Genomic DNA, 1,153,433 nt, shown 5'->3' with positions numbered 1-1,153,433 from the left:
CATGCTTTTCTTTCTTTTTTCTTTTGTCCTTGGATCTTCTGTCGACATTTCGAGGAGGCCACGGGAAGGCCGAGGGGAAAGCTGGCCTTCTTGCTCTGGGAGAGCCAAGCGGCAGCCAGAGTCCCAGCCTCTCGCACTGTCTTCGGGGCCAGGGTACTCCCCGGCACTCGGCCCGAGTTTCTGCCTCAGAGGCAGTCCCCGCGACCGACCCCGGGCTACCTCCTCGCCCCTCAGCCCCCTCCCCCAGGCTCCGCGTGAGCTGCGCTCCGGGGCCCCCGGGGAGAGAGACCTGTGGTTTTTTTGTCTGTTTTTGTGTGTTTGTTTCTGCTTGTTTTTAACGAGAGGGCCTGGCCCTGGGACCCAGCCTTTCTCGCGCTTCAGTCCCGCGGTGCCAGGTTGCAGTGGGGCGCCCGCCGCGTGGGGATCCGCCGCGTCCCTACCAGGCCCGGATGCCCTGCAAGGTGCCCTGCGCGCACGCAGCCCCGGCCGCGGGACCCTGGTGCAACGGCTGTGCGCCGCCGCCGCCGCCGAAGCCGCCCAGGTTGCTCACGTTCACAAAGGGGCCGCCTCCGGCCGCGCTGCAGGCGGGCTGCATGGCCGCGGCCGCCGCTGAGGCCCCGCCGCCCCCGCCGCCGCCGCCGCCCGCCGGGTACGCACAGCCGTAGCTGCCGCTGTAGGCCGCGGCGGCGGCGGCGGCGGCAGCGGCGGCGGCGGCGGCGGCGGCCGAGTTCCCGTAGCCGTAGGCGGGGAAGCCGTTGTAGGAGTAGGCGCCCGCACCCACGCTGTAGGGCGCGCCGTAGGCTTGCGCGCCCGGCGTGACGCACGGCTTGCCGTCCCGCACCAGCACCGGCACCGCCACGCGGCGCGGCGGCGGCGGGGGCGCGTGTGCGCCCAGCTCCAGGGACTTGTCCTGCCGCTGCCTCTTGCACTTGTACCTGCGGTTCTGGAACCAGATCTTGACCTGCGTTGACGTGAGCTTCAGGCTGCTGGCGAGGTGCTCGCGCTCGGGCGCCGACAGGTACCGCTGCTGCTTGAACCTGCGTTCCAGCTCGAAGACTTGCGCTTGCGAGAAGAGGACCCGGGGCTTCCGGCGGCTCCGTGGCTTAGGCCTCTCACTCTCCTCCGCCGCCTTGCAGTCTCCGGCCGCCTCCAGGGGCTTCTTCAGCTGGCAGCTTTCTGCGGAAGAAGCACAACAGCGTCCCTTAGCAATTGCCGCCGAACCGCGGTTCCTACCCCCAGAGCACCGTGGCCCTTTTGGTGGCAGCGCGGAGCATGCGGTAGCGAATGCCTAGACTTTCTGGAAAGTTGGTGGGTCCTGGCGCCATGAGACCCTGCGACAGCCCCGAGCACCCTCAGAACGCCCTTAGCGGGCAGAAGCACGGTCGGTGGGGAGGGGTAGTTAGTGCGGGTTTATTTAGAATGCGAACATCTGTGACAGATTTCTCTATAAACGTGCGGCTCAGCGTGCTAATGAGTTTTCAGGATGAAAGTTTGCAACTACATAATAACTAGAGTATTTGCAAACTCATTTGCCTACCACTCTGTTACGGATAGCTGAAGGTGTGAAGCGTATTGCTGTCTGGGGGCCGTGCGTAAGTTGCGTGGGAAAAAAAAATCCTTCTGTTGGAGATGCTTGAGTGTAACCCACACATCACCACCCCCACCCCACCCCCGCATTGCCTAGGAACTTTTTTTTTCTTTTAAAAGACAACATGTCTCCAGCTAAATGTCTGCGTGACGATGTCTGTATTACCTTAAAGCGAAAAAGAAACTTGATTGACTGATTTAGACCGTTTCATGACGATTTTAGGCCCGGGGAAATGTCAGGAGTATAGGCCTTAGCTGCTGCCACATCAAACCTCCTCTTGGGAGAGAGATTCTTTGGCTCTTCTCTCAGAAACAAACACTTCCTTGGGGGCTTTATTCAGTTATCCGATTTCCCTACCCAATTCACCTCCCATCCGATGTGAGCCGCTGGGATCTAGGACTAGGTTCGGCGCGTTTTTCAATCGGCCTGCAGTCCCACAGCCTGGGACACAAAGCATAACATGAATTTTCAAAAAAAAAAAAAAAAAAAAAGAACAGCGCCTCAGGGGTGTTGATGCTTTGCAGGCCCGTAATGGACTGTGTTCCCAAGCACTCTCCGGCCATCCCCTCCCTCTGCCGGGTGCTGAGGGTGCCAGGACACTGAACTTGAAGCAGAGAAGTGTGGAAACCACCCAGCAGGTCTCTACCCAGCAGGTCTCTACCAATGCGCCCCGCCAACTCAACCTGCTTGGATCATCTTTTTGGAGAAGAGGGGACGGCTGTCCCAGCCTCAAAGGACCTCATCTCACGCTAGGGGGGAACAGGAAGAGATTTGAGCTCTTGTCTCTCTAGCTCTTGGGAAGAACAAAACTGCTGTGAGTTGTCAGGATCCAGCCCCTGAACCCGTGTTGCTTATCAGCGTCAGGGCAGCAATGACTACTTTCCCTTCTTCCCTTGGGGGCTTGCATTGACTCTCCCCTCCTGGGAGGAGTAGCTGTCCTCCTCCCTCCGCCCCGGCTCCCGGCTCCCGGCTCCCTCGCAGGCACCTGTGCTTTGCGGAGCTGTCATTGACCAGGGTGAGGCATGACCCCAGCCAAAGGTTAAAGGGGCGGGAAGCAGTGTTGGCCGGGGTTGTGGGCTGTTTGCGGGCGCTCCGCCATTGCTCCAGATGTGCGGGTGCGTTTTCTTTCCCCCTCTACTCACTTTGGCTCCGGTCCCTCACGACCTCGGGCTCCTCTTCATGTTCCTTAGGCCCGCTACACGAGTCTCGCAGGACCGTGTGGACATAGCTCTGGGGACAGAGCCCCGAACCCCCGTGGCCGTCGGCTGTGGCTAGTGAGTTCAAATAGGACAGTTTCTCTCCCTCTTCCTCCTCGTCCTCCTCTCCTCCGTCAGAAAATTGCGTCCCCTCGGCGGCGGCCAGCATGCACGGCGCCGAGTGGAAGTGGTGCTCCAAGTCCGCCTGTAAGTGCGCGCCGTGGAAGTGCTGCTGCTGCTGCTCCAGATTCAAAATGTCTTTGACTGAGAAAGGGGTGGAGGTGACCGGGCTTGGTAACATCATCAGGGCCACTTAATTGTCCAGTCCAAATACTCAATAAATCCCGGCGGGGGCGGGGAAGCAGCGCTGCGGCTCCAGCTCTCCTGGACTCTGCCGCTGCTGCCGAGTCGGGCTTTTGACAGACGCGGTCCGGCTCCAGTCTAAATCGCCTCCATTGGCCCGGACCTGGGGGTCTGGGTTTTGTTACAGCCACTGCAGGGACTGGGGCCGGGGCTGCGAAGCCTGTGTCCGGGGGTCGTGCGTCACGTCGGGGGCGGGGCTCTCGCCTCGGCCTCCCTCCCCATTGGTTCTGGCTCATGCGGACCACGCCCCCCCGCATCCGCGGAGTTGGGGTGCTGTGGCGCTACCAGAAATAAAGGACTAGTATAGAGTCGCGAAGTCCAAGTCGTTGTGGGTGAGGCCGCACTGCCCTGGGTGCCCGAACTACCGATTCCCGTCCCGCCTGGCCCTACCTTTCCGGCCAGGGCCAGTTCTGGGAGGCCTCTTGTCCGCGAGCCAGCTGCCAGGAGCGTGGTTTTTCCAGCTGCTGCAGGGCAAGAAAACTTCCTGGCCTGTAAATACCGGCCTCTGGATTCCCAAGAAGATGGAATGTTTTGTGTACCTATGGATGCGCAACGTGTCTGTTCCCGACTTGTTGACTTTGCTCAAGCTGTGCCTTCCACTTGGAACGTCTTTCCTGCCCTTGTCTCCATGAGTGGAGAGCTCTTCTCCAAGGCTCTGCTCAAATACTACCTCCTCCAAGGAAGCGCTCCCTGATTATCTAGGCCGGAAGTCATCTCTCCTGCATCTAGACTTGCAGCGCTTGTTAGTAAAGGACATTCGTGTCACTCAGCACTTCCCACCTAGCACTAGATATTGCTGGCCTGGTCGCCTGGGGGTAAACTGTGAGCCCCCCCCGGGGGGGGGGCAGGGTCCCGGTTGCATTTGTCCTTGTAGTTCTTGCAGCTGATGCACTAAGCAGGTAGGTGAGAGGCAGGAGGATAGAGTTGTTACTGAACTTGGTGACAGTTCTTGGTTTGAATCCTGACCTAGTCGGTGTGTGAGCATTTCTAAGCCTCAGTTTCTTTGTCTACAAAAAGAATACTTCCTCAGGGGTTATTGCCAGGGATAAATGACAACATATGCCAGGAGCTTAGTGCAGGGTCCCACACATCTTAAAATGCTCAGGACACCTCAACTACCATTATTCTGCACCAGAGATCAAGCAGCGCTTGTTGACTGCATTGATGATGGCGTGGCCCGAGCGCTGCACACATTGGGTGGCCTCGTAGGGTCTTGAGAGCAGTATCTGTCAGGAGGGAGGTGACCCAGCCAGAGAGGTCTTTTTCTCTGCATATTGAAACCGGGGGCTAGGTCTCTACCCTCGGAGGTGTCTTTCTAATTTCTCCAACCTATACGCCTTCTGGCGCCCTCGTGCGGCCCCGGGTGTTTTCTGGACGAATCTGAGGGGTTCCCTGAGGTCCTGGAAATTCCACGCTGGTGGGGATCACCTTCCGCACAATAGGCATTCGCCAGCCGCCACGCCTCACCCAGTAAGGAGCAGGGAGCAGCGGTGGCTACTGTGAGGCCCACAGAAAGACCCAGGCGCAGCACTGGCCCTGAAAAATACAGAGACCGGGTCCAGCCTAACCTGGGCGCCAAACATCCGCCCCTGGCCGCCCCAAGCAATTTTTGGCGGCCAAGATGGTGGAGCAGGGAGAGACCGGCCTCAGCTGGAAGGGGCGGGTGGGAGGTGCAGGGACTGTGGACGACGCCCCCGGGCGGGCGAGGCACACCGGGGATGGACCGTGGGGCAACAGCGGAGAGCAGCCCTTCGGCCCCGCGGCTTTAGGAGTTGTGGGTACCCAAAGCCAAGGAAAGAAGGGCGGGAGGGGAGAGAGGCGGGGCTGTGCAGGAGGGAGCGGAAATGGTGCGGGGAGTCAGCCCCTGAGGCCGCCCGGGGAGCTGGGATGCGGCGCGGGCCACGTGCACCCGGGAGTACTTAGGGTGGCGGCGACTGGCGGGTGGTGGGGGAGACCCTCTGTGGGCAGGGCCCTGCGCTGGTGCACCCATTCTTCAGCCGCAGGGGCGCCCGGTGCCTGTCTTCTCGGAATTGAGACTATTGACGTCCCAGGCGGGGCCGACGTCTCCCAAACCAGGCCAGGGGCTGCAGAGAGAAGAATGCGCCGGGTGTTGCTGCGGATCGCGACCCCTCGGGCGCAAAAGATCCAGAGAGAGGTGGGGGTGAGTGCGCGGCACTGTGGGGTGGGGGTCCTAGTGGATGTGCGTCGCGTTGGCAGGCGAGCCTAAAAGAAGGAAGCTGAGCTCCAGCCCCACTCCACCCCATCCCCCCTGAGCTAACCATCTCGGGCGAAAGTTTCTGGTTCCATTTTCCCCCACCTCTTTGGGTGGTGGTTTTTGTCTGTTGTTGTTTTGAGTGATTTTAAGAGGGGGGAAAAAAGGAAAAAGAAGCAAAAGCTACCAAATATCTTTCTTTCCCCAGTTTCCAACCCAAGTTTGCATTTCTCTTTGCTACATTCTCTTGCTTCTCCGCAGCACGTCGTTCTTAGGCCTTCCCTAAGTTGGTCTCTAAGGAAGCCCATCTTAGACCCGTGGCCAGGGGCCCTGGGAACATGCCCACACAGGCACCGCTGCTGCTGCCGGGAGCCCACCAGGTTGCCTCCTCACTGAGCACGAAGAAGGCTGTCTCCTCCTTACTCGCAGGTCTGCGCGGTCCGCTCTCCACCAAACCCACTGACACCACTATCCCGCCAGGTACCCTTGTACCAGGCCTCAGTGGATCTCTCCTGCAGCTTCTGACTGGGTTGCTCCTCGACAGGCCCCCCAGGGACATCGTTCAGGCCGGAGGGGCTGGAGGCGGTGAAGATCCAGAGCGTGGGCCCCACAGGGGCCTAGCTGCCCTGTACCCCCTTTCTCTTCTTATCCCTAACCCTGCGCAGGGCCGATCTAGCCGGCAGGAGACTTCTACCTAGAGCTGATCTTGGCCTCACGACGGGAGCTGGGGCTTAGGACGTCCCCCGCTGCCTTCTTCCTGGTGGTTCAGGCTCCCTTTGGTCAGTCTGGTTCCCCTGCAGCGGAGCTTCCTACCGAGGATCCCCACCAGGTCAATTCCATCTGGGCAGCCTGCCGTTCCCGCGCCGGCAGCCTGGACGGCGGGCCGCGGGCTTGTGTGCCGCCAGCTGCGCGCCGGTGTCGGGGGACAATGAATGCCCGGGCGGTAGTTACACTACAGCAGCCGGCCGGGGTCTCGGGAGGCACTTATCAGAATGCGGAATCTGGTTCCAACGCGTGTATCCAGTTACGATCGCGTTCTGGGGCATTTGCATTCTCTTGCCTGAAAAAAGGATCTTTGAAATCCTGGAGTTGTGCTCGACTAATAATAGGTTTTCGTTCCAGTCAGTTTACCTAATTACTGTCAGATAAAGTAAATATCGCTGCAACCAAGGAAGCGTTTGATGTTATTTTAATCGAGTGTATCTGCCTACATTTTTAGGCTTTTGTCACATTACACATTTATGCAAATCCCCCTTCTCCCATATATGATCAAAGATCATAGTAAAATGATGGCGGATTCTATGAGGGGGAAATGCTGTATAGATGCATAAGTGATATTTGTAAAATTATACCTTTTTTTGGAGAAAAGCCACGAGCTAACCATTACAATAAATATATTATCAAATAAAAATGTGATGATTCTTTGAAAACTATAAAGTGTTCCCATAAGTTACTATTCTTTATACAAAAGTTGCTTAATTAATATACATAGAAATACAGGCAGATACCAGTCATTTTAGTTATATGTCCCACTGCTTATGTTTTTACCTTCCAACTATTCAAATAACCATTTAATTTATGTAACCACAGTCACAAAGAAGTTGGAAATTATCATTGCTTCTAATCTAAATGTAGCACCACAGTCAGAGTAATTGTCTATTAAAGTATGAGAAATAATCCTGTGATGAACACAGCTAGGCAAAACTATAGAACATTACAGGTAATTTTTTTTTTCACTGAATGTTTAATTTTTTACTGCTCTTCTAGAAATTTCATTTTCAATGACATCTTACAAAAAAAAAAGACATTTCTTCTTTGGCAGTAGCGTCAAATAAGTTCTTGTTATTTCATTGTTGTTGATAGTATGTGTTTTGGTTTAATTTTTAGTTGAAGGATATTGGAAAGCTCTCCGAATTTTTGAGCAATCTAGAGGCAATAGTATTTTGTGGAAGGGTAAAAACAATTTTTCTACTTTTAAAGAAATGTCAATTAGGTAGGTCAGTCCCAGAAGCATTAAAATCATCTAATTCCTTGAGAGGAAATTTTTTCCAAGCTTTGGTAATTTTGTAAGAGAGATTTTAAATTAGAGTTTTGAGCATTTTAGCTTTTTAAAAAATTATTTTGCATGTGTTTTTATAAACCCACCACTTCCCTTCCCTGGGAGAAAATCAGTCCAAGTTCAATAATGCAAATAGTTCTTTGTAAATTACAGGCTCTTTCTTACTGAGGAAGTGAGTTTCGATTTCTTAAGGAGAGGATCTTCTACATCTATGTTATGTGTATCTGCCCCACTCCAAAAAATTTTAAGATAATGTTAAATACAATGTAAAAGCATAGCTTTTGTCAATAAAACCAACTCTATTCTGCTGATAAAACACACAAGAAAGCCTAACTTTGTCAAATGAAAATTCAATATTTTAAAAAACAAGAATACCTACATACAGATATTTATTTGTGCTATTTGCGCATGCTATTTGGGAGTGCAACGAACAGTTTTAACTTGGGGATTAAATTGGAATTCTACATGCATTCCTTAACTTTTATTTATTTATTTTTTGAGTGAGTTTAACTTCCTGTAGCAAAGTTTCAATGTCTATAGACCTTTTAAAATATAATCTGACTTCAGAGGAGCGGCTGCAGTCTTTGGCAGATTAATTCTTTAAACCAGAGCGCCTGCTTGCTCTGTGAGGATCTCTGAGCAGTAAGGGTGGAAGGGTGGGGGAATGTAGTTATCACCTTCCAAGAAGCAGAGATTCTTGGTAACTCTTTCTAGCATGATCTTCCCAACCCTGTTAGCTCTCAACCACCAGCTTCTGGACCCTGGCTTCCTAGGACATAGAAATCTCTGCCCAAATCTCACGGTGGGGGGGGGGGGGTCACTAAGAGTGAATAACTTGAAATCGTTTGAGAACGAAAAAGACTTTCTCATTTGGGAAAAAATTTTTTTTGCCATCTTCTTGTCGCTTAAGAAAAGTCTTATCCCGCCCTCACCGCATCCAGCCCGGAGGTCCTGGTCTTTGGTCCGCACTGGGAAGAGCGATTCCCAAGATCTAGGGGTAACCTTTGCTCCGTCAGTGGGCGTCAGGGTCTGCTGGCCTAGTCCCCCCTTGCTCTTGGTTTCTTGAAGCCCTGGGCATACCCAACAATTCCCACTGCTCTGGCGACAGTTCCAGCTTGTCAGACTCTGCAGGATGTTTCGGGGGTGGGAGACGGGTGCTGGCCTTGCTCGGAACCGGCCAAGGACCCGACCTGGAAAGGACCAGGGCCCAGGGGCCCGCCGCGCTCCAGGGCGCACAGCCAGGGACGGAAGGCGCGACTTGCCGACTCGCCGGAGGAGCCGGGCCCGGGTCCACAACTCTGGGCCTCTGGGTTTCACAGCCTTGGCCCGTACAGACGCCGGCGTGTCAGGTCTGAGGTCAAGAGTTGAAGGCGGGGCATCTAGGCTGCGGGGGCTGTAAGTGTGCCAGGCCTCACTCCGCCATCCCAGCGTGGGCGCCGCATGGGGAGCCCGAGCACTTTGTCCACGCGGGTCCGGGCGGGAGGGAGTGTTGGGCTTTCTCCCCGGCGCGGCGCGCTGCTCTCCAGATGCGGACCAGGAGCCTAGACCTTAGTGAGGAACCCCCCTGGGAGATGCTGGCTGGGCCTTGCCTTCATCCTCAGACGTGCCTGTAGGTTCCCCGCACTTCTGCCCCCGGGAGAGAAATACCTTCTTACCTCTGGCTGCTGTGGCACACCGGAGACCGGAGACCGAGACCCCACGAGCCTGGGAGCCTGGGAGCCCAGAACTTCCGCAGTCTGCACCTTACCTCTTGCAGCCAACCCCTTTCCCCTTTGGACTCCTTCCTCTGGCACTAGGCCCAACACTTCTCTACTCCTTCCCTTCCTCACCCCCCCTTTCTCACTCCCCCTTTCTCCCTCACCTCCTCCTCCTCCTGTCCCCAGCCCTCTTTCCCTCCTCTCCACTCCTCCTTGCCTTTTCCACTCTTATTTTTTCACTCTCTTCCTTTCCCCCATCTTATCTCATCACACCCCCACCACCCTGACCCCCTGGGAAGCTCTCCTGCATTTTTGTCCCTGGCCCCTGCAGGGGTTTCGTGTGTGCACCAGGTGGCTGCATAGGATTGGGTCAGACTAGTTGTGCATGGTCTCTCTCCTGAGCCCCAGACTTCCCTCCACCGCCGTTCTACTCCTGGCTCGCTCACTGGCACTCTACCTCAGGGGCTGCTCCTAAAGATGCCCAAGCACTTTTGGATTTGTGATAGGGACACTCCTCTGCACCCTGCTTCGGCCTGGAGGACCTCTCCCACCCTCCAGCCCCACAACCCTGAGCAACCTCAAATGAGGGCCCTGATGGGTCTGTGAGGCTCCAGGTGGCAGGCTTGGCCATCCTCCCTGTGGAAATCCCCGCTCCAGGCAGATCCTGCGGGGCCTCCGTTTCCTACTATTGTGGCAGTCTGGAGAGGATCACAGCCGAACTGAAGGCAACAGTAAGGCCTGGGCCCCAGGCGTCCCTTGAGAGCACAGATCAGGGCTCCCAGATCAGGACCGGCCTCCTCCCTCACTACACAGGAGCATTATCCAACTGAACTGATCTTTCCTTCTGTTTCTTTCTTACCAGTCCTACATTAGATTAGGGGTCTTGAGATCATCTCAGCTGGGAAAGATTTCAGGGATTGCAATAAAATGCAGGGGCCAGCTCAATGTAGTTGAGCTCTGCCTTTGGCCTAGGTTGTGATCCTGGGGTCTTGGGATGGAGTCCTGCATCAGGCTCCCCAAGGGGAGCCTGCTTCTCCCCTCTGCCTACATCTCTGCCTCTCTTTCTGTCCCTCATGAATAAATAAATAAAATCTTTAAAAAATGCAGGGACCTAATCTAGGAGAGGAGAGTGGGGTCCTGTCTCCCACTAGCCAGCAGGGGCAGGGATTGAGCACTCTGTAGCTATTCTCAGCCCACCTATAATCTCTTAGCCTCTTCCTACTTACTGGGTATGGGGCCACTGAGGACATTGAGTCGTCAGCCTCTGAAGAGGAGACAGGGTTTATCTAGGGCCTTCTCCCCTGTAAGTCAGGCTCCCCAGTTGCATAGTGGCCACCCCTACCCTTTTCCATCCCATCTACAACCATGTTTCCGAGGTTGATGACAGTTGTACACTCTGATAAATATGAGTTTCCAACAGATGGACACAGACCTGACATATATTTCTATGGACTTCTTTTTCTCTTTGGATGAAAAAGGTGCTTTCCTGTGTGAACACATCAGTGCATGCACATGTGGATAGGCATGGGAAAGAAGGCTCTCGGGACTGTGTCCATAAATGTAGACTACATGTTAGGGCTTTTCTCTTTCAGACAGTGTGGTCAAAACGGAGGGGCTGGGCCAACACTCATTCTGAAATCTTCTCCCTTCTTTTTTTCCCACAATAATATGATTGCTGGTAGTGGCATGAGGTTTGGAGAGAAATGTTTATATGGTCCAAGAATAAAACTAGCTTCCATGACTATGAGATGCACTATTCCATACAGGCAATTTGTGGGATCATTACAATTACACTTGTACAAAGTGGTCCCATAGGGACCACTGCATTCAGAGAAGAGGGAATAGGTTTTATTACTAGAGTTGTAATGACTCTGGGTGTTCTTGAAAGTAACAAAACCACACTGAAGTCATTCTGTAATTTAGACTTTTAAAAACTTTACATGCTCCTCCCCCATTAGTATAGGATGCATGCAAACCCTACAAGCATGCATGTGTAGACGTGGTACCTATGACACCTTCTTCTGCAAGGAGGTCCCACAGAGTGAAGGAGGCTGGGTTTGGGGTGGGCCATAGGGGGAGATGTGGCTTTCTCTAAAACATGATCACACCTTCGATGTCTGTCTTGGGCCAAAGCAGTGACCCTGGAGTCCATCAGAAGGGGTTTGGAGCCCCGTCCTATCACTTTTTTGTCTTGTAACCTTGAACCAGTCCCTCAACCTTGCTAAGCAGACATATTCTCACCTACAAAAGGAGATAATAATGGTTTGGACTTTATAGGCCTGCAGTAGGATTAAAGAAATGATGGAAAGAAAGCACTGATGGAGCTCTGAGCACAGAGAGACATGTAGTAAATGTGAATGGGGACACACTGGGTGGTTGTTAAGCTCAAGGAGGGAGGCTCTGAACCTCTCCTCCACTGAGCAGAGATCAGGAGCTGGATTCCTCGCTGCTCCTTTTTCTTACTTGGGGGTGGGGAACATTATTAAACTATCAATCAAATTGTGTGTGTGTGTGTGTATATATAGGTTTTTTTTTTTTTGTCCCCAAACAAGAAGAATCCGTTTTCTTAATCATTGGAGTTTTAGGATATACTCTTGGAACCAATAGCCTCCTCTTGGCCACCCCCCACCCACTCCCCACCCACTCCCCACCCTCTGGAGCTGCAGCAAACAAATCCTACACCCAGACTGAGCTTCCCGCTCCCACAAATGCATCATTTTTAGCAGCGGTAAACAAATCCCCAAAGACTCATGTCATTGTTATCATGTTTAGATAAAGATCTGGCCAATTGGTGTCCTCACTGGAATGTAAATAAATCAGCTGCTCTGGACCTACCCCAGCGGGGGGTGGGCATGCCTCTCCCACCCGGGCTCAACCCAGTACCCTGCGTTCTTCCTTCTCGCCTTTTCCCTTCTGGGATGGGAGAACATCTGGCCTTCAAAATCACTTGGTTTCTAATCTTTTCGCTCTGTCCCAGATCTGCTGTGTGACTTCAGGCAAGTCCTTTATCCTCTGTAATGATTACTACACCTCTCAGGATTGGGAGGGAGCAGCAGGAACTATAGAATAATACTGTTCTAACAGTAACAGCAATAATCCTCTCTTAAGCAATGGTCATACAGATAACGTCAGCTACCATTCAGGGCTTTCCTACAAGCACACAGTAAGGCTCAGTGATTAAGAGCCTCTCCACTCACCAACTCGCACATAAGCTGTCAGACTGTGGGCTAGCTGCCCTGGTGGGGCGGAGAGAGTCATGGGTATGACGATGGGAGATGGGTACCAGGCCTGTTGTAAACTCTTCTGAGTGTCCATCCTGGTTATTGTTTCTGCTTCTGGCAACGGGTCTTATCTACAGCCCTGTTAATGTAACTCTTACATACAGTAGGAAACTGAGGCTCTCGAGAGGTAAGGTCGCTAACTTGCCCAAGCTTAAGTTCCTTGCCTTTTGTGTGAGCTCTCTCTCTTTGCTCCTCTCCCTTCCCTGGGCAGCCCCAGCACTAACTACCAGACTGTGCACCAGGTAGAGACTGCTTGCCCGGGCACTGTTCTATCTGCTTTTGTGAATTCCTGCTAGGTACTGGACAGCCCACCCCACCACAAATCTTCCTATAAGGCCTAGGCAGTAGTCCACAGCCCCCAGGCCCTGGGACTGAATGGAAGCTCCCTTGAAGATAAGCTTGCCTTGGTGGTGGGCTGAGCTGCATGGAACCTCCTTTCCTCTTCCCCCTATCAGCACCCCCTCAGAGCTGCTTCCTTTCTCCCCATTTCTGTCTTATTTTTTGCTTTCTCTTCAAAAAGAAGAGGAGCTGCCAGCCCTCTGCTCTGCCTTCTGAGGCACCTGCCATGGAGGTTATATTAATCATGATAATAAACCTCCTGCTGATGAACAAAGTGTTTCACATTCGTGATCTCTTCCTTATTGTTACGAGATCCCTATGGGACAGATACTATTGCTTCTTCCCCTCATTTTAGAGCCAAATTGAGGTTCTAAAAAATGAAATGACTTGCCCAAGGTCACAGAGCAGGTAAGAGGTGGATGCAAGACTTACAGGCCTGTGGGCCAGATGTCATTACAAGATGTCAAGGCTTGGGTGGGCTGGAGAGAATGCCCTACTCCAGCCCAACTCCAGGAACCTTGACTTGACGGCAGCCTGGCCTGTAGCAGAACTTCTGCTTGAGCTGACTGGGTTGCCTGGAGGCCCCAGTCTGGGAGCAGCTTTTCGGGCCTGGCCCCCAGGCATCCTTGCTCTCAGAGCTCAGTATGCAGCTGCAACACCAACACCCAGAGCTCCACCACCAACCCTCTGGGAGCCCTTTGAGCCACCAACTCCCGAGCTCCCAGAACAGGCCACCGTGCTTTCCCAGGCGTCTCCCCTCCTTCTCTGTCCCGACATCTCAGGCCAGTCTACCCACGCCCTCCGCAGAAGTAGCAACTTCCCACTGGAAAATCACAGCAGGCGGGTGGCGCCAGGGACGCTGGAGCCAGTCACGTAGGAATCTGAGCAAGTGCTTGCCTTTGGGGTGTGCAAAGGGATGCTGCCTGGAGAAGAGCGGTGGGTTCGAATCCTGTCTCCAATCTCTGGGCGAAGTCCTTAATGCCAAGCCCGGCTTTCCCAACGTGTAGAACTGGGAATACTAGACGTACCTACCTCCTAGGTCGCTCCGAGGGTTAGAGGAGATGACCTCTGTGAAGCACTTAGTGTGGTGCCCGGCTCAGTAAATGCTCGTTTATTGTTATTGACCCGGGGCTAGTGGAGGCTGACTTTTCCCGTTCCTGGGTGTGGGTGTGAGCTCTGTGTCCCTGAGCACACCGAGGCCGCAGATGGGCCGGGTCGCGCCCGGGGGCCGTGGCTGGACACTTAGGAGCGCGAATTTTTGGAGAAGCGCCCTGTGCTTTGGGCCGGGCGCAGGCCGCTGTGGGACCGAGCCCCAGCGCCACTGCGCTCCCCGCCTCGGGCTGTGCGTGGGCCCCGAGCCGCGTGCGTGTCGAGGCCTGTGCGTGTCAGGAGCCGGGTGGCCGGTGACGCGCCTGCGGGGACCTCACCTGCGCTGGATTTAGATTTCGGCGGGGACAAGGACCTCCGGTTTACCTGACAGATGCGCGGTATCCGCGCTGTGTACACAAACCCGGGCGAGACGGAGTCCCGGGGGCTCGGCCGCCTGCTCATCGAACAATTTTGGCTATTAATGGTTATTTTATTTATATCGTTAGAATTGTCCCCCCCGGGTCTGTTTACACCAACGTCTGGCCGTCCTGGCCGCAGTGTTTGGACAGCGGATTACACTAATGGATGGCGAGCCGGGAGGGGGGCAGAAGGCGCGGCTGGGAGCCGGGCTCGGGCGCCCGCGGGGTGGGCCGGGGGAGGAGGGAGCAGGCCCCTCCGGGGCTCGGGGCTCGGGGCTCGGGGCTCGGCCTCTGACCCGAGGAGGGAAGGAAACGTGTCTGCTCGCGATAGGAAGCTTCGGCCTCCGGTGGGGTGGGGGCTGGAGGTGCCTGCTCCCGGGGTGTGTGGGAAGGAGGGGGAACCTCCCTCCAGGCTGATCCCAACCTCGAGGTCGTCCCGCTCGGGTGCGCACACGTCAACAAGTAAACAAGACCCGGAGCTACCGGGACGGCGGCCGCTTTGATTCCCGCCGTCGGTGGCGGCCAGCTTAGGGCTTTGGCCTCCAAATCCGGATTATGGCTGAGCCCCGGGCGCCCGGCGGCCGGCAGGGTTGAGCTGCTTTCAAAGGGGGCCGCCCAACGAGCGCGCGGCTCCCCCAACTGGGGAGGCCCCGCCGCCCGGGACCCCAGGTGCGCCCCCGCGGGCCCCGAGCGCGCCGCGGCCGAGCCAGGCCCGCGCACCCACCCCGCGCCGCCCGGAGGCCGCCTCCGACAGCCGCAAGGGGCCAGCTCGCTGGCGCCCGGGGCCAGGGAAGGTCTTGGGGATCCGTCAGCCCTTGGCTTGCAAAGACCTGGCTTCAGCCCCGAATTCCTGGCTTTAGAGCCAAACGTCTTTACTCCAGGAAGGGGGTTGATGCCTACAATTAGCTAACATTTAAGCTAGCATCTACTAGGCGCTGGACACCATGCTAAGCCTTCGTATCCTGCCCCACAATGCCAGGAACCACCATCCCGTTTTACAGAGGAGGAGACGCGAGCTTTAGGTAATTTGGGCCCGGCCTCACAGCCAGTGTGGGAGCTGGAACCCTACCATGCAGGACAGCTGCAGAACTAGTGGGATAGTTAACATTTTGGGGTTGGAGCACCTGTTTGGGACCCGATGTAAGCTACGGACCCTCTCCTCGAAAGAGTGAGTGCTCAAGGGCACAAACAAGTCCTCTGTCAACAACTCCGGGGGCTTCTCGGAACTCCCTAGGCTCACCCACGGACATTTAAGAACTTTGGCTGTAATTGCAGGTTATACAAATTGCACTTAATGTAATTTCTTAATTCTGAACATAGACTAGGAAGTTAGTAGTACTTTTTATGTCCGTTTTATAACTGAAGACTCCCGGAGTTCAGCGAAGTGAAGTCATTTGCTCAGGATCACACAGCTGGGAAATGTGGAGCTGACCTCTCAGGTCATTGGACCCTATAGAGTGTTGGGGTGCCCCACTCCTCCAGTCCTGAAGTTCTCCTTTTCCTTCCCTCTTGGCTCTCACGTTCTCTCGTCCGCAGGGAAGACGTGCGGCCAGCCCTTTGGAGGATCTGGCTTTTCTTGGGGGCCTCTGCAAGGCACTCTGCTGGCGGGGGCGCAGCGCCAGGACCCGGTTGCCCTGTGCTCTGTGGGCCGCGCTGCCAGGACGCGCGCTCCGGTAAACGGTTTATCTAAAGAGAACTTCTGTTTCTCGTTCGCTGTCGGGAGTTGCCCTGCAGCCAGCAATGAAAAATGCTCCTTTTCCCGAGACTCTGGCGCTGGTGATTTATGTGGGAACCGTCCTCACCCGCGAGGCCTGGGCTGCTCAGCCGGGTCCAGGGGGTGGAGGGTGAGAGCCCGCCTGGAAGAGAAGCCGGTGCCTCGCCCCTCGCCGCTCCCGCTGCACGGCGCCCCCCTTCACCTCTACCTCCAGGACATTTTACAGCCGCTCCCCCAGGGAGCTGAGCGCTTTATCGTAGTAAAGTAAACACCATTATCCCAGGTCCATTAACACGGAGATTTTGGCGTTGTAAATAGACTGCGAGAGGGAGAGGAGGAGCCCCAGCAAACTCCCTTGTAAAACGGTGACGGTTCTCCAAGATTTATGGCCACTGATTGGCCTCCCAACCTTCTAAGAAATCCCAGTCTTGACCAGAGCCAGAAGGTAGGGCATTCCCCCAACCTAGAAATCCCGCCCCGGTGTTAGGACTTCAAGGGTAGGGAGTCCCCAGGACGCGTCTAGTTCAGTCATTAATTTTCTTTAAGTTACAAACCGAGGAATGCTGATTCCTTTCGGGCTGTGGATGCACAGATAAACCCCGCCGGTCCCCAGGAGCTCTCAGAGACCTACCAATGTAGATGGTGCTGGGGGCCAGAATGCTTGTATTTCAGGCTCCTTTCTCATTTGTAAACTTAGCTGTGCTTTCAGCAGCTACTTAGGAGTTTATAAAGCACAGGAGAATTATAACTGGTGGGCGCTCCCCAAACACCCTGTGACCTAGGGCACTCATTTTGCCAGCTTGTATGGTCTTGTTTTTGCTTCTCTTTCCAAAAGGAAATACCCTCCTTATTTATTCTCAGGCCAGCCTATATATGAAATCAAGTCAGGATGATGATGCTGGTACACAGCACAGTAGACAGTCCCCGTTCTCTGCCTGAGTCTCTCTTTCTGATGAGTATCTAGTGACCTGATCTAGGAAGTTTCTGCTCATCTAGAGTGTGGTTTTCTTCCCTCAACTCAGTATTTATACTGACAAAACAGAGGATTTTGAGGTAGGATAGGTGGCTCAGATTGTTTGAGATAACAAAGGGATGAACAAATTCTCCAGGCCAAGGGAAGCTGCAGCAGAACCCAGACTCTACTAACCTTTGTCAAGGTCACTTTCAGGACATAGTCCATGCCAGGAAACAGCTCCTTCTTTAGCCCTGAAAATTCAGTATTTCCGGTGAGATCCTCCACCTGGCTAATGAGTCGGCTTTTGGGAAGCGACAATAGAGAAAAAGCAGGGAGCAGAAGGGTGACAAATTATTTTGGTCCTTTAGTGTAACTAGAGCTATCTAAAGCAGGGTCTTTTAGTAATTTTTTTTTTTCTGGACCAAGGACCCCATTGACAACTTTGTCAAAGTTGGTCTGGTGAAGAGGTCCTCCTCTCAGAATAATATTTTAAATGCTTAAAATAAAATATACACAATGATGTTAGAATATAGTTACCAAAATCTTTTTTAAGATTTGTTTATTTATTTATTTATTTATTTGAGAGAGAGAGAGAGAGAGAGAGAGAGAGAGAGAAAGCATGGGGGGAAGGCCAGAGGAAAGAGAGAATCTGAAGCAGACTCCATACTGAGCATGGATCCCATTGAGGGCTCCATCACACCATCCTGAGATCATGACCCCAGCCAAAACCAAGAGTTGGATGTTCAACAGACCACACCACCTAAGTGCTCCACTTATCAAAAATTTTTTTAAAAGATTTTATTTATTTCAGAAAAAGAGAGAGCACAAGCAGGTGGGCAGAGACACAGAGAGAAGCAGACTCCCTCCTAAGCAGGGAGCCTGATGCAGGGCTCAATCCCAGGACCCTGAGATCATGACCTGAACTGAAGGCAGACACTTAACCACCTGAGCCACCCAGGCTCCCCTGTCAAAATATTTTTTAAATAGTGATATAGTAATATATGTGCTTCTTTATTATTTGATTAAATAACAGAAGCTAGTGGCAGGTCTAATAACACCCATAATTCAAAATAGTGATGAATATAAGTGGAATTCAAGGTATCTGAAGCAACAGTAATGTGATATGACAATATGAAGGACTTCTGTTGGTGACAAAGTCACAGGTTCTACTAATACTACTGAGTTTATTGCCTACATTCAAAAATAAAATGCTAAATTACAGTTGGAACTAATAAAAAATAAAGATGTACTTTTCCCCCTTCAGGTTCATGGATCCCCTGAATTCTCATGTCCCTTGGGAATCCATAAGCTGCCAGGTTAAGAACCACTAGTCTAAAGTTTAGACCACTTCATCTCAAGAAGTGGTCTTTGGGTCACCTGCAACAGAATCTTCTAGGGGTGCTAGAGAATTCTGGAGACCCTTCCAAGGTTTGGGTAAACCCAGAAAAGTGCATTTTAAACTTAATCATCACAGGGTTATTTTCTTGTGAAGTTTGAGAATTGCTGCACCAGGACTTCACTGATCAACATCAGCACTTTGGTTGGCTGCTTGGATAATGAAAGGAAGCAAGATCCATGGGAGAGCTGAGGATGGGGCGGCAAAGTGGAGATACTGGGCAGAAGGTCTACCATGGAGACTACTTTGAGGTGGCACACATGAACTTGGTGGCCCCAGCAAGCTGGCGGTAGGAGAACAACAGAGAAAGAAGCTGGAGGAGAACATTTTTGTGAAGGGTTCCAACGTGCTGGCAGAGGCTCTGGAAAAACTTTGGATATTAACAAGTCCCCATCTCCACCTTGATCCCATATTTTACACATCAGAATAGAAACTTGCCAAAAGCCACATTTCTAGTGGCTGAGGTAGGTCCATAGTCCACTATTCTGAAATGCCAAGTTTAGTCCTCACACTTGCTGGTGGTTAGTTCAGAGCATAACTCACGGTCAGAGGCAAGCCACAACCCCATGGCACTATATTATATAAACCTCTCCATCAGCTCTCTGCATTAGCTTTTTTTTTTTGCATTTAGTTCTCCTGGTTCTGAGCTCCTTTACAGAATCTTACTATGTTGGCATTTTTGGGGCTTTCATTCATTCACTTACTCAATGGATACTATGGACCAGGCCTGATCCTAGATACTATAAAAGATACACAAATGAGTAAAGAGATGATCACTACCCTTTATTCTTTTTAAGATTTTATTTATTTATTCATAAAACACACACACACACACACACACACACACACACACACACACACACACACATATAGAGGCAGAGACACAGGCAGAGGGAGAAGCAGGCTCCATGCAGGGAGCCCGAGTGAGACTCCATCCCGGGTCTCCAGGATCATGCCCTGGGCTGAAGGCAGCACTAAACCGCTGAGCCACCCGGGCTGCCCCGATCACTACCCTTTAAAGATTTTCACAGACACCTGCTCTTATCACCACCAATTTTAAATATCCCTGATAAGCATCAAATTTCTTTTGATCCAGGTCTGATCTGATGTTTGTGCAATCACCAGAGGCCAAAGAGGTTTTATTGGAAGGGAAGAAGAGCTTGCAGCATAATGATTAGTTGAGGACCTGTCTCTTCTATTGTAAAAGGTGACTAGTTAGACCATGAGATTTGATGAGCACCGTTATAATGTCATAGTGTTGAACAAAGTGGGGCTTGTTCCAAATGTAAGAAATGTGCAAGATATATCCACCATGACACTTCAAGATAGTTATGACATTGCTGGCTCCAGATCAAGCAAGTGATTATAATAGCGCAAGAGTAAACACAACTCTAAAGAGAAAACGAACCAATTTTCACCGGATGTGAGCTTCAACTTTAGCATTACCATTTGCCTCATTCTGTGTTTTCACACATGCCTTCGTCAGAGTCTCACATCATACTCTCATAGACAGCAGTGGGTCTGTGTGCAGAATTTAGAGTTTAATAAAAACAGGGAAGAGTGGAAAGGGAACAGGATCTAGAGTCAGAAGATTTGGGTTCAGTTCTGTTTCGTCACTTAGGAACTTTCTGATTTGGGCAAATAAGTTGAGTTTGAGTTTTCTTTGGTAAAATGAGTGGAGTAATGCCTATTTCATTAACTTGTTGGAAGCAGTAAGGTAATGTATAATAACGGTGCTTTGTAAACTGTAAACCACTATGCAATGTGAATAGTTTATTACATGCTTTTGGAGCCAAAGGGACCTGTCTTCCAAGCCTGGCATATACCACTTACTTGTCATTTGTAGAAGTTCTTTAACTTTGCAGGCTCACTGTCCCCATCCATAAAATGAGACTAATAATATCTATTTCTCTTAATCATTGTCTAAGATTTAAGTGAGATCATTGTGTGTGGAAGAGTATCTATCAGGGGCACCTCACTGGCTCATGGTGGATCATGTGACTTTTGATCTTGGAGTTGTTGAGTCTGAGCCCCATGTTGGGTGTAGAGATTACTTAAAAGTTAAATATTTTTAAGAAGAGTGTCCAGGGCAGCCCGGGTGGCTCAGCGGTTTAGCTCTGCCTTTGGCCCAGGGCGTGATCCTGGAGACCCGAGATCGAGTCCCACGTCGGGCTCCCTGCATGGAGCCTGCTTCTCCCTCTGCCTGTGTCTCTGCCTCTCTCTCTCTCTCTCTGTCTCTCTCTCTGTCTCTCATGAATAAATAAATTAAAAAAATAAATTAGGGAATCAAGCAAGAAATGTTTATTGAGTTACTACTGTGTACCAAACACTGTTCTAGATGTTGGAGATTCTGCAATAGGTAAGACAGGGATTTCTGTCATCAGTCCCTTTGGCCAGTGCAGAGAGTGACACCTAGAGTTGCTGTTTCTTTACTGATTTTCTTTTTGAGATGAATGGACTTGAGAATCTGGAGGTTGAAGTGCAGGGAAGTTGTTGTACGGGCTCCCCGCAGGGAGCCTGCTTCTCCCTCTGTCTATGTCTTTGCCTCTCTCTGTGTGTCTCTCATGAATAAATAAATAAAATCTTAAAAAAAAAAGAAGTTGTTGTAGTGACTGTCCCTGGGAAGGTGGTCTCTGAGGAATTCAAGGATATACAAAGGACCGGAGAATCAAGCATAGTCACACACACTAGTCAATAAGGACACAATTAATAGAGGGAGAAAGAGGAAGAAACAGAGAGGGCAGGGGGAAAATAGAATGTTTTATACTGCTTCTGTAACAAATTACCACAAACAATAATTTAAAACAGCATAAAAGTATTATTTTACAGTTCTATGGATTAAAAATTTGACATGGGTCTCACTGGGCTAAAAGTAGTGTTAGGCTTCCTAGAGGCTCTAGGGGAGAATCTATTTCCTTGCCTTTTCCAGCTTCTAGAGGCCACCCTCATTTCTTGGCTAATAGCTCCCTTCCTCTATTTTCAAAGCCAGCAATGACAGGTTATGGCCTTGTCAGCTGCCACCTCACTGGTTCTCTCTCTGACCCTTCTTCCGAAGTCAGGTCTCACTCTGACCACACTTGGCAAGATTTCTCTTCTACTAAGGATTCATGTGATTAGGTTGAGTTCATCTGGATAATCCAGGATAAAGTCCCTGTATCAAGGTCTGTATCCTTAATCACAGTGCAAATTTGCCATGTAAGGTAATGCATTCACAAATTCCAGGGATTAGGGTGAGGGCATCTTTAGAGACCATTGCTCTGCCTGCAAGACAGACAGACAGAGAGAGAGAGAGAGAGAGAGAGAGAGAGAGAGAACAGAGGGGAAAGGAGAGAAGAGTGGAGAGAGGAGAGAAAGAGGGGGACAAGAAATGTTTATCTAGTGTCTTTCCTGGAAAAATGAGACTTCCATTCCACTAGCTTAACAATTAAGAATACATCAAAAAGTCAAGAAATGGGGCAGCCCAGGTGGCTCAGCGGTTTAGCGCCGCCTTCAGCCCAGGGTGTGATCCTGAAGACCCAGAATCGAGTCCCGAGTCGGGCTTCCTGCATGGAGCCTGTTTCTCCCCTGCCTGTGTCTCTACCTCTCTCTCTCTCTGTGTCTCCATGAATAAATAAAATCTTTAAAAAAATAGTCAAGAAATAACGAGTGTTGGTGAGGATGTGGAGAAAAAGGAACCCTTGTGCACTGTTGGTGAGAATGTAAATTGGTACAGCCACTGTGGAAAATATTATGGAGGTTCCTCAAAAAATAAAAAATAGAGATATTATATGATCCAATAATTCCACTATTGAGTATGTACGCCAGGAAAACAAAACACTAATTCGAACAGATATGTACACCCCTATGTTTATTGCAGCATTATTTACAATAGCCAAGATATGGAAGCAACCCAACTGTCCATCAGTGGACAAATAAATTTAAAAAGATGTGGTGCACACACACACACACACACACACACTCTCATACACAGGAACATTGTGTAGTCATACAAAAGGATGAGATCCTGTTATTTGCAACAACACGGATGGACCTAGAGAGTATTATGTCAAGTGAAATAAGTCAGACCAAGAAAGAAATGCCACATGATTTCAATTATTTATGGAATATAAAAAACAAAACAAACAAATAAATACTGAGAACAAACGGGTGATTGCCAGAAGGGAAGAGAGGGGGGAATGAACAGAATGAGTGAGGAGGAGTGGGAGATACAAGTTTCCAGGTATGAAATGAATAAGTCATGGAAATAAAAGGCTTAGCAAAAGGTGTATGGCCAATGATACTGTAATAGTGTATGGTAACACTTGTCCTGAGCATAGCTTAACGCAGAGAGAAGATGAATCAGTATGTTGTACAATTAAAACTAATATAACATCGTGTGTCAATTCTACTCAAACAAAACACAATTTTTTAAAGAAATAAGAATGGAACTAAAGTTCAGCATTTTTTAAGGAAATCATATTTTACTTTTTGCTACACATTCAGCAGCTGTAGACATAACATGTCATACTGAAAGCACAAGCCATGTCTTCTGCTCTCTCTTCTCATTCAGGAGCATCGTGCTACATGTTGGCTAGCCTTCAGTGTGCAGAAAATCAACTCCTTGTTAACTATACTCTGTCTGTGTCATATTCCCAGGTTTCCATCTGGTGCAAGATGAGCCCCAGGCAAAGCTGCAGGAGAGCGGATGTTTGTCTTTGGTGCCACACTTGTCTTTACCCCTAAACAGGCTCCTCTGCTTAAAGGCACATACAGAACTGGGGTGCCTGGATGGCACAGGCGACTGAGTGTCTGACTCTTGGTTTCCACTCAGGTTATGATCTCAGGGTTGTGATCTCAAGATCTCCACGCTCAGTGGAATCTACTTGGGTTTCTCTCTACCTCTCCCTCTGCCTCCCCCCTGTTCTCTCTCTCATTCTCTCTAAGATAGATAGATAGATAAATAAATAAATCTTTAAAAAGCACACACACAACTGTCTGCGGATTCCCCCCTCCTCTTTTAAGGTATATATAGGGAAAAGGGCTGGAAAAGAGTACTCCAAAACAATAGTATTTGTAAGGTGGTAAAATTATGGATTTCCTTCTCATATCTCTTTTGAAAAAGCCATTATCTACCATTTTTTGGTGTCTTTTGATATAAATGTATATTCACAAGTGTCAGCTGTTGGATGGAGAACTCATTCTGCAATATGGAAGTGAGAGTTGTAGATCAGGATTTAGATATTATAATACTTTTATTTCTGAAGAGACAGTTTTGCCTAGAAGAAACGAGTATGGGATGCAGGTAGGTCTGCATTAGAGTCCTAATTCTTCCATGTAGAACCTAGTTGATCCTGCACAAGTGACTCTGTTTCTTCAGGTGTAAAATGAGGAAACTAAATAGCTTTTATCTCATGATGTTTCTGTGAAAATTAAATCACAAATGTATACAAACCATTTAGACTGCTGTCTGGCACATACTAGGCCTTCAATAAACATGAATTGTTATCTTTAGAGCTTGAAACATTCCTTAATCCAGCCCTCAAAGCAAATATCAAATCTAATATTAGAGACAGCAAGGGTGGTCATGTTCCCAATTTCTGAATGTGGCAATTATGGGTAAACAGAATGTGTTTCCATCTGAGAACCTTCAATTTGGGTGAAAGCCCATAAGTGACTTAATTATATAGACAAACACTATTGGTAATGCAGGATATTAAAGAATAAAAAAGTAGTCTTTCAAATTTATTCACTTGTTATTTATGGAGTACTCAGTATTTTCCAGGCCCTCTGGAGACAGGTCTCTGTCCCAAGAATTTATAGTGTATAAGGGGAGAAAAGAAATGAACACAAATGGCTATAAAAAGGGACAGAAGAGATAACAAGTAGCCTGGAAGGTTAAAGAAGGTGGTTTCCTCGGAGAGTGGTGAGGCTTCCTGGAGGCAGAGAGATTTGAGTGGGGAACTATAGAAGGATATGTTTTGATAAGGTGATTGGGTGGTGGGAAGACAGTCTGGATTATCCTGCGAGCATTTTCATGGTACAAGCTTTCAGGGAACAAGCTTCCACTAGCACAAAGATTCAGAGCATGTGATTCTCGAGAGCAATGGTTTCTGAAACAAAAAAGAGTTTCAATATACAATCGATTACAATGATCCCTAAAATGATAAATATGCAAAACATTTAAAAACATAAGATGCTTATGTTATACAGCCTCTCAGAAAAGGTATGTTTAAAAAATGTATGCACAATAGGAGCTCAATGAAATACACAGAAAAATGATGATAGGAAATACATATAAAGGTTAATATCATTTGTTGAATCTAGGTGTTGGGATTATGAATTTTCCCCCTTTTATACAGTTATTTGTGTGTGTGTGTGTGTGTGTGTGTACTAAGTACCTAGAAAGGACAGTGTAAAACACGTATGTTGTTTAATAACCACAATAATATAAACACTTATGAGCTTACCATCTTGTTACAAACAAACAAACAAACAATTATTGGTACTTAAAAATCTCCTATGTTCTCTTGCCCAATTGCTTGTCATCCTTTTCCTCTAGATAGTGTTAACTATTTCCTTAGGCTTTTTCAACCTATGTATGTATCCCTCAACATGATATTACTTAATCTGGAGAAAAAACTGAGTGTCAAACAAATTCAGCTGTGTGAGAAAAAGACACAGCTTTTTGTGTGTTGCCACTATTATAAAGCCTCCAAGAGGGAGGGTGAACAGTGTCTGGGTCATAATCCTATAGCTTTCTTAAGAGTTTACCTGAACCACCTGGGAGAACTCAATGGACAAAATCATCAACAAGTCCTGAAGTCCAAGGGCTCTGGAACCAGGGAATCTAAAGGCTGTGTATGGGATAGAGAGAGGATGTCCAGCAGATAAACATGCTCTATATGTTTTGCTTCTAAGCACCTACAGTCTCTCCCTAATGCTCTGGATTATAGAAAACTTCCACAGGGTGAAACGAATGTCTTCAGTTGGCCCCTATAACTAGCATGAAAGGGAGAAGTGGAATTTGATCCACATATGGCCAGTGCACAATCTGGACCATGCTTACCTGGGCACTCTGTTCTCAGATTAAAAAGGTGATATAATGGCAGAGAAAATCCTGGTAATGACAGTGCTAAGAATGCCTGGTCCTTGGATCTTTTTTTTTTTTTTTTAAAGATTTTATTTATTTATTCATGAGAGAGACAGAGAGACAGAGAGAGAGAGGCAGAGACATAGGCAGAGGAAGAAGCAGACTCCCTGCAGGGAGCCTAATGTGGGACTCTATCCCAGGACTTCAGGATCATGACCTGAGCCAAAAGCAGACACTCAACTACTGAGCCACCCTAGGTATCCCTGGTCCTTGGATCTTAATGCTCCAGCCTGAACTGGCTGTCTCCTTCAATGGGAGACACTTAGGAATCACTGTCATCACTGTCTTAGGAATCCTATTCACCACTCTCCTAGGTTGGTTTACTGGTTTCCTGTATCCCATGTTCTCTTCATGGTTTGTAGGAGTACTATAGTACTATTTCCAAGAGTTTTTTGAAAGAAGAAGGGTACAGGGAAGGAAGTTAACAAGTTCAGACCTTGAATATCTAAAAATGACTTTTACATTTATATTTGATTGATTGTTCATCTGAATCTAGAATTCTTCTTGGGAGATAAGGTATTTTTTTCTTCCAGAATTTGGAAAACAATCCTTCATTGTCTTCTAGCTTTCTTGTTAGTGTTGAGAAGTTCTATTCCTCCCTAATTACTTGGATTTTCTCTCTGGAACTTTGTAGAAACATTTCTGTTCACCCAATCTTATATAAAATTTCACAATAACCACAATAACGTGGCTAATGTGGGTCTATCTTCACCCATTGTGCTAAGCAGTTGGTAGATCCTTCGAGTATATCAATTCATGTCCTTTGGTTTTGGAAATTTTCTTGGATTGTTTTAGTGATTATTATCCTCTCCAGGGTTTCTTTGTTTTTGTTTTTGTTTTATTTTTTGCTTGTTTGTTTGTTTTTGCTATTTTTTATTATTTCTATATTGGATCTTTCAGACTGATCCTCTATTTAATTTTTCTTTTCATTTATCTTTTTAATCTCTGACTTTTTCTCAACTTTTTAAGAGATTTTCTTTATGGTATTCTCCAGCTTAATAGCTTGGCTTTTCAGAGTTTTTATGTTTTTTGAATTTTTATGTTTTTAATTCTCAAGAGCTCCTTTTAAGTTTGTCCTCTAAATATTCTTTGTTGAAACACACATTCGTTCATGTTTCGTGTTTGCAAATCTCTTCTCATTTCTCTGAAATTAATATTGATAATTTTGTTTTGTTGTGTTTTCTTCTGTCTGAATAACTGCTGTTTCTACAAAGTTACATACTTTATGCTTTGGGGTTTTTGTTTGGTTTGTTTATTTATTATTTATTTATTTATTTGTTTAGTCTTTGCATTATACAACAATGACTTTCCTCAGATGTCTGGTCATACTTGAGTGGTGATGATTAAGAATGGGCACCTAAAATGCTGATTGGAGCTTTTGAGAGCAGGAGTGTAATTTTGGACATTGAGCTTCATTGTATGGTGATTGGGGTGAGCTGTTTGTTGCAGAGCCCCCATATCAGGATCTTGAGGTAGTTCCTCTTGGTCTTGTCAAATTCTCACAGAGGAATTTTCCAGTCTCCTGCCTGATGCTTCCCATTCTGAGATTTTGAAGATTCTGTGGTATAAATTGAATTGATTCTCAGCTTCTCCCACTGCTAGCTTGGGATTCAGTTTTCTTGACTCTGTCATCTGTCCCAATGGGAGGTGAAATACTAAAAGACAAACAAACAAAGGTAGTACTATAGTATGAGGTTAAATTCTGGATCCTCACATCCAATTTTTATTTCAGGAAGGGGTCAGATGTGTATAAGAAGATGCAAAAAAATCAAATAAAATTGTCTACATCTTAGATGTTCAGCTAACTCTTTAATCACCTAAGGGTAATGAAGGGAATCTTGGCTTCTCACAACAGCAGATTGTCAAAAATGGCAGTCACTTTGGAACTGATTCAAGCCTGACATGTGACAAGCCAGTCACCTATATTTGCTCCAGAAAGCATTCTCTAAGCTGTGTTTGCCTCACCTAATGAACAGCTAGCTAAGATCCTTGAGCATACATCTCCGGGGGGAAAAGAGGGTTCCCAGAAGTCTGGATCTTGAGGGATTCTGAGGTTATCAGTGCACCAAACAAACTGTATACAAGTTGCCTCATTAGGTTTTGCCCCTTGTGATAAAGTTCTGAACATTTGGGGAGGGCTTGGTCTTGGAGTTGCAGATGACAGCATGATTACAAGAAAAAATGATGGAGGAACACTTCACTTCCCATTGCCTCACAGGGGCTATTAAAAGCTAGAACCCCAATTTTCAAACCCATCATTAAAACCCAAGCTGTGGTTCAGTGAAACGCTGGGATACCTGCACCCCAATGTTTATAGCAGCAATGTCCACAATAGCCAAACTGTGGAAGGAGCCTCGGTGTCCATCGAAAGATGAATGGATAAAGAAGATGTGGTCTATGTATACAATGGAATATTACTCAGCCATTAGAAACGACAAATGCCCACCATTTGCTTCGACGTGGATGGAACTGGAGGGTATTGTGCTGAGTGAAATAAGTCAATCAGAGAAGGACAAACATTATATGGTCTCATTCATTTGGGAAATATAAAAAATAGTGAAAGGGAATAAAGGGGAAAGGAGAGAAAATGAGTGGAAAATATCAGTGAGGGAGACAGAACATGAGAGACTCCTAACTCTGGGAAATGAACAAGGGGTGGTGGAAAGGGAGGTGGGGGGGTTGGGGTGACTGGGTGAGGGGCACTGAAGGCGGCACTTGATGGGATGAGCACTGGGTGTTATGCTATATGTTGGCAAATTGAACTCCAATAAAAAAAATTAAAAATAAATAAAAATAAGTTAAAAAAAAAACAGAAAAAAAAAAAACCAAGCTGTGCTGTGTAAGTCAGAACAGAGTATTGTTATTCTAAGTAGCCTCAATTTGTAGAGTCATAGTAAAAAATAGGAATCGGAGGCTTTTAAAATTATCTTTGATGTCATTCTGGTTGTTCTTTCTTTTATAATTTCCCTCACCTGGTAATGTGCTGACTTGGTGCCACATCCTCTCTTTTTTTGTTTCATTGCATTTTGTGTTTAACTGTATTTACTAATTTAAGTGGGTATTAAATTCATGTTTTTCAAATTTCAAGATGACGGAGTCTCTCTCTTATTTATATGTATAAATTTATATACATATATACACACATATACAAAAAACACAGATACACACACATATATAAATAATTATGTGATGTTATACTATCTACCTACATGATTGAATTATAGGGCTTTGCTAAGGCAAAATGTAAACCCAAGTAAGCTCTTTGTCCAGCACCTTTGTCCTTCTAGGGACCCAACAAAACCATTCACACGAAGTTGATACAAACTTAAAAAAAAAAAACAAGTATTGTAGAGCATGTAAGTTTTTAATTTTTTTTTCGAGCTATTACAAAGCTGTATTCATCAAGGTAGTATGGTCTTAGCACAAAAACAGACACATAGATCAATGGAACAGAAAGAGAATCCAGAAATGGACCCACAACTAAATGGTCAATTAATCTCTGACAAAGCAAGAAAGAATATCCAGTAGAAAAAAAGACAGTCTCTTCAACAAATGATGTTGGGAAAACTGGACAGCAACGTGCAGAAGAATGAAACTGGACCAATTCTTTACACCATACACAAAATAAAATTCAAAATGGATGAAATGACCTAAATGTGAGACAGGAAACCATCAGAATCCTAGAGAAGAACACAGGCAGAAATCTTGTTGACCTTGGCTTTAGCAACTTCTTACTAGACATGTCATTGGAAGCAAGGGAAACAAAAGCAAAAATGAACTATTGGGACTCCATCAAGATAAAAAGCTCCTGTAGTGAAGCAAACAATCACCAAAATTAAAAGACAGCCTACAGAATGGGAGAAGATTCTTGCAAATGACATATCTGATGAAGGCTTAGTATCCAAAATCTATAAAGAACTTATCAAACTCAACACCCAAAAAACAAATAACCCAGTTAAGAAATGGGCAGAAAATATGAATAGACATTTTTCCAAAGAGGACATCCAGATGGCTAGCAGACTCATGAAAATATTCTCAGCACCACTCATCATCAGAGAAATAAAAATCAAAACCATGATGAGATTACCACCTCACACTTGTCGGAATGGCTAAAATTAACAACATAAGAAACAACAGGTGTTGGCAAGAATACAGAGAAAGGGGAACCTTTTTACGCTGTTGGTGGGAATGCAAACTGGTGTAGCCACTCTGGAGAACAGTTTGGAGGTTCCTCAAAAAATTAAAAATAGAACTACCTGACAATCTAGCAATTGCACTACTAGGTATTTACCCAAAGGATACAAAAATACAGATTTGAAGGAGTACATGCACCCCAATGTTTATAGAAGCATTATCAACAATAGCCAAACTATGGAGAGAGCCCAAATGTCCTCAACTGATGAATGGATAAAGAAGACATGATATATTATTTGTATTACTCAGCCTTAAAAAAAAAACCCAAAATCTTGCCATTTGCAATAATGTGGATGGAGCTAGAGTATATTGTGCTAAGTGAAATAAGTCAGTCAGAGAAAGACAAATACCATACGATCTCACTCGTATATGGAATTTAAGAAAGAAAACAGATAGACATTTGAGAAGTGGGAAAAGAAAAAAAGGAGAGGGAAACAAGCCATTAGAGAGTCTTAATGATAGAGAACAAACTGAGGGTTGATGGTGGGAGGTGGGTGGGGGATGTGCTAGGTAGGTGATGGGTATTAAAGAGGGCACTTGATGTGATGAGTGCTGGGTGTTATATGTAAGTGAGAAATCACTGGATTCTACTCCAGAAACCAATTTGTACTGTATGTTAACTAAAATTTAAATTAGAAAATTTTTTCTTACAGCAACATTAGCTGTAAGGTAGCTAGGGAAGACATTAATATCTTCATTTCACAGACCAGAAAACCCAGGTTCCATGAAGTAAGAACTTGCTATAGGCTACACACTAATGAGCAGGAATTCTAACTAATCTTCTTACTTCAAAACCAAAAGACCTTCCTTCCAGGAGTTTTGTATCTAAAAAAGGACCACAGGAGGGAATGATGCTTTATGTACAGTGATAGGTTGGTAGTGTGGGATTCTAGGCTTTGGAAGAAGATATTTTGGAAAGAGCCCCCTTTCCAAAGACTATCTCTGCCTGCCTCCATCTGGAGTGGGAGGCAAATGCATGAGGGTCTTTCTTAGGGGAAGAAGCAGTTTGGGGAGATTTTGCAAACGGAGAACTAAATGAATTTGGAAATTTGCTGGATGCTGGGGAAGAAGAAGAGGAATCAGAGAAGATGGTAAGGCTTGAGCTTGGATGAAAGGAAGAACTTGTGCTTGGAGCTGGTTTTGGAGAAAGGATGACAGTACCCATTGACTCTGACACATTGCATTTGGAAAACATCTAGATAAAGGTGTTGAGCGATCGTTTGGAAATTCAGGGTTGCATCTCAGAAAAGGAAACTTTAAGCTGTAGAGTTAGGAGTCACTGAAGTAGAGGAAACAGCAGGTAGAGGCCTTGGCAGGAGATGGATGGAGACAATGGAGAGTGGAGTGGGTCAAGAATGAAGTCATATATAGTAAAGAGGAGAAGGAAGGAAAGAGAAAACCAAGAACGAATGAAGAAGACAGAGAAAAAGCATCCGAGAAGAGAATAGGAGGATGGTGTAATGTCATCAAAGTCTGATGAAGAGTCCCATTAAGGAAGGCAGGGCTTATCAACAGACGAAAGGTCACAAGACAGTCAAGGAGGATGAGAACTGAGAAAGAGCCATTGGATGTGTTGAGAGCTGAGAGTGTGTTATTGAATTGAGTAGTTTAGGAAAAGGAAACAGCAGTTTGAAGGGTTGTGAATGGGATGAAGTATGGATAAAATAAACATATATCGTTCTATCACCTTATGCTCCTTTGAGAGTGTAAGGGGTCACTGACTCCAAACAGGACAAAGTAACGGATCACTCCTTTCTGAATCCCTGCACCTCCAAGTCCTAGCTTCTGTTCTCCTGCAAGTACATATTATATTCAAATCTGCTGTTGTTCATTTAACCCACCTTCTTCCCAAACAAAAATACTGGCAAGAGGTTATAAAACGAGGCTCCCCTCCACCACCATGTGTCCTACCTACATAGCTAGTGTGCTTCAAAATATTCATATTGCCATAGTTCTGGTAATAATGAGAGAGAGAGAGTAGGGGAGATGAAAAGACAGGGAGAGGGGAGGGAGAGAGGATAAAGAAAAGAGATGAGAGAGGAGAGAGAATGTCTGTATGTTTATATTAGGTATAACATGCATACAGGAAAGGCACAAATCTGAAGTGGGCAGCTTAATGAATGTTTATGCGCTACGTGCCTGGGTAGCCACTGTCTGCATGCTAATACAGAACATTTTCAGAACTCTAGAAGTTGGCCTGGATGCCCTTGGCTGTGAATGAGGAGAACTGGTCCAATGCCAGAGGGGAAACCATGGTAAGGAGAAGTCCTGACTTCAATGTTTAACTGCCCTGAAAAGCAGAATAGCATAATGTCGGAAATGTGGACATTGTGCTACTACCTGGTTTGAATCTCAGCTCCATGACTTAGCTCTGTGAGCTTTGGCAACTTACTCAACATTTCTGAGCCCTAATTTTCTCATCTGTAAAATGAGACAATAATGGTACCTATTTGCCAGGTTGGTGGTGATAACTGAATGAGGTACTAAGTGTCTGGCACTTGGTAACCACTCAATAAATGTAAGCTCTTTTGAAGCCATTGGTGGGAATTCCAGGTGCACCGCCAGAGCCAATGGAGCAAATATTTGGGGGGGAGGGTGGTCATATTGACCCTTCAAATCCCCCACTTAGCCATTTCTACCTTGCTTACAAGCAGTAGTTCTTTTCCCTAGATCTCCCCAGCCTCTCCATAAAGTCTCTGTTCTAATTCTATCCCTGGGCACTGCACACTCAGCTGAGGGAGTAGAGATGCCAAGCCCAGCTCTGGTGGTGACTTTATCAAGAATTTTCCATCAGACCCGCTGGGTCATCGGAAAGGCTTGCTCCCTGTGTGCTGGCTAGTCAGCTTCCAGAGAATTCATCAGCAGGCTGGAACTGGGGTGTGTGTGACCCTCAGCTGCTCCCAGGGCTTTCCCCTTCCTTCTCCCCACCCTGGTTTCACCTCTGGAATTAGACCAGTTCTCCACAATCGCGGCCAGGGTGACAGCAAAGTGTGATGGATGAACAAGGAGCTGTGGAGTGGCAGGGTGCTTGGTCAGGAACCCAAGGCTGTGTTTATGAGAAGGAAGAGGCTGTTTCCTGGAGCAAGCATAATGCAGCTCTAAAAAAGGCAGGGGAAATACATCATGCGAGGGAGCGTAACCCTGGGAGGGCCGCTGGGAATGCGAGTACCAGAGAAGCCCTGGCAGGTCAAGGTGCCTCTGACAAGGCCTTTTTTATAGGCCATTTGCGTGAGGGGTTGCTGCTGTTCCCTACAGAGCTGACAGCTACTCAAGGTCTCAGTGGGGAGGTTGGAAGCTAATCTTAGCTGTCACTTTCCAGACCTTCTCCACTGGCCCTGCTGATACATTTAAAAAAGAAATAACAAACTCTATTGTTTTTTTTTAACTCCAAAAATGACAATTTTGACCGTTGGCTCTCACAGTGCTACAAATAGATTAGGAGTATCAGCTCCTTTCCTTCTTTCCAAACCCAGGGCAAAAGAAAGTTTGGCTGGGTACCCCTGATGGTCAAGAGTGGTATGAGAATGAGTTTTCTCCTAGGAGTGCTAATATCTCTGTTTATCTCTATGGATTCATATCCCTCTGATTTCCCTGAAGATCCTGCTAGGCTATAAAAGAGACTCAGGATAAAATGAGCACTCTGTATTAATTTCTGTAGCTATGGTAACAAACTACACATTTTGTGGCTTTAAATAACAGAAATTTAGTCTCTTACATTTCTGGAAACCAGAAGTCTGACCTGAGTTTTATGGGGCTAAGACCAAGATTCTGGTAGGACTGGTGCCTTCTGGAAGCTTCCATGGGGGTGGTAATCCAGGCCTCATCTCTTCCAGCTCTGGTGCTTGCAGGCAATCCTTGGCTTGCAGCCCCGTCCTTCATCCTCAGAGCCAGCAGTGTAACATCTCTCTCTGCATCTGCTTGCCTCTGCTTCTGTGGTCAAATATCCCTCTGCCTCCTTTCTTTTTTCCCTTCATTTTTTTTTATTGTGGTAAGATATACATAATATAATTTGCCATCTTAACCATTTTAAGCCATACAGTTCAGTGGTATGAAATACATTTATAATGTTGTGCACCTATCACCACCATCCATCTCTGTATCTCTTTTCATTTCATAAAACTGAAACTCTATACTGATTAAACACTGACTCCTCATTCCCCACTTCTCCTAGCCCCTGGAAACCACCATTCTTTCTCTCTGTATGCATTTGACTACTTTAAGTATCTTATATAAGTGGAATCATACAGTATTTATCTTTCTATGCCTGGCTCATTTCACTTAGCATAATGTCCTCAAGGTTTATCCATGTTATACTGTGTGTCAAAACTTCCTTCCTTTTGGGGCACCTGGGTGGCTCAGTCAGTTAAGCATTCGCCTTCAGCTCAGGTCATGATCCCAGGGTCCTGGAATCGAGCCCCACATGGGGCTCCTTGCTCAGCGGAGAGTCTAATTCTCCCTCTGCCTCTGCGCCTCTCCCTGCTCATGTTCTCTCTCTCAAATAAATAAACAAAATCTTAAAAAAACATACCCAATATTTCCTTCCTTTTAAGGCTGAATGATATTCCATTGTATGTATAGACCACATTTTGTTTATCCATTCGTCTGTTGATGGACACTTGGGTAGCTTCCATGTTTTAGCTATTGTGAATAATGCCTGCTATGAATATGGGTATACAGATATCTTTTTTGAGACTCTGCTTTCAATTCTTTTGAGTATATACCCAGAAGTGGAACTGCCAGATCATATGGTAATTCTATTTTTATTTGTTTAAGGAACAATCATGCTGTTTTCCGCAGTAGCTATACCATTTTACATTCTCACCAGAAGTGTACAAGAGATTCAATTTTTCCACATCCTTTACCAACAGTTGTTTCTTTCCATTGTTTCAATAGTAGTCATGCTAATGGGTGTGAGTGTGGTGGTATCTCACTGTAGGAGTTTTGGTTTGATTTCCCTAATGATGAATCTCATTGAGCAAGGTGCTTATGGGCCATTTAAGTATCTTCTTTGGAAAAATGTCTATTCGGGTCATTTCTTCATTTTTGAATTGGGTTCTTTTTTTTTTAAAGATTTTATTTATTTATTCATAGAGACAGAGAGAGGCAGAGACACAGGCAGAGGGAGAAGCGGGCACCATACAGAGAGCCTGAGGTGGGACTCGATCCAGGGTCTCCAGGATCACGCCCTGGGCTGCAGACGGTGCTAAACCACTGCGCCACCAGGGCTACCCTTGAATTGGGTTCTTATAGGACACTTGTGATTACACTGAGGACCCACCTTGATAATCCAGAATAATCTCCACATTTCAAGATCCTGCAAAGTCTCTTTTGCCGTATAAGGTAACATTCACAGGTTTCAGAGATTAGGACCTGGATATTTTTGATGGCCATAATTCAGCCTATCACAACTTGTAATAGCCATAGGAATTTATTGAGCATTTACTGTATGCTAAGTACTCTGTTAGCTGTCTTAATGGAGGTACCCTTCTAATTCTTCAACTTTATAAAGTAGGCACTGCTCCCAGTTTGCAGATGATAATAGCTAAGGCTCATTGAATTCTTAGTATATGCCAAGCTTTCTTGGCTTTGGCTATACTAACTCTTTGAACTCTCACAGTAACATATGAAGTAGGTACTGCTATTATCTCCATCTTAGAGATGGGGAAACTGAGGGATAAATAGGTTAAGTAATTTGCCCAAGATCTTCTAGTAAGAAGCAAAACTGGAATGTGAACCTAAGTAAATAGATGCTAAACCTTCTGCCAATTCACTTTTGTTCTTTATACTTCCTAGCACAGTTTCTTTGACTATCACTGTCTTTATTCCATTGACAAGGTGAAAGTGGTACTGTGATCTGAGAGTCATTTTGGAAGTCAACTGGCCAAATATCAGGTTTTTTTCATTGCTTGAGTATATTCCCTTGCATTCAGTACTGCCCTTATACCCCCTTTGAAACTAAACATTCTTACAGGAGAAACATATTGAGTCATTAAAATCTTTGTGTGACTAGGTTTAATGGGTAGTTTTTATAGTAGAAAGAGAAGCATGAACTTAGAATGCAGAAGAGAAAGTTAGGATACCAGGGTTAAAAATCACGGAGTGGATGAAGGAGTGGGGAATAAAATAATCCAGTTTCTGCTCTCAGAGAAAGAGGTCCTGGTGAGGAGAGAAGGAGGGAGAGAGAGAGGCATGACACGTGAGAACTGGAGTGTTTTAAAGCCCACTTACAAGGCAACTAGGCTTTAAGTGTGGAGATGAGTAAACAGCCAGCACTGGAACAGGTGCTTTCCTGGGAAGCAAAGTGGAGAGAAGAGGTGTTCAAAGGAACTCAGTCGATCATATTGTTCAGCCTAATAAAGCCCCAACCCCAATCTATCACTACAACTTAGTGCTTCCAAAAAGTGTTCATTCCATTCCTACTATATACAGGGCTTTTCAAAGAGCTGCCATTGAGAGGCTCCTGCCATCATAAGTATAGTCATGAAGTGATACTTGGTTTGCAAACTGACAACCCAGAAGCCTAATTCTGGAAACAATATTTTTGACAGCAAAACATTTAAAAAGTGAATTAGAATTTTTTTAAGTTTGAGCATGACCCTGTCCAGGTCACCACACTTACTTCTTTCATTCTGTGTTGGCATAGTCATAGTCCCCACCCACTTCAGCCTGTATGAATCCAGCCTCTGAAGGCATTTGAGTTTGCAGCCTTTGGGATGAGGCCTTTTGCCATGTGACACAGGCTACCAAACTTTTAGAATGAAGGCTGTGAAGCCAAGGAAAACTATGCTTACAACCATCTTAACTCTGGAAAGTCTCACACTTGACCTTTCAGCCTCATTTGTCCACTAAGTGTACCCCATTAGAAGATCTGTATCTCATGAGTTTTACTACTACAAATTATAGGGTCAGATCTTTCCCCATTTTGTCCTCTACTTTTGGCTCTCCTGGGAGACTGGAGGCCACTTCTCCCTTTGAGTATGTGGGAAGTATTTGTCTCAATGGCTTTTGATGGGTGGGCAAGATTAATCTTTAGTCTACATGTACCTGAGTTTTGTGGCAAAGAGGTAGTTTGGGCCAAGACTGGGGTTCAATTGCTATTGGGGGCTGGCAGGAGTTAAGGTACCAACACTGTATCAGATGATTCTGTCCGAAGTGGTAGGATATCAGAGCTAGAAAAGACCTTAGATTTTTCATTCATTCAATAAATATTTATCAAGTGCTAGTATTTTGCTTGGTGCTGGGGTCACCACAATAAAAGACAAAGTCCCTGCCTTCACAAAACTTACATCTAATAATAGCTGTTCAGAAATCATGTCTATAGTCTGATGCCTTAATTATACAGATGAGGAAACCAGGATTAGAGTAGACACGTGAATTGCCTAAAGTTATGTTGCTCCCCTTTTTTTTTTTTTGTACGGATTTCATTACTTTTACTAAGCCATTTTATCTTTCTCGCACTCAGTGCAAAGAAATAGAACAATATAAAGAAAAATATGTCCTCATTATTATTTATAATATAAAGTGGCTGCTTCATTCTCTAGGTCTGGCACATTATATAAGAGGGAGGACTTCATGGTGTAAGTGGACCAAAGTGCCATTTTGATTCTGACTCACTGAATAGAAACCTCAAGCATATTTGGTGACTGGACTAAGTCCATGGGAGCTGTGATGTACCGAACCATTTCTCTGGTATTCTCAGATCTCACTAAATTAAGAAAAGACTCTATACAAGAAAAGATAACAATCAAACTGTCTATAAATTATACTTACTTAGAGCTCTATCTTAAGCATAAGGTGGGGAAAGGGGACCATTCTTGAGTACATGGATACAAGTATCGTTGTGGTCTAAATATTGCTGTATTGATATTGTGCTTGTTATAATGAAAATAAGTGTACATCAAAACCACTGCCAAATGAAGAAACGTCCACAACTCCCGGCTATGAAACTCACCACCAAAAGTAAATGATTGTATTGAACCACCTGGTGGGTGTTACATAACAGATGATATTTTTATTTATTTTTTTAAGGTTTTATTTATTCATGAGAGACAGAGAGAGAGAGAGAGAGAGAGGCAGAGATATAGGCAGAAGGAGAAGCGGGTTCCATGCAGGGAGCCTGATGTGGGACTTGATCCTAGGTCTCCAGGATCACGCCCTGGGCTGAAGGTGGCGCTAAACCACTGAGCCACCAGGGCTGCCCTACTTTGATTTTTTGAAAGCCCAAGTTTGCTTCCTTGGTCTGTTGCAAGGTCAAAAGTAGATAAGAAACCAAGTCTCAAAGCATGCTCGGGGGCATTATCATCAGCCACTCCAATAGCAGGCACTCCATCTCTATCTGACACAACGACAGATGGAGCCCTTCAACACTTGGTAATATTTTATACAGGAATCACTTTAGGTCATTCACCATAATGAACTTTCTCCTGCAGGATAAATCTCCACTCTGGGCTTTCTGGGCTGCCATGTTCTCAGAGCTGTAAACTCAGGGATGGCTTCAAATTCAGTCTTCAGTTATGTGGCTTGTTAGTGACAAAATCAGGACTGAATATAAGGTTTGACACTGATTACCAGGTGTTTTCTACTTCACCTCCTTCCTCCTTCTACATCCTTCTAAATGGATTTCATCTGCCTTCATGTTCCAGAAAGCTGCATCTCAAACCATCCTTCTCCTGAAGTTGGTCTTATTGAGGTCCCCTGAGCTTATCAGTTGATTCTCCTATCTTAAAAGACCAGCAATTTGTCCCATATTTATAGAACAGCTTTTCCCTCCTTTATTGCCAGATTATGTTCCTTTTCCCTTTAGGTTACATTCAAAGACTTTACCATCTACAACAATCATTGTGTTTTTATGAGAACCAACAGAAAGGACCTGAGCTGCTGGGATCCATTCCCAATGAATTCATGGCATAATGGTATTAAAAACAAAACAAAATAAACAAATTTTAACTATCTCATGGAAAAATCAACTTCATTTTTTTGTTCTCCCCATGTTTGTAGAGAACAGAAATTGAATTCTATGTCTATCACAGTCTAATCCTCCTGTCCCCTGGGATATTTGACAGAATATTTCCCTGGGGTCTTGAATAAGTTTTTCAACCTGATGTGTCTCTGAATATGAATGTTTATGTGCTTATAACTGGTAGCTTTGTCTTTTATATCAACTTGGAATCCCCTCCAAACTCCTAGAAGTGAGAGGTTATGTTCATTTTTACAATAGTATGAGTATTTACAATGGTCTCTGTGTTGCTTGATAAATACCTGTGAACTATTTGTTTCCTTCCGTTTTTCTAACTTCAAGTTGTAACTGCAGTTTAATTTGATTTAAAAGGATTGTTAAACATGCTTCGTGCCCAAAGCTCCCCCGTGAAACCACAACAGGACTGGTAAAACCATCCCAGAGGGGTCTGTGTAATAATTAGTTCACTAAAGTTACTCAGTCTTCTCTAGCCTTACCTCAGCTGCCTCTGGGTGATGAACATACTCTTTGGGGGAGTGATACAAATAGGGCTTAATCCTAATACCTTATATTTGCTGGGCACTTGATGCATTTAATGGAACTTTCACATGTACTATCCTCCTAACCAGCCTGGGGGACAGACATCATGACATCATCCTCATTTTATTGCTCAGAGAGAACATGAGATTTGCCTAAGGTCATATGGTGAATGAACAAAGTTGGAACAAGGACCAATAGGTATGGACAATTAACAAGACAAAGACAGAAAAGAAAACCTGTAGAGTCATGATAAAAGCATTCATCAGATAAATGGATGAGGAAAGCAGCTACAATTTATTGAACACCTACTATGTGCCCGGCATTACAAGACATGTTTTATGTATATTACCACATCCAAGGTCATAGAAAATGTGGGGTCATAGATTGTGTGGGGGAATGAAGAGTATGTTTATTATCCCAGGATGAGTGATATGCTCAATGTACTCAAGTACTAAAGGAAATCCATTCACCATCCCTTTTTTATAAAAATATCCCAGAAGGTAGGGGCGACCCAGCCCCAGTCATTCCTCAGCCTCAGCCTCAGCCTCTACTTCCTTCTTAGCCTCCACCCCTTGTTTTTCTTCCTTTTCACTTCAACTTCATTTATTTTCAGTCACAAACTCATTTTCAGTCTTAACTTCATCATCTCCTCATGGTCAGGGAGAATCAGTCTCAATGAATAGAAGCTGATGAGAAGGAATTTCATGTTTCCTGAGTAGCCCCACCTAATCTCCAACTTGCCAGCACGATTTCTGACAAGCCACCTTTCTCACGCTAGTCTGTAGGTAACTGTTCTCAAATATTTCTATTGAGTAAGCTTGTGTATTGTTTTCTCCATTAATTTGTAAGCTCCCTCAGGATAGGAATTATGGCTACTCTTTGCTCTCTAGACTAAAAGGATAGCATAGTTATTTTTCCATTGTGGGAAGTTAATAAATATATGCTCCTGGTGATGATGTGATTGTACTTACATTGGGTACACGGAGTTTCTTCATGGATTGTTTTCATTTGCTTTTTGTATTGGACCCAAAAGTTCATCACTCTTTCTTATTTTCTTTATACGTTATCACTATTACCATTAGATTTTACTAAATGTCTTCATTTATTCATCCAACAAATACTTATTTGCTAGGTAACAGGAATAAAAAAAAAAGCAAGACAATCTCAGACTTCAAGTCCTGAGGCATCAACTAATAAACAATATGGCCAAATTTAGTTTTATAGTTGGCATCTCTGCATTTCTCCAGCATTCAACCAGGCTCCTCTAGCTATTTCCTTTCATGAGGAAAAAGCTTAGGTTAAAGCTTAGGATAAAAGGGGCCCCCCAAAAGTAGTAAATAGTAAGATGCCAAAGAAAAGTTAGGAACAATTGTACCAAATGAGAGAGAGAGATTTTTTTCATAATTAATTATCTTTAGTCTGTAAGGAGATTTATTTACTACCCTGAGATACCCCATCTACAAATAGTTGCAAGATGCCCATGGTCAGGGAATATGATAGACTGGAATTCTGGGATTCTAGCCAGATTGAATCTTGGTGAAGGACAGTGTAAGATCACGTGCTGATGTAATACTGGAGTAGGTCAGCATATGAGAGAAAAGAGAAGTACAGGTTTCCCTTTTCTAGAACTTTCTAATTAGGAAGATACATTGTTGTATCTTTTAGAAGATGTCCAACTTGATAAACATTATTCTGTTTCTGAGAGCATAAAAAATTTCCCTACATATAGCATCCACTAATGTAACTGTTTGGTTATATTATCATTGTCATACTTTTAACTATCCAACATAGTTCACTATGGTGGTTTTGCAGTATAGACCAGAGCAATAAATATTTCAGAATATTGGAATATTGGATATATTCTGGGGGATATGCAGGTAAGAAGTTGGTGAGAATCCTTCACCTTGTTTCTTTCCTCTCTCTTATCTCTTTGTTTTTCTAGATCCTTCATAATCAAAGGCTCCCTTATCTCCGTTAACTTATTTTCCATATGGTTCCTCAATCAAAACCCCTCTCACAGGTTAAGTCAAGTTTCCTTACTTTCATCCCTCCCCCACAGGATACAAATCCCTCCCTCAGTTCCCCTAGGGAGGAATGCCTTTTCTGCTTCCCAATCCTTTCCTTCCTCCAAGGTCCACTTTAGACCAATGTCCTCCATCAAAGTCCTCCCTGACAGCTCCTGCCCAGTTCCCTCTTCCTTCTCTGACCTCCTCATACACAATGGCAAGGGATAATAATAGCCCAGTGGTTGACAAAGTACTGTACTCACTTGTGATTTTCACAAGCCCCTGAGGTTGGTAAGGAGAATTCTCTTGACCCCTTAGAAGAATGAACGATCCCAAGACCATGTTGCAAGTGGCAAAACTGGGATGTCAGCTCAGGTTCTGGAAGTCCAAGTTTTTTTCCACGAAATCTTTTGTCTTTCTCTCACAGTGTTAAGCCTCAATGGTACCTATTCAGAGCTGAGAAAAATTAGGCACTCTATAACTATTTGTAGATTGTTCTATTGATCTTGTCAAATCTTCATCTTTCTTCCTATAGTCCACCTGCCCCTGACCCAAAGTGGCTGTTTCCATTTTTCATGAACCACGAGTCTACAAAGAACCAAAGGTGGAAGTTCTCTTCCCACACTTCATCTGTGATGGAAGCTATATCTGGGTAGTGGGGCTGGGGTCTCTTCCTCAGAGATGCCATTTGGGAGGGGCCTGGTGTCTCTGAAGAGCTACAGGTGGGGGGATATCTCTAAAGCATGGCAGAGTAAGGACATGATTTCACTTGTTTGTATGAGATTTTTTTTTTTTTGAACCTAAGAAAAGAGGTCTTTAAAAAATACTCGCAGAGAAAATCTCTCTCCTTTGGCTGAGTGACATTTCATGCCTGTTCATATCATTATGTCAGTCTTTGAAAAATGAAGAGCTAAAGCATTCTCTTTCCTCACTAGACAAAAGGAAGAGCTGGGTGTTACCCTGGTGGGAGAGCCAAATGTGTTGAGTGAGGCATTAGGATTGAGGCTGAGTCACTGGCATCAGGAGGGTGGGGGTGGTGGACAGAGCCTTCTCCTGAGCTTTTAAAGCCAGCAATTGTGCTTAGGGACATAGTTACACACACCAATTTGTTGCAGCCAGTGCTAGCATTGTCGGCATCTGGGACATGGCTCAGGAAAAACTTTCATCTGTCTTTGATTCTTTCAAAATGGACTTTTTCCAAATCATGTGGGCTAGTGTTTTAGTTTTTAATAGCTTAAAAATAGCAATATAGGGGGTGCCTGGGTGGTGAAGTCACTTGAACATCTGACTCTTGGTTTTAGCTCAGGTAGTGATCGCAGGGTTGTGAGACTGAGCCCCGCTTTGGGCCCTGTGTTCAGCATGGAATCTGCTTGAGATGCTCTCTCCCTCTCTTTCTGTCCCTCCTACTCATGCTCTCTCTTTCTCAAACATAAACAAACAAACAAACAAATAAATAAATCTTAAAAAAATAGTACTACAGGACTCACAATTTGTTGCAAAATGGTACGAAGTATTCCTGTGTACCCTTCACCCAGCTTCTGCCAATGGTAATATCTTACTTAACCATAGTTTTTTTTTTTTTTTTTTAAGATTTTATTTATTTATTCATGAGAGACCCAGAGAGCGAGAGAGGCAGAGACACAGGCAGAGAGAGGAACAGGCTCCATGCAGGGAGCCCGACGTGGGTCTCAATCCCGGGACTCTAGGACTACACCCTAGGCCGAAGGCAAGCGCTAAACCACTGAGCCACCCAGGCATCCCAGCCATAGTTGTTTTTGATGTAGCATCTAAGAACAAATGATTTATTATTATTGATGAGCTCTGTTGGTGGTTTTCTTTTTAAAGATTTATTTATTTATTCATTCAGAGAGAGCAAGAGAGAGGCAGAGACACAGGCAGAGGGAGAAGCAGGCTCCACGCAGGGAACCCGACGTGGGACTCGATCCCGGGTCTCCAGGATCACACCCCGGGCTGCAGGCGGTGCTAAACTGCTGCGCCACTGGGGCTGCCCTGTTGGTGGTTTTCATGTGGGGTTCTTTCAGTTGCTATCAGCTGGCAGCTGAGGCTAGAGCCATGTGAAAATTTCTTATGTGAAGCTGGTAAGGCATCTCTTTCTACACATGGCTACTCCAAGTGAGTGGGTAGTTCCAGCTTTTTAACAATCTCAGGTAATCGGATTTTTATAGGGTATCTGGCTAGCTCCAGAACAACTATTCCAAGAGGTCTGGGTGGAAGTTGCAAGGCTTCTCAAGATGTGGTCTTGAAAGTCCCAGAACATCACTTCCCAGAATATCATTCTATTCGTCAAGCAAATCACTCAGGCCAGCCAGATTCAAGGAAAGAGGGATTAGACTCCACATTACATCAGAAATACCAAAAATCAACAGCTATCTTTAGTCTTTAACTGCAGAGCAGTTGTGGTCCTCAAGTGGACAAGCATGCTAAGGAAGAACTTATTAGAAGTGTTATTTATGTCACTGGAAGGATAAATCCTTATGTCTGAGAGTATTCATCCTGTCATAGTATCTACAGCACCAGTAGGTAGTATATGCTCAACAAATGTTGTCTGATGAAGCAATCGAATCACCTTCTAAACCCATATATAGGAAGTAGAAAAAAATAGAGAAGTGGTGAATTTCTATGTGGACTTCTGGGTAAACCTTGGAATTGACCTTGTCCTGGTATAGCTTCCATTCTCCAAATAAACTGGAATCCATCAGACATTTTTTGCTATATTTGTGTCTGTTACAAAGTGATCTGCCTGGACTAGTTAAGGCACTTTGCTAGGTCTGTGTGCGATGACTTAGGCTTGGCTCCTGCTCTCAGGAATGTTGATAACAAATCCTCCCTACCTTTCTGTCGAGGGTCTTATTTTCCAGCCTAGGTGTTAAACACCACTGGAAAAATGGAAAGGCCCTGGTTGGCAACGGGAAATGTTTAGGGGGTAGAACTGCCACAATTGTTGTGATGGTTCGACAGGTTATAGTGGTTATTTCGTGAAGGAGTTAGCAGGTTGCATCTGGGTGGCAGCTCTTATGTGACCCTTCTGGTTCTCTCTTAGAGAATAAGAATGGGGATTGGCAAATTGGATCTTGACTTTTTCCCTAAAATATTTACCCTCTTCTATACCTGGATGTCAAATTATCTGGAGGACAACTCTTTGAGTATGCATAGTCTGGGTGGAAAGAAATCTTCACCAAGGGGTGGGGAACACTCAGCTAATGGTGGGGAAGTCCTTTAGGTAGGAGCACAATGGGCTTTAAACGGAAGCTGGTGAAGGAGGTGAGAGCTAAGAATGAACCCATGGGTTGCTTGAATTGAGGAAAAGGCGCAAACTGAGCAGCTCAACTGGTTTGTGTTTTGAACATGCTTCCTGTGATCATCTTCCTCAGATTAAAGATGATTATAGTTCCAGTGAAGGAAATTCAGTGAAAAGGAAATTAGTTGGGAACCTAAAATGGGTGTGTCTGACAACAGCAGAAGACGTGAATGAAAGAGCTCCACCTGGTGGTAGCAGAAAAGAAAAACGGTGGTGTATCTGGGCAGTGGTCTTGGGGTCTTGAAGAAGAGAGGAGGGTTCTTTTCCAGAGACTCTCTCATAAAGAGTGGCAGAATGGTGGAGCTTGGGGTTGATACAATGGGCTGGTAGAGAATTGTATATGTCTGATTGAATGACGAATTATTGTTATTAAGTTATTAAGTGCAAGGGGAAGGCTGCCCTCACCATGGGGGTGGAGGGAGAAGCCCATAGACAAATGCCAAGGGTTGGACTATGAGAAGCCCCTCAGCGTGGTGTTGCCAGTTATCTGAGTGTTCCATGCTCTTTGAGATCTCCATACCTTTGCCCATGCTGCTCTTTCTGCCTGGAGTATCTCCCTTCTTCTTGGGCCTGCATTGATACGAGGTTTTAAGATTCAGTGGATGCTTCAAGCCCTTAGAAGGACCTCTTATGATCATTCATAATTTGGATTAAGGACCCCATTTCTGTGTCCTACATGATTTGGGGTTGCCATTGGACATGAGCACCATGAAATTGAGATTGTGTCTGTCTTACTTATTGTAACATTCCTGGTGCCTAAGATTTATAAACTCTCAATAAATATCTATTTACTTAATGAAATATCTCTGTTGTAGCAGTTATCATATGTATGGAAAATGTATGTAGGCTTGTCTGACTCTCTTGCCAGAATATGAGCTTTCTGAGGGCAGGGACCTGGCTTACTCATCTTTGTTTCCCAAGCTCATTAGCACAGAGTATGGGAAATAGATGATGGCTTATCAAAAAAAAATTGGAAGATGACTTATCAATATTTGTTGAATGAATATTAGAGGGGGAGGGGGCAATCTGAGAGTACACATGAGGCTAGCCTGTGATTCTAAGCTCTGGTGCACATAAGATCACCAGAACTTTAAAAATACTGATGCCTACACCCCACACCAGACTAATTAAAACAGCCTGTTGGAGTGGAGCCCAGGCATTGGTATCTTTTTTTGACAGATTTTATTTCTTTATTTGAGATTGAGATTGCACAAGGAGGGTGAGTGGCAAAGAAGGGGGAAAATAGGCTCCCCCTAGGAACAGGGAGCCCAAGGCGGGGCTCAAACCCAGGACCCTGGGATCATGACCTGCGCCAAAGACAGATGCTTAACCAACTGAGCTACCCAGGCACCCATGTATTTTTTTAAATCTCCATAGGTGAATTTAATGTTGGAAACTTCTGGGCTAGGCTCTAAAGGAGTGTAGGAATCTAGGGCAATCAAGAGACATTCCAGAACAGAGTCCCTTTCTGCTGGAGAGGGAAGGGCTTCAGTTTCCTTGCAAAACTGTGTAAGTACTAGAGCAGAAGATTCCATATTAATACTCAATGGATTTCCTTTGGGAGAAGAACCGAGGTATCCAAGTGTGCTCTGCTTTTAAGAAGTTAGGATGTTTCTAAGAATGATCACTATAATTCCCAGTACCAGCAGAATCAGTACCAACTGGAAGCTTATTAGAACTGAAGAATCTCAAGCCCCAACACTCCAGAACCTACCAAATGAGAATCTGGTAGTTCCCCAGGTGATTCATATATTCATTGAAGTTTGAAAAAACATTGTTCTGAAGTAGTTTTTCTCAACGTGGGTATACTAGCATTATCTGGGATGAGAGGTTGTGGTTCTCAAACTTTAGTTTGCATCAGAATTACCTGTCTGGTTTCTGATCACAGACTGTTGGGACAATTCACAGTCCAAAGGAAAACTGGTCAACCCATTAACCACCTCATTCAGTAGGTCTGGGGTGGAGTAGGAGAACTTGCATTTCTAACAAGTTCCCCACTGCTGCTGATGCTGCTGGTTCAGAGACCGTACTTTTTGGTAATTCACCAAATAAGATCATTATAACCATTAATGTAAAAATCTCTGCAGATGTATGTTTTCATTTCTTTTAGGTAAATACTTCGGAGTGGAATTGCTACATCATGTGAATTCTATGTGCCATTTTTAAGAAACTGCCAAACTGTTTTCTGTTGTGGTTGGGCCATTTCACATTCCCACCAACAGTGGATGAGAGTTCTAGTTCCTTCACATCTTCACCAACCCTTGGTATGGTCTATATTTTTAAAGATTATTTATTTATTTATTTATTTATTCATAAGATACACACAGAGAGAGGCAGAGACAGAGGCAGAGGGAGAAGCAGACTCCCCATGGGGAGCCTGATGTAGGATTCGATCCCAGGACCCCAGGATCATGCCCTAAGCTGAAGGCAGATGCTCAACCACTGAGCCGCCCAGGCATCCAGGTCTGTACTTTTTAGCCATTCTAACAGGTACACAGTGCTATTTTGTGATTTTAATTTGTATTTCCTTAATAGACATGAAGTTTGGCATCTTTTCATGAGCTTATTTGCCATCCATATGAACTCTTTGGTGAAGTATTCAAATCTTTTGCCATTTTCTTATTGGGTGGCTTAATTGCTTATTAATGATACTTTTTCTTATTAAATTTGAGAGTTCTTTATTCTGGATATAAGTCCTTTATCACATATGTAATTAATAAATATTTCATTTCAATGATCCATAGTTTGCCTTTTCATTTTCTTAGCAGAGTTTTTCAAAGAGCAGTTTTAAATTCTGATGAAATCCTATCTATCTATCTATCTATCTATCTATCTATCTATTTAGAGGGAAGGGGGGAGAGAAGGAGGAAGAGGGAGAGAGAGAGACAATCTTAATCAGGCTCCACACCCAGCATGGGGCTTGATCTCTTGACCCTGATATCATGACCTGAGTCAAAATCAAGAGTCAGACTACTGACTGAGCCTCCCAGGTGACCTATTATCTCTCTCTCTATTATCTATAAAATATTTTTTTAATTTATTTGAGAGCGAGAGTGCAGGGATCCCTGGGTGGCGCAGCGGTTTAGCGCCTGCCTTTGGCCCAGGGCGCGATCCTGGAGACCTAGGATCGAATCCCACATCGGGCTCCCGATGCATGGAGCCTGCTTCTCCCTCTGCCTGTGTCTCTGCCTCTCTCTCTCTCTCTCTGTGACTATCATAAATAAATATATAAAAATTAAAAAAAAGAGAGTGCACAAGTGGGCAGAGGAGCAGAGTGGGAAGGAGAGGGACAGGTAAAGAACCTCAAGGAGACTCTGTGCTGAGTGTCTAGCTGACCCTGAGATTGCAACCTGAGCTGAAACCGAGAGTTGGACACTTAACCAACTGAGCCATCCAGGTGCCTCTATCAATTTATTTTATTTTATTTATTTTTTAAAGATTTCATTTATTTATTCATGAGATACACACACAGAGGCAGAGTCATAGGCAGAGGGAGAAGCAGACTCCTCACAGGGAGCCCAATGTGGGACTTGATCATGGACCTGGGATCACACCCTGAGCCAAAGGCAGGCGCTCAACTGCTGAGCCACCCGGGTGTCCCTCAATTTATTTTTTAATGGCATGTGCTTTTGGGGTTGTCTAAGAACTCTTCACCTAACCCAGGGTTACAAATACTTTCTCCTATGTTTTCTTCTATAAATGTTATGATTTTAGGTCTTGAGTTTAAATCTATAATTCATTTTTAAAAAGATTTTATTTATTTATTTGTGAGAGAAAGAACATGAGCAGGGTGAGGGGCAGAGGCAGCTCCTTGCTGAGCAGGGAGCCCTACAGGGTTCGATTCCAGCCTGACCAGAGATGAGCCAAAGGCAGATCCTTAACCAACTAAGCCACTCAGGTGCCCCTATAATTCATTTTTTTAATATATGGATATCTAATGTTTTCATGATCATATGTTGAAAAGACAATCTATTGAATTGCCTTCCACCTTTGTTGAAAATCAGTTATCTAAATGTGTGGTCTTTTCTGGACTCTATTCTGTTTCATTGATCTAATTGTTTTACTCTCATTGTCTAATTACTGTAGGTTTATATCAAATAATGTTAGTCCTCCTACTTTTGTTCTTTTTTAAGTTTTTTTGACAATGGTAGGTCCTTTGTATTGCCACATGACTTTTCTTAAAAAGATTTTATTTTTTTATTCATGAGAGACACAGAGAGAAAGGCAGAGAGACACAGGTAGAGGGAGAAGCAGGCTCCCCGTAGGGAGCCCGATGTGGGACTTGATCCCAGGACTCGGGATCATGCCCTGAGCTGAAGGCAGATGCTCAACTGTTGAGCCACCCAGGAGTCCCTGCCACATGAATTTTAGAAGCAACTTTTCAAATTCAGTTTTCATTTTCTTTCAGTTAAAAATATTTTCTAATATCCGTTTTGATTCCTCCTTTGATTCATGGGTTATTTAGAAGTTGTCATTTAATTTCCAAATACTTGGGGATTTTCCAGAGATCTTTTGGGTTTTATTTATATCATAATTCATGTGGTCAGAGAATATACTTTGTATAATTTGAGTTCTTTTAAATTTATTTAGACTGGTTTGTGGCTAAGTGTATGATTTATTTTGGTGAATGCTCTATTTACATATGACAAGAATGTGGATTCTGCTGCTGTTGGATGGAATGTTCTACAAATGTCAATTAGGTCAAGTTGATTGATAATGTTTAACTCTTCTCTATCCTGATCTTCTACTTTTGATAGAATTGATAAAATCAATTGTGAGAAAAGGGTACTTAAATATCAAACTGGAATTATGGATTTGTTCATTTCTTCCTACAGTTCTATCAGTTTTTGCTTCATATGTTTTGAAGCTCTGTTATTAGATATATTGATGTTTAAGATTATTATATTTTGATGATTTGATGCTTTTATCCCTGGTAATGTTCTTTACTCTGAAATCTATCCTATCTTAAATTAACATAATGACCCCAGGTTTCTTTTGCTAAGTGTAGTGTGCTGTAACTTTCCCTATCTTTTTATTTTTAACCTATTTGTGGTTTTAGATTTGAAGTGCACTTCTTTTTTTTTTTTGAAGTGCACTTCTTATAAAGCATCTAATTGAATCTTGCTTTTTAAAAATGTAATCCAATCCAATCAATACTCTTAATTGAGGTATTTAGACCCTGTACATTTTTTTAGACCATGTACATTTAATGTTATTATTTATGTGATTAGGTTTAAGTCTGCCATTTTTCTATGTGTTTTCTACTTATTCCAGCTATTCTTATACCCCTTTCTCTTTTTCCACCTTCTTTGGGATTAAGCAAATTTTTAAATGACTCCATTTTGCCTTTGTTCTCTCATTCCTTATAACTCTGTTTTATTTTAGCATTTGCTTTAGGGTTTATATTATACATCTCTACTATATCACAGTGTACCTTTAAATGATATTATACCACTTCCTGAATAGTATAAGATCCTTACAGGAGTATACTTTTATTTCTCACCACCTAACCTTTGTACTATTGTTGCCACACATTTTACTGTTATTTACTGTCATTATTTTTGTTTAGACATTCAATTAGCTTTCAAAAAACTTAAAAAATAGAGAATTCATGTATTTAACCACATAGTTACCATTTTCAGCTTTCTTTATTATATTGTTTAGATCTGTATTTCCATCTGTTCTCATTTTTCTTTTTTTTTCCTCACTTTTCCTCTGTCTGAAGGACTTTCTTTAATAATTCACTTGTATTGATCTACTGATGATGAATTCTTTCAGTCTTTATTTTGGAAGAATATTTTCAACAGATATAAAATTCTTGGTTGACAGTATTTTTTAATACTTTAATGATGTTGCCCCATTGTCCCCTTATTTACATTATTTCTAAAAAGAAATCTTCTGTCAACTTATCTTTGTTCCTCTGTACAGCAGTGTCTTTTTTTTCTTTCTCTAGCTTCTTTTAATATATTCTCTTCATCATTGCTTTTGAGCAATTTGTTTATTTTTTGCCTTGGTATAATTTTTCATGTGTCTTGTGCTAAGAGTTCACTGATCTTCTTCAATCTATGGGGTTTCCTAATGTTCAGAAAAATTTGTTGTCATTATTTACTAAACATATTTTCATTCCTCCTCTCCCTCCTTTCCTCAGATAATTCTGATGACATATATTTTAAACTGCTTGAAATTGTGCCAGAGGTCACTGATACTCCATTTTTTAAATTGCCATATTTTTTCTTTTAAAAAATTTTTTTAAATTTAAATTCAATTTAGGGAGTGTCTGGCTGGCTCAGTCAGTTGAACGTCTCCTTTGGCTTGGGCCATGATCCCAGGGTCCTGGTATTGAGGCCTGCATCAGGCTCCCTGTTCAGTGGAGAGCCTGCTTCTCCCTCTCCCTCTCTGCCTTTACAACCCCCATCATGCTCTCTCTCTCTCTCTCCCCTCTTCTGCTCTATCTCAAATAAATAAATACAATCTTTTAAAAAATTAGATTTAGTTAACATACAGTGTATTATTAGTTTCAGGTGTTATATGCAACTGATGAATTTAGTAATTTAGAATTACTAATTTCTAAATTAGTAATTTTAGTAATTAGTAAATCTTAGTGATTTAGTAAATTTTAGTAATTTAGAATTTAGAATTTAGTGATTCATCAGTTGCATGTAACACCCATTGCTCATTACATCAAGTGCCCTCTTTAATGCCCATCACCCAATTACCCCATCTTTCTACCCACCATCCCTCCAGTTTGTTTCCTATAGTTAAGTCGTTTATAGTTTGTCTCCCTCTCTGTTTTTATCTATTTTTCCTTCCCTTCCCCTATGTTCATCTGTTTTGTTCCTTAAATTCCACATATGAATGAAATCATATAGTATTTGTCTTTCTCTGACTGAATTATTTCACTTAGCATAATACTCTTTAGTTCCATCCATGTCATTGCAAATGGCAAGATTTCATTATTTTTGATGAATAATATATATCTATATCTATATGTATCACATCTTCTTTATTCATTCATCTGTCAATGACATCTGGGCTCTTTCCATATTTTGGCTCTTGTGGACATTGTTGCTATAAACATTGGGATGCATGTGCCCATTCAAATCATTATGTTTGTATCCTTTGGATAAATGCCTAGTAGTGCAATTGCTGGATGATAGGGTAGTTCTATTTTTAACTCTTTGAGGAATCTCTGTACTGTTTTCCATATTACCATATTTTCTTTCTTTTTTTATTTTGGATAGTTCTATTGCTCTATTTTTGTGGTCCCTAATCTTTACCCCATGTCTAACATTCCATTAATCTGATTGAATGTCTTTTTTCATCTCACACATTGCCATTTTCATGTCTAAAATGTGATTTAAATCTTTTTCTTTTCAAAATGTATGTTCCTCCTACAACTCAACAACAACAAAAAACAAACAACCCAATCAAAAAGTGGTCAAAAGACTTATAAACATTTCTCCAGAGATGATGATATACAAATAGCCAATAAGCATATGAAAATGCCCAACATCACTAATCATTGTGAGTTAAAACCACAATGAGACATCACCTCACATTCATTAGGTTAGTTATTATAAAAAAGCAACAACAGAAAATAGTTGTTGGTAAAGATCTGTTGAAATTGGAACCCTCATGCACTGTTGGTGGGGATGTAAAATGATGTAGCTGCTATGGAAAATAGTGAGGCAGTTCTTAAAAAAATTAAAAATAGAATTAGCATAGGATACAGCAATTGCATTTCTGGGTATATATTTAAAAGAATTGAAAGCAGGATCTCAAAGAGATATTTGCACACTCATGTTCATGGCAGCATTATTCATAATAGCCATGAGGGGGAAGAAACCCAAATGTCTATCTATGGATGAATGGATAAACAAAATGTAGTATATATGTAAGTGGAATATTATTCAACTTTAAAAAGGAAGGAAATTCTGACACATGCTACAACATGGATGAAACTTTTAGACATTATGCTCAGTAAAATAAATCACAAAAAGACAAATACTGTCTGATTCCACTTTTATGAGGTATCTTGAGTAGCCAGGTTTAAAAAAACATAAAGTAGAATGGTGGCTGCCAGGAACAGGAGGGAGGAAGAAATGGAGAATTGTTGTTTAATCAGCGTAGAATGTTAGTTTTGCAAGACAAAGGGGTTCTGGATATTGATTCTAAAACAATGTGAATGTGTTTAACACTACTGAACTGGATCCTTAGAAATCATTAACATGGTAAATTTTATGTTATGCATTTTTGCCACAATAAAAAAGTCCACAGCAAAACACAAAATAGATTATAGAGCAAAAAGATAATACACGAGGTCTACTAACATAATGTCAAAATATTTTTGGGAAAAGTAAAATATTGTTCATCCCTGTAGTCTATTTTGAAAACATGTTCTTTTTAAGCATATTAGAAATAAAACAAATGGTATTTGTTTCCTTAAAGAAATAGATCTTTCATGTCTTAATTTTTGAAATGTGTGTAACACAGCTCCAACTGTTTTAATGTCCTTCTCTGCTCAATCTAACATCTGTATCTGTCTTGTACCAGTTCCAATTGGCTGTCTCATCTCCTCACTGTGGATTGTACTTTCTTTTGCTCTTTTGCATGGCTAGGAATTTTTTTTTTTTTTTTTTTTTTTTTTTTTTTTGGCTAGGAATTTTTTTATTGGGTTCTAGGCATTTGGATTTTATTTTGTTGGGAGCTGAATATTTCTGTATACCTATAAATATTCTGGAGCTTTGTTCTAGGATTTGGTTAAATCATCTGGAATAGTTTAATCCTTTGGGTATTGTTTTTAAGATTTGTTAGTCAGGACTGGAGTAGTGTTCAGGCTAGGACTAATTAGTCCTTACTACTGAGGCAATACCCTTCTGGATACTCTATGCCTCCCACCCTCAACTTTCCATCCCACCCCTCATGAATCTTGAGGTTTTCAAGTACAGTTGATGAGGAAAGACACAGTTCCCAGCCCTATGGGAGCACCAGTCAATTACCCCTAATCTTTTTGGATGGTTCTTCTCTGACCTCAAATAATTTCCTTCATGTATGTGCTGATTGGTCCTCAGCTGAATACCCAAGTGGGAACCCTCTGCAAACCTCCAGAACTTCCTCTCTCCGTGTCGTTCTCTCCTTTCTTATACTCTGTGCTAGCTGCCTTAGTCTCCTCAGGCTCTCAGCTTTGTATTCTCAAGTCACTGAGTTTGCCTGGCTCTGCCTGGGCTCTCCCTCTCTGCACCATGACCTGCAAACTCAAGGCAGTAAGCTGGGACAATTGTAGTGCTTACTTCATTTGTTTCACATCTGGCAGGGATCACTATCTTTTGCTTAATACCTGGTACCTTTCAAACTGTGTTTCAGATGTTTTGTCAACTTTTTGGGTTCAGATGGGAGAAACCAGTTCTGATTATCTTGGCCAGAATTTGAAGTCTGCATTTAAGTTTGTTTTTTTTTTAAGATTTTATTTATTTATTTATTTATTTATTTATTTATTTATTTATGAGAGACACAGAGAGAAGCAGAGGCATAGGCAGAGGGAGAAGCAGGCTTCCCACAGGGAGCCCAATGCGGGACTAGATCCCTGGACTGGGACCATGCCCTGAGCCAAAGGCAGACGTTCAATCGCTGAGCCACCCAGGCATCCTTGCATTTGAGTTTTAAAGCATGCTTCTCTCCTAAAATTTCTTTATATGTTTAAAAGAATTAAAAAGAATTGATTTATGTATTTCTCAACCAAAACTACAGTTTTCTTCACCTGAAAACTATTCCTGACCAAGTGAATTGCCCTTTACTTTTATTGCAACCCCACTGCTCACTCCAAGATGTTAGACTAGAGCAGCCTCTGAATATAAACCAAGCTGCATTAAATCACTGTGTGTGTACTTCACGATGACTGGCAAAACACAACTGTAGTTCTAGGTACAGCCACTTGAACTAGAGCAGCAGCATTAAATCTTTGCCTCACTCAAGTCTGGCCATTCTGTGGTTTGCTTTACAGCTGACACGTCAAAGACATTATGAAGAAGAAGATGAAACTTAAAGGTAAGATTTATAAACACACGCTCCCTGCTCTTAGATTAAGTGTCCCTAAAGACTTCAACCTAAAGTGGATCTCTGTAAGTCAGACTCCTGCACATGCACACGCTGATGTCTTCTATTTGGATACCAGTGGGAATTGCTAAGTAACTATGTAAATCTGACGATAGTGAAGCACAAGCACTTATTTGACAGTGTTGAATGGGGGGAGGTGCAAAATTTGGAGGAGCAAATGAAAACTGCCTGTAGACATAGAGGAATGACAAGGACATTTCAGGCATGTACTGAAGTATGAAAGTGTAAGTGCACTTACTTCTATAGAAGTAAGGCAGATACTCTGGGGCCTGGATTCAAGTCCTAGCTGAGACGATGATAGTTGCATAAACTTGGGAAAGTCACTATCCTTCCTGTCTTAACTCACGCAGTACTGCTTTGCAGGGTTGTTATAAGAATTAAAATTATCTGTGCAAAGGACTTAGAAGAGTGTCTGCACATAATGAGCTCAATATAACATTAGTTATTGATATCATTATTGTTATTATTATTGTTTTGAGAATTGCATATGCCAGAGCAGGAGGGATTGTGGACTACAGAGCATTAAGAGGGAAGGTCTCCTTGAGACAGTGGAAGATGAGCTGGGCTTTGAAGCAAAGAAAGAACTTAAAACAATGGAAAATGGGCAATGATTCTGGGTGTAGGAAAGAGAAGGTGCTGAAACCAAAGTCAAAAAAAAGTTCGCGATACGAGGAAATCAGGTTAGTGTGTACAGTGTTGCTGGCAGTAGAGAGTGGTAAGCCTGGAAGGGAGAAGATCACCAGGTTTGGCAACTGTTTAGATGTGGCAAATGAGGAGGAAGGGGTGTTGTGTTGAACCCAGATAGAAGCTGAACATCCCCGTGACCCAGTCTCAGAGCAACAATGAACTGAAGAAATTCTAGCAAACAGATCTATTTTAAAACTAATTAAGAGTTTTGCTTGCCTTTCTCCCAGAAAGTTAAGAGGCATACAATTCATAAGCTTTAGGAACAATTCTGAAGCATTGCTTTCTTCTTCTCAAAAATTCCTACATTTCATTAGCCCTGGAGCGTCTCATTCTCTCACCCCTCACCTTCCATTTCTCCTGACCTGAAACTCTCAGCAGAGTCAGCCCCAGAGCCCCTGTCCTTTGTTCTCCTTTCCTCCTGGCTTGTCTCTGTGTATCCACTCTCCCAATTTTGAATCATGAGGCCTATGGGCCATCCTGAGAAAGGCAGGACCCCCCTTCCAGGGCCAGCTTCGCAAAGCCATCAAAGAATACTCTGGCACTTCAGGCCACAGGGGCAGAGGAGAAGCCTTAGGGGGCTCTCTCATAGCCTTGTGAGCCCAGAGGGAAGGTAAACCTCTAGAAGAAAATTGAGGTGGGGGCCATCCTGTTTTCTGGTGCCGGAGGTGGAGAGGCCTGACTTTTCGCACAGCCCCCTCCTCAGAGCTTCCAGCAGCACCCTCAGTGCTGTTTATGAACTGGCGTCGACGTCTGGGGCTGTGGTGGTGAGCCTGCCAGAGCTGATGAGGACATAGCATTTGTGGGAATTCTGTGACTCCAGAAGGCAAAAGGTCAGTTTCTTTTCATTGACAGTGTTCTCGCTGCCCGAGGGTTTATCTCCGGGAATCTTGACTGGTTTCCAGGGTCAGGCTTCACCTCCATTGTTATCTGGAAACACAGGAACAGCGCTTTTGTCTGGCCAGACTGGGTTACACATTGGACCCCATTCCACACGGCTCTGTAACCATACCCTCCCCCCCATGAGTACAGTTCTATACTCTTCCAAAACAGCTGCAAGAGGATTTTTAAAAATACTCAAATGTGCTCGTGTTCCTCTCAGGCACATACATTTGTCCTCGGTTTATACTGCCCTCTGTATTTCCTTTTGTCTCTAGGCACCACAGAATTACCCACGAATGTGATCCAACATTGGAATCCAACTCTGGAGCTCAAGGACATGCCTGAAATCCCCTGCAAACACTTGTCTCTCACCCCTCCTCACACATAGAAAGGATGTACACATATGACCCCTGAACGCACACATGACTCCACCAGCCCACAGCCACACTAAAAGTGGGTTCGAGTTACATGGATACTTGCTTACACCTCAGCTTGCACACTCCCACGTGGAGGTCTGTGTACACAGGGCCCGTTCATAGATGCAAGAGTCAGCATCTATGCTCACAGCCACATCAAAAACACATCTGTGGGTTCCTAGAAACAAATGGCAAACAGAGAAGGAAAACAGGGCAACTAAGAGAATGGCCCTGCTCCTTCCTCTTCTGTCCTGAAGCAGAGCAACCAGGATCTTCTGGGCTAATGTGGTGTGCTGGGCTGCAGTGTAGACTCTTACAACAGGCCCTGATCTGACTCCAAGGCTAAAAGCAGCAATCTCCTTCCCAGCCATGTCTGCTGGGTGCCTCCAGCTGTCCCAGGCAATTCTCCCTAAATGCAAACTATTAGCATTTCCTGTTAAAACATTTCTAATAAATAAATGAATACATCATCTTCCCAACGCAAGGCAGGTCTGAAAGCTAGTAGGAGCTCCTCTGAGCTAAGGACGGACATGGACCACCCAGAACCAGCCCACTGGCTCAGGGCCAATGCTGCTTTTGTTTGAATTCCTGTATGAGTAACTGCTCTAGCTGACGCCAGCCAAACTCAGTGAAATATTATTTTTAATATTAAATAAATAGATGGTGGGATGTGTTGATCTTTTTTTTTTTTCCCAGTATATTGCAGCATCACCACATAGAAGCCTGCTCTTGTATCCAGATCTCCTCAGATAGCAGAGGGAAGGTTGACATTGTCTTAGACCTTCCTTATGGAGCACTTTACCCCCAGGAGACAGAAAAGGCCCAGTTGGTGTTGACAGGACCCTATTTGGAGTCAGCTGGGATTTCAGATCGTAGCAAAGCGTGTATAGGATCACCAACTAGTTTCATTCATTTTTCTAACTTACTGTTTCCTTCTAATAAACAAAAAGCATATGCTTTTTTATGTAAAAATCAGAAAGCACAGATCAACAAGAAGCTGCTGAAATCCCACTATCCATTAAGAGATAATTACTGCTAAATTTTGGTGAATATTCTTTCCAGCTTTTACATATTTATATGTACATATCCCACTCATGAATGCTGATTTTACAAAAATGGGTTCACACTGCATATGTATGTGTGTATCTATATTTTTTATGTGGAATTAATTTGGGGCATCTATTTTATACTCCCCTACAACTCTACTTGTAAGGGATACATCATGCCCACCATTTGAATATGCCACAGTATGCTCAACCAGACTCCTGCTGTCAGATGTTAGGCTTACTTCCAAGTTTGTAAGATTACAAACAACACTCCAATAAACAAATCTGCGTAGCTAAATCTTTGCTTACATCCTTAATTATTTTCTTAGGATAGAGTCCCTAAAGTAGCATTTTGAGACTTTGGCTACATATTATCAAATTGCCCTCTGAAATGATTATACCAGCTTACAGTGCCACCAGCAGGAAATCAAAACCTTATCTTGCTTGTTACTGCTGCCTATTATCCTTTAAAAACCATTTCTGACAATTGTTAGGCAAAAACCAAAAATGAATCAACCTCAGCATTTAACATGAGAGGTGAGCTGTATGGAACTTCTTCACGTCTAGGTGGTGGGTGGTCGTGAGTGACAGCAACATTGGGCAGTGAGGGAGACAGACAGGAAAGGACACCCTGGTTGTGATGGCCTTAAGGGTCTGACGGGTGAGAGGACTCTTTGACGTCAGGCAAGGCTGGATGAGCTCAGTTCTCTGAAGCCTCAGGGTGAGTCAAGAAAAGAGGCTTGGGCAGCCGGGTGGCTCAGCAGTTTAGCACCTGCCTTCAGCCCAGGTGTGATCCTGGAGACCCGGGATTGGGTCCCATGTCGGGCTACCTGCGTGGAGCCTGCTTCTCCCTCTGCCTGTGTCTCTGCCTCTCTCTCTCTCTCTCTCTGTGTGTGTGTCTCTCATGAATAAATAAAATCTTAAAAAAAAAAGAAAGAAAAGAGGCTCAATACCATGGGAAGATTCCCAAATTGTATTCTCAGTGAAATTCATTTATTTGGAGGAAAAAGAGACCAGGATCAAGGAGGTTTGGGGAAGAGCGGTATGAACCTGGTTAGACCAGTTTCTTCACAGCAGGATTTCTCCTTCAAAATGCTACTGAGGGATGCTGAAGCTCCAAGGTATAGTGGTATGCAGTGGTTTCTGAGCTTACTTAAGCACAGATCCAGCCCCACTTCTCATCTTTCTTATTTTCCCCAGTATATCTCATGGATCTAGCTAGCCTTTGGTGGAAAACATTCTTTAGGAGCCACAGTCTGATGCCATAAGTGGAAAAGAGTTTTCACAGAAAGGGCAGAGAATGGGCGATAGGACAGTAAAGAAGGGATGGGGGAAGAGGAAAAGAAGAGGACAAGAGAGCAGGAGAATGGAAGGAAAATTAGAAAAAAGAGATAGAAGAGAAACACAAAGGGGAAAGGAAATGAGAACAATGCAAAGTGAGAAGGGAAAAATTTAAGAGAATGAGGAAAAGAGAGTGGAGCAGGGAAATACCAATAGAGAGACCCCTTATTACTGGAACCACCTTACTCCTGCTTTTAGGAGACACCCAGGAGCCTGTAATCTCCTCTATGCTCAAGTCCCGTAAAGGCCACCCCAGCCCCACTTGTGTCACTCTCTATGGCAGATTTTCTCTGACATTGTTACCTGTCTTGTAGGCCCTTGCTCAATGGTTAGTACTTAAAATGTCAGAGTTCAGTAGCAAGGGAAACTCAGAATATAGAAATAAATGGTGGGCCCTAAGGAAACCTAGGAAAAATAAAACATAGAATAAGAAAATCCAAAAATACTTAATGACTACATCTTTTATTGATGTCATGTAGCTTCTTGTAGCACAATAGGACATGACCAAAACTAAACAAACATCCTCTACTCAGCCAGGAAGTCTAGTTGCCTAAAGAAATTGACAGCTTTTAAATGCCATCTGGGCCTTTCACCCAAGAGGGCCTGCTTTCAAGCAAACTGAAAGGACCAAAGTGGTAAAATAAATTCCTAAAAGCTTAAATGCAGTGCATGTACACAGTGTTGAACCCTTTAGAATTTCCCAACAAAAAGACATTTAATCATTTAATGAAAGCTATTTGCTATTAAAAAAAAAAAACTCAAGTAACACCTACTAAGATAGAAGTAGGTATTTTGAAATAAACTCATGGAGTCATCTAAATCTGAAACCCCTAGAATTCTCAGCAATATGGGGTAGAATTTGAAGCAGTTACATTAAGATTGATGTCAGATTTCATTAGGACAGTGATTCCTAACCTCTTAATTACTAAGACTTTTTTTTTTTTTTTTTTTAAGCATTACTCCCTGCAATCACTCATCTTAGGCCTTTGCTGTCTTCATGTCCACAATTACTCATGGGTTCAATGCTGGACTGTCAGGTTGACCAATGATATTCCCAAAATTTCTGTGATTTTTATAAATTTAAGTCACAGTGACTAGTGTGATACACCTTGGGTCCATGAATTTGGGTACTATTCTATCTAAAAGAAAAGAAACTTGACATTTAGTTAAGCTAGTCAGCCCCCTCAGAGATGAGGAGTTAGCCCTCCATACTATTAAAAAATAAGACGTAAGTCATTTTTACTGATTTTATCAATGCCCCAGGGATCCAAGACCCCCAGGATGAAAACCCCCACATTTGAGATTTTTCTGGGAATCTTCCAACTTTTAATATTTGCTGTCTATTTAAGAATTGACTCATCTTAAACCTGTAAACCAAGGGTGGCCAGTGACAGCACATGTGCTGCTGTCCTCACTTTCTATACTTGTGGCAGGCATCCCTAATCAATCACTACAATGTTTCCCATTGAGTGATTTTTTTGTTTTTTACTTCTTAATACAGTTTTTTAAGCAACCAATGAATCAGAGCTGGTGTTGAAGGTAACAGACCCAATTCAAGGGGCTTAAACAATAAAATGTATTTGTTGGCCCAGATAACTGGAAGGAAATTAGGGTAAACCTCAGGATTAGGTGAGCCAGAGCCTGAGCCATGTCATCAAGGACTTTGATGTCCATAGTGTTGCCTTCATACTAAGACTCCTTATTCTCTCAATGTGGGATGTTTGAGATTTTGTGCTTCCAGGTTCACCTATGTGAGCATGTCTCATTAGCTGGAATTGTGGCATGGACCAATCACTGTGGCTAGTGTGAAGGACTTTACTGATTCACTTAAACCAAAATTCATTCCAAGAGCTAAGGTAGATTCAGCCCTTCCAAATTCCACAGGCTGCTTCATAATCTGAGAAGGAAAGAAGAAAAGATGGGAGATGACTATGGGTGCCCACTATCATTTCCTCTTTAAAATTATCCACTTTAGGGAAGCCTGGGTGGTTTAGTGGTTGAGCATCTGCCTTCGGTTCAGGTCATGATCCCAGAATCCTGGGATCAAGTCCCGCATCAGGCTCCCCCCAGACTCCCCTGCTTCTCCCTCTGCTTATGTTTCTGCCTCTCTCTGTATATCTCTCATGAATAAATAAATAAAATCTTTTAAAATTCCCCACAACTATACACTTTAAACTGTTGGCTATGGCTGGTACATGGGAAGTTCTAAGTAAATATGATCTATTTAACTGACCATCTACCTGTTAATTACGAGCTAGAATGTACATGCTGGGAAGGGGTAATAATGAGACGGATCCTACAGGAAGCATAAAGGGAAATGTTATGAATATGAGGTCAACACCCCACTGGACTCTTTTGTTGTGGCAACACACAGGAATTCAAGAAAGGGACAGACGTCTCTGGTTCCCAGAACTGCATTTGGGGTTTCACTGGGTCCATACTTCATCTGCATCCACTCCTTCCTCCAGGTCTGGGAAGAGCCATCTTCATTTTTCTTCCATACTCAAATTGGCATTGTATCATGCCAGCCTGGTAGGATCTGAGTTTTTAGTTTATTTATATCACTTTACAAATGATTTTTAGAATATATATATATATATATATAGTTTAAGAGTTGGGAGCCCATTATACTAAGTGAAATAAGCCAGTCACAAAAGTACACATACTGTATGATTCCACCTATGAGGTAGCTGGTATGGTCAAATTCACAGAGTTGGAGAATAGTGAGGTGGGTGCCAGTGGCTGGGGGAGGACAGAAGGGGAATTAGTGTTTAATGGAGACAGAGTTTTAGTTTGGCAAGATGAAGAGTTTGGGAGATGGGCAGTGGCAACGGTTACACGACAATGGGAAAGTACTTACCCACAATTGAACTGTATGCTTAAAAATGGTTAAGATGGAAAGTGTTATATGTATTTGACCACAGTTTAATAAAAAAAGAGTCACACATGGGCTTTCCTTTCTTTAACCTTATTTTCACCATCATTCTTTAAAAGCCTTTTCTATTTCCATTATCAACATCTTACTTGAATGGCCAGCAAGATGGTTTCCCACCTCAGGCATCTGGACTGTTCTTTTATGGTTAAATTTAGAATTTCTATTGAGGTACTCTAGATTTTTTTCTAGATTTACAATTTTTTTTTCCTAAAATGTGCCTTTCCATTTTTCTCCTCTCCAACAACAGAGTTCTTTTGCAACTTTTTTTGTAGCTGTTAATTTTTGCCTAACCACATTTTGCATAGGATTCAGCAAAAGCCAAATTCTACCACTTACTGGGGCTGTAGCCTGAATGTTGCATTTTTCCCTAGTCTCTCGCTCAAGGGTCACTTCCTTTGCTAGGTCCATTATGAACATAATTTCACAGGGTTGCCCAGCTCCCCTAAGAGGTGATACATCAACATCATTATACACAGGGGCACTCAGAGAGCTTAGGTGACTTAATCAAATCTTACAGGTGGTGTCTTTGGCTCCAAAGCTTTGGAATACCTTTCTTTTTTCTTTTTCTTTTTCTTTTCTTTCTTCTTCTTCTTCTTCTTCTTTTTTTTTTTTTTTTAAGATTTTACTTATTTATTACGAGAAATACAGAGAGAGGAAGAGCCTGATGCAGGACTCAGTCCCAGGACCCCAGGATCAGGACTTGAGCCAAAGACAGATGCTCAACCACTGAGGTATCCAGGTGCCCCTGGAATGTCTTTTTTTTCTATACTATACTTCCTGCAACCTGTCTTTTCCTTCTACTCCAAGACATTAGATATCTCTATTTCTCACCCTTGGAATACTATCTTCTGTGGGGGATTGAAAAAGCCTGCTAGTGAGAGCTGGCAGTAGAATCCCCTGCAATAGGAGATGAGCCATCACAGCTTTCTGACTCATAGCCTTGGTCTCCCCTCTCTAGCTGTCCAGTTCCTGGCATCCCCTCTCACCCCAGTTCTCCAGCAGCCACCACCACACCTAACCCAAAAGATACTTCGATCCCCTCCTTGAGCCAGCCTGGGTAGACTCACAAATCCCCTTCTTCCTTGTTTTGAGCAGAAACAAGGAGAGCACATTTACTGTGAATGTAAGATGAAACCAAACCAAATTGCAAGCAGGAAAGACAAAAGCATCAGCATAGATGTATTGACAAAAGGGGGACCTTTCTCATAATGTAACGGAGTCCTTCCAGAGTGGCTGGGGGTGGATCTGACCATAGTTCCATTCCCCATCTGCACTCCCAGATCTCCTCAAGGGGAAGGAAGTCGAATTCCCACTCCTTCATCCCTCCTGGGCCAACGGTGGGTCTGGGGGCCAAACGGACCATTGCTACTACAGCCAGAACCTTCACATCTGTTTAACATTAAAGTGACATGATACCTGGAACCCACTGCCTTCTTCTAGGGGTGGTGGTGGTGGCAAAGGAAACCAACATATTGAGTGCTGGTGTGAGAGGAGCATGTAGTATGAGGGCATGCCCACAGACAGGGAGTTGTAAGGAAGAGTTAAGAGTGTGTTCAGATTCCCGTGGTGTCCACCACTAGTGGTGAGACCTCAGGTTGGGCAAATCATTCATGTCCCATTTTCCTCTCACATTGGGTTTTGGGGAAGATTGAAGAAGTAAATGCACACAGCCCTCAATCACATCCCCAAATGTTCACTATTACCAATGACCCTGTGCACCAGGTGTCAGGGCTCCAGCTATACTGATGAAGCAATTTAAAACACAGGTCTGCTGTGGTCAAGGTCCACATTCTTTCCATTTCCCTATTGCAGTGGCCCTCATATGAGTATCTGTCCTTGTACTGTCTTGTACCATTACCAAGCTGCACATTTGTGGAGGCCATAACAGCCCTAAGTAAACAACTGTTTGAATTGAATGCATGAATGCCCATGTTAGTGAAAGGAGAGGAAATGATCTGAATTTGAGAGACAGAAAAAGCATTTATACCAAAAGCTAATAGATTAATTCATTTAGACAGTCAGTTGGTTAATATTTACTGAGTATTTATAGGATGCCTGGCCCTATTCATATAGGTTGTACCATTTTGGATGCCCGGAGGAAGTGGGGAAGGCAGGGAGGGGGGAATAGGAGGAATGAGGAGGTTGATCTAAAAAAATAAAAGTCTGAATTATAATACTTAATATTACTTTATTGTTTTCAGACGAGTGTAATCCTCAAACTGGGCTAAAAAAGTATTGGTTGAGAAGTAAAAACTAATAGTGTGACTTATCATAACCATATTAATAGCTTTTATATGAAAACATTTCTGTCCTCTTCTATTCCCAAATCCTGGTTGCACGAATGCTTTGCAGATAATCTCTCAACTGGGGATTTCAAATTCGAAATTAGCATACAGCCCAGGAGAAGGTTTTTATTGGACTGTTGCTCTGGGCAGAAATGACTTGTAAAGAAGATATGCCTTGGACTGGGGGACAAGATTCTCTAGAGCAGGACTTCACGTCTTGAAGGAGCTTTACACCTCTTGATTCAGTCATTCATTTAATTTGTGAAAAGGACAAGCAACAAGTAGAAGCCGCAAAGGTCAGAGGCATGTACAGTGTTAAGGATAATATCACCACTACTGGGAAGGCTTGATGTAGTTAGGATTGTGAATGGATCGGTAGAGGGGGGGAAGAGAGAAGGGGAGCCTGGGCCAAGGATCCCTCAGTGTGGGCATCTGCAGGTTCAGACAAGTAAGAGAACAGACAGGTTAAAGCAGGTTGGATCACAGGTGACACAGTAAGAAAGGGCTCCCGGGAGTGGCTCTCAAGCATGAATCCTCGAAATGGGTGTTGAAATAGGCGTGAGATGAATCCGAGGACCTCACTCCTCTTGCAGTCAATCTTGAGTAACTAAATGGATTCTGGTTGGTGCAGAAAGGGGACTCTCCAAAACAGTCTAGTAAAGTGCCTCCAAGCATATTCGAATCCCAGTCTGTCACAGGTTGAATGATCTTGGCGAGTCATTTAATCTTTAGGTTTCCACTTCCTCATCCATAGAGTGGGGATAACAGCAGCACCTGCCTCACTGGGATGTTCTGAGGATTAAATACCGTGATGGCTGTCACATGCTCAGTCTTGTACCCAGCACCTTGGTGCTCAATACCAGGTGGTGATGGTCACTATTGGGCTACCACTTCCAGTTTGTGAGCTCCTCAAAGGCAGGGTCTATGGTTTTACCTTAAAGTACTCCATTAAATTACTTAGTTCATCATTGTTATTGTTGTTAATAAAATAACAGCAGTTTGGAAACATGGCTTCTGCCTCTAGGGGTGACTAATACCTGATAACAAGCAACCTCTCTGGAATAAACTCAGGTTTTTCCACCAGAGAAAAAGAGCTGAGCAACAGCAATACAGCTAAGCTGTCATGTGAGTTGTCACTGCCCCCAGGCGTATCATCACTTTATTCCCTGAGCCCCAGATGCCAATAAAGAAGACAGCATTGATAGAAAGAAGAAAGAAATAGAAGAACAAAAATAGAGAATTTTGGAAGGCATTAAAGGTTCTCCAGATCAACCACCCTACAGTCAGCAAGGAGTGGTAACTGATGTCAAGAAGGGAACAGGAACCTGGGTGGCTCAGCAGTTGAGCATCTGCCTTTGGCTCAGGTCGTGATCCCAGGATCCCAGGATCGAGTCCCACATCAAGTTCCCTGTGAGGACTCTGCTCCTCCCTCTGCCCATGTCTCTACCTCTCTCTGTGTGTCTCTCATGAATGAATAAAGCTAAAAAAAAAAAAAAAAAAAAAAAGAAGGGAACAGGGAACAGGAGAGAGGTGAAATGAGGGAGGAAGAGAGCCCTCCAAAGAGAGGTGGAGTAAAGGCACTAAGGTGGTTTCACAGAAGCTTTGCCTCTTGGTACCATATCGACAATGGATTGATGTTGTGTTGGGTAGGCTGAGACCCCTGGGGAGTAGACAGGCCATCTCTTCTCCCAGTCGTAAGGTTTCTGGCTGAGAATCTCTTGCAAAGACAGTGGTCATCTCCTTTGGATATTCTCACCAGATAACCTAGGTTAAATTATAATAGACTTCTTTATTTCTTTTTACTCTAATCACTTTCTCCTGCTTGGATTTCTTAGTACTTGATGCATATTACCATCTTTCTTTGCAATCCTTTTCCTTTTGAAATGTCTCTCTCCATCTCTTTTATTTTGAGTACAAACTTAAAAAAAAAAAAGTCCCTTCACTTCCTTACTTTCTCCCCCTCTGCCTCTCCAACTCTCTATCTCCTGCCCTTTTGCCCTTCTGTTCTGGTTATTTATTTCCTTTTCTGTCTTACTAGCCATTCATCTTGCTCTAATGCCACATAGGAGTTTCCATTCATCTTCAGCCCAGGACAACTCCATCTCTTCATAGAGGGGAAGAGCTATGAAAAATCCAGAGCTCTGGGTTCTGGCCCTTCTCTTACTGTATGGCTCTGTTATTCCCTTAGTGCTTTCAGTTTTCAGTCTCAGCATTGACAAGAGAGAACACACTAGGATTTTGTTCAGTACTGTGTTCCACGAATCACATTTCAGCTAAGGGTTTAGAAGATGCAGCTTCACTGTTTAAGATGCAAGATGTGCCAGGCCAATGTTATACCACTGATATTATGCTCTTATGGGATGAAGTGTTGTGGTTGAAACTCAGCCTCAGCTACTTTATAGCCCACAGGCATTGGGACACTTTGTAATTCTTGGTCGACTTTACTTTGGAATTATGGGGACTTCTGCAGAAAGTTCTTCAAAGTCAATGTGGTCCACCCTGTTGCCTAATATCTGCATCCCTGAATCCATTGAAGGGGTCCCTCACTACTTTCCAAGATAGCCTGATTTCCTTTCATGGCCAAGTAAGAAAGCTGAATTTTCAAAGAAAACGTTCTCATGTTTGGTCGTGGTGGTGGTTTGCTTAGTAAACTATCCCTCCATGAGTGACAGTTATTCTTAATTTTCAGTAGCCACAGGTCATTCCCTTTCCATTGAGTTCTTTGCAAGAGAAAGGGCTTTCCAGTGTTATCAGAACACTGGATTATTTGTCTTTTTGAAATTTACCGATGTAGAGATAAAAATGTATTTGTAGTGGGTGGATTCACCCTCATTAGCCTCATCACTGGGCATAATAATAATAACAGCTAACACTTCTATAGACTTGCTACGTGCCAGGCATTATTCTAAGCATTTTGTATACATTAAATCAAGAAAATATGATTTCTCTAAATAACTTTTCCATTTGCTTTCCTAAAGGGGTCTAGAATATAATGCCACATCAACGAGAGAAGGAATCTACATGCCATCCTGTCTAAACCCCAACTTTGCAGATAAATACCAGAGAGGGTAGGTGCCTTGCCTTAGGTCACACAGCTACGAGTAGTAGACGGGGATCTCAAATGTCTTAATAACAGCGAGCTCACCATTCAGAGCCAGGATCAAGTAAGGTATTTTAGGAACCTGAGATGCTTTTGTTGAAAGACTCTGCCTCATTTTGCTCTCCATGTGGCTAGCACTCTGCCATAAGGTGCCAAAATCGCCTTTTTATTTTTCCTGCCTTCTTATCTTTTAAAATAAGCCTTTCTTTGAATTCCCTTCCAGCACTTGTATCATCTCATTTCCCAGTCTACTTAAAAACTTTTCTAATGTAGCCAAGTGAGTTTCTCCCCAAGTGAGAGTGAGATTTCTGGCTTGGGAACAAAACGGTCGTTTCAACCTCACTTCCATTGACTCTTACCAGAACAACTGACAAACAGAGTTCACTTGACCTGTTCAAGATCTGCTGGATCTTTTTCCTTTTGTGGCTTGTGCTGAAGGATACAAGAAGCAGTGGGAGAGTGGGTGTTAGGGAGAGGAGGCCTTTGGGTAGAAAAGGAAATGGATAGTATCTCAGCTTGCTGCATGTTGAACAGAACACCTCTCAGGCAGGAGAGAAGTAAGAGGATCCCTGGCTGTTTGCTTCCAGAGAAATCCATCTAGATTTTGCTTCTGGGATAGCTGAGGAGCACAATATGGAAACTCCTGCCCAGTTCTGGTTGTGAACATTTCTTCCCAAGAACCTCTGTCTATGTCCAATCCACATTTGGAACCAGGTCTGGCAGCATTCATTAAGAGGAAAGATCTTGTCCTCTCAGGATGTCAGCAGCTGCTTTTTTTTTTTTTTCCAGTGTGTTTGGTGCATCAGTGTGTGGGCTACATAGAATATTTTAAGATAATATTTGCCTTCAAATAATGACAGCATAGGCATGGGCAGATGACCCAAATTTAACTTATAACTCCTGCTAAGGCTATTCCCAAATTATTTCATTGTACAGAATTATTGTTCAGAATGTTTATTGGGTTTGAGCTTCTTTTGTTTTTAATATAGATATAGTTGTATTTGTTGGGAAAATATACTGAAGAGAGACTGGTTGATTTTTTGTTAGGTTTTGGGCAAAAGTGTGTTTTCCTTAATTACCTGAACTTTTCTCCACTTCCTAACTAGAAATATGGGGTTTGTATTGATATGTGGGTCACATATGCCTGGGGCTGAATCTTCATTGTACCACTTCCAATTGTGGAAGCTTGTGTATGTGATTTAACTCTCTAGGTTTCCACTTCCTTCCATGCAATAGCACTTCTCTCACAAGCCAATGTGAATTTCAAATAAGATATTTGAAAAGCACATGGAATAGTTTTCATAGTGCTGAGTATATAGACATCCAGGAAATGTTAGTTTCCTTCTATCTATCTATGTGTGTGTGTGTGTGTGTGTGTGTGTGTGTGTGCTTGGAGTGAAGAGGAGGAACTAACTTAATGAATATAAATTGGAGGGCCATTCTAGAAATAAATGATCTGTTAATAATCAAACTAACAAAAGAGTAAAACACAAAACAGAAAGGAACAGAGGTGAGAAATGGAAAAACATTTAGAAAAATGCCATCAGCAGGTATTGACTGAGCAGCTGCTATTTATATGTTCAGGTCCTCTACCAGGTGAGCAACATGTGGGGCTCAAGGATACTTATTGTCTTCAAAGAGCATACACTAGTTTGAGGAGACAAGATTTATTCATTTGTAAAATAGATAATGAAAATGCAAAAAAAAATAAAAAAAGAAAAAAAAAAGAAAATGCAAAGGAGTTGTTCTTCTTGGGAGTTGAGAGGAAAGAGGAATCTCTGTGTTTATGGTATCTTTGGAGGCCAGAGAGTTCAGTGGTGCTGAGGGTGGGAGATGAGGGCAGTTGAGAAAGCCTTGATATGAACAGCCATTTGAGTCTGATGACAAAGGCTTGGGAATGGCTTTACTAGGCGAGACTGTTGAGTTGTTGTTGCTGTTTTGTTTTGTTTTGTTTTTTTTAAATAGAAGTGATGAAAAATGATCTTGATATTCTTTGTAACAACAGAAAATCCTAAAACAAGCCTAAATGGGCCCGAGTAGTCTCTCTCCATTTACGCTAAAGGGGAGGGGGTGGGTGGACAAGCTGAAGCCATCCAATGCATACTCCTGGTTTCCTTATTCGGCCTCAGAGACACCCATATCCTTTTGTTGAGTTACTTATCCAGATCCTCCTTAAGCTCCCTTTCTTTCTTTTCCCAGCAGATCCCGGGAGAGATGCCCTTTCAACCCTGCATCTCTGCTAAATGCCTTTTGGATCCCAGCAGTGGAGCCCATTGGATGGTTGGACTATCTCAGAGACTTACTGAGGCCTATTAGGGTTGGCAAAAAGAATTCTAGCCAAATCTTCCAGGTTAGAAGAGAAATGACAGCTGCCCCCAATGGGATTCCCATGCTGGAGCACAGCAACCATCCTACAAAGGGTTAATACTCCCCCTCCCTCCCCTGCCCCCCAACTTGCTGCCAGAGATCAGCTAATCTGATAATTACAGCAACAAACACAGTTTAGACAAACAAGACCTGACCCTGAGGGTTTGGAATGAAAACATTTACTCTCTCCCTCCCCAGAGAGACGGTGCCTGGAGCATACACATAGAGACACTGGGAAAATACCCGTGTGCTGGAGCAGCAGGGTGAAAACATCTGTGTTCCTGAGCTGCTTGAGGAGATAGCGTTAATGGGAAGGGCGGGTAGGGTGGGGGAGTGGGCAATGGTGCGGTCGAAGGGTGTGCATGCCGGCAGCAGATGGAACATGTACCCATAACTGGAGATGTGAGCCAGGGGTAATTGATTTTACAGCAGAGGCGGAGTATGGGAGGGGTACATAAGAGACTCAGTGCTGCAGAATTCCAGGGAAAAACCTGACAGTGGCTAAGTGGGGAGAAACATCCTATAACACAAAGTGGGGCAGTCCTGAGAACTAGAGGGGAAAGGGATTCAAAGTAGCCCGTGATTCTAAGGGAAGTTGACATCAGCCCATCAGGGAGTGAGGGGCTCACCCTCTCACCCCCTCCCAGTTTGGCTTCCAAAGGGAACAACATGCCCCTTCCCCTTCCTGCCTGCCTCAAAACTCTCAAGCTACTTTTCCCCCTTTTACTTCTAAAATGCTTATTCTTAGAAAAAACCTTTATGGGATGTTTACACTGGAGAGTCTGACTTGGCTTGCTTTAATCTGGAGCTCCAGCAGTTACTCCTTTCCCAAATCCACCCTCACCCTCCACCCTTCTGTGCCATGTACCTTCAGTCCTTGGGCCACACATCATTTCTTTCTTATACTTGGCTGATGGCCTGTCAGCTGGTGAACAACAGTCCCTGCCCCTTAGAGCTCTTGAAATGATCTCTAGGCCTCCAGATCCTTGGGGGATTGCAGATCACATATATGGATTACATCCAGCTAAAAGGAATAACTGTGATTGATGATAGGCTCAAGGTTTAAAATGAATTCCATAAGGTGAAAGATAGCCTAAAATCAATAAGATAGGATATGTCAGGAATGTGAAGCACTGCATTTAGGTCCAATAATCAATTGTGCAAGTATGAGATGGAGAGACCTACAAAACAATAGCTTATGTAAAAAAGAACAATAAAAAAATATATTTTGGTCAGCAAGTGGTTCAATATGAGGTGATGAACCTATCTGCTTAAAAGGTGAATATAATCATTGTAGGTATTTTTTTCTTTTCTTTTTTAAATCATTGTAGGTATTAATAGAAGTATTGTAATCACATTAACATTTTACTGTATTCTTAACAAGGACTGAACAAATCTTTTTGTTTTTAAGTATAACTATTGGCTGATTAAGCACAGTGCAAATCAATCTTGGTTTGTTTGTGCTTTATTTATTTTTTTTAGAAGATTTTATTTATTTATTCATGAGAGACACAGAGAGAGAGAGAGTGAGAGAGAGGCAGAGACACAGGCAGAGGGAGAAGCAGGTTCCATGCAGGGAGCCCAACATGGGACTCAATCCCAGGTCTCCAGGATCACTCCCTGGGCTGAAGGTGGCGTTAACCGCTGGACCACCGGGGCTACCCTTTGTGCTGTAATTTGATTTCAGGTTCATGTCCCCTATAGCAATCTATACAGTCTTCGTTGGTGGTTGTCAATGGCTCCCATATCCTGTTCAGCTACCCTGTTCACTCGCCCCGTGGTTTGAATCTCACACAGACTCACTCAGTTGCCCCTCTGCTGGTCTGTTGGAGAGTCCCTCACTCCTCAAGGAGACACGTTTCTTTCCAAATAGGCCAGTCTTCTCAGAGTTCCTCACACACCCCATGGTCATTTTTGCTCATTCATTCATTTGTTCTTGTTATCTATCAGCCATCCATGATGTGCCAGGCACTGTTGCAGGAAGCGGGGACTCAATAGTGAATATCCTTGATCCTTGCAATCATCAAGCTAATGTTCTCATGTGGGTCAGCAAATCCTAAACAAAAGAGAAAAAGAGGTCAGATTAAACAAAAAGGATAAACCAAGGACTTGAAAAGCCTTCCACCTTCTGCCTAGACTTCTCTGAATGTCACCTCCTGCCTCCTAGCCCAAGAGAGCTCAAGCACTCTCCCCTTGAAGGCAGAGAACTCTTCCCTGAACTTCCGGTACCCAGAGGTACCCATAATTGACACTCAACTGCTCTCTAATTGTTTCCCCAGCTAATTTGGCCTCCCAACAGACTGTAGGAGACATGAGCTCTTTGAAGTTATCGGATATACTTCCACTTTAGATGTATTCAGTCTATCTCTGTCCAGGGTGCTCTTTGAAAGGAAATGAAAAACGCAGTTCAAACATACAGAGGTTTAAGTCGATTCCCAGATAACAAGAGAACTCCTTCTGGTGGTTACAAAATCCTCTAGAACAAGAATGTAAAGTTAGGACAATAGTTTGTTTATTTGCTGAGCCTACCTCCTCCAAAGAGTCCTCGGCCCTGTAAGGAGATCTTTAAAGCAACAAACAAACATAGCTTACATGGAGTTGTAGTCTGATTAGAGGGAGCAGCAGAGGAGAGCATCCAGCAAGCCCAGAAAGCGAGAAAACACAACGACAAACAATGCCAAACTCAGAAAGGTGTTCAGTCCAAAGTTGAGGCCGAACAATATTCTTCTGGGGCCCTCATGCTCTATAGAATAAAAGCAAGGCCCACAAACTGCCAAGAAACAATACAGATGGCCACTAATGGAGGATTGGTTAAAGAACTACTGGAACCTTCATGTGGTGGGTGGGTCTGCGGAGAGAGTCAAGTCTGTACAGCTACATACCTTGACATGAGGAGATGGCCACTACTACTTGTTTTAAGGAGCAGGTCTCAGAACAATGCAGATAATGTGATCCTTTTTGTATATTGATATGTGTGTAGAAGAATGCACATAGAGATATATAAAATAAATTAACAATGGTATTTCTGGGACTGTGGTTATAGGCAATGGGGTGAAAGAGACAGGCAGGCAGGAGAATTTAAGAATCTATTTTCTTTCTTTTTTTTTTTTTTAAAGATTTTATTTATTCATGAGAGAGAGAGAGAGAGAGAGGGAGAGAAGAGGCAGAGACACAGGCAGAGAGACAAGCAGGCTCCATGCAGGAAGCCTAACGCAGGACTTGATCCTGGGACTCTAGGATCACACCCTGAGCTGAGGGCAGGTGCCCAACCGCTGAACCACCCAGGCATCCCTAAGAATCTATTTTCACTTCATGGCTTCTGAAAGCAATGTCTGTTGTATATTCTGCACTTAATTATATGCATATTTTTAATATGAGCATTTATTGCTTTAATAAAGTAATAAACAGTTAATTAACAGCCAGAGTTTTCTTTAATCTGTCTTTTGGAGAAGACACACATGTGGTAGGGAAAGAGATTATTGGTAATGTTTGGTTTGTGCCTTGGAGAATTATGGATGCTTGAGTGGTTCCTGGATTTGTACAGGTGCCCTGGTGCCACGTGGGAGGGCCTCTGAGGAGAAATCCTAAGCATTTCCCCAGGGGCCATACATGGATACCCCCTAGGAAACACTCTAAGGTAGAAGAAAGCATATCCAAGCCAAAGATATGGTGGGGCACACAAGAGAATAGGAGGCAGCTAGAAGCCACTTCATGAATTTGCTTCCTTAATGCAATTCAAGGATCCAGTGAACCAATTTCTTGACAAGTTTTTTTGGGGGGAGGGGTTTGTATAAATAAGCTACTGGAAAAATATGTATAAATAAATCTTTTATATCAACCATAATTGTAGGTAGTAAGGAGAAACAATATTTAGGAGATGGAGAGGTCAAGAATGTGGCTTTAGAAAGATAGAGACATTTTTTTAATTTTTTAAAAGATTTTTATTTATTTACTCATAGAGACAGAGAGAGAGAGAGGCAGAGACACAGGCAGAGGGAGAAGCAGGCTCCATGCAGGGAGCCCGATGCGGGACTCGATCCAGGGTCTCCAGGATCACGTCCCTGACTGCAGGTGGTGCCAAACCACTGCCACCGGGGCTGCCCAGATAGAGACATTTTGAATTCTGAGTTTGCCACTTAACTAGCTTTGTGATTTTGGGTAAATTGAGTCACCTCTCATTGTTTTCCTCTTACATCTCCTAAGTCTCTTCTGGGGGCTCCGCCTCCCCTTTCCAGCCCTAGAATGTTGGTGGTCCAAAGGCCGCTGTCTTCTCCCTTCCTTGGGTGATATTATCTCCCTGTGAGATGCAAGTCAATGGATGAAGCCAAATCTTTCCCCTCAGCTACATGCTCTCACTGATACTTTTTCATGGATCCCCATTTCCCACATACTAACATCCTTTAACATGCTTTGTGTGTCACTACAAAATCTGGCTCTAGTTTCTCTCTCCAATCTCACTGTTCACACATTGCTCACATCCCTCCCTGCTCCAATTGTACCAAGCATTTTTACTTCCTTGACTCACTGAATTATGTGCTTTCTTAGCACTGGGCTTTTACAAATACTCTCCTCAGTCCTGATTCTCTCCTTCTCTTTTCTTGGCCAATTCATACTTATCCTTTAGATTTTCACTCACACCTCACTTTTTGTGAGAAACTTTGCTTACTCCTCCAGGTCTAGGCTGTGTGTCTTCTCACCCAATCCAGTGATTTCCTAGTACCCTGATGCTTACACTGCACTGAATAACTTGTTTACACATTTGGATTGTTCAACAGATCATGAGTACCACAAAAACAAGAGCCATATTTGCCTTATTTGTCACTGTCTACTTAGAACATAATCCCCGATAGTGGCACTTAATAGCCTTGTGATAGATATCTGTTGACTAAAGCACTATTATGATTAACATGAGCAAGCTGATAAAATGGTTAAGAATTGGCCTCTGGATTTAAATATAGCTCTACTGCTTCACAGCTGTGCCAGTAAATTACTTTGGTTGTGCCTCAGTTTCCTTATCTGTTACTCCATCTAAAATGCTTAGGTGAAATGATAGACTAAATGGAATAATCTTTTTCATTACAAAGCAAATGCTCAATAAATGTTCGTCATTTTAACATTTCAGTTTTTATTTACTCATTTAAGTAATCTCTACACCTAACATGGGGCTTGAACTAATGACCTTGAGATCAAGAGTTGCAGGTTCTTCTGACTGAGCCAGCTAGGCACCCTGTTATTTTAACATTTAAAAAAATGCTTAGAGCGGTACCTGGCACATAATAAGAACTTAATAAGTATTAGCATTATCACTATATTTTTGTAATGATAAAAATAATCTCTAATTAGTTGTGAAAATTTAGATTTTTAAGTATAGATTTTCTTAAAGCCACAACATGTTGGTACTTAGCAAGTCTGATAGTCTAGTAGCTATTTTCCTCTAGGAAAGTATTTGAACACTTGAGTGGAAAATTATTAGGGACATTAAGAGAGCAAGGAAGGAGAACCAATTGTGTTCAGTGTTAATAATGTTTTAGATTTCTGGGCACATGGGTGACTTAGTTGGTTAGGCAGCCAACTCTTGGGTTGGTTCAGGTCATGTTCTCAGGTTCCTGGGACCAAGCCCTGCATTGGGCTCTGCACTCAGCAGGGAGTCTGCTTTGGGATTCTCTCTTCCTCCACCCCAGATCCCCTTTCTCTCTCTAAAATGAATAAGTATGGGCAGCCCCGCCCAGGTGGCTCAGCGGTTTAGCGTCACCTTCGGCCCAGGGTGTGATCCTGGAGACCCAGGATTGAGTCTCACGTCAGGCTCCCTGCATGGAGCCGCTTCTCCCTCTGCCTGTGTCTCTGCCTTCTCTATGTGTGTTTCTCATGAATAAATAAAATCTTTTTTTTAATAAAATGAATAAATACATCTTGAAAAATGTTTTAAATTTCAATTTTTGTAGTATAGTGGTTATTTTATGATGCTTTTGTTCTAGATGATGGTTCTAGAAACTTTGATGTAAATCTGTATCAACTGGTAGCTTGTTAAACTACCAATCAACCAGCTGTATCCCAGGTGGTTGGGATGGGGTCTGGGTCCATAGACTTTAGCCAAGCTGCCCTGGTAATTCTGATGCATACTGAAGTTTAAGAGCCTGTGATCTAATAAAAATCAATTGGTTAAAATCAACCACTATGATCATGTGGCAGCAAGGGGCCCAACAAGTCTTTGTTGGGAGTTGCTTTCTACTGGGGGCTCTGAATGATGGGGCTCTGGGAGATGCTTCTCTGCTGGGAGTGGCCTCTGGGGACTATGGTTACCTGAAGGAAAATCCTAGAGACAGCTGACTCCACTTCCAAAGGAAACAGCTGCTGAGAAGCTGCTCCAGGCTTTTTGGCCAAGAGGGAGAGGAGCTCCCGCCAAGAGGTGTGCCAGAAGCACTATTAAGAGGTCTGGCTGGGGGGATCCCTGGATGGCTCCAGGGGTTTGGTGCTTGCCGTGGGCCCAGGGTGTGGCCCTGGAGTCTCAGGATCGAATCCCACGTTGGGCTCCCTGCATGGAGCCTGCTTCTCCCTCTGCCTGTGTCTCTGCCTCTCTCTCTCTCTCTCTCTGTGTGTGTGTGTGTGTGTGTGTGTCTCATGAATAATAAAATAAAATAAAAAAAAAGAGCTCTGGCTGGAGGTGGCTGGTGCAGGTAGTAGCAGGTAGCAACAGTACTTCTTCAAGGGAGGCTCCAGGATTACCTGCTTCCAGAATTACCTAGAGAGTTTGTAAAACGCAGATTCCTTAGACCTATTCCAGACCTTTTGTGTTAGGATCTGCATTTTAAATATACTTCACAGATTTTTCTGAAGCATGTTAGAGTCAGCCACTGACAGAAGGTTGGAGAGACTTTGAGATACCAGTGTGTTCACTCTCCGCCGTCTGGAGCAGAGCAGCATTTCATTTCATCATACATCCCTTCCTGGTAATTTGGCAAAGTTGGAGGCCCAGACATTCTGCTGGGAATTCCAGATGGACTTATTAGATTTCAGATGGTCACCAGCCATCAAAGACCAAGTGGAGGGTATAACCTGGAAAAGACTTTTGTAAATCAAAGCATAACTTCCTTGGAGTTATGACGTGTTACACACTTTTCTGAGGACTAGAGTGGACATTTGGTTTCCAGGAACTGTCTGGTCATAACGATTTTCTTTCGAGAGAAATCTCAGTTGTGGTGGGTGGGTCTTGTCCGGATCCCTCCTGTAAGTCCCCTACAAGGGCAGCAGGGCCGTCTTGGCACACCTGGCTCAGGTGAGGGAAATGTTTTGTAGGTGACATCTGCTCTCCTTATTTGTCCAACACAGACAGATGAGCAGGGACTTGGTTGCCACAGGGGATGTTACTGTCTTACTTTTCCCATCAAACTCTGTCAGGCTTTGTAACTTGAAGAAATTAAAGGGGGCTTGGGAGAGAGACAGTTTCTAACAAGCTGTCAGCAGGGCCCCACGATGGGCTGGAAGCCTTGTTCTTTGTCAGTCTGCTTCTTGGTTGACTTTATTCCAATGCTATTAGGGTAAAAATCCTTCAGTTTCTTTCAGAGAAAGAGAAGTGGCCTGGGGCTGAGAGAGACAGATTCGTAAGTAATTTCTCTCATTATACACTTCTAGTGCTTACTCACCATTTCAAAGAGAAAGAGCTATCACAGCTGACTTGGAGAATTTTTCCCCAGACAGGATGCACTCCCTTATCCTACAGCTTAATCAGCCTGCTTTCCCCAATTATCTAAAATGGAAGAGACCTGACCCTTAGCAAGGCTGAGCTGTAGATGGCCTTCTGTCCTTAGTGATTTGTAGGGCTGGACAAGGGGGAATTTACAAAGTGCTAATATAGAGATCCTTCTAGAGGTAGGATCTGCTTGCATGGGTGAGTTATCCAAGGAACTAGAGCAGTTGTTAGAGTCAGTGCCAAGTATAACATTGGATGGGATGGTGTCTAGAGAAGTCAGAACACCATAATTCCAGTAATCCCAGAGTTGAGAAGTGACAGGTTGAATAACAAAAATGCTTGTTACCCCAGCGGTTTTTGTGTTGTGTAGGTATTATAGATTTATTTTGTTTTTGTCAGCCATATTTATTATAAAATTATGCATTCAAGATTACAATATTAAAATAATAATTAGCTTAAATAGTCTATTATCCAAGATTACAGATGGTATGACAGCTCCTGGAATGTATTTTGACTACTTACACAAGTAGTGCATGGATACATTCTTGTTGTAAAATATTTAGAAGTTTATACAGTGAAAAGTCCCTTACTCACCCATTCTTCTTTCCAGAGGTAACCACTGTCAACAGTTTGGTTACTATCCTTCAGTGATCTTTCTAAACATTTACATACCAGTGTATGTATATATGCACACTTGTCTTTTCAAATGAATGAGATCATTTGTCACATATTGTTAGGTAACTTTTAAAAATTTAATAATATATATCTTGGAGATATTCTCATGGCAGTAGATATGTCTTCCTCATTCACTTTAACATTAGCACAGATAGCATTATATGGACATGGCCTGCTTATGTGATCATTCACTAACTGGAGGACATTAACATTGTTTCCCATGTTTGCTTTTACACATAATGCTGCAAGGAGCTTCTGCACATACATCTTTGTACACATACTCTTGTAGAATGAATTCCTAGAAATAGAATTGCAGTTGCAATTTCTGTATTTGCTTATTACACCATAGGTCTAACTCTCCTCATTTCTTATTTATTTCCATCAATTATTTTTAACCCTAGCGGTACATTAGATTTACCTGGGGAATTTTTAAAAAGCGCATATGCCCAAGCTGTGCCACAGACCCACTGAATCAGAATAGTCTTTGGGAGTAGGGCTCAGGCTTTGGATTTTCAGAAAAAAAATCTGAAAATTCTCATGTGCAGCAAGGATTGAAACAATCATTGATCTATACATTAAACAAAATAAAACAGAACTCTAGGGTATTTTAAGATAGTACAACCAATTATTATAGGAACAGAGTCGGTCAAATGGTCAGGAGTAATCTTTGTTTCCTCTGAAAACAGGCTTAGTAAATCAAGTTGTTTAGGTGAAAATAAATGATGTTAAAAATTTTTAAATATTTTATTTATTTATTCATGAGAGACACAGAGGCAGAGACATAGGCAGAGGGAGAAGCAGGCTCCCTGTGAGGAGCCTGATGTGGGACTCATCCCATGATCCCAGGATCATGACCTGAGCCAAAGGCAGCTGGTAAACCGCTGAGCCACCCAAGTGCCCCAATAATGTTAAATCTGATGTTTAATAGTTACATAGCATTTTTGTTTCTTGAAAATACCTTTTGTTGTTGTTTTGAAATCACAGGGCATCTTTAATTCAAAGCTATGACCAAGGTGGGCTGGGCAGGAATGACCTTGTCCATTTTACATTCCTGGAAGCTGATAGAAGTAAAATGATGCTTCTCAATTTTAATGTGCTTAGAAAAAATCTAGGGACCTTCTTGATATGCAGATTCTGACTAAGTAGGCCTGGGATGGGGCCAGAGATTTTGCATTTCTAACAAGCACTTACATGACGTTGATGCCACTGGTCTGAGGACGACACTCTGATCAATAAACACCTAGGTAAAGGGTAATGAGCTAAATACAATCGAGAATCCAATCCAATAACAGACATAGGGTGTCATCAAAATGATGAACACTTGGGGCGCCTGGGTGGCTCAGTCAGTAAAGTGCCTTCAGCTCAGGTCATGATCTCAAGGTCCTGGGATAGAGCACTGGATGGGGCTCAATAGGTAGTCTGCTTCTCCCTCTCCCTCTCCTCCCAACTTGTACTCACTCTCTGTCTCTCAAATAAATAAATAAATAAATAAATAAATAAATAAATAAATAAAATAAATATCTAAAAGAAATGATAAATACTTGGTAAAACAAAGAAAAGGGTTAGGACGCTTGGGTGGCTCAGCGGTAGAGCATCTGCCTTCGGCTCAGGGCGTGATCCCCGTGTCCCCGGATGGAGTCCCACATTGGGTGTCCTGTGAGGAGCCTGTTTCTCCCTCTGCCTATGTTTCTGCCTCTCTCTGTGTTTCTCATGAATGAATAAATAAAATCTTAAAAAAAAAAAAGACAAAGAAAAGAATGAAAGGAGAAGGGAATACAGGGTGGAGAAGGATGGAAGGCAACAAAGCCTGTCTTCTACATCCGCTAAACCAGGATGCCCTCATCCTAGAACCCCATGCTCTAAACAGGGGCACATTCATGAGTCATTTAATAAAAACAGTTCAGTCTTTAAGTAAAAAAAAAAAGTGCATCTTACTAATGGAAATTAGATTTTTTAAAATGATGTTTTGGTATTTTTATCTTTTGGAACAAAAGAGAAGCAATAATAAAATAATAAAGGTATTATTATTTTTAAAATATTTTATTTATTCATGAGAGACACAGAGAGGGAGAGGCAGAGACACAGGCAGAGGGAAAAGCAGGCTCCCCGCAGGGAGCCCAAGGTGGGACTTGAACCCAGGACTCCAGGATCATTCCCTGAGCCTAAGGCAGATGCTCAACCACTGAGCCACCCAGAGGTCCCAATAAAAGTATTATTTTTAATGGGCTGTTTTCTCTTTAATATATTGGCTGCCAAAATGGATTCCAGAAATTGAAGATTAATATGTACAAGCTGTAAGATCTAAGAGGTGCGGCTCGGGCAGGAATTAGAAGAGGAATGCTATCCATGCTAGAGGGAACATTCTGAGAGAGAAAGAACTGGCTTCAGTTAGATTCTTTCCCCCTCTTATATATATTCAGGTGCCTTTTCCATGAAGGTATGTAGCACTAACCATGGCTACAATGTTCATAATTTCATTTATGCGGCATTTTTGTTATCTGTCTTTCCCATCAGATTAGAGTAGCCATGAGGATGAGGACTTTTTTTGTTCACCATGTTAGCCTTAATACCTAGTGCAGTGCCTGGTAGATAGTAAATGGTCAATAAATATTAATTGAATGAATTGAATAAATGAATTAATAAATCACAAAAAAGAAACAGTGGTATGATGGTATGAGATGAAATTAAATTAGGTTAAAACTAAAACAAAGGAACAAAAAGCCCTCAAAGCCTACAAAGCCTAGCTCCAGAAGAAGGATTCCAAATTGGAAAAATTGGAGATCTATTGAGTTAATTATGTGGACGATTAAAACTCACACCACCTGGGGCACCTGGGTGGCTCAGTTGGTTAAGTGTCTGACTCTTGGTTTCAGCTCAGGTCATGATCTCAGGGTTGTGAGATCAAGCCCCATGTCGGGGTCAGTGCTCAGCATGGAGTCTGCCTGAGGTTCTCACTCTCTAAAATAAATAAAATCTTAAAAAGAAACCCAAACTTATACTACCTTACCCCTTCCAGCAATTTTAATCTTATTATGTAATTTTCTCTGTAAACTCTTATGCCTCTTCCATTTATATGAAAATTCTATGACATCAGAAAGCAAATATAGTGACTTCATCACAGGAACAAGGATAAACCATGGTCTTTTCAAACACAATTCATGAACTAGTAATACGTTGTAAATGTTATAAAAATATGCTCTACTTCAAAGGGAAGTTGTAGGATTAACTTTCAGGTATGGTTTAATATAAAATCCAAGCTCTCTAGATTATTTTTTTTAAAACAATCTTATTTATTTATTCATGAGAGACACACACAGAGAGAGGCAGAGACACAGGCAGAGGGAGAAGCAGGCTCCATGCAGGGAGCCCAATGCAGGACTCTATCCTGGACATGGGGATCACACCCTGAGCCAAGGGCAGATGCTCAACCACTGGGCCACCCAGGCATCCCTAAGCTTTCTAGATTCAAAGCACAATATAATTTCCAAAACCAGTAACGTCTCATTCATTCTCTCATTGGATAAATTTTTACCACATGACTGGCAATGTGGCGCAGTGGAGCAGGGATCCTGAAGAAAGACTGGCTATGTTCATGTCCCCACCATTGTCCAGCCATGCTCAGTTGCTTTCTGCTTCAATTGCCTCATCTGTTAAATGGGATAAGGTTAGCTACTTCAGCTTATCGTAATTTGAATGAGTTAGTGTTTATAAAGCACTTAGAACAGTATCTGGCATATAGTAAGCACTATAGACATGATTTTAAATAAACAAATTCCTATTATGTGCCAGGCAGGTATTAAGCACCAACAGGCCTCCAGGAGAGTGGTGAACTAATATCTACTAACCACTTGTTATGTATCAAACACTAATCTTTAGGTAGTTTTGCTTCAAGGCTCAGGACAACCCTGATAGAAGTATCATTCTCATTCATTCAGCCAATATTTATTGTCTACTAGATGTCAGAAACTGTTTTATTTAGGTCCTGGGGTACAAAATCTGGGATTTATATTTTAAAAAATCACTATTTTGTTAACAAGTGATTTTTAATAGCTCTCTCAATTTCCAGATTAATTCTAAACCATAGCATACAACTTTATTAAAGGTAGTTTCTCCTAACTTCTGAAGTTTTAGTGGCTATATCTGTAATGCTTTGGAGAACTATTTTTCTTCCTCTTCTACTTAATTATCATTGTTAGAAACTATCTTAATTTTGTATTCTTGTGATATCTCTTTCAAATGTGTTATTTTTCAATAAAACTTGATTTTTTTCATTATAAAATGACACATTTGTTGGAAAGTATGTCATTCTTTACTATTTTTTATATGAAAGCTATGCTGCAATGCACAGCCATATACTTCTGTCCCTACCGGTCTTGCCAAACTTGTATAAACTTCATTAGGATAGATTCCTAGAGGAGAAATTGCTTGGTAAAATGATATGTCCATTTTAATTTTGACTGATAGTGCCAAAATGCACTCTAAAAAACATTTCCTCATTCAACACTCTCACCTAAAGTGCATGAAAGTGCCTTTTCTTCTGCACTTTCAACACCATTTACCAATATTTTTAATTTTTATCAGTCTGATGGACAAAAATGGATGGATTGGTGTGGTTTCAATTTAATAATGATGATTTTGGCAATGTTTATTCACCATTTGTATTTATTCTTTCTCCATTGAATTTTTTATATCATTAATTCATTTTTTCTATCAATACAATGAAGCTCTGAGCTTCATTCACATATAACAGATGTGATATGCATTATAAGCATGCCCCAAATACTTTCCAAGTCATCATATTTCTGTTTATGCTGTCTATAACCATACAAAGTCAATTTTTTTCTTTATGGCTACTGAGATGGTGTCATGATTGGGATAGTCTCTTCTATCCCATTATTTTCCATATTTTGCTTGAAGTTTAAAATGTTTAAATCACGGGATCCCTGGGTGGCGCAGCGGTTTGGCGCCTGCCTTTGGCCCAGGGCGCGATCCTGGAGACCCGGGATCGAATCCCACATCGGGCTCCCGGTGCATGGAGCCTGCTTCTCCCTCTGCCTGTGTCTCTGCCTCTCTCTCTCTCTCTCTCTGTGACTATCATAAATAAATAAAAATTTAAAAAAAATAAATAAAATGTTTAAATCTTAAATCCACCTAGAGTTTGTTTTTGTTTTTACTTGGTATAAAAGAGAAAAGCAAATTTTTTTATCTTAAATGAATTTGACATGATAATTGACAGTCACTTTAGATGAAGCTCTATGCTTGAAAAGATGAAGTTTCTAAAACCATATATTGAGAGTTCAATACTATCATGCTGTCCTGAGAGAGTCCTAGAAGCACATCGATCTATTGGCTAAGCAGGATGTTTTTGAAGGACAGTTCCCCTCTATACTCTAGTCCTCCTCATACCAGCTAAATAAAAGTGCTACTGTGATACTATGAACAATTTAAAACAATACTTTATTTTCAGTAGTTAACAAAAGTCAGATACTCTGAAAATCAAATAATTGGCAAGTATTTTAATTTTAATGTAATAGTTTCCTTCATATAAATGTTTAATTATATGTCAGATATAAATGACTCGTGAACACATTTTATAGAGGCATTCCCTTTCTGGCATATGTTCCCAAGTTTATAGAAAATGACTAATCTGTGGGTTAGAGAGATGAGGGCAGAACCTCCATGAAGGCAAGAAGGATTTAAAAGAGTGGAAGTCTTTTGATAACCGTGTTCCACACATCCCTAGCCACAGAGGGACTGTCTTATATATTTTCCCAATTAGTAATGAAGCACTTTGGATACCACGGGATGTGGAAGATAGTTATTAAGAATAACTAAGTTGAAATAGAAATAACTAAGATGAAAAAGTTCAAGAGATCTGTGGCTCGACAGTGTGCATATCATTAACACTACTATGTATACACTTTAAAATGTTAAGATTTAACGTAAATTTTATGTTATGTGGGTTTTTTTTTACCACGATTAAATAAAAAGAGTTAATTCTGCATTGTAGTTTTTGTTTTAATCAAGCAACACATATTGGAGTCCCTATTATGTATCAAATATATTCTCATAGAGATTACAAGGAAGTATAGCTGATGGTTTCAGTTCTCAAGGAACTAATGAGCCATTGAGTTAGAGGATAAAGCTAAGTAGCCATGAAAAGGAACCATCTCTGGTAATATAATGATACCATATGAGGAGAAAAGATAGTTATTTTTAGAGAATGCAGGAATCTCTTTGGGCCACAGTGATAGAAATATTTGTTAGCTACTTAAATGGCTTTCAATGCACTTTAATATATAGTTTCTAAATTGACCCTTTTACTAGATCTAGGAGGCATTATCTCTGTTTAACAGATGAGGAAACAGGCTCAGAGGTTGTAATTTTTCCAAGTTCACACAGAGAGCTGGGAACTAGACACTGTCTTCCAGCTCTTACTCCTGGTAGAATTTATTTAAATTGGCATTGAAGATTTGCTGCCAAAAAGGTTTTGAGGGTTAGAGCAGAACCCAATGTGCTAGGGATACGATGGTTATGTATTTGCTAAAATTAAAATTATTCTCTCCTGTCATCCTGCCAAGGAGCATTAAGTAGCTTTTAGCACAAAATAACATTATTTTTTTCTTGCTACTTACTGGATAGAGAAACTCAAATCATAGTACAATAAAATGAGGACTAGCATACAAGCCTTCAGTCTCACTGCTATACATACATAGTCCTTTAGCCAACGACAGTCTCATGAAATACTACTTACCATCGTGTCTGACGTCATTCTTTAAGGTCATAATACAAGGGGTATAATTGAGATAGGTCTGATCTGATCTAGGTCTGACAGAGAGGAAAGCTAACACAGACAGCAGAATAAAGTCAGTGAATTAGGATTTAAAACTAGTTATCAGGGCTAAAACCATAGGAGTTACACATTTTTAAAACCACATCCTGCTAGTTCAGTAGATTGACTTCTCCCCAGAAAGTGCAGAATTAGGTCTGTTCTTACAGTAACGCTATCTGATTGCCCAGGGTCAAGCTACTGTTTATCTTTGCTAGACAGAACCCATATCCTGAGCATATTCTGTGTTTTTCACCATTTACTTCAAGGCAATACAGGCTCTGACGTTCTTTCTACCTAATCACCTAAACAATAAGAAAAAGACTCTAAGTTTTTCCCCCCTAAAGCATTAGGTAAGAGTAAACACACAGACACTGTGGTCAAGAGTGTCTTTTATTTTCCTTCTTATGAGCGCTATTTTGTAAAAGAAGGGCAGTACTGCCCTCTACTGCTGGATGTTGAAATTTAGCAATACACTTCTATATCCTCACTAGCCCTGTGAAATAGATTAGGACAATGTATTGCATTGCTTCAGACTATCCCTGTAGGAGCTGTTGAAAAGAAATTTGCTCTTGGCAAACCCATTGAATTTGTTTCCTTCAGTATCTCCTCATCTATCTTCATCTTCCATCAAAGCATGGGGCGTTAGGACACGACCCCACAAGATAAGGATATCCCAGCTTGTGGGTGGTGGTGGAGAAAAGCTTAAGACCATGCTTGAGAAGTAAGAGGCTGTATTTGTGATGCGTTTGGGGAGAAACGGGGCAAGGAGAGCAACTTTTCTTATGACTTAAGGGCTGCAGCCTTCCCATTCTTCTGTTATTTGTAGTGTTTTCATTTGCTTTTCGCTAAAGCTATTCATTTCGTTTTTTTTTTTTTTTGTTTTTTTTTTTTTTGACAGGAGACAGCAGTGTCACCTTGAAATGTTGAGAGAGGAGTGGAATCACTCCCGTGTTTCTAAATAGTTTCTACTCTTCAGTAAGAGATAATATAGAAAGACAAGGAGTTATTATTAACATTGTTATATTTTAATTAAATATTTTTTTAAGATTTATTTATTTATTCATAGAGACAAAGAGAGAGGCAGAGTCACAAGCAGGCTCCATTCAGGGAGCCCGATGCGGGACTCGATCTCCAGGATCACGCCCTAGGCTGCAGGCGGCGCTAAACCGCTGCACCACCAGGGCTGCCCTTAATTAAATATTAAATATGTTGTCTTGTTACCTCTAAATTGCTTTGAGATTTTACACATCTCTACAAGGACTTTTCGGAGGACTCTAAACATTTAAGTACTTGTGTTCTCTGCTTTCTTTTCCATCTTTAAAAAATTTCAGAATAGGGACACCTGGTGGCTCCGTGGTTGAGCATCTGCCTTCAGCTCAGGTTGTGATCCCGGGGCCTGGGATCGAGTCCTGCATCAGGCTCCCCTCAAGGAGCCTGCTTCTTCCTCTGCCTATATCTCTGCTTCTCTGTGTGTCTCTCATGAATAAATATATAAAATCTTTAAAAAATTTCAGAGTACATGCCTGTAAGAGGGATGTACTCCTCCCTCCCTCGACTTGTTCCTAAGTTTAGACGTGCTAAACTTAGGGGTGTCAGAGGGCAGAGAGATTTCAAAGCTAACCTATTACCCTATAGCTACCCAGGGACCAAAGTGTAATCTTAATAATAATAATAATAATAATAATAATAACAACAACAACAACAACAACAAATAGCAATACTTTCTACAACTGTGTTAAAGGTGTGTGTGTGTGAACACTAAGCAAAAATCTTTTTGTCCAATTTACACTCAGCCATGTTAAGTAGCTTACTCCAAGTTTCAAGATTAGTAAGAGGCAAAACTAGAATTTTATTGTAGGTGCAAAGCCTATGTATTGTTTTATTAGGCAGCTCCTCATTCAATGAATAAATAAATCTAAAGGTCAGGTGCTAGTAAACAACATCTGTGATGATGATGATGAGGATGGTGACTGGGAACATATTGAATACTTACTAAGTGTCTTGTACAATTCAGTTTTACATTAAAGCATTTAATCCTGGGGCCACTAGGTGGCTCAGTAGGTTGAGTGTCCTACTCTTGATTTTGGCTCAGGTCGGTGATCTCAGGGTTGTGAGATTGGGCTCTGCACTTGGGGAGGCTGCTTCTCTTCTCTCTCCCCACTCTCCTGCTCACATGCTCTGTCTCTCAAGTAAATAAATAAATATTAAAAAAATACATCATTTAAAAAAAATACATCATTTAATCCTCACAGCAACTCCATAAAGTAAAACTATATTATCCTCACATTACAGATGAGGTAAAGAAATTGAGGCATACAGAGGAAACTAGTTCCAGGGGCCATGCTTTTAATCATAAGCTATATTGTTTCTGAAGTACAAAAACTATAAAGCACAACAATTTCTTTTTTAAGATTTTATTTATTTTTAATTATTATTATTTTTTAATAATATGGGGGCTTGAGATCAAGACCTTAAGCTCAAGACCTGAGCTGAGACCTAGAGTTAGATGCTTAACCTACTGAGCCACATAAGGTACCTCTTTAAAGATTTTATTTTTAAGTAATCTCTGCATCTAATGTGGGGCTTGAACTCAAAACCCCAAGATCAAGAGTCACATGCTCCACTAACTAAGCCAGCCAGGTGCACCAGTACAACAATTTCTTTTTTTTTTAACTGTTTTTTTTTTTAAAGATTTTATTTATTTATTCATGAGAGACACAGAGAGAGAGAGAGAGAGGCAGAGACACAGGCAGAGGGAGAAGCAGGCTCCATGCAGGGAGCCCGATGTGGGACTCGATCCTGGGTCTCCAGAATCACGCCCGGAGCTGAAGGTGGCATCAAACTATTGAGCCACTGGAACTGCCCAGTACAACAATTTCTAATGGTGCCCTGGAACTTAATTATGTTAATCAAGGAGATAAGACAATCAGTAGTTGTCATTCTATTGCTATCTCGGTTATAAGAAGGTCTCAGCAGCTTAAAAAAAAGTTCTGCTCATGTGGGTGCTTGGCTCCTGTCTGCTTCAGGCCTCATTGGACATACCCTTCTATGAATTAGTAAACAATAGACCCTCACTTGGTCCAATCCATGTGTGCAGGTGGAGAAAGGAAGGAAAGAAGGGACAGAAGAGAAGTAAAAGGAGATGATAGTTCCACTAAGGCATGCCCAGGAAACAAGCCAGTTAATTGGAAGAAAGAGGTTGATAAGCAATTATTTTCCTCAGCAAGAGTAAACTCAATACAGCAAGAGAACAGCACTGCCTTAGGGGCTCTATGCTTATGTTACTGCCCACTATTTAGCCACACAGTGATTCTTGAACAGGTCTCCTCTTGCAGCTTTGGTTTTTAAAGAAATACTTGATTAGCACTCAAGTCAGCTTTTGAATAATATTATACCCTTAGTGACAACATACACCTAAATGTAACTCTTCTAAAGCACTTTGCACATGACTTTGTACTTGAGGGCAAAGTGTGAAAAACTCCTCCCTCCCTCGACTTGTTCCTAAGTTTAGACCTGCTAAACTTAGGGGTGTCAGAGGGCAAAATTGAGTACAATCAGCAGGTTTGGATTTGCTTAGAGGTCCCTGCAGTGTCTGTGGCTGACCTGGCCTGCCTCTTATGCTACGTGGCAGTGCCACTGAGCCCTGAAGGCTTCAGATTCCCAGCAGAGTATATTTTAGAGGCATTCATTCCAGATGAAGCTGTAGCTGTGTAGGTTCCCAGTTTCTCCCTCCCAATTCTTTTGAAGAAAAAAGGGAAAAGAAAAAAGCCAAAAGGGAGATGGCGAGGAAGATGCTATGACAGTCACAGCAAAGTCATGCAGCAAGGAGAATACTAGTCCTTCTTTTTTATGACTCTATTGCCCTCTCCCCGCACACTCACTTTACCTGGCTGCCTATTTGGGCAATGCTAGCCTCTAAAGAGTCTTTTGCTTGTTCTAACCATCCAAAAGGGAGTCAGTGTTGCTCAATTCTAAGTCAAAGTGTTAAAATTAGCAATGGCCTGGGAAGCATTTTGTTTATTTCAAGACTGGCATTTTGTGTAGAGGAGTAGCCTACAGGTCTCAAGACAGAAGGAACAAGAACCAAATATTACCAAGGAAAAGGTCTGAGACTTGGATCTTATGTCATATGTAGTTAGTTCCCTTCTCCACTACACCCAGTTAACTGTTTGCCCTTTCTTTCTTCCTTCCTTCCTCCCTCCCTCCCTCCCTTCCTTCCTTCTTTTCCTTTCTTTCTTTCTTTCTTTCTTTCTTTCTTTCTTTCTTTCTTTCTTTCTTTCTTTCTTTCTTTCTTTCTTTCTTTCTTTCTTTCTCTTTTTAAGATTTTATTTATTTATTTATGAAAGACAGAGAGAGGCAGAGACATGGGTGAGGGAGAAGCAGGACTCTATCCAGGCCCCCGGGGATCACAACCTGAGCTGAAGGCAGATGCTCAACCACTGAGCCACCCAGAAGTCCCTGTTTGCCCCTTTCTAAAATTTAGAATGGATATTGTGAAGTTATGAAGGAAAACTGCATATGTCACTTTCTTTGCCACTGTCAGCTTGACTTGGTTATGGAGCTGCTTAGATTGTCAATAAATATTTATTTGGACTTAACTAAGTTGATAAGGTTTAGGTAACCATGGGTTGTTTTTCCCCAAGGCAATGACGTAAGAAATGACCATGATATTGTTGGCCATTGCTGCGAAGATCATCCTTTTCAAACTCTGGAAAGGCTGGGCCGTAGAACAACCCTCTCAGCAGTTGCCCTTTGCCTCTGCTTTTGGAATCACGAAAAGTTCATTGTCATTTCACCTTCAGTGTTGAACTTGCAATCTTAGAGGAAAGCGTTGTTAATGAAACACTGTGGGCAATTCGCTTTAAAAGCAGAGACAAAACTTCTGGAAAAAAAAAAAGCATGCAATACAAAGATTGGCAGGTGTTGCACAAAGTTTCTTTGGCTCGTGTTCATTACTTTGAGTGGAAAATATGTTTTGAGATTTGTCATATTATCCAATGAACAGAGGCTGAGGTACTGTTTTCTCCTGAAACACCAAGAGAATGGATTGGTCCTTCCAGCATTTAATGAATACTTACCAAGTGCAAAAAACTGGGGGATACTTATGTAGGGTAAGGTATCTGGCCAAAAGAAGGTTACCATCTACAAGGGGTGTGCAGATGTGCAGTGACAACAACGGCTAACATTTAGGGACTGCTTACTATACGCGGCTCAACACTTTATATGTGTTAACTCCTATAATCCCCACAACAGCCCTAAGGAAACCCTATTATCTCCACTTTACCGAGCAGGAACAAAGAGGTTAAGTCACTTGCCTAAACCTGCCTAAGTCAGTAAATGACAGAGCCAGAATCTAAACCTAGGTGGTCTGGCTGCAGAGCTAGGTTCTTAATCAGGGCATTTTCTGAGATGGTAATATTGCCCACAAGGTACAGAAGCACAGGACGATTTTGACCCACTCCGGCCAAAAGCGGGCATTCATTACTGTGCGTCTTGAAGGTCACCAGGTGGGCAGGAGGGCTGGGGAGGAGGCAGTCTGGGTACCAGCCAGCTGACGACCGCACGATCCGGTGGAGTGCCCACGAGGGAGGAAAGCTGGAGGGGGACGCGGGGCCCGGGTCCTGGAGGTCCTGGAGGTCCTGGAGGTCCTGGAGGACGCGGCTGCTTCGCAAGGAAAGGGGAGCGGAAAATGTCACAGTCTAAGGGCGGCAGAAGGGAATTCCAGGCCACTCCCCCACTTTCAGCGGGATGCCCCCGCCTGGCAGGCAGACAGGGAGGCAGGCAGGGAGGCAGGCAGGGAGGCGGCAGGCGGCCCACCCACGCTGCCTCCCGCGGAACAGCCGGCCGGGCCGGTCCAGGTCTCCCGCCGGGCCCGGGCCGCGGCCCCGCAGCCGACCTTCAGGCCGAGGACGCCGGGGCTCTGGCCGCCAGCCCGGGGCAGGAGGGCGCCCCCGCTCGCCGGGCCGCGGAAGGTCGAGGGGGCCGCGCCGCTCGGCTCGGGCCTCGGCCATAGGAGGCCGCTCTGCCACTCAGCCCGGCCGGGGCCGCGTCTCGGCCGGCCGACCCCGCATTGGTTGCATCACACCGGCCTCCGATAAGATCCTCCGCTTGGATTGGCCAGCGGCAGCCCCGCCCCCGCCCCTCTGCGTCAGAGGCTCGCGATTGGTGGGCCGCGTTGCCAAGGCCCGGACGCAGCGAGGCCATTGGAGGCCGCGGGCCCGCCCCCCGGCGAGGTGAAGGTGAGAGTCTCCTCCAGCGCGGCGGCCGCGGGACCGAGCGGCTCCAGACGGCGAGGGGGCGGCCGCCCGAGCGCTCCGGCCATGGCGCCTCCGTCCGTGTTCGCCGAGGTGCCGCAGGCCCAGCCGGTGCTGGTCTTCAAGCTCACTGCCGACTTCCGGGAGGATCCGGACCCGCGCAAGGTCAACCTGGGAGTGGGAGGTAAAGATGCCGCGAGCTCCTGCTCCTGCAGCCGGGGGCGTGGGCGGACCCCACCCGGGCCGCGGGGCAGGGGGCGAGGCCGAGGCCCGGCTTGGCGCCGGCTGGAGAGGGGAGCCCCGGGGAGGAGGCGACATTCACGAGCCTTTTTTCTACTTGCCCATTTTACAGATGGGCACGTGGAGTCTCTGGATAAAAGGAGGCAAGGTGTGGAGTCCAGGGTCCACAGTACAGGGTTAACAGCCAGGACATAAACGCGGTTTTTCCAGTTCCCCTTTCCGTGTTCTTTATACTACACCCTTTCGCCTGTTAATAAATGGGGAGGCCAGAGATCATAAGGAGAGGGGGGAAACCAGGAATGCTGGGAGGCTTGGTGTCCAGGTTGCTGGGGAGTGGGTGAAGGAGAACTCTAAGGTCAGGGAGCTCTGGTCTGGGTTAGTAAATATTTGATTGACTACCAGGTATCAATCAGTCCTTTACTAAGCCTTGTGGGGTAAAGACCGAGGCTTGTTTCGTCTCAAGGATTTTAAGATCAAAGTGTGATATAATAGAAATCTAAAATGCTCCTGAGACAGGTTAATACTGCCTGGGAGGATCTGGGAATCATATTCTGGCCCTCACAGCTGTGGCAGGAATGGGTAGAGAAGGTCGGTGGGAAAGAGTGGAGAGGAAGTAAAGTTCACTTTTCACACGTTCTTGTCTTCAGTTCTTGCTTGTATTTCTTGGACCTTGGACAGCTCAGAACATGGGCCTCAGTTTCCCCTTTTAGACTGGAGTGCCTCCACAAAGGTTCTTTTTTTTTTTTTAATTTTTATTTATTTATGATAGTCACACACAGAGAGAGAGAGGCAGAGACACAGGCAGAGGGAGAAGCAGGCTCCATGCACCTGGAGCCCGACATGGGACTCGATCCCGGGTCTCCAGTATCGCACCCCGGGCCAAAGGCAGGCGCCAAACCGCTGCGCCACCCAGGGATCCCTCACAAAGGTTCTAACCTTTGGTGAATTTGTTATTTCTGTCACCGTCATGTGAACGTTTGAAGCCCCACAGACTGTCGACCACAAAGACTAGCCAGGTTGAAGAAAATGAGTACAATGATGGTCTGTGCTAAGGAACAGATTTAGAGTAAAAGGATTAGGAAGTTTGGAAAGAGACAATCGAACTATTTTGTAGTAGAGGGTGGTGAGAAGGAGGTTCAGAATCAGGCATCTAACAGTGGCTGTACATAGGACCTGTTGAAAATAAGTCTTCAGGGGTGCCTGGGTGGCTCAATGGGTTGGTTGTCGTGTCTGCCTTCGGCTCAGGTCATAATTGCATGGCACTGGGACAGAGCGCCACGTCCACATCTGGCTCTGCTCAGTGGGGAGCCTGCTTCTCCCTCTCCCTCTGCTCACTCCCCACCCCATGCTCTCTTTTTCTCAAATAAATAAATAAAATCTTTAAAAAAAAAAAAAAAAGAAACCTTCCCTAGGGAAGGAGTATGGGAGAGGGGTGAGAAAAAAAAAAAAAGCCATTAAAAAAGTATGTTTTGGTGAAACTAGGTAATGGCTAGGTGGGCATCCATTATATTATTCTTGTGACTTTTGTATATATTTGAAATTTTCCATAATAAAGCATTTTTTAAAAAGTAAATACTACAAGTTTCACCCATGGAGAGTAAGTGATGTTTTTAACAGGCACATGAGTGGGAGAAGTATTGAAAGGTTGCCTTGAGTTGAATTGGAATTGGGCACCATTCAACCTCTTAATTTAAATCCAATTTAAATTTAAAATCCAATTTAAAACCTCCAAGTATTTATTTAGGGCCAGATATATATGTGTTGATGTTGACTTAACTACATCTTTTAAAAATGTTCAATTCTTTTCGGACTCAGTTACCATTAAGTTATCTTACAGGGTTTTTGTGAGAATCAAACACATTTAAAGTACTCAGAATAGTATCTGGCAAATAAGTAGGGGTTATGTAAGAGTTGTTTTGGCATTTCTGTTACTATTATTGTTGCTTTTGGCATTTCTTTGGGTAGGTTGCTTAGAAGATGTTGAGTAAAACTTTTCAGCCTAAGAGCTGCAGAATGAAATCATTTCTGACATTGGTTCAGAAATAAACTGTCCGTGCAGAGAAAATGTGCCCTGCCAGCCCAGGCCAGAAGTGTAGTTTGCAGTTTGGGTGATCACCTCACCTGAGACGGTACCTCTTCCCAGGAACCTGTTTCCCAGGAACCCAGGAACTTCCCCTCCTTCTTATGAACAAATGATTTATGCATTTAATCTTATTTGATGGTTACAACAACTCTGGAGGGTTGTTTTCGACAGAAGGAAGGCTGAAGCCCAGATAGATGAAGCAGATTGTCCCAGATCACATGGCTATTGATGATGGAACTGTCCTCTCCTCTATTTTGGGTCCTTCAGGTGGTCCAGAGGCTGCCAGTGCACCCTGGTGGGAAGGACCAGGAGATCTGGGTACAGGCCAGCCCTGCAGCCCAGCAGCCCAGCAGCCCAGCAGCATGACCTTGGGAGGGCTGTTTAACATCCTGGAACTCAGTCTGTTAAATGAGGAGCAGGGATGGGATGATGTCTCTCTAAAATTCTGCTCGGAGGTTCACTAGCACATTACATGTAGGATAATGTAATCAACATCGGTTGGCTGAGGATTAAATGAATAATTATGTGTGAAATGTGAGATATAAGTGAAAAGTGTGGTATGAATATTTTTCTTTTTGTGATCTCTTTTGTGGATGGCAGGTGCTCGGATAAGCGTCTGATTAGAGTAGAATAAGAGGTCTCCTTCCAGCTTCTGTATGGCGTAGCTCTAGTCGTACACATCCCCAAGTATATCCTTTGTGAAGGAAATGTAATTAATCATCGACTTTGAGGAAGATACTTTTTTTCTCCCCATGTTAAGATAAAGCCCGGTGGAGATTATCCAACTCAAGTTCTAGTGATGTTGGACATGTTTAAAATAAGCTGCAACTATTTATAATTTCACTACCTCATTCCTTCTTGTTGATAGTTTCTCCCAAGATATTCTTGCTGTGACCATTTCCATAATTTCTTATAGTTAAGCAAAGCAGAGCATCACATTTAAGTATGACGTGCTCTGAGCTGACCATTTTAGTGCATTCTCAGAGTTTGAGACAAGTTGCTTCAAGGGGGGGTGGGGGGAGACATGGGGCCAGCCTCAGTACAGCATGAAGCAAGACATTTCTTCGTAGACTCCAGTCTGTTCACATAAACTGAGCTTTCTTTTGTTCCAGATAAACTGCTCTTGTTTTAATATTTGTTGCGGTTTTAATGTGGATTTCTAGCATTTTCCCATAAAATAGTTGGATGTATGGGCTGTATCAGGTGTTGCTGAATACTCCCAGCCCCTCTTCCCAGGACTCTAGTTAGAAAAGGGTCTTAAGAGCATGCCTGGGGCAACCTGGGTGGCTCAGCGCTTTAGCACCGCCTTCAGCCCACAGCCTGATCCAGGAGACCCAGGATCAAGTGCCACGTCGGGCTCCCTGCATGGGGCCTGCTTCTCCCTCTGCCTGTGTCTCTGCCTCACTCTCTCTCTGTGTCTCTCATGAATAAATAAATAAAATCTTAAAAAAAAAAAAAAAAGAGTCATGCCTGTGTGCAGGGGCTCTTGGCTGGCGTGGATGAGGGAAGTGATGTTCTTTATCCTTGCTGCCACTACCTTAATCAAGACTTCATTCCACCTCTGTTCCCCTTTCCAGTTTATGTTTCATCATGTCACTCAGATGATCCTGTTAAAACGTACAGCTGTCCACATCACCCTCTTGTTTAAATGCTTTCAGTGGTTTCCCCATTGAAACTACGTCCTTTAAAAAGATATCCTCCAAGACTCTTTGAGTCACTCCTTACTATTCCTCCACAGATCCTATGTCTGAGCCATGAAAATGCAGATCCTCAAAAATTTCCTTTCTCCAAGCCTCTTGGGCCTTGCACAGGTGTTCCCTCAGTCTGGTGAAGGGAAGCAAAAGATACCACCCCAAAATATGCCCTAAGCTTGTTATTTTTAAGAAACTGCAAATACAGAGGCACCTGGATGGCTCAGTCAGTTGAGCATCTGCCTTCGGCTCAGGTCGTGGTCCTGGGGTCCTGGGATTGAGTCCCACAGAGGGGGGTCCCTGCTCAGTGGGGAGGCTGCTTCTCTCTCTCCTGCTCCCCCTGCTTGTGCTTGGCTTTCTCTGTCAGATAAAAAAATAAAATCTTTAGGGATCCCTGGGTGGCACAGCGGTTTGGCGCCTGCCTTTGGCCCAGGGCGCGATCCTGGAGACCCGGGATCGAATCCCACATCGGGCTTCCAGTGCATGGAGCCTGCTTCTGCCTCTGCCTCTCTCTCTCTCTCTCTCTCTCTGTGTGTGACTATCATAAATAAATAAAAATTAAAAAAAATTATAAAAAAAATAAAATAAAATCTTTAAAAAAACCCAAACTTCAAATACAGTTGAAGCTCTGAAAACCAAGTTGAGGTTACTGTTTTGTAAGAAACATTTACATTTATAGGGGAAATACCCATTAGTAGGAGTGTCTCTCGCATATGACTCTTAAGTCTCTAGGAACTTATCAGTGGAGAGGCTGCGCTTAGGTCTGCAGAAGGTCACCTCTCAGAACTGACTCCCCACCCCCAACATCTTTTATCTTTAGCTGAAGGCCACAGTTAAGGTGATGGCTTTGGCCATTTTGGGGAGTTACTCAGTTTTTCTGGGTCTCTCCCCTGTATGCAGGCAGTACAGGTTGTTAAATTTTTGTTTTTCTCCTTTTAACCTGTTCTGTCAATTTAATTATTAGACCGGCCAAACAACCTAGGAGAACTCTCTTCTATGCTGGAATGCCCTTTCCTTGACTACCTTTAAAACTCTTACTCATTGTTCATCCTTCATTCTCTGTAAAATCTTCCCTGACTCGTTACAAGAGAATTAAGGGCTCTATATTCTATGTTTCCTCCAGGGCAGACAGTATCTTATTTTATCTTACCCATTTCTGTGTAGCTACTTGTAGCCAGTGTCTGGTTCTTGGTTCAGTAAGTCCTTGTTAAATGAATGAGTGAATAAAAGCATGAATGAGAAACTCCTGAGTCTGACAAACGGAATAAAAATCCCCTGGCAGAGCAGGAATCATAGTTGTTACTGCTGTTTGACCTCATTGCTCTAATCACCCAAGAGCCATCTGCTGTTCTGCTTCATTAGGGCAGTTAAACCAGGCATCAGGAATAAATCTGGAACTGAACCTGGGAGAAACTGGATGGTGAAGGAGGGCGGGGAAGCATAAGTTGGCCAATTTCTCTTTTGTCACAGTATATACACAATGCCTCCTTGAGTCTAGTCATATTCCAGGGTTTTTTTAGAGTAGTACAGAACATACAGTATAGGTAAAGCACAGTGGTATTGTGGCTTTATCTTTCCTATTTTATTTATAATACATGGTTTACAAATGACATCATAGATATAATACATATGGCATGATTACGTAATATACATAACCTCCAAATACAGATGTAAAGCATAATAGAACTGGCTTTTCTATGAACACCGACATTGTACATCTAAATAGGATCTCTTTTGTGTGGTATAGTCAAAGATGTGTTTGCTCTTGCTGCAAGTACCATTTCTGAAAATCAAATTTATTTTCAAAGGACAAAGATTTAGCACCATTAAGGTTATTCAAAATAATGAGACATCATGTCTAAAAATAATTCCAAAAGAAGAATTCCAAGAATATTATGAACAATGGTAGCATTGTGATCATAGATTTCATTCAGAGATAACTCTTAAAAATGGTTATGTTGCTATCTCTTTAAAAAAAACCAGACCGGGGTCCCCTGGTGGCTCAGTTAATTAAACATCTACCTTTGGCTCAGGTCATAATCCAGGGGTCCTGGGGTCCTGGGATGGAGCCTCACATCGGGCTCCCTGCTCAGTGGTATGTCTGCCTCTCCCTGTCCCACTGCCCATCCTCCTGCTCGTGCACTTTCTCTCTTTTGCTAGCTCAAGTAAATAAGTAAAATCTTAAAAAACAAACAAAAACGGACCAAATCCCACCTGATAAAATAGGCTTTTGACTTGTTTGTAGGGAATCTGGTAGGCCAAGGTGTAGCATGTCAGTGTTGTAACAGGATTGTGAGTTATAGCCACCTACTCAGACTATGGTTGGTTAGTGGCTGTGTCAGTCTGGAGCTCTGTCCTCATTCTTATTACTAGTTTGATAATGCTTATCAGATTTGCAGATGACACATTCCTAGAGGGCAGAGTTAGTTGACAGAAGAAAGACCGCAAATCAAAATGATCTTATAAAATTTGATTGGTTGTATACTTTTGACTGTAATTTTACATCTAGAAACTTTTTTCTAAGGGAACACTCATGAATATGTGTAAAGGCATAAGAATATTTATCACAGTGTTTATATAATCAAATAATTGAAAGCAACACGAATAGTTAATAAGTTATGCCTGGAAAGGAATGTTGTCTAGTCACTAAAATTGTATTGTAAATGGATCATGAGCCTGAGTGGCTCAGTCAGTTAGCCTCCAACTCTTGATCTCAGCTCAGCACTTGATCTCAGCATCATGAGTTCAAATTCCGTGTTGGGCTCCACGCTGGGCATGGAGCCTACTTAAATAAACAAACAAGTATGTAAGTAAATAATAAAAATGCCCATTGCATTCATAATAAGAGAAATGTGAATTAAAACTACCCTGAGCACCATTTGCATCCTCATACTGACAAAAATTTACTCTGGATGAGGCTGTGGGAAGCAGACACTTGTACGTGGATGGTAGGAATGTTAACTGATAAAATCCCTATGGAGGCCAATTTGGATATATCTGTCAAAACTACAAATACACATACTTCTTAGCCAACTCTTCATTTTCAACCCTGCATCCTATGGATATAGTTACCTGTAAGATGACATGAATTAGGTTGTTCATTGAAGTATTTTTCTGTAATAGCTAAAGACTGGAAACAACTCAAATGTCCATTAACAAGGGACTGGCAAAACAATTACAATTTGTGGTACATTCATCAGTTATGCAGCTGTTTAAAAAAAAAAAAAAAGAATGACAAAGGGCACCTGGGTGGCCCAGTTGGTTAAGCGTGCGACTCTTGATTTCAGCTTAGGTCATGATCTCAGGTTGAGGGCTCCCTGTTCAGCCTACCATCTGCTTGAGATTCTCTCTCCCTCTGTCTCTGCCTCTGCTCCTCCCCAACTTGTACTCACTCATGCATGCTCTCTCTCTCTCAAAATCTTAAAAAGAAAGAAAGTTACTCCATGCACAGATAAAAAAAAAAAAAAAAAAAAAAAGATCTTTTTTTTTTTTTTAAAGATCTTTAAATAGAAAAGCAAGGAACAAAACATTGTATAGTATGCTACATGTTACCTTTTATGTAAAAAAGAGGACATAGGGCCTATATTTGCTTGTGTATGCATACCGAAATTCTGGAAGGTTACAAAGAAAATAAGAACAGCTGTTATTTATTGGAGGGTGGGATTTGGAAAGAGGTAGTTGGAGGATTAGGATGGGGGGCGGACATGTGAATATATCACCTAGTAGAAGAATAATTAATGACAACGAAAAATGCTCATTTTAAAAAAAGATTTATTTATTTATTTATTCATGAGAGACAGACACAGAGAAAGGCAGAGACATAGGCAGAGGTAGAAGCAGGCTCCTCCTCGCAGGGAGCCCAATGTGGGACTCGATCCCTGATCCCGGAATCATGCACTGAGGTAAAGGCAGACGCTCAACCACTGAGCCACCCAGGTGTCCCAAATGCTCATATTTAAGAGGAAAAAAATGTTGAAAATTTTATATACAATATGATGCATATTTTATAGAAGAACATACTCATGTAAAATAAAGCTTAGAAGGTTGTACACCAAAATATTGATACTCTATCTCTGAGGCCTGGGATTATAATGTTTATAACATTATAATTTATTAAATAAATAATAGTAATAATTAAGTAATTTATTATTTGTTCATAATGTTTATGATTTGCTTTCTGGGCTTTTAAAATTTTTCTACAGTCAACATATATTGTTCAGTAAACAATTTCAATCATCCTAAAAAGTGGTTTTTTTTTTTTTTTTTAGTCAAGGATTAATGTTTTTAAGTCAAGAATTATCAACAAGATAAAACCATCAGAATTACTCTTAAATTTTCAGTTTCAAAATCACTTGCAAAAGTGTGGGCCTGTTGGAGACCTAAACATTTCAGCAGAGTCAAATGACCCCTGTCAGGAATCTGCTCAAATGGTGCAAGCCACAGCAGCTGCCCTCTAAAGCTATAATCCTAAGATAATCATATAGTATTAGAGGGAGAAAATATCAGTGATAGGATAACTGGACTAAAAATACTTTAAGCATATAGGTGGCTTAGAAATTTGCTGTAGGCAAGACTAAATATTATGAAATGGATTACATTTAGATCAATAAAAGTGTGAAATATGAGGTAGGAGGAACAGTCAAGATGGTCAGCAGTGGTAGAGAGGATACACATCACAAAGATGTGTGCAGATATCGGATAGGTTGTTGGGTGATTGTGTAACCATTTGCTGGAACCTTCAGCCATGGAGCCTTTGCTCGCCATTTGTCCCATTCCTGTTCTTATAGGACAAGGGGAGGAGGTCATCCTCCTCTCCACATTTTATGTTTGAAGGTCCTTAGCACTGTGAAGTAGCCCCTAGCACTCTTCTGGAAATTCCTTGGGGAGATGCAGAAGGAGGAAAACGAGGGCCCATGGCAAAACAGACCTCAGTGTGCCCCTACTATCAACATAGCAACTGGAAGGGGTTTCTCAGTGTGCAGAGCACTTTGACGTGCACTCTTTTCACCAATCAGGCTCCATGATGTCCCAGTTTTACTTCAGTGTTCTGTCTTATAGAGGTCGCATACGTCAAAGCTCCAGTATCCATAAGGGTCGGAATGGCATCTGTCCTGCCTGCGCCACACTTAGCCCGGTGCCTGGTTCCGAAGCAGGCAGGCAGTCTTCGAAGGAGCTTTGCTTTCACTTCCCTTGCTCTTCTGTCTGATTGGAGGTGGAATGCGCCCCAGCCCCAGTGCCAACTCTTCCTCCAGTGAAGCCTGCCTCCTCCTCTTACATGACTCTCTGCTGTGTTCCAGCTTATCGCACAGACGATTGCCAGCCCTGGGTTTTGCCAGTTGTGAGGAAGGTGGAGCAGAAGATTGCCAATGACCATAGCCTAAACCACGAGTACCTGCCGATCCTTGGCCTAGCGGAGTTCCGGACCTGTGCTTCCCGCCTTGTTCTTGGGGATGACAGCCCAGCTCTCCAGGAGAAGCGGGTGAGTTTTGGGTAAGGATGCACAGTTGACCCTTGAACAATGTGGTGATTAGGGGTGTTGACCCCATGCTCAGCCGAAAATCCTTGTACCACTTTTGACTCCCGGAAAACTTAACTGCCGGTAATCTACTGGAAGCCTCATGGATAACATAAATAGTCAGTTAACACATACTTTGTATGTTGCATGTAGTCTATATTGTATTCCTACAATAAAGTAAGAGGAAAGAAAATGTTACTAAGAAAATCATAAGGAAGAGAAAATACATTTACAGTACTATACTGTATTAAAAAAAATTCAGGTATATGTGGACCTGTGCACTTCAAACCTGTGTCATTCAACGGTTGGCTGTATTTTCTTTTTTTTTTTTTTTAAACTATATAGAGTTTTTTTTTTTTTAATTTTTATTTATTTATGATAGTCACACAGAGAGAGAGAGAGAGAGAGGCAGAGACACAGGCAGAGGGAGAAGCAGGCTCCATGCACCGGGAGCCTGATGTGGGATTCGATCCCGGGTCTCCAGGATCGCGCCCTGGGCCAAAGGCAGGCGCCAAACCGCTGCGCCACCCAGGGATCCCTGGCTGTATTTTCTTTAGAAACTGCAAAGGTAAAAAAGGATTTAAATCTTAATTTGGTTTAAAGTATTAGGTGTTACGTCTGTTGAACTGTCCACGAATAGGGGTTTTAAGTAGTGTGATCTTAGGATCTGATAGTGTACATGATGTGGCCATACACCAAGCATGGCTTCTTTGATTGTTCTGTTTTATGCAATAGGTGATCAGGTTGTGGCTGCTGGGTCTGAAGTAGTCAATGGAAATGCCAAGCCAAGGGAATTTTATGGAATGATCAAGAGATCAGGGTCTGGACCCAGATCTGCTCCTTCTTTGACCCGGGGCAAGTCATTTACCCTGACATCTCATCTACATGTTAGGAAAGGACCAGTTTGTGGTTCATGATCCCACAGGGAACAGTTGCATAGGGGAACATTTAAGGGGCCTCTGAAACTCCTGAAAAAAAAAAAAAGTTTGGTTTTTCTTTTTTTTTTTTTAAAGAGAGAGTGTGCACATAAGCAGGGTAGAGAGGGGCAGAGGGAGAGAGAGAATCCCAGGCAAGCTTCATGCCCAGCACAGAGCCTGACCTGGGACTTAATCTCACAATCCTGTGATCATGACCTGAGCCAAAATCAAGAGTCGGATGCTTAACTGACTGAGCCACTTAGGCACCCCCATCCCTGAAATTTTATGCTGAATTCTGTGTGTATGTGTATTTCTGGGGAGAAAGTTTATAGCTTTTATTTTATTTTATTTATTTAATTTTATTTTAGGATTTTTAAGTAATCTCTACACTCATTGTGGGGCTGACACTCAGAACCCTGAGGTCAGGAATGGCATCCTCCCCTGACTGAGCCAGCCAGGTGCCCTGCTCTTACAGGATTTTCGGGAGTCTGTGGCCCCAAAAGCTCAGGAGCCACTAGTCTAGATGCTCTGCGAAGTCCTGCCAGTTCTAGCATTCTTTAATTCTCCTAGCCTTGATCTTAGTTCCTCCCATTTAAGTGCTTCCTGGTATATATTCTATGTAAACGAGAGACATGTGGAAGAACACATCTGGAAGCAGATACAGCGAGATGAAGGGCATATGTGGCAGGAATGGTTTTGTAGACCTTTTCAGTGTTGTAAGGATTCAGAGGACAGGGGTGGTGGTAGGGGTAGAATTGGGACATGAGTTGAACCTTGGGGAACGAGGCCAGGACTCTGTTCCCAATTCTGGCTATATATTAGTACCACCTGGGGGTTCTCTACACATACAGATGGGTGGACCCCAGTCTAGACCAGTTCAGTCAGAATCTTGGAGGTACCACCCTTACCTGCCCCTTCACTCCCAGTGCTCCCCTCTTCCCCTGTAGGTCCCTTCCCTGCGAGGGCATGATTTTAAAAACTCAGTTGCCTGAGTGGCTCAGTTGGTTAAGCACCTGCCTTCTGCTCAGGTCATTTTCTTGGGGCCGGGATCGAACCCTACATCATGGAGAGTCTGCTTCTCCTCCCTCTGCTCTCCCCATTGCTCATGCTCTCATTCTCTTTCTCTCTCGCATATTCTCTTGTCTCTCTCAAATAAATAAATAAAATCTTAAAAAAATAATAAAATAAAAGCTCCCCTGTTGACTCCAAAGTCCTGCCCGCATTGGGAACCACAAAGTACAGTGGAAGGAAAAAGGAGGGGCATTTGTTTGCAGTAGTGGGAATGCAGGGACAGGAGGCAGGTGGGTCTAGGTTGAAGAGACATCTACCTGACTGGAGCTGGGAGCATGTCCAGCCTGATTTTGGCACCCTGACTAGGGGAAACCACTTGACGGCTTGAGCAGGAGAGTTACCCAGTTCAAGTGTTTGAAGAAGATAAAGCTGGCTGCAGGAGCAGGATGGAGATGGGCTTATTAAGCTTTTGCAATAGTCCCATTAGGTGTTGTTCAATTGAAGCCAGCTGCCCTTGCTGCTCTTTTGGGCTTGTGCTGTAGTGCAAGCCTCATGCGTGGAAGGGACCGCATCTTGGAGCCATCTGGTTTATTCCCCACAGGCTGTTTCCCAGATGCCTCGATAAGCAGGCATTTGGCAGGGAGTGAAATGAGGGGCACATACGCACCATCTTTTATATCAGGAGGCAGGGAGGCTCTGGGTGAAGGTTCTGGAACTTGGGTCAGTGATTAGGCAAGTCATGAACCAGTTTTGCTGGCTGGCATCGGGACACTGAGGAGAGTCCCGATGAGTTTGAGCATGGAGGACTTTAGCAGCTAGGGTTATCTTGTGGGATGCCATGGATAGATTAGATGGAATTCTGTTGTTGAGAAAGAAAAACCATTTCTGTGTTGGGGACCTTCTTCCTCTGAAACTGTGCATTTCTTCTACACTTAACAACCGTCCTGGGCAGGTACTTGTCCCTTTTCCTGGTGCTCCCATTTTGATCATTTCATTCTGAAGGCTTGTGGGACCTGACCTTCCCTCCTAGCCTACTTTGTCCTCTGTTGTATTTTTGATCAGAGAACAGGTTTAGGTGGCAGTCTGTAAATATTTGAAGGCTTTTTTTTTTTTTTTTTTTTTTCCAGGATGGCAGGGGATGGTTTAGGATGCTCTCTTGGCATCTGTATCTCCCTAGGTCCTGGCTGGTTCTGAGCTCAGAGTCTTTTCTTTTTCCCTGGATGTCCTCACCATCCCCAAGCTGCTGTCTTAGTTCAGTCCTCTTATTTGGATTCTTGTGATAACCTCCTGTCTCTAGTCTCCTCCCCATTCTATTAGATTCTCACAGTGCAGGGGCACCTGGGTGCTCAGTCAGGTGTTTGCCTTTGGCTCAGGTCATGATCTCAAGGTCTTGGGATCGAGCCCCCCATTGAGCTCTCTGCTCAGGAAGGAATGGGGAATGGGCTTCTCCCTCTCCCTCTGCTCCTTCCTACTGTTTTTTGTTCTCTCCCTCCCTCCTTCTCTTGCTTTCAAGTAAAAAAAAAAAAAAGAAAGAAAGAAAAGATTCTGCACAGTGCAGGTAGGATGATCTTCTGTAGCAAAAAAAAAAAAAAAAAAGAAAAGAAAAATTTGCTGATAATCATGTCACCTGCTCCTGACCTCACACACAAACACACAGTAGCCCCTCCATAATCTACAGGACAGATCTAGACTTTGAACTGGACATGTGGTATATTTTGTAGCCAGCCTTCATCCTGTTCTAGTGACTCACAGCCCGCACTACCATTCCAGGAGCCTCTAAGTCCTGCAGGGCCTGACCAAGGGTCACTTCCATGATGAATCCTTAAGAGCCGAGTTTTCACAGGACTTAGTTCACAGTTTAGGAATAACCATACTACTGTGTTTACTATGTTGTATAATTTTGTAAGTCTGTGTCTCACACTTCCCTCGGGGCAGAGATTATGGCTTACTTATTTTCTCGTACATAATTAGTACATACTAGGTCATAGCCTGGCATTTCAGAGATTCTCAGATGTTTGAATTCACTCATTCAGTCAACAGGCGAGTGCTTACCGCTAACAGCACTGTTTTGGAGAAGCTAGAGCACAGTGGTGACCAAAAGACCCAAAATCTGCCCTGGCTTACAGATTTGTGTGGAGAAGCCAACTGCAAATGTCATAGATAAGAATATGATAGAGTATGTTAAAAGAATATAAATGTTGTTAGAAGAGGTGCATTAAGGGTGCTGAGGGTGGGAGTTGGGGTAGATGTGGTTTTCACAAGAGTGGTCATGATAGAAATAGAAATGACATTTCAACCAAAACTTTTTTTAAAAAAAACATTTATTTATTTGATAGAGAGAGAGCAAGGGCAGAGGGCAAAGGGAGAAGGGGGGAGAGAGTCTGAAGCAGACTCTGCGCTGAGTGTGGAGCCCAATGCGGGGCTTGATCTCATGACCCTGAGATCATGACCTAAGCCGAACCATGTCAGATGCTTAACCAAATGTGTCACCCAGGCGCCCCTCAGCCAAAACTTGAAGGAGATGAGGCATCAATGAATGAATGGACCAGAAAACAATTAGTAATCTTGTCTTCCCATAGATTTTTCTTCTCAAGATTTAACATTACCAGGTCCATCAACCATTTTGAGGAGCCCTGTTTTCTATACTTACCACTGCCGCTTACTGCTTTCTATTTTTAGACCTTAGGATCCAGACCATATGTCCAGGTTTCATCTCCTGCATTGTAATGCAGCTTTGGAAATTCCTGAGCTGCCGTTGGTAGGAGGGTCATGTGATGCCATCCCAGTTCCTCACTTTGACTCTTGCCTCTGAGAGGCTCAGGGCTTTTGCTGTGGCTCATCCTTTCAACACCATCATCTTCTTCATCTGGTTTGCCAGACACTGAACTGGTAGGGGTGCCCAGGTTTATGTGCCATGGCCTTGGCTATAAGCAGCTTCTGATCAGCTCTCCTGCTTCTTACCGTGAAGTCATCACATCGGTAAACTCTGATCTCAGACAAGTGTTCTTGAGTCCGGCAGGGATTTCTTCAGGCCATGTGGCTAAATTGAGAATATAGATTCCCAACTGGCATCATTCACTCCATATGTTACTGGATTTTTCTTGTCCTGGACACCCCCAGTTTAGCCACCCAGGGCCAGTTGCCTGGCTCCTTTTGAACTTTACACTTGTTTTCTTCATTCCAAATGCAGGGCTTCCTTGGGCTTTAGAGCAGGTTTGCCAAAATTCAATTCACAGAATGACCAAATTGATACATTATTAATTCACCCCAAATTTCTCTCTTTTAATTGCTGATACATTTGTGTTTCGCTGAAGCCATCCAGTGTTCAATACATTTTTAGGTAATGATAATTTCTTGAGAATTCGATGTTAAGTGTCATATATCATATATATACATCATGAATGTTAAGGATCAGTTAATGTTACTGAAGTAGGTTTATTTCTTCTAAACATGTTTGCAATCCAATCTAGTCTACTGACCTTCTGACTCCTTTTAGTTAATGAATTTGTGTTTTAAAGTGGGAGAGAAATAAAAGATTATACCTGGGAATGTTTGCACTGATGTCTACATATACCTGTACATACCCAGGATAATTTAAAACCAGATTCAAGGAGAGTCTTGCTCATTTATAGAGAAGCATCAACATTCCAGACTTGCTTAGGTGTTTGAAATGTGAAATAATGGATAAATTGACGTTCAACTTCGCTGGTGACAAATCTATGAAAAATAAATGTGCATTTAACATCACCTTGGTAGTGATTTGTATGAGGAATCCAGATAGATGACATGTGAAGGCAAGACCTTGAAAGTAATGAGAGGGGCCTGGTGCTCAGTGGGAGTCACTGTGAAGGACAGAGATGGTCAGCCTACCATGCGCTGACCATTCTCAGCCAGTCCACTGTCCTAGCTCTCCTACAGTGCATGACTGTGCACAGCTCCTTCCCCCGAATGTCCACTTTGCTTCTGTTTCACATTTCAGACAGTATTCCTTTACAGATGCTCAGACCTCTGAATACAAACAGAACACTGGGGAGAAATAACAAGTGGTGACAATTGGTATCACTGCCTTGTTCCTGGCTTAAGGAAGATGTCAATGATTCACAGTTCATCATGAAGCTGATTTATTTGTCATGGCTGAATGAATTTTTCCTGTTATTTTCAAGAAGTATCCATTATCTCCTGTTGTACTGAGCATCAAAATCAGGAATGGCTCTGCTTTTAATCTGTTATGAAGACCATTTGGGTTTTCTCTACCTAGCAGCATGACATACTTTATTTTTTTAAGTTGGCTCCACGCATAGTATGGATCCCAGTGTAGGGCTTGAACTCATGACCCTGAGATCAAGGCCTGAGCGGAAATCTAGAGTCAGATGCTTAAATGACTGAGCCACCCAGGCGACCCAGCAGTACACACTTTATGATACATTTCTTTACAATCTTGAATTCGTGGGCTGTCACTTGAGCAATGGGGTGTGCTTTTTTTAGTGTGCTGTTGGATTCATGCTGTTCATAAATGTTTGTTTGGAAAGTATCAATATTCATGAATAAGCTCAGTCTCCCTTTTCTCCATTTTTTTCCTCTTTGTTATCTTTCAGCATCTGTGTTTTGTTAGTTTTAAAAAAAAAATTTAGAAGCTTTTCTTCTTTGTCTAGGAAAGGTTTTTTTTTTTTTTAACCTTTTTTATTTTGGACAAATTTCAAATATTTACAAAAATAGATAATGCAGTGTGATGAACAGATCCACGTGTCTATCACCTAGCTTCAACAATCACCCTCTGCCCTCATGCCAAAGGTGAATTATTTTACAGCAAATCCCAGACATCTAAATATATTTTAAAAATCATTTTAAAATTTTGCAAATAATGCATGAATACATTCTCCTTATTTAAAAAAAATAGCTTCTAGAGTAGGACCACTATTCCCCCATCCTAGGCCTCTCTTGGAGGTTGTCCCTGTTGTCAGATTGGTGTGCCCTTCCTTTTATAAAGAAAAGCCTATCTAAAGATAGACTTTCTCAGATGATCTTTTTCTTTCTTCCTCCTTTAGACGTTTTGAGCAGTGTTTGACATTTCTCTACAGAAAGGGTCATACCAAAGCCTACTAAGAATTATGAGAGAGGGCAGACTTGAAGGTGTGTAGGCAAAACAGCGTAACAGGGCAGGTAACTAGATCTCAAGCAAGAACGCCTCCTGGATTCATTTCCAGCTCTGCTGCCCACAGCTTTTCTGCCACTCGTAGCCTTTAACTTTTCTCAGACCACTTCTCTGAATTGATTTCCTTGAGTGTGAGTTGGGGATCTAGGACTTACTTTATAGAGTTGTGTAAGGATCAAATGTGTATGAAGATCTTTTGTAAATGGGAAGACCAAGACTCTGTCTTTGCCCACGTGAGGTCATTTTGAGATGCAAGGAAGTTACAGGAAAGTAATCCTCACACGTCACCTTTGTTGGAACATATTTCTCCGGGTTAATAAGCCAGCTTTGTAGCGATGGGGTATGGCATTGCAGATTGAGGTCACTGGCAAGCTAGAGACATTATTTCATAGGCTTCTGCTGGGAGGAATTTTGATCTTGGGATGGGTGCTGAAGGGGTGAGTTTGCCTTCCAGGTGGGCACAGTCTAATGTGGCCTGGGTATGTCCTCAACCTGTGTTCAGTAGGGAAACTCCCCTCAAGAGTCAGACTCTCAGACTTCCCAGGTGGAAGACCTGGCCTTAGTGCTCAGAGGCTGGTTACTGAGCAAAGTGCTTCACTTCTTATAGGCTCAGTTTCCTCATTCATAAGCATGGACGAATAATAGTATCTCTGTCATGTGGTTGTGAGCTTTTGATAAGATAATACGTTTAAAGGGCATAGCACAGAGCAGGGCACAGAGTAAGTGCTTGTTGTTACCATAGTTTTCCTAATAATCATCTGATTTCACCATTATCGACCAGTGACCCTGCTGCTGCTTCTCTTCCAGGTTGGAGGTGTGCAGTCTTTGGGGGGAACAGGTGCACTTCGAATCGGAGCCGAGTTCTTAGCACGATGGTACAATGGAACGAACAACAAGGACACGCCTGTCTATGTGTCCTCACCAACCTGGGGTGAGTCATTCAGCTGTGGCAAGAGAAGAAACAGAGGAGCTGCAGGAATTAACCTCACCACTGTCACTGCTTATGCAGAAAATGTAACTCAGCGCTGGATCAACTGATACTTGGGGATGGTTTGAGCAGTGGGTGATGGCAGTACATGAGTAACCCGATGCTCCAGTTCAGATTAGGAATACTTGTTTTTAAGACTCTTGGTGGACTTGGGTTTTAGTGTATGTTGAAACTTCCCCGAGGAGGCATAAAATGTAGATACAGAGAGCCTCACCGGGGTAGAATGTAAGTGTAGCGTGACTGACTGGTTGAACTTGTTCTTGGGCGTTGCAATCTTTCTTCTAAGTTTTCACCCCTTGCCTTGATGTTGCCCATTGGAATGCTGAGCCTGTGAGGGCCCTGGAGGCTGATGTGTGTCCTTTCCAGTTATGCCTCTGTGTTTGTCAAAGCGTTTAACTTTTTACTCCTCTGCTTACAGAGAATCATAATGGTGTGTTTTCCGCCGCTGGGTTTAAAGACATCCGGTCCTATCACTATTGGGATGAAGCGAAAAGAGGACTTGATCTCCAGGGTTTCCTGAATGATCTGGAGGTGGGCGATTAGATAAAAAGTAAACAGAGCCCCATGATGTCAGGAGGAGTAGGGGCAGGTCTCTGGATCGTTGATCAGGGAGAGAGTCTGAAACATTCCTACTCAAACCAAAATAGTGGTTTCTGAGTTAGCATGTAAGGAAGAAACACACTCCCCCTTGCCCAGTGTGTCACTGACTCTGACCCCCCAATATTCCTGCACACGTTGGGGCTGACATCACTTCCTTCCCTTTAGAATGCCCCCGAGTTCTCCATCTTTGTCCTCCATGCTTGTGCACACAACCCAACTGGGACTGACCCAACTCCAGGAGCAGTGGAAGCAGATCGCCTCTGTCATGAAGGTAACTGACTGCCCTTTCAGAATATCTCTTGAAACATTAGCATGTATTACTGTTTTGTGTATTCAAATGCAATACCTGTTTATGGAAGAGTTTGGAAAATGGAGAAAAGCCCAAAGAAGAAGATAAGTATGAGCCAAGAGCTACTGTTAATATTTTGGTAGATAGAGTACTGGGCCTTTCTTTTCTTTTGCTTGCTTGCTTGCTTGCTTGCTTGCTTTATTTATTTATTTATTTACTTACTTACTTACTTACTTACTTATTTGGAGTTACACATGTAAATATATTTCTTTCACAAAGATGGCATCATTTTATCTATACCGTTTTATACGATCCTTTGTCTTTCATTTGAACTTCTTTACACGCCATTTAAAGCTCCGTAGCACAGTTCTCATGCATGGCTATGTCACATTAGCTATTGATTAAATCAGTTGATGGACATTTAGACCTCAGGTTTCTTGTTCTTCTAAACAAATAGGTATAAGACTCCTTTTTATTATTTCTTGGGGATAACTTTCTAGATTGGAATTTCTAGCTCACATTTTATATTCCTCATTAATGTGTTTGAAGAATACTCATTGAGAAACTGTTATGTGCCAGGCACTGGGTGGGGGGTGGGTACAAGAGTAAACACAGTAGAGATGGTCCCTGCACTCGGAGAGCATATGACCTGTCTGGGGAGACAGCCAAGTACTGTGGCTGTGCTGATGGGGTTATGTGAAGGCACGTGCCCAGACTTTGGGGAGAGAGAGAGAGTGTGTGTGTGTGTGCACGCGTGCGTGTGGGTGTGCACGCAAGCATGTTGGGAGGGCAGTGATGGCAGAAGAAGCCATGTTGAAACTTGAAGGATGAGGACAGGTGGGGGCTGGCAGGGAAGGAATGTTCCCTACAGAGGAAAGTGTGAGATCAAAGCCCAGGGCAGAAGTCATGGCCCATTTAAGGAATTGGAAGTAATTCTCGGTACAGACTAGAGTTCTAACGGGTTGTGAGTGACTTAGAGGTAAATGGGGGCCAGATCCTGTACTGAGGCATTGGACTTTATTTGGAGGCAGTGGGGGGAGCCACTGAAAGACTTTGATGTCATGCCATGTCATGATCACAGGTATGCTGTCTTCAGACTATATAAACAGGGAGTGGATCAAAGGGAGGCAAGATTAGACAGCCAAGAGAACAGTTGGGACTGTGACATAGCCATGCATGGGAACTGTTGCCACAATCCGAGTGGGAGCTGACGGGAATCTGAATGCAGTCTGTGGCAGGGGCAGACCTGAAAGGACTCTCAAGCTCCCAGGACATGGGGTGATAGGAACTAGGATGTGGTTGGATGTAGTTGGATGTGAGGGAGGAGCTGCCAGGGTAGGAGTAGAGGATGCACCCTGGCCTTTGGCTTGGACAGTCGGGGGCTCAGAAGTGGTGTCTTCTGGGAGGACGAGCCCAGTAGAAGGGGCAAGCTCCATTGTGGGAAGTTCTTTGAGTTGGTCAGAGGGGTGAGAATAGGGCCTTGGCAGTCTCCTTTGTCTCGAGTGCTCAGTAGATGAGGCCCAAGGCTGTTGGGAACCCTGGGTGGACCAAGCTGATCAAGCTTATCATGAATTCAGAGGAAAGAATACACCGACCTAGGATGCTACCTCCATGCCTCACAAATAAGTCTGGTTGGCAAAATGACATTGTGACACTCTAGGACAATAAACTTAAAAAAATAAAGTTTACTGAAATTATTAGATTTGTTGGTTGGCATTTAGTTGAACAGAAAAAAACAGATATAAAGCGGTGGTTGAATGCCAAAAGGGAGAGCTGGGAGAAATGGGTAGTTAGAAATCCTGTGCAGGCACCAGCTGGGGAAGGAAGGCTGGTGTCTGAGGTTGGTGTCAGAAGGATTTCCTGCCCTGACTCGCTTTCCTTCCTTGCAGCGTCGGTTTCTGTTCCCCTTCTTTGACTCAGCCTATCAGGGCTTTGCATCTGGAGACCTAGAGAAGGACGCCTGGGCTGTTCGCTATTTTGTGTCTGAAGGATTTGAGCTCTTCTGTGCTCAGTCCTTCTCCAAGAACTTTGGACTCTACAGTGAGTGCCTTCCCAGGTTCCAGCCCTGCCTCCCCCGCCCGCCCCGCGCCCCATCAACACCCTGAGCGGACTCTCATCCCTTCCTTTAGATGAGCGTGTGGGCAATCTGACCGTGGTTGCCAAAGATGCCGATAGCATCCTGCGGGTCCTTTCCCAGATGGAGAAGATTGTTCGAATTACTTGGTCCAACCCCCCTGCTCAGGGAGCGCGGATTGTGGCCTCTACCCTCTCTAACCCTGAGCTCTTTAAGGAATGGTAAGGGGCTCAAAGCCTGATGGGTGAGGTGTGGGGATGTAGAACAGTAGTTGTCCTATTACATTTAACTGCCTGTTCCTTTCATTTTGGCAGAGGCAGGACAAAATGACTTTAAACTGTTTGAGTCTCAGGTACTTCTGTAAAATGAAGCCAGAACCTACTCACATGAGTGTAACACAACACATGTGAGTAACATAGCACTGGGCACAGAGGAGGAAGCGCTCAACGAACGGGCAGTTCTCCCCAACTCACCTACCACCTAGGCTTCCTCCCCTAAAAGTTGGGAAACAGGAAGGAATTCGTGATAGAATACAATATCCAAATGCAAGTCAGTGCGACAGTCTGGGGACTTCATTCTTATTCAATTTGCATATATTTTGCCCTATTTTAAAACAATAATTTTTATATAGTAGCTAAATCTACAGGCTACTTAATTAGGGCTGATAAAATACATGATCCTGTCTGGGTCAGTACCTAGGTGAATTATAGGTTAAAATCTGAGTGGTGTTACAGCCGGAAGACCCAAGACAAGTATTAAACTCCATCAGAAGCTCACTTACTTCCTTGGGCCTGGTAAGTGCCTCTCTGGTCTGCTCATCCACCCCATCCAGGCATCCACACATACCATAGCAGTGTGTGGTCTCGCTTTCAGCATGTAGATTAAATTCCATTTTTTAAACCTACATGCTTCTGTGAATCATCTATCTGCCCTAACTGGATTGACATTTATATTGCTGTCCACTTAGGACAGGTAACGTGAAGACAATGGCTGACCGGATTCTGACCATGAGATCTAAACTTAGGGAACGCTTAGAAGCCCTCAAGACTCCTGGAACCTGGAACCACATCACGGAGCAAATTGGAATGTTCAGCTTCACCGGGTTGAACCGTAAGTGTCTCCCAACCACCTTGAATGCTGTTGGATACAGTCCTTCTCTCTGTGTTCTTGGGTTCCTTTAGCTGTCACCTCTTTGGTCAGCCATAACTTTGGGCCAGAACAAGTTAGGTTTTCTTACTGAAAACCTACTGACCCATCACTAGGATATTTTCATTTTTATGGGTCAGGAAATAATAGGATTTATAGCTTGGAGCCTTGCTTTAGGCAAGGTCTCTCATCAATACTCAGGTACCTTTTGGGTTTTCCTTAATCCTAAGTATAATTATTATACCTGATTATTTAGGGACCTAATTTCTTAAGAGGTCTTTCCTAGTCTCCAAGCATTGCCCTCAAAAAAAGAGGTGATGAAATTATCTCTCCATTTCATAAATAGGAACTTAGGTTGATAGTTGGAATTGAAGAGCCAATTCAAAGTCTAGTGGGCAGTGTGTGATCTTGGTCAGCCGTCAGTAGGGCGTATCAGTGACCCGTTGTCCTTCTGACGATTGAAGATTCATTTATTTGATAAGTAGTTCCCGAGTACCTACTGGCCAAACCACAGGTCACATGGTGCAGATGTGACCACTTGCCTGTGTGTGGAGCTTGTGTCTGAATGGCTCTGAGGACAGTTTTGTGCCTGACTTGGGTGAGTAAATGGAACACCAGAGGTGCTGGGAAGCATTGTAAACCAGGGTCATTAGGGCACCAGTGTGAAATGAACTCAGAAAAAAGCAGAAGGGAATATAAACAAGATAAGTGGTAGAGACTGTATATGGTAGACCCCTAGAAATACTTTGGGGTAAAATGAGGCTTCCCAAAAAGTGAAGGGATAGGATAGTTCAGTTGGCCATAGGTGTCCTCATGATTCTGAAATAGGGCATTAGTTCACTTAAGTAAAATCATACTTTGCAATTTTTAAAATATTAAGTGTAATAGAAATGATATTTAGTAGTAATATTCTGAAAGTTCACAAGATGAGGATTGTCATCCCACAAAATATCCATATTATCCCACTCTCCAGAGTAGGAAATTAGTTTTACTATGAATTAAAAAATGGTGAGAACACACCTGTGCTTATAACATGTAAGTTCTATTTTTAGCACCTGGCACTATTTACCCTTTTTAAAAACATTTGTTTTTTTTTTTTTTTTGTTTTTCCCCTCCCAACATTTTATTAGGAAAAAATTTTAAAACAGAACAGGTGGAGGAATTGTACGGTGAGGCCCATATACTCACCACCCACCACCTTGGTTCTGCAGTGCTCCCTTTATGACATTTTATCCATCAGAACAGGGATTTGCAGCCTGTCGTCCATGTCATATTTTAGATCTGTGAAGCCCCTGAAATGATATTTGAAAAATTGTGTATGTGTATTGGCCTTTTCTAGGGAAAGAATCCATAGGTTTAGCTTCTCAGCTGTGATGCTCCCCTTACAAAATTAGTTAAGTTTCATTTTTATTAAAACAAAAAACAAGGTTGGGGTGCCTGACTAGCTTAGTGGTGGAGCATGCAACTCTTGATCTCAAGGTTGTGAGTTTGAGCCCCACACTAGGTGTAGAGATTACTTAATAATAAAATCTTAAAAACAAACAAAAACAGGGTTTGGAGCCCTGGAACCGCAGTATCTGCCAGGGAGGCATAGGTTTTACAAACAGTGGTGTGCCTGTGGCTCTGATGGTGTCTCCTTGCAGGACTGTAATTCGTCTTCTTGCAGGACTGTAATTCACACAGTTCCAGCTGGTCAAGGTAACTTCCAAAGGTTCCTTTGTTTTGTTTGGAGGGATCCCTGGTAGCACTGAGTATGGGGTCCAGATTTTCCACTTGCATACATAGACTTGGGAGTTACATGCCTGCCTTAAAATCCCAGATCCACCACTGACTAGCTCTATGATGTTGGAAAGGTCTTTTAGCTTCCCTCTACACCCTCTGTGCAATGGGAAAGATAAGGTTATTATCAAGATAAACTGAGTTAATATAAAGTACTTAGAACACAGCCTGGCACACAGTGTTTGCTCCTCTAGTTATTATGATTTTATTACCTTCGGAGTTTGGGCTGCTGTAACAAGGTACCATGGGCGAGGTGACTTAAACAACAATCATTTCCTTCTCACGGTTCTGAAGACTGGGCAGTTTGAGATCAGGGTGCCAGCATGGTCACTTCTGGGGCAGGGGCTCTCTTGTAGCTTGCAGTTGGCTGCTTTCTTGCTGTGTCCTCAGATATTGGTTGTAAGGGAAAGAGAGAGAGAGGGACCACATGCACACACATACCAGCTCTCTAGTCACTTATAAGGGCACTCTTGCCAACACAGGGGCTCTACTTTCAGGGTGTCCTCCAGACGTCATCACCTGCCAGAGGCCCCAGTTCCTCCTACCATCGCATTAGAGGTTAGGGTTTCAACATAGGAATTTTGGAGGGACACAAACATTTAGTGACAATTCATGATAATTACCCATTCCTGCTAATCAAGGGTGCTAATTATTCAGGCAGAAATCAAATAAAATTTTCTCATGGCTTTGTAATACACCAAAGATCTCTAGAGATGGTGGCATGAGGGAAGTATAGGCAGTCCCTTCCTATTCATGCCAAGCCCAGCTGCATGTGTGTAAGTGAGGGACCTGAGAAGTGCTGGGTCACAGGGACCTTGGCAGTTTTTCAGCCTTTGGTTCAGGCACACAGCATTACTTCTAGCACAGGGGCCTTCTACAATGAGCTGAGAAGAGGAAGCGTCAGTGGGAGTTTGCTGCTGTGTGCTCAGGGATAAGCAAATACAGGTTAAGGGGGCGAGATAAAGGAAGCACTTCAAACCAGTTTTTCATATCAGTAGAATGTTCGTAAGTTTGAGGGTTGTTTTAATAGGGTGTCCTGGTGAATGTAACATGCAAGCTTCAGTTGAGAGGTAGTCCCAATTCAAATTCCCATTAGGAGGAGTCATGTTAAACTTCCTGGGGATTAGAAAGTTAGCTAAGTGGTTTCCAGAATCATTTGAGCATACTTCCCTATATTTTCTAATTGGACAAAATAGCTCCTTTTATTTTCTTCTGTGTTGGGGGAAAGAAGGAACATGGCAATTGTCATGGAATCTCTGAACCTCCATCGCTGAGGGGATTCCTGCTACTCTCATTATATCGCTTTTGGTTTTCAACAGCCAAGCAGGTTGAGTATCTGGTCAACGAAAAGCACATCTATCTGCTGCCAAGCGGTCGGATCAACATGTGTGGCTTGACCACTAAAAATCTAGAGTACGTGGCCACCTCCATCCATGAGGCTGTCACCAAGATCCAGTGAAGAAATAACCCCCCGAACCAGCACCACCAAAGCGGCCCTCTGTCATGTGTGTTCCCTGCCTGCACAAGCCTCGCTGTGTGTATCACGGAAAGAGATTACGGAGGACTAGAACGCTGCTCTGGTGAGGTGGCCTCTGTTCAAGCTGGCCCCCTACAAGAAGAACATCCCTCGTAAAGAAACGGGGGCCTAGGATCAGAGCCCCTTAGGAGGCCAGAGCAAATTAAGGTTTTTATTTAAGAATAAAAAGGACTTTGATCATGACACCTAGATATCTCGCTCCCTCACTAGAAGCCGGAATGCTGCCTCTCTTGCTCATGTGCTTTTGTGTATTGCTTGACTCTGCACAAAATCTTGCCCCAAAGATCAAGTTGTCTGAAGAGCCAACTGTGATTGTGAGTGTTGGCTGTGTCATTAAAACTTGTCATCTCTACCCAGACTGTCTCCTGCTCTTTCTACGTGGTTGTGTCCCTAGCCCTATGCTTTAGTTCTCTAGGGCAACCAAGGTAAATAGATTTACATCTCTCTCTCTCTCTCTCTCTCTCTCTCACACACACACACACACACACATAACTGAAACACAAGTTTAACACATTATTTACCCTTGCTGTGAGCAGTGTGTTCTGATATTTTCTATCCTTTTGTGTTCTGTTTCACTAAAGAAATGAAAGTTGATTGAGACCCATGGAATTGATTTTGAGATCCACTAATGGGTTGTAACCCATAGTTTAAAATGGATGCTCTAGGGCAGCCTGGGTGGCTCAGCGGTTTAGCGCCGCCTTCAGTCCAGGGCATGATCCTGGAGACCTGGGATCGAGTCCCGTGTCGGGCTCCCGGCATGGAGCCTGCTTCTCCCTCTGCCTGTGTCTCTGCCTCTCTCTCTGTTTCTCATGAGTAAATAAAATTTAAAAAAATAAAAAAATAAAATGTATGCTCTAGAGGGATTTGCTAGTTGCTAAAGAAAAAGCTGAACTGTCTTCTTGAAATATGCCTCCCTTCAGAGAACTCACTCACCCAACTCTGTTAGTTTTGTGGGCTTGTCCTTCAGTGGCCAGCTATCTTCTTCAGTATGTGAGAAATTGGACTTCATGGATTCATGGAAGGGTTGGCATCACTTGGAGTGATTCTAGAACATAGCCCCTCCCATTGCAGGCAGAGGACCTCCTGGTCTCTTGAAACAAGGAGAGCCACTTAAATACAGATCACCTTTTCCAGAGAGTCTGACTCTCCAAATGATAGTTTTGCAGTCTTTTTGAGTCTTACTTAAAATAAGAAGGCTACTACTTGGAGAGTTTTTAAATAATGAAAGATAACTCTTATTATAACAGGATCTGCTCCTTTCTGGGATGGCTTTGAGTGATTCTAAAATCCTGCAGTCCTGGGGGATGTTTGGGGTCTTATCAGCCCTTATCAGCCTTATCACCTTGTCTCCCCCAGTACAATAGTATTTTGTACTGTCCTTGACTCCTGCTTTTCTTTCTTTTCTCTTTCTCTTTTCTTTCTTTCAAGATTTTATTTATTTATTCATGGTAGACACATAGAAAGAGGTGCAGAGACACAGGCAGAGGGAGGAGCAGGCTCTCTGTGGGGAGCTCAATACAGGACTCAGTTCCAGGACCCCAGGATCACGACCTGAGCCAAAGGAAGATGCTCAACCACTGAGCCATCCAGGCACCCCGACTCCAGCTTTTCAATGGGGTGGGGTGGGAAATGGATTCTTCCAGTACTTTGTGAAGCATTTCATTCCACTGGAGGAGCACCTTAATTATTATTCTTTTTTAAATATTTTTTTTACTTATTCATGAGAGAGAGAGAGAGAGAGAGGCAGGCTCCATGCAGGGAGCCTGACGTGGGACTCGATCCCGGGTCTCCAGGATCAGATCTTGGGCTAAAGGCAGGTGCTCAACCGCTGAGCCACCTGGGCTGCCCCAGGTGCACCTTAATGTAAAGGTCTTAAAAGACCTTTACGTTATCCAGAATTTGATCTCCACCTGTCCTGCTCCCTGCTCTCCTCCTCCCGTCTTTGAAACAATGGGCATCAAATCCAGTGGCACTCAGGATTGACCTTTCAAATAGTTGGAAGTAGCAGTTTTCCTTATTTTTGCTTTTCCATGAAACTGCTACCCCCATTCTTTATTGTTTCTGCATAGACCGGTTTCCAGATGTCCTTAGGATCTGCATGGATCGCGGGTAGTCATTCAGAGAACACAGTGTATGATTGGATCTAGCAGGTGTCAACAACAGATTTGAAAAGATGACCTGACACTCATCTCATGACCTCCCGTCCTATTTTCCCTTTCATCAGTATTTGTTCTTCCTATTGAAAGATGCTGGCTATTAATGAAGACACAGAACCAGGGTCAGTGATCCTACCTGCAGTCACTCTAATGTCATCTTCTCTAAACACAGCTTTAAGCCAGGAATTCTCAATGGGGTGACAGTACCTCCCAGTGGGTGAAATAAGTCTAAGATAGTAAAATGATGTGTGGCCCTCCAAAGTGCACACCTACCCTATAAATTCTCAGTTCTCAGTATTTCATTTTTCTCATTAGGGATAATTTAATTTTTCTCTTGCGGGAAGAAGACATGATTAAAAACCAAAAAAGGTTAAAAACAGATCTTTAAGCCAGAATGCCCCCACCAAAGTGCTAAAATAATTTTTTCGTGTTTAAAACAAACAAAAAAGCCCTGCGATGCCTGGGTGGCGCAGTGGTTGAACGTCTGCCTTTGGCTCAGATTGTGATCCTGGGGCACTGGGTTTGAGTGTCACATCAGGCTCCCTGCAGGGAGCCTACTCCCTCTGCCTATGTCTCTGCCTCTCTCTCTCTCTCTCTCTCTCTCTCTCTCATGAGTAAATAAAATCTTAAAAAAAAAAAAAAAGCCCCAATCACTGGGAATTGGGCCCTCCTCTCCTGACATAGGCTGGCGTTCCCCACACTGTTCTGGTTTCCCCCGTGTGAAGAAAGGGTTTTGTGTTAGGTTTGGTAAAAGCTGGGCTTAGGGAATCCCATAGATTTCTTGACTGTAGCTGGACTTCTTGGGGCCTCTCAGGCATGTGTGCACTATGTGAATTTCAGAGGTAGGACTGTTTTCTACACGTTTTGTCTCAGGAGCAGGGGTGCTGCCATCTGCCACTTCCTGGCTGTGACCTTGAGCAAGCCACTTAATGACGCAGAGCCTGTTTCATAAACTAAAACCTTCATAGGGTGGTTTGGGACAGAAATGAGCAAATGTATACTTAGTACAACACTTGGCACATAAAGCCTTCACCAAAACAGCTGTTCCTGTCATTTATAGTCATTGCTAGGAAGGGTAACAGACTCTCTGGAGGCTCCTGGGAAGAATCTTTAGTTGTCCGTAGGCCACTAATGGACCTTGATCTTGGTGCTGGTTTGAGACATTTATAGTAGGTGTCAAATCCCAACCTTCCTTCCACAAAGACGTCAAATGCCCAAACACATCCTTACCTGTTTAGCTGTTGCCTCCCTCCGACACCGGTTGGCTTAAAATTGACCAATATGTCTGGCCCACTCCCCTATGACTTTTCCCAGCCTTTGGTTGGAAACCACCAGAGTTGTACCACTTTGGTTCCTCGCCAAAGGGTCTGCAGAAGTGAACCAGTGCATCCAGCACATCATCTCGGGGGCTGGTCTGGAGCTGTCCCCCCAGACTCTGAACTTGGAAGGTGCCCAGCCCAGTGCCTTGCCCGGGCCTTGCCCAGGGCTCAACGAATGCCAGAACTTCTCATCACCGACAGAGTACTTGTCCTCATTCACGTTCTGGCTTCTCATTTTGGTTTTAGTTTTCCTTGCTGGCATCCACTGCTGCAAAACCTTACCCATCTGGCGCCCAGAGGAGAACACTAGTGCTCCCCTGTAACCTGAACTGTGGACTCACATCTGGCCTCAAGAGCCTCGCCTCCTTAGGGGGGTGGGCCTCCGCTGAGACAATTCTGCATGTGCTCCTACTCAACCTGTGTCTCTAATGTGAAGCCACTTTAGAACTGAGCTATTCCAGGGGCAAGAAAAACATTCCAGGAAAAGCATTTTCATTTTATTTAAAAATTATTTACAATTTATTAATCCTTCATAAATGCTTTATTTCAAAATCTTTGTTTTTATTTTTATTTTTTAACCTGAAGAAAATCTTAAGAGAACAGAGCAGGGACTAGTGAGGAGAGTGGTGACAGGCTCCTTTGGGATTTGGCAAAGGGATGGATGTAATGCAATAGCAGTAGCCTGAGCCCCGTGGCCTGAGGGTAATGAAAGGAAGACTAGCCAGGCTGGCCCCCTTGGGCCAGTGGCCAGCTGGGCAAGAAGACTGATATGACAGTGCTTGCTCGAAACTCACTGTTGGCTGATTTTGGTCTCAGGTGCCCAGCACGGAGGGCTGACACTTTGCCTCTTCCTATTAGGCAGGATAGGTGTTGTGGGTGGGTGGCAGCTGTGGGGTCACCTAGGGGGTCATGCACCGCTGAGCCTCAGGCAGAGCCAGGCAAGGGGATAACTGATAATCATACACCGCTGGAAAGGGCATCTCCAGCTGGAAAGTCTTTCCTTCCACCTGCTGTGGCCCTCCAGTCTGCAACACCTGCTCTGGTTTGGTGGTGAAGAGAGGACAAAGTTACTGGGGGTATGGCAACAATACCCTAATCCTTGGGTGTGCCAAGGATTTCTGAAGACTTCCACTTCTTGGCGTGTGCCAACTTTCTCCATTTAATAAACATGAGAGAAGACGGCCTGTCTCTAAAAGTCTGTCTTGAATGGCCCCTTACTCACTTCACTCTGCATTGCAGAACCTTTGGGCTGACAGTTCCACTAGTTAAAATTTGTAGTTTTTAACCCTTTGTGGATCTGAGACCTTTGAGAATCTCATGAAAGCTTTAGCCCTCTGGACAACACTCATTAGAACACACACACTAAGTTCTGACGGTATTAGGGGTTTCACAGACCCTCTAAAGTCCAATAATGGACCTTCTGGGGTGACTGACCCCCAAATTAAGAACCCCTGAGTTAAAGGTTCCTTTGGGTAAGCATTTTCTTTTGAGATGCAAATAACCCAGAGGAATTATCAGTCTTCCCTTCTTCCCTTGTGATTACAGACTGAATGCGCGTGAGGGTGTGAGAGTAATGGTTTTGGGAGAAGGCGAGGTAAGCCTGGATAGTAAATCCCACGGAAAGGTTTGGGAGTGGTTTGGAGATTACTTTAAGTAGCAGAATGAGATCACTGGATCCCTGATAGAGGGAACTCAAGATATGGGAGATGGAAAGGGAGACGGGTGTCTTAAAGACAACCTTCACTTACTCCCACATTTACCCAAAGGTTGGTTGGCTGTATGGTTAGTGATCTCGATTTTATTCTCCAAGGAGGTATGTGGAGTCATTCTGCCATCTGGTGGTCATACTTTGAATTGCATCTGCTGTAACATCCAGGTGAAAAAACATCTAGTTAAATTCTTGGAATAAACTACACTTAGCTGACCTGCTGGGGGAAGAAGGAGTAAGGAATGGGGTGGAGTGGAGGAAAGGGATGAAAAAGAAAAGCAGCTCTTCAATGTTCCTGTGTAATGCACACTGAAGTCCCACGAAAGCTTGCATCCTTCTTGGCTGACCTGGGCACTCTTTGGTTTGTCATGGCTATACTTGCTTTAACAGCTTAGAATTTCTCTACCTAAGTTTTTGTTTGTTTGCTTTGATTTCAACTTAAAACTTGAAGTTCCATCTCTAGCTCCCAATTGGGTCTCTGCTCTCTGCTTCTCCTTTTCCAGAGCAGATATACTGATGGATCGAGAATTGCTGATCGGGAGCCAAAAAGATGTGTCCCTGGGAAAAAAACGGTGACTTGGAGGTTCCAACTTGTGGTCTTTCCATTCCAGCCGAGACACACTTCCCTGGCTGCTAGAACCCTTATCTAACAGGAAACCGGTCACCAACAGTTTTCTGTTCTGTAACATCACATGCCAACACAGCTGAGTCCCACTGCTTTCAAGTCCTGGAGGAATTCTCAGTGCATCTCCTGACCTAACCTTCATACCTGCTACTCCAGCTGCCTATGTGCTTGTCTGCCAGTAGCACCTTCTGAGCTAGGCTAAGCATGAAATATGGCATCAGGGGATCCCAAAGAACAAAAAGGGAGTCAGGGGTCCCAGAGTGGCATTGTCATCTTGGGGTCATTTCTTCTCCAGTCCTAGACTGTACTGTGGAAAAGACCATTCTAGCATGTTCCACTGGAAGCACCTCTATCCATGGTGGCCACAGCAGGGATCTGAGTCAAACTGGAGGCAAAAAGGGAAAATCTGCCAAACTGACAGCTAGGGGTGAAGAGGTGGTAAGGAAAGCAGAATGCTCTGTCACCTGTGGGAGGCCTCGGGAGACGCAGAAGATGGGAGGGTGGGTTCTCCCTCGAAGCTGAATCTCACATACCCAGCAAACACTGTCTGCCCTGTCATGTGATCAGAGGCATTAGATTGGAGTTCTCCTCAGAGGCTCTCTCTCCATCGGATGACCTCTTCCTTTTTCGACCACCTGGAAAACAATTTGTAAGGATCAATCTCTGGCCGGGAGGACATTCCTTGATCCATTCTCTCTTGGTGGCCCAACTTCTCTTCAAAATAGAAGCAGAAATGCAAACAAAGCCCCTGATAGTTTGGCAGGACTGCATCACATCCTGGCGCAGATATCAGCATATTTACATCTTGAAGGATTAGGACAACACCTTCTACCTGAGATGACATCTCTAAAAACCTAGACCAGTGTCAGTGGAATGGAGATTTCCCCAAATGATTGAGTAAAGCCCATGGAATACCTCAGGATCATGTCTGTCCATCCCCTGAAGGCCCTGGCCCACCTCACTGCCAGACACCTGAGAGAGGACTGATCTCACAGCCTCTGATGATCTGTGAGTCAGGGTTTCAGTGGGTGTAGCTGGGAGGCATGCTCACGGGTCTACACTCTTAGCTTGGAAACGACCTTCCTTCTGCATTAGGGCAGGTGGGGGTAATCACATAATTGTATTTAAGGATGGAAGGGCAATCTGTTCCCAGCTCTGCTGGTTTTAGGAAGGAGTATTTTTTACCTTGTTCTTTTTGCTATCAACTTCCTTCCATGAACGGTATTACTTTCTTTTCTACTAGGCCTCCTGGACACAAATTCTTTTTTTTAAAGGACCAGACAGTAAATCTTATAGGTTTTGCAGGCCATCTGGTCCCTGTTGCAACTGCTCACTGCTGCCATTGTGGCTATAATCACAATGGGTCTAGGATCCAGTAAGTCTTTCTTTATACAAACAGACAGAAGAGGGAGGTCAGGATTTGGCCATGGCCGTGGTTTGCAGACTCCTGTCCTAGACAACCACCAACTAAACGGGACACATCCCCCCATATCAAGGGCACAGTACTGGCCTGAGCCCTGTTATGGATTTTCACAGTTGTACCTCATTAGGGTCCCACAAGGAGTCAACGGTTCTCCTTCCAGGAGTAATATCCTAACATGCTTTTTCTAGGTGGTGGGAGGCTTTCATCTGGGTGAAGAGCTACTTACTTAAAGTTCTCAGCAGCTTCTTGCCCACAGTTTCCTCAAAGTCACTACTGCAGGGGCTGGTCTCTGTGTCGAGGTTGATATTACAACATTCGCTATCTGATGCTGAGAGAAAGGACAGAAGAAAGAACTCAAGAACTCTTCCCACCCTACAGACCTAGGGGTCTAGAAAGGGTGATTCTGACTGATATTCCTCAGTAGGTGAAAGTTCAAAGCCAGAGCCAAGTTATGGCCGCAGTGGCAGCCATAACAGGGATGGGTGCCTAGGGAACTGTGGGCTCTCATTAGTTGGCAAGGGGCATCTTAGTGTCACAAAAAGAACGAAGAGGTCAGGAGTGAGAATCCAACTATCCAAACATTACTTGGCAGGAGAGAGATGAAGAGGTCAAGATGTTCTCTGATCAGTATCTTTGCCAGACAAAAAGCACCTTTGAGGACACTGACATGGGGATGTCTCCTTCCAGTACTTGCTAGATCAATACTAGATCAGACAAGTCCCTTCTCTGGGCTTCAGAGTCCTCATGCAAGGTACCCTGTGTCACACAAGGAGGATGGACTAGATGAACTCCAAAGACTATCTTCACCATTCTTATTCCTTTGATACAATTTCTTGCTTCATGCTTTAGCTACCAAACTCAGTGTGTGAGGGAGAAAAAAAACACCAGTTCTAAATTCAGGTCCTGGAAAGCTGACTATGTATGCCTCAGATATTGAGTTAGCCACAAGTTCAAATGTTGTCTTACTGACCACAAAAATTGATGAGCACCTATTAGGTCATTGCTCTGGACTTGAGGGGTGTCAGACCATGGACTGGAGCAGGTCTAGGATGTCAGGTGGGGTAACTGCTGCCTTGTGGGGTGCATCGGCACTGCTGAAGGCTCGGAGAAGTATATCTTAGTGAGGAAAGTACAGGAGGATCTCAGGATTGGTGGGACACGGGGAGCTTAGAGCAACACCACTGCCAGGATAGAAGTGTTGAGAGTCTCAGAGGGAGGTGATACGACCTCAGGGCTCAGGACAAGTCCTACAGATCACCTCTAGCCCAAAAGAAGTGAAGAGCCCTGCCAGTAAGAATGATGGCTGACTTCAGTGTTCTATTCTGTAAGGTAGGTCTAATGACAACTACCTCATATTCACAGAGCTGTGATGTGCCCTCTATATGTGCTATCTCATTTATGCCCAAAGCTTCTTTATGACCTAGCCAACGGGATTTGTATCTCTTAACCTATTAAGGAAACAGAATCTTAGATGAATGTAACTTGCTAAAACTTGCATAGCTCCTAAGTGAAGGAGCCAGGATCCGAATTCAGGTGGAAACTGGCTCCTAACACCTCCTGACACATTGTCCTCCTGGGAGAGTGGATTGTCGGGCCTGATGAGGGGCTGGTGCTCAGTAAGTGTGAGGAAGTGGTAAATACTACAGGGAGGTTGGGGTCCCTCGTCCTGCTTTCCCTGGGCCATGCCAGTGCCTGATGGTGAGGACCCCGATTTCCCTCCCTGACCTGCTGTGGTGGGAACGGCTGCAGAAGACAGCGAGAGCTGCTGTGTGCTCTGCTCCTCGAGGTCCGTCATTTCCTCCTGGGTGAAGGCCATCTCCTCCATCCTCAGGTACACCACCTCGCTGGGGCTTCTCAGCCCATCTGAGCGGCTGCCTGGGGAGGACGGCAGGTGTGTGACTGATCTGCTCTGGAGAAAGCCTGAGACTCTGGCTGGCACAGGATGGCAGCTCTGGGCAGGGGTGAGGGAGGAAGGCGGGGCTGCCTTCACCTCGTGGCAGCCAGCCCACCCACCCAACTGACTTACACGGCAGGCTGTTCCTGTTGCCGAGGAGGGCGATGGCAGGGTCATCCTTGGGGGTCTGGGGTGTACCCCGGGTCGTGGGGGCTTTGGTGGAGTCTCCATCAGCGAAGGCCTCCATGTCGGGGGACTGGGGTGAGCTGTCCATGTGGCAGGCAGTGAGTGCATTCTGGTACTGCTGCCGTGTGATCTAGAAAGAAGAGGCAGAGGCAGGAGGAAGCTCAGGAGGGCTGGGCAGAGCTCTCTCTGGATGCGGTCAGCTTCTCTGAGCTCAGAAGCAGCTCTACTAGGGTGTGCTGGAACCCCCGACCTCTGTGGTCTAGGATCCATGAGCTGGGTGCTTTCCCAAGCTGTACCAGCCTAGCAGTTGAGGGACAACGAGTTCCCATTTTCATTTTTATTGGCTCTGGATTCCTCAGTGCACCTGGAGGAGCCAGACTCGAGAGAGGATGGAGGGTACCTTCAGTTAGCAGGGTAGCTGGCCACAGAGTTCTAAACGCATGCTACTATTGCCAAGGGCCCTCTTCCCAAGGGTGAGTTGATGGGGACTGTGGGGAGGGAAGTTCTGCTCCTGGTCCTTCTGTCAGGAAGCTGGAGGCTGAGGCCTGAGAACATTGCTGATTTGACTTGGCCCATGGCTGGATGTGGGCTCCTACTCCTATGTGGGAAAATTCTAGAGCAGAGGTCTACCCAGTCGTCTCCTCAGATCATGGGAGTCTTACTCATGATTTTCCTGATATCTCAAGCCTCACTCACAAGGAAAAATATCTGGAGAGTTAGGCTTAGCAGACCACAAGGGAGCTTCTAGAACTCCAGGTAGGAAAAGTAGGGATCAAGTATCTTTTCTGGAATATAGAAAGGTTTATCTGTCATCCCTGTTCTCTGTCTGCCTGATACCCCTGTTTTCAGTAAAAGTGGGCTGGTTTTTGCACTATCCAGTATAGAAACATGATACAATTAATCATTAAAAGGCATTGGGTGAAAAGTTACAATGGTACACAGTGCTACATCCTTCCCAAGGACCATGGCCTACACTGTTTTCCTTCCTTCTTTCTTGCATTTAGTTAGACAAATAGCAAAACTACAAACTGCTCATATTCCTTCTTTCTTTAGGGGAGGTATCACATGTGGGAACAGGAAGGCTGTGTGGCTGGAAAAGAGGGGATGGTTACGTGTTTCATGTTGGAACAGAGGTGGCTTGAAGCTGATTTGGTATCTGGCAAGGGCTCTTTTGACAGTGGGCCCTCGTCAACTGAGGATTCCTCAGCACCTGCTCTCCAGACCCTCCTTTCCTGGATGGCTGGGATGTGCCCCATGCCTGGCCTCCCTGGGAGCTGTCGATGATGGCTGAACCCAAGGCCTGGTGTCAAGCCTAGTCTGCTCAGTACTCACACTGGGTTAACTCACCATCACCTGTGGCTCATCCCACTCTGCATTCCTCACACACCAGTGTTCCTCCTTTCAGTATGGGCTGTTGCTCTGGACATTTTTTATTGAGTAGGTGAGTTAATTTTTCCTGCTTTATTATCCTCTGATGTTCTTCCTACATTTCCTAGACCGTATGGTCCTCCATTTACTCCAAAATGTTTTACAATTATTTAGTACTCACCCTGAATGTTAGGTCACAATCTTCACCAAAATACCTAACCTCAACAACCATTCAGGCAATGAATGTTTTCCTCTTCATAAACAGAAATCTTCTATCTTCCCTCAAGATGGGAACTCATTATTTTGTTGGACATTATCAATCCTTTCTTCTCTGACAGACTTCGGGATATCTTGCATGAGGATCAAGCAAATTCTAAGCACAACTAATCTAATCACTAACACCTATTAAGAATGCATGTCATTTTGCAATCCTTATGGGACACATGCATGCAGAGATCCCAAGCTTCTTCTTGATAGTTTAAAACTGTGATTCTCAAACTCAACATCAGAATCACCTGGAGGGCTTGTTAAGACAAGATTGCTATGCCCCACTCTCAAGTTTCTAATTCATTAGATCTGAAGTGGGCCCTGGAAGTTTGCATTTCTAACAAGTTCCCAGGTGATGCTGATGCTGCTGGTTTGGAGACCACACTCTGAGAATCACTGACTTAAGACGTAGTTAAAAATCAAACACAGTTAGGGACACCTGGGTGCCTCAGTGGTTGAACATCTGCCTTGGGCTCAGGTCATGATCCCGGGGTCCTGGGATTGAGTCCTGCATCAGGCTCCCCGCAGGGAGCCTGCTTCTCCTTCTGCTTATGTCTGCCTCTCTCTCTTTTCTGTGTCTCTCATGAATAAATAAATAAAATCTTTAAAAAGAAAAATCAAACACAGTTTTCAGGTTTTTGTTTTTTTCCCCTTTTTTAAAGGATTCAAATGGATAAAGCAGCAAAGCATTAACTGGCATGGATACTTTTCAGGTCAAAATAATATGTTCTGTGCTTTATGGCGTGCAGCAATGGGGGTCTCCACTTAGCATCCGTCTAAAGTCTTCAATAGATTCAATGTTACTGCCGACCTTTGCAGCCCCTTTTTTGGGAAGTGAGAAGTCAGGTTCAGAAATTTCCCCAGGAGATCTCAACTCTAGAGCCTACCCTCAGTCTTAAGTCTTATCTTGAGTCAGTCACACAAAACATCAGGCATGTATTAGAGATCTCACAACCAGCCGTCTGTGATGCAGCCCAAGCTGATGGTTCAGGGGACTTGAGTGCTTCAGAGAAAGGATCAAAGTGACATGCTAATTATTCATGCCTCCTGGGATGGTGCTTCTCAACCTTGGCAGCGCATTAGAATCACTTGGGAAGCTTTAAAATATCCTGAGACTCAGGCAACACCCTTAAGCAATTATATCCAAATCTCTGAAAGTGGGGCACAGACATCAGGATTATTTGAAGCTCCCTAGGTGATCCAGTGTACACCACGGGTGAGAGGCACAGCTCTGGATTCTTGGAAGTGCCCCCTGTAATCAATTAGTATTTTCACTCCCCCTTGATAATTGCCTTCACTGATGTTCAACTTTCATACTGGACCCCCAGCCTGGGGAGAGGGCTGAAATAAGAAACCTCCATATGAAGAACATAAACTCTGGCAAAACTACAGATGAAACCAATATTATTATTTCTTTCTGAATGCCTTCCATAGTCCCACAGAAATCTGTTTGATAAATCCGTCAAGAAATTACTGCCAGGAAAAAGCTCCTTTCTCTAGATAAATGATGTACTTCCTCACACCGGATGAGAATACAAATATCCCACTATATTTGCCCTCTTTGCTTTTATGTCCAGAAAGCTCACAGATAAATTTATTATTTACTTATGGTAACAAACTCATGCCTGTTAACTTTTTCACTGCATTTGTTTGCAATTTCTTTTTAGTTTCTTATTTAAAATATCATTGGGTTAATTTTGGGAGGGAAATCATATATATTACTGGAAGTGCTATAACTATCCTAAAGAGATAGGACTGATATTAGGATTTCAGATGTTGGTGGAAGCCCTAGTGCTAGTGTCATCTGTAAGAGCTTGCTTTTGCAGGTAGGGGTTAGGAAATGATGATGGAACCTTCCATCCATAGAGCGGATGATGGCTTACAGAGCACTGGGATATGTGCTATCTCCTTTGCTGTTCATAATGACTGTGTGGGGTACATATGAGAGCCCTTGCGATCCTCACCTTACAAATTAGAAAACAAGGTCCTGAAATGTTGAGGGATTGTCTAAATTTTGACAGTAAGCTTTCAGAATCTTAGCCAGTGCACTGTCTCCTAAGGTGTGCCCAGGAAAGTGCTATTCACTCTTTGGAGCCTGGAAGATGGAAGGGAAAGTGAGATGGTGGAACTCCGAGTTCCCAGAGGAGAAACTCCAGAGTCTAATAATGGTACCCCTGCAGCCTGGTTATTTTGGTTTAAAGGCCTTTATCTTGCTCTCCAGGGACAATTGATCTTAGCCTGGGCTCTGTACACTGTGAATGGATGTACCTGGTTGCACTGGGCTGTCTTTCACAATCCTTTAGGGGAGGTGCCCCAATAACTGCTTTGTATCTTGGGGTCTTGATGATTGAAAAAGAGCTGGCACATGGCCTGAACTAGTGTTACCATCAAACCCAATTATCTAACATACCCATAGTGTTCCAGAAGGCAAAGGTTTCTTTGGAGTCTTGCAGGTTCTCCTGGCTTAAAGGATGGAGAATTTTCCTAAATGATACTTGATAAGCTCAACAAAGCACTTGACATTACTCTTTTTGGGTTAACTACTTAGTTTAGATTTGGCTTGTAGATTAGTGTCACTTCTGCCACTTTCAAGCTGGGCAACCTTGGCCAAATCATTAACCTCTCTGAGATAATGAGAGAACATGAATTAACTTGTCATCCAACTGTTAGAAATTACTGTTTAAAACACATTCACACCCCATCTCTCACAAGTTAACTTTATAATGGGCATATACTTCAAAGAAAGGGGTCAAACCTACCATCTCATTATGTCTAAACTGTGGATGGCACATCATGAGGTGGGGCAGGAGAAGAGGTCCCTCTCCCCGGGAGTAAGAGTAGAGGTGCTGCCAAAGAACTAGATCTTAGGAAAGTAAATCCTTAACTAGAAAAATAAAGCAAAAGTAGGGGAAGGAAGGAGAATCCAAGTGGAGACAATGAGAAAAGGAAGCTGGAGAGAGGAGACATGGTGAGTGAGAGAAGACATGAGGGAGGGGGAAGGAAAGGGGTGTGTGCTGGTTTGTGAAATGGCTTCAGGGGTTCAGGGCTCTGATCACTGGTACATTAACTATGGTCCCCAAACCAGAAGCCTCTTGGGAGTGTTGCAAAGTGCTGTTATTTAGTTTATTTTTGGAAAGGTTCTGTCCAGGCGGCATGCACAGTGAACTGTGCCATTCTTTGTTCTTAAGAAAAAGTGATATCATTCTCCAGTAAGCTGGAATGAAGGATCCAGGAATTCCAAGACTCTTTAAGCATTGTTCTAGAGTAAGACAACGAGTGGGGAATAAAGTATTCTTTCTGATATTCCTTCCTTATGAGGTACTGAGTTCCCTATTATGGAGGTATTCATACAGACACTAGGCAACCGCTAGTCAATGGTGTTAGAGGGAAGATTCAGATGGCCACAGCCACGACCCAACAGAAGTGGGCAAAAGCATGGCTTTGTGTGTGGGGGTGGGGAGGGGTTACCCCATTCAGGGGTGAGGGCAGAGGTTGGGGAAGAACCTATACTGTCGGGTGGATGGTTGTGTAAAAGGAAAAGTACCATCCGCTGGTTGCTCTCTCTCTGTGTTTCACAGTCTTGCTTTCATAATGCTTCTTCTTTTTAAATTTAAAAAAGAAAAACAATCAACTACCGCTATGTCAATGTGTCACCTTCAAAGAAATTGTTGACAATGCACCACTCTAGAAAATGTGTTCAGGAAACAACCTCTCCCCAGCTGCATTTCTAGATTTACGTGTTACTTTTTTTCTCTTTCAGTTTTTTTTTAAAGTTTTTATTGTGATTCAAGCATTACTTTTTGTCAGTTTGCTCCCCCTGTTCAACGGTCCAAGATCTTCTTCCTATCTACCACAGTACTGTCCAATAGAAATATAATGAGTCCCACATGTAATTGAAAATTCTTTAGTAGTCACATTAAAAATAAGTAAAAACAAATAGATGAAACTGATTTTAATAATATGTTTCATCTAACCCAACATATCCAAAAAAATTCACTTCAACATGGAATCAACATAAAATTATTAATGGGGAATTGTACATTCTTTTTTTTTTTTTATTAAGTCCTTGAAATCCAACATGTGTTTTTCATGTATAGCGCATCAATTTGGATCAGCCACAACTGGTGTGCTTGGGGGCCACTGGTGGCTACTGGTTACCATGTGGATGGCAAAGGTCTAGCAGACAAACCTGAAGCTCCCTGCCCAGTTTTGGTAATGTGGCCTTGCATGGCCAGTGGTACTCCTACTGCCTGCACAGAAGCACGGGGCCAGTTCAGCTTCTTCACTTCCACTTGAATGCACTGTGCCTACTTGCCTTCCACACGCCTGTTCATCGATGTCTCTCCTCCTAGTCTTTCCTAATTCTTAAAGGTCTCGCATATTCACCAGCAATATCATCCTTAAAGTAAGTGCCACACAGATTCATCATCAATTAGAGACTACCCTGCATAGGTCACTACAGCCTCACCTACATTTCTTCTCCCTAACTAGCTTTTACTCTCCTCATATGGCAGAAGTTATGTTTTACATTTCTTTAGAGTAGACCGTGGGGTCTAGAACCATTATTAATGCTTAATAAATGTTTACCGACTGCTTCACTGAGGGAATCAAACCACTGCTCCAAAGGCAACATGTTTTTATTCTCTCTTTATTACCATAGATACAACCATTTCTTAGCAATAGCTTGAGCTCAAGCTGTCTTACACGGTGAACAGTTAGGAACTCAAGCATCCTCTAAATTACGAAGAAAATGGAGATCTGTTTATCTTGAACCAGAAGTAAGTGTACTGTTCTGGACATTTTGCTTTAGTGGCCAACACGTCCAGCAGCTAGCCTTTGGCCAGTGTGCTGTCTCCTATCTTATGATGTTCTTCCCTCAAAGTACCACCCTGAAATTTAGGGCTTCTGCCACCAGATGGTGATGGGGCATCTTGGTCACGGTTACACAATCCAGACTCTAAGACATCTGCTGAATGGTCTGAGTTTAATAAAGACATTTACAAAATACATTCTTATAAAATTCATAAGGATGCTTTGATACCTTCACTCATAATTCACTATGATTAGTCACAGCTTTAATATCTCTCCCAGATAATCACTAGACACACCTTTCTATCTAATTTTGTAGCTTATCTTGGAGTCAGATTACTCCTGAACTTAATAAACACTGGAACTTCAGTCTGTTAGGCATAAAAAACCCTTGCAGGGATCCCTGGGTGGCGCAGTGGTTTAGCGCCTGCCTTTGGCCCAGGGCGCGATCCTGGAGACCCGGGATCGAATCCCACGTCGGGCTCCCGGTGCATGGAGCCTGCTTCTCCCTCTGCCTATGTCTCTGCCTCTCTCTATCTCTCTGTGTGTGACTATCATAAGAAAAAAAAAAAAAAAAAGAAATCTTAAAAAAAAAAAAAAAAAAAAAAACCCTTGCAAAAATCTTCCTGCAGCTGGTCACAGGGGCTTGGGCTGTGAGAACACCGCCCTTGCACAGTTTTCTCTTTAGCTCCTCAAAAGCTCTCCCTCTGTTAAAAAGGCAATGTGGGGTGGGTGGGCAGGTGGACCAGAGGAGTAAAAGGGCAGCCCAAACAATGGCCCTCACAAGTCTGTTACATCAGCAGAAAGGGATTTTTTTTTCCAGAAAGGGAATTTTAACTTTTATCTAAGGCATCATCTTAACGTATATTAAAAAACAAACGGAAGAGAACCAGCACCAAAATGAAACACATGCTTGCATTCAAGCAAGAGCGTGAACCCCTAAAGTTTCCTTCTACAGAACTGTTAGAATTGAAGTTTTTAAGAGACAGGGTCACAATTTGAAGGAGTTTCTGAATAATACTTTAATTGGTTTCTAGCCTCCCCTCGACTTCTAACATTTAGTCTTCTCAATGTCAAAATGTCAAGGTGGGTAAAAGGACCATGTTCTGTAATGCTCGGCTGCCTGGGTCACAGCAAGGTCCTCTGTCTTGACCAAAGGATGACCCCTGTGGCTGAGCTGACCCCGGGTTTGGGGTTCTTAACTCGCCTTCCATCTCACGTCGGGAAAGACACTTCCCTTTTACATTCCTCATTAGCTGTGAATGTCCCTTCATTAGGTTCTGGCATGGATGTCTAGGAGCTCATCTGTGAGTTTTAAGAAGATCCTTATAAACTTCATGCTAGGTGTTCCTCTTAACACATTCCTCTTTGAGGAGCTGCCCAGTTCATCCCCTGAAAGTGCTCTCTAATGTACGCATGCCTAAAGATGTTCCAGAAAACTCTGGGCTCACTGTGGTTGCTCATTAAATAGGATGCCACCCCAAAATCTCATTCACTTTCCTCCCCACCAACAAGCCAAATCCTCATTTTGATTTTCTAAATTTATTATATAAATAATGTTAGAGACTGAACGTTTGTGTCCTAAGATTCATATGCTGAAATCCTACTCCTCAATGTACTGATGTGTGGAGGTGGGGCCTTTGGAAGTAGTTGGGCTGTGAGGGTGGAGCCCTCATAGATGGAATTAGTGTCCTGATAAGAAGAGAGCTTGCTTCCCTGTCCGCCTCTTCCCACCACGTGAAGATACAAGAAGATGGTTATTTGCAAACTAGAACGAGGGCTCTCACTGGATCTGCTGGTTCCTGGGACTTAGACTTCCAGCCTCCAGAACTGTTGAGAAATAAGTGTTTGCTGCTTAAGTCGCCCCGACTGCTTAGTTCAGCAGCCTGAACTAAGACAAATAAGAAAATCTGAGAAAGAAACTTAACAAAAATGCCCAGTGCATGTACAGTGGAGTCCAAGTGGCTTCCGTCAGCCCGCATATGGCAGGCAACACTGCTGCTGACCCTCCACTGTCACTTCGCACCAGCCTTTGTCTTTGCACACCGTGTGCCAGCACTCAGGTCTGTGAACCACTAAGCTCTTTCTCACCTTTGTGCTCTCAAATGTTCTCTCCACCTCCCCTTTCAGGTCCCAGCAAAAATGTCCTTTTCTTAGCCTGCTCTGATAACCATTTCTAAAGCAAGCAGCCCCTTGCCAAGTCTGCCCAATCACTGTCTATCCCACCACCCTGTTTGTTTCCTTGGTAGCCTTTACCACTACCAGAAATTAAGTTCTTTACGATGTGGTTACTTGTGTATCCTCTCTGTCCCCCTCCTAGCATGGAAGCTCTAGAAAGACAGGAGCTTATGGTCTTGTTCATCAGAGTATCTTGTCAATGTCCAGGCAATGCCAAGCACAGTGTAGGCATTCAGTCAATATTTGTTGAACCCTGTGCTCATACTGTGACTTTCGAGTTCTTTTCCCATAATCACAAGACCAGTACTACAAACCCAATAATAGCTGTCAGAGTAGATCTTCTCTGATCCCATTTTTTCCTACCCCCACTTCTGAGGAAGGCCTGCAACAAGAGGGCTTCAGGGCTGGAAGCAGGGAGGGGAATCATGGGCTTCAGTTTTTCTTAGGCTCTACTTGATTGTCACATAGGATTTGTGAAGTGTTTCTAGTCATATATATACCCATGACTATTTGAGGGTTCATTCCCAAAGTCACTTCCCCCCGGGGCTCCTTCAACTCGGATTTCCTACAACTCTCCCTAGAGCACAGGGATTTGAGGGTTTGGGCTCTGGGGACAGAGAGACCCAACTCTGAAGCTTGGCTCTGCCACTCACCAGCCCTGTGACCTTAGATGTAAGCTCCAATGTCTCCATGTCTATAATGGGGATGGAAGTAGAACCTACCTCACTGGGTGGTGGTAGACTTAGTGGATCATTCAGGCAAAGGAGCTATAAAGCACATGCACAGAGTACCCCACAAACAGTTAGTACCCCACCTCACAGTCCAGGCTCAGCCCCTCCCTCTGGTAGCTTTCCATCTTTACAGTTTCAGCTCAGAGTGTTTGCAGAGTTCTGGAACACAGAAAGCCAGCCAGCACACACTGCTCTCCAATTATCAGAGCTTGTGTTCTGGACAGAAGGAGATGACCTCCTCCCACCTTTGTGATTAATATAGCTCTCATAATTCAGCCCACAACTGGGACAAGATTTATCAAGTGAATTCATTGGGTGGTTTGTTGGACTTGGATAAATGGGGGCTCACTCCTGATCTTTGGCCCAAGCATGTAACAGTTTGCAGAATGCTAGCAAACAAAACAAATAAAATAAAACCTATCAAAGCAAGAGAAAGGAGGCCATTCTAGAGGGTTTCTATGCAATCCCAACCCCAATTCCAATGAGGGATATGAAGAAACAGCTCCCCTCCTAACTACAAGGGAATGAGCATTGCTGCTTCTCTCTGCTGCATGTGCGAAGTGATGCTCCCCTGAGTTCCACACAGCCCAGGGACGGCTAAGGGTAGAACTGTTACATAAAGGGTTTTCAGTTAACATGCATGTCAAATTGCATTTTAGACTTGAAACAGTAAGGTGTAAAAATATACTATCATACTTAAAATCATAGCATGGTTTCTTCTATACACTTGGTTTATTAATCACCTGCAAATTAATCTTGAAAAGACAAGCAACTTGGTGCCAATGGCAGGGGATCCAAAGCAAACAGTTCTGCTGGCAACTTGTCTCAGGCAAACTAATTCCCTATTGCTTTGTGCCTCAGTTTCCTCACACAAGAAACAGGGATCAGGAGATCCTAAAAGAATGACAAATAATGAGCAGGAATCAAGCTAACTGAAAATAGGGCCCTTCTAAAGCCAGGGAACAATGACCACGCAGCATTATCTGGGAGCACTGGGCATGGGGAGGCACACCCTGTCCTGCTTCCCCAGCTGGCTGGCCGGCGAGGGGATGGCCCTCCTGGGGGAGTTACCTTCACAAACTGCACATCACTGAGGATGTGCACCGAGTAGTCAGGAGTGTAGAGGTTGTTGCTGCTGCTGCACAGCTGGGTGTTGCTCCCCCCAAAGTCATTGCGCTCGCGGTTTGGAGACTCGGAGCGGTTCAGCCCGCTGCAGCGAGAAGGGGACCGGTTTACTGCAGATGGTGGGGGAGAGGCAAGGGAGAAAAGGCAAGGAAAGGTGGATAGGGAGAACAAAAAGGGGAATGGAAAGAGAGATGGGAGGGGAGAGAGAAAGGTGTCGTTTACTGAGGGCCTGCAGGACTTCTGGGCAGCAGTGGAACCGGGCCCTCACCCTTCCTGTCAGAAGGTGCCCAGCTGCCCAGCTGCTCAGCTGGGGACAGGAACTCAAGGCTCTGCTGTGCTCAGGCTCCTCCTGCTCCCCACAACCTCTCCCAGGGAGGAGCTGGGCAGAGGTGGTCCACAGCCTTTCTCACTTCTGGTCTTTGGGTCAAGTGCAGAAGATGAGGACCATGCTGTGAGTGCGGTTAGCTACTCCAGAGCATGAGATCCTCTACCAGGATATAAACTCCCTTCACAAGCCTTATTTTGGAAAGGTGAAGGCCTTAGGTCTGACAGCACATATATACCTTGCCATGGTGAGGCATTTTAGTGGGAGTAGCTCAGGTCTGCCCTAAGTTTGGCAGGACTCTGGATAGGCAGGTAGCCCACAAACATATGGGTACCTATTTGGAATAACCCACATGCCTTCTGTCAAAGGCATCCTACATGTTCAAAGTCAGTGTTTTTTTTTTGTTTGTTTGTTTGTTTTTGTTTTTTGTTTTGGTTTGGTTTGGTTTTCAAGAACCACTTCTAGGGAAAGTTCAATTAAGACCATGTCACTTGGTTTCAAAACAGATATGTGAACTACCTTCCTTGAATCAATACAACAGAGGTTCTTTTTTTTGTATATATATATATATATATATATACACACATATATATATTTTTTGTATATATATATACATATATATATATATATATATATTATTGGAGTTTGACCTGTCAACATATAGTATAACACCCAGTGCTCATCAAGTGTCCCCTTCAGTGCCTGTCACCCAGTCACCCCATCCCCCGGCCCACTTCCCCTTCCACTACCCCTTGTTCGTTTACAAGAAAGCTTTTTTTTTTTTTTGTATTTTTTTTTTTTATTGGAGTTTGATTTGCAAGAAAGGCTCTTAAAGTGACTCTAACATCATCTCAAACACAGAATAAACCTGAGGGAGAGACCATCAAGCCCCTTTCACCCCTCGGCTTCCCAACTAATGTCACTCCGCATTTCTTCCCCAAAATGGGAAGGGGGTGTGCTGTCAGCCTCTCATAACACAGACTTAGTTCAGGGGCTTGAATACAGAGTCTGGTTCCTCAGAGATTCTGCTCCTTGTTCTTTAGAGGTAGAACCTCGGGAATTTAGTCTTGTCTCCTGAGATAATGGTGCCATCAATCAAGATAACTGATTAGCATGTATTTGGAGCAAATCCTGGAGGTTGATGGTCTGTTTAGCTGCAAGCTGTTACTTGGAAACCAGGCAGTGGAAAGGGTAAAATAACAATAGGCTGAATCATTTTTCTCATTAGAACCATAACAATCGCTGCCTTGATAGGATTATAGAATTAAGGATTCTATTTCCAGTGTTCCCTTCTCAGTAAGTGCCCCCCGCATATGCTCCATTACTTAAGCCAGAAACCTGGCGGGCGCACCCCTGACTCCTGCCACTCCCCCAGCCCACACCAGGCCCTCTCACCTCCACTTCCCAACTAATAAGCCAGTCGTCTCTATCTCTGACCCCACTCAAGTCCCAATTACCTGGACCCCAGTCCTGTCTCCCCTCTGATAATCTTACGATCTGTTCTCACCTCAGCTGCCAGAATCACATTTTTAAAAGCACAAATCAGCTTCCTTTTATTTAGTCTGAATAAAATTGAAACTCCTTGTTTTTGTCCCTGAAACCCCCCCCATGACTTGACTCCTGCTTTCCTGTCTGGTCTCATCCTGGGGACTCTTTTCCCCTCTCTTTTTGCTCTGCTGCCCTCAATCATGCAAGTGTTTCCCAACTAACTCAGAAATAGTATTTCTCTTGCCCACACTTATCCCCACCCCCACTGCTTGAGTCTCAGTCATTAGGTCTCAGCTGAAATCCACCTCCTCTGAAGACTATGGCTGTCCTAAGATTTCCCTGTGTTCTCCTATCACTGTCCCTTGTTCATTCCTTCCAAGTATTTTTCACAAGTTTTAATTCATTATGTGTTTGAACTTATGTCTATTCAACTCAATGCTAAATTCCATGAGGGCGGAGGCCTTATCTTTCCTGGTCATTGTGGTACACCCAGTACCTAGCACTGTGCCTGGCCTAGAGTAGGTGCTCAGGAAAAATGTATAGAATGATTGGATCAACACCTAAGGGATTCTTAAAGAGTTTTAATTTAAAAATCTAAATTTTGTGGGGTGCCTGGGTTACTCAGTCAGTGAAGTATCTGCCTTAAGCTTGGGTCATGGTCTCAGGGTTCTGGAATCGGGCCCCACATCAGGCTCTCTGCTCAGTGGAAAGTCTGCTTTTCCCTCTCCCTCTGATACCCCCTTCCCCACCACTGCTCATGCTCTCTCATGCTCTCTCTCACTCTCAAGTAAATAAAATCTTAAAAAAAAAAAAAAGAATCTAAATTTTGTTTAAAAAAAAGATTTCAGAGCTCTCAAATCATCCTGGATAGGAAATCCTTTCCTTTGCAATTTAAAATCATTCTGGGGAAGTTGACTTCTCCAAGAAGCTAGGGACAGGTAAAAGGACACTTCAGAACTGCAGCTGGAGAGAGTCAGAGAGTGTGCAATGAGAATCAAGGGCACCAGGAGGCCTCAGGCTTTGGGCCAGTAACCAGCAGGACACCAGTGCTTTAATAAAAGCATGTGAAACGGGATCCTGGGGTCAGGTCTCCTCAGCCCTACTTATCCCCTGGGTGATGGAGGGCCAGAACCTCTTCCACAGTGACCAGGGGCCAAGGAGGACAGTGATGGCACCGTGGACAAGAGTGAAGCACCCAGGTAATTGTAAATGGCAGTAGTACTGGGTAGGAAAATAAACATTTCATTTCTGGTTCTGGTCCCTTAAAAATAAACTGATGAGTTCTGGTTTGGCTAAATCCTTTGTGGTCTTCTGCAGGTGGTGGCTGCTAAGTTAGTCAATAGTGCTTCCTTGGGGTAATTGCTGTGGAAAAGGAAGGCAGGTAGTCCTGCAGGAGGGTGACTTCTTCGTTGTGTGAGTGGAGTCTGGAAAATCAGATCCTAAACTGGTGTGTCTTAGCCTCTACTCAGTTTGGAACAAGAGGAGAGAGTGTGAGCAGGGCCTGAGAAATAACCATATCTCCTTGACAACCCTCCACTTTGCCTGGTGGGACACATGCTTCACACACCTGATATGTGCTGTTCCATATCATCACCCCTTATGTCACAATTCTAGGCACATTTCAGGAGAATGGCAGGGAAACAGGCCTATCTTACCCACTAGACCACTTCCATCCATAGAAGGCTCTGCCTGAATCACTTCCACACTCTGTTGAAAATGAGGCCACAAATGCACCCCTGTTCCTCCCAGAGCTCTCATCCTCAGTGGCACTCAGGACAAGCATGCCACTCTGCTGTCACTCACAGGGACCACATGTCAAATGCAAGTGACATCACTGTTGTGCTAGGAGGAGAAGCATGTTCTGTTTCGTTTTGTAAAGTAAGAACAATGCTATTGAAAATTCCAAAGGATTTCCAACACCAAAAGATACAACTGTCTTATAAAGGTCGGGCCTATAAAAGCAATTTTTAAAAGGAAAAAAACCCTCACTTCATGACAAAGAAATCCCAGCTCATCTGAGTGTTGTGTAAGATCAATGTTTTCATGTCCCAGAGCCTGACATTCCTCAATAGGTAGGATGCTGATGACTTGGCATTTTGGTAATTGTGCACATACACTCAGAGGTTTCTGAGCAAGGGAAATGGAAATGCTTTTAATAAAAAAAAAAGAGAAGAAATCAGTAACAGACGAGTGTCCCAGCAGCATGGCAAACTAGTTCAAGTTGCATAATTCCCCTTGGCATTTCCTAAGAGCAGAGGCCCAGTCTGGGGAAGTAAAGTGAAGAGGAAAATCCTAAACTATAGTCAAAGAGGTCTAAGAGGGACAGATCAAACAGTGATCAAACTGACCACAGAATCCCTCAGCAGGAGGTAGGCCAAGCAGCCAACATATCCCTTGCCTACTCTTGCTTACATCACACCCTCAAGCTGGCTCTGGACGTTGGCTGGTGGGGAGCAGGGTTTTCTGCTCCAGACTCCCAAGCTCTGTGGAGAAGCATGATAGACTCCATTCCTGCAGCCTTTGCATGGTCATTCTGCAAGAGATATCTGTCCTACGGCAAGTTGGAGTTACTGAGATTGGGTGGAGAAGACCCTGAGGTAAAATTGGACATGGGATGGAGGAGGAGGTTGAAGAGGAATTTACACTGTAACTGGGGCTGAATGGAATATCCTCTGCCCTGATAGGTGGAGCCCCATGAACCTATACACAGCTCTGGGATACTTGCCTCACTCATGACACCTATATCTAGAGCAGAACCCATGATGTAGAAGAATGCCCCATTTCCCTTTTTAGTCTGGGGATTTGAAGGGAAAGAAGGGGTCAGTGGCTGTTTGTTTCTATCTTTTGGAGCATCAGTGAGAGACAAGAAGGAATAGCCCTTTTTGGTCTTGGTCCCTAAGCCATGGGCCATCTGTGTTCTCCAGACTAGATGGGGAGCTTAACTGGATAGGCCTACAAGAGTACAGACTAGGATTATTAAAATTCATCATTCTGGGGTAATATTCAACATCAGACAACCAAATGCCAAAAGCTCTCTGTCAAAGCTACAATGTGAACTCTGCAAATCAGCCAAAGTGAGGAGCCCAGATGAACTCGCTCACATTACATGGAACTTTAATGGTTCCCAAATGTTTACGACACAAAAGCCAACCCAAAGGAATATTGCCACTTACCACATTTTACAAAGTAAAAGGATTATTTTTAGAGACTCCTTGTATATTTTGGGAGGAAACGGTCCCCATCGATCTCAAAGCACATTACAGATGTCAATTGAACACTGAAAAAGAATCACTGCTCCTGACCCGTCTCCTGCCTCTGTGCTTTTGTGGATTTGGAAAGATTATCATGGAGAACTCGGAAATCATCTCCACTGGGAAAAGAAAAAAGGAATGAATCTGGGGAGAGGGAATGATAACTGCAATAGAGCTGTGTAGTCTCAGTGGGTTGATCAGAAGTCTATTTTTTAAACCAAAGCACCTGCAAAGCTGGCTAATTACATCATTCTCTGCTCTGGAATCAATGCACAAAACCACTCGGCTCTCCTTATTTCAAACTAAAGCTTCATATAGAAGGAAACTGCCTATGGATAATGGTGGCAATATTTGGTGCAAGGACCGCTGGCCTCAATCCACTGTAAGCACCAGAATTCATTAGCAGGACAGCTTGCAAAATGCTAGTAAGTCACAGTCCTCTAGGGGGCACAAAAGGCCCATGTTCAGAGGGATAGCCAGGTCCAAGACAATAGAAGCAGGACCTGAGTCTTAGACCCAATACATCACCCAGTGCTCATCAAGACAAGTGTACTCCTTAATCCCCATCAGCCTATTTTACCAATCCCCCTCCCCTCCCCTCTGCTAACCATCAGTTTGAGTCTGTTTCTTGGTTTGTCTTTCCTTTCCTTTCGCTCATTTGTTTTGTTTCTAAAATGCCACATATCACTATACCTGAAACTAATATAACGCTGTATGTCAACTCTACTGGAATTTAAAACAACAAAAAAGAATTTTGCAGTAGATACGATATATACGTATCAATTTATCCCATACATACAAACTTACATGATGTTATATGTCAATTATGTCTCAATAAAGCTGGAAACCTTTTTTTTTTTTTTTGGAGGATGGTTGACACACAGTGTTACACTGGTTTCAGGTGTACAGCTTAGTGATTTGACAAGTTTACACATTATGCTGTGTCCACCACAAGTATAGCTCCCATCTGTCCCATTACATCCCTATCACAGTATCACTGACTGTATTCCTTATGCTCTGCTTTGTATTCCTGTGACTTATTCATTTTAATTGGAAACTTTTTGTTAAAAATAAAAAAGAATTAAAAAAATTAAAAAAATAAATGTAACATTAAAAAGAGAGAGAATGAGATTAGGATTCCAATCCTCATCCTTCTACCTTCTCCCTGTGATACTAATGGATGGCTCGATGTTTTCGGAGCATGTTTCCTTTACCTATTGTTTTCAAATGATAATTCTTTGGAGGGTTGTGGGGATCAAATAAAATGACTGGGCTCTTTTTAAACTTAAAGGCTCTATTAATTTCCAGGATTTCTTTTTTCCTCTGTGTAAGGTGGGGGCAAGACATAATATATGCAAATAATTGTATTTGGATCATAAATTAAGTATGGGGCCAGACAAAAGGAGAGCAGATGAAAGAAGGTGGGAGGAAAGAGTCAAAGGAGAAGCAAGGCATTCACACCTTTTCTTTTTTCCTGCTGTGCTCCTCACTGCTCTACTCTGTAGAGGTAAACCAAGGGTCAGAAGAAGCTGGCCTTGCTCTCAGCTTTGTGGCTCACCTATTGGGTTGGACACCCACTCATGGAAAACAAGGGGAAGGTGCAAAGAGCTCTCAGGAGCAGCTGCCACCAACCAGGGTAGGATCAGAAGTGGCAGCACCTCCTGAGGGGGCGTGGAGTGCGTCACACAGCAGGAACAAGTCTCCTTCATCTTGGTCTCATAAGGGGTTACTATCAAGTTTTTCATGATAAATATCAATGAACTAAAATTAACCTTCCTTTAATTGGAAAGTTACAAAGAACTGGCTTGTCTGGTTAACTGAGGGTAATTTAAAAGGAAAATATACCCCTTCTTTGATCCTTTTGGTTGAACATCTTTTAAAAAATGTAAACCTTCTCTTTTGGCTGAAGCTTTATAGCATTCTCTTCATTTACCAAGACTCCCTGTGTGTGAAGGATCCTGAAGGTCCATGATGTGGTCATTTCTCATTTTGCCCACAGGCAGGAATAGACCAGTTAGCTGATAGAAGGCACCAGGTTGGCATCCCACATCGACCATGCTGGTCTGTAGACATCATGAAGGCGTGAGCTCTCACAAAGCGAGAAAAATGTTATTTCTTGGTAGAAAATCATCATTAAATAAGAGAAAACTTTGGTGAAATTTGAGAAGATGATTAACTTGTCTTTTACAGATAAACATGGGATCCAGATGGTTTTTGATGGGAAAAATGTGATTTGGGAGAAAGCAGGAGTCAATATAAATACTGCTCAAGTTGCAAATTTGGGGGTTTGAGGTCTCAGGACATAACCTTTATGAAAGTTGACGGTCTACTGTAGAGATAGCAAAACGTAACTCGATTCTTGATGGCTGAGGTTGTGGTGGGGCCTCAGAGTCCTACACTGGGACAAGGAGACAGATGTGGTGGGTGCAGGAAATTGGACTGTATTTTCACATTCTGACTTCAAGGCAATTTAACAAATAAATTCTTGGTTCGGTCATTACTTGTTTCATGAGCCTAAGAGAGCAACCTCTAGAGATGAAAACAAAACAAACACTTCATTGATTATTTAGATTTATTACATTGTCCTCCATCCTCGAGTTACCATGTAGTTCTATGAAGAGTTGCCTGACCCAGTTAAAAAGAAACCCAGCAACTTTTATTTAATTAACAACAGAGGTTAAACCTAATAGAACGCTGTCTTGAAATTTTTACACATCTTCTTTGAGTAAAGCCAGAGAGAATATGGTCCCCAGGGAGTAACATTATGAGGAAGATGAGGATGGGTTAGTGGTCAGCTAAAGGTAGAGGCCACATAGAATGAATGGTGGAGAGAAAATAGGCAGCAATAAAGAATAGTAGCCCATTGTTTCTATTTCTCTCCTGCTGCACTCCTCAGCCCTCCATTCTGCAGGGAGACAAATGATGAGGAAGAACCACACCATCCTTCACCCCATCATTTCTCCCTGTACATCCACAGAGACATCCCCAGGAGCTAAATTCCCAAGTGACACCATTGAACCAGCAATGCCTGGGCTGTTTGCGCAAATGAGTGTTTTCCATGTGGTGTGCTGTGTACCTCCATCCTGGAGCACCTGCTGGAGGAGGCTAGTTCTTTCATAGGACAGTGATAGAAACCAAAGGCCTCTTGCAAACCCCGTTGGATCTACAGAGACCCGAGAGACACCCACGCATGTTTACCTGGGGAGCCTGCCAGGGAGTCCCCTCTGCTGAAGGCGAAGGTACGAGACACAGAGACGGGCACTAGAGAAGAGTCAAGGGCCAGGGATTTGTGAGTTGCAAAAGGTAAGATAAACATAAAAGGAGAAAGACAAAGAGCAAAGTGTGTGAGTCAGTCTGTTCTTGAATCTTCACAATGTTACATTTCTCCGCAAAAAGGGAATCTTGCCTCTGAAAACAGGGAAACTGCCTACCCTCTCACAGAATCGCTCTCCAGAAACAGGAACATAAAATAGTCTTTGCTCAAAGTCTTCTGAAAAGATGCACAGTAATCTTAGAGGGCATTAGACCTGCCGATGACAAGATCAGGCAGGCTCCCTGGGAGGTAGGGGGTCGCGGGGACGCGGCGTTCTCTCTGAGCCAGCAAAGATGCTGGGAGTCCAGCAAGGCCTCCCCTCGCCACCCCGGGCCTCCCAACCTCCACACACATCTGACTGCCTGCGGGATGGCTGGAAGCAGAGTGCGTGCTCCTGCGGTGGCGGGGGGCGCCCTGAGGAAGCTGGACCCTGCTTCAGACTCCTCGGAGCTCCTCGTGGTCAGTGCTCCGGAGGAACGGTGCATTGCTAGATCAAAGGCTGTTTCTGTCTGGGAATCTGTCTTCCTCTCTCTCATCTAATTATCCTGGGAGCCCCTTCCTTGGGGACTAAATGAAGTCGGTCTGCAGGGGACAGCACACTGAAACTGGCAACTTCTGTAGTCTTAGCCGCTGCACCAGGTGATTTTACTGACATCACCCATACACTCAGGGGATTTGCAGAGCTTTGTTCCTACCTGATAATCATTTGGTCTGACACCAGATGTCAAAGAATATTGGAATGGACTCCTAATGTTGTGAGACATACCGGAATAAGAAACCCTAGTCTCAAGAAGCATCCTAGAGCTTCCTGGGCTGCAAATTAAATGTACACTCCAAACAGGTAGGAGATGGTCTCTCCCTGCCTGCCTAGCCCTGTGCACATCTGTTTTTCCTACCCTGAGCTCAAGCCTGGTTCCTTCAGAGTTCCGGGCTCATCGTAATCTGCTTGGGTTCCCTGGCAACCAGATCCAAGAGAGAGAAGACTGATAACCTCAAATATGACTCTGAGGCTAGGCTGCAGGGCCAGTGTTCTGGCAAACCTGCCATCCCATTTATCTCCCTCAAAGGCTAATAAAGCTACAGGCTGGCTTCGAGGACAGTGGTAGTTTGCTAGATCAAGACTCTACAAAAATGTACTGCCTTAAGCTCTCCTTTGACTGCAGGCTGACTTTCTCAGCCAGTGAGTTATGCTGGGTGGCTGGACCCTGGGCTGAGGGCACACCTGGCACAAGTGCAGGGTGTGGCAGCCTTGGCAGATATCTCACACTGTCCTCCACTAAGTGGGGGGCGGGGAGCTTATACGGTACAATGGAAAATGTCTCCATACCCTACTACTGGCTAATTCGACTTCTTTCTCCTTATGAAGATTTATAGAGATGCTCAAAAGTGAGGGGGCAGGGAAGAGCTTAATGCTCCTTTTTAGTTAACCAGTTTTGAAGGAGAGATCAGTATTGCAAATTTACTCCTGTCTCACTGATAAGATTAAAGGAGAAATGGATAGAAAGAATGAGAGACAGGAAGGAAGCAAGGACAGAAACCAGGTAACGTGTTCCACAACTCTTAAAATAATTTTTTTTTAAAGAAAAAAGGTCATTCCATATCAGGCGGGCTGGGGAACCTCACTTGGCTCCTTGTTCCCACATCTTTTGGGCTTCTGAAAGAGCCAGAACAGGGCCCCATGTCTAGGTAACATTTAGAATCCTAGGAATTACTTCACTTTGAGCAATCCCTAACGTGATGGATGGAAATCTCCTTTAGAGAACCAAGATTTCCCTGGTCCTGTAGCCCATCCCTCACCCATTCCACAGTTCTTGTTCTAAGATGGTGATGCTTTCTTCATCAACCTTGTTTGAGATTTGTTGGCTTATGTTAGTGTAATAATGTACCAGGGCTTTTCTTTTCCATTTCTTCAGCTCATGCTGGGCCACGCCTTGGGTGGGACAGGTACTTCAACTTCATTTCAGCCTTCTGCTGGGCTAGGATATGAATTACACTGCAAACTCTTCCAATATTTCCACAGAGAAATTGCATTCCAGAACGTGATGGGTCTCAAATCTGTATTTGAGATTGTGTGAACCAGCCAGGACACTGGAATGCATCAGGGTAGTCATCAACTTGCTTGGTAATTTGGAGCAAGTCAATTCCTTAGTTTCTCTCTGTTAAAATGGTATCTACCTTTCATGTGCCAGGGATCATGATATCACAGCTTTGGGATCCTCTGATAAATCCCAATATAAAGCACTATGTAAAATCCTTTTTTATGATGAGAGAAAACACCCCATTTGGCATTAAAATAGCCACCATTGTAAACACTAACAGCTGAAAGCAATGCAAAATTCAGACTCATGAATCAAAAAGAAATCTAGAGAAATCATTCTTTCTGGATCACACTTATATTCCAATAAATGCCATGCCTTCTAAACACAAGTATAATAACTCCACACAGGAAACAGCGAGAAGGTAGAGCACAGAAGGGACAGAACAAACCAGCCATCAGCCCTGTGGCAGCCCTCACCATCAGCATGCACAGCCACCTGGCAGCCGCTCTCCACTAGCTAAGATGTGGTGACGAGGAAAGAGAAGCAGGTAAGCACTATATTGCATCAGCCTGGGACTTGTGTCCTAAGACCTTGCAGTCATTTCCTCCTGATACCTTAATGACATACCAGGGTTTTCAAGTAAAGGCCAGTGAGTGAATTATATCATAGCAGAGAAGGAACGGCTGAACCAGAGCACACCAATCACCTGCCTGCATTCCCCGGGCAGGTGACAATTTTAAATGGTGCCCCTCCCCTCACAACTTCCCGCCCTGTCATTCATCACTTGCCCATGAGCAGAGAAGCAGGAGAAAACATTCCAAACACAGAAACTAAGCACCTGTGGTCTGTGGGTACCTGGCAGGAGGCAGTGTTCCAGGCAGAGCATTACAAAGAGGCTGCCAACATTTGTGTTAGCCCCAGCCCAGGCTCAAAGTGCTCGGTCCAGGTCCCCAGAGTGGGCTGAGGCAGGACCACGATGGGGGCAGATGAGGGAGGGGTTTGAGAGATACATACGAAAGACAGAGGATCCAGCCAGACTTCCAACCTTCCGCACATCGTTATCTAAGGAAAGAAGGATATGATGCGTTTCAGAGGCAGTTCAGAAAACACACCTTCTTAGGGGAATGCCCTTCATCCACCCCACCTCCCGGACCAACCCTGCAAAAACCAGGCAATCAATGTAAGTGTAAAAAGCAAAATAAACTTGTCTTTTCATATGGAAAAGTACCACCACCCACTCCTGACACTTGATAATGTTATAGTCTACCATGTACTTCTGCAAACAAACTCTCTGTATATGAAATGACTCTTACACTCATTTTACAGAGGAGGAAACTAAAGTCTAGGAAGTTAAATGGCTTGTACAGAGTCCCTAAGAGGAGTCAGGACTTGAACCCATATAACCCATTGCTTCCCCAAAAAGCTCTGGCTTGGGAACTGGAGTACCTGAGCAAGCAGTGGTCATGATGGCTGGGACCCCATAGTAGGTGAAGGCTCCATTCTCGAAGCGAAGGCCTTCCTTCCCAACCTCCACTTCCACTTTACCCTGGAGAAAGAAGAAAGTGTACTAAGGGTGTGCATAAGTCCTTCCAGTTCTCCTATTGACTACAACCCTAAAGTCTTCTGTCTGGATAACAGGTGGGCTGATGTTCTTATCACAGGGAAATGTGAAGTCTGTCTAGATCCATTTCAAAAATAGCACCTCCAACTTCAGTAGCCCTTTGTAGTAAATTAATTGCTTAGTTCATCAAAGAGCATCCAGTCCTGACTAACCAATTTGCTTCGTGATGGCCCTTCCATAACGAATGTCCCAGCACCAGCTAGTGTCAGGCTCCCTGCATGGGACCTGCTTCTCCTGCCTGTGTCTCTGCTTCTCTGTGTGTGTGTGTCTCTCATGAATAAATAAATAAAATCTTAAAGAAAAAAAAAAAACCAGTGGGGCAGTGCACAAGGCCAGGGGCTAGCTAAACCCCTCTACTGGAGACGTACCCACTCTACTCCATCATCAACACTGCTGACTGGCCAGACTAACTGCCATCAAGATTCCACCACTCTTGGGACACTAGCCAGTCACAACAGATCCCTATGGTGAGTCATGGACAAATGCCCACCCCAACTGGCCTTGCCGCAAGGTAGCAGGCTGAGTCTTAGAACCCGGCACCAAGAAGGCACAGCCATTCCTCTCCAACCAGCCTGGATATGCCCTCATCTTGCCCTCAGAGGGTCCCTAACTTTCCCACTCACCTGCAGAAGCAGCACAAAGTAGTCCACAGGGCGGTTACGCTGGTAGAGGTAGTGTTCTGGGGCTTTCTTGTTCTTCTCATCAAACTTTAGTTCCTGGATCACATTCGGATGTTTCAGGAGCCGGAGCAGGATCTTCTCTGAGAGGTACAGAGATTTAAAGGGCTCCACTTCTAGGGGAGATAGGGAGGCAGGAAGAATCAGCAGCTGGAGGAGTCAGGATAGGCACGACCTGGCTATGTGTCTAGAGCCACCTCCATTCATGCTCCTGGGCACCAAGCTGGCAGGGCTCTTGTGATTCTCTTAGGGAGAGAGAGGGGGGTCTTATACCCAAGTGTGCATCTCAGCTTTTTCCCCATGGCCTCTGGGGATGTATGTCCCTAAGCTGGCACACTGGAGAAAACAGATCACCGTTTTGGAAATGTCAGTTTTGCTATTCATTTTCTTCTTGATTTTATTTAAAGTTGTGCATAAACTTAAATAAAAAGGCAATTTTGCTAGTTGCAATAACATGGATGAACCTGAAGGACATTATGCTAAATGAAATAAGCCAGTCACATAAGGACAAATATGTCTGATGCCACTTTTTTTAAAAAAGATTTTATTTATTTATTCATGAGAGACAGAGAGAGAGAGGCAGAGACACAGGCAGAGGAGAAGCAGGCTCCATGGAGGAAGCACTGATGTGGGACTTGATCTTGGGACTCCAGGATCATGTCCTGAACCAAAGGCAGAGGCTCAACCACTGAGCCATCCAGGCATCCCTCTGACACCATTTATATGATGAATCTAAAATAGTCAAATGTGGGACACCTGGGTGGCTCAGAGTTGGTGGGCATCCAACTCTTGATTTTGGCTCAGATGGTGAGATCAAGCTCACCTTTGGGTTCTGTGCTGGGCCTGGAGCCTACTTAAGATTCTCTGTCTCTCTCTCTTCCCCTGCCCCTCCCCTCCCCTTATGCATATGCATGCTCTCTCAAAAATTTAAAAAAAAAATGTAATAAAACAAAATAAAATAGTCAAACTCATAGAAGCAGAAAGTAGCTTGGTTGGCCAGGGTGAGTGGGAGGGGCACATGGAAAGATACTGGTCAAAAAAAAAAAAAAAAAAAAAAAAAAAAAAAAAAAAAAGGAAAGATACTGGTCAAAGGGTGCAAAGTTTCAGTTATGCAGGATGAATAAATCCTAGAGATCTTCTAGCTCAGTGCTTGTAATTAGGAATACTGTATTGTATACTTAAAATTTTGCTGAGAGAGATTTTATGTTAACATAGAAAAAATAATAATAAATAATAAATAAATAAGGTGGGAGGAAACTCTTGGAGGTGATGGATATGTTCATGACACAGACTGCGGTAGTAGTTTCACAGGTGTATACTTAGCTCCAAACTCCTCAAGTTGTATACATTAATAACGTACCGCTTTGTGTATGTCAATCTTACCTCAATAAAGAGGTTTAAGGAGAAAAAGAGTAATGGTAAAAAGAGCACAGATAAGTAAGCCATATGAATAACAAAAGCTTTAATACTATAATCAAATGAAATATGGAGAATTTAATCTGATTTGTTAGTATGACATGTATCTGTTGAATGAAAAGAAATTCCAAGTTAATACAGAGTTAATTACTTAAGGGATACGTTCTCAAAAATGTGAAGCCTTGCCGCATCACATTTTTATATTAACAGATATTATTTTATGTTATGTTATGAACAGATGCAGCTGTTTTGCTGTGACAGGCAGCCAGTAGTTAAAAGAAATCTGTAATTAGGACTAGAAAACATGTTGAAAACTACTTTCATGAAGCTCCAATTTAAAATTTTCTGTTTTCTAGCACCTGGAACAGTACTAGGACTCATAACACACCCAAGAAACCCATGTTGGATTAACTGATAATTGAACTTAGTCATGGGTGTGATTATTCTAAGTCAGCACCTTCATTAGGCCTGGATGAGAAGGATGGAAAGTTCAAAGACAAATACTATCTTCTTTATAAGAAGAAGTTTGTATTTGGAGCCTCATTTTTTTTTCTAAAGATTACAAGTTTCACAATCGACTTCTGTATTTTAAGAACTTGTAGGTCCTAAGCCTATGTGGTCCTGGGAAGGTCCTGGGCCTTGGGCCTCGTCGCCCTCCTCAGCAAATCCTCAGGGGCACCTCAGCTCCAACAGGATGGAGCTCGGCCTCAGGCTCCTGCCAGGAAGCAAGGGGAGGAAGGGAAAAGAGCAGCAGTGGTTTCTTTAGCTCCCTTCTTGAGAAGAAGAGAGAAAAGCAGAGTTGAGGTGTACTTCCACCCTAGAAGATCAGGGCTGGGGCTGAAAATGATGATATGTGGCATCCTGCGGCCCAACCTACGGCACTCCCTCCCTTGGAACAGAGGTTCTGTGTCTGCTGTGCATAGGGAATTAGGTTGTGAGGTGAGGTGCTATAGATGTAATTGGTGCACGGGTTTCACCTTCTAGATCCTAAGGAGGGGATGTGGGGGTGGGCGGTCATACCTGTGGCCATGAAGCGGTGTGTGGCCAGCAGGAGCTGCGGGGAGATCTTCACCCTCATCTCTGAGTCGGAGAGCTTAAACAGGGAGAAGTCGTGCCGCTTCCTCTCCCGGTGCGGGACCCTCTGCTTTTTCGGTTGTCTGCTGTAGGGGCACAGGGGACAGATGGGGGCCATCTCAGAATCAGTTTTCCCACAGTCACATGGGACAGACGGATCCTTTGGGATCTCGTGAGTGTCTGCAATGTATCAACTATAGGTGACCTCACAGCTTCTCTTTCCCGGGGAGGAGAAGGGTGCTGATAAGGGACAGACAGCAGGACATGCCTCCAGGTCTCAGTATCACGTACACGGAGGTGGTGTGGACTGGAATAGGGGAAAGGCTGGTCTGGTGCCTCCAAGGCTGGGGTTCCAGTGCTGGCTCCCCTCCTTACCAGCTGTGCAAAGTCTCTAAGCCTCGGTGTGTCTGTTTTCATCTACACAGTGAGGTTCCTAAGCAGCGATAACGCTTCTCCTCATCCTGTGCAGTTAGTATGAAACTCAGGGCAGGTTTGGCAGAGCCCAGCAAGATTCTGCCTCTTTTCCTGTCCCCAGAGCTGGGCTCACCAGGTCTCTCTCTTCCTGCTGATTTAAACTCCGTGCTGAGCAGTACCTGGGGCATGTCACCGAAGGGATGTAGGTGGTCGTCTCCTCTTCCCACTCACAATTCTCCTGCTTCAACCCTAGCCTCTCCCCAGGTAGAGAACTGGGAAAAATCAAGGGAAGAAGAAAGGGGAAGGAATGGGAACAGCCCTACAACTTACAAAGTTGGGTTCTCAGGCAAAGCCTTAGAGGGACTTTAGATGGCCTGTGATACTGATGGGGAAAATCTGCTTTTTCCAATTAAATTTTTTTCTCTCTTCTTTTTTTAAGCTTATCTTCAAGAAATATTTTCTTAGGAATAGGGGGAATGTTTTCTTTGGTCACATATTTTTTTGCTTTCCCTTAGTTTTGAGTAAAATTTTGAAGTGTCTCGCCTATTTCACAGTGCTAAGGAGAGCAAGGAGAGCGATTTGGGTTTTCTCCAGACTTGGCCTGGAGACAGACAGGGCTGCAGGGAACTTGTAGTGCAAGCCGAGCAGATGCAGTGGACATTAAATGGAATGAAGCCCAGGGACGAGGAACCAGGGCCCTAGAATCTGGCTCCCCGGTATTCTCCTCCTTTTGGAGCTCACTTCAGCCCCATTTTCTAGAAGTTTGGATTTCCTTCTAGAAGACAGAAAGTGCCCTTCTACCGTGCTGTCCTGTGGGCCTATCTTGGACTCACGGCTGCTGCTTTAACTTTCCTTTTGCTCCGATAACAACAGTGGCAAGATGCAGACCTGGCTGTCCTGTGGGTCAGGGTCAAATGAGAAGAAACACAGTATTCCTGGTTCCGTGGCCTTCTCACAGCTCTTAAAGAATCCTTCCAGAAGCTTATTTATAAGGGCAGGAAAACCCTAACCTTCTCTAACTTTAGAAAGAGGATTGCTCAGCAAGAAAGCAGCAAATAGATGTATCAGATCAATTCTTCTACTCTCACTGGTGAGCAATCTTCTGCTTTAATAGGACATGTTTGCTTAAATATCTCTTCTCCCTCCTTCAACAGAATGCCACTTAACATTTCACCATTGGAGAATCATTCCTCATCTCCCTCTTCATTTCTATTATTTTAATAGTAAGTATTTGGAACATCAAGGTTGTTAAAACAAATGCTGGAGGAAGAGCATACTCATTTAGATTACCATCACTACTATCAGCCACAAACACTTAGTGTGAATGCCTTCCCTAATAGATCTACTGAGATACTTGGGAATTCTAAATCTAGAGTGGTGGACAGAGGAGCACCTGGGTGGCTTAGTTGGTTAAGCGTCTGCCTTCAGCTCAGGTTGTGATCTCAGGGTCCTGGGACTGAGGCCCACATTAGGTTCCCTGCTCAGCAGGGAGTCTGCTTCTCACTCTCCCTCTGCCCCTTCCCACCACTCATGCTCTCTCTCTCTAATAAATAAATAAAATCTTAAAAAAAAAAAAAAAAAGAGTGGTGAGTAGAGGTGAAGGGAGAAGGGAATGGGGGAGGTAGAGGTTAACCCCTATTTGAAGAAGTTGGGTCTGGCTAGGGTATCACAGCAAAATCACTCTGACACTGTGACACTCTTACTTGTGTTTTGTCTTGTCTGGGCCTGACCCATCTTTTGGGTTTGGTCTCTAAGAATAAAGGGAAGGCAGTCTTTATGCACCACTCACTGCCTTACAGCATTAAAGCTCTTTCTACAGTGAGCTGGTTTCAGAATGGCTGCTCCTAGCAAACTAAGGACAGGATTCTGGATGGAATGAGTTATCTGAGGTAGGGAAAAGAGACTGCTGTCTCATGAAGTAAAATTCAGAGGAGGAAACACTTCCTGGCCTAGGGACTCCGGTAGATTTAGATAACACTCTCCTCCCACAGACAAAGCAAGCCTTTGTAATGTTTGCAAGCAGAGCTTTGATAAGGCTCAGTAACCAAAAGCCCTCACCCTCTGCTTGGAGTCCCTATTGTTCCCAAGGAGAGGGCTGTGGGTGGAAGGCAGAGGTGGAGAGGGAGAATGAGACACCAGGCTGCAGGGCTGAAAAGGCATGAGGGAGAAGAGCAGTGTGGAAGAAGGGCTATTTACGGTTTGGGCTTAGGTTGCATGTGGGCAATCTCCTGACAGTCTTGACTGTGCGCTGTTGCAGTTTTGTGGGCCAACTGTGAGTGCAACCCCAGGGAGTGCTAGATGGAGGAAGAGACAAAACCAAAACAACGCAGGGGAGGGACAAAAATGAGGGCAGAGAGGCCACCCGAGGCACACTTAGTTTCCGTTAGTTCCTCTTCCATCCAAACGCCAGGAGGTCTCCTTTTTAGTGTTGGCTTAGTTCCCGAAGGTTCCCTCCTGATAAACATTTAGCTAGCATTTTCTCAGTGACTCAGGGTGACTCAAGCCAGGGTATCCTACCGTGCCAGCACCTAACATTTGGGGGCTGACAGCAACGCATGGGCTTGTCCCAACACTCTGACACAGTATGTCAACCTAGGCCAGCTCTGAGAGTCTCACAAGAAATGGGATGACCCTGGAAAAAGAGCCAAGGCCATGCACTTACTGTAGAGGTCAGTTTCATCCAGGATCTCCGACTTAATGATCTCCTCTATGATGTCCTCCAGTGTGACAATGCCCATCACCTCATAGAAGGGGTCCCCTTCACCCTCATTGTTCACCCGCTGGACAATGGCCAGGTGAGATTTTCCTAGAGAACAAATGAAGTCACAGTTAAGCATCTGGAACATTTTTAAAGAAATCTTTCCTTATGAGAAAATTATAAAAAGTTGTTCTGTGACCAATTGTGGACTGAACTCATCATAGGACCTCCTTAAAATATGAAGCTTGTGTACAAGCTCTTACAAATGCAAACATTATACTTTTTTGAAAAATATTTTATTTATTTATTTGACAGAGAATAGCATGAGTGGTGGAAAGAGGTGGGTGGGGGGAGAAGCAGACTTCCCACTGAGCAGGGAGCCTGATGCAGGGCTCCATCCCAGGACCCTGGGATCATGACCTGAGCCAAATGCAAATGCTTAATCAACTGAGCCACCCAGGCACCCCGAAACCTTTTACTTTTATATCTATCTCTTTTCTAAGAAAGTTACCTAGTATACACAAAGCCAGTTAACTTTTTTTTTTCTTTTAACTTTCACATATTAGCAAGTATATCTAAGCTGAAGGAGGATAAATAACCTAATTAAAAGAATGAGAATTTGGAATCAAAAGATTTAGGTTAGAAGTCTTTTTTCCTCCAAACTTCCCCCCATAACTACCCCAAATACTCTCTGTGCAACTGCCCCTGGGCACATCATTTAACTTCTACTGAGTCTCTATTTTCTCATTTAGAATTAGGAAATAATACCAGTATGGTGATTTTAAAATAGGGCCTCCGGGGGCACCCAGGTGGTTCAGTGGGTTAAGCGTCTGCCTACAGCTCAGGTCATGATCCCAGGGTCCTGGGATCGAGCCCCATATCAGGCTCCCTATTCGGCTGTGAGCCTGCTTATCCCTCTCCCTCTGCAGCTCCTCCTGCTTGTGCTCTGTGTGTGTGTGTGTGTGTGTGTCTCAAATAAATAAATAAAATATTTTAAAAATAAAATAAATAAATAAAAAATAAAACATGGACTCAAATTCTTTGATACACCTCCTATTTAAAGATGTGGTCTATATCTCTTTCTCTGGAATCTGGACAGGCCTGTGACTACTTTAAGCCACAGAGGACAGGAAAGTGGGATACTACAAGGATACTTCTGAGGCTAGGTCACAAAAGGCATGTGGCTTCTTCTGGAAAAATGCTCTAAGAAGTTTGAGGCTACCATGGTGGAGAGGGCACATAGAAGTCTAAGTGCTCAGGTGACATATTCAGATGAGCCTTGCCTTCCAGCCATCCCACCACGGTGCCAGGCAGGTTAGTGGAGAAGCTGTGTTGGCTGTGGATCTGCAATTTTCATGATCCAGCCCCACTTGCTAGAGTCCTCACCAGCCAATCTGGTCTTCTCTAGCTGCAGGCATAGACACTGTGAAGCAGAGATAAGTAAGTCCTGTTGCACCTCATCCAAATTCCCGACTCATAGAATCTGAGCATCATAAAATGGTGGTGTTTTATGCTTCTAAGTTTTGGAGTGGTTTGTTAGCAGTAATGACAGCTAGGATTTGGTCATTGGGGGCTCAGAGGACCTAGTGGGTGTGTAAGAGTGCTTTGTAAACTATAATGTGTCATAGGCAGGCAGTTAATTTTTATTGTCCAACAACTGAATGATAATAGTTAATGTATAGTGAACTCTCATCATATGTCAGGCACTATTTGGAGCACTTTTTATGTATTAACTCATGTAATCCTTCTAACAACTCCTGAGACAAGTACTAGTCTTATCCCCATTATAGATGAAAGGACTGAGGCACAGATGGGTTAAGTAACATGCCTAAGGTTACATAGCCTGGATGTGGGGCAGCTGGATTGCAAACTCAGGTAACTAGAGTCAGCCCTAAAGTAGAGACTGAGTCTTATCTAACAGTCCTACTATCCTGCTTTACCTTGATTTGTTTTTATCTGCTGATAAATACATTTCCTGGTCCTATTTCTAAAATGCAGACCTGGGTGGTTTTTTTTTCCTTGGCAAAGAGACATTTAAGGAGAAAATCTAGGGTTGTGACTTAGATGTTATTCTTGCCCCCTCCCCCCCAATAAATTAATAAAAGGAAGGTCATACTTTATCAGTATTACCCTTTCTAAGCTTGGCCCTTGCTAAAAATATCAGATAAATGGAGTAGTCAGTTTTCTGGAGGCATAATTAACCATTAAAATTATACATGTGAACTTCTGTATTGGATACCTCAAATCACAAGATCACTACCTATTGGTAATTTTAATTGGAAAAATGGGATTTGTATCACTCAAGAATGGTCTCTGGGGGATCCCTGGGTGGCTCAGTGGTTTAGCACCTTCCTTGGGCCTGGGACGTGATCCTGGAGTCCTGGGATCAAGTCCCACGTCAGGCTCCCTGCATGGAGCCTGCTTCTCCCTCTGCCTGTGTCTCTGTGTCTCTGCCTCTCTCTCTCTCTCTCCCTCTCCCTGTGTGTGTCTCTAATGAATAAATAAATAAAATCTTAAAAAAAAAAAGAATTGTCTTTGATTTCTTCTCCAACTCCAACCTGTCCTTCAACTAACCCCAAACTGGTCTGATCATCCCACTGCCTTGCTCAAAAACCTTATAAGACTCCCTAGTATGCACAGAATCAAATCCAGATTCGTTGGTTTGGTAGTATCAAGACAGCAAAATGCCCTGCTATATCCCCTACCATTCTATACTCCAGATGCGCCTTGTTACCTTCACTTCCTCAACTTGGTCCATATGTACTTTCTAAGTCTTCGTGCACACTGTCTCCTCCCACTCCATTTGCACTCTTCAAGTTCCAGCTTAGGCCCTAGTTCCTCAAGAAAGTCCTACCAGATCTGCTCCATTCTGAATCTGAACCAATCTCTCCTTGTTTGTGTTTTGAAATCCTTGACAACTCCACTAGAGCATCTGTCACAACTTCCTGCTTCTCGTAACTAGCAATGAGTGTGTCCTCTATTGGACCATGTTTCTTCCTCAGGCCATAAGCTCCTCCAGGATATAGACTAAGATAGGATACACTCCATATAACAGGAACCCAAATAAATGCCTGATGAACTGAACTAAATGGAATGAAAATCCATAGTTGACACAATAGATGATATTAAAACCAGACACCAAAACCTTTGTTTTTTAATAAAATATAATGTGTTTAAATTAAAATTTAAACTCTACATCAGTGGTTCTAAAATTATCCTTCTTTGAAACAACTGCTTAAATCAGATTATGTTAATTGTTAGAATGTGCTCAATTTAAAGGCCTTTTCCTCAACACATTGTTCTTAAACTTATGGCACCTGTTCTCACTTTCCTCCTAACATGTGCTAACAGATGACAAAACAAATGACTACTGTAACAGAAAACTTGGAAAAATGATTTCTTAAAATTATTTTCTATAATTGGATAATTTTTGTAATGTGGAGCTCAGAATATATATAAAAGAGCCATTTTCTGCCACTAAGAGATTAGTTCATAAAATGGGATTAGTAAATTAACATTTTGGGACACCTGGGTGGCTCAGTGGTTGAGCGTCTGCCTTCGGCTCAGGGCGTGATCCTGGGGTCCTGGGATCGAGTCCTGGATTGGGCTCCTTGTGGGGAGCCTGCTTCTTCCTCTGCCTATGTCTCTGCTTCTCATGAATATATAAATAAAATCTTTTAAAATAATAAATTGATTAAGATTTTATGATGTTTCATGGAGTGCCATAACTTCCATGTGAAAATCAACCACTGGTATACACTTCATAAGGTCAATTTGAGGACATACTATGTGATCACCAGGGAATAGAGATTTTAAGTCCTAATTTTATAATATTCAAGACAATACACTTATGTAATCTATTAGAAATATTTTATAATTCACAATCAGCCTCTCTGATCACATCAAATGCCTATAGAAATCTACAGACAAATGAATGAAGTCATTTTCTTGGGTACAGACTGAAATGGGAATCAGAAATCACATAGCCCTGTTCACATTTCACATAACCTTTGTTCAGAAATCAGCTGTGCTCATGACACACATACCTGAGGTCCATCTTCTCTCAAAAAAGGTTGCCCTTTAAGAGACCTATCTCCCTGTACCCCTCTGCTTCCTAGGCCTCAGAAGGGTTGGGGGTGGCTCCCAGTGAAGCCAACCTTGAGACATGGAAAATGTAGTCACTCCCTCCCACCACAGCACTTTGTACAAACCTCTCTTTGGCACTTATAACAACAATATAGCTATCATTATTATTGTTATTATTATTATAGCAGCTACCATTTGCTATAACCACTCCAGGAGCTAGGCATAATTTCACCATGCTGTTGTTCTAAGTGATTTCCCCTACTATGATGATATGTTTTCTGAGGGGCAACAGCTATGTTCCACTTAATCTCCATTTCCCCAGAATCTAAGAATAGCACCTGGCACAGAATAGCTCCATAACTAGTGGGTGACAAATGGATATCTGTATGCAAAAGAACGAAGCTGGATGCCTACCTAACACTGTATACAACAGTTAATTCAAAATGGATCAAATGCCTAAATGTAAGAGTGAAAACTATAAAACTCTTAGAAGAAAATACAGGAGTAAATCTTTGTGACCCTGGAGTAGAAAAATATATTTTTAGATAAGACATCACAAAAACAAGCAACCAAGAAAAAATAGGTCAACTGGACTTGAGAATGCTTTTAGAATGTATTTAACGGACTACCAGCAAATCCTATATCTAATAGGGAGATTATACCCAGAATATATAAAGAAAATTTACAACTCATAAAAACATAACTCAGTTAAAAAGTGGGCAAAGGGGATGCCTGGGTGGCTCAGCAGTTGAGCATCTGCCTTTGGCTCAGGATGTGATCCTGGGTCTGGGGATAGAGTCCCACAACGGGCTCCCAGCAGGGAGCCTGTTTCTCCCTCTGCCTATGTCTCTGCCTCTCTCTCTGTGTCTCTCATGAATAAATAAATAAAATCTTAAAAAAAAAGTTGGCAAAGGATGGAAAAAGACAGTTATCTGAAGATAAACAACTAGCCAATAAGCACATGAAAAGTTGCTTAGCATCTTCATCATTAGAGAAAGGCAAATCAAAACCCTAATGAAATACCACGTCACACCCACTAGAATGGCTCTAATAAAAATGACATTGGTATGGATGTGGATAAATTGGAACCCTTAGACATTGTTGGTGGAATTGTAAAATGAGTCACCTGCTTCGGAAAAGTCTGGTGGTTTCTCAAATTATTAAACATAAATTATCTTATGATTCAGCAATTCCACTAAATCCATATATGTTTACCCAAGTATGGATATACACCCAAGCAAACTGAAAACACAGGTCCTCACAAAAATGTGTTCCCAAAAGTTCATATTATTCTTGATAGCTAAACAGTAAAAACAATCCAAATGTGCATCAACTGATGAAAGGATGAATAATATGTGGTATACCCAGACAATGGAATATTATCTGGCCATTAAAAGGGAATGGATTACTGGTACATGCTACAGCATGGACAAACTTTCAAAACATTATGCTGAATGAAAGAAGCTAGACCCAAGAGGCCACAACTTGTATGATTCCAAATCTATGAAATGTCCAGAATAGGCTAACCTATACAGAAAGAAAGTAGTTTAGCGATTGCCAGGAGCTAGGGGAAGAAAGGGATGGGGAAAAACTCTGGGGTTTCTTTTGGAGTGATGAAATGTTCTAGAATTAGGTAGTGATGGTTGCACAATTGATGGTCCACTGAATTGTATACCTTAAAAGGGTGAATTTTATCTCAATAAAGCTGTTATTAAAGCCAATTGGGAAAAAAAAGAATCAGTATTTAAATGAACTGGAAGTCAGTGGGTGAGTAAAAATAGCAACTGTTTCACAAAAAGAGAATAGAATGAAATATAAGAGCAATGCTGGTTTGGACAGAGGTGGCAATGCTGGTAACATGCTAGTTTAGAGTACTTGTCTTTTTGTGCTCTAGGATGCGGCAGAGACAAAAGCGGACACAGGCAAGGCCATCAGGAGAACAGGAATGGAGGAGAGGGCACCATCTTATAAATTTCTGTGGCAATGGAGAAGGCAGGCAGGAATGAGAATTTGTCACAGCTGGGAGGAAAGAATGTAAGAACAAAATCTCATTAAGATATGAGGCAAAAGGTAATGTTTTACCTCAAAAACTAGTGAATGCTACTGCTTTATGAGGTATTATGTCCCTAGACCAAACCATTGCGGCACTGAACACCAAAGGATGGGAAATCTGTGAGCTGAGTTGAAAGATACAGACACAGTGGATTTTATGGCAATGCACTTTCTAAAAATCAAGGCTACATTTGTCTCTGTTGTAAGGAGTATATTTTATTCCAGTTTACTGGTATTCTACTTCTGAACTGGTAACTACAGACACTCTGGAATGTTCTACTCTGCCATGTTCCTAGTGTCCAGTTTCTGCAGAAGCTCCAGCTCTGTCCTGAGGGCATGGCTTGCCAACATGTCTTTCCTGGCTTCTAGCAGCTGGGAGCTCCTTAAGCCTGCTTAAGTTTGCTTCCCTCCAGCATGGGTTACTTTCTCTCAGCCTCTGATGTACAGTCTCTAGCTTCAATGTTGTCCACACCCAGATGAGACACAAAGTAGAGAATATATACCTATCGCCTGAGTCTTGCTTGGACCACAGTGTCAGGATGGATTTGGTTGGAACTCAATCCTCAATGGAGCATAAGGGGTCAGTCACACCTTTCTGAGACTAAGTCACAGCCCTCCATTAAACATGAGACCCTCCAAGCCCAATGCTTTGGAATGCATTTTACTGGTTCAATAGTTTCTAACACTGGCTGTGTGTTAGAATCATCTGAGAAGCTTTGATGGTCTAAAGATTGGATCCCACACCCAGAGATTCTGATTTCAACAGCTTGGGGTGAGGCCATGGCATCAATAGTTTAATATATTCCCCAGGTGATGCTAATTCTCAGCCAAGGCTGAGAACTACTCTAGTTATTTATAGTCATGGTTCTCAAAGTGTGCTTCCTGGACCAGCAGCATCAGCATCACTAGGAATGTAGTTAGAAATGTAAATTCTCAGGACCCACCCCACACTTAGTAAATCAGAATATCAGGGGTTGTGCCCAGTGACCTGTGATTTTAATAAGTTCTACAACTAGTTCTGATGCAGTCTAAAGTTTGAGAAACTTTATGGGTAGGCTCTAGCACTCTGGTTATTTATCTGATGACTTACTAATAAGGAAGAAAAACAAGCACTGAGATTTCTAATAAAATCCTGGTCCCTTTGGTGCCCCTGGTTTAAGTTGCCAGATGCTAAGTACTTACTAAAAGAGAAGAACCTCCTGGAACAAAGGGTAGTTGTAGTAGCAAGCTGATGAGTGCTCTCATATGATATGGTTGGTTATGGCATTTGGTTCACACCGAGCATACAGTGAGCACTATTTAATGCTGAGCTTCTTAGAGTGCCTGGGTGGCTCAGTCGGGTAAGGTCTGCCTTCAGCTCAGGTCATGATCCCAGGATCCTGGGATGGAGCCCTATGTCTGGATCCCTGCTCAGCAGGGTACCTTGCTTCTCCCTCTGCCCCCTCCCCCATGCTCTCCCTCTCTCTCTCTCTCTCTCAAATAAATAAGTAAAATCTTGAAAAAAAATAAAAGAAAAGGGGTTTCTTATAGCTTTTGTACCAATCACCTCTGAGACAAGCTTGAGGTACTTGCACTATCAAATTCTTGGTGTGTCTCAGGTCAATAAAATTTCCCACTATTGAAAGTTAAACTAGTCATTTCTTTTGTCCCTCAAATCCAAAGGGTTGTCCTGGGCACTAGTTTCTAGAAGTAGCTTATCTCATTACCCCGGGCATTGACACACCCAAACTACACGTCAAATTTCTTAGAACGGCAACTAGGTTTTCAGGCGTTGCTTTTAAAGCAATGGTTCTCAACTGGGCTGATTTGATGCCCCCCACCCCCACCCCAAGGGGACATTTGGCAATGTCTGGAGACAAATTTGGGTTGTCACACTTGGGGCAGGGAATGCTACTGGAATGTAGTGAGTAGAGGCCAGTGATGCAGCGAAACATCCTCCAATGCCCAGGATAGCCCCATAACAAGGAATGTCAATAGTGCTGAGCTTGGAAACCTTACTTTAAAGAGACAGAATGTCAGTAAGCAGGCAACACCGCGACTATATTTCAGTGTTTGAAGAAGTAGAAATATTCTCCAAGGGTTTTTAATAAATGTAGCCTCTAATTGTTTAGGCACATCACAGAGAAGACCTCCTAAGGTCTCTGTTAGCATATGCCTTGAAAAAAATAGCAAATAATTGATTTGCTTTCTTTCTCTTTCAAAAATAGCTACAGCATTTTGCTAAGGTAACTGTTCCCAAGATAAAATTTAGAAGCTAAGGCAAAAGCATAATTGCTTAGAAATAGAGAACTAAAGAAAGCAGAAATCATTTTATGGCTTCTGCCTTACTTATGACCTTCACCTTGTAAAATACATTGATATTTGCTACCTTTTTATTCTCCCTGGTGTCCCTACCGCATCTTTTACTTATTGAGTGGACAGTATTGAGTGCCTCTTCTTCCTTACCTTGGTCTCAGTAACGCTCCCCCTTGGAGTGTGCACTGAACTCCAAGTGTGTTCCTGGGCACATCATCCGGGCACTTGTTCAAAACGCAGGTTCATAGGTGCCACCTCTGTGCCACATACAGAATCAAGATTTGGGTGGTGAGGTGCACCCCAGACAGCTGTTTCAATGGTATCCCAGGTGGTCCTCATGCACATTGAAGTCTGAGAAGCACTGCTTCTGACACCTGCTACTCAAAGTGTGGCCCTGGGACCAGAAGACTTGGCATTACTGGAAGGCTTGTGAGAGCCATGGCAGCTCAGCCCCATCCCCGCAGTCTGAGTCAGAATCTGCATGGCATCAGGATTTCCCAGTGGTACTTATGTACATTTGAGTATGTACATTTGAGTATGAGAAGAAATGGTCAAGACCCCGGTATTCTTCCCATGCTTATGACTGATATTTTTCTGTTTCCACTGTGGATTTCTTTATCCTCACCTAAAGATAAATACATGTCACAGGCTCTAGCTCAGTGAGTCTCAACCCTGGCTGCAAGTGGGAGTTACCCAGGGAGCTTTAAAACCTATGTGCCTCTCACAGAGGTTCCAGTCTAACTGTCCTGGCATTAGGATGTTTAAAACTTCTTCAAGTGACTCTACTGGGCAATTGAGTTAAGAGACTCTGCTCCAGTCCTTGATTCTCTGCCTCTCTCTTCTTGATTACAGATCCCAGAAGAGCCCATCACTTTAAATATCACCACTGTCTGTCTCCTGAGGACTAAATTTATATCTCAGCATCAGTGTCTACTTTGATCTTACATTCTGTTTTAAACATTTTGCCTGGGCTGTCTCCTTGTCTTGTCAAAATCACTTATCTCAATAGGAACTCATGATCTTTAAAGGGCCACTATCCTTGCTCTTCTTTCTGGTTCCTTCACTATATAGAATGTAGCACTATCAACCTTCTAGTTACCCAGGGTCATCACTCAGGAGTTATTTTTTACTTTCTCTTCCTTTGTTCCTATTAGGAAACAAAATCCCCGCATTCTTGCAATTTGCCTTTTCTTTTTTCATTTTATCAACAAGTGTTTATTAAATGCCTACTATGTACTAAGCACTAACCTAGGCACTAGAAATTGAGCAATAAACTCAATGGACAAAATCATTTCCCTTCTGTAGCTTACATTCTAATAACTAGGGGCGAGAGTTAATAAGCCAGATAAATATGTAAAAGCTACATCACAGCTCTAAGGGGAAAAGGAAAGTGGGGTAGAGCAATGAGGAAGTATGTGTGTGTATTACAATTTTAGGTAAGAGAGGGCAGGGATGAACTCCCCAAGAAAGTGGAATTTGAGTAAAGATCTGAAGGCAATGAGGTGGGGAACCCTGTGGATATCTCAGGGACACCCTGCAGTAGAACAAGAATCAAAAGGTCCTTAGTTGGAAGTATAGCTGATGTGCTTAGAATAGCAAGGCTGCTAGTGGAGTGGCTGCTGATTTGGGGTAAGGACAGTAGTAGGAGCCGAGGTCAGGGAAGTAAGAGATGGTAGGTGAGCCTGTGATAAAGCCTGGAAGGCCTTTTAAGGACTTGGCTCTTTGAGTAAGATAAAGCCATTGTACAGTTTCGTGTTTGTGTGTGTGTTTATTGTTTTACAAAAGAGTGATATGATCTGACTTATGTTTTAAAAGCCTCTTTCTAGTTGCTGTGTTAAGAATGGACACAAAGTGGGTAGAAGTAGAAGCAGAGAGATCTCATATGAAGCTCTGGCAATCATCCACGTGAGAGATGGGTGGTGGCTTGGCTGGGAGCTAGCAGCGGAGGTGGTGAGATGTAAGCAGATTCTCTAGATATGCTGAAAGCAGAGCATACATGAGGGATTGGGAGTGAGGCAAGAGCAAAAGAAGAGTTTGGATCTGACTAGCAATAACAATGGAACTACAATTTACAGAGTTTGGGAATATTGTGCGAGGAGTTGCTTTGGCACAGACAGCCTAAGCTCAGATTTGGACAGTTTAAGTTTGGGATGCCTTTCAGACCTCCAAGTGGAATGTCAAGTGGTAGCTGGGAAATATAAGTCTAGAGTTGATAATATCTTTGGGAGAATGAGTGAACGAATGAATGAATGAATGAATGAAACAATCATGGGAGGGAGACTAGACAAAGAGATCCATTTCTGAGCCCTGGGGCGTTGCAACCCTTAGAGGTCATAGAAATGCAACATTTATGCAACAAATAAATACTGGAGCATCTGATATGGATAGGCCTTGCTCCAAATGCTGAGGATATATCAATAAAGATGATGTAGAAGAGCCAGTAGAAGAGCCCAAGAAAGAATGTCCAGAAAGGTAATGAGTCTCAGAGGTTTTCTCCATTCTAATTGCAAGTGCACATTCCTGAATTTCCATGTCCTCATCATATCCTAGACAACTGAATTAATATCCTAACCAATCCTCCTTCTGGTTTCTCCAGCTCCAATCAGTCTATCCACCAAACCAGACTGACTGCCCCAACAGCATTTATGAGCTTATTCCCCAGTTCAATAACATGTACCAGTTACCAAAAAGGATAATTTCTGAAGTCTTCTTGCTGCCATTAAAGGCCACTATGGGGTTTTTTTTTTTTTTTTGGTATATATCTTGCCTTCTTTCCCACTACTCTATCAAAATGGACTGCATTTATTCCCCATTCCAACAATAACTGGTCCAAGGATATTCAGCTTATAAATAGTAGAGCCAATATTTGAACTTAGGGAACTGAATAGGACCCACCTAGCTGGCGTTTGTGGAAAGCTTCAAGAAAACTAAACGAGACTGGATAGTTGAACTTTAGGCCTCTCAGACTCAGAGTTTCTCTTAGAGGTAGCCCACAGGGCCAGTTTGTCTCTCTCTAGGTTCAGGCTAAACATAACCAGGATCCTCAGCTTAAAAATCACCATGATGACCCAGAGTGATCTGGCTAAGTTTTGACTGATGGTGACATATGCAGGCCATGAACCAACCCCAGACATGAGAAAAGACACTGAAAGGCAAATAGTCCTGGTCTAAGTTGTCTAGAGACCATACAGTTCTGGGCTAGCCCAGAGGCTATGGCCAAATGAGGCTGGTCCCAGGGAGGAGAGAGGTAGGGTTCCTAGGGGCTCTATTTAAATAAGCTAGACTCTAGAGGTGACCTTAAAACCTATCCTTTTGGAGGTTCTCATTGCAGGTAAAGACAGCCAACAGCTACTCCAACATTCTCCTCACTGTTTCTGAACTAAACCAAGTGGACTCCTGAGGGCACAGGTTCACATTCACTCCATTTTCCAGTTTTTGCCCTAGGGGTCATTGCTGTACCTATTGTTCAGAGAGTGTACACATTAACCCCTCATCTTCATCATATCTCTGCCAAATGGGGGTTGTTATTATTATTAATATATTATTAATATATGAATGGAGACTCAGAAATAGTGACTTGTCCAAAGTAAACAGCTCTCACTTCTATTCATTATGTCCAGTCACATTTACATGGGTTGGATCAGAGAAAGCACTTATTATACTAAATGACTAACTAGACACAATTCATGCAATTAGATCAGTGAGGTAGGAGGCAAATGATGCATTGTCTTAAATGTGTTATAGCACAGGTATTATCTTTAGCCTTTGCAGTAAACTTATAATAATATAGTATCATTATTCCCATTGTGGGAAGGAAGATAAGTCTCAGAGTGATAAAGTGTTCTGCCCTAGTACACAGCTATTAAACAAAGAAGCCAGGATCTGAGCCCAGTTGTCTAGGACGCTGTGTCTGTGTCTCCATGGCCTGAGGCAGCAAATCATAGATGTAGCTTCGGATTCTGCCTTAGTCACTAACATTGAGCACGACACTCCTGTCTCCAGATCACAGGTGCTTCATATGCAAAAAAGGGGAAAAAATGCTACTGACTTCATATGCATGGTGAGTGCAAAATGAGTTACTATTTGGGAATGATCTTTGCCAATGTAAAGATTAACTGTAAGGGATTATCATCTTTAATTTTATTATTTGTCTTTTCTGGGCCTCAGTTTCCTCCACTATAAAATTAAAGGATGGAACCAGGTGACCTCCAAGTTGCCTTTTCCAGCTCTAAAATTCTCTACTTTTTTTTTTAGAGAGGGGTGAAGAGGGGGCGAGAAAGAATCTTCAGCAGGCTCCACACCCAGCACAGAGCTTGACATGGGGGCTCAATCTCACAACCCTGAGATCATGACCTGAGCTAAAATGAAGAGTCAGACACTTAACCTACTGAGCCACCCAGGCGCCCCTTAAATTCTCCACTTTTATAAGTCTAAATGGTCCTGGGCTACAAAAACAGTTTGGCTTTACAGGATGCTTCTTCTGAATGATATAGGATATACTAGAATTTTAACAGTGCCGACAGCTATAGCTTCTTGTATTTACAAAGGGTGACTCCTAATGTTTGTATCTTAATATTGAAGAATCCCATTGGAATAGATGAGAAAAAGATGTCTTGACACATGCTAGATTTCTAAAAAAAATCTATACAATCAAATCAAATTACTTTTTATCAAAATCAGGAAGAGAAACACAAAAATGTTACCCTACCTACCAGTCCTGTAGCAACCACCTTGATTTGGAAAAATGAAACAATCTCTTTCTCTAGTTTATTAAAGAAAGGCTATACTTTGTAGTGATTATCTTGCTCTACTTCATCCAAAATAGAATAATCAATACACTTCTCACAAAAAAAAATTTCTTGAGCCACTGAAAGGCAATTATAAAAAGCCAACTGTGTCACCCAGAACACCATGGTAACCAGCATCACCAGGGCATGAAAAAATAGTTGTTAGTCACTAGGATCTAAGCCGGTTGGCAGTTTGGCTTGCTAAGCAACACTGCAAAAATAGCAGAGTAACGACCCATTATCTGGAGATCTGACTTTGCACTGCTTTATCTGGTTCCAGAAGGAACTATCCCAGGTCCGTTACACCAACCTCATGCCCTAGGCTCCTGGTCAAAGCCTAATTAATCATTTATTCAACAAATATTTATTGAAGCTTACTGTATACCAGGCACACAATTTCCAACACGTATATTTACTTGATTCTCAGTTAAATAGAGGCTCTGAAAGAGACACAGAAAGAGTGGTTTTGTGAAGAGCGAGGTGGAGGGAGGGGTTAGCTTGAGGCCAGCTCAGAGAACTAGCAGCTGATAGCCGGAGGGCAGAGAAAAATAAAGAAGTAGACAGCGAATGGCTTTATAACACAGCATAAAATAACTACATTCTCATGACCACCATCCTGCGTCATCAAGAAAAGATTAAGTTATATTTAGGATCCTTTCCTAAGGAAGGCAGGAATGGGCATGAAACATTTTAGAAATATCACCACCAAAGATGGTTAAAATATACAGTTTTGGCCTTTGGAGAGAACAGAAATTATGTTTAACAAATATCTCATTCTGCCTAGTTCCCGCTTTTGCTGGAAGAAAAGCAGCACTGAGATCACCGCCTTTCCAGCATTCAAATGTGGTGTCGGCTTCCTTTCTGCCTTTATTTTTCTAGTTCAACCTCCTGCCTCAGCTGGAATGCCCTTTCCCTTCATAACTGCTTATCAGAATCGCTCTTTTCTTACTTCCTCAGAGAAGTTTTCCCAGATCCTTCCAGGGGATTTCTCCCTCCTGCCTTCCCCACAGATGTCTGGATGCCCTTGCCTGTCGGCTAGGTCAGGCTGCTTGGTATCCTTTCCATCAGAGGCCTTCTTCCTTTCACACTCCTGGAGGGCAAGCTCTTCCCCATATTTATATCCACATCCATCTCCCGAGCCCTGGTAGTCAGGCCCACAGGGAATGTTCCTGAACTTGGCTGCCCAAACAATCACTAGGGGTAGAGGGAAGTTTGGCTGGCAGGGGTGGCACTTTCTCTAAAGGATGTTCAATGGCCCAGGAACCCACGTGGCCCCCACACTTGCCCCCTTTCCTCAAAGCCTTTGCACGTTTGTTCCCTTCACCTCAAAAGCTCTTCCTCTGGTAAACTCCTTCTTGCCACCCTCAGGATTCAGCTCAAATATCACTTAGGGAGGGGGAGGAGTCTATCCTTACCCACAAGACTGGCTCAGGACCCCTATCATAGGCTCTTATGGCTCCCTCCACCTTTTCTTCAAATCACTGTTACCACTTGTAATTATTTCTTGGTTAATGCATATATTCTTACTGTATGGCAAGTACCAGGAGGGCAGGAGGCCTGGCACAGAAGGAAGGAAGGGAGGAAGGGAGAGAAGAGAGAAGGAAGGAGAGAAGGAAAGAAAGATAGGGAAAAGGGAGGGAAGAAGAGAAGAAAGGAAGGAAGATAGGGAGAAAGAAAGAAAGAGAAGAGAGAAGAATGGAGAAGAATCCCAATTTGGAAAGGAAGACAGCAGAATATAAAGAGAATTGAAGAGTTGTGATGGAAGGTCCAGGGGCCCCCAGATTGGGCCTAGAGATAAACCAGTTTAAGAAAGTATTAGGAACATCCACAAACACCACTCCCCTGAGATACCCAAATGCTTTAAAAGGTCCAGAAACACAACCAAATGTATTTTGTATTTTGATTGTTAAAAAATGGAAATGGAATTGAGGTGAGCTTCTATAGTCTTCAAATAAGAGAGGACTCACCAAGGATGATAAAAGGAGAAAATGGAATTTAACTGCAGCCTGTGGGATTTAGATTAGATAAAAAGTCTGACATTGAAGGCTGTTTTTGTCTTGGAAAAGATAACTAAATCTAAAAATGAAAGTGTGAATTAGATTCTTTGTCAGGTTTTTCAGTGCCTCTTCCAGCTCAGATTCTATGGTAACCTTGTATTACTTTTGCTAGGCTGAGAAAAAAAATTATTTCAGAACAATATTACAACAATCATAATAAAAATTTCTAAGGAAAGAAATATAAATCGGTAATTTAAGGCCTTGTATATTTAATTAGTTCTACTTTTCAATTTTTGTTTTGCCTCCCTGTACATGATGGGCTATGCTTTGTTTATTGTTTGTTCTAATTATTGTTTAGAAGGTAAACATTCTAAATTCTACTGATTATTATTCAGCAATGTTTAACATGTTGAGCTTTTTTTTTTTTTTAAGATTTTATTTATTTATTCATGAGAGACACAGAAAGAGGCAGAGACACAGGCAGAGGGAAAAGCAGTCTCCCTACAGTGAGTCTGATGTGGGACTTGATCCCAGGACCCTGGGATCATGACCTGAGCCAAATGCAGACACTCAAACCACTGAGTCACCCACGCATCCCTAAACATATTACATCTAATTATGTCAGTGAAATAAAACTTTCAGTGAAAATAATTTTTTATTTTGTTTTATGAAAGACAAAAAAATGTAGCACTAATGTTTTGGCAGCTTTTTATAGAATTAAGCAATGGGATGATTATTCTCCCTGTTAAACTATCACACCAGAATTTGGAGTGATAAAGCAAAAACATTGACTTTTCAACCAGATTATTCCTCAGTGAAAATGTTACATTGTGTGTCTATGCCAGGAGCATTTACTGGCTAGTTGGAAGTCTTTTAAGCAACAGATCACATGCAGTAGAACCAAAGATTGAAGAGGATACCTTTCAGCTCCACAATGTCTGTCTCATTCACCATTGTATTCCCAGGGCCTAGTACAGTGCCTGGTCTAAAGCAGGAGTTCAATATTTACTGAATAAATGAATGAATGAATCAACCTATGAATGAGCAAACACTGAGTATGAAAATTGCAATAATTTTACAGCCATGCTAGCCTATAGACAGAATAACCCAACATTATGTGCCTTATGCTACCTTTTGTTTAGGAAGATGGTGTTACTAACTAGGCAGAGCTAAGTTGTTTAACTATTAAATACTAGAGCGATGGTACTCAGAGGCCATGTAGGTTCTGACTTCAGAACAAAGCTTTATTCTTTCTCCCTATTGGCATAGGGTTGGTTTTCTCCTAAAGACAATCTAATAAACAGAGTAAACTGCAGAAATTAATTTCAACAAATCTTTAGGGCTCCATTTTATAAATTAGTCTTTTCAAATTATAGGACTCACTCCCAAGGAGACTACAGTGAAAATAATATCATCATATTTAAAAAATCACTCTTGGGATTAGCATTGGATATTTTATTAGTGGAAGAAGGTAAGACCATGGATTTTTCTCTTTATTTTCCTTTCAGTAATTTGATTAAGGTTGTTACTATGGGTGCTATATTTTTAAAATGACAAAATATTAGAGGAGTTATTATCTCAGGATAGTGGGATGATTACCTTAGGAGATTTTCATGCTTTGTCTACTGTTCTATATTTTTCAGTTTTCTATATGAATATGGAGTATAGAAACTTACAAACTTCAGTAAAAATTTAATAAAAGACATAGAACCTAACCATAATCACTGTCTTCTCCATGCTCTCATTGCATTTTTATATTTATATTGTATCACTTTTATTTTAATGACTTATATGCAGGTCTGTCTTATCCATATGCTTATATGCTGAAATATGACTTGTGAATTGCAATGCTATTTATCTGAGGGGGAAAGGTGAGTTCAGCCTGCCTCCTACCTTTCAAAGGGGGAACACTATTCTCCTATTAGGCTGTAGGCTCTTTTTTTTAAAATTAATTAATTTATTATTTATGATAGACACACACAGAGAGAGAGAGAGAGAGAGTCAGAGACACAGGAGGAGGGAGAAGCATGCATCCATGCAGGGAGCCCGATGCAGAACTCAATCCCGGGACTCCAGGATCACACCCTGGGCCGAAGGCCGGCACCAAACCGCTGAGCCACCCAGTGATCCTCCCAGGCTGTAGGCTCCTTGAGGGCAGGGATTGTATGTCATACATCCAACTCTTAGCACAGTGCTTTGAACATGACAAGGGATGGATAATTGTTATAATAAATAGATATACCTAAAAAAGTGGAGAAACCTTATATATGCAACACTTTTCTTCTAACACTTAAAATTTGCCTCTGTCCTGCATTGTCCAAAATGATTGGCTGGAGATCATTAATGATGCATTTCCTAGAGATCTGTGCAGATTGTGTCTGTTAAAGTTTAACTCCTTCAGTTATTCATTCAGTCATTCAGCAAACATTTACTGAAAACTTAGCATATGGCCTATCCATTGTTAAGACAGATAAGACAGTCTTTGCTAGTTATGTGGGTGAGCAGCACTAATAAGCAAAAACCAGTCGTACAACCTGTTAATTCAATAAGAGAGGTATGGGACAATTAAGTTGGCTCCCACTGGGGTTTACAGGAGAAGCTTCCCAGAAGAGGTGGCCTGGGTGCTAAGTATTAGAGGAAGAGGTGGAGTAGGGAATGCATATTAATCAGGCAATGATATTCCTGACAAAGAGTGCAGCATGAGGAAAGAGACAAAGCAAGAAAAAAAAAAGAGAGAGAGACAAAGCAAGAAAGAGTAAAGGGACAAAGGCAAGCAATAACATGGGTGGCCATGAAATTCAGCGTTGCTGGAGCACACAGCTGTGGTAGAGAGCAGTAAGGGATGAACCAGGAGGGGAGGGCAGGGAGCAGATCAGGAGAGTACAGCTTAGACTTTATCCTGCAGGCAGTGGGGAGTGCAGAAGGGTTTTAAGCAGGGGATGATGTCACCAGAGATTATTTTAGTGGCAATGGAGAGGGTGCATTTGAGAGAGACAAAAATCGGAAGAAGTGACATGACATTTCTTAGGAGGCCTTTGCACAAAAGAGTAATAGGTTTGTGTTTATATTTAAGAATCTTGGCTAACATTTATTTAGCATTTATAATGACAATTACTAAATAAGCAATAGAATACCATATTATCTTATTTCACACAACCCTCTGAGTAAATAAATACCATCACTACCCTCATTTTACAGCTCACAAAACAGACAGCTACATAACTGGGCAGTCTGGCACCAAAGCTTATGCTCTTAATCACTACCTCATTTGTTTAATTTTGGTCTCTTGCACTGGAATGAAAGCTTTATGTAGACAGGGACTACTGTATGTTCTCCATGCCTAAACAGCAGATATACAGGAATTATTTCTTGAATAAACTCAGTGAGTCAATTAAGTGAAAGAAATAGTGGACTATACTATATACAGATGCAAGAACTATTTTAGATGCAATTTTGGCAAATTTTTGGCAGACTTTGGTGATTGTTACAAACTGAATGTCCCTCTCCTGCCACCCAAATTCATATGTTGAAGCACTAACCCCTCTCCCCAGTGGGGCCTCTGAGGAAATCATTTAAGTTAAATAAGATCATAAGGGTGGGGCCCTAAACCAATAGGATTGGTACACCTTTATAAGAGGAAGAGAGACCAGAGCTCACGCTCTCTGTATACATGTACTGATGAAAGGCTGTGTGAAGACATAATGAGAAGCTAGCCATCTACGAGCCAGGAAGAAAGCTCTTGAACTTGGACTTCTGGCCTCCAGAACCATCAGAAAATAAATGCCTATTGTTTAAGCCACCCAGCCTATGGTATTTGGTTATGGCAGACTAAGACAGTGATAAGTAGGATGAGGGTGAGTGGTGAAGGGCAAGTTTCTAGCCTGGGAGACTGGAAGGACAAGGTTGCCACTGACCGGGGTAGAGAATCTGGGAAGAGGAAAGGTTTGTTATGGTCAATGGACCAACACTTGTTACCCAATACTTTGGGTTCACCTCACTCAAACATAAAAAAATATAGTAGAAATTAGCTACTTGAAGCCATTCATTCAATAAATGTTGATTCATCCCCTTGCTGTGGGGGCTGCTATGCTAGTCCTAAGAATACAAATAAATAAGATTCATTTTCTGCCCTTAAGGAATTCACAGCTCAATGGGGGAGAACTACTGTTTCTTTAGTAAAGCAAGCACTTAGCTGGAAAGACCTTTTTCCTCTTTCTCATTTCTAAAGACCTGCAGGTCATAAGAACGAAGTATAGAAGTAAAACTTCATACGGACAAGAACTTTGGAGTCATATGACCTGGATTTGAATCTGGGCCTTGGAATAATAGCTTAATGATGGTCCTAGGTAGGCCAAGTAACCTGGGTCTTAGGGTACTCACCTGTAGCTGCAGAGTCGTTTTATGGATCAGATAAGAGAAGATAGGTAGAAATGTTTTGTAAAATGCGACATACATGCTAGCAATCACTCAGCTAATTATCAAAACTCCATTTCTAACCTATGAAAACTAAAGGTAAATCAGCCACTGGCAGCAAGTCAGAGGTCAAAGGTGAACTTTGAACCCTGTGGGTGGCAGGAATTCTAGGATGGAGGATTATGTAAGACTGGCGTAGTGGGAAAAAGAGCAGGCTTAGAGGTCCTACAGACCTAGTTCAAATCACAATTCAGTTATCAATTGTGAAGAGCTGAGTAAGTCCTGTAATGGATCCTATAAAATGGGGTTGATAATGCCCACCCAGGAGGGTTGTGCTAAGTATGTAAAGGGCTTGGCAGGGTGCCCATCAGAACTGCCACTCAATTAATGGTGATTGTTGCTCCTATTTATCATTTTCCTCCCCTACCTCCAAAGGTGCTTGTTTAGTTAAGTTACTTGAGATGCAAAGAAGTGAGGGAAACAGAAGGGCTTTTATGATTTACTTTAAGAGTTATTTTTAAGGGTAAAGAAAACTAGTTCAATTCGGCTTTCCTTTCCTAACCTATAGTGCAAACACAATGTTTATAGAAAATGACCACTGTGTTATATGCCATGAAGCCAGAGAACACTCAATTGCCACTTATTCCTTGTATTTATTCTAAGTAAATCTACCAATCACTGTCAGTAAGGGTGCTCTGAAGGCAATGCTTCTCAGACATTAATGTACACATGAGTCACCTGGGGGCTTGTTAAAATGTAGATTTTCATTCAGTGGATTTAGAATGAAGTATGAAATTATGCATTTCTCACATGTTCCCAGGTGAGAAGGCCCTTGCTGCTGGTTTCTGGAGTACACTTTGAGGAAGGAGCAAGGCTCTGAAGGGACGTGGCAGGCTCTTCTTTGGCATGGTAATTCCCAGCTTCTCTTTAGCGATCTGCCTAATTACAGACTACTGATAGAACGCTGACAAGCCTTTTTCAAACCAGATTTAGAAATTCTGCAGCAGGACTCATTTCAGATCAGTATTTACTTTTTTTTGAGCAGCCTACTATATGAAAGGTACTGTGCAATGTGCTAGGAATACAAAGGTTAGTGAGACACAATTCCTGCTTCTAAAGACTGTCCTTAACATTATATGTTCTCATTCATTTGGGGAATATAAATAATAGTGAAAGGGAATATAAGGGAAGGGAGAAGAAATGGGTGGGAAATATCAGAAAGGGAGACAGAACGTAAAGACTGCTAACTCTGGGAAACGAACTAAGGGTGGTAGAAGGGGAGGAGGGCGGGGGGTGGGAGTGAATGGGTGACGGGCACTGGGGGTTATTCTGTATGTTAGTAAATTGAACACCAATAAAAAAAAATAAATAAAGACTGTCCTTATTCTGACACTATATATCTTTGTAGACTTAACTTTCTAGGGGCAGTGTTCTGTCTCGCCTATTACCTACTACATAGATGCTCAATAAATAGTGAATGAATGAATGAATGAATGAATGAACGAGTTTATAGGAGTTTCATGAAAAATGTCCTCCGATAGCATGTAACAACGACACTATCTCAACTGCACTCTGTCTTAACTATCATATTTAAGGGATAATTAAGTTAGAACCAAGCTGATAGGGAGGCTCCTAATCCAATCTGACTGGTGTGTCTTTATAAGAAGAAATGATTAGAACCACAGAGATTCCAGGAATGAGCTCACACGCACTGAAGACGGACCATGAAAGGACCTAGAGAGAAGGAAGCCATCTGCAAAAGCCAAAAAGAGTCCTTAAAAGAAACCAAACCTGCCAACACCTTGATTTTGGATTTCCTGATTCCAGAATTATGAGGAAATAAATTTCTGTTGTTTAAGCCACTCAGTGTATGGTATTTTGTTATGGCAGTCCTTGCAACTAATATACATAGATTTTCACAGTTTTTATGCCCAGTCCAAGACTCCTTTCTGTAGGAGTCTTACAAAATGTAAGAATAATGCTAAGAGTGGTTGGATGAAAGTAGGGGTAAGGTGGGAACAAGTCATGCAAGGATTTGGGGGAAGATAGATGGAAGAGGGTGAAACAGTAGCCCAGATTGGGCTAAAACAGCTGTAATATACACACATGTCCCTCCCCTTCTCATGATACCAACATAAAGTCTACAAGCTGGGACTGAAAGTAGGTTTTCAACTTTTTTTCTCCCTTTCCAAGCCACACTTTGATACCTAACACAATTTTATTTGTCTAGAAAAATTGTGGTAGGAGGAAGACCCAGATTTCTCTTTGTATGAAAGACTCAGAGTACCTGTGATGATCAAGTAGTAAGATTGAGTGTTTGATAAACAAAAAGATGTGTCAAGATATGCCAAATGAGATTCCTGCTAGCCACAGGGAAGCTACATTTGAAGCTTGATTCTAAAGTCAGGGGATTGAATTTTTTGTTTTGTTTTTAATAAACATGCTAACTCATACGTACAGATGAATGCTTCCTTCAAAATGGTCATTCTAGAAGGTTCTACTCTTATTCTAACCATTTCACTATTCTCAACTCATTCCTGGAATTGTTTTCGGGGTTGTGAGATAGTCCTCTGCACTCAATGGTGACTCTTGAAGGTAGATTTGATCTTCAGAAACCATCAAGTGTCCTTCAAGTAGGAGAACCAGCCAAACTGTGTAACTCCAAGAAGATCAACCCTAAGAATCCAGGCTAATTTTTCTTGAGTGAATTGTACTTAACTCCAAAAGGGAGTTTCTAAAGACAAACCCCAAAGAGTAGTAAACATGCAATAGACACGGCAGGGGTGGGGTGTAACTGCTCTGAAGGAAACCCCATTCATTTGTATATGCAGATTTTCTAGTGGTTCCCTTTACCAGAATATTTCCTCACATCCAGATATACTGTCCCTCATGGGAACCCAGGTCCCAGAAGTATAAGGACTTCACTGCCTTAGTCAACTTTTAATCCAACCTGAGTACTGATAAAGTTAAATAAGGAGAAAGAACTAGTAGACTGTTTGGGGCTTCTGTGATTCAAAGGACAGAAAGGGGACCCAGAGAGAAGTTCCTGAGACAACTTTCTGCTCCAAGTAAGAAAGACATTATCAGCAGCTGGAGCTGTCCAACAATGGAGTTAGTTTGCCTGGGAGACTGTGAGTTCCCAGCCCCGGGGAAAAGTTTAAAAGGAAGACTCCTTGTTAGGGGACGCTATAGAGGATCCTCCTCTATTGGGTGGGGAACTGTCCAATGACCTCCAAGGACCTTGGTCCAACCTGCACAATAATACCTGGCAATTGTTAGATCCTGAAAAAGACTGAAAGGGAATGAATGAGGAATATGGCACATCTTGTGAGCCAAGGCAAAGGTTAGAGGTTGGGGCTTAGTCGGCTGCAAGGAAGGTAGTGAAATGAAAATAGCCACCAAGAGGTGGGGCCTTCCTTCAGTTTCTGCGATCACAGAGAGTTGCTTTGCACATCTGAAAGCTCTCATGTTTACGAAAGAATCATACTTTTGGAGTGGGAAGTAGCTGAGAGAGGAGACAGACCACTGCTCACCCTTCTTAAACTCCTCCAGCACCGTGTCCAGCCGGGTGTCATTGAAGACGCAGTGCAGGGGCCGGTTGTAGAAGCGAGTGACCGTGAGCAGCGGCGTGCAATCGTCGGGGTCCACGAAGGCCAAGTCCTTGACAAACAGAATGTCCACTATGTTGTGCCGCTGATCGCCCTCGTACACGGGGATGCGAGTGTAGCCGCTGCGCAGGATCTCGGAGACCGTGGCGAAGTCGAGCACCGCGTCCGAGCGCAGCATGAAGCAGTCCCCGAGGGGGGTCAGCACCTCTTCCACCACCTTGGTGCGCAGCTCCAAGGCGCCCTGGATGATGTTGAGCTCCTCCTTCACCAGGTCGCTGTAGGGGTCCGCGGCCCGTAGCGTCTCCAGCAGCTTCTCCCGCGTGTAGAAGGTGCTGATCTCCTGACGCAGAGCCCAGTCCAGCAGGCGGCCCAGCGGGTAGCACACGGGGAAGGCGGCCGCCATCAGGAGTCGGGTCAGGCACACGCTGTGCGAGGCGATGGCCAGCCCGTGCCGCGAACACACCGAGTAGGGGCAGATCTCGGCGCCCAGAAACACGGCGCCGGTGCACACGAGCGCCGGCAGCCACGGGAAGTGAACGCCTGCCTCGCTGTAGGCTTCTCCAGTGCCCCCGACGCCCGGCGGCAGCGAGGCGTACAGCCAGCCGGCCAGCGCCGCGTTGGCTCCGGCTTGGCCCAGCAGCAGGGTGCAGAGCAGATGGGTGCCCCTGCCGCGCACGGCCTGCACGCGGCGCGCCTGCTCCTGCTCGGCCGCCGAGCCGCTGTTCCGCAGCACGCGTAACTCCACCGGGTCCAGCGAGAGCAGGCTCAGGCGCAGGCCGCTGAACAGGGCGGACAGGGCGAGCAGCAGAAGCGCCCCGAGCGCCCGCAGCCACGCGGGGGGCAGCAGGTCCCCGCCAGGACCGTACAGCCGCGGGCGGACGCGCAGCAGGAAGCCGCCGGCGGCGCCGTGGTGGTGCCAGGCGCGCCCGTCCCAGGCGCACAGGGAGAAGAGCTTCCCGCCCCCGCCCGCGCCGCCCCTGTCGGCCTCGCCCTTGCGCAGCTCCCGCACCCGCACCTGGACCAAAGCCGAACCCGCCACGCCTCCGGGACGCAGGGGCCCCAGGACCTCCACGTCCGACGCCCAGTCGCTCTGCTCGCGGCAGCGCTGCGGCCCCGGGGGGCGCGTGGGGACAGCGCTGGGCGCCACGCCGCCACCTCCCGGGGGCTCCTCGATGAACACGAGCCGCGGAGCCCAGTCGCCGGTGGCGTTCTCTCCCGCGGGAAGGGTGGGCGCGGGCACCGGCGCCGCGGGCGCCGCGGGCCCGGGCTGGAAATAGACGCGCAGGAGGAAGCTGGTGCCTTCCGCCGCGCGCAGGGTGCCCCCTTCCAGGGACACGCGGCCTCCGGCGGTGTCCTCCGGCCGCAGGCCCAGCAGCCAGGCGGCGGCAGCCGGGGGCTGAGGGGACAGAGAGAAGAAGAGCAGGAGCACAGCGCCGTGGCTGCAGCAGTCCCGGAGCCTGACACCCACCGCGGTAGCCGCGGCCGCCATCCTGCACCCGGCGCGGCTGCACGTGATACTGCAGAGAACGGAGCGAGATCTGGAGGGAGGAGGAGCCGGAGCCGGGAACCCGGCCTCGGGCAGGTCACCACGTGTGCGCCCCCTGCGAGCGTGCGCTGGAGGCGATGGGGGTTCAGGCTGTGCCCCCGCGCAGAGTCTTCACAGGAGGCCGGAGGCGGCCGCGCATCCCTGCACCATGCAAAACGCCCTTACACACTTCAGGCTATCTGAGGCCTGGCGTTGGAGCTCTGGAGCTCGGCCTCCCGCTCCAGCAGTAGGGGGCCCCTCCGCGAACTCCTACCCGGCAGTAATTCCCTGTCCGCCCCACCGCTTCCCCATTGGCCAGGGATATTTCCCAGCGTTTTGCCTCTCCTCCTGCCTCTTGCCTTCCCCCTTCTGGTCAAAAGATAATCCAGAGACAAGTCTTGAGTCTGTAAAAACTTTGCATTTGGTGTCAACCTGGCTGACCTTTTATGGTTTAAAATTTTTGGAATTGCTTCAGTTCAATTCCTTGTTAGGATCCAAACGTCCATGAATAAGAAACTGTTGAAATAAATTGTGGCACTACTGTGCGATGGAATACTATGCAGCAGGGAAAAAGAAAGAATGACGTGGATCCATTTGTTTGTGATGTGGAAATATCTCCAAAGTAATGGTTGAAAAATAGGGAGTGGCACCTGGGTGGTTGGTTGGTTAAGCCTGAGACTTGAGTTCCACTGAAGTCATGATCTCAGGGTCTAGAGATGGATTCCGTGCTTGAGAGTCTCTCCATCTCCATCAGTCCCCCAACTAGCACTTGCCTACCCCCTGTTTAAAATAAATAAATATTAAAAAAAGAAAAACAGTGATATGCAGAAAAATATGTGCAATATGCTAGGTCGTATTAAAAGTTAAATGTACAGGTGCATATATATATATAAATATATCTATATATGTATATATAATATTACATATATTCCTTTTTATGGTTGGGTAGTATTCTATTACTCAGATGTACCAAAGCTTGTTTACCTATTTACTAGTTAAAGAACACCTGAGAGGTGCCTGGGTGTCTCAGTGATTGAGTGTCTGCCTTTGATTAAGGGAATGATCCTGGGGTGAGGGGATCGAGTCCGCATCAGACTTCCCTCTGGGAGCCTGCTTTTCCCTCTGCCTCTCTCTCTGTCACTCATGAATAAATAAATAAATAAATGATTTTTTAAAGAAACCTTATATATAAGAAAAGAACATTTAAGTTATTTCCAGTTTTTGGCAATTATGAAGAAAGCAGCTATTAATGTTTGGGTGAAGGCTTTTTTTTGTATTAATTTAATGCTTTTTTATTTTTTTATTATTATTATTTTTTAATAATAAATTTATTTTTTATTGGTGTTCAATTTACCATGGGTGAAGGCTTTTGTGGGAACCTATGTTTTCATTTTTCTTGGGCAAATTACCATAGGTCTATATTTCTTTTTATTTTTATTTTATTTTATTTTTTATTTTTTTATATTCCTTTTTAAAATATAAAAGTAACAATAATTTGCTATACTACCTCTAGGTACTTTGGCTAATGTTAGAAATCATTGGTGTGTGTGAGATCTTATTTTCCATAGAATTTGTAAGACCCCAATGATATTGATTGAGAGAGCCTTGCAAAGGTTACAGCTCAGTACAAATGGTTCTAGTTAAAATTATCTTGTTTTCATTACAAAGTCTTATAATCCAGAGTGGAAGTAACCCCTTCCCAGTTTGGGACTGGACAGGCCTTAGTAGACCGCTCCTACATAAGCTATCTTCCACAGGGAATGTGAAATAGGATGCAGGGATTGTGAAACAAATTTACCATTGCCTTAAAATGCGCAAAGCCTGTATTACAAGCTGCCTTTTGCCTGGACAGCTTGAGAGATAGAAGGAAGATGTAATCTCAAGAGGCAACATTGAAGCATGTATGGGAAGTATAGGGGAAAGAGAGCAAAGGGGTCAAGCATGTGATTGTTTCTCTTAAGTATTGACAAAAACTGCTCTCACTGTTTTCCTGACGCTTATATCTATCTCTCTCCTCTCCCAACCCAACTTCCTTAGCTCAGAGCTACATGCTATCCTAAGGGTTCTCTCACCTCTTTTAGGGCACAGGATTTTATTACCATTATAACTCTACTTAACAGCCGTATCAAACTTTAGTGTTACCAAGGAATGTTGTATTTATTATTTCACACACATACACATAGCCCTGTGTAGTAGATGTAATTCTACCCATTTTGCAGATCAGGTTCAATGACTGGGTAAAACTTCTTTGGACTCTAGAGTGATGCTTCCTCACCTTGCAGTGTTGACTAATATCAAAGTAAAACCCTTCAGAAATACTAGATCAGGAGTTTAAAAACCTCAATTTCTGATTAGAAAGTATTACATGCTCATTGAAAATAAAATTTTAAGGCATAAAAGCATTAATGAAAATAAACTATAACCCCACCATCCAAAGTTAAACTGTTAATATTTGGCACATTTCCTTTTTTACTTTCTATATACAGATAACTGAGAAATACACACACACACACACACACACACACACATATGCCTTCATATATTTGTATATTTCATAATCGAATACATATCATACATACAATTCTCTCTGTCTCTTAATATAGTGAGAGCATTTTCCTGAATTAAAAACATTTTTTTGTAAACATACTTTTTAATGAATGGGACTATTACTATATCTATATCTATCTGTTATATTGGGAGAGAGAGAAAACTGTAAAAATGAAACTTTTTCCAGTCACGTCAGCTCTGTTATTCACAAGTGTTAGGCTTAGGAAAGTCAATCCACTTTTCTGGGCCCATTTCCTTATCTGTGAAATGAAAGACAGTTTCAAAATCCCTAACCTTTCATGAGTCAGTGAGTAAGGGCTAATGTACACTGGGTGAAGATAATCTAGAGAGAAAAACTTTTCCTTTACTGAACAGGAGGTTCTGGAAAAGTACTGGATTTCCAAAACTCTACTATAACTGAAAGGATACTCAGGGACAGGTTTAGGCAGTGTGATTCTAGTAAGGTAGAGTTGCCAAAAATAGCTCCCTGGAATCTGAATGTTGATGAGATCATCATATCTCTTATAAAATAGGCACTTTGTAGTTTATAAGATGAGCAGTTCCTCACTTCCCAGAGAGATGGTGGAAATTATACTTGCTTTTAATCTTAAGACTATGCCATTTCAGAATGTACATGTTAAAAATGCTTTTTATTTCATTACTTGTCATTCATTCAGTTAATTCTTGTCTGTGAACAAAGTGCTAGACTCTGTGTTAGAGCCTATGCATAAACAGATATCATGGTTGCTATCACAGAGCTTAGATTCTATTGAAGATGACAGACATGAACTAGACATTGCTTACCTCCCTAGTGAATTAATAACTTCTATGAAGATGATGGTCAAAGTGCCACACAAGTATATAATCTGGCAACCCATCTAGAGAGGAATATTTGGAAAGACTATCCCCCAAAACGGAATTAAATGAAAATGGAAGAATTTACATGTTAGGAAGAACATGAAAAGTCAACTTAAAACTATGATATATATATACTTGAAACTATGATAATGTATTAACAATATTCCTAATAGGAAATCAATTAACATTTACTGAGAGCATAGTATGTACCAAGTACCTTCTCTGTTTTATTTTTATTTTATTTTTTAAAGATTCCATTTATTTATTTATGAGAGACACAGAGAGAGAGGCAGAGACACAGGCAGAGGGAGAAGCAGGCTCCATGCAGGGAGCCCAATGTAGGATTCAATCCCAGGTCCCCAGGATCACGCCCTGGGCTGAAGGTGGCGCTAAACCACTGAGCCACCGGGGCTGCCCACATTCTCTGTTTTAATCTTCACAATAGATAAAAAACTGAGGGTCGGTTTGGGTAATTCTGTAAAAGTTGTGTCATCAATGGTTAGTGGAGCCCAATTGGATACAGAGTCTGAGCCTAGAGTCTACAGTTTAAAAAGTTGGGAGAATAATAATCCCAAGTAACGTTTACATAAAGTTTATATATCAGGCATCAACTAACTCATTTAATTCCCATAAGAACCTTTGGAAGTAGATATTTTTATTATCATTTCCACTTTATATGACAAAGCTAAGCTATGGACAGATTAAGTACCTTGGTGGCCAAGATTGTACATACAATCAGTGGCATAAGCCCTGCATTATTTTACTCTACACACACTACACCTGTCCCATTTTTGGTTACATTGTTTTATATAGTTACACTTACAATGTTCCTACAATTATAATATTCTGTTTCTTTTCATTCACTGTCATGGCATATTTTCCCTCAATAAAACTATTTATAAGCATGTTTTTCCTTTTTCCTTCCCTCTTCTCATCTTCTGGTGTTATGGTTGTTGTTGTTGTTGTTTATTTATTGGTTTTACCCAGCCCCAGAAGATTGAGTTAATCATCTTTCTCAGTTCATGGGCTTTGAAGAGGCCTCCTTTACCTCATCCTAATTCTCAATCCCATTCTCTCCCCTTTTAGGTAGCCACTCCAATATTTTGATGTGTCCTTAAATGCATATGTATTCTTGTACAATATAGAGATCGTACTGGTTTTTGTGTGTGTGTTTTATTGAGATATGATTAACATATCATAAAATTTGCCCTTTTAAACCAAACAATTTGGTGGCTTTTCATGTATTTAAAAAGTTCTACAGGGGATCCCTGGGTGGCGCATCGGTTTAGCGCCTGCCTTTGGCCCGGGGCGCGATCCTGGAGACCCGGGATCGAATCCCACGTTGGGCTCCCGGTGCATGGAGCCTGCTTCTCCCTCTGCCTATGTCTCTGCCTCTCTCTCTCTCTCTCTCTCTCTCTCTCTCTCTGTGTGACTATCATAAATAAATTAAAAAAATTTTTAAAAAGTTCTACAACCACCATCACTATCCAATTCCAAAATATTTTCATCTTCTCCAAGAGATCCCATACCCATCAGCAATCACCTCTCCCTTGCCCCAGGCTCCAGCATCTGCTGATTTACATTTGTCTATGTATGTACTTTTCATTTTCATTAAGTGGGCTATAGAACCTGTTATGTTTCTTATATTGTCACTCAACACTGTTTGTAAAATAGGTCCATGTTGCTGAATGTGTGCCTGGTTTAATGTTCCTAAATGCTGAGTAGTCTTCAACAGTGGATAGCCACATTATTTTCATCTGTTCCCTTGGGGGTGGACACTTAGATGACAGTCAACTTTCCACACACAAAGCCACATTGAAATCCTTGACCATTCCCTACTGGACTTATGGGGGATTCATCTGGGATATAAGGACTGTGGGACTGTTGGGTCACAGTGTATATATACACTTAATTTCACTCAGTATAGCCAGCTTACCCTCCACCAATAGTCTGTAATTTCCTATTCTCCTACATCTTAGCTAAAATTAGTATTATTCACTCTCCAGATTTGATGAAGCTGATGAGTATGAAGTGCTATCTCATTTTTAAAATGTGAATGTCCTTGATTCCTAACAACTTTGAGCATCTCTTTATATATATTTGTTAGTCTTCAGTTGTGGAATTAGGTGGAATGGGGTTAAAGTTTTGGGTTGGCATTTAAAGTACACCTGCTCTTTTATGGGATATACTTTCAACAGTAGTTTATGTCTGAAAACACTAACCCAAGCTTTACATTGCTTGTAGCCCTGGACCCTACTAAGACAGAAGCACGAATTGGAGCATCCCAGTACAGTAGAGGTAAGGCAATCTGGACTTGTTTATGTCTATGATAAACAATTAATTGTGTGGACAGCATTCCTGAGATACAGGAATTTCTATAGCTAATAAGAAAACTTTTGCATAAGGTAGGGAGGTTTTAAAAATTTTTTTCTTTCAAAAAAGTTCAAAGTTTTTTGGGGAAACCATTAATCCCCAGCATCTGGGCAGTCAGAAACTCAACTTCTCTTAATCACCAGCTAGTCAGTTTATTTAACACCGAAATCAGGTAATCAAGTATGAGGTACCAGACTAAGTCACAAAGAGATGGAAGCAGATGTAACCTTTAGGCAAACAGAAGAAAAAATTGAAGATGTTTCTTTACTAAGAAGAAATGGGAAAAATGGAATGTTATTCAGGTGTGATCGGCTTGAGCACTACTTTTTTAGGATAATATGTTCTCAGATGGATAGGGGAAAAATAAATGGAATTAGTCTTTATTATAGCAAAACATTACTTTTTTTCTTTATAGAGCAATGTTTCTCTAATTTTATTATGTATTATAATCATAAAAATCACATGAGAAGTTTGTTTTTGTTTAAACAGGTTCCAGAAGAATACATAGAAACTGGTTACAGTGGTTGCCTCTGAAAAGAAACTGGTACAGACAGGGAAACAGACAGGAGAGAGACTTTTTTCCTTTGATCTTTTAAATTTTGTGCAATTAATATCCATTTTCTATTAAAAATAATTTACATTTAATTAAAAATGCACATTCTTATTTCCATTTTGATTCTGTGGGTCAAGAATCTGCATTTTAACAAACATCTCATGCGATTCCAATAGAGCTGATCCATTGGCTCACTTTTGGAGAAAGAGTTATACAAAGGAATGGTTCTTAGTTTTTTTTAGATTTATGCATGCTTGTGAATTTTTAATGAAAGCTATGGGCCTTTTTCCTAGAAAACTGCACATTTACTCAAGGACACAATAATGTGAATATATTGTGATTACAATTGTAGGGGGTTCATGGGAACCCCAGCAGCTGCATGGCCATGATCTTCATGTTAGGGACCCCAATATAGAGGTTTTGTTCTACATCATGGCAAAAAAAAAACTGTTTTAAAAAAGAGATGTTTAGAGACTTGAGAACACTGTTAAGTGTGTGTGCACGTATGTGTATGTCTGTGTGTACATATGTGAGACTGTGTGTGTGTATAAGAGCAGAAGTGATTCCTACTTTTGACAAACGGGTTCCTTCTCTGTTTCTAGAAGTAGCTCCTAACTAATAAAGGAACAGAAGATGGATCCCTCAACAATTCCCTTCCAGCTACATCCTGTCCACAAACATGTTAATGAAATTTGCAGATGACCCCAAAAGAGGATATGCTGCAAACACCAGGAAAGCCAAAGAAATTATGTAAATCATTAGCAATATGGCAAAGAGAATGACACTTAACTTGGAAAAATTTCAAGTAGAGGCATCTGGGGAGAAGTAATTGGAAAGAAAATTTTTCATGGGGAGGGCAACACCTGGAAAATAGTAATAACTATAATAGGCCCAAGGGTGATGCTAAATGGCAAATTAGATACATGTCTGTTGTATAATATTGTGAGAAAAATATGACACTGGCCTCTGGTTACAAAGCAGGGAGATAATGGTTCTTTCTGTTTGGCCCTAGTGAGATAGCACCTGGGATGCTGTTTTTGGTTTTGGACACTTCATTAGTGGAAAATTGTTGGTTAACATTTGGGAATTTGGAGGCAAGAAACAGAAACAATTAAAAGCATTTATTTGACACAACACAACCATTCAAAACCAACATCACAGAGGGAAAGAAGAATAATGAAACTCTATACTTAGATTGTGTTGCTGGGAAATCAAAGAAATCAAAGGTCTTTTCATTGTAATTTCAGCATGGACCCATTGTTAAAGCAGGGAGGGACTTTTCAGGTGAATTTTGATGATGTCTAAGTTCCTGGGCTATGCTAAAATTCTGTTAGCTGGGCATGTTGCTCTTGGACTATGCATTTCACAGAGCTCTAGAAAGGGTCCTCTTAAAACATAGATCTAATATGATTTCCCTGATTAAAGCCTTCCAGTGGATTCCCATGGCATTTAGAATAAACCTAACCTTGTAACAGGGCCCACATTGTTATGTTGAATCTGGCCTTTGCCTGGATCTTGACTTTTACCACTCTCCTCTGAGCTCACCAATCTTTAGCCATACTGGCCTCCTTGCTGTTTGTAGAGCTCTCCAAGATAGTAACAGGCTCATGGTCTTTGCATTTGCTGTTCATTCCTCCAGCTTCTTGCATTACTGATTCCTTCTCATATTTCCTCCTTTCATAAACACGTCATGTGAAGTCTCCATCCCTAGGTCTCCTGGGTGGCTCTGTCTGTTAAGTGTCTGCCTTCAGATCAGGTTATGATCCCAGAGTCCTGGAATCAAGCTCCAAATGGGGCTCCCTGCTCAGTGGGGAGTCTGTTTCTCTCTCTCTCTCTGTTCCCCCCTCCACTTGTTCTCTCTCTCTCTCTCTCTCTCTCTCATTCAAATAAATAAATAAAATCTTAAAAAAATAGTCTCCATCTCCACACCACCATCCGTTTAAAGCACTATCATAATCTGAAATAATTTATTTATTTATTATCTTTTCCTCCTGTTAGGACTACCTAGTAAATACTAAGAAGAGCAATTGCTGGGTCATATGGTTAGAGAATGGTTATCTTTGTAAGAATCACCAAAACTGTCTTCTGAAGTGGCTATACCACTTTGCATTCTCCCCCAGCAGTAGATGAGATTTCCTGTCGCTCCACATCCTCACCAGCATTTGCTGTTGTCAGTGTTCTGGATTTTTTTTTTTTTTTTTTTTTTTTTGCCATTTTGATAGGTAGGTGGTAGTGCTTCATTGTGGCTTTTTTTTTTTTTAAGATTTTATTTATTCATTAGAGACACACACACACACACACACACACACACACAGAGAGATTGAGAGAGGCAGAGACATAGGCAGAGGGAGAAGCAGGCTCCATGCAGGGAGCCCTACGTGGGACTCGATCCTAGGTCTCCAGGATCAGGTCCTGGGCTGAAGGCGGCGCTAAACCACTGAGCCTCCTGGGCTGCCCTCATTGTGGCTTTAATTTGCATTTCCCTGAACAGGCATGATGTGGAGCATCTTTTCATATACTTACTTGCCAATTGTATATTTTCTGTGGCGAGGGATCCATTTAAATCTTTGGCACATTTTAAAAATCTGGTTGTTTTCTTACTGTTAACATTTAAGAGTTCCTTGTATTTTTTCCAGCTTTATTGAGAATAATTGACATAAAACTGTATATATTTAAACTGCACAAGTGATGATTTGATATACATATACATTGTGAAATGATCATCAGGAACACATTGATTGACATGTCTGTCATCTCACATAGTTAACTCTTTTATTTGTGTGTGTGATGAGAACACTGTGAATTTACCTTCAGCCAATTTCAAGTATACACTATTATATTATTAACTATAGTAACCATACTGTACATTAGATATTCAGAAATCGTTCATTTTATAATTGAGAGTTTGAGCTACATCTCCCCATTTCTTCTTTTCCCTAGCCCGTGGAAACCACAATCCTATTGTTTCTATGAGATTGACTTTAAAAAAAAAATGTTCACATATAAGTGAGATCATACAGTATTTGTCTCTCTCTATATGGTTTATTTTACTTAGCATAATGTACTCCAGGTTCACCTACGCTGTTGCAAATGGAAGAATTTCCTTTTTTTTTTAAAGGTGTAATAATAAAGGTGGAAATCCAGTGTGTGTGTGTGTGTGTGTGTGTGTGTGTATTTATCACATTTTCTTTATCCATTCATCTGGATATTTAAGTTGTTTCTGTATTTTGGTTATTGTGAATAATGCTGCAATGAGCATGGGGTGCATATATATTTTCAAATTAATATTTTTGTTTTCTTCAGATAAATACCTGGAAGTAGGATTGCTGGATATGGTTGTTCTCTCTCTCTCTCTTTCTGAAAAACCTCCATACTGTTTTCCAGAATGACTATACTAATTTATATTTCCAATAACAGTGTGTAAAGGTTCCCCTTTCTCCACATCTTCTCCAAAACTTATCTCTTCTCTTTTTCTTCTGTTAAATTTTTATTTTTATTTTATTTTTATTTTTTTTCACTTCAATGATTTATTTATTTATTTGTTTGTTTATTTATTTATTTATTTTTTACATATTTTTTAATTGGAGTTCAATTTGCCAACATACAGCATAACACCCAGTGCTCATCCCATCAAGTGCCCCCCTCAGTGCCTGTCACCCAGTCACTCCCATCCCCCGCTCACCTCCCTTTCCACCACCCCTTGTTCGTTTCCCAGAGTTAGGAGTCTCTCATGGTCTGTCTCCCTTTCTGGTATTTCCCACTCATTTTTTCTCCTTTCCCCTTTATTCCCTTTCACTATTTTTTATATTCCCCAAATGAATGAGAACATATAATGTTTGTCCTTCTCCGATTGACTTATTTCACTCAGCATAATACCTTCCAGTTCCATCCACGTCGAAGAAAATGGTATTTGTCGTTTCTACCATCTCTTTTCTTTTTGATAATTGTCATTCTAACAGATATTAGGTGATATCTCATGGTTTTGATTTTCATTTCCCTGATGATTAGTGATGTTGAACACCTTCTCATGTACCTATTGGCTATTTGTACATCTTCTTTGGAAAAATGTCCATTCAGGTTCTTTGCCCATTTTTGAGCTGGATTGTTTTTCTACTACTGAGTTGTATGAATTCCGTATATGTTTTGAATATTAACTTTTTTAATATTAACTTTTTATCAGATGTATAATTTATAAATATTTCCTCTTATGATGTAGGTGGCCTTTTCATTTTATTATTTTCTTTACAGTACAGAAACTTTCAGTTTGATGTAGTCTCACTTATTTATCTTAGCTTTTGTCGTCTATGCTTTTCGCATCATATCCAAAAAAATCATTGCCAATACAGTATCAAGAAGCTTTCCCCCTATGTTTTCTTCTAGAAAATTTATGGTTTTAGGTCTTTCTTAACTCTTTAATCCACTTTGAGCTTTTTTTTTTTTTTTCTTTTTTTTTGTAAGTGTTGCAAGATAGAGAGATCCAGGTTCATTCTTTTGTATGTGGATATCCAGTTTCCTTAGCACCATTTATTGAAGAGACTGTCCTCTCCCCATTGTGCATTATTATTAAAGAATAGTTGACAATATATGTGTAGATTTATTTCTGGGCTTTCCATTCTGTTCCATTTGTGTATAGGCCTATTTTTATGCCAATACTATACTGTTTTAGTCACTGTATTTTTGTAATATTCTTTGAAATCAGGGAGTATGATGCCTTCAGCTTTGTTTTCTTCAAGATAGTTCAGTTATTTGCGATCTCTTGTGGTTCCATATTAGTTTTCAGATTGTTTTTTCTATTTCTGTGAAAAATATCATTGAAATTATTTTTCAAGGTTTTTTTTTTCAATTTTATTAAGATATAATTGACAAGGATGCCTGGATGGCTCAGCAGTTGAACATCTGCCTTTGGCTCAGGATGTGATACTGGAGTCCCAGGATTGAGTCCTGCATTGGGCTCTGCATGGAACCTGCTTTTCCTCTCTCTTCCTATGTCTCTGCCTCTCTCTGTGTGTCTTTCATGAATAAATAAATAGAATCTTTCTTTAAAAAAAGATATAATTGAAATAAATCACTGTATAAGTCTAGAGTGTATAGTATAATGGTTTGACTTACATATATTGTGAGATTATTACTGCAATAAGTTTAGTTAACATCCATTATCTCATATAGATTTATTAAAAAGAGAAATTAGAAAAAACAAAAAGGAAAAGAAAATATAATTCTTTTCTTTGTGATGAGCTCTCCTAGGGTGTACTCTCAACAACTTTTATATATGTCATATAGCAGTGTTAACTACAATCATCATGCTGTACATTACATCTCTGGTACTTATCTTGTGACTGGAAATTTGTACTGTTTGACCACCTTTCTCCATTTCCTTCACCACTACCCCCTACTACCCCCCTCCCCCCTCCCCCTCCCCCTCCCCCCTCCCCCTTCCCCTCCCTCTCCCCCCTCCCCCTCTCCCCTCCCCCCTCCCCCCCTTTGTTTTTTTTTCCCCCCCTCCTTTGTATAGCTACCCCTCCTCTCTTTTAGTTTCTGTTTGCATGGCATATATTTTTCTTTCTTTCTTTTTTTTTTTAAGATTTTATTTATTTATTCATGAGACACACACACACACACACACACACACACACACACAGATTGGCAGGGACACAGGCAGAGGGAGAAGCAGGCTCCATGCAGGGAGCCGGATGTGAGACTCGATCCCTGGTCCCCAAGATCACACCTCGGGCTGCAGGCGGCGCTAAACTGCTGCGCCACCGGGGCTGCCCTGGCATATATTTTTCTACTCCTTCACCTTCAGCCTATATTTGTCCTTAAAACTAAAGTGAGTCTTTTGTAGGCAGCATACAGTTAGGTCTGTTTGTTTCACCCATTCAGCCTCTTTCTATGTCGTTTGATTGAAGAATTTAATCCCCTTACATTTAGAAAAATTATGGATAGATAAGAACTTATTATTGCCATTTTGTCAGTTTCCTGCTTGTTTTGTAATTTCTTTGTTCCCTTTTTCCTCCCTTACTGTCTTCCTTTGTGATTTTTTTTTTTTGTAGTAGTAGTAGTGTGCTTTGATTCTTTTCTCTTTATTTTTAGTGTAGCTACTATAGGTTTTGCTTTGTGCTTACTATGAGACTTTCATGATACATCTTATAATGGTCTATATTAAATGAATAACAATTTAAATTAAATTGCATAAAATAAGGGCTACATATTTACTTGCCCTCCCACACACATATTTTATATTATGAATGTTGCAGTACAACTTTTCCTATTGGACAGCTACTAAAAGAATATTTAGCTATAGGTATTGTTCTTTTTAACACTTTTGTGTTTTAGTCTTTACACTAGCGTACAAAGCAATTTCCATACCATCATTCCAGTATTAGAGTATTGTAAATGTGACTATATATTTACCTTTACCAGAAATTTTAAACTTTCATATGTTTTCTGATTATTAATTTGTAAATCTTTGTTTCAGTTTAAAGAGCTCCCTTTAGCAGTTCTTAAAAGGAAGGTCCAGTGGTGATGAATTCTTTCAGATTTTGTCTGGGAAGAGATCAATATTTCTAAAACAGAAATTGTTTACACCAATCCCCTGCCTCCAATGGTTCTCTATTGGTTTTCGGATAAAGTAAAAATCCTTTAACATTGCTTATCAAAGTCCTTCGTGGGCAGCCTTCTCTCTGCTTCATCATTCTGCTTCTCCATGGTGCTAAATGACAGAGCTGAAATTTGAACCCAGATAATTGATTTCCAAGTAATAATATTCTTAATTGCTTCCCTGCATTGTCCCAGCAGTGAGCCATAATGAATCTCTTTCATTGTCTCCCAGGAACTATGCTCTTATCTTTAGGTTTTGCTACATGCTCTTGCCTCTGCTTGGAACTTTCTCTGGTCATTGCTTAGGCTTGGAAAACTCCCTTATTTTATCTTTCAGATCTCAGCTTAGAAGTTTCGGTGTCTTACATACAGCTTTACATAATTCCCCAAGTCTGGGTCAGAAGATCTTGCCTTATATTCCTTTAAATTCCTTTTCTTCCCTTGACATATAACTTCTTCCTTATATTATAACGGCAAATTTATTTACTTCCTTGGCAGGAATTTAGATTCTGTGATTTCAAGAACTGTGATTTTCCTACGGATAATTACATCTCCAAGGCTTACTGCATAGTAGGCACTGGAAACATATTTGTTGTATAAACGAACAGAAGACAGACAATTCCTTAATAATGTATTCTCCTATTCTGGACATTGTTAGATACTTAATTCTGGGGGTTGGGAAGGTAATACTAGACTTATTTTCCTGTTTGGATCTCTTATGGGGGCGATTCAAAGCACAGCCTCGAAAGAACTGAAAGGCAGAGAGATGCTCAGGAGAAACAGAGACCAGGCCAGAGCTGCAGTGGGAGGAGGCAGGTATGCTTTACTCTTAGAGCTTTTGCCTCAGTGGCCCTTTCGCGGGCAGAACGGTATTTTGGCTCAGTGGAGCCACACCTCCCCTAGGGGGCGTCTGTGAGCCCAGGGCGGGGGGGGGGGCTACCTCTCCAGCCAGGACCCGCCTCACAGCGGGCAATATCGCGATACTTCGTCCACTAAGAGGTTATCGCGATACCGCCTCCCCGGCCCCGAGTGGTCGCGTTTGACAGCTTCCCAGGGGTCGTCGAAAGTTCAGGAATTTTTTAGGTCTTCGAATGGGCACTGACCTTCCAACGCGTGTTCACCCTCTGGGCTTGTCTTTCCGTGGGGCCCTGAACACCGGACTGGCCTGGACAGAGCCCGTGGGAGAATGGGGGCCGCCTGGCTGGAGTTCCTGCGAGGAAAGATGCTCGCGAGGGCAAGAGCCCACCCGCGGCCCTCGGGAATCGTCGTGTGCCCGGGGGGGGGGGGGGGGGCGGGGCGGGGCCGAGGCGGCACTTCGGCGGGAAAACCAGGATTGGCAAACGCGAGAAAGCTCTGCTTCCAGAAAAAGAGGGACCCGGGAGGGGATTATTTTTCGCGGCCAGCGATGGAGAAGAGCCCTCGGGTCCGTGGACAGAGGAGGCCGACGGACCTGACATCTGGCCGCCGCCTGAGGGCCCTGGGTCGAGATCCGAGGGCAGCAGGTGGCAGCCAGGAGACAGGTGAGCACCCCCCGCCTTTGAAGACTCCTAGAGGGACTAACGGAGGAGGGGGGTATCCCGAGGAGATATGGACTCCTGTTAATCGGTGGCTCTGGGACTGAGGAGGAGAGGGTGGATAGCACTCCGCTGACCAACCTAGTTACAAAGTGTGGATATAAAATCTCCTTAGAAATAACGATAGCACTGGAGTGAACATCCGAGTTTATTTGCTGAGCCCGAGTCTAGAGGTTTAGGTATGTGTATGTCTTGTATTTCCTCTCCTCATTGTTCCCTTCTTACTTCCATTAAGCCAGGGGTTCTTAACTCTAGGATTTTGGTGATTCATAAGCTAGGATGGAAGGAAAATCACTTATTTTGTTAAACCTCTGAATCAAGTTTTGCATTTTCATCAGTTATGAAACTAAACCATGGAAATATTAGCAGTACCTGTGACAATGTCATCAGTAGAAATCATGCAGTAGGGGCGCCTGGGTGGCTCAGTGGTTGAGCATCTGCCTTAGGTTCAGGTTGTGATCCAGGGGCCGTGGGATTGAGTCCCACATCAGGCTCCCCGCAGGGAGCCTGCTTCTGTCTCTGCCTCTCTGTGTGTCTCTCATGAATAAATAAATAAAATCTTTACCAAAAAACAAAAACAAAAACAACCCCCCCCCAAAAAAAAGAAAAAAGAAAGAAATGGTAACAGTACTTGTACATTTGACCATAGAAATCTCAGATGTTGACGTTCACATCGTGAGTGTTTAGAAATAGTCGTGCTCACTACTGTGAAATTTTGATTTGCCACTTGATCTTTTATTCAATGAATTAACATTGATACATTTGATGCTATGTCACTAATTTAAAAAAATTATAACTATAATTCAATATAATCGGTTTCTTTTGCAAATTTCTCATCCATTCCTAATCTTACTATGGTGCATAGAAGGAAAATTGGTGCCAATCTTAAGAAAGTGAATGGCCCAAATCATTGTACCACAAATATTTTTATAATTTAGGTGTTTACCAGTTTTTTTTTTATTGTTTACCAGTTTTTTTCTACAAAACTGAAGGAACACCTACTATAGTTCTTAATTGATAGATAATTAAAAGTAATATTTAATAAGAGATCACTGCGATTTGGTATATAACTCTAGAGGAGATCAAAGAGGTCATATTGCCATAAGAAAATGATTACTATTCCCGTTTACTTTTTTTTGTAAACAAACTTTCTCAGAGTTTATATTTAAACATAAATTTAAAAAAGGGAAGTGATTGATTTTATACATTGACTAATACTATTACTAAGTGCATAAATATAAAGTAAAAGCCACATTTCATCTCACTAAGATATATGATGCCAAAATTTTTCCTGTGTTTAATATCTATATAAATTATATTTATACTGTTTGGCTCAACTGGGTACTAATTGTCATGACAGTGTCATTCAAAAGAAATTTTTAAAAAAGATTTTAATTATTTATGAGAGAGAGAGAGAGACTGTGTGAGCAGGGGTGAGGAGCAGAGGGAGATGGAGAAGCAGGGAGCCCAATGTGGGACTTGATCCCAGGACCCCGGGATCATGACCTGAACTAAAAGCAGAAGCTTAACAGACTGAGGCACCCAGGTGCTCCTCCAAATACATTTTTTTTTAATACTTTGAGTCTTGGCTTCTGGCAAGATGCGGGAAGAGTAGAGGTCCTCAACTCAACTGGCCCCACAAACTTACCTAGATAACTTTCAAAAACATCCTGAACACCTGCAAATTCAACCTGAGATTTAAAGAGAGAACAGCTGGAATGCTACAGAGAGAAAAGTTTTTGCTTCTAACAAGATAGGAAGGCAAAAAAAAAAAAAAAAAAAAAAGTAAGTAAGTAAGTAGGGGAGGGGAACTGCACGTAGCCAGGCTAAAGCAGAGCTGCGCAAGCCTCTGGGCTACAAAAGCCCAGCCCTGAAGAAGTGTGAACTTTAAAAATCCACACCAGAGTTTTCTCTGACGGAAAAGTGCTTAGCAGGGAAATTGGGCAGAATTGCAGGAGGGGCAGTGAAGCCTCAAGATTCCCAGAGTCACTAAAAGAGGAGGGGTGCCTGGGGGAAAGCTCATCATAAACCGAGGTCCAATATTGGTAAAGGGCTGGAGCGCTGCAGCCCTCCAGGGCATTTGGGAGAAGCCAATTGGTTAGGTGGGCTGGCTCCGGATGCAGGTGGCTGTACCCTGTTCCCTTTGGGAGAGGTGGTCCCCAGGAGCACAGGTCCAGCGGCACAGGGTCCCTGATCCCAGGGCGCCCAAGCAGACAAAGCCAGTGATCCTGTGTTCCCCCTGGGACAAGTGTAAGCGAGGAGGGCATAGGAAAGTAAGAACTCTCCTGCTACTGGGTGCCCTGCAAGCTGTGCAGATCAGTGTACCTGGGCCTGCCCCCAGGAGCATCTAGACCAGTGAGGACTGGGAGACTGTGGTTAGTTACTCACAGGGAGTTCACCTCCAGAGATGGAAATCTGGCTACTGCCATTGTTGTTTTTCCTCTTTTACCTTGTGCCTGGGAGAAGGAACAAAGTTCTCACAGGATAAACAGCTCACACAGAGCCCAGCACCTGGCAAGGGGTGGGGCATTTCTGCCCAGGCACAGACACCTGAGAATCAGCACAGCAGACCCTCCCTACCCCCCACAGAAGAACTGCTGGAAGTACAAGGGAAAAGCAAGTGATTGGCCAAGCAGTGCTGGAAAGCTCCAGGACTGAGGGAAAATAGTATATAGAACTAGAGGGTCCTTTTTTTTTTTTTTCCCCATTTCTATTCATTTTTATATCCGGCTAAAAATTTTCAATATTTTTTTCTCTTTTCCCACCTTAACTACAGTATTTTATCAGCTCTTCACTTTTAGTTTTTTTTCCTTTTTGACTTTCATATTTCTACAATTACATGTCTTAGATATATTTTTCACTTCTGGATTCCCTTCAACGTATTCAATTTAATTTTGGTAGATATACAGAATATGGGTTTTTGTTTTTTGTTTTTTTCTGCCTCATTTTGTTTTACAGTGGTGGAAGTTAGTACCTTCTAAAACATGACCAGTATTCACCCAGAACCAAGTGGAACACTGTGTTGGTTCATTCTGTAAGATTGTATTATCTCTTCCTTCCCATTCTGCCCTCCTCTTTTATCTTGTTTATGTTTTGGTGGTCAATGTTGGGGCTTTATATAAGCATTGCTGGTTTATATAAATTTGGGATTGAGCATCTTCTAACATACAGAACAAAATACACTCAGAACCAAAAGAATAACCCTCTAGGACCCCCTCAGGTAGATTACATTCTCTCTCCGCTATTGCTTCCTCACCATCCCCACCCTTTTTTTTCTCTTTTCCTCTTTTCTTTACTTTTTTCTTCTTCTTTGTTTTTGGCTTTTTATTTTTACTACTCTGTTTTAAAATTTGTTTTCACTTTAGTGGTCCTTTTGCTTTATTTTGTTCTGTTCTTCTTTATATTTTATTTTCTGGCCTCTGACCTCTTTAGAATCACCTAGGGTGTATTTTACTCAGGTCATGGTTGATATTTTTGACTCAGGCCTACTCATACAGCCACTCTGCACTAGACAAAATGACTAGAAGGAAGAATTCACCACAAAAGAAAGAACCAGAAACAGTGCTCTCTGCCACAAAGTTATAGAATTTGGATTTGCAATATGATGTCAGAAATTCAATTCAGAAGCACAATTATAAAGCTACTGGTGGCTCTGGAAAAAAGCATAAAGGACTCAAGAGACTTTGTTACTGCAGAATTGAGATCTAATCAGGCCAAATTAATAATAGATTAAATGAGATGCAATCAAAATTGGATGTTCTAACTGCTAGGGTTAATGAGGTGGAAGAGAGAGTGAGTGACATAGAAGACAAGTTGATGGTAAGGAAGGAAGCTGAGGAAAAAAGAGAAAAACAAGAGACCATGATGAAAGGCTTAGGGAAATAAATGATAGCTTGAGAAGGAAGAATATACATCTAATTGTGATTCCAGAAGAGGCTGTGAGACAGAGATTGAGAGAAAGAGAGAGGACCACAAAGTGTATTTGAACAAATCATAGCTGAGAATTTTCCAAATCTGGGGAAGGAAACAGGCATTCAGATCCAAGAGATAGAAAGGACCCCCCCCCAAAAAAATCAATAAAACCATCAACACCTTGACATTTAATAGTGAAACTTGCAAATTTCAAAGATAAAGATAAAATTCTTAAAGCACTGCGAGACAAGAGTTTCTTAACTTACATGGGGAGAAATATCAGATTAACAGCAGACTTCTCCACAGAGACCTGGCAGGCCAGAAAGGGCTACGTGATATATACAGGTTACTAAATGAGAAAAACATGCAGCCAAGAATACTTTATCCAGCAAGGCTGTCATTCAGAATAGGAGAGATAAAGAGCTTCCAGGATAGGCAGAAACTGAAAGAATATGTGACCACCAAACCAGCTCTGCAAGAAATATTAAGGGGAACCCTGTAAAAGAAAGAGGGAACCCAAAGAAATAATCCACAAAAACAGGAACTGAATAGGTAATATGATGACACTAATTCATATCTTTCAATAGGTACTATTCAATAGTTACTATGTGAATGGGCTAAATGATCCCATCAAAACACACAGGGTATCGGACTAGATAAAAAAGCAAGACCCATCTATATGCTGTCTATAAGAGACTCATTTTTTTTTAAAGAACTCATTTTAGACCTGAGGACACCTCCAGCCTGAAAGTGAAGGGGTGGAGAACCATTTATCATTCAAGTGGTCCTCAAAAGAAAGCTGGGGTAGCAATCCTCATATCAGATAAATTAGAGTTTATACCAAATACTGTAGTAAGAGATGAAGAGGGACACTATATCATAATTAAAGGGCCTATCCAACAAGAAGACCTAACAATCATGAATATTTATGCCCATAATGTGGGAGCTGCCAGGTATATCATTCAATTAATAACCAAAGTAAAGAGATACTTAGATACTAATACACTAATAGTAGGAGATTTCAACACAGCACTTTATGCAAATGACAGATATTCTAAGCATAGCAACACCAAAGAAACAAGGGCTTTAAATGATACACTGGACCAAATAGATTTGGTATATATACAGAACTTTCCATCCAAACACAACTGAATACACATTCTTCTCAAGTGCACATGAAACTTTCTCCAGAATAGACCACATATTGGGTCACAAATCAGGTCTCAACTCTCACCAAAAGATTGGGATTGTCCCCTACATATTTTCAGACCACAATGCTTTGAAACTAGAACTCAATCACAAGAAGAAATTTGGAAAAAATTCAAACACATGGATGTTAAAGAGCATCCTACTAAAAGATGAATGGGTCAACCAGGAAATTAGATAAGAATTTAAAAGATTCATGGAAACTAAAGAAAATGAAGATACAACCGTTCAAAAATCTTTGGGATACAGCAAAAGCACTCCTTTCTTAAAAAAAAAAAAATTATTGGAGTTCAATTTGCCAACATACAGCATAACACCCAGTGCTCATCCCACCAAGTGCCCCCCAGTGCCCATCCCCAGTCACCCCAACCCCCTGCCCACCTCCCCTTCCACTACCCCTTGTTCATTTCCCAGAGTTAGGTGTCTCTCATGTTTTGTCACTCTCACCGGTATTTTCACTCATTTTCTCTCCTTTCCCTTTATTCCCTTTCACTAATTTTCACATTCTCCAAATGAATGAGACCATAGAATGTTTGTCCTTTTCCAATTGACTTATTTCACTCAGCATAATACCTTCCAGGTCCCTCCATGTCGAAGCAAATGGTGGGTATTTGTCGTTTCTAATGGCTGAGTAATATTCTATTGTATACATATACCACATCTTCTTTATCCATTCATCTTTCGATGGACACTGAGGCTCCTTCCACAGTTTGGCTATTGTGGACATTGTTGCTATAAACATTGGGGTGCAGGTGTCCCGGCATTTCACTGCATCTGTATCTTTGGGGTAAATCCCCAGCAGTGCAATTGCTGGGTCGTAGGGCAGATCTATTTTTAACTCTTTGAGGAACCTCCACACAGTTTTCCAGAGTGGCTGTACCAGTTCACATTCCCACCAACAGTGCAAGAGGGTTCGCCTTTCTCCACATCCTCTCCAACATTTGTTGTTTCCTGTCTTGTTAATTTCCCCCATTCTCACTGGTGTGAGGTGGTATCTCACTGTGGTTTTGGTTTGTATTTCCCTGATGGGCATGATGCGGAGCATTTTCTCATGTGCTTGTTGGCCATGTCTATGTCTTCCTCTGTGAAATTTCTGTTCATGTCTTTTGCCCATTTCATGATTGGATTGTTTGTTTCTTCAGCAAAAGCAGTCCTAAGAGGGAAATACATTGCAATACAAGCCTCTCTCAAAAAATTGGAAAAAAAATCAAATACACAAGCTAACCTCACACCTGAAGGAACTGGAGAAAGAACAGTAAATAAAACCTACACCAAGCAGAAGAAGAGAGATAATAAAGATTTGAGCAGAACTCAATGAAATAGAGACTAGAAGAACTGTAGAAAAGATCAACAAAACCAGGAGTTGGTTCTTTGAAAGAATGAATAAGATAGATAAACCATTAGCCAGCCTTATTAAAAAGAAAAAAACCTCAAATGGAGAGATCACAACCAACACTAAGGAAATACAAACGATTTTAAAAACATATTATGAGCAGCTATATGCCAACAAATTAGGCAATCTAGAAGAAATGGATGCATTTCTGAAAAATCACAAATTACCAAAACTGGAACAGGAAGAAACAGAAAACCTGAACAGGCCAATAACCAGTGAGGAAATTGAAGCAGTCATCAAAAACCTTCCAAGACACAAAAGTCCAGGGCCAGGTGGCTTCCCAGAATTCTATCAAATATTTAAAGAAGAAAAAATACCTATTCTACTAAAGCTGTTTTGAAGGATGAAAAGGGAAGGAATACTTCCAAACTTTATGAGGCCAGCATTACCTTGATTTCAAAGCCAAAGAGCCCACCAAAAAGGAGAATTATAGACCAATATCCCTGATGAACACAGATACAAAAATTCCCAACAAGATACTAGCCAATAGGATCCAACAATACATTAAGAAGATTATTCACCATGACCAAGTGGGATTTATCCCCAGGATGCAAGGGTGGTTTAACACTTGTAAAACAATCAACGTGATAGATCACATCAACAAGAGAAAAAACAAGAACCATATGAACCTTTCAATAGATGCATAGAAAGCATTTGGCAAAATGCAGCATCCATTCCTGTCTAAAGCTCTTCAGAGTTTAGGGATAGAGGGAACATTCCTCATTTCTTAAAAGCCATTTATGAAAAGTCCACAGCAAATATCATTCTCAATGGGGAAAAACTGAGAGCCTTTCCCCTAAGGCCAGGAACACAACAGGGATGTACAATCTCACAAGAAGAAATAAAAGGCGTTCAAATTGGCTAAGAAGTCAAACACTCCCTCTTCGCAGATGACATGATATTGTACATAGAAAACCCAAAAGACACCACCCCAAGATTGCTAGAACTCATACAGCAATTCAGCAATGTGGCAGGATACAAAATGCCCAAAAACTAGGGGCATTTCTATACACTAACAATGAGACTGAAGAAAGAGAAATTAAAGGATTCAGTCCCATTTACAATTGCACCCAAAAGCATAAGATACCTAGGAATAAACCTAACCAAAGAGGTAAAGGATCTACACCCCAAAACCAAAGAACACTTCTCAAAGAAATTGAGGAAGACACAAAGAGATGGAAAAATATTCCATGCTCATGGATTGGAAGAATAAATATTGTGAAAATGTCTATGCTACCCAAGGCAATGCAGTCCCTACCAAAATACCATGGACTTTCTTTACAGAGTTGGAACAAATAATCTTAAGATTTGTACAGCATCAGAAAGACCCTGAATAGCCAGAGGAATATTGAAAAAGAAACCAATGCCAAGGGTTATCACAATGCTGGATTTCAAGCTGTACTACAAAACTGTGATCATCAGGATAGTGTGGTACACAAAAACAGACACATAGATCAATGGAACAGAACAGAGAACCCAGAAATGGGCCTTCAACTCTATGGTCAAAGTAATATTCGACAAAGCAGGAAAGAATATCCACTGGAAAAAGGACAGTCTATTCAATAAATGGTTTGGGGAAATTGGACAGTCACGTGCAGAAGAAGGCAACTAGACCATTCTCTTACACCATACACTAAGATAAACTCAAAATGATTAAAACAGGGCAGCCCCAGTGGCTCAGCGGTTTGGCGCCGCCTTCAGCCTGGGGCGTGATCCTGGAGACCCGGGGTCGAGTCCCACGTCAGGCTCCCTGCACGGAGCCTGCTTCTCCCTCTGCCTGTATCTCTGCCTCTCTCTCTCTATGACTCTCATTAATAAATGAATAAAATCTTTTTAAAAATTGTTAAAAAATGATTGAAACATCTAAATGTGAGACAAGAATCCATCAAAATCCTAGAAGAGAACACAGACAACAACTTTTTTTAACTTGCCCACTGTAATTTCTTGGAAGATACATCTTTGAAGGCAAAGGAAACAAAAGCAAAAATGAACTATTAGGACTTAATCAGGTTAAAAATCTTCTGCACAGCAAAAGAAACAGTCAACAAAACTAAAAGACAACCTACAGAATGTGAGAAGGTATCTGCAAATGACATAAAGGGCTAGTATCCAAGATCTATAAAGAACTTATTAAACTCAACACCCAAGAAGTGAAAAATACAATCATGAAATGGACAGAAGACATGAACAGAAATTTCACCAAAGAAGACCTACACATGGCCCACAAGCACATGGGAAAATGCTCCGCATCACTTGCCATCAGGGAAATACAAATCAAACCAAAATGAGATACCACCTCACACCAGTGAGAATAGTGAAAATTAACAAGACATGAAACAAATATTGGAGAGGCTGTGGAGAGGGAGCCCCCTTGCACTTTTGGTGGGAATGCAAACTGGTGCAGCCACTCTGGAAAACAGTGTGGAGGTTCCTCAAAAAGTTAAAAATAGAGCCTATGACCCAGCATTTGCACTACTGGGTATTTACCTCAAAGATACAGATGTAGTGAAATGCCGGGACACCTGCACCCCAATGTTTATAGCAGCAATGTCCACAATAGCCAAAATATGGAAGGAGCCTCGGTGTCCTTTGACAGATGAATGGATAAAGAAGATGTGGTCTAAATATACAGTGGAATATTACTCAGCCATCAGAAGAGATGAATACCCACCATTTGCTTCAACATGAATGGAACTGGAGGGTATTATGCTGAGTGAAGTAAGTCAATTGGAGAAGGACAATCATCATATGGTTTCACTCATACGGGCAATATAAGAAATAGTGAAAGGGATTATGAGGGAAAGGAGGGGAACTGAGTGAGAAAAATTAGGGAGACAAACGATGAGAGACTCCTAACTCTGGGAAGTGAACGAAGGGTTGCGGAAGGGGAAGTGGGGAGGGGGATGAGGTAGCTGGGTGATGGGCACTGAGGAGGGCACTTGATGGGATGGGCACTGGGTGTTGTATGTTGGCAAATTGAACTTCAATAAAAACAAATACATAAAAGCACTTTGAGTCTTATGGTTGTGATAAGTGACACCTTGATTTTGGAGTTCTGACCTCCAGAACTGTGGGAGAATTAATTTCTGTTTAAACCATCAAGGCTATGGTAACATGTAACAGCAGCCACAGGAAGATACAGAGGGTTTATAATGTAATGAAAATATTCAGTTTTGGTAGATAATGCCATATAGTTTTCTAGAGTGATTGCACTGATTTACACTCCCAGTGGCAATGTATGAGAGTTCTGGTTGCTCTGCATCAAGGGCTGGGGGCCCGATATGAGTCAGTCTAAATATTTTAGTCTTTATAGGCCAAATGGACTTGTGGCAAGTACTCAGCTCTGTCATTGTAGCATGAAAGAACCCATAGATGATACATAAATGAATGAGCATGGCTGCTTTCAATAAAGCTTTATTTAGAAAAATAGGTGGTGGGTCCTGGTTTGCTGACCCTTCCTCTATATCCTTGTCAACACTTGGTATTTTCTGTTCTTTTCATTTTAGCCTTTCCAGTCAATGTGTACTAGTATTTCTTTATGGTTTTAAATCACATGTTCTTGGTGACTGATGAAGTCACCTTTTCAGGTGTTTATTTAGATGTACTCTTGTGAAATGCTTTTTTGCTCCTTTTTATTTATTTATTTAAAGATTTTGTTTGGGGATCCCTGGGTGGTGCAGTGGTTTAGCGCCTGCCTTTGGCCCAGGGTGCGATCCTGGAGACCTGGGATCGAATCCCACATTGGGCTCCCGGTGAATGGAGCCTGCTTCTCTCTCTGCCTGTGTCTCTGCCTCTCTTTCTCTCTGTGTGACTATCATAAATAAAAATAAAAATAAAGAAAAAAACAAAATCTTTTTGTTTATTCATGAAAGACACACAGAAAGAGAGAGACAGATTCATAGGCAGAGGGAGAAGCAGACTCCCTACAGGGAGCCCGATGCAGGACTTGATCCCAGGACCCTGGAATCACAACCTGGGTCAAAGGCAGATGCTCAACCACTGAGCCACCCATGTGCCCCTGCTCATTTTTATTTTTATTTATTTTATTTTATTTTTTTCCTGCTCATTTTAAAAATAAGGTTGAGATATAACTATAAAACTCAGCGGTTTAGCACCTGCCTTTGGCCCAGGGCGCAATCCTGGAGCCCCAGGATCGAGTCCCACGTCAGGCTCCCTGCATGGAGCCTGCCTCTCCCTCTGCCTGTGTCTCTGCCTCTCTCTCTATGTCTATCATAAATAAATAAATAAAATCTTTAAAAAACTCATTCTTTTAAAGTAATAATTCATTGGTCATTAGTATATTCAGAGTTGTGTAACCATCATCACTACCTAATTTTAGAACAAGAAAAAAACCAACCTATACCCATTAACAATTACTCTCCATTCCTTCTCCTAGCTCCTGGCAACCACTAATCTATTTTCTGTCTCTATGGATTTCTGAACATTTCATACAAGTGGAATCATACAATATGTGATCTTTTGTGTCTGGCTTCTTTCACTTAGCATGATGTTTTCAAAGTTTATCCATGTTGTAACATATATTGTTACTTCATTCCTTTTTATGGCCAGATCACATTCCATTGTATTGGATACGACATATTTTGTTTACCCATTTGCCAGTGGATTGGGAGTTTGGATTGATTCCAATTTGGCTATTATGAATAATGATGCTATAAACATTCATGTACAAGTTTTTGTGTGGGTGTATGTTTTTTAAATTCTCTTGGGTATATACCTAGTGGTAGACTTGCTAGGTCACATGGTAACTTTATGTTTAACATTTTTGGGACTGCCAGACTGTTTCCAAAGCAGGTGAATAATTTTGCAATCCTACCAGGAACATCTAAGGGTTCCAATTTCTTCATATCCTCACTATTGTTTGTTATTGTCTGTCTTTTTTCATTATAGCCACTTCATGGGTGTGAATTGGTGTTTCATTGGGGTTTTGATTTATATTTCCTTAATGACTAATGATGTTGAGCATCTTTTCATGGTTTAATGACCAATTGTATGTATTCTTTGGAGAAATATATATTTCAGTTCTCTGGCCACTTTTTAATTGAGTTGTCCATTTTTAAATTTTGTCTGATTTCTTTATAGATTATGGATACAAGTCTCTTATGTTATATATGATTTGCAATATTATCTCCCATTCTGTGGTTTATCTTTTTTACTTTCTTGATGGTGCCCTTGAAACACAAAGTATTGTATTTTGATGAAAACTGATTTATCTAATTTTTCTTTTGTCACTTGGGCTTTTAGTGTCATATCTAAGAAATCATTTCATAATTCAAATTACAATGATTTCCACTCATGTTTACTCCTGAGTTTTATAGTTTCAAAACTGCTCTTACATTTAGGCATTTGATCCTTTTTGAGATCATTTTTTGTGTATAGCATTAGGAAAGGGCTCAACTTCATTCTTTTGCATGTGGATATCCAGTTATACCAACATGTGTTGAAAAGACTTTCCTGCACTGAATGATCCTGGTAACACAATTGAAAATCAGTTGACTATATATAAGAGGTTTATTTTGAACTTTCAGTTTTGTCAGTTTTGTCTTGTTGGTCTGTATGTCTGCTTTATGCCAGTATTGATTACTGTAGCTTTGCTACAGTAATTTTGATGTCTGGAAGCATCATTCTTCCAACTTTGTTCTTTTTCTAGGTTGTTTTGGCCACTTCCGGTGGTCACCCTTGCTTATCAAGTACTGAAAAAAAAGATAGCTGGGATTTTGACATGGATTGTGTTGAATCTATAGATCAATTTTGGAGTATTACCAACCTAATAATAGGAAGTTTTTCACTCCATGAACATTGGAACAGGTGATGTTCTTCCATTTATTTAGGACTACTACAGTTTCCTTCAACAATGTCTTGTAGGTTTCAGTGTACAGGTTTTATACTTCTTTTGTTAAATTTATTACTAGGTATTTTATTCTTGTTAATGCTACTATAGATGGGTTTTTTTTCTTAATTACATTTTTAGGAGTTCATTGTAAAAGTGTATAGAAACACAATTTATTTTTGTATATAGGTCTTCTATCCTGCAACATTCTGAACTTGTTTATGAATTCTAATTGTTTTGTCATTGTGAATAGAGATCATTTTACTTCTTCCAATCTGGATGCTTTTAAATTCTTTTTCTTGCTTATATGCTCTGTTTAGGTTATAACCTTCAGGAAAATGTTGAATAGAAGGAATATGAGAAGATATTTTTGCCTTGTTTCTGATTTTAGGGAGAAAGCTTTTAGACTGTTATCATTAAATATTATGTTAGTGGTGGGTTTTATTGTAGATGACTTTTACCTACAGAAGGTAATCCCCTTCTATTCCTAGTTTGTTGAGTGCTTTTAGTATGAAAAGTTGTTAAAATTTGTCTCATGCTTTCTCTGTATTTACCGAGATGGTCATGTGCTTGTTGTCCTTTATTCTGTAAATGTGGTTTATTATACTGACTGATTTTCATATGTTGATAGTCTTTTTATATGTTGCTTTTTGTTCATTGTAAAATTGGGTTTTTGTTTTTTATTTGTAGGAGTTTGTTATATCTTCTCTTGGTGTCATTGCACTCTTAATGATGTCTATTCATGAGCAAAAGGTTTTACTCCTAATATAATCCAGTTTACCATTTTTTTCTTTTTCGTTAACATTTTTATGTCTTATTTAATAAATCTTTGTTAGTCAGAGAAAGTCAGAGAAAGACCTCCAAGATTATGAAGATGTTTTCCTATATTCTTTTTCCTGTAAGATTTATTGTTTTACTTTTCACAATTAGGTCTGCAATCCATCTGGAATTGATTTTTAGGTGTTAGAGGTCAAGGTTACTTTTATTTTTATATGGATATCCAATTCACTTATCCTTACAGGACTGTCTTTTTTTTTTTTTCATGAATTAGGTGACCACATATGTTTGGGTGTGTTTCTGGGCTCTATATTTTGTTCTAATAGGGTTGAAAAGAAAAAAAAATAAACTCTTTATGTATGCTGCTCAGTTTTTGATTTCATGGCTACTCTTGAAATGGTTTAAACCATTTATTAAAATTTTAAAATTATTTTTGTTTTTATTGAGAGAGTGTGGATTTGCATGTACTAGGTGGGTGAGGGGCAGAGGGAGAGGGAGAAGGATAATCTTAAGCTCGAGGTGGGACTTGATCTCACCATCCTGAGATCATGACCTGAGCCAAAATTAAGAGTCAGATGCTTAAATGACTGAGCCACTCAGCTGGCCCAATTTATCATAATTTTTAAAGTTAAGGTGGAATTCACATAATATAAAATTAGCCATTTTAAAGTGAGCAGTCCATTGTGCATTTACAATGTGCAGTCACCACCCCATGTTTAGTTCCAAAGCATTTTTCATCATTCCCTGTACCTAGTAAGCAGATATTCTCTATATTCTTTTTCCTCCTGCTCTTGGACAACCACTACTATGTTTTCTGTCCTATGGATTTACTCTATGATTTCAGTCTGGATATTTTATATAAATTCAATTATAGACTGTGTTACTTTTTGTGCCTGGCTTGTTTCACTTAGCATAATGTTTTCTGCTTTTATCCACATTTAGCATGTATTGTTACATTGATTTTTGTTTATCCTTGCACCAATGTCTTAATTCTTAGGGTTTTATACTAAGCCTTGTTATCCCATAGTTCAGTCATTTTCTTTTCTTTTCAATATTGCCTTGGCTGTTTACTATGGAAAACAGTATGGAGGTTCCTCAAAAAGTTAAAAATATAATTATCCTACAACTGAGCAATTGCACTACTAGGTATCTATCCAAAGGATACAAACATAGTTATTTGGAGGGGGCACACGCACCCCAATATTTATAGCAGCAATGTCCACCTTAGTCAAATTATGGAAAGAGCCCAGATGTGCATTGACAGATGAATGGATAAAGAAATGGTATATGTACACAATGGAATATTACTGAGCCATCAAAAAGAATGAAGTCTTGCCATTTGCAATGTTGTAAATGGAAGGAGAAAATATTATGCTAAATGAAATAAGTTAGAGAAAGACACATATCATATGGTTTAACTCATATGTGGAATTTAAGAAATAAAACATGAACATAGGGTAAGGGAAGGAAAAATAAAATAAAAACAGAGAGGGAGGCAAACTATAAGAGACTCTTAACTATAAAGAGCAAACTGAGGGTTGCTGGAGGGGAGGTGGGTGGAGGAATGGGGTAACTGGGTGATGGGCATTAAGGAGGATGTTTCATGTAATGAGCACTGGATGTTGTATGCAACTGATGGATCACTAAATTCTACTCTTGTTAGTAATAATACACTATGTGTTATCTAAATTGAATTCAAATAAAATATTTTTTAAAAAGATTGCTTTGGCTGTTGTTGGTCCTTTGCATTTTCTTATACATTTTAGAATCAGTTTGTCTATTATATATTTAAAAAAAAACTGGCTAGGATTTAAATTGGGATTATGAGCCTTTCTAGGGAGAGCACGGCTAGGTTCCCAATAGGTCCAAAAATGACTTACAAGAACTAGAATAGGTGACTAGCTTTGGCTTTTATTGTGACTAGGGATTGGGCCACAGTGAGGATTTTTATATGCTGACCAGGGCTTGTGTATTTTAAATTTTCATCTGTACCAAAGGAAGGAGTTCATATACATTATTATCAGCTTTCTCAGATATGGGGAAGGCCAATATCTTTTAACTACTTGAAAGCCATCAGTAGTTAAACATCAAAAATGGGAGCCAGACTTTTTATTATAATTCAACTCTGATATTTGACCACTGAGATGTTCCATGTTTAATTTAATTTAATTTAATTTTAACTTGTTTAAGTCATGTGGCATTTTTTGAGGCCTGTAGCCTGCAGCTGGTAGAGAGTTACAGTTCAATTGAATATTGTGTTCAAGAGGCCAGTATTGTGTATTTTGATAATTGAAATGTGTGTCTGGGTCACTATAAATAATGTTAGGAACACCAAAGGCAATTAGTAGTATCTTAGTGAACTCTTATAGTGTGGCATTAGGATGTGAAGAGATATGAGTGATTTTTGGTACATATTTTGGGTATCAGTAAGGCATGAGATTCTGAGAGTTCTTTACCTCAAATGGGGCAACTTTGAAGAAGACATCGTTTTTACCATTTGCAATGTCCCAGGAGTCTGTAAAAATGGATAAAAGGGGCAAATTGTGACCAGGGCATTCAGCACTAAGACTACCTGAAGTTTGGCTGATTTTGCTGATCTTTGGGTCCTATCCTTTTTATTAGAGATGTGCCATTAAGGATGAAAAGCAGTAATTGTCTATTAAACTCCATCATGTATAATGGTGGTACTGCTATCTATAAAGTATATGAGCTCCCTTTGCTGCTCACTCAGTTGAGCCAAGGGGTTCCCAGGGTATCTAGGAGATAAATGACCTTCCCTGGTAATGTGGTATTTGTCAAGGGACTGAGAACAGGAGAGACTACCCCTCAAGCAATTGGGGAATGCCAGAGGGCCTGAGGTTTGGTTCTAACTTGTAAGTACTGTTTCCATTTTAGTAAGGGGGCCTCAATGGCTGTGCTGAATTTGTGAGTGCTGCTTCCATGATCCAAGGCACAATGAGCAGCTGCGTATAGGGAGTAACTGGGTCAGAGTATATGAGAGCCTCTGTTTACAGGAGAGCCCAGTAATGAGCTAATAACTGCCTCTTAAATGATAGCATGTAGTTTGGGGGTGAGGAGAGTATTTCTTGCATTGAAAACCCACAGACAATTTATGACCATCATGGGTGGTCCTGAGTTCTAGGATCCATGAGAGGAGGTTGTTAAAGACTTTTTGTGGTAGGCAGGATAGTGTCCTCAAAGATGTCCATGTCCTAATCTCTAGAATACATAGCAAAAGGGACTTTTGCAGATATAATTAAGATAACACCGATTGATATAGAGAGATTATTTTGGGTTATCTGGCAGTATCCAGTCTAATCACAGGAGTCCTTAAAAGTAGAAGACCTTTCCTGGCTATAATCAGAGGGGAGATTTAATTGTAGAAGAATGGTCAAAAAGGTGCAACATTGCTGGCTTTGAAGACAGAGAAAGGTTCCTGAGCTAAGGACTGTAGGTAGCCTCCAGAAGCTGTAAAAGACAAGTAGTGAATGCTTCCAGAGCTTCCAGAAAGGAATTAGCCATACCGGCAGCTTGATTTTAGCCTTGTAAGAACTGTATTGGGTTTCTGACTTACAGAATTATCAGGTAATAAATCTGTGTTATTTTAAGCCACCAAGTTTGTGGTAATTTGTTGCAGCAGCAGTAAAAACTAATACACCTCTACAGTGAACTAGGCTCTGTTGTGCTGGAATTTGGATAGATTCTAGAGCCTTTTGTTGTATGGAGCTGTAATCAAAGTGAGCCAATTTGTGATCATTAGCATAAGTGGGCTTAAGTAAAATTTGTTGGTGAGAAGTATGTTGCTTCTTGACACCCAAAGGCCTAAAACATGTTGGACTTGTTTAATGTTGTAGATGCTGAGAGGATAGACAGCTATGGCAGTATCAGGAAGGGAAGCATACTTGTTTGTCCCTTTGTCTTCTGTTTTATTTTTCAAAAGTCCTCTAGGAGTATCTTGTTATTTTATTTATTTATTTTAAATATTTTATTTATTTGAGAGAAAGAGAGCATAAGCAGGGGAGCAGCAGAGGGAGAGGGAGAAGCAGACTCCCTGCTGAGCCGGGAGCCCCACACAGAGCTCTATCCCAGGACCCTGAGGTCATGACCTGAGCCAAAAGCAGATGTTGGTGGCCCATTTTTCAGGAGATTCTTAAATCTGTAATCATCATGATTAGGGGCCAATTCCATGGCAATGGAATTTGAGTTTAAGGATATTGGGTGTAGCTCAAGTATGAATTAATTCCTTGGCTGTGCCATGGATGTCCTATGAGTCTTCCATAAATCTGAGGATCAGGATCTTTTTTTTTTTTTTTTTTTTTGGAAACAGAGACCTACTAACACCAGAAGCAGAGGTGTTTAAAGTATAAGGTGCTAATGAGCCATATGCTCTTAGGAGAGTGTACCTTAGCATGCTACATGGTGATCACCTCTTCTCTGCACAAGTGATGATATTGGCTGTGTATCAGTTTTTTCTCTGAGTGTTCTATAACATAGTGACCAACATCTGTTTGAGATACACAACCATTGGTTAAAGGGTAAGAGTCATTTTCCTGAGTCTAGTGTTAATTATGGCTTATACTGGAATTCAGACACAGAGTTCAGTGTGAGACCCAATGATAGGTCCTGGTCAAGACACATGACCCAGGGGTACTTTAAGGAGGGACCGACTCCCATACTCCTTTCTCTAGATGTCAATTATTAAAACTCCCAACTTAGGTCAGTTAAAACTCTTAACAGAAGCTTAGTAGGTATCAGAAGATGTAGTACAAAACAGCACAGCAGAGCTCTAAGTGCAACTTCTCCAGCTTGAAGTGCATGCTCAATAGTGAGCCACTTAGCAAGCAAGCTAAAGCAAGAGAAGAGCCTCAACCCCGCCCCCCCCCCGCCGTTAGTCATCTTAACATCTTGCTCACAGCACTAATTTTGTTATGATTTCCCTGCAGGGGGCAATATCAAACCTCTCCACTGGAAATTTCATTCAGATGTTGAGACTGATTTTATGTGCAAGAACCATGAGGACAGAAAAGGATGCATTGTTTACATAATGAGGCTTTCTAGGAGACAGCAGGGTAGGCAGGCTCTCAGGCAGGTCCAAGGTCTTAAGCTCCCAGGCCTGAGATAACAAGGAAGAGACACTGGCTTTAGCTTTTATTATGGAAAGAGGATAGAGATGAGGTGAGAGTAGTTACACATGGGCCAGGGCTAGTTTGGATTTCCTGCTAGTGCCAATGGAGGACTCTTACTTACTTGCCCATAAATGGGGCAAGAAGGTAAAAGGGAGGGGTAGAGCTTGAGAACTGCCCAAAACAGAGTTAAATGTTTTATTCCAGTGGATCTTTGGATCAGTTTTAGAAAACCCTCCATCATTATCTCTTCAGATATTGCTTCCTTTTCTCTCTCCTCTTCTTTTGGAACTCTGCATGTAAGTTAGATCTTTTGACTGTCCCCCACATGTCTCTGTGCTGTGTTTGTTCTTTTTCTCTTCACCTTCTCTCTCCTCTGCCACCCACCAGCAGACCGTATTTGTTTGTTTCTGCTCCAGTTTGGATATTTTCTATTGATTTCTCTTTGAGTACACTTCCTGTCTTCTGATATGGTAATTTATTTTTAGACACATGTATTGAATTCTTAATTTCATATATTTATTTTCAGTTTTAGAATGTCCATTTGACTATATATATTTTGTTGAAATTTTATATCTTTTCATTTCTTTTGTCCATATTTTACACTATTTTAAAAAACATATCAATTATTTGAAGTCCTTGTCTGCTGAATCCTATACCTGGACCCCCTAGGGTTTTTTGTTTTTTTTTAAAGATGTATTCATTTCTTTGAAAGAGAACAAGCGCAAATGAGGGGTAGGGCAGAGAGAGAGAGGGAGATAAGCAGACTCCCTGCTGAGCAGAGAGCCCAACTTGAGGCTCTATTCCAGGACAGTGAGATCATGACTTGAGGTAAAACCAAGAGTCTACTGCTTAACCAACTGAACCACCCAGGCACCTGTGGGTCTGTTTTTATGGGTTATCAGTCAAGTGGTTCTGTCTTCATATGCTTAGTAATTTTTGTTTAAATGTTGTATGCTTTATATTAAAAACATACACATACACATCATACACACACTCCAACAACTTTAGAGGTTTCAGAAGATAATATTATTCACCAGAGAAGTGAGATTCTTTTTTTTTTTAAAGATTTTATTTATTTATTCATGAGAGACACACAGAGGCAGACACATAGGCAGAGGGAGAAACAGGCTCCTTGTGGGGAGCCTGATGCAGGACTTGATCCCAGGACCCTGGGATCACGACCTGAGCCAAAGGCAGATAGATGCTCAACCGCTGAGCCACCCCCAGAGAGGTGAGATTCTAAGAAGATAGAATGGGGTCTTATCAACTTAATACGGTTACAAACTTCATTAGGTCAAGACTGTTTGCAGTTTTGGTCAGATCTAGTCTACCTTTGTTTTCTTTGTTCCTACCACACGGTCTTTCCTGGATTTTCATTGAGAGTATGGGTAATCTAAGAACTTGCACTCTAAAAAAAAAAAAAAAAAAAAAATTAAAAAAAAAAAAACTTGCACTCTGCTTTTTGGAAGTTTGGCTGAATTCAGAATCAGCAAATACCTTGAGGAAGAAATGAACCTTGTGTTTGAGGTTTTTCAAATCTTCACTTTTATCACTTCAGCCCAAGTAGGTGTCAGTAATTTTGCTCATTTCTCTGTCCTATAGCAGTATTTCTGTACTTGGGTCAATCCCAGATCTCAGCCACTAGTCTGTGCCCAGAAATGGCAAATGCCCCCAAAACACCATGGACCTTTAGACCACTTCTGAATGGTTTTTTGCTTTCTGAAATTTTGATCATGATATTCTTTATTGCCTTCTCAGTTCTTTGATACCTTTAAATATGTGATTTTTGTAATTTATCCAAGTTTCAGTTGTTAAGTGTTAATTTTACCTGCTTCTGACTACTCCATCCTGCATGGAAACATAAATGTTCAAAAGTCCATATTTCTAAAAAGTCTTTTGGAGGGCTATGTGAGTAACCTTTGAAAGGCCTCTAAACCAGAAAGTGATTGAACAGGCAGTGTAATAAGTGTTATGACATGTTTAGGGGAGTAAGGGCTACCTAAGCCCTGGTTAAAGAAATTAGATTTGGGGAGTCAGAAGATACTTACTGGAAGAAGTATTGTCTAAGATGATAACCTAAAGGTTAAGTAGGAGTTAGGCACAGTTGAGTATAGATTTCTTTTGGTGGAATTTTTCTTGGAATCTCTTACCTTAGCTAGCAGATTTCATCTGGCCTATATCTCAGACTTACCCGATAATCATGAGCATTTGGAAACTGCATACCATGCTTTCTGGTGTGCTGCCGGTTGCATGTGCTCACATCACACTTCCTATCTGCTGTTCACAGGTGACCCACCTTTCCTAAAATCTTAATTGTCCCCCCATAAATTTAGGTGTTAGCTGCTTGGAAACAGAGCATTTTTAAAACAGATTTTATTTATTTATTCATGAAAGACACACTCAGAGAGAGATAGAGAGAGAGAGGCAGAGACACAGGTAGAGGGAGAAGCAGGCTCCATGCAGGATCACGCCCTGGGCTGAAGGCGGCGCTAAACCGCTGAAACCCCGATGGAAACAGAGCATTTTAAATTGGATCTGGATTCAGCTTTGGGTTTTAATTCCACTAGCCTAGGGTAGCATTATTTTAAAGGAACTTTACTTCCCAGTGGAGTAATGAAGTTTTGTGGGACATCAGAGCAAAGGTTTGTTAAGGTTCTTTACCTGACCTATGTTATATCAGAGAGGATGTTGAGAGAGTGAAAAGTGTTTTCACAGTCCTTGAAGTGATGAAGTAGAATGTGGTACTTGGGAAGGTTTGACTGTAAATTGGACTTTTCTGTATCTTCAGACACCTGTGTTTATCTTCCCATTCTTAAAAGTTAACTGAGATGGCCATAAGTAAAGCTGTGAGGTCATTAGGAACTTTGGTGCTACAAACCTCCCTTCCATACTCTTTTCTCTTTTCAGTTTTACTCTTTCACTTTGAAGATGAAAGAAAGGAACAACATCAATCTTTATCATCAGCCCGCCAACGCTTAGAAAGCATTTTCATGTATATTTTCTTACTTTATACTCATCTAGTGAGGTCAGCCTGGCATTTTACTGGTGCAAAACAGCTCAGAGAAAGTAAGGGACTGCTTTAGGGACAATGATGGGCTTTTCTTTATGTCCTTAGTGGACCCAAATGGTCTGCTGGAGTCCTGAATATATTAGACCCTAATGTGAAAGGGTTTACTCTCATTGTTTCTCTTATCCTGCCATTCTATGGCCCAGTGTTTTTAATACATCTCTCAGTACTTTAGACCATGGTGTGATCTGCTATTAGTTATTTATGAGTTAGGTCTGCTATCAGTCATTTATGAGTTTGAATAGGCTGGCTTAGCCAGAATTAGTAGGGTTCAGTTCCCAGAACCTACTTGTTGAGAAGACTTTCTATAGATTTAAACTGTCTTATATTTATTGGAGTTTCTACTGCAGTCATACACAATTTTAACAATGTGAATAAACTAGGAGTTAACTATCCATCTGCGTTCCTGTAGAAAATGTATTTGACTCTAAAACAAATGAATGCAGCTTACTTGTAAACTTTAAAGTGACCATATTTGAGGTTTTTTAGAATATGTATAAATATTTTCATCTTTTATCTAAGTCAGCCTGAATGCAGGGAATGCTAGGGGAGGTCTGGTCCTCTCAACACTATGTGGCTAGGGGTTAGGGTTGAGAAGAAAGAAGCAGGGGTGCTATTGTATACCCAAATACAGCCATGGGTTGGCTACTGTGTGGATCACTTTGTAGCATTTGTATGGTGGAGATTATCTGAATATGGGAGAGATAATCTGCTGGGCCTTGTGACCACTGGGCTAGAGAAGTAAAAACGGGCTCACATAGAGGGAGAGAAGAAAGGAGAGCCCAACTTACCTGGAGGGGAAGAAGGGTGTACGTTGGTCAGGGCTAAGTAATAATACCAAATTGATTTCCATTTTATTTTCACCTGATCAACTTATTTTATCTTCACAGTAATCATAGGACTTATTTATATTTCTATTCTACAGATGAGGCAAATCTGCCTTAAAGCATCTCAGGTCAATTGGATTTTTTAGCCTGTCTTTCAAATCCAAAGCTGTCATCTTTATTTGCTCTATTTTGCTGCTTTATTGGTGGTGTTATTTTTATAAATATGAATTTGAAAACAAAGTGTATCATTGTGTTCTGTTCCCTCAGAGAAGTATGGCTGTACTTTCCAGTTGTACCTTGTTTTAAGTAAAATATTATAAAGAATTTGGAAAATATAGAAAAGAAGGGAAAATAGTCTTTAATCCAGTCTTTTTTCCTTGCTTTAAAATTTTTTTCTTGCTTTTTTTTACAGAGTTGAAATAATAACTGTGTGTCTATGTATAATTGTATCTTGCTTTTTCATTTAACATTACCACATAAGCATTTTCGAAGTTTTAATGAGTCATTCATAAACCTAATTTTAATGCCTATTTGATAATCTACTGTGTGGATATACCATAATTCCTTTCTGCTCAGGGGCAGTATAGTGTAAGAGTTAAGAACACAGACTATGTTTTATTGAAGTATAGTTGACACACAATGTTACATTAGTTTCAGGTGTACAACATAGTGACTGGACAGCTGTATATTTTATACTATGCTTGCCACAAGTGTAGATACTATCTGTCACCATTCAGTGCTATTACAGTACCATTGACTATATTCCCCATACTATATCTTTTATCTCCATGACTATTTATTCCATAACTAGAAGTGTCTATCCCCCCACAGTCTTTCACTCAATTTTTCCATCCCCCTTCGCCCCTCCATTCTGGAAACCATCAGTTTGCTCTCTTTATTTATGGGCTTATTTCTGCCTTTTGTTAGTTTATTCATTTGTTTTGTTTTTTAGATTCCATGTATAAGTGAAATCATATGGTATTTGTCTTTCTCTGACTTATTTTACTTAGCATAATATCATCTGGGTTCATCCATGTTATTGCCAGTGGCCAGATCTCATTCTTTTTTATGGCTGAGTAATATTCCATTCTCTCTCTCTCTCTCTCTCTCTCTACACACACACACACACACACACACATATATATATATATACACATATATATGTACCTATACATATATATATGTTTTTATCCATTCATCTATTGATGGACACGGGTTGCTTCCACATCTTGACTATTGTAAATAATGTAGTAAATACAAAGGATGTATCTTTTTGAATTAATGTTTTCATTTTCTTTGGGTAAATAGCCAGTAATGGAATTACTGGGTCATATGGTGTTTCTGTCTTTACTTTTTTGAGGAACGACCATACTGTTTTCCACAATGGCAGCACCAATTTACATTCCCACTAACAGTACATGAAGGTTCCCTTTTTCCCCCTCCACATCTTCATCAATGCTTATTTCTTGTCTTTTTGATTCTAGCCATTCTAATAGGTATAAGGTGATATCTCATTGTGGTTTTGATTTACATTTTCCTGGTGATTAGTGATATTGAACATCTTTTCATGTGTCTGTTGGTCATCTTTATGTCCTCTTTAGAAAAGTATCTATTCAAGTGCTCTTCCCATTTAAAAATTGAGTTATTATTGTTATTGGTATGGAGTTATATAAGTTCTTTATATATTTTGGATATTAACCCCTTACTGAATATATCATTTGCAAATATCTTCTCTCATTCAGTAGGTTGCCTTTTCATTTTGTTGATGGTTTCCTGTGCAAAAGCTTTTTATTTTGATGTCCCAATAATTTAATTTTGTTTTTGTTTCCTTTACCTGAAGACATATATCTAAAAAAATGTTGTGAAGGCAGATGTCGAATAAATTATTACCTGTTTTCTTCTAGGATTTTTATGGTTTCAGGTCTCACGTTTAAGTCTTTCATTCATTTTGAGGTTATTTTTGTGTATGGCGTAAGAAAGTGGTCCAGTTTCGTTCTTTTGAATGTAGCTTCCCAGTTTTCCCAGCATCATTTATTGAAGAGACTGTCCTTTCCCCATTGTATATTTTTGCCTCTTTGTTATAGATTAATTGACCATATAATTGTGGGTTTATTTCTGGCTTCTCTATTCTGTTCAATTGATCTCTGTGTTTGTTTTTGTGCCAGTACTATAGTGTTTTGTCTACTACAGCTTTGTAGTGTGTCTTGAAATCTGGGATTGTGATACTTCCAGCTTTATTGTTCTTTCTCAAAATTGCTTGGGAGGTATTCATGGTCTTTGGTGGTTTCTTTTCTTTTTTTTTTTTTTTAAGATTTTATTCATTTATTCATGAGGGAGACAGAGAGGGAGAGTGAGAGAGAGAGAGAGAAAAAGAAAGAGGCAGGGACACAGGCCGAGGGAGAAGCAGGCTCCATGCAAGGAGCCAAATGTGGGACTCAATCCCGGGACTCCAGGATCATGCCCTGCGCCGAAGGCAGGCGCCAAACTGCTGAGCCACCCAGGGATCGCCTCTTTGGTGGTTTCATACAAATTTTAGCACTATTTGTTCTAGTTCTGTGAAAAATGCTATTAGTATTTTGATAGGGATGGCACGGAATCCATAGATTATTTTGGGTAGTATGGACATCCTAATAATATTAATTCTTCCAATCCATGAACATGGAACAAACATCTTTTGACTTGTTTATATCTTTAGTTTTTTTTTTTTTTTGTTAGTGTTTTATAGTTTTCACCTTCTTGGTTAAGTTTATTACTCTTTTTTTTTTTTTTTTTTTTGAGGAGGTGCAATTGTAAATGGAGTATTGTTTTAATCCTGTTTTCACCACCATTTTGCTGTCCATATGACCTTGGGCAACTTAATTTAGTACATCACTTTCTCCATTTTTAAGTTAAGAGTATAGTACCCACCTTTTGAGAGGATTAAATGAGTCAACATGAAAAACTGTTCAAATCCTGCCTAATACAGGGGCACCTGGGTGACTCAGTGGTTGAGTGTCTGCCTTTGGCTTAGGTCGTGATCTTAAAGCCCTGGGATCAAGTCCCACATCAGGTTCCCTGTGGGGAGCCTGCTTCTCCCTCTGCCTATATCTCTGCTTCTCTCTCTCTGTCTCCCATGAATAAAAAAATAAAATCTTTTAAAAAATTGCCTAATATAAAGTAAATGCTGTTAAATAAATACTGCTAATTGTCAACTGATAAATATTTAATTTATTTCATTTTTTTAATCTGATAAATAATACTATCTCTGTTCATATAGATTTTGTAGGACTTTGATTACTTGCTTAAAGTAGATTTCCAGGTGTAGAATTGCTGAGTCAAAATACATTTTTTGAAGCTCTTGAAACAGCTCACCAAATTGGTTTCTAAGTGTGTTGCTATGGGGAGTGATTAGAGTTTTATCCTGTGAATGTTCTAGGTAAGAATGTAATAAATGTATCACAGCCTTTTCTTAACATTATTTTAATTAGAAGATTTATCTTCAGTTAGAAATATACTCCAGGAATTGTCATATATGTAAATGAAAACTCATTCTCTTATAGATGGTCTTAGTAGAAAGCCATGTTTTCTGAGTATAGATACAGAACAGAAAGAGTTGGTGGATATATCAAATGCTTTATATCACTAGGCTGAGATTGCCTGGTAGATCTGTCTACACAGTGGAGGTTATCATGTCAATGGGAAAATAATGATAATACAATCAAATTGAGCACTTACTAGGTTCCAGTCCCTAAAATAAGAAATTTACACCTGTTCTATCACTTAAGGCATACAACAGCATATGAGAAAATATTATTAGCACTGTTTGCACATGGAAAACTGAAGCTCTGAGATACTAAGCAACTTGCCCAAGGTCATCAGAATGGGGGATTCCATAGTCTTTACCACTTCCCCATTTTGATTATTGAAAGAGGTTAGTTAAGGTATATTCATATTGGGTATAATTTCAAAAAGATAATCCATTGATTGGATCGTACTGTTACATTGACCTCAGAGAAATATCCCTAGAAAGGGATATTCTTGCCCTAAGAAGGTTTGGTAAAAAGGAAAGATAAAGGAGGAAACCTGGAACCACATTTGGAATTTAAAGTGTTAGTTAGCTTTGTCCATCAGTGGTAGACCTGGACAAGTATTTATCCAGTCTTATTGGCATGCATTTTGGATGATAGACTAGGAAAATCCTAAGGATAGCCAGGGTTTGGATTGAGTGAGAGAGTAAGACATTTTTACCTTTCTCTGCTCATGTTTTCCTCTCCTTTTAGTCTCCTGTAATTGGCTATAATCTGGGGCTGAAGTTTTAAAAAAAATTATAGTTGCTATATTATTGATTAAAATCTAATGTTCTCTTGATCAGTTTTTCTGTTAGTCTTCTAATACTATATACTGTTTTCAATTATTTAAAGATTGAAAAAACATTTTCCAGTGTCTGTATTTTATTTTAAAACTGGCAGCTGTAAGAAACAAAAGTTGTTTTTCACTTGAGCATGACCCTTAATTGACTCCTCCCTATCACCCCCCTGCCCCACCCCTGTTTTTATAGGAAGAATAAAATGTTCCTATCCCCTTCCCTAAACTTACTCTGGGACTGGGTACACAGTCTATTCAAAAAAAATTTTTAATGCATTTTAAGTCCTGGCTTAACCAAGTTTTCAAATTTTTATATGACAGAGTATTTTAAATTTTATTTCAATGTGCATTATTCATCTTTCAAGACACAGTTCAAGTCCCATTCCTTCAATAAAGCTTTGCCTGGCTGCTCTGCCTAGCCAATGTTCTCACTCCTAACTCAGCATTTGCTATATAATCATGCGCTTCTTTGTGAAATAGCTTACCTTTGCTTTTTTTCCCTATTTACTTCCTATAATAATGCTATTTTATATTTGTGTGCTCTTTAGATTTAATGGTGATTCTCAAATGGGTATGTGTGTGTGGAGGGGTGGTAGTGAGGTGTGGAGACAGGTAGCTGCTTATCAGACTTTACAGATAAAGAGGGTCATATGTATCTTGGAAAAGCATGGAACTTCTGGTCACCTGCCCTGGCCAGCATAGTAAAGACTACTGAGTGAGCAGGGATAGAAAGGGAGAGGAGAATGGAGGAGTTCCTCCTTGTTGGAGTAAGGTGGGTGCAGACAGGATACAGATCAGAAACTTCAGAGGTGTGTGAAATATTAGGTTTATCAAAAGAAGTTTGAGAAGTATTGCTCTAGAACTGTACACTTCAATAGGATAGCTGTTTGCCACTTGTGGCTTTTGAGCACTTGAAATATGGCTTGATTGAATTGAGATGGACTGTTAAGTATGGAAGAAACATTTTGGACTTTCTATAAAAAGCTATGTCAAGTGTAAAATATCTCATTAATTTTATATTAATTACATGTCAAAGTGATAATATTTTAGATATATTGAGCTAAATAAAACATTATTAAAATTAGTTTTACCTGTTTCTTTTTACTTTTTTTTTGGTATGACTGCTGGAGAATTTTAAATTACATATGTGGTTCATATTTGTGGTCCTCATTATAGTTCTGTTGGGCAATACCACTCTAGGATGCAAATTATGAGTGCAGGGACTGCCTTTTCATCTCTGTAGTACCTAGCATCTAGCACTGCGCCAAGCACCTGGTAAGCACTCCCTGAATGCTTGTTTAATCATGTCTTCCAACTAGATTAAAACCTGACAACCCACCACTGCATTTTAATGTTTTGAGTACTTCTCCATAGACTTAGTAGAGTGTTACACACATAGTAGGGATTTGGAACATGTTTATTAGATGAATGAATAAAATAATGCTTTCTAATGGAAAGTAAACTTCCCAGATGTTTACTTCCTTTTTTATTAGCCAGTTCCCAGCTGATTTTCAAACATTTCCAGTGTTATATGTCTGGCTACTTGCCCCTTTACTTTTCTCTCCTTTCTCTTTTCCCCCCTCCCTGTCTGTCTAAATTCTTTTTCTTGGTATTTTTAAACCAACATGGTATGTGGCTATGACAGCCTTTTATTTATTCTTTCAAAGGCCATTTAGTTGGTCCCCTCTTGTTTCTAGTTTTTTGCTCATCCTTGCAAATTACAATTAAAGCTCACTAGAGGGGAATGGAGCTTGCCAAAGGCAAGAGAGGAAGATCTAGCTTTCCTCTCTCTCTGCCCAGACACCTGCAGAGGCCTTTCTCAGTGGGGCTCACTACAGTGCAATTTACTTGGCAGTTTGGAACCCTTTACAGGCCATTATCTTTTACAACTAAATAACTGAATGAGAGTGAGAACAAGAGAGAAAAAAGAGAGAATGTGAGCCAAATAAGAAAAAGTACACAAAGCCAAAGACAGTCTGAAGATCTGGGTGATGGTGCCATTCCTAGTCCTTATTAGGAGTATATTTGGGGGAAATCTCTTCTTGTAGTCTCAGATCTACATTAGCAAAAATCAAGGAGATAGGATGATTTCTAGGATCCTTTCTGGCACCAACACTCAGTGATTCTTTAACCATTAACAGGAGAGGGCAGAAATGAGAAACAAATGAAGATCAGACCATTGTGTATTCAGGATGGGAACTTGGTTGGTTGACTCACCCTTTGTGACCTTCTATGCTCTGTTATTCTACCATCAACATTCTAACATCAGCAACTCTCTTACCCTTTAATCTTACTTGTTATTCTTTCTTTTCCAGTATTCTTTCTGGAAACAGAATATCCATAAGAGGGGGATTCCTCAAAAAAAAAAAAAAAAGAGGGGGATTTCTCAAGAATTCACTTTAGCTCTAATTACTTTCGATTTTTCACCAGTTGCTTTTATCTTTTTTATTGTGTTAAAATACACATAACATAAAATTTACATCTTAACTATTTTTAAGTGTACAGTTCAGTGGTATTAAATACATTCACACTGTTGTGTAGCCATTACCACTATCGTTCTCCATAACTCTTTTCTTCTTGTAAATCTGAAACTGTACCTATTACATAATAACACCTCATTCTCTTCTCTTCCTGCACCTGGAAACCACTGTTATACTTTCTGTCTTGATGATTTTGACTACTCTAAGTAACTCATACAGTAATTTGTCCTTTGGTGACTTGCTTATTTCACTTAACATACTGTGCTAAATATTAATCCATTTGAAGGATATTGTAGAATTTCTTTTTTAAGGCTCAGTAATATTCCACATTTTGCTTATCCATTCATCTATCAATGAATAGTTGGATTGCTTGCATATTTTGGCTATTGTGAATGATGCCGTGATGAATATAGTTGTACAAATATCTCTTTGAGATCTGGCTTTCAATTATTTTGGGTATATACCCAGAAGTGGAATTGTTGGGTAATATGAGAATTCTATTTTTTAATTTTTTGATGAAACTCCATACTGTTTTCCATAGCCAAACCACTTAAAATTCCCCATCCCATTTAAAATTCCCACCAACAGTACACAAGGGTTCCAGTTTCTCTACAGCTTCACCAACACTTTTCTGTTTTTTGATATTAGCCATTCTAATGGGTATGAGGTGGTAACTATCCCATCATACTTTTGATTTGTATTTCCCTAATGATTAGTGATCCTGAGCATCTTTTCATGTGCTTATTGGCCATTTGTATATCTTCTTTGGAGAAGTGTCTGTTCAAGTATTTTGCCCATTGTTTTATTTTTGTTGTTGAGCTTTAGATGTTTTCTATATATTCTGGATATTAATCCCTTATCAGATACAGATGATCCCCAGTTATGATGGTTTAGACTTATGACTTTCAGACTTTATGATGGTGTGAAAATGATACATATTCAGAAAAAACATACTTCAAATTTAAAATTTTGATCTTTTCCCAGGCTAATGGTATGAGGTATGATACTCTCTCATGAAGCTGAGCATTGACAGTGAACTGGGCTGTCAGTCAGCCATGCAGTCATGAGGGTAAACACTTATAGCCATTCTGTACCCATATAACTATTCTGTTTTTCACCTTCAGTATAGAGTTCAACAAATTACATAAGATAGTCAACAATTAATTATAAAATAGACCTTGTGTTAGATGATTTTTCCCAACTGTAGGCAATGTAAGTGTTATGAGTATGTTTTAAGGAGGGATAGGCCAAGCTATGATGTGAGGCGGGTGAGGTGTATTAAATGCATTTTTGACTTAGGACATTTTAAATTTATGATGGGCTTATTGGGACATAACCCCATTGTAGGTTGAGGAAATCTGTATGTGATTTGCAAATATTTTCTCCCACTCTGTGCGTTGCCGTCTTACTCTGTGGATAGTGTCTCTTTTATTCTTTTTTTTTTTTTAAAGTAGCATTTATTTTTTGTTTTTTTAATAATAAATTTATTTTTTATTGGTGTTCAATTTGCCAACATACAGAATAACACCCAGTGCCCATCCCGTCAAGTGCCCCCCTCAGTGCCTGTCACCCATTCACCCCCACCCCCCCGCCCTCCTCCCCTTCCACCACCCCTAGTTTGTTTCCCAGAGTTAGGAGTCTTCATGTTCTGTCTCCCTTTCTGATATTTCCTACCCATTTCTTCTCCCTTCCCTTCTATACCCTTTCAGATATTTAAACGATAAATTTAAATTTATCGTTTAAATTTGATGTACAAATTTAAAAATTTTCATAAAGTCCAATTTGCCTGTTTTTCTTTGGTTGGCTATGCCTTTGGTATCATATACAAGAAATTACCACCAAACTTGGTGTTGGGAAGCTTTCATCCTATTTCTTCTTCTACGTTTTATTATTTTAGGTCTTTGATACATTTTGAGAGAATTTTTGTATATGGTATTAGGTAAGGGTCCAACTTCATTCTCTTGTTCAGTTTTCCCAGCACTATTCAATGAAAAGACTGTCCTTTCACTATTGAGTGGACTTGGCACCATTGTCAAAAATCATTTGACCATATATGTGAGGGTTTATTTCTGGGTTCTCTATTCTATCCTGTTGGTTTACATATCTGTTTATGCCAATACTATACTGTATGATTACTATAGTTTTATAGTTGGTTTTGAAATCAGGAAGTGTGAGTCCTCCAAGTTTGTTCTTTTTCAGTATTTTTTGGCTATTTGGAGTCCTTTGAGATTCCATAAAAATTTTATTTATTTATTTATTTTCATAAAAATTTTAGAAAAAGATTATCTAGTTTTGCAAAAAAGTCATTGGTATTTTGAGAGGGATTGCATTGAATCTGTTGATCGCTGTGGGTAATATTGACATTTTAACAAGATTAAGTATTCCAATTCATGAACATGGGATGTGTTTCTATTTATTTATGTCTTCTTCTATTTAATTTCTCTTAGCAATGTTTTGTAGTTTTCATTGTACAAATCTTTCATCTCCTTGGTTATGTTAATTCCTAAGTATTTTATTCTTTTTGATGCTATCATAAATGTAATTGCTTTTATAATTTCCTTTTCAGATTTTTCATCTCTTGTATATGGAGATGCAATTAATTTTTGTGTGTTGAATTTGTATCCTTCTAGTTTCCTGGGTCATTTATTAATTCTAACAGTTTTTTTTGTGGAGTCTTTAGGACTTTCTACATAGTACTGTATTGAAGAGAAGTTGTGAAGATGGGCTTCCTTAATCTGTTCCTGACCTTACAGGAGAAGCTTTCAGTCTTTCACCATTGAGTATTATGCTTGCTATGGGTTTTTCATATATGGCTTTTATTATGTGGAGATAGCTTCCTTCTGTCCTTGTTTTGCTGAAGGTTTTTTTTTTTTTATCATGAAAAGGTATTGAATTTTGTCATATGCTTTTTTCTGCTTCAATTGGGATAATTTTGTGGGGGAACCCCTTCATTTCATTGATCACATTACATGCCAACATTTATTATTTCTTGTGTTTCTGATTCTAGCCATTCTGACAGGTGTGAGGTGATATATCATTGTAGGTCTGATTTGCTTTTTCCTGATGAGTTAAGTCATGTGTCTGTTGGCCATCTGCAGATCTTACTTGGAGGAATATCTGTTCATGTCTTCTGCCCATTTTTTAATTGGATTATTTTTTTTTTTGGTGTTGAGTTGTTTAAATTCTTCATATATTTTGGATATTAACCCTTTATCAGATATATCATTTGCAAATATCTTCTCCCATCCAGTACGTAGTCTTTAAGTTTTGTTGTTTCCTTTGCTATGTAGAAGCTTTTTATTTTGTTGCAGTCCCAATACTTTATTTTTGCTTTTGTTTTTCTTATCTCAAGAGACATATCTAGAAAAATATGCTGCAGCTGATTGATGTCAGAGAAAAACTGCCTGTTCTCTCTTCTAGGATTTTTTTTGATTTCACATCTCACATTAAGATCTCATTCAGGTCTCACTTTAATCCATTTTGAGTTTATTTTTGTGAATGGTATAGGAAAGTGGTCCAGTTTTATTCTTTTGCATGTAGCTGTCCAGTTTTCCCAGGATTGTTTGTTGAAGAGGCCTTTTCCCATTGCATATTCTTGGCTCCTTTGTTGAAGATTGTCTGTTTAAGTGTGTTTTTTTCCTGGGCTCTCTATTCTTTTCTATTGATCTATGTGTCTATTTTTGTGCCAGCATTGTTTTTATTATTAGCTTTATAAAGTAAACATTTGTAGCTATAAATTTATCCCTTAGTACTGTCTTTGCTGTATTCCCTAAGTGTTTTCATTTTTTTTTAAAAGGATTTCATTCATCTATTCATGAGAGACAGAGAGAGAGAAAGGCAGAGACATAGGCAAAGGGAAAGACAGGTTCCATACAAGGAGCCCGATGTGGGACTTGATCCCCGGACTCCAGGATCACACCCTGAGCCAAAGGCAGACACTCAACTGCTGATACTCAGCTGGTGGCTACCCAGGCATCCCAGTGTTTTCATTTTCATTCACTTTCTAAGTATTTTCTAATTTCTCTAGTGATTTCTTCTTTGTTCTATTGCTTATTTGTGTCTTAATTTTCAACATTTAGTGATTTTTCCAGTTTTCTTTATGTTAATGTTTTCTGATGTCATCTTTATGGTCAGAGAAGAAACTTTGTATGACATTTATATTTTTAAATCTACTGAAGCATAATTTATGGCCTGAGAGGCTATTTTAGAAAATGTTCCATGTGCACTTAGAAGAATGTATAGCTATTGTTGGGTGGAGTGTTTATATATGTTTGTTGTTGGCTTTGTACAATTTCAGTCCTCTATTTCTTTACTTCTGTCTGATTGTTCTATCCATTATTTGAAAGGGATATTAAAGTCTCCAACTATTACTATGGAACTGTTCATTTCTCCCTTAATTCTACAGTTTTTTTGCTTTGTATATTTTGATCATCTGTCATCAGGTGCATAAAAGTTTATTATTATATCTTCTTTATTGAACCTTTTATTAATATATAGTGTATTTCTTTGTCTTTTGTAACTTTATTTATTTATTTATTTTTAACTTTTTTATTTAAAATAAAATTTTATCTTATAGTAGTGGAGTTACTTCTGTTCTCTTTTGGTTACTATTTGCATGGAATATAGTTTTCCATCCTTTTATTCAACATTTTGTGTCTTTGAGTCAAAAATGAGTTTGTAATAGATAGTATCTAAGTGGATCATGGTTTTTAATCCATTCTGCTGATCTCTGCTTTTAATGGAAAAGTTTTAATCCATTTATATTTGTTTATTTTATTTTTTTAAAGATTTTATTTATTTATTCATGAGAGACACACACAGAGAGAGGCAGAGACATAGGCGGAGGGAGAAGCAGGCTCCATGCAGGGAGCCCGACATGGGACCCGATCCTGGGACCCCAGGATCACACCCTGGGCTGCACCAAACCGCTGAGCCATCCAGGTATCCCTCCATTTATACTTAAAGTAATTACTGATAAGGAGGGGCTACTTCTACCATTTAGCTGTTTGCTGTGTGTCATGTATGCTTTTCATTCCTTAGTTCCTTAGTTCTTCCAAAGGCCTCAAATTGTGGAGAAAGTGAAATCATGATTTTTTTTTGAAATCATAGTTTTAATATTTAAATGTACTTTTTGAATTCTACACATTATATAATTCAGTACCAAGATGAGAGAGCTAAGTTACCAAATATTCAGTAGTCTTCAGGGAAAGTATATCATTCTTGAAAAAGGTAAAGTTTTTTTAAGGGTTCATTTAAAAAAATAATTATAAAGTACTTAATATTTACAAAGTACAATGCTTGGTTCTGTAGAGAAATAAAGTAAAATAATAATAATGGCAGCTATCATTTGTTAAGCCATTTAAAATGTGAGTTTAATCCTTACAACAACCCTATGAAGTTAAGTAGTGTTATTCTTTTGTTTTCTTACTCCATCAACCAGTATTCTTGGCTCTGCTTTCAAAATATATCCCATTTCAGTTCACTTCTTGGCATTTTTACTGCTGCTACTTTAGTCCAGGCCCAGTAATTTATCATGTGTCCTTCTCATTTCTGTGCTTGCATTCTTGTCTCCCTGTAGTCCTCTCTCCACACAATGGCCATCTTGAACTTCTTAAAAGTGTATATAAGATTATGTCATTCTTCTGTTAAAAACTTTCAATGACTGTCTGGTACATGTAGAATAAAATCCAAATTTTTTACCATGATCTACAGGTTCTTACACAATCCCTTTGCTTATCAAGGGGTTAAAACGGACTTTGAAGAACTTCTGATTTAAAAAGCTGAGGAGACTTGTCCAGGGTCACACAACAGTTAATGGCAAAACTGGTTGAGAACCCAATTCTCCTGGACTTGTAGTCATAGGCTCTGTGGACAGTCCCACTCTATCTCTCTTTGATTTGCTAAAAGCAGTCTCTAAAGGATATGCTGCTGAGAGGGCCTCTGGGTCTCTTCTGACATCAATTTAAAAATATGTGCCAGTGAATTTTCATATATAGAGTATGGAATTTTTCAAGAAAGTCACGTCTGTTTTATTTACTCAGTGTAGTCCCTGACAGCAATATGCAAATATAGAATTTATTTAGTCTGCTTCTCCTGGTAATTTGCCAGTCTCCAAGGTGGAAGGAAGACATTTTATGTTTCCCAAAGGTTTTGTTTGTCATAGCTTGATTTCTCATAATGAAAAGAGTCCTGGATAGCCCCATGTGGAACAAAGCTGGAGGTTATTAAATGCTCCTGTCTTATGTACATTGGGTGTTCATATTTACTTATGAAGCCCCTCCATGCATTGAATTTAGAACTTGCCAAAATCTATCACTTGAAAATTGGTTTTTTTTGGATGTTTTGATGAACTATAGTATTTGACAAAGGAAAGTAAGTCTTTTAGTTACAATGTAGGAAATTTAAACCTGGGTTTTATTTATAATTTAGGAATCTCTTTTAGCTAAGGTTACCATCCTCAAGGTAGAGTAAAAGCCATGATTTTTATTGAAAACTGTCATTCTTTCACCTCTGTTTTTCCAGTGCCAGCAAGTTCTTTATCAGAGTGGATGTTCTTGGTCTAAAAATCCAGCATCATCCTGACTTTCTGTATGTAATTTGCTTGTAGCATTTCTCTGAGATAGCTCATTTACATGCCATCACTTTCTGTGGTGTTGGTAAAGAACAATACAATCTTTTCATAAAAAAAGGCATTTCTTCCTTCTCCCTAATTAGTTCTGTCATCTACTAAAAAGAACAACAATTGCTAACTTTATTGTTCTGAAATGAGACTTCTTTCTGATGGTAAATGAAGATCCAGGGAATTTGTATGAGTTCAATGATTAGGAGAGAAATAATGTTTTTTTTTTTTTTACAAATATTTTGATAATGTAATCAGTTATATTTGGCATTATGAAGTCTAGAGTGGAAACAGGCATTTTTTAAAAAGGGGAAACATATGCCTACAACATAGTTTCCTTTAAACATTTTACTATTACTCTGTCTGTCCTCCATTGCAGAATACCCACTTGATACTTTGAGAAAAGGAATGATCTGAACCTTTCTTTTACTTAACACTACTGTGTAACAGCTCTCCTCTTTCTTATGAACAGAATCTCAGTTTTATTTTGAAACCGCAAAAGATAATTTCTCAGACTCCTTTTCAGCTAGGAGTGGCCATGAGATATAAGTGGAAATTGTTGGATGGGACTTCCAGGAATGACTCAGCTGGGCTCCTCTTCTCGTCTTCCTTGTTCCTGTCTAGAAATTAGGTTATCACATGAATTCTAGCAGTTGTTCTGTGAACATGAATGAACCTTGGAAATGGAAGCTACATGCCAATGCTAAGGATAGTGGAGTAGAAAAATGGGAGTCTCAGACCCTATGATAATATGGCGCCACCATAATAGCCCTGGACTGCCTACCTTCAGGCCTTATGTTAATGAGACAGGTGGAGAGAGAGAACCCATGTCTCAGAAGAACCTGAATTCAGGACCTATTTACAACAGACTTCAAGAACCATTCTACATTTATTATACTAGACCAGTATTGCTGGTCTGCCTGCCAAATTTTTAATAACTGAGTGACTAGGTTTTTAAGTTCCACATAATCCAGTGTCTTATTATTTAAAGTGTAGTGGGTAGACTAGCAGCATTAGCATTACCTGGTAGTTTGTAAGAACTGCAACATCTCAGTACTTCATAGACCTATTGAATCAGAATCTGTATTTTAACAAGATCCCCAGGTGATTTGTATGCCTATTAATGTTTGAAAAACACTGGTTACCTTATAATCAGTCACATGAGGTTCTTAACTGAAAATGAATTCTACAAAGTATACTTAAAGTATGCCTTGATTTATGCAGCAGATGTATTTATGGGAAATAGTAGGCCAATCAAAGTTTCATAAATTAAATTATATTAAATATACTGGAACAGAGGGGCAATTCATTTTTTAATTCTTTGTGGCTAACATCTACTATGTGCCCAGTCATTGTGTTGAGCATTTTTTTGCATTGTTTCTTAAAACAGTCCTATGAATATAGATGTAATCCTCTTTCACTTCCTCCTCCTAATCATCATTGCCATTTACAAGTGAGGAAACTAGAGATCAGAGTTTAAGTAACTAGCACTGTCTCAAACATCTAGTTTGTAGCAAAACTGGGATTTGAATTTAAATCTGTCAGATTCCAGAAACTTCATTCTTAAGCATTTAAAAGTAACTTCATGATGTAATCATTTGTAATCTCTTTTTAAATAAAATGCCTTCTAATATTTTTCCTTATAGACTTTGATATACTGAAGCAAGTTATGTAATAAATATAAGAATATGATAATGCTCAGCTATTTATTAAACAACAGTTGTTATTGGCATTTACAATGTTATTTCCGCCAGATTTTTTATTTGAATTTACACAAAGTAATAATGCTAATGTTAACAGAATAAAATCTGCATTTTGGAAGTTCCTTAATTACCTTTCTTTGACTTTGTAGTTTAAATTTTATTTCTTAAACTACTTTTTTTTCTGATTACACAAGTAATATTTGTTTGTTATAGAATGTTTTTCAAGTACAGAAAAGCATAAAGAATAATATACAAATCACTTATAAACCCAAAAGTAGCCATGTATACCTTTCAAATTTTTTTCCCCTAACATACATATTACTTTATACATATTCATCATCAAAGTATTATGAGTTTTACTGTCCCTAATTTATTAAGTTAAGAGTTTTATATATCAGTTTTTCATAAAGTGGGGTGCATATATATTAAGTTGTATTATGTGATAGACATATTGAAGTTTCCATCCTCTTAGGAATTTGAGAATTTATATTTTATTACATTGTGCATATGACATTTATACTATCAAGAGTCAGCTAATTGTTCCAAAAAGTACCAGGATGCACAGATGCTAAAAGTTTCATTATCAAATGCTTTCTTATATGGAGAGCGGCATGGTGGCTTTCAGAGGTGAAAGGGCTTGTAGAGATCTCACTTGATGAAGACCAAACCCCTTCCATTATCCTGTCTTTTCAAAGTTTTATCCAGTGAGACTGAGCTCATTATTTCACAGAGCATCTATTACATTTTCGTTGAACAGCTGTCCTTGGTAGATGTTTCTTAAACTGAACCAAAATTTTATTTTCTTTCGCTTTCTACCTGTTGGTTTTACCTCTGCTCTTCATAGCAAAACAGAACAAAGTACTTTGGCCTCTTTTTGATTTTTCTTAAAGGGAGGTACAAGTGTCCCAGGAGAATGAATGAGATGATCTACCTCTTTGACTTATATTTTGTGTATTTATTTATTTATTTATTTATTTATTTATTTATTTATTTAGTGCATTTTTAATGTATATTATTTGGTAAATTGGCAAATATATACACATATAATTCATAAATTAATAATATAATTTGATTTGTTAAAATATGGTCAGAAAGTTTGGAGACTACTTTTCTGTCATTTCAGTATCTTTTCAGTATCTGAAGCCTCTCATAGCCCCTTTCCCAGCTAGGAAGTCTCTTGGGGCCTTTCTTTGACTAACCTTCATGTTAGTCAAAAAAGTAATATTTCTTCAAGATGTTGTGTATAGACTTCTACCACCTGATTTTTCTCCCCAGAAGCTTTCTAACTTATCCTTGTCCCTTCTGATATGGCCTACCTGGGAAGAACTTTTGTGAGGATAGACTCTAATATTAGATTGCACCATGAGTTATTTATCTTTTTATTGTTAGATAATTATTTATTTTTCTTCTTAGAAGTAGGGTTAGGGTTAGGGTTTAGGATTTATGGCCAGGATTAGGGTTAGAGCCAGGGTGACGATATGTGCCTGGTATCCAGCAGTTTAGAGAAATCTCCAGAGGGTTTGATTTAGGGTTAGGGCTAGGGTTAAGGTTAGTGGGTTAGGGTGTTAGTGGATTTATATTAATGAGAGAAAATGTTACCTGAATGACAGTTTATATATAGTGTTAGACATTGGGTTCTTCCTTTCTTATAATTTTGTGTGCTAATATTTGTACATGAATTCTTGAGTATCATTCTAATTATTTTCTTATGATGACTTCCTAATTGGAAATATTCTGTAAATAAATAACAGTATTTTTAAGGCATTTGATATATATTGCCAAATTGCTCCATAGAAAGATTATATCATTTTACTGTTCCACCAGAAATAGATGAAAGTATTCAAATATTATAGCTTTGGCAAAAATTAGTTACATTTCTGGGAATCAATATTTTATTTTACTCTGTTTAGTTAGATGGACAAAATGAAATTTTTTTATTTTAAATTTCTTTGAATTTTAGTGTTCTAATTGTTTTCTGTAATTATACTGAATGTTGTCTCTTCTGTACATTATTTGTTCTTAATGTTACACACTCACTATTTGTTAAATATCCTTTTCCATGATTAATTTGGGCCAACTGCAAATAAATGGAAAAATATTTATGAAGGCATCTCATAGAAGTAGATTTTGTCGCTGTAGGAATAAAGAAAACGAATCCTAATATTTGCAGGTTTGGATTGGTACACCACGATTTTAAAAGGCAGACCAGCAGATTATATGAAGAGAAATACAGAAAGATTTTATTGGTGTAAAGTCAGGATTTACTTTCTTCCAGAATCCTAGTAAAATTGTTTTTCTCTTAGTCACAATACATTCTTCTTATTTTTTTATTCAAGTTGCTTTCTAAGCCTGTGTGCATGCATGTGTGTGAGTATCCATGTATGTGTGTACTTTATAATGCCATAACATAGTAGAAATGGTTGTTTTATGCTATGTCTCTTCCCACTCTCTGGGGAATATCTTGGTTGAATTGGAGGATAAATTTATTCTCAGCAGCTTTCCAGTATGTTTGCTGTAAATATTTTTCATTTAATTAGATAAAAACCTACCAGATAACAGTCACTATCCATTTTTTCCTTTTTGTCTTATGCTTTCAGAATTGTCCTGATAACTTAAAGGTTATGACTTTAATATAGTACTATGACTTAATAATTCTATTCATACAACATAATCTTAAAATAATCAAAGCAAATGGTTGCAGTTGTCATTTTTTTGCTTTACTTTGGAGTTACAAATACTTCCTGTTATAATAGAATAATAGTTTTATATTACAGTATTCTTTCTAGTACCCAAGTCATTTGCTGGCATCTGATTTGTTGTACTAGGGTACTTCTGTTGAACTAAATGGTACCCTTGTGGCTTGAAAAGAGTGAAGTTGCCTCTTTGTGTACATGTCACTGTCACTGATTTAATAATCCCTGGAGAGAATAGGGCTCAATATCGTTTCCTGTCCGCTGTTACTAATAGCAGTTACACTACTTGCCAGTTATGGGTTTTTCAAGACTCTAAGCACAAATTAAAAAGAAAAAGATTTTTAAAAAGTACTCTAGAATACATAAAAGAGTATTATAGATATAATTTGAATGAGGCTATGAATGCTCAGGTGAGAGCACTGGAGAAGGGGATAATACATTCTTTGAAAATTATACACATTAAAGGGATTAATGTGTAGTGAAAAACCCTGGAATGGAAGCAAAATTCTTTTAAAAATTATTACTAGATAATCATGCTAAGCAAGTACCCAGCTATGACATTTTAACACTTTTCTGTGGGGTTTTATGTGCTAATGAAATAAAGACATGTAGTGATACATAGAATAGTTCTTGGGTTGTAAGACAAAGAGGCTTTGGTAGAGAAAATGTATCTAAAGCACAGTAGTGTCGGCTCAGTTTAGGTGTTAGTAAATGAAACTCATATGATTATTGTTATAAGTAGTAATATTGTTGTGTATATGTGATAAAATAGTTCAACCTTACTTTTATTCATTTTGTAACAGACATTTATTGGGTATTTACTGTAGACAAAGTACCATGTATGATAATAAGATGAATTAGATACCATTATTTTAGACATATAAACTATTATCAGGAAAGATTACAAGTAAAACCAAATTTTTAGTATCTCAGTTTTGCTGTTTATTTCATATGTATTTTCATGGTACCATGTACTTTTAATCATCATTAACATTACCAAGATGTCCATCACACACATACACATATACACTCTGCTATAATAATATCTTCCCTTCACTCCCAGTAGGAGGGTTCGTTCTCTTATAGTCCCATGTCCTAGATATTCTGGGTTAAGGAACCCAGTCTCGGCTTGATGGGGGAGAGGTCTTGTTGATGGGGAAAGGGCTGAAGAAGACCCAGGGAGGATGCTACAGCTGGAGAAAGGGATGATTCAAAGTGAATGGGCTTTACATATCCCCTGGGATGGACTCTTGGAGTTGGCATGGGGAATGAAGGTCAGGAGCAGGGTGTATTCAGTAAGATGGGTCAAGATTAAATAAAAGAGGAAGGAAGGGAGAGGGCTGTCTCTGGGATCCTTTCTGACCTAGAGCGCCAAAGCAGGTATTACTTTTGTCAGGTGACCATTATATGTTCCAGAAGAGTTCAGTTTATATCTTGGTCCTTGTGTACTTATTAGTAATAACTCCTTAGCTCTCAGAAGTGTCCCATGGGTAATAAATTATAGGTCATCTTGCCCTTAGGGTACTAGGGTGTAGGTGTCCAGAAAGTTCCCCTTGGCTCATGATATCTACATGACCACCTCTACAGAGAACAGGATACATTGAAGGGAAATGATAACAAAAAGAGTTCACTGCAAACAGTAAGATAAACTTTAAAAATTTCACCTCAGTTTGTCTTCATCTTGATGGGAAAAATTAGAAGTTGAATGCAAAATTACTGCAGTTCTCCAAGATCCATAATACTGGGTTTTAGAAGAACTAGATTCTAGATCTAACTCAGTTACAGACTTGCTGTATCACTTTTCTCCTTTGGCCCTGCAAGAGCCTAAGTTTCTATGTTTTTAAAAATTGAGGACTGTATTCAGTGATTTCCAAAGTCCCTTACAGTTCTGATATTAAATGATTTTTTTAAAAATGAGAAGTGGATTAGAAATGATTAGAAACCCTTGCAGAATTTTGTTCTAATTTAAAAAGTTATATCCATGCAAGGGCTGTTGCTGAAGTATATTTCCCAGCTGAGAGTTATGTGGTTTGACTTTATATTACATAAAGGCTTGCTCCAGTTTGCTCTGTGGATATTGAGAAAAAATTATTTTTCAGACAGCTGTAGTACCATATCTGTTAGAGAATTTCATTACCTGCATTTAGCCTCCTGAGAAGTGATCTCAGACAGAATGAGCTCTGAAAACATGGAGCTGTCCCAGAGATGTTATCTCTTGCTAAAGCAGTTCTGATGCAGGAGCTGAAAGGTCCCTTTTTGTCTCACTGTCCATTGATTGAAGGATTACAGCTTAGGAGATCCAAGCTTAGTTCTTAGCTTCTGTTTTTGTCTCCTTGGACTTCTTGCCTCACACTGTTAACAGGCATTTAGCTATTTTTTATTTATACAAATGGTATCAGAGAAGTTGTGTATAAGATTCCAGATTGGTTAGTGATCTATTTGCCTTTATTTTCTAAATGGGCTTGCTTCAAATGGGATTTCAGAAGTCATGGCCCATGGCATCAGAGATCATGCACCTGTACATATTATCACTGGCCAGAGTGTCATGGCTTCCTTTTCGTCACCACTGCTAATGGCCACTCCGTGTCTCTGGAGCATTCATTTTTTTTTTTTCCACAGGGTCCATCAGTTAGTGGATGCTTTATTTATCTGTCAGTCCCCCTGTTCATCTATCCATCTGTCCATCCATCCATCCATCCATCCATCCATCCATCCATGCACCTGTCTGTCCATTTGCCCATTTTATATGTGCCCTGCTAAGGATCTATATCACATAACTCCAGGAGAGAAGATTTGTGTCCTTTGTTTCTCTTGTATTTGTCCCATGCTCATGGGGGGACTTTATGTCTTGGATCTGATTCTTCTAGATTTTAGTACCTATATTTAGAGCCCTATTTTCTTAGGTTCTAGTTTCCTTGTCTATAATTTGTTAAATATTTATCTTTAACTTACTTGATAGTCATCACATTTGGTCCAAAGACAGAGGGAAAGGGAAAATTCTCAGGCCATATATATTTTTTTAACTTAAAAAACCCTTTTATTATGGAGACTTTCCAAAAGACTCCAAAAATAGAATTATGTAATTATCCTCATGTATCTGTCATCTAGATTCAATAATTACAACATTTCGAGAATGTTTTTGAGCTATCTTCCCTCTCTCCCTTTTTTTCATTGAGTATTTTAAAACAAATCCCAATGTGTAATTTCACTTATAAATACTTTAGGGTGCATCATTAACTCTGAGAACATTCTCCTTCTTTCTTTTTAAATATTACCATGACAGCCTCAGTTTTATTCCATCTTTGATGTTCTAGTTTTTGCTTAAAGGGAACTTTGATAATGGGAAGAGCATCAGGAAGGAATGAAGGGGAAGTCGGGATGTGACTATGGGGGTGTGGAAGCCTAGCAGTGAAAGTTAGAGTTGTTAAAGAGAATTTTAATTCCTCTTTTAAAACCAGATGATTCAAACCCCTGATATCATCTTATTGCAGTTATTATTTATCTCACTTGTAAGAAGATGCTTTTCTAGGGCTTCCCCACATAGGTTCAGAGCTTGAGGACATTTTCATAAATATTTCAATATATATCTCCAAAAGATAAAGGCATTTGCAAAAACATAACATGACCATATAATTATATCACTTATAGAACCATATCACATAAAGAAATTAAATCCTTAATACCATCATATAACCAAATTTTCAATTCTCATAAATACTGTGAAGTTTTTCATTTTATTTGAATCATGTTGTGATTGGTTGCTATGTTTTTTAAGTCTCTCTTAATTTAAAGTGCTCCTCCTACTCCTTGCAGTTTTTTAAAAAAAATTTTTATTGGAGTTCAATTTGCCAACATATAGCATAATACCCAGTGCTCATCCCCCCAAATGCCTCCCTCATTGCCCATCACCCAGTCACCCCAACCCCCTGCCCACTTCCCCTTCCACTACCCCTTGCTCATTTCCCAGAGTTAGGTGTCTCTCATGTTTTGTCACCCTCAATGATATTTTCACTCATTTTCTCTCCTTTCCCTTTATTCCCTTTCACTAATTTTTATATTCCCCAAATGAATGAGACCATATAATGTTTTTCCTTTTCTGATTGACTTATTTCACTCAGCATAATACCCTCCAGGTCCCTCCACATCGAAGCAAATAGTGGGTATTTGTCGTTTCTAATGGCTGAGTAATATTCCACTGTATACATATCCCACATCTTCTTTATCCATTCATCTTTCGATGGACACTGAGGCTCCTTCCACAGTTTGGCTATTGTGGACATTGCCCTTGCAGGTTTTTTATGGAAGAAAATGGATCATTTATCCTGTAGAGTTTTTCCGGGTTTGGATTTCCCTTCTTGCATTGCCTTGATGTTTAATGTATTCCTTTGCTCTTTGTATTTTCCTGTAAACTGATAGTTGGGTTTCTTTTTCTCCCCCCCCCACCTCACCCGAAGACTTCATAGATAATGCTGTGTTCTTCCATCAGGAGGCACATCATATGTTATTTTCTCTCTTTTTGTAGTGTTCTTTTCCCAAAGATCTGTTATTTTTCATGGTAGAGAGACCTGTACATTAAGGGTGCTCATTGCTGGTGGGTTGATCATTGTTTCTAGGCCACTTCAGTGGGTGGAACTAGGAAATATGATTTTTGTAAGGATAAAATGCATTTTGAATTCTTAGTAATACTTCCAATTCAAATTCACTGCTATAGGATTTTAACTTCATCTTTTTTCATCTCATTTATGTGTTATTCTAATTCTCTTTCTATGCTGAAAATTCTGGGTCTCAAAAATGCTAGATGTGATAGTATAAAATTGAATATTACATTAGAGTGAAATTTGCTTTATATCACATTATACATATAACTATCTAAGAATAATAATGCCAATGCTACTACCAGCAGTTATGACTATTAAGGATGTATAAGTTACTGGGCTTTAAAGTCACTTGAAATAGTTCTTTTGTGTCTAATTATTCTCCCACGTGTGTACATTTAGGTTGATTTGTTTCTTTTTATTTTCTATTTTTAAAGGCTGCTTTAGAAATTTTTTCTTTTATAGTTAAGTAAAATATCTATATGGTTCCAGGTTAGATCAGTTAAATAAGCAAGTTGTAAAAGTTTAATATCTCTATTTATTTTAGCCCACTTGTACTTTTTGTCTTTCTATATGAATCAGTATTAAAACTAGCCAGATAACTTCTTCCCTTCCCCCTTCTTTCTCCCACAGCATCTGACTTGAAGTAATAACTTTAATTCTCAGTTAATCAGCAAGCTTATTCCACTTTTTTCATACTTTCCTATGTTTTGGATAGTTTTACTGGATCTGCATTGTTAGATTGTACAACCTTTGCCTGCTATATTCTCTCCCTTACAGCTATCATTTTGTCTTAGTTCTGTAAGTAAATATATTGTTAATATGGTTCCTTTGTAGATGTCTATCTAGTTGTTTGAATTGTCTGAAATTTATTCTTTAATAGATTTCTCTTGAAGTCCTCAGGAGAACAATATTCCTTGGGTTCTTATGTGTTCGTAACAGTCTTTTTGTGGCTTACTTGAAAGTTAGTTTGGCTTGATATGGAATCTTTGGCTACTATTTTCTGTCCTTGGAGATTTTTTAAAAGATTTATTTATTTATTTATTTGAGAAAAAGAGTACAGTGGGGAAGGAGAGGGAGAGGAAGAGAGAGTCTTAAGCAGACTCCAAGCTGAGCGCGGAGCCTGATTCAGGGCTCTATCTCACGACCCTGGGATCACAACCTGAGCTGAAACTGAGAGACAGATGCTTAACTCACTGCACCCTCCAGGAGCTCCAGTCCTTGAAGATCTTAGATATGCTGTTTTATTGTCTCCCAGCATAAAGAGTTGCTATCGAAAATCGATGATAAAATTGATTTCCTTTCCCTTATAAGTAACTTGGTCTTTTTGCTTATCACCAAAGGATATTATCTTTTTTTTTTAGCTTTATTGAGCCAAAATATTTTCTTTTCTTTTATCCAGTGTTTTACTAGAATTTGTCTAGGTATTGGTCATTCTGTGATGTATTGTGTCATTTCAAAATGTAGGCGTTTTTAAAGGAAAGTTTTATTGAATAATAGTTTTTCATATTTATTTTGTTCCATTGCTTTAGTTTTCTTTTTCAGGAACTCCTATTATATATTTGTTAGATCTTCCCCCCCCCATTTCTGTGTTTGTCATTTTCTCTGAAATTCTTTTTTAAAATTTTTATTAATTTTTTTTCTTCTTTTTATCTTATTGTTTAAATTTTTTTTTTTACTTATATAGTTAACAGGCAGTGTTATATTAGTTTCAGGTATACAGTGTAATAATTTAGCAACTCTGTACATTTCTCAGTAATACTCAAGATAAGTGTGCTCTTAATCCCCTTTATCTGTTTCACCTATTCCTCAACCCACTCCCCTCTCTAAGTCATTATCTTTCATGTTTATTTACTCTTTAGTTCTCTTGATATTCATTTATAAAACAATATTTTTCTTTTATTTTTAATTCTTTCTTGAGATCTAGAATCTCACTTCATGGTTTTTCTAATTGTGATTTATGCTTATCTTTTGTATCTTTTACCATTTTCTTTTTTTAAAATTTGAAATCAGTTAACATATAGTGTGTTATTAGTTTCAGAAGTAGAGTTCAGTGATTCATCAGTTGCATATGACACCCAGTACTCATTCCATCAAGTTCCCTCCTTAATGCCCATCACCCAGTTACCCTATCATTCTATCCGCTCTCCTTCAGCAACCTTCAGTTTGTTTCCTATAGTTTACAGTCTCCTATGGTTTGTTTCCCTCTCTGATTTCATCTTATTTTATTTTTCCTTCCTTTCTCCTATGTTCATCTGTTTTGTTTCTTAAATTCCACATGTGAGTGAAATCCATATGGTATTTGTCTTTCTCTGACTTACTTTGCTTAGCATAATACCCTTTAGTTCCATCCACGTCATTGCAAGTGGTAAGATTTCATTTTTTTTGATGGCTGAGTAATATTCCATTGTGTATTTTTACCACATCTTCTTTATTCATTCATTTGTTGATGGGCATCTGGGCTCTTTCCTTATTTTGGCTATTGTGGACATTACTACATGTGCCCATTCAAATCACTATGGTTGTGTCCTTTGGATAAATACCAAGTAGTATAATTGCTGTGGGATAGTTCTATTTTTAACTTTTTGAGGAACCTCCATACTGTTTTCCAGAATTGCATTCCCACCAACAGTGTAAGAGGATTCTCCTTTCTCTGCATCCTTGCCAACATCTGTTAGTTCCTGAATTGTTCCTGAATTGTTAATTTAGCCATTCTGACTCGTGTGAGGTGGTATCTCATTGTGGTTTAGATTTATATTTTCCTGATGCTGAGTGATGTTGAACATTTTTTCATGTGTCTGTTGGCCATTTGTATGTCTTCTTTGGAGAAGTGCCTTTTCATGTCTTCTACCCATTTCTTGACTGGATTATTTGTTTTTTGGCTGTTGAGTTTGATAAGTTCTTTATAGATTTTGGATACTAGCCTTTTATCTGATAAGACATCTGATACGACATTATCTGATAAAACAAATGTCTTCTTCCATTCTGTAGGTTGTCTTTTAATTTTGTCAACTATATCCTTTGCTCTGCAAAACCTTTTTATCTTGATGAAGTCCAATAGTTCATTTTGTTTTCATTTCCCCTGCCTTTGAAGACTAGCAAGAAGTTACTGTGGCTGACGTTGAAGAGGTTGCTGTCTGTGCTCTCCTCTAGGATTTTGATGGATTCCTGTTTCACATTTGGGTCTTTCAACCAGATGGTACAGTTTCATTCTTATGCATGTGGCTGGCCAATTTTTCCCAACACCGTTTATTGAAGAGATTGTCTTTTTTCTACTGGGTATGCTTTCCTGCTTTGTTGAAGATTGGTTATATGATAGACTTGAGGGGTTTTCCATTCTGTTCCATTGACATGTGTGTTTGTTTTTGTGCTGGTACCATACTGTCTTGATGATTACAGCTTTGTAATACAGCCTGAAGTCTGGAAGTGTGATGCCAACAGCTTTTGTTTTCTTTTTTCAACATTCCTTTGGTTATTTAGGGTCTTTTCTGGTTCTATACGAATTTTAGGATTATTTGTTCCAGTTCTGTGAAAAATGTTGATGGTATTTTGATAGAGATTACATTGAATATGTAGATTGCTTTGGGTAGCACAGACATTTTAACAATATTTGTTCTTCCAATCCATGAGCATGGACTGTTTCTTCCATTTTTCATGTCTTTCTCACTTTCTTTCATAAGTTTTCTATAGTTTTTAAAGTACAGATCTTTTACCTCTTTGGTTAGGTTTACTCCTAGGTTTCTTATGGGTTTTGGTATAATTGTAAATGGGATTGATTCCTTGATTTCTCTTTCTTTTGCCTTGTTGGTGTATAAAAATGCAGCTGACTTCTGTGCATTGATTTTTATATCCTGCCACTTTGCTGAATTCCTGTAGGAGTTCTTGCAATTTTGGGGTGGAGTCTTGGGTTTTCAACATAGAGTATCATGTCATATATGAAAAGTAAAAGTTTGACTTCTTGTTTGCTGATTCAGATGCCTTTTATTTCTTTTTGTTGTCTGATTGCTGAGGCTAGGACTTCTAGTACTATGTTGAACAGCAGTGGTGAAAGTAAACATCCCTGTCATTCTTCTACCATTTTCTTAATTCTCTTTACTGTGTTTTGAAATAGTGATAGTTTTTATGGGTGTGTATTCTCTGGCATGATTTTATTATTTCTAAAGAGATTATTCAATCTCCGTTCTTTTTTCTTATAATGTTTTTGCATGAGGTTGATTGTGATTCTTTTTTGTTGCTCATTTTTAGGCAAAATTAGTTTTCCTGAACTTTTGGTAAGGAGACATGGATTAGGAGAGCTTTTCTAGTTTCACACCTTTAGGGTTCCCTTATGTGTGTGTGTGTTTAGCATTAAAAAGTATGGCCTATTGCTTTTTGAAATATCTTGGTTTCATTCCCCTTCATCTCATTTTAACTGAGTTTTCTGTTTCTTTACCTCAATAATCTATATACTATACCATGTGGATTCTTTTCCCAAATGTTTTGCCTTATTACAGGGGTTTTTTGTGGAAAGGAGTTTTGGCTGTTTGGTTTTGTGAGTTTACAGGGCCTAAAGTGCTTCAGGCCCGTCAGACTTTCCATGGATCCTTGAACCCACCCACAAGTTGGATTATACAAAATCTTCCTGGTTGTCTGCTACTGTTTTCAAATATGCCTGCTACTCTTTCCTGTAAATATGTGTGTGTGAGAGAGATGTATATAGACAGACAGAGAAAGAGAGAAAAATGAACATAAACCAGAAAGTGTACATATGAGGGGGGATTTCTAAGGCTTCAGGAGCTATATTTTCTATGCATTAGTCTCAAACCACCATATGCTCAGTAAAAGTACACCTAATCATGAGTATAGAATTAGTTTTTATGCATTAGTATATTTTGTATATCAAATTTAAAACCTATAGAGACAATCAAATGGTCAATATTGCTGAAAAAGAAAATAAAATTTGTTTTCTTCAGACTATATCATACAGAAGGGGATGCCATTTAGATTGAGAGGAGAAAGCTGATTAAAAAATTAAAAAGATAAGCTAGATTGATTAAAATGTTTATTGACTCTAAATATATGGGCCTACTTATATGTTACATATACTGGTTCAGAATATCTGAGTGATTAACAGTTTAGCTTCTGGAAGGACAGACCTAGATTTGATTCCCCAAGCTGCCTTACTAGTTATTTCTAGCAAGTTACTTAATCTCTCCAAGCTTCAGTTTTTTTCCTTCTTAAAATAAGGCTATGAGAACCTGTCTATTAGTTGTATTGTAAAGATTAAATGAGGTGATGCATTAAAATGCTTTGCATAGTTCCAAGTATTTAATAAGTGCTCAAGAAAGTTGCTTATTTAAGTATTATTCTTTGTCTACATGAGTGGGTAGATGGATTTCATACTTGAGATGATGAAGGGTTTGCAATGACATTGGATTTATTTTCAGATTGAGTCTCATCTGGTAGAAACAGTTTTTGCTTGTTTGCTTCCCTGCATGGTATTGTGTGCCTGTTCTTTTTCTTTAATAGTATGACTTTGTTTTGATTCCATCATACCTTGTACAGAGTGGATACTAAACAAATATTTCATAACTGTTTTGTCTTCACAGGATAGAATAACATATTACTTGTTTTTAGAGAATCTGGTTAAAAGCTCAGGTGGACCATGCCCAAGGTTTGTTTCATGAAGTTTATACCTTTATACTACCTGGACTTTCAGATTTCCCAGCAACTGGGGGTTGTTTCCCTAGCTCATGCTGGCTGCCAGGTTTGAGATTGCTGCTTCGTGTATCATTACTCTCACAAAGATGGATAGATAGATACATCTGTGGGCATTAATTTGCATGATTTTTGACTGATCTATTTCATATTTTACAATTGCTTCCTTACCATCAGTAACAGAAACCCTGCAGTTCCATATTCCTTGTAGTGTTTACCCAAGTCCATTTTTGTCTTATTTGGCTTTGGAACATCATTTTTGTTAATGTCATACTAACATTTTTCCTTCTTCCCTTCTTTCCATGGGCTGCATGTTAAGTGCTATATGTCATGCAAAAATTTGTTTTACTAAAATTTTAAAGAACTGAAGATGTTTCAGTATTTAATTGCTAAAACATAGATAAATTTAGCCAAGAGGAGCAAAACAGCTAGTTCTGGAGACCTCTTCTGAAATAATGGAGCTCAGGTCCTATTTGCTGTCCCCTGAAGTAATGCTTCTCAGACTTTAAATCAGAATTTTAATCATTTGGGGAACTTGTTAAAATGTAGATTCTAATTTGTTAGGTTGGGATGGAGTCTGAGATTGTGCATTTCTAACCACTCCCACATTATGCTGATGCTACTGGATCTGTGGACCACACTGTGAATAGCAAGACCTTAGAGCAGAAGTGTGATCTGACCGGATGTACAATGAAATATTAAAACACATTTTGCCTTCCATTTACATTTTTTAATGAAAATTAATTGTATGAAATTTCTTAGAGCTGGCAAATTATTTATATTAAATATAAGTATCCAGCATAAATGAGAGGAAGATCTAATGTCATTGAGGATGTGTTGTAAAGCATATTTAAATTTGTATTGGGGTTTAGTTTAGCCATTAAATATTTTTGTGACATTGCTAGGCATTCTAGTTTTACATGTACCCCCACAAATTATTACAATAACTCTGTCAATTAGATTACTATTATTATTCTTATTTTAGGTATAAATAAATTGAGATTCAAGGAAGTTGTTTAACTTTATAAAAAAAAACTTCCTTAAGGCTTCTTAATAAATAGGAAAACTGAGATGGACTTAGGTCTGACCTTGAAGCTCATTTGTTTGGCATTGTAGTAAGCTTCCTTCCTAAATTTGTTTTCCTGGCAAGTAAACTTATATAAATCTTTAAATATGTCTGCGGACTCCTCTAAAGGAGTTTATATGTATATCTAGGAAAATTTAGATAGTTTAGCTTTGTGAATATTTACTATAGTGTTCTGTGAAGCTTACAGTGGTGATGGGAGACATGTGCGTGTGCATGCATGCACACGTGTACATTTCCCTGAAATTAGATGTACTCATGTAAGGAGATACTTACCCATCTCTAAAACCAGTCTCCTGATCTCTAAGATTCCTTGAAGCCCAGATATCCTAGATACATGTGTTAAGTTTTGTTTTTCAAAAAGGATTATGAGATAGATGGGGAATTTAAAATATTTCTACCAGCAGATGGCACTCCAGCATTTCTACAACTGGCAACCCTTAGCTGTTACCAAAGCAGAAACACAGGAGAAAACCGGGAGACATGTTAAAAAGAAAAGGGAAAAAAAGCGCCCAACTCATTAGAGTATGATGTATTTGTCATCATTGTGATGGCAAATTACATATGTATCAAGTAACAGACTCCTGTATATGTACAAAGTAATGTTACAACATAATACTTTACAGTGCTTCCTGGCAGTTTTCACTAACTCTACTATAGCACTTACCAAATGGATTTTTGTTAACCTGTTCATTTTCCCAGGTAGACAATAAGGTTTCCAAGGGCAAAGATATTCTTTGGATCCCAAGGGTGGGGGGAAGACACACTATCTAGCCTGTAGTCAGCCTTCAATATTTCTCCCTTTTGTTCCCCAGAAAATTAAGTATTACCTTGAATACAGGAGAATGTTTAACATTGGTCCACGCAGTCTTTTAGTTTTTCCCTTTGCATGATTACCTTATGGGCATCAACTCTAATGTGTTTGATGGATGTCCTTTGATATTTTTTTATCCTTGTAAAATATATTGGTTCGTGTGTGTTTAATTTATACAATGTTTTTATGCTATAATATCCCGTGTTTTTTGTTCCTCACATTATCATTCCGTGTTCTTGTATTTACATTCAGTTCATTGCTTCTAACTGTTGCCCTCTTCATTTTACCTGTGCATTTCCCTTGTGATGGACATCTAGGTGCCTCTAATTCCTCTGTATTAAAATCAGTGCTTTACTGATCATCCTTCTTCAAGTCCTTTTGTGAGTCTTTTGTGAGTTACTTGGATAATTTATGTCCATACTGGGACTGTTGGATCTTAGGGAATACAAATATATAATTTCATTAAATATTGCCAGATAGTCCCTCAGAATGGCCCAACTCATTTACACTCCCATCAATGTGCAAGAAAGTGCATTCTCCCTGCAAAATCTCCCCATATCTACAACTGGTGTTATTCAATATTTACATTTTGCCAATCAGATAGTGTAAAGGAGAAACATTTCAATCAGTTGAAACTCTGTTAAAGCTAATAGGATATATGGTATTTATTTGCATAATTTTCCTCCTCTGAGGATGGTCTCTCACTATCTGAACTTTCATTGTCTAAACTTAGGAATAGAATAGATTCTGATAATTTTCTTGATATAGCTCTTAGTTTTTGGACTCTTGCTCCTCATTACCTGAAACCTAGAAATCAAAAAGATGGAAATAACATGGTATCCCTTGCCATCTAAATTTGCTTTCTGTAACTAGAAACCCAAATAGAATTATATAGCAATGGATCTAGGATATGCTGAGGCCCTACTCCAAAATTAGTTCTCAGAATATCTGCAGCTGGGCTGAGGCATATATCTTTTTAAAGATTTTATTTATTAGAGAGAGAGTGTGCATGCACACGAGTGGGGAGAGGAGCAGAGACACAAGCTGACTCCTCACTGAGTGCAGAGCCTAACAGGGACTCCATCCCAGGACCCTGAGAGATCATGACCTGAGCTGAAATCAAGAGTAGGTCACTTAACCGACTGAGCCACCAAGGCACCTTGAGGCATAATTATTTTTAAAAAGCTCCCAGTTGATTTTAATGTGCAGCCAGGGCTGAGTATCAGTGACCCTCGATTCTCAAATTATTTTTATTTCTTCCTGAAAGGGAAAGACATTTGAAAATACTTAAACACAGTAGCATGCTGGCTAGGCTTCAGAAAATCAAAAGAGAAATGTAATGTTTAAGTGTCCAGTGGAAATGAAACATACTTTCTAAAAGTCACAGCATATCATTGTCTCTAGGTGACTAAAAGGACTAGAAGAATTGGAAAATATGGTGAGAGTTCAGGTTGGTAATGTTTAACATAATTGGTTTTGAACCAAGAAAGGACTTCGATATGCTTATGTGGCAACAAAACTATTTCAGAGAGTTAGGAATCTAGATGTTAATACCAGCAGAAGTAAAATATTCCATTGTATGCACAAGTAGTCTATCAGCTGATTTTGATTATGCGGAGTGGACTGAACCTGTGATAGGCTTTCTATTGTCAATATTTGTTTAACTCTCATTACTATGAACTAAACACATTAGGATATTTAAAAAGGTCCAAGTGTGCTGTTTGCCTAGGGAACAAAAGAAAATGCAATCATAGTTGGCACTCATTGCGGGTCAACAAATGCAACTATGTTCCCTGCAAAAGTTTTATTACAGGTTTCATATTTCAATGTAGATACTAAAATAGGAGATATACTGAGATAAATAGATAAGATTTACAAAGGGGTGCCTGGGTGGCTCAGTCAGTTGAGTGTTTGACTCTTGGTTTCGTCTTAGATCATGGTCTCAGGGTCATGGGATTGAGGCCTGCATTGGGCTCCATACACCACATGGGGTCTCCTTGTCCCTCTCCCTTTGCTCTTCCCCTGACTTGTGGTCTCCCTCCCCCATTCTCTCTCAAATAAAAAAAATAAGTAAAATCTTAAAAATAATTTATATATATTTCATCTTCTTAGAAATTATCTTTAGCATCAATTAAATACTTAGAATTATATGACTAGGAAGGCAGTATAATGGAAACTGCTGTATGTATAAATAACTTACAGTGAATGAACTTATAGAATATGTGAAAGGCAATCTGAATTTTTTAACTGGGACATTATATGTAAAAAGTTCTCAGGTATTTTTGGTAACAAAGATAGCAAGAGATTAGTCTGATTATCAGTCAGTAGAACTGGCTTTAGCCTTAGATTCCTTAAGAAACTGCATTTTGAACTTTATTTTTTTAGTGGTGGGGAGGGGCAGAGGGGGAGAGAGATATTGATAATCTTAAGCAAGATCCACACCCAGTATGGAGCCTGACAGTGGGCTTCATCTCACAACCCTGAGCCTAGACCTGAGGTGAAATCAAGAGTCAGACATTTAACCAACTGAGCCACCCAGGTGCTCCAGTATTTCGAACTTTTTGACTTTGTATTTCCTTACCAGAGTTATGAGGATAAAGCTTGTCCTATCTATGCTATAAGCATAAAACAGAATGTATACCTATAAGTTATTATTAGACTATTTCAAATTCTTAGGTTTCAGGTATATAAATTTCTTCCCACCTTATCTATGCAAATTATAATTGTTTCTACCATGAAACCCAACCAGTGAAAATGATAGTTGAATAATAGCTAAGTGCCAAGAACTAAAGACATTATCTCGTTGAGTTCTCACAGCACATGTGGAGTGAAGTATTCTTAAGCTTATTTTGTAGATGGGGAAATTGCAGCTCAGCAAGAATAAATGACTTGTTCAACAAAGGTCACATGAACAGATAGTAAATTCTGAACTGAGTTTAAACAGTTCAAATCTATTGAACTCTAAAGCCCATGCAATTTCCAGTAAAACATGATGCTTTTCAGGACTAATCTGAATGTACAAAAGGCAAAATGGGCTAGGATGGTAAAATGACTCTTAATGAATGTGACTAAGGACATAAATAAATGTAATCCATTTTTCTGTTACTTAGTTTCCTACCTATAGCAGTTTCTCAAATAACTCTCATCCTTACCCCAAACATGCTAAGGGATTTTGAACTGAACTCTAATTAGAGTCAACTGCATTTATTATGGTTATGATCTTCCCCACATAAGTTTACTGCTTGATGGAAACAATGGGAAAAAAAACCCATCCAGCTAGAGTTTTCTTATATAACGAGGTAGAACAATCATAATTATAAATTCCTTTCCTCTTCAACTTTCCATATGGAGAAACTGTTGCCATCCCTTGTTCCCCTAAGCATGACAGAAACACAGTCTTTGTTATTCCCCAGCACTGTCCTTTGCCCACTCTTTTGCCTTCTCCTGTCTTAGTGGAAAACAGAAGGAGCCATGTAAAACTTAATCAACTTTTTCTTCCTTTTTCAGATCCTAGGCACAGGCAGATGAGCCTGCATCTTTTAACTATGTAGTACATACTTGCTTATTACTGCATTTATTGACATTGTATTAGAATTGACCTTTTGTTTCAACTTTATAGTTTAAAGAACTTTATAAAGTTCTTTATATATAACTTAATTCTTGCCCCAGTCATCAGTTAAGGGGATGTATTTGTGGCAAGTGTAGAAGACAAGAAATAAGAGATAACAAGAAACCAGTGGCACAGTTGTATAATATTTTGGAATTCATAAAGCAGTTTATCCATAGATAATCTTATTTGCTTCTCATTCTAGGATATTATATTAGTTTTACAGAGTAGGCAGCTGAGACAACAGTTATAAAATTTACCCAAGATCACAAAGCTAGGATCTGGCAAAATCAGGACTTAAACTCAGGTCTTCCAACTCCTAGTCTAAGGTTTTTTCCACTGTACAATGACAAATTGTTAAGGGGTATGCAGTATTTTAGCCACTTACAGTAGAGTGTGTTGGTTAAGAACACTGACATAGGCTTTGGAGTCAGGTCCTAGGTTTCAATCCTTGCTGCCACTTATTAGCAGTATATAATGAGGAAGTTGCTTAACATTTCTGAGTCACTTTTCTCATATATAAGCTAGGTATATAACTGAATTTATACCTACCTCTCAGAGTTAATATAAGATAATATAGGTGTAATTCTGAGTATCATCATGGGACCACAAGGTCTCAATAAATAGTAGTCATTGTGGACAAGTACATATACAGTGATGAGACAGCAGGTTGGCTGCTATAGCTTCGTGCTTCCCAGTTCCAATTATTGTGGCAAGAATTTTTTCTTGCTATTTGACATCTTGGTATAAATCTTCCAGAAGGGGAAAACAAGTATAGAAATGACTGTAGCTCTGAATGTTTAATAGAAAGAGAGCGTGTAAAAAGCATGTATATCTTGCAGTAAGATGGCATAGTATCCTAGAGTGAGAAGCAAATAAGATACTGTATACTAAAAAGTAGAATTTGGCCATAAACACAGGATGTAGCATTAGCCCCAGTGATTAGCACTGGTACACATATTGGTCACTGGCATATCTCTATTGGTCTGAGATGAAATGATAAAAAATATTATAATGATTTTTCATGAAATTAAATTTATTTAAATACTTGGTTTTTATTTTTGACATACCATCTCAGCTTTTTTTTGTGCTATTTTTTTTCTTTTGGGAAATAATAGTGATAAATAGTTGATAGATGTTTTTTAAGGTCCTGGCTAGACAAAATAAGTTGACAAATATATGTCAGCTCTTCCCTATTAATGTTTATTTTGAAATCCCATAGTCATAGTCTAGAAAACCATTGAATGAGTTAATCTTCAAGATTTCTTACAGGTGTGAGAACCTAGACTCCTAGATATCAAAGGAATTTATCTATGAGGACCATTCGGTAACATCAGGAAGAGAATTTCTAAGGAGATGCAGCTAGTTCCCAGAAATTCACATTTTATACATAGGCCCCAGTTCTTATCTCTTAGGAAATTACAATTTAAGACAGACAGAGATACAGGTCATTGCTACTCAGCACATAGAAACCAGGATAGAAACTAATCTAATATACAGATTAATAATGAGCTACTTATAACATATAATTTAGGATTAGATAGGAAGTAAGACAAAAACCATGCTACAGGGAGAGGAGGCTATTTGGAAAGAATAGCCTTGTGAAGATCTTTATCCAAACTAGACCAAAGGAGCAAACAATCAGGTCATCTTGAAGTCAACCAGGGCTATCTGGAACTCCTTAAATGTTACTAAATGGCTTTCTTTGCCTCGGTGTCCTGAGGCTGTATGTGACTATAGAATTTCAATGGCTGGCCTAAAGAAGATGGTTTTCATCAGGAATTAAAAAAAACAAAACAAACACTGTTTTGTTGGTTTTGATTTTTGTACCACTATACAGGTTCTGAGGAGAATATTAAATACTGATTAAAGTAACTAGGATACCAAACAATTATAGAATAGTTGAGTAAGTAAGCAAAAATCATGGATAAAATTAAGAACTAGGCAGATTTTCATTATATCCAAGTTCATCCTTAGTCCCAAGAGTAGGTATTTTTGAAAGGTATATTAATTATAGACATCTATTTGGGTGAGTGACGTATTTCATTTATGTGGTTGTCCTCTGGTCCCAATTAATGTGGCTTCTAAAAGTACATTCAATTGTAAGCCAGTGGGTGTTTAGGCCTTTGGAAAACCTGACTCCTTGTTAAACATATATAATCGATTTTAATTCTGAATACAGCAAATGAACTAACTAATGGCTTCTGAATTCATAAGATAAGTACTTCCTGAAGGAGGTAACCAGGAAAATGCTAATAGCTGGGAAAACAAATTACTGAACAGAAACCTAAAAAACAGTTCACCATGACAAAAAAAAAATCTTATTTTTTTCCATATTTTTCTTGAAAGCACTATATGATTTTAGTGTGTTAAGCATGCTTTGATTTACCATTAATTTATTTCATAGACATTTATTGAGTGCCTGCTAAGTGCCTGGGTCTGGAGATACAAAGATAAATAAGAATCTTTGCTCACCAGGCTATTCCTGTTTAAGGAGGTGCTCAGTGCACATTTTAAAATTATAGTTAATTTCTATGGGAACTTATACCATACCACACACCCACACACACATATTTTAAAGGACTTAGGCATGTCAGAAACTTTCAGGAACGGAAAGAAGCGGGCAGGCCTTAAGGGCTGAAGCCCACATCTAATACTTCAGCATATAACATTCTGGTTTTTAAAATCATCTTTAAATAATATGCCTTGGATTTTCTTTCTTCTTTGTCCTCATTTTATGCAGTCCTACTTCTAGAAGGTCTTAGTGGCACTTCTCAGTCTAACCTAACTTAACTTCCATATTACTTGCTTGCTTAGTTTGATAGAAGCTCCTCAGAGAACTTCAGTTGAAGGTCATGCATTCCAGCCCTTTTCAAATTCCTTCATCCTGTCTGGGGGTATAGAGGGGAGACAGGTTGCCATTTCAGTGTTTGTGGGCTCTGAGACTGCCATTGCATATCCACTTTTGGGGAAAACCTTTGCTCTGCATTTTGCATGTTTGATATCCGGAGGCCCTGGGATGTTCATGCATACCCACAATACATAAAGTAGTTATCTTCATCTGCCAAATAAAAGGCCCATTTTGTTCCAGAAAGAATCTCAATGTGGGTCCTCAACTTTGCTGAGTACAGCAAACTGGGCCCGACTTCTTTCCCTTGATTAAGTTTGGGATCCACGGCTCCGCTTGAGAGGTGGTGTGGGTGGGGCTTGGTGAGCCAGGGCGGGTGGTGTATCACGCGACTCCTGGCGGACACTGGCTGTGACTCCTGGCTGAGTTTGAAAACCCAACTGTGTTACTCTGTTCCTTTCTGGCACTATAAAGGCGCACTTCCCTCGCAAGAGGGATAACCCCAGGGTCGACCTCAAGGAGGGCCTGGAGGAGCAAGTCTGCTTGCACAGTGGAGTGGCCATGCCGTGGTTCAGATGGGCGCAGCGCCGCGCAGACTATCCAAGCACCGACCAGTTTGCTTTGACTTGTCCTGAGTCAGCATATATTGACATTTTTCCCGTGGTTGCAGGCAGAACAGAGCCACGTGCAACCAACCTGGGCTCTTTTGCCCCTACCAGTGTATAAGCCCTTTGACCGGGTCACTCTGTATTCCTTCTCGCTACCGTTTCCCCTACTGAGGTCAGAGGATGCTCTGTGTGGCTGCTCTACGCATAGCTGAGGTCCATACTTGTGTCCATGAAGTCTCCATCTGCACTCTTATGCTTTGGCAGGAATCACAGTCGCCGCTGAGGACCCCCTGCAACTTAACCACTCTTACTCCTGCTCCTTCAACTCCTAGGGAAGGGCCCAGAATGGAAGAAATGCCTGATGCTGTCAGGAGAAACCCGCGCACGGCGGGTGCGCACTCTACTCCGGCGCGCCCAGGGCTGGCGCTGGGGCTTTCGTGTCGGGATTGAAGCTAGAACGGCCCTCCCCAGAGCCTGGCTGGGAGGGAAGTAAAAACAAGACGTCCCGCCCCGTACCCAGAACGTTACAACCGTACAGTTTCGGTCCCTCTCTCTGCTTCCTGACCCTAGAGGGTTAAATCAGGAGGGTACAACGCCACCCCTTCCTCCTACTTCCCGCCTCTATCCTCCACCCCCCCCAACCCCCTTACCTTTAAAAAGTTAAAAAATGTCTGCAGTCGAAATCTCTTAAAGGGGCGGTGCTGGTGAACGAGTACTCTTGGCACGAGTCACTGAGAAGGCTGGCTAGGGGCGTGAGTTCGCTCCACCAGCACCAAAACACTGAAAAAAAGAGAGAGAGAGAGAGAGAGAGAGAGAGAGAGAGAAAGAGAGAGAGGGGGGAAAAAAGGAAAGGAAAAAAAAAGTGGGGGGAGGCAGACAGACACACACTTTAGATAAGGACAATTAGTCACCAGTGAGACCCTGTAGGAAGAGAGGTTTAAATCAGAGGGATTTAATGAGGGTGCTCTGTGCCTTCCCTGAAGCCATGCCCTCCAGCAACTCCCGCCCCCCTGCGTGCCTAGCCCCGGTGGCTCTCTTCTTGGCTCTGTTGTTCCATCTCTCCTTTTCCTCCCAAGTTGGAGACAGGAGACCCTTGCCTGTAGACAGAGCTCCAGGTTTGAAGGAAAAGACCCTGATTCTACTTGATGTGAGCACCAAGAACCCAGTCAGGACAGTCAATGAGAACTTCCTCTCTCTGCAGCTGGATCCGTCCATCATTCATGATGGCTGGCTCGATTTCTTAAGGTAAGGCAGGGGCTTCCATGGATCATTTTTTTTTTTTTTAAGTAACAACCCCCACCCCTTCCTATCCCCCATTCCAAAGGGGGAAGAAGAAGAAGAAAATCAAGCGGATCTCACAAAGAGAAGAAAAGAGGTTTTCCTCCTCCTGGAATATTTGCTGTGAGGCTTTAACTGGTGATTGAGAAAAGCAATGTTTTCTATTAAGATGCACATGTTTGCAATGCAGAAGGCATTTCAGAAACTTATCAGTTATGACTGAAAAAATGTTGTGCTTACATATATCCACAATTAGCCTCCCTGTCTCCTTCTGAAAAAGAAACAAGAGGTTCAGGGCAGTTACAAAAGCGAAGAAAAAGTCTCGAGCAACAAAGACCCGAGAGGAATGGGTGTGTATGCGTGTGTGTGTGCCTGTGTGTTATGAGTGTTTAAGCGGGCTCGCACGAAAGTGGAATTTTCCACGGAAAGATCGATTTGTCAGTTCTCTCCCACTCCAAGACAGAAAATGAATTTAAGCAGAGACTGAGCGGTTGGCAGGTTGGATCGGATTTTTGAAGTTTTCTTTTATATCCTCCGCTGTCCTTTCCAGACTGCAGGACTTTGTTAGACGTTTTTTATAGACCGAATGGCCCCCCAGTCCCTCCTCCTTAAATCTCCTGCGGTAACTGCATAGTTTAGTTTTTCTTTAAAGAAAAAAAATTCTCGCTCCAGTCATAGGGTATATAAGGAGAGCCGAAAGGGTACTAGAAATACTCCGGGGATTTTTCCGAGGTCTGAACCCGGCACCAGCGTATCACCAAACCGGGTGGTTTGTGATCGTGGACCACCCCCCACCCCCTTATTCAAGGGCTTGTAATCTAATTGGGCTCAACTCTCTTCCTGGGTTGTTGCTGGTTAGCAGTTAGGCAACTGCGATCCCTTTCCATCAGGGACAGAGTTGCAGTGTTAAAAAAAAATAAATAAATCGTCTGCAATGTCGAATTCAAGTGTTGAGTTATTAAAAATTCCCTCCAAATTGGATCCTCAGCTGTGGGCTCTCCCGAAGAGCCCCGAGCGCTCTCTCAGTCCCGCTTTTCTGCTCGGAGGCCGCGTCCGCCGCGCGTCTTTCGTGAGTATCTTTCACTCCCGGAGAAATCCGTTTTTGCTGCTGCCGTGCTCAGCGCCGCGGTCTGCCCGGGCCTCGGCCGGGTCACTGGACGCGGCAGGTAGCGGGAGGCGCCACGTGGAGCGCCCCTTCCACGTGGAGCGAGCGTTGCGGGAGGACCGAGTGGCTGGTGGTGGTGGTGCTGCTGCTGCTACTGCCGCTGCTACTGCCGCTGCGGCCCTTTCAGTTCCTGGCGGTGCCTCCGCTGGGAAGGCGGGAAGAGCTGCGCGCGGCCCGGCTTCCTCCTCGGAAGTCCTGTCGTGGAGCAGAGCGCGTCTCTGGGCTTGTCGGTTGGTTGGGGGCGACGGGGGTTTTACGAAATACACGCCCCACTTGCCTAGCACTACTCCAGCTGCGCGGACTCCTACGGGCTTTTTTCCTTCCTTCTTTTTAAAACCATCTTGTTAAATGCATGCTGCAAAAAAAAAAAAAAAAAAAAAAAAAAAGGTTCTGGAAGGCAGCTTTTCGGGGAAGAAGCCGTGGCGGGGCGCATTTGCATTGGCTGTGCAGGCTTCCGGATGGACGGTTATTGGAAATGCCTTTTGTGCGGGGCCGCACTGGCGCGGAGGCTGCTCTGCCAGCCACGGCCCACGCGACGCCCGGACTGCACGCGTCCTGGGACGCAGTCCTGCAGCCCTCGGCTAAACGATGTTCGCGGCCACTGGGCTCCTCCGGGTGCTCACCGCTTTTGTCAGCGGCTCTCCGAAACTGCAGCCCCCGGCTTTTTTCTTTCATATCCACCTCCGATATGATCCCGTGTATTTTCTACATTTGGATTTGGATTTTCAGAACCTGAACCAGCAAAGCGTTAAAAATAACTGATAGATCCAGAATTTAACAGTTGCTCGCCTTAGTACTGAGAGTATTTGCACTGCTCCTTCTTTACCCCGCCCTGAAGTAGCTTTTGGCTTTTAAAACCATTTATTTATGGAAATCCTGAACCTAAATAAATGTAAATGCTTTTCTTCTGGTGCTCCTCGAATATCCTCCGACAAGCAGGTTCCATGTTTCGGCAAACTTCACTTTTTCCTCAGAGCTTGCTTCCAAAGGGCCCCACGTTAGGAATGAAAAAGATGGGAATTGAACTCGGAGAGTCGGAGAGGAGTATGTTACCTTTCCTGAAATCAAGGCTGAATTATTTAAGGGACCGAAGAGACCCTGCTTTTTACCGTGCAAGGCAGGGAGGGGGAGAGTTCCCAGAAAAGCAAGGATTTACCCCGGGAATCTCTTGTCCAGGGTTTGGGAGGTGGACGCGGTTGTTACAAGATACTGTTAAAGGAAAATCAACTTTAGCATTAAGGGAAAGCAACAACCACCGCCCCACAAACTAGACCTCGGGTACCTGGTCTGAGAGAGGAGGCAGGTTTCACCCTATCCACAGAGGCTGCGGTGCCCCTGCGGCGGCGGAGGCTGATCTCGGCTTTCAGCCTCCAGCTTTGGCAGAAGTCGGACCCGGCAGTCCAGTCCGCGCGCTGCGCGTCTCCGCCAGGAGCGCTTTCCGGGCGGCGGCAGATGCTGGGCAACTGCGCCTTAGCCGCGCATTCCTAGCAAAAGTGCCGCCCCCGCACTCCCCCCCCCCCCCCCCCCGCCACGCGCGGTGTTCACAAACAGACTAACCGTTTGGAAAGAAGTACCTTTGGCGAGCGGCGTCCGGTTGTCTGCGGGAGGGGGCCGTGGCCGCCCGGGCGCAGGAGGCGTAGCCCGGGGAGCCGGGCGCACGCGGGATGCCGGGCCCGCGCGGGTGGCGGGTGGCGGGTGGCGGGTGGGGTGGGGGGACGCCGCCTCCAGCCTCGGCTAGGTCGCTCGCGGAGAGTGGGAAGAGGGCCTTGGTCGGTGCCTCGCGCCCCCTCGCCGTCCCCCCGGATCCTTTCCTCTCTCTTTCTCTACCCTTGCAGCTCCAAGCGTCTGGTCACCCTGGCTCGGGGACTTTCGCCCGCCTTTCTGCGCTTCGGGGGCAAAAGGACCGACTTCCTGCAGTTCCAGAACCTGAGGAACCCGGCGAAAAGCCGTGGGGGCCCCGGTCCGGATTACTATCTCAAAAACTATGAGGATGGTGAGAAACTTGCTTCCAGTCTAGCGGGGTGGGGGAAGTTTGAGGACAGGAGCGAGCACTCGCTGTGTGTGTGCGGGGGGGTGGGGGGGGTAGCAGGCTAGGAGGAGAGTGTGGTGGAAGCTCCTCTGTTAAGCTGGTGGCTGCGGGCGAGGGGGTACCGGAGTGTGGGACGCCTGGCGTGGTTACGCAGAGGGGGTCCCCAGCTTGTCCCCGTCCCGGCTGCCGGCCTTTCGCTGCGCGCCTTTGCTCCGAGGCCGAGATCTGGCAGGCGGAACAGTTGCTGGCCAGTGCAGTGGGGAGAAGATGCAGTGGGTTTCTTGAGAAATGTCAGACAGGTTCATAGGCTACTCATGGGTCCGGGTCACGTTTCATTCTTAAAATTCTAGAAAAAAGTGCCTTTCTGTTTTTCTTATTTCTTGCTTTCCTGAGATGAGGGTATGGATGATACAGTCTCTTGTGAAATCCATTTAAAGTTTTCTGAATAATCCCTTTTAGATTGAACCTTTGTTGGCGAAGGTTTGAAAATCCTCACAGGAGGTTCTCCTTCAGGCTGCCTAATCTTAGAGTCCTCTCTTTTTTTTTTTTTTTTTTTTTTTTAATGGGGTTATAAATGCCAGCCTTTATTCTTGTCAGGTCAAATGAGTTAAGTGTTGGAAGGGGTTTGAAAACTCCTAATCATATGCTAGTGCGAGAGACCAATATTTTTAGTTTGAACAGTATCATTTTTACTAGGAAAAAAATGAAAATGGTATTTAAAATTTTTGTTGAAGGGATGTAGTGTTAATATATATGAATCTTCTTTGTGGGTAGGGTGACATATTTCTTTTAGATAGTCCAGGTGGTAATTGGTGGGTCCTCAGCTACCAAGACTGTTTAGATTGTATAAAAGAGGCTTTGGTGTCCATTCTTGGAGGGTTATCTCTGCCCTGCTGTCCCTTTTCATAAGTGAGCCTCAGTTTAATTTTTAAAGGGCTCAAGGACAGGTTCTTAGAGCTCCATAGAGTTTATTACATCTTGTCTTGTAAATCAGCAAAATGAGGAAATGCTGATGTATATTCTGGAGTTTCACTGAATGGAGATTCTGGAGAGATAGTGGGATCTATTTCAAGGATGACTGGGAAAAAAAAATTTTTTTTTAAGTGCCAGAATGGAGAAAGAGAGCAAGGCTGAGGCTTCTTGAGTTTAAAGCGTGAATAAGACTTACTCTTATAACATTTGCCAAAGTGTATAGGAGTTTAAAGCTATGTCTTTTCAAAGGTAAATGTCATTGCCATAAAAATGTGGATTGCAATAGATTTTGCTGTCACTCAGCATAAAATGTTGAAAGGTAAAAGATAATCCTGAACAGCAGCTCTGATGGTAATTTGACCCAGGGCCTTATAGCTCCCAGGGTCACTGTCAGCTCTGTGATCAGACATGAGAAGAGAAGGGAGAATATTAATGGTTTTCCTGGTGAAACAGCTCTTCTTGGAATCCATGTGAACCACCACTTCTTTGGCTTGTGAAAAAAACTTGTAAGAGCCCCCAAGAACCACTGGGGGGGAAAAAGGACCATAATAAATTACAGGAATTGGCCTTTTTCTTCCCCAACTTGTACCTAGGATTATATTACCAATTTATTGAGAACATGAGATCTGCTTAAAATGAAGCATACAATTTGTTTCCCTTTGTGAAAGGAGAAAGTGGGCATCATGGGGAGAAAGGAAATTGGCAGAAGGCTATGCCCTATAAAACTTCATAGAATTAAACAAAAAAAAAATCAGAAATGGAAAAGATCTAAGAGGTCATCTTCAATCCTCCCACCACTTCAGGGGCTAGTATAGGATCTTTCCATATGGAATCCTTTTCTTATTTTGTCCAACCTGGTATTAGATATCTCTAGGAATGTAGTTTTTACCACACTTGTGGGAGAGAGGTCTCTGTCCCATAGGTTTTTGCCAGTATATTTATCCTGAATTTTCTTTTTATAAATATTCTTCAAATATTTACGGTTATTTCCTTTTTGCATTTTTAAAAACATCTATCTTCAAAATAATTCTGTCTTTGGTGTGTCAGCTTCAAAAAATAGTTTCCTCAAAGCTGTTGTTTTTTTTTTTTTTTAAATCTAGACTACCTGGATTTAGTTCTTTTAAAACTTTCTTTAAAGTCTGTACTTCCAGACACTAATCTGTTTTATTACTCCTAGCTGAGCTCCTTTTGATTTATGTCTCCCTGGTAATAAGATGCTCTGAAATATATCAGTATTTGAGGCCTTGGTAGAATTAAAGAGTAGGAATGCCCTATTCTGCCCTTTGATCGTCACATATCCTTAAATCAACCCATATTGTCTTTGTTGTTGCATGTTGCACTATAGAATTTAAGGCAAAAATGTTTTTGGTATAGTCTTAGCAATTTTGCAAACATAATACTTTAGTTATCACTTTTCACCCAGTGACAATTATCATCATCATCATGAACATCTTAAACATAATTAGGTCTTCTTAGTAAATGGCCCCGTAATAGGCTCTTGGGCATAAGCCCCTTATTAAAAACAAGATGTATTGACTTAAATATAGTACAGAGTAATAACATACATTTTGGGAAATAAGATACACCTTTTGGCACATTATGAAGTTGAATGCTATAGTGAAGGGAATATGGAATTTGGACTTAGAAAGCCTGTGTTGCAGGCCTTGCTCTATCACTTATAATTGTGTGGCCCTGAACTTGCTTCTTTATAGCATATGGATGAAGATAATACTTATTGTGCATTGCTTCTGTGAGGCTTTTAAGAAGTAATGTGTGTAAAATATTTTGTCAGTTACAAAGCACTACGTAAAGGCTAAGGATCTTACTTTTATTAAGAGCAATTTCAGAAAATTTCTAAATTTAATATTTTAAAGTGCAATTAAGGAGTGAATAAGATTCAGTGAGACAAATTTATATAGAAGAAAAGAGAATTAGGGAATTGTCTGAGAGGATTAAGGGAATTGTCTTTAAGGAATGGAGATGGAGAGCATAGGGGGGCTTACTTTTTTTTTGTGGTAATGAGAGAAGAGACCAAACTTTAGTTTTGTTACATGCTAACAGTGAAATGAACCAATAGTTCCAGTGTGGGTAAAAAATACACTTTTATGGTTAATTCATTCATATTGCCACTTTGATATAATTTGTTGTTTCCCCCCTGAATTAAGAGTGCAATTAACAAGACATGTGGCTTATATTTTCCAAATACTTTCTAAGCTTTAGTGCAATTGCATTTTCTCTACTTTCTAAAACCATTGTTTATGTATCACTTTGGGAGAGTCTTTGGTTACTCTTTTAATACAGTAATCTATTCTACTCTATGTTTAGGCACCTTGAATTTCATACAAACATGGTAACAGTGAAAGAAAAATAGGATTGTTCTTCATACCTTGGAATCTTACCATTTGCCTTACCTTTTGGATACTGCTTATTATGCGTGTCAAAAACAAGGTTGATATTTCTAAAATACTATATTCATTATATCACTCTTTTACCCAGAAATTTTGTTTATTTACGGATTGTGTACAGAAAATGTTCGAGCTCCTCAACTTGACATTCAAAGCCTTTCACATCTCAGTCTCGACTTACGTTTTATATCCTGTGTTTTCATTTATTTTTTATTACAATCCTACTTGATTTTCACTCTCCCTAAAGCACCTTCATTATCTCATCCCCATACCTTTGTTCAGCCTCATATCTCTGCTCTGAATGCCTTCTCTTAGCTCTGTTCAAATCTCACCCACTACCCAATTCCTGAAGGCCCATTGTAAATGCCTATGCTCTTTATTTTTTCAGAGCCTTTCCTAAGCATATCATTGCATAGTGATCTCTTCTTTCTCTGGACTGTTGTAGCTTTTACTCTTTATGTTTTTTTTTTTTTTTTTTTTTTTTCCGGCTCCATCTGCCTTATTTTGCTCTTTAACTTTTCACATGTGTATGAAAAGTTTTCCTTTCCATTAAATGTTTTACCTTTACAATTAGAAAGCAATTTTTTTGTGGGAAGGGACCATATCTAATTATTGTATATTCTGAAATATCTAGCATTATATAGAACTTCAGCAAGTATTTTTGAAATATATTGGGTTAAGAATACTTGTTAAAGCCCTAGGAAAATGGAGGTGACTAATGAAGAATTGAGTGAATTCATACATGAAGATTCTATTCATTTTTCATCTTCAATGCATAGTCTTACAAGTCCATTCTTAATGCTTATTTTTTTAAAAAAGATTTTATTTATTTATTCATGAGAGTCGTAGAGAGACAGAGAGCGAGAGAGAGAGAGAGAAAGAGAGACAGAGACACAGGCAGAGGGAGAAGCAGGCTCCATGCAGAGAGCCTGACGTGGGACTCGATCCTGGTCTGCAGGATCACGCCCTGGGCTGAAGGCAGGTGCTAAACTGCTGGGCCACCGCTTAATGCTTATTTTAATGACAGTTTTCATTATTTTAACCATGTACTATTATGTAGTCTAAATCGTCTTGATTTCATGCTACATATTTAAATCAACTTTTTCCCCCTGATTTAAAGTCTTGCACTGGACTCAGACTAGTTTTATATTGTATCTGTTTCTTCTTTGTCTTTACTTTTGCTTTTCCTTGTTAGCCTTACTTAGTTTCTATGTCTGATTTTTGAATTCCTGGTTTAATAGCACTTTTTCACAAACTTCAGAAGTTTTTAAAAATCTTCCTTATCTTGAAGATTTTCCCTTCAGAGAGCTTCTCAAATTCTAAATGATGAATGTGAGTGCATTTTTAAAACTCTGAGGTACTCTACAACTGTTGTTCACTTTTCTCCAGGAAGTTTTCCCAGTTTTAGTAGAGGTGAGGTAGTTAATTTTTTTCTATTACCATGCCATCAATCAAGACATAAGACATAAGAACAGCACAATTGCCAAAAAACGTATTTGCCTTGAACTTACCTACCTTTTGCTATCTCATTTTATTTAAAATAAAGGTTTTATAAAGGTTTCTTGAACTTTGATTACATTTACAAGGATTTTATGGTTACCTACTCTGTTTAGTTTCACACTAGACAAAGAATGGCAAAATATCAAATAAATAAATGATAGTGTCCCAAATTACTGTTATAATACAACAGTAATAATTGCTGTAGGCAAGATCTACTAATCAGTGTTAAAATAAATAGATGAGGGATGCATTGGTGGCTCAGTCGGTTGGACATCCAACTCTTGGTTTCAGCTCAGGTTGAGATCTCTGGGTCCTGGGATGGAACCCCACATCAGGGTCTGTGTTTGCTGAGGAGTCTGCTTGAGGACTCTCTCTCTCTTGAGGATTCTCTCTCTCTCTCCCTCCCCTTGCTTGCCTTTTCTCTCTCTCTCAAATAAATAAATCTTAAAAAAATAAATAGATAAGACTTTAATGTACAACTGGGTATTTGCATAGCCTCAAATCATCTCTCCCAAATATTTATGAATTAATTGTTTTGGTGGTTTTAGTTTATGTCCATAAATTCTTTGATACTTTTCTCTTTAGGAGGTAGAACTTGACTTTTGTTCCTTTAAGTATAGGATGGATTTAATTATTTGTTTCTGAAGAAGAAAATTTGTAAAAGGAAAAATACTAGCTTTATAGTGGAGAAACAGACTGTTGTTTCAGCAAAGTGATCAAACATAACATAAGCAGATAAATCATGTGGATAATCATGTATTCCCTGATATGATATGATATGATATGATATGATGAGAAGGTATATCACCTTTTTGATATTCTTTGCAAGAATCTCTAACTCTGTAATTATGAGAAAACACTAGCCATATGGAAAGACATTCTACAGAACAACTGACCTGTACCCTTCAGAAGACACTGTCCCTGCTGTCAGTAAACTAATAGCTTACTTAGTGAGATAACATTTATACTGATAAAATTTAAGAGTAATTCAGAGACAGTATAGAAAGAAGTGCTAAGTGAAACATAGTTTGCCAGGTATACTATGAAAAGTAAAGGTGATTATGGGTCAGACTTAGGCAAGAGTTAGGTTTGGCCTTGTGAAAGATATGTAGACTTTAGAGAGGTAGCAACAAGAAGAGAGGACATTTAACTCAAGGGAAAGAGTGTGAAGGCAAAGTCTAAACATGTGTTTGGATAGTAAGGAGACCATCTTGGTTGCAGAGAAGGCACATGTTAGGAATTGTCTTAGTTCATTTTGCTAGAGCTCTGTTTTTTTTTTTTTTTTTTAGAAGCCTATTTGCACATTTTGTTGTTAATTCAGAAATGTGATAATTTAAAAAATAGAATAAGTAAAGTACATGTTAGAAATTATTATTTAGGGGATCCCTGGGTGGCGCAGCGGTTTGGCGCCTGCCTTTGGCCCAGGGCGCGATCCTGGAGACCCGGGATCGAATCCCACATCGGACTCCCGGTGCATGGAGCCTGCTTCTCCTTCTGCCTATGTCTCTGCCTCTCTCTCTCTCCGTGACTATCATAAATAAAAAAAAAATTAAAAAAATTATTATTTATTTAGAGAGAGGAAACACAAGCAGGGGGAGGGGCAAAGGGAGAGGAAAAGTGAATCACAAGCAGACTCCTCGTGCTCCATCTCATGACCTTGAGATTAGGATCTGAGCTGAAATCAAGAGTCAGACACTCCACAGTCTCTGCCACCATGCACCTCATTAGAAATGATTCTAAGAAAAGCTCTGAGTGCTCACATTGTGTCTAAATTGAGTTTAAGAAGTTCTAATATATTTTTGTTAGCTCTAGAATATGTAATTAAAGAAGAAAGTATGTGTTTGAGGGAAAAGGTTGGTTGAGTAAATCCAGATTACATTATGAAAATCTTGAATTTTAGGCATAGTAAAATGGTATTGTTCCTATAGGAAACTAGAGGCTATTGTAAATTTTCTTGTTCCATTGGAAAAGGGAAGGATATGTTTTCAACATGGGCCGTGACCTTTGCCTTCTCCCATTCTTTTTTTTTTTTTTTACGATTTTATTTATTTATTCATGAGAGACAGAGAAAGAGAGAGAGGCAGAGATACAGGCAGAGGGAGAAGCAGGCTCCATGCAGAGAGCCCAATGCAGGACTCAGTCCTGGGACTCCAGGATCATGCCCTGGGCCAAAGGCAGGTGCTTAACCACGGAGCCACCCAGGCATCCCCCATTCTTCTTTTCAAAATTACTGCACATGTTCACATACTTTAGCTAAAGTACTTGGTGATGTTTGAGTTATGAAGCATGATTGAAAGACAGATAATTTAAAATTTAATAATTAATTTAGTTTTTACATCATCGGTATATAAAAGAAAGGAAAAGGTTTAAAGATTTTTTAAATTTATTAATGAGAGACAGAGAGAGAGAGAGAGAGAGCAAGAGCGTCAGAGAGATAAGCAGGCTCCATGCAGGGAGCCTGATGTGGGACTTGATCCCAGGTCTCCAGGATCAGGCCCTGGGCTGAAGGCGGTGGTAAACCGCTGAGCCACCCGGGCTGCCCAAAAGTTTTTAGAACTTACTTGATAAGTTTTATGATACCCTTCATATAGAATAAAAATAGGCTAATATTTTATAGTACTCATTTACTCATGAATTGACTCATTGAACAGATATCTAGTTCCTGTTTGACACTGAGGCAGAGAAGACGAATAAGGCTAAGATATTAATGTCAAATTTCATACTACTGACCTCTTGTCATGTTAGCAGCATCAGTCAAAAGCAGTTTCTGGAGATTTTTAGGCCGAAGAAGAACTTTCAACTTCATCATTTGGCATTTCATGATTTGTTTGCTAGCAACTTTAGAAGGATTTGATTTCATTTAATATTTTATTAAAGGGTGTCAGAAATCACTTGAAGTTTTATATATGTTTTATTCTGCCGTTTAGAAACAGAATGGATGCCTTTTCTGTAATGTTTAAAATTTGGTACCCAAGTCCTGATGTTAGTTGCAGCTTACTGTATCTTGTGAATTTGAATATGCTATCTCAAAGATACAGTCGTTCTGTCATTTAGTCATTCTGTAGAGTGCTGTAGAGTGCTGGAAGTGGTAGAGATCAGGAAACTCTGGGTCTATTATGGGTAGAGGGGGCTTAATTAATTTCAGTGAGTCAGAAGATCCAGTAAATAAACCTTAGATTCACAATCACATCTGTATAATCTATCACCTGGTCAATCCATAGATGTTGTGTATTCCTGTACAACATGATTATGCTGCTGTTGCCAATACCAAATATCATTACTTTTCTTGCCAAATGAGTTTAAATTCTCTCTCATTTTCTCCCAAGCCCTCCTGGTGGGATGAGTACCTCATAGAAGAAAAGAAATTTCTTTCATGATTCTCTGGGCCTGATCAGGCTGCCAATTACTTGGAGTCAGGAGCATCTTCTGAGAATCCTTCATCGAAATGGATTAGATGTTAAGGGTCTTAACTTTGGTGCTCCTTAATTCCTTAATCAAGTTTTTAGTTATCTTAGTCTGTGTGGCAGTGGATTAGGGACACTGAGAGAGTGTGTGTGTATGCGCATGCATGTGTGTTTGTGTAAGAGAGAATATATGAGCATGAATTTGGTGTGTTTTATTTCTTGCACTTGTCTGTGGATGGTGATATATTCAGAATAAATACATATTTCTGGATTATTGGGTAGTGCTGTATAAGGCATAGATACCTTGTTGAACTCTGATGTCCTTCGGTTTCATGATTTATTGAGTGATATTCAGTTCTGTCAGTTTTCTTCACTTTAGTATAGTGAAAAACAGTGTAATTTTGTTTAATTTAATCAAAATTTGATTATAAACTATGTGCCAAGCTTAGTGCTAGATGTTGGGGATGCCAAGAAGAATAAAGCATGAAGTGCAGTCTCAAGTGTTCTGGTCTTACACATTTGTAACATTTCATAGTAGTCTCCAATATTATCTTTCTATTTCAGTCAGATTAATCTTTGCTTAGTCTCTCCACTTTGCTTATATCATTCACCCTCCTTCTTAAATTCAAAATTTTATTTGTCCTTCAAAGTTATACCCGTCTCCTCTCCCACTAAACCTTCTGCTAAACCAGTCTGCATTCGTCCCTCCTCATTCTCTGAATTTTTGTGAGATTCTTCTCTGAATACTCCATCTAATTTAGTCCAAGTGCCCCAGAATTTGTTTGATTGACTTACGTGGACATCATTTTTGTCTTTAGGATTTTACAATTAAAACACACTAGCATTGACATCGATGAAAATCCATATAGAGATAACTATCAACACACTGCGTGGAACAGGTGCCTTAAGTCAAGCAAAATATTTATGTTATTTAGAAACTTTAATGCATGTGTTTTGCTTTTTGTATGGCAGAGAATAAAGAGTAAAAAATATAAGCTGCATAGAGAAAAGATGGTGTGCATATCTGTATCTATATGTTTGTATTGAGGATCTTTGTGTTGTTGGGGATTAAACCAGTACCTTATTTTCACTTGCTCTGGAAAGGCAAAAATGCCAAGAGGGTTGGAAGGTGAGATTGGAAATCTGGGAAAAGGTTAACTGCTCAGATATGGGGTATTATTTCTGAAATAAGAATGGCTGTTTTTCTGTAGCTTAATAATAGTAATAATATAATAATAATATTACTTAACATTATTGAGTGCTTATTATGTGCCAAGTACTATTTTAAACAATTTACATGCACTAGGACATTTAATTCTTTATCAACCCATGAGAAAAGTACTGTTCTCCTCACTTGACAAATGGGGAAACCAAAGCACAGAATGGTTAAGTAACTTGCTCAAGACCACGCAGCTAATAAATTGTAGAGCAGAGACTCAATGACGTCAGTTATTAAACCTGAAGACTTAAAAATCTTTTCAGACACATAAGACATGCAAAAAATAATAACAACAAGAACAAGTTAAGATATATTCAAATGTTATATCATGTAGAACAAGCTGTAAGGACTCTAGGAGTTGAGAGAAGGAGATTGAGAGTTGGAGTAGTCAGGACAGGTGCCTAGGAGGAGGGCTCTTGACCGAGTCTTAAGGGTATATAATAATAATGCTAATAATAGCTACTATTTGCTGACCTCTTACTATGCTTTACATGTTATCTCATTTAATTCTTAAATCAAGCTGATGAGAAACATTGTGTATGTGTATGAAGAACCTGAGACTCAGAAAAGACATGTGACTTGCTCAAGGTCATAAAGATGGGCAGTTGAAAGAATCAAGATTAGAACCCAGTCCTGTTCTCTCTTTACCATGCTTAGATAGGAGAGGGATCCTGTCTTTGATTCATTCATTATTTTATTTATTCATCTGTTCACCTATCTGGCTGGCCCTCAGAAGCCATATATTAAACATTGTAGAACATTAAAAATATGTGCGCTCCAGGCCTTCCCACAAGGATAATGAAAATCTTGTGAGTTAGGACACAAACTAGTTGTTAGGTAAAACCACAAAAGAATAATCACAGAAAGACACATGAAAAATGAAAGATGGTTGTCACATTTTTAAGATGTATTGAAGGAATAGAACAACTGATCTAATGGGGAGTAAAACTTACTAGTTTATCTGGGAAGGAGCTATATTCAGAAGTGGATACTTTTTTTAAATAAATTAATTTTTTATTGGTGTTCAATTTGCCAACATACAGAATAACACCCAGTGCTCATCTCGTCAAGTGTCCCCCTCAGTGCCTGTCACCCATTCACCCCCACCCCCCGCCCTCCTCCCCTTCCACCACCCCTAGTTTGTTTCCCAGAGTTAGGAGTCTTTATGTTCTGTCTCCTTTTCTGATATTTCCCACACATTTCTTTTCCCTTCCCTTATATTCCCTTTCACTATTATTTATATTCCCCAAATGAATGAGAACATATAATGTTTGTCCTTCTCCGATTGACTAACTTCACTCAGCATAATACCCTCCAGTTCCATCCACGTTGAAGCAAATGGTGGGTATTTGTCGTTTCTAATGGCTGAGTAATATTCCATTGTATACATAAACCACATCTTTTTTATCCATTCATCTTTCGATGGACACCGAGGCTCCTTCCACAGTTTGGCTATTGTGGACATTGCTGCTAGAAACATCGGGGTGCAGGTGTCCCGGTGTTTCATTGCATCTGAATCTTTGGGGTAAATCCCCAACAGTGCAATTGCTGGGTCGTAGGGCAGGTCTATTTTTAACTCTTTGAGGAACCTCCACACAGTTTTCCAGTGTGGCTGCACCAGTTCACATTCCCACCAACAGTGTAAGAGGGTTCCCTTTTCTCCGCATCCTCTCCAACATTTGTGATTTCCTGCCTTGTTAATGTTCCCCATTCTCACTGGTGTGAGGTGGTATCTCATTGTGGTTTTGATGTGCATTTCCCTGATGGCAAATGATGCAGAGCATTTTCTCATGTACGTGTTGGCCATGTCTATGTCTTCGTCTGTGAGATTTCTGTTCATGTCTTTTGCCCATTTCATGATTGGATTGTTTGTTTCTTTGGTGTTGAGTTTAATAAGTTCTTTATAGATCTTGGAAACTAGCCCTTTATCTGATATGTCATTTGCAAATATCTTCTCCCATTCTGTAGGTTGTCTTTTAGTTTTGTTGACTGTATCCTTTGCTGTGCAAAAGCTTCTTATCTTGATGAAGTCCCAATAGTTCATTTTTGCTTTTATTTCTTTTGCCTTCGTGGATGTATCTTGCAAGAAGTTACTGTGGCCAAGTTAAAAAAGGGTGTTGCCTGTGTTCTCTAGGATTTTGATGGAATCTTGTCTCACATTTAGATCTTTCATCCATTTTGAGTTTATCTTTGTGTATGGTGAAAGAGAGTGGTCTAGTTTCATTCTTCTGCATGTGGATGTCCAATTTTCCCATTGAAGAGATTAATAGAAATGGATCAGCAATGTTATTGATATAAGGGAAATAGCAGGATAAAAACCAGAAAATTAAGTATATTTTAAAAAGTTGTTGGAAAGTTATAAACAAATTGTTGGGCAATTTTAGAATTACCTTATTTTTTAAAAAAGATTTTTTTAAATCCATTTGAGAGAGAACAAGTGGGGTGGTGGGCGGTGAGGCAAAGGGAGAAGGAGAAGTAGACTCCCTGCTGAGCAGGTTGCCCAATGGACAAGGGTATGAGGCTTGATCTAGGACCTGGAGATCATGACCTGAGCTGAAGGCAGAGCTTTAACAATCTGAGCCACCCTGGCACCCCAAGATTACCTTATTTTATATTTACAAATGGACCCATACTCTGCCTTCAGTTCTAAGCCCAGTGAAACCCTGTGAATGATAAAGAAAACTGATAGGGATGAGGTTTCAAGAAAACTCTTCCTTTCTAACCTCCCTCCCTGTCTTTCTCTTTGAATTGAGATTTTTAAATTCAAGTGGAGAACACTTTTATAGCCACTTAAAATGAAGAAACCAACAAACAAAGAGGTTTAAATATTCTGCACAAAGTCTCAGGGGTGATTTAAGTAACTCTGTTTTTAGGTGGCAGAGCTGTGATTGGAAGACATTCTCACTCTGAAGTTAGTCATTGTCACTGTCCCTCTTACAGCATAACAGCACCAGGTTCTTCATTCTTCTACCAAGACAGCTTCAAAGGTCTTTCCATTTCACTAGGGGTTTATATTAGCTTGAGTCTGATTTGGAAGTTTGAGAATAGGGCTACGTGAAAAGTATTATTTCTTTTGTGGCTGTTTCCATCTAGTTTTGTCATTTATTTCCTCCTTCTATCACCTCTCTCTGACACCTGAGTTCCATGTCTCTGTCCTTTCTATCCTGCTGCCTGATTAATCTTTCTGAAGCTCTACTGTCTGCCCAGCTAGAAACCTTCAGAGATCTCTTTTGTCTGCTTATTCAAGTTCTCACTCTCCTTCAGCTTTCCAAGGCCCTTGAGGGTTGGCTTGTACTCTCTCTGCCAGCATTTCTAGCCCTTTGATCCCCCACTCCATCATGTGTTGGCCCATTTTCTACCCATTTCTCAATTCTTTCTACCTTGCAAAACCCTGCTTACATTTGTCCTCCTTCTCTATGAATTCTTTACTATCTCAGCTCAAAGTGGTTTAATTAATGAATTTACTCATGAAACATTCATCAAGCCTGAATTTCTAAGGCATTTATTATCTAAAAATCACTTCTTTGCTATTTTCATATTGTGTTATCTTCTCATGTATCTTTTTGTGTATATTCATGTAGACTTGGTTCTACCCTTAGATTATAGGTCATTGTAAGAGTAGTGATTGTATCATTTCTGTAGTCTCTATAATATCTAGTAGAGTGCCTTTGGCATAGTAGCTCTTCATCACATACTTGTTGGCTAATAATTTGCCATTTATTTGGTAGCTTAATACACTAAAGGGAATAAGCTTTCTTTCATTCATCGTTTCTGCTTTTTTTTGAAAATAGGATATTTCTAGTGAATGCTTAACTTCTTAATTCATATTTTTACTTTTAAAGATTATGCTTTTATTTATTTTATTAATTACCAATATAATGCAGGCTCACTAGTATAAATTCAATAATACATATATCAAATCACCCCCAATCCCACTTTATAGATATAATCACTCTTAATAGTTTGGCATGTATCTCTTCAGACCTTTTTTTTTTTTTAAGATTTTATTTATTTATTCATGAGAAACAGAGAGAGAGAGAGAGAGAGAGGGGCAGAGACATAGGCAGAGGGAGAAGCAGACTCCATGCAGGGAGCCCGACATGGGACTAGATCCCAGGTCTCCAGGATCATGCCCTGGGCTGAAGGTGGTGCTAAACTACTAGCCACTCAAGCTGCCCCAGACCTTTATCTATGTATACAGCTGTATATAAACTTTTAAATATATAATTGGGATCATATTGTACAACTTGCTTATCTAGATCATCTTTTAGTCAGTAATTATGGTCAGTTTTTTAGTGAGTAAATGATCCATACGTAGATGAGCTGAAATTTAACTATTCTCTTTAGTTCTTTCATTGGTACTTTTTTGCAAGAACTTCTGTTTGGTATTTGTCCATAATTTCAAACAAAGCAGTGCTGTAGTGTCATATTTCTTTCTCCATATTGGAACTTGATCTAAATTATTTATTTTCCACTAATGTCTTTTTAAATACCCTTATCCATTTTAATCCTTTTAGCTATAATACATTCTTTGAATAAATGTCAAGAAAACAGTCACAGCAAAACTAATTCTGTGAGTCAAAGTGTGGTTTCATTTAGTGAAATAAGTGCTTTGTGAGGTTTTGGATACAGATGGAAAGTGACACTCAAAATATTTTGAGCTTTTGTTCAAATATTATATCACTGTGTGATTTAAAAGAAATCCTAGCTGAGGATTTCTTGATTTTCTTTGAATGTCACTCATCTCATTAAAGTTGCTCTGTGAATTTGAATATTAGTTAGCCAAAGAAGTGAGATTTATGAAGACCTGGAATAATGTTTTGCTAGGAACAGGTAGCCATTTTTGAAGACCTCTCTAATCTCTTGTTTACAAGAGAAAAATCATTACATTTTACATCTGTAATTCTCTTTTTAAAGATTATTAAAACACCTCTGATCCTTAATAAGGACTGTGTATAATAGGTTTACTTAAAATTTTGTCATTTCCATTTTATAAATAAGAAAACAGACTCAGGGAAGTTGTTCAAAGTTACATAGCTTTTAAGTAGAAGAGCTGGAATTAGAATTCAGCACCTCTACCTTCAAGCCTGATACTCTTAAATAAGGTATCACAGCTAATGATAGTCCCTCACTGTACTATAGTGAGCCACATGGGCACTAGTATTCTTCCATGATTGGGTCACTCTGCAGCAAATTCTCTGGGAGGCTAGAATGGGTCTATGGCTTTTGTGAGAGAGTGTGTTTGCTTGAAGGTGTGCTGGGGTCCAGTTTAGTCCTGGGTTCTTGTGTCTTTTTGAACCGCTCTTCATTGACAACGCGGTGGACAGGCCATAGAATGCTATTCTTGGAGATACAGCACCTGAATCCTAGACTCCCTTTAGACCAGATCCAAACCCAGGGTAAGTTTGAAATAATCCAGAGAATGGGACCAGGGGACTTTGAGAGCACTCTGTGGGATGCCAATATCTCTGAGGAGACTTCCAGCAAAAAATTGAAAAGCCTTTTCAATGTAGACATTCATTAGCTATTACAGTATACTCAGTGAAAGGGTGGAGGAGTCTGTTTCATTTACCCTGAGGAGGCCCATAGTAAGTAGGCAGAGAAGTTAGAAATAAAACATGAGCTTTTTGGTGTTAATAGTTACCAAACCATGCACAATTAAAAAAAAATCTTTGTAATCACTTTTGAAATAAATCTATATGTATCTCTCAGTGCCTTAACAGGTATGCTGTTTTCGTCTGGGTGTTTATTTCTTTGCAATTGTTGAAAAGACAGATTTTGAATTATTTGCCTGGCCATTGTGAATCCCTTTGGAAGAGTAGACTCAGGTTAAATCCAGTGAGATGTAAGATTCAAAAGGAACTCCAGGCCAGGCTGAGCCAAGTTAAAATCCACAGGTGAAACTAAACACGTAACCTAAAACCATTACACAAGTAAATGCTATTGTTTCATAGACCATTTGTAGAAGCAAATGAATGGCACCCCAGTCCAAAGGTCAGGATTTTCAACAACTCACAACAGAAAACTTACACTTATTAAATGTCTTCACTAGGGGTTTTTGTGTTAGTAGATGACTGAGGTCTTTTGTTTCTTCTGTTTTCCTCATGGCAATAAAGTTGAAATTTAGCAAGCTTTCAAAATGAAATTTCTCGTAGAAGTTATAACCACAGGTTTTAAGCTTTCATCACCTAAATGTGGAACAGAATGATTGAAAACTTGGGGGGAGGGAGAAAGAGAGTTGAGGACACATGTGGTGTGTATCAGGAATCCGTGTAAATCAGGGAGGTGTGGTAGGGGGATTTCCTGTCTTACAGAACTGCTGAAACAGTGCTCCCCCACCCTCCCGCAATACATTCCAAGTGAGGGTGCTGGCCTTTTCCGACACCTTGCAGAGATGGCTTACCCCTTCCCTGACACACTATAGTTTCCTTGAAGCTTCATTCAATCAACAGTTTGCTGCTAGGAAACACTCATCCTGGGGATAATGCATTCTTTGATTGTGTCCTTTCTTTGGAGCTTCTTGAGTTTGGCAGGTACCTTCCCTGTAGGGTGGGGCCAGACATTTGAGCCTGTTCTTTTTTATTCTTTCTCTGGAACAATTCATTTTTCAAATTTCCAGGTATGATGATAATAACTACTGATTATTGAATACTTACACATTCTAGGTACTGGGCCAAAAGCTTTTCAAAGATGATCAGATTTTTTTCTCTCACACCCCTGAAGCAGATACTCTTAACTGTCCTATTTGAATGAAACCTAGAGATGTTAGTCAGTGGTTCTCAATTCTGGCTGCACAATAGAATTAACTAGAGGAGCTTTAAAAATATCAGGTCCTAGACTAATTAAATCAATCCCTGGGGAGAGGCTAAGGCATTGTGATTTTTAAGAATCTCTTCAGGTACTTCTAAAGTGCACAACATGGTAATAACCTCTGGGTGAAGTGATTTGCCTAAGGTACCCTTTCTGGTCTGTTGTGGAGTTCAAACCTAGGCAGTCTGACTCTAGAGCCCTGGCATAGCCAGCTCTACTGTAGTGATGCCTAAATTCTAACATGGAACGCAAGTCACCTGGGGATCTAGTTAAAAATGAGATTCTGCATTTCTAAAAGACTCCTAGGTCTTGCCCGTGCTGCTAGTTTGGGGACCATACTTAGAGTAGCAAGGCTTTTCTGCTAGTTATTAATATTAGTGCCTATGGTAGCCAGATGCAGAAAATGTTCACCGAAAGGCAGCAGCAGGATGAGGAGCTGGGAAGGCCTTCTCATCCATTTTACTTTAGTTATGATGGCAGAGATCATGGGCTGATTATATGAACTTTTCAGTGTTTTCCCAGGGCTAAATGACTTGTTTGAGAATATTTCCATGTTCTTGAGAGCCCTTGGAACTTCAGGTCTGTGACAAAACTAGTCGTTAAGGCATTTTCACATTTTAGGTAGGAATACTGGGTGTAATTGCTAAGTTGGTCAGCTTTCAAAACTCTTTTTGAAACAGGAGTTTAGATGATAATTTACAAGAAATCCTTGAATTTTCAGTTAAATGTTCATTCAGTAAAGATTTATTAAGTACCAAAAAAAAAAAAAAGATTTATTAAGTACCTTCTATGTAGTAGTATTGCAATCTCTCAAAGAATACAAAAATGATTGGGATATATATAGTTTTTCCTCTGATAGAACTTAAGACTTAGTAGGAAAAAATAACATATACAATAGATAATGATAATATAAAGACGAATAGACAAATTACAGAGGAAGAAGCAGTAAAGTTTACCCGAAGTACCTGAGAACAACTTCATGGGTATCACCAGACAAATTTACTGTTGTTATTTCTGGTTGTTGTAAATGTTTATAAGAATTTAGGTTATTAGACCATGCTGAGATTTCTTAAGTTGTTTCTATATTACAGAATGGCTTTATAATTTTTAGATTAAGGGTCTAGGCAATTATCATCAATAGCATGCATAAAAAAATAGACAGTAAGTGTATTTTCCTCTGGAAACAGTATCAGTAACATTATCAACCTACACTACATTTATTGAGTTCTACCAAGGTACTATAGGCATTTCTCATTTAATCTTTTTCTTTTCTTTTCTTTTCTTTTATTTTCATTTAATCTTTTAAAAAAACACTTTCATTGAGATACGATTTGCATTCAGTATGATTCACATACCATTTATAGGATATACTTCAATGGCTTTTAGTATATTCACAGGGTTGTGCAATCATTACCACAATCAATTTTAGAGCATTTTAATCACTCTAATAGGAAACCTTGCACTGCTTAATTATCTCCCCCTGCCCCCCCCCCCCCCCAATCGAGGCAACCACTAATATATCTTTATTATCTTTGTGTTTGCCTATTCTGGATATTTCATATGAACAGAATTATATAATATGTGGTTCTTTGGGACTGATTTATTTTTATTTATTAAAAATATTTATTTATTTTTTAAAGATCTTATTTATTTATTCATGAGAGACACACAGAGAGAGAGAGAGAGGCAGAAACAGGCAGAGGGAGAAGCAGGCTCCATGCAGAGAGCCCAATGCGGGACGATCCCGGGACTCGATTCCGGGACTCCAGGATCACGCCCTGGGTCCAAGGCAGGCGCCAAACCGCTGAGGTTTGGGGATCCCTTATTTATTTATTCATGGGAGACACACAGAGAGAAGCAGAGACAGAGAGGGAGAAGCGGGCTCCTCACAGGGAGCTTGATGCTGGACTTGATGTGGGACTCGATCCCCAGACCCGGGATCACACCCTGAGCAGAAGGCAGACGCTCAACTGCTGAGCCACCCAGGCGTCTCTGGGACTGATTTCTTTAGCTTAGCATAATGTTTCTTTTTTTTAAAAATAAATTTATTTTTTATTGGTGTTCAATTTACCAACATACAGAATAACACCCAGTGCTCATCCTGTCAAGTGCCCCCCCCCCCAGTGCCCGTCACCCATTCACCCCCACCCCCCACCCTCCTCCCCTTCCACCACCCCTAAGTTCATTTCCCAGAGTTAGGAGTCTTTATGTTCTGTCTCCCTTTCTGATATTTGTGGGAAATAGCATAATGTTTCTAAGGCTTATCCTTATTGTAGCTATATTAGTACTTATAGCTTTGTATTGCTGAATAATACCCCACTGTATGGATATATCACATTTTGTTTATTCCTAAAAGAATATTTCTTTTAGTTCATGTGTAAAATGAAGCCTTTTTGATGTAATGCCAACTGTCTTTTTTTGCCTTTGGTATTTCTCACTTTCCCTTTGTTCTTATTGTCGATCTTACTGTTTTAGGCCTTTTACTAAAATGGTAACCTTTTAATTGGTGTCAGTGCCCTCATTTCTTTGAAAGAAAGAGAATAAACAGTTCTTGAGCACCTGCCCTCTGCAAGATACTTTATATTACATCTCATTTATTCCTCAGAGATTTTCCAAATATCCTCATTTAAAGATGAGGAAAGTGAAGTTAATCTATGTTTTTTTTTTCAACCATACATGGCTATTCCCAATCCTTTTTAGAATCTTGTAATATCTAGTTCAATCATGCGTAGTGTATGGTCAAAAATGCTTACTTACTTGTATTGAATTCTTGTTTTAAACACACTCTTACAACATTTAAAAGCCAGAGAGGGACAAATGATCTTACAATAAAATAATGATGCCTAAGGACGACTCACTCCACACTTCATGGTAGTCTGGACCTCTCCCTTGTATCTCTGCCCTTGAATGTATGGTGGTGTTTTAAAAATCACTGTATTAGGGACCCCTGGGTGGCGCAGCGGTTTGGTGCCTGCCTTTGGCCCAGGGCGCGATCCTGGAGACCTGGGATCGAATCCTACGTCGGGCTCCTGGTGCATGGAGCCTGCTTCTCCCTCTGCCTATGTCTCTGCCTCTCTCTCTCTCTCTCTCTGTGACTATCATAAATAAAAAAAAAATCACTGTATTATAGTGGGTCTGAATATAGTATGTGCTCAATAATATTTGTTGAAAGAATAATGAATAGGTTAGGTTACGGTGGTCTGGAATCCATTACAATGGAAAACAAGTCTTTAACTCCTGTAACTGGAATGTAGTTGTCTTTCTAGGAGTTGTTTCTGTATCTGCATTTGCAATCAGCATTAACCAAGGGAGCCCTCTAGTCTACAGAGAATGTTTAAGTTTAATATATTTAAATATTCACATGTAGAAAATAGAGGTCTTGAGGAGCTGCAGCTTGCATGTGAAGGAGTCTTACAACTTGAGAGTCTTGCTGTCTTAGAGCTAGTTTGTTTATTCAAAAGGAAAGAAGTATGGGGAAAAACTGAAAACAGACAAAAGCTAACTGGACAATTTTTAGTAATTGGATATGATGAGAGAGTAGAATTCCTAGATTCTGTCCCCAGCCTGGCAGCTGATTTCCTCCACTATTTCCAGCCCCTGGCTTGCTCCCCCAGTGATCTCATTGCTGTACATGAGGGGCTGTGGTAAAGGCATGGAAATGAGTGTTGTAAAATCTTGATGATGTTGGTAGGCTGATGAGTTACCACCATGGAGACTAATGTCATGGTCATCTTCTGACAATTTTGATTTTTTGGAAGTCAAAGGATTCTGAAAATAACTGTGAGCATAATCTGAGAAGTAAAATTTGGGGGGAATGAAGAAATACAGAGTAGATTTTGTTTTATGCATATATTAATCTTTGATCCCTTTTCTACAGTTTTTAGTTATAGGAGTATTTAGAAATGAAGGGATGCTCTTTATCTTTTGTTTGTTTCAAAAACTACTGAATGTTTGGGAATTGATGAACTAAAGATAATAATCATGTGCCATTGGGGCAGTCCCATTTCCAATATACGAAGGCCATTTGGGAACCAGTTGTAAAAGGCTTTCTTTGAGAGGTGAAGTTGGATTGGAATTTAGGATCAAATTGTGGAGGGCAATCTGATAGTAAACTTGAGAGTTAAGTTAAGGGGTTTGGATTTTATCCTTTAGGAAATAGAGAATCAAGGAATGATTGTAACTAGGAAAATTAGGTGTGATATTTTAGGGAGATTTATCTCATGGTTCCTCACAGGACAGAATATAAACAGTTGTAGATTTCTAACTGCAGAGGGACCAATGAGAGGCTTAGTGAAGATCTCCAGGAGTGAGATGAAAACAGATTACATTAATGAAGCAGCAGTGGGAAAGAAAAAAAATAGGGAATCATTACAAAGAAAATTGACAGAACATGGTAATTGATTTGATATGGGTAGTATCCTTTGCAATTAATTTGTGTTCCAGTTCAAACATGAAAGGGAGAGGGGTGGGGGTTTCGTTTTTTTTTTTTCTTTTTTTTGAGAGTAACTGGGATCAAAGAGTGCTATAAACTGAGGGATTAATAGCATTGGCAAGAGTCAAACTTAATTTTTAAAAATTTAGTGAGTGCAGAGCAGGTTTTTGGCTCTGTGAGTTCAACTGGAAATAATCCCCTTTTCCACTATTTATGTATGTATGTATATCTTCATTTATTCATTCATTCATTTAACCTGATTTCTCTCCCTAAAAGCAAATAAAGCCAAATTGGATGAGGTTAAAAAAATGGATGGGGATAGGGTTAAAAAAATGTTTTCCAAGTATTATTAGTATATGGGCAGAAAACACTTTTGTATTTCAGCCTTTCTCAGACATTTATAAAATATCTATGTGACAGATAGGTATGAATCTAGTTAACCTGTAGGGGATATTTTCTTTCCTGTAGCTAATCTGCACTGTTAAATCTACTCTGTTGTGCTACAGTTATATGTTCTTGCTTAATAGAGACTAGATGTGTGAGTGGATGTCCCAGTTCTCCTATTCCTTCTTCCACTACCTCTTCTCCTCCTCCCTCTCCTTCTTTTTCTATGCCTGTTTATTACTAATGACTTTTATAAAACATTTAATATGAGTCAGATATTTTATCCACATGATACCTACTATTTTACTTAATTTTCATAACCATTTTATGAGGTGTAAGAAACATTTTTATTATTGTACACATGAGGAAGCTCAGGCTTAGAAATGTTTAACTTGTTCAAGATTGTACAGCTAGTAAGTGACAGAACTAGGACAGGAATTCAGATCACTTTGATCCTAAAGCTCTGTTCTATCTAGTAAAATATTTCAAGGTACATCTCCAGCAGATATGTGGGGAGCATCAGTATTCCAACTAAAAATGACCAGTACAATATTTTTGAAACTCCTAAAGAAAAATGTGATTATATGGGTAGCCCCAGTGGAATAGCGGTTTAGTGCCGCCTTGGGCCCAGGGTGTGATTCTGGAGACCCGGGATAGAGTCCCACATCAGGCTTCCTGCATGGAGCCTGCTTCTCCCTCTGCCTGTGTCTCTGCCTCTCTCTCTCATGAATAAATAAATAAAATCTTAAAAAAAAGAAAAAAGAAAAATGTGATTATAGGGGCAAGGAATTATTTATAAAATGTTGGACACTAGTTTTCTAGGTTCCTATATTACTTTGCTACATACTGAACACATTTTAATAAGTCAGTGATTAATAGTAATGAGTCACTCTTTGCTCAGGTAGGATTTTTAAAAATTGTGGTAAAAAACACGTAACATAAAATTTACCATCTTAGAACTAATACATGAATTCAGTAAAGTTGCAGGATACAAAATCAACATACAAAAATCAGTTGCATTTCTATATACTAATAATGAACTATCCAAAAGGAAATCAAGAAAAATATCCCATTTACAAAGCATCAAAGAGAATAAAATACTTAGGAATAAAATTAACTAAAAAGATGAAAGACTGAAAAGTACAAAACATTGATGAAAGAAATTAAGACACAAATAAATGGGAAGACATCCTGTGTTCATGGATGGGAAAACTTAATTTTTTAAGTTTAAGTTTCAAACTTTAAGGTGCCCATACTACCCAAAGTGATCTAAAGATTGAATGTAATCCAATTAGAATGTAATCTCTATTAAATCCCAATGGTACTTTGACGTCTGTTTCTATAGTGAAATAGATAAAACAGTCCTAAAATTCATTTGGAACCACAAGAGATCCCAAATAGCCAAAATTATCTTGAGAAAGAAAAACAAAGCTGAAAGTATCACACCTCTTGACTTCAAAATATATGTAATATAAATGTAATAAAATATATTACATTTCTTTTTAAAAAATATTTTATTTATTCATGAGAGACACAGAGAGAGGCAGAGACATAGAGGGAGAAGTAGGCTCCCCACAGGGAGCCCAATGAGGAACTCAGGACTCAGATCATGCTCTGAGCTAAAGGCAGATGCTCAACCACTGAGCCACCCAGGCATCCCAATATATTACATTTCTTTTAGGTTGTCTAATTTGTTGGCATATAGATTTTCATTATATTTTCTTACATTTGTTTGTATTTCTGTGGTGTTGGTTGTTATTTTTCCCCTTTCATTTGTGATTTTATCTGAGCTGTTTCTTTTTTTTTTTTTTTATGAATCAGCTAGAGCTTATCACTTTTGTTGATCTTTTCAAAGAATCAGCTTCTCATTTCATTGATTTGTTCTATTTTTTCTTTTTTAATTTCCATATCATTTACTTTTGCTCTAATTTTTATTATTTCCTTCTTTTTCCTGGTTTTGGGTTTTTTTTTTCTAACTCCTTTACGTGTAAGGTTAGGTTGTTTGAGATTTTTCTTGCTTCTTGAAGTAGTCCTGTGTTGCTATACAATTTCCTTTTAGAACTGTGTTTGCTGCATTCCAAAGTTTTGGTACTGTTGTGTTTTCGTTTTTGTTTGTTTCCATGTTCTTTTTGAGTTCTTTGACTTCTTGGTGGACCCACTCATTGTTTAGTAGCATGTTACTTACCTCCCTGTATTTGTGGTCTTTCCAGATTTTTTCTTGTGGTTGATTTCTAGTTTCATAGCATTGTGGTCAGAAATGGTACATGATATGACTTCAGAGGAGATAGGTGGGCAATAGGGGAAATAGGTGATGGGATTAAGGAGGGAACTTGTGATTGAGCACTGGATAATGTATGGAATTGTTCACTCACTATATTGCAAACCTGAAACTAATAAAACTAATAAAACACTGTATTTTAACTATACTGGAAATAAAATAAAACATATATCACAAAGCTACAGTTATTAGAGCAGTATGGTACTGACATAAAGACAGACACATAGAACAGTGGAACACATCAGGCTCCCCAGAGGGAGCCTGCTTCTCCCTCTGCCTATGTCTTGTGCCTCTCTCTCTGTATCTCTCATGAATAAATAAAATAAAAATCTTAAAAAAATTTTCTAGACCAGTGGAACAGAATAGAGACCCCAGAAATAAATCCAAGTGTATATAGTAAACTGATCTTCAGCAGGGATGCCAAGGATCCACAATGGGGAAAGGCCAATCTCTTCAACAAATGGTGTTGGGAAAACCAGATATCCACTGGATATCCATATGGGAAAGGGTAAAATTGGATCCTTATCTTACATCATGCACAAATCAACTCAAAATGGGTTAGAGACTTAAATATAAGACCTGAAACTATAAAACTCCTAGAAGAAAATATAGGGGGAATGCTTCATGACATTGGTCTTGACAATGATTTCTTGGATAGGACACCAAAAGAAAAAAAAAAGATGAGAGGGATTACATGAAACTACAAGTTTCTACATAGCAAAGGAAACAACAGAGTAAAGAGACATCTTATAGAATGGAAGGAAATATTTGTAAAGCATATATCTGATAAGGGTTTTTATCCAAAATGTATAAGGAACTACTTCAACTCAATAGCATAAACAAACAAAAAACCAAAACAAAATAACCTGATTAAAACTGAGCAGAGGACTTGAATAATTATTTTTCTACAAAAGACATTCAAGTGGTCAGAAGACAAACAGATGGCTAACTGGGTATATGAAAAGATTCTTGACATTACTAATAAAAAGTGAAATGCAAATCAAAACCACAATGAGATATCACCTCATACCTTTTAGAATGGCTTTTATCAAATAAACAAAATATAACAAGTGTTAGTATGTAAAAAATTGAAACCCTTGCATACAGTTGGTGAAAATGTAAAATGCTGTAGCTACTGTGGAAAACAATATAGAGATTCCTTAAAAAATAAAAAACAAATACCCTATGATCCAGCAGTACCACTTCTCGGTATTTTTTAAAAAGATTTATTTATTTATTCAGAGAGAGAGAGAGAGAGAGAGAGGCAGAGACACAGGCAGAGGGAGAAGCAGGCTCCATGCAGGAAACCTGACGTGGGACTCGATCCCAGGTCTCCAGGATCACACCCTGGGCTGCAGGCAGTGCTAAACCACTGGGCCACCAGAGCTGCCCCACTTCTCAGTATTTATAAAAAAAATTAAAGTCCCGTCTCAAAAGATATATGCATTCCTTTATTCATTGTAGCGTCATTCACAGTAGCCAAGATAAAAAAAGAAAAAAATCCTGCTATATGTGATAACATGTATGATCCTTGAGGACATTATGCTAAGTGAAATAAGCCAGTGATAGAATGACAAATACTATATGATTCCACTTATATGAGATATCTGAAATAGTCAAACACATAGAAGCAGAGTAGAATGGTGGTTGTCAGGGACTAAGGGGAAGGGGACTTAGTGAATTACTGTTCAGTGGGTATAAAGTTTGAGTTATGCAAGATGATTAAGTTCTAGATATCTGTTGTACAACATTGTGTAACATCTGCTGCAACAATACTGTATTATACGCTCAAAATTTTAAGAGGGTTGATCTCATGTTGTGTTCTTACCACAATAAAAAAAGATTTCTACCATAACAATAGTATAAAACCCTAAAGTTTATTATATGAATATAGTAGGGTTTTAAAGTGCTATCTGTGACTATTTTTGGCATCCTAAAATTGTAAACTCTGAAAATGGAATCCATGTCTTTTATTTCTTCCATACCTCATGCTTTTAAAATGGTGAAGAACCACACAATGTATAGCTAATACTTGATAAATGGATAGATTTACTAATTATGAGAAAAGTAAGGATTTCAAACTGATGGAAACTGATTTTTTAAATAAGATTATATATATTTTAAAAGATTTTATTTTATTTTAGAGAGAGTATGTGTATATGTGAGTGGGGAGAGGCAAAAGGGGAGGGAGAGGAAGAGGGAAAGAATCCCAAGCAGACTTTGTGCTGAGCCTGGAGTCCAGTGTGGGGCTTAATCTCGTGATCCTGAGATCATGACCTGAACTGAAACCAAGAGTCAGGTACTTAACCAACTGAGGCACCCAGGCACCCCTATAAGATTATCTTTTTAAGTTTTATGTATTTAAGTAATCTCTACACCCAGTGTGGGGCTTGAACACAATCCCAAGATCAAGAGTCTCATGCTGTTTTGACTAAGCCATCCAGGTGCCCTGGAAACTGATTTTTAAAAACATTTGCTCTGTGCCAGACACTGTGCTAATGTTTATTATAGTTTGTTTTATTTAAATGTTTACAAAACCCTGAGAGAAAGTTACTACTCCCCTTTTAATGATGAGACATCTGAGATTCAAAAACAGTGAATTGTTTGAGATGGTATGGTTAGTAAGATTTGAAACCAGGGCTTTGTTACGGTTTTTGATTGTTTTTTCTTACTTCAGAAACCTATCTCTTTAGCTACTAAAAATTATTGTGACCTAGGGAAAATATTACTATGTTAACCACTTTTAAGTATATAGTTCAGTAGTGTTATGCCCAGGTAGTTTTGAGTTTATGAAAAGGATTCGTCCTCTCTATCTACTTCACCTTAGGCAGATTCACATTTTATATTAGTAATTCTATGTTATATTTATCTGGTATGTTATTGTTTACTAAGGAAATGACACATAGATGTCATTTAATTTTCAGATAGCTGTGTCGGGGGCACTCTTACTCTTTTTCAAAAAAGAAAAAATAGACTTAGAAATTAGTTGGGTCAGAGTTAGAACTTGAACTTGGTAGTTCGAACTCCATGTTTGGTACTCTTCCTGTTGTAACCTATTAAAGTTAGTAGGGCATTCTCCTGAGTGTTGGAGAAAAGGCAATTTGCTAGTGCTGGTGATTCAGAGATGAATAATATGCTTGCTTTTAAGGAGCTCTTCTGGTACAAAAGACAGATACGCATAAAATGCATATGAAATTGAATGTTAATGTTAACCTGGAGAGATGTACAAATTCCAGTGTTAGTAAGGAAACATGAAAAACACAGTCATCCTTAGCCAGAATATAAATGTTCATCTCTCCTTATATATCTGTGGGACAGTATATCTCTAACTGGAATCCAAAGACATTTGGAGGTTCATGTGTATTGTCAGTGTCTTCTCAGGTGTCCAGGAATTCTTTACTAGAATTTAAAAATGTTATATCTCATCTTAATAATAATTTTTTTAAAATAATAATAATAATCTAATAGATATGTGGATCTGGCTACATTCTAATTCATCTGGATAAACACTTCTGCCATAAGATTTTGCTATCTATTTATTGGTCTTTAATATTGTGTTGGTGTCAAGACATACTACTTTGTCTCAGATTTATGGGGAAAGAACAGGGGTTAGCTTAATATATAAGTAACGTGAACAGCTCAAAATCATGGCAGAAAGGGCTCTAGGAACAAAAATTTTGAAATAGTTCCAATAGGGAAAAGTTGTGGGAGAATTGAATGATCCATAGGGCATATGCCAGATTCAAGATGATGATGATGATGATGATGATGATGGCAATGACAGAGATGATGATACTGATAATGGTAATAGTTAATATTTTGTTTTTTTTAATAATAAATTTATTTTTTATTGGTGTTCAATTTGCCAACATAGAGAATAATTATTTTGGAGTGCTTATTATACACTAGGTACTGTGCATTTTACAGGCATTAGCTCATTAACTTATCGTAACTGTGAGCTAATAAGTTGCATTTTTATTTCTGTATTTTCTACATGAGGAAACTGAAGCATAACCTGTGCCATAAATCTTAGCTATAATCAGATCATGAATGTTGATTTGGTATTTCATAAAATGACACCATCCATCATGTTAAATTTAAATTTTAAGGATCTTTCTGGTTTGTTTCTGTTTAATTTATAAATTTGTTTTTGACAGTTGCTTAAGAACTATAGAGAAAGACTGATTTTTATGCCATTAAATATTTACATAACATGATGATGAAATAATTTCTTTTAATTTGGGGATGACCTTGAGAATTTTTTCTTCCCTACTTTGTCTTTAAAAGGAGAGCTATACATGAAAGATACTGCCAGGGAACATTATAGATATTCTGTTGCTTTCTGTCACAGCAGCATGTCATTCTCTGGGTGTAGAGATTGAAGTAGTGGACTCCCAACTTTTTGGCAGTGTAATTCCATTAGTAAAAGCTTTTGAGTAGTCCCACAAATTTTGTTTGTGAATGTATTTACTTATAAATTATATACTTATATTATTGCATTAATTATTAGTATTGATATTGCATATCCATAAAAATAGAAGTTATAAATTAAAATGATACATAGATGTTGCATTATTTTCTCCTCACATCTCTGGTGTAAACATAACCCATTTCAGAGATCACAGGTATAGAAGACAGTTACATTCAGAAGACTGGGGTCTATTCCTGGCTCTGTTGCCTTAACCAAGTAATCTGTTATTTCTGGATCTCTCTTCTTAAAAGCTGAGCTTTATGGGTTAGTTTTTTTCTGTAAATAAGTCATAATTTTATTCTTTCTTATAATACAGTTAGTTTACACCTGTCGGTAATAATTGGTGTACATGCTAATTGTGGAAGTCAGGACATTTGAAATAATTCTTGCCAACATTACCCATATTTTATTTGTGATGAGTTAGCTCCTTAAGTTTTTAGCAAAGGATGTCCCAGTGATCCTGAATGTCTATGAAATATGATTTGTCAAATATGTTTGTGAAACATTAGGTTAAAGCAAATTATTTTTTAAGGAGTTTTTAATATACTAACATGCAGTGTGAATCTCCGGAAGAGGGATAAGATATATATTTCATGAGATCTGTGTTCCACAAAACATGCTTTGAGAAACTCTGGGTCTGAGTTGTGGGTTTTTTTTTGTTTTGTTTTGTTTTGTTTTGTTTTTTTGCTTTTTTGTTTTTGCATCAGTGTGATATAGCAGTGAGGGATGTTGGCTTTTTTTTTTAAGATTTTATTTATTCATGAGAGACATAGGGATTGTGTCTCTCATGAGAAAGAGAGAGAGAGGCAGAGACACAGGCAGAGGGAGAAGCAGGCTCCATGCAGGGAGCCCAATGTGGGACTTGATCCCGGGACTCCAAGGATCACACCGTGGGCTGAAGGCAGGTGCTAAACCACTGAGCCACCCAGGGATTGCCCCAGAACATTGGCTTTTGAGTCAGGCAGACCTATTTTGAACTCTAGCTGTATGATCTTGGACAAGTCATTTGGTCTTGCTAGGTCTTAGTTTTTAAATTTGTCACAGAAATAAAAATGGCTGACATTTATTGAGCACCTCATTTAATCTTCACAGAAATTCTGTGAAATAGATTCTCATTCTCTCTACAAATGTGGCAGCTTAAGGAATGAAGAAGTTACATAACTTCTCCAAGATTATTCAACTTATATGTGGTAAAGTAAAAAAATCTAACTCAGGTAGTTTGACTCTAGAACGTGTACTTTAATTATTATTCCATACTGCCACACTGGGTATTGTGCAATGAAGTGTGATACATATGTCATGACATGCTAGGTTAAATGACACAATATGTAAAGTATTAACACAATGCCCAAAGCTTAGTACTTAACAAATGATATTTATTCTCTTCATGTAGACGAGTCATTACATGATTGCTCTGTAAAGCTGATCTGTGGCAGGGAAAACTGTACCAAATGAAGTTAGAAAGACTACACAGAGAGGCAGGCAGTGTGGGGGGGGGGGTGGCGGAGATTCATGTATGGTAACAGAAGCATCTGTCTAGACTATTACTCAGAAGATTGAAGAGACTCTACTTCCTAAGCTGGCCAGAATATCTCTTGGATTCCCTGTGACTTAGAGAACACTAACTCCCCATTAGGCAGGGTGGTTGATTAATTCAGAGGGAGGCAAGACACTCTAGGATATTTCAGGGGTCTCCTATCTCAAAAAAGGACCCATATGAGTTGTGCTGTTCCCTTCTGAGCTACAGTCAGAGCTCATTCAGGAGATTATGTTCTACATAGGCAAGTATAAACAAACAGGCAAACAAAACAATAGAGAAAAACCGTGCTTGACATAGAATTGTACCATGTGGTCAAGTTCTTTCAGGACACGAATATTGGTATTTCCTAACTTAGAGTTAAGCTGCAGTCTTCATGGGGGTCTGATGTCATTTTGTGTATAGCCCCCACTATGCAATCATCAGACTTTGCAGCAGAGAACACTTTATTAAAATTTCTACACAATGACAAAATGACTTAGTGAATTCATGCTTTTTAATGAGGCCGTCTCCTCTCCTCCCAATCATGGGGTCCTTTTCTCCTCAATTGTCTACTCTGACGTGTAGAAAAGGAAAGAAAGGTAGGTATCTCTGCCTTTTGGGGAAATGTGAGATCTAACATTTAAACTTGCTCTTATATGTGTTTTGCTTTCTTGGCCTGCTTATATAAATATAAGAAGCCAGAAGCCAGTGAAAATAAAAATCATGAAGCTATCCATGAGGCATGGCAGAAGTAGCCTTGTTGAATGATAAACAAGCTCAGCTGCAGGAAGATCTCTGGTCTGATACTCATTACTGAAAACCTCCCATTGGATGGACAGTTTGTCCAGATGAGTTAATTAATTGTAAGAGCTCTCTGTCCTCTTAGAAATACACCATTCCAGATTGGCTGCAAACATGTTTACTTTGAACATTCATCAGTAATTCTGGGTCAGCCACCCCACAGCTTGGTTTGCTTTGGTGCCAGCTGCATGTGGCAGAAAAGCTAATTAAATGTCTCTTGTATTACAAGGGGGAAAAGTCATGTGGGAGAACAGGACTCTTGCAGAGAGAATGAAATGTTGAGTTTCCACTTCTCAGGACTGGGAAGCAGAGAGCACAGACTAGTCCATATGAGTCCTTAAGGAATTCAGAGGCCTTTCCCAAGGATAGCTTCTCATCTCTACAAATGAATTTTCCATTTTGATATTCTAGAAATACTTAAATTATTTTACTTGTCCAAAGGCTCTTTTTTTAAAAAAAATTCCAGATTTTATCCTGCCTTTCAAGTCCTATTTGTGTGCTACCTTCCTTCACTCCCAATCTCTCTCTTATTGCAGTGACTTTATTAAGCCTTTCCTTATATGAAGTTCTAAAGCATAAGGGAGGTACTAATCTCGCTCTTTTCCATTATATTGTACTGTTTGCTGGTATTTTAAGTGTACTATAGCTCTCTCTATTAAATTTAGGTAAGGAATTACCTTGTGAGTAGATAGAACAAATGATCTTTGTAAATGATTTTGTAAAAAAGTTTCCTCTTCTTCCACTTCTTTTCCATAGCCCCTCCCTTTTGATCTGCATTACTTAGGTAAAATTTGCCAGTTTTTAAGTGTATAATTTGATGATGAGTTTTGACAAATGTATTCATTTAACTATTTCCACAATGTCCTATACATTTCTATATGATGATATAGAGCATTTCTCAAGTTTCTTCTTGCTCCTTTATAGTCAGCCCCCTACTCCTCTAGGAACTGCTGATCTGCTTTTTGTCACTAGAATTTTGTACTTAGAATTTTATTTAAATGAAATCATGCAGGAACACCTTGGTTGCTCAATAGTTTGAGCATATGACTCTTGGTTTTGTCTTAGGTCATAATCTCAGGGTTGTGAGATTGAGCCCTGATTGGGCTTATGTGTTGTGTGTGGAGGCCTGTTTAGGATTCTCTCTCTCTCTCTCTCTCTCTCCCTCTTCCCCCACTCCAGTTCCTTGTGTGCTCTGTCTCTCTCTAAATTTTTTTTTTAAATAAATAAATGAAACCATGCAATACATAGCTCTTAAATTGGGCTTCTTTCACTTAGTGTAACACTTTGGAGATTCGTTGGTGTTATTGCATGAATGGGTAGTTTTTGTTTCTTTGTATTGGTAGGTAGTTTCCATTGAACAAATGTACTATAATTTCCGTATCCATTTCCCACCTGACGGAAAATGGGTTCTTTTTAGTTTTTGGCTATTATGAATAAAACTGCTTTGAAAATTCCTGTTTTTGCATGGACGTATGTTTTTATTTCTTTGAGATAAATGCCTGGGAGTGGAATTGCTAGATTGCATGTAAGTGTGTGCTTAACCTCTTAAGAAATTGATAGTAATATTTATTGAGTGCTTACTACATGATGGGCAATGTGCTGGGCATTAAAGAAAGTTTTTAATTTTGATGAAGTCCAACTCATCACTTTAAAAAACATTTTGTGCTTTTGTGTTCTAGGGTTTTCAAAATATACTTTACATGATCAAAATCTCCTTAATAACCATCACTCATTAAGGAGGGCACTTGTGATGAGCACTGGGTATTATATGTAAGTGATGAATCTCTAAATTCTACTCCTGAAACTAATATTATAGTATATGTTAACCAATTGGAATTTGAAGAAAAACTTGAAACAAACAAAAAATAAATGATCAGAATATACTTTTAATTAATATTATACAGTTTCATGCATAGTGTAAGTACCATGCTTCTCCTTTTGATACCTCATGCCATTGATAAAATTTAAACATATGCTATGCACAAAGTTCATTATTCCTGTACTTGCTTGAATCATTCAGCTATCTTAGAGTAAATAAAGAAAAAGATTTTGTTTTTATCTTCATTTATTCCTTTTCTGACACTGTTCAGTTTTCTTTTTTAAGATTTTATTTATTTATTTATTAATGAGAGACACAGAGAGAGAGAGAGAGAGAGGCAGAGACACAGGCAGAGGAGAAGCAGGCTCCATGCAGGGAGCCCAACATGGGACTTGATCCCGGGTCTTCAGAATCAGGCCCTGGGCCGAAGGTAGCGTTAAACCGCTGAGCCTCCCGGGCCACCCTCACTGTGTTTTTACATGCAAGTTTCTGACCTCTAATCCTTATGCCTGAAAACAAGACTTTCTTTTTTAAAAAAAATATTTTACTTATTTATTCATGAGAGACACAGAAAGAGAGGCAGAAACATAGGCAGAGGGAGAAGCAGGCTCTCTGTAGGGAGCATGACATGAGACTTAATCCCAGGACCCAGGATCATGACCTGAGCCAAAGACAGACGCTCAACCACTAAGCCACCCAGTTGCCCCTGAAGACAAGACTTTCTTGAACATTTCTTAAGGAGAATGTATGCCAACAATGAAGTTGTTTGTCTGATAAAGTATTTCTCCTTTAGTTTTGGAGGATACTTTTACATAGTGCAGAATTCTGGGTTGACTTTTTTTTTTCCTTTGAACACTTTAAACATGTCACTGTTTTCTTCATGCTTTCTGATGAGAAGTTTGCTGTAGTTCTTATTCTTGTTCATTTACAGGCAGTGTATCTTTTTTTCTCTGATTGCTTTCAGGATTTTATCTTTGGTATTTAGCATTTGGACTTTGATATGCCTGGCTCTGTGTGTGTTTGTGTGTTTGTGTGTGTGTGTGTGTGTGTTCATGTGTGTTTGGTTGTTGTTGGTATTTATCTTATAATGTATCTGAGTTTATTGGCTCTGGCCATGTTTTGTTGTCTGTCACTAATTTTGGAAAATTCTTAGCCACTATTATTTTCACGCTGTTGTCCTTTTCTTCCCCTTCTAGGATTCCAGTTTTGCATATAATATATCATTTGATATTTCTCCTCTGCTCTTGGGCTCTCTGTTCTCTTTTTCTTTTTCTCTTTTTTTTTGTTCTTTTTTTTCTCTTTTTCTAATCCTTTTTTACCTTTTTGCTTTTTCTTTAGATAATGTCTATTTGACCACTCCTATTGCTTACTTGTGTTGTCTCTGACAAAATGTTTGCTGTCATTATATATATGTGTGAGTGTGTGTGTGTGTATACACATACGTGTGTGTGTGTGTGTGTGTGTGTATAATGTCCTACCTACCAAAATGTCTTTTGCTCTGTGTACTATTAGGATTTTTGCAGGGTGCCTGGGTGGCTTAGTTGGTTAAGTGGCTGCCTTCAGCTTGGGTCATGATCTTGGGGTCCTGGGATTAAGCCCTGTGTCATGCTCTTTGCTCAGTGAGGAGTCTGCTTCTCACTTTCCCTCTATTCTCTCTGTCTCTCTCTCACTTTCTCTCTCAAAATAAAATAAAATCTTAAAAAAAGATTTTCTCTTCAATGTGGAGAGAGGGGAACCCTCTTACACTGTTGGTGGGCATGCAAACTGGTGCACCCACTCTGGAAAACAGTGTGGAGGTTTCTCAGTAAGTTAAAAATAGAACTTACCCCATGACCCAGCAGTTGCACTACTAGGTATCTATCCAAAGAATACAGAAATACTGATTCAAAGGGGCACATGCACCCCAGTGTTTATAGCAGCACTATCAACAATAGCCAAATAGTGGATAAAGTCCACATGTCCATCGATGGATGAATGTATAAAAAGGATGTGGTGTGTATATGGTATATATGAACATATGAACTCATATATATATGAATATTCCTTAGCCTTCAAAAAAGAATGAAATCTTGCCATTTGTAATAATGTGGGTGGAACTAGAGTATATTATGCTAAGTGAAATTAGTCAGTCAGAGAAGGACAAATACCATATGATTTCACTCATGTGGAATTTAAGAAACAAAACAGATGAACATAGGGAAAGGGAAGGAAAACTAAAATAAAATAAAAACAGAGAGGAAGGCAAACCCTGAGACTCTTAACATAGAGAACAAACTGAGGTTCCTAGAGGGGTGGTGGGTAGGAGATGGTTAAGTAGATTATAGGCATTAAGGAGGACACTTGTGATGAGCACTGGGTGTCATATGTAAGTGATAATTATCTAAATTCTACTCCTGAAACTAATACTACACTATATGTTAACTAATTTGACTTTAAATAAAATCTTGGATGAGAAAAAAGAAAGCAAATGTAAGCAAGGATGCAGGGCAACTGAAATGCTCATACACTGAATATGGGAAGGTAAATTAGAACAATAAATTACAAAAAAGTTTGGTGGTGTCTTACAAAATTGAATATATGCCTGTTATATGAACCAAATAATTCCAGTCCTAGGTATTTATCTAAGAGAAATAAAAATACATCTTTACAGAAAGTTTTGTCCAAGAATAGCTGTAGAAGCTTTGTTCAAAAATGGAAATAATTCAAATGCCCACCAGCAGGAGAATATATAAACAGATTGTGGTATATTCAGGACAAAAATTTAGGAAAGTAACTTGGCACGAGAGGGGAACAAGTAGGAAGGGGCCTGAGAAAAATGTTCTAAACTTGATAGGGGTGGGGATTACATGAGTGTCTGCCTTTGGGAAAATGAATTGAATGCTTAAGATAAGTACTGGAATGTAATATATACGGATGACTAAAGCTAATACCGCTGTATAATATATAGGAAAGTTGTTAAGAGAGTAGAGCCTAAGAGTTCTCATCATGAAGAAAATTTTTTCTTTTTCTTTTTAAAAATTTTTTATTGGAGTTCAATTTGCCAACATATAGCATAACACCCACTGCTCATCCTGCCAAGTGCCCCCCTCAGTGCTCATCACCCAGTCACCCCAACCCCCCACCCACCTCCCTTTCCACTACCCCTTGTTTGTTTCTCAGAGTTAGGCGTCTCTCATGTTTTGTCACCCTCACTGATATTTTTCACTCATTTTCTCTCCTTTCCCCTTTATTCCCTTTCACTAATTTTTATTTTTTTTTTAATTTTTAAAATTTTTTATTGGTGTTCAATTTGCCAACATATAGAATAACACCCAGTGCTCATCCCATCCAGTGCCCCCTTCAGTGCCCGTCACCCAGTCACCCCCACCCCCTGCCCACCTCCCTTTGTACCACCCCTTGTTCGTTTCCCAGAGTTAGGAGTCTCTCATGTTCTGTCTCCCTTTCTGATATTTCCCACTCATTTTTTCTCCTTTCCCCTTTATTCCTTTTCACTAATTTTTATATTCCCCAATGAATGAGACCATATAATGTTTGTCCTTCTCTGATTGACTTATTTCACTCAGCGTAATACCCTCCAGTTCCATCCACGTCGAAGCAAATGGGGGTTATTTGTTGTCTCTAATGGCTGAGTAATATTCCATTGTATACATATCCCACATCTTCTTAATCCATTCATCTTTTGATGGACACAGAGGCTCCTTCCACAGTTTGGCTATTGTGGACATTGCTGCTATAAACATTGGGGTGCATCTGTATCTTTGGCTCCTGTTTATGGGTCATATTTTCATGCTTCTTTGTTGGCCTAGGAATTTATAATTGGAAGTCAGACATTTTCAATTTTACATTTTTGGATGCTGGATATTCTGATATTCCTTTAAAAATTTTTTTTTTGTCTTTTTGCATGGTGAACTTAAGTTCTGTGGATCAGTTTGATATTTTTTTCAAGGCTTTCTTTCAAGCTCAAAAACAGTCTTAGTCTGGGGCTAATTTGGCTTCTCTATTGAGGCAGAACCTTTCTGAGGCAATACCTTTCTACATCCATATGCTTCTTACTTGATGCCTTGTGTGTTGTGAGGCTTTTTTAGTCTGGCTGGCCTAACCATGTGAAGTCCTCTGTGCACTGTGGTAATTGTTCCACTCACTGCTTCTTGGTGGTGGTTCTTCTCCTGGCATTGGTAGTTTTATCACATATGGTAGGTCATTACCCAACAGTGTCATGGCAACTCCACTGTAGGCCTCTGAGCACTTTATGTAGCTCTTTCCTTTCCTGTAATCTGTTCTGTAAATTCTAGTTGCCTTGGGGTCTCCAAACTCTGAACTGTGTCTCTTCAAATCAGCAAGACTGCTGAGTTCTATTTGGGTTAGATCTCCTTGTACTACAGCTTGAAAGCTCTCTCTAAGTAGTAAGATGGTATGGCATCCTAGGGTTAACTTTGTTTTTCCTTCCTCAGGGATCACTGTCTTATACTTTCTGTTTTCCTATGTCTGAAACCATTGTATTGTATATGTTGGTCTTTTAAGAAGTTATTTAAATAGGAGAGTTAACCCAGTTCCTTTTTTTCCATCATGACTGGGTGCTGAAATTTATGATATAGATTTTAAGTTTCCCAGAATTCTGTCCCCAGATATTTTCCTTACTGCCTTTCAAGGTCCTTATAATTTTGCCATTAAGTAATCACTAATTTGGGTCTTTTGGTATTTGAATATCCTGTTAAGATGCAAAAGTGCCCCATAGGAAAGGGGCACTCACTGATACTCACTGGTACTTATGGGGCATCTGAAAGCATAGAAATGTTATAGAACTAGAACTCTGGGTATATGGATTTAGTCAGAGATCTACCACAGGCTACATATGAACCCCTAGCTAAGTTGTTTAACTTGTCTGGACCCTGTTTGTCATTTGTAAAATGTGAGGGAGATGGAATGAGTGAGTAGTTGGAATAGGTAATTAGTTGGCCTCTGGCTGAGAGCAAAAATAGGCCTATGCCTCACTCCTTAAGGAACTTACGTGTAGTTGGAGAAGCACAACTAAATTTTTAATATAATAGAATATTATCTATGATAAGTGCTATGAAAGTCCATATATATTAACCTAATTAATAGATTTATTAAAAAATAGATTTATTATTATGTATAATATTTTAAAATTATTAATATTTATATATTATTTTGGATAATAATATATTATCCTGAAAGAATAAGATAAGGCTTTGTGGCAGAGATGGAATTCAAGGTATTCTTTGAAGGATGTGTATTTTTGGATAAGCCAAAGGGTACAAAAGTTAGAGAAATAAGATGTTCACTTTTGTTAAAATTTTTTTGTTATCTGATGGAAGTTTATTCTTCTAAGATGGGATCAATCAATTTCAGGATATTATTTATGAAATGGAAGTAATTGTTGTTTTTCATATACCACTAGGAGAGATAACACTATTTTATTTTATTTTATTTTATTTTATTTTGTTAACAATATTTTAATAGTGATTATAACTTGTTATTCTGAGATGGTTATAATTTGTTCATAGTTAGGAGTTTTACAGATACTTTCTAGTGTTTCTTAAACCACAGATCCAATTTGTTCTTTAAATAAAACTTACTGAATTTCCCCTTTATTATTCAGTCTCTTGACTTCTGTGTTCCCTACCTTGATTTATGGCATCCAGTGTCTACCTTGTCTCTTGAGGAAAACTTAGAACTATTTCTGATTGTTTTCTGAGCCTAGTCTCCCATACTTACATGGCTGTTAGGTGTAATTGTCCTTAACTCTGGAATTTTCTTTTCTTGCTACTGCTGTGCTGCCATCCTTTCCTATCCCTCTCCTGAACTGTTACGACAGATTAATAGGTCTCTCTGCTCCCCAGCTCTCTTAATATAAATCTCATACTGCTATAAGAGTTATTTTCTGAATAATCTTCAGTAGTCACTTTTCTGATTCAGACACTCTGGTGTCTCTTCAGAGCCTGGAACATAAAGCTCCAATCATAAAGGCACTCATAAATTTGCTCTCAGCCTCTTCTTTTTAACTTTCTTCCCACCCTACTGTACTCTAGTCTTATTATTCTAAGTATGATGTGTGGAAAATGGAATATTTCAGATAGGAAGCAAAATTAGCAAAAACATGAAAATATATAATGTACTTGGATTCACCCTCAGATAGACATACTTATCCTTTAATAAGGACTTGGCTAAGAAGTCAGCCTCCTTTAGTACAGACTCCTGACTTCATCCCCTTCTCTATTTATGCAGATTTTAAGTGCTTACTGCGCTGTTTCAGAGTTATTTCTGTTCTTACTTATTTGTATACTAGGTTGTGAGTTCCACAAGGGTCACTAACATTTATTCATCTTTGCATTTCTAGTGTCCAAGATAGTGTATTGAGCACATTGTGGGAGTTCATGAGTTTGTTTGATCAGCATACTAACACTCTCTCTCTTTTTTTTAATAATAAATTTATTTTTTATTGGTGTTCAATTTACCAACATACAGAATAACACCCAGTGCTCATCCCGTCAAGTGCCCCCCTCAGTGCCCATCACCCATTCACCCCCTCCCCCCGCCCTCCTCCCCTTCCACCACCCCTAGTTCGTTTCCCAGAGTTAGGAGTCTTTATGTTCTATCTCCCTTTCTGATATTTCACACACATTTCTTCTCCCTTCCCTTATATTCCCTTTCACTATTATTTATATTCCCCAAATGAATGAGAACATATAATGTTTGTCCTTCTCCGATTGACTTACTTCACTCAGCATAATACCCTCCAGTTCCATCCAAGTTGAGGCAAATGGTGGGTATTTGTCATTTCTAATGGCTGAGTAATATTCCATTGTATACATAAACCACATCTTCTTTATCCATTCATCTTTCGATGGACACCGAGGCTCCTTCCACAGTTTGGCTATTGTGGACATTGCTGCTAGAAACATCGGGGTGCAGGTGTCCCGGCATTTCATTGCATCTGAATCTTTGGGGTAAATCCCCAACAGTGCAATTGCTGGGTCGTAGGGCAGGTCTATTTTTAACTCTTTGAGGAACCTCCACAGTTTTCCAGTGTGGCTGCACCAGTTCACATTCCCACCAACAGTGTAAGACGGTTCCCTTTTCTCTGCATCCTGTCCAACATTTGTTGTTTCCTGCCTTGTTAATTTTCCCCATTCTCACTGGTGTGAGGTGGTATCTCATTGTGGTTTTGATTTGTATTTTCCTGATGGCAAGTGATGCAGAGCATTTTCTCATGTGCATGTTGGCCATGTCTATGTCTTCCTCTGTGAGATTTCTGTTCATGTCTTTTGCCCATTTCATGATTGGATTGTTTGTTTCTTTGGTGTTGAGTTTAATAAGTTCTTTATAGATCTTGGAAACGAGCCCTTTATCTGATACGTCATTTGCAAATATCTTCTCCCATTCTGTAGGTTGTCTTTTAGTTTTGTTGACTGTATCCTTTGCTGTGCAAAAGCTACTAACACTCTCTCTTGAAAGTCTGGTTCTTTCCAGAACTCTTACTTCTGTAGGTCCCCTGAGGCTACCGCTAGGAGGCTCCAAAGCCATCCACATGGAAATTTGCTTCCAAGTTAGGCAAGGAACTGATGATGCCTGACAATTCTTATCAAAAGCTCAGATGTCTAAATCTTTGTTGCAATTTCTTTAGAATTCTGTTTTGTTTTCTGGTTGTCTTTGACATTTATCAACTCTGTGTTATGTATTGCCCTTCAGAGAACTTACAATATACCTAAATGATGATAAGCCAAGGATATAAACATTCTAGGCAGATCCAGTCTACCCATATCATGGGAGGAAGTCAACTTTCCAAGAAGCTAAGTTAGTTTTTTAAGGCACAGAATGAAGGTAAGTGCTAGTGATCTCTAATCCAATGCCTAAATATTTCTTCTCTTGTTCATTAAAAAGCATGAATTAACTATAACTGTTGCCTCTTGTCCTTACCTGGTCATTTATTTAGCTTCAAAAGATTTGAATATATTGGATTCCAGCAGAAATTGCCATTTAGGATTGTTGCTTCTCAGTGACCAAATATGCCAGGTCTTTGGCTCTCATTGGCATTTGTGACTGCTGCTTTGGTAGAGTAAATTCTAAACCATTTTGTAGAAGGTTGTCTCTTTAGGGGCTTCTTGAGCTTCTAAGTGGTTTTTACTGTTTGGATGTGAGAAGGAAGAGAGTAGCCCATTGGTGCAGAGCTACATTGTTCTCTTCATGTACTTCGGTCTTCTCTTTGACATCTAAATTCTGTCTGTTCTTCATGCCTATAGCACATCTTCTATGAGAGTTTCACCAGAATGTAATATTATTTTATTTTATTTTATTTTATTTTATTTTATTTTATTTTATTTTATTTTATTTTATTTTATATTTTTTTAGTGCAGGCTAACTAAATGTTAGAGTTGGAAGAACTTCAGTTCATGTAGTCTGGTCTTCTATCCAATTCCACCAAGTGTGGGTAGAGATGGCAAGTATATACTGAGTAAACCAGCCAAAGTTTTGGTTTTGGCTAAGACCGGTTATGTAGTTGTCTGAGCCCATTCCTCTTCTAAGAACTGGTGGTGCTTTGCTTCAAGTTGTATGTATCACAGCTAATAGCTATTTATGATTACACAGTCCTTCCATGAGGCAATTTATTTAGTACTTTTGTGAAGAATCAATCAGGCCAGAAACTAATATAACACTATATGTTAATGAACCAGAATTAAATTAAAACTTAAAAAAAGGAATCAATCAGGCCAAATACAATATCTTTGTGGATGGAATCTCAGCAATTGCAGATGACAGAAAAGAAGTAGATGTGATACATTCTGACACTTTGTATACATTAGTATTAGATCCAGTTCTACAGGGACTCTCACTTGAAAATAGACTTCAGGTTGATTGGGTGTGAGACCTGGTGTACAGATGAAAAAGCAGGACTGTGGTCAATACTGTGAGGATGGCCTTAGAAATATATTCAGCAGATGAATGATTTATGCTGAGCTGTTCAAAAGTCTGCTTCTGAGTTCAGTGTACAACCCAGTTGTGTTGCGTGTTTTCATGAACATACTTGAGATGGAACAATGGTGTCTTCATCTGGGAATGATGTGAAACTAGAGAAATACTGCAGACCACAGAGGAGGGAGCTGGAGCAGAGATTTGAATATTCATGGACATCTGCCAAATATCCATATATATTTGCATACATTTGTAGAAATGGATAAAAATACTTACTGAGGCAGATTCTGCTGTGGAGTCATTTATTCTGCTGGGTGATACAGTGGGAGGAACAATGATAATCATAGGAGGCCTAGGTTCTAATCTTTGCTCTGTACAAAATGCTGTGCAGTCAAGATGCTAGCCAAATCATTTCATCCCTGATTCCAGTTCCCTTATCTGTGAAATTTGAAGATCTTTTACTCTGTACCATCTCTCTAGCACAGGAGTCAGCAAAGTACAGCTTGCAGGCCAAATCTTGCCACCACGTGTTTCTGGAATTTTTTGGAACGCAGTCTTGCCCCTTTATTTATGTATTGTCTATGGCTGCTTTTGCATAACAACAGCAAAGTTTAGTTGCAATAGGAGGCTGGATGGCCCACAAAACCTAGAATATTTACTGTTTGGCTTTTTATAGAAAATAATCTGGCAATCTCTGCTCTGGAAAACATTTGAAAAAATTAGAGGGTTTTAGTCATTGAGACTAGGGATGCTACTGGTATTTAGTTCGGTGGGGGAGCAAGAATGTCAAATGTACTTCAGGGCAGGACATAATGAAAAACTGTCTTAACCTGAAATTCCAATAGCTCCCTCCTAGAAATTCCTTCTCGATTTTTAATTCTAAGAAGAACCACGTTTGAAAGCTGTCTGTACTCTTTTAGGCCACTAAGGCATCAGTTTCCCAAATTAAATGGGTTAGGAATTTTTTTTTAACCATTCCCCATAACCTGAAAGGAGTATCCACTAAGAATCTGAATCCATTATTATGCTTATTGGTGAAATGTTAGAATCATTCCCCTTAAAATCAGGGTGAAGCCAACAATGCCCACAGGTCACCTTTGTACTGGAGGTTCTAGGTGGCAAAATAATGTCAAGAACTCTGAGAGTCTGTGTTTTTAGCCTACTTGCAAGGTAAGAAGGTAGACTGCCAGAGTTTCATGATGCTGGCAGAAGATATGAAACCTCCTGTGTCAAACACAAACGAGTTTGTTTTTTGCAGCAATAGCAGTGGACAGAATATCAGCAACTTTTTGCACTGTTTTCCTGAGTCTCAATTCCCAAAAAACAAGAAGAATGCTAGGTGATACTTGCACATGCAGTGGGTTGTATAACAAGAGGGGAACCCTGAGGTTAAGGAACCTGAATCTTTTATGATGAGAAGTTAAACAGACCTTCCCTTTCCTCTGGAAGGAGATACTATATTATATTAGACACTAAGCGTGCCTGCCCTTTGCTCTGGAAGGAGGGTACTACCTTTGTCTTCTAAGACTCTTTAGTATACAAACATCTTTGAAAAGATAATCTGGAACAAAGGTAGCCAGTATCTCTGATTGTAAGATAAGCATAAATCCAAGAAACCAGTGTTTTCCAATACATAAGAAAAGCAAATTAAAAAGTTTTGGAGGGATGCCTGGGTGGCTTATCGGTTGGGTGCCTGCTTTCGGCCCAGGGCATGATCTTGGAGTCTTGGGATCGAGTCCTGCATCGGGCTCCCTGCATGGGGCCTGCTTCTCTCTTTGCCTGTGTCTCTGCCTCTCTCTCTCTCTCTCTCTCTCTCTCTCTCTTTGTGTCTGTGTCTCTCATGAATAAATAAATAAAATCTTTAAAAAAAAAAGTTTTGGTAACTTTGTATGGTGACAGACAGTAACTACACTTACTGTGTTGATCATTTTGCAGTATACGCAAATGGTAATTGCTATGTTGTACACCTGAAACTAATATAATGTTGTATGTCAATTATACTTCAACAAAATAGTAAATAAATAAAATATGTAAGAATTAAGGAAGAAACAAATTTATTTTTACTAGCAGATATGATTGTTTATGTAGTGAATTCATGAACATTGAGTCACAGATGTTTACAAAATAGAGTGTTTGCCAAGATTGCTAGATTCAAGTTCTGTATAACAAAACAAGCTACATTTTTATAAACTGGGAACAAAAATTTAGAACATATTATAAAATTGATATCATTTATAAAATTAGCAAAACTATAGAACCTTTGAATAAATCTAAGAAACGTTGCACTACATTTTAATAGAGGACATTGTAAAACTTGAAAAACATAAAAGAAGACCTCATGGAGATGCATAATGTCATGGATAAGAAGACTAAATGTCTTGAAATTGTTTCCAAATTAATTTATAAGTTCAGTGCATTTCAAGTTTTTACAGGCTGTGTGTGTGTGTATCTAATTTACTTAACAGGTTGGTCATCCCCATAGATGCAGAGAAAGCATTTGAAAAAATTTAACATCTATTCATGATAAAAGCTCTTGAAGGAACTTCCCTAACCACATAAAAAGAATCTACAAAAATGCTATCGTAACATTATTTTAAATAATGAAAAACTGAATACTAGCTACAATTGAGAAGAAGGCAGGATTTTCATTTTCATCACTCTTATTCCACATCATTCTTGAAGTCTGAGCCAGTGTAAAAAGGGAAGAAAAAATAAATGAAAGGCATACAGATTAGAAAGGTCGGCATAAAACTGTATATATTTGCTGATAACATAATAATATACATTAGAAAATTCCAAAGACTAGGAAAGTTCTTAGTACTAATGATGAGTTTACCAAGGCTGCAGAATACTATGTTAATATACAAAATTAAATTGTATTTCTATATCTACACTTACAATGAACATTGGAATTGGAAATTTACACAAAGTAGCACCAACAGTATAAATTTATGATAGCACCAAAAATTATAAATATAACAAAATACATGCACAATATTTATGCTGAAAATTACAGAACAATGGTGAAAGAAGTCAAATAAATGGAGATAAATATATATATATATATAATATAAGTTTACAGATTAGAAAATTCAGGGTTGTTAAGACAGCAGTTTCCCTAATATGTGATGTATAGATTCAATTCAGTCAGAATCAGAATCAGGAAACTTTTCTATAGATATATTCGTCTATTAAAATATGTGAATATGTCTGTGTATACACAAGCACAAACACACACACAGGAACTAGAATAGGCAAAAAATTCTGAAAAAAGAGGAATAAAGTTGGAATACTCACATCACTTGATTTTAGTAATTACTGTAATGCTGTAGTAATAAAAAGCATATGGTATTGGTAAAGGAAAAACACATATCAGTGGAACAGAATAGGGAGCTTAGAAATACATGCACACAAATATCGTGAACTAAGTTTTGACAAAGGTGCAAGGGCAATTCAATGAAGAATGGAAGTCTTTTAAAAAAATGGTGCTGGAATGATTGGAAGATACTATGTGAAAAGTTGAACCTTGATACATACTTCACACTCTACAAAAATTAACTCAAAATTGATCATACATACCTAAACATGAAACTTGTAAAACTTCTAGAAGAAATGATAGGAGAAATCTGTATGACCTTATAATTGGCAAGAACTTTTTAGATGTAATATCAAAAATATGATCCATAAAAGAAAAAATTGATTATCTTATCAAAGTTGGTATCTTTTGCTTGGCAGGTGGAAGACCCTTTAAAGAGAATAAAAAAGTGAAGCCACAGACTGGGAGCAAAATTTTAAAATTGCAAATCTGTTAAAGTATTTGTGTTTAGGACTTACAAAAATTTTTTGAATTAAAAAAAAATTAGAAACTGAATTTAAAAATGAGTAAAAGATATGAATAGACACTTTACCAAAGAAGAAATTTGGATGGAAAATAAGTATATGAAAATATGTTCAGTATCATTGTCCTTGGGGAATGAAAATTAAAACCACAATGAGATGCCAATTCAAATCAATTAGATAACAGACAAAACTGAAGTGCTGTTGAGCATGTGGAACAGCTAGAACTCTCATTCATTGTTGGTGAGAATGCAGATTTGTACAACCACTCTGGCAAAGAGTTTGGCTATCTCTTATTAAGCCAAACACACTTATCATATGACCCTGCAGTCTTGCTCCTGGAAATTTACCCAAGTCAATTTTTTCTATGAAATTTATGTTCATAGAAAAACCTGAATGTGAATGTTTATAGGAGCCTTATTCATTGCCAAAAACTGGAAATGACCCAGATTTCCTTCAGTAGGTGAATGGGTAAACAAATGCTGGTGCATTCATCCAATAGAATAATATTCGGCAGTAAAAAGGAATAAACTATTGATGTACAGCAGGATGAATGAATCCTAAATGCATTTTGCTAAATGAATGAAGCCATATTCCAAAGTCTACATGTTGTATGATTCCATTGATATGACATTCTGAAAAAAGATGAAGTTATAGGGACAGAAACCCCAAACCAAAAAACAACAGATCATTGTTTGCCAGGGTGAGAATGGAATGAGAGATTGATAAGGAAGGGGTAACAAGAGGGGTTTTCTTAGGTGATCAAACTGTTTTGTATGCATATGTGTAGTGGATTCTTAATTCTGTGCAGTTGTCAAAACTCACAGAACCTGTCATACCATAGAGTGAATTCTATTGTCTTCAAATTAAAAAAAAAAAAATCAACCAGGATGTTAGGGAAACAATGATGGAATGTACATTTACAAATGAATATAACTGTATTACAAGGAATGAGAACCACATTGAAGGCTTAGAGAAGAAAAGAGATGACCTAGGTAGCTTTATTTTGACTGGGTTCTATAAGGCTAACGAAAATAGAACTGAAAAACAAAAAACCACTGTGCTTGATAAATTTGTCATAGGGGTATGGATTAGCAATCCTGAAACTGCATGTTACTACTGTTGAACAAATAAGTAAATATATTATAGTATAAAACAAGCAGATTTCTCACTGTCAGAGAAAGAAATTACAAATAAGAAAATGGGAATGCTAGAATAAACCCTTTGGTGTTGGATTGGAATTGGAGACATTAATATGAACTATGTTTTTTTCCTTTTAATAGGTAGATTGATACAGTAAATATAGATTTATCTATATACATCAGTTAGTAGATACATATACATTTCCTAGGTCAATCTACTGAGAGGATCTAGAAGTAGTGCACCCCAGTAGCAATGAGTGCATGTTGTGCCCAGATCTTGGTTTTTAAATAGCATTCTCAAACAAAAGGAACCAGAGCTCCTTGGCAAAGTATATGATTCAAAGACTGGGGCAAGGAAAATACAAGATGTTCCTGGAACATTTGTGGTGTTAGAAAATAAGGAAGTTGTTAAGAAAAAATGATGTGGGTATGTCAAAAGGACACAAAAGCTAACCTGGAAAAGTTCCAAATAGCTAAAGCTGGAACAACTTGTGCAACAAAATAGATAAATATGATGACTTAAAGAATGAAATAAATACTTGTAAGTCCATACTAATATAAACAGCAATTGAATAAATAAGTGGAGAAGGGCCACTTAATTTCTTACAGAATTAATGAAAGTAGAAGGAATGGGGAAAATAGAATATTCCACCATTGGAATACTAGAGGAATAATTGCTGTAGGCAAGATCCTCTAATGAATACTAAAATTAGTGGGTAGACATTTACAGGAAAGCACGGTATTGTATAGACTCAAAGTTTCTCCTATAAAATATTTATTAATTACAAAGGCAAAATAGTAACTTAACAGTGAAGAAACCTGTCAGACCACCTTAACAAGATTATTGGGGTTAATATCATCATTAATAAGACCTAAGAATAACTCTCTGGTATCCTGGCCCCAAATCCATAATTTATTCCAGCTATGAAAAAACTTCAGCCAACTCAAACTGCAGGACACTTTATTTGAGCCTGATGACTACTCTTGACAAGTGACAAAGTCATGAAAGACAAGGAAAGACAGGAACTGTTACAGTTCAGAGGATATTAGGGAGACTTGACAACTAATAATGTAGTGTGGGATCTTGAATCAGGTTCTGGAATCCAAAAGGGTACTCATAAACTGGTGAAATATATAGTAAAGTCTGTAGTTTAGTTAATCATATTTGTAGCAGTGTTGCTTTCTTATTGTCCCATGGTTGTAAAAATGTAAACTAATATATTTTTTTATCTATGTAATAAAAGCATACATACATACATATATACAGTTTTGTAAGTGTATTATTTGGAGGATTTAGGTTGGTGGTTATCTTTGTAAAGGTGGAGAGAGGAAGGAGAATGTTATTGCTGACAGGTAAGCAGAGGGCTTCACATATTTCTGAACTATTTTCTTTAAACTGATCTGAAGCAAATATAAAAATGTCATGCAACCATGAGAAAATGCTCTGCATCACTTGCCATCAGGGAAATACAAATCAAAACCACAATGAGATACCACCTCACACCAGTGAGAATGGGGAACATTAACAAGGCAGGAAACCACAAATGTTGGAGAGGATGCGGAGAAAGGCGAACCCTCTTACACTGTTGGTGGGAATGTGAACTGGTGCAGCCACTCTGGAAAACTGTGTGGAGGTTCCTCAAAGAGTTAAAAATAGACCTGCCCTACGACCCAGCAATTGCACTGTTGGGGATTTACCCCAAAGATTCAGATGCAATGAAACACCGGGACACCTGCACCCCGATGTTTCTAGCAGCAATGTCCACAACAGCCAAACTGTGGAAGAAGCCTCGGTGTCCATCGAAAGATGAATGGATAAAGAAGATGTGGTTTATGTATACAATGGAATATTCCTCAGCCATTAGAAACGACAAATACCCACCATTTGTTTCAACGTGGATGGAACTGGAAGGTATTATGCTGAGTGAAGTAAGTCAATCGGAGAAGGACAAACATTATATGTTCTCATTCATTTGGGGAATATAAATAATAGTGAAAGGGAATATAAGGGAAGGGAGAAGAAATGTGTGTGAAATATCAGAAAGGGAGATAGAACATAAAGACTCCTAACTCTGGGAAATGAACTAGGGGTGGTGGAAGGGGAGGAGGGCGGGGGGAGGGGGTGAATGGGTGATGGGCACTGAGGGGGGCACTTGACGGGATGAGCACTGGGTGTTATTCTGTATGTTGGTAAATTGAACACCAATAAAAAATAAATTTATTATTTAAAAAATGTCATGTAAGGATAGAGCTGGGTGAGGATACATGGGTGTGGGTGGGTATTCTGTGTACATTTCTCTGTTCCAAACATTTTATATTTAAAGTAATAATGAAGGTTTTTTTTTTTTTTTTTTTTTTTTTTTTTTTTTTTTTTTTTTTTGAGGGGGGAGAGGGGCAGAGGCAGAGAGAGAATTCTACTCTGGGTGCAGAGCCTGACACAGGACTCCATCTCATGACCCTGAGATCCTAACCTGAGCTGAAATCAAGAGTTGGATGCTTAAAACTGAGTCACCCAGGTGCCCCAAGAAGGACTTTTTTTTTTCCTAAAAGCGATGTTAATGCCTTGGAGATCCATGAGACTGTATTTGTGGATTCCAGTGTACAGTTTTAGTTACCTGATATGAGGTGCATATTATTAATTGGAATTGAAAAGAAGGGGACAACTTCAAGAGACATTTTGAAACCAAAGTGGATTAATTTGGTGACTTGAGGAACAGGGAGAGAGAAAGAAGAATAAAAGATGAGGAGACCAGAGACTAGAAGGTTAGGAAAATATGTGGCTGACTAAATCAGGGAAATTAAAGAACATAGGCAATGAGTGCTTTGACTTGGGGTTATAGGCTCTCAGCACAGAGACTCTCCTAGTTTCTGTGAACCTCTTTGAAGGGTTTGAAGATTAATCAGTCTTTCTTTTCCTATTGCTGTTTTAGTGGCTGCATTGAAGCCAGGAAGGAAGGGAGTGGTTCTAGCTAAATCCTCCATCATTTGGGTGAGAATAGCCAAAGCATTCTGTCAAGCCTGTACCTTCTGGGTCTGGCAGTACAGTAGCAGCATACAAAATTATATCAAAGTTGTGTTGTCTAATCTCATAATCCTCAGAGAAAACTATATATGGACTTTAACAATGGCATTGCAGCACCAAGATCCTAAGATGGTTCTTGTTTTAATTTTTGAAAAACTCTTATATTGCTGGTCATTTTGATTACTTAAAAAAATTTCAAATGGTCATAAAATACACATAATGAAATTTACCATCTTAACCATTTTTAAGTGTATGATAAATGGTTTTAAGTACATTCACATTATTGTGCAACCATCACTATCATCCATCTTCAGAACTTTTTTCTTCTTGCAAAACTAAAACTTTGTACCCATTAAATAACAACTCCTTTCTCTCCACCTTCTAGCCCTTGGCAAGCAACATTTTACTTTCTGTGTCTATAAATTTGACCATCCTAGGTGCCTCAAACAAATGGAATTATTCAGTATTTCTCTTTTAAAGTTTTATCTGTGTATTACTGGCTTCTTTCACTTATCCTTAAGGTTCATTCATGTTGTAGCATGTGTCAGAATTTCCTTCCTTTTTTTTTTTTTTAAGATTTTGTTATTTATTCATGAGAGACACACAGAGAGTCAGAGACATAGGCAGAGGGGGAAGCAGTCTACCTGCAGGGAGCCTGATTCGGGGACTTGATCCTAGGACGGCGGGATCAGGACCTGAGCTGAAGGCAGATGCTCAACCACTAAGCCACCCAGGCCCCCCAGAATCTCCTTTCTTTTAAGGCTGAACAATATTTCCTTATATGTGTATACCACATTTCATTCATCTATCTGTCAAAGGACTCTTGGGCTGCTTTTACTTTTTTGCTATTGTGAATAATGCTGCTACGAACATGGGTGTATTATTTTTGTTACTTTTTAACAGAATTTTAAAGCTATAATTTGCATATGAAAGTTCATCCATTATAAGTATATTGTTATTTCTGTGAAATATATAGAGTTGTGCAACCATCATCCTAATCCAGTATTAGAACACTTGCATGCCTGTTTGCAGTCAATTCTTCTCCCATACCAGCCTCTGGAAACCAGTGATAGCTTTCTATCAGATTGATTTGCCTTTTCTAGAAATTTTACTTAAGTAGATTCATACAATACATAGCCTTTTTGTGTCTGTTTTTTTTTTTTCACTTTATGTTGTTGAGGTTTTCCAGGTCTAGCATTTATCAGTAGTTTGTTTCTCCTTTATTGCTGAATAGTATTTGTATGTATCTTCCACTTTTTGTTTATCAGTTTACCAGTATATGGAATTCGGGTTGTTTCTAGTTCTTACTGTGCACAGTGCCGATGTATTTAACTACAAGTGTTTGTGTGAAGATACGCTTTTATTTGTTTTGGGTAGATTTCTAGGGGTGGATTTGTTGGGTCATACAGTAAGTTTATGTTTATCTTTTTAAGAAACTGCTGAAGTGTTTTACGAAGTGGCTGTATCATTTTACATTCCCACTAGCAGTGTGTGGGGGTTCTTGTTTCTTTACATACTTGTTAACACTTCATATTGTCAGTCTTTTAGATTATAGCCCTTCTGGGGTAGCGCCTCGTTGTGATTTTAGTTTGTGTTTCCTAATGACTAATGCATGATTTGAGCATATTTTCATGTGCTTATTAGCCAATTGTATATATTCTTTTGTGAAATATCTGTTTGGATATTTTGCTCATTTTTTAAATTGGGTTGTTAGTCTTTTTATTGAGTTGTAAACATTTCCTTTATATATTTATCATATATGTGATTTTTAAATATTTTCTTTCAGTCTGCCTCTTAGCTTTTTATTTTCTTAATGATTTTTTAAAAAGCAAAATCTTTTACTTTTGGTGAAGTTCAATTCATTATTTTTTCAATTCATTATTTTTTTCCACTGTGAATTGTACTGTTGATGTTATAACTAGGGAAATCTTTACCTAACCTAAGGAAACAAAGACATTTTCCTATATATTCTGGGAAATGTATGACTTCAGTTCTTCTCTTTAGGTCTGTGATCCATTTTGAGTTAATTTGTGTGTGTGTGTGTATTATGTAAGGTGCAAAGGTCTAAGTTCTTTTTAAATTCTATTTTGACCCACCATTTGCTTCGATGTGGATGGAACTGGAGACTATTATGCTGAGTGAAATAAGTCAATCAAAGAAGGACAAACATCATATGGTCTCATTCATTTGGGGAATATAAAAAATAGTGAAAGGGAATAGAGGGGAAGGGAGAGAAAATGAGTGGGAAATATCAGAGAGGGAGACAGAACATGAGAGACTCCTAACTCTGGGAAACGAACAAGGGGTGGTGGAAAGGGAGGTGGGCGGGGGGTGGGGGTGACTGGGTGACAGGCATTGAGGGGGGAACTTGATGGGATGAGACTGGGTGTTATTCTATATGTTGGCAAATTGAACTCCAATAAAAAAAATAAATTAAAAAAATAAATTCTATTTTGAAACAAATTTAGACTCCTAAAAACTTGCAAAAATAGTAAAGTAACTAAACTATAAACCTTCCTTGTATTTTATCAGTTTTTAAATGTATTTATTTCTTCTTATTGGTGTGTGTAATTTTTTAGAAGAATTTATTTATTTATTTGAGAGAGAGAGAGAACATGTGGGGGGACAGGGAGGGAGAAGCAGGCCCCACACTGAGCAGGGATTCCCAGGACCCTGGGATCATGACCTGAGCCAAAGGCATATGCTTAGCAGACTGAGCCATCCAGACGCCCCAGGGTATGTGTAATTCTGTGAAATTTTACACATATGTGAATTTGTGTAACCAATAGAACAGTCAGAATACAGAACTATTATACCACCCAAAATCAACAACCTCATACTACTTGTTTGTAATCTGTTACCTGTCTTTATGATTTTGTGATTTTGAAAATGTTGTATAAATGGAATCATACAGTATATAACCATTTGGGATTACCTTTCCTCCCCTATTTTTGGTAATTTGTGTTTCTTATTTTGCCATTTTCTTAAAAATTCTCAATTTTGTTGATCTTTTCAAAGGAACAGTATTTTGTTTCTTTGATTTTCTCTGTTCCTCTGTTTTTTAATTTCAGAATAGACATCAAGAGAAATGTCTGTTTTCTTCTTTCTACTTGCTTTGTGTTTAATTTTTTCTTATTTTTCTAGTTTCTAGGTGGAAACTTAGATTATTGATTTGAGGTCTTTCTTTTCTAATATATGTATGTAATGCTATAGTTTTCTAAGTACAATTTAGGCTCTGTTCCATAAATTTTGATATCACGTGTTCCCATTTTCATTTAGTTCAAAATATTTTCTAATTTCCCTTGTGATTTCTTTGACTTGCAGGTTATTTAGAAGTGCGTTGTATAGTTTCTTCATACTTGGGAATTTTCTAGAGGTCTTTCTGTTATGGATTCTTAGTTTAATTCCAGTGTTGTCAGAGAACAAGCTTTGTATGACTTCAATCCTTTTAAATTTCTGAGACTTATTTTATGGCCTAGCATAAGGTTATTCTGGTTATGTTTCATGTATGCTTAGAAAATATGTATATTCTGCTTTTATTTGGTATGTCCTATAAATGTCAGTTAAATATATTGACCTTTAAGTGATTTTCTACCTAGTTTCATCAAATACAGAGTAGGAGATTAAAATCTTGAACTATAATTGTTGAATTTCCCTTTCAATTTAGTCAGATTTTGTTTCATGTATTTTAGAACTCACTTGTTATGTGAATATACATTTATGGTTGTTGTATCTTCCTGATATATTGACCCTTTTATCACCATGATTTGTTCCTGTTTGTATCTAGTAATATTTACTATCTTAAAAACAATTTTGCCTTGCACAGCAAAGGAAATCATCAACAAAATGAAAAGACAACCTACTGAATGAAAGAAAATGTTTGCAAATGTATCTGATTGGGTTAATATCCAAAATACAGAAGGAACTCTTACAACTCAATAGTAAACAATCTGATTTAAAAGGGGCAGAATGTCTAGATATTTTTCCAAAGAAGACATCCAGATGACCAACAGGTACATGAAAAGATGTTCAGCATTACTAATCATCAGGGAAATGCAAACCAAAACCACAATGCAATATCTCATTCTCATGCCTGCTTGAATGGCTCTTATCAAAAAGATAAGAAATAACAAGTGTTGATGAAGATATGGAGAGAAAGGAACACTTATACACTGTTGGTGGGAATGTAAATTGGTGTAGCTACTACAGAAAGCAGTATAGAGGTTCCTCAAAATATTAAAAATAGAACTACATATGATCCAGAAATTCTACTTCTGGGTATTTATTTGAAGAAAATCAAAATCTTAAAAGAAAAAATATATGTAGCCCCATTTTCATGTAGCATTATTTAAAATAGCAAGATATGGAAACAACCTAAGTACCCATCAGTGGATGAATGGATAAAGAAATTGTGAGACACATTGACACACACACACACACACGCACACACACACACAATGGAATAAAAAAGAACAAAATTTTGCCATTTGTGATAACATGCATGTATCTTGAGTCCATCATGATAAATGAAGTATATCAGTCAGAGAAAGACAAATACCATACAATCTTATTTATATGTGGAATCTGAAACAAAACAGAACATGCAAATTCATAGAGAACAGATTGGTGGTTGCCAGAGTCAGGAGGTGAGGATGAGGTAAAATGGGTGAAGGGGATCAAAATTTATAAGCCTCCAATTATAAAATAAATAATTCATGGAGATGTAATGTATAGCATGTGACTATAGTTAATAATACTGTACTGCATATTTGGAAGTTGCTTAAGGAGTAAATCTTAAAAGTTAACTCATTACAAGAAAAAAATATTACCATGTATGGTAATGGATGTTAACTAGACTTATTGTGGTAATCATTTCACAACATATACAAATATTGAATCAGTATGTTGTATACCTGAAATTAATATAATGTTATATATCAATTATACTTCAAAAAAAGCAGATTACACAAAACTTAAGAAAAAAAGTTAAGTGGGCTGTTTTTCTTAACTCACTCTTTGGGAGTGTTGGCTAGAAGGACTTGCCTATTATGTTAAGTAGTGTGAAAGAAGGGGCAACTGACAGTCAAAATCAGCAATCTTGTGAATATTAGCCATAGATTCTTTGCCTAAAGGTAATGAGAGAGGAACCAAGTTTTCACTCTCTCAATACTGAATGGAGAGCAATTGTTGATAGAAAAAGGAAAATCTTTTTCTTCCCCTCTCCAGAAAAAAAAAAAAAACGTGATTAAATAACAACATAATGGGTACAACACCAAACCTGTATAGATATTTTGTTATGAATTTAATCACTTCAGCTCTCTTATGGTTATTGTTTGCATGATATATCTTTTTCCATTCTTTTATTTTCAACCTGTATTTGTCTTTAAATCTAAAATATGTCTCTTTAACAGCGTATATTTGGATCTTCTATAAATTCAATCTGACTGTATCTTTTGATTATTTAGTCCATTTACATTTAGTGCAATTATTGGTATAGTCGGCCATTTTGGTATTTTCTATATTTCTTATGTTTACTGCCTTTCTGTTAAACCAATTTTCTAGGTTTTCAAAAAGATTTTTTTAGAATACTTATTTAATTGCTTTGTTAGGTGTTACTCTGTATTATTTTCCATTATTTTCATAGTGGTTGCTCCAGGAATTACACTGTGTATCTTAGTTTTTACAGTCAAATTCAAGTTAATACTAACCTAATTTTGATAAGTTACAGCAACTTTGCATCAATATACATTATTTTTCTATTCCCTCTACAGTATCAATTTTTTATATATTACATCTATATATGTTATAACTACAAAATAAATGTCCTCTGTATATAATCTTATGCATTTTAAAGACATTGAAAGTATAAAAATTCTAATACATTTATCTACATATATGTATTTCTAATGTATTTTTTTTCTGTGTATTTATCTGATGCCATTTCCTTTCAGGCTGAAAGACGTCCTTTAATATTTCTTGTATTAGAAAATTCAGTGTTTTTTATATGGAAGTGTCTATTTTGCTTCCATTTTCTGAATGATAGTTTTGCTGGATATAGAATTCATGGGTTTAAGGATTTTTTCTTTCAGCACTTTAATATGTTGTACTGCTGCTTTCTGACTTCCATTGTTTCAGATTAGAAGTCAACCATTAATTATATTGCTGGTTTCCTTTTTTGAGATGATTTGTTTTCCTTTCTGCTTTTAAGATTTTCTTTTTATCTTGGGATTTCAAGACTTGTACTATGATGTTCTAGGTATACATTTCTTTGTAATTATTTTTTTGTTTGTTGCACTTCTTGGATCTGTGGTTTAATAATTTTCATCAAAGTTAGGAATTTTTTTTATTACTTTTTGAAATAATTTTATGTCTTCTCTCCTCTCATTTTATTCCATAGTACTCTGAGTATTTGTTCATTTTGCTTCAATCTTTTTCTCTCTGTTTTTCATGTTAGGTCATTTCAATTCATCTGTTCCCATACTGATTCTTTCTCTTGCCCTCTGAGATCTGCTGTTAAGCCCATCTACTGCATTTTTTATTTCAGTTATTTTACTTTTAAACTTTAGACTATCCTTTTATTCCTCTTTTTAAAATAAAAGTTTCTATTTGTTTCATTATTGTATTCATTGAGTCATTATTAGATTTTTCTTAGTTATTTAAACGTTTTTTAAAAAATTTTTTAAAATATATTTACAATTTATTCTTTGAAGTCTGTCTGCTGGGCCATGATAGAGTTAGCTCTAATTGAATGCTTTTTTTTTTTTTTTTTTTTTTTTTTTTTTTTTAGTATAAGTCACACTTTCCTGTTTTTTTTTGCATCACTCATAATTTTTTGTTGGAAACTGGGCATTTTAGGTATATAAAAGCCAATCTGTAATTTAATTTTTTTCTCTTGATAGTTGTTGCTTTGCCTTTTTAAAAATAAATTATTCAGACTTAATCTTTTTAAGTGCTGCCACTGATATTTCTTCTGTTTTTAAATTATTATTATTATTATTGTTGTTGTTATTATTATTATTATTATTATTATTTTTTTTTTTTTTTTAGCTTGGCTTCCTAGGGTTCATCTTTCAGTCCTAATAGTTTAGTGATCACCCAAAGATTGTTCAGTAGCTGTGTTTCAAACACTTTGAATCCCCAATCCCTAAGGCTTTTACTTGCTGTTGATGGATTTCTGTGAGGATTGGTAGAAATGTTCAGTTTTATGGTAATTTTTAAGTCTGCCTTACCATTTACTTTCCTCCCAGCCTCTTGGCTCTCCGTTGAGTTTGTGTATGGTTTCCCAGTTAGCCAGTTCTGTGTGAAGAATCTTATGCTGAATATCCCCTGCATGTGCATATAGCCTCCCAGTCAGCCAGGGATGTGTGGAAAATTTATGTAGTTCATTTTTATGTTTTCCAAAGCTAGGATTTCCCTGTTAAAGCTTTTGACTGGTCTACTAATCTGCCACTTGCACCAACGGGAACTATAGCCTTAGGCTAATAGAACTGTGGGTTACTAAGTGATTAAAGAATGGAGAAAGATATATCACAGAAAGAAGCAAAAACGAAAATACAAGCATGATTATGCTCACACGTTCAGAAATCATGATTGGCAATAACTTGACGTTAGGGTACCACCTTTGGTGGAGAATGCTTTCTCCCTTGTTGCCTCCCTCAGGGTATATGTTGGATCTTTGGCATTCTTGAACTACATCAGAATAAAGACCATGGGGGAGAGATGAGAAGATGACATATGATAGCTTGTTACTTGGAACTACTTTAATCACATAGCAATTAGGAATATCAGCAAGAAGGAGAGAACTAGTAGGAGGAGGGTAGAAGTTTAGGGATCATTCACCCCATCAACTTTTCAGTTTGGTAAACCAGGAAAGAGCCAAGGCATAAGGATCTTAAGTTTTTAGTCTATGGTTCCATGATTATTTGATAAATTATTTGAAATTCATGCCTAAATCTCCTGGCTTTGAATCTTTATTTTTTTTCTATTATGTTTGACAAAAGTAAAAGTTTTTGTAGAGCCATAAAATTTTTGAGCTAAAAATGAGCTAAAGGTATAATAATATCCTCCAGTAACAACTTTATGATATTAATATAATTATTATCATCCACAAAAACAACCAGAACTTGTTGATATGTCCCTATCAAGGGTCCTGGAATTGAGCCTGGAGGTTGGCTCCCTGCTCAGCAGGGAGCCTGCTTGTCCCTCTCCCCACCACTCATGCTCTTTCTCACTATCTATTTCTCTCAAATAAGTAAATAAATAAAATCTTTTTTAAAATTCTCATTTTGAAAAATTAGGAGAGATTTAGTGATTTGTCTAAGAGCTCTCAGAAAGTGATAGAGATGGGATCTGAACTTGCATATATTTGAATTCTGCCTTTAATATCTGTCATATTGCCTCATATAATGTTGGTGAAAGTACCTTAACCCTTTACTTGGCAGGCTTTTAATGACTAAACTGAAATAATTTTATTGTGTCTGCATCACCTAGTCTTTGCTTAAATATCTCCAGTGATCAGGAACTCACTCCATCTTTAAGTAGTTCCTTATAGGACAGCTTTTACATTTCTTTCATGTAGAGCTAAGTAATATGTCTTTTGGCTACTCCTATAATGTTTGGCTTTCTGTATTTATGCAGAATAAGTCAGTTTTCTTTTCTGTATGAAGCAAGCCATCTTTAATGTTTTCTTTGCCAGGCTCAACACTTTGTTTCAGCTATTTTTAAAAAAATAAAATTATTTACCATCTTGACATTAGATGATTAATGTCCTGAGAAACTATTACAGGCGGAAAACATATAATACTACAAGTAGAGTATTATAATGGCAAAAATAGTAACAGCTACCCTTTGTAGAGTTCTTATTATGTGGTATCTTATTATGTGGTATAGTGCTAAATCTTTTATGACTCTTTACAGTAACAGGATGAAGAAATAGCCTTCAGATGCATTGTTGTCTGTCATTTCTGCAGCTTATAAGGGACCACCAAGCTAGAATTTGAACCAAGGTCTGCTTTAACTCCAACTCTTTACTGTGCTGCCTTTGGCTAGCATGGAATTCAGGGTGGCTATGTTACCTCCTGTATTCTGGATGTTCTGGTTATATTAATTTAGTCTAAGAATTTTGTTAATCTTTTTGGCAGAAGTACTATATTTGGCAGCATTTTACTGACTTACATAAAGCTTGGATTCAACTAAAACTTGTAAAACTTAAAAAGATCTTAAATATTTAAGCTTCTGTTTGGTCTGGCCTTACCCTCTTATGTAATTAATTTTCAATATAATTGCAGGACTTTGTGTTCATGTCTACATCTTGGGGATTTCAGCCTAAGTTTCTAGGTTGTCAAGGTAATTTTGAATTGTGAATCTGTCATCTATAATATTAACTCTCCCTCCAGATATATATGACCATGTACATCTTTAATAAGTACCTTTTTTGTGTGTTTATCTAGTTTTTGATACAATTTCAAACAGATTATGGTGAATAAAGAATTTGTACAGCATATCTATTTTTTTCCTCAAACATTATTGCAGTGTACATTTCTAAAGTCTCAGATAAATGTTTGGCCATGCCCATGGTTTTCTTTTCTTACTATTATTAAAATAATATGGTCACTTTATTTTAAGGTTCTAGTTGGAATGATATTGAAGCTATCAGTTATAATATTTGCTTTCTTTGCCTTCTGAGCAAGACATTTATTATATAGGAAATAGAGAGTTTGGTAGGTGTTCTACTTTTGTATTAGATTCCTGGTAGAGATATCTGAATAATTTAAACTCCTTTTAACTCTATATATAATGTTTTGGTACAAGTTTGGTAATGTTTTCTGAGCAAGTATCATACATTTTTCTTTTCTGGATAGACCATCTATGGTTTTGCTGCTGTAGAGATTTTTCTCTTTAGTTCCTTACTTTTATTATTTACCATACTTTACTATTAAATTCATGAATTTCTATATAGGAGTAACTTTTGGAAAGATCACTGGACTTGACTTTGAAAATTTCTGGATTTAGGGACTGACCATGCACTGTGAACTTGGGGAAGTCACTTAAGTTTTGTGGACCTCAGTTTCCTCAAATATACAATAGGGATAGTAATATTATTCTTTATCACTTATGATTACAACAACAGGTCAGGATTTCAAAAATAAGAAATTGATATCTCACATAACAAGAAATCAAGAGGTGGGCAGTCTAGGTCAAGAATGGTAGCTATGGGAACTCCTTAAAAACATCAGCACCCTGATGTTATGCTGGAGCTCCAATGGGAGAAGGCAGCTCAGATGCATCTTGTTCTCCTAAAGAAGCAATTCTCAAATCTTAGTCTCTCCCGATCTTCCATTTCACCATCCTTAATGTGTAGTCCTTTGTCCTCTGGCTTCTTGACTCAAGACACAAAATGGCTACTTTAACTCTGGGCTTCATGTCTATGTTTTAGACATAAGGAACAGGAAAGACTAATATGCTAAAGAAAAAAGACCCTGGTTTTCTCTTAGTGAGGTTTTGTCACTAAGGTTAAGTCCTCCTAAGGATGTCTGCCTGTAGCTTTTTGAGCAGAACCATATTACATGGTCATCCCTTGCTTCAAGGAAAGCTGGGAAATTATTAATTTTTGTGTTTTAGTCTCTATAATATAGCAAAGAAAAGTAGAAGGGATTGTGTGTAGGGTTTGGGTCAGCTAGTCAACAAAATCTGCCACATTCATAGGATTATTAGAGGGATTTAGTGATACAATGTAATAAGTTTTCCTCTTGCTTTCTATTGATGGTCTTAAAAACTAGAATGTATCTTGAATTAATTTATTCTACTTTTGTATTCAAGCCTCAGAAAATCTATGAGAGTATTTACTTGAATGTTAAATGAGTTCACTTTATTGCCTACAGTCTAGAAATTGGCATAAATATGTTTAGGAATAAATACTGCATTATTTCCAACCAGCTCCCCTGTTTTCATCCAAGATTAAGTAAGGACCATTCCCACATCTGGCTAATTGTTGTGTCAAATGCACATCCTAACTCTCATTGCCATGGGTTAGTATTTATATCTGGACTTCTCTTTTAGGGCTATGTTGACGGGTTTAAAGATTTATTTGTCTAGAACGATGTCCATATTTCATGCCACATGCCCTATTTTCTCTTTGAGCATTGCTTAAAGAACCAAATATTTCCTGTTGGTACGGTTAACACAGGTATTACTTTTTCCCTTCCAAAGCCATTGGTATCAACAGTGGCAAAGCAGTTTGTTCTTTTTTCTTTTCTTTACTTCCTTTCTTTTCTTTTTCGTTTCTCTTCCTTTCCTTCTTTCCTTCTAGCATTTTCTCCTAAAATCCTTCAATTTGCTACATAAAACTCGAAAGTTTCTGCTGCTATCCAGATTGCTGCTGATAAACATTATTTGTTTCTATGATAATCAGCTGAATTATATTTTAATTTGTAAAAACAAATAACTTAAGGGCATCAAAGCTCTATGGTAATTGGGAAATGTTCTAGGTGAATTTTTTTTTAAATTTTTATTTATTTATGATAGTCACAGAGAGAGAGAGAGAGAGAGAGAGAGGCAGAGACATAGGCAGAGGGATAAGCAGGCTCCATGTACCGGGAGCCCGATGTGGGATTTGATCCCGGGTCTCCAGGATCGCGCCCTGGGCCAAAGGCAGGCGCTAAACCGCTGCACCACCTAGGGATCCCCTGTGCCACCCAGGGATCCCTAGGTGAATGTTTTTGAGGAAGACTATTTTCTGGACAATACTTCTGCTTTGAGTGAAAATCATATTGAAGTATAAAAAGCAGCCTGTCACTAATGGGAAAATAATTGGGAAAGAGACAGATCTGTAAAGGGACTCTAGCCCTACTTTTGCTTTCTTCACTGACCCACAAATACTTTTAGATTTAAGGAGTTACTAGTGAGTCAGAATGCAGCCAGAGGCACATGAAAGATAGCAGGAGAAATCCTGAGCAGCTGACCCATAGAATGGCAGCCCTAATTTGAGCTGAATGAACTGGCTGGGAGATAAATTTGAAAACAGGTCACATGTTCTCTGAATATACATGCAGGAGCTATCACCTGGTCCTACAGCAGGAGGTAGAGGAAATAATCATAGTCACTAGTATTCAGACAAGGTTGTATGACTTTTTTTCTATGGAGAATGGTAAAAGATGTTAAGAAAAAGCCCCAGGAAGTGCACAAGTCCTGGAAGTAGACTGAGAGGAGAATGGAGGAGTGAGAATCTTAAGCGAGGTCACAGTGAGGTAATAAAATGGAAATTGCCAAAGATTTTGGAAATAAGAGGAGCCTGGGTGGCTCATTTGGTTAAGTGTCTGCCTTCAGCTCAGGTCATAATCTCCAGGTCCTGGGATCAAGCCTCACGTCAGGCTCCCTGCTCAGTGGGGAGTCTGCTTCTCCCTCTGCTCTTCCCCTTGCTCATTCTCTCTCTTTCTCTCTCTCTCTTTTTCAAATAAAATCTTTTAAAAAAGTAAAAAAAATAAATAAAAGAATTTGGAAATGACCAGAGAAACTTGCAGGATGTATCATGAAGTTGGAGACACTTCAGGTTTATTACTTCTGGATCTCTTAATTCTGATGAAATCCTAGTAGGTTATAAATTCTGTCATTTTAGGTGAAACAAGATTTTGATGGGTATATGGTTTTCTGTTATATTGTTTTGTTTTGTTTTTGCTGCCTGCCTTTATTTCTCTTTGTAGACATTGTTCGAAGTGATGTTGCCCTGGATAAACAGAAAGGCTGCAAGATTGCTCAGCACCCTGATGTTATGCTGGAGCTCCAACGGGAGAAGGCAGCTCAGATGCATCTTGTTCTCCTAAAGGAGCAATTCTCTAATACTTACAGTAATCTCATATTAACAGGTAAGCCTGTTGGAGTCGTCTGAAATCTTAGAGCATTATAGATTGTTGGCCTCTATTAATTAATAACTTGATGCTTGGGAGACATTAAAATGGACTCTAGATGAGCCCACATCTGTCTGTCTCCACCCACCATATTCCTTTTTAAATTGTGATGACTTTTGCCTTCCTATAAAAAATATTTCTTGTAGTTTGCAGTATTTTGGCTTGAGGTTATAGGCAACTCAGCATGTGTGTTCTCAAAAGACAGAACCAATGAAAACCTAATGAAGCCTTATAAAAATATGACTTTTTAGATGTGTGCCAGTAGATTTGAAAGAATTACTAAATTTGGTGTCTAAGAAGCTGCTATTTTCCTCTTTCTGTGTATGCCCTTTCTATGAACCCAGTGAACATAAAGATGAAATGTAAAAGAGATAATGATCCACAGGCTGAGCTGAGAATGTTCTATTCCTGGTGGAGTCTGAAAATATCTGGAGAATTTGATTTCTTTTTAAGAGCAAAGAGGCTATGAGACAGCCATACTCCCTTACATCCTTGGTTCAAGGAGGAAAGTGAATTTGTATGAGAGCTCAAAGGAGAAACAACTTTTTGCAGGGCTGCCTGCAAACTTGGCTGGTAAAGAGCATGTGAGTTGCATGCTTTTGTCAAGCTTTAGAGAAGATTCTTAGAGCAGAGCTAATGTGAGAATCATTGAGGACTTGGGATAATTAAGAAGAGCAGTCTAAATTACATTCATTTTCTTGAGCAAGGCATACCTGCATTATATTGATCTAAATAAAGTTAAATAAATCAGTGTCTGTTTTTCCTTGTTTATGAACATTTAAAAATCAAAAAGATGGAATGTCTGATAGGCCATGAACATCTCACACTTATTTTTGTCAACCCCAAGTTAGGAAAATTTTAACTTTTTTTACAGGCTTCCTGGCATTTCACCAGGAATTGCTGAATGGCAACCAAATTGTTTTGCTCTTGAGAAAGCACAAGTCTTCTCTAACTTTTCATCTTGTACCTGGTGGAAAACCCAATTGAATGAGATGAAAGTCAGATTTAAATGTGGCTTTGGTGAACAGAGAAGCGAATTATGGATTTCATAAGTATAGGCCTTGTTTTTTGCTCTTTAATAGGTCATTAAGGAGGGAAAACTTAAAAGTGATTTACGGTCAATGCTTGGTTAGTGAAACTGTTTAAGTTTAGATGTTTGGGAAGAACATAGATTTTTATCCAGATTTCTTTATTCTGTCTCAGGTGTACATGTATTTAGTATTTCTAAATTTAGTTATTAGAAATGAAATATTTTTATTTCATCCTTATTTTAATTTTAGGTCCATATTAAAGGGGTCAAACCCCATGCTCTTTAATGTGGCATAGACAGGGCTTAAGGTAATTCTAACCCTAAACTGTGGATCCAGAGTGTGGCTTGAAGGCATATTATCTTTGAAAACACAAGTGTTCTATTGGGTTCAGTGGAATCTTTTCTAATTCTCAGTAACATAATCCCTTTGGATGTTTATTCGCAGTTCAAACTGTTGGAATCAACATTGTCAACTTTTACCCTGACAACTTGCTTACTTTCCACTAAACAAACTTACCCTAGAGAAGAGCCTCTTTCCTGCTCTCACTTCTCCCAAGCTGCTTCAAAGAGTCCTCAGGCCTTTTCCACATTTTTCACCCAAATGCGTGTACAGAGGTGGTACCTTGCCACAGACAGAGCACTTCGTGTGCACCAGTTTGTTTATATGAAAGTTCAGAAGGTTTTGGTCCAGGTGTTGGGAAGAGATGTACTCACTTCAATTTAGCACCGATGGTAAAGCTATTTTAATGTCCTTTAACTAAGTCTTTGATTTTACACAGTGTGGTTTCCTAATTGTTATGAAGTTTAATCCTTGATTTCTTGTATAAATTTTGAGAACATGGTCTCCAGACAGCTAAACATAATATTTAAACATAACTAAACTAACTTTTGTAAATATTTCCCTTTTCAGTGATGAATGTATATTGGTAAGGAGGGTGAGGTTGAAGGGGCAGAGACCTCTCAAATGAAGTGACTTTCTATACCAACATGTTCAGAACACCTACTCCAGGATTTCTGCTTGGTGATGTTCCACTTATTTTTTATAACTCTGGCATAATCTTTGAAATGTCTGCAATGAAAGTATTTATGTGGAACAGTATGAGGAAACTGGGCCTCCACAATCTCAGAAAGAGATAATTTTCTTTACACTTCTGCCCTCCCCTCAACCCTTCTCTTTAATTGTTTACAGAATTTCATGTATATGGTTAGCAGTGTATCATAATTGTTTCCTGGTCAGTTAGCGGTATATTTTTTATTTTAAAATTGGATTCCTAAGATGGTAGTATGGGAAAAAATTAATAAAGTCAGCAATGTAGGAAATTAATTAAGTGACTGAAATATCAGATAGCTAAAAGCCTTTTTAAAATGATGGGTGTTGTGCTTGCTTTGGTAGCACATATACTAAAATTGGTGGGTGTTGCCTCCACCTAACCAGCAAGCCCTCATTCTTAGTTATTCCATCCCTTAACTAACGTGACTGTCAGTGTTGAGGTGAGAGGTATGTCTTCACATTCTGCATTCTGGCTCATGATCTCTCTTAAACAAGCCACCCCTCAGATGCAGGCTTATGGTATTCTAGCTTTGAAGATCTTCTGACCATTCAATAAAAGGAAACAACTCTGCAGTCCTTAGTGACAGCCCAGTTACAGAAATTAATAATATTTCTTTTAATGTGTATATCTTATTGAAGTATTCCACCTTATAGTTTTGGAAAAGTAGATTGTATTTTTGCATGGTATTAAACATGTCTTAATATTTTCATGTGAATGATTTACATAGCAATGGAAATAATGTTAGCCTCATCTAATCTAGAGGGTTTTTGAAATAAACTCCAAGGCTTTCAGAATATGATGGGGTAATACCAGTAGAATATCAGTGATAGAACTATTTTAAATGGTGATGAGTAACATGATGCACTTTTCACACTGACTCACAACACATGGATGTATGCTTGTCCTGTAGCTTCCAGTTTGTCCTGGAGCTTTTAAGAAAGAACAGGGACGGTTCCTCCATTTCTTTGTGTTCTTATGATTCTTAATGTAATAATGTTCTGTATATTTGTTGGAAATATTCTGCTGTGTATATGATGAATGAATTCATTTGGGATAATTTTGACATCTAATTAATAACTTTCATAGGTTCAGATTCAGCTATTCATTTCTCCTTCTCCTTTTGCCATCCCCGTACTTTTTTGAGATGTAAATAGAACTTTTGTGGTAGATACCTATAATCAAATGAAAAAGTCAGCCTTAAGGGGCAATGTATTTTCTAGGGTTCCATTTAGAACATAAGCTTCTGGAGGACAAGGAATATCATATTGTACAGCATTCTGCATAGTTATATAGAGCATAGTGAATGATCTTGAAATGAGGTCAAATTAAAATGTATTTGTGCTGTGAAGTCATTTCAACCCTCTATAACCAGGCAGCCTGAACTGAAGCCATAATAAATAGATGGCTTTACCTAAGATGCTTTCCAATGAGGACTATTGTTATGTTAATTGCTGCCACTTTTTGTTTTGTACCTCCTCTTTCAGTCTTAGATTCCGAAGTGAATTGGAGTCCCTATAGTCAGCTTTACTGTGTTACTGTGGCAAATGAATTGAGCAAAAGAAGCTCGCACTTCTGTGTTGTGGCCCATTCTTCTAAGTTTAGTTGAACCAAGAGCTCAAATCAGTGGAATGAGAACTTTCTTTCAGTTCCCATAAGTCATAATGCTCAGAGGACAATTTGCAGGTCTTTTAATGTTACATTCTGTGGTATTGAAGATAAGATACTTTATTTAACCATTTCCCTGTTAATGTACATTAATTTATATACATGTTGACGCATTTATTTCTGTAGAATAGATTTCTCAAAGAGGGATGTCTGGGTCAAAAAGTTTGTATTTTTAAATTTTACAAAATAAGTTTTTTTGTGGTATAATCTATAAGAAAACATCAATTTTGACAAATGTATACGTCATAGAGTCAAATAGCCACCACTACCATCAAGATACGGATTTCCCTCATCCTAGAAGTTTTCTCATCTCCCTTTGCAATCTCCTTTCCCTTCCTCCAGTCCTTAGCTGTATCTGAACTGATATTTGTTCCTAAAAGTCAAAGAAATGGAATAATAAAGTGGTTGTGTGTCTGATTTCTTTCACTAAGCATAATTTTTTTGAGATTCATTCACTTGCTGCATATTTCAGCATTTCATTCCTTTTACTTGCTGAGTGATATTTCATGTTGTGAATATGCTGCAATTTATTTATCCATTTCTCTGTTGATGAACATTTGGTTTGTTTCTAGTTTTTGGTGATTATGAATAAAGCCACTATAAACGTTTGCTCTCAGCTCTTTGTGTTGACATATTTTTTCTTTTCTCTTAGGTAGTATGGTACCTAGGAGTGGGAATGCTTGATTTCCTGGTGTCTGTTTGACTTAAAAAAAGCTGTCAGATTGTTTTCCAAAGTGGCTGAAACTATCTTATATCCTATCAGTATGTAAGAGTTCTAGGTCATCCACATTTTTGCCAACAATTAGTATTGTCTGACATTTAAATTTTAGCAACTCTAATAAATATATAGTATATCTCATGCTTTTAATTTGCAATTTACCTTATGACTAATGGTATTAGCAGCTCTTATGTGTTTATTTGCCATCTATATGTATTCTTTGGTAAAGAAGCTTTTGCCCATTTAAAAAAATAATGAGTTTTGTTTTCTTACTATTCAGTTTTGAGAGAGTTCTGTATATATTTTGTCTATAAGTCCTTTTTTCAGATATGTGATCTGCAAATATTTTTTTTCTGTGACTGTCTTTTTCCTTTTGACTTTTTTTTTAATGGTTTTTTTTTTTTTTTTTTTTTGAGAGGAAGAAGGGCTGAGGGAGAGGGAGAAAGAGACTTTTTTTTTTTTTTTTTTTTAAGGCATGGGAAAGGAGAAGCAGAGTGAAAGATAGAGAGAGAGAGGATCTTAAGCAGGCTCCACACCCAGTGCAGAACCCAGTGCCAGGCTTGATCTCGAAATCCTGAGATCGTGACCTGAGCCATAATCTAGAGTCTGCTGCTTAGCCAACTGAGCCATCCAGACGCCAGTGTCTTTTTATTTTCTTAACAGTTTCTTTTAGAGAGAAGGGTCTTAATTTTGATGAAGTCCAATTTATGAATTTTTTATGGTTTGCATTTAAAATTGTGATGCACATTGCCAGATAATTTTTAGAAAAGATTATAGCAATTCCTATTCTCACTAGCAGTGTATGAGAGCAATTATTTCCTGACATTCTCATTAGCACTGGATATCAGCATTTTTTTCAAGCTTACTCGGCCTAACAGGTGAGAACTATTATCTTATTGTTGCAATTTTCTGGTGATAGCCAGAGAGAGTATATTTTCACATATTGTTAATTTGCAGTTTGTTTTGTGAGTATTCTTTGTGAATTAGGAATGTTAATCCTTTGTCCTATGTATTGCAAATAATTTTCCTGGATATCATTCATTTTTTTACTCTGTTTTTAATTTAGAGCTTTAATATCTTACTAAAACTGTAATTTATGTTTATATTAGCTTGATGTAAGTATATCACATTATTTTCTTCCATGCTGTGAGTGCACTGTTTTTAAAATAAAACATTCTTTTGCTGCTAAATTGAAACATCATATATGGTTATATATTATATATTATACTCCCACATATATATATGTACATCTTTCTGAACTGTATTTTCTGTCATTTTTCTGTTTTTTATTTCTGTGCCAATACTATACTGTTTTGATATCTGGTAAGGTTTATTAACTACTCTCTCACTTTTTCCCACAAGGTTTTCATAGCTATTCTCATATAATCACTTTTTGAAATGAGTTTCTCATTTCTTCCAGTTCAAGAATACTCATCACTAGATTCTGATTGGAATTGTATTCAATTTATATCCTGATTTGGAGGGAATTGATATTTTTCTTAAGAATATGCTACATCTCTTTATTTGTTCAGTTGTTGTATGTCATTTGAAGATATTTCATAAATTTTTTCACGTGACTTTTTTAACTTCTTCTTTAATGTTTTATACCTTTGCTGATATGGAGAGTGAATTTCTTTCTTTTTATAACTTATTTCCAGTGTAAGAAAGAAGCTGTTGATGAAAGACAAAGGTAGATTTTGATCTCTTTTCTAAGTTTTTACCAAGTATTTTCCTTTTAGTTTCTAAAAACCTCACAAACAATATTGAAAAATCGTGGTGATAGTTGCTTTTTACATTTCAATGAAATGACTCATTATTTCATGTGCATAAACATCTAGATATTTATCCATGACAACTAATAGTTTAAAAAATATGATTTTCAAAATGAGAATAACTTTATTATTTTTCTGATTATAGTGATAAAAATCTTTTTATTAATATCCTTTTGGACATTTCTCTATTCATATACACACATATATAAGTTATAAACATATAGGAAACACACATACTTTATACAAACCAAGTAACATGATACATGCCTGTTATTTTGTAATTTCTGTTAATATTTTGTGAACATCTTTCTATATCAGAGAATATGGGCTCATACTCTTTTTAATAGCTACATTAGAATTGTGTTTTATGGATATATTGTAATTATTTAACTGATCTTTAGACATCATGGTTATCTTTAATTTTTCATGATTTTAAACAGTGTTGTGATGAACATCATTACATTTGTATCTTTGTATACTTCCTAGAAGTATGAGTGCTATGTCAAAGGAATGAACATTTAAACTATTTTTAGTAAATGGACTTTAAAAAAAGTAGTAAATAGACTTTTAGGAAGGTCATGCCAGTTTATACTTATACCAACAATATGTAAGAGAAAACTAATTTATTTTGCTTTTTGCTAATGCTGATTATTTTCCCTTTTTACATGTGTTAGTGTAATAGGTTATAATTAATACATTGTTTCTAATTATAGTTCATTTGATTACTAATGAGGTAATGATTTTTTTATGTTCTTTGTCATTATTTCTATGAATTGTCCATTTCTTTAGTCCACTTTTTTGGATTATTGGTCAATTTCTTATTGAATTATAAGAACCTTTTTATGTGTAAGTGATAGTAATCTTTTGTCATGTATATTGCAAAAAATGTTTTCTTGGACTTTTAGTAGTCTTTACTTATATTTTTTTCAATTTTAATTTTCTTTCTTGTGTTTTCTTTAAAAAAATTTTTTTATTGGAGTTCAGTTTGCCAACATAAAGCATGACACCCACTGCTCATCCTGCCATGCCCCCCTCAGTGCCCATGACCCAGTCACCCCAACCCCCTACCCATCTCCCTTTCCATTACCCCTTTTTTGTTTCCCAGAGTCAGGTGTCTCTCATGTTTTGTCACCCTCACTGATATTTCCCACTCATTTTCTCTCCTTTCCCCTTTATTCCCTTTTACTAATTTTTATATTCCCCAAGTGAATGAGACCATATAATGTTTGTCCTTTTCTGATTGACTTATTTCACTCCGCATAATACCCTCCAGTTCCATCCACATCGAAGCAAATGGTGGGTATTTGTCGTTTCTAATGACTGAGTAATATTCCATTGTATACATATACCACATCTTCTTAATCCATTCATCTTTCGATGGACTCTGAGGCTCCTTCCACAGTTTGGCTATTGTGGACATTGCTGCTATAAACATTGGGGTGCAGGTGTTCTGGTGTTTCACTGCATCTGTATCTTTGGGGTAAATCCCCAGTAGTGCAATTGTTCAAAGAGTTAAAAATAGAACTGCCCTACGACCCAGCAATTTTAGTAGTCTTTAAATTTTGTTTTTCTTTTCTGTATCTCTCTTCCTCTGTATTCTCCCCTGGCAGGCTAGCAGTTTGGCTGTCATTGCTATTGCTCTTGGTGTACCTAGCTCGGAACCAGGTTTTATAGTGGTGTGTGGTTCTGCTCTGTGGTGATATTTGGGGTCTTATTATATCCAGTCTCTGGGCCACATGGCTTGGTGAATTCTAGGTATCTTGCAGCCCCTCTCACTTTTCCATGCCTGCTTCCCATCGACTTTTGTCTCTGGGCAGCAAGTTAGCGGTGTTTATTTTTTATTTTTATTTTTTTAATTTTGTTTTTCCACTTAGTGAGTCTGGCTCTGGTCTTCCATCTCTCCCAGGGCACTTTTTATCTGCATTATCTCTTAACAGTCAAACTACTGTGACATCACTGTGACAGTGATAGGGTCGGCAGGTTTGGAGCAGAGACTACTTTAGATATGGCAGTCAGAGAAGGTCTCTCTTAGCTGAGACTTTCCAGCTGTGTAATCATTAGTATGTTTCAACCATCAATGTCCCTATCATTAATAGGTTGGTAGTAATATGTGCATTGCTTTTCTTTTTAGAGTTACTTTTGGGAATCATTGTCTCAGAGAGTGTTAAAACTAGAGAATTGGCGTTCTGATCTGTGTTTGAATAATAAGATAATGAATGTGAAAACACTTTATAAGTTAATCTGCTTCATGTCTTTATTAGTGAAGGAATCACAGTGGTCCCTTGGTGCAGAAATACACAAGTAGTTGGGCAGTTTTTTATTCTACCTAGTTGTGTTTGTTCATGTGAGTGAACATGTGAGTTTTGGAATCAGACAGTCTGACTCTAGAACAACCACACCAGCTTTCTTATCTTGGGAAAGTTTTTATCCTCTCTTTAGCTTTGAGTTCTTCAGGCATAAAATGGTGTTTGTATCTTACATATCTCAGGGAATTATTTGAGGATTAAATGAGACTGTGTGCATAATGCTTTAAGTACAGTACCTGGTATATAGTAAGTAATTATCCCATATTTGTTAGATTTATTCTTGTGATTAATTTTATTGTTCTTTCTAATGCATATATTACTCTTGGTAGCTCAATTTCTTTTTGGGACTGAAATTTGTCTATTTTTAGATATCAGTTAACATAATATGGGAAGATAAAACTAATGAGAAACCAATTTGAGCTCTGCTGTTAACTTGTGGTAACTTCATGATAAATGTCCCTACCACTCTGAACCTTGGATTTTTTCAGTTATGTAGGATGTGTGTAAGCATTAGTAAAATAAAGCACAAAGAGTCACTCAGTCTCCTAGATAAGAAAGGTCTGAAACATATGAGAAGTGTTGTTCATGATTTTTTGGTTAAGCATTTTGAGTTCCTTGAAGGCATGGCACACTAGATGAATATTACTTGGTATTAGACTTTTCCTGATTATCCTAAATGAAGCTCTGATGCTGAGCAGAACAGAAATTAGATGGTATTCTATATATTAGAATGAGTCTAATGCCATTATCAACGTAATGAAATGTCTACATAAAAGTCAGTGACCATATACAAGCGCACAGCCATGAGGTTAAATAAATGACTAGAAGTTTCCCTTTTCTCCAGCTGCTTTATGGTTTTAAGTATAAGGATACACTCAGTTGCTGAAAGATCCTCTTATAAACCATCACATGAGTGAAAAAAAGTTATTAACAAACTCAATTTCTTACGTTAAATATCTTCTATATTTAACAGACATAAATTACATTTCAGTAAATATGGTCAGAAAATACAAAACATAAAAAAGAATATAATTATACAAACTGTACATTTTGTTGTATTGACAATTAGAATAATCACTAACGGATGTTTTTAAAAAGTGCTCGTGTTCTGCTTCTCTCAAAATTAGATTTGGGAGCATCAACTGATTTTCTCCCAAGGTGATGGAAGCTTTGTGTGAATCACAGAATGAACTTCCTTATTTCTAGGAGTATTTATGTTAGGAGACATGCAGAAATATGATTATTTCTTGTTTTTCAGCCATTGTCTGTAAAGGTGATGTAGGAAGGAGTCCTTCGAATTCATTTTAACTTTAGTTCTCCTGTTCTCTTACTATGAGAGAGTTTCTCCTATGTTCCTTCAGTAGGCTGATGGCATCACATCAAATATAATTGAATAAAAGTGATTTTTTTTGCAGAGTGAATTAAATGCTGACTGTTCTATACAGGTCTACCAGTGGTATCTTTTAGAGAATTTAGGTCAGTGATCTACAAGGACCAGGCAGGTGTGTGGGAAGGTGTATAGACATTCCAGGAGATGTGCAGATAAAACCCCATCGAGTGGAGGAGTTTTGCTAATTATTAATTACTGTCAGACAGTTTTTAGTTTTATACATTTTTATTTATTCTGAGAATGGAGTGAGAATTTTCATAATTGGGAGGAATTGATAATGTATATTATCTGTTAGGTTATTTTCAGTATATTTCAACATACTGCAGTTCACATGTGCCCAGTTCAGTAGATTTAAAGAGATTTTTTTTAATAAAAGAAGTTGGATTAAATATGGTTCTAGTGATGCCAGCACAAAGGAACAAAAAGAAAATTGCAAAGCTGACAGTTCGTCTTTTTAAAAAAAGTTTTTATTTATATTCCACTTAGTTAACATACTATGTAATATTAGTTTCAGATGTACAATTTAGTGATTCAACAGTTACATACAATCTTTGTCAGCCACATGATTTGGTAAAAATAATCTGACAAGAAATCCAAAAAATTTCTGAATTATCAAGAATATTTGAAAATTGTAGGTAATCAAGTTTACATATTATTTTGAATAATATGTCTTATTGAAAGTTTAATAATACTCACATATTAATACTATTTTAAAAATAGGAGCAAAAAAGTTTTTGAACCATTATCAAAATAAAACAACTTTAAAATATTGCTTATTTAATTTTTAGCTGGTTAATTAAAAATTTCTATTTTGACCTATGTTTTATAATGTAACTAAAATATAACTACAGTAAGTGCATGTGTAATATATATATATATTACATCTATGGAAATATATATTTTATATATTAATACTTATATATGGATCATTTGTGATAAAAATGTTTTACTCATATGCAATCAAAAAATTTGGAGATCACCAACCTATGAAGTTCTTTATTTCTCAAAGCAGTGTAGGAGAGTAGATGTAAGCAGAAATTTGGGGGCTAAACAGACCCAGGTTTTTTTTTTTTTTTTTTAAGATTTTATTTATTTATTCATAGACACAGAGAGAGAGAGGCAGAGACACAGACAGAGAGAGAAGCAGGCTCCATGCAGGGAGCCCGATGTGGGACTCGATCCCGGGTCACCAGGATCACACCCCAGGCTGCAGGCGGCGCCAAACCGCTGCGCCACCGGGGCTGCCCCAGACCCAGGTTTTGATCCTGTGCTGACCATGTACTAGTTGTATGGAGCCTGGACTAACTACTTAATCTCGTTCTCATTTGTGAAATAGGGAAAATAATATCTTACATGGTTTGTGGGTTTAGATTAGCTAATATGAAGTGCTTAATACAAAGCCATACACTCAATGAATGTTAGCTATGTTGTGTTATTATAATTATTATGTTGTTATTATTAATAAAGAGATTGTCCTTTAGGGAATCTTCCATAAATAGCACATGTCTTGGGTACTATCACAATACAAAGTGAAAAAGAGCTAAATAGATTTCAAAAGAAGCAAATCTTTAAGTTTCATGATTGTTGTCAGGACTTAAGTTTTTCATGCACCTAGAGTGTGTGTGTATGTGTGTATGTGTGTATGTGTGTGAGGGCTGAGGCTTTGGAGGAAATAGAGTGTTTATAGAGATTACAGGGGCATGGGAAAATGAACATGCTTGCCACACTTTTTCCCTAGAGCAGTTCTAGTCTCTGTTAGGCATCTGAACAGGAGAAATGCAACCATCCTACAATTTCTTTAGTTTTTGGCCTATTTCCTTTGAATGTAATGGCTTCAGCTGTTACAGGTTACTCGTTCCTTTCCTTGGTATGAAGAAAATTTACAGATCTGCAGATAAAACTTCACAGATAATCTGGGTGAGTGAAAGTATGGTGGGGGTAGGAAGTGATTAATTGTACTATGCAGCAGGGAAAAATAACATTTTGTGCACCTGGAATAGCCACTTGGTTCTCAGGTGATTCATGTTGTAAAATATATTATTGTTACAGTGATTGATTATATATCAGGGAGACAGTTTTAGAGTTGAGAGACCTGGATTTCAGCTTTGCCATTTGCTTCTATGTACCCTGGGGCAATCCTCAGCTTCCTCGTTTATAAATTTGGAATTATAGTATCTGCCTTTTGTGAATATTTGTACAACCCGTATCTGAGCACCTATCATGTGCTAGTACTGTGCTATCCACTGGGGATATGTAGGTAAGACTTGATTTGATCCCTGCTTTCCCTGAAAGTATAGTATGATAAGGAGACAAATGTGCAAACAATTGTAGCTCACTGTGATTAGGGCTATATTAGAAAATAGTCTGAGTTGGCCTACCGGAATCGAGGAGGTCTTCATGAAAGAAGTGGGGCTAACGATCTTTGAATTTTTACTCTTACATAAAAATTCTGGTTATCACTTGTTTCAGAAGTTAAGAACTGTTTGGCATATTAAAAGGGAAAAAAGCACAGGAACAATTTTCTTCAAATTTGTTGGCAGTCTCTGGTGCCTTCAAATAATAAAAATAGTTTACAGGGAAGGAAGTACTATACCTTTATTTTGTACACTAGAATTAGAGATATATGTATGTGCCTGCAGATGTGGTTTGGAATTAGAATTGTTGAGCAACTTGGAGGATCTCAATCTTTCTTTTTCTGGTTCTTTTTCCTCATCTCTGTCTTTTGCTTGTGTGAGGATATACATCAGGGCCTCACCTTCTGTTGTCTTCCTCCACGTTTTAATCTACACTTGCAGCTTGAATTATCACATAAAGGCACATTCTGGCTTTGTGGGATCTGTAGTTTATAGAATTTTATTTGATTTCTTTAAGACAAAGGATACAAAATTATGAACTCAAAATTAATTACACACCAGTGTTTATATGGAAAGTCAGAAGAAGATCTAGAATAGCCAGCACAGTTCTGAGGAGAAACAAAGAGAACCCAGCTTTAAGACTTACTGTAAGGTGGCAGTAATCAAGATAATGTGATAATCAAGAAAATGTAGTATTGCCTCTGTAAGGTGGCAGTAATCAAGATAATGTGATAATCAAGATAATGTAGTATTCCATCACAAGATAAGTAGATCTTGTGATGGAATAGAGAGCTCAGGAGTAGACCCACACAAATACTTGATCTGGTCTTTGACAAGAGGAAAGGTAATTCAGTGAGAAAGGTTAGTCTTTTTAGCACATTCTACTGGAATAACTAGTCATCCATATTTAAAAAAAAAAAAGAATCTAGAAACAGACCCTCCACCTTTCACAGAGATGAGAATGAATGATAGATCCAGAGTAAAACATTAAACTGTAAAACTTCTAGAAGATAACATGGAAGAAATTCTCGATGACCTTGAGTTTGGTCAATAGCATGAGTTTTGAAGTAAAAAGTTGAAAAATTGCACTTCCTTAAAATTAAGAACTTGTACTCTTCAAGAGATGCTATAAGAGAATGATCAAGTGGGTCCAGAAACATTCCTAATTTTTAATTTGGGATATTGTAAAATATTTTATGTTAAATTTGTCAAAAAATTACCTTCTTTCTCTCTACATACATTGTGATTTGTATTTCACAAGTAAATTTGTGATCCTTTACAAACTTGTCAGATATTGCTGTTTTATGAAAGGAAAAGTGATTAATATTGAAAAATTGAATGATGCTTTTATGAATCTTTTGGGTAATTTCAATAGAATGTTTGGGTTTCCTAATCCGTTAATAAAAGACAAATGGAATAAAAATATTGTTTTTCTGCTAACATCAAGATTTAAATAAAATGTTATTTTAATGCAGTAAAAACTTTTTTTTAAAAGATTTTATTTATTTATTCATGAGAGACACACACACACACACAGAGAGAGAGAGAGAGAAAGAGAGAGGCAGAGACACAGGCAGAGGGAGAAGCAGGCTCCATGCAGGGAGCCCAATGTGGGACTCAATCCCGGGTCTCCAGGATCAGGCCCTGGGCTGAAGGCAGCGCTAAACCGCTGAGCTACCCGGGCTGCCCAGTAAAAACTTTTTCAATGGCCAATTTCCATATTTCCTGAAAACATTTGTGAAAGTGCAACTCTGTACATCATCATATAGATGAGTCTTCTTGATAAATCTTACTCTTCCTTGTGCATTGAAGTCATACGGCATTTTAGAAGAGGAAAGGATGCTTATTATCTTGTGTTCCTAAGGCAAGAAGTTATACCTGTCATGGTATACTTGTCAAGTATAGTGAGCTTCTGCACACACTTTGAGGAGCAGTTTCCACCTTTGTTCTGTGGCTGCTGCTCCTTTCTCTTTAGAGATAATTTTGAGCTGAAAAGCCAACCAGGAGCTGAAAACTAATCTCCTTTTCAAGTGAACCTACTCAAAAGAAGAGTGTATGCTAACTACAGGAAACTAATACTAAGGAGCATGTCTTTTTCTTCTAAAGTAGCTTCATGATAATATTTTCTTAGGAGAAGAAATCCCCAAATTAATATTCTTGTGTCTTTGAGTCAGATAATTCTATATATGGTGTTTTAGAGATATTTCCTCATGACACAAACTAACTAGCTAGTATATTAATTTTTAGGGAATAAATTGTCCTGTTTTCCTTAAAGATTATTTATGCTCCTGTATCCATCAGATCTCTTTCTCCCAGGCCTGTATTTCTTGATTCTCCATATGAGTAGATTCACAGAATCTAATTTTCATGGTACCGCACACAACCAGTCTCATATTCAACAGTGATCTTTAGTACTTTTATTTCTTTTTTTTCAAGATTTAATTATTTATTTCTGAGAGTGAGAGAGAGCATGAGCAGGAGGGGCAGAGGGAGAGGGAGAGATAATCTTAAGCAGGCTCCAAGCTGAGTGTAGAATGTGATGTGGGGCCCAATCTCATGACCCTGAGATCGTAACTTGAGCCGAAACCAAGAGTCTGTGCCACTCAGGCGCCTCTACTTTTATTTCTTCCAACTTAATTGTATCTGTATGCGTTCTTTTTCCTTTTTTTTTTTTTCTTTTTTTCTTACTCATGTGCTAGCAATATCTAATCCAGTGTATGGAGAATTTTTCTTCATGTCATTTTCAACCTCTGTTCGAGAGGCTAATGAAAGAGAAGAACAGGGCACACATTTGTTGTGCAGCCAAAACACATTCTGGAGTGTTTGCGGGTCATTGAATGCTGCCACTTTGTTCCATTGTTTTACTTATAAGAAGAGCCAGTAAAGAACTAGCCCCATATGACACAAGAGCTTCCTGTTTAGCATTATCATTCCATCTTGGAGTCACCCCATTTTTGGCTGGGAAATAATCCATTCCACTCCATGCCAGTTGGGAATAACTTTTGTTTGCCTGGCTGAAATCATTTCGGCATTGAGTACTCTAGGCAAGAATTCCAAGAAACTCATAACCAGATAAAAAATTAACCAGATAAAAAAAATTTCCAAATTAAATATACATTTATAGCTGGGAGTGTTATTAGGAATCAAGTCCAAGCCTGCCACATTACAGGTAGATAAGCTGAGGCTACATATTCAAGGACACACAGTTGCCTAGATGAGACTAAAATGCCTAGGCTTTGGACTCTTGAGTTCATGGCTCCTACTAGTATCCTGTAAAATGCTGTCTCCTGGAAATGAAGTATCTTCTGTTCAGTTGAAAAAAATTATACAATTAAAATAATATGTATACTCCAAAAAGTTTACTGAGGCCCCATTCTGTTTAGTACAGAGGTAGGCACTAACAGTGTGGAGGTGAACACATCAGTGTTTTAGTCCCAGATAAGTCTGCTGCCTGTGGATGTGACTGACAGACAGATCTACAACAATACAAGGAGAGAATAAGTGCTCCACTCTCAGATGTGGGGACCTGGAGTAACTTCATCTGGGAAATAGGGAAGTATCTGAGTTTTGAAGGAAGAATATGAATTGGAAAATGAATGAGAAGATACAGTTTAATTTTATTGAAAATGTGATACATCATTTAACACTTTAAGAAGTAAAAGTGTCAATTACAGGAGTATCCAATTTAAGAAACCACTTCATGTTAGGATTAAGGCTGTAGGATAAATCCAAGAGGGATTTAAAAATTCTCTTTAGGTTTTTAATTTTTGGTGGCTGAATGGTAGTTGCTAATATGGTCTCGCTTTAAGGTAATAATTAGATTTTAGGCATAGACAATGGAGAAAAACAATATTCCATTGCTATATGCTTATATCTTTAGTAGAATTATGATTATTATCTATAAATTAGCCATGAAGTAATATATAGAGAGAAATTAGAAGAAACAGATTTCTAAATAAGATAGGTATACTGTGTTACTAAAGTAACTGATTTTTTTTCTCTAAACGGTGTCTCCTCTTTCTCTTCCTTGTGGGTTGCAGCAGATTATTTTCAGTATGCCTTTTTAAAATTTGTGCTGATTAGTATGAAGTTATGAAATAACTCCTTAGCACTTTCCTGCTAACCTCTGAACACAATAAGCTTTTTAACAGACTCTCAGATCCTCTCAGCACAAGTCTGTTCTCCAACTGCCTAGTTTTGTATCTCTATTTTTGTTCTTAGTTGTTTCCTGTCTTGTAGTTCACAATGACAGTGTCTTCTTTTAACGGTTCAGTAGCTTTGAAGCATCTCTCAAAGAAGAAACATGCAATGTCATCTGCTTCGGTTATTTATAATTTCTTCATTTAGAGAGGAATGTTATTTTACAGGAGTTAGATAAAAATTGTTATGTCCTCTTTGAAAAAGCAAAACAGATTTAAGTACTAAGAAGGTTTCTTTACAATTAGTCCTATCTTGCTTCTTTGTGGAATATTAGTATTTGCAAAAGGCTAGTGGTATGCCTTCTTAGAAAGATGAATCCAGGAGATACTTAGTGTTCACTTTGTTCCCCTCCTTCATTCCAAGAAAACCTAGTATGTTCAGTGTGCAAGTCCCTGAGAGATACATGTTGAATGTTCATATACAGTTCCATGAAAATTCCAATGGGTATGTTCTTGGGATTTTGAGTAGTCTTTTATCAAACAACCATTTATTGACAAAAAATCAAATGTATACAAGGCACAATGCTAGAAGCCATGGAGAAAAAGAAGTTGAATATATGTTCTTGATTTCCAGGGTAACTAAAACAAAGTGTTAAATATTGATCTAAGAATAAATGCCAATCACTATAAAAATATTTAAAACTACTCATAATAACAAATGTGAAATTAAAAATATTAGTGTTGGTTGAGGTAGAGGAAGACATCATTCTTATAGGAAAGGAGTCTGTAGGGGCACCTGGGTGGCTTAGTGGTTGAGTGTGTACCTTTGGCTCAGGTCATGGTCCTGGGGTCCTGGGATCGAGTCCTGCATCAGGTTTCCTATAGAGAGCCTGTTTCTCCCTCTGCCTATGTCTCTGCTTCTCTCTGTCTCTCATGTATAGATAAATTAAAAAAAAATTTTTTTTAAAGGAAAGGAGTCTATGGAGAGAACACTAACTCATTTTCCAAATTAGCTAAGAAGTGATTAAAGGCTAGAAAATCAATGAGAAAAATTTTTAAAAAATTACATTGTCAGAGTAGAAAGTGATTAATTTATAATGGTATAGTTAGCCTCTCAGAACTAATGGATCTGCTTAAGGGAAAGTTTGAATAGTCTATTTCAAAAGATGCCTAGACTATTATCAGATTAATGTCAGGGAAAAGAACATGAAACATGTTAAAAAAAATTAGCGAAGAGTAGTAATTTCTTAAATGTAGGAGTCAGAAAAGCCAGCAAGACTAGAAAGAAATTCTGACTTTATTAGCTGGACTTTGGAATCACTTCTTTAAGCCTCAGCTATAAAATGGGGGTAATAATAGTATCCATTTCATAGGATTGATGTGAGGATTAAGTAATATGTATGTTTAGAGTTTAGCACAGTGTCCAGTTTATTGTAAGTCCTCAAGTAAGTGGCAGCTATTGTAAGTATTATATAATTAAACCTTGGAAAAATAATAGGGATTTAAACATATTATTTTTTAATTTTTAAATTTACATCACTTTTCTCTTACATTAAAATTAGAATTGTTCTTCTTAAAGCAGTTCATGAGAACTCTAGCACTTAAAAAAATGGTTGGTGAAATATTGATAAAATGTCATTAACTTGTGTGTATGTAACTTGCCCACAAACCGTTAATATCTACATCAATAAAATGGTTATCATAACTGAAGCTGATTCTAAGATTTTTATTCTGGCAGAGATTTCAGAATAGATTTTCTAAATGTGATAAATGGAGTGGTTTGCTATTTTAAACTTTTTAAAAACTAATTGTTTCTACACACATCAATATCAATATAAGAGATGTTTTGCATTCTTTAATGATTCAGGTAATAAAAAGGAATTAAAAATAAAAGGCATGTAAGAAGCATTTATATATATATATTTTGTTATGTTATATTATGTTAAGGTCATCATAATAAGAGAGATTAAGCCCTGTGAAAGAAAGGATAAAAAAAGCAATAGAATTGAAATCCAGCATATTTGCTAAGCATATAGGCTCTTTAAAAATATGAGGTGTGTATTTTTTTTAATTTAAATGTTGTTAGTTAACGTACAGTGCAATATTGGTTTCTTTAGTAGAATTCAGTGATTCATCACTTAACATTCAACACCCAGTGCCCATCACCAATGCCCTCTTTAATGCCCATCACCCATCTAGCCCATCCCCCACCCACTTCCCTCCATCAGCCCTGTTTGTTCTTTGTCGTTTACAGTCACTTATGGCTTGAGGTGTGTATTTTTCACTTACTTGTATCTTGCATCGGAATTTAATGATGAAGGGATAAGACTGGATCATATTTGAAAATGGAAAAGATGAAAAAGACAGGCTCCGTGGAAGGAATAGAGCCACCAACAGTTAAGTTACAGCCATAGAAGCTCCCGACTGCTACTTCAGTGTTTTGGCCGCTTTATGAGAAGACAGTGACTTTTCCTATCTGCCTTTTTTAAAGGCAGAAGACCTGGCGTTCATTTCTAGTTCCTTTACTTACTTGTGTTTTGATTTAAGACATGCCACTTAATTCTTGTGAGCCCATTTTCTTCTCTGTAAAATGGGGATAATGATTTCTAGCTAGCTAACCCATAGGATTGTTTTCAAGTTAAATAAAATAATGTACATAGAAGTACTTTGCAAATTATAAAACCCTATTTCATTATGAGGGAGTATTATAATAAAGGGATATCTCTACGTATTAGTTATGTTGTGTTTAAGGAAATATTTTATGGAGATTACTATTGCAAAGTACTGTAAAAAGAAATTTGAACCTTGTGGCAAAATAAAAATTTTTGAACTTGGAATTTTTGTAAATGGAGATAATTAGATTGTGAGAAGAGAAGGCTAGTTTACTATAGAACTAATTGGGATGGATCAGTTATTTTCCAGAATTTTTAGAGAAAACTAAAAACACATTAAAGACATGGAACTTCTAATATTATTGAGATAACCAAATGCCCCTTACAATGTAAAAGAGGCTATACTTGTTACCTCTATGGGGATTCAGAGGATGTAAATGTTCTTTAATCAAAAGGATGTTTTTTTCCCCTGTGGGGAAGAAAAACATTTATTCCAATTTTTACAGTTTAGGGAAACACAATTCCTGGAAGATATTTCAGTGTCCCACAGTATGGATTGTCCCAGGTACAAATGTTTCATCAGTCAATTCAGAGAGATAAACTAAGAAGTGTGTAAGACATAGACTATATAATGATGATTTAATAAAGTAGAAGAGTGCCACATATTAAGGACATTCTTAGTTTCAATTGGCAAAGTTATTTAACAGCCCCAGATCTCATTTTCTCATCTCTAAAATTGGCAACAAATTAAACTCCATAGAATTGTTGTGAGAACTAAATAAGTAAAGCACGGTTGAAAAGTACCTGACATGCATTAAGATTCAGTAAATTTTAGTTACAGAATTATTTTCATGGTTGATAAGATATACTAGAATGCTGGATAAAAGAACAAAATTTTAAATTATGTACTATTGTATGTTCAGTGGAATGTTATGGAGGTATTAAATTGTCTTTTTTATGAAAAGGGAAAATATTAATGGCATGATATTGAGAGAAAAACCACCATATTGCAAAACCAACTGCTCAGTGATTTCAATTTTGTTTCAAAAAAGGATATATATATACATCTATATATGTATATATCTTTTTTATAATTTTATGAAGATCTGAAGAAGATATGTAAAAGATACTGTTTATATCAGAGTGGTATATTATAGATTTTAATTTTCTTCTTAATCTGGTTTTGTATGGACTTTACTCATCTAGTAAAAATAATCTTCGGATTGCACCATTAAGGCAAAACCATACTATGTTGTATATGAAAAAAGTACTTTAAAATGTGATTCAGAAAGACTTAAGACAAAAGCATATGAAAAGTGTATTAGAATGTCCACACAAAAACTAGTATACAAATATTCATAGCAGCATTTGTCATAATAGCCTGAAAGTATAAAAACCCAAATACTCAAAAATGATGAGTGGATAAACAGATCCATGCTACAACATGGATCAATCTTGAAAACGTTATGCTAAGCTATTCACAAATGCCACATTATTGTGTGATTCCATTTATATAATAAGTCCAGAATAGTCAAATCAGTGGAGACAGCAAGTAGATTGGTGGTCTTTTAGGGCTAGAGGCTTGGGAGGAAATGGGGAATGGCTGCTGATGAGTACAGAGTTTCTGTTTGAGGTGATGACAATGTTCTATTTTTTTATAATAAATTTATTTTTTATTGGTGTTCAATTTGCCAACATACAGAATAACACCCAGTGCTCATCCCGTCAAGTGCCCCCCTCAGTGTCCGTCACCCATTCACCCCCATCCCCTGCCTTCCACCCCTTCCACCACCCTTAGTTCGTTTCCCAGAGTTAGGAGTCTTTATGTTCTGTCTCCCTTTCTGATATTTCCCACAATGGAATGTGGTGATGATTGCACAGTTGTGTGAATATTCCAAAAACCATTGAATTGTACAGTTTAAATGGTTGAATTGTATGATATGTGAATTAAAACTGTTTAAAAGTATAGTAGGCAAATATCAAAAAGAGTAGGAGTCAAATAGAAATACCAGGAAAAGCGAATGGCTAAAAAGCATTAAGTAAGACAAAGCAGAATTTACCATGCTAATAAATACAAAGTGCAATAACAGCTGTAAATACCTACATGCCAAATAATCCTAAAAATTTTCCTAAAGCAGAAATTTAAGAGCTAAAATGACAGGAGATTTAAGAGAGAAAAGGAAAATAATTAGAAACACTGGTATTCACTACTTCACCTCTCAGTTCAATGGAAATCAAGTAGACACCAAAAATATGTGTAAATTCAGAAATGTATATGTATATAAATATGTATATATGCTTTTACTTTGAAGTAGGGAATATACCATCTTTTTGATTGTTCCATGGAACATTCTCTGAACCTGATTGTAAAAAGTTCGCAAAGAAAATCTTAATATAATCCCTGAAGAATTAGTATATAATGTAACAAAACTAGAAATTAATACAAAAAAACAATAGCAATGAAACCTGGAAATTGAAAAAAAAAACCCACAAAATAAAAACTCAAAAAATTGAAAATATCAGTGAGGATGACAGAACACGAGAGACTCCTAACTCTGGGAAATGAACAAGGGTGGTGGAAAAGGAGGTGGGTGGGGGGGGTTGGGGTGACTGGGTGACGGGCATTGAGGGGGGCACTTGATGGGATGAGCACTGGGTGATATATATATATATATATATATATATATATATATATATATATATGTTGGCAAATTGAACTCAAAAAAAAAAAAAGATAAAACCCTCATAAGTGTCAAATTCAAAAAAAAAAAAAAAAAAAAGAAAGAAAGAAAAGAAAATGCTCCTTCTCAGACTGCTGGAGAGTGTCTGTGCTTCAGGGCAGGCTTCATGGATCTGGTTCATTTGGAGCTGTGCTCTCCTATTGGCTCCCTAGGGGACCTCTTGGGTTTAAATATCACAGAAACTGGGAAGGAAAGGAGAGGTGAGGGCATTTCTGTAGCTATCCTCGTGAATCTACATTCTGTTCACTTGTTTCCATTTTTGTGAGTGTTTCAAATACATATGACATGAAATATTCCATCCTAAAAAAAAAAAAACCTCAAAAAAAATCTCTCTTAATTCCAGAGTCAAACAGAAAATTAAATAATCTTAAGTAAAATATTTCTAGAAAACAATGGTAATGAAAATACAAGATGTCAATCTATGGCATAAACTAAAGCAGTGCTCATAGAAAAATTTGGAGCCTTAAATAACTATCTCAGTCAAGAAAGAATGAAAATCAATCTACTAAACACTTAAATAATTCAAAAAAATGAAAAAATATATGCATTGATAATAGCATGCATTTACATAAATTCAAGAGGGAAACAAAAACAAAAGTGATGATCTAGGAATGGTTGCAGGCCGGAGAGTAGGATGGATAAAAGATTGAGAGGGAAACTTTATATGCCTACTTATGATTCATGTTTTGCTTCTTAAACTATGAGAATGTATAATTTATTCAGTTAAAAAAATAAAGTTATTAGGTTTTTTTCAGGAAAATATTATGCAGAAACTATAATAATTATGATAGATAGCTAGTTATATAGCTGAGAGGAATTTTTGGGAGGTTGATGGGCTACACTTTTTAAGAAATGCCCATCTTGGAGAATGAAGTGAGCTTGCATGGCCAAATCTATATTATCTAATTTTTTTTTTAAAGATTTTATTTCTTTATTCATGAGAGACACAGGGAGAGAGAGAGGCAGAGACACAGGCAGAGAGAGAAGCAGGCTCCATGCTGGGAGCCCGACGTGGGACCCGAATTTGGGTCTGCAGGATCATGCCCTGGGCTGAAGGTGGCGCTAAACTGCTGAGCTACCTGAGCTGCCCTATATTATATAATTTAAATTTCTCAGAAGTCAACAAGTCTAATTGGAATTACAAAAGTACCGAATCTATTTTTTTAGTACCTTCTATGTCCTAGGTGTGTTATTTCTAATTCTTACAACAACTTAGCAGAAACTGATGGTGATATCCTCAATTTACATCTTCAGAAACTATGCATAGGATAGCTAAAGGACCAGGTTGATTTTGAATGTTTGACTCTAAAAGTCAGTTGGATTCCTTACCTCACATTATGGTGTCTCTAAACCATCACTGATTATGCTTTAAGATATCCTGAAATTGTAGCATTTCAGAACTGTTGATGCTCAGGTTCCTGAGAATTTACTGAATTTTTCATTGAAAATATAAACTGACATTATTTCTGGGGTCCCACTGACCCAGGTGCTTTGGACTGAACACATTTGACCACAGCTTGCCATCTTTAGAATAATGGGTTAGCTGAATCATGACATTTATTGACATTTATTATATAGTAGGCATTATATACTTACTGGGTTTTCTAATTTTACCATATAGTAAATTCTGTGGGATATTATTAGGTGTTAATTGGAGAGAGGAAAGGTTACATGGTGAAGCTTGTTTGGGACATATTGAGTAAAACCATTTTTTCACTGAAGGACTTATTAGAGCTTTTAATATGCTGATATATATATATGAATTTTAATGAAGTGAATATAAAGTGTGGTTTTATTTGACCACTAACCCTTTCTCTCTCCTCTTCCCACTTTTTCTACATGTCTTGAGACTGAGATGATCTGAAGAACATACTTTCATAACACTGTCTGAAAGGGTTTGTTTGGAAACTTCAGGATTCTTAGCATCTGAGCTTATGCATGTAACAAAGATTAAAGCAACTTTTGAGTTAGGTTAAAGAACTTTTAAAAGGAAAGCCCAGAGAATTCAAAGCCTATAGTGAATTTTGTTTTAAGTTAATTAACAGAGTGACATGTCCTTTATTTAAAGAGAATATGGTAAAGAGACCAGAAAAAAAAAATGATACGGCACAACTGCAACATCAAGACATTTGGATTCGGGACATAATAATGACATTCATGCCCCCATAAAAGGGTAAATTAAAAGCAGCTGAGAAAGACGAATATGCTGGCTGAGCTATCAAGAAGCATCACAATAAGGAATGGAGCACAGAATACCAAAAAGAACATGTGTAGGAGACTTTGTGTCCTTCCTTTTTTTTTTTTTTTAATATCAGAGCAACTTTACTTTTTAAGGAACAGCAAATTAGGCCAGAATCACACGAGGCAGTGGCTGTGGCTTTAAAGAATGCATTTATAGATTGATTAAGCTGAGTATTCTAGAAATAATTGTGGACTGAGAGTCTCTGGAGTCATTTGTTCAGTTTTTGTTCTGCAGGTGATTCTGGACAAGTAACAAGATTGTTTACCCTTATTTCACAACTGTTCAGGTGAAAGGAAGTAGTGAATGTGATTTTCTGTGCTACGTAGTAGGAGCTTATTAATAAGTTTAGTTGTAGCTCTGTGTCTCTTGGAATATATAAAAGAAGGTTAAGATACTCTAGAACTTCTATTTCATTTTCTGATTTTATGGGATACTATTACACGATGCTGCCAAGAACTAATAATTTAAAAAGATATTTTTTATCACCGATAGCAATGTTGGTCTGTAAATAACATCTCTGAAGTCTTATTACCAGTACAAGGAGAAAATATATGTTTTTTGAATCTCTAGTTAAGGCAAAATCCATTTGTTTGAATTGAAAGATTATCTGTACTCAGTGAGACTGAGGGCTGCATTGGGTTTTGCAGAGTGAGGGACTAAAGGAATTGTTTTCAAATGTAAGTAAGCATAAGGCTCCCCTGAGGAACTTGTTAGAAAAATGCAGACTTATAGGCCACAGCCCCGGAGCTCTTAACGGGAGGCAGGAAATTCCATTTTTACCAGTAAGCACCTCAGATGTTTTTGATGCAGATAGATCTTTGATCACATTTTGATAATATTGAGATACAACCTATATAAAACTATCATCATCATGATTAAATAAGGTACAATAATGTACAGGTGAAAGAATGATTTTTAGAAAATTTATTAATATTTTTACATCTTTGATCTCCACATTAAATTTTTTGAAATATTTTTTCTAATCCTAGTCATCTATTTATTGGTTTGTGTATTTCTCATTTAAACATGTATACTGAAATTTTATTTAGCATTTATAGATATTTAAATTCATGTGAGAGGAGAATATTCTGATAATGATATACTGTTTTGGGGAGGTCTTGTTGCAGTAGAGCTTCCCAAATGCTCCAAGTTATTCCTGAGTGAGTTCTCTCATTCATCCAGAACACACTTCCATTCAGTATATATCAGGCACTGCTTTAATTGCTACAGAAAATTACAATGGCCATTTTAGAAAGGAAGAGAAAAACTAACTAAATAAAACATATACTTTGTTAGATGGTGATAGGTGCTGTGGAGAAAAATAAAAGCAGAAATTATTTGCAAGTTGATTTTGATAACAAATGCCAAAATTCAAAGTTTGATAATCAGTTCTTGATGTAAACTTCTGGTTCTTAGATATCTGAGTTAATTCAAGGCCTATACAATCACACACACACACACACACACACACACCATTCCTTTGGGATAAAAGTTATGTCTTTCCTTAGTAAGCTCTTTGAAACAAATACGGTGTGTATATTTTCAGTTTTTAAATTATGCATTGCACCCATTCTACAAAATAACATGTTTGTTATCACTTAGAGTTTTACACAAATTGTAAAGAATTCAGAGCTTAATTCCAAGTTTCTAAATCTTACTGAACTTGATGGATGGGTTGGTAAAGGGGATCTAGATAACTACTGAATTTGCCATTTGGAAAGAGTTCAGATAATGGACTTCAGATATTGCCTGAAGCTAATGGAAAGCCATTGGATTATATTAATGAGAACATCATTCTTAGAGTAGAAGTTTAAAAGGATCATTCTACCACCTGTGTGGAAAATGGATCGTGTTCAAGATAGGGGTACAGGAGACCAGAACAATGAGACTATTATAATTGGGGGAAAAAATGACAAGGCTAAAGATAGTGGAGTTGAAGAAGGGAGAAACTCATGAGTTATTAAGGAGATAGATTTGAAAGGTCTTGGTGTCTAACTGTATATGTGTGGTTTTGTGTGTCTGTGAGTGGACAAGGTGGGGTGGACATCAGACAAGGAAGAGTGACAAATACGGGATGAGCCTCAGGCTTCCAGGTGGTTCCAGATTGCCACTTTGCTCATTTGTCTTTATTTGTATGCAAGTTCATAAATGTCCTGAAATTATTAGGCTTATACTTTAATTCAGTGAAAAACAACAAATGAAAAATATCACAATTTAGTGGCTAAAGACAGCCAAATTGTTTTGTTTTTGTTTTTTTAGGTGATGTCTATTTTTATTTATTTTTTTGTATATTTTTTTATTGGAGTTCGATTTGCCAACACCCAGTACTCATCCCATCAAGTACCCCCTCAGTGCCCATCACCCAGTCACCCCATCCCCCTGCCCACCTCCCCTTCCACTACCCCTTGTTCATTTCTCAGAGTTAGGAGTCTCATGTTTTGTCACCCTCACTGATATTTCCCACTCATTTTATCTCCTTTCCCCTATGATCCCTTTCACTATTTTTCATTCCAATACTTTTAACAACTGTTTTAAAAATTGACATTAATTAGAATCTCAGTTTTATTTTCTCTTTAATTAGGAAATGGATCTGGAAATGAAAAACCTGGCTTTGGGCTGGTCGTCAGGGCAATAACAAACCACAGAACAAAGAGGACTTAAAATCTAGTTCTTTCCTTAGGTTAGAAGGCCACACAGGATCCAACCTGGCTGCGAAGTTCTTCATTTGTGCACAGCCTTCATGCATCACCTCTGGTATTATGTGCGCATTTAAGAGAAAGGAAGCCAAAGTCAAACCAATCTTCACGAAGAGAATTTCAGCAGTCACGTTAGGAGTATGGAGAGGACTATAGTCTGCCCTCAGATGCACACCCAGAATTTCCATTGACGTCAATACTTATTGCTCACACATATCCAAGGGCAGAATCTGGCCCTTAAAAATTAAATTAAATAATTCCCTGTGTGGGACGCCAGAAAGTATCACAGATCTGCTGAGAGGGACAAACTACTAACCATGAAAGGGAAGTTTTTCTTTGGTAATGTCAACACTGATGGATTAAGATGGCCCTGGGATGCAAAATAAGGGCCCTGCCCATTACCATTTAAGTTTACAAACATTTGGGCAGCCCGGGTGGCTCAGTGGTTTAGTGCTGCCTTCAGCCCAGGGCCTGACCCTGGAGACCCAGGATCGAGTCCCACGAGGGGGAGCCTGCTTCTCCCTCTGCCTGTGTCTCTGCCTCTCTCTGTGTCTCTTATGAATAAATAAATAAAATCTTAAAAAAAATAAGTTTACAAACATTTTTGATCTGCAAATGTGTTTTCAAGTGCACATGATTTTTCAAACATCAGGACATGGCTCTTATTTTCATCCTTTCCCTGTTATATGCTTTTAAATGTGATGAAAATAAAATTCTAAACCCTAACTTTCCAAAATCACTCTCATTCTATAATTTTAGACTTGGAATAATGCAGACAAAGCCAAATATTCTCCAAACTAGTCATCCATTCCATCCATAGGTAGATGTGTTTTTCTCAAGAAGGTGTCTAGAGTTTGAGAATTCCTGCGAGTCTTTTGGACTCAACAAATGGGAAAATGATTCTCTGCATGATCTTATTTAGAGGTTGGATGGAGTTGAACTCTTGTCAATCCTTGGAAGGAGAGAAATGGTTCTTTTTTTTGCATGGGAGTAAATAGAAAGGAGTCTTCATTTTGTGAATTTGCCACATTTGTTCTTTGAATGAAAGGTGAGATAGGATAATCTGTTTTCTATAAGAAATCCAATTCAAATATATACAGAGATCATCATTTAAACTCTTCAGATGAAAGTACTCTTGGGTATGTGGATTATTTAATGCTGATTAATAATACTTCCTTTGTTCTGAACCTGCAGTTCAATTAAAGAAATATTGGTTGTGTGGTTGTTTTTTTTTAAGATTTTACTTATTTACTTATTTATTCATAGAGATGCAGAGAGAGAGAGAGAGAGAGAGAGGCAGAGACACAGGCAGAGGGAGAAGCAGGCTCCAGGCAGAGAGCCTGACGTGGGACTCGATCCCAGGTCTCCAGGATCACACCCTGGGCTGCAGGTGGCACTAAACCGCTGCACCACCGGGGCTGCCCTTGTGTGGTTTCTTTAGGCTAGTCTTAGGGCTAGCACTCTGGGCTGAGATCTCAGTCCCAGCTATCCAGATACTTAGTATCTGTTGATAGGAACAGCCATACTACACTATGCACAGAAGACAGAGTGTGCAAGTTCTTGAAACAGACATAGGAACAAGATTCTTGGAGAAAGGGAACTGGGAGAGAAAAAATTCAAATTTACCTGCTGTTTTGGAAAGGCCTCAATTGCTCTGATTGTGATGTACTTTGTAAATGACCGGTTTTGTCTGGTGACAGAGGTGTGGATGGGAAAATGAAGACAGTATTTCAGATGGAGCAATAAACCTTTAAAAGGAATTAGATGAGTGCTTGATACAGATAGAGGAGCAATGAGATGTCTGACATGATTAGAACATAGAATGCCCTGAGTAGTAGTGGAGATAAAGAAGTTGGGACCAACCTTGGCCCTTGAATGCCAAACTGAGAAATTTGCATTTTGCTCTGAAAGCACTTCACATTTTATAGTGTTCTTGTTTAATATCAGTTCATATCAGGATAAAATTCCAGTCATTCTCTTCATAAAAATAGTTTCACAGATATTATCTCTAAGCCTTTTATACTCACATTGTTTTTATTTTTTCACTTTCTTTCAGTGCTTTTAATAAATATCATTCTCTATCTTTCTCATCCAGGAAAGTTTTAATATTGAAAAAATGGATTCATGAACCAGTATGATGAATATCCTAGAAGGGATTCAAGGTGGAAAGGGGTAATGTGAAAATCTTTGTGTGAGAAAGAGACAGATGAGGAAAAAAACAGTTTTTAGCTCTTATCTTTTTATTGTAGTTTTCCGTTGCTTAGGGATGAGGTAGGTTGTGAAGCACAGGCATGAAGCTAGCCCTAGCCCAGTCAGCTGTTGTGCTGGGAAGTAATCTTGGACCTCTGTGTTAGCCCTGTTAGCCCTAGCACATTGACTTGGACAAATGACTCCATATCCCTTGGCCTCATGTTCCTTCTTTTGAAAATAAGAGTTAATCTAAATAAACTCCAGGTTCCCTTCCTCTTTCATTTTTTTTAAATCTTTTTTTTAAATTTTTATTTATTTATGATAGTCACACACAGAGAGAGAGAGAGAGAGAGAGAGAGAGAGAGAGGCAGAGACACAGGCAGAGGGAGAAGCAGGCTCCATGCACCGGGAGCCCGATGTGGGACTCGATCCCGGGTCTTCAGGATCGCGCCCCGGGCCAAGGCAGGCGCCAAACCACTGCGTCACCCAGGGATCCCCCTCTTTCATTTTTTAAAAAAGATTTTATTTATTTACTCATGAGAGACACACACACAGAGAGGCAGAGACACAGGTAGAGGGGAAGCAGGCTCCATGCAGGGTAATGTGGGATTCGATCCCGGGACTCCAGGATTACTCCCTGAGCCGAAGGCAGAGGCTTAGCTGCTGAGCCACCCAGGAGTCCCTCCCTTCCTCTTTCATAATTCATTATTGGGCAGTCATGACTGAACCTAGCAAGAGAATCCCCTCTTGGAATTTTCTTTGCTGCTGCTGGGCAGTGCTGAGCACACAAGCATCTACTCTGGATATATTCAGAGATTCTTGCATCTGGCTTGCTCTGCAGGCCAAATGAAGGGTAGTACAGGGGATGAGAATAAGAGCAGTTGGTGGTCAAGGTGTACTTTGAGCTGGTGGTGTGAAGGATATAGACCAGAAGAGGGAGAACTATAAAATAAACAAAGCTGATCTTTTTCACTACTGAGTTTGTTACTTTTTATGTACCCTCTGTGTGTTGGGCAGCATTGACTAAGGGGCCAGTTGGTTCATTGACTTCTTTTTGCAGGTTCTACTCTGTTAACTTCAGATATAATCACACTATTTTGCTGGCAACTGAAGGCATGCATTTATAAGAGGTGCTATCTTTGGTCACCAGGTTTTCCTATTTTTGTTTTTGTTTCTGCATTTTAGAATATTATCCCTGAGGGGATACAATTCTAATCATTGGCCTCCTTCAAATCAATTTCTAACCAGTGGAGCCACCCTGCCCAGCAAAATGGTTCCCAAGGGAGTTTAGTGTTGGTTTGTTTGCAGAAATATCTAACTTTAAAAATAATTCTCTGAGTATAAGGGGAAACACATGCCCTGAGAACATTTGGATCCCTCTGTGAGGACTTTTGACCTACCTGGGAGCTCATGTGCACTAAGTGGTTTCTTAGTGAAAGGGGCCAATATATATTTGCTAGAAAAAAGGCTATTTTACATCTTTATTTCCTCAAGCATTTTCTTTAGGGAGAAAAAGGCCTAAAATTGTCATTGCCCTTAGTTCTCTGGAATTGAAAATATGGACTTCAGTGCCCTTAAATGCACTGGTTACCAAGAAAAGCAAATGTTTCTCTGTGGCATTCAGTTGACATTCTGGGAACATGATTCTGCCTAGCATTTATTTCAGGATGGGGAGGAATGGAGTTTTATGATCTCCTCTGCAAAGGGCACAAGCCAAACAAATCTTGGGCTTTCTGACCTGGCTGTGAACAGCAGACTTTTTCCAATAGCTGTACCTTCCGTTTCAGATTGAAAATGGGGTAACTAGGCCTGAAATGACTCGGGAGAAAATCTTGAGCAGTTACTTAAAAAAAAAAAAGCTTTTTGCACATTCTCATAGTTTTGTAGGCCTTTAGTTCAGACTTGAAAAAGAACAATGCCTTCTAGCTCACCGATATTTTCAGTCTTTTGCAAAATTCTCAGGTCTTTGCCATTTGTTCTTTTTCCTTCAAGACATTTCTTTTCCATTATTGACACCAAAAGCATATTTGTTGGAGGGAAAAAGTCCCTCTAACGAACAAACACCTCTTTCCAAGAAAAAATAAATGACAAGATAGTTGAGAAGGGGTGGAGGAGTTTTCACTCCTCGATGGATTGTCCACAGGGCACCCAGGAATAGTGTTTTCTGGACTGAGAAAGAAAAGACCTTTACTGCTGGTTAGTGTTCTCTGTGACCTGGATCTATCTTTGCAGTCTTCTCCCTTTGTTTCTTTTACTGCGAAACTACGTTGTCCATCGTATGAGGCCTTTTTGTAAATTTCTGTTCTAGGTTTGTTGTGCCCAAGATTGCAAATCCGAGAAACCACCGAGGAGCCGACACCGATGCAAACACACGAGGGTTTATTTACAACCTCGAGTCTGGGTCCTCAAGCTTGGGTCCAGGGACTTGGACCCAGGCTCGAGGTTGTAAATAAACCCTCGTGTGTTTGCATCGGTGTTGGCTCCTCGGTGGTTTCTCGGATTTGCGATCTTGGGCACAACAGGTTTATTTAAAACCAAGACTTCTGATCCGTTCTTCTTGTCCCCTTTATCCTTCAAGCTTGGGCAGGCAATCTGGGATATTAAGTCATAATAAAAATAAAGAGGTTAAAAACCCCAAAACCCACTGTAAATTGTGAAATACTATTTGAATGTAAGATCTTTTGAGAAACGAAATGGAGGGTTAACATTTTTTTCTAGACTAAGATGTGATTTACTTTAGGTACTTGGAAATGCCCTATTTTTCGCAGTTGCTTCTGATTCAAAAATTTAGAATAGTGACCTTAAAGCTATCTACTTCACACTTCCCTTTGGACAGAAATCCACTTAAATAATCTTAGAAAGATGAATACTCTGAAAAGAGTATCAGTCTGTAGAGTTGAAGAATTCATATCTCTTTTGGCAGCTTTTGTCAGTGTTTCACATCCCTTGAGATGTGAATTCTAATTTTCAATATAAGAATCTCCTGCTATAATTGAGGCTGTTCCTTTTGTTCCATTACAATGGAAACGAAATAGCCATTCACCATTATTAATGTAATATTCCTTTAAATTATTGAAGGCTCAGTTTCTCTGGATGAAATGTGTTTGGTTTCTTTAGATTTTCTATATAGTTACTATTTCCGGAAGCTTTATTTTTCCAAGCATCTTTTTAATTTTCTAACTCTTGTTTTAGTTGTAGAACCCCAAAGTAGAGATTTTTTAATTGAAGGCATGTTCAGTGCTGGAAGATGAATCTGTTATTCTCTTCTTTTTATGTGTTTCTATAGATAGTACTCACATATTATTAGGATTTTTTTTCCTGCCAAATGACATAATGTAGTTTTTGACATTCAGATATTTTTGTATTTCGCTTGTACTTTGCTTAGGACCTAGGTAAATATGAACTTTGAGGTTCCTTTGAAATAGGGTAGAAGTAATGGCAGGTGTTTATGTTCCCTGTAAATTTATTTTTTCATTCCTTCAACAAATAATGTGTATCTAGTATGAGTCCAGTACTACAGATTTATTAATAAACAAAGATTATAAAATCTCTACCCTTCTGGAACCAACATTCAAGAATGTTGTCAAGAATTTCTTACCCCACCCATGCCTCCTCCAACTTTTTCAGTTTAAACGTATGTGGCTTGAGAATGTAGTTGAGACTGGTTATAAAAGGTGGGTGATAGCAACTTACTTGCTTAGGTGTAACACAGAATATAACATGGAGTAGAAATTCCATGGATTTCTCAGGAAGCAATATCAGCTGACTGTGCAATATTCAGGAGCTTAGCCAGAGTGTTCAGCCTTAGCCAAGACATTGAACAGGCTGTGTAGCAACTCTTTAGTTTGCAAAATGACAGGCCCTGTCATTGTCTCTAGCCATCTGAAAGACTGTGGAAGAAGGATTAACTATGGCTTGTAGGGGTCTAGGGTCTCATGAAATATGACTGGTATAATTTAAAAAGAGACATCTTTTAGTTCACTGTATGGAAGGGTTCTGCAATAAAGCTGTCCCAAAATGAATCAGTAGCTTTAAAAAAATTGTGTCATTATCATCACTACCATGATTTTTCATAGTAGAGTAGTACTCTAGTAGCTACTTATTGAATAATATGTCCAGATAGTATGTTCTAAGACCTTTAACAGCATTACTTTTTTTAATCTTCAAACTATCCTGTGAAGTCTCATTATTCCTATTTCACAGATAAAGCACTTGAGACTTAGAGACTTTGTGAGTTCTCCATTTTGGATCTAGGTTACATGACAGATGGTGTTGTAAAGGGATCAAAGCAGTACATGGGAGGAGGTGGCCCATTATTCATTTTTATATTGTGCAATGTGAGTTTTAAATGGAAATATAAGAGCATTTAACTTGGGGACGCCTGAGTGGCTCAGTGGTTGAGCATCTGCCTTTGGCTCAGGGAGTGGTCCTGGAGTCCCGGGATCGAGTCCTACATTGGGCTCCCCTCGAGGAGCCTGCTTCTCCCTCGCCTATGTCTCTGCCTCTCTCTGTGTATATCTAATGAATAAATAAATAAAATCTTTTTTAAGATTTTTTTTTTTAAATTTATTTATGATAGTCACAGAGAGAGAGAGAGGCAGAGACACAGGCAGAGGGAGAAGCAGGCTCCATGCACCGGGAGCCTGATGTGGGACTCGATCCCGGGTCTCCGGGATCACGCCCTGGGCCAAAGGCAGGCACCAAACCGCTGCGCCACCCAGGGATCCCAATAAAATCTTTTTTAAAAAAAGATTGTATACAGGAACTTGTATACAGAATCACAGAAATTACATGGTTTGTATTTTGTAGCTCACACATGCATATGCATTTTGATCTTACCATAACGGTGGAAATGCTGTGAAGTCCATCTCAACAGATTTTACTTCACTCTTTGATAATGCACACATTCTACCAACATTCTGTACTTTTGGCTAACTAATCAATAAGGAAGACTCAAAAGAACAAAGAACTATGGGTTGTTCTGTCTTTCCCTTAACTTTTCATGTCATCATTTACATTGTAAGTAGTTGGTTAGTATGGGGAAAGAACATGAATAAGAGAATACGATAGGCTTCCTGGTTGTTCTAGTTTATTAGGATACCACAGCCTTTCTCCTGCATTCAAAGCAAGTTCTAGTTTGAATGAAAAGTGTGGCTTCTCCAGGCTGTGAGTGCCTCTGCTTATTCAATTGTAGATGTAAACACACTTATCCTGGACCCAGTTTGAGTCTCCCTGAACTTACACATATTGTGGATCTGTCAGAATTCTGTGCTTCTAGAGCATCATGAAGGCTATATGTGTGAAAGTGGCGGCAGGATGGGGTGGGGTGGGGATATGCCTTTTGTACCTGTTGCCTCTACTTATGTGTGTATGCTGCATTGTCCCATGGACTTATACAATATAAGTTCAAAGATACAATCATTGAGAATTTAAGATGGTGACATTTAAACTAAGTACAGAGCTCTTATGAGCACAGGACTTTGAGTATAAGGTAAGTATGTTGTAGAGACTGTAGTGAGCATCACAAAAGCTATATCCTAATGGGACAGCAAGGAACCATGGCAGATATGCATATTATGTGTATCTCCTCTGCTCACACTCATGTTCCATTGGACTTCACTTATAAAATACAAGCTCAAAGATAAAATTATTAAGAATTTTAAGATGGCAGCAACAGAGATTAGACCAAGGCTAATGCCTTTCTGAGTGTGGGACCCTGGGTGATAGTATAGGTTGCATGCCTGTGAAGCCAGTCTTGGCTTCTTCACTCACATTTCTGATGTCTGGGATAGGAGGACTCAAAAGTTGAACTCAAGTAGGCCTATTGACTAGAGCACCTACATGTGGCCTCTTGATATGAATTTGGTTTCTGCCATTGTGGTATCAAGCTGTGGAGTCCTTACAGGGACCTTTCAGAGAACAAACATTCTAAAAGAACCAGGTAGAAACTGGCCTTTAAAGACCTAATCTTGGATATCGCATAGTGTTACATCTGCCATACTGTATTTGTAGAAGCAGTCAGAAGAGTATTCTGACTTAAGGGGAGGGGGCATAGAGTCCACTTATTGATGGGAAGAGTGTCAAAGAATTTGAGACCATGTTTTAAAACTGCTTTATTTTATTTTTCATTTAAATTCAATTTAGTTAACATATAGTATATTATTAGTTTCAGTGATAGAACTGATTCATCAGTTGCATATAATACCTCGTACTCATTACATCAAGTGCCCTCCTTATTGCCCATCACCCAATTACCCCATCTCCTCACCCATCTCCCCTCCAGCAAAACAAACTGCTTTAGTGATAAAAGTGCTGAGGTGTTTTCATACTCTTTTTTCTCTCCTCTCCATTCTTATTTATTCCCATCTAGTACTTTCTCTCTCATCTCCCTTTCTCTTTTTCCTTTCCTCCTCCTCTTCCTTCTTTTTTTACTCTCATTGCACTACACTTTTTCTCATTGTTGAATAGGAGAAAAAATTTAGAGAATTGGAGAAATATGAAAGTAGGTGAGAAACGAAGAGCAAGGAAGAGAGAAAGTGGGATTAGCACATCTTTCTTTTTAGCTATGTGAATTTATGGCAATGTTTAAAAATTCCAGATACCTATATTATCTCCATTCACTCCATCTCAGCCCCATCTTCATTTCAAGAAAGGTCTGTGATTATACACATTCCCATTTCTTTATATTTATTTCTCATCTATTTGCTTTTGAAAGTGAGCACATCTACTAGCCCTGGTCTTATCTTCTCTGTGCTTCATTTCCTTATCAATTCTGCTACATTTCTTGACTCTTCTAGAATTCAAGCAACAGGGCTTCAAATATTCCATAATCAGCATTAAAATAAAAGAGATAAAAACTTACTCCAAATAAACTGAAGCAAGATGTGGCTGCAAGAGGAATTTTGGCCTATAAATGTGAAGAAAAAAATCTCATTGTATATTCGAAGAGAATGCATTTGGCAAGAGCATAGACTTCAGTGGAAACTGATAGAGCTGGTTTGTATAAAGCATCTTTAATCCATCTGCCACTTGAATGATGGTTTCTGACTCAGTCTCCTTATTTCAAAGGATACCAGTGGAGTATTGCCTTAAATCTCAAACATCACTCATAAAACAACACTTTGATTTACTAAGTGGAACTAAATCAGAAACACGTAGACTTGGCATCACTCAGATTTACAGAATGATTGAGCAGTGTCAAGATAATGCCAAGTAAAACAATGTGATGAGCTCTAAACATTATTTTCTCATATATCTCAGAGTACTTGGTTCCAGGCTCTTCATAGTCAATGTCAAAGATACCCTGACCCTGAAAGAATCTATGGCTTAACAAAGGCACTGTATCGTGGTATTTGTCCGCAAAGCCATTATTTCCCAAATGCCACAGACTTGATTTGTATTGTTTACTAAAAAGGTAAGAAGTGACAAAGGCATTTTATAAGTATTAATTTTTTTTTGCCAAGATAGTTTAAGCTAATGTATATTAAAGCAGTATCCTCCAAGGAACAGTAGGCTAATGACTTAAAACCCAAATGAAGTTATTTTACACTAAGAAATTATCTTTCTTTCCCTTTTTTCTTTCCCTTTTTTAAAAAGATAATTACAATATCATGTCCAGACCATTTTGTATTCCACTTTTCCCATGGATTATAACAGTGTGAAGAACATGGGCTTTGGAGCCAGACAGATCTGGGTTTGAATCTAGATTCTATCATGTACAGTCTCTATGGGCTTGGTCAAGTTGTTTATCCACTTTGGTGTTCAGTTGAAATGAGAATGACAATTGACACTCAAATATAACTTGGGTTCCACATGACCAGTCTTTGCTTAGTATCTTATTCACAGAAACAGAATTTAGCAGAAAAATGTAACTAAACATAATTAAGATATATAGTCTTTAAAATATAGGAGAAATTTATAAAACAAAAATTTATTTCATTTAATTGACATACAATAAACTGCACATATTGAAGCATAAAATATAATCAATTTCAGCATTTATATACACCCATGAAATCATCATGATCAAAATAACGACATCTCTATACCACAAAAGTTTCCTCAAACTGCTTTATTCATACCTTTTTTTCTGCTCACTCTGGCTCCCCTATCCCTAGGCTACCACTGACCTGTTTTCTGTTATTCTGCATTAGATTGCACTTAATTTTTTTATATAAATGGAATCAGACAGTGTGTACTGTTTTTTGTTGACATCTTTCACTTAGCATAATTGTTTTGAGATTCATCCATGTTGTTGCACATATCAATAATTCATTCTTTTTTATTTCTGAATAATTGTATCAATATACCACAATTTGGCTATGCATTTACCTGCTGATGGATGTCTTTTGTTTTTTTTTCTTTCAGTTTTTAACTATCATCAATGTAACCACTATTTATATTCTTGTGCAAACCTTTGGATATATGCATTTCTTTGGCAAGTGAGTTTAACTTTTTAAGAAACTACCAAACCATTTTTTTTATAGTGGTTGTAACCACTTTACTTTCCACTAGTATTGTATGGAGGTTTTCACATCCTTGGTATGATCAGTCTTTGTAATTATAGCCATTCTAATTGAAAGGTAATGATATCGAGTGCCTGGGTGGCTCAGAGGTTGAGTGTGTGCCTTGGCTCAGGTCGTGATTTGAGTGTCTGTCTTTGGCTCAGGTCGTGATTCCAGGGCCTTGGGATCAAGTCCTGCATCAGGCTCTCCTCAGAGGGAGCCTGCTTCTCTTTTTGCCTATGTCTCTGTCTCTCTCATGAATAAATAAATAAAATCTTAAAAAAAAGAGAGACAATGGTATCTCTTGTGTGTGTGTGTGTGTATTTTTTTTATTGGAGTTCAATTTGCCAACATATAGCATAACACCCACTGCTCATCCCGTCAAGTGCCCCCCTCAACGCCCGTCACCAGTCACCCCAACCCCCCACCTACCTCCCTTTCCACCATCCCTTGTTCGTTTCCCAGAGTTAGGTGTCTCTCATGTTCTGTCACCCTCTCTAATATTTCCCACTCATTTTCTCTCCTTTCCCCTTTATTCCCTTTCACTGTTTTTTATATTCCCCAAATGAATGAGACCATATAATGTTTGTCCTCCAATTGACTTACTTCACTCAGCATAATACCCTCCAGTTCCCTTCACATTGAAGCAAATGGTGGGTATCTGTCGTTTCTAATGGCTGAGTAATATTCCATTGTATACATAGACCACATCTTCTTTATCCATTCATCTTTCGATGGACACTGAGGCTCCTTCCACAGTTTGGCTATTGTGGACATTGCTGCTATAAACATTGGATGAAATATCTAAATGTGAGATGAGAATCCATCAAAATCCTAGAGGACAACACAGGCAACACCTTTTTGAACTTGGTCACAGCAACTTCTTGCAAGATACATCTTTGAAGGCAAGGGAAACAAAAGCAAAAATGAATTATTGGGACTTCATTAAGATAAAAAGCTTCTGCACAGCAAAAGAAACAGTCAACAAAACTAAAAGACAAACTACAGAATGGGAGAAGATATTTTCAAATGACATATCAGATAAAGGGCTAGTATCCATGACCTATAAAGAACTTATGAAACTCAACAGCAAAGAAACAAACAATCCAATCATGAAATGGGCAAAAGACATGAACAGAAGTTTCACAGAGGAAGACATAGACATGGCCAACAAGCACATGAGAAAATGCTCCTCATCACTGGCCATCAGGGAAATACAAATCAAAACCACAATGAGATACCGCCTCACACCAGTGAGAATGGTGAAAATTAACAAGGCAGGAAACAACAAATGTTGGAGAGGATGTGGAGAAAGGGAAACCCTCTTACACTGTTGGTGGGAATGTGAACTGGTGCAGCCACTCTGGAAAACTGTGTGGAGGTTCCTCAAAGAGTTAAAAATAGACCTGCCCTACAACCCAGCAATTACACTGGTGGGGATTTACTCCAAAGATACAGATGCAGTGAAATGGCAGGACACCTGCATCCCAATGTTTATAGCAGCAATGTCCACGGTAATGGTATCTAATTGTGGTTTTAATATCCATTTCCCTAATGAAAAATGATGTTAGCATTATGTCCTGTGAATATTTGCCTTCAGAATATAATCTTTAGATCAAAAATTTGGATCCAAATTTTCCAAAATTTGGTCATTAAAAAAATTGCATTGTTCATTTGTATTTGAGCTCTGAGAGTTCTTCATATATTCTAGATAAAAGTCCTTTATCAGATATGTGATTTACATATATTTTCTCCTGCTCTGGGGCTTGTCTTTTCATTCTCTGAACAGTGTTTTTCAAGGAGTAGAAATCCTAATTTTGATGAAATTCAACATCATTTTTCTTTTATGGGTCATACTTTTGGTGTTATTACATTATTAATGCACAGAAAAACTTAAAAAAATTAAATATCTTTTTTAATAAAGATTTTATTTATTTATTCATGAGAGACAAACAGAGAGAAGCAGAAACATAGGCAGAGGGAGAAGTAGGCTCCTTACGGGGAGCCTGATATGGGACTTCATCCCAGGACCCCAGAATCATGACATGAACTGAAGGCAGACACTCAACCAGTGAGCCACCCAGGTGTTCCTGGACATCGTTTTCTAAATTGCTCTGTACAACAGTCCTGAAAAACCTTGCTCTGTACTTTCCTTCAAATCTCAATACATAGACATGTAGACTCTTATTTCTTTACCTTTACCCTAGTTTTATTATGGACCAAATATCCCAATCTGATTTGTCCAAGTGAGCATAGTTTTCTTTTTTCAGTGTATCAAGTAAGATTCAATTATAGTAGTTGCAGTGTCTACATAACCCTCTTTAGAGAACAAAACATGGACAATGTAAACTTTAGATGAGATGATACATGATAGCACTGTGTACTAAGTAATGCTCTATATGGCTATCATATTAGTGCCATTTCATACTGATATAGCTTACCACTTTTCATTGTCACTCAGAACTGTGAAGTTGAATATTTGTACTATATAGATATAACTAGGGTATGCACATAATTAAGTATAGAAGAAGGAAGAAGAGAGGGAAAGAAAGTTTTTTTGTTTTGTTTTGTTTTTGTTTTTTTGCAACATACTCTTAAATATAAGGGTTTTTTTTTTTTTAAACTGGAAAATCATTGGGCACATGGGTGGCTCAGTGGTTGAGTATCTGCCTTTGACTCAGGTCACGATCCTGGGGTCCTGGGATCGAGTCCCACATCGGGCTCTTCACAGGGAGCCTCCTTCTCCCTCTGCCTATGACTCTGCTTCTCTCTATGTCTCTCATGAATAAATAAATAAAAACCAAAACCAACCAACCAACCAAACAAACAAAAAAAACCCCAAATCCCAAACCTGGAAAATCACTTGTTTTTCATAGATGTAATAACTTCAAATATGAGAGATCACCTAAATCAGTAAGGTTAAACCAGTAAGGTTTTCTAGAAACTATAAAGTGATTTAGAACTGAGAAGCCTAGCTCTCATGGCTTGATCCTAATATTGCCCTGCAAGCCAAAATATTTCAGTTATTAGCTTCTTTGGGCAGAAATGGTGTGTATGTGTAGTTCCTTTATAGCTTTTAAAGGTAGCTATTCTCAATTTCTTCATGAGATAGTTTTAAATTTTTAAAGGACTTTTGAGATCCAGGTTGGTTCTAGAGCTTTCTTAACATGTACTTGGATAATATTTCCAGCTTCCTAGTTGTTCCTTAAGAATCCATCTGGAACCCAAAGATACCAGCATTAACTGAGTTCTGTGATCCTGGGTTTTGTTCAGACCAGGTTTAGAAAGCACTCTCAGGGGAACATCGACCTTATATTATGAGTTGGGAAGTATTCCCTTCTCCATCTTCTGGAGGAGTCTATGAAGGATTGATACTATTTCTTCCTAGATGCTTTAAATGATTTTATCAGTAAAGCCATCTGGATCTGGTGTTTTCTTTGAATAAATATTTAAAATTTTTAATTTAGTGTCTTTACTCATTATAGATTTATCCAAATTTTCTATTTCTTCCTGAATCCATTTTGTTTATTTGCTTCTTTCTAGGAGTTTGTTCATTTCATCTAAGTTGTCTAATTTATTGACATAAAATTGTTCGTAACACTCCCTTAGAATCTTTTAATTTCTACAGATTTTGTGGTTATGTGTCCTTATACATTACTGATTTTGGTAATCTATCTTCTCATTTTTTTTCATAGTGGATCTTGCTAAAATTTGAATATTTTTTGTTTTTGTTTTTCCTTTTCTGAGAAGCATTTTTTGGTTTTATTTTTTACTTTTGCCTTTTTAACTTCTACTCAATTGATTTACAGTCTAATATTTATTATTTCCTTTCCTCTCTTTATTTACTGTGGGTTAAATTTACTCTTCATTTTCTACATCCTTAAGGTGGAAGCTTGGGTTATTGATTTGATATTTTTTTCTAGCAGAGGCATTTAAAGTTGTAAATTCCCCTCTAAATATTGCTTAGCTGAAAATGGATAAATTTATTGCTGGCTATTTTTTATTTCAGAAGTTTTTAATCTTGATTTGGCAGAGACTATACAGATATTTGTTCTGTTTGGACATTGGGGTTGAATATTTACTGCCCTGCCAAAGCTACAATCTTTAGGAGCATATACACTGTTGCTGGGAATTTTGTTTTGTCCCAAACATTTGTTCTTCAGAGAAAATCTTACAAAACCATTTCCCCAGCTGTCTGCCTGTATCTATTCACTTTATGTTCTGATTTGTGATTTTCTGTGACTTATTTTACTAGTTTGACTATTTTCCATGGCCACTTGAAGCTGAAGAGAGGTAAGGATGCCAGGGATATAGTGTTCCAAATGATGAAAGGAACTAGAAGTTAGAAAGTTTGAATTTTGTTCCCACTTCACTACTCTTCAGAGTCAGACATGTATTTTGGATGAATGAAGTGATATGATTTCAGAGGTGTCAGGAAGGCATTCTTCAGAAACCTTTGTCCAGTTGGTGCTCACTCACTCTTAAGTCTTTGGCTTAGATATTTCTTTTAGAATTCTCTGACCCTTTGCACTTGGTTAGACCTCCCGTCTTTAACATTGTGTCTTAACTCAATCATAACCAACCACAGTGTAGTATAACTACTTGTTTGTTTATCTATTCTCCATGTTTTCTGAGGATAGGGTCCCTCAATTTGGTTCGCATTGTACACAGTACCTGAAAATATTGGGTACTTATGTAAAAAACCAATTTCTGAAATTTAACAGTTATAGCTTTATTTCTTTGTATATTTTTTTACTGATAAATTTGCTTTTCAGATTCCTTTCTGAAAGCAGGATTTATTGGAAGGGTGCTTGGTATAACTTGGGAGGCAGTACTGAAGAAGAACTGAGTACAGAAGGGGGCAAGGGGTACATTAAGTCTCCATTTGCCTCTGAGCTTAGCATGGTTTATTGGAATTCTTGTTTTTTGATGAACTTGTCATATTTTTATGTTACCTTGCATGATGAAATGGAGAGCATATGTGTTTAATTTGCTTATATCTCACAAAATTAAGCTGGTGATCTTGTTGTAAGTGAGAGAAATATGTTCAGATTTAAAATGATTTAATAAACTGAGGAAAGGGGAAGATATAAAAAGAAGGAAATTTCAGTTTGATGTAATTACTTTAGAAGGCAACTAGGTCAGAGGTGGAGTAAAGGTTAGTCACATTTTAAATGTTACAAATTGCCTACCGAAAAGGTTTCTATTTCCTCCAACTGTATATATGAGTATCTTATTTCCCAAATCCTTGCCAGCATTCATATTATCAATCTCTTTAATTCTTGCCAAGCTGAAAGGTGGTACCTCCCTGTTTAGTTTGCAGTTTCCTGATCTCTGGTGTGGTTGAGCTTCTTGTATTTTTTCTGTGAATTGTCTCTGTATGCCTTGCCATCTTTTTCCTCGTGTCATTTGTAGAAGTTTTTGAATTATTAGGGATAGTGATATTTTAAATATTTGTTAGAAGTATTTTCTCTCAGTTTAAAATTTATCTTTTAACTTTGTTTATAGTGTGTCTTACCAAAAAATTCATTTGTGATATGTCAAATCTTTAAGATTTTCATATATATTCTCATACGATCTTTAAACCAAATCGATAAAGGTAAGAATTATTATTATCATTGTACAGATGAGCTAATTGAGATTCATAGAGTCTAAATTACTGGCCCAAGAAGGAAGGGATTCACATGGAAGCCTACATTGCTAGAAATAGCACACCAAAATAAGAGAAACTAGAATTGGCAAAGGAGCCACAGAACAAAGAATGTTTTTTTCCAAACTGACTGCTCCTTATGGCTCAGCCATTGGTCAGTAGTCTTCAAGGAGACTGTGCCTAAAGCAGCAGTTACAGTTTGCAATGGCCTCTAGGTGGTTCTTGTAATATGAGGTGTTTGTAACTCCTCTGGCTTAACTTTGACACCCATTTCCCTTCCCTGCCTTTTCTTGCCAACTTTGTTTTATGATTCTTGGCTTAGGTTTTGGTTATTAATTTTGCTTCCTTCATGACTTCTGGCTCTGACCATTGGCTATGCCTATGGACAGATTATTGGCTACAATCTCAGTGGATCCCCCAGTTCCAGATTTAGGATTTTGGCCCTGGTTGAAGGCCCTGGTGATGATATTGGGATCCTAGGCCTTTATATCTGTGGATAACAGAGAAATGGAGAGCTGACGAAAATGCAACAACAAAAAATACTTTATTTAGAAATGCCCTCCAAATGCTTAATGAGAAAATTCAGCTACTAGATACCAAATATCTTTGAGGAAGTAGGTTGGAAGAGTGGTACATTTCATTCTTCTTTCTGACTGGAAAGAACTAGTTATAGGTAGTTTAATTATGCACAAAAGATTTATGATAGGGATTTTGGTGGCAAATTGAAAGAGGTCTTGGAGAAGTTTCTGCCCGTTCTCCCCTCCCCATTATGATAAGCATATACAATCACTATTTCATACCCAACCATGGGAAAAAGCCAAATTTTTCTTTCATACTTCTCAGGAAATGGAAGTTTCTATAAGTTAAATCTTTTTATTGACAAATACTCCTTTTTAAAAAAAACATTTTTATTTATTTATTTGAGAGGTGAGAGAGAGAGAGAAAGAAAGAGCACGAGCAGGGGGAGAGGCAGATAGAGGGGGAGAAACTGACTTCCCACTGAGCAGGGAGCCCGACACAAGACTGGATTCCAGGACCCCAGGACCTGGAGAGAATGACCTGAGCCAAAGGCAGATGCTTAACCAAGGGCCACCAAGGTGCCCCATACATGCTTTTATTTTAAAGCATTTCTATTTTTTAAGATATTGTTTACATATAATATCTCATTTTATTCTTAAAATGACCCAATTTATGTATGGGAAATGGGAGACACAAAGAATTTAAATAATTTGCCCATGCCCACACAGCTAGGAAGTGGTAGAGCAGGGTCATCCAGAATCTGTGCTCTTTATTGTTTGTCCTAACCACTATGCTGTGCTGCTCCTCATGGGCAGAAGTATGGGAGAGGGTGAATGTTTTCTTTAACAATAGCCAACACTTACTGTTTATTATATTCCAGGACATGTACTGCGTGCTTTATATGTAAAATGTCACTTAATCTTTACCATAGTCCTTTGTGGGAGGCACTATTATTATCTTTATTTTATAGATGTAAAACATGAATTTTAGAGGGATAGAGTAACTTGCTCAAGGCCACACAATTAGTAATGGCAATGCTATAATGGTTAAAAAGGAAAAAAAAAAAAACAAGCAACAATAAAACCCAGCTACATTTATTCTCCTAAGCATTGAACTTACAGACCTACAATTATAAGTTCAGATACTGAAAGTCAACTTTCAGAAATATGTGAGGAAGTAACAGGAATGGACACCTCACTTGAGGACTTGGTGTGGAGGCAGAGTGGTGCAATGGACAGCATACTAGGCCATACTGGACCACTGGAGATAGGGTACTATGATTAAAGCCTTTGACTGGCCACCAACTCATTATGTGATTTTGTATAGATAGTTCACCTCTTTGGGTTGAACACTTAACTATAAAATTAATGCATAGGATTAGATAATCCCAAAATAACCTTCTGATTCAAATGTTCATGGATTATTGCCACAGGTGGTTGATATAGAGATGTTAGACTGTCTTGGAGTTTGGTTTTCACTGGCTGTCTTGTCTGACATTATTTTGTCTTTTTTTTTTTTTTTTGGCCTAATTTTCCAATGAATTGACTCTTTTTGCCACTGGCAGGCAGCTTTCCTTCCTGCCCAGTTCCCTTCCATCATTGCCCCCCCTCCCATCATTGCCCCTTCCTCAACATCTGCATTTCTTTCCTGTTGTGCTCTGTGTAACTGTGTTCTGTAAATCACTCCCCAGTCTCCTCAGAACCTTCTCTGAGTTCCTGGATTATTTGTCATCTATACCTATCACCAGATGCTTAGAACCTTTTAGTTCTTTCTTGTTGCCCATGTTTGCATTTTCTTTTGTTTCCCACTTTCAGAAACGTCTTTATTGTTTGTTTTAGACTTCTCTGTGTGTATTTCAATATGGTTTGCATAGCCATTCATTTTATTTTATTATTATTTTTTTCATGATAAGTGTACTCCTTAATCCTCATCACCTACTTCACCTGTTACTCCTCCCACCCACCCACCTCGCATCTGATAACCATCAGTTTGTTCTCTATAGTTAAGAGTCTATTTCTTGGTTTGTCTCTCTCCCCACCCCCTTTGCTCTGTCGTTTTGTTTCTTAAATTACACATAGGAATGAAATTGTATGATATTTATCTTTGTCTGACTGATTATTTCACTTAGTATAATACTCTTTAGCTCTGTCCACATCATTGTAAATGGCAAAATTTCATTCTTTTTGATGGCTGAGTAATATCTCATTGTGTGTGTGTGTGTATAAACACATATATATGTGTATATAGGTACACACATATATATAATATATATATATAAAATCTATTTCTACCTTATTGAAAAATCTCCATACTGTTTTCCACAGTGGCTGCACCAGTTTGCATTCCCCACATGTTTACATTTTCTCCAGAGTTTTAAACACTACTAGCTCAAACTTTTAAATTCACCATTGACTTTAAACCTGAAAAACATAACTCCAAATATATGCCACAAGGACATTCATCTATATCCATATTATCATTTTATTATATCTTTTGTGCTTTACTTCTTATATTTTACCATGTTTGTAATTGTCTTCTTTTTCTCTTGGATCCTTTTTATGCATAGGTTTTTTCAGCTTGGGGATAGGTTGGGGATTTACACTTTATTATTGCCTTTTGGGGCATTTTTCTAATTTTGTTTTTGTTAGGCAAAAGTATTTTGTCAATATATTTTTGAGTTGTAATTTTTCTCATACAATTTCTTTAAGCTTTCATTTTTAGAGTAACTGTGTGGGATTCCAAATTGCTGTACATTTTAATATATATTGAAATATGTGAAGTGTTTGTGGTTCAACATATACTCTTTGTGCCTCCCGATGTTCCCACAACTAGACTCTAAGTTTTTTGAGGCCAGTACCATATCTGTAGCACCAGCTCCTGGCTTATACTTTTGGCTAGGAATGATCCTTTTAGTGAAAAGTCTTCTGAAAAGTACTGTGCCCAAACTTACAAGTTATAAACTGCTCTTCTTGCTTATCTTTTCATATCCAGCTCTTTTTCCCCTTTCAAAGTGATATAGGAGTTTGTTCCCAGCAAATAGTCTGCCAACATAGGATGCTAATCTGTGTGAGTGACCATTTTAGTGCTTTCATTTAAAAAAAAAAGAGGAAAGAAAGAGAAAAGAAATGTACTGCTATCTATATTAATCTTTTTAAAAAATATTTTATTTATTTATTTGTGTGTGTGAGAGAGAGATCATAAGCAGGGGCGAGGGGAAGAGAGAGTGGGAGAAGCAGACTCCCTGCTGAACACGGAGCCCAAGCTCGATCCTAGGACCTTGAGATCATAACCTGAGCCAAAGGCAAATACTTAACCTACTGAGCCACTCAGGCACCCCTATATTAATCTTTACCATCACCAAAGTAAAGTACTAGTAGATACTTGAAAATGTTTATGATCATCAAGACACTACCCTATCTTGATTGCAAACAAGACTGAAGAAGATTCCACAAAAAGAATAGGTAAAGTAGAAAAGTTTTGTTAAGTTTAAAAGTGGAGAAGGAATTCATTTTAGATACACATTTATTTACACATTTAGGCATCTGTGATCCTGAGAAGAAAAGTTTACCACAGTTCCTCATGATATGATAGAATGCTTCAATTTTGAACAACTCTACTCATGTAAGACTCTTGCTGAAGCCATTGTGTAGTTCTGGAATTGAACCTTGAGTAATGGTATTTATTGGCATTAAATAGGGATCAACAACCTGTAGTCCAAGGGCCAAGTCCAGCCTGCTGACTGTTTTTTTTTTTGTATGATTTGAGAGCAAAGAATGGTTTTTACATTTTTAAGAGGTTTTAAAAAGTCAGTAATATTATTTCATGACATGTTAGAAGTATTTGAAATCCAAATTTCATTATCCATAAATTGAACAAAGCCATGCTCATTCATTTACATACTGTCTATAGTTGTTTTTATGCTACAATGGTTGAGTTGAGTACTTGTGACATAACCTGCATGGTCCACAAGTCCTAAAATAGTTGCTAAGTTGCTATCTGGCCCTTTATAGAAAAGGTTTGATTTATACTTCTGGTATAAAACAAGATAGGAGACCAAAAAAAAAAAAATCAATTAAGGGCAGAAATGAGGATAGAAGATAGAGGCAGAATTGCTTTCCTGCTGCTTTTTATTCTTTCCCTTGCCCTCCTGTTCCCTAATAGGCTCTCTCTCTCCTTTTCTTGTATACTACTCCCCACTGCACCCCACCTCCTATTCACAAGCACATATATATTGTGAAAAAAGAAAACCAAAGGCTTTCATTTTTATGAGAGTTTGATTTGTGATTACTCTTAATTTTTAAAATTATATTTTCCCTTATTGTTTTCAATCTGAAGTTTGGACCATCTGGGAAAGAAAACTGGGGACCTCAGTATGTAGGCTCTCCATTTGGCAACAGCTAAAAGTAGTGCTAAGACCAGTCAAAAGGAGTGAGACTGAAAATGAAGCTTTGTTGGACTGTGTTGGGAAATTTGGACCAGATCCGACAGTTGGAGCACCATTTTTGACCATCATGCTAGGAATCATGTTTTGTTCCATTGTACAGAAAACCTTTGGGGTTAAACTCCTACCATTCAGGTTGTTTTGTGTGTGTGTGTGTGTGTGTGTGTGTGTGTGTGTTGGGGGGGAACAACAACACAAAACTAGGGGCTCAATTTGGAGGAGAAGCTGAAACTGATTCAAACAAGATTTTATTAACTAATTTAGGGAGCATTTGGAGCTGTTCTGAGCTGTACAATTACTTCTTTTCTCATCTCTACTGGCACTCTGAGAATCAGATCACCTGGGGAAAGCAGATTTAAAAAATTCCAGATGGTGTATGCGATACTCCAGCTGTGGAGAATCTCTCCCAGTCAGGCAATCTGCCTTTCTGCCGGAACCCTCTAAAACTGTGCTGCCCATTTGTCATGCTTCTCCAATTGCAGCCTTCTGGATAGCTTCTTTTTGCCTTGTCTGACTCTTCCTTTCCAGTTTTTATCATCCCCCTTCATGAGCTAATGTAGTAACATCTCTTCATTGGCTATAAATCCATAGAAGAACCCGATGTAAAATATGGTTTTGTGAAGGATAATTGGAAAACATCTGTTTTTTTACCCATAAGATTCAGTGTTCACTTGTCTCATATGACGACGTGACTGCTTGTGCATGTGTGAAAAAGAAAAGAAACAGGAAGAGGGGAGGGAAAGGCTAGCATGAGGGTGAGCAAGAAAGAATTCATGCATTTGCTTTTGTAGCCAGCTGGACAAAATAAGTTCATCTCCATGTCATCTTGATTAGAATCCTGGGTTAATGTTGGGAAAGGTCAGTCTCATTGACTTGAATGACCTTGATGAGGCTACCGAAGAAACAATTGCTTTTGGGTTGGTCCTGACTCTTGTTTTGATAAGTTTTGTCTGGAGTTATTCTTAGCTTATGGTGACAAGGCCTGAAAGCTTATGGACAACTTTTGGTCTTTAGAACATTCAGATGGGGTTTCCTTAGAAGTTCAACACTGTGGGGAGGTGAAGGGAAGAAGCAGATAACAGATGACACTTCATGATTGTTCTTCTATCTTTTCATAGTGGATATGCCTCACCTAATCTGTAGAATACTAAGTGGGCAAACTTTGGAATATTTAATTTTAGCTGTATTAGAATTGGATTCACATAAAGCATATGGGTCACTGAGTTTTATTTTACTTGATACTTGGGACATTTTGAAATCTGGATGGAAAATTATATAAATCAGCAGGAATTAAATTTTTTATATTGTCACTTGAACAATTGAGTAAAATTTATATATCATAAAATGCAAAGATCTGAAGTGTATAATTTGATTGCTTTTGATAAAAGTACGCACCTATGTAACTATCACCTTAAACAGGATTTAGAACATTTCTATCATCCATAAAGTCTGCTGTCCCTTTCTAGTCCATCCACATTTTACAAGGTAACTGCTATTCTGATTTCTGTCACCAGAAGTTCTTGAACTTCTTATATACTGTTTTATGTCTAGATTTTTAAGCTTAGCATAATGTTTTCAATAATCATCTTTGTTTTATTTTTTCTTAAGATTTAATTAATTAATTAATTAATTAATTTATAACACATGAGCAGGGAGAGGGGTAGAGGGAGAGAGAATTCCGAGCAGACTCCACGCTGAGTGCAGAACCCAACATGAGGCCCAATAGCATGACCCTGACATCACAACCTGAGCTGAAGGCTGACTTAGCTACCCAGGAACCCCCAAAATACTCACCTTTGTTGTGTGTATCAGTAGTTCATTTAGATTTTTTTTTTGACTCTTTCCCATCTTGCAAAATGGCAGATGAAAGAGCTGAGAATGCAGATGGTAAGGAGAAGAAACTTAAAGCCAAGAAAGCTGATGCTGGAGACCAGATTAAGAATGGTAATCTCGGGATCCCTGGGTGGCGCAGCGGTTTGGCGCCTGCCTTTGGCCCGGGGCGCGATCCTGGAGACCCGGGATCGAATCCCACGTCAGGCTCCCTGCATGGAGCCTGCTTCTCCCTCTACCTGTGTCTCTGCCTCTCTGTCTCTCTCTGTGTGACTATCATGAATAAATAAATAAAATCTTTAAAAAAAAAGAATGGTAATCTCAAGGCTGAAATACCAAAGAAGGGGAAGCCCCACTGAAGCCAAAACTCTGACCTAGTCAGAGGAATTGGCACACATTCCCAATCAGCTATGTATTCCAAAAAGGTAACGTACATGAGGAAGTATTCAGCAGCTAAATCCAGAGTTGAAAAGAGAAAGAAGAAGGTATATATTTATACCAAAACCAGTTGGTCGTGACAGGAATGGTGATATCGAATTGGTTAAACTTCACAAATTGCCTACATATTATCCTACTGAAGATGTGACTTGAAAGCTATTGAGCCACAGCAAAAACCTTTTAGTCAGCATGTGAAAAAACTACGAACTAGCATCTCTCCTGGTATCATTTTGATCATCCTCACTGGGCACCACAGAGGCAAGAGAGTAGTTTTCCTGAAGCAATTGAGCAGTGGCTTGCTACTTGTGATTGGATCTCTGGTCCTCAAATTCCTCTGCATAGAACACACCAGAAATTTGTTATTGCCAACTCCATAAAAATTGACATCAGTAGTGCAAAATCCCAAAACATCTCACTGATGCTTACTTCAAGAAGAAGAAGCTGAATAAACCCAGACACAGGAAGGTGAGGTTTTTGACACAGTGAAGGAGAAATAATAGAACAGTGCAAGGCTGATCAGAAAACTGTGGACTCACAAAATCTGCCAAATCAAAGCTGTTTCTCAGCTTCAGAGCTATCTCTGCTTTGTGTTTTCTCTCATAAATGGACTTTATCCTCACAAATTGGTGTTATAAATCTCTTGCAAAGAACTTAATTAGACAACTGATCCATTTCGAAAAATAAATAATAAATAAATAAAAATTTAAAAAATCTGAATTGTTTTCCAATGTATGACGATCTATATTTATGCTTTCTCCTGTTAGTGAACTTCTAACTCTTATTCAGTTTTATAAACTCTGCTCTACAGAGCAGAAAGTTTTAATTATGGTAAGTCCAATTTATCAAAATTTTCTTTTATGTTTAATGTTCTTGGTGTTCTATCTAAGAAATCCTTGTCAACTGTCAAGCCCACAAAAATTTTCTTTCATCTTTTCTTGTAGATATTTTATAATTTTGCTTTTATACTGAAGTCTGTGATCCACTTCACATTAATTAATTGTGTTAGGGGGAGATTAATATTCATTTTTTTCCATATTTTTATCCATTTATCCTAGCAGCATTTGTTAAAAACACTGTCTTTTCCTCTTAATTAATACAGCTGAGGTTTGGGTTATTTGGCTGTAAATTTCTTTTTTTGTAATGTCCTTGTCAGATTTTAGTATCAGGATTAAGCTGGCTTATAAAATAAAGTGGAAACATTCTTTTCTCTTTCGTTTTCTGAAATTGTTAATGTAACATGATATTAAGTCTTCTTTAAAGGTTGATAGAACTTTCCAGGGAACTCAGATGAGCATGGAGTTTTATTCATGCAAAATTCTTATTATAGTTTCTTTGATACATATAGGGCTATACAGATTTTGTGTTTCTTCATAAAATTATGTCTTTTTAAAATAAGAATTGCCCATTTTATTCAAGTTGTTGAATTTATTGCCATGAAGTTGTTTGTAATATTACATTATTATCCTTTTAATGTCTGTGGGATCTGTAGTGATGCTTCTCTTTTATTCCTGATATTGTTAATTTGTGATTTTCGTGTTCTTTTCTTAATTATTATTGCTAGGTGTTTATTAATTTCATTAATCCTTTAAAAGAAAAAATGTTGGCTTTGTTAATTTTTTCTATTTGCTGATTTCTTTTTTTATTATTATCATTTTTATTTGCTGATTTCTAATCTGATCTTTATTATTCCTTTCTTATGACTTACTTTGGATTTAATTTGCTCTTCTTTCTCTGGCTTCTTTTCTTTTTAAAAGAGTTTTAAAATTTATTTGAGAGAGTGAGAGCATGCACAAGTGGGCAAAGGGCAGGGAGAGAAGGAGAAGGGCTCCCTTCTCATTGGGGCTCCATCCCAGGACCCTGGGATCATGACCTGAGCAGAAGGCAGTGGCTTAACCAACTGAGCCACCCAGATGCTCCCTTTCTCCAGATTCTTAACGTGGAAATTTAGATAATTGATACTAAATCTTGCTATTTTCTCTAATGTGTGAATTTAAAACTAAATTCCTCCTTTAAACATTATTTGGTTTGTGTTCCACAAATTTTGGTAAGTTATTATTTTTTAGTTTGAAGTATTTTCTAATTTCTCCTGTGATTTTTTTCCTTGACTATGAGCTATTTAGAAAAGATTTAGTTTCCAGATACAAGGAGATTTTCTAGCAATCTCATTATTTTTTATTTGTAATTTAATTTAGTTTTTGCATATTTGTGGAAAGTTCAAGATGTTTCTCAAACTCCTCTAGCTTGTCAGGACTTAACTTTCAAACTCCATTTCCCTTCTGGATCTTATTAAAACTTGGCTTCATACTTTATTAGGGTGAATCTAGAGTACGTCTTAAATGAAAGTTTCATTGTTATTCCTATAGTGTGGCCTTCTGCTGTCTCAACCAAATGCCAACAATGTTATTACAGTATTAACAGGATCTCTCCACTCTGAAGGGGCCAGGAACTGTGCTTTTTTTCCCTCCCTCATAGTAATTGTTCTCTAATATCTCTATTTCCCTCTCAACTCTATTTTAACTGCTATCTGGTAAACTCTCATGGTCTCATTCTGAGCCTCATCCTCATCCTCAGTTGGGATTTATACAGGCCTTCCCAATGGGGCCTTCTCTGCACAGCCACTTTTTCTCTGTTACCGTGCATCATAGATTACAGCTTCTTCAACCAACCCAAACTGATTTCTGCCTCTTCATACTAATTGGATCACCTAGAGCAGCTCAGGCTCTAGCTCTCTGCATTACAGTTGGAAAATTATATCTATTTAGAGAACTGGGTGATCATGGGCTCACTTCAAGAGCTTCCTTTCGCTCAAGAGTTACAGTCATGTGCTGTCTGTTGTTCTCTGCCTGCAAAAGTTGCCTCAGTTTTTTTTTTTTCAGATTTATAGTTTATTTCAGGAGGGCTGATACAGTAACACTTATTTCAACATAGTTGGAAGTGGAATTCTAAGTCTATCATTTTGCTATTTGCTTTCTATTTGTCCTGCCTTTTTCCCTCTTCCTATTTTTTTCTTCTCTCCTGTCTTCTTTTAGGTTAATCACATTTTTATGTTTTGTTTTAATTATTTTAATGACCTTATAACTATAACTTTTGTATTATTTTTAATTAGTTGTACTAAAGATTGCAGTATTGATCTTTAACTTAAGTTCTACATAGAGTTAATGTAGTACTAATTTCAATAAAACTTGTATAACTAGTTTTAATAAAACTGTGATCCCACTTAGACCCCCCATCCTTTGCGATATTGTTTTATGTATTCTGTATCTATGTATATTTTAATCCCATCAATACAATATTATATTTTTATTAAATAATAAGTTGTTTTTTTATTGTGTAAAAAACATACAAAATTTACCATCTTAGTTATTTTTAAGTGTATACTTAAGTAGTGTTAAATATATACTGTCAGTTGTTTTTTCAAGAAATGAGTAGAACATGCAAAATATCCACATATTTACCATGCCCAGTCTCCCCCCCCCCCCCTTTTTTATGATAGTCACGCACAGAGAGAGAGAGAGGCAGAGACATAGGCAGAGGGAGAAGCAGGCTCCATGCACCGGGAGCCCGACGTGGGATTCGATCCCGGGCCTCCAGGATCCTGCCCTGGGCCAAAGGCAGGCGCTAAACTCTGCGCCACCCAGGGATCCCCCCAGCCCCCTTTTTTAAAGAGGGAAGGAGTTGGGGAGGGCAGAGGGAGAGAAAGAATCTTAAGTAGAGTCTATGCCTAATGTAGAACCTGATGTGGGGCTCCATCTTACAACCCTGAGATCATGACCTGAGTTGAAATCAAGAGTTGGATGCTTAATTGACTGAGCCACTCAGGTGTCCCTCGTGTCCCCTTTATTTCTCCTTGTATGTGTGAAGTTCCATCTCATGTAGTTTCTCTTCAGCTAAGGAACTTTTCAACTTTGTGAGTTTTGGGAGGATGGCTCCAGCCTTTTCTTAAGCCTATATATTGAAATTTTTATTTCAGATATTACAGTTTTCATTTCTAGAGTTTTCATTTGGTTCTTTTGCATAGTTTCTATTTTTCTGCTTAGATGTTCCATCTTCTTATCCATTATGATCATCTTTTCCTTTAGAAGTTGATTATATTTATAATAGCAGCTTTAAAGAACTCCTCTGGAAACAGTATGGAGTTTCCTCAAAAAATTAAAAATAGAATTACCATGTAATCCAGTAACTCTGCTACTGGTTATTTACCCAAAGAAGATAAAAACACTAACTTGAAAAGATATATGCACCTCTGTTTATTGCAGCATCATTTATAATAACCAAGATATGTAAGTTACCCAAGTGCCCCTGGATAGATGAATGGATAAAGAAGATGTGGTGTGTGTGTGTGTGTGTGTGTGTGTGTATCTTGTATGTATGTGTGTGTATCTATCTATCTATCTATCTATCTATCTATCTATCTATCTATCTATCATCTATCTAATCTTGCCATTTGCAACAACATGGATAGATCTAGAGGATATAATGCTAAGTGAAGTAAGTCAGAGAAAGACAAATACCATATGATTTCACTCATATGTGGAATTTAATAAAACCAAACATAGAAAAAGAGTGACAAAAAAAATGGATTCTTGGGGCACCTGGGTGGCTTAATCAGTTAAGCATCTGCTTTTGGCTCAGATCATGATCTCAAGGTCCTGGGACTGAGCCCTGCATTGGGCTCTCTGCTTAGCAAGAGGGAGTATGCTTCTCCCTTTCCTTCTCCCCCTCTCCTCCCACCCCCAGCTCATGCTTTCTCTCTCTCTCTCTCTCAATTAAATAAATAAAATCTTTTTAAAAAATGGACTCTTGGGATGCCGGGTGGCTCAGCAGTTGGGTGCCTGCCTTCGGCCCAGGTCATGATCCTGGGATCCGGGATGGAGTCCTGCATTGGGCTTCCTGCAAGGAATCTGCTTCTCCCTCTGCCTCTGCTTCTGCCTCTCTCTCTGTGTCTCTTATGAATAAATAAATGAATCTTTAAAAAAAATCGACTCTTAAATATAGAGAACAAATTGTTTGTTGCCAGAGAGGAGATGGGTGGGGGAATGGGTGAAATAGGTGCAGGGGATGGGATTAAGAATACATTTATCCTATGAGCACTGAGTAATGTACAGAATTGTTGAATAATTATATTGTACACCTGAAACTAATATAACATTGTATGTTAATTATACTGGAATTTAAAAATAAATAAAATTTAGAAAGTAGTTATCTGATAATTCCAACATCTGCATTATTTTGGAGTTTCTATTAACTGCTTTTTCTTTTAACTGTGGGTCACATTTTTCTATTTCCGTGTGTAGTAAGTTTTTAATTCTATCTGGACATTATGTTTGATACTGTAGAGAATCTGGACTTTATTCTCTTTCTCTGAAGAGTGCTTTTTTTTTTTTGTTAAATTCAAGTAGACAGTTCATTTATTGGTTGGTCATCTTAAACTAATATAGGTTTCATTTTACATTTTGATAGAGCAGATCTGTTTTAGTTTTTCTTTTAGTCTTAGGATGAGACATAGTCTTTACTCCTTGGCATTACTCCTCTCTGCAATTTTACTGGAGAGTCCAGATATTTATCAAGCCTCTTTAATTTGGCATAATTCAAACTCAAAGCACTCTTTCCCTGCATTGGGCAGCAGCAGAAATCTTTGCTCAGCCTTTTCAACTTTCCAGCTATTGCCTTCCAACAGTCTTTTTAGAGTGTCACAGTTCTGTGGTCAGTTTATACTTAGATTTTATACCTAGATTATAATTTTTGTATTCAAATTTATTCAGAGTTTTGGGAGCTCCCTCTTCAGTGTCTTTTCCTTTTTTGGATTTCCTATCTCAATTTCCAGACTCCTTGCCAGCTCTAACCTTGTGCTCTGAGAGTTTCTGCACCATTCTGTACAGACTAGGGAATGCCCTAAATAGATTATTGGGTAAATTATTGTATATGGCTCTTTCATTTTCTATGGACTGAATCAATGTTGCATGAAAAATAAGAATAATGTTTAAAAAAAAAACAGGGATCCTTCGGTGGCTCAGCGGTTTAGCGCCTGCCTTTGGCCCAGGGCACAATCCTGGAGTCCCAGGATCGAGTCCCGCGTCGGGCTCCTTGCATGGAGCCTGCTTCTCCCTCCTCCTGTGTCTCTGCCTCTCTCTCTCTCCATGTCTATCATAAATAAATAAATCTTTAAAAAAATAAAAAAATAAAAAATGTTTTTAAAAAAAGTTGTGACAATAGATGCTTTGTCATGTTGGAAAGCTTAGGTGGCTCTTCTGTGACTGGCCTGGGAAATGATTGGCAAGGATAGAATGACACACTGTATTTCACTAGTAGCCAAATTAGGACCTTTTACTACAGATCACCGAGCAACCTGTATCACTATGTTATTGTTGTTGTTGTTTTTAACAGGTTTCTCATGAAGAATATGTGCATTTATCCTTTCTGTTTGGTTGTAGTAAATGGGGAATGATAATTTTCTGATGAGCAGCCCAGATAAGTGTCTTTGTGAAACCTCATATACCTTGTGAAATAAAATTTATATGTCTTCTTTCTGATTTGTACTATTCATGGGAAAGGGTACTTCTGGTATGTTAAGCCATCATATTCTGTTTTCTTCTTTCTGATTATGGTATTCCTTTACTATCCCACTTCTCCTTTGGAGAACCCTAATGTCATTTATGTGGGGCATGCAATCTTTATAATTGTATTCTTTGCCTATCTTTCTGATCCACAACCCCATCTTTCTTACCTTAGGGGTAGAAATGTGGTGCCAAATTACCACAGTAATTAGTTCAAGTATAGGCCTGAATAAGACCAAATAAAATTTTCCTCAGGATATTTCTCTTCAGCTTAGACCCTGAGCTTCTAAGGCAAGAACCATGTTTTTGCTCAACATTGCACCCTCTGTACCAGGCACAGATCTGGAAAAATGTGAATGAATATTGAGCAGAATGAGTGGCCCTTGGCAGAATCACGCATTGATTGACTTTGGCTTTCCAAGATTGGATTCTTCTTTTTTAACCTAGTAGCATCTATCTATGAAATATGAGTCAGAAATTGGCAAAGCTATTCATGAAATGGACCTGACCAACATATTTTTGGGGCATGACTGAAAGAAAGAAAATCCCAAAGAAAGTATTTTTGAGACTAGACCATCATTTCCCCAGAGCAGTGTAATTTTGATTTTTGAAACAGGTACATGCACATTTCCTTCAAGTCCTTGTCCCACTCTACTCCCAGGACCTCAAAGGACTCAGGAAGTTCTTTCACAAGAAATAATCTATTTCAAGTATATCAGTTCTCTATATTGAGTTTTAGAGAAGTACCATTAGCATCATTGAAATAACATTTGTGAATTAGGAGACCTGGAAGGTGTCACAGACTGGTTAGAGGGAGAATGATTTAGGAAGTGGGAACAATGGTACCTGGGTAAGATGTGTTTGTTACTTTTACAACCATCTCCATTTTCCTTTTCTTTCTGCTATTTTCAGGTACTCAGTGATCTCAGAGTTACAGCTTTCTTGGTAGGGATTTTGGAGAAATATCATTACTATACTATAGGTTAGATAAGAATAGGCTTTTTTGAAAATCTGGAAATTTAATTACCTTACATATCATTGTTTCATTGTGGAATTATTATTAAATTCTAAACATTCAACCTATACATGGATATTTATAAAATGACTGCTTGTAAGTTGGAGTGGTTCATTGTCAATAAATTTAGTCTCAACAAATGGTTAAGTGCTTAAAGTAGCCACTGTGTTAGGGGCTTTAGGTGTGTTATTTGGCATAATCATAAAATCCTGTGTGCATGTGTCATCCTTATTTTATGGAAAGGGATTTAAACAACAATTAGAATTAAAAATAAACATTGTGACTTTTGACTTCTGGTCTGGCATATAAGGAGCTTGGACATCTCTACTCCATCATAACAAGAAATAAAAAGCTGAAGAAATGAAAAAACCAACTCTTCTTAGATTCATAAGAGAAATGAGGTTACAGGGCAAGCCCTTATGCTTTATTCCTTATGGATCATCTAATTTGGAATACACTCAAGTTTAACTCAAAGAAATATGAGGTCCAAAAAATGAGTAACAGTGTAAACGTTGCTTGGTCAGAAGACACCTAGAGCAAACCTTTTAACAAATGCCAGAACACTAAATAGCTTAATTAGCTTATTCACAATCAAAATTTCAATGATTCTAGAAAAATATAACTCAAAATCCATTAATGTTCTTGTCCCTGAGTAAGACTCAGAGCGCTCTCTCTCTCTCTCTCTCTCTCTCTCTCAGAAATGGATTGCCAGCCTCCCAGTAGAATATAAAGCTCTCCTCACCTTCTGTTTTCCATCTTACTTTAAATCTTACTTCACAGATTTTGTTAAGGGTCAATTTGACCTCCATTTCTTAAATCAGATTTGATAGTGCTCTTTATGAGTCTTCAAAGCACAATTTGGAAGAAAGGGTACTAATTCAAGTTTGAAAAATGTACTCCATGAATGATCTCAGAAGTGTTTGGCAACAACTGCATTATTAGACAAAACTGAAATAATCATGAAGCTGAGAAAGAGCTTATTTTATATATGGTTGGGTAGAAAGCTAAATAATTCTACATATTCTAACATTGGTTGGTGTCCTGACCTTTGTAAACATTTGACCTGTAAAGACATTTGAGAAGCCTACGACTTACTCTGTCTCTCTTAAAAAAATGATAGATTTTATATTTGAATTTTTACAAATGGAGTCACAACTACCTGTATCTCCAAAGGAGCAGTTGTCTTACAAGGTACAGAACATGAGAAAATATATTCTAGAGAGCTCTGGAAACTTTTAAGGTCTTAAAATTTGTGGAGAAAATGAAATTTTATTTGTTTTTAAATGAAGAATCTACATTATGATAGTGGGCTACATCTGCTTGGAAGCAGCCCTTTCCAGTTTTCACTTAGCATGCTGCTGCACGTATTTGCTTAATTCCTCACAGAAATGTGTCATCAAATAAGAAATTATCAAATTACCATTTAAAAATAAATAAGCAGTTGGCATTTTTAGGAGAATCATTTCCATGAAATTCCAGATCTTATGAACTAATGCTAAGCATTTTCAAACCAGTTGTTTCAAGGATTTGAAGAAAATTGATTACTATTAAATCTTGGCCAGATGACCAGTGATAGATTAAATAGTTTCCAAATTTTTGTTTTGGATCATCAGAGATGAAGTAAAATGGAATATGTTTTGGGAAATGAGAAGTAGAGCTAGGGCAAGGAGTTCCCATCCCAAAAAGCTTGGTGTTTTGGAAGGCTCTCCTCAGAAATGGCAAGGAGAATATAGAATCCTACCAACAAGAATGTGGGGCACATAACCTACAAATGCCAATTGTAGGATTCTGCCTCATTCCTGACCATATTAATTCCCAAGTTATCTCTGATCAACTAGCCTTTTGGGAATGAGTGACAATATTTTTTTTTCACTTTTTTTTAAGTTTTATTTATGAGAGACACAGAGAGACAGAGGAGGCAGAGACATAGGCAGAGGGAGAAGCAGGCTCCTCACAGGGAGCCCAATGTGGGACTCAATCCCCGGACCCTGGGATCACGCCCTGACTTGAAGGCAAATGCTCAACCACTGAGCCACCCAGGCGTCCCTGAGTGACGATATTTAAGGGAAGAGCCAAATATTTCAGGAAGTAGAGTTCTCAGCCTCTGATGAAACTTTGATGAGCCTCTCATAGTCTGATGGGGACTGGCCTATGGATTCTTGGAATTATATGGAGATTGAGCTATGCCTTTTACATTCCAATGTATGGAATTAGAGCAGCATGTTGAATTAGAAGTTTTTACTAAGGGATCAATGTACAATAAGTGTTACATACTAAAGCAGAGTAACAGTCCAAAGTGTAGAAGGATATACCTGGAAACTGGCCACATCATCTTAAAGACTCCTCATCTATTAGGAGGATATTAAATTATGTATTGCTAGATAGTTGAGGATTTTAAAAAAGATTTTTATTTATTTGAGAGAGAAAGACAGCATGAGTGGGGTGAGGGCAGAGGGAGAGAGAATCTTGAGCAGACTCCCTGCTGAGCACAGAGCCCGACACAGGGCTCAGTCTCATGACCCATGAGATCATGACCTGAGCTGAAATCATGAGTTGGATGCTTAACTGACTGAGCCACTTAGGTACCTCTTGAGGAGGATTTTTAAAGGAAGCTTTATTTGGAGAAAATGGTATTCTGAATCTTTTCCTGCATACTTGTCTCCCAGGAGCAGGGTGAGAGTGCTTCCATCTTCACCTAAGGTTAAGAGAGAGGGCTACCTGAGGCACTTGATATGGATTTCCTATCAGTGGTATGGAAGAATGAAATGAACTCACTTCTTTCAAGGAAATCTAGAGGATGAAAGAGATGGCCACCTTCTTTCATGGTGGGACATGGAGAATTGCTGCTGTATTGGAATTGGCCTACACTTCTCAGAGTATTTGGAGGGAAAAATTCATGAATGTATCTAGTGGGTCAGATGTGGTTATACCTACAAGGGCCAGTATGGGAGATTTCTTAGATCCAGGACAATAGAAGTTCATAGACAGGCAAACAGGCCTCAGCAAGGTGGACCCTACTGTTTCCATGGAGCCCAAGGAAGAAATAAATGACTGCCAGAATAGAGTACAGTAATCCAAGTTGAGGGAAATAAATGTGACAGACTGCTAGCATTTGGGTGTGTGTGAGGTGCTTCAAAATACCTGTCATGGCACTCTCACCTTCAGAGAACATGATACCAAATTACAACAGTACCAATTAAATAAGAGTTTTATTGTTTTCCTTACCTTTCCTTACCCTTTTATGAAACTTTGAGCAGGAGATAGATATAATTTTGAATGAAATATAAAGGTTTGATAACCTGAGATTAGACATTTTGTGAACTTCGAGACTTATTGAGTCTTAAAGTTACTATAGAACATTTGCTACCTGAGAGAGAGAATTAAAAACCATGAAACTGCTCAAGTTTCTATCCAGGGCCATAGGAAATGCTTCCCCCACAAAGTATATTTTAAAGGGATAATGAAGACAAAAGTAACTCTACTATCTGATGATCTCCTACGAGTCTGCTTGTTCAGTGTGTTGGTTTTATAAATGTTTTTTCACAGTTTGCAGATTACGGCACAGGATCAATTTAGAAGAGAATAGCATGATGGTTAAGAACATGAGTCTAGAATCGGACTAGTTCCAAGTCTTGGCTTTTCCATTTTTTAGTTATGTTACTTTGGATAACTTATTTAAATTATTTAGGATCAGATCCAGATTCCTTATTTGTAAAATGAGGATAATAGTGATAACTACCACAAAAGATTGTTAAGATTAGATGAGATAACGCAAGTAGAATGCACAGCTGGGTGCCTAGCTCAGGTGTTAGCTATATAATGGGTTTAGACTTTGAAGAGTTTAAATGGTAGGAACTTCTACTAGATTTGTTTCCTGAGGCAAGGGAAACAAAAGCAAAAATAAACTGTTGTGACTTCATCAAAATAAAAAGCTTTGCACAGTAAAGAAACACATCAACAAAACTAAAAGGCAACCTACAGAATGGGAGAAGATATTTTCAAATGACACATTAATAAAACTCACCCAAAATCCAAACAATCCAATTAAAAAATAGGCAGAAGACATGAATAGACAGTTCCCCAGAGAAAAAATACAGATGGCTAACAGATACATGAAAAGATGCTCAACATCACTCATCATCAGGGAAATTCAAATCAAAACTACAGTGAGACATCACCTCACATCAGTCAGAATGGCTAAAACTAACAACACAGAAAATAGCAGGTGTTGGCAAGCACGTGGGGAAAGGAGAATGCTCTTACACTGTTGGTGGGAATGCAAACTGGTGCAGCTGCTCTGGAAAACAGTATGGAGGTTCCTCAATAAATTAAAAATAGAACTACCATAGCATCTAGAATCACACTACTAGGTATTTACCCAAAGAATCCAAAAATACTAACTCAAAGGGATACATGTAACCCAATGTTTATAGCAGCATTATAAACAATAGACAAACTATGGAAAGAGCCCAGATGTCCATCAGCTGATGAATGGCTAAAGAAAATGTCATACATACACACACACACACACACACACACACACACACACACAGGAATATTACTCAGCCATCAAAAAGAATGAAATCTTGCCATTTGCAATGATGGAACTAGGGACTATTATGCTAAGCAAAATAAGTCAGAGAAAGACAGATACCATTTAATTTCACTCATGTGGAATTTTTAAAAGATTTTGATTTATTTATTCATAGAGACACACACACAGAGAGAGAGGCAGAGACACAGGCAGAGAGAGAGAGGCAGGCTCCATGCAGAGAGCCTGACGTGGGACTCAATCCAGGGTCCCCAGGATCACACCCCGGGCTGCAGGCGGCGCTAAACCGCTGCGCCACCGGTGCTGCCGTCATATGTGGAATTTAAGAAACAAAACAGATGATCATAGGGAGAGAAAAAGAGAGGAAAACCAAGAAATAGTCTCTTAACTATAGAGAACAAACTGATGGTTATCAGAGGGGAGGTGGGGGGGATGGGTGAAATAGGTGATGGGGATTAAGGAGTGCACTTGTTTGATGAGTACTGGATGTTGTATGTAAGTGTTGAATCACTAAGTAGTACACCTGAAACTAATATACTATATGTTAACTAACTGGAATTTAAGTAAAACCTTGAAAAAGAAAGAAAAAAAGTAGAATAACAATTTTTTTTTTGCAGTAAGGGAATTTAGTCATATGGATTTTAAAGTAATAGCCAATTGTGAGCTATATTGGTTTTAATGTTTTTGTTGTTTAAAATACTGTCAAAATATTTTAAAATATAAATTATCAATAATTATTATTTGAGTTTATTAAAAAGTTTACTACTACAAACCATGCTAGAATAAAAATGCATGTATATGCTCATTTACTGAGAATAGATTTATTTCTGTAGTGTAGATTTCTCAAAGTGGGATGTCTAGGTCAAATTTCTATGTATTTTAAAATTTCATAAAGTCAAATTATTAAGATATAATTTATGTGCAGTAAAAATGATTTTAACAAATGACTATAGAATACAGTAATGAAGCCACCACAACCATCAAGATAGAGATTTCTATCATCCTGAAAAGTTTTCTTATGCATACTCTTTGCAGTCAATCTCCCTCAGTTTTTAGTTATCTCTCATCTGATATCTGTTCCTAAAGTTTTCCCTTTGCAAAATGTCCTACGAATGGAATTAGCTTCTTTCACTTAGCATAATACTTTTTGAGATTCATCCATCTTGTTGAATGTATTAGCATTTCATTCCTTTTTATTGCTGAGCAGTATTCTGTTACATGAATGTTCTACAATTTGTTTACCCATTCATCTGTTGATGCACATTTGGTTTGTTTCTAGTTTCTTGATGTCATGAGTAAAGTCACTAGAAATATTTGTTGTCAGATCTTTGTATGGACATTTCTGTTGTGTGAATACCTAGGAGGAGTAGAATTGCTTGAACATATAAGTGTATGTTTGACTTTTTAAGAAATTACCAAATTTTTCCAGAGTGACTACCATTTCACATTTTCCAAAGTGACTACCATTTCACATTTTCACTAGCAATGTATAAGAGTTCCAGTTTCTCCATATCATTGCCAACAGTATTGTCAGTCTCTAATTATTGACAATCTAATGGGTGTAAAGTGGGATCTCATTGTGGTAATTACATTTCCCTAATGACTAATGATGCTGCACATATTTTCATGTGCTTATTAGCCATTTGTATATGGTGAAATGTCTATGCAGATCCTCTACTTGTTCTTTTCATTGTGCTTTTATCTTATTATTGAGTTGTGAGAGTTATATATATATATATATATATATATATATATATATATATATATATATTCTGGATATAAGCCCTTTATCAGATAAGTGATTTTAAATTAAAAAAAATTTTTTTAACTTTTTAAAATTTAAGTTAAAAATTTTTTAAAGATATCTTTTAAAGAATGTAAGTTTTTTATTTGATGAAACTCTTTTAATCATTTTTTTCTTTTGTGCTGGTATATGGGCTTATCTTTATTTCATCCTTCACATTTATAATGTAGTTTTGCTGGATATGAAATCTTTGGTTGATAATTTTTCCCTCCAGCATTTTGAATATATCATTCTATGGCTTTGTGTCTTCCACTGTTTCTGATTAGAAGTCAGCTTTTAATGGTATTATTATTCTTCAGTAGGTGATGGATAGTTTTTCCCTTGATATTTTCAAAAATTTCTCTCTGCTTTTGTCTTCCAAAGTTGGATTATGATGTGTCTAAGTTGGGATTTCTTTGAGTTTATCATACCTAAGAGTTCTTGACCTTTTTAAAAAAATATTTATATAAATGTGTTTCATCATCCTGGGCTATTTTCAGCTCTTCTTCAAATACTCTTTCTGTCTTATATGTCTCTGAGGTTTTGCTCACTGTTTTTTCAGTTTTTCCCCTTCTCCTTCATATTGGGTCATTTCTAGTGGTCAGTCTTATAGTTCACTGATTCTTCTGCCATGTTCAATTTGCTGTTGATTCTACTTAATGAATTTTTCATTCTAGTTACACTTTTCAACTTTAATATTGCCATTTAGTTTTTAAAATTTTCTGTTTCTTTCTTGAGATTTCCTGTTTGTTGAGTCATTATCCTCATATTTCCCTTGAAATTTCTGAATAAACTTCTTAAAAGTTTTGAACATATTTTTAAAAAAAGATTTTATTTATTTATTCATGAGAAACACACACAGAGAGAGAGAGGCAGAGACACAGGCAGAGGGAGAAGCAGGCTCAATGTAGGGAGCCCAAGGTGGGATCTCCATCCCTAGTCTCCAGGATCAGGCCCTGGGCTGAAGGTGGCACTAAACCGCTAAGACACCCGGGCTGCCCTGAACATATTTTTAACAATTGCTTTGAGGTCTTTGACTACTAAGTCTAATGTCTATACTCACCCCGAGTTAGTTTCTTTTATCTCCTTTCTTTTCCCTGAGTGTTTCTTTGCATGCTTTATAATATATTGTTGTTGTTGAAATCTGGGTATTTTTTGGTTTGAAAATGAGATTTTTTTTTAACTGAAGTATAATTAACATACAGTGTTAAGTTAGTTTCAGGTATACAACATAGTGATTCAACAGTTCTATATATTACTCAGTGCTCATCCAGATAAGTATACTCTTAATCTCTTATTCATTTCACCTATATCATCACCATATCTCCTCTGGCAACCACCAATATGTTCTCTGGATTTAAGAGTCTTTTTGTTTGTTTGTTTTTCTCTTTTTCCCCCCTCTTCATTTATTTTTTTTCTTAAATACCACATGTAAGTGAAATCATATGGTATTTGTCTTTCTCTGACTAGTTTATTTCACATAGTATTATGCCCTCTAGGTCCATCCATGTTGTTGCAAATGCAAGATTTCATTCTTTTTTATGGCTGAGTAATATTCTATTGTGTATATTTATGTATACATTGTGTGTATATGTATATATACACACAAACAACATCTTTATCCATTTATCTAGTGGTGGGCACTTGTAAATAATGCTACAATAATAAACATAATGCTACATATGTATTTTTGAATTAGTATTTTTATTTTCTTGGGGTAAATACCCAGTAGTGGAATTACTGGACCATATGGTATTTCTATTTTTAATTTTCTGAGGAGCCTCCATACTGTTTTTAATAGTGGCTGCACCAATTTGTAATTCTACCAGCAGTGCATGAGAGTTTCTTTTTCCCCCACATCCTTGCCAACAGTTGTTGTAACTTGTGTTTTTGATTTTAGCCATTCTGGTAGGCATAAGATGATATCATGATTTTGATTTGCATTTCTCTGATGTTGAACATCTTTTCATATGTCAGTAGGTCATCTGTATGTTTTTTTGGAAACGTGTCTATTCAGGTCTTTTGCCCATTTTTAATTGGATTGTTTGTTTGTTTTTGAGTTGTATAAGTTCTTTATGCATTTTAGATATTAACCCCTTATTGGATACATCATTTGCAAATATTTTCTCCCATTTGGTAGGCTCTCCCATTTTGTTTTGTTGATGGCTTCCTTTTCTGTGCAAAGCTTTTTTATTGTGGTGTAGTTCAAATAATTTAATTTTGCTTTTATTTCACTTACCTAAGAAGACATGTCTAGAAAAATGTTGGGAAGGCCAATGTCAAAGAAATTGCTGCCTAGGAATTTTATGGTTTAAGATATTACATTTAGGTCTTTTTTTAATAAATTAATTTTTTATTGGTGTTCAATTTACCAGCATACAGAATAACACCCAGTGCTCATCCCGTCAAGTGTCCCCCTCAGTGCCCATCACCCATTCACCCCTACCCCCTGCCCTCCTCCCCTTCCACCACCCCTAGTTCGTTTCCCAGAGTTAGGAGTCTTTATGTTCTGTCTCCCTTTCTGATATTTCCCACACATTTCTTCTCCCTTCCCTTATATTCCCTTTCACTATTATTTATATTCCCCAAATGAATGAGAACATACACTGTTTGTCCTTCTCCGATTGACTTACTTCACTCAGCATACATTTAGGTATTTAATCCATTTGAGTTTGTTTTTGTGTAATGCATAAGGAGGTGGTTTTGTTTCATTCTTTGTATATAAGATGTCCAGTTTTCCCAACCATTTGTTGAAGAGACTGTTTTTTTTTCCATTGTATATTTTTGCCTTCTTTGTCACAGATCATATAAGTGTGCATTTATTTTTGGGATCTCTGTTCTGTTCATCTATGTATCTGTTTTTGTGCCAGTACCATACTGTTTTGATTACTATAAAAGCTGGGAATTTTAGATTATATATTGTAGCAACTCTGGACTGTATTTTTTTCCCATTAACAGTTTGTGTGTTTTACATTTTGATTTTTTTCATTGTTTGTTTTTAATAACTTGCTTGTACTTACCCAGAATATGGTCTTCTCTATGGTGTTCAGCTTCATTTTTTGTTCTTATTTTTATTTTTAAAATTTTAGTTTCCAAGGGATTGTCTTGTTCCTGTGTATGTGGTCACTAGTAGATTCAGAAGATACTGTGCCCAAGTTTCCGCAAGCCCCTAAAGTTTTCACCTTCTGTTGATGAATTTATATGTGAAGAGTATATTAAAAGTTCAAACAGTTCATAAGCATCCTTTAACTCTCTGCCTGGCTCTTCCTGGTATCCTCTGTATATGCCTTTGCCAGGGATATGTGATGGTTTATGTAGTTCTATGCTTTGTTCATTTCCAGGCTTGCTCTGTTCAGTTTCTGCATAGTCTTTTACTTTCACCTGCTGAAACTACTTTTTTTGGGGGAGAGTATTTTTTTTTTTTTGGGGGGGGGGAGAGTATTTGCTGACGTCTTTCCCAACTATTGCTGGAAGCCTTACTTGTCTTCATATTTTAAGATTCTTGATTGATATTACAAATCTCTTTCATTCTTCTGTCAGTCTGTAGGCATATATATATATCTGCAAGGTATTTCTGATGGTGGATAATTGAATGAATTATTGTTGTATGAGCCCATGAATATCTTTGTTTTATTTACATATAAATGATAACTTGGCTTACAAAAACTTGTGGTCATGGGACGCCTGGGTGGCTCAGTGGTTGAGCATCTGCCTTTGGCTCAGGGCGTGATCCTGGAGTCTTGGGATTGAGTCCCACATCGGGCTCCCTGCAAGGAACCTGCTTCTCCCTCTGCCTATGTCTCTGCCTTCTCTCTGTGTCTCTCATGAATAAATAAATAAAATCTTTAAAAAAAAGGTTGTGGTCACAATTATTTCCCCTTAATTAATTCTGTAATACATGGTTGTTTTGCAATTGATGTAGAAGAGAAATATGACTTCTGTTCCTTCACATATAACTTTTTTCTTGCTTGAATGATTTTTAAGGATTTGTCTTTGTTGTTTCAATTTAAAACTAGAATATATCTAGGTATAAGCATTTAAAAATTAATTTGGTCTAAAATTGAAATAAATTTAATAAAGAAGACATAAAATCTAAATTTGAAAACTGATAAAGTTTTACTGAAGTTTGTAAAACTTGATATGAATAAATAGAGAAGCATGCCACATTCCTGGAGAGAAGAAATAAATGTTACTTCTTACCAAATACTGTCATCTTTCATAGTATCAGGTGACACATAATCTGTTTGTCACACCATTAGTAATACAATTATAATCTGAATCCAAAAGGGTTTTGTGTGAATGGAATTTGATGAGTTGAGATTTTAAGGTTCATTTATAATAGTAAGTATGTGAAAATACCCAAGAAATTTTGGGAAATTAATATATTATACTGCTAAAATTTTAAAACATTGGGATGGGTGAAAGATCAATGGCATAGAAGAATGAGTCTAGAAAAAAGTAAGTATATATGGAAATTTAATATTTAAAAACAGTTGTGACATTTTAGATCAATGAAAAATAAATTAAAAAATTGTGCTGAATAGTTGAATATGCAGCTTTAAGAAAGTAAATTTAGATTTTTCTACTTTATACTACATACAAAAATTAATTCTAGATGGATTAAAAGTTTAAATATAACTCCTTTTCTAACTATAGAAATCTTAAGGAAATGTGGAAGAATATTTTTATAATTTAAATGGTATAAACACACTACTTAAAACTTAATAATAAAAGAAATGAGGGATCGCTGGGTGGTGCAGCGGTTTAGCGCCTGCCCTTTGGCCCAGGGCGCGATCCCGGAGACCCGAGATCGAATCCCACGTCAGGCTCCCGGTGCATGGAGCCTGCTTCTCCCTCTGCCTATGTCACTGCCTCTGTCTCTCTCTGTGTGTGACTATCATAAATAAATAAAAATTAAAAAAATAAAAGAAATGAGTGGCAGATTTTAGTACATCAGAATACTCTTCTGTTTTACAAAATACTATATAAAGTTAAAAGTTAACAACACACTGAAAAAATGGACATGAAATACAGAAGACAGAATGTTGGTGAAATGTGTGAAAGTGGACATTGCAGGTAGGAAAATGTTTGGTATAAAAATTAAGAGGCTCATTCCTAACATTCTTAAATCTGGAACATATCTTATGAAAATAATTCCATGAATATGTTAATATGTTTTCCTTATATCATAATTAAAGAAGCAAAATGCTAGAAGTAACTATACATATATTAATAAGGGAATGATCAAATAAATTTGGTATATCTGTTCAGTTGGAATACAGACAGCTATTAAACAGAATGTAGTAGCACTGTGTGAGCTGGTACAGAAATATGACTGTAATGTATTTTTAAGTGAAAACATAAATTTGAAGAACATCTGTATAGCATGATCCAATTTTTACAAAAAATATGCATGTGAAGGTATATGTGCACATATATGCCTGTATATAAACTATAATCTTCCTGCATAATTATACAAAAAACTGTGGAAAGATATATTTTACAGTTAACAGCAGTTAGATCTAGTACATGGATTTTAACAGATGGAGGTATACATTTATACTTAAAAATCATTTTTGAAGAATAATTAAGGATACATAAATATACTCAAGATATAATTAAAGCATAACAAGTATACCGCTGACTCTCATTATTTTAGTTTGGCTAAGTCAGAAATAAGACTGTTGGATCAAAGAGTCAACTTCTTCCTTTCCTTTTCTTCCTGCTACTCTTAGTATTAACTCTTCTTTTCTACTGTTTAATTCTAAGACTCCCAGAACTCATTTCCACTGAACTTGTTCTTTTTCTCTGTACTACTGTCCCTAGCTTGGACCTTCCATAACCCATTGCAATGTGATGATCTTGTTGAAGCTATGCTTGGAAAGACCAAACGCAGTATCACAGTGCAGAGTACCTACTGCTTCAGATGAGAAATATATATATTTGAGGTTCTTAATTGAGTAGATTTTGTATGTACTCTTTCTTGATTATTCCAATAGTACTATGAATGGGGAAAGGCAAGTATTTCCATTTTAACAGAGGCTTGACATGGTTGGTGTCTTATTCAAGACAAGCAAGAAAGGTAGTAAAACATAGATCTAGATATTTACTCTATTAGAACAAGAGCATAATCAAATTGAGGTGAAATAACTCCAAAGGGAGTAGTTAGAGCAGTGATGGGAATCAGAAGCCTATGGCTTTGAACATTTGATTTAGCCACTTTAGACATCTGCCTCACGCTATTTTAAGATTAGTCAGATTGGCAAACTCAACTGCCTTTAAGGATTAGACAGGAATTTGAATGAATGGAGCACAGAGTATAAGATTATAAAGGAGTGGAAACTAATGAACTAGATCTCATAATCTCACTCCAAAGACTTTGAAATTAAAAAAAAAATGATGCTGTTAACACCAATTAAAGCAAGTCTGTTGTTCATATCCAGTGCATGGGCTTCCAGTTTGTAACTTCTAGATTAGTTGATTTCTTTTCAAGTCTAACATCCTTTTATCCTTTTTGTAACATAGAAAAATAATTGAATGAATGAAGGTGGCAATTGGTAGAAGGTATTGAATTTATAATATGATTTTTTTTAAACTTTTATTGAGATCATTTTAGTGATTAATGGTATACAGATTGTTAAAAAAGATAGTATGGAGAGGTCCTGGATATCCTTCATCTAGTTTCCCACATTAGCTACCTAATTTGTATAACCACAGTACAACATCAAAATCAGGAAATCAACATTGGTGTGAAGTATGTATAAAGCTCAGTGTCATTTTATCACATTAGTAGATTTGTGTAACTCACCATAATCAAGTTACATAACTATTTATTTACCACAAAGATCTTCTTGTGTCAGCCCTTTATAGTCACACCCTCAACATGTATGTACCACAGTTTGGTTAATTATTTATCTCTTACAGCATATTTTGGTCATTTCCAGTTTGGAGCTATTTGTAACTAACATATGAACAATTGTGTGCAGATTTTTATGTGGATAGTTTTCATTCTGGGTTAAATGCTCACGAGCGTAATTGCTGTGTCGTATGGTGAGTGTATATTTAATTTTAAAAGAAACTGCCAAACAACTTTTCAGAGTGATGGTTCCATTTTACATTCTTACTTGTGATGTTTCTTTGCATTCTTGCCAGCATATAGGATTGTCACTATTTTCATTTTAGTTGTTCTAATATGTATGTAGTAATATCATCATGGTCCTAATTTCCATTTCCAATAGCAAGTGATGTTGGACATCTTTTCATGTGCTTATTTGCCATCCATATATCTTTTTGCCTTTTGTTCATTTTCAATTTGGATTGCTTGTTTATTTTACTGATGAATTCCCTTGGAATGTCACCTTATATGGCAAAGGGGAATTTAGGTTTTAGATGGAGTTAAGGTTGCTAGTCAGGTAATTAGTCTGAATTACCTGGGTGGACTCAATGTAATTACACGGATCCTTAAAAATGGAAGACCAAAGCAGAACAGTAAATTGTGGTATGAGAAGGACTCGACCTGTTTGCTTTAAAGGTGGAGGAAGGGAATCATGAGCCAAGGAATGTGAGTAGTCTCCAGAAACTGGAAAAGGCAAGGAAATTATTCTCTTCTAGAATCTTCAGAAAGAATTGCAGCCCTCCCAACACCTTTATTTTATTTTATTTTATTTTATTTTATTTTATTTTATTTTATTTTATTATTTTATTTTATTTTTTAAAATATTTTATTTATTTATTCATGATATATGAATATATATATATATATATATAGAGAGAGAGAGAGACAGAGAGAGAGAGACAGAGAGAGAGAGACGGGGGCGGCGGAGAGAGAGGGAAAGACACAGGCAGAGGGAGAAGCAGGCTCCATGCAGGGACCCCAACACGGAACTGGATCCCAGGTCTCCAAGATCCCACCCTGGGCCGAAGGTGGCACTAAACCGCTGAGCCAGTGGGGCTGCCCTCAACACCTTAATTTTAGCTCAGTGAGACCCAGTGATACCCAATGATATGTAATATATATAAGTAATATATTTGTATTGTTTAAGCTACTTAATTTGTGGTAATTTGTTACAGTAGCACTAGAAAAATTAAATTACATAATATGATTATGCTACATCAAAAAGTGTTTATCCACTATAGGACTTCTAAAAACTTTTAAAAGGTAGAGGAATAAATAAATGTTAAAATAGATAAATATTAATTTGAAAGAGATGGGGGTGGGAGTGTGTATATCCTGAGGTACTTAAATCAAGTCCTTAGGGTTCCATGATATTTACCTTGAATATTATTTATTTTCTTATTCAAGTGTAGTTTACAAACAATATTATGTTAATTTCAAGTGTTCAACATAATGATTCAACATTTATATATATGAAATGATCATGATAAATCTAGCTACCACCTGTCATCACACAAAGTTGTTGCATATTATTAACTATATTCTAGGTGCTGCATATTGTGTCCCCATGTTTTATTTATTTTATAACTGGCAAATTTGTACCTTTTAATCCATTTCAACTAGAAGATTATTAATTATTAATTACTGAATAGTGGTGTATATTCCTGCTTTTGTAAACCCAGTTTCTTATGTGCCAATGTTTTTTTCTCTCTACTTCTTTTCTCAAGCAGTGGGTAAACAGAAGGGAGACCTCATGATCTCAAAAGAGAATAGGTTGAAGACATTTTCTAAATATTGCTCTATGTGCAAATATGTGTCTGTTGAATCTAGATACAACAGCTCTTTCTCACTTTCTTATGATGTGCTCCAAACATTCAGCAGTATCTATAAAAAACACCTTTAAAATGTCTTATTTATGAAGTGGCAAGTGGAGATTAAGATTATTGTGCTTATACTTGAGCCAGATATATGTGGTGTGATTGATGCAGACATTCAAACTAAGGCTAAAAGCCTAGGTTGATTCGTGCATATTCTGTGAATGTTGTGATTGCTCTCATACTTAATAAGGTAGTGGAAATCCCGGGAACAAAAATCACAGACTAATAGCTTGCCATATTTGAACTTCTGGCATTCTCCATAAGCCTAAAAAGTGCTCAGCCTATTCCCTTTTCATTGCTGATATGTCACATTTAACTTAGAGTTGGATCTATTAATTTAACTATAAACTGTTCATCCTTCTATTTGAGAACTTTCACAACCTTCCCTGTTTTGCATCTCCCAGGAGCACTCTATAAAAAAATCAAAGTATTATAAAAATTATTGTCTTCTGATTCCTACAACTAGTTGTATCTTTTCCTTTCTGTGCCTCACTCAGAATTCTCTCCTCTCCTTCCTCCATCCTAGCCTACAGAAGTTTTAGGCATTTTTAAAATCCCAGTTCAAATGTATCTCCTTCCATGAAGTCTCCTCTTATGTCTTGTGAATGTGAAGGAAGGAATTTGTCTGTTAGAGAGAGCTTAATTAACTTTGCTGTGTAGTATGGAAATTTGAGTATTTATAAACTCTTCAAGATAGGGACTTTCTGAATTATTTTTTCATTTCTTTAGGGCCTAGTGTAGAAATTTAGATTCTCAAGAGATACTGCATAAAGTTATATGAAATAACTGTTAGAGTAGAAAAACTAGGACAACTGACACGAGTCCACACACAGAGGAGATTCTTCACACTTTAAAACCAGCTTTTGGTGACATGGTATTAGTGTTCATATGTGTGCCTTTTATTTTGTATTAATATATTTATTCCTAACACATTGGTTTCAAGTATTTGATATGGAAATTTCAAAGAAGTAGACTACTTAAGAGTAAATAATATATTAGTCTCCATGGGAATGTGACTTTAGAACAAAAAGAGGGAAATTTTGACTATATATTTCTGAGCTCATCTCATAATTGAAGAACACCCAAGAAATTATTATTCTTTCTTAAACCTTGGGAGGCTAAGATGGGTAAGGAATGAAGATTCTTCCAGGGTGTCTTGTTCTATTACAGGCAAATTCCTTCTTGTTAAGCATTCTTATTTCTTCCTCAGCTGCTCACATTGAGCACAAACTAGCTTTCAAGGGAAACCAGATAGATCTTCTGCACATAACTCTGATTCCCTCATTTTCATTTATTCAAGAAGAGAGAATGAAAGGTCAGATTCAACTGTATTAATTAAGAAAATGCTTATTTAACATAGGTGTGTGTCTTTATAGACCTAGAAGGGTGTCTACCTCACAAATCAGTGACTAAACAAATTCCCTGCCCTCATAGAGCAATCATTGTAGTGGGGACATTTTCCAGGTCATTAATCCACATTTTCTCATTGAAAGCCCATGCTTTCTTATCTTCCTATTTTTCCAAATCTTTGCTGATCTCAGCTACCATAATGTACTTACCTCTACCTCCCTTTGTGACTTCATCTTATTTTTGCTCTTATATAGTACTTGGGAATACATGTTATCTGGATGCCAACACTCTAACTTTAATTCACTGTCATTCTTGATCTTCATCTACAAATCACTGTTCTTCATGGTCAGAGCCTAGGCTTGCTGTCAAAAGAGACTGGAAACCTCTGCTTCTGAGCAAGAAGGAGTAATGGGGACTAGATTTAACTTCCCACCTGAAACATCTCCAATACTGGGCAAAATAAAAGTTTTAAAAAGCATACCAGGCAACTCAGGACTGTGATCTCTGAGAAAGGGAAACAAATGAGATAAATTCTAGTTATGCCATTTTACTATTTGCAGAAAGTTTTTTTCAAACTTCAGAGGAAGCAGCAGGAAACCAAAGCTAAGTCCACTGGTTTTCCTGAGATGAGATTGAACTGGGAGTCCAGAAAGGCCAAGGTAGTTAGAGTTCACATCTTTGCACAGAGACAGCCTCAGAGATATTCAGAGTCACCAGTGAGTTTTCAGCTGACTACTGACCAGCATATGTATGAATTGAAACTGTCAAAGGCCAGAGAATGTCTACCCAAAAAGAAGCAGAAGGAGTAATCTATGGGGTTACTTATGTCTGGTAATAGTTGATATTCTCACCAGCCATAGAGAAAAACTTCATAAATAATGGGCATTGGATAAGTTACTCAGAGGGTATTATCTCATTGATGGGGTAAAATCAGTGTTAGGTCAAAGATTGCTCTGGTTCTGCTTAGCAAAATTGAAAAGCAGGCATCAAAAGAATCAAAATGGTTCCAAGAGGGAGGAACTCAGGGGAGTGACTGAATTATTTATAATTATTATATCAACTCTTGTCCCTAAGCTGGGCATGCATGAATCTGATCTTACACACAATATTAAAAACCTTGAGAACTGAATTAAGAGCTAGACCACTGATCCAGTATGATATTGGTCACTGTGGAACACAAATGAAGAATATATTGAAATTGCACCGTAAAGGCTTTGAGAATAGAATTCTCATTGAAATCCTAACCCAAGGGGGCAGCTGAGTAGCTCAGTCCTAAGGTGTCTATCTTTGGCATAGGTCCGGATACTGGTGTCCTGGGATTGAGCCCCAAATTGGACTCCCTGCTCTGCAGGGAGTCTGCTTCTCCTTCTCCCTCTGCCTACCATTCCCCCTGCTTGTGCTCTCACTCTCTCTCCATCAAATAAATAAATAAAATCTGTAAGAAAGGAAGAAAGAAAGAAAGAAAGAAAGAAAGAAAGAAAGAAAAGACCCAATGAGGACTGGTTTGAACTTGTGGCCTTGAACTCATTGGTTTGATTGTCTACTAAAACAAAAATACCAATGTTCTTCATGGGACTGAACAAGACCCAAAGTCTTATATCATACAATTCAAAATGCCCAGGATATATCAAAAATTACATGACATTCAAATAACCAGGAAAATTTCAACTTGCATTGGAAAAAATAATAGATGCAGATGACAAGATGACACGGACATTGAAATTACCTAACAAAGACTCTTAGGTAGTAGTATAATAATATTACAAGTAAAGTTGGACACACAACAATTGGAAACAAATGGAAATGTAGATTGTTACGGTAAAGAAATAGAAGCTACAAAGCAGAAGGAAATGGAAATTTTAGAACTGAAAATATAATCAATGAAATAAAAAATGCATTGCAGTGGCTTAATAGCAAGGAGAAGATGACAGATGAATGTGTCAGTGAATGATAGCTCAAGAAATGAAGATAGATCAAGAGAAACTAATCTGAACAAGAGAGACAAAAAATTGAAAAAATAAACAGATCCTCAGGGATCTGAGGATCAATACCAAAATGTCTAACATTTGTTTCTTATGAGTCTCAGAGGGAAAGGAAGAGAAGTGCAGTACAGAAAAATATCTAAAGAAATAATGTCTGAAATGTATCAATTTTTTTGAAAGACATAATCCTGCCAATTCAAGAAGCTTAGAGAATTCTAAATAGTATAAATTCAAGGAACCTGCACTGGACACATAATCTGCTGAAACCTAAAAGCAAAGAAAAAAATCTTCAAAACAGTCAGAGAAAAATGTATTTTTTATGGGAAGTCTACAATTTAAATAATTACAGGTTTCTTACAGAAACCATGGTGACCAGAAAGAAGTGGAACAGCATTTTTAAGAAAAGATTTTATTTTTAAGTAGTCTCTATAGTCAAAGTGGGGCTCAAACTCATGACCCTGAGATCAAGAGTCACATGGTCTTTCCACTGAGCCAGCCAGGCATTTTTAAAGTGCTAAAAGAAAAGAACTGCCAGGGATCCCTGGGTGGCGCAGCGGTTTAGCACCTGCCTTTGGCCCAGGGCGCGATCCTGGAGACCCCGGATCGAATCCCACGTCGGGCTCTCGGTGCATGGAGCCTGCTTCTCCCTCTGCCTGTGTCTCTGCCTCTCTCTCTCTCTCTCTCTCTCTCTCTCTCTCTCTGTGTGTGTGACTATCATAAATAAATAAAAATTAAAAAAAAAAAGAAATTAAAAAAAAAAAAGAAAAGAACTGCCAACTACAAATTTTGTGTCAAGTGAGAATATCCTTCAGAACTAAGGTGAAATAAAGACTTTCTCAGACGAACTAAAATAATTTCTTCTAAAGGAATTTCTAAAATATTTTCTTCAGGCAAAAGGAAATTTGAAAGATCAGAAATGAAGGAAGAGCAATAGTAATGGTAAATTTTATATTATGTGTATTTTACCACAATAAAAAAGTAAAAGGGTAGAAGTAGTTATATTGTGAAAACACTAATAAAAAGAAAATTGGAGAAGTTACATTAGTATTACACAAAATAGACTTCAGAGAAAATTACTAAGGATAAAGAAAGATACTACATAATGATAAAATGAGCAATTTATCAAGAAATCATGATAATCCTAGATTTGTATACACCTAACAACAGAGCTTCAAAATACGTGGAACAAAAAGTCACTAGATAAATTATTTAGGTAAGTTACATTTAAAATTATTGTACTTATGTAAAATTATACAAAATATAGAATAATTTATAAGCAACAGAAATCAAAATACTGGTTGCCTGGGTAAAATAAGGTAGGATTACCAAGGGGCACAAGGAAACTTTCAAGAATGATGGATATGCTCATTATGTTGATTGTTGTGATAGTTTCCTATGTATATACATATTTTAAAATTTATCAAATTATGTACTTTAAATATATATTGTTTATTGTATATTCGGCTTTCATAAATCTGTATAAAAATTTAAAAGGAAAGACTGTAACAGATTTAATATTTCACATTCATCTTGGATTATAGACTCCAAATTTCTCCCTATTCCTACTCTTCTTCCCTACCAAATCTGCTGTTTACCTTTTTTGGATCTCTGGCCTCTTGGCGACTTCTTTGCTTCTGGATAACCCCTTTCTGGCCACACATGAAGGAAAGTCAAAGTATTGAGGCAAGTTCTCAAATGTCTGACTTTACCATTCCAGCTGGGAATTATAATCTAACCTAAAGGCGGAGAGTATGAAAAGGACAAATATTTTAAAAATTTGTTTAAGATCTTGAATCTTGAAATTACAAAGCTACCAGTAATTTATAAGCTTGGTCTACTGGAAGTTAAACCAACACTGCTGCCTCCCCACCTACAAACAAACATGAAAAGATGCTCAATATCATTAATCATTAGGAAATGCAAATAAAATCATGAAAGAAATGCTACTTTATACTCACTAGGATGGGCATAATAATACTGTTCAAAATGGAAAATAACAAGTTTTGGCAAAGATGTGGAGATACTGGAATCCTTATACAATGCTAGAAAATTGTATACTTATGGTCTGAATGTGATATCTTTGAGATGTGATTTGTGGTTGGTTTCGTTTGATGTCATATGTGTAAGTAAGTGTAAGTAAGTAAGTAAGTGCTGCCACTAGGACATTGTAAATTTGTGAGTAATGTAAAACAGAGAGTCCAGACAAGTGTTAGGACTCTAGAAGAATCCTAGGAAGGAAAAAGTCCTTAGAAGATTACACAATGGACCCTTGTACAACCTGGGTTTGAATTATGCGAGCCCACTTATATACATGGATTTTTCTGATAAATACAGTACAGTACTGTAAATGTATTTTCTCTTCCTTATGATTTTAATAGCATTTTCTTTTTTCTGGCTTACTTTAATGTACGACTATAGTATATAACAAATAAAATACAAAATATATGTTAATTGTTTATATTATTGGTAAGGCTTCTGGGTCAAGAGCAAGTGATTAATTAGTAGTTAAGTTTTGTGGGAACTTAACATATTTTTGACTGTGTAAGGCTAGAAGGATGGTAGGTGCTCTTAATCTCCCAGGTGGTTCACAGGTCAACTGTAATTAATTGGAAGAATGACTTGTATTATTAATAACTAACATTTGTATTAATGTTCTGAATTTTGAAAAAGATTTTATACCAAATGCAGTTTCATTGATTCTTTACTATCTCAGTGATATAAGTGGCATTATCTTTTTTTCATGAGGGAGAGGACTACTTACATTTCAGTGCACTTAATGCTAACCTTCTGAATCTTTTGCTTGGTTAGAGATCACATCAACAAGAGATGATCCCTTTCCAACTGTGTCTTCTCCATTCTTCCTTGAAAGATAAGGTTCCTTCTAAGTCTTGCTTCTGGGATTGCAAAGCAATTGGAAAGTGTTAGTTTGAAGACTACTACTATTTCAGGGAGAAAACAATGCTGAAGCAAATACCTTGGGGCTCAGGGAGTTGTCCTTTTAGGATAGCATGTGTAGAGGTAATAGTCCAATGTGTGTCCATTATGATGTGTACTATGTAAGGTATAGTGAGAAAAAGGCTGCTAGGAAATGTGAACTTGCAGATATGGATGATTTGTTAGTAATCTTCACTCTGTGTAAGCCTTGGATATGTTATTCTAAACTGATGTTTTCTCATCTATAAAATAGAGAAAATAGCGTCTTTCTCAAAAGATTCTCTTGAGGATAAAAAAATTTATGCATTATGAATCACTTAATATCAGACTTGATGTGGAGCAAACAATTGATGCATATTATCTATTAATATTAATAAATCATTATGATGAAGACAAAGATTACATACTCTAGTAGTAGCAAATCTGTTAGAGAACACTTGGAAGTGGGGGGAAGATAGTCACAGAGAACACTTTTAGGTAGACAGAAAAGACTTGGAGAGAGAAAAGACTTACACAGGAAAATTTCCATGAATGGATATTAAGACCACCAGTGTGCAGTCTTATCTGAACTAAAGGATAGGTTTTGGAAGAATAATAGAGGAAAGATCTCTACTTCTAAGTAATCATAAAAGCTCTGAAGTATTCTCTGGACTTAGGGTTGAGGGTGGAAGGAAAACAAGGTTGGTGTTAGGAAAGTAAGTGACAGCCTATAAGTCTTATCAGTGCACTCATCTTTATCAGGCTGCTTTAGATAGGGAGATTTTGTATTTGCAAATCTTTTATTCTAGAACACCAGACATTGTAATTAAATAGAATCAGAATTAATTAGTGTAAGAGATGCTTACACTAAAGCATCTCTTACACTAAAGCAATGTCTAATGTAACTTTGTTAAATTTGATTATGTTCACATAAGACAAAGTCCATATTCTTCAGGAGCTTACTCGAATGAGCAAATGTATATGCAATGCAGATGGCCAGTTTTGGGTAAGAGAGAGTAAAAAGGAATTGATAAGGAAAGAATACATTGTCCCAGAGTCATGGTCTAAAAAGGAAAAATACCAGAAATCATTCTTGAGTATTGTTGGTAATAGAAAGCTATTAGGATACAAATGTTAGGGGACCTTATTTTGTTTGCTTATTCACATGCTTTCTCTGCTGGAGATGGTTACACTTTGGGCACTGTATTGGTTTGCCATTGTTATGTAACAAATGACTCCAAAGTTCAGTGGCTTTAAACAGAGCATATTTATTATTATTATTTATAAGTCTGAGGGTTAGCTTCCTGGAGGTTAGCTGATCTAGACTGCAGTTGGCCTAGAACATCTCTGCTCTTTGGTATAGTGACCTAAGCTGAGCATGTTCTTAATGTGATGGTAAAATACAAGAGAGTAGGTGGAAACATGAAAGGCCTCTTAAAGCCTATGTCCAGAAACAGGTCACCGTCATTTCAGCCTCATTCAGTTGGCCACAGAAACTCACATGGCCAACCAAGCCTAGGGCCAAGAGGTACACTTGTCATGGTGGTGAAGGAGAGTGAGTGAAAATTTCTGACTACTTATCTAATCTATTAACCATAGGCTCTGAGAACACTGAAAAAGGTTTGTCAAGAAGCCAAAGAGCTTGGGGTCCATGACATTGATTTCCACCATGTGAATTGGAACTTTGAGCAGGCCTTTCTATTTACATAGCAAATTCAAATTCAAAGAAAACTTTCATATATATTATTTCAGAACTGTTTATTAATATAAGAAGAGATTATCATTCCTAAATTAAAGATCAGAGACATGATATGGCAATCCCAGGTTAACATTCTCTAGGAATGAATAAACAGGAATAGTTTCCATCTGATTTAATACAGAAGAAATTCTGAAACAATGTTAATACTCAGATGGCATTTTGGGCTCTCAAATCATCAAGTATTTCTTTGTCTTTAGATCAAGGACAAAGAGATTGGAAGAATGGCTTCTCTTTTTCTAAAGTCTGACTCTACACTAGGAAAGAAGCCATAGTTTTCTTTCTTTGACATCAGATGGATGGAAAACGGATTATTTTGGTTGCTTCTATAATTTTCTGTCATTCCAAAAGCCTAGAAGATTGGAATTGATTGCAACTTTGCCTTCAAACATAACTAGATTTGAAAACATTTGACAACTAGTATTTAGCAGTGGTTAGAAGATGCTTCAGTTGACATAGCTACTAGTTTCACTTATGAATTGGTTTGGGTATATGGCAGTTATTATTAGTTTTCCACCTAACAGCCATTCCTGCTCTTCTTCCTTTCTTAAAAGGCCTCACTTTTGCTCAGGGACAGGCAGCTATAAAGCCTCAGAGGAAGCTGATTCCTCCCAACTTTACTTGTAGGTGGATTTTAATTACTTTAAGTAAATCATGGGAATTCTCAACTCTTTATCAGTGATTGGCTTGAGAATGACCAATGAAGTAAAAACAGAAGTCTACTGGGGACACTCAGAAAGATTTCTTCACTTTTAAAAGAAGTGCGCTGAGAAAAATGGTTTTCTGCCTTTAGACACAACTGTGAAGAGGCGATGCTGGCAGCTAGTGCAGCCATTTTGCTACCTTTGAAGGGCAGACACAAGCACAAAAGCCAATACTCTCAGGTCAGCAGAGCAGAAATTGGAAAGGGTTTGCATTATTAAAGATATCACTGAGCCACTGAATTAATCAACCCTAAAACCACCTTATTTCAAGACTTCTTTACTTGTGTGAGATATTACATTTGTGTAGTGTTACACTACTTTTTTCCTTTTGTTTGCTGCTGAAAGTGCCCTAATTAATTGAAAGTAGGACCCTGTAGTGAGATGCCCTACATCTTGCCCTGCCTTGACCCTCAAGGAGGCTATAAATATGGTGATCAGGAGCATGGCTTTGAAGTGTGCCAGACCTATGTTTAAACGCTGGCTCTTGCCTTTTATTAGCTGAGTAACGTTGGATAAGTTATTTAACCTCTTTAAGCTTCCTTTTTTCCCTTCATCTATGAAATGGGAATAATATTATTAGCTATCTTTAGGGTTATAGTATTAAGTAAGGTAAATACATTCCTAGCATTAACACAGTATCTATCACAAAGTATGCACTAAATTCTTATTATTTATTTATTAATGTTAGAAAATCCACTGTCTACACCGTTTGTGCATTCAGCAAATGTTGATTAGACACATAGTTTGTAAATTGAGTGTTGGGGACAGCTTGCTTTTCTCTTGTGGAGACAGAAATCTAAGCTGTGAGAGGAGTTATATTTATGGGAGAAAGTTTTACAGTTTACAAGAAATTGTAAAGCTCTTAATGGAGGGATCAGATAGCTGAGAGTTCTTTATTCTGTGTCCTTTTTTCCTTCTCTAGGGGAGGAGGAGCTGGACTACCCAATCTGGCTGCCCTGACTTTTGAGATAATGCTTCAGAGGGCCCTGACTGCACTCTTCTAGCCAAGTAGCACACTTTCATGCCATAGTCGGTTATTCTTGTTTACCAAGTCATGACCATGCTGTGTTCCCTAGCCCTTTAAGCTGAACTGAGTCACCATTTTCAGCTAATATTTAAAGATTTTATTTATTTATTCATGAGAGACACACAGAGAGAGGCAGAGACACAGGTAGAGAGAGGAATAGGCTTCATGCAGGAAGCCCGGTATGGGACTCGATCCCGTGACTCTGGGATCATGCCTTGAGCAAAGGCAGACACTCAACCACTGAGCCATCCAGGTGCCCCATCAGCCAATATTTAAGATAGAAGTTGGTTGTTATTTTAGAAAATCAATTTAGAATGTCACCCTTCACCTACCTCTTTTTCTTTGGAGGGGCAGGTTATCCCTAAGATAAAGCCAAGGGGCCACTGCCATCTTCTACTTTTACTAGAGTATTCATGTGTTCTTTACAAAAGCTTAGGACACCTTCATGATGGAGATGTTCCTCAGCCATGCCCCCTAAAGCACAAACAATACACTTACCCTTCCTGCCCTTCCCTCCCAGTATGTCTCAGTAAAAAACCCAGAACATTCTGTAGTTGTGGTAAGAGGTAAAAAACTTGGAAAATCCTGCTCTAGAGCAGCTGCTGTGAGATTGCCTTGGAAATAGAATGTCAGATCATCATTCAATCATAAAGAAGCACCCTGAAATACATTAGGGTACAGAATGAAAGAGAACTGGACTGGGAACCAGAAACTGATATTTTATGAAAGACTCACTTCAGGACCTTAGGAAATCACTTTACCTTTCCATGTCTATTTATTCTTTCTCAGTCGATAACTATATATTGACTGAATAATAATTTATTTAATAATCATACATAATTTATGAATTATACATTTATTTGGACAATTGTTTAGCGTTTTACTATATAATTGCTTCCAAGAGATGACTATGTCTCGTTCTACTAGATATTGTAACATTAGCAAAATTCCTAAATTACAGCAAGTGCTCAAAAAATAATTGTGACTAAAGAAATGAATCTATAATATGAGTAGGCTATAAAAGAGGGTCCCTAAGGTCCCGTCCTGTCCTATAAATAAAGGGAAAATTCTATTTCCTCATGCTCTCTTTAGTGTAAAACTGAAGAGTGGTTTCATGAGGAATACAAATACCATTATATTTCAGTCCTTGAAGCATTAAGATACTGGAGGCCTAGGAAAGAACTTTTGAAGAAAATGTGGCTATTTTAACTTGAGATGAGTGGATTTGGCAAAACTTGAAAGTATGTGCATATATGCACTTAAAGACCAAAGTAGGTTAAAGATAAGATCATTGCTTTGGACTATTTGGTCTCAATCAGGAATAAGAGAAAGTCCAATTCTTCATGTGTTGAAATAAATTTGGGAGCTTCCATAAAAGTGATTTGGAAACTGAAGAATTCTGTAGGAGAAATTCACTCCTACCTATATGTGAGATGCCTCGGATGCAGGGACATCTTGAAGTAATATGCGACTCTTGATGACACCTCTTCAACACTTAGTAAATCTGACCTTTCCTTTCATCTGTCATTATGCTGAATCACATGGACCAGCAAGCAGCTAACACATTGCAACCAAACTTCACAATTGCCAGCTGGGAACATGTGCTCTCTCAATTGATTAGTGATATTACCAGTGTTTAAACCCATTTCCTGTCACCTTGGAGGATGGAGGTTACTTGACAGGAAGTCATTCTGCTGTCATCCAGCAGGGCTGCCAATGTAACTCTTTAAACTTACCAGTGAGTTGAGGCAGCCAGCTTTACTCTGGTCTAAAGCTTTTGCACATGTTGAGTAATGCAAGCATTTAGCATGTCATGGAAGTACCTAGTTTTGATACTTATGGAATGTGCATTTCCTTGAGGTTTCTAAGTTCTCAAAGGTTTTGGCAAATGCTGACATGGAAACTGTTTTAGTTAAAAATGAGCTTATTTTGTGCTTAAAGGGTCATTTTGCATTAGCTGTGTCTTCAAGTTGATTTTGAAAAATCAGCTCTTTGGGAGTGGGCAAAAAAGAAGTCCCAAGAGGCAGCACATTTCCTCTAATAAATTCAAGCAACTTTTTCTTTGTATTGAAGATATTATTTGTCATACATTTTCCTTGTCATACTGAGCATTCCCAGACTATCGTTTAAAACAGATTGGTAATTTGGCCCTTAATTTTGGCACCTGTACATCTTTTAAAGCTCTGGTTTGTGTTTGGAGACTTAACTACTCTGTAAGTTAATACCCTTTTAGGGCCTAAACACCACCATTAACAGCAAATTGGCCTCTCAGGATGCTGGATAGAACCATTTTTTATATTTATTTGTTTAATCTTTATTAGCCAAAGGTTGTCCAACAGCTCCAAGGGAGTGAATTGCCCATGAGGCTTGGAGGCATGTTAAATTTTCCCCTATAACTTCAGGGTTAGGACCACTGTAAGTACTTTGGGCTGCTTGTGGTTGCAGCCTCCATTTCTAGGCAGCCTTGAAAACCCAGCCATGAACTCCTTTCATTCCCTGGCTTGTTTGGCCCCATAAGTCCTAAATCTTCATAGCTGGAGGAGACCACAGACATCATCTGATTAAAACCAATTATTTCACAGGTAGGGAAACTCAAGTCCAAAGGAGGGAAATGATTATGTAGGTGCCTATTCCACCTACTTTTTCTCAACACTAGTATTAACGCATCCTCTGCCAGGGAGGAAGACCCCTTAAAATTACAGAAGTTTCATTCCATGTAGTATCTGGGTATGTTTATTTTAGGACAGCACCTAAGCACAGTGCCTGGCATGAAGTTGGTACTTAAGAATGTGTATTGAAAGCATATTTTAAAATGGCTTTAACATAACATTCTATTGAATATTCTATTTTACATTAGGAGTCCAGATTTCCAACCCTAATAGGCTCATCCAAGCATGACTGATGATTATTGAATTGTCAGTATTATGAAATTGTGCAGCCAGCATTCATCCTCATGAATATTTTGTGTTTGTTTTGAAGTATTTGATTAATTTTTTGCTGATTCTTGGCTAGTAGGGGTTGGGATAATTAAAGAATCCTAGATTCTTAGAGTTGGATAGCTTCTTAGAGGTCATCTATGCCAATCTGCTATCTAAGACTTGTTTGCTTTTCCTTTTGTAATGAACTTGCAAAATTGTTAAACAGGTTTTGCTTAACCTACTTACAGGTTAGGGCAACTCCTCATACCATGAGGTGGTCCATTGTCTTTGAACAGACTTAGAAAGCTATGCCTTTTTAAGAAAAGTTCTTATCTTTAGCAATATCTTGCATCTCTTAAAATTTCTGTCCAATGGTGGTAGTTCTGATTTCTGGAATCAGAGGAGTTAAATCTGATTCCTTTTCTATATGATTTCAATTCATGAGTTGGCTTTTTCCCAAGTTTGGTGGGTATGTTGTTAACATTATTCCTGCTTCTAAGGGAAGATGAAGATTCCAAAACAGGCAGATTCCATAGTTATTTTTCTTCAAGAGTATGTTTTATTTATTTTTTATAATACTTGGTGCTTACAGATTTTCAAAGTAATAGTTAATAAACACATTTACTTTCCTTCCTAGTCTTTTGGTTTTCCAAAATGATGGTTTCTTTATGCTTTTGTTTGTTACCTTCAGTGTTGACAAGTATCATTTGATGTCCTTTTCAAGCTGAGTAAAGAATCTCATTCCCCCCAAAATCTCACTGAGTTTTGGATTATTTCTTAATGGGACAGTAGTAATTACCAGAGAGGATTTTAAAGGTCTGCCATTAATAATTGATCTTTGGTAATTTTTTTCTGTCCAAAATAAGTAAATAAAGAGACAATAATAGAGTGTATCACTCCACTGCTCAAAAAGTTTTAGTTGACCATGACTGTCCTTCACTTATGTCTAAATATTACAGTGCTATCCACAGGTGAGCAGCATCAATATTACCAAAAAGGTTGTTGGAAATGAATTCCTAGTCCCTACCCAGGTCTATATGATCAGAATCTCTGGTCCCAAAACTCTATTCTAATAACTCTTCAGGGGATTCCTATACATACTGATGTTTGAGATGCAGTGGTATAAACTTCTTATAGACCTACATTCAACATCTACTGAAATGCCCAAACAACCTTTCTTCTTCTTTCCTTTTTATTACTCTTAAGCTTTGTCCAAATCAAATATGAGTTTTCCATCATGGAACCTTAACTTACTTTCTTACTAATTTTTGCTCACACCATGCACTTGACTATGAAATATCCTTACTGCCTTCTTTTTCTCCCTTAAGGCCCAGTTCAAGTGTGGCATTTTGTTACTTGTTTTGAACAATTTTATTTATTTATTCAGTAGAGAGAGAGTGTGTACATGTGTGGAGTGAGGGAGAGAGCAGAGGGGGAGGGAGAGGGACAAGCCAACTTTGCAGCACTGAGTGCAGAGCCCAGTGCAGGTCTCCACATCACCACCCTGAGATCACAACCAGAGCTGAAACCAAGAAGATGCCTAACTGACTGAGCCTCTCCGGTGCCCCCAAATGTGGCCATTTCTATGAAAACATCAGGAAGTCCCAAGTATAAGTGGCTTTTTCTATTTTTTTGAACTGTCCTAGCAATTTGCATCTCCCTGCACGTTGCATTCTTTTCTAAATTAGAGTTAATACTTATCATTTCTCCAGGATTCTATCCACCTCCCTATTCTGAAGGCAGATGCTTAACCCACTGAGCCATCCAGGGGCTCCACTAATTACTATCTTAAATGTCTTTATTTGCTAAAGCAAATGACTGTGAGATAATGAGCAACCCTGTTTTGGTGCCCTCAGTAATTATTTTTTTTGAAATGTTACTGGTCCATGGAATCCATACATATGTGAATAACTGGCTTAGATGCTTGTGCTCTAGATCTCCTCCCAGGGTTAACATTCTATAGCCTATAAATTGTAGTTGGATCGGCTTGAAAACAAAAACCTGATGGAGAATGCAGGTGCTACAGAACTGAAGTTTGGAATTCTACAAGAGACTGACTGCTTTGTCCCTGTGGTCCACTGTATAGTGGTGGCAAGTATGATGGCAAGGATATGTGGCTGCCAGTAACCGTACTCTGGGAGGAAGATGAAAGCTGGTCCCTGGTGCTCAGAACTCTAAAGATCCTTTAGATTATCTCTAAAAGCATCTGCACTGGAAAACATCATTGGACCAAAATGGAGATTTTCACAATTCCCTCAGTCCTCAAAAAGTTTTTGGTTCACATGTGACAGAGCAATAGAACTTCCAGGTATAAGCTAAGGCAGTGGTGTCAGTAGCAATTCTTCTAAAATGATGCATGTTTTCAGATACAGGACCAAATTCTATTGCAGTAATAAAGGGACCATTTAAGAAAAGCTTATTAAACTGTCCTCAGGACTGCTTCATTCTCTTTTCATTCCAGTCCCCAAGCACCGAGTCTTGCTGCTTTAGTGTTCAAGCAGACTGACTCAAGAGGCTTTCTGTATCTAATTTTACAGTAGCATATCTCTCGATTATTAACACATTAAGGGCAATATACTTCTAGCGTAGCAATCTGATACTAATTGGCTTTGGGATATTTTATTTAAAAACATTTTCCAAATGGGGCTGTGAATTGTTAAGTTTCTTTATTCAGGACTAAAGAAAACATTAATTCTGCCAGCAAAGTTGGACCAAAAGTGGGTCTAACAGGGCAGAAACATTAGAGTCTTGGAGTTTACCTGTCAATCTTGTATTTTCATGTCCTTTGCCTAGAAACAAGGCTACAAGCTAATTGACTTCTGTTCCTTTCCTCTTGGCCTCTCATTTTTCTGAACATGGAGACTCAAATTAAAACAAAGATAAAATTCCAGGGGAAGCTGGCATTGATCAAGGTTTGGATTAAATTAAATTAAGTGCTTTTTATTGAACTCAGCAGTATTAGTTATTAAAACCAGAAGGCTTTACCCTGGCTAGTGTAAAAAAAGAAAACAATGACTCATACTGCGGCACAGATTTTATTGGGAAATTAAAGCACTCGTTTTCTCTTATTCCATTAAAACTTTTGCAGACAAACACATGTAAACAAGATCAGGAGATGGAAAGCAGTGAGGAGTCAGTCTTTCTGGGCCCTGGTGCTTCATGGACTCTAGCTTTAGTTGCGGGAATTAAGGAAAAAAATCTTATCGGGGAAGAAAACAGGAAGCATAGTAGGATTTTTTTCTTTGGAGGGCATAAGTCAGACGAGTTGCTGAAATGCTCCTTTGTTTCTGTAGTGACTTGGAGTTGTGTATGTAGGAAAAGGGGAGAGGGCAGCAGTATAGTGTAACATAAAGAGCCTTAGCCAGGTAATTAGGCCGTCAAATCTCAGCTTTAGTTCTGTCACATACAGGCTGGTCAGCCTTGGGTAAGCCACTTCACCTTTCTGATCCCGTTTTTTCATTTGTAAAATAAAGGGCCAGATTGGGTAGTATCTAAAGGCCCTATTGTCATTCTGTCATCTATTTCTGTGTTTTGTTTTGTGCCTCATATGAGAGAGCAATGTTCACTATGATCTATAGTGAATGCAGCAATTAACCCAGACTGGTCCAGGACAAATCTGGCCAGCCACCTGGTATTATTACTATTATTATTATTATTATTATTATTATTATTTTAAATTAACTAAAAAAATTATTCAGATTTCTTTAGTTTTTAAATAGGTTCTTTTGCTGTTCAAGATATCATCTGGGATGCCATATTACATTTAGTCGTCATGATTTTTTTAGGTTCATCTTGATTGTGACAGTTTCTCAGAGTTTCCTTTGTTTTTTATAACCTTGAGAGTTTTGAGGAGAGTGAGTCAGGTATTTTATAGAATGTCTTCCTATTGGGCATTGCCTGGTGGTTTTCTCATGATTAGGCTGGTGCTACAGGTTTTGGGAAGGAAAACCACAGAGATAAGGTGCCATTCTCATTGTATCATATCAACAATATGTATTATTAACATGACTAATCACTATTGATGTCAGCTTGATCACCTGGCTGAGGTAGTGTTTGTCAGATTTCTCCACCATAAAGTTACTCTTTTCTCCCCTTTCCATACTGTACTTTGTGGAAGAAAGTCCTTATGCATAGCCCATAGTTAAGGAGTTAGGGATTTATAAGAATGGAATATTCTTCTGCGTGCGAAATTTGCCTGTTCTCTTCAATTTATTTATTTACTCAATCATTTATTAATATCAGTATGGACTTATGAATGTTTATTTTATTTTTTGGTATAATCCAGTGTTATTTTATCTGCTTAGAGTTGTTGTTGCCAAGCAGTTCCTTTTGCTACCTGTTTTTTAGATAAAGTTTTATTGAGACATAGCCACATTCATTCTTTTACATGTTCCTTATGGCTACTTTTACACTACAAAGACCATATAGCCTGCAAAGCCTAAAATATTTACTGACTCTTTACAGAAAAGTATTTGCTGACTCTTGGTTTAGCCCATTCTGCATGTTTTTTAGTAATAAATTATAGCTGTAACTTTATGGAATGTAATTTCCAGGATTTTCAGATTTAACTTTATGTCATTTTCTTCATGATCTAGACCCTAGATCATAATCTAGAACATGATTTTGGTTCTGAAGAATAAATCACCAGTGGTACCATCAACAAGTCTTTGGTAAATACTCATAGGTTTGGGAGGTTATGTTTCCTTACCCAGGCACTTCAGAGTTGCAAAGTGTTCTTTAATTTTTTTTTTAATTTTTATTTATTTATGATAGTCACAGAGAGAGAAAGAGAGAGAGGCAGAGACACAGGCAGAGGGAGAAGCAGGCTCCATGCACCGGGAGCCCGATGTGGGATTCGATCCCGGGTCTCCAGGATCGCGCCCTGGGCCAAAGGTAGGCGCCAAACCGCTGCGCCACCCAGGGATCCCGCAAAGTGTTCTTTTCTGTTAGTAGTTTTTCATTGAGAGGGAAAAATGCAAAGATCCAATCTATCATGTCTTTATTCCTTTTACTAACTTGGACTAAAATAATTCATATAACCAAGATCTAAGTTGCTTAAATGGCTATGTATTGATAAATTCCTTCTTGATAGCACTCAGTCTTCCCCATGGAAGCATATAGGTGGAGAACTTGATGTGAAATGAAGAATGTTGACTAGAATTTTGGATAAGGCGATCAAGCTTATTTCATTGGTAAATTTACTCAAATTAGAACTAAAGGTTCCAGTAGTGAAATATGAGTGCATTAGCCCACTTCTCTTAAGTGTTCTCTAAGCCATATGCTCTGACCTATAGTGAGAGAAAATAAATCATCAGTCTCCATAGTGGTTTAATATGTCTAAACATCTGGATTTAAACATAAATCTTATTTCAATATGGTTTTCACAGTCCAACATCATCATCTCACCAAATTAGTAAAGTTGTCAATAGAGGGTGATTAGAGAAATGGGGTGATTTATTTCAAATAATAAGTGTATTAAAGTCCCAATGAAGCAACATTAGTGTTATAAATTCAAATTACAGTTCAACCTTGTAATAACACAGATAGGAGTAGAATGGATAAGGATAATACTCATATGCTTTCTCTGGTGTATCGAGACTGATATCCTACATAACACTATGCACAGAGGGGACGGGATTTGACCCATGGTATGGCCTGATTCAGATTATAGCATAGTGGTGCTTTAGCATAGAATTTTACTATAAAAATTAAAATTAAAATAATGGCCTGAGAAAGTTAAAGTTCTCTCCGGTACATTAAGCTTAGCACATAATATAAAGTACTATTTCTTTTTTCTTTCACTACCAATCTTTTCAAATGTTGTCTGTCCCACAGTCTCCACTTTCAACCCACACTCTCATTAATTCTCTGAAGTCTGCCCTTTTCTATGATTACTTGCCTGAACCAGAACTGTTGAAGATCATCATGACCTTCCAATTGCCAAATCCAATTATCTTTTCCCAGCCATAGTTTCCTTGATTTGCATGCAACATTTGATACTGTTTTGCACCTCTGATTGTGTGTGTGTAAGTCTAGCTCTTAGTCCTTAGCTTTGGTCACTATGGAATTTTCCTTAGTGATTTTGTTTCTTGCTTTGGCTCCACCTCTATGCAGATGATGGTCAAATCTGAATCTGAAGCCTGATCTCTCTCCTGGGTAGACATTTTCCTGTGGTGTATTGAAGTCTCAGATTCGGTGCATTTTAACCTGTCATTTTTCTTTCTTAAATTTGGTTCCTTTCTCTTAAATTTCTACTAATTTCTACTAGAAATAAGAAATTTCTTATTTTTACTTTATAATTTCTTTCTAATTTCTACTACTACTACTTATACTACCATTCTGAGAGTTGTCTGAGCCTTACCTTAGAGTGACATTTGATACACCTTTTCCCTTGTTTTCCATAGCAGTGAGTTAACAAGTTCTCATAACTTTCTCCTTGCATTGCTTTTTCCCTCCTGCTCTGTCTTTCTATAAATATTTACTGGGTATGGTCCACCATGTGTTAGGAGTTGTTTTCATATTTCTCTTCCTTTCCCTTCTATCTTGGGTTACCACTCTATATCTGCACTATTACAATGACTACCTCAGTTTGACTCCTCTGCTTTATTCTTTCTCCACCAATCTATCTATCTTACCCCATCCCAGATGACATTTCTTAAAAGTGACTTCCATAATGTCATTCAAAGAACTATAGTGGCTTCCCACTATAAAGAGAATAAGGTAAAACTCTTAAGATTTGTTGTATAATTTTTCCATGATTTGGTCCAGGCTTGTCTTGGGAGAGTCAGCCTCCTTCTTTTCTGTATAATCCTCTTTTTCAAAACAAGTGTCCTCTTACCCTAATAAACTCATCTTTTTGGGGGGATTTTTCATGGCAGTCAGAGTCTGCTTACCTAAAATGCCCTCCTCACTCCATTCCTCAGTGAAATCTGAACATCTTTCAAATCCCAGCTCACATTTCATTTCCAATGAGATTACATCAGTACAGAGTGATAGCATGAAAAGGCAGTAATATAGATAGAGAACCAAGGGATTTGAACATAGAGGATTTACCTCTCTACTAGTCACCATCTGGGTGACTTTGGACAAATCACTTTATTTGCCCAATCTTCCTTTCCTTATCTATAAAAGTTAGGGTATACTGTTACCTTTACTAGGATATTGAGAGGATTGAAGAAAGAAATATGCCGACTCTCCAGGCATAGTATCTGGCATCTAATCATTGCCCACAAATGTTTGTTGCATCTGAGTCTCCAAAGCCAAATTGCGATAGCATTGTTTGCACAGTCATTTTTCCTTCTGTGTATTTACTGCCCACTATAGTGAGTTATCTGAGTTATCTCTTTGAATTCTCTCTCTTCTCTCTCTTTCTCTTTTCTTCCCTTTCTCTCTTTTCCTCTCTTCCTCTCCCTCCCTCTCTCTCTCTCTCTCTCTCTCTCCATCTACCACCTAGTAGAGTACTTTGGGCATAACATGGGAACAGTGAATATTGATTTACATATTATTTCACCCAATAGATAGAGAATTTAACTGTAACCATCTCTCCCCTTTTCCTCCAAACTCGGGGATCCCCAAACACTACCCCCACCCCCTAACCCCCACATATACATACCCATAATACTGAGATCCAAAGAAATAATAGATAAATCTAATCCTAGCCTCAGAATTCTGTCTTTGACCTGTCTTTCCATTTGGGTAGAGTGGAAGGAGGAAAGAACTTGTCCTATGATAATGATGAATGAGTTTACAAGGTTGGAGTCTCTTTTGTATCCTCTGGTATCCAGGAGGTGTCACTACAGCCTTATATGCATCGTGAAAGGATCTAGAATGTACCTTTTGTATGAGTGGACCTCTTATTGTACGATGGAGCTCTGGGCACTGACTTATCTTCAACTGGCCTTTTGAATAGTAAGTGCATGATTTTCAAGGGGGAAGCATTGAAATTCAAGGCACAAATCCTTATGTAATCCTGAGAAGCGATGGGAAGTTGCTGGAAGGATGAGTGATTTGGTTCAGTTGTTGTGTATGGAAAAAATGATTTGAAGTCTAGTATCCAGAACAATTTGGAGTTAAATGAAGGAGGATGTGTTTCCAGGGAGCTGAGGCCAAGGTGTGTTGATTATTTACAGGTGTGTTCATACCCCTCTTACAACAAGATTTCATAGGCACAGTCCTTGCTGAAAGCACATGGAGAGATCTTCATCTCTTTTGCATCTAGAATTCTCCTCCAGGCTCAACAAAAACTGAGCTTTCCATCAGGTAGACCCTTGAAGGCTATCACAGGGAGAAGAAAAACACTCAAAAATTTCTCCTTTAATATGGCAAAACAGAAGTATTCGAAAAGTTCCTAAAAGGGGAGTCTTTGGATGACAGTGTGTTTGTCTGTACTCTCAAAACCCCCATCACAGCTTTCTCTGTTCTCTCTGCTTGTGATGGAATATATCGAACTAAACGTTGGCTTGACCTTATGACATCAGGATAGAAAGATTTTGTAAGATTTCTACACATATTGCTCGTGTGCAATATTGTACCTGGAAAGGAGACTGCAGGATGGGATGGTTTGGGCATGGATAGTGGGAATGTTTTTTCTGTTGTATTAGAAATAAGCCAGTGCTCCTGATGGAAGGAAAAGGTACTGGTGCCGTGGAACGTGCCGTTTGTGAGATGAGGCTCTGACCACTAATGACACTTGTGCTTTTCATTACGACAGAGGTGTTAACCACATCGTGCTGGCTGTGCTCCAGCCCAAGCCATTGCAGCCTTCTGCTTCTGCAGCCTTCCTCGTCTTCACCTCAGTTGGCTGTAGAATTCTTTGCTTCCTGTCCTAAACTTTTGTGAGGTGTCATGGCTGTTAAACAGCTGCCATGTTGCAGGCCAGATGTCGCTGCACTTTAGTGTGCATGAAATGTTCCTCCTATAAAATATTAGATAGTTTAAAAATCTGTTCTGAAGGTTTGTAAAACGCTTAGGATTCCTTCAGATAAGAGGACTATTTGTATATTCTTAAATTGTAGTGGAAAATGTGCCAAAGTATAAAATACAAAGGATAGAAGTACTGTAGTTTCCTAGTCTTCTGATTGTGAAGATAAGTTGCCAACTCTTCTGAGGGGGAACAAGTGAATATGGTCCAATAAGATTTTCAAAAACCTATAACAGGATTTCTAACCAAAGGCCTTTAAAATATAGTCGTCTCATTGATTTTGGAGTGGGAGGAGTCTGACTGAAGTGGGGACTTTATTTAAGAACAAGGAACAAAAAGAAGGAATCCTTATGTTGTTTTAAAAATTGTTTTATTGAGGTATAATTTACATAGAATGAAGTACAGATATCTTGCCTGTACAGTTTTACCAGTTTTCACAAATGCATGATAGCCCTATCCCTATCAGCACCCAGTATATTTTCATCACCCCCAGAAAGCTTCCTTATGCATTTCCAGTCTGTGTTATCCTGCTCCACCCTCAAATAACCTCAGGCCTACCTGATTTCTATCACCACAGATTGAATATGACTATTCTAGGATTTCATACCAATAGAATTATGCAGCATGTACTTTTCTGTGTCTGGCTTCTTTCACTTCTCTCACTTTGTGAGATTTACCCATGTTATTTTTAAAATCAGTAATTTGCTCCTTTTTTGTTGCTGAGTACTATTCCATTATGTGAATATACCGCAGTTTATTTATTGATTATCCTGTTGATGGACATCTGGATTGTTTCCAGTCTTTGGCTATTATGAATAAAGTTAATATGAACATTCTTGTGCAAGGCTTTTTTAGACATACATTTTTGTTTTTCTCATATAAATATTTAGGAGTGAGTTGTAGGGTAGGTATATTGCTGAGTTGTAGGGTAGATAGATGAATGTTTAATGTTTTAAAAACTGTTACATTGTTTTTCTTTTTTTAAAGATTTTTATTTATTAATGAGAAACACACACACACACACACACAGAGAGAGAGAGAGAGAGAGAGAGAGGCAGATACACAGGCAGAGGGAGATACTCCCTGCATGGAGCCTGATATGGGACTTGATCCTGGGTCTCCAGGATCAGGTCCTGGGCTGAAGGCAGCGCTAAACCGCTGAGCCACCCAGGCTGCCCTACATTGTTTTTCAAAGTCATTCTATCACTTTATACTCCCACCAACAATATATAATGGGTTATCTTACGTCCTCTCCAACATTAATTCTTTTTCATTTTACCAATTCTAGTGGATATGGAGTGGTATTTCATTTTTTTCAACTTTTTTTTCAAATAATCTTAGATTTACCAAAGCTTTAAAATGTATGTAAGTAGGTTCTTAGTTTTTATTTGGATTTCCTTAGTTTTTCACTACTGTCTTTTTGCTCCAGGAGTCAATCTAGGATACAACATTGCATTAATCTTATGATGGTTTTAATATGTACTTTTTTGGTGACCAATGATGATAATTTTTTTAATTGGTAATCTGTAGGTTTTATTTTTGTAAAGTGGCTGTCAAAGTGTCTTGCTTGGTTTTTTTGAGGGGGGATTATTTGCCTTTTTATCACTGATTTTTAGGAACTCCTTATTTGCTCTAAATATGGGTACACTGTTAGAGATATGTGTTGTGAATATATTTTTTTCAGTCTGTAGCTTGTCTGTTTTCTTTATCATGTTTGGATGAATAAAAGTGAATACCTCCTTAAAGGGAAGTGTAATATTAGAGTTTCTATGGATTAGAAAGAGGACCTAGATTTGATCATTTTAAAATTAATCTGTAAGGAAGAACATACAAAGACTTCTTCAAAGAGGCAGGTTGAACTAAGTTTTCCCGGCATTGAAATATACACCTGAAGGAATATCAGAAATGGGCCTAATAATAATAGCAGTAGTAATTGCTAATACTTGCTGGATACATACTATGTAGCAGATCTTTTATTACTTTATTACTTTTATTACTTTGTAGGCATTATTTTGTTATATTCTCACAACAATTTTATGAGGGTAGGATTATTAATCTCTACATTCAACAGCAAGGAACCCAGGGTTTAAAGAAGTTAAATAATTTGTTCAAATTACAACTAGAAAATGATGACTTCAGGGTTTTAATCCAAACAATCTGACTCTAGAGCCTGCAGGTTTAATTTCCGCAACATTTTGACAGAAAGAAAGAAAATCAGTTAACATCAGTGTCTGTGACTATAAACATGGAAATCAGGTACTATGGAATATTGTTGCCTGATGTCATTGCTATCGTAAAAGGTGCATATTGATAACTTTATGGAAAACACTATTTTATCCTTGGGTAAAACAGGTGCCCTTCTACCCAGAGCACCATGTGTTCAATGAACCATATTCAAAATCATGGAATCAGAAAGGTCAACTAAAATAATAGAGTGAGAGGAGGAGGTGGTGGTAATCAATATATTCAGGGACAAATATACAGGGTGTATCTTTGAAAAGTGAAGAAATCTTTCCCAGAATCCCCCCAGTAGAATTCCATTTTTACTTCAGTGGCTATTCCCAAACCAATCACTAGTGAAAAAAATTGGAATTACTATGATTAATTTAATCAAGAGCCACTTACCTAATATTGGGAAGAAATTGGTTTCCCTTAAAGCATAGCTACCTGTTACTGAACAAAACGGAAACCTTTTTATAAAGGAAGAACTGATATATGAAGCTGGGGGGAAACATAATGAAAATGTCAAAGTACCCAGAGTATGGACAAAAGGATCATGGTTCTTAGTCACTGGATCCCAGAACTGTAGCATTAGAGGACTATCATTAAAACTTCTTCCATCAGTGGAAGCATGAGTATAATAAAAAGAACTCTTTTATATAACTTATGGAACCTATTAACTGAAAAGGTAGTGAAGAGTAAAAATAGAAATATGTTCAGAAGAAAGGTTGAAAGCTTTAATGAATGGCAGTTTTATGAGTTATTTAGGGGAGCTAGCCTGTGACAGGGAAGGGACAAGGACAGTCCTAAGCTTTGAAGTTGATGTCCAAGAGAACAACTATATTCAATTTTAACAAATCTCACTGTAAAACTTTAGGACATTCTATATGTCTGAATGCCTTGTCTTTCCTAGAATACGACATTGCATTTTTATGTTATTGTATATGCAGCTTTCTCTGGCTCTCTTCATCCTTAAAGACTCAGCTCAAAAGGGATATCATTTGTGAAGCCTTACCCAACATTTCTAGGCAGTTAGTCTCTGCTCTATGTTCCATGTAATTTCTTCTATTTTTCTATTTTAGCACCAATTTCAGTATTTAGTGTTATAGCCTAAATTTTCACTGGTGAATAACTGAATGGCAAATCTTGAGTTCAGAGCAATCAAAGAGGGGACAAGAATGTACAATCCTCCTGTCTACCCAGAACTAGAAAAATGGATATTGGTTAACTATAGTGATTTCTACTACAACTATTATCCCTGTTTTGAACTAAAACTCAGAGAAGTTAAGTAATTTGTCAAAGGTCAAGCAGCTGTAAAGAAATATAGCCAGGATTTTAACCAGTATGATATGAAGACTCTTTGACTCCTGTATCACATTTTAATTTACTCCACACTTGGCTATCATTGAGAACACCTGTAAGGAAGAGGGATGTTACTCTCCTTTAGCATTTTGGCCCTCCTTTATAGGCATCATTCTATTCTTCCTTGTATGTCCTTTCTTGTATAATAAGTTTCTCAACTGCAGGGCTTTTCTTATTCGTTATTTCCTCCACAGATCTAACACACTGTTTTGCCATGTTAGGTGCGCATTAAAAATTGAATTAATTGAATTGTATCTTATTGTGCTTCAGTGATTCAACACAGAGCTGAGCTGTGGCTTGGAAATTAAACCCTCATTGCCTTAGCTTCTCCTTATATCTCCCCAGTAAATGATTGGCAGCAACATAATCTTATGCCTGTGTTCTGGGATGCATTAACATTTTCTATTTTAAAATGTCTTATTTAGGCCCTTCTAGAGAGTTATTACTAAAGAAGTTGTATTTTAAAAACAGAAATCAGTTACTATGAAAAAACAACTATTTAAATTATAGAATTGTTCTAAAGAAGATGGAAAGCAAAAGGGGAAAGGGGCTATTCTAGTTCTCTAAAACCAAGGGAATAATAAAATATTTTACATAGTAAAATATATTGTTGTCATTTTTCACATTTATTTTTAAAAAGTAACCTTGCTCACATATGAATTTATCTTTTATTTAGGTATAGGCTCTAAAATATTGTCTCTGTCTTTAAGGAAGTTAAAATCTGATTGAGGAGTTAAGATAAAGTTAAAAGAAGCAATTGATAAAAGATGTAATTGTTTTTTATTTACACATGAATGGAAAAGAGTCAGTGCTATATGTCTTTAGAGGAATAACTGTGGAACTTATGAAATGAAAGAGGTGACTGAAACTTAGAATGGTCAAGGGAGTTTTGGAGAGTGAAGATGTCTGGGTACAGCCTATTTCAGAACTGCTTCCCAAGCAGTTTTATGTGGATAAAGAAAAACCTAACACCTTGCTAACTAGTCTTACCTTAATTTCATGACTTTCAATAAGCCTTGGTCATTTTCAGCAGTCTTATTGTTTTTCTTGTCTACTCACTCTCCTATTCTCCTCATTTTCTCATCTCTCCTCAAAACCTACAATACTCACCACCCCCTCAACCCCCAGCCCCTTGCCCCCTGCCTATCCTTTACTTTCATTGGCATCCAGTCTCCATCCCAACTTGCACTGGTTGCCCCCTCTCTAACCTTTTTCCTACTCTCCCATTTGTTACCTTCACTGGCCTCTTTGCTCTTCCTTGAAAATATAGAGTATGCTCTGTGTAAAGACTTTTACATTAGCTATTTTTCTGCTTGGAAACCTCTTTTCTCAGATGACTACGGGCTTGTCTCTCACTTCCTTCCAGTCTGTTCAAATGTCAGAGAGACTTTTCCTGGCCATCTACATAGAAGAACAATCCCCACTCTGACCTCAACACTCTGTAGCTCCCTTCCTCTGCCTTGTGTCTCTCTACGTTTTATATTTCTTTGTTTATCCCCATAAAGCCTGTCATTTTCCATTTGAATGCAAGGGACTGTGTTTTGCTCTGTGTTGTATTTTTAGAGCCTACATGTTGTAGACACTAAATTTTGAATGAGTGAATGAATGAATTAGACATTTGAAAAATGGACACACATTTGACAAATAAAGGCTATGAAAGTAATTCCATGTCAGGGAAATGGTATGAGGAAAAAAGCAGAGATGGAAGTATGGATGATCAATAGAGGTTGAAGAGGTAGTTGTGGACCAGTATGACTGGGGCATTGGGTTTGAGCTGGGAAATGGTAGGACAAAATTTACAAAGTTATGTGGGGGTATATTGTTATGAGTTCTGAAGAACCAGCTAAGATGTTTTATTTGTATGTATAGATGATGTGAAATGATTGCAGTTTTTAGAAGATTAGAATATCTTTCCTGCCACCAAGACAGAATCCATTAGGTACATCTCATAGAAGCTAATGATCCCTCCAGTGTCCCTCTTGCAAGACTCCCAGAAGCTTGCTTTATTTTGGAATATAGATGAACAGATTTTAATTAAGTTTTGAGCTGAAAGACACATTTGACATGTGTCTAACTACTAGTTTAGTGCCTAAACTACTACCATGAAACACTTATAGTACTTTCATGGCAAGGACTATTGTTTAGCACATTATCTGGCATCTAGTAGGAGGCAGTAAATATTGGTTGTAGGAGTACTATTTGTTGAGTAGAAAGAAGTCTCAAAGAATTTGAGTGACTTACCTCAAGGTCACCCAACAGAGTGGTTCCCAATTCAAGTTTTTTGGCAACTGTTCTTCATGGTTTCTTTACAGCAAGTAATTCTAGTGATTAGCCACATAATCCAAACTCTATACTTAGATTTTTTTCTCCTTAAATTATCAACTATTAAAATATAACAGTATTTGTTGTATTAGAGGTAAATAACTAAGTGAAATATATTTTTGATTAAAATGGAATGAAATAGAACTGTAATTACAAGTTACCTATTCCTAATTGATTTTTTATTAGGATTATAATCTTATCTGGAATGCATAATGAACTGTTTTACTATGATTTTATCTTGGCTTTTGCTTGATTGGTTAGTTGCAACTCTGACTTTGGAAAGGCACATCTGTTTTTAGGAGTTTAGGAGCTTTCTCCTCCTAATTCTTGACTTTCTTTTATTCCTTCTTTTCAAGAACATTTATTTCCTTTACTTCTAGATATCAGGTGTTCAGTGACTTTACTTTTAGATATCAAGTGTTTAGCCTAAAAATTCCTTTACCCAGGAATTTATTTGTGTGCATGTGTGTGTATAAGTCCTGGGAATCTATTGAGTTCATTGAGAAAATTTCTCCATAGGGAATCTTCCCAGGTCCCAGCTTTTTCATGTTTTTATTGTTGTTTTCTGATTAACTTAAAAATCTTGTAACTTGGCAACTTTAAATCCATCTCTCCTCATTGCCCCAGAGGGATGGAGGGAGGGAGGGCGGGAGGGAGGGAGGGGGGGGGAGGCGAGGGAGGGAGGAGGGAGGGGGATTATTTGGGATATGGGGGGCTGACTTCTTGCTTCATCTGACTTGAATCCTTATCTACTGTATTCATCTTTCGTCTTGTCTTTCTTTCTTTCTTTCTTTCTTTCTTTCTTTCTTTCTTCTTTCTTTCTTTTTCTTTTTTGCCCCAATTTCTTATGAGACATTTTTGTGTCATCAGTTCCATCAGTTGAAAGAGAGTTTTAGATGACACTATTCAGATCAATGGGGGATTTTCTTTCTTTCTTATTCTTCTTTTTAAAACATCAGATGACCTTTTATCTCTTCTATCTCTTATAACAGATGATCTTTTATCTCTGAATTTCTGATGGGGGCTTAACATTTTTCCTCTAAAAATATTTTGAAACATATTGATCAAGAGGAAACAAAACCTAATTTTTGAGGGGAAAAAAAAAGGGTAGAAGAAAAAAAAAAGGACAGTTTAAATTTGGAAGCAGCGATTTAAGATTAGTACAGGGTTAATGAGGCCAGTAAAGAGGATATTGTTTAACCTAGGACTCAGGTATTGGTTAAAGAGATATTAGAGAAAATAAGAAAGACTATATGAATGTAGGAAAAGGATTGACTTTTTTTAAAGAATGGTAAGGGAGAAATAATAATAGCTGTAGACATAAGGCATTCAGGAGGGCAAACTGGGTTTAGATATATTAGAAGAGAGGGGAGAAGGGCGTAGAAGTAGAAATAGTCATCAGGCGGGTGACTGTACTGGACAAGAAGTTAGAATAGGTGTCAGTATTGGAAATGGAGTTTTGAACTTTCAGTAGCCTAGAGTTCTTTTACCCAAAGACTGTTTGGATCTCCTTATGGAACCAGAGTGAGAGGGAAGAGGAGCACATTTCTTGAACTCATCAGTAAATTGAATACTAAGCTAACCTTTCATAAATGTTATTTCAAAGACTCTTGCACTGGGGGCATCTGGGTGGCTCAGCATTGACCATTTCCCTTTGGCTCAGATTAAGATCCCAGGGTCCAAGGATCGAGTCCCACATCAGGCTCCCCACAGGGAGCCTGTTTCTCTCTTTACCTATGTCTCTCTTTGTGTCTCTCATGAATAAATAAATAAATAAAATCTTAAAAAAAAAAAAGACTCTTGCACTAACGCTGTAAGGGTATAAGCCTCATTTTTCAAATGAGGATATTAAAGGACTTGCTAACATGTGGTAAATAAAGCCAGAGTTAAACTCAGTATTTTGTTTTCCAAGTTTATGTTCTTCCCATTTATATCACACTGATTCAGACATCTAAGAGGAGGAAAACTGGAAAGAAACTTTGGGGATAGGCATTAACAACTACACAAGGAAAGTATTTGGGGGATGAGAGGGCAGAATGAGGGCATGAAAGAGATAAACTGTTGAAGAAAATCAGGAGTAGCTTAGGCAGTGTGAGAATCTGATTATTTGACTAGTAATATTTTATCTAAAATCAGGTTATATAAATGTGGATCTGATTCTACACGAGACATCTGGTACCTGGTATGCTTGACTGTCAGTATTTCACATACTCAATGCATTGGAACGTTGCTACCTAAAATAAACATACTGTCATCTTTGGCTAATGATTTCACAAGGCATAGCTACTGAAATTACCAGAATTGGAAAGATTCGGAGTACTCTGTTGGTTAAGCATCTGCCTTCAGCTCAGGTCATGATCCCAGAGCCCCAAGATCGAGGCCCAGGTCTGGCTCCCTGCTTGGCAGGGAATCTGCTTCTTCCTCTGCCTCTCCTCCACTTATGCTCTCTCTCTTTCTCTCTCAAATAAATAAAATATTAAAAAAATAATTGGGAAAGGTTCTAGTTTAATATCCCACCATACTCCAAATTAGCAGTCAAATCATAGCACGGATTGAGTGATAGAGGGAAAACATTTTGATTTGTCAGCCAGAATATATAGTTACTTGACAAAAGTATTGTCTTCACTGTTTATTTATTTATTTATTTATTTATTTATTTATTTATTTATTATTAAAGATTTTATTTATTTATTCATGAGAGGCACAGAGAGAGAGAGACAGAGACACAGGCAGAGGGAGAAGCAGGCTCCATGCAGGGAGCCTGACGTGGGACTCCATCCCAGGTCTCCAGGATCACGCCCTGGGCTGAAGGCAACGCTAAACTGCTGAGCCACTGGGACTGCCCTTCACTGTTTATTTAATACTAAACATTGGGCTGTAGGTTCAGCCCTATGAATTCCAATATTCCATCAGTTTAACAACAGGAGTAAAAAAAATACTAAGAACAATAATTTATTGACATTACTGTTTGTGATATGCTAAATGCTTACTATTGATGATCTCATTTAATTCTTCAAGCAAACTGTGTGATACCATTCCCTCTTTTTAGAGATGAGGCTAAGAAATGTTGAATTTGGGATGCCTGGGTGGCTAAGGTTGAGTGTCTGCCTTGGCTCAGGGTGTGGTCCCAGAGTTCTGGGATTGAGGCCCCCGACATCGGGCTCACCTTGACAAGGAGGCTGCTTCTCCCTCTGCCTGTGTCTCTGCCTCTCTCTGTGTGTCTCTTATGAATAAATAAATCAAATATTTAAAAAATGTTGAATTGTCCATTGGCATATAGTTGGAAGGTAGTAGTTATTTGAGTAGAGATCTCTCTGACTGTACATGCCTTGCCGTTCAGTATGGTGGGTTGATTTCTTATGGAGAAGCAGCAAAGTGAAGACACTTGTAGTAATAATTACACAGTTACATAACACATTCCATTTTAACTAAGCCATGCAAAAATGGATATCGTGTCTCTTTCTTCAAGTTTAGAGTGACTTTTCTGCGGTCAGTCCAGTGGGGCTTTCCCTTTTTTCCTTTGCCTTGTAAATTCCTTCTGTAAACATTTCTCCTTTGTTGCCTAAATATTCTGTTAGAAAATAGAATGTTTGAAAGAGTCTATCAATTAAAAAAGATTTCTTTCCTATTTGTTGTTTCTTTAAAAATGAACTACTATAGTGGTTATATTCTACTAGCTGAAGAGGGTGTACCATCCTCCTGACCCTAGATAATGCACCTACAAATTTCTTTGAATTTCAGCCTCACAATGATGCTATCTTCTATGCTTTTCTTCTTCTTTTTTTTAATTTTTAAATTTTTTATTTATTTGTGATAGTCACAGAGAGAGAGAGAGAATGAGGCAGAGACACAGGCAGAGGGAGAAGCAGGCTCCATGCACCGGGAGCCTGACGTGGGATTTGATCCCGGGTCTCCAGGATCGCGCCCTGGGCCAAAGGCAGGCGCCAAACCGCTGCGCCACCCAGGGATCCCTCTTTTTTTTTAAATTGCTCATAATATCATGAATCTTTTCCATAGCTTTACCACACATTATGGGTGTTATTTTAGCTCTATTTGGAGTGATCCCCTTTTCCTGGAAGTACTCTGTTATTGATTCATTGTCATTGAACTCAAGGCCAACAGCACTAGAACTCATGCCTGAAGGAAGCTCATCTATTACATGCGTTTCCTCTGAAAGTCACATCACAGTGTTCCTGAACTTGGGAACACTAGAGAGCCCTTCAGCATTATACTTGGGGGCTATTTTAAATGGTAAAATCACCAACGAAATGCACCAAAATGTGAAAATGTAACATAAAATAGGCTAGGAAAAGCAGACTTGTTTTATGGTTTAAAAGCTGAAACAAGAAGACATTACCTTGTTTGGCTTCAGTTGGGAACTTGTGAATTGGATATCAATTTTTTGGCCATTTTATGCATATCTTGTGAATGATAAGGAGAGCAGCACCATTAGTATCAACATTTTTTAGCAAATGAACAAATTTGCAAATACAGAATCAGCAAAAATAAGGATTAGTTGTAATGGATTTATTAAAAAACACAGTTTTTTTATGCATTGTAATTTTCATAGGTTCCATGGATTTGACATGAGTATTTTGAGGGGGCCATTTTTTAGCCTACCACAGGTAGCAACCACTGTCATGTCCATTTCTTATGAGGGTATGAAGAGTTCCTTACTTCAGGTGTGAGGAATGATTATGTTGCCAACCATAGAGAGATGGCAATATGTACAAAACAGCTCAGCTATGCTTAAGGATTGTCTTTTTGAAATATATTAAGTTCTGAACATCTTTCTAGCCACACATGCTAAGCCGTTATTGAGAAATTTAATTTTCATTTAACCATCCCCCCCCCGCCCGCCCCATCAAGGAAGATAGTGGAATACAGGCTCTATATTTTAAGTTGCTTGGCTACAAATCCCTCACCCCACTCCCATTATTTCTAGTCATGTGGCCTTGGGTAAGTCTTATCTGTAAAATAGGAATTATTATAATACTTACCTCATTGGGTTATTGTAAATTAAATGAATTAATACATGTAAATCATTTAAAACAATGCCTAGTGAATAGTATTTAATTAGTTAATGTACATTAACTTTTATTAGCTATTGGTGTACTTACTGTTGTTGGGGATACAGGAGAAATATAAGACATGGTCCCTTTCCTTGAGGAAGTACAGAAATTTGCATTTAGTGAAAATCTAGAAAATACAGAACTAACATAGTTGAGTTCTGGTTCAGGGATGGGAGACCAAAATCAAGAAGTTTGTCTTGCTATGGTAAATCACATGTGAGATAAGAGAGCCTGAACTGGAGCTATAGAACAGCGTAGTAGAAGGGTTGAGTAAGTGAAGAGTTTTAAAGATCAGTGGACCAAGACTTGGAAACTGTATTATACTGCATTATGGGGGAAAACCATTTTTTTTCTTATTTTCACTGTTTCTAAAACCAGCATTGGTTACCCTTTTTCCTCTAAGGTGAATTAATGGTAAGATTCCTTCCAGAGCTCGAGTGTTCTGAATCTGAACTCTTCTGAGTTTTGAAGAAATTCCAGAAGTCCAACAGTTTGTTCAGGTGAACCGAGTGCTAGAAGCCTAACCTAGTTCTAGCCTCTACATTGTCTGAATTATTCTCTGCTGCATGATCTATCCTATTCTCACTCGCTCTTGCTCTTACAGTTCTTGAAACACATGGGCTGGATGGCTCTATATAAGAGAAGACTTACTGAATAAATTACATATGCTTACATTACTTATTCTCCATCTAGTCCTTTCCTCTGAAAGAAATACAGACAAATAACCAGGAAGAAAGAAAAGCAAAAGTCTTGAGAAAAGAAGTGGCTGTCGTTTCTTTTCTTTGAACAGTTAGTGTGATCTCACAGTTGATTTTTAAATTATGCAGCTGAGTACGACTGATTCAGCCTAATATAACAACATTATAACTTCAGCAACTGTTGCAGTTTCTCTATCAAATCTAATAAAATTTCATGAAAAGCAGTCACTCAAACACAAGTCAAAAAGGAATCCACTTATGAAATAAAGTTGAAGATAAAATTAAAACCAAGTTAGAAGAACATTCTTACTTTATTTTCGTAATTCAGCATTGATGTATTGTTATTCATTCAAAGAAGATAAATCTAACATTTCATCTGCTCTGTTGAATACCACAATAACAGAACTAATAACATTAAGCTTTCCCACTATTAAAGGTTTGATGTTATCTTTCCTCAGCATCAGTTCCCTGCTTCCAAAATGGTGTATCTGTAGTCATCTGCAGTTAGTGGTGGTAGCTGGAGAGAGCAAAAGTTAATTAACAAGGTGGTAAGGTTTTTAGTTACTTTATAATGAACATGTTGGGCCTAAAGTTGAATTACCATGCCTAACACGTAACTCTGAATTTTCCATGATCTCTCTATGACCATCAGGTAATTGTTTTCTCTATCAAGTTGCTTCAATCATTTAAAATCCCACATTAAAGATACAGATTTTCCCTGCTGTCTGAAAGTTCCCTTTAAGCCACTTTTCTTTTTACAAAAGATCTACACTAATACCAGTTTTTGCAAACCTGAAGAAATCCAAAGAGGATATTCCCTTTTATAAAATGGTAATCACTTGTCATTTTGACTTACAAAAGTTTTCATGGAACACTGTACTTTCAGCTAGCAAGGGAAACCTGTATTTTATTTGGCATTATAAATTATTCTCTTTGCTCATTCAAGTTCCTCTGTATTTTGAACTTCTCTTTTGTCACTGTGTATGTGTGTGGTGGTGTTGGTAGTGGGTATATGGTGCATGGGGAATATAAGTAGGTTTTTTTGTTAAATGAATTATTCCATTTTTGTCCATTTTGCTCATCATATGCAATTTGCAAAATACAGACAAGTTAAAAATATTACCCAAAAATACTTTTAGAAAATTCCAATGACAAACATAAGCATATTAACCAAGTGAAAAAGATGCTATATTCTTGCTCTTATAAGCTGTTCACATTTAGTAAAGCAAATTTGGGATTTACTTTTTGTTATAAATCAGATGTGATCATCAAGACCATCTAGTTCAGAAGTACTATTTACATCATCTATGCTGTTTTAAATTTTGTGGGCCTGGATATTTTACTTTGGAGACAGCATCTTAATTATATGTGAGAAGTTACCACCAGAGAGAAGTGTTTGTAGGCAGGAAATTCTTTGAGCAGTCTTAGATAGAGATATGTTGGAGGAATATTCTGAAATTAGTGAATTGGCTTGGCACTTTTATATGGGTAGCAGCTTTTTCTGAAAGGTGTTTCTTTGTGGCAAAGTTGTGACTTGCAGTTAATCTAGACAGAAGCTTATTGCTTATTTTTTTTCCAGGTTATTTTGACATACTGGTAATCGTGTTTATGTAGAAAATGCAAACATTGTCATTTTTGTGTTACTACTTTGTTGAGGGTTTTCTTGGTAAGGGTTACTATGGCCTCTTATTGATGGAAGTTACAATTAGCCTTAAATTTATAGTTCATTACACTAATGAACTAGTTTATTACCATTCCCACTTGATTTACATTATAAAATTGTATAGTGGAAGCCACTGCAATCCTTATAAGAAAAAAACATTAACAGATTTTGGTTGCTTAGTAAAATCTAGAAAAATATACACACAATTCAATATGATCATGTTACTATTACATGACTCAGGAATCAATATATACAATTTATCATCTTAAGAAAGAAAGATCATCTCTAGGGGCACTTAGGTGGCTCAGTTGTTTAAGTGTCTTCCTTTGGCTCAGGTTATGCTCTCAGAGTGCTGGGAACAAGCCTATGTGGAGCTCCATGCTCTGTGGGGAGTCTGCCTCTCTCTCTCCCTCTGCCCCTTCCCCTGCTCATATTCTCTCTCTCTCTCTCTCTCTGTCATAAATAAATAAATAAATAAATAAATAAATAAATAAATAAATAACATCTTTAAAACATTTTTAAATATCATCTGTACCTAAAGTGCATTGTTGTCTAAACAAGAAACATATCCACATGGAGTTGTCCCCCAAAATACATATCTTATAAATACATTGAGAGATAACTACATCAAATGAGACTACATTTCTAGGAACTAAAATGCTTTCTGCTTTGTTGATTCCCTAATCATCAAAGTAGGACTTGATATAATAAAAATAGCACTAGGATGCTTGTCTTCCTTCTCTTGGCAATCTTACACTTTTGGGATGGGAGTTGATAGGGTGGTTTGAGCTAAGAGAGGAGAGGAAGACGGAAAGACAGTAGCAAAGTTGTTCTATTTATTGCATAAATGACGACACAATGCCAAATAAATAGCCTGGTGGAGCAGAGTAAAGATCTCAAAGAACAGTCCATGTATGTTTGTTATTTACATATGATTAGGTGGCACCACAAATCAGTGGACCTCTATGTGAAGGATAAGTCCATAAAGTTAATAGAAGAAAATAGAAGTGAATATATGTGTGATCCAAAGCCTCAATAAATGACTTCTTGATAAAATTTTAAGGCACAACTCATAAGGCAAACACTGATAAATTAAAATTAAGGATTTTTTTGTGCAATAAAGCATCTAGGGCCAAAGTTAAAGACATGACAGAAGAGGAGACCATATAGGCAATGTGTGTAACTAACAGGAGATTAGTATCTTGGGTATATATGAAACTCCTGGAATCAATGACAAAAGAAAAACAGGTAAAGGATAGGAATAGAAACTTTAGTTAGAAAATTTAGTTAGGAGAAAACCCTAAATGCTAGCAAGCATGTGCTCAAAATCATTAATAATTTTGAAGGCACACATTGTAAAAGCAATGGGATACTACCTGGAAAAATTTGAAAGTTTGATAAAGCCAAGTGTTTGCACACTTGAGGGATATGGAAACCCTTATGCACTGCTGGTGGGATTGTACACTAGTGTATCCATTCTGCAGGGCAAATAGAGTATCCTTACTTTCTGACTTTGAAATTCCACTCCTCTTTTTTTACTTCCATCGAAATTCTCATGTGGGCTTATAAAGGGACATGTACAGGGTTTTCATTGAGCTTTACTTGTGAGGGAGTTTGAACAATTTGGGTGTTTATTTATGGGGGAATGCATAGAGAAAATGTGGTGATTACACAAATATTATACAATAATTAAAAGCAACCAATTTGTTGTTATGGATCATATGGGTGGATCATAAAAGCATTGTGAAAGAAACAGACAGTAATATATAGTACAATACCAAATGCTCACAAAATAATGCACATTTATAAAAGCTCATGCAAAAGAAAATGTATTATGCACATTTAAGTGGTTGTCTGTCTTAAGGATGGGGGACTTGAATGTGGTATGGGTATAAAGAGAAATAAAATTAAATGCAATAAGAGTGAGGCTTTGCAAAGATTGATGATGGTGTGTCATGAACTGACCATAATTAATTCTACCCTCTGCACTTGAGATCACAAGCAAAAGAACACAAAACAAGGTTATAACAATAACAGAAATTAAATAACAGAAATTAAAAATAAAACTTATCTATAATTCCTCTACAAATTAATATTGTTTGAAAGAATGAATTTTAGGGCACCTGGGTGGCTCAGTGGTTGAGCTTCTGCCTTTGGTCATGATCCTGGGATGCTGGGATCAAATTCTGCATCAGGCTCCCCGCAAGGAGGCTGCTTCTCCCTCTACCTATGTCTCTGCCTCTCTTTGTGTCTCTCATGAATAAAGAATTAAATAAAATCTTTTAAAAAATGAATTTGTTGTTGCTAGTTTGTATAACTTGTGCCTGACATGTAGTGGTAAGTGCCAAGTTAATTATTATATTAATTAAATGAGTAAAATAAATGGAGGAAAGAATACAACTAATTATTTCTCAGTAACCCTGTGTTCTTTACAGTTGTTATCTCCAAGTTTTAAAATGCTCTGAATCAGGGAAATAAATAGAGCCTCCATTTTGGTGGCTCTGTCCATCATATCAAGACTTTTAATAAGAGACATCTATATGAATACAAATTTGATTACTTCCATGGTCAAATTCTTTATTGGCTCCACTTAAAGTTTTTTTTTGGGGGGTGGGGTGGGGGGAAAGCGACTTTTTAAAATGTAGCATGCACGCGACTTGGCTTATGACTACGTCTTTTGCTTCATCTTTTTCTTCAGGCACCCTGAGCTCCAAGTCATAAGGAACTTCTTTTATTTCACAAATGTGATATGTTGTTTGATCCCCCATTTGCCTCTACACATTCTGATTCTGGAATAATGCTCTTTCATTCAAGAAACTTACAAGATGGTTTCAGATACTTGAGACAATCAAAAGTCTGGTTTGGGCCAGTTATTTTTGTTAAGCACTGTCCTGGTTCAAGGGATACAAAGATAAGAGAAAAGGATACATCACTTAAATTAATGCGCTTTTTAGTCTCAACTCACTTGATTGAACAGGGTTGCCAAATCATTAATTTTCCACTAATTTAACTTTATCCTTGCCTTCATTGAGCTAGAGGAGTTTCTGTAATTATAAAATGTTGCAGTTGTAAGGGGTCTCTGAAGTTAGACCAGTGCAAATTCTTGGGTCACTGGTTAGGAACTGAAGGCAGTAGGAGGAAGTTAACGGCTTAATGCCACAACACATTCTGTATTTTTAATCAAGGATACTTTCTAGAAACCTCATCATGGTGCTTTTTAGTTAACCTCAAGTAAGGACCCAACAGGCACATTTTCCTAGAAAGATAAAAGCAGAAACATAAACAAGAGAAGGTTAAGGTACAGACTTGTCCATTTGCCCCCTTGAGGCTTGTGGCATTTTCCCTTTCCTGTAGAATAGGGGAAGTCTGGGCAAAAACAGTTGGCACTGGGCTTCAGATCAGTGTAACTGTTAACTATCTGAAGTAGGAATGAACAGTGGACATTTCCTTTCTAATGCTGAAGAGCAGATGGAAAAAGGAGAGGTTCATATGAAAAGCTTTGGTTTGCTTAGACTTGACTTATGTAAACTTGGCTTTAATACTTAGTTTTCCATCTGCCAAGATAAATTTTTCCTGGTGCATAAACATATATGTTATGCTCAGCCTTGAGTAGTTTGTTGTGTGAGGAGTGAGAAGCCCCGACAGGAGTCTCATTGGGAAGTCATATTACTGCTTCCCCCCTTTTTATTATAGATAGCTACTTAATTATCTAGTAATGTAAAGTGACTTTGATTTACAAAAACAAGTACTTTCATAAGAATCTCTACATCAGATGGTCCCTGGCTTAAGATGGTTTGACTTAGGATTTTTTTACTTTACCATATTGCAAGAGTGATATACATTCAATTGAAACTGTACTGTGAGTTTTAAATTTTGATGTCTTCCTGGCTAGTAATATGTGGTATGATATTCTCTCCTGATGTTGGGGAGCGGCAGCAATGAGCTGCAGCTCCTGGTCAGGCATGGAATCACCAAGTGGGATGGGGCAAGTAGGCGGTAAACAACCCATACACCTAACAACCATTCTATATCCATACAAACGTGCTGTTTTTCCCTTTAGTACCATATTCAATAAATTACATTCAATATTATAAAATAGCTTTCATGTTAGATGATTTTGCCCTATTGTAGGCTAGCGTAAGTGTTCTGAGCACATTTAAATTCAGCTAGGCTAAGCTAGGGTATTTGGCAGGTTAGGTGTATTAAATGAATTTTTGACTTTGGATATTTTCAACTTATGATGGGTTTATTAGGATGTAACCCCATTTTAAGTCAAGGAAGATCTGTAGTAACTTTATAGAAGTCAGAGAATATTAATGATAAAAAATCTGAACAATAGCTATGTGGATCCAGACAGTGATGATTACTCAAACGACAAACTAAGAATATGTTTAGGGTGCTAGCAAAAAATCGTCAACAAGAAAAATAATATCTTTTTTAGAAAGTCTTAAAAATGGCCACCATGGAGAAAATCAGAAATTTGTTGGGCTTCCTTACACTTTGTTTTTTCCTTTACAGGTTAATAATTGTTTTTATTTTGAATTACATGGTGAGAGATGTGCAGAACCAAGTTTTCAGTCCTATAAAGGTTTTAACCAGTCTCTGATCTAAAAAATTCATTATTTAAGCCAGAAGTAAATGAGTCATGTGTGCAATGGACATGTTTCTGGTATTTCCCAAGGCCTGAGCAGTTCAATCTTGAGTGGGTCAGACACTCCCTCTCTTCTTGCTTCTAGGCTCTGGTCAGTTTGGAAAGACACCTACCATAATTGGGTCATTTCTAAACTTTCCCAAGTTAAAATCTTACCAGGCATCTATCCATAACAAGTGTCAGTTTGGGGTCACTAGTGGTTATTCAACTGAATCATCATCCAAATATTTTACTTTATTTGCTTTACTAGTTCATTATTTAAATTATTTTTTTCCCCAAACTTAGCTTAGAGTCGTCTGAGGCTTGACCACATGTGAAGTTTGACATTTTAAAGGTCAGCTGGTTTGAGTTATTTGTATGTAAGTCAACAGATTTGTTTTTTCTTTTAAACAGGGAAATGTCTATTGTTTTTTCCACTTGAAGAACTAAATAAAACATACAAATATCTCATGAGCTTTCCTCAGACTTTCCCAGAAAGTATCTGTATTTGTGCCCAGACGAAGCAGAGGGAAGTTTCAAATTCAGATGGTTTAGAGACAGTTCACATTGCAATAGCTCAAGGGTTAGATAAGGGAAAACCCGTGAAAGGCAGACTTCCACTGGCTTAAATGGAGAAAAGAAAATGTGACTTCTTTATATCTGTTATAGCACTCTACAGTATCATATGCTCCACTACATTTGAGACATGGCTGGAGTGAAACTAATATAGTAGGATGTGTTTAGCTGTTTCTGGAATATTCTATCACTTCTTAGTTAAAACCAGCTCCAGTATTCATATCATCTTTTGAGCTTAAGCTTTCATGAAACTGAAGGTAAAAGCTCAGAAGAAAACATTTTGGAGTCTACCACCTTCCTCTAACTGCTCTCTCCTCTAAAGCATCATCCATATGGCAGAGGATTCTTCTTAGAATGCAAATCAGATCATACACCCCCTTTCATAAAACCCTAACCGTTTTTCATAGCTTGAAGGATGCATGATCTTCATGATCTGAACTCCAGTCTAGAAGGAGGTCTACACAGTACTCCAATAGAAAGTTATTTCAATTTGTAAAATGTTTATGGATAACAAAACAGTGCCGAGATTAGATTTAATGACTGTTCATAAAATAGGCACTTTCATCTGAAAGTAAAATATACCAATGAGACCAATGGAGGTAGAGAGATGCAGTGGCTAAGTTGGTTGAACGTCCGACTCTTGATCTCACCTCTGGTCTTGATCTCAGGGTGATGATTCCAAGCCCCCCTCCACACAGGGCATGGAGCCTCCTTTAAAAAAAATGTGTCATTTGTGTATATGCAACATACCCTGCCTCCCTTCTCTTCTAAAGGTTAGTCCTTCATCATTAGCATGAAGATCAAAACATTGCTCTACTTTAAGTGATTAACATCAAACCTGTATCAGCAAGTTAAAAAAGGTATCAACTGAGTTGATGGGGGACGTGCTAAAAAGGGCCATTGGTTGGTAGAAAAGCTAAATCTAAAAAAGCATCACCATTTAACAGCCTCCTTTTTTTGTCACCTTGGCAGCTTTCATATTTCTACCTCCTAAGTCTTTTCGTTATGGTATTAACAACTATAATTTAATGTATTACAGGCACCTTTAAACATATGTGGCACTTTGGTAGAATATTCTCAGGGGAAGGAGCTACTTCCTCTTCTCTCTTACCGTATTTCAGTCTGGTTCCTTTCTGCTTCTCTACCTCATCTGTTTTGTTTTGTTTTTTAAGTTACTTTGATTTGCCAAGCTGTTTCTGGTCCCAAGACCTTCACACTAGCTGTTCTTTCCACCTGGAAGCTCTTCCTCCCTCTATTTGGCCAATGTTTAGTAACCCGTTAGAACTCAGTAATTCAGTGCTCATCAACAAGGACTTCCTATAAAGGGTTGAATGAGAGATACAAAGAGGAAAAGTGCAGAATGGTAGCCCTCAAGGAACGTGTAATACTGTAAAGGTGATATGTTCTGAATACATGAAAAATTCATGATATAGGACATGAGTTAAGAGAGTTGAGTGCTTAGAGGAGGCAATGACTGCTTTTAACTAAGGTTTTATTACAGGCTTTACAGAGTAGGGCAGGTTTTGAAGAGAACTTGAAGGTTGGTAATATTTGTGTAGGTGTAGAGGAGGGGCACAAGAAAGTGGAAGAATTTTCTCATTTGGGAGAAGTAAACATGAGAGCTGTATTGGAGTGGGGAGACTGATTGGGGAAGGGAAACCTTGAATTTTAGAGACAGAGAGACCTTATATTCAGATTCAACTGACTTCAACTTAATGCCTACCATGCATCAAGCATCTTAATTTTGCTTTTACTTAATTTATGTTTACTCCAACTACATGAAAACATTATTACTTATCTCTATATTATGGGTCAGGAAACAGATTCGTGGAGGTTAAGTTACTTGCCCAAGATCAGACAATTAACAAACAGCAGAAACTGGTATTTTAGCCTCTTATCTCCTTATTCAGAGTCCAGTATTCTTTCTACTTACTGCGCCATTTCTTATAGTCCTAAAATAAGAATCTTTCGTGGAGATAGATTGTAGAGGACCTGAATGTGAAATCTGAAGTTTGTTTTTTTAGCCAACAGTACCTATTAAAGATAGTTTGATAAAAGGAATTACATGATGAAAATAGTATTTTCAGATTATTCTGGTAGTCATGTACAGGATAGGTAAGAAGTGGGAGAATCTGTTGACAAACTAGGAAGAAAGATATTGAAGTAGTCAAAGCATGATATGGCCTTATCTGGAAATTGAAAACAATGGAAGCAAGTTATGGTATTAGGAAAAGGATCAAGGAGGAATCAACAGTACTTGGTAATGATTAAATATAATGGGCAGGAAAGGTAAGTGAAGAGTGATTTCAAGGTTTTGAGTCATCTAGGAGAATGGTTTACCTCTATTAAGAATGAAAAGGAAACCAGGAATTGACATTGATTTTGAGGAAAATGTAAAGAAACTGGGTTATTCATATGATGCTAGCAGGACATATAATTAGAAATATTTTGTAGGCATCTTAAGAATATGTGACTGGGAGGCACCTGGGTGGCTCAGTGGTTGAGCGTCTGTCTTTGGGTCAGGTCATGAACCCAGTGTCCTGGGATCAAATCCCACATCAGGCTCCCCACAGGGAGCCTGCTTCTCCCTCTGCTCATGTCTCTGCCTCTCTCTGTGTGTCTCTTGTGAATAAATAAATAAATTAAAAAAAAAAAGAATATGTGACTGGAACTTGAGAGAGAAGTCAGGGCTTGAGAGGTTTAATTAATAGTTGACTAATAAATGGGGTAGCAAATGTCATGTATGCAGATGCAATCTCTAGGAGTAGAGGATTTTGACAGAGATGAGAGCAGAGGCTTGGAAACAGATCCATGGGGGATACTAACATCTAGAGGATAAGGAGGGGGACATGGTACCTGAAAGCTAGACAGCAGAGTGATTAGAGGGTGAGAGAACCAGACTAGAGGTGAAAGAAGGTGCTTTAAGAAATCAAGTGTAATTAGCAATGTGACAGTGTCAGATGCTTGATACTTGGAGTGAACATGGTTTTCACATTATTATTTAAACAATAATTGAGCTATTAGCTGAGAAAAGGCCCAAAAGGAAAATAATGCCAAAGAATACGAATCCAATTACAATTTCAATAAACTCATTTTTATATAATGTGTAACAGCTATTCCCCACCCCCCCAAGGAGCTTAAATCTCTACAGAAAACTTTAAATAGGAATTTATTATATTACACATTCATGGGAATGAAAATAGGAAATAACTGGAAAATAAAACACAAAATTGGGGCAGGGTAGGCAGTTGAGATAAGGGCAAAATAAAAATTCAGGAAGGTAATGGTGATAAGTCACTGGATGGACACTGGGGTCGGGAAAAACTATTGTTTTTTGTGGATTTATTGAGCTATGCAGGTATTCCTCATTTAGTAATAGACACACTCTTTTTAGGTTGTGTGAACATTCACCTGTCTTTCCCATTGAGTTACATTATAATGTGAAATATTTTATTTCCATCTGGCATTGAGCCTAGATAATGGGGCCTACTGTTCCTAATGAGTGTTCTTTACTAGGTCATTAACTTTATCTTGACCTTTGGTTCCTAGGCTATAAAGGCATTTCTGAAACCTTTTTCCAGCCTACACAGTCTATGGTTCTGTGACTAATCCTTAATTGGAAACTGCCATCGTTGCTGTTCTCCACCTAAATAAATATTTTAACATATCTTTTTTTTTTTTTTTTAACTCCTTATGTTTCCTTTTAAGTCACAGAATGCCTCTACTGGGCAAAAGCTATCAGGGTCATTTATACTCATACTTCTGTATTTCTTGATGTTTCTACATTTCTAGTCATTCATGTGGGTGGTACCTAGAAACCAAGTACAAAACAAGGCAGCCCAAGAATGAATGTGAAGGTGATTAAGATGAAAGGCAGGGACACGATTTAATATACAAATGCATTATCAGTGCTCAAAACAAACCAGCAAAGAAAAGGGACTGGAAGAAAACACTCTATAAGGTCTATAATGTTAATAGTAGTTACCTGCAGATGTGGAAATTGTGGTTTACTTTTATATATTTTTAAACCTCTTTGCCTATGCCTTTTAGATCATCTAAATTGTCTTAACCTAGCATATTTAACTTTTATAATCATCAAAAAATTATAAAGATGTCTTGTTAGGTTTTTATGCATATCCCAAAGGGCTTTAAAATGTTGGAAGTTTAGTAAGTCTGTCTTGTTGTTTATTGCCTGCTCTTTAATGAAAGTAATGAAAATTGTGTGCTATAGTGAAATCTTATGCTTTGTCAGTCCTGAGGATCCATAAAGTGACTACCAATATTCTACACCTGGGACTGAGATGATTAGGTTCCCAATTCAACAAACATTCACAGAGAATGTACTCTGTGTAACACAGAGGGGATCCATAAAAATGGGCAAAATTTCCAGGAGCTAACTCCATTTAGGAAAATGAGAAATATATATATAGCTAACTATAACTGAAAGAAGATGAATTCATGCTGTATCACAGGTACAAACAGAACTGTGGGACTACAGATGAGGGAGGAATTAGTTTTACCTTGGGGTGGTAGAGGGATACATTTTGAAACATCCTGTTTTCCATTCTATAGTAACTAGTATCTCCCAAATTTAATCATTTCAACCCACCTTCATAATTTCCCCCTTATCTACATTCCAGTTTTATAGCTGATTCACCTTTTTAACTTTAATAATTCAAATAAATGAATTAAGAAAGTAAACTTTATCTTACTATAAATGGAAAGCTAATTCCCTTGCCATAAAAAGACAGTAACTAAAAATAACGATGGTATAAACAAAATAGTGTTATTAAATTCTGTGTAGGTACTGTTGCCTATTCCTTGGCGCTGAGACTGAGTCCTTATAAAAAGAAAGCTTAGCAAGTGTTGGAGACATGCTAATGACATTATAATATGGCTCTGGGACTTGTTTCTTAATAAATCAGAAAATCAGAAAAAGAATTGAAACTGGAATGGCTTTCTCACCATGTGATTCAATGCTATATAATGACTTCTCTTACCACTTGTGGTACCAATGGTACCACTTTTTTTTTTAGAAATACTTAGGTAGATAAGCAGTCCAGACTTTGATATGATGGATATGATCTTAGTAGAAAAGAAGCAGATTTCATGGAAGAATTGGTGTCTGAGGCTTTTGGTTGGTAGAAATGAGGCAAGGACATTCCCATGGAAAAGTACACAGAAACATACTGGTTTCTATGGTGGTAGTGGAAAGAGAAGGAGGAAAACTGACTTCTATTTTACAGCCCTATTTTTCTGTCTCCAGAACTCATTTAGGATCTAGAAGTTAGGATGAGCTGAACAGCAGTTTTCCTGTGTTTCTAAGGACTTCTTAGTTGTTTCCATCTATGTGAAGGCCTCCACCCACAAGCCTCTGTGAGTCAGCTTTAGAGTATAAATGCCTCTGCAGATGTGAATAATGGGTGCTTTTTTTTGAATGCAGATGGCGTTTATATACTGAAAATGGACTTCCCTATAAGGTTTCCTTGAGTTTATCAGCTTCAGAAATAAAACCTTTCAAATATAGATCATTGAACACATTAGTATCATTTCACAAGACATCTTGGGCACCAACAGTGCTCTTTGATGCTTTGAAATCCAAGATAAATGCTGTCAGTCAAGACAGAAAGTGATAATTCTTTATGGTCTAGACCTTTGAAGAGATACGGGTGTTGGACTTGGCAGCACATCAGCAGCCACTGGGACTCCTTTTGCACTGGCTGTTTTTTTCAGAGATAATTTTGACAAAAGACTGGAGAGAATCCCTCTCAGTTCTCTGGGGAATGTGAAATTACTAGATTTATAAGATTTATCTTGTTTGCCTCAGCAGAGCACAACTTTAAGCTTGGTATGAATTGTAATTTGTTGCGGAATACAAAGCAATAATGAAAGGACTCCCTTAGGAAGTGTGAATTCACATCTCATGCTAATGTTCAGAAAGCATGATCAATATCCTAGTCATCCTCCTCCCAGAATAATAGTAATAAATATATTGGCTGTCATATTTTTAGTGCTTTTTCTGTTTGCTATATTCCAGACACTGTTTTTTACTTCACACACATTATCTTCAATCTTCACATCAACTCTGTAAAGTAGATATTTATCTCACTTTCCCATGGAGAAAGTGAGGTTCTTGGAGCTAGCCAAGGTCACAAGGCTAGAAGTGGTGGAAGCCAGTACCTCCTAACACTGCAAGTCTATGTCTTTACATATTGTTCCTAATTTTTTTAAAGATTTTATTTACTTATTCATGAGACACACAGAGAGAGAGAGGCAGAGACACAGGCAGAGGGAGAAGCAGGCTCCATGCAGGGAGCCTGACGTGGGACTCGATCCGGGGTCTCCAGGATCACGCCGGGGGCTGAAGGCGGCGCTTAACCGCTGAACCACCGAACCATCCAGGCTGCCCAATTTTGTTCCTAAATTTGACATGATACTCCAGGTGAGCTATGATTGGAATATAATCCAGTATAAATATTATAAACTTTTAATACTAATGCTTAATTTTACATTTTCCTCTCTCCTCTTTCCTAATTCCTGTGACATACGAGCATCACATAAGCATAAGAAGCTGTTAGAGCACAGGGTTTAGAGTTAGACAGATCTGGTTTGAATCCAGCCCCATCACTTATTAGTTCTCAGACTTGGCAAAATATTCAATCCCTCTGTACTCAGTTTCTTTAGCTATAAATAGGTATAATAACAGCACCTGTCTCTTGACATTATTATTTTAAGTAAGATAAGGTAATTTAAGCATTCAGCACATTGCTTAGAATGTAGTAAATGCTCAATAGAGAGCACAAATAATAATCATTGTAATTTTTTATTCATTTAATTGAAGTTAGATTTTTTCCTATTGCATCAGCTTCTCTTTTGTTCCATAGTTCTTTGTGTGACCTCATTTTCCTTGTATGTTTTTTTTAAGAACTATTATGTTTTGGCTAATCCTTGACTTTAACTTGTTTTCTACAATGCCCAGCTAGTTTCTACAAATGCATTAAAAATATATCACATACCAATTAATTAGCCTGGTTTAGTTTTTGTATATGTATATAAATGTATATAAGTATGTGTGTATGTATGAGTGTGTGAGTGAGTGACATTTATGGAGATAATTAAAGACTTTTAAGATACTAGCCTTATAGGGCATTATTTTATTAACAACCCTACTGATCTCCTCTTGGGAATCTAGATCCATCTTTAAACAGCTAAACTTTCTGGAAGATCTGTGACTCAGATTGTCAAAGCTTACAGAGAGCAAACGCTAGAAGATGAGACAGCCTCTCCAGCTGCTCCCTTTCTTCTCTCTGCAGATGTGGACACTTCCCACAAACCCCTATATGAAATGTAGGGGAAACAGAAGGGAAACTGTTGAGCTGTTTATTTTATTGCAAACAAAGGTTAAGAGAGTCTTTTCTGAATGTTTTTCTTGGATGCTGAGAAAGAAATCTTGTATTACTTGGCCAGTTGTTTATTTTGAGGGAATTTAAGATTTAACTACCTTGAATTGTATTTCTATTCAGGACATGCCTGCACAATCTGCTTAAAGCCAAAGCACTCCAATGTAACAATTGAGAAAAGCTGCTAAGGAAGTCAGGGGAAGGAGTGAGACACAAGAATCAGAAACCACTTTATTGATGGAGCATATAGAACAAGAAGACTGCTAAGTAGGCATGTAGTCACCACAAGGGAATTTAGATAAATGCGATGTTTGATGGTCTCCAACTAAGATGACCGTATGTATCCTTATCACGATGAGGACAGCCCTTTGAAGAGGACTGAAAATACTTCAATTTAAATTCATCATTGTGACGAGGCACTTGGGTGACTCAATGGTTGAGTGTCTGCCTTTGGCTCAGGTTGTGATCCCTGGGTCCTGGTATCAAGTCCCGTGTCAGACTCCCCACAGGGATCCTGCTTCTCCTTCTACCTATGTCTCTGTCTTTCTCTGTGTCTCTCGTGAATAAATACATAAAATAATTAAAAAAGTAAATTCATCACTGTGACCTATCATAAGGTCTAACACGCCAGTCCCCTGATTTCATGCTGTAGCACACTTTCCCTCATTTAATTTTTTCTAGCTTTCTTTTGATTCCAGAGTATGTAGAATTCATTCCCACTTTGGGGATTTTGCTTTTGTCCTTTTATCTGATTGAAATGTTCTACATCCACATCTTTTCATGGCTGTGTCCTTCTCGTCATTGAGGCTTCAGGCCATGTGTTAGCTCCTTAGCGAGAATGCTAAACAAGAATGCTATGTGCTTCCAGTATATTTTCTCTCTTTATCCCCTTATTAGGCTGATTGCCACACAGCCAAACGGCCATATTATGCAGCTTCTCTCTATAGTTGAATATTGTCCTAACTAGCCAATGAAATGTAAGACAAAGTGTAATGTCATGCCTTGAAAACAGTACCTAAAAGGAAAAAGATATGTCCTTCTTTCTCTCCCTTTTCATCCTGTTCTGTGGAATATCAGATGTGGTGACTGGGCTCTAGTAGCTATCTTGGATCATGGGGAGAAAAGGGCTTTTACTAGGGATGGGAGCAGAGATATGGAAAGACTGAGTTTCTGATGAATTTGTGAGTCTCTCAAGAATCCTAGGGTTGTCTATTTCTAGGCTTCTTTTAAATGAGATAAAAATAAATTTTATCTCATTTAAGCCACTGCTATTTTTTATTCCTTTGTATATTCATCCAAACCTATATCAAGCCAATTTAAATGTACCTCCCCTGCCTACACACACTGTGCTTATCATACCATTATTCTCTGGTTTGTCTTCTTCATTGAACTTTTAACAATTAGAATGTCTTTCTTTCTTTATTATTTGTTTCTTCCATTTAGAATGTAAGGTGGGAGCAGGACCTTATCTTCCTTATTCACTATGGTGTCCTCAGATCCAAAAGAGTATTTATTTAGTAGGTACTCAGTAAAAAATACTGGTATTGTTGAAATTCTTTTTTTTAAATTTTATTTATTTATTCATGAGAGACACAAAGAAAAAAGGCAGAGACATAGGCAGAAGGAGAGGCAAGCTCTCTCCAGGGATCCTGATGCAGGACTCAGTCCCAGGACCTCAGGATCACAACCTGAGCCAAAGGCAGATACTCAACCACTGAGCCACCCGGGTCCCCCGATATTGTTGAAATTCTGTAGGCTAAGATTCCTCCTACTCACATCAGTATTTTTCTCTATGATTCTGCTTTTATAGTTAAGCAATCTTCTTCTGATCATACTTTCTTTTTTTTTTTTTGGATATGATAAAATATTTAAATAGGTCTTTCTAGCCTTAAAGTTTTATATATCATTGATCCTTTGCTCCATTGATATTTAATACTCAATTTAACCTTCATTTCTAATTTTGTTTTGAGGGGAACATCCATTATCATCTCCAAGTACTTAATCAAATTTGAGTTATTTTCAGTTTCACTACAATATAACCTAAAGTATACATACATTACAAAAGCATAAGGTAGAAAATGCTTGGATTTATGTAGTACTCACCTTATACTGTTGCCTCAAAGAGAACGAAAGGTTTTAATTTCATTTATTTCTTACTGATGTGCTAAATAGGACAAGGTTAGTGCTTTGTAGAGCTGTGCTCCCAGGATCCCAATGACTACATGTTGCTAATTGGTGTTCAGCTTGTCATCTCTTTGACTCCATGCAGAAAAACCCATGAGATTTCCCTAAGAGTGATTCAAAGGCAACCACAGTGATATGAGAAAATATTTGGATTACTTTGCAAGGAGTGGAAGGCCAAGGAACATTTATTAACTCTGAAATATTTCTAATGTTTTAAGGCAGGAAAATGAGGAACAATCCAGAATCAAATGCTATTAATGTCTATAGGGAATCTGTGAGAAGAGGTGATAAAATATACAACATTGTGCTCATAGACATGAGAATGAGACCTCTGGATCCCTAAGAGTCAGGGTGGATTGTGAGGGACAAGAGGTTTCAGGGTTTTGTTGGAGAGAAGATTGAAGAAGGATTATGAGAGTAGGAGGAAAAGTAAAGAGACTGCAAGAGGGTATTATGGCAAGTGCAGACTTGGAGCATACAGTTATCCTCAGAAGGACTTCTTTGACTCAGTGTCCTCAGCTTTCACACAGGGCTGGCACTTAGGGATGCTCAGCAAATGATAAATTGAGTAGAAATATAGCCTGTTACCTCTGTGTGGGCAACATCAATGCTATACCTTATTTCACATTTCAAAATTAAGGAAGCAGTCTCTTTCATTATGTTACTTCATAGAAATAAGTAGGCTTTCTACACCAAAGTTACCAAAGCCATAGAAATATATTTATAGTGAAATCAATCTGAAGATTTCCTTTCTCTTACAGAAAAATAAAAGCATAGGAAATTAAGAACCTTTGGAAATGTCAGAAAGTAATTTCAACCAATTGATGACTTTTAAAACTTGAAGCTCACTATGTTCTACCTAATACTGTTAGTGTTGTCATTTTTGAAGAAATTTGGTATCTTGCTATCATGAGCATTTATTTATTTATTTTTAAAAGACTTTATTTATTTATTTATTTATTTATTTATTTATTTATTTGAGAGTGAGACAGAGAGAGAGAACACAAGCCAGGGGAGCAGCAGAGGAAGTGGCAGAGGGAGACACAGACTTCCCACTGAGCAGGGAGACTGATGGAGGGCTCAATCCCAGGACCCCAAGATCATAAGCTCAGCTGAAGGCAGATGCTTAACTGACTAAACCACCCAGGCACCCTGCTATCATGAGTGTTCAATCAAGAAGAGTTTTAGTGATATATATGGTGCCTTTAGGGCTCCCAGTGAAGATTCTTAAGCCTACCCACTTTCCTGCACTTTCCTCCACAAAAACTTAGTGCTGTTTTCCTCCATCTTCATGAATCTTCTTAATAATACCGACTTCTATTTATAGAGTTCTAATTATAGATTATAGTCAGCATTTTGCTAATATTATATATTTAATCCTGGCAAAAGCCATATAAATAAGTATCATCCAGATAAGATCTTCTCTATCTCCCCCCAATTTCTCAAGCTTCAAAATAGTCTATCCTTTCCATTCTGTCAATGTGGAGTTACATTCTTTTGCTCATAAGCAAGTAGGCCCATAAGTCTTATCATAGACCTGGGTAGGTAATATAGAATATCACAGTGCACAGACCTGGGTTGGGGGAGGGGGTAGAAGGGACCAGGATTAGGCAGTGTGAGCACAGTTTGGTGCAATATGATGGCTGAGTTTGCCTAGGTCCCTGATGTGTTGGATAGAAACAGGGTGAGGTAAAATGGCATTAATAGGCCAAAGGGTGGCAGTCACAGTGACAGAGCTAGATTAAACATATCCATGCAGCCATAAGGGCCAAGTCAGCAAGGTTCTAGTCACATGGAAAGACAGCTACCCCAAGGCCCCTACACCAAGGATAGCATCAAATGAATTCGAATTCTGACTGGCATCTTCTAAATGAAGCCTTTTATTGACTGTCTCAGAACTGCCAGCTCAATTCTGTTACATGCTATCAGCTCTTCTATGTAAGAAGCAACCCCCTGTCCACCAGGCATCTTTTGGCAAGTAGGCAACAGTACTTTTTTGGGGCATCTTTTTTCAACTATGTAGTAATTCCTTTGAGTTATTGGGAGCTGGGGCCAAAGTGGAGAGAAGAGAAAGTATGGGTTGGGTATTATAAGTCCATCTGCTTTCTCAGAACTTAACTGCTACTACTGCTTTGGACGGAATTATGTCTCCCCCAGATTTGTATGTGAAACTCTAACTCGCAGTATAATTGTATTTGGAGATAGGGCTTTTAGGAGGTAATTAAGGTTAAATGAGATAATAAGGATGGGGTCCTAATCCTACAGAATTTGTGACCTTATATGAAAATGAAGAGTCAAGAGGTCTCACTCTCCACACACCAGCACTGAGGAAAGGCCACAGGAGGATACAGCAAAAAGGAGGCTGTCTGCAAGCCAAAAAGAGAGCTCTTACCAGAACCTGACTATACTGGCATCCTGATCTTGGACTTCAGCCTCCAGCACTGTGAGAAAATAAATTTCTATTGTGTAAGGCACCCAGTCTATGGTATTTTGTTATAAGCAATCTGAGTTGATGAATACAACTACTTTATTATCAGAGCCTTTATCCTTAGGTGCAAGTCATTTTCTTTGGCCAGAGCAGCAGTTCTTTCAGTCCTAAAACAAACTGATCACAGTAATTCATAGTTGTGAATGACGAATAAATTTAACCTGAAGGAGGAAGGCTTTACCATTTAAAGTAAGGTTTATTACAGCCCATCTCTCTCTCTCTTTCCCTACTCGCCTACCCCCAGTCTTACCCCATTTTGCCAAACTACACACACACACACACACACACACACACACCTCCTTTTAAGCAAGGACTACTTCCTCAGTGGTCCTCTGCTTTCTTGATTACCCTTCCTTTCACCCATATGGTGGGTTGTGGGAATGGGAAAAAGAGGTGATCTCCTTGGAAAAATATTCCATGCACATGGATTGGCAGAATTAATATTGTGAAAATGTCAATGTTACCCAGGGCAATTTACACATTTAATGCAATCCCTATCAAAATACCATGGACTTTCTTCAGAGAGTTAGAACAAATTATTTTAAGATTTGTGTGGAATCGGAAAAGACCCCGAATAGCCAGGGGAATTTTAAAAAAGAAAACCATAGCTGAGGGCATCACGATGCCAGATTTCAGGTTGTACTACAAAGCTGTGGTCATCAAGACAGTGTGGTACTGGCACAAAAACAGACACATAGATCAATGGAACAGAATAGAGAATCCAGAAGTGGACCCTCAACTTTATGGTCAACTAATATTCGATAAAGGAGGAAAGACTATCCACTGGAAGAAAGACAGTCTCTTCAATAAATGGTGCTGGGAAAATTGGACATCCACATGCAGAAGAGTGAAAGTAGACCACTCTATTGCACCATACACAAAGATAAACTCAAAATGGATGAAAGATCTAAATGTGAGACAGGATTCCATCAAAATCCTAGAGGAGAACACAGGCAATACCCTTTTTGAACTCGGCCACAGTAACTTCTTGCAAGATACATCCACGAAGGCAAAAGAAACAAAAGCAAAAATGAACTATTGGGACTTCATCAAGATAAGAAGCTTTTGCACAGCAAAGGATACAGTCAACAAAACTCAAAGACAACCTACAGAATGGGAGAAGATATTTGCAAATGACCTATCAGATAAAGGGCTAGTTTCCAAGATCTATAAAGAACTTATTAAACTCAACACCAAAGAAACAAACAATCCAATCATGAAATGGGCAAAATACACGAACAGAAATCTCACAGAGGAAGACATAGACATGGCCAACACGCACATGAGAAAATGCTCTGCATCACTTGCCATCAGGGAAATACAAATCAAAACCACAATGAGATACCACCTCACACCAGTGAGAATGGGGAAAATTAACAAGGCAGGAAACCACAAATGTTGGAGAGGATGCGGAGAAAGGGGAACCCTCTTACACTGTTGGTGGGAATGTGAACTGGTGCAGCCACTCTGGAAAACTGTGTGAAGGTTAAAAGAGTTAAAAATAGACCTGCCCTACGACCCAGCAATTGCACTATTGGGGATTTACCCCAAAGATACAGATGCAATGAAACACCGGGACACCTGCACCCCGATGTTTATAGCGGCAATGTCCACAATAGCCAAACTGTGGAAGGAGCCTCGGTGTCCATCGAAAGATAAATGGATAAAGAAGATGTGGTTTATGTATACAGTGGAATATTACTCAGCCATTAGAAATGACAAATACCCACCATTTGCTTCAACGTGGATGGAACTGGAGGGTATTATGCTGAGTGAAATAAGTCAATTGGAGAAGGACAAACATTATATGTTCTCATTCATTTGGGGAATATAAATAATAGTGAAAGAGAATAGAAGGGAAGGGAGAAGAAATGTGTGGGAAATATCAGAAAGGGAGACAGAACATAAAGACTCCTAACTCTGGGAAGCAAACTGGGGGTAGTGGAAGGGGAGGAGGGCGGGGGTGGGGGTGAGTGGGTGGCGGACACTGAGGCTGGCACTTGACAGGATGAGCACTGGGTGTTGTTCTGTATGTTGGCAAATTGAACACCAATAAAAAATAAATTTATTATTAAAAAAAAGAGGTGATCTCCTAAGTACCTCATTTGTGAAAGGAAGCCCACCTCTGCCAGTAAATTGTTCTTTTTTGTCTGTGATATGTGAGAAACAAAATCTTATAAAATAGAATCCAGAGGAAGTCACTCATCACACCCCTCTATAAGAATAGCAATTCAGGTTAGCAGTCATTTAGTGTAGGACTAAGAATATTTAAGGCTTTGGAATCAGCTACCTGGGCATGAATCTTGGCTCCACAGATTATAGTTATATGAACTTGGGCAAGTCATTTTGCCTCTCCAAGCCTTCATTGTCTCATCTGTAGGATGGAGTTATGATAATGGCTATTTAAAGTGGTACGGAGATTCAGTTGGATAATCTATGTTAAACTTGTAGAAGAGAATCTGGTCAATAAATGTTAGCTTTACTATTTATTTACTAATCATCCCCTATATAGGACACTATACTTGGAAGTAGACAGAGAAATAATGCTCTGTTCTTGCCTTCAGGGAGCTTACAAGTATGAAAAACAGCATGCAGCATTCCTATGAAATGAACAGATCCTCATAGACACCAAGTCTTTTAAAATATCTTCAAAATTCCTATTGTCTGGTAAAGCTGCTGTCATGTTTTTCTGCACACTCTGTTTATTTGTCTTCTTAAGTCTTTTGAAGTCAGCTACACTAGGTTTTTTTTTTTTTTTTTTTTGCATCTTTCCTTTTAGCCCTGCGCATAATATGGCCAAATATTATACCTAATGTATTATTTTTTTGTCACTTCCCTGGTGCTTCTCCAAAGTAGACCCCTTTCTTGCATGCAAAGGAAGGAGACTTTCTTGGAAGAACATCTAGTCCAGAGGCTCCATGTATCACATATGCCGACTCTGTCATTTCTTTTCAAAGACAGTATATTTTTTTGGAAAACAAAAACCCAGCTCTGTAAGAATTATCAGAATATTTTAGTGGTACCGACTAGGATAAAAATACTTTGCTTCTTTGCTCTGTTAGAGCTGGTGCTGCAGTGTTTCTGTAGTCATACTGTTGTCAGGATAGAGTTGTTGCAGAAGTCAGTGCGTGTGTAAACTGTGATGCCAATAGTTAGAACAAATAAAGGGGAAAAAAGTCTTATCACTTCTTAATGGCTAAAAATTGCCATGGTACTTCGTGGTTTTAGCATATTATTAATTCATGATGTATCTTTTGAATTTATCTTCTTGGATGAGTTCTTTGAGATAGAAATGTTGATTTGTTTATTGAATGAGCCCATGTCAGTATTGCACTGAAGAACAACAAATGGTGCTGGTCATTCTACCATCATATGATATCATAATAAAACACCAGTTTGATTATAATGTTTCTCTGATCTGTGCTTTTAGAATGTAAATTTTAAGGAAGTTGGTATAACCATGGAGATGGTCAGAAATATTAGGAAATATTGATAACATGGAAGGAAAATTATAATTGATTTTGTGAAAAAGGGCAGTTAACCTTTCATCTTTTCATTTACTTTAATCATTCAACAAATATTTACTGAGTATCTCCTACTATATTTCAGTGAACCTAAGACTATCTAAGATCCACCATCATTTGAGGTAGGAATAGAATGGCAGGCAGGTTCTGATACGGCTCACCACCTCCTAGTATTCATGCCCTTGGGTAATCATTGAGTGTGGGCAGGATCTAGTGACTTCTAAAGAATAGAATATGGGAAAACATGGTAACCTTCATGGTTAGGTTACAAAAGACCATGACTTTAATCTTGCTAAGACTCTCTGTTTCTAGCACTCTCCTTTGCCTTCTTGTTTGCTTGTTCTGAAGCAAGCTGCCATGTTTGATATCCTCTATGGACAGGCCGATGTGAGCGACCTTGAGGCAGTGTGACCCAGTTAAACTTCTCCTGGATAAAGGAAGCACTAAAATTGAATCAGCTGTCATCAAAGTTTTGTTTCCTAACTTAATATAGAAATACTCATTTTTTTGTGTTTCAACTAGACATAAATTATGTTGCAATATAGACATATTTTTATATATTTAAATATATATTTTTATTAATATTTTTACTGGAATTTTTACAGCATTTTTTCCATTTGCTGTACTTCTGCCTGTGTTTCATATTTTCCCCTTTTTATGCCTTTTTTTCCATTTAGCTGCTTTTTTTTTCTTTCCTAGGGTACAACTTGTTTTTATAGAAAAGATTTGTATTTCAAGATGAAAGCTTACTGACTTGTAATCTTCCTTAATTTTTCTGAAACTTAAGTTTCCTATGTATAAATTGGGGATAATAAAATCTGCTATATTAGACATGACCTTTTTATTTCAACTGACAGAAACCCAACTCAAACTAACTTAGGCAACCGATAAAAGTAGAAATTCATCAATTTAGTTAACTTCAGAAAGGAGTGCAGTTGAGGCTTAGAGATTACTAACACCAGAGACTGCAATATCAAGAGAACTGTCCCTTTCCATCTATAAACTCTATTACTTTCTAGTCAGCTTCATTTTCTTAGACTGGCTGCTTTGACATGGTTTGAAACCTATTTACCACTAACTCCTATTTCTTACATCCCTGAGACACTTTTGCCACCAGAAAGGGACTATATTTCTTTCCCAAGCTCCAATTTAATAAATGCAAAAGAAAGACTGATTGTCCCATCTTGGATTACATTGGTTGTGGGAAAAGGCCTATATTTGGCAACCCTCAAGAAAATTACCTGGTTAGAATGTGTATGAGGAGTATTATTCTTGTTGTTTTTCCTTGAGTGTGAAGGGCATAGTCTCATCTGTATATTTGTAAAATAGAGACTGTGGTACCAACCAATTTGGAGGACTGGGAAAAATGAAATATTACAGTGTAAACTATAAATGCAAAATAAGAGATTATTATTATCTAATTGTCTCTCTTTTGATACTATTAAATTTTCTCCAAAAAAGGTCTGAGATTAAAAAAATCAATATAAGATTAAAGAGGAACTTTGAAGAGGGAAAATAATTACCCACAATTCTATTTACCTCACATTTTTTAAAAAAGATTTTACTTATTTATTCATGAGAGACACACAGAGAGAGAGAAAGAGGCAGAGACACAGGCAGAGGGAGAAGCAGGCTCCATGCAGGGAGCCCGATGTGGGACTTCATCCTGAGATTCCAGGATCATGCCCTGAGCCGAAGGCAGGTGCTAAACTGCTGAACCACCCAGGTGTCCCAACAAATTTTTACATATTCCCTTCCAGGCCTCTTCCACATCCCCCAAAACATCTAAAGAGTTATGACTGTATTTACCTATACTTTCTATCTTGCTTCTAATATTATGTAACAAATATTTTCCATCTTTCTAGGTAGCAATCAGAATAATAACATAATGGTTATATACTGTTCCATTATATTGATGTATATGATGTTTATGCTGTACTTCCTATTTATTGATTGGATTTCACAGTTTAATATAAATAATTTTTGGCTGTCATGGTTTTTACATGATAGTTTCTTAGTAGTGTGCTGGATTAAAGATCGGTTGTACTAACATAAAATTGTTCACAAATAGGCAATTGCAATACTGTTTGGTAAGTGTTCAATAAATACTTGTATGAATGAATGTGTTAAAGAATGAGTTTCATGGAAGAAAGTACACTTTAATATGGAAAGAGCATTTGGCTGAGGATATAAAGAGAGGGAAAGGTGTGCATTTGAAACTGTGAGAGATCTTGTTTTGCAATATAAGATGCCTTTGGTGTCAAGAACTTTAACTTTTTGATCTGCCCAACTCTATAACCTTGAATAAACCTTTTACTTTCTTGAGACTCAGTTTCTGGAGGATTCCTAAAGTTTTCCAATAAAAATTCTTTGATTGTCTGATGACTAACTGCGTACAGATTGTCTGACTGGAGAGAGGATATGGATAATACTTTCCTAATACAGATTACAATGCTGAAAAGAGCAAATTATAATAATTGTGAGAACTTAACTATCTTGATGGCTGCTGGAAACTAGTGTCTGCCAAAGGCAGTAAAGAACTTGTTTGATAGACAGTTTTAGATGGTAAAGAGGATAAAGAAAGAAAGAGGCTAAAGAAGAAGTGTAAAGAAAGAAAGCTGTAAGAGAATCTTTCCATGTCATCTACAAATGTGATAAGTAGGGAAAGCTATTAGAAGATCAAATGTGAGCAAAAGGTCATTTTTAAAGAGAAAAGTAGTGGATTCTGGAAACAATAGAGTGATTTATATGTTCCCATATCTGTGAAAACAATGTAGAGAATTATTAAGCTTGTGCTTTGTAAACATTTAGAAGAAAGAGTGATTAGTAAGAGCCACTAAGAAGAAACCCTGCCAAAATAAATTTACTTCCTTTTTGGGTGGGGTTGGTGCCTTCATGTATGGGAGAATTCCATACACAAAGAGTATATTGATTTCAGCAAATCAATTTACAAAGGCTCCCATGTCATACATCTTGTAGCTAAAATGATGAATTTGCACCTAAGTGAATTTGCAGTTGATTGAACAACGATTGTGGTGTGACAGCAAAACAATCTAAGCAATCTTAGGCTCCATTAATAGATGTGTAGTGTCCATAAAAAGGGAAATAATGGTCTCCCTGGTTATTAAAATTAATAGTGCACAGGAAGGTCCTTGGCTCTCCAAGTGCCCTTTCCTTTCCAAAGTCAGCACTGTGAAGACAGAAGAATAGATGTGTGAGCTTAAAAAGGTCAGGGATGAAGAAATTTGAAGCGAACTAGAGATTTCAGGGATGGATGAAGGAAAAAGGAAACTTTCCACTCAAGCCAAAAGGCAGGTATTGTGATAGGGTCAGACCAGGCAGAATGAGTGTATTATGGGTTTCCTGAGAAATAGTATTATGTCTCATTCAACTTTTTTTTTTTCATTCAACTTTTAAATCCATTCTTACCCTTAAAGCCTAGTGCATTATGCCTAGAACAGAGGAAATACCCAGTAAACAATTATTGAATAAGTGATAAATGCAAAAGCACGAATGGGTTGCCTTCCAAGGGAGAAAGTGCCCTGTCAGTACTTCTGTCCCTCAGGACCACTGAAACAGAATAAATTGTACTTCACCCAGGGCAGTGCTACTGCCTCTAGCATTGTGCAAAGAAAATATTCCAGTGATAAAGTTTATAAACATCCTATCCAAATCTTTTTTTCATATACGGAAACTGAATCCCTAGAGAGATCAAGAGGCTTGTTTAGGATTCCATAGTTAATTAGGAGCACAATCAATTTAGGAAATACTGGTCTCTTGGCTCTTAGTCCAGCAAAGCTTTTTCTTTGCCCCCTGTCTAGTCTCCTGTTCTCTGCTTCAGCAACTTCATGGACAAGTCCCTTAATACATTTTCTACCTGAACACTTGCTCAATTAAAATTTGTTTAAAAGCTATTATAATGGAGGAATACATTTATGCAGTCCAAAAGTAAAATATAGAAAGATATTCCCCCCTCATCTTTTCCCCTTCATAGGTAACCATTTAAAAATGTTTCTTGTATATTAACTTAGAGCAAAGGTTAGAAAATCTTGTTATATAAAGGGTCACATAGTAAATATTTTAGGCTTTAGAGGTCATACTCTTAGTTGCAACTATTCAACTCTGTTGTAGCATGAAAGTGCTCATAGCCAATAGTAAACAAGAGAAGATGGCTTTGTAGCAATAAAACTTTCTGGACATTGAAATTTGAACTAAAAAGAATTGTGTCATGAAATATTATTCTTTTAATTTTTTTTCAGCCATTCATACTTGGCTTGTGGGTTGTATTAAAGTAGGCTGATTTTGCCCACTGGCAGTAGATTGACAACCTATTCTAGACTTTCTTTATGCAAATGCAAGCAAATATTATAGTCTTATTTTTTCTCATTAAGAACATTAAATAATCTGGGTCACTTCAGAGCAAGCCTCTTATCTGTAGTCAGTGAACTTTTGGTTATTGGAAATTCTGCTGGCAACTACTCTATATCTTCAGGAACCATTTAACGTCATACTTCTTCATGAAGTTGGGCTTTTCCTCCCTTTTTCCAGAATGAGGAAACTTTTAGTATCTGGGATAAATAGTGCCAAAGGAGATTTGGATATCATTTTGTCCACCTTCTTACTCATTTTTCCATTTTATAGACAAGGAATCTGGAAATCTAGGGTTTTAAAATTTTTATTTTAGCAAGGAGAGAGCTAGTACTACAACTTTGGTCAAAGGAAAGCCTTCCTCTGCTATAGATTATAAACAGCAAGAAAATGGAAGATGATAGGATCTGCAGTGTCTGTTGTCATTGAAGCTTCCAATTTCTGTTTCTTGGTCTGGCATGATGACAGTGATGTATGTTTCTGGAATTTTGTGTCTGTTGTATTTGTTGACAAGGATACATTCAGTGTATGAAGCATATTAATAGTAGTGTATTAGGATGTTGATGGATGCTGGGGAGCATTAGGGGACAAGGAAGACTAAAAAGGGGGTGAATTTGTGGCAGAAATGTGGGATTTGGAAGCAGATGGATAAATTAAAGCTTGTTTGTCTGGTTGTGTTTTGGTTTGGTTTGGTTTGTGGGGTTTTGTTTTGTTTTTTTGCTTGTTTGTTTTTGTTTTTAGAGTTTGAGGGTAGGGTTTCACTGTCCTGGAAAGAATAAGGATGAGCAAGGGAGAAGTTGTATTATAACTTTAATTTAATGTGTACTAATAACTGCCTTTTTTTCTCCCTTTACCTTGTGGGTTTGGTGCAAAAAGCACATGTCAGATTTTTTTTTTTAATTTTTATTTATTTATGATAGTCACAGAGAGAGAGAGAGGCAGAGACACAGGCAGAGGGAGAAGCAGGCTCCATGCACTGGGAGCCCGACGTGGGATTCGATCCCGGGTCTCCAGGATCGCGCCCTGGGCCAAAGGCAGGCGCCAAACCGCTGCGCCACCCAGGGATCCCACATGTCAGATTTAATGGTGCCTTAAAGGCATGTGAATGTTTTGTTGTTATGACCATTCTTGGCAGTGCTGATTAGGAGGGCAGGCATTACAATTAGAAGGTATTTAGGGAAATGGGTTGATGATAACTTAAACAGATCAAACTTTTCCCACTACCTAAAAAGCTAGTATGAAGCATGCCTCCTTTTTCTCATGCATCATGCAGTGTTTGCTGATCATGGGGCACACTAACTTAGAGTTTGTCTCCATGAAAAAAAAAAAAAAAGAATTTGTCTCCATGAAGGAGTAATCTTAGCTGTATTATGCTATATTCTTCCTTTAGTTCAGCTGTATGTACTCTTATGTTTTACTACTCTCTGGTCATATTTTAATTTTGCTTTCTACCTTTAATTCTTTTTTTCTGCCTTTAATTCTTGTTAGACTTTTCTTCATTCCTCCTACTCACCTTCAAACTTCCTTCCACTGACAGAGAACTAATTTTAAAAATCAGAGTTCTTTTATTGTTTCTTTTCTGAGACCACTTATTTTATAGCTTCATAAATTCATTCAACAGGTTACTACTGTCAGGCAAAAAATGCTGATGTTTTGAGGCTTGCTTTCTAGCAGGGGAAGACAGACAATAAATCATAAACATTATCCCTGAATAAATATGGTATTTTAAAAGGTAATGTAGCCTAATTCCACTTTCAGGAAAATAGAGTAGATGTACTTTCCTTTATTCTTCTTGCTAAATACAATTAAAACCCTTCATATATCCATATACCCATTTATATATGTGTATATACCAGTAAAGGAACAACCTAGGAAGACATAAAACTTTTAGACAATAACTACTCTACTAAGCCAAACAGCACAAAAGAATTGTGTCCCTCCCTACTATGTTAATTAACCAAGGCTGAGTGGGAATTCTATACTTCTACTCTTGTTTTTTTTTTTTTTTTTTTTTTTTTTAAATTTTTTTTTATTTTTATTTATTTATGGTAGTCACAGAGAGAGAGAGAGAGAGAGAGAGGCAGAGACACAGGCAGAGGGAGAAGCAGGCTCCATGCACCGGGAGCCCGATGTGGGATTCGATCCCGGGTCTCCAGGATCGCGCCCTGGGCCAAAGGCAGGCGCCAAACCGCTGCGCCACCCAGGGATCCCTACTTCTACTCTTGTGAAGCTCTATTGCTGTTCCTCTTGCCAAATTGATGTCAGGTAAGTTCAAATAGGGAACATGGACTTTCATTCCTAGTGACTGGTAATGATGTCACTTTTCCACTGTGATGTCACTGAAACTGGAGAGCTGGAACTCACACACACTCTCCCAGCAGTAAAAAGAGCTCCCTAGGTGTCAGTAGAGGCTAAGTGAGTAACCTGGACTTTTACTTCCACCTGCACCCTTACTTCTACCAGAATGATATCCAAAAAAGCCAGTTAAATAGAAGGTTCAAAGAAGACTCAGAGTCTCATAGCATAATATAAAAATGTCCATGTTTCATTTGAAAATTACTTGTCATAGCAAGAACCACATCTCAATTTGAATGAAAAAAGATAATAGGTGCTGTCATAGCCAATTTTTTATAAGGACACTAATACCATTCATGAGAGCTCTGCCTTCATAACATAATTACCTTCTAAAAACTGTAACTCCTAATATCAACACATTGGGGTTTAGAACTTAATTGTATGGATTTTGAGGGGACAGGAACATCCAGTCCATTGCAGATGCCAACACTGAGATAAAGAGGAAATTAGAATTATCTGACAAAGATTTTAAAGTAACTGTGAGAGAAATGCTTCAATGAGCAATTAGGAATGTAATTGAAAAAATGGAAAATAGAAAATCTCTGCAAAGAAATAGAAAGTATAAGAAGAATCAAATGGGAATTTTAGAACTGAAAAATATAATAACCAAAATGAAAGAGCTCATTGGATAGGGAAGAATGGAGAGGACAGAAGAAAGAATCAGTGAGCTGGAAAATAGAACAATAGAAAAATAATAAATCTGAGCAAAAGGAAAAAAAATAAACTTAAAAAAGAACAAAGCCCCAGAGACCTGTGGTATTGTAACAAATGAGCCAACAGTTCTGTTATTAGAGTTCTGGAAGGAAAGGAAAAGAGAGCTGATAAAGTACTCAAAGATGTAATGGCTGAAAACTTGGCACAAGATGTAAACCTACAAATTCAAGAGGCTAAGTGAACCCCGCATAGGATGATCGCAGAGAAATCCACACCAAGACACATCATAATTAAAACTTCTGGAAACTAAAAACAAATTTTGAAAGCAACCAGAGAAAAGAGACACCTTACCTATAGGCAAAAGCATTTCAAATGGAAGCAAATTTCTCATCAGAAAACATGGAGACCAGAAGAAAGTGGTACAATATTTTTCAAGTACTGAAAAAAAGAACTGTCAACCCAGAATCCTATATCCAGTGAAAATACACTTCAGGATTAAGGGAGAAAACAAGACATTCACAGATAAAGGAAAATAAAGAGAATTTGTCACCAGCAGACCTATCCTAAAAGAATGGCTAGAGAAAGCTTTCTAAATAGACAGGAAACAACAAAAGAAGAAATTTGGAACATTGGGAAATGAGAATACCATAAACAAAAATACATGTGAATACAATAGGCTTTTCTTCTCTTGAATTTCTAAATTATGTTTGACAGTTGAAACAAAATTTATAACACTGTCTAATGTGGTTCTAATGTAGGTAGATGAAATATTTTTAAAAATTATAAATGGGAGAAGGTAAAGGGATGTAAAGAGAGGTAAGGTTTTTATTTTTCACTTGACTTGGTAAAATGATAATACTAGTACTTATGTATATGTAATGTAATACCTAGAGAAGCCACTGAAAGAGCTATACAGAGATACAGTCAAAAACACTAGAAGATAAAATGGAATTCTAAAAATATCTTTAACTCCCAAGAAGTAATAAGAAAATAGAGAAACAAAAACAGAACAAATGGAAAATAAAAAAAATTGGAAGACTTAAGCCCTAACATAGCAATAAATATACTTATTAAAAGACAGAGATTGGGTAAGTAGATTCAAAATCACGATTTTTATTTACTATCCTCAGGAAACTCATTTCAAATGTTATGATATAAGCAGGTTGAGAGTAAAAGGGTGTGGAAAAGTATACTATGCAATCATTAATCAAAGAAAACCAGGAGTAGCTATAATATCAGATGTTAGGTGATAAATATGTTCATTAACTCAATGGAGGGATCCTTTCATAATATATACACATATCAAATCACTTTAAATACTTAAAATTTTGTTTGTCAATTATACCTCAATAAATCTGAAAAATAGCAGATTAAACAGATTTCAAAGAAACAGAGAGGGATATTACATGGTAATTAAAGGGTCAGTATACCACGAAAACAACAATCCTCAGTGTGTATGGACCAGATAATATAGTTGCAAACATTGGAAGCAATAGAACTAAAAAGAGAACTAGATAAATCCACAGTTGGAGACTTCACCTTTCTGTTAACAATTGATACAGTGACTATACAGGAAATTAGCAGGATATAGAAGAACTCAAAAGTGCCATTGACAAGAAGATCTAATCAACATCAATAGAACATTCCACCCAACAACAGTAGAATACACAGTAGAATTCTTTTCAAGATCCCACAGAACATATGCCAAGATTGACCATATCCTGGTCCATAAAACGAACTTAACAAGTGTAAAAGAATTGAAACCTTACAGAGTGTATGTTATCCAACCACAAAAGAAACAAGATAGAAATCAGTGACTGAAGGATAGCAGGGAAATCTCTATACACTTGAAAACTAAATAATAAACCAAACACTAAACAATTCATGGGCCAAAGAGGAAGTCTCAGGACAAATTTTAAAAATACATTGAACCGAGAAAATGGAAATCAGAATACAACATATCAAAATGTGTGGGACCCAGTTAAAGTAGTACTGAGAGGAAAACCTATAGCAATAAATGCATACACTAGAAAAGAAGGAAAGTCTTCAATCAATAATCTAAGCTCCCATATTAAGAAGATAGAAGAAAAGCAAAAAAATAAACCAAAAGCAGGGAGAAGAAAGTAAATACTAAAGAGCAGATATCAGTGAAATCAGAAACGGAAAAACAATAGAAAAAAATCAATGAAAGAAAAAGCTGATTCTTTGAAAAGAGCAGTAAAATTGATAGGCTTGCAAAACAAAAAAAGAGAAACACAAATCACCAATATCGGGAATAAAATAGGCCATTACTAGAGCCTTGCAGACATCAAAAGTATGATAAGGGAATACTACAAACAACTCTATACACATTAATATGACAACTAAACAAAACGGACCATTTCCTCAAAAAGCACAAGATTCCATAACTTACTCAATATGAAATAGGTGATTTGAATAGCTGCGTACTAGGATAATTGAATTTGCAATTTAAAACCCCCAAGAAAGAATTTTCCAGGCTCAGATGGTTTCACTCTAGAATTCTATTGAATTAACAGCAATTCTTTGCAATTCCTTCAGAAAATAAAAGGGACCATTTCCCAATTTATTTTTTGAAGCTGGTATTGCCCTGATATAGAAACTAGAAAAACAGTACATATAAGAAAACTATAGAACAGCATTCCTTCCTAATGTGGATGAAAAATTCCTTAACAAAATGGCAAATTTACCAAATTCAGCAATATATAAGAAGAATTACACACCATGACCATGTGGGGTTTATTCTGGGATGTAAGGCTGTTTCAATATTCAAAGAGAAATCAATGTAAACCACCATATTAACAGACTAAAGAAATATGATATATGTCAACTGATGAAGAAAAAGGCTTTGACAAAACTCAACATCCATTCATGATAAAAGCCCAGACTAATAGGAATAGAGGGGAATTTCCTGAAACTGAGAAAGCATATGTACATAAAGCCTACGACTAACATTCTGCTTAATGGTGAAAAACTAAATGCTTCCCCCTAAAGACTGAAAAGAAGGCAAGGATGTCTACTCTCACCACTCTTATTGAAGATGATGCTGAAAGTTCTAGCCACTGCAATAAAGCAAGAGAAGGAAATAAAAGTTATACAGAACAGAAAGAAAGAACAAAATTGTCCCTGTTTAAATATGATATACTTGCCTATGTAGAAAATCTTAAGGAATTTACCAAAACTAAATACCTGTATTTCATGTCTCACACAATATTAACTCAGAAGGGATTATAGACTTAAAAATAAAGTAAAACTATGAACTTAAAAAAAATGGGAGAAAATCTTCAGGATACAGGCTAGGCCAAGCATTCTTATACTTGACACCAAAAGCATCATCCATAAAAAGAAAAAGTAATAAATTGGGGTTTGTAGAAATTAAAATTTTGCTCTGTGAAGGCTCTGTTAAGAAAATAAAAAGGAAAGCTATAGACTGAGGAAAATATTTGCAAATCACGTATCTGTCAAAGGACTAGTATCTAGAATATATAAAGACTTATCAAAACTCAACAGTAAAAAACCAGACAGTCCAGTTAGAAAACTAACAAAAGACAATAGATACTTCATTGAAGAAGGTATATAGATTGCAATCAAGCACATGAAAATCTGTTCAATACCATTAACTAGCAGGAAAATGCAAATTAAAACCATGAGATGTCATTACAGACCTATCAGATTGGCTAAAATTAAAAATAGTGACAGCACAGGTGGCAATGCTGGTGAGGATGCAAAGAAACATACCTTACTGATGAGTATACAAAATGGCACAGCCACTCTGGAAGACATTTTGGAAGTTTCTCAAAGAAAAAAAAAAAAAAAAAACCCTAAACATGCCACCACCACTCATTTGACCAGCAGTTGTACTACTGGACATTATCCCAGAATAATGAAAACATATTCACACAAAAACCTGTACATGATGGTTCAGAGTAGCTTATTTGTAATAGCCCAAAACTTGAAGCAACCTAAATGTCCTTCAGTGGGTTGAACAAACAGTGGTACATCCAAACCATAGAATACTACTCAGCAATGGAAATGAATGGACTATTAATATACACATACTGTATGAATATTCAGGGAATTATTCTGAATGAAAAAAGCTAATACTCAAAGGTTATATATTTTATTTGTGTAACCTTCTTGAAGTTACAAAATCATAGAAATGGAGAACAGATTAAGTGCTTGCCAGGGGTTGAGTTGAGAGTTGGGGGGTTGACAGAGAAGGGAAATGGGTGTGGCTATAAAAGGAGTAATAAAGGATCCTTGTGATGATGGAAATGGTCTGTATCTTGACTGTATCAATGGTAATATTCTAGTTGTGATAATATATTATAGGTTTGAAAGATGTTACTATTGGAGGAAACAGGGTACCTGGCATCTCTGTATTATTTATTACCACTGTGTGCGAATCAACAATTATCTCACTAAAAAGTTTAATGAAATTAATTAGTTAATTAATGCTATGGAAAAACAAAGAAGAACAGGGTACAGGAAAATGGAAAATCTAGATTTGCCTGGAAGGGGCATGATTTTAGAGTAGTCAGAGTATGCCTAATTGAGGCAGTGAAAGTGACATTTGAACAGGTTAGGGAGTTAACTACATGCCTATCTAGGAGAAAAACGATGCAGCTAGAAGGAGCAGCCACTGTAATCAGTAGCTTTATTGAAGGATTTATAATTAACTGCCTATAGGTTGTCTGCTTTTAGGATCTGAGACTCTTGAAGACTAAGCCTATGTCTTATTTGCATCTACGTATTTAGTACTTAGCTTGGCACATAAACATGGAGTAAATTCCTTACTTCTGTTCTTAAACACAACCTTATTTCTTATTATATAGATCAAACTTCCAGTTTTCTTCATAGAACTGTATTTATAATATAACAAATAGAATTACCCTTATAACTTTGTTGTGTGCAGGCCTATTTCATCACAGAAACAAATATTCTTGCACTCAATCATAGATATATGTACCTAAGAGCAAAGGGGGCAAACCACTTCTGTTCCCTTTATTTTTCCTTTCATTTCACATAATATGATTTTGAAAGGTTCTGAGAAGTATTTTATTTGTACTTTCTCCTTTCCTTCTTTTTTCTTGTCCTCTTTTCATAGTGTGTCAGTTCATGTTGCTGCCATGTTTGCACTCAATGACTGTAAGCATCTTCTTCCTTTGTTGCCATTTATCCTGTATTTCAGAGTGGAACACCTCTAAGGCAAAGGCAAACACACCTCTTTTACTTAGACTGATGGCGTTTTGTAACCTAACTTTAAAATGTTGGGCTCTGGGCAGCCCCAGTGGCGCAGCGGTTTAGCGCCGCCTGCAGCCCAGGGCGTGATCCTGGACACCCTGTATCGAGTCCCACATCAGGCTCTCTGCATGGAGCCTGCTTCTCCCTCTGCCTGTGTCTCTGCCTCTCTCTCTGTGTCTCTATGAATAAATAAATAAAATCTTTAAAATAAATAAAAAATAAAATGTTAGGCTCTGAGATACCCTACCCTTCACTAAGGAGTGAGGATGGGTTACAAAGTAGACAGAATACAGTATCGTGTCATTCTTGATAATCTTAATAGTTGAGTACTTTATATTAGCAGGTACTATGTACCAACTGCTGTGATAAGAGCATGAAATACCACTATTAATCCTCAAGTACTTCTACAAGGAATATACTATTATTATTCCTACATACACAGATGAGGAAATGGAGATCCAGAGAGACCATGTGGCTTGTTCAGAGTAATGGGGCCAGTAAATGGCAGAACTGGGACTTGAATCCTTGTCTGTATAATATAAAAATCTGGATAGGACATTATCTAGATTTATCAGTTTGGATTCCTACTTGAAACTACAGAACCCACTCTAACTAGTTTAAGCATAAAAAAGAATTTATTGAAGGATATTAGGTAGCAGTGCATGCCAGAGAGGTCCTAGATTTAGCTCTTTCTTTATAGCTGGTCACTTGCATCCAGCACACAAATCTTTCCCCACAAGTTGTCACCTACTAATTAATAGTTACCAACCCCTTAAAAGAGGAGCATGAGATGGGTGACAGAACATCATGGAAAATATTCCCTTAATATCGGTTCTCTTGCACAGATGGGAGGAGGTCTATGATTACACTAATTTCAGAAAATTTCCTCACAGGACACTGGCTCCAACTGTTGGGGAATGGACTTTGAAAAGTAAAGGTTTGTGCTGATAAGTGATGTCACAGTTGGGCGAAGGAGTATGTGCTAATGAACCATGCAAAGCCCCAGTCACTAAAATTGGGGTTTTACAGATGTGTTTTTATGGATCCTTATTTACCATGAATGTTTAGATGGTAATTGGAGCACAAATTGTCTGCTAAAATAGTTATTTCAGCTTTCCCTTGGCCATCGTAATCTTCTGGTAATCCCTCTTTTGGCCCTTTCCAGCTGTCTGCCCCCTATTCAGAAAGAGGCCAGCTTCCCCTTTGCTGCTGTGAGTGAAGACTGAGCCTTAATGTGTGGCCACTTACATAGCTTCTCAACTTTCTAGTTAAAAAAGAGGCCAGATCACTTTATATGGTCAATGACTTCTTCAATGTGGAGAACAACTCTGTCCATTCCCAGAGCAGATGTTCCAACTAACAACAATGACATAAATAATGGTAATTCCCAGATACTAAGTATTTGGTATGTGCCAGGAACTGTGCTAAATGCTCTATCTGCATTGGTTCATTTACTCCTTACAAGAAGGGCATAAGATATAGGTACTATTATTATAATCAGTTTACAAATGAAGGAACTGAGGATTAAAGAGGAAAAAAAAAAAACGTACTTAAGATCACCTAGTTTGAGCACCAGAGGAGCCAGGATTTAGACTCCAATGTGTAGTAGTACAAACCCTGTGTACTTAACTATCATGCCAGACTGCCTCCCTTGACTAGAATTCTTGTGTGTTGACTTTGAGGCAATGTCATCCAAATATTCTCCTGACAGCTGGATGTAGCTGCTTGCGGCAAGAAAGGCAAATTCTCCTGAGAAGTGGATGAACATTGTACTCCAGAGAAGACTCTTGTCTGCCTGAATTGCTTGTGCCCCTGGGGCTCAAAGAGGAGACTATGATTATTTAGGTTGAGAATTCACTTGGTTCAAAACAAAATTCTTATGGATAGAGTTTTCACTATTTTTAGTTCAATCCGGTTTTTATGGGAAGTTTAATCTAATTTAATTCAATTATATGAAATGTTAGTAAAAGATGTTCTGGAAGTTAGAATGGAACATATGACCCAAGGGAGGTGGGTATGTCATTAGGAATAAAATGTCTGACTATAAAGGTTGTTAAACACTGAGCCATTGTGTAATTTCTGGAAAATCCTGGGGACCAGCTAGCTACATTTCTCTCCCAGAGGTTGTTGAGGTGTGAGATTCTCTAAGAAGGGCTTCACATTTCCTTATAACTCTTATTCTTAATAACCTTACCTATAGTACTGTGTCAGTTCAGGCCCCTGAGAAGCAGACACCAAAAGGGGAATTAGGCATGTATGAATTTTATTTGGAGAAACCCCATGAAGAATAAAAAAGAAAGGAGCAGGAGTGGGCAAGATCCTTGAGATGGAGATGCAGGCCTGACACTTCTGAAGGTTGCAGGAGAGGAGAAGAAAATTGGGCAGGGAGAGCTTCAGACCACAATGCAGTTCTGAGAAAGTCTTGGCCAGGCTGATGGGGAGGCTTTAGGCAAAAATTCCCCTTTAGAGGGCAGCCCAGGTGGCTCAGTGGTTTAGTGCCGCCTTCAGCCCAGGGCATGATCCCGGGGCCCTGGGATTGAGTCTCACATCGGGCTCCCTGAATAGAGCCTGTTTCTTCCTCTGCCTGTGTCTCTGCCTCTCTCTCTGTGTCTGTCATGAATAAATGAAAATAAAAATCTTAAAAAAAATCCCCTTTAGAGAAATCCTGTTTTGGGGGAATGGCCCAACTCTGCTGCACCTTCTGTGCTCAGTCATTGCCTGGGAGCAGCACAGGAAGCAGAAGTTGGAGGTGGGGTGGGTAGCATGGCCTCAGAGCTAAAGCTGCCGCTGCCGTGGATCTAAAGGTACAGCCGCTGGAGGTTGTCAGATATCTGTGCTTTTAACAGTTCGTTCTCTTGAAGGGAGAGCTGAATGGGGTATCTCCGTGTCTGCCACAGTTACATATTGCCTTGCCAAACTGAAGTACTTGCCTAAAATTTACTGCTAGTGTCAAGCAAACTGAGAAGACTTTCTGTTTCAGTGGTATTTTCTCCTAAAAGTAACCCCTGGCATCAAAGTGCATTGTTTATAAAAATCTCTTTGTCCCCTCCTCCCTAGACACCATAGCCAGCTATCTGACCTTTTATTTTTAGTTTTTTCTGGAATCTCTTAAAGCTTTGCCATTTTTGATGTCTAATTTCTAAATGCTTTCAATGTCTATTCTGATGTGAATAGAAAGAACACTCCTGTATATATATTCTTCACTTTCATTTTCCATAAATATTATTTAAAATTATTACTAATTTTTCTCTTAAATATATTTAAATTTGTTCTTTTTCTCTATTCCCTATGTTTATAAATTCAGTTCCCTCATCCTCATTTCCTTGGATTATTTTATTTATTTATTTATTTTTTTTTTTTATTTTTTTTTAATTTATTTTTTTATTGGTGTTCAATTTACTAACATACAGAATAACACCCAGTGCCCGTCACCCATTCACTCCCACCCCCCGCCCTCCTCCCCTTCTACCACCCCTAGTTCGTTTCCCAGAGTTAGCAGTCTTTATGTTCTGTCTCCCTTTCTGATATTTCCCACACATTTCTTCTCCCTTCCCTTATTTTCCCTTTCACTATTATTTATATTCCCCAAATGAATGAGAACATATAATGTTTGTCCTTCTCTGACTGACTTACTTCACTCAGCATAATACCCTCCAGTTCCATCCACGTTGAAGCAAATGGTGGGTATTTGTCATTTCTAATAGCTGAGTAATATTCCATTGTATACATAAACCACATCTTCTTTATCCATTCATCTTTCGTTGGACACCGAGGCTCCTTCCACAGTTTGGCTATCGTGGCCATTGCTGCTAGAAACATCGGGGTGCAGGTGTCCCGGCGTTTCACTGCATTTGTATCTTTGGGGTAAACCCCCAACAGTGCAATTGCTGGGTCGTAGGGCAGGTATATTTTTAACTGTTTGAGGAACCTCCACACAGTTTTCCAGAGTGGCTGCACCAGTTCACATTCCCACCAACAGTGTAAGAGACTTCTGAAAGAAATTGAGGAAGACACAAAGAGATGGAAAAATATTCCATGCTCATGGATTGGCAGAATTAACATTGTGAAAATGTCAATGTTACCCAGGGCAATATACACGTTTAATGCAATCCCTATCAAAATACCATGGACTTTCTTCAGAGAGTTAGAACAAATTATTTTAAGATTTGTGTGGAATCAGAAAAGACCCCGAATAGCCAGGGGAATTTTAAAAAAGAAAACCATATCTGGGGGCATCACAATGCCAGATTTCCTTGGATTATTTTAGTAGCTTTCCATCTGTTCTCTTTGCCTCTGTCTTGTAGCTGTTCAGGTCACCTTCTGTCTAGGTACAAAAACAAATATGACATTTTTAGAAACTTTTAATGGCTTACTAGCATTTAGAGGGGGAAAATAATCCAAGCTCCCTGGCATGGCAAGTGAGGCAGTTCATAACTTATCCTCTGCCCATCTTGCCAGCCCATTATCTCCTTCTGTTCTCCCCCATGTGCTTTCTATTCCAGTGCTATGGAACCAATTATAGTTCTGCACACTGCCTGCCTCCTTTGTCTAGACAGTACTCTTTTGTGTCCACTTGACACACTGCTACTAAAAATCTGATCAGGTATTGCACTCTCTTTGAAGTTTTTCCTGATTTCTGTTCAGAATTGATCACTTCATCTTTCATATTTCTATTGAGTTTCTTACCATTCTGTAATTGCAGGCTCCATGGATTGTGTTATAATTATTTTTACCTTTTCTTCAAGGGCCAGGTTGTATCTTATTTTTCTTTACATCCCCTGTACTTAGCACAGTGTTTGGCCTGTGAGAGATGCTCCATGAATGTTGGGGAACTGAACCAAAATTGAGGTACTTTCTTTGTATTGCCCACAATGTCTTGCACAGTCTCCTTGAACAAATATTTACGTAATGAGATGTAAATGAATACAATGAAAATGCATTTAGGGAACAGGAAATATCAATTTCAATATTCATTAACTGGACTTGATGTGTTTGCATCTTACCGGTTTCATTACTTGAGAGCAGTTGCCTCATATGCCTTACTGTGAGGTCAATACCATTCATACGTGTATCATGGATGTATACATAACTGTGATGATGCAATAAGCAAAAACTGAGGGCCTGAATTATCTGACAGGTATGGCCCTGGCATGATATCACTTTTATTTCCATATAATCTGTACCTGGACAGATATTGGGTTGTGTCTGCAGAAAAATGTCACTAGGGATGTGTCACTACTCTTCATTAAAATTCCCAGTGTGAGCTGTCAGAAGAAAGACTAACAAAAAAGGAAGTGAAATCTCCTTGCTAGATGCCTACCAGAGTCTCTCCTTTATGAGTATTGCTAGATAATTATGTTCTTTCCTTTCTTCCTTTCTTTATTCATTCATTCATGCATTCATTCATTCATTCATTCATTTTTCATCTTACAGTGGTAAGCAATTTATTCCAACAGTGGTTACCAATTTATTGGTAAACAACCCATGAGAAAAAAAACTAGTATATGCCAGTTACTGATGCTCATTCAGACACTAAAATAGGTGACTAATCCTCAAAACAGCTCTACGAGGTAGAAAATATTTTCATTTTAACAATGAAGACTTGCATGCTCAGAGAAGTTAAGTGGTAGAGGTAAGATCTGAACGCAGGAAATAGTGCTTTGCAACAGCCACATTCCAGGATTGATTTCAGACTCATCTGTTTCAATATCACTGCCACATACTCATTTAAAGATTGCTCATGTAATCTGTTGTGCTGTTTTTTCCACTCAATCCAGGAATATGATGATATCAACTTCCAAATTAGATGGTGATGCATAAAGTTCTGAATCATCATCATATTTATTGAACAGCTTATGTATATAGTTAGATCATTTGCAGTTTAGTCCTTATTTGGCTCACAAGAATTGTTTCTATTAAAAATTCTGGTGATTCTTTTTCAAATTTCTCTGGTTTTCAACCAGCTAATGGTGAATTGGTGGTGGGGAGGGTTTCTACTTTTAAACTGACAGTGATAAAATTGTCTTGGGTGGATCTGTATTTATGTAATACTTATAAATGGCTTCCTCCTTCCCTACTTTCCCCACCAAAAAAAGCAAGAATTGAAAAACCTGGCACAATCTGGAATAGTTGCCAGATCCTGATGTGAGGCTTTTATTTTGCTTTTAATAATGACAGACCACAATATAGCCCAAGGGGAGCTCCAATCAGCTCTATGGCAGGCTCATTTCCTCCCAGTAGGAGACATGGCGAGGAAGGTTTCTGAGGACAGATGCTCTAGAGCTCCTCCCAGGAGTGCTAATGTGGAAAGAGCTGACTAAGGAGAGGACCAGAGCTGAGCCTTGTGTAGAGGCACAGGCCAGGCCTATGTGTTAAGGCTAATCAGAATAGATGATCTGATTATCTCCCAGAATATAAACACCCCAAAACTTACTGGTCCTATTTATGTTGAAAGAAATCAAGAAACAAACTTCATTATGTTATTTGGAATAAATCTGTGCAAATGGTAAGCAGAACCAGAAACTGTTTGAAGTTTCATGACAAGCCAGGGGCATACATGAATATGATAACTTTTCCTTTTTTTAAAACATTTGATTTTATCAGCTTGTTTACCTATCTGTCACAATAGAGCATAAAACCAAGAAATGCTTGCATAGACTGATATCTGAGAAATATGTTCCTGGTAGCTGAGAAGTAACAAGAGAGTCATACATCAGTTTTCTGCTCTTTGTTAATTGCAGTAATAAACTAGTTCTTCAAAAATCACCTAACTGGTTGTCAAATAGAGTGTGACAGTGGGGAGATTTATAGCAAGGGGTAGGCATTGTCTGTGTAACAAATTGCTTTCTTGCACCAGTATTTCATGCCCTGTGCAGATAAATCAAAAGCAATTTGTCACATTTTTTAAAATTCCCTCCCATTAAGTTGTTAAACAAAGCAAGTAATTGTGGTACAGAGTTTTCTGTTCTTTAATCCTCAACCAAAGGACACCATGTCGGCCTCTGACAAACGTGGGTGGTTATCGCAGCCAGAGCAGAACTGGTTAAATCTTTTTCTGCCTTCCAACAGGGAGCTAAAAGTAATTGCAAAATATTTCGTCCCCCTTGGCTCTGCGTGTAGATTTAAAATTAAATTGGTTCTGGTTAGCAAGCTAGAACAGGGCAACTAAATTGAATTTTCTGAGGAATGTTGTGAATCCTATGTGGAAAAAAAACCCCACACATACAAAGTTTGTATGTTTCCCGCCATCCTTTCTTTTGTGCTCTGCTCTCTCCTGTCCATTGTAATCTTTCCATACTCTCCTCCCCATTGGTAAGGCCAGCTTCAATCGTATCTCATTTGGGGTTTTAAATGCATTTGGACCCCGCATATTTATCTGAAAGTTGCAGTCACTACTTGTCATCCTTTCCAAACACTCTTCTCCCCAAGTGCAAATTGCTCCCTTTCTTTCTCTTCTCACACACTTCATGCAATGAGATTATTGTCAGCATTTTGTCGAGTTTGCACAAAGGAAAAACAAATACAGAAACACCAGAGACGGGCATGTGAAGTCTTAGCTTAGGCTGTTGATTATGTTTTCAAAGCACAATCACAGACTTTTGATTATACTAACTTCCAGAGTAGATGATGACATTCTAAAGAAGAATCTAGAATTATCTTAAAGCTCAGTTTCTCTCTCCATCTCATTTTTCTTTTTTATCTTAAAATTTATTTTCTTACTGTAAAACTAGTGCTTCCTTGTTGTAGAAAATATGGAAAATTCAGAAAAGTATATAGAAAATGGAAAAATTATGTCAAAGTTTATAAAGGTAAATAGAAATAGATGAAAAAATAATCTTGCCATTAAAGGCAAAAACAGTGAATAATTTAACATACTGTAGTGCCTATTTCTGTATTGTTGAGAGTTTACTGTATATACATTTTTGAATATTGCTTCAACCTTGGAAAATTTTGTTTTTTATTAAATTGATATTTGATGTAGGGGCCTAACCTTGGGGTGAAGTCTACCTTATACCTCCTTTCCAATGTTCAGCTAGCAAGATATCTAGAATGTGATAAAACTGGCCTCAGCTTGGCAGCAGATGGATGTCCATATATCTTTTAAGCACTTCTCCCTTCATTCTTAAGTGTAAAGGGCAGGTATCTTATTGCTGCCTCATTTCAGATTTCTTTGCTTCTATTATAGAGGGTACATTTTCTTTCGTAGAACCTGAGCAATTTTTCTTATTAAACATTATTCTGTAGTTAAGGAGATACTATGTCAGAAACACATCTGATGCAGCAGGTTACTAAATGGAGCTGCTCTGGATTCAAAGTATTTGCTATTTGGCCTTTAGGTACATATTAGAGCAATCTTGATTTTTATTTTATAGTTCCTTACAGAAAAATAAATGCCTCAACTGATACTAGTGTGTGTGAATTTGAGAAAATCATCGTGGTTTTTGTTTTGCTGCTTTTTTTTTTTTTAAGATTTTTTTATTTGAAAGAGAAAGAGAGTGTGTGTGCACAGTGGGAGAGGCAGGAGGAAAGAAGGAGGCTCCCTGCTGAATGCGGAGCCTGATCCAGGGCTCTGAGATCATGACCTGAACCAAAACCAAGAGTCACACACTTGACTGACTGAGCCACCCAGGCACTCCCTGTTATTGCCTCTTATATTTGTTGAAGAAATAACACTAGGTCTCACAATGCTTAAATCTTCCATGTTCAGCTACTAAAATTTCATTACCCTCACTGATCTTATGAGAAAGAGAAATAGATTATCTCTTTGGTTTATTCCCCTCAATTATTTGTGGGTTGGATGTTCTGCATGTCATTCAGTATGGTACTTACTTGCTTTTAGTAAAGAATTTAAGTTAAATTAAATCTAAGTATTTAAACTTCCCTTTCAAGAAATCTGTTAAAATTTTTTGATGATCCATCTCAGATGCCTCCTGGGGGAGCTTTAATAGTATTTTATTTGCTGTGATTCAGGTATTTCCAAGCCATGGTAAGCAGTCAGTGGGTCACATCCCTGGGCACTGTAAGTGTTGTTTGAGTTTCTCATTTGGGAAACTTTTAGACCAGTTTGTCTCAAATGGTGTCTTTAGGGTGATGTTTTCTAATATTTCAGAAGGAAACCAAAAGCCAGGCACATTTCAGTCTTTTCTGAGGCCAGTTCTTTTTCCAAGAATTGTTGGTTCCTGTTTCACCTCCACTATGCACAAACTGAAGATGCCAGAAGAGGTTAAAAACATTTATACACAGTTTACTTCATTGCATGAGGATAGATTACGTATGATTTTGTCCTGCAGTTCATTTCAACAGTTCTCCCATTAAAGCAGATAAATAGGGCAGCCTGGGTGGCTCAGTGGTTTAGCGCCACCTTCAGCCCAGGGCATGATCCTGGGGCCCTGGGATTGATTCCCACATCTGGCTCCCTGAATGGAGCCTGTTTCTCCCTCTGCCTGTGTCTCTGCCTGTCTCTGCCTGTCTCTCATGAATAAATAAATAAAATCTTAAAAAAATAAAGCATATAAATAATCTAAGATGGTGGTTGGCTTCCAATTTACACAATACTCCTGTTTCAGGGATAGTAACTTTGGTCATTTCAGTTTGGTTGTAGGACTTCTCAAGGTTTCACTATACAGAGATGGGGTTCTTTTAGCATTTTACAGCTGATAATTGTTGCTAATTAGATTAAAACTCTGCCTTGGAGATAAATCTCTTAATACAATTCTCTAATACATTTCTTTTGAATACCTGAAATCTTTGAATAGATAATCTTAACATTAGCCAATGAAGTAGAGGGCAATATGAGAAAGAAAAGATGACTAAACTCATACCAGTGGTGTTGCTAGAGGATTCTGTTGTACTAGACACGGTATCTAGCTGAGGCAGATGTTAGCAATTCAGTGGGTTGGTATTAGACATGTTTATTACAGAGAACAAAATAGTTGCTAAAAACAGGACTTTTCTCTCTCCTTGCATCTTCCTTACTCCATATCCACTTAGTGCTCTAATCCTGTTGGTGGTGATCTGTTTGCATATCCCCAGTATCTGCACTGCACTATCAATGTATTTGTCACTATCATTTATTACCTCATATGTAACCAGATACTACATTAGACACATGTTCATATTTAATTCTCACAATAACAATTCTGAAAAGGTAGGTATTATTATATGTATTTTACAGAAGAGGAAACAGAGGTTTGGAGAGATTATATAATTTCTCAAGGTTGAACAACTTGTACATGATAAAGCCAGATTTGAAGCCCATATTCATCTTGCTCCAAAACTGCTTCATCCATCTGCTTTCTCTATTTGCAACAGCCTCTTGATTTTCTTGCCTCCACCTCTATCTCGTTTCCAGCTCCCCCTAGTCCTTTTTTGCAGTACCTATACATTAGTGTTAAAGTATGGAAACACCAATGTGCCTCCAACTGCCTAAACAATGAAATCTAAGCCTCTTGGCTAAACTTCTCTGAACCTCTGACCCCTGGATCCCTGCTTCATCTCTATCCTTCCACTTACTCCCTGTCTGCCTACCTTCCAGTTCCTCATGCTTCAGCTGCTTATGATTCAAACTAGTTGGCATTATCTGAATGTTCCCTACTCTTTAACATCTCTGTGCTATTTTAGTTGCATACAATACACTCTGCCTGCCTCTTTCTTCTTAGTCTGTGAACTCCTATTCATCTTCCTAGCCCCGGCCCCGTGTTACTTCCTTTGTGAGTCCTCCAACTTTTCTTTTCTTTTTTCTTTTGTTTCGTTTTCTTTTCTTTTCTCTTTTTAAAGATTTTATTTATTTATTCATGAGAGAGAGAGAGAGAGGCAGGAGACACAGGCAGAGGGAGAAGCAGGCTCCATGCAGGGAGCCCGATGCAGGACTCGATCCCAGGACTCCAGGATCACGTCCTGGGCCGAAGGCAGGCGCTAAACCGCTGAGCCCCTCCCAGGGATCCCCACTCTCCCAACTTTTCTAGGCAGATTTTGTCGCTCTGACCTCTGTACTTCTATTATACATGCAGAGAGCCTTAGTTATTTATGTACCTGTTTCTCCCGCCCTGCCAAGTCTGTGAACTCATTAAGAGCAAAAGCCAAGTCTTATTCTTTGTACTGTCTCCTGTAGCTCCTAGCAAAGAGTCTGGCAATGGGCACTAATTAACATGCTATTCCTAGAAAACTAGGAACCATATCATGTCTTAGTAAAAAAGACACAATCCAAAGACTAAAGCAACATTTGTTAAAGCCCTCTTTCCCCTCCAAGCCACTTCTATTATCACTAGAATTTGGTTTTGTGGAAAGATCACTGGGTATGATCAGCTGATCTGGGTTCAAGGTCTCTGTTGTGGCACATACTGATTCTTAAATGTGGTGTGCTATGTATAAGCACTTTGCAAGCTCCCAAGCAGTACACTGACACTGAGTGATGAATTGCTCCTTTGGGCCTGTTCTTAGGCCTACATTGAACATTGTCCCTTCCTGCCTCTAAAGTCTTCTATCTCATGTAGGAAGACACTGATGCTGGATTTTTTAACAGTAGATATTTTGTTATTAAATATAGCATACAAACTCAAAAGTAGCTAAAACATGTATGTACAAGCTAACAAATAGTTATATATGAAACATCATATACCTAGCAGGAAACAGACCATTGCTGGCACTCCCTAAGGTCCCTTCCCATCCCATCTTCCATGTGTTATTTTGTTGATTTTTCACACTTTTAGCACTGGTCTCTTTATCCCTTTTAGTTGATTTTTTTTTTCTCATGACTAAGAATCCTCCTTGGATCTGATGCTGTACTAAAGCTGATGTACTTGGCAATGGAAAGCTTTGTCTAAAAAAGCAGCCCCATCTCATTGCCCAAGGTCCTGTTTGGTCACTGTGACTACTATTCCCCTCTTAGAACTGTCAGCTTCTTTCCTTGATCCCTGGGAAGGTAAGCAGATGGTCTCTAACTGCCCTTCCTTGTAGTCACATTGCATCAATATAGATGTTTGCTCATGTTATTAAAATTCTTCACCAAAATCATCTTAATGGTTGCCTAATATTCTGTCACATGGATATAATTTACTAAATGATTCCTTTATGAATGGCATAAATTTTATAAGTTTTTAAAAATTTTATAAACCTTTCAGTAAATAAACTTTTGTATATAAACTTTTATCTATGTTTCAGTTCATTGACTTAGGCTAAATTCCCCAAAATGGAATTACTGAGTTGAAAGACATGAATTTCAAAATACAACTTTTTTTTTCTGATTATAGAAGTGTTATATCTTCCTTACTGGTATTTTGGAAAATATAGGAAAAAAAATAAAGAATATTACAAAAATTAACTTGTATCAGTTACTAATGTAACAAATTAATTCTTAAATGTCAATTGTTTAACTCATTACTAGTTAATTTCTGTCTCAGAGAATAATGGACCAGGCCTCTCCTATACCTCTACTATATGACTCTCTTCAAAGCATTAGGGACTAAGGAAAGTTTTTTGTGGTTCCATCGTTTTGTGGCTTCCAAGTTACCTTGATGTCACAGCTGATTGACAGGATAGAAAGGAAAGTCTGTAAGGTCACATACAGATTTAGGGCTGGAATTGACATATATCCTTCACATTCAATTGCCTGAACTCAGTTAAATGGCTAAATGAGCCATATGACGACAAGGGAATAGGTGTTTAGGAAAAGAATATGTCTTTTTATGCCATGAGGGAAATGAAATGGCTTGGAGGACATATAGCTTAGAGGCTATAGGATTATAGCATATCATTCACAATCCTGTCTTCCAGGAGTAACCTGTAGTAGTGTGTGATATGGTATGGATATGTCCTCCCCCAAAGTCATATGTTGAAAATCTAATGTCCACTGTGGTAGAATTAGTCATTTCTTTGGGAAATGACTGGGTCATGAAGATTTTGCCTCATGAAGGGGATTATTGCTCTTTAAAAGAGACCACAGGGGAATCTCTTGCCCCTACCACCATGTGAGGATGCAAAAAGATTTTGGTATTCTGTGATATAGAAGAGGGCCTTCACAGAACTTGACCATGCTGCACCCTGATCTTGGAGTTCTAACTCCCAGAACTGTGAGAAGTAAATTGCTATTGTTTATAAGCCATCTAGTTTATGGTATTTTGTTATAGTAGTCTAAATGGACTAAGATAGTAGGCTTAGATATATTTTCTTTTAATATCTTTATATACATATGCTGAATATTATATAAATAGCAATTATTTTGCATATATATATCTTTTATCTGTTTCCTAACACCTTAGGAGCATTTTAATGTCATTAAATATTGTAGCTTTGAGTATTTTTAAAGCTCTTGATATATAATGATACACTGTTTTTTATAAAATGTGGCACCAGCATCAGTATGAGAGTGACTTGCTTGCATGGTTCTTTATTGATTCATATCTTGCTAATCTCTTTGGACCTTTGTGTTCTCATTTATCTACCTTATATGGTTGTTGTGAATGTTTAACAAATTAGTGCATGTGAATATCTTAAAAATAGTGCCTAGCACAGTGTAACTGCTCAGAAGATATTGTCTATTATTATTATTGTAAGAAGAGATTTGAATTCCCCAAGTCAACTATCAATCTTATGATTTAGCTTTGGTATCTTGGATACGTTTTTCTTTCCTTTGTGCTTGGTATTGAGTTTTCTAAGCACTTTTTAAAAAAAAATTTACTTGTTTGAGAGAGAGAGAGGGAGAGTGTACAAGTGGGGAGAGGAGCAGGGGGCAGGGAGAGAGAAAGAATCTCAAGCAGATACCCTGCTGAGTGTGGAACCTGATACCGGGCTCCATCTTACCACCCTGAGATCATGATCTGAGCTGAAACCAAGAGTCAACACTTAACCGACTTAGCCACCCAGGTGCCCCATGTTTTTTAAACACTTTTTAAGTAATTTTTTTTATTCACAAAATAAGGTGATCTCTGTCAAATAAGCTTAACTACAGTGGTGAGATTTTAAATAAACACTAAATTGTTGTTAGGGATACAGGAAAGGAAATTATTGTTTATTGAACATCTTCCATATATTGGACACTATTTTTACTTTCATACTGGATCTCATGTAATTCTCCCAGCAACCCTTTAAAGCAGATATTATTATCTAGATTGATTAGATAAGGAAAGTGATGTCCTCGTAATTAATTCAAGATTACAAATGCTAGTAAGTAGTAGGATCAGAATTTAAACCTAAGTCTGTCTCCTATCAAAGTCTCCCTACTATTCCATGGTGCCTTCTATTTATAATGTTATCCCTGTTGCACTTGTGGTATGTTAATGTGAAATAGTGTGCAGTTCTGAGGCCAAACAGTGTCAGAGCAATTACAGTGACTTTTGTTAAGCACCCAAAAAAGAAATCTGAAGCACATTTGAAAATCCTTTAAGTAAGGTTGAGAGTTTGCTTCTTGACTCTTCCATCATTTTTCTCTTTTACATTTTTCAATTAAGAATCAGAAAGAACTTTTCACTTTGGTTTACAAATATTCAAACAATGTACCAGCACTAAAAACAAGGGAGAACATTGTACCTTCTTATTTGGAGTATATTGGCTACATTGCCCTGATTCATGAGCTGTGAATTTGTATCAAATCACAAATCCAACTCCCCTTCAAAATTGCATATGTTCATTACTTACCTTGCTGGTCATTTAAAACTCAGTCTGGACTGATGGAGAAACTTGGGAAAGTTTGAAAACAATTTATCTTCTTTCCCACATTCATTCCCATCAGTTCTGCTCTCACTTTTACTCCTGCCACTCTGATTGAGATCTCTATAAGCTGAGGTGCCTGCAATGACAGCCTTCTAATAGGCCTCCTTGCTTCTGGTCTTTGTTCTTTCTATTTCATCTCCATCAGTTTGTGGACCAGATCTGGCCTCAGGCCTGTTTAATTGTCCTGAGAGCTAAGAATAGTTTTTACATTTTTAAAGGGTTGGGAAAAAGCAGAAGGAGGAGGAGTGAGGGGAGGAGGAAGAGAAGGAGAAGAAGAAAATGTGACAGCTTCTGATGGTCAAAAATATTTACTACTTGGCCTTTTATAGAAAAAAAGTTTGCTGACCCCCTTGATCTAGATTATCACTGGTGGATGAATCCAGGGAAAAACCCCTCACAGAGATAACAAGGTATATGACATAATGGAATGAATACTAGCTCTTGACTGTGGCATCTTTGGTTCTAATTCCAGACAAATCTTCCTCTATTTGTATCCCTACTTAGAAAGGGAAGTGAAGTGATGTGATCCTTAAATTCTTCTTGTCTTGACATTCTAACATTTGGTTTCTAAAAAACCATGTTTTAATTATATAAGTAATTCATGTACAAAGCACTATAGAATATATGTATATGTGTTTGTGTATCTTAAAAAATGTCTAGGTGAAACTTTCCAAGCCTTTTATACACACACAAATATACATACACATAAATATGTATCTATATAATTTTTTCCAACTCAACAATACACTGTGGATATTGTAACCTATCAGTGCATAAAATATTTCATTTAAAAAAATAGCAATGCAGCTATCTGTTAACCTCCTAGGTATGTGCCATGGCAAAGGGAAAATTTGCATTGGTGCCTTGAAATGAAAAACGTTGCAAAGCACTGATCTGGGCTATTCCCCAGCCTTCATAAAAAGATGGTGTTAAGTTATTCCATATGGATGAAAGTTACGCTTTCATTTTCAAAGACTTATCTTTCTCAAATGTGCCATGCTTATTTTTTATCTTGATCGTGTTATTCTGTCTTGCTTGAATGACCTGCCTGCTGCATTACCTCACATCTATCCTGGTTCTATCAGCCCTTCAATGTTCATCTTTATCTCAAGGTGCCTTTCTTTCTGGATCGTTCGCATGCCATTGCCTAAGCCTAAGTTACTCTGTTTTCAGAATTCCTACTCTCTTGATCATCTCTATTTTCCAGAAGTATAAGACTTGCTTTTTAATAGAACTGCATATAAGAACATTATTTCTATCCTCAATTTTTTCATCACTCACTCAGAGCAGCTCCTAGAAGTGAATATTCTTTAGTTTCTCAAAAGGTTGTAACATTCTGAAAATTTTTATTCTATTCAACGAAAAGTGTAGAATCCTAGATTTTATTGATGAGGGGCCTCAGACAATCATTTGTTTTTCTGAATGCCTTTTAGGCAAAAAAGGCATCATTATGTCTGTTTGACACAGATAGCCACAGAGGCACCAAAAGAGTCTATGATTTGTCAAAGTCTACATCAAATAGTCATTTTTCCCTCTGGATTAGTGAAAATTAAGCATCTCAGATTCTAACAGAGGACACAATGCATATATACACAAAGGGGCAGTTATTCAGAGCACAAATTTTAGAATCAGAAAGACCTGGGTTTGAGTCCTTACTTCATCCTTCTTAGCTGTGTAACTTTAGACAAGTTATTTTATTTTTTAAGCTTTATTTGTAAAATGGGTGTAATAATAGTAATTCCTCATAGCATTGTTGTGAGAATTAAATACTTAAATATGCTATATGATATACTTGCTGGAGCTCCTAACATAAACTCAAATTATTATAAATGCTATTAAATGAATAAATTACTTCTATTAGCAAGTTGTTCTAATATTCTAGCACTTTTAGTTATTGGCAAAATGTCTTTATGTTTAACCTGTATCCTTTATACTAAAATTTTACTGTCTATTCTTATACTATTGGTTTTCTCTCACTTGTCTCTAAAATAAATAATTCCATAGGTAGGCCACCAAAATGCCTTGGGTGATATTTGTTACCTTCTTACATACAGGCTGCTGGATAGGAGTCACTGCAGCCTGAACATTTAAATGTTTTCCAGGTTATTTAAATAAAATGTCTCCCTTTTCCTAAGTTTAGCTTTTTTTTTTTTTTCCTTCTAACCTATCAGTTGCTAGGCTCCAATCAGAAGTACTTGTGCTAACCATGATAGTATATTTCATGTTATGTATGGTCTCTGTTTTTCTCCTGTCTCTTACCATGTCCAGGTTAAGTGTAAACTGACAACAATGTATTAAATGTTGAAAAATTTTTTGAAAATATATCTTACATTTATAGTCGTTAAAATGGAAAAAAAAGGTACACAAGAGTTAGGACATTTGAAATGTTAAATATCAAATAATACTATAATATAATAACTCATATAATAGAGTATTATTTGAGATTATAATTTAAATCATTTGCCTAATATAGATAATCTGGGAAGCCAGCTTACTTTTACCATTGTAAAAATTTCTTTATTTTATATAGATTTATTAGTTAACTTGTTCTTTAGCTAAGGGAGGGATAGGAAACATGCAGAGAATCCACAATTTTTTTTTTTTACCAGAAGTCACCATTGTACAGATAAGCAAATATTAAATCAGCCAGAAAACACGTTGTTCTTATGTCTGTTGATGTAGCTGCTTGGTCTTCATTTGTGGGAGATTGAACTACAGTAGAACTTTGTATTTAAATTATCCTGAAAGGATATTATAAACTTCATTTTCACTTTTTAAAAGAAAATACATGTTGTTAATAATAACACAATCCAAGCTCATGACTCTCACTAAAATTCCTCTTTACTTCCATAGCCCTGCCTTCAACGGTGTGTTTTCTATCATACCTATGTTCTGTTCAAGCTTACTATCCAGTTAGCTTTTGTCTGTTCCAACCATGCTCTAACCCTTCTTCCATGTTATTCTCCATCTCCTCAGTCAGTCTTGAAATCATTATGTTTTAAGCTATTTCCTTTCTTCCAAAAACTATTAAAATTCCATCTGTTACTCTCAGTTATAGAGAAAATATTGTATTTATTATTTTTCCTCAAACCCTAAAGCACATTACTAACTTTATCCTTGCTAGTTTACAAAGAAAGTTAGATAAAACAACAATTATTTCTAAAATATTGACATGTCACAGTGTATTTAATTATCATGATAATCCCATGAGATGGGTGGTATTTTCTTCATTTTACAATTACAAAACTGGTAAACAGGGTAATTAAATGTCTTAAGATCACAAAGCTGTTAAGCCTCTTTCAATTTAACTGAAGGTTTCTGATTCTAAGATAATGGCAAAGTCTATTCTCCCTGAATACTTCTACATGCTTCAGTTGTGACACATGTTGATTTATATCTTAATTATGTGTTTATATATCTGTCTCCTTTACTAAACTATAGACTTTTTGAGGGCAGGCAACAGGTCTCTTTTGGCTTTTATTTTAGGTGCTTAACAAAATGTCTGACATAATAGAACTACTCTGTAATACAATCTACCAATTGAATGAATGAAATCAGAAAAGCCTCAACAGGAATATTGTGGTCCAAGAACAAAGGTGAAATAAAACCCCAAAAGAAAATCTGAGGAGTTTCCCAGAAACATATAAGAAAATTTTAAGTACCAGGATGCCTGGGTGGCTCAGTGGTTGAGCGTCTGCCTTCGGCTCAGGGCATGATCCTGAAATCCGGGATCGAGTGCTGCTTCGGGCCCCCTGCATGGACCCTGCTTCTCCCTCTGCCTGTGTCTCTGCCTCTCTCTTTCTGTGTTTCTCATGGATAAATAAATAAATCTTTTAAAAAAGAGAAAATTTAAAAAAATATATAAAAAGAGAAAATTTTAAGTACCTATAAAGCAAAAATTAAGACAGACAATGAAACCACTTCTTAATTATAGTGCTAAAGAGGCACAATGTAGAGAGAGACTAGATAAATTATTTGACTTAATTTTTGATTTTTAAATAGCTTTATGAGGAACAATTCTCAGACCATATAATTCACTCATATAAACTATACTATTCAATGGCTTCTGGTATATTTACAAAGGTGTGCATCTATCACCACAGTCAATTTTAGAACATTGTCACTGCTCCAAAAAGAAAACCTCCATTCAGTAGCCATCAGCCCCCAAATCCGCATCTCTTCCAGCCCTAGGGAGCCACGAACCTTTTTTCTGTCTCTACAGATTTACTTATTCTGGACATTTCATATAAATGGAATCATATAATATGTCATCTTTTGCAATTGTTTTTCTTACTTAGCGTAATGTATTCAAGTTTTATCCATATTGTATCATGTATCAAAACTTCATTCCTTATGATGGCTGAATAATATTCTGTCATATGGATTTAGCACATCTGTTTATCCATTCATTGGTTGATGAGCATTTAGGTTGTTTCCACATTTTACTATTATGAATAATGCTATTATGAACATTGTGTTCAAGTTTTTTAAGGCATATGTTTTTATTTCTCTTGGGTATATATCTAGGAGTAGAACTGTCAGACCATGTGGTTACTCTGTGTTTAAACATGAGGAACTACGAGACTGTGTTCCAAAGAGGCTTCACTGTTTTACAGTTCCACCAGCAGTGTGTGAGAGTTTCAGTTTCTTCATGTGCTTGCCAACACGCGTTATTATTATCTTTTATTAGCCTTGTTTTCTGTACAAGGGGCTAAGAAACTATGTGGAAAAGATTAGGAAAGAGAACCTTACCATGTGTGAGGGGTTTATAGGGTATAAACACGTAAGATGAATCAAGACTATAGAGTATTTTTCTCTGGTATTTAAATAATTATTTAACTGCTATTTATTTTCAATATTTTATTAGGAAAATTTCATACATAGAGCCAGCTTGACAGAATTTTACAGTGAACACACATATACTCACCGTGTATATTCTGTCATTAACATTTTTGTATATTTGCTTTATTATCTCTCTCTTTCTTTCCTCCTCTCCCTCCCTCTATTCATCTTTTATGGGTGCATTTTAACATAAGTTGTAGAAAACTGTATACCTCATCCCTAAATGTTTTAGCATTCATATCATTAATGAAAGTTTATTATTTGTGTAGAGGATTGTTTTCATTTCACACAGAATTTACATACAGTAAAATGCACAAATAGTAAGTATATATATTCACTGAGTTTTAACAAATGTATACACACGATCAACCCAGGTTACAGGTTTTAAGTTAGAAAGGACCTTTGGAAGTCATTAGACCATCCCCTTCCAGCTTACAGATAGGAAAACTGATGTCTAGAGAGGGGAAGTAAGTTGTTCAAAATCCAAGGAGGAATAGAACATCAACTTAGCATGCTTTGACTCACATTGTCATCCAGATCTTAGGTATTGAGGTTGCTATGATCCACAGAGAGCCCCTTAACATGACAGTAATCTTAGGCTGCAATGTCATGCTTGCTGTACAAAGGTTTAAATGAGGCAGGATTTTCCATGTGAAGTAATAAAGTTCTTTTTCAGAGCACTTCATGAAACAAAATAAATTAAGACACTGGAAAGTCTAGCCAAGATCACGAGTTAATTTCTCACTTCAATCAAATACACCTTTATTCATATACTTTCTGGTTTGTAAAATCCTATTCAAGTCTTGCTTCCACTAAAACTTATTTCAAATCCCTCTTTTCTAATCCTCTCACTCTATTGTTTGTCCCACATAATTAATAACTCTTCAGTCACCATATTGTGATTGTGGATTCAGATCCTGAGGCAACTTTAATGCTGAAAGAAATAATTGATAACTGCTTGAGTTGTGATTACATTAACATATTATAGCGTTTTCAGGCAACCTAGATGTGGAGGGCCCCTGAATTAAGGTCTTAGAGATTGAGGTACCTGGTGTTGATTAGCCTGGGTATGAAAGATAAGGAAAGCTGCTAACAAGTGAGGATATACCATACCAGCAGGTATTTTATGAGGTGCTCTCCATGCATGATCTTCTTAATCCTCATAATCCGCATTGTGCTATTAATATGAATATTTAACAGCTGAGGAAACTGAGGCCTAGAGAGGTTAAATAACTTGCTCAAGATCACTCGTAAATAATATATATGGTAAGATTTAAATTCTAGGCCTGTCGGATCTCAGAGCTCATGTTATAATTCTGCCATATTGTCTCCAAGATAGGTATTTTTGCATATTCAAGGGCTGTCATGAAAGATCATATTAAGGCTACTGCAGAGGGCAGAATTTGGACCACATATGGTCATTAGAGGGAAGTATATTTAGACTCAGCATGGGAAGTTTTTCTGACAAAGCTGTCAAGAAGTGGACAAAGCAGCCGAATGTAACTCTAAACTTCAGATATGAGAAATATTCGGGCAGAAGTAGGTGACTATTGTAGAAAAGGTATTTGCATACAGTGGACTTAAGCTTTGTTTGGAGATTTCTCCAATGCTGGAATCACTTAGTGGAAATTTTTTTCCCACCAGATTAACTATATGGAGGTAAAATTAACATACAATGAAATGTTCTCATTGTAATTGTACATTTTTAACAAATTTATACAACCATGTAACAACCACCAAAATGAAAATATAAAACATTTCAATAAGCCTCCAAAGTGCCCCTGTGCTTCTCCCAGTTAATGCCTTCCATATCCCTATCTTCAAGCAAACAGTAATCTAGTTATTTCACCATAGAGTAGACTGGTCTTCTTTAGCATTTCGTATAAATAGAATCATACTGTGTAGGTAGCATAATGTTTCTTAGATTCATTCATGTTGTTGTATGTACCAGTAGTTCATTCCTTTTATTGACAAGTAGTTTTCTATTATATGAATATAGCACAATTTATTTATTCACTTGTTGATGGACATTAGGGTTGTTTCATTTTTGGCTATTATGAATAAAACTGCTATGGATGTTTATGTGTATATTTTTATATGGACTTTTTTATTATTTATTTTTTTATTTAGGCATAATTGACACATAACTTTTTTGGACATATGTTTTTATTTCTCTTCAGTAAACACCTAGGAGTGGAATGCATGGGTTGTATGGTAAGCATAAAAAACTGCCAAACTGTCTTCACCCTTTTACATTCCCATAAGCAACGAATGAGAGTTCCAGTTGTTTTGCATCTTCACCAGCATTTAGTATTATACATTTTAAAATTTTACCATTTTGATTAATATTTAGTAGTATCTCATTTTATGTGTTTTTTTTATTTTTTTATTATTTATTTATGATAGTCACACACACACACAGAGAGAGAGAGGCAGAGACATAGGCAGAGGGAGAAGCAGGCTCCATGTACCGGGAGCCCGACGTGGGATTTGATCCCGGGTCTCCAGGATTGCGCCCTGGGCCAAAGGCAGGCGCCAAACCGCTGTGCCATCCAAGGATCCCCTGAAAAATTTTCTTATGCCTTTTTGCAATTCTTCCTTCTTTCCCTTCTACCCTTTACTCTGTGCCCAGGTAAAGTTGATCTGCTTTTAATTACTATAGATTAGTTTGCATTTTCTAGAATTGCATATAAATGGAATATTATAGTTTGCACTTTTGTTTGGCATCTTTCTCTTAGCATATATTTTGATATGCATTCATATGGTAGTATACCTTTTTTTTAAAAAAAAAAAAGATTTTTATTTATTTATTTATTCATGAGAGACACACAGAGAGAGGCAGAGGGAGAAGCAGGGTCCAGGGAGCCTAATGCGGGACTTGCTCCCCAGACCCCAGGATCATGCCCTGAGCCAAAGCAGATGCTCAACCACTGAGCCACCCCGGTGCCCCTGGTAGTATACCTTTTTACTGCTAGTGATATTCCATTGTATGGCTATACCACACCTTGTTTATCCCTTCATCTGTTGATGGACATTTGGATTGTTTTCCAGTTTTTTTACTATTATAAATAAAACTACTAGGAACATTTTTATATGTTTTTATTTGTTCATAGGCTTTTATTTCTTTTGAATAAATACCCAGAAGTGGAATGGCTGATTTACATGGCTAGTATATGCTTAAGTTTTTAAGAAATTGCTAACATGTTTTCTAAATGATTGTACTATTTTACATTCCCACTAGCTGTATATGAGAGTTTCCTATCCCTTTACATCTTCATCAAAACTTGGTATAAGCAGTCTTTCTTTTTAGCCATTCTAATGGTATGTAGTGGTACTTCATTATGGTTTTATTTTCCTAATGACTAATGAATGATGTTGAACATTTTTTCATGTGCTATTTTCCATCCATATATCTATCTCCTTTGGTGAAGTATTTATTCAAATGTTTTAAAGTGTGAAGTTTAAAGTTTGGTTGTTTGTTTTTCTATTACTGAATTTTGAGAATCTTTATGTATTCTAGATACAAGTCCTATATCAATTAAATGGTTTGCAAATATTTTTCTCCCTGTATGTCACTTGTAATTTTATTATCTTGATGGTGTTTTTCAATAAGCAAAAGTTTTAAATTTAGATAAAGTCTAATTTATCAATTTTTTAATAGACTGTGCTTTTGGTGTTCTCTGCCTATGTCTCTGTCTCTGTCTCTCTCTGTGTCTCTCATGAATAAATAAACTCTTAAAAAAAGTAAAATTGCCAAGTATTATTGACAGCTCCCACCTCCACCTACTTTCCCTTATTATTAGTGTGATCATGATCATCATCACCATTTATATGGATCATTCTAGCCTTCTGTCCTTGTTTATTCCTTGCATTTGTATCGTACATTTGTTACAATTAATGAATCAATACTGATAAATTAATTTTATATCAAGTCCATGCTTTATTCAAATTTCCTTAGTTTCTACCTAATGTCCTATTTTCTGTCCCAGAATCTTATCCAGAAAACTGTATGACATTTGGTTGTCATGTTTGCTTTGGCTCTTGGCTATAAGTTTCTCAGATTTACCTTGTTTTGATGACTTTAAGAATGGTCAGGTGTTTTGTAAAACGCTCCTCATTTGGATCTGTTTGATATTTTTCTCATGATTTGAGTAGGGTTGTGTTTTTGGCAGGAAGACCACAGAGATAAAGTGCCATTTTCATCACATAATGTCAAAGGTATATGTTATCAACATGACTTCTCACTTTTGTTGACTTTGATCACCTGGCTGAGGTAGTGTTTATCTGGTTTCTCCACTGTAGAGTTACTACATCTCACCGCCAGCTCCCTTCTTCCTATAGAAGGAAGTCATTATTCACAATCCACATTTAAGGAATAAGGAGTTATGCTCTACCTCCTAGAGGATGGAATATCTATATAAATTACTTGGAATTCTGAAAGAGAGATCTGTTTCTTTTTCCTGTTTATTTATTTAGTCAAATCATTTATTTACATCAGTGTAGAATGTTGGATATTTATTTTATACTTTGGGTTATAATCCAGTAGTACTCTATTTCATTGCTGAAACTTTTCAGCTTTGGCCAGTGGGAGCTCTTTCAGTTGGCTTTTGTATCCTTTGACATATCACTGTCAGTGTTTGTGCGTGTGTGTGTGTGTGTGTGTGTGTGTGTGTGTAGTACTTCCTTGCATTCTGGCACTATGATATCCCAGGCTCATCTTGTATATTTTCTGCTCTGGCCTAGAATCAGTCATTTCTCTAAGAAGCTGTCATTCCTTTTATTGGAGAATGGTATTAGAAACCAAGATCTGGGTGCCAGGTGCACTCATTGCTACTGGGATGTGTTGCTTCTAGGACTTCTCAACAATAGAATAAGGAAAAATATATGTGTGTTTTTATGCATATACACATATCTATAACTATGTTATATAAAACACCTTTATTTATATTAAGATGAACATAAATAATACTGATGTGTCCTACTCTAATCCATTACCATATGGGTTGTTCCAGCTTTCTCTCCTTGTTTATCTTTATCTGTAAACTTCCATTCTGACAGTGAGAAATCTGCCTCACACCATCCTCCATTCAGTTACTTACTGTTCAATTCTAGTATATATCTATAATAGTATCAGAATTGTTAGCCCATATCCCCATGGGAACAACTTTACCACCTATAGTAGAGTGTGTATGTATAGTTTCTTTTACCTTCAGTCTTACAGACTCTACTCATTTTTGAAGTTACATAAACTAGTACTTTTTCTCCTACTCCCTTCAGTGTGATTGTCTCAGACATTTGTAATACAGTTATAGTCTCACATTATGCATTCCATTCCTGGATCTTCTGACCTCCTAAATAATTTTCTAAGATTTGCATAAGATTTTCTAACATTTGTGCTAAGTTCAATGGGTTTTGTTAAATGAATAGACTTGCACCCACCATTAGAGTATCATTCAGAGTAGTTTTGCTACCTTAAAAAAATCACCTGTGTCGCACCTATTCAACCCTTCCTCCCTTTCCCTGAGCAATTAGCAACCACTGATCTTTTTACAATCTTGATAGTTTTGCCTTTTCCGGAATGTCATATATTTGGGATCATATGTACACAGCCTTTTCAGACTGACTACTTTCATTCAGCAATATGCATTTAAGATGCATCCATGTTTTTGTGGCTTGATAACTTATTTCTTTTTATCACTGAATGATATTCCACTGTATGAATATACCGAATTTGTTTATACATTCACTTCTTTTTTTTTTTTTTTATACATTCACTTCTTGAAGGATATCTTGGTTGCTTCCAGTTTTTGGCAATTATGCCAATTAATTAATTAAGCTACTATAAACATTAATATTTTTTAGCCTGTTGACCTGGTGGATTACATTGATTTTCTTTTTTTTTTTTAAGTAATTTTTATTTTATTTTTCTAAAGATTTTATTTATTTATTCATAGAGACAGAAAGAGAGAGAGAGAGGCAGAGACACAGGCAGAGGGAGGAGCAGGCACCATACAAAGAGCCTGATGTGGGACTCCATCCCGGGTCTCCAGGATCACGCCCTGGGCTACAGGCGACCCTAAACCGCTGCGCCACCGGGGCTGCCCAGATTACGTTGATTTTCAAGTGTTGAACTAGCCCTATTTACTTGGGATAAATCTTACTTTTCATGGTGTACATTTCTTTTTATGCAATGTTGCATCCATTTGTTTATATGTTTTTGAGAAGTTTTGCATCTACATTTATGAGAGATATTGGTCTATAGTGTTTCTTTTTGGTAATAAATGTATCTGGTTTTGATATTAAAGTACTGTGGCCACACAGAATGAGGAAGTCTTTTCCACTGTTTTCAGGTAGAGATTGGAGAATTGGTATCATTTCTTTCTAGATGTTTGGTAAATTTAGCAGTGAAACCATGTGAGTCTGATGCTTTCTTTTTTTAAAAGGTCATTAATAATTCAGTTTCTTTAACATATATTGGCATTTTCATATTATCTCTTTCTTTGTGTGAATTTTGGCAGTTTGTGTCCTCCAAGTAATTGGTCTATTTCATTTATGTTATCAAATTTGTGAGCATAGATTTTTGCCTGGTATTATTATTCTATTAACTTTTCTATGTTCATTGGATTACTAGTGACTCCTCTTTTATTTTGCTATTTGTATTTTATATCTTGTCTTTTCTTCTTAGTTAACATGGCTAAAGCTTTGTTAATTTATTGGTCTTTTCAAAGAACTAGCTTTTAGTTTCATTATTTTTCCCTTTTGTTTTCCTAATTTTAATGTAATTGAGTTTTGCTCTGATTTTTATTAATTATTTTCTTATGCTTGCTTTAGGCTTAAAGTGTTCTTCCAATTTCTTTTTTTTAAGATTTTATTTATTTATTTGAGAAACAGCAACAGAGAGAGCATGAGAGGGGGGAGGGGCAGAGGGAGAGGAAGAAGCAGGCTCCCCTCTGTGCAGAGAGCCAAGGCAGGCTCAATCCCAGGGTTCTGGGATCATGACCTGAGCCAAAGGCAGGCTGATGTTTAACCAACCAAGCCATCCAGGTACCCTTCCTCTAATTTCTAAAGGTTGAAGCTTAGGTTATTGATTTTAGGCCTTTTTCTCTTTCCTTCCCTTTTTTTTTTTTTTTTTTTTAAGATTTTATCCATTTGAGAGAGAGAGAGAGAGAGAGAGGACGGGAGGGAGTCAGAGGGAAGAGCAGAGGAGAGGGACAAGCAGGCTCTCAACTTACCGACCCACCCAGATGCCCCTTTTTTCTTTTCTAATACATGCAATTTAATGCTATAAATTTCCATCCAAACAGTGCTTTTCTTCTATCATCATTTTTCCAGGTTTTAGACAACCAACCAAACTTATGATTAGAACTAGTCTCAGCTGCTGTCTATTTCACTGAATATAGAGTGTCTGATAAATTTACCTGTAGTTACAAATTAACTATTTCTAAAATAGCTAATTTCTTTCTCCCTGATCTAGCACCCTCAGAATATTTTCCCCTATATAATTCTTACAAATGTAAAATTAGGAGTTATTTTTGGTGTGCAAGCCTTCTTTTCCTGGATTTTATGTTGCAATTTACCACCTGGAAATATGCTGGGATCTGCCATGGGCGATGAGAGATATTTAGATGGAGCATGAGAAAAATTGTTACCCCTTGCAAGGGAACTATATATATATATATATAGATATATATAGATATATACCTTCGTACTAGTCTTTCCAAACATGGAGCTGAAGCTTCTATTAACAGTATAGGGAGAGTGGGGTTTAGGATAGCTGGTTGCTTAGAATTATCTGAATTTTCCTAAACTCTTTAAAAAAAGATTTTATTTATTTATCATGAGAGACATAGAAACATAGGCAGAGGGAGAAGCAGGTTCCCCACAGGGAGCCCAATGTGGGACTCAATCCCAGGACCCTGGAATCATGACCTAAGCCAAAGGCAGATGCTCAACTACTGAGCCACCCAGGTGCCTCTTCCTAAACTTTTAAAATCAATGTGTTAAAGTTTACACAGAGATCTGGTGAGGTAAGTTAATTAAAAAGCAATGGCCACTATAGCCAAACTGTGGAAGGAGCCTCGGTGTCCAACGAAAGATGAATGGATAAAGAAGATGTGGTTTATGTATACAATGGAATATTACTCAGCTATTAGAAATGACAAATACCCACCATTTGCTTCAACGTGGATGGAACTGGAGGGTATTATGCTGAGTGAAGTAAGTCAGTCGGAGAAGGACAAACATTATATGTTCTCATTCATTTGGGGAATATAAATAATAGTGAAAGGGAAAATAAGGGAAGGGAGAAGAAATGTGTGGGAAATATCAGAAAGGGAGACAGAACGTAAAGACTGCTAACTCTGGGAAACGAACTAGGGGTGGTAGAAGGGGAGGAGGGCGGGGGGTGGGAGTGAATGGGTGACGGGCACTGGGTGTTATTCTGTATGTTAGTAAATTGAACACCAATAAAAAAAAATAAATAAATAAAATAAAATAAAATATGCAAAAAAAAAAAAAAAAAAAGCACACAGATTAGATTCTGCATCCAATTTTCAACTATGTGAACTCTGTGGTTACCAGAGAGTTTCTTACAGTGCGATCCTAGAAACTGGTTAACAAGTATCTCAGGAAATAAATTTAAAACATAGTGCCTGTTTTGATAAGCAGTATTTTTAAAATTATTGTTCAGTTCCCTTTATTTTCTTTTTCATCTTTATTGAAGTATAATTGACAAAATTATAATATTTTTAAAGTACGCATCATGGTGATTTGATGTAGATTGTGAAAGGATCTCCCCATTTAATTAATTACCACCAAATTCATCACCTCACATATTTATCTAATTTTCTGTACCTTCTGTATGTTATTATAATTTCTTACTTTCCTCAGCTAGTAAAAATGTGTTTTTAATTTCTATATGTGTGGTGCTTTTCTAATTAATTTTTTATTCTTAATATCAGTGTTTTACTGTCAGAGTTTGCCTGTCTATGGATGGTAAACTCCTAATTCTTTTTTATCTTTAGATGTCTTTATTTCATCTTCGTTTTTGAAAACAAAAGGCTTTGTTTTATATATAATTCTGGGTTTATAGTTATTTGTGTTTCCATTACTTTGAGGTATTATTTCACTATCATTAGTTGTTGTTTTGAGAAGTCAGACATCAACCTAATTATCATTCCTATGTCTTTATTTTCTCGCCGGCTGCTTTTAAGATAATCTCTTTGTCTTTGATGTTTTGTAGTTTTACTATGATATATCTTAGTATAGATTTTTGTTTTGTCTTGTTTATATTATTTGGTACTGGTTCTATTCCTCAATCTGAAAATTCAAATTTTCATCAATTCTGAAAATTTTCCAACTTTTTATTTTTTTAAAGATTTCATTTATTTATTCATGAGAGACAGAAAGAGAGAGAGAGAGAGAAAAAGAGAGAGAGAGGCAGAGACACAGGAGAGGGAGAAGCCGGCTCCATGCAGGGAGCCCCATGCGGGACTCAATCCCTGGTCCCCAGATCACTCCCTGGACTGAAGGCGACGAAACTGCTGAGCCACTGGGGCTGCCCTTTTCTGCTGTGTCCATTATTTCCTATGGAATTGTTTTGTACTCATGTTAGCCTTCTCTACCCTTCTTTTTTATATTTTTTATACCTTTGACGTTCCATGCATATCTCTAGGTAATTTCTTTAGCTTTGTCTTTTATTTCATTATTTTTTTTACTTATTCTTTTGCCTTATTATTCTGTTAACTTTTTTATTAAGTTTTAATTGGTAACATTTTTAATTTCTAGAAGTTCTGCTTCATTCTTTTTCAAATTTGCCCTACTCTTTCAGTTTTAAAAATATCCTATATTATATCTTTAAAGATAGAAAACATAATTTTGTCATATTCTATACCTGATAATTTTAATGCCTGAATTTTTTTTTTAGTCTGATTCCAGTATCTGTTGTTCTTGCTTCTTTTTGCTCATGGTGACTTGTTTTCTATTGTTACATATTATGAGAGATTTTTTTAGTCCTGAATTGAAGACTTTTTTTTTCCTTCAATTCAGGAATGTGGTTTTACCAGGTACCTTTAGGCACCAACAATCCATGACCACTTTAAAATAAATTGTAAGACTGAGAGGTTTTATTCAGCCATGTCACTAAATGTGAATTTAGGTTACATATTTATGTGGAAGTTAATTTGTGGCATATGTTTTTAGAAAATATTTTTTCCTTCTATCTGTATTCTCTTGCCAAGATTTAGAAAAATAGTATTCTCTACTGTCATCTTTTATATTTTTTTTGTTTGATGTTTTAAATTTTTTTTCTAGTTTATCATTTTATTGTGGTAGAACCCTTGGAGATCTCCGGCTTTATGCAGGGATCTTCTATGACTCCCTGCATTGAGAAACTCTGGACTTTCTCTTTTGTCCTTTTACTCACCAGTATCATAAAACCACTACTCAAAGTCTCTAGGCATTGGTGGATGTTCCCAGGACTTTGGCTTCTGTGCTTGTTTTTCTCTCTGAATTCTCTAATTTCCCCCCTTTGATTTCTCTTGTTTTCTTACCAACTCAGTAAAGCATTTTTCATATATTTTTTTTTTAATTTTTTAAAATTTATTTATGATAGTCACACAGAGAGATGGAGAGGCAGAGACACAGGCAGGGGGAGAAGCAGGCTCCATGCACCGGGAGCCCGACGTGGGATTCGATCCCGGGTCTCCAGGATCACGCCCTGGGTCAAAGGCAGGCGCCAAACCACTGCGCCACCCAGGGATCCCCATATATTTTTTTATCTTTTATTCAGAACTTAATTTTTTGTGCAGGTCAAGTAATGCTCAGGATATCTAATTTGCTGTCTGACTAGAAATGGAGTTTAGGCATTTTCTTTTATTACTTGGTATCCTAGCTCATGACTTTCTTTTAATTTGACTCCATCAATGCAGATGTTTACATGGAATGCATACTCTTTCATCTTTAGGAGAAAGGGCTGTTTTTACTAGCTTTATGACTATGTACCAGTCACTTCTCTTTTAAACCTCATTCTAAAAATGATGGTGATAATGATATCTACTTTATAGTACTATTTGCAAGAGTTAAATGAGATAATGTACATAAAGCACTAAGACTACTGTATGGCATCTGGTAAGTACCCTTCCTCCTTGTTGCAGGAAAGAAGATGGCTCTACAAAGGTTTAACACCAAAAATAAAACAGAGCTAATGGCTTTTTCAACAATGTACTTCTCACTTCTGTCACAGAAGTTAGTCACAATTCTTGGCTACAGGGATAATTAAAATCATTCAGGGGAAACAAGAGACTTGTCATAAGGCAATTTATTTTAGTTGTCAGAGTTAACTGGTTGATGAATTAGTTTGTGGTTTTCGGAAGTTGGGACTGAAACTCAACTCAGCAGAAAAGACAGTGGCACAGTTGTAAATATCTTATTTCTTCCAAAAGAGACCTATAAAGGATAATAGGTTATTTTGCTCAAGAAAAATCTGATAGTTCATTAATTGGGAGCTCAGCAGAGAAAGGTTCATATTTGTTCATTTCTGGTTGATTTCCTATACCTATTTTCATGCTTTCCACATTATAAGCATTTAATAAATTTTTGCTGAATTATGAAGATGGACTTGTTGGTGGTGTCAGGGTAATATTAAAGAATTTTTACTCCAAGTTTATTCCAAAGCCCATTTAGAATCTTTGGGATTATCATGGGGCCTTGTTTCTTATAACTAGGTCAAAGGTTTTGACCTTTGACAGTTGAAGATTTGGATAATGCAACAGATATAGTGCACCTAATCCTGAGGCCCCTCTTATTTTCTGATAACATTTATTTTACTTAAGTTTTTCTTTTCCTTTCACTTAATTTTGACAAGAGTATTTTTCAAATTTTTGTTCACCTACCTCTTTTTATGTTCCCCATATCTAGTTTTGTGTTTGAAAGATTCATGACCACATGCTAAAAGTATAAATAATTCCTTTACACTCTTTTTTTAAGGTTATTTATTTATTTATTTGAGAGAGAGAGTGTGTGTGAGAGAGAAAGAAGAGAGAGAGAGAGAGAGAGAGCACGAGCAGGGGGAAGGGCAGAGGGAGAAGGAGAAGCAGAGTCCCTGCTGAGCTGGGAGCCCAACAAGGGGCTCATGGCTGGAGCTGAAGGTAGATGCTTAACCAACTGAGCCACCCAGGTGCCCCTCCTCCACACTCTTGATTTAAGAATATAACAACTGGGGGCAGTCCAGGTGGTTCAGCAGTTTAGCGCCACCTTCAGCCCAGGGTGCGATCCTGGAGTCCCGGGATCCAGTCCCAAATCGGGCTCCCCGGATGGAGCCTGCTTCTTCTGCCTCTCTCTCTCTGTCTCTCTCTCTCTCTCTGTCTCTCATGAATAAATAAACAAATAATATTTAAAAAAAAAACAACAACTGTTAACTCTGTTAGTTACATTTCATAAATCAGTTAGAAATAAATGTTCCATACCTATGGGCTTTCAGCTGCATTGATTCTATATGATTTGAATTATTGATTTAGTTTACTATTTTTTCCATGCTTATGGGATCATTTTGGAATTTTGATGACCCACTATTCAAATGGTTTTTGTTGACTATTGCTGCTAATTTGAATATGGTTCTTTTTTGTTGTTGTTATTTACTGAGTTCAACTGATATTTGTAGTAAATAATTTGATGCAATTAACAGAAGAGTTTAAAATTTAATCCTGTCAGTAAAATAGCCATGTCAAAAGCATGTCCTCTGATTACCCTGTGCACATATCTTGGAGATGTGTAAGGTTCTAACTGTTAGGATGCCCTGGGCTTAGTGCTCCTTTTACCATCCCAATGAACCAGAAGTGTCATTTATTAATGTAATTCTTTATCTGGAAGGTTTTTCTTTTGTTTTGTTTTATGTGTTTGTTTTCATTTGCTGAATTAATTTTTGAAATGCATTTTATAACAATACCACACTAATATTGAACAAAATTTTTAATCAATAATAGCCAAACTATGGAAAGAATCCAAATGTCCAATGACTAATGAATGGATAAAGAAGATGTGGCATATATATACACAATGGAATATTAGCCATCAAAAAGAATGAAATCTTGCCATTTGCAACAACATGGATGGAGTTAGAGTTTATTATGCTAGGTGAAATAAGTTAGAAAAGGACAAACACCATATGATCTCACTCATATCTGGAATTTAAGAAATAAAACAGATGAATGTATGGGAAGGGAAAAAAAGAGAGAGAGGGAAGCAAACCATAAGAAACTCTTAACTATAGAGAACAAATGGAGGGTTGATGGAAGGAGGTGGGTGGGAAAATTGGCTAAATGGGTGATGGCTATTAAGGAGGACACTTGTTATGATGATCACTGGGTATTATATGTAAATGAGGAACCACTGAATTCCACTCCTGAAACCAATATTACACTATATGTTAACAAACTGAAATTTAAATCAAAATTAAAATAAAATAAAAATACATAGTTTATTTAAAGAAAATCTTTGCAATGAAACGCCGGGACACCTGCACCCCGATGTTTCTAGCAGCAATGTCCACAATAGCCAAACTGTGGAAGGAGCCTCGGTGTCCATCGAAAGATGAATGGATAAAGAAGATGTGGTTTATGTATACAATGGAATATTACTCAGCCATTAGAAACGACAGATACCCACCATTTGCTTCAACATGGATGGAACTGGAGGGTATTATGTTGAGTGAAATAAGTCAGTCGAGAAGGACAAACAGTGTATGTTCTCATTCATTTGGGGAATATAAATAATAGTGAAAGGGAATATAAGGGAAGGGAGAAGAAATGTGTGGGAAATATCAGAAAGGGAGACAGAACATAAAGACTCCTAACTCTGGGAAACGAACTAGGGGTGATGGAAGGGGAGGAGGGCGGGGGGTGGAGGTGAATGGGTGATGGGCACTGAGGGAGGGGCATTGACGGGATGAGCACTGGGTGTTATTCTGTATGTTGGCAAATTGAACACCAAAAAAAATAAATTTATTATTAAAAAAAATAAAGAAAACTTTTATACTCTCTAAAAGAAACTATAGACCATCATATTATTACCTAAAAAGTCCATTCTCAAATGCAATAGATTGGTAATTTTTACAAGGTTAATGTTATCATTTTTATACATGTTACAACTATGCTGACTCCAGTTTTAATGACATTGGATTTTGGTGAAAGAATAAGAAGATGAAGGCCCCTTAGGAGTATAATTCATGAGCATTTGAAAAACAGTAATAAGTTACATTATTTATCTTCTGAAAGTCAATAATCTAGTTTAAACTATCCTTACATATTTTTAAAGTTTTTAAAAAGAAAAATAAAATGATAACTCAGTTTACCCACATATATCCATTCATTTCACTTTTTTGTGTTCTTTTCTAGCTCCTATATACAAACTTAAATACTTGAAATCATAATATAAAGCCAATTTGAATCATGCTTAATATCATTCTACACATATTTTCTCATAATGTTATCTACTCTTTATAATAATAATTTCAACAGATTCTTAATTCTGTTTTTTTACTGCCTTTCAATATTTTTCCCACATTTCAATTGTTGAACATTCATATAGTTTTAAAAGATTTTATTTATTCATGAGAGACACGGGGGAGAGAGAGAGAGAGAGAGAGAGGCAGAGACATAGGGAGAAGCAGGTTCCATGCAGGGACCCTGACGTGGGACTCTATCCTGGGACTCCAGGATCATGCCCTGGGCCAAAGGCAGGCACTAAACTGCTGAGCCACCCAGGGATCCCTGAACATTCATATTTTTTGCAGTCTTTTTCCTACTATTTTCAATGATATCACAAATTATCTCATCAGATGCCTTGTTTCTTCTTTACAATTATTTCATAAGGATAAATCCCCGGGAATGAGTTTATTGGGTCAAAGCATAACAAAAAATAATAGCTTATATGTCTTTGGTATTTGCCATGTGCTGGGTTGTGAGTGGGGAAGGCCTTTAACCTGAATTTAATCTTCACAATAATTTCTTCGATAGCTACATTAGTATCTTTATCATAGACAAGATAACTGTGGTAGGGCAGCCCCGGTGGCGCAGCGGTTTAGCGCCGCCTGCGGCTTGGGGTGTGATCCTGGAGACCTGGAATCGAGTCCCACATCGGGCTTCCTGCATGGAGCCTGCTTCTTCCTCTGCCTGTGTCTCTGCCTCTCTCTCTCTCTGAATAAATAAATAAATAAATAAATAAATAAATAAATAAATAAATAAAAAGATAACTGTGGTAAATAGCTTAACTAAATGGGCATTGAAATCTTGCCACACTGAAAACTAGAGACTGCAATTTGGAACCACTGTGTGAGTCTCACTTTCTGGACGTATTTTACCAGATTTCTTTTCTAAAGGGTTATATTAATTTCTAGTAATTCTCCACCCTGTCTTGTCCATTCTAGCTATTAATGAGAGTACAGAATCTTAGAAGGTTATGCATTCCCCTCTCCCCTTCCATTCAATTTTGTTAATTTAATAAAAGCAAAAATTACCCCATGGTTAGAGTAGAATTTTGGAGCTGGAAGGAACTCCTGAAATATCATCTTACTGATTAATAAATTGAAGTTTAGAGGAGTGAGGTAATTGTCCAAGACCAACCTGGTATCACTTGATTCCCTGGGCCAGTGCCTTTTGTAGTGTACTTTGCTGCCATCCAGCTGTTTGTGTCTTTCTTCTGTGTTTTCTTTCTTGTTCTTACTTGGTCCTTCCCCCTAGATACCAAATACAAATTTTGCAGAGCCAAAATAAAAGTTTAAAACTAAAATAAATCCAGTCTATAAGATTGAATCAACCTTATCTTGTTATTTTTTATTGAGGAAGGGGCAAGAGAAAATCTAAAATAAAAGTTCATGTTATTTTAGAAGGGAAAGTGATTGATCTGACACTGGTATCACTGGTGAGATTACTAATTCTGAGAATATGGCTCCAAATTACTAGCTTTTACATATCTTTTAAGCAATTCCAGATTGAAAGAAGTATCAAATTTAACTGGCTTCCCACAATTCCTTGTTTTTGTTGGATAAATGCCTTGTTCACAGTTAACAAGAGATTTACTAAGGCCTATGGACTATAGAGAAATATTTTTTATGTATATAAGTGAATTTTAAGTGTCTTAGTGTTTATGCCAGCCAGTTTGAGGAGGAAGAGAAAAGGAGACGGTAATTGAGCACTTTAATATGTACCAGATTTGTGTTGAACATACCTTTGCTTCCCCAAACCAAGGATATCATCACTCCCATTTTACAGATGAGAAAACTGAAGCTCAGAGAAGTTAGCTGACTTACTCAAGTTCACAACAGATAATTAAGAAGTGAGATAGTATCAATTTGATTCCACTATGGTTTGTTTCTCATTGAAGCTCATTGGTATTCTTCCTTAATTTCTCAGTACCAAAATTGGGATAGTCGGTTAAATGTATCATTTTTAATAAGTAGATAAAAAGTTTATCCTTTTCTGACTTTAGAAAAGGTGATTTCTGAATAATGACTCACTAGGAGTTATTCTGAGACAATTTCCTTAAGCATAAGGATGTAAGTGATCAGACTCCACCAACAGATTTCAATGGAAAATAAAAGTAGGGCTGCTTAGGTGGCTTAGTTGGTTAAGCATCTGCCTTCAGCTCAGGTCATGATCCCAAGGTCCTAGGATCAAGCCCCACATTGGGCTTCCTGCTCAGTGGGGAGTCTGTTTCTCCCTTTCCCTCTGCAGTGGGGAATCTGCTTCTCCCTCTCCCTCTCCCATCACCCCCCCCCCCCCCCGCCTTGTAGTCTCTGGCTCTCTGTATCTCTTTGTCAAACAAATAAATAAAATCTTAAAAATAAAAGAGTAGGGATAACAGAGAGAAGACTGTATTTACTAAATTTACTTCAGGGCTGGTTACAATATTCTTCTGGGCTTTCTTTAAAACTTATCCTGGTGTGTGTGTGTGTATATGTGTGTGTGTGTGCACATGCACGTGTGTGTTTAAAGGCTTGTCTCTATTAATTTTTACATCTGGTCTTTTCATGTGTTCACATTTTCATTTCAAAATTGCTATAATTACATTTTCCTGTATCATGTTGCTTTCACCAAAGTTTACATTTCCTGTTTTCTAAAGGGTACATTTGCACCAAATTTGGCAAAGAATTCATCTCTCCTTTATGGAGCTTCCCTTACTGTCTTCTTGGTAGGTTCTCCTTTTTATGTCTTCAAGATTGCATCATTTCTGCTCCTTCTCCTTTTGTGCTTTTTCGGTTAGTTTTTGGTCTGCCAAATTGTTTTTCTTCAAAGCTCATTCTCATAAATATATCTTGGATTAATCCTATTTTACTTGTAAATTCCTGCCACACCTTGGATGCTTTCTTTTCTGACCCCTTGGCTTTCATAATGCCTCTTTGTCTGTTCTTCTTACATCTCATTTACTAGACTTGCTGATCCTGTGTTGTCCACATGGTTCAGATTTTTCAAACTAGAAACATCTGCATGGGGAGGAGATGCTAATAATAAATAATTAAACTTAGCACATTCCATGTCTTAGACCTCTTTACCAATGTTGTTTAGTTATTTCACACAACAACAGAGCTAGTAGGTAATATCAATTTTTTCCTCACTGAAGAAACAAAGGAGGCTAATGACTTGAAGAAATTGAGGTAAATTGAGTTTCAACCCTAGGATTTATGCAATAATTAGTTAATACTATGATTCCCAGTTTTGACCTGAAAAAATTAACTTACACTGTATGTTTATATTCTATTGGACATTAATCAGAGGTGATTATATAGATGTAGATTTTGTGATAGGAAAACTCAATTGTTTGATATCTTAATCATTTCAAATTTGTGACTGTTTTGACTGTCAGCACTGAAGCATTTCTTTGTCATATCTGTATAAATTTACAGAGGAATCAAAACTATAAGTCTGTGCTTCGTTTTCTTCAGAAAGCAGAAAATTGAAAAAGATCTGACCATATTGTCTTTATATGGATATGACAAATTGCAAATGAGACCAATAATTTGGAAGCGTTTTTAGCAGTTATACTATTGTATCTTTCAAATTAATGATACAAAAAAATAAATAAAAATTAAAAAAAAATTAAAAAGCAAATTAATGATACATCCTATTACTCCCATGCTTAAAACAACAACAACTACAATAACATTTTTCTGGCTTGTTTCCCATTTCCTGCTGAATTAAGGAAGTACTCCAGGAACTATAACTGGCTGCCTCTGCCTTACATATTAAACTCTTTTTTTCTCCCTAATCTCCCTTTCTTATTCACTGAGAAGTTTACTCATCAAGCCATTCCAGATTCTAGCACTAAGCCTAGAACAGGTTAGCAACTCACTGTTCTTTACCCCTGTTGAGTAGATGAACCAAAGTATTCCTTCTGGTCTCCTTTGAATCTCCCTAATTCTGCAGGAGCTTCCCTACAGTGCTCTTTTCTTAGTATTAGTGCTCTTTTCTTATGCTTTGTATTAGAGTCATTAACATGCATCTCTTCTGTGCCCTAGTAGACCTTTAACTCCTTCTGACAAAAATTATGTGTTGCCATAGTGTTAAGGTATTATTCATAATAAATGTTCTGTAAATTTATGTGGGGTTTGGCATATGTGAAAATAATAAATATTTATTAAATATATTCTACTTGATTAGATTGGCATGACTTTTATTTAACCCAAGCAAATGTGGTTTTATCTTATGTGTTTTGTATGTATCTATGTATATGATTCATATATAGCCTTTATATAGAATAGATGAATATTTATAATATCTCTTCTCCAGTGTTATTTTTGAAAAACCATGTGGCAGGAGATTAATGAATGAGGAATACAAGAACTCATGGCAAAAATAGTCTTAGGAGGACTAAGAATTCTTTTATAAACATCTTTATAAAATTCTTTATTTAATATACCTTAATATTGATGCCTGCCTCACAGGAAACTTTTCAAATTTTTTTCATCCTAAAGTTTTAACGAGATTCTCATAAACTGGTTATGCTTCTTTTGCAAATAATATGGGTATGAAGGATGTTTATTTTTCTATAGGTAGTCTTTTATCTAAACTTTCAACACCTTTCAGATTGTATGTTCTGTCTCAGGTTTCACCATGATTCCAAAGGTTAAAATCATTTGGATGCTTTGAATGGAAACACAAAACAAAAATTAAAAAAAAAAAACAACTCTACAGATAGCCTTAATTTAATATACACTGCAGAAATGAGCAGACATTTTCCAATTCTCCTAGGCCTTAGCTCTGTCTATGCCAAAGTGTGTTTTTTCAGCCCTTGTTCTTATTTTTGTCTAACAAATTAAGCATTCAGTTCTAAACACTGAATTTACTTTCTATAGTTTCCCTTATGCACTTCAAGATAACATAGCAAACATTTCTACTCCCGCTCTGCAAACATTTTTACTTTTTTAAACTTTCCAACACCATCCTTTTTTCACCATCCTTTTTATCCATCGGAGTACCCCCAAATCAGCTATTCATCGTTTACTTTCTTTGAAGTTATGGTTATAGATTTTGGCACTTATTGGAAGCTCTTAATCACCTCCGCTAAATTTACATGCTCTAGAGCACCAGCAAATAATGTAGATTTTAATGAAGATTTCCTGAAGGAGCAGAGGAGACAATTTATATCACTTGTTCCACAGCCAATACATTCAGAATCCCTATTAGATATCATTTTTCTTTAAAATTTCTCCTTAGGCTTGCTACCATCAAAGATCTTCTTCTTTTATTTTTTCTCCATGTATACCTCAGCTTCCTTGGCTCCTTTCTTTGCCAGATTTCCCATATGAATTCTTAGTTCCTTATCACTTTATTATGCAATGTTTTGAGGTCAGTTCTATCTCTTATCTGCAAGTTTATATTTAAGTCCATCACAGGGCTCAAATAACCAAAAAACCCTTAATAGTAGGATCAGTGTTGCTTAGGAGGCACGATCTTCTTTTATTACTTGAGCAGTCTTACTCCAAACTCTAAACATATAAAGTATTTATTTAAATTATGTTCTGTGCTTCCCACCCCCCCAAAAGCTGTCTTACTAGATTAGAGAATGAACATCTATGTTGTTTATATGTCTATTTTGTTGTCACATCTGATTCTCTAGTAGGAGTGGCTTAAAATGAACATATTTTGGAATAAATGCATTGAAAAATGAAAGATACACAGAAATATTCTATACCAGAAGTTTGTCCAAAGGACTAGCTGTTGTGGAGGAATTACGGTTGGAAGTATTAAATAAGACAACATGTATTAAGTGCAGTGTCTGGTTATTCTTTTTTTTTTCTCTTAAAGATTTTATTTGTTTATTCGAGAGAGAGAGAGAGAGAGAGAAAGAGAGGCAGAGACACAGTCAGAGGGAGAAGCAGGCTCTATGCAGGGAGCCTGACGTGGGACTCGATCCCGGGACTCCAGGATCAGGCCCTGGGCGGAAGGCAGCGCTAAACCGCTGAGCCACCGGGCTGCCCGTGTCTGGTTATTCTTATTATTATTTCTTTTTTTTGTTCATTGTTTTATTGTAAATTTTGTTACATAACAAACTAAAATGATATGCAAGAATCTTTTAAAAACAAACATATTAGAACTCTAATGTCCAAATGAGCTTTAATCCCTTTAAGGCACCTATTAGAGGTCAGATACACACTGTAACAATGTTGTTATCAAGCTAAACATTTTTGTCCAGGGAAATTAGCTTTCAGGCAGTTATTTTAAGGTCTCATCAGAAGAAAATCAATTTGACTGTAATGTAATTAAGATTGGTTTTTCTATTCCAAATGTAATTAGGTAGGTTAGTCACAAACTTTCTATGCTAACTTGGCTCCAGATTGCTTTAGATTTATCACCAGTGAGTGTTTGTTTCCAATAATGTGCCACAGGCTCAGAAGACAGTGCCCAAGGAGGACCAATAGTGGCAAATTTGGGATAAATATGCCATTTCCTCAATACTTGTGTGATCTTGGGCAAATAATTTGCAGGGCCTGTTTCCTTCTTTAGAATATTGAGGGGGGTACTGTCCAACTCTATCATTCAGTTATCACAGTAGAAAATCAAAGCATATAAAAGCAACAACCTAAGGCAATCTGACATGGAGCTTAAAGACGGAGAAGAAAGAATAAATGCTTATCAGAAGTGTTTTTTTTTTTTTTTAATGCTGTCATTTAAATTTTAACTCTCCAATTTGGAAAAAAATAGTTCTTGCAACTGACTTTTTATTAGAAAGAACATGTCTAAAGTGTAGAGCTAAGAAACGTATTGTATTATCTAGAAGGCTATCAGAAAGGAATGAGTTATCTGGTGATAAATAGGCTATTTGTGAATTTGAATGAAACTGAAGTAGAACCCAGGAATCCAAGTGTTATCTCTTTTTGTTGTATTGCCTTTCAGTGATCAGAATTCAAAGTTGGATGTATAATTTAATTGGCAACCAGAGCAGCTGAGATGCCCTCATTGTCAGAAGGATGTATGGCCCCAAAGATTAGGACCTGGCTTTCAGAATACCAGTTAAGCAGCAGCCAGGGCTAAAGCCACAGTGTTCCAGAGAAACCCTCTCAGAACAGCAAACCAGTGGAAAAAATACAGGCTTTAGAATCTGATATGATCTAAATATACATCCTGGCCCGGCTACTTACAGTTCGGTGACCTTAGGAATGTGACCTCACTTCTTTCAATCTCAGCTTCCATATTCGTATAATGGGAATAATTCTACCTACTTTGCAGTGTTGTTGTCATGAGAAAGTGTACACAAAACATAGATACTCAATTAATGGGATTTTGATTTATACCTGGTATATTCTTTGAGATTCATGGAAATATAATTCTAATCTGTATGCCCCCCCTAATGATCAAGGGCAGGTAAGACATAATCCTTTTGGCTACAGGAACTACACTGACAGGTTTTTACCCTCCCCAGAGGAGGCCTATACAGAACCAGATATTTTTTGTCCCTATTTTCACAAAAGTGTTGGTATTACTAGGTCTTGGTCTTAAAAAAAACAAAACAAAACAAAACAAAATGTATTTTTTTAGCTAAAATACTTTAGATCTTAGGCAGTTGGAATAATTTAATAGTATATAATGTTATTTATAATTTAATGACATTTAATAGCAAATGTTTTGAAGTTATGATAATACTGTTATAGAATTACATTCTTTAGTTTTTTCCATTTTAGCCATTTTATTATTTTCATTTTATTTTATTTTTTATTTTATTATTTTTTAAAGATTTTATTTACTTATTCATGAGAGACAGAGAGAGAGGCAGAGACACAGGCAGAGGGAGAAGTAGGCTCCATGCAGGGAGCCCAACATGGGACTCGATCCCGGGTCTCCAGGATCACGCCCTGGGCCAAAGGCAGCTCAAACCGCTGAGCCACCCTGGCTACCCTATTATTTTCTTTTTAAATTAAAGTGTAGTTGATATACAATATTATATTGGTTTCTGGTATGCAACATAGTGATTCAACAATTACACACATTACAAAATGCTTACCATATAAGTGTAATTATCATCTGTCACCATACCAAGTTGTTATAATATTATTGACTATGTTCCTTATATTGTACTTTTCATCCCTGGGACTGACTTATTCTATAACAGGAAGTTTGTACCTCTTAATTCCCTTCACCTATCAACCCACCTTCCTCCCCTCTGGCATTACCACTTTATTTTCTGTATTTATGAGTTTCTGTTTTCTGTTTGTTTGTTCATTTGTTTTGTTTTTTAGATTCCCCATATAAGTGAAATCATATGGTATTTATCTTTCTCTGTTTGCCTTATTTTTCTTAGCATAATACGCTCTAGGTCCATCCATGTTGTTGCAAAAGGCAAAATTTCATTATTTTTTATGACTTAGTAATATTTTATTGTATATGTATGCCACATCCTTTTATCCATTTATATACTGATAGACACTTGGATTACTTCCATATCTTGGCTTTTATAATAATGTCTCAGTAAACATAAGGGCACATATATATTTTCAGGTTACTGTTTTCATTTTCTTGGATAAATACCCAGAAGTGGAATTACTAGATCATAAAGTATTTATAGTTTTAATTTTTTTCATTTTAATTATTAAAGAGGTGATTGATTTTTAGTTTCAATTTTTATTTAAATTCCAATGAGTTAACATACAGTGCAATATTAGTTTCAGGTATTGAATTTAGTAATTTATCATTTACATACAACACCTAGTGCTCATCACAACCAGTGCCCATCACTCACTTAACCCGTCTCTCCACCCACCTCCCCTCTGGTTACCAGGAGTTTGTGCTCTACAGGTAAGAGTCTATTTCTTAGTTTCCCTATTTCCCTTTTCCTTTGCTTGTTTGTTTTGTTTCTTAAGTTCTACATATGAGTGAAATCATATGGTATTTCTTTTCTCTGACTTATCTCACTTAACATTACACTCAAGCTCTACCCATGTCATTGCAAATGGCAAGATTTCATTCTTTTTTATAATATTCCATACTATGTATATATATCACATCTTCTTTATCCATTCATCAATCCATGGATATTTGGGCTGCTCCCATATTTTCACTATTATAAATAACACTATTGTAAATAATGTTTCTATAGAGGTGGTTGCCTTTTAATTGTTGATGGTTTCCTTTGCTGTGCAGAAACTTTTTATTTTGATGTAGTTCCAATAGTTTATTTCTGTTTTTGTCTTCCTTATCTTAGGGGACATATCTAGAAAAAAAGTTGCTAAGGCTGATGTCAGAGAAGTGACAGCCTGTTCTCTCTTCTAGGATTTTTATGGCTTCAGGTCTCACATTTAGGCCTTTAATTCATTTTGAATTTTTTTTTTTTTTTTTTTTTTTTTTTTTTTTTTAATTTTTTAAATCATTTTGAATTTATTTTGTACGTGGTGTGGTGTAAGATAAGAGAGTGGTCCATTTTCTTTCTTTGGCATGTTGTGTTCAATTTTCCTAACACATTTGTTGAATAGACTGTCTTTTCCTGCTTTGGAAAGAATTGTACATTCTTTCCTGCTTTGTCAAAGATTAATTGACCATATAATTGTGGGTTCATTTCTGGGTTTTCTGTTCTGTTCCATTGATCTGTGTGTTTATTTATTTATTTATTTTTTTGGCCAGTACCATATTGTTTTGATTACTACAGCTTTGTAGTATAACTTGAAGTCTGGAATTTTGGTTCCTCCAGCTTTTCTTTTCTTTTTCAAGATTGCTCTGGCTATTCAGGGTCTTTTGTAATTCCATACAAATTTTAGGATTGTTTCTTCTAGTCCTGTGAAAAAGACTTATTGGTATTTTGATAAGGATTGCATTAAATGTGTAGATTGCTTTGAATACTATGACTTTTAACAATATTTGTTCTTCCAATCCATAAGCTTGGAATGTCTTTCCATTTCTTTGTTTCATCTTTACTTGCTTTCATCAGTTTTTTTATAGTTTTCAGAGTAAGGTCTTTCATCTCTTTGGTTATGTTGTATTCCTAGGTATCTTGTTGTTTTTGGTGCAGTTTGAATGGAGTTGACTCCTTAATTTCTCTTTCTGTTGCTTCATTATTGGTGTATGGAAATGTGACACATTTCTATAGGTTGATTTTGTATCCTGAGACTTTACTGAATTCATTTATCAGTTCTAGCAAGTTTTTTGGTGGGGTTCTTAGAGTTTTCTCTATACAGTATCATGTCATCTGCAAATAGTAAAAGTTTCACTTCTTCCTTACCAATTTGGATGCCTTTTATTTCCTTTTGTTCTCTGATTGCTGTGGCTAGAAATTCCAGTATTATGTTGAATAAAAGTGATGAGACTGGACATTGCTGTCTTGTTCCTGACCTTAGGGGAAAGGCTCTGTTTTTTCTTATTTACGATTATGTTAACTGTGAGTTTTAAATATATAGCCTTTATTGTATTAAGCTCTGTTCTGCCTAAACCTACTTTGTTGAAGGCTTTTTTTAAAAATCATGAATGATGTTGTTTTTTTTGTCAAATGCTTTTTCTGCATCTATTGAAATGGTAATATGGTTCTTATCCTTTCTTTTATTGATGGGATATATCACATTGATGGATTTGTGAATATTGAACCACCCCTACATTCCAGGAGTAAATCCCACTTGATCATGGTGAATGATTTTTGTACTGTATTGTTGGATTTGATTTGCTAATATTTTGTTGAGGTTTTTGCATCTGTGTTCACCAGAGATATTGGCCTATAGTTTTCTTTTGCTGTAGTGTCTTTATCTGGTTTTGGTATCAGAGTAATTATGGCCTCATAGAATGAATTTGGAAGCTTTCCTTCCTCTTCTGTTTTTGTGAATAGTTTGAAAAGGATAAGTATTAACTCTTCTTTAAATTTTTGGTAGAATTTGCCTATGAAACCATGTGGTTCTGGACTTTTGATTTTTTGGGAGTTTTTTGGTTACTTATTCAATTTCCTTGCTGGTAATTGCTCTGTTGAAATTTTCTATTTCTTCCTGTTTCAGTTTTGGGAGGCTATATATTTCTAGGAATTTATCCATTTCTTCTAGGTAGTCCAATTTGTTGTCATGAGTTTTCATGATATTCTCTTACAATTGTTTGTATTTCTGTGTTGTTTGTTGTTGTTTCTCCTCTCTCATTTGTGATTCTATTTGCTTGGGTCCTTTCTCTATTTTTCTTGATAAGTCTAGTGAGAAGTGTATCAATTTTATTGATTTTTTTTTTCAAGGAACCAGCCCCTACTTTCATTGATTTGTTTTATTGTTTTTTTCCTTCTATCTCATTTATTTCTACTTTAATTTTTATTATTTCCTTCCTTTGCTGGCTTTAGGCTTTGTTTGTTGTTCTTTTTCTAGTTCCTTTAGGTGTAAGGTTAGGTTGATTATTTGAGATTTTTCTTCCTTCTTGATTTAGGCCTGTATTGCTATAAACTTCTCTCTTACAACTGTTCTTGCTGCATCCTAAAGATTTTGGACTGTTGGGTTTACATTTTCATTTGTTTCCATGTACTCTTTAATTCTTCTTTTATTTTCTGGTTAACCCATTCATTGTGTAGTAGCATGCTATTTAACCTCCATGTATTTGTGTTTTTTCCAGGTTTTTTCTTCTAATTGACTTCTAGGATTGTGGTCAGAAAAGATGCATGTTATGACTTCAGTCTTCCTGAATTTGTTGAAGCTTCTTTTGTGGCCTAATATGTGATCTATTCTGGAGAATGTTCTGTGTATACTTGAGAAGAATGTGCATACTACTGTTTTAGGATGGAATGTTCTGAATGTATCTGTTAAACCCATCTGGTCCAAAGTGTCATTTAAAGCAACTGTTTCCTTGCTGATGGTCTATTTGTATGATCTATCAACTGATATAACTGGGGTGTTAAAGTGCTCTACTATTATTGTATTACTATCAATTACTTGCTTTATGTTTGTTATTAACTGTTTTCTGTATGTAGGTGCTCCCATGTTGGATGTGTAAATATTTATAATCATTATATCTTGTTAGATTGTACCCTTAATGATTATACAGTCTCCTTTTTTGTCTCTTGTTACAGTCTTTGTTTTATAGTCTAGTTTGTCCAATATAAGTACTGCTGGTCTGGCTTTCTTTTGACATCCCTTTGCATGATAAATGTTTCTTCATCTCCTTATTTGCAATCTGCAGGTGTCTTTAGCTTTAAATTATTTTTTTTGTAGTCAGCATATATTTGTCTTTTTTTAAAATTCATTTTAACACCCTATTTCTCTTGATTGGAGCATTTATTTTATTTAAATGCCAAGCAATTATTGGTAGATATGTATCCACCGGTATTTTATTACTTGTTTTGTGGTTGTTTCCGGACATTTTCTCAGATCCTTTGTTGTTTCTTTCATGATTTGCTGGTTTTCTTCCATGATGTATTTTGATTTCTTTCCCTTTATTCTTTACATGTTTATTAGTGGTTTTTTTATTTGTTGTTACCATTAGATTTATATAATACATATTCTGCATTAGCAATCTATATTAAGTGGATGGCCAATCAAATTTGAAACCATTCTTTTCTCCCCTCCTCCCCATGTTTTAAGTATATGTTATTATATTTTATATCCTTTTTGTGTGAATTCCTTGACTGTTATTTTACAGAAATATTCATTTTAACTGCTTTTGTGTTTGCTACCTTTTTATCTTTTGGTCTCTACGCTCAGAGAGCCCCCTTCAATATTTCTTGTAGGGTTGGTTTAATAGTCCTGAACTTCTTTAATTTTTATCTGGGAAAGTCTATCTCTCCTATTCTGAATGATAGTCTTGCTGGATAAAGAAGTCTTGGCTGCTTCCCTTTCAGCACTTTGAATATGCCATGCCACTCCTTTATGGTTTGCAAAGTTTCTGTTGAAAAATATCTTGGTAGCCTTATGGGTTTTCTTTTGTAAGTTACTGACTTCTTTTGTCTTACTGCTATTAGCATTTTTTCTTTATGACTATATTTTACAAATTTATTTACAATGTGTCTTGGTGTGGGCCTGCTTTTGTTTATTTTGATGGAAGTTCTCTATGCCTCCCTGATATGGATGTCTGTTTCTTACCCCAGATTACAGAAGTTTTCAGCTATTATTTCTTCAAATAAATTTTCTGCTTGATTTTCTCTCTCTTCTTCTTGGACTCCTATAACATGAATGTTATTATGCTTGATGAAGTCACTGAGTTCCCTAAGTCTACTCTCATTTTGCATAATTCTTCTTTCACTCTTTTGTTAAGCTTCATTACTTTCTAGTACTTTGTCTTCTAGGTCATTAATTCATTCCTCTGCTTCTTCCAGTCTGCTGTTGATTGCATCAAGTTTCTTTCTAATCTTGTTTATTGCATTCTTCACCTCTGCTTCTTTTTTAACTCTTCTCTCTGTAAGGGTCTCACTAATATCTTCCATGCTATTTTCAAGTCCAACGAGTTTCCTTGGACCAATAATTCTTATGATTATTGTTTTAAATTGTCCATCACACATATTACTTATATCTGTTTCACTTAGACCTCTGGTTGTGGTCTTACCTTCTTTCACTTAGAATAAATTCCTCTCTCTTCTCATTTTATCTAATTTTCTACTTCTCTGTGTTAGAAAAGCCAATTATATCTGCTGTTCCTGAAAGTAATGGCCTTAAGAAGAAGAGGTCATATAGTGCCCAGAGCCCTGCATTTCAAGGAGTGTCTATGGTGTGTGCAGTATGCATTCTGCTGGTGTGTTCTGGCCAATCTGTCCCTCAGGTCAGTCATCTGCAGAGGCTCTCCTTACTTGTTTTTGGCAGTTTTTGGTCCCTGGCCTGATTATAAGGGAGTTTTAACTAGGTAAACCCTGGTCTGCTTGTGTAATGAGACCGATTACTACCTCCACCAGAACTGAGGCCCTGCAAAACTCTGTGGTTGAAAGACATGGTATGAGCAGGGATTTGTGCTTATCTTCTGGGGCAGGAGTCTGCTGTGCTAGGACTGAAGTAGGCATGACTGAAAAAGGCTGTTCTACCAGAGTGCAGGAAATGGGGCTTATTGTAAGCAAGTTTGGTAGTCAGTGTTTGTGCTGTGCTGTTTTCTGCAGGTGGCTCTGTGTTTATGCTGAGGAGTATGGGAGGAAATGGTACCATCCAGCTCCTTTGTTCTTGGAGAGGCCTTTCCCTGAATGCCTTCAGGGGCATGCTCTGAGAAGAGCAAATAATCTCTCCACTGTGTGCTTTAGGGTCTCTTCAGATCATTTTTTCCTCACTGAATGCCCCACAGGCTGTTTTCCTGCCTTGTCTTCAAGAGCAGCATAGTGCCCGCCAGGCTCTCTCCCAGCCAAGCCTGCTGGCCTTTAAAACTCCAGGCTATGAGCTCTGCTGGTTGCAAGAACTCATGAAATTCAACCTGTCTCATTTTCCAAGCCAATTTCTATGGGTAAATGTTCTTTTTTTTTTTTAAGATTTTATTTATTTATTTATTCATGAGAGACACAGAGAGAGAGGCAGAGACTTAGGCAGAGGACCCTGGGATCATGCCCTGAGCTGAAGGCAGATGCACACCCACTGAGCCACCCAGGTGTTCCTATGGGTAAATGTTGTTGTGTGTTCCCCTATGCTCATCTCTTTCACCTTTTTCCATGCCCATGACTCCCTCACCTCCTCAGTAGCCAGGATCTGATTCTTCCCCAACCACATTCTCTCCCTTCTCTGATGTGGCCTCTTCTCTCCCTTTAGTTGTGGAGTTTGTTCTGTCAGTCTTCAGGTTAATTTCTGGAGTATTTAGGATGATTTGATAGTTACCTAGTTGTATTTGTGAGATGAGGCAAGCCTAGAGTCACCCTACTCTGCTGCTATCTTCCTTTTTGCTGTTATTTCTTCAAATAAAACTTCTTCGCCATTTTCTCTCTCTTCTTGTGGGATCCCTATAATGTGAATGTTATTATGCTCGATTGAGTTGCTGAGTTCCCTAAGTTTATTCTCAGTTTGCAGATTTTTTTTTCTCTCTCACCTGCTCAGCTTTCCATTACTTTGTCCTCTATGTCACTGATTTGTTCTGCTTCCTCTAGTTTGCTGTTTATTCCAGCCAGTTTGGCTTTAATTTTGTTTTAATTTTGTTTACTGTGTTTTCCTCTCTGATTCTTTTTTTATTTCTGTTAAGTGTCTCACTGATGTCCTCATCTGTTCTCAAGTTCAATGAATACCTTTATGAATCATTACTTATATTGTATATCAGATATATTACTTATTTCCATCTTGCTTAGGTCTTTTGCTGTGATTTTGTCCTATTCTTTCATTTGTGATACCTTCCTCTGTCTCCTCCTTTTGTCTACTCTCTGTGTCTGTTCTCTGTGTTAGGGAAGTCAGCTATGTCTCCTGCCCTTGAAAGTAGTGACCTTATGAAGGGAAGTCCTGTAGTGCCCTGCAATGTAATATCCTCTGTTTACCAGAGACCGGTAGTTCAGGCGGGTCTCCTATGTATTACATGCAGTCTGCTGTTGTGGCGAAGCCACTTTTGCCTTCAGTCTAGTCATCTGTTGCAGCTCTTTTGCCTGTTGTTGGCAGTGTTTGGTCCCTTTGTGTTTAGTGGACCATTCTGGAGCTGCCTTGGGCTTCAGTTGAGTCAGAGCAGTGTTGTCCACAAATCCAATGGTATCAAACTGCAGGGTACTTTCTGTGTTGTCCCCTGAGTAGTTTTTGTTGGTAGGCTGAGCCTGCAATCAGACCAGCTGTCTGCCCCCAATCCACTCCAGGGCTGCATTCTGACTGATATATGTGGTTATCTTTCCCTCTTCCCAGGACAGGACTCACTTTAGAGAGGTGCTGGTCCTTGTTGGGGCTGCTTACACACTGTCAGGCTTATGGCCCAGGTTTGAACGGGCTGTGGCCAAGAGAGTATTGGAGGGTCAGATCTGCAAGTTGCATGGGGTAAGTGAGGCAGTGGTGTTAGCAAGGTTTGTGTGCCTCAGGTCTCTATGGGAGGGGCCTTGCAGCACCAAGACAGAGGCAGGCCTTTCTGGAAGGAGCCAATCTACAGAAGCCAGTATGAGGGTAATAGCAGTGGGAGAAGATGAGGGGATGGGAAACAGTGTAAACAAGTTAGGTAGAGAATGTTGGCACTACACTGTTTACTGCAAGTGGCCCTGTGTTTATGCTGGGAGAGGGAGAGAGAAATGTGCCTACTGGCTCCTTTTTTCCTGAAGGAGTCTCCCAGTGACCTCTGTCCCTCTGGGATACACTCTGAGGTTAGTATATAACTCTCACTTACATATGCTCCAGGCATTTTTCAAATTACGTCTTTTATGTTGTATCTCCATGAGTTATTTATTTTGCTGTCTCTTTAAGGGTGAGGACTCCGTTTCCTCTCACCCTCCCATTTCTCCCAGGGTCAAGCCTGCAGAGTTTTAAAATTCTAGGCTTTCAGTCCCTGTTGGTTGTAAGAACTCACAAAATTTCACCCCTCCAGTTTTCAAAGCCAAATATTATGGATACTCTTCTTCCCCATGTGGGCTTCCCAGTGTGATAGTCTGTTTTTCTCCCTTCTTTCCACTTGTGGGTCCCTTCCTAACACAGATAGTCCATGTTCTGTTTAGGTCCTCACTGCATCTCTACCCTTTCTATATTTTTCTTATGGCCTCTTCTCTACATTTAGTTGTAGAGCTTGTTCTGCTAGTCTTTGTGTTGTTTTCTGGGGGTATTTAGGATGATTTGATAGTTATCTAGTTGTATCCATGGGACACAGTGAGCTTAGGGGTCCTCCTGCTCTGTCATTTTCCCAGCAATCACATACTTAGATTTTAATAGTATTGTTTTGTTTACTGTTTTTAAATGTGTTTATGGAGTAGTATATTATAATAGTTAGGCAGACAGGCTTTGTAGTTACTTAGCCTGGCCTAAAAATACTAGGTCTGCTACCTACTAGGTATGAGATCCTAGATATGCTACTAAACTTCTTTGTGTCTCTTTGCTCTCAAATGTGTATGGATCAAATGATGGTGCTTGCTTCATGGGGTTCATGTGAAGATCAAAAGAGTTAATATATGTAAAGCACTAAATACCATGCTCTATCAAATACTCAATAAATGTTAGCTATTATTTTTATTTTTGGCAAGGATAATAGTTTTCCATTATATTAGGAAATTAATTTTATGTTAAAATAAAAGTTGAAAAGTAAAAAAGTAATCAGTATAGAGAAAATATTAAGTAAATACTAATGTAATTCATTGAAGGCTATAGCTAAAATCATGATGGTAGATGCCTCAACTTTGGAAGGTAGTATGTTAGGGTATTAGTTATAAGTGAGTTAACCAGTTCTGGTAGAACCACCAAGAGGCAATGACTCCCAAATCATGTGTTCTGTGGAACTACTCCAATGTTTGTGACCATTGGACTTAACATATAGCCTGGCACTTAACAAGGACTCTATAAATATTTGTTGAGCAATGAATGATTAAGATAACTGGTACATAGATTATTAGAATTTCCTTGGTTAAAATGCAACTTTTCTATTTTATTTTTTAAGGGAAACATCGAACCTATTTTCAGCCACCTTGTAGCTCACCTCTAAGCAGACGGTAGATTTTTCTGGTTGTTTTTATAATAAAATGGCAACTTTGCCAGCTATACATTAATATTCAAAGCATATGGATTTTCTTGCAAGCAACAGCCAGAGAATATCTTTATTGCAGGCTTTCACAGGAGAACTTTGTCCTAAAATTGTTGCCATAATGTTAGCGGAAATCATTAAGATTTGAAGAAGATGGGCCAAAGAAAATGCTCTCTCTCTCTACCTTTCTATGAATTCCAAGTTCTATTTTCAGACTGGATAAAAACAACAGATGAATATTTATCTGAATCTCATTACTTATTATCCTGAATATATACTTTTATTGAAGTTTTGTTGTTGTTGCTATACTTCTGGAGTTAATTGGACATGGCTTTATTATAGGGAATACTATTGAATATTTTATAAAACCATTCCCCAAAACACCATTTCATTATAAAATATCTATTACATAATAAGAATATATAGTATAAATTGCCTTTAGAAGATGAATTAGCACCCTTCCTTTTATTATAAAATAAAATTTATTTGGAGACTCATTGTGTTTCCCTTTTACTTTTAAGTAATGGGAAGCTTGGGATTAAAATTAATATTCTTTTGCAGAAACATGGATTAGTCCAAATTTTTCTAAATTTTTTTTTTATTTAAATTTATTTATTCATGATAGTCACACGGGGAGAGAGAGAGAGAGAGAGACAGAGACACAGGCAGAGGGAGAAGCAGGCTCCAAGCACCGGGAGCCCGATGTGGGATTCGATCCCGAGTCTCCAGGATCACGCCCTGGGCCAAAGGCAGGCGCCAAACCGCTGCGCCACCCAGGGATCCCGGATTAGTCCAAATTTTTAAGGAACTACATGCTTCCTATCACTATGAGTTTTATTTAAGAATTTTGTTTTAATAAAATATTTCATAAGTGTTTTATTATAAGCATACTATAATCCTATTTGGAAGTAGAAAGTACTAAGAGGCAGTTTAGGTAACAATAAAAAGTACACATGCTCAAATTGTCCGTTTAGATCCCTCCTCCATTGTGTTCCAGCTGTGTTATTTTGACAGTTCACTTAATCTTCCCGTGCCTCATTTTATCATCAGTTGAGTAGGAATAATAACAGACAACATCTCATAACTTTGCTGAGATGATTAAATCAATTAGTATAGTGCCAGGCAAATCATAACTGAAAACAAATGCTAGATGTTTTTCATAAGCAGGAACTGTGATAAATTAAATAAGTAGTAGTTAATCATTATGAAAAGTAAACTGATAAAGAATTGAAATAGTAAAAAATTAAATGTACAATTTTTTTCACTTCCAAAACCAGAGTACCAATTATTTATAGGATTGTGATTTGCCAAGGCAGATCTACAGTAAGTGAGGGTATTTGGGGGGTAATTTTCATTCAACTCTTAATTTATTCAATGTTCCACATGTTGTTCTGGGCCCTGGTGATTCAGAAATAGAATCCTAGCCCATTGGAAATTAACATCTAGGTTTAAGAAAGTATCAAAGGAAGAAGGCTAGTTTCAGGGGTGAAATAGAATCTAAACCACAGAGAATGATAATGTGTCGTAATTATAAAGGAAAGTATTTACATTCTAACCTTTAAAATTGACCTGGAACATCCACTTGTAGCCAAGGTGAAATAATCAGGACCAGAATTTTGCTCTTGACTTAAACAGGTAAAAATCTGGACAAAATATAGTTAAGTTTCAGATCTTAGATAACAGGCGGCACAAGACTGTAAACACTGAGGAAAAGGAAAGAAATGTCTCCAACTTACAGCCTGAAAGTAGTTTCTAGATCACAGCACATATATAGGATGCTACAGGAGTGTATAGTAAAGGAATTTATTGGGGGGGGAGGATAATAGAAGGTCTTCTTGAAGAAGTGATATTTATTCCAAGACCTAAAAGATTAATTTATTCATTCAACAAATATTTGCTAGACATCTATCACGTGCATGCATTTTTCTAGGTGTTAGGATGGCTAGCCAAAAACAAAACAGACAAGGTACATAGCTTGCTGTCATGGACTTTATTTCCTGGTGGATGAATAAGAAATAAGTAGGTCAGGGTTGTTAAGGGTGATAAAATGTTCCAGAATAAAGAAAGAGAAGGTTCAATGATCCAGAAGTGAGAGGAATCCTAGTATATCTAAGCAATTAAACGTTTAGTTTGATTATAATGGAATTAGAGGGAGTTGACGGGTGTCAAGCTAAAATGATGCTAGAGAATGATGCAGGGATCAGAGAATGCAGAGGATTGTGGGTCATGTTAAGAATGATGCTCTATCCTAACGACAGTGGGAAACCACTGATGTTTTTTAAGCAGAGATTGAATCAATTTTATATTATTAAAAGATCATTCTGCTCTAATTCAAGAATGAATTGGAATGAGCAAGCAGCAGGGAGATCAGTTAGAAGGCTAATGCTGATGCCTCAGTGAATGGTTATGGAGTCTGATTACAGTATGGCAGTGGGAAGCAAAGAAGTAGATGAGTGAGATAGATGTCTCGAGAGATGTCTGGAGAGAGAGTGAAGGATAATTTTCCTGTTTCTGTCTTCAGCAACTGGAAGAATGACTCAGTCCTTTACTGAAGAGACAATTCTGAAGAAGAAATATATTTGGAGGAGGTCAAGATAAGTTCAACTTTGGACATATTGCATTTAAGATGTTTATGGAATATCCACGTGGAGTTGTCAAAGTAGTGAATACACTGATCCAGAGCACAGGTCTAGCAAGATATGAGAGGCTCCCACGGGTAGATAGTAACATAGGTCATAGATGTTGGTAAAAGTAGCCCTTTCCCCCACAATGTGCCTGAGCATCTTCTGTTTGTTTTTGTTCTTGTCTACTTCTCTGTATGCTTGGTAGTTGTTTTAAGGTACTACACACACATCTGTTTTCTTAGTCTTTGATTTCCTCTAGAGTACTTTTACATCTTCCTAGCTTCTGGTATAAACTTTTATACATAATACACGTACCATGAACATTTTAATTAGAGAAATCAGGATGAATTATTCCTGTTCCAACCAGTGACTGGTTAGAACCCACTTTTCTAACAGGTATATCATTCCACATTTGAGGCAATAGATTTCTTAGGAATTACAGGAATTTTGAAGGACTTTTTCTTCTACCATGATGTGTATCCTGGCAAAATAAATATGCATTCCCTTATTGATTCAGGCAGCCAGGAATGAAGAGCTCTGGGAAATCCCTGAAGTAATAAGCTCTGCTGTGTAAAGACCCATGTGAATCATTTTCAGGCACAAGTTGATTGAGCTTGTCCCCAAGTTGGCAATGGCTTTATGGAGCAAACATCTGTGGCCTGGTGGACCTCAAGAAAATAGACTTAGAGCTGACAGTTTTTGAGTTAATAGTGTAGAACAATTGTAGCTCCGTGTGTGTGTGTGTGTGTGTGTGTGTGTGTGTGTGTAAGATGCATTTCTGCAAAATTCTATTATTCTATTCCAACAGGGAACATGAGTTTTACATTATGGTTGTTTGCCTTTCTGTACATGATTTTCCCTTCAGTTTTTCTCTTGCTGAAGCTGCAGTGCTGGTCTACTCTGATGTTTCTTCAGTGCAGCTGGAGGCATGTCTTTTGGCAAGGTTCTGTGTTTATTATAATCTCTGTGATGTGCAAAAGTAAATTTCTTCTTTAACTTTCTCTTTAAATACTTAGAATTATGAATGTGGTTTTAATTAAGGATTTCAAATAGAAACATTTCCTTTTTCTTAGGACAGTTTTAAGTTAGAATATTTTAGAGGTTTGAGAAATACCAGATCCCCAATTCACAAAGTTCAGGAAAAAAAAAAAACCCAATCATCAGTTGCTTTAAGCTGCTATGGTGTCGCTAAGGTTGTAGGGCATGAATTTGGGTCATAGTCACAATGAAGTAACTCTTTTTTGCCCCTATAAATGTCTACAACCTATTGGCAGATTTGGAAAATCTTCCCCTACATAATATGGTGAGTGTTTTTCCTTTATATAAAGTCAAGCCTGTTAGGCTTAGGTCTTACTCCAGGCCTGGCTTTTCAGATCAGACACTGACTTTTCTTCTTACAGGCTATGACCTTGACAAGCCAAATTAGCCTTTGTGAACCTCAGAAGCTTCATATGTATAACTTACATGTTCTGCTCTTACTAGGTACAAAATGAATATTCAAAATTAAATGACTCTATATGCTGTGCTCCCTTTTTTTTTTTAATTTTTATTTATTTATGATAGTCACAGAGAGAGAGAGAGAGGCAGAGACACAGGCAGAGGGAGAAGCGGGCTCCATGCACCGGGAGCCCGATGTGGGATTTGATCCCGGGTCTCCAGGATCGCGCCCTGGGCCAAAGGCAGGCGCTAAGCCGCTGCGCCACCCAGGGATCCCTTCCTTTTGATCATTAAATCTATCTCTATCTATCTATCTATCTATCTATCTATCTATCTATCTATCTATCATCTATCTATCTATCTATCTATCTATCATCTATCATCTATCATCTATCTATCATCTATCTATATATCTATAAATGTGCTTGTAATTCTATGGAAATAAGTCTGTGGAGCTAATATAGGACTTGAGTAAAAACTGTTGCCTCTAGGGGTTGGCTAGAGGTAAGAGGAAGACTTATCTTTTCACTATATATCCTTTTGTACCTTTGAATTTTTTTCCATGTTCAAGTATCACTTTTTAAAAACAGCAAAGCAAAATAAGTATGAATACAAGCCCCTACTTTGTGAATTGTGAGAAGTATTTTCTGTTCTTAGAGTTTGCCTTTTCAGATATTCTTAAGATTGCCGTGCCAGTCCTAAGTGGTCAATCCTATTTACTGTCATTAGAAAGTATACCATGCCAGGAAAGGATTTGCACCCTACTGTTGTTACTACTTTCATTATTCCATAGTGTTTCTCCTTTATTCAAGGATAGCTCCTAGGACCCACTAGTTCCTGCCCAGAAATACAGCTTTGTTTGCTTCCAGATTTGGGCCTCCACCCTTCTCTCCTTGCAGTCTCATGGCCTCAGCACAGGCTGTGAGCAGCTGCTCAGGAAGAACACAGAAAGAATGATGAAGTCATAGAATTGCTAGTGTTTTCAGGAGGTCTATTCTTGCGGGAAGCTGTCAGCTCTGTTTTTATGGGTATGGATTCCACAGCTTCCCTGGGTAGATATGGTCCAGTTGAGTCCTTCTCTCTTATGTTGTCAGTGTAACATTTCTTTCAATGACTTCGATGAAGATAAAGTGTATATACGCCATGAAGGTGATAAAATCAGGATCCAAAAATATCAGAATACAGCAAGATAGTCTTAAATATACGTATAGCCAAATTATTTATCACTTAATAGGAAGAGATGTTTGAGCATCAGTCTGTATGAAAGAGAAGCAGGATTTTAGGTGAAAGTGATGGGCTACCAAAAATGTTAATGCTTAGGCTGGCTTAAAATAAGAAAACTACCTAGAATGAGAACTATCATAATCTCTTCTATCAGATCAAATGCTTTCTACATCAGCACCTTATTTTTGAGGGATACAGTAACAAATTACATTTATAGCAGAGTAGCAAAAATGGAGAAGAACCTGAATCATTGTGATAATATTTAATTATAACTAGCATTTGTTTACCAGTTTCTATGTATCCAACATTCTGTTAAGAGCTTCTATTAGTTTTTGCTGCATAACTGTAGTAGATTAAATTGTTTCATAAATATTCATCCCTCTCTCAAATCCATTAGAAGAATAAATCTTCTTCCCCTCCTCTTGACTTTGGACTTGGGCACATGATTTTCTTTGACCAATGGTCAGCTAATTTATGTGACAGGTAAAAGCCCAGGTTTTTTGCATGTGTTTTCTTAGTTGGGTTTGCCCTGTTACATTCCTGCTTGTAACCATGAAATGAACATGCCTTGTGTAGGTGCTGGAGTAAGGAGGATAGGATTTATTTGGAGCAGATTCATATCCAATCTGCAGCTTTTGGAGCAACTCATAGCCAAGACCAGTATAGATCAGCTGAACTGCAACCTATAAAAAATAAGTTAGAAATAAATGCTTATTGTTATATGCTATTGAGTTTTTTTTTAATTTATTTTTTATTGGTGTTCAATTTACTAACATACAGAATAACACCCAGTGCCCGTCACCCATTCACTCCCACCCCCCGCCCTCCTCCCCTTCTACCACCCCTAGTTCATTTCCCAGAGTTAGCAGTCTTTACGTTCTGTCTCCCTTTCTGATATTCCCCACACATTTCTTCTCCCTTCCCTTATATTCCCTTTCACTATTATTTATATTCCCCAAATGAATGAGAACATATAATGTTTGTCCTTCTCCGACTGACTTACTTCACTCAGCATAATACCCTCCAGTTCCATCCACGTTGAAGCAAATGGTGGGTATTTGTCATTTCTAATAGCTGAGTAATATTCCATTGTATACATAAACCACATCTTCTTTATCCATTCATCTTTCGTTGGACACCGAGGCTCCTTCCACAGTTTGGCTATCGTGGCCATTGCTGCTAGAAACATCGGGGTGCAGGTGTCCCGGCGTTTCATTGCATTTGTATCTTTGGGGTAAATCCCCAACAGTGCAATTGCTGGGTCGTAGGGCAGGTATATTTTTAACTGTTTGAGGAACCTCCACACAGTTTTCCAGAGTGGCTGCACCAGTTCACATTCCCACCAACAGTGTAAGAGGGTTCCCTTTTCTCCGCATCCTCTCCAACATTTGTTGTTTCCTGCCTTGTTAATTTTCCCCATTCTCACTGGTGTGAGGTGGTATCTCATTGTAGTTTTGATTTGTATTTCCCTGATGGCAAGTGATGCAGAACATTTTCTCATATGCATGTTGGCCATGTCTATGTCTTCCTCTGTGAGATTTCTGTTCATGTCTTTTGCCCATTTCATGATTGGATTGTTTGTTTCTTTGGTGTTGAGTTTAATAAGTTCTTTATAGATCTTGGAAACTAGCCCTTTATCTGATATGTCATTTGCAAATATCTTCTCCCATTCTGTAGGTTGTCTTTGAGTTTTGTTGACTGTATCCTTTGCTGTGCAAAAGCTTCTTATCTTGATGAAGTCCCAATAGTTCATTTTTGCTTTTGTTTCTTTTGCCTTCGTGGATGTATCTTGCAAGAAGTTACTATGGCCGAGTTCAAAAAGGGTGTTGCCTGTGTTCTTCTCTAGGATTTTGATGGAATCTTGTCTCACATTTAGATCTTTCATCCATTTTGAGTTTATCTTTGTGTGTGGTGAAAGAGAGTGGTCTAGTTTCATTCTTCTGCATGTGGATGTCCAATTTTCCCAGCACCATTTATTGAAGAGCCTGTCTTTCTTCCAATGGATAGTCTTTCCTCCTTTATCGAATATTAGTTGCCCATAAAGTTCAGGGTCCACTTCTGGATTCTCTATTCTGTTCCACTGATCTATGTGTCTGTTTTTGTGCCAGTACCACACTGTCTTGATGACCACAGCTTTGTAGTACAACCTGAAATCTGGCATTGTGATGCCCCCAGATATGGTTTTCTTTTTTAAAATTCCCCTGGCTATTCGGGGTCTTTTCTGATTCCACACAAATCTTAAAATAATTTGTTCTAACTCTCTGAAGAAAGTCCATGGTATTTTGATAGTGATTGCATTAAACGTGTATATTGCCCTGGGTAACATTGACATTTTCACAATATTAATTCTGCCAATCCATGAGCATGGAATATTTTTCCATCTCTTTGTGTCTTCCTCAATTTCTTTCAGAAGTGTTCTATAGTTTTGAGGGTATAGATCCTTTACATCTTTGGTTAGGTTTATTCCTAGGTATCTTATGCTTTTGGGTGCAATTGTAAATGGGATTGACTCCTTAATTTCTCTTTCTTCAGTCTCATTGTTAGTGTATAGAAATGCCACTGACTTCTGGGCATTGATTTTGTATCCTGCCATGCTACCGAATTGCTGTATGAGTTCTAGCAATCTTGGGGTGGAGACTTTTGGGTTTTCTATGTAGAGTATCATGTCATCGGCGAAGAGGGAGAGTTTGACTTCTTCTTTGCCAATTTGAATGCCTTTAATGTCTTTTTGTTGTCTGATTGCTGAGGCTAGGACTTCCAGTACTATGCTATTGAGTTTTGATGTGGTTTGTTATACTGCATCATTGTGGAAATAGGTGATCAGTATTGTAACAGACAACCTCAAGATCTCAGTAGCTTACACCAAAAAGCTTTCTCCCCGTTCCTCAAGTGTCTGTGAATCAGTTGTGGTTCTGCCAGACTTGGCTGAGATAGGTGAGTCTTGGCTTCTGGCTGCAGATTGGGTTCAAGTACGCTATGTGTGTTTTCTTCTTTTCCTTAGACCAGTGATCTCCTGGGAGCATATTCTTCATATGGAAGATGATCACAGCACAAGAAAGCAAGCAAACTATGCAAGCATGTTTTAAGTTCTGATGACATATCACTTCTGCTAACATTACGTTAGCTAAAGCAAATCATTTGGCTAATAAACCCATTATCACTGGGACAGGGAAATATGCTCCACCACAGTGGTGGTCGCTCCATACATAGAAAAGAGCATGAATATATACTTCTAAGACAGGGAGAGAGGGTGTAAAATTTGGAAACAGTAATCATCCAATATACTCTAGTGCTTAACGCATAATTTATTTTAATCTTTATGACAATACTGTGGAATCAATACCATTCTTATTTATCTTTCATAGATGGGGAAGCTGATATACAAAGATAGCATTTAGTATCCAAATATCACACAGTCAGTAGGTTGTGGTTATGGGATTTGAACCTTCGGAGTGTGATACTGAAGAATGTGTTCTTTACCACTATGATTCACCTCCTCCCAAACATGTCATATAAGCAACATCTAAAAAATTAGAGCTGCTTTGCTTGGAGAGGAGAAGCCATGTGTTCACCATCTTCCTAACTCTGAAGGGTTATCATATGGAAAAGAGAGATAAGATACATTTTATGTGTTGTCAAAATGTAGTATCCTTGGTAGGGATAGTGGATAGAGAGATCAAAAGGTTATAAATTTTGGCACAATTAAGTCCTTTTTATCAGTCAAAAGTTCTCAAAGATGGAATGTATCCAAGTGAATATCGAGTAGGCATGGATGTTATACAGAAGATTTCAGTATCATATGGAGAATCAGGTTAGCTTGAGAGATGATTGAAACTTTAGGGATGCTTTCAGCCAAAAAATTTTATAATCCTATAACATGTAAATTGTTCTAAAAATAGATACTCATTCTCAGTTAAAAACTTAATAGTGATAATAAAGCAGAGATTTCTGATATTTAAAATGGCTAGACATTTTTTAGAGATAGCTAATGATTAAGAATTTAGTGTCATGTTCTGGGTCAGCTATGCCCCATTCTATAATATTCCAAATGTGGGCAACAGATAATTTAGACATGGGTTATTTATGACTATGAGGTGTAAAGATAGTTCATTAAACTCCAATTCATCACAGTCACTAATTTACCTCCTCCCACTCTGGAGCTCAGTTTCCTCCTATTTTATATAAAATAGGCGGTGTTAGGCTAGATACTCTCTAAAGACTTTCAACATGTCTCTGATAGTTTGTGATTCTATATATTAAGTATGAAGAACTCAGGGATTATTATTAGCTTATTTTATTTTTAATTTGTCTATTTAAAAAAAAGTAATTTGATGCATCCAAAATTTACAGTTGTTCTTTTTTTTAATAAAATAATTTTTTATTGGTGTTCAATTTACCAACATACAGAATAACACCCAGTGCTCATCCGTCAAGTGTCCCCCTCAGTGCCTGTCACCCACTCACCCCTTCCACCACCCCTAGTTCGTTTCCCAGAGTTGGGAGTCTTTATGTTCTGTCTCCCTTTCTGATATTTCCCACACATTTCTTCTCCCTTCCCTTATATTTCCTTTCACTATTATTTATATTCCCCAAATGAATGAGAACATACACTGTTTGTCCTTCTCCGATTGACTTACTTCACTCAGCATAATACCCTCCAGTTCCATCCACGTTGAAGCAAATGGTCACTGTTGTTCTTTTTAAAAAAGAATAACACTATTTATACCCAGGCAGCTAGAAGAATATCAAGTGTGCAAAATGAAGTGTGGTTGTCTGTCTTTCTAGGTGATACACAACAATCTATCTTTTCTCCCTTTATCCTCTTTTCTGCTCATTTCTCTTCATTGGATTTTGTGATACATTTTTTATTGATAATTAAAATTTAAAACTCATAATAAAGATAGCATTTAAAGTTTCCACCACCTAATTCAACTTTAAAAGAATATATTTTAACCCTAAAATATGCTAAGATGTGTCTGATAGCAGGTTACAAATTCTCATGGAATTCTTGTCTAGCAGAATGTTGTGTGATGTGGTGAACTATAGTTTGTTGACAAGGTTGCATGCTAATGTCCTCCTGGGTTGGTACCATAAGACCTTTCCACTATTGCAATCTCTTACATGTCCAGATAACAAAGACAGTCAGCTGGAAGTCAGAGGATGTCAAAGACAAAAAAAAAAAAAGCTTGGTGGCAACAGAGGCACCACTTTACACTTCATATGTTTCAAGAGAGAGGTCAAGGGACCAGCCAATGTAATGACATTTGAACCTTCAGTTTCTAACTGAATATGTTGGTTAAAGTAGGAATATTACTTTTGTTGGGTAGATGTGTCTTGCTATGGTAAGTGGCATGGTCTATCCCAAAAATGTTCTTGTTACAACAAATTATGAGAGGGATAGCTTCCTGAAGTCCTTATATATTTAAAATTATATAATTATTGATATAAGTCCCCCATAGAAATAAATGTGGAGCCTTGTAACCATTACAGAAAATTTTGGACTTTAATGATGCTTTTTGATATCCTAATCTTACCTCAACATATTAGAAGTAACCTAGGATAAACTGCACTTTCTTAAATTAGCAGCTTGACATACTGTGGTAGTCTCAAGCATTTTTCATGGCATTTTATCAGATCTAATTTTCTTGAGTATAGTGTTAAACACAAGTTCCAGTGTTGAGTAACTGACAGAATAGCATTATTGTAAATAAAAATTATCTTAAATTGCAGAGATGGCCACTGTGAAAATAACTACACAATAATTAACAAAACCTCTTACCCAAATTTAATGCACATGAGCAGTATAGTTCTTACCTTACTGGTATCAGTGACTGGTTTGTTTATCAGTTTAAATGATACCACTATGAGGTAAATTTTATAATTCACTTGACCTGTTACCTTTGAAATTTCTTGACTTTTTTCCTCCAAATTTTGCACATAAACTGAGGCTCTATTTCAAATTTTTTTCCTTTTTAAGTAGGCTCCATGCTGGGTATGGAGCCCAATGCAGGGCTTGAACTCGTGACCCTAAGATCAAGACCTGAACTGAGAATGAGTCAGATACTTAAGCAACTGAAACACCCCTCTATTTTTATATCAAACTTCCCCCCCAGATTTTAATAATTCAAAATGCAATGGCACTATACCTACATGCTGCTCATAAATCTGTCTTTCTAGTAGTCAGGCTGGAATTCTTTGCTGGACATTCTTTTTAAGAGGTAGCAAAGGACTTGAGGTTTCCCACCCCGTGTTTCACATGATGGGCTTTGGTCTCAGATAGAAGGTGAGCAATTTATACTTGCAGAGAGAATAGCATAGAAATTGCATTCTTATTACAAATGGAATTCAGTTGATCATCCAGCTCATGTACAGATGTACATACTAGTTCTTCTTGTTGAAATGGAATGGAATACTTATGAATACCATCTTTCAAATGAAGGTGTGAAGGCAGTGTTGTGGCATCTTTCACCTACTATAGAAAGCTAGAAGGAAGGTCACTCCTACTCTAACAACAACAACAAAACCCAGATAATATAAAAAGTCATAAATTTTATTTGAACCTATAGTGAGCTAAGGTTGTAAGGAAGCCATCTAGTTTGAAATCTGAGTAAAGGCAGGTGTCTCCAAGAGAGCACTGGGTTACATGTAACAAGGCATAGGAGGATGGGGTCATTGTTAAATGGATAAGATGAATTCAAGTGAAGTTTTTAACAAATTGTTAAGTACTGAATATGGGCTATCATGAAAGTGTGGACTATATGGGAACTTCAGACACAAGGAGAGTTCAGACCCACTTGCCAGCTCTTCTCCATAGGCCTCTACTGGGTTCTCACAAGAAAGACTGGGAGTGTAACAAAAAAGAGACTGCAGGAGGGGATTGGCTGCCACTGCAGGAAAGGTAAAAATTCCCACTTGGACCCTTTTTCCGTAAGTAACAGAAGCCATAAGTCCTGAGAGAAGGGCACCAACAGGCATAGGATAATTGTAGCTGGTAGATGAAAATAGGAAAAATATTTCCATTCCCAGGTGTAGAGAAAGAAACTATGTTAGGCCCAGACCAACTAGGGAAAGGGAGGATCACTGAGAACCCTGTCTCTAAGACCCAGGAACACAGGGCTTGCCTAAGAATGAAGACAACAGAGAATCCTACTCCCAGCCTCCTATCACCAGGGTTGCTGCACTGAGTAAATAGAAATAACAATCTAATGATGGGGTGGATTGGGGTGGAGTAAGGGAAAGTTTACTTCAGAGATTTAACAGAAACTCTCTCTAAGGTGTAAGAGCTCAAGGAAAGCTTAAAGCTATGGATGGAGCAAGAACATTAAGAAAAATTCTCCTGCAGATCAGTACCATCCTAAACACAAGGTAGAGCTGGAATCATTTGAAAGTCACCACCACAACAAAACCCTGATTGAGCTCAGTTCCTTATTAGATTGATTCACAGACCTCCACCCCATCCAATAACTTAGTAAAGAAAGGTATGCCCATTTCCAAGCATACATACTGTGTATTTTGTCTCCACAATTCTATACACATTGTTTGGAATTCAGTAAAGTATTATGAGACACACATACAAGGGCCAAATAACTCTCTGTCAAGAAACAGACCCAGATTCAGAGATTACCCAGATAGTTGAATCATGAGGCAGGGAATTTAAAGTAACTATAATTAGTATGTTTAAGTCTTGATTGGAAATTGTAGGCAGTTTATTAAGCATGTAGGGAATTTTAGCAGAGATAGAAACTAAAGAGTTAAATGGAAATATTAGAAATTTTAAAAAACCATGGTAACAGAGATGAAGAATGCCTTTAATGGATTCCTCACAAAGGAATAAAGGGATTAGTGAACCTGAAGATATATCATTAGCAATTACTCAAACTGAAACATAAAAGAAAAAATTAAATGGAAATAAAGCAGAGCAAAGGCACATGGATGGCTCAGCTGGTTAAATGTCTGACTCTTGATTTCACTCAGGTCATGATCTCAGGGTCATAGGATCAAGCCCCATGTTGGGCTCCACTCTGAGTGTGGAGCCTCCTTGGGATTCTCATTCTCTCTCCTTCTCTTCAAATGCCCCTCCTTCCCCATCATGCACACACACTTTTTAATAAATAAATAAATAAATAAATAAATAAATAAATAAATAAATAGCACAGCAGGAAGATGACAGCCTAGCAGAGTAGGAGGACACTAAGCTTACCTCATCCCAGCCACATCAATGTAAATAGCCCAGATAATGACCTGAGGGATGGCAGAAAAAGCTCTCTACAGCTAAATGTAGAGAAAAGACCACATCGAAGAAGGTAGAAAGGGTAGAGACAGGGTTGAGAGCTAAATGGACCTGTGGTACCTTTCATAAGAAGAAGACTGCTGTGGCCATGGAGAGAGGAGAGAAATAAATTTTTATACCAGGAAGCCCTCATGGGGTAAATTAATTCCCATAACATTTGGGTTCGAAAACCAGAGAGGCCCTTTCTCAAGTTCTTACAATCAGTGGGACTTAAAGCCTGGAACTTTAAAAACCAGCAGGATCATGGGAGAGCTGGGAGCCTGAGAGGAAACTGAATCCCCACCCTTAAACTGTTGCACAGCAAACAGTCCTATGGAGATACAGCATAGAAAGCAATTTGAAAAATGCTAGAAGTATACAGGAAGGGGATTTGTTTACTAATCTCAAAGCATGTGCTGGAGGGACAGGGATCATTGGGAAACTTCTCCAGGAAATGCTGGTGGTCACTATTTCCCTCTCCCACACCAAAGCCTAAACACACAGACACGTGAGGGAATCAGCCTTATGCCAACACTTGATACTGAACTTGCTAATAGCACACTTCACCAACATATTCTCCTATGGACAATTCCCCCATCCAGTCAGGCATCACCTCCAAGTCTCTTCCTGCAGCAGACCCATGAAAATCTTGCTAATACTACAACATATTTATGCAGATCCACCCCCTTCAAACAAGCAGCAATAAGTTCTCTCCCAAGACACTGCAAAATCTGCCCCTCTGTTCTCCTACAGTTCAGTGCTGCTGCATCTTTGGTAAACACCTCATCTGACATGACTTAAGCTCAAGAAAGCCCTAGAGTGACCCACTAACAAGAGAGGGACCAAATCCTGCCCACAAAAGGCAAAGAGTATTGCAGATGACTGAACTGAAGGCAAAAGTGGCTCAGCCATAACAGAGCACATGCAGCACACACAGAAGACTCCACTTGAAGCACCAGGTTCTAGGGGACACTGCACTGCAGGGCATTACATGACCTCTACTTAATAAGGCCAATACTTTCAAAAGCAGGAGATGTAGCTGACTTTCCTGACACATAGATAGAGATGCAGAGAGTTAGACAAAATAAGGAGACAGAGGAATATGTCCCAAATTAAAAAAAAAAAAAGACAAAATCACAGTAAGAGACCTAAACGAAATGGGGATAATAATATGCTGGATACAGAATTTAAAGTAAATGTCGTAATGATACTCCCTGGACTTTTCTCAAGAGTGGGGGACCTCAGTGAGACCCTAAACAAAGAGATGGAAAACATAAAAAAGAACAAATCAGAGATGAAGAACTCAATAAAAAGTTTAAAAATACATTAGGTGGAATAAGTAGTAGACCAGAGGAAACAGAAAATGGATCAGGGACTTGGAGGACAAAGGAAATGGAGAGGTACAAGGAGGACAAAGTAAATAGGAGAGAGAAAAATAAAAAATGAAAATAGACTTAGGAAAAAAAATAGACTTAGGAAAGTGAGCAACACAATCAAGCGTAATAAGATTCACATTATAGGGATCCCAGAAGGAGGAGAGAGAAGGAAGCAGAAGATTCATTTGAATAAATAATAGCTGAAAACTTCCCAAATCTGGAGAAGGAAACATAAATCCAGGTCCAGGAGACATAGCCCCCAACAATGGCAACCCAAAGAGGTCCACACTAAGACACATGGTCATTAAAATGGCAAACAGTAGTGATAAAGAGAATTTTTAAAGCACCAAGAGAAAACAGTTACATACGAGGGAAACCCCATGAGGCTATCAGATGATTTTTCAGCAGAAACTTTCTAGACCAGAGGAGAATGGCATGCATGATACATTCAAAGTGCTGAAAGGAAGAACCTTCCACCAAGAATACTCTATCCAGCAATGCTATCATTCAGAACAGAAGGAAAAATGAAGTTTCCCAGACAAACAAAAATTTAAGGAATTCATGACCACTAAACCAGCCTTACAAAAAATGTTGAAGGGGAATCTGAGTGGAAAGAAAAGACTATAAGTAGGAGTAAGAAAAGTAGAAAACACAAAAGCAGTAAAAATAAGTATATCTATAAAAATCACCCAACTGACTCATAAAATAAAAGGATGTAAAGTATGACACCATATACCTAAACATGGGTGGAGAGGAGTAAAAAGTGGGTTCAAACTTAAACAACCATTAACTTAATATAGACTGCTATATGCATAATAGTTAATATACAAACCTAATGGTAATCACAAATCAAAGCTCAGTAATAGATATGCAAAAAAATAAAGAGAAAGGAATCCAAGTATATCACTAATGAAAGCCAACTTACCATGGGAGAAGAGAGCAAGGGAAGAATGGAACAGAGCAGGACTACAACAACCATAAAATAAGAAACAAAGTAGCAATAAATATATACCTATCAGTAATTACTTTGAATGTAAATGGACTAAATACTCCAATTAAAAGACATAGGATGATGGCAGGGATAAATAAATAAGACCCATCTGTGTGTTGCCTACAAGAGACTCACTTAAGACCCAAAGACACATGCAGATTAAAAGTGAGGGGATGTTGTATGGAAGTATTGAATCACTATATAGTACACCTGAAACTAATATTATACTATATGTTAACTAACTCGAATTTAAATAAAAACTAAACAAAGAAAAAAAAAAAGAAAATAAAGGGATGGAGACACATTTATCATGCAAATAGAAGTGAAAGGCACATGGGTAGCAATACTTATATCAGACAAAACAGACTTTAAAACAATTGTCACAGTACACTATATAATCATTAAGGGAACAATCCAACAGGAAGATAAAAACAGTTGTAATTATTTATGCACCCAACATGGGAACACCCAATATATAAAACAGTTAATAACAAACACAAAGAAAGTAATCTACAATAATAGTAGAGTACTTTAACACCTCATTACATCAGTGGATAGATCATACAAACAAATTCAACAAGGAAACAGTAGCTTTGAATGATGTATGGCCCAGATGGACTTAACAAATATATTCAGAACATTACATCTAATGTTGTGCAGGATACACATTTTTCTCAGGGGCTTATGGAACATTCTCTAGAATAGGTCACATATTAGGCCACAAAACAAGCCAACAAATTTCAGAAGTGTTCTGTAGTTTTCAGGGTATAGATCCTTTACCTCTTTGGTTAGGTTTATTCCTAGGTATCTTATGCTTTTGGGTGCAATTGTAAATGGGATTGACTCCTTAATTTCTCTTTCTTCAGTTTCATAGCACCTGCTTTCTTTTTTTTTTTTCCTGCTTTCTTTACTAGTTGGTTTTGCTTATTTGCTTTCTTATTTTTTTAATAATAAATTTATTTTTTATTGGTGTTCAATTTGCCAACATACAGAATAACACCCAGTGCTCATCCCGTCAAGTGCCCCCCTCAGTGCCCGCCACCCAGTCACCCCCAGCCCCCGCCCTCCTCCCCTTCCACCACCCCTAGTTCATTTCCCAGAGTTAAGAGTCTTCCATGTTCTGTCTCCCTTTCTGATATTTCCTACCCATTTCTTCTCCCTTCCCCTCTATTCCCTTTCACTATTATTTATATTCCCCAAATGAATGAGACCATATGTATGTCCTCCAGTTGACTTCACTCAGCATAATACCCTCCAGTTTCATCCACGTCGAAGCAAATGGTGGGTATTTGTCATTTCTAACGGCTGAGTAATATTCCATTGTATACACATTTGCTTTCTTAATCTTATTTCCTAGGCACACTGTATATTGGACAAGAAATAAGGTAATGTAGGTGTTATTAGATGTGAGTTCTTACATTCACAGAGTTTTTCACTTTGCAAAGCTTACTTCTCCTACATTGCTTCATTCAAGTTTCTCAGAACTCCTTTGAAATGAATATTACAGACGTTATTTTTCCCAGTAGGTAGATGAGAAAACACAAGTTCATCTGAGTATATTAGAATTCAGCTAGTTAGTAATAGACCTGTGCCTCAAATTCAGTTTTTCTACTTTCAAATCTAATGTTCTTTATTTTCCAGCTATATTCTATGAAAAGAAATGAGATTCCCTGATTTTTGTTTTACTATACAGTAATGTCCTGTTATTATGTGACCCACTTATAAGAATCTAATAGTGTCATTAGGTCTGACATTTTCTTGGCATCAAATCTCACATATATAAATTAAAAAACACCAGCAAAATTACATAAATCCTACATATCACTTAAGTCATAGTCTCCAAAACTGTGCATTGGGATAGTAGCCCTATGAAGTTCTCCACAGAAAGGGGTTCTTTGACCAACTAAACTTGAGACTGGCTGTAAATTATGTTCTTATTTCAGAAATTTTCAGTGCTTAGTCTCTGAGAAGCCCTGTAGCAAGAAATTAACATTTTGTTTGTTATGTTTCTTTCAACTCCTTTTGACTAACACAATACCTTTAACATTCTGCAAAACCAGTAACCTGAGGAATACATTTTGAGAACCAGTGAACCAAGGCAAAACATTCTGAGATACAAAGGAATGTATGTAATAACCATGTGGTCCTATATTCATTGATGTGGTACTTGGTTAATGGCCCTCAAAGATATCCACTTCCTATCCACTTCCTATCCACTTCCTCAAAGATATCCTGTCCTATCCAGAACCTGATTGTTAATTTATATGACAAAAGGGAGTTTGCAGATGTGACTAAAGTATCTTGAGATGGGCAGAGTAACCCAGATTATTCAGGTAGGTCCTAAATTGTAATCACAGGTGTCCTTAAAAAGAGAGAGGCAGAGGGAGATTTAACACAGAAGAGAAAATAGGGTATGTGACCATGGAAGCATGAGGTTGGACTGCAAGGAAGTGGTCATGAACCCAGGAGGGCAGGCAACCTCCAGAAGCTAGAATAGGCAAGGGAACAGATTTTCCTCAGAGCCTCCAGGAGGAGCCAATTCTGCAAGCATCTTGACTGTGGCCCAGTAAAACTGACCTCCAGAACTATAGAAGAATACATTTGTATTGTTTTAAGCCCCTAAATTTGTGATAATTTGTTTTAGCAAAATTAGGAAACTAATATGGATGACTTGGAAAAGCAGGATATTAGAGAGTTAGTACTAGTCTTAGCCTAGAGGAGGACAGGCAGGAAAATATTGACCAAGCTTTGGGTCCAGATGTAATGTTTTAAATTGGGTTCTGGATATACCTCACCCCAATTCCACTTTATATCACCCCTTTATAGATTCTCTCATAAAAATGCCTGCCTTTTAGACTAGTGATCTTTCCCCCACATTGGATGGTATATGGAAAGCATTTTGCACAATTATCAATATTAACATAAGCAAAATAAATAATTTTATAAGGATACTTATAGATTCATCTGAGACTTAGTCACCCTATTACAAGGAATCCTTAAATCCATATGGCCATTGAATATTGTCTATGTATTAAATAAAGAATGTTCTCATATAAATGTGAGAATTAAGTTTTGAATATATGCATTCCTATGAACACACTGAATTCTGAGAGGCTTTTTATTATTATACATTTTCTCAAAGAACAGAACTAAAGGCTACTTGGGTTTATATCTTAGCTTGGCCTCTTGCTAGTTGCTTGACTTTGGCCAAGTTCTTTAACTTTTCCACACTTGAGATAACTCATCAGTAAAATGAATAGATCAATATTACCTCATCGCCTTATTGACAGATTAAATGTGTGTGTGTGTATGTGTGTATACACTTGGTACAAAATATTGATCATGGAGCCTAGTTTATAGCTAGTCCTCAAACATGTCAGCTATTATTAATCACATAGTTAATTCTTTTTTTATTTTATTTATTTATTTATTTATTTATTTATTTATTTATTTTAAATAAACACTGAGGTATAATTACTTCTTGGGTCTTCCTTTTTTTTTAAAAAATTTATTTATGATAGTCACAGAGAGAGAGAGAGAGGCAGAGACACAGGCAGAGGGAGAAGCAGGCTCCATGCACCGGGAGCCTGACGTGGGACTCGATCCCGGGTCTCCAGGATCACGCCCCGGGCCAAAGGCAGGCGCCAAACCGCTGCACCACCCAGGGATCCCTAATTCTTTTTTAAAAAAAGATTTTATTTATTTATTCATGAGAGACACAGAGAGAAGGAGAGGCAGAGACGCAGGCAGAGGGAGAAGCAGGCTCCATGCAGGGAGCCTGACGAGGGACTTGATCCGGGGGCTCCAGGATCAGGCCCTGAGCTGAAAGCCGTGCTAAACTGCTGAACCACCCAGGCTGCCCAATCACATAGTTAATTTTTAATAAACATCCACTGGTACCCATAGCTCTGTTGGTATTCAACTTATAGTACTGGTTTCCTATTATGAAAACTCTTAAAAACCATAGACCTTTGCAGTGACCCAGTGGCTGTTTACCAAGAATTGGTCTGCAGTATCACTTTAGCTGCTTAGAAAGAACAAATTTCTCTTCTATGTAATTATTTTTATAAAACTTTGACCTTTTGCTTTTTAACAAAATATTAATTACAGTGTGGCATAAATAACAAATATAATGAATAGTGTATTCCATATTTATTCCTCCTGTGCTTTTCAAATTAAAATTCCAGTTGGTTAAACTTTAGTATATAAAATTCAGTTTATAGATTCCAATTAAAACATGATGAAGTCTTCCAGATCCTTTACTCTTCATATATATATATATATATATTTTTTTTTAAATTCAATTTGCCTTTACCCTTCTGAAATATATCCTAGAAATGACTCCTTTTGGGGCCCCTTTTCTAGAAGAGAGGCCAGTTAAAAAAAATAAGAGTAAGCAAACAGAAACTTTCTTGTTAATGACAATGCATTAAGTAAAATTGAATTTTTTAGGAAAAAAAATCTCATTCTAAAGGATCAGTGGTCCTCAATATCAATAGATTTATAGAAAAAAATTTATTGGATGCCACACTTTTTGTCAGATTTAAGTCTATTTCCTACTTAAACATTACTAAACTGTTTTGTTTCTCACATTTCCTTTAACTGCTTTCATTAGAAAAACACATAGAAAACAAATGACTGCTACTTAACAAATGTCTATTAATGTTTTCAAACTAAGCAAGCCTTCCTAAGATAAATACTAAACTACATTACCACTCCTATTAGCAAATGGTTTATCCATTTCTTAAATTACTTATGTATTCTCCTTACCCAGATTCAGTTCTTATTCACATTTTTCTTTTAAAAACAGATTTACTGAGATATGATTGATATAAAATAAACAGTATATACCTAAAGTATTTGATTTGATGACTTTTGACATATATGTACTATATATTATATATACACACACCCAAAAAACTATCACCACAATCCAGATAGTGAACATATTTAGCACGCCCAAAATTTGTCTTATGTCCCTTCATATCCCATTTGTTTGAATGGGCCATTCATTTTCTACTGCTTGGCCACTGCATTTTTGTCAAAAATCAGTTTTTCATATATGTCTAGGTTTATTTCTTCACTCCATTCTGTTCCATTTATGTTTTGTCTTTATGCCAATGCCACTGTCCTGGTTACTGTCCTTATTACTGTAGCTTTAAAATAATCCTTGAAATCAAATGGTGTTAGCCCTCCAACTTTGTTCTTCTCTTTCAGAGATGTTTGGCTAATTTAGTTCCTTTGCATTTCCATATGAATTTTATTTTATTTTTTTTAAGATTATTTATTTATTTATTCGTAGAGATGCAGAGAGAGAGAGAGAGAGGCAGAGACACAGGCAGAGGGAGAAGCAGGCTCCATGCAGAGAGCCCGATGTGGGACTGGATCCAGGGTCTCCAGGATCATGCCCTGGGCTGCAGGCGGCGCTAAACCGCTGCGCCACCGGGGCTGCCCTCCATATGAATTTTAGAATCAGCTTATATCTTTCTGCAAAGAAAAGATTGTTAGGATTTTGGCTGGGATTCTGTTGAGCATATAAATTGATTTGTGGAATAGTCACAGCTTAACAATATTGAACATCCCGATTCAGTAACTATCTCTCTATTTATTAAGGTCTTCCTTAATTTCTCACAGCAATATATTATAGTTCCAGTGCACAGAATGTTTGTATATTTTTGTCAGAGTTATCCTGTTGTGGACTGAATTCATATGTTGAAGCCCTAACCCCAATGTGACTGTACATAGAGGGCATTTAAGGTAATAATTTAGGTTAAATTAGGTGGTAAAAATACAGCCCTAATCCACTGGGAAGAAATAACAGGAATGTGCACGTACAGAGGAAATGCTATGTGAGAACATAGTGAGAATGTGGCTGTCTGCAAGGCAGGAAAACAGGTATCACCAGAAACCGACTCTGCTGCTGCCTTTACCTTAGACTTCCAGCTTTCAGAACTATGAGAAAATAAATGTCTGTTGTTTAAGCCACCCAATCTGTGGCATTTTGTTATGGCAGCCTGAGCATACCAATACATATCCATAAATATTTCATATTTTTGGTAATATTTTAAATGTTACTTAAAAAATTTTAATTTTCAGTTGTTCATTGTCAGCATGTTTAGAAATAACATAGTTTTTAAATATTGATTATGTATCCCATAAATTTGCTAAAGTCACTTTTTCTAGCAGGGTTTTTTTTTTAATATCCTATTGAATTTTTTACACAGGTATATTATCTGTGAATAAAGACAGTTTTACTTATTCATTTCCAATCTAGATGCCTCTTATTTCTTTTTATTTGCTTAATCAACTGTTTAGAATCTCCAGTACTATGTTACATAGAAGTTATAAAAGCAGATATCCTAGTCTTGTTTCTGTTTATTTTTTTTAAAAGATTTTATTCATTCATGAGAGAGAGAGAGAGAGAGAGAGAGAGAGAGGAACACAGGCAGAGGGAGAAGCAGGCTCCATGCAAGGAGCCCGATGTGGGACTCGATCCCAGGACTCCAAGATCACACCCTGGGCCAAAGGCAGGTGCCAAACCACTGAGCCACCCAGGGATCCCCTCTTGTTTCGGTTTAAAAGAAAAATATTCATTCCTTCATCATAAGTATATTGCTAGCTAGGTTTCTTATTAATGCTCTTTATCAAGTTGAGAAAGTTTCTATTCCTAGTTTGTTGAGAGTTTTTAACTAGAGTAGATGTCAAATGCTTGTTCTGTGTCTATTGAGATAGTATCATTTTTCTTTTTTAGTTTGTTAATGCAGTAAATTTTATCAATTCATCTTCAAATGTAAAACTAGCTCAGCATTCCTGGGCTAAACTCTCCTGGTTCATGATGTATTATCCATTAATTCAAAATGATTTTGAATCAAATTTATTTTTTTTGTTTTTGTTTTTTGTTTGTTTTTGTTTTTCTTTTTTTTTGAATCAAATTTAATTCAAAAACTAATTTGCTAAAAATATGTTTGGAATTTTTGAATCATGTTCATGAGAAATATCATAAAGTCTGTATTTTTCTTATATTGTCTTTGTTTTGATATCAGGATAATTCAGGCAGGCCTCACAGAAAGAGTTGGGAAGTACTCTCTCCTTTTCTATTTTCTTGGATAGTTTGTCACAATTTCTTCCTTAAATGTGGGTAGAATTTGCTAATGAAGCCATCTGGATCTGGAATTTTCTAGGTAGAAAGGGTTTATTTTAGCTACAATTTTAATTTCTTTAACAGATATAAAGCTATTTAGGTACTCTGAACGAGATGCCTTGATCTCTCCAGACTTTTCTCTTCATTTCCTCAAATTGAAAAGTCTATCAGGTTCCCTCTCACTTTTTCCTCTTTGTGCCCTTGTGTAGGATCTATTATTTGTAGAACTTGTAGTGACATTACCTATTTCTTAATACTAGCAATTAATGTCTTCTCTCTTTTCCTCTAATTTATCTGACTTGAGGTTTATCACTTTTATTGATATTCTCAAAATTAATTACTTCGATTTTTTTATTTTATTGACTCTACTTTGATCTTTATTATTATCTTCTAGTTATTTTTCTTTAATTTTCTCTGATTTCTCTTGTTTCTTAAGGTAGAAGATGAGATCTAATCTAGGCATTTAATGCTATACATTTTATCCTAAGCACTTCTTTAGTGTCGTTCCATAAGTTCTCATGTTCTGTTTTTATTTTCATTCAGTTGAAAATACTTTGTAATTTTTCTGTCTCTGCACACAGATGTTATTTATGTATGCATTTATTTTTAAAGATTCTATTCATTTATTCATGAGGGACAGAGAGAGAAAGAGAGAGAGGCAGAGACACAGGCAGAGGAAGAAGCAGGCTCCACGCAGGGAGCCAAATGTGGGACTTGACCCGGGGACTCCAGGATCACACCCTGGGCGGAAGGTAGGTGCCAAACCATTGAGCCACCCAGGGATCTCCCAGACTTCTTTTTTAAATATTTTATTTATTTATTCATGAGAGAGAGAGAGAGAGAGAGAGAGAGGCAGAGACACAGGCAGAGGGAGAAGGAGGCTCCATGCAGAGAGCCCAACGTGGGACTCTATCCCCGATCTCCAGGATCACACCCAGGGGTGATGGTGGTGCTAAACCGCTGAGACATCCGGGCTCCCCAGACTTTATTTTTTAAAGCAATTTAAGGTTCATAGCAAAATTAAGTGGAAAATACAAAGTTCCCATATACTCCCAGCTCCCACACAGGCACAGCTTGCTTCACCATCAAAGTCCCATTTGTTATAATAGATCAATCAACATTGACACATCATTCTGAAACCAAACTCAGTAGTTTACATTAGAGTTCACTTTTGATGTTGTAGTTCTATGGGTTGTGGCAACTATATAGTAACATGGTCCGCTATTATAGTCTATAGAATAACGTGGTCTGCTATATGTCCTATAGAATTATTTCACTGCCCTAAAAATCTGCTGTGCTCCACCCATTCATCCTTCCCTGGTCTTTTTATTGTCTCCATATTTCTACCTTTTCCAGAATGTCAATATTTGGAATAATACAGTACATATACTCTTTTTGGTTGGCTTAGTAATATGTATATAAGGTTTGCCTATGCCTTAGTGGTTTCATAGCTCATTGCTTTTTAGCACTGAATAATATTCCATTGTCTAAATGTACCACAGTTTATATATTCACCTATTGAAAGATATCTTGATTGTATCCAAATTTGAGCAATTATGAAAAAACTGATATAAGCATCCATGTGCAGGTTTTTGTGTGAAAGTAAGTTTTAAGTTCATTTGAGTAAATACCAAGGAGTGCAATTGCTGGATTGTATGTTATTAAAAATTTTAAATTTTGATTCCAAATGTTTATGATTTTTCTAAGGGTCTTTCTAGTATTTATTTATCTATTTATTTATTTATTTTTTATTTAAAATCAGTTAGCCAACATATACTACATTGTTAGTTTCAGGTACAGTGTTCAATAATTTATCAATTGTATATAACACCCAGTGCTCATCATATCACATGTTTTCCTTAATGCCCATCACCTAATTATCTATTGCAACCCCTCCAGCAACTCTCAGTTTGTTTCCCAGAGTTAAGAGTCTATTGTGGTTTGTCTCCCTCTCTGATTTCTTCCCATTGTTTGCCCTCCCTTCCCCTACGATCCCCTGCATGGTTTCTTATATTCCACATATGAGTGAAACCATATGATAATTGTCTTTCCCCAAATGACTTATTTCTTTTTTTTTAATTTAATTTAATTAATTTATTTTTTAAATTATTTTTTTATTGGAGTTCAATTTGCCAACATATAGCATATCACCCAGTGCTCATCCCATCAAGTCCCTCCCTCCCTGCCCATCACCCAGTCACCCTAACCCCCCACCCACCTTCTTTTCCATTACCCCTGTTCGTTTCCAAGAGTTAGTCTCTCATGTTCTATCACCCTCACTGATATTTTCCACTCATTTTCTCTCCTTTCCCCTTTAATCCCTTTCACTATTTCCCAAATGACTTATTTCACTCAACATAATAACCTCCAGTTCCATCCCCATCAATGTAAATAAGTATTCATCCTTTCTGATGGCCGAGTAATGTTACATTGTATATATATATATATATATATATATATATATATATATATATATACAGAGTTTCCATTATCACATCTTCTTTATACATCTTTATATATTCATCTGTCGATGGACATCTTGGCTTTTCCCAAGATTTGGCTATTATGGACATTGCGGCTATAAACATTGGGGTGCAGGTGCTGCTTTGGATCACTACATTTTTGGAGTAAATACCCAGTAGTGCAATTACTGGGTCATAGGGTAGCTCTATTTTCAACTTTTTGAGGAACCTCCATACTGTTTTCCAGAGTGTCTTCACCAGCTTGCATTCCCACCAACAGTGTAAGAGGGTTTCCCTTTCTCCACATCCTTGCCACCTTCTACCATTTCCTGACTTGTTAATTTTAGCCATTCGGACTGGTGTGAGGTGGTATCTCATTGTAGTTTTGATTTGTATTTCCCTGATGCCGACTAATTTGAACATTTTTTCATGTGCCTATTAGCCATCTGGATGTCTTCTTTGGAGAAATGTCTGTTCATGTCTTCTGCTCATTTCTTGACTGGATTATTTTGTTTTTGGGTGTTGAGTTTGATAAGTTCTTTATAGATCTTGGATACTAGCCAAGATATATCATTTGCAAATACCTTCTCCCATTCCTTAGGTTGCTTTTTAGTTTTGTTGACTGTTTCCTTTTCTGTGCAGAAGCTTTTAATCTTGATGAAACCCCAATAGTTCATTTTTGTTTTTGTTTCCCTTGCATTTGGAGATATGTCTAGCAAGAAGTTGCCACAGCCAAGGTGAAAGAGGTTGCTACCTGCGTTCTTCTCTAGGATTTTGATGGATTCCTGTCTCATATTTAGGTCTTTGATCTATTTTGAGTTTAGCTTTGTGAATGGTGTAAGAAAGTGGTCCAGTTTCATTCTTTTACATGTGGCTGTCCAATTTTCCAGCACCATTTATTGAAGAGACTATCCTTTTTCCACTGGATATTCTCTCCTGCTTTGTCAAAGATTTGTAGACCATAGAGTTTCTGAGTTCTTTGTTTTGTTCCAATGATATATGTGTCTGTTTTTATACTGGTACCATACTGTCTTGATGATTACAGATTTGTACTATAGCTTGGAGTCTGGTATTGTGATATTACCAACTTTGGTTTTCTTTTTCAACATTCCCCTGGCTCTTCAGGGTCTTTTGTGGTTCCATACAAATCTTAGGATCATTTGCTCCAGCTCTGTGAAAAATGTCAATGGCATTTTGATAGGGATTGCATTGAATGTATAGATTACTCTGGGTAGCATAGGCATTTTAACAACCAAAGTTGTTAAACACTTTTTCATAAATTATTGAGAGAATAGTATTGAAATCTCTGACTAAAATTATGCATTTATACATTTCTTGTCATTCTGTCAGTTTTTACTTCATGCACCTTGAAGCTCTGTTATTAGATGCATAAATATTTAGGATAATTCCTTTTTCTTGACTTATTTACCTCCTTATCACTATAAAATAACTATCCCTGTTAATATTCTTTGCTCTGAAATCTTTGTGTTTGTAAATATAACCACTCTTTTTTGACTACTGTTAGCATGGTGAAATTTTGCCCATTCTCTTGCTTCTAGTATATTTGTTTCTTTATATTTAAAATGCAGTTCTGGTAGACAATATATGGTTTATCCTGCTTTTTTATCCACTCTGATAATCTTTGCTTTTTAATCAAGGTGTTTAGAGAGTTTATATTGATTATTGATATGTTTAGGTTTGAGTCTGCCATTTTATTTGTTTTCTATGTGTCCCGTCTTTGCTTTACCCTTTTTCACTACCTTTTGCATTAATTGATTTTTTATGATTCCATTTTGTTGTCCTTATTGGCTTATAAACTGTTATTCTGTTTTGTTATTTTTGTGATTGCTTTTAAGGTTTAAAGTATACATTTTAACTTCTCATAGAATACCTTCAAGTGACATCATACCATTTTATGTGTAGTATTAAGAAGCTTACAGTAGTATACACCCATTTGTCCTCTCTTAGCCTTTGTATCACTGTTGTCATGCATTTTACTTTTTTAATGCACTTTATTTAAAAAAAAAAGATTTATTTATTTATTTATTTATTTATTTATTTATTTATTTATTCATGAGAGACACAGAGAGAGAGAGGCAGAGACACAGGCAGAGGGAGAAGCAGGCTCCATACAGAGAGCCCGATGTGGGACTCGATCCCAGGACTCCAGAATCACCCCTAGGTCAAAGGCAGGCTCTAAACTGCTGAGCCACCCAGGCGTCCCTGCACTTTACTTTCACATATCATAAACCCCACAATACATTGCTATTATTTTTGTCTTAATAGCAAATTATTGTTTAAATATAGTTAAATCATTAAAAATATTACATATCTATTCCTATGTTCCTCATTTCTAGTACTCTTTATTCTTTTGTATAGATCCAAATTTCCATCTGCTATTATTTTCCTCTTTCTTAAGAACATTATTTAACATTTTGTGTATTTTAGGTCTGCTGATAATGAATTATTTGACCTTTTACATATCTGTCTTTATTTCACTATTTTTTGAAAGTTATTTTGGCCAGCTATAAAATTCTATATTGACAGGGTTGTTGGTTTTTGAAAATTATTTTTAAAATACTTTAAAGATGTTGTTCCCATCTTCTCACTTGCATTGCTTCCAATGAGAAATCTGAAGTCTTTGCTTCTCTGAATGGAACATGTATTTTTTCCTTCTGGCTGCTTTAAACATTTTCTCTTTAAAAATTTTTTTTAAGTTTTTATTTAAATTCCAGTTAATTGGGGCACCTGGTTGGCTCAGTTGGTAAAACATGTAACTCTTGATCTTCAGGTTGTGAACTCAGGCCCACGTTGGGTATAGAGATTACTTAAAAATAAAATGAATTCCAATTAGTTAACATATGGTATTATATTAGTTTCAGGTGTACAATATAGTGATTGAGTATTTCCATACATCACCTCGTACTCATCACAATTGCACTCCTTAATCTCCATCACCTACTTAACCCATTTCCAACCTACCTCCTCTCTGGTAACTATCAGTTTGTTTCCTATTGTTAAGAGTCTATTTCTTGGTTTGCGCCCCCCCCCCCCATCTTATTTTCTCTTTGCTTTTCTGCTTTGTTTCTTAAATTCCACATATGAGTGAAATCATGCTATTTGTGTTATCGTTACTTTTGAGCAATTTGATTATGATGTGCCTTCATTTAGTTTTCTTTGTTTCTTATGCTTAGGTTTCTGCAAGACTCTTGGATCTGTGATTCTGTAGTTTTCATCATTGGAAAGTTTTCATCCATAATTTCCCCAAATAATTTTATACCCTTCTCTATTACTTTTGAGATTTGAATTATATGTATATTAGGTTTCTTGGAATTGTCCTGCATCTCACTGAGTATCTTTTCATTTTTTTGGATCCTTCTTTTCTCTGTGTTTTACTTTGGGTCATTTTCAGTATTACCCCTTCAAATTCATTAATATTTTTTCCTGAGTTGTCTAATCAATTGTTAATCCCATCCAGTATACTTTTAATCTCACACATTGTAGGTTTTATCTCTAGAACTTGATTTGGTTCTGTTTTGTATCTTCCATATCCCTATTAACTTTCTAAAGTATAGAATACAATTACAGTAATTGTTTTAAGGTTCTTTTTTTATTCTTCCAATTCTAATATACCTGTCAGTTTTGGTTTGGTTTTGCTTAACTGATTATTTTTCTTGTATTGAGTTGTGTTTTCTTGCCTCTTTGCATACCAGATAATCTTTAACTGCATGCCAGAGACTGTGAATCTTATCTTGTCAGGATCTATATGCTTTTACATTCTTATATATTGTTTTGAGCTTTGTTTAGGGATAGAGTTAAATTACATGGAAACCGTTTGATGTGCTCATGGCTTGCTTTTATGATTTGGTAGGAGCAATGTTCAGTCTAGGGGTAATAATCTACATAATTGAGGCACTTCAGACTCATCTGTGTACTCTATTTAATGTGCTGTGAGTAATGAGTCTTTTCAGTCTGGCTGGTGGAAATTAGCACTATTCTCAGTCTTGGTGAGCATCAAGCACACTGTTCCCTGTAATTTTTTTTATGGTTCTTTCCATGGCCTCAGGTAGTTTCTTCATACAAATATGCTGAATACTTGAGGAAGACTCTTCAGATATCCAGGGCTAGGTCTCCCTGCATCTCTCTACCCTCTGGCACTCTGAACTAGGTCTCTCCAGATTCTCATCTTCATCTCTTCAAATCAAGGAGTCTTCCACTCTGTGTCATAGCATATAAACCCTCTTAAGGCAGAAAGATGAGAAATTATAGTGCCCACCTTATTTGTTTCTTATCTGTCAGAGTTCACTATCCTTTTTGTCTGATATCCAGTGTCTTAAAAGTCATTATTTCATGTATTGAGACTGGTTCTTATACTTCATGTTGGCTGGAAGGAGAAATCTTTCACATTTTCTTTTTTTTTTTTTTTCACATTTTCTTTAAACTACAGTTAGTGACTTACTAATTTGGAAATATCTTAGGAATCAGCCAGCACACCTTCTGTTTTTTAAATCTTTAGTTTTATTTTCTTTTTGTGGCCACCTGGATTAAATTGATTCTTCCAATTGAGAAGAGAAAGTTCTCGACTACGATTCACATCTTAATTCTTGTCCTAACTAGGGGTACAATTGTTGGGTGTCAGTTGAAATTATCTTTTATTAATCTTTTTAACATCAACATTTTATGCATCTGTTCTCCCATGACAATAGTCATAAATTGTTTTGGTAACAGTTTGTGAAGATAATAGTAGTAAAAAAATTAGTTTGACGTAATTAAATATGATTGCTGCCTACTAAAATTACCCAATGGTGGAACCTGCTCTCACATATACTCTCAGTTGTTGAAGAAAGAAATGATCTGAGAACCATAATTTTTTAAATTCCTTGGATTATTAGGAAATGAAAATTATAAAACATTTATAAGTATTGTTAAATAATATGCATTTGATCAGTAGTGTTCAAAATTACTCTAAAACCAAGCCAACATGTTGCGTGCACTGCGGCAACATGATCAGGGTCCTGAGGATAAGGGGATGAGAAAAATGAAAGAAAAGTAAAGAGATGGGGACAGGAAGGACACAGTGGATGATGTCCAAGCAGTGCCAGCTTTATTCAAGGTTTTACAATATTTTATAGCATGAGCAAAACAAAGCCAAGAAGGTGTTTATTTTTAGCAGGTTTGTGAAACCCTCCAAAGTTCCCTTTTCTCAGCATGCAAGACAGACTCACAGGTGCCAGAAGACCTTGGTAAATAGATAAGCTTGTTGCTCCAGATGTGCATACTTCAAAGGAACATTAGGTATGGTAAACAGACCAGCAAGGACAGCACAGACCCTTATTTTCATTTATGACCAGGTCAGAATAAGTTGTATCTATTGTGTTATGTGGGCGATCACATACATGCGAGCCCTGAGAACCATTGCTCAAGCCCTTTCTCAAGCGTCTACCAACTATTCACCCTTTAGGCTCCCGAGCCTTTTGAGTGAATGAGGGACTCAAGTCCGGGCCTGGTTTGGTTCAGTTACTCCAGCTAGTTCGTGGTCGCCCACACCAACATTTTCCAGGCTTAGTCAAATAATGAGTGTCAAAGGAAAAAAACCTGGCCATTTATACAGCAGCTTTTCCTGATGCAGAATGCATGGTTTTGACATTGTTATTCTTTAGGGGCAACTTGTATTAGTGGGTATCCTATTGGCTGGCCTGGGAAATGTACCATATATAGTGTTTTTACACAGTCCTCAAGTAGGTTTAGTGAATCTGACAAACTGGGTAAATTTATTTAGTCTCTTATAGGTTTACTGTCTTTATAAAAATGATAATAATAATAATAATATCCATCTTAGTGTAGGGATTAAATAAGATAATTCCTTAGTCCATGCATCCTCAATAGCCACAATATAGCCCCCAAGAAAAGTTAGTTTTTACCAGAATATGTGTAAAAAAACTTAGATATTACAATGGTTTGTGCTCCTCCAAAGGGCTACAGTGATAAAGCAGGTATAAAGTATATGTGTAGTATTAAAATTTCATGGAGGAGGGAGGGTGATTAAAAAAACCAAATGCCCTAAAGGGCTCCTGGGGGAGATAATAAGAAGAAAAAGTTGAGAATCACTACCTTAGTCTAATGTTTAACCATTATCATTAATTTGGCTTGGTTGATTGATTAGAACCCAGGGTGCATTTTCTGTGTGAGATTAGTCTTATAAATCAGTGGTTCCTAACATGTGGACCTCTGGTTTCTAGGAACCTCAGAATTAGAAGAGGTTTTTTAATCCATTTACATACTAATTATTACCTGTAGGCTAAATAAATTTTATGTTTTGCATAGTGCATATAATTTCTCAATTATGTATGTATTTATTAATTATATATATCAAATATATATTTATTATGGTGATAAGAACTGAAATTCATTTAAAAGTTTTAAGTTCATAACATCTTTTTTTCATTATGTATTTTCTCAACTTAATAGATTCTTAAAAATCCAACTACCATTTTTTTTAAAGATTTTATTTATTTATTCATGAGAGACACAGAGAGAGAGAGAGATAGAGAGAGGCAGAGACATAGGCAGAGGGAGAAGCAGACTCCTCACATGGAGTCTGATTCAGGACTTGATCCTGGACCCCAGGATCACACCCTGAGCCCAAGACAGACAATCAACCACTGAGCCACCCAGGCGTCCCCAACTACCTTTATTTGAGAGCTCAGATGTTCTTCTATTAGAAAAAACTCTTATAAGGTCAGTAAGCACATGAAGGAGAGTTAGGTTTTTTAGGCCTGCACTAAAGACCTATTTAACCCATAAGGTAGCTGAGCTGTCTTACCGATTGTTGGCTTGAATACCTCTGACACAGACCCCTTCTAAACTTGAAGCAGAAGGGTATTGAAGAAGAGGATGCTGGCTATAAGTTTCCTCTACTGGTTATCCTTTAGTGGCAGTGGGCAGGGTGAGTAAGAGGAGACAAGAAGCAGCAACTGTATATGTATATATATATATATATACATGGTAATTTACAGGACAAATCTTCCTAAGTTGGGAAATAAATTTAAAAATTATATACATACATATATACACACATACACATACATACATTCATATAAACACAAGCACATCTGTGTGTATATATATGTGTGTGTGTGTGTGTGTGTGTGTGTATTTAATCAGGTTTATTCCTGTTTCCTAGCCTATGGAATTACTGACAAGATCTCCCAGAAATAATGTCAGTGATTTGGGCATTGGAATTTCCTAGATCCTAACTGCCTTGTTATTTCCTCTCCCATAATTTTTTTCCCAAAGCTTAGGTCTCATTGCCTGTGACTTTTTGTGGGAACCAGTAGTCAACAAAGATTCTGTCTTTTCCTTCTCTTCAACTGCTGTCACATATTTCATTCCTTGGGGGAATCAAGGATTTTCCTTTCCACTTATATATTTTTAAAAGATTTTATTTATTTATTTGAGAGGAGAGAGAGAGAGCGTGCGCAAAGTGAGGGGGTAGGCAACAGGGGAGGGAGAAGCAGACTCCCCGCTGAGCAGGGAGCCCAATGTGGGGCTCAATCCTGGGACTCCAGGATCATGACCTGAGCCAAAGACAGGCATTTAACAGACTGAGCCACCCAGGTGCCCCTCCTTTCCACTTATAGCAACATTGTTTCCACCTCTTGTCCCAAGAATCCTAATGAGGCCTTCTTGATAGTTATCTCTTGCTTGCTCTACTCTTTTGGGACTTGGTGCACAATGCAGGTGTTTTGTTTAAAATTTTTCTCTAGGGATTCTGCTCTATTTTGTAAGCAATAATGTATCTTTCCACAATCATTCTCCCACAGGCATAGGCAAGAATAACTGTAGATTCTAAACTGACGATCTGATGATAGCATTAAGTAGCATTAAGTTGAATAATATGAAATTTGTCATCCACATATTAATAGGAGGTTAAACAACACCAAGAGATGGGACAAATATTATTAGCCCCATTGGACAGATCAGAGAAGTTAAATAACAAGTCATAGTTTTAGTAAGTGGAAGTAACAGGACTTCAAAGCAGACTTTCTGAATACCAAGTAGAGATTTTTTTTTTTTAAATTTCCAAGAATTGACATTTGGAATTATGAGACCTTTAGGTCTGACCAATTTGAAAATCATGAGTAAAGCCCCTTAAATTCCTACCTCTCTATTTTTTTCTCTCTGGAGGCCAGCTTGCTGCTGCTTCTCTTGGGCTTCCATGGTGTCAGCCCGATTTCCAGTACCCTTAGAGCTCTGGTTGCAGAGTGCTAAAGATGTCACTTGCTCCACCCTATGTTATAGCTATCTGAGCCTTGGATCCAGCCCAGCCAGTACCCCTGTTAAGGAGTCAAATGGAACACTTTCTTGATATGTCTGCTAACCAGTACTTAATTAGGAGTACATAATTAATTTTTTTTTTCAGTTTAAGCATGGGTTTCTACCTTGATATCATACTGGACAATTCATTATCCTTGTCCACACTAGAGAGCCTGTGTTTCAAAGGTTCACCCCTGTATATGATATTTAAATTATAGGACATCTTGTAGTCATAAGTAAAGTAGCCACATTGTTTACCAGTGGTGGCTCTAGCATCAACCTGCAATGTTGAAATATGGCCCTCTAAGTCCTCTTTCCAAAATCCCCCTCTTGATAGTGCCAGGATCATTATCTTTTGGTTGTCCAGTGATTCTCTGATATGATCACCCTCATAGGTTTGTCCTCTCCTCTTCCTCCAGATTTTTTCTTGGCCTTGTATCCATCAAAATTTATCTTCACATTATGTCAACAGGCAGATATTGAATGCTGATTGCTTCAAGGCCTATTTTGCTCTAGGTGTAATTGATGAGCTAGTAAGTAATACAGTACTAATATATGAAAATGCATGGATGAATTAGCATTTATTTCAGTATGGTCTCCCAAGCCAAATTGTACTCTGTGTCCTAGATGTTCTGTTGTGGTGTGCCAGAGGTCCTTTGGAAATGGAAGAATTCTAGATCTTTCTGTTTCTCACCTCTCCAACCCCCACTGCTTCAATCACAAGTTGCAGTTTTGTCTGTTTTATAATTGGGATCTCCATGAGGATTTAAATAAAATATTGAGTGAATAAAAAAGATTGAAGAAGGTCTTAACCCCAAAGAGATATGAATGCTGGGACTTCTGTTTTTCTGGCTAGATCTTATATGATGAAAAGAGCTTATTTAAGCTCCCTCACAGCATCCCCTCATGTTGTATTGGCCATATTTAAGGCTTGGTTGAGATGATTATGTGGGTCAGAGAATTTCTTGATTATCACTTTCCTAGAACAGCAAATGAAACCAAGCTTCCTACCTTTCATAATGAGAATATTTTAATATCTTTACCAGCTGATGAATTTTCTTCAGTAGAATATTTTGTTTAATATCAGAAGCTAGCTGCTCTACTTTAATCCATTCAACCAAAATGGATTTATAAAGTAACTATTGAGTATGATATAGTGAACTGTAGTTTTATGCCCTCAATGGGCCCAAAATTCACATTTTGTTTGTCTGTGCATGTGGGGGATGGGGAATGGGGTCGTATAAATTAGAATACAGAGTAAAGAATACTTTCATAGATGGGCAAAGGGCTGATAAAACAATTAATATAGTTATTTGAACTTCTGAGCATAGGGAATCTATGAGAAAGGTTTCATGAAGATGCTGGCATTTAAATTAAATCTTAAATATTGGAAGACTTTCAAAAGTTAAAAAGGGGATATAGCTTGTGGTTTGTGGATAATAGCACAATATTCAAGATTGTGCTAGATTGCCAGGGTTTATATCCTGACTCTAACACCTACCAAAATTATTAGTTGGAGCCAATATTTAACTTCTTGTGGTCTCAATTTCCCCACTTGTAAATGGGCATATTCATAGTAACTATTTCATTGAGTTACTGTGAAGTGTAAATAAAGAGTGCATGTGCAATACTTACCTTGAAAACGCTCAATTTTTAAGTCATAAATGTTAGCTGAATTTTTTTTAAGTTTTTTTGTTGGGGGGAGGATATTCCAAGTTGTCTGAACAGCATAAGCAAAGTTAGGAAACTATGACTGAAAAGTTTGCTCTGATATTCAATGCTTCCATAACTGGAATGCCACCAGGCAGGCATGGACTTGCGGAAGCTATTAACACCATAGCACAATCACATTTTAAATAATATCGCTTTTTGCCAGCCAACTTGGGAATGTAATATTCATTTATAATGAGGACCAGCAATTTTTTCTGAAAAGGGCCAAATGAAGTGTGAGTGTATTGTTTTAGGTTTGTGAGAGATAGAGTCTCTGTTGTAACTGCTGCTATAGATGAAAGCAGCCTTAGACAATACATAAACACATGGTTGTGGCTATATTCTAATAAAACTTTTATCCATGGGCACTTAAATTTGAGTTACATGTAATTGTTATGTGTCATGAAATATTAGTCATCTTTTGATTTTTTTTCAACCATTTAAGAGTGTGAAAGCCATTTTTAGCTTGTAGGCCATACATAACCAGGTTGTGGGCTGTATTTGGCTTGCAGGCCATAGTGCTGATTCCAGATTTGGAATGTTGTTTCCTGGTGAAATGAATTCTGTATTCTTCAACAATTAAGTTTGAAATGAACTTTTGTAGTACAACCTGTTGGTAAGGTAGGTGCTATGTAACTCCTATATTCTTTTGGCAGCCCCCTCTGCTGGTTGATTTTATTCACAAAGAACATAAACAAATTTCTTAGGAATGCCTTTTCCTTACAAATAACTTGTAATTCCAGCTCACATATATTAATAACATTGAGTTTGACATCCTTCCACACAATTCCAAAGAGGTTTTTCAACAACTTTCCACTCTGGTATGGACCACTGTTTCTTCTCTAAACTTACTTTTCCCTAATTCCTAATGATGAATAATGAAGATTGTGGCTTTAAGACCATAGAAGTCAACCTATCAAGTATAGAAATAAAATTCCTATGATAAAATTTGGTTTTCTATTATTTGACTGTAGAATATCCCAGATCTTTAAAGTTGCCAGGGAATCAAGACTTAATAATCATGCCTCAGGATTTTGTTGTTGTTGTCTTATAGGCATCTAATTGTCGGTACTTTATTCTAGATTAAGGTCAAGAGTGACAGAATCTACAATTTCTGGGTCAGTTCTTTTCTTGATATATGAAAAACCAAATTCAGTCTCCAGAGGTAGTGATGCTAATGATTCAAGACAGATTCATTCATGTAGGCATTCAACAACCTTTGTTGTACTGTTGGCCAAGCTACTTAAACTTTCTGAGCCTCAGCTTTACTGTAAATAGGAATAATGGCTATTTTGAACGATTATTAAGTATTGAACGAGATGATGTATGCTACCTGATAACTTGATATGTATGATTATTATTTGATAGTTATTATTTTTCTCTAAGACCCATGTTTTTCCTTTATAAAACTATCTAAAAAATTTAGTCTTTACATTTTTTCTCTCATAGTGTTTTGTGAAATGAAATTATATTTTCTCCTTGTTTCTTTGACATCTTAAAATCTAGAAAACTTTCTGTACTCTGCAAATGTAAGGTTTTCACTATGTGTTCCCTGTTTCTGATAATGCTTTAAAATGCTAAATAAAATTGTGTTGGATCAGATCTTGTGGTAACTTCATTATTAATACTTCTTCATTAGGATATAAAGAATGACATCATATACATAAGACATAGGGGGTAGTAAAAATTAGGGCTTTTAGAATGGGTTCAAAATTAAGCAACCATCAACTTAATATAGACTGCTATATGTATAGGATATTATACATAAACCTTCAGTAACCACAAATCAAAAGCCTGTAATAGATATGCAAAAAATAAAAAGAAAGGAATCCAGCATATCACTAAAGAAAGCCATCAAACCATAAGGAAATAGAGCAAGAGAAAAAAGGAACAGAGAACAACTACAAAAATAACCATAAAGAAGTGACAAAATGGCAATAAGTACATGTCTATCAATAAATATTTTGAAGGTAAATGAACTAAATACTCCAATCAAAAGACATAGGATGACTGAATGGATAAAAAAACAAGACCTATCTATATGCTGTATACAGGAAACTCATTTCTAGCCTAAGACACATGCAGATAGAAAATAGAGGTATGGAGAAACATTTATCATACTTGGAAGTAAAAAGAAAACTAGAAACTGGGGAAGCAATACTTAATCAGATAAAATAGACTTTAAAACAAAGACTATAACAATTGACACGGACACTACATAATGATAAAGAGAACAATCCGACAAGAAGACATAACAAGTGTAAATATTTATGCACTCAGCATGGGAACACCAAAATAAATAAAGCAAGTATTAACAGACATAAAGGAAAAAATTGATACTAGTACAATAATAGAAGAGGGCTTTAACACAACTTACATCAATAGATAGATGTTCCAGACAGGAAATCAACAAGGAAAGTGGCTTTGAATGACACATTGGACCAACTGGATCTAACAGGTATATTCAGAACCTTTTATCCTAAAACATCAGAATACACATTCTTTTCAAGGACATGTGAAATATTCCCCAGAATAGATCACATATTAGGCCACAAAACAAATCTTAACAAACTCAAACAGACTGCAATTATATCATGCATCTTTTCTGATCACGACAGTATGAAGCTAGAAGTCAATCACAAGAAAACAACTGGAAAGAACAGAAATACTTGGAGCTGAAAAAACATACTACCAAAAAATACATGGGTCCCAACCAAGAAATCAGAGGAATTAAAAAATGCTTGGAAACAAAAATGAAAACACAATGGTTCAAAATTTTTGGGATGCAGCAAAAGCTGTTTTAAGAGGGAAGATTATAACAATACAGGTTTACCTAAAGAAACAATAAAAATCTCAAATAAATAACATAACTTTACACCTAAAGCACCTAGAAAAAGAAGAACAAACAAAACCCAAAGCCAGTAGAAAGAAGGAAATTTAGAGCAGAAATAAATGAAATAGAGACTAAAAAACCCATAGTAGAGACCAATGAAATGAGAAACTGTCTTTTTTTAAAGATTTTATTTATTTATTCTTGAGACACACACACACACACACACACACACACACACACACACACACACACACCTAGAGGCAGAGACACAAGCAGAAGGAGAAGCAGGCTCCCTGCAGGGAGCCCAATGTGGGACTCCGGTCTCCAGGATCCTCCTCAGGCTGAAGGCGGCGCTAAACTGCTGAGCCACCGGGGCGACCCAAGAAACTGTTTTTTTAAAAGATCAACAAAATTTAGTCAGATTTATAACAAAAGGACTCAAATTTTTAAAAATCAGAACTTAGGATAAATAACACCACAGAAATACAAAGATTTAAAGAGAATATTACAAAAATATTATACATCAACAAATTGGACACCCTAGAAGAAATGGATAAATTCTAGAAACATATAACCATCCAAAAGTGAATCAGGAAGAAATAAAAAATGTGAACAGACTGATTATGAGCAATGATATTGAATTAGTAATAAAAAACTCCCAGTAAGCAAAAGTCCAGGACCAAATAATTTCATAGGTGAAGTCTACCAAACATTTAAAGAAGAGTTAATAACTATTATTCTTAAACTATTTCAAAGAATAGAAGAAGAAGAAAAGATTCCATATTCATTATTGGAGGCCAGAAAAGATTCCATATTCATCATTGGAGGACAGCCATCAGATAAAGAAACTACAGCAAAAGAGTACTACAGACCAATATCTCTGATAAACATAGTTGCAAAAGTCCTCAACAAAATATTAATAAACCAAATCCAACATACATTTTAAAAAATGATTCACCACAATCAAGTGGATTTATTCCTGGGTTGTAGGGGTGGTTCGGTATTTGCAAATCAATCAATGTGATACATCACATCAATAAGAGGAGGAATAAAAACCATGCTATCATAATAATAGAGGCAGAAAGAACACTTGACAAAGGACAATATCTATTCATGATAAAAACTCTCAACAAAGTAGGTTTAGAGAGAACATACCTCAATATATTAAAGGCCATCTATAAAAAACCCACAGCTAAAATCATTACCAATGGAAAAAAAGCAAAAAAACAAAAAAAAAAACTTAAAGCCTTTCCTCTAAGATCGGGAACAAGACAAGGATGTCCACTCTCACTACTTTTTTTTTTTAATAATAAATTTTTTATTGGTGTTCAATTTGCCAACATACAGAATAACACCCAGTGCTCATCTCATCAAGTGCCCCCCTCAGTTCCCGCCACCCAGTCACCCCCACCCCCCGGCCTCCTCCCCTTCCACCACCCCTAGTTCATTTCCCAGAGTTAGGAGTCTTTATGTTCTGTCTCCCTTTCTGATATTTCCCACACATTTCTTCTTCCTTCCCTTATATTCCCTTTCACTATTATTTATATTCCCCAAATGAATGACAACATATAATGTTTGTCCTTCTCCGATTGACTCATTTCACTCCGCATAATACCCTCCAGTTTCATCCACGTTGAAGCAAATGGTGGGTATTTGTCATTTCTAATGGCTGAGTGATATTCCATTGTATACGTAAACCACATCTTCCTTATCCATTCATCTTTCTAAAGATTTATTTATTCATTCAGAGAGAGCGAGAGAGAGGCAGAGACACTGGCAGAGGGAGAAGCAGGCTCCATGCAGGAAGCCCGATGTGGGACTCAATCCTGGGTCTCCAGGATCACATCCCGGGGCTGCAGGCGGCGCTAAACCGCTGCGCCACCAGGGCTGATCTCCATTCATCTTTCGATGGATACCGAGGCTCTCGCTACTTTTATCCAACATAGTGCTGGAAGTCCTAACCATAATAGTTAGACAAGGAAAAGGAACAAAGTCATCCAAATTGATAAAGAAGAAGTCAAACTTTCACTATTGGCAGATAACATGATGCTATGTAGAGAAAACCCTGAAGACTCCACCAAAAAACTCCTAGAATACTACTCCTGTATCAACAGGAGTTCAGTAAGGTCTTGGTACACAATTCATGTACAGAAATTCGTTGCATTTCTATACACTCCTCATGAAGTAGCAGCTAGAGAAATTAATTAAACAATCCCATTTACAATTGTACCAAAAAGACTAGAATAGCTGGAAATAAACTTAATTAAGTCGGCAAAAGACCTATGCTCTAAAAACTATAAAACACTGATGAAAGAAATTGAAGATGGCATAAATAAATGGATATTCCTTGCTCATGGATTGGAACAACAAATATTGTTAATTGGCCATACTACTCAAAGCAAACTATAAATTTAATGCAATCCCTATTAAAATACCAGCATCATTTTTCACAAAACTAGAACAAATAATTCTAAAATTTGTGTGGAAGTACAAATGACCCTGAATAGCTGAAGCAATCTAGAAAAAGCAAAACTGGAGATACCACAATCCCAGATTTCAAGATATAGTACAAAGCTGTAGTAATCAAAACTATGTGGTATGGCACAAAAATAGACACATAGATCAATGGAACAGAAGAGAGTCCAGAAATAAACCCATACTTTTAGAGCCAATTAATCCACAATAAAGGAGGCAAGAATATACAATGGGAAAAAGACAGTCTATTCAACAGATGGTGATGGGAAAACTGGATGGCTACATGCAAAAGAATGGAACTGAACCACATTCTTATACCATGCACGAAAATAAACTCAAAATGGATGAAAGACCTAAATGTGAGATCTGAAACCATAATATTCCTAGAAGAAAACATAGACAGTAACCTGACATCAGCTATAGAAACATTTTTCTAGATAATGTCTTCTGAGGCAAGAGAAGCAAATGCAAATGAAGCTGTTGTTGGGACTACACCAAAATAAAAAGCTTTTACACAGTGAAAAAAAACAATGAGCAAATAAAAAGACAAAAAGAATGGGAGAAGGTATATGCAAATAATGTATCCAATAAGGGGTTAATATCCAAAATACATAAAGCACTTCTATAACTCAACAGCAAAATATATGCAATAAAAAAGTGGGCGGATGAGATGAATAGAAATTTTTCCAAAGAAGGCATATCGATGGCCAACAGAAACATAAAAGATACTCAACATCATCAGGGAAATGCAAATCAAAACAACAATGAGATATCACATACCATCTGTCAGAATGGCTCTAATAAAAACACAAGAAATAACAAGTGTTGATGAAGATGTGGAGCTAAAGGAATACTTGTACACTAATGGTGGGAATGTAAATTGGTGCAATGACTGTAGAAAACAGTTTGGAAGTTCATTAAAAAATTAAAAATAGAATTACCATATGACCCAGTAATTCTACTACTGGGTATTTACCCAAAGGAAACAAAAATACTAATTCAAAAAGATACACGCACCCCCATGTTTATTGCAGCATTATTTACAATAGCTAAGATATGGGAGCAACCCAAGTATCCATCAATAGGTAAACAAAGAATATGTGGTATATATATATATATATATATATATATATATATATATATATATATTATATGTAATGGAATATTATTCAACTATAAAAACAAAATCTGGCCATTTGCAACAATATGCATGGATCTAGAGAGTATAATGCTAAGTGAAACAAGTCAGAGAAAGACAAATACCATATGATTTCATTCATATGTGGAATTTAAGAAACAAAACACATAAAGAAAAAAAGACAAACAAAAAAACAGACCCTTAAATATAGAGAACAAACTGGTTGTTGCCAGAGGGGAGGTGGGTAAGGGAATGGGCGAAATAGATAAGGGAATTAAGAGTACAGTTATCATGATAAGCAGAGTCATGTATAGAATTCTTGAATCATTATATTACACACCTGAAACTAATATAACACTATATGTTAATTATACTTGAATTTAAAAATACTTTTTAAATAAAATTTATATATATTTAACCCTCATATTTACTTCTGAGCATTAATATAATTCTGTCTAGTATAAGAACTACAGAATAATATACACAGATATACACACACACCCCTAAATCAAGTTCCAAAGACATGAAAAAATCTAGAGCAATCAACCTTAATGGAGTTCCTCATCTATTTCAACCATTCCCTTGTGGAATGATTTAAAAATTTATGGCATTCAGTGTTCTCAACCAATAAAGAGATACTTGTTGCTCCAAAAAGATAATATTGTTCCTATTGCAGCTAGCACTTTGGAGGACTGAGTTGCCTTCACATGGTAGTGAGCTATTATATAGCTTATATAGACATATAAATGTCTTTTGTTTCTTCTGTTACATATTTTTCTGGCTACGAAGTGTAGATATTAAGTCCTCTCTATGCTACTAAGTTTCTCAAGGGGACTCTAAGTAAAAGAGGCAATCTTGGGATAAGTAAGAAGGGCTGGCCAACATAATTAGGAGGAGAGAAGGTCTAAGAAGGTCTAAGAGTAAGAGTAAGAGGATGAATTAGTTCTAAGTCCCAGAAAGGGAGCTGACTGCACATGTTTGGTCTGATATCTCCTGAGAAGTGATATCTCTGGGCAACTCTACCAATTATCACGTTTTGTGATCAAGACTTGAGGGGCATGGGCCTGGAGGTAAAGTCAAATGAGGAGAAGCTGAGTGTGAAGAAGTGATGGAGGGGAAGGAGACATTATCTGTATTATGGAAAAGCTAGGATACCCACTGGATCACTGAGTCTTGGCCAGACTGCTGCTGATCATAGGCTTCTTTGAGTATGGAGAGTTCTCTTTGGGAATAATACTAAAGTAGGGCCTATTACAATTACAATGTTTCTGATTCAGCTGGAGACAATTGATAGATACATGTGGGGTAAGTATGTGCCTGCTGGCTTAGCTGTGAAAAGCAAGAGGCAGGAGAGTTTTTCTGTGTTGTCATGGTTTAGCCTTATTCTTAGGCACTGTGTACCTGGGTCTTAGAAGTAGAGCTTTCGGGGGATCCCTGAGTGGCTCAGCAGTTTGGCACCTGCCTTTGGCCCAGGGCACGATCCTGGAGTCCCGGAATCGAGTCCCCCATCAGGCTCTCGGCGTGGAGGCCTGCTTCTCCCTCCTCCTCCTCCTCTCTCTCTCTCTTCTATCATAAGTAAATCTTAAAAAAAAAAAAAAAAAAAGTAGAGCTTTCTTGTAATTGATTCTGCCTCACTCTGGGTGATAGATAATCTTGAATGGTCTGGGTCAAGGACTTTTCCTGACCCACTCACAGTGGTAGTGGGCTTTTCCCTTTTCTGTCTCTCTCCCTCAATTGCAATGTGTTTTCAACTATGCCCTGATAATGATAGGGTGTGTTTTCAATTCCATAGCAGCTTAGAGCTTTTGTACCTTAGAAAAGACAGAAGAAAAGAACTAGAACATGGCTTTGTGTCTTTCCCTGAATGACTGTTATTCTCTCCTACCCTCACCCCATCCCTTCCTGGCTTGAAAAACCAAGGACTCTCTGGTCTCCTGCCCTGCCCTCCTCCCTGCCTTTCTGACCAATCATGAGATTCAGAGAGAAGAGGCTGCAAGTGGATGAAAAACTCCCTTTGTATCTAGACTCCCAGGGGTTCTATACTCTCATGCTAGTCCACATTCTGCCTTTTTCAATTTGTTGTACTTTCTAGTTGAGTTCTTACCAGCTTATATGATGTCTGGCATCTCCTACTCCCATGCTCTGCCCTAGGTAAACAAGTCCAGGCATCCCATCTCTGCTTGGAAGTGCATGTCTTTGCTTAGAATTGGGATTAGTTGCTTGCTCTGAGATTTCTGAACTGTTTCTGATGAGTTCAATAAATAATTTTGTAGATTACCTGACTTTTTTAAAAAAAGATTTTATTTACTTATTCATGAGAGACACAAAGAGAGAGGTAGAGACATAGGCAGAGAGAGAAGCAGACTCCCTCCAGGGAGCCTGATGCGGGACTCGATTCCAGGACCCCAGAATCATAACCTGAGCCAAAGGCAGATGCTCAACCACTGAGCCACCCAGACGCCCCCTGGCTTTTTGTTGTCATAAGGATGGGAGTGAAGCTTTCTGTATTCTAAGAAGACTTCAAAAGTCCAGTAGGTTAACATCAGAACTTTTAAAGATGTTGAATAGATTAATTTCTTTTGTTAGTTTTATTGGCTATTATAAGTGAATATTATAGATAAGGAGCTTGGTGATTTAGAATAATTTCCTAATAAAACAAATATAAAAAGCTTGTTTGTCTTGCCTTTCACTAGTAGTGTCCATAGATTCTGGTTTTCATGTTTCTCAGTATATACTCCATACATGTTGTATGTCATTCTCTTTTCTCCCTGGTAAACTTTTAGATCCTTGAGGGCAGCAGTTATATCCATTTTTCATTTTTGTGCTTTCGAACTTCCCCCATCATACTGCCTATGTGTAGCTGTAGCAGTAGGTTAATAAATGTTTGCTAAATTCCAATTAAAGGAATTTACCCTCAATTATAGATCACTAGACTACTGGATCTTTGGAGTCATTTCTTTCCCTGAATGGGAGGTAGAAATGTCATAAACTGGCCTTGATAAGCAAAGAAATGTTGACATTAATCCCTAATAATACATTTTAAAAACAAAGAACAAAAAACAGATTTCAATCTTCTCTGTGTAAGTAGTACATTTAGCAATTCATAATTGGATTTCTCCTAAGTGAACCTTGAGACAATTCTCTCTCTGCTTGATTACACAGTAAACCATTTCTCATAAAAGAATCATCAACTCATAAAATAGTCATTATGATATAAAGTGTGCATGAAATGTGCAATATAAGGAAAGCAGTCTAGAGGAAATTAAGAGAAAGAGCAGAGGACATTCAGGAAATCTTTACTTTTAAATTTTCATTCTTGCCTTTATGATCTTTAATTCTCAAGGTAAAGGAAAGGGGGAAACTTTTTCTTGTTATATTGCTTTTCTTAATATACTTTAAAAAATTACTAAGATACACAAATCATGCTTATTGTCTGGATTCTTCTGATTAGCCTACTTAGAGAAAAGAACAGAAGGAAAATAAAGAAAACAATTCCCTTCCACTTGTCTAGCACTTTACAGGTTACGAAACAATTGCACATATCTCATATGTGAGGTAGTTAGGACCTTTAGTCTCATTTTACAGATAAAGTAACTGAAGCTCAGAGCAGATATATCAGTGGCTCAAAGTCATGTGGTTAGTAAGAAGTAGAGTTGGACCATCTCTTCTGGCTTAGCATCATAAACTGCCTCTAACTGCTCTAGATTTTGTTTGGATTCTTTTATAAATATACATTCAAGTTCCAAATGTATGGGATAGTTTGTGCTAAGGAAGCTATTACTATGGGAAGGTGAGGTTCATGAGGGAGACAGCAATTTAACTATTTCTTGGCCATTTTACTCTAAACCATGCCATCTCCCTGTGCCAAAACATTTTTCCTAATGATACATGTGGAAAGGAGAGGATATGAAAAGAAAGAAGAGGTAATAAGGAGATGGGACTCCCCTTCAAAAAAAAAAAAAAGAGAGAGAGAAAAAGATAAAGATAGGTAACCTCTATTTTCTTTATGTCTACTGTCAACACCAAAGGCATTATCATTGACTGAGAGAACACTGAGTTAGAACACAAATCTCAGGGAGTTTTGTTTGGTGAAGCACCTTGCTTCTCTGAAGAGGAATGGAACAACTTGCTTTGATGCCTTACTTGGCTTTATGACAAACATAAGAAGGAAAGCATCTCTCCTTTGTCTTTGTTTTATTTAGAAGTCCTCCAAAAATACTCAGAACTTTTAGGGGAAGTTTTTCTGCTTCTTCTCATTTAGCTATGAGAATAAAATTATTTAGTCTTTCATAAATTGCCTATTGCATAAGAATTTTCCAAAGAAGATTAATGACAAAAACATTTATGCAAATGTCTCTGTGACTCTCATTTGTAATTATTCAGATATGAGATATGTGGCTTTTGCCATTTGTATTTAATTTACATTTTAAACTTCTTTTTTTGATCTCAGCCAGACAACATAGAGCCCAGCAGAGGGCTTTGAAACTGTAAACAAGTAAATAAATGATCCAATGAATGTTATATACCTATAAACAACTTCTCAGTTCTTGTTCAAGGAAGTCAGCAGCTCTCTAGTGGCAGGTGGGTAGAAAGTCTCATCTTACTCTTCTCAATTTCTTTGGTTTCTTCCTTTAATTTGTAGGTTACTAGTAAAGATGCAGGGTTATAATGTTTGTGAAGTCTGCATCTGGAGAGGGTTAGTTCTTTCAATGTAAATGAAATGGGGGCTACCATAGCTGGACACCAGTCTTGTTGACATAGAGGATTCATTATAAACCCTAAATTTTTAGACTTATTTTTTTTCCATTTCCTGGTTTACCTCCTAATTATAGCATCTATTTTTTATAGTTCTCTTAGAAGACAAGGCAAGAGGGAAGCCTTTACCAAACTAGCTTACCAAACTGACTTTGACTAGGTCATGTGGTTGTAGAGAAGAGGACTCCAGAAATAATTGTTCTGATCCCATATAGAAACTTTCTTGGAGATGGAAGTGACCACAATTAAAATAAAAGCTAGTTTAGTCTTTGTCTTAATGACCTCCCAAACTGGCTAAGGAGCCAACATTCTAGCTAGGCTTTAAAGGAGATGAATGTAGGATTAGAGAACTTTTTAAAGAAAGACCTTTCAAAATGTGAAGAAGAAATGTGAAACCCTTCAAAATGTGAAGACACATAGGAAAGAAGGTCTGAGTGGTGAAAAGCCAAGGAGAAACTACAGAGAAAGTATTGTTTCATGTGAGAGATACTTGCTTTTTTTCAAAAAGGAGAAAAACAGAAGGATCTAGGAGGATGCTAAAAGAGAGGCATGAATCGGTTATGGGACATATTTTCTTGAGGAACACTTTTTCTGGCTTTGTGCCCACAAAAATACAAAAAACTTTCCACTTTGTAAAAATCTTTGCAGCAGGAGTTTAAGGACAGGTGGAGAGAGAGGGAGTGGGCATTGAGACATTCCAGAGAGAAACAGCAGCAACCACAGCATCACTAAAATTCAAGGCTTCCTCTGTTCAGCAAGGGTCCCTAAGTCTCAGGTAACTCTCTCTGCCTCTGTCATCAAGATCCTTTCAAACTTCACTTCCAAAGATTATATAAGGTCCAGATCATATGGATATCTCTCCTGAGGTACATTTTCCCTTCCAAATTTACCTCTACTCAAACATGTATGGTTGGCTGTTGAATTCATGTTATCATTATGTAAAACAATCTCAAAGTACAGACTATACTAGCTTCTGATACTTAGTTTTAGTCACATTGCCAACTCAGTTTGACATGGATTTACAACAAATACTAAATTTTAGAGTCATTTCTAGTCTAGCTTTCTGGTTCATCTGCTGAATTAGTATCTATTTCTTTCAGCGCTCTTGGAAGACAAGATGAGGGCAAAATATACCTGGTTTTATTGAGGAAATTTATTCAACTTTTCTGAGATTTCTTACCTATATAAAATGGCAATGATAATAGCCCAGGCTTATTGGGAGAATTAAAGTCATAATTCTAACTCATTTAGCATGATATCTACATCCCAGTAAGTATTAGAGTCTACCAATTTGTTTCAGATAATTACTTCTACAATTGCCAGAACTCTTTTTATTAATTCTTTCCTCATCACTTTTAAGCTGTATTTGTCACTTATATAAGGGCTCGGGGCAACTGTTGAACAAAGTTAAATAGATGTAGAATATGCAATCCACACCATCTGAGATGATTTGTGTAGTACATACAGGTCTTTTCTATCAGGAAACTTCTCTATCATCAGCTTGTATGAAACTAGACCTTCTCACAAAAGGGATGTCATTGGTATATTTGAATTCACTTCTTTATATATCGAAGAAAAATATTTTTGAATTCAATTTTCTTATTACTTTTTATTACTTATAATTCAACTAATAGTGAATTATTAAATCTTTATATTTATTAATATATTGAGAAAGAAGAATGAGTTGACCTACTTTTCTAGTTCTCATTTTTTCCCCCTTTAGAAGATCCTATGGTCATATCAAAGTCTTGACTTCAATTTCCAAAGTAAATCTGTTCCTTAACTTCCGGGTGATGAATCCAGTACTTTCCTACCTTGGAAGACTTTATTCATTCATTCATTCATTCATTCACTTATTATTTTTTAGAACTCATCATCCCAACTAGATTTCCTGAACCTGGAAATGTATTATCTTTTGGAAGCAGAAGAATGATTGCCAGATATTTCAAATCTTAGCTTACTCTTTTGCTTATTTTATTCTGATTCTGTGTAATAATGGTGCAAAATTTTTACTTTCTTAGTCTTTTGCAGGGTGCAGGGTGCTTTCACATATATCTAGTGTTATCCTTTACACACATGTGTTTATAGGTATGTATGAGTATGTGTGTGTATACACATATGTCAAAGTCTATGCATATTAATTATGTAGCCTGTATAGAACTTAATTATCTGGGAGGGAAAGAGGGTATATCCTTCACTTTCTTTTCAGTCATTCGTTCCTTTTCTACCTCTTCTTTATTGACCATATTCTATAATATAGAGAGTTGATATTGGACAATTCACTTGGACTTCGTTTTCTTCTTCTAACTGTAAAAGGGAGATAGTAATTCCTTGCCCTGTCTAAGAAAGTGCTTTTAAAGTGTTGTGAAGGATCCCTGGGTGGCGCAGCGGTTTGGCGCCTGCCTTTGGCCCAGGGCGCGATCCTGGAGATCCGGGATCGAATCCCACGTCAGTCTCCCAGTGCATGGAGCCTGCTTCTCCCTCTGCCTGTGTCTCTGCCTCTCTCTCACTGTGTGCCTATCATGAATAAATAAAAAATTAAAAAAAAAGTGTTGTGAAATTATACTGTATTATTGTTCTTCTCCCCCACTGGACTGTGAGCCTTGGAATGGCAGAGAGTGAATCTGATTCACTTGTGTAAACCCAAGGTTCTTAGAACATAGAAGGCCCTCAATAATGTCTTGTAAGAGGAAGGTGAGAGCAAAGAGGGGAGGGAAAGGCAATGAATGGAAGGACAGAAGGGAACACAGAGTTAGGAGGAAGAGGAGAGGGTACAGAAAGAATCTTCAGTGCATCTGGTTACTTTCTCATCTTGGTAGAGGTTAGCAGGTAAGACTGTGTTGCAGCTAAAGGAATGTGTTGGAACAAAAGGAATGCTAATGGCCTGACTCCCCTGCCCTTGTCTCAGGACTTGGATACTCTCACCCATTTCCAAGGCCTGTGAAATGCATGTTCTATTCCTTGTACCCACAAGACTAACTCTGACCCATCTGTGTTGGTACAGTGATAAAAATTGCCAGAATATAAGTGGTGAGTAAATAATCCGTTCTGTAGAGTAAGATATGGCTTTTATGAGTTTCACCTTTGATCTGATTCTCTTTTTCTTTAACCTTGCTGCTCTTTTTACCCTTTCCTAGTTTTTAATTCCTTTGCTTACCTCCTGCTCAGTCAGTTTTCATTTTTAGTTTCAAAACTTGGGTTAACTCTTTTACTGTGGACAAGTCTGCTTCATCTTAGTCTTAATCTTTTCAAGACTGTTTTTTCACCCTGATTATTTTATAAACAATATGCACAGAAAAGATCTAGCTAGTGCATAAAGGTTTGTTAATATTTTAAAAACTGCTGGTCCTGTTGTTCTCCTACCTCGAGTGAACTATCACATATTTATAGAGAAATCAAGGCCAGTTCCTCATTCCTTCAAATTATACAGCAATCATACAGCCTGGATAACCTAACAAAATAACTAATTAAGGAAATTCTGTTAAGCTAACAAACCACATATTCTCATAATCATCTGGCAAAATGTGGTCACATAGACGTGACATAAACTGGTCTACAGGGTTGATCACATACCATACTTAGAGAGTAATACTTCATAGAGGAAGCATTACCTGGGTAGAGTTGGCACATACCTGATTTGTATGTCACTGCTACCACTTATCACCTGTTACAGCAGACATCAATAAATGATCACAATTCTTTTTCTAATTGAGGTCACACTTTGCCTAAGAATCTAAGAATGTATTCCCAGTGCAAGGAAATTGGCACATAAAGTGAAATCCAGTAATAGTACCTGGAGTAGCAGTTAAAACCACAGGCTTTAGTGTTTAGTCAAATTTGGGTTTAATTTCAGCTCAACTATTTATTAGCTGTGTAAACTTTCTTAGTCTTAATTCCCTTAGCTATAAAATAGGGATAACAATAAATACATCCTAGAGTTGTTGTATTATATGAGATAATATGAGGCACTCAGCAAGTGCCTGACATCTAACAAGTGTTCAATAAATGGTTGTTCTTATTGTGACTAGAAATAAAGGAGCTACCCAATGCATTTTGGGAGGCAGTATGACCCATGTCTGACTGAAAGGCAAGGGGATATAGATTCTACTCTTAATTCCACATCCACATCACTCTGGAAATCTCTTAATAATCTGGAGTTTGTATTTCTTATCAAATGTTGTTATTGAATCTGAAGGTGGATGATAAATTAAAGAGGCAACTGTGCCAGATTGTTAAGAATATGTTTGGGCTAACTTCAGCCATCAGTATTCTTCCTCTGTATTTTATTACTTGCTTGAAATTTCTCTAGGTTGTTTTGCATCTCTAGATACAAATTCTCTGGCTTGCACATGACATTATGGAATTCATCTCTTGCACTAATCAGTGTGAACCCTGTCATTGAAAACAATGTGTCATTACAGCTGTTTGGCAGCTACCTTAGGGAACTAGGGAACCTCATTTTTAAAAAGCATTTGTTTTTTAAAAATCTGTTTGTTGGGCATGTGGGTGGCTCAGTGGTTGAAAGTATGCCTTTGGCTCAGGTCACGATCCCAGGGTCCTGGGATTGAGTTCCACATCGGGCTCCCTGCAGGGACCCTGCTTCTCAGTCTGCTTATGCCTGTGTCTCTCTGTGTGTGTGTCTCTCATGAATAAATAAATAAAATCTTAAAAAGAAAATCTGTTTGTTGACTTGAGTTTCAGTAACTTTTGATTTTTTGGGTTTTACTGGAAGTTTTCTCCTTAATGATGAAGATGTTTGAATTGTAGATTGGTTATTCCAGATATGTCTCTAACAGATGCTACCCCATTCCTGGGTTTCCTAGACAACAAGGCAACACAATGTGTGCGAGAGATATATAGCAAGGGGAGTCTCCATGCTCAGCATATTCACATACAGCCTTGTGTTGGATTTTCAGGTTTCTTTTCATCTGAACTTCAAAGCTCAGGTCATGATAAAATATATATATATATCAAGGGTAAGAAGTAGCATAACAAACTAAAAGATACAGTAGCCTTGGATCCTAGTCCAAGATCTGATACAAACTAGTTGTTTGACCTTTCTTGTTTAAATCACATAACCACCCTGGGCCCTAATACTTTTGTCTCCTAAATGAAAACATTGGTCCATAGTACTTATTCTTGGTGACTTAGGGGAGCCTCTACGACACTTAAATGCTTTTTTTAAATAAATGTTTTTGTCATATGAGCAGTCTGAAAAGTTATATTCAATATTGTAATGTTATATTTGAAAAGCAAAAAACATATTCTCATAAATAAAACAACAGAAACTAAAACTCAAAAAGTTCTTCTTGGTTAGTAGGACATGTATGTAAAAAGGTTAAGAAACAGGGATGGCCTGAGTGGCTCAGCAGTTGAATGTCTGAACTTCAGCTCAAGGTGTGATCCCGGGTCCTGGGATCAAGTCCTGTAGCAGAGACCCCCGCAGGGAGCCTGCTTCTCCCTCTGCCTATGTCTCTGCCTCTCTCTGTGTCTCTCATGAATAAATAATTTTTTTAAAAAAAGACTAAGAAACAAAACTTTGCAGGTATTTCACACCTCTGCTACATGTATTTGCCATATAAGAGATGTAGAGGTCTATTAGAATTGGCATGTTCAAACGTGAATACAACACAATTTCTGGCCCGTAGGAGCTAGTAATTGCACAGTAATACCCTTGTACCTTTACTTTCCAGTCTCTGCTCCTTGAACTCTTAAATTTTTAAAAATTATTTCTTGTTAATTTTAAGCCATCATTTCTGGGTAATATAACAAGTGCTATATCAACTGCTTTATGTTTTCTGTTTCAAAAATCCAAAACATGAAATCTGAAAATAAAATAGCAGCCATGCTTTTTAAGCTCTAACTAACACTAAGGAATGTTCTACTTGAAAGAAGTGGAACTTTTAATTCAATATATTTTTTTTAAGATTTATTCATCCAGGGCAGCCCTGGTGGCGCAGCGGTTTAGCGCCGCCTGCAGCCCAGGGCGTGATACTGGAGATCCGGGAATCGAGTCCCATGTCGGGCTCCCTGCATGGAGCCTGCTTCTCCCTCTACCTGTGTCTCTGCCCCTCTCTCTCTCTGCATCTCTATGAATGAATAAATAAATAATCTTAAAAAAAATTAAAGATTTATTCATCCATTTATTTTGAGATAGCAAAAGCATGAGAGGAAAGAGGGGCAAAGGGAGAGGAAGGAGAGAAGCAGACTTCCCACTGAGTCTGTAGCCTGGCACTGGGCTTGATACCACAGCACAGAGGTCATGGCCTGACCCAAAATCAAGAATTGGAAGCCCAACCAAACACCAAGCCACCCAGGTACCCTTCAATATTTCTTAATATAACTATCAAAAGAGAACCTAAAATAATTCATATATGAACATGGTCAATAAAGTCATTAGGTTTAATTTTCTTCCTTGTCAAGAAATTATATGTTAGACCTAAACAGAACGTTTTGCTTATCAAAGTATTTTTCAGATAAATATATCTGTAGTGATCCCAGAAGCTAGGCAGGTAGCTATTACATAGCCACTAAAAACTTCAATTTTGATTCATTCTTTTTTTAAATTCTCAAAAGCCAGTATCAGCTTTTTACCCAGCTATTTTTCTTCTTAAGCTTTATATAGACAAAATAAACATTTTCTATCAGTAAGTTTATAATAATATATTTCTCTGCAGAATCAGCTATGACAAAAGCACATCTGATAGTGAATAATTTCTAGCCTAAAGAGAATCTGTAAAGTTATCTTGCTTGAAAGGAAACAGAAATCCCACACCACATGCTAGGCCAAGGCCCCTTTACTGCATCTGTTAAGTGGGAAATACACAGAATGGAAAAGAATTCCTCTTAGTTGGGAAATACAACTACTGGTAATTACAAGCTCTGATTACTTTACTGAGCAGTCCCAAGACAATCAGTAGGAGCTTGTGCTCTAAAGACTCCAGCTGCCTTCAGCCTGCAAATGACCCAGTTCCCAACCGTATGTTAGTCCATGACACACCTGTGCATTGGTCCTGACCACTGGAGAGTAGACGGGAAGTCCCTCATTCAGCCTGCTCACAGCCACATCAGAGACACATACCAGGTGTGACTGGAATATAATGAGGCTACTCAGAAACAAAACAAGACAACTGGACCAAGACAGGATTTATGCATCCAAGTGAGAATTGTTCCTCAAAGTGGTCACTGTGGAAAACATAAAATGCTGCCATTGCTCATAACAATTTTAGAATGTCTCCTTGAGAGTGGCCTTTAGAGATTATGATCTTCTTGAGAAAATTTGTCCATTTCTTTATACTCACATGTTGGTCTTTTAACCCAAAACTTTGTGATTTGCTAAATAAATGTGGTGGTGCTCTGAGGAAAGAGGTTTACAGGAGATAGATAACATCAGAGATGCCATCATTGCCACCACTCACCTATTAGAAACAGTAAAAGGAGATGAGAAACTGACATTGAAAGTCATCTTAAGGATGTTCACCCAATCTCCAGCACTGCAGCATTGACTTGAGTGGGCTGAGAGGAGTAAAGTAATGAGCTCTCCTGCCTTGACCTCATGCTCTTAACTTAGTTTGACAGATTGCTTTCTATTTCCTTTTCTCCACATCTTCCTTAGCCCCATCTAGTTACAAGGCTGCTCCCTGGTTCCTAGCCATCCATTACCACCTCTCCCTCCTAGGTGCAACTTTAGGAATTAGCTCCATTTCATTTGTGTCACACTTGGCAATGTCTTCTGCCAAGAAGTTAGAATCTTAACGGCATTTAACATTTGCCTTACCTTGCATATAATAGAAATAAATTTTCTTAATTTGATATAATTTGCTGAAGGAGAAATGCCCAGGAAAGAAGTTGGAGTTTTCAATCACAAGTCTAGAATAAGAATCTTGAGGTTCTCAAGTAATGTCACTACTCTAAGTTTCAGATTTCTCACCTGTACCATGGGAATAGCAGTACCTACTTTTCAGGATTTGTGGTAAAGATTAAATATTAGAAATATATATGTAATGTAAATCTATCTAATGCCTAGTACATAGTATATATTTAATATGTGGTAACTATTGAAAGTAACTGCTGAGGTGGCTGCATGGCTTGGTTGGTTAAGCATTTGACTATGGATTTTGGCTCAGGTGATCATCTCAGGGTTGTGAGATAGAGCCCCATGTCCAGCTCTGTACTCAGTGTGAAGTTGGCTTGAGATTCTCTCTCCCTTCCTCTGCCCTTCCCTGATCACTCTCTCTCTCTCTTTTTCTCAAATAAATAAATAAAATCTAAAGAAAGAAAGAAAGAAAGAAAGAAAGAAAGAAAGAAAGAAAGAAAGAAAGAAAGAAAGAAAGTAAATGCTGAATTTCTCAGAGGCTAAGTGACCTTCCCAAGAAGGTCATGGCTAATTGATACCCTGGTACAAACTGAGTTCAAGTATGTTGAATCTGTGATTACTGGTATTCCATGGTGCTTTTTCATTCCATTAATATTCCTCTATCTTTGTCTCTAAAACTTTCTGTGTACAGGTCAAAACTTGATAAAGGTCTAAATTCTTCAATCTCCTGTCTATTTCTAAGGAAATTATTGTTGAATGTACCCTATCATTTAAATAATTATTATAACCACATAAGAAAATAAATAGCTTAATATCGTAAACTCAAACATAGCCCCAAACCCAAAACATAAACAGTTCTAAATGAAGATTCTTGCAATCTAGAGACTGACGACTCCATAACCCTCAGTTGTTTTTCATGGAGGCTTTAATTTTACAGATGCCTTCTGCGGAAGCTCATTCCCCCCCTTCCCCCCCCCCCCTTCTTTTGTACTATTGAAACCAGATAATATCAAAGTTGGAAGACATCTCATAAATCATATGGTCTGCTTCTGGTTTACAGATGAAGAACCTTAGGCCCAGAGAGGTAAAGTGACTTGTTTAAGGTCACATAACTTAGAAATAGAACTAGGTCAATTAATACCTTATTTAAATGAGCCTTACTATTGGTAATTCCTTACAAGCACCAAGGAATTTCTTTCTTCCAATGAAACTACCATCCTAGAAATGAAATAAAATTCATCTTTAGCCAGAATTAGAATTGAGGTAATAATATTTTCTAAAAATAGAGGAAATATATGTATCTAAAATTGAGTCAGATGACTCAGGATTTTATTTACTTTTCTGCAACAGGCAGTAAAGTCATCGTGTAGAGGCTTTAGAACCAAGGTATTTGAATACCCTTTCCCCACCATAGGGAAGGTGTAGTGCATAGATAGAGACGTTTAGAGAGAAAAGAAGTTGGTTATTTGTAGATTTCTTGTAGAATTCTAGTTTTTTTACAAGAGATGTTATGTTTCGTTTACAGAGTGGGGGCGGGAATAGCTGTTAGCAGGAAGTAGGTTAGGGATTTGAAGAACTTTACATTTTTTAGTAGTCATTACATTATGGTTTAATTTAATTACTGAAATTTTATGTAGTTTAAAAACCTCTCCATATTCCAACATAAGTGCCCAAATCCTAAGCCAAATACATATAACTTTTGAATTAGTTATATCATTGTTTCACTTCAGTTCCATTATAACTAAGAATATATTGTATTCTGTATCATATTGTTCTTTCTAGTATCAATCATTTCCTTTATATCTCAATATAAAGTTTTATATTAGAAAGGATATTAATTCTTAATGACTCCAACTTCATGTCATTGACGTATCTATAAAACAATGAAGTAAATAGTTTGGCACACTCAACCAGAACCAGCTCATCCAAGTGCATATTGTCCCGTATAAGAATAAACTTGTGGAGGTAGCAACCATAGCTATGGTCTCTGGAGTGTGCACTGGGTTGTAGCTCTTAGGTAAGCACATAAAAAGAGAGTATCTTCTGATGACCTACTCTGTCCTTTTTCACTGATGTTTCTATATACTAGTTCCCATTGCTTCAATGTATATGAATAAATATTTCTTGAGTGTCTATTATAAGCCAGGCAAGGAGATTCTGCAGTAAATAAGAAAGACTAACCCCTGCCAAAAATCATGAATTTTCATTCTACTGGGGAAGACAATGTACTTTTTTTCCATCTTTTTTTTATTTTATTTATGATAGTCACAGAGAGAGAGAGAGAGAGAGAGAGAGAGGCAGAGACACAGGCAGAGGGAGAAGCAGGCTCCATGCACCGGGAGCCCGATGTGGGATTCGATCCAGGGTCTCCAGGATCGCGCCCTGGGCCAAAGGCAGGCGCCAAACCGCTGCGCCACCCAGGGATCCCGATTTTTTTTTTTTTTTTTCCATCTCTTTAATAACTCTCAAGTTTGCCTATTACATGAGAATACTGAAAAAAGAGTCCTTATGAATAATATGCTCAGAAGGAGTAATTGTAGCCCATTTTTTACTCACACTCACAGATACAATTCAATTGTGAAATACAATGTGATTTCACAGATGCATTGTAGCTACACAGAAGTAAGAATGAATCTTAGCAATACTATTGAGTGAAAAAAGTAAGTTTCAGAAGATTACCTAAGCATGAGTATAAAAGTCATGATATCTTTTTTATGAAACCAAATATAACTAAAAATAAGAAATATACTTCTTACGAATATGTCTAATCAACCTATATTTTTTAGAAAGCTAAGGGAATCATTAACAAAATCATATCAAAAAACCTTAGAATAGCTACTATCAGAGAGGTGAAGGAAGACTAGAGAAGGAGCATACAGGCAAATGTATGTTATTACCAGTATTACATTTCTAGTGTTGGGTGTCCAGCTTGAAGTGTTAACTAGTTAACTAAACAATAATTAAAGTGTGTGATGAATTAATAATTATGATTAATCAAAAAATAATTATGATTAATCCAGTGCTGTGTACTGTAGGTTATAAAAATTTTTCCCCTGAACATGAAAGATCTTTAAGTAAACATGGCTGTCATGACTTCCTTTCATTTTCTTAGTTCTGGGCTAACCATGCTAATTTCTTTAACCATTCTCATGTATGGTCTCAGTAAACATTGAATTATCATCTTCCTCCAAACAATTTTTTCTTCAGCATTTCATGTTTTAGTCGATGACACCATCTTCCTCCAGGCCACTCAGGCTTGAAAATTTGGAGTCATCTGTGAAGGTTACTTTTTCTTTTTTCTTCTCCCAAATTTAGTCAGTTTTCAGGGCCTGTAGGGTCCCCCTCTTCTCTGTTCCCACTGTCATCACCCTAGCCCAACCCCTAATTATCTCTCTTCTACAAGATTGAAATAGCTCTCAACTTCTGTCCCTGCTTCTATCCTGTCTCCCCTCCCATCCATTTTCACTATGCTGTTGTATTTATTCTCCCTTCATACTTTCATATTTCATGGCATATCTCTACTCAGAGCTTTTTAACATCTCAGGATACAATCCAAGCTCAATACCTTGTCATCTAGACCTTCCATCTGCCCCTGCCTACTTTCAATCATATTTTCTTCCCTTCTCCTTTACCTTTTATATAATTCAGCCCAGCTGAACTATTAATTCACTTTTCCTTATAAATGACTCCCTACTCTATCCTGACAGGAGGTTTTCTTACTTAAAGGATTATTTGTTTACCGGAATGAAAAATCGACATGAAATAAGACAGCTTGACTTTAAGTTCAACAGCTATAGGATCTTGAAAAAAATCACTGAATTTTTCAAGCCCTGATGTCTTTATTTGCAAACAAACGAAATTGAACTGAAGACTGTCCTAAACACTAAATAAGAATGTATATCTAATGGAAAAAAGTCTCTTCAGCAAAGTGTAAGAAAAACTGGACAGTAAAATACAGAAGAATGAAACTGGCACTGTCCTACACCATACACAAAAATAAATTTAAAAAGGATGAAAGACCTAAATGTGAGACAAGAATCCATCAAAATCTTAAAGAAGAACACAGGCAGAAACCTCTTTGACCTCAGCTATACCAACTTCTTATTAGACATCACTAGAGGCAAGGGAAACAAAAGCAAAAATGAACTATTGGGGCTTCAAGATAAAAAGCTTCTGCACAGCGAAGGGAACAATCAACAAAACTAAAAGGCAGCCTATGGAATGGGAGAAGAAATTTATAACAACATATCTGATAAAGGGTTAGTATCCAAAATCTATAAAGAACTTACCAAACGCAACACCCAAAAAATAAATAATTTGGTTAAGAAATGAACATAAGACATGAATAGACATTTTTCCAAAGAAGACATCCAGATGGCTAATAGACACATGAAAAGATACTCGACATTACTCATCATCAGGGAAATACAAGTCAAAATCACAAGGATATACCACCTCACACCTGTCAGAATGATAAAATTAACAACACAAGAAACAACAGGTGTTGACAAGGATGCAGAGAAAGAAGAACCCTCTTGCACTCTTGGTGGGAATGCAAGCCACTCTGGAGAACAATTTGAAGGTTCCTAAAAGTTAAAAATAGAACTACCCTATGATCCAGCAATTGCACTACTAGGTATTTACCCAAAGGATACAAAAATACAGATTTGAAGGGGTACTTGCACCCTGATGTTTATAGAAGCATTATCAACAAATAACCAAACTATGGAGAGAGCCCAAATGTCCATTGACTGATGAATGGATAAAAAAGATGTGATGTGATATATATATATATATATATATACATATATATGGCTCATATAATATATATAATGGGATATTATTCATCCATCAAAAAGAATGAAATCTTGCCATTTGCAATGATATGTGTGGAGAGAGCTAAAGTGTTTTCTAAGTGAAATAAGTCAGAGAAAGACAAATACCTATGATCTCACTCATATGTGAAATTGAAGAAAAAAACCAGATGATCATATGGGAAGAGGGAAAGAAAAAAAGAGAGAGGGAAATAAGCCATAAATGACTCTTAAGGTTAGAGAACAAACTGAGGGTTGATTGTGGAAGGTGGGTGGGGGATGGGCTAGATGGGTGATGGGTATTAAAGAGGGCATTTGTGATCAGCACTGAGTGTTGTATGTAAGTGATGAATCACTAAATTCTACTCCAGCAACCAATATTGCACTGTATATTAACTTTAAAAGTTGAATAAAAAGCATATCTTTAAATATATATATATATATATATATATATATATATATATATATTTAAATGCTTTGTAAAATATATTTCAGGGCAATCGCTTATTTATGTGTATGTCCTAGCTCTCCTACTTAATTATAAGGATCTGTAGGATTAGGTACCAGATCACTTCATCTTTAAATCTGCCTTCTGGAACTTAGGATGCTGTCTTAAACATTGTATATATGTAACATATATTGTATAATTTTGTATATGTAAGTTCTATTATACTCAATGGATGAATGATGAATTTGAATTTGATTACAAAAGTATCATTTACCTTTTTTAATTTATTATTTTTATTTTTTTAAAAGATTTTATTTATTTATTCATGAGAGACAGAGACAGAGGCAGAGACACAGGAAGAGGGAGAAGCAGGCTCCACGCAGGGGGCCCGATATGGGACTTGATCCTGGGACTCCAGGATCATGCCCTGGGCCGAAGGCAGACATTCAACCACTGAGCCACCCAGGCATCCCAATTTATTATTTTTCTAATCTCAATTTTATCTTTCAATAACAGACTACTGGTGAGGTTTTAGGATTGGTTTGAATCTGATAAGAGTTTAAAGTTTCAAAACTGATATCAAATGCAGTAGCAGAGCTATGTGAGTTGAGTAACTAGACATCAATAACATGAGAAAATTACCTCTCTTAGTTCTGCATTCAAAGTTTCAGTCTTAATGTTGCATGGCTCTGATTTTGGCCTTTAATTTATAAAGTTTCTGTATTTTAATTATGTCTAGATGAATGAAGTGAATGTTCTTTATATGGCTCATTACCTACATTAGTAAAGACATACTGTAGTAAAATATGAATCACATATTTTTCAAGGGCCTATTTCTAGAACTGATCTATCTATTGCAATTTTATATTAACTGTCTAGATGGTTTATGAATTTTAAATATAAAGTAGATCATAAATTTCTAAACTCCCCTAGCCAGGTGAAGACTATATATGGGATCCACAGATGTGCCCCTATGTGTGTTGTCAAGAGAGCTCTGCTCATTGGGGTTAGCCGAGGGCTTAGGAAGCCAGTAGGCTGTATAAAATAGGGGAATGGGCATCTTCCCATATTCTTTTATAATCATTTGAACACCTAGAACTGTGCTCAGTGCTGTGAAGAGTACAAAAATGAATCAGGCCTGAATACCTCTCTAAAGGAGAGGATAAAAATTTTAAAATATAATTATACCACAAGGTAGACAGAAACAATACAGTGCATTCAGCTCTTCTGTATCAGGCTGTATGTACATTACTGTTATATTTTAATGTAGTTACTCTTTACAATGAAAAGGTTAGATACACACTCTTGTCTCTACAGATTGGGAAACTGAGGCTCAAAGGAATAAAGTTATTTGTCTATGGTCATTGAACTAGTAAATTATAGAGCTGGAATTTAAATCCAGGTCTGACTTGAAAGTCAATTACAGCAGGATTTGAACCATAGGTGAGATGTACAAACTACTGTGGGAGACTAAAAAGAAAAAATACTTCCAACGTGCAGTTTCAGGGACAATTTCAACTATTTTTTAAGAGGAACTTGTCTGAAATATGCAATATATTTTCCTGATGGCTTTTAAAATATTATGAAATGGTTCAAACATACAGAATAATATAGAGAATAATACTGAGAATAATTAATATCCATGTGCCTACTACCCAGATTTGTCAAATATTAGTATTTTTTTCAAATTTGCTTTAGATATTTTTTAAACAAAACTTTACCTATACTGTAAGCTTTCTTTATACTCCTCCCAGATCTGATTTATTCTCTCTCATGAGGTAATTACTATCCTGATTTTTATATTTGTTCTGAATTTATTATTCCTATGCATAGAAAATAGGAAGTGGTAGTAGTGCCAAGAAAATAGTAGTATTGTCAAGTAGATAACACTGAATATGAATAGCAGCCTTAGGACCTCCCATCATTTTCTGGTACCTGTCCCATTCATTGAAATGAATAGACAGTTGTCATTTCTCTCTGTAGAGTGCAAATCCTGTTGAAGCTCCCAGCTTACTGCCTCTAAACCTCTCCAACACAAAAATTCTTGTCACCACTGAATGACAATAATGCTTACATTTCTTAATGTTTTGAGTCAACCTATGAGTATTAATAATAATGCTATCTTATACTGTGATATTTTGATGTATTTGGAAGACTAAAGTCCTTAGCTGTTCAATCAAATGCTGATATAGGTGCTGCTTTAAGGTACTTTATGGATGTGATTTAAGTTTGTGGTCAGTTGACTTTATTTAAGGGAAATAATCCTAGATAATCTGGGTGGGCTTGATACAATCAGTTGAAAGGTCTTAAAAAGCAAGTTTGGGACTTCTGAGGGAAGAAGTTCTGCCTATAGACAATACCTGATGGCCTGTCCTATGCATTTCAGACTTGCTGGCCAGACCACATAATTGAATAAAGCTTGTAATAAGCCTTTTTATCTTCTATTGGTTCTGTTTCTTCTGTTTGAACTCTGACTGATACATATACTATATTGAAAAAAATTCTGGTAGAGTGTCTGTTTTCTGCTTCTTTGTCCCTCCTTCCTTTCCTTCCTTCCTTCCTTCTTTCCCTCCCTCCATCACCCCCTCTCTTCCTCCTGTTCCTCTTTTTGTAAATATTAGGTATGTTTTTATTATTATCTATTATTCAAAAGTTATCATTTTAAGTTGTTTCTCTATCTCCTCCCTCATGTATTTTTATCTTCCAATATTTAACAGTGTATTGTACATAATACACAGTATACATTTGCTGAATTGGCAATCTGTAGTCATCCTTCTCCCTTTCTAATTTGTCAGTTCTAACACATTTTAAGCTTATAAATCAGACAAGCAAGTATTTAAGAGAAGTACATGAAGTAAGAATAGATAGGCTCTAATAAGTATTGGAGGAACAGAATAAATGGCATGGATTTTTATGCATCTGACTCAGGGATTTGTGACTTTTTATCAGAAACCACCTTAAAGTTTGTCAGATCATTATGGAACTGGTTTCCTGAGAATCTACTTTGTGCTAGTTTACTGCAAAGAGGCAGGTGGATTATGAGTGAATGAAGATAGCAAAGAATTCCAGGTTCTGTGCTAGAAATTTGCCTGGAATACTTGAAGGGTCTGAAGGAAGCAGGAGCTTGCTTTATAACTCAGCATTAAATTAAAATGATTTTACTGATTAAATACGTGAAACATTACTTAATTTTCAAAGGTGGTTTTAGATTCCAAAGAAAAGATGTTGAGAACCCATGATGAGAGTTACAAACATAAGAATTTGAGAGGCATATAGCTAGTATCCCACCTTCTTTTAAATTTGGCATTCAAGGGTGGTCTTTTTAAGTTGTAACACATCCATCAGTGTAACATAATGGGTAAGCAGACAGATTCTGCACTCATTCTTGTCATGGAAAGTGTTGAGTGGCACAGGAACTTGCCCTATTTTATTGATTCTAAGATGAATTCTTCAGGGCTTGATGAATTATTATAAGGTAGACACCTTTATAACAACTACCAAGGTCAAGAGGTAGAACCTTTTAGCCACCTTGAATCCTCAATGTACCCTACCCTAGTTGAGCCTCTCCTTCCCAAATAATTACTTTAGCAATCATTTCCTTTTATTTCTTTAAACTTTTATCTTTCAAGTCTATATCCCTAAACACTACAGTCTTGCCCATTAAAAAAATTCATGTTTTGAAGTCTCTTTTAATATGTTCTCCCTTTATCCTTTTCTGTTTCTTATACTTTGTCTGTGGAAGAATCCAGGGCATGTGACCTGTGGAGTTTCCCACAGTCTGAATTGTGTTGATTGCATACTTATGTTGCAGTTCAACATGTTTCTCTGTCCTCTGTTTTTTCCTGAAAATTGACAGCTGGATCCGAAGTCTTGATCAGACTCAGGTTCAATATCTTTGGCAAAACCAACAGTTCTCAAACATTTTAATTTCAGGATTCTTTTATTAAAAATTTTTGAAGACCTCTCCAAAAGCTTTTGTTTATGTGAGTCATATTTATCAATATTTTCCATATTCAAAATTAAAACTGAGAAATTTAAAATGTTTATGTAATAATTCATTTAAAAATAACAATAATAAACCCATTACAAGTTAACATAAATAAAATTTTTTACATTATAAATAACTGTATTTTACAGAATGAAAAAATGTCTGGTGAGAAGAATGACATTGTTTTACATTTTTTGCAAATCCCTTTAATGTCTGGCTTAATAGAAGACAGCTGGATTATCATATCTGCTTTTTTTGCAATCTGTTGCATTATGTTGTTTTATTTGAAGTGTATGAAGAAAACCTGGCCTCACACAGATATGTAGTTGGAAATGTAAGGACCTCACAAATCCCCTGAAAGGATTTCAGGGTTTTTAGGCTACACTTTGAGAACCTCTGAACAAGTCTATTGGTGGTTTTTAGTTTTTTTATTAAGAAGGGCGCGATGACTGGGTTGCCCTTCTTCTTTGTGGTAATAGCAGCTATTAATGCTCAGTGTCCAAATGAATTAAATAATTGGAAGTTGGAAAATGGTGATATTCTATCATTTGTTTTTAATTTATTGGCTGTAATGCTTTAATAAAAATTTGTTTCCCACATTTACCAGTACTCAGTGGTAAAGTTAATGTAGGAAAGGTGGGATAAATTATTCTTTTCCCTTATTTACCATTTATTCACGATAATTAATTGGTTCTCTATCATCCTTCAAAGATAATCAGTTGGCTTTTAAATATCACTATGGATTAGTGGACTTAAATATATTTTGTGAGTTCCAATCAATCACAATTTATATCCTTTTTGAAGCTTCTATTGCTCCCTCTTTAACTACTTAGAACCTCTTGAAATTGCCACCTGAGTCCTGATAGTGAAGAAGTTAAGTCCTGTCCTTTTTTCCATAATCAACATCTGTGAAATAAGGGGAGATGTCTTATAATTTGGCAACATTGTTTATCTGGCAACATTTTTTTTTTCACTTAGTGATACTAAAATAATCAGTGAGATCTTAAATTTGCAGGAATACTTTCATACAATTAAAATTTATTTCTTGCTTAAAGACTGTAAAAGTATCCCTTAAAGAATGTAAAAGTATTACTTTTACTTTCATTTTTCATTGGCTAACTTTAATCATGTGATTGCAACTCAGTTGCGAGGGATGCTGGGAAGTGTAGTCTTAAGCAATGCCTCTGTAATATTCATTCGGTAACTTGCTTAGCATCTGTGTCTTCCTTTCCTTATCCATGAGGATAATAACAAGACCTACTTTATAGGATTATATTAAGCATTAAATAAGTTAGTACATATAAAATATTTCATACAGTACCTGATATATAATAAGTGTTCAATAAATGTTACCTATTAGTAATAATATTATTTCAATAGCAGTGTGTTAAAACAAACACCTAATATGTTCCAGAATTCTGAAGCATGGTTATTCCTTAAAAGGTATTCTTCAGAACATGCTCAGATTCAAGAAGCATAGAAGGTTTTGGCAGAGATATCCATGCTTTAAACCAGTTCCCTAATGAAGCCATCTTTTTAAAAATCACCTTGAATTGTCAGGTCAAAGAATAAAGATATCCAGGAAGAAATAGTTGGTAGTAATGGTTGATTTTTGCTTCTTCCCTAAGGGATCATTTCCATTTTTGTCTCTTGAAGAGCCTCATGGATTATTAAAGGTATTTGGAGAGCTGTCTGCTTCTTGACTATTTGAGTATGCTTTTAAAAGTTTCCAGAAACTGCTATTTGTTGATAAATCAGAATAATAAGAAAGAAGAGTATTAGTGAAACTGTAAAAGTAGGAACAAGATTTTATGCAGTGGTGCCAGCTGTCATCCCACATAGAAACACACATCATAGATTTCAGTGCTTTTCAGACGTCTGCTCTTGTAGCCATATAAAACAGTCGTTCTGTCAGCAAAAGTCCTGGCAAAAGAGTTCCATTATTTCAAGAATCACATTCCCAAGGCCTGGTGCCTGTATCTACATAGTTATGGATGGAGAAGTCCCATAATATTCTTTTACAAAATTAGCCCATGACCTAGTACTTGTATACAGATTTTCTTACCCCATGGCTGGAATTCAAGCTTCTTGCTTCATTCGCTAAATGTATAGCCCAGGATCAATGTATCTGGGCACCCTCTCTATCTCATAATTTGAAAAGTGTAGCCACTGTCTAAATCTTTTCCCACATGGATCATGACCACAAGTTTTCCCCAATCATCTAGTGCAGATTCTTAGCTACCTCACCTAGACTTTAGAATCCTCCAAGCTGAACTCATTCCTCATGACAATTATCTAAACCCTTAACATTTTGAGATTGAACCCAGATCTTGCAGTTTATTTCAAGCTGTTTGTCAGCTTTCACTTGAACCTAGAAACCATTGTTGTCATTTGAACTCTTTACCATCTGACGATTGAAACCAGACCCCAAGCTGGTCTTCCAAGCATTTTAATGACAAGAGATTGAACCCAGACCTCATTCCTGACATCCAAAACTCTTACCATTTGAGGATTAAATTCATTCCCAAATATTGTCCAAGCTCCATGCCATTTGGGGACCAAAAGTTTAGGTCTTAGAACTTTTATCTAAGTACTTTACAGTTTCTGTATTTAACCCGTGCTGCTCATATGTTATCAAAGCATTATATCAATTGGAGATTGACTGCAAACTACAAGGGGGACAGCCAAGCTCTTTAGCAGTTAGATATTGAACCCAGACCTCACTGAGCATTGTCTTCCAAGTTTTGTGCCAGCTGGATTTCCAGCCCAGTCTGTGGCTGTCTTCCAATCCCCTTATTGGTGGGGGAGAAACAGAGGTCCCAAAACCACTTTAGGCATTCTATCCCGAGGGATCAAACCTATCTCTGGTCATTATCCAACCTCTTTACCAGCTGTGGATTGGACTCAGCTGTTAAAAGCCAAGCGGAAAGATTGGTTGAAAGCCTATTTATCTTTTTCAGCTGCTAAAGATCTTGAATGATGATATTAGTAGCTCTGAGGAACAGTATTTCTCAAAATGTGGTTTCCCACCACCTGCATCAGAATCACCTGAGGCTGCTTATTAAAAAGGCAGATTTCTGGGCTATGTCCAAGTTCTTCTGGCTCAGAATTCTTAGGCCTGTGACCATGGAATCTGCATTTTTAGCAAGCACTCTAGTGATTTCCATGCACACTAAATTTGAGAACCAGTTCCCTTGAGCAAGGTCTCCCTTATCTGTTGATGAACAATCCCAGATCTCCCAGCTGCCATCCAGCTGCTCACCAGCTGGGTTTAAAATGCAGGTTCTTATTAATATATTCTATCAGTACACTACTTTATTAGCTTGGATATATAAGCCAATTTTTTCCTGTTACTCAGTTGTGCTAGTTTATAGGAGGGGACTCATTCCCCTAGTTCCCCTCCTTTAAAGGGAGGGGAGTAAGCTGAGTTGTGGTACAGCACAGCCAACTCTGCCACAGGGATTTTATTTCCCACTCAAAGAGGACCACCAATACAATACTTGCCTTAGGGAAAGCACACCAGCAGCCATGAATGCATGTTCCTTAGAATCATATCATCCTGCAAATACAGGCCAGTATGATTTCTGTGAGGGTAAAACTGGCCTTGTGCAGCTTCTCACCAGCAGACAAACTGGTCAAATTGGCATAGCAGGTGAGATCTTAAACCTCCTCCCCACCTAACTTCTTCCTGATTTCTTGCACTCCTCCACATATAAAGAATCAGAACAGTTAAAAATGTACTGTTTTATAAGGAAATGCAGAGGGGTGGAGAATGAAAAACAAACAATCTAGATGTTAACATCTGGAGCAGACCAAATTAAGACATAAGAGCTCATTACTGCCGCAATTACTTACTAAGTCTGGGAAACTTAAGCTTAAATCTGGATTGAAATTTTTGAAGCATGCCTTAATATAAAAATAACTTGGGAAAAATCTGCATGGACTATTGTGAATCAAATTGAATTTCATGTTCACTATTGAAAATGCATGGCTCTGCTTTCCCATTGATTCTGAGGGGAGAATCATGCTCTCTAGGGTTGAATATGTGTGTTTGCTTTTAACCAAGGGATATTAAGCTAAAGAATATTTTAAAACATCAAGTCTTTTCCCCACATATGATAGCTGTTTATTTTTTTAACTTCTTGGTTAAGTGAAGCAAAAATTCTCATTATGTTAGAAATTTTGTTTATAAGGCTTGCTTGTGTCCACATGAACATTTTTATTGTTAGATCAGCTTCAGGAAGTGTCAAGCATAATTCATGTAAATTCTTCTTACCAGGAATTGTAACCCCTGAGTCTCAGGATTCTGCCATTGAACCAACTATTTTCAGACTGAAGCCTTTTGTTTCTAAATCATAGATGTCTTTTGCCCCATTAAGTGGAGGAAGGCATGATACTGAATAAAAAGGAGAGAAGGATGGAGGGAATTCCTACCCTTAAGAAGTATATAGACTAAGGACACCTGGGGGGCTCAGTGGTTGAGCGTCTGTCTGCCTTTGGCTCAGCGCATGATCCTGGATTCCTGGGATTGAGTCCCACATAGGGCTCCTTACATGGAGCCTGCTTCTCTGCCCTCTACCTATGTCTCTGCCTCTCTTTCTGTATCTCTCATGAATAAATAAATAAATAAAATATATTTTTTTAATTTTTTATTTATTTTTATTTATGATAGTCACAGAGAGAGAGAGGGGCAGAGACACAGGCAGAGGGAGAAGCAGGCTCCATGCGCTGGGAACCCGTTGTGGGATTCGATCCCGGGTCTCCAGGATCGTGCCCTGGGCCAAAGGCAGGCGCCAAACCACTGTGCCACCCAGGGATCCCTAAATAAAATCTTTTAAAAGAAGAAGTATGCAGACTACTAAAGAGGATAGAGAAATAAGCAATTTCAATGCATACTGCTAAGAGCTACAGTAGAAATAAGGTCTTAAAAGAGTTTTAAGAATAAAAACAGCAACAACTAATGCTGCCCAAAGGGTTTTCTTAAAAACCAAGCCCACTCATGAAGTGGTTTTGATATCCAAGGCAATTTCCATCACTCAATTTAGTCTGCAGATGGCCTGAGTAGCTTAAGGGAATAAAATAATAAATATGAGAATCAGAATATAACTAATATGAGAATCAGAATATAACTAAATCTTTCTCCCAGCTTATAGAATAATAAAAGATTAGAAATGAGATGGACATCTGAAGTCATCTAAAGATTAGCTCCTTTATTTTAAAGATAAGGTAAATGAAGTTACATTTTGTTAACCTAGTTAGCTCTCTGATGATAAGGGATATTAGTTCACCCACAAAATCTACAAGTACTACATGAAGGAAAAATGAAGGAATATATTCTGTTATTATTAATAAAATTTTATTGCATAAAAACATACATGCAGAAAAGTGCATATGGCATTAGTGAAAAGTAAAATGCATTTTTACAGTGAGCACAACTGTGTAACAGTCATCCAGATTAGGAAGTAGATCATTACTATATATTTTTTTAAATGTTATGTATTTTTTATTTGACAGAGAGAGGGATGTGGGGGAGGGGCAGAAGGAGAGGGAGAGAGAGAATCTCAAGTAGACTCCACACTGAGCACAAAGCTTGACACGGGGCTCAGTTTTATGACTCTGAGGTCATGACCTGAGCAGAAATCAAGGGTTGGATATTCAAATAACTGAGCCACCCAGGTGCCCCAGATCATTACTAGTTTTGACAGGGTCTTGTCATGACCACTTTCTCTTACTAAACTTCATCTTCTTTTTGAAGATAACCAATTGTTCTTACTTCAAACTCTATAAATTAGTTCTGCCTTGTTTTGAACTTAATATATATGAAAAGAGATACATTTTTTTATGTTTGGCTTCTTTTACTCAGTATTTTTGTGAGATTCATGTTGCATATAGCTATAGTTTATTCATTATTGTTGCTGTATACTATTCTAATATTTGAATATATCAAACTTATTTACTATCTATTGTTGATGAACATTTGGGTTTTCTCAGTTTGAGGCTGTTAATAATAGTACTTATATACAGTTTTAGATTTTGGTGAACATATATTCACATTTTTATTGGATACATGCCTAGGAGTGAAGCTGGTAGCAGCTTTATATGCTGTCCAACAGTTTCCCGAAGTGGTTATAAAATTACAAACCCATTAGCTATTCTAGTTTTTCCATGTTCTATCCAACATGGTATCAATAGTCTTTTTCATTTTAACCATTTTGGTGGGTACATAGTGTTATTTAATTGCATTTTCCTCATGACTAATGAAATTAAGCATCTTTTCAAATATTTATTAACCATTGGGTATCCTTTATGAAGTGCCTTTTGATGTCTACTTTTCTATTACCTACCTTTTTCTTATTGAATATGTGTGTGGTCTTTATATGTTCTGAATACAATCTTTCTGTTGATTATAGTATTACAAATATCTTTACCTACTCTGTGTTCTATTCACTGGCTTAGTGATGTATTTATGAAAAGAAGTTCTGGACAGTACTGTAGTTTAATTTATCAATATTTTTCCTTTTTGTTAGTGCTTTTATATTCAGGAAATTATTGCCTACCCCATGTAATGAATACATACTTCTGTATTGTTTTGTTTTACTGTTTTACCCTTTACATTTAGACCTATAATACCTATTAAATTACTCTGTATATGAGGTGGTAAGGTGGGGTAGGTTAATTTTTTCTGTTTGCATACCAAGCACCATTTTTTAAAAAAGATCATTCTTTCCCTGCTTGTCCACAGGGTAGCCTTTATCATAAAACAAGTATCTAGATAAATTTAGGTATGCTTCTGGACATCTGTTCTGCCCATGCTTATACCAATATCATATTATCTTAATTATTATAGATTTATCAATCTTGATTTCTATTAGAATAGATTCTCCAACTTTGTTCTTTTTTATGGTTGCCTTGACAATTCTTGACCTTCACATTACCATATGAATTTAGCATTAGCTAATCAACTTCTACAAAAAGCCTACTTATGATTTGATTGGGAAAGCATTCAATCCATAAATCAGTTGAAGAGAATTAAGCTTTCTAGCCAATGAACATGATATATCCATTCATTAATTTATCTTTTATTTTTAGCAGTATTTTATAGTTTTCTCATAGATGTCTTGGACATCTTTAAATTTATTCAAAGCAATCTGGTTTCATATGTTTATGCTGTTGGAAATAGTCTCATGCTTTTCTAATTTTATTTTCTCATTATTTGTCGATAGAATGTAGAATGCAATTGATTTTTGTATGTTGACATATATCCAGTGACCCTGCTTAATATACTTATTCATTCTAAAATTTTATCTGCAGAATTTTTGAATTTTTATGTACACAATCATATCATTATGAATAATGAAAGTTTCATTACTTAAAGGCAGAAGTTTATTAATTATGTATTTAAAAAGTATTCAAAGAAAAAAGAAGAGGAGGGAAAATTTGAGGTGACTATCATCACCAAAGATGTTCAGAAGCATTGCTTCAATATCTGTGCTGTTGCATACAGTATTCACTAGCCACATGTGGCTATTGAGTGCTTGAAATGTGGCCAGTACCATATGTCAAAATGATATTTGGATATATTGGGCTAAAGAAAATGTATAATTAAAATTAATTTCATCTACTTTTTCTTTTTTACTTTTTTTTCTTAAAGATTTTATTTCTTTATCTGAGACAGAGAGAGAGTTCATGAACAAACAGGGTCAGGGGTGGAAGCAGGGGGAGAAGGAGAGGGAGAAACTCCATCCCAGGACCCTGAGATCATGACCTAAGCTGCAGGCAAATACTTAACTGACTGAGCCACCCAGGTGCCCCTCTTTTTTACTTTTTTTTTTTTTTTAAATTTTTTATTCATTTATGATAGTCACAGAGAGAGAGCGAGAGAGAGAGGCAGAGAGAGAAGCAGGCTCCATGCACTGGGAGCCTGATGTGGGATTCGATCCCGGATCTCCAGGATCGCGCCCTGGGCCAAAGGCAGGCGCCAAACCGCTGCGCCACCCAGGGATCCCCTCTTTTTTACTTTTTTAATGGGCCTACCAAAGACTTAAAATCACATGTGTGGCTTGCATGACATTTGTTTTTCTGGACAGTGCTGCTTTAAAGGGCACAGGATACATTAGCATTTGTCAACTATGGTTCATGGAATACCTGCATCAGATTCACTTGGAGTGACTTGTTAAAATGGCAGATTCCTGGGGTGTCTGGGTGGCTCAGTCAGTTAAGCATAGATGCCTTTGGCTTAGGTCATGATCTCAGGGTCCTGGGATCAAGCCCTGAATCAGGATCCTTGCTCAGTGGGGCGTCTGCTTCTCCCTCTGCCACTACCCCCTTCTCCATCCACCCTTTCCCCTGTTTATGCTCTATGTCAAGCTAATAAATAAAATCATTTTAAAAATTAAAAAATAAAAATATAAAATGGCAGGTTTTATAGTCTTAGCACCAGAATTCCTGAGAGTCAACCTCAGAAATCTGTAATTTTTAAAGATTTTTTATTTTTTTTAAGTAATCTGTTCACCCAACATGGGACTTGAACTTACAACCCTGAGATCAAAGATCACATGGCTCTACTGAATGAGCCAGCCAGAAATCTGTATTTTTAACAGGTATTCACAGGTGATTCCTGTGCATAGTAAAGTTTGAGAATTCCTAGGGAAGTCTTTTATTCCTGTCTTTCCCATTTTCAAATCAATTGGAGTTAGGACACTTCAGGTCAATTTAAGATTCCTACAAAGACTCCTATTGATAACTCTTGGTACATTCATAATCCTCTCTGAACAATATTCCTTGTGAATTGAAGATGGAGCAAGAGTTACCCATTAGAAGATTAATTGTGATTGAAACCTATCTGGTAGTAATGTAGCATTTTCTTTGGCTAGTGCTGGATAGGTATATGAGAAAGAAACACACTAATCAAATGAAAGCTGTAGTGGCTTTACTAAAATGAGATATAGTAGAGTTCAGAATAAGGAATATTGCTATAGGTAAACAGGAACATTATATAATAATAAAAGGTTTGAGTCACCAAAAAGATATAACAATCCTAAATGTGTATGCAAACCAGATAATATGTGAATATTATATGTGAAAGCAAAGCCAGATAAAATTCAAAGGAGAAATAGACAAATTGACATTTCTACTTGTTAACTTCAACACTCCTTTCACAATAATGAACAGGATAAATATGCAGAAAATCATAAAGGTATGGAGGACCTGAAAACATTGTCACTCAGCTTTACTTGATTAACATTTATAGAACTTTCATTCCGATAAAATACACACTCTTTTCAAGTGCACAGAAATATTCACAAAGATAGACCATATTTTGGCCATAAATTCAGGCCGAAATTAATAAAATTAAAAGGGCTAAAATTAAACAAAGTATGTCCTCTAATTATAGAAATGGAATTAAACTAGAAACTAATAACATAAAGATATCTGGAAGATCCCTCAAATATTTTTAATTTCTTCAAATACTTGTATGTTAAACCACACATATCTAAATAACCTATGGGTCAAAGAAGAAGTCACAAAGCAAACTTAATATTTTAAATAGAATAAATATGATAATACACTATATTAATATTTGTGGCTGCAGCTACAGCAGTGCTTTGAGGGAAATTTCTGGCATTAAATGATCTAAGCTTCAACATTATGGGACTATAAAAAGAAGAGAATTTTAAAACCAAAGAAAGAAAAATGAAGGAAACAGTGAAGATAATATGAACAGATATAAGTGAAATTTCAAACCAAATAACAATAGACAAAATTAATGAAACAAACTAAGTGCTTTGAAATCAATAAAATTGACAGATTTATAGCCAGAATGATCAATAAAAAAAGAGATAAGACACAAATTATATGCCCCAAGTATCAAGAACTTAGATGAAATAGACCAAGTCTTTAAAAGACCTAAGCTACCAATATTCAGTCAATGAGAGATTACTTGAATAGTAATGTATTAAGCAGAGAAATTGAATTTCTAAAAGCCTTTCAATAAGGAAAACTCTGGGACCATATTACTTCTTTGGCAAATTTTGCCAAACATGTAAGGAAGAAATAATACCAATTATATACGAACTCTTTAATAAAACGAAACAGGAGAAAGTACTTCCCAATTCATTTTATGAAACTAGTATTATCCTGATACAAAAACCAGACAAAGCCATTACAAATAAACAACAGACCAATATACCTTGTAAACACAGAGTCAGAATCCTTTACAAAATATTAGCAGATTGAAGCTAACAATATGTAAAAAGAATCAAATAGTATTTATCTTGAAAATGCAAAACCAGTTCTACATTAAAAAATCAGTGTTCTACAGACTAAATAAGAAAGACCAAGGGAATATTAGAGGAATTTGGTGGAATAGGAGGACCCTGCACTCACATTGTCCCTTGCATACAACTAGTTAACAGCCACACGAGTGTGAATAACCCAGGAAGCCATCCAAAGACTGACACAACAAACTCCACAGCTTAATATAGACAAGAGGGCACATTAAAGGGGATAAGAAGGGCTGAGACTTGGTCAGGAGCTAAATGGACCTGTGGGAATGTCTGAGGGAGAGAGAATGCCATGGGCTTGGAGAGGGGAGAGAAACCAATTATCACACCAGGGAGCCCACATGGGGAAGACAAATCCCCATAATATTTGGCTTTGAAAAAAAGAGTGGACTCTTTTGTGAGTTCTTACAACCAACAGTACTTAAAGCCTGGAACTTTAGAAACCAGCAAGATAATGGGAGAGCTGAGAGGCTGAGAAGAAACTGAGTTCCTGCCCTTAAAGAGACAGTACAACAAATAGTCCTATGGATATACAGCATAGAAGCAACAATTTGAAAAATCCTGGGGGTATACAGGAGGGCGATGCGTTTACTAATCTCAAAGCATGTGCTGGAGGGACAGAGATCATTGGGAGACTTCTCTGGGAACAAAGGAACCGGTAGGCACCATTTCCCTCCCCCACACATAAACACACAGTTACCTGAGTGAATGAGTGCTATGCCAACACTTGACACCAAACTTGCTAATAGCACATATCACCCATGTATACTCCTACAGACACTCTCCCTCCAACCAGGCCATAACTCCAGATCCCTTCCCACAGCAGACCTGTACGCAAACCCTAATACCACAATATATTTCTGCAGATACACCCCCATCAACCCAGCAGCAGAAAATCCTATCCTGATGGCACTGCACTCCATGCTCTTCTGTAGCTCAGTGCTGCTGCATCTCTGGCCAACACCTAATCTGACTCAACTTAAACACACGACATCCCCAGACTCATTAACAATACAGGGACCAAACTCTGCCCACAGAGGCAAAGAGAGCCATTGCAGATGACTGAACTAAAGGCAAAAGTGGTTCAGCCATAACAGGGTACATGCAGCACACATAGGAGACAACACTGAAGCATCAGGTTCCAGTGAGGAGGGGACATTGCACTGTAGGGAAGTACTGGACCTTGTCTTCGTAAGGCCACTACTTTCAATAGCAAGAGATGTAGCTGACTTTCCTGACACATAGATAGAGATGCAGAGAGTTAGACAAAATGAGGAGACAGAGGAATATGTCCTCCCCAAAAGGCAAAATCACAGTAAGAGACATAAACAAAATGGAGGTAGTATACCTGATAGAAAACTTAATGTAAAGGTCTCAATGATACTCCCTGGACTTTTCTCAAGAGTGGAGGACCTCAGTGAGACCCTTAACAAAGAAATGGAAAACATAAAAAAGAATAAATCAGAGATGAAGAACTCAATAAAAAGATTAAAAATACATTAGGTGGAATAAGTAGTAGACCAGAGGACACAGAAAATGGATCAGGGACCTGGAGGACAAAGGAAATGGAAAGTAATCAAGGTAAACAGGAGAGAGAAAAATAAAAAATGAAAATAGACTTAGGAAAAAAAAATAGACTTAGGAAAGTGAGTAACACAATCAAGTGTAATAAGATTCACATTATAGGGATCCCAGAAGGAGGAGTGAGAAGGAAGCAGAAGATTCATTTGAATAAATAATAGCTGAAAACTTCCCAAATCTGGAGAAGGAAACATAAATCCAGTTCCGGGAGACATAGCCCCCAACAATGGCAACCCAAAGAGGTCCACACTAAGACACATGGTCATTAAAATGGCAAAAAGTAGTGATAAAGAGAATTTTTAAAGCACCAAGAGAAAACAGTTACATATGAGGGAAACCCCATGAGGCTATCAGATGATTTTTCAGCAGAAACTTTCTAGACCAGAGGAGAATGGCATGCATGATACATTCAAAGTGCTGAAAGGAAGAACCTTCCACCAAGAATACTCTATCCGGCAATGCTATCATTCAGAACAGAAGGAAAAATGAAAAGTTTCCCAGACAAACAAAAGCTTAAGGAATTCATGACCACTAAACCAGCCTTACAAAAAATGTTAAAGGGGAATCTGAGTGGAAAGAAAAGACGATAAGTAGAAGTAAGAAAAGTAGAAAACACAAAAGCAGTAAAAATAAGTATATGTATAAAAATCACCCAACTGACTCATAAAATAAAAGGATGTGAAGTATGACACCATATACCTAAACATGGGTGGAGAGGAGTAAAAAGTGGGTTCAAACGTAAGCAACCATCAACTTAATACAGACTGCTATATGCATAACATGTTATACACAAACTTAATGGTTACCATAATCAAAAATCAGTTATATACATGCAAAAAATAAACAGAAAGGAATCCCAGTATATCACCAAGGAAAGCCAATTTATCATGTGAGAAGAGAAAAAGGGAAGATAAAATAGAGCAGAATTACAAAAACAACCATAAAATATGTTAGAAAGTAGCAATATGTACATACCTATCAGTAATTACTTTTAATTACTTTGAATGTAAATAGACTAAATGCTCCTATTAAAAGACATAGAATGATGGAATGGATTCAAACAAACAAACAAAAAACAGACCCATCTATGTGCTGCTTACAAGAAACTCACTTGAAACCTAACAATACATGCAGATTGAAAGTGAGGGGATGGAGAAACATTTACCATACAAATGTTAGTGAAAGGAAAGCAATACTTATATCAGGCAAAACAGACTTCAAAACAATGACTGTAACAAGACCCAAAGAAGGACACTATATAATCATTAAGGGAACAATCTAATAAGAAGATATAATAGTAAATACTTAGGCACCCAACATAGGAACACCCAAATACCCAAATAGAACAGTTAATAACAAACATAAAGGAAGTAATTGCTAGTAATATAATAATAGTAGAACACTTTAACACCCCACTTACATCAGTGGTTAGATCATACAAACAGAAAATCAATAGGGAAACCAGCTTTGAATGACACATTGGATCAGATGGATTAAAAACAATCCATCCTAAATGGCAGTACATGAAGAACATTTTCCAGAATGGTTCACATATTAGGCCACAAAATAAGTCTTAACAGATTCAAAAAGATCAAAGTCTTACCGTGCATCTTTTCTGATCATAATTGTTTGAAACTATAAATTGATCACAAGAAAAAGTCACAAATATATAGAGGTTAAAAAACATGCTATCACACAATGAATGGTTAAAGGAAGAAACCAAAGAGGAAATAAAACAAAAATCATGGAGACAAATGCAAATGAAAACAGAACAATCCAAAATCTTTGAGATGCAGCAAAAGATGTTCTTAAGAGGGAAATTTATATCAATTCAGCCTAACTCAAGAAGCAAGAAAAATCTCAAATTGCCATTATACCTAATGGAGCTAGAAAAAGAAAAAAGAAACCCCAAAACCAGTAGAAGGAAGGAAATAATAAGGATCTGATTCTTGGGAAAGATCAACAAAATTGATAAACCTTTAGTTAGAGTCATTGTGAAAGAGGACTCATTTATAAATGAAATCAGAAATGAAAGAAGAGAAATAACAAGCAACAAGAGAGAAATACAAAGGATTATAAGAAAATTTTGTGAAAAATTATGTCACCCATTGGACAACATACAGGAAATGGATAAATTTCTAGGAATATTTCACCTCCCAAAACTTAATCATGAAGGAATAGAAATTTTGAACAGATTGATTACCAGCCATGAAATTGAATCTATAATTTAAAAAACTACCAATAAACAAAAGTTCAGGACCAGAGGGCTTCACAGGCAAACATTGCCAAAAATTTCAAGAAAATTTAGTACCTATTTTTCTCAAAGCTTTCTAAAAAATGGAAAAGGACAGCTTCCAAATGCATTCTATGAGGCCAGCATTACTCTGATACCAAAATCAGATAAAGACACTACAACAAAAAATACTACAGGACAATATTTCTTTTTTTTTTAATAAATTTATTTTTTATTGGTGTTCAATTTACCAACATACAGAATAACACCCAGTGCTCATCCCATCAAGTGCCCCCCTCAGTGCCCATCACCCATTCACCCCCACCCCCCGCCCTCCTCCCCTTCCACCACCCCTAGTTCGTTTCCCAGAGTTAGGAGTCTTCCATGTTCTGTCTCCCTTTCTGATATTTCCCACACATTTCTTCTCCCTTCCCTTATATTCCCTTTCACTATTATTTATATTCCCCAAATGCAGGACAATATTTCTGATGAACATAGATGCAAAAAATCCTCAAACAAAATATTAGCAAACCAAATACAATAATACATTAAAAAAACATTCACCATGATCAAGTGGGATTTATTCTTGGGATGTAAAAGTGGCTCAATATTCATAAATCAATCAATGTGGTATATCAGTCAATAAGAGAAAGGCTAAAAATCATATAATCATTTCAATAGATGCTGAAAAAGCATTTGACAAAGTACAACATCCATTCATGATAAAAATCCTCAACAGAGTAGATATAGAGAAGACACACCTCAAAATAATGAAGGCTGCATATTAAAAACCACAGCTAACATTGTACTCAATGGTGAAAACTGAGAGCTTTTCCCCTAACATCAGAACAAGAAAAGGATGTTCACTCTCATCACCTTTATTCAAATAGTGCTGGAAGTCCTAGCCATAGCAGTTACACACACAAAAAAGAAACAAAAGCATCCAAAAGAAAAAAAAGACACAAACTATAGAGAACAAACTATTGATTATGAAAGGGGAGATAAGGTGGATGGTTGGGTAAAACAGGTAAAGGGAATTAAGAGTACACTTATCAAGATGATCACTATGTAATGTATAGAATTTTTGAATCACTATATTTTAGTGTTGAAACCAATACAATACTGTTTGTTAACTATACTAGAATTAATATTTAAAAAAAAATAAATACTATGTGATTATCTCAAAAGATACAGAAGAATCATTCAACATATTCAACATCATTAATGATGAAAACTTCCAGCAAACTAGGAATACAAGAGAATTTCCTCAATTTGATAAAGAACGTGTTCAAAAAACACTAATAATTCGTGGCGGAAGACTAAATGTTTTCCCCTTGCATACAAAACAAAGCTAGGATGTTCATTTTAAACACTTCTATTCGGCAGAGCAATAAGCAAGGAAAATAAATAAAGGCATACAGATTGATAAAGAATAAGTAAAATTGTCTGTATTCACAGAGAACATGATTGTATAGAAAATTCCAAAGAATCCATAAAAATACCACAGGAAGTGATAAGTGTGTCGTACAAGATTACAGAATACAGGTTAATTTTTAAAAACTGTATTTCTATATCCCAATAATGAACAATTGGCAATTGAAAATTTAAAAATAGTATTATTTACAGCAGCACCCCAAACTATGTAACAATTAGGTGTAACTCTAACATATGTGTAGGATTTTCATGCTGAAAACTACAAAACAGAGATAAAATAGATCAAAGAATCCTGAGTAAATTAAGATACTTGCTGTGTTCATGGTTTATAATACTCGTTGTTAAAATGTTAGTCTGCTCTCTAGAGTGATCTGTTGAGTGAATGCAATTATAGTCAAAATCCAGCAGGATTTTTGTGGAAATTAACAAGCTGATTCTAATATCTACTTGCCTATGAAGTTGTTCCGAGGATCAAATGAGACAACTACATTTAAAGAGTTTACTGAAAAACCTAGCATAGAGCAAGCAAAAATTATTAACCCTATAACACAATTTTCATTGTTCCTTTTGGCCAGTGGATATCTTTGAACTTAGACACTTCATGCCCTTCAATAAATACTAAGAATTGTATCCTCTTAGGCACTCATTCTCATTCATTTCTTCATTAATTCTACAAATATTTTTTGAGCTCCTACTCTGTACCCGGCATTGTGTTAAACTAGAGGGAAGATAAACAAACACTGTGACCTCTATCATCATAAAGTTTATATTCCAGTAGCAAAAATAGATACTAAACTGCTTTTTACACAACTCTGTAATTGCAATCATGAAAATGTTTTGAGAAATACTAACAAAGTAGCATTTGAAATGAGGTAGAGGATAAGATGAGGGTCTAGACAGAAGGAACTACCTATGGACAGGTTCTGAGGCTAGGAAAGAAGATTAGTGCAGCTGGGTATATAAAGAAGAGTTCAAGAGGCTATTGGAGAGGAAGGAAAGAGCTAGATTATGCAGTAGTCTTGATATTATCAAGAATAATGACAGTCCATTGAAGGGTTTGTATCAAGGATTTGGTAAAAAGAGGATTAATCCTAACCCATGCTTGTTCTCATGTATTGCAACTTTATTTTGAAGACTAATATGTGTAAGTCATTAGGCTGATTCAGAATTGCTGAGAATTCAGCATGAAGAAGCCAGACATAGGTTTATCGTGAAGCTAATGAAGCTTAGAGTTTGGGATGCATCACTTACAGAGACTCACAAGCGCTTGTGAGTGCTTGTAATGGGAAGGGAAAGCCAGGCTGCAATCAAGTTGTTTCCATGTGAGGTTATCTAGTGAATTATCTAAAGAAGCTTCAGAAGAGAGAGATCTTAATCTCTAAAGCTTCAATAATCTGTTGTGATTTCATTTCTCTTTTCATTTTAAATAGACATTTATACATAATTTTGTATTTATAATTTATATTTTTAAAGAAAGCTCCCAATGTTGTACTAGTTTCAGGTCCCACAAAACCTGGATCCACACCCCTGGTTGACTTCATCTTGCAGTTTTATGGGGGAGGCAGATTAGTAAACAGTTTTAATATAATATGGCAAGTGTTATGATATAGGAAGGCACAGGACCCACGTATAGGTGGGGAAGTAGAGAAAGGCAGAGAAGATAGTACCTGAAGTTTATAAGAATTAGTAGGTACAAAATCAGGGAGAGAAACAGATCCCTTGGCAAAAATAGGGAAGAGGTAGGAGTATTTTTGGTTCAAGCTGAAAGGTAGTAGCTACTGGTTGCCATGGAAACACAAATTTACTTCGATCAGGATTTTGAAGAAAATTATGAATTTGGACCCAACTAAGGGACAAAAAAAAATCTTTTATGGTTTTCCTCCATCTGTTCTGCCTATAACAAAAAAAGATCAAAGAATTAAGTAAAACCTTGCCAAGAAGTAACAGAAGGCAGTCCCAGATAAGGTTAGTAGGAAAAGCACTTAATTAAAGTCAATGCCTTGAGAGAGTAGGTCACATAAATGGATTTTACCTTTAGTATGTAGCATGCTTTGAAGTATAGTCATATACCTTTAGTATTTCTTAGTATTCAGTACTCCTAAGAATATGTCTCCAAGTCCCTGTGGCACTAAAGATTTTAGATATTAATATAATTATTATTTTCTATATTTTTATATTCCTAGATGCTGATAAAAATTCAAACCTTATTGCAATATATAGAGTAAGATATGATCATCCAATTCTATCCGAACCTAATTACCAGGGTTAGCTGTCAGTATGGTAGGTCTCTGTCCAGGCCTTTATCTGTGGATATGCAAATTTATATACCCATAAATGCACAGAGAGCTTTAAAAACCTCAAAATGGAGCCATATCATACTTATTGTTTATTAACTTGCTCTTTTTCACTTAGCACATATCATAGCTCTATTTCTGTGAGTACAGATTGATCAGTGTTGTTTCTATTGTTACATCATATTCACAACAGATATGTAACTTAATTTTTTTAATTTATGGAAAAAATTTTAAACATGCAAAAAAACCAGAGAGGATTATATAATGAACCCATCATTCAATTTTAGCAATTAACAATTTATGGCAATTTTGTTTTATCTATACGCTCACCCACTCTACTACCCATTTACATAGAGGCATTAAGATTATGTCTAAGATTTTACTAAACAAATGTGATCATCGTAGATATATTTATAAATGTATCTGTGCATGTATGTTATCAAAACTTTGAGCCCCAGAGCACCGGAGTGAGTATCAATTGGGGTATTCTCTGATAGAAGAGTCACTTAGGAAGGTAGATATCTGGATTATACTGGAATGCAAAAAGAAAAACTAAGCAGAAAACTACAATCTGGAAGTTAGCTGTTTTGTATAGCTGGGGGCTGGGAATGGAAACCAGTCATTAGAGATAAATGTTCTCAGTTAAGATAAGCTCTAGCTTTCATGTTAAGCTAGTAAACTGGAATTTAGAGTCACGTAGCTAGGACACTAATTGGAGATTATCAAGACTGGAACTTTATGGCACCTTTGAAGGGCTCTCTAAATGTAATAATGGGAATACAAGTTTTTATATAGAGATTGTAAAATTAGGGAAATGTGAGCTATATTTGAGAGGGCCCAGATTGCACTCAGACTTTCTTCGGTGTGATTTCTCTGAAGATTATCAGATGTTTGCATTATTCAGACCTAGTTATAAAATAACATGCTTTACCAATAAAGAAAACTTTGTTTTTCTCTGGCTCAGACAAAGGATTTGTGTCTTTTTAAGCTTAAAAAAAAAGTGTTAGATGAAGGGCTGCCTGACTCTCACTTAATTTCTAGAAGAGTTTAGAGTTCTTGCCTCTTGGTTAAGCATTATATGCTAGAAATTATATTTGATTGACCATATGAGCTGTTGCATTAATTAGATTGTGTAATTGTAATGTCCCCAATTAGTGGAGTTGGGAAAAGTGTGGAGCAAATGAAAGAGATATTTTGAAGGAAGAATCACTCTTCTGTGGACTTGAATGTGGTATAGGGGTTAAGGGATTTAAAAAGTTAAGAATGAGGCTCTAGTTTTTGTTTTTTTTTTTTTTTGTTTGTTTTGTTTTGTTTTGTTTTTTGAGGCTCTAGTTTTAGATAGAATGACCAAGAGGGTGATAGCTCCATAAATAGAAACAGAATTTCTGGAAGGGAGAAATATTTTGGGGTTATGATGGCGAGTTCATAAGATTCTTGAGGTCAGAGAACTGTTGACTAAAGATGTTAACTTGACAGCAGCTCATAGGTATATATAGACCAAAACCATATAAATGAATTATCTATTGGAGATAGTAAAGGAACTCAAGACAGAGGAATAGGTATTAAAATATTTCCCCACTTAGTATGCAGAAGGATAAAGTGAAGCTAAGAAGAATCTATGAGAGACCAGAGAGTGTAGTCAGGGTAATGACCCAGAAGGAGAGTCCGCGCTTTGCCATGTCCTCCATAGTAATTCATCCATTAAAGGGAAGTCAAAGGTGTTTTTGATTTGCCTGCCAATACACTAGAATAAAGGGCTGCAATAAATTGAGAAATTCCTCACTTAGTCTACTGGAGCTTGTTTTATTACTGTTACAATTAAATACTATCACTAAGCTATAAAGAACTTTGTTACTTTTCTACAAAGATCATTATCATATTAGAAACTTAATTAGGTTCATAGGTCCCACCTAGATAAGGTACAAAGGAATAATGAAAAAATGTCAAGAAAATACAAATAAAATTGAGAGTCATCACATCAGTGAAATGGAATCCATTGTGTTATCAGCACAGCTCCTTTGGGAACAGTATTACCATATGAATGGGTGGGTGAATGAACTAACAGTTACTTAGTGCCTATTATGTGATACTACAGTGCATTCTTTAAACTCTACAACAACTTTGAGATAGATGTTATGACGTTCATGGAAAAGGAACTGAAGATTAGAGCAAAAAAGTCATGTGAATTTGGATGAAAATTGAGGTGTTAGATATCTGATTTAAAAAGTGAGATTCTCATAATCATGGAGGGATAGGTGGGGAGTGGGTGGAGATTTAGCTGATATGAGAATGGCAGACACAACATGTGAATGTACTAAAAGCCACTGATCTGTACTAAATATATGTACTAAACACTGATCTAAATGTGGTTAACATGGTAATTTTATGTCATGTGTATTTTACTACAATAAAGAAGAATGGCAGAATTTTGAATATATTAAAGCTAGATTATAGGTACATGGGGATTCATTATATTCTATTTAATTTGTATACATTTGAAATTTTCCAAAATCAAAAGCTTTTCAAAAATTAAGATTCCTTAAAGATAAATTTGAATGTATGCAACTTCTTTTCTAAAGCATGAGAATTAGGGAAACAAACTACATGTCATACGATAGTCACATGACAGCCTAGTTATTTGAAAAATAACTGATATTGTATTAATAGTGATATTTGAATGTCTCCTTTGCCAGCATTTTGGGGTTCTAAGCCTGAACTGTTTGCCCTCTTGTAGTATCACTGTTGGGTAACTTTTGGCAAATCAATTAACTTTAATTACTTAATTTTTCTCATTTGAAAAGAGAGAGAACTGAACGAAATTACTGTCTTGGTTCTTCTTCATCTCTAAAATTCTACGGATTAGATATCATGTTAACTTTAGCACTAATAGAAGTATAGAAATAAAAAAAGAAGTAGCCGTCATTTTGCATGTGCGAGGTCATAGACAGAATTTGATTTCTAAATATGATATTTTAAGACAGACATTGATAAAGAAAACTAAAACCAGAGAACGACCATGCCCCATGCCTTTAAGGCCCTTAGGATCTAGTGGTCTAGTTAAATTCACATTATGGAACTTCTTGCTTAATCTATACCCACTCTCATTCTTTATATTTTCTATATAGGTTTTATATTTGCTGGTCTTTTTTTTCTCCATTATTCCTAGTGACAACATTTCAAACCGCACCTTTCTTATTTGTTTGCTTTTGGATAGTATTTATGGTAAACAAGATATACTATACTATACTATACTATACTATACTATACTATACACTACAATCAAAGGGAAGCTATACTACAGTGGAGACCCTTGTGATTGCCACTGGGTGTGTACTCATTTCAGTTTCTTCAATGCTCAACTACTCCTTTTCACATTGCCTATGTAAAAGCAACTTACTTATTTATCTAAATATTCAGTTTATTTTATTTAAGCTGTATAGATTTATATTCAAAATCACAGTTATTCTTATTTGTTGAAAGTTTGCTAACATACCTTTGTCCTTATTGATAACTCACATTGTGTTTTCCATCTCATTCTTCTTTAATGTTTTAGAGATTCCTGAGGTTTTCTTCAAGCTCTGTATTCAGGATTTGAGCAAGTGAGGAAAGCTTTCTTGCATTTGCATTTAATTCAGAATTTGTCTACATTATACTTCTATATTTAGAATTGACATTATTTTTTTGCTACCATCTAAAGCATAAACATACATTGATCTCCCCCTAGCAAAACTGCATTTTTTTCATCATATTCCTCTTGCATACTAGTAATGGAACAAACTGATTGATGTTGTGTGCTTCCTGGTATATTTAAATAAAAAGCATAAGCTTCATAACCTGAAAAACCTGAACCTAATTTCAAGGAAATATCAAACAAACCTAAATTTAAGGGCATATTGTGAAATAAATGGCTGGTACTTTTAAAAATATATTCGTGAAAGACAAGGAAAGAATAAGGAAAGTTCCAGGTTAGAGAAGACTAAAGGGGCATGAAAATTAAATGAAATGTGTGATCGTGGGTCAGATGAATAAAATTTCTAAAAAAAAAAAAACACTTTTGGGACCAATAGTAAAATTTAAGTAAGGTAAATTAGATAATAATATTATATCAATGTTATTTTCTGATTTTGATAATTGGATATGTTAGTGAAATTTTCTTGATTTTGATAATTGTACTTTCACAGTTGTCCTTGACTTTAGGAAACACACACTAAAATATTTAGGACTTTTTTAAAAAAAAAAACACTTCACAGTTTTTGAGATCTCCCATGTATAACTTTGACTTAACAGTACCAGTGTGCCTCTTGGATCTCTCAGAACTCATGTCCTACCTTTCATAGCATTCAACAACCTTAGCCCTATTTTGTTCCTCAAATATTTCAAGCTTATTCTGTCTCAGAACTTTTGTACTTGCCATTTTTTCTGCCTACAACATTCTCTTCCTAGATCTGTGTAAGGTTGGCCCTGGCTCAAATGTGATACTTCCTAACCCCACCTAAGGGCAGAGCTTCTGACTACTCAAACAAAAGTCATTCTCTACAGTTTCAATTACATTAACCTGATTTCTTGTCTTCATAAGACTTCCCACTACATGAATTTATGTTTATTTATTACCTGTCATCTCCCTCACTCCCACTCTTTGTTTCCTACCTATTTAGAATTTAGGGCCATGAAAGCAGGGACTTTGTCTTGACTGCTATAAACCCGTTGCCTAGAACAATACCTGATACATAGCAGGTGCTCGGTAATATTTGTCAAATGGATGAATATACTTATATGTAAAAAGACTAGAGATGAATAGCAGCAGAAAAAGAAATAGATTGCAGGGAGTGATGTTATGTGTAACTGCAAAATTTGTTCAACATCACTCGCCCAGTTGATTTTATACTAGAAAGTGTCCATTACTCCAAAAGAGTTAACACCTAAGGTGCTTTCTGCTATAGTGGTAGCAGTGATTGTTTGCTTTCTACCTATAGCAAAGGTGTGAAGAGCTAGGACATGATATGAGGATTAGGGAGAATAGTTTCCAATCTTAACTGGTATGACAGGGGAGAATATCTAAAATCCAAACTATCCTGGAGTGTTCGTGAAATAGTATATGTCCCTGAGAGAAGGCAAGACTCCAGGCTGGTGGAAATAAGGCATTCCCACATTCTAAGAACAATCCATTGGCCTGAGGGCTCATTCTGATGAAAAATTTCACATTCCAAATCACTTTTTTGTCTGTGAAGTGGGCATGTCATTATTGCTTTTCCACATTTTGAGATGTGCTGGAGAAGAGCTACGGCAGGCATTTGTTTAATAAAGGCACTAAGTAACAACATTCCTCATTTCATCTTCTTCCGACCTTTTCAAAGCCCTTCTTCAAAGCTATTCTCTTTGACGCTGTATTTACTCCATATTAAATGTCTCTCTGAGTAAATTCTTTGGGTAAGGGCCAGTCTTCATGGCGTTCTTGCTAATGCAAGACTGTGGAGCTATCTATACATGACAGGTCTCCTTTGTACAATTGGTTGGAGCAATAACCATCACTCTGACCCCTGGGTGGCAGGAACCATGTCCCATGTCCCATTTTTCATTTTTTTTTTTTGGGGGGGGGGCGGAATTTGTAAGGACCTGGGCTTCATTAGACTCTTTTAAATACATAAAAATACCAACCACACTTTACAGACATGATGTTTTCAGACACTTGTAAGTTCAAAAATACCCTTTATTCTTTCCAACTCAGTATGAAGGCTGTTCTCCCATGGAGGCCTAGCCACAAAACAAGTTTGAAGTTTTCCTTTTTTTTTTGGCTTATATGGAGTTATTGGTGAATTAGCTATAGAAGCCCCTCTGCCCTTTTTTCTGTTTGGGGTGAAGGAGGAGGTAAATGGGAGAAACAAAGCCAAAATTGTCTTCATTTCACTCTACTTTATGTTTAAAGGGATCAAACAGATTTTTACATAAATATAGATATTGATAATGTTTTAACCTTGATGATAAACAAAGAGAAAAAGAAATCGCTAATGATTAGACTTATTGGCTGAAAAGAAAACTGTTTTGGATTGTGTGGTGGGACTGTATTTTAGTGGAAATCCCTATACACCCAAAACAACAAGCACAGGGATTTACCTCTTCAATGGTATGGTACATTAATTTATAAGTTCTTTTATGTTCAGCTCAGAGTTATACTTAGTTTTGTAGAAAGCAGAGATGATAATGAGCATATTTCTTCCCATACTTTTCTGGAGACAGATAAGTTTTAACTATTATAGATCTGAGATAGCATAGAAACTAATCAAAACAGGGTAATTTCAAAGAACCATTCTCATTTTATGCATGCCAGAAAAAATAAAATTAGATATGTGGAAAACTTGAACTAGAAATCAAATGACAAAAGAATAATTCAGTAGAAGGGATATGGAATTAGGCATCAGAAAACTGGTCCATGGATCTGTTTCTATCTAGCGGTGCAAAGTGAGGCAAATCTTGTCATCTCTGTAGGCCTCTATGCAAATATTCACACTATGAGCAATATAATACGAGAAATAGGAAATTATTTTGAAAGAATAAGTGCTATAATATTGGGGGACTAATGGAGTAATTTAGTTAAGTCGAAGTATCTCTGCAGCACAGATGCATTTGTGGAGAGATATTGTGATGTGAGGTCAACTGCCATTGAACAGGTATCTTGGTAGAATAATTTGAATCTTATGAATAAGGCAAACAAATCCATATTTGAGAAGTTCCTTAAAAAGTTGCCCTCGCTCCCCTCCAATCTTTCACAGCAGATGTGCTAAACACATAGTCTGTCTACTTTCAAAGCACACTGTGAGTCCTCAACACCAGACAATCCGATTTCCATCTTCAAAAGTATTATTTTTCTTGAAGCTCAATCGTTATCTGTTGACCAAATCCAACAGCCTTCTGTTAAAGCTTTATACTGAGTATCTGCGATAGCATTACATTTGCTCTCTCCTCCAGGTCTTAATGCCTGCCCCTGCCCATCCCTGCCAATCAATTCTGATATTCTTTATGTCTTTATATTCTAAAGGGAAAACAATGACAAGCTGTGGGAAAATGATAGACCATGAAACACAAACTATATGTAAAGTTGTGAAACATAAGATATTCTCTTTGTTCTAGGACAATAAAAAATTTGCAGAATGTTTATTGATAGAAACTCTGAAAAAGTGGAACTATGAGTGCCATCTTGTGGCAAGGCATGCCCTGCCACATCTAATTTGATATACCTCATGGTCTGAGGTCCCCCCAACCCCAAATCTTTTAGCTGTGTTCTGCTTTTCAGTGTCATTTGACATTGGATTCCATTATTTTTTGAGACTTTATTATCCCTAGTTTCTAAATAACTGAAGTAATTCTCAGTCTTTATCTTCTTTTATCTACCTTCTCCACTTTTCAAGGTTCTCTATTCTATCATCATCTTATTATTTTAAAAAATCACCTCCTTCCTTAGATCTCATTACTATTACTTCATTTTGGTTCTTGGATCATTCTGTGACTTCCTCTTATCTCTTTATATCAATTCTACTTAACTTCTTTTCTGACAACTGTGGCTTTACTCTAAGATTCAATCCGTAGATGAGTTGCCAGATAAAATACAGGACACCCAGCTAAATTTGAATTTCATATAAACAGCGAATAATTTTTTAGTATAAGTATATCACAAATACTACATGGGACAGGTGTGTATTAATGAAATAACATTATTTGTGTTCATATTTATTAAATCTGGCAACCCTAACCATTAGCCTTTTCTTCTTTTTCATTTGTGGTAGATATGTAGATATATTGCTCAGGTTTTACTTCAGAGAAGTGCTTAGCACCTAGATTTGGAGAGTGAGGTCAGCTGTTGTCTCATTTAGGATTCTCCTCATTCAAGGTCAGTCCTTCTCAGGGCACACACATTAGTGACTGAATGAGTTGGGGGTATTAGGCCCAACCATTCTGGTCTGATGCAGGACAACACTGACAGGCAATATTTGCTTCAGAGCTCCCCATCAGGTTGGCTGAGGCATATTCAGCTTGCACTGCAGTTTAACTTTTTCTCTGTCCAATGCACTTACTTCCCTTTCTTTGAAAGGTATTGATCCTTAATAAACACTCAGACTTTGTCTCAGCTTTTGCTCTTGAAAAACCCAACCTGCAACACTCATCTCTGAGTAAACTCATTTCTATGACTTCAACTATGACCCCTCCAACTATGCTGATGTGTCCCAAGTATGTGTCTATGGATGGGTCTCTCATTCTTGAATTCACAGATATATCTTAGTACCTCTCTATTCAAAAGTCTCACTGTTTTTCAGACACAACTAAACTTATCTTTCTATTCATTCATCCAACAAATATCTCTTGAGTGCCTACCATGTTCCAAGCACTGTATCACTGGGCTTATAACTGTGAAGCAAACATACATAAACAGACCCAGCCCCCATGGAAGGCATTCTGGGAGAAATAATAAGTAAGATAAGTACATAAAATGCATTATAAATTATAGAGTGATAAGTGCTAAAAGAGGAAAAAAGTAGGGATGGTAAGTGTGTATGTGTGTGTTTGGGTTTTTGTGTGGAGAGAGGGTCAGAGGAAATTTTAGATAGGGTGACCAGGGAAGATATATATTCAAAATAAGCAATGCTCTACTACCCAGCAATTGCACTGCTGGAAATTTACCCCAAAGATACAATGCAATGAAACGCTGGGACACCTGCATCCCGATGTTTCTAGCAGCAATGTCCATAATAGCCAAACTGTGGAAGGAGCCTCGGTGTCCATCGAAAGGTGAATGGATAAAGAAGATGTGGGATATGTATACAATGGGATATTACTCAGCCATTAGAAACCACAGATACCCACCATTTGCTTCGATGTGAATGGAACTGGAGGGTATTATGCTGAGTGAAATAAGTCAATCAGAGAAGGACAACATTATATGGTCTCATTCATTGGGGAATATAAAAATTAGTGAAAGGGAATAAAGGGGAAAGGAGAAAAAATGAGTGGGAAATATCAGAGAGGGAGACAGAACATGAGAGACTCCTAACTCTGGGACACGAACAAGGGGTGGTGGAAAGGGAGGTGGGCGGGGGGGGGTGACTGGGTGACGGGCACTGAGGGGGGCACTTGATGGAATGAGTGCTGGGTGTTATGCTATATGTTGGCAAATTGAACTCCAATAAAATAAAATAAAATAAATTAATTAAATTAAAAAAATAGGCAATGCTGTGCTGTAGTAATAAATCTAAATACCAGTGGTTTTAGCCCAACAAAAGTTTACTTTTTGCTCAGGGGAAGTCTGATATAGGTGATTCATTACTCCATTCAGCAATTCAGGATTCCAGGCTTCCTCCATAATTTGATGCTACCACATTGCCATATAGTTTCTTTTTTTTTTTTTCAAGATTTTATTTATTTATTAACGAGAGAGAGAGAGGCATAAACATAGGCAGAGGGAGAAGCAGGCTCCCAGAGGGGAGCCCACTGCAGGACTTGACTCCAGGACTTCAGGATCATGCCCTGAGCCAAAGGCAGATGCTCAACTTCTGAGCCACCCAGGCATCCCTGCAATATAGTTTCTAAGGGTAGAGACAAATAGAGGTAGACCAGTAGCCAATAGGTATTTGACCTGTAAGTAACACATATCTCCTGCTCATGTTCTCATTTGCAAAACTAAGTCATGTCTTCCCACCCTTAACTACAATACAAGGGAAGCTAAGAAATACCTTCCTATCTGCCCAGAAAAAGGAAATAGTGTGGTTATCATGCCATTTTTTGTTTTCCCTTACAGAAGGCTTCACTGAAAAAGTAACATTTGAATAGACCTGAAAGATTTTTCCCAGAATTTTTTCTCTATTTTAAGATTTGTCAAATGTATTTTTAGATTTCACAAATCTCACAACTCCTTTTCTGTTGAAAACATGCATTTAACTTATGTTTTTCTTTCATCTTCTCTATCTAAACAATCAAAACCTAACTCTTGTCAATGTATTATAATAATCTCCTGTTTTCTATTTCTAACCCTAACCCTAACCCACTTTCCAGTCCTCAGTCCATCTTTCATGTCACAGCTAGGGTGAAAGTTCTAAAGCAAAAAATCCTGTTGATGTATGCTTTACTTAAAAAAATATTTTTTTTATTTATATAAGAAACCCAATTGTAACCATGTTTCTGTGATTTTCCCACCAATTACTGTTATTTACACAACTCAAAAGTTATAACAAGGAGCAAGACTGAAAAAAAGCATAAATATTTCAGTACAAATGAAATGTCTTCCTAATAAAAATTTAGCTATTTATTAATCATTTCCAGCAGTTATTGATAAACACAACTTTTTCTAAGAATTAGAGATTTTCGATGCTTTGTGCTTGACTATGGTTTCATTTCCCATATTAGCTCTTTGCACACTTTCTTCAGCTGTTAAATTATCTGCTTCTAATTTATTTATTTATTTATTTGTTTATTTATTTATTATTTTAAAAAGATTTTATTTATTTATTCATCACACACACACACACACACACACACACACACACACACACACACACACACACAGAGGCAGAGACACACGCAGAGGGAGAAGCAGGCTCCATGCAGGGAGCCTGACAAGGGACCGACCCCCGGGTCTCCAGGATCACGTCCTGGGCTGAAGGCGGCGCTAAACCGCTGAGCCACCCAGGCTGCCCTCTGCTTCTAATTTATGAGAAAGAATTATCACCTGTTTTCTGAGTACTTTGTAAACAGTTCTCAGAACCTCTTTTCTAAATTGGCCTTCCTGCATATACTGTTTCTCCCTCTTTCCCTCCCCTCTCTTCCTTACTTTCGTTCTTATAAAGGAAACAATTTTAATTTTATGTAATTAAAAAAAATCTGCTCAGAGAGTTTCAGCTTAAAGTAAGGTAAAACATGTATTATGGGAGATCCTCCATGCTTACAACCAACGTTTGGCTGTCTAGTAAGTCTCTCCCAAATCAAGCAACTCCCTACCCTTTGATGTCAGCTTCTTGATAAAAACTTTGTAAGTTAACTGCAATGGTTTGGACTTCAAAATTAATGTTTTTCTAGTATTATTACTAGAAGTAGTACTAGTAGGATTACTAACTGACTGAAGTCTTCCCCTCAATAAAATAATGGAACTGCATAAAACAGTACCATTCCCTAATTTGTGTTCCTACTTTCCATGTTCAGTGAGTTGAATAATATGGGAGCACTTCTTCCTTCAGCTTTATTACAAGTGATTCCACCTCTCTCAAATATCAATTTCAATGTGCGGAAGTAGCTCTGTCTTTTGGAAGAGAGAGAGAGGGAGAGATTGAATAATTTCAAGGTATTTCTGTGTCAGTGACTTCAGACACTGATCTTTCTCAGAGCTTTCAATAATTTATCTCTGCATCTATCGGATGACGGAAAATGAGACACTAAGAAATGAATTTTTCTCTTTCATGGGCTATATTCATATCAGTGCATTTACTCACTGCCCCCTGAATCCATTTTCTGCCCAGTAACCAAAATGAGCTAAATCTCATCCTGCAGCTTAAAACTAATCTCTCACTTAACATCTGTTTCACCATATTATTTAGATTTTCATATGTAATTTGATATAAATCTCAAAGATGACATATTTTGGATTTCTGCTATATCATCAGTGACTATGATATAACAAGTGACTTATCATCATTAAACTTGACTGTGACTTGGAACTTTATCTTTTTTTGACTTTCACAATTTCTTTGAGATGATTTCCCTTAAGAGGAAAACCTCTTCTATACCAGAGTGTATTACACAAATTCTCTTGTGCTTTCTCTATGCCACTTCTTAGATTCATGGACAGTGAGGGCAAAGAGCAGATGGACATTGGATATAATCTGATCAACCACTGCCTTTTATAGATGAACTATGATAGGGACTTGCCATAGTAGTCATCCTGGAAGCAGAATCCTGACAACCCGACTTCCTATATGCATAGATTTGGTCTTGGGTGTTTTTGTATCTAATATGTTTATGTTAGGCACACCTGTGGCATTAAGGGCTACATCATATTTCTCTTGATTTAGACCACTCAGCAGGAAAGGCTGGTGAAATGAGAGGACCTATGCCTCAAAGAAATACAAGTAGTTAAGTAATACCCCCTGAAGGAGTAAAAAGTGGATATGACAAGGGAAGAGAAAAGATAGGGAGACAGGGATTCCCTCATAAGGCACCTTCAGGTTGTTATCCCAACTGCAACAAGAATTTTACTGGGGCTTGACATGGAGTTTAAAAAATTGTTTTATTTTGTTGTGAGGCTGAATAAAACTATGATATAGAGAATAAACAAAAAACAAATGATGTTATTAGAAGACAAAACTTCAACTATCTTGTTTGTAAAAGGTTTACATGTTTACCCTGCAAACTTCCTGTGTCATGTAATAATGCACTTTATTGGTCTGACAGCTATAAAAATTCTGAGACATAATTCAGTTAGATTTTCTCTTATTTATTTACCATTTTTCTGATTTCTAAAATGAAACTAAGTATCTCATTTAGTTGTTATGAGGATTCAATGAAAATTTGCTTGTAATTGTTTTCATATTCCTTTGTATGAAAGAAAATGGCAGGTAGGGCAGCCATGGTGGCTCAGCGGTTTGGCGCCACCTTCAGCCCAGGGCCTGATCCTGGAGACCTGGGATTGAGTCCCATGTTGGGCTCACTGCATGGAGCCTGCTCCTCCCTCTGCCTGTGTCTCTGCATTTCTCTCTCTCTCTCTCTCTCTCTCTCTCTTTCTGTGTGTGTGTCTCTCATGAATAAATAAATAAAATCTTTAAAAAAAATAAAGAAAGAAAATGGCAGGCTTAAATCAAATTTATCTGTTGAACTACCTAGTCACTTCCATTTATAGCTTTTAAGTCTTGCATTAACTTGTGATATGGTACTTATTTGGGAATTAAGCCTGCCAGAGGTGTTGGGGATGAAAGTACATGGCTTTGGTAGGTCAACCTTAATGACCTCCCTACCATTTTTTTAAATCTCTAAGAAATTCAAGTTGTTTTTGCAAGATGGAAGATGTCTACTGGAAGAACATTTAGCAATGGTGATTGGCTCCTCTCTTTCTCTTTTTTCCTACAACTTTTATTTTGAAAAATTTAAAACCATAGGGAAAATTGAAAGATTAGATCCATCAGTTGTTTACATTTTGCCACATTTGATTTCTTTCTATCACCTAGCCATCTACCTATGTAATTTTTTGCTGAATTGTTTGAGAGTAAATTGCAGACATCATGATATTTCATCTCTAAATACCTTAGCATGCATCTCCTAGGATTAAGAATTTTCTGGGACGCCTGGGTGGCTCAGCGGTTGGGTGCCTGCCTTTGGCTCAGGTCATGATCCCGGGATCCAGGATCGAGTCCTGCATCAGGCTCCCTGCAAGGAGCCTGCTTCTCCCTCTGCCTATGTCTCTGCTCCCTCAGTCTGTATCTCTCATAAATAAATAAATAAATCTTTAAAAATAAAAAAAAGAACTTTCTCCTGTATAAACACAATACCATTCCAACACCTATGAAACTCAACATTTATTGATTCAATATTATATAATACATAGTTCATATCGTAGTTTTCCCTAATTATCCTAATAATGTCCACGGTAGCTATTCTCACTCCCTCCCCATCAATTTTGAATGCAAAGAAGAATCATGTTTATATTTAGTTTTCTTTAGTCTTTCTTTATCTAGAACAATCCCTTCAGTTATATTTTTGGGGTTTTTTTTTGTGACATTGGTATTTTTGAAAAGTCTAAACCAGTTGTCTTATAGAATGCACCTAAATCTGTATTTGTCTGATTGTTTCCTTATGGTTAGATTCTGTTTAAATATGTTTGGCAAGACTGCTACATAGATGATGTGTAGATCTCCTTTTTAGAAAGCTCTCTGTGTTATAGTATGGAGACAAGATTGAAGGGTGCTAAATGGGAAGGCTGTGTTCTCAGTTTTTTGGGTGAATGATATGGTGGCATGAATTAGGATAGAAGTGGTGGGGACTTTGGAAGGAAAAATCTAGGAAAGGTTTAGAAGATAGACTTGATGACCAGCTTTGGTTGGTCCCAAAGGGAAGAGGGAAGAACCTGGAATAAATTCCACAATTTCTGATAAATGATATATAATTTATCAATTCAGAGAATATAAAAAATATTTATTGGGGTGGAAAAATAAATGAGTTTATTTTTTCACAGGTGCCATTTGAAATGCCTGTGGATTATTCATAGAGATGATTGATAAGACCAGTATGGATGGAGTTCAGGAGAAAAACCTTGGACTAGAGATTTAAATTTGGGAATAAAATACTAACATGTATAGGTAGGTATAAAGCCATAGAGATGGATCAGATTGCCTAGAGAGAGTATTAAGTGAAGAGGGATGAGGTGATGAAGCATTCTTAGTTAAGATTTGACCAGAGCTCATAGTCCAGTGCTCTTTCCTTAGTTCTTGCTTAGTCTCTCCGTGCTTTAATTTCTGAGGTTGTTTCACTCATTTGATTGTTAGTCATCAACTAAACTCAGAGTTGTTGGGACTCATCACAGACTTCATTTACTCCAACTAGACTAGAGAATCACTGGCACTGACCCCACACTCATAGTGATCCATATTTCATCTAAGTACCCTTAAGTCAGTGTGGGCTTTATCCCAGAAAGGAGCCACATCCTATTTAAGATAGAACTACCAAACATTCCCCACTATTACTTAGTTCAATCTTCGAATGTGCAGAGGCACATTATGCAAATAAACCAAGCACAATAAAAATGATCATACATCAGCTGTGTATGTGCACATGTGTGTTTCTGCAATCTGGATTGCAATTCTGTGATGGAATGGTTCCAGACCTAGCAAAAGAAAAAAGAAAGGAAACCTGAAGAATGTTCTCTCAGCTCCATTTAATGCCTTGACTTTATCAAACTTGTGTGCTATGTTTCTGCCTGTAGCTCTCAGCATATGGAGAAAAGAGCCAGGAACCAATCATTCTTTCCCACTCCACCAAGAAATCTTTTATACTTCCTCCACAGGTAAGATTCTAGGTCACCAACAATACTAGGAAGTGTTTTATTGAGACTTGTGGCATTATATCATCAAAACCTTCTCATTCCCAGCACTCTTAGAATCATGTCTAATGAAGATCTACAAAGTGGAAATTCTTACTTAATGACCTCTAAAGAGGAGCCGAAGGAGATTGAGGTGATATAAAAGAAAAAGGGAAATCTGCTTGTGAGGGAAGGGAATGCTGAGCCTGGTTGGGAAGGCCGACTGTTCAGCTGCCAATACCTGTTACTTAAGAACTGACATTTTCCAGATCTCACTTCAGGGAAGGCAACATCTGATCTCACTTAAAACTGCAGCATCTGCCCTGCTGCTTTCCCCCTGACCAGGCCCACACCTCACCAGCCAGAGTAATGATGACTAAAAGAAAGAAGGATGCAATTAACTGGTGAGTGGAGGTTGGAATGAGTGGGAACCTCTTGAGAGTTTTGATCTGATTGTGCAGCTGACTTAGGAGGTTTCTCCCACACACTAACACACATTAATAATATAGTCAAGTGCCAAGAAGCAAGAGAGAGACCTGATGCCATCATTTAAGCATAATGCTGCATTTTGTTTGGGTGGTTGTTGGTGATGTTGGCTTAGTAACTGTGGCTCTCTAGCTTCTGCTTTCTTGCATCACATAGCATTGAGGAACAGATAGAAATATGTGGAGCAGATAGGAATTCTTCTCTTAAATATTACATTAGCCTCTCCAAGGAGAACTGTGAAAGTTGATCAGGGCACTAACATTTAATTATATTATTTCCTATTCTGGTTGTTAATATCTTCTCTATCTTCATTATTTTTGTGTGTACACAAATACATATAGTGATGGCAGAGGAGACATTAAGGACCAGAATAGGTACGTATATGGATGGCTGGGTGGATATACAAATGCAAAAAAAATTCATATATATATATGTACATATGTATATCATCAAAAGATGATTAAAATTTCCTGTTAGTTTTAATTTGAAAGATCTCCATTAAGGCTGAAATAAGACAGAAAGCTCAGAACAATAGCCAAGGCAGAAAGCTTTAAAAGCACATAAATATTTATTTAGCAATTTTTTTAAACAAAGGGATTATATTTATTGTTTTGTAATCTATTTTTCACTTAGTAATATTAATATTTTCCTATGTCAAAAATGTTTCTCTGTAGAGCATTTATTGAATCCATCCTATGGATTTATATTCCATTTCCCCTATTCTTAGAAATTTAGCAAGTCTTTTACTCTCTCTTTCCCTACCATTAAACAAAGCTGTGATGAACATTCTTTTTTTTTTTTTATTGTAATGAACATTCTTATGTACTTGGAATTCAGTTCTGTAAATTCCACAGAGAAAATATTTAGAAGTGGAGTTTTTTAGTCAAAGGGTATATGCATTTTTAAAGCTTTTGATACATATTGCCATATCTTTTTCCAGAGGAGGTGTTAAGTCTTATGAGGATTATTTGGTCTGAAATTTCCATAAACAAATTGGAATTTAGAGCAGGGGATTACAAATTACAAGGGAGGTTGTTACTGTATATCCTAAAAGTGTCAGGACCAGAGTAATTAGTATAATTGTCTGTGAATATTGTGCCAGAGTAAGTCTTTTCTACTCCTATGGACTGGTTCAGAGAAAGAGAGCTAATCTAAGAAGTGGGTCTCTTATTCCTTATTAATGGAGTTCTGGTGGATGCATCAGTAGTTCTGGTATCTAAATGAACCCACAGGTTCTGAGTTGCAGAATACTAAAAGCCTAGAGTCTCATTTTTTAAAAAATCCAAGAAAATATAAGGAAATAATATTATGCTAGAAAAATAGTTAAGCTGTAAAGGAATAGATTCTTGCTGTGTCTATTGATTTATTATAATACTTCTTACATGCAGAATAGCCTTGACTCTGGGTGAAGGTTCATATACCTTTGGCTAGGATCTCAGGAACAGGCCACCAAAAGTAAGCTTTTAAATAAGGAGCAGCAAAGTAGAAGCTAATGGCCTTTACAAGAAGAGGAAATAGATTTTCCTTAATCAGTCATAATTCTTTGCTGTTCTCATTAGCTTACTGAGGCCTAATGGAAGGACTGTCCTTGCAGTTTTCATTTTCCCTAGAAATCTCTGGTATCTAATAAATTTCTACTCAGTATTCCAACCTCCCAGCAGTAATTCTCATACTCAACACTTTTTGTTAATGATGTTTTTGCCTCTAGAATTTATACATGGAAGACTACCTTCTGTAGCCATGTCCAAGAAATGGAACCTTTTTCCTTATTTTCCATACTCGTTCTTGGAGTAAATCAAATCAATCAATCAGTAATAGGGGCCCTATTGACACTTTTAGTCTCCAGGTATCACTGTCCACTCAGCCCCTATACTAAATATTCCCCAAAATGTCTGAGTTCTTTCTTTTTTTCAGTGTAAATTATCTGACTAAATGGCTCTAGTACTTTTATGGGGGAAGGAGAATCATTATATGATGCTACAGTATTCCCCCTAAATATCTGGCCATGTCTTTAGTCAGTGGGTTCTGGACCAAAAAATTGACTCAGGATCAAGAACTAGTAAGAGATTAGGACCTTTTTATTAGGGCAAACATCCTCAACTTCCTGCCCATCCATTTCTGTGGTTGTAGATATTAAATAACACTCTTGTTGGCTGCCCATCTTTTTGCCTCTAGGGATGTCATGCTTTATTAACTACCTTCACAATTCCCTGCTGGTTTGGCCCTCTTGGCTGCCCCTCTCACCTTGCTGGCCATTATCATAATTGTAACCTTTTGGCTTCTTATAGTTAAATACCACCACTTGGGCTCTATTTCTTTGGCCCCCATCATCCTATCCTTATGGTTATTGACAAGCCCAAACCTGACCTGTGGCTAAGAGCCACCACTGAACCTTATTAGTGATGCTGTGCCCCTCTCACCAGCACATTTCTTATGATCTTTGTGGAATGGTGTCATTTGGCTTCTCCCATGGGGCCTACTCCTCTGGTGGGTCTTCTGGCCTTATTAGTATATCCATTCTACCATGTCCACTTCTCTCAGTCTCTTGTTCCTCTCTCTACCATCTGCCAGGGCAACTCAGGCATTTCTGCACTAAATATCATCTTAGCAGTGAGTTTGCCCCATCCCCTGGGATCCTTGTCAGCTGTTAAATCCCATGTCCTAAGAAAACATCCCCAAGTCAATGAATCCTTGATTATCCAATCTTGTCCTGGCCCTCTTGATTCAACATCTTCAGGAGTATATCCCTGGCTTCTGTTGATACATACTAGCTAATTCTCCCAGACAGTTGACTATATAGTCTCTTCCTTTCCTTAACTGGTAATGCTGGGCTTTAGTTCTAGTAATGAGCCTGGCAGCTAGAAGAGGAGATGGGGCAGCTTCTGAGGAGGAAAATTGCTGTCTTGCAGAGAGAGGCTTCTGCAGTGTCTTGCAACACAGGATGAGTGCAACCTCTTACTTGGGAAGAGTGGGCCACCTTGTAAGCTCTAGGGCATCTTCAGCTCCAACATCTGGGACATCAATCCAGATGTCCCTAACCCATACTTCAAGGTACTGGTTTTTTCCACACAGAGCCCTGATATTATGATAACAGACATGTCTTTATTAAGCATTCAAATGTCTCTGAAGCTGTGTAACTCTTAGATCTTCAGTTTTCTACTTAGCTGTCTGCTCTTCTACCACAGAATATAAGGGTGCCTCTATAAACAACCAGTGAAGTCCTCTGGCTCTCACACTTAGCCATTAGTTATTTGTTAATGGCTCTCAATTTCTCATTATTTTTCTTCAGAGCCTGAATGCAATATAGCAGTAATCTGCAACTCTGCTGTCCTTGTAGACATCTTCCCCTAACCCATTTCTTTTGCAGCTGAATCTCTATATACCTGACTCTTGTGTCATGTTACTACCAGAGAAATCTTTAGCACCCATGTTCCACACTCAAGATGGTATTTTTTTTCCCACAAGATGGTGAGTAAGCCAGTCCCAAATTCCTATCTTACTTAGACCATTCTCATTATTATTTGCAGTAGTTTATGTCAAGAAGCAGACACAAAGATAGGATTAGTCTATGCCAGAGATTAGGGGTAGGGGAACTGTCAAAGGGGAAGAAAGCCTTCAGACCAGTTGAACATCTGTGGAGAAAAAAAAGGAAAAATAGAGTAGAAGGAATCAGACTACAGCACAGTTCCAGAAAAGGTTCTGTCAGGCTGATGGGAAGTCCTCAAGCCAAATTTGTAGAAGTCTTGCAACTTGCTGGAATGGGCATGCCTTAGTAACTTTGCCCACCATTTTTAGTCACTGACTGGCAAAAACAGCTCGAGGGAGATATAAGTTCATCATGAACACAGTTGTGGATGCAGATGGGCAGCAGCTAGAGCAGATCATCAGTTACACTCCCTGTAGCAGGATTTCTGAGTGGTATATTTCATGGCACACACATACACGCTCAGTCATTGCTTAAGATCAGCAAATCTTCATGTTCAGTACTAGTAGATGAAAGTGTGAGGGGCTGTATCAAAAGAAAGGGGACCTTGGCATCTCCAATTCAAATTTGAAATACACAAACACACACATACAGATAGTACACATAGGAGTCAGACTCTACCATGCTATTAGTATTACAATTTTTTATTTATAGTGGATTTGTACAAACTTTCTTGGGCCAGTCTAAAAAATGACCCCCATTTGTGGTTTTGTTTCTATGTGAAAATATGTGCCAAATTTCCCACAGCCAACTGCTAAATGAGTCTTTGGAACACAATAAACTATAAACTGAGAATATCCTGTAGAGAGGCCACTTGGGCTTCTTCTGGGCACTTGAGATAGAAACAACCAAGTGTGCACTGTCACTATTTTAGTGGCTTTGGCAAAGGGACTTGTCTGTCCATGCTGTTTCTGGACAAAGACTCTTCAAGCTTAGCAACAACATTCCATCTTCACATCCAAAAGAAAAATAATACAATCTAAAAGTGTGGCTTTTGTATGTGACCAACATGACTAGTGCATGTGTTTTTGCCTCATTATTCTATTCCATGTTGATAATCTGCTGGTTGTATCCAAGTCACTATATCACAGCCTATAAATTCCTTGAAAGCAAGGACCATGTCTCATCATTGATTACATTCAATACCCAAATGACTAAATCAGTGCCAACAAGTACTTGGTGACCTTTTTCCTTAACCCTCTCCCTCCTTCCCTGGACCAGCTCTTTATAGTTCCCCATTAGAATCATAGTCTTTGGAGAGATGCCCCATATCTTTGTATAATCATTTCTCTTCTCTGAATTATTTAGCATCCCCACCTCTCCCTCATGGGAGAGCTGGGTCTGCCCTAGAGCCAAAATGGTTTTAAGTCAAGTAAGAAGTGTACTTCTTACTGCCATATAGTAAGATTTATCACTGGCTTAATGGGACCTTTGCCAAAAAAACTGGCTAATGTGTCATCATGGCATCTTAAGAAATTTCTTCCTAAGAAAATATTTTTCATGACTAAAGAAGCCAATTTTCATAATGTCGCTAACCCACATATCACAACTGCTACCTCTATCCCACCAGACAACAAATCATAGTTAGAGGCTTCAAGACACATATACAGAAGTAAGATTTTTTTATTTATTTTTATTTATTTATTTATTTATTTATTTTTAGTAACTAACATGTTCTAGAAGAGTTTGGACTATGGATGTTAACTATGAGCCCTTGAGAATTCCTCCCAGCCTTTCAGTGATCTCCTACATTTCTTCAATTCAAATATGCTTTATACTATTCAAGAAAATTGATATCCATTTTCTTGCTTGACATTTAAAATAACCTTGCAAAACAGGTATTATTATTGACACCTGAAAAATAAGGAATCTGAAATACCATAGAGTTAAATGATATATCTAAGGAGTAAATTTGTGACCAGTGATTAGAACACAGAGACCAGGGTGGACTATAATCTTTAGGAAATGAAATACAACAATCAATCAATATGTACTTACTATACTCTGTGTGTTGGGCACTGCAGCTAGACTCAAGAACACAAAGACAAGTAAGATCGAGGCATCAAAATGTTTAGAATCTGTGAAGTGGTCCTCAAACTTTTCCAGTTTCATAAAAGACCATTTTCATTAAAGCAAATAAAAATCTTTTAATTGTAGTTGTTAATCAACAAGGTTACAAATCAAATACTGCAGAATTGGTTATGATGAAAATCAATAGTCTCCTTCTCCTTTCTGCCACTACCTATCTTAGCCCCTCTCCAAAAGTTACCTTTTTCATTAAAATAACCATATTAAAACTTTTTTATTTTTAGCATTTTAAAAAAGATTTTAGTTATTTATTCATGAGAGACACACACAGAAAGGCAGAGACATAGGCAGAGGAAGAAGCAGGCTCCCTGCAGGGATCCCGATGTGGGACTCAATCCCAAAACCCTGGGATCATGACCTGAGCCAAAGGGAGACACTCAGCCACTAAGCCACCCAGGTGCCCATTTTTAGTAATTTTATTAGGAAAAAACAAACTAAATAAAAGGTGTATAGAGAATAATGAAATAAATACCATCTACTCACCAATAATTAACTTTATTAAGGCTAATAAGTCTTTACATATAGATATATTTACTTCAGATCTTTTTTTTTAAGACAACATCTCAGATATAGTTAAAACCACTTGAGTGTTCCTTTCCAACCCCACTGCCCTCCATCTCAACACATAGGTAACCACCAAGCAGTGAATTTTTTACTTACATTCGTCCTCACTTCTATTTTACTTATACTATATACATAATACACACAGATGTATATATACAATATGCTGTATATATACATACAATGTACTTCTATAATGAATATATGATATTATTTGTATATTTTGACAACATATATCATTCTGCAACTATTTTTATTCTGCTTAGTTTTTGAGATCTCTTCTAATACATATAGCTCTAGTTCATTATCTTTAAATTACTTCTCAGTTCTCATTGATGGACATTTAAGTTGTTTCTTATTATTACTGCAAACAACATAGCATTCAGTCTTTCACCAATAAGTATAACATTTGCAGAGGATTTTATTAAGCCACTCATGTTGAGGTAGGAATGACAAAAAGCTGTAGATACTTAGTGTATACAACTAGATGTATTTAGAGATTAGATACCCATGAAACCATCATCACTATCAATGTCATGATCTCATTTATTAATTATCTCAAAAAGTTTTCTCCACCCCCTTGTTTTCTTTTGGGGGTTGTTTATTTGTCTTTCAGTGGTAAGAGCACTTAACCTAAGATCCCCCCTCTTAGCAAAATTTTAAGGATACAGTGTTGATAATATGTGGCTCTATGTCATACAGTAGATCTCCAGAATTTATTTATTTTGCATAACTGAAACTTTGTACTCTTTGACCAACACTTCCCTACTTATCTCCCCTTAAAGCCTCTGGCAACATCATTACACCTCTCTGTTTCTGTTCAACTATTTTAGATTGCAAATGAAATAATGTAGTATTTGTCTTTCTGTTCCTGGTCTATTTCATTTAGCATAATGTCCTCCAGATTCATCTATTCTAGCAACCTAAATATCCATCAATGGTTAATGGGCTAAAGAAAATGTATATGGATCTACAGCTACCCAGGGAAGATGGCCACTCCAGTAGTTTCTGGGCTCTCCCAGCAGGTGTGTTTCCTTAGTGCATCTGTGGTCAGGGTGTTTGCCAAGCACATGAGACCACTTCTTCAGGTATATGGTATTGAAAGTTGCTATGCCACAGCTCTTTCTGCTGCATCTAAACAGAATAAACTGGAACAAGTAGAAAAGGAATTGCTGAGAGTAGCACAAATATTGAAGGAACCCAAAATGGCTGCTTCCATTATGAATCCCTGTGTAAGCAAACAGTGAAAGAGAAAAGACTAAATGACATGACAGCAAAATAGAGGTTCTCTCCCCTCATGTCCAGCCTGATCAGTTTTCTTGCTGAAAATTGTTGCTTGAACAATATCCCTGGAGTCATTTCTGCCTTTCAACCATGATGATCATGCACCATGGAGAAGTCCCTTGCACAGTTTCCACTGTATCATCTTTATTTTTTTTTTGAGATTTTATTTATTTATTCATGAGAGACACACAAAGGCAGAGACATAGGCAGAGGGAGAAGCAGGCTCCCTGCAGGAAGCCTGATACAGGACTTGATCCCAGGACCCCGGGATCATGACCTGAGCCGAAGGCAGACACTCAACCACTGAGCCACCCAGGTGCCCCCTCTATCTCCTTTAGATGAAGCCACTCTTTCTGAAATAAAAACAGTCCTGAAGAGCTGTCAAGCATAGTGGCAATGATTGTCCATATTGGAGAAAAATATACTGATATTATGAAAACCCAGATTCAGAAGCTGATCAGGGCTTTGTGGGAGATTTTCTGAAAGTGCTGATTTTCTGTCAGTGAAAATTCCTAAACTTGGAGCAATGATAAAATGCTTCCTGAACGATAAAAAAAGAAAATGTGTTGTATACATACAGTGGAATATTATTCAGCCTTACAATGGCAGAATTTTCTTCTTTTTAAAGGCTGAATAATATTCCATTATATTTATATACCACATATGCTTTGTCCATTTAGCTGTTGATGGATTTTTAGGTTTGTTTACAGATCTAGGCTATTATGCAAAATGCTGCAATAAAGGTGGGAGTACAAATATCTCTTTAAGACAAAGATTTCAATTCCTTTGGCTATATATTCAAAAGTGAGATTATTAAATCAAATGATAATTCTATTTTTAATTTTAAAGGAACCTCCATATTGTTTTCTGTCGTGGCTACACCAATTTACATTCCTACCAACAGTCACAAGGGTTCCCTTTTCTCCACATCCTCACCAACATTACTCCTTTGTTTTTTGAATAATAGTTATCCTAACAGGTGTGAGGTGATAGCTCATTGTGGTTTTGATTTGCATTTCCCTGATGACTAGTGATGTTGCACACCTTTTCATATACCGGTTGGCCATTTGTTTGTTTTCTTTGGAGAAATGTGTATTCAGGTCGTCCTTTGCCCATTTTTAAATTGACTTACTTGTGGGGTTTTTTTCCTATTGAGTTGTAAGACTGCCTTATATATTTTGGATATTAACTTCTTATAAGATATATGATCTGAAAATATTTTTTCCATTGCAGGTTGTCTTTTCATTTTGTTAATTGTTTCCTTTGCTATGTGGAACCTTTTTAGTTTGAGATAATCTCATTTGTCTAGTTTTGCTTTTGACATTTCCAGGAAATCATTGCCCAGTCCAATATCTAGAAACATTTTTCCTATGCTTTTTTCTAAGAGTTTTATGGTTTCAGGTTTGTCATTTAAATATTTAATTCATTTTATTTGAGTTTTGTATAAAGTGTGAGATAAAGTCCAGTTTCATTCTTTTGTATATGGATATCCAATTTTCCCAACACAATTTATTGAATAGATGATCTTTTCCCCATTGTATATTCTTGGCACCTTTTTTTAAAAAAAAGATTTTATTTATTTAGAGAGAGAGCATAAGTGGACAGAGGGAGAGGTCTCTATCCCAGGACCCTAGATCATGACCTTAGCAGAAGGCAGACACAACTGACTGAGTCACCAGGCACCACTCTTGGCACCCTAGTTGAAGATCAGTTGACTGTATGTTTATGGCCCTGTTTCTGGGTTGTCTATTCTGTTCTACTGGTCTGTCTGCTTTTATACCAGTACATAGTGTTTTACTATAGCTTTGTAATGTGTTTTGAAATCAGAAAGTGTGATACTGGGATCCCTGGGTGGTGCAGCGGTTTAGCGCCTGCCCTTGGCCCAGGGCGCGATCCTGGAGACCCGGGATCGAATCCCACGTCGGGCTCCCGGTGCATGGAGCCTGCTTCTCCCTCTGCCTGTGTCTCTGCCTCTCTCTCTCTCTCTCTCTTTCTCTCTCTCTGTGATTATCATAAAAAAAAAATTAAAAAAAAGAAAGTGTGATACTTCTACCTTTATTCTTTCCCAAAACTGCTTTGACTATTTGAAGTCTTTTGTGCTTTCAAATGTACTTTAGGATTGTTTTTATATTTCTGTAAAAAAATTCCACTGGAATTTGGATAGAGATTGCATTGAATCTATAGATCATTTGGGGGAGTATGAACATTTTAACAATATTAATTCTTCTGGCCCAAGAACACAGAATGTCCTATTTATTTGTATCTTTTAACATTTATATCATCCTTGTTTTGCAGTTTTCAGTGCACAAGTCTTTTACCTGGTTAAATTTATTCCTAAGTATCTTATTGTTTTTGATGCTAATGTAAATGGAATTGTTTTCTTAATTTCTGTTTTGAGTAAGTTGTAAATGTACAGATATATAATTGAGTTTTGTGTGTTGATTTTGCATTCTGAGACTTTACTAAATTTTTTATTAGTTGTAACTTTTTGTGTGTGGAGAATTTAGGATTTCTACATTTAAGATCATGCCATCTGCAAACACAGACAATTTTACTTTCTAATTTAGATGCTTTTTTTCTTGCCTAATTACTCTGACTAGGAAAAAGCCTATAGTTAATATCATATTCCACAGTGAAAAGTTGAATAGTAAAAAGCTTCAGCCCCTTCCAAGACTTGGAAATTTTTTGTAGATACCCTTTATCAAGTAAAGGAAGATTCTTCTCTTCATAGTTTTCTAAGAGTTTTTATCATAAATGGAGGTTGAATTCATTAAAAGCTTTATCTGTATCTATTGAAATGAATGCAATTTTTCTTCTTTAGTTTGTTGATTTGGTGAATTACATTGATTGAATTTTGAATGTTGAATCAGGTTTCCATTACTGGGATAAACTTACTTGATCATGTTATTCTTTTATATATTTATATTTCGGGATTAAATTTGTTAATATTTTCTTGGGAAGTTTAAGGATATTTCTTAAGGGACATTAGCATGTTTTTTTTTTTAATTTCTTGTAATTGCTGTTTCATTTTGGCATCAGGGTAATGCTCGTCTACTAAAATGAGTTGAGAACTGTTCTCTTCTATTTTCCCGTAGATATAGTGTTGAGATGGTATTATTTTTTCCTTAGTGTTCATTGATACAGAATTGGCTTCACTGGTGAGAATTTTTTGGGCCTGTTTTATTTTTTGGAAAGTCTTGAACTATGAATTCAATTTCTTTAGATGTATGCCTATTCCTATAATCTACTTTATCTGATAGAATTTTGGTAATTTCTGTCTTTCAAAGCATAGTTCTACTTTATGTAAATTCTTAAATTTATGGACACAAAGTTGTTCATAATATTTTATTCTCCTTTTAATGTTTATATGGTTTATATTAACTCCTCTCTTTTAATATTGGTAATTTGTGTCTTTCCCCATAGTTTCTTGGTCTGTTTGTGAGTTTTGTCAATTTTATTGATTTTTTTCAAAGAACTAACTTTTGGTTTGATTTTATTCAATTTTACTCATTTTTACTCTTTTTTAAAAATAATCTGGGTCCTTTATTCTAGGTGTTTATTCTGAATCTTTTTAATTTTTATAAATTTATTTTTTATTGGTGTTCAATTTGCCAACATATAGAATAACACCCAGTGCTCATCCCATCAAGTGCCCCCCTCAGATGGAGCTGGAGGGTATTATGCTGAGTGAAATAAGTCAATCGGAGAAGGACAAACATTTTATGGTCTCATTCATTTGGGGAATATAAAAAATAGTGAAAGAGAATAAAGGGGAAAGGAGAAAAATGAGTGGGAAATATCAGAAAGGGAGACAGAACATGAGAGACTCCTAACTCTGGGAAACGAACTAGGGGTGGTGGAAGGGGAGGTGGGCGGGGGTTGGGGGTGACTGGGTGATGGGCACTGAGGGGGGCACTTGATAGGATGAGCACTGGGTATTATTCTATATGTTATTCTTTATTATCTTTCTCTTACTCTTAGCTTTGGGTTTCGATTTTCTTTTTGTAGCTTAGAATAATGATATAAAATCTTTCTTTTATGTGAAAGAATTAAAACTAACAATTTCTCTCTAAGCAGTATTTTGTTTGTGTCCCACAAATTTTGATATATTCTATTTTCATTTTTACTCTGCTCAATATATTTATTAATTTCTCCTTGACTTCTTGTTTTACCGAAAAATTATTTACTGTGAGGTATAATTTCCAAATATTTAGAGGCATTTTCCAGATATTTCTATAATTAATTTTCAGGTTTTATTCCCCCATATATTCATGCAATTCTGTGAGACTAGGGTCACCTGAGAGGCAAAGTGATGAGAGAGAAGAAGGTGAAAGACGTACCAAGGAATCCCTCATTATTTGGGCAGTGGGAGCCCATTTAAAAAAATCTTTGCCCAGAAATATGAATCTTTTCTCAGAGCTGTAGGTGCCTGTGTCATCAATGTTACAGCCATAAAATTCCCAACTGGCCAGATCTACTGGTAGGGATGAGAGAGAAAAGAGAAAGAAGGAAAAGGCTGAAAGAAGGTATTTCTCTACACACTAACATGCCGGAGCCTCTTTTCCTGGTTTCATGGCTAGCGGTAATATTTTGAATCTGAGAATTTTTGTTTTCAACACCCATAGCACAGTTCTGCCATTTGGGCCTTCCCTCAGCCAAAGGTAGTAGTTAAAGAAAGAAAATAAGATCGTGAAACTTGCCCTCATTACAGACCATTGCCCATATTTTGAGTTCAGTTTACAGTCTGCTTGCTAATGTTTACTTTTCAGAGTACTTAGGTGGTTGTCTTCTTCTGTCCAGAGATTTTAGTTATTATCAGTGTGAGTGATATGCTGTAATTGGCTTATTTCATCTTGGTTGACACCGATGGAGTCTTAGAAGTCCTGTTTTCATTTTTGGAGGATATTTTCTTTTGGGTAAATGATTCTATGCTGAAAGTTTGCACTCTGAGAAGTTTCATTTTCCATTAACTTGCAGTTTCTATTGAAAAGTGAGCTGTCAGTTTTATTGTTGATATGGTAAAACTAATATGCCTTCACTGTGATTGCTTTTAAGGTATTCTCTTGGCTTTGAGTTTTCACAACGTGGCCATGATTTTTCTAGATTTCCTTTGTATTTTTCCTACTCAGAGTTTACTGAGCTTCTTAAATCTCTGAATTGATTTATTATTTATATTTTGGAAAATTATTGGCTATTATTTCTTCAAATATTATTTACCCCATTCTCTTTCTCCACTCATCTAGGACTCAATTACACATATGTTAGAACTTTCATTCATCATCCTACTCCAGAATTGGCAAATGTCAGCATAGAATAAAATGGGTAGCAATCATTAGCTAACATCAGGAGGGATCTCCTCCTCTGAGGTGCTTTGCTTTTTACTCTTCAATATTAATTTTAAGATCACTTTGTCAAATTCCATGATAATCTCTGATGGAGCTTTTATTGGATTTACATTATACTCATGTGTTAATATAGGGAGAATTGGCATTTTAAGAAATATCAACACTTCTTATCCCCAAGTAAGGCATAATTTTCTATTACTCAAACCTTTTCATGACAATAAGGTTTTGTAATTTTCTCCATAAGGGTAATATACATTTTTCTTGGGCATGTGCCTTGTTATTTTACAGATCTCTCTATATATATTATAATATATCCATAATATGTTATCATGAATGGTATTTTTTTATGTCTTGTATTTTTCTAATTGGTTATTGCTGATGTGTAAGATTTTCCATCTCAATTTTAGTGACATAATGCTTTTTATATGTATTATTATCATGTAAAAATACTTTAACACTATTCCTTTTTCTTTGCTAAAATTATTGTTATATGCCTTTTCTTCATTTTTTTCTTTCTCTTCCTTTTCTCTCATCAAACTTGCTAAAGATTTTACCTTTTTTTACTATTTTACTAGTTTTTCAAAGAATTACCTTATGGTATTGTGGGATTTTCTACTATTTTTTAATCTTCCAATATCTTCCAATATTTAATCTCTCTGTGATCAAATAATATGCTCATACATCCTTTTATTTAGTTAGTTATGCTATCAAAAGTATTCAAATATTGAAAAGCAATAAAGACGATCTACGGAATTATTGCATAAAATTCTTTTATTGCTGGGACAAGTTCTATACTAGATTGACATTTTCTACTTTGATATTCTAATGTCACAACTCCTGAGCCACTCAAAGAACTTCCCTATAATCAAGGTCAAACAATCTTTCTTTCCTTTGTACTCCTTTAACTCCTTTAAGATCATATCACATTTTAGATTATTTCATATTTGGACATAAGTTTCTTATTCAGCTTTTTTGTTCCCAGTTTTTAAATTGCCCCTTTTCCCTTACAAAATGTGTCTTTGTCACATCTACACATTTTTTCTATTCCTCTCATTCAATGTAAACTCATCCCCTTCTAAGTCTTCTGTGTAAGTCTCATTCTTGGGCTTTTCATTATTACACTCTGAATTTATCTACTGCCTCTGAATCTCATGCCTTCTTTTCTTGTTTGACTGAATTGCACCCTTAAGTAATTCCTCTAAGGAAGTGTGTGGAAGTTACATTTTCTGAGTCCTCGTGTGAGGAGTCCTTTTTAATATGAAGACATCTAATGAACTGTCCACATAAGACCAGTTACACTTTTGCTATTCACTGATTAAGAAAATCAATGAGAATGGGAAGTTTATGTGAATCCAGTAATGCCTTTTAAAATAATTTTAATGCAACCCCTATCAAAATACCATGGACTTTCTTCAGAGAGTTGGAACAAATTATTTTAAGATTTGTGTGGAATCAGAAAAGACCCCGAATAGCCAGGGGAATTTTAAAAAAGAAAACCATAGCTGGGGGCATCATAATGCCAGATTTCAGGTTGTACTACAAAGCTGTGGTCATCAAGACAGTGTGGTACTGGCACAAAAACAGACACATAGATCAATGGAACAGAATAGAGAATCCAGAAGTGGACCCTCAACTTTATGGTGAACTAATATTCGGCAAAGGAGGAAAGACTATCCACTGGAAAAAAGACAGTCAATTCAATAAATGGTGCTGGGAAAATTGGACATCCACATGCAGAAGAATGAAACTAGACCATTCTCTTGCACCATACACAAAGATAAACTCAAAACAGGATGAAAGATCTAAATGTGAGACAAGATTCCATCAAAATCCTAGAGGAGAACACAGGCAACACCCTTTTTGAACTCGACCACAGTAACTTCTTGCAAGATACGTACACGAAGGCAAAAGAAACAAAAGCAAAAATGAACTATTGGGACTTCATCAAGATAAGAAGCTTTTGCACAGCAAAGGATACAGTCAACAAAACTAAAAGACAACCTACAGAATGGGAGAAGATATTTGCAAATGACCTATCAGATAAAGGGCTAGTTTCCAAGATCTATAAAGAACTTATTAAACTCAACACCTAAGAAACAAACAATCCAATCATGAAATGGGCAAAAGACATGAACAGAAGTCTCACAGAGGAAGACATAGACATGGCCAACAAGCACATGAGAAAATGCTCCTCATCACTTGCCATCAGGGAAATACAAATCAAAACCACAATGAGATACCACCTCACACCAGTGAGAACGGGGAAAATTAACAAGGCAGGAAACCACAAATGTTGGAGAGGATGTGGAGAAAAGGGAACCCTCTTGCACTGTTGGTGGGAATGTGAACTGGTGCAGCCACTCTGGAAAGCTGTGTGGAGGTTCCTCAAAGAGTTAAAAATAGACCTGCCCTACGACCCAGCAATTGCACTGCTGGGGATTTACCCCAAAGATATAGATGCAATGAAACGCCGGGACACCTACACCCCGATGTTTATAGCAGCAATGTCCATAATAGCCAAACTGTGGAAGGAGCCTCGGTGTCCATTGAAAGGTGAATGGATAAAGAAGATGTGGGATATGTATACAATGGAATATTACTCAGCCATTATAAACGACAAATACCCACCATTTGCTTCGTACGTGGATGGAACTGGAGGGTATTATGCTGAGTGAAATAAGTCAATCGGAGGACAAACATTATATAGTCTCATTCATTTGGGGAATATAAAATATAGTGAAAGGGAATAAAGGGGAAAGGAGAAAAAATGAGTGGGAAATATCAGAAAGGGAGACAGAACATGAAAGACTCCTAATTCTGGGAAACGAACTAAGGGTGGTGGAAGGGGAGGTGGGTGGGGGGTGGGGGTGACTGGATGGCGGGCACTGAGTTGGGCACTTGACGGGATGAGCACTGGGTGTTATTCTGTATGTTGACAAATTTAACACCAATAAAAAATAAATTTATTAAAAAATAAATAAAATAATTTTTATGTTAATCCTAGAAGTATCTATAGCTATTCAAGAAATATCATTACATAAGTGTTTGACATATGTTATTTATTCAGCCTAGAGGTAGAATAATGTCTGGAATTCTGCAGTAAGTTGTCCATATCCCTCAGGTTGGGAACCCAGTATAAGCTAAGAATGGTTTTTATATTTTTAAATAGCTATTTAGAAAAAAAGAAGAATATGTGACAGAGATGATATGTGGCCCACAAAACATAAAATATTTACTATGTGGTCTTCCACAGAAAAAGTGATGTGATTCTTTGCTAAACTTTCATAATATATAAGAATAATCTACATGTTCTTTGTTTCACTACAACAAAAATACTAGGTTGTATTGTTTGCTGTAGTGAGTGGGAAATCTTTTCATTTCAGAATTCATGTGAATCAGAATCATAGAATACTGGGCATTATATACAAAAGAACATAGTTTATTTAGAATATTTAAGCAATAGCACTGAAGACTTAATTATTTTTTTTCACAAAAGCAAACCCTTAAATTATATGATAAATATTATAGATTATTTTCATTTTTTATTCCTTTATTTTAATATAGAGAGATATAGAAAAGAAACTGAGAAAAGGACCATAATTTCTTGCCTATAATCCTTTTTTTGGTAGAAATTCAGACTTGTTCTGTCTCCCTTTCTGATATTTCCCACTCATTTTTTTTCCTCTGGGAAACGAACAAGGGGGGGTGGAAAGGGAGGTGGGCAGGGGGGGTGGGGGTGACGGTGACGGGCACTGAGGGGGACACGTGATGGGATGAGCACTGGGTGTCATGCTATATGTTGGCAAATTGAACTCCAATAAATAATAAATAATACATAAATAAATAAATAAGTAAATAAATAAATAAATAAATTCAGACTTGTAGAAACTGAAAAATAAAACTGTCACTTGCTTTTCTTACCTTCACTTCCTGTCCTCCCAAATTATGAGGGTTTTTTAATATTTTATTTATTTATTCATGAGAACAGAGAGAGAGAGAGAGAGAGAGAGGCAGAAACACAGGCAGAGGGAGATGCAGGCTTGATGGGATGCAGGCTCCCTCCCCATGCAGCCCAAAGTGGGACTGGATCCTGGGTCTCCAAGATCATGCCCTGGGCTGAAGGCGGCGCTAAACCACTGAGCCACCTGGGCTGCCCCAAATTATGAGTTTTAACAGTTTTATTTCCTTGCAAAAAAATGGTTGTTTAAATACCCATTTTGTATATACATATATGATTGTATATAGTTCTGTGTATATGTGTACATGAATATATCACTTAGAAGAGATCATATTATACCATTCTGGTCACTTCTTTTTTCTTTTTCATTTTTTAAAAATGGTAATAAATCTTGATTTTTTTCCATATAAATCTATACAGATCTCCTTTTGTTTTTCTTTCATGTTTCATATTAAATTATTTTTAGTCTTATAAAAGCATTCATCAAATTTTGTGAAATCACAATTCATGTGTAGTTCATACAGATCTCCTACATTCTTTATCCAACTTCCCCTAATATTAACATTTGATATAACTAGTACAATTATAGAAATAAGGAAATTTAATATTGATATAATACTGTTAACTAACCTATAGGCCTTTTTCAGATTTGGCCAATTTTCCCACCATTGCCCTTTTTCTGTTCTAGAATTCTGTCTAGGACACTACATTGCATTTAGTTGTCATTTCTCTTTCAATCTGTGATCATTCTTTAGTCTTTTGTTTTCTTTCACTTTTGAAGAGTCCAGGCCATATATTTTGTAGAATGTCCCTTAAATTGATTTTGTCTGATGTTTCCTAATGATTGAACTCAGCTTTTACATTTTTTAAGATCTAACTACTGCTAAAGTGATGTTCTACCTGTGTCAGGGCTTCATATCAGGGTTCCTTTTGTCAATATATCTACTAAGGTTAATTTTTTTAAAGATTTAATTTATTTATTCCTGAGAGACACAGAGAGAAACCTAGACATAGACAGAGGGAGAAGCAGGCTCTTAAAAGGGAGCAAAATGCGGGACTCCATCCCTGTACCGGGATCACGCCCTGAGCCAAAGGCAGACATCAACCACTGAGCTACCCAGGCGTCCCTACTAAGGTTAATTTTGATCACAAGGTTAATTAAGATAGTGTCTGTCAGGTTACCCTGTATAGAGTTACTATTTCTATCTTTTTATCTTGAGGGAGATACTTTGAGACAATCCAAATCTTTTTTTTGTCATCGTACTCTAACATACTAATTTTAGCATCCATCAATGGTCCTTGACTGTAGCAATTACTATGAGGTTTTGCCTAATGGCGGTTTTCTATGTCCATTCTTTTACATTTATTAATTGGTATTCTGTGAAGAAGAGCTGTTCTTCCTCTCTCTTTTATTTGTTTAGTCATTATTTATACAAGATGACTCTGGGGTCTTTATTTTTATTCTGAGGGTTATAATCAAATGTCATCATTATTCATTTTGTTGTTCAAATTCTTTTAGCTTTAGCCATCAGGGAGCTTATTCAGGTTAGCTCCTATGTCCTTGTGACATGCCTTCACTTTTTTTTTTATCACTCTCTTAATTTCTGGTACCACAAAATATTCTAAACTTATATCTTGTCTTACTTAGCTCTGGCATCAACCATTTGTTTAAGGATCTCTGGTTCCTTTTATGAGAGACTGGTATTTAGAAACAAAGATCTGGGTCCTAAGAGTGCTCATTGATTCTGTAATGTCATTGCTTTCAGGTTTGCTCAGTGGAGAGGAAATTATAAACATAGATATAGATATAAATAGATCTAGATATCTCACCTGTATATACATTTCTATTTCTGTTTCTATCCATATGTACATATATTAAAAACCATAAATTATATTGATAGCACCAATTCCAATCTAACTCCACATGGTTTATTCATGCCTTCTTTTCCTTATATGGAATCTCTTTCTGTAACATAGATTCTTTATAATTTATTCAACAGTCCCCATTACGTAGGCATTTGGATTATTTTCAGCTACTGGCTATTAAAAAGAGAGGTGCAATGATAATCTTTGTATATCTTGGGGAAATTATGAAAGTATATGTATATATAGGAAAAATGTCTAGTGGTGGACTTGCTTGATCTAAGGGAATGAACACTTAAATTTTGTTAGGTATTTCCAACTATCTTCTAGAAATTTTATTTTCATATTCTAAAATCATTTACTTAAGGGCACATTTCTTAAAAACAATCCTAGCCTCTTTAATAATGTCAATGTCTCTTTTATACTTTCCCTGTCATGATTTATATGGACTTCTGATAGGATCCAGAAGACCCATTATACTCACTGGCATTTAGTTTTCCCTTTAAATGTAGTTAAATTGATTAATACAATAATTAGTCTCTGTCCTACAGTCTTGGAGAGTGTTGTAATTTTTATTCACAGACATTTCCCAAATCTCATTCTCCTTCAATAGCTTCAGTCAAATTATAGACTTTTAAGCTGATTTCTTTATAACCTTGTTAAGATTTCATTGCCCTGACAAAACTGGAGATATTTCTCTTCGTATTAAAATTAGCTCTTAGCTTAAAAGGATATCTTCACTCTTTGTGAAATGGCTGTGTTTTCCTCCCAGGCAATTTTCAAACTGTTCTCTCTTAATAGCTACAATTAAAATGCTCCCCTTTTTATTGGTTGTACTCACTAATTCAAATGGTTCCCCATTAACTGATGGTTTCTCTCTGAATTACAAGAGACAGAATTGGTAGAGTTCACCTCACTTTGCTTTCACTCTCACATTTCTTTCTGGCTTCTGTTAGAAATTTCTCTGTTCTTCCAGCCTCTAGTGGATAGTCTCCTATACCTCCCCGATATTATTCACTCCAAATTGAACACTTAAAGCAATGAGCATATTATGTGAGTGCATTTAAAAGCATGGAGTAATAGACGTAATCTAGAGTGAATTTCCTACAGTGAATAATGATTACTGAGATTGGGTGTTTATGGTACAGCCAGATTATAAGTGGCATTGAATGGGTCTAAATAACACCTGCATGAGTTAGATATTTATTAAGACTTATTGTGTATCAGACACTGAAAAGGATGCTAAAAAGGCAGTCATGGTACCTTCTTTTTGGTAAATGGTCCAGTATAACTTTAGAGGGTGGGGGCAAAGTTGAACAATAACGACATAGCTGGCTTTTGCTGTAATGGAAGCTACTAACTTTTCCTCTCTTTTCTTCTCCTAATCTTCCACACTTCCTTCTTCATTGCCGAGATTATCTGTCTGTTACTCAAGCCAAATACTTTGGAGTTTTCCTTGACCTCCTTTTTCTGCATACTCCACATCTAATCCTCCAGCAAATATTATCAACTCTACCTTTAAAATATCCCAGGAATTCAGCCATTTCAACCATTCTGCTGCTACCACTCTAGTCCAAGCCACTGTTATCCCTTGCCTGAATTATTACCATAAACTCCTAACTACTTTCTGTGCTTTCACTTTTTCCCTCTCCTCCCCCTCTAGTCTCTTTTTAGCTCAATAGCCAGACTGATACTTTTAAAATGTGAATTGGGTCATATTCAAAACCCTCCGGGGTTTTCCTGTCATTTGGGGTAAAAAGCAAAGTCCTTACAGTGGTCTTTAAGGCCCTACACAGTCTGGCCTTTCTACTGCTCTGACCTCATCTCCTGCTGCTTTCCCTTCCATTCGTTCTGGAGTAGCCACACTAGCTTCTTTGCTGTTCTTCACATTCATCAGTCTCATGCCTGTCTCGAGCCTTTGCCTTTAAGTCTACTTGATTTACTCTCTTACTTCTGTAGGGTCTTTGCTTAAGTGTTACCTTATCAGTGAGGCTTTTTAAAAATAGCATACCTCTTCCATTGGTTCTACAATCCCCTACCCTGGTTTACCTCCACTACTGAACCCCAGGACAACCACTCTAAGTGTAAATTCCATGGGGCTAGGGCCTGTTTTCTGTTTGATTCATCACTATAATTTTCAAGTATATGATATTACCTGGCCTATAGTTGGTGCTCGGGCAATATTTATCAAATGAATGAATTCTATTAGCAATTTTAGCTACCAGTTCCTTAGATTAATAAAAGTCCTACTTTTTTTGTCTGTTGGTTTATTATTATTTGTCTACTTTGTTTTTATTTACTTTGTTTTAAAAGTGCCAAATCTTGAGGAAACTACGGAAAATAACCATCATTCATATATTAATGTGAATTCATTGATTTTATGTGTTTATAGTATAAGTTTAGATTAGCCTTATTGAAGAAATGGCTTTTTGACAAAACTAGGTGTTGGATCTTGATTTTTCTTAAACCTATCTTTGGTGCTTCTCTAGTAACTTTTTTGTTTATTTTCTTCCTGTTACTGCCACAGAACTTCAACAAATAAGTTGAATGTACCAGAGTCTATTCCTTGCTCTTTACCACTCATTCTTTAAGTCTATACCCTAATCTAAATTTAGTTTCTAACCTCACTGTTTGATTATTTGTAATAACATTTTTTTCTCAGTCCATTTGCTTCTCAATTTCTCACTAACATGTACTGTCATTGACTAGCACGTCCTTGAAACTATCTTCTTTAGGATTCCTTAAGATAACATTTTTGTGTTCTTCTTCTCTGCCCTTTTTCCTGATCTTCATACATAGATATTTCTTAAGGTTTCATCCTCAATCATTGTTTCCTTCAGAAGCCTCAAGAACTTTTGCAGCATCAACTACCAGTACTATATAGATGACTCCCAAGCCTATTCTCTTTTTCATCTCAAGCCCCAGATCCTCATCTTCATCTTCCAGTCAGATAAGTTTGCTTAGAATTCTGTTCATGTAAGATGCCAGGGAACTTGTCTAGGAGACATAGAAGCACTGGCACCCTCTGGTGGAGAGAGTAGAAAGTCATATTTAAGTATCTGCTTGCTTGGATGCAACCTGACAGCAGATATTCCAAGGAAGATTCATTCGTTGAGCATCTACTAAATGCTCTATATTCAAATATATGTAATATTCTAATAAACTATAGAGTACATATGTGAGCTAGCAATAATAATTATTAGACAGATCTTTCTTTGGGTCCTTCAATTTTTTAATAGATCACTTATATGCATCAAAAAAGATTTGGGTTTTAAGAATACTTCAGCATGATTTTAAGGCAGGAAATTATTCTCAGATAGATGTGATGAAGGATAGAATGAGGTAAATAATAATCATTAAGGAACTTAGCATGTTAACTGGAAAAACAAGCCATTCATTCTGGAAAAGTGCCTAAATCAAGAGGTAAATCCCAAGATAAGATAATCCCATAGATGTCACAGAGCACTCAGATGCTAACAAATGATATAAAACCTGTGTTTAGAGAAAGTTGTGATCACTGTAGAGAGATTAATATGCTCAGGAATGACTTCATAAAGAGGCAGGACTTAAATTTATCCTTAAGGAGGTATTTCTCAAACTTCTAGCACTCTAGTTCTCAATTTTTCCCATGTTAACAAACCATCTATATTTTTATTTCTCCATACTTTTTATATATTGACATATTTTGGGGGGTAAATCCCTTTGCCTTGTCTTAAATCATCAAAGCAATGAAATCATAGGTTTGATGTGCTTTTATGTTTGACATATATTTGTTTTTCTAATATACATGAAAACTACAGGAAATATTATTATAAAGATAATTCTAGAAAAAGGTCACTTAAAGGAAATCAGTCTAACTAAAAAGTGTTAGTCATTCATATTCAATTTTGATGCAAAAGTTTGATTTATAAATGACACCTAAATTAAGAAAATAAGTGTAATAGATTATAAGTTGTTATTGCAACTATGAACAATTTCAATGAACAAAACATTATTTAATTGAACATTGAGTATTTTTCTGAGAAAATAATTTAACTTTTGTGGCAGGAGCATAAATATTTAAAGACTTCAAAATAGACCTCTCTTATCTTTTAATATTCAAATTATTTTTTCTTTTCTTCTTTTCTTTTTTTTAAAGATTTTATCTATTTATTCATAAAGAGCGGTGGAGACACAGGCAGAGGGAGAAGCAGGCTCCCCAAAGGAGACTGATGTGGGTCCAGTCCCAGGACTCTGGGATCATGACCTGAGCCAAAGGCAGATGCCTAATCACTGAGCTACCTAGGTGCCCCTCAAATTGTTTTTGGGCAACCTATTGTGTTATCTTGTGAGTTTTCTCTCATTCAGTTAATTGATTTAATTCTTCTAGATCTTTATTTATTAGTGGATTTGCATGTGGTTTGAGCAACTATCAGATATTGTTTTCATTGATTTCATGAAATCCTGCCTCTTTTGCTCAGACTTGCGACTTGGCTTTCCAATAGATTTGATTAGTGAGGATTTTGCCAAGTAGAAAGAATGCTTAAGTCAGTTCTCAATTCAACAGTGAATATTTTGGTGTTCAGATGACTTGATTTCCTATGCATTCTTTAACTCTAGGAGAACTTTCTCAAATTTTTTATACCAGAGGAACACTTAAAATAATTCTCAAGTTTCAGGGAACCTCTGGATAAAAATATCTAAATCTCATGGTATGTCAGTGAGATCATTTAATTATAGATATTATAATCCAATAATATTTGCCAATGTTCACTTAAATAAACAATTATAGTTTCTTGAGAATCTGTGCAACCAACTTCTTAGCCTATTCTTTTGTAGGTTCCCTCTTCTCCACAAAGGATACCAACTCCAATGAAGGTTAGTGGTATAGATAGAAGATACTTTAGTTTTCCTTTTTAAAATTTCCTACTTGATTTCTTTATATCTTACCCAAGTAGGGGTAAAAGTCTTACTACAAATTTCTATCATACTATTGAGTATGCAGGGCTATTATGATATGTGATATAGGGTAGGTACAAGGATAGGTTTTTTTCTCCCTATTTAAAACTAAAAATGACTTTTTAGACAACCGTACTTAGAAAAAGAAAAAGAAAGTAGTTTACTTTCTTTCTTGAAATTAATCTTTCTTTCCTTTACATGAATTTGAAAACTTATAGGCAAATATAATATGTTTTTGTTAAATAACTGGTTTAAGCCAAAATGGGATGTAATTGTTCTAAAGGTAAACTTGTTAGACTTACTTAAAGCTTATGAATTTAATTAATGTTCTCAATATGAACATAAATGAACAATGTTGAATAGTAAAGTTAATAAAACTGCATGTCAAAGCAATATAAATAAAATTATAGCCTAAGACACAATTTTATATAAAACTTTGAAAGAAGGCATTTTTCTTAATGAGTGGCATGATCAGGCTTGAAAAAGATAATTGTAAAATTAATATATACATGTATTGGTTTCATGATCACTTTAATAGGCTTATGAATGAGTTTTAATTTTAATTAGTATTTTGGAGCTAAAAATAAATAAGTGTATTCCTTTTTGTTTATTTCTTTAATGTGAAACCTATGCCTTTTGTTGTTGCATAGTTACTAGACTGTGGGCTGAGCGTGAGATAAGTTCCTATGGATTTTATTTTCAACTGAAATTAGACAATTTCTGTTCTTTTCCTTCATGCTTCTTAAAAAAATATTTTCTCATATATATAAGAAGACAAAAATGGCAGCCTCCCTATACTCCACTTCAAAAACTGATAATGGACTCAACCAAATGATTGTGGTTCTGCTTTACAAGACTAAAAGAACAATTGCTAATGGGACATGTTGGTCACTCTGCATCATCTTTTGTAGAACCCCCTCGTGTTCTACAGAACTCCATTTGAGAAACCCTGCTCTACACACTTGGATAATGAATACTAGGCTGATGTGAACCTCTGTACATAATTATTAACCTAATTTTTTTTCAGTCTATTACTTAAGTCATATCATGCATATTTTGTAAAACACTGCCTAAAAGAACAAGATCTGGATATGTTTAAAAGAGGGAAAAGGGCATGTCAAATGAGAATAATTACTAATGGAGCAGGAGATTCTGCAATAAATAGAACTGGGTGACAACAACAAAGAACTCATAGATGACAATAGAAAGGCTTGAAGTTGGGGGGAAATTTGTTTGAATTGTAGAGTTCTTGAACTAAAGAAGAAAACAGTCTAAAAATCCACTAAATTTTGAGAAATGAATGAAACTGATGAAAGAGGTTAGAAAGAAGATGAGTCTGGACAGGCAAGCACAGATATTGTTGTGATAATACATGCAAGTAGAAATGAGAGCCAGAACCAGAATAGTGCCAATAGATATGAAGGAATGGGATGGGTATGAGACACATGATGAGTAGAATTGATGGTGTCAGGGATCAAAATGACAATAAATGTATTTACATTAATGGTGTTTCCATTCTCAGAAATACTAGAAATGTAGAATCAGGTGAATTTTTTTTTTGAAGTGCTGCTAGGGTGAGCTATTTTCCAATGCCTACCAGCCAATCATTTGTCTCGGCCTCGCCTCCCAACACTATTCTTATCATTTCATAAAGCAATACAGACCCAGCAGTGTCAGATCCTCAGACTTTTCAAGAGGAGCTAGAAACTAGCTACTTTGTGATACCTTCCCATTTTTTTTTTACCTTCCCATTTTTAAATTAGCAATTACATTTTTTTGTTGTCGTTAACAAATAAAACATACTATGGACTAGACTTGGTTGCTAATTTGCAACCTGTGTCTAGAATTCTATGTGCTGCTGTCTAAAATCACTTCAAAATGCACACTGAACCAAGAGGTAATATAATCCTTTTGAAGCCTCTCTGCATAATTCCTAGCAGGAATTAATTAGCAGGAAGCTTGTAGAAAGGCTTTTTGTAGTGGCTAATACTTTCCTTTTGTTGAAATGTTGATTTTAAAGTTACAAGCCTTTTTCTGCTTCTTCCCAGCCAGGTCTCTAGACAAACTTTATAACTTTGCTGACTGTTCTGGACTCCACCTGATATTTGCTCTAAATGCACTGCGTCGGAATCCCAACAACTCCTGGAACAGTTCTAGTGCCCTGAGTCTGTTGAAGTACAGTGCCAGCAAAAAGTACAACATTTCTTGGGAACTGGGTAATGGTAAGTAAGGATGTTATTTCCTCTGAATTGACAATATTAAAAATAAATTGGCCTGGGATATAGCCTCAGTCAGACCATCTGTAGTGTACTGGCCCAGAAAACACTTGGGAAGTTTGGCCACTGAATTGACCTTCTAAATAAGAAAAGACCACATAGTGAAGTACAGTGGATTTAGTGAATCTACATCTGATTCTTGGAACTGTGGATATAATTTGCTGTGTTGTTTCACTTCATATTAAGGATGACATAAGAATCATTTAAAAGAATACTATTGGCCAAAGGATCTGAATAGATATTTCTCCAAAGAAAAATTCTAAGAGGCCAAAAAAAACACATAAAAAGATGCTCAACATCATTAGCCACCAGGGAAAAGCAAATCAAAACCACAATAAGATAGTACTTCACATCCACTAGGATACCCATAATAAAAAAAGGATAATCACAACTATTGGCAGAGATGTGGAGAAACTGGCACCCTCATACACTGCTGGTGGGAATGTAATATGGTGCAGCCACTTTGGAAGACAGTCTGTGAGTTCCTCAAAAAGTTAAGCATAGAGTTGCTATATGACCTAATAATTCCACTCCCAGGTATATATTTAAGAGAAATGAAATATATGTCCACAGAAAAACTTATATACAATATTCTCAGTAGCATTATCCATAATAGCCAAAAAGTGGAAACAACCCAAATGTCCATCAACTGATAAATGGATAGGGATGCCTGGGTGGCTGAGGGGTTGAGCATCTGCCTTCAGCTTGGAGAGTGGTCCTGGAGTCCTAGATCGAGTCCCACCTCAGGCTCCCCATGGGAGCTTGTTTCTCCCTCTGCCTATGTCTCTGCCTCTCCCTCTGTGTCTCTCATGAATAAGTAAATAAAATCTTTTTTTAAAAAACCTAATGAATGGATAAATAAAATGTGGTATAGTCACATGTTGGAATATTATTTGGCCATAAAAATGAAATGAAGCACTGACACACATACTACAACATGGATGAACCTTGAGAAGATTATGTTAAATGAAAAAACCCAGTCACCTATGTCCAAAATAGGTAAATCTCAAGAGACAGTAGATTAATGATGGCCTAGGGCTGGGAGTGGCAGAGATGAGAGGGAACTGCTAAAAGGCCTGAAATTTCTTTTGAGGGTGATAAAAATGTTCTAGAATTTGTTGTGCTGATGATTGCACAACTGTGTAAATATATTTAAAACCATTGGATTAGACATTAATTTGGTGTATTGTATAGATATGAACATCTGGATTATTTCTTTTTTGGGCTTTGATAAATAATGCTGCTATAAAGATTCACATATAAGTCTTTGTGTGGATATGTGTTTTTATTTCTCCTAGGAAGATACTTGGGAAGGGAGTAGATTTGCTAATTCATATAGTAAGTTTATGTTTATTTTTTGACAACTGCAAAACTATTTTCCTAAGTAGCTGTACCATTTTACATTTTCACTAGCAATGTATAGGGGTTCTAGTTTTTCTACATCTTTGGAAACACTTGTTAATGGCTGTCTGATTATAACCATTCTAGTGAGTTTGAAGGAATATCTTAATATGGCTTTAATTAGTACTTCCATAATGACAAATTATGTCGAGGGTCTTTTCATGTGCTTATCAGCCATTCTTACATCTTATTTGGTTAAATGTCTAGTCAAATCTTCTGCCCTTTTAATTGAATTACTTTATTATCAAGTTGTAAACGTTTTTTTTTTTATTTTTTTTAAAACGTTTTAAATATACTCTGGATATCAGTTCTTTTTCAAATATATGATTTGCATATATTTTCCCCAGTCTATAACTTTTCTTTGTACTTTCTTTATGGCATTTTTTGAAGTCCAGAAGCTTTGAAAATTGATAAAGTTCAATTTATCAGCTTTTCAGTTTATGGATCATACTTTTTGGTATCATTTCTTTGCCTAACCGCAAACTATGCAATTTTTTTTTATATTTTCTATATTTTTCTAAAAGTTTTATAGTTTTTGCTCTTACATTTGGGTATAAGATCCATTACAAGTTAATTTTTGTGTATGTTATGAAGCTAGAGTCTAAATTCATCTTTTTGCATATGGATATCAAGTTTTTGCAGCCCTACTTAAAAGATTATCCTTTCCTATTAGATCCTCTTAACACTTTTGTAAAAAAAAAAAAAATGATAATGGATTTATTTCTGGACTCCTAATTCTGTTCCACTGATCAGTATATCTGTCCTTGTACTAGGATTCCATTGTCTTGATTACAATAGCTTTGTGATAAGTTTTGAATTTGGGAAGTATGAATCCTTCAACTTTTTTCTTTTTTAAAATTGTGTTTGTTATCAGAGGTGTTTGCATTCCCACACAAATTTAAAGGTCACTTTTTAAATTTCCTCAACAAAACCTGATGGAATTTTAATAGAGATAGCATTAAATCTATATATCATTTTGGGGAGAATTGCCAGCTTAACAATATTGAGTCTTCTTGTCTGCAAACATACAATATCTCCCCATTTATTCAATTTTTAATTTCAGCAATGTTTTGTAGTTTAGTGTACAAATTTTGCACTTATTTTGTCAAATTGAATCTTGAGTATTTTTTTTCTTTTTCATGCAACTGTGAATGGAATTATTTTCTTAATTTTATTTACGACTTGTACATTGCTGGTATTTAGAAATATGAATGATTTTATATATTGATCTTTTATCCTCCAACCTTGCTGAACATTTTTAGATCTTGTGTTTTCCTCCTGCACATGTATGTGAGTTGTTTAGGATTTTCTATATACAGGATATGTTGTTTGAGAATAAAGAGAGTTTAATTGCTTTCTATCCAATTTGGATGCTTTTTATTTCTTTCCTTGCCTGACTACACTGGCTAGAACCTCTAATACAAGTGCTGAAGATAAGTGGCGAGAGTACACATTCCTGCACTGTCTTAGGAGGAAAACATTAAATACTTCACCATTAAGTATGATGTTTTACCATTAAGCATTCAGTATTTCATCATCAAATATGTAGGTTTTTCTAAGATACTATTTATCAAATTGAGGAATTTCCCTTCTATTCATAGTTGTTGAGAATATTTATCAGGAGTGAATGTTAGATTTTGTCAAATGCCTCTTTTTGCACTTATTGAGATGATAATGTGTTTTTGGTCATCATTTAATATGATATTTTACATTAGTTAGGTTTTTGATATTAAATCAGTCTTGCATTCCTGGTATATATCCCACTTAGCTATTGTAATGTAATGCTTCTGAAACATTGCTGGATTCAGTTTGTAACTATTTTGTTGGGGATTTTTAAATCTATATTTATGAGGAATATTCATCTGTAATTTTCTTTTCTAGTGATATCTTTGTCTGACCTTGGGATCAGGGGAATATTACCCTCAGTAAAATGAGTTGAGAAGTGTTTCCTCTTCCTCCATTTTCTGGAAGAGTTTATGAAGGATTGGTATTATTTCTTCCTCACATATTTGGTAGAATTCACCAGTTAATCCATCTAGATCTGTGCTTTCTTTGTGGAAATATTTTTAATGACCAATTCAATGTCTTTTGTTGTTATGGGCCAATGCAAATTTTCTATTTCTTTTTTAGTTGGTTTTAGTCATTTATATTTTTCTTGAAAATCTTTCATTTTATCTAAATTGTCTAAATTAATGGCATAAAGTTGTTCATAGTCCCTTATCCTCTTAGTTACTGTGAGGTCTTAGCTACTTCCTCTTACTTACTTCCATGTCTTAGTGGTGTTCCTTCTTTCATTTCTAATTTTGGTAATCTGTGACTTTTCTCTCTTGTTTTTTGGTCAGTCTAGCTAATGGTATGTCAGGGTTTTGTTTTTGTTTTTGTTTTTTTTAAGATTTTATTTATTTATTTGAGAGAGAGTGTGGGCACGCACGTGTGAAACAAAGAACAGGAAAGAGAGAGAGAGAGAGAATGAGAGAGAATGAGTGAGGGAGAGAGAGGGAGAAGCAGATTCCAGGCTAAGCAGGTAGCCTTACTTGGGCCTGTATCCAGGACCCTGGGATTGTGACCTGAGCTGAAAGCAGATGGTAACTGACTGAGCCACCCAGGGGCCCCCTGGTATGTCAGTTTTGTTGATCTTTTCAAAGAACCAACTTTTGCTTTTAAGATTTTCTCTATTTTTTTTTATGTCATTGATTTCCACTCAAATTTTTTTTTTAATTTTTTATTGGTGTTCAATTTACTAACATACAGAATAACCCCCAGTGCCCGTCACCCATTCACTCCCACCCCCCGCCCTCCTCCCCTTCTACCACCCCTAGTTCGTTTCCCAGAGTTAGCAGTCTTTACGTTCTGTCTCCATTTCTGATATTTACCACACATTTCTTCTCCCTTCCCTTATATTCCCTTTCACTATTATTTATATTCCCCAAATGAATGAGAACATATAATGTTTGTCCTTCTCCGACTGACTTACTTCACTCAGCATAATACCCTCCAGTTCCATCCACGTTGAAGCAAATGGTGGGTATTTGTCATTTCTAATAGCTGAGTAATATTCCATTGTATACATAAACCACATCTTCTTTATCCATTCATCTTTCGTTGGACACCGAGGCTCCTTCCACAGCTTGGCTATCGTGGCCATTGCTGCTATAAACATCAGGGTGCAGGTGTCCCGGCGTTTCACTGCATCTGTATCTTTGGGGTAAATCCCCAATAGTGCAATTGCTGGGTCGTAGGGCAGGTCTATTTTTAACTCTTTGAGGAACCTCCACACAGTTTTCCAGAGTGGCTGCACCAGTTCACATTCCCACCAACAGTGCAAGAGGGTTCCCTTTTCTCCGCATCCCCTCCAACATTTGTTGTTTCCTGCCTTGTTAATTTTCCCCATTCTCACTGGTGTGAGGTGGTATCTCATTGTGGTTTTGATTTGTATTTCCCTGATGGCAAGTGATGCAGAGCATTTTCTCATATGCATGTTGGCCATGTCTATGTCTTCCTCTGTGAGATTTCTCTTCATGTCTTTTGCCCATTTCATGATTGGATTGTTTGTTTCTTTGGTGTTGAGTTTAATAAGTTCTTTATAGATCTTGGAAACTAGCCCTTTATCTGATAGGTCATTTGCAAATATCTTCTCCCATTCTGTAGGTTGTCTTTTAGTTTTGTTGACTGTATCCTTTGCTGTGCAAAAGCTTCTTATCTTGATGAAGTCCCAATAGTTCATTTTTGCTTTTGTTTCTTTTGCCTTCGTGGATGTATCTTGCAAGAAGTTACTGTGGCCGAGTTCAAAAAGGGTGTTGCCTGTGTTCTTCTCTAGGATTTTGATGGAATCTTGTCTCACATTTAGATCTTTCATCCATTTTGAGTTTATCTTTGTGTATGGTGTGGTCAAATTATTTTAAGATTTGTGTGAAATCAGAAAAGACCCCGAATAGCCAGGGGAATTTTAAAAAAGAAAACCATATCTGGGGGCATCACAATGCCAGATTTCAGGTTGTACTACAAAGCTGTGGTAATCAAGACAGTGTGGTACTGGCACAAAAACAGACACATAGATCAGTGGAACAGAATAGAGAATCCAGAAGTGGACCCTGAACTTTATGGTCAACTAATATTCGATAAAGGAGGAAAGACTATCCATTGGAAGAAAGACAGTCTCTTCAATAAATGGTGCTGGGAAAATTGGACATCCACATGCAGAAGAATGAAACTAGACCACTCCTTTTCACCATACACAAAGATAAACTCAAATTTTTATTATTTCATTCCTTCTTGCTTTGGGTTTTCTCTTCTTTCTCTGCTTTCTTAAGATAGAAACTTAGATAATTAATTTGAAATCTTTCTTTCCTAATATAGGAGTCTTTTTTCCTCCTAAACAACAAAAATATATTTTCTCATTGTTCTGGAAACCTAGGATCTTAAAGCCTAGGATCTAGGAATTAGCAGATCTGGTTTTCTTCTGAGGCTTCTCTTCTTGGTTTGCAGATGGCCAACTTCTCACTATTTTCTCACATGACCTTCTCTCTGCGCATCCCTAGTGTCTCTACATTTTTTTAACACATTTTTGGGGAGAGTTTTAGGTTTATAGCAAAATTGAAAGAAAGTATATATTTCTCATATATTCCCTTGTTTTCCCTAGAGTGTCAAATGGTTGGAATTATACAGTATGTAGCCTTTCACATTGGCTTCTTTCACTTAATGTTATGCACTTAAAGTTCTTCCATGTCTTTTCATGGCTTGTTACCTCATTTTTTTTTAGTGCTGAATAATATTCCATCGTGTAGATGTACCAGAGTTCAAAAATCCATTCACCCACAGAAGGACATCTTCATTCTTTCAAGTCACAACAATCATTAATATAGCTGCTATAAATTCACGTGTAAACAAAAGTGAAGACATAAAATTTCAACTCCTTTGAGTAAATAAGAGGGAGCATGATTGCTGCATTATATAGTAAGGATATGTTTTATTTTATAAGAAACCACCAAACTCCATATAATTCCAAAGTGACCATATAATTTTTCATTCCTGTTGCTCTACATTCTACTTAGTTTTTGGTGCTGTCAGTGATAACAAATTTTGGCTGTTCTAATAGGCATGTAGTGGTATTTAGTTGTTTTAATTTACATTTCCCTGATGATGTATGTGGAACATCTTTTCTAAATTTTTTCATCTTTTCATATTTTTATTTGTTACCTGTATATCTCCTTTGGTGAGGTGTCTTTTGAAGTCTTTGTCCCATTTTTAAATCAGGTTGTTTCTTTATTACTAAATTTTAAGATTTCTTTGTATACTTTTTTCTTTGTATATTTTGGATAACAGTCCTTTATCAGATGGGTCTTTTACAAGTATTTTCTCCCAGTTTGTGGCTTGTCTTCTCATTCTTATACTATTGTCTTTTGCAGAGCAAATGTTTCTAATTTTAATGAAGTCCAACTCATCAATTATGGCTTTCACGGATTGTGCCTTTGGTGTCATCCCATATGCTTTTGTATATTATATTTTCATTTTCATTTCATTAAAAATATTTTCTAATTCCCCTTGTAATTTCTTTTATGGCTCATGGATTACTTGTTTAACTTCCAAATATTTATAGATTTCTCAAATTTCTTTCTATGGTTGAATTCTAGTTTAAATCTGTTGTGATCAGGGCACATACAGTCATTATATGATTTAATCCTCTTAAATAGATGAGACTTGTTTTATGACTTATCATATGGTCTATCCTGAAGGATGTTCTATATGCACGAAAAAAATAATGGGTAATCTACTGTTGTTGAATGGAGAGCTCCATAGATATCAATCAGGTCAAGTTGGCTGATAGTGTTATTCATGTTTTTTATGTCAATGCTAATTTTCTGTCTAGTTGTTCTATTTATTATTGAGATTTTGGTATTGAAGTCTCCTATTATTGTTGGATTTTCTATTTTTCTCTTCAGTTTTGTTTCATGTATTTTGCTGTTCTACTGTTGTTTATATATGTTTAAAATTGTTATATCTTCCCAACAAATTGACCCTTTTATCATTATAAAGTGCCCCACATTAACTCTGGTAACATTGTTGTCTTAAGTCTATTTTGTCTGATATTAGTGTAGTCATTCCAGGTCTCTTATGGTTACTCTTTGCATGGTATATCTTTCTTCATCCTTTCACTTTCAACCTATTTGTGTCTTTTACTTTGAAGTATGTCTCTTTAGTTGGATCTTAGTTTTTTATTCAACCTGACAATTCCTCCTTTTAATTGGAATGTTCAATCCATTTACATTTAATGTGATTGTTGATATGGTTGAATTGACATCTGCCATCTTGCTGTTTTCCATTTATTTCATTTTTTTTGTTCCTCTGTTTCTCCTGTACTACCTTTTTATGCAGAAGAGGTAATATCTAAGATATTACTTTAATTTCTTTGTTTTTATTTTGTTTTACTTATTTTCATAGTAGTTTCTTATTGCAATACATCTGAACTCGTTACAATCTATTTTAGAGTAATACTAACTTAATTCTAGTTAGCTATAGAAACTTTGCTCTAGTAGAACTCCATTTCCCCCTGCCTTTGTGCCATTATTATTCCAAATATTACATTTTCATATCTCATAAGCCCAACAACACAGGCTGACAATGTTTGTTTTATGTAAGTTAGTTAAGCTAGTTAAGAAAAGAGTAATGGATATTTTCAACTGTCTTTTATATTTACCTATGTAATTGCCATTACCGGTGTTCTCTATTTTTTTTGTGTGGTTTTGAGTCACCATCTGGTGTCATTTCCTTTCAACCTAAAAGACTTCCTTTCTCATTTCTTATAAGGTAGATTTTCTCACAACAAATCCTTTCCTTTGTTTTTCTGGTTAAGGTCTAAATTTTGCTTTCAGTTTTGAAGGATAGTTTGCTACATATAGAATTCATGGCTAACATTTTTTTCATTCAGCATTTTGAATATGTCAGGCTACAGTCTTCTGGCCTCCATTATTTCTGGTAAAAATTCAGCTGATAATTTCCTTGTGTTCCTCTGTATGTGAAAAGTCATTTCAGTTCCAAGATTTCCATTTGATCATTTTTATAATTTCTATCTCTTCATTTATATTTGATTGGCCAAAACAGTCATACTTTCCTTTAATTTTTTATTGTTCCTGGTAGTTCTTTGAACATATTTATAGTAGTAGTTTTGAATTCCTTGCACATGAAGTCTAACATTTGGGTCCCTTAGGAAGCAGTTTCTATTGACTGCTTTTTTGTTGTTGTTTATAGGTCACACTATCCTATTTCTTTGCATGCTGTGATTTTTGTTGTTGTTGAAAACTATACATTTTAAATACTATGTTGGAACAACTCAGGATTCTGAATCCTCTATCCTAGAGGTTGTTTTTGTTGTTTCTTTTTTCTTTGTTTAGTGACTTACATGGAATAATTCTGTAGAGTCCTATTTCCCTTGAATTGTGTAGCTGCTGATATAGCTTATGTTTTTCTATTTTTTAATAATTTCTTAAGGCCAACTTCCTAGAGGTTGTCCCTGAGTCAGCATAGCTTAATGGTAAGACAATGATTCATTAGAGGTTGTGCTTACCTTGCACCAGTAAGGCTTCCATCCTTTGCCAGTGGATCTGTGTGTAAGTTGGAGGACACATTCCAAATTTAAACAGTTTATAATTCTCACTGGCTTTTCCTTTCTGGCATGCCTTCTCATGTCTCCTTTATAAATGTGCTAGGTTTCACATTTATCTGTGAGTACATGGATTCCTTAGTGCCCTCTCCAGTCTCTCTTGAGTATGCACAGCCTTCTAGACTATCAGGGGTATGTGTGAGCTTATCAAGGCCCACTGTGTCTTATTCCCCCAAATCTCCCTGATAAATTCCTTGCAAGTCTGCTGGTCAATTTCTTGACCCTACCAGTATCAAAACCTCAAGGTAGCCGCAGTACTGGCCTTACCTGGGGGCATTTGCTTAATTCCAAATCAAGTTAACTTTCTCCAGCAGTGTATTTGCTGGTTTTTAGGACTTTCCTTCCCCTTTAAGAACTACTAAGTTAATGGAAACTAAAGGAGGATGTGGTGTTCTAAATTTTTTCACCCAGCTACTTTGTTATTAAACATTAAGATTTTTCTTTAGCTACAATGGCTATCTTTATAAAGCCTTCCTTTCTTATTATTTGTATCAGTTTCCTAATTAGCCTGTTCATAACAAATTACCACAAACTCTGTGGTGTAAAACAACAAATGTATTCTCTCAGGGTTCAGGGAACCAGAAATCGAAAGTCAGCATTGACAATGTTGATTCCTTCTGGGGGCTCTGAGGGAGAATCTATTCCATGCCTGTTTCTCAGCTTTCTGTAGCTGCCAGCAATCCTTGACATACATAGCAGCATACCTCCAATCTTTGCCTCTGTTGACACATGGCCCTCTTCTCAGTGTATCTGTGTACCTGAATCTCCCTCTCCGTTTGTTCTTTTATAAAGATGCCAGTCACTGGATTTAGGGCACACCCTAATCCCATATGGCCTCATCTTAATTACATCTTCAAAGACCCTATTTCCAAATAAAGTCACATTCTGAACTTACAGGTAGACATGAACTTTGGGGGACACTATTCAACCCAGTAGACCATTCATTATAAAGTATCACCCAAAATCAGCATGGCCTCTCTGTTGTGGATTAGCTGAATTTATGTGAAGATTAGTTTGAAAATAGTAGAATGGTAAAATGGCACTTGACTTTTTGTTATGATGTTCCTCAAGCTCTAAACTAGCTTACACTCTCTTTTTGGTTATTTTATTCACATTGTTGAGGAAAAAAGGCAGAGAGATCTGTGGACAGGAAAGGGTTGGCAGAGCCTTACCCTTCTCAACTCTGACTTGCATGTCTGCTTTTAATCTAGAGCCAAATAACTATCGAACCATGCATGGCCGGGCAGTAAATGGCAGCCAGTTGGGAAAGGATTACATCCAGCTGAAGAGCCTGTTGCAACCCATCCGGATTTACTCCAGAGCCAGCTTGTATGGCCCTAATATTGGGCGGCCCAGGAAAAACGTCATCGCCCTCTTAGATGGGTAGGTCATATTTTTTAGCAGTTCTTATAACACTATTCATTAATGTAGTGAATTAATGTATTTGTATTTTTGCTGGTTATTTCTGGTCTTAGGAAAGATGGAAAGACTTTTTCCATAGTGACTTCTCCAACTCTAAATCAGTGATTCTCCATCAAACAGCAGAAGAGCTTTGCATCTCTCCAGGCCTTCCATAGTCAGCAGAAGGTGGTGGGACTTGGGGATGGATATTACAATCTCCTGGGCAGGTTGGAAGAGATAACATTGTTTTAAAATCACATTTAATATTGCAGCATTTCATATCATTTTATATTTTTAAACAGCCAAAATATTTTTAGTGTATTCTTGTGACCACTTATAGAAAATAATGCTTGACAATCCAGTATAGCTGGATTAAAAAGTGGAGAAACACCGCTGCTACTTGTAGATTAAAGCATTGCTTAACTGACAGATTCATTAACCAGTATTCTAGAGAATTGCTACCATGTGATTAACTTGACTGAATCTAATAATCATTAAGCATTGGTTGTGGATGAGGCACTATGTTAATGCTCCCTGCCCGGTCATGTTGGTGGGGCAGGCACAGATTGAATCCATGCAGCTTAGATTCAGTTATATAGGGTCAGAGGGAATGTCTGAGGGAATGGTATGAGAAAGGCTGAAGCTATGTGTTGAGTCCAAGACCCAAAATGGAGATATGATTAGAGCAGGAAGGGTGAGAACTATAAAGTTGGGAGAGTCAGGAGTTCCCCTAGAGCTCAGAGTATGCACCAAGACACACCTATTATGGTGAGATCCTGTCATACTCTGGAATAGGTATGCTTATTCCTGAAAATTGAAAGGTGAGTAAGATATTTTCCAGTGAAGTGCACATTCCAAACGAGGTTAGATAAATGTTATATAAGTACAAACAGAGATTATCTGAGGAAAGAAACCTTTGGCCAACCTCCAAGATGACCCTTGTAGCTTGATGTCTCTTATAATTCCCTCCTTCCTTTTGTGATGGCTTAGTTTTGATCTAAGGTAATGAACATAGCAGACATCACTGAAGGTTTGGGAAGGCACAGGGACTTACACTGTAATAGCATTAACAACCTGAAATTTAAGTTTAGGCATTTTCTTTTTTTACAAAGAATCTCTAAGCCCTTAGTTCAGTTCCTATTCTTTCCCTACCCTTTTCTTTTTTCCTCCTCTCTCTCAGGAGCAGCTTCCCCATTTTTTTACACAGCAATTTCATGACCTTGGCCCCTACCCACAAATATAGTTCTTGGTTTCTTTTTTCATACTTTCACTGAACTTTAAAATTACTATGTGTGTATGATGGAGATGAAGAGGTTGCTTTCATTTTATGTGTTACAATTCAGGGATAAGAACCACAGATTTAGGACTTTATTCATAGTTCATAATACATAATAAAGTAAGGCCAGTAAATATCATTTTAATCCATGTAGCTATTCTTTTGGATTGTCCTTTTTCTTTAATGATTTGATCAGTGTATTTTCATGGAACTGACAATGTCCTCTCAGTAACATGACCTTACAAGGTCAATCATTCATTCATCCTGCAAATATTTCTTGAGTAACTGCTATGTCCTGGTATTACATTAGGCACTAGGAATGTAATAATAAACAAAACAGATACTTTCTCTGCCCTCATATAAGATACAATATGGCAGGGGAGACATAGAAATTAATTAAATGATCATAAAACTAAGACAATACCAAGGAAAGGTACATGGTGTTATGAATGACTGTAAAGGATGGGATTTGATTGAGTTAGGAGGTCATGGAATATGGATGGCCCACTTCCCCATACATCCAAAAACTAATAGGACTCAAGAGACTAGAGAAAATCACATAGGGAAAGGAAAGGTACTGATAAGCACTTTTAAAATGTTTATATGCCAAGAAAAAAATGGAGATTTATCTTTCTCAATGTGTATGTACTAAATATACAGTGAATTATAACTTGAAACACGTAAATATTCCCAGCAACTCAACCAACAATAACAAAAATGTCAGCACTCTAAACTACCAGCTCTGTAGTCTTTTCTAGTACTCCTGGTTATACAGATATAATTTCACATAGTTATGATCATCCTATATGCATCATTTTGAGTACTGATTTTTTACTCATTGCTTTATATTGCTGTTTTCTTATTTCTACATAGTTCTCATATTTTTCATTCTTAATAGCAATAAAATATCCCATTGCATTAATGTACCAAAGTCTGCTTAAACATTCCCTCACTGTTGGGCATTTGGGCTGTTTCCAGTTTTTGTCTGTAATATATAGCATAGCTATAAACATCTTTATACAAATAGGTTTTTTATTTCTTTTGAATTATATCCTTGGGCTATATTCCAAAAAGTTGTGTTTCTGGGTCAAAGTACATGATAATTTTTATGGCTTTTATATTTGTTGCCAAATTTCTTTTCAGAACGACTTCACCAGGTTGTAGGGCAGCAATGTATTAGTATATCTTTCCCCCCCCAAGACCCCACAGCAGTGATTATAGTCATTTTTATTAATTTACTCTATTTTAATTAATGCAAGCCTGTGCCTCATGGCTGTTTAAATTCGAATTCTGTTAACTATGAAAGGAACTGAACATTTTCCAAAACCTTATGTTACCTCCTTTCCCCCATCCCAGGTTTGGTTAATGACACTATAACCATATGGCCTGAGGTGCAGACCAGGAAGGCCATTTTACATTCATTCCTTTCCTTTGTCCACAGAGTCCATTAGATAGTTATTAAATTCTGTTTTTTCTGACTTCTTAGTAACTCATATTCTATCTTCTTTTCATTTTTATTTTAAACCTTATCCTTCTTCCTCCTTAGTGGTTTCTCTATATCTCATCTCAGATTCTATATATATCCATAGATTTTCCAAGTAGATTTTTAAAAAATAAAACATGTGGTCAAATCACTCCTGCTTGAAATCCAACACTTTCACCCTGGCCTGTAGGGTCCAGTGCCTGCCTCACTTTGCAGCTAGTAATCAGCTATGCCTCTGTGTACAACCTGCCCTTATCTAAATCAATGTATATGTATGTTTTGGAAGATGCTATACACTTTTTACTTTTGCCCCTTTTTAGTTTGTGTCATTTTCTTTGGAATACCACCCTCTCCTCTCATTTTTACTCTTTCTAACAGGTCTTTTCTGACACGCTCAGGCAGGATTTTTCACTTCCTCAGGACCTAGTCTATCTTTTCTACATCTAGCCTCAGAACCTATGAATACAGTAGATAGCTGGTGAATGACTACTGTCTTATTCAACAGATGACTCTAAATTAATCTGATCTGAAAACACTATGTACAAATGTGATTGTGAAGCACTGTAAATCATTGTATAGTGATTTAAATAAATTATGGTGATTTATATAAATCATAATCATTAGCTTTAGTTTTAGAGAACCAGTTTTAAATTTTTTTACTTAGGTAGTTTCAGGACTAAACAGAATTATCTTCCTAGTTAGGATATAACTCCACTAGGACAGAAATAGAACCTTCACATTTGTTTCTTTAGGGCTAGCATAGGGAGGTATTTAATAAAATACTCGTTTTATTATTTTCATTTCCTCACTTGTGAACTGGCCATTTTTAGTCAGTGATTTTTTTAAATTTTATTTATTTATTTATTTATTTATTTATTTATTTATTTATTTATTTATTTATCTAAAAGGGTAAGAATTGTTCTTTAGGGTTATATCAGTTTCCTGCTTTTCTTTTGTAAACCTGTATGCACCATCTATATAATGACAATTTTTTCTTAATCTGTTGCTTTTCTTATTACTTTGAAACGTTTTTATTGTTTCAGAAGTTCATTTTTATTGTAATTGTTGTTATCTGCTTTTTTATTGATAGTCTTTTCTTCCCTTACACATTTAGGATAAAGTTACTATTTTATTTCCATCCAGGCTTCCTAATGTTTTAATTTTCAGTGTTAGGCTCTCTTAACTTATTTGGAGTTTGCTGCTGTATCTGCTATCGAGTAAGAATCTAATCTATTTTTGCTGATGTGCAGTGTCAAGAAAAGCATGTATTCACTGAAAGCGTGTTTGTTGGGGCCTTTTTTTTTTTTTTTGAGATCTTTACCTCATAGTGAGATGACTACTAAATTTCCTCTCAATAAATATTTATTGAACACTACTTTGTATTTGAGTAGAGAGAACAAAGTTCTAGGTAGAGGTTCTAGGCCATGTTTGTCAATGTCCTAATCAGAAGTAAAGGTAAGGCATTTGAGGAATAGAAAGATGGGCAGAGTATAGTGAGCAAAAGGAGAGTGGTAGAAGGTAAGAACACACAGATTAGTCAGGACAGGATCATAACTGGACTATGCATACCATGGTAAAGAAATTGTGTACTTTATTCCATGAACAATGGAAAACCATTAGAGTTTTTGTAAGGGTAGTGATATTCACTAGAGTCTATTCTATTCTTTATGCCAAATAGAGGCACAAAAGTAAGGGATCAAAAGAAGTCAGAAAGAATACCACTTTATTACAAGATGGCAGATTGAGTTAAGGTAATGGCAGAAGAGATAGAGATAAATTAGAATAGATATGATTTATTGATAGATATCTTGGCAAAGTGGGGGTGAGAGAACTAACGAAGGATGACTTCCTCCTTTTGGACAGTTAACAGCTCTCTTTCAAGGGTCATCACATGCAAAATGCGAGCTTTTCCAAACGAAGTTACACCAAGACAAACATACATTCATATTCAGGGAATACTAACCCTAGAGCAACAAAAGAAGGCTTTAAAAAATATTGAGTGAGCTTCAAGTTCAGAATAGTGATCTGAGCACAAGCTCCATTTCCTCCTGGAACCACTATCCCAACTCCTATTAAAAATTGATTTAGGGATCCCTGGGTGGCGCAGCGGTTTGGCGCCTGCCTTTGGCCCAGGGCGCGATCCTGGAGACCCGGGATCGAATCCCACGTCGGGCTCCCGGTGCATGGAGCCCGCTTCTCCCTCTGCCTGTGTCTCTGCCTCTCTCTCTCTCTCTCTCTCTCTGTGACTATCATGAATAAATAAATAAAATCTTTAAAAAAAATTGATTTAAAAAATCCATAATAACACACAAAAGAGGGATTATAAGCAGATGAGAGATTTTTGACAGATTTCTATAAGACAGTAAACAGATGGAAGCCTGCTGACAGATTAAGCAGAGTGAGGAAGTGGCAACCCAGAGAACATAGGCTCTGAGAAAAGATAGCCAGTCCACCTAACAGATAGCCTCAGAGTCAGGAGGGGTTAGGATAAGAAAGGGGTACCAAGCCAAGGGGTTTACATAAAAGTTTGTCTGCCATGGAACTACACTTATAGCTCAGGTCCTCTCTCCATCATTTTAAGTTCTCTACACTGCCCAGATAGAGCAAAGACAGCTCAGTGTATTACCTCTGAGTAAATCCCAAACCAAGGTTTTTAGGAGCCTTCACTAAAGAAATTGAAGGAATTGTTTAGGGATGAGCTAGTATTGCTAAAATGGAGTTGTTCCTGCATAGTAAAACACTGAGATAAAGCACTGTCATATACTCTAGCCCAGAGGCTGTCTATGCCCTCCGTAGTACTTTACTCCTTCTCTAAAGTGAGGTGTATTGGTGAACAAGCTCTGCCGACAAAATAGAGATTCCAGTGAAAGGAAAGCCATATCTAAAAAGCCTAAATATTCAACAGCTAATAAAAATCTGTACCTGCTACCTAGAAGAAGAATCTACTTAGTCCCCAGTTTTTAAAGATGAATAAATAGCCAAAGATCAAAAGACACAAGAAGGAAATCAGTAGCATGAAGGAGAAAACCCAATATAAATAAATTTATTTTTTTTATAAATAAATTTAAAAAGTGACCTAGGAAGAATTATAATTTAAGAGTAGAATTTAAAAAATAAAAATATGTAATTAGTATCCTTATAAAGATATAGGAAGATACTGTACTTGCAGAATATAAACACATTTCTATGGAAAAAAAGGTACAAACAGATATTTTTTTAAACTAAAGCTTATAATTGCTGAAATTAAGTCCAGGAAAGGTTAGACAGTAATTTCTTAGGTACAACACTAAAAACATAAGTGATAAAAGAAAACACTGATTAATTCGACCTTATCAAAATTAAGAAGTTGTATGTGTCAAATGACACTATCAAGAATGTGATGACACAGAACGGGAGAAAATATTTGCAAGTCATGTAACTGATAAGTGACTTGTATCCAAGATGTATATAAAGAACTCTTACAAATTAACAATAAAGAGACACATAGCCTATTTTATAAATTAGCCAGAGGAACTTAAATAGACATTTCTCCAGCGAAGATATGCAAATGACCAGTAAGCACAAGAATGGATGCTTAGTATCATTAATTAGGGAAATGCAAATCAAAATCACAATGAGATACTACTTCATACCCACTGGGATGGTCAAAATAAAAATGACAGAAATAAATATTGGAGAAAAGAAAAAGAATACACATTGGAGAAGATGTGGAAAAATTGGAACCTTCATACACTGTTGGTGGGAATGTAATATGGTACAACTGCTTCCGAAAACAATCTGGCAATTACTCAAAAGGTAAACAGAGTTACCATTATGACTCAGCAATTCCATTCCTAGGCATATACCCCAGAAATTAAAATGTATGTCCATAAAAACATGTGTACAAATATTCACAGTGGCATTATTCTTAATAGCCATAAAGTAGAAACAACCCAAATATCCATAACTGATAAATAAAAAGTGGTATATCCATACATTGTGATATTATTTGACGATAAAAAGAAATGAGATGCCTATACAGGTTACAACATGGATGAACCTTGAAAACATTATGCTGAGAGAAGCCAATTACAAAAGGCTCCACATTGTATCATTTCCTTTATATGAAATGAACAGAATACGTAATCTATAGAAACAAAAAGTAGAGTAGTGGTTGGTTAGGGCTGGTGGAGATTGTGGGGAAATGGAGAGTGACCGCTCATAGGCACAGGGTTTCTTTTTGAAATTAAATATTCTAGAATTAGATTGTATTGGTGCTTGCCCACTTCTATAAATAACTATTGAGTTGTACACTTAAAGTGTACATTTAAATAAATTTATATTGAATCATATCCTCCAAAAAGTTCTTTAAAAAAGAGTCCAATAAAATAATTGAAAGAGAAAATCTCCCATATACAGAACTTTAGATGCAGATAGAAAATTTGAGATAAAATATTACTGATATAGAGGATCATTTCAGGATACACAACAGCTGTTAGAAGATCCAGATCTAGGGGATCCCTGGGTGGCTCAGCGGTTTGGCACCTGCTTTTGGCCCAGGACTTGATCTTGGAGTCCCGGGGATCAAGTCCTGCGTCAGGCTCCCTGCGTGGAGCCTGCTTCTCCCTCTGCCTGTGTCTCTGCCTCTCCCTCTCTCTGTGTCTCTCATGCATAAATAAATAAAATCTTTTAAAAATATATATAGAAGATCCAGATCTAGAAACAAGGAAGAAAATTATGGTTACAGAAGAGAAGGAAAACCTTATCAACTTTTACAATGTAAAAAGTAAAGAGACAAGTGACAGAAAATAGATGGTAGAAATGGAGAAAAGAAATAAGCTGTATAAGGGCTGATAGCCTCGTGTGTGTGTGTGTGTGTGTTGAGTCAGAAAATATTGTCTAAACTATTGAAATAATCGATAGGAAGGGGAGAAATGGAGTCTCAGTAAACCAAGAACAATGAGTTAACTCTTGGTTAGAAAGACTTATGGTAGCATTTCCTTAAATGTGGTCTGGAGAATATCATTTTTGCAGGAATATTAACATTATGTTGGGGGAGGGGGATTAAAACATTCCATGGTCCAGTAATTTGGAGAAATACTGGGATACACAAATGTTCTGAGACACTTCCTGGCACCTTTAATATAACAATTTACATTCTGAATCTCCAAGAAGGGGATTTAGCAGAATTTAAGTTTATTTGACCAGAATCTTACTTTCAGAGACCATCTTGAAAGACTAGTGTTCTACAAATATGTCTGGACAATTTGAAATGTGAACCCTGCTTTGGGGGAGGGGTGGCAGTGAAGCAGATAATAACAAAATAATTACCACTTGGAGAATTCAGAATCTAGACCACGTTAATAGTCTTATCAGTGCACTTGCTTCTATTTTTCCCCCCTTTGATCTATTTACCAATCAGTTGTCAGAAAATTTTCTGCAAACATAATTCACATGACATGTCTCTTGCTAAAGACTCTTAATTACTTTTCATTGCTCTTAGAATAAAATTCAATCTCCTTACCACATCTACAAGGCTCTACCATGAATAATCTGACTGCTGCCTAGCTCTTCATTCTTATATTCTTCAGCTTTTCCCTTTTTTTTCATTTCACTTACACCTCAATGGGTTGGTATGTGCTAAGCTTCTCTTTACTTGGGGGCCTTCACATATGTTCTTCCTTCTAGAATATTCTCTCTGCTTGCCACATAGGTAGTTTTTCCTCATCTATCAGAAACCTTCCTTGAGTAACTGAGCTAAATAATTCTCTATCAACACACTCTGTTGGTTCTCTTTGTGGCATTCATCACAGTTTAAAACTACATATTTATTGTATGTTTATTTGTTGGTTAAAGATTACAAACTCCATGAGGGTGGGAGGTTTATCTGTTGTATTTACCAACATGTATGCAGTGCTGGCAAAAGGCCTAATGCATAGCAGGTGCTCAAATGTGTTGAATGAGTGAAAAATGAAAGTTATCCTAACATTCTACAGAGCTGTTAGTAGAATATTCCAACCTGAACTTATGTTGGAACAGAAAGCTAGACAGGGCCTTTAGCTCCCATGGCAGCCCAAAGAGCTGTGTAAAACATTCTATTTGGGACAACGAAGGTAAAAGCAGAAGGGAATTAGGCAGAAAATAATGGCCTCCACCATCTCAGCAGACCACATGATGTATGTTACATGTTCAGTGGTCTGCAAACCAGAAACAGAAAATTTTTTCTTTTTATATCCAGAATTTCTCTTTAGTTGTGTCTAATTCTCCTACTAAGCCTAATGCTGATTTATAGACTCTACTTGTACTTGAAGCATAGATAGTAATGAAGGCTATATGGGTGGATAAGGATGGAAACTTTTCTATGTTCCTATTACTGGGCTCCCATTATGACTTTTATGGGCTGTATGTATTTTTTACTTTATGGGTTCCTTCCTCCATAAAGACATTATAACAACAACCTGTTTTCAACTGTAGTGAGTAGGATTGGGGAAAAAATAGTAGGATAGTGAAGAGCATGCACTTTGCAACTAGTTAAGACCCAGGTTAGTGACTCACTTGGTCATCTTAAGAAGTTATTTAATGTCTGTAAAACCTCAGGCTTTTTATCTGTAAAATGGGACTAATTACCTGTTTCTTAGACTTACTGTAGAATTAAATGAAATAATGAATTTAAAGTGCTCAGCACAGTTCCTGGCACAGTTGACACCTAAAGGAATATCAGCCACAATTGTTAAGAAGAATAACTATATTTCAAAGATGAAAAGGCAAGTTTTCTCCTTTTTTTTGCACATAACTTTATGCAGCTTTCCAAGTAGTTTAGAGGATCCAGTGGATATAGAAACTAGAAAGATTAACTATAACATGGATATAAGGATGATCACAACTCTACCTCCTGTGTAGAAACCACCACATTCTCATTTGGAGTAGGAAGATGCACAGCTGGGGACAATTTGTTGTGCAGAGTAATTATTACAATGTTATTCCTAGTAATTGTTCTGTTTTATTTCAACTGTGAAAGAGTTATATAACTTGACCAAACTACAGGAGGAGAGAACAATTTATTCCTCTTAATTCATAAGAAGAGAGTTACCATCTCTGCATCTAGAGAAGCAAGGCCCCCAGCAGCTGTTCAGTGCTCATTAACAAGGAAGCATTGGCTACTGCAAGGGTCTGCTCCCTAGCTAAGCATTGTGATAGTGACTACTACTTCTAAACTTGCTTTATTTTCTTTTATTTTTTTTCTGGAAAGGACTTCTTTCCTGATTAGAGGAACAACCTAATTCTTCCCCAAACCTAAGGTCATCAATTATTGTCATTATAATGAAATGGTTTTCTCTTCCTTCAATATCAGAGAAGTCAGATGGGGGTTAGAAAGAACATTGGAAAAGGAAGCTGGAGTCCCGGGATATAGACTTAGATTTGACACAGATGGTCTTAGGAAATATTCTTCCTCACTTTCTTTTTTTTCATTTATTTTCTCATTTTTTTCTTCTACTATCACTTAGAATCCTACCCTCTCTTCCAAGAATGGCCTACCCGAATAGGCACTGCTAAGATATGGCCTACTTGAACAGGCATTGCTAAGATCAGAATCTGTCAAAGGTGTGACCCATGGTCCTCCTGCATCAGAAGCGCCTGGAGAGTTCTTAAAAATGCAGCATGATTCTTAGGCTCCAGCCCAGACCTACCAAACCAGAATGTGGGGGATGGGACCTCGATATTGGATTTTGAACAGCAACTCTGAGGCATTCTTTGCACACCAAAGCATGAGAACCACTGCCCTGTAATATAAGCAGAGTTGATTTTATTATATTTGTTTTACAGATCAAGGAATGGAGGTGCACAGATGTTAAATTTTTATCAAACTCATATTTATTGAGTGCCAACAGTATGCCAGACAGTCCCCTTGTTCCCTCATGTGTGTTATTTTGTTAATCTTCACAAGGCCTTTGAGAAATAGATGCTGTTCCCTCCATTTGAAATGGTTTAGAGAGATTAAACAATGTAGCCAAGGGCACATGACTAATAAGCTGTGGAACCAAGTCTTAAATCAAGTATCTTTCTGACTCCTGGGCCTATGGTCTTACTACTATTTTCTTGAATCTTCATTTTTTTTTAACAAAGTCACATGGTCTAGCATACCAGGAAAAATATAATCCTTTTCTACTTTAGTTCCACAATGTTCACTCTCCTAAATTCAGCTTAATACGAAGGCTTGAGCTTTTGGAAAGTTTAGCTTTACATGTGAAATTTGTCATGACATCTTGATGCATTTTTTTTCTCCTTTCCATCAGGCTCCACAGCCAGGGCAAATCATATCAGATCAGTTATAGCCTTCTTTGTTTGAATCCAAATCTTTATGACTTCCTTAGCAGCATTTTAGACTGTCAAGACATGTCTATAATAATATTCCCCTAACAAGTGCCTTCCAGCTCTAGCTGTAGACTTCCAGGTCTGTTTCAACATCTTATCTCATCATTCCCCACCCCTTTGCCATTTGCCTTCAATTTAATTCAAGCAAACTTATTTTGTCCTTTATGTATTATTACCTCATATCTGCCTCTATTTTGTTCCAAACATGGTCCTATAGGCTCCCTCCTTTTAACTCCCCACTAGCAGCAAATAGCCTCCATTGCAGGTAATAGTGCCTGGTACCCTGTCTTTAGAAGGATTCACAGTTCAATTATGAGATTAATGAGACAATATTGAGATCTATTACCAATATCTACTATGGGCTCAGAAAAAGGAGACTGGACTACACACATCACAAATTTGCTATCTCTGCATGGCTAAAACAAGGGCTTTAGACTCAAAATGAATCTCAGCTCTGCAATTTATTACCTGGGTGATCTTGAACACAGTTTCTTCATCTATAAAATAAAACCTTACAGGGTTGTACATTATGTAAATCACTTACCAAATGCCTGTCAATCTGTAAATGGTAGCTAACTTATTTTTTCCTTTCTTCACTCAAGATTTCCCTTAAATTAAACCTCATGGAAGTAACTTTTATTGGCAAGAAAGATTGGTTGAAGAGTCTCATCCATTTCAAGTTCCAGTACATTAAAATCTCTATCAGTCTGTCAAATTGAGGGAATAGTAAGCTAGAAGGGAAACCCAAACAGAGAGCTGCACTAGCTTTTAAAGTTGATGAACAGCCATGCTGTTTATCAGCTTACTGCCAATGTAATATTAAATATAAATAGGAGTGGGGAGAAAAAAGGAAGGGAGGGAGCGAGAGGGCGAGGAAAGGAGAGAGGAAAGAGAAAGAAAGAGAAAGAGATATATCAATATATCATTTGTTCTATGCAACATCTAATATATAGAGTTCAATATATAACTAGCCATGGAAACATAAGTGGCTTTGGACCACATGGAAGATGCCTGGTTTGCTGTAACTTAAGATGAGTAATTTCCTCGAGGGTTTTTCCTAGGCTTTGTGTAGAATGGCTGTCACATCTTATCCATGCTAGTTACACAACCAAAGTTCCCTTTGTGGAGAAGGGAAAAAAAAAAAAAAAGATCAGACTACCTCTCTCTTATTTAAGTTTATACTCATTTAAACATCCAGTTGCCTGTGAAGGATTTATCCTCCTTCCTGGGAGCAAAATTCAGAATCCAGTTTTCAGCGTTGCATTATGTGGTCCAGAAGTAGAAATCAAACCCCAAAGACCATGAATAAAGATGTGCCTTATTATATGAGAGAGCTGTGATATGCCCTGGGAGAGAAGGCTCAACAATATTTCAGATACGTCATATATGCAGGTGGATAACAAAGGAAAGAAATTCTCCCAGATTTGGGATCTCTTGGGGGAGGAAAAGGAACTCTCACAGTGAAAGGGGATATTTTGTTCTTTTCCTTAGCAGCAGATTGGCTCCAATGGGAAAGATCCCCCAATACTGAAAGGTCTGCCTGGCACTGGCCAATTTCTTTTGATACAATCCCTGCCCTTTTCTGTCTTATCCTTCTTTGCATGACTGGATGTCAGCATGAGGGCATACATCTTCTGTTCTCTGGAATAATACTCTAGGATTTCTGTCTTCATAATTCAGGTATGGAGACATCCCACCTTAGAAAACCAGGATCTTGCCCTTTTGTTATTCACATCCTGGGTCATCTTTTACTTGTGCATTCATAGACCTAAATCTAGGGATTAGAATGGAAGTGGATGGCTGAAAATCCTTGGATAATACCAGATACTAAATGGAATTTCACTTTCCCAGTGGTATTTCACTCCTGACAGTACTAGTCTGTGTGCATGTTATTCCACCTCTAATATTACTGTTGTGGAGCATTCTGCAGCTGTGTTGAAGTTATTCATTTATGTGGTTTGGGCCAGTTTCTGAGAAACAGGGAGAGCTAGAGAGCAGAAGAATCCATCAGTGTTAGATTTGAACAAAGAAAATTATGATCTTTATGGACTTGCTGTCTTCCAGAGTGCCAATATAGATATAAAAATAAAGGATAGAAATGGTAAAGATACAGGGTAGTTATAGAGAGCCCTAATTTTCAGGAAAGGAGCATAGAAGTGGGGAGAATTCCCCAAACTCATTGACTATAATAATGTCTATCCTTGGAGTTTTGTCTCATCAGTTTCCTTTATGCGTTATTTCTGTAGGGTTTTTTTTCTTTTTCTAGTTTTAAAAAATATATATCAAAAATTTCTTAGAACAGGATATTTCTCTCATTTGAGATGGGTTTTTTACACTTCTCAAAAAACAAGAGTATGTTTGGTCATCTTGGTAGTATTTGGAAATGCATATTTTGTTTGACATTATTTATATATTAGATTTTTTCCTCCTCAGAATAAGTGTAGAAATGCTTCCATATGTTTGAAGTTGGTTTCATCATTTTGCTAAGAAGAAAAAAGGAAGAATGTAGTTTATAGCAATTTTCATGTGAATACATATTTAATAATGGTGTTTCCTCAAAGTTAGCTAAAACAGCTTTTCTACTGCTTCAATATGGTACTAAAGTTAAGAAGATAATAATATTTGTTCCAAATTTTCAATTGTAACTGAGATATTCTTTAAATACGATGAAACTAAATTATATTACTATTTTGATTTCTTATACAAAATACAATCTTAGGTGAGGATATGACTTTAATTTTTTCCCCAAATAGCCACAAATCACATAGCATCTTTAAAGAAATGATTCATTTTTTCATATATGAAATTCTTCTCCATATAATAAATTCTTACATATAACTTTTTAAAAAATCTTCTTTGTTACATAGATACCCTTACTAATTCCTAATCTTTTTGCCAGTTCCTAAGATCTCCTTTCTAATTCCTAGAAATGTTTTAATAATTGTGGGTTTATGGTATATTTTAATATATGGTAGTTCTAAATAAATGTCCCTTCATTTTCCAATTTTAAAGAATATTTTTGCCTTCTAGATGAATATTAGAATGATTTTGTAAAGTTCCAAAAATATCTGCTGGGATTTTTTAAATTAGAATTTCATTAAACCCATAAATTAGTTTAGGAAGAATAACTGAATTTCCTATGCAGGATCATGGTAGGTCTTTTCCTTTATTCAGTTTTAAAATATTTCTTTGTAAACTATAATATCCTATATAAGAATCTAGTATATTTTGGGCAGCCCAGGTGGCTCAGTGGTTTAGCTCCGCCTTTAGTCCAGGGTGTGATCCTGGGGACCCGGGATCGAGTCCCACGTCAGGCTCCCTGCATGGAGCCTGCTTCTCCCTCTGTCTGTGTCTCTGCCTCTCTCTCTCTCCCTCTGTGTCTCTCATTAATCAATAAATGAAATCTTAAAAAAAAGAATCTAGTATGTTTTATATTTGCTTATAGATTTTATAAGTTTTCTTTGGGGATGTGGGGTAGGATGTGAGGGGAGAAAATATTAGCCTTACTTTAAATGTTCCTAATTTTAGTTTTCCTATTCTTTTTATAATGCTACTTTAATAATGGAAAATTACTTAAGAACTTAATTATCAACCTATAGCAGAACAGACTATCTAATGCATACAAGGATCTCCAGATTATAGTACGATGAAGAACCAGTTTTCAACTTTTAAGACACCAAATTAGAAATGTTCTTAATTGCCTATCCAGAGCCTTTTAGCCAAGCAGGGCATTAGTGATTTTTTTCCTCCTTATTTTTTGTGAATGCATAGCTGTTATCATCAATGACTATTTAACTTAAAGTTCTTTGAGGCATATTCAAGAGGATTGGAATACATTCACCAACATCAGCATCAAAAGTCTGTTCCAGGATTGCCCATCTTGGGCAATGGCATTACTACAGTTAAAAGTTTGGGGTCCTCTCTTTTGCCCCTTGCCCAACTCAGATTCGCTCACCAAGTCCCCGTGAGTGCTCTACCAGTGCTACTAAATGGGTCTTTTTTCATTCTCATATTTCCAAGCCTCTCATCAATTTTACAGTCATCTCCTGCCAGTTTGTCCACACCAGTACCATTCACCTTTACCACAGTTAGAGTGATCTTCCTGACACTCAGATCTGATCCCCCTTCATTTGTTTACACATGGGATAAATCCAACAAATATACATGAAAAGAGCCAGCTGTATTTTTCAATATTACGTTGGGTGCTAGACTTGTACCTAGTTGTTAAGGGGTAAAGGCCAGACTTAGCATCACAGCCTAGCAGCTAGTGACCTGATGTCTCCTGACATCCATTCAAGATAAACTCCTGAGAACACACTCACCTTGACTCTACCTTGCATTGCCTGCTCTTCATGGAAAAATCCTATCCTTCTTTCACTGCTAGATTCAGTGTCATGTGTGACGTGAAGCTTTTCTCAATGCTTTTCTCTCTTCTAACACTACAGAGGGTAGAGCTAACTGCTCCCTTGACTGCTGCCCCACAGCAGTTGGTTTGTACCAGTAGTACAGCACATAGAAACTCTGATAGCTGATTGTCCCCAGATCTGTCTTCTTGGCTTTATGGTGGTTGTCTTATAGCAGAGGCCCTGATTTATTGTTTTGCTTGGTCATGCCCTGCTTCCCCAGGAGTGCTACTAGGAGGGGTGGCATGACTCCATAAAAATGGGCTGTTCGGGATGTCTGGAGCCACTTCTTCTCTAGCCATTAGGAAGGTTAATAATCTGTATAATGGAATCAACAATATCCACCTTACCAAACAAACCAGTTTTGAGAATTATAAGAAATAACATTGTAAATGGCTATAAATGGTACTAAGTAAGTCCTCAATATGTGTTATATTCCCTCCAATCTCCATTTACATTTTAGCCTTGCCCATCAAACCTTGATCACCCCTATGTTCCATTTCCCATATTCTTGTTCCTGGACTCCTGAATGGTATAGGAGAAAAAGAGGCAAGACATAGACAAGAGCCAAGCTGTCTCCTCCTGCTATGTCCTTCTCCTGTCTTCCACATTTCTTCTTCCTCTTCCTTGTCCTCCTCCCCTTCTCTTCGTCCTCTCCCATTGTCTTTCCCCTACCCCACCCCCATTTCCCTCCTCTCCTTCTTGTTCATCTTCTTTTATAAACTTCACTGATGCTAAGCAGCAATCCTGGCATCCTCTCTCTTACTTCCAATCTTGCAAAAATTAAGTATTCTTCCACATCATGGCAAAGCAGATCCTCTGTTTGGGCAGCACATGGCAACCCCTTTGCCATGTGTCTGCCTGCAAGATTATTCTAGGATAGGGTGTGTTAAGACCTAATTGACAAAATAGTATCTCCCTTCCTAATGGAAGAGTTCTTTGGTTATGAAGTACTGATGGAAGATTGTTTCTGTCTGAAGAAAAGTTCCCGTTCATGGTCTCAAGGTTGAAAGGAATGTCTTAAATAACTGAGATATTCCTTTTGATTTCCTGTTTCTGGGTGATAACTCTCAAATACTAGTCATGATAGCCCTGGCCTCAGAACATGTGGATAGGGAGAAAGGAGGCAAGTAAGTGGTTGAATTATTCAAAGACTTGCAATTTATGATCTCTTGCAGCATATATGGGGCCTTGGATGCTTCCTCCCAGCTCTTTGGTTCTTGTAGAACCTATAGGAGTACAGGAAGCTGGGGAATTAGTAACAAGGCTTTGCTGTGTGCTTTGAAAGGAAACAGGTCTGGTTTCTCTTGAGCTGAGCAAATGTCAGACAACACTCGGTTCTCTACTTAACTGCTTCAGAAATAGATTTCTCTATGCTATATGTAAGTAATGAATTTTAAATTCTTCTTCTGAAACAAATATCATACTATATTTTAACTAACTAGAATTTAAATAAAAACTTGAAACATTAAAAAAAAAAAGATTTCTCTGTGTGGTACTCAGGTTTCTACATTCAGGTATGGCAGCCCATCACTGGGGCACATTTGAAAGTGCTTTATACCTATATAATGAAATTGGGTTTTCTCATGCTCTCTTCAGAAAGAGAGGCCTGAGGTTATTCAAAGGAATCTATTGAGTTGCCATCCTTGGGAAATGTTATAGTTTGTTTCCTAGCAGATTTCAGGGTCCTTAGAGGATAGAAAATGAGAGAAAAAGTTTTATGCATGGGGAAAGTGATGTGGGAACCTTCAGGCATGGGCTTGGGAAGACAGACATAGATAACATGCTGTATTGGGGTCTTGATTTCCAGATGGTAAGGTTGTGTGAAGAGCTGAAAGTATCCTTACCTTCACATTCTGTATAGTTTACCTTCCAGTAGCTCTGGATAGGCCATAAATATGGCTATGGAATCTTAGCCCAAGGATTGGCCTAATCTATGCCTCAGCTTATTTTTCTTGTTTTTTCTGTTCTATACAGATTCATGAAGGTAGCAGGAAGCACAGTGGACGCAGTTACCTGGCAACAGTAGGTATTCACCATTTTTGCTTTTATTATAGCTACTGTGAAATGAAAGAGAATTGTTCCAAACTTTATAGCTGACATCTAAGAGAAAAAGCTAAAACTAACTCCAAAGCTATTCTTGTGATGCATAATAACTCATATAATTTTGTTTTGTTGTTTAAAAAACAAAACAGAAAACAATGAAAACTCAGCTATTATGTATACTTTTAAATTATTCTGTCATCAGTGAACAGGTAATGGGAATCTGAGCATTCCACAACTTACTCATAAGCTTTTCCTTGGGAATAAATTTCTCTACGAGAGGAAATAGTTTTAATTACTCAATATATCATGTGAAAATAACAGCACTTCATTATAGTAATGGGAGTGGTCTTAATTAGTGCCAAGATTATAACTAATATGAAGCAACTTAAAAAAATGGAATATGAAGAGAATGAAGCATCCTCAAGAGAAGATAAACCCCGGTGTTCTTGGAAGAAGCTTATAGTGGCAAAGACCTGTTACCCTGAGAGTAGCTTAATTTGTAAAGGTAATGATCTGATACATAAATACATTTTCTTAAAGTTTCCTTATGGTATTGGTGCTGGAATGTCAGCATCTCACAATGTCTTACCAATTTTATACTGAAATCTTGCCCTTCCTTTTTGTAAGAAATCTATCCCATAGAATCTTCCAAGTCATCTTTCATCTAATGTGGTCCGCACAGCTCAGTCATGTGCTCTTATTATGGGCCCCCATAGTTATCAACTATGACCACCTCTCTAAACTACTCTAACCCTGTCTGCCTATCTCACTTACTTCTCTTCTCTAGCCTCCATTTTAAGTGGGTCATAGTATCTCTTGGGATTCATGACAGTTGTGAAAGAAGCAAGAGCAGTAGATGAAACCTGTATTAACTATCCCAAAAGGATTTTTAATTCTTGGCAATTAAAAACTTCAATCATAATGGAAAATATTTTATTATGCATTTATACTTAGTTTCTCTAACCATCAAGTTACAATGTTTCCAGAAATTCTTATCCTCCTTCAGTTTGTTTTGTGAATCATGGATGGAGTAAGTCTAGGGATCTTATCATTCCCATGCTTACAACCCCTTGGTGCCTTCCTTTTGCTCTTAGACAAAAGACCAAACTTTCTACTCTGGCCTATAAGGAAGGTACTTTGTGTTTGGCCTCTGCTACTTTATGATCACTTCTAGTGCCACCCTGACCTTACTCATTGTGTCCCACACTAGTGGTCTTTCACTTTTCAGAAAGTTCACATGCATGTCTGCCTCATGATCTCATTTTTTGTGTGGCTAATTCCTTCTCCTCTCTAAAGATTCAATTTACATGTTATCTCCTTTGAGAGGCCTTCCCTAATGATCCTACCTAAAACACCCTCCCTTTAATTCTTTCTTAGCTCTGTTCTTTCCATGGTACTTCACATAGCTTAAAATTACTTTACATAAATTATAATTTTTTTTCTCCTAACTTGTCTTTGTAATTTGTGTTTTTCTATTCCACCACAATAGCACTTAGTTCAACAAGTGTTTATTTAGGCAATTGTTTACCGAGGCTTTACTATGGGGGAAAATAACAATGATGATAATAACGTGGCAAGAACTGTTCCAAACCTTCTATGCGTTACCATATCTGATTCTTACAACAACCAAAATGAGTTTAAGACTAATTTCATCTCTTGCATAGCTTAAAGGAAGTTGTAGAGAATCCAAACGTTACACAGAAAGTGGTAGATTTTGGACTTAAAGTTGAGCCTATCACAGATATGTATCACACTCCAAAGGCTATTCTCTTGTTACTACTTTGATAATAAGACACTGATTTTTTGCTGAAAATATTACATTCTACTAGAGCAAATCACATCCTCTTCAGTGTCTTTCATCAAAGGCTGTCTGGATAATGTAACATAAAGGCTGAAGCTTGAAGAATATAAAGTGTTTGTAAGGAGAAATAAAGAAATCAGTGTATGAAAATTATTGGGTAAGAATGTAAGGCTTGCTCAGTTATAATGACTGACAGGGAGGGATCAGAAAAAGGTTTTCTTCCATATTCAAACACTCTCCAAAGCACAAACAGAATAAAGTGAGCCCAGTCTTTTTTTATAATGGAGAAATTCGATTTTTATAAATACATTTTTTATTAGCTATTTTTAAAACATTGGCCACTTCTCAAGATAAATGTCATGTGTTTGCAAATGCTCTAAAAATACCCCCCAAATCAGGCAAAGAGTTGTGTTTCTTTTGGCTCCAGGATCAGCACTCATTTGGGGACAAACAGTAGCACCTGGAATCTACCATTTATTCCTTCCAGCTACATTTTTCAATCAAGACTTGGAATAGTCATGGAACAATTCCAGGAAATCCTGGCCAGGAGGATTCAGTGAATATTAAAGCCAAATACCATGTTTCTCTAACCCTGAGAAATGCTGAGGTGAATTTCTTAATAATGTAAAGAAATCAAGAGTCACAGTCATAGTCAGAAAAAAAGAACACAGAATTTGTCAGTATATATCTATATATATAGGTAGCCAAAAGAATCAATTCAGTGCTGGAATATTGAACTTGGAGCTTGAACAACAAGAACTCTGAGTCTGAAGTAATATATAGTTAGACTATTTTGATTTGAAAGTTCATACTCTTCTATTTTAAGGACCAAGATACATGACTTAATGATTGCTCCTGCCCAATACATGCAGAAAACCCAGCAAGAGTTAGTGAGATGAGGTCCCAATTATAAAAGTAAGTAGTGCAGTAGTTTGTATCAGTTATCAATGATAAATCTGGATGAAAAAATATTACACACACACACACACACACACACACACGAGAATGACCAAAAGGCAGCAAAAGCTAGAGAAAGTTATTCAATCCTTGAAAGAAGTGAATGATGCTAGTGAGATCTGTGGTTACTTAAGAATCTATCCAGTATGATATGGCTAGAACTCAAACAAAATACATGGCTGTATATTAGTTTGAGGTCTCAGGATTCAGAAGGTAGAACTCTCAGAAAGAAGGAACTATGGGCAAAACACCAAATATGCAAATAAACTTCCTTCAATTTCTTGCCTGATCCCTGCAATGTGTATATTCAAGGGAGACCCCAAGGAGTCTTGTAGAAAATAACAGCTGGAAATCTGAAAAAGTTGAACAGCAATTTCAGCTGCTGTCTGTCACATGAGGGACAGAGATTGGAAAGTGGATTTCACAAATTTAGAGGGACTTCATAAACACCTTGTGCTTTCCATTGAAAACTGAGAGTTATGCCACAGGAATAAAGTCTTGTCCTGGGACTAAGGATTTGCCCTAAATCTAATGTACAACCGAAACAGATTCACCATAACAAAGTATAAACTGAAGCTCCACAAGAACGAGATGATCAGTCATTCATCCAACTTCCTGCTATATCCAAAACCTACATTCTTTTGTTTCTATCAAATATCATCCATTTACTTTGCGGTTTACAATTACAAATTATTAGATATGTAGAGAAACAGGAAAGTGTGACCATGGACAAAAGAATGAGCGATAAATAGAAGCCCTGAAATGACCTAGGTAATATCATTAGCTGACAAGAATTTTAAACAAGCTATTGCAAATATAATCAAATAATTAGGGGAAAATGTTTGTATTGAGTGGATACATAGGGAAAGATCAGCAGGGAAATGAAAACAATGTATATGTATATAAAAGAACTGAATGAAATTTTTAAAGAAAAAAGAAACAAACAAAAAACACACTGGGTGCACTTAACAAGAAATTGGAAACTACAGAAAAAAAAGGTTAGTGAACTTGCATATAGATCATTAGAAATGATACAATTAAAGAACAGAGCAAAAATATTGGGAAGAAAATGTTCAAAGCTTCAGCAACCTTGACAATATCAAGATGTCTAATATGTGTGTAATTAGAGACCAGAAGGCAAGAAAGAGATAATAAAGCAGAAAAATTGTTTGAAGAAAGCAAGAGCTCCTCTCAAATTTGGTGAACCACATTAACTTATAGAACCAAGAACCTAAGAAAATACTAAGAAGGATAGGGGCTCCTGGGTGGCACAATTAAGTGTCTGACTCTCGGTTTCAGTTCAGGTCATGATCTCAGGGTCCTGAGCTTGAGCCCAGGGTTCTGAGATTGAGCCCTCATGCTCAGCACAGAATCTGCTTGAGATTTTCTCTCTCTCCCTCTGGCCCTCCTGCTCATGCGTGCTTCTCTTTCTCTCTAAAAATCAATCAATCTGAGAAAAAGAAAGAAAGAATATAGAAAGAAAGAAAGAAAAAGAAAGAAAACCCTAAGAAGAATAAATACAAGAATAAATACCTTGGCATGGCATAGTCAAACTGCTGAGAACAAAGGGTAAGGAAAAAATCTTCAAAATATTCAGATAAAATCATCCTTTATATACAGACAACAAAGACACAAATTATGGCTAATTTGACATCAGAATCAATGGAGAATAGAAGACAATGGCACAACATCTTTAAAGTGCTAAAGGAAAAAAAAAAAGTCAAGCCCGGATTCTATATCTAGCAAAAATATTCTTTAAGAATGAAAGTGAAATAAAGATGTTTTTGATAAATGAAAGCCAATAGATTTGTGGTATAAGAAATTCTAAAACAAGTTCTTCATATAGAAAAATAGTAGTAACATCTGAAGGGAAACTTAGATTTCAAAAAATAATGAAACACATTAGAAATGGTAAATTTGTAGATAAACATAAAAGACTATTCTTCCTCTTTACTTCCTAAAAAACCAACTGTCTAATGCAAAAACACAACATTGTATCATGGGGTTTATAACATAGGTAGATGTAAAACCATATGGGAATCATACCACAAAGGAGAAGGAAAGGAGGAGGACCAATAGAATTACACTGTTGTGAGGTTCTTTTACATGAAGTAATACAGTATTCATTCCAAGAAGACTGCAATAAAAATAAAGGTTCAAATTTTATTCCTAAAATTATGGTTTCACTTGGAACTAAGGTTGCTGATCTAAAGTAAAGTAAATCCAAGTTGTCCTGAATTATCCAGATGAATCCAATGTAATCGTAACACAGAAGAGGGAGGAAGATTTAACTACAGAAGAGAAGGTTATGGTAATGTGACATGAGAAGGACTTGACCCATCATTGCTGGATTTGAAAATGGAAGAACGGGTCCATGAAACAAGGAATGTGGGTAGCCTTTAGAAGCTGGAAAAGCCAAGGAAATGATGGATTCTTCCCTAGCACTCCTGAAATGAATACAGCCCTCCCAATACTTGATTTTAACCCAGTGAGATCTATGATAATGTCTAAACTACAGAACTTAAGTTTGGTTTGTTTTAAGCCACTATTTGTTAATTTGTTTAGAGCAACAGTAGAAAACTAATGCAGTACCTAAAAACAGAGATCCAAATACACAAAAGAAAAACTAACAGAACCACATGGGTAAAAAATAGACAAATCCATTGTCATAGATGGATATTTAAAAACACCTCTTTCAATAATTAATAGGAAAATTAGATTAAAGGAAGGGTATATGGAGGCACCTGGGTGGCTCAGTCAGCTAAGCATCTGCCTTTGGCTCAGGTCATGGTCCCAGGGTCCTGGGATTGAGCCCTGCATCAGGCTTCCTGCTCAGCAAGGAAGTCTGCCTCTCCCTCTCCATCTGCCTCTCTCCCTGCTCATGGTCTCTCTTGCTCACTGTCTAAAAAAGTAAATAAATAAAAATTTAAAAATAAAGGAAGTATATAGAAGATTTGGGTAATACTATGAATCAGTTTGACCTAATGGACATTTGTAGACTACAACTAAACACACATTCCTTTCAAATTCACATGGAACATTCACCAAGATAACCATGTGATCAGCTGTAAAACAATTTGCAATAAATTTGAAAGCACTGAAATCACACAAAATGTTTTTTGATGACAAAGAAATTAAGTTAGATATTAGTAACAAAAATATCTATCAAACACATAAGTATATGGACATTAAATTATACATTTTAAAATAACCTATGGATCAAAGAAAATATCCTGAAAGAAAGTAAAAATTATTTTGAAATATATATGAAGATATTTTATCAGGATTTCTGGGATTCAGCAAGAACAGAACTTAGAGGGAAATTTACATCTAGTATGTGTAATTAGAAAAGGAGAAACACTTACATAAACAGACAAATAGGAGAGAAAATTTACAAAGCCAAAAGTGTTTCTTTGAGTAGATCAGCAAACTTGAAAACTAGAGAGAGAGAGAGAGAGAGAGAGAGAGGAAATAAATTATCAGTATCAGGAAAGAAAAGGATTCTTACTGTAGATCCCACAGACATTAAAAGTATAATAAGGGTGGGGAGCAGGGCAAGATGGCGGAAGAGTAGGGTCCTCAACTCACCTGTCCCCACCAACTTACCCAGATAACTTTCAAATCATCCTGAACACCTAGGAATTCGACCTGGGATTTAAAGAGAGAACAGCTGGAATGCTACAGAAGAAGGGTTTTCGCAAGGTAGGAGGCAGAAAAAAATAAAATAAGAAAGAACCAAGTAGGGGGAGGGGCCCCGCGAGGAGCTGGGCTAACGGGGCGAGAGCCTCCGGGACAGGAAAGCCCAGCCCTGGAGAAGCGGTAACTTTATTTTTTAAAATATATATTTATTTATTATTTATGATACACATAGAGAGAGAGAGAGGCAGAGACACAGGAGGAGGGAAAAGCAGGCTCCATGCCAGGAGCCTGACGCAGGACTCAATCCGGGGACTCCAGGATCGCACCCTGGGCCAAAGGCAGGCGCTAAACCACTGACCCACCCAGGGATCCCCGAAGCGGGAACTTTAAAACTCCGCACCGGATTCTTCCCAGACAGAAAAGTGCTCAGCAGGGAAACCCGACAGAACAGCAGGAGGGGCAGTGGGGCCTTCGGGGTCCCGGGGTCACTAACAGGAGGGGCGCCTGGGGAGAGCGCCCCACACACCCGGGCCCATCTTGGTAAAGGGCTGGAGCACCCGGCGGGGCCTCGGGGAGAAGCCGGGGGGCAGGCGGGGGCTCCCGGGAAGGGGGCTGTGTCCTGCTGCCTTCGGGAGCCGCAGCCCGGGAGCGCGATTCCAGCAGCACAGGCCCGGGAACCCGGGGCTCGGGGGACACTGCCCAGGACCCTGCACTCCCCCGGGACAAGACGGAGGTGGGGAGGGCCCAGGACAGCGAGGACGCTCTTGCCCCGGGCGCCCCCCGAGCTGCGCAGGCCCCTGCAGACTGGGAGCTGCGAGGAGTTACTGCGGGAAGCTGACTCCAGGGCTGGAGGGCTGGCCGCCGCCAGTGGTGGTGTTCCTCCTTGTTGCACCTTGTGCCTGGGAGAGGCGGGGCTGCCAGGGAACAGAGGCCTCCCGGCGTCAACAGCTCCCACAGAGCCTGGCACCCGGCCGGGGGGGTGGGGCAGCTCCCCCAGGTGCACACACCTGAGAATCAGCACAGCGGGGCCCCTCCCCTAGAAGAGCAGCTGCAAGGACAGAGGAAGAGCAAGTTGTTGACCAAGCAGCACTGGAAAGCTCCAGGGAAGTCAAGGGATTTACGGTACATAGAACTAGAGAGTACCCTTCCTTTGCTCCCCTCCTTTTCCAGTACAACTAGTTTTTTTAGGAGTCTAAAATTTTCCAATATTTTTTCTCTTTTCCCACCTTAACTACAATATTTTACCACCTCTTCATTTTTAAGTTTCTTCCTTTTTGACTTTCATATTTCTACAATTACATGTCTTAGATATATTTTCCACTTCCAGATTCCCTTCAATATACTCAATTCAATTTTGGGAGATATACAAGATATGTTTTTTTGTTTTGTTTTGTGCTTTTTGTTTTCTCTGCCTCATTTTGTTCTACAATGGCAAAAGTTAATACCTTCTAAAACATGACCAGCATGCACCCAGAACCAAGTGGTATACCATGCTGGTTCATTCTGTGAGATTATATTCTCTCTTCAATCCCATTCTGCCCCCCTCTTTTATCTCATTTATGTTTTGGTGGTCAATGTTGGGGCTTTCTCTCTCTCTCTCTCTTTTTAAAAGATTTTATTTATTTATTTATTTATTCATTCATTCATTCATTCATTCATTTATGAGAGACACAGAGAGAGGGAGAGGCAGAGACACAGGCAGAGGGAGAAGCAGGCTCCATGCAGAGAGCCCGACGTGGGACTTGATCTTAGGTCTCCAGGATCACACCTTGGGCTGAAGGCAGGCACTAAACTGCTGAGCCACCCAGACATCCCTATGTTGAGGCTTTTTGCTGGTTGTGTTGCTGGTTTATATAAATTTGGGACTGAGCATCTTCTAACATACAGAACTTAATACACTCAGAACCAAGAGGATCACCCTCTAGGACCCCTCAGGTAGACTACATTCTCCCTCCACTACAACTTCTTCACCACCACCATCTCTCAGATCCCCCCTTTTTTTCTTTCTTCTCTCTTTTTTTCTTTTTTTATCTTTATTTTTGCTTTTCTCTCTTCTTTTTTCTTTTTTTTTCCTTCTTTGGGATTCTTGGCTTTTTAAAAATGTCTTAGGGGATCCCTGGTTTGGCGCCTGCCTTTGGCCCAGGGTGCGATCCTGGAGACCTGGGATCAAATCCCACGTCGGGCTCCTGGTGCATGGAGCCTGCTTCTCCCTCTTCCTGTGTCTCTGCCTCTCTCTCTCTCTCTCTCTCTCTCTGTGTGTGTGACTATCATAAATAAATAAATATTAAAAAAGTCTTAATTTTTTTTTATTGTAACCATTTAAAAAGGTATGATTCAGTAGCATTAAGTACATTTACAGTGGTGTGCAGTGGTCACATATAATTCCAGACATCAAATTGAAACCCCACACTCATTAAGCAGTTCATTTTCCCTTTCTCCCCACCCTCGCAACCATCACTCTGAATTAATTCTGTCTCTGTAAATTTGTTTATTCTTATCCACCTTGCCAAAAGGTGGAAGTAACTCAAATGTCCATCAATGGATGAATACATAAATGATATGTGATGTATCCATACAATAGGATAGTATTCATAAAAAGAATGAAGCTCTGTATTTGCTACAGGATGGATGGACTTTGAAAGCATTACTCTCAAGTGAAAACAGCCAGACACAAAAGAGCACACAGTGTATGGTGCCACAGGATTTTTAAAAACTCCAGATGACCATGATGTGGAGCAAAGCTTGGAAACACTGCCTTATTGAGTTTCAATCAATCCAGGTGTAGGTTGATATGGTTCATAATCACAGTGGACAATGACATCCCAGACCCGAAATGAACTTATTTCACAGGCAGATGTGGATGAGGTGCTCAGTCCCCATGTTGCTCAGTCTTTTGGACTGCTTTGCAGAAAAGTGAGGTGAGATACTTCACTGAACGTGCACATACTTCTTGGAGATCATTTTCCTGTAAGTTCACAGGGAAGTGGCAACATTCTACCTCTATACTACAGCCGGAGAATGGCCATGTATCCAAAGACTAAAGACTGTTCACCCTTGGGCACATGTATCAATCCATCTTTGTAGCAATAGAGCCCTTTCCTTATTTGGGGTCTTTATTGTTTTTTTTTTCCCCCTTGTGTCTTTTATTTTTATTTTAAATTTTATTTATTTTTTAAAAATTTTAAATTTTATTTATTTATTTATTTATTTATTTATTTATTTAGAGTATGGGGAGAGGAGGGGGGCAGAGCAAGAGGGAGAGAGCATCTCAAGCAGACTCCCTACTGAGCACAGAGACCTTCTGGGAGCTCAATCTCAAGACCCCAAGATCATTACCTGAGCCAAAACCAAGAGTTGGATGCTTAGCTATTGGAGCCATTGTTTTTTTTTTTTTTTAATTGGAGTTCAATTTGCCAATATATAGCATATCACCTTTTACTTTTTACTACTTTGTTTTAAAATTTGTTTTTCACTTTAGTGGTCCTTTTGTTTTATTTTGTTCTGATCTTTGTTTCCGTTTTCTGGTCTCTGACCTCATCAGAATCATCTAGGGTGAAATTACTTAGGTCGTGGTTGATACTCTTGACTCAACCCACTCATATGGCTACTCTGCACTGAGCAAAATGACTAGAAGGAAGAATTCACTACAAAAGAAAGAATCAGAAACAGTACTCTCTTCCACAGAGTTACAGAATATGGATTACAATTCGATGTCAGAAAGCCAATTCAGAAGCACAATTATAAAGCTACTGGTGGCTCTGGAAAAAAGCATAAAAGATTCAAGAAACTTCATGACTGCAGAATTTAGATCTAATCAGGCCAAAATTAAAAGTCAATTAAATGAGATGCAATCCAAAGTGGAGATCCTGATGATGAGGGTTAATAAGGTGGAAGAAAGAGTGAGCAACATAGAAGACAAGTTGATGTCAAGGAAGGAAGCTGAGGAAAAAAGAGAAAAACAATTAAAAGACCATGAGGAAATGTTAAGGGAAATAAATGATAGCCTCAGAAGGAAGAATCTACATGTAATTGAGGTTCCAGAAAACACCAAAAGGGACAGAGGACCAGAAAGCATATTTGAACAAATCATAGCTGAGAACCTCCCTAATTTGGGGAGGGAAACAGGCATTCAGATCCAGGAGATAGAGAGGTCCCCCCCCCCAAATCAATAAAAAATGTTCAACACCTCGACATTTAATAGTGAAACTTGCAAATTCCACAGATAAAGAGAAAAATCCTTAAAGCAGCAAGAGACAAGAGATCCCTAACTTATATGGGGAGAAATATTAGATTAACAGCAGACCTCTCCACAGAGACCTGGCAGGCCAGAAATGGCTGGCAGTATATATTCAGTATACTAAATGAGAAGAACATGTAGCCAAGAATACTATATCCAGCAAGGCTCTCATTCAGAATGGAAGCAGAGATAAAGAGCTTCCAAGATAGGCAGAAACTGAAAGAATATGTGACCACCAAACCAGCTCTGCCAGAAATATTAAGGGGGACTGTGTAAAAGAAACAGAAAGCACAAAGAAATAATCCACAAAAACAGGGACTGAATAGATATTACAATGACACCAAATTCATATCTTCCAATAGTTACTCTGAATGTGAATGGGCTAAATGATCCCATCAAAAGATGCAGGGTCTCAGACTGGTTAAAAAAGCAAGACCCACCTATTTGCTGTCTACAAGAGACTCATTTTAGACCTAAGGACAATTCCAGCCTGAAAATGAAAGGTTGGAGAACAATTTACCATTCAAATGGTCCTCAAAAGAAAGCTGGGGTAGCAGTCCTCATATCAGATAAATTAAAGTTTATCCCAAAGACTGTAGTAAGAGATGAAGAGGGACACTATATCATACTTAAAGGATCTATCCAACAAGAGGACCTAACAATCATGAATATTTATGCCCCTAATGTGGCAGTTGCCAAGTATATCAATCAATTTATAACCAAAGTAAAGACATACTTAGATAATAATACACTAATAGTAGAAGACTTCAACATGGCACTTTATGCAAATGACAGATATTCTAAGCACAACATCACCAAAGAAACAAGGGCTTTAAATTATACACTGGACCAGATGGATTTCACAGATATATACAGAACTTTCCATCCAAACGCAACTGAATACACATTCGTCTCAAGCGCACGTGGAACTTTCTCCAGAATAGACCACATATTGGGTCACAAATCAGGTCTCAACTGATACCAAAAGATTGGAATTGTCCCCTGCATATTTTCAGACCACAATGCTTCACAAAAAGAAAGTTGCAAGAAACTGAAACCCATGGAGATTAAAGAGCATCCTACTAAAAGATGAATGGGTCAACCAGTAAATTAGAGAAGAATTAAAAAGATTCATGGAAACTAATAAAAATGAAGATACAACTGTTGAAAATCTTTGGGATACAGCAAAAGCAGTACTGAGAGGGAAATACATCACAATACAAGCCTCCCTCAAATAATTGGGAAAAACTCAAATACTTAAGCTAACCTCACACCTAAAGGAACTGGAGAAAGAACAGCAAATAAAACCTCACCAAACAGAAGAAGAGAGATAAAGATTCAAGCAGAACTCAGTGAAATAGAGACTAGTAGAACTGTAGAACAGGTCAACAAAACCAGGAGTTGATTCTTTGAAAGAATGAATTAGATAAACCATTAGCCAGCCTTATTAAAAAGAAAAAAACTCAAATTGTAAAATCATGAATGAAAGAGGAGAGATCACAACCAATACCAAAGAAATACAAATGATTTTAAAAACGTATTATGAGCAGCTATACACCAATAAATTAGGCAAATTAGAAGAAATGGATGCATTTCTGGAAAACCACAAATTACCAAAACTGGAACAGGAAGAAATAGAAAACATGAACAGGCCAATAACCAGAGAAGAAATTGAAGCAGTCATCAAAAACCTCCCAAGACACAAAAGTCCAGGGCCAGATGGCTTCTCAGGGGAATTCTACCAAACGTTTAAAGAAGAAATAATACCTATTCTACTAAAGTTGTTCCGAAGGATAGAAAGAGATGGAGTACTTCCAAACTCATTTTATGAGGCCAGCATCACTTTAATTCCAAAACCAGACAAAGACCCCACCAAAAAGGAGAATTATAGACCAATATTCCTGATGAACACAGATGCAAAAATTCTCAATGAGATACTAGCCAATAGGATCCAACAGTACATTAAGAAGATTATTCACCATGACCAAGTGGGATTTATCCCCAGGATGCAAGGCTGGTTCAATACTCGTTAAAAAAAAAAATCAACGTGGGCAGCCCACGTGGCTCAGCGGTTTAGCCCCGCCTTTGGCCCAGGATCTGATCCTGGAGACCCAGGATAGAGTCCCATGTTGGTCTCCCTGAATGGAGCCTGCTTCTCCCTCTGCCTGTGTCTCTGCCTCTCTCTCTCTCTCTCTTTCTCCCTCTCTCTCCTCTGTCTCTCATGAATAAATAAAACCTTCTTTAAAAATCAACGTGATAGATCACATCAACAAGAGAAAAAACAAGAACCATATGATCCTCTCAATAGATGCAGAGAAAGCATTTGACAAAATACAGCATCTATTCCTGATCAAACCCTTCAGAGTGTAGGGATAGAGGGAACATTCCTCAGCATCTTAAAAGCCATCTACAAAAAGCCCACAGCAAATATCATTCTCAATGGGGAAACACTGGGAGCCTTTCCCCTAAGATCAGGAACAAGACAGGGAAGTCCACTCTCACCACTGCTATTCAACATAGTACTAGAAGTCCTAGCCTCAGCAATCTGGCAACAAGAAGAAATAGAAGGCATTCAAATTGGCAAAGAAGAAGACAAACTCTCCCTCTTCACAGATGACATGATATTGTACATAGAAAACCCAAAAGACTCCACCCCAAGATTGCCAGAACTCATACAGCAATTTGGCAGTGTGGCAGGATACAAAATCAATGCCCAGAAATCAGTGGCGTTTCTAGACACTAACGATGAGACTGAAGAAAGAGAAATTAAGTAGTCAATCCCATTTACAACTGCATACAAAAGCACAAGATACCTAGGAATAAACCTAACCAAAGAAATAAAGGATATATACCCGAAAAAACTATAGAACACTTCTGAAAGAAATTGAGGAAGATACAAAGAGATGGAAAAATATTCCATGCTCATGGATTGGAAGAATATATACGGTGAAAATGTCAATGCTACCCAGGGCAATTTACACGTTCAATGCAATTCCTATCAAAATATCATGGACTTTCTCCAGAGAGTTGGAACAAATCATCTTAAGATTTGTGTGGAATCAGAAAAGACCCTGAATAGCCAGGGGAATATTGAAAAGGAAAACCAGAGCAGGGGCCATCACAATGCCGGATATCAAGTTGTACTACAAAGCTATGATCATCAAGACAGTGTGGTACTGGCACAAAAACAGACAAAGATCAATGGAACAGAATAGAGAACCCAGAAATGGGCCCTCAACTCTATGGTCAACTAATATTCAACAAAGAAGGAAAGACTCTCCACTGGAAAAAGGACAGTCTCTTCAATAAATGGTGCTGGGAAAATTGGACAGCCACATGCTGAAGAATGAAACTAGACCACTCTCTTACACCATACACAAAGATAAACTCAAAATGGATGAAAGATCTAAATGTGAGACAAGATTCCATCAAAACCCTAGAGGACAACACAGGCGACACCCTTTTTGAACTTAGTCACGGCAACTTCTTGCAAGATGTATCTATGAAGGCAAGGGAAACAAAAGCAAAAATTAACTATTGGGACTTAATAAAGATAAAAAGCTTCTGCACAGCAAAAAATACAGTCAACAAAACTAAAAGACAACCTACAGAATGAGAGAAGATATTTACAAATGACGTATCAGATAAAGGGCTAGTATCCAAGATCTATAAAGAACTTATGAAACTCAACAGCAAAGAAACAAACAATCCAGTCATGAAATGAGCAAAAGACATGACCAGAAATTTCACCAAAGAAGACCTACACATGGCCAACAAGCACATGAGAAAATGCTCTGCATCACTTGCCACTTGTATTTCAGGGAAATACACCTCAAAACCACGAGATACCACCTCACACCAATGAGAATGGGGAAAATTAACAAAACAGGAAACAACAAATGTTGGAGAGGATGTGGAGAAAAGGGAACCCTCTTGCACTGTTGGTGGGAATGTGAACTGGTGCAGCCACTCTGGAAAGCTGTGTGGAGGTTCCTCAAAGAGTTGAAAACAGATCTGCCCTACGACCCAGTAATTGCACTGCTGGGGGGTTTACCCCAAAGATACAGATGCAGTGAAACTCCGGGATACCTGCAGCCCAAGGTTTATAGCAGTAGTGTCTACAATAGCCAAACTGTGGAAGGAGCCTTGGTGTCCACTGAAAGATAAATGGATAAAGAAGATGTGGTCTATATATATGCGATGGAATATTACTCAGCATTTAGAAATGACAAATACCCACCATTTGCTTCGACATGGATGGAACTGGAGGGTATTATGCTGAGTGAAGTAAGTCAATCGGAGAAGGACAATCATTGTATGGTTTCACTCATATGGGGAATATACAAAATAGTGAAAGGGATCATAGGGGAAAGGAGAGAAAATGAGTGGGAAAAATCAGAGAGGGTGACAAAACATGAGAGAATTCTAACTCTGGGAAATGAACAAGGGGCAGTGGAAGGGGAGGTGGGCGGGGGGAATGGGGTGACAAGGTGATGGGCACTGAGTGGGAAACTTGACAGGATGAGCACTAGGTGTTATACTATATGTTGGCAAATCGAACTTCAATAAAATTATACGCAAAAAAGAAATATAAGGGAATATTATGAATAACTGTATGCCAATTAATTTGACAATTGAAATGGACATGTTTCTTGAAAAATATAATTTACCAAAATTGACACAGATTAAAAATTCTTAATATCCCTATATATAATGGTTCATTTTGGAGAATCTGGCAATTTCTTATATAACTAAATGTATACCTATCCTATGACAAAGCAATTCCATTGCTAGGTGTATACCCAAAAGAATTGAAGACAAATGCCACGCAAAAACTTTTCTGAGAATGCTCATAGCAGGCAAGGACTAGAAGCAGTGCAGGTGTCCATTGACAGGAGAATACATGAAGCAAACTATTGTATATTCATACAAAGGAATGCTACTCAGCAAGATAAAAGAACAAACTTATGATACACTCCACAACATGGATATTGTCTTAGAATCATTATGCTAAGTGGAAAAAGGCTTATGTAAAAAATTGCACGTATTGCAATTATATGAAGTTTTAAAAGTTATAACATTGCCTTTGCAGTTGTAGAGGGCAGGAATATGGATTGAGAGGGGAAGGCACATGAAAGAACTTCTGGGGTTATTGTAATATTCTACATCTTGATAGGGGTTTGGGGTTACAAAGGAGTATGCATTTGTTAAAATTCATCAAATGATACACTTAAGATTTGTGCATATTATTATACATGTAAAATTTACTTAAGAAAAATAAGTAAACAGATGAAGAAAAACCATAAATGTTGAGATGTTGAACTCTAGCTAGCAATATTCCTAATAAAGTGTTTAGGATGGAGTGTAAAGTCTGCAACTTACTTTGAAAGGCTTCAAAATATAAAATGGATCAATGGGTGGATACAGTGATAGATTTGTAAGTGTGAGATAGAGCGAGTATATTAAACTGTTAATTGCAGAACCTAGGTAGTAGCTTTACTGTTCTCATTACGTAGTTTTTTCTACTTGTTTCTGTTTAAACTTTTTTATAGCAACATATTTGAAAAAACCCTAAATTGTTACACCTAAATAATGTTATCTATTATATAATATAATTTATTGCTATGAAAATATTCATGAAAAGTATAATAAATGAGGGAAATGCTTTTGTGAATAAAGTAAAATATAAAAAATATATAAATTGTACTTCAATAATATAAAAAATGCACATAAGAGGCACTAATAGGTCAAAAGTGTTAATATTTAGATATAGGGAATAATGGAACTCTTTCATTCTCATTTTTACTAAGTAAAATTTTTGCCTTTTCTGTAATAAGCATGTATTGTATTTTTGTTTATAATATAAACCATCAGTACCCAGCTCTACCCTTCTCACCCCCTTATCCACCTCTCCAGAACCAATCATCACGATTTGAGACACTTCTTCTGTTTCCATATTTCTAAACAAATTTGATGCTGCCATTTCTTTATATTTTCCACAATTCAAATGTTATCTATTAATTTCCTACTATGGAAAAAGAGAATTTAGCTCTTATACCTCTCTAACTCTTCACATACTAAAACATATTTACCTTTCCCCATCCCCCAATATTTTAGATCTAAGCATTTGTTAGATCAGAATTCAGTATTCACATTTTTATTACTATGTAAATATGACTCAGAGAGAGAATGTGTTGTGTTAAATTTTCTTTCTCTCTCTCACAACTTGTTTTCCCTGAGTTAAATACTATCTCTTTTTCATTTGCCTATATTGTTTCTATTAATCTAATAATAATTAGATTATTATTCATCCCTAAACTCTGTATCAGAGAGGTAAATCTCCCCTCTCTCTGCAAACACCCCAGGTAGTCATTAGTTTCATCTTGTCCTTGTCCTGCTCTCCTGAAGCCATCCCTTCTCTGGTCCCATCTGGACTGGTTGATCTCCGTGCTTCCTGCACAGCTGTTGTCCTGGGATCTTCCTTCACCATCATCTTAAGGATTCTTTTGACTCTCTTATTTTTTGGATCCATGCCTTTTTTTTTTTGAGGTTTACTCCCTCATTTTGGTGGAACATTCTTTTTCTAGGAACTTCCTGAGAAAAGATTAATGAGAGGTAAACATGTTGAGACCTTGTATTAGAGTTTGATTTATATTTTGGATGCATACAGATTTCGCTCAGATTTTGATGCTTTGGTTCCATTTTATTCTAGCTTTCCTGTAACTATTGAGCAGTCCAATGCCTTTTTAATCTCCAGTCGTTTTATTTTCCCTGTTTTTTCTCTCTTGGTACATTTAAGATCTTTCCTTTGTCCCCAAGGATCCTTTATGTGACTCTCTATTCTGGTCACTAGGTATACAATAGATTCTCTCAATCTGAAATTCATACCCTTCGGTTTGGGAAATTTTCTTGGATTTTTTTTCCTTGATAATTTCCTTCTATTTATTTATTTATTTATTTATTTATTTATTTATTTATTTATTTATTTATTTTTGTGCTTTCTCTTTCTGGAACTTCTGCTAGTTAGATATAAGGATTCTTCAAATAGTACTCTAATTGTTATATATTTTCTCTCCCTTACTTTTTCTTCTGTTTCTGATAAATCTCAAGGATTTAAGATTTTCTCTGAGGATATCAACTTTAGTTGTTTGTTTCTTTTGTTCCTTTTCCTCTTTTTTCTTGTCTCCTTCTCTTTCTTCTTCCCTCCTTTCCTTCTTTCCTTTCTTCCTTGCTCCAATAATCTTTTTATATTTTTTGCATTAAATTTTTTTGCTCTTTGATCTTCCCCACTTCTGCCATCTTAAAAAATTTTGGTTTCTGTCTTTCACATTAAAAATTTTCCTCAAATGTCAGATGATCCTTAGAATTCTACTTCCTATTAAGAGATGCATGAAAAGCTGATCAGATGTTTTTTGTTTGTGGATATTTCTTTTTAACTAATGGGGGTCTCTGTTGAGTGATCTGCCTGGCTTATTGCATTAGGGGACTCCTCGCTGTCCATATCTGTTGGTCTTTTCTCTTATGTAATTTAGTTTTCCCTTGAGAAGATTTCTCTCTTCTCTCATCTTAGATGTATAAATCAGCAGGTATTCTCACATTTAAGGAAAGGGACTAGATATTTTATTTTTTACTATGTAGCCTTTCACTTAATCCTCTTGTTTGCAATGTGGTTGGCCCCACCTCAACTGTGCTTAGTGACATTGACTCTAGCTCAACTTTGAGTGTTCCACTTTATCGGAAATGGGGTAGTTTCTTAAATGTGTAAGGCAGTGATCATTCTAACTTTCCGTTTCAGGACTCTTTCATCTTGAAAAATATTGAGTGCCCCAGTAATTTTTTTTAATTTTTAAAAATTTATTTATGATAGTCACAGAGAGAGAGAGAGAGAGAGAGAGAGAGAGAGAGAGGCAGAGACATAGGCAGAGGGAGAAGCAGGCTCCATGCACTGGGAGCGCGACGTGGGATTCGATCCCGGGTCTCCAGGATCGCGCCCTGGGCCAAAGGCAGGCGCTAAACCACTGCGCCACCCAGGGATCCCTGCCCCAGTAATTTTTATGCAGATCATATTTATAAGTATTATAATTAAAACATAATTTTTAAAACATACTTATTTTAAAATAGTAAAAAATGTAAACCTGTTACATTTTACCATAAATGATGTATTTTATAAAAATAACTATATTTTCTCAAAAACTAATTAATGAGAAGAGTGGCATTATTTTATATTCATGCATATCTCTTTAATACTTAGCTTAATTGAAGATAGGACTCATATCTTCATACATGTTCTATGGCAGTATGTTGTTTTGGTTTGAGAATTTGAAGAAAACTTTCAGTCCAAGAGATATGTATCTAGAAAAGGTAGCAGTATTTAAATAGCCTTTTTCAGATTATCATGGCTATTTTTTTCAGATATTATACCAAGTTCAATAAGTGATAGGTTTCTAAAGGTTAGTTGAAGTGTGAAATACAAGCCGTATCAGTGACGTGGCTTCATATGCTCTGATGCATAAAAATCTATTGCTCTTATGTTTTGAATATATCTTTTACCCATGCATGATTGTGTATCATACATCAGTCATTTGGAAAATACTGTTTTATTGAGTTATGAGTTATACAGATCTCATGTGAATGTTAACACTTTTTATGAAACATCAAAAAAAGCACATTTATTAATATCACCACTGACCTAATCAGAAAAATCTTTTGGGAAGCTGACAAGCTAATAGTAATTATGAGCTTTCTAAAATTCTAAAATTCCAATGTTCACCTAACAGTTCAAAATGTATAATCAGCAACAAGTTCTGATTGTTTTCCTTGAAGTGAAAGGCTTACTTTGTTCATTTTTGAAAAAAAAAAAAAAGGTCTTCCCAATAACCAACACTGAATAACTATAATTTGTCCATCATTTTAAGTAAAAATATTGTTCTATGAAAAAAAATGACCAATTCAGTTTGCAGCTCATACATGTGCTTGTCTTTGGGATAGACAACATATTTTACTGTGGAGATGAAGTCTTTTATGTATATTTCTCATTTAGTCATAGAATATTTTTAAAAATGTGTACTCAGGGGTTGAATTTAATAAAATTAATAATTTTACTATTTTATCAAGGAAATTTTTTAGTGAAACTGGCATTTTTGTTTTATTGCAAGTATGTGACAGTAATCACCAACATTTTGATGCTCCTGACTTGATTTGTGTGAACTTGCCAGTAGTTTTAGCACTGGCAAGTTTAGTTGTACCATCAGTCCAAATGTCCCTATAGTTTTTCCAATACAAATGAGATAACACTTTATCTCATCTATTTGTATTTAGTGCTAATACAACCAGTATATTTTAGTGTCATTCACATAAAAGAAGATCTTACCAATGATTAGTTGGTGTTGACATTAGATGGATACAAGAAAAAAAGCTTCATCTGTAGACCTATCCATATTAATATTAATTTTGTCTTCATGTTTGCAGCTAAATCTTTAACAAGTTGCTGTATTGTTGAGAATTGGCACTGAGGTGATTTCTTTTATCAACTTACTGACTTTTCATTTGGCAGGCATTTAGTAATATCGATTGTACAGGTTCTATCAGTCCCTCAGCTATTTTGTGTACCTTTCTAGCCAGTGAAATATGATAACCTGCTCTTTAAGATGCTTTCCAAATTTAAAATTTAGAAAAGTCTTCAAAATAATTTTAAGATATTATTGCAAAACAAGACAACAAAGTGTTTTTATTTCCATATTGGCAAAAGTAAGATATCAGAATTTCTAAATAACTTACTGAATGATTATGGTGTTACACAGGTTATAGCAGGTATGATGGTATAGATTGTAAAACACAGTAGAAGTATTGAGAACAAACTGAGTTAACTTTTGAAAACATACATACTTATACCCCAAAACTATACTTTAGAAAAGTCTAGAAAACAAGAAAATAAGAGTTCTATGTTTCATTAATTGTCAGAGAAGTGACATTGTCATGTCATATGGACCGTGGAAAACTCCCCTATATACTTGTGAGATAATGAGAGTGAAAATGGCAAGTAATTGTTTTAGTGTAATTATGAAAACAGTTTTGATTCCATGGACCCCTGAAAGGGTCTTGGGGCTCCCTAGGAGTCCCTGGACCACATTTCCAATAACCACTGTTATAGCAAAGGGTAGGGATCTGAGGATCTAGTTATTTCTCAGTTGTCCTGTTTCAGTGCATCCTCCTATTCTCAATGGCACCTGCTGCTTCCAGCTTCTGAGACTGATGTGGAATCCAGTGTCCTCTGGTCAGCTAAAATACCACTCTTCCTTCAATTTGCTTATAATATCTTTGTGATGTTTTCCTGTCCTATTCTCTGGTACCATGTAGGTGAACACCTCTTCTCCTTTTTTTTTTTTTTTTTTTTGGTCCCATTTCTGTTGTTTTAGGAGACAGCTTAGTAAATACCTGTTTTTAAACCTCCATATTTAACCCAAAATTCTGCTGTCTGCTTTTTTGTTTCTCTCACATTTTTTTAAGGGAAGCTTTATTAGCAGTCATGAAGAGTGTGCTGAACCACAAAGGAAAAAAATTACTAAATAATGTCACATACCATTGTTCACACTGTGTCGAGGTTCTTTATGTATTTTATCCTTGTTTCATTCTCACAATTATCTTGGGAAAAAAGATAATATTCTCACTTTACAAGTAAGTAATCTCTCAGATTATCTTAATAAGATAAAATTTGAAAATTAATTTCTAAAAAGATATGAAATCCTTTTTTAATATTTGTCGAGTTAGGCAAGCCCCAGTGTTCTCGATGTCTGAACCCTGCCAGAAACCAACAGGATAAAATTCTATGGCTGTGTTGCCCAATCATCAGTACTTTTAAGAAGTTCATTAGTTGATTCTGACATTTAGTGAGAATTGAGAACTACTACCCTGGAGCTTTCTGATTGAGCATCAGTAGGCCCTGAGCACTTAAACTGCAGTGAGTACACTCTGTTTATAGTTTCTAGATCAGCAGCAGTAGCAATACTCGAGAACTTGTTAGACATGCAGATTCCCAAGCCCCATCCCAGATCCACAGAACCAGGACCAAGCAATCTGTGCCTTGACACACCCTCCAGGCAATGTTGGTCACACTCTAGAGCTGGAGATCGCTGCCATAGAAGATGACTGCCTGGATCTGATTTCTGAGGATACATTTATCACTTGAGGTTTTGGCATAAAGCTTTCTCCAGTAGCTTTTTTTCTAATATGTGGATAGGAGAAAAGGTGTAAGAAAAATCGTCCTGGGAATTGGCCTTCAGAAAATTCCTGCCCCTGTAGTTAGAATCAGAACTTCAAGTCATCTAATTTTCAGTAAGTTTTTCTTGTATACAGAAGTCAGCACTTTGGTACTAACTAAGACCTCTTTGGTCTTAGTCTACACTTATATACATCGCTCCTCTCTTCTGCTGTTGCAGAAAAACAAATGTGATGTGTCTCCTACAGTTGTAGGCTTAAAGAGATCAATTTTAATAGATCAATTCTATAATTTAGATTTTCAACTACATGTAAAAGCATAAAAATGAACATTTAAAAAGGAAGTCATTGCAAGCACAACTATGGATTTTCCTACAACATATGTGTGAGAATAGCAGCTATTGGAAGTTCACAGGCATTTCCAGGAGTAATGGGACATTAGAATGACTTGTTAAGCAATGATTCTGCTTAAAGGGAAAAGCTGAGGAAATTAATCAAATTAATACCCAATTTTAGAGAAAACAGTGCTGTTGAAATGTGGACCTTATTTAGAAAAAAAAATAGAAGCAAGATTTAACAATGTAAGTGAATTATAAGAGTGTAAAAACTTGTTTAAGAGACTATTTTGGAAGCCAAGAACCTATGGAGCTGTGCATTTTGGTTTGTTAGAAAGAACAAGGGCTTTGAAGTCAAACAGGCCTGGACAGAATCCCTCTGACCCTTACTAGACTGGTGGCCTTGAGGAAGAAGTAAATCCTGCAGAAGGATCCTTTAGTTTTCCCATCTATTAAGTACAGTTAAAGCCCATTGCACAGGACTATCTAGAAGGCTAAGTAGGGTGAGACATGAAAAGCTCTTTGCACAGCACACACAATATGTTAAGCCCTCACAAATGTGAGTTCCCTTGTTCTTTTCCCTTCTGTCTTTCTGTGATCCCCCCCCATCTCTCTGTGTTTATGAAAGTGTGTCACTATTTATACAGATGCTTAGCACATATTCTGTTACTGAACATTTTTATAGCATTCTGCAGATGCTTCAAGATTTTTGCTTATGGTCTTTTCAGCCAAAAGAGGAAATTGGGCGGTACTGGGGGGTAACCCTGTTGTGTTTTATTGATTAATCCATTCAAAAGATATTTATTAAACACCTGCTAGGTTTAGGCACTGTGCTAAATGTCATGAATAAACTAGGGAGAAAAAAAGACAAGATCTTTCCCTCTGGGAGCTTAATAGGGTTCTAGTTAACAAGGAAGTTGTCCTTCTAGTGATCACTTTTGGAAACCATGCTTATTCTCCTTCCAGAAGAGGAGGTAGAAAGGGAGAGGTGCTCCTGGTGGAGGAAGTAAGGATGACAATAGATCCTTGTGGGAAGGATCCTGTGAAGAAGATCCTTGTGGGCTCCAGAGATAGTTGTGCTAAACAAATATCTGCTGCAGAGGACTTAAAAAGGAAAAGATAAGGAGGGAAGGGAGCCATAAATGACATAGGGAGCTGGGCTACAAAAAAAAAAAAAAATTAGAGAAAAAAGAAGAGAGAGAAAGAGAACTTTCTAGAAGTGAATTAAAGAATTCTTTGTGTTTAAAAACACTGTATACACACACCTGTGTGTGTTTATGTGTGTGTGTGTTTATTTAATTTTTTAAATATTTTATTTATTTATTCATGAGAGACAGAGAGAGAGAGAGAGGCAGAGACACAGGCAGAGGGAGAAGCAGGCTAATCACAGGGAACCCGATTTGGGACATGATCCTCGGACTAAGGATCACACACTGAGCCAAAGGCAGAAGCTCAACCACTGAGCCACCCAGGCATCCCTATTTATTTAATTTTAATTGATCATTTTCTGGGGTTAAGCTTTGTGCTTTATAGAAGTAACCCAGAGCATGAATTTTGTTGTCTAGTAGACTGAATTCATATCCTTAGCACCTACTGTCTGTGTGAACTTAGGCAAGTTGGTGAGTACTTCACTGAGCCTCAATGCCTTCTTTTATAAATTAGGCATAATACCTATGACCCATGTATGAGCCCAGGGACCCAGGCTCCCTATCATCAGCTGAAAGGGTGCTTGTAGCTTTTCTCTCAGTCTAATTCTGGAAGGCTGTGTAGTCTCCGTTCATGGCTGCTTTTACCCCAGTCACTCCCAGGGAAGCTGTCCCAAGTGGCTTACTGTTGCTTTGCACTATTCCTTTCTCATCAGAGTATACACATATACACAAAACCCCAAAGAAGACTTGATCTGGCATTATCTCCAGGTTCCCACGATATCTCCTTTGCCTAAGGAGGAAGAGTTTGAGAAACACTGGTCCAGAGCCTTGGGTATAGCTAATAACATCTGCCATTCATTAAAGCTGCCCCAGCACATTTTATGCATTACATCAAGGGCATCTGCTAAATGTATGGGTATTAAATGGGCTGCTTTTAGAGACTTACTAGGCTTGAAATTCCAAGATCATCCCTTCTATCTTTGTGCCAGGTCCTAACCGTCCTTTTCTCAATCATCCCTAGATCCTACCCTAGGGAAGTGCTCGTTGGTAACTTCATGGGAAATGGAAGGATGTGAATGCCAGCCTTATTAGACTTAGAAATTCCTGACCCTTACTGTCTTTACTCCTCTGTTAAACAAGTTTTAGACTAGCCTGGAGTCAGATTCTCTGGTTTTAAATTTGGGCTCTAACACTTATTTCTCATGTGACTGTACTGAGTCTTAAATAGGTTTAAAGGAATAAAAGAAGTGCTGGAGGGAGGAGGGCAGACCACAGTATTAAATAGGGTGATCTTTGAAAAGGGCATTAGAGCAAAGATGTGAAAGAAGTGAGGGAGTCAGCTAAGCAGATATCCTGAGGAAGTGTGTTCCAGGTAGAGGGAACAGCTAGACCAATGTCTCCAAGATGGGAGTGGGTCTGAGGTTTCATATAATTCCCCACCAATATATATTGCTATGAGGAAAATGTGATACTGCATGTAAAGCATTTAGCATAATACTTACAATCATGAATGTTTAGTGAGTTTTTGATCATGGCTATTACTTATTATTTTTATAGAAGTCACATTTCTAAATGTACAGTACATTATAGAATCTTTCAAAATGTTTCATCCACATAGCACATGAGTAATATGGTGCCTTTTTGAAATTGCTATTTCCCTCCATCCATATTCTTGACTTTTATATATATATACTTTGAGATGAGAAAATATATACATTGTCTCTGAAGAAGTTCCTTTCTTGGCAAGAGGCATGAAAGAGCTTTAAAGTGTGTTATATTAAACATGTTTTGAAGCTAAATGGGTCATTCCCACGACTTCCAGTGTCTCCTCATTCACTCAGTGTCTAATGTCAAAAAGACTACTATGACCCAAAGTGCAGCCACCTTCTGGGGGGGACTTTCCAGGATTCCCAGCCTGCCCAACCATTTTTGCTTTCTATGTGTCTTTTCAATTTAGAAGAAAAGAATGAAAGATTTTGTGTTATTAGAATTCTGTTTTGCCTGTCTCAAACTGGAAATCCTCAGAGAAACTGAAGCTCTGGATACATGGTGTTTTATATGATATATTGTGTGGGGGTGAGGATGATGAAAATGAAATGGAAGAGCACTAACTGAAAGCCTTCCATCTGCCAAATATTGTTTTAGCTGCTTTATATAAAATTCAATCCCTGAAATACCTGACTACCTTGCTACTCAAGGTGTGGTCCAGATCAGCAGCGTTAGCATCTTCTGGGAATTATTAGACATACAGACTCTTGGGCCTCAACACAGGCCAGTTACTGAATAGGAATCTGCATCCTAATAAAGACCCAGGTATTTCATATGCACATTAAAGTCTGGAAAGTATTACCCTGACAAGACAGAGTAGGTAATTTGTCTAAGTACACACAGCTTAATGCTAATAAGTGATGATCCAGGATCTGTTTAGTGAGTTTTTGATCACAGAAGGTCTATTCACAGAAAAAAGTTCTTACTGACTAGTTCCCTCACTAGTTCTTTTAATAGGTGTATTTCTTAATCTATTTTATAGAGAAAAATATAAGTCAGCTTCCCCTTGAATGTACTTTGAAAGCATTTGCCCAGACAGGATGAGTGTAAACACCTGATTCAAAGAAGTGGGCCTAGAAGATGAGAATGGAGTTTGTGTGCGGCTGTGGATGGATGAGTCACATGGTCCCTTGTTCTTCTGAGGTAACTGGCCTTTCTATTGAATTAGGGAACCCAAGTGTAATTGTTGGCAGGATTCACCCCAAATCCTACACTGATGAACAGAAGAATGGGGAAAGGCAGACCATGGCCTGAGGAGATGAACAATCTGGCGTACAAGTCAGAGAATGTCTTTTTTTATGAGCAAGGAGGTATTTTTATGGTTTGCCTGAGTGAATAGTCTCTGATGTTGGGAAAACAGACTGGGAACAGCTGGACCACACTTTGGATCAGTTGCCACAACAACTTGATACATTTGTCTCTGGTGTCATTTGATCCCTTTGAGAGCTGTATTACCTCAGTGTGGATGTTTGACTTTCAGGCTTACTTTGTGCAGTAAGCATGTCTGTTTGATTGTATTCCTCAGATTACATAGAGTGTTGATTATATTCCTTTGGGAGTTTGGATTCTAGAATTACAGAACATGGTAACCTCACAGGTGACTGGATCCCAGAATCTTATAGAACCATCATTATATTTACCATCATCAGATCTCTGATTTCCAGGGGGCAAACTCTACCTGAACAGCACCTGGGAAAATCATGGAGATATATTCTATGTCATCCCTAATTTTCAATTTCTGGTAATATATTTTACGTTCTCATCTCAGATGATCTTTGTGAGCAACACTCTTAAAACAATGTCAGTACAAAAGTTATTGTTATTATCATTATTTAGTATTTACCTTTTTCTTGGAAAAATTAAACAAGGGATACTCGTCATTTTAAGGTTTGCAAAGTAGAATTGAATGCACTTACGTGATTCCAAGAGCAGCTTAAACCTTTTCTCTTAAGAGGTTTAGAAATTACTGGTCTCTTGATGACACACTGAGAGTGAGCCCAGCTACTGTCACACTGGAAAAGGCTGTGTTCTGCATGAATCATTTACCCTGACAGACATTTGTTCTCCCTAAGAAAAGCGGCTGCTTTCTCCTCTCTTTGATAAGAAATAGTCAGGCACATCTATCTCAGTTCCCAATTACTAGCAACTGAAACTGGAGGTCCTGATAAGCTTATATTACCACAATTGTGTCCACCATCTTCACCATCACCACCACCTCTGAAAGCCACAGTTAGGCTCTTTACTAAAAACAAAATCTCCTCAGAGAATTCAAGAAAGCAAAGAACATCAACAAAGAAATTTATGTCCTTAGAAGCTATGGAGGATGGTTTTGAGCATGTGCAGGATGTAATTTCATTATTGTCTAGAGTTACATGACTGTTTCTGGGATCAGGGAGTTTCTTAAACAGAGTCTATTGTTAGATGGCAGCATAACTGTGGTTTTCTGCTGGTATTTTGGTGCGGAGGTGGAGGGCTGTTTCCTGTCATTTTCCTTTTTTCCCCCCCACCTCTATTCCCACTTTGTTTCATATAAATAAAAGGAAACAAAGAGTAGTAAAAGCACCACCACCAACAAACGCTTCTGTAAAAGTTCCAAACTTGGCCAAAGAAGTCAAGGAATTCACATTTTCCATAATTCTTAAAATTTCATTTACATTGTAAATAGTATACTTGTTTCAATGCTTGTTCAACTTTTACATAAGATGCTTTAATGTGAATCACATGAAAAATGTGGCCAAACATTATGAGCACTTTAACATTTGCATTTCCTGTTCTGTGTAGGTAATTTTGTAAACTTGGGGTTAGCCTAACAGGGTAAGAGGGGAATGAAGAGGAAGTTGGCCAGCCAGGCTTGGAAAATGCCCTTCTGGATATCTGGTATGCCCTGAATGAAGAGATGGTAATTTCCCGGGGGGCGGGGGGGGGCATTTTTATTTCATGAAGAGCTGAACTTTGCCATAAGGGGAGCATAAAGCCTCTACTCCAGACAGGGCAAAATCAGTAGGATCACCAGCAGCGGCAACCTTTCTTTACGTAAGAAAACTAACCTAGAGACTGGGCAGTTGATGGACTGGTGGAACTTGAAATCCCAGGAAGGACCTCCAGATCTTAAGAGATTTCCTAGATCCTTATCCACTTAATCACCGGCACCAAATCTCTAGTACTATTTTTTGGGGTTTAAGATTCCTTTTAAAGTAATCAATCCTTTACAATTCGATGAAAACTATTGATTTTCTTTGAAAAATGTATGTGTATATGCAGAAACACACACAAAGTTTTACATAAGATTTCAAGGTTTTTTATAGATCCCTTGAAACCCATTCATGGGCCTCATAGGGAATCCAAAGACCCTATGTTAAGAACTAGGTTTGGGCATTAGTTCCTCCACACTACTGACTCTGCTGTTCCCAAGTCCTCAATTAAAATGCTTCTGAAGGGATCTCTGGGTGGCGCAGCGGTTTGGTGCCTGCCTTTGGCCCAGGGCGCGATCCCGGAGACCCAGGATCGAATCCCACATCGGGCTCCCAGTGCATGGAGCCTGCTTCTCCCTCTGCCTGTGTCTCTGCCTCTCGCTCTCTCTCTCTGTGACTATCATAAATAAATAATAAATAAATAAAATAAAATAAAATAAAATAAAATAAAATAAAATAAAATGCTTCTGAAGTAGAACATGTAAAGGCCCAATAATCATAATGTAAATTAACTTACTCTTTTTTTTGGGGGGGGGGCATTTTTCAGGTGTTAGTTTATTTATTTTTCTTTTTTTTTATTGGAGTTCAATTTGCCAACATATAGCATAACACCCAATGCTCATCCCATCAAGTGCCTCCCTCAGTGCCTGTCACCCAGTCTTCAAAAACCTCCCATGACACAAAAGTCCAGGGCCAGATGGCTTCCCAGGGGAATTCTATCAAACGTTTAAAGAAGAAACCATACCTATTCTACTAAAGCTGTTCGGAAAGATAGAAAGAGATGGAATACTTCCAAACTCATTCTATGAGGCCAGTATCACCTTAATTCCAAAACCAGACAAAGACCCCACCAAAAAGGAGAATTATAGACCAATATCCCTGATGAATAGATGCAAAAATTCTCAACAAGATACTAGCCAATAGGATCCAACAGTACATTAAGAAGATTATTCACCATAACCAAGTGGGATTTATCCCTGGAATGCAAGGCTGGTTCAACACTCATAAAGCAATCAGTATGATTGATCATATCAGCAAGAGAAAAAAAACAAGAACCATATGATCTTCTCAATAGATGCAGAGAAAGCATTTGACAAAATACAGCATCCATTCCTGATCAAAACTCTTCAGAGTGTAGGCATCTTAAAAGCCATCTACAAAAAGCCCACAGCAAATATCATTCTCAATGGGGAAGCACTGGGAGCCTTTCCCCTAAGATCAGGAACAAGACAGGGATGTCCACTCTCACCACTGCTATTCAACATAGTACTAGAAGTCCTAGTCTCAGCAATCAGGCAACAAAAAGAAATAAAAGGCATTCAAATTGGCAAAGAAGAAGTCAAACTCTCCCTCTTCAGAGATGACATGATAGAAAACTCAAAAGACTCCACCCCAAGTTTGCTAGAACTCATACAGCAATTTGGCAGTGTGGCAAGATACAAAATCAATGCCCAGAAGTCAGTGGCATTTCTATAAATTAACTTATTCTTGTGTAACAAGACAGAAAGGGGGTGTAGGTACCAGAAAAGAGCAGTCTTTCTTAGTCACCCCTCCATCATTTCACATAATGTTTTGTATGTGATTAGTGATCATTAAATCACTATAGAGAGAAATGGAGATGATACACAAAAAAGACGCACATCACTGCCTGATGACATTTTATTTTATCTGATTTTATTTTTCCTGCACTGATATTTGCCAGGGTCTGGGTGTGAGAGAAAAAAAGGCAGTGAAATGTTTGTAGAAGATCATGATCCATACAGTTTTATGAATTTCTCCCTCATAGATTCAAGGGATATTTCTGGCCAGCACATTCTTCTTCTAACACTTCTGGGAACATCTGTAAAGACAAAGCATTTTTACTACAATCATACTAAGAATTTTAATTGACAGAAAATAATGCACAACCCATTTATCAGACATGTAGTGGACAGATTGTGAAAAGCTGCTGATTAATGTGGCACAGCCTCATTTTGCAGAGTCTATTCAATTAATAATTGGTTTCTGCTCAGTTGCTTCTATGTTCAACTTCAGCTTTCCAAGAGCTGCACTGTAAGTGAGTTAGCAGATAGAGAGGAAAAAGCTCTTGACTCTAGCCCGGCCTTATCACTTCCTCTCCTCTCCCATCAGTTCTGTCTCTACATCCATTTAGTCAGATTCTAACTACTTACTGCCTCCAGGAACCATCAAGTCACAGGGTAGCTGTTGTTTGCTTCCTTATGCTCTCTGCCCAGCGCACACACATTATTGAAGCTACAATTCCATTGTCTCCAGGAGGAAGGGAATTAATACATTTTTTGGTAATTGTTATTTTACTTCACTTCTCTACTTCTCAACTTCTTTGGGGACTCTTAGAGCTTCTCAACTCATGGAGTCTTCCCAATGACCTACCCACTTTTATTACATTGCTGAATCACTGTCTTTTAAATTTATGTATTCTTTTGTACTATGGAAGAAATAGCATCCTACTTGAAATCCAAAGATCTGAGGTTTCTATGATCAGCTATTCACAAGTTGTAGAGCCTTAGGCAAATATATTTAATTTTCTTGAGGCTTCATTTCTTCATCAATAAAATGAGGGTAACATCGTCTACCTCGTAGAATAATTGTCAGAGAAAAGAGAGTAACATGTTAAAGTATTATGTGGAGCCATATGAAATTGTCAAGGTTCACTGTTCTTGACCCACAAGAAAGACAATTTTAGGTGCAGTTCAACCTAATACCAAACACATTGTAAATTAAAGACATTTGATAAATGTTGAATGTGAATCTGTCTCAACTAGGGGGAAAGTGGCACAATGATAACACAGGGCTGTTTTTCAGAGACCTTCCCTGATCACACCATAAAACACATGCTTTATTCCTGAAGCACACCCCTAACAAAGTACTATGGGGAGACAGTTCAGGTCTGTTCTATATCACAACTCAACCCTGAGGATAAAATACAAAATTTCAAGGCCACAGTGTTAGGTACCAAGATGGTTTTCAGACTCTGGAAAAGAATAACCTTAAATATAATACTTAAAATTTTTTCAACAATCTGGCCAAAAATTGTTATGTAATTAATATAAATTATGTTATAGCATATGTATTAAGAGTATTGTTCCTGGAACTATGTTTTTGGTCAAAACAGTATTATTCTATTTTGTAGATGATGAAAAAGAGGTTGTAAAACATTAAATCATTTAATCAATTTATCTTTACTATAATCAACTTATTTATATTATTATTATATATAATTATCTTTTTATCTCTGTTATCTTTATTATAATTATAATTTCTCTTTATATCTTTATTATAATACATCTCTATTATTTACTATAATTTGTATTTATTATTAGTTATAATAATTAATTCATATATTTAGTTAATAGCAGAGCCTTTATGAGAACCTAGATTTCTAAAATTTCATGTCATCCTGCATTTCTTTACTCAGTTGGACACATACTCATTGAGTCCCTGCTAGTTGACAGCTCTGTGCCCTTTCTGTTTAGTCCAATGGTACAGTTTCCTGGTTTATACTGTGAATCCTGCTTTCCATCTGCACCTGGGTTTACCCTGGACTGGTCTGTCTCTCTGAAGTTGTTTTTAACCTGTGAAATTAAGTGCTTAAACAGAGGACTCCATTTTGGTTCTAGATACAATTCTGAGTAGAAACAAGGCAGTCATTGTCAAATGTCATTATAATAATGATGCAGCTTTTTCATATTCCCCCCAAAGGGCTGAAATAAGCATCAGTAGGTGGATTGGAAACAAGATTGGCCCACTGTCTAGTCAATTTTGTCGTGACACAAAGAGGCACTTAATAATCAGGTATTACATTTACACTGGATCAAAGTAAATAAAGGAGATGAAGCAGAAGAAGAGAAAGGAACAGAAGAACAAGAACAGGAAAAATATAGGAAAATGGAAACCATAGGGAAATAACAATGTCCAAATGTGCTTGTTGTCTGTATCATTTGTCTCTAAAAGATTTAAACTCTTGAAACTACGATGTATTTTCTAAAAGGACTTTTCTTTTTGTTGGCATTCACGAGGAGGACAGTGAAAGGGAGATGAAAAGTGGGAATGCTAAAAATAAATTTACCCCTTAAAATGTGACCAGTTTTCTTTCCCAAGGCTAAGCCTGCCTTTAGATGTTGGATTTGGGGAGAAATGGCAACTCCCTCACATTAGCTAGAAATACACCCACTTCGGGTGGTCCAGAATGAAAGTTTTACATGCCCTAGAATAGTTTTTTAAAAATTCAATCAGTGGCTTTCTGTCTCCAAGTGGTAACTTAATTAACTAACATGAAAAATCAAGGAGTCAGGAAATGATTACATTTCATGCAGGTCTCAAAAGCGGTTAGTTCCAACTCTTCTAATGTCAGTTGGCCATCAACCAGCATCTCTCCAAAGCCAGCTGGCACTGTGACTGGTGCCTGTATGCCATGTATCTCAAGACCCTAGAAACTTCATAGTCGATTGATACATTTCTTGAATACTCATTGCCAAGGACCCCATGGTTGTGCTTTTAGAGCCTTAGGGGTAAACTTTACCACCTGAATGCCAGCATGGTTTATTCCTTGCAGAGCTGGCTTCATGGCTTTGTGACTTATGCGTCACACAGGGCTCTGTGCTCAGAGGGCCTTGCGTTTGGTTTAATCCTCTGTATCACTGATGAAATACTTAATGATTTTTAAACAAAGTGCATTTTCATTTTGCACTAGACTCCACAAATCATGTAGACAGTTCTAATTCCTTATAACACTTTTAGCCCCCTTTCATTGGCTCTGTTTTAAAATTTTCATTAAAATGCTTGACTTTGTTGGAAAGATCATCAAATATCTATACAACTTGGTGCAGGAAGGGGCAGGAAGGAATAAGAAGTAAAAAGCATAATTCAGTCTGAGCCTGTTCAGCTTCAAAAATTTCAAATGCTAAAATTCTCTTTTCTGATTATTACTTCAGGTTTAGTCAGAAAACTTTTCCTAAGTTTTGTTTTGTTTTGGAGAGAGAGACAGAGAGAGAGAGAGAGAAAGAGAGAAAGAGAGAGAAGGCATCTGTGGATGAGAGCAGAGGGAGAGAATCTTAAGCAGGCTGTATGCCCAGCTGGCACCCAGCATGGAGTTCGATGTCACAACCCTGAGATCATGACCTGAGCAGAAATTAAGAGTCAGATGCCTAACTGACTGAGATACCCAGGTGCCCCCTAAGTTGTTTTAACTTACAGAATCAGCCTTTTGCCTTCTTCCTGGTGGAATTAATAGCTATATTGTCACATACTTTATTATGTGCCTTGTACTTCATGTTTATCTCATTTAATCCTCATAACCACATGGAAGGTTAGTACTGTTATCCGCTTTTTACTAATGAGGAAGGCAAGGCTCAGGACTTAAAATTAGATCTAATTGTTTGTTTGTTTGCATCCCCAGCACCCCCTGTTACTTGAACATCCTTTTGTATGTAAGACCAATATTTAGTTCCATTTGAGTCCTCGCTGAATGTCTCTCAACCCTGACCTCTTTCACTTTCTTGGTCTTGTCTCCTACCTTCTTTTATTCTTGTTAATTTTCATTCCTCAGTTCTTACTCCTTCTAGACCTGGACCATCCTTTCTCACTTGTTCTCTAGTCTTTATTGAAAATTCTGTTTTATTGTAAAGAATTCCTCTGAATCCTTAATTTTTTCACAAATAATCCCTCTGCCTTCTTGCCTTTTGCAATGTTATGACTTTGATATCATCCCATAAAGAATTATGTAAACCAGTTAATACTGCAAGAAAGGAATAACTATTTTGTGTACATCACAGAGAACAGTATTCTCCAAAGTGAGTCATTTACAGCAGTTTTGGTATCAGAATCATTGCATATTGATTGATCGCTCAACCAACAAAGCAGATTAGGTCATGTAGATTTAATGGCTTTTCTGCATTAAATTTATAAATATTAAAAAAATTATAAATATTTATTGAGTACCCCTGCATACGAATATTTTTGAAGAAAATGTAGTTGTTATTAGCATTCAATTATTTAAATTATATTCAACAAAGTTCCTGTTGATTACAATTAAGAACATTGTATACCTGGCCTATTAAGGTTAATCTAGACTGTCAATAATCTACTAACTAGGTGGTCTCTCTACCTCTTTTCTATCTCACTTCCCAGACTTCTCATCTCCGTTACCAGCTATTTTTCTAAAACACAGTCCGATCATGTTGTTCTTCTGTTTAAAAACAGTGATTCACTCAGCAGCTATTTATTGAACCCCTACTATGGGCCAGACATGTGACAGACACTAGGAATACAATGGAGAGCAAGATAGGTAGAAGGCCTTGCTGTTATGGTGATTACATTCTAAAGATAACCTCCCAGATTCTCCTTGGTAATGTGAACACTTTAGAAACATGCAGAATTTATCATAATTTGGATGCCACTTACCTCTCCAGATTTACTCTTCTCCATTTTGCTACCTTTCTCATCCTGGGCATGCCATGCTCCAGTTGGGGCAATGGTTCTTTTTCCACAGAATGCACTTTCATGTAGTGCTATTTCTTCTCCCTGGGATGCCTTTCTTTCCCTTCTCTTACAAAATTTCACCTCTCCTTTAAAGTTGAGTTCCCAGGGCACCTGGGTGGCCAGTAGGTTAAGCATCTGTGTTCGGCTCAGATCATTGATCCCAGGGTCCTGGGATGGAGCCCTGCATGGGGAAAGGGGGGCCGTGGTTCCTGCTCATTGGGGAGTCTGCTCCTCCCTCTCCCTCTGCCGTTGACTCCCCCCTGCTTATACTCTTTCTCTCTCTCTCATAAGTAAATAAAATCTTAAAAACTAATAAAATAGAGTTCCCATGTCAAACTTTCAACTTCTTTACTAAGCCTTTCTTAACTAATCCACCTACCTCAACATAGTAACTATTGATTTGGAACTTCCTTCCTGGTTCCCTTCCCTTCCTTGCTCTTTGAAACTGGAGCTTGTTTTTAAGCACTAACTTTAAAGATTCACAGGAAAATAAAAGAAGTAGTGGAAAGCACTATATTTATTATCTGAGGATTGTTTATTCTCAATCAGTTGATAAACACTGGATGATACGTAAGGGTATTAGACAAGGTTCCAGCTTCCAAGAAATATACAATGTAGTAGAGAAGATACAATTCTTTACATGATATTATAGTGAGCAATACAAAAAAGTAAATAATAGAGTGCTAATTTTGAGGCACAGACTAAACTAAATGTATAGATTTTACAACTGAAGTTACTTCATGAGACCCTTTGACTTCGTCTGCTAACTCCAAGCAAGAAATTAATGACCCCTTCATAAGTGGGGTAGGCAAGACCCAAAGGGAATTATGTGGGCTGTTCAAAGTCACAGAACCAAATAGTAACAAGAGAGACCAGAAGCCTGGATTTTTCCCTCCTTGTACGGAACACTTTGTCCTACACTACCATCACCAAATCTTCTTAGTTGTCCATTCAAAATATATCTAGATTCCAAACACTTCTATTTCCACTACTACCATCAAATTTCAAAAGAATTTTTATTATTTCTCCAGACTATAGCAAGATCTCCTTGTTCTAGCTATGGCCTATTTTCAATAAGCAGCTAGAGGGATCCTATCATTTCTTTGTACAAAATCTTTCAGTCTCTTCATCTGACTTAGACTTAGAACTCAAACCCTTAAGTTGGCCTATAAGGCCAAAGTTAACCAGCTCCTTGAATTCATCTCCTTCTACTAGCATCCTACCTTCTGCCTGGCCCTACTCCCATTTGCTTACTGTTCATTGAACATGAACATCATGCTCTCATCTTTGGTAGTTGCATTGCTTTTCCCTTTGCCGAAAATGCTCTTCCTTCAGAAATTTGCATGGCTCTCATTTCTTTCAGGGCTCTGCTTCAATGTCACCTAAGTAAAGTGACCTTCCTGGCACTTTTTGTAAGAGAGTAATTTCCCCTCAGCCCAATACTCCTTGTAACCTCTTTATTCTGCTTTAATTTTTTTCTTCTAACATTTATTCCCAATATGGCACATTTATTATTTTTATTTTTTATCTGCCCCTTCTACAATGTAAGTTCCATGAGAGCAAAGGCATTATTCACCTGACTCACTGCTGTTTCCCCAGCACCTAAAATGGTCCCTGGTAAATGAATGATGCTCAATAATAAGTTAAATGAGAGAACTAAAAGATTATTGGTGAAGACTAGTAGCCTGGTCAAGCTGGTTTCCATTATGCCCAGAACATGACTTGTGTTTTCTTGAGTCTTCAAATGTTTAACTTTCAGAACTTTGCCATTGAGTTTGCTCATCCTTTGTGGCCTATATTAATTCTGACTTTCTTTATAATGACCTCTTTCTATCTCTAATCCTGTAGTTAACATGGAGTAATTTATTTCATAATTCATCATATCTTATTCTTAGTCTCTTCAATTTTTTCTTTAGAGTTCTTTGAATCTTTTAAAATTTATTTTACAAGTTTGTATTATCTTCCTAGACAGATTACTGTTTAAAGCAAGTAAACAATTATTGAGCTATACTGCTCAAGCATGTGATAAATGCTGAACATACAAAACCTTGAGACTGATTCCATAGCTGTAAAATAAGAGGAAACTGGACTAGATTCCCTTTTCTCAAAGTGTATTCTAAGAAACATTAATTCTATAGCATGTTAACAGTTGGTCCCTGAATCAATCAGCATCCTTCAGAGAAACAGGACCAATAAGATATGTGTATATTCAGAAAGATATTGATTATAAGGAATTGCTTCATGTCATTTTGGAGACTGTCACATTTATAGTGTGGTACAGTAGGTTCAAGACCCAGGAGAGCTGATGATGCAGATGAAGTCCAAAGGCATCCACTGGACTGCCTCTTGTTTTCTCTTACTTGGGAAAGCCAGTCTTTTTTTTTTTTTTTTTTTTTTTAAGGTCTTCAACTGATTGGATAAGGCCCACCCACATTATGGAAGATAATCTGCTAACTCAAAATTCACCGATTTAAATGTTAGTCTCATCCAAAAATACTCAAGTTAATACATAAAATTAACCATCAGTTTCTGGAAAGACTACCCCATTATTAAATAAATTTATGAAACCCTGGATTAATTAATTTGTGTTCAATGTGGTCTTCTCAGAATCTAGTTTGTATTATCAGTTTCCAGGGTATGTACCCTTTGGGACTAGTGTTTCATGGACATGCTTTGGGAAAGTGCTAGACCAAATGGTCATTAAGATTCTTTCCATTTTTAAAAGGTCAGAATACTAATTGATTTTTCAAGGCCATCATGGCTGCATAGTATTAGAGCTTAGATAAAAACTCAGTTCTCATAGACCTAGACATCCATTACACAAGGCTATTCATTGCAGCTTTGTCATAACAAAATATTTGAAGCAACTTGATGGTATTTTAAGAAGGAATCAGTTAAATGAAAATCATGGTATATCCATGGTATAATACTATATAGCTTAAAAAAGAAAGAGGAAGTTCTTTGTACTATAATATGATACAGTTCCCAAAATGTATTATTTAGGTGAGAAAAAGAAAGTCAACAACAATCTACAATACTACTTTATGTATAAAAATGTATGTGGAGAGGGGAGGTAAATATATGCTTTGTTTAACATTATTGATAACATTTTTTTGCCTCCTGCAGAGGGAATAAGGTCACTAGGATATAGAGGTAGGAGGGAGACTTTTCATTATATACCCTTTGTTCCTTTGGATTTCTGAACCCCATGAATCTAGTGCCTACTTAAAAACAAAAATTGAATAAATAAAAAGTAATTTCAGGTGATTATAACAAAGCATGGATGTGGAAACCAACTGGACTATATGTTTTCTTACTGGACCAGAATCCCTTGAGACGTCATTAGTTGAAGTTTTATCATGCTACCTCTGGTGACTCTCCTTATGCATCCTTTGAAAAATATAATTATGTCCTCCTCCCTCATTCATCCACCTTTCCCCTTTCACACAGGCTTATGATTTCCAGGGGAGCACCAATGCTGGTTATTCTGCATGTCTCAGGCCTGATACAACCTGGGAGGAAGGCTGTATCAGGGCAAGGAGAACCCAATGGCTAGCAACCAGAATTCAAAGTGGGCATCCCAAGGTGATCCTTGGTCTCTAGTGCCAATTTAGTGTACTCTTTCTTTGCGTTCAGCTTTCTTCTCTGGAAAGTTGGGACAATAGGGCCTGACTTAATCATATAAGGAAAGTTTTGAGGCTCAAATTAGATTATAGATGAAAATGTACTTGGCAAACACAATGGGTCCCATATATATGGAAGAGAGAGATTTTTTGTGGAGAGTAAACTGCTCCAGGTACATCTACTAACATGACAATAAAGCAGCATTGTTCCAGGTGGCTGCACCACCATCCCTCATAAAGGAAGCAGGAAGTGGCTATGTATTTTTCAAGGTCTGGAACTTGAGAGTATAAGGGATATTTGGAGAAGCTGAAGCAAGTCCAGAGACACAGCCAATGCCAGGAATTACCTCCTCTGTTCAAATGAGCTCACTTGCCACCCCATTGCCAAAGTCTTTCCTCTGGCCAAGAGAGGTTATGGTGTGACAAGGGTGTCTTTTTAATAGGGGTGAAATAATTTTAGAAGTAGAGCACAGAATTATTTTCAGAGGGATTGGAAAGAGGCCCAGTAATGACTTCTATGACCTTGGACCAATAATTTACCCTCTCTAGGTCTCAGTTTCCAAGTCTGTAAATGAGAAGATCCTTAGGACCATGTAGCCTTTCCCAATTCTAAAGTGAGAAAATTACCCAACACAACTGGAAAAAGGAAAACAGAAACCCTAGGTATTTGTGCAATTCTGCACTCAGACTGTCATCAAATTTAGAAAATAAATTTGCAGTAAGAAGATTGTGCTGAGAACCTCTGCAGGATCAGCTCTCTCTTGTTCGTGAACACATGACCATTCTTTTCTCATGTGTACTTCAACTTGATCTGCCTCACCAGCAGTACTTCCTCTCTTCAATGAGACAAAAAAAAAAAAAAAAAGTAACCAGCCTAGTGGCCAAGAATGAAATTAGTAGCAGGCAGAACAGCTTAAGTTTAATGATGCTGCAATCAAATTTTTCTTTAAGATTTTATTTATTTATTCATGAGAGACACAGGCAGAGGGAGAAGCAGGCTCCATGCAGGGAACCTGACATGGGACTTGATCCCAGGTCTCCAGTATCACACCCTGGGCTGAAGGCAGCACTCAACCATTGAGCCACACCGACTGCCTTACAATTGAACTCTAATTGAACTCATGACTTTCCTGTTCTTAGCCCCTAATGCCCTGCAAGCACTCAGTGAAGTTGGCTACACCTAGCTCCCAGGGAGGAAGATGTTGACACTGGGCATCTATTGTCAGTCTTCCTTTCCACCTTTAGAAAAGAACCCATTTCCCTGCAAAATTTCTATTTCACTTTGGCCTAGGTTTTGTTTGCTTATTTTCTTTATCTTTAAAATTTTTGTGAAGAAATTTGTTTAGAGGATACTCTTTACTGATTCTTTTTCTGAGGTGAGAGGGTGGTTGGTTACATTTAATTAACTATCCATAGGGTCTTCCTCCTGTCTTGTTTTGTAAGTGATCAGAAATGGCAGAAGAAATAATTATATGAAAACAGTGTATCCACACTTATAATATTAGTATGTTTTGAAGTTTTATTTATGATATTTTTATATAAGACAAAACATCACAGACATGAAGTTGAAGTCTACCTGTTATACTAATTAGTCTCATTAATTCCAAGAGAACAACTTACTTAACTTTATATCGCATGCTGCCGGTTTATATTTATATTTTTACTAAAACCAGGAGAATCTATAAACTATCTGTTGTATTATTTTGTATGCACTAAATGTTCACATAAATTACATAGTTGAAAATTATATAAAATTACATAAATATAAGAGTACCCGGGTGGTGCATTTAGTTAAGCATCTGACTCTTGATTTTGGCTCAGGTTGTGATCTCAGGGTCATGAGATCCAGCCCCATGTTGGGCTCTGCACTCAGCGAGGAGTCTGCTTAAGACTCTCTCTTCCAAAAAAAAAAAAAAAAAAAAAGGCTCTCTCTTCCTGGGCAGCCCTGGTGGCTTAGCATTTTAGCGCTGCCTTTAGCCCAGGGCGTAATCCTGGAAACCCAGGATCGAGTCCCATGTCGGGCTCCCTGCATGGAGCGTGCTTCTCCCTCTGCCTGTGTCTCTGCCTCTCTCTCTCTCTCTCTTTCTCTCTCTGTCTCTCATGAATAAATAAAATCTTTAAAAGAAAAAGACTCTGTCTTCCTCCCCATACCCTGCCTCCCCTGCAATCTCTCTCTCTCAAATAAAGTATTTTTTTAATTACATAAATATAAAGTGCAAAGACTGCTTATTCTGCAAATTGCTTTCTTTGCTCAACATGTTAAGATCTATGTATACTGTTACATATAAATTTATTTTATTTATTTTATCTGCTGCATAGTATATGAAAAACATTTCCTATTATAAGATAATAATTGTTTTTTTTCTTAGATATTTTAAGCTTTTTAATACTTAGGTCTAATTCTGTCTCAAATATATTTTTATTTATGAATATGAATTAGAAATCTGATTTCATAAATTTCTTCATATAGTTCCTGTACATTTAGATAGATTTATTCCTAAGGATCTTACAGTTTTGCTACTATTGTGAATGTAGTTTTTAATATATTTTCTAATTAGTTATGTTTAGTATTTCAGAACACAGTAGATTTCTTATGTTCATCTTTTAAGTAGCTACCATGATAAATTTTCCCACTAGGTGCCCAAATTTTCCTATGATTACTTTTTGATTTTCTGTTGCAAATAACGATATATTTATGTTTTTCTTTCCAATAGTTATGTGCCTCCCTTTTTAATTTTGATTTTTTGAACTGGTTAGGACATTCTGTATTGAAGATAAATGGTCAGGGTGATAGAGGACATCCTTGTCTGTTCTTGACTTGAATGAGAATGACTTACTTTTCACCATAAAGTATGTTTTCTCTGGATATTAGTAGTTGGCCTTTATCAGGTTAAAGAGATCTTATCTTCCTAGTTCATTAAAGAGTGGTTTTATTTTAATTTTTTAGGTAATGAAAGTGTCATATTTTATCCAACTTATTTTTTTCTATATCTATCAAGATGATCCTGTGGGTTTTATCCTTTAATATGTTAAGATAGTATATGATATGGACAGTTTTTGATATTTAACTATTCTTCTATTTATGGGATAAATCCTATTTAGACTGGAGTATTTTTTACTATGTTGCTGTATTCTGTTTGCTAATATTTTATTTTAAAATTTTTGTTTCTGTATTCATAACTAGATGATTCTACAATTTTGTTTTCTTGTACTATTTTTTACTGCCTTTAGAATCAGAGTTCTACTATTATAAAATGGTTTGAGTAGTTTTCCTTCTTTGTCTATTCTTTGTAGCAATGTATTTAATATAGGGATTATTTGTTCCCTCAGTATTTTGTTAACTTGTTTGTTGAGAGGTTCTAATCTGGCCATGTTGGTGTAGTTTGTAATGGACCAACCCTCCTACCGAAAACAACTCTAAAAGGTTTAAGCACTGAAGTATAACCAATAGCAGGAGACTTAAGTGGCTAGCATCCTTAAAAGAAAGGAAATTCATGAAGTAAACCCCATATCACCATCATCAGATTTTTTTCCCTAAGGATGTTTTCCAGATTACACCCTAGGAAAATAGAATTTAAGCAGAAATGTTATTCTTATTGGGCTGAGGGTTCAGAATCAGAATTTGGGGACATCAGAGTGGCTATATATTAAAGGGCAAAATTCCAGAGAAAAGCAAAACACAGAGAAGGAACCCAATAATAAGAATATAAATTCCCATAAGTCATGGCCACCTCTTCAGCTACACGTAAAAATAAGACCCGCCTAGAAACCAAGTAAAAACCAACAGCTGATTTAGACAAAAAAAAAAAAAAAAAAAAAACCAACAGCTGAGAGGATAAAGTGCTGCATAAAGATTTCAACAACCACAAGGTGATAAAAAGACAGATTGGAGCACAAATCTTCCCAATGTGTAGGGGCTTTAAAAAAGCCTCCTGATTTTTAGTTGTGACTCTACAAGGCTTATGCCCTAGGAGTAATGATTATGGCTTAGAAGTAAAGACAGTATCGTAGGAGTAAGGGCAAATGTGAAAGACCAAACCTACTAAAGCCTTAAATAGAATCAAGGTAATCTTCTGGTATTCTATATTCTTTCCAGAAGAAAACATAACTGTCTTTGAAGAATGGCAAATTATCTATACCCTTTAAAATTTTTCATTCACAACCTCCAAGATCCACTTGAAAATAATGAAGCATGCTAAAAAAAATAGAACTAAATGGCATGTGCACACTCAGATGAGCCTGGCACTGAAGTTATCAGACAAGGAACTTTAAATAACTCTGATCAGTATGTTCAGGAAAATGTAAATAAAAGATAAAAAGGAGAAAATTTTAACAGAGAATTGAAATCCATTTTACAGAAGTGCCTAGCTGGCTCAGTTTGGTTAAGTGTTGATTTTGGCTCAGGTCACGATCTCAGGGTCATGAGGTTAAGCTCCACACTGGGTGTGGAGCCTGCTTAAGATTCTCTCTCTGCCCTCTCCTCCTCCCACCCCTCTCTTAAAAAAAGAAAGAAGAAAAAGAAATCCTTTTTCACAAAAATCAAATGGACAGTCTAGAAGTGCAAAAATATCTGAAACTAAGAACCCTTTGGATATGTTTAACAGCAGATAAGTTATAGCAAAACAAAAGAAAACAAAAAACAGAATTAATTGTCACCAGGTTAATAGGAAATATCCAAAATGAAACATGGGGAATTTTTAAAAATGGTGAAAAATGAATATAAGGAACCTGTGGGATACAGTCAACTTTTATTATACCTAGAATTGGAGTATCAGAAAAAGAGGAGGGAATGTATCAGAGACAATTTTTGAAGACAATGACCAAGGAAATTCCACAAATTCAAGAAGCTCACATCCTCAAAAAGTTAAACATAAAATTACTATATGACTCAGCAGTTACACTCCTAATTATATACTTCAACAAACTGAAAACAGATATTATCCAAATTGTATTTATATAATTTTTTAAAATTGTGTTTAAATTCAACTAATTAACATATAATGCATTATTAGTTTCAGAGGTAAAAGTCAGTGATTCATCATTTTTATAAAACACCCAATGCTCATTACATCACCTGTCCTCCTTTATGTCCATCACTCACTCTATCTCCCCATCCCCCTCTCCTCCAGCAACCCTCAGTTTGTTTCCTATGATTAAGAGTTTCTTATGGTTTGTCTCCCTGATTTCATCTTGTTTTATTTTTTCCTATCTTCCATCTATAATCCTCTACTTTGTTTCCTAAATTCCACGTATGAGTAAGATCATATGATAATTGTCTTTCTCTGATTGACTTATTTTACTTAGCCTAATACCCCCTAGTTCCATCCACATCATTGCAAATGGCAAGATTTCAATTTTTTTGATAGTTGAGTAGTATTCCATTGTGTGTGTGTGTGTGTGTGTGTGTGTGTGTGTGTGTGTGTATCTTCTTTATCCATTTATCTGTCAATGGACATCTGGGCTTTTTCCATAGTTTGGCTATTGTGAACATTGCTGCTAGAAACATTGGGGTACAGGTGCCCCTTCGGATCACTACATTTGTATCTTTGGGGTAAATTGCTGGGTTGTGGGGTAGCTCTATTTTCAGCTTTTTGAGGAGCCTCCTACTGTTTTCCAGAGTGGCTACACCAGCTTGTATTCCTACCAACAGTGTAGGAGAGATCCCCTTTCTCTGCATCTTCATGAACATCTGTCCTTTCCTGACTTGTTAATTTTAGCCATTCTGACTGGTGTGAGGTGGTCTCATTGTGGTTTGGATTTGTATTTCCCTGATGCTGAGTGATGTTGAGCATTTTTTCATGTGTCTGTTGGCCATTTGTATGTCCTCTTTGGAGAAATGTCTGTTCATGTCTGCCCTTTTCTTGACTGGATTATTTATTCTCTGAGTGTTGAGTTTGATAAGTTCTTTATAGATTTTGGATACTAGCCTTTTATCTGATGGACATTTGCAAATATGTTCTCCCACTCTGTTGGCTGTCTTTTGGTTTTATTGCCTGTTTCCTTTGCTATGCAAAAGCTTTTTATCTTGATAAGAAGATAGTCCTAATAGTTCATTTTTGCCTTTGTTTCCCTTTCCTTTGGAAACGTGTCTAGCAAAAAGTTGCTGCAGCCAAGGTCACAGAAGTTGTTCCCTGTGTTCTTCTCTAGGATTTTGGTGGATTTCTGTCTCACATTTAGGTCTTTCATCTATTGTAGTCTATTGTTGTGTATGGTGTAAGGAAATGGTCCAGTTTCATTCTTCTGCATGTGACTGTCCAATTTTCCTAACACCATTTGTTGAAGAGATTGTCTTTTTCCCATTAGATATTCTTTCCTGCTTTGTCAAAGGTTAGTGGACCATAGAGTTGAGGGTTCATTTCTGGGTTCTCTATTCTGTTTCATTAGTCTATGTGTCTGTTCTTGTGCCAGTACCATACTGTCCTGATTATTACAGCTTTGTAATAGAGCTCGAAGTCTGAAATTGTGAAAAAGTTGATGGTATTTTGATAGGAATTGCATTGAATGTATAGATTGCTACAGGTAGCATAGACATTTTAACAATATTTGTTCTTCTAATCCATGAGCATGGAACATTTTCCCCTTTCATTGTGTCTTCCTCAATTTCTTCCATGAGTGTTCAATAGTTTTCTGAGTACAGATCTTTTAACTCTTTGGTTATGTTTATTCCTAGGTATCTTATGGTTTATGGTACAATCATAAATGGGATCGACTCTTTAATTTCTCTTTCTTCTAATTGTTAGTATATAGAAATGCAACTGATTTCTGCTGAAATTCAACTCTGCTGAATTCCTGTATGAGTTCTAGCAATTTGGGGGTAAAGTTTTTCTGGTTTTCCACATACAGTATTCTGTCATCTATGAAGAGTGAGAGTTTGACTTCCTCTTTGCTGATTTGGATGCCTCTGATTTCTTTTTGTTGTCTGATTGCTGAAGCTGGAACTTTTATTTTTTTAAGATTTTATTTATTTATTTATGAGAGACACAGAGAGACAGAGACATAGGCCGAGGGAGGAGCAGGCTCCCTATGGAGAGCCCCATGCGGGACTCAATCCCAGGACTCAATCACATTCACCCGAAGGCAGATGCTCAACCACAGCCACCCAAGCATCCCAAGGAGTTTTAGTACTATGTTGAACAGCAGTGGTGAAAGTGGATATCCCTGCTATGTTCTTAACCTTAGGGGAAAAAAACTGAGAGGTTTTTTTTCTCCATTGAGAAGGATATTCACTGTGAGCTTTTCGTAGATAACTTTTATGATATTGAGATATGTTCCCTCTATCACTACACTGTGAAGATGTAAAGAGGTATTCTTAAAAACAAATACTTGTATGAAAGTGTTCAGGGATCCCTGGGTGGCGCAGCGGTTTAGCGCCTGCCTTTGGCCCAGGGCGCGATCCTGGAGACCCGGTATCGAATCCCACATCAGGCTCCCAGTGCATGGAGCCTGCTTCTCCCTCTCCCTGTGTCTCTGCCTCTCTCTCTCTCTCTCTCTGTGTGACTATCATAAATAAAAAAAAAAAAAAGAAAAGAAAGTGTTCAGAGCAACACTATTGACAATAGCCATAAGGTGGAAGCAGCCCAAATGTGTATGAATGGATGAATTATGCAAATAAAATGTGATATATCTGTATGATGGAATAAGTACTGATACATGACACAACATGGATAAACTTTGAAAACATTATGCTAAGTAAAAGAAGCCAGTCACAATGGACCATATATTATATGATTCCATTTATATGAAATGCCAGAATAGGTAAATCCTAGGGACAGAAAGATTAGTGGGTTTTGGGAGAGAGGGAAATGGGGAATAACTATTGAATGCATATGAGGTTTCTTTCTGGGGTGAAAACGTTCTGGAACTAGATAGCGATGATGGTTGCACAACATTGTGAATGTACTAAATGCCACTGAATTGTAAACTTTAAAATGACTGATTTTATGTTATGCAGTTTTGCCTCAGTTGAAAAACATTTAGAGAAGAAGCTCATTAAATTACAATAAGGACTCATTCATACAAAGAAAATCATGCCTCAATAAATAACAGTCATACTGGTAGAAAACAAAGTTGAAAAAAATGTCATTTCATTATCTTCTAATTTCCATAGTTTGCATTGATAAGTCAAATGTAAGTAATATGGTCACTCTTTTGAAGTTATAGTCTTTTTTTTTGTTTATTTGGCTGCTTTTAATATTTTTACTTGATCCATATTCCACACCATGAAGAAAAATGTTCATTCAAGAGAGATCATAGGCCTAAATGTATAAGGTAAAATAATAAAGCTTCAGAAGAAAATAGCATACATTCATGATTTGAAATAGGCAAAGATGTTGTAAATAGGGCATAAAAATCATTAACCCTGAAAAAAGATTGATTAATTGGACTTCATGTCAATCAACAATGTTCGCTAAATCAAAAAGAAAGAGGAAGAGAGATTCCATACAAGAGTAGAAAGGCAAGTCACAAACTGAGAGAAGATATTGGCTATATATATACACACATATATACAATGTATATATATAGTATATATATAGCCAATATCTATCTATCTATCTATCTATCTATCTATCTAATCTATCTATCATTACATATATATGTATATATGTAATATATAATACATATATATATACATACATAATTTAATACCTATATATATTATGGTAAAAGAGAGTGGTCTAGTTTCATTCTTCTGCATGTGGATGTCCAATTTTCCCAGCACCATTTATTGAAGAGACTGTCTTTCTTCCAGTGGATAGTCTTTCCTCCTTTATCGAATATTAGTTGACCATAAAGTTCAGGGTCCACTTCTGGGTTCTCTATTCTGTTCCATTGATTTATGTGTCTGTTTTTGTGCCAGTACCACACTGTCTTGATGACCACAGCTTTGTAGTACAACCTGAAATCTGGCATTGTGATGCCCCCAGATATGGTTTTCTTTTTTAAAATTCCCCTGGCTATTCGGGGTCTTTTCTGATTCCACACAAATCTTAAAATAATTTGTTCTAACTCTCTGAAGAAAGTCCATAGTATTTTGATAGTGATTGCATTAAACGTGTAAATTTCCCTGGGTAACATTGACATTTTCACAATATTAATTCTGCCAATCCATGAGCATGGAATATTTTTCCATCTCTTTGTGTCTTCCTCAATTTCTTTCAGAAGTGTTCTATAGTTTTTAGGGTATAGATCCTTTACTTCTTTGGTTAGGTTTATTCCTAGGTATCTTATGCTTTTGGGTGCAATTGTAAATGGGATTGACTCCTTATATATATATCTCTTTCTTCAGTCTCATTGTTAGTGTATAGAAATGCCACTGACTTCTGGGCATTGATTTTGTATCCTGCCACGCTACCAAATTGCTGTATGAGTTCTAGCAATCTTGGGGTGGAGGCTTTTGGGTTTTCTATGTAGAGTATCATGTCATCGGCGAAGAGGGAGAGTTTGACTTCTTCTTTGCCAATTTGAATGCCTTTAATGTCTTTTTGTTGTCTGATTGCTGAGGCTAGGACTTCCAGTACTATGTTGAATAGCAGTGGTGAGAGTGGACATCCCTGCCTTGTTCCTGATCTTAAGGGAAAGGCTCCCAGTGCTTCCCCATTGAGAATGATATTTACTGTGGGTTTTTTGTAGATGGCTTTTAAGGATATATATATATATATATATAACAAAAAGGTTTGCATGCAGAATATATAAAATATTCCTGCTAGTCAGTAAGATAAAAGAGGGAATTTGATCTTTAAAAAAGGCAAAAGACATGAACAAGTGCTTCACAAAGTTTCCTATTTCAGGTATGGAGCAGCCCTCTGAGATTTCTGGTACAAAATGTAGCCCCCAGTTCCCACCCTTCAGGTCAATCCCTGATCCAGGTTCTTTTGATTCAATTAAATTACCATTATGATTTTGAATCCTTATTATTGCTACTATTCGGGGATTTCCCTTTATTTCAAGTTTAGCTAATATTCTTTGTTTTATTTGTGCAGTATTTTTACATGTTTAAGATTGGAGCAGGGATTCCTAGCATCCACTTAGTCATGGGCATTTACTTAGAAGTCCAAGTGACATTTTTATGAAGTCAGTTTTGATTATAGTGAGTGATATTGTCCTGACTTGTTTCTGGATTCAAGACTTTATATTAATATAAAGTATAGTGGACACAGTAGATTAGAAGAGTTCACAGAGAAGAAAGCTGTTTAGAGTAGGCAGAGTAAAAGAGAAATCTGGAGCTTTATACAGCTTTAGGAAACCAATGTTGGAAGACCAGATGTATTTTTAACACTTTATTTTCTGCTTGACCTTACTTTGAGCACTTGCTGTTTGTCACTAGGGACCAGGTCGATTTTTGTTTGTTTCATTTATTTTTTTAAAATTTATTTATTTATTTTGGGGGAGGGAGACAGCAAGAACATGTGAGTGGGTGAAGAGGTAGAGAAGAGGGAGAGAGAATTCTCAAGCAGATTCCCCGCTGAGCACAGAGTCCCATGGGGGGACTCCACCTCAGGACCCCAAGATCATGAAATGAACCAAAATCAAGAATCAGATGCTTAACTGAGAACCAAGGCATCCCTATTTGTTTTACATAAACAAAGTATCTAATAATTTATAGTGATCCAATGATTTGTAAAGTTTATAAAATCATATTACCTGGGATGATGATTAAATTATATATACAAGAGCTTTACCCAGGGCCACAGAATCTATATTTAACATACTTTCTATAATGGTGATTTATATACTTAAGTGTGAAAATCATTACAGATAAGTATCAGAGATATGTATGTTAGCCCTACAATAGTGATTATAAATCAACTGTGGGAAATCTGGCAGATATGCTTAGTCCATGGGGATAACTGGTAGTTTTCTAGTGTCAGAGAATTTTAATTGTTTAGAGGGGCAAGGACTAGCAACCTATTGCCTGCAGGCCAAATCCATCCCATCATGGATTATTGTATGGCCAGCAAGCCTTACAAAATTCTATTTGCATTTATAAATGGTTGAAAAAATATCAAAACAAGAATAATATTTTGTGATATGTGGACATTTTATGAAATCCAAATTTTAGTGTCCACAAGTTCTATTGGAACATAGTTATACTTATCAATTCATGAATTGTCTGTAGTTGCTTTTGCATTACAAAAGTAGAGCTCAGAAGTTGCAACAAGACCATATTGCCTCCAAAACCCAAATAACTAATTACCTGTCTCTTTACAGAAAAAAATTTGCAGGTTCCTTGGAAAGACTATATGCCTTCACATACTTTGCAGGACTGTCAATCTCCCCATAATCCTAAATCTGCCTCCACTTCTCTACCAACCTCCAACCCTCTAACACCACCCACACCCCCTACCCTGACACATACATTCCACACACTGAATGAGTGTCCTGACTGACTGAATGTCCTATAGTGAAGCTCTGGACTGCCTTCTTTATTATGAAAGAAGATAGCAAAACTGCCCTGTTCACATTCAGAAAGATCCTTTAAATTTACCTGTGAAGTATTCTGTGATCTTTGGGGAAAAAAATATCTGGAAATATCTTATTATATTGATTCAATCTTTGCCAACTCTTGGGGCCACTTCTGACATCCAGGTCTAGCCCCAGGAAAAACACAAAAATGTCTAAAAATTCTTAGAAAGGGAAATCCATTTACAACAAATTAAAGGTTAATGGATTCATAATTCAACCTCAAACTATATTATATCAAATAAAACAGTTGACCTGACAAAGAGTCTTTAAACTTGATAAGAGAATAAGACTTCCTGAAGCTTTACCAAATATTTGATAAAATATGGATTTTGTATAAAAGAAAGAAAGCATGAAATAGGACAAAGGCTTTTTGTTTTGCTTTGCTTTGTGTAAATAGAGGGCTAAATATTTAGTTTCTGAATTACTGAGTGGCTTTTATTTAGTCACAGCTTCTTTCAACACTACTTCTGGTCGCTTTTCTGTCCAAAAGTGAAATGATAAAAAATAAATAAATGAGGAAATAATAATAGAGAGAAAATAGAGTGAGAAGGGTAATAAATCAGTGGGAAAGATTAGCACTCTAAAATGTATATCAGCTGGTTTTATTCTCCTGTTAGTGATGGGCTACAGATTTGATTTTATGTTTCCAAGTAGATAGCCAAAGCAAAGTAGAAAACAAAATCTAGTGGCTACAAGTCAAAAACTAAACTAATTTTTCATGAGAAACATCATTTTCCTATTACTAAGCTTTGAGATAAATTTTGGAAGGTCCTCATAATAAGTCTACCATGTGAAGACATGGATGCTATTTTATACATACATACAGTATAGACACTTTTGCGTATCCTATTCTTTCAAAGTCATGGATGCAAAACGCACATTAAGGAAAAGCATAGTATAGGGACTGAGGCAGTGCAAAACAACAATAATTTCTCAACCTCAGACATAAACAAGGGTGTGGAAAATCAAATTCAAATAGAAAACTCACATGAGACCTTTGGCCACGTCATTTTGTTTTGGTTTACTCATATACTGGTTATATCCCTGTGTACATCTGTTGAACAACTTCATAAGCAAATGCAATTTCATTAATATTAATGGAAATAGTAGTCTCATATGTGTTATGAGAGGGAACACCAGTGTTATTCCACTCTTTGCCAAAGAGAAGACCTTGATCCTTGAATCTGGAAAGGGCCTTAGAAATCATTTTGGTAAAAATGGCAAATATGTAGCATATGTGGCTTTATTCCTTACTGTCATTACCACAACAAACCTTGATCCTTGAATCTGGAAAGGGCCTTAGAAATCATTTTGGTAAAAATGGCAAATATGTAGCATATGTGGCTTTATTCCTTACTGTCATTACCACAACAAACATTACTAATTGAATACAATACACTGATTGACAATACAATACAAAGTAGAGAGAAGGCTATTTCTCAACACCATCCTTCATGCTAATACTGCTGAAAGATCAGCATTGGCCTATAAAATAAGAATGTGTTTAGTGGACTTCTGATTTTAGCCCCAGCATGTAAAGAGCTTGGAAGTTTTTACTTTCATCCATTCAGCAAGGAAAAGCTGAGCAATTTGAAATTGAATGACTTTCTTGGGCCCATCAGAGAATTAAGATTGTAAGACAAACCATACCACCCTGAAATCTGGAAAACCAGGTGAATCCAGGGAGTCACCAAAATTTACTTAGCTGGAACAGAATATACTAAAGCCATAAACCTGTAGGAACACTTTGGTGATAATTTCAATGAATTGCTAGAGAATTAGTATGGACTAGCTGAGAGTGAAGGCTGCAGTCTCAGCCCCCCCCTCCACCATCCCCACCTCCCCCCATACACACACATACTTTTGTGGAATCCAAAATTTATAGTAGTTCTGGTAGAGAAAGGGAAAAAGTAATCATTGTCAAATATCACCAGAGCATTCTCTGTGTAACAAAAGCCAAATCTCCAAGGGGAAAGACATAACCAGAGCCTTCTCCCATCTGGGGAAGGGATTCCTTTCATTCTAACCTCCTTTAGACTTTCTGTCTCACCTGAAGGTGAAAAAGCTATACCACTGGGAAAAAATCATGAGGTTTATAGTCCAGAGATATGGATCCACTAAAATATTGAGATTTACTCATAAAGTTAGGGAATACTTCCTTTCCTCTGTATCCAGCTGCCTCACCAATAGGGTTCTAGTATGATAACAGTGAATTATAGTTGAAAGAGCTGCAAGACACAAACTCTCTCTAAGGAAGGGTAATTAGGGAAGACTGAAGTCAAGAGAGGATGCATAAACAAGGACATTAGAGGAATTTGAAGCCTCTGGCACCACAGCTATAGCATACATGAAACATAGTCCAACTTCTAACACAAATCCTCACACTAAGGTTCTGTTTATCTCAGTTCCTATTACCCATTTCAGCATGGTGACTTTTAACAAAAAACTACAAAGTATACCAAAGTACACGAAAAAAAAACATAATCTGAGCAAACAAAGCAAGCATCAGAATTAGACTCAGATATGAGTTGGAGTATTATACAGGAATTTTAAAATAAATATGAATAACATATTAAGGGCTTTAATGGAAAAAAGTATACAACATGAAAAATAGATGGGTAATGTAAGCAGAAAGATGTAAACTCTACAAAAGAATCAAAAGGAAATACTGGAAATCAAAAACTCTGTAAGAGAAATGAATGCCTTTGATATGCTCATCAGTAGACTGAACATGTCTGAAGAATCAGTGGGTATAAAGATAGGTCAACAGAAATTTCCCTAACTAAAAGAAGAACGGAAGAAAAACCAAAAAAGAACAGAATATCTAAGAACTGTGTGACAATTTCAAAGGTTATAATATACACATACTTGTGATACCTAAAGAAGAAGAAAGATATAACAGAATAGTAGAATAATGAAATAATAATGGCTTGAGATCATTCAAATATTGAAATAATAATTCAAATATTGAAGTAATAATGGCTGAAACTTGCCAAAATTAATGACAGACACAAAATCCACAGATCCAAGAACCTTAGAGAATATCAAATATGATAAATACCAAGAAAGCTACACCTAGGAATATCATTCAAACTGCAGGAAGCCAAAGAAAAAGAGAAAACCTTGAAAGAAGCCAGGAGAAACCCACACTTTACCTATGAAGGACAAGGATATGAAGTACAGTGATATGAAGCAATATGAACAAAGACATGAAGTCTCAGTTGGAAACCATGCAAGCATGAAAGAATTGAGTGAAATAATTAAAGTTGAAAGAAAAAAACCCTCAGCAACATGGAGTTCTATATCCAGCAAAATTATCCTTGAAATGCAAAGAGGAGGGACACCTGGGTGGCTCAGCAGTTGAGCATCTGCCTTTGGCTCAGGGCATGATCCCAGAGTCCTAGGATCAAGTCCCTCATCAGGCTTCCTGCATGGAGTCTGCTTCTCCCTCCACCTGTCTCTGCCTCTCTCTCTTTCTCTGTCTCTCATGAATAAATATATAAAATCTTTTAAAAAAATAAATGTGAAGGGGAAATAAAGGCTTTCTCAGACAAACAAAAACAAAGGAAATTCATCACCAGCAGATTTGCCCTACAAGAAGGATTGAAAGTAGTATTTTAGGGAGAATAAACATAACATAGGTCAGGAATTCAAATCTGCATAAAAGAAAGTGTCAAGGAAGGAATAAATTAAGATAAATAAAATATTTTATTTTTCTTTATTTTTGATTGATCTAAAAGATATTTGTTTAAAGTAATAATAGCAACAATGTATTAGGTAATTATAGCATGTGGATAAATGAAATGAATGACAGCAGTATCATATGAAAGAGGAAAGAAAAATTGAGGATAATGTTATAAGGTACTTACACTACATGTAAAGTGACATATTTTTATTTGAAGGTACATCTAGATTAGTTTAAAATATATGTTGAAAACTCTAGAGCAACTAATTAAAAATTTTTAAAAATAAGTTCATTGTATCCTAGGAGAGGAGATAAAATGTAGTGATATATATTATTAAATTAAAACCAGGGATCCCTGGGTGGCGCAGCGGTTTGGCGCCTGCCTTTGGCCCAGGGCGCGATCCTGGAGATCCGGGATCAAATCCCACGTCAGGCTCCCGGTGCATGGAGCCTGCTTCTCCCTCTGCCTGTGTCTCTGCCTCTCTCTCTCTCACTGTGTGCCTATCATGAATAAATAAATAAAAATTTAAAAAAAATAAAAAATAAATAAATAAATTAAAACCAGAAAAAGAAGGAACCAAAAAAAAAAAAAAAACAAAAAAACAAAAATCAAAGAACAAGCTCAAGGAATTAGAAAATACTTACATAGTAAATATTAATCCAGATTAGAGCAATGATCACTTTAAGTGTGAAATAAAAGACAACAATTAAAAGATAGATGTCTGGAAGGGTGTTTGTGGCGTTAGTTGTTGAGTGGTGAGGCTTGGTGGGCTGTGCAGAGGTAAAGTAAAACACAGAGGCCAGGAGGGTGATTTGAGTTTTGGGAATACTAAAACATCCCTGAAAGGGAAATGCCCTCTTTCCCCCTATCTTCCTGTTCTTCTCTTCTTTATATATTTCCTTCTACTCTAATTGCCCAAAGCATGTAACCAGAATATATTAAATGACATTTTACCATTCTGTTCTTAATTTAGAAGTCAAACTATCATTGTTTCTCTCAAGGAAAAAAGTAACAGAATGTATTTGCTTCTTATTTCTGTCTTGATTAACTTTTGATTGATTAACTCTTTAAAATAGAAAAAACTCTTTTAAAGGGGACTGTTCTAAAGGAGAAAAAATGAGTGGGAAATATCAGAAAGGGAGACAGAACATAAAAGACTCCTAACTCTGGGAAACGAACTAGGGGTGGTGGAAGGGGAGGTGGGCGGGGGGTAGGGGTGACTGGGCGACGGGCACTGAGGTGGGCACGACGGGATGAGCACTGGGTGTTGTTCTATATGTTGGCATATTGAACACCAATAAAAAATAAATTTATAAAAAAAAGGGGGACTGTTCTACCTAAAAATCTTTGTAGTCAGCTTGCTTTTTCTTCCTATTCAAACAAAAGCTTTAATCACAGAGAAGACAATATGGGCTGATCCCTAGCCCCCTTTTTTGGTTTAATAACCAAAGTGACTTTGTAGGAGATTTGAGAGAAAAAGGACAGTTAGGGATAGTACCCAAATTTTCTGAAACTTTTTAAAAGGAAGGGCAGTAAGGAATCCTTTATTTGTAGAAAGGTATATGACATTTTACCTTGAAATTATGACATTAAAACTCCTATTTGATAAATAAATCTAATCAAATCATCCATCAGTTACAAATCATATGATTATGTATTCTGAGTAGTAGCCCAAGGATTTGAATTTTATTTCATGGTAATGATGTGATTTATAATATTTACTCAGCTAGAAAACAAATATATGTTGTGATTAAACACTGATACGGATCTGACTTCAAACTGGCCTGTGCCATTTACTAGCAAGGTATTCGACTTTTCGGAGACTCAGTTTATCCATATGTAAACATGAATACTGATAGATTCTACCTAGAATCTAGAACATAGCTAGTATATAGTATAAGTTCCATAAGTGTTTATTGAACGAATAATCTCATAATATTGTGTGAGTTATTATAAATGTGTGTGATGCAGGACACATACTCAGCATAATTGTTAGTTTTATACTGTCATCAGCATCCTTATCATTAATTTCCCTATTTGATTGGGGAGCATTCAGCTAAAATGAAAGAGGATGTTTTATTGTTTCTAGGAGAGTAATGTCTAAGTATTCCTCCTAAACAATCAGAACTAACTATCTTCTGGTTATAACCTTTAATGTAGTTAGAGATCCTTGAAATTGAAAATTTGATATAAAGCTGTCTCATTTATTATAAAAAACTCATATCAGCCAATTATATGTACCCAACTTGTCTTTCATATATAGAGGCAGCAGAATGAAGTTTTCAAGCATACAGAAACTTAGGGAAAATTTAGTTATGCACAAGATTTTGTTGAAAAATCTGCTTGAAGGTGAAGCAGGCAAACAAAAATGGAATCATCATGGAGAAATAGTGGTAAATGGGATTGGTTGTAAATATATAAAATAAGTTTAATTATTTTTATATTTAAGGATTAAGATTAAAAATTAAAATTAAAATTTCTGGGATAAGAGTTAAAAATAAATATGGAAATTTTAGTTCCCAAAAGATGGAGTATATATATTTTTGCCTGTTCCTCTATTTAGGTAGAACTAAAAGCTCTAGCTATTATTTATAAAACAAGTATGAAAAATATCTGAAAGGTGAAGAGAAGAAGGTAGACTGAGAATCAAGGAACAACACAGTGGTAAACATCATTGTTTGTATGTGTGTGTGTTCTGCATAGATCCCAGACTTGGTTCTAGAGAATCTGGGAACCCAGATACAAACAAAAAATGCTCTAACAAAGGCCAGCCCTCCCTATCCTAAAGGCCAGGAATGGAACAGCCTAGCAAAAAAGAAAAATCTTAGACAATAATCACTGTATTCTAGTCAAACACCACAGAAAAACTGGTACAATCCCCACTCCAAAACCTGCCAGTGAAGGCCAAACAGGGAGCGGAGACTTTTACCCTGACCAGACTATGATAAAGCAAATCAATGCCCCCACTGGGGTGCCATCAATGAAGGCCTAATGAGGAGTCCTGAGACTTTCACTTATGCTAGTTTATAATGAAGACCCTCTCTACCATCCTCACTCAGGGGAAAACAAAATGGGGATCCTGGATTCCTACCTCCAGTTGTCAGGAATGACACATACCTTCTCTCTGGGATGCTGTCAGAAGATACCTACTGGAAAGCCAAAACTTTCACCACCACCTAGCAGTAGTGATACTATTCTCCCATTTATGTCAGTGGAAGCCATGTGAGGAGCAGTAATGAGGCACTCCTACCCCTTGTATGGTAGTATATCAGTGGATACCTAATGGGGAGTTGGAACTCTTGTACCCAATTACCAGTAATGAATTCCCCTATTCCCTGAGTGTCAATGGAGGTCAAGTGGGGAACCTGGACTTCTCCCCCGCATATGTGGCAGTAATGAGGCAATGTTCCTCTTACCCTTCCAGAGTGGTTTCTAAGGAAGCCAATCAAACAGAAGACTTAATTAAGATCCAAAGTCTTATAACACAATACCCCAAATGTCTAGATATCATGTAAAAAATCACTTGTCTACCAAACACCAGAAAAATGTCAACTTCAATGAAAAAAGATAAGCAATAGATGCCAGCATTGAGACAACAGAGATGTTCAGATTATATGAGGATTTTAAATCAGCCATCAAAAAAATATTTCAATGAGCAATTTCAAAAACTCTTGAAACAAATGAAGAAATAAACTCCACAAAGAAGTAGGAAGTCCTAAGAATGAAATAAAAGATATGAAGACTAGCCAAGTGGAAATGAAAATATGGAAAAATGAAATAAAAGCTCAGTGGATGTGTTTGACAACAGAAAGAGGGAGGGATATTTTTAAAAATCAGTGAACTTGAAGATAGAATAATAGAAATTACCCAATCTGAACAATACAGAGAACATAGACTGGAAAAAATAAAATGAAATAATGAACAGAGTCTTAGGGATCTGCAGGATCAAAACAAAAGACCTAACACTTATGTAAAGAATTGTCTACCCAGCATTCTATATCCAGAAGAAAGGTCCTTCAGGAATAAGAGGGAAATCAAGACATTTTTAGATGAAGAAAAAATAAACTTTCTTGACAGAAGACCTACCTAAAAGAATGGCTAAAGTAAGTTTTCTAAAAAGAAAAGAACTAATAAAATATGGAAACGTGGAACATCAAGTAGGAAGAAAGAAAAACAGAAAGGTAAAATATGAATACATGAAATAGACTTTACTTCTCCTCTTGAGTTTCCTAAGTTATGTTTGATGGTTGAAGCAAAAGTTGTAACACTGGCTGCTGTGGTTGTCAATGTTATAGAGACAGAGTAATATCCTTCTCTTTTTAAATTTTTCATAAAACATTTTAAGGGAATAGAATCCGATATTCATAATTACTTATTTTACTTTAACTTCTTTCTCTTCTAATACATTCATATACCATTAAATTTTGCCTATTTTGTTAACAAAACAGAATATATAACATGATAACATTGCTCTAAAATAGTTGATATCAGTATTTTTATTATACTTATATACACACATACATATGTACATATATACAGACCTGTCTGCAATGATTTTCTCTGAATGTTGATTGATTAAAATGGCATATTGAGATTTGGTATGATTATTAAACTTCTTTGTGCTTTTTATATCATGTTTAAGTTTTAAAATGAGTATGCATTTTATTACAGAATTATTATTATGTTTAAGAATTATGAATCAAAATAATACAGCAATTGAAAATAAACTATTTAAAGGAAAATTACAATTTTATTTTTAAATATTACTGACACTCAAATTGCACAATAATGCAAATACTAAAATTTAAAATATCCTACCAGAAATGCTTTCCTTGGGGCCTCAATTCACATTCTATGCACACAAAAACTGATTTTATGTTAACCACTGTCTTGAAATCTAATAGATTTCTCTCTCCCTCTCAACCTCTTTGTCCCTCTTAACACATATACACACATGCATGTGTGTACAAAGACATATATTCATGGTAAATAGTCTCTTTAAAGGCTTTATATGGCAAGAGCCTTTCCAGCCTTTCTTTTTAAATAAAGAAGTGGCATCTGTCATGAAAAGAATTATATTGATACAAGATTTTTATATAGGTATAGTCTACACAGTGAATATACTTCAAGGAGGTATAGCTCTCTGATACTGAATTTGCTGAGAATAAAAGTTAGGTACAGGAATTAAGATATATAAGATGATGGCAGATGTAGCAGAAGCAGCTTGGTGTGTGTGTCTGCATTTATGAACACTGAGTGTCTGGAAATAAGCAACCTCATGCAAAGTAGAGTTGAACCTCTGGTTTGCCTGTGTATGTGATGTATGTAAGTGAGGACGTGTGATTTCATTCACAGTAAGTGAGGACATGTGATTTCATTCACAGTAAGAATGCTTAAATAATCTAACTCAAACTAGCTGTCCCTCAAAATGAAAACTCAGATTTTCCCCAGAAACCTAAGGGAAAATGCTGAATATTGAGTTAAAAGGCTGCCACTTACTGATTTATGACAATTGACTCCCCTTCCAAAGAGCTAGATTCCCTGTTTCCTTGGTTATAAATAATTGCCCTGATCACTATTTTCATCCTGGGCTCAATTTGCCTAGATACAGAAAAATATGAATGATCTCTTTCCCTCATCTACTGTACTCACATGGCATTAGAATTCAGCCCCTTGTTGACAGGTCATCCAGTCAATTCAAACTAAAATTAACTAGAGTTCTCCAGGTTATTCTTTTTGTTTTCATACCAGGGACCATTTACTTTCAAGGGACACCTCTTTATTATGAACAACTCTTCAAGATTTACTGGTGTGATGGAGTTTTGTTGTAACAAATACCTCTGCACTAATAAATATAACTCTAATTGCTTTAATAAACAAAACCCCAAATCTCAATTGTCTTAAACAATAGAAGTTTGTTTCTCACTAATGTCATGTCCAATGCTGATATACCTGATAGATGGCCTTATATGTGATCATTTCAGAACCCAGGCTTTTACCATCTTGTGACTTCTCCTTGGAGACTTTCCATTCATTTGGCAATGGGGAAAGAGACTATGTGAAAGATATGGCTTCATAATTTCTGCCCCAAAGTGATACACATCTCCATCAACTTGAGCCCTGAAGTGATGTATTACATCTGCTCACATTGCTTTGGCCCGATTAGTCTTTTAGGCCCCTCTCCTGTGACAATGGCACAGTAATAAGAGGTTTTGTCTAGGTAGCTGCTTCTTGACAAATAGCTCCCACTATATAGCTTGTGCTATAGAAGGAGAGCACAAAATTTTGGTGGTCAGTAAACTATCTCCACCCTACCCAGGGGCGCAAGCCCAGGTGAATGTAAGGCTCAACTCATGTCCCCCCCTCCCCCCATTCTCTCAAAGATCACAGCCTGAGTTGGGTGCTAACTACTTCAAACAGTTGTTTTATATATTTTGTCTTGGATTTTGAGTTGTCTATGACAAAAGGGTAATCCTTATACCAGCTATTCCATGGTGGCAGGAAGTAGAATTTGGTTTTAACCCAGCATTTCTTAAACCTATTTGACCATGGAGCCACTTTTCTTCGTATAACAGTTACTAAATGACTTTGAAAAACATTTTTGCAGAGTAAAGCTATACGACCTCCATTTCTTTACTTATAGCCCCAGGTTTTTGCTTTTGTTATTGTTTTGGTTTTGTTGCAATGTTTTGTTTTCTAGAAAAATTTGAGTTTATCTCAGTATTGTTTACCTGGTCAGGATGGCTGAAGGAAGCAAGACTAAAGATGGCTGGAAAACAATTGTACTGGATTACAGGGCAGATGAAGTAAACACAGTATTCTATAGCTCCAACACTGGCAGACCAGAGAGGGAAGAGTATTTGGTAATTATCACTTAGTACATAGAAGATCTTTTGGGATGCCTGGATGGCTCAGTGGTTGGGTGCCTGCCCTTGGCTCAGGGCATGATCCTGGGATCCGGGATCCAGTCCCTCCCGCATCAGGCTCCCTGTGAGGAACCTGCTTCTCCCTCTGCCTGTGTCTTTGCCCCTCTCTCTCAGTCTGTGTCTCTCATGAATAAATAAATCTTAAAAAAAAAAAAAAAAAAGATCTCTGGCTTTCTAGTTACTCTCTTTCTGTGAGCCACAGTTTGTAACCTGTAAAACAGGGAGTATTCTTGAGGATTAAATGAGACACCATATGTAAAATATCTAGCAAATAAGGAACTTAATACATATAAGGCTCCTTCTTCCTCTTTCTTTTTTTTTCCTTTAAAGATTTTATTTATTTATTCATGAGAGACACAGAGAGAGAGACAGAGACATAGGCAGAGGGAAAAGCAGGCTTGCTGTGGGGAGCCTGATGTGGGACTCCACCCAGGACCCCAGGATCACAACCTGAACCAAAGGCAGATGCTCACCCACTGAGCCACCCAGGTGCCCCCTCTTTCTTCTTTCTATGTTCTAGTTAGTAATATACTAACTTAATTATAGTTAAATTGGTTGTACTATTCTGCTACAATGACAATTATGTGAAAAGAGACCAGGGAAAAGATGAGATAACTGTATAGACAGCTCCCAATATACAAACATTGAGTTAAAAAGCACTGCACATTGAAGGTTAGGTTCTGATAACTTAGACCCTGCCATTCTTACTCTCAATGCCCCACAGTTAATTGGCCATGAAGCTAATGACTGAAGCTTTGAGCCCCTCACGTGTCTTGGCTCCTAGGAGTGCTGGGAGATGGTGAGAGTTGTGGGATGTTCTAGGTGGAAAGGGGTAGGGCAGGTTGCTATCAGGAAGCATTACTATGTAAACATTTCTGGCAAATTGCTGAAAGAGCTCTCAGGAAAAAAAAAGGGTTTGATTCTCAAAGTTTCTGGGTGTTTGTTTCAATTTCTTTTATCACTCTAAATGAGTATTTGCTTTTGTACCTAATTCTCTACTTTTGATTTCTTTTTCTTGAAGATGGTCCCACAAATTGTTTGAGAACTCAAACACATGGATCTGCTCCTGCCCACACTTTTGGTTCCATCACCTGCTACTATTCCGAAAAGTCCCAGAGGTGCTCTCCTCAGAGCCCACTCTGAAGGATGGAGCTGCAGATGGCTTTCCTACACCTCTCCTCTACCTGGCTTTCCTTAGAGCTCACCTCAACACTGCTAAGGTCAAGGCCCAGCTGTTTGAGCCTCTGCCAAAACATATCTCCGCATATCCTGGGTTTATGAGGGAGAATGACCTGGGCTCAAGGCTTAGGACCCAAAGTGTGCGAGGAATTAGGAGAGAGAAAAGGTCACATAAATGGGTCCCTTAGGACAGCAGTTGCACCTCAGGGCCCGTCTTTTGGCTTATTGTGGGTTAGCTTATTCAGGCACACATGCTTTTATTAAATATATTTTTTGAGTATTCATTATGTGTCTGTGGGATTGCCTGCAACCTTCACCTTTACTTGTACCATTTTTCAATGATAACGTTTTCCCAGAGTACAAAACTTTATAATTCCTGAAGACTTTAGTCAGCTGGGTGACTCCTGTATGGATTTATAGGAACTTGTTTAAGAAAGCTAAAGCACATCTATATTCTGTAGAATCTTTATTTAATTGGTAACAGTGTTCATTTCATCCAAGCTTTACCTGCCCAACATTGTCCAGAACAGGAGATAAGAAGATTGACCCATTACAAAGAAGATCAAGAATAAGGTAGCCTCAGAAAGAAAACCTAAAGGCAAGTGTGAAGTACAATGTGCTCAGCAGGAGCCCAGTGTGAGAGCCTTTGGAGGAGGGGCAAATACAAGGTATAAAGCTTTAGAGAGACTCAAGTTGGCCTCTCCAGAGTTTGGCTTCAAGGTGTCAGAATAGGTTTTATAGGTCAACAGAGTTGTTCTAATGATTATCCAAGTTTCTCCCCCTTCAGCTGGGAAGGCCCCAGTTTTATGGAATTACCTGCCCAGTCAGCAGGCTGGGTGTTAGAATTCTGAGCAGACTGCCCCTCCTCCCTGAAAGCAGCAGGCAGCAAAATAGGTCCGGAAATTCCTGTGCATTGGGAAGCCAGCACTAATGCAATTACCTGAAATAAAAGAAGGGGTCAGATAATAAGGGGCAAAGGTTTTTCCTTTTAACGTAGAGCCAGGTAAACAAAACCAGCTGTCCCTGGAGCCAACAAATTTTCCTCATTAAATGTTTTAAGAAGCTAATGGGCATAAGTAGCTACTTGTAGTACAATCCTGAAGACTGAATCTAGGGGCCTGGAGAAGGCAGAGTAGGAGGATCAGGGTTAAAACCTGGCGGACAGAGATTGAAAGGAGATGAGACCTGCCTCTGGCAGATGATCCTAAATGGACAAAATAGAATTAAAATAAGAGTAAGATGTTTTGACCTGGAGTCTTTAATGTCTCTTGTCAATATCCTTGTGGGATGGGCTTGAGAGTTAGCTGGTACAGTTTTAAGCTTAAAATAGGATCTCAAATGAGTTTTTTTAAAATAACCAATTATGGGAAATTTTATGTGCATTTACTATGAAAAATCTCTGAGAGGATATACAGCAAAATGTTAACAGTAGGTTTCTCTGAATGTTGAGCTTATTGGTAATTTTTCATTTTCATATTTAGATTTTGCTTATGTACATTTTCTAATTTGTCTATAATGAACATTTATTTCTTTTATAATAAATAAATAAAGGGCAAAATTTTAAATAAGATGAAAAGTCTTAAACCAGAAATAAACATTAAGGAGGGCAAGAAAGTTTGTGAAGGAATTGGTAAGAGGTTTTAGTAACTTTGTATAGTCTGCTATGTTTGCCACCTCCCCAGATGTGTGCTTGATATGACCTGCCAATCTAGAGGCCAGCAGAGGAAGGAATAATGGTTGTTGGTAGTAAGCCAAACAGGCTATTTGTCCACACACAAAGGTTTTGACCTCATTGCATTTGTAATAGTTCCCAGAAATGTTATTTCTACACAGCCTCTCTTGGCTTCAGCTGTACGTTAAACAACACAGCCACTTGTGGTTTGATCCTAAGAGATGCTGAAAATTCAAGAGAACTTGGAGGAGGATTATGATTTATATAAAAGCGTCAGTCTTAGTGTTTGGAGAACCAACTATTCTGCCAAGGTTTATGTGAAATATGCCGAAGCACCATGAATTGATGGATTTGCCTTCTCTCTCTTCTTACTTTTTTTCTTTCTCAATCCTTACTTTCTTTTCTCATTTATTTGGTCTTCTGACACTTTTGTAGCCATTACTAAATTAACTAACTCTTTGGAAAGATTGCTTAATGTCTGAAAATCATCTTTATCCTCCCAATGAGAAAGACGAAAGAGCGTTGCCCCCAGGTCACTGGACAGTTAACTGGAATATAGTACTGTTTCCTTTTACCCAACCTTGGTTAGAAATCACCATCTTTATCATTTTTAATGATACATTCAATGATATATTCTTTCCAAATGGTTATGGTAGACCATTCCACTTCCGTGTCCAAATCTGTACAATATAGCTGGCCACAGGCACTCACTACCAGTGGAATTTTTCAAATAACTACTGATTATCAACACTGAATGTTTTTCTTCAATGTGTCACATTTATGAAGGGTAAATGTAGCAAGCTAATTATCCAAGGGTACCAAAGAAAAAGGCTTAGGTATTATCAGACTTACATATGGTTAAATTGGCCCCTCTCTTAAAAGTGACACTAAATTCTGAGGTGCCAAAGTTCATATTTCCGTAGTACAATATATAGGTGGATTTAAGATTGCAGATTAATGTTGCTGAAACCTCTCAGTATGATATGGGGATTCCTTTGACATCCAAATGTGAATTTGACTCAGATTGAGGTTATTAAAATGAGTGAGGAAAGAAAGGATTCTTAGCTGGGTCATATGTAGAGGTAATGCCCATGGCCATATTTGGCAAGCATTTTAGAAGGTTTCTGACATCTCTGTTAAGTTCTCCTATCTTCTTGGAGAAGTCATCTATAGCTGTAGATTCATCTATTGCTTATAAGCTGATAACCCAGCTATTTTCCTATCTCAACTTTTATCTGTACTTCCTTCTCATTTCTCCAACTATCTGTTATATATTTCCTCCTTGATGTTCTTTGTGTCCTTGATATCTCAAATAGAATTGTTCATCTCCTTTGACAAATTAAAGCCTAGTCTAACTAACCCACATGCTCATCCACTGAGCCACTCAAGTGCCCCCCTCTTTCTACATCTTCTGGGCATCAGTATTTTCCAAGATATTCTCTCTCACAAGCTCTTGGTCATCACAGATTCCCTTCCTCTTTCTCTTACAGACTATAGAAGCCTTATTTTATTAGTTCTTCCTTCACAGGCTCTCACTTTTACTTCATGACCCTGATCCCTTCCTGCATGCACTATTGAGATAAGATAACCTTGTCACACTGGTTTCCTGCCCAGAGTTCTCCTCTGCTCCATTCTAATTCATAATCCACAGAAATAGCCTGAGACCAACTGAGAATGATTGAATACAGCTTGTTAGGTAAAAAGTGGGGCCAAAAATAGGCTCTAAAAAGCTTAAGCCAAAGTTTTTATTGGAATTCCTCTCCCATATGTCACATGAAAGAGGAATTGGATGATTTCTTGGTCCAAGAAAACAACCATTGAGTGGACAGTAAGAGGGAGCAAATTTTAGACTCATTAGAAGAGCTTTCCATGGATTCAAGCTGTAGTACAGTGGAACAGTACAAGTAGTATATGAGAATGGGTTCTTTGTCCTAGATAATCACTTCTCAGTCATGTTGTAACAAGCTTACATGCTTTAGACTACGTTGCCCTTCAGCTGTTTTCAAATTCCAAATTTTTGCAACAGAAACACAGCTCTTTCCATCTGTCCATCTGCCTCCCACCTACTGGGAATCCAGAGTCTATTCTTGCTGTCCCATACTTCCCTCATTCCAAATCTTACAGTGAATGAATGAACATGCTCTCCTTCAGGATGTTCCCCTGCTGACATCATCCCATGGCTTTTTCAGTCTAGGTTGTTGCTACTTTGGGCCCTTTATATAACCTGAAGGGTAAATTTGCTTATTGGATATCTTTTATGTGCCCAGATCTATCTCCAGCATTTTTCCTAATTTGACTAATACAGTGTACCCTGAATACTGTGGGTTTGAGGTTCTTTTTTAATCAACTTCAAAGCTGGGGAAACCTAATATCTTATAAGTGGTAGGTGACAAAGCTGAAACTGAACCAGGGTTTTCTAACTCCAAGTTCTGAGTTCTGGAGAAAAGAGACAAAAGGAAGGAATGGAGGAATAAAAGGCCCCTCAACTAAGGAGAGTGCAGGATAGGAAGGATGTTCACAAGGAACCCTACATATTGAAAAAGTACATCTGGCATTTTTATCTCAGTAAGTATTAAAGTATACATGTTGCCAGCAAAACTTATAAATTCTGATGTTTAAAGTAGCTATTGGGAGCTAACAAAGAGAAAAGTGGTAACTATAATATATTTGATTAAAACATAAAAGAACACTAATTATAGTGCATTTGTATTATGTGCCTAGTAATCATGTAATATAGTAACAAGTATTTATATCCTTCAGTGTGTATTAGGTTAGCATTGCATGAATTATTAATTTTATCATTATTATGTTTTGGTATACCTAGCTTCTATATAGCAAGCTATCTAATCACATTTTTTAAAAAATCAGAAATGCTAATAGTGAAGTACTAATAGGATGAGTTTGGAGTGGTAAGTAAAAGGCACAGACATGCCCAGCACCGTGTGTTGCCATAATAAATGTTTATTTGATCTGAGTCTAGCATCTGTACCAGGAATGAAATGAAAAGTCATGTCATTATTTTGTTTTATTCCCTAATATAAGTAACCACCAAAACTTTCAAAATCACATACCCTTTGATATAGTAATTCCACTTTTAGGATTCTAGACTCACACATAATTTAATCAACCATCCCCTATTGTCTATGATTCCATATTTGTGAACTGAAAATGAAATTAGAAGAGAACTAAGAGTTGTTGAATGCCCAACACTTTAGATTTACTTGCTTAATCATCAGTTAATCCTGGGAAGTAGATGTTACCTCTTTTAAGAATAAGAAAACTGTGGTTCCTGGGTGGTTCAGTTAGTTGAGCTTCCAACTCTTGATTTCAGCCCCAAGCCATAGTCTCAGAGTTGTGAGATCAAGCCCTGCATCACACTCCACACTTAGTGCAGAGTCTGCTGGAGATTCTGTCTCTCCCTCTCCCTTTGCTCCTTCCCCCGCCCATTTCTTTGTCTCTGCTTTCTCTCTCTTTCTCAAATAAATAAATGAATCTTTAAAAAAAGAATAAGATAAGAACTCCTGGGTAGTTCAGTCGATAAAGTGGCTGACTTGATTTCAGCTCAGGTCATGATCTCAGGGTTGTGAGATCAAGTCCAATGTCAGGCTCCTCACTCAGTGTGAAGTCTGCTTGGGATTCTTACCCTTTCCCTCTCCCTCTAATGCTCTCTCTCTCTCTCTCTTAAATAAATAAGTAAATAAAATCTTTAAAAAAAATTTTTAGCCATTATACTACACATATTGGTATGGGGATTTGACATTAAAAGAATTTTCACATAGTTCTTTTTTAAAGTTTTTTTTAATTTTTACTTATTTATGATAGTCACAGAGAGAGAGAGAGAGAGAGAGGCAGAGACACAGGCAGAGGGAGAAGCAGGCTCCATGCACCGGGAGCCCGACGTGGGATTCGATCCCGGGTCTCCAGGATCACGCCCTGGGCCAAAGGCAGGCGCTAAACCGCTGCGCCACCCAGGAATCCCCATAGTTCTTTTTTAAAAAAGATTTTATTTATTTATTCATGAGAGACACAGAGAGAGAGAGAGAGAGTCAGAGACATAGGCAGAGGGAGAAGAAGGCTCCATGTAGGAAGCCTGAGCCCAATGTGGGACTTGATCCCAGAATTCCTGGATCATGCCCTGAGCCGAAGGCAGATGCTCAACCACTGAGCCACCCAGGCGTCCCCACATAGTTCTATAATATGTACTGATAGGTTGGTGTCTTATTAAAAATGAAATAGTCTATCATTAGCCATCAGCTGAGGAGACTTGAGTGGGTTGGTAAAGGCACCCGGGAGTCATAGGCATTTATTTTAATTCAACTGATTTAATCAGAAAGTTTGTAAAGATGGGGGAGGATTTGAGATGATAAAGGTCACCTAAACCTGGAAAGAGTCTCCGCTTAGTCTTAGAGTAAGGATTCACAAAGCTGGATGGGCCTGTTTTGGTCAAATGTTCACAACATTGTATCAGCACAACTTGATGTTACACTTAAGCAACCTAACAAAACCCACACCACCACAGCCAGTAAATGCTGAACTTGTTATTATTTTTAGGAGAGAGCTCCTAGACTTAATCTAATTTTTTGTTTGTTCATTTATTCATCCATTCATTTATTCTGGAGGTGGTAGGAGAAGATTGACTGTAAGGTGAACTGGAGATGAAACCTTTGAGACCTACTCACTACACTAACTCAGATTTTTGTGGTTATGATTTGCTTTCTCATTGAAAGGTGTGGAAACCTATAAAAATACTTGAATATTCTTTCTAAATCTCTCAAATACCTTCATTACTTTAAGGTTGGGGTAGGGGTGGTATGGGACGGGTGTTAAATAACTCTTCCTAAGGGAAAAAAAGTAAGCTTTTCCCCATTACTTACTTTGTATTACAGATTCCTGTCAGCTCCTATAGAGCAAGCAATGCAGTTTCATGTGACAATGGTTGAAAAAAAATCACAATATAGGCCATAAATGGAGGTAGAAATGAAGAAGATACAAAAGCATATTACTTGTTTGAAAAGCACCCAGGATCAAAACTTCTTAAGATGTAAAAGCCCAGGTGAACTCTGAGCTGTTTCTTCAGGCAACAGAGACCTCTGGCTAGCAAAGTATATTGGTAGTCTCCTCAAGATTTTACCTGATTCTTATTTTATTTTTATTCCAGTTGCTACATTGATGGCCGAGTGGTCAAGGTGATGGACTTCCTGAAAACTCGCCTGTTAGACACACTCTCTGACCAGATTAGGAAAATTCAGAAAGTGAGTAAAAGTCCCCTGGGATGAAGGAATGAGTTTGGGGATAAGGCAAGGAAAAGGTCTCTGGTCCCAGCTGGATGTCAGCCCTTTGGGAACCAGGGTAGAAAAAGAGTATAGTCCAAAGCTCCCTTTCACAGCTGATGGTTGTTGTTTATTGTTTTTCAAATTGAGAACCGTTTGAATGGGCTATTTCCAGGGTTTAAAAGCTTCTATATTTTAATAACAACTATTTTGTGCTAGTTTGCTTCTAAATTGTGAGTTTCATAAGAGAAGGGTAGGTTTACTTTGTTTTCTTTTTGCAAGAGGTTTATTTGGAGCTAGTTTAAGGAAAGAATGATTATATTTATTCAGTGAAATTCTGGTCTGGGGCATCAGCCATGTTTAAACTATTCTAAAAAGTGTTAAATAGCTACACCATATTTATACTATTCCTAGGTGTCTTAGAATCTGTCAACTAACATCTTACTTTTGTAGAAATGTGGGAGAAACTATATTATATTAAGCAGTTGCATGTAGGTCCCATTAGCAAAACACCTTTGGTCAACAATTCTCAAACTTGAGTGCAATCAAAATCATCAGATGTCGCTCATAAAGTTTGCAAAATCACTCCTGATGTTCTGATTTAGTATGTCTAGAGCGGATCCCAGACAGCTCTATTTTTAGAAGTCATGTGTCAAGTGATTCTACTGAATGCAAATCACATTTTGAAATAAAATGGATTAGTTAATTTTGAATTGTGATGATCTTATGTCTGTAATTTCCACCTGCCTCTACAAAATGATATCCCATCTTTTGTTGCTTAGTCAGGACAGTTTTCTAGGAAAGGGGGACATTTTGAACACTCACCTATGTCTTGAGCAATTTAAACAAGTCTTTGCAGAAAAATTGCAAAGGGTAGATCCCCATTAATATGGAATTAATGAATAAATGAATGGACAAGTGAATAAATGGATCATGTATAAAATGTGCTGTGAAAGAAAATCATATTTGGAGTAATCATAAAAAAGCACTCTTGATTGGTAAAGTGGTACCTTTTTGTATTCAAACCAATGTCCTGCTCAGATTACAAAAGCTTTTTGAGTCCCCATGTTCTCAAAGAGTATTAGCAGCTGGGAAGCCTTAGGACTTCTGGACTCCTGCATCCCAGTTTGATCCCTCTGGGGATCAGGTGCATTGGTCAGCATCCTTATCTGTCACTGCCTCCTACCAGGCAAAGTCTGGGAGAACTAAATAATTTGAAATATCTCTGCCAGTCTCTGTTTGACATTCATTTAGTTTTTAATATTAATTATTTCATATATACTGAGAACTTAGCAAGTACCAGGCAAAGTGCCAGGTGCTGGGGATACAAAACAGAATAAGGCATGGTCTCTGCCCTCAAGGAACTCACAGTTTTAAAGTTTAACAGTTGATTTAAGCAGGCTGAAAAACATCACTTACGGTAGTTGAATATCAACCTATTGAACAATGTAAAGCACTTTATGCTAATCTGATATTTAGGTATCATTTTTTAGAAGGAGGGAGGAAATTTCTTTCATTCATCATTCATTTGTTTTTCCAACCAACAGATATTTACTGAGTATATACTAGGTTCCAGGCACTATGCTAAATGCTTGTATTACAACAGTGTAGAAGATAGACAAGTCCCTGTATTTTTGACTTTTCTGATTTCAAATTGAATGACCTGATCAAGGGCTGCCATTGGAAATAAAATAATTTAGTGGTATCATGGCACTGAGAGTAAAAGTTCTAGCTGTGCTCATTACTTATTTAAGTAAAACATATAATTCTAGGTCAGAACTAGACAAAGGCATTGGGAGTCATGTTCTTCCCTTTCTCCACACTACCCACCTCCCTCCACCACTGAATACTTCTTAACCACCACAGAATATTCAAAGACTGAAATAAGTGGCTAAGCTCATCTTCTAATTTGTCCAGGCAGAGCCAAAGAACCTTAAAGAAAATGGCTCAAACCCCATGCACAACTGAGGTTCAGATTCAGACCTTTTAACATGCCTACTGGACTTGGAATGGAGGGCCAAGTGCAATTGCAGGGAGGAATAGTGAGTCTTTTTTTTTTTTAAGATTGTATTTATTTATTCATGAAAGACACACAGAGAGAGGCAGAGACATAGGCAGAGGGAGAAGCAGGCTCCCTGCCTGGAGCCTGATGTGGGACTCAGTCCCTGAATCCCAGGATCACACCTTTAGCCAAAGGCTCAACTGCTGAGCCACCCAGGCATCCTAGGAACAGTGACTCTTTAAGAGAAATGACCTTTATGAAGAAGTACCTGGCAGGGGACAGTTAGAATTAGCAGTAGGATCTGATCTTACCTTTGGGTGTTGCAGATAGAACATGCCAGAGGTCTCCTCAGGCCTAGGTTTCTGTTCTGGTTATGACTTCCTATACAACAAATTACCCCAAAACTTAGTGACATTAAACAACTATTTACCACGCCCTTGGATTGTATGTGTCAGGAATCCCCACTGGGAGCTATGGGGATGGCTCATCTTTGCTCCATGATGTCTGAAGCTTCAGTTGGAAGACTTAAAGGCTGGGATGACTCAAAGGCTGGTGACTGGAATCACAAGACTTGTTCATTCACAGGTCTGGCAGCTGATGTCAGCTGTCAGCTTGCACCGTTATTGGGCTGATAACTGGAATACCAACACATGAACTTTCTACGTAGCCTGGGTTTCCTTCCAAGGTTCAAAAGTCAGATGCCCAAGGACAAGAGTCAGGTGGAAGCTGTACCACCTTTTCTAACCTACCCTCAAAAGTCCAGGGACACCTGGGTGGCTCAATGGTTGAGCATCTGTTTTTGGCTCAGGTTGTGATACTGGGGTCCTGAGATCGAGTCCCACATCAAGCTCCCCTCAGTGAGTCTGCTTCTTCCTCTGCCTATGTCTCTGCCTCTCTCTGTGTGTCTCTCATGAATAAATAAATAAAAACCTTAAAAAAAAAGTCAGAGGGCTTCACTTCACCCGCAGTCTAGTCCTTGAGATAGTCATCAAGACCAATGGAGAGTCAAGGAGAGAAGAAATAAACTCCTTTTGATTAGCAAGACTCTGGAAGAGCATTTAGGACCAGAATGATTTTTACAGTCATCTTTGAAAATACTGTCTGCCACAGTTTCATCCTCCCTATATCATTTAGTAGCCCTTCCATCATTTTCCTGTCTAGTTTTCTTTTTTCAACTCTTCTTTACAAAGCTCTTGCCAGATATTGCCTTAAATGGGTATCTGCTGGAGTTGTTGCTGGATTATAGATTCCCTGGGATTTGATTTATGGGTAGGCTTTCCATTGGCTGCACAGCCTGGACACCCAGTTGCTAAGGCCTCCAGGATGAGAATCTCTCTTACCACAGCCAGGATGTGCTAGGCACCAGTCTGCTCTGGGGAGATGGGGACTGGGAAACGAGAGAAAGTTCACCATGTTTTGCCAGTTAAAAAATTACTTTGACTATTTCTGAGGTCCTCTGTGGGTGAGAGGATGGTCCGGGGAATTAGAGTCCAAGGTATATACTGGGATAGACTGGCCAAACTTCTTTTCTACAAGCTTCCAAACCAGTTTAGAGATGGACCAAATAAGATTTTAAAATGTATATATCTAGAAACCTCATCCAAAAGCTAAAAGTAGAATCTTTGTTTCTACTCTATTTTGAAAATCTCACAGAAATTATGATGATCCCCCTTAGACCTACAGTGATAGAAAAAGTACAGATTTCCTACCAAAATCAATTCATGAAGGAGTGGTTAGATAAATCAGTGTTAAGACTGTTTTTGATTAAGAGATAGAATACAGGATTTGAAGTCTGATGGCTTGGGTTGGAGCTCAGGCTTAGCTGTGTAACCTTCGGTTATTCACTTAACCTCTCTAACTTTGTTTCTTTATCTGTAAAATGAGGGAGCTAAGAATACGATCATCTTTCTCTTTTACAGAGATTAGAAAAGTCACATGAGCCCCTGTCTTGTTAATTGCTATTGAATGCTAGTACTTATTGCTATTATTATTGTTTTTTCAATTATTATAGTTTATTTCTTTTCTTTTTATTTTTATTCCAGTATAAATATGGAACACTTTACAAATTTGCATGTCATCCTTTTGCCGGAGCCATGCTTCTTTGTTTCATTCCAATTTTAGTGTATGTGCTGCTGAAGCAAGCACTGTTATAGTTATTTTTAATAATAATTTATATGACTGGAAAAGCTTCCTGCTACCTTTATCCTCAACTTGTTCTTTGCTTTTTTCCTCTTTCCTCTTTCTTTGAACCCTGGGGAATATGGTAGGTGATATTTTTGGCATCTGAAAGGCAGTGACTCAATTGCTAAAAACAGCTGCGATTTTCGAATTTGGACTGCCACGTAAAGAAGAATTCTGAGATTTCTGAGCAGTGGGCAAATTCTGGTTATATGAAAATCTACATTATGTGTTTGAAAGCCAGAAAGAGACAATGTTTAAACAAGCCACCCCTTTGGATGATCTACACATTCTCTCCCTTCCGTTAGAATAAGGATAATCATCTGTACTTTGGGAGATGAGTCAGGGGAAAGAGTTGAAAGTCTAACAATGTAAGCAAGAGTCAGATGGGAAAGTGAGAGATGTTTAGGATGCAGTGCAGATGGTATAGTGTGGATACCTGGGATGACTCCAAAACAATGACATAAGAACCAAGAGGAACCCCTTTGGCTTAAGTCACTTGGACTCTATGATTTGTGTCTTCATCTCCTAGAGGAATCAGAGGAGGAAATAACACTTTTTGATATTATTTTCAGCTATTCAATAAGCATAGGAAGGAGTTGGTGAAATCCTAGTCATAAGGAAAGTAGTTCCAAAAGTACTATCCATACGATTGCATTTTGAATACTAAATAAACTGAACAATTGGCTTCCCCAATATTTGAAAAATTTCTTCCTTCTCTCTTCCTTTCTTTCCTTCACTTATCAACTGTTTATAACATTCTTAGTATTTTCCAGACCCCTGAGGATAAAATGGTGAGCAAGACTTGCATGATGGTGGTCCTCATAGATCTTGTGGTCTAGTGGAAAAACAGTTAATGAAGCAAGCCATGAAAAGTGTGATGACTTTTATAATAGGGATGTATAGGGAGATCTATGAAGGCTCACATCCACTCCATGTGAGCCCATGATGGAAATATCTACCTTCATGTATAAAAGAAGGGAAAGCAGGGAGATCCATCCAGAGGAAGTGACATTTAGGTCAATACCTAAAGGACAGACACCTTCTAATTTATTCAGTTTCGAGGATGAGAACAGAGGACTAGCAGTGTTAAATATATATAGTGGAGAGAATGGTTTATATGATTCATATTAGGACCATGATTGTTCTTTTGTTAATATCATCATTGCTTACGATTTTTTAAAAAATATTTTATTACTTTGAGAGAGAGAAAGCACAAGCAAGAGAAATCACAGGCAAGGAGGGGGCAGAAGGAGAAGCAGACTGCCCCAGGCTCGATCCCAGGACCCTGAGACCATGACTGAGCCAAAGGCAGATGCTTAACTTACTGAGCCACCCAGGCACCCCTATTGCTTACGATTGATTACAATATTTAATAAAGATGAACTCTTTTGAGGCTTCTTTTTCCAGTATATGTTAGTTACAGGATCAAGGAAGTAGGTAAGGCAGAAGAATTTTTAATCCTTTTGAAGTAATTAATAGGTCAAAAAAGACCTATTTGGTCTCAACCAACCTTCTGGTTTGAGCCTCTTAGGACATTAAAGGGGAAGGGGATAAAAAATAGCAGCTATTCTTGAGGATCATAGAATAGCTAGCAGCCCAACTAAGGAAAAATGGGGACAATGATAACGTTAATCTTCTCTGAATGAAGAAAACTGGAAAATGAGAATGACATTACTAGGGTAAGAACAGTAGCATCACCACAAAAATCAGTGTTTGGCTCTTCTATTCATTGAGCAATGTTAAAGGCTCGTTTCTGTGTGCCAGTACCTATTTACCATAATGCCTATCATTTGGCAGGGTCTTAATAAATGTTAGTGGGAGGAGAACAGACAGGAAAGGGAAGGTAAATGAGCAAAGCAAAATAGTGGAAGTGTAAGAGAAGTAGTGTCTTTGTCTCATTCACATTTGGATCTGCTATCTCAGCTGTTCGCATGCAGAAGAACCTAATCTGCTGCTAACTGTGTAGCATAGTGCTGAATAGTTGGAAATTGATTTAGGCAGCCATAAATGGGCTGTGCCTACATGTAGGCAGAGTAGGAGAGTGTCTTCTGGGTATGTGTTTAGGGGCGAATGAAGAAGAGTTTCTTTGTGGTTCAAAATAATATTTCAGTCTGTTTGCTAATGCCAGATATTTCATTTGAAAAAAATAACCTCTCATTCTATATTAGGAGGAGGATGCAAAATATAAAAAAAACCTCAGAAGAGTTAAATCACACTGGTTCAAAGTCATACTAAGGTGTTAATATCAAACAGAAATCCTTTCCCAAGAGCAGCTTTTGATGGAGAGGAGGAGAAACAGGGGACAAGGATGTACTCAGAAGAGGCAGAGTACCAAACACAAACAGTGCCACAGGAACACCTGGGATGACATCTCTGAGTATTCTAAGTTTTATGGAGATAGAAGCTCTTACAATGGAGACCTCTTTAATAAAAACAAAATGAATTTGCGCGTTTTAGAAACTTATCTGACCACGTGAACACAATACGAGGGCCCTTCCCAGGACACCAGCAAAGGCTTGTGAGAGTGGGAAGCTGAAAGTTTGAGCTTCATGAGCTTCCCAGTAAATTAGCTTCTGTGACACCACTTGGCTGTGTATCTGCAAATGGGACAGTATGACCCAAGGGATCTTCAGCTCTTTTCTTTCATATAGAAGACACTAATAATAAATAGGCGAATCTAGCTAGAAAGGTACATTTACCACAAAAGAGTTTCAAAGTTTTAGTTGTTGGGATCTTAGGAACAGTATCTCCTTGATTGTTAAACACAAATAATTTTTAAATGTACCATAAATTTAACAGCAGCTTAGTGGGGGAGATAGGAGATAGGGTAAAGGGCTGACAAGTTTCTTTTGATATGGACCATGAAAAACATTCTGATACCTTGAAAAAAAAAATTCTGATTTCAAAACGATTAAAATGTGGAAAATGCATCATTAACTTACAGAAATATAGTAACCATATTATCTTTTAGGTTACAAATGCCATTTATTGAGTGCATCAGATTTTGCCAACCCATTGAAGAAACCAGTTATTTGCTCAAGGCCACCAGTAGGTAAAATCAGAATTCCAGGCCAGACCCACTGAACTCCAGAGCCCACACTCTCACCCCATACACTCTTCTGCATCTGCCATACTTATTAGCCATTTGTTTTATAGCCCATATAATATCTATATTCCTAATCACTGAGAATCAGGAAGACTTTTAAAGAATACTGAATGTCCATGGTGAAAGAACATCAATTTGACCCCATGATCAGATCATCTGGGGTGGGTGTCCTAGATGAATTAAATGAAAGCCGTATACCCCAATGTTGGGTAATGTCTAATATTAGCACAGTATTAGACACTGGAAGAGGACAGGGCTTTTCAGGGAGTGATTTGCATCCATTCACTGGGCTACATTCTTATATCTCATGTGCACAGGCTTTTGGTCAATGCACAGTGAAGTCTAGTTATGTGCAAGACAATGACAATATGAGGATTATGTGCTGCCTATGGATACTTAGAGAAATGGCCCTGGGAATAAATTGTGGTTTGGGGCAAAAGCTCCTTCAGGAGGAAGAGGCAACTTGGGTGACCTTCCAATTTTCCACATGGAAGTGGGAGGATTATAGGGTTTGTCCTGAGTGAGAGGAAATTATTTCTGAGGCTGATAAAGCCTATAACTTGTCAGTGGGGAGACTGTCCAGTTAAGCCTGGGGATTGGTTCTTCATGGAAAAGAACTGGGAAGGAAGAGTCATTCTTTTGCGTCCAGTCTCTCCCTCTACTAGCACTTATCCTTGAACATAGCCTTTGCTTTGGGATTCTGTAAAATCCACTTCATCTTCTTGCATATGCTAACACTTTCCTTGCCTCCCCTATGACTATATCTTTTTAGTGTATGCTCTTATTTTAATTTTATGTTTGTTGCAATTACATACAGCTGCTTTTCTGTGGTTGGAGATAACAAGAATAGAATGCAATTTTAAATCCTAAAAATGTCACAGAAACAGAAACCACAAATTAAAAATTGATCTGATACCAAAAGAAAATGGGTAAATATGGCATTCCGGAATAGGGAGATGATAAAAAGAAATTATACGGAAAAAAAAACTAATGAAACTGACAGGAAGTACATCAGACAGAAGAAATAAATCAGGAAGAATGTGATGAGATATTAGAATGGCTGAGCTCAGAATAGCCCAATTTGTCTACCCTGAGAAGGACATACTAAATACGGAGGCAGGTTAGTCACCCAGAAGCTTCTAGGTCTCTTCAAATGAGAAAATTTGATTAGAAAGTAGATTGAACCCTGAACTGGAATTGTAACAATTTGCTATTTGCTCTTATGGTTTTGAGGTTATTAGTTATCTTTACTGAAACTTGGCCTTTTCATCAGTAAAATATCATCCCCCTCATTTATTAACAAATAAGTTATTTCATTATTGTATTATTTGACAAGTATTTAATAAGCAAAGTAACTGTCAAATGACATGTCAGATTCTTAGATATTTCTACAAGGCAGGTAAAAAGAGAAAAAAAAATGTGGCCTTCTCAAGCTATTTATAGTATAGCATGGAAGACAGATAGATAGGCAAGCAGAAAATTACAATTTAGTTTAATAAGGTCAAGGTCAGAGATAAGTTTGAAGAACTTTGGAACCCAGAGGAGAAATGAATTAATTTTCTAAAGATTTGAGGAAAGTTTCACAGAGGAGGTAACATTTTAAATAAGCCAGAAAAAAAAAAAATCAGACAATGTGGATGAGGCGTGGGTAGGAGAGGAGGCAATCAGTTAAAACCTAAAGGAAGGTCTATAGTTGGAAAATAGTAAGTCCACTCTGTGTGGTGAACCATAGGTCTTGTGGGGAGGGAGGAAGAAGAGGCCGCTCAGGGGTCCTTGTGAAAGATCTAAGATGCCAAGTTAAATGAAGGCAGCTGGCATGTATGCTGAGGGCTGGTGGTTCTCATCGTCATTCCACCACATCTAACATACTCCCATGAACAAATCAGTAAAACAGACTAGGGATTGTGTGTATTTACTGGCTCCTTAGCCTTTTTTCCCAATTAGGGAAACATTTCATAATTTTGGTGAATTAAAAGAATGTTATTGTAACATCTTAGGATCCATTTTTTTTCTTTTTTAAGTAAATCATTCCTTAGATCACTGCTTTCAATATGATCATAGCACATATCCCAGTTAACAGCACAGACCTCTGTGAGCACGTGATTGAGTGCTTCTGCCATTAATGGGGAGCCAGTGAAGGTTCTGAAGCTGAGGAGGGACCTGGCAAGTTAACAAATGGCAGCGTGAAGGATGAACTTGTGGACGAAGAGATTAGAGGTGGGAGACCAAGGGAGGAATGATAAGATCCAGGACTCAGTGAGGTAAGAGGTGGCAAAATGGAATAACCCCTTCCTCTTCCATATATGGTAGGTAGGCTAGAGTCAAAAATACATAAGAAGGATGGACAGAAACACAGAACATTACTGAACTCTGACCTGGACCTCTAGTAAATACAATAAGAAACAAAGAGGCAGGGGCACCCTGGAGAAGAGCCCTGTGCATAGGCGAGGTTTAAGAAGCTTCCTGAAGCTATTTGCCTTTCTCTAACTGGTGATCAGGGGACCAGTTCTGGTTACTCAGAAAGCTACTGCTCTTCCCGAAGTCATGAGGAAGGTTGATTTCCAAGTAGATGAGATGCTGGAATTAATGGACTCCAGGTTCTTTTGGAAGTTGGGCCTCCTGCCAGGGCTGATTAGCCCAGCTGGCCTGTCCACTATTCCTGTTTTATTGCTTCCTTTCTCATTAAGGAAGGTGTTGGGTTTGGATAACCATAAACAACATGTCTACTGCTACAGAGCTACCATCTCTTGCACAGCCAGTGGCTAAAACCAGGCTCTCAGGAGTTTTCGAAAGACTTAGGTCACAGTTTTGGAGAAACAGGAAAAGGAAGCCCAGATTTGAAAATGTGCCACATAAATGGTTATTTTCTTTTTTGTTTTCTTTCTCTATGCGAAAAAAATTTCACAGTGGCAAGGAAAATAAAACTTTAAAAAATAAAGTAAAATCAGAGCTGTTTTTCCTCATTCTCTCTTCTGTCTCACCCCTGCTCTCTCAAGTCTCACCCCTGCTCTCTCAACACAGCCACATGGAACAATCCTGATGTCCTCAACCGCTCAACCCCCGAGATGGGAGGAAAGGGAGTTGGAGGCTACCTTTTACATCAGCCTGCCCCCAGCAGGGCCAAGTAGTCGAGCAGCCACTGGCCACTTGTTGAGCTGTTCTGTGGGTTCCTCACTACTTCCCTTGTCCACCTGAGCCCAAGGGCTGAAATCTTGTGGGACAACAGAACCCTTGAAAGGGAGCCAGTCACCTAGCCCTTCTATATCCTCACCCTAGTAATCTCAGTGCTTAGATTTCTTCCCTCTCCCCAGGCAACATGTTCTTTAAAAGGACCTTCACTGGCACATCATTTCTCACCAGGAACTGTACCCTTGTTCTTTCCAGTCCAGCAATTTTCTCTCTTCCAGCACAGGGAGAATCATATTTACTCAGAAAACCACAGTGTTGAACTATAGCCCTCAGTTTCTTAGAGTTTCACTTTCTAAGGGAATTTTGCAGCTGGTTCCATCTGCTTTTCCTGATTTTTTTTCTCTCCTCTTCTGCCCATGCTGATTTCTTCCCCAGTCCCAACCAGTCCCAGCCTCAGGACATCCCCAACATGTCACCATGATGGTCTTTTCTGCTCATGGTAGACACACAACTCATCAAACCTCTCACCATGTCCCAAACAGCAAATGCTCAGAAACTCCTTGTTGATTTGTACCAACTACTGCCAGAGCCTTTAGTATTAATACTTTCTAGGAAACTCTCCCTTGCAGAACATCTCATAAAGCTGGTTTTGGTTGTACATAAAAGTCCTATCTCACCATATTTTTTGTTCACCTGGCTTGTCTAGAAAAGGACGGGAATTACTCCTGTGCTGAGGATTGATAAATGAGCTACTCTAAATGCTAATTATGTTAATGTGAATTATCCATGTGTGTTTTAAATTTTAAGCAGACCTTTTCCTGCTAGTTAATATACATCTGGGCTATTATCTACCTCCACAAACATGTCCGAAAGAAAAGCAACTAACTCTAATGTTAGATTGATCCAAATCCAACTCAATGTGCTTTAGACAAGTAGCATGGTCTAGGTTAACATTTGGCTGATTTTAGGAACTTACCAATAAGCCAGATACCTTTCCCAGGGCTTTACAAATATTTGATCATTTAAATATAAAATGTTCTGAGGTGGATATTATTACTATTCTGATTTTACAACGGAGGAAAGTAAAGCACAGAGAGGTCACACAATGAGTAAACAATAGAATCAGGATTCAAACACAGGCAATCTGTGTGCAAAGCCCATTCCCCTAACCACTACTTCACGCTACCTCACCAATAATAGCATCTTGTAAATCATGTATTGCAAATCCCCCTGTGAGACAGAAGAGAATTCAGATGAACTTCTATTTATATGGTGTCTATGTCCCTGCAAAGTCTTATGCATACAGTAGTCTATGAATCAACCATTTTCTGGATTCAAGTCCTCATTTAAAAGAGCTAGACTTTCAACTCCTTTTGGAATATAACCATCTTATACAAATTGATGCCACCTTCTGATGAAATACTTATGACAAATGTCCTCACAGGATAGGTGGTAGGAACATGATTGTCTCCTTATCTTCAATATCAGAACTTTATAATAAGCTCAATACATCATAAAATCCTCTGGTCTCCAAATCTCATTAGATGGTGACTTGCCTTTACCACTTCTGGGATTGTTGGATTCTGTATATAAATTACCTGGTAAGCAAGGCATAATTCCCTTTCCTTCTCTGAAATTTCCATCTTTCAAAAGTCAAGAGAGAGGAGACCCCAGGCCTCATATCCTGAGCTTTAGCAAATTGACATGTATTGGTCTTACCTAGATCTTTAGTGCCATTGTAAGTTTTCATGGCATGCTTTTATTTTTCCTGATCTACAAAGTTGTTTTTGTATTCAAGGTACTGCTTCCAGTTCTTAGCCCAGTTCAGTTGCCCTGTCTTAGGTCATATAACTTCTTTAAAGAGTGGCAGTTTCCTGTGAGCTTGTACATGGTCAGGTTTGGAATCATATTGACTTCTTTGTGCAACTAGAGCACCACAGCCCCCAATTAAACACTCACTCTGTGCTGGGCACTCTGCTAGGAAGTACATACAAATGATACAAATGATATAGGATCCCTGCCTTCACAGGGAGGGACTTTTAGTAAATACAATAATAAATAAGAGCTAATAGTTCAGAGTTTCTGAGAGTAGTCCATAGATTCCTGGACTCCTTTGTTGGGTCATAAATGATAGTTCAGAATCCTACCACCAAACTATAACTATGAATTATCAGTCTATTTAGCATTAGTTCATTTGAATTCATGCATCACCTTAGGTGGACCCACATAAATGTTCATCTGCTATGTCTATGCCACTTTCTGTAGCTCTCAGGATCTTCCTGTGATTGGCCTAATTTATCATTTGACTAGTAGTCAGAATCCTTGACTCAACTTTGCCAAGTATTATTCCAGCTCATGGATGAGGAAATTGAAGCTCACAGTGATCACAGAAATAACAGAACTTCAACATGTCTGTCACTTCAGTTTTATTTTTTATGTATATATGATCTCATAATATGAAATATTGTCATAAATCACTTCATATTACTTTCTTGTATAAATACCTCCAATAGCTTTCCATCACTCTCAGCATAAGAAATATCCATCCTTTCTTCTCTGACCTTTTTTTTTCCTATTTTGTTTTATTTTATTTTCATAATGATAAGTGTGCTCTTTAATCCCATCCTCTATTTCCCGTATGCCTCCACCCATCTCCCCTCTGGTAACCATCAGTTTTTTTCTCTATAGTCAAGAGTCTGTTTCCTGGCTTGCCTCTCTCTTTCTTTCTCTTTTTCCTTTGCTCGTTTGTTTTGTTTCTTAAATGCCACATATTCCACATTCCCTTACTATACTCCAGATGGTCTTCTCTTGGTTCTACAAACCTGTCTGTATATCTTGTCCTTTTTCTGTGCTCCCTCTTCACTCAAGTCTAGGCTCAGATACCACCTTTCAGAGGGGTGACCTGAGCATAGCTAAAGTATCTACCCCCACCCCTCCTGCCAAGTCACTTTCTATCAGATTATTCTGTTTCATTTTCTTCCTAGCTCTTATTATTTCTAAATTTCTTTTCTTTGTTCACTTTTTATTGTTAATATTTTTCCCCTTAACTAAAATATAAGCCAAAGAGACCAGAGCCGTGTTCTGTTTAACTCGATGCTGTATTTCTACCCCTAGAATCCATTTAGCATATAGCAGGTATGCAAGTATTGGTTGAGTGAATGAATAAATGCATTTGATAATACCTTAATGTTTTGTGATGGAAACCCTAAGCCCCTTGCTAGACTCATTTTTAGATATTCTCCTTAGGTAATTTCATCTACTCCAATGGCTTTTTCTATCCCTCTCACTATTTACCTCTAGCTTGATTCTTTTTTCTATCTCTCATATTTGTTGTTTATGTAATTTTAACTTTCATAATCAGAGATACTCTTGACTGTTGAGAAATAGGAGCCAAGGAGGTTGGTATTAATATCACAAAATGCTAATACATTTTAACACTTTATATTTTAGAAGGAGCTTAGTTTTCATCTATTTTCAATTCATGGCTTTGCATGTAGATGAAGAAAGTTCAAGATAATAACAAGCCCAAAATGTCACAGCCAGTGTGTGCCAGAATCCAGAACTTCCAGGGTACTGTTTCCACTGTAGTTATCTGCCTATTAGATGCTACCGCTCCTTTTGCTAGTGACACCACATACATGCACACATAGAGTTTTATTTTTGGAGATAAAATTCACATACCCTGAAATTGTGCATACCCTTTAAAAGTGTGGAATCCTATAGTTTTTAAGGTATTTACAGAATTGTGAAACTATCTATTTAATTTTAGAACATGTTGATCACCCTTAAGAGAAACCTCATATCTGTTTGCAGTCATTCTCCCCTCCCCCAGCTCCCCTACATTCCCCCTCCCCTTCTCCAGCTCTTGGAAACCACTAATCTACTTTCTGTCTCTGCAGACTTGCCTGCTCTGGACATTTCACGTAACAGAATCATACAACATGTGGCCTTTTGTGTCTGGCTTCTTTCACTTAGCTTAATGACTTCAAGGTTCATCATGCTGTAATTTTACCTTTTTGTTTTGCTTAAGCCCTTTTCTCTAACTGCCTTATTTTAATATCTGTCTTTGAGCAAAAATTAAACTCTGAATATCCTGGAAGCCAAAGGCAAAAAAGAAAAACAGAAATATGTTACTCTACTCCAGTTAACCATAAAGGAAGCCCACAGTTTATCACGAGCACAGAGTTTTTGTAGCACTACATTTTGAAGGGAGCCATCAGTGCAGTCCAGTTTCCCATACAGCTCTGTCTTTTGATCATTTAAGGTGTTTTTCTCATTTTCTTAGTCATCCTATCCTTCCAAAGGGAAGTGGGCACCATAAACCGTATGGAGAAGGGAGAGAGAACTACCTTGTGGTGTCCTCAGTGGCTCTTCATTTTCTGAGTACAAAGGGGGCATTCTTATTTAATTTTTAATAACATTGTAATTTGACCTCCACTTTTAATTCTCAGGATCTTTCTTCCATTCTTGATCACAATCCTTTCTTCCAACTCAAATTTGTGAAACATTTTTACAACTTACTTCTGAAAGAGTCAAGCACTTTGCCAACCCTGATTCTAAAACAGGTCTCAAATAATACAAATACTCTCGTAGATGGGGGAAGAGTACAAGCAGTTATACTTAGGGAAGGATGAAAAGAGGAATATGATTGTTTGCTGATGCCTGCCTCTGGATTTGGTAAATGGCAAGTTCTAGCATTTATGCTACATCTCACATTATTTTTTTCTTTTTGGGGATCTGAGATGCAGAGAATTAAATTAAAATCATGCTTCTCAAAGACAGCAAACTATCATCAGTTCATGCAGAGCCTTGCTTTTGTTTTAATTTTCACCTTGATCTCTAATCTCTGCTGACATCTACCTCTCTTTTATACATGCCTCTTTCTGCGTTTGATACATGTCCTTAAGAGACATGTGTCTTTATAAACTAGTTAGTGTTATTAGATGTGAGTGAGTAATTACACAAATAATATTGTGACATAAATCTCATTCTGTTGCTATTTTTTTAACTCCCCACTAAATCTTTAAAGCTAATTCATGTTGCCGGATTTACATTGACTCTCTTGCTCTAACTGCTGCATGTTTTATGGTATGTATCCAACACTTTTTACTTTTCCATTCCTTTAGCAACAGAAACCTGTCTCAAACAAGAACATAGTGAACATCCTCATACTTGACTCCTTAGAGGCCATAGGATTCAGATACACTATTGTCTTTATACAGCTCCTCTTGTGCATGACTGGCATACTCTCAGCCCTACCTCCTGTACTGACTATTGCTGCAGGGCCCAGAGGTGGGCAGGTGCACAGGCTGTCACCAGCTTGGTGCCCATGGGATGCGGTACAACCTCACTTCTTATTTCTTGCTCTGGGACTTCACCAAGGCAGAAATACAGAACTTGGGGAACCTGCTCAACACTCATGCCTACACAATTAAGTGGGGCAATGGGGAGGGGCAGGGGTTCAGCCCCAAGACCATTCTTGACCTTTTGAAGGGTAGGAGCCAAAGGATAAATATGCTTCTTCTTGAATTCCCTTGGGAGAAGTTATGAGACGTAGTTCATAAGACTCTTAGCAAATTTCCTGTGAGGTTGGGTACAAGTTTCCAATAGTGGTTGCCAACTTGAAAACACATCCTGGTACTGGTTTTCCCTTTTCCCTGATTTAGACCTTTAGTTCCTCATTCCAGCTCCCTGTTATTACTTCCCAAATGAACTACCTGTAGATAAGCCTTTGTCTCAGGCTCTGCTTCCAGGGGCTATCCAGAGTACAACATTATCCCTAAGTATTGACACACTGCTGTCTAGGAGATCTGGGCCCTAGTCTGGATAGTTTGCCCATCTCCAACTTGAAGATCAGAGACTGGGCCATTTCAAAACTAACAAGAAGCTTTGCCTCTGCTTGGAAAGCTCCTGAGGTAGGATCTTTCACCTGTGGATCGGTGATTTTTTTTTAGTACTTACTGCAGTTATTTTTAAAATGTGGTTGTAATATACATACATGCCCTGGTGATTATACTATATTTCTCCCAAATATTGACCTCTGCCTTCATGATTTATGACTTCTGATGCATGGGCAGTAGACTCATCCTAGGATGTGCCATAACAGAGTATTAAGAAAATTTCCTTCTCGATACTTGTTAATATGGAAACATCATATGATTTATACTTTCCAATGAAGGGTATTGCAGTCAGCTTAGGTCCTAGAAAATGCACTTGTTCTCATTGTCATATTTTCACTTGGGTTTACTTAGGGAAAAAGGGTCATTTTTTTAATTGATATACATCAATGTTAATGCCTGTATGCGTGTGTGTGTGTGCGCATGTGCGCGCACACTCATATGCACACATGCCAGCTCACTGTGTGGGGTGAATCATCATGAAGAAACACAGACTGTGACTACCCACCTGGGAGCAGGGTATCAGCAGAACTCCCTCAAGAAATATGTCTTCCTTCTCTTAAGGAACAACTTTTAACAATTTCTTATCCCCTTCTGCTTTTGTTGTGTGAACAGGTGGTTAATACATACACCCCAGGAAAGAAGATTTGGCTTGAAGGTGTGGTGACCACCTCAGCTGGAGGCACAAACAATCTATCAGATTCCTATGCTGCAGGATTCTTGTGAGTAACATGTGCAGTTTCACTCCCAGGGACTTTGTAGAAAGAAGGATAGTGAAGTGGTACTGCTCATTATTCTGCCTCCTGGAGGGGAAGGTTCATTTCCCATTAAAAGTTCCTTATCTGTACCTTTGTGAATGGCTGTAACCCATTCAACCAACAGTGATGAGTGACTTCTCTAGACACTAAGATGACACAACAGACATCAGAGCAAAGATAGTAGTAATAAGAGTAGTAGTAGTGACCATGACAGTCATAAGACTTTTATTTAATATCTATAGTTCATAGTGCAGACAACATATAATTTCTCATCCAGTTTTCACCATAGTTCTAGGAGATAGGTAAGAGTAAGATTGGAGGAACAGAGACAGGAGATAAGAAAAGGTGTAGGAGATTACTGCCATAATAATAACAATTTTAACTGTATGTGCCACATGCTTCTGAAGTACTCTCTCTATATCTAATAATTCAACAACCAGTGATACGGATACTATTATTTTACAACCACCCAATGAGATGGGTATGAGAGCTTGGACTCAAGCCCAGGCAGTCTGCTTCATGGTCTAGCCTCTTTATCACTACCTTAGACCATCTTTCTTTCTGCTTCACACGGTCTGTCCAAGAAAAGAAGTGATAGACAGGCAAAGAGATCAGGAATTTCTCTGACTGGGAGAATCAGGAAGGGCTTCATGGAGGAAGTAGCATTTGAGGGGAACATAGAAAAATTAATTTCTGTAGGTAGAAAATGGTGGTGATGGTGGAGGAAAGCATGAGAGGCAGAAGGAACATTATGGGCAGAAGCACAGGGAGGGGAAATGAGTCATGTGATAAAAGCCTCAAGAGCTGCAGGGATGTAGTGAGGGCTGCAATGAGGTGGGGGGCAGGGTGCTTCTCCATCAGTCATGAGGCCTTGTTCTAGACTCAGTGGCAAGCCACTGAAGACTTTGGTGGAAGAGAGAAACACCATCTGACTTGTGTTTACACGTTGGCTTTGGGAATAGTATGCACAAGAATGTGGAGAGGCAGGAGATAGGACAGTGGATTTGAAGGCTTCTGCAGTTATCTGGACAATGACTTATACCAGAAGCATAAAGGACTCCACTTGGCCAGCCAGCATTATGTGGCAGGGACAAACCTCTCAGGACCATAGACTAACCAAGTGACCTGGTCCTGTGCCACTCTGGTCCTGTGGCCCTGACTTTTGCTTAGGGAAGTTCCTCCTAAGAACTGAGCTCTGCCCTCAGCTTTGTGTTTCCTTACTAACAGCTGTTTGTAATTATACACATGAAGTTTCCTTCCATTAAGGCAGCTTCTTGAATACATTTGTAGAGGACAAATCAGGGCAGTCAAGCAGATTGTTTCTGCAGATGGAATCCTGGAACATGCAGATGAAGATAATGAGTCAAAAGAATATCTGATGATACGTTGGGTCTTCCATGCGTGTTCTCAGCACCCAGCCTTGAGTGAAACAGAGCAGTTGTTCCATGAGCATGGTTCAAGTGGGTGAAATGGGATGAATCAGCATTTGATACAGTGGTTCTGAGAGTCTTCTTTCAAAAATACAGTCCTCACCAGGTTTCACTGTGAGCTGTGGAGCAAGGGCGAAAAGCTAGTGGCAGAGGCCTCTCAGAACCAGCAGAGAATAATTAAAAAAAAAAAAAAAAAAAAGAACCAGCAGAGGAATGGCTGTTGCTCAGCTGTCAGAGACAGACTCTGCTGCTGAGACAATGAGCAGCACCATTGTTCTGAGTGTTTTCATGAGCATTCCTCCCTTCAGAGAATGATGTGAACTGAGAAACACTACAGCCCTTCATAGAGGGAGCTGGAAAGAAACCTGCCTTTTCACGAGCACTAGACAAATATCCATGGATCAGTGATTCTGTAAACCTAGATTAACCTAGCTGTTCAGGGTTGGGTTGTAGACTAGGTATCTGATGTGTGGTGGATGGACACAGATCAGATGAGAACTAGCTCACTGGGCTCCTGGTCTTCTCTCTTACCTCTTTATCACCCATTTGCTCTCCCCTCTGCTGGCAGCACCCAGCAAAGTGTCCTTTGAGTCTAGTTCTCCAGGGAGCATAAATTGCTTTCTAGGGGGACAAATAAAGCACTCTAAGAAGCTCCAGAAGACTAGTACAACTGCTTGGAAGGAAAGCGTCTTCAGGCTTTTTTTCAATACATGGTATAATGATGAGCCTACTAGGACACTTGCACATTCATGCAAGAATCAGAATTTTCTGATTCCAGGCAGGGCTTTGAGACTCTCTGATGCACTACAGATATACCCTTGGCATACTGCTGTGTCTCCAGTATCAGTAGTGTCTGCCACCCAGCCAATAGTCAACATATTTTTGTGGAATGGAAACTACTGGCTGCAGTAGCATCCTTGGTGGGATGTATCAGTTGTCTTGTGACTTTTCACTGCTTATGCATGAAAGGGAGACTTGAAACATCATTTATTTCCCCCTCTCAGAGAGCTTATTATTTACAAGAGGAAGAGGAAGACAACTTCCTCTAACTGTTCCACTCTGAAAAGCACAGGGAAGCAGGGATTCTGGTCATAGTCATTTTGAATGCTCTAGACCGCAGATGTGCATGTAGGATGTGGGTTTAGAAAGGAGGGTACATATTTTTCCCTCTCACATTAGAGTTCCTTCAAAAACTCCCTATAGTAGCAGGAAAAACCCCTCCAGATTTACGAGTTAACATATTATTTGTTGAGTATATATTCTTTTTGGATCACTGTTATAAGGTCTACAGAGATCATAAGTAGGAATTTGATACCATTCCTATAAATGAGTACAGGTATTTATGTACACAGTGCTTTACAAATGACTCACATGTCATTTGTATATCTATCCTCAATACTGAGAAGCATTTTTATATCTCCTCAATACTGAGAACAAGGCCTGGCATTTGCAGCTGATTAATTAGTGTTGTTGAATGAGTGATGACTGAATGGCAAATGGGATATTTTAAATACCAAAATACAGTCCTGTATGGATATTCAGCTGCTGCTGCTGGATATGATTACGTATTTACTCATCATTTTGTTTCTTCATTCAGCAAGTGTAGGTATAGAAGGGTGAATAAGACATACTTGTTTTTATAGATAAATACTTGCTAGATATAGATCCTAGTTTTTAAAAGATTTTATTTATTTATTCATGAGAGACACACAGAGGCAGAGACATAGGCAGAGGGAGAAGCAGCTCCCTGTGGGGAGCCTGATGTAGGACTTGATCTCAGGACTCCAGGATTCTGTGCCAAAGGCAGATGCTAAACCACTGAGGCACCCAGGCACCCCATATAGACCCTATTGAATTAGTGCTACATTGGTGGAGAGACCATTGATTTAGTGCATCAACTCAGAATTCATGTTATGGTTCTACCCCAGGATATTTGTACTGTGTCTCCGTGGTTAAAGGAAAAACTAAATCAGCTATCCTGATTTCATGGGGTTGGTAAATTAATAAAAATAATAAAGGCAAGTAGCTTAGCCATGTGGTATTCCAAAAGTAATTTTAGTTCCTAGGTTGCAATGTTGCAGTCTGAACAACAACAACAAAAGTTCTGTTACATAATTGTCAGATTTTCTTTTTTATTTAAAACTTTTGTTTTTACATTTTGCTTTGTTTTGTTTCTATAATCTAATTGTCAGTAAATATTTTTTAGTTTTAATATAATTGTTGATGTGAAAAAGATTGTTAATAATATTCATTTATAATATAGAAATTAGCAATGCTCTTTATTCCAGTAAAGAGAAAGTTTAATTCTACAAATCACTGGTTTGGAGTTCCATATGGTTTCAAATTCGGAAAATTATGGCTATGCATAATTTGTTCTTAGGATGCTGAATAGTGATTCTCAAAGTTCCTTGAATCTAATTTTATCTAGATCAATCTAACATAGAGTCTGAAGCACCTACAGTGTGCTGGGAACTGATATAGATGTTTGGGTACAAAACTAAAACATTGTGTGTGTTCTCAGTGAGCTCCTAACCAACTGGGGACAGCAGAGAAGTAAGGAAGTAATTATCGTGGGCTGGCAGAGGGTGTAAATGAGTTCTGTGAAGGTACAGAGGAGGAAAGTACTACTGTTGGCTGGGCTAGCAGGATTTAGAAGATGACACTTGACTTGAAGATGAATAGATGGCAAGAAATTTGCCAGATGAGGTGGGTTAGAGGAAGGGGAAGGGAATTCTAAGCAGAAGTTAAAAAACGTATGAATACTTAGGTGAATATGCAAAAGCATGGTGAGTTTGAGTAGCCTCGAGTAGTTATATGTGGCTTAGAGCTAGGAAATGGGAGTTTAGGGTGAGAGAAGGGAAAAGAAGTACAGATGAGGACTCACATGTACACTCAGGAAAGATTGTGAATGCCTTATCTTTTATACTATTTAAGACTGAAGCTCTCAGTCACATTTATTATATATTATGTATTATTACAATTAGAAATTTCCCAAAGTTACAGAAGTAGGAATACAAAGAGAAAATTAAATGAATGGGTGAATGAGTGAATAAATTGAATGCATAAATAATAAAGGCAGAGCTAGCAGTGGGTGTTGGAAGAACCAAGAAGGAAGTACTTTGGAAGGATTGCACACCCTGGAAAGTGGGTATTTGGCATAGTGGAGTATGTGATAATGTATGAGCAATGCAGGTCCTCCATTATGATGTGTAGCATAGTTGAAGTTCTGCATTGTTAATTACAGTGCCAAGGAAATTATTATTGCATTGACTGCTGACAGTGGTATATGAGGGATGTAAATGGCTGGACCTTTCTTGCATAGGTCATAGGAATATGTGAGTTAGAGTCACATGAAAGGTACATATACATTGACAGGGTGCAAGCAGGGAAGTTTGAATGATGGAGAGTGTAGTGTGTATTCTCCTGTGATTGTGTGTCCTATAGCCGGGGGGCAAGGGAGATGATAATTGGGCTTATAAGCGGCTAGGATATTCATTTTATTTGTTAGTATTACAGGGGTAGGATAATTCATTTGCAACAAAATATTTTACATTTTATTTCCCGGGACCTCTGTTTCTTTTCCTATAAAATGAAGAGGTTGGACTTGATAATCCCTAAAATGTCTTCCAACTGTGTACTCAATGCTTAAAATAATCTTCTCCTTTAAAGTACTATGTAAATTTCATGGTGGGGGTTGGTGTACGTGTGTGTGTGTGTGTGTGTGTGTGTGTGTTAGCCAATCGCTATAGAGCTTGTTATATTGCCATTTTTAAGATGTATTGATAAGGCATTTTTTTCCTGCTTTTTTTTAGATGGTTGAACACTTTAGGAATGCTCGCTAACCAGGGCATTGATGTTGTGATACGACATTCATTTTTTGACCATGGATACAATCACCTTGTGGACCAGAATTTCAACCCATTACCTGTAAGTGTATGATAAAGATTCCCAACTCCTCTTCTATGTCATTCAGTTATTTTGACCACATCTTGTCCATACTGGGAGAATTCCCCCTCCCCCCGTAATGAGGTAATTTCATAAATTGGACAGAAGCATTCATGTCTTTGTTCTCTTGACCCATTTTACAGACTTTGGCTTCACTACACACACACACACACACACACACACATATCTATATATACACACATATATACATATGCATACGTATGCATGCATCTGCATTTATACAGTTAATATATTTATATACATTTATATATTTATTTACTACAAATTATTTTAACAAACCTTGTGCAGTTGAGATTCCACATCTATTTGTGGCCTTTTTGAACTCTGCTTGAGAGTGAATTTTTCCAGATTGTTTTTAATGCTAATAGGACACATTAGTTAACGTCAGATGCAACATGTTGAAAGCAGATGGGAGTGTGTTGGCCAAGATCAGATATAGTAGGAACCCATCTCTTAGGGAGTGGCTGAAGTACACTTGCAGTTAGGTGTTGATTCCTATATGACAATGAGGGGATTCACCCTCATATAGTTGGTGAACTTCTCTAGGAGAGAGAAGGGAAAGGAAAGCTAAAGAAGATTGGCAAGAGCAGAGATCTTGATTTGTCAGGGGACTGTATTGACCAATCACAGAAATCCCACTTAGTCCAGAGAAGCTGCACTCATCAGAAATACTACATGGGTCATCCTTTTCATAGACATCATGGTCATGGAGAAAGGTCAGGCTCCTCTCATTAGCTCAGAGACTGTCAGAGCTGGGATTCTCCTTTGAGGAGATGAAGTTGCACCTCCTATAACAGAAGAAGATATAGAACCAGCTCTAGAACCCTTCCCTCTGTCCTAGTCCAGTACTATTCCTACAAAATTACACCTGCTCTTGGGTCCACAGTAAGCAAACTCAACTGGAATCAGTGAGTGTTCCTGCCATTTGCTTCCCTCTGCCTGTTCCTGCCCTGCATTCCCCTTATTTTCACCCTTACCCTGAGCCAGGAGGCTTCTAAGCCCAGAACAGAGAACAGCTTGGCACCCAATGGTACCATTTCCATGTTTTGAAAGAACCCCTGTAGGTTAGAGGACTAAGTAGTTATTGTATCACTGATTGTACATGACTCCAATTAAGTCACAAATACTAGAACTGACTGGAACAGTTGTTTCTATTCACAGGGCCAGGCTACCTTTCTCAAAGTCTGGTAGTGGGGAGGAGAGTGACTAATGTATACTGGAGAGGGAACTTTCAAGTTGGAACCAAATGGTTTTTTGTTTGTTTGTCTGAGCTCATAAACCTGTAGAAATAAAACAAAATAATAATTAGAAAAGTTTCTATGAAGTGTCAGCATTAAACAAACACAATGTCACACAAAAATAAATTCTTACTGACCATCAGGCACTGGAGAGGAGACCAGTAATAAATAAATGAATAAACAAATAGTAGAGTACTATAACAAGGAATCAGTGAGGGCTTCTTTGGAGGGAGTGTATAGGAAAGCTTCTCTGAGAAGGTGACTTTTAAGCCAAGAGCCCAATGACGAGAAGGAGCCAGCCATGCAGACTTTGCAGAGGAACTTTCAAGCAGAGGAAGGGGCTAGCACAAAGGCGCCAAAGTAGGAATGGGCTTGGCATGTTTGAGGAAACACAAGGACACCAGAGTGTTGGGGGCCTGGCAGAGAAGGGGAGACTGGTTGGACATGAGGCTGCCAAGGGGTCAGATCCCATAGGGCTTTGAAAGCTAACAGGAGTTTGACTTTATTATACATAGTATGAAAAGCCAGCAGAAGGTTTTAGGCAGGAGAATAATATGATCTAGCTTATATTTTTAAAAGATTCACCCTGGTATAACTAATGCATCAACTGTTACTTATTATTTTAAAATGTGGGTAATACTTAATAATTCACAGATCACTTTCATATATGGTACCTCACTAATGCTATATCCACTCTGACCTTCCTTTTCTCTGTCCTTCCTTCTCACCTCACTCAAATCTCATTTACTCCTCTTGATCATGTACTACATGTTGGTCACCATTCCTGGCAGTGGGCCTCTTTGATGAACCAGAAAGACAAGGTCCCTGAACTCTTGGAGCTTATAAGTTAATAAAGCATAGTGATAAATAGAACATAAATAAACATATAAACAAGATAATTGCACTTTGTCATAACTGCTCTGAAGAGAGTCTGGTGAGAGATGTAGGACTATTTATACTTACCTTGCTGAAGAACAAGGGTTCTGTGAAGATATTAAGTCCAAGGTCCCACAAATACTGGGACAAAGTTTTACAGTTCTAAATCTGATTTTCTTTTCTCTTTCTGTGGTACTCTTTGGTGTCTGTCCCATGGTCTGAAGCCAAAATTTGTGTCATTTGGGTCTGGACATGGAAATGGGCATTTTATGGAACTGGAGAAAGGAAAACTCTAGGCTAGAAAAAGATATTCTTCGGGTGACTAGATAGGCTGAATTTCCAGAGGTGGACAAACCTGGGTTTCATATCAACTCTGTGTGCCTTTGCTGGCCACATATAGGTTAAAAATGCACGTGTTCATGGCTTTGTTCTCCTCAAATGAGAGTGGCACAAGAGTCCTCGGTTGATAGGTGGTGCTGCAGAGCTCCCACAAGACCATGGGAAGCTAAAACACCTCCCACTGATTCAGTACAAAGGCTCAAATGAGCTGGGCAGCTGTATTTCTGGAAACAACAAACTCTAATAATAAGGAAACTGAATGTAAAAACACTTAAGGTGGCAGCCTTTCTTTTTATTTTCTTTGCGCTAATAAATTCTGCACCTTATAAGTAAGGAACTCGACAGACTGAAAGTGTGTGTCTTAAACCTCCCTTGGAAAGAATTTACTAGGCTAGACCAGGGCATCAGTCAGGAAGACCTTGCCAGCAGGCCCTTGGAATGGGCAGTGGAGGCAAATCTGGGAGTTGTACTGGGTGCCACTTTAGAGGGTCGTACAGTCAATAACCAGACATTGCCGATGAAAACTTGTGGACTTTACATTGTGATTAAACCTTCAAGAGAGTTTGTTAAGAGCTTTGGGGATTGGTGAGGTATGTTTTGTCTCCCAGAAAAATCAGTAATTTCTATTTCAGTTTCTTCCAACTCAGCTCAGTGTATTTAAGGAAAGGATCTTATTAGCAAACATGGTTTTGTTTTTGTTTTTGTTACTGCTCTTAGATAAACTTAGAAAAAGTGAGGATCTTGGCCTAATGGCTCCTCACTCCATATCCCATATGACCCCTCCACCTGCCGAGTTGACTTTGATCCCAACTTGTGGGATTCTAGCAGCTTTGGCAAAGTCATTCCAATAGCAGTCTAGGTAAGAGAGAAGAGGAGAGTGGCCCTTTAAAAAAGAAAACTTGTCTTCAGAAAAGATAATTTCCAACTACATCTCATGTTCTTTATGGTTGTTCTTCTAGAAAAATGCCAACACTCCTACTGTTGGAGATTTTCCCTCCTGGGAAGAGGAGAACATTTAGTTCAGCAGTGCTTCATCATCAACTCCCACCCCTTTCCCCTGACCCTCCTGCCATTGGGAAAGAGGGAACGTGTGAGTCTCCACAGCCAGTCAGCCAGTCAGGGACTCCCTTGGGAATAAGTGATGTTTGTGCAGAAGAGATCTGCACATTTGGTGGACATAGTCCAGACCCCACCAGCCGTGGGCATTTCTCCTAAGAGAGGGTTTTGGAATTTAGCTTGCTGCTTTTTTTAAGAGCCTGATTTACAGAGCTTCCAGGGAAAGGAATGGTGAATTACTAGTCAACATCTTTTTAACTCCCACGCCAGCCAAGCAAATATAATTCAATTCAAAAAACATTGACACTTCAAATGTGTCTGCCTCTGTGCTAGGTATTCTGGGGACACACAGATAAATAAGATATGGTTCCCTCATCTGCAGAGCTAACAGTCTGGCATGTGTTTGTGTTTGGTGGATTACAGTTTAGTCCTCTATTTAGAATAAAGCAGAAATCTAGTTCACACTGGACTGCATTTTCTATAGTGGGTGTAGTGGTGGCGATATTTATATTTGCTGTCACCTTTTATGCTGTCACTGCTGAATAATAATATACATTCAGTTCAGCCTGATGCACATTTATTGAGCACTTACTGTGTACATGGTTCTAGAATTTAGTCAGTGGACTGGAGTGCTACCCACTAGTTTATGGTAGGATTGAACCTATGGCTGTGGTTCCCACAGCAACATGCTCTCAGCCAAGCCCTCACTGTTCAGATGCCATTTGCCTACTGGAAGAAAACTCTGAACCTTAATGGTGCCTGCCTAACTCTGCTGGTCACAGGGATGAGATCCTAAATGCTCCATCCTTGTTTCCCTTAGAAATGTTAGACAGTGCCCCTATGCACTGCACAGGTATGATGCAGATATAGGATCAGCTTAAATCTGTCCCTTTCCTGAGAAAGAGCATCTAGTTACAAATCCATGTGCCATTGATTGTAGGTTAATGCACAATTTCTTCTTGTGAGAATAACGCCACTTAAGTAGGAGACCTACGAGGAGTAGAGGAGCCTGGGACTATGATGAGATTCAGGGCTACTATTCCTGACTCTGCCATTAATTAGATGTGTATCTTGCATACCAGTTTTCCCATCACTTAAATTGCAATCAAAATGCCTTCTCTATCTGCTTCCAAAAAATCTTGTTGTAATCCTTGAGAAAATTAGGTAGGGCAATAGGATTCCAATTTCATATATATTCATACACACAAATTACTGGAATCTCTTCATACATCTAAATGTTAAAAGTGGTTTTCTTTGGGTAGTGGGATTACAGACAGTTGTAATTTTCTTCATTGTGGATTTTTTTTTTTTGGTATGTAAAATTGCTGTAGTCAGTATTATTGCTTTTTTAATCTGAAAAAAAGGCTATTTTTAAAAGAAAAAATAAAGTATTTTGAAAGACTCAAGTGCTTTAAATAGTTAAGCAAATATTTTCCCACACTATTTCATTTATCATTCATGATTCATTCATTCAGAAATACTTATTACATTTACGCTGTATGCTAGATACTGTGCTGGGCCCCAGGGAGACCGTCCCTGCCCTGAAGGAGCTTATAGGGTGGAAGGGAGACAGGGACTGTGGCAGAAGTGCTTTAGCAGGACAGAAGAGGAACAGAAATCAGCCAGGTGGAGCGAAGGTGTAAGACATCAAGGAGGGCTTTCTGGAGGAGACAATGCCTGAACTGGATCTTAAGGGAGAAGGACAAGTTAGTCATAGGAAGAGGAGTTTGGTGTCTAGGGAGGATCTTTCAAACAGAGGCAGTAGCAGATGCAAAGGGACAGGGGCAGTAATTTTCTAGAGTCATGTGGATGGATTATGAAAACTTTCTTAGGAAAGCTTTTCCCATTGCTGTCCAGGGGCCACACAGGGTGTGTGAAAATTCAAGAATTTCAAAGATACCCATCTGGAGGTAGTGGGGCGGGGGAGGTACAAAACCCCGCCAAACCAGCCTGTGACCTGTTTCTTGGTGTAGCTTCCTTTCTTTTTCTTTTCATTCCCGTGGGAGCCATCCAGAAGATGAAAGAAGCAGAGTGTACCTGTTTAGGGGTAGCTGTGATGTGAAACCCAATCCTCTCATTAGAGGCCCTGACAAAGCCTTCTCCATGAGCAGCCTTTCTTTGTGGGGCCCTGTGGCTGCTGAGGGAAGAACATCCCCTGCTGCACGATCAATCACTGGGACCCAGGCCGGTTCATGTCAGTGGCCGCTGCTCCTGGGCTGCGTGCCCAGTGGGCATGACTTGCCTCATTCCTCCTCTCTGCCTCTAAACCCTGGTCTCCCAGCTCGGAGCTCATGCCTCACCATCAGACCAGGCAGGCAGCTCTTTTACCTCTAATGCTTTGAATGGAAGCTCCTCTGATTTTTAACTACCAGCCTTCATCCTTTGCTTATTTATCAACCTGAGTGGTGCACATGGGGCATCAGCACTTATGATAGCTCACCCTGACGGAGGCCATCTAGAGGAGAAGGAGCTCTGTGTCTGAGGTCTGAAGATGCAGCATTCCAGTGTTGCTATTGCTGGACTCTTCATTTCCTGGTTTGGAAAAGGGGCCTGACTATGCCGGGGTTGGGGTGGGGAATATTTGAGGGACCACTTAAAACTATTGGCTTTGGAGTCAGACCAACCTGTGTTTCAAATCCAGCTCTACCGCTTACCGGCTTACTAAGCCTCCATAAACATCAATTTCCCTCATAAAATGGAGGCAACAATAATGTCTAGCTCACAATGTTGTTGGAAAGAATTGAATAAGCCAATACCTATGTACCTTTTACGACATAGTAAATATTCAATAAATAGTAGCTGCTGTTATTATTTATAATGTCACTTTGTAAGTATAAAATTCTCTAAGTCTCAGAAATAATTATCATTAATAATGTGAACTATGGTGAGAAAATAAACATTTGAACACCTGTACAGATAATCTAGAAATCAATTCCAGTAATAATAACTAAAATATGAAGAGTAGATATTTTTTGCAAAAATTAAATTACTAGAAAACTAGAAAAAAAAAAAAAAGCTGTGAATCGTGCCCTTGAAAGAAATTGACTGCAAATGGTTAAAGACAAACTAAAAATTACAATTTATTTTCTTCCCTAGAAGATGTTGCCAACTTTTCCCAGTGAAGGCAATTAAGGCAGTAACCACACTGCAATACCAGCTCTAACACCTTCATTTGGTATTTATAAATGGCCCAATAAGCCCTGGAAACCATGATATGTCACATCGAAGTGCTAATGACAGTACATTATGTGAATCACTGAGAAGCAACAATTGAAAATTTCTCTCTGCCATCAACCATTTATATTGTTCCCAGATTGCAGTACTGAGGGATTACAGCTATGGCGAGGCGTGCTGGCAGCAACCTAAATAAATTAAGGAGAAGAAAAAGTTAAAGCCCCACAGAATTTGAGCTCAGGAGCAGGGTGCCATTCTCGAAGCAACCTTCACATGATGGAAGAGCAAGGCAAGCTCTGGAAATGAGAAAAGTTGCACCTCACCTAACCTCATCAGTTCACCTAAAACACTAGAAAGAACATATCTAAAAATAATCTGACAAGGAAGAGAGGAAGGGAGGAGGGAGGAAGAGGAAAGAGAAGAGAGATAAGATGGAATGCTCTTTGGTGGGTTGGAAAGATCTTTTGCAAGTGCCACAATATGACAAACTTAAAGTTATTTCGTTTGCATTTTATTGCAAACTCTATGGCACAATGTGGTCTGCTTATGACGTTTAGGAAGCAACAAGTAGAACTCTGGTAGAAGTGACCTGAGAGCCAAAGATAATCTATTCTTTCAAACTCAATTGTGTTTGTGTTGTTTGTGTAAATAAAAGCAGAAGTCTTTTAAAATAGAAATAGAACACATACACATAAATTTTGTTTTTAATTCTTAAATACACTACACTATTTATAAATTTTAAAAATCTATCCATCATTAGGTACTTCAATTTCAACTAATGTCAAACTGTTTATTTCATCTCTGATTTGTTTTTTTTAAGATTATTTATTTATTTGAGAAAGCATACACGCCAAACAAGTAGGGGGAGGGGCAGAGGGAGAGGATCTGAGGCAGACTCAGAGGTGAGTGCAGAGCCCAATGCAGGGCTCTATCCCACGACCCACGATCACGACCTGAGCCAAAACCAAGAGTTGGATGCTCAACCGACTGAGACACCCAGGTGCCCCCCGATTTGGTTTTAGGCATTGAAAGGATTGAATAAAATACATCATTTTGACTCACTCTAAACTTGAGCAGACTGTCTTCTACTCACTGCTCTCATCTTGATGTTAAAATCCTTATAGCCTTTTTTCATTCGAACAGTGATTCTCGGGGAACCCAGATGGCTCAACTGGTTAAAAGCCTTCAGCTCATGATCCAGAGTCCCAAGTGGAGCCCTGAGTCAGGCTCCCTGCTCAGCAGGGAGTCTGCTTCTCCTTCTGCCCCTCCCCCGGCTTGTGCTATCTCCTACTCTCTCTCTCTCACTCTCAAATAAACAAATAAAGCCTTTAAAAAATAATAAAAAGGGGGATCCCTGGGTGGCTCAGCGGTTTAGCACCTGCCTTCGGCCCAGAGCATGATCCTGGGGTCCCGGGATGGAGTGCCGCATCAGGCTCCCTACATGGAGCCTGCTTATGTCTCTGCCTCTTTCTCTGTCTCTCATAAATAAATAAAATCTTTAAAAAAATAATAATAAGAAGAAGAAGAAGAAGTGATTCTCAAGCTTATGCACATTACAATCACCTAGGGGGCTTTTAAAAAATACTTCTGTGTTCGTACCACCTCTGAGGATTCTGATTCAGCTGGTCTGTAGAGGATACCAGGTGTTGGTATTTTTTAAAGCTCCCCAGGTAATTCTAATGTGCAGCCAGATTTGAGCACCACTGGGTTAGAGGTTTCCATTTACCCTGATTAAATCAGAAATTACCTTTCCCCTTTTCTCTATTCGTTTGTACTCAACCTTTGTTCACCTTCCAAATATTAACAAAATTTTAATAGTCTATCATTAATTCATTGGGCAAATATTTATTGACTATTGTTTTCCAGACATTTGTTCTAGTTTGTTGAGGAAATAGAGGTGAAGGAAAAAGACAAACCCCTCTCCCACTGGAGGTTACAGTCTAGTAGTGGAGACTAAAAATAAGTAAACTAACAAATAATTAATTACAAAATTCAGAATGGTGTGTAGGAAGCAAGAAGCCTACTAAATTGAAGAATAATGAATAGAAGATAGTGCTTTAGAAAGTTTGGTCAGGTCAGTCATCAAGGAAGAGGCAGCAGCCGTTGGAAGAGCTGGTAGAAGAATGCATCATTCTCTAGGAGGAAGTAGCATCTGCAAAGCTGCTGGGGGGAGAGGCTCAACTGCACATCAGAGGTCATGCAGTTCCTCTAAGACCACCCTGAGGCCTGGCCCACCCACAGCCTGACACAGCCAGCCAGTGAACTGCCTGGTTCAGTTTATCTCAGGCTCTCCCTTGTACCTGCCTGATTCCTACTCCACACCAAGCAAACTGATTTTCTCCCTGTCTCCTGCTGAGAATGATTGTGCTATATCCCATTGCCTGCCCCTATGTCTGGAATCCTCAACTGAGCCTAATGCCCATTGTGTCCCCCTGCCACTGGCCTGGCCATCTCCACGTACACATTCAGTCACCTCTCTAGGCTTTGAAACAAGAATGGCAGCGTAATGACACTTGTGGAAGCTGGCAGTGAACATTTGGGAATTTGTCATACTATTCTATTTTTGTGTATGTTTAAAAATTTTAGTGACAATTTTTTAATGTCCTCATGCTAGGATGTTGTGACATACACTAAAACAAAGCACCATTTTAGTTATTCTGGGACATAAAGAATAAAGTTGGGTTCTTTCTCTCCACGTTTACAATCTGTTTGGAGTGAGAAAACCTAGAGCTTTGGAGAGAAAGCTAATAGATGATGTATGTGAAAGTCTGTCTTGTTCACTCAGTATCTCCAGAGCCAGACCTCTGAGTAGGAGACATTACTACTGGCTGGAGGGAAGTGGCTAGAAGGGAGAATTGGGGAAGGCCTGTGCAACATGTCCTGAGTGGACATTTGTGATATTAATTACCCAAAGAATACATGCTCCTAAGAAAGCTCCTTGCCCTGTGGTACTGAGACCATAGGAAGGAAGGAGTGCCTTAGGAGTTCTAGATCCGATATCAGGCTCTGCCACCAACTCATTCACCCCGGGGCACTGAGTACTCTGGTTCCCATGTGGATGTTGAAAGAGACCGTCTGAGGCCCCCTTCAGCTCTGACGATTTCTGCTTCATCTTTAAGACTTCCATACCAGTATCTTCAGACAGACTTCCCAGCTGAATTTATATTAATAAAACCTTTAAAGTAAAATTGAAAGGGCACCTTGTGGCTCAGTTAAGTGCTTGACTCTTGGTTTCAGCTCAGGTCACAATCTTGGGGTCCTTGGATTGAGCCCAGCATCAGGCTCTGCACTCAGCATAGAGTCTGCTTAAGACTCTTTCCTTCTGCCCCTCCCTCCCTTTGTCTCTCTCTCTTTTTCTCTTTTTCTGTCTCAAATAAATAAATAAATCCTTTAAAAATTAAATTAAATATCACTATTTCACTTTTTTTAAAGATTTATTTATTTATTTATTTTATTTATTTATGATAGAGAGAGAGAGAGAGAGAGAGAGGCAGAGATACAGGAGGAAGGAGAAGCAGGCTCCATGCCAGGAGCCTGACGTGGGACCGGATCCCGGGACTCCAGGATCGCACCCTGGGCCAAAGGCAGGCGCCAAACCGCTGAGCCACCCAGGGATCGCCACTATTTCACTTTTAAATCATTCAAGGAGGAATCCCTATTTTCTTAAGGCTCTTGTAGCCCTGTTACAGAAGCTAACACTTTCTTTTGTTATTAGAGTTGTTTGGGTACATCTAACTTCCTCTCTTTGACTGTAAGTGCCTTGAAAACAGAAGCCACCTCTCCTATCTTTATGTCCCCCCTAATGACCGCTCACAGGCAATCCGTACTGAGCTCTAAAGATGCTCAGTGACTGGGGTTCTAGGGGTTTACAGTGTAATGGAAATATGGAAGGCAAGCTTTTTACTGCCAGGTGTTGTGTACATGCTGGGAAGTAGTAGAACATGGTGCTTAAGAGACTGGGCTCTGGAGTCAGATAGATCTGGATGTGAATTTCAACTCTAGTGTCTACCATGATGCATCATGTTTGGCAGATTCCTCATCTTCCATCATCTTTATGATGGGGATGCTAATAATCTGTGCCTCATGGGCTTACAATAGTTTCTGACACTTAGTAAGTACATAATAATGTGACCATTATTATTTGTTCTAAATACATGAAAATTATTCCTTGGAATTGGATGAAATTCTAATATCTTGGGAAAGATAAGAACATGTGGGAAACAGCCATCCCACAAAGTAGGTGCTACTTACAAATTGTAAGTAACAGGAAATATTTTAATTATAATAATGTTAGTTGGCACATATAGATTGTTTTAGAATCTTCAAAATCCTTTAAATATCATTTCATACTCCATAAACCTATCTAATAATAGTTTTCTTCTTTGGCTTCTTTGACTTTGTTCTTTATGTCCTGCTTTAAGTTTCCATAGCTTATTTCCATCCATTAAATCATCTGGCCTTTCCAACTTCCTGATAAGGCAGGTAGGATAGATATGCCCAACCAGTTTGGCAGAGAAAAAACTGAGGCCACGAGACGCCCAGCAACTTATTCAAGGGAACACAGCAAGGTAGAGCAATGGTTATGAATTCTGTGATTCTTCATTGCTACTTAGTTTTCTCTCCTGTCATTCTCCCACAGCTTTGTCAAGTCAAGAATTCAGGTTAGCTGTCTCTGCTAGCAGCCAAAGCAGATAGGAATGGCCATGAGGAATCAGAAAAGGTGGTTTCAAGGTAAAATAAAATGATCCAGGAGATAAAACCTGGGATTTAACAGTGGCTGATTCTTCTAGATTTACATTTTTACTGAATAATGAATATAAAAAAGAAAGGAACAAATTTTCAATTTCATGCAGCAGTAAGTTAGTTTCACTGCCTCTATTGAATGGATTAAAAAAGCAGTATAGAAGGTCTACCTCTCTTAAGGTAGTTATCATTCTGCCCCATTATATATATATATACACACACACACACACACACACACACACACATATACATCTACCTCCATTTTAAAACCTTTCAAACCTTAGGACCATGAACAGTGCAGGAGCTGGACCATCCTCTAATGTTCAGCCATCCGATACAGATAGCAGATGCAGATCCAGAAGTCAAGCACATTGTTGAGAGAGCCATACCAGGGCATTTGCGTTCTTGAAGAAAGTTCCAGGATGATTCTAAAGGACAAAAGATCAGTAATATTCCTTCATTAATCTTACCTCCTGGGAAGTACTGCAAACATGTATTAGAAGCTTTGCCATGAATAAAGACTGATCTGGACCCTTGCCCTTGAGGCCAAAATAGAATAGGAAAGAAGCTGTTGGCAGCGTCCAACACAGCATACCAAGTGCCATCCGTCTGTGCAGCAGATTCAGTTATGGTTACGGTGTCTGCAATAGCTGGGGCTGTAGAAATAACAACTGAATTCAGTTGGTAATAATCTACCATAAGTCTCTAGTTCCCATTCCTCTGGACATACAGGGCTGTAGTATTGAGATATTACATCTCTTACTAACCACGCTGCCTTTTAGACCTTAATCAAGGTTGTGATTTCCCTATCTCCTCATGAGACCACTCAAGATAGAATTGGGAGATTGGTTGGGGAGTGATTTACATGGTCTATTACATGTGAATATTCCCACTACATGTCCCACTACTTCTCTACATGTGACTCTCCTCAATCAGGACAATCCCCTCTGGACATTATGAGCATTCACAGCACAAGCATGTAAAACATCAATGCCAATATACATTCAGTAGGGAATGTATGTTGGAAGTCACAACAACAGGACATTGAATTGGTCCCACAGGCCTCACCCACAAGGTCACTTTAGATTTATTTTCCCTACTGGGAACCTTGCCCAAACCTTATTAGTTGAATTCAAGAGCCCTCCTCCCCAGCTAAATTGATAGGATAGTGACTTGGGAACTTGTATCTAACAGAGCCATGAGAGTTTGAGTTCCTTCCTCCCCAGTGTTTCTCACATACTTGAATGTATGCATATGGGTTTTGGTCCCCATGGAGATCGGGAGGCCTCAGTTCCACCTCTAGGCATTTTTCTTCTTAAAACAGCTAAAGCTAGGATGGGAGGAAGTGCAGGATTGGGGCATTAAGGAAGAGAGCAGCTCCCCACAGTAAGAAAGCTTTGTACTTACAATAATTTAAGGTTTTTAAAAATAACAGCTTTATTGAGATAAATCACCTACCGTAAAATACTCTTTAAAAGTGTACAGTTTGGGACACCTGGGTGGTGCAGTGGTTTAGTGCCTGCCTTTGGCCCAGGGCATGATCCTGGAATCCCAGGGATCAAGTCCCACATTGCCTGCATGGAGCCCGCTTCTCCCTCTGCCTGTGTCTCTGCATCTCTCTCTCTCTCTCTCTCTCTCTCTGTCTCTCATGAATAAATAAATCTTTTTAAAAAATTAAAATAAAAAACAAAACTGTACAGTTCAACTGTTTTCAGTATATTCATGGAGCTGTGCAATCATCACCACAATCTGTTTTCAAATGCCACCAGAAAAGGAAACCCATACCTATTAGTAGCTATTCCCCATTCTCCTCCCCTCTGCCACCAGCCCCTGGCAACCACTAACCCATGTTTTATTTTGTTATATTTGCCTGTTCTAGATATTTCGTGTAAATGGAATCACCCAATATATGGCCTTTTGTGACTGACTTCTTTCACTTAGCCAGTTGTCATGTTGTCACGGGCCATCCTTGATTGTAGTGTGTGTTACTACTTCATTCCCTTCCATTACTGAATAGTATTGCACTGTGTGAATGCACCACATTGTATTTCTCTATCAGTTGATAGACCAATGATGTTTAGCATCTTTTCATGTGCCTATTGCCATTTATGAATCTTCTTAAAGAAATGTCTATTCAAATTCCTTGCTATTTTTAAGGGAGGGTGCTGTTTGTCTGTTGCCACTTTGACCCACTTAGTCACCTATGTGAGTAGCTATAAATTATTCTTTATCAGAAGTTAGATAAGCCTTGTTGTATAGCATACTCATCAAGAACATGTAGCAGTTGATTATCAAGGCTGGTGGCCAACTGCCTCTCCCTGTAATCTACTCCTTGGCTTTACATGTTCTTGGCTGAACTCAACTTTATACTGGAGTGTGCCACTCTGTCAGCCACTCTGATTAATCTGACTGACAGAGGCTGGAGTGAAATTTGTTCCATTTGTCTCACACAGTATGATGACTAATATTATATATCAGGCTGGCTAGGCCATGGTATCTAAATATTTAGTCAAACTTTATTCTAGATATTTCAATAAAAGTACTTTTTAGGTACGATAACATTTATATCAATAGACTTTGAATGAAACAGATTATCTTCCATAATGTGGGTGGGCCTTGTGCAATCAGTTGAAGGCTTTGATAGAAACAAAACTGACCTTTTCTGAACAAGAAATAATTCTGCCAGCAGACTGCCTTCAAACTCTAATGGCAGCATAACTCTTCCCTGTGTCTTCAGCCTGCTGGCCTACCCTACAGATTTTGGACTTACAAGATTCCACAGTCATGTGAGCCAATTACTTAAAATCAAGCTCTTAGATAGATAGATAAACACACATGCATATTCTATTGGTTATTGGTTCTTTTTTCTCTAGAAAACCCTAATATATATAGCCTTTAATTAAAATTACCATCAGCAGGACCTTTATAAAATAATGATCATATTGTATTGTAACTTACCTGTTCACCTTTCTTTCTTCTCTCCTATAAAGGAGAGAAACATTTGACTTGAAAGAGACTGTGAAATGTTGGGTGCACAAACTTTATTTTAGTCATTCCCATTTTCCTCAAATGTAGTAGACACTCAGTAAAGGTTTGTTGGATGAAAGAGGGACTGCATGTGTTTGAGTGCATGATTAGAGTTCTATCAACCATAGTTGCCTTCCCCAACATATTAATCTAGCAAAAAAGCGCAGCCATCTTTCAAGGTCCATCTCCAAGATCAACTCTCTTTTTTTTTTTTTTTTTTTTGATCAACTCTTTTCCAAGATTTTCTTTGATTCTTCTAAGTGAGTGTTCTCTCTTCTTCTCTTAAACCTCATTAACATTTTATCTATATCCATTTATGCATTTATTAGGCATGCTATTAACTACAAATGCTTAGTCTTTTGCAAACTTGTCATATTTTCATTCCTAAAATATAAGTTCCTTAAGAGTAGGAACTTGGTACACTGATCCTTCTGCCTCTTCTAGCAACCAATACACCATCAGTACTTAATAGACACTCAAAAATTTCTGCTGAATTGGATTGTCTCAAATCAGGGTAGGGAATCACTGGTGCCAACGTGCTAATTACCCACAGCTGGTCTTAAAGGTGTTTCTGATTATTACTTAGCAGTTCAGCTCCGCTTTAGGAAACATGGCCTTTTTGCTAATGATCACTTTAACTACCACACATCTCAGTAATGGCTGGTTGCCTTTAAAATGAGCCAATAACTAGAAGTTTATAGAGAGCATATATGTGAAAGACCTGTGAATACAATCCACAAAAGGTTCAGAGTCCCAGTAGCATGGGTGTTGAATTGTTCTAGAAATCTTGGTTCATTTTCCTCATTATCATTTTCATATTTGAGCTACCATGAAGTGGGAGCCTTCTCTATGCCCAAAAATAGATCATTTCATACCTTGTTTTTTAATCCTTAAAACAAATGGAGACACTATCTTTCGTCTATTCTTCAAGAAAGAGGGTGCAGAGAGTTTTGGTAATTTATTGAGAGATCACTCACAGCCCATCTAATTTTGATATTTTGCTCATCTCTAAGCCATTTGGAATCTCTCTCAGCAATGTGTTTCAAAGTCAAGCTATTCACTGTTGTTAGTCTCTGTCATCATTTGGCACCTCTTTAGCTCTTATCTGGATCATCACAGTGGCCTCGTCATGTTTCTCCTGCCTGTAGTTTCTCCCACTTCCAATATGTCTTCCACAGTGTCAGTCAAAGTCAATGTCATCCCCTTCTTCAAAATCCATGTTGAATCCTTATTGCCTACATACTGCCCTAAATTACTAAGCATGGCATTCAAGGTTTCCCATAATTTGGACTTTCCCTACTTTTCTCATCCTGTTTCTAACCAGTTACTCCCAGATGGCATGTCTTTTACTGGAATCGCTTGCCCATTTTCATCAACACCTTCTCTAATGTCCCCAGTAGGAGTCTCTTACTCTTATTCTCTCGCAGCGTTTTGATTGTGTGTTACACTTGACCCTCACTATACAATGCCATCCATCATAATCATAAATATACAAGTCAGTCTCTTCTTTTAGACAATAAACAAACTGAAGGCAGGGAATATTATGACTTATTGTGCCTAGCATATAATAGGAAAGATTATTAAATTGGCCAAATTACATTGAAATGGGCTTGAATTTGGGGTGAATAAGCAATTAGAAGCTATGCCCAATTACAGCTGAGGCACAATTACAGCTGCTGCCTAAAAAGATACTGATTATAAATTCTTTAATCATTCTCTGTAGTGTAAGACATCAACCATTCAGGCAACTGTGTATCAACTACAGTATGAACAGAATGGAATCTCAGGTATATTCAGGGCTTTTCCAGTGCTGAGAAGCACCTGGTTGTGGTGGTTCCATACCAACTTGAATAAGACCTGAGAGGGGATTTGAAAGGTGAAAGAGAGGTAGCTTGCCAAATGAAATGTCTTAGAAACACCAATTTAATGACTTACATATAAATTAATCATAAACATGTGGATTAAATTTCCCCAGAAAAGGCATGTTTTGGCTCTCTGTGGACCACAAATGATTGAAAAATGATTGGAGATATTTCCTGAGCCCAAAGACGAAGAAGGAACAGGTCTATACTTCTTTAAATGCAAATATTAGTGCAATAGATAAATTGCCAAGGGGGTCTGGGGAAGTTAGAAATATGGACAGGAAATAAGAAAATGAGATTCAGCTTGAAAGTATGCTTCCAGGTACACCTGGGGCAAAATAATCAGAAACAGAGAGATTTTGTTTGAGTGAGAACCCAATAAAGTTATGAAGACTATATAAGACATTCAGAGTGATTTCTAGTTGGCATGGCTCATGTGATATAAAGCAGGTCATTCTTATTCCTGAGGATGCAATAGTCCTGGACTATGGGATATGAGATGGTATTCATTACCCATAGAGTGTAAACAAAGCCTTTGCTTTGGGTTATATCAAGATTTACTGGTATAAAAAAAGATTTGGCTAAAATTAAGCTGACTTTTGCAGACAGCTCAAGGAAATAAGTGACCAAAGTTAAGACTGTGGTCTTTGAGCAGAGTCCAGAGGCAAAGTGGAGTCTAGATCTGAAGCAAAAGAAATTGAAGCTCAAGTTCCTTCCCTAGGAAGAGGCACAGTCTTTGTTTGAAGGCATAAATGCATTATAGGCCTTCCACAGAGGCCTTCCTAGAAGTGTTTTATTCTCCCTTGCCATTTGAAAACACCTCTTAAAGAGATTAGACATTTGAATAGACCAAACTAAAGTAGTCATTATAGGCAAGTTCTGACCTTGGCCATTGGGCCACGTGGTGTTTTACAAGTACATTGAAGTAAATACCAAATGCTCTTTTGCCAAGGAAATGCAAAGAAGTTAATCCTTGAGTCTAGAAAAAGAGTTGAAGAAAGTAATCTATTGTTTTCTAGGAGGCAGAATATTTTACAGAAGTCTCACATTTCACTAGGAAATGTGAGAAAAATAATAACAATGATGATAGCGGCATTTTGCATTTGTACAATGCTTTGCTATTTACGTGGTGCTCCTTATAAATTGTCCTATAATCTTCTCAGTAACTGCCAGGTAATATTATTGTCTCATGTTTACAGATGAAGAAACAGAAGCACAGAAATGGCAAATAATTTACTAGCCAGTGGCAGTGTCAGGGACTGAAGTCTGGTTCTCCTGACCCCTAATTCAGTATTCTTCTTGTATCTAAATAATTTAGTAGCTTATTAGTGTGATTTTATAGGGAAGAAGATTACTATAGCTTATTGAGAGTCTGTCTACATATTTCAAATTCTTTGTTGATGATTAGATGATCTAAGCACTTTATTAACTCATTTAATGCTCACAACAATACTATAAAGTAACTTTATTATTATTCTTATTTTGAAGATAGAAACAGTTACAGAGGGATTAAGTGACTTGCCCACTGGTTATTAAGTGGAGGAGCTGGAATTCAAATCCAGGCATTCTGACTCCAGGACTCATTCTCTAACCTACTGCACTGAACTGATTTTAGAAATGTTTTTATCATAAACGCCATATTCCATGGTTAGGAAAAAGCTATATCAGGATGAAGCTGGTATCTAATTCTGGAAGTATCTACTCCTGGCATACAGATTTCAATGAATTGCAAAGAGAATTCCAAAAGTGAAAAAAATGGAGAGTGTTATTTAAGTAGTGTAGTATTTAAATGATATGACCCCTGGAAGTATAACCAGAGTCCTAATGCAGCATGGTTGCTTCTTTCTTCTAAATGGGAAATAAAGAGAATAGAAAGTCATTTGATATTGGAACTTTATCTCCTATTTTTTTTCCTCTTGCTTTATAGAAAAGTAGTGACCAGGGGACTTGGACTTGTCTTCCTAATTCAGCTCATTTCTTTGTTTAAAATCTACCAGCCTAATGGAGACAAGGCAGGGAAAATGGTGAGCATCCGGATAGTTGAGTTGTAGTTGCCAGAGGCCTTTTCCTGACCATCCCAGCTAAATTCTGCAGTCATTCCATAGGGGTTTGAGTCAAAGATGAGGATTCAAGGGGCATGAAAAGAACCATCCCAATCAAAACTGAGAGTAAGAGAGAAGTCATGTGACGTAGTGATGTGCACCAGGGTGGAATAAGTGTTGTGTGAAGGGACCATAGACAACTTGTGAATGCTTCTACAGAGAGCAGTCTGGGACAATGGAGGGACTGTGAATCTAATGATATGAGCAGGGGGGAATGTTCTGGGAAAAGTAGAAGGAAGAGCGGACTTGCAGGTGATGTGAGGTTGTCTTCTGACATCTGAAAGGCTGTCATGTTCAAGAGAGTTTAGATTATTCTATAAAGCACAGATTTCTTTCTTTTTTTTTTTTTTAAGATTTTATTTACTTGTTCATGAGAGACACAGAGGGAGAAGCGGGCTCCCTGTAGGGAGCCTGATGTGGGACTCCATCCCGGAACTCTAGGATCATGACCTGAGCTTTGCAAAGGCAGACGCTCAACTATTGAGCCACTCAGGTGCCCCTAAAGCATAGATTTCTTGTAAGACACAGAGCTGCACCCCTGGCTGGAAACCAAAAGGAAAGGGATTTTAATTCCTGCTAAAAGTGAGCTAGGATTTGAAGCCCAAACCTGACCCCAGATCACTTTGTCCTAACCCCTATGCTATTTTAATAGGAGGGCTTTAATGTGTATTCTACAACTCAGATGGTTTAAAAAAAATGAAACTTTATTTCACTAACTAATCACTCCTGACCCCTAACAGTGCTTGGGAGTAACAGAACAAAAAAAGAAATCAACTTGCCAGTTGAAGCCAGTTAAAGGCTTCTCTTCCTGGTAATTTCAGACTTGTCAGAGTTTTGATGTTTTTCTCCTTCTTTCCTTTCTCCTAGTTGCCATCTGGGTACAAAGGAGTGCTGACATTATATGCTGATAATGAGGGGGGGCTGCATGGGTCCTGTGCTGTCATTGGATTACTTGGTGACTTTCACTCAATCATCCCCCCATAATTACTTGACACACTACCTACTATTTACTGAGGCATGGTGGCTGCTGCCAGGTCTTCTTGGCTTCATGTTGGCAGCGGCTGTTGAGCATTGGCATTACCATTGCACTATGCTTAGCTTCCCATATTCTGGGACATACTATCACCAAGATTATTCCAGAACACCAGTCCCCTCAGCAGTTCTCTGTGGCCTCACAGAGTCCATGATAACTCATAGATCTCCTATAGCCAGGTGGAGGCCATGGCAGGTAGAAAGCACTGACTCAGGCCCTTCCTTTGCAGAATCACACCAGGCCACGATTTCCATGCCACTCTTGCTGCTGTAGGTATTGATATGTGAGGCTTCCCCCAACCCTGGAGTTCCATGTGGAAATGGAACACATGTATGCTCTTCTTTCAGTCTCCCCTTCTTCCTGGCATGAGAACTGGAGGGATGAACTGGGTCTCTTTTCTGTGATCCTGGCAAATTCCTAACCCTGGTCTTATTCCCTCAGAACCTCCTCTGTCATGTCCTCAATCTTCTCTATAGTAAGGCCTCCAGTAAAAACTTATGTTCACATTTCTGCACATTGCTAGTTAAGAAAAGCTTTAAAGGTCACCTGGGTGGCTCAGTTGGTTAAGCATCTGCCTTCAGCTCAGGCCATGATCCCAGGGTCCTAGGATCAATCTCCACATAGAGCTCCTTGCTCAGTGGGGATCTGCTTCTCCCTGTCCCCTTTCTCTCTCTCTCTCTCTCTCTCTCTCTCATGCATGCGCTTGCTCAAATAAATAAATAAGATTTAAAAAAAAAATCAAAACTAGGTTCTTCTGCTTCCAGGAAGATGGTATAGAAATGCTTTTTTAAAAAAATAAATAAATAAAAGCTTTAAGAATTTGGAGGAGGGGAGTGGGCTACTTAACAAAATTTGTTTTCCAAGACTTTGCCTCACTAAAGATTTTTAGGCTAATTTGAAACTCAAAACTGAACACTGACCCTTCTGGTCTAGGTGGCTTCTAACTTTCTAAAGAAGCTTGAATGTCCTGGATTCAATACAAAAGGAGCTGAAGGGCAACAGGATTTACAGAGAATGAAAGCTAAAATTGGTTACAGAGAATAAAAACTAAATTGATTATTTCGCGTATTCTGTTTCAGTGAAATATTTCATAATAAAAAATTTTAAATACATTGGTTAAAAAAAATAAAAAATAAATACACTGGTTTAAGATTTTAAAATATCATTTTCATTATACTTTACTGCCTTCTGTAGTAAAGAAAACCAACCAGGGCATGTTAGCATTAGCCTGTATTCAAAAATGCCAGGCAAGAAAAGGTTCTGAAGAAGTGTTCTAACTTGGGGAAGCAGGGCAGAAGTTTTTAATAGGGCTTTTAGCAGAAGGGGTTAGCTGAAGTTCAGCTGGTTTCGGGAATAGTTGGATCAAGACAGTTCTCAGAAGAGGGAGGAATTGTACATGTGAGTTAGCAGCCGTTGTTTGGGCAATTTGATTTTATTAAGAGTAGAGAAGAACAGCTGTGGAAGACAAGGACATGCTAGGGCCATAGTGGAAAATTCTCTGGCTTTGAATGTCTCTTAATTTACAAAGTGGAAAAATAAACCAGTTGCTCTGTTCAGTATGTGAAAGGCTGTTTTCTGAGCAACTGTTCTAATGATGTGGCCATAACCCACCTTGAGTATTCTGTGTCTTGATAACTGAATTTGCAAATATTTTCTGAAATAATGAGATGGTTCAAAAGGCTTTGAACATAGCGGGATTTTAATCAATATCTGCTTGGCTGGCTTGAGAAGAGGCTCTGTCTTAGAACTCACCAAACAACAAGTGAGACAGATTTGAAACAAATTAAATTATCCTATCAAAATGATAGCATGTTCAGAGTGTTCTGAAATTTCAGGGAAGAAAGTGGCATTTCTACAAGATGGAATGACATTTGATTTATACTTTGAAGGATGATAATGATGATAAAAATAATAATATTAATATAAGCTATGGTTCACTTAGCCCTATCATGTGCTCTCTATAGACAGTATTTCAATTTTTCAAAATCTCCCACCCTTCATCCCTCAGGCTACTAAAACAAAAATACCATAGACTGACTAGACTTTAAACAACATACATTAATTTCTGAAACTTCTAGAGGCTAAAAAGCCCACTTTAAGGTATCAGCTTTGGTGAGGCCTGCTTGCTGGTTCATAGATGGCTGCCTTTTCTCTGTGTCCTCTAGAGGAAGGGGTGAGGAGTCTCTTGAGATTTCTTTCATAAGGGCACTGATCCCATTCATAAGGGCTCCACCCTCATGACCAAATCACCTCCCAGAGGCCCACATCCAAATACTATCACCTTTGGGGATTAGGATTCAACACATGAATTTTGAGGATGGACAGAAACATTCAGTCTATAGCACCCACTGAGATAGATCTTATTTACCTAAGGAGTAGAAAGTGAAGTTTACAGAGATTAAGTGACTTGTCCAAAGCCAAATTTGCAAATAGCAGAGCTCCGATTTGAGCCAAGCTTAATCCGGCTCCAAAGCCTACTACTGTTCTCCTGTACCAGTGTATCCCAAAGTATGGGGCAGGCACCAGTGATGAGAAGGGAGAGGAATCTGGATGCCTTGTGAAAAAGATTAGGAAAATCATGACATAACATTACATAACACTGAATCCCACAGTGGGGAATTATTCTCATGTCATTGTTCTGTTAACATCTAAGAGAAAGTTTCAGTTTGATGGAATATGTCCACACCCCTCCTTAATCTTTCCGATCTCCCATTTTACAAAGAGCCTTGGGATCATTGCATTTGGCAGCTTTCTAGCTAGAATTTAATAAACTTTTCATAGTACTTATTTTTATGGTTATTTTCCAACTAGAAAATGATGCTTTTTAAAAATTTACATAATTTGAGATGAAGTTTCCAATTTATAGTTATTTAAGTTAAAACGTATGTAGTATTTTTTAAATATTGGAAACATATTGGTGGAGACAGATGATGAATATGTGACGGTGGCCTGCATGAGTGGTGTTGGGACTCAGACACCATACCTTACTGACCATGTTTTCACTAGATAAATGTGACCATGAGAAATAGCTGCTGGTGGTGAAGGGAAGAGAGCACTCCAAAGAGAGGAAAAGACTCCTAAAATGAGGAGCATATAAAAATATGATGCATTTGGGGGTGCCTGGGTGGCTCAGTTGGTTAAGTGTCTGCCTTCGGCTCAGGTCATGTTTCCAGGGTCCTAGATTGAGTTCCATGTGGGGCTCCCTGCTGAGTTTCTGCCTCTGCCCTTCCTCCTAATTCTCTCTCTTTCTCTCTCTCTCTCTCTTTCTCTCTCTCTCAAATAAATAAGATAAAATTTAAAAATATATATGATGCATTTGGAAACAGTGACCAGTTAGGGAGCTAAAGTGTGCATGATGGATGGAGCTGGCAATGTTGTTATTATATACAAATCCTTTACCTCACTATTCCATAATGGAGATGTGACTGATAGTAAATAGCATTCATGTCTTTTTTGTTATCTATTGTGAGCTCCCTCTTTTTTTTTTTTTTTACAAGAAGCTGCCATAACCTTGATTAAAAATTAGAAAAGCTTTATTCTTTGTAAGTAGGTAAGAAATGAGGATGAAGGGAATCAGAATATACCACCCCAAAATATGCCACTTTTGCAGGGCTGTAAGAAGTCTGCCTCCCCATTGACCTAAAAGCAGAACATAAATTTCCCTTTGTGAAGGTTTTGCTCCCTCCCCTCTTCTATACCAGGGGGAAGAAAAACTATGATTATCACCGGAGACAGAAAGTCAGCAACCAAGATGGGTTGGCACAAACAAACTTTACTAAAATAACCCTTATCTTCTGTTAGGTATACTAGTTTCCCCTATGTATTTAGTTCCCCACAGTTTACCACTCCTAGAAGCCCAGTATCCTTTTCCTTAGTATTGCCACTTCTCCACAAATCTATCACTCTTTGTTAAAATGGTAAATAACCTCTGAATCACCCTGCTTCTTTGGGTCTTTTCTTCTTTTCTATGAATACCTCTATGTGTGTGAAAATTAAAATATCAACATCAAATAAAATTTGTATGCCTTTTGGGATCCCTGGGTAGTGCAGTGGTTTAGCGCCTGCCTTTGGCCCAGGGAGCGATCCTGGAGACCCAGGATCGAATCCCACGTCAGGCTCCCAGTGCATGGAGCCTGCTTCTCCCTCTGCCTGTATCTCTGCCTCTCTTTCTCTCTGTGTGACTATCATAAAAAAAAAAAAAAAAAAAAAATTTGTATGCCTTTTCAACTGGCAATCTGTCTCTTGTCAGTCTAATTCAGAGGCTGCAGATACAGAACCTAAGAGGGTAGAGGAAAAGTTTTTTTCTTCCCCTACAAAGGTCTTTTAAACAAATGAGCCTCATCACAAGTTTCTCAGAAGGCAAGTTGGAGAAGAATGTTGTTTTGAGTTTGAAAAATATGCCCCCATATTGAGATGTGCCTGTCTCATTTGAGAAATGTATTTTAAGGAGTACCTGGGTGGCTCAGTTGGTTAAACATCTGCCTTTAACTCAGGTCATGAACCCGGGATCCTGGAATCCAATCCCTGGTCAGGCTTCCTGCTCAGTCGGAAGTCTGCTTCTCCTTCTCCTTCTGCCCACCACCACCCCCACCCCCAACCCTGCTCATGCTCTCTCTCAAATAAATAAAATCTTAAAAATATATATATATATATTTTTGGGAAAATTTCTGCTTTTTCCAGTCCTTTATCTCTGGTTATTTCAAGTCAAATAATAGTAAGAAAAATAGGTGAGAACTTATATATGAAGTAAGTTATACTCATTACCAACTACATAAGTTAAATGATTTCAGTGAGGGACAAAAAAAAAAGTGTGGTGACAGTTAAACCTTCTTTTTTTTTTTTTTTTTAATTTTTATTTATTTATGATAGTCACAGAGAGAGAGAGAGAAAGAGAGGCAGAGACATAGGCAGAGGGAGAAGCAAGCTCCAAGCACCGGGAGCCCGATGTGGGATTTGATCCCGGGTCTCCAGGATGGCGCCCTGGGCCAAAGGCAGGCGCTAAACCGCTGCACCACCCAGGGATCCCCAGTTAAACCTTCTTATGAAGAAAGCAAAGCCTAAGAGACTGTTCTGCTCCCTGGAGCACACCACCCTCTTTTGCTTTGTTTCCTCCTCTCATCTATGATTTGTACAGAAAAGAAGGAGGATCTTTGAAACAGGGGAGGCAGGAAAGAGAATTGAGGCCCTCTTATGATCTAAGACAAACACCGTGAGTAAGGTAAATAGTGGAATCTAACAAAACCATAAATAACAATGCTACTTCATGCTATGTCACTGAGCTGGCCTTCCAGGGTAAGGGGGGGGGGGGAGGGGGAGGGAAGGAGAAGTAAAGCTGAAGGCAGATATATGTCCTTTGCCCAGGGTGAGGGCAGCTTCTGCCCTCCTCATTTAATTATTAACAAATTGTCACTTACCAAAAATATACCTATAATATAAAACATTCTACATCAAATAAACATCAGGCAAATCATTCTCAAAGAAACTACTTTAGAACAACTTTTAAAACAAAGAAGCGCTTGCGGTATAATTTGGCACCTTTCTTGCTGATGATAACTTTCCATGAAGCAACCCAAGATTCAGGGCAAACCATGTGACTTAAGGCATTCTAGTCATGGCTTTGTCACACTACCATCATCTGGTAGCAATAGAACAAACTGCAGGAGTTTTCTTAAGTGACTAAATCATTAGAAACTTCTAAAAGAATTTGTATTCTTATAGAATATTTAAATTTTATTTTCTGTCTTTGCCTTTCTCATTTTGCAATCACAGTACTGTGTGACTTTTTTCCTTCACTCTCCTTTGTAACACAGGAACCTTTTACTACTCATCCCTATGCAGCTTTGGCCTTTTAGACAGGAAGGCAAGACACCTGTCTATATAAGTACTTAGGGCTGCTAGCTTCCTTTCACAAATATCCACTGTTGGATGCTAACTTTCCAGAATATCACCAAAGCAACCTGTTGGTTGATAAGACAAAAATGTTTGGTTTTGCTGGTTAAAAAACAAAACAAAACAAAAACAAAACAAACAAAAACCACTGCTACATATAGTGTGTGAGCTTGGTTAGAATTGGGTAGGAATCATGATAAAATAGGTTAGTATTGCTGAACAGCCAGGTGAGGATTTTAAGGTGAGGAGTTCAAAGGACTCTTGGGGTATAAAGTGTTCTTTGCTGTGAAGGATTGATGGGTCTTTCAGGAAGTCCCTGGAATGCACAATTAAATTATTTCCATATCTATCACTCCTGGGCAAGAATTTCCTGAAGTAGTAAACTTATATTGATGAAGACAGTTAAGACAGGAAAGTCAAGTTACTGTGGACAGTGAACTGTGTAGGTACAGATAGTTTGGGTTCTTACTACCCAACCACCAAACTCCTTATGTCTGCCCTCACATGGCTGAAGAATCATTCCCATAAAGGCTTTCTGGTCCTTCAGGGTAGCACAATGAAAATTGCCCAGGTTTTGAAGTTATTAGATTTTGCATAGCCTGGTACTCAGTAAGTGCTCATTCTCTCCAATTCCTTTTCCTCTCTCTGCTTTCTAAGCCTTCTGTTAAAATGTGGAGAAATTGGAACCCTCATACATTGCTGGTGGGAATGTAATATGGTGCAGCCACTTTAGAAAGCAGTTTTGGAAAATGTTAAACATAGAGTTACCATATGCCCCAGCATTTCCACTCCTAGATATACACCCAAGAGAATTGAAAACATATGTCCACACAAAAGCTTGTGTACATAGACGTTCATAGCAGTATTACTCACAATAGCTAAAAAGGGGAAACAACTCAAATGTCTATCAACTGATGAATGAATAAATAAAGTGTGATATGTCCATGTGATGGAATATTGTTTGGCCACAAAAGGAACAAAGTATTGTACATGCTACAACATAGATAACACTTGAAAACATGAAGCTAAGTGAAAGGAGCCAGTCACAAAAGACCACATATCATATGATTGTACTTATATGAAACGTCCAGAATAAATAAATATACAGAGACAGAAAGATAAGTGAATGCCTGGAGCTGACTGGTGGGAGGGAGGGGATAAGTGAGGGGAATGAGGAGTAACTACTAATTGGGGTTCCTTTTTGGGGTTTTGAAAATGTTCTAAAATTGTGGTGATGGTAGCACAGCTGTGTGAACATACTAAAAACCACTGGAAGGTACACTTTAAAAGGGTGAGTTGTGTGCTATGTAAACTAGATCTCAATGAAACTGTTTTTTTTTAAAGGTTCCCATAAAATTTAAATACTCCCTTTGCTAAGAGTCATACTATAAAAGAATATAGTGCTGATAAAAGAACTAATGGCTGAGAGCAAAATTGTAGAAAAGGCATTTTGGGTTGGTGAAGAACGAGATGGGGAGCAGGAAGGAACTTGGCTGGAAAGAGGAAGCGCCCGTGGAGCTGATGAACTGGCAGCTCTGACCTTGCCTGGTTCAGACCCCGCCTGGGCTTGCCCTCACAGAGGCCAAGTCACGCAGGCGCATGCTCAGTGCATTTGGCACCCAGAAGATCATTTTTTAACATTCCCATTCCTCAACGTGACAGTGTTTTGCAGTGATAATCAGTAATAGCATTATTTTCTTGACTTCTTTTTTTAGTATTAAAGCAGTTGACAATTTAAGAGTGCATACATTTCTATTTTAAAGATGTTTCTATTTAAAGAGAGTGTTCAAATTCAGTAACAGATTTTAGTATGAGCTAAACTTTGCATTTGTCAAACAAGAATAATATACCTCATAACTGGCATTCTGTGTTCACATTTAACTTAAACACAAAATCTCTAAGTGGTCACATAAAGTGACAGAATTGAAATAACTCTAGTTCTGTTTTATCATCTTAGGGTCACAGAGCAATCTCTGTTTACTTAGAGCCTGTGGTTTAAATGTAGGTATATTCACTAACCCTGGGGTGGAAGATGTGAAGGGAACTCACACAGTTCAGAACAGCTTGAATCATTACAAAATTATTCTGGAAAGGAACATGTGTAATCAACACTGTAGAGGACCCACTGAATAACTGGGAGTTCTCAGAATTAACTTCTATGTAGAATATAGTTTTTACTAACGGATGCATTGTGAAAATGTGCTAATTTAAAGCTTACATATATATTATTAAAACTTACCAGTAACCACTGTCGTTGTTTGGAGTTTAGATCAACAAAAGACTTTTTCAGGGAGGAGTATTTTATCACTGCAATGTTTAGAATTGTTGGCACATGGTGATAATAAAAAGCAGACTGACTTTTAGTCGGTTTTATTATTGTTTTTAAAAACTCTACACATAACGCAACCTCTTGATGCCTGTGTCCAAGAAGGCCCCCACCACCCTACACGTGGAACACTGCTGAGGTTAAGTCACAAATTCTGTGTAGATTTAACTGCATCCATGGTAAATGATTATACCATTTATTATTATCTAACAACTATAGTTACTGTGAATAAAATAGGTTAATTTAAGAGTAAAAAAAAACTATCATTTAGATCTAAATTTGCTGTAAGCCTGTTATATAATCCTAGCACTAGGATTAAAAGGTTAATTTTTATTATACCTCTGAGCTCATGAAAGCTCTAAAGCCCACACTAATTTATAATAAGTTAAAACGGATTTCTCAAGGTAAAAATTGGTTTTGTTTGTTGCAAGAGAAAGACTAACTTTTACAAACTACTTACAGCCAGATGGTGAGTTCCTGGGGCATCCAACACACATATTGTTTTTAAATGTTGAAAATCTTTTAAAATAAAAAATAGGGCACGACAGATGAATAGTAATAACAAGCAAATAATTATAACAGTACTCTATGAAAGCATTTGAAACCACAACTCATAATGGTGTATTGTCTGAGTTCACCTCTGTTTTAACAGAAAGGTGGCATGAAATATAAGAAATATATACAAGGAAAATAAGACCAATTGACACTATAATCTGAATCATTAGGAATTCTAGAGACTTCTTATATAATTTCCTCATATGTTAGAGATCTAACATTTATTTGAAAAACTGAAATACCCCATCAAACTATCCACTCATTCTCTTTCCTTCCTGCCTGCCTGCTTTTCTGACCTCTTTACCCCCTTTATTCTCATTCTTCATTAATTTTCTCTTATATTCCAGGCACTATGCTAAGTAGTGGGTTACAAACATGGATAAATTACCATTTTTGCCTTCAAAGATCTCTTAGTCTGGTGGCAAAGACAGACACATAAGCAGCTTAGTATAACTCATGTGGCTAGTGCCGTACTATAAGAATGCGCAGATAGATGTATGAACACCAGGGAGCAGGCAACTAGCTCTGTATGGGCAGGGAGAAACTCTACAGAGGTGACATCAAACTGAGTTTGAAGAGCTTCAGGATTTCTCCAGGCAGTGATTCACATAGGCAATGTGGGAAGCAGGGTGGAGCAGAGGGAAGACATTCTACAGTGAGAGCCCAAGACTTGATTTACTTTTTTCTCCTTATGTTCCTCAGTTTTATATTGAGGTAAATTAAAACTCATTCATTCTCAATATTTTATTGAGCATTTCATATGTACTACATGCAACTAATGAGAAATTCCAGAATCACTGATTGCTTACAAATCATGAATTGCTTTTCAGAACTCGTTGTCAAGTTCACTTAAGTAGAATCTGCGCATATTTAAATTCTAACCCTAAAATCTTTTCTTTCTGCTTAGCTCTACTCAATAGTTAAGTTTTGGACAAGCAGTGCTTTATAACTTTTCCTCACCTCCATCTTTCAAGTTTGAGAGGTCCTGTTAATTCTAATAGTCCATAACGTGGTTTACAAAACCTGCTTACCCTGGTTGATTCCCTTGAGGGGCAAAGTCAGGGAAGCCAATAGCCCACTGGGGCATGGCTTCTCCTCAGAAAGCTGTCTCGGTGAGGGGCATGCTCAGTCTCATTGGAAGAAGCACCATCCAAGGGCTACCTTCCCCAGGCCCTGAAATTCCCAACCATAAACAAAATTAGTTGAGAAAAGAAGAGCTGCTCTCAAAAACAGAGCTGCTCCTACATGGTCTTAGAGCAATAAAAATTCACTCAACCTAATACCTGGAAGTATTCTTGCACCTTGTTTTCCAGACTACCAGAGCAATGTCTCCCATCCCACATGTTCTTATGTTGTGACCTTGACATTCCCGCTTTAGAGAGAGGGCTCTATGTTCCTTCTCTTTGAATTTGGGCGTGCCATTGTGACAGCCTCTGCAAATAGAATTCGGGAGGAGATGCTATGTGATTTCTAAGACTAGTTATTAAAATAGAGGCACTCTGGATGCTTACTCTTACATCCTAGCCTCCATGCTCTGAGGAAACCCAAACTAGTCTACACAGAGAGGCCACATAAAAGTGTTCTAATCAATAGCCCATCTGAGGTCCCAACCAGGAGCCAATATCAGCCACCAAATATGTGAGTAAAAATGCCTCGAGATGATTCTAGTCCCCAGCCTTTGAGTCCCTGTAATTATTTTATTAACATTTTATTTTTCTAGATTGATCTGATACTTTTAACCTATAAATCCCTATGACCTACTATGCTACAATAGCCTAGCATATGGATCTACCATGACAAATGTTTTACTTCTAGGCTTGTATTGAGTTAATTTAAGTAGGATACACTATAATAGAAAATGTCACCTAAACTCTTTTCTTCATGGCTTCCTATTCATATCTAATGAAAAAAATAAGTTGGTCAAGCTCTTCCGCCTCCCCGCTGAGACTATAACACTTTCATCATGGCTGGGAGTCTGAGAGCTGTAAATGGAATCCAATGTGAATGATTTAAGGTAACCCTGCCTGTCAGACCATCAGACAGGATTTGACTTGGACATTCTTCTCTTCCTCTCGCTTCCCAATTCTACTCAGCAGGACATCACCTCATTGTCCACCTGGCTTCAACATAACCACACAGTATTCCTATCTTTCTGTTTATCCTGTTAGTCAGCCTAGAAGAATGGACCCAATACATAGAAGTTTCAGGAGCTTTGGAAAGAAAGAATTGGCATTTCTGTAGTTCTGGCAATAATAACAACCTACCTCAGATTTGTCTACCTTTTACAGTTTCAAGTGCTTTATACTGCTGATGACAATGCAGAGAAACTTAATCTGTCACACTTTGCTGTGAAATAGTATAGCTACTCTGGAAAAACATTTCTTAAAAACTAAATTCACACTTATCATATAACTCAGCAATTGTATCCCTAGGCATTTATTCCAGAGAAATGAAAACTTGTGTTCACATAAAAACATATACACTATTGTTGATAGCATCTTTATTAATAATAGTTTACAGTCTGTTAATAACCAAAATATCTCTTAATAGGTGAATGGTTAAACTGTGGTATATCTGTACCATGGAATACTACTTAGGAATAAAAAGTCAACTGTGGACACGTAAGAACTTGATTGGATTTCAAAGGCAGTATGCTAGGTGAAAAAAGCCGATATCAAAAATAAATTAAATAATGTATTATTCATTGGTATAGCATTCTTGAAATGACAAAAACATAGAGGTGGAGAACAAATTTCTTGCCAGGGATTAGAGAATGGGGGAGAGGAGAGAGGGGTGAGAATGATATAAATGGGAAACATAATGGAGACCTCTGTGGTGGAACAGCTTTATGTTTTGACTGTTCTGGTGGCACACAGATGTACACATGGGATAAAATGGCATATAGCTACACACATACTATACCTATGTCAGATTCCTTATTTTGATATTGTACTGTAATTACCTTAAGATGTAATCATTAGGCGAAACTGGGGAAGGGTACAAGAGACCTCTATACTATCTTGGAAACTTCCTAAGAATCTCTAATAATTTCAGAATTAAAATTTTTTAAATACATTTTTTCCTCACTCTCAAAAATCCTTTCAGACATGTAAACATTTGATATTTGTCCCCACTTTTTAAAACTAAGTATCAAAAGGGTTTTGACTAGCCTAATGCCACACAGCTAAAATGATTTTGAAACTGGTTCTTCTAACTTCAAGTCCAGTTCTCTTTCATTCAGTGATAGCAGAACCACCTCAAGTCTGGGGGTCAGAAACTTAATACGTCTGTTTTAGTTTCACTAACATTTCATTGGGTTAGTTTCACATGGTTTATTCAATTGATTTTTTTAACCACTTGGACTTAATAGTGTATCATTTCATGGCATAATATTTGTAGCTCTATAAAATTAATTCTTTATTTATATGAGTGGAAATGTTATAGGACCAAAATAGCATAAAGTACGTATTTGAGTACTAAGGTTGAACTCAAGTTCTTTTAAAAAATCTGTATAGTAAATATATTTGGGACTTTAAGGATTTAAAATTTTCAAGCCTCAAAATATTTTGGGGTTTTCTTCTGAAAAATGGCAGGTCAAAATAGTCTTATTTTGTAGTCTCAGGATTTGTAAAACTGAAAAAAGAATACAAAAATTTTTAATCCAAAATGTATTTAGCTCCTTTTGCCTTTTTCCAATTTCTTTTTTTTTTTTTTAAAGATTTTATTTATTTATTCATGAGAGACACACAGAGAGAGGCAGAGACACAGGCAGGGGGAGAAGCAGCCTCCTCACAGGGAGCCCAATGTAGGACCCAATCCTGGACCCCAGGATCATGTCCTGAGCCAAAGGCAGATGCTCAACTGCTGAGCCACCCAGGTGTGCCCAATTTCTTTTTTTTTTTAAAGCAGAGCCAGATATTAAAGATACTTGAGAAAAATCTGTGACTAGAATCTTTATACAGTTTTATGATATTTTCCTCTGTTTTTGTCCACACCTAATTGGCAGCAGTTTTCTTTTTGGTAGGTCTCTCATGTACCAAGTCTTTCCAAAATATTCAACTTAGTTTTCATGAAAGTAACAAGTCTCTTCATATTTTATTGGTTTACATCATAAATTATATATATGAAAAACAATCATCATTGGCATTACAAAATTTGAGGGAAAAAAACACAACTCTTCTTGATAGGTATTCATCTCAGCTGATGGAAGTAGGAATGTGGGCAAACCTGTGAGTGGCCTATTAGTCATGAGCATGCTGTGAGTTATTATGCTTCTCAGAGGGACAGGAAAGTATGCATTAATCCAAAAAGCTAACTAATGGAAGTCAACTAAGAGGGCCTCTAGTGTATTACATTCGAAAATTAGAACAGCAGGCTATCTTGTATACTAAAAAGGGGAATAATTAAAAAATAAAGACCTCTTAGAAATTAAAAATATGGTTTTCAAAATAATAATAATAACAGTAATAATAGAAAATGAAGTAGAGAAAAGTCCCCATGTATGGAGCAAAGAGAAAATCAAAGAGACAGAAAAAAATGAGATAAGATTTATGAAGTGGAGAGGACTAGAAGGCCTCAATTTCACTAGTAGGGTTCTAATAAGAGAGAACAAAGCAAATGGAAGAGAGGAAGTGGTCAAGGAAATAACATAAGAAAATATCCTAGAAGTGAATATGTCCCAGAACAGAAGGGAAGTAAAAGTCTTGACATTTTAAAGGCCTAGAAAATTCTGAGCAGAATGAAAGAAAAATGATCTACATATATACACATCACTTAAAATGTTCATAAAACCAAGAATAAGGAGAAAATACTAAAAGCTTCCAGAGGGAAAAGGGAATAAAGCATAGACGGCATTACATTTCTCATCAACAACATGGGAGGCCAAAATTCAATAGAGCAGTTCTTTTAAAGTTCTAAGAAAAGATAGTTTTTAACTCAGAAATCTGTACCTCATCTAACTTTGAATCAAATGTGAGGTCAAAATAGAGAAATTTTCAGACATGAAAGTCCACAAAGCACCAGCTGGGTAACAAATCTACAGAGCTGAAGATCAAGATTGAGGCAGGAAGATGGAGGACTCCCAGAGGAGGGTTTCTGGGGAGAAAATGGCAATTTGATGAAGCAGGCAGTATGTTGGAGATTTTAGGAAAAAACTGAAACATGATAAAGCAATAGAGTTCAAGAATAACAGAAAGGCCTTTCAGACATTCTGAGATGGAAGGAGAGGAGAGAATTAAACCAGAAAGTAGCAATTCAAATATAAGCAAACTAAAAGTTGATATGACGTTCAGTTTTTAATATTTAGAATACACCATTAGACAAATAATGAGAAATAACCGTGGTTATAGAATAGTTCATAAATATTATCAAAGCCTTGGAAAATTATACAAGTAAAGATAGCGCTGATAGAAGTTGGATGGTGGAAGGTGAGAGGAGAGATGGAGGGAAAAACAGGAAAGTTAATGACCTTATTTTACAAAATGGAACAATAATCTGTTATTATGGTAGAAAAACAGAAAAATAACCTATTGATATGGAAAAGCTGAGTATATTGCCTACCACAGTAATGGAGACCACTACTGTAGCAAATGTTATTCTATTTTTTTTGTTCTAAGAATCTTTGAAAATATACAGTGAAGGATTAATGGTCTGGCAATAGGATTCATTCCCATTTCAGATTTCACTTGCATATTAAATCTGCTATTTCTGGTTAAAAGCCATTCACAAAAGGTGAGAGGAGCCAAGAGTCACCTCTGCTTCAGGATCTGCCCTGAATGCTGCTGTCTATAAGTGTTAAAGAGCTTATCCTTGAAGTCTCAGATGCACTTACCCTTTCTTTTCTTACAAGACCAAACTGGAGCTTCCGGTGTAATTCTAGGTCTTTTAAGACAGCCTCAGGGTCTTCCCATTCCGCTTTCTCCATCCGAGTTTCTGCATCGAAGATTCCCATTAACATATGAACAAATGGGTATAGACTACTCTGGGAGCCCTGAATCATACACAACTAAAACTATTCTAAATTTCTCTGCAAATTTCAATCTATCTTTTGGAAAGTCTTTTTTTCCATGACTTCTCTCAGCTCAGATCAAGACCAGGAATCAGCACAGGGTATTATACTATATGTTGGCAAATTGAATTTAAATAAAATATATTTTTAAAAAAGGAAAGAAAACAAAAACTATAATTCAAAAAGAAAAAGAAAGACCAGGAATCAAAAGCCAGAGGATTTCCCTGTTCTGAAAGGGGTTTAACTTTAAGGGGTAATTGAGCTTTAGAGTGTCTGCCCATCCAGGAGAGAAGGCAAGAGGGTGAAGGAGAGAAGCAGAGGGACATGAAAGAGCATGGGATGAAGAAAGAGGAAGAGTAAGATGAGGGCCATTTGTTTCAAGTTGTGAGCTGTGGGGGTATCTAAAAAAAAAGTTTTAAATGTTTCACATGTTTCCTTTTCCTTGGCCAAAGAATCTCTTAAGGAAATGATTTTGGAATTTAAATTTCTTTTGTATGATTCTTCGTGCCAGTCAAAAACTGGAGACCATTTGATATTTACAAGCTTTTCATTCTAAGGTATTTCTCAATTGAGCATTTTTATTCTATGTGAAAAACTCCATAATTCTAAATTATCCCTTGTGAAATTATGTTACTTAGAAAGTAAGTTCATGAATTTGGACTTTGCATGAGTACTTAATAAGAAGGAGTATGGCCTGGAAATTTGAATCAGATTTAGATTTAGACTGGGTCACACCCACAAGAGGCTGTGGAACTGGTTAAAAGTGTCACTATGCACCTCTTGACTTGGGTCCCATCCTAATGGCTAGCCATCTCTGTTAGAAAATTTGATGGATTTCCAGCTCCCATAGGACAGAAGGTTTGGAGAGAAGATCTCTCCCAGAATCACAGTCTCACATACAAAACAGCAAGAGTAATCAAAGTCCTCAGAAGGGCAAAGACAAAGTTGGGGTATTAATAAGGCTTTTTTTTTTTTTTTTTTTTTTTTTTGAGATGTAGTTTAGAGTAAGTCTTACAGTGTGTGGGCTTGATTAGGATTAGTTAAGCATCATGACAATATAGTTTAGGATTGGTAGACACAGCAAAGGAAGTGTTTTGAGGTGAGGGTTTCTCTTTTTTATCTTTAAAGATTTTATTTATTAATCTGAGAGACACAGAGAGAGAGGCAAAGACAAAGGCAGAGGGAGAAGCAGGCTCCGTGCAGGGAGCCCCATATGCAGAAGGTGGACAGTAGAGAAAGCAAGAATATAATTTAGTTCTGTTGGGAGAAGAAAAGAAGGAAAAAGTGGGGGCTAAGTCCCCATCTTTCATCTCAGAAAATCAGGGATTTTTCTAAAACTAATAATTAAGAAATAGTATATTTGTTGGGTGAGGTGACACTCTTCATTATAAGCCTTTGTTGTTCTTTTTTTTAACCATGTGAATATATATTTCTTTGGTAATTTTTTAAAAAGAAGAAGGAAAGGCTGATTAGCAACTGAAAGTTCCAGAGGAAGGCCAGAGAGAACAAGGGCTGTGTGAGAGAAGGGGTCATTGATAATCTTCTCCAAGTTTCCTCAGAGCAGGGTGGGGAGGAAGGGGAGGGGGGAGCTGGGGAGTAAAGGGAATGCCTGGGAAGTTTAGGCAGCAAAGAAACAAAGAAATAGGATAGTCCTGAGGCAGGCACTCCAGGAGAGGGAGCAGCCTGACAGAGACTGATGCAGAGGTGTCTGGGACCCTGCTGAGAGCCCTCTTTTCTCTCCCCTGCACTCCCTCTTTCTCTGCTTCTCCTTTTCCTCTTTCACTGGCTGTAACATGGGTCTGGAGTAGTTTTTATTACAATTTTTGGTGTATTTATTGACTATAGTTTTATGTTTCCTGTTCATAATTGAAAAAGCAGATGAGTTAAACATTTCATGTTCCTCACAAAATAAAAAATATTAAACCAAATTGAGTTGCTTTTTATATCTCAATTGTCTTCAGTTGACTTGTTCTGTGGGTGAGTGGTCTTCAAAGACTCGTGCCTTCCCCCTCACCCCAGCCTACACTATTCCCTTTGGTAAATGTAATCCACCTTCTCAAATGCCAGAATTTTTATTGTTTCCCTGGTGATTTGTGCTCTTCTACAACACCTTTGATTATTTTAACCTACTCTTATCTCTGATCAAAAGTTCATCACTTTGTAGCTTAATATATATAATATCCAAATTATTTCTGAACTCATTTTTGACCTTTACATATATTTCTTCCAATAAAAAGTAAAGCAGAGCTTTCACTCCACTTGGAAACTCAGGAGTCAATTTCGATTTTAAACAGTGACAATAAACTCCTGAGGTTATAAGTGTCATCGTGTCAACTAGAGGTTCACACAGGATGAACAAAATTCTAGCAGAAAATTATTTACTAAAATAACCTCTTGTCTTTATCAGATGAATTTACTTCAAATATACAATTAAAAATGACAAGAAAGGATTAAGAAGCCTGTCTTCAATTTGGAAGCTATGAGGAATTAAAGATTTCAGTTGTAGGAAGCCTGAGACAAGAAAGTCAAGAATTGGCATCTTGAAAATTATATCAGACTAAAATCCATAAACATGAGGTATCATTCTAGTCTCTTACTAGCTGTTAGACTTTAAGCAAATTAGTTAATCTCTCTGAGTTATTTCTTTATCTGTAAAATGGGGATAATGGTAACATCTGCATCATAATGCTGTTGTGAGGATTAATAGAAATAATGAATATGAAATGCTTAGCACAGTGCTTGACACATAATGAGCACTTAATAAAATATTAACTATTTTATCATCTATGTTTCTATGATGCTTGCCACTACAAATTCACCACTGGACTTCAGGCAAGTGACGTTACATATTTGGGCATCTGTTAGAATAGATGAGTTCCATCTTAACTGTTTTTGTGACCTTCCAGCTCTGCTCTCTTCTACCTGAGATCTACCATGGAGCTCCACAGCTATGTGGAGACCTGGCTTCTATCCCTACATAGGTAGATGGCACACATCCCTTCTAAGGTGATTATTATACGTGCAAATTCAGTCATGCTTAGGTCTTAAGCAACAACACAGTCTGTTGAAAACAAACCTAAGTTCTTCTCATAATCCTTAATTAGCTGCTTAAAAACTTAAGACCCTATCTGATGCCTTTTCCTTTTCAAGGATCCTCAAGGGATTGTCCCCTATAATGACTGGCTGCAGATTTAGTTTGCCCAGCTTCTCTTCCCTATTATCTCAGAAAATAGTAAAAAGGAAAAAAAAAAAAAAAAGGAAAGAAAGAAATAAAGAAAAAGACAAGAAAGTTCCCTTTTCTCTTGTTTTAAGAGCTACACCACTATTCTCTGTGTGGACACTAATCTCTGTGGAGGCTCCTGTAGTTAGGGTAGTTCCCAAGTTTCTAGAAATTGAATCTTGCTCTTTGTGTAGCCATCCTGGATAATGCAGTTCCTGGTTCCCTTCTCTATCCTGGATCCTGGCAGTCTTCTTACTCAGTTCCAGTCCCCCACTTCCCTTGAAATCAGTAGTAAACAGCACAATTTGGGGTGATCCTGTGGTTGAAGTAGACCTTGTTTGTGACTCCAGGACACAGACGGCCTCATTCCTTCCTGGGCTTTGCTCTGCACCTAAATTTTATCCAAGGAGTTGTCTGCACACTGGGTCAGTTGGAGAGGTCTGTGATATCTGAATGGTCCCAAGTTCTTTGGGAGCTCTCAGGGCACTGGGACTCCCTGTCCACTTTCCCTCTGGGGACTTTTCAAGGAAGCCTGCTTCTCTCTCTCTCTCTCTCTCTCTCTCTCATTTCTGATGTTCTCTTTTTCTGTCTTCGTTCTCTTCCATTTCCGGTTTCCGAGGATTCTGTGGAATGACCCAATTGAGTGAAGGCCAGCAGTGCCAGTGGTGAAAGAATTCATCTGAGGCAGAACAAAGGAGATAGAAGTTAACTGAATATGACACAAGGGAGCAGCAGGCAGGACAGTGAAGGAGAGACTGCTTGCCAGGAGGCAGTGATGAGGGGCTGTAGCTAAGGGGGAGAGAGGAGGTATGAGAATGTATGCAATTTTCCTTTTTGGTACCTGTGTCTGATTGTAAGTAGCCCACTGGTCAGCTAGGGCTTATGGATTTTCTGAGGTGGGTCACCTAATGGGCCTTTGTTCAGCCCAGTGGTGACTGTGACCCTTTTATCTCACTTGGGTTGCCAGTGCTCAAGCCTGTGGCCTAAAAGCAGGCCTCTACAGATTCTACTGATATATCCTCTAGCTCAGAGATTTTTCTTTTTCTCCTCAGCTGTGTCCAGTCTACTCATAAGGCCATCAGAGGTGTTCTATTTTTCTGCTACAGTTTTTATCTCCAGCATTTGTTTCTTTCTTAGGATTTCCATTGCTCTGCTGTCTGTCTGTTCTTGCACACTGACTATTTTATCCATTATAGCTCTTTGTATATTAATACTAGTTGTTTTAAATTTCCAGCCTGATAATTCCAATATCCCTGCCATGTATGGTTCTGATGCTTGCTCTGTCTCTTCAAATTGTGCTTATTTTACTTTAGGTATGTCTTATAATTTTTTCTTGCTAGCTGGACATGATATGCTGGGTAAAAAACAACTGCTATAAATAGGATTTTAGTAAGGTGGTGCTGAGGTGTGGGGGAGGGGAAACATTCTGTAGTCCTATGATTAGGTCTCCCTGAACCTGTGTCGCTGAACTAGGAATCTCACAAATATTTCTCTCCCTTTTTTTTTTAAAACCCCCTTAAGTGAGACAGGATAGCTAGAGTGGGCTGGAGTTGGGTAATTTCCTTCCCCACATCACTTAGATTCTGAGAAAACCCCAGCAGGTTAGGCTCTGGTTAACTAGTTGTGAAGAACAGTGTTCTGTTGGATTTTAAAGTAGTTCCTTCTCTGTGTCCTCTGCCAATGGCCCAAGGAAATTTTTCTCTGATATTTACTGTGGGAACCTGATCAAGCTCCAGGAGGCAACTCTCACAGAATTGTGGGGCCCCTCTATGACTGGGTCCCCCTAGAGTTTTTAAATCTTAGGGTCAAATACAGTTCAGTTCTCCCTGTGGGGCACTTGTTCCCACAACGTTTTCTGCTCCCAAGTCTTTGTTCCCCTTAGCAATGGTGACCCATACTCACCTGTCTTCTGTCTTGAGGGCAGTGGTGTTCACTGCACCCTCCCCTCTCTTACAGATCCAAGAAGAGTTGTTGATTTTTTAATCTGTTTAGCTTTTTACTTATTATTAGGATGGAGTGTCTACTTCCAAGCTCCTTACATGTGAAACCAGAAATCTGAAATCTAATGTTCCCTTTTTTAATCAATTTTTAATTTTAAAGTAATACATGAATAAACTGTCCTTGAAAAAAATTAATATATTGCAAATAAGGAGAATTTTCTTTGTATTCCATCCTCAGTCTTATTCTTCTTCCCCCTCCCTCAGTTCTGTACTTTTATCATTTTATTGTGCATTTTTTAATATTTTGTATTTGTATGCATAGATTGGAGACCTTATCAACATATGTAGACTTAGCTCATTATTTTTAAAGTGCTACAGTGATCCACAGTATGGCTATACCCTGCTATTTTTAGCAACTTCCCCTTTGACAAACATTTAGGATACCTCTGTCTTCAGGAAATATAATAGTGCTAAGTGAAAGAAGCCAGTCACAGAGGACCACATATTGTATGATTCCATTTATATGAAATGTCTCTACTAAGCAATTCTGTAGAGACAGAAAGTAAATTAGCGCTCTCCTGGGCTGGGGACAGGGGTGGGGGGAGAGCAGTGTTGAGGAGTGATGGCTGAGGGGCACAAGGTTTCTTTTTTAAAAATATTCTAAAATTGTGGTGATGGGTGCAGTGCACAACACCGTGAATATACTAAAAGCCATTGAATTTTATACATGAATCAATGAATTATATGGTACATGAACTATATCTCAAGCTGTATAAAAGAGAAAGAAATATAGTAGTCATCCCATTAGGTATGCTTCATCAGGACTAATTAAATTAGATGCAGTCTCCAGGGACTGCCTAATTGTGCTGGTGATTTTTAACCTCAGCCCCTCATCTACACAGGTGGCATACTCTGTGACAAGCTTATTCTCTTCAGCAATTAAAGTTTTTTTAGGTTTGATACATGACATTAAACTTAAGTAAATGGTCCAAGGTCATGCAGATCTGCTGCCCCAAAGTCAGTGTCCTTCCTACTATATCACACTATCTCCTATGTATTTTAGCCTTGGGGACTCTCAAGGACTCAAGGGCTCTTTGAGGTCAGAGGCCTTACTCACTTAATCTCTGTCTTTTTTTTTTTTTTCAATTTTTTTTTTTTTTTTAATCTCTGTCTTATATGCCACCCCACTCAGGGTGCTTAGCAAAAGTTGGTTCCTAGTGCATGTTGGTAGAAATTCTTAGGACGCATTCTTAGGACACTCTACTCTATTTGTGCAGATCTTGCCTGAGTGTGGCCATGTACCACCTAAGGCACCTGAGTTCCTGCAGGGAGTTCACACAGGAGACCATGTGGAGCCTCTGACTAACTCCCAAGAAGGGGATTTTCTTTTTAAAGAGGATGTTAGGAAGAGTCTACAGGGAAATGTTAGGAAATTAAAATCTGTGGAATCAGCATGAAGGCTGCTTACAGATTACATTAGTCATGGAAGGTGAATTCATTCTCAAGAAAACAGAAAAGGGGAGAAATGGAGAGCATGCAGTTGGCAGGATACAAATGACAGGTACAAAGTACCTTCAGAAGGAGGAAGCCCAACCTAAGTCATTCCTAAGGCATATAAACATGTGCAGATCAGATGAAGAAGGAGAGAAAATTAGCGTCATGGCCAAAGCAGAAAGAGACACATTGAGATGTGGTTATATGCTTATAGAAACAAATAAAACTGACCTCTGGAACACATAGATGCTACCTCTGGACAACAAATAAGTCAACTATAGCATCTTGCCTCAATAGAAGAGAGATTCTATATTTGGAAATCAATTTGTTTTGGAATTAGAAGTAAAGCCAGATAAGAACAGAAAAGGAATAAAGAAATTCTCTTCTACTTGGAGTCCAGAGTAGACAGACCAAAATCCTAGTGACATGGACAGTTATGAAAAAAAGCCTGGCCTAACTGCCAATCCCTGAAATGAATCAGGTGGACCTAAAGATCTTCCATTGCTCAGCAATTATTTTATGGGAGATTTTATGAAGTCATCTTTGAATGTCCTCAATTCTTTTTTTTTTTAAGGTTTTATTTATTTATTTGAGAGAGAGACAGAGAGAGAAAGAGGGAGAGAGTGCTGAGTGGGGAGTGGCAGAGGGAGAAGGAATCTTAAGCAAACTCAACCCTGAGCATGGAGCATGGAGCTGGACTCAGGGTTCAATGGGGGGATAGAGCAGGGCTGGATCTCAGGATCCTGAGATTACGACTTGAGCTGAAACCAAGAGTCGGAGGGTTAACCAACTGTACCACTCAGGCACCCCTGAATGTCCACGATTCTGCCCACAGTTTCTTCATCTCATGAAATAAGTCAGCAGCCCATGAATATTGTCACTTCAAAATTGGAGTCCAGTCTCTGGAGTAAATCTTGAATTCAGTCCTAGGTCCACTGTGGACATGTTAGGGGACACTAGGGGACACTAGTCAGTTACTACATTTTTCTCTTCCTACATTTCTCTCTTTGTAACAGAGATAATGTAGTTTTCTTAGTTACCTCAGGATAAATGCTTTTAAAAATGTGAAATTATTTTACTCCTTTGAAATCTATTCAACAATCATTCATTAAATATTGGTCTCCTTTGTGCAAGGTACAGGGCTTGAGTCTATGCAACATGATCCCCATGCTTACTTAATCCAGAGGATTATTGTACCAGGCAGCAAATGAACCAAGTACTGACATGCATTAGGTCTTTTCTACTTTCTTTTCTAGAAATATCTCTCCTGGAATCTGACTCTGGAATTTCCTGACTTTTCCAAGTTTAGATAATAAATCTTCCATTGCACTAGTATAACTTAATGCCTTTATTTGCCTGAATTATATTTTAAAAAGAAATTTATACAGTCTCACTGCCCTCAGCAAGCCACAACATATTCAAGCATATTTCATTAGATTTATACTCTTGAGATTTTACACTGTACAGTACTAAGAACTTTAAACATACAATAATTAATACTATACAGTTGAAAACAGAACCTGGGAAGGAATATTTTTTAAATTGGACAGGATTTATTTCAAGCCTCATACTTAGAGTCAGAAGATGTAAGGTGCCATTTGAAAGAAGGGGCTCCAGTTGACCTATCCTAGTTAGTGGCCCATCCTGGATCCCCAGCCCCATCTGTGGCCATAAGGTCACATTGTACAAAGGGCTGCTTCTGTGGTAACCATCTGATGGCTCTGCATTACATGAAAAGTTAAGGGAATCGGTAGATGAGGGCTGAGCAGACAAAACAATTAATCCAACCACCCAGGTCACCACTGACTGCTGGTTTTCCCATTCTAACGGCCAAGTTCAGAAAAAAGAAAAGAAAAGAAAAGAAAAGAAAGCTCCCAAAGTGCCTAACACAAAGACAATTGAGAGTTAATTACTTAATTAACAGTAATTAATTAACTGTGTATTATTAAAAACAAAACAGTGGTGCCTGGGTGGCTCAGTTGGTTAAGCATCTGACTCTTGATTTTAGCTCAGGCCATGATCTTAGAGTCATGAGATCAAGCCCCATGTAGGGGTCTGCACATAGTGCAGTATCTGCTTGTCCCTCTCCCTCTGCTGCTCCCTTTCTCCTCCTACCCCACTGCTCTCACTCCCAAATAAATTAAATAAATAAATAAATAAATAAATAAATAAATAAATAAATAAATAAATAAAATCTTTCTTAAAAAAAGAAGAAAATTCACTTTAGCAGATATTCACCTGAGTACCTGCTGGGTACAGTGTATCAAACTATGTGGTGAGGCCATAAAAGCAACAGAAGCCATGCCATGTAGATATTACCAGTAAGGACAAAATCCTGGACATAAACTGAACAAGGAAAGATCAGGTATGTGTGGCAAGGCTACTTAGAAAAAGAATTCCTTCCAGGATAAGGAATGTTCAGATCTGGCTCTGGGATGTGGTGAGGGACAAGGAAAAAGCAGATTCAAGAGAGAATTCCATCTGCCAGGAAGAACCCTTGCAAAGACAGCAAGTGGGCATGTTGAGAAGAGTCAGGAGATGCCAGTGAGATTCAAAAGAGCTAGTCCAGAGAAGGCCTCTCAGCACTTAGGTGGACTCAATAAGCAACTTGGATCATGTTGGGTCCTTAATTAGGAAGGGAAAGTAAACAGAAATGTATCAGGAAGTTTCTTTTGTAGCAGCTCTTTGGGAGTCAGTGGAGTAGGAGGATCCAGGAGGCAGAAGACCAGATCCAACCCTAGTCTGAGTCAGAGACTGGGAAGCTATCCTGGAAGACATGAATGAGAAAGACTCCTAGGTAGATGAGTACCCCTGGGTGTTCCTGTTATTATCCTCCTTTACCCCTTCATTTCTCCACTTGAAGCCTTCCCATGCAGAACAGATAGGTGTAAAAAAGCACAGGTTTGATAAGTGATTAGATAGAGGACTCTTGCTGGTGGAGACCCAGAAAGCGTTAATGGGATAAATCTGGAAAGATTAATTGGATTTTGATGGGCACAATGGTACTTGAGGAGGGAGAGAAAGACGGAATGAGAAGGAATGTAGATCTGCAGGAGTAGAGGTAGTGTTTCATCTTGGTTCACAATACTATGTGATATGTTATGGCTCATTATAGTTTAATTAAATTTATACTTTGTAATTTAAATGTGTAATTTAAAATTATAATTAAATTATAATTTATATTTCAATTAAAACTACGGAAAGACAGAAGAATGGAAAACTAGATAGTCTCACTTATTTTATTTGTAACAACTTTATTGAGATATAACTCACCATAAAATTCACCCTCTCTTAAAAAAATATTTTATTTATTTATTCATGAGAGACCCAAACACAGAGGCAGAGACACAGGCAGAGGGAGAAGCAGGCTCCATGCAGGAAGCCTGATGCAGGACTCAATTCTGGGACTCAAGGATCACACCCTGAGCCAAAGGCAGACGCTCAACCGCTGAGGCACCCAGGTGTCCCTTCACCCTTTTAAAGTATACAATTCAGTGGTTTCTAATGTATTCAGAGTTGTGCAAACATCATCACTGTCTAATTTTAGAACATTTTCATCACCCCAGAAAGAAACTGCATCCATACCCATTGGCAATAGTCTAACCTATTTTTAATCTAAAACTCACAAACGCAATGAGAGTAGAGACTGGCTGTCAGGAACTCTCTTGTCTTTCCTAGCTGGGGAGGAGCTTTCAATAATTCTCATTAATCTTCAAGTCCCGTGTCCCTGCTGCTCTACAGAAAAACTTCCTGATGTGGCTAGGTTGTAAGGATGAGAGGAAAGGACCTGGAGACCAGAATGGAAGGATGTGTATGAGAACCTCAAGGGATGGAAAGGGAGCAGTTGGGCCTCAGGGAAGGAGAAGCCAACCAGAGTGAGTAGAGCAGATAAGGCAGCACTTCTCCCAGCAGCCCCAGGAACGTGAAAACCTCACAGGACAATCACGTAACAGCTCTATCCCCATTCACCTCTGGGGCTTCACTGAGCAGGAAATAATTTCCCTTTTTCCACCCATCCTCCCTGGAGCAGTGGAGCCTTCTCATCTCCCCCTTTCTGCCATGTGGCTAGGAACTTTCTCTGTGTTGACTCACAGAGATAATTTAATCCCCACACCAGTCCTAATGAGGTAGATATGGTTATCCCTGTTCATTTGGAGATCAACAAGTGTAGCTCATAGAGTTAAAGTACCTTGCTCAGGATCATTTGCCTGGTAACTGGTAGAATCAATTTCAAACCCAGGACTCCAACCAGGATTCATTTAGCTTCTAGATCTTTACTGTCACTGCCTCAAAGGGTTCCACATCGTTCTGAATCCCTCCTGACTCCCCAGGACAAAGAACCAAGGTATAAGAAGTCTGCTCTTCAAGTCTGATAAAAGCACTGTGGTGACTAAGGTTATAAAAATTTTTGAAGCCTTCACTAATGTTTTTGAAAGTGATGTGGTCTTCCCAGCAGTGTCTTTTCTGTGTTAGCCCTTTGCACATCTGGCATGCTAGATCCCAGATGTGTGATTTTCATCCCATGCGGTGGGGGCCACAGTACTGGGGATCCTGCCGGTTCAGCTGTTCTCAAGAAGGCCTGTTTCTTTGACAGGGCCTGCAGGAGGTGGCTAGTGGTGGTTTTGTAGCCCCTGATTTATTACTGTCTCCAGCCAGAGACAAGTGCTATGCAATCGGTACACACACAAAGACACGCGCGCACACACACACACACACATGCACACACATGGACACACCCCATCCATTTGGAGAGGAACACGAAGAAGGAAACATTCACAAGGCATCACCACTGATTTCTCTTTTCTCCCAGATCAACTGGTCTGACTTCTCCCTGTTGCCTCCTTTGCCTGTGGTCTGTCAGCTGGAGGTGATGACAAGGAATATTTCAGACTCTTTCCCCATCTGCTCCAAACACCAGGAAGCTGCAGGCCTGCTTCCCTCCAGGCCAGCTTAGAAATCCTGGTGTCAGGATAGAACAGCCTTCCAAAAGCCAACCACAGAACATTTAATACCTGTGCAAACCCCACGTAGAATTCATATGCCATAGGGTCATGGCTTTATGAGTGTTTCCATGACATGGTATTATTACACCCCAGATCTCTCACCTCATATGTCACTCAAGCATTCTCTGTCAGGAAACCAAGGATAAACATCCAAAAAGAAGATTAATATTAGACTAAAAGAGTAAAGTTCACCTAAACCATATGGTTCAGCTCAGAAGGGATGTGTGTCAGCCCTTTTCTCTATCCCTTCACCCCTGCCTTCCACCTCATCTTGCCTCACACTCCAAACAGGAATCCCTTTACAGCAAGTCTGCGTGGGCTACCTATGTCAGAGTCAGGAAAGTTTTTTAAAAGGCAGATTCCTGGGAATCATCATTTTTGGGACATGACCTGAGAATCTACATTTCACAAGCTCCCCAAGAGATGTTTGTAAATGGCAGGTCCCCAGGGAACCTCCCCAAGAAGCAAACCACCTACCCCTGTTTGAGTACATTTTGTCATGCAGAACTCACTACTTCCTTGGGCAGCTGAGTCTAGTGTAAGATGATTGTAATGAGAGGAAAGATCTCTTTTCTTGTGCTGAATTTGACCTTCTAGAATTCTCATCCACTTTTCTTTCCATTTTTCCTCTTCCCCTTGGAGCCACAGGGACTGCAACCACCCTTCCACAGAAGAGCCTCTAGCTCAGACCTCCCTTTGTTCCATCTCAAAAAGCAGAAAACTGAGTCCACCCACTGGCCTGGCACAGCCAGTCGGAGCAGGGCATTGAATAACAGAGTTTTCACCTGCCATGGTCTTGCAGAAGGCCTGGAGCTGAGTTAAAGGTTAAAGGCCCAGCCCCTGGATTCCTATCAGGGGTGGATCCTGACTATATACCCATGGGCAAGATGCTCCTTCTCTCTGTGACCCAGTTCCTCATTTGCAAAACAATGATAGCAATGCAAGTTTTTGTAAAGATTAAATAAAATAATACACCTAAAGCACTCATGAGAGTGCTCGTTACGTATTAAGTGCTCTGTAAGTATCATCATCATCTCTGAGTGGGAAAAAGGCAAGGAAACAAATTCTTCAAGTTTTGCCTGCTTTGACTTCTGCTTCTTTTTTTCTGGTCCACACATTGACAAAAAAGTAAAAGTTTAAGGATATAAGGTTGTTACACAGACCATGAGAGCCAGTTGTTCTTCTCTGTTGACTACTAAGTAAAATAATGTGGGCGGCACTCAAAACAGCACTCCCAACTAATTGCCATTCATGGGGTGACTATACATCCCAGCACTTTGCCCAGCATTGCCTCACTTTGTTTCTGTGGCCATTATTCATACTCTTAAAGATATCTGTTTAGATGACAAACTGTTAAGTTGCTCCAGACATTAGATATTCGGAAGACTTTCAATATGGGTTGGAAGCATTAAGACAGGTTACTAAAAGAGTTTGTGAAATCTCTTCCTCAGAAATATTTAAAACATGCCCATCTGGCTGGGATGATTTAGAACAACTGCAAATAAGTACGCATTTATAAACCCCTAAAATGCTTTGTTTGGTTTGGTTTAACTAAACTGCCTTTCCCTGCCTCCAGGAGGCACGTAGGTAGTAAAATTAATGGAAACAACATTCTTAACTATTCAGTTCGCCCAACAAAAATTGACTTGTGCTGTGGGCTCGTGGATGTGGGTGAGCAACCATTATGAGCTTAGAGTCAGTAACATCCTGCCTCAGATTATAGGAAAGAGATACCACAGGCTAGCAAGCTAACAAATGCTTGGATAGCTTAGAGTTTGAAAGCAGAATGTAGTCTTTTACTTGAGTAAGAATATTGTAAGAATGGTTAACAATGTGCTGGGTATTGTATAGATATTAACGCATTTTATCCTCAAAAACCCCTATGAACTTACTGCTGTTATTATACATAATTACAGATAAGAAAACTGAGTCACAGAGAGTTAAGGAACTTGCTCAAGTGTGTGGCAGTTTGTCCCTGGTGGTTTGCATCCAGAGCGCATGCTCTCCACCACCCTGCCGCATGCTCTCTAGAAGAGAGAATACTTTAGTAAATGAGGTGGGGACAGGAGCTCCAGCTAGTCTGATCTGAGCTGGCTACTGCTGAGAGCAGACTGCTGAAGGAAAAAACTGGTCCTCACTGAGGGATGAATGAAGAAAAATAGTATTTCTAGGACTTTACATGTAATCCTCACAACATCCATGGAAGATGGGTATCACTGTTTTCATTTCACAGTTCAGGAAAGTGAGGGCCTAGAGAGGTGGAGGAGAGTCCCCAGGACCCATTGTAAGTCAGGAGCAGAAGCAGGATTCTGACTCAGGAATCCTACCTGACTGGGAACCCCTGCTATTCGTATCTCTGGGAAATGCCTGCCATCACCACTAAGCCAAATACATGGGCTACAAACTTGGATAGAGAAAACGACCCCGGGTGTGTGTATGTGTGTGTGTGTGTGTGTGTGTGTACACAGAAAAAGGAGAAAAAGAATGTATAGCAGAAATGTCAACAGTGGGTAGCTCTGGATAGTGGAATAATAGGTAATATGTTTCTTCTGTATGTATTGATTTTCTAAGTTTTGCTTAATGAACATGTATCTTTTTTAACAGTTTTATTGAGATATAATTTAGATTCCAAATACTTTGCCCAGTTAAAGCGTTCAATCCAATGGCTTTTAGTACCTTCACAAAATTGTGCAACCATCACTTCAGTCACATTTAGAACATTTTCATCACCCAAAAACGATACCCACAATCAGTAGCATCACTCCCTGTTTGCCACCAGCCCCTCCAGCCCTAAGGAACCACTCATCTACTTCCTGTCACAATAGAATTACTTATTCTGGACATTTCATATAAATCAAATCATGTAACATATGGACTTCTGTTAATTGCTTCTTTCATTTAGCATGTTTTCAAGGCTCATCCAGGTTGTCACATGTATTAGTACTTTATTTCTTTTTATTGCCAAATAATATTCTATTACATGAATATACCACATTGTATTTATCCACTCATCAGTTGATGAGCATTTGAGTTGTATCCATTTTTTAGCTATTATGAATAATCATGCACCAGTTTTTGTGCGCATATGTTTTCGTTTCTCTTAGGTACTTAACATTAGAATTGCTGAGTCATGTAGTAACTCTATGTAACCTTTTGAGGAACACATGTATCTTTTTAAAAGTAATTTGTTTTAAAGCCTGGACCCCAGGAACCACTTATATGATAGTTGGAGCAGAAAAAAACTATCTTAAAATTAGATGTTCCATGTCAAGCCTCTTATAAAATCAAATCATACAAACAACAAAAAGAAAAATAGAATAAAAAATGAGAAACATAATCCTCAACAGATATTAATATGTATATTGAGTCATTTGTCTATTCATACTACAAATATTTTTTAAGTATCTATTATATATAAGAAAGGACCAGTGGATTTGAAGTCAAAAGACCTAAACACTGCCTTTTCAGGCACTCTCTCTCTCTCAAAGGGTAAATGTGAGGTTCCAATAGGATCAAGTGTTTTACACTGTAAATGTCTGTTCACTGTGAAGGAGTTGCAGTAAAAGGGATCTCAGAGAGACAAAGTCCTCCTGAGGTATACTGAGAAAATGTGCTCAGTGGAGAAGAAAAGGCCTGAGAGGCAGAGAGGGAAGTGGTGCCTGTATGGGTACAGGACCAGGCTTTGGTCTCAGGCTGCTCAGGGTTTATCAGGAGACCCCAAAGGGAGGACAGGGCCCAGGACCATCTGTGGGGTGCATCTCAGGGCAAAGACAAGTCCTGTGTGGCTTTGCTCCTTTGTCTAGCTACTCTTTATCCTGATCAGATTTGGTTGGTTGGGAGAAGAAGGCAGCACATGCAATCACACTTGAAGGAGACTTCAGGCTCACCAGCAAAGGAACAGGGAGAAAGAAGTAGGTTGTGATGTCACTCCCAGTACCTAGACTGCTGTGGTAGTTGGGCAAGGAGATTTTCAAAAAGATTTGGGAATATGATTGACAGTAATGGTAAGTAGAGTGTAAGGGGGCGAGGAAGGCCGAGGGATTTAGAATTGGTGAGGTGAACGTGAATAAAATGGGATTGTTTCCAGCTCTGTACTCCATTTTTCAAAACCTTTCAATAGTCTGTACTACCTATAAAGTGAGGCCTTTAGTGAGGCATCCAAGACCCTCCATGGTCTGACCCCAGCTTAATTCTCCATCCTTACTTCCCACTGCTTCCCTTCAGTATATTCAGCCACACTGAAGTATTTACTTTTTTCACAAATGAAACCAGAATCCAGCCTTTGTCTGGAATTACCTCCTCTACTCTCTGAGTATCCAAAGTACTGCTCATTCTTCAAAGCCCAGCTTCCAAACTATGTCTTCCACAAGGATTACCCAGAACCCCCACACCCTCCTTCCCAGACAGAATTAGTCCCAGGGATGCCTAGGTGGCTCAGTTGGTTAAACATCCAACTCTTGAACTCAGTTCAGGTGTTGATCTCAGGGTTGTGAGTTCAAGGCCCACATTGGGCTCCATATTGGGTGTGGAGCCTACTTAACAAAAAATTAGTCTCAAACTTCACAGGATACATATAATGTTTTATCCATATAATGACTCTCACAGGTTGTCTTTACTTCTCATTAGAGAGTAGGTCTCTCAAATTCACCTGCCCCTGATATAAAGTCTGACATATAATAGATATTCAATAAATATTTGTTAAATCAGTGAGTGTAGGAATTAATGGAATAAAGGTATAGATAAGGGAAGAGAAAGGGAGATTTGGGGGATGTGAAGATAGATATATTCAGGTAAGTTCCAGGGCAGCCAGGAGAGAAGTCTTCATGGAGAGATGACTGGAGGTGTGCTGAGTAAGGTACAATCAGATATGAGTGGAGATTGATGGTGGGGTGCTAGAGCAGACAGAGAGGAAGGGAATATACAGGGAAAAGAGTAAATTCTACCCTAGGGACTCAGACTTGAGCTAGAACCAATAGACAGAATGGGTTTTATTCCTGGGAATGAACTCAGAGGCCTATGAAGGCTAGACATAGGGCACCAATGTGTCTTGTATGACAGTATAGCTGTGGCTCAACTCCAGTGAGCCTCTTGGAGGGAAGGCACCATGGACAGGTCTTGAAATGTTTTTAGGAGAAGCCAGATGTGTTTTTTGATGAGATTTCCCCTTTGTGAAATATTACAAACTAATTTGGGCTTTAAAAACTTTATTGAATATGTAGAAATGAACTCATGTCCTAAGTGAATTTTCAATGAATTTTCACAAACTGAGCATGGTCATGTAACCAGTACTGATCAACTATCAGAATATCACCAGCAATTCAGAAGCACACCTCCCGCACCCATATGCTCCCTTCCAGTCCTTACTGTCTCAGTAGTAATCACTCTTGGCTGCTTAGATCATAGAATAATTTTGCCACTTTTATATTCTATATAAATGCAATCATGTAGTACTTAGTTTTTGGATGTCTGGGTTTTTTCACTCAACATGTTTGTGAGAAGCATCCATACTGCTGGATATAGTCATGGGATTGTGCATTTCATTGCTGTATAGTATCCCACTGTGTGAATATACACAACTTATATGTTCATTCTACTGCTAGAGGACATTTTAACTATAACACATAGTGCTGCTAGGGACATCTAGTAGGTGTCTTGGTGAATATATGAATATATGTGCCCATTTTTACTGAGGATACCTAGGAATAAAGTAGCAGAATCCTAAAATATGTATATGTTCAGGTTTGGTAGATGCTGCCAAAATGTTTGTACAGATTTGCATTCCTATTAGCGATATATGAAAGTTCTGGTTTCTCTACAACATTGTCTACACTGATTTTTTTTTTCATTTCAGCCATTCTTGCGCATGTGTACTTCTACTGCATTGTTGTTTTGATTCATATTGCTCTGATGAATAATGAAACTGAGCACCTATCCCTTTGTTCATTGGCCATTTGGGTAGCTTCTTTTATGAGGTGACTGACTATTCAAGTTATTTGCTAATTTCTCCATTGAGTTGTCCATCCTTTCCTTTATATATTCTGGATATGATGCTTTTGACAGATACATGTACTATGAATACCTTCTGCTACTCAGTCACCTGCCTTTTCACTCTGTTGGTGGCACCTTTTGATAAACACAAGGTCTTAACTTAATTGTTCAATTTAATCATCATTCTTTGTGTTTTAAAAAATATTTGCATACTCCACTGTCATAAAGGTGTACTCTTATGTTTTCTCTAGAAGCTTTATTGTTTTATCTTTCATATTTAGCTCTGCAATCCATCTGGAATTGCTTTATTATATGGTATAAGGTATGGTCAGTAAACATCTTTCCATGTGGATATCCAATTGTCTCAACACCATTTATTGAAAAAGATCATCCTTTTCCCAATGCTCTGCAATGTTGCCTTTGTCATAAAACAGATTATCATAGATGTGAGGGTATGTATCTGGATTATGTATTACATTTTATTTGTTAGTTTGTCTATTTTTGCACCAAAACCTCAATGTCTTAATTATTCTAGCTTTATAATAAATCACCAGATCTGGTGGTATTAGTCTCTTCCAGCTTTGTTTTCTTCTTCAAAATTATATTAGATATTTTTGGCCTTTAGCATTTCCACATAAATTTTAGAACCAGCTTGTTAATTTCTGCAAAAGAACCCCCCTGAAATTTTGATAGAGATTGCATTAAATCTACACTTTAATTTAGAGAAAATTAACATCTTTATAACAGTGAGTATTCTATTCCATGAATATGCTAAATCTCTTCATCTATTTAGATTTCTCATTTCCTCTCAATAATGTTGTGGTTTTCAGGGTAGAGGTTAGGTCTTACCCACTTTTTATTAGATAAATTTGATATTTGTTGAAGTTATATCTTTTTTAAAATTTTATTTTCTATATAGTTGTTGTTAATACATAGCAATGAAATCAATTTTGTGTGTTGACCTTATTATAACCAGTGATCTTGCTAAATTCACTTATTTCTAATAGTTTGTAGATGCATGTGGATTTTCTACATACACAATAATATTGTCAGCAAATAATTACAATTTTATTTCTCCTATTCTGATTATTACTCATCTTTGATTAGGGCCATCTATTTGCTGAGGAAATATGTTTATAGAGGTGACCTACTATTTCTATTGGGATTTATTGTTCATACCTCCTTCTACCATGATTTTATTTCTTTTGCTCTGGAACTATATATACTCCTTCTTCTGTTCTCTGAATTCCAAGGGTCAGTGTAGCTCACAGTAAATTTCTTTAGACTGTTACTACTGATGAGCTCACCTTTCCTTTTATCACCACTGCACTGTTTTTGCTAGAAGTGTATGTGATAAACAATAAAAGTGAGTAGTCAACATGGTTTCTTGTTCAATTTGGTCTTTTCTGTGGTATGGAGCTAAGTCTCTGCTAGGAACACTCTCCATTTCTCTGGTGGCCCACCTATGCCTAGATTTCTTAGTGCCAACAAGAGTATGCTTTTAAGACTGTCTTAAACAAACAGGCCTAGCATTTGGTAAGGATGCTAATTATGGTATACTGTGGTGGTTTCCGTGATAATGGTCCTTCTTCTTACTGCTATTTCATTACTTTTGTTTTTGTCAGTGGGTTTTGAAGGAGATAAAGTTAAAATGCCTTTATTCCATCGTCTGCAGCCAGATGTTCCCTTTCACATTCCCCTCCCCTTCACATTTTAAAAAACTAAAATGTATAGTTCTTTATTATAAACATTATACATGGTCATTGTGGAAAGTATAGAAAATAAATGGAAATACACAGAAGAATCATTAAGAATAGAATAGTATGGACTTATTTGCTTGAGGCAAGAGCAGCAGAGACTTTGGTGTAACTGCAAGACAAGAGGTGTTAATGGACAAAAGAATCCCTTAGAGAGCCAGACTGTGCCAAAATATACAGCCCTCAAAGGGGAATTTAGTTAGACAAATCCACAGGACAAGCCGAGTGTGCAAACACAAACAGCCCTCAGAGGGGAGATCTGGTCAGGCAAACCCAGACAAGGCCCTGCAGGAAAGCAGAGGCTACAGAAAAAGCAGAATGTGCAAACAGCACCTCTCAGAGGGGAGGCATAAAGAGGGTGGAATCCCAGGCATTAGAGGTGCTGGTAGGCTTATTAAGTTACATTTCATTCCCTAGGGCCAATGCTGAATCATTTCCAGCTAAAGATTAATTGAATGCATTTTCCTAAATGACTCAGAGGGGGCATGGCATCCCCAGAGAAGAGAGAGCTATTATTGTTGGAAAGGATCTCAGGTACAGTCTAGGCCAATACCTCCCAAAGCATGGTCCATGGGCCACAACTGGCATAAGAAGTTATTTAAATGGTACAGAGACTTTCTTTTTACTTGAATAGTCATATTTATTTTAATTTGTGTTTGAAAAAAATTATAAACAACAAAATGAAACCACAGTTTCATAGATATCCTTATTTAGGATGAGGCTATTAAATTTGATGGTAATGTTAGACCTGGGCTAATTTAAAGAAAACTATTAAGCAAATATAGTACAGGATTAGGCAAGTATCGCAAAATCAAGGTTTGGGAATTCTGTTCTAGGGCAGTCCTCTGACCTTAACTATGGATAATGGTGAAGTCTCATCTGGCTGGAGGCCTAGATAGAGGAAGCAGCGTGTAGGATGTTCTGAGAGGTATGACTTTAAGGACAGATGAGTCTGAATCTTGGCAAGCATTGGAAGCACTGCCAAGAAATTTTAATTTTAATCTCTAGATGATGACAAAAGGTAAATGGGTCTGAGGAGTCCCATATTTCCATAGTAACCATGACATGCCTATATTTAAAACTAAGAGTACTAAATTTCCTGAATCCTTAGTGAGTTCTGAGAAGGAAAGAGCACTAATGAACCACATCATGATGCCAGATTGTACTATAAAAAGAAACAGGGACTAGAGGACCAGCAAGACAGAGACACAGTTGGCTGTCCACTTGCAATGAAGGAATCTCAAAGAGGATGAAAAGCAACTTCTCAACCAGCATAGGAAGACCCATAGAGAGAAAAGAATGACAATCAAGTTCCTCTTTCCTATTGTGACATTGGAGAGGCTTCAGCAACCCACAGTCTTGGAAAAGAATGAAGGCTGATGACTTCATGTGATCTGAGGATCCAGAGATGAGAGGCGAAAACAGAGCTTCAGCAATGGGATGCCAAGGCTAGAAATGGTGGAGAGAAGGGTGGTAGAAAGATAATCCAGGGCAGACCAGAAAATTTACCTGGCCATTGCCAGGTGTGAAGTATGCTGCGGGCATAGTGTATGCTTGGGTAGGAGGTGAGCCCTTTACTTCAATAAAGATGCATGTCTAAGCATGTAGTTGGTCCCTGAAGATCCTGGGAAACTGAAAACACAGAGAAGGGCCACCCAAAGCCTCACATGTCATCAGGGAAATGAATAAAGCTTCATTAACATTAACATTAATATGTGTGAACATTGTTCTCTCTTCTCACAGAGAACTTTGTTGTAAGATTTCTGGTACTGTCTTTTCAATATTCTCTCTCAGAATGCCTAGAGTATGTTTTCTTGAAATAGTTCGTATAATCAACTGTTTTGAATCAGATGTGATGATAACAATCTGAAAACAAGTATGCGTTTAAGCATGTCAAATTAACTGTGGATTAGGAACAATGATGAGGCTAGTTGCAAAATATCAGAAATTCTAAAAATAATTGATATCTTCCTTTGGAATCCAGTTTAATTCAAGCAATTTTTATTGATGTCCTTCTGCAGGCAGAACCATTTACTATATCCTTAGAGAAACAAAAGGGAGAATCAGGGCCTTTCTTGACCCCTGGGTCAAGAAAGTCTAGTAGTTGATAGTCTAGTAGTTGCAGTCTAGTAGTTGATAGACATCTCTTTATAGGCAGACTGAAATCCATGTTATAAGGAAAGCTCATCTGAGGTGTCTCGGTGGTTCAAAGAAGTGGTTCACACTTGTCATGTCTCGTTAAATCTAAGATACTGTCAGTTGAATGACACACTATTATATTATGCATCACTAAGGAAAAAAGAACTCAGAGTAAACTATGATATGTCATTGATTATAAGAGGCATCCTTTTCCCAGAGATGTTAAAAAAGTGAAAAAAGCCATCTTAAAATTAATGAAATATGGTAACTGAAGAATTTTGACAGGTGGAAATAAGAGGAAAAGCCCACCACACAGGGGTCCTCCTGCTTTTTATATACTACATACTTCCTTTAATCATTCACATGACTTCAATCACTGCCTCTACGGTAACTCATAAATCTTCAGCTCCTGCCAGAATCTCTCCCCTTAAATGCAGACCTTTATGTCTAACTTTATTTCACTCATTTATTTTACACTTATGTAGTACCCATCATGTGCCAGCCAGTATTCTGTTTTGTATTAAGTGTCATAAAAACTCTATGAATAAGTATTATTATTATTCCCATTGTACATAGAGATTAAGTGACTTGCCCAAATCACAGAGCTCATAAGTGACAGAACTAGAAAAGATGGGCATAAGAGAAATTGCAAATCACAGGACTTGAATCTATAGTACTTGTCAACTGAGTGGGGATAGAGGCTAAGAGAGAAGGTTTTAAAAGGAAATGACAGGAAGAATCACTGTCTTAACTCAGGCTGCTATAACAAAATATCACAGACTAAATACCACTGGCTTAAACAACAGATTTATTTCTCACAGTTCTGGAGGCTGAGAAGTCCAAGTGCCAGTAGCTTCAGTTCTTGGTTGAGAGCCCTCTTCCCGGCTTGTAGATGGCCACCTTCTCACTGTGTTTTCACATGGTGGAGATAGAATGAGCTCTGATATCTCTTCTTCTACTTATAAGGACACTTATCCCATCATGGGGCCCCACCCTCATGACCCCATCTAAACCCAACAGCCTCCCAAGAGTCCCACCTCTAGATACTATCACACTAGGGTTTAGGGCTCAACATATGAATTTGAGGGAGACACAAACATTCAGTCCATACAAATCAGCAATAGGGGTAAGGGAATCAAATAAGAAAATTTCCTTTGGAAGGAAAATATTTAAAGTTGGGCAAGTTGTGTTTTTAAGTGCTGCAAGAAATGTAGGCATAAATATCCTCTACTCAGTTGGAAACACTAGTGTGCAAATTTGGGCCGATATCAGGATAGGGATATTGATTAGGTAGTGAGGTGCAGAGCTCAACTGTGGGAGTGGATGATATTCTGAGGAAGAGATCTGGTACAAACAAGCTAAGGACAACTGGAGAAAAATCCATGTCTAAGAGAGATAGAAGAAAAGGCTCAGTATGACATAGGAAGAGTCCAAACTATGGAGGGTCACAGAAGGCGAAGAAGAGAGTTTCAAAAAGGAAAAAGTTGTTGGTCAATGTTAAACTACTACAGTTAAATGCAGATGTGAAGAATGACTTATGTAAGGTAAGGAGAAGCTCACTGGAGATGGGAAAAAGCACTAGCATCTGATTGATCGGATAGAAACTAGTGGGTAGGTGACTTTAAAAGAAGGCAGGAGTTGCAAATATTGTTTTCAAGAAGTTTATCTATGCTGTGAGGAGAGCTATAGTCCTGTAGCAGGAATGAGGAAATAGGTTTTTAAAATGGAATTTTGAAGTAGTGAGGGAGTGGATTCAATGCAAAGTCAAGATGTAAGAGGCAGGTAATTAGAGAATCAACTTTTGAAGGAGGCCAAAGAAAGGGGGGTCTTAACAAGTAGGGCACTTCATTCTCTGCATTGATGGGATAATAATAATAATAATAATAATAATAACAACAATAACAATATCATTATTTTGGACTTTTGCAAGGTATCAGGAACTATTCTAAGTAGTTTATAAGTAATTTATCTTATCAAAAATTCTGTAAGATAAAGCTCTTGTTCTTCTCATTTTATAAGATTTTTAAAAAGTGAGGCTCAGAGCTTTAAACAACTCATTTGAGGTCTCAATGCCAGTAAGTGGTATAAGCAAGATTTAATCCCAAGAATTAAATTATTGATTCCAGAATCCCCACTCTAAACCAGTATACTGTAAAATAATAAAGATATTGAGAGTGCTAAAATGGAACTTTAGAATTAGATGGCTTAAAACTTTGTAGTAAAATAGAACTTGAGGTTTTCTGCTGTAAGTGGGCAAAAAAAGGGAAGGTTGGGGGTCTCTATGGGAACAGGGATGATTTGAGAATCTACTGTAAGAAATTCAATGGATTTGAATTAATAAGAATGAATTAATGAGAATTAATAAGGATGAATCAAAAGATCCATATCCTTCTTACCTGCCACAGTGAGAGAAATATGAATATTATGGTAAGATTACTGTGCTTTTTTTTCTTGACCTTTCCAAGGTGTATCCAGATGCTGAAGTACTTGATTGTAGAATTAAAGGTGTAGGGATGGACCTAATGTTTCAGCTTCTCAGTGTGCTGAATGGGATTCCTACAGTGGTATGCATATGGCACCATTCGAAGGAGCTCTTATTAAAAATTATAAGCATACATCTGTGAATCTCTGAAATTATATAGGAAGATATTGGGTAAGGGAATTTGTCCACCCATTGTCAACATTATGATTTTTTGTTGACATTCATTCACTAAGTCAGAGAATCATGATTACAATCTAAGTTTTATAAGAGCTATTAGATCTGAATAATATATACTTTTTCTCTGTGACTTTAATGCTTGTCTTCTTATGAAATCTATAACTTTCATTATATTATAGTTATTTGTGGGCATTTTTTTGTCCCCCTGTAAGACCATCAGCTTTGGAAGGCAAGGACTTTGTACTGTCCATATCTATTTTTCCAGTGCCTGAATTCTCCTCAATGCATAATATGTCATTACATTGAATTATTGTAGGGGAGAAAGACCTCTTGCCTAACTTTTTGGGAATTGTGTCTAGTTCAGTAATCCTGAATTAATTTTTTTTGTAATTCTGAATTTAAATTAATTCCTGGACATGGACAAGTCATTTTCAATATCCTTACTTTAGTTTTTATTTAAGTGATTTGCAGAGACAATGGCAGTGTCTCAATAAATATAATGCTTCTGTGTGGTTTGAAATTTGACATATGCAGCACATTTAAGGGTAGTAGAGTTCAACTCTGAAAAATTAAATTTTAATAATTAAACCCTGATGTAGCACTATAAAGTTACCCTAATGTTCAAGCCCTTTTAATTATAATTGAAAAGTAAAAAACTAATTTTTCCAACTACAATGACTCTAAAAAACATTTATTCCATACCAAATCATTACATGAAAACCCTTTTTAAAAAATTATATGACTGTGATTAGTGAAAACTGTTCTATTGAGTCATCCAAATCCTAAATAAGAATTATTTCTAAGAGAATAGCTATTCTTCTCCTTCACATTGTTCTTGCTTCTCCTTTATAATTTGATACAGTTTATTTTATTTTATTTTTTAAAGATTTTATTTATTTATGCATGATAGTCACAGAGAGAGAGAGAGAGAGGCAGAGACACAGGCAGAGGGAGAAGCAGGCTCCATGCACCGGGAGCCTGACGTGGGATTCGATCCCGGGTCTCCAGGATCGCGCCCTGGGCCAAAGGCAGGCGCCAAACCGCTGCGCCACCCAGGGATCCCCCTTGATACAGTTTATATCACAGTCTTCAAGTCTATACAACCTTAAATTTAATTATCCTGATATTTCCTTTTTACATCTAAAATCCAATTATATCATAGTGTATGCATTTGAAATGGCTGTGCATTTCAAACTTGCTGTTTCCTAACTGGATTATAAGTCTTAATGTGCTATGGTTTAGTTGCTTTTGTTTACTTAATTTTCTTGCTGTTTAACTTACCCTCTATCTTGCAAACTGTATTTTCAGAGAGAAAACATTATCTATTTAAGTTATTTATGTGCTTTTGAAGGAGTTTATGTTTTATATCTTTGGTTTATTGCTCTAAGACCCCTTGGACTCTTTTTTATTCATATAGTCTATTTTTTAAATGCTTCTTTTGCTATCTTCATATGCTCTTGATTTCCTCAAAAATGTGTTTAAAACACACTTGTAAGTGATTTTAGAGAATGGTCAAGCCAACCATAATTGCATTTGGCCCACTACACCTTCATGATCCAGTAATGGTCAAGGTCGCAAGTCCTTTACCATATGGGCCCGTTTATGTCACACCACTTTACATATCACAGACCTTGCTCATGACCTTATTCAAAATTCACACAAATGTATATTTTTAGGCACAAGAGAAACTAGGAAAAAAACATGTATGCATAAATCCACATCCAACCCCACTACTAAAAAAATGGTTTAATTTATGTGCCCTACCATTGATGGCTTCTTCAATGAACACGTGTTTTCATTACTCAACAAAAAATTGACTTCTTCCTATGTTCCATGTACTCTTTTAGTTACTGGAGGCAGCAAACAAAAGAGACTATTCTAGCCCTCATGAAATTTTCATTATTATAGACTCCCACCTTAAGCATAGATAATAAACATAATAACTAGTAGATACATAATACATTGCATAGAGATAATGCCAAAGATTTTCTGAAAAGCAAATAAAATAGGAAATATCAGAGAGAAAGGTAAAAATTTTAAATAGAGTGGCATCTCTGCAAAAATCTGTTGGGCACCTGCTATGTTCCACGTATATGGTAAAAAGGCAGACACCGTTCTTGCCTTCAGGGAGCTCACACTCCTATAGGTAAGACAGATATTGAACAAGCAAATACCAGGCTGATGAGTGATCCATAAAAGGGAAAGTAGAGTACAACCAGGTATTATAAGGAGTGCCAATCTGAGGGCAAGGGAGAACCTCCTTGAAGAAGTGGCATTTAAATGAGACCTATCGGATGAAGAGTTAGCCAGGTGACAATGAGGAAACCCAAAGTTACAGATTTGGGGAGGGGCCCTTAGACATCACTCTTCCCAAATTTATCATTTCGTATTTAGGAAAACTAAGCCCCCAAAAGATAAAATTACTTACCCAAATTACACAATGAGTTAGGGATAGAGTTAGGACCATAATCCAGAACCACCGGAATGAAAGCTTCACAAGGAAAGGGGTATTCATCTGTTTTCTTAGTGCCTAGAGCAGTAAACATTTGTTGAATCAAAGAATAAATAAGCTGCCTGATTGGCTTGTCAGTGGTTTTTTTCCCCCCACTCCATAATAAAGCTCATACATAATACTGTATGAGGCCAAAAGGGCTGTGTGTGATATGAAGTAAAAGAGACACATTCCCTGTGCCTCCAATAGCTTGTCATATTAGACCAGCAGGTCTCAAACTTTGTGGTCTCAGGTTCTCTTTACACTCTTAGAAAAAAAATTTTTTGAAGATTTTGTTTCCTTATTCATGAGAGACACAGAGAGAGAGAGAGAGAGAGAGAGAGGCAAGGACATAGGCAGAGGGAGAAGCAGGCTCCATGCAGGGAGCCCGACGTGGGACTCGATCCTGGACCCAGGATCACACCCTGAGCCAAAGGCAGATGCTCAACCACTGAGCCACCCAGGCATCCCTATACTCTTAGAAATTATTGAAGAACACAAGTATGTGTGAGATATCTATATCAATATTTACCTTAAAGAAATTAAAGCTAGTTTCATTCTTCTGCATGTGGATGTCCAATTTTCCCAGCACCATTTATTGAAGAGACTGTCTTTCTTCCAATGGATAGTCTTTCCTCCTTTATCGAATATTAGTTGACCATAAAGTTCAGGGTCCACTTCTGGGTTCTCTATTCTGTTCCACTGATCTATATGTCTGTTTTTGTGCCAGTACCACACTGTCTTGATGACCACAGCTTTGTAGTACAACCTGAAATCTGGCATTGTGATGCCCCAGATATGGTTTTCTTTTTTAAAATTCCCCGGCTATTTGGGGTCTTTTCTGATTCCACACAAATCTTAAAATAATTTGTTCTAACTCTCTGAAGAAAGTCCATGGTGTTTTGATAGGGATTGCATTAAACGTGTATATTGCCCTGGGTAACATTGACATTTTCACAATATTAATTCTGCCAATCCATGAGCATGGAATATTTTTTCATCTCTTTGTGTCTTCCTCAATTTCTTTCAGAAGTGTTCTATAGTTTTTTAGGGTATAGATCCTTTACCTCTTTGGTTAGGTTTATTCCTAGGTATCTTATGCTTTTGGGTGCAATTGTAAATGGGATTGACTCCTTATATATATATCTCTTTCTTCAGTCTCATTGTTAGTGTATAGAAATGCCACTGATTTCTGGGCATTGATTTTGTATCCTGCCACGCTACCAAATTGCTGTATGAGTTCTAGCAATCTTGGGGTGGAGGCTTTTGGGTTTTCTATGTAGAGTATCATGTCATTGGCGAAGAGGGAGAGTTTGACTTCTTCTTTGCCAATTTGAATGCCTTCTAGTTCTTCTTGTTGCCAGATTGCTGAGGCTAGGACTTCTAGTACTATGTTGAATAGCAGTGGTGAGAGTGGACATCCCTGTCTTGTTCCTGATCTTAGGGGAAAGGCTCCCAGTGCTTCCCCATTGAGAATGATATTTGCTGTGGGCTTTTCGTAGATGTTGAGGAATTTTCCTTCTATCCCTACACTCTGAGGAGTTTTGATCAGAAATGGATGCTGCATTTTTGTCAAATGCTTTCTCTGCATCTAATGAGAGGATCATATGGTTCTTGGTTTTTCTCTTGCTGATATGATGAATCACATTGATTGTTTTACGGGTGTTGAACCAGCCTTGTGTCCCAGGGATAAATCCTACTTGGTCATGGCGAATGAATTTTCTTAATGTACTGTTGGATCCTATTGGCCAGTACCACTCTCTTTCACCATACACAAAGATAAACTCAAAATGGATGAAAGATCTAAATGTGAGACAAGATTCCATCAAAAACCTAGAGAAGAACACAGGCAACACTCTTCTTTTTTAACTCGGCCACAGTAACTTCTTGCAAGATACATCCACGAAGGCAAAAGAAACAAAAGCAAAAATGAACTATTGGGACTTCATCAAGATAAGAAGCTTTTGCATAGCAAAGGATACAGTCAACAAAGCTAAAAGACAACCTACAGAATGGGAGAAGATATTTGCAAATGACCTATCAGATAAAGGGCTAGTTTCCAAGATCTATAAAGAACTTATTAAACTCAACACCAAAGAAACAAACAATCCAATCATGAAATGGGCAAAAGACATGAAGAGAAATCTCATAGAGGAAGACATAGACATGGCCAACACGCACATGAGAAAATGCTCTGCATCACTTGCCATCAGGAAAATACAAATCAAAACCACAATGAGATACCACCTCACACCAGTGAGAATGGGGAAAATTAACAAGGCAGGAAACAACAAATGTTGGAGAGGATGCAGAGAAAAGGGAATCCTCTTACACTGTTGGTGGGAATGTGAACTGGTGCAGCCACTCTGGAAAACTGTGTGGAGGTTCCTCAAAGAGTTAAAAATAGACCTGCCCTACGACCCAGCAATTGCACTGTTGGGGATTTACCCCAAAGATTCAGATGCAATGAAACCCCGGGACACCTGCACCCCGATGTTTCTAGCAGCAATGTCCACAATAGCCAAACTGTGGAAGGAGCCTCGGTGTCCATCGAAAGATGAATGGATAAAGAAGATGTGGTTTATGTATACAATGGGATATTACTCAGCCATTAGAAACGACAAATACCCACCATTTGCTTCAACGTGAATGGAACTGGAGGGTATTATGCTGAGTGAAGTAAGTCAATCGGAGGACAAACATTATATGTTCTCATTCATTTGGGGAATATAAATAATAGTGAAAGGGAATATAAGGGAAGGGTGAAGAAATGTGTGGGAAATATCAGAAAGGGAGACAGAACGTAAAGACTGCTAACTCTGGGAAACGAACTAGGGGTGGTGGATGGGGAGGAGAGTGGGGGGTGGGAGTGAATGGATGACGGGCACTGGGGGTTATTCTGTATGTTGGTAAATTGAACACCAATAAAAAATAAATTAAAAAAAGAAATTAAAGCTAAACAAATTAAATATTTATGTATTCATTCAAAAATAACAACAAATCTCATTAAATGTTAACACAAATAAGTTTCATACGTCTTAGGAAAATAGTTATATTATCCAAAACAAAAAAGTAGTTAGTGAGAAGAATAGCATTGATTTTTATATTTTTGCAAATTTCTTTGTCTGGTTTCACAGAAGACAGCAAAATTTTCATCTACTTCTTGCATTCGATTGTTGCAATATGTTGTTTTGATTAAACTATATGAAAAAAAATCTATACATATACAGACATGCAGTTGGGGAAAAGAGAAGGGTATTTAATAGCCTTTTCAGATTATTCAGATATTGCTTTTGATACTACACCAAAACTCAGTAGTAGTGATTTTTCAAAGGTTAATTGCAATGTGGAATCCAAAACTCTACCAGTGAACTTTTCATATTGTGTTGCATGAAAATCTAGGATCTGCATTATAATCTTTTACTCATCATGATTTTGTAACATCATTCACTGGTCATCTGGAAAATACTGTTTCACTGAGCTATGTGAATCTCCCAAAGTTATAGAATTTCATTATACAATGTTTAAAAATAACCTTACTGATATCATTAGCAATCTCATGAGAAAAGTCATTTATTATTGGGAAGCTGTCAGGCTCACAGGGGTATATCCAAGTTTTCCAAAATTCTAATTTTTCACTTGAAAGTTTAAATTTTTATTATTGCCAACAAATACTGTCAGTTTCCTTGAAGTGGCAGACTCACTTCGTTTTGGAGAAAATGTCTGTGGCAGTATCCAGGTCCAAATAATCATGGTTTGTTACTCGCTCAAGCAACAGTTATGTTCTAAGGAAAAAAGCAGTTAGTTTAGCTCATAACTCAAACACATAAGTGCTTCTCTTGAGATAATCATTGTACTTCAGTATGCACAAGAAGTGTGCTTTATGCATGCTTCTCATTTTGTCACATGGAATATTAAAAAGATATGTATTCAAGGGTCAAGAGTTAATAAATACTTTCTCTTTTACTCCTTCATCAAGAATATCTTAAAGGGAACTTAGTTGTGGCTGTTGTTTACTCCAAGTTTGTGGTAGTGCCAGGAAACTGAAGGAGACAGATGAGTGGGAGACTGAAGAGGAAAGAGAAGGATGTGGAGACAAAGAGTGAAGATGGAAGGTGTGGGGGCAGAGAACAAAGAAAAGAGATACAGATGTGACAAGAAAGAGGTGGCTGGAAAAGTTGCTGAAGTGGAATGGCACCTACACTCTTCTAATAATATGAGTAAAATATTTTTGGAAGAAAGAAAGAAAAAAAAGAAAGAGGAGTGAAAAAAAAAGGATCATACAAACAGCTTTCTTAACATGCCTTTTAAGGAAGGGTAGGCATCATGCCTTCACTTACCAGACTGTTAAGTATTATGGAGTTGATTTGTTGGTGAAATGGTTTGACAAGAGAGGACCAGAAATAGATTTCAACCTCTCTACCACTTTCTTGAACCTAATATTAAGCTATCACCTATTTTTTTTTCTCCATGTAATGAGTCAGTAATGCTGCAGAATGGTATCCTGGCTCTCTACTTGGTACTGCTACCACAGACTCAGTCTATGTCACTGGCCAACTGTGGACAATTTAGACAAGATATTCCAAAGTACAGTATTTGGCAATACATAAGAAATCATCTGCTATGACCCCACCAGTGTCTTCACTATCCCCATAAATAGGCATGCTCACTCCATTCACTTACATTCCTCAAGAGCCTGCTCGAGTTTTTCACTTCTTCCATTAAGCTAAACCAACCAGTTCTCTAGAGATAAATATATGCTGTTTATTAGGAAACACTAATGCAAGATCAGAAGCCATCTTAATTAAGGTCAATTGTTCTCAATCTTGGCTACATATTTAAGATCACCTGGGGAGCTTTTAAAAATTCCAATTCCCAGACAACATTCTAGACCAATTAAATCAGAGTTTTGGAGGGTAGGACCCATTTATCAGTATATTTTAAAGCTCCCCAGATGATTCCAGTGTTCAGCCAAAGTTCAGAACCATTGACCTGAGCCTTCTTAATGAGATATACTGGGGGACATTACAGAGGCCCAGAGAATTAATAATCTGCCTGTTTGCTCTCAGCTGCCCCAAGAAATTAATGTAAAACAGTAATAAATACATTTCAAAACCTACTGGTAATATTAGGTAAACCAGGTTTCAGAAAAGTTCACAACTGTCAGGACCCATAGAAAGATGAAGAAAGCCCAGTGGAGGAGAAAGTTGATAAATGCTTGAGTTTGAAACAGTATTCTTCCTGGCTTCCCACCTACCCTTCCTGCTAGACTTCATTTCTCTTTGCAAGCTTTTCTTCCTCTACCCATCCCCTAAATATCAATATTCTCTAGGGTTCTTTCATAGTCTTACTTCTTTTCTTATTCTAAATATATTCTAAATATGTAAGCTCATCCACTTGCACAGCTCCAATTACCTTCTATTCATCAGTCATTCAAAAAATGCACATGTGTAGCCAATTCCTCCATCCTGACTTTGAGCTTGCTACTAGATATATCTCATTGGATGCTTCACAGGCATGTCTAAATGTAAACTGGACACCTCCCTTCCCCTACCCTCTTACTCCTGTGCCATAAATGTGGAAGTCCTTTTATGCCATATTTAAATGAATGGCACTACCATCCACCCAAGCTAGAAACCTTAACTTATCCCTTCACCTCATTCCCTAAATCTCCTTAGCCTGTCTTGGCTCTTCTGTGCTTCTCTTCAGTGTATTTTCTATATTGCAGCCAAAGTGATTTTCTAAAACACAATGCCTACTAATACCTGCTATAAAACAAACAAAAAACACCTCTAACCCATTGCCTCTGGAATAAATTCAAATGTATTAAAATGATGCACAGAGTCCCACATGATTTGGTCTCTATACCCACATCTCCAACCCTGTCTCCCGCCAAATTGAATTTCTTTTAGTTCCTTAAATGTGGTTTGTTTCTTTTTTCATCTCTGAGTAAACTCTATTGTGTTCTTTGCTGCAATCCCAGTGCCTGCCACAGTACCTAGCACAGAGTAAGCACCCAAGGAGCAGTTGGAGTGTGTGTGTGTGTGTGCGCGCGCGTGCACACACACATCCACATGAGAGACCAAATATGTTTTCAGGCACTTAAAGCCTTAGATGTTCTCCTTTCCTATAATGAGCTAATTCACCAGCACTAATCTATTGATTCAGAATAATTCTTATCTTGCGTTACCTGACTCTCTTTTTCTTGACCCTGGCTTAGCAAACCTGACTCTGGCCTCTTATGCCATTGACCTTACTTCTTAATGCTTTTCCACTAACCCTGACTTGCTCCTTTCTTCCTCCTCTCTGATAACCAATTCTGTCTCCACGTAATTCTGAATAGTTTAGTAGGAAGGACAGCAATATTTGCTGTTCACATCAGAAACACTGTCTTTCCAGCATTACCTCAATGGCCTCTACAAGACCTTCTTCAGCAGTTTTCTTTGGGTTCTCTACTCACCCAAAATATAGCTAAAGAAATAGTCATGTCTGAAATGGTTTTTTCTTTTTTTAACATTTTATTTATTTATTTGACAGAGAAAGAGAGAAAGTGAGCAAGAGAGAACACAAGCAGAGGAGGGGCAGAGGGAAAGAGAGAGAAGCAGACTCCCCACTACGCAGGGAGCCTGACATGGGGCTCAATCCCAGGACCCTATGATCATGATCTCAGCCGAAGGCAGATGCTTAATTGACTGCACCACCCACGCGCCCCTGAAATGACTTTTCTAATAATAAACTGAGACTATCCATTCAGCTTTTCTGTGGCTTTGATTCTCATTGAGCCTTTGGTTTTGTAACAAATGGAACTTTTCTGTTGCCCATTTTAACTCAGGAGTCAAAGCTAAGGTCAATGGGTGTAAAGTGCCCTACATCACAAAGAGAGGCTAGAGTTAGACCATTCATGCAGGATCTCCTACAGGGTGGTCCCAGACCAGATGGTATCTATTGCCCATTTCCTGTCTACATGTAAGAGAGGCTAGAAGGCTAATGAGAGAGAAGATTATGTCTGTATCTGAAGAGAGATTTATCAGCCTAGAAATAGGGGAACAGGAAAGGTTCTCTCTACCCCAAGCCTCAGCATTAGAAGTGTTCTAGAAGAGTATAAGGAGAGTTCTTAGGAGGACTTGATGTGTGTTCCCTGTAGTTTGGCAGACACAGAGTCCAGAGCCTGGTCCTCACCTGGAAAGGTCTAATGAAAAGGCTGGCTGGAGCTGTCCTTAACAATTCAATGAAGTGAGAGAGCTGGCCTAGAGTAGATACCACAGAAAATAACCAAGCTTCAGTTGTCTTAAAAGAATCTCATCCAAGAAGAAAGAAGCTGTGAGAGATATATCATCAGGGTAGAAGCTCAGAGGAGTTCTAAGTAGTCAACTATAAAGCCTGTTGTCTGCATAAGGTAATAGTATTCATGGAGGGTCCTAGCAGGAAAGTATTAGAAGAAGCCACAAAAATGTCCCACAAGAGAAGGGTCCATGATTTGGGCATCTCCCTTAGAGGGTACACCAAAGCCACATTGCAGTACCATCAGTCAATAAGGCATTTTTGCCCCTGTCTTACCTTTTTTCTTCCCATCTAGTCCTTTAGGAATTGGTAAAGAATAGGATTAAATTAAAAAAAAAAAAACAGCAAACAAACAAAAGTATGTATCCCCTCCATCCCCTGCAGTTTTCTGATTTATTCCAAGCTGAAACTGGTCAAGAAATGAATCAAACTGGATTTAAAAAAACTAAAGTTTTTGATACAAGATTGGGCTGGACTTTTTAATACCCAAAAATGAAATTATTGATTAATATTCAAAATCTAAGAAATAAGCTTTGAGATGACATTCAGAAATAGAAAATTGAGTTTGAATGGCATAATTTTAAAAAGTAGCATGAAGTTGTTTTCTGTGGGTACCCCCACCAAATTGAGCCCTTTCAATAAACCACTACACTTGTACTCCTAACATCTAATGAGGTGGTAGAGAGCAGGGAAAATGAAGTGCCCTACATATGAAGTAAGCTTAGGGGGTAACACGCTAACTTTTTCTCAAGCACACCAGAACTAATTTATCCAAATGAAAGGACTTCTCTTCAAAAAGAGTCACTTCAGAAAGCTCTACAGTTCTTTTTACTGATATTGCCTTTGCTGAAGATATCTGTGAAACATCTCTTTAGGAATTGCATCCTGCATTTATGGCACATTCTTTAGTGTCTTATCTATGGTTAATCTTTATCCTGTAGTGGTGGGTTGCATTTTTTGAAGTAGCTAAATGTTATTTGGAGTCAGGAAGACTGAACAGAGTGGATAATTTAACTGAGAAATTTCACTTGGGGTGAAAAATATCCCAGATTGTGACTATGGAGTGGATTTCTTCCATGACTTTTACTGGCTTAAAAGGCAATTCCAATTTAAATATCCAAATGGTTATGAGTCATGGCAGTGTTATTTGAAGCACCAAGTGACTGAGTTGGTGTCCAGCTTTAAGAATCAAATTGTCCTCAATTTCTCAGTAGGACAAAACAGGTGGTACTTATCGGGTCTTCAGAGCAGATGCCACTCATGCCCCTCAGTATCATGGTTTTGGCCAGTTCTTCCAATTGTGATGTCCTGGCATTTAAAGGCTCATATCTAACTCGTATTTCTGTTATTTTTTTAAACTATGAATTTCTTCTTGTCCTGAAAAGCTAAGTCATCGCCCAGCCTCCTTTTCTTCAGACAAAACAACAACCACAGTTGTTGGACACCAACAGAGTCTAGTTAATTGCTCTCTGAGGACCAAGTGAAACTGTTTCACATCATTAGAAAAAAATGAAAATGGTCATTTTGAAATTCAGGATGACTATTAATGACCAACAAAATCAGTATGTTCTCCATCTGCATTTAAAGTCCCCACAAAAGAGTTCTATTGGCTTTCATTGTTCTGTCCAATTTTGAAATTTCCAGAGCCTACCAAAGTCTGCCGGACAGCTTCCTAACTCCCTCCATTCCTTGGAGTGAGCAGTATTCACTGAGCTATCCCAGGCCTTCATACTTTGCTTCAGGAAAGTGCCTTTCCAATTCCTCTGCTGACCCCATTGCTAGAATGTCTAAGGATTTCTCCCCATCTTGAATACCAGTCAGAACCATCTCTGAAAAAAATCAGACCCTAATTTCATCAAAGAGTTAACTGGTGTTTGGAACCATACAGGTCTCTTCACTATAAAAAACATATGTTTAAAATTGACATTTGGACCAATTTTTGCATCCATTAGATCCCAGATTTAGAAGAATTGCATGTGATTAACATTACGAAACATAAACACTGTTCCAGTGACTCGAAAGAAAGCCAGGAAATTTTGTATTAAGGCATTATTATATCTTTAGAATGCCCAATTGTGAATCCTCTAAATACCTCCCCAAACCTACCTTCTTTTATAAAATTCTGCTTTAGTTTGTTTAAGCCTCTAATTACTGTGATACTAAGAAGTACTAGACATCACAGCTGCTTCATTTGTAGTCTAGCCCATTGGTTGCAATCTTTATTGCCCACACTGCCCTTGAATACATCCAGCTTTGTTACAGTCTCAGCCAAACACCCACAGGAAAAGGGTACCGGTTGAGATCTACAGACTCACAGAATATTGAAATTAGAAGGGACTTAAGAGATCCTCCTAATTCCTAAAACAGAATCTTGAGGTCCCAAAGAAGGGGCATACGTGGTCCCAGGTCCTCAGAGAGAATGATGGTACCAAGGGAGTATCTGCAGAGATGGAAATGAATGCAGACCCCTGGAAGAGAAAGAGCTAGATCAGCACACATCCCTGAGAATCAATAATGCCAGCAACAATAATGGTCAAAAGAGACAAAGAGAAGCTTTTTCAGGGTCTGTAGTTTGTTCTCTAAATCCTAAAGAGTGAGAAGGTTATTGTTCCACACTCTGAAAGGTAAGATGAGGCTAGAATCAGCTGACTAGACTTGAGAAGAATCTTTTCAGATCATTTTCTCCTGATCCTTTATTCTATAAAGAAGAAATCTATTACTAGAAAGCTATTACTTCAACTTCCAATCTGATTTTCTTTCCATTATGCTACAAGACCTAATATTACTGAGTGCTTGTTAAGTGCCAGGCACTGTACTAACAATGCTTTACCAAATTCTATTACTTGATTGTCTCAACAGCCTCTTGAGGTACATACTTTTATCGCTTCCATTTTTTCATGTAAGTAAGGAGAAGCAAAGAGTGGTTAAGGCACATGCTTAGGATCACAAAGCAGAGGCAGCATCCAGACTCATGTGACCTAAGAGTCCATGAATGTAACCATTACTCATGCTTTAGAAGAAGTGGTTCAAGATTTCCATGTTGGTCATTTGCATTATTAACTGTCCCCTAGGATCTGATGTGCCTTCTCTATTCTTTATGACTTTGTACCTCATAAACAATTTCAAGGAGTATAGAAGATGTACTAGAGACTCCCAACATACAGGAAAGAAGAGAATTTTCTTCCAGCAAGCTCTCAAATATCTGAAGAACTGCTCAGCCATAGGATTTAATTAGGGGTCTTCCATGTTGATGGAGCAAATACTGCACATGGCCCTTATGAAACCCAGACAGAGTTCTGAATTAAAGCTATGAAAAAAGTGGAAATATGTGGAAATTTTGGGCCTATTCACCTAAAAATGCATTTGCTTAGCTTAAATGTCAATAGAAAAAAAAAACAGCTAGTAGTTATTGGGAGCTTACAGGTATTATTTCATTTCATTCCCACAACAACCCTATGAGTGTAGATATTATGATTCCCATTTATGGATGAGGAAAACTGAGGCACAGAGAGATAAAGTAACTTGCTAAGGGTTACATAATTAGGAGTTAGATGTGGAATAGAAGTTCAAAGTCAGTAGAAGGCTTCCTATGTTGCATTTTCAAGTAGGTATCTGGGAAAATCACTGCTCCGTTCCCTATGTCACAGGCTATCAATAAAGAAAGGCCAACTTTCTGAAATGTTGGTACATACTTGAAAATGAGATGTAGAAAACTGAGTTTATTGTCTTACATTTGAAAAACTGGACATCTTTCCCTCAAAGGACCCTCTTTGAAGTTTTAAACTACGAATATTAGTTAGTAATCGGTAATCAAATCAGTAATTTTGCCTGCATCTGCACGAAGTTTGTTAGGCCCAGAGTAAAACAGATCATGGCAACAGCTGGAAATTCAGGAAGCTGACAAATATCCCTGGTGGGCAGAGCTGCAATTAGAAACACCCAATGTTCTTGATGGCACTAAGTAAAAGCTTAGAAATACACTGCTTCCGCATCTCCTCCTCCCCTACTCCAATAGCACAGAAGGGCACTCTATTGTGGAGAGATTCTAGTACTCATTCTGTTCCCCAAAGCATAGACTCCCTGCTCTTCTCTTTCTCCTCCTACGGCCAGCTGGAATGACACCCCCTCTTCAGAGTCTAATTTCTTCAGTCAAAAGTAATTATCCTTTTTTTCCGGGCTCTCTGTACTTCCAGAATTTGCATTTTAGCACTAAATGCTTTTTATTTTTTAATTTTTATTTATTTATGATAGTCACACACAGAGAGAGAGAGAGAGAGAGGCAGAGACATAGGAAGAGGAGAAGCAGGCTCCATGCAGGGAGCCCGACGTGGGATTCGATCCCGGGTCTCCAGGATCGTGCCCTGGGCCAAAGGCAGGATCCAAACCACTGCACCACCCAGGGATCCCAGCACTAAATGCTTTTGATCTCCTGTGGTAACCACTAAGGTGTCTGTCTCCTCCAGTGGGGTCTAAACTGTTCGAGGGTGGGGACCAAGTTTTCTACATTTGTTGCCTCTGAAGTCCACAGTACTGTGCCTGGCACAGAGCATACATTCTCTGTGTTGGAGCAGAGTTAACATTGGGGCAGAAAGGAAAGAAGAAAATATGTTTTGGGTAGAGGGAGAATGACATGATAGAGAGAAGGAATGAGTGGCTAATATATCAGGTCCTTCTCCCCAGGATCCAGAGCCCTTCCTGTGACAATGGACTCCCTGAACAGTCTGTTGGCTCGCTCCCCACTTGACTGCAGAAGGCCCCTTCCCCGGGAGGATGGGAGGCAACACAACGCTGGTGGGGAGGGGGGGTGAGAACACAGGATGCATCGTCTCCCATACCCAACACTCCAGAGTCCTGCTAATGGTTATGTATGGAATGCCATGTACACACTGCAGGGTGAGAGGCTGCAACCCTAAAGCCAGACAGAATAGAGACATTCCAAAGGGCTGTGTGCTGCCCGTCCAGAGCAGAAATTACCGGAAGTTGTTCAAACAGCAAAGTCAAGGCTCTGGACTGTGACCAATAAAAGGGATGGCTGCTCTCCCGAATGACCACATGGCACTTGCCTAAGGATCTGCACGCATGAGAAAAGGAGAGTAGGCTTACTCCATTAAAGTGGTGATTCTCAAAGTCCAGTCCCCAGACGATGTGCATCATCTGGGAATTTGTTAGAAATGCAAATAAATGCTCAGGCCCACCCTGGTCTTACTGAATCAGAATCTCTGGGGATGGGGGACAGGAATCGAAGTTTTAACAAGCCCTTGAGGTGATTCTTTTTGCACTCTAAGATTTGAGAACTACCAAAATATTTAAAAGGCCTCCAAGTGAGGGATGGAACCCTCTTTTCCCTCACTTGAGGGAACTGAAGTAAGTCTAGCTGGGTTTAGTATCTTTGAGTAGGAGAGACCATCTACCCCACCCTATCCCACCTGCACATATACACCCCCTCCATTATGTCTGTCCATAAATATAAATGAGGCAACCAGAAGGAAACCAAAAGAAGCCAGCGGGCACCAATGTGGTCTGCAGGTTCTTTACATCAGACAAAGCCTGGCAATTGGTGAGTCAAGGAGGTCTGTGCCAGTAGCACCAGAGATGATTCTAATCTGAGTACTTCCTAACTAAAGGAAACTCTGTCTTATTACTGTTAGCAGAGAAGTAATGAGAGTGTTACCTGTTTCATGGTTTTTAAATTATAAGATGTTATAAAGAGGTAAAATTTACTCTGGAAGATTAATCTTCCTAGCTGGCCAGACTGAACTTTTTAAAGCACAAAGTCTTTTAAGACCCTCCAGTTCCCATCCAGTAAATGCAGACTACTCACTCTCCATACAAGATCCTTCCTGGTCTGGTTACAAATCTACTTTTTTAATTGTCACATTCAACACAGTTTTTCGTAGCCACCTCAAGTTAATCTTTTGGGAAAAGGCACAGCAGGTCTCCATTAATTAATGAAAATGGTTACTTACATATGTGTCCTTTACCCCCTAGCTTCTAATAAACAGGACCTAGTATCTCTTGGAACAGAAATGCAATATATGGCTACGTTTTTGTTAATTAATATATGTCTGTATTTTAATTTTAAGAAGATTTTAAATTTTAAAAGTAATCCATAATTATGTTAAGAAATTCAAGCTGTATATGGGGACAGAAAGGATTCCCTCTAAATAGAAGTACCAGCTATCACAGTTTCTTGTAGGTTCAGGAACTTTCCATGCATATGCTATAATATATTTGGGTGTGGCAGAAGACTTTTTAAATACTATGCTCTACAGTTTTGCTTTTTTTTTTTTTTTTTTTTTTTTTTTTTTACCTAATATATCTTGGACAGTTTTTTATCCCTGTGAAAATAGTTCTACCTTTTAGTATTCTAAGGATATGCCATCATTTATATAACCCTTCACTTATTAGTAAACATTAAAGTTGTTTTTTATTGTTTGGTATTATAACAATGCTATACCTAACATTCTTGTATTCATTTGTTCATTTACTCAAATATTCATCAGTATTTATCGATCTCTTTCTATGTATGACATATTGTGTGAAGGGTTAGGTATACATATCTGAATAATATTCCCTGCCTTGCAGAGTTTACAATCTAGTACCCAAAATATATAGAATAAATGAGGAAGTAAATAGGCAATCACAAATTGTGATAAATGCTATGAGGGAAATGAAGTGTGCTAATGTAAAGTTAACTGGGAACACTTACCTGGAGAACTTTTTGAGAAGTTGGTATTTAAAATGGAACCCAAAGGTGATAAAGCATTCCAGGCATATGGAATAGCATTTGGAAAGCCCTAGACAGAAATGAACTTAGTGCTTTTAAGGAATTGAAAAGAGGCTGTGGCTAAAAGGTGATAGATAAGAGAAAGCAGCATGAAATAACATTGCAGAGGTAGAGAGAGACCAGTTATAAAATACCTTGTAAGCTGTGGTAAGAAGTTTGGGTCTGAAATGTTACAAGAAGCCACTGGAGAATTTTATTCATTTAATGTGATTAGATACAGATATGGATATAAAGATAGATAGATGATAGATAGATAGATAGATGATAGATAGATACCAATACAGATATAGAGATACATATATAGAAAACCACTCACATACTCTGGAGAACAGATTGTAATAGTTAGGTTTAGGCCAGGAAGGAAGCTTTTTCATTAGTACAGGCAAGATGATGATGGCTAGTTTGGGCCAGGCTAGTGGCTATCAAGATAGACAGATTCAACATATCTTTAAACAGTAGAATTGACATGCATAACAGGGATGGATGTGGGAATCAAAGAATAGAGGCTTGGACAACTACTGAGTGGTGCAACCATTCACTGTGTGAGGAAGACTAGGGGAATAATAAATTTGTGGGGAAGGATGGGTCCTTTGAACATGTTAATTTTGAGACGCTTGGGAGACATCCAAGTAGAGTATCAAGTATGCAGATTAATCATATGTGGTCTATGTATACAATGGAATATTACTCAGCCATTAGAAACGACAAATACCACCATTTGCTTCGACATGGATGGAACTGGAGGGTATTATGCTGAGTGAAATAAGTCAATCAGAAAAGGACAAACATTATATGGTCTCATTAATTTGGGGAATATAAAAATTAGTGAAAGGGAATAAAGGGGAAAGGAGAGAAAATGAGTGAAAATATCAGTGAGGGTGACAAAACATGAGAGACACCTAACTCTGGGAAACGAACAAGGGGTAGTGCAAAGGGAGGTGGGCAGGGGGTTGGGGTGACTGGGTGATGGGCACTGATGGGGGCACTTGGTGGGATGAGCACTGGGTGTTATGCTATATGTTGGCAAATTGAACTCCAATAAAAAATATTAAAAAAATAATAATAAGTCTGGAGTTCAATGATATTTGTACTGAAGATACAAATTTGCCAGCATATTTTAAGCCAGGCAAAAGTATGAGGATTGACAGTGCAAAAAAAGAAGGTGGATTTGAGGTGGTAGACAAAGCCTAGCCTTCTTTGGGAGAGACAGCACTTCCGACTTGTATAGGAAGAGAGTAGGATATAGCAGCAACTGTGCATGGACTAGGTGACAGAAGAAAAGGAGCTCCCAGATCACAGTTCCTTGTATTGTTTGAGACATAGGGCAAGATGATTGAGTGGAAGGCATATGAGCAAAGAAAAGGATTTAAGCAGAAAAGAAATGTACGAAATAGTCACTTCAGAGAGTAGAAAGGCCAGTTTGATGAAGAAACTTAAAAATTGTCATAAGATTACCAGTAGCACTGAAAGCGCATGTGAGATGTGGGATCATATTCAAAATGAAACCTGTCTGCCTGAGTGTGTGGTTTTCTACAGCTACATTCAGCTTCTTGGTTACAAAAACGGAGAAGATGGGTGCTTAAGGATGTCTTTGTGTAGTGTAGTAAGTCTGCATAAAGATACCTAGAAATAAAATTACTAAAGTAAAAAGGTATGTGCTTTTAAATGTTGATAGTTATCACTACCAATCTATATATTTGCAGATTTACCTGGAAAAAAATTTAAGAACCACTCTTCATCCTTGTTAGTCTATTTCGATACAACAACAAAAAAGCACTAAATGGATAATAGTACTGTTGTGACTAATAATTTAGATATTTCAAAACAGGAAAGTATAGTGCAATTTAAGGAGAAAAATTTAAAAATTACTTGAATAATTCATCTTATATGTATAAGGCTATTACTACATGTGTGTTGGTTAAGTGTGTGTGTGTGTGTGTGTGTGCGCGCGCGCGTGTGCTTGAAAATGGAAGGTGACCCACCTTATCCTGAATGGACCCAGAGACATTACACTTGAGCCCAAAGGGTACCAAAGCAGTTGTTACCACTGATTTTTCGTGTCTTCCCACTGTGCAAGTCTCTGTCAGGAAAACAAAGTGGTTTGGCTGGATATAGTTGGGATTTGCTATGACGGGGGTAAAACTGTCAGATTTATATGGCTTTTTCTTCTAAAAATATATGGCCTTCCTCTTTCATTCACAATAACTGTGAAGCTCATTTAGAGCTGTTGTATCCCCATCACTTGGCTCCCGAATCCTAAAGAGTGCATAGCACATGGCTCAGAGGGACTGCACTTCCAGTGGACACATCAGATAGGAAATTCCCAGTGATTTGGTCCCAAAATGCCTTTCTGGGTGTCCACATTTACATAGTTCTCTCCTTTCACCTGCCAGTCAAAGGTTATTATAACTAATTGGGTATCTGTCCTGCACTGGCCTTCATGGGTCGATCAGCACACACTTAGTTCCACTGATGGAATCACCATGTGATCTGAGGAATGAGTGTTGATCAGTGTACTGGCCATCCTCTTGCTTTCTTGACTTTTTTTAAAAATTCCAGCAGCTCTGCCTTAGGAAATGTCCTCTAAACCTCGCATCATATGCTTTTTTGGGTAAAATGACATGACTCAGAGAATGCGTCTAGAATTATATCTCCTAAAGCTCAGCTTTCAAAACTTAAGTATGTTGAATGAAAGCCAGTCAAATAAACTAAAAGCTGGCCGGGGGAAGACAAACACAGGAGAGTGATGAGTGACTCTGGGCTGCACAGAGGGATGCCTGCTGGGAGTCTGTCGAGAGGAGGAGTCGCTTCTTTGTCCTTGTCTCTCACCATTATTCCTCATCTAGGAAGGCAGATGTTAAGGCTACCTTAATGAAAATGCAGGTGATGCTAAATTTAGAGGCATTCTCCAAGGCATAGAAATGTAGGTGAAAAGTCCACAAAAGAAAAAGTGTTCTTGCCGAAGCTGCCACTGCTGTGATGGAGGGTTCAAAGATCACCTGACCATGTGCTATAACACCTGCCCCATCCCTGAAGGGCCTCTGCTAAGCACCTTGGGAGCTTGAAGATACGTTTTATTTTATTGTCCAGGTACATTCATCAGCTCTGGAGCCGCAGATTACTTCCCCAGAAATGACTACAGGATTAAGAGGTCCAGTTTTAAAATATGCTGATCACTACAGTGGCCTTGTGACAGGAGATGGGTTTAGTTATTCACACATTCTTACAGAGTGCCAGCTCTGTACTAACACTGTGCTAGGTTCTGGCAATATAGCTATGATGGAAATAGACATGGCTTCTTGTTCTCAAGAAGCTCAGAGTCTATCTTGGGCAGAGAAAAATAAGAAATAAGTAACCAGAAAATAAGATAATTACTACAGATTGTGACAATAACAATAAAGGTTTGGAGAAATCTGGTGAAGGTTTGGTGAAGAGGCTACTTTATTATTTTTAAGATTTTTAAATTTATTTTAAGAGAGTGAGACAGAGAGAGAGCAGGAGTAGAGTGGGGGAAGCAGAGGGAGACAGACAAACAAATTCTGTACTGAGGACAGAGACCGATGAGGGGCTTAATCCCACGACCCTGAGATCATGACCTGAGCTGAAATCAAGAGTCAGATGCTTAACCAACTGAGCAACCCAGATGCCTGAAGAGGCTTTTTTTAAAAGGATTTTTTATTTATTCATCTGATTCAGAGAAAGAGAGAGAATGAGCATGAGGGAGGGATGGGAGGGGGGAAGCAGACTCCCTGCTGAGCCCGGACCCCAATGTGGGGCTCAATCCTATGACCCCAAGATCATGACCTGAGCCGAAGGCAGATGCATGGAAGTGGCTATTTGAGATGAAGTGACACAGATAGGTCCCTGAGCAGGAAGTTGAGCAGGGAGCTGAACGATGAGAATGAGGTGGCCTCAAGAAGAGCCGGGGGAGCACTCTTGTGCTGGGGCTTTCAGAAGGGAGCAGGTCCAGAGGATTCATAGGGTGGAGAAGAAAGCTGAGTGAAGTAGGGAGGTAGAAGAGGTATATAAAGAAGCTAGAGAGCTAGGCTGGAGCCAGATCATGCAGAGCATAAGGACCACCATGAGGAGCTCAGGTTCTAGTCCAAGAGCAATGAGCAGCCACTGAAGGGAACTGCTCTGATCTGACATAAGTCTTGGAAAATGACTTGAACTGCTCTGTGGAGAACAGATAGCAGAGAGTCCAGAGTTGGGGCAGAGAGCCTAGGGAGACACTGTCATGGACCCAGTGAGAAACTATGAAGGCTCGCACAAGGGCACTGGCAGTGGCAATGAAGAGGGCAGAAGGGGACTGATGAGAGAATATAGTAAGAGGTAGAAATGATAGGCCATGTGGATGGATTGGATGGGAAGGAGTAAAGATAAGAGAGGAACATTTTTTTTTTTTGCCTTCCACTCCTTTTATGCAAACCCCAGGATAGCATTATCCTAAATCATCACATTAACACTGTACAAACCACAGAATGGGTTGGAGCTCTCCTGAAAACATGTTTCCACCCCTCCCCCAGCAAGAGTGGACTGGCTGAACATCTTTGCAAGGTACTTGAGTTAATATTAGCACGGTTGGACACTGGGCCCTCTTCCTGAGTGCTAGGCCCCAGAAATTTTTTTTTATTTTTGTATTTTTTATTATTATTTTTATTTATTTATTTATGTATTATTTATTTATTTATTTATTTATTTATTTATTTATTTATTTATTTATTCATGAGAGACACAGAGGGAGAGAAAGAGAGGCAGAGACACAGGCAGAGGGGAAAGCAGGCTCCATGCAGGGAGCCCAATGTGGGACCCGATCCCGGGACTCCAGGATCATGCCCTGAGCCAAAGGCAGGCACTAAACCACTGAGCCACCCAGGGATCCCCGGCCTCAGAAATTTATACCACTTTCATTTCCCCCAACCCCAATGAGCCCCCATCCTAATCTAGACATGACCACACAAAGATAGTCCTTCGCCATCATTCACTTTTATGGTTAAGACTCTCTCTAGGCCTCTACCCTGCATTTGTTCCTGTTTAGAATTCCCAGCCTGCCCTTCTTCTCATTAGTGTCATCTATAAACTTAATGATGACCATGTTCTGTATTTTAGCCCCCAGGTCCTTTAGAAACTATGTTCTCTGTATTTATTTTTGAAGTCATAAGCAGATGGCCATGCTGTATGAACACAGGCATTGTAATCTGAATCAAGGAAATATGATTTTGGAATGAGACTGGCCCCATGACTAGTGCTAGACTTTATACTATAGAGTTTAATTTAATATTGTAGTTAGTGTTGTAATCAAAATAAAATTTACAGCAGAGCTGATCTGGTATATCTAATAATGTGATTGTTATTATGCTGAGAGAAATGACATTTGTATAAATGACTTAATACACATTACTATTTCACAGCCCCACCAAAGCTGTAGTTTTCGTGTAAGAATTTTCAATAATTTTCCTTGTCACCCATGTGAATACAAACTCACAGAGAAAGACAAATATTCTATCTAGACCTTACTTCTAATCATTGTACTCACAGGGCTAAGATTTCCGTTCCTACACTCAGTCCTCTCCCATAGCTTGCCCTATACCCAGGTCCTGAAGCAGCACACATTCTTGTTTCCACATCTAACCATACTAGAAGGCTAGATAGCAGAAACTCTAGCTGCTGAGGCTATGGATCGAGGTTATGATGGCAATCATCATATCCCTGTTCTGTGAGGTGATTAAGGGCTGTGTGATGTTGGAAATTACATTGTCGCAGTGCATTCTTAGACAACTCTGCATGTGATTTTGCCTCACACTCATGGAAGCATCCAACCCACAGAAGAGTTAGATCAAAAATTTTAAGTTGAAACATTATTCATGATCGGTATTGAAAGATGCCAAACACCACTTCCCTTGTGCTGCCAAATTCAGAAATCCTTTTATGGAGGTAAAATATTGAAGAACCTTTCTACCAGTCTCGTCCTTCCATGTTTACATGCTCCTCACCCCAACCCACCTGCATGTGTCACTTCCTGCCCTCTGTGGTCCAGAGGCCACAGTGGGAGATGCAGGGCACTACAGCAGCTCACAGGCCCACTTTACTTTCTCTGAATCATGTGGGTCTCACCCATCAAACTCAGTTTTCACCAAGGCAAGATCCTTATAGCCCCATCTCCTCTTTTTCTATGGCTATTCCTTTTATAGCCAGCAATCAGTTTGAATCTCCCCTTAGACCTGTCTTCCCAGCAGTATCTCTCCAGTTTTTGGACTCCCACCCTGTTTTGGTAGATGCTGGTGAAATATACAGGAAGGGGATATTACAGTGCTGCAGAGTTGTTGGGAAAAGTGAGGATGGATCCTGCCACCTTACATAATCTGCGGGACCCCATGCAAAAAGAAAATGTGGAACCTCAGTTTTCGAAAAGTGCCATTAAACATATACCAAACTGCAAAGCTTTTTTCCTTTCTGCCAGTCTCTCTTCTGACTTACAGTATTTTTTAATTTGGTATTAAAGTTTTTCTAAATAAAGAACAATTAAAAATTTAAATAATTAACATGACTTTTGCCATTCATCTTTCTATTGTGAATGCGAGACATAGTGCTAATAGAAGAGCCTTTAAATTCCATGCAAATTACCAAAATTATACAATTTGTATTTCATAGCTTGTACATGTATATGTATTTTGTTCTTTTAGAACAATGAAAACATTGCATAAAACACACACTCACCTTGCACTCACTTTGTCTCGTTGAACTCTCATGCATCATGAATCCACTGGAATTCTGTGCTCATTGGTCATTATCAACGTTATGTGTCACTTGGGTAGCAAAGAACTACAGACACGCATATTGTGCATATCTCCTCTGCTCATGCTCATGTGCATGTGGGTTGGATGCTTCCATGAGTCTGCAAAATCACATGCAGAGTTGTCTAAGAATGCACTGCCTACAATGTAATTTCCAACATCACACAGCCCTAATCACCCCACAGAATAGGTATATGCCAAAGGAAATTCCTTATTATGTTAAGAAAGGCCCCGAACCTATTGGGTTCTGGGCTCAGTTTCTGTCAGTAACACCTGAAATTTGTATTTATATCTTTGACTATGAGGGTAGAGAGGATAGGAGGGAGTTCTGCCAATTTTTTCATTTATAGTTGACACGGAAACTTCATTGAGGTAGAAGAGAGAGACCAGAGAGTGAAACTCTATGACACAGTCTTTATTTCCTAATTGTAAGGGAAACTTTTAAATGCATTTTCACTGTCCCACTTACATTTTTAAAACAACTGCGGTCATTTAAAACTAAGGAATGGTAATCAGAGCAAAATAGAATAAAATTTTCCATCAAGCTTAATTTGTGTGGAGAATTTGTGCAATTCAAGACTTAAGTCAGCAGGCTTTTGCAAATGTCAGAATTATCAAATTATGTAATGAGATTTATAATAATGTCTTCATTCAGGGTTCAAGAAGCTGTTTTCCAGCTGGCAATTTTCTGGCGTTGGACTTCCCTTTGAACTGTGAAAATCTTGCACATTTCAGAGAGTCCATATTCTATTTTCTTAGTGGGTTTCTGTGCCAGGGTTGCTATTCTTTCCAGCTTCTCCATCAACTAATATTTCTTTATGCAAAGTCTGTAAAACTCCATAAATGAAGCTTTTTGGGTTTATAATGATTGATTTCCAATATGTAGGAGTTATGTATGAAAACATCAAAGGTAGTTACTGAGTTGGTAGTGTGGCTTCTCGTTTGTACTTATTAAGAATAGTAATATATAACTGGCAAAGTACCTGCTCCAAAGTGTTCCTGTCACTAACCCACAATTGTTCCCTGAACAGTAAGGATGTAATGGCTAAAGATAGAAACCTCTGGTGGTTCTGTGCTATGCCCAGCCAAGAGAACTGCTTCTTGCCCCTGGTCATAGGGGAGCATCCATATAGGAAACATTGAGCCAGAATGCTGTATGGGTGACCACTTTGGTCAATTCTGTTTCTAGTGTATTTTCTGTTGAGAATGATATAGTTTGGCAACATGGGTTTGCCAGTTAATTATCAGTCCTCACTTTTAACTTGATATCAGCAAAATGGTCACCGAAATGAGAAGTATACTCAAGGCACAGAATAGAGACAGACCTCCTACCTTTTCTCTCTAATGCTTCTGTCTCCCCTTCTCTAGATTCCTGATGGAGATGGGCTTTATTCCACAAGACCTATTTTCTCACATCCTGGAATTGCCCCACACACTTCATACACTGCCTTTCATAAATAGCAAAGTACCTACTAGCTTCCATTATAGGATATGGAATACAACAAAGATTCTCTGTCCCTCCCCAGCTTGACTCTTTATCTTATTTCATATTTCTACACATATGCCCTGGCTTTAGGGTATAGTAAATGCACTTTGGTGATTACAAGGTTAACTATTCTTTTAAAATCATATAAACCCTGATATCAATGGAGATATCTTAAAAGCCAACAAATATATAGTTTCTTCTTAAAGGATAGATCTTACCCTGATCCGTGAAGCTCACTTCTTTGGCTCCACTCAAATTATGGGCCTTTTAGAGCAGGGTCTGGAGTCTAGACAACCTTAGTGGACCCTATAAAAGCACAGATAGCATATTCTACACTTAAAAAAGTCAAGCGTGAGGTCATTTGGGACTATTTCCTGAAAATCAGTTCTTAAATTTCCTTGTAGATGGCCTGAGGGTCTAAAACCTGTGGCTAGCCTAGCAATTTAACTTTGCCCAGGAACAAGGGGAGAGATGAAGAGACTAACCTAGTTATCTGAGGCAGTGTTTCTTTTCTCAGGAAAGATCCTGAATTTAGAAGTGCCTCAGGCATAGAAAACCCTTCTCCAGTGTTCAGAAAAACTGAAGGGGGGAGCTAGCCCCCTTCTTATGACAGTTGAGTTCTGGGTGTATTTGTCCTGCAGACCGTGGATTGATAGAACCACTTTGGTCATGCTTTCCCACCAGTTACACATTGTAGCCATTTCAGGTTCAGCCATGCATGCCAGATTGAATTAAATGCTTTTTAAAAAGTCTCCAAAGCAGGAAAACATCTTTCTCTGATTGTTTGGTTTTTATTTTTTTTTTTTTACATATTTGTTAATGAGTGTCTGCACAATAAAGATGTGGTCTGTAGCTTGTTTTCCAAGGAGAAATCCAATTTGGCTCTCATTGGATGTTGCTGCTACTCAGATATAGTTTAATTCTGTAATTGAAGCAGCTGTGGAATAGCTTGTGGACAATGCAGTGTTCCTCCACAGGCTTTCCTGGAGCTGTCTGGTTGGAGACCACCTTTACTTTTGTGTTCCAAATCCCCTGAGCTTGTCAGAGTGGCTGTCAAAAGAATGTCTCCCCTGGGGCTGGTTGACCCTGCCATTGGCCTGTGAAAGCTGTGGTCAGATCTGTGGCTGACTTCACAGACTTGATTCTTCTCCTTGTAGTCAGAAAGGTGCTAGAGCATGCCACCCAGCACAAAGGAGCAAACCAACTTTTCTCCAAATGCTCTTCCAGAAATCTCTCCACTGGCTCAGCATCTGTAGCCTGCCTAAAAGCCTGCCTATTCTTCTGAAGTCTTTTCAATAAGCACCTCAATGCACTTAACTTTCCTGACTTGTGCAAAATATTGGGCACAGAAAAACATTGGTGGTAAAAGAGCACAAGTTGGGGAGAGAGAATCTGTTCAAGGTTTGACTCCTTCTGCCTACCAACATCCACAGACAAGGCCATTTAGAGAGAGTAGGACCTCTGAGTTAGATGAAAAAGTTTACTTAGGGACCTGGTAAACCATGAGCTCTTCAAGGTGTGACATTGCCTTATTATTTGTTTGTCCAATGCATCACAGGAACTCAGTGAATATTGCCCGATGATAATGATAGCAAAACAAAAGGCTCTTCTACTACCTGTCCATTCATTTTTAGTGAAGGTAGGACCTTGTCTCTGGCCTGACTCTCTAAGCCTCTAGTGCACACAGCTACCTGACCCCCAGCTTTTACATAAGAGTACCACTATGCACTTTTAACCTTTGTCTTTTTTTCCCACTTTTTCTATCTTATTCCTGCATTTTCTCCCATATATAGCTTATCCTCTACTTCTTCTCTTGTGATTGGTTAGTTATTTGACTTCTGTCTTATCTACCTTGGGCCTTGTTATCCCCATCATTCATCCTTTCTAGAGTACATTCAATACAATAAATATAAGCACAGGTATCCACAGAAGACAACTATTCATAGTACAATCAGCTAATACTGTTCAGTATCTACCACTCACCAGGCACTGGGCTGATCCCTTTACATACATTAGCCTTATTAATCCTCACAACATCCTTATGAAGTGTGTACTTGCCCAAGATTGTGGTCTTACCTAGAAAGTAGTGAAGTTGAACTAGAACCCAAGTCTGACTTCAGTTGCTGCCATGCACATTATGGCTTACAAAATGACATTGAAGAGGCCTCCTGAGTGAAACACAACTTCTGTAGCAGCAGCCTTCTTACCCTGTGAGGACATCTTTCCTGATAAAGCCCTACTCACTTAAGCCCCGTCTTCACTTACTGTCTCCCGAGCTGTTTCCAAGCAGTCCAGGTCAAAGCTCTCAATCACATTCAAGAACCTTCCCTGATTATCCCAGCATGACTTTGCCACCTGCCTGTACTATGCTTTGAGAAAAGCTGAAGGAATATTCGGGGGCACTAAACTCTGTGATGGAATCTTTCTCTTATTCCTATTTCCTGGGTAGTAATCCAAGACCAAGGGAAGAAAACATTTATGAGCAGAAACTGGTTCAGCCTGCTGAGACTGGGCCAGGCACTGTCCAAGGCCTCATCTCCTCCTGAATTTTCACCATGATCAAGCAAGGAAGGTTCTCATGGTTGAGGAAATTACAGCTCAGAACAGTTGAGTGAGTTAACAGTGAACACAGATAAATGAGTTTTAACTGGAATTCCAGTCCAGGGTACCTGACTCCAAAACCCAGGCTTTTCTGCCCCTGCTAGGAACAAACACAAGTGTCCAGAAATCCAGAGTAGTCTAGGAATTCAGCTCTGTTGTCCATGCAAAGATTGGAGCACAAGCTTTCCATGCTTGGAAACATCATTTGACTGGGGTGAATGGAAAGAATGTTCTTAAATGATCACTAACAAGCTGTTAGACATTCTTACATACCACCATCATATATAAAACATAAGGTTAATGGGATGCTACATACTTCCACACCACATACATAAACAAGAAACATGAGTGTGTCCACAATACATTTATGAGATAGCCTGTGAAATGTAGGGATGCACCAATGTTTTCCACTTGCCACAGTCTAGGTCAGTGGTTTGTCAAACGAGGGAAGGTGACTTGAATGCTGAGGGGAGACTCAGCAGTGTCTGGAGGCATTTTTGTTTGTCACAACTGGAGGAAGGGAATGCTACTGGCATCTAGTAGTTGCAGGCTTGAGATGCTGCTAAATAACCTACACAACGCAGGGCAGTCTGTCCCAGTAGAATTATCAGGCCCAAGCTACCACTAGTGCTAAGGCTGGAAGACTCTACTCTCAAGTTTATGGTCTGAGTTTCTCTCAGGTCCTTAGGATCCTACAGAAGGGATTATTCCTAGTATATTCCACTGCGCCTGCCTTTGGCCCAGGGCGCGATCCTGGAGACCCGGGATCAAATCCCACGTCAGGCTCCCAGCATGGAGCCTGCTTCTCCCTCTGCCTGTGTCTCTGCCTCTCTCTCTCTCTGTGAGACTATCATAAATAAATAAAAATTAAAAAAAAAAAAAAAAAGTAACTGCCTGGAACCAAGAATCTGTCTGAGAAGACTCACTGGTTTGTTTGTTTTTTTTCCTTTACTCTCACATTCTGCCACACTCACACTTCTAACCCCAGATGTGGAGGTTTTTTTCCCAAAACAATCAATTATCCGATCCAGCTGAGTGTCCTGTGATTCAGTTTAGTTCTGAAACTATCTACCTGGAGTAGCATCAGGTCCCACCAGAGCTGTCTCACAGTACTGCCCCCACTTCAGACACCAATCACAAATCCCTGGCTGTCCCTTGTACTTCTGACCAACAAAGCCAGGGTTCCCATGACTCCCTCCTCAGGTCTGATAATTTACTAGAATGGCTCACAGAATTCAGGGAAACACTTAATTAGTCTTACTGGTTATTATGTAATAAAGAATATGATAAAGGATACTGATGAACAGCCAGATGAAGTGAGAAATAGAGCACGGTTCAGAAGAGTCCTGAACACAGGAACTGTGTCCCTGTGGAGCTGGAGTATACCACCCTCCTGGCACATGGATGTGTTTACCAACCCAGAAGCTCTCCGAACCCTGTGTTTTGGGGATCTTTATGGAGGCTACATCACATAGGTACGATCAATTATTAATTCAATTTGTAGCCCCTCGCCCCTCTCTAGAGAATAGGGGAGGGGATACTGAGAGTTTTAAGCTTCTAATCATGCTTTGTCTTTCTAATGATCAGCCCCAACCCAGGACCCCAACAAAAGCAACCTCATTAGAACAAAAGATGCTCCTATCATCTAGGAAATTACAAGGGATTTAGGAGCTCCGTGTCAGGAAATGGAGTCAAAAACCAAATATTAGCAGGAACTGAGGGTAGAGACAAATATATGTGTGTGTATTTTTTTTTCATAGAATGTCTGAAAGAACCCAGTGAATTTAGGAGATTAAACAATCCTACTGAAAATCAGGAGAGTTATTATCACTTACTTTTCTGTTTGCTGGATCCCAACTTAAAATTCAGATTTTGGCAGTCTGCTCATTTCTGCTTCAGTGCAGCACTCAATTGATTATCACATTTGTCCCAGGTTAGTTCTTCGTATTCCTGGAATATTGCTCAGTGTGATGGTCTGGAAAATGACATTCACATCTGGGCTCCAGCTTTGTTCAGGTCTTCTAGTGCAGCAGGAGCAGTACAGGGCATTTTGGTGGCCAGTTTAGGTGAGAAGCGTGCTTTCTTCTTGCCTTGTCCTGTACCTAGTTTAGACAGTGAAGTATGGCTGCTATTTAACTAATTCTCACAGAAGCATTCATAGGAGGAGAAAAGATGGGACAGATTTTTATCTCTATGCAGAAGTGGCTCTGAATTTTTTAGGGATCTTCACAGTGAATTCACTAATCAGTGAAGATAAGATGTTGTTTCCCCCTTTAGCTGTATACTGACATCTTACTCATTTGATCAGGCTGGCACTTTATTTTTTTTCAAGATTTTATATGTTTATTTGTGAAAAAAAGAGAGAATGAGCAGAGGGAAAGGCAGAGGAAGAGGGAGAAGTAGGCTCCCCACTGATCAGGGAGCTTGACATGGGGCTCCATCCCAGGGTCCCAGGATCATGACTTGAGCCAAAGGCAGATGCTTAAATGATGGAGCCACCCAGGTGCTCCCAAGCTGGCATTTTAAATTCTAGTAACACTCTTTAATTATAGATTCAGAGAACTGCAATAATTAGATTTATTGACATAATTTTAGTATATTCATTCATTAATTCAACAAATATTTATTAAGCACTTACTATATACCTAAAACATGGTGCTAAATGCTGGAGGTACAACTCCAGCACTTAGGTACATTGCTTTATATCTCTAAGCTCCAGATCCTTACCTATAAAAAGGAAAAATAATAGTGTTATTTTGATAAATTCAGTGAGATAATACATATGAAACACTTATAGCACCCAAGGGATGTTCATTGACTTTATTATGAAAAACATGGACCCTGATCTCCCTGAAAGGTCTAGTAGACAAACACATACAAGTCAGTAGGCAATTACCACACATTGTGAAAACTGCTATAAAAGGAAACTACAGGATTTGCCAGATCACATACAAGAGAAAACCTAACCTGGACTCAGGGTTTCAGAGGGTATTCCAAGAGGAAATTTCATTTAGATGGAAATCCAAAAAATATGAAACAGTTAGCCAGACAGGACAGTGAACAGTGTTTCTAAAGGCCCAGAGATGAGAGAGAATGGGCCTTTTGAGGACCTGGATGAAGAAAGATAGTACTACTCAGAGATAGATACTGTTTCCATTTTGGTGTATATCCTTAAAGTTTAACTCCAGAGAAATGTTTAATTCTCCTCAAAAATAGGATGACCCTACTTTAGAGCCTGTTCTTTTTTTTTCAAGTTTATACTTAAATTTCAGCTAGTGAACATACAGTGTAATATTAGTTTCAGGTGTAGAATTTAGTGATTCAATACTTACATACATTCAGACAGCCAAAAGACATGTGGAAAGATGCTCAACATCACTCATCATTAGGGAAATGCAAATCAAAACTACAATGAGATATCCCCTCATACCAGTCAAAATAGCTAAAATCAACAACACAGGAAGCAATGGGTGTTGATGAGGATATGGAGAAAGGAGAACCTTCTTATACTGTTGGTGGGAATGCAAACTGATGCAGCCACTCTGGAAAATAGTATGGAGGTTCCTCAGAAAGTTAAAAATAGAACTACGTGGGCAGCCCGGGTGGCTCAAAGGTTTAGCACGGACTTCAGCTCAGGGCCTGATCCTGGAGACCCCAGATCGAGTCCCACATCAGGCTCCCTGCATGGAGCCTGCTTCTCCCTCTACCTGTGTCTCTGCCTCTCTCTCTCTCTCTCTCTCTCTGTCTGTCATGAATAAATAAATAAAATATTAAAAAAAGAAGCACTTGCACCCCAATGTTTATAGCAGCAATGTCCACCATAGCCAAACTGTGGAAAGAGCCCATATGTCCATCAACAGATGAATGGATAAAGAAGATGTGATACACACACACACACACACACACACACACACACACAGGAATATTACTCAGCCATCAAAAAGAATGAAATCTTGCCATTTGCAATGACGTGGATGGAACTAGGGAGTATTTTAAGTGTAAGAAGTCAGTCAGCAAAAGACAAATACCATGTGATTTCACTCATATGTGGAATTTAAGAAACAAATGAACATGGGTGGGGGGGGGAAGAAAACCAAGAAACAGACTCTTTACTGTAGAGAACAAACTGATGGTTACCAAAGGGAAGGTGTTTGGGAGGATGGATAAAATAGGTGAAAGGGATTAAGGAGTACACTTGTCATGATGAGCACAGCACTAGGTGTTGTATGAAGTGTTGAGCCTGATTTTTTTATCTACACCATAATGAACATGTTTTGACATCATTAATTATTATTCTAAAATATAATTTTTAGGGACTGTAAAATATCCATAGTTTGATCTACTACAATTTGTTTATCCAGTAATTTATTTATTGAACTTGTAATTGTTTTCAGATTTTTTTCCCCATTAAAAATAATGCTGTGATGACCACTGAACCAATTAAGATTCTTTGGCCATAGCCAAAGAGGGAAGGAAGAAATCTAGGGATCTTAAGCGGAGAAGAAATGGGGTAGTTGAAAAGCTGAAGCACACAGCCTAAAAAGGATAGAATCCAGGGAAACATGGGACCCAGGTGGCAGCACCAGTGACAGTCTGCTCAAAGTGCCACTCCATAGAATAAATCTATTCCAGCCACTCTTAATGTGCTTGGCTATACCATTCGGTTTCCAGATTTCTTTGGAGAGAAAGTCCAGCTGGGCTAATAAGATCGCTTAGTCTCCTCAGTGGAGATCAGGGAACCTTGATAAACAGTATACAATCATGGCTGAATCGCTTCCTAGTAGATCCACATGCTGTTATCAGGAGAAGGAATTTAGGGCACAAAACCAACTATACCTACTGCAGCCATCTTGCAGACAAATCTTTGCACATATTATGATTATTTCTTTGAGATAAATTATGAGAGGTGGAATTGTTGGGTCAAAGGGTATGCAGCAATTTGAGGCTGAGATGCATATTTCCAAGTCATTCTCAAGAAAGATTATTTCTGACAATTCCTTTTTTCATTCTGATAAAGTATATAGAACATAAAATTTGCTAATTTAACCATTTTTAAGTGTACAATTCAGTGGCATTAAGTATATTCTCAATATTGTGCAACCATCTCTGCTATTTCCAAAATTTTTCATAACTCTGAATAGAAAGCTATACCCATTAAGCAATAACTATAACGTCCTATTCTCACCTACCCCCCATATGCCCTCTAGTAACCTCTATTCTACTTTCTGTGTCTCTGAATTTACTTACTCTAGATGTTAATATAAGTGGAATCATACAATATTTGTCCTTTGTGTCTGGCTTGTTTCACTTAGCATGTTTTCAAAGTTCAGCCATGTTGTAGCATGTGTCAGAACTTCATTCCTTTTGATGACTGAATAAGATACCACTGTGTGGATAGACCACATTAAATTCATCTAGTGATGGACACTTGGGTTCTTTTCACCTTTTGTATGTTGTGAACAATGCTATAATGAACATTCATGTACAAGAGTCTGTTTGCCTCCCTGATTTCAGTTCTTTGGGGTATATTCCTAGAAGTGAAATTGCTGTGTTGGGGGTAATTCTATGTTTAATTTTTTGAGGAACTGCCAAACTGTTTTCCACAGTGGCTGTGCCATTTGGCAATTTATTCTTGATATTAAACACTAAGAAGTGTTTCAATGACATGCTAGACTTTCATGATCTGACTATCAAAGTTGTTGAAATAAGGATAGAATAATGCATATTTGCCAAAAATAACTCTCACTGAAAGCGTATAATTTGGCTTCATTTTAAAGCAAACTTCTCAGTTCTGCCCCTGGCATTTTGAAGCCAGACAACATCACTTGCCTTGTCTCAGATCAGATTCAAGATGGGCCCTTATAACCCTTTGTGCAAGCTTGTGATTGCTTCCACGTATTCCTGGAATCTTGATTTTATACCCCAGTACTTCTGGTGCCCCTTGAGTGATGACTCTCTGGGATGCCTTTATAGGCTGAAAGCTTCCTAGGTCTTGAGTCTGCTCAATTCTCTGGTTTGGGCATCATCCCCATTGTACTGAGCTAGATGTTCCTCACTGCTGCCCCACAGAGCATCACATCACAGACTGCATCACAGAGCCCCACTGCATCACAGAGCCCCACTGAGCCAGTGCTTCCTCCCACCCTTACTTAAGTCTGGGATTGATGAAGCTGAGTACAGAAAAACTCTGTAATTTGTTTCAAAGTAGATTACCCAAAGTCCAGCTGTAGATAAGACTGAGGAAGAGGAGCAAGGGGCAGGAGGCCAGAACAAGGGGTAAATGGGTATCTCTAGGCCCCTTTAGTATCCCCTCTTTAACAAGCACCTTTATGTTCCAGGTACTGTGTTAGGCTCAGGCACACAGCTGTGAGAAAACACAGCACCACCATCATGGAAGTCATAGTGTAGAAGAGAAGAGATATATGAACCATAAAATCCTACCCATAAATGTGTAAATACAAACTGAATCAGGTATCCTAAGAGAAACCATTTCTATAGTTCTATGAGAACATATAACACAGAAATGTGACTTAGCCCAGGTAGGGAATGCGGGTGGTCCAGGAAGACTTTCCTAGGAAAGTGACCCTAAAGCTAATATCTGAATTAAGAGTTAACAAAGCATATATGTATGCACTAGTAATCGTGCATACTGGGGAGGGATGTGTGGGATGAGATGGGGAGGTAATTAGAGAAACTGGAAGGCCTTGTCCAAGGTGGGAGGAAGAAAAAAATCAATGTCCTCGAGCATAAAAGGCCCGGTAGAGAAAGACAGGATGGTAAGAGGCCAATTCATGTTTGAAAACCACCAGTTTAGCCACTGGTCTCTAGACTGTAAACATCAGGAAGCCATTTGATAGTTGTGAGTAAGGTGGTAAAAAAAAAAAAAAAAAAAAATTGATTGGAGGGATTTCATCCCCTCCAGGGAGGGTAGCAGGGAAAACTGTAGCTTTTAGTATTTCCAAAGATGCCTTAGTCACATGGAAACTTTCTGGATCTGAATCTTCCCTGCAGCTCCCTCTCTGTGGAGGAAGTTGGAGCAGCAGGGTTCTTTCCCTTACACGTGAGCTCTGGCACACTGCCATGTCTAGCGCCAAAATCCACAGTGATGTTCCACTTCATTTCTTCTTGGCTCTCTAAGGTCAGATACTAGATGAAGGTGGCTATTGGTGTAGTATTTATGCCCACTAAAACGTAACTAGGTTTTTTGTGACTTTGCAAGTCAGACAAGAAACTCCGTGAAGGAAAAATATTTGTCATTTTGCTGTCTACTTCAGTGCATCTATATTATTCACAAGAAGAAAATATTGAGATTAAACAAGTTTAGGAAGCTGCAGCAAGGCCACCAGTGCTCAGAAAAACCATAACCTTTGAATCTTGCAAAGTTGTCATTTCACTCCCATTCATCCCTGGAAGCTACCCCTCCATCAGCTTCAGGAAGAGAATCTTCATTTGATCATTTATTCAATCAAACATTTGTTGAGTGCCAATATCTATGTTCACAGACATTGGGGATGCAAAGGTAAGCTCTGACCTCAAGGAGGCCTCTTCCAACAATCCCTAATCTTCCAAAACATGCACACATGTATACACACACACCCAAGCACACACACATACCCCAACCCCCTCCACACACATACCAGTTATGTTTATGTTTTCAGGGAAAATTGTGATTTTCCTGTGATACAACTATGTACATACTGGAATATAACTATTTTCATGAGGCTAAAGAAATCTTTCAAGGAATAAAGAGAAGAATAAGCAGCATGTATTAAATATTTTATTTACCAGGCACAATGACAAATGTTTCCAGATATATCATCTCATTAAACCCCTATAAGGAGACTGGGGTTTAGAGATAATAAATCACTGTCCAGGATTTAAATGTGTATCTTTCAACTCTAAGCACATTATTTCTCCACTTTTGTTTCTCTGTGAAGCTTTCCCTGAATCTCCTGGTCATAAGTAATTGCTTCCTCTCTAAATTCCCAAAGTACTACAAGTGGTTTCTGCTCATGTGGAGTTTACTTTGGTCAGCCTCGTTTTACAGAGAATTATTTACATGTATCTTGACCACTAAGTTCCTAGAGGACAGGAAGATGTCTTGTTCATCTTTGTGTCACCCAGACTCAACGGAAAAGTTTGTGTGCCACTAATATATGTTCAGAAAATGTTTGTAGAAGTCAAGAATGTATTCACAGCTCTCACTTAGTTGGTAAGCACATAGGGCCGTAGCTCAGCACCCCTACCTACACCCTAGTGTATCATCAAGGGCGTCATGGTCATGTATTGTAGCTAACCCAGTCTAAAGCCCAAGCCCTGATCACATCTCCATAACCAGCTGACCTTTTCCACCTTTTCAGCCTAGTAGTGCATACCTCTAAACTATTGTCTACTCTTAGGAAGCCAGATTCCAGGTTGAGATCTATGATACGAAGTCCTGGCTATAAAATAGGGAATTCTGGGGCTCAGAACATGGTCTAGAAAGAGGCATAGGCCCTTGGCTCTGTGGACTTCTTACCCCATGGAGAAGGGTGCTGCCAAAGGAAGACCAGAGCTTGGCTCTCTAAAGCAAGGGTCCCCTTGCCCAGCTAGATCTATATCAATGGATATAGTAAATGTGAGAAGTAGTGGATGAAGTAAGTAAATAAAGACAAAACATTTCAAAAATATGCATTGGATTTAGTATGCACTAAAAATAAAAAGAAACTTCAGAACTAAATTTCAGGGACACATTAGGAAATATTCATCCATTGCAATTTGTTGGATATCATTATCACTCTGATTTCTCTTAGGTATGTTCTGTGCTTGTCTCTGTCAAAACCTGATCACACTAAGCTTTTGTGGGCTAGGATTGTGTTAGGAGGAGGTGCGTTGAGGATTGAAGGGATATACTGTACTTGTCTTGCTGTAGTCATCCCATCCTCTAGAATTAAGGATTGGAGCACTTAAAAAGCTCCAAATCCAGGTTTCATGCTCATTCTCTGTATCTAATCAATCACCATGTCCAATCAATTTTATCTCCTAAGTATTTCTCAAAATCCCCTTCTAATTTAACTTCCTCACCTTAATCAAATGATCATTTTTCTTCTAAACTAATCTCCTAAAGGGTTTTCTCCAGTCTGTTTTCTTCCCAGCTGTGAAAGTCAACTTGCTAAATGTAATTTGAATAGTATCTGTTTTTCTGTTAAAATTTTACAGTGGCTTCCCATTTATTTTAAGACAAATTCTAGAATCCTAAGGTCTACAAGAACTGGCCCTGCCATCCTCATTTTGTATTTACTGCTGAGTTCCAAGCTCAGTTGGTCTGCTTTCAGATTCTCAAACATTCCAAACAAACTCTTCCCCTTCTCAGAGACTTTTCCTAAGCTCTTTCTCTTGACTAAAACACTTTCTATCCTCTCCCCTTTTTTCTTCAAATCTTAAATGAAGTCTTTTACTCCATGAGAGATTTCTTTCCTCACCACAAGGAAGTGACCCTAGATTGGGTCACAAGTTCTATTATATTGCAGACTCACAGAGTCCTCCATTACCATTATACAATTAAAATTAATTATTTACTTAACGCTTTCTTCTTGCTAAATATAAGCTTCATGATAGCAAGAACTGCATGTGTCTTATCACCACTATATACTTAATACCTAGCATGGAACCATAAACATAAGATTCCATAATTCCACATTCCATAATTTAGTTCTAGCACCTCCTGCAAGGCAGGTGCTCTACTAGGCGTGAGCTATAGCAATGGGTAACTAGTCTTAGACCTCAAGGAACACACAGTTCAGTGATTAATCCAGTAAATTCTGCAAAATTCTGTCAGTTTCTTTCTCTTTTCCCATTTATTTTGGTTCAACTTACTCCATACACTGCATTGTCTAGCTTTCAGACAGCAATTGACTTTTTGATAAATAGTAAAGGAAAAGAAAAGATTTAAAACTTCTGTCTTTTTAGTGTCATCTGTTATTAGTTTTCCCTCTCCAGCTAATAAATGAACACTATTTTTCTTCCACCTTTCCTTTGTCTGATACACTTAAAGAATGTCTGTTTGTTTCTCCCTCTGTCCCTTGAAAATTGCAGTGCATTCTTTGCTTTAGATTTTTTTATTGACAAAAAAGCCATTATATTAGCCCTCCTTCTTGATGACTCTTACTGTCTGAAAACTTCTATTTATACTCCATCTTTCTTTCATATAATGTATTGTTGTTGTTGTTTTCTTTTTAAAGATTTTAGTTATTTATTTATTCACGAGACACAGAGAGAGAGGCAGAGACATAAGCAGAGGGAGAAGCAGGCTCCACTTGGAAAGCCTGATGTAGGACTCGATCTCAGGATCCCAGGATCATGACCTGGGCCAAAGGCAGAAGCTCAACCACAGAGCCACCCAGGTGCCCCTTGTTGTTGTTATAAGATATGCATGAGCATTCTTCATTTTTCCTATCTACTCTATACATAGAGGTCATTTCTTCTACTTTTTCATGTCATTTCCTTAACAGATATTCAGGAATCATTTCATTTGCTTAGTTTTACTTGTGATTATATAAATGGCACGTATCTATAGTCAAATAAAAGAAAGAAAGAGGAGAAACGGAGGGACTATCAAAATGAGGCCCATAGAAAATATAATTTGATTCTGTTGGGAGCTGGTGTACATGAGGGAGAGATAAGGACAGAAAAACAGGGATGGTAGAATTTTTAAAAAGAGGTAGGATAAATAGGGAACTGAGAAGAGCAAAGGTAAGAGAGGAGTCTGAAAATTGTACATGGAACTAAGTAAAGGTGAAATTTTCACATTCAACTTGACTTTTAACCTACCATCAACTCCCACCAACCCAAATCCTCTATTCCCCTGAAGGAAGAGATGATGAACTAGCAGCATATTACCATAAACTCATCTCTCTTTGGGCAAAACAATTAAGGGATACCAGCTTATGGGTGGATTGACAATGTCATCTTCAAAAGGGAAGCTCTGATAAACAAATGCATACACAATTTTCTTTTATTATCTTTTTAATATTTTATTTGACATGTTCAAAAGATTATCTATGCCTACATGTTACTTTTAAAGCAGAACAAAACAGCACCATGACTCCACCACCCAACCCCAAAACGAAGCTACTACCATCAACCTCTACGTTCTCCCATTATGCAATTCCTGATTCCTCCCACCCCACCCCATTATCCTAAGTTTCATGTTTATCAACCTATTGCTTATATACCTATATACACAATGTTATCACAAATATATGTTCACTTAAACAATATATGTATGAGCCAAATGTAAGTATTTTTTAAAAAAGCAAATATTTGCCTACCGCATCTGAGAAACACACAGATATTGCCTAGATCACATACTTTACCTGAGCACACTATCCTTGAATTCCAGGAGGTTGGGTGGGGTGGGGTGGGAGGTGGGGAAATAAAGGCTTTTGTCCATCCATGTGTGCTTTTAGAAATGAAAGTGTAAGTAAAGAGATCGTTGCAAATAGATTGCATAGAATACCAAAAGGATAAGCAGAGAATAAAGGGGAAAAGGAATACAGAAACACTTTGAAAGTGCTTTCTCTAGAAATGGAAAATCAGTGAATCTGCCAATAGAGGAAATTTGAGGCTTAACACCAGATTCTCCTTATTGCCATGCTTACTACTAAATGGTTAACAGAAAACTCCTAAAAATAAAATGTTTCCTGATTTCAGTCTCTGAACAGAAAATATTTCCATGTTTTCTTCTCCTTTCAAGATTAGTTTTCATTGTGAAACATCTAGGATACTTTCTGAATAGAAAAAAAATTAGATGATTGTGAACTTTGAAAGAAAGAAAAGAAACAAACAGACAAAAAGAAACAAAGAAAGAGAAAAGATTCCTTGACTGGAAGGAATTTACTTTTCACTGCCTTTTGTATTTATGGATGAGAAGACTCAATAATATAAGAATGTAAACTCTTCTCATTTGAGCTGTAAATTCACTGAAATTCCAAAGTCCCAGAAGATTTTGTTTAGATACTTAATAATCTAATTCTGAAATGTCTGTAGCTGAGCAAAGGTCCAAGATTAGCAAAATCATTCCTGAAGAATAAGATAGGAGGGTTTGCTCTACCAGATTTCAAGACTTATGTAAAACAATGGTAATTAAAACAGTGTGGCAGTGATGCAGGACAACACAATGGGACAGAATAGAGAACCCTGAAACAAACCTATGAATATATGAAAGTTTGATATATAACACAGAGGACATTACAGATCACTAAAGAAAAAGAGACTATTTAATAAACAATGCTGGTATAACTCACTATCCACATAGAAAATATGAAGTTAGGCACCTACCTCACACACCATACTAGCAGATCAATTCTAGATTGATTAAAGATGTAATGATTAGAGGGGAAAAAACCTTCAAAAGTTATAAAAGAAAATATAAAATATCTATGAACTGGACACGAGGAAGGACTTCTTAACACACAAAAAGAACTAGACATTTTGTGCCCACTAGATTGGCAAAAATTCAGTCAGAAAAGAACAGATGTTGGCAAAGATGTGGATCAAAGGGAACTTATACAGACAATGCTGGAGGAAGTACAAGTTGGAATAACTGAAATCACTTTGGAAAACAGTTTGGCATTATCCTGTAAAGTTGAATATTTGTATATTTTTGTATGACATAGCAATTCCACCCTTAGATAGGTGCTCTTGAGCAGTGCTTCTCTAACTTTAATGAGCATCAGAATCACCTAGAAAGCCACACAATTTTGGGGCCCCACCCCTGGAGATTCTAATTCCTAGGTCTGTGAGTGTGTGCTTTCTGAGAAGCACGCAAGTGTTGAGGCTGCTGCTGCTGCTGCTGGCTTCCCATCACAGTGGAGCAGTGCTTCTCCAGATTTCCTCACTTGTGTCTTGAGAAACAGGAATAAGAATATTCAGAGCCACATCATTCAGTAACAGCAAAAACCTGGGCACAACCCCAATATCCATCAGCAGAAGAATGGAGAAACGAACTGTAGTATGTTCACACAATAATGTATCATATAACATTGCGAATGAATGAACAAAAGTACAGGCAGTAACCTGGATGAATCTTAGAAGCATAATGTTAAGTGAAAAAAAATGAGTCGCGGAAAATTACATTCAGCATGAGACCACCTTTATAAAACTAAAAAATTAAATAATATATTGCTTAGGAGCAAATGTATGGATAAAACAAAATATGAAGCAAGTGAATGAAAAACACAAAAATGGGAAAGGGAAGAGTCACATATGGGATGCCTGAGTGGCTCAGCAGTTGAGCGTCTGCCTTTGGCTCAGGGCATGATCCTGGATTCCAGGGATTGAGTCCTGCATCAGGTTCCTTGCATGGAGACTGCTTCTCTCTCTGCCTGTGTCTCTGCCTCTCTTTCTGTGTCTCTCATGAATAAATAAATAAAAATCTTAAAAAAAAAAAAAGAGTCACATAACTAGATGCCACCACAGAGCTGTTAAAGTAGCTTTTCAGGTGGGTGGCAGGTTCTTATATGCTTCAGAACTCTCATATAAATTATAGGTACACAAAAATTTGTTATAAATATTTGTCATATATATACATATATATATATGGAAAACATATACATGGTACACATAAATGGAAAACAATTTTTAAATGAGTGCCAGACAATCAGGTAAGCTAAATGAGACAAGGTTATAGGGAAAGTAAAATTGTAATAACAATTAAAATACTCAAGTGACAGAAATGATCCTGAAGGAAATGTAAAGGACAAATTTGAGCTATCCTCTTGCAGAGGGAAAACAAAAAGATTGAAAAGTGATGAGAAAGGAGATGATAGATGTGCAGGATTGAGGATGGAGGGTTCACAATCAGACTCCTGAAACAAAGAGTGAAGCAAAGAGAAAGAAAAAGAAGTCAAAGCTATATTTAAGGAAAATTTTCATTGGTAAAAAAAAAAGACCTTAGTCTTTCTGATCAAAAGTATTCCTCAAATATCAGCAAATTGATGCAGAAACCCACATTGACATGTTTCCAATAAAAAATTCAAATACCAAGGATAAAGCATGCCTTCATAAGCATTCTGGCAGAACACAAAAGATAGAAAATAAACAGGCTAACCAAACAGACTAAAATTCAGACTGGCCTCAAGTTTCTCTGAACAACAAATGCTACAAAAAATTATTTCAAAGTTGGTTTGTAAAAATAAATTGATATGACTAATTAAAGAAAGTTTGATTAAAGAAAAATCAAAAATGAACTTGAATCTCTAGATATTAAAATGTAAACTACAATAATGAAGTGATATAAAACTGTATAATACAATGTGTTATATTACATATTACACTGTTATATATTTATATATTTTTACATGTATATATAAAACTTGGTGATTAAGATGGATTTAAAAATACATTATCAACTGTATGATGCTACAACTAATTCCTGTAGAATAATTTAGAAAATAATAGTACCATATCACAAAATAATTTTCAGTGAATTAAGAGGTTATACTTTTAACTGATGAACAAGAAGAAATATCTTTGAAGATTTATCTGATCCTTGTGTGAGGAAGGACTTCCTAAGAATAAAAGAGGTGAAAGAAATCAAAAGGAAAAAATAGATTTTCTCTATAATTTTTTTAATTCTCCATGTCAAAAAATCATAAACAGTGATAACAAGTGAACTACACACTTGGATGGAATATTTGTTCAATATACATTCCAAAGATTCTTAACAATAATATGAAAAGATGTATTACAAATCAATAAGAAAAGGATAGTGTCCCATTGGAAACAGGTGTGACTGTGATAATCATTTAATAAAGTTTACTTCAGATCAAAAATACAGAAATTGTAGTCAAATAAGAGCAAATGAAACAATGAGATTTTTTTCATTTATATGATTGATGATGATATTTAGCATTTTAAGTATTAGGAGACCAAATTTAATGGCCATTTTGAAGATACTTAAGGTTAATTAAGGTAGACAGTTGGGCAAGTCTTAGAGCTCACTATTCAGGGCAGATTTAGAGCTGTTCTGGTGGCAAAGGGGCTTGGAGACTTTGTTCTGATTTATGCAATTCAACAGATACTTTTAAGCAGCTGATGTTATAGATAAACACACAAGGAGAAAAAAAATCATTAAAAGATTTCTGCCTAGAAAGATGAAGGCTGAGAAGACGTGCATGATGTCTTTTAGACTTTGAGAAGCATGCCCACATTGAGTAGCATGATTATGGAATTCCAGAACTGGGGGGAGGGAAAAAGCCCCCAAACAAATTAGGAAGCCCTTTATTACATGGAGAGTTATAACCACTAAAGTCATTACCCCATGATTGGATATAACAGCAAATACAAAATAAATACAAAATACAAAATATGTCTTGTATCAAGTATAAAAAACAAAATATGGTAATAGCAAATACTATAGAAATTAAGGTGCCAGTGAATAGACTTTTGTAAGGTCAGATACACGTATGGGTCACAAATTGAATATTTATTCATCAGTTACAAATGGATGCCAGAATGGTTGAAAGTATCATATTCCTTTAGTTTAGAATTATTCATTTTATTTTAGAATTATTGAGGATGACCAAGAATTAGCACCAGGGTTTGCAAACATTCTTCTGTTTGTGTTTCTGACTCTGGAATTCAGAAGTCTGATCTCTTGCCTAGAGTACCTTCCTCTCCCTCCCACCACACAATTAGTCTTTAATGATAATATTTGAAGGATGACGTGTGGATTCTTATATTGATGGCAATCCTAAAGATTGGAAATCTTCTATCCTACAGTTAAACACAAGTGATAAACCAGTATGAAAGTAAAGTTAAAGAAAGTAAAAAATTTAAGGCCCTGACAGGTTATTATTTCATATGTGAAAAACTTTGATTCATTTGTTTTGTATGCTGGTCTGACTCCACCCCACTTAAATTTCCCCATTTGGTCAGTTGAAAAGGTCACTTTAGATAGTGCCCATTTCATTATCAACCCAAGGTGAGCACTTCATCGTGTTGACATGCTTAACTGAATTAGGGTCTCTAGTCACGATTCACTGTACCCCTAGTAAGAAGTAGTTTCTGGCCTGTGTGTTGGCATATTTATCTTTGACACTCAATGTGCATCTTTCTCTGACTCTCCACCTCTCTATTCTCCTCAGGACTACTGGCTCTCTCTCCTTTACAAGCGCCTGATTGGCCCCAAAGTCTTGGCTGTGCATGTGGCCGGGCTCCAACGGAAGCCACGGCCAGGCCGAGTGATCCGGGACAAACTAAGGATTTATGCTCACTGCACAAACCACCACAAGTAAGTCTTCAGAGAGATGTTACAGAAGGCTACTCCCAAAGGGCTTCAGGCTTCAAATCCCTTCTTAGAATTCCATACCATTTGGGACCCCTGTAAGACTTACTGTAAACTGCTTCTGGAATTATTTTACTTGCTCTTTACAGGTTTTAAAGGATCTCTGATAAATAGCTTTTTCTCCAAGTAAAACCATTTTCTCACTCTCAGAAGATTGATGCACAAAAAGTTCAGAAAAACACATGCCATTTTTTCATTTACTTCATCCAACAAATTTTTATTGAGCCTTTTCTCTGTGCCAGGTGATGTAATGTGCATGAGGCTTTTGTATGTACCTACACCTGAACCAAGTCTAGAGATATAAAATTTGTTCTTATGATCCACCAGCAGAGCTTGAGGAAATAAGTCTACATTTCTAAGGTGTATGCTGAAGAGCTCTACCACTAGAAACCTAGCCCTAGATCTGTTGTGTCCCAAGCTGGAAAGCCCAAAGGCAGTCACGCCAGCTTTAGAATCATTTTCAGAATTTCAGAAATCTTTCCAGCTATTTTAAATGTTAAGAGGTTAAATAAAATCTGGGCTTCCTTTTTTACAGGGCTGGACTTAGAACAATCAGTGTGGTAATGTGTGGCTATCCTTCTCTTTTTGATCTGAAGCACTGGTTGTCATTGAAGTCTGTAAACAAACAGGGAAAGTAATTATCATTAAACTGATAAAGTTTAGCAGATGCCATTTTAAAACATGAGAATCATAAGGTAAAAACTGTAAACAGCCTAAAGCGAATCCCATCTGACCAAATATGGCTTTCTTACATCACTTCCTGTTTAAGGAGCAGCGTAGGCAGCTCTGGAAAAGAACTCTTTCTCTTAATGCAGGTGGGGGAGGGGGAGGAGGAAGCTAATGCCTCCAGCCAGACCTTCATTCCCGTGGGCCTATCAGGGGCAGATCGTGGTCAGTGGATAGCACAAAGAGCTCCAGTGGTCAGGTTACAACAGAGGCTCTTTCCCCTTCCTTGATGAGAGAGGAGCCAAGTCAATTAATTTATCATGATAAGATTTTTCAAAGAATCACTCTGAACATAGTGGGGCCAGGGGCCAGTTGTCTTGTCTGTAGATACAAGTGCCTATTGTGGATGAGAGGAGGCTGGTTTGGGCAGAGGCCAGAGGTTTTCAACGTCCCTTTTGCTCAACAGGAAGCTCAATCCAATACCTGACAGAGAGTGACTGCTTTATGGCTTTGGCTGGAGTTATCTGATCCCCACACAAGGATACATTGTACTCCTTGTCTCCACCCTAGCCCTGAGGTAACCACTCAAAAGGAGGACCCCCAGCTTCAAGAGAGAAATATTACCCTTAGCACCTTTTGTCTCTGTTGGGAAGCACTTCAGTTGTGCCCTTTAATACTATCAGTCTGAGGAACCAGGGGGAAAATGTCAGTAGCCATGGGCTTTGCTGACCTTTGGTGTCCTCACAGAGGGCTCCTCACATAGTCTCATCTCAGTGCTCATCCTGATATTCTTTGACATTCTTGTCACTAATAGTCTGAATATACCATGAACTCAGGGCCAGTGTCTCGTTCATTTTTGTATTCTTGGTGTCTAATATAGTGACTGGCATGAAGAAGATCTCAGCAAATGTTTAATGAAGGAAGGAATGAGTGAATGAATGCAGAAATAGGACATCAAGACATCATGGAGGATTTACAGTTCTGGCTCTCTTCCCCTTTGATGTCAGCACATCATCCAGAAAGAGGTGGTGTGGTAGAGTGGCTACAAATTCTACCATTCACTAACATCATCTGGATCTAATATTCTCTCTACATCACCAGCACCCCTCTACTTTCCATGGGAATACACTTCAGAACCTCTCTGGGGAAATGGTGCCACTGTGCTTCTGTCAGTACCATCCCTCTTCCCCATTACAAAAGAGAGACAAGACTAGACTGATGCACATATGACCTTCATGATAATAATAGGGATGAAGGTCTTGTTGTTCCTATTTGAAAAGTAGACCCACAATGAATGCATGGAACTGGCTGGGGTTGCAGATCTCCTACATGTCTATTGGTGTCAAGTGCCCCAGATTGGTAGGCACAAAGATAGGACAAGTGTCTCTGCTCCTTCTCCCTGGAAAGCCATGTGTCTTGTCTGTGTCTGCTCATCCCTCACAACAGTCATGAGGAAGCACTACTGATTCACTTAGTTGATTTATGGTCAACAAGCTCAAGGTCACAGAAATGTCCCAGAGTGGACATCTTGGCTTCACACTATTCACTCTTGACCAATACTCTGAAAATATATATCCTGGATCAAAACAGGGATTGGGTGAGAAAGTATAAACTTACCAGTAGAACAACCCAAAGAGAATATCTATTGAAACAACTCCTGAACTTCAGTGTATATTGAGCACTTGCTGTATGCCAAGCATCTTGCCAGATATCTACACTTATATTATCATATTGAATTCCAAAAGTTTTATGGTATCACTCCTGTATTCAAATAATAACAACATTAATAATGCAAAGAATTTTACACTTGGGAAGAAACCTTAGAGATCTTTGGCCCAATATCCTATACAACAGAAATTCCTTTTACAGCCTCCTTGACAGTTATGCAACCTCTATTTGAATATCTTACTGAAAAAAAAAATGAATATCTTACTGCCTTTCATGGCAGCCTCTTACATTATGGTTTGTTTCTGACCTAGGAGAGTGTTGTGTTTTACAATCGATTTAGGATAAAAAGTGTGATATGTATACCAACACCAGCAGGTGTTCCACTGCCTTCTGTTCTAGAGTCAACAAATTACGAGCCTGGTGGCATGGCAGTTCTCACCTTAGATCTTCTTGTTCAGAGAACAAATAAGTTTTGACTGGGAAACCTTGTTTTATAAATCATTCTGCTGAAACAATGTATGTTTCTGGGGAGGAGCTGAGGTCTTAAGCCAAGTTCAGAACCAATTGGAACCTGGTGGATACTGAAGCAAAATTGAGCCGAGCCTTTTGGGGTTCAAGTTTGTTTATTATTGGCAAAACATGACTTCCTGTTTTTTAGAAGAAATTTTTTTAAAGGCTCATAAAAAAGGTTCCTGAGGCTTCTTGGACATCAAATGGCTCTTACAAAACAATATTTTGATGAGTTAAGTGTAAATGAATCAGAAACATGTGGATTAAATTTCCCTTAAAATACACAGGGGCTTTGAAATTAGGGGAAAAAATGTTTGGCAAAACATGGCCTGACTTTTACCGAACCCAAAAACTTTGAGTTAGATTTGGAGACAATGGACCAATCCAGTTCTCAAACACACGGACTTTCACTGGAAATGACCATGGATTCCAAAGCACCGTCTTGTCTTCCCTTTTCTCATCTCCCAGCTTCACTGGAGACATTCCTAGAACAGTGACTATTTTTTATCTGGAAGTCAAGATGCAGCTCTCCATATGATGTCCCCCACCTCTTAAATCCAGGATACTCCACTTTGAGCCTCCCTTCCCTGACTCACTTCCTCCTACCCCCATGGCATCACAGAGATGTCAGGCAGCAAAAGAACAGCCAGAAAGATGAACTCCAGATGCATGGATTCTCTGCTGGGGAAAAAGTCTGACTGTGAGTGAGACATGGAGTAAGATAGATGTTCTACCAGACAGAAAGAGACATTCGCTAAGAGAACCAAAAGCCACCTGGACTTGACCTCAGAAGACGATCGATTGCCTGTGAGCCATTCTTTCAGTCAGATCCCTAACTTCTTAGGGAACAACATTCTTCCAAGATTATTTTTCTGTGGGCAGAGAATATATATTCTTCAGGAATCTGGATTCTCGACACAGTACTTTCAGGTTGGTGCTGCACTCCCTCGCCAAGAATGTGTCTTCGCAGCCACAGGACCTCTGCTTAATATCCTTGCCCATCAGCCAAGCAGAAAAAGGGATGGGTGAGGCAGGCTTCAATGCCAGTTCCTACCTGAAGAGGCTCCATGCATTCTGAGAGCCTCTGCACAAGGGTCTCTGAGCTGGCTTGCTGTATGGTTTGTCTCCCCCAGGGGAACTATGTAAATAAAAATCAGACCATTGCCAAGCAGCTTGAAAAGACAGCTTTCCCTGTAGCAATGCTGTGCTGTCAGGTCTCCCTCCCACCTACCACTTCCCTACATCCCACCCTTCTCCTCTACAGTCTCCCAGGGCTCATTCTGCCCCAGCTTTGCAGAGGAGAAACTCGTAAATGCAAGTGTGCAGCTCTCCCTCCTCCACTGCTGGACTTGAGAAGGTTGTCTGGTGGTAGTTAGCACAAGAGTTTACCACAGTCTGGCAAAATTGGTACCCACGTACCATGCGGGTACCATGCTCATACTGAAGCCCAGAGTACCTGTAGTTAATGTTTCCCTCAATTTCCTCAGCTAAACTAAGCTTAAAGCCCATTAATAGAATATAGTTAATGTTCTTTTAATGATGGTAAGTGATTACACAGTCTAGCATCCTTCTTCTGAGCTCTGGTGATATAAGTCTGTTAGGAAATGGGCATTCTCTTCTGACCTAACTCAGTTGGCTCCAAAAACGACTTCACATGCTTTAGAAGACTAAGAAGGACCAGAGGAGGAAGAACCAGAGAGAAAAGTCATTTAATAATTTATCAGAATATCAGTGCAGGCATTCAGAAAGCCTTGAATACAATGAAGTACCCTCCTACAGATGCAAGAAAAATCTTCTGACACAGTCAGTGGAATGAATACACATTAAGAATTCTAATCTTAATGGATTGCTCTAGGCAAGTGGTTCCCAAACCCACCTCATCTGCCAAATACCCTAGAAAGATTTAGACACACACACATACCTACACATACACACACAACAGCTCCCTAGTTCCCATCACAAATGGATGGAATCAAAATCTCCAGGATGAGCCCTGGTAACTGTTTTATTAAAAAACAAAAACAACCCAAGTTATCAAGTTGACCTGCCCTCAGTCACTCAACTCTTAATTAGCACCTTTAGAAGCAGAGGTGAGTGACCCAGAGGCTAAGGGATGCTGTTTCTGCAAGGAATGATATTTTCCTCTGGGCAAAGTTGACTTAGAGTTTCTCTGAACTCCTTTGAAGGCAGGACTGGGTCATTTCTTCTGTTTCCTCTCATTAACCCATCCAGATGGGGCCCTAGGGGACCCCTTAGAAACAAAGTCTTTTTTCCTACAAGAAAGAAGGAAATCATTATAGTTTTGTTGATACATGCTGAAAGGCTCTTGCATGTAGGCATATAGTTCTCCCAGGCTTCTGAACATCCTGTGCTGGTTTAAAAGGATTCCAAAATGTGAATAGGCTTATAATCTTGGTGTAGATAAAACAGCAAAAGCAGAAATGAAAAAGATCAATAAATTTGACTACCTAAAAGTTTTTAACTTTTATACATCAGAATACAATATAAACAAACTGAATTCATCAAAGAAACCCCAGGGGAAATTTTGCAACATGCATGCAAAGAATAACTATTTTTAATAAATTGTTTGTTTGTTTGTTTAAGATTTTATTTATTTATTCACAAGAGATGCAGAGAGAGAGAGAGGCAGAGACACAGGCAGAGGGAGAAGCAGGCTCCATGCAGGGTGAAGTGGGACTCGATCCCGAGACCCCAGGATCATGCCCTGGGCGGAAGGCAGCGTTAAACCGCTGAGCCACCCGGACTGCCCAAATAGTTTTTTTAAATCAATAGAAAAATGGACAAAGGACATGAATAGTCAGTTTATAAAAGAAGAGATGAAATGGCAAACAGGCCAATGAAAACAATGCTGTACCTCAACATAAATTTTTTTAAAATACGTATTAGTACAACATCAAAATCCCACTATCACCTCTTAGGTTAAGAAAGATATTTTAAAAGGTTAATATCCATTGATATTAAGGGTATGAGGAAATGAGTGCTCTTATAGATAGCTGAACAGAGCAAATTGGTACAAGCTTTCTAGAGAGTTGACATCAGTGTTAGCAATATGTGTGTTATCAGTCAGGATAGGTGAGGTTATGCTATGATAATAAAAGACCAACAAATCTCCATGGCTTTCAATAAGAAAGTGTATTTCTCATTCATACTACTTGTCTGTCATGGCTCAGCTGTAGCTCTGCTCCACATCATCTTTGTTCCAGGACGCAAGTCAATAAAATAGCCTCTGTCAAGAACATTGTTGGTCTTCTGGCACAGGGAAAAGAGACATGGCAAAACATAGGCAGCCTCTTAAATCCATGCAAAGATTTTAACATGTCCATCCATGTTTCATTGGCCAAAGGCAATCATATGATCCTTAGGGTTCCACATCAGGGCAGAAAATCTTCCCACAGGGAGGAGCATCACTGGGAATGAACCAGAAGATTTGGTTAGGAATCATGCGATGTGCATTCCCCTTGACCTAATGTGTCCAACTTCCAGGACTTTATTAGAAATGATGATATGCAAAAAGTTTATATAATGGCATATGTAATTTGTGATGGCAAAAATTTGAAAAGATGTAAGTCCCCAAAGGTAGAGGATTAACTAAATAAATTATATTACATTTCTATAATGAGGAATTTAGCATTCTTCTGTAAGTAGAAGAAAATACAATAACTTAATAACATAGAAATATGTCTGAGATGGTCACGAACTGAAAAAACAATGTGGTCCCAATTAGATGAAAACTGAGAAATATATATGTATGTGTCAAACTACTCAGTAAATATTTGAATTAATATTGAATTAATAAACAAAAAATACTGGAAGGATATTTACCAAAATTGTATCATATCGCAAGATACTTGGACTATGGGAGAATTTTCTTTTCCTTTTTGTATTTCTCTGTATTTTTCCTTTTTATTCTCTGCAGTCTGCATGTTTTTTTCACACTCAGAAAAAGATATTTTGTTTTCTAAAATCATTGTAATACATTTAAACAAAAACAAAAAGAGTGTGGTGGGAAGTTGGTATCTTCTTTGCAAGAAACCACAGTAACAAGGCCTTCCTGTCTTTGAAGGTCAAGAGTGACCAAGAACCATAAAATCAGTGCCCTTTCCTGGGGCAGTCCTGTTTGGTGCAGTCTATAAATTATTTAGCAGCATCTAACTGACCACTTTATTTCCATTTTCCCCTTCTCTCTCTCCATCTCAGCCACAACTATGTTCGAGGGTCCATTACGCTTTTTATCATCAACCTGCACCGATCAAGAAAGAAAATCAAACTGGCTGGAACTCTCAGGGATAAGCTTGTGCACCAGTATCTGCTGCAGCCCTATGGACAGGAGGGCCTGAAGTCCAAGTAAGTGCAGACCTAGAAATGGCTTAAGAGCAAGTGCAGCAGGAGCTGGATGGGGGAGTTGGGGCGGGGGTAGGGGGGTAGGGAGCTAGAGCTGCCTCTTTCCTGCTGCTAATTCACTTGGGGGCTCAGTGGGATGGAGTCCATGGACTGCTGACTCCCTTTGGGACTCTGGTCAAGCCCTTCCTGGTCTTTAGGCTCAACTGTAAAGTCAAGTGGTAGATAAGGTATTTCTCAACAAGGGCATTTTTGGTATCTGGACAAGACAATTCATTATGAAGGATGATCTCATTTCAAGCTACTTATTTGCACCCTGGGTCCCTGCCCACTAAATGCCAATAGCACTCCCTAGTCATGTGACAAACAAAAACCCTGGTAGTTGAGAACCATGCCCCTTTCAGCTGTAATATTCTGTGATGCTGTATCTCCCTGTTTGTCAGCATCTATAAACCTCACGGGACTAAAAGGGAGGAGCACTGAGCAAAGGGTCAAAAGTTCAGAGGTCAAGCGTCTGTTCTGCCCCAAAATTTTATAACTTTGGACACATCATCTCTTGGATTTCAGTTTCCTTATCTGAACATTTATTAAAAGAGACATTATATTCTGGGGGCTCTGCAATTCCCTCAAACTCTATGAATATATGCTTCTGTAATGCTCCATATTTCCCTCAGTCTCTCCCAGAGACTATTGACAACACTGACATCTATCAAGAGAAAGCAGTTCTAGGCCACAGTGAGAAGAGCTTGGTCAAAGGCAAGGTCACCTCAGCTCCCCGAGTAAGGCCTCCCAGGAAGGGTATGGGATGCTGTACAAACTGGGAGCATTCCTAGTCCATTTTTAATATTTACCAAGTTTAACAAAGCTGTAAACTTGGAGCAGGTGGCTTGCACTCCCACAGCTGCCCACAACTATTTGTGCTATAATTGTTCACTGTTTCACTGCAACCTTGGTGGCTTGCATTTGGCTTCCAACTGTATGTGCAATGGGAACAAAACACAATCTGGGAAGTCACTTACTGAGTTGCTTTAGCCCACCCGAGATCTGTGTTTTCAGTCTTGGTTCACATACTGGCTCTTTTCTCTGGCTATGTGTACATTGCATCTACTTGTCTTTCCTCTCAATCCTATCTGTATTGGGAGACTTTCTTGAGTATTTCATCCCCTCTCTTTCTTTTCCCCAGTATTCACAACTAGTGTGCTGAATTTTCAGCCTTCATTCTAGGAAAGAGAACCAGTTCTGGTCCCAGATTCACTAAATAATCACTTGACCTGGGCAGATCCTTGAATCCTGATCCTTTGGCTTCAGTGTTCTCATCTGCAAAATTCAAGAGTTGCTGTATATTTGGTAAGGTCCCTCTGGCTCTAAAATCCTCATCCTGGGTCTGATTTTCTGAGGATCATGGGTATGTTCCAGTTTCCCACTGCCATTCATTAATGACCTGAAAAGGCATTTCTGGCACAATCTGGTGTCAGCAGTGATTGTGATAGTTCAAGATCCTCTGGAGCCAAAGAGATTAGGAACTGAGCCTGCCCAACATTGGGAAGACCACATGTACCATGTGGAAGGAATGAGCCGAATACCTTAATTCCAACAAGCCACTTGCTGGCTCTGTGTCCTTGAGCAAGTTCTATAATCTCTACAAAACAGTCTCCATTTCTTCATCTCATAGGGAGAGGAGTAAAGAAGGTAATCTATGTAAAGTTCCTGACATATAGTCAGTGTGCAGTACATGTCCATTGCCTTCCTTTTCCGCAGCTCATGACTCCAGCTGGCTGGGGAAGAAGAGGGAAACAATTGCTCTCTTTCTAACACCTCTTAGATGTTCTTCCAAAGCAGAATCTTCTCCAACTTTTTAAGATAATGTGTTGCTAAGACATATGTTAAGATTATAATAAGAGGGCAGCCCAGGTGGCTTGGCAGTTTAGCGCCACCTTTAGCCCAGGGCCTGATCCTGGAGACCCGGGATCGAGTCCCACATCAGGCTCCCTGCATGGAGCCTCCTTTTACCTCTGCCTTCTCTCTCTCTCTCTCTCATAAATAAATAAAATATTTTTTAAAAATATTATAATAAGAATGGGATAAATGCAAAACCAAAAACAAGAGGAGATGTAGTCAGAGGGTGACATCATTTTATGAGCTTTTCCCCCCACAACCAAGGCATACAGGCCTCCAGGCCTGTTTACTCCACTCTATGTCCTGCCTCCAGGATTATTCCCCTAATATTTGAACCTGGCCACATCTCAGTCCCTCTTGCCTGTACCTGTCCTTTAGAGTGACTAAAGCAACTCCCACTGGCTACTGATATGCTCTATGTCCCAATTATGCTGTCTTGCACTTCACCTTGTCCCCATCTCAGTGAGAAGCTGTGTTACGGCTTTGTTGAAAATGTGGGAGACAGACAGGGAAAATGAGAATTTCATTCCAGAGGGGTCCTGAAGAGGGATTTGGTAATGGCCACCGAGATCAAATAACAATGTCATGCAATTAAAAGAAGGGGGAGCTGGAATCACAAGCCCTGTGAATCCAGTTGCTGCCATTTACTCCTGTGGGCAAACCTCAGCTCCCTTACCTGTCAGATGGGGTTATCGTGAGAATCAAACTAGAGCATGTGGGTGAAATACAGCTTTTTACAAATGAAAATTTCATACACCCAAGTATATGCCTATGTATATAAGTAGAAATATAGACAGGCACATATGAGTTTACATATATCATATTAAAGAGAATTTTGGATTGGAAGTCAAGAGAACTGGATTCCAGCCCTAATCCTACCATTACTTCACTGCGGAGCTTCGGGCTCTTCATTTAATTCTCTAAGCCTGTTTCTGTCCTGTAAACTACTGCTAATTTGACACCTCTCCTACTAGACCTCAGTGGTCTGTGCCACCTTGGACTGTTAGCTGCTGGCAGGGGCTGTCACGTATATGTTCAGTGCCCCCCAGTGCTGTGCTCAGTAACTATTAATGAGTGCAAGAGCCCTCAGTGGTTCTGAGATGGGGGTCTCACAGGAAGGGTGTGGTTTTGGTGAAGCAGACTCTGCAGGAAAGGATGAAAGGAAATGCAAGGAAGTGATTTCAGCCTTTAGTGTCTCCTTCTCTGTTTTATAAGCCTCTGGGGCTAGATTCTGTGTTCTGTGTCTGCTAATTCCTTGCTGCAGCCTGGAGCCATATTAGCTCAGAAGAGGATGGAAAGCATTGGGAGCAGAGGAACCTGTAATTGCTCTTGTCTGGAGGAACCAGAAAGAGGATATAGAGCAAGTCAGTGTGCCATTCAAGCCACCAGTTAGACCAATTTGGCCTGGCGGTTCAGGAGTAAAGAGATGCCAGTAAACCTTTATGACTAGTTGAGAACATGGAGTAACTGATTCTCTCGGAGCTGCCAGCAGGACTGGGGATATTTGAAATCTTTGCAAAGGTATCTCCACGAGATCTCAGGGCTCAAGAATGTCAGGTATTGCACATGAAGCACCCTTAGGGCCACTAATCAGGCACAGTCTAGGGATCCAAGTCCACAGGTGAAGGTTCCTGTTTCTCATTTCAGTGAGTGAACCAATCTTAAGACCTACCACTCAAGTCTCAACTCTTTATGCAAGAAATAGTTCTCATTCTTGCAATCAGACCAAAGGTGGGTGACCAATACCCTATAGGATAGGAGAAGGGAAGCTCAGAAAACTGCAGTATGTACACAAAAGGAGGGGGTTCTGTGTCTGGAATACATATTATGTAAGGCTGTCTGAAGGAAATAGGGAGATTTCATTCAGACAAGAAAAATAAGTCATGAGGACTTTCTTCAGATACTTCAGGAACTGAGAAGTGAAAGAAAACAGATTTAGCCTAGAATCCTCCAAAGTGACAGCAAACCAGGGAGCATAATCTAAAAGAGAAAGAATTCACCACAAAAAAAAGAGCTAATTTTCCTTCAAAGGCTTGCCTGGTCTGACTGAGGACAGGGTTTGTTGGGAGGTAGCCTGTTGCACAGAGTGAGCAGCCATGGCCAGCCCAGAGGGGCTCCAAGATTCCAACTCAGTGGGAGGGTGAGCTCAAAAGAGTTCTGCCTCCCATTGAATTCTAAAATGTGATTCTTCTTTTCCATTCTCATTCTCCCACTCCCACTTCACTTTTGGAGCCTGTTGTCTCCACGGTCACCAGCCAAGTAGCTTCTTCAGGCCACTAAAAGGCCACACAGAGAGGCTGTGCTGTAAGAGGAAGTGACCGTAACATTAGGCTAGTTTTTCTCCAGAAAATCTCCAGCTGCAAGTCCATCCTCTGTCCTGTTTCCTACATTCTCATCTTTCTGGGAGGAAGACTGATCATTTACACCCAAGACAATAATAGTTCCCATTCTGGATAAGTCAAAAAGAACCTTTGGAACATCTCTGTCATCCATGAAGAAAGGAATCTGCCCAATGCCTGATGTGATCACAAATCAGTGAACATTGTCCTCTAGGGAATCAGTTCTCCCCAAGACATAAATATCTCCAGTGTCTTTTGACAAACAGGGAAAGCAGCATGAAGTGAGGCCAAAGAAGTCAACTTACATCAAAATACAGGACTCAGATTTTTAGGGAAAAGTCAAACCAAGAGCAAGGGTTTGGTCACATCTCAGTGTCCTGCCCTATGTGTCTCATTCAATTCCATTTGAAAGGAAAACTATCCAAAAAAAGAAAAGAAGGAAAGAATTTTCACCACATTGACTGTTCTATTCTGACACCAGAACCTGAGGGAATCAGATGCTAAGAATCCTGGGGCAGAATGACATTTTGAAGTGATCTGCTCTATTCTCCCTACCCTTACTCATTTGCAGCAAAGCCATCTGGACTAGAAGATGCTCAAGGTTTAAGGCCTCTGGGGAAGGAGTGCCCACAACTTCAATCCTGTCCGAACACTTAATTTTATAAGAACACTGTGGCCCAATGTGGTTAGGACTTTATAGATAATAAAGAGCTTTAATAGCCATTATCTCATTTGACCCTCTAAATAGCACCATGAAGAAAGTAGAACAATCCCTGCCTCCCTCACACTTTAGAGTTGGGGAAACTGAATCTCAGAGAAGTAAATGACTTATTCAAGTCACCCAACTATTAAGTGATAGAAAGTATCTAGCACCCAATTTTCCTGGCCCCAAATCCAATGCACTTTCCTCAACACCGTGCTACCCCAACTGGCATTCATACAGTATAGATCACTGTACCCTATCACCATAGTGTCTGCTTTCATTTCATCATAGGCTTTTCACAGAATGAATGTGAAGAGCATCAGATTAGTCAGCAATGTTCTCTCCTCTAGGCTAACTCACTCTTGTTTCATTAACTTTTCTTCACAAGTCCTAATTTCAGATCCTTCTTAAAAGTTATTCTCTGAGCTTCTTCAAAGCTTCTTTTTCCCAGTCATATAGAATTTTAATAAAAGCTTTTGTTTTCTCAGCAAAAGTGGGGACTTCCTGTTTCCTCTATGCTTTTCTCAAACAAAAGGATTATTACTTTCCAGCAGTGACTATAAGCTGGTTTAATTTGAAGCCTCTAAAAATCAATTTTGACATAGTATATTCTAACCCCATACATATAGGCACTGCCAGCTAGTTCCCCTTCCCCTACTGGAGCACAAGCCCAGAGGCACATCTCTGAGGGAAAGATGCTGGCACATGAGCCTTCTCATGTCTTCATCCATCCATCACCTTTTATTGAGATCCTACTTTGTGCCAGACATGACTTGTTTCCCTTCAGCACTCTAATGTGCAGTGGCAACTAATGTAGCCAAAGTTTTAAATGAATTGTAGTCCCATAATTATAAAGAGCTCAGGAATCCCAAATACACAAGTTAGGGGAAAACATCTGAACCTGAAGTTCATTGTGAATACTTCATCTCAGAATGTCTCCTGATCCTTCAAATGCCAGCCCCACATCATCAATGGCCTTCAAAAGCTATCCAATGTGGGATATTAGGGGGGAGGGGGGAGGGAATTCTAAAGTCCTTATCCTCAAGTTGTTCATCTCTGTTATTAGAAACAAACAACTAACAGGAAGCAGCTTGTGGGTGGTGCATGAGAGAGGTGTGGAATATTTCTGCTTCAGGGCTAATCAGTTCCATACTAAATATTTGCATTTCATATCTGTATTAAGCCTCTCCTTCAGCTGCCATGATTAGCTGAACTTGAGGCTTCTATTAACCCAGAATCTTATTGACTATTCTGTGAAGAAATGAACATATTTTTTTTCTTTTCTGCATACTGCTTATTTTTTTCATCTCTCCGGGATATGGCTTTTGCTTTGATTTCACCCTCATTAAATCCTATATCAAAGAAAAACACTGGCATCTAACTGCATGCCTTTAGAAGGGTGTCATTTGATGTTAGCCAAACAGAATAGTTCTGAAAATACTCAAGTTAACTCCCAGGTGCTAAGACTTGAAAACTATCTTCGTGTCCCTGTTGGAACAGACCACATTATGATACTTCATCTCCAGATTCAGAGCTTGGTGAGTGTGAGGCTGAACTGGCCACCACCTGACCTACCACAGTCTCTCTCTAAAGATGACTAGAAGCACCACGTTTATTTTTGAACATGGACAAATCTGGGAAAAGAAGCTTGGGGAAAAGTCTTAACCCTAAGAATTCTATACCAAGACTTCTCACTTACACACTTACAAACAAAAACTGAAAACCTGCTTTCTAGAACCAAAGGGCCATTATTCCACTTACCTCAGCAGACTCAAGACAAGTAAGTGTGTAAGTTCTCCCCTGCTGATATTAGTTGGTACCTGGAGTTTTTTAACTCTGTTTGACCAGACATACTCCCTGCAGGTTTCCATTTTCTCTACTTGTCTGGGATCATTTAAATTAGTTTCTTCTTAAAATAAACCACTTTATGAAAGTTCTGAAGTTATTAAAAGGTGACTTTATAGAGGAAAAATTGGGGAGTACTCTTAGGGATCAAGAAGTTTCCTCTGTAACATCCCCGACAGAAAGCCGGCAGCTTCTGTTTGCTGAGACTACTCATGTCATGAGTCAGCCCACTCTGGGACTCAACAGCTCTGATTGTAGGAAAGATCCTCCTTGTATGTGGCCAAAGTGTGTTTTCTTCCATCTATCCCCTTGCTTTAGAAAAATTAAGCAGAGTAAATCTATGCCTTCTTCATAATAATTTTTCAGTGTCTCCCCGTAGAGTTGTAGTCTCCAAACTAAACAGTCAGTTCCTTCAACCATTCCTCAAATGGTCTGGTTTCCAGATTTCTCACTATTCCATTCATGTTGGACTCCATTGAACTATATAGAACCTTATCGCCTATGATTAACTGTTCAATTTTCTTACCTCAGACAGGCTTAGTTGTGGCGGCCTGAGGAGTAGGAAGTGTGAACATTTTGTTATTCCAACTACCTCACCAGCACAGAACAGGAATATTTTTAAATCTTTGCCAACTTCATAATGAAAAATAATACTTTCATCTTAATTTGTATTTTTTGAGTATTAGGGAGGTTGAAAATTTTTCATGCCTATTAGTATTGCTTTTAGGCATTTTCTATCTCTTCTGCTTATTTTTCAGTTGAGTTGTTATATTTTATTAATGATTTCTAAGTTTTTCTAACATGAGGCAATTTCAAAAAAAAAAAAAAAAGAGGCAATTTCCCCTTTGCTACCTATCAGATGTGTTAAAATATTTTCCCCAGTATTTTTTTTTGCTGTTGTTACAACATTTCATTTTTAATGTATTATCTTGACATACAGAAGTATTTCCTTTTTATATAGTTAGATCTATATATCTTTTGCTTTGTGGTTCCTTCCATTCCACTTATATGTCTATGTATTTATATTCCTGATATCAGATAAATATGTATCTTTGTTTTATTCTAGTTTTTTTGTTTCATTTTTTATATTTATTTCTTTAATGCCTCTGGAATTTATTTTGATATTCTGTAGGAGGTAAGGACCATCAGTAGTGCTATTGGAGCTGAAGTGTGTGCAGAAGCTGTTCACCCACACAGGGCATCTGGTGCTGGTTTTTAAAAGTCAGAAAAAAAAGGGGCGCCTGGGTGGCTCAGTTGGTTAAGCATTTGCCTTCAGCTCAGATCATGATCTCGGGGTCCTGGGATGGATCCCTGCGTTGAGCTCCCTGCTCAGCCAGGAGTCTGCTTCTCCCTCTCTCTCTGCAGCTCCCCCTGCTCATGCTCGCTCTCGCTCTCTCTGTCAAATAAATAAAATCTTTTTTAATAAAGTAAAAAAAAAAAAAAAAAAAGGATCCTTTTCTTAAAAGTAGGCATTAGAATAGAGACCTCTTTTACCTGGAGGAAGAAGCCCTGCTGGGCAGATGCAACCACATTATCTGCAGCCCCTTTAAAAGGGCACTGAGCACCCCTCAGGAGGAAAGATAAGCCACTGATGCTGAAGCGCTGAGTGGGCAAGAAAGGTTCATGGGACAGGGGAGATTTGCAAGCTGGCCTCAAGGGAACAGGAAGGTAGTACTTAATCTAACCAGCAACATTGAAGCTAGTGTTCCAGTTCAGAAAGTCTGAAGTGGACACTGTGAAAGTAGAAATGTAAATATATATGAGTATGTATATTTGTAAAAATACTTACACACAAAGCTTTGAGTTGTCTATAGAAAAACTAAAGAGAAGTAAGGACATAGAGAAATGAGCCTTACAAATCTTCAGTTAATGTAAGCCTACTACTACTCATTGAAACCTAGAGGATTTGGATTCTTTTAACCCTTGTGCTCATTTCAGGGTATTCTGTGGTTCAAAAAGACATAGTAGCCATAACCAACATATACTGTGCGTTATCGGAGTAATTACATACATATCTGGAAACCACAGTGAAAATACTGGATGATATATTTAATCCCCTTCGGTTCCTCTTGCCTGGAAAGAGCTTGACCCACCTTCTGTCTGTAGGGAACTCTCTGTGCCACAGCTCAGAACCTCAGAGAAACCTAAATGCCTTTGAGAACTTGCCCTTCAAAAAGAAGCAGAAGTTTTCTCCTGAATGTTAAAGAAATGCAGTTTGTTATCTGTGCAAATGCTTCATCTGATTAGGTTCTTAATTCATCCTGGGCAGTGCTACACACTCGCCTCCCTGGTAGTAAGGAGCATGTTCATCTCACTAGTGGACACACTGGAGGGAGAAATGAAATGAAGCAGTTCTCTTGAAAAAGCAAAAATGCTTGCTTCAGACAATTCAAAAAAACTTGCCTTTGAGAAGCTCACATCTGGGGTGCCTGGGTGGATCAGTCATTTAAGCATCTGCCTTCAACTGAGGTCATGATCCTAGATCAAGCCCTGTGTTGGACTCCTCGCTGAGCGGGGAGCCTGCTTCTCCCTCTCCTCCCTGCCTGTGCTCTCTCGCGCGATCTCTATCACTGTCTCTCTCTCAAATAAATAAAATCTTAAAAAAAAAAAAAAGAAAAGTTCACATCTTACTATTAGGTTAAAAATAATGTGGCCTCTTGACATGGTACTCCAAAACAGTAAGAAAAGCTCTTTTTATTGGAAATAATGAAGAATGTTATGGTTAGAAAGCTGTTTGAGTCCCTTCCACCCCCAGCTGCAAACATATTCCCACTCTCTCTTCTACCTCTGGTGCTCAACTGTGGCTGTGCTCTGAATCACCTGGGAGCTTTAAAAAAAAAAAAAAAAACAAAAAAAAACAAAAAAAACATGCCCAAGCCACACCCCAGACCAATTAAACCAAAATCTCTGGCCTGGGACCCAGGCAACAGTATTTTTAAAGGTCCCCAGGTGATTCAAATATGTGGTCAAGGTTGCGAACCATTGTCGCTCCAGAAAACGCTGGAGCAACATCCCGGCTGATTTCCATCTTTGATTTCACCCAGATTCTAGTCTTCATTTAGGCTCGAAGCCATTTTGCCAAAGGTGTGAACATGCCATGAGCCCCTGGGAGTTCTCTATGACTAAGTGGAAGGATGTGTACGGCTCCCCATAGGTTTTATTGTTTGTTTTGTTTGAACTCCCATATTAGTAATGTACAGATCGCTGTGCAGATTAGAGGATTATAAAATGCTTTTATATTTTACAGTAACTTGACATCTTAAACCAAGATGTTTAGGAATTCAGGGTTTTCACTTTGCACTTGGGGTTGTTTTCTGAGAGTTTTTCATTTGTTCTCGGCTCCAGAATACATTTTCTTGCAGCTCACTCCCAGCAGCTGGAATCTCTCTGCACAGCTGTCCATCAAGGCTAGGGCCTCCCCTCCCCACCTTCACTCACCTGGGGACTCTCACTGCAGGCAGAGACTTCTATTCTGTTCCAGATAACCCAGATGAAACACTGGTGAATGAGCACTTTAGGCTAACACTCACATGTTTCTGAGCAGTTGACTCCAAAATGAGGGGCAAGGAAGCAGACTATGTAGGCAGTTCTGCTAGACTGAGAAGAAATGGCCCTTGTCTTCTCCTTTCTCCACATCCTCCAGAGGCTGTGGTTTGGGTGACAGACAAATGTAAGCCACAGGGAACTGAAAAATCTTAATCCAACTCATCCCTACGGCAGGGCCTGGGCCCTGAATCAGTAGATCTTTGGCTGCCAAGCACCAGGAAGCCCGAGATGACATGTGGCTTATTCCAGATGAGGGGCCTAGAGCACCAAACTGGGGGACCAGCTGCCCAACACCAATAATCACTTGGCAGACTACTTCTTCTCTGCTCACCTTTGCAGGAATGATTCTGAATCACCGCACACTATGCATTTTGACATCTGTGGGCTCTGGAACAGAGCCTGTGCCACCTGGGATGTCTTACTTTTTGCTTTTGAGGGTGCACCTGATACTATAGGGAGCATTTTATCAAAATCCCATAAAACCGAGATATTTATCCCTTTAACATATTTGAATAGGTATTCATGACTTTAGAATGATGGAACTAATTTTGGGTGTGGCTTATAGACTTTATCTCATACTTTTACATATGGAAAACCCATCTGTGCACATGTGCACACACATACACCTGCCCTCTTGCCTGACTCTCTTCATCTCACCTGTAGACTGCCCATAAAGGAGACACTTCTCATCCCCACACTTGCCTCTTCCAGCTCCACACAATTAGAACTGGGGGAACCTGGTGATATTTTAAGACAAGAAGACAAGACAGACCACAAGAGGGTAAATATAGGAAAGGGGAGTATAAGGAAGGAAGAGATGAATTCTAACTTGGCAACCTAGGAAGTCCTCAGGGCTGAGGGCCACTGAGCAGGAGCTGGAAGGATGAGTGATATACCTAGGAAATGCTGGACAGAAGGAGATTCCGGGCAGTGGGATGAGCTTACTAATGTTCAGAAGTACAAAAGTTCAAGGCTCATTTTGTTTGAAGGGAGTGGGTGATGGCAAATCATTTTACATGATTGGAATATAAGATGCTTTGTATGGGTGAGAGGAAAGGCCACAGAAATATACCAGAGCCAGAACACAGAAGACCTCAAAATCCAGGCTGAGAAAGTGTGATTTTCCTTGTCTCTCTCCTTGTGTAATGTGTTAATTATAGTGTATCTGACCACACATTTGCATGTTTCTGAGTTTCTGTCTTCACGGGTAAGGGCTCCGTCTGCTACAATTGAATTTGTACAACACAGAGAACAGTAGGGAGATGAGTAATGCCCCTTGTATACTCATGAATGCCGGAGATCATGGCACCGATTCTTTATAATGGGAAGGGAACAGAGTTAACCACATGTTAAAGCCTCTCCATGGTTTTTATAGCTGGTTCTTATTGTGTCCTGTGGTTTGAGTGTGATAGGCCTATGACATGGAGCTTTGAGATGGTCGCAGAATCAAATTTTCTTTCCAAACTGCCCCCAGATGATTTCCCCATCTGTTGGGAATTAACAATATCAGTATAAACCCAGGTTCCTTAGCTGGGCTCTCATCTTGTCTGCCAAATGTGCTAAGTTACTCTAAGCCATTAGAAGCACATGGTAAAATCCCAGTATGGAGTAGACATTATTACACAGCCTGGGATAGAACACAGATCAAGTCATGACCCCCAAACAGGAAAAGCCTAGATCTCTGACAACTTGTCTATAAAATCCCCCAGCTCTGTCTGCATAAAGGAGTCCTAGTGTTGGTTCAGTGATACAGAAGTTAGACCAAAACTCCTCATTGTTTCTTTTTTTTTTTTTAATTTTTAAAATTTATTTATGATAGAGAGAGAGAGAGAGAGAGGGGCAGAGACACAAGCAGGCTCCATGCAGGGAGCCCGACGTCGGATTCGATCCCGGGTCTCCAGATCGCGCCCTGGGCCAGAGGCAGGCGCTAAACCGCTGCGCCACCCAGGGATCCCCTCCTCATTGTTTCAACACACCCCTCAAAGAATAGGATGAAGGGCAAATGATCCTCTCAGCCTCAAAGGGTCTGAGTGGCCAGGAGCCTCACACACAATGTGGGGCTACTTGAGGGGTGAGGGGAACAGGAGATCCATTTGATCTCTCTGGTACAGTCTCCTCTCCTTAACAATAGGGGAAGGGGTTAGTGTCCAATCAGGAGAACTCCTAGAGAGGCTGACTTAGTGGAAGGCAACAAACATTAAGTAGGATTACTCTCCTAAGCAAGAAGGCACTGAACCACATGCTACTGAAAACGAGGAAATGAAAACAGTCGGGTGTAGCCGGCGAAATGACCCCAGCACACAGGTAAAGTAAAGCCGGCAGGACGGGTGCTAGAGGGAGCTGCAGATACCGGCCTCTCCTCCGCTGCCCCATGAGGCCTTGAAGGCCGCGGCCAGTGGGGCCTGGAGGGAGAGGGGACTTTCTGACAGTCTCTACCAGGTTCCAGGCGAGGCAAAGAGAGGGGGAAAGCTTCAGGGCGCACTGGGACGCCATCCTCCCCATGGCCCCTGAGGCAGGAGCACCCCCGGGAGGGGAATGAGCATCCTGCAGCCCCTGCTCCAGCGGGGCTAGTGAGGCCGGCGACACTAGCTGCGGCGCCTCCGCGGCCCTCCGCGGCCCTCCGCGGCCCAGTGGCATCACTCGCGGCCCTTTCAAAGGAACTTCCCCTCTACGCCACCCAGATGCACGGCCTCCCCGGGAGCACGGGGACAGCAAGGCCCCTCTGTCCTCGAGCCCCCAGGCCCCAACCTGGCGCTGGCCCTGGCCCTGGCCCTGGCCCGGAGAAGGGCAGCCGCAGCCGCAGCCGCACAGCCCAGCGTCCTGACTCGGCCGCGAGGGGCCGCGAGGGGCCGCCGGCCCCGGGGAGCCTGTAAAGCGCACACAGGTGCGCGGCCGGCGCGGAGGCCCGGGGCTCCGGGGCGCACCTGCGCCCCCTCCCTGCACGCCGGCCGAACCGCTTCCTGAGTCTCGGCAACCTTCAGGCGGGCCCCCCGCCAAGGGGACCGCGACGCGCTCTCGGCTGGGATCCGAGCGACCCTGCGCTGCGCTCCTCGGGGAGGCCGCGCGCGGGCGGGGGCGGCGCTCCGGAGCCCTTGTGTGGAGCAAGAGCGCCCTCTAGTGGCGCAGGGGGCGCCTCCTGGCCCGAGAGGCCGCCTGGGAGCACAGGGAGCCGAGGCCGCGCCCCAGCACACGCGCCAGATTCCTATGCATTATCCTCCCTCTCCTCTGCCTCCCTTCTTCTTTCCCCTCCAACGGTTTAACGATCCAGGAACAAGGACCAGACAGACTGGTGACAGGGCCAGGCCGACATAGTTCATGCTGGAAGTCTACACTAAAACTCGGGTCTCTGGCCTTCCAGTCCAGGGTCTTTTCCTTCTAGGTTCATCTCCCTGCATACATCTATATCTATACATATACATATAATCAGTCCTTCTTTTCTTGATCACCTGCTATGTGAATTGGTATAGGGAGACTGCAGGAATGGACAAGACACACACATGGTCTTCCCGCCTGGGGGAGAGACTGACAAGCTGTCAGCAATGCCAGTGCCCTGTGAAGATGCCTCTAAAGGGCTGGAGACGTAGGTAAAAGGCTCTGGACAGTGTTCTAAGATCAGCAGGGCGCTACTGAACATTAGGTGGGCGAATATCGTGATCAGATTTCTAACTGTGCAGGATCACTCTGAGTTTGAGCAATGCCTCAAGCTAGTTGTTAGGCTTTGGACAACCCACCTAAAAAATGTTCAAGACAGAAGGAATCTTAGGTTTCAACTAGTCTATCTTATACATAGAGAGACCCAAGCTCTCAGAGAAGGCAAATCACTTCCTTGAAATAGCTGAGTCCCTTCACCTAAGTCCCTTCACCTCCCACTCAAGGTCCCAAATATGCCAGCCTGAAGCAGACACAGCTCCCACGAATGCTCCCTATAATACAAAGACTTCCCTAGCCTCTGCCCCCACAAAAGTTCACCCGGGGCCAGACCAGAGTCAAGCAAATTATCTTCAAGACTGACAAAAAAGCATGCTCACTAGACCTGCTACCCTGCGACCTCAGGGTAGTTGAGAGCTTGCTTCAGTATCCATGGCTAGCAACAACCAGGGTAAGACATGAAACCAAGAGACTGTAGACAGGTGTTGGGGGAAGGAGGGTGACCTTGGCAAGGGGCTCCCACAGAGACCTGGGGAGCAGGAGGCTTGACTCACACTGACACATTGAATTCCATTCCAAATAGCATGCAAAATAAAGAAAACAAGTTTAGGAATTGAAAAGTAACTCAGACTTTGTAAAAACAGATGGTGATAAAATGCAGTTGTCCTAATATTTGGATAATTTAAATGCCCTCAGCAGCTAGGGAATTAAGAGAAATAGTTCAACATAGGCTGGATCATTTAGCATTTGGTTTGAAAAGTCATGGGCAGTAAAGAGGTCCCAAAATATGATGGAAACATGATAAGGAATGGTTTTGAAATAAAGAAACATGATCGGGGTGAGTGCCATCTGGAATTGGAGAACACCATGAAATAGTAGAAAGAGAGGTCGGAAAGATTGAATTCGAGACCTAGCTTAGCACCTATTAGCTATGTGACCTTGCCCAGACCACTTAACCTCTCTGACTTCATCTCAATAGTAAAGTTACAATAATAATAATAATAATAATTGCCCCATGTACCTCATAGGGCTCTTTAGCAATCACAAGGGAGGCCAGATAGGACCATGATAAAGGACAGCATTGCAGATCTCACCCCTACCACTTATTGGCTTTGTGACTTAGGTGAGGCCCCTCTAAACTCTGAGGGGTCTCACCATAATATAGGGATGTTAACCCCTGTTTCAGCTGGTTGTTGGAAGAACTAAATGCAATAGTCAAATTAAATCATAGCTAAATGACTTTGTCTACAAAATAGTGTGTACCACTCGATTTTTATCATCAGTGTGACTGTTTTCAAACCTACAAATTATTTATAAAAATGAAATATTATTGTAATATTTAGCATGCTATGACTTCACTGGGTAACAGGATAAATATTTAAAGAAAAATATACACAGAAAAAATTGGATGGAGGTGGTAAAGCATGTGGTCCGTCTTTATAAGGGAGGGAGTTCATAGATAAGGATGTATGGGGACTCAGGGTCTCACCAAATTAACTCATTTTAACTTAGTTAAGAGATGGTCATATGGATCTTTTTTAAGGATGAAAAATACTGTCCATGATCAATGGCCTTGTGTCAGGTTGGGATAAGGTATTTGGTGAGTGACTGAGAATCAGTGATAATTCAGGTCTTATCTAACATCTCCAGAGCCACTGAGAGCAAGAGTAATTGGTAGGTTAATGAAATCTGTAAAGACAGCGAACCTCCAGGGAGCCAATCTCAAGCTGGAGAAACTCCCCCCTCCTCCCCACAGAAGATAAAAAGTAATGCAGAAGAGCACCAAAGTTCATTCACTCCAAAAATACTTCTTCCCTACTCTATACTGGGCACCTTGTTAGGCACCGAGGATTTAGGTTTGAAAGACATGATCCCCTTCCTCACCAAGCTCACAGCCCAGTGAGGGGGAGTGTAAGTCACTACAATTCAGTAGGTAGTTATAGAGAAGTTTAGGGTACAGGAGTGTCCAGAGTTGGGGCTTCTAGCCCAGCCCAGAGATTAGAAAAGGTTTCCCAGAGGGACAACACCTGAGCAGGTTCTGCAAGGACCCAATGTAGCTAGTCTGACAGGGGGTCTGACAGGGGAGGAGGGTGGTTGTATTCTAGGAGGAAGGAGCACCACAGAAGTGGAACCACAGTTTGTTCAATTTGGTCCTTCAGGGTAAGGGAGTCAGCCCTGCAAAAGAACTAGGGTTCTTTTTATTATTATTATTATTATTTTATTTTATGATAGTCACAGAGAGAGAGAGAGAGGCAGAGACATAGGCAGAGGGAGAAGCAGGCTCCATGCACCGGGAGCCCGACGTGGGATTCGATCCCGGGTCTCCAGGATCGCGCCCTGGGCCAAAGGCAGGCGCCAAACCGCTGCACCACCCAGGGATCCCACTAGGGTTCCTTTTTAACGTCGGCTAATGTCATGGCCTTGCCACATTATAGTGATTGTCCTTTTAAAATCTCTTGCTTGAGGGGCACCACAGGGGCTTAGTCAGTTAAGCGTCTGACTCTTGGTTTAAGCTCAGGTCATGGTCTCGGGGTCCTGAGATCCAGAGCCCTGCCCTGCATCAGGCTCCATGCTCAGCAGGGAGTCTGCTTGTCCCTCCACTCCTCTTTCTCTACCACCCTCCCTCTGTCTCTAAATAAATAAGTAAAACCTTAAACCTCTTGCTTGAGAAAAGCGCATGATGCCCCCCGCCAAAAAAATTCCATTAGGAATCTTTTAACAGTTTTCTATGAACTTGTGTCTTACTAATCCCAACAGTGTCTGCTGGTACTTACACTTGAAAAATATTTATTATACTTTTGAAGGAACTTGTGTACTTTATTCCCAACAGTATCTACTAACATTGTCATTTGAAAAATATTTATGTGCAAGACTTAGCTAGCTTTTCATTGTGAAACACTCTTTGTTCATGCATAATTGTTCATGTTCATGACCTTACAAGGACTGCCAACTCAGCTCATGCCCCACTCCCCACCCCCAGAAGTTGGTGAGCCAGTTAGCATTGGAGTAAAGGGTACTGGCAGGATCTGAGACTGGAGAGCTAGCCAGAGCTAGGCTTCATTGTCCCTGTGAAAGTAGAAGGCATGGGGAGATGCTGAAGGGTTTAAAGGAGTGACAGCAATTGATGCTCTGCTGGCAATGTGGCAAGCAGCAGGAGAAAGGCAAGGCAGGGGACAAAAAGATGGGTTACATGGCAAGCTCTGAACTAAAGAATGGAAAAAAAGGAGCAGATATGAAAAATATTAAAAGGTAGAATTGATTGGACTCAGTGACCCTGATGTAAGAATTGGGGGCAAAGTCCCAGATGACCAGCTTGCTGGCTTAGGTAATTGGGTAGATGGTGGTACCAACACAAAAAAGGCAGAGAAAAGGACAGGGTTTGAGAAGAAAATTTTGACTTTGGACATAGCGACTTTGTAGTTCCTATGGGACAGCCAAGTGGAGATATATTAGAAGAAGGACCTAGGCTAGGTTTGGGAAGTATTGACATGGATAATAAAGTCCTGGGTGTGGGTAATAGCACTCAGCCATGGTATAGAGTGTGGGAGAAGAGGTCCAAGGACAAAACACCAAGAACCTCACCATCTAAGAGGCAGGTAGAAGTGAATAATTCCCCTCAGGAGGCAACCACATGCAGAAATGAAGGAGAAGGAGAGTAGCGGCAAGAGAGACAGAAAGAGACAGAGGTACCATGGAGCCAAGGGAAGAGAGGATTTTAAGAAGAAGCCATGAAATTTGTCAGTCCCAAGAGCAGTCAAGTACAAGGACCAGGGATCCCTGGGTGGCGCAGCGGTTTGGCGCCTGCCTTTGGCCCAGGGCGCGATCCTGGAGACCCGGGATCGAATCCCACGTCGGGCTCCCGGTGCATGGAGCCTGCTTCTCCCTCTGCCTGTGTCTCTGCCTCTCTCTCTGTGACTATCATAAATAAATAAAAATTTAAAAAAAAATTTATAAAAAAAAAAAAAGTACAAGGACCAATAACTTTACTAGTAGCTATGGTGAAAAGAATTAATAACAAAATACCATCTCCTACTTATGGGGCTCATTATGCTGTCAGAGCACCGCATACTTTGTATTTCATGTGTCTGGCCCTACAGCCTATAGCAACTGTCCAGAGGAAAAAGCCCCTAGAATGGAGGTGACTGTCTAGCAAGTTAGTGACTGGGCTCCTGGAACTGGAGATCAGTCCAGAATCTCAACCATGCTCCCTGGTTCCACCCACACTTGGGTTAGTGTCTTACATAACCAACAAGGAAATCAGAATGGGCCCTGTTCCAGAATAATGATACAGACTTTCAAAGGCTTGCTTATCACACTTTCTTTTGCACTTCCCAGAATCCAGAGGTATCAATGCTGTGGGATCATGTGACTCCTAAAAGGCATTACCTAATTCCTTACAGGAAGGGCTTGCACCCAGTTCCATATGTAAGAGGGATCATTGAAGGTCTTCAAGTAGAGCAGTGATATCAACTGAGGAGTCATTGGAAAGATTTATTAATTTTATTGAACTTGTATTTGACGGTACGTATTGTCTGGTTGTTGGATATTCACACCACCTGAAACAAAATAATGACAGTACACTGTGAAGACCTGTTCTGGATTTTTTTTTGCAACTGGACCCCTTCTCCTCACCATACCTCCTACTCCAATGAGTAGTCTATCTTCACCAGAGAGAATCACTCAAATTTGGAGCAAAAGCTCCTTGCAGATTTGATGAGGTCAATACTTCATCAGATCTCAGTTCTCCTCCTTCTGTGCTTTTCCAGGGGCAGGTCTGGCTCTCCCCACAGGAGTCCTCTGCTCACTCTTTCATCCCTGAATCACACCAATAAGAAGAGGGCAGCTGCCCTTCTGGTCTGTCAGATCTGGACCAGGCCCAGACTTTTCCATGCGGGACCAGGCTTGGACCTGCCTCCCTGCCTTGCTTTCTGTTGGGAGCAATTCACAACATACTTATCTCTGGGAATTCACTGCTCTGCTGGGCATAGGTCTGAGTATCTCTCTCTAAACCTATCATTCATAGCACAGAAGTAATATGAAAAAAAGACCTCTGGGGGATCCCTGGGTGGCTCAGCGGTTTGGTGCCTGCCTTTGGCCCAGGGCGTGATCCTGGAGTCTGGGGATTGAGTCCCGTGTCGGTCTCCTGGCATGGAGCCTGCTTCTCCTTCCTCCTGTGTCTCTGCCTCTCTCTCTCTCTCTCTCATAAGTAAATAAATAAATATTTTTAAAAAGACCTCTGTATCAGTGTCTAACATTGCATTCTCTACATCTCTCTATGGCCCAGATAGTATCACTGCACTGTTATCACATTGGAGGTTGGGCAAGGCCCCAAAACAGTCACCACTATGCAATGTTGATTTTCTGAGGGTGACTCATAGCCTTAGTTCCAGCTGGTGGCCTGGCTCTGGCCTTTTCTTCTGACCCAGAAAACTGAGCTTCAATCTGGGTACATGACTGCACAAGTCATTCCGGGTCAGGAACAGCTGAGAAGTTCTCTGGACTCTGTACCACTGGCCAAGGATGAGTGATGAGCTACTTCCTTTCCTCCTAAGTGTACTCTGTATGTGGCCCTCTTCTCATGATTGAAGATGGCTGGTACACAGGAAGAATAAAAGCAAGCAGGATGGGTGAATTGGAATTTTAAAATGCCTGCTTTGTCGCCTACTCCATTGTGTTGCTAAAACAGAAACATCCATTAAATATTAGATATGAGGGGCACCTGGGTGGCTTAGTCAGTTGAGTGTCCAACCTTTGATCGTGATCTCAAGGTCATGAGATCGAGCCCCACTTAAGATTCTATCTCTCCCTCTCCCTCTGCCCTCTGTCCCTGCTCACATTCTCTCTCTCTAAAATAAATAGTTATGAAAACTCATTCTCAGAAAAAGGAGAGTCATTAAATGTCTGTCTCCTCCTTCAGAACAAGCCTAGACAAGTAACATGATGTTAATTCTCTCATCTCTCAACTAAATTAAAGAGATCAGTTAACTAGGAGACTTCTGAAATCATCTTAAGCCTATGCAACATTCCACCGGAAAAAAATTCTCTCTGTGTAAAGTCAAATTGAACTGCTATTATGATTTTAAAAAAATAGGTGTGATACACTTTTTAGCTTCTGCATCACAGACTTTTTGCTTGTCTAAATGACATGTCTCTGCAACTAGACAACCTGTGTTCAAATCCTGGCTCCCAGACCAACAAGCTGGATGACCTTGGACAAGCCACTTAGCCACCCTGGGTAAAATGGGATAATGGCATTTCTTTCTCGGAGCATTGCTGGAGTATTTTTAATACATTTTAAAAAGTAAAACACCGAGGTGAGAGCCTGGGCATACCAAGTGTCAGTACAGGATAGCCCGGGGAAGTTTCAGACTGACTGATACTGGGTGGCAGGCAATCAGGGGCTGCCCAGGCTCTGCTGTGATGGTGCAATAACAAGCTCCCTGCTGTTTTTCTTCACTGTAGGTCAGTGCAGCTGAACGGCCAGCCCCTAGTGATGGTGGATGATGGGACCCTCCCAGAACTGAAGCCCCGCCCCCTGCGGCCTGGCCGGACTTTGGTCATCCCTCCAGTCACCATGGGCTTTTATGTGGTCAAGAACGTCAACGCTTTGGCCTGCCGCTACCGATAAGCCACCCTCATACCCACAAGTTACCAGCTGGTCTGCTGGACCGCTTTCCACTCTCCCACCCTGATAGTATCCTGATTTTTCAGACATCTTCTTAACAACAAATCAATCTCTGCTGCCCCATCCTGCTGGAATCAGCAGACTTGCTCTCCAAAGAGACTAATGCCATAGCATGAGCTTAGCCTAGGTAGGCCACATCCACCCCAAAGGAACATGTAGACATCACCCATCACTGTACCTATGTAAGGATGAAGGTACATGTATAGAGCTGTATGTATCCATGTATACACCATGTAAATGAGCTGATGGCACATGCCAAGGACAGATGAAACAGCTCTCCATGATCCGGGTCACACAGCTATACGACTGTGGACCATAGCGTGTGACTGCTGCCCTCAGCACAAAATGGGGAAGGAAACCACCAGGTGGGCCCTCAGGAGCCCAATCCTCCTCTGATTCCTCTCCTTGTCTGTTCCCTGCTGTTGCCCTGGGTTTCCCGTCACCTCTCTTCCTACAGGGGAGCAGGCAGGTGGGTCAGCGCCGGCCTGCTGGGTGAGCTGTTTCTGTCATTTCCTGGTTGATGCATGATTGTGTGCATCTGGGCTTCTGACAGTGGCATCCATCACTGACTATTCCTCTGGGAAGCGGGTGCTTCAAAAGTAAAATTGCAATCATGCTCCAGATTTTGTAAGAGGGTTCTATTCCTCTGTGCATCCAGATTCCCCTGGGGTTGGAATGGGAGTCAGGTAACAATATTCATGGAGTGGAGAACAATGTATTAGGCACCACAGAAAGCAATCATCATCCGTCATGTGGCTGAGAGGAAGGGAGCTTCAGCACAAAGAGAAAGCACACTGAACCAGCAAATGCACATGCACACGTGCACACACGCACGTGCACACACCCCCCAACTGAACAAGCAAATAATTAGACCTGTATCAAATCTGAAGGAATTTTAAGGGCATGTAGATCAAGCTCTTAATAGTTTGTCTGACCAAAACCATAAAAAAAAAAAGGTGTAAATCGAAAGTCATCACTGTAAGATACAAGGGAATCTAACCTTTCTGCCTCTTCCCAAGGAGTGGTGAGCCTGCCAGTGGCATTTCCTAGGCAGAAAGCTAATCCAGTCCTGAAAGATGACCAGGTCCCTGCTCCCCCAGACCAGCCCCCAGGCAACAGAACAAAGCTTTCAGTTCACCACCTGGGGAAGAGGGTATCTGGAAACTGAGGTCTGCTGGGGAACTGTGGAGTGGTGAGTGGGATCCCCCCCACCCCCGAACTGGGCAGGGGACATGGACTGATTTAAAGTTTATGATAAACCTTCCATATGATTTAAGAGGTAAGATGCAAATAAGCTGCCACTGAAACTACTCTTTCCTATGGGTTTGATTTTCTTTCTCAGGGTAAATGGCATGAATGACAGGGGCTAAGGACAGGGCCAGGTCTGAGGTGACACAAGGGAGGAAGTCCAGGAGACTCAGCATGGAGAACAGAGATGGGGGGTGATTGGGGGGAGGGAAGCAACAGGCCACTCTTTGCGTGAGGAAGAGTGGACTTGGGTTTTGTCAAGTGTGTCAGCAGGTCCAGGAGGATGAGCACACCGGAGGTGGGGGAACAAATACTGGGCTGGACCTGGTCAGTGGGCATGCTCAGCCCAGAAGAGGATGGAGAGAGGGGAGCAGACCCTGGCACTGTCAGGTGCAAGGTTATCCTAGGGGGCCTCCTCCTCAGGAAGCAGGCAGCTCCTGCTGAAGCCTCAGCTCTGGTGGGGAGCAAGGGAAGAGAAGCGCCAAGGCTGGGATAGAACAGCCCAAATGAGGACAGTCCAAGTAAGGAAGACAGAGGAAAGGAGAGACCAAGTAGTTGTCTCCCCAAAGTTTAAAAAATTTGTGCAGATAACAAAATCTCCTCTATATATGGGCACAGCTATAGGCCTCCAATGATAACATAAGAGCAGCGGTCCCAGTGGGTCTGGGCCTGGCCAGTTTGCTTTACATATATAGTAGCCCCATGAAGGAGTCCCTGGTTTTACCCCCACCTTCCGATGAGGTGTGGAGAGAGGTCGTAGCTGGCCCAGGGCCACCCAGGGCAGTGGGTTGCTGAGTGGAGAATAATCCAGTGCCTGTCCATTTAACCACCAAGCCCAGTGGTTGCCCACCTCACAGCCTCACTCCCTCACCTCGAATTCAATGCAGTCAAACCTCCAGAACTCCATGCAAAGCACACTTTGTGTAAATAAGTGTTGATTCTTCACTAAGCTTCTAAGCCTGCAGAAGATAGGCAGTTTCTGCTTCTTTTTTCTTTCTCTGTGTATTAAATGCTCCCAAGAGGTTTAAATTTTGCTTTTTGGGTTTTTTTTTTTTTTTTTTTTTTTTTTTTAGTTAATAAAAAGGGAAGAGGGAATCATTGAAATTTATCTTTGGGGTCCTGAAATTCTAATTTTGTGACTGTCTCGTGGAAGTATTTGCGTTATTCAAAGGATACTGATAACATCATATTCTTTAGGGATTTCCCTATAGAGCACCTGTCCTGGCTTTTGCATTTGGGATGGGGGATAATTACTAAATCAGTAGGGCTCACTTCCTATAAGGGATTCCCCTATAATACTCCCCCAAAAGACAGCCTGTGGCAAAACTCAGCATCACAATGCATACCAGGGGAGCAGTTTGCAAGGCTGGGCCCTGGGACAAAAGAGTTCATCCACTAGCTTCCCAGATCAGATTTTTTCCTCCTAAAATAAGACACGACTGAGATCATCCAAGACTTTAGAGCCACTTTACTTGAAACTGAAGAATGGGCTTGCAGAGATGCTTATTTGAAAGCATAATAAGGTATAATGAGAAGTCTTTGCCTTTTGTTGAGATGATTGTCTGTTCTCCCTGCCTCTAGGAATGATTTTCTTTCTCTTTTCTTATCACAAAGGTTCAGAACAAATTCTCATTGTTGTCTGAAGAAAAAGTCTCAATTCTTCTAGTTCCCTGAAAAAGCTGCAACTGTGGGATATTAGCTTATCTCTGGATGGAGAAAAGCTTGAAAATTCCAGAACAGGTTTACAATGAGGCTAAGGCCTGGGACCCCCCAGAACAATTCCCAATGGCCCAGTGGCCCTCATAGCCCCAGCCCCTCCCCAGCAGTTGGGCCCAAGCCCTGCATCCTCCAAATGGTAGAAGCTTTTGGTGGATTTCACCTGAAAGTCCTCCTGCTGGCCTGGAGCATCAGAAGCTGCTGAGGCTTTGGGAGTGGAGGGGGGTCAGGGGGGATGGAGGGGTTGGAGGGGGGTCGGGGGGGGGGGGTGTGCAGGGAAGGGATCCAGCCTGACTGTGAACCTGGCTGTGAACTGCTGAGCTGCTGGAGGGGTTCTGGCCATGCCCCACATCTGCAGGTGTGGTCCACAAGTACATTCCAGGCCCATGTTTGGGAAGGATGCAGCTGCTGGATTCACCTTGGAAATCCACTGAGAGAGGCTTTATTTCCGAAAACAAAAGGGCAGTATTTAAACTCTGCAGAAGCAAAGATGAAGCAGGTAGATATCACTGGCAATAAAAAACACTAGGACAGAAAAAGACTTTAAAAATTTGAAGCATCAGGGGATCCCTGGTGACTCAGCGGTTTAGCGCCTGCCTTTGGCCCAGGATGTGGTCCTGGAGTCCCGGGATCGAATCCCACATCAGGCTTCCTGCATGGAGCCTGCTTCTCCCTCTGCCTGTGTCTCTGCCTCTTTCTGTGTGTCTTTCATGAATAAATGAATAAAATCTTTAAAAAAAATTTTTTTGAAGCATTAATAGAATATCTAAAAATAATAGAGATGTGTCTTGGAGAAGGCAAGGGAAGAAGGGGCATAAAACATTTATGCACAAGGGTTCCTCCACTACCCTTCTCTCTCTAACCTCAGTACTCCTGCCCCAGCCTGGACACTGCCCACTGCTTTCCCACTAACTCCTCTCCAGTTTCATTGCCTTCCCTCTGCCTCGGGCTCCCAACCTGGAGGCCAGGGAAATCTGTACTGACCAGGAATTAAGTCTTATTGTAGAATTGTTTGCAATCTTTTCTTAGGATATACCAGAATTGCAAATAAGGTAGTAAGGGGCACTCAAAGATAAACAGTTTTTATAAGACTCAAACAACTAGAGCTTTAGAATCATTGCTTTAGAATCACATGGACACAAAAACTTCTATAACTGCCTTCTTATGCCCAGTCCTGGGTGGTGACTGTTTGGGGAAGACCAGAGAAGTGATTTGTCCAAGACAATCCAGATAAGCAGAGCGGCAGAACCAGGAGTCAAACCCAGATCTGTTGGATTCCAAAGCCTGCTCTCATTGAACCATGCTCTCTCTCATTGGACTGGTGGTGGCCAACTTTTTCTCACCTCCAAAGAAGCTCCACAGCTAGCTTTCTTAACAGCCTGTGAGTGTCTACAGAAACCCCTACTAGTGCTTTCACCCAGGACAGCTGTCAAGTGGGGGGAAGCCTGTGAGCAGGCCTAATGAGTAGTGAGTAGGGCTGTAACCTACCAACCTTGGCTGTAACATTTGGAATCCACCCTCCCCTCAGGCCCACCAGTGGTCCTCCTGGTCACTCCTCCCCTGTGTTTTTCTGTAGAATAATTTAAAGGACAACTCCTACCATCACCACCCACCACAGGTGATGATTCCTGATATTTCTAAGTCCTGGAGAGCCAGGCAGCACCCACACATGCATTGTCCCTGAAAGCACTGCTCCTCCTGTCCCCATCACTAAGAGGTTTGGAAGTTTCTCTTTGTCTTCCAGACTAAATAATAAATCCATTAACTACTGCCAGAGGGGTTGTATTTGTATAGACCACTCTAAAATAAGAAAGCTAAAACACAAGAAACCAACTGCTTTGGCACCCACTTCCTACTAAACAGCAGAGCAGCTCCCCCAGGAGCCCTGGAGCATTTGGAAGGAGATGACCAAATTCCAAATGACTGGCTCATGAGTAAACCCCCCTGTCCTATGCACCCAGCTGAGAAAAGGGGTCCTTCCTTACAGCCCACAGCATGAACTTTACTCTTCTAATTATTATTCATGAAAATATTCTAGGATTCTTTTTCAAGTTCTAAATGTTATATAATAAATTATATTTTTGGAAGAAGCAAAAAAGAAACCTAAGTTTTATTCATCTGGAAGTTGGCAAAATGAGTAAAGGAACACCTCCCAGGGAAAGTTTCTTCTCTGCAGGGGATTTTACCAGGTGTTAATATTTGCTTCCAAAAACAGATTATATTAAGGTTTATACGAGCTTGGTGATTGCAGAGAGTCTGGGTCCATGAGGTAGTTTATATTTTGAAATGACATTCTGTAAGTAATAAAATGTGAATGCTCTAACTTTCTGTTCTCAGGGTGTTCTGTGGGGAGAAGGGGGAGGCGGGGCACAGTTGTCCACACTACATTTCCACCCAACAAACTAACACACAGGTGGGATCATTGGTTTCGTGATGTGCTGCCATCTCCCTATTTCCTCTTCTCCACAGGCTTTGCTTCCAGTATTAGGGCTCTAAGTGCAAATGAAATGTTGCTGTTCAAGTTAGGTGACATGCACTATGTCAAAGTAACTGTTAACTGCAATAACAGATAAACCCCAGAATCTCAATGACCTAACATAATCGACATTTCTTGCTAATAGATCATGTAAAGTTCAACTGGTGGCAGTGGGGTAAGTAGTGGTTCCATTCCCCACAGCCCTTCAGGGACCCAGATGGAAGGCAGTCTGCCATCTCAGCACTTGGCCTCCAAGGTTGCTATGGGCATCCACCTGTAGTTGGCAGACGAGAAGAGAGAGTGTGCAGAACCACCTATGCTAGCTTAGGGGCCTAACCCGGAATTCACATAAATTCCTTCCACTCAATTCCATTGACCATCAGTCACATAGTCCCATCTAGATGTGAAGGTTTCAGAAATGATGTCCCTGGCTGGACAGTCACTTCTCAACAGTTGTATTTCATTGCTATAAATGGAATGTCTTTGATCCCCACCACCACCACCAAACTCATATTGAAACCTTATCCTATGTGATGGTCTCCCAATGAGATAGTATTTGGATGTGGGGCCTTTGGGAGTGATTAGATCATGAGGTGGAGTTTTCATGAATGGGATTATAAAAGAGACTGCAGAGGGCTCCTTTGCTCCTTCAACCATGTGAGAATACATCCAAAAGGTTCTTATGAACCAAAAAGGGCCTCTCATCAGATACTGAAGCTGCTGGAACCTTGATCTTGGACCTCTCTGCCTCCAGAGCTGTGAGGAATAAACCTCTGTTGTTTATAAGCCATCCTGTCTATGGTATTTTTATTATAGAAGCCTGAACAGACTAGGACATTCATGAAAAAGGAGCACAAAACTTTGATGGACAGCTAGGAGATGATAAAATGTATCAATGATATTGGGTCGCTCTGGTTAATTTGCCATCAAGTGAGTGTTACAAGTGAGTGGTGATATCTAAATTCAGAGGATTCTTTTACATATTTCAGATTGACCTAGAGGAGCTTTCTTCTCCCTCTTTCCCTTCCCTTAAGTCATGCCACTCCAAGTACTTGGCCTAATTTTAACAGAAAACAATCTTTGTGTTGTCTCACTGCTATCCAGTTAGGATGCATCTGGTATGGATGCTGTGCCCTCTACCAGACATAGCAGAAATATAACTTAAAACCTCCAAATAAAATAATAAAAAGTAAAACCTCAAATAGCAAAGCGGAATCAAAGAGGCCATAGCTACAGACCAAATGGGAACCCACCCCTGGAGATGACACAGTTTTCACTGGTTGAATCCACCTGAGGAGAGTGGGAATCTATATCTTCAGGCCAGTTAAGGAGGCTATTCTGGTCTCCGGTCCTGACTTCCCGTCTACTGTGTGATGTTAAACAAGTCACTGGCCTCTCTGGAGCTTAGAGCCCTCATCTGTAAAATGAGGACCTCAGATTAAGTGAACACTAGGGTCACCCAAAACTCCCTACTGCCCGAGTTCATAAATATATGCATACACACACACACACACATATATACACATATATTGTATATATATATACATATATATGTATAAATATATACATATATATTTAGATATACCTTTCTGAAAGGTCTCAAAGTTAGCCTTACATTTTTTGTCGCTGCTTCTATATAAATACAATGTGCCTTCAGGATCCATGCACGTGAAATTTAACAGACCACACCATTTGATGATTTTTGTTTCTAGAGGTAAGGTCATGATTTTTCTTTGAGTTAATTACTTGACTCCTCCCATCCAAATTTCTTCCAAGCAGCGACTTAGTACAAATTTAATGTAAATGAAGCACGCCCCAAGGTATACTCGCCTTGTTATTAGGTATTTAAAAGAAAAAAACAGTTGACCTCACTTTTGAGAAATTAAATTGCACTAGAAGACATGAACAAGGGATGCCACAGCAACATTTGAAATGTAACACAGTAGATTTTTTTCATGTGTACACCTAATGTCCTGGAATTCAACTATTTGGGGGGGGAGGTGAGCAGTGGAGGAGTGAGGAAGTGGGAGGGGCAATGAAAGATGCAGGGTGGACAGCAAAAAGAATGAATAATTAAAATAATGCTAAGGGAGATGCAGGGAAGAACAAAGAGCAACATAAATGGTAAATATATGGGGAAATCTAAATAAATATAAGACAATAATAATGGTATTTCTTTTTTTTTAATGGTATTTCATAGAATTGAAAATGCGTTACAATAGCATACATTTTAAAAGCAGACAGGCAAGTATTCTAACATCCTTTCATTTTCAAGGAAGAGGTAAAAGTACCAATTTATATTAAACTTTGATAAGTCAAGGATTCATGTTTTACTCCCTAGGGTAACCACTAAAAGAATATTAAAAGAAGGCATTATTTCTAAGTGAATAGAGGCAGGGAGAAGAGTGGAATCAAAATAAGAAATAATTGATCTAAAAGAAAGCAAGAAAAGAAATAACAAAGAACAGGTGGGACAAATAGAAAGTGAATAGTAAGATGATAGATTTGAACACAAATTTGTAATGTTATTAAATGTAAGTAGAATGCTCCAATTAAAAGACAAAGATTGTCGGAGAAGATAAAAAGAAACAAAGCCCAACTAAATGCCATTTAAAAAGAAACATCTAAAATATAAGAAGGTAAAAGGATTAAAAAAGATATGCCATGCAACAAGAGGTTACGTTGATATAAGACAATAAATACTTTTGTAAAACAAAAAGCACTGTTAATAATGGAGAGGGACATTTCATAAAGAATTTTTAACCATAAAAATTCTAAATTTGCATGCACTTAAATAACAAACCTTATCTGTAAGAAAAGCCTCACAGAAATATAAGGGGAAAAGACAAAATCACATGTATAATAGGAAATTTTTTTTTTTTTTTTTTTTTTTTTTTTTATGATAGAGAGAGAGAGAGAGAGAGAGGCAGAGACACAGGCAGAGGGAGAAGCAGGCTCCATGCAGGGAGCCCAACATGGGACTTGATCCCAGGTCTCCAGGATCACACCCCAGGCTGATGGTGGCGCTAAACCACTAAGCCACCGGGTCTGCCCTGTAATAGGAAATTCTAAACACATTTCTCTGAAAAAATGAGAGAAAAGGCAGACAAACTCAGAAAGGATAGAAAATTCAGACAATTAACAAATTTCATCTAAATGAAATTTGATGCATAAATTTTAAAATGAAATTAAATCATATATACAGGGATACCTGGGTGGCTCTGGGGTTGAGCCTTTGGTTCAGGGTGTGATTCTAGAGTCGCAGGATCGAGTCCCGCGTCGGGCTCCTTGCATGGAGCCTGCTTCTCCCTCTGCCTATGTTTCTGCCTCTCTCTGTGTCTCTCATGAATAAATGAATAAATATTTTTTAAAAATTAAAAAAAAATCATATATATACACGTATCTATGTGTGTGCACATATATGAAGCAAAAACTGACCCAGTCAGTAAAAATGTTTTTGTTTTTGTTTGTTTTAGTAAAAATGTTAATGCCAAGCTTACTAAAGCCTGAGGCAAATAGGTAAATCAGAAATACTGATCATATTTATATTCAAAATTTTGATATTTTGTTCATCATGGATTTTTTGCATTAGTTTTGACTTTTGGAAACATTAATTAGAATAGTATTATATTGATTACCAAATTTTTTGACATCCCTTTAAAATCTTCAGAGTATCTCATTCTCCCCACCCCCCATCCTGGTCCTGAAGCTAATATAGGAGGTAAAATGGAATCCTAGAAGGACTCATAAATGTTTTTAAAGGCATAAAAAGAGGAAAAAAGAAACAAAAGGTGGGACAAATGCAAAACAAATAGCAAGATAATGACTGATAGGCTTTAAACCACAGTACTAATCCCATTAGTGTGAGTTGTTCTTTACACACAATCTGACAAATCTGTCTGGCAGAGATGGTCAGTCTGGAAAAAAAATCAGACCCAAGTATAACGTGCCTACAAAAAAAAAAAACTGTGTTTTACATATGAAGACACAAGTAGGCTAAGAGTAAAGGATGGAAGATTACATATGCAGGGGAGGTAAAATGTCTCCTCTACCCTCTCAGGGTTTCTGGCTGAGGCTGACACAAAACAGAGTCCCAGGAGAGAAGCACAGAGATTTTATTTAGTAATTTTTAACACCTATGTGGGAGCCCCCACAAGAACGAAGATCCGAAGAACCAGCAAGGCCTAAGTAGATACTAGACTGAAGAAAGTGGCAATTGTGGAAAAGTAACTAGAGTATATGAAGAGACTACAGAAAGATAAGAGTTATTTTAACCTAGTCTATTTGTACAGATTTCTCTCTGCCTAGATTGCCCTTCTCTGGTGCAAAGAAATTTCCTTTGGAGGAGGGCATCTTTCCCATAGAAGTTTCATCTCCTGCTTATGAAAGAAAAGGGAAGGTCACTGTGCCCTTCTTGCACCTGCTATGTTTCAAGTGCCTTTAGCTCACAATAATCAACACACCAAAGTAGCATATTTTGGGGTTACATGTCTTGAACGCTTCCATATGCCATATTAACTAATCAAAATAAAGCTGTCGTGGTGACACTATTCTCAAAGTAGATTTAGTGCAATGAATAGTGTTAAGGATGAAAAGGTAATTTTATAATGGTATGGGGGCTCATTCATTAAGAGAACATAATAATCATACTGTTAATGTATCAAATAACAGAGCTTCAAAATATATGAAGCAAAACCTGACAGAATCATGAGGAGGAATAGACAAATCCACAATTGTAGTTAGAGAATTCAATATCACTATCTCAATATTTGATAGAAAAGGTACACAGAAAATCATTAAGGAGATAGAAGACTTAAGTGTCAGTATCAACCAGCTTGGCCTAATTGACATTTGTAGATCACTCAACCCAACAAAAGAATGATATATATTATTCTCAAGTACACCTGAAACATTTACCAAGATTTACCATATCCTAAGCCATCAATACATTTAAGAGGACTCAAGTCTCACAAAGCATATTCTCTGGCCAAATGGAATTGGAATAGAAAACAATTAAAGAAAGATACCTGGAAAATAGTTGGAAATAACTATTCAAATAGTTGGAAATTAATACCACACTTCTAAATAATCTACGAGCCAAAAATAATCAAAGGAAAAATTAGAAAGCATTTTGAACTCATTGAAAATGAAAATATGACATACCAAAAGCTGTGGGTGCTGATAAAACAGTACCTCGGGGAAAATTTATAGGAGCAAACTCCCTTGTTGGAAAAAAAAGACGAAAGGTCTCAAATAAAATGGGTCAGTTTCTACCCTAAGAAACTAAAAAATAATAAAAAAAAAGAACAAATTAAATCCAAAGTAAACAGAGGAAAGGAAATAGTAAATAGTGCAAAAATTGATGAAATAAACAGAAAAACCAATGAAAATTGTTGAAACCAAAAGCTGTTTGAAAAAAAACAATAAAATCCTTAGTGTGATCTGAATCCTTCTAAATTTATTGAACAGAATAGAGAATCCAGAAATAGAGCCACATATTTATATTCAACTTATTTGAGACAAATGTGTCAATGTAATTCAATGAAGAAAGGATATTTTTTTCAACAAATGGTGTTAGAAAAATTGGGTATCTATATGCAGAAAAATGAACCTGAATATTTCTCTCATGCTTTCTACAAAAAATCAACTTGAAATGGATCATAGACTTAAGTGCAAAACAAACTATGAAACTTCTGGAAGAAAACAGGAGGAAATCTTTGTGACCCTGGTTTAGGCAAAGATGTTTTAGGCAGTGGTTCAAAAAGCACAAAAATTTCTGTTCCTCAAAAGTCACTGTAAAAGAAAATGAAAAGACAAAGCCACAGGCAGGCAAAAGAAGAAAGGAAAGGAAAGGAAAGGAAAGGAAAGGAAAGGAAAGGAAAGGAAAGGAAAGGAAAGGAAAGGAAAAGAAAGAAAGAAGAAAGAAAGAAAGAAAGAAAGAAAGAAAGAAAGAAAGAAAGAAAGAAAGAAAGAAAGAAAGAAAGAAAGAAAACATCTGGTAAAGAATTCATTCTAAATATATAAAGGAATCATATAAGTAATAAGAAAAAAATTCTAATTTTAAAATGGGCAAATGATTTGAACTTTTAACACATGGCATATAAACACATGAAAAGAAGTTCAACGTCATTAGTCATTAGGAAAATGGGAATTCAGACCCCAGTGGGATACTACAACATACCTACTAGAATGGCTAAAATTACAGAAGGACGATGTCAAATGCTAAGGAGGTGACAGAGCAGCAAACTCTTTCAGAGCTGCCAGGGTGGGTGTAAAATGGTGCATTCACTTTACTGTACAGCCTATACCATACAGTTACTTATTATACAGCCCCACCATCCTACTCCTAAGTATTTACCCAAGTAAAATAGAAACTTATGTTGACACAAAAGCTTGGATATAATTACAAATGAGTATAGTGGATTAAATCAAAATTGAAAACGTTTGTGCCACAAATGATACCATTTAGAAAGCAAAAAACCAAACCACATAAAGGGGGGAAAATTGTAAATCATAGATCTACTAGGGGACTTGTATCCAGGATATATAAAGAACTCCTACAATTTGATAATAAAAAGACAAGTAATTTTTAAATGGGCAAAGGAACTGAACGTACATTTCTTGAAAGAAGATTCACAAATGGCCAAAAAGCACACGAAAGATGCTGAACACCGTTAGTCATTAGGAAAATGCAAATCAAAATCAGGAGATACCGCTTTCCACCCACCAGGATGGCTAAATAAAAAGAGACAATAACAAGCGTTGATACAGATGTGGAGAATTGGGACCCTCCCACACTGCTGGTGAGAAATGGAAACTTCTAGCAGTGGCAGGGAAGAATGGCAGGCATATCCACTTGATGGAACTAATTCAAGCCCTGAAATCCGCGCTTATGAAGAGTCTTAGAGAGGAGAGAAACAAGGGGAGCGAAAACGGGGTGAAGAGCGCAGCGCCACCGGATCTCAAGACACTCGCCTGCAGCACGTGCGAGCCGGGATGGGCCGCTGCGAGGTGCGGCGCTGAGGCGAGCGGGGAGGCGGGAGCAGCGGCGGGGCGCGGTGGAGCCCGCTCGGGGGCCCGCAGTGCAGGCTGCAGCTCCCGGCCGGTTCTCCCGACTGCTGGGCCTGGCCGCGACCCCCCCACCCCCCCACCGGGCTGCGCCCAGCGCCCCCAGGGAGCCCCGAGGCACGGGGCGGGGGGGGGGGGGTCGGGAGGGGATTTGCTCCCTTCCAGGATCTTCATCAGCAACCCTCACTTCAGCCGCTCGGGGTACACCATTTATATGGAAAACACGGGTTCGGGATCCCTGGGTGGCGCAGCGGTTTGGCGCCTGCCTTTGGCCCAGGGCGCGATCCTGGAGACCCGGGATCGAATCCCACGTCGGGCTCTCGGTGCATGGAGCCTGCTTCTCCCTCTGCCTGTGTCTCTGCCCCCCCCCCCCTCTTTCTCTCTCTCTGTGACTATCAAAAATAAATAAAAAATTTTAAAAAAAAGAAAGAAAACACGGGTTCTAGGCCGAGCCCCTAAGGTGCCCTGGCCGCCCAAAGGGATTGGGAGCTTTCATCAGGAAGTTCCAGCGTCGCGCTGCGGGGGCAACCGGGCCCTCGCGCGGGCGGTCTCCTCCCGGGGCGCGGGAACCCTCGCTCGGAAAGCCGGAGGGTGCGAAGGGGCGGGCGGGAGCCCGGCGGCCTGGGCTCCGATCCCAACTCGGGCCCTCTGAGAATGATTTCTTCTTTCTGGGCCGCCGGGGTTCAAGGCAGTGGGGCGCGGGCCGGGCTCGAACCCGCGGAACCGGCCTCCGCTCCCAGCCCCTCCCCCGGCGGGGCGGGGACGCGGGCGCTCACGTGACCACACCCGGAAGCGCGCCGCGGGCCCGCACGGCCGGGCGCGAGCAGGTACGGTCCCCGCCCTCCGTCCGCGCCGCCCCCCGCGGCCCCTCCGTGGGCGGCCGAGCTCCCCCGGGCGCCCCCGCGAGCCCCGCGGCCTCCCGGAGGCGGGCGCCGGCCCCGCCCGGCTGCACGTCGGCTGCACGTCGCCCGCCCGGCCGGGGGCCCGCCGCTGCTCTGGACCCTGAGCCTCCTCGGCCGCGGGGTTGGCGGGCGCCCCCCGCCGGGCCCTCCGCCCGGTCGCCGTGAGCTTCGTGGGGTGCGGGGCGGAGCGGCCTGACCCGGCGGCTGCGGGCGGGCGGGCGGGGGGCGCTGACGCGGGGCTGGGCCTTCCCAGCGGGCCCGGCGCCGCCTGCTTGGAGCGGGACGGAGGGGAGAGCGGGGAAGCGCAAAGGGACGCGGGCGAGGTGCGCTTGGCAGCGGCCTTTGGGAATCAAACAGTGGAGCCTGGCGTCCGCGGAAAAGCATCTCCCCTTTCCTGGGAACGGGCCACCAGGGCTGGTCCCGCGGGCGATACCAGGTCTCATGCTGCAAAAGATGCAGAGCCCCGAACTACCCTTTCTTGCCTCTTACTTGCGTACTACGTTTGGTTTCCTAATTGGGTTACAGCTTCCTGTGGTTCCTGCCTTGGATCCTCAAAATGTAAATGATTCTGGAGCCGGCGTGGTTCGCCCTGTTATTTGACAAAGGGCAGCTGGGAAGTAAGAACGGAAAATAAGCCCACTTCTACGTAAGAAAGCAGAGTTTGCTTCCCGCCTGGCTATTCTTCCACCGCAGCCCTAGGAGGTAGGGCAGGGGTTGGAGACTCCCAGGTCCAAGTGCCTCGGCCAAGCCGAAACTAGATCCGGGTGGGTCTCCCGCGCCTTTTGTTTGGGGTATTTCATGGTCCCAGGATTTCACCTCCTCCTCCCAGGAGGGCTTCCCTATGGGGCTGGGATGTGCAGCGCCGTTTCCAGTCTCTCCTAGCAAGATCCTTAGGGCAAGGTCGCTGACCACACCATGGTTCTGAGTGACCCACGGTAAAATGAGTGCCCGGAAGGAAACAGGAGGTGGAAATTAATGCTTGTGGGCCCCTGCTGTGTCCAAAGGACTGTGCTGGCCTGGTGTGTGTTGCGGGTTGCGGGTTGTGGGAAGGCAGGGTGGGTGGGATACAGGGCACCAGGCAGGCGCCTCCTGGCTGTGGGGTGTGTGTTCTAGAGAGACGTTTGACCACCGAGTCCTTCGCCAGCTTGTCCTCCCAGAGATGATCAGCAGTGAGATGAGAGGCTCAGCTTGCCCTCATGACCTCTCTGTTTTAGGCATTTGCAGGACCCTGGCTGCTGTGCCGCTCTCCATGAGCTGGTCATCGAATCTGTCTACTGCAGCCCTTTCTGAAACTGGCTGTCTGGAGGCTCTGCTGTTCATCTCAAGGTAGATGATCCTGCCTGGCCTGGGGGCAGAACCCAGGCATGCGCCACCCACTCCGGGGCTGTTCTGGGGGAATGAGTGGTACACGGGCAGGGCAAGAGGCAGGCAGTGGACTGAGCCTTCCCTGGCTCTGCAGAGCCCTGTCCTCCCCAACCCCTGCCGCAGCTCTGCCTCCTGATGTCACCTTGCCTATTTTCTCCTTCCCTGCATCCAGGCCCTCACCAAGACCTAGGACTCTAAGCTACATCTCTTAAATCGGCCCCTTCCTCTCCTGGCCTCCGCCAAGAAGTGGGCCCTAATTACCTCCCACCAGGATCCTTAACCTCACCCACCTGTGCCCAGCATGTCACTCCTCACACCCTTCCCAGCCTCCAGGGGGTGCTGCTGCTGACCACAGCCTCCATTCTGTAGCCCACCATTGCCCAGCACACACACTCCTTCCCCATCAGGCTGGCCCCTGTAGCCCCCCTCTCTTCCTCCCCGGCTTTGTCACACTCACCTGGGTGTCCCAGAGCCACCTCTTCCTGGTCCACCTGCCCTCAGCCAGCAACCTTGACTTCACACTCCGTTGTTCTCCCAGTCTCTGCCTTCTGTTTAGCAATTCCATGGGAATAGGCTGCATTCTTTTCCACTGTGAAGGAACCACCCTGAGGCTAGGTGCTATGAACTAATTAGAGTTGATAAACCAACTGGAGATTTGGGAGGAATTCACTAAGTGCCACTAAGTTGGCTGGACCTATCAGGTATCCTGAAGAGGATAACTGAAACTGAGACCTCAAGATACAATGATCCTATTGAAACTGGACATCCACTCAGGGGGGCAGAGCAGAGTTTTCTGGTCATCGTCACGTCTCAGCACACGTACAACGTGATCTCATCTGTGTGGCACACTGAGGGGCAGAAGATGTGAAGCCCCTGCCTGGGGTTTTCTCAGCTGCAAGTAGCTGGCCTGAGAACCCTGGCCTCCCCTGGCTTGGGCGGGCTGCCCCAGGAGTTGAGAGGATCAATGTTTTGCTGCACACCAGGAGTGAAAGGCACGGTGTGGGAAGCTCTGGATTAAGAGTCTCCCCATTGATGAATAATGAAACACATTTTGTATAATCAGGCATTAAAACATGTAGCACAGAAGGTGTGGGTGGTGGGGAAAGTGATTTGGGAGGGCCACGGTCCTGGTGGATGCAGCGGAGGAAGCCGCAGCTAAACAGATGTGAGTGAACTGTGGACAAGGTTAGGCAGCCTCTGTTTCCACCTAGAGCAGAAGGAGCTTGGGAGCAGAAGGAGCTCCGTCACAGTGAACCCACCACTGGGGGGGTGGGTTGGAACTTGTCTCCTGGAGCTGTCTTTTCCTCAAGGAGGAACACATTTCTGAAGTGCCCAGTGGGAGGTGCCTTGGCCTCCCTCCATTCTAGACCAGGTGCTGACCACCCTGAGCCACGCACGATACTCGCTGCCTCTCCTGTGCAGTTGATTCCATGTCCAGATCAGGAGCGGGGTCCTTCTGTCTATTTGGTGCAGGTAGGCCCATGAAGAGCCTGACACTCTGGTGAGAAGTACTGGAAGACGTGGAAGCAAGAGCCCCAGCCTTAGGCCCGGATTTAGATCCCAGTGGCTCTGCTACTCCAAGCTGTAATAAGTCTTGCACCAGGAAGTGGGAGTAACTCAAGATTCCTGCCTCCTCAGGGGCCTGGGAGGGTATGACAGAATAACAGCAGGAAGGCCCCTGTCGTGGTGCCTGGTGCCCAGTGAGGGCTCAGTAGGTGATTGCAGGGGCAGGCTGAGCTTATGGGTGAAGGGGCTGGGAGGTGACCTTGGCCTTGCTTCTTCTTGCCAGATGAAGTGCGTCTTGGTGGCCACAGAAGGTGCAGAGGTCCTCTTCTATTGGACAGATGAGGAGTTTGAGGCAAGTCTGCGGCTGAAGTTTGGGCAGTCGGAGAATGAGGACGAAGAGGTGAGTGCAGGGTAGGGAGGGAAGAGCACAGAACTAGCAGGAAGTGGGAGAATCTGCCCGCCCACCCCGAGGAACTGAGACGGTGGTGCCTGTGGCCCAGAGTCCTGCACACCCAGCTGCTCGTCCTCTGAGGTTGGCCCCTTGATGCTCTCAACTTAGTGACCTCACCCCTACTCCACCAGGGCTCATCAGGCTAAATGAGAGCAGGAGAAGGAGGTATAATTTTAATCACACAACAGGGACGTTTGGTGTTCCTAATTTCTTTACCTGAGAAGTTTAGCATAAGCTTAACACATCAATTTTTTAAACGGCTATGTACTGACATACTGTACACTGAACATTCTCAAAGGGTACAATTTGACACACACACCTGTGATTCTGTCACAGTCAATAAAATAAACATATTTTTGTCCCAAAACCTGTGACCCCTCCCTCACCTCCCCCAATCTGAGCAGCTACCAATCTGCTTTCTATCATAACAGAGGAGTTTGTATTTCTTAGGCTTTTATGTAAACGAAATCACACATTATATACACAAGGTTTGGGTTTGGTTTTGGTCTGGCTTCTTTCTCGCAGCATAATTTTGAGATTTATCCATGTTATAGCACGTATCAGTAGTTATTCCTTCTCGTTGCTGAGGGGAGGCAGTCTGTTGTGTAGGCACACCACTGTGTATCCGTGTACCTGTTGGTGGTAACTGTGTTCAGCGTTTGACTCTTCCGAATAAAGCAAGTGTGAACATTCACTCTCAGGTCTTTATGTGGACATCGCCTTTCACTTTTCTTGAATAAATACCTGGGGTAGAATGGCTGGATCGTGTAGGTATATGTTAAACTTTGTGAGAAACGGCCAGATTTTGCCAGAAGGGTTGTATCATATGATAGCCCGCTACTCGTGTATGAGAATTCCACTTCTTCCGTTCCCTCCCTAACACTTGGGCTGTGGTCTTTTTAATTTTAGCCGTTCTAACAGGTGTCTCTCGGAATCTCGTTGCCTTAATTTTCATGTCCTATTGGCTGATGATTTTGACATCATTTCACGAGCTTATTTGCCCTCTATCTTTTTTAATTGCAGTCAGTTCAAATTTCACCCATCTTTTTATTGGGTAGGTTATTTCTTATTGTTCTTCCTGAGTTTTGAGAGTGTTACATATGTAGTTTGGAGCAAGTCCTTTATTAGGTAAGTGTTTTGCGAATATTTTCTTCCAGTCTGTGTTTTATCTTCACATCCATTAACCTGTATTTTGTGAAAAGCGGAAGTTTTTCATTTTGATAACTCCTGTGAATCCATGTTTTGCTTTTAGGGAATCACACTTTTGGTGTCATATCTGAGAAATCTTTGCCCAACACAAGATCACAGAGTTTTCCCTGTATTGTCTTCTGGAAGTTTTATCTTTGTAGCTTTTATATTAGATCTAATGATCCATTTTGAATTTTTATTTATGATGTAAACTATGGATTAAAATTTATGTTTTGTATGTAGATGTCCAGGGTAGCTTTGAAATATTTCAGCTCAGAGATAGTTGTAATTTTCACTTGTAATTTCTATTCTACATTTTAAAGGAGTATTGTATTTTGGACATTTTTTCCAGATGAATTTTGGATTAAAAATTTTTGCAGGGAAAGCAGCAGAGAGAGTTCTCACATTTCTGCAGCAGCACAGACTGGTGGCCTGCCAGTCCCCTTCTCGCTCTGCTGGGCTTAATCACCAGCTGAGCCAGTTCCGCTTCAGCAGGTTAATCCACCTCAACATCACCAATATTCTTGTCACAGACTTTAGGAATAAAGATATCAGAGATCATGACATTTTAGTGGTTTTATTTAAGCTAAAAAACAAGTCTGTCTCTTAGGCTCTTTTATTTTTAGCAGTCAATACATACATTTTTAAAACATTATTTATTATAGAGAGAGAAAGTATGAGTGGGTAGAGGGAGACAGAAAGAATCTCAGACTCCCCAACTGAGTGTTGAGCTAGATGCGGGGCTTGATCCCAGGACCCTGAGATCACAACCTGAGCCAAAATCAAGAGTCTGATGCTTAACCAACTGAGCCACCCAGGCGCCCTGATACTTACAGTTTTTTAAAGAATTTTTACATATTTTCATTCTTAAACTATTTTAATTAGGTCAATTGAAGAAGCAAACTATCAGCAGACCTCTGTATCTCCAGAACCTGCCATAATATTGGCATAAAGTCACTTAATATATAGGTGAATGAATGAATAAAACAAAAGAAGCAAGTTATGTGATAGTGTTTATCTTCCACATTATTAAAAATCTTGTAAAGAAAAAAATTCCTGATTTTTCAGTTCCTAAATGACTAATGTAAAGAAAAAGAAAAAAATGCCTTCAAAATTTTATTTTTTATGTACCTAACTTTTCTTTTTTTTCTGAGTCTATAAATAACATGAATTAATTGTAGGAAATTTGGAAATACAGAGAAATCGTTTTTAAATGACCCATAATTCTAGTACCAGAGCCATTAGCTCTTCTACATATTTCCTTTGGGTCTTTATCTTTTATGCATAGTTGGGATCATACCACATTTACAGTTTTATTTCCTGTTTTTCCCACTTGCCATTATATCAAAACAGTATTCCTTTTTGTTAAATATTCTCAAAAGCATAAATCTTAATGGAAGCATTATATTCCAGTGTACAAATAAATGTATCATTTATCTGACCGTGTTTCCCATACTAGACGTGTATATTGCTTCTAGTTTGCTAAAACTATTGCTGTAGGGAACATTTATGCTTGAATTTGATCCCACATCCCATTATTTCCTTAGGATAATTTCCTATAAATAGAAACATTGATTCAAAAGCCATTCAGAGATAATGTACCACTTTATAATTCCAAGTAATAGTTATTCCTTTACACTCCATCTACGCCAAATATTTTCATCTTCCCTAGCCTTTTAAAAAAAATTCTTGCTACCTGCAGAAAAAGCAACTACTTTAAAAATGGAGCTGCTGTACACAATCTAGATTTTTTTAAGTGACTTTCTGTTAACCTAATTCATTCATGACAGCTCAAGAAAATTGTGGTGCATGAATAATTCAACAAATGTTTGCCTATGTGGAGGGATATTCATTCAACGCATGTTAATTGAGAACATACTGTGTACCAGCCTTCCGGGGGTGAATCAGTGAAATAGCAACAGGAGCCTGCTCTCGCAGAACTTAGGGCTGGGAAGGGATGATACACGGTGACCCAGGTGCCCATAAACACAGGAGAGAGGCCAGCAGAGCTGAGACCCAGGTGGGGCACAGGAACCACTGCTAAAGCTTGCCAAGCAGACCCCGGAGCAGCAGGACCCAGCTCGGTTGCCAGTCAGTTGCTGAGCACCGAGAAGGTTGGAAGGAAATTCGCACTACTGTGCTGCTGATGGAGTTCCTGTGGTAAATGCTGCCATTGCTCCAGCAGGCTGCCTGTTTTTCTTTTCAAGGCAGGGTCTTCCTCCTCTCCTTCCAGATTTCACAAGCTCAGGATTTGGCTTTCTCTGTATTTCAGTCAAGACTCCCAAGGTGACATGGGGAACGTCAGCTATCCCCTGTCTTCCCCTTGCAGTGAGGCAGGTTTGAGTGGCGACCATTCTGCTGGCTTTATGCCAGTTGTATTCCCAGATTTTTCAATAGATTTGTCCAGTTTCTCTTGGTTTTATTTGTTGTGTTCCTTATTTTGGGGGGCAGAGAGAACAGTTGGAAGAAGAGCTTGTACAAGGGAAGGTTGGCTTGTTAGGGAGATCAGGACAGTCCAGAAGCATAACAAGGAGGGATGGTCCCTCATACTCTCTCTGCCAGAAGGAATAACTAACAGCGTAGCATTGACTTTCTTAATGTTTTTTTTTTTCAATACTTTATTTTTTTATGCATTTTTTTTTAAATTTTTATTTATTTTATGATAGTCACAGAGAGGGGGGGTGGGCAGAGACACAGGCAGAGGGAGAAGCAGGCTCCATGCACCGGGAGCCCGATGTGGGATTCGATCCCGGGTCTCCAGGATCGTGCCCTGGGCCTAAGGCAGGCGCCAAACCGCTGCGCCACCCAGGGATCCCTTTTATGCATTTTTAAATACAGACCATTCACAACTTGTTTTTTAACATAGTATCAGAGAAATTTCCCATGTCATCAAAACACTCCAATATTTTAGATGGCTATATATCCTTCCATCATTTAGGTGAGCACTGGGTGCTGGGCATTTCTGTTTTTTACAGTTGCTTGCTGCTGTAAATTATACTGTAGTGAACATCATTGTGTGTGGGTCTTTGCCCTATCCCTGCTCATTTTTTTTAGGACATGTTCCCCCAAAGTAGACTTAACTCCAACAAAAAGCATGGACTTTGGGACACATAGAGAACTTCCTTAGAGTTCGTCTATTCTCCATTAAATGCCCCCCAGACATTCCAGTGTGGAGAGGTGACCTCAGTCCTTACTGTTTCTTTCTAGATTCAGAGATGGAAGGGCACAGAAATCTGGCTGAGCCTTCCCAGCCTTTTCTAACTGCCACCCATGGTGTAGGGGGCAGTGTCCTCTTGCCCTCTTCTCTGTCAGGACCGTGGTGCCTTCCAGGCAGGTCTAAAACTGTGAAGACCCTTGCTGGGGAGGCCTGGGTCCTGTCCATTCCTCTGTCGCTGGGGTCTGGCAGTCTGAGCAGCATTCTTTCCTTCCCATCCTGCAGCTTCCTGCCCTGGAGGACCAGCTCAGCACCCTCCTGGCTCCAGTCATCATCTCCTCCATGACTATGCTGGAGAAGCTCTCAGATACGTACACCTGCTTCTCCACAGAAAACGGCAGCTCTCTGTATGTTCTTCACCTGGTGAGTGTGTAGCCCAAGCCCATGTCCCTCTTCCCTATGCTCCATGGGCTGTCCACACACCTCTCCCTTACCTCAAATTTTAGACTCCTTTAGAAGGCAAAAGCCACGCCTTCCCTGAACCCCTGGGGCTCTAAGCCTCCCCTCGCCATCCCCGAGGATCAGGACCGGTGCAGGGTCCCTGGGGCTAGCTGACACCCACCCCCTCTGCTTACAGTTTGGAGAATGCCTGTTCATTGCCATTAATGGAGACCGCAGTGAGGGTGAGGGGGACCTGCGGCAGAAGCTGTGCGTGCTCAAGTACCTGTTTGAGGTCCACTTTGGGCTGGTCACCGTGGATGGCCAGCTCATCCGGAAGGAGTAAGTCCTCCTGTGGTCCCCTCTGAGTCCTATGCTAAGCACCTTCTTGAGGCCGTGCTATGTGTGCCTGGCCTCTCTGAAGCTGTTCACCTACTCCCTGTCCCTGGCTCCTTCCTGGGTCTTTCTACCTGGCTTCATATTGTAGGTCTTGGGGGGCAGGGGCAGCCGGAGAAGTGAAATGGTCTGTTCAAGCATCCCGCTCCACGTCCATTGTACAGCCTGGCCCTTCCGTGCTTGGCGGCCTCTGCCGCTCCTTTGCCCACGTCACAGGAGCTCGCCCAGCCCCAAAGAGAGCTATGCTCCTGTGGTTGAAGGTGGGGACAAGCAGCTTTCTCAGGGTCTTCTTTACTCTGCCCCCAGGCTGCGTCCCCCAGACCTGGAGCAACGTGTCCAAGTGTGGGAGCATTTCCAGAGCCTGCTGTGGACCTATGGCCGCCTGCGGGAGCAGGAGCAGTGCTTCGCTGTGGAGGTGACTGCAGGGTGTGGGAGTGCTCAGGCCCCAGGAGAGTCAGGTCGGAGGGCTCGGGAACTTTTGGGCCATGTTTTGACTCGCACATCCCTATTTGTGAGTGCCTTGTCATAGGCAGACCACCAAACTGTTGCATTTCAAAGGTTGCCCTTTGTGGCCACCCGGTGGGTTAGATGCTCTGCTGTGTTCCCTATGATAAAACAGTGAGATCCTAGGTAAAATAGGCTTTTTAGTGCAATTTTGGGCTCACAGTAAATTATAGAAATTCTGAAGATAACCCTCAATTCTGACCTCCCCGCCCCAAAATTATATTGAGCTGAAACTAGTGTGGAAAAGTAGGGAAAACTAAGCAACACTGAAGGCAAGATTGCCTGAGTGCAGATGGTGATAACACACCATTACAACATCTGGTTGTAACCAGAACACTAACTTTGGTCCTCAGCTGTGAGGGGAGCTGAGCCTGAGACTCCTTGCATCAAGCCCAGACCTACCACTCCCTGGCTCCCTGTGTAGACAAACACAGATTTTCTCCAGAGTGGTGGTTCTCACCCTTACTGTACATCCGAATCATCTAGTCTTGTTAGGTAAAGGTTGCCAGGCCTCACTTTTCTCATAGTAGGGTGGTATGAGGATCTTTTTTAAAAGATTTTATTTAAGAGAGAGCACAAGCCAGGGGAAGAGGGAGAAGCAGCCTCCCCACTGAAGAGGGAACCTGATGCGTGGCTCAAATCCCAGGACCCTGGGATCATGACCTGAGCCGAAGGCAGCAGCCCAACTGACTGAGCCACCCAGACACCCTAAAATTTGCATTTCTGACAACTTTGCTGGTGAAGCTGGTATGCTGGTCCAGGAACTGCACTTTGAATGCTACTGCTTTAGAGGACAGGTCCAGAGCAAATAAATATGAGCTCACAATTAACAGATGCACAAGGACATGAGCCACCACAAGTGAGAGGAAAATCAGTCAGCAATAGATTTAGATCCCAGGGAGCTTGATATACTGGAATTATTAGGTACAGAATATAAAATAACTTTGAAATATTTAAACATGTAAAAACTAGAGGAGAACTCATGTAGATATTTTAGAAATAAAAACATAATTGTTAAAAACCTCAAGGGATGGGTTAAATAGTAGATGAGACATAACTAGAAAGAGAATAAGTGAACTGGAAAATAGATCTGAAGGATTCATTTTCACGCCCCACTCACTCCTCTGATAAATGTATAGTACCTACTGTATGCTAAGAGGTGTGCCAGGCCCTGGGAACAGAGATGAGTAAAGACACAATCCATGCCCTTGAGAGGAAATCAGCCATACAAATACACCTGAAAATACAATAAAGCATCCTGGGCGCTGCCACATTGGGTTTCCCATCCACATCTACAATGGCACAAAGGATGGCATGGTCAGCTCTTTCTGAGACATCTGGAAAAGCTTCTTGTAAGAGATGGCCTAATGCAGTTAGAATAAAATCCAGAACCTACCAGGCCCTGTATAATAAGCTGCTGCTGCAGGACTCACCCCACCCTCATCTCATGTCCCTCAGCCCTTGCTCATTGTGTACTGGCCACCCAGGACTTCTTTGCATTTCAGGAGTACTTGACATTAATTCTGTCCAGTTCGGATATTTAGCTACATTTGGCTATTGAACATTTGAAATATAGTTTGTCCAAATTGAGTTACATCGTCCATGTAGAATATATACTGGATTTTGATGACTTAGTACAGAAAAGGAGTGTCAAACATTCCATTGATAATGCTTTTATAATATATGTTAAGGTGATAAGATTTTAGATATATTGAGTAAATAAATTATTAAAATTAACTTCACCTATTTCTTTTTACTTTTTAAATGTAGTTATTAGCAAATTTTAAGTTATGCATAGGGCTTGCCTTATATATCAGTTGGAAAGCACTGCTCCAAACTCTCTTCCCATCTCAGGGCCTTTGCATATGCTCTTTTCTCGGCCTGCAGCATTCTCCCCCTCCACTCTCTCTGACAGGATTTCCTGTTCTTTAGATATCAGTTTAGAGGTCACTTCCTCAAGGACATTTTCCTTGGACACCCTACCCAAGCAGGCGCTGTTCCGTACCAGGTGTTTCCTACACAGCACTTATTAGAGTTGGCAGCTTTTTGCATATTGTCTGTCTCACCCAGTAAAGTCTAGTGACCAGATCATAAGCCCCAGGAAGGCTGCCCTTCCCAAGTGACTGGCAAATAGCATCCATTCAGCATGAACCAAGCGAATATACCCAGCACCCACCCAGGACCTGGCACAGGGGAGGGTGGCAGGTGACCTGGCTTCCTTTCCCTGCCCGCCAGGCTGTGGAGCGGCTGATTCACCCACAGCTCTGTGAGCTGTGCATAGAAGCCCTGGAGCGGCACGTCATCCAGGCAGTCAACTCCAGCCCCGAGAGGGCCGGCGAGGAGGCCCTGCACGCCTTCCTGCTCGTGCACTCCAAGCTGCTGGCCTTCTACTCCAGGTGAGCTCTGGTCCTGGCAGGCGGGGTGGCCCAGACTCCTACCCCTTATTCCCTCTGCCTGGAAAGCACCACCTCCCCAGCCAAGAAGACCTTCGGGACCCATCTCTTCCCTATGATGCTCTGCTGTGTTCCCTATGATAAAGAGTTAAGCAACTTACTTAACTCTTCAGTTCTTGACACTCTCTGCTCATTCTCTTCTCTGAATTAGGTCTTCCTGGAACACTGCCTCCAAATCTGAATCTTAGAACTTCCCCACTGGTCCCCAGTGCTTTCACATTGGTCCAGATTTTTTTTTTCTTTCACACGCCAAGTTTTATTTTAAAAATTAATGAACTAGTTAATTTTATTTGTACCTTGCCTTTCTCCAAGAAGGATGAAGCTAGCCGACACGTTCATAAATTCCGAGAGCAGGGGCGATGCTCCAGATTCCCTCAGCCTGCCTACCCTGGGTGCTGACAGCTGTACATTCTCTCTGCAGCCACAATGCCAGCCCCCTGCGCCCAGCCGACCTCCTCGCCCTCATTCTCCTGGTCCAGGATCTCTACCCCAGTGAGAGCACAGTGGACGATGATGACCCTCAGGTCTGGGGCCGGCTCCATGGGCAGCTCTGAAACCCAGTCTGGCAGGTTGCTGGGGAGGCTGTATTTCTGCATCACAGTTCTGGGCATGTGGTTGGCCTAGACTTCCCGTTGTTTTCAGGTGTAACAGATTCTAGAATGCATGAGATTTAATCAGTGAAAAGTACAGATTTTCAGAGTACTTACCTCTCTAAGCCTTGATTCCCTTATCTGTGCAATGGGATAAAGGTTGTTTGGAGGAGTAAAGGGCACAGTTTAACTAGGGCACAACCAATGCCTGGGGTGCTTGTAGGTGCTAGCCACTACCATTGCCAACATTGGCCCCATTATTGGTGGTGGTTTGGTTGCCAGTGTGTTGGAATTTGGGGAATTTTGGTGGTTCTTGAGAAAGACTAGGCCACCTGGAATGGAAACATCTGTGGAAAGTGAGGATGCCCATCCAGGGCTGCATGGTGGCAGTGGGAGGCACAGGGGTTATAGGGCTCCTCCGTGGGGAGAAGGGATGGAATGGAGGAGCCATTCAGAGGAGCTCTAACTGGGTCTCCCTTGCCCATGGCAGCCTTCTCCACGGAAGCCCCGGTCCAGCCAGAGCATCCCTGTGCAGCAGACCTGGAGCCCTGGTTCCACAGCCCAGCCCAGGAGGAGTTCCGGAACAACTGTGTGTGCTCTGTGCCCACCATGTGGAGGGGAGAGGAGCCCAAGGTTGAGCCCATTAGGAGAGGCTCTCCCGGCCCTCAGCTCAAGGTGCCCTCTTCTCCCTCCTAGGAGACTGACAGCTTCTCCCTCCCTGAGGAGTACTTCACACCAGCTCCTTCTCCTGGGGAGCAGAGTTCAGGTGAGGCCTGGGCAGGAACAGGAGGAGGCCCAGGCACAGACACCCAGATTCCTAGAGCACAGGATGCCGCCTGCAGGTCCCCTTCTGCCCACCCTGCCAGCTCCAGTGTGAATGAAAGTGCAGCCACTCAAATGAGACCTAAAGCTGTGTAACAAGCTGATTTCATTTAAAAATTCATCTCCCCTAGGTGTATTCTCTGTTTTTTGGGGGGTAATCAATGAGAAACTAAAATTAAGTAATAATAGTTTGTTTTCAAGTATATAATGACTTTCAAGTATAATTGAATACAAATATTCAATTTATATACCTGTTTTTCCAGATTATGTGGGTGAGTGAACAATAAAAAGAGATACAAAATATTCAAAATGTTGCTAACAAAACAATAGATAAGATTGCCGAGAAAAAAGCCAAAATCTGTCCTGTTGTAGCCTCTTTGAAGTTCTTGGGAAGAAGGAATGATTGTATCGTTTGTGTGACCTAATAGAAGAAGGCCAGGGTTTCGGAAGACATTTCTCAGGGACTGAGTTTTGTTTTTAGTTTAGGTTTTTTTTTTTAAGATTTTTAAAATTTGTTCATTCATGAGAGACAGAAAGAGGGGAAGAGACACAGGCAGATAGAGAAGCAGGTTCCCTGCGGGGAGCCCGATGCAGGACTCAATCCCAGGACCCCAGGACCACAACCTGAGCCAAAAGCAAATGCTCAACCACTAAGCCACCCAGGCACCCTCTGGGGACTAAGTTTTGAAATGAATTTGCTCTGTGGTGTCCTTAAACCACTGGTTCTCAACCCTGGCTGCACATTAGAATCACCCAGGCCACTTCAGCCAAACCGGTTAAGCTGTAGCCCGAGGGCTGGGACCCAGATGTGAATACTTCTAGAAACTTGCCCCGTGTGGCTTGTGAGCCTCAGAGTAGGAACCAGCACTGCACAGATGTAGGTTAGATAGTGGTTCTCAGCCTTGCCAGCCCTCCCCCATGTTCTCACCTAGGGATCTTTAAAAACCACTGAAGCTGGGCTTGCCTGTGCCAGAGATTCAAACTTAATTGGTCTGGGACGTGGCCTAGCTTCCAGATTTTTAAAAGCTCTCATGTGCAGCCACAGTTGAAAACCAGCAGGTTAGATGTTCTTAACTTTAAGTCTTTGGATGGGCTACCAGGAACCTGGAACCAGGGACCTCTGAGATTGTGCACCAACTCCTGTGGGCTTGCACATCTCTCCAGGGCTGGGTTCTGTAGCTACCCTCGAGTCTGTAAGCTCTCCAGGAGCCCAGAACACATCAAAAAACACCACTCTGGGGTGATCACCAAGGCTCCTTTTTCTTCTTACTACTCCCTTCCCTCATTCATCACAGTCCTCCTCCTGGCCTCTTTCTCCATGGTTAGTTTTTATGCCTCCGAGCTGTAAATAATGCCATTTCAGTGCCTGGAACTCACCGCTTACAAAAGGCTTGAAGTTGTACTCATTCATTTGTAAATCAGGTGTTCAAAACGTAGAAACAGGCTTCCCAAGAGAAATATGATTATAAATGGTAGTTATTTGCAATGAAATATAAGGGAGAAGAGTATTATTACAAACATGTAATATTTCAAATACGTAGTGGGTTCAGTAAGCTTTTGTGAGCTCTGCTGGGAAAAGAGATGTGCTCAATTCTGGGCATAGTAGGTGCTCAGTAAAAGTTTGCTGATTGAATAAGTGTGCTGCCTCTTGGGGAAGAGGCCCTGTGGTAGACAGGGAGAAACCTGATGGAGTGAGAGGGTGGAATCAAGGAGGGGGCTCAGGGGGCTGAGGAGAACATGCCTCACCTCCCCCCTGCCATCCTCAGGAGCCTGCACCCAACAGCGGGCCCTGGGGGGAGCAACTCTTCCCCAGGCCGCTTTAGCTATGAGACTGTACAGTGCACCCTGCACTGCTGGCCTGGGGTCAGATGAGATGAGCAGGGCAGTACTGCTCCAGCCCCCACTTGGTGCCCTTGTACCTGCCAGGTCCTCTGCCCCTCCCCCCCCATTCTGACATGCCACTGGGCTGTTACTCACGTTTTCATTATCTATGTTACCTTATTTTTTGTGTCCTGTAGGTAGCACCGTCTGGCTGGATGAAGGCACCCCCCCAACTGATGCTCCTCAGGTCCAGGTGAGTTTCTCCCAGGAAAGGGAAGGCCCCCTGAGCACAGGGGGCTCTGAGGTGTCTCCTCCCCAGGACTCTGCACGAGGCTGGCCCTCCTCCTGTCACCTCAGGGCTGGTCAGCATGAGGACAGAGCTCATGCCAGGGGCCAGGGCCAGGCAGGTGGTGGACGAAGGGTGGCCTCATCTCCTGAGAGATCTCACCCTCCTCACTATTGTTGGGACTAAACATCCACTTTGATTTTTAATGATTTTTTCAAATGAGGAAATAAACATATTTGCTGTAGAAAAACTGGGAAGTATAAAAGTATGGAAAAGGAATAAAAATAATGCTCAGTCCTTCCCTCAGATGTACTATTAAGATCTTTGGGTGTTTCCTTCTGGTCTTCCCTCTGATTTTATATACATATAGGTACATATACGTGTGTGTGTGTGTGTGTGTGTGTGTACTGACACATATGGTGTATATATTTTTCCTTTTACCAAATTTGAATCCTAACGTACTTCATTACATTTCCTTAAGCATTTTTCCATTTATTCTGCACTGACTTTAAGAGTCCATCACATGCCTCTAATACTGATTTAGCAAATCTGCATAGCAACTAGTACATTGTTGCCAGCTTTTGGCTGTTACAACTAAGACTGTGACACCTCCCGGATGGACAAGGTCTTGGGGCATCTCTGGTGATTGAATTCTCTACTTTTTCCCACTAAAGCCTTTCTTATTTACTAAGGCTGGAGTCTTGCTCATTTAGTCCTTCTACACCTCAGTTTTCCCCATGGGACCTGCTGTCCGGATGCTGTGAGGTTGTGTAGAATGACCCTGTTATTGGAATGCTTTGGTCTCAGTGAAGGCCTGGGAGGGAGCTTCCCCCAGCCCTGACCTTTCCTGCCCCTTTATCCTCTTTTCTACCACCTTCCCCAGTTCTGTTCTCCGTGGGCCCTGCTTGCCATCCAGTCCTGACTCCAGGTGGAAGGGCTCAAGAGATGAGACGAACAGCAGGGCCATCACAACAGCGCAGGGATTTAAGAACTGGATTTTCTTGGAGCTAAAGTGTCTACCCCCTTGGTTCACAGGGAGACCATGAATGGGCAACCGTGGGTGGGCACATGAGGCAGAGGCCCAGCAGCTCCCCCACCCCAGCCCTCCCAGCGGCAGCTCTTCTCCACAGATCACTGAAGACAGCCTCCAGACACTGGTCCCTCACTCCCCAGTCGCTTCCCGCCCCAGAAGGATTTTCCTGGATGCCAACGTGAAAGAGAACCACTGCCCCATGGTGCCCCACACTGTGTACTGCCTGCCCCTGTGGCCAGGCATCAACATGGTGCTCCTGACCAAGGTGGGAGCAACCCCCATCAACCTCAGCCATGCCCCAGCCCTGACACCTTCCCACAAGGTACCCCTGTTCTTCCTGCCCTGTACTTCTTCCCCTAGGGCCCCAGCACCCCCCTGGCCCTTGTTCTATACCAGCTGCTGGAGGGGTTTTCTCTCCTGGAGAAGAAGCTGAAGGAGGGGCAGGAGGCCGGGAACACCCTGCGCTCCCACCCCCTCATGGGGGACCTGCGTCAGAGGATGGACAAGTTTGTCAAGAATCGTGGGGGGCAAGAGATTCAGGTAAGATCTGATTTCCGAATATGCCAGCCTCCAGGAGAGGAGGCAGGGCCGGGTGGAGGGGGGGTCTGTTCTGTCCATGCTAGGTGAGGGGCCGAAGCTCTGGTTCCTGCTGCTGCCCCACCGTAGGCCTGTGACCCTCATCATGAAATGATAACAGAAACTCAGTATTTTCAGAGCATTTTGGTGGGAGTTTGGCAGGATATGAATTCTAATTCCTGTATTTTATGTGAGGAAACCAGGGCTCAGATTACTCAGTGAGGGCCAGCGGCCGGGGCCCGGCACCCCTCACAGTCTGGCAGCTCACACACAAGTGCAGGACACAGCCAACACCCCACCTCAGGGGCCCAGAGTCCAGGTCAGAGATGAAGCCTGGTGAGGCATAAACAGTAGAAACACATAGTCTCTGGGGAGCCTGGAAGGAGTTTGGGAGGGGTAGATCACCCAGGGGAAGCAGCTGGTCGTGTTTGGGTCTGTCTGAGGACCCAGGATTCACTGTGGCTGCCATACATGTGCATCTGAAAATGAGGAGAAGGATTGGAGGAGACTGAGCAAGTGAGTGAAGCTCAGACTCAGACCTAGATGCTGCTCTGAGGAGTGCTCCCAGCGTCTCATGGTGCGCCAGGCCACCACAGTGAACACTGGGGGTAGAATGCAAGGTCCCCCTTTAAGGAGCTTGCCAGGGCCCCACCTTAGCACCCCAGTGCCTACCCCATGGCCGCACCTCTTTGGGATGTCCCTCTGACAGCATTAGTCCAGCAAGGCAGTGAGCCCAGTGCTTGCTGCATGGAAACTGCTCTTGAAAGGGATGCCTGCTGAGTGAAGAGAATGGTGGGTATGGTGAGATGCAGGGAACTGGGGGGGGTACCCCAGAAAGCTGCCAGAAAGCCAGCTTTCGACTGTGTGTTGAGCCTAAATATTGAAGCAGTCGGAGGGTGTGGGTCCCCTCTTAGAGCCCAACGTCACAAGGGGCTCCCCTGGACGTCACCGTGGGGCCATCGTCAGGAAGCCACCCTGTCCCTCATCCTACAGAGCACCTGGCTGGAGTTCAAGAGCAAGGCTTTCTCCAGAAGCGAACCTGGATCGTCCTGGGAGTGAGTGGTCAGCTCTGAGGATGGGGAGAGTCATCTGGACAGAGGGGCAGTTTCCTCCAGGCCAAGAGGGAGAGGAGGATGCTCAGGAAGGAGGGGCTTCCCAGAGAGAGGAGTCCATCCGGGCCGCAGATGCTGGAGGGAGACTGGGAGGTAGAAGGGCTGCAGGTGGAGCAGAGGCCAAGTTCCCACCCAGCTTCAGCCCTGAAGGGTACACCTCCCCTCATTTCTGCATAAACCATGGGATGGGGTGAGATTCCAGGAGCTTCGACCACATTGGGGGAAACCAGTGGGGGGACGGGCTCCTTCCTGTCCCTCTGAGGACAAGGGTGTGCTTCAGCAGCTGCGTCTGTCACTGGTCTGGAACAGGGGCGCCCATGGGATGAGTGCGGCCCTGAGTGTGTGTCCTCCGCTCGCATGCGGATGGCCCACCCTCCGGGCCCTTCCTGCGGTCATGCTCCCCTCTCTGGGCACCAGGCTGCTCCAGGCGTGTGCGAAGGTGAAGCGGCAGCTTTGTGCCATCTACCGGCTCAGCTTCCTGACCACGGCTCCCGGCCGGGGGGGCCCGCACCTGCCCCAGCAGCTGCAGCACCAGGTCCAGGCCACCATGCAGTAAGTGCGGGTGGGGCCCTGGGGAGCTAGAGTGGCGGGGGGGGGGGGGCACCGCGGGGGTGGGCACCGCACCACAGCCTGCCTCCCCGCTTCCTCGGCAGAGAAAAGCTGATGGACTGGAGGGAATTCTTGTTGGTGAAGAGTAGGAGGAACGTCACCATGGTGTCATATCCTCACGCCGAGCCCCTCACACCCCCTCACCTGCCTGCTCGGTAGGACTTCTGGGAAAGGGCGGGTGTACTCCACTGCCTCAGCTCCTTTACTCCAAAGGAGAATAGGAAATATCGTCATGGGTGGCTTGTCTGTAGGAAGGCTCCAAGACGGAAATTTCACAAATCCCTGCTGTCTCATGGTTACATCATAAAAGCTTTGGCAATTGTTGATGTTGACGTCCAGCCAGCAAAGTGGTAGCAGGTGTTCCAGGACGGACAGGGGTCCTGGGGTCAGGTAGGTAGGCAGGCCATGCCCTCCTTAGAAGTTACAGTACGCAGTGGAACACGAAGGCTCTGAGAAGGCCTGCACCAAATATGCTTATCCCTGTTTAAAAAACCTTGTCCAAGACCTATTTGGCCCTTTTATTATGGAATACTAGGTTTATCAAATACTGATTTCTCCTAGAACTTCACATAAAGCAGCTTTTCCTATAGTAAGACCTCAGAATGCATGTGAAAGGGATGACAGAGGCCCTCTTCAGCCACCAGCCACCACCCTGCCATGTTTGTTGGCTCTTCCCTGTCTAGTAGGAACCATCCAGCTTCACAAGGTGAAGTGTGGAGACATGAATAAAACCACGCCGAGGGGTGTGGGTTAGGCAGTCAGCCAGGCTCATGCATTAGCTAGGTAGCTCTGCTCTACGCCAGCCTCACCGTGTATGTGATTTCAACTCCTCCCTCATGAAAATGATAAAGTATGAGCATACACTATTCCTGTTGGGTCGAGAATCCCCGGGTTAGATGGGCTAGTGTTAAGGGATCCGCTGTATGTGCATCGTAGCATTTCACAGGGTTGGAGGGTTCAGAGGTGAAATGCTCCCGGAAGACAGGGATCCTTGGTGGGGGCTGACATGGCAGCTGTGGGGAGAAGGGGGTATATGGCAGGCCTGGCCTCTGGACTCTGCTGCTGAGCCATGCCGGAAGCCTAGGTGGAGGCTGGAGTAGCACCCTCCCTGGTCCCTGGCTTTTTGAGCACCTTAACTCAATCTTCACCTACCTAGAAGACTTCCCAGGCTTGGTGCATTTTATCTACGTGGACCGTACGACTGGCCAGATGGTGGCCCCTTCCCTCAGCAGCAGTAAGAGGATTTCATCAGAGTTGGGCAGGGGCCCTCTGGCCGCCTTCGTCAGAACCAAGGTAACCATCACCTGGCCCGGGTACCCTTTACCCCCTCTCCCCCGTCAGATGAGGCCTGCCAGCCTGACCCCTGTCCAGGAGGCTGATGCCTCCCAGCCTTGGGACCTCTGTGAAGCCTGGAGCACACCTGCCTTAACCCTTACTGTACTCTTCTGTCAGCGTCTGCACCCAGCTGGCCCACAGGCTCCTAAGGATAGCAGCTGGTCCTCTCTCTCTAGGGTCCTGGCACCCAGGGCCACACGGGGCCTTCCTGGGTATATTCTAATGTACCTGAATGAGCTCGTCTGGGCGGTAAGGTCAGAGGGAGAACTAGCCAGGACCTAACGTTGTGCCTGACATAAATAAGTCCCAGGAAGTATTTGTTGAATTAACTCAAATGGAAAGAAGAGACCCCAGGTCAATCAGTTTGAATATAGGATTTAACACCACGTGGTTTGTACTAAAGAATCATTGTCTGAGGGTTCTTGTATTCTCTTTAATGGACTCATGGCAAACTAGTATGTGCATGTTTATATATTAGTATGTGTCGTAGGTGGTATAGCATAGACTTAGATTTGTCTCGATAAAGTATACACTAATGGTTAAAATCAAGAGAGTGACAGAAGGCAGTCCAGCCCTGTCTTTTCCTGGCCATGTGGCCTGGGGCTGTACTTAGTCTGAGTGGCCATGTGCTTATCTGTAAAGGAGGCTAGTGATACCATTGACGTTCTCGAGTGGCAATGATTACAGACACCTCAGATGCCATTTGTTAAATACTTAGCATGATATGTGGCACAAAGATAGACGGAATTCATGTAGCATTCCCTGGTATCAGCCTCTCCAGCCATCTTTCTGGAGGTTGTTGGGGTTCTCTGACTGCATTTCCTTGCATTTTTCTGTGTAGTTTGTTGCCGTTGGTCATTATCACAGATCATTCCGTAGATGCAGTTGTGTTTACCCACTTTTTCACTCTCTATCTGATGCATTTCCTCATGTCATTAATTCTTTATAAACAGGATTCTTAACAAGTCCACAATAGTCCATCATGTGGATGTAACATAATTTCCTTAGCCATTTCCCCAATGTTGAACAGTTAGATTGTTTCCAGGCTCTCGGGGTCATAAATAATTCTGCAGGACACACCTTTGTGCATCCATCTTTGTCCTCGTCTCTGATTATTTTCTCAATATGGATTCCCAGAAATGGAATTACTAAGTCAAATGGGAGGAATGTTTTTAAGGTTATTGATACATGTTGTCAAATTGCTTTCTTGAAAATACAGCAAATCCATGTATTTGTTTGCAGATGTAATTAGACATTATGCTGTAGTCAGGCTTGCCGTGAATCATGCATGCCTTCCCCTGAGCTTTTCCAGCCCCAGGAAATGGAGGAGTCAGGCTGTCTCTGCCTGTCCTCCCTCGGGCAGGTCACAGGCAGCATCAGAAAGTCCTTGGATTAGGCCAGAGACTATCACCCAGGGGATATAAGGCACATTGTCCCTTGGTTACTGTGTTTGTGTTGGACCTCTTGGTGAGCCCTAGTTGGGACTTTACCCCTGGAGCAGAGGACAGGCCTGGCTCAGGGTACTCTGTGTGTCCAAACACTTGACAGCACCTCCCTGGCATAGAACCTATGGCAGAGACACCTGGCCCTGGAGGGGACTGGGTGAGTGGGTGGCCCTGGACAGCAGGAGGGGTTTCCAGGTGACCACACACTTACCTCCCTTTGTGTTAACTAATGGTGTCCTTGGCTATTTTCTGGGCTGAATGATAAGTTTACTAATTTATGGCTTCTGTGCATAGTAAAAGTCACTTGAGGTGTTTCTACGTATATTTTATTGTCATGGTAATGGTGGAGGGTAGTCCGCCCACCCATCCAATAATGATTTCTTTTTGAGCTCCCACTTCTGATCCAGGCCATGCCCCGGCACTAAGAAAACGGGTGAGCAGAAGCAGCCCCTGGCCTTTCCAGGAGCTCCTCCTCTGGGCGCTGTTCTTCCAGAGGCGAGAGCCTGAGCCCGGGACCTGCTGTGGGGAGAGGGCCGAACCCCGCAGGCCCTGGTGAGGCCCAGGAAGGCCACGAGCACTCTCTCTCCCCGCCCCCAGGTCTGGTCTCTGATCCGGCTGGCACGCAGATACCTGCAGAAGGGCTACACCACGCTGCTGTTCCGGGAGGGGGACTTCTGCTTCTCCTACTTCCTGTGGTTCGAGAACGAGATGGTGGGTATGGCCAGGTCCTGGAGCAGGACAGTCCCGAAGTGCTTTCCTGTCTGCTCGCTCCGAGGTCCCTCCCTTCTGCGCTGTGTTCAGTCTTCTGTCTCTTCACCTCTTCTCGTCCCTGGCGGAGCTGACAGGGAAGCGTGGCCATTGGGCCCCAGACATCAGAGGTCCCACTGTCGTGTCTGCTTTGTGACTCTTCCAGCAGCTCTCTGAAAACTCGTGCTGTCATCCAAGGCAGCGCCCAGGTCACCCACGAGCAGATGGACACAGGCCCCATGAGAAAGGCCGCTCGTGTGTGCTTCCATGTCATCATCCGCACTTAGGGAGCATGGCACGCTGTCGTTCCCATTGTAGAGGCAGATAAACTGATGTTCAAAGCAGTTAGGCAGCCTTCCAAGGTGAAGATGACAGTATGGCCTCCTGGCCCGGTTCTTGTCTCTAGACCTCATACTACAGTGTAAGCATAGGTCGTGGGAGCTCACTGGCTGTTTCTCTCTCTCCCTCTCTTCCTTTTCCTGTTTCTCTGTTTTCTCCTCACTTGTCACTAAGTCAGTGTTCCGGCTCTCTGCGTTGCTTCTGCCCCTCAAGTTCCTGCCGGCGCCCACCAGGCCCTGCCCTCTCCTGCTCCTGGCAGCAACCCGCCTTCACTCTGCCCTGAGGGCGATAGCCAGCATCTTCCAGAGTGCAGGTGCTTACGGGCTCTCTCCCAGCCTCCCAGCCTGTGCCGTGGTTAGGGCGGGTATCACTGGCCCCATTGTATAGATAGAAACACTGATGCCTTGACATCAGATGCCTTGGCCATGGCCACTGGGGTCATAAATGATGAGGCCAGACCCCAGGCTCAGGTCTCCTGGCCTGCAGGCTCCCGTCTGCACTCCATGCCCAGGATGTGTGTACAACCTTTACCTGAGCTTCTGGGTGGTGACAGGGCCTTGTGTGCGTGACTGGCCCTGATGGAGTGATAGACCAATGGAGGGCTGTGGGGGCAGAGCCAGCTGTGAAGGCTGGCACCTGTGCTGTCTTGGGCAGCCACTCAGCACACTGAGTGCACCTCCTTGTCTGCAGGACGGGCCCCAGAGTGCCCATGAGAGTGTGGAGAGGAACCCACATGACTGAGCCCGAAACAGGGGACTGCCCTGCAAATCTTAATTCCATTCTCCTCCTTTTTGTACCCTGGGTATTTCAATGGCTTTCAAAGCAAAGACTTGGGCCTTTTGACAATGCCTAGCCCTTGGAGACCCTGCATGAAACCTCCCAGAGTCACCCTCCCGGCAGCCCTCCCGAGCTTGTACTTGTCACTGGTCTAGGTCCGTGCACTGATAGATGTGAGCTACCACATGTGTACCAGGCAGGACACGCAGAACTTTATATGCGTCACCTCCAGTGTTCACTGGGAGCTTACTGTTATTCCCACTTCAGAGATGAGAGAACGAAGTAAAAAGAGGTTCAAGCAGCGAGCATTCACCAGGCGGGGCTGAGCCAGGCTTGAACTTGGTGTCTGACTCCTGCTCGTATTCTTTCCACCATACCATCACCTCCCCATTTAAGACTGTCTTCCTCTTCCTCAGGGGTACAAACTCCAGATAATAGAGGTGCCTGTCCTCTCAGATGACTCGGCCTCCATCGGCGTGCTGGGAGGAGACTACTACAGGTGACCCTGATGCACAAGGCTGCTGGGAACAGTGGGTGCCCAGCTAAGTGCCTGTCCCCCATAGGGGAGCAGCTCCTCCTTTGGGAATGCCTCCCAAGAAGCCCTCAGTGGAAGCTCCTTCCTGCCCAGCCCCGTGTTCAGTGAGAGAGGGGTGCGTGGGGAACACACCTGGGTTTCTGCCCATCTCTGGTTGCCTCACTCTTGGCAGCATCTGTCAGTATGTGTGGTGGGGCCCTCAGGCTTCCCTGCTGGCTCTGTGGCATCCCTCAGCCTGGACACTGCCAGACTCCATGTGGAGTGGGAGCCCAGAGGGGTGGACCATTCAGCCCAGGGCTGAGCCTCGTGCAGTTAGGTCCACAAGGGGTGGGAGGGCTTTGCTGGCCAGGTGCTGGGCTGCTCTGACTGCGTTCCTGAATCCTGCCCCGCCCCCCCTCTTTTTCCAGGAAGCTCCTTCGCTACTATAGCAAGGGCCACCCCGCTGAGGCTGTCAAGTGCCACGAGCTGCTGGCCCTCCACCTGTCTGTCATCCCCACGGATGTGCTAGTGCAGCAGGCCAGCGAGCTGGCCCGGCGCCTGTGGGAGACCTCCCGTATCCCCTTGCTCTAGGCCAGGGCGCACTGCCCTGGTGCAGTCTGTGCCCAGCCCTGGTACCCATGCATAGCTCCCCACCTAGGAATAGGACAACCCTCCTCCCAGGTCTCTTAAAGAAATCACCTAGACTGGTCTCCCTTTCAGGTACCAAACCCCCAAATCCTTCTCTTTGGGGAAGGAGGGAGGCCAAGGTGGAGTTCCCTGGGTCTCCACAAAACAATGGTGGCTGTGAGGTTAGAACGGATTCAGCTGCTTTCAGAGCTGCCTCTCCATTTATCACCGGGAGACAGGAAGTCCCCAGTGCCTGCAGGTGCCTGAAGATACCTCCTTTATGCTTCTCCTAGAGTGGAGAAAGAGCGCCCTCAGGAACACATTCCTCTCCCCAAATGAAAGGTGCTGCCTTGGCTGGGTGGGAATTCCATCTGTGCCACTTTCTCTCTGCAGTCTGGGCAGGTTTCCTACACTCCAAACCTGTTTGCCCACGTTTAGAGGGATGGCACCCACCTCTTAGGGTGGTTGTGAGGACTGCCCGACACACAGCAAGTGCTAAATAAAGGCTGGTTGTGGTTATTGTTGTTCAAGCCAAACGTGCCTGGGCTCTAGGGCCCTTTGTGGTGCCTGGAAGTCCTGGCCCCTTCAGACCCTGCTCTGTCTTGACTCCTGCCCCAGCTCCACCTCAGAGATTCCTGTCACTTAGTCGTAGGGATCCAAGGCATGGGTTTGTTTGTTTGTTTGTTTTGTTTTTAATTTTATTTTTTTAATTTTTTATATGTATATTTTTATTGGATTTCGAATTTGCCAACATATAATATAAAACCCAGTGCTCATCCCGTCAAGTGCCCACCTCAGTGCCTGTCACCCAGTCACCCCATCTTCCCTGCCCTCCTCCCCTTCCACTACCCCTTGTTTCCCAGAGTTAGGAGTCTCTCATGTTTTGTCACCCTCTCTAATTTTTCCCACTCATTTTCTCTCCTTTCCGCTTATAATCCCTTTCTTAAACTCCCTGTATAAGTGAACCCATGAGTTTTTAAAAACTTCTCAGCTGGTTCCCATGTGCCCTGGGTTGAAAACCACTGCCCAAGGGGTACAGCCCCTCTCTTGTAACCTAGAAGCTCCCACCCCAGGACAAGAGAGCATCAAGCCTACCCGAGAGAAGTGCCGTGGCAGAAGGAGGCACCCAAGCAGTGTTTCTGACTTGCTGAGAGCGGCCAGGCCTTTGTGTCTTCAGCCTTGAGCCAAAATTCACTCAAAGACTCTTCTGTTAAGGAAACAGCTGGTGGGGGCAAAGAAGAGGCAAAGGTACTGAAAGAGCTAGAACACACCCCACGCTAACATCCTCAGGTGGCAGTGAGGAACAGTGTCCCCTGGGGTGACTGGGACTGCATTCCTCCTCGATATCTTGACTTCACAAATGGAAATTTAAAACATCAATTGTGTAAAACACAGAAGAGCAGAAAGGGGGAAAAGTAAGGTCTAGAAGCCCTCTGCTGCTTAGGGTACCCACTCCTGTCACCTAATATTTTCCCTTAATTTGTAGCAGCAGCATGATGTGACAGGTCTAGTTGAGCCAATCCCCTGAATTTTTCAATATTGTGGCACGGGTGAACATCCTGCATCAGATTCCAGCATAGATTCACACAGCGTGAACCTGGCGTGGGGAGGGGTGTCTCAGTCGTGAGTAGAAAGCTCTTCAGAAGGCGCTCCTGCTCAGATGCGCCTTCTCTGCATACTCTCCCTATGTTAAGATGCATTTCTAACAGCAGGTTTCTAGAACATGGACAGATGTCACAGCAGTACAGAAACTCAACTCGTGGGTGCTTTTTTCCCTACAACAGAAGGAATGGCCTGCAAGCTAATGGGCAGAGAACAAAGGAGCTCCTAATTCATCATAGGCCAAAGAATAGCAAGAATGTGTGAGCCCAAGATATTCGCAGATGTGATCTTTACTCCTCGAGGATTCTGGGGAAGTGGGAAAGGTGCCAAGAGACAGATGAGGGATGTCCAAGCCTTCAAAAGAAAAAGGCAAACCCCAAGCCCTTGCAGGCTCCCTGCAGTGGCCTGCTGAGTGCAAGGTGCTTCGGTGTCTGAGAGAGCACTCGCTCACCAGGGGCCGCGGCGACACGTGTGGCCATCCCCGTAGTTTCGCTGAGGCCCTGGTCAGTCACGGCGACCCTAGGGGTGTCGGTCGAGCCGCTCACTGTCCTGCAGGCAGAGGGATGGGGAGCTAGAGCAGCTTCTGGAGGTGTCGCTTCGGGAATCACCCCCAGCACAGCTTGGACACTAAGCTCCTTAGGACAGTGCCTGGGAGGGAACCCCACCGACACACCCCTGGCTGCGTGACCCCCCCAACCCTCCTCCCAGCCTCAGTGCCCCTCTTCCGTGAAATGAAATGCGAGTTCTGGGGCCTCCAGGAGAGGTGGGGACTGTGGACAGCCCCGCACCCGGCACGTGGGAGCCCTGGAGTTGCCAGCACCGTGGCTGCTCTGGCCTGGAGGTGACAGCACCTCTGGTGAGCAGGCGACTCCCGAGACTGCCCTAGGCGGACTCTGGGAGCTGCACGTCCTGGGCTTAGGGCCCAAAGCCAAGTTCGGGGCTGGACTGCAGCTCCTCCTCTCTTCCGGTTTGCTCCCTGCCCCTCCCCCTGCCCTGGCAGCACAAAAAGCTGATTGTAAGCAAATTCCTGGCCTAGGACTGGGCAGAAATGGCTGCGAATGGCCTGGGTCTCGGCAGGGCCTCGGCTGCCTCTCCCTGCCCCCCTTGGAGACGAGCTCACTGGGAAGCCAGGGGACGCCTAAAGCCTCAGTACGACGCCGTGGTGATAGGAGCAGGTAAAGGAGCTGCGCCAGGGTGACGGGGAGGGCAGCCCTGCTCAGAGCCTGGCGGGCTGGGGAGGTATTTGTGGGGCTGGCTCTGCCATCACCTTGCTGTGTGGTCTGGGCAGATTCTTGCCTGCCCTAGGCTTGGGTCTTCCGTTCTAGAATGACCAGGGAGGAATAGGTGAGCTCAGGAGTTTCCGCGTATCCCCTGCAGAATTAGCGAGTTGCCACCACATTCTTGGAAAGCATACGGTAGGGTCGGAAAGACCCATGAGATCCAGCCACCCCAAGTGCTCTGAGTTCTGGTCACCACCACCTCACCACTGAGACACCCCCCCCCACACACAAAGGAAACTGGAAGGTTCCTTAAAGGGGAGTTAGGAAAAAATAGAACCAAGTCGCAGAGATCCTACTGCATTCCTGAGGAGGGTGACAGCCCCCGTTGTCCCGCATATCTGGGGCACGCAGGGACCTGCTGCACTTTGCTGACCCTCAGGCGGCGCAGTGTCAGATTCCACCACGTGATTGTGGGAGGCCGCAGGCCCTGGACGGGGTTTTCTGCCTAGAGCCTTCCATTCACACTTCCAAAGGGGCCCGAATTTCAACTTCTGGCATTCTCTCTCACTGGGCTCAGACAGACAACGGCAGGATTGAAAGAAGATGCTCATCACGGTTTTAAAGCTGCGTTCTTTTCTGCTACCTTTTCATTCTTGTGTGCTCTAAGCAGTTGTGGCCAGTAAATGTTCCACAGTCACCCCTCCAGGGAAAAAGGTGTGCAAACATATATACATAGGCTTATGATAAATACTGAAACAAAGGAAGTGTAGCACACGATTTTACAAATAAGACACATAATCTTATTTGGCTAAATTCCGGGTAGCCAGTTGGCTCTCCCCAGAGTTCTGTGATTTTTTGCTAAACTTGGCAGCAAACCTGTGGTTACTGTTGACCAATAAGGCTAGCTCTGACGGGAACATTATTTGCTGTTTGCACGGATTTTAAAGCGTAGAACTGAGGTGAGGTGACAGAGTCATGTCTGAACTTCGCTCCTTCAGTGATGGGAGAAACTGCTCAGATTATGTTTCTCCCATCCTAGGAGAATCTTCTCTCCAGGTTTTGTGCAGTTTGCCACAAAACAGCTGCAGACAGCGTACTGTCAGGTTTCATCTGCACCGTTAGCATTTTATCCATCGCTTTCTTATATCGAACCGTCAACAAAGTAATCCCATCAAGCCCTGAGGTGTACTATTCGCTGCCTTCCGTGGTGCCTTTCGTGCGAGCTGTGGCCTTTATCAAGTTGCCAGCGTGGGGTGGCTGCACGTGCACTAGGGAGAGAGGCACAGGCCCTGACGGGTGCTCGGAGGTAAAGAACCGCAAGAGCATAGGTCATTGCAAATTGTGGAAAAACGATGAGGAAGTGACAAGTTTTGAATATTTATTACCTTTGTTTTTAATGCAATTTATTTATTTCACTGTAAGTTTATAGACTCTAAATTTATTAATGGCTGCGTTAGATGACTGTCACTAACCTCCTGGCCGGGGTGGAGGATGCCATCTCCACACCTCGCTGATTGGGCTCAGTAAATGGAAGCTCCCCACCACCGCCCCTGCTTTTCTCCCCTTGGTGACAGCGCATCCCTGCTGTCTCCTGGAAGGGAGGGTTGACTCCAGGTCACCAGGGGCCTGGGTGACTTGCTCACACGTGTCTGAGTCTCAGGTGTTTTTCCTTGATGTAGTTTAATTGCTAAGCATAAAGGGAAGCCCATTAAGGGCATTTGGGGACCAAGTAAGGAACAGTGGCATTTTCTGAGAGCCACCTTGAAGATGACCCTGATTAGTCACTTGACCATGCCTAAGAATGACCCAAGAAGCTTGTTAAAATGAAGTTCCTGGGCCCTAGCCCAGGAATTAGGATTCAGGGAAAGTCAGCACATCCAACCAGAATTTGGAGTGGGTCTGATGCAGGTGGCTGCAGGCCCCACTTGAGAACCCAGGTTCAGAGCAGCTTCTCTTGGGATCCCCACATGCCTGCCTGGCTGTAAGGATCTCTGGAGTGAGGCTGGAGATGATCAGAGCCTGCAGCTTAAGACCCCCACAGGGGAAAAGGAGAGATCTCCAGAAGCCCCAAGAGGGCTCCGGCAGGAGTGGGGATGGAGTGGTGGAGGGATGAGGGGCGTGGGTTGTTGGAATATCGACCTTTGTCATTTGAGATCTATGTGTGCATCTGTGGGCTCAGGTGTGATGCTTGAACTGGACCCAGTTGCCAGGAAGCCTTTATTAGTTTTTCAAGATTTATGATCAGCACTATTTAAGAAACAAATAGTTACCATTTATCGTGGGTCTGCTGTGAGTCAGGTGCTTTACATATATTATTGGTTATTCTTGCTCCAACACTGCAAGAAGCATGAAGTACAAGGCTGGCCAGAATGACTCTCTGAGGGCCACATCCTGTAAATAGCAGGAGCCAGGTTGAGCCTGGGACAGTTGGCCTTTAATTTAATGTATATATTTGAGACCAGGCCTTTCCGAACTGCGGGCTACAACCCACTCATGAATCCCATCCAGCAAAGCTTTTAAACCTTAACTAAGAAACTTTTCAAAAGTATACAAAAATAGTAGATCAACCAGTCTTTTTAAATGAAATATAATCAAATAGATCATCATATGCTTATCGCATGGTGAGTTAATATGAGTTCATGAAACTTTCATTTCTGTGAAATACATTTATATGTGGGATGTGTGCCAGGTCATAGTGTAAAACACGCTTCTTCCTGTGGCTCATGGTCAAAGAGGGTTGAAGAACTCTATTTCAGAGATTCTTTTAATGGAAGAGATGTTGGCTCAGTGACCTCTAAAATTCTGGGTGTCTCTATGTGGAAAATATAAAACAAAGTCAGCTCAGCCATGAAGAAATCCGTCATGTGGGTCATTGCTGCCTCCTATTTATGGATGTTTGTCAAATTAATGGCTGAACATTTTATTTGAGTGAACACTGGGTTCAGGTTGGTGCTCAGAGAACATAGTCTTCTGCTGACATCTTTGAAGACTCAGAAAGACCTTCTGTCACCAAGGAGAAACACGTGCCAAGTGTTCCAGACAAGACCTGTCCCCACTACCTGAAAACAACCAGGGCCTGTCCTCTTCCCAACAAGGGATTCTCCACAAGCAGCTGCATTGTATCCTGAGAGTGAGGCCAGAGGAGACACTCCCAGCCCACTGGCCATGCTTGACCACCTGCATCCGAATCACCTGGGGGCTTGGGAGAAATCCATCCCAGGTCCCTGCCTGCCCGCTGCTGAGCAGACTCCAGGGAGGGGTTATGAATCATTGTTCATACGAGTTCTCAGGTGATCCTGAAGCTTCTCAAAGCAGGAGAGGCACTTAGTAGCAGTAGACCTGGTATGGAACAGGGAATCCCAAGCTGAATTTAGGGCACCTAACCCAGGGGCAAAAATCCTGAGATTTTTGACAAGAAACTTAATATAGAAGATAGATAAATTCACCCAATCAGCTGGCACTCCGTTAGCACACGTTGAAGCTGTATGTGTTTAATTACTTCATTTTGAATTGTTCCTATTTTATTTGGAGAACATTGGTGATTGACAAAGACAAAACCATGTGACTAAAGCCTTCTGGGTGCTAACGTGCACCACATTTGGGGAGAACAAGCCGTGTTTGTCAGCAGCTGTCCACATGCCCAGCATGCACCTGGATGGTGATTTCATGCCAGACGAGGTCCAGCACCAGCCTTCCAGCCATGCTTCCCTTCTGTTCCCACCAAGTAAACTGTGATACTCCCTCCACCAGCCACTTGCTCGTCCCCAAGCTATGGAAGCCCAGCAATGCTTCATGGGATGGATAGCTTTGTCTGATGATTGTGGATTTCTCCTCACCCCTCACTCCAGATGGAGCCACAGGCCAGGGCAGGGTGACAGGACTTTTTTCAAGCTGGAGCATAGCATTGCATACGCAAGAACAGGGTTTTCTGAATCCCTAGAGACCAGGTGTTTTATGGCATCAAGCTAGATGCTGTTGCAACATCCAGGTACAGGTGGGGAGTCCCATGCCCAACTTTCTGATACCTCCCCAGGATCTTCAGGGGCATGGGGACAGGGATTGGTGACATATTCCCCAAGGAGCGTGTCTGTTCATTGACCACTGGTGCTTTCCTCCTCTGCCTTGTCTCATTGCAGGACACAACGGGCTGGTGGCTGTGAGTACCTTCCCCTCTGTCCTGCTTCACTGGCCCCTGGACATGCGGTGTTAGCCAGAATGGGAGGAAGTGGGCAGGGTGCAGCCCCAAGATAGACGGGGAGGCGGCTCGTCTCCTCTCCCTGGCGCTGACCAGTGGCTATCAAATGGGGTCAGCAGTAGTCAAGGAGGAGAGCAGGAGCTCCCTTTCCTCTCCTTTTCTTACTGTATGTGCATTTCCCTTGACTTTGGGAGAGTCAGGGGGCTTTCAGAAGCAAGATGATCAAGAGGTGGGAAAGTATGTAACTGGCATAGCCAGGGACATGTGTTAGAGCCTGGGAATCTGGGGCTGGTTGGGGCCCCCATGCCCCCAGCTAGGTCCAGACCATGTGCCAACCTGAAGCACCCAAGCAGCTACACAGCCCCAGGTGTACCCCAGAGACGACCACGAAGCCAGTCTAACAGAGGAGGGAGGGCCCTGCCTCCAACACCCGGGCTCCTACGTCCAAAGCTGAGCCAGGCAGGGTTACCCTAAGGCTGTGCTTCTCAAACTCTGGTCCCAGTACCCCTACGAGGCCATAGTATGTGCTAGACAGTGTTCACAAAACAAACATGGAACATTTCCCTGAGGCAGTGGCGGCTCTGGAATATCAATAACAGGAGGAGTCGGCAAGGTCGGGGAAGGCAGGCTCTGAGACGTGTGTTAAATCTTGCTTCTCTCCCTGACATGATAGTTTTACTTGAACATTTTATGGGGAGCATCATGTAACTCAACTGATCAGTAATTTAAAACATTGATTTTATGTTAATATAAACATGGGTTCATCCCCCAGCTCTGCCACTTTCTATGTGTGAGTCACTTTAGGCTCCTGAGCCAGGGTGAGATGAGAACAAAACACCCCCTCACAGAGCTGCTGTGAGGCGAACAGACGATGTGCTCCAAGGACCTGCCACCCAAAGCCTCACAGATGGGGACTCTTACTACTGGAGGTCCCCATCCCAAAGGAGGCTGGTGTCAGTGCCCTTCAGCCACAGACCTGGGCCCCTCAGGGGAACAGCCTGAAGTTCAGGAGGCAGGAGGCAGACAATGACTGGCAGTGGGCTGGGCGGGGGTTGGGGGGGCAGGGAGGGTGAACAGTGCACACCTTGGGGGACCTCGAGGATGCTCAGGAAGCGAGGTTAGGAAACCTGCTCTAGGATGTGAGCTCTGGTTGGATGATTTGGGGGACAGTCTAGGGAAGCAGAGGTTTCCTCTAGGTTGGATACCATCAGAAAGCAGGAAACACCCCTGTAACTGGGCATCTCGATAAATCTTATTTGGGAGGGGTCCCAGTAGGAGGAGGGTTAACTGGTGAGGAAGTAGCAGCCACTTAACTCTAGCTGAGCCAGGAGGCAGGGAGTATTTTGTGGGTGACTCAGAGCCCTTGTTTTTGTTTGTACTCAGACAAAATTATGAAGTGGCCTTGCTCTGTCCTGTTTTACCATGGTCTCAGACTATCCTCGTCTGAGGCAGTCATTCCGTGAGGCCGTTTGCGTTGATGGGAGAACAACACGGTGTTCCTCAGAGGGCCAGGCCACTTCCCAGTGCCAGGGCTGCTGTTTTTTCCCTCTCTCTGGGTTGGGTCAGGAGCATCGATCATCAGGCCCAGACCACCTGGGTTCCATTCCCAACACCTGTACTCATGAGCTCGCTGAGCCTGAGGCAAGCTGTTAACCCTCCTGGGCCTCTGTTTCCTCATCTGTGAGACAGGGAGAACCACAGCACCCACCTCGAGGGTTGTGAGATGCATTAACGGGGTGATTCACTCACAGTGTCTGCCAAGTGAGCTTGTAAAAGGAGCATGGCTTCTGAGCAACGCCATCTCTGTTGTTACCCTGGTGGGGGTGATAGTGGGGGGGGCCAGCATGGCAGGTCTGTAGACCCAGGGCCAGTTCGATTCAACACATATTTCTTGAACTCCCATGAAGTGCTAGGGGAAAATTAAAAAAAAAACCCTGCAGTATCTTTCACCCCCCAAAGGAAGCTGTCATCATAGCTTCATCTATGAAGCACGTCCTGTGTTCTGGGGACAGCAAGTCCCATTCAGGGGGCAGCTGAGTGAATCCTCCCAGCAGCCCCGAGAAGCAGGCCTAACCGGTGTTGCCATCATCAGCCCGGTGTTGGTACACAAGGGGATGGAGGCCAGACGGTTCAGGTACTGAGGCTGCCTGCCAGAAGGAGGAAGAGCAGCAGAACCTGGGCCAGCTGGCTCAGCGCTCACAGGCCAAGCTCACGTGCTGCTCCCTGGTGCTTGAGGAGGCATGAAGCTCACCCCCACCTGGAAGAGATGGGCACCCCAGGCAGGGCTGGGCAGGGTGCAGTAGGACTTCACACAGCCACCCAGGCTGCACAGGAGGGAAGGTCAGCTTCTGCTGGGTCGTGGAGGGGCAGGAGCAGTCTAGGAAAGTGGGAATTTACAGAGGAGGCAAGGGGAATGGCCTTCCCAGAGGCAGGAACAGCGTGAGCCAAGGGGCAGCATGCTAACCCCGTAGCAAGGACCCTGAGCTGGCAGATCGGTCCCAGGGATGAAAGGAGGGCCCCGTGTGCCCAACCCCCAGGCCGCGTACCTGCAGAGATTGGGGGTGAACACAGCAGTCTTCGAGAGACGTCCTGTGACAGGGGGTGCAGCTGTCACAGAGGAGATCATCCCAGGTGAGCCCTGACAGGTGGTGTGAGGGTGGCAGAGGGCGACTGCTGGTGACCGCTGGTGACTGTCTTCATCGGATTCTGTTTCAGGGTTTAAGTTCTCCCGAGCATCCTACCTCCTCAGCCTGCTGAGGCCACAGATTTACACCGACCTGGAACTGAAGGTAGAGCGCCCGTGGTCCAGGGGGGGCGGCGGGGCAGTCCCAGCTTCCTGACCTGGGGTGAAGACTCCCTATTTTGCACCCACGTGGTTCCTGCACCTGGAGACTCTCTTCCATCCAAGGGTTTGTTTATCCCACATCCTCTCCTCGGTGCATTCCCACAGATGGGTTTTATGTATTCTACCCAGGGTCTTTAAAATGGGAAATTGGACATCTTTTGAAGAACAATCCTTGTCAACGCGAGGCTCACATTCCCGCATGCAACACCAGCTGGTGCCTTGCCCGGGACTGGGGTTCCAGTTCTGCCCGGCCCCATCACTTTCTGGCGTCTTGTCTGGCCCTCGCTGGGCACCTGCCTAACCCTTGGGCCTCTGACAAAAGCCTGATTTCTGCCTTCATCAAACCTGAGGTCCTAATACCTTAGGTGGCAGCCTGAGCAGAAAGTTGGACCCCAGGGACTTTCACCTCCTCTGACCCCTGGGCTGCTTTGCGGGGGTCCCGTGGTCCAACTCTGCCCATCGTTTCAGATTCCTGTCACCCCCACTGCCTCTTCTATAAGCTTGGTGACCACATTCCCAGAGCCCACCTAGCTTCTCCCTGCTTGGTGCCCTGCCACCTCCACTCAGAAAAAAGGGTCCTATGTGTCATCTGTATAAGAAGCTGTGAGCACTTTTTTTGCATTTTATTTTTTTATTTTTAATTTCATTTTATTTATATTCAATTAATTAACATATAGAGTGTTATTAGTTTCAGAGGCAGAGGTCAGTGATTCCTCAGTCTTCTGTAACGCCCAGTGCTCATTACATCACCTGCCCTCCTTAATGCCCATCACCCAGTTACTCCCTCCCTTCCTCCCCTCCAGTGACCCTCAGTTTGTTTCCTATGATTAAGTCTCTTATGGTTTGTCTCTCTGATTTCATCTTGTTTTATTTTTCCCTCCCTTCCTCTATGATCCTCTGTTTTGTTTCTTAAATTCCACATATGAGTGAGATCATAGAATTGTCTTTCTCTGATTAATTTATTTTGCTTGAAGCCATGAGCATTTTAGCATTAACTTTGCTCTAAATTGAAAGTTTAAAATTAATAAGACGTTCAACCACTGTTGCCTACTGAGAGAGAGAGAGAGAGAGAGACAGAGAGAGAGAGTGAACGAGCCACCAGCCCAGCGGGGACTGATAAAGTCTAGCCAAAGTCTGGGAAAGCATCTCTGGCCTTCAGTCCATACCAAACTATCGCTGAAGGCAACTTGCAGATGTGCCAGTGACACATAGTGGCAGACGTGGCTGGGCATGAGGGCTGTGAAAAATCTGACGAAAACTCAGGATCACAGAATAGAAATTTTCATGTAAATATTATCTTTATTTTTTTAAAAAAAGTTTTCTTATTTGAAAATGGTTTGTTGGGGATCCCTGGTGGCTCAGCGGTTTGGCGCCTGCCTTCGGCCCAGGGTGAAATCCTAGAGACCCAGGATCAAATCCCACGTCGGGCTCCCTGCATGGGGCCTGCTTCTCCTTCTGCCTGTGTCTCTGCCTCTCTCTCTGTTTCTCATGAATAAGTAAATAAAATCTTTAAAAAAAAAAAAAAAAAGGAAAGAAAATGGTTTGTTTTTGGATTCCTTTAACTAGAACCTCCCCCCTGCCCCCACTGAATTGAGTATATGACTTGGCCTTTGACCCTGGGCTGCATTAATAGGAGCATGGTGCTCAGATGGAGGGAGGAAACAGTCCTGCTTCATGCTACACAGAACTAACCATCCCACATGGCATATGGAGCGCCTTATTTAACAAGACACTGATGAGCCGGTTGGCATCTATAGGAGGGCAGCTGAACTCTTTCTGGGAAGGGTCTATTTCCAAACAACAGTAAAGAACAGTTCTTTTACCAGTGTCACCACTTGGACTACAAGCTCTAAAGCTCTATCCATTGGTCTTCACCTGTGAGACTGGTTAATGTTCCCGTTTTGTGACGACAGAACCACGGTTCTGGGAGGTTACGTTCACACACTATGAAATGACAGCTTGAACCAGGTCCACTGCCTTCTGCTCCTTGTCCTGGAGTTACCGTGTGCTGCCACGGGCATTGTGACCACGGTCCTGCTCAGCTTTACACATTCTGGCACATTGTAGTTTGCCCTGGATGAGGTCACACACAGAAGCCGTCCACGCAGCCCACCTGGGCAGAGGACAGGGCTGAGCTGACAGGCTCTGGGACCCAACGGGCTCATCTTGAATCCCTGCTTGATGGTCTTATCAGCTGCCTCGCGGTGCCTCATCTGCAAGATGGGGAGGGGAGTAGTACCCACCTCATAAGGCTGTTGTTGTGATTAATATGTTTGCTAACCATCAGTGCAGCGTCTGGGCATGGTCAGTCCCCTGTAGCTGTCAGCTAGCATTATTACTTCCATGTGGCAGTTGAGAAACTGAGGCTCCAGAGAGACAGAGCAGCTCCCTAGGCACCCGGGGCTGGCTGTTGCCCCTCAGACCTAGCCACTACGGGCCTGTCCCCAGTTAGCTGGGGGATGGTACCCCTACCCACATGGGGCCTCCATAGTCTGTCTTCTGGGCCTCCGTTTCCAGCTGCCAACAAAAGCATCAGATGGGATCACCCCCTGGTTCTGTCTGCTAGATAACAGGTTTGCTTAGCAGTGGCCCCAGCACACTAAGTGCTGGAATCCAGGCTGGGCTGGCAGAGTTCCGCGCTGGTGGGATCTCTCCTCCTCCATCAGTCAGCAGCCACCTTGTCCAGCTCTCCCTGGGCCAGCCTTGACCTCACACAGGTGGCAACCCTTTGTCCTCCCTCCCCACTCTCACTAATAATCTTCTGGGTCCCAACCAGATCATTATGCTCCTGCTTTGCTTCCAGAAACCTAAGGCAAGGCTCTCAAACTCTCAGGTCTATCAGAACAGCCTGGGAAATGAATGGGACCCTAAGGGACCTTGAACCAAAGGCTGATTCTACAGGACTGCAGTGGGGCCTGGGCACCACACCTTTCACATCTCCCTTACCCCTGGTCCCTCATATGCACCTTGTCCCCTCCTAGCAGTTTCCACCCAGAGTGGCTGTGCATGCTGAGAACTCTCATGTGGGAATCAGAGGAAGAGTTTTATTTTTATAAGAGGAGAACTGCATGATCTTAACAAATCTAATGGTGATTTAACATCCCTCTTCTTATTCTGACGCCACATGATTAAAACCATCAAGAATGACAAAGGTTCCATTTATAAGAAAGTCCTGGAATCATACAAAAAATTATTCATATTCAATTAGTTATACTTGAACAACTCATGGGTCCCTTATTCGGGTGGAGTATTGATTCATTCATTCAGTAATTGCTTCTGAGTCCCTGCCCTGTGTCCCACACTGGGAGAAGCCTGTGGGGATACCATGGTGAGGGAGGGAGGCCAGGCTTCTGCTTTTAGTAAGAGGACTTCGGATAGAGGAATGTGTTACCTGAAGAAAGAAAGACAAGGCAATATGATAGGGACCAGAGATCTAGCCTAGACTGACCAACGACGACAACTTTCCTGAGGAGGTGATATTTGAGCTGACATGCAAGTGCTAAGAAGTTACCAGCCTTGTGGTCACCTTAGCAGAGTGTTTCCATCAGAGGGAAGTAGAGATGGACGGGTCCAAGGTGGAAGAAAGTAGGTAAGGGATGGGCAGAGGGACAGTAGAGGTGTGGGAGAGGGACTAGGGCCAGCCAAGACAGGACCTTGTAGGCTGCAAAGGAAAGACTTCATTTTATCCTGAGTGCCAGGGGCAGAGGAAGTAGAGGGATGGAGTTTGTGACTTCACAAAAGGTCAGTCACCTTGGGTGTTGGGTGGTGTGGAATGTGGTAGAAGCAGCTGTGGTCTCAAGGAGACCAGTGAGGCAGCAGCTGCAGCGGTTCACAAGATGGCGACTTGGGCTGAGGGGCAGTGGTGATAGAGGGGAGCGCACACAACTTCTGGAGACTGGACTGGTCAGTGAGACTGGTGACGGATGGGATGAGAGGAAAGAAAAGGAGGAACCAAGGATACTTCTTGGGTGAGTAAGAGTTTACTAACCTGAGAGAAACCAACACTTGGATCAAAGACATTTCCACATCTTAGTGTAAGAAAGGATCCTGGAGGTCTCCCAGCCCAAACCCCTACCAATGTTTGGATTCACCTCCACAGCAGGCTCCACCCATAGTGATGCCGCCATCTGGAATATCTCTGACTTGGGGAAATTTCGGTTGTAATTGTTGGAGAGGGCTTTTTTTGTTTCCTTGTGTTTTCTAGGACTTCTACTCACCAATCTTGTTTGTCTCTGGACATGTACCTGGTTGGCAACATGGCATTCATTTATTCAATCAACAGAATGCATATTAACTGCAGTATATCTAGGTGCTGGAGATATAGCACTGAGCAAAGGGACTGTGCCCCTGCGCTCACAGAACGGACATTCTACCTGAGAGAGACAGGAAGACTAAGCATGCAATTAACCAGGTGGCAGTGAGTGCTTCAGAGACAAAGAAAGCAGGCCGAGGGGGCAGGAAGTGCTGGGTGGCAAGGGGGGCCTTGCTGCTCAGGTGATATGTGAGCAGAGCAGTCACAGAGGGCAGGGAGCTGGCCATGTGTCTGGGAAAGAAGTCTCTAGATGCCAGATTCATCAGGTTAAACACATTAAATCTACCCAGCTTTTGGTATGTCGATCATACCACAATAGAGAGGTTTCAGAAAAAAAGATGTCTCTAGTGGGAACAGTAAGTCTTATTTGTGAGGATAACCCAGGCCCCTTTTTGTTTTATCTGTACTTCTGTTGAAGAAGTAGATGTACTCTTGGAAAGTTCTGTTTGCCAGTCAAATATTTGTAAATCGAATCATATTTTAAATACATCGAGGGAACTTCCATTTAAAGTGACCCTGGAGTAAATGAGTCTGCAAAGTAAATAAAATTTTTTGATGTGAATAATTTATCTACCTTATAAGTATGGATTTTCACATAACCATTACTTTATTGTGTCTTTCTACATTTTAATTATTTATTTCTGAAGTGGGAGCAGTTATAGACTAGTGCTGAGAGCCAGAGCTTTGGAGTCACAGGGATGTGGTTTCGAAACCTAGATCCACCTCCCAAGGTGACCTTGGACAAATTATTTCTCTGCTCTGAGACTCTGTTGTTGTATTTGTACAATGAGGATAGTATACTTACAGTTGCTGTAAGGTGATCATTATAAATCCCAATACAGTCCTTGGCACAGGGTAGCATGGTATGGTATGGTGTAATGTGATGTAGTGTAGTGTGGCGTGGCATGGTGTAATGTGGCATAGTGTGGTGTGGTATGGCATGGCATAGCATGGTGTGGTGTGGTGTGGTATGATATAGCCTGCCAAAGGATGCCTAGGCAAGAATGCTTTTTATACACTTACATTAAAAAATAAGAAGCAGCACCACTGCCTTGGGGAACTGTATGCAGGTACCTAAATGGCTACAAACACAATCAGAGAAGGGTCAAGGGCAGAGGACACAGACCCCTTAAAATGCTATGCTATGTGTGTTCTGTAGAAACACGGGCTGAGGCTTCATCTTCGGAACCCCTACTCCTTCACCCCAATGCTGGAAGAGAGCATGGGGAGCAAGGTGCCCAGGTCCCTTCTTCTGGGCACAGACATGGCGGAAAACCAGAAGCAGATTGCCCAGTTTTCACGGAAGGATGCCCAGGTAGGAAAAGGAACTGGCAACGGATCTCTTCCTCCCTCATCAGCCTGTAGGTGGCTCTTGAAAGGAATTGGGCCTGGTTGGAGTTATCCCAGAACATGTTGTCCAAAGACCATGAGAGCTTGGACAGGCTGTCCCACCTGCCCTAGGAGAGCTCCAGTCTGTGCTAGCCATGATCTTAGGTACTTTGAAGAGAAGGGGATGGAGAACAGTGATTAAAACTGGTGGCGGACACTGGGGGCATCTGGGTGGCCCAGTGTGTTAAGTGGCTGCATTCAATTCAAGTCATGATCTCAGGGTCCTGGGACTGAGCCCCCAATCAGGCTCCCTGCTCAGCAGGGAGTCTGCTTCTCCCTCTGCCTCTCCCCCTCCACTCATGCTCTCTCTCTCTCTCTCTCTCAAATAAATAAAATCTTTTTAAAAAGATGGGTAGACAATGGAGCCCCTCAAGCCTGTGTGTTCAGTATGAGGTCACTGTTCAGGCAGTCTCCACCAGCTGTATTTCAAAAGGGAATCCACTGGTGCATACTTATACTGTATGTGTTTTCCATCTCTCCTGCTTTTGGAAAGAATTCCAGGTGGTTATCAATATTAAAGCCCATGAAAGCCATAAAGAAGGATGAAGGGAGGATCAGAGACAATTAAGGATAGAATGAACTGGATCAGTTATTTAGGACAGGAGAGTTGTAATAAATATTCATTTGATTTGGCATCAATCCCCTGGCAGCTCAAGGCAAGAAATTGTCCATGATGGCATGCAGGTCTGATAGAAGGAAGTACATATGTCTGATGGAGAAGGCACATTTTTTCCTCAGGATTGAAGTATAAGGAATTTGTTGGGTGACCTTGTGTACATGGACCATTGAAGAGTGTTACGGGCCTGGTGTGACCGATTTTGCAAATACAGATTCTTTGCATGGACATACTTTTGTACCAGGCCTAGGTACAAGCTGAAGGCACAGCATGAACCCATATATCAGTGAGAACATTTTCTTAAGAAGACCTAGGTTAATACAATCAATGTGTGTTGCTTTTTGTAACCTAGTGTTGGGTAAAGCCAAGAGAACCTCGGACACACAGTATGTCTCTTCAACCAGTGGCTTCTAAACCTGGCTGCTGACCAGAACCACCTTGGGAGCTTGCTTTTTTAAAGTGCTTCTTTTCTGTGCAGCTGGTGGGGGACTAGAGCCTCTACCCTCCCCTCCAAACCCTGACCATCTCAGATGCACCAGAGAGGATTCAGGACCAGGCCACATCCCCGGGCCTAGAGGAGAGTAGTTGTGACCTTGCATGCTAGTGACCACAGGAGGAGAAGGCAGGGGCCACATCCTGTTGTGGAAAATAAGGAAACCCATTTCTGGCTTTGTCTTCTCACATTGTCACACTGAAGGCCTACTGTATGTAGAGAAGGCTGCTTGAGGTCGTTTTTATCAAGACTTCTCAAACATACTTCAATGCAGAACTTTTCTTTATGTAATCTTATTAAAATTCCACAGATATATTCATGAGTATAAATGAACCAAAAATTGAAAGCTGGGGGCTGAGGATTGAGGTAGGGCCCCCGGTGGCACAGGCATCCATCCCTGCTCCTGTCACCCACCCAGTGAAGAAAAGGTGGGTGTCCTAACCACGCTGTTGAAATGGATTCTGGGGGGAAAACAAAGGAGAGAGAGAGAGAAAAGAAATGGATTCTGTTACTTGCACTTGTGGGGCAAAGGGATGTGGGCTTCTGTTTCTGCTTATGTCAAGAGGACAGAGGAGATTTGCAGACCAGGAAAGAACAGTCATCATGCTGGAATACAGGGGAAGAGATGTTACTTTTACCAATAATATATGGAAAGACGACACAGAGAGAAGAAACTTGAAAGTGGTTTTGTGGTTTATCACAGAGACCACACCCTAGGATACTTGGCAGTTTTCTGTGGCTGACAACTGGTCTTGGCCAGCATAAGCCCGTGTCCCTGCCACCATCCTGGTGGCTCATAACCACCCCTAGTGCTGACAACAGCTCACAGACCTGGATCTGGGAGTAATTTACCACAGCCAAGCTGGGCCCAGGCTGGGTGTGAGGCCTGAGAAGCCACAAAGGCTCCAGTAGGAGCAGCAGGCCACGTGAGGGCAGCCTGGAGGACAGAGCGTGGGGGTGATATGCTTGTGGGATTCTAAGCAACAGGGCCTTGACTCAGAGCTCTCTGTTCCAGGCCTTTCCCAAATATGAGGCATTCATGAATCGGTTGGCTTTAGCCATAGACCCTCTGCTGGATGCAGCTCCCGTGGACATGGAGGCCTTCCAGAGGGGTTCCCTGTGGCAAAGGCTCCGGTCGCTCTCCACACTCAAACCCCTGCTGCAGGCAGGTGAGTCCCAAGTGCAGGCATCGGGGCATGATGAGTGACCTTCAAGGAGCTAAGCCCATTTTCTGGATGATAGAACATGAGCTTGAACCTTCATAAGCCTGCCAGCTGCCGTCCACAAATAGGGATTGCCCGGAGCACTCTAGTGAGTGGGTATTAGCCTGGCTACCCTAAAAGTAGAACCTGAGATGAAGGCTTGTGTGCAGGAGTTCATCTTGAAGGGTGGCCCCAAGGAAAGGAGTAGTGAAACTGGAAAGAGAGAGAATCAGTCCCAGGGTGTGCTACTGTGCTGGCCACCACTGCAGGTGACAGGTGCTGGTCCTGGGAGGCCACCTGAGTAGTGCTATGAAGTGCACGTGAGGATGACTCCCAAGAGAAAAAGAGGAAATGTTTATACATCAGGTTCTGTCCCCTGATGGTCAGAAATTGCCCCATGGGGCTTAACTCCCACCTGGGGCTTAACTTCTGGGCTGTGCACCCATGGGTGTCAAGTGGGTTCCCATGGTGTCCTGTCATGGTGCCAGGCATGCCTCAGAGAAGAAATGAAGAGGTTCATCTCACAGATCTGAGGTGAGATGCTGTCGGGTTTTATCATGCAAAGCTGATTGAAGCCTGCTTGGATCTTGTCACCATAGTCATGGCTAGAACAAGAAAGACTGGCCGGGAGAGTGAAGCATCCTTCCAGGAAGGATGCTAGATTTGGGCTCAGCAAGGACAAACTCTATGATGAATTAGTGACATTTGCCACAGGTATGGGAAAGGACATTTCACCAAGCATGCTACTTTTTTCTACCATTCCTCCAGGTTATGAAAACCAGGTTAGCTTCTGTATTCTGGAAAAGTGCTGATGAGTTGGTACTCATTCAAAACTGCTGCATAACAGACAACTACAAAACCCAAGTAGCGTGTAAAAATAAACATCTATTTCTCACGTGTCTGCACAGTTCAGTCTGGTCTGGCTTCACACGTGTGTTTACGGCTGGGGCACATCAGTCAGACTAGCTTTGTTCCAGGTGCTTCCCATCCTCCTCCTGGAAGCAGCAGGCTGGTCTAGGCATGGCCGCCTTCTGTCAATGGCAGAAGCATAGAGGGCAAGCACCGATGTGCAGGCCGGCTTCAAGCGACTATTTGCATCCCATCTGTAAAGATTCCATTGGCCAAAGCAAATCATGTGGGCGAGCCCTGAATCAAGGAACAGGGCAGGTCAACCCAGCTACAGTGGGAGGCACTGCAGAGTTGCATGGAAAAAGTGTGTGGATATGGGGAGGGGTGAAGGATCAGAGCCAGCAGAATCTACCACAAATGCCAAAAGTAGACATTGCCTCTGAGATGACCAGTCCAAGAAGCTTATGCAAAAAATTTATTAAGCAAGTGCTATATGCTAGACACTAAGCCAGGCACTGGGACTCCAATAGCTAGAGATCACTATCCATGCCCTCAGGGATGTCCTTACTGTCCAGTTATTTTCTGAGATAGTGTGAATCAGCATCAGGGCAGTGGACTGGCCAACCAGGCCACCTCCTGGGGGATGGGCCTTCCAGAGTTCAGAGTAAGGGAATAAGGTACAAGTTAACATTTTTCCAAAAATTATTCCAACAACCAAAATGTATTCAGTGCCTATGAGCTTGCAAATGCTATGATATGCCATTTAATCCTTACAGGAGCTCTTGGGGATACGAAATATCACTCCCATTTTACAGATAAAGAAATAGAAACAGTTATCGAAGATTGGAATGACTCCGTCTTGCCTGACTCATTTTGTTTTATGGGTCTTCTCTTTTAGGTCGCATACTGGGAGCCCAGCTGCCCCAGTATTACCAGGTCCTCACAGCTCCAATTATAAAGGTGAGGGGCTCCCCAGCCTCAGTCTGGACCCCACAAGTGAGGGGGCCTCTCCCCTCCAAAGCGTCTATGCCTTGCTCACTGCTGTTTCGCTGTCCCAGGTGCTGGATCAGTGGTTTGAGTCTGAGCCTCTAAAAGCCACTCTGGCCACGGATGCTGTGATTGGAGCCATGACAAGTCCCCACACTCCGGGGAGTGGGTGAGTGCAGGGGTGGGGTGCATTGGGAGTGGAGTGAATCCCCCAATGAGAGTGCTGACGGATGTTGCCCACCAAGCTCTCCCAGTGAGCCAGGCACGAAGCCAAGCACCCATCGGACCCTCAAAGCAACATCTGAGAGCCACGGTTCAGAGAAGGGGCAGGTCTTGCCCAAAGTCACACAGCTAGTGGTGGCAGAGCTGATTTCCAGCTGACCCTCCAAGATCTTCCTTCTCAGTCACTACTCCCTACTGCTTCAGGGAGAAAAGCCTCTCTCCCACTGTGATATCTCAACATGAACAACTTTCTGCTCTCTTTTTCCTACTACTCTTCCTCCTTTTTCTCTTTCTCTCCCTCTTATCTTTCTCTCCTCTTTCTATATCTTCTCCTCCCACAAAATTCCATTGCCCCCTCCATCTGCCACAGATCCTTTCTCTGGGCTCTAGGACATGCACGCACAGACACCTTCATAAGGGACACCGCCTTTCCCCTTGTGAGGGGGTGTGTTGACAGCCCAATCCAAGAAGGGGCAGCCAGACACAGTGAAGTCTGTTCCTGTGGTACGACTACCAAACCCCTTGTAGGAGCAGGAATGGAAGAGGTGCGTGTGTGTATGTGGGTGTGGGGATAGAGGATGATGCCAAGTGTTGGTCCATTTCCAGTGCATCAGAAGATGCAGTTAGAAGCTGTTGACATGGCTTTTCTCTCAAAGGATGAGAACCACCCTTGGAAGTGGTTTTTCAGCACACATTAAGCCAGTTCCAAATTCCCAAGGGCCATGGAAAAGGGGCGAGGGAAGCGTTGTCAGTGGTTGCCATATCTTGGCCAACTCTGTAATCCACCAGCCAATCTGGATCTTCCACTGGGGCCTCCTGTCCTTTTTTCTGTGGCTCTCCGAGAGGCATAGCTACTGCCCAGTTTGTGAAGTGGGCCTTTAAGTAATTTGTTTCAGCATTAATTCCTCCAGTGAATATTGATGGAACCCTTACCTGTGCCAGGTCCAGGGCTAGATTGTGAGAATGGCGCTGAGATCCTCATAGGAGAGGTAGACACAGAGCAAGTGACAATAGTGGAGTTCTGTGAGGGTTAGGAAGGGAGTAGAACAGGAAAGTGATGCTGTCCAGGATCAGAGGAGACCTCCATGAGGAAGAGATGTTTAATCTGAGATTCTCAGGACAAGAAGAATTAGCTAAATAGACACAAGGGAGGAAGGGGCTTCCAGGCTGCCGGAACAGCATGTGCAAACGCTGGGGGCTAAACATGGATCATGTGGAGGTTTACTTTGGCAGGAATGTGGGCTGTGAGGGGGAGCATGGTGAAGGATGAGGCTAGAGCCCTGGGGCCATTTCCAAAGACTAGCTATGGCCCTGAGAGCAATGCTGAGCTGGCAAAGGCATCAAAGAAGAGAATTGACAGGACTTGGCTGGGTTTTGCAATCGGGCTCCAGGTCTTCAGGAAAGAAAGAGTGGGAGGAGGTGGTCCAACTAGGAGGACGCCACTGCAGAAGTTTAAGGAAGGGAGGAGAGTCCTGGACCAGGGAAGAGGCCCCAGGGAGCCAGAATTGAAAAGTTCTTTGGGAGGCAGGGTTGATGCATGGAGGAGGCACTGCTGCGAGTTGAGACTGGGCCTCAGCTTTCTATGGGAAACAGAAGCTGCCATCAGTAGGATGGGGAGAACAAAGGGAAAACAAATTGGGGAATGGGGAAAGAAATGGGTTTAAGCCGCCTGCCAAAAACACACTCAAATGGGGGATATCTGGGGTAGCTGGTACTCAGGAGAGAGTTAGAACTGCGGGTTTGGGCCTCGCCACCTCAGTTGGTGTTTAAGCTCTGCCTGCAGACACGTTTGCATGGGGAGAGAATGTAGGGCATGGGGCAAAAAGCCCTCACAGGGGCCTAGAGCCCATTTAAAGGCTGACGGGAAAGGCAGTATGGGGGCAGGAGAGGCTAAAGGCACCAGAAAGAAAGGACTGTTTGTGCTTAGAACTCTAGGGACGTTAAATCCCACCTCCAACCAGTGATCCCAGTGATCTGTCCTCAGGTATGTGCTGCTACATCACGTGATGGGGGGTCTGGAGGGGATGCAGGGGGCCTGGGGCTATGTCCAGGGTGGCATGGGTGCTCTCTCTGATGCCATCACAAGCTCAGCCACCGCACATGGAGCAAGCATCTTCACTGAAAAGGTGAGTGACCTCCCCCCCCACACCCCTTACCCTGACTATTTGCAAGCATCCCAGTGTAGAACAAAATGTCAAATTTGAAAGCTTCCTCATTTTACTGATGCACAAAATGGGGCTTTGGAATCAAGGGGCTAAGTTTATGGAGCCTGTTAATGGCTGAGCATCTGTCAACCAGGTCCCAGTTCTTCTGACCACCCCCCTTTGAGCACTCTGGCCCCTAGCCCCCATTAGAGCTAGCCTCTGCATGGGAGCAGGTGGGCTGAGGCTTTGCCACATTGTCACAGAGCCCAGCAGGTGGATTCAGGCTGGGGAAGCTGTGAGCCCCAGGAGCAGCCCAGACAGTAGAAATCCCCCAAGATCCAACCTGTATTTTCCATCGTGGGTGGGTGAGTGGAGGGGAGTTCCCAGGGCCTCACTCCAGTGAGCTCTAGGCAGTGGCTAAAGTGCTGGTGAGCAGTGAAGGACGCGTCCAAGGAGTTGTGCTGCAAGATGGCTCGGAGGTGAGGAGCAAAGTGGTGCTGTCCAACGCATCCCCACAGGTCACCTTCCTGAAGCTGACACCACAGGTAAGGCCTGGGGGCTGGAGGCAAGATGTCTGCCAAGACGGCAGGGGGCAGTGGGGAGGAGTGTTGGTCAGGGGCCCCAGGACTACATGGGGATGGAGGTGCAAGTGCCAGGTCTCTGCACTGGGGGAGGCCAGTCCTCTCCCTTTTCTAACAGGCAGGTAGCAGACAGGGAAGAAGCCTCACTGGTGGGGAGAAAGGTCCAAGGGAATGAGGTGACCTAGGCCATGCAGCTGGCAATTAGCAGAGCCAGAGCTAGAACCCAGGTCTGACTTTTAATCCAGAGTTATCCTACTACCCTGATCTCCTGCTCTAACCAACTCTAATTCCACCATCTGTGTCAATTATCTATGGCCATATCGATGCCGTATGAAACAACCACACAGCATCTGGGCATTTAATAAGAAATACTGACTTAGCACACAGAACTGGAGAATTCAGTGGAACTTGGCTGAGTTCAGCTGACCTGGGCTTGCTCGTGCACCTTCCGTCAGCTGTGGGTCAACTAGTGGGCCCTGCTCTTTGTGGCTGGCCTCGCTCACGTGCCCAGGTTGGCTGCCGTGGCTAGACCAAGACAGCTTCTGCTGGAATGAACAGGCTGACTAGCTCTGCTCTGTGTGTCTTTCATCCTGAGGTATGATAAGTCCAGGCATGTTTTCAGGGTCTGGCAAGGGCAAAAGTGAGCAAACTCACTTAGGCAGGTGGTTTTCGGGATTCTTTTTGTATCCTACTTGCTAACGTTCCCCTGTCCCAAGCCCAGAGCCACTGTGAGAGGATGTTACGAAGGTGTGTGCATACAGGGAGGGATGAGGATTAGGGGCAGTTTTTACAACCATTCATACCTTCCGTGTCACCAAAAGATACGATATGAGTATGGAGCTCCCAAACATTCTTCGAACTGTTCTGGGGGACAAGGCACCATTTTTTCTTAGTGATTCCACTAAGAAAATTCAACAAACATCAGTTCAAAAGCATCTTGTCAAGACAATTCTGAGATAATCAAGATCTCCAAGAGTTTACAGACCAGAGGAGAAAAGGAGCCTTCAGCCCACTGGCCATAGCCAAAGTAAGAGTTGGTCTGGGCCATTTACATTTGCTCTGGCAGAGTTCAAAGGAAAAAAATGGTTAGTGATGAACTGGAGGGGATCCAGGAGGGCTTCACAGAGGGGGTGCTTTGGCTGAGCTCTGAAGAGTGGAAAGGATTCTGGCAGTAGGGATTGAAGGACCATCCTGAACAAAAGAAGAAGGCAGGCCCCTTCAGGCCTCCGCCATTCCCAGGCCTTTTCATGGAAACTTCTTCCAGGAATGGCTTCCTAAGGAGTTCGTGGAGAGAATCTCCCGGCTAGACACCAAGTCACCTGTTACCAAGATCAATGGTAAGAGGCACACACATTGCAGAGCTATCTCTTTTGACATTATCTGAGTGAGAAATCTCCCAATTTGGGAAAAACTCCCTTACGTCATCATCTCTCTCTATTCCCGCATCTCCACCCTGGCGCCCACCCACCCCCACCATACTTTTTCTTTCTAATCCACCACTTGAGTGAGCAGGGTGATAGGTAGAGAAGGAGGATCCTGGAGGCTGAGGGCCTTTGGGCCCTCACCCTCCTCTTTGCTCCCTCAGTGGCTGTCGACAGGCTGCCTGACTTCCTGGCGGCTCCCAATGCTCCAGGGGGCCAGCCACTGCCCCATCACCAGTGCTCCATCCACCTGAACTGTGAAGACACACTCCTCCTCCACCAGGCTTTTGAAGATGCCATGGATGGCCTGCCTTCCCACAGGTGGGTGGGACCTAGGGTTTGCACCCCCCCCCCCGCCCCCGAGACACTCTTACATACTTGGGCTTGAGGGGAAGGGGTAACTGTCTAGACACAGGAAAGATGGCCTCTTCCTCCTGGTGTTAAGCCTTCAGTGTCTTAGATTTGCCTAAATCCACACTTAAGTTCTGAGGATAGGAAGTACATCCCAGATGATAAATCTGTGCGTCAGGGCAGGTAAGGAGTAAAGAATAGGGCACAGTGCAGCCAAGTGTCACAGATTAGCAGAGGGGTCAAAGTATTACAGAGAGAACATCCCTGGCATTTGGGAGGAATTGAAGGAAATGCTTTCTGGAAGAAAAAGCATTTCTCTGACTCAGCAGCCCATCAGAGGGCACACACTCCTCCGATGCCCCTGCTCTATATTCTGTCTCTGATAAGCCGCCTTTGTGCAAAGCTTCTAAAAACATCTTCTACCTCCCATCCCAGCTGTATCTCCTTCTGGGAACAGGCAGGGGTGTTTCAGGAGCAAGTATCTCTCCATGCTGTCAATTGTCCACCAAAGCTTGTTGAAAATCTGTTCTGTGTGGGCCTCTTTATTGAGTATGGGTTAGGGGATTTGGGGGTCGGGCAGGGGCATGAAACAGACACAAAGCTTACCACAGGGCAGGCACACAGACATTATAGCACGAGGTGAAGAGGATGTGTGCCTGGGAGACGGGTAGAAGGCAATGTCCATTCTTTATTCATAAATATTTTGGAGCCCCTCAGGCTTAGTCCAGGGACCTGGGCACAGAGCAGCAAGCAAAGTCACATGTCCTGCCCTCCTTCATGGTAGACCTTCTATGGTAGAAGGCAAGACAATGAACAAACATGCACTGATAGTATGGAGAAAGATAGATCAGAGGTGATGGTTCACTAGTCTTTATGAGAAGGTCAGGAAAGAAAGGCATCTCTGACAGCAAGGTGTTTGAGCTGAGACCCAAGGGAAGTGAGAATAGAGGCCTTATAAATTTCTGAGGAAGAACATCCAGGCAGAAGAGAAGTCAGGTACAAAGGCCCTAGGGTAGGAGTGAGCTGCTGTGTTGCAGGCACAGGGATATAGCCAGAGAGGCTGGAGAAAGAACCTGGGAGGGGGGAGTTGTGGCGGGGGTTCCCCAGAGCTGCAGCTGGGCCCTGTCAACCACTCCTGGCTTTTACTCCTAGAAAGTTTGTGCTAAGCCTAACTTAGATTTTGGAAAGACCACTCTGGCCACTGTTTGGGGAAAAAAAAAAAAAAAAAAGGCACTTGTTGCAATTGGTTACTATTGTAGAATCCAAGGATCAGAAGATGGTGGCCTGGACCAGGGTGGGGATGGTGGAAGTGACGAGAAGTGGCCAGATACCGGGTATTTTAAGATGAAGCTGGCAGTATTTGCTATTGGACAGGAAGTGGGGTGTGAGCAAAAGAGATGCCACCGGAAGATGGTGTCTGTCTTTATAAAAAAGGGGAACCTGGTGTGTGGGGAGGTGGAGGAGCAGGCTTTAGGCATTCGGGTTTGGACAAGTTGCTTTAGAGATGCCTACAGGACATCCAAGTTCAGAGGGCACATTGCAAGTGAGGGATGCAGGGAGAAAGGGCATTTCATGTGGCCTTGAAGGTGCTCATATTTAGAGATTAGAGGGAAAATGTGCTCCAAGTGGACAGAGCATTGTAAGCAGGGGAAGGGTGGGAAACAGATTGGGGTTCTGTAGGTAGCTCAGCAGCTCTGTGTTGCCCAGGCTGCTCCGGGAAAGGTAGGCAGATAGGGGCAGCCTGGGTTGACATTTGGCCACCTGAGCTCCTGCTGCCCTGGGCCTGGCCCCTTCCCTCATGTGTGCTGTCTGCTGGGCTCTGAGACCTGTCAGAGTACAGGCTGTGGTGGGGGTTTATGGGGACAGGCATGCATTTAGAGGGAGGCTAAGTGGGACCTGAGACCCTGAGGCAATGGCAACAAAGGGTGTGTCGAGGGGCTGGGAGCTCCTTTAGGGTAGTACCGTCCACCAGGCGGCGAGCAACTGCCACGCCCCCCAGACACCCCATCATTTCACCTTAGGCCTTCCTGCATTTTGCCCCTGTCACTTCCGAGAGGCTCCCATCCCCTTGACACCCAACCCTCTCTCCTCCCCCGTGCAGGCCTATGATTGAGCTCTGCATCCCTTCCTCGCTGGACCCCACCCTGGCTCCCCCCGGCTGCCATGTGGTCTCCCTCTTCACTCAGTACACTCCCTACTCGCTGGCCAGAGGCAAGGTGTGGGATGAGCAGGAGAGAAACGCTTATGCAGACAAAGGTAAAGAGCGCAGACTGTCCTGTCTCCACAGTGACAGCTGGCCACGCTCCCCCCAGTGGGCCTCTCCCTCCTGAGTGCCCTATTCAGGATTAAGGCTAGTTAAGTCCTGTGCCAGAGGGAGAGAAATACCCCCATGGAACCTAGGTCAGCACAGCGAATGCCTGCTGGGGCCAGGCACTGGGCTAAGAAAGCCTAAAAGGCACAGTTCCTGTCCTTAAGCTGCTCACAGTCCAGTCGGGATTTGGGGGATGTTACGATACAGCATACTACGTGAACCAAAGGAGGAAGCCATTTGCCTTTCCAAAGGAAGGGACATTTGAGCTGGGTAAGAGGAGTTGACCAGGCAGCAGTGGGCATTCCAAGCAAATAAACAACTTGAGCAAAACAACGAGGTGCAGAAAGCTCTGCATATTCATGGAAGACAAGTAACTCTGTATTTAGGGTTGGGGTGAGCAGGTGGGAAAGTGGGGTGGACCCATAGGCCTTTGTAATGGATTATTTACTTGCCCATAGACTGTTTTTATGTATTGCTTATTGAGATATGATTTACATTTACATTTACATTACTTAAAATAAATAGATTTTAAGTGTGTAGTTTAATGAATTTTTGTCAGTTTGCCAAGTTGTACAATCAGAGCACCTCCTCATCTTCCTCACGGCATCTTGTTTCTCCACTGTCTGGTGCACAGTGTTCGACTGCATCGAGGCCTACGCCCCTGGCTTCAAGGGCTCTGTGGTGGGCAGGGACATCCTCACACCACCTGATTTAGAGAGAATCTTTGGGCTTCCCGGAGGCGTGAGTATAAGACCAGGGGTCCCTCATCACATCCTTCTCCCTGTGACCCCAACCCCTTGGAATGCCCCCCTGGCATTCTCTTGCCCCTCCACACTCAGCCTGTACCAGGAAGGGAGCATGGTGCAGAGACAACGGTAGAGAGGGGACGGAAAAGTGGTCTGACCTAGGGAGTGCGGAGGAATGAGATCAGATAGGAGAGCTGGTGCCTGCTGAGCGGGTCACCAGGGCTGTGGCACCCCTGTCTGGACATGCATTGCCACCTCTCCCAGCTGGCTTTCTTCAGAGGGAGCTCCCCTCTTAAGGCAGCATGTCCTTGGACTTGCCTCTCTGATTTATCAAAACCTCACTGAGACTGGAGGCAGAGGGACCAGTTAGGAGGCCAGGCTCATACACCTGGCATCAGCTTCATGTGGCTCTTGGTGGCTTCAGTGAGATGAGGCCAAACTGCATGTACAAAATGCCCCCCAGCCGGCAGAGGCTTAGGATGAAAAAAAACAATGTAACCACATCTCATTAATAATTTCTATATTGATTGCATGTTAAAATGATAGTATTTCAGATCTATTAGGTTAAATAAAATATTATTTTATACATTATTGACATTCATTTCACCAGTTTCTTTTTAAATTTTAATGTAGCTCCTAGAAAATAAAAATTGCATATGTGGCTCATGTGATGTTTTTATTGGATAGCGCTAGCCTCGAAATAGAGGGCAAGAGACCCGGCAGTGGGGAGGGAACGGAGTGGGGGATATGGGAAGGTGGGGCAGCAAAACTGAGAGGTCTTGGTACAAGGTGCAAGCAGAGGTCAGGGCAGAGGTGAAGGGAAGAGTCCCTCCAGCCCAGGTGGGAAGCTGCACACTGAGGTGGGGAAGGCGGGAGACAGCAGACTTGGCAGGGAAGGGCGAGCTCAGCTTGGGACACCCTGAGAGGGTTAGCTGGAAGGATGTCCCTGTGGTGACGTCCAGGAGGTGTTGGTATCCTTGTCCAGACCTACATCATAAGTCTGACCTTCCCCCTGGCCCTTGTCCCCCTCTTTCTGGCTGCTCAGACCCAGGCCAGGGGAGCAGAACCCACCTCGAGTCCCTTGCACCTTGCCTCCTGCCATCTCCTGTGACTCTGCTAGGGCATGGACCCTCCCCCCCAATCCCCACCTCGGGCCCCAGGCTCCAGTGGGTGTCTTGGCCAAGGAAATGTGAGCTGGCTGCCAAGATAAGTCAAATCTTCCATTTTTCAACCACAGTGAAGAGGATTTATAGTCCTCAGCAAAATCCTCAAAATCCCCCTTTTCCTCACACTCTAAAGGTTTTCCTCACCTTTCCTTTTTCCTGAAAACTGCCTCTGGAAAATTCTCTTCCCCACCCGAGGACATGTACCTGTTCTCTCTCTTCCCCTCCCTTTTCTGCTTCCTAAGAGTCCAAGAAAACATGCTGGAAGAAGAACCTTCCTGGGAGACGGGGAGGGGAAGGAATGCACAGAGGCGGTAAGACCCTGGCACTCCTATGTTAACCACTGCGGCCCTGCCTCCTGCAGAACATCTTCCACTGTGCCATGACCCTGGACCAGCTCTACTTCGCCCGCCCCACGCCCCTGCACTCCGGCTACCGCTGTCCTCTCCGGGGCTTGTACCTCTGCGGAAGCGGCACCCACCCAGGTGAGTGCCCAGGGCCCCTTCCCAGGTGCAGCTGTGGGGAGGGCTGGGCCCAGCAGTGAGGGAGGTGGGGGGAGAGGGAGGGGAGCAGGGAACTCCCAGGAGAACGGGCCATCCCCCACATTCTGGCTTCTGAGCATGCGGGAAAGGAGCAGAGCAGCGGGGTCCTCTGCCAGTTGGCCGCCCCCTCCACCCTGGGGGAGCTCACACCTCCCCCTCGCCAGGTCTGAGAATAGGTCCCAGAGGCGGCTCTCCAAATGCCGACTCTGGGCTCAGAGGGACCCACGTCCCTGAATCCCCGCTCCAGATTTTAGACCAGTAAGAGTTGGTAATGTTACATTTCTCAATTTAAAAATTCTTCCTGGCATCTATTCCAAGCCTAACTGACCTCGCCAAGGCTGCCGATCCCTGTGGACACGTCCCAGAGAGGTCTGTACTTCCACAGCTTCTCCCTCAAACCCTGAGTCTGGTGCTTTAGTTTCACAGTTGAGTTTCGCCATCTAGCACCTTGACTTCCAGACTGAGGGGAGCACTTGCTTGGACTGTGCCCCGGGCCCCCTGCCCAGAGCTCTGAGGGAAGAAGCCTGGGGGCGAGCTCGGAAACTGTCTCAATGGTCATCCCAGGGGCTTCTGATGCCCATGGTCCAAGCACCACCCTGCAGGCACCCATGCTCTGCTTTGTTGCTGGCTTCTCCATCAGCCCTGGCCCTGTCTGCTCCCTGGGGAGGGTTGTGAGCACAGCTTAGATTCATGGGCAGTTCCCTTCCAGGAGGAGGTGTCATGGGAGCCCCTGGACGCAATGCAGCTCATGTTGTCTTCAGAGACCTCAAGAGCATGTGACCCTGAGCCAACTCTGACCCAGGAATAAGAATCCATCCTGGAGATTTTAAGTCCCCTTTGGGTCAGCTTCCCAGGATATGGCTGGAGGCAGACAAGCCCTCGTGCTCAAGCCACTGTTTTAGAAGAACCATACAGGTTACATTTGATACTTGTTAACCTTGCACCCATGACTTGGATGAATTGGTTTTGTTTTATTAAAAACAGTGTTTTGTATAGATAGTCTGTGTTTTTTTCTATATATTTTCTATGCATTAATAGATTTTGCTTTTTTTTCTATATGGTAGCTTTTTCTATGTATTAGTGCATATGACTATGTAATTAATAATAGGTGAGATAAGCTTGTCTAGGATACTCAGCCTTCTCACCTTGGCTCCAAACAGTCCATTGACCAGAGCAGTCTTTAATGCGAGCACCCCTACTCACTGCTGGGCCCCACTACCAACTAGACTGGGGACTGTTCTGGGGAGGCCTAATCTACTGTGGTCACATTCCTGGCAAATTGTAAGAAAAGACCCAATTCCCCAGTGAGCCAAAAGCCATCCATTAGGGCCAGGGGTCTGAATGAAGTTTGGCATCTCAAGCCATCAAAACCACCAGTCAGGCAATAATAGTCAAGGGTAAGGGCAAAGGGATGCAGCTGGAGGGCCACCTGGGAGCTCACATTCCTGATTCGAGAGCATTCAACCTCCTACCTTCCACAAGCTACACCTGCCACATCACTGAAACCTTTAGGTGTAAACCTGTGTTATTTTAAAGTGAGCTGGGCCATCACTCTTGATCAGAAAGATTCATATAGATACCCCATGTGTAATGCAGCTCTCCTAGCCTGCTTCCCCAAATCCAGCAGCCAAGGCTGTGGTCCAGAGGGCCTCATCAGCAGGGAGGCAAAGGGTTCTGTGGCATCTCTTCTCTCCCCTACCTTGGAAAATTTATACAGATTAAGATAGAGCCATCTCATTACTCAATCTTGCTTAACTCCAGTGTTTCATTTGTAAAGGAGTTGTTTAAAGATCAAATAAAACAATAGGTCATGCTTTGGTCCAGCATCTGGCACACCATGAACTTTCAGTACATGGTGGTGGTCTGGCTGCTAATACCATTTTTGTGCTCTGCAGAAGGCAACCTCTCCAATATTCTTTTTTTAACTTGGCACCCAGAACTGACACCAGCCTGCTAGAAGAAGCATGACTAGGACAGAACAGAGTGATCTTTGAGTCTGCTAAGCTTTTTCCGTTAGAATGGCTGCCAGGCTAAGGTTCCTGGTCAGCGCTGGTACAAGTGACCTTCTGAGCTTGTTGCAAATTTGGTTCTGGTCTGGATTCTGAGATTTACTGCTTCTTTCCAGGGCCCAAAGAGGGAAAACATTTGGAAGACAGGGAAAAAGGAAGGGAGGGAGGAAGAGGAGTGTGGAGTTGATGGCAAGTGCTGGTTGAAATCTCTAGTGAGACACAGTCTTCATTCTCTGCAAAGTCAGATGCCTTGTTTACATCTCCCCCGGTCTCAGCACCCCCCATTCCCAACACTGGCGTAACAAGAGCAGAACCGAATCACAAATAGGAACCCACCAAATCCCTGGAGCCCTGGGGCACATCACATCTGATGTGGTGTTTCAAAATGTCAATGACTGGTGGTGGTGGTGGGTGGGGATTGGTGAATAAATGTCACAAAAGCTTGTAGGAATGTAGGGAGAAATTTAAATATAATAAGACAGAACATAAAATACAAACATAATCTTGCCTGCAGAGAAAATCACCATTACCATTTACACAATTTCCAAATAGTCTTTTAGATGATTTGGATCATATTCTATATTCTGTCTGTGGGTTTTACATCTCTATTTCAATTCATGTCATGAGCATCTTATCTTGCTGTCATTGAAATTCATTGAAAACATTATTTTAAATAGCTGCCTAATATTCTCTTGTAAGGATATACCATAATTTATTATGGAACATTGAGTTCAGCTTTGACCTTGATTGCTAATTAGCACCAGCCAAAGGCCAGGAAGCTACCCATTTACTGCGTCTACTTCCACGTGAATGACTCGCCATGATGCCTGCCAGGGTGCAGCTGCCGTCCAGGCAAACATTCCCTCGCGGAGGGACTCAGAGGACAAGTGGAAGGAGTGAAAGAGCACTCTTAGCACAGAGAGGAAAAGTTTCCCACTGTTTGGTGACTTCCTGTCTCTGCCTCATGGCTGTGGATGATAACACTTGGCCCAGGCCAAGATACGCGATCGATGGATCAGGCTGGGCACTACAGGGTGCCCAGGCCCTCGGGCTGAGTAAGGGGGACTGAGCTTCCCTAAGTGCTGACTGCACATTGGCCGTGGATCAGGCAATGGCTCCCTTGTTGCCTTCAGAATGTAAAACTCTTACAAGGATAAATAAGTCAGTGCCATATTGTTACCTGATTTACAGTTGCCCATTTCCCCAGAACAGCAGGGAGCACTTCCTCTGAGGCACAATTGTGTAAAAACCCAAAGTGCACGTGAACCTCACCTGGTTAAGTCATTAGGAAACGTGGCCGGCCCCTCCTGCTCTGATGGCCCCTGGGTGGTGTCCAGAGTCCGGGTGACAAGTGAGGTTTATAGCCCTGAGAGGAATTGGGGCGTCCTCATCGGAGGAAATGACAGATGTGGCTGGCCGAACCACCTGCGGGCCTTGGGAAGGTGCATTTTTCTGACACATGTTCTGTTTGCAAAGTATTTGACAATGCTGAGTTTTCTGCGAGACACTGCTATCACCTCCATAACAAAAGCAGAGATGAGACTTGCCCAAGTACAGGGCAGCATTCTGTAGGGGAATGAGAAAACGTGAAATAAAAACGAATACGAAATGGAAGTGTGGAGAAACTCAGCAAATCTGAACAAATATTTTACCTCACCAGGAATCAATGAAATGCAGTTGAAACTAAATTATCACATTTCACCTATAAAACTGAGAAAAAATTATTGTAATAGAAAATTGTCAAAGTGGGCAGAGAAGATGTTCTCGTATGTTGTTGGCAGTGGCATAAATTTGTATTTGGTGAGACACAAAAACTAACCTCCAAAAGTCAACCCATTTGGTGGGCTGCTCAACATCTTGTCACTTAGCCTAAGGAAAATATCAGGGATGTCTGCAAGAATTTAGGTAGAAGTGTATACATGCTGTGTGACTTGCAATGGCAAAATGTTGAAAACAGCTTAAATGTCCCCAAATAGAGAATGAGTTAAAAGAATCATAATAATCGCATGTGAAAAAAAATAATAATAATTGCATGTGATGGGTATACCTAATATGTATGTATATGTATTAGAGCTATCTGTATGATGTAATGACATGTATGTCACACACAGAGACACAGAGAGAGGTGAAGAAGAACAGAACCAGAGAGACAAGTGAGAAAGAACCAAATACACCCAAATGTCAGCAATAGCCTGAAGTCTATCTCCCCACTCGGTGGCAGTTTGGAAAATGTTCCTTACTACCTTTATACAGTCTATCTTAGCTTAAGAACAAGCCCAAAGTAAATGGATGGGGCTTTGAAACTTTGTTTAAAATGTTGATCCAGGCCTGGTCTAAATGGTGTGAATTACTTGTGCATTGATGCATGTTTATTGATCATAAACCTAAGGATTTCAGACATGGTCTGGGTCTTAGTTTCTCTTGGTGGGAGGGTGAGGATTTTCCTCACTTAAAGTTCCCTTAACATCATCAAGGGGAAAGGGCAGCATATTGTAAATGTTTCAACAGTCTAATAGAAACCCTGTGTTCTTGTAAGAAGACTAAGAGGTGAACCCAAACCTGGACTTTCTTTGGTTTTATCTGAAATTACATCAGTTCTGCTAGGCAGGATGTCAGATCAGCAGCTATGCCGCTGGTTAGATATGTTCCTGACTAATAAGAGAAATGGAAGATGAAATAAATGATACTGAGCCAACATTTGCTTAGTAGCTTGGTATGCAGAAATCTTCCAAAACAATGGGTCTCTTAAGAAAAAGTAATAAAGCGTTGTCAATAGTGAAAAAGCACTGGAGCCAGACCTACACATTCTCCACTGTGCCGGTTGGCCTTTCCTCGTGTTTGATCTTCCAGGACCTCTGCAGGAAGTGTAGGTCTGGCTCAAACACTGCCATGCATAAGGGGCTGAAGATGCCTTCCTCACACAGGGGATGTGAGAATTCTATATATAAACATAGCTCACCAAAATAGGTATGCCCTACAACCCACCAATCCAGTCCTAGGCATATATCCAGCAGAAGTGCTTATGTGTGTTCACTAAAGACACATACTAAACCACTCATAGCAGCACTACTTGTAACACCTCCAAACTAGAAACTAGCCACATGCCCATCAACAGTAGAATGGATAAGTAAATTGTAGTATATCCACACAATGGAATCCTATTCAGCGATGAGAACTGAACAACCTAGAACTACGTATGCCACAATACCATGTTAAGAAAACCAGACACAAAATAATACAGCTGTTGGAGTCTACTTATAAAATCTTCAAAAACAAGTAAAAAGTAACCTTTGCTGTTAGAGATCCACCTTCAAGGGTGTTAGGGACTGGAAGCAAGACTGAGGGGGTCTCTGGGATGCTGGTAATATTCTGCTGTTTGATTTATGTAATGGTTACATGCCTGGTTACATGCCTGTGTTCACTCTCCAAAAAATTCATGGAGCTCTGCATTTAGGATGTTGCAGTGTTCTGTATGTATGTTATACTTGAAGAGAAAGTTAAAAAGAAAACTAGCTTGGTGCCTGGCACAAAATGGTATTACTTATTAGCATCATTACCATAAAGCTCTTACTTAATGGCAAAGACCTAACTCTGAGTCTATACTAGGATGGGAAATGAAGAGGAGGGTAAAAAGGAAAAAAAAAAAAAAAAAAAGAGGGGAAAGGACAGGAAGGATGTGCTGGACAGACCCTCAAGGTGCCCCCACCCATGATCCCTGCTTCCTGCTGTTCGTGGACTGGTGTGATCCCTCCTTTTGAGTGTGGGTAGAACCTGTGACTTGTTTCTAACCAATAGAATATGACAAAGGTGATGAGATGTATGTGACTGTGTCACAAAAGGTAATAGTGCCATCCGGCAGGAAGCTATCTCTCCCTGGCAGGCTGTGAGGAAGAAGGGGCCACATTGGGAATCCCCACATGGCAAGTCCCTGAGGTGGTCTCTAGGTGCTAAGAGCAACCTCCAGCCAACAGCCAGCAAAAAAGCCTGAAGTCCTCAGTCCTACAGTCTGAAGCAACTGAATGCTGCCAACAGCCATGTGAGCAGGGAAATAGGTCCTTCCCCAGTTGAGTCTCCAGATGACAGTGCAGCCCTGGCCAACACCTGGATTGCAGCCCCATGAGACCATAAGCAGAGGATCTAGCTAAACCTGCCTGGAGTCCTGACCTATAAAAACTGTGAGTTAATACATGAGGGTTGTTTTAAGTTTTCAGTAATTTGTTACACAGCAACAGATAATTCAAGAGAGGCCAAACAGCCAGATCTGGGTACAAAATGTCTCTGATGAAATAAATTTAATTTGTGGCCCTAGATTTCAAAATTTTTCCATTTAAAATGACCCTGTGATATGGAAGTCTCTCAGTGGGGCAAAGCTGGTGTTGGCCATCACTGAAGTCAACAATCAGACACATGGGTTTGGATTCTGACTCTACTGACATTTGACCTTGGGTATACATTTCTTTACTCTTCTGAGTCTCAGTTTCTTCTGACTAATGGGGAGCATGATATTTTGCATGGCAAGGGGCACACAACAAAGACTGGTTTTCTTTCTTCCTTATAAAATGACATGTTGCCATACTCAAAAGCAAAGTGTTTAGACAGAATGAGAGATACTCTGGAACATTCTGTGCCCAGCTGAAGCAAAGGAATAAAATTAAAGCTACTGTATGAAGAACTGGAGCAAGATTTCCTTTGGTTTCTGGTTTAGAGCTCCCTCAGAAAGAAGGCCCCCAAGTTAAGAGCTTCCATTTTGAGATAGCAGCACACACACACACACACACACAAACATACTAAACTACACCAACTCACACACACAGATCAATATGTCAGGGCAAGAGAGAAAGAAGCAGGCAGGGCAGTTTGCCAAAGACAGAATCGTTGTATGGGCTGTTGAGCTGTATTTCTGGTCCAATAAATCAATCTGCCTTGAAAGAGTTCCTCCGACTCCATGACTATAATTGGAGCTCCCTTCCTCAGGGGCTGTTTGTTACGTTCAAGGTCAGGTGACAAGTACAGGTTTTCAGAATCAGGCACAGTCAATCTTCACCTGCCTCTGGGAAGAGCTCTACAATATCTGGAGTATTAGCTAAAAGCTAGTCCATCCGTAAGCTGTTGAAAACTTGGTAGGAATAGAATTGAGTTAACCTCTGATTTCTTTCCTTGTTAGATTTCTAAACTCACTTCAACATTCACTCTAGGATGCCTCCCCTAACCAGTGTCTCCATTAATTTGGAATTTGTTGTGTCTTATTGTAACAGAAGTATCTGGACACCAGCCCCCCAAAAAGCCAGAAAATATTAACCACTGCTGTTTATTGGGTCCCAATTCTATGTCAGGTACTAGACCAACCATGTATTTCACCTGCATTACTTCACTTAAAGCCACAACACTAGCTGTGTGTGTTCATAATTGAGGAAAATGAGCCAATGACGTTAAATAGCTTACCTAAGGTCACAAAGCTGGGAGTTAATACAGTCAAGATTTGAACTGAGGTCTTTCTCACATCAAAGGCCATGCACTAAGCAAGAACAAGTAGACAAGTGGATCCAACAAGTAGACAACTGGTTATATCATAATCAAGGCATCGCTTCTCGGCCTTTTGGCTAAGATCAAGTGTAGTATCATAATCAAGGCGCACTAATCGTTTATTGATTTATGTGTAGGGCTGTACACGAACGTGAAGCCATGATCCCTAGTCTCAAAGCATCTAAACTCTAGCGGGGGGAGACAAAAAACATGCATATAAAGGGTCACTAACATCTTAGGGCCATGTGACCGCACAGAGCACACCAGTGACATGTGACGGGGAGAGAGCTGCCAGTGAATAGGTAGGGTCAGAGAGTATTTCCTCCAGCAGACAGACTTGAGCCAGAGTAATTTTGCCCTAGACTTCATTGAGAAGAAAAGACTCTTTGAGTAAAAAGGATGAAGACGGCATCCTGCTTCCTCCAGGCATAGGGGTGTGGCAAAGGCATAGGGGTGAGAATGGGAAGATAGAGAGGGCTGGATTTCCACTGGAGAGACCATATAAACAAACTCAGGAACACACGGTTGGCTGGGAAGAGGATTTGTGAAAAACAGTGATGGGAAATACGTGAGACAAAAGGCTCAAGGGGAACATCATGTCCGGCTGAAGGTGGGCTTTGTTCTACAAGCAACATGGAGTCTGTCTGAGAAGATACTACACCAGAAGATTTCACACAAGTTAAGGATGGCCAGTCCCTTAACTTGTCTAAGTGGCCACATTCACGGTGTTGGCAGAGACCATCCGAGGCAAGCTTTTGGGCTGCCCTCATCCCCTCTCTTGGCTCTCTCCCAAAGCACTCAAATGAGCTTTTCAGAGGTAAAGTGAGCTAGGAATAGGATGTTGTCTCCAGGAACCAGTTTTTCAGACCATCACACCCAGCTGTGTGCCCTGGCCAGGAGCTGAGTGTGGGGATGTCAGTAGGAAGCCTATGGGGCTTCTTCTGGTCTCCATAGAAAACCCTGTCACCAGCAGCCTCAATGCCAAAGGCTCCTTGGTCACCCCTGCTACAAGACAGACTCTGGCTGTGGGGCCTGAATTTGGGGAGATACAGTTGGCAGCCTCCACTTTTTCATTAGAGATGTTTGTAAAACCTTGTAAATGTAACAACCTCCAGAGCCTTTCATTCCAAGAGTAGTCTGGACAACTGTGCCGTGAGCACCTGCTCTAGGACTGTGTAGCTGACCTATATTTCATCAAGGATCAGGACAGGATCCAGGGGCTGGGTTTCCCCCTGGAGAAGGTGGAAATCTGCTCACTGTATAAACTGGAGCCCATATTTGGAATTGGGAAGAAGGTTAATAATAGTAAACAAACTTCCTTGAAGGGATGGCCTAAAGGGAAACTGGTTATTAAGAGGGAAAAAAAACCAACACCACTGCTTTTACAGTAACTCTCCTCAGTCTATAATGAGAAAACCTCTCTTCTGTATAAACGACCTCCTAATGTGAGTCACCCCAAGACCCAGCTCCCAACCCTTAGTCCAGGAGGCAGGGGCATAATGGAGCAGTCAGGTGTAAATTATAGGAGCCCGCCAGGACAGGAAGCAGGGTGAGTTATAATAGTAGAGTAAATTAATTTCACATAAGTGGGATTAGCAGTTAAATAAATAGCAGCCCCACCACTAACCCCGTCTGGAATGCTGAGTGTCTGTCCCCTGCCAGGGGACAGAAAAACCTTATGGCTGAGCAGGAATTCGGTCACAACACGGTCACCTACCCGCTTTTAAGGACAACTCCTCTAGAAAAGTAAGGCAGAAAAATGTTTGTGTTAGAAAAGACATTCCAAGTTAAAAAAAAAAAAAAAAAGATGAGATGTGAACTGCCTTCTGTTGATGGTTCGGCTACAGTTCATGGTGGCTGCGATGCCCCATGAGTCAACAGAGCCCCAGATGCAAGCTGAGCAGTGGGGGAGGGGTCATCCAGGATTGGGGGCAATGAGTTCTACAGATGGACCCCTCAAGAGTTTCCATTCCAGGCTGAGAACGTGTTGGTTTTCTTTTTAAATTGTCAACCTCTTGATTCCTTGTTTGGTCTTTTTAAGGCTTCTGTCTTTTCACAATTTGACAGAGACCTCTGTTCAGGTGAGTGGAGTACTTGGGTTTGGGGGACCTCAGAGGCTATGGGATGTGGTGGGGAGACCAGGGTTTGAGCTAAGCCAGGAAAGGGCAGGCTGGACTGGAATTTCAGCGTTGGCTCCAAAGTAGGGTCAGTCATACTTCATGCAGTTGTTGTGAGGGTCTTAATTATACTAAGTCAAAAGCAAAAAGCCTCTAATCCTAGTTGTGACATGCTGAAGATGAACGTGTAAGTAAATGGCAGCTCTCTTTCCCCCTCTTTGACCTTCCCATGAAACAGTGGAGCCAAATAAGAGGATCCGTACTAGACACCAAAGAAGATTATATCAATGCCAGAATCTTAAGGTGGGGAGAATTAACTACCTTTTAGGTAATTCTCAGTAAGGATCTCCAGAGATGCTTCCCGAAGCTGTGATTCTTTCTCTCCATTTGTTTAGACATTAAGCCAAGTCAAATGGACTTGTAGACTTGGCTACAGCAGGGAGGGCATTACCATCAGCCCTTTACAGAACCATTTGTATGGGGCCAAAGACCACCAACACCCTACCTATTCTATATCTCCTCTGAGTTTGGTAAATTAAGGGGCTGAGGTGTAGGGGAAGAAGATGAGAATGCAGAGGAACCAGATGAATTTGTGGTACTGAACCTGTTGAATATTCAATATTTGTGACTCACTTCCTGTGTATCTTAAAAGAGAAGAACCTGACATTATCCACTTGATTATAAATGAATGCCCTCTGGTCTCAGAAATAACCCTACTAATTTTATTCTGCTAACCTTGAGTGTAAGATGAAAGTTATTAGAATAGCACAAATCCAGAAAAACAGGGAAGCAAGCCACCAATTAAGGTTCCATAAATAATAGGGTGACCAATCAGGCCAGCTTGCCCAGATTTTCTTGGTTTTAGCATTGAAAGTTCTGCATGCCAGCTAAACTCTCTGTCCTGGGCAAACTGGCATGACTGGTCACTCTACCATACAAGTAAACTGTACGGGATTAAGTCCATCTCTCCCTTAGCAATAGGGATCTATGAGCCATTGCTTACTGAGCTGCAATTCATTTCTATATAATGTCTAGATAGTGGACAATTACATAGGCCAAAAATACCCACTCAGGACAAACAAAAACCTGTCATGGCCTAAAATGGATAATGAGGGCACAACCCAATAGTAATTTATAAATAAAGAGTCTGAATAACAACAACTGAAAACCACAACATAACAACTGCTAAAACACCAAGTAAAAAGAATCCTTCCAAAAATCGGAGAAATTCTGCGCATGTAAAGTAGAGGAGGAAAACCAAATTGAGTCCTCAGTAAACTGTGTGAACACTAATTTTAGTTTATGAATACCAAATTTTTGTGGGTTACTGGCAAATAGCCTTTAATTGCATGTGAGGAGGAAAGGCCATGAAACGTGTCCGCAAGTCATCTGGAGAAACCACAGAAGAGACTTGCATTTTGGGGTCAGTTCATCGTCATCACAATGACATTTAATTCCTACCAGGATAGCACAGGCAACACCATGAAAGTTGCTGCTTTAGCTCACTTCATAAATGAGAAAAACAAGGCCCAGACGAGTTAAATGACTTTTTCAAAGCTCTAACGGTCAGAGAGATACCACAAAGATCTTCGTGCTATAGAGCTGTGTCAGGAAGGCAGATTTTTAGATACGGAATCTGTCCTGTTTGGTTGTCCCTCTAGATGTATCTGAAATAGTGAAAGGATGAATTCAGTTGGCTTCCACGAAGATATGCTTGAAGTTCTAACCCCACTATCAGCGACTGCGACCTCACTGGGATAGAGGGTCTTTGCAGACACATCAAGCTAAGAGGAGGTCATTAGGGTGGGCCCTAATCCAATATGACAGCCCTCCTTCCTTTCCTAGAAGAGGAAAATTCACACACATGCATGTACACACATAAGCACACAGGCACACAAACGTGCAAGCACACATGCATGCACCTAAGTGGGCACACGCACGCACACACACACACACACACACACAAACACACACACACATGTGACTGTGCTCTAAGAAGATACAGATGCAAGAGGGAGGTGGAGCTCTGAGTCCAACAGCCACAAGCCAAGAAATGCCTGGGGCTACTAGAGTCAGGAAAAAATCCTGGAAGGATCCTCCCCTAGAGGCTTCTGAGTGCACCTGGCCCTACTGACACTTTGATTTCAGACTTCGAGCCTCTAGGCCACAAGAGAATAAATTTCTGTTGTTTTCAGCCACCTAGTTTGTGGTACTTTGTGACAGCCGCCTGGGAAACTAACACAGGACCCCAAAGTAGCTCCCAGCCTCCAGGGCCTGGGTATCTTCCCTCTGACACCTCTCCTAGCAGCTGGTTGGGATCAAAAGATGAGGCAGTTCTTCATCAGCCTCTTTTTTGTGAATTTCCTATCTGCTCTAGCAGCATTAGTGAGCTTTGGGGCCTTCTCCCGCTGGGTGGGCACACATCTCAATCAGAGAGAGTGGCATGATGTCAGGGCCTGTATCTGTGTACCAGGAGGGTGTGGGAACCCTGGTGGGCACCCCTCCCCTTCTCCGTGAGGGTGCTGTTCTTTCCCACATGCTTCCAGCATGACCACTTGACATTTTCCTGTCCACACACCATTTGGCAAGGGCAAGAGATTCGATGAGCCGTCCTGCCCTTCGCTGTTTGTTCTAGGACAAAAGCAAAGAGCTCATCAGATTACCGAGGGACAGCTGCCACTTCAGAAACTGAGAAGTTTGCACACTATCTTGCTTTTATGTCTAAAGTCTTCTTCTCAATGCAACATATAGAGTCGGTTGGGTTACAAACTACTCTGCCTGTAAAATTCTACCCAGAGTTAACCCATAAACTTCCCCAGGGATAGGAAGGCACCATCCCATGGAAAGTTGATAGCTAGAAATATTCACCAGATGCAGAGTTTGATCCTAATTTTATAAAATAAAGGCACTTACATGTCTATTTGTATATCAAAATATCTGAGAAGAAAGCACCAAAATGTTATTTATCCAAGGTAGAATTATGAATGTTTTTATTTTATTTAACTTTTATTTCTAATAACTTTTTTAAAGATTGTCTTTATTTACTCATGACAGAGAGAGAGAGAGAGGCAGAGACACAGGCAGAGGGAGAAGCAGGCTCCATGTAGGGAGCCCGACGCGGGACCCGATCCTGGGTCCCCAGGATCAGGCCCTGGGCTGAAGGCGACGCTATACCGCTGGGCCACCCTTAACTTTTATTTCTCTTCTAATATTGCTACATTAAGCAAGCAGGAATGATGTAATAAAGCTAACCAAATAAAAATTCTCCCCTGATTACAGCTCTTGACCACAAATACCGTTACAATTCTGATGCTTGATAGCTGAAAACACCAAGAGCTGTAATAACATAAAAATACGTAATACAGAACATTAACCCTTTCTTACTCTAGCAAGGAATAAAGAGAGCTTTTTCCAGTGAAGCACTTTTTTTCCTAGTTGGGATCGTTCTGTGTTTATAAAACTGTGGTTTCACTTAAAGTCATAACAAGCACTTTCCCGTGCTGTTCTAAATCCTCCCATTCATAATAGCCATAATATCCAATAGGTGCAGAACAGTCACATCGAGTATATAAACTTTCATTTACCTGCATTTTTAATGAACCGCCATCCAGTTTGATTTGCCCTCATGGAATGGCAACTTTCCCTTCTGCTAAAGTTGTGAGAGAATTTGCAAAAATCAGTTTAGAGCCAAGATGCTTTTAAGTGTTGTCTGGCCTATAACGTTGGCTGCACCTGGTCCAAGGGAAGAGAAGGCTGGTGGACTCCCGCCCCCCTGCTCCTGCCAATGCTCACAAGATGATCAGCTGAGTTGCACCTCTTTGGCCGACATTTGAATTTAGGCTTCTTTTTGCCCCATGCCAGCCAGCTTGTAACCAAGCGCTCATGCTACTGTTTTTCACTTTGCTACTGGCCTTGTGGGACTGAAAGTGATTTTGAATATCAACTGAAATTGAGTAAATGAACACAATTTTTGCTCCCAGGTCTCCATTTTCCTAACATACCACTGATATTTTCAGCTTGAATCCTGCCCTCCCTTCACTCATGTGACATCCCTGTCTTTCTGCAAGGAGGCAAATATGCGGCATATGTCACATCATTCCTCATTCCTTTCCTGTGGCCAAATCACCAAATGGTCACTACATTCTTTCGGCAGTGCCTGGCCACAGCACTGATTGGCGTGGTGCTGGAGACCGAAAACTATGTCATGCCAGGACCTGATCATGTTTAGTGCCTCTTCTAGCACTGGTATTCTGTGAACCCTACCCATATCTCTCCGCTTTTACCCTTTTAATTTAAAATCTGAACTGTGTAATATCATAAACAGAACATAAAGTCTGCAATCACACAGATCTTGACCTGAGGAATCATGGTAGAAGGAAGAGAGTCTCCCAGGACCCACCAGTGCGGGGCAGGAACAGCCTAGAAGCTTGAATAAGAGGATCAGAGGCACAGAGATGATAAATCCAAACCAGGTGAAAAATGGAAACACTTCCTTAACCACCCTGGGCTGAGGATTTTCACCAATCCTTGGTGAGGAGTGATCGGAAATTAGTAGCAGAAGCCCGCTGTGTATCTGTAATTCACAGCATATAATTAATTATACTTAAGTTTACTTTACAGTAAACTGTCTATAATTCTCATTCCATAGTGTAGGTTCAGACAGCCTCAAACAATTCTTTTGTTGTCTTTAGAAATTCTACACTAAAAATCTTACTGGATACCTTTATAATTATAAATCTGTACTGGAGGGTCCCCACTGAGTGACTGGCAAACAAGTTTGCAGTTACCAAAGAAAGGAGACCAGGCTAACAGAATCTTTTCCAGAATGTTGCTTTAATAAAGCTGAGTTTGGGGGTGGGGTGGGGGGGGTACTACACGGGCCAGCAGCCCTGGGGGCCCTGTGCTCGTGGGCCATCATTCACCCTCCAGCATGTGCTGAGCACTTGGGGCCGAGCACACACTGTGCTGGGTGCTGGCAGCGCAGAGCAAAATCAGTCTGTGACCTCAGAATGCCTCCAGGAAATAAATAAGCAATACACAGATGAGTGGGAATAGCGTTTTAAGAAGAGAAGGTCCGGAATAACCACTAAGGGACAAGGATGAGGAAGACAGTGAGAAATTAGCAAAGGGCTACCGTAAGGCTAGGCCCATACTGGGCAAGCCCATGCTCCCTGGCATCTGTAGGTAACACTTAGAATAAAGAGAAGAGAGGGATTTCTGTTTCAAGCTCCGGGGGTGTAAACAGCGTAAACAGTGAGGTTCCGGAGGATTTGGATGGTTGTGAACATCAAGATGTCAGGTGGCGCACGCCCTGGAGTGCACGCAGATGGCTTCAAGAGGGCATGTGAGCGAGGAGAGGAATTCGTGTCCTCCGGGGGCAGGGGAGGTGGGGCTATTAGCAGCGGCAGCGGCGACTGAAATGCCCATCTTGGAGCGCAGCTGCAGGAAGGACAGCCAACAAGACACAGGCAGGCGACAGAAGAGGGAGCGTTTCATCCGGTGCCATCCTTGTGCGATGCCAACCCGAGAAGGCAAAGACGGGAAGTTTGGAGGGACCCCACCTTTGTTGATGCTCAGCCTCAGGAGCCTGATTACCAGGAAGAGGTTAGCATTTGGGTTCTCAGGAAAGGAGACGGAGCTTAAACCAGAGCTGTAAAAATGCTGGTGGAAGTTACCACCCCACCTGGAGGCCATTTGGCCTTGGGGTGTGTGTCAGAATGTAGCGGGGAGCCTCAGCTCTTGGCAATGCTTGAAGCTGGGAGCAACTTGAAAGGCCACATGACTGCATCCTCCAGACTCTCATCTGCCTCCTCAAGCCTCCACTCCCGTACTGTGGTTTGTAGCTGCTGTTCTGGGCATCAGCCACTTACCCCAAGCAGCCTGGCCTCACTTGATAATAATGAAAATTATAACAATGCCTCCTCATAGCTGTATATAGCTCACAGTTTACAAACTTCTGACAATTTTTGGTTCATTTGATGGAACAACAGTGGAGACAGAGTACACTTTATTTTACCCCCATTTTAAAGCAGAACAAACTGAGGCACAGAGAATAGGTGGATCTTTTCTCAGCACCTCATAACTGGTGAATGGCACTAAGACTCCCAGCTCAAGTTGCTTGACTGTAAAGACCACTCTAATATGTGGTCTACACAGCCAGTTATAAGTTATTGATTGGTCTTCAACCTTACAATTGAATCTTGTAAGTTTTTTTGCAGAGAAGGAGATATGCTCCTTCCCAGTAGCCAGATTTGGAGGATGTGAGAGCCCAGCCCATCTCTGCTAGAGAGCAGGAGATTGTGGCCATCCCAATAGCATGAGTAAGACTCAAACTGCAGGGCCCTGACCCAGCCCTAACTCGGTTTGGGGTGGCCAGAATCTTAGTTCCCAATACCTAGAATGTTCTAGTACAGTAGTCATCTGCTGTTTGGGCACTCTGCATCCATTTCTTCTTCATTTGCTAATAGCATCTTGAGTTAGATGTCTCTTCCCCAAGTGTGCCATCTCTGGGCTTGTCTCCCTGGCTTACAGGTACACACGAGGTCCCAGGGCAACCAATCAGGCTCTTTCCTGGAACTTTGACAATTGCAGAGTGAAAGAGAAGCAAGGAAAGCAAATCTATTCTAGGGGCAGGGCCCCAAGGAGGCTCAGACACTAGATCACTCTGGTTCTTGTCCTTTCGGAACCGTGGCTCTCCTACATCCCACTGGATTCTGAGCCATCTGTTGGCCCTCCAATAAAAACCTTTCCCACCAAAAGTAGCTAGAACCAGTCTCTGTGGCTTGCACCCAGAGAAGGGTTGATAATCGCCATCTCCCTTCCCCTCCCCATGCCCCCATTCTCTCCTATCTCCTTTGTGGGAGAAACAGAATTGTATAAAGGAAAGAGCCCTAGAATCAAAGTCATGAATTGAGTTTGAATCTAGTCTCTGCCAAGACTTTGACCTACCAGCCAGTTAACAGTGAGTTACAGGCGCACAGGACAGTTTCAGTGGTGCTTTTGTCAATAGATCATGAGACATCAGGTCCATTAAAAATAGCTTCTAAGATAAGTAAGAATAAGGAAGGAATTCATAAAAGCTGAGGGTAAAGCTGTTTATCCTGGGGGAAGAAGATCCGTCTTCCTCCCTAGAGCAGGACCCACAATCCTGCCTTGATCTCTAAGGGGAGCTTTGTCCCAGATACTTTGTAAGAAAAAGAGGGCAGGCCCAGAAATATTCTCTATGGAGAAGAGTAAACATGCTGGCACCCTGGACACCAAGTAAGACAACCGCCCTTTTTCACGCAGGGACAAAGAGGACACTGAGTGTGAGAACACGGTGAGGGTGGGTGTAGGGAACGTCGGGCTGGCTCTGAGTCAGGTGCTGTGTTTGGGGCCGGACATCCTTTTCCTGTTGTGCATTTGTCTCCCACCTCACGCCGTGTGTGGAAAGAGGGGTCGCCAGGGCTGTGTGTGGGCCTCTGTGCGTGACCCAGGGGGACCTATTGGTCCCTGGGCAGTAATTAGCCTTCAGAAAGGCAGCAGGCAGCTGAAAGGTCAGGGCCCGACTCAGGTGGAGACAGAGCCCCAGGCTGCATTGGACTTGGCTCTGCCAGCACCATCGTGCTCTATGCTCTTCACTGCCTTCTTCCATCTGAGCTCCTTTCCATTGAACTTGTAAGAGGTATTTTAAAAATATTTTCTTTTTTTGGTCTTAGATGATAATGAACTATTGACTCAGCCCCATGCAGCTTCCAACAGCCTTCAGAGCCAGAGCCTCTCAGGCCGGAAGGGCAGAAGTTCCAGTGACATGGCCCCACCAACTTGTCTTTTGTCCCCTGATCTGTTACTGGTCAGATGCACGTGCCCAAGTGAGCGCTACAGCCTGGGCCACATCACTAGGCTTTCTGAGATGCTCTAGCAGGTGAGAACTATCTGAATGTGGCCACATGCGTGGGCCATCTCAAATCATGTCTTACCCCCCCAGCACTTTCAAAATTATTAAAACTCTGTGTGTGAAAATGTGGCATTCTGGGTGAACAGTGAACCCTCAGAAGGCAAAGCCTGACATTGAACAGGGCAAGCAAGAAGAGCTATTCTTCAGATGCCCCCATTGCTGAGGCCCTCAGCCCCACGACGCTGGTCCCAAAGAACACATTGCTTCCCTTCTCCCTCCTTTGTCTCCTCATCTCCAGTCATGAGGGAAGGAGGACCATGGGCACTGGTGGATGTCATTGCTAAGTGACTAGTGTCTGCCCAGAGACAGATGCTAGTCACTGAGGTAAGGAGCTAGTCCTCTTAGGTAAGGAGCAGGATTTACCTGGCTGCTCCACTGAGGTGTTTGATTCAGGTAGACTTGTGTTGTGTCCTGCGTGTTCTCACTGTAAGTGTATGTTTCTCTCAGAGGGGCAGCTTCCAGCCAGCTGCCCGCCTCCCCAAGTTTGGTTCGGTGCTCCATCATTTGCTAACTATGTGGGCAAGTGACTTAGAGTTTCTGAGTGATACTTCCTTGTCCCTAAATCAGGCTGCTAGGGCTTCAGAGAGCTATGATGGTTAAATAAAATAAGAGAAAAGCATCTGACACAATCTGTGGCATCCAGGAGATGCCTAATAAATGTTAGTTCCCTTCCTGTGTTTGGTGGATGGTAGTAACAACTGTAGTTTGCTCCCTGACTCCACTCCCTCTCACTCTCATTCTGGATGTGGCCATGCAACTCTCCTTGGCCAATAAGATGTTAGTAAATGTGACATAGAGATTTGAAAAGTGCCTGCATAGTGGGCCTTGCCCCCTTGTTGCTCCCGGAACCCTGCCACTCTGTGACCAAGCCTGTGCTAGCCCCATGGAGGAGGAGAGACCACCGGGTGGGGACAGAGGTGGCCCAATCACCAGCTGCCAGCTTCAGCTGGCACAAACGAAAGTCTTTAGAGCATTTACTTCAAATTACCATTGATCCCTCAAATGCACAGTGTTTTAGGGCCAGTCTCTTATTGGTCCCACAGCTTTACCTCATGTTAGAATTTATTGAAACAACAAGATGATTGACTTCATATTTGAATTTTTATCCAGCTGTCTTGCATCAGATTTGCTTCTCAGATGCCTAAAAATCATGGCAAAAATTAAAGTTTTGAGAAAAAGCTTCCTGGAAATTAAGCTAAATTCACTTTCTAAACAACTAAATGGACCACGGAGAAAAGTGCCCCGATGTCCAGTTTGCCAGGCAAACTCAGAAGGGGCCCAACCCCAAAAAGTCAGGCTGGGCCAAGAGAGGCAGCTGCCCAGGGCAGACAGGACAGCCCTAGCCAGAGGCAGGTTCAGGGCATGCATCCCAGTCACAGTGGCCATGCCAGTGCTGATGGGGCAAGGCAGGCCAAGAGCAGGCAAGTGGGCCATAAAGTCAGTCTGAGAAAATTGGGAATATTTGGGAAATAAAGGGCCAAGTAGATCATAGTAAATGGCTTTTAGGATAAAACTATGGATACTGTGAATGAATTAGAGTCTCTTCCAATTGCATGGGCCTGGAGCGGTTGACCTTTGGCTTTCAAATTAACCTCAAGGCTTGGCTGAATATAATCTCAGCAGATTAGTCAATGAGTGGGTACTAATGAAGCACCAACTATATACCCATGGTTAGGCTAGGCTCTCAAAGGAATATAAGAGCAGGCTAAGGCCCCTGCTTCATGCCAACCGGATCCAGGAAAGTATGTTCAGAGCAATAAGTGCAGAAATGAGTGGGAGTTGAATTGTTTTGTACAGATCTTTGGAAGAGAAGGCTTGAGTTAGACTATGAGGAATGGCTATAATTTAACAACAAACAAACTTTTTGGCTTTGGATCCAGACAGAACAGTGTGAAAGAATGCCATGATTGATTAGTGATGTCTGCATGAGCATATGTCTATTTACCACCTCTGGCCTAGATGATATTTAAAATCCCTTTGATTATCTTTGATAGCCATGACTGATGGACTAAACCAATTTGTTTTAAGATATAGCCATGGCACCCAGGATCCCTGTTAGTTAGGGTAGTCATGGGAGGACAAAGACAGATATTATATTTTCCTTGTCTGGATTTCTCACCCAGAAACCTGAGAAGTTGGTTAGTCTGGTCTAGAATCATCCCTGCTGCAAACATGCTGGTCATTAAAACAAACAAACAAACAGGTAGAAACCTCAGAAAACAATGGATGGAAAGAAAAGTAAGGGAATGATTAACATAAAATTCAGAATTACTATTGAGAGGAGAGAGGGGGGCTACACTGGGCAAGCAAGAGTAATATTCTTGGTAATATTTTATTTTTAAAGCTGGCTGGTAAGTACTCGGGTGAATGGTAAGTGAATATTTGTTATATATTCACAGAATTGTGCAACCATCACCACAAACAATTTTAAGACATTTCATCACCTCATAACCCCATAACCATGAGCAGTCCCTCCCCTTTTCTCCCGGAACCCCTCAGCTTTAGATAACCAGTTATCTACTTTCTGCCATGTGCGTTTGCCTGTTCTGGACGTTTCATATAAATGCTATCATGCAATATGTGTTCTTTTGTGATTGGCTTCTTTCACTTGGTGTAACATTTTCAAAGATCATCCTGTGGTAGCATAACAGGACTTGGTTCCTTTTGATTGCTGAATAACATTCCATTGTATAGATATACCACATCTTATTTATCTATTTATCAATTGATAGACATTTGGGTTGTTTCCACTTTGGGGCTGTAATGAAAAACGCTGGGTATTAGAAAAAGGAGATTTTTATACCTATTTATTGATTAAAAAAAAAACCTAAGGAGAGGTTAAGTGCCATGTCGAAGGTCACCTAGCCAGGAAGGGGTAGTCAAGTTCTAAAACCTTGGTTCATCAGACTTTAGAGTCTTTCCTTTCCCCTCCCCAACCACTGTCCAAAAAACACCTGGGTGGGCACATCAGGACTGGGCCCCTCCTACTTCTCTGCTCTCTCCATGCACAACATGGTCATTCTTTTTTTTTTTTTAAGATTTTATTTATTTATTTGACAGAAAGAGAGAGAGAGAGGGAGAGCACACGTAGGCAGAGCAGCAGGCAGAGCGAGAGGGAGAAGCAGGTTCCCCACTGAGCAGGGAGCCTGATGAGCGGCTTGATCCCAGAACCCCAGGATTATGACCTGAGCCAGAGGCAGATGCTTAAACAACCAAGCCACCCAGGTGTCCCCAACCTGGTTATCCTTAAAATCACCCTCCTTAAAACACTCAGAAATGGACACTGAGGAGCCATAAGCATCAGTTTGCAGTAGCTTGAGCTGCAGGATTTGGGGAATGGGTGCCAGGGTGGGTGCCAGGCCATGTGGGGTCTGCTCTGTTAAGCTGCCATTCTTGTTGCAAAAGCAGAACTCTAAGGTGTGGTGCCAAAATTCAAAATATTATCGAAGTACATTTTTATTTGCATTTTAAAATTTATTCTGAATAGCTGAACTCCTTAATAGTTATCCAAAGTGTGTTCCCCTTTAAAAGCACACTTTAAAATGTTTCACAGCATCCAATATGATTTTATTACATCTTGGAATCAAAATGTTTTCTAAAATTAATGTCTAGTTTTATGACTCAAGACTATCAGAAAATAAGCCTAGTTACATTCAAAAATTACATTACTGGAATCTGTTATGTGTTTCCATTCCAAAAGGAGGTGTGACATGCTTCTCTCCCTCCTCCCTCCCTCCCTTCTCTCTCCCTCCTTCCCTCCCTTCCCCTCTCCTCCTTCTCCCTTGCTCTCCTGCATTTCAAAGAGAGTCAGAGACTAACTGGTGGGCCTCCAGACAACAGAATATTTTTGGCCCCCATAGAAATTTAAAACCACTTTCAAACATTAAGTTCCTTGTACCTTTTTGGAAAGATGAGATATTGCAATCTGGGGCTTTTTCACTGTTTAAGCATTTGCCATTAAAAACCAGCTGCTGTTTTTCTCCTTTAAAGCACACACACCAAACCACACAGGCAGGGGGTTCCCCTTTTGCTCCAGTCACTTCCATCCCACCTCCTAAACCCTGGGGATTTTATGTTTCTGGGGAGGGGCAACACACTGGAAATCTAATTCACCTCACAAACTTCAGGCAGACACAGAGAAAGCAAACATAGCCATAAAAGTGGCTCATTTATTTTGCTGTATTTAGTTGCTTCGTGGCCTTCAAGTGGCTCTCAAGTTCCTCCAGGTCACAAAAACAAGCCAGCAGCTCCAGCAGGCTGCCTAAATGCAAACACAAAGGCCCGCTTGTTTGTAGGAGATGATCTGCGAGGCTGGAATGGCATCGGCTGGTTTAGGAGGCTCCTAACTGGCCTCCCTGCCTCCAGTCCCCCTATCTCTGCCCAGGCTGCACTCCACAGGAGACCTCTCTGAAATGCCTAGCACTCCTCTTCCCAGCTTAAAATCTCACAGATGGCAGGAAAGGAGACAAACAGGCATCCCGAACCTCCTGAAGTAGTTTTGGAAAAGAAAAAAAAACAAAAACAAAAAACCACGGAAAGAATCGAACCTACATCTGCTACCATCTCTAGCTCTAATTCCCAATTTACAGGAAGCACACAGATAGAGGTACATGTTTATGTTTCATGACACCGTAGGCTCGCAACCCACAAAATCCAGATTATGGTAGACTCTACAGGACACATGACCAGGTTTCTTCCACAAAAGTTTGCAAGGGGGGGAAAAAAGAGAGATGAAAGGGGAGCCTATGAATTCAAGGACTTTAACAAGCAATCTACAAATTTTATATTAATTAAGTAAACTGGTAAATAAAAGGAAGGGGGTGGGGAGAAATGTGAACACCTGACTGGATACTTGATGATATGAAGGAAATATTGTTAGACATTTTCGATGACTTAAGGGTATTGTGGTTATGGCTTATTTTCTTTAAGAGTCTCTACCGTTTAGAGACACATACTAAATGTTTACAATCGAAACCATGTGATGTCTGAGATTCATGTCGAATTAATTCAGGAAGGTGGGCAGAGGTGGAGGTACAGCCACCACCTGGGCATTGTTGAAGGTGGGACAGAGTCTCTTACATTGTTCCCTCTACTATGGGAATGTTTGGAAAACTTCTATAATTAATAATATTTTCAAAAGGAAGCAATGTTCTGATGGGTCCCCAGGGTCTGTATCAGCAGTGATGGATCTCAATGAGACTCAAGATGAAATATCTAGTCTCCACTGGAAAAATGCATGCACACTCAGATACTTCCATACAATTTGGGAGATCACAGACCCCTGTGATGCCCCTTTCACTTCTGGCCCTCGGGTTCAAGTATATTTGCCAATGCCCTTTGTGATCTGGCCTCAGCCACCTCTCCAGCCTCTCTCTACCACCTGCCACAGGCTTTGCCCATACTCGCTCCTCTTGACCTCTACTCCTGAGGTCCCCTCTGTCTGAAGACCCTTTCCTAAGAAGGTCCCTATCAAATCTCCTCTCCTCTGGAGCTGTCCCTGATTAGCAGCTCACTCCCTGCCCTGGCCCCTGCCCCCTCCAGCAGGCTGCTTGCTCACCAGTCAAGTGTCCCGCCCTGTACTGGAAGCCTGGGCTTACAGGTTCGTTCCTGTCATGCCAGGAGCTTCCCCAGGGCCATTTCACCATTTTCTTTTCTACGCTGAGCCCAGAGCTTTGCAAAGCCAATAAACGTTGGTTAAAATGAATTCAGTGGAAAATTTAAAGCCCCAGGGTCAGGGGAGAACTAATGGGATCTCACAGCTCCAATACTATATGTCAGAGCAGAGGAAATAAAATGCTGAGCTCATTGCTAGCAGGTCTTGGTCACATTTGTTAGGTGAGGAGTCTTGCCCCAAGGTGGTCGGGGCGGAACGGGGACTTGGCCCAGTCTGGTGGCCGGCACCGCCTCAGCCCACAGGGACTCTGCCCTTGATCTCAGCTAAAAGGTGAAGCTGCCAAGAGAGCTCACGTGAGTCCCACATCTAGCGCTTCATTCTTTCCCCGAACAGCCTGGGGAGAATGTGTCTGCAGGGGGAGGAGGGAGTCCTCTTGGACAAGGGTTCATTCACCCTGCTGCTACTGAACCTGTGTGCCGGCCTGCCAGCCTGCTGCCTGCACACCCACCACCGCATGCCACCTGCCACCCTCCATCTCTCACACCTTCTCTGCTCCTGGCCTGCAGGTATATTGCAGAGTGAGGCTTCATTCACCCCTCCATGTACATTAGTGCAATCTCTCAGCTGAGGGAGGTCGGGGACTTTGCGCGTTGGACACATAGCTGAGACTCAAGGCTTCTGGAACTGCGAAAGTGGGATACTACAGAGGAACGAGTTCAGAAGGGGGCAGGCAACCAGAAGACGTGGGCAAATACTGAGTCTAGGGCAGACAGAGTGGCCAAAGCCAGGAAAGCCAGTGGACCTTGTAGGAAAGAATGTGGGGCTCAGTCAGGAGCAGACAGGGCCAACGACAAAGTCAGAAGGCCAACCCCAGGGGCTAAGCCCCCACTGGCCCTCCACGGCATCAGCCTGGCGCTTGAGATTTCTTTTAAGAGGTTTTGCCTTTCCCTTTTTCTAAAAGAAACCCCTGGGCTTGGAAAGAATGGGAGAGGGCCAAGGGAGAAGCCCCTTGACTTTTCTGAGCCTGCATTGATGTCTAAATACCGGCGTCAGGTGCAGTCTGAGCGGCTGCAAACTAAGACTCTATTTGACCTTCCAGGCACCTTGGCTTCTCTTCCTCCTCTGGGAAGGGAGGGCTGTCTTGAGTGCGGTACTGAGGTATAACCCTGGGCACCCGTTGTCTCCGGTGACCTTCCCTGTCATCCTCTGAGGCAGGTACTGTGATTCCCCTCGGAGAGTTGGGGAGACATGGCAGGGTGATCAAGTCCCTTTCCAAGGAAACTCCTTGAGCAGGGAGTGGTGCTGGGATCAGAAGCTGAGTCTGACATGCTTAGAAGCCCTGGGCCTCTTAGAAGCCCTGGGCCTAGAGGAGGAGGAGGAGGAGGAGGAGGAGGAGGAGGAGGAGGCTCCCCTGTTCCCTGCAGACCGTGCCTGTGCCTGAGTCCTTTCCGTTAGCCATGGCTGCCCCAATGGCAGCCCTGGTACAGGCGTGCAGGGGCGTGCAGGGACGTGCAGGTGTGACACAGTATGGAGTGAGAAGTGACTTTCCCGCTGTGCGGGGAGCAGGAGAGGGTGCCGGCCCCAGGGGATGAGTGTGGGCCTGGCCAGCCTTGGCTCTCTCTCCAGCTCCCCTCCCTCTGGATGCTGAGGCAGCAGCTGCCAGGAGAAAGTTCCAGAGATGGTCCTTCCTCTCCGGGGCTCCTGTGTCCCTGGGCAAGGTTTCTGATTCTAAAATCCCCTACTTCCCCTTCTGTCGGTAGCATCTTATGGGGGACCCCCAAGCTGTGTTCCAGCCTCAGGCCCGCCCACATTCTCTGACAGATCTGGAAATTGCTCTTACCACCCTCTCATTATCTCATTAGCGACGGCGGGGCTGGGACTTGCCCCGGGTGGGCCTTCAAAGCTCCCGCCCGGCGATGAAGGAAGGCGCCCGCGGGGAGAGCACAGGCCTTTCCCCCCGCCCCGCTTGTCTGCTGAACCTTAATTCTCGCTATTTGTTCTCTCGTTTCTGCTTTAATCGTAGATGTGCATACTTCCCATTTTTCCCACTTTGCTCTTTGAAGCTGTTTGTGGGCACTTCCTGAGTCTCCCGGAGCTCCTCTGTCCAGAGCGCATCCTGGGTGCGGTTCAGTTCCCTTTGCTGCGATTTTAACTGCTCGCCCGGCCGCAGTCCCAGAGCCCCGAGCTCTGCTGCTTCCTCCTCCCGGAACACGCCCCGACGGCGCGCTCAGCAACATGAACTGGCCTGGGAGGCCGCAGGGTTATCCCAGCCCATTCGGGCCCCAGCTGACCCTCCCAGCCACCCCAGGCCTATTGCACAGCGGGGGGAACAGGCTCAGAGACTCTCCCGGGCTGCTGTGCCACGTGAGCCATCGGGGTGCCTGCATTTTTTTAAATTTGTTTTTTATTGGTGTTCAATTTGCCAACATACAGAATAACACCCAGTGCTCATCCCATCAAGTGCCCCCCTCGGTGCCCGTCACCCAGTCACCCCCACCCCGCCCACCTCCCTTTCCACCACCCCTTGTTCGTTTCCCAGAGTTAGGAGCCTCTCATCTTGACCGAGTTTGCTCCTTTCCCCTCATTAGCTGCGATCAGCAGCAGCCGGAGGGTGAGATACGATCTTATTCTGGGAGGACCTAGCTGTGGACATGTGCGGATTTCTCAAACTGAATTCCAAAAACATCGTTCCGTGCCCGCCCCAAGCACCGTGTGGGTGTTTCTGCGGGTGCTCAGCAACCATCCCGGGAGAGAATTGCGACTCCTGCAAAGGCTGGGTGGTATCCGCCCTTCTTTGTCCAAGTTTCTAGGCTCCAGGCCTCTTCTGCTTTGTGGGAGACAAGGAGAGCAAAAAAATGGAGGTGGGAGCCCCTCCGTAGGCTTGTCCCCCTCCTGCGGGCCTCGTCTGGCAGCTCTCCCACATCCCCACCCCGTCTCCAAATCTGGACCTGTTTCTCTGCAGAATGCATCAACCCCTGCATTTTATAAGTTGTCCAGAGTTTATCTGTTCCTTTCTGAACATTTTAAAACACTTTATACCAGGTGTGACTTGCACACGAACGTCCTCAATAACCTCGCCCCTGCCTGTCTACCCCCTCTCCCCTCCTGGGCTCGTACAGTCCTCCCGATTGCCTTCAATTTCTGGACTTTAGCCCCAGCTCTTAACACCTTATCAACTTTAAATTCAATGGGGACCTATCAACGTTTTAATCAACGTTTTAAATTCTTCATAATTGATGCTTTCCTTCTTCATTGGAACAGGCACGGGACGTTTTCTCTTCCTTGCTGTAACAGAATCCCCTGGTCTGAGCTACCGCGTCATCTGGGCTTGTACTCACAGCTTGGCCTGTGCCCATGATCCAAAGCCTGTGGCCACCACCACCAACACCTGCCTTAGTTTACTCGAGCTGCTAGAACAAATTACCACAGAGTGGGTGGCTTAAGCAACAAACATTAATCCCTCACCACTCTGGAGGCTGGGAAGTCCAAGATCAAGATTCAGTGGCCAGTGAGGACCCGCTTCCTGGTGCATAAAAGGCCATCTTTTCACTGTATCATCACATGATGGACGGGGAGGGGGAGATCTCCGGGAGTCTCTTTTATAAGGGCACTGATTCCGTTCATGGAGGCTCCTCATGACCTAACCACTTCCCAAAGGCTCCAGGTCCAAATACCATTACACTGGGGATTAAGTTTCAACATATGCACTTGGGGGTGACCCGAACATTCAACTCTCAGCAATACCTACTATCTACACATGCTGCCCTCTGAGGCCCTCTGTGCTACCCTCTGTGGGACTGGGGAGAGTCCTGTTTACATGGTGAGATCGTCCTTCCAGCATGGGATTCTCCCTGTGTAGCCTTTCCTCTGGTCTGGGAGCCTCCCTGAGAAATCATAACACATGGAGTGTGTGTCTTGTGGACATGGGGTAGGGGTGGGGGAGCTGCCTGTAGGAGTGTTGCTGTTCCCTGCAGGATGAAGGCAAAACTCTGAGAGACAGCCTTGTGCCCTAAACCAAGGGTCATGGTGCTCACCAGCAAAAAAGGAAGACCAGGGTCGGCAAACAGAGCTCTGGAATCATAGAGCAGGGTAGTTCAGGAAATTAAATCTCAGAATCTGATTCTCACTGGGGAAAAAAAAAAAAGAAGAAAAAAGGAAACTTTGTGAGGTGATGGATGTGTTAATTAACTTGACGGGGAGATCCTTTCATAATGCATATGCATACCAAATCATCACATTGTACACTTCAATTATCTTACAATTATATTTGTCAATTATACCTCAGGAGAGCTGGGAAAAAATAAAACAAACAAACAAATAAATAATAAAACCCTATTCGTAGCTATTCCCACCCTACCTCTTTTTTACCTTTCTGGCTTGGTATTTTTTATCTTGAAATAATTCAGATTCCCAAGGAAGTTGCAAAATAGTATAAAAATATAGAAAACTTCATTTTGCAGATCTTCATTTCAAAAGATAGCACAGACCCTTACCAGTTTCCCCAAATTCTTCCGTAATTATAGCCCAATCTCAGAACCAGGAAACTGACACTGGGGCAACGTATGTCTATGGTTATGAAAAATACAGCTTCCCTTTTTGTAGGGTCCTACCAATGTTTTAGGTGCTATGCTAAGTAGGATCACCTTTACTTCCTATAATACCCTACATACCCAGCGAGAGTTTATAATTGCCTCTTGAATTATTAATTGTAATAATTAAGTCTGAAGCCCAACATGAATATGTTTCTGACTGAGTCTCTCACAGGTAGTGACAGAGAGAAAGAACTCATGCCGGGGTCTTCAGGTCTCTGTGGCGTAGCTAGCTGTGTTGTGCTGCTCCAGGCCATGGGTCAGGAGCCCCCCCTTTAGCATGTATCTGTTGAGGATAAGGCTGGGCTTTACATTTGGAACACAGAGACTGAGGAGAACATCATCCCAGCATCTGCCTTGTCTGATTTCATCACCAGAACTTGATACTCTTCAGGTGAGAGTCAGCAAACATTTAGTGTGGACAGTTTGTGGCAGAAAATAGAAAAACAACATAATTTAAGGAGAAGCCAACCCTAAATGAGAGAATGGATTCGTAAGAACACAAAATTGAGCAAGAAGAATGTTTTCTCCCCTTAGCGAGGAAGGACAAGCCTCAGCAGAGATGTGAGGCAGAGGCTTATACAGAAGAAGGGTGAGCCATGCGGCATCAGGGCTGGAAGGATATTGCCAAAGATCTCTGGGGGGCGATGGAAGAGCTGAAGCACCTGGAACAAGTGCTCAGGCAAAGGGCTATGGGTACAGGTTGTCCTGCAAATCTCAATCTTTTCCTCACCACCACAGCAGTGATGTTGTTCAGAGCAGGCTCTGGGCTATTTGCCTCAATTCCCACTTCATTCATACTCCATTCCGTAAAAGATCTTTCCACTTGCAGCATCATTTGCTCTAGAGATATCAAAACTGGATGCTGTGTTTCACTCCTACTGCTTCTAACCATACAAAACCAAGAGAACACCACGGACTGTGAGCTGTGCCGGAAGCAAGACCCTCCCAACCCATGAAAAGTGATTTGTTTTAACTCATCATGCACAGACTAATGGATTCATGTATATTGGCTAGTGTGGACTCGTAGAGCCATCACATACGGACTCCGGGATTCACATCACGTGTAGACTCATGGATTTACTCCACCGTCCCCAGGCTGTCCGCTTCAATCTTTCCTTAGCACATCTACAATGAAACTCCCTTTTCTAGAACATAAGCTCCCCAGGCCATTTGCCATCCCGGAGCCCCTCGGGGATGCCTCCTCGTGTGTGGGTTCCTCCGTGGAGCAAGCACTGAGGTGGTCGCTGTGTGGTCTCTGTTTCTCCTGTAACAATTTTTCCCTCTCACTCAGGCAGTCGCTTCGAACTACAAAGGGGGATGATGATGACGTGGGTTACAGAGAAATCTCCAATATGTTTTGCTTCTTTCTTCTTCCGGCATAATTTCTTCACCTCTGAAAGAGACGAGTTGCAGCATAGCACGCCTGATCGTGACAGCGTAGTTGAGAACGAATGAGCCCCCGTCATTTTTCCTGCAAGATGCCTTCTGTTTTGTCAAGTCTAACGCGAGGATGTCTGAGCCTCTAGCAAGCGGACTCTGGTGAGTCTCTGTGTAGTCACTCAGTGCGGCTGTTGGCAGAAAGTCACTCATTTTGAAATACCTTAAGGCTGTTTCCACTTGGCAAGCGTGATCACTGCTGCTCAGTAACGTGGTGCTTTTGGAAGTGGCTGGATGGGGCCATTCACGCAGCCATTACTTACACGTAGCCTCTTTCCCTCCCCCCTTCTTTTTTTTTTTTTTATGGCTGCAACATTTTATAGTTACATGTTAATCACATTTTCTACTTCCTTCTCCACCAAGTTCAGACCAGGCAGTGATGTGTTTAAGAGCCTCCTCTCAGCACGAAGCAGGGATGCCTGAATTCTTAGTTGACAGCAGCTTGCGGACTTGGAAGCTTTCCTTCTGTCATCCTGTAGAACGTGGGCTTGTTTGAGGTCAGGATGCGGGAAGTATCTGTGTTGGCCAGACCCGCGGGGTCCCCGGGGAGCCATACTTCAACAGCAAGAAAAATGTATAGTTCTTGCTTAGTTGCGAGTCCAGATGTGCACGCTGAAGAGACGGCACGCTGAGAAGTGTTCAAGGTGAACACTCAGGGCAGCTGCTCTTCAGAAGCAAGGCCTGTAATTTGGCACCAAGTACCCTCTCCTGCCGTTTGTCTGGAATTGACATTGCCGGTCAGGGTGCTTTGAGAAAGGCTATAAATCTCTTCTTGCCTCTGATTGGATCTAGCAAGCTGCCAACCCTCATGGGACATCGGGTAGGTTGGCTCTTCAGTGGGCTAACCCCAGCTGTCCTTCAGCCACGGGGATGGGGGGCAGCCTCAGGGAATGAATTATGGCCCCGGGGCCATGATCATTACTTGGAAATTCTGCACATGGAATTGTTACCTACGTCCGCAGGTCCCAGGAGGGCAGAACTTAAATGTTCTGGCAGATTGGCTGATTCACTTAGCTGTGACCCAGAAATTCTATGGAGAAGAACGTGCGAAGGAGTTCTTAGATGGGAATATCAGAGACCTAGTTGAGGCTGATGTTGATAGAGGATGAACACTTCTCCACCGATCCAAGAGGCAATTGATAAACCAGTGGGAACCTCAAGTTCAATGACCAGAGGAGGCAGCCTTGCTGGGGGCAGGTGGTTTATATTATGGCTGTTGTTTTTTTGGTTCCATGTGATACACCAAGAGATATTCTTAAGAGTGTCTTCTTTCAAATCTAACATCTTCTAAAGTAAAGTTTCGCTGTGTCCCAGATACCCTGCATCAGACTACTCAATCCTCATAGTACTCCTCTGCTACAGGTGTTGGGATCTACCTTTCACCAATGACTACAGTAAGGCTCAGAGAGAATAAAAAAATGTGCCCAAGGCCCCTCAGTTAGGAAGTAGCAGGACAGAGGTTCATGTCATCCCTCCTTCTTGAAGTTACTTAACCTCTGAAAAGATGTATTAATTCACTTGGTCCGCTATCACAAAACATCATAGACTGAATGGCTTAAACAACAGAAATTTGTTTCCTCGTAGTTCTGGAAAGTGGGGAATGAAATATCAAGGTACTAGCCCATTCAGTTTCTGGTGGAGGCTCTCTTCCTAGCTTGCAGATCACTACTTTCCTGCTGTGCCCTCATACCACAGAGTCAGAGACAGAGAGAACAGGATGGGGGAGAAGGGAAGAGAGAAAGCAAGAGAGAGAGAGAGAGAGAGAGAGCGCGCACACTCTGGTGTCTCTTCTTATAAGGGCACTTTAATCCTACTGGATCAGAGCCCCACTCCATGACTTAATTTAACCTCAGCCACATCCTTAGAGGTCCCATCTCCAAATACAGCCAACTGGGAGTTAGGGCTTTGCATCATGAATAGGGTGGGGGGCCACAATTCACAACAGACAGCTACCAGTTCCAACTGGGCATGAGTAGGTTGAAGGCATGCCCAAAAAGGCCCTGTATCCAGCTCGGCATGAAGCAAATGGTTATCTTGCTTACACCTGTTCTCCTTAAAGGAGAGCTGCACCTGGGTGGGACTGATGAGAGGGGTGCAAAGAACTGGGGCTACTGGGGTTGAGGGCTAGACCCAGGCCACGTGTCCCAGTGAGATGCATACGTCTGGCTGGAGAAAGGGCATGTGAATCACAGGTTACTCTTGAGAAGGGTGTGGGTGGTGTCTGAGGTTTTCCAAGAGGGACCTGGGATTTTGGATAGAAGGATTCTCAAACAAGCAAAATAGCAGAGGTCCCCTCTTCCCCCTTCTTTCCCTTTTCTCTATTATTTTTATCATTTATTGATTTTGGTCTTTGCCTCAAAAGCCCTATAGGCAGAAATAAATGGGACCAGGGAGGCCATCTTCTATCTCATCTAGTATCATGGTAACTCATTCACCTACAACACTAATGCCACAAATTCATTCAACCTCTTCTTGAATATGTCCCACCTCCTAAACCAGCCTGTTTTCAAATATCTTTAACTGACACTACCTGCACATCCTGGTTCTACCTTCTGGAGCAACACAAACGGAGTCGGCCCTTTAGAAGACATTTAAAACAAATCTTTTCTCTCTGCTTGAAATTTATGGTTCCCTTACCTGTTCTTCATGCCCAGTGTTTCTGCCCATATCTCCATCTCTGAGATGAACTGGCCAGTTCCTAAAATATATTTTATTTCTACATCAAGCAGCAAGTTCTAGAATTCATAAATCAGTATGCATTCACCAGAATTAAGCTTATTTTAACTACTCCCTCCATCACTTCCTTCTGAGCCAGGAAGCTGCCATTCATACACTCAAAAACTACTTAATGAGCATTATCTATGTGCCAAGACCACCCAAGGCATCAGGATGACAGCTGAGTAAGACAGTCAGAATCCCCACTCTCCTAGAGCTTTGAGCATAATGGAGGAGACAGGCAAACAAATAAGAATGTCAGGTAGGAAATGCCATAAAATAATATTTTCTCTTACAATCAAACTATAGTTTGCAAATCTAGTGAGCACTTATTTTGAACAAGGCGCTTGGCTAATTATGGAACAAATAATCTTGTGTGCAAGTACAGGGTTTGTTTTGTTGTATAGGTTTCATAGAGCTTTATACTTTTTGATCCTCGGAAGAATCTGGTAAAGTAAACATGATGGGCATTATTTTAAGATTTTATTTATTTATTTGAGAGAGAGAGAGACAGTGTGAGTCAGGGGGAATGCGCAGAGGGAGAGGGACAAGCAGACTTCCCGCTGAGCAGGGGGCCCCAGACAGGACTCTAGGACTTGGGGCTCACATGGGGCTCTCAAGGTGGGGCTTGATGTGGAGCTCAATCCCAGGACCCCAAGATCATGACCTGAGCCAAAGGCAAATGCTTAGCCGACTTAGCCACCCAGATGCCCCCAGGATGGACATTATTTTGATCATGAAACCCATTTTGCAAATGAGAAAACTGAGACTTATTTTTGCAGCAACACAGCCAGTGAGGGTTTCCCAAGCCAGCTCTAATTCGGGCATGAGCATGCCAGTTTTTGTCAAATGTATGCATTCATATGTTTATTTGATAGCTTTGATATATCTTGTATCTCCCCATCATCATCAGCCTTCACAGGGAGGATCTTGATGTGGGGAACCAGGGAAGAGGCTTGCTGGGAGGAAGGGACATCATCACAGAGCAGGGAGGCAGCTGTCTGAGTCAGGAAGCGCAGGGTGAGACATCTGGGGAGGTCAACCGGCCACTATTCCACAGCCAGGACTCAGGGGCAGCCCAGGAGCCCTGAGCGGGTCACTCTGCACAGCTGCAGGGAGGCAACTGAGCTGTGAGGGCTGAGGGGATGGACGAGCAGAATGAAACGTCTCCTAACAATTGAGGAGGCGGCTGCGTTTGGCAGTCTGCTAAATGAGGTGACAAAAAATGCTTCTGGCTCCCTTGCTGAGTCTCCGCCTTAGCGAGGGCGCTCAGCTCAGCTTTCCCTCCTCCTTCCACCCACTAAGAGGGGACAACTCAGAACACAACGCACCCATCTTTCTCCAGATTTCTCATTGCTAGTCTTTCAGTCTAAAAAAAAAAAACAAAAACAAAACCCACAAAACCTGCATAGGACATGTTTTGTTCACCCTCTGATTGGTTCTTTAACCATTCTGCTGTGTAACCTCTCTGAGGTCCACCTGCATATGGACCCATATCAATCCCTCATGCTTGCAAGGTGTCGTTGGGTCAGCTGGACCAGGGCCCAAACAGGGAATCTGGTGGGCACTGGGCACTGAGATGGTGCAGGGCTCTGTCAAAGACATCAGATAGGGTGACTCAACTGTTGAGTGTCTGCCTTTGGTTCAGGTCATGATCCGGGGGTCCTGGGATCTAGTCCCACATCGGGCTCCCCACAGGGAACCTGCTTCTCCCTCTGCCTATGTCTCTGCCTCCCTCTGTGTCTCTCATGAATAAATAAATAAAATCTTAAAAAAAAAAAGACATCAGATAGAACAGGGGTGGCAGGAAGTGGGCTCTGCTCAAGAAACGAGACAGGATGGAAGGAAACCCTAACTTGGGAAAGAGGGAGTGTAATGATGCTGAACACAGGAGACCAGAGGCTTTTCATCTTTTTCCACCTGTCTTGGCAGCGGGATCCTGACTCCACAGAGGGTCATCATTTCCGAAACAGCCTGCCCATCACCACAGAGAATCAAAGGTAATTCATACTTTTCGGAAGACAACAGGGCCTGGGCGCCGCTGAGTGAGCAACTCTGCCCCACTGAACAATTAGAACTCAGTTTCTACGGTGAGCAGCATGAGTTGTCCTTAGAATGACATGTGTATTGAAAGTAAAATGTAAACTAGGAGAGTAAAGAACAAAATAAAAATTTAAATCAGAAGAGCTGGATTCAGACAACCTGTGATTGGTTCGATGGTATTTGATTTGTTCTACAGTTAGGCACATGTGACTGAATCTGAGTGCATTTTTCCTAGTCTGGAACATGACAGGAATGGGTCAAATAAACCCCAAGATCCCCCCAAACTCAGACACACAGGATTCCCCTGACAAAACCATAAGACGAATGAGAAGGCAGAGGCATACTAGTAAAGAATTCTTCAAAGACACTCGAGGTTTTCAAATCTTGCTAATTCTCCTGCTCTCAGCATCACGTTCCCAGCTTACAGTGTTTCACTTAGATGAGCACCCTCATAAAATCCTCATGGGGACCACATGCCACCTCGTTTGACTGGCGAGGGTACGACTCCATGGGTGGAATTAGGTGAGTTGTCGGAGGTGACGTGCAGCTCGGGACCAGCACGGAAACTGGGCCGTCTGACCCAGACGTTCTCCTGGTTCCTTGTCTGGTCTTGAACCTGCCACAACATCTGGCTCTGTTCTCCACTCCTTCATCTGTTCCTCATCTCTTGAACTCCTACCTTGATCCCAGCCTGTGGCTCATATTCATCCCCTGCCCCCATGGAGGACTGGACTTATGCTCCTCTTACCACTGCTGGGCTCCCTTCCCCACCACAAACCATCTTCGGCCTTGGGTTGCATTTGTTTTTATTAATCCAGGCAACACTCAGCTCAGACCTCGACTTACTCTGGTGTAAGACGGCGTGACCGGCATCTGCGAGAAAGGAGTTCAAAGATACCGCACAAAAGAATCAGGCACATAAACCAAGAGGGTCTTTTTGCCACATCTCTGAACAGGAAAATCAATTCCACAAATATTTATTGAGCACTTACTCTGCGTGAGGCATGGTCTGTATATTAAAAAGAAAAATGGTATGGCCTTGAGGTGGTGGAAAAAATAAAAACATGGTTCAACCAATTTGTAAATGTCGGAGAGACTACAGGGAACAAGGTAGGCTCCATAAAGCGCGTGTCCAATCAGACTAATATCTCTATTTATTCCAAAATAAGAATAATGACATCTCAAAGGATGTGTCATCCCTCTGGACAGCAGTATGACTTCTATTCCAGAAACCAAACAATGAGCTACATCAAGAAGCAGCGCTGTGCCTGAGGGAATGAACCAGGCAATGAGGAGGCCACCCAGGGGGGCAGCTGCAGGCAGGCACACGCCCAAGCGCAGTCCCCAGGGAGGTGGCTGCCAGGGGTGAAGACAAAGCTGAGCTGGGAAAACTCGTGCTGTTTGCTTCTCCTTTGGTCCCATTTCCAGGAGATTTTTCCTCTTTTTATTTAATGGCTGTGTCTCTATGTGCATCCTATGTGTTTCTTTTTTTTTTTTTTTTTTCAGAAGGACCATTGTCCAGAACTTCTTGGCATGTGAAACTCAGAGATTAACTCAAAGCTTCTAGGGATGTACTTAACCGATTGAGGTTGGAGATAGAAATGAAAGAAAGCAGACTGAGGCAAAGCCCCTAGGAGACTCCCCCGCCTCAGCAGTCAGGCTCCAGAAAATGTGCCTTCTGGGGCATCACATGAAGTCACAGAACTGCAAAGACCTGTGACACTGAAGTCCCTCACACCACTTCCAGAGAGGTCACCCAGCCTCAGCTCAAAAATCAGCACTGGTCACCATTACCTGTGCTGGCTGACCAGCAGGTGGTGGGGATGCTGTGCTGATTAGCACGCTCTATCTCAAAGTTCATTTCCAAAATGACTTCTAATCCATGATTATGGCTTCTGCCTCTTGGGGCCATAATGAACAAGCATAATTTCTCAAATTTTCAATGTCTGGGAATCTAATGCAAGATTAAGAGCTTCTAGCATAGGGACCAAATTAATCATTTGAGATCCTTTTGCAATCCTTTTGCAATTATGAAAGAAATACAGCTCCCTGTATAAAATTCAAACCATATAGTCAAGACATTCAGGTCTCCCTTCACCTCTTTCCCTACGACACCTGGCATGAATAATTTGGCAGGTACATCCAGACCTTTTATTATGCATTTCCATTCATCAGGGGTATGATTTCCACTTTTAAAAAACTCTGTTTTAAAAAAATAAAATAAAATAAAAATTAAAAAACTCTGTTTAGCTGCAGGAAGGAGGCAGGAGCAAAAACAGGAAGTCCACTAAATCGAGGTGAAAAAATACTGGCCGCCTAGGCAAACATGGTGCAGGGAGGTAAAGTCAAGTGGGCAGATGCAATGTATTTTGGGTAGGTAGAACCAGTAAATAATTGTTCAGTGACTCACTGAACCAATGCTTGAGGTGATCTTCCTTTTCCGGTGCTCCACTTTTGTCTACCTTCTCCCTGGCAACAGTCAGAAAACAAAGAGCTTTAAAAATACATCCAAGCTTCCCTCACCTGCCATCTAAACACCGTCCCTGGATAGCAAAGAAAACGATAGCATAGGGAGCTGCGTCTGCTAGCTGCAGAGGAAACTTTTCCTTTCAAATCTCTATTTCTAAACACTGAGCACTTACTACAAAGTGACCCTCCAACATGCACATATATTTAGCTCCTGACGATTTCCAACCCAAGGCCGGATATTTGGGAAAATAACCAACTCATGCCACCTTTTGAATTGCCCCAGATTTATTCCTGGGGTGTAAGCCTATTTGCAGATTTCTTTTCTCTTCCCACTTGTTTTTAAGCTGCTGAGTCGTCCCTATACATAGTCAGGGAAGAGGCTGGCTTTGCCCCGAAAATAGCTACTTAGAGAAACAGAGCAATTTGGAATAAGCAAAAATAGCTCTTTGCGGTAAACTGGAGTGTCTCATTTTTGATATTGATTTCAGTGCCCTCTTGAGTGTGGTTTTCTAGAATCGCAGGTGGAGGCAGGTCTTGACACCACCCTTGTTTATTTCCTGGAGCACACAACACACGGTGGCCCTCTGGTCACTCCTGTTTAGAATGTGAAAGTAAGAGAGCAGACTTATTTTCACGTGTGGTCACAAAACCTGTAGGTGCCACAGTCATGATGGTACACAGATGTCTTACAATGTATTTCAGACACCATAGAACATCCCATTTTTTTCTACAAAATGTGATTCCTTCCACTAGGTGCTGCCTGAATTCCTTTTCCTTCACTTTAGTGCTCACTGCCTGAGTGACTTTTGGAAATTAGTGGCATTACTTCAGATCAGTGGTTTTCAACCTGCCACACCTCAGACCTCTGAACCATTGCAAATGGGGTCTGGGCACATGTCATGTGAACAGGCAAGGTTTGAGCCCTTTCAGTCCTACTGCTTTGGAACCATCTGTATGTGCCTGCTACTAGGACACAGGGAACATCTGAGTAATCAAAATGCAAAGTGGTAGAAACCCTAGGCCACTGCAAGTCTATGCCGGGTAAACCCAGCCAAGACTTTGAAGAAGCATTCCACGGGCCTGCGTCTCTCCCTAGAAAATACTTTGCCCACTATGTGCGAGAGAAAAGAACATCCCCCCCAAACAAATCAATAACAGATAGGATATCTCAAAATAATTACACTGAATAAAAGAAGCCAGACAAGAAAATAGACGCATAGGGAAGGATTCCACTTATAACAATTCTAGAAAATGCAACTAATCTATAGTGATAGAAAGCAGATCTTCATTTGCTGGGGGACAAGGAGAGAGGAGGATAGGGATTATAAAAAGGTATAAGGAAACTTTTTGGGGCAATGGACAGGTTCATTATCTTGATTGTGGTGATGATTTCATGAGCAGATACATATGTCAGAGTTCATCAGATTGCACCCTCGAAGTATGTACAGTTTATTGTACATTGGTTATACTTCAAAAAAAGGTGGGGAAAATAAGACAACTCCAAAAGAACTGGATAGGCAGTGCTGTTCATTACTCTTGAGCCATAGGAAGAACATCAGACTACAGCTCATCTTCAGCACCATGCATAGCCCATGCCAACCTTGAGGTGCATTATCTCATTTAATCCTCATAACAGCCTTGGGAGGAAAGGCACGTGTAGACATAATGAGGAGTTTGCTCAAATTCCTCCAGTGTGTAAGTGGTAGAGCTGGAATTGTACCCATGTCAAAATGGCTTCACAGTCTAACCTCTTATGTCCAAAGAAATATTTAGTCCTGGCTTCGTCACTAAACAGTCAAGTGACTGAGTTGGGAGGGTCCCCAAGCAAACATCCTTTTGAGGGCCTGAACACCCCTCAAGCAACATCTCTTTATAATAAGACTTTCCCCTTTTTGGGAGGGGAACCAAATTGTTTCTAAAATTGGTCAAAGCCTGTAAGTCTTAAATAAAAAGCTGACTGATGTCATTCAGCTATAATGTGGCAATTTGAAAGTAGGAGTCACTATATTTGAAACATAAAAGTGCATTTAACTTTCCACTCCATACTTTTAATGAGTTGTGGGTTTTTTAAGATTATTTATTTATTTACTTATTTGAGAGAGAGAGAGGGAGAGAAAGTGACAGAGCATGAGCAAGGAGAGGGGCAGAGGCAGATTCCCCCACTGAGCAGGGAGCCTGACTCAATCCCAGGACCCTGGGATATGACCTGAGCTGAAGGCAGACATTTAACCAACTAAGCCACCCAGGCACCCCAGCCACTCCATACTTTGAAAGAATGAGTGGGTCAATGGGATCCCTTGTTGAGAGTCCCTCATGGCCACCTCTTTGGGCAGCCAAGGCAACAGGCTATCCACATGAACATGCTGTTGATGCAAATTTCCGAGCCACCCAGATGGAAAAGCTGTTCCTTTTCCTACTAGAGGAGAAAGAACCAGAATCTTAGAGCTCTTAGCTCTTCTTCATATCCCAGTGCTCCATCCTTCCTGGAGGAGGGGTAAGGAGCTTTTCTTTCTCTCTTGCTGGGTCTTGGGCTTGTTGTACCCACATCTCATAAGCCTGCAAATGTTCAAGTCTCAGTTTTCCCCAGTTGGTAGGAAAAGAACCTGCTGCTAACTTCCCCCTAAAACCAAAAAAGTATCCCTTCATCAGACTAATGCCATGACCTTGAGAAAGTCATTTCAGTCTTTCTCACACCAGTTCCTTCAGGTACAATAAAAATAACAAGTCATTAGTTAAATGACATTGAGCAAGCCATCTAACCTCTCTGTGCCTCATTTCTCTCATCTGTGAAATGGGACTAAAAATAGTCATTTTATGTCATATGGTCCGTCATATGATTTATGTAAGCATTAAATGAAATAATATGAGTAAAGTATAATTGTTAGCTGCGGCTGATCACTCCTGTGCCACTTACAAAGAGCTTTAGGAATTCATTTTGTACCCGTGTTACAGTGGAGGGGCCTGATGTCCAAGAAAGTTAAGTAACTTGCTTAGTTAGTGAATGCAAGCTAGAACTTGAGCCAGGATTGACTTCATGATGGAAAAGGCCCTTCCCACTCTAGCTGTAGGTGGTTTTTCTCCTTTTTGACCAACAATGTCAATTCCCTTGCAGTTGCAATTCCCCTCCTACAAGGTCTCCCAAATCCTGCTTACAACTCTTGAATTGTCACAGAGATGACGAGAGCGGGCAGAGGAATCCCCACTAGAAGACACTGCCCTCTGTTGGCAAGGACACAGAGGTGGGAATGGCAGGAGTGACCCCCACTGGAGTCCACTGTCCCATGTTGGCAAGTCCTCTAAACCTCAGTAGCTGCCCTAATTAGCAGCTCATTTCTCATCTGGCGTCCACTGCCCCCTGCAAAACAGATTAATTTTCCACTTCCAAAAGTATCTTTTGCTAGTGAGTCTGTAAACTTTTGTTTGATTTGAACTCTGAAGCTATTTGGAACCGGATGTAAAGCATCCCCTGTAATCTTGAATCAATGGCAATCCTGAAGGACACTCAGACTTGATTTAGAAGCATCTTTGTGAACCAGACTAAAAATCTAGGATAGCAATGCCAAAACTATAACTTCTGAATCTTCTTTATTTACTGCTGCAAAATCCCAAACCTTATCTGTCAATTCAGTGGTCTAGTTAAGAGGAACATTTCTCAGGGACAAAATGTTGAAATGTGTTTGCCTTCAAAATTGAAGGAAACAAAAAACAGCTAGCGTTTGCTCGTTATCAGTGCCTTAATACTCCGAGTTCTGGCTTCTTGGTGCGAGAAACAGAAAGCCACTTGGGCTAATTCAAGTAAAACAGTTACGGAAGGAGTGAGGGGCATCTAGAGGTCACAGAGTTATCTACTCATATCCATATTCTTTTTTTTGAAGAGTATATTTTTAAAGCTGCATAAGCTTTGGGCCCCACTCAGGCTGGACTATTCCTGTGTTCCATGCTTCCATTGTCTGCAGGAATGGTCTTCTCTGCTGGCCTGTCCATCTGTGTGCCCTGTCTGAAGTGCTATCTGAGGACAGACTCTGTCCCATTCAGCACAGGACTTCAGTACTTTGCCTGGAGTCACTGCTACCTTCAGCTCAGATCCTGGATAGAAGGGATCTCACCAATTGTTGGCCATCCAATGCCTTGCCTATCTCCCATCCAATCACTTGAAAGAATGTAGGGGAAGGGACTCCGTTGGTTTAAAAATGCAACTGTCTTTTTAGCATAGCCTTTGAGGGAGATTCTCAATAAAGGTAGCCCCAGAATGGCAAGCAACCTACAGGGAAAGACCCTGAAGAAAATGACCAAGTCCTCAAATTCCTCTTCTTCCTCTTCCTTCTCTTTCTTTCCCTTGGAGGTGGCAGTTACGGCCAGGGGCTGAGAGGCAGCCCGGCAAAGGAGGTGGTGCAAGCCCATGGCCCAGGAAGCTGCTATGGGCGGAGATGGTGGAGGCAAGGCTGGAAATTCAGAGGCTGTCGGCCTTGTTGGGAGATGAAGACATAAGGGGGAGTGAGTAGAGAAGTAAATATATTGAGGCTGATTAGAACTAAGTTGCTCATTGCTGGAGAAGGCATTTTCAAATAGGGAACAGAGAAAGGGAGAATCCTGAAGTGATGGGCTATAGTTGGAAGTTTTGGTATAAACCTGTTGTCAGACAGAGAGAGACAGAGACAGAGACAGGGACAGAGTTAGGTAGCAGGCAAGTCAATCAGAAGAGGTAGCTCTTCTTTACCTTAAGATATCAATAAACAAATGTAGAAGGAATAATAGCAATCAATTATTGCTGTTTGGCAACCATCGTAGAGGTTGTTGATAAAGGCACGAACTAATATTGAGACAGGTGGAGGTCGGCTAAGGAATAAGATGTCTGCATAGTCTTAGAATATCTCCCCAACTATATTTTGTAGTTGGAAAATACTTGTCAATCACAGAGGGGAAAGCAATAAGTCGGCAGTGGAGAAGTCTGGCAGACAGCACCTTGACCAGATGGATGAGTATGGATCCATCACAGCAGTGTGAAGAGGAGACCATGAGACCCCTGACAAAATGCACCCCAGCCTCATTTCTGTTCTTTCCCAATTGAAAGGTATGGCCTGAGCTTAGCATGAGGAAACACTGGAAAACCCCAGTGAGAGATCTTTACTCCATAAATGGTCAAGATCCAGAAAGAGAGGAAAAAACTGAGGAACTGTCCCACACTGAAAACAAATCAATGTGATAACCAGGAGCAGCATGTGGTCTTGGATTGGTCTTGAACGAGACAAGAGAAGGAAACATTGTGGGAAGAGCTGGCAAATTCTGGATGAGATCTATGAATGGGATGGCCCGTCACAGCAGTATTTCCTGATTCTCAGGATTTGTGACTGCCAAAGAGGAGGGTGTCCTTGATTTAGGGAAGTACATGCTAAAGTATTTAGAAGTATGAGGGATCGTGTCTGCATCTTGTCCTCAAATAGCTCAGGAAAAGAATAATGATAATGGGTAGATCCATGGAGACAAGAGACGGTAGTGGAGCAAATGCATTATCACTTTAACACATGGGGAATCTGGGTTGATATAAGATATAAGATATAAGATATAAGATATGAGATATAAGATATAAGATATAAGATATAAAATATAAGATATAAGATATAAGAAAGGAAGCAGATGTATCCAGGTATATAACGTATATAGAGTAGGTACCTAAAGGAAGTTCTTGGCATTCTTCTTGCAATGTTTCTGTAAGTCCAAAAGTACTTCAAATTATAAAAATTTGTTTAAAAAATCAACCAATTTTTAAAATATCTATCCATGCCCCCAGTCTCTTGATAAAAAGCAAGAAGTGTTTCTTCACTGTGCTGAGCAGAGCCTCTTAAACATTCTAGCCATCATCTACTTCAGTGAAGCTAGTACATCCCCCTCTTCTGCTGACCGCTGCAAAAACAAAACAAAATCAGAACAAAACAACAACTAAAAAAAAAAAAAAAAAAAAAAAGGTAAAATAAAATACATTTTTAAATCTCTCAAGAGAATAAACAAGAAACCGGTCCTGCTTTGGTAAGACGGTATGAAGTAAACCCTTTGTTTCTCAAAAGCAAACAATCGATTCACACCAGAAATAGAAAGCATTTAAATTTTAAAAGTAAGTGCCTCTGGCAACAGTTGAAGTTGATCAATGCCGAGGCAAAATCGTTGTCCATAATATTTTCACTTACTCCAGTCCTGTTACAAATATTGACACTGAAGAAGGTAGCCTGGCAAAGCCTAAGGAGCCCATGCTTGGGAGTCAGATGTGGCTGGTCGAATTCAGACTCCTCCACTTTCCAGTTGTGTGTCTTCAGGCAAGTTACTCAACCCTTCTGTGCTTTGGTCCCTTGGCCTGTAGGGTGTGGATAAGAACAGCTACTTCCTACAGTTGTGGTGAGGCTTGAGGAGATATCATAGGTCAAGAGTCCTGCATTTAGGACCCTCAATAAACACCTGTCTCCTTACTTTCTGTGAAACTTGGAAAAACTTCAAGGGCCACCTTGATCCCTAGGCCATACTTTGAGAACCATCTCAACGGACACCAAGGCACTTTGCCAGCTTCATTTGCATCTCTCCAAGCCCAGGAGTCCTGTAGGCTGTGATTTCTTGTCTTCACCTGAATGACATTTTTTCTGTCTTTATTTCAACCAGACATCCCTTCATCTCGCAGCACAAAGTCCAGGCCACACTTCTGACATGCTCAAATTTATACTTTTCCCTTGAAGACATTTCCCTTCACTTCTCATGGCTTATAAGCTAGGGAGACCAAGAGGAAAAATGTTCATCTGTCGCAGCCTGTCTGCAAAGAAGAGCAACACGGTAAGAAATTGGACTGAGATGAATTTTCGGAGGGCTGAGCTTAATAGCAAAAAGCCAAGTGAATCTCAAGGAGTGTATACACAAGACCCAGGGGCAGCGCTTTGGGGTCCTTGTCTCTTAGAGGCTGGTTTATCTGGAGAAGAATGTTTCATCTTTTAAAAGCCAGCCCGATGTCAGGGCCAGCAATTGTTCTTGGTCTGTCCTCCCATCACTTGTCACGCGGTAGGGAGATGGCCGAGAAGCTGCTCTGTCAGTACAGGCCTCATGATCCTCTCGTAGCCAATCCTTCACCATCACGTCAGCTGGGATGGGAGAGGGAGGAGAGAAGGATGGACCCTCAGGGGTTTCAGGCTCTCACAAGAGTTGCTTCAAACCCGGGGGGACAGAGAGGAAAGGACAGTACAGACAAATGGCCTGAAGATGCTCTGATTCTATTCAGAACCAACTTACTCTCCTGAAGTCAGGGAGCTTGTTCCAAATGTGCTTCCTAAAGAGCATCCTGACACTCGGGAGATTCCTCTCGTTTGCCTCCAGAATACAGAACTATAAAATAATACTGCTTTTAAAAGTACTTCTTCCTCCTTTTTTTTTCATTACCAAACACATACATAGTATTCTAGTAAATACAGATAAGCCCAAAACAGGGATAGAGGAAAGAAAGCAAAATAGCCTATAATCCTACTGATAAATACATTTTACCTTTTTCCAAAACTAGAATGGTCCCATGCCTGATCTTTTGCAACCTCCATTCTTCATTGAACAGACAACTGCAAAGCATCATTCCTTGTCAATAAGAATCCTTCCGAGCCACTCTTTGTGATAGTTGTACTATGTTCCTTAGGAATGCAATGTGTTTATTAACTACATCTCTAATGGTGAATATTTAGGTTGTTTCCACACTTTATGACATAGATAATGCTGTAGGGAATACTTTTATGGCATTATCAGTCTTCACATGCAGCCGTGATTATTTCCTTAGAATAAGTTCCCACAGGCAAAATGAGTGTAGCGAGAGTACGCACATTTTTAAAACTTTTGCGATAGGAAGCCAGTTTCCTGCCCGAGAAGTTGTCCAGTGAAATAACACGTTCTTACTTGCAGTAGGTCGAAGCTGCCAGTATCTTCCATCATCTTCTTTCCCCGTTGTGAAATTAATGCATGTGACTTATTTATACAACTCGGAAAAGTGAGGTCAGGTTTAGTAACTGGTAAGCGAAGCAGAAACAGGAATGAAGAGCATGGCATAGTCCTAAAAGTGTAGACACCTACTTGCTTGGAAAAGCACCTGTTCAAACAAACATGGGCTCTTGCCGGCGATTCCCCTCCACCACGCAGACCTCCAGAATCAGGATTCAGAAAAGCAAGATTTCTTTCTCTTTCTTTTCTATTTCCAGAAGTTACACCAGCTAAGTCCAGAAGATTTGGGAAGTGAAGCAAATTATGAACAAAATAATCCTCCAAATCTCTATCACCCAATAGTTAGTACCATGAACATTCCAGCAGATTTCCTTCCAGTCATTCATCTTTGCATGTACGTTTTGTTCATGTAAATGAAAGAACACTGGTTTCATTCCATGTTGTGGTCTGTTATATTTTGTCCTTTACCAAGGACTTGCTTCACTTTCCTCCACTCAGGACATTACCTTGTGCTTTCAGGGGGAAAGGGCAAGACGGTGTCAGTGGGGTAGTACTTTCTCAGCCTGGCTACCAGGGGGAAAGCCACACATCTCCCCCAAGACTTTGACCTCTGGCTTTAACCCTAGTCTTCTAAAAATGCCTACCTAGGCCTGCCTCTACAACAACAGTTGACAAGCCATTAGCTGGGACTGCATGAAGTCTAGAAGGGTTCATCCCTAAGACCTCAGCTTTTATCCAGGGTTCATGTAATGAACGACCATTTGAAGAATGTTTCTGCATTTCCTGCAGAGGTCTTTGAAGAGAGCATGTATTATGTGCCTCTGTGTCCTTATATTGAGATCCTCGTGATAAATTTGTGCTCACATTGAGTACCAGGGAAAAGTTTTCCTCTCCTGACAAATGGCTCTACTTCCTTTCATCCAATAACTCATCATATCTCCCCTTTTGCTTTAGCTCAATTTAATGCACAATCGCAATAACTATCTTCTGCTAGGTTTCTGCTTTAATCATTTCCTCCCTTCATCCATGTGACTCTGGATATTTCATCCCTAATCTCACTGTCCTGGGCCTATATTTTTAATTGTCAGTCATTTCAAATTTGTTTGAAAGTTGGTAGGAATACCAGTCATAAAGAAATAAACAACAATCTTGACCCATAGGTCATCTCTTGAAGGTCATATCTGCCTTAGTAATTAATAATCCCTTTCATTAACTCCAAGTTCTTTCCTGGCATTTCCAGGCAACTGCACTCAGAGCTATTATAAGATGCAGTTGGGTACATTAGGCCTGAATGAGAAGAATTGGATTTTTTAGGAATAAATTCTAATATATTAGTGTCGCTTAGTCATTTTCCCACAGAACTGAAGTCCTGGTAAGCCTCTCTGATCAAATATACTTCTTACTGTTGTGACAGTAGGTTTATTTCCCTGTAAGGATGGTAGCCAAGCCACTTTTGTGCTAGGCCATTTGGAGACTGATAAAACAAAATGCAGAAGGGCTTCTTGGCAGTGCCCTGGGACCCATGGAAGGGAACACTACTGTTTCTGCCCGACCTCGTACTGTCACTTAACATCTCCTTTCCCCTGATGCTGCACCATGGACTTTCCCTGGTGTGTGTGTTTCTCACTTTGGTGTATGTCACCTTGGTGATCTCTTTATCACCTAAACCTGCTTCCCCCTTTTAGGGTCCACTCTTTATGTGGTAGATTAAATTAGAGACCACAATTCTTCACCTCTTCCCTGCAAATACACCCTTACTCTGGCCTCAACATGGGCAAGTGCATTTCCCCATTCCTTGACTTCACGCTTGTCCCTGTGGCTTGCTTTAGCCAATAGAATAGGGGCAGAAGTGCCAGTGTGCCAGTTGAACCAAGGTCTTAAGAGACCTGTCAGGCTTCCACTTGTTCCTTGTGCTTTTGCCATGGCCACTAAAAGAGCTTTGAGAAAACTGCTGTTTCTTCAGCCTGGGGTCCATACAAAGCAGAGCTTCCCCAGGTAACTTGTAAATCTGGGAGCAAATAAAGCACTTGTTGTGTAAGCCACTGAGATGTTATCATAGTTTGTTACACAGCAAAAGCTGATCAACGCACTCTGTGACGGATCCTTCTGGGAAGTTCTGGTTCTTTTCTTGCCACTAATCCTTTGGCCTTGATTCTGCAGACCATTCAGTTGATCCCCAGGTCCCCTGGAAATTCGACGTCACTCCTGTGTGCAGTCCCAACCTGCCCCAAGCATCCCAGCTGAGGTCAGAGTCCTGAATCTCCTGCTTGTCCCATGGTTAGAATCTCTAATTAGGAAGCTATAGAATGTATACATCTCTGTCCCTGGAATTTGGGTCCTTGACACTGCAAATAGTTAAGTGCTCCCGAGTGCGTACCAACAAGAGGTTGGGCCCTGACATAAGCGCCTTCATGTACTAGTTCAGACACTCCTCAGATTTACGTGGCAGGTATCATTATCACATTTGCTGTGCATGGGAGTAGACAGATGCCCTCAAAGGAAAGTAAGTTGCCCAAATGCCCTGGCCATGGGGAAGGGGAACTCAAGCCCACCCATGTGCTATCCCAGAGTCACCCTCTTAGCTGCCTAAATTGTGTGAATTGCTGCATTCACACAATGAATTGCCTGGGTGAAGGGCCATGTCCTGGGATGGGGAGCTGGCATCTCACCATTGCTCCCTCCCCACACTCCAAGCCCTCTGCCCTGCAAGTGGCCTTCTAGATGGAAATTGTGACAGGAGCCTGTGTAGATCCTGCATAGGACCTCTTTGCTGTGTCCTGCTCACCAAGGCCTTTGGGGAGTGGGAGGTGCTGCTGGTAAACCCAGGGGCAAGGGAATGATGGATCATTGGGAAGGTTTTCCAGAACTTCAGGGAGGAGCTCCATGTGGCTTGTGCAAAGGATCACACTTGCTTTTCCAAGTCCATGCCAAAGCCTCCACTACTGCCCCACACTAAAGAACTATAGCAAGGCAGAGCTGGATAGGGCCCTGGAGAACTTTGGTTACAGAGGGGGAAACTGAGGCCCATTTATTTATACTGCAGGATCCCAAGCAGCATCAGCAAGAATTACATTGCCAGAGCAGCATGGAGGTCCTCTTAGTAAGGCTTTTTTTTTTTTTTTTTTTTTTAGATTTTTATTTATTTATTCATGAGAGAGACACACACAGAGGCAGAGACCAGGCAGAGGGGGAAGCAGGCTCCCTTTGGGGAGCCGGATGAGGGACTTGATCCCAGGAGCCTTGGATCATGACCTGAGCCAAAGGCATACGTTCACCCACCAAGCTACCCAGGTGTCCCTTAGTAAGGCTTATTATAAGCCTTTGTCTTTAATTCCGTTTGAGATTGCATCCCTTAATCCTAATTCTGCATCTGGCGCATTACTGTTAGTGCGCTAATTCATTCAGCTGAGACTTGAATGTGCCAGACTGTCACAAACCAGACACCCTCTGGGCCCTGCACCATAGAAGCTACACATTTTCCTCTAGACACTCATCCAGATCTTTTGTTTAGGAGTGTAGATTTATATTGTGTGTAGATTTATATTGTGTGTAGATTTATATCATGAAAACCTGTCCCTTCCCCACTCCACAGGCCCCAGGGACAGTTGAAATTGCTCCCCCCAGAAGTCTCTTGGGATGGGAATATGTTTCTGAGCAGACACGGGCCAATGTCATCCTGGAGAGAAGGGGCTCCTCCCCTTCCGCTTATTTTCCACGCCCTCACGACTCTGCTTCCCATCTCACAGTGAGGTGTCTCATCCAAGAGACGAAGTTTACTTCCTAGGAGATAAGCCCTTGGAGTGGAGACCAAAGGTGGGCTCTATTTGTGGTTAAGAAAGCTTCATCTATCGTTTATCGGTTCCCGTGTAACTCCATTCACGTCTTTACCCCCACACCTGGCCACAGTGATCTTATGTACCCCCGATTCCTCTCAGAGAGAGAGTCCTGAGATCCACTCAGAAAGGTCCCCAGAGGCCACCACCCAGCTGTCTCTCAGCTGAGAATGCATGTCCCCACTGTCCTTCGACAGGTCTGCGGGAGGTGACAGCCTCGCGGTCCTCTGGCTTTCGGAGCCGGCCGGTGCCTCCCTCACCGCACCCCTGACAGGTGTAAATTGGCTCACAAATCCTGCAATTCGTTTAGCCCATGCTCTGCTGAGTTTCCTAGGCGATTTTCTGGTTTATTGCCCGTTGCCTGGTTGCTAAGATTCCTTGTAAATTGCATTGCCCTCTGCTCTGCTCCGCCGTTTGTCCAGGCTCAACGTGGAAGCTGCTGTCCTGGCATTTGCCACGTGCTGCCCGTGAGTCGCTGTAAAGTCAAAGCTCTGCTGCAGGCGGGCCGCCACCGGAATGGCAAGGAGGCTGCGCGGTGAGACAAAACCCCAAGGGCACGGAGCTAATTTATGCCACCGAGCAGAACTCATCCTTCTTGCCTGTCTCATTCCGGAGGAGGAATCAATATCTAGAGGTGGTGGGATCGCTCAGCGCTCTTGAAATGTTTCTTGATGCCATCACACTCTTGGACTGCAGATGACTGACAGACAGACAGACAGATGGCCCTCCATCAGCGCTACAGAGACAGACAGACAAGATGGGACTCAGAGGAGGCTGACAGTGCAGGCTCTGGTCAGATGATCTAGGTTCAAATGCAAGCCCTGTCACTCCCTGGCTGTGTGACCTTGAATTCGTTGCTTCAGCTCTCTGTGCTTTAATTGCTCTTCTATAAGATAGAAGCAACAGGAGCACTTAGTGCATTGGATTGCTGTGAGGTTTAAATGAGATAATGTTTATAAACTCAAACTCCCTGGCATATAGTAAGTGCTCAGTGAATGCTGACTGTTATTGCTAGTATCATCAACAACATCATTGTCCCAAAACAGCGTGCCAGAAGCCGGGGAACCTCGCACCCTTCGCGTCCCTTCACCCAACTGAAGGCAGCACTGTTATCCTGACCGCTCCTTTGGCTCAATGTGTCTGGTTAGTTGCCTCCCTTGTCTGCCTTCCTCCTCAGCTCCCTCCTCTTGACTCTGTGGCTTCACATTTTCTTGTACCCTTTAATTGGGAGAGACAAGCCACTTGTCCTAATGAAAAGAGGGGCCTGGGCTCTTGCTCCCACTTCTGCAGAGCAGAATTGTAAATTACGCATCACATTTCTGTAGATGCCCTATAGTTCCCTAAATTACAGGAAATGTTTTTATAGCATGTACATATGAACCTTTATATAGATAAACTATTTATACAGGTCCCTCTAAGAAGGCTAATGTACATTCTCCTGGCACAGACCAGTTCTCAAATGTTCTCAGCAGCCACCAGACACCAACGGGCTGATGGAAGCCTTCTTCCACGTTAACCTTCCTTGTAGCTGCCTTTACACAGGAAGTTATAGAACCCTGGGGGCTTAGCAGCCACTTTGGAGGAGCTGTCTCAGGAACTCAGAGCTGAAAGGAACCTCAGGAGTTACTGAACCCAAACTCTTGCCATGCCCGCAAGTCCCGTTTCCAGAAAAGTATGCCGCAGAGAGAGAGAGTTTGTTCGTTGCTGGGTGGCTCAAGATGTCAGACAGTCACTTCTTAAGTTGAACTAAAATCTATCCTTTTACAATTCCTTGACCTGAATCCTCTTGGACAACGTTGAAAAAAAAACTGGACCTTTTAAATACAACAGGCTTTTCAAACGTTTGATTCCACCCTCCCATCTTTCCTTTGTCCTCTCTTCGCCAGGCTAAAAAGCCTAAATTCCCTCAAGTATTCCAGGCCCAGTTTCTCCATCTCAGCCACTTCCCCTGACCACACCCTGGGGCCGACACACCAGCTGTCATATACTCCTCACAATGTACAGCCTGGCCTGGAACGCCTCCACCTAGATGTGGCCTGACCAGCCCCGTGGCTCTCACGCCCCTTCACCCTGATACCACAAGGAATTCAGATTTGTTCTGTAACCTGAAATTTGAAGTGACTTTTCAGTTGTAGCTTTGACAGTTGAAACCTCTTCAGGTCTTGCTCACCAGGACTGATACTCAGCCGTGGCTCCCCTAACCTGCATTTGCAAAATCGATTCTTTAACCTAAAAGTGTAACTGTACACATTTATTCCTTGCAGCCTTTGGCTCCGCATCACCCTTTCCTCAACTAAGCAGGGCCACATGCATCTAGGGGGTGGCCTCAATCACTCTGACACTTAGAGAAGCAGGCATCTTAACAGTGACCCTACATCATTGATTTCTCCTTCCCCAGCCTCCACCACAGTGCTGTGCATGCAGTAGGTGCTCAGTAATAGCTATTTCTGCATCTCACCTGCCGTGTTACACCCAAGTCACAAGCTCAAATGTGTGACATATATGAAAGCCCTTCGAATAGTGCCAGGTGCTTTAAACATATCACCTATTGCGAATGTTGCCAGGGCGACCAAATGCCTATGGAAGGCAGGAGCCATAGGCTGTTTTTTCTCCCCCTACGGTGGCCAGAATGACGCCGTTCACACAGCAGGTGCTCCATGAAGGTTGTCAGTTGAATTTAACCGCAGTGGCTTGCCCAGCATCTTAGACACAGACTTAGAAGAAGAAAGTCCCAACATGGGGTTGAAGGTTCTGTGGCCAGGCCATGACAGGAGATGAGGGCATAGGACTAAACAGGGAAGTAAAAAGAGAAGTGGGGACAATTCTGAATGCGAAGGGGTTCATTTCCCCGGTGTCTGCGCCTGATCAGCTATCACTGCACAGCCAACCAGTCCATGGCTAAATGGCTTCAACACATCAAGCATTTATTATTGCTCATGAGGCTGTGGGTCAGCAGGCTTGGCTGGCCCCGACTGGCTCCATCTTGCATCTGCGATCAACTGGTGGGTCGGCTGGCGTCCCCTCACATGCATGTCTGGCAATTGGCCACCTGCAGCCTGGGGTGATGGGGTGACCAGGTCATGAGTCTCTCATCATGCATCAAGCTAGCTCCTGCTTATTCACTTGGCCACTCAACAGGGTTCTAAAGAAAAAGCAGAAGTGCACAAGATGTCTTGAGACCTTGGCGTGGACCTGGTCACTGTCACTTCCACTGTATTCCACTGGCCAAAAGCAAGTCACAAGGCCACCCCAAATTTAAGGGGTTAAGGTGGGGGAGACTTCACCTCTTCATGTAAGGAGTTCAGAAGTTACATTGCAAAAGGTCATTGAGAGAGGCATGAAGAATTGGAGACATTTTAATAATCAATTTACCCCTTCCTTGCTTCCTTGCTTCCCACCTTCAATCCATTCTTGCATCCATCCATCCATCCATCCATCCATCCTTCCACCCATACTTCTATCCATTCACACTGCTTGTATATTGACTATAGGACAGGACCATGCTCAGTGTTGGAGGCATGCCTGGAGAATGTGCATGTTGGTGACATAAGCCCTAGACTTTAAAAGAGGGTTCCAGTGTGAAGAAAGCCACCATGGAGGCAAATTCAAAGGAGGGCTGCCCTTAGCCAGAGTTGCTTCCATGGGCATGAGTAGTCTCTATCTTGCTGTGACCACAGGAAAATGATCCCTGTGCAGATGCTTTATTCACAGCCACTTGCTCTTGTGACCAGGCCAAACCCTGATGCCCACCCAGCATTGCTTGCTGCCGCTGCTGCCAACATGCTGAACAATTTATGAATTCAGTCAGTTGCTGTGCACCTTGCCACAGCGCATGTCAATCTAGCCCTGGCAAGGACATAAACAACCTGATGGGCCTCTTGAGGACTCAAGGAGCCTGGCAGTGAAGTCAGCTGTAGAGCTCTCGCAGGGTGACTTGGGACAAGGCAAGGACTGCCGGGCTGGGCGCCGGGCTGGGCGCAGCCTGGGATAGAAAGTGCTCTTGGCAGGGCACTGTTATAGCTCAGTTTTATGAGCTCTTAAATCTCAACATTTACTAAAATGAGGGAGCCCGGCAGGAAGATTAAGCACTGTTGGGCCCCTTAAATCATCAGCACCAGCCATCCTGGGGGCTAGATTTGTTTTAGCCCCTGGCATGATCTCTGTGTCAAAGACCCAGGGAAATGAGCAGTAGCTAAGTGCTCGGGTTCCTTGCCAAGTCCTGCCACATACTAGCTTGAGCTAGTATGACCTTGAGCAGGTGACAGAACATTTCTGTGCCTCAGTTTCCTCTTCTGTAGGTGGGGCTGTAAGCACTTGAAAGAGAATGCCTAGGAAGTTCAAGGGTGCTATTATAGGCTACAGTGACTCTGGGGGCTCTTGGGAGCTTCCAGCCCCAGGAAGAACCCCTCTCCACCCACCTCACTCCACCATGACCTGGAAGGCAAAAGGCCCAGGACTCACGTTCCTGAAGAAGCCCTCAACTCTTAATCAGCCAGAGCCAGAAAGAGATGCTCTGACCCAGCCTGAGATGGCTCAGACCCTGGAATACTCTGTAATCCCTCGGAATTGCACTGGGGTCCAGGGTAGAGATGAGCCGTGCTACTTCATGCTGCAAACTTGCTGAATGACTCTGGACAAGTCACCTAACCTCACTGAGCCTTGTAATGCTCCCAGGGACTTTGAAATCGTACATCAAGATGAAAGTCCTTTAGAAATTGTAAATCTCTGCATAATTCACTCATCTGTTCAACAAACATTCACTGAACACCACGAACCAAGCACTCTGCCAAGTCCTGGAGATGGAAAGAAGAACAAGCCTCCATCCTTGCCAGATGCTCATGGCTGTGTGGACAAGTAGGCAGTTAGCAAGCTCCTGTCATCAGGACAGGGTCTGGGGGAGCCCAGGGGAGAGTAGCAGGTGTGCCCCAGTGTCCGGGAGGCTTTGCAGAGGAGGCAAGAACAGTTAAAGCATGACAACCCAAGGGCTTAGCCAGGTCAAAGAGGCTGAGAGAGAGCAGGAGAGGAAGGTCAAGGAGGATGAGATGACCATGTGGCCATGTGGCCGTGAAGGGCAACTGCAAGCTGACTGGCTGGGGCCTGGGGCCTGTACCAACAGTAGGAGGTCAGGATGGAGAAGAGGAGAAGATGAGCTCATGGAGGACCTTGTAGGCCATGCTGAGGGAGCTGGATCTAGCCTGAGGTCACAGGGTGTCAATTAGCAGTAGCAGCATGGGCTCTTGGAGGAGCTAACCTGTGCTCATGTGTGTCCTGAGCCAGCATGTCCCGAGTACTTAGTACGAGCAGAGCACCGTGCTGCATACCGATCTTCTCCCAAGAAGTCACTCTAAAGGTAGGGTGCATTTTCCAAGTGAGGCAACTGCTCTCCTCACCTGAGGCCACCCAGCAAATCAGAAGCAGAGTGGGCTCCAGACCCGTGCAGCAATGCCTTACCGCCTCTCTGGGACCTCGGTGAAGTGCAGCCTCCCCCACTTTCCCCAGGACCCTCAGAAAGGGGATCTCCTCAGGCCCCCCAGCATGGACTGGTTCATCTACACCTGCTGCGTTTCTCACTCCTGCTTGCCCATCTCCGGCGCTGAGAACAGGCATCACTCGACCTGAATTGAATCTTCCCCCAGGACCTAGCAGGGAACCTGCCAGTAAACTCTGTCCCCAGAGAGGGCATTTTGAAATCCTCTTCATTAGACTCCTAATGTGGGAAATTAAAACTATGAGCTTGAAGCTTTTCAGGGCAGCAAATAATATTTACGGTAATACCATTTTAGAAGATCAAATATTTATAACAGGGTAGACTACATCACGTTGCCCGTTGTCTGAGCCTCTGGAGCTGCTGCAAGTGCATTATAGATGGATCCAGGCATTAAAACACTTTCAAAACCATTTGTGCTCCTGAGATCCCCCTTTCCAGGGAGCAGGCTCCAGCTCTGTGTGAGAAAAGCTACCCAGGGCTCCATGAGTCAGGGTTCCAGGGGCTGCAGCAATGCCCCGCCCCTCCCATCCCCTCTCTCTTGGGCCAGGGAAGTGCCCTTCCTTTGTTCAGGTGCTGGGGTTCCCATGATCTTTCCCATCATCCATCCTTATAGCTGTAATTACCATCTTTCTTTCTGGATTCCCACCTGAGAATTCATTTCTTAAAGGGCAGACAGTGTCTGCCTTCTGCATGCTGTTTCCTTTGGGCCCAGCACAGAGCCTGACACATGGTAAAGGCTGAATAAATTATGACCATGCCTCCAAAATCATAATTTTCCTCAAGAGCCTACCGTGGATCCATCAGAGAGGGATTTTGCTAAATCTTTTTTTTTTTTTTTTTATCTAGCTATCTTTTCTGCATATCTTTCTTGTAAGAAACTCCATTTTACAAGGAAGTATTTTTTTTTTTGGTCTGATTTAAAGTCATTTCTTCCAGGTCCAGAGTATATTCCTTGTTTACTTGCTCCCTCTTAACTATTTTCTTCCTTCTCAACCTTGTCTCATATTATTCTCAAAAGAATTTTATTGTTATTTGTATGGTCGAATTATTCTTTTTATTTTTCTGTCTTCTTCTCCCAAACCATCACCCCCTTGATCTTCTGGAAACTTCTCTGAACTGCCTCTGATTTGGGGGTATCCAGTAGCCAAGAAGCATCCCATCTCCACTGTGGCGAGCTCATTGCTGAGTTCAGAGGTAGGCAATGTTTTCCAGCAAGAGGCCAATCAGCTTCCTGGTCTTTGCAGAACTCCCTATAAATTCCTGCAGAGACTCCACAGGGACACTAGGTCCTTTTTCCAGGTTTTATTGGATAGCTCAGTAGGATGCAATTTAGGCCAGGGAGATGGTGGCCCTGATCCCAGGATAGGCCCTTCCTCCAGAGGGTGTTTCCCAAGGCAACTGATTGAGAAGTGCCAGGTATGGACTCTGGAGCCTAGGGCCAACATCTGTGATGCGGCTTTGACACAGACAGCATCCTTTTGCATGGACAGGTGTAGACAGATGAATCAAAGTGTGGCCAGGAAGGAATGAGGTTATGTTTGGCTAATGAAATGAAGCTGATTTTCTGGTTTCACTCGAAGGCCAAAAAGGTCTTCAAGAGTGTTTTCTATCAACTCTATTAGACATGGAGTCTAATGAGATACTGCTTGAAAATTTTAAATGCCTTACATTTATCAGTTTGCCTGTACCTGTTACAGTTTCCACCTCCCCAAATACTGATGAATTAGCGACAGATGGCTTCTTTCAAACATCCTCCTTACTTACATGTTCAATGATTTTACCCTTTATTATAGATCAGTGGTTCTCAAACTTGTCCATGTGGCTGAGCACCTGGAAGTTAAGGGCTTTTTGCGGAACACCATGAAATACTGATATATTTAATCCCATTATGTGAGCCAGGAACAATTTTACTAGCAGAAAATATGACTATATTAATGTGTGCAATATAATATTGTGACCACAAACACACGTGTCCTAAAAGAAAAAAAATAAGCTGCCAAGCTGAGATTGGCTGTATGCGCAGTTTCTCTTTGGTGTGTTTATTGCTTGTTCTTTCATGCTGTTTTCTTCTGAGGCGGCCCAGTGGTCAAGGAGCAATAGGTACCAAAGCCTTAAGAAAGAACTCGAGAGTGGGGGTGAGCAGACTGAGCAGGTGCGAGCAGGAATCCGGTCCGTGAGGGTCAGAAAGCCTCTTCCAGCTGCCTAGACAAGGGGCTCTGTTGTCCACAACGCCCCAGGGACTAGGGCAGCCCCCACTCCCGACACTATCCCCAGGCCCTTCAGTTGCTAAGACCCACAGCCAACGCCCTCCGAGGCTGATCTCTGTTCTCTCATGTTCTCACACCACCTTACGTCACCTGGGCCAGTCTATCCCTTGTGATCATGACAAACTAGTTGGGAAAAACCGGAAGGATGGAGAAGCAGGAAGTCACCATCTGACAATCCATTGTCACCCAGGAGAGGCCCCACCCAGATAACCCAGGATGATGTCACCTGTGGCCAGAGCGCATGCCGCCCCAGGAAGAGGTTAAGAGGCTCTTGATTTGTGTTCCCTTCCTTCCGGCAACAGCCCCACCCTGTGCTCTTTATGAGAACCACAGTCTCCATGCATCCCAGTCTTCCACCAGGGTTTTCACCACTTAGTTCTGTACCCCTCATATCAGTTTCCTAGGGCTGCCAGAACAGATGGCCACAAACTTGGGCTCTGAAAATGACAGAAATTTATTTTTGCGTAGTTCTGGAGGCCAGAAGTCCAAAATCAGTATCACTGGGTCAAAATCAAGCGGGGCTGCACTCCTTCCACAGGCAAGGAAAGATTCCTTGCTTCTGGTGGCTCCAAGTGTTCTTTGGCTTGTGGTTGCTTGACTTCAACCTCTGCCTCTGCTTTCATATGGTCGTACTGTTTTCTGTCTCTTATAAGGGTCCACCCAGATAATCCGGGGTGATCTCACCTCAAGATCCTTAATGTGATCACAACTACAAAGAATCTTTTTCCAAATAATGTCACATTCATAAATTCTGGGGATTAAGACATGGACATATCTTGGCGGGGTGGTTGGAGGGGACACTGCTCAACCCACTACACCCAAGATAGGATCACTCTAGTGAAAAATCTTATCAGCAGGGATGATGCTAGCCCAGCTATATATCTCTCCTCTGCGGGTTCCCTTTGCCCTTCCCCATCCCACTCTTGCCCACAGTCTTGGCTTAGGTTATTGTAGGATCTAGATCATGCCTGAATGCTTTAGTAGCCACCCCAGGGAATGAACAGTCCCACCAACAGGTGGACCTAAGAATTGCACTCAGCTTCACTCCCATCTCATCCTAAGACCAGTACACCTGACCTTCTAGAAGGAAGTAGATTTTCCATATAGACTGGCTTACTCCAAAATGATAAATTCTTTTTTATTTTATCTTTTTAGAGCTCACTCCCAGAGATGGTTTTTTGGGTACAACGTTGACAATAGTAAAGAAAACAATTGAAATAGTTTATTTTCTACAATTAGGACCAGAAAGTAAGATTATCACAGCCTGATTAAAGCTGAGAATTTCTGGGGCCACTGGAAAGTCTCATCCCCTCTGCCTCTGGGGAAATATTATCCTTAAGACTGTGAATATAATGAAGCAGGTGATACTTGAGAACAGAGTTCCACCTCTGGCTGATTCTTCCAGGTGCAGGAAAATGGAAAGATGAAGCCCCTGCCAAGTTTAGACAGACCCCCACCTCCAGAGGAATTCCACGAGGCCAGTGAGGGTCCCCAACTTCACCCCACTAATCCCTTTCTGCTTTGTTGCCTCCAAAATACTTATCATCTGCCAGAGGATAATACTTTCATGTGCTGCTTGTCATCAGGCTGTTAAACTTCTTGCTCTTATATATTCATTTTGGCCATTTGGATTTTCCATCTCATTGTCTCTTATCTGCAGTGCAGAATGGTAAAGAAGCCTCAACGGCTTTTTCCAATCCCAACACAGTTCTTTCTCCTTTCAGAAGGTGCCACAGAATGGGAGCAAGGTGGTGAAGGCTCCTGGCCTGGACCCCTCACACCCTGCGGGATCAAGGCGGAGGGAGTGCTGGTACACAGACCCAGCTCTAGCTCCAAGCACAGAACATGACCTCAGTACGTTGCACAGAGAGCAGTGAGCAGGATCTTCTGACACCACTCCTGGGCGTACCTCAGCATCATTTCCTGGCCAAGTCATTAGAAAACTTTTTTTTTTTTTTTTTTAATGTCTTGTGTCTCACCAGACTGTGAACTCCCAAGGACAGAGATAATAATAGCACTAATAGTCACCATTTATTCAGCTCTTACTATGCACCTTGCACTGTTCTAAGCATTTAATATACATGACCTCAGCTAATCCTCATTAGAGCCCAGCGAGTTGGCCGCTGCCGCGGGCTTCATTTTAAAGATGAGGATGCTGATACGCAGGGAGGTGACATGGCCCAGGGACAGAGTTGGAGTTTGGATCTGGTCCGACCAACTCCAGAGTTTCTGTCTTACCTCCAGCACGAACCACAGTGCCTATCACACAGTTGACATGTAATAAAATGCAGTGAAAGGAGCAAATGGAAAACCAGATGCCTTCTCTCTGCCTCCCTGCTTTGCACGTGCTCAGCAGCCTCCACCCCATCAGCTCTTCCCAGCATGGAGACCACAACCTGGCCCTTCCAACCAGGCCTCCCACCCAAGGACCCCAGGTGACCTCTGTGTTGCTGCAATGTGATTCCAAGGGGAAGAGCTGCTCATGGTTCAGCACCATGAAAATCCAGAAGACGAGATAAAACCAAAATTGTCTGCTGAGACCTTTGTGGGTGTGGCTCTCACAGGTGTAAGACAAGTGATTTGGTTCACCTCATCCTCACATTTCCCCTTTCATGGCTCCCTCTGTATGCCACCTGTCCCTGTCTAGGCTGCTGAGGAAAGAAGCATAAAGTCGAGGCCTGGCCTCAGGGATGCCCACTGAGAAGGACATAGTGTGCCTGGATCTTTCCAGGAATCGGAGTCTCAGAAAGCAGAGGGCTCCTAAGGGCGACCAAGCTGTAGGGGGACAAGATGGCCTTTGGAGCAGACAGACCTGGTGCTCCTGCCCAGTAGGGTGGCCTCAGAGAAGTCTCAGCCCTCAAAGACCACATTTCTTCATCTGTAAACACAGGATGGTAAGACTTGTAATTATGGGGATTAATAAAATACTAGTATGTAAAGAGCCTAGCCAGTTCTCTCCTAGTCTTTCCCCTCTGGCCCTGCAGTGGGTCTGAAACACAGCATTACACAGAAGGGTGGTTAAACGCACTCTAAACGCATCTAGAGCCAGATGTCCTGGCTTGGAGTCTCAGCTCTGAAGCTTCCTGATGCCACTTCATGATTTGCCTGTATGTCTCAGTTTCTCCAGCCGTAAAGGAGGTGTTCACTTGCCCTCCTTCACAGTTGTGAGGATGAAATGAAGCAAAGGGACAGACAAATGTCCCTGTGACTAGTAATATCATGCCAGCAGCAGGGGCAGCATTTTTATGATGACTCCCACCTCATCGCCAGATACAGGGAAGCATCACCTCCTACAAGTACTAGTGTGAGAAGGCCTCAGTCCCTACTCCTCACGCTGCAGCACCTGACATCAAAGACTCCAGGAAAGAATCTGAAACCCTTAGAACCCTGTGCCCTATCTCAAAATATTCAAAGCCCCCCCACACACACACACACACATCCCCTCCAGAGAAGAACACTTCTGCCCCAGCAAAGATTCAGGAACTCAGGTCTGGAGCTCTGTAGAGAGAGACCAAGGTGGAAACTCCAGTTCCACTACATGTAACCATTCCCTAGGTACTTAGCCTCTCTGGGTCTCAGTTTCCTCATCTGTAAAGTGTGTGTGGGGGGGGGGGGAAATCATAGTATCCAATCTCTTAGGGTAGAGGCTTAAATGAGATATTGCAGGTAATTCATTTAAAACAGACTCTGGGGGATCCCTGGGTGGCGCAGCGGTTTGGTGCCTGCCTTTGGCCCAGGGTGCGATCCTGGAGACCCGGGATCGAATCCCATGTCGGGCTCCCGGTGCATGGAGCCTGCTTCTCCCTCTGCCTGTGTCTCTGCCTCTCTCTCTCTCTGTGAGACTATCATAAATAAATAAAAAATTTATAAAAAAAAATAATAAAAATAAAAAATAAAACAGACTCTGGCAAATTGTGAGCACTCAGTAGAGTTTGGCTATAGCCCTTTCTATTTGTACCATGCTTTACACAGTTTATAAAGTGTTCTCACATGTAGCCTCTCCTTTTGAGGATCCAATCATAATGGTAGACCCCAGGAGGCCTTCAAATTTCATTAAGTGCTAGACATTCCAAAGTAAGGATTATCCCTGTTTGACAGAACTCAAGGCTCAGAAAGAACATGTGACAGGCCCAAGGCAGGGCCAAGCCTTATGACACTGGAGAGCATGCTCTTAATCACCGTGCCAGGCTATTTCCCAACCGAGGAAAAAAATGTCACCACACCCATGGAGATATTCAATTTTGTTACAGCCCTGGGGATCCAAGTCACTTCTTTGCCCTGGCTTGCTGGGTAAACAGCTTTGCTACATGTCACCTCTGAGAAGAGGCCACTGTTATAAGGCCGAGGCTTGGATGTTGACATGCTGGAAACAGTTGCCCACCCATTTTCATCCTGCAAATAAATGCCTGACATCTGGCCAGGGGCAGGATGACCTTAGTATAGATTAAAGCAGGGCCCTGTTGACAACCCCCCTCAAGCTGGAGGCAAATGGCCCCTCCTCTGTTGTTTTCCAGTATCTTCTCCCTATTAAAATGCAGGCTGTGTCAATCCCCTGTTGGAAATTGTGCTTTTGCATATGTTATGAAGGCTGTGACCATACTCATGTTCCCCAAACACTCATTTGCTGACCCAAGGGATCCCTTTAGCTAAAAGTCTCAAAGGCCTGAATAATCCCTCCATTTCAAAAGACACCCCTATAAGAAAGCAGTCAAATCTCAACCCAAGTATCAGCAGATACATCTTCAATGGAAGAGAGCAAAGAGTGAGAAATGCCAGTCGTCCCAAACAGAGATCCTTCTATTTTATTCTAAACGAAGAGAATGAGTTCATTACCCCCGTAGCCCCACTGTGGAGCTGCCGCCAGACCACTGTGTCTCAACATGTGCTCCATGGGATATTCCATGCATTAAATAATCCACCAGGGACAAGAAGGCATTGGAAGGAGGGGAGGGTGCCATTGTCAAATAAGTTTGAGAAACTCTGGACTAAGGAAAGTTAAATGAGTGTCTTTCCTCCTCAAGCCTTTGAAAATGCTATTGGAGATGAGCTACAAGAGAAGGACCCAGAACACAGTGCTTTCCAAACATGTTGGACAACCATCACCACGTGGCATGTGGCACAGAGCCACGCTATGAGGCCATTCCAGAAATGCTCTGTCCCCATCCTGAGAACTCTGTAAAGGCAAAGCCCACCTTCTTCGTCGTGGCTTCCCTAAGGCACCTGGCACAACACCTGTCTTGCAGTAGACAGCAATAAAAGTGTGTTGACTTTAATTGAATTCTAAAGCCCCTTTAATTCTAAAGCTGTTTGTCAGCAGCTTTGCAAGGTCTTTGTCCTTGGAATTCTAGCAACAGATTTTAATGCTCCCAAGTGTTCCTGAACACTTGGAGCAGTTTCTACTTTAGGCTCAATTAAATGTAGCTTAAATTCCTGCCCAGGATGCTAGTGGCTTCTGTGAACTCTTCTCTGGGATACCTAGCTCTTACCCTCAAATACAAGAGAAAAGCAATCGGCCACAAGAGTTCATAAGCCAGTGCCTCCCTTCCCTAGTGGGGGGCTCTGAGCAGGGCCTTTTCTCATTGGAAACCTGAATGTGGTTCCTGCCTAGGCTCACCTTGGGGATTTAACCAGAGAATGGAAGTGACAGAGCTGGCACACAGCAGGCCCTTTTTCAACATTAGCACCTTCCTTTGTCACACTTCCAAAAATCTGAGTAAGTTACAGAGACAGGTGTATCTGCAGACAGGTGCAGCCTAAGAGCTTGGGCAAGACCCTCGCAGAGGGAAATGCAAACCTTTAACTGACAATTAGTATGAATGCCAAGAAAGGGCTCACAAATGGTGAAGCTGTACATCCCCCAGAGCCCCAGAAGCGAGTTCCGGGCTGAGCTAGCCCAGCTTCAGAGGTCTTCTGCTGGAGGGAAGGCATTTACACTTAGTCAAAACCACAGAATGCCTGGTAGTTGGTCTGAGGTTTTAGCAAATAATTCATAAGCCGCATCACCAAATTCGGCTTCCCTCTCAGAGCACTTAAGCTGAGGCTGAGCAGTCAGCTGCTCGGGGCCAGCAAAGAGGGACAGACACATCTGCCCCAGGGTCCCCACTCGGCCACTTAGTAGTTGTATGATTTGGGATACGCTAGTGTCTTCAAGCCTCATTTTCCTTGCCTATAAAATGGGAATCACGATGCCTACCTCCTCAGAATGTTATTATAAAGATCAAATGAGCTAGAGCAAAATGAAAAGAATTTGTAAACTGCAGAGCATCCTGCCATTCAAAGAGAAGCTGTTTTGATGCTATTTCTTGGGAAAAGCCCTGACATGCCCAAGGCATCCAGTGTGTCACATGGGCTGCCCAGTGTAAGGAGGCTCTTCTTTCTGGATCCTGCAACAAACGCAGTGCCACCCTTCGGGGACAGCAAGCCTGTGACCTCCTCCCTGGAGATTTTGCTGACTTTCAGCCCAGCACTCCTACAACCTGGCTATGTTCCCTTCTTTCTTTAAATAAAAGTGACCTTTACTGAGCACATACTACGAGCTGAGTGTGGCACCGAGTGCTATACATCATCGAGTCCTCACATAGCCCAGTGGTTTGTGAAAGAGTATCTTCATTTCACAATTAGGGAGATGAAGACTTGGAGGCCACACTGGGGAGAGGGAAAGAGGCAAATAAAGAGAAATGATCTGTTTTCGAGGGAGGTGTCAGTTACTACCTGGTCAATGAATGGAAATGATGAATCATCAGCCACTAAATACTGTTAGAAGCATTAGGTAGCAACAAAAGAAAATGATTGTATAATGATGAAAAAACCAAGAGCAAAATGCCAGGTGCACCATGGCTACAGCTGAGGGGTTACACTCCTAGGTATGAGTGGTGGGCTTTTAGGCTGATTTCAACATGAATTAATGGCATCTTGTAAGTGGAGGAGAGAGGGCACAGGTGTCCATGCTAGGGGAGCACAAGGAAGGTAAGATTTCCCAGGTGAGACTGGAGGTGCTGGTGACAGGAACCAGCATTTACAGGTAAAGGGACTGACAGAGCAGGGATCTGGAGGTGGCCAGGTCCAGAGATTTAATGAAGCCCAGAGCACCAGAGGGGAGGCTGAGAGGACTGACACAGAGAAACCAGAGCATAGAAGTGCTTCCTCATCACTGGGTGTTTTCTTTGGTTTCCAGGTAGCAGAGAGCTGTGTTTCTGCACAGGGTGTGCCACTGTCTCTGTTCCCTGGTATAAAGACGGTCCACGAATTGCCCCTAAGGGGGTGGTGGTGTTCCCTTGAAGAAGAAACTCCTAGGCTCCCTCTCTGAGGGTGGATTTGAGCCCTCTGTGTCTCCCTAGGAGCCAGGACCCAGGACATCCTTGCCGAGGTCACTGGAAAGCCCCGCAGAGCCTGCCCAAGCCCTGACTTTTCTAGGCTGGACTCCTAGGCCCCAGAGGCCCCAGGGCGTCTTGTAGCAGACGCTGGTTCAGGGGCGGCCATAAGAGGGCAGGAGAGCGCTGGTAATGGGCCCTGCAGCCTCTGCAGTGCGGAGCTGGCCCTACTGGCAGGAGGAGGCCCTAGGGGCCCTGCAGGCTGGCTGGCGGGAGTTCTGAGTCCATGTGATGGGGTGGCATGAGGTGGGTATGGGAAAGAGAGATTGGGGGAGGGGGCAAGGTTACCACTGCCCCTTGGGGCAAATGCCATGATGAACACTGGACTATATCGGACAGACCTGGGTTGGATTCCCAGCTGAACCACTTCCTGGATGTGTGAGATTGGATGAGTTAACTGACCACTCTGAGCTTCATTTCCTCTTGAGCAAACTAGGAGATGTTAATAGCAAAGTTATTGAGGTGTTCACACAAAAGAACGTGGGGGGACAGGCCTGCATTGATCCTAAGGCACTGGTCTTACACAGGTGCATAGATGGAGGTTTGAATGTGGGCTCCTCTCACTTTTACTGAAAGAAAAGCCACTGGGGTCACTCCCCTACAGCCTCCCTAAAGCTCTCTCTGCTGCTGAACCACATTCCTCAACCTCTTCCCTCAGCCCCACCCCTATCACTTTCCTAAGCAACACCAGGAAACTTGCCCACCCAACCCCGGACTGCTAGGACCTGTTGGAATGTGCCTCCAGGTGTGAGGGTTGGGGTCCCCACCTGTGACCTAAGAACCCTGCATGGGCCACTTCCTCAGGGTAGACTGAATCCAGAGTCTATGGGACACAGTCTCAGAGCGCAGACTCCAGAGAAAGGCTTGTCCAGGGAGCTGCCTGGGGCAATCAGGGTCTAGTCCATTCCTCTTCTCCTCCTACACTTCCCCACTTTTGCTACCCAAACTATAGGGTTAAGGAGAAGAATGCTAGATCCCCTTCACTGACGACCCTGAGGGATGCACAGAGTGGCAGTGGGGGACGCGGGTGAAGACCACACCCCTATCACTCTCCTTTGGGTTCCAACAGGGGGCCTCTCAGTTCACCTTAATACATACTTGTGGACCACAGGTCATCAGATTATGTTACTATTACCTGGTGACAACTGGGGACCAGAAGCTCTCCTGCCCTCACCCCAGACCATGCAAACAGAAGCAGCTCACCCCGGGTCACCTCCTCAATAGGGGAGGTCACAAGACCCCTTTGAGAATTCAGATAAAAGCAACAGACCCTTTACCTGAAACTAATGTAACATGTCAACTATACTCAAAAAAAAAAAAAAAAAAAGGACCCTTTTTTTTTCCCCAGAAAAAAAAGCCACCTTCATATTCTTTTCTGCATACATTTTTAGAGAATTTATGGGTTCCCCAGCCAAGGGCCACTCCTGGGCCCTCCTGGGCAAGATTACCCTGTACCAGCTCCTAGGAGAGCTGCTCACCCTGAGAATCAGGAGATCAGGACTGGAATGGACTCCGAGCACTAGAACAGACTCTGCAACCTGAAGCAAATCACTTTGCTTCTATGGGCCTCAGTTTCTCTATCTGTAAAATCAGGGCGATGATAACAGCACTGCATAGCTTATCGAGTTGTTTAAGGACCGGATGTGCTGGTGAGCAGATCAGAAGCACAGTGGCTTGTTCTTTTGAGGGCAGCCTCCCTTCCAGGCCCTGAGAGGGGTGTACAACCTCTGCTCTTGCAGAGCTAATGTTAGAGGTCCCAGCATCGCATCTAGAACATAAAAGAAAGGACTGTATCCTCAGCCCCAATTTTCTCATCCCTCAAGCATGCTCTGTCTCCAGGAAGACCACGGGCTACCCAGGCTAGAAGCTGGGGCCTCTCCCTTTCCCCAGGCCCCTGTGGCCAGTCCATCACCCCTTAGACATCCCTCAGTTCTGTCCTCTCTTGCTCACTTTCTCATCTGGGTGACTCCAATGGCACCCTGTCCACAGTCTCACCCTTCCCATCCCTTCCCAAAAGAGTATCACAGGATCTTCCTAAAACACCAGTAAGATCGTGTCACTCCCCTGTCTAATGTCCATGGCTCACCATGGCCTCCAAGATAAAAACCAGGCAGGCACCTCAACATGACCTAAGAGGTCTAGCCCACACCTCTGCCTGCCTCTCATACTCCCCAATGACTTGAGGCTCCTGGATGTGTGCTGCTCTTCCTAGAATGCTCATCCCCAGCCCTTCCTTCTCTTCCCCATCCCCTCCCTGCCCTTCTCTGGCTCCCATGTGCCCATCACCTCTCCACCCAAACCTCACATGCTCTGCGAGCCCTTCCTGTCCTCTCTCACCAGGGCCAGGTGAGGAGTCCCCTGCCCGGTGCCTCTCCACCCCATCCATCCCCCTGTCAAAGCACTGACCACTCTGGGCTTTAGTCACTCACTGCTTCACTCAGCCACAAGCTCCACAAGGACAGGGGCCAAGCCTGAATCCCGGCAGCCCCAACCCTCAGCATTACCTGGCCTGTGGCAGACAGCTGCTCCAGAAAAGTGTATTGACTGGATATGTGGATGGTTTATATGAGAACAGAAGCCACGGCCTTTGAGGCCTACACTCACCCTGGAATGCTCAAAGATAGCAGCGTTCTTCTCTGTCCCTTCTCTGCTCACCTCTCTGTGGCCCATCCCTTTTCTTAGTAGAAAACCCTTATCCTAGCACTGAGTGTCAAAGAACCTTGGAACCCAATTAACTGACCAAATAAAATAAGTAGAGTGAACATTTGGATGCCCCAGGTGCTCTGCTGAGCTCTTTACATGGTGACACTTGATTTAACTCTCAATGACAGGCCTATGAGGCTACTGTCCCATTTCACAGACTAGGAAGCCAAGGCATGGAGAAGTTCAGGGGTTTTCCCAGGCCCTCCCAGCTGGCTTCCACATCCAGGCTGTCTGATCCGAGAGCCACAACTCACTCTCCCCACCACTCACTGGTAGGTCGTACCCAACCACCCCTGGCTCACGCAGTGGACTTGTAGGGATCTAGGACTGCAGCTCAGACCTCCACTCTGGGCCCCGGGGCCTCATCCTTGCTACCCTGCCTTGTCTGGGGAGCCCCACGCCCAGAGGATGCCACTCTTTACCTCTCCCCTAACACCCTGCTGCCTGCACACCCTGAGGTGCTTCCTGACAGCTGAGCTCCCTCCTGAGCATGCCAGACCCCACAGGTGGGCACGTGAGCACCCCACACACACACCCCCTGCTGCCACCAGCTCCTGCCCCCGAGCCTGCAGCAGCGGTGAGCGAGGACGGCTCACCATGGCATGAACCCAGTTCCTCAGGGGCTCAACTGGGACTGTTCCACAACCACCAGGATCCCATCCCAAACCTCTCTCCACCCAGCCACCCCATTCTGAGCTGCATCCCCCCCCCCCCCTTGGTGTGTGCCCTCTTCCCGAGCTAAGAAGGCTTCGGAGTCCCCAGCATAGAGGTTTCCCAACAAAGCCCCAGGGGGCAGAAGGGGAAGAGGTGCCTGGGTGGGTGCCTCCAGGGTGGGAGGCAGAGAGGGGCTCCGCTTCCACCACAGAGGCCCAGCTGTCAGTCTGTTTCATGTAACAGGATCCTATGTATGCTTTTGTTTGAACAGAGGGTTCTTTCTGAGAAAGCCTTCTAGCGCCTAGAGTGGGATCAAACCCTCGGCAGGTTCTGCGTTCCTCCAAGTCTCGGCCTTAACATCCGGGCCCGGCCAGACAGATTCCATCCCCTCTCCTGTTGTCACCTTGCAGATATTTATAGCATCACCATGGCCACCAGAGAGCATAATGGGCTTTTTAGGCTAAACCAATTAAACTCTCCGCCCGTAAGTCATGTCTTCAGGATGGCTTCTGCTGCCCTTCTCTGAACTTGTACTATCTTCATTATCTCGGCTCTCTGTGGCGGGGGGCAGGGCACAGCCCGGCGTTCACACATGGGTTACTGGGGGATGTCGGCCTCTCTTCCCAGCCCCATCTGCATCTTTCTGTCCAACAGCACTTCTTGATCCTTGTGTGAACTTGCTGCGGACCTGGGCAACGCTGTCTGCCCCTTGTAAACTGGGAAGCAGAATATACTCAACAAGGGAACAACGGTCTTTTCCTCCTTTTTCCCTTTGCTCCCTCCGATCTACAAATTTCAAGCACCTATGTGGCGGGGAATACACCTGGCTGGCACCTCGAGACTGCAACACACAGTGACTGAGTTCCAGGATGGGCTGCCCAGCCCTACAGTTTGGTGGAAGCCGGTGTAGGCGTTTCCCAAGGGTTGAGTGTAAGCCCAAGGACTCATGAAGATAGAACAAGAGATCTAAGAGCTTAAACGCAACGATACAATGTTCCCATTTCTTGTCTAAGTCAAAAACAAAATATTTACCTTTCTAAATGGGATGGTGGGAGCGCTCCGAAGGCATGCCACGAGAGCACACCCACCAGTCCCACCAGTCGGCTGAGATCGGGAAAGCTTGCCTGTGAGTCAGCCCCCGCCCATTGGCTCATCACATAACTGACCACCGAGAACCACCCTCGTAGTTTTTACCAACAGGCAGTATTAAATTCTTTTTATGTTTAGTCATACTCAGCTTAATTTACACCCAGTATGGACCACTGGTTTAAGACAAGAAACTTAAGGAACGCTGAGATGGAAATATGATATCAAGTTAATGGACATAAAAAACACAGTAATTCTCAAAATTTTCCCAATACTCCATAAACCATTGCAAAAAAAGGGCAAACACACAGTGGCAATTATAGCCAATTTGGCTTTTTTATTTATTAAGAATAAAGATGATCCACTCATAGTGTGTTTTTGAAAAGTGCTTATAAAAAGCAGTTTCAAGCTTTCTCTTTAGTCTTGATATACAATGGAAGAAAACCCTTTATGTCTAAAAAAACAAGTTGATCTTTCAAAACACAAAAATTTCAATAACTCCAAATAAAAGGTCCTAAAAAAAACTGCTTTTGATGCTGTAACTTATAATTGCAACTTGCATTTTAAAATATATTTGGTCTCCAAATGAAACATCAAATTACAATTTTGTCAACAAATCACCTTTTTGCATAATTAACTTAAAGCAAATTAAACATTATTTATCACTTATTCAATGGGAAAGGTGCCCAAATTCATCTTTAAACATTATGGATATAATTAAAGAGTGATTAAAATAAACTTTATAATCTTTAATAATACCCTGATCTAAATTATGTTATTACACTTAAAATTTACTCTCTTACATACCACAGAAAAATTACATAAGTGATTTTTAAAAATTCATTAGTGTGGCTCTCTAAATTTTTCCAGTCTTTTTCTTTCTGGGTCCCATGACAGATTTGTATTTGTGGGGCCCCTGTAGTTAAAGTTGCTGGCCAATGAGTTAGAAAGTGGGAGTGTCTAGATCTTCCAAAGTTCCTTTTCTCTCTGGCACAGGGACTGGAGACATTTGAGGTGGTGCCTATTCCAACAGTTGCCTGTTCCAATCAGTTGCCCTGGATCCATCCAGCCTTGTCTGATGCCAGCAAATACCTCTTTATTCCTGGTTATATGAGTCAATAAATTCGTCATGGGTTAAGCTAGTTTGTGCTGAGTTCTGTTGTTTGCAACCAAAAGCATCTTGATGAGTTCAGACATGCACACATATAAGACGTGCACAACCGTAGCACCATCTAGGCGGAATGTGATAAGCACCACAGGAGACATACCAAAGGTGAGCAAATATACAGGGGAGTGCATAGTCCGGTCTGACTGGCTAAAGTGGGTGGCGATCAGGAAGGGCTTCCTGATGGAGGTGGCACTTCAAAGCAAAGCCCTGAAGAAGGGTAACCTGTCAATGGATGGTGTTGTATTTATTTATTTTACCTTTTTAAGTACTGAGAACCTGCATCCTCTCCCCCACCTTACCCTTTCAGACCTGGACAATAAATCTAGCAGGTGATGTGAATTTTCCCTACTTTCCTCTGACTAAAGTTTAAATTAGTGTTAAAGAAAACACTTAGAAAGTTTCCAGGCAGATTTTTCTTAAGCCCTGTAGTGTCCTCACATCTCCCACTACCCCAAATTCTAATCATCTGTTGACAAAGTGACAGGTACAGGGGACGTATCTCTGAACTTTATGGAGCTGACAGCTTCCCTGGGAGGGGGGTGGGGGGTGAAGAGATCATGAATATCGATGAGAGCCACCAGGGAAAGCAACAAGGAGCAAGATGGAAGATAACCAGGGGGTAGAGGGTGAGGCATCCATATCGCATAGGATGTCCAAAGCCTTTCTAAGGCTTCAGAAGAGAAGCTTTATTTTCCTTCAGAAGAGAGGGAGGCAGTCATCAATGAGAGGAAGTTCATCGGGGCAAAGGGATCAGGGTGTTCAGAGGCTCAGAGGTGGAAGGAGCAGAATGTTAGGGGAACTGAAGGAAAAGCAATGTGGATACAGCACAGTAAGGACAGGAGGCTGGAGGGGATGGAGCCTGAGAGATAGCCAAGGACCCAAGCATGCTGTCTCGGCAGCCATGGAAGGAGCTGGGGTTTATCTTACAGGTGTAGAAAAATCCCTATAAAGTTTCAAGCTGGGGAATGACAAGATCTCTCCCATCTCCCTCACTTTAAGCCCAGATCCTACCTTTTACCCCACCAACCCCATTGGAGGGATTTAAGGACCTCACTCAACTGACTGCTTCCTCCAGCTTCCTCCTGGAGACCTAGTGTCTCTGTCCTGGTGGCTGGCCCTGTTCCCTGTTGTCCTGTTGCTTAAGCTCCAGACTTGATTACTTGCCCTGCAGCGCATGTCCTCTGAGATTGGGGCCTCTCTGTTCTCATTACTTCTCCTGGGCTAGAGTATTTCAAAGTATCATAACAGGGCATCTGAATCAGAATCACCCAAGGAGCTCCAACTCCCAAGGGAGGCTGAGTGGGCAGGCCTGGTTGGTGGAAGCTTCTGAAGGCTCAGAAGAACTTCCTCGTATGAAGTGGGACTTCTTTCTCCGGGCATCCCTCACCAGGACTGACCCTCTCCCTCCTGATTCACCTGCTTTGCCTTCCTGCTGGCACCAAATGTAGACCACTTGCCCAGGGTTTCCAGACTCTGAGTAGCCAAGGCCCATCTGCCAGACCCATACTCCCAGTAATTCTGGCAAGACATCCTTCCGAGTGCCAGACATCTGTCTGAATACTTGTCTATCACTGTGTTCTCCTCCCCAGAGCCCCTGGCTGGTCAACTTCTCGTCCCTTGCAGCTTGGGATCCACAAGCCTTCTAGGCAGATCTACTTCCCACACTGCCCCATGGCTAAACATGTGGGCTTTATGGTTGGACAGGCCTGAGTCTGAATCCTGGCATTGCTATGGACCAGCTGGGTGGCTTTAGGCAAGTTACTCTCTTCAAGTTTCAGTCTCCTGTTTGGGAAATGAAGCTAATAGTGACTATCTTATCCCTTTGCCAAGAAGATTAAATGAAATAATACATTTAGCAGTTCACAGTATATAGCCAGCACTCAAAAAATGTTAGCTACTATTGCTATTATTACCATGATTACTATTATTATTCCTGGCCAGGTATGATTAGCTTGCCAACCAAGCTCCCATTCTTTTAAGTGATGATAGAAGCTTCCTCCTGACATGAACATCTTCTCCCTGCTGTCCCTTCCTGAATGAGGACACTGGTCCAGGTGCTGTCGAATGGTATTTCAGGACATAGGAAATGGCAAGAAATTATTCCCTCCGGGAACCAGCTATCCTCTCCCACAAGGTAGACCACATGGCCTGTGCTGATTTAGGGAGATGAAGAGGGTTTGAGCCCCTGGCCCCTCCTCTCATTTCTGCTGCCCTGGCTAAAATCTATTTTTGTCAGCTTTGTACTCCCCTGAGCTGAGATATTTGGCTTCAGGGAACAGCTACTCCAGGGGGGAGAAAAACCCCATAACCTCTAAGCCTCTCTCTAAAATCAATTGCAAGAGTGGTTCTGCTGCTCTGGCACCTTTGTGTGCTCCAGCTGGGAGACCAGCTGTCGAGATGCTGGGGCCGAGGAGCTGGGCTGAGACATGCACAACCCCCCTACCTCCGGATGGGGAGAGGAACACATTTTCTCCCAATCCAACTGTCTGGAGGTGGCCTGAGAGCTCCAGGGACAGGGCCAATGTGGACACAAACCCACATGTGAGCCATCCTCCTACCTGGTACCTACAGGCCATGTCAGGAAGTGAGCTGCTCAGAACTGCCCCTATTAGAGTCAGCCAGGCCACAGAAATCCTTTCTTGCTGCCTCTCCAGCGAACAGCTGGGGAGCTAAGGCCAGAGAGGAAGGCAGTCTCTGAGCCCTGAATAAGGCAAAGCCACAGCTCCTGGCCTCATAGTGACCTCCCTGGGGGACTCACTGCCTGGGCTGCTCAGCCAGGTCATCTGTTGCCTAGAGTAACAGCCACATCTGGCTGCACCAGCGCCCCTCTCCAGCTGTCTGGTTGGTCCCTGGTCCCACTCTGTTTACTGCCAGCATTGCCTTCCTGTTTGTTTTCTTACGGGAAGAGCCAGAGGGGCCAGGCAGGGCCACAGCGATTGAATAGCCCTTCTGAAGAGCGGACTGTTATTCCAACAGCTCTGGAATGTCTAGAAGGATGAAATGGAACTGCTGTTTGCAGGAATGGGGAGTGATCTGGACCTGGCTTTAGCGCTGTGTATATTATGAGGTCAGAATTCTTAAACAGTACCACATCCCAGATTTCAAAGCATGTGTGCATCATTTTCATGCTTGCTTCTCCCCATGCTCCTGAGAGGTTAAGGCTGAAAGATTTCACAGCTACCACAGCCCATAGATGATCAGCTGAGGATCAACCAGTCAACTGAGCAGCCTGGTCACTAGTTCTCACTCTTCCATCTTGAATCAAAGTTTTGGAAACTGCTTTAGTTCCATGTTCCTGGGCCAGATACAACTGACAGAATGAGATTTACTGTATGTATGATGCATAAAGTACCTCAACATTTATGGGGCTTCCAAATAGAGGGTCACATCAGTCTACACACATCTTTGTACAAAGCAGACAAAGGTTCCCGTTGCATACCTCATTTTGCTTCCAATGTTAAAAAAATTGTTGTGACATCTTGATTTTGCTAGCACAAGATACCTGATTGCTGGGAAACTATGGTAATTCATTTACAAAAATCTGCAATGTGCACAACATGAAGGGAACTGCTAGAGTGGTGCAATGCATCACCTGTACAGCAGTACGTGGTGGCCTGGGGCGATGGCACAGCACCACCTCCTATCTCAGACCCTTCCCAAATGGCCCTGTCCATGCCTTTGACTCTCCTTTTCCATTATCTGAATAGCTGGCTCAGCCAAGGATGGAGAGCTTGTGGTGACCCACAAACTCGGGGAGCAGATTGAAGGGGCCCTTTGCTAGGCCCTAAGTGCCTCCTTCACCTTCCCCAGGACGAGGAAATGGAGAGCAGCCCCAGGGTAGAATAGGAGCTCAGGCTGACATCTGCTTGGAACAGGAATAGTAGGGCAGGAGGCCGGGAGCTGCTCCTAGCAGTGTAGGTGGGCAGTGTTGAAGGAGTGGTAGGGTGTAGAGTGCCAGCCAGTGTGGAGGAATGTAGGGAGAGCAATAAATGGGGCACAAAGCCAAATGTGTCCAGAAAGCATTGAGACTCTACTCCCAGGGTCTTTCTCTAAGCAAGGAAAGGGATATCCTAACTAACTTCTCTAGATGGAGAACATGACAGTGGAGAATAGACTCCTGGATATAATTCCCCTCCACAGGCTGAAGACAGAACTATCAAACTGCTGGATACCCCTCACCAGAATCTCTCCACATAAGAGAAAAAAGAGAGAAGACCCTGGGGGTTTAAAATTTATTTCCACCTTCCTTTAGGAACCAGAAAGCTTTGCTCCCCCTTCTCCTCACTCACCCCACCATCCCTCCCTCCATCCATCTGGGCCTTCACCCTTGTCACTGCCTCTGGGCTCATTATCTGCCCACTGATATTCAGAATGATTTCATTAACGTCATCGCAAATGCAGTCATGAAGAACTTATTAAGGAAGTCTGAACTGGCCAGGGCTTCCCACAAAGAGCCAACTTAAATACCAAGCAAAATACCCATTTTCAGTGTCAAAGAAAACCCCAAATGCACAGGGTCGAAGAAATATTGTTGCTCCTGGTTGATGCGGAGGGCGCTGCCAGAGAAGCTGCAAGAAAATTATTAATATCTATTTTTGGGAAACATAGATTAAAAATAAACAGCCATAGTTGAGGGCAGACATGTGACGATGGAGCAAATGTGAAAAGCAAGTGCAAGGATGTTCAGTCACAAATTTTGAGCCTGAATGATCAAGCTTTATTTGTTCTCTGTATGGCTCATAATTTTAACCTTTTATTATGCAAAACAACCAGTTTGGTTTTACATTGCCAAAGGAAGCTTGGATGATTAACAGTTCACATTTGTCAATCATTTCATCTATGAAAAGGTGGGCTAGCCTGAAAGATTTTTTTTATTTTCAACATTTTGGACGTGGAGAGATGGGCACCCAAAGTCAGCATTCTCTCCCAAAAGCTGATGCAGGGAAAAACTTATGATGGGGAAGGAAGATATGGAGGATGACCTAAGATAACGGGGAAGAAACCTTCCCTGAATGTCACTGCACAGCCTTCAGCTTCCAGAGGTGCAGGGTGGGGGCTGAGCTGCCAAGCAGAAGGGTTTCGTCCTCCTTGCTCCTTGGGAGCTCTCCAGGGTCCTGGACGGCCTCTGCCTGAAAGTGTCCGACCTACTGGACCCTCGGGCCATCAGCTGGGCTGTAGCCTCTGCCTTCCTGGCTTTTATACTCCAGATACCAGGTATACCTAACATGAACAGCCTGCCAGTATCTGCATCCTCCGCAGTCTTACACAACGTGTGAAAGCAGCATGGTGTCGTTGAAAAGAAGCTAGATTTTCAAATGAGACATGGGTTTGAATCTCTGTTCTACCACTCATTATGTGAGTTGAGAAAGCTATCTCTTCTCCTTGAGGTTCAACTCTCTTTCTGTAAAATTAGATAACAGCATTAACCTTTTAGGGCTATAAAATTTTTTAAAGTTGGTGAATATAAAATACTTATCTGTGTCTGACGTAAAGCAGGTCTCAATAACAAATGCATGACATTATTATGCTCGTTAGCTTCCATGCTGTCCCTGGGCTGCTTTAGCAACCTGGACTGGTGACCTCATTCCCTGTTCACGAGTTAGGGCTCAGTGGTTGCAAGCAACAGAAAATGGTCATGGACTTATGTAAAAAAGGGGGGAGGAGGGAGGGTTACATTACAAAGACATGGTGGTATCTAATGCAAGCCAAGAGTCTGAGTGTACCACACCTTCGTAGGGTGGTAAATTGAGAGTGGTGAGGTCACCAGGACCCATCGCCATCTCCCATCTCTGTTCCTCTCTGTTATCTCCTTCTTCCATCTGTGGGCAATTGTCCTGTTCTTGGCAGAAAATGCCTCCAGTGTTCATGAGTATTCAGTTTATAGGTCTAAATAGATACTGGCTCCATTTTCTCAGTTCTGATTATTGTTTATTGGAAGAGAAAATAAGATTGGGTCTGTTTGGAATGACCCCTGATTAAAACAAGCCAGGATTGGGGCAGGTCACCCAACAGGAACATGGCTACTGGTCTTTGCCAGGAGAGACAGGGTGGACACACATCCACTATGGTCACCCGGGTTTCCAGTGCAAACCACCTTCAGGTACTGGTTGATGTATAAAAGCTGCTAAATTTTTTGATAGATAGATAGATAGATAGATAGATAGATAGATAGATAGATAGATGATAGGATTTTGGAAGTGATAGAGGCAAAGGTGTGTCAGTCACATATTTTCAAAATGTGTTTTTCTTGTCATCAGACTCACGGGGAATAAAAAGCTAATGGTCTTGTCAGAGTGAGACTTACCAACACTATTCAATAACTTTCACTGTGTGGGGCCAGGGTAGGAAACATTGAAGACATTGATCGGCTTTGCCCAGAAGCCCCAGAGGCCTGCCATCCTATGTGCCTGGCAGCGCAGGAGGTTAGAGTGACCAGGGCCCAGTGGTTTCCCAGCCTGTGTGTTAGAGATAATGTGACCCTGAAGAAGATACTCTTGACCAAGAAGCACTGCCATATATAGAGAAGAACCTAGAATCTGTCTCCATATAGCCTGTTCTAGAATATATGTCCAGCCTCAAAGGGCTTAACTGTATGACCTCATTCTCCATGCTCTTCGGACCCTTCTCTGCATTCTTTTCCCTACCAACACGTCCTAACAGCCTCACCACAGCCTCTGTTACCTGTCTAGGCAGTGCTTCTCAATTTAGCCAACCATCAGAATCATGTAGAGAGTTTAAAATATGAAGTTCCTTAGACCACCCACCCTGCCCCCGACAAACACACTCTGCTCTCAGGGACTGTTCTGAAAGCTGGGGGTGGGGAGATGTGGAGGAACTTATTTTTAAACAGCTTCCCTGGGTGATTTGGATTTACATCAGCCTTGAGAGCTCTGAACCAGGGTAAATAGTCTCTTAGCAAAATGTAAGTTAAGGCTCTATTATGCTAAGCCTGGGGGTAAAGGCTTTAGATATGATTTCTATGAACTGCCTCTGCTTCACTCCTCAAAGAGAAAAGAATGGCTTTCTTGTGTGCTGCTCTGGCAAGCTTGCCAGAGTGCAATGCCTTGGGGACTGCCAGGTTGATCAACAGAAGGATTGCTTCTGTACCATAAAGGGTGATGCTCCATCCTCCCAAGAGCCCTCAGAAGAATGTTACCCACAAGCCTGCAATCAGAGAAGAACAGTGTTTTAGTACAAGACAGCTACACAAATGCCCATGGGACAGTGGTGCAGGGACTGGCCTGTGATTACAGGGCCATACTCCACATTGAGCCACTGTTTACATAATCCAACAGTCAGGACTAATTGCTAAGGGCCAACTGGTAATGGGAAAGTGAGAGCCGCCAGCCTGGCTAAGAGGGGCAGAGAGGCTTTGGAGCTGGGTGGGAGAGGGCAGCTGGACCAGAAGCAGAGAATACGGAAGAGCTTGACAGGACAGGGAAGCTCGGAGGAAACGGAGGGCTAAATCAGAGGGAGCAGGGAACTAGACAGAAAACACTAACTTCTCAGGAAGTCTAGGAGAGAAGGATACTGGGCAGAAACAAGCTGACCCCAGCTGGCCTACAGAAGCCTGTAGACTTGAGTAATTTCAGGGGAAATTTCAGGAGAAGAGCTCAGAGCTCTCCAGAAATAGAGAATTTGGCCTTAGCTGCAAACTTGCCTCTAACAAGCTGTGCAACCGTGGACAAGCTGCCAAGCCTCTCTGGGTCTCGGTTTCTCCATTAATAAAATGACAGACCAGGGGTCTGCCCAGAGCAGTGGGTCTCTAGATTCTGTTTCAGCTCTGAGACTGGCTGATGTTGCTCAGATCTCCCACATTGACGGGACCACCCCTAACGACTGACTAGGAGGAGGGAAGATGGGGGTAGCCTGGGAGGGAGCCATGGAGGTGGGGAGCCCCGAGGGGCGTCATGGCCATCTGGAGAGCAGAGGGGACTAAAGCATAAGGAGACCTGAGGCCAGGCCAGCGCTCCCATTGTGGGCTTCTCCACACAAGCCCCACCCCGAAGATCTCAAGGAACCCCACAGAGAGGGATCACTACTTCTAGTGGCAGAAGGGAAACCCTAACTCTGCACATGATCAGGTTACACAAGCCAACCGGGGCATCGGGCTTTTTGCTCTGGGCTGGAATGGCCCCATGGCAGTGTGGTGACTGGTGACACCGGCAGCCACCCATGCCTTTGATGGATGAAGAGCAGGTGTTGAATTACAACTTCCTCGTGCAGTCGGCTTGGTAGCTGTGGGGTCTGTGTCCATGTGTGGTGGGGAAACAGGAACCGCAACAGTTATTTTATCAGGGACAATTTAATCTAGAGAACTGCTTAAAGCCATACTGGATGGGAAAGAGAGTGAATAACTACAAACGCAGCCCCCCTCCCCCAGGCAGGAGCACAGGAAGAGCGGGGGGCACCAGAATGTGCGCGCTTGGAAGCGGGGCTGCAGTGGGAGGAGCGGGCGGCCGGGCATCTGCTGCCCCCCTGATGTATCTGAGCAGGCGCAGGGAGGCTGATTCTAGAAGCATGCCAGGAAAGGCTAGAAACTGGAACCAACTTCTGCTGCCGGGATGCAGGACCTTTGTTAGGGCGAGACTGACAGGAACAAGAAACAAATTGAGAAGGAGCAAGCGCCAGTTCCTTCCTCCTCTTGCCTTCTTGTCTCTTTCCAGCCTCCCCAGCCAGGGCACCACAGAGTTGAATGTACAAGAATGGGGTCTGGCCGGGTGACCCTATAGGGCCGTCTGTTTGGCAGCGTTGAGGCCACGGCAGTGGGGGAGAATTCAGGGGGCCCGGAGGGGGCAGTGTGAAAACTCAGCTAAAGCTTGCTGTGGTGTGATGCCTCAGCCTGTGTGCCACAGCCCCCCAGGCTTTACCACTCGGCCCAACCTCCTGCCACCAGCACCGCAGCCTCCTCTTCCCACCTCCCGAGTGTGAGCAGTGGTGGGATTGGCATCCCTGTTGCCTTGCTCCCAGGTACGCTGATGCTGAGGTGCCTGTCTACACCACTTCCAGCAGAGCTGGTCCCCCCTCCTGTCTTCCAGCCTCCCTTGCCCACCCTCACAGCAGTGTTGCCTGGGATCCTCTCCTGAGCCTCATCACCCTCATCTGAGGGATTGAGGCCCCCCAGAAATGGTGAAAAGGAGGCGAGCCTCATGTTCAGACAGGAGCTGGCCCCACTAGAGGACCGGCCAAGGACGATGTGTGGGCACCGGCCTCACCCTCTGCAGGCGGCCCCAGAGGCCCCCACGGGAGGCGCCCACAGCCAGGCTGCCCTTTGGAGTCTGGCCTGACGCTCAGGCTTGAGGTTTCTCTGAGCGGGGCTGCGGCTGTGCTCTGGTTGGTATGTTTTCCCCGAGACTCCGTCACACCCATATCTACATGACACCCGGCCCTTTGAGCTCCTAGCATACTTCTGAAAAGGGAAAAATCTAGGTCAGACAGTCACCATGCAAGCAAGGTTTCAAAGGACTTTCCATTCCCCAAGCCCTTCCCTTTGAACCTGGCCAAAACTTTCCTCCTAGGCTGATATTTCTTCCTCGGAATGATAGCCCAAAGGTGAAAAATGCAGGGCAGCATTCACCGCAAGTGGGTGGAGTTGTTTTTTCGTCTGATGAGTAAGCGAGGAAAAGTACTGGCGGCCCAGGCTGGCAGCCCAGTCCTGCCTGGGACCGCTCGGCTCCGTGCCAAGGCCTCGCCAGTCGCTCATGCCATGGGCTGCCACTCGGAGAACTTCCCTCGTGGAACCACAAACTGGTTAAAGTCACCACCCTGGTCTTTCCTCCTCATGCCTCCTGATGTGGCCCTCCACAGAGCTCAGGTTCAGTGATGTGTCCTGGCTGCACGGGGCCGGAGGCCAGTGCCAACACTTGTGTCACCACCCTGGGTCTCGTCCCTGTACCTTCAGGTCATCCAGGTCCACATGCCTTGGGGCCCTGGCTCAGTTGGCCAATTCAGGCTAATTCCTTTCTGGGGGACTTGCCCCAGTAGCAGATGGAGTGACCACACATTGTTCTCTCTGGGTGTATGATGGGGGGCATGGGAGTGAAGGGGGGCTTTCTTCCTCTGGGACCTTAGGAAGTGGAGCACAACTCAAAGGAATAACCGCATGGACGTCACACCTCTGCCCCCGCAGCCATCAGCTGCTCCTCAGCATCCAGAGGAAACAGGGCTTTGGAGCCTCTTGGCCAGTCCCAAAGGAGACCAGAGAAAGCCCTGGAGCCTGCTGTCCCCACCAGCCCAACTCCATGGAGAGAGGAGGCAGATAGTTGGTGCTGTGGCCACTTCTTCAAGAGCTGAGGGCAGCGCTGCTGTAGACAGACCCACTGCCCATCTGGATTCTGAAGCAGGGCTGTCCTACCAGTTTGGAGAGCTAAAGGGAAGATCCACAGAACGGGCCCCAGAACCACCCTCCTCCACGTGAAGTCCCTCTTCCTGGTACTGTCAGAGTTTGATGTGTTCCAACAGAGGAAGATCCTTTGCTTTCTAGTTTTTCTTTCATTCTCGGTGTACAGTAACAAATGTATAGATTCACATACCCGTCACGGCAGTCAGGATACGGGACAGTTCCATCGCCCCCAGGACTCGTAGACATACCCTCCTTTCACCATAAAACTCGGCAACTGCTGACCTCCTGCCAATGAACAGAAATAAAAACAAAGTCCGGGAATGAATTATATGGCAAGTCAGAGTGATTGTGTGCTTCCCCCCAAAGCACCAGGTGTGTGTAAGGTAGAGAACACTTCAAGCGAGGCTTCAGGTAGACCTGGGAACATGAACACCTGCGGGGAGAGATTGGGCTTTGTCACGGGAGAAGTGGGTCTTAGCATGGACTGAGCTGTGTGCCTGTTGGCAGGTTGCTTGGCTTTCCTGAACCGTGGTTTACTGGGACTGATGCTTCCAGGTTGGATAAGGGTGTTTCGATTGTGGTGAGTATCCAAAGAAGGTCTAACTAAAGGCTTAGGTCCCAAGTGTAGCCTACCTGCAAGCCATCCTGGAGGAAAGAACCCCTCTTGAGATATTGAGGAAAAGTTACTTTCTAGCCATGTGCAATCCGTGTTTCCCAGCTGACAAGTCTCTGGTGGTGTGAGAACAATTCCTGGACATAAGAGCCAAGGAACAGATCTGATCCAGAGGAGAGAGCTCCACTCTGGCAAAAGTGGTGAATAAATTTGAACTTTCTCTCTGGACCACCATGACGCCTCAGCTCTTCCTCACCTCTCTAGGTTTGGACTCTTGGAATCTAAGCCTCCACTCCCCCACTCAGCAGCAGAGAGGTCCCCAGAGCAGATGATCAGAAGATCATCGTCCCCTGAGCCACTTTCTGGCTGGCTGGCCATGGACAAACCCCTCAACTTTACCAGCTTCACTTTCATCATCTGTAAATGGGGGTGACAACAGCCTCAATCATGGGGCTGCCCTAAGCATCAAATGAGCCAATACCTGTAAAGCCCTTATCATGGGCCTGGCACACACCAAGTTTTCAGGAAAGGTCATTTTGTTTGTTGCTCTGTTGTTCTTTATAGTTTTTTGAATTCAAGGAAGGATGCTGGACCTCAGTTCCCAAAACTTTCTCCCAGTTCTGGTGTTGGTTAAAAAAAAGTAGGTCCTACTTGAGCATTCTGGAAATCTAAAGTTAGGCAAAACTGATTTCCTGGAAACAAGGTCTACCCTGGAAAAAGGGCCAGTGCTGGCCTCATTTTTTCCACTGGACCCGAAATGATGTTAGCATCAGTTTTGTTGACTGTAGACCAGAAATTCTCAAGCTCCTCATCACAGGTGGAAGGAGTCAAGTCAAGGGCTTCTGGAGCTGTACAGAGAGCCAGGGAAGCCTGGGTCCTCATCCTGCCTGCAGATCTGTCACTCATACCCTCTCAGGCCCACAGTCAATCTCCAAATTCATGTTTTAAGTCATGGAGGTTTCTTCCTGGTCTTGGCCACATGCAGCGAGGGGACGCTCGACCCCCTCCAACTCGTAAATGTACAAGCAGACTCCATTTTGCCTCAACAGGTACCTGAAAACTGCATAATAAAATGGATTGTTGTAAAGCAGCACACATTTTCCCAGAGGCCCGGGGTTGTAATTGGTGGTTACTGGTCTGATCAGTGGTGACTTAACAGCAAATTTATACCAACAACAACGTCATAAAAGCAAATACTGTATGTCTCTGTAATCGCTTACAATACTCCAGCTCTGCTCCAAGTCCTATAAAATGGGCATAAATATACTGAACACTTTATTACATGAAGGGAACCAATGGCCTATACGCAATATATGTGCAGCTATAAAAAACACAACCATGTCATAAATTTGAACTAAAACCAATATTCCAAACTTAATGGACATCAATTAAATATTTAATTAATGCCCATTTTCCCCACTCGCTTTGAATTCCAAATGAATTTGGGAAGGATGATTTGGGGAGTTCGGGTCTCTTTTAAAAACCACCCAGGGAAATCTGCATGGTTACTTTTGTCCCTTAATATATGAAGGTCCTAGAGGAGACAGCAGCAGCAAACTTCACGAGTGAGTGAATCAGTGAGTGAGAGGCAGTTGTTAAGAATGGTGTTAATCCCACAGAAGAGCCAAAGGGCTGCCCCCACCACATGCCCCCCGCCTCCTCCACTTCTGAAGAAGAAGCTGATCCGCCCAGCTACCTGGCCACCGAGCTAAGGGAGGAAAGTGGTTTTATGGAGTTGCCACAGGAGTGCTGCAAGGGAGCACTGGTGTCAGAATGGTGTCGAATGCAGAAGTCTGGGCCTCACCCTGAAGACCCACTACACCGTGTCTGGGACAGGGCCTAGGAACCTGCATCTCAACCTGCCCCTTGGCAACTCCGGTGCACACCAGTGTTTGAGAATCCCTCCACAGGGGTCACTCTCATCTCACCCCACTCCCGGCCACACAGACCCCCACTGCCGCCCCCTCGACAGCAAACCTGGGTGTGAGGGCCCTCCTCATGGCCATTCTGTGACTACTCTGCCTTCCCTGCAGGCCTCTGCTGTCATTCATTGGGGGTGCATCTTTCTCGACCTTTTTAAAAATGCATTTGCATGCCCACCTACCATTTGAAGTTCTTCTCATTTACACAAATGGCATCATGCTACCGTATTGATATAGAACTTGCTTTTTTCACTTTTCAAAATGCCAGGCAACCACTTCATGTCAGTGCCTACAGAGCTGCCTCATTGTTTCTCTCTCTCTCTCTCTCTCTCTCTCTCTCTCTCTCTCCTCGCATTGTATAACAAGGCTCTGCCACGGGCTATTTCGTTACTCTCCTGCTGAGGAACGTGTAAGTGGCCCCCCTCCCTCGTTCTGGTCACTAGCCAGGTTTCTTTGCACAAGCCTTGGTTTCATTCATACTCTTTCTATTGATGGGCACTTGCAGGCCTAGGAAAGGAAGGAAGCCAAGGCTCTGAGGATCGTTCCCGGCAAGGAGCGCAGCACTTTAATGAAAATCTTCCAATGACAACCAGGACCTTACTTAGCTCATACATTAGCTTTTCTCACTAACTTGCCTATGCCTTAATGGAGGGTCCTTATCACTTGAGACCAGGAATAACCCCCAGGTGTGCTCCCATTTGTGCTACCACATTGCTCTTCCTAGCTCACCATTTGATGGTGCCATTCCCCTACTAAGCCTGTGGGATGGGCTGCAGCGTCTGGTCCTCACCTTTCCAGCATTATCCCCTTATGGGGCCCTTCCACTGACCTGCTCCAACCCACCCGGAGTCTCCCCTCTCTCAGTCCCATGCGGGAGGTTGTTGGGGGATGCCTTCCCACCCAGTGTGCATCCCCCTGGATAACCTACCTGCTCCTCACACCCTACACGCGCGCGTGGCTCCCTCTTCCAGAAGACCCCCTCACGTTACTCCCTCCAGCCTTCGCACTCCCCCTAAACACTCACATATGTCCCCTCCTGTTGGGTTCCTGGCTCTAAGTAGTGCTACAGCCAGCAGCCTGCACGCCTCCTCTGCGCAGCTGGATCGCCAGCTCCTCAGGCCCGCGGTTGCCCCTGCGCTGTGGACATTAGAGGCCCTAATCCAAGGCTCCTCGGCCAGCGAGCGTGGACTACAAGGATGCAGGTGCCTACCCCCTTCTTGCCTTCACGTGCTCCCTGCGTGATGTAGAGCTTGCTGCGTTTTCTCCACAAGTCAACATGACACTCTTAGCTGACTGCTAGAACTAGCTGTGCAGAGGCCTCGGAATGTCTGAAACAGGACATAAACCTGTCCTGGTCCCAGCGTCTGTGTTCTCTGATTCAGCCTCTCTCAGCTGTGGGTTCTAAGGCTCTCAGCCTGCTGGGTCAGCCTCCCCCAGGTACTGGGCTAGCCCAGAACGCATTCAATGAATGAGGAGGCCCTCACTCCCTGAGGGCAGTATTCCCACCTTGGGGTACCCAGGCTTTTGCTCAGATGGAATGGCGGCCCCACCAGAGTTTCTGATTCAGAAGGTCTGTGGTGGAGCCTGATAACTGGTACTTCTAGTAAGTTCCCAGATGATGTTGAAACTGCTGCTCTGGGGAACACACTTTTAGAACCACTGCCTTAAACGGCATTGGAACCAGTTCCTGCTGCCCTGATTTTGGGAGAGATGAGTCTGAGGGGAATCCCAGTTTACTTTATGTCCATCACCAAACTTGTTCTCTTTTTGCAGCTGTTTATATACAGCTGACAGGGAAGGTTCCTGTCAGGGCTGGTGGCCGGCAGCCTGGCTAAGGGTAGGAGGGCAGCTTTGCAGGATTGTGACAGGAGGTGCTGCAATTGACCACCAGCAGCAGAATCACCTTAGCTTGAATCTCCCTCCTCTTCCCTGGCACAGGCTATCTATCCCCTTTATTCCTGTGCTTTGTGTCCTTGGGAGGGTCACAGGCCACTTTGCAAATCTGATGAAAGCAATGGGTGCCTGCCCCTAGAAAAGCATATATACAGACAATTTTGCATTTAGGGGAGACATCATAGATGCTTCCCAGAGCCCACCATGGATCTCAGGTCAAGGACTCTGCTCTAACTCAGTGATTCCTAACTTTAATAAGATGTCACCTGGGAACTTAAAAAATATAGATGCCCAGAAACACCACAGCCACCACCACCACCACCACCACCACAGAGATTCTGATGCAATCTGTCTGGAGTAGGATGGAGGCTCAAGTGTTTTTTCAGGTGTGGCCAAGTTGAAAACACTGCAATTTGCCTCCTTGCCTTCGACCAGCCCTTCCTTCCCTTTCCATTCTGCCTATACCCTTTTTAAGGCCCTTCTGCTTAGTGAGGCCCTGGGGCCAGTCCTGAGCCCCTGTTGTTTGCTATGATGATTATGGGTTGGATGGGATGGCTTGGTGTCTGTGCAGGGTCACCTCTCTTCAATTATCATCCTTACAAGGGTTCATGGTCAATCTCTAGGCTGTAACCGTATCTTCTCTGAGAGGGCATCTGGAGCAGTCAACCCCATCCTTCCCACCTGGGAACATCCGTATGCCCCATTAACTGGGCAGCTCCTTCCCACTTAGATTCAAATCAGCACTAGAAGGAGCTGCTATTCTATCCTGTCTTCAGAAACAATTAAGATGAAAAAGTATCTCAAGCAACCACATGGAAAGGTCGGCTCAGCGTAGGGTGTTCACGTGCCTATGAGAATCACAGTGGCAAAAAAAAAAAAAAAAGAATCACAGTGGCAGGGGTAGCATCCCAGGAGGGTACTTTAAGACTTCCAAGATGCAGGACTCCATAATCAATACTTGGAGACAGCATAGGCGATTGTAAATTGATTAACTGAAGCGCTTAAATAGAACAATCACAGTCTAATTATCGCCCATCACTGACTCGAGGTATACTCTGAAGTTATTAAAAAAAAATCTGTGGTTTCTCTCTCCTCCTTCTGAGGAACCGAGCAGGAAGAAGTAGAGATTGGGGGTGGGGAATCAGGGGGAGAAGAGGAACAGTGAGCCAGCTTTTGTCCCTTGCCTAGGCAGCTGGGGTTTCTGTCCGCCCAGAATCCTTTCCCCTTTGTGGTACCAGCACTTCAACATTCCTTTTGAGGAATTAATCCTCCCATTCTGGGATGCCTTGGTTCCACTTCCAAACTTCCTACTTCTCACCACCACCTCCTCATCCCTTAGCATCATCTGCCCCAGTCAGGCCTTCACTGGTTGAATTTCAACTTGATGGGATATGACCTGAGGCCACTTTACTGGCAGAAACTTGAATCCCCTGTCCTTTAGTTCTGGCTACTAACCAGGTCCCCTGCACTGTTAGCCTGCTATCAGCCTGGATTATTCAGCTTTTCTTGTATCCTTGCAATAAATTCTCTTTTTCTATTTTTTGTTTTTGTTTTTGTTTTTGTTTTTGTTTAAATTAGCCAAAGTTGGTATCCATTGTTTCTAGGTAACACACACTAACTAACTTATCCAAGTCACCCCAAAGGGTCCTACTAGGAGAGATCTGAAGTGTGATGGATAAAAAGCCATATCCTGTGTCTTCTATGAGGGCAAGGTAGGGGCACGCAAGCCACTCCAGGGCTATCCTGAGTGTAGGCACCATGCAGGTCAGGGCCAAATTGAATGGGTACAAATACTGTAGATATGGCCAAGTTCAGTCATATCAGGGGTGAGGGCCATGAAGCCAACAAACTGTGGAATGGCTGCTTTCCAGCAATCAGAGGTGACAACAGCAATGGGGCAGCTGCTCCATCTTTGCAGAGCTTGGTCCTCTCACAGCAAAAATTTCCATCTGTGCTAGTGTTATGGTTTCCTGCAGTTGCCGCAACAAATTACTATAAAACATGGCTTAAAACAACAGAAATGTATTACCTCAAAATCTGGAGACCAGAGGTCTGATATCAAGGTGTTGGTAGGGCCATGCTCCCTCTGAAGGCTTCAGGGGAGAGTCCTTTCTCAATTTTTCCAGTTTCTGGTAGTTTCAGGAGTTTCCTAACTTCTAGCAATATAACTCCAGTCTCCAATTTCATTTTTAAGGTGGTCTTTTTTCCTGTGTTCATGTGTCTCAACTCTCCCTCTCCTTTCCTTTATAAAGACATTAGTCATTGGATTTGGGAGCCACCCTAAATCTAAGATGATCTCATTTCTATGTCCTAAATTGCATTTGCAAAGGCCCTTCTTCCAGACAAGGTCACCTTCATAGATCCTGGGAGTTAGAACTTGGACATATTGCATTTGGGGCCACTATTCAATGTACCACAGCTGGTATCTAAGAATGGCATCCAGCCCTGCCTACCCCTACCCTCCATCAGAAAGCAGTCTGAATCCCATGGGAGAGTCAACACTGGGGGAAGTCTGGTTGATGAAGAGGCCAGCAAAGTTAGAATCAGTCAGGAGCAACCTAGACATAATGGTTAGGAGTATGCCATAGGTCAGAATATACCGTAGGCCAAAGATTATAGGATTAGCTGTCAATACGGCTAGATTCCATATTCACAGCATGGTAATATAGCAGATGCTTCTTATGCACCATGCCACATCCCCACAAGGTGGTTAATGCCCCAAAGGTAACCTCCACAATTGAGGACACAATTGGAGAAAGAGTAAGAGTTGATAAATAAATGCCCTAAATGTAAGAAGACTCCAGAAAAAGTAGAGAGAAGAAGGCAAGCCAGCTAGGGACTTTGGAAACCAAGGAATGACATGACATTGAGTTCCTTGAGTTTTCTTTTTGCCTCATATATCCCAGACTTGTTACTGAAGAAGCCAACAGCTTGGCAGCACCAACAGACACAGACCACAAAAGCCCCAGCAAAAGCCAACTCTCTCAGCCAAAGGATCAGGAAGCCTATCTAGACAGAAAACTTTTAGACAATGACTGCTCTACTTCAGGAAATACCATAGAAAAAAACTCACTGTGGCACCATTCCCCCACAACCTGAGAAACACACACATGCACCCACATCAGCAAAAGCCAAGTAAAGAGTCCAGATTTCCACCCTTACCAGGCTGTAACAAATACCTAATCCCCACCCAGACACAGGGTGGTATAATAATAGAAGGTTGAGCAGGGAGCTGAGACTTGCATCTCTACTGAGTGGAGGCATGTTAAGAAATCTTCAGGGAAAAAAAAGAAAGAAAATATAAAGAAAAGCCAAAAAAATTTTGGAACAGAAAAATACAATAATATTTTCAGCTATTACTTCTTCAAGTATTTTTTCAATCCTGCCTTCATTTTCCTCTGCTTCTAGGACTCCAATGACATGAATGATGAATATTAGATCTTTCATTATTGTCCTGCAGTTCCCTGAGGCTTCATTAACTCTTCTTCTTCTTTCTTTAATTCAATTTTTCTTTATGTTGTTCAGATTAGGTCATTTCTATTTTTCTATCTTGAATCCACTGATTCTTTCCTCTGTCATTTCCATTTTGTTCTTGAGTTCACCCACTGAGATTTTAAATTGAAGAAGTAACGGCTGAAAATGTTCCAGATTTAGCAGAATGAGTAAACCTATAAATTCAAGATGAACAAACTCCAAACAGGATAAACCCAAACAAATTCATACTGAGATACATCATAGTCAGACTTCTGAAAACGAAAGGCAGAAAAATCTTGAAAGCAGAGAAAGAAAAATGTCCTTACCTATAGGGGAAAAGCAGTTTGAATGACAAGGGATTCATCATCAGAAACTAAGGAAGCCCAAAATAAATGACGCATTTTCAAAAAAGAAAAGAAATGAAAGAAAAGAACTGTCAAGACAGAATTTTATATCCAGCAAGAAAAATTCTTCATGAATGAAAGGGTAATCAAGCCCTTCTCAGATGAAAAAAACTAATAATTTGTTGTTAGGAAGTCTATCCTAAAAGAATGGCCAGCAATTCTCTAAAAAACAGAGAGAAATGATCAAAAGAAAGCATTTTGAAATATCAGGAGGGAAGAAAGAAAAACAGAAAAATAAAAGATGGCTAAATACCTATTTTCTTCTGTTCTTGAGTTTTCTAAGCTATGTTTGACAGTTGAAGCAAAATCTATTAACAGTGACTTGTATGGTTATAAATTTATGTAAAGGGAATATTTAAGACAAGTATATTATAATTGGGAGAGGATAAAAAGACAAAGGGAGATAAGGTTGCTACTGGGAAAATGGCAATAACAGTAGACTTAAAAATTATATGTTTAATGTAATACCTAAAGCAATCACTAAAAAATGGTACACAAAGAGATATTCCCTAAAGCATCATATAGATTAGGGGTGCCTGGTTGACTCAGTTGGTTAAGCCATCTGCCTTCTGCTCAGGTCATGATCTTGGGATGCTGGCATCAAGCCCCGAGTCTGGCCTCTTCTCCGTCTCCCTCTGCCCCTACCCTCAGATTGAGCTCTCTTGCTGTCTCTCAAATGAATAAATAAAATCTTTTTTAAAACCACTATAGATTAATCAAAATGGAATTCTAAAAAAAATGTTGTAGTAGCCCACAGCAAGGCAGGGAAAAGAAAGGGAGAAACAAACAAATGAAAAAAGAATTCCAGACCAAACAGAAAAGAAAAAACAAAATGACAGACTTAAGTACTTAATTGCATTAAATGGGAATGGTCTAAATACACCAATTAAAAGGTAGAGATTGATAGAGTGGATTTAAAAACATGACCCAACCACATTCTATCTACAAGAAACTCATTTCAAATATAATGACATAGGCAGTTGGAAGGAAAGGATAGGGGGAAAAAAAAGATATCACTCAAGAATTATCCAAAAGAAGGCAGGGGACACCTGGGTGATTCAGTCTGTTGAGCATCTGCCTTTGGCTTGGGTCATGATCCCAGGGTCCTGGGATAGAGTTCCACATCGGGATCCCTGCTTAGTGGGAAGTCTGCTGCTCCTTCTGTCTCTGCCTCTCTCTCTATCTCTCATGAATAAATTAATAAAACCTAAAAAAAAAAAAAAGAAGGCAGGAGTGCTTGGCTATATTAATATCAGATAAAGTATACCGTTGAACAAAGATAATGACCAGAAACAGAGATAGGGGTTATATAATAATAAAAGGACCAATCCACCCAAAAAAGGAATCCTTAAATAAGCATGTACAAACAACAGAGCTGTAGATGTGTGAAACAAAAGCCGAAAGAAAAAAATCTATTATTTTTATAATCTACAATTATAGTTATTGACTTCGACATTCCTCTTTTGACAACTGATGGAACAATCAGAAAATCAGTAGGATATAAAATTCAACACCACCATCAGTCAACAGAATCTCATTGACATTTATAAAATACTGTACCCAATAACAACAAGATATACATTCTTTTCAAGTGTCCCTGGAACATATACCAAGATAGATCATATCCTGGGCCACAAAACAAACCTCAACAAATTTTTAAAAATTTAAATCATACAGAATGTGTTATCTGACCGTAATAGAATCAAATAGAAATCAATAATAGAAATAAAACTGGAAAATCACCAAATACTTGGAAAACTAAACAACACACTTCTAACTAACTCATAGGTCACAGAAGTCTCAAGGGAAACAAACAAACAAAAAAATACACTGACCTAAGTGAAAATGAAAATATAATATATCAAAACTTGTGAGACAGAATTAAAGCAGTACTAAGAGGAAAACTTATAGCATTAATGCTTATATTAGAAAAGAGTAAAGCCTCAAATCAAAAATCTAATTTCCTACCTCAAGAAACTAGGAAAAGAACAAGATAAACACAAATCAGAAGAAGGAAATAATATGGATAAGAGCAGAAACTGAAAACAGAAAAACAATGGAGAAAATTGATGAAACAAAAAGTTGGTTCTTTCAAAAGACTAATAAAATTGATAATCTTCTAGCAAGAAAATGACAAGTAAAAAGATATTTTTTATTACAAATTACCGATATCAGGAATAATCAGGGAATATAACACCTATAGACATACATCCTGTCAGATATCAAAAGAATAATAAGAGAATACTGTGAACAACTCTACACAAATAACTTTGACAACATAGGTGAATTGGACCTCCAGGTAACATCTTATTTAATGATGAAAGGTTGAATGCTTTTCCCTTAATATTGGAAACAATCCAAGACAAAAATATCCAATATTGGGAGTACCATAAAATGCAATAGGACAAGAAAAAGAAACAAAAGCATCCAGACTGTAAAGGGTGAAATAAAACTGTCCCTATTCACAGATGACTTACTTTTCTACGAAGAAAATCCCAAGGAGTATATAAACTACTAGAAGTGAGTTTAGCAACTTCTCAGGACACAAAGTCAATGAGTAAAAAATTATTGTATTTTTATTTACTAGTGATGATCAATTGAAAATTTAAAATGTTTAAGTGCCATTATAATATTAGCAAAATGTGAAATACTTAGGCATAAATCCAACATATATGTCATATTTGAGATCTTTAGGTCAAAAATTACAAATCATCAATTAAAGAAATCAATGAGAAATGGAAAACCATATTGTGTTTGTGTATTAGAAGGCACGATTATCTTAAAATATCACTTCTCAAACAGATGTAGAAATTTAGTGCAATTCCAATCAAAATTCTGGTGGGCTCTTTGGTAGACAAGCTGATTCTAAAATGTACGTAGAAAGACGAAGTAACTAGAATAAAACAAAACAATTTTGAAAAAGAACAAAGTTGGAGGACTCATACTATTGATATAAGACTTAATATAAAGCTATAACAACATAGGTGAAAAGGTAGGCTGTAGGCCAGTGAAACAGACCAGACTTCAGGTGACACAGCACAGAACCATGGGGAGGGGGTGTCTTGGGGTGGTGAAAGGCATTCTCCTCACTTTGGAGGGAAGGTGGCACCCTTCTATGCCATGAGAGGTGGCCGCTTTAGAAGCATCAAGAGCTAGCCCCTCTGGCTTGGATCTCAGCTTTTTTCTCAGTGAGCACTAGCCAAGAGTACTTGAAAATTTTTCAAGAAGCTTCTCAGGTAATGAACATCAATGGTGGGGGAGGGGAGGGTGCAAAGCTGGGAAAGAAGATTACGGAAGACACTACAATTTAACCCTAGTTTATAGCCTCAATTATGAGTCCATATTGACCATCTGCTGAAAACTCCTAGATGTGAACTGGGTGAGAATTTGGTTGAAGGCAGGGGCAGAGGGTGCTGGAAGTGCTCCCTAAATAATAGAGACAAGAACCTAGAAAATGTGACCTTTCCCATTAGTATGACTCCAGTAGCACAAAGAGCCTGGGAAACTTGGATTATATTTACTTTTCTAGATTTCTTTAAGTGGCTACATAAATAGTAGATGCTCAATAAACATCTGTGGAATGAACAAGTAAATGAATGATCTTATCTACACAGATTCCACGGGTTGATGTAATTCATGTAATTCGTATAATGATATAAATATAATCCATGACTTAGGTGACTTACACTGAGAGTAGGAACTGGGTCTTTATCTCTTTGTGTCTCCACCAATTGCAGCAAAGTGTTCTCTGTACAAATATGACGGATCTCTGCCCAATATTTAGGACAAGATATCACCTTGACTTGAATGAGATGAATTCACCCTTTAGCTCTGGTTTACAAATCCCTGCCAAAGGCGCAAGGCACTGCACCAAGTTCCTGTCACACCACCTCACCATAGTGACAGTAATTCAGAGCGCTGGTGGGCAGAAGCTTATGCTCATTAATTACTAATGAGGAGAGGAAATTATTTCCCCTAAGAAGTTAAGTTTCTGCTGATATCTTGGTGGAATTCCTTTTCTCCTACTTTGTTTACTAGCTCTCAATGCTAAAAGGAGACATCGTTTATCTACATTTTTTTCTGGATAGTTCAGTCACACTTTAGAGGTCAGGCTGTCCTAAGAAAAGTGGTTTTCAGTTAATGGCTAGGAAATGAAGCTTTTCTTGTCCTTTCTGGGCAGTTTCCTTTGTGAACAAATTAACAACCTTGTATCTATTTAACTCTTCTTGGGCTGCTGGTATGTCCAGAATGGTCCAGGATGAAAAATTATCCTGCAACTCAAGATGTACTGTGAATTATGAAAGCCAGGACCAGCTCCAGAAAGAAGAGGGCCTCTGGAACCAGCTCTGGGCCCCTTCTGCCTGCCCAGAGCTGTTGGGCATCAATGACACCTGTTGGCCAACTGGTCTCCCGGAAGATCTCAGACTTCAGGCTGATGTTCACAATGGCATAGATTTTGTGGCATTGAATAGATGGTGAAATTCCTGTCATGCAGGAAGATCCTGTCAGAATCTCGATGTTGACCTGACTTCCACTCCTGGCCCAATAGTGAGGAATCCCTCCACCACCACCCTGATAATGCTCCTTAAGGATGCAGAGGTCCTTGTAGAACTCTACATAGGACAGAAGATATGGCATGAAGGGATTGCAAATCCATTTGAGAATAACTGGGAAGTAGAAGACTGTGATCCCCCAAAACTTGGCCCATCATATGTGGAGGAGCCTCCTTATAACACAAGAGGACCCCAAGAGGGCTGAGCTCACCAGGCATGTCTGGGACTCTAAGGAAAAAGGCATCCATAAAAAGGCTCTAGACTCTGTCAGTGCAAACATTTTCCAAGAGTACTTATCTAGAGAATTGGTTCTCAAATGTTAGCAGGCATAAGAATTATCTGGAGAATGTGTTAAAATACAGGTGCTAGGGCCCATCCCCAGAGTTTCTGGAGGTAAGGCTTGATAACTGGCATTTCTAATGGGTTCCCAGAGGATGCCGCTGCTGCTGGTCTGGGACCACAATCCAAGAACTGCTGGGCTGAAGTGTGAGATTGCCAGGCCAGCCTCCAGTTCTGTCTGCTGTCATCTGAATCAGCCCATCATCAGCCTTGCCTTCTGGTGGGGCTTGTCTTTCTTCCCTGCACCCCCGACCCTCACTCCTGGTGTGGCTTTTAATGCCAATGGCTCCTCACCTCACCTTCAGGATTCTGGCCTTGGTCTTGACTCAGCCCCTGCTTCATCCAGGGACTTACCCTGACCTCTGTCCCTGTGGGTTTCCACCCCCACCCTCTGGGGGCAGGCCAGGTCCTGGGAGTGCTCCACCCAGGCAGTTCCTTGCTGCCCCCTCCTGGTTCCTGGAAGTGGAGCATTGGTTACAGGAAAATTAACCCTTTGGAGCCTGTCAGTCCTAGCTTTCGAGAAAACTAATTCCTCACAAGGAACCTTGACAATATTTGCAAAGTTCTAGATCAACAAACTCAGATGCAAGAGAATACAGAACTGGTTTTAGGTCACATGTCCTTAATTGACAGCTCTGTTCCCGAACTCGTATTTCCCACTGACTGCCATAATTAAGCCCAGAGGTCATTCAGAAACGTTGACCCTGTTGATCAGAGGCAAGGAGTGGCCCCTAACCCTTAGGCCTGCAATTTGGCTCTGCCCCCAAATTGGCTAACGATATTCCTGAAGAGGCTAAGAGAAGGCGAGTCCCTGGGCTAGGGGAGGTGTTGCATGGGCTTCAAGGTTCCCAGGATAGCCCACTGAGGCCTACTGTCCTCAGCCAGCACAAGAAACTGGGAAAAGCAATGCAGTTACTTTATTCGTTGTTTTTAAAAATCCAGGAAAGCAGCATGGAATAAGAAATGTTTTTTAATTTAACTTGTCTGGTGTTGCCTGGGGACAAAGGGGTTCAATTATAGGCGGGTGAGAAGGGCAGCACAGACTTCTGGGAGCTTCCGAAGGGGCCTGGGAGGCTTCTGGGCTGTGGCGCTGAGTCTTCATCCTGTCTCATTTCCTCCAGAACTTATGACTTTAATTTACCTGAATAGAAGTGTGTCCCAGCATCACCAGTGTTAGTTACTGGGACAGGGAGAGTAGGGGTTTGCAGGTGGCACTGAGGGGGAAGAGAGGATGGAAGATATTCTCAGGAGACTAGAGGAGGCCTGGGTAGGGGGAGTTTGGGCAGGGGCCTGTGACTGAGAGTGGGAGACAGGGAGAGAAAGGAAGGGAGTGAGCGGGGCGGGAGGCCCTGGAGGGCGGGGAGGGGGGAACTGATGATGGGGAGAATGCTGGTTGATGACCGTCCTCAGGCGAGGACTTCAATATGACAAGCAGGGTAATGAGGTGCGAGCTTGTGTCTGGGGGAGCGGGGGCTGGAACAGGCTGAGGGCAGAGGCGCGTGTTAAGCTATTAGGTATCCAATCAAACTGAACGTTCAGTTCAAACGTCTGTGGGAACTCAGGGCCTTTGAGCTGGGGATCCCAGGGGCAGAGGTGGACATGGGGGAGTTTAAGTCACGTTCTCTGGCTTTCAGCAGCTTATGGGTTGCTAAAATCCTCCCTATCTACCTCCAGAACACCCCTTCCCAGCACCCCCACCCCCCACCAAAGGTATAAATCTGTGAAGAGTTAAATACTGGCTCAAGACAGCACCAGCAAAGATAAAAAAAAATTCCTAAAAAAAAAAAAAAAAAAAAAAAATTTCCTAAAAGCTTCAGTGCCCCCCACCTGCGGCTGCCTGGCCCACAGCACCTCTAAACACCACTTCAGTGACTCGGCTCCCCACCTCTCCCCCACCTGTAAGCCACATTCCCATCTCCATGTGGTGCCTCTTGGCCCCCCCACCCATACACCTGGGTGGCCATCTTCAGACCTGGGCATTGCTCCCTGCTCTGGCCATCCACGCATCAGAGGGCATCCCTGGGACCCTTGGCCAACTGCACCCTCCCCCACAGGGCACAGAGTTCACAGGGCCAAGGGGATGTGCCCACTGGAGCCCCCATCCCACCTCCAAAAGAAGCTCAAGGAGTGCCTTGCCCAAGAAGCCAAGCCTGCTTCCAGCCCTTCCTTCCGAATGCAGACTGCACCTCCAGACTGTGCACCCAGGCCCAGGGGGGCCAAAGGGCAGCTGCTGGGGGGCTCTAGACAGAGCCTCCTGTGCACGTGTTCCTGTCACAGCAGAAGGTCCCTCGCTGTGTGGGATGGAGCAGAAGGTGGGAGAGGAAGGGGATGGGTCACATTGGGCTCAGGGTCAGAGGTAGATACCTCCCATAATAACATGTTTCATACAGAACTCTAAGGAGTAGAAAGTTCTGGATTCAAATCTGGTCTTCTAGGTCTTTCCGAAGATGTTACTTGTCAAGGCAGGAAGAGAGACCATGTTTTATTTAACAATGACTTAGGTTTGATTTTTAACTCTTAGATGTATGACATGAGGCCCTCTGACGCATGCCAGGCCCTGCCAAGGTTGAGGTGAGCCTGTCCAACTCCAAACGCTTCGAGGGCAATTTTTCTGAAGCTTTCAGAAGAATAGGGGGGAAGTTGACATCGCATATTGCAAAACAAAACTTCCTAAAATTTCTCTTTAACAGCTCTGTCTTCCCCAAAAATGTCCTCTCCTTACTGTAGCCAGCTCATTTCTCTCTCTCCCCAGGAACCATCTCCCAAGCCAGCCTCTCCCTGGCGGTCCATCCCTGCTAGATCCACCTCCTCGCCTCCCCACCCCAAGACTTCTCAAAATCCCCTCTGCTCCCACCCCTCCCATTGGAACAAAAGCCTTGTATGCTGGTTAAACAGCTCTCAGCAAAGGAAAAGCCTGTCCTGCGTGGGACCAGTCAGTTCCCCTCCCTAAGTCCTGCCACCTGTCATCCCAGTCAACTGTCCCATCACCGCCACATCTGTGAGTCAGCTCCCATCAGGCTGGTGCATAACTGAGGGCAGCGATCGTGTCTGCTTTAGCTCTGTGACTCCTCTGGGACCTGATACTTTGAGAGCATTCATGTACGCTTTCATGGGCAAATTAGTAGAGGAGCTGGGATCAGACTGAGGCCTCAAGGACAGATAGAATAGAAGAAATGAAGTCAGAAGTGGAAAGAAGGACAGGGAACAGGAGGAACAGCAGTGGATTCTCCATATCCTACAGGCAACAGTGAGCCACTGAGGATTCTAGAGCTAAGGCATGACAAGTCAATCTGCTCACTGAAGTCAGCAACAGGCAGGATGTAGGAAGAGAGGAGAGCAGTTTGGCCCTTGGATGTCAAAGGGCAGGCATACAAAGGCAGGACAAGAAGATGCAGGGGGCTGTACCTACCCTGGGCTAGGCCAAAGGACTTGCCTGGCCACACAGTTCAGACAGTCAGAACAAGAACTCGGATCCCCCGATTCCTAAACTGTACAGTTGCCTCCCTAATGAGTCTCAAAAGAGGTGGGTCTGGACTGAGCCCTGAAGGCCATCGAAGAGGAAAGCTTGCCCAGCAGCCCTGGAACTGTGTACTCTAGCCAGGTCCCTGTCCCACTCCCTACCAACATCCCGGGACACAGCTTTCTGCAGGAGAGCTTGGCCTTTCCATTTGGAAGGAAAGCACAGGCCCTGATTTAGGTGGGTTTCCCCATGGGAAAGAGACTCGTCTTAGCTACTTTTCAACCTCTCGGCTCCTCACCATGGGAGGGGTGGGCAAGATGGTAATACATATGCCCTGGTCCTGGGGGACTGGAGGAAAGAGATGGGACAACTCGACACCTGCCCGGCACTCCAGGGCGTCCAAAGCACTATACATGACCACCCCACTTTCCCATCTCTCTACTTAGTGAATTTGCAGAGTAGTGGGAGAGACAGACCCACAATCAGCCAACAGATGAGGCATTGTCATCATTATAACAGCTAGCAGGTCAAGCCATCCTTCAAGGCACTTCTTTCTTGAAGCCTTCAATCCTCAGACTCTACCTGCACCCCCAACCTCCCCGCCCCTGCTCTGTAACGGGGAGCGCAGAGCACAGAGCAAACTATGCTTCAGTTCACCACTCGCTACTCTCTGCAGAAAATGGCTGTGTGGTTCTGACCAAATCACGTAACCTCTCTGTGCCCCAGTTTCATCATCTGTAAAGGAGAGTGATGACAGTGTTGTCCATGGGGATTTCAAGAGGATTACATGAGATGATACAGAGAGCAACTGCTCCACACCTGCTGGCTGTCATGATGATGATGAGAATGAATGCCTTGTCTGTTGGCTGACTGTGAGTCTGTCTCCCCCACCACCCTGCAGGCTCCTTGAGGACAGGGATCCCATCTGGCTTGTTTGTGTCCCCCCTTGTGTGAAGCCCAGCCCTATGTCTTACTAGTGGTGGGATTTTCTCCGCTGCTCCGCTGAGTGGCCATCTCCTCACCCTTAAATTTGATTGCTGTGGGGGTCAAATGGGACAGTTCAGTTCATCTCAATAAGCTCTGACTTGATGGAGACGGCCTGCTACCTCCTTCGTGCCTGTGCTCACAGCCACAGCCAGAGCCAAGGACCTCTCGATATACAGGTCGGTGTCCTCCTCGACTCTAGGGGTCCCTGGAACTTCTATTTACTCTAAACGCAGATTCTATCACAGGGCTTGGTGTATGGCAAGTGCTCAGTATATGCCAGCAGATTGAATCAACGGGCCTGCTTCGTGTGGGTCCTTGAGCTAGCTTCACTTCTGAGAAAGAGCCTTACAGTGACCCCCCACCTCTGCCCCCGGGAGATTCCTCCTTCCACTGCTCCCTGACCTCAGCCTCTGCCCAGAGTCTTGTAGGTCAACGGACTTCCGGGCAACACATCCATTCATTCCCTGGGCTCTAGCCCGGCCAGCCGCTAGCCTCTGGGGTATTTTTAGTTCTGGGTGGGTGATTGGCAGCAGGTGGAGCCCAGGTTTTCCGGGCCCTCCGTGTTGTTCCTGGCTCAGCATAAGAAGTGGCTGGGAATGGGGAGGGGGCTGAGGCATACCTGGCACCCTAGCCCACAGCTGCCTCATTGTCCCCAGGGGTGGGGCCAGGCTGCTGCCGCTGCCACTGACCCAAGGCTAGGGAGCATTCTTTCCTGTTGATTCATGCAGGGAATGCTTTGGGCCCTGATGGGGCGGGGCGGGGGCACTGGGGGGACATCTGGGACATGAGCGGCCAGGGGTGGACAGTAGTCCTCCCACAGCCGGGTCAGTGTGACCTGGCTATCACCCAAGGGTCAGAAAGGTCCACCTTGCCATCCTAGCTAGCCCTTATCACCTTCTGCCTTGTGCCTTGTGCTAGTGTTTGCTTACACATCTGCCCCGGCCACCAGACTGGGAAACCCCCCTCCCGCCCCCGCAGCGTCTAGCACTCCAGCACCCTGTCTAGCAAGGAGAAAATCAATAAAGATTTGCTGAATGAATGAGCCTTTGGAAGGACATTCAGGCAAGGCTGGGGAAAGAGGAGGAACCAGGCTGTTCTGATCTGGACCTAGGGAGGAAGCTGGAAGGCTGGAACTCTATCCATTTTACAGATGGGGACACCGAGGCCCTGGGAGGAACCAGGACTATGGGGAAGAATTTGGTAGAATGGGGCTGGGATTCGGGTGCCTAGGAGTTCAGCTGCGCTGATGGGCCTCCCCTCTTTCAAGGTTTTCTACTTTTGTTTTATCACACAGTCCCCCACCCCCACCCCACCCTCTACGCGTACCCTCCCCCCATGGGCCTGTCAAGGGCCAGGACTGCCTCATTCAACTCCATAAGGAGTTTAGAGAAGGATTTGAGTTGATCCATTTACGGCTTATTACTGGGAGAAGGGGGGCGGGGCAGAGCAAGTCGCGTCTCTTGGGGCTCAATGTTCCCAACTGTGCAATGGGCAGACCAGAGATCTTGCGCGCACCAAGTGCTCAATACATTTCCAGGGACCAGGGCAATGGCAGGGCCGCCTGTTACGGCAAACAGCGCACCGGCACCACCATCCCGACCTCGACGGGTTTGAAGCGAGCCCCCCACGGCCCTCTGGCCGCCCTGCCCCCAAGGGAGCCCGATGGCCCCGTGACAGCGAGGCGCTCCCGCTCCCGGGGGATCCCGCGCTGGGCACTGACACCTCCGCCTCCCGGGACTCACTGAAAGGGAGGACCCCGGGGGCGGGGTGGGCAGGGCCCCCGGCTTCGGCCTCGGCTCCAAGACGGACGCTGCGCGTGGGACGGGACCCCCGAGGCGGCGGGCACCGCAGGCAGACGCAGCCCGCAGGCACCGCGCCGCCGGCCCCCCGCGGGACTCGGGTCCTGCCCCAGCGCCCCCCAGCAAACGGCTGCCCCCCGCGGCCCCGGGGCTGCGCGCGGGGGCGGGGGCGGGGGCGGGGGGCGGCACCGGGCGGCACCGGGCGGCGGCCGGCGGGGGGCGCAGGGCCGAGGGGGCCGAGCGCGGCCGGGCGCCCGCCTCGACCGGGTCCGCCCGGGGGCGGGGCCTGCGGGGCCTCCTCCGCGGGCGGCGGGGTGGGGGGCGCCCGCGGGCCGCCGCGGGATAAAAGGGCCCCAGGGCGCCCCGGGAGGCCCGCCAGCGCTGCTCGCCCGGCGTCCGGCCCTGCGCCACCGCCACCGCCGCCGCCACCGCCACCGCCGCCGCCGCCGCCCGTCCGAGCTCCCCCCGGTGAGCCCCCGCCGCCCGCCCGCGTCTTCTCTCGCTGTCCTGTCTGCCTCGCTGCTGCCTCTCCCCAAGGGCCCTGAAGGCGGGGGGCTGGGGCGCTGGGGTCCCCCGGACTGCTGGCCTCGCCCCCGGGTCGCTCACCAACCTGCTCCAGTGGAGGAGACCAAATTAGGGAGCTTGGCCCAAGGCCCGCCCGGGGTGGCCGGCCCTGGCCCGGGTGCCTGCGTGTCTTGTTTGTGAACACGCTGCGTGTAACCATTTCTCTGCCCTCCCACCCAGGCAGGAGGCAAGGGCAAGGGCAAGGTGGGTTCAGATGTCACTCTTGGGACTCGAGGGGCCAAGAGGCAGGGTGGAGCCAGGCTCTCCAACTAAAAAAACCGGAGCTGATTATGCTGGGGGGTGGGGAGGGGGGTGGCAGAGGACCAGGGGTGGGCAGAGGGCTTCGACCTGGACAGGTCCTGTGCCCGGCCAGGTAGGGCTCAGAGCCACTTGCTGGCACCATTTCAGGTCACCATAATTAGTGGTTCCAGGGAGGGACCCCATCACCCAAAGAGCTAGAAAGAAGGGGCTGATGCCGGGGCTGGTGCCAGGGGCAGTGCCCCCCACCCCCATGCCAGGTGCCCCAGGGGCAGTACCCCTCTCTCCTGAATACCCTCGGGCATTTCCAGCCCTCCCAAGGGGGGGCGGGCAGGTCAGGCCAGGTGCCAGAGTCCCCTGGTAGCACCTGAACAGGTGACTCTCTGCGTCAAGCTGGCAGGGTCCTGGATCTGTCACTTGGTTGCACTCAGTGCTGGCACCAGCCCCAGTGCCCTCACACCACGGCTGGGTCATCCATCAGCCAGCAACAGGGTGGAATTTCATTCATCCCCCTGCCTCTCCTTTCCTCCTTCCCCTCCTCCTCCAGCGTTCATCTCTCCCATGGCTCAGAGCCTGGCTTCTAGAGCAGGGCTACCTGGCTTTGAATCCTGGCTGGGCCGGTTATTTAGCTCCTCCGGGCCTCAGCTTCTCACCTATAAAGTGGAGATAAGTACTCTGTAAGTAGTTTTAAATGTATTATAAGTATTATTATTAAAAGCCCCTCCCCCACCTTCCTTCCCATACCCTGTCCCCTTCTCCTTCACTTGGAAAGAGAACTGCCACTTTTGAGGCTGCTTCCTTCTCTAAGGGAGGCTTCTCAGCCAGCGGGCTTGCCCATGCTGGGCACTGGTGGAACAGTTCCGGGGAGACGCTGTGGAGGCTGGATGTGGAGACAGCGAGCAAACACCAAGTGCTAGGGAGGTGGGACCCCCGGAGGACTTGGTGGCGGGGTAGATCTAAGCTCGGTGTTGGAAGACCTGTAGGAATTTACCAACCTGAGACAGAGGGAAAGGGTACTCCAGGTAGAAGGAGGAGTGAGAGCAGAGGCTTGGGATGTGGAAGGAGAGAATGGACAGATACATTTGGGGAATGGTGGGAAGGCAAGTGTGGGGTGAGCAGAAGCTACAGAGGGCCCTTTAGTGGCAGGCAGGCTGGGAAGAGGGGCCCTCCCCACATCGACTCTCCACTTCTGCTGCCGCCCATCCACTCCCTGGGCAGCTCTCACAGCAAGGAGCTGTCCTCAGCCAGGTCCCAGGGTCCTGCAGCAGAAGCCCACCCCAGCCTCCAGGCAGGCCCAGGACTATGCACAGCCTCTAATGAGAGCTCTGTGGTCCTATGGGACATCAGCCACGGGCCATACGGCAGACCTGCCCAGGCCACCCTACAGCTCATCACAGCATGTCATAGATAGCTGGACCCCTAGGGCCACCCCCTCATTTTATAGGTGTTGCACCTGAGTCTCAGAGAGAGGAAAGCCCCTGACTCAAGTCACATAACAATTTGGTGGCAGAGCGAAGAGCATCCTGACTGACAGGGGCAAGGGCGGGGGCACAGGGTCATTTCTCAGGGCTGACTCAATGTGACCACTGGGTCCTAACAGCTGGAGGGCCCTGAACCCAGTCCTTCCTATCCTCTCTTGTCATCTGGGGAAGGTCCCTACCAATAGTGACTTCGATTTGGCTCAGTCCCCAGCTGTCCAGCTCATCCTTCAGGGGGCACAGAGGAGGGAATGGCACATCCGGACAGCAGAGAACACACTGCTTACAGTGACAGCCAGGCAGGAGCCCCCACAGGCTCCAGAGCGGAGAGTCACATAAAGAAAACAGTGTTTAAGTCTGGAAAGGAAGTGCAGGAGGGATCACGATGGGAAAAGACTTAGGGGTGAGGATGGGGGGAGGCAGCACTTGGCCCCAGGGAGGAGAAGGAGGAGAACCTGGCTCAGAGGGAAAAGCGGCAAATCTGGAGGATGTCACAAACAAGGGTGCTGGGGACTTGTGGCTGAGTTCGGATGTAGCCTCCGTTCCTTCTTTATCCAAGAGTGGCTGTTCCAGCTGCCGTTACTAGTGGTTAACTGTCAGTGGAGAGCTGCTCTTCTCGAGCTCAGCATGCGTCCGTTCATCTAAGCTCCACAAGAATCCTATGGGGTGGGCGCTATTTATTATCCCCATTTCACAGAGGCTCAAGGGTGGCGCTGAGCTATGAAATCACCTGCCCAAGGCTACCCAGAAACTCATTGTTGGAAGTGGGATGTGGACCAGGCAGTCTGACTCCCAGTCTGTACCCTTAAGCACGTGCAGTGCCACCTTGCAGCCATGCAACCTTGAGTATTTACAGGGCACCCCTGTACCTGTCTGGCACTATTCTGGGCACTGGGGGCATGACACAGAGCTGCTGTCCCCGTGGAGCACCCGTCCTGAGCCCATCTAGTGTACTTCTAGGAGCACACTCCACCCAGCCCTGGGCTCACCAAAGCGGGAGGATTGGTGGCCGGAGGGAATGGGCTGTGTGCAGGAAGGAGTAAGGACTGACTCCCAGCCAAGTACCAGTCTGTGGGAAAGGGCATAGCAGGAGGCCCTGGGAGACCCTCCCTCTGGAGACTAACCAGCTATGCAATCCCCCAGGGCCAGCTGTGGCCATGGAAGAGGGTGTCTCCCCAGAATGAGCTCTCTTAAGACTCAAGCATGGAGCAGGAAGTCAGGAACCCAACTTTCTCCACCATGTCCCAGGCGGGCCTCAACTCCTGGTGCAGGGCCTGGTGCCAGAGGAGCTTCAGCATTGGTGGCTGCAGACGCTCTGGCAGCCCTCTTCCTCACTGGCCATGACACTCTCCCCCGTCCTGTTCCCAGAGCCAAGGCTGCAAATGTACGAGGGGGAAAAGACCAACACTTAACCTCAACCCCTCTGAGGACTCAAGGTGCATGTGATCACAGCCTCCTGGAGACAGGAGCCCTCTGTCTGGTGTATGGTCACTGCCTAAAGCCCCCGATGACCCCTCACCTCCTATAGGATAAAGAGTAAACCCTGTGCATGGTGCACAAGGCCCTTGATTGTCTGGCCCCTGCCGGTGCCTCCACTACTACAGTCCAGGGGAAAGAGAGGATATTTGCTGCTCTTGCACAGACTCACCTCTTTCCCCCTCTCCTCCTTTACCCATCCCATTCTCTCTACCTGGAATCCCTCTTTGCCCACCCAAGAGAACTCTTACTCACCCAGTGAGGCCCAGGTTAAGTGTCCCTCCTCTAAAATCCCTCCTTTCTTCCCCTTCTCTGAGCTTCATGAGAGCAGGGAGTAGCATTTGATGTATTCACTTCTGTGTCCTGGCACCTGGCCTAATAATTGGCCTGAAGCATGTATTCCAAAAATGTTGGATCAATGAATCAGACACCTAGATGGAGCCAGAGCCTGAGGATATCATAGACTATCTGAGCTGGATCCAGAATTTTTGGTTCAGTTTCTTCACTTTAGAAATAAGGAATTAGGACCTGGAGAGTTGAAGAGACTTGCCTGAGCCACATAGCAAATGGATGGTAGAGGCCTAGACCCCCCTCAAATGGCTTTATCCACCCCAGCATTCCATGTGCCTTCTATGGTGAGGGTGGTCAGGGTGCTGGGGACATTGCAAAAAAGGCGGAGCGATGTCCCTGGGATAGCTATTCTGGACCTGAGGGCACTAGGGGGGCTCTCCTGTGACTCAGAGAGTAGGCCACCCCCTTTCCCCCTTTTGATATAGGACTATATCAGGATTAGCTATTTATTGAGTGCTAACTGTGCAGTAGGCTGATGCTAAACACTTTATATACCATGTTTTATTTAACACTAATACCGCTGAGATGAGGATTATTATCCCCATTTTACAGATGAGGAAGTTGAGACTCAGTAAGGTCAAAGCTAAACTTCCTCAAGGTCACATGGACAATGAAGGGTAGGTTTAAACCAACTGACTAATCCCAGAGCCCAGACTCAGTCGATGCCACCACGCACACCTACACCTGTGCATGCAAACACTTGGAGGGACCCTGCCATCTTTTGTCTCTGCCAGCAGAAGAGGCTGAGGTCAGGGGGTGAGGTGGTGATCATTGTCATGTTTCCTCATTCCCCAGGTGCTTCGGCCCCAACTGCGCTGGAAGTCCCCATGATGCGGTCCCTACCAGCAGCCCTCTCCCAGCTCCTGCTGCTCCTGCTGCTGCTCCAGGCCCCTCCTTGCAGGCTCCAGGCACTGAGCACCATGAAGCTGCGGCTGGTGGGCCCAGAGGGCAGGCCAGAGGAGGGCCGCCTGGAGGTGTTGTACCAGGGCCAGTGGGGGACTGTGTGTGACGATGACTTCGCCCTCCAGGAGGCCATGGTGGCCTGCCGCCAACTGGGCTTTGAAACAGCCTTGACCTGGGCACACAGTGCCAAGTATGGCCAAGGGGAGGGTGAGTGCCTGGTGCCGCCCAGCGGGATGACAAGGAGATGATCATGGGTTTCTCTCAGAGGCTGGGCTCACTGAAGCTTCCACAGACTCCTGCTCATCCTTTCATACCCAGCTCAAATGACCTTTATGAGGCATTTCCTGAGTGCCCCAGCTACAAGTGACCCCCTGCCCTGACCCTCTCATTCTTGCTTGCAGCAAGGCCACCACCATCACCACCACCACCCCACTCTGCTCCTACAGAGTGACTGGCACATTATAGGTGCTCAGCAAATGTTGTTGAGTGAATGATGGATGTACAGATAGATCTAGTATCTGGCATTTTCCAAAAACAGATTCTACAGGACCTACTGCCAAGAGGAGGTGGTAGGTAGGGTTATAGATACCAAAATCCAGGGAGAAACAGCTTCTCTCCCTCACCCCTCCTTTCTACTCAGGCTCTGGAAAAAGACAGTTGATAACTGTGGAGTCTTGTAGAGGAGGCACAGCCCAGGATTTGCCTCTCTTTCCCTCAGCATCACCCTTCCTCTGCCCACAGGGCCCATCTGGCTGGACAACGTGCGCTGTGTGGGCACGGAGAGCTCTCTGGACCAATGCATGTCCAATGGCTGGGGTGTCAGTGACTGCAGCCACTCAGAAGACATCGGGGTGGTGTGCCACCCCCAGCGCCAGCGTGGCTATCTTTCTGAGAGGGTTTCCAACGCCCTTGGGCCCCAGGTAAGGAGGCTGTTCAGGCCTTGGCCTGAGCCAAGGGTTGAGTCATGGACCAAGAGGCTCCTGGGTGATGAACCTGGAAGAAGACGGAAGAGAAAGGGCACAGAGTAGGCTAAGAAACATCCCCCAGGGCCCTGCCTCCTGTCAGTGGCCTGGAGCAGGTGCATGGACAGAGGCCCCACTTGTAGCAGGGCATCACTTCCCATAAGGGAGGCAGTGTGGGGTGAGGGGCTGCCTCACCCACAAGGCCCGGCCACAATTGCTGCCTCTTCCCGGCACAAACAACCTCGAGCTAAAAACAGCCCAAGCCAAACAACAGGAGCAGGCAGGGCCGGTTCTGGCTTTCACTCTCCGCTGCTAGACAGCCCCAGCCTGAGGACAGCTAGCCCTGGCCCACGAATGCAGCAGACCAGGGTGGGGTGGTCTTCATCGTCCAAGTCGCTGCAGAGCTAGGGTCCCATGGGCCAAGGATCCTGCTGGTCATCTCAGGAAAGCCTCAGCTTTCCCCAGGGTGTCATAAAGAAGGTCCCTCTGTGCCCAGTGGAAGGCTCTGCTCTCAAACTCCAAAGGGCCTGAGCCTGATCCCAGGGAGGGCACAGATCTGCCTGCTTCTCTCTGGAGTTGAGGAGAGGAACACAGACACACCAGGGCTCTGCCTCCTGCTTGCTGTGTGGCTTTGGTAAATGCCCTCATCTCTGGGCCTCTGCTTCCTGCCCATCCAGTGAGGGCCTGCAGGGGGCCGGGGATAATCTAAGTTTCCTGAACCCCAGCTCTCCCATGTGAAGGCATGCAGCAGGCCTAGTGGGTGCAGGAATCTCGGGGGTCACGGTGACCATGCACCCTGCAGGGCCGGCGGCTGGAGGAGGTGCGGCTCAAGCCCATACTCGCCAGCGCCAAGCGGCACAGCCTGGTGACGGAGGGAGCAGTGGAGGTGAAGTATGAGGGCCACTGGCGGCAGGTGTGTGACCAGGACTGGACCAGAAACAACAGCAAGGTGGTGTGTGGGATGCTGGGCTTCCCCAGTGAGGCACCGGTCAACAGCCTGTACTACAGGTAGAGGGGATGCTTGGGTGGAGGGCCTTGGTGGGGGCGTGGGGTTGTGGGGCAGTGGCCAAGTGTGTGCCTGCATGCGTGAGCATACATGTGTGTTCCTGTGTGTTGGAGAGATACATGTGTGAGGGTGCATGCGTGTGACAGAGGGGTCCTTCCAGAGTTCAGGCAGGGTGGTGAGATGGGCAGGGGTGTCTGTGGCAGGACTTTTGGTGGGTTTGGGACTGGGGGGGAAACAGGCCCAAGGGACTGCCTGAGTTGTGGGTCTCTCAGAATAATGAGGAGGAGAATGAGGACGAGCTCGGAGACCCTGTGAAGTACCTAGAAACAGGTACTTGCTAGTCACATGAAAAGAGCTGAGAACAACTGAACACAAACCGTGTTCCTGATTAAAAAAACCTGGACTTGACTGCAGATGCCTCTGGTGGTGCTCCCCAGGGACAGAGGACCTGAGTTCTGGTCTCAGTTCTGCCAATAATGTGCTGTGGGTGGCTAGTGGGGCCCCCGGCCCTCCATCAGCCAGTGCTCAGGGAATTTCCTCCACTCTGATCCAAGCCAGGCTTCGACTGCCTTGCATGTGAGCAAGGCGTGGGGTGGGGCAGCACTTGGGAGAGACATAAAAATACTCCATCAAAAATGTGACAACTGTCACAAGATTGCATCAGCCTCTAAACAGTACAAGCTCTGTGCCAGTGAAAACTGTGTGTGTTTCTCATCAAGGGAGAAGGGCCCCATGCTACGTATGAGTGGTCTCCCCTTGCCCACCCCAGTCAGTTTAGTGGCTCTGATGTGGAGGGGCCTGTTCCTGAAGACCAGCCACGTGGCTCCATCCCTGGGGATGACTGGGACGTGGGCCCCTGACTCCCCACTGCCTGGTAATTGCACCTGTGGGCCTGGCTGACTCGCCCACTGCCCCTGAGGAGGGCAGACCTGATTATAGCCTCTGGGCAGCCCCCAGCAGCAAGGCCTTCAGCTCTCACCTGTGCCCAGAGGACTTTCCCCTGAGTCCATTTTCTCAGGGCACTCCCTAAAGGCTCCCCTTCGTCTGCATGGGGAGAGGGTGAGCTGGGGTAGACAGTCCGGCACAGAAGAGCCCCCAGTTCTCCCTGTGAAATGGAGACCATGGGTGTCTGCAAGGAGACCACCCTGCCAGGGCTGCTGTGAGGCTCGGCATGAGAATGATGTGACTGAGTTTACAGCCGGACTGCAAACTCAGGGACAGCTATGAGGAGTTGGGGGACAGGGAGGGTTCAGCACCTACTCTATCCCCACCGTTTTCTCCCACCTAGGAAGGTCTGGAATTTGAAGATGAAGGACCCCAAGTCTAGGTGAGAAGCAGCATCCAGAGAGGAGGGTGCAGAGGGGGGGTGGCACAAAGGGGAGGGCATGTCCCTTGCCTCCCTGACCACCGAGCTCCCTCAACCCCTCCCCACCTTTAGTGTCCCTTGTCTTCCAGGCTGAAGAGCCTGACACAGAAGAATTCCTTCTGGATCCACCGAGTCAACTGCCTGGGAACAGAGCCCCACCTGGCCAACTGCCAGGTGCAGGTGGCACCAGCACGGGGCAAGCAGCGGCCGGCCTGCCCAGGCGGCATGCACGCCGTGGCCAGCTGTGTGCTCGGGCCCCGCTTCCGCCCCGGGAAGGCAAAGCCGGGGCGCAAGGAGTCCCGGGCAGAGGTGGGTCCGGCCAGTGTCAGCGGGAGCAGGTGGGAGGGACCGGCAGGGAGGGGCGCTCCAGGACAGGCAGGAGTGGGGGGACGAGTCACCCCCATCGAGGAGGCATTGGTGTAGACTGGGAGGAGGAGAACAAAGCATAGCGTGGTAGAAACTTGGAATTTATTTGAAAGGAACCGTTTATAACCCGACCATAAATGGAAAGCTGACATCAGCGGCCACGAATAGCAGGGAGCCGTGAAAACAGTAATTACATCGTAGCTAACACCCGGTTGAGGCCAAAGGTACTGAACCTGAGACTGGCGCTTTGTTATAAAAAGCATCAGGCTAGTGCAGGCGAGCTGTTTCGGACGGGGCAGCCCCACGGCGGGGTAGCCCCTCCGGAACTAGGAAGGGCTGGACGAGAACTAGCGCGGAAGGCACCTCCCCACTGCGAGTGGGCCTGTCCACGCCGCCGCGCTGCTCCGGACCCCTTGGGGAAGCGCTGATCTAGTTCAACCCCGGAGCGCCAGGAAGAAGCCAGGGCTGGAGGAGAGGAAGGGACCCCCCTAGGGACCAGGGCGAGGGTGGTGAAGCCCAGGAACCCCAGCTCCTCAGGCTCCCTTGTCACCGCTCTGGCTGGTGTGGTGGTTCTTTGTCATGAAGAAAGGACACTTGAGAAAACCGGCCTAGTGGAGTATTCGAGGTGTTAGCTGAGCCGCGAGAGGTGCCACCGGCACTGGCTGGCCCAGCCAGAGGGGGCCCGGCCCAGGCTCCCCCAGCAGCTGGGCCGTGCCTGCTGCCTCCTCCTCAGCCCACCCTGAAGCCAGTTTTCTACCGGCAGGAGCTGAAGGTGCGCCTCCGTTCTGGGGCCCAGGTGGGTGAGGGCCGGGTGGAGGTGCTCATGAACCGCCAGTGGGGTACAGTCTGTGATCACGGATGGAACCTCATCTCCGCCACCATCGTGTGTCGTCAGCTGGGTTTTGGCTCTGCTCGGGAGGCCCTCTTTGGGGCCCAGCTGGGCCAAGGTAAGTGAAGAGGCCCAGGGGGGTGGGGGTGGGGACCCGGATGTGCCACTCTCCATCCCTAGGTGGCCCTGATGCCAAGGCCCAGGAAATTCTCCCCGCCTGTGGAGGTGTGAGGTTACAAGGTGGAGCCTTACAGGGCACCTCTCCCTCTCTCTGCTAGGCCTGGGGCCCATCCACCTGAGTGAGGTGCGCTGCAGGGGATATGAGCGGACCCTCAGCGACTGCCCCTCCCTGGAAGGGTCCCAGAATGGTTGTCAACATGAGAATGATGCTGCCGTAAGGTGCAACGTCCCTAACATGGGCTTCCAGAATCAGGTGAGCTCAGATTCGGGCATGGCCTCAGGCTGGGGGGGAGGGGCAGGAAGCCCTGAGAGAGCCCCAGGACCTCACATCAAGCCAGTGGAGAAGAGGTTCTCAGAGCCAGTCTGGAATGTCCTCTCTTCTAGGCCTCCCCTGGCCTGACCCACATCTCCTCACAGCCGGGTTCTGGCTTTCAGAGATGTCCCGTGGTGATGGGGACTCTTGGGTGGATGCACTCTCCCACTATACCCTCTCTGGACCCTGTGGGGCTGAGAGACAAGGTGGCTAGGACCACAGGGCCATCAGTGCTGGGGAGTGTCAGTGGCGAGGCTGCATGGGATGGTCAGAGTTCACATGTCACGCATAATGTGGACAGTGGGCAAGTCACCCATGTCTCCGAGCCTGGTTCTCTCTTCCTTCAACTGGGGTGAATTGTCTCATAGGGTTATTTTGAATGCGACCATAGATACGAAAGCCCTTTGCAGTTGGCAAGTCATCGTTAATGGTAGAATTTCAGGCCAGAGGAGTACAAGTACTGGAGCAGGAGACCCAGGTGCAGGCACCCCGAGTGGGATTTCTCTAGTGGGCAGGGACAGCAGAGACTAGCTAGCAAAATGTCGTCGAGTAACAGAGGAAGGCCAGTCCCGGGAGGGGGAGAGTTGCGCCCGGGGCTGCACAGCGCGCTGACCTGGGCACGTCTCCCGGGCAGCGGTCCTGAGCCCTGCCCTCGGGGGCCACCGTGCTCCTCACACACCTCTGACCACTGCAGGTGCGCTTGGCCGGTGGGCGCAGCCCTGAGGAAGGTGTGGTGGAAGTGCAGGTGGAGGTGAACGGAGTCCGACGCTGGGGGGCCGTTTGTAGTGACCACTGGGGGCTCACCGAAGCCAGGGTGGCCTGCCGACAGCTCGGCCTGGGCTTTGCCAACCATGCAATCAAGGTGAGTCCTGCCTTGCTTCCAGACTTTCTGTGCCAAAAGTACCAACCCTTCATTCGCTCATACGTTTGTTCATTTGCTTAGTGATGAGTTATTGAGTGAAACTATGAGCCGACGTAATGCTGGAAGCTGGGGACAGGGTGGTGAATGAGACATAGCTCCTGCCTCATGGAACAGTGATGTGAGGAAGGAAGTCGCTAATAAAACATTCGCACGACAGGCACATGCTTTTTTCTGTAGGAAGGATAACTAGAAAGAAGCTCACCAGGTGAGGTGGGGTGGGGAGAAGCAGCCCATGCAGAGGCCCTGTGGCCCACGGAAGCTTGACTCTGTTGGGTAAATCAAGGACCGGAGCCTGAGTGGGGCTGCCAAGGGTGAGTGGTCTGATGTGTGAGGGAGGGAGGAAGAGGTAGGCAACCCGTTCAAAGCCTGCAATGCAGATTTTTCCAAAATTTCTTCAGTGCGGGTTGGCTCGCTATTGGGGTAGAGATGAACGTGAATATGGGAAACATAATATCGCAGGAGCCCAGCTGAGAAAGGATGCTGGCGTGGCCCAGACTAGTGGCTGTCCAGGGGGAATGAGGATCAATTCAAGGAGGATCCAGGAACAAGAATCACGAGGCCATGGTGTGACTGGAATGGCAAAACATCCTCTGCTGGACCCGCATTGGCCAGCAGGGCAATGCCAGCCCCACTTCACTTAGAAAACTGGGCCCAATCCTGAGCACAGCTGACCACCCAGGGCTATACTAAACACAGCTGGAAAGACAGGGCAGGCCACCCGAGGCTGCCGCAAGAGTGCAGGACCTCCTCTTCAGCAGCTGAGGGTGGGGGCAAGGCCAGTGGGGGAAGAAACATCTGATTTTGGAGGGATGCAAAGTAGCAGGGACTCTCCTGTCACTGAGATTTTCAAGTGAGGCTGGACATAGGGGTGGCCAGATGGGGTTCAAACATCAGAAGAGATGACTCCAAAGCATCCCTCAGCCTTGACTGGGTGCTGCTGGTTGTTTTCTCAGGACACCTGGTACTGGCAGGGGACGCCGGGGGCCGGAGAAGTGGTGATGAGCGGCGTGCGCTGCTCAGGCACAGAGCTAGCCCTGCAGCAGTGTCAGAGGCACGGGCCAGTGCACTGCTCCCATGGCGCGGGGCGCTTCTCAGCTGGAGTTTCCTGCACAGACAGTGAGTAACACCCACGGCGCAGGTGGGACAGGCTGGCCTGGGCCCCCCCAGTTTGGCAAGCCCATATGTCCCATTTTCAGGGAGGGCCTGAGAGCTGGTCCCAGCTCCAAGCCTGGAAGGGTGGGGCGTGGAAGGGAGGCTGGACTCGGAGCAATGGCTCTGCCATTTACCGGCTGTGGGTGGCCAAGTCACCCTTCACCTGGGGATCCAACCCTGTCCGGCCCATCTCATAGAGTTATTGCAGGGACTAAAGAGAATATGAGAAAACTCGAGGATACACCACAGTGTTTTTAATTTTCAGGTCGTGACAGGTAGTTGAAAAAAAAAACAGTATGGAAAACAAGAAAACGTGTTAGACTTAGTAAGGGCAGTCCTTTCTTCTGGAAATTATGTACCTGTGCACGAGGCTGCAGCATAAAATGTATTTCTTTGTGATGTCAGTAGTAAGGAGTTTGAAAGCAATTGTACATGTATGTAAACATGAGGAGCATGAGGGGCCCAAGGTTCTGCCCTGTCCCCTCTTCCTAAGCGGTGGGATTTGCCCAGCAAGCTATAGGACAGGATTGTTTTGAGGCATCAGTCTGCTCTACACACCCAGATTCTTGGGGCAGCAGCATCTGTTTGACATCTGCCAACCAGGTCTACGCCAAGATAACTATATCCAGTCCAAAGGCTGCAGGCTGGCACCAAACCAAGTGGCCGCTTGACCTTCTTCCCAGCCAAGCTTCCATGCCAAGACATCCTTAATCTTTGTCAGCGAGCTTTAGGGCTGCCTCTCTGTCATTAGGAGAACCTTAAAAGAACATTAGGTCCTCGCAGCACACCCGCACCAGCAGGCTGATGTGGCACCACAGTGGGCCTTCCCAGCACCAAGGCTCACAGCGTGTTGGGGGCCTGCTCCCCAGTTTCTCCCCCTCCTGAGAACCTTGTACCCCTGTCCTGTCCTACTGCCTGGAGTGGCAGCTCTCCCCCTAATGCTTTTGACATTTTGCAATGGCTGAGCACAGACAGGTGACCTGCCACCTGAGTGACCATCCCTATTCCTCTTCTGTGATTTTTCTCATTCCTTTTTTTCCTTTACCCTCTCTCCTTCTTGGTCTCTCTGGAAAATCTTCTTTCCCTCAGAAACTCTAGGGTTTGCCAGTGGGTATTGCCTAGGAATAACCACAGGGATCTCAGGAGCAATTGGTGATGGTCCAGGCATTCCAGGCCCCACTGCCACCCTCGATGCCCACCCACTGAAATAAACCAGTAGTCCCATCTCACCATCCTTAGCACATAGGCTCTTACCCAGGTGATGCCGCTACCAAAAATCTAAACTGTAACCCTGCTTTTGCAAGAGCAGGCCTTGAGAATAGGCAACTTTTCTCTCTGGATGTCACATGATAACAGCTGAAGATCTCCACATCTCTGTACTGGCACGTGGCCGGGGAGACCTGTGGCTTCCGAGATGGGTGAGAGGCCCTGTGACAGGAAGGGAACCGGAGATCTACTGAGCGGCATTTCCAGCATGGGGCTTCTATGCACAGGGAAGCACCGGAAACGTCCTCAGAGGAGAGCTCACAGGATAGCCTCATGCCTACCCAGCATAGCAGTCGGGTTAGAACAGGAACCCTGGGGGAGGCCCAGGCTGAGAACTGTGGCAGAATAGACCAGAATGGTGGAGCTCAGGAGCAGGCTCAGAGATGATCTCTTCTGACTCTCCCGGCCAGTCCTCTCCCCTCCACTCCCTACCTTAAAGGAACTGAGCCCCAGGGAGTGTGATGAGCTGAGGAAACTGAGCGGGCTTAGGAGGGCTGCATGAGCCAGGGTACACAGAGGCACATGTAAGCTGAGGAGCATTTTACAAATGAAATACTAGCTTACATCAACCACAGGCTCGCCATACAGTGACCTGAGCGCGATACGGGTATTGGCATTATTGGCATTATTACTATCCCCAGCTTAGTGATGAGGAAAATGAGAAGCAGAAGGTGAAGCAAGTCACAGAGCTAGTTAAAGGTGTGGCCAGAAACTAAGCAAGACTTGAACCCAGGCAGCCTGACTCCAAAGCCGTCATGCTTAACAGGGACACTGTCGCTGCTCCCCAGGTTAGGGCGATAGCTCATTCCTATCTAGCGGTTCTAGCGGTGACTAGAACTCACCGCTCCTGACTCCTACACCACCCTCCTCTTCTGGGTAGAGCCCTGCTCTTCTGGCAGGTCCCCCAGAAGAGCTTGGTTTGCGGGCAAGCCTGCCCCCCTTGCCCAAGAGCAAACAGGCCCTGTGTCTTCTGTGGCCCCAGGCGCCCCAGACCTGGTGATGAATGCCCAGCTGGTGCAGGAGACGGCCTACCTGGAGGACCGCCCACTCAGCCAGCTGTACTGTGCCCATGAAGAGAACTGCCTCTCCCAGTCTGCTGACCACATGGACTGGCCCTATGGGCACCGGCGCCTCTTGCGCTTCTCCTCTCAGATCTACAATCTGGGCCGGGCCGACTTTCGTCCCAAGACAGGTCGCCACAGCTGGATTTGGCACCAGTGCCACAGGTTAGTGCCTGCTCATGCCCTGGCTCTATGGGGACAAAAAGCAGAGTCCCGGAATCAAACCAATCTGGTCCTTCCCTGACCCTGGGCGCTTTCCTGGGAGGGGTGCACACTCCGAGTGAGAACCTTCCTTCCTACATGCCTTACTGGCTTTGCCTCTGGGAGCCAGGAAGGGAATCCCAGGAGCACCGATTTGCCCTGTCACTCCCTTGCCTGTTCTGGGTGCACCGTGGTCGATGGTGCTCACGGGGTGCGTTTCCCCAGCAACGGCACGGAGCAGTCATTGCGGGCGGAGCTGGTCTGTTAGGATGATACTGGATAATCACTTTCTCTATGTTGGACCTTAGGCCTTGTCTTTAAAAGCCACATAAAGTGGGGACTCCTAGAAACCTGGAAACCCAGAATAGACATTCCACCCAGGATGCTGGCTCTGCAAAAAAAGCTTGCTGGTTCCTGCCGCAGCAGAGCAAGGCCCCCAAAGAAAAGCATGAACGCTGGTACTAAAAGGAAACTGGGCATTCTTTCCTATCAGGAGTCTCCAGCCCAGACAGGAGAGACAACGCCTGTGACAAAGACAGAATGGGAAAATGGTGGTTTTTTTCCTTCAGGACACAGCATGGGTGGGGAAGACTGAGTGGAAGGGGCAGTGACTTTGAGACTTGGCCTCACTGAGATAATGAGCACCTTCCCCCGGAGCAGGAACAGGGTTGTCATTAGACCTGGATGGGAGACAATGGTAGCAATTTGATAGCAGGCTCACAGGCTGCAGAGTAAGCACCCCTCCTCAGCAGCTCAGCCCTGAGGCTGGTTCCCAGAGGTGTCCCTTCCTTCTGCCTCCAATCAGGCCTGGCGGCCAGGCACCCGCCCCCTGCAGGCTGCCAGGGCAGTGCTTTTCCCTCCTCACCTGGGTTATTACCCTAGGTGGTGGGGGCGGCTGCACCTTGCCGCCTGGCGGGGCTGCCAGGAAAGTAGACTGTGGGTCACATGAATCCTGGGTTGGAGAGGGAGAAGGCACTGCCCTGCCTGGGTAATGATGGGGCCTAGCGTGACGGCCTCCATCTGCCCTGCTGACACCTCCAGAGTGGACCCTCTGCTGTTGCTGCCAGGCTGACAGCTCTTCCCCTCCTGCAGGCACTACCACAGCATCGAGGTCTTCACCCACTATGACCTACTCACTCTCAATGGCTCCAAGGTGGCAGAGGGGCACAAGGCCAGCTTCTGCCTGGAGGACACAAACTGCCCCGCAGGTATGTGGTTCCGGGCCAGCAAAGCCTCCTCAGCCCCTGCAGGGTGAGCTTCCCTTCTGCCCTCAGGTAGAACCGCCTCAGGCACCTGCAAATTCTGTCCTGGCAAGTCCATGCTTGAGGCAATTCAGAAAGGTGTTTCTTACCTTCTGACATCTTAGGTGGAGGGCCTTTCTGCCTCTGCCTACCTTAGCACACTTCGTACCACTTCTAAATGCTTAGTACTTTCTATTTGGGATAATAGCTGCAGGCCTATTTCATTTTGGCTAAGTCCTCTGAGGGCGCAGATCATCTGATTCCTACTAGCATACCCACAGTTCCTAGTCCTTAAGAATGGCATGGCAAACGCTCGCTCCTCAAAGGGTTGGAAAGATGGACAAATTATTAGCATGTAGGACTGGAACCTTCCACCCATACTTCCTAGGCCAGTAGAAGCCAATAGAAATTGCCACTGGAGTGTCCAAGAAGTCGTCTCTGTCACAGTTGGGGCTTGCTACAGTGCTGGATTCATGGTTAGTAGGAATTCCAGCTGATTCTCAGGCAAGCTATCTAAAGGACCCACAGGTCCCTCACCTGATTGCACTCAAGGGTATGACCCATGTAAAGATTCAGTGTGAAGGGCTTCATGAAGTGCTTGGTCCTGAGCATCCATTCACTCCTTTGGTAACCGTCAGTGCCCTTCCTTACAGGACTGCAGAAGCGCTATGCATGTGCCAACTTTGGGGAACAAGGAGTGACTGTCGGCTGCTGGGATACCTATCGGCATGACATTGATTGCCAGTGGGTGGATATCACAGATGTGGGCCCTGGGAATTATATTTTCCAGGTAAGGGGGCTTGGGGATCCCCCACAGGAACTCCATTTCCTGCAGATATTCCAAGTCTCCCTGAGGTCAAATGAAGTTTCACAAATAAGGTCTCCAACAGGTGTGGCACTTGAACACTGAATGAAGACCCAGAGGATCTAGGTCTGACTCTTGATTCAATGGACAGTGTTAATTAATGCCTACCCTCTGGGTGATTAAAAGGTTTAACGAAGCGAAGAATATAAACACTCCTTGTGAGACTACATGAAAGGTATTGGATGATTACAGCCATTATCAATGGAAAAGCCACACCACCTGCTTTCACTTGTTCCCTGTCTCACTCCAGGTGGTTGTGAACCCCAAATACGAGGTGGCGGAGTCCGATTTCTCTAACAACATGATGCGGTGCCGCTGCAAGTATGACGGGCACCGGGTCTGGCTGCACAACTGCCACACAGGTAACTGCAAGCCCTTGTGCGGCCAGCTCTGTATGGGCTTGGCAAGCCAGAAAATGCTACGTGTACCCCCAAGTATGGCTGGAATATGGACGTGGAAGGCCAGAGATAGGACAGAGATGTATTCCCTCTGTACATCTTCTTTTTTTTTTTTTTTAGCTTTTTTTTTTTTTATGATAGTCACAAAGAGAGAGAGAGAGAGAGAGAGAGAGAGAGAGGCAGAGACATAGAGGGAAAAGCAGGCTCCATGCACCGGGAGCCTGATGTGGGATTCGATCCTGGGTCTCCAGGATCGTGCCCTGGGCCAAAGGCAGGCGCTAAACCGCTGCGACACCCAGGGATCCCCCCCTCTGTACATCTTCATAGGCAAATTTCTAACCCAACTGGTCACATGAGCAATCTCACCCAGTAACCACTTACTTCTACATCTCTTTGTCCTTAAGGCTGTTTGGATTGTAAACTCAGTCTCTCATCTATCCTGGTCTTTTCTAGTCACTTCAAGCCAAGTTCAGATTCCTCTTTCCCAGTCCTGCTGTTTGCCCCCCACCCTTTCATGTGGTCTTTCTAGTCATGCCAGTCCAAAGTTGACTGCCTACAGGCAAAAGTAGAAGTCTGCCAGCTGTGTGTTGCTATCTCCAGCTGTGATGTCAGCGTATAAGGTGGCAGCAGCAGAGAACAGGGCTCAGGACATTTGCAGGATTGGTTGTATTGGAACATGGAAGAAGCAATGATTCACTGGGGGGCAGAGTATAGAGGTGGTTGCTCTACTTGTCTGTAAAGAAAGGTAGCAAATCCCTCTATCTTCAAGTTATGGAATGCTTGTACTTGCTATGGGGTGTGTGCCTTCACACCCACACTTTGCACATATGGGGTAGAGTGCAGCAGGACTGGTTTATTCAGTGAACAAACATTTAAAACCTACTTTTGTGCTGAATACTGTACCAGGCACTAGGAAAATAAATAGGAGTAAAGTGCGGAACTCAAATTGGATAAGCAAACATGCAAATGGATAACCCCAATACTACTGAGTACTCCAGACCAATATGAACTAATGCTGAGCAAGCATAGAAAGCAACAACCTAGGGATAGCAAGGTTTTCCGGAGGAAACATTTGAGCGGTGTTTCAAAGGAGAGGCAGAAGTCAGGAAAGAAAGGAAGGAGAAAGAGCATAGGATTTGGCCTCAGGCTTCACTGGGTTCCAAATCCAAGTCCACCACTTTCTAGCTAAAAGATTGAGGAAAATCTCAATCTCAAAGAAGTCTTTTTTTTAAATGGGGGGCTATATACTTCAAACCCAGTAAAGTGTTTTGCAGGGAGGGTTATGATGGTTCTTGCTAAAGGAATGACTATCCTGTGGGCTTTCTGGGAACCACTGACCAATTTTAGTCAAGAGGGGGCACAAAGATCAGATTGATGTTTTCAAAAGGTAACTCTAGCAATTGGTGAAAGACAACAAAAAGGAATTAGTCCAAGGATTTGAAATTGACTGAGTAGATTTTGCTGCCATTAAATGAGACAGAAACATCAGGGATATCAGGAATTGGAACCTAACGCTGCACAAGAGAGAGCCGCCATAATGCCAGTGGCAGGCTTCAAGGGATCCAGGGCAGTAAGGGTGGAAAGAAAAACAGTGCACCTCAGACCACTGTAGGGGCCCTTGTAGGAAACAGAGGGTGTACCAGGTGAGAATAGTTATTTAATCAAAGGACTATTTATAGAGGTGTGAATAGGACTAAGGAAATGGGTTGTTGAGGCATCTGGGGATAAGCAGGAGTGGGAAACTGTAAATGCCTTTCGGCATGAAGGGGCACAGGGTGTCCTGGAAGCAAGCAGAAGCTCTACTTTGGAGAGAGAACCTGCCTGCAGCAAGGCATAGGAGAGACTATCACCATAGGACCAGGGGAGAAATACCCCAACCTCTCCCTCCTTCCATTGCTTCCCACTGACCTAAATCAATCAGAAACCAGAGGATGAGGAAGTCAGGGTGAGGCCGTTTCTAGGGGTCAGTTCTCTAGGGCACAGAAAAAATAAAGAAGGGTAGAGAATGAAATCGGATGGGGTGGGGGGCAAAGAATAACCAGCAGGACCCTTTCCACTCAATGCCTCTTCTTCCTGATGTCCTTGAAACTACAACTACACATCAGGGTCACTTCTACAGAATGGATTGGTATTTGTGCCCATGACAGACCTAATATGAAGGGTGAGTGGTGCAGAATGTATCTGTGTGTGTGCGTGCAGCTGTCAGGGAGGGGATGAGAGCATGGCAGGGTTGGCTACTTATCCATTCTCCTTTGGTCCACAGGGGATTCCTACCGAGCTAATGAAGAGCTCTCCCTGGAGCAGGAGCAGCGTCTCAGGAACAATCTCATCTGAAGCCACGACTGCAAACTTCCAGCTGCTGCCCACACACCAGATACCTCAGCTTATTGGAGCCATGCCCTTCAGAGAGCCCTAACTCAGAGGGAGAGGGGCCAGTGCTAAGGGGCAACAAGAACTGCTCAGGAAGCCTATTGATGGCAAGATCACCAAACCAAAATGGTACTGCTCCCTCAGGACTCTGGGCCTATCTTTTAAGGGCCTTTGGTCTGTGGTCTATGGTCTGTGGCCTCCAGGCTTTGTTCAGCTGAGTTCCTCTTCCACAAGGAGACCCAATCCTTCCTGGATTTTGCCCCAACGTTCCTGGTTCAGGAACGATCAGTTCCTAAGAGATGGGACTGTTGCCTAGCCCCCCATTTAAATGGTGCTTTGCAAATGTCTGGGAGGAGTAGAGGACAAAAGGACAAAAAATATACAGGAGGTGGGATTAACTCTGCTAGAAGCTCAAAGTCACAACTGGCAGAGATATTGATGAATCCAGTCCCTCATTTGGTCTGTGTTCATTTAGAACTCACTCATTCTAGGAGTCTGCTCCAGTGCCTTTACCTTTATCCTACTGCACATATGGATGTTTCTAATATCCTGGAAGTGTAGGCCTCAGGCATCCCCTTTTCTCCCAATGGGCCACCACCACCAGTTACTGGGTGCTTGAGAAGGGGCAGGATTTGCAGAGGTGGCCAGATAGGGCTTTCCTACAGAGCAGCAAGAGAAGGCCAAGCAGAGACTACTGCAGTAGTATGGACCCCAGCCCCTGCCAGGGCTTCTGCCAAGGGAAAAAATATATATGCCATTCACCTGGCAGGCAATCCAGTCTCCCTCAAGATTACTGTGCATCTCAGGACTGGCCTAAATTTCAAGACTCAACCAAGTTTCTGGAGTGAACTTTGCATGGACTAAATTAGACACATATAAGAGATGATTCTTACAGGTCTGACACCCTAATGCCAATAAAGGTTGCTCACTATGGACAGCTACAAAGGCAAGACTGGCTGTGATTCTTTGTTCCCAGCACACAAAGTCTAACCTTTTCCATTCTTCCTGAGCTGGTGACTAGGATGTGTGCAGTACATATACTACTCACAACAGTCCCACTACATTTCTCTTGATATTATAATGCCTATGGTCTGCTTTCCCCATTCCCTCCCCAGGCTCAGGGCTGAAACATGGGTTGGAAAGGTTAAAGGATGAAAGGGAGGCAGCAAGAAGGAAAAGTCCAAGGAATGTAAACTTTTATAACTGGGGCTGCAAAACCAAAATGAATGGTAGCAGATGGGGCAGATTTACAGTAGCACTCACTCCCCTCTCCACATCATGAGAGCCACCCCCTCCTCAGGGAGTACAAAGGGACACGATCTTGAGCTACCCTCTATGAACACAAAGAAGTGCTTTCTTCCTTCTTCCCTTCTGCCTTCTCTCTTCTCTGCTCCTTCATCTCCTTCATTAGGCAAAGGACAGCATTCGATCTTGGCATGGCCGTTTAGGTAAACAAGGGAAGTACTAATTTCCTGTTGGTGCCGGCAAACATCGCCTGAACAGTGACAACATTATCCTAGCACATGCAGCTAATGGTCTGTGAAAGAACGTGCAGCCCACGGGGAAGCGTGTGGCAACGGGTGACTACATTCAGGCAGGGAGGTCACCCACTGCTTCTTCTTGGATCCCAGTTCCCAGGGGGCCAGAAAAAGCTGGCCAGGCAGCCGGCCTCCGGCTCTGGTCTCAGGCTTGCTGCCCACATCACACATTTGATAGGTGCAGCCGGTTCCAATTCTTGGAAAAAGCTGTACAAGGGCTGTGCTGTTACACCACTGAGTTGAAAGGGAAGGACATGGGAAGATTGGTAGCTGGCATGACTTGTGACTGTATGAGGAATGTTAACAGAACACCAACCACCAAATTCCAGACAGAACCAAAAATGTCAGATCTTCACTTCAGCATTCTTTAGCCTCACAGAAGCTGAAGTGCTGGGAACCTCAGCTTACTAATTAGAAGCCTAATTTATTTCTATTCCACCAAGACCTTCACTCTATAGGGAGCTTATTAGAGCTCAAGGGAAATGTACCTTTCTACTACAAATTCCAGGTGCCGCTGGGATTTAGTCATGTTAACAAATACGAACCAACAAAAACACCTAGCAGAGTGCATTCACAGTCTTCTGGAATATCTAATAAAGAAGCTAGTGGCAGCTCCAGGATGCTCTCCAGTTAGCTCAGCTTGTGAAGATATGGTTTAGATGTGGCCAAGGACTGGGTTCCTAGGAGGACAAGCTCAATGTTATCCATGGTGGGCCATGGCAGGTCCTCTTACCTCCACCTAGTATACATGAATTTTAACAACTGGAAAAGTAGAAATAAAAAGCTCATTTTCTACTAATGGTGGAAGCAGCAACACTCCACAGCTTTCAGTATTAGCTAAAAATAAATCCCTTTTCTGGGTCCAATTGTAAGAATAAATCTGAAAGTTAGAAGTAGTTGACCATTAGCTGAAAAAAAGCATATGCTATTAGCCACCTAATACATACTGCACTAGAATAAGAATAGTACCTTACTGAAGTTAAGAGTAATACAAGAAAACTGGGTAATAAACGTGGCTCTATTAACAATGCCCTGCAGGCAGCCCAGGTGGCTCAGAGGTTTAGGGCTGCCTTCAGCCCAGGGCCTGATCCTGGAGACCCGGGATTGAGTCCCACGTTAGGTCCCTGTATGGAGCCTGCTTCTCCCTCTGCCTGTGTCTCTGCCTCTCTCTCTCTCTCTCTCTTTCTCTCTCTGTGTCATGAATAAATAAAATATTTAAAAAACAAAACAAAAACAAAAAAAAAACAATGCCCTGAAAAGCCACAATGGTATCAGAAAGGGGAAGCATCTCAAGGATAAGTGAAAGGAAGAGTTATCTTTTTTACTGCCCAAGGTCACTCCTAGCCTTGAAAAATCAAAACAGAGCAAAGGTATCCCTCTGAAATAGACCATTCAGTTTGAAGCCTGGCTACAAACTGCAGCCTTTCCACTGCAGCCATATTATTCAAACAGATCTGCCTATCTTAGAGCTCTGCTCTGTGAAGAGCACAAGTCCTGCAGCTACAAGCCAAAGTGATATGCACTGGTCTGGGTAGTACTAAGAGGGTCAAGAGAAGGATTTATTTAATTCTCCAAACTTGAAAAGGAAGCACTGGATAGGAACAAGGGGCAGTTCCAGAACTGACCAAGAATGAGAAAAACAATGCTGAGGAACTACAAGAAGGGTCCAAGATCAGAAGAGCAGTAGGGACAGTTGGATCGCACCAAGACCCAAGGCCAGTGTCATCTGAGGAACATTGGAACAGAGCCCCCACTTCACCGTGTTCTAGGCAGTGCTAATATTCCATCTCTGTCATGGGCACTAAATCATACAAATATGAGGCTATTGCCCTCACTGAAAGCACAATGGGACATTATTTTGCTACCGCTGCCTCTTAAGGTCTAGCACTACCAGTTCTACAGTGTAAAACTTTTTTCCAAAGACAATGAGAATGCAAGTATGAGATGGTTGGATGGCTCCGAGTTGCCAGTGTCCTTCAGGAAATTTCTCACTGCCCAGAGGTGTTTGTTTTATTCTGGCAACTCTTCACTGTAATGGATGGTTTGGTGTTGCTTGCCAAGCGCCTCTGGCATGGGCTAGGAAGAGGACATGCTGAGTGCCGGATGCCTTCTGCAGAATGTCAGGTTTGACAGATATGGAAGAAGGCAAGAAACTGGGGTTGGGGTCTACAGGCAAGGCAAGAAGGGGAGGGAGCTACACATACCAATCCCAAGGGATACATTTTTGTCGGATATTCTGGGGCAGAGAGATGACTAGCACTCTACCCAGTGGGGCTCAATAAAGCCAACAAACCCACTGAGCCCACACATAGCACTACAGGGAAGAAGACATGAGGAGAGCTGTTCTCCAATTTTTTTTGTGGGAATGACAAAACTGATAAATAGCAGAGTGGTACATGCCATAAAATGAGCTTTAATGTCTCCCTCTCACATGACAGTACTGTTTCAACTGGAACCAGCTCCCAAGGCTGGCTTTCCATGAGGAATGAGGCTGGCAGGCCCCTGGCTGCTGTGCAGCTGGAGCAACCCCAGGCTCTCGGCTCAGTAAAAACTCTTGAGTCCAAACACCTACATCTGCTACAGCTCTCCAGCCCTGGAGTTCAGGACGTGACAGTGTAGATTCTGTGAGGACCAAGTACTTCAGACACTGTTGCATCTCTCTGCACTAACTGCTTCCTCCATCTCCCCTCAGTTTTGTGAGGCCGGAAGGAACAGCCCAACTTTGCGGGGCTTAAATCTCCCAACATCGCAGGTTTGAATCCTCTGTTTTCTAACTTCTTCAAACTTCTTAGACGTGTGAGCCATGCTAACAATGGGACTTGCCATACTCAGAGGACTCCTGGAAGTCATATCCAAGCTGTCACAAGTCAGCTTCCTAGCTGATGGCTCCCTTCTATGCCCAACACAGTAAGGCAGTTCCAAAGAACTGCAGTTAGAAGAGAAGATAGACAGGAGTCCACCTTTCTATACCCAGTCGGTGCTCATCTTGATGGTTTTCTCTCTTTCTTTAACATGCACTTCTGCATGTACACAGAACTCTAGAAGGATCCTCCAACTGAAGACTATGGAAATATTTTTTGAATTCATAGAACTATCCCTTTTGTTGAGTGATATTCAAACCGCCGACTGATCTCTGCCTTCCCAGATATCTTCGCGTTGCTTGGCTTCCAGTCGTTTTCTCTCTGTAAGTAAGGACAATATTAAAGGTGGTGGTGAATTGAACTCCAAATAAAAAATATACAAAAAAAAAAAAAAAAAAAGGTGGTAGTACACTTAATGTAACCAGTGACTTTCCTTTAATCCAAATTATAAGCAAATTTCAATCATGAGACAGGAGGATTTCCTGGTCTTCTCCTTCCTGATTCCAAGAGTCAATATCTTTAACTTGCCAAGCACTTTGTAAGTGGAAACGATGTTACTAGTACTTTATAATAAAGAGAAAGATCTGGGGCTAACAGAAATAAAAAGTATAAAGTGGAGCACCTGGGTGGTTCAGTCGGCCAAGTGTCCGACTCCTGATCTCAGCTCAGGTCTTGAGATCTCAGTGTTGTGAGTTCTAGCCCAACATTGGGCTCCACACTTGAGTATGAAGCTTACTTAAAAAGAAAGAAAAGTATATGGAGTAAGTCAGAATCTAGGAGGATCTAGAATCTAGTCTTGCTGATAATGTATTTATTTTAATTCTATTTTTCAACTGTGTTAGTGGTTTAATATAATTGCCTTTTATTCCCACTTCACTGATCTTTCAAAATACTTCAATAAGAATGGAGAATATGTCTCAATATTCTTCTGCCTTCTTGCTCAAATGGAAACGGTAGCCACTGGGCTTTAGTTATATCTCCCTAGTACAGTCTCAGAGAAAAAAATATTTCAGAGGCAAATCAAATTTCAGTATTTTCAGAGCACTTTCAGAAGCCACAAATCTGGAAAATATAATTCCAACATGGGAAAACGACCACCTATAATGAAGGGAAACAAAGAACTATTTCTGAAAACAAAACAAAATAAAAAGCACAAATCTGGGCAATCCATCTTGAATTTTTAAGAGAAGCTTGGTTTCCATTTAATACTTTCACCAAGACTTGAGATAATAGAGACCATACATGCTCTGGTGATCCAAGCACTTCATTAGATGCCAAAATATTAGCCCTAATTTTATGGCTAGTCATTTTACCTTTTCACCATAAAACATACATGATAAGCTTAAGTGCTTCCTCTCAAGGACTATTATTGCAGATGATGTCTGTAAAAGATTTTGTAAGTCATGAAACCAGGGAAATCAAGGTGGGTTTAGAGTTAACACTCGCCATGTTGACATATCTTTCCAAATCAGCAGACTCCCTTACAAAATTCCTTTACTAAATATTTGACTGACTTTAAAGGCAAAGAACTTGGGTCAGGAAGTTGACTGGCACTTGGAAATGTGAGAAAGAGAAATTCACTGCTATTTGGGCACCACCTTGTGGCATTATCTGAATATAGCAGCAAAGTTATAACTGGCCAAAAAAAGGGGAGTAGGGGGTCAGCAAATTCCAAACTGAAGGCTAATTAATTCAGTATCTTGTGACCTGGCTTTAAGGTAGGCTTGAATTGGGATTGGGATTCCTTAGGTAGACTGCACTAAGGAAAACTGGCTTGTCTAAAACATTCCAGGGTTTCTTAGGAAGGCACTGTGGTTCTCATTCTTTCAAACTGGGTAAAGTTAGAAGAGGATCTATCTATAGGCAAAAACAACAGTGGATGAAAGCAATCAAAAACTGGTTCTGGATTCCTAGAAAAAGTGAGGAAATCAGGAAAGTGAATTACTAGAACTCAAATTTTTCAATATGCTCAGAAATTTAAATCAGAAAGGCTATCTGGGAAGTTCTAAGAAAAAAGATCCAGGTGCAGTAAAAAAAAAAAAAATATATATATATATATATAATATCATTGCCCATAATCCTCAAGTCCAAAATCAAAGCAGTTCAGAAAACAAAGCTTTGGTTTTCTTTCTTTCTTTCTTTCTTTCTTTCTTTCTTTCTTTCTTTCTTTCTTTCTTTCTTTCTTTCTCTCTTTCTCTCTTTCTCTCTTTCTCTCTCTCTTTCTCTCTCTCTCTCTCTCTCTCTCTCTCTCTCTTTCTTTCTTTCTTTTTCTTTTAAGTTTAGGGCCCAAATTCATTCAGTGGTAAATATAACCTGAAAAGATGAGAGGCTGCTTATAGTCTTATATATGCCACTTTATGGCATAGTCTTACCGTTTGTGGCAGAAATATTAAAATTAGTGTGTTTGATTCTGGTGTTATGAAATATATATTAAGATAACCATATTATTTTTCTAAAATTGAAAAAGTTTAGAATACTGAAGCATTTCCTACTCTAAAACTTCTTAATAAATCTCTAGTGCAATATATATGTAAATATGAGAGGCAACTCTGGTGGTAAGCCATTTGAGAAACCAGTGAAGGCCAGGGCACAAACTGAGCACAAGGAAATAGTGGCAATGTGAGGCACACATTTAAAAATTCAGAACATGAGTAGAGAAGGACTTTTTAAAGAGACTGAAATGGAAGCATGGAGAAGCTAAGTGACTCGCCTAAGGTTACATAACCAGCAACAAACTAAGGCTGGAACACAGGTCCTTAATTTTTAAAACAGCATACTTTCCACTGTACTGACATCTGAAAATGTCTACAAAGAAAAATGAAAAAAAAAAAAAACATAGAAAGATAAGAAAACATGTCATCCCTTTATTAAAAGGGAAAGAAATGTAGATAATAGCTGATAGACTGCATGAAAAGAGCTCCTTATTAACTTTACTTCCAACAATTAAAAAAGTAAACTAAGTAAAGAGAAAGCCCAACAGCAGCCATAAGGGTAAGGAGCTAAAGGAAGAAGAGAAGAATTCATATGAAAGGATTAACCCACAGTGCACATGAGCTGGCCCTGCAGACTTTCATTTCCCAGGAAGAGAAATCAACTGGCAGAAATGACTCTATTGAATGAGGTGACTGAATCACCACTTTTCACTTAGGGAATGGAAGGGGCTGAGGATGAAAACAAAGGGCCAATTTGGTGTCGTTTCAAAAGAAAATAAAGAAAAGGGATGTAAATCAAAACTTTCAAAATCTACTTCTACACCTAAGAAAATAACGGAGAAAAATCATCACAAAATTCCTGGGCAGCTGCCTACAGAGTAATAATCAACATGAAGACTGGAAGTACAAGTCTGGTCAAACTGATCTAATTGTCTTCTTTTATGGATTGACAGACCTGGTAGATTAAAGAGAAATAATAAAAGTAACCTCTTAATTTTAGCAAGATTTTAGGTTTTAGGCTTATAATCATTAATATACCAAGAAATATATAGTCTGGATCACACAAGTGTTAAGGTGGCATTTAACTGGAAAGTGGAATGTTCATCAATGTATTAAGTGTCAACACAAAGAACTGTGTGCTACTTATTTAGCAACAGCCAGTAAACTCGTCAGTTAATTTGAGGGTTAACATTTTCATCTCTGATGTAGGTCAGGGATATAAGTTTACCAAATAGAAGATGAAGGCAAAAATGTGGATAAATATTGCATCTCAGAAAAAGAGATCACATTAAGATAAAAAGAGAAACATGGTTAGAAATAAGGGGAAATTTCAATTTCACATTAGGGAAAAAAGACACCAAGAAAATGCCACACCAACCTAGATTATGAATCAGCAATGCAGAAGAGTCCTTAAAGGCAGAATAATGGGATGCCTAAAGAATTTGAAAAGGTAGCAGTTGTGATTAAATTTTTTTATTACAGTTGACTAAGTATTCTATAGGGATGATTTCATTTTTAAGCTCTTAGTGATTTAATTAAGCAAACTAGGGGATCAAATCATTACTTACCTACTTTGCCTTTCAGGCCTGTGACCCAAAAGATGCCTTTTAGAACCAGCCAATTAATCATCTACCCCCAAGAGTAAAATGGAAATAAGTTATAAAATAAAATTTTGGCAAGCTCTGAAAAATGAGAGAGCATTTTATTCTGAGAAATAATGATTATCTTCTACTTGTAATTTTAGGTGGGAATCAAGTGTTTTAATAAGTAAAACATGGGGAAATTTTACACATACTCCTGAATCTGGTCTTTAAAATGTAGTTTCATTGTTATGTGTGAATCATTGCTTTAAAACATGATTCAGTCAAATACAAAGGATCAAGGATGATCTATGCTTTGATTTCCCACTCTTAGTGCAGCTCTGATCTATTATGCACTCTTCTGGACTAATCACTTCCCCTGTGTTCTAAGACTTAGAAACTAAAGTTCTTATCCTCCAGATATACACATTAAGATTTGCTTAAAATGATTTGGGTACTTTTTTTTCTCGATTCTTCTCAATACTTTCTGAATCTTGTTTAAAATAAATAAATAAACTAATTAATTTTAAGTAGGTGGAGCCCAACACTGGTCTTGAACTCACAACCCCAAGGTCAAGACCTGAGTTGAGATGGTGTTGGATCCTTAACCAACTAAACCACCCAGGTACCCCCGAATCTCCTTTTTAATTAAGGACAAAGACAGACTTCTCATTTTAAAATGGTAAGAAGACCAAAGCAGGGTGAGGGAACTTAGCAGGAAGTATTTAAACCTCAAAATCCCAAATCCCAAATTCATTAATTAGAAGGTTTTCATATGCAGTGTCCAACTCTGGGTCTTATAAAGAAAAACATAGAGGACTTAAAAGAGTTCAGAGTATAATCTGAACGAAATCAAATAAAGAGTTATGAAGAAAAAGTAACCACTGTCAGTCATATATTCTTCAGTCAATGAACATACACACTGAGTATCTTTTTATGAACCAGACACTATGCCAGACAGCAGAACCCCTCAAGGGGGGCAACTAGCTATTTTACAGCACTATTTATGGATGGCACACAGATTTCAATTTCCAAGCTAATTCTGATCAATTGGCAGTGATCAAGTCAAAACTCACAAAAAAGTGTCATAACTGATTAGCATTGTTTGTCATAGATAACAGATGGGAAGCAGAAGTACATAATACATATTTGTTTTTACTGTCTCATATTATAATGAGCACTAATTTTCTAAGAGCCACATAAATAATAGTATGCTTAATTTGTAAAGCACCTTTCTAAATAAATGTTTTTACACATTAACTTAGGTTGTGCTAAAAAAATTCTCCAGGGTACATCAGGCATTAGTTTTGCTTTGTTAGAAACTAGAGCAGAAAGATATGAGACGTGCCCATAGCAACATAGCTAAAGTTAATGACAAAAACTCTATTACGGATCAGACTTCTTTATTCCTAAATAATTGGCCCCTGATCTCTAAAGATTAGAACAGGATGGTGTCCACATGTTCCCTATTTCTAGAAAGGAAAAAAAGAGGAAACTAGCCTAAACTACTATACAAATTTAAGTTAAACCTAGGGAAGAATTTTTTTGACAGCAAAAGCTGCTAACCATTGAAAGAGGTAACTTTAAAAAAGCCTGCTATCTTTCACTTTCGGAAGACCTTAAAAAAAATTTTTCCCCCTGGAAAAATTGTTAATTACTCCAAAAGTCCCTTAAAAGGGATTACAGTATTGTAAAAAGAGCATGGGTTTTAATTAGAGAGGCCTTGGTTCAAATGCCTCCTCTCAATTTACCAATTAGGTAATTTTAGGCCAGTTACTTAACTTTCCAGCGCCAGCTCTAAACTGGAGATAATATCTTCCATCACAGAATCATCACAACATATTACATTGCCGGGAGTTGCCTTCCCATCCTTTTAATCACAAAAACTCATTATGCTTTTAATGTTAAAATCTTCAGAACTAAAAACAAATAATCCCATTAAAAATGGGCAAAATATTTGAACAGATATTTCTCCAAAGAAGACATAACAGATGGCCAAAGACACATAAAAAGATGCTCAACATCATTCATCCTCAGGGAAATGCATATAAAAATCACAATAAGATATCACCTCACACACTGCCAGAATGGCTAAAATCAAAAACATAAGAAACAAGTGTTGGCAAGGATGTGGAGAAATAGGAACTCTTGTGCACTGGTGGAGGGAATGCACACTGGTACAGTCACTGTGGAAGACAGTATGGAGGTTCCTCAAAATATCAAAAATAGCTACCACAGGATCCAGTAATTGCACAACTGGGTACTTTATCCAAAGACTAAAACACACTAATTTGAAAGGATACATGCACCCCTATGTTTATTGCAGCATTATTTACAAGAGCCAAATTATGGAAGCAGCCTAAGAGTTCATCAATAGATGAATGGATAGAGAAGAGGTGGTATATAAATACAATGGAGTATTATTAAGCCAAAAGAATAAAACCTTGCCATCTGCAACACCATGGATGGAGCTAGAGAGTGTAATGCTAGCAAAAGAATACCATATGATTTTTCACTCATATGTGGGATTTAAGAAACAAAACAAAGGAACAAAGGAAAAAAAAGAGACAAACCAAAAACAGACTCTTAACTACACAGAACAAACTGATGGTTACCAGAGGGGCGATGGGGGGATGGGTGAAATAGGAGATGGGAATTAAGAGTATACTTATCTTGATGAGGGCTGAGTAATGTATAGAATTGTTGAATCACTATATTGTACACCCAAAACTAATTTAACACTGTACATTAACTATACTGGAATTAAAAAAATTCTTCAGAACTGAAGTGAGAAGAAAAACAACTGCTTAAAATCATATTTTCTTCCTTACTCAAGGCAGATACCCTCACTTGATTATAAGTCTTAAGCAGAAAAACAAAGTTTTTCCATCTCTCTAATTCTCTCATATAAAAGCACAATGCTTTACACAGGGCAAGTGCCTAGCTGAAATGCTAAATGTTGTTGATAGAGCATTAAAGGAGACTTAAAATAAAAAGGGTACGGCTAAAAAATATGCATTGAAATCTGTGCTAGACTCACCATATAATATTACCACTATTAGTAAAAACAGCAGCAGCTAACATTTATCATATACTTATTACAGGCCCACAGAAACAGGAGAGTGCACATTCCGATGGGTTCCAAAGATGACTAAGCATCTTTTGTGGATTATCTCACTTTATTTCCACTTTATGGATGAGAAAACAGAGGCCTCCAGAGAATACATAATCCATCCAATGTCACATAGCCAGTAAATGGTTGAACTTAGAGGTAGATCTAGCCAGCATGATTGTACAATCTATTATGTTATCCACTATGCTGTACTGATCCCTCCCCTTCCAGTGGACGAAGATCTGGAACAAAAATATCTATTCTGTTTAATACCTAAATGGTACGTTTAATTTCCATAGGAAAAAAATCTTTTTTTTTTTTTTTTTTTTTAAAGAAAAAAATCTTTAAGTGAAAAGTCTTGGGCTCTATGCAGGCAGCTATAAGAATATCTATCTGCCTAATGCATAAAGAAGTCAAAAAGAGATATATCAGGAATTTTCCACATGCGTTTTCTCAGAGATGAAGAATGGGAGAGCTCTGAAGCATTATAAAGAATCTTCTATAACCTGTACAGCCTCAGCACCAATGGATAAGAGGAACTTATCACAGTGAGTCTCCATTCACAAATAAAGGCCTTCTTTAGAAAAGTAATAGGGTACTCACTGAGCCAACAGTCTCATTTTTAATTGCATCATTGAAATGTCCTCTGCATAAGTGGGCATTTAAAACAAATACTTCAAATAAAGCTGCATGCTAATGTGCCTACAGAAAAATAGAGGGCAATACTTAAGATGGTATCTGTGCAAAACTATTGCTGCAGTACACGTAGAGTTCCAGTTAATATTACATGCATACGGTAGGGAAGCATGAGACACTGCAAAGAGTACTCTCTCTCCCTCTAGTTATCTTCTGAAAGATCACAGAGAAAGCACTTTCCTCAGAGATAATTAAAAGAGGGTTAAGGATATTATACATTCTCCCTTACTCTAGTTCTATTATTAACATGTATAAAAACAAAAACAAAAAAAACCCCGAAAACAGAAAAATTCTCACTTGTTTCTATACAGTCTGTAAAAGGCCTTTGAGTGAACATGCATTGGAAAAAATCAAAACTGCCTCATTAAAATCATTAAGGTTTCAAAAATTAGTTGGGTTCAACTCTAAAACTCTAGCACCTGCCATGACACACTCTGTCACTGGTTATCTGGCCAGTGCAGCTGAGAGTCCGCAAGCTGCCTGCTATCACCAAAGCAGAGTGGACAGGAAGTATTAATGGCCTTGTTAGAACCGGCAATAAACAAGGAGTCTGAAACTTCAATTCGTTTTAATGGAAAAATGAAGTTACTTTTTGGTAAGTGGAATTTTCAGAATAAATTGCCTTCACAGGTTCCACAGATCGTGGGCTAAGGCAATGAGACTGTCTAAAGCCTGGAGGTTGATAAAAAGTACTTAAATGTAAGGCCAGAGTCCCAGGCCTTTACATGTAAGTCAATAGCCTAGAAAAAGGGAAGAGAGATTTTAACCTCAATTCCAAACTACAGGGAAAGAAAAACCCTGCTGTGGATCAGTGGAAATACTTTCTAAGGACATGGAGGTACCGCACAATAATCAGAAGATAGGTTAATCTAGATGTACACTAATGGAGCCACTCAAGACTGTCTTTAAAGAAAAAAATACCTCCTACAGTTACTATCATCCATGTCAGTAGCTGGCTTTTCCTTAATTTGTTTTTTTACTTTTAATCTAAACCATTAGATAATATCACAGCAATTGTGGCCCTGTAAAACCACAGCAAATGTTTTCTGCTTGGGAGACTACTATGTCTTCACAGGAAAATTTTGCTCAGACTTTGGAGCAGGAACTACAGAAAAAGCCACGGCTGATAAGCTGAGAAGACCGAACCTATCTCCTGGAAAACAACAGTTAAGAGCATGGATTAGGATGCCGTGGTATGTGGAACAGAAGGACAAATCCTACAATGTCTTCCCCCTAAATATAAGGCATGAAAACAATTTCAACACACTTGGAAGGCTCCTAGGAAATGGAAAACAAAATGGAATGGGCTTCATTATTTTTTTTTTTTTTTAACACATGCCTATTGTGAGCTCTAGAGAATGAGAGAGGAATGCCATCACTTCAACTCACCTCGGGCTTCCTGCAGTTTCTTGAGCTCTGCTTGTCTTTCTGTTTTATTCTGCTTACTTCGAACCCCAAGGGCACTGATGACTAACCTTCTGGCAAGGGCTGCTGAAGTCTCCGGACGCTCCTTTGCTGGCTGGAGGAACTCTGAATGGGAGAAAGGGAGGGAGCAAGAGGAAGTAAGGAAGAGAAAGCACTCTAGCACCAAATAATTTAACTCTGTAATTAACATATAAAATAGACTAACAAGGGCTGCCTCAGCAGTAATTAATACAGGCCAACAGATGACGATCAGAGAAAACTAACATGGCAAAGCACTAACAACCCTGGCTTCCTCATCTGTATTAACACAATTTCTACAGTAACACTTTCAAACAGTTCAACACTGAGGTAAGGTGGAATCAGATGTCATCAGAAAACCGCAGCCACATTGCTTGGCTGTAACTCCCACCCTCTCTCCAAGTGGCTGCTCAGATGCCATATTTCCAACACAGCCTTTGTCTTTTCTTTAAAAACACACTTCCTTTAACACTAAAAATAAAAGTGATATGTCTTTAGAACGCTAGATGAGGTACAAGTGCTGGAAAAACAGTAACACAACCATCAACAAGAAAAAGCCCCTGAGATTATAGGCTCACCAGCATAAGCTCTAGCTTTGGCCTTGGCTGCTCTTGTGGCCTGTGACAAGGGCCGGATTTTCACCATGGTATGTTTACTACCCAGAGCATCACGAGCTGCAAAGAGGAATAAATATAAGGAAGTAGAAGTATGAAGAAGAGTGATACAAAAGAAAATTTAAGGCTAACCCTCAAAGTATTTCCTAGATATCTAGATGTTACAGTTTTATTTTTCATGGCAAGTTAAAGAGGTGGTCAGCTCTAGAAAATCCATAAACAACCTGGCAAGTGATTATTTTAGATCAGGGATCAGCAAACTATGATTTTGTGACCAAATCCAGCCAACCACCTGTTTTTTGTAACATTTTATTGAAATAGAGCCACTTCTATTCATTTGAATACTGTTTAAGGATGCTTTCTTATTACAACAGCAGAATTGAGTAGTGACAGAGATCTTATACCCTAAAATATTTACTATCTGATCCTTTACAGTTGCAGACCTCTATTCCAGGTGGTTCAGACAGAAACCAACATCTCTAATTTCTTTGAATGCCTCTGTATCACATGGATCATGAGGCTAATGATAGATGTAAATAAGGCCCAATCAAATATTCAGAAAGTAGGTATTAAAATCTCTCACTAGAAAGGTTCAAGGGCTACTTCAAATTCATTTGCCTAGGTGGGGAAAAAAAAGTCACAAAATTGTTAAGATTTAGTAACACTGGCTTCTTAAATTTCTACCTATAATCTATTTATGTATGATCATAACTGACAGTTATACAGCATGTAACACTGGAAGGAGCTGGCTCTCTCTCCAAATTACTACTGGATTAAGGTGAAAAGAGAGAGGGAGAGCACATGGGTACAAAGTACTATGCCTCAAAAACCTGTATGTGCCATTTATCTACACCGGCTGAATAAAATGCCAACGGGCTAGAACACAAGGGAAGTAAGAACAAGTAGCAGGAGAAAATAGACAATAAGGGAAGAACACTGCAATCCACTGGGTGAATACCTGTAATTGGACTGGAGAATACTCCTAGGGCATGTGTGTCATCCACCCATTTAATATCAAATCCTTTCTTTCTGTAACAAAACAACACAATTTTATTTCTTAAAATAAAATTTACTTTTATAAAACATCTTTCAAATAGTCTCGTAAAGCATTTCATGATGAGATAAACACTCAACGAGCGCACAGGTGGAATGGGGATAATGACACAAAAAACAGCTTGGAGGACAGAAGAAGCCACTGAATTTTAAAAGCAATTATACCATCATAAAGAACTACCTGGGACTATTTTACGTTCCCAGCCATTTTATAGACACCAACTAATTAATCCTCACATGTCCCTTGGGGAGGTAATGTATTTATCATGCTATTTACAAGAGATGTTCTTATGGGCACAGAACAAGAAGAGGTGAAAAGAGGAAGCAGAGGAGAGGTAGAAGAATAGTGCAAGAGGAGGTAGGCAGGGAAGGTCACCTGGATTTAATGCAAATGAAAGCTCATAGACAGACGGAGAGGGAGAGGGAGATATGTCATTCAGAGCAAGAAACTGGGATGCCAGGGTGGCTCAGTGTTGAGCATCTGCCTTCAGCTCAGGACGTGATCCCGGAATCCTGTGATCACGTCCCACACTGGGCTCCCCTCAAGGAGCCTGCTACTCCCTCTGCCTGTGTCTCTGCCTCTCTCTCTGTGTCTCTCATGAATAAATAAATAAAATCTTAAAAAAAAAAAAAAAAAAAAAAAAACAGAGCAAGAAACAACCCCTCAGAACAAAACAAAAAAATCAAGGAATTGAGAAAAACTGACCTGTTCTTTCTAGTTGGAGAAAGTAAGAAAGGGAAAACAGGAAAGAACTGCAGCAAAGTCAGAAAAATTCAGGATAAAAGATAATCAAGATTAGAGAAACATCAGACAAAATTAGAAAAGAATGACTGTTAAAAATACGTTTATTGTGGAACAGAGCTACATTGCAGTGAGCACAATGACTATCAAAATGATGATATTTTTTCAGCTAGGAACTTAAAAACTGTTCATAGATTCAACATAGCTCTTCTGTAGAAAGGGCATGGGGTTGAGGGTCAGATACTATAGGAGTCAGTCAGCATTCTGCCACCTTGAGATCTTGGGCAGATTTAACTTCTCTTGAAGCGAGGTCTGCTCATCTATAGAAATGGGCATAGCACTTTCCAAACAGAGTTATTATGAAAATGGAAATGAGATCCTCTGTGACAAGGCAAAGAGCACAGTGTTGAGCACTTATGGGCATTTAATAAATGAATGGTGCTCATTATTTTTTACAACTAATAGCAATATTCATCAGAAATATTATTAATATTGATAAAGATAGTGACTAAAATATAAAGTTGACTCAGGTATTTGACCCTCGGACATTATTATAGACTTTTGCACTGTGACCTTGACTTTATTTTTATAAAGCACTATAAAGAAAGAAAAAGAGACAACAGCTAAAATATCTTCCTTCAGTCAAGAAAAAAATTCCTTTGAGGAAAAAAGGAATGAAGAAGGCTTTGAAGGTTAGTTAAAGAATTTCCTGAATGTAAGAGTAAGTCTGACCATGGCATAAAATGACCACAGGGGTTGGAGACTGAAAAAGTTCAATAGCAGAAGAGCCTATATAATAAGAGTCTACAAAAAGGTTAGAAAAAGACCTTAGATGAGATCTGGAGCGCCTTTTAGACTTTGGAATTTCATAATCCTTTAAAATGCTTCTCCTTTTTTAGGAATGTTTTTGGGTTTGATAGAAAAATGGTCTATTAAAGGTAAAATTAGGAAGAAACAAAGCAAAGGGAAATTAATAATTCATAAGAATTAATTAGTCTTTAGGAAATTCTAGACATCAACAAAGCTAATCTTTGATTTTAAAAATCATCATTACTAATAACAATCTAAAATAGTTCTACTTTGAAATTAAAGCTCACTGCTTTTTCAAATCTATTAGGCACTTTATATGGAACAGGTGCTGATACAAGGTCTTAACATGTTAATGAATTCGACTAACTGACCAACCCTATACAATCAGCATAAGGTCTATGGAAAGATTAGCTATCCTCCAGGATCCAGTCACCCCCTTACTTTTTTTAGTTATAGAACTGATACCCTCCCCTCATCCAAATTTAAGTGAGGTGCGTGGCTGCTAGCTAGTTTTGCCTGTTCTAGAACTTTATAGAAAAACAGGGTGCGGGATCCCTGGGTGGCGCAGAGGTTTAGCGCCTGCCTTTGGCCCAGGGTGCAATCCTGGAGACCGGGATCGAATCCCATGTCGGGCTTCTGGTGCATGGAGCCTGCTTCTCCCTCTGCCGGTGTCTCTGCCTCTCTCTCTCTGTGTGACTATCATAAATAAATAAAAATTAAAAAAAAAAAAAAGGAAAAAAAAAAGAAAAACAGGGTGCTTGTTTTTGTACATAAAATTTCACTGAATACAGCTATGCTCATTTGTTTACATACTGTCTGTGGCTGCTTTTGTGCAATGATGGCAGAAGTGCTTAAAATATTTCTTATCTGGCCCTTTAAGGAAAAGTAGGGGGTTAAACCCTAACAGAATTTTACAAATTCAAGATCTACATGAGTTGAATTTTAAATTAAAATTTGTAATATCAGATAACAGACCTACTTATTTTTAATATCAGGATTAGAGTGTTAAAGTATAATCCTTCTTGCTATTGACTTCTTCCAGATCCTGAAGATCTCTTTCTTAGTAATTTTCTTTCTGGACGGTTTCTTGATTCCTGAAGCTTATTTTCTTCTTATAAGTTAAAGATACAGAGGTATACTTCTGATTCACTTAGCTTGTCCTATACATGTATGAACTATGTACATAAGAAGAATTAGTGCAATTGTTTTCAAACCCACTTATGTCAGTTTTGATTCATTACGTAATTTAGTAAAATTAAAACAATGAAATATGAGTGTGAAAAAGAAAGATGTTGTGTCTATAAAATCAACTGAATGCTTTGCAAGAGTAGAGAGAATGGTGAAGTCACTAAAAAATCCAAAAATGAGGGGGTGCCTGGTGGCTCAGTTGGTTGAGTATCTGCCTTTGGCTCACTCAGGTCATGGTCCCAGGGTCTTGGGATCAAGCCTCACGTTGGGCTCCCAGCTTGGTGGAGAGCCTGCTTCTCCCTCTCCTGCTACTCCCCTTGCTTGTGCGCTCATGCACTCTCTGTTGAATAAATAAATTTTTAAAATCTTAAGAAAAGAATCCAAAAATGATTATCAATTATGTTTGACCAAAACAGCTCTAAAAGAGAAAACATTTTAACCTATAAGGAGTAAGCACTCAGATGACTCTAAAGGTTTATTAAAGTTCTCACTCCACTTTAGTTGATGTATTAGGAGGATAATCTAAAAGAACTCTTCTATCAATAGGCCAGCAACTTAAAAGAAAAAAAAAAAGGCCTCGGCACCACATCAAAGACTGCCAAGTGACTAGACATTTATATGTGTTGTTAAACTAGTTGAGACACACAACGATCATTTTTTACCATTCTCCACTTGACTATTTCTATCTCGGTGGTCAGAATAACCTCAAATCAATAATTTAATTTACAGTGCTGCTGAACTTTTAGGGCCCTTGGTGCTTGGCAGAAGAAAACACGTAACCTCTCAGGAGAAATCTTCTACTGTAGACTTCAATTCCCATAAATAAAATTCCAAGGAAACTAGTTGGCTCACAGTAAAAATAAATAAATAAATAAATAAATAAGTAAACCTCTAAAAAAGCAAGGTACCAAGAGTGAGAATTTGCAGAAACAGAACTAAAAGACTTCAGGTAAAGGGATTACCAGAAAGACCACAGAATGTCTACGTTTAATACTTAAGTAATTGTTTAAATCTTGAAAATATTTTAGAAAAAAAAACAAGAAACTATAAAATGCCCATATAGATTTTAAAGAGAGAGAACTTAGAAAAATGAAAAACATAGATGAAATTTAAACATTCAACAGACAGATTTAACAACAAATTAAACACAGCTGAAGAAAAAATTAGTGAACTGGAAATATATATATATATATATATAATATATCTTTCCCTCTAACTATTCAGAATGTAAAAGAGACAAACATGGAAAACAAAAAAGAGAAGTAAAATGAGGATTAAATGAGAAGGTCTAATACATATTTTCTTGGCATCTTAGAGAAGGTAAAAGAGAAAGACTGGCAAAAAGGCACTACCTAAAGAGATAATGTATATATTCTCCAAAATCAATGAAAAATAAAAACTCACTGATTTAAGAAGCTCAAGTAATCTCGAGAAGAATAAATTTTTAAAGAAGCAAAGCCACATCATACTAAAATACACAATACAAGAAAAGGAGAAACCTAAGAGCAACCAAAGAGAAAAGACAGATTACATTCAAAAGCAACAGTTGTGAACTTACAGCTGGCTTATACTCCATAAAGCCAGTAAACTAAATCTGCACATTTCTGAGAGAAAAATAACTGCCTACCTAGAATTCAATACCTCGCAAACATCTTTGAGAAATGAGGCTGAAATAACACCATTAAAGAAACAACAACAAAAAAACAAATGGGTTTGTTAACAGCAGATTGTTACTAAACTAAATGGTAAAAGAATGTATTCCATGCAGGAAGAAAAAGATTTCAGATGGAAGATATGAGATGCAAGAGGTATAAATGAAAAACACAGGAAGTAGATAAATTAGAATGCTATGTAAAATACTAACAGAAAATGGAGTTTAAAAAGAAAATAGTCACAAGAGCATATTAGTTGGGGGTGGTGGAAAGGGAGGGAATTGGATTGGGAAATGGAGTTCAAAGCCCTTATAGTATTTGGAAAGAGTATAAAAATATTAACTTTAGCCATTGATAAGTTAAGCATGCAGTTTGTAATTTCTAAAGTAACCACCAAAGAATAGAAACACAATATCAGTTCCAAATAAAACAGAATGAGAAAAAAATACCTCATCAATCCAACAGAAGGCAAGAAAGAAGAGAAAAAGACGAAACAAGTAAACACAAAAAAAGATGGCAGGCATACATCTAAATATATCAATAATTATAACAACTATAAACAGACTAAATGCACCATGAAGACATCCAGAAGTCATCACTGAAGATATTCTTCTTAAATGCCTAAAATGAGGTCTAAAAAGACTATTTGGCATTTTTAAAGAACTTTAGAAGACAGGCTTGATACAGGAGATTTCCAACGGATTTGGAGAAGACAATAAACAAAACTGATGCTAAAGTAAACAACAGGGAATATGCAAACAAGAGATGATTTTTCAGAAGACATTTTAAGAAAACTTCATCCCACCTTCCCAAGTATGCCCAACCAATTGTAAATACTTACTGATAACTGCAGAAAACCCGCAGGAGGTCTTCAGTACGAAATTCTTGGGGGAAGTCATAAATTTCAATGACATGTGGAAATTCACAATCACTGAGGTCAATATCAGGAACTTCATGGTTGTAATAATCAAATCTAGGTTCCTGGATACTTTCTCTATTCTTCATATTCCCTGATAACTAGGGAAGAAGCAGCATGTAAGTGACTGTTATATCAAGCCAGAGCATTCTAAAATATCCTACCATGTGTAAATAATTCTTGTCTCCATATTCCAATTCCTTAACCTTTAGCGCTGTCTCTGTATTAATGCTTTTTGTGAATACAATAATGACCTGGGGTCTATCATTCAGTTTATATTAACATGTGGAATACAGGGGGTGCCTGGGTAGCTCAGCTCAGATCATAAGCCCAAGGTTCTGGGATAGAGACCCACGTCAGGCTCCCTGTTCAATGGGAAATCTGCTTCTCCCTCTCCCTCTGTACCCTCCTCCCCCACTCATGCTCGCTTGCTCTCTCTCTCTCCCAAAGAAATCTTTTTTAAAAAATGTAGAATACTTAAAAAGGTGTTGAAATTCCAACAAAGATAGGCAATGCATGAAACTTAACTTGCATCTATCAACTAGAATGTGAGAAAATGTAGAATGATTAATGTGGTGAGTTACAAATGGTACATCTTAGAAAATGAATTTCAGAAAATAGCTGAAGATGAATTAATAACATTTGTTTTATTTGAGCTTATTGATCAGGCTCATCTCAGTTTCTTTTCTGGAAGTAAACAAAAACAACACAAATTTTAAAAATGAAAACACTCTGTTAGCCTACTTTTTGGTGCATGTAGTTTACAAAGGAATTTGTTAAGACAAATATAAGTGATAAAAGCAATTATGTTTAAGGTCTCTAGCATGACAGCTACCTATAGGAATTCTTACATAGCAGATAAGTAAAAAAAAAAAAAAAAAACTAACAGTAATGAAAAATACTTAAAATTCTACTATCCTATGAAAAAACTGAAGGCTATTAACTATTTCACATTTCTGGAAGCAGAAAGGAAGGGGGAAAATGGAAAGGTAGGTAGAAAAGCCAAAACAGTCATTTTGTCATTCACCTGTTAAAAAACCTAGCTCCTACTACTGACCACCCAAAGCCCTCAGACCTGAGAATGTCTTCTCCCTGTTAAATCAAAAGTCCAACTAGGTCTCTTCCAGATTTTCCCTCATTTATATTCTGCCTCACTGCCCATCAAATGAGGAAATGAGAACTTACAATGCCAAGGATAACATCTCCTTTTCTTGCAGAAGTAAAAAATGGATTCGAGAATTTTATTTGGGAGGAAGAAGGAAGGGAAGATGATAATAGGTAAAGTCAACAAAAATGTTCCTTTATTGTTGTACCTCTAGTTCCTTTTCTCCATTAACCTTTAGTTTACATCTAAAAAATATAAGAATAAATATAGCACCTATACCCACAGATAGGTGTGTGGATTAAATGATTTGTAAGTGCTCAGCACACTAAGTATAATACTTATATATTACCTAAGTATTCAATGAATTCAACCCACTTAATTAAATTTTAACTGAGTGCCGAATCTATTACAGGCCAAGTGCCATGTTATTTCCACTCTGCTTAGGATGTAGAAAGCAGGAAGAGAATATTCCTTCCATCATAATAATGAAAAAAGATTAGGTGATCCATAAAATCGTTAACTCTTCTCAAATTTACCACATGGCTGAGTATGCAAGACAACAAGAAAAACCCTGAAATCCCAAGAGTGACAAGTCCCTCCAAAGAGAGACAGAACACAGAAACTGTTTTGCCACTGGCAGATCATGATCAAAAAAGCAGGCACTACAAAAGTGGGCAAGGAGGAATCAGCTAAACTTAAATTCTTAAAAGCCTAAAGAGGGCTGGTCTATCAGTTTAAAATAACCCAGAGCCCCAGAGACAAGGAAGGTATGCAGTCATTTCTAAGTCTATCCATATGCCAGTGCCACACTGTCTTGATTACTGTAGTTTTATAACAGTTTTTGAAATCAGAAAGTTTGAGTCTTCCTACTTTTCCCTGCTTTTTCAAAATCATCTTGGCTATTATGGTCCCTTGGATTTCCATATAAATTTAAGGATCAGCTTGTCAATTTCTGCCCAAAAAGGGGGAAGGGAGCTGGAATTTGTTATATATGTAAATCAATTTGAGAAGTATCTCAACATTTTAAGATTTTATTTATTTATTTGACAGAGAGAGAGAGTGCAGGTGCACAAGCACAAGCAGGGGCAGCAGCAGAGGGACAGGGAAAAGCAGGCTCCCCAAACGAGCAGGGAGCCCAACTTAGGGCTCGATCCCACAGCTGAAGGCAGACACCTAACTGACTGAGCCACCTGGGTGCCCCAAGAAGTATCTCAACAATATTAAGAAAATATGAACATGGGATATCTTTCCATTTATTTAGGTCTTAATTTCTTCCAACAATGTTTTGTAGTTTCTGAAGTACAAGTTTCATACTTCTTTTGTGAAATTACTAAATAGTTTTTAAATGCAATTGTAAATGGAACTGTTTTCTTAATTTCATTTTTGGATTTCTGGCTTTGCCTCTATGAGTTACTCTGCAAAAACCAAAACAAATCACCGCATGTCTGTGCATTTATAAATTGGGGCTAAATACTGCATTGTGAAAGGTAAACAATGCATGACTACAATACCTTGGAATTATAAATCCTAAGAACTGACTATAAAGAGGAAGGAAAAGAGGCACAATGGTCTGGCAGGAACATTTGATTATGGTCCTTTGTTCTAACCTTTGTCAGTAAAATTGAACTTATATACTTCTATCCCATTTCTAAGGAAACTATTCAGTGTTTTGGCTTCTGGGGCTGGTTAAATACAAAGTGTTAATAACAGAAAAACACACAATTCTTATTCTATATTTCAAAATAATGGATATAAAGCCTGCAAATTACATACTCCTGACCAGTTTTTCCTATCACACATCACTGTTATCAGGGATTCCTAACTTTTCCAAGGAGGAGGAAGAACTTCATTTTATTTTCCCATGGTACTGATATTGGTGAGATCAGTTTACATTTCTGGTAACACATTTTTTGTGCAGGTAGAGTGATAGGTAGGAGGCCATACTGTTAATGGCACTTTCCCTACTGAGAATCTCAGCCAAACATGACAGGGAGCCTTGACAGAGTAAAGAGAGAGTTTGTGACAGTGAAGAGAGAAATGCCTGAGAACAATATGGAATGAAGTGAGGATGAGAGCAAGACTGTGAAGGGAAGTGAGGGGGTGGGGCCGATGTCACAGAGGGATTAGACAAGGCAATACACACAGCTTTAAGGAGAGGTGCTAAAATACCATGCACCAATTATGTAGATATACCTGCAGCACACCTGTACTGTCCAACACCGTAGCTGTCAGCCACATGTGGCTACTGAGTACTTGAAAACTGTGACTAATCTAAATTGAGATGTGTTTTATGTATAAAATACACATCAGATTTCAAAAACTTCATAGAAAAAAATAAAATCTCATTAATTTCTTATATTGATTACATGTTGAAATGATATTCTGGATATATTATTAATTTCACCTGTTTCTTTTTACTTTTCTTAATGTAGTTGCTAGAAAAATTTTAATTATATACATGGTTCCTATTTGTAGTTTGCATCATAATTCTATTACAGGCCACTGAAACATTTACTCTAAGAGTCACACGTACTGAAGTAGTAGCTGCTATACTGTCCATGTGAAACCTTCATATTTTAAGACCTACATATGGATTTTTCTTTTTTGATGACTAAGAAGTGTTTGATAGATCAATAAAGGGAAAAGTTCTGAATTTGATTCATTCTGATATCTCTATTAAAACAAGGGAAAGTTTGCAAATAACAAATAATTTTAAGAATCATAAACTTTTTAGAATCTTTTAACAGTGGTCTGTCGTGTTTGTTTAAAAAGCATAAGGGAAATCTGAGTATTCCTTTATATGTATAGCTAGCTTCCACAAAACCATTCAACTAAATTAAAATTCTCTTCCCCAAAGCGAGGGTTTTAAGAATCTCACAGCCTGGTAGTCTGGTCTTGAAAACAAGTCTGTAAAATAGTACCTGACCTTGCTATGACTTAATTGCCTTGATCCCTATTTGTAGTGGAAAAAAAGAGTGGGCAGAGTAGGTCAATTAGGCATGGATCACTGAGCTTTTTATTTTTTGTTAGATCCTTGGTTCTTTGAGATACAGAAAGAAACATAAAAAGTTATGAAGTTACCAGTTATTTACTCTCTACAGACAAAAAACAAAAATATGCTACATTATTTTGGAATAAAGTCATATTTATATCTCTGTCAGATGAGCATATCCGATGGCTGTTATTATTATCCTGATTATAAAGATGGAGGATTGCATCACTGAGAGACTAAAGGATAGCCTTAAGATTACAAATCAAATTACTGACAGAGTTTGAATCGTAACTCAGGTCTCCTGACTACTAGTCTAATATTCCTTCCATAACATGATGAAAAGGTCTTTCAGTGAACACAATCAGAAACAGTGCTGTATGCTTCTCCCTCTGCCTATGTCTCTGCCTCTCTCTCTCTCTCTGTGTGACTATCATAAATAAATAAAAATTTTAAAAAATGTTAAAAAAAAAAAAAGAAACAGTGCTGTATTAATGTTCAGGACATTAGTATTCTCTCTGATTAAGGATTTATGGATATAAGGAAGAAGGAAGGGAAGGAGAAAAGGAAGGAGGAAGAGAGGGTCTATGGCAAAACTAAAAAGATAATACAAGGTTACGGATTTCTTTCTAGCCGTATATTCTAGATAACATACAAAGCATAAATTAGACTTCACTGTTGTGACCATGTCACTCAAAGATCTTCAGTGGTTACACTTAAAGCTCTCATAATTTGGCCCTGCTTCTCAAAGATATGTACTAATTCCCTTAATCTGTGATTACAGTACACAACAAAGGAGAACTGAGGTAGGAGATGGAATTAAGGTTGCTAATTGGCTGACTTTAAATTAGGAAGATTATCCTAGATTTTCTGGGTGGACCCAGTTATAATCCTAAGGGTCCTTAAAAACAGAAGAACTCAGAGGAGAAGAGACAGTGAGTCAGACTGATGATATTGGAAGGACTCAACTGATTATTGCTGGCTTTGAAAATGGAAGGGCCATGAGCCAAAGAATGTAGGCAGCCTCTAGAAGCTGAAAAAGGCAAGAGAATAGGTACTTCCCAAGAGCCTGTAGAAAGGAATACAGCCCTGCCAACACTTTAATTAATTAGCCCAGTGAGACCCATTTTAGACTTCTGACCTCCAGAACTGTAAGATAATAAATTTGTGTTGCTTTAAGACACTAGTTTGTGGTAATTTACTACATCAGCAATAGTATACTAATATACCTTTCTAGCTTTATCTCATGTTATCCCTCAAAATATGCTACACTCCAACCAAAGAATAATACTCACTATGTCTAAACATATCTTATTTCCTCCTCCTTATTGCTTTGGTCTTATCATTTTGCAAGTGCTAACATCGGTTTGCACATCTCAAAATATCATACCACTTCTTCTATGATTCCTTCTCTATATACCCCAAATCATATATAATTTGACTTTTCCTCTACCCTTTTACAGCATTTACCTCATCTGCACTACTTTTGAAATACTCATTACACAACACCTTATATTACAGCTGGGCCTGTCTCTTCCTTCAACGTCATTCTGATCACCTAGCCACCCACCCAACAAACATTTAATGTATGTTCAGCATAGATTTTACAAAAGGAACTTGAATTTCAATATGTAATAGAGTTGTATTAAACTTAGTTATGTCTGTAACAAATTTAAACACAGGGGCATCAAGTCACAGGGACAAGAACAACAAAGACTCAACCACAAGCTGGTGATGTAACATGTTAACATTACAGAAATAACCCACGCAATCAATTCTCAATTAACACAAGTTAGGTTACTCAAGTTCTTTGTTTCTATTTTTCTCTTCCACTTACATCTTGTGGCTACTAAATAACTGATTAACTCACTTTCTGTTGAAGAAAAGCAATTTAAAGTGTCATTATTTACTATAAACCTTGATAAATTAAAAGATTTGGTTGGAGAACAGGCTAAAGCTATAAACAACAACAAAATAATAATAAGGTTTTTGGACTATCTGGATATAATTCTAAGGTGTGCTAGTATCACAGAAAGTTGAGAGCAACAGCCAAGAATTTTTCATGTTGGTCTACACTACTGTGAATAAACCAAAAGCTTGTATTAAAATGTTTCACCCATTTAACTTCTCATATTTGGTAGACAGGGAAATAGCAGTGTTTATTTATTTTTAAAGATTTTATTTATTATTCATGAGACAGAGAGAGAGGCAGACACAGGCAGAGGGAGAAGCAGGCTCCCTGCAGGGAGCCAGATGCAGGACTCAATCCCAGGATCCCAGGATCACACCCTCAGCCAAAGGCAGACACTCAACTGCTGAGCCACCCAGGCATCCCAACAGTATTTATTTTTAAAAAAGAAAAAATTATTTCAAGTTTTTCAAATTTCTCATTACCCAAGTTCAAAAACATCCAAAAGGAGTTCCCTAAAAAGCTATCAGTAAAGTATTACAGCATAAATATTTATATGCTATATAGCAAAAATGATAGCTTCTAGCCCTCTTTTACACTATTTTGGGCCTAAGTCCTTTTCAACAGAAGGATAAATTTAGACTTTTAAACTCTAACATTTTATATAGTAGGTATAAGAGTAGATAATGTCTCCAATGGAATTCCCTACCCACAAATAAAATTATCAACTATATCTAGGCTACACCTCCACTGACCTTACCAGGAAACCAAAGCCGGAAAGGATAACTTTGGCTTCATAAAATTTGTAACAAGAATGAGTAGAATGCCCCTTAAAGTGTCATCTACAGATTTCTCTAGCATAGATATAAGCAATATCTCAATACTTCTGCTTATCATCAGTGAAAGATGGTTTAAGGGGTTTATAAAGGGAAGAAAGTGAGGGAGCAAACAGAAAACAGAAAAGGAAAAGGGCAAAAGGAAGAAAAAAGCTGTAACAATGAGACATGTTTGGTGCCCCAACAATTGGTTCAGATGATCATTTACTGGCCCCAGTGCCAGGGTATAAATTTGACAACTCTAGTTCTCTCTATTGTATGGTAATATATGACACATGAATATGTGTCATGATCAAGTAAACATCCTGAACCAACACGGACCCGGTTCCTAATCAAACAGTACAAAGGTTAACGTGGCAGACTGATGTTGGCATTCTTGACAAGATGCTAAAAGATCCACCGAAGAGATTTAATTTATAGTCAAGAAAGGACTGTGAAGGCAGGGAAACATCTGTATTTCCTCCTCTTCCCAGCGTGACTGGAAAGACTAGTTGGAGAGATGTCAATGATGCAGTAGAAAGATCTAAAACCAGAGTACCCAAAAATAGATTGCTTGCTAGAGGTTCAAATCCTCCCAAACTATAACTTAGGTACTGCTATGATAATCATTGAGAATGGCTGTCCAAAAGAAACATTGCAAAACAGATAAACTTAGCATTTACTGCCATTCTACTTCTTGATTTCTCTAGTCCCTGATTATGCTCTGTTTAGCTATCTAAGATCCTAAATCCTATCCATGCCAATTCTCCCAACTAAAATTTGTTTCCTTGTTTATTACTTTAGAGAGTATTAGTCCTTGCCTATCTGTCCCCATCAGGTAATACATCTGTACTTCTGACCTTCAAACTGCAGACTCAGACCCACGGCTTCAAGAAATGAGTCAGTCTTGTTCCAGACAGGCAATACAATAGCACAACTCATCATCTAGGATCAGAAACATTGTTTTCATGCATTAAGCCTAGTATTTAGTATGCCTGGGCATCCTCTTGGCTTTTCCTTGGCAATCTCAGTTTTTGGTCAATTCACACAAAATATCTTCTGTACAAGGTTGCTGACTAGCACTTAAATTCCCTTTGTCTCAAATCTAGGCATTATTGCAAATTTATATTCCAAATTCATAACACAAAACAGTCTGAATTCAAAGATATTGTGACTGTTGGCTACCCACTTCATCAGTCAGGCCTATAGTTGGGCCCTTTTCCTCTTTTACACTCCCTCCCAGAGCCCGGCCACTGAGTGTCCAATGTGCCCTACATGCAATTTCTGATACAAATGATTATGTTAATTCAAATCAGTGTAGATGAGTTTAATTCTCCTAAAGGTATGTTTCTATCTTTAACTAAACTTTTAACACAAATGAATTTTTAATTTAAGAGTATAGCTCTTAAGTTCATTTTTCTCCTGAGGTAGAGTGCACACTCGGGTTTTCTTTGCCAATTCCACCATTTTGCCTTCCTGCTATTGTCACTAAACAGGGAATGAATTAAATGGAATAAACATTATGAGTCATATCACTACTCCTACTCCATCTGCCCCAACTATACCCCACATACCACATCTCATGGCGCTCACTAAAGCAAAAGCACTGCCAGGGACAGAGTAGGGCACACCAAGAATTTCTGAAGCTTGAGATAAGAATACCTCCTTGTACCAACAGAGACCTAGAGCTGTTTACTTCTCTTTAGTTATAAAAAAGCATCAGAAATTAAAATGCTATTGGTGTGAGCAGTATCTCTTTAATGTCCCCTCTTTCTGTGTGAACCAGAGATCTAGTCATCATCCACTAGCAGACTGAACAACAGAGTACATAATTCAATTAGATTCTTCACTGGATGTCCCAAGTGATTGCATTCAAATATATGGCATCTGGAATCCTCACTTAGGCAGTCAATAACATATTAATTCAGAAATTTTAATAAAAATATTAAATATAAATCTGTTAAAATGAGTTGCAACTAACAATAAAAGATGCTGTGAAAATAAAAATCAAAATAGTAATAAAACAGTGAGGGAGTATATGGAAACCCAGAACTTTTCACTCAATTTTTTTTTTTTTTTGTAAACCTAAAACTGCTCAAAAAAAGAAAATCTATCAACTTTAAAAAACAGAAAAAGTAAACAGAAATTGGGAACAGAGAACAATCTCTGAAGTAGGGCTTCAAATCTTGTTTAATCTTAAGGCCTCAGCAACAAGCAACAGTGTCAACCAGTTTAGCCGTCAGGGATCTCATCCTTGGTTGAAGCCACTGTCTAGATCACCCAACAGGCAATCAAATTTAGGACATCTCTTAGACAGTGGTTTTATATTAATTTTCCTTCAGATTGTTATGTGACTATCTAATCACATGGTTACATCTTGCCGCTCCAAATAAAATATAAGGAACTTTAGATGAAGCTGAGAAAAAAGCTGGCATGTAACACAGTGCCTTTAAAATGGTAGTGTTAGGGCAGCCTGGGTGGCTCAGGGGCTTAGCGCCTGCCTTCGGCCCAGGGCATGATCCTGGAGACCCGGAATCGAGTCCCACATCGGGCTCCCTGCATGGAGCCTGCTTCTCCCTCTACCTGTTTCTCTGCCTCTCTGTCTCTGTTTCTCATGAGTAAATAAATAAAATCTTTTAAAAATAAATAAATAAAAATAAATAAAAAATAAAATGGTAGTGTTAATAATCATATATATCCAGTTATTTACAATTTACAGTTTATCAAAACTCTAAGTACACACCTTTCCATTTAAATGCAAAACGACAAGGTATCAACTTTAACAAAGTCCCTAGAAGATGGCTTATGGACTTTCCTCCCTTCATAGTACTTCATATAATTTGCTTTTAGTGGTTGGATTATGAATTTTTCCTTTAACTTTTGGGTTTCCTACTTAAAAACAGAGAGCATTTTTACAGAAGTCTATAGGACGTTGAGTCAGTACACATAAAGGGAGATAGTTGGGGATGGGTGGCATTTCTTTATTCTTCTCTTTTCCATGGTTATAAACATTGCTAGTAGTCTTCTGTAACAAAACCAGACTCCTACCTAAATCAAGGCCAGAAATGACCAGTGTCAAATTAAAGCCAGAAGTGGCCAGTAAAGGGACCAGATGCCACAGTCTATCAAAACAAAGTTATGCTGCTCTATCTTACTAGCTCTACTACCAATCAAAATAGATTTGCAGATCACTACAGGAGGCAGCAGGGACTATGGAAGTTTTGTACCAAGATCTCAGAGGGTTAGAAGTCATGCCAACATCTTTTTCTTTATCAGTTACCAACTTAAATGTCTGGGCATCCCAAACGATGGCTTTAGAAGATTAAGTGTGATCTTTAGAGATTCAAGAACTGCAGTTCCAGGAGATCAGTAATGTCCTATCTAGGATCTATATCCACTCAGGTAGTTGTAGAAGTTCAAATGTTGCAGGAAAATTGCTTCACATGCCAATGGCCGTCACACCCTCCTCTATAGCATACCTCCCTGCCTATTAGAAGTATTAGACATACCTTAATGTGTAGCCATTGTCAACAAAGAAACAGGCCCACTGGGAAAAAAGCCAAAAATCATTGGCTGGCAAGTTTTCAAAGATAGGCAGACGTTCTGGTTTAGCCTTTAATAAAGTATGTTTGGAACAATATAAATAATAAATTAAGAATAATAGTCACCAGAGGGCTATTAATGTTACTGGATTTGTGACATCTTTTAATAACATTATTATTATATCTCCTAAAACTCAAAGCACAGGAGATCATAGTTTGGAGCTGATCTGCTACCTGCATTTCTCAATCCATTTCCTTCCTTCTTGCTCTCATCACCCATTATCCCTAAACTACAGATCCCACTCCCTGACAAGCACCAACTCAGTACGTGGTATCCAAACACAACACCCAGGCACTGGCTGTCTTCAGCTTAAAACATTACATACTTCATTTCCTAGCCATTCCCAGCTTTAGGTCACACAAGTGTCCTCTTTGGTTACATTACTATGCTCCTCAAAACACTGAGTGGTTGCCTACATTCTTCTGCACCTATTCTACAGCGTTAAGACCTAAAAAACAGAGTGCACACTTGAACCCTCTTCCCCGATTATAGGAGCTGTATCCCTAAGCTACCACCATACAGAATCCAAGTTCTAGCAATAATGAAGTATTATTGAAAGCCCGTGGAGTCCACCCTAAAAAAGCACGATACTCCAACTCTGCCCTATCATCTACATCCATTCAATAAATATTTACTGAGTCTCACCATGTATAAAAGGCTCTGTGTGCCATGCCTTTCTTTTGTAGGAAACTCTTTCTTTTCTCCTATGCATATCTGTGCTCCCTACCCCTCAGGTAATCTCTTTGCCAACTCATATAAACACTGAAACTTTCTTCCAATGATTGGATCCTTAATAACTTCTTTATATTCACCTAACTTACCACATTCCTAGTATTTAATCTAATTTGGGTCTAAAACCTCTGCTGAACAGTGTTTTTCTTTCTAGTTATGATTGGACAGCCATCTCTAGTTACCACACTCACATATTACCTTTTGAGCAATGGTTCTCACTTTATGTGCATCAGAGTCACCTGCAAAACACCTAAATATACAGACTGTTGAGCCAAAAAGTTTGCATTTCTAACAAGTTCCCAGGTGATGCTCATGCTGCTGGTCTAGGGACCATACTTTGGGAAGCACTATCTTTGAGAATCTGATGAAAGCTATAAAAAACTGCACACACATATAAAATTTTACGTGCAATTTCAAAGGGTTCATGGATGCCCATTCCTAGATGCCTCCTGTTCTATATTTCTGTCTAAGGAATGTTTAGGACACAGTGTTTCCTGGCTTGACCATAAAAAGTGCTAACTGTGGTACAAGTGAACGTGCAAACACCTAAGCATGACAAGGAATAGCTTGGTACTGAAAAGTCAGTCTGTGCAATGGGCTGCCCCCTCCTTCAATCTCACATGTCTCTTCACATACATGTGATCATTTTTCTGTACTTCTGGTTCAGTTCTCAGAAACAAAAGTATTAGTCCTTTCATATTTAATAGGCTCTCTGGAATCACTAAACAAAACTATTTTATAGGTAAAGATGTGGTCGGGTAGAAAGAACATAAACATTGGAATGAGGGAACTAGACTGAAAACCTGATTCTGCCTTTCTTAAAGATATGACTGCTAAGCTTCAATTTCCTCATTTAAAAAATTGGAGACTTCAAAGGGAAATTATTTTTTCCCCTTCCAGACAAAAGTTATGTGAACCCACTACAAGAAATGAAGAGGGAAGTGGTTCTATTTAAAACCAAAGATTCTTATTTATGGTAAGGATTTTAAATACTACAAAGTGAACACCTAAATTAAGAAAATGAAAGATTAAATAATTTCTAAAATGCGTTCAAACCCAACATTTTGTATTTATGAACTCTAACTAACCAGCATGTCATTATTCACTCCTATCTTCTATATGTACTCAACAACCATTGGTGATATAACTCAACATAAACTAAACTACATAAACAATCATACCTTCCCTTATTTTACCCTTCCCTTTCTGTATTTCCTTCCATCTAGTGTCCGGCAACATTCCAAACTCTCCAGAAAAGACAAAATATATATGAATACTAAGTTATTATCCCCTCAGGCCTGTGTAAAATACATCTTGTCAATGCAGAAAATCCCTCTGCATGGAGAAGTTCCCTCTGTACTTCTTCAATAGATAGCCAGAATCCATTAAATTCATATTTAATCTATTCAATAAGATCTTTCAGGCTTTGGCTAAAATAGATACAGCTCAATTTGGTATGTTTTACTTTTTAAAGATCTGCCAGGCATTCTTTTCTCAATCTACAATACTGTTTTCTTTTTCATCGCAGGAACCCTTATACTGGATGTAATATGTGTGAATGTATGAGTGTGCACAAATGTCTGTTAAAATTACCCCCAAAATACCAGGTTCTATCAATCTATACATTATGTTAAGCATCAAGCAACTTCTACCAAACAGACCTCTTGTAGAAGACGTGGATCCAAGCAGTCCCCATCATCATTAAACAAAGACTCCCAGCTCTCCTCAGTAGCAGCACTTCCCTCCACGTGAGACATTTCCGTTGCTTTTGGTTCCATGGATGTTTCCATAGATACAGATTCTATATCAGGAAAGGATACACCAAATTCTACATTTTCTGAGTCATCTTCCTCTTTTGTTTTGAACTCTTCAGCAGTTTTTAGTTCATGCAATGCCTCTGTTATATCACCACTACAATCTAGATCATTGCCAAAGGCACTGTCTGAAAGTACTTTTGTCCCATTTAACATACTGAGTTCAGAGTCCAAAAAAGTGTTACAATTACTACCAGCAATCTTCTTTATAGGTAAAGAAGAAGCACAATCTGACAAGCTCTCTATCAACTTTCCTGTTGACTCTGTGAAACTAGATGAAATACTCTCAGCATAAATATCTGAGCAAGCAGTCAGGTTGCTGAAATTTCCTGTGTCATTCCCACTTCTAGCTACATGAAGAGGGGCTGTATCTGCACTCATTTCTAAATATTTTGATAAACTATCTGTGCTGCTACAGGCCTCATCAGCTGTTCTAACTGCAACTACACAAGGGCTGCCCATAGTTATATGATCAGATGGGACATCTGTAACGTCCATCTTACATGCCTTATTGGTAATGTCACCTACACTCTTCAACCCATTATCTGTATCTGTTTCATGAACAAGGAGAGCTGTATCAGAAGGTTCATACTTTATACATAAGTCATCTACAGTGCTGTCATTCTCCTCACACTCTTTAATCACTGTTGGATCAAAAATGCCATTTACATTCTCTAATTTGCTGCCCATAGTCATTTTATAAGAGAGGTGATCCACAACCTCAGGAATGGAATCTACACCTCTCTGACTCAAGACGAAATCTGTACTGTTGGCTACATCACTAACATTCTCAGCTTCAAAGTCTATGGAAGTTTGGTCAGTGATACCATCTGGGCTTCCAGGAACAGAAATAGCAGTGATGCCTCCACTGCTGAGAGTCAACATTCCACACGATGTTTGCATGCTTTGTTGTACAATTCCAGAATCAGAACTGAGTTTTACAGGTACGATCACACTCTCAGGTTTCAACACAGAACTAAAAACTCCAGGAAACTGGGATAGTATCTCCACAACCTTAGCATCAGTTTCAATTCTGCTTTCTAAACGTCTGCCTTCAAATGTTTTGCCACTTAATTCCTGTCTATTGACATCACATAATTCCACATTTTGGAATGGTTTGTTTAGAACTTGGGCCTCACTTATTTCTGAACAAGACTGAGACAGAAGCAACTTCCCAGGTCCTGCCACATCTGTGGTTTCAACTTCCAAACACTCCACCTCTTTTGGTTTAAAATGTCTTTGTAAAGATATACTAGGTATCATCCCAGGATCTGGGATGCTTTGCTGATGTCCCTGGGATAATGTTTCTTTAGATTCTATACTTTCCCTCTTAACACAAATCCTATCTTTCTTTCTTTCTTGAAGGCACGTGTCTTTTCTGAATTTTGTTGAAATTTTCTTTCCTTCTCTACAGTTGTGCTCCTTTTTATCAGGATTAATGCTTAGTCTTTGAATCTCAGATTTATCTCTAAAGATCTCCTTTTGAAAGAAACCATCTTCTTTTTTCACCACGGAGTTAGATGAACCACAGCTTTTTTCCTCATCACCTGACTTGAGCAACACTACATTCCTTCGAGCTTTAGGTACATAAAGTGCCATGTCAGGCCTTCTGGCTCGAACTCTGCATCTCTCTGTTGCTTGCTGCATGGTATCACCTCAATCTGCAAGAGAGAATAATTCAATTACCAAAAACTAATTACAATGTATTGAATTAAGAGACTTTTAAAGACTCAGTAGAGGGCCTACTAATCCATCCTACAGAAACCCTCATGTTAAAAGAAAATAAAACCTGCCATAAAATAATTAAAGCAATCAGGTAAGGAACTAAGGAAAGTAAATTCCAAAGTAACTCATGAGCTCATGAATTTTATCCGTATATCCTCTTTCTTCATATTCCCAAAACTCTTTATCTCTATGTCCCAAGTCCTCTCTACCTTTTTAACAAGCAGCCTTATCTTCTCTGAATTAAAAGTATTAGAAAAGTGAGTGCCAGCTTTTAAGTACTCATAAAATACTACTATCTCCCTATTACTGGAGCTCAGAATTTACACTGAAAAGTATATTCAAGGAGGATCCCTAAAAACACGTTTGTTCAACATAAGTATACACATAAATAAGGTTTTAAAAAATAACTTGAATGTGGGCTAGAAAATGAGACAACTAATCTAGGGCTGCCTTCTATAAGATGCTTACTATTTAATCAAGTGAACTACTATAAATTTTCTTCCAGCAGCAATAAAAAACAGCAATAAAGCAGAATGAAGAAGAGTGGAGACCAAGAAATGTGGTGAGACAACTCACATTAGTAATTTCTTGATATCCTCCACCATGGTTGGTCAAAGGAAATTAACAAAGGGAAAAAATTTAACAAATGTTTAAATAAACCTTTGCTATCGGAAAAATACAAGAAAATGTGCTAGACAACTTGAGTTCTTTTAATGTTCAAAATCATACTATGAAGTATTAGGGTATCCACAGCAAAGAGAATAAGAAGTGCAATACATTAAGAAACACCCTTTCACACACTCAGAAGTACTCATTGTTAAGATTTCACTACATACATTTCAAAGGAAATAGATAGTAAGAGAGAAACTACTTCCAGATCCCTAAATTCTCACCTGATCCAGAATACCTTCTCAGTAAAGAACCTGGGCTCTCATGGCACAGGCTGTTTTCTTTTCAGCCCAGGTATATACCATGGCCCTGATCATCAAGTGTTCCTAGGAATTCTCAGTCCCTTTCTCTTTTAATGTTTTTATTATTATCTAACCCACAAATTATTATGATGGATTTTCTAATTGTGGGTGAAAATGACTTTAACATTTAGACGTGCCAGGATTTTTCAAAAATGCCTATTTTTCAAAGACAGAAGTACTAAAGTGTATATCACTGGAGGGGATCCACAGACATCATGTATCTTGATCTCAGGAAAGCATCTGACAATATACATCATGATGAATTTCTGAATATAAGATGGAAAATGTGAGCTATTTAACAGAACTAGTAGCACCCACAGAAAAAAATATAATAGGTAATAGTGAATTTAGGATTATTTTAAAGTGATCTGTGTCCCTACAGCCCTTTGAAATTCAACATTTTAAACAATAATTTGAATATAAACAATAACTACTCAGTGCTTATCAAATCTGCTAGTGACATAAAATCAGTAGGATTAAGAAATTCCAAAAATGATAAAATTATGATTTAATGTCATTTCTACAATCTGGAATGCTGTGCTAAAAATGTAAATACAAACATCTACTTTAAGAAAAAAAGTTTAAACAACCTAACATTTGACTTGTGTATAATTTGCACACACAAAAATTTAAAGGCTTTTACTTCATCCACAAAGTCAATAAACCCCAAAGGGTAGAGATGTGGATGTTTAAAAAGGCAACACAGTTTCAGATTACAGAGCTCAGAAAATACACACAAAATAGAGTTGAAAGAACTAAATAAAGGTGTATTTCTTGCCCAAAGAGCTCTAAATGGAAAACATCCAAACTACCTTTATACCTGAAGATTGGTTGTTCTACAGAAGAGATAAATGTTCTCTTCTATGTTTCTCCAGAGGTCAGTACCAGAACCAATTGGTAGAAATGAAAGGAAAACATGGTTGAGTTTTCCCAGTCTATAGAACTCTAAGAGCTCTCCAACACTATTATCAGGTAATGAGCTCTGTCTCTACGTCTAGATGACTGACTGATACACTAAAGAAAGAATTTCTAGCTGTAGATTGGTCTGGATTTATTTTAAGCACTCTTTGAGCTTGCAATTCTATGATTCTATTTCTCTTCCACAAGAAACATATATCAAAGGCTTCAAATTTAAAATTATTTGTGTCACAGCTTAAGACTCTTAACACTCAACCTTTCTTTTTTCTTAGTTAATGATTATATATATATATGTCATGACATGATTTCCTAAAGCTGAAAAATAGTCTAACGAATTTATATTATCCACTTCTTACCAAAACACTGAACTCAATTATGCCATGATCAGAATGTGCTGGTAAATGTTTAGCAACCGGTTTTCCACATGTAATTCAGAGTGCTGGTTGATATTTTTGCTTACATCAATGATGTCAGCAATATGAGTAACATCTTTGCTAAAGTGGATAATCATTTTTGAATTGCAAAATGTATTCTCAAATTTTTGAGCTATGTACAATGTAATAGCTAAAGACATGACACTTTTAAGTTTGCATTATTAGCATTTTCTCCATCACCTTACATCTAGACAAGCAATAAACAATAAATCAAGCCCTGATTTATGGCATTTGCCTAACTGTATAACATAAATATTCCCACCATAGCTAATTTCAAGCTATCACTGTAACATCACTGAAATCAGAGCTGGGAAAAGACACAGTAGTATTCCATGACACAGTATTTCAACCTAAAGGTCCAATATTCATAAATAACTTCAAGAACATAAATTATAGTAAAATATAGTGAAATAATTAGGAAGTGATGAAGTTTAAGTATTACCTTTTTATAAATACTATTTAATAATAAGCTGTGTAATTTTTAATGATGGCTATGTTTAACAATCAGTTTGCATAATTTCTAAAATTTTAATAATCAGCTCTCAGGCCACCAGGAGATGCTCCGTTACACCACTGGCTAGAACAATTCTTTTATAGTAACTCACAGACATACGAAAAAAGAAAAGCATCCCCATCTTGTGGACTTTCAAGATCATGCCAATTCAGTTTAAAGCCTTGTTGTATTTTTGTGAACTTCTTTTGCAACTGTAGGCACAGAAGGCCTTTAACAAGGGGAGAAGGGATGCCTTTCATATACAATTTTTTAAATGTACCTTAGATTAAAATTTTCCTATCCATTTATTTATTTACTAATAGTACTTGATGTTTTCTCTCTTTTAACATAGTTTTAACTTTTTAAAAACATTCCACATGCTTTTATTGGTCCAGTTTGCTTTTTTTTTAAATATTTATTTATTTATGATAGACATAGAGAGAGAGAGGCAGAGACACAGGCAGAGGGAGAAGCAGGCTCCATGCAGGGAGCCCGACGCGGGACTCGATCCCGGGTCTCCAGGTTCCCGCCCTGGGCTGAAGGCGGCGCTAAACCGCTGAGCCACCCGGGCTGCCCTCCAGTTTGCTTTTTAATTGGAAGGGAGAATCAGTTATTTGGGGTATATTTTGTAGCCAACTCATCCTAGAATGGCCATGAATATGAAATTCTGTTCAAAATTATATTTTATAAAGGAGATGAAAATTGATTCCTTTATGAATTAATTGCTAATATACACCTTTAAAATACAAATGAGCTTGCAATTCTATGATTTAGGTCAAATCATCTTTTTATATACAACACTTCTGAACACAAGGATCGTATCTGAGAATCTGTCCAATTGCTTCTATAGTTTCAAATATTCCTTGAGAGAAAATAATCAGTAACTTCCTCTGCGTACCTCTCTGCCCCATCTTCATGAGTAAGTGAACTAGCACAAAACAAATCAAGCTTTTCCATCTTTATAACAAAATTTTAATGTCATTTGTCTATGTTTGGTATATAAAACATATGGATCTCTCTTCATTCAACAATAGAGAATACTGACACTTAAGGCATTCATTGGATAATTCAACCATGAACTGATTTGATCTAGTGCTTACCAATGGCTCACTTGAGACATCTGATATTTGAGAGAAACTGCCTAACAGGCATGTTAACTATCCATTCTTCAAGAATAAATTAAGCACTATCACTTTGTTAGCTCATTAGAATGCATCATAACAGCATATATCTTGCCTTTTTACTTAAAACGAAATAATTTTAAATACACAGGTAAGTTACAAAAGTAAAAATACTACAAAGAGTACCAGTACATCTTTTACCCATATTTATCTGCTAGTAATGCTTTTAGTTGCAAGGGAAAAAATGCACAGTAATTATTCAGTACAGAAATTGGACAATACCTTGATAAAAGCAATCCATAGGGTAACACTGCAAGAGCCTGTTCCTCATCAAAATATCCCCCTAGATTTAGCATCCACTAATGATTCTAATCTGATTCGATCTTTATTATGATGGTTGCAAAATTGTTTTCCAACTCCGAAAGTCCCTTCACATTTGCCAGTCAATCTAATATTTTTTTCTGAAAGCAGAAGTAAAACCATCAAAGTAAGCTATGATTTCCTAGGTTAAAATTCAATGTTAAAATCTCACTTTTCAGTTATTAGATAAAGGAAATGCCCATCTGAAAAACATTTTTTAACTTTTGCACACCGAAGTTGAAAGGAACTACCATCTTACCCCATCTCGCATGTATGAAAAAGAAGGGGGAAAAAAAGCATGTCTCTCAAAGTTACATAATCCCTTTAGGTAGAGCAAATGTGTCCCTTTCTCCTCTTTTCCAGTAAACACAGATTTAAGTTGGGTGTATAAATACAATGATTAATCCATCCCAGATGTCTGGTAATATTTATTTCTCTGTCCCTTTTTAAAATCATGTCAAATTCCTTTGGGAAGGACACAAGGCAAAATTCATGTATGTTAATAAACAGAAAAAGGATCTTCCCTGTATCATTTTCATATCATTAATTTCTTCTCCATCTTTAATTTTTCTTCCTTCAATTTTCTTTAGGATAACACTCTATTCCTATTTAACTTCTGAGTTAGTGACTTAATTAGCTATATTATAACTTTTGTATTACAAAATTTTCAAACATATATAAAAAAAGAAAACATTTATAACTCTCAAATGCCCATCACTCAGCTTCAAATCATGGCCAGTGTTTCCTCATTTTATCTGTGCACATTCTCAAATATCACTTCATTTTATCCTTAAGTACCCTCAGTATCTATCTTTAAAAGATTCAGATTTTTTTTAACAAAACCATAATACCAATACACACCTTAAAAAAAAAAAAAAGGAAATAATTCCTTCTATCATCACATATCCAGTGCCAAAATTTTGCCAACTGTCTCCTTTTATGTGAACACTTGGTTTGTTAAAATCAGGATCCAAAAAGATCTACATGCTGGTCTTTTAATTTATAGGTACCTGTCAAACTTTTTGTTTTCCTGTCTTGCCATTCATTTGTTAAAGAAACTGGGTTATTTGTCCTATAGAGTTTCCCACATTCTGAACTTTGCTGATTGCATTCTTGTAGTATTGTTCAATAAATTCTTATATAGTCTCTGTAGTCCTAAAAAGTAGTGGTTGTTCCAAAGGCTTGATAGGATTTGGGTTTAATTTTTTTATTGCAAGAATATGTCTTAAATGGTGCTTTGAACTCCCTACTGTGTCACATCGGAAAGCTAAAATGTCTGATTGTCTCCTTTTTGTAATGTTAATATTCATTGATCAGTGGGTTCATGTACTGTCAGCCTGTACCATTCACCATAAAGCTTAGAATGAGTTTGCCACCCAATGGTTTTAGCAGCTTCTGATGAATACTGCCAAGACATACTATTTCATCAGGGTTTGCAAAACGATGACATTCTAATTGTTGTTCTTTTTGCATTTATTAGCTGAAATTATTTTAAAATGAACTTTCTCTCACCAACTATTTTGTGACTCAGAGATACAGTTTATATGCCTAAGACAGAATACTTCATTATTTATTTACCAGTTTCTGAATAAACTGGTTTCATGGCATCTTCCAAAGGTGACCAACATTTTGTTGATTTTAACTTTGTGTTTCAATCCACTGCACTAATTATTCCTCTTGAAGCTCAACCTATCTTTGGCCAGTGGCTGTCCTGTCTGAGGGTCCTTTTGAAAGAACCCCAAGTTGTCCCTGACAGTTTCTTCTTTTCCTTTTTTTCATGACAAGATGTCCTACTATGCCCTACCCAGTGCTGGAATCAGCCACATTTTTCAAGAAGTTCTGGTTCACTTTAATGAAAACAGTATTTTAAAAACCACAATCTGGGCACTAACATGAGTATACTGCTATTGCATTTCATTGTGTCTAAGCCCTTTTAGATCTCACAAGGTTTTTGATTCTTGGAAAGCATGATAATGAAAATACCTATTTCCATGTTTTTTCATCGCATAAGTTATTCAGAAGTATCTAAAGCCTATATATTTTTTTAAGATTTTACTTATTTATTCATGAGAGAGACAGAGAGAAAGAGGAAGAGACAGGCAGAGGGAGAGAGGCAGGCTCCATGCAGGGAGCCTCGATCCCGGATCTCCAGGATCACACCCTGGGCCAAAGGCAGCACTAAACCGCTGAGCCACCCAGACTGCCCTATATATTATTTTTAAATTGATTTCCAACTTAATTACCTGTGGTCAAAATGAGATCAATTCTTCAAAATTTGTTGATTTGGTTTTATGGTCTAATAAATGGTCAATTTTGGTAAATGTCTCATCTGTGCCTAAAAGTAATGTATACCAATCAAATTTTGGGGTGCCGTACCTGTGTGTAATCATTAATCAAGTTTATTGAAGTATTATTCAAATGATACCCTTACCTGTTATCTGTTTAGTTAATCATGGGTGGTGCACGTGTGTTCATTAAATCATGTTTTTTTTTTTTTTTAATTTATTTATGATAGTCACAGAGAGAGAGAGGCAGAGACATAGGCAGAGGGAGAAGCAGGCTCCATGCACCGGGAGGCCTGATGTGGGATTCGATCCCGGGTCTCCAGGATTGCGCTCTGGGCCAAAGGCAGGCGCCAAACCGCTGCGCCACCCAGGGATCCCTAAATCATGTTTATTAAAGCACTGTTCAAATCACAGCCTTATTATCTGTTAGCTTAATTAATCATGAAGATGTATATGTAAAATACCTATGTATGTGGATTTATTGATTTATCTGACTTAGTATATCAATTCTTATATTTTTATGTAATTTTTGATGTTAACAAATAAAATTTAGAATTGTTCTATTTTCCTTGTAAATTGTTACTTTTACCATTATGCAGCAATCCCTTCTATTGTTGAACTGGAGGAGTACAAAGTCTTTTTTGCCTAAAAGTAATATAACTATGGTAACTTTCACTGGTATCATTAGGTATCTTGTCCTTTTCCTTTCAACCTGTGTTATAGGTCTCTTGCAAAAAGTATACAACTAAAGAGTGTATTCTTTACCCATTCTGTCAGTGTCAGTCTTTTGTCAAATTTAGTCCATTTACATTTATTGCAATTATGGATGCATTTGGAAGTATTTTCTATCTTTTTATTTTGTGCTTCCTTTCCATTTATCCTACTTTTTGTAATTTTATTTTCCTGTTTTCTTTCAGGCTGATCAAGTTTTTTTCTTCTATTGCTCAAAAAGCTCTATGCTCTTATTTCTAGTCTGTTAGTTTTAACTTAAGTGCTTATCTAAATATCTAAAGCTAACTATTATTTGTATATGTCTCCTAAACAACTGTACAATACTTTTATTTCACAATGCTTTCCATATGTACTCTTAGGTTTTGTCTGAAAATATCTTTACACTGCTCTCATCCTTTAAAGGATTTTGACTTTCATTGTTACTGTTAAGCAATCTGTTGTCAATCTATCATTGCTTTGTAGGTAATCTCTCTTTCTCAAGATATTCTCTTAGGTATTTGGTGTTCAAGTGTCTACTGTGTGTTTATTATTTTTCTACTAGAACAACACTATGCTTCTTGATTATTTTAGCTTTGAGGCTTTTACCAATTCTATTCATTCAAGGCAATACCTTCAGATCCACCTTTCCTATCACTAGTTTTCTCTCCAGGTTTGCCTATTCTGCATTTTATCCTATCCAGTCATTTTTAAATTTTAATGACTAAGGTTTTGTCACAGAAGTCCTATTACCTTCCACCCTCCCCCTGATTTCCCTGGTCTTATGTTTTCTTTAATAGCTGTGTTGATGTTGTTCTGATATTTGTTTTCTTCTTTTATCTTTAATCACTTTTAACATTTCCATTTTACTTTTTAATGTTTATTATTATAATCCAATCTTTTTTTTTTTTTTCAGAAGTGTGTGTGTGCATTACATGAATGAGCAGTCAACATAAGCTGTTTCCTGGGTTAGAATCCCAGTCTCACACTTGATTAGCCCTTACCTTTGACAAATTACTTAAGTTTATTGGGGCAAAATGTACCACTCTAAGCCTTAGCTTACTCAAAACATAAAATGAGGATAATAACAGGCTTATTTCATAGGCACACTGAACAAATTAAATAAAATATGTATACAAATTTGCCAGTCATGGTAAAGTCTCAATAAAAGTTAGCTATTACTTAAATAAGTAGTTGAGTTTCTTAATTATAAGTTTGCAGAGAGAATCAAAAGCCCTTTTGATACAATATTCAAAATGTGCCTTGATCACTTATAAAATCCATTTCTACCTAACACAAATATCTACTGTAACTATGTATCCTGGTTTTGCCTATCATTCTCTTACTAACAGTCTAATATTGTAAACATCTAATAATTCAAAGTAAACACAATGTAACTCAGTTGCAAAGTAAAAATACAAATTTTGAAAAGAACGGATTTCCTGAAGTCTATGAAGATAATGTTGAAAGAAGTGTTCATCTCACAGCAAAACCCTTGGGGAATGAATATCTGACTGAATCAAACCAGTAACAACTGAAGGAGGGAAAAATGTAACAAGGATGATGACAGAATAGGAAACAAGAAAGAAAATGTCAAGGGATTAAGAAAAATCCCTTGAGAAACTGCTAAAGCTCTCAATAGTTTTCCTAAGACTGATGCACTAGGTCTAGTCTGTATGATAAATACTAAGAAAATCAAAGTGAAGGATGCTATCAGACTATCACACACTTTTTGTGGAAAAATCATACCTAGAAAATATATTATTTTTTGTTATGGAGAATTAGCATAGCCATAATTAAAACCTAAATTGTATTAAATATGTGGTAAAATAAATGTTTTTATTGCAGAAAACAAATTTTTTTTTCATTACTAAGAAACACTTTAAGAGGTATTTTCAAAGTAGCAATTTTCTTAAGAATTTCTCAGGGCACCTGGGTGGCTCAGTGGTTGAGCATCTGCCCTCAGCTCAGGTCATGATCCCAGAGTCCTGGGATCAAGTCCCACATCAGGCTCCGTATAGGGAGCCTGCTTCTCCCTCTGCCTATGTCTCTGCCTCTCTCTGGGTCTCTCATGAATAAATAAGTAAAATCTTAAAAAAAATAATTTCTCATAAATGTATTTTCTAAGGGAAGAAAGACTATCATATAAACTGTTAACAGGGTACCTGGGTGGCTCAGTTGTTGAGTGTCTGTCTTTGGCACAGGTCGCGATCCTGGGGTCCTGGGATCGAGTCCCTCATTAGGCTCCCCACAGGAAGCCTGCTTCTCCCTCTGCCTATGTCTCTGTGTCTCTGTGGCTCTCATGAATAAATAAATAAAATGTTTAAAAGTTAAAAAAAATAAACTGTTAACAGTGGAGTAGAAAATGAGAGATGAAAAAAAAAAAGAAAATGAGAGATGAAAAAGAATTAAGGATTAATTATCTTTTTATACACATACCTCAGTAGTGTGTGAATTTGTTACAATAAATGTAGTATTTTTGTAATTAAAAACAAGATTCCTAAAATTTAAAAATATGCTATTGTTTTTGTACGAGGCCATTACCATGAACTGCTGTAGGAGAAAGCAAAGGCAATGAAAACTGATAAACAGATCTTTATTGGACAAAAGGACTCCAAATAGGAAAATGATGATTGGAGAAAAGAGTGACCTCTTTAATATACTTGACAGTATAATAAAGCAAGTAGCATATAAATTACTTGATGTTGAAAAGATACCCTCAAATGTTGCAAATGCTGAGAACTTTTACTTTCAGTCTAAGAATGGTCTAGAACAACACTGTCCAATACATAACCATTAGCCACATGTTGCTATTGAGCATTTGAAAAGTGGCCAGCCTAAACTGAGATGTGCTATGCACGTAAAAACACCCCCTGGATTTCAAAGGCCCAGTACACCAAAAAAATAAAATAAGAATAAAAGGAAAATGTCTCATTAACATTTTTAAATTTATATATGTTGAAGGGATACTATTTTGAAATATGGGTTAAATAAAACACATTAAAATTAATTATGTTTTTTTAAACGTGACTACTAGAGAATTTTAAATTACATATGTGGCCCATGTTTGGGTCTGTGTTACATATCTAACATGATAGCACTGGGCTAATATCTTGCCATATCTAATACCACAAGAACAAACAGTCTGCTTATCCTCTTGTGTATTACCTGTTTCAGAATTTTCACTTTTAACAACAAGGCAATATACCAAACCAAGAAATCAACTAAAACATAAATGTGTAGGTAAGCTTATCTCTGCATAGACAAAACACTTTAAATGTTCCATAAGTTCACAAGAATCAAAACAATAAAGCATCAAAAGAAGTCTACTTATATTTCACAAATTAGAAAATAAGACTGATTAAACAACATAACTATGTGGTAAAAGTTATCCTCAACTCAAATTTATGAGCATTTTTTTCAGATATATTTAAAACTGTGAAGGGCCCTAGATTTAGAATCATTTCTTTGCATATAATAAAGCTTCCTTTGTGTTATTATTCTATTAAGAACATTCTTATTCTCACTGGTCTACTTACAAACTGGCAAAACTAAGAGATGCCAGAATCTTTCAGTTCAGCATCATATATGTCCATTTGGAAGGAATAAAAATATCTTGAAAGTAAATTTAGGGCAGCTCCGGTGGCTCAGCAGTTTAGCACTGCCTTCAGCCCAGGGCATGATCCTGGAGTCCCAAGACCGAGTCCCACGTCAGGCTCCCTGCATGGAGCCTGCTTCTCCCTCTGCCTGTGTCTCTGCCCCCAAACCCCCCCCCCCACACACACACACTCTTTCTCTTTCTCTCTCTCTCATAAAATCTCAAAAAAAAAACCCTAAATTTAATGATGTTTTTAATTAAATGTAATATACAAAATATGTTAAGTGACACAAGTAAACTAACAGATTTCTGAGAACATAATTATATACTTTTAAATTCTAGCCATCCCCTCAGAAAGATTCTCTGCTCTTCCCTCCCCAATTTCATAGTTAGGGGAATGGAATCACTGTCAACCCAGCTGTTCACACCAGCAACCTGGAAGTCATTATCCCTGACATTTCAATCAATTACCAAGCCCTGTTCATTCTACTTCTACACTGCTTCCAGTAATTTTCTAAAATACAAATTAGATTTGGCCATTTCCTTGTTCAAAATTCTTCAGTGGTCCTTATCACATAAAACCTTTAAAGTATCTTGCATAGTGTATTTGGCTCTATGTGATCTAACACTGCCACCCCTAAAAATATCTATCTACCTAGTTTCATTTCCAGCCACTCCTAATTTCAGACTTCATATTCCATCAATTCCAACTCCTGGTACTACTAGAAACATGACCAGCTGCCTTCTCACACCAAAGGTTTAAGACTTACTACCTTTTCTGTTGGATGCTTGCCTAATGATCTCCTACCTGTCCTTCAACTCTCACTTTAAAGATTACCTCGTCTGTAACTTCGTCACTGACTCTTCCTCATCTGTTCTTGTACTACTAGTAAGTTCCCACTATATACCTTTACATATACCTTCACTAAAGCAATTATCATATTGCTTTACAGTTATGTGTTTGCATGTCTGGTTCTCTTCTGAACAGTAAGTTCCTTCAGAGTAGGGTTAGTGTCTTTTTATCTACAATGCCACAGCACTACATTTGACACTAAATAAATACCTGTCTGATCATGACAAGTGAGACTTCTCAACAGATGATACTTCCCTAACCTCCAGCTGTGATTCAGGGCCCATACATTTATTCATTCCACAAACATTTACCGAACACCTATTATGTGCCAAGTCCCGTCTTAGGCACTAGGAACACAAAACAAAACAAGTCTCTGGCCTCATGCAGCTACACTATAATAGTAGAGACAAAAAATAAACACTGAAACATATAAAGTCTGATAGTGATAAATGCGATGGAGTAAAATAACACAGGGACAAAGATATAGAGTGATAAGACATATGGCTATTTTAGAAGGGAAAACCATAGAGCAAAGCAGGGAAGACCACTCTGAGGAGTTGATACCTGAGCTGATACTTGAACTGAGCCAGAGAGTCACACAAATCATCCAGGGAAAAGAGAATTCTAGGAAAAAAGAACAAGTGCAAAAGCTCTGAGGCAAGACAACAGAGTAAAAAGGGGTACTAGAAGATAACTAACGGCCAGAACAAGTAGGGGCCCACAGGCCAAGGCAAGAGCTTTGAAATTTATTTTGAATGTGTTGAAAAATCACTAGAAGGTTTCAGTAAGACAATGACATGATCTGACTCACCTTTGCTAAAGATCATTCTGGCAGAGATGTAAGGAACTGACTACAAAGAGTAAGAGTAGAAGGAGGAAAATCTGTAAAAAAAAAAAAAAAGTCTAAAAACTAATAGGCATGCAAGCATGTCTCCTTCAACAGAGGAGGTCACAAGAAGTAGCCAGAGTAATGAAATATACTGAAGGGTAAGCTAACAAAAACTTGGTGGAATGACTGTATGGGACGTGAAAAGAAAAGAGGAGTCATTTTGAGAGTTTGGTCTGATCAACCTGGGTGAAGACAGTTACATTTACTAAGTACAGAAGACTAGGGGAAGGAAATAGGAAAAGAGAAATCAAGAGTTGTGATCTGTACATTTTAAATTTGAATGCTTTTTGGACACCCTATACAGTTGCTAAGCAAGCAATTGGAAATGTAAGTCTAAAGTTCAAGGGAGGTGAAAGAATTGGAAGATAAAATTTTGGGAGTCATCACCATAAGGATTCAAGTCAAGAAACAAGATTAGGCTACTACTAGGGAGTGACACAGAAAGAAGGCCAGGGGAACTGAACCACAGGGAAAATTACAACCTTTAGATGTCAGGAAGAGAAGATGTGGGCCAGTAAAGAATGAAGAAGAAAACAGGAGGAACAGAAGCATGTAGTATCCCAGAAGCCAAGTGAAGAAAACATTTTTTTAAAAAACATTTTTAAAAGGCAAGAGTAGTCATTTGTATTAAATACAGAAAGGTCAAGTAGGAAGAACTGAGAATCTTCTCCTGGATTTGGCAGGATGGAGGTTATTGGTGACACTGGAATGGTTTCAGTTGAGCTGAAGAGATAAATACCTCACTGGAACGAGTTAGAGAGCAAGTACAAGGTATTAAGAATGATCCAACAAAAAGTTAACAACTGTAAGATTCGAAAATCTATCAATACTTGCTCTGTTATATCTTTATTAGAAACGTAAGGGTAGTGCTAGGTAGGATATAATGTTTGGAAGTGCTCAATTATTCACCTCAGGAGTTAAAGCACCTTGAGCCTCATATTCATATATAAATCAGGCTCATATATCCAACATCTTTCTTAAAACTTATTTGTACCTTAGCAAAGTTCAGGATTCATTAAAGCCTGTACAAAATCAGTTTTTCAGTCACTTGAATTCAGTCACAAATGCTTAAGTTCTGATTTTTCAGCAATGGGCATATATAACTTTGGAGTACTGGGTGATGAACTTGGGAATGTAGCAGTTACTATTCATTTACAAACTTTTACAGAATATTCAGTGTTCTGATCACAATAGATTACAAAGTTCTTCTATTTGGTCACTATGGTCTACTACCTGAGGAATGACATCTCCAAGTTAGAAAGAGAGAGGTCAAACAGGTTACCTTTTTAAAAGATAATAGATGACTCAAAGGTCTGTAACAGAAAATCATTTTAAGAAAAAATTTAGTAAGGTATAAAACTAGCTAAAAAGGTTAAGTTTTAGGGGTATTTTTCTTAATGCAAAAGCATCATACAACAAACCTAAAACTTAAAAAGCTGCATTCTCTCCTTATAAAAATAATCACTACAAACATATTACTACATATTCTTCTACTTTTTGTATTTTTTTAAAAAGCTTTGTAAGACTTACCTGCTATGAGCATAGATTCCTGTTAGACTTTCTAAGCTAGTTTTTTTCAAAATTTTTCCTGCACTCCTGTTAAAGACATTTCACATGACACAGTATGAAATCATACACACAGATGAGACTGAAAAAAATTCCATAAAATACCCTTACTAAAAAAAAAAAAAAAAAAAAATACCCTTACTATTTGCACTGGTCTTGTTTTTTAATCTTGTTTTTTAATTATTTTAGTTTAATTTAAAAATTTTAGATTTGTATCATAATTTAAAATCAATTTATTCACTAAGTTGTTTTACTTGATTGACTTTAAAAATACTAAACAGCATACTCATATCAGAGATTTTCACAGCAGGCGCAGAAAACATTATTTCAAATGATTTAAAATTTTTGTTGTAGAGCAAGACAAAAGGGAAAGTAAAACATGAGTAAGACATCTTAAGATTTAAAAAAATAAAAGACATCTGAAGATTACACCACCTTACCAGGAGTCTTTGGCAAAATAATAAAATTTGGAATAAACCTATACCTAATCTTTCCACTCTTGTAAGGTTCTATACTCCCACAGCTCAGCATATTTCTGCAAATAAAAAAAAACAAAAATGTCCTTCCTCTGCAAAAGAGCTTCACTTTAAAATACACTTGACCTAAACACAACACAGAGGCACTTGTGTGTGATATAATAACATAAAAAATTATACTTGGACAGCAGAGAAATGGCTTCACATTTAAAAACTATAAAATCTGCTAATGAACCACGACTGATTCTGCTGTAGTTTTCTTAATGCATCCTTCCGTAAATGCACTTGCACTAGTTAATACAATGACATATTTTATACTTGAAAACACAAAATAATTCCTACATCCACTTGAAGGTTTATTCTTAACTTCTATTCAAACCAGGTTCCCAAAATATAGCTTATATTTCAAATAAACAGAATAAAGACAATAACTTATAACATTACTATCTACAGTTGAGGAGATGATTCCTAAGGCTTTCTTTTAACACCTGGACTGAAAAAATAAGTTTTAGACACTCATTTTGAGGACCTTACATAATCCTTACTCAAAGGTATGGAAGAAACAGATTCATTAATGGGAAGCATTATCCAAACTGCTAAACTGGTCATGTACAAAGTAACACATCAGGGCCTTACTCATTGTGAAAGGCTGCTCTCAGCCCACATACAACACAACTATATTATGACCTCCAGATTACTAGTAGAGTACTATTTTTATTGTTTCTGCTCCTCCATTACCTGTCATATCTTGCCACTCTAAGCATTTTCATTTCTCTTAGAGTGCTATAAATTCCATTGTTCAAAGTATCTATAAAATAAGAATAACAGGCTTCTAAGTAAGGATCAGAAATGCCTTTTACTTGAGCAGAGTGTATTAACTTTAATATATGAACTTTATGATGCCTATCTTGAACCCTTATCAGTTATTATTTGCTTATTTGATGATATTCAAATAGTATCATCTTCATTCAAGTCTCCCAAAACCCTACAAAGCAGTATTACTACCAGTCCAATTTACAGATGAGAAAACTAAGCCATGGGGATGTTAACACACTAAAGGCCAAAGAACTAGAATGTGGCTGATTCTAATCCAGATTATCTGACTCCAGTGTGTGTGCTCCTAACTCCCTTTTGGCAATATGCTTTGATGCTTTATGACAATACGAATATCCCAGTGTGTTCAGAACCTTCAGCTTTAATATCTGACAATCCTTTGCGGGGAAAAACAGTTAGGAAAACCATATCAATTAGCTGATGTCTAGGAGATCAGAAGATCTAACTACTTCCTTTTGCTTCTTCAAAAGCTGTTCCAAAAATAATTGAGCCATGGAGCCATGGAAGTAAAGAAAAGCCAGAGGAAGACCAGTGGGTCAAGAAAGCTGATCAGCAAGTGTTCAGAGATCTAGTCTTGCCTAAGATTACACCATGCCTGTTCTATAGTGAATCCAAATCCAAGATTCTCCATTACTATTTGAAGATCTACTTGCCAAGAATGATGTAGGACTGTTCCTTTTGAGATGCAGCCCTAAATGATCTCTTTGAATGCCTGCTGCATGTTGTAGATTTCAATAAATATTTCCTGAGTAAATGTGGGGGAGGTATTTTCTGCTCCTTGCTGCCATACCAAACTACTAGCTCACTCAATTCTCAATTATACTCTGAGCTCCTTGAAAGCAAGAAATGCCTTATCACAATCTTATATTCTCAGTGCCTAGCACCATTCCTGGCAATGGACGGTGTTCAATAAATGTTTGGTAAATAAATGAGTATAAAAGCAAATGTTCCTAACACAAAGCAATATGAATCCAGATGTTTCTCCTTAATTTGAGACTCTGAATAGGTGAAAGTATTCTCAATGAAATTTAAGAATTCTTTATCGTTGTGCTATTATCGTTGTCCCTATTATCCCACAAGTAGACCTTTCTTAATGTACCATATGTGACACATAGTACATATCTATTTACAGAAAGAGACTTAATGTGCAAACTAATGGTGAGAGAAAAATTAAACCGGAGCCAGGTTAAATCCCTGTCCTCCATACCTGGTTCATTCCTGAATACCACAATGTACTACCACCATCAAAAAAATGATACTCTATATTTTTAAAGTATTACCCACTTTTGGTCAGTACTGAAAAGTGCTGAGACTATGAATGTTTCCAATACTATAAAAAAAAAAAACCTTATAGTCTGTTGGATTTAAAGAACTGTACATGGCAACATAACTTAAATCTGAACTGCACTAAAGTTGATGAATAAAGCACTACGCTAAATGCTCATATATATTATCTCATTTAACCATCAAAAACAAGTCTTCAAGATATGTACAACTATTACCATTTTAAAGACAAGGTCACTAAGAATCAATGTCATACATCTAGCTAGTAAGCAGTGGGAACAGAATTGAAACCCAGCTTTGACTGATATTCAAGCTTAAAACTGCTCAGAACTCTGCACTCCACAGTATATCCTCAATAAACAATTCTTGAATTTTCTGAATCACACTAACTTTAACATTGTGTTAACATACCATATTTAAACTTTATCATTCTGAGAAGTAAAATAAAGGAAAATTGTTTACCTTCATGAGCTCTACACATACTTTTACACCTTAACCACTGAAATCTTGAATCATATAGAGGCGTCTATCACTAACTTTCCCTTCTCTGAAAATTAAAACTTTGCTCCTCCAATCCTAGGAAAACACTGTTGCCATCCACCACTGTGTTCTGTATAACACTTGCCACAGCTACTGGTGGCGGTGGTCACTACCTTGGTGACACTGTGGAGTCTTAGAAGACTTGTTCTCCCCAATGCTTGTTTTAAAGGTTTTTACATCTACCACATGAAATGTTGACTAAAAACATCTGGGAAAAACAAGGAAATTAAGTGATTAAATATAGTAAATTTCTCTCTGCATGGAACAGCTCTTTCAGAAGATCGATTGTATGCTATTTTTGTTCCAAAATAACAAGGAAGACAGTTTGCAGATTTTATTTGTTTATATGCCAACAGGCTAAACATCAACACTGAAGGAATCAAACACTCTTCTGTATTTCTCAGGACTCAAAACAATCAGGGAAAAGAACCAACTTTATTCAGTATGGCTTACCTATTACTTAGATTTTTTTTTCCTTGTCTCCTTTTCTGATTTACTTCTACTCAAAACCTCAATGAATTTTGAGACATGGGCCATGAATGGTGGTATAATTAAAGTGAACCAAATATATTTCCTTTCTACTCTCTTAGGGGAAAAAGGAAATTTGGAGGTTCTGCAGACACATTCTCAAATAGGCAGGACTTCTGGACACTGTTGAGGATGTAGAAAGCTGGAGAATATCATTTCCACCCTTGACACATACAAAATAAAAGGTAGAAAATGTGCATAATCACAGATTTTCTTGAACTCACAGAGAAGGTCATAGGAAAAGCAACTAACACAAAATCTAAGGAAAGAAGCCAGGGTCTTCAAAGACCTTCACTGGATATACTTCAAAAATCTTCTTTTCTCTCCAAACTCAATCACAAGTACCACTCATCTTTATACCTAAGTACCTCTTCAATCTGTATAATTTTCTCCATCTTTAAAGATACCCCAAGTTAAACTCACACAAATGCCCAGAATATTATAAAAACCCATCTGTATGGTCTCTCTGTGTTGCTTACTTTCTATTCATTCTTTACCTTGCATCAAGAATGATCCTTTTAAAACAATTAGCTACTTAGGTATCCTCCTCCCTAAAATCTTACAACTTCCCATCATCCTTATGATAAAATCAACTTTTTAAACATGGTGTATAAGACTATAACCTGGTTCCAACCAATTTCTCTTAGCTTTTGTCACTTCTGTCTTCATATGCCACACAGCCACATCAAACTTCTTTCAGATTCTTGAACTCTCCATGTTACTGGTTTTCTCATCTTAGTTTCTACACAACCTCTTCCCTCTATCTAGTCTTACTCCCCCTGCAGCCTCCTAACCAACTTAACCTAATTTCTACTTAGGCTTTAGAGGTCTCTATCATTATTCTTTTTTGGAGAGCCTTACCTAATGATTTTAGATTAGGTGAGGTATCATTGCCATATACCTCTCCTGTTATAGCTCTTATATTTGATTACAATTACTTCTTTAATTCTCTGGTCTTGGGATCCCTGGGTGGCGCAGCGGTTTGGCGCCTGCCTTTGGCCCAGGGCGCGATCCTGGAGACCCGGGATTGAATCCCACGTCGGGCTCTCAGTGCATGGAGCCTGCTTCTCCCTCTGCCTGTGTCTCTGCCTCTCCCTCTTTCTCTCTCTGTGACTATCATAAATAAATAAAAAAATAAAAAAAAAAAATTCTCTGGTCTTCACCACTGTACTATACGTTCATTAGAGAAGGAATTATGTTTTCCTGTCCATCACTGCATCCCCCCACACTTAACACAGTCCCTGACATATTACATAGAATCAAAATAATTTTTTTCTTTTTGTAGAATAAATGAAAGAACAAACAAAAATAACAATTTGGGAACAGAAATTGAGAATGACAAATTTAAATGGTATTCCAACCAACAAAAATCCCATATCTAAATCATATCCTCAAGTAAGTAGAACTTCTGGACACTGTTTATGGTGTAGAAAGATGGAGAATGTCATTTCCACCCTTAACACAAACCAAATAAAAGGTGGAAAATGTGCACAATCACAAATTTTCTTGAATTCATCAGAGAAGCAAAGTCAGAAGACAAGCACCTAACCCAAAATCTAAGGAAAGAAGACATAGTCCTCAAAGGAGAGAAGGGACATGAACACTTCCTTACCTGTAGTGAATACTAGACACCATAAAAGCCAGAATGAAGAACTCGGTTAAAATGTTTTAAAAGTTGCTAAGGCCAAATTGGACTATCAGCAGAAGACAGAACCAAACGCAAACACAGAAACAAAGGGAATTCTCACCCACTCACAGAATCTTTTCCACAGACCTCACTGGAGGCTCAAGAGACTAAGAACTAGGCAAGAGACAGTGAAATAAAAGTCTAGCCTTGTGGTATAAACTTGGAAGAAAGAAATAGCATCCCATGTGGGCAAAGTAGCAAGCCCCACCTGGATCCTTCTCGCCTACCTCCCCTACAGGAAAGAAAAGGGGGGAAAAAGCTTTAAGTGGCTGGGGAAAGGCAACAAATCCTGTTACCCTCAGCAGCAAGTGAAGGCCCACTGCAGCTAGGCAAAGTGAAAAAGAAAAAAAAAAAAAAAAGAAGAAGAAGAAAAAGAAAAAACAACAACACCTCTACCCCTAAGGAAGGGGCAAGATTGCTGAAAAAGCCCCACCCTGAGATTCAGGGGGAAAGCATCTACCTTAAAACGGAGACTGAACCAAACCAGCAAAAAATGCCATGCCCCACTCCTCTTTCCCCAACAACAGCCTAGTATGACACAACAGCAATTTACTGCTTGGGGAAGAACAAAGAACAGAGACTTCTCTCAATGCAAGTTCAAAGGGAAGACCTAAAGCTGAGGGGAGAGCAGACTAGAAGAGAAACTCTTTAGCAAACCAAACTGCACCCAAACCACAAGCTAACATAAGAAAAAGCTGAAGACCATGGTAAATGGAAAGTAACCTAACAATAAAACCCAAATTCAGCTCAAAATCCTGACCAGAATGTTCTGGCTCAAACCCCTCTCCCCTCAACATACACACAAACATCACAGCAAAAGATAAAGCAAGTTCATCTCCAGGCATAAATAGTATTTACTACTCTAACACAATGTGCAGATTTTAACCAAAAAATATAAAAAAAGAACAAAATCACAAAAATCAAAAATGAAACAAACATAACCTGGATTGTTAAGAGACAACCAACAGAGCCAGACTCAGATATGATCCGGATGTTCAAACTAATGTAAATGGAATTTAAAATAGTTATGATGTTAGGGGCACCAGGGTGGCTCAGTAGTTGAGCATCTGGCTTTGGCTCAGGTCATGATTCTGGGGTCCTGGGATTGAGTCCCACATCAGACTCCCTGCAGGGAGCCTGCTTCTCCCTCTGCCTATGTCTCTGCCTCTGTCTCTCATAAATAAATAAAATCTTTAAAAAATAATAAAAACTATGATGTTAAAAGTTCTAATGGCAAATGTGGACAACATGTACAACAGACGGGCAATTTAAGCAGAGAGGCAGAAACTAGAAGAACCAAATGGAAATGCTAGAAATAAAAACACTAAGTAACAGAGATAAAAACCTTCAATGACCTTATCAATGGAGTCGACACACCCATGGAAAGAATTGGTAAAGATGGGTCAACAGAAATTACTAAAACTGAAACAAACAAGAAAAGAGAATTGAAAAAACAAACAAACAAACAAAACCAAAAAACATAAGACAGTATCCAAGTACTATAGGAAAATAGCAAATAATCTAACATATGTGTACTTGAAATCCCAGGAAATAAAAGAGAGAGAATATGTGACATAGCAATGCATAAAAAGATAAATCCAAGAATTTTCTATAATAAAGTATGTCTAACCACGTATCCAAAAAGCTCAGCATTATCAAACAAACAACTTGAGAATCTATGCTGAAATCAACACCTCGACAAATCATATTCAAACTGCAGGAAGAAAGAATAAAAGATAAAGCTTAAAAGCAGCTATAATGAAAAAGGCCAATTATATACAGAGGAACAGCATAAGAACTTTTAGGAATTATAAAGCCAGATATCATTAAAGTGCTGACAGAAAAAACTGTCAATCCAGAATTCTATACCCAGCAAGGATATCTTTCAAAACTGAAGAAGAAACAAAAACTTTCTCAGCCGAACAAAATATAATTCGCCATAGCAAAAGATCAAAGAAGATAAAATATATAACCATCTCAACAGATGCACAAAAAGTATGATAAAATTCAACATTCATCCATAACAAAAAAATTTCAGCAAGCTTGGGAACAAAAGGGAACTTCTTCACTTTGATAAAGGTTATCCACACAAAAAAACAGAAAACAAAAATGAAACAGTTATAAAAACATACAGCTTACATCACACTTGATGGTGAAAAATCAATGGTTTTCCTCCTAAAATCAAAAACAAGGTAAGGATGATCACTCTCACCACTTCCACTCAATAGTGAAATGAAGGTTCCAGCCAATGCAATTAAAAAAAAAAAAAAAAAAAAGATATCCAAATTGTAAAGAAATTGTCTTTGCTGAATTACTTTCTACATATAAAATCCCACAGACTTTACAACAAAGTTAGCAGAACTAATAAGTGAATTTAGCAAGGTAGCTAAATACAAGTAGTGTTCTATATGCTATCAATGAACAAATAAAAACAGAAAATGTAATGAGTACCACTTACAACATCACTCAAAAACATGAAATAACTTATGTATAAATCTAACAAAATATATGTAGAATCTATGCTGAAAACTGTAAGACACTGAATAAAAGAAATCAAAGAATATCTAAATAAAGTTCACGAATCGGAAGACTCAATATCAAGATGTGAATTCTCCCCAAATTGTCTTCATATTTTAATCAGAATCCCAGAAGGAATTTTATAGAAACAAGCTCATTCTGAAACAAATAGAGAGAGGCAAAGAAACTAAAAAAGCCAAAACAACTCTGATAAAGAACAACAAAGTGAAGACAACTTACTCTATCTTATACTACCTTATCTGTTTACTATAAAGTATAGTAATCAAATCAGTGTGGCATTGGAGAAAAGATAAATATATAGATCAACAGAACGGGGGGGAAAAGTCCAGAAACAGACCCACACATATATGATCAACTGATTTTCAGCAAAAGAACAACAAAAATTCAATGGTAAAAGGAAAATCTTTCCAATAAATGGTGCTGAAAAAATTAAAAATTTGTTATAACAAAAAGATAAATTCTATTCATACCTCACACCATATACAAAAACTAACTCAAAATGAATCACAGCCTTAAATATAAAACCTAAAACTATTAACGCTACCAGAAGAAAATATAGGCAGAAATCTTTTTGACTTTGGGTTAAGCAAAAATTTATTAGGTACAATACCAAAAGCATGATCCATAAAATAAGAAAAAAATGTTTAAATCAATAAACTGGACTTCAGCAAAACTAAGAACTGTTTTTCACAGACACATTTAAGAGAATAAAAAGACAAATCACAAAACAGAGGAAAATATTTCCAAAATGCATATCTAATAACAAATCCAGAATACATAATGGCCTCTCAAAACTCAATATCCAAAAATAAACAGCAATTTGAACAATACTTCACCAAAAAAGATATAAAGATGGCAAATAAGCACACCACAAAATGCTCAGTATCATTTACCACTAGGGAAATACAATTCCACTTATGAGACATTCTACAAAAAGCAAAAATTGAGGGGCAGAAAATATATCAGTAGTTATATGTAACTATAACTCAAGCTCAGGTGAGGGGCTGATTACAAAGGGGCAGAGAGGAATTTTCTGCATTGACGGAACTGTTCTGTATATGAATTGTGTGAGATTTATAGGACTGCATGCTTTTACCAAAATTCACACAATATACTCTAAGAAAAGCAAATTTTACTGCATGTAAATTATACATTAATTTTTTAATGAAAAAAAATCACATTCCCTAGAAATTCCTATCAAAATATAGGTGACAGCACTGATTCCTTAATTTCTGATTCTTGGCTTTGAGAAGCCAGTGAGTAATTAGCACAACCTTAATGAAGTTACATTAGTTAAGACCAAAGATCAATTTGTTTCTTAAAACTTAAGGTTATAGTCTTTCCTAATTTAATTCTGTAGTCATTACTTAAAAGTTCCACTGACTTACTCAACTTAGATGTGTAAAGATTGTAAAACTTTATTATCTATTCTACATATAACCAAACCACACAATCTTTGTATTGTACTCAGGGACATATATTGATCTATATTTTTAATCTGTTTTTTGTAATATTTTTATATTTTATTTATATTTTTAATCTGTTTAATAGTTTTGTTCGGAACAACCTTAGAAAAGAAGACAGTGAGAGTATTCTAAGATACTCTAGTAATTCCAAATAACATCAGGCACATCAATATATAATACTTTAACACACACCTTTTTTTCATAATTGCTTGCTCAAAACCTTGGTGACTCACCAGAGTCTATAAGATATAAATTAAATCTTACCCAAGATTCAAGGTTCTCAATAATTTGGTGTCACTCTAGCATTTCAATCATATTTTCTATCACTCTCAGACACAAATCCTCCATTCTGCATTGGATGGCCTCATGATCTTTTCACTCCAACTTTTAAAATGCTCTCCTTGAATTGTCTCAGTTTAAATGCTCTTCCTAGTCACTATTCCTTCAAAAACCTTATCTCAAATCCAGCTTTTCCCTTTTAACTGTTTGAAAACACACTGATTTCACGCTTCTGTGAATTCATGTGCATTCATATCTACAGTATTTGTTTCATTATATACTAACATATTCTTAAGTGTCTCACTTATGAATGTCACCTCATATTCTGTAATATAGTTTCTTAAGAGCAAAAACTATTTCCCACATGTTTCTTGTATCTTCAGGAACATAACAAGTACTCAGTAGATGTCCCAAGAAAAAAATTAATGTGAAAGTTAATATTAAAATAATTTTAGGGGTGCCTGGGTGGCTCAGTCAAGTGTCTTGGATCTCAGCTCAGGTCTTGATCTCAGGGCCAGTTCAAGCCCTGCTGCAGTAGCCGCACAGCATGGAGCCTACTTTAAAAAAAAAAAAAGTAATTGTGTAAATCACTTTAAATTTTAAACTAATTTAAAATACTTAACTTCCTAGAAAAGCTTATTTTAAAGCTTGAGAGACTGAAGCCAAGGGCACTAGACTTTGCTTACCGAGGTATGTGCTGCATCACATTCATCTTCCTAGTTCCAGGGTTGAATAGAGTGCTTGACATGTAGAATATACTTAATATTCAAATATTTTACTGAATTTCATTTTCTAAAGCCAAAGTAAGAACTGAAAGCCTGGAGTTCTATCCCAATTCTCCCAAGATTATATTAGTGCCTTGAAATGTTCTCTAATTTCTCATATGTGTTCATAGATTCTCCCTAAATAGACATAAAAAAAAAATCACAAAAACAAAAACTGTACTTTCTCCTCTATTTCAAGCTCACAGAGCAACTACCATAGTGCTGAATACATGCAGAGTAGGTAGGCAATACTTCCACCAGATTTCTTAAAAGCAACATAAAGGCAGCTCATATATACTTTTCTGCCCCATGTAAAAACATACTAGTTACTCTTCCTACTAAGAAGATTTATTTTTCATCATCTTTGGCAAAAATTCTAGAATGCTATCTGCCAGGTCCACTGCCCCAATAAATATGCATCCACCAGCAATTATGGAGATAGATAGCTTATGGGGAGGGGGCACTCTTTGGTCAGGTCCCAATGCTGGCCTGTGGTTAGGGGGAAGGGAAAGTGGGGGGAGGGGTGTGGCCCCATGATTAATCACTGCCCACTCTGCTTAGGGGTATTTATCACAGCCCGCTGTCAGGTAAATCACTGGAAAAACACCTCTTCAGTAATTAATGTGAAGTGACGGATGGACAGCCCCTGGGCCCATTAATCAGGAACATCAGCAGCCTACTGAGATTATGAATGTCAGGATGCATAAACTGCCGGTGGATCAATAGGCCCAGGAATTCATCCAAGGCTCTCATTTCCGAGGCATCTCCGGTACATTAGGCTCCCCTGACCCCTCCCCCAATCTGAAATGAAAAGCAAGGCTTCAGAACAAAGAGCAGGAGCTGAGGTCTGAAGTGACCACTTCAAAAAAGCAGTCAAGGAAGCTGGCCATGGTAGGAAACATACCAGAATAGGCAACATGAGCACAGAACTATACTCACAGTCCCTGCCTTAGCAATGATTTGACTTAACAATTTTACAACTTGGGGATCCCTGGGTGGCTCAGCAGTTTATCGCCTGCCTTTGGCTCAGGCCGTGATCCCAGGATCCTGGGACTGAGTCCCACGTCGGGCTCCCAGCATGAAGCCTGCTTCTCCCTCCTCCTGTGTCTCTGCCTCTCTCTCTCTCTCTATCATGAATAAATAAATAAATAAATAAATAAATCTTAAAAAAAATAAAAAAAAACAATTTTACAACTTTACAACAGTATGAATTGCATATATATTAAGTTAAAACCATACTTTTGAATTTTGACCTTTTCCTGGGCTAGCAATATGCAGTACAATACTTTCTAGTGATGCTCGGCAGTAGTAGTGAACCACACCTCCCAATCAGCCACACCATCACAAGGATAGACAACCAATACACTTAGAACCACCCTATACCCAAACAACCACACTGTTTTTCCCTTTCAGCACAGTACTCAATATATTACATGAGATATTCAACGCTTTATTATAAAATAGGCTTTGTGTTAGATGATTTTGCACAACTACAGGCTAATGTAAATGAGAACATTTAGGTTAGGCCACGCTAAGCTATGATGTTAAGTTAGGTATATTAAACGTATTTTCAAATTACAATGGGTTTCTCAGGACATAACCCCATTGTAAGTCAAGGAAGATGTGTAACTGACCAAAAGGTCCTTAGAGGTCTCAGCACCTGGCAGGGAAGCAGGAAGATGACAGTTAACATTTAATCACTCAGAGCCTGGTTATCTGTTTTAGGAGTAATCTAGCTTCTAGCTTCTCGTCTTTTACACATTTCTCTATCCATATTTTCTTTCCTTCATATTGACACCACTAATATTAAGTAGAGAAAAATAAAAGAAAATTCAATTTCTGCTACCTAACAACCTAGGTACAATTTTCAATTTAATAGGAAAAATAATTCATATAAAATAACTAAATTATTTTCAAATTTAATTTAGCCTTATCCCTCAATACTACAACAAAGTGGGAAGTGCCAAAAGTACCCAGTGTTTTCAATTGAGAAAAAGTGGTTATCCTGATTCATTAGCACTTACAAAGCATTCCAACAATATAGGATGCAAATTCAAGGGTATACTGTGGTGAGATTCCAGCAAAATGAAATCAGGTCTTAATACTATTTCTTCTCCAAGTCAAACAAAAAACTTTCCATCAAAAGGATCTGTTCAACTTGTAAAACAATATGGAGCTGAAAGAACATTACTATTTGCTGGTCACCCCAAGTTTATCAAATTTTATATGGGAAGTATAGCTGTGCTCTGGTCTCATACGGAACACATTCTAGGCTTGCACTGACGGGAAAGAGACTACACTTGCTGCCACATCCCGCCAAACCCCAGTGCTGTGCTTTGTGGTCAGACTCAGGCCAGGGCTACAATTGTTGGTCAGAAAGTGTCTCAGAGTTACGGCTGCCTGTTCCGCTAAATCTCATTTCATCCTACTGATGGATGGATGGACAGATGGCTGCTTGGTGAAAGCAGCATTATCAGGCAGCTTCTATGGAGCCTCTGAATGATGGATAGCCCTCTTTCTACTTTCTCCAAACCACCATCGATCCAAGCCATATTTCAGCGGTCAGAAGCCCAGTAATATTAAGACACACAATCAGGTTAAGTTACTTGTAGTGTAAACCTCTGGAATAGAAATTCTAACACCTCTGCTTTGCTGTCATGAACTAGGCTGAAAATGTTACAGTTTCATTCTTTCTAGCTGCTATCCCAATGAATTCCAACAGCTCAAAGCCCAAAGGGAACAGCTGGGCTCCATTCCTAGGAGCACTCGGAAAGCTACCTTGCTTGCCAAATTTTTTACTAGCCAGTTCTGTGAAACGAACTCTGCAGTATTAGTGCACAGATCTGTGACTATGTGTATCCAGTGGAGTGTGAAGCCATCAGAGCCATACAAATCATGTAGAGTTTGTCAGTGATATTATCACTAGCCTCAAATGTGTGGAGCCTTGGATTTACTAAGCAGTCCCTGCCTACCAACACCAAGGATGGTGCTTAATTAAAGCCACGACAGGTTAAAATTTTGTCTTTTGCTCATAATCCTAAATTCTATCCAGTCTGCCTGGCTGGCTTCGACTCTCTTATGTACGTATCAAATTCTAAGTACTAATCCTTGCCTGTGTTCACAAGCACGCTTCTGCAACCATTCGCTCTGTTGCCTTCTAGACACTCAGCTTGTCTATTTGGACTCCGTGCCCTCTTTGTTCCTTCCACATTATCCAGTGCTCTCAGACAGCAACTCAGACTCATATAACTGGACTCTGGATCAAAGTTATTTCCACTTATGTAGCTGGAAGAAATGGATTCTGACTCCAGCTTTTTGATATAGATTCCCTTTGTGATATAGATACCCTCTTTTCAAAGCTCACTCATCCCCAAATGACTTCCCCTATGAATGTTTCATTATCAGCTATACCCCACATCAGCTTAACCTACCTACCTATTAATGGCCCCCTCTTGATTGATTTGTTGCACCCTGAGCCTATGGTCCAGAGAATTTGTAGGATTAGAAAAATCTCAGTGGAGTGTTCTTCTTGCTCTTGTGTAGTTTAATACTTTAATGTTTATGCCTTAACAACATCTATAGTTCTGTTCCTTGTCCAAAAAAAAAAAAAAAAAGAAATTATGTACTATTTTTACAAGATACTACTTAATTATAAGGTTGTATCAAGACTATCACTGCCGGGATCCCTGGGTGGCGCAGCGGTTTAGCGCCTGCCTTTAGCCCAGGGCGCGATCCTGGAGACCCGGGATCGAATCCCACGTCGGGCTCCCTGCATGGAGCCTGCTTCTCCCTCTGCCTGTGTCTCTGCCTCTCTCTCTCTCTCTCTCTCTCTCTCTCTCTCTGTGACTATCATGAATAAATAAATAAAAAAAAAAAAAAAAAAAAAAGACTATCACTGCCCTTCACATAAACATTAAAGAATTTTTACAGAATCTTAGAATTACGTTACTGAAAGGGACTGCATAGGTCAGAATTCAACACCTTAATTTTCCAAATAAGGAAACTGGGGATCTGAGCTTGTGATGTCCATGGTTAAATAGATATTAAGTGACAAAGAAAGGCTAGAACCTAGGTTTTAATTATAAGTGCTGTGCTCGTTCTATTGTTTTCTCAGACATTTCATTTTCATCCTTCGGATTTCAAAGACAATGGAGATAATTAGGGTTGAGTGTCATTTGTGTGTGTGCCTGTGTATTTGGGGGGAAGAAGGTGACCACAAATAATTGAATTTGGTCACCCACACTATTGTGTCTCCCATCAAAGTTGCCCACTGGTCATCTGAGAGCCATTCATTATCTTGGAGAACAAAATTAAATGAATCCCTGCCGACTAGAAACCTCTACTCTTCTCCCTTATTATTTGTCACACTCCTATCTAGAAAGTTGAACATAGGAAAAGCAGAAATATATTTAATTCAAGTAGAATCAGAAAAGCAAGAAACTCCATAATTTATTTAAACTAAATGGATATAAGAGCAATGTGACCTCCTCATTTCCAAGGACACTATCTTCTTGTCAAAACACTGCACATGCTGACTGACTGGACTTTTACCCTCTTGTGGCGAAAATGTGTCACTGCTGCGTTTCCGGAAAGGCCAAGCTACCTCCATATGTATCTTAAAAGCTTCTAGCTGAAAAAGATCTTTAAAAACCAAATGGTATTACCTCATTTTAAAGGTGAGGAAAGTAGTTGAGGAATTTATCTAAAACTTACAGCTATGTGAGTAGGAACTGAGATCAGAACCGAGGTCTCGTACCAACTGAAACTAGTAGGTTTGTCCTCCTCCTAGTTGCCTTACCCAGGTCTTCACCCAGCAAGTACCCTGGATATAGCAGCCAAACAAAGTCTAATCAGGAAGTTAATTGTGCTGTAAAAATAATCGCATGATGCAGACCATAACCAAATATAGTATCCACACTAATGCTCATCTCCATTAGTATAAATCATTAGGAAGATTTTCCATCCCATTTCCACAAAATAGTGCCTCATACACTGGACAAGAACTCTACCATGACTATTCTTAACACCAGACAAAACATTTCTCTAAGAATTTTTTAAAAGGCACTCCTTCAGAAAAAAAACAGCTTGTGTTTTGTGAGCAATAAGAAATGACAATACTTTGAACTTTTATTTCTGTATACTCCCTAAGTTCACAAAAAGCCTGTTTTATTTGCATTAACCAAATACACTATAAAATAATTTTTTAATATTCATTTGCAAGGCTATCTTAAGTCAATGTAACAATCCTCTCATGAAAAAAGTCTTTTTTACGGAGTTTCTATTTGGTTAAGATCTATTAAGCCATGTCTAAGAGAATAATGATATATTTTTCAAAATCTGTGGCTGTGAACCATATCTAATTATGTTTTCTGTTTCATTAAGGTTCTGGCCCTACAAGCAAGATGGAAGAAGTGATAGAGTAGTACCAAGAGTAGTAGCAAAGGAAGAAAAAGAGGAAAAAATAACCAGCTACCATTTAATGAGTATTTACCACATGACAGGAACTATGCTAAATGTTTTTATATACATAAACACATGTATAAAAAAGATCTCATTTGATTCCAACTATAATACTGTAAGGTGGCTATTATTATCCCAATTTTACAGATGAGAAATCTGAAGCTGAAGTAACTCAAGATGACAAAGTTTTGAGTGCCAGTCAGGATTTCAAAGTCCCTGCATTTACCTGCTACAATATACTTCTTGATATTCAGCAGGATGGTCTCTCACAATAATATATTAATTTCATAAATATTCACAATTTGCTTAGAATCTGTATGAATACAAAAGCAACCAGAGTTCAAAGACTGCTGCAGTAAAACAAGAAAACCAGCGAAGGTAAGAATGAAAGAACTTTAATGCTTTCATGGCATGTCTATTTCTAATAACCTTCCAGCCTTAAAAGTGCTGACAATAATAATTCACTATTGCCTCTGAAACTTCCTCATTCACCTTGCCTCACCCTCAAAGCCATATGGTGAAGAACTTCACCAGGTGTCAGAAGAGGAACTCCCTCTCTTCTATTCCCCATAAGAATAATCTCTATACTTCTTCCTACCAACTCCCCAACCATTTGAAAATATATCCTTCTCTACATACTTCCCTTTCTCCAGAGGCACATGTGAACATGGGAACAGCAACCAGTGAAACTGGTAACACAATTCTTAGACTGGAAAAAGCTTCAAAGCAGAATGGAGAGTGCACTTTCAAATCTGAGTCTAAAAACAGAAGAAACTTGTATATCAAATACCTACTGAAGATGTTCTTTTCAGATGTTATCTTAAACAGGATATAATAGTTACAGTATTTTGGTATTAAGTCTCTTTTGGAGATGTATAGCCTTTGCCACTCTGCATGCAGTTGCACAAGAATATAGTTTGCATAACTGGAAGAAGTACTTCATGAAAAATCTGAGTATTAAGACAATGAAACTGTATACAGGATACATGATTCCAGTAGGATCGTAGGGACACCAAAATATATAAACAAACTATGGCATGAAAAGGTTTTTCTCACAACTAAACACAATTCATGTCCTCAAGTTATTTTACACTCCAGTGACTAGAGTCGCCATGCATCGGCACCAACTGATTTCACGCTTTATAGGCTGGGAAACGGTCTGAAGCTTAGTCTCTTTCACACACCACTGACATGGTAGCCCCATAGTTCACAATTTAACTGTTCGAAGTTTAATGTTAGTACACCTATTACTGACCACCTCAAAAGGCAGTCAGACAAAACTTTAATATAACTGAACAAAAGCAATATAACATGTAGGAGAAAGGTGGAGAGAAAACTCTGCTTCTTACTCTGCATATATACCTGGTGATGGGAAAAGAGAAAAAAAAACTCCCTCCTAACATTTCTTTTCCTACCAGACACTGGAGGTTGATCTGTATTTCTGGACTTATTAGAAATTAGTTCCTCTCCTGGGTCTATCCCGGGTTCCAGTCACTGATATCCTAGAGTTGACAAGAGAGTTAAAACAGACAAGACTTTAGGGCTGCACCTCAAATGTGACATGCATTAAAACTTGATCTTTCTTTCCTTTAGGAATCACAGACTAATGCTAATAAACCACACAATAAACTCTGAAAGTAGAAGCTACTAGGCTTAACCTGTGCTGTTGTATACATTACCTCATTTGATGCCAATTACAAACTAAGAGTAGCTAGGATTATCCCAATTTTACAGATAAGAAATCTGAAATTTAAGTTACTTAAAATCACACAGCTTCCAAGCATCGGCTAGGATTCCAAAGTCCCTGCACTTAACTACTATAGTAGACTAGAATATATGCCTTCTAAAAATTGGGGTAGGGGCACCTGGGTGGCTAAGTCAGTTAAACATCTGGTTTTGGCTCAGGTCATGATCCTGGGGTCCTGGGACTGAGCCCCATGTTCAGGCTCCCCACTCATTGGGGCATCTGCTTGTCTCCCTTTCCCTCCACCCCTCCCCCTGTTCATGGATACTTTCTCTAAAGTAAATAAATCCCCTCCAAAAGATGGGTAAAACAACAGATAGCAGAGAAGAGCTTTAAAAACAAAACAAAACAAAAAGTGCAGTAGCAGTAAGAGAAGAATTGCAAAGGGGATGGAATCCCTATGTTAGAAATAGTTATAACTCTGTCTCTCCTCCCTCCTTGTAGCTATACTAGCAAGTGTGAAGGCCAAATGTAGCTGATAAGAATCTGAGAAACCAAAAGAAGTTTCACTTCAAGGCAGACATAGAAAAAAATTAGAAAATTAACAAATAAGAGCTTCTCCTAAATGCAGACTGAAGGTTTTTCTTGTTTTTTTGTTTTGTTTTGTTTTGTTTTTTATTTATGAGAGACAGAGAGAGACAGAGACACAGGCAGAGGGAGAAGCAGGCTCCATGCAGGAAGCCTGACATGGACTTGATCCCAGGTTTCCAGGATCACGCCCTGGGCTGAAGGTGGTGCTAAACCACTGAGCCACCCGGGCTGCCCCAGACTAAAGGTTTATTAATTAGAGATTCAAGAATAACAAATACTGTAATTACCTTAGAATATATCTTCAGAGCAATGCTCTTTTAAAAATCAGGAAGCCTGTATAGAGCCCTACAGAAGGCATTCCAAGTACAGTGTACTGAACAAACATGAATCAGGTACTTAAACTGCATTCTAATATCTATTATTTTTATGATACAAAAAGAAAGATAAATGTTAAAGACTTGAAAAGCTAACAATAGGTAACAGCATCTTCTCAGAGCCAAATATTTATTAAGTGCAGATAATGTATTGAGATCTATGCTGGGACGGTGAAGATTATAAAGTAAGACTACAATAATATAACATGATTTGAACCACATGAATAATGTAACCTCCCCTTTAAGTTGTCCCCACCTAATGGGGAAGGTAAAAAAAAATTTTTTTCAAAAAAATATGAAGGTAATATATTACAGGCAAAGAGAAAAGCAGTAAATAATAAAAACCCAGAAAGAAAGAAAGAAAGAAAGAAAGAAAGAAAGAAAGAAAGAAAGAAAGAAAGAAAGAAAGAAAGAAAGAAAGAAAGAAAAAAAAAAAAAACAGAAAGAGAAAAATCACTAAGGGCCTGGAATGGCTGACGATGTCATAAAGTAGGCAGACTTGGAGCCAGGCCTGGATAAGCTGGTACAGAGAAGAGAATCAGGGGGAGACATTCCAAGGAAAAGGAATACCCTCAACAATATGAGGAGGCAGTAAGTCAAACAATGCTATTTTGGAGACAGTTACAGAAACTAGTCTAGCTAGAGGCAAAGGCTGAACCATACTGAACCATAATCTGCCCCATATTAAACTCTATTTCCACAATCCAGAAATACTCAGAAACCCATGCCTTGATGTCCAATGAAGACTGCTCTAGCTGGCCAAATGTTTCTGAAACAACACCAGTTGGTGGTATGTGTATATAAAATCTAATATGTAAATAAATAACAGGATATACAGTTGTCTGAGATAAAGGCCCAGTCATTCTGGATCTAGATATGGTAACTGGCCTTACTACCATTATAATAATTCCTGGAAAAGATAAGTTCCATCCCTACCACCCTGACTTTTATAAGTCTCGTTTCCTGGCATGAAGTAGTATTTCGAGTGTCTTCAAAAATTTAAATCTATCCAATCCATACTTTCATCAACAGACCATCTAGCCTTATAGTTTTGATGACAGAACGAAACAATAACACTCTGAAAGGAAAAGTGAAACGCACAATTTTCTATTCTACCAACCTCCCCACACACACTCTGGCTATTCATTTCAGAGTCATTTTAGCAGAGCTAACAATAGCTTCCATTCAAGCTACTTACAAAACCCAAGTTACTCCGCTCTTTTCTCATTTGTTCCCCTCCCCATCTTCTCTGTAACTTACACACGACTTACAACTTCACTCTGCTGGCCAACAATTCACAGGCCATCACAGATTGTCAGCACTGCGTTCAGGGACTTGAGAAGTACTCTTGTGGGACAACGCAGTGTGTTAGTACAGCATTTTCTCGGACACAATGTCACTCTTTATAGCCAGCTGCAAATTAGTTTCTTCTTAAAAAAATAATACTCCTAATAAGACAGGTACAAGGAGATTTTAAATAACCAAGATTAAAACTCACTTTGGTATGCTCTAAGATCAGAGCCATTTCAGACTCGTGCACAATGAAATCCCATGCCTCTGCTCACACAAGCCACAGACACAACTCTAGAAAAATCAAAAGTCAGCTTTCTGATGCTAACATAAGCAAAGAAACTACCAAAAAAGATATGAAAGGAGAATATTATTTCCCTTTCTGTAGCTGCTCCTCATCCTTAGATTCTATTTGAGAATACTTAAGCTCAGCTCTCAACATCAATATTTACTTTTCATTATATGCTGCTGTGTAAAACCATTTAATAGAAAATTCTGCAAATCACCAGTATCATTTCATTATAGTTTCCAATTTTTTGCCAAATGCTTTAGCAGCACCTAAGTAAAATAATCTTCCGACATTTGCTGTGACTAACTCTCTTGTTACCACTAAAGCCTTCACCCTACATATCAGTTTCCCAGTTAACACTGGTGACACATAAGAATCAGAAGCTGAAATAGAAGGGATCCCTGAGTAGGTTCAGAGTTTTAGTGCCTGCTTTTCGCCCAGGGCGTGATCCCGTCCCAGGATCGAGTCCCACACTGGGCTCCCTACATGGAGACTGCTTCTCCCTCTGCCTGTGTCTCTGCCTCTCTCTCTCTCTCTCTCTGTGCGTGTGTGTCTTTCGTGAATAAATAAATAAATAAAATCTTTAAAAAAAAAAAAAACAGAGATAGATTGAGAAGATCATTTAAGAGGACATGGGTAAGAAGAACCTCTTACAAAACAGTGGTCATATCAACTTACTGGTCTTCCAGGAAAAAAACCATATATATATATATATATATATATATATATATACACACACACACACACACACACACACACATACATACATGACAAAAAAAAAAACACCTACAGCGTAATATGAAACAAAATCAGGGACACCTGGGTGGCTGAGCAGTTGAGCGTCTGCCTTCGGCTCAGGTCATGATCCCGCAGTCCCAGGATCAAGTCCCACATCGGGCTCCCTGCATGGAGCTTGATTCTCCCTCTGCCTCTGTCTCTGTCTCTCTTGAATAAATTTTTTTTAAAAATCTTTTAAAAAATAAAATCAGTTTCACTAAATATCTCATTATTTTTCATTTCTAATTTGATAGTATTATTCATTCTGCTTCATTATGCTTTACTGAAGATAAAATTGACCATCTATTCTTCCTGAATCAACTCTTCAAAGCTCCACAATAACACAGCTTCTTTACTGCTCCCTGTATAAATGAGAGGGGGAAGCTCTAAAGCTTTACGGGAAGGATGTCAATTCTCAGTTCTTACAGGTAGGAGGAGACTGAAAAGAGCAAAGCTAGTATTCCAGCTCTGAGAACTAACGCTAATATTTAACCAGCCTTTGTTCCCTTTACAACAAACACCAAAATTAAGAACAACAGTAAACAGAAGAAAATCTTTGAGACCTTAAGTCCTTCAGGAAATTGCCACTTGCAAACTTGTTTCACATGAGAGTTACAAATAAAATGACACTAAAGAAACAAAATATAAGCAAGCAGGGATCCCTGGGTGGCGCAGCGGTTTGGCGCCTGCCTTTGGCCCAGGGCGCGATCCTGGAGACCCGGGATCGAATCCCACATCGGGCTCCTGGTGCAAGGAGCCTGCTTCTCCCTCTGCCTGTGTCTCTGCCTCTCTTTCTCTCTGTGTGACTATCATAAATAAATAAAAATTTAAAAAAAAAAATATAAGCAAGCAAACAAATATTTAGAATAAATAAATACTTCTCTAATATATGCATGAAGTCGTCAACTGACTTACCAAATAAATGACATTTAATTTTTGAATAATAAAACTCTAGAACAAGCAGATAGATTTTCTCTAAAAGGCAAGCAGTACAAAGATTTCCTTCTGAGAAACAGCAACCTCACCTGGAAAATAATAATAAAAGTTATTTTTATAAAAATATATAATTATCACTTCTTTGACACCAATCTATGCAGTTAACTTTCATTATCTCATTTCATGAATACTAAGAGCTTACCTACCACAGAATGTACAATGAAGATAAACACAAATGACAAAAATACTTCTTAGAAGCTCATCAACCAAACAGAATAAAAAAATGTCATCTTTTCTCATTCTCAGTCCTGTGAAAACTAGTCTGAGAGGGCAAAAATGCCTATCATATGCCATTTAAAAAAGAGAGGGCAGTTACTGGGGTGGCTCAGTCAGTTAAGCACCTGCCATCGGCTCAGGGCATAATCCCAGGGTACTGGGATTGAGCCCCTTTTCAGGGGTGGGGGTGGGGGCGGGGAGCTCCCTACCCAGCAGGAAGTCAGCTTCTTCCTCTCCCTTCACCCCTCTCCCAATTTGTGTGCTACTCAAATAAATAAAATCTTTTAAAAAGAGAGAGAGATAAAACAAAATAATACAAATGATGAAAAACAAAAAGATGATCAACTTCTAGTCATTACTATAGTTCTAACTTACAGGATGGCACATGGTGGATGCTCAGCAAGAATATACTGAATGGATGGTTGGATGGATAAAAAGTAAACCAGCAAAGAAAAAATAAATCACATCAGTTAGCAGAGAAATGCAAATAAATGTACCTTTTTTTGCCCATCAAACTGACAAAGATTTTTTAAGGGATCCCTGGGTGGCGCAGCGGTTTAGCGCCTGCCTTTGGCCCAGGGCGCGATCCTGGAGACCCGGGATCGAATCCCACGTCGGGCTCCCAGATGCATGGAGCCTGCTTCTCCCTCTGCCTGTGTCTCTGCCTCTCTCTCTCTCTCTCTCTGTGACTATCATAAATAATTAAAAAAGGCCATTTTTTTAAAAAAAGGATGATCTCTGGTTCACAGGATGACTAAAAGTGCAGAGGTCTTTAAAACAGGGTGATTAAGTGACCCTGTTAAAAGCTAAGATCTATGGTTCCCCACCTCCATCCCCACACACCAGCTCCCAAAAAATGCAAATTGCTATAGATTACAAGGACCTCGGAGCAACTACAAATATTCAGCACTACATAAAAAGAGACTCGGACCCACACCAAGACACATCACTGTTAAATTTTGGAATACTAGGAATGACTCAAGAGCTGAGCATTTGGCTTGGGCTTGGGGCATGATCCCAGTATCTGGGATCAAGTCCCAGGGCATTGGACTCCTTGCAGGAAGGCTGCTTCTCCCTCTGCCTATGTCTCTGCCTCTCTCTCTGTGTCTCTCATGAATAAATAAAATCTTTTTTAATTAATTAAATTTCAGAATACTGGAACAAAGAAGAAACTCAACAAGTTTCCAATAAGTAGGTCCAAATAAGAGGATTTACATTTGTTGAGGCCTTCTCAACAGCAATAAAGGACAAGAAGAAAAAACTATGCCTTCAAAATTCCAAAGAAAAACATTTTCAATCTAGAATTTTACACTCATCCAAACTATATTTATCAAATGTGAATACAGGAGAAAAAAAGACACTCTGACATGGAAAGGCTCAAAAAATGACCTCCCATGTATATTTTCTTAGAAAATTACCAGATAACTGAAAATTTAAAGTTCTAAAAATTTAGGAAAAAACAGATTGTTTGCAGCCATGGTAAATTGCCAGAAGAACCAGTTTTAAATCCATTCAATTGATAAGGCCAACTTAATCCAGCAGGCACTCTTTTACAAGTCAAACAATAAGGGACAGATTCACTCCAATAAACACATTCCGAAGTGCCAACCAATAAACAATGTCACCCAAGTAGCCACGCTTCTACAGATGTTAACCCACTTCCACCTCTTAAAATCTTCCAATCCCTGAACTCTACACTTCCCAAACCACTATGTTTAACAATCTGCTTTGTTCAAGAAGATTGGCCTGATGAGGTATTCTAGATAGTGAGTGATAGTCTCACCATCCTTTGACACCAAATGAAGAAATAAACCAAAACAAAGAAAGGCACAGAATATGGAAAACAGGAAATCCAACAAGAGAGTAGTGAAGGAATATTGGTGAATGGACATTTCTGGATTCCAGGATGCAAACTGCACCAAAAGTAGAAGGCACCTGATCCAGACTGAAACTATAGGAGTCAGGCATGTTGGAGGCTGTCATCCCCATGTTCTCTGCCACAGTAACACGTTTTTAATCCAACACAACTATTAGAGGATGTGCTCTACCTAAGCAAGAGGGTAAATGATGAAAAAAGTAAAAATCAAACTGAAAAGGAGAAAAAAAGTATAAAGATAACAAGGGGAAATCTTCCCAGGAAAAGGGCTGTGAAGTAGGCTCAGATAAGAGGACAGTGAAGGTCTCCAGAAGAGAAGTTGCCAAAATTTTTTTTTAAAAGGTAAGAAAATTGGAACTGACAGATTACTGTGACTGATTTGTGGAAAACTGCCCTGAAAGGCTACTATTTCAGACACTATCAGCAAATAAAATTTGTACAGCCATAATAATGTAAATACAACATTAACTATCTCATTTCATTGAATATTATAACAACTAAATTGGGAAGCTAAAGGAGAAATAGTAATGGTAATGACAGTTTAAGAACAGGACATATTTCTCTCCCATAATAGAAACTCAATATATAATGAAAAAAGTGGCTGAAAGTCGTTCCCTTCAGGAAGGAAACAAAGAGTACACAGGGATTCACTATATTTTGTTATAAATCCTTTTTTTTTTTTTTTTTACTGTTTGACTTTTAAAACTTGTCTATTTTAAATGATATGTCTGAAAAAAAAAAATTAAAAAAAAAAAAAAAATGATATGTCTGTTGATAAAATATAAAAAAAGCAACTGATGAATTTATCTTAAATGTATTGTTCATTCAAAAATATATAAATAAGACGTTTTCAATTGAAAGGAATTAAAAAAAATCTTTGGGGAAAAAAGTTCTTCCTCTTTTTGGGAAGACCTTCATATTTCCAATGCTAAAAGAACACAAATATACAAAATCTAGAGGCTTTAAAAATAAAACAATTTTAAGGCAAATAATTAACACTTGAGTAGACAGACAGAATTCAGTAATTGTTACACTAGAAAGATCGTAGGTCTGATCTTACTTACAAATTCATTACTGATCAGGAGAATGCAAATAACACATTTAATTAAATTTGCCCATTTATCTATTTTGGAAAGTACAATTAACAGCAGTGAGAGAGAGCAGTAATATAAAAGGACAGAGATGGATTAAAACATTGCCCAAAACAACCAAACTGGAGAGTGGATGGAAAGCGAAGTAAAATTATAGGCTTAAAACTACAGAAGTATTAGAGGCTTATTTACCATCATTTTACTGCACACTGCTGCCATATGAAGTAATTTAGGCCGATGCCAATGTTAAAAGAGGAAGTCTATAAAAATCCACACACAGTATGTTTATTTGTATACACACAAGTATACACGTACATACAATTTTTTCCTTATAAGGGATTGATAATCCTTATTAAACAAGAATTCATGAAGGATTACATCCTAAAAACGAAATATTGTTGAACCAATCTGACAAGAGTGGTTTTATACTCACAGTTTTCCAATGTGTAGAAACTCTGTTAAGGATTACCAATAATGACAAAGTGCCCTAAAGACAATTAACTGTGTTATCTACCCTATATTCTTCATCTAGCTACACTTGGATTACCCTCATTGTTCCTGTACTTTATGCCCAGGCTCTGACCACTCAAGATAGGCTACGTTTCCCAACCTCTCCAGCAGAAAGGTATGGCTAAGTGAGTAATTTTCACCAATGGAATATAAGCATAAATGGTAAAATATCCTCAAAGGGAAGGAGATGTGTTCTCTTCTTCCTCCCTTCTGACGATTGGAATGTAAATAAAACAGCTGGAGCTCCAGTAACTGTCTAGACCATAAAGTGACTTTGGAAAAGAACAGAATCCATGCACAGAAGAGAAGCAACATGACACCCTAACAAATCAATCAGACCAGTCCTGGACTACTTTTGGAATATCTGACATTAAGAGAAATACAATTCTATGATGTTTAAGTCTCTGTTATCTCCATCTGCTCCTTTGCCAGCCCCTTTTCTGCCTCCCAACCCCTTTCTAGGAGTATTTCCCAATATTCCGCCCTGGGTCTTTTCTACTCTTCTCCCACTGGGTTCTAGGCCAACATTCTAAAAAACAAACAACCCACCCCACATCTCTCTATGTCAGATCTTTTGTGTTTTAGTTTTATCTCCAGCTGCCTATCATTTCACTTCTATGAGATATAACTAAACAGGAACATAAGTGATTTTCAAAACAAACAAAACAGAGAGGCACCTGGGTGGCTCAGTAGGTTAAGCATCTGCTCTCTGTTTGGGTCAAGATCCCAGAATTCCGGGATTGAGCCCCACATCAGACTCCCTGCTCAGCAAGGAGTCTGTTTCCCCCTCTCCCCTCTGTTCCTCTTCCAACTTGTGTGCTGTCAAATAAATAATATCTTAAAAAAAAAAAAACAGATAATACAATAGTGACAATAGCAATAATAGTGGTGGTTGTGATACTAATAGATGGCTAATATTTACTGAGCTCTTAATATTTGTGAGGCACTGTTGTAAGCACAAGAGCTAATCTCAACAACAATCCTATGAGGTAGGGAGTATTATCACCATACCCATTTTAAAAAATGAGGAAACTGAGACACAAATAACTTGCTCAAGACACTTAACTAATGTACCAAAGAGATCATTCAAACCTAGGCTTTCTAGAACCTACCCTTTTAACCAGTGTGCACTAGCACTTTAAGGATGCTATCCCAGCTTCAGACTTTTTAAGTTGTCCTCAGCAACCACGCTACAGTCATTTATACATCCACCATAGTAATAAATTTTATGCCTCTGCTGATTCATTTTTAGAAACTGTCAAATATCACTTAGAAGTAAGTAAATAAGATGAGTGATCAAGCTAGAAAATACTCTCTTGAAGACAAAGGATACGATTACCAAGTAATGAGACTGGTTTTCTTGTATGACTCAACTGGTCCTGAAAGCAGTTTCAAATGACAAATTCCAAACAATATATTTGCTAAAATAAATGCACGACCTCAAAAACAAATTATTTTAAAGGGGAGAGCATTCATTTTTAAGTTCTTTAGTTTTAAAGCACCAGATTTTTTTAACTACCACTCAAATTATCTAATACCTAAAACCTGTAATAGCACTTGCACTCATTATCTTTCTCCCTAGGCCTATTTGAGCTCCTTTCCCAATGTCACTATCAACGACACCATAATATACTCACTAGATCAGGCTCAAAACTTTGAGTTATCCTGATTCTTCCAGCTCTTCCAATCCCATGTTTACTGTTCTTCCTCCACAAGAGCTATCATGTTTTGTTTATACATTACTCTACCAGTGTCCTATTGCAATACTCTCCAGCCACTCTTAACTAGAGGTTATCCCATAAAGCTGCCAGGACAACCTTTCTCACTGTTTTCATCATATGACTCACCATCACCCACAGGACCAAATTTATATTCCTCAGCCTAACCTTCAAAGCCTTCCATTAATTCTTCCTCATTATCACACATATATAAACCTAAAAAATCTCATCTCATTACTACTCATCATCAATAAAAATCAGACCTTTCATTTGTGCAATACTATTAACATTCCCTTTTTGTCTCTGCTCACATATCGTACTCATTTTTGCTTCTAACTTCCCATCCTTCCTTTCTGTGTGGAACTCTCTTCTGTCCTCTCCAGTCAATTTGTTATTCCAGCACTTCCTTCAAGAGCCTCCTCTTCCTTGAAGCCTAAATAACCTCACAGATACTGATATATTCAGTATTACTCAACACAGGGATCATCCAGTAGCAGAACTATAAGAATCTCAAAGACTGACCAGACCAGGTCTTCTGTGTATGAGTGATTGTTCTGTCAAATACCTTAGAAAGTTTGCATGACAGCTACCATAATAAAAGCCCAGAGATAAACTATAACTTGCCCAGTTTTTCAGTTTGGCAATGGTAAAGCTAGAATTTGAACCCATCTCCTAAATTTCCCATTCAAAATGATTACAAATTTGAAGGTCACTGCCCAGAATATAATTCATGTTAATTCTAGAAGTTGTGCTAGACACTATTCATAAACATATTACTTTTTTAAAATTAGGATACAAAAGTTCTATACAATAGCAAGAGATTCCAATTTAAGGGTATCTGCATTACATTAAACACATACACAGAAAAGAGAAAGGAAGGAAATAATCCAAAATGTTAACAGTTACTTCCAGATGGTGAAAATACAGATATATCTTTCAAATCCTCTGTAATGAGCACATATTGAATTTATAATAGTAACAAGAAATGTTTACAAAATTAAAACTGTATGACATTATAAAGTCAAAGATAAATTCCTTGACTGAACTCAAGGGTCAGAAGCAAAGAAAAGTTTCAGACTACTCAAGGAAACAAACAAGAAGCACAATACAAACAAGAAACACTATGGCAAGAAGGGAAAGAAAAGCAATGTCACATTAATGGCATTGGTGGCATAAACCAAAAGCTGCATGGCTCCTGGGGCTTGTCAACTCCAATATTTAATAAATCGTTGGTTCTCACACTAGAGGAGTCAAGAGGCCAAAAAAGCTACTGGAAATTCTGAATGTATTGAAAGATGGTCGCACTGAGTTTGAAACTGTTATTTAGAATGGTTGCAGAAAATTACCAATCACATAAACAAATCAAGGCTATTTCTTTTCTTCTGGGTCTTTTCCTAAAATGAAAATGTGAAATGAAAGCACAAAAGTTCAGAAAAAACTCATAGAATTAAAAAGTTTAGAACCACAATATAGGCTAATAAATTCATCTTTTCCTGGCACTAGGTTTTTAATTCCAGTACAAAATCCCTTATTCAAAATTCTTAGGGCCAGAGAGGCTTCAGAAATCCCAAATTCATGGATGAGTTTGTGTTCCTCTCTTAAAGACTCTGCCCTTCAGTCAGTTACTTCCCCGCACCTACCCAGTACCTCATTTCCAAAACATTCTTGTTACCTTTTGCCTCTGATCTTTGTAAACAAGCAGGATTGCTATTATTATCCCTATTTTACAGATAAGAAAACACAAACTGGACTACCAGTATAAATTTGAGAGCATGGGATCCATGCGTGGCTCAGAGGTTCGGCGTCTGCCTTCAGCTCAGGGCGTGATCCTGAAGTCCCAGGATGGAGTCTTACATCAGGCTCCCTGCATGGGGCCTGCTTCTCCCTCTGCTTGTGTCTCTGCCTCTCTCTCTGTGTCTCTCATGAATAAAAAAATAAAATCTTTAAAAAATAAATAAACAAATAAATAAATTTGAGAGCTTGCGATTTAAATCCAAGTGCTTCTTTTCTTTCTTAAAAACTCTTCTGGTATTCCATGGTAAAGAACTAGAAACAGACCAACTACAAGTCAATATTAGAACTATGCATATATTCTTTTCTAAGAAGCAAATCTCCTACTAACAAGTGCCACATACCTTTTGCCTCTATTTTGCCTCTGGGCCAAGTTAAATGGTCAGGAGCTGTCACAAATCTGTATCGTCATATTCATCTGTTAACCTGTATTATCTAGGACCCTCACAATACTAAAGACCAGAACCTGCTGTCTCCAACAGTGCTTCCCTGCTTCTCTATTTTTATCCCTAGTCTGACATCCCACATTTGACATAAAAAGGAAGAAAAAAAAAAGACACAAGAGGGACAACAAATATTAATAAAACTGAAGAGTGAATTTGAAGAATGGAAAGCTTCATAGAATACTAGCGTAAGACAGGTGAAAAATACACACCACGACTGGGAGCAACTGGTCTATGTTTTACTCCAAATTCAGGCTTAGAGCTTGCTGAGCAACACCCTATAACTTCTCTTCTATCTAAAGCTCTGACAACTGGTATTTCTCTGTAATTCAATAAACTCTTACAAGTACACCAGCATCATCCATCCTGCTGAGCTCATTAATGGGGACCTCTAAATGTTTTCTCCACTAGCTAAGAGCACATTTTCTGATGGGTGACATAGTAAAAGGAGGGTTCTCTTTCAAGATATGAATAGCCTAGTTTCATTTCTTCTCACTTCTCCTATAAGTGAGAAGTCTACAACAAATACTGTTCAACAACTAAAAGAAATGTCTAAATTATAAATCAGGTTAGTGGCTGTCAAAGATCATCCTTTAGGTCCCCAGTTTTATACAAAGTGTGAGAACTAGTCTTATATTTATACAGGTTTATAATTAAAAATCTATACTTTTACTTCTGGTAGTAACTCATTTAATTCTGTCTAATGAGTGTATGAGTGCCAAATCAACAATATATCAGTTTTATCATTCATTCTGGTGAGCTATTTTTTGAGTAGTTAGCTTATGGAGCTAATGAGGACAGGGTCATAGATTCAAACATGTGGGCCAATTAGCTTTGCTGTGTTTTCAGGATTCTATGGTCACAGTCAACAACCTTAACCTTGGCTAACAAAACAAAACAAAGCAAAACATACATACATACATATATACACACACACACGCACACACACAAACACTAATCAAGTAAAGCATTAGGGAAATGAATGCAGATGTATTACCAAACAAAGCAATGATTATCAGAAAAACATAATAAAAAAATTTAAGTAATAATAATAATATGATCTACCTTTTGCTAAGGCTGGTTAGTACACCACACAAATAATCTCTTATCTTTTCAGTCATATGGGGTTGATATTACTATCCCTGTTTGACAGATAGGAAAATGAATTCAGAATGATAATATGAATCGAAGTCATCAATTACCATTAAGTAGTGGAGCCTGGATTCAAACCTTGATCTAACTCCAAGCTTAGATTATTTCCATGATACTATATATATATATATATATATATATATATATAGTCTCTCGAGAGCATGCCTTAGGGACACATGACAATCAACAAAATGTTTTTATTCAGAACTATTCAGCACAGTCATTACTAACTGAGCATATCCACTACATACACTTAGATGCTACAGCTGAGAACGAGCCTACCTTCCAAAACTTCTCTAGGTAAAAAAAAAAAAAAAAAAAATCATGAACCAAAATTTTAAAACAAAAGAAAAAATAACACAACAGAGTACACTAAATTTTAATGGAAGCAACTACTGCCATAGTTTTGTATAAAAGTTTATAGTGAAAAAATAGTTACCTGGCTGATTCATAACTAAACATAAGAATGAGGGGTGCCTGTGTGGCAGAGTTGGTTAAGCATTCAACTCTTGGTTTCAGCTCAGGTGATGATTTCAGGTAGTGAGATTGAGCCCCACGTCAGACTCCGCGCTGAGCATGGTGGAGCCTGCTTAAGATTCCATCTCTCTCAAATAAATAAACAAATCTTTAAAAAAAATAAGGATGTAATTTATAAGGCAGAGCCAGAGGATACCACATTCAAAAAGAGAGTAAAAGAAACATTTCCGGGATCCCTGGGTGGCGCAGCGGTTTGGCGCCTGCCTTTGGCCCAGGGCGCGATCCTGAAGACCCGGGATCGAATCCCACGTCGGGCTCCCGGTGCATGGAGCCTGCTTCTCCCTCTGCCTGTGTCTCTGCCTCTCTGTCTCTCTCTCTCTCTGTGTGACTATCATAAATAAATAAAAATTTAAAAAAAGAAGAAAGAAACATTTCCTAAATATCTGAGTCTGCAGAAATCTTGTAGTCAACACTCATTTGTAGGAACTAAAAAAAAAAAAAATTCAATTCTTAACCCTAAGATTTTGCTTTGACCAACAGATCAGTTTTCTCTATTAGATTTTTCTTTTGGTTTCTCTAAACTCTCACTCCTTGCAAATGCACATATACCAATGTCACTAAAAGTTTTCACCTTCAAAAACGAGGTCACCAAACCTTCTGGAACCTACCCACTAAACTAATTTTTGGAGTCAAATAGTCTGACTTTAAAAAAAAAAAAAAAAAAAGGCAGGGGTGAGGGGAAGGACAAAAAATGCTCTACAAAACTCTCTTCTAGTCAATAGTCACTAAATCATAAACATAGATAACTTCTACTACAAGCTACAATGTGCAGACAGAAAACCACATTCTTACTACAGGTTACAAATGAAGCACCAGTCCAAAGCACATCCCAACAACAATCTTTTCACAACAGCATTTGGAAGCCTCTAAAAGTAAAAAATAGCGTAATATAATTTTTATATAAAGTGCAATTACTAAAAAAAAAAAAAAACTGCAATCTGAGAACGTCTATTTACAGTATTTTTGAGCTAAGAATAGCTACCTCATTTTACAGGAAAAAAAAAAGAATCTCGAGAAATACATTACCTAAATTATCATTTTTGATCATCACCGCAGTCAACAATTACAACAAAATAATGAGCACTTACTACCAGCACTACTAAGCTCCTTATATTCACATCTCATTTAATCCTAATAGATACCTTGGCAGGTAAATGTTATTATATCTATTTTAGAGACTAGTAAACAGGCTTAGAGAGGTCAACTAATTGGCCAAAAGTTAATGCAGAAGTCACAAAGTAAGACAAAAAGCCACCTGCTTAGTCTCAGATCTTAACTGCCAGAAGACTGGAATATGGACTATTTATATTCTGAATTCTAACTATGAAGAAAGAGAGTTAGGTGAAGATAACCCCAACGTTGCAGCTAGTATGCACACGAGGTTTGCGGGATTGTGTCAGAACTAGAGCCCGATTTAGCACCAGTTAGTATCTGAAAGGGGGCGGGGCGGGGGGGGGGGGGACACGACCTGTTGGAGACGGGCATTAATTTAACACAACTAAGAAACTGTTAAGTGCTGAGATACTTGCACTTCTGTAATGAAGGAAGGTTAGAACAGAGCAAAAAGGGTAGACGGGTGGGTGTGTTGCGGGGAGGGAAGTGTCCAAATTCAGGGGGCAGGGTTTAAAATCCAGATGCAGTTGAAAATGGACTCCACAGGGGCTAGGGCCTTAATGTCACCTCTTCAACAGGTACATGGCTTAAGAATGTGTGTACGGCTTCCTCCTATTTACTAACTCATTTGATTTTCACAGAGCACGGTCATCTTTATAATCGAGTTCACAAAGGCGTGAATGTGGTTTTAAAATTACAACTGGGGACCCCTGGGTGGCGCAGAGGTTTGGCGCCTGCCTCTGGCCCAGGGCGCGATCTTGTGGAGACCCGGAATCGAATCCCACGTCGGGCTCCCGGTGCATGGAGCCTGCTTCTCTCTCTGCCTCTCTCTCTCTCTCTTTTTCTGTGACTATCATAAATAAATAAAATAAAAATAAAAAAAAATTTAAAATTACAACTGGCAGAGACTGAAGACAGTTGGAGGGTGAGCTTGGATCTGATAGGTGCTTTCTCACACGTACCGCTTCTGTTGAAGCCCCCAACGCTGAAAGGCACGCAGGCCGAAGCCTATCATCCCCATTTTCCAGACACACAAACCGAGGCTGCGGTAAACGGGCTACAAAAGATCACAAGTCCAGCAAGTGACAACCCTAAGACTCCCAGAACATTAGAGCCCAAACCCTATGCCTCTTCCCTTTCTCAAGTCTGAGAGGCGGCTTTATTAATAAAAGAAAAAACTTAATAATCGGCCCTGGGGTTTTCCGAGGGCCGCTCAAGAAAACCAGGAAGTACCTCCTCCCGCAGAGACGGCTCACTCCCAGCCCACAGCCCACAGCCCACAGCCCACCGCCCGGGGCTCCCGGCCGGCCGGGCGGACCCACTCGGAAGGCTCGGCTCGCAGCCGGGAAGTCGCCAGCAGCCCCGGGGTCTTCTCGGGGCGGCCTCGGTGGCCCACGGCCCCGGAACCCCGGGGCGGGGAGGGGGGTCGCCACGGACCCGCTCAGTACCTGTTGAAACCCGGGGACGAAAGGTCCTCTCCGCAGAGAGTATCTGGGAAGAGGGCCCAAGGCGGGCACGCAGCCCGCAGCACAACAGGGCCTCGGAGGATCCCCGCAACCCCGGGCCCGCAGGGGTCGAAGGGCCGCAGCTTCCAGCAACCTCCGCCCCGGGCGCAGACCCGCCCCCAGCGTCACGTGAGAGAAAAGAAATACCGGTAACAGAGGGGAAAGGAAGTATTGTCCAAAGTGTGCGGGGAGGAGCGGGAGCCGCCAGCCGCGGCTCGGGGTGCGGAGGGAGGGAGGGACTGGGACGTGGGGCCGCTCGTTACCGGGGGCGCCGGGGCTCTCCGCTTCCGCCGCCGCCTCGAAGCTCTCGCTCTTCCGCCCGCGCCGCTGGGGCGCGCGCCAGGCCTCGACTCCGCCCCGCCCCGCCCCTCGCCGCGCCGCGGGGCCTTCTGGGGGTTGTAGTCCGCCCACGGCCCGCGCTGCGCGGGCTGCTCCGGGTCACGTGCGGGAAGGGCTGGCACCAACCGCGAGGGTGGGAAGGCGTTTGCGCTTCTGGCTGCCGACCCTACCCCCTTCCTCTCGTTCGTACACTGAGCTCGGACCCGCTCACGCCTCGCTCAGTCACACCATCCCTCCTTTTCCCTTGACAGCCAAGTTTTTTTTGAGAAAGGCAATCTGATTCGCCTCCAATTCCTCCTGGGTGCTCTGCGGCGGGTTCTGCCCCCCTCAGGAAATGCCCTTGTTGCCAATCATTACATCCTCGTTGCCAAACTCACGGCAGGAATTTTCAGGTCTTCTAACTTCACCTTTAGCCACCATTTGAGGCTGCTGGACATTCTTGATCACTTCCTGTCTATGTTACTACCTGGATTTTCCTTCCTCTCAGGCCATCCTCCTCAGTGTCTCCTTCAAGGATTCTTTTTCTAACCAATCTCTTAAATATGAGTGTTTTCCGGAGTTTTTGGCAATGGAGTGAAGGTTGGGGGCAGGGGAGGGCTGAGCTCCACATTTGTAATCCCAGCTTCTTAGAGGGCCCCTCCTCATCCGTGTCCCACAGGCCTCTCAGATGTAGCAGTTGGAGAAGTAAACGACTCTCTGCCCCCTTTCACTAGTAATCACTCCAACCTCCCACCTAGATTCCTCCTTCTCTCGCTTCCTCTTCCACCCATGCCCAAGTGGTCACCGTATCTTAGAGTATCTCCCAAGCACCTCTCCAATCTGTTCCCTCTTCACACCAACCGCCGGTGATTTAACTCAGACCTGCATCATCTCTCCCATTGGCTTCCTTACTGATCTCAGCACCTCAGCACCTCCCATTTGTGTAAATGGCAAATTTAATTATGTCATACTTTTGGTGATATCCTTTCAAGGATTC

At 40.0% G+C, this 1,153,433-nt stretch overlaps 8 protein-coding genes, 9 long non-coding RNA genes, 1 other non-coding gene and 2 pseudogenes across 43 annotated transcripts; 9 read left to right on the top strand and 11 right to left on the bottom strand.

Annotated features, from left to right (window-relative positions):
• Positions 1-405: 405 nt before the first annotated feature.
• NKX2-3 (NK2 homeobox 3) lies at positions 406-3,519 on the bottom strand. The gene is made up of 2 exons (XM_038578492.1): positions 2,731-3,519; positions 406-1,176 (listed from the first exon to the last, which is right to left on the bottom strand). The coding sequence occupies exons 1-2, from the start codon at positions 3,086-3,088 to the stop codon at positions 437-439; spliced, it is 1,098 nt and encodes a 365-aa protein (XP_038434420.1). The 5' UTR covers positions 3,089-3,519; the 3' UTR covers positions 406-436.
• Positions 3,520-91,117: 87,598 nt separating this feature from the next.
• Positions 91,118-116,447, top strand: GOT1 (glutamic-oxaloacetic transaminase 1). Its single transcript, NM_001290116.1, is given in 10 exon segments — positions 91,118-91,253; positions 100,381-100,562; positions 108,486-108,609; positions 109,085-109,197; positions 109,432-109,502; positions 109,504-109,537; positions 111,445-111,595; positions 111,685-111,850; positions 112,597-112,739; positions 115,874-116,447. Coding segments are annotated over 10 exon segments (1,242 nt in total). The 5' UTR covers positions 91,118-91,135; the 3' UTR covers positions 116,014-116,447.
• Positions 116,448-120,084: 3,637 nt separating this feature from the next.
• CNNM1 (cyclin and CBS domain divalent metal cation transport mediator 1) lies at positions 120,085-179,244 on the bottom strand. Of its 4 annotated transcripts, XM_038578488.1 has the most exons (12): positions 177,360-179,240; positions 154,157-154,304; positions 151,031-151,167; positions 148,541-148,710; positions 147,743-147,842; positions 147,311-147,358; positions 144,143-144,205; positions 135,827-135,990; positions 125,349-125,532; positions 125,048-125,197; positions 123,549-123,650; positions 120,085-122,534 (listed from the first exon to the last, which is right to left on the bottom strand). In XM_038578488.1, the coding sequence occupies exons 1-12, from the start codon at positions 178,921-178,923 to the stop codon at positions 122,455-122,457; spliced, it is 2,910 nt and encodes a 969-aa protein (XP_038434416.1). In that variant the 5' UTR covers positions 178,924-179,240; the 3' UTR covers positions 120,085-122,454. The 4 variants fall into 4 exon arrangements, with proteins under 4 accessions (XP_038434416.1, XP_038434418.1, XP_038434417.1 ...); XM_038578490.1 differs by lacking the exon at positions 125,048-125,197 and having other exon boundaries at positions 177,360-179,244; XM_038578489.1 differs by lacking the exon at positions 144,143-144,205 and having other exon boundaries at positions 177,360-179,239.
• Positions 159,940-187,067, top strand: LOC111092951. Its single transcript, XR_005380491.1, has 6 exons — positions 159,940-160,049; positions 160,177-160,352; positions 170,790-170,884; positions 174,647-174,735; positions 184,609-184,662; positions 185,893-187,067. It is a non-coding gene; the product is annotated as an uncharacterized LOC111092951 (long non-coding RNA).
• A 6,549-nt stretch (positions 187,068-193,616) lies between these two features.
• Positions 193,617-195,919, bottom strand: LOC111093086. Its single transcript, XR_005380265.1, has 3 exons — positions 195,850-195,919; positions 195,110-195,152; positions 193,617-193,735 (listed from the first exon to the last, which is right to left on the bottom strand). It is a non-coding gene; the product is annotated as an uncharacterized LOC111093086 (long non-coding RNA).
• A 54,369-nt stretch (positions 195,920-250,288) lies between these two features.
• LOC119877691 lies at positions 250,289-256,616 on the bottom strand. The gene is made up of 3 exons (XR_005380487.1): positions 256,435-256,616; positions 253,360-253,489; positions 250,289-252,144 (listed from the first exon to the last, which is right to left on the bottom strand). It is a non-coding gene; the product is annotated as an uncharacterized LOC119877691 (long non-coding RNA).
• Positions 253,493-886,084, top strand: HPSE2 (heparanase 2 (inactive)). Of its 2 annotated transcripts, XR_005380481.1 has the most exons (13): positions 253,493-253,954; positions 256,988-257,145; positions 318,826-318,987; positions 634,646-634,819; positions 645,143-645,314; positions 662,824-662,871; positions 731,168-731,261; positions 748,210-748,316; positions 753,595-753,709; positions 855,743-855,888; positions 863,005-863,151; positions 881,523-881,643; positions 883,585-883,711. XR_005380481.1 is itself a non-coding variant. In XM_038578487.1 (12 exons), exons 1-12 carry the CDS (start codon positions 253,665-253,667, stop codon positions 883,748-883,750), a joined length of 1,779 nt encoding a protein of 592 aa, XP_038434415.1. In that variant the 5' UTR covers positions 253,495-253,664; the 3' UTR covers positions 883,751-886,084. The 2 variants fall into 2 exon arrangements, 1 of the variants encoding a protein (XP_038434415.1); XM_038578487.1 differs by lacking the exon at positions 881,523-881,643 and having other exon boundaries at positions 253,495-253,954; positions 883,585-886,084.
• LOC111092929 lies at positions 367,321-398,334 on the bottom strand. 3 transcript variants are annotated; one of them, XR_005380482.1, is made up of 3 exons: positions 398,088-398,294; positions 396,922-397,062; positions 367,321-368,098 (listed from the first exon to the last, which is right to left on the bottom strand). It is a non-coding gene; the product is annotated as an uncharacterized LOC111092929 (long non-coding RNA). The 3 variants fall into 3 exon arrangements; XR_005380483.1 differs by lacking the exon at positions 367,321-368,098 and adding an exon at positions 368,905-368,922; XR_005380484.1 differs by lacking the exon at positions 367,321-368,098 and adding an exon at positions 398,301-398,334 and having other exon boundaries at positions 396,794-397,062; positions 398,088-398,220.
• LOC102153129 lies at positions 616,199-616,976 on the top strand (annotated as a pseudogene).
• Positions 692,666-743,722, bottom strand: LOC119877693. The gene is made up of 3 exons (XR_005380490.1): positions 743,417-743,722; positions 725,154-725,277; positions 692,666-692,802 (listed from the first exon to the last, which is right to left on the bottom strand). It is a non-coding gene; the product is annotated as an uncharacterized LOC119877693 (long non-coding RNA).
• Positions 735,325-735,426, bottom strand: LOC119866646. Its single transcript, XR_005380819.1, has one exon. It is a non-coding gene; the product is annotated as a U6 spliceosomal RNA (small nuclear RNA).
• On the bottom strand, positions 818,224-842,344 carry LOC111092930. 2 transcript variants are annotated; one of them, XR_005380486.1, is made up of 5 exons: positions 842,261-842,344; positions 841,451-841,717; positions 837,233-837,320; positions 835,452-835,629; positions 818,224-818,451 (listed from the first exon to the last, which is right to left on the bottom strand). It is a non-coding gene; the product is annotated as an uncharacterized LOC111092930 (long non-coding RNA). The 2 variants fall into 2 exon arrangements; XR_005380485.1 differs by lacking the exon at positions 837,233-837,320.
• LOC119877692 lies at positions 861,921-864,918 on the bottom strand. Of its 2 annotated transcripts, XR_005380489.1 has the most exons (3): positions 864,729-864,918; positions 862,630-863,047; positions 861,921-862,214 (listed from the first exon to the last, which is right to left on the bottom strand). It is a non-coding gene; the product is annotated as an uncharacterized LOC119877692 (long non-coding RNA). The 2 variants fall into 2 exon arrangements; XR_005380488.1 differs by lacking the exon at positions 864,729-864,918 and having other exon boundaries at positions 862,630-864,708.
• A 10,991-nt stretch (positions 886,085-897,075) lies between the features above and the next one.
• On the top strand, positions 897,076-921,835 carry HPS1 (HPS1 biogenesis of lysosomal organelles complex 3 subunit 1). Of its 7 annotated transcripts, XM_038578484.1 has the most exons (22): positions 897,076-897,142; positions 897,743-897,919; positions 898,432-898,543; positions 900,372-900,488; positions 905,167-905,304; positions 905,519-905,661; positions 906,022-906,130; positions 908,455-908,615; positions 909,094-909,196; positions 909,753-909,851; positions 909,959-910,028; positions 912,103-912,158; positions 913,322-913,489; positions 913,585-913,764; positions 914,794-914,855; positions 915,330-915,464; positions 915,566-915,631; positions 916,670-916,814; positions 918,899-919,012; positions 919,562-919,700; positions 920,581-920,663; positions 921,107-921,243. In XM_038578484.1, exons 4-21 carry the CDS (start codon positions 900,372-900,374, stop codon positions 920,622-920,624), a joined length of 2,049 nt encoding a protein of 682 aa, XP_038434412.1. In that variant the 5' UTR covers positions 897,076-897,142; positions 897,743-897,919; positions 898,432-898,543; the 3' UTR covers positions 920,625-920,663; positions 921,107-921,243. The 7 variants fall into 7 exon arrangements, 6 of the variants coding, with proteins under 6 accessions (XP_038434412.1, XP_038434409.1, XP_038434413.1 ...); XM_038578481.1 differs by lacking the exon at positions 919,562-919,700 and having other exon boundaries at positions 921,107-921,835; XM_038578482.1 differs by lacking the exons at positions 897,076-897,142; positions 919,562-919,700 and adding an exon at positions 897,370-897,392 and having other exon boundaries at positions 921,107-921,551.
• Positions 921,836-923,796: 1,961 nt separating this feature from the next.
• Positions 923,797-951,493, top strand: PYROXD2 (pyridine nucleotide-disulphide oxidoreductase domain 2). 5 transcript variants are annotated; one of them, XM_038578476.1, is made up of 16 exons: positions 923,797-924,082; positions 928,264-928,283; positions 930,860-930,953; positions 931,038-931,111; positions 936,639-936,794; positions 938,993-939,146; positions 940,927-940,988; positions 941,087-941,184; positions 943,222-943,363; positions 943,792-943,926; positions 945,227-945,299; positions 945,548-945,704; positions 947,836-947,990; positions 948,680-948,786; positions 950,319-950,439; positions 951,195-951,493. In XM_038578476.1, the coding sequence occupies exons 1-16, from the start codon at positions 923,956-923,958 to the stop codon at positions 951,302-951,304; spliced, it is 1,785 nt and encodes a 594-aa protein (XP_038434404.1). In that variant the 5' UTR covers positions 923,797-923,955; the 3' UTR covers positions 951,305-951,493. The 5 variants fall into 5 exon arrangements, with proteins under 5 accessions (XP_038434404.1, XP_038434406.1, XP_038434405.1 ...); XM_038578478.1 differs by lacking the exon at positions 951,195-951,493 and adding an exon at positions 950,815-951,177 and having other exon boundaries at positions 923,802-924,082; XM_038578477.1 differs by having other exon boundaries at positions 923,814-924,082; positions 951,206-951,493.
• A 6,592-nt stretch (positions 951,494-958,085) lies between these two features.
• Positions 958,086-958,197, top strand: LOC119877708 (annotated as a pseudogene).
• Positions 958,198-1,027,677: 69,480 nt separating this feature from the next.
• Positions 1,027,678-1,049,977, bottom strand: LOC119866571. The gene is made up of 3 exons (XR_005380479.1): positions 1,049,867-1,049,977; positions 1,030,003-1,030,097; positions 1,027,678-1,028,059 (listed from the first exon to the last, which is right to left on the bottom strand). It is a non-coding gene; the product is annotated as an uncharacterized LOC119866571 (long non-coding RNA).
• Positions 1,049,646-1,069,734, top strand: LOXL4 (lysyl oxidase like 4). The gene is made up of 15 exons (XM_038578475.1): positions 1,049,646-1,049,724; positions 1,054,179-1,054,493; positions 1,055,028-1,055,206; positions 1,056,051-1,056,256; positions 1,057,543-1,057,581; positions 1,057,710-1,057,929; positions 1,058,750-1,058,933; positions 1,059,094-1,059,248; positions 1,060,003-1,060,170; positions 1,061,184-1,061,346; positions 1,063,631-1,063,874; positions 1,065,003-1,065,118; positions 1,065,805-1,065,941; positions 1,066,267-1,066,378; positions 1,068,678-1,069,734. The coding sequence occupies exons 2-15, from the start codon at positions 1,054,211-1,054,213 to the stop codon at positions 1,068,746-1,068,748; spliced, it is 2,277 nt and encodes a 758-aa protein (XP_038434403.1). The 5' UTR covers positions 1,049,646-1,049,724; positions 1,054,179-1,054,210; the 3' UTR covers positions 1,068,749-1,069,734.
• Positions 1,069,735-1,072,715: 2,981 nt separating this feature from the next.
• R3HCC1L (R3H domain and coiled-coil containing 1 like) lies at positions 1,072,716-1,152,469 on the bottom strand. Of its 8 annotated transcripts, none has more exons than XM_038578474.1 (8): positions 1,152,382-1,152,469; positions 1,103,936-1,104,049; positions 1,102,236-1,102,375; positions 1,089,347-1,089,522; positions 1,084,019-1,084,089; positions 1,083,025-1,083,120; positions 1,082,393-1,082,533; positions 1,072,716-1,073,504 (listed from the first exon to the last, which is right to left on the bottom strand). In XM_038578474.1, the coding sequence occupies exons 2-8, from the start codon at positions 1,104,033-1,104,035 to the stop codon at positions 1,073,437-1,073,439; spliced, it is 792 nt and encodes a 263-aa protein (XP_038434402.1). In that variant the 5' UTR covers positions 1,104,036-1,104,049; positions 1,152,382-1,152,469; the 3' UTR covers positions 1,072,716-1,073,436. The 8 variants fall into 8 exon arrangements, with proteins under 8 accessions (XP_038434402.1, XP_038434400.1, XP_038434396.1 ...); XM_038578472.1 differs by lacking the exon at positions 1,152,382-1,152,469 and adding an exon at positions 1,152,062-1,152,195; XM_038578468.1 differs by lacking the exon at positions 1,152,382-1,152,469 and adding exons at positions 1,135,581-1,135,667; positions 1,140,086-1,140,201 and having other exon boundaries at positions 1,102,236-1,104,049.
• LOC111092944 lies at positions 1,137,314-1,147,494 on the top strand. Its single transcript, XR_005380478.1, has 3 exons — positions 1,137,314-1,137,405; positions 1,143,882-1,143,974; positions 1,147,308-1,147,494. It is a non-coding gene; the product is annotated as an uncharacterized LOC111092944 (long non-coding RNA).
• Positions 1,152,470-1,153,433: the final 964 nt, after the last annotated feature.

Source organism: Canis lupus, chromosome 28, assembly GCF_011100685.1.
Source record: "Canis lupus familiaris isolate Mischka breed German Shepherd chromosome 28, alternate assembly UU_Cfam_GSD_1.0, whole genome shotgun sequence".
Taxonomy (NCBI): Eukaryota; Metazoa; Chordata; class Mammalia; order Carnivora; family Canidae; genus Canis; species Canis lupus.
The sequence above is the reverse complement of the archived record's forward strand: the minus strand, read 5'-3'. Positions and strand labels throughout refer to the sequence as shown.

Coding starts and splice junctions, on each gene's coding strand:
- NKX2-3 (XM_038578492.1), bottom strand. CDS start 3,088: ATGATGTTACCAAGCCCGGTCACCTCCACCCCTTTCTCAGTCAAAGAC. Junction 1,177..2,730: donor CGTGAGGGACCGGAGCCAAA/GTGAGTAGAGGG, acceptor CTTCTTCCGCAG/AAAGCTGCCAGCTGAAGAAG.
- CNNM1 (XM_038578488.1), bottom strand. CDS start 178,923: ATGGCGGCCGCGGCTACCGCGGTGGGTGTCAGGCTCCGGGACTGCTGC. Junction 147,843..148,540: donor ACTTTGTGCTGCTTCTGCAG/GTGAGTGGGAAA, acceptor TTCTTTCTCCAG/GGTAAAGTGGAAGTGGAGGT. Junction 123,651..125,047: donor AGCCGTTCCCACCACAGCAG/GTCAGGGAGGGA, acceptor CCTTTCTCTCAG/CATCAGATAGCGAATGTTGT.
- HPSE2 (XM_038578487.1), top strand. CDS start 253,665: ATGAGGGTGCTCTGTGCCTTCCCTGAAGCCATGCCCTCCAGCAACTCC. Junction 257,146..318,825: donor TCTCAAAAACTATGAGGATG/GTGAGAAACTTG, acceptor TTCTCTTTGTAG/ACATTGTTCGAAGTGATGTT. Junction 634,820..645,142: donor TTCTTGGGAACTGGGTAATG/GTAAGTAAGGAT, acceptor CTTTTAATCTAG/AGCCAAATAACTATCGAACC.
- HPS1 (XM_038578481.1), top strand. CDS start 900,372: ATGAAGTGCGTCTTGGTGGCCACAGAAGGTGCAGAGGTCCTCTTCTAT. Junction 912,159..913,321: donor CTGATGCTCCTCAGGTCCAG/GTGAGTTTCTCC, acceptor TCTTCTCCACAG/ATCACTGAAGACAGCCTCCA. Junction 920,664..921,106: donor CTGGGAGGAGACTACTACAG/GTGACCCTGATG, acceptor CTCTTTTTCCAG/GAAGCTCCTTCGCTACTATA.
- PYROXD2 (XM_038578476.1), top strand. CDS start 923,956: ATGGCTGCGAATGGCCTGGGTCTCGGCAGGGCCTCGGCTGCCTCTCCC. Junction 939,147..940,926: donor CAAACCCCTGCTGCAGGCAG/GTGAGTCCCAAG, acceptor CTTCTCTTTTAG/GTCGCATACTGGGAGCCCAG. Junction 945,300..945,547: donor ACCTGTTACCAAGATCAATG/GTAAGAGGCACA, acceptor TTGCTCCCTCAG/TGGCTGTCGACAGGCTGCCT.
- LOXL4 (XM_038578475.1), top strand. CDS start 1,054,211: ATGATGCGGTCCCTACCAGCAGCCCTCTCCCAGCTCCTGCTGCTCCTG. Junction 1,059,249..1,060,002: donor ACATGGGCTTCCAGAATCAG/GTGAGCTCAGAT, acceptor TGACCACTGCAG/GTGCGCTTGGCCGGTGGGCG. Junction 1,063,875..1,065,002: donor ATTTGGCACCAGTGCCACAG/GTTAGTGCCTGC, acceptor CCCCTCCTGCAG/GCACTACCACAGCATCGAGG.
- R3HCC1L (XM_038578466.1), bottom strand. CDS start 1,104,035: ATGCAGCAAGCAACAGAGAGATGCAGAGTTCGAGCCAGAAGGCCTGAC. Junction 1,084,090..1,089,346: donor CGGGTTTTCTGCAGTTATCA/GTAAGTATTTAC, acceptor GTTTTGTTACAG/AAAGAAAGGATTTGATATTA. Junction 1,083,121..1,084,018: donor ATTCTCCAGTCCAATTACAG/GTATTCACCCAG, acceptor TCCTCTTTGCAG/CTCGTGATGCTCTGGGTAGT.